Genomic DNA, 1,153,433 nt, shown 5'->3' with positions numbered 1-1,153,433 from the left:
GGGAGAGCCAGAGGGCAACAGGAAATAGTTCCCACCCTTTAAGAGACAGCATAACAAACAACTCCATTGAGATATAGCAAAGCAGCAGCCATTTTAAAAGTACCTGCATTATATGGGTAGGGGATTTATTTACTAATCTCAGAACTTTGCTGGAGAGGCAGGGATCTTTAAGAGACTTCTCTGGGAACAGAATAGCTGGTTAACATCATTTCTCTCCCCAACCGTCACCCTCCAGCCTAGATATTCAGACACCTTTGGGAACCAGTGTGAACCTATCTTGCTAATACCCTGTGCCCTGCTCCCACATTCTCCTGCCGATCAGCCCCATCTAGCCTGCTCCAATCAGCAGGAGTCCCTCCAAAGCATCTCATTCTGCAAGCAGACCTGCTAGTGACTAGCAGCACTCCAAACCGACTCTTCCCTTAGAGAGAGAAAGATAACTACACACACCAGTTTAAATGGATCCCCAGCAGTGGGCTGGATGCAAACATCTGATCTGACTGCTAGCCTGTCACCAACTAAAATCTCACAGGAGGCAGCACAAAGAGCCCTGTAGTTCAGGGTCACTGCAACCCCAACAGACAGACTGGAGCAGACATCTGGTGTCTCCACAGGCTTCACTCACCAATGAAAGCCTTTCTTGGCACAATGAAGGGAGACTGCCCTGAAGTGCCAGGTGACCACAGTTCCAAAAAATAGGCTGAGGGCAAGCATCTGGTCTGACCCAACTACAAGACCAAGACAGCCCCAGAATTTCCCTTTAACCACACACAGACCGAACCCTGCCCACAACAGGCAAAGAGGGCAATTGCAGCCAAGTTGACTGAAGGCAAATGCAGCTCAATCACAACAGCAGGGCACACACAAAACACGTAGGGGACACCCCTGAAGCGTCAGGTTCTGGTAAGAAGGGAACATCATGCAGGAAAGGACTACAGGACCTCTTCTTTATAAGGTCACTATTTTCAAGATGAGGAGACATAAGTGACCTTCCTAACACATGGAAACAGATGCAGAGAGTTAGACAAAATGAGGAGACAGAGGAATATGTCCCAAATAAAACAGGACAAAATAAGGCAAAACAACTAACTGAGATGGAGACAAGCAATATGCATGGTAGAGAATTCAGAGTAATGGTCATAAAGATACTGGAGAACTGGAAGAGTAATAGAAAGCAACCAAACTGAACAGCAAAAATAAAAAAAGAATAAAAACTTGAATATGTTAAGGGAACTCAGGATATCATCAGATGTAATAACACTGGTGTTATAGGAATCCCCAAAGGAAAAGAGAATAAGGGAGCAGAAAATTTATTTCAAGAAATAATTTATTTGAAGAAAACTTCCTGAATCTGGGGAATGAAACAGAAATCCAGATCCAGGAAGCACAGAGATCCCCCAAAGAGGTCCACAGCAAGATACACAATAAGTAAAATGACCAAAAGTAGGGGTGCCTGGCTGGCTCAGAGGAGCACGTGACTATTCATCTCAGGATTGTGAGTTTGAGCCTCACATTAGATGTAAAGATTACATAAATAAATAGACTAACTAAAAAAAAAAAAGACCAAAAATAGTGATAAAGAGAGAATTTTAAAAGCGGCAAGTGAAGAGAAGACAGTTACATAGAAGGCAAACCCCATAAGGCTATCAACTGAATTTTCAGCAGAAACTTTGCAGGCCAGAAGGGAGTGGCATGATATATTCACAGCACTTAAAGGGAAAAACTTGCAGTCAAGAATATTCTGTCAAGCCTATCATTCAGAATAGAAGGAGAGATAAACAATTTGCCAGGAAAACAAAAGTTGAAGGAATTCATTCACTAAACCAGTCTTTTTTTTTTTTTTTTAATTTTTTTTTTCAACGTTTATTTATTTTTGGGACAGAGAGAGACAGAGCATGAACGGGGGAGGGGCAGAGAGAGAGGGAGACACAGAATCCGAAACAGGCTCCAGGCTGTGAGCCATCAGCCCAGAGCCTGACGCGGGGCTCGAACTCACGTACCGCGAGATCGTGACCTGGCTGAAGTTGGACGCTTAACCGACTGCGCCACCCAGGCGCCCCTAAACCAGTCTTTTAAGAAACTTAAATAAAAGGTAATTCTTTGAGTGGAAAGAAAAGACCATAAACAGGAGTCAGAAAATTAGGAAAGGAAAAAATTTCAGAGGTACATATAAACATAACAAAAATAATAATCACTTATAAGCCAGTCCAGAAGTTATAGCACAAAAGCAATAAAATAACTCAAAAGATTTACAAAATAATAGGATGTAAATAAAGTGTGACATCATGTACATAAAACGTGGGAGAGGAGTGCAAATTTAGTGATTTAGAATGGGTTCAAATTTTAGCAACCATCATCTTAATATATATAGACTGCTTAATATAGACTGTACAGAATGTTATATATAAATGTAAAGGTAACCAGAAATCAATAACCTGTAGTAAACAAGCAGAAAATAAAGAGAAAGGAATCCAAGCATAACACTAAAGAAAGCCATTACACCACAAGGGAAGAGAACAACAAAGGAACAGATAGAAACTACGAAAACAACTATAAGACAAGTAACAACATGGTAATAAGTGCATACCTATCAATAATTGCTTTGAATGTAAATGGACTAAGTGCTCCAATAAAAATATAGGCACCAGGGAGATTATTATCATTACTAAAAGCAGGGTAATTCCCAATGTTTGGAGTGTACTTTGGAGCTATAGTCCCCAGACCCCCCCCCCAAAAAAAATCAAAATCAAATAAGTCAAAGAAAGACTCCATTGAAGGAGTCACCTTTTTAATTCAAGCAACTTATTCTGTGATCTTAGGTAAGTGACTTTCAACTTCCCCAGCAGAGTGAATCCAGACACAGCAGGTAGTGTTAGCCACACCACAGACACATCCTTGCTCAGCTAAAAGATAATCAAGAGTTGTTCTATTATTAATAACAACTTTGTCCAGAGAGTCTAGAGAATCTTTATTGGGAAGCTATTGTCCTAGCACGAGATGCTGCAGTATCTTCAACAATAAAGGAGAGGGTTTGTTTTGTTTTTAATGTTTATTTATGTTGAGAGAGAGTGAGTGCACAAGCAGGGCAGGGACGGGGCAGGGGGAATGAGAGAAAGAAAGAGAGAGAGAGAATATCCCAAGCAGGCTCCACGCTCAGTGCACAGCCCAACTTGAGGCTTGATCTCATGATTACAAGATCCTGACCTGAGCCAATATCAAGAGTTGCATGCTTAACCGACTGAGCCACCCAGGTACCCAAGGAGAGAGTTTTGATCATATTTTCATTTTCACTTATTCCTAACCAGGGAACACGGCCCTGTCAAAGGAAACAAATCCTTAATCATGAATGCCTCCTGGTAGTTCCTTTATAATTTGACAATGTAAATCCAGGAAAGTTGGTCATTGAGATGTCTACTTTCCTTGTGAAAAGTTTCTTTGTGAAAAGTTAGTTAGATAACCTAAGAAGCATTGCTCAGCTATGTTCCCACAACCTAGGCATTCATAGACCCAAGAATAATAACCACCATAGACATAGACAAACCCTGTCAGGGCACAAATCATTCCCATTAGGGTGGTAGGATTTCTGTGTTTATCTATTCAAGCAAGAGATCAGGTTTTCAGTGCATATGTGGAGAAAATCTAGCCTGAAAGAATGAGTCATTCTCAATACCTTGTAAAGATAGGTGGTGCTGGTGACAGCTCTTAGAGAGTTGTGGCAAATCTGATATAGATAATCCTGAGAAAATGGGGTGCAAGTGTACTAAGATTTATATAACGAGTTGTCTCTAATTGGGTGCATACAGTTATAACTGAAGAAAGGTAAAATAAAGCACAGGTTGTTCTGGCCATCAGATGTGAACTTGGTAAGAGACTACTAACGGGGTTCGACTATAGTTTATGGTGACATTAGGAAAAGAAATTCATCACAGGGTGGACCGGGGGGGGGTCTCTAGCATGATGGACAGACAAAAATTTTTGATGACAAATCCAATAGGCTGGAAGGTTACCCCCTTAGCAATGGTCTGGGAGACACAAATGAGCAAGTTCTCTTTCCAGGCCAATTACAGAGTAAAGGAAAGGAAGACAAGAAAAGATTCTGTTTAATTGAAGTATGAAATGTTGTTCTGGCATCTATGGCAGAAGCAGTCTACCTTGATGTCAGCTTCTCCTCTCCTTTGTCTATGTGATTTGGAGGTCTCCAGCATCTCTACACACTAGATGTCAGGTGGAGACTCCTCAGCTGTGAGATGATTATCGAAGGCTCAATGCTCCCACAGTCATAGGGCTCAATGCTCTAATGCATCAGTGTCAATGGTCAGGAGAATTTGGTAAGGTCATTTTCAGTGGGGCTCAAGAGCTGTTTTACTTCGATGATGTTCTCAAAATACCTAGTCTCTGGACAACCTGGGAGAAATGGACAAATTCCTAAACACCCACACACTTCCAAAACTCAAGCAGGAAGAAATAGAAAACTCGAATAGACCATAACCAGTGAAGAAATTGAATCAGTTATCAAAAATCTCCCAACAAATAAGAGTCCAGGACCAGATGGCTTCCCTGGGGAAGTTTACCAGACATTTTAAGCAGAGATAATACCTATCCTTCTCAAGCTGTTCCAAAAAATAGAAAGGGAAGGAAAACTTCCAGACTCATTCTATAAAGCCAGCATTACTTTGATTCCTAAACCAGACAGAGACCCATTAAAAAAAGAGAACTACAGGCCAATATCCCTGATGAATATGGGTGCAAAAATTCTCAACAAGTTACTAGCAAATCGAATTCAACAGCATATAAAAAGAATTATTCACCATGATCAAGTGGGATTCATTCCTGGGCTACAGGGCTGGTTCAACATTTGCAAATCAATCAATGTGATACATCACATTAATAAAAGAAAAAATAAGAACCATATGATCCTGTCAACTGATGCAGAAAAAGCATTTGACAAAATTCAGCATCCTTAATAAAAACCCTCAAGAAAGTCGGGACAGAAGGAACATACTTAAACATCATAAAAGCCATTTATGAAAAGCCCACAGCTAATATCATCCTCAGTGGGGAAAAACTGAGAGCTTTCCCCCTGAGATCAGGAACACGACAGGGATGTCCACTCTCACCGCTGTTGTTTAACATAGTGTTGGAAGTTCTAGCATCAGCAGTCAAACAAAAGGAAATCAAAGGCATCAAAATTGGTAAAGATGAAGTCAAGCTTTCACTTTTTCAGATGACATGATATTATACATGGAAAATCTGATAGACTCCACCAAAAGTCTGCTAGAACTGACACATGAATTCAGCAAAGTCGCAGGATACAAAATCAATGTACAGAAATCAGTTGCATTCCTATACACTAATAATGAAGCAACAGAAAGACAAATAAAGAAACTGATCCCAATCACAAGGGAACCAAGAAGCATAAAATACCTAGGAATAAACCTAACCAAAGATGTAAAAGATCTGTATGCTGAAAACTATAGAAAGCTGATGAAGGAAATTGAAGAAGATACAAAGAAATGGAACATTCCATGCTCATAGATTGGAAGAATAAATATTGTTAAAATGTCAATACTACCCAAAGCTATCTACACATTCAATGCAATCCCAATCAAAATTGCACCAGCATTCTTCTTGAAGCTAGAACAAGCAATCCTAAAATTTGTATGGAACCACAAAAGACCCTGGATAGCCAAAGTAATATTGAAGAAGAAGACCAAAGCGGGAGGCATCACAATCCCAGACTTCAGCCTCTACTACAAAGCTGTAACCATTAAGACAGCATGTATTGGCACAAAAACAGACACATAGACCAATGGAATTGAATAGAGACTCCAGAATTGGACCCACAAAAGTATGGCCAACTCATCTTTGACAAAGCAGGAAAGAATATCCAGTGGACAAAAGACATTTGTCTCTTTAACAAATGGTGCTGGGAGAACTGGACAGCAACATGCAGAAGGATGAAACTAGACCACTTTCTTACACCATTCACAAAAACTCAAAATGGATAAAGGACCTGAATGTGAGACAGGATACCATCAAAACCCTAGAGGAGAAAGCAGGAAAAAACCTCTCTGACTTCAGCCGCAGCAATTTCTTACTTGACACATCCCCAAAGGCAAGGGAATTAAAAGCAAAAATGAACTACTGGGACCTCACGAAGATAAAAAGCTTCTGCACTGCAAAGGAAACAACAAAACTAAAAGACAACCAACAGAATGGGAAAAGATATTTGCAAATGACATATCGGACAAAGGGCTAGTATCCAAAATCTATAAAGAGCTCACCAAATTCCACACCCGAAAAACAAATAATCCAGTGAAGAAATAGGCAAAAGACATGAATAGACACTTTTCTAAAGAAGACATCCAGATGGCTAACAGGCACATGAAAAGATGCTTAACGTCACTCCTCATCAGGGAAATACAAATCAAAACCACACTCAGATACCAGGTTCATGCCAGTCAGAGTGGCTAAAATGAACAAATCAGGAGACTATAGATGCTGGAGAGGATGTGGAGAAATAGGAACCCTCTTGCACTGTTGGTGGGAATGCAAACTGGTGCAGCCGCTCTGGGAAACAGTGTGGAGGTTCCTCAAAAAATTAAAAATAGACCTACCCTATGACCCAGGAATGGCACTGCTAGGAATTTACCCAAGGGATAAAGGAGTGCTGATGCCTAGGGGCACTTGTACCCCAATGTTTATAGCAGCACTTTCAACAATAGCCAAAATATGGAAAGAGCCTAAATGTCCACCAACTGATGAGTGGATAAAGAAATTGTGGTTTATATACACAATGGAATACTACTTGGCAATGAGAAAGAATGAACTATGGCCTTTTGTAGCAACGTGGATGGAACTGGAGAGTGTTATGCTAAGTGAAATAAGTCATACAGAGAAGGCCAGATACCATATGTTTTCACTCTTATGTGGATTCTGAGAAACTTAACAGAAGACCATGGGGGAGGTTAAGGGGGAAAAAAACTTACAGAGAGGGAAGGAGGCAAACCATTAGAGACTCTTAAAAACTGAGAATAAACTGAGGGTTGATGGGACATGGAAGGGAGGGGAAAATGGGTGATGGGCATTGAGGAGGGTTGGGATGAGCACTGGGTGTTGTATGGAAACCAATTTGCCAATAAATTTCATATTTAAAAAATAATAAAATGCAAACAAAAATAAAAAATAAAAATTTAAATATTCAAATAAGTAGCTAATTAGACAGTAATAATACCATCATAGAAATTAGGAAATATTTATCATAGAAATTAGGAATATAGTGGAATGAATATAACAAAAATATTATATATCAAAACTTGAGGATGCATCTAGATTATCATAAAAAGATTTATATTGTATGATTCCACTTATGTGAGGTATCTAGAATAGTGAGATTCATAAATACAGAAAGTTGAATGGTGGTTTCCAGGGGCCAGCAGGAGAGAGGAAAATGGGGAGTTCTTGTTCAATGGATGTAGTTTCAGTTTTATAAGATGTAAAATTCTGGAGATTGGTTGCACATCAGTGTGAACATAGGTAACTTTAATGAACTGCACACTTCAAAATGGTTAAGATGGTAAATTTTATATGTATTTTATCACAACTCTAATTTTTTTAATTAATAGAGGATTTTATGAACAACTGTATCTAATAATTTTAAAAAGTTAAATGAAATATCTTAGAAAAATATAAATTACCAAATCTGAAAACATGAGTAGACGTATAATTCTTAAAGATGTAATGCAAAAACTTACTTCTGCCAAAAAAAGATAGTAATCACAGTTACTTTGGTTCCTACATTCTGCCCCGATTGGCTTCTACCCGTCTCATCTTTCATCTCATCAGCCTAACGAAGAGTTGATAGGGCAGGTTGAATGCTGTTATCTCTTCATGTGGTCTCTAGGCACTTGGAGCTTTAAATCCCCTTGCTTCCCTACACCCACCCTCTGTTTCAGCCAGTCTGATCTCATCAGTTTTTCCTAGTAGTCTCTGCTTTGAAATTGTCTTCATACAGCTTCTACCTAGAAACCTATGTTTTCACTTATTTTTCCAGTTGTCTATTTTTAGGGTCCATTTAAAATCTAGGCTGCTCCCAAGCCTTGATAAGATTTAGAAAGCTGTCCCACTTCCTAGTTCATGCTCAAAAAATGTGGACTTGAAAGTTCACATGCTTACTTTGAAATTAGTCATTTTACTGTGTCTTGTATTGGACTTTCCTAATTGTCAGCTGTTCCATGTATTCTCCTTGGGGTCTTGAGTGGTACCTGGACAGTTAGGGCATGAATCCAGGGTTCTTGAGGTTGGAGTAGAAAGGGACTGTTACTTTATTAAGAATGTTCACCTCTTCAGCTGGCTGGAGAAGACCAGACTCCAGTGCAGGCTCTGTGTCTTCTTGTTGCTTCCCTAGGGTTCTGCTTACAACTTGAATGCCCAGTTACTGGTACTCTTCCCACAATGTATAGTCAGCTGCCTGACCTATTGAGACCCGTTGGTAGTATCCTGGCTTGCTTTCTTTTCTTTTCCTTTTCTTTTCTTTTTTCTTTTCTTTTTAGAGACGGTGAGAGCTCAGGGAGGGGGGCACGTAGAACGGGAGGAAGAGAATTCCAAGAAGGTTCCAGCAGAGCCTGACGCAGGTCCCGACCCCATGACCCTGAGATTCTAACCTGAGTCAAAATCAAGAGTTGAACGCTCAACCAACCGAGCCACCCAGACACCTCTCCTGGCTGTATTAACAATTATATATTTTTTCAAGTTTATTTATTTATTTTGAAAGAGAGAATGCTAATGGTTTGGGGGGCAGAGAGAGAGAGAGAGAGAGAGAGAGAGAGAGAGAGAGAGAGAGAATGAATCCCACGCAGGCTCCACACTGTCAATGCAGAGACCAATGCAGGGCTTAAACTCACAAACTGTGAGATAATGACCTGAGCCGAAGTCGGATGCTTAACTGACTGAGCCACCAAAGCATCCCATATTTCTAAGTATAGATGAAAAAACCATACATTCACATTACAAACAAAATGAGGACTATTCAGAAATATTTTAAATTAGAGATGCTTTTGGTAGAAGGTAATAACTTAACCAAAAAGATGTAATGTCACATGTAAAAAGAAATCCCAAGTTCAGGCAATTTTAGGGCTAGTTTATTGAGGCTCAACAATGTTATGAACTCAGGATGTTTTTCTTTTCTCTCAGCTTCCTTTAACATATCTGCTTCTCTTCAGATTAACTATCTTCAACCAAGATGTCTTTAATAGTTTTAGGTGTCATATTTAGACATAGCACAATATACAGTTAAAGAGTTATTGTTTACTTTTATTTATAACATTGAACAAACCTTTTCTGATGTCTCTCAGTAAGCATATGTCTTGACCTAAATTGCATTACTTGCCCATTATGAAACAAATGACTGGCCAGCGGAACAGCACCACTATGATTAGCTTAGAGCCTTGGACTGCTCAGTACATGATCAGTTGATGGCCCTAGAATTCCTTGAAGCAAATTGCTCTGTGGAAGAGGGTGGGTGCCTGAACTGAGTTATTTTTTTAGGAAGCTGGAAGGGGATTACAAGCATGACAGCAGAGTTGGCAACAACATGACAGTTGTAGGAATAAAGACAGTAGAAAGCATTCATAATCTACTCAATGGAGACAATCATGATGTCTTTGTACAGACTTTTTAAAAAAATTTTGTGTACAAAAATATCTACTTCTTTTAACCAAATTTAGTTAAATTAAGTTTTGACCAAAATTGGATTGTAATATTTTTTTTATAATATGACTTGGTAGCTGTTGCCTTTCTGTTAGTGAATATGGGTTTCATCATTATTTTAATGTTGCCATATTTTATTAAGTATGTATGTCATAATTTAATAAATTTTCTTTTCTTGAACATTTTAAATATTTAGAAAATGCTTCAGTGAACAATTTGTTAAAACATCTTTGCACACTTTATTTTTTCCTGGAGGGAAAGACATAGGAATAAAATTGCTAGAATCTGGACTTGTGGTGTTCTTTCAGAAAGATTATATGTAGCTGACAGTGTGTGGATGTACTTACCTTCTTTCCAACCTGATCAACTAGATATTAGTGATGAGTTTACTGATCTGTGAGGCAATTATAGCTTAGTCATTAAAAGCATTGGTTTTGGGGGTTTACCTACCTGGGATTATATCATAACTCTATTATTTACCAGTTGTATGACTTTGGGAAGTCATATAACTTAACTTCTCTGAGCTGGTTTTATCTGTAAAGTTGGAGGGGGGGAGGGTGTTCATACTTGATTAGTATTGATAGTTGGGAAGATTAATGGACATAATGTTTTTAATTCCTTATTCTAGGCCCTGGTACATAATAAAGTCAGAATATTTGAGATGTGCTTTTAAAATTTATTATAAAATAAAATATCTTAGTTTTGAATTAATTATTTTTACTTTCTCATTTTTTTCCCCCAACAAATCCCATAGCTGGGCTGAGAAAAGAGATGCATTGAAACTTGTAACATCTGAAGATAAGGAAGACTTGGGAAAGTTAGTGGATGTGTACTGAAGCATCTAAATAAATTTAGTGCTGAAGCATCTAAATAAAGATTGGTTATTACTGGAGAGCTTTGTCCTTCAGGACCCATCCATTGGTGAGCTGGGTTGTATGTGTCTGGGTGCATGTGCGCGTTTGCATTAGCACACTTGGGTGTATGTGTGTGCATGTGCACGCTTGGGTGTACACATGTTTATGTGAGCTTTCCCTCATATTTCTGAATCTTTTTCTGAGCTTGTGAAGGTATTTAAGAATGTTTTCCTTGAAACTTTATTATATCTCACAAATCAAACTATCAATACGTCGAGAATTTTTTAGAGACTGGTATTTGATGTATTTTTATTTCTTTAATGTTTATTGGTCTCTTTAAGCTTCCTATTTCTTCTTCTACCAGCTTTTCTAATTTTGTATTTTCTAGTGTCTAAAATTTATTAGCCTATATCTGTTCTTATATTTATTCCTTTATGATATTAAATATCCTTAGTATTATTGGTTATTTTCATTCTTAATTCATTGCTGATTTATCTTTTATTTTCTTGGCCATTTTGGCTATTTTAAAATATATTCTTAAAGAATCATCTCTTGGGGCGCCTGGGTGGCGCAGTCGGTTAAGCGTCCGACTTCAGCCAGGTCACGATCTCGCGGTCCGTGAGTTCGAGCCCCGCGTCAGGCTCTGGGCTGATGGCTCAGAGCCTGAAGCCTGTTTCCGATTCTGTGTCTCCCTCTCTCTCTGACCCTCCCCCGTTCATGCTCTGTCTCTCTCTGTCCCAAAAATAAATAAACGTTGAAAAAAAAATTAAAAAAAAAAAAAAAGAATCATCTCTTGCATATGCATAACATAAAATATATTTATGCATAATATATATGCATATATAATAAATATATTGCATAATAAATAATATGCATAGCATAATATTTATCTTTTTAACCATTTGTGTATATGTAACACAGTGGCATTAAATACACTCACAAGACAGTGGTATACCCATTACCACTGCCTATTCCAAAATTTTTAAGTATCATCTTTAGCATAAACTATGTAACAATTAAAAACAATAACTCTCCATTCTTCTACTAGCCCCTGGCAACTGCTATTCTGGTTTCTGTCTCTGAATTTGACTATTATATGTAACTTACTTAAGCGGAATCATGCAATATTTGACCTTTTATGTCTGGCTTATTTCAGTGAGTATGTTTTCAAGTGTCATCCATGTTGACAAAATTTCCTTATTTTGTATGAATTGAACAGCATTCTATTGTGTATATGCCACATTTTGTTTATACATTCATCTGCTAATAGACAGATGACTCTTTCTCCCTTTTGGCTACTGTGAATAATGCTGCTATGAACATTGGTCTTTCTCCCTTTTGGCTACTGTGAATAATGCTCCTATGAACATTGGTCTGCAGATACCTATTTGGATCTCTGCTTCCAGTTCCTTTGGACATGTACCTAGGAATTATAATTCCTGGGTCATATGGGTCAAATGGTAGTCTTACATTTAACTTCTTGAGAAACTGTTTTTCTAGCGGGGCTGCACCACTTTATTTTTCCACCTGCAGTGCAGGAGGGTTCCAATTCCTCTACATCCTTGCCAGCACTTTTTATCTTTCATTTTTTATTTTGGCCATCCTAGTAAGTGTGAAGTAGTATCTTGTTTTGGTTTTGATTTGCATTTCCCTAATGACTAATGATATTGGGTACCTTTTCATGTACTTGTTGGCCATTTGTATATCTTTAGAGAAATGTTTGTTCAAGTCTTTTGCCCATCTTTAATTATATTGTTTGCTTTGTTGTTGTTGAGTGTCAGGAATTTTTATATTTTCTGAATATTAATCCCTTACCAGATATATAGTGTTTAAATATTTTCTCTCAATCATTATTTTGTCTCCTCACCTTCTTGATAGTATCCTTTGATGCAAGAAAATCTTAATTTTAATGAAACTGGGTTTTTTGTTGTTGTTGTTGTCAGTCCTTTGGTTATATCCATGAAATTGTTGCTAAATCCAGTGTCATGAATATTTTCTCCAGTGTTTTTTACTGAGTTTTTATAGTTTTAGCTCTTAAATTTAGATCTTTGACTAAACTTAAGGGATTAAACTTATTGGATTTGGAGTTAATTTTTATATATGATGTAGGGTAAGCATCTAATTTCATTCTGTTGCGTGGGATATCCAGTTTTCCTAGCATTCATTTTTTAAAAATTATTTTAAAGAAATCTCTATACCCAGTGTGGGGCTCAAATTCACAACCCCAAGATCAACAGTCTTATGTTTTACCAACTGAGCTGGCCAGGTGTCCCAACAGCATTCATTCTTAAGACTATCCTTTCCTTGGGATGGTTGGGTGGCTCAGTCAGTTAAGCATCTGACTCTTGATCTCAGGATTGTGAGATCAAGCCCTGCATTGGGCTCTGTGTTGGGCTCTGTGCTGGACGTGGAGCCTACTTAGGAAAAAAAAAAGACTATTCTTGTTGAAAATCAGTTGACCATATATGTAAGGTTTTATTTCTGGGCTTTCTATACTATTCCATTGGTTTATATGTGTATCCTTACTCCAGTTACATGTGTTTTCTTAATTTTTAGTTGTGGTGAAATATATATAACATATATATATACGTAAAACAAAATTTGCCATCCTTACCATTTTTAATCATACAGTTCAGTAATATTAGTTAGGTCACATTTATGTAATCAGTCTCCAGAAAGCTTTTTATCTTGCATAAATGGAACACCATTTGATAGTACTGACATATGAAAAATGACTTAAGTCTTCGTTTCCATCAACATGGGATATCTGCTCCATTTATTTAGGTCTCTTTTATATTCTTTTAGTAATGCTTTCTAGTTTTTAGTATACAAGTCTTTCACCTCCTTGGTTAGATTAATTCCTAAATATTTAATTCTTTTAGATGCTGTTATAAAGGGAATTGCTTTCTTAATATAGTTTTAAGATAGCTCCTTGGTGGTATACAGAATCACAATAGCTTTTTGTGTATTTATCTTGTACCCAACAACTTTGCTGATAGTTTATTAGCGTGACTATTTTTCTTTGTGGATTTTTAAAGATTTTCTATATAGGGTCATGTCATCTGTGAATAAAGATTGTTTTACTTCTTCCTTTTTAATTTAGATGCATTTAATTTCTTTTAGTTGTTTAATGGCTGTAGCTAGAACTTCCAGTACAATATTGACTAGTAGTGGTGAAAGTGGGCACACTTCTCTTGTTTTGGATCTTTTTTTTTTTAATTTTTTTTTCAACGTTTTTATTTATTTTTGGGACAGAGAGAGACAGAGCATGAACGGGGGAGGGGCAGAGAGAGAGGGAGACACAGAATCGGAAACAGGCTCCAGGCTCCGAGCCATCAGCCCAGAGCCTGACGCGGGGCTCGAACTCAGGGACCGTGAGATCGTGACCTGGCTGAAGTCGGACGCTTAACTGACTGCGCCACCCAGGCGCCCCTCTTGTTTTGGATCGTAAGGGGAAAGCTTTCAGTCTTTCACCAATAAATATGATGTTAGCTGTGGGTTTTTCCTAAATATCTTTTATGGTGTTGAGGAATTTTTACTGTATTCCTAGTTTTATGAGAGGGGTTTTTTTTTTTTTAATAATAAAAGGGTGCTGGATTATGTTGAATGGTTTTTCTGCATCTTTTGAGGTGGTCATATGTTTTTTCCTCTTTGTTGTATTAGTGTGGTATATTGTAATGATTAGGTTTCTTGTTATAATCTACAATTGTGTTCATGGAATAAATGACACTTTAATGTGAATAATCTTTTTAACATGTTGTTGGATTTGATTTGCTAATATTTTGTTGAAGATTTTTACATCTATGTTCATTTTGTTTAAGTTTATTTGTTTATTTTGAGAGAGAGCCCAATGCAGGGCTTGTACTCACGAACTGTGAGATCGTGACCTGAGCTGAAGTCAAGAGTCAGATGCTTAACTGACTGAGCCACCCAGGTGCCACTTTGCATCTGTATTCATAAGAGATATTGGTCTTGAATATTCTTCTTGTAATGTCTTTATCTGGCTTTGGTATTAGGGTAATGCTGGCTTCATAGAATGAGTTAGGAAGTGTTCCCTTCCCTTCAGTTTTTTTGAACAGTTTAAGAAGGATTGGTATTTATTCTTCCTTAAATGTTTGGTAAAATTCACCAGTGAAGCTATTCTCTCTAGGACTTTTCTTCATTGAAAGGTTTTTGATTACTGCTTTAATTTTTATACCTGTTATAGGTCTGTTGAAATTTTCCATTTCTTTGTGTCAGTTTAGGTAATTTTTGTGTTTCGAGAAATTTGCTCCTTTCTTATAAGGTACCTAATTTGTTGGTATACCATTGTCACAGAATTCTCTTATGCTCCTTTTTGTCTCTGAAAGTTGGTAGTAATGTTGCCACATTCATTTCTGATTTTGGTTATTTGTATCCTGTCTCTTTTCCTTTGTCACTTTTGTTAATGCTTTCAAGGAACCAACTTTTGGTTTTATTGATTTTCTCCATTGTTTTTCTGTTCTCTATTTTGTTTGCTTATGATCTAACCTTTACTTCCTTCCTTCTGCTGTCATTTGGTTTAATTTGTTCTTCTTCTAGTTCCTTAAGTTGTAAATCAGGTTGTCAATTTGAGATCTTTCTTTTCTCATGTAAGCATTGATAGATGTAAAATTTTCTTTTACCACTGTTTTCATTGCATTTTACAAGTTTTGTTATATTGCATGTTCATTTCTCTCTATTTTCTACTTTCTCTTCTGATATCTTCTTTCACCAATTGATTGTTTAAAAGTGTGTTGTTAATTTCTCCATATTTGTGAATTATCCATTTTGCCTTCTATTACTGATTTCTAACTTTATCCTTTTCTAGTCAGAGGAGATTTTTTTTTTTTTATGATCTCTGTCCTTTAAAATCTAGTGTGATTTATTTTGTGGCCTAACATATGATCTTTGCTTGAGAAGAGTGTCCACTTAAGTATTCTATTGTTGGAAGGATTGTTCTGTACATGTCTCTTAGGTCTAGTTGGTTAATTTTGTTGTTCAAGTTCTCTATTTCCTTACTCATCTTCTTTGTTTGATCTATCCATTATTGAAAATGGGATATTGAAGTCTCCACTATTTTTTTTAGAACTGTCCATTTTGCCCTTCTGTTTTGTCAATTGTTGCTTCATATATTTTGAGGATCTCTTATGAGCTGTGTAAATGTTTATAACTGTTATATATTCTTGATGTATTAAACCTTTAATTGATGTATATTGTCTTTCTTAGTCTACTCTAACTTATTTGGATTTAAAGGTTAGTTTTTTCTGCTTGCTCAAATCCTTTAAACCTCTCTAGTATTTTTTTTTAATGTTTATTTACCTTTGAGAGATAGAGATAGAGATAGAGAGAGAGAGAGAGAGAGAGAGAGAGAGAGAGAGAGAGAGTGCTGGGGAGGGCAGACAGAGAGGGAAACAGAATCCAAAGCAGGCTCCAGGCTTTGAGCTGTCAGCACCGAGCCCGTCACAGAGCTCAAACTCATGGACCGCAAGATCATTACCTGAGCCAAAGTTGGACGTTCAACCGACTGGGCCACCCAGGGGCCCCAATCCCTCTCGTATTCAGTTATTGTACTTTCAACTCCATAATTTCTTTGGGGCTCATTTTTGTAACATCTTCCTATTTACTGCCATTTTCACTTTGTTCATACATCATTTCCGGTCTTTTTTCATGTCTTCATTTAGCCTTTTGAGCATCTTAAAGAGAATTTTAAGTCTTTTTCTTATCTGGATTTCTTTAGATACAGTATGTGTTGATTTATTTTGTTCTTTTGAATGGGATACACTTTAGTATTTCTTTGTATGCCTTTGTTTTCTTTGTTTAAAATGGATTTATGAATTTTATAATGTAATTCTGGAAACAAGATTCTCTCTTTACCCCAGGATTTGAATATTTTGTTGTTGTTATTGTAAGGTATCTCTGTTCTGGGGAGCAGCCTAAGATGAAAGCTTAAGTTCTTCTTATAGTCTTTTCTGAGTCTGTGTCTTTTTCTGGCATGCATAATGGCTTTCTAAATTCCATCAAATATATAGCTTTTTTTTTTTATTTCAAGTTTTTATTTAAATTCTACTTAGTAACCATATATGGTAAATTGGCTTCAATTGTAGAATTTAGTGATTCATCACTTACAAATAACATCTGGTGCTCGTCACACAAGTGCCCTCCTTAATACCCATCACCCATTTAGCCTATCTCCCATCCCCCTCCCTCCGTCAACCCTCGGTTTGTTCTATATCATTAAGAGTCTTTTATGGTTTGCTTCTCTCTCTCTCTTATTTTTCCCCCTTCCCCTATGTTCATCTGTTTTGTTTCTTAAATTCCACATATGAATGAAATCATACAGTATTTGTCTTTCTCTGAGTTTTTTTGCTTAGCATAATACACTCTTGTTCCATCCACGTTGTTGCATATGGCATGATTTCATTCTTTTGATGGCTGAGTAATATTCTATAATATAATTATAGATATACATATACATATATGTATATATACATATATATAGATAGATCTATCTATCTATCTATCTATCTATTTATCTTTATCCATTCCCTTTCATCAGTCAGTGGACGTTGGGCTCTTTCCATAGTTTGGCTATTGTTGATAATGCTGCTATAAACTTTGGGGTGTTTGTGCTCTATGAATCAGTTTTGTCTTTGGGTAAATACCTAGTGGTGCAATTGCTGGGCCATAGGGTAGTTGTATTTTAATTTTTTGAGGCCCTTCCCTACTGTTTTCCAGAGTGGCTGCACCATTTTGCATTTCTACCAAGAGCGTAAGAGTGTTCCCCTTTCTCTGCTTCCTCACCAACATCTGTTTCCTATGTTGTTAATTTTAGCCATTCTGACAGCTCTGAGGTGGTATCATAGTTTTGATTTGTATTTCCCTGGTGATGAGTGATGTTGAACATCTTTTCATGTGCCTGTTAGCCATCTGGACGTCTTTGGAAAAAATGTCTATTCGTGTCTTCTATTCCTTTCTTAATTGGATTATTTATTTTTTGGATGTTGAGTTTGATAACTTCTTTATAGATTTTGGATACTAACTCTTTATCATATATGTCATTTGCAGATATCTTCTCCCATTCCATAGGTTGTCTTTTAGTTCTGTGGATTGTTGTCTTCGCTGTGCAGAAGGTTTTTATCTTGATGAAGTCACAGTAGTTCATGTTTGCTTTTATTTCTCTTGAATCTGGCAATATGTCTAGTAAGAAGTTGCTCTGGCTGAGGTCAGAGAGGTTGTTGCCTGTGTTCTCCTCTAGGATTTTGATGGCTTCCTGTCTCACACAAAAGTCTTTCATCCATTTGGAATTTTTTTGTGTGTATGGTGTAAGAAAGTGGTCTAGTTTCATTCTTCTTCATGTTGCAATCCAGTTTTCCCAACACCATTTGCTGAAGAGACTGTCTTTTCTTCCATTGCATATTCTTGCCTCCTTTGTCAAATATTAGCTGGCCATACCTTTGTGGGTCCATTTCTGGGTTTTCTATTCTGTTCCATTGATCTATGACAGTCCCATACTGTCTTAATGATTACAGCTTTGTGATACATCTAGAAGTGTGGAATTTTGATGCCTCCAGCTTTGGTTTTCTTTTTTGGGAATTGCTTTGGCTATTTACTGTCTTTTATGGTTCCATACAAATTTTAGGATTGTGTGTTCTAGCTCTGTGAAATAATCTGGTGGTATTTTAATTGGGATTGCATTAAATGTTTAGATAGCTTTGGGTAGTATAGACATTTTAACAATATTTGTTCTTCTAATCCATGAGCATGGAATGTTTTTCCATTTCTTCATGTCCTCTTCAATTTCTTTCATAAGTGTTCTATATTTTTCAGAGTATAGATCTTTTACCTTTTTGGCTAGTTTTATTCCTAGTATCTCATCGTTTTTGGTGCAGTTGTAAATGGGATTGATTCCTCGATTTCTCTTTTTTTCCCCCGAAGTATTTATTTTTGAGAGAGAAAGAAGGAGAGAGATTGTGAGAAGGGGAGAGGCAGAAAGAGAGGGAGAGCACAGAGCCCGACCTGGGTTTGAATCCAAAAACAGTGAGATCATGACATGAGCTGAAATGAGGAGTCGGATGCTTAACTGACTGAGCCACCCAGGCACACCTTTGATTTCTCTTTCTGCTGCTTCATTATTGGTGTATAGAAATGCAACAGACTTCTGTGCATTGATTTTATATCCTGTGACTTTGCTGAATTCGTGTATCAATTCTAGTAGTTTTTTGGTAGAGTCTTTTGGGTTTTCTGTATAGAGTATCATGTCATCTGCAAATAGTGAAATTTTTGTTGCCAATCTGGATGCTTTTTATTTCTTTTTGCTTCATTGCTGAGGGTAGGACTTCCAGGACTATGTTAAATAACACTGATGAGAGTGGACATACATGTCTTGTTTCTGACCATAGAGGAAAACCCTCAGTTTTTCCCCTTTGAAGATTATATCAACTGTGGGTCTTTCATATATGGCCTTTATCATGTTGAGATATGTTCCCCCTGTCTCTACTTTGTTGCGGGTTGTTTTTTTTTTAAATCAAGAATGGATGCTGCATTTTGTCAAATGCTTTTTGTGTGTCTATTGACAGGGTCATATGGCTCTTGTCCTTTATTTTATTAGTGTGAGGTATCAAATTGATTGATTTATGAATTTTGAACCAGTCCTGCAAGCCCAGGAATAAATCCCACTTGATCATGTTGAATAATTCTTATAATACACTGTTGAATTCAACTTGCTAATATCTTGTTTAGAATTCTCTTTTTTAGTGGGGTCGTTGTCTGGTTTTGGAATCAAGGTAACACTGGCTTTGTAGAAGGAGTTTGGAAGTTTTCCTTCTATTTCTATTTTTTTGGAAAATTTTGAGAAGGATAGGTATTAACTCTTTAAATGTCTGGTAGAATTCTCTTGGGAAGTCATCTGGCCCTGGAGTTTTGTTTGTTGGGAAATATTTGATTACTGATTCAGTTTCTTTTCTGGTTATGGGTCTGTTCAAATTTTCTATTTCTTCCTGTTTCAGTTTTGGTAGTATGTGAATTTCTAGGAGTTTGTCCATTTCTTCCAGATTTCCCAGTTTGTTGACATATAATTTTTCATAGTATTCTCTTATAATTGTTTGTATTTCTGTGGTGTTGGTTGTGACCTCCCCTCTTTCATTCATGATTTTGTCTATTTGGGTCCTTTCTCTTTTCTTTTTGAGAAGTATGGCTAGGGGTTTATCAATTTTGTTTATTCCTTCAAAGAACCAACTTTTAGTTTCATTTTTGTTTGTTTGCTCTAATTTATTTATTATTTATTTATTTCTGCTCTAATCTTTATTATTTCCCTTCTTATTCTGGTTTTAGGCTTTGTTTGCTGTTCCTTTTCTAGCTCCTTTAGTTGTAAGGTTAGGTTTTGTATTTGAGACCTTTCTTACTTCTTGAGGTAGGCTTCACACCAGGCTATATACTTTCTTTTTATGACCACCTTTGCTGCATCTCGAAGGTTTTGGACTGTCGTGTTTTCATTTTCATTTGCTTCCATGTATTCTTTTTTATTCTTTAATTTCCTGGCTAACCCATTCATTCTTTGGTAGAATTTTCTTTAAGCCCCATATATCTGTGGTATTTCCAATTTTTTTCTTGTGCCTGACTTCAAGTTTCATAGAGTTGTGGTCTGAAAATATGCATGGTATGATCTCAGTCTTTTTTGAATTGTTCAGGTCTGATTTGTGATCCAGTATGTGATCTATTCTGGAGAATGTTCCAGAATGCATTTAAAAAGAATGTGTATTCTGCTGCTTTAAGAAGAAATGTTCTGAATATATCCATTAAGTCCATCTGGCCCAGTGTGTCATTCAAAGCCACTGTTTCCTTGTTGACTTTCTGCTTAGATGATCCTCAATTGTTGTAAGTGGGGTGTTAAAGTCCCCTACCATTATTATAGTATTATCAATGAGTTTCTTTATGTTTGTTGTTAATTGATTTATATATTTGGGTACCTTCAAGTTGGGGGCATAAGTATTTACAGTTATTAGATCTTGTTGGATAGTCCCCTTAATTATGAAATAATGCCCTTCATCATCTTTAGTTATAATCTTTGTTTTAAAATGTAATTTTGTCTGATATAAGTATGGCTACTCTAGCTCTATTTTGACAGCCATTAGCATGATAGATGGGTCTCCACTCCCTTTCAACCTGGAGATGTCTTTAGGTCTAAAATGAATCTCTTATAGGAAGTGTATAGATGAGTCCTTTTTTTAAAATCTGTTCTGACACCCTATGTCTTTTGATTGAAGTACTTAGTCCATTTACATTCAGACTAATTATAGCTAGATAAGCATTGAGTGGCATTATATTAATTGTAAAGTCACTCTTTCTGAAAGTTTTCTTTGTTCCTTTCTAGTCCTTTTTTTTTTTTTTTTTTTTTTTTTTTAATTTCCCACTGAACAGGTCCACTTTAACATTTCTTGCAGGGCTGGTTTAGTGGTCATGAACTCCTTTAGTTTTTGTTTGTCTGGGAAACTCTCTCTCCTTCTATTCTGAATGACAGTCTTGCTAGATAAAGTGTACTTAGCTGCACATTTTTTCCATTCAACATGTTGAATATATCATGTCACTCACGTCTGCCCTGCACAGATTCTGTTGATAGGTCTGCTGCTAACCTGATTTGTCTTCCCTTGTAAGATAGGGATTTCCTTTCCCTTGCTACTTTCAGTATTCTTTCCTTATCCCTGTATTTTTTGTATTTTACTTTGATATGTCTTGGTGTTGGCTGGCTTTTGTTGAATTTTATGGGAGTTGTCTGTGCTTCCTGGATTTGGATGACTGTTTCCTTTTCCAGATCAGGGAAGTTTTCAGCTATAATATGCTCAAATAAACATTCTGCTCTTTTATCCCTCTCTTCCTCTGAAACTCCTTTGATATGAATCTATCATATCAGATATAAGATATTCATATAAGATATGAATCTTATGCTTTATGGAGTTCCTGAGTTCCTTAAATCTACATTTGTGGTCTAATACTTTTCTCTCCTTCTTCTTTTCAGCTTCATTATTTTACATAATTTTATCTTCTATATCATTGATTCATTCCTCTTGTTCGTCCATCCTTGTTGTCATTGCATGTAGTTGGTTTTGTTTCTCGGTTATATATCATTTTTTTTATTTCAGCCTGACTAGTTTTGAGTTTCTTTAATCTCTGCAGTAAGAGATGCTCTATGTCTTCTATGCTTTTCTCAAACCCAGCTAGTATCCTTATGACTTTTGTTTTAAAATTCTGATTCAGGCATATTACTTCTCTCTGTTTTGATTAGATTCCTGGCTGTGACCTCTTCCTGTTCTTTTTTGGGGAGTGAATTCCTTTGTCTTGTCATTTTCTGTAGGTCACTTTTTTCGTTGTTGCTCTTAGGAAAGCCTGTTATATTTCCTGTTCCTGAAAGTAATGGCTATATTAAGAAGAAGTCCAATACTGTCCACAGTCTGGCGCTTCAGAAAGTATTTCACAATGTGCACTCTGTTCTGCTTTGCCTGCTCTTTCCCTCAGTTCAGTGCTCTGAAGTTTCTCCTTGCCTGCAATGCGGAGTGTTTGGACCTTGTCCACTGTGTGGCAAGTTCTAACTAGTTGTGTTTTGGTCTGCTGGTTAAAGAGGCTAGATCCTATTTCCTTTAGAGCTGAAGCTTTGCAGAACACTATGATCAGTAGACTTGGTGTATGCAAAGGATGTGTGCTAGTCTTCTGGGGGAGGGGACTGCTGTGCTGGGTCTCCAGCTGACTTGCCCTAGTAAAGATGCACCTGCAGGGCCCATGTGGACAGAGCTTGATGTAAGTGGCTTCTCCCCCTGACTAAGGGAGCTGTGTTGCTCAGAGAAGTCTGTCTATGCTGAATGATGGGGGGAAATGGCATCACCCTGGTCTCTCCTCCCCAGAGAGGGGAGTTTGTGCCTGTTGCTGTTCAGGAAGCCCTCACAGAAGCCCTCTTCCCTCACAGAAGAGCAAACAATCTTCCCTCTTGCTTTCCAGGCTTCCATCAGAACCCTGCCTTCATCCTGTCTGTGTCCCAGACATCTCTACCTGGCAGCACAGTGATCCTATGCTTTATTTCAGGCGCACAGTTGGGTTTCAAAATTCCAAATTTTAGGGACTCAGCATGGCATGGGCCCACACTGATCCTCTGTGGATCCTCTGTGGGAGGATCTTGCCATTTTGTGGCTGGTGCCAGTTTGCCCCAGAAAAGCAGTTGTACGACTATGTAGGGGTTTGGAGTTTGTGGTAAAGCACAGCCAAAAGCTGGCTTCAGGTTACATGCCTTCAGCAGGTGCCTCTACTGCTTTGCTAGTTATTGGGCTAGTAAATGGTGCCCACTGTCTCTTGTCCCCTGAGGGGCAATGCCAGCTTTTCTAAATGCACTCCAAGAAGGGAAACTGTCACCCTCAGTGTGATCCAGGGGATCTTTAAACCATGCTGCCTTCCCAGGCCTCAGCCCTCCTTCTCCACAGGAGCATTGCTAAGCCCACCTGGCCCAACCCCAGCAATGGTAGGAACTTTTAAAACTTTAGACGTTGAGCTCCACTGCTTTTAAAAATTTGTGATAATCAGCCCCTTTCTTTTTCCCAGTCATTGGTTTTGGGGAAGTATTTTTCTTGTGTCATACCCTGAACACTGTTTTCTCTTTCTCCTCTCTCTGTGCACAGGGCTCCCTCCATTCTACAGCACCTGCAGATCTTTTCTCCACCGAATCAACTCTTTGCACCTCCTACTTTCCATGATGTGGCTATTTTTCTCCTTCTTCATATACAGTTTGTTTTCTCAGTCCTCAGATAAATTTCTTGGGTGTTGAAAATGGTTTGGTATTTACCTAGCTGTGTTTGAGAGAGGAGCCAAGCATAGGGTTCCCCTACTCTTAATTCTGTGCAGTTTTTTAATGTTGTAAAAATAGATATGCTTCTTTAAATCTTCAGGACACTGCTATAGCTCATGTGGATTGGAACAATGCCAGCGAGCCTCTGGCAGCAATCAGAAATAGTAGTCTTCATTCAGAACTGAGAATCTTGATATTTGGAGGATAAAGTCTTTATTACCCACTCTGGCTTCAGCCATGCAGAAATATGGGTTGCCACAGGGATGGGTAGCTGAAACTCTACTGAGATCTGATATCAAATGATAATAACTGCAGTTTACCAAACAAGCATTCCCCAGGAAGCTGCACACTTTCAGCAGTCACTTCAGACAACTTCTGGCAGTGCAATTATTGTTTAGGTAGAGAGAGATTCCTGGCTTTTCTTACTTCAGTATCCTACTCCCTTTTACCTCAGACTCTCTTGTTTTTATTCATTGTTTTCCTCTCTCTTCTGTATACTGGGTAATCTTATTTGACCTGTCTTCAAGTTCAGTGATTTTTTAAAATTTATCTATTTATTCTTGAGAGAGAGAGACAACATTATCAGGGGGCAGAGAGAGAGAGGGAAAGAATCCCAAGCAGGCTGCACACTGTCAGTGCAGAGTGCAGTGCAGGGCTCAAACCCAGAAACTGAGAGATCATGACCTGAACTGAAATCAAGAGTTGGATGCTTAACTGACTGAGCCACCCAGGCGCCCCTTAGTGATTCTTTTTTATGCCAGTTCAAATCTGCTAGTGAATTTTATATTGCAGTTCTTTTATTTTTCAACTCCAGAGTTGCTATTGGTTCTTTTTTTATACTTTTACTCTTTTTATTGATATTCTTTCTTTGGTAAGGTATCATTGTGTGTGTGTGTGTGTGTGTGTGTGTGTGTTCCTTTTAGCATTTTAGACATGGTTGCCTGTAATTCTTTGAAAATATTTACTATAATAGCTGGCTTAAGGTCTTATTAATTGGGATACCTGGGTGGCTCAGTCGGTTGAGCATCCAACTTTGGCCCATGTCATGATCTTGTGGTTCGTGGATTTGAGCCCTGTGTTGGGCTCTGTGCTGAAAGCTAAGAGCCTGGAGTTGCTTTGGATTTGGTCCCTCTGTCTCTGCCACTCCCCCACTCATTCTCTCTCTCTGTCTCTCTCTCTTTCTCTGTGTGCCTCTCTGTCTCTGTCTCTCTTTCTCTCTCTCAAAAATAAATAAATATTTCTTAAAAATTCTTATTAACTAAGTCCAGTTATAGGCTTGCAGACTGCTTTTCTTCTGTGTAAGAACCATATGTTCATGTTTTCTTTGCATTTTTTGTATTTTTAGGGTGTGAAATTGGAAATTTAAAATCTTGTAGTATGGGAACTCTGGAAATTAGATTCCCCCTCATCCCATTCCCAGCGTTTGTTGTTGTTTGTGCTGTTTGTGTAGTGACTTTCACAGTGTCATTCTATATTGTATGTATTTATTTTCTTGTGTGGCCTCTTACATCTCTGCTTGGTTAGTTTGCAGGTCAGCTAATTGTTAGACCAGTATTTCCTTAGATATCTGGAACCAAAAGTCTCTTAGCCTTTTCTGAGGGACTTGTGTGGGTGTCAGGGCACACCTTCAATATTCTGGCAGGCAGTTTACAATTCTGCCTTAACTTTCACATCTGGCCTGTTTAGAGACTCAAGGACCATGGGACATGAGAAATTAGGGCCTACTTAGGTCTTTCTTAGTATTATACACAGTACTGTACATGTGTGTGGCATTCTAGAGTTCTGAGTCTATGTTTGGATCATTAATGCTGTCTGTGAACATCTTGAATTCCCCCGGTTTTCCTTTATGCTAAGGGTTTTGATGGAAAAAGTGGACAATATGCAAGAACAGATGGATAATATAAGCAGAGAGTTGGAACTTCTAAGAAAGTTTCAAACAGAAATGCTAGAACTAAAAGTATTGTAACAGAAATGAAAAAAGGTTTCAATGGGCTTATCAGCATATTGGAAGGGCTGAGCAAAGAAGCAATGAGATTTGAAGATGTGTTAACAGAAATTTTCCAAACTGAAGAGAAAATTTATGTAAAAAACATAATATGTAAGAATTGTGGGGAAATTACAAAAGGAGTAACATATGCACAGTGAGAACAGCAGAAAGATAAGAAAGAACAAAATGAGGAGAAAAAATATTTCAGGTAATAATGGCTTAGAATTTTCTGAAAGTAAGGTCAGATACCAAACCACAGATCCAATGATCTCAGGGAATTCCAAGCAGGAAAAATACCAAAAGTTCTACACTTAGGCATTTCACATTCACACTGCACAGAATAAAAGACAAAAAATCTTATGTGGTGCCATAGAGAAAAAAAACACCTTTACTATAGAGCTTTAAGGGTAAAAATTACATCAGATTTCTGTTCAGAATTATGTAAGCAAGAAGAGAAAGGAGTAAAATATTTAAAGTGTTGAAAGAAAAAAACAACCAAACTAGAATTCTGTATCCAGTGAAATTATCCTTAAATAGTAAGGTGAAATAAAGACTTTATCAGACAAAAATTGAGTGAGTTGTTTCTGGCAGACCTACCTTGCAAGATATGTTAAAAGAAGTTCTTTAGAAAGAAGGAAAATGATATAAGTTAGAAATTTGAGTCTATATAAAGAAAGGGTCTTTGAGAAATTAATGAAGGTGAAATAAAATCTTTTTCCCCCCAAAATAAAATCTTCTACTTGTCTATCTTAGACCTGGTCTAACAGATAAGTTTGTTCAAAGTAATAATAGCAGCAGTATATATTAGGTGATTATAGTTTATGCATAAGTGAAATGAATGACAGAAATGTTATAAGGGATGAAAGGGGAAAATTGGGAATACTCCATTATGAGGTATGTGCACCAACCATGAAGCAGTAGATCGTTACTTATAAGTGGACTTGAATTGGTTGCAAACTCTTAAGCAACCACTGAAAGTTCTTTTTAGAAGATGTGGCATGTTAACAGGAGATAAAAAATGGAATCATATAAAATGCTCAATTAAAACCAGAGAAGGCAGAAAAAGATTAGAAGACTAAGAAACGAAGAATAAGGGCAATGAATAGAATAACAAATATGGTATGTATTAATCCAACTATATTAAAAAACACTTTAAATAAGAATGATCAAAATTCACCAATTAAAAGACAGATACTATCAGAGTGGATTAAAAAAAAACAGACCCAACCACATATTGTCTGTAAGAAACCTGTTGTAAACACAGAGACACATATATAATAGAAGTAACATGTTGGAAAAAGATATACCAAGCTAACACTGATCAAAAAGAAGCTGAAGGGGATACCTGGCTAGCTCAGTCAGGAGAGCATGTGACTCTTGATGTTGATGTGGGTTCGAGCCCCACATGAGGTGTAGAGACTACTTAAATAAATAAAAAAAAACTTTTAAAAAAATAACAAAAGGAAGCTGAAGTCATTATATTGAATTCAGACAAAGCAGATTTCAGAGCAAAGATAATTCCAGTAATAAATAAGGGCATTATATAATAAGCTTATTCTTCAAGAAGACAGAACAAATCTGAATGTATGTGCTCCTGACAGTATAGTATCAAAACTCATGAAGCAAAAACTCATAGAACTTAAAGGAGAAATAGAAATATCTATTATTGTTAGACACTTCAATATGTTTCACTATCAGTAATTCACAGAGGGAGCCAGCAGAGAATCAGTAATGACATAGTTGAACTGAAAAGCACCATCAGTAAGTTGAATCTAATTGGTATTTATAGAATACTTCATCCAACAAAGCCTACGTATATATATTCTTCTCAAACTCACATGGAACATTCACCAAGATAGATCATATCTTCAGACTTAAAACACATCTTAACAAATTTAAAAGAATATAAGTCATACAAAGTATGTTCTCCGACCACAACAGAATTAAGCTAGAAATCAACAACAGAAAGAAACTGGAAAATTCCAAATTATTTGGAGATTAAGCAATGCACTTTTGAATAACATATGGGTCAAAGTAGAAGTCTTGAGAAAGTTAGAAATTTTAATCTAATGAAAACCCAATTTATCAGATTTGATGCAGCAAAAGCAGTGATTGGAGGGATGTTTATAGCACTGTGTATATATATATATATATATATATATATATATACACACACACACACACACACACATATATATGTATATTTATATTAGAAGAGAAGAAAAATCTAAAATCAAGAATCTCAGCTTCTATCCTAGGAAACTGGAAAGAAATAAGAGCAAATTAAGTCAGAAGTTAAGAAAAATAATAATAAAAATTAGAGCAGACATCAATGAAATTGAACAGGAAAACAATAGAGAAAATCAACAAAGCCACAAGCTGATTATTTGGAAAGACGAATAAAATTGATAAGCCTCTAGCCAGGCAATCAATAAAAAAGAAAATACAAATTACTAATATCAGAAATCAAAAAAGGGCCATCACTAGTGATCCTATGGGCATTAAAAGGGTAATGAAGGATAGGTTACGTTTCTATACACCAGTAATGAAGCAGCAGAAAGAGAAATCAAGGAATTGATCGCATTTACAATTGCACCAAAAATCTAAGATACCTAGAAATAAACCTAACGAAGAGATAAAAGAACTATACCCTGAAAACTATAGAAAGCTTATGAAAGAAATTGAAGAAGACACAAAAAATGGAAAAAGATTCCATGGTGATGGATTGGAAGAACAAATATTGTTAAAATGTCAATACTACTCAAAGCAATGTACATATTCAATGCAATTCCTATCAAAATGACACCAGCATTGTTCACAAAGCTAGAACAAATCATCCTAAAATGTGTATGTATGGGACCAGAAGAGACCCTGAATAGCCAAAGCAATCCTGAAAAAAAAAAAAAAACAAAAAAAACTAAACCTGGAGGCATCACAATTCCAGACTTCTAGCTGTATTACAAAGCTGTAATCATCCAGACAGTATGAGACTGGCATAAGAACAGACACATAGATCAACGGAACAGAATAGAAAACCCAGAAATTGACCCACAAAGTTATGGCCAACTAATCTTTGGCAAAGGAGGCAAGAATATGCAATGGAATAAAGACAGTCTCTTCAGCAAATGGTGTTGGGTAAAGTGGATTGCGACATGAAGAAGAATGAAACTGGACCACTTTCTTACACCATACACAAAACCAAATTCCAAATGGATGAAAGACTTAAATGTGAAACAGGAAGCCATCAAAATCCTAGAGGAGAATACAGGCAACAACCTCTTTGACCACAGCCGCAGCAAGCTTCTTACTTGACATGTCTCCAGAGGCAAGGGAAACAAAAGCAAACATAACTATTGGGACCTCATCAAGATAAAGACTTCTGCACATCAAAGGAAACAGTCAGCAAAACTAAAAGGCAATCTATGGAATGGGAGAAAATATTTGCAAATGATATATCAGATAAAGGGTTAGTACCCAAAATCTATAAAGAAGTTATCAAACTAGTACCCAAAAAACAATTCAGTGAAGAAATGGTCAAAAGACATGAATAGACACCTTTCTAAGGAAGACATCCTTGGGGCACTTGTGGCTCAGTTGGTTAAGCGTCTGACTTCAGCTCAGGTCATGAACTTGGGGTTCGTGAGTTCAAGCTCTGCATCAAGCTCTGTGCTGACAGCTCTGAGCCTGGAGCCTGTTCTGGATTCTGTGTCTCCCTCTCTCTCTGCCCTTCCTCCCCTCTCTATCTCTCTCTCAAAAATAAATAAACATTAAGAAAAAGAAGAAGAAGACATCTAGATGGCTAACAGACACATGAAAAGATGCTCAATGTCACTTATCATCAGGGAAATACAAATCAAAACCACAATAAGATGCCACTTCACACCTGTCAAAAAGGCTAAAATTAACAACTCAGGCAACAACAGATGTTGGGGAGGATGCAGGGAAAGGGGACCCTTTTGCACTGCTGGTGAGAATGCAAACTGGTACAGCCACTCTGGAAAACAGTATGGAGGTTCTTCAAAAAAGTAAAAATAGAACTCCCTATGACCCAGCATTTGCACTACCAGGTATTTTTCCAAAGGATACAGGAGTGCTGATTCAAAGGGGACATGCACTCAGATGTCGATAGCAGATGTCAACAATAGCCAAAGTATGGAAAGAGCCCAAAATGTCCATCAACTGATGAATTATCCATTCATCCATCAGATGTGGTGTGTGTATATGTATGTATACACACACAATGGAATATTACTCAGCAATCAAAAAGAATGAAATTTTGCTTTTTGCAACAACATGGATGGAACTAGAGTGTATTATGCTAAGCAGAGTAAGTCAGAGAAAGACAAATATGTGATTTCACTCATACGTGGAAATTAAGAAACAAAATAGATGAACATAGGAGAAGGGAAGGAAAAATAAGATAAACACAGAGAGGGAGACAGCCCATAAGAGACTCTTAAATACAGAGAAAAAACTGAGGGTTGCTGGAGGAGTGTTGGGTGGGGGGATGGGCTAAATGGGTGATGGGCATTAAGGAGGGCGCTTGCAGGGATGAGCACTGGGTGTTATATGTAAGTGATGAATCACTAAATTCTGTCCCTGAAACCAATACTACAGTATATGTTAACTAACTTGGATTTAAATTAAAAAAAAAGGTTTGGGAGGTCTTATTAATTACCATCATAAAAGGTACAGGACTAAAAATTTGAAACCTTGAATTATAGTCGCAGCTCTGCCACTTACTGGCTTTATAAACTTGGGCAGTTTACTTTCACATTATCATCTCAGTATTGTCATCAGATGAGAGGTTGGAAAGGACCCTGTGAATGCTGACATTGTAAGGATTCTAAAGATTCTCATATGGCATTTCTCAGCCAAAAATGACAGTTGTGGCGTTTGCAGAAGGAATGACCTCTGAACCCCCATGTCTCCCCTCATTTTCTACACCATCTGCTTCTTCTGACTCACATTGGTCCCCTTTTCTCTCTTTCTCAGGCCCTCCTCTTCTGCCCGATTTTCCCTGTTCAGTTATTTCTGACAGAAGACAAAGGGCCTGTAATTGTCCAAGTAAATAAAAGCAGTTAGCTGATCACTGGGTTGTTAGAAGAAACAGCAGAATTTCTCCAGGTATGACTTATCTGAGTCCATCTGAGTAGGTGATCTCTCTGCTAATCTCCTGTTCTTGCCATTTCCCATAAAATTTTTTATTTATTTATTTTGAGAGAGATGTGGGGAGGGGCAGAGATAAAGGGGAGAGAAAGAATCCCAAGAAGGTTTCATGTTCAGCACGTGGAGCCTGATGCTAGACTCAGTCTCACAACCATGAAATCATGAAGCCGAAATCAGGAGTCAGATACTCAACTGACTGAGCCACCCAGACATCCCACCATTTTCCATCTTGCATTTGATTCATGGTTACCTCTAGTCTGAAGCTTCCCATACTCAATTTTGGGGACACTGTCCTTGAAATGTCCTGAGCCCCACTTCTATGCGCCTTCCCACAGAAACCTACCCAGTCTGATTGTTGGTTGCCTCATCCTTTTTCCTCTGGGTCCACAAATGGCTGAAGGTTTAAGAGCATGAGCTAAGGAACTAGAAAGCCTGGGTGTGAATCACAGCTTTGCTACTTTCTAGCTTTCTGACCTTCAATAAGTTCCATATCCTCTTTGATCCTTAATTTCCTCACCTAGATGCAGGTGCCGGATAAACTGCTTATTGTATCTTCACTTAGGTGCAGGCTTGGGAATACAGAGTTCCTAGACTGCCTTGAGGGTTGTCCACCTAGTTAACCCTGTTTGTTTTTTTACTGCCAGGTTGGTGGCTATGGTATTGGAGGATTCTTTGAACCTCATTTGAATTATTTTTTGTTAAGGGCAAAATGTTACTCCTCTGAGCTGTGTTTAGAGTGGCAGGAGAAGGTCAGAGCTCATATGGAAGGTTTGTCTTCTTCTCATGGGGCCTCTAAATTATTAAAGATAAATCTTTAGGGACTGTTTTAAAATAACACCCCAGAAGAGAAAAAAAGCCTTTACCCCCTTCTCCTAACGTGATGATGTTTCCTTCAGCACCTGGAATTGAGGTGACTTCTTGGGATGGAAAGTGATAGAGAACTGCCTTTGGTTCCTGAGACAGGGGTTAGGGGTCACATGTCATCTGGGGCAGGTTCCCCTCAGTGCGCCCCCATGGAGGAGGCCAGGTGCGCATGGCTGCAGCCCTAGATGCTCTCACCTCCTCCTGTATGGCAAGGAAGGCACTGGCTGCAGGAGCTCAAGAGGGGGTGGCCTGTGCAGCCTGTGTGGGCATGTGAGTGGAGGTGATCAGGGCCAGATAGTGGAGGGGAAGCCACATGGCCAGCCTCCAACTGGGGCTCGAGCTACTCTGCCTGGGTTTAAAACTTTAAATGAGAGTGAAGAGTAATATTTATAAGAAAATGGGAGTGAATAGTCCTCTCTAAAACCTCTTTCAGCCTTTTTTCATAAGAGAGACCATATTAAACTTACATATTTGAAGACTGCATAATCCTGCCTCCAGCGCCAGTCATTTCTCTGTTTTGTGATCATTGTGACTCATAAGAACTTTTTCAGTAACGAATGAAGTGATCAAGGGGCATGGAAAATACAACTTTTACACTGTTCTGGGATTGGCTATGAGCTCCAGCATTTTCATTGGCAAGAGTTTCATTTTGAAAAAACAAACAAACAAAAAAAACCAACAACAACAAAAAAAACAAAGTCTTCTGCAAGTTGCCAGGAAAGGCTCCAAGAGAGCAGGTCAAGGTGGCCATGCATATCTTAAAGAATCATTGTGGTGGGCTGGATTGCTATCAATGGGAGCAGGTGAGGTGGCCAACTTTGCTGCATATGCCTTTGCACCAGCCACCCTTGTGACTTCGTTAGGAGCTCTCAGCATCCCAGTAAGTGCATCCTTTCTTCATACACCCACTCTAAATGAAAGACATAATTTTCATGGGAAAATTGGTTGTTTGCTAAGTATTCTAGAATCTATAGTTATGGTCATTCATGCTCTAGAGAAGAGGAGATCAAGACTTCAAACGAAATGTCTCATAAGCTGGGAGATCCAGGTTTTGTAGTCTTTGCAACCCTTGTGGTCATTGTGTCATTGATATTAATCTTTGAGGTGGGACCTTGCCATAGACAGAAAAACATTCTTGTGTACCTAGAAATCTGCTCTGTAATCAGAGTGTTTTTGTTGTCTTGTGTTAAGGGCCTGAGCCTTGATATCAAAAAGATGTTTGCTGGAAAGCCTGTGTTGTGACATCTGGCCAGGATTCTGCTGCTGAGCCTTATAGTCTATGAGAGCACACAGATTAATTACCTGGGCAGGGCCCTGGGTATATTCAATACTTTCATTCTCACTTCAGTATATTACGTATTTTTTACAACCTCAGTTTGAACTGGTTCAGCTATTCTTTTTTTTTTTTTTTTTGAGAGAGAAAGAGAGAGAGAGAGTGCACACACACGCTCATGAGTGGGGGAGGGGAAGAGATAGAGAGAAACACAGAACCTGAAGCAGGCTTCAGGCTCTGAGCTGTCAGCACAGAACCTGACATGGGGCTCAAACCTACAAACCACAAAATCATGACCTGAGCCAAAGTCAGACGTTTAACCAACTGAGCCACCCCGGTGCCCCATGTTTAGCTGGTCTTTTTAAGAAGTGGCAAGATATGCCTATTGATGATGTCGATGGTACTTTGATGGTACTTTTACAATCATTGTGGGAATATTCTTGTTGCATGCCTCTAAAGATATCAGCTTTATTCTAGGTAGTCTCCCTTTGTCTTTTTGAAAGACAAAAAAGCAGTGAATGGCAATCTCTCTAACATGTATGAAGTTCTTAATAATAATGAAGGAAGCTTAACCTGTGGAATTGAAGAACACAGTGATGAAAATATCTCCTGAAGAAATGGAAATCTCACAGCTTTTTAAAAATTAGTGCAATTAAAAGATGAATCTATAATTGGATTATAAAGTGAATTTGAGTATCAGAATGTGACTGAAAAAGCATTGTTCTCAACAAATGTTCTCTAGAGACAATCTTTTTTACAGTTTCACTGAAATTGACCAAGAAATTATTTTTCTTATATTTACATGTTGGTAGTTCACTAAAATGACCTCATTACATGGCCAATTTCTATTGGCCTTGTATTAATATAGAGGTGTTTTAAATTTTCCTTTTGCCAAATCTAAGTGCATTGACAGTTTTAAGTCCATAAAAATGTTTTATTTTTTCATTGGTGATGACAGTCTGAAATGTACATTTGTCATCCCCACTCCATCAATCCCTGACCATTTGGAGGGTTTTTGATTTAAAAAAGAAGAAAATTTTCCTAATCATTATACTGTGATTTACCTTACCTATACAAATGATTTTAATTTTGAAATGTTAGCTTAAGAGAATCCTGTTATTAAATGAAGAATAACTCATTTACAAAAGTAAAAATGGTGGAGAGTTGCCCAGTGGAAATCTTTCTCATGCTATGACTTACCACCACACATTTGATGTTTTCCTATTCCTTGATGGCACCTTGCTAAACCAGTGCATCCTGTGTCTCTCAGGCAGTAGCCTGACTGATTTCATTCTTCACTTACTCTAATTCCTTGATACCTGGAACCTTGATTACCATTTTACATCAGCTCTTATACTTTTCAGTATATTTTCATGAGTTACATTGTCACTTGTATATTCTGACAACTCTGGGAAATAAAGTCAAAAGATTAGTTCCTTAAATTTAGCTCATGTTATAATAAAAAGAAAAATTGAAACCATTAAAAAAAAAAGAAAGTAATAGAGAACCACACAGAATCCTTTGCTCCCACCTGTGGCCCCTCTTGTGCTAGGTTCCTCTGCCTCTCTGCAGGTGAGAGGCACTCACTTCTCTGTTGACATGAAGAGCACTGGAGTCTATTACTGTTAGCTCCAATACTTTAGCCCAGCGCAGTTCACTGGTGTGGCTGAGCCAAAAAGAAAGAAAAGATACACATTTTGTCCTTTGGGACAAAATTAGGAAACTAGACAACAAATGTTCTTTAGCAGATTTCATGTGCTGGTTATTGTCCTGGGAATTAGGGCTAGGAAAGCAGAGAAGACAGTACCAGTTCTCATAGAGAGACCATAGTGTTTTTTTTTTTTTTTTTTTTTTTTGAGAGACATGCATATGAACAGCTACTTTCTAAATAATTGGAAGAGCATTAAAGGACGTATGTGTGCAGTGGTCCTGAGTCCCAGTGAATAGGCATACAACCTGAACATTCAGAGAAGTCTTCCTGGAAGAGCTAGCTCTAAGCTAAGACTGTTTCTTTAAACCTGTACCTTCATGAGACGATGTCCCTGTAATACAGTCTGAGGGCAACTCTCTCTGTAGTCAGAATGGACCCACTGGTTACGGGAATACGGGAAACCATATCCTTGGTGCTGCCAGGAACAGCTTTCACAGAGGAAAACACATAGACGTTGAAAGCAAAAGCCAGCCTTGTCCTATGGATAAGCTCCCTTTGTGATTCTGATAGGGAATCTTAACATAATTATGTTGTAAGATGGCCGACAGGACTGAGAGGGTAATTCCAGTCCCCACCCCAAGACTCCCTTCAAGGTTCTTCTTCCTACCCCGCTTGCCACATGCACCAAATTACTACTAATGCGGAAGTAACTACTATAAATTGTCCCCCATGCTTGCGCTCAGAACTCAGACCTCTGGAGATCCATCTCCTCTGAGCCCACCAGGGTGAAATAAACCTCCTGTCTTCCAAGATATCCGAGTGCCTCTTGGTTCTTCCGCTGGGTGATCCAGACCAGGTTCCGTAACAATTCTAACTGAACTTTTCCTGACTTGACCAGCCCTAGGATAAAATGTCTTCTCAGGGTGGCATATACTCCTTTTTAGTCATCTTTTTTGATCCATTTCCTGCTTTGAGTTTTCTGTCTCCATCATGGACAAATGTATGAATTGGTGGTTTGTTCTGTGAATGTAACACTTAGTTCCTCTATTGGCCCTTCTTGCCTAGGTTCTCTTCTCAACTGCCTCTCTGATCATCTCCATCCTGAAGGGGTGAGGTGACCTCCATTTGGCTGTGATGAGCTTCTCTTTCTTACATCACATCCTTAACTATAATGGATGGGAAAGCAACTATTTTTTGTGCTTAACTAGTTAAGTCTAAGACCTGCATATTCACTTTGACATAAATTTCACAGGGATTTGACACCGAGCCTTTGGAGACTGATGAGACAGGGAATCAAGTGGCCACATTCATGAGTTATATAAGTATGATCAATACTGGATTGCCCTGTAGGCACACCAAGGAATTTATATTTTTAAAAACACACTAGAAGATTCTAATGATTAACCTGGTATTGTTATGCCCAGAATTCGTGATCCCCAAAGACCACCAGGGAGCCGAGTCCGATGCAAAAGCAAAGAGCCTTTATTCGAGCTAGCTTGAGCTCAATCCCCTATCTGCACCAACGCAGCGGTGAGATACCGGAGAGAGAGAGCGAGTTTCAAAAGCACAAAGGTTTTATAGGGGTCTAGGGGCAGTTGGTGAGGTAATGGCTGTGGCCTCAGCCGATTGGCTGGGGAAGGGTCATGGCCTCGGCTGATTGGCTGGGGAAGGGTCAGAGTCCCGTTACCCAGGTCGCTGGGTGTGTTTTTTTTAATTAAAAAAAAATTGTTTTAAACATTTATTTATTTTTGAGACAGAGAGAGACAGAGCATGAACGGGGGGAGGGGCAGAGAGAGAGGAAGACACAATCAGAAGCAGGCTCCAGGCTCTGAGCCATCAGCCCAGAGCCTGACGCGAGGCTCGAACTCACGACCATGAGATTGTGACCTAAGCTGAAGTCGGATGCTTAACCGACTGAGCCACCCAGGTGCCCCTCGCCAGGCGTGTTTTGATCAGGAAGTTTGAACGGGTGAGTGGGAGGTTACTCAAGGGGAGGAGGCGTGGTCTGAGGTTTCTGCGATTTTCCCGGAAAGGGGCCATGTCAGGGACATAGTCACTCAAGGTGGAGGACTCAGAACAAGATGGAGTTGGCTGGCGTAGGTCCGCTCTTTCAGTATAGGAGCTACTATCAATTATTAGAAGTAGAAGGAGAAAGAGGGAAAGGGAAGAGTCACAGAATTATTTGGGGGACTTTTCATATTACACAGCACTTCTTTATTATATTACTCCTTAGGTTGTCAGCCGCTTGAAGAGTAAAGATCTAGAACCATTTGTTTTGCCAATCAGGTGTGATTTTCTCTCTGGACTAAGACTAATTTTTTAATTCTTTTTTTTTTTAATATGAAATTTATTGTCAAACTGGTTTCCATATGACACCCAGTGCTCATCCCAACAGTGCCTTCCTCAATGCCCATCACCCATGCTCCGCTCCCTCCCACCCCCCATCAACCCTCAGTTCGCAGTTTTTAAGAGTCTCTTATGTTTTGGCTCCCTCCCTCTCTAACCCTTTTTCTTTTTCCTTCCCTGCCCCAATGGTCTTCTGTTAAGTTTCTCAGGATCCACATAAGAGTGAAAACATATGGTACCTGGCCTTCTCTGTATGACTTATTTCACTTAGCATCACACTCTCCAGTTCCATCCATGTTGTTACAAAAGGCCATAGTTCATTCTTTCTCATTGCCACGTAGTATTCCATTGTGTATATAAACCACAATTTCTTTATCCATTCATCAGTTGATGGACATTTAGGCTCTTTCCATAATTTGGCTATTGTTGAAAGTGCTGCTATAAACATTGGGGTACAAGTGCCCCTAGGCATCAGCACTCCCGTATCCCTTGGGTAAATTCCTAGCAGTGCCATTCCTGGGTCATAGGGTAGGTCTATTTTTAATTTTTTGAGGAACCTCCACACTGTTTTCCAGAGGGGCTCCACTGGTTTGCATTCCCACCAACAGTGCAAGAGGGTTCCCGTTTCTCCACATCCTCGCCAGCATCTCTAGTCTAGTCTCCTGATTTGTTCATTTTAGCCACTCTGACTGGCATGAATGTGTTATCTCAGTGTGGTTTTGATTTGTATTTCCCTGATGAGGAGTGACGTTAAGCATCTTTTCATGTGCCTGTTAGCCATTTGGATGTCTTCTTTAGAGAAGTGTCTATTCATGTTTTCTGCCCATTTCTTCGCTGGATTATTTGTTTTTCGGGTGTGGAGTTTGGTGAGCTCTTAATAGATTTTGGATAGTAGCCCTTTGTCCGATACATCATTTGCAAATATCTTTTCCCATTCTGTTGGTTGTCTTTTAGTTTTGTTGATTGTTTCCTTTGCAGTGCAGAAGCTTTTTATCTTCGTGAGGTCCCAGTAGTTCATTTTTGCTTTTAATTCCCTTGCCTTTGGGGATGTGTCAAGTAAGAAATTGCTGTAGCTGAGGTCAGAGAGGTTTTTTCCTGCTTTCTCCTCTAGGGTTTTGATGGTATCCTGTCTCACATTCAGGTCCTTTATCCATTTTGAGTTTTTGTGAGTGGTGTAAGAAAGTGGTCTAGTTTCATGCTTCTGCATGTTGCTGTCCAGTTCTCCCAGCACCATTTGTTAAAGACACTGTCTCTTGCCCATTGGATATTCTTTCCTGCTTTGTCAAAGATTAGTTGGCCATACTTTTGTAGGTCTAATTCTGGGGTTTCTATTCCATTCCACTGGTCTATGTGTCTGTTTTTGTGCCAATACATGCTGTCTTGATGATTACAGCTTTGTAGTAGAGGCTAAAGTCTGGGATTGTGATGCCTCCCACCTTCTTCAAAATTACTTTAGCTATTCAGGGTCTTTTGTGGTTCCATGCAAATTTTAGGATTGCTTGTTCTAGCTTCAAGAAGAATGCTGGTGCAATTTTGATTGGGATTGCATTGAATGTGTAGATAGCTTTGGGTAGTATTGACATTTTAACAATATTTATTCTTCCAATCCATGAGCATGGAATGTTCCATTTCTTTGTATCTTCTTCAATTTCCTTCATCAGCTTTCTATAGTTTGCAGCATACAGATCTTTTACATCTTTGGTTAGGTTTATTCCTAGGTATTTTATGCTTCTTGGTTCCCTTGTGATTGGGATCAGTTTCTTTATTTGTCTTTCTGTTGCTTCATTATTAGTGTATAAGAATGCAACTGATTTCTGTACATTGATTTTGTATCCTGCAACTTTGCTGAATTCATGTGTCAGTTCTAACAGACTTTTGGTGGAGTCTATCAGATTTTCCATGTATCTACAAAAAGTGATACATGTCATGTCATGTACATACATTTTCTTTTTTTTTTTTTTAATTTTTTTTTCAACGTTTTTTATTTATTTTTGGGACAGAGAGAGACAGAGCATGAACAGGGGAGGGGCAGAGAGAGAGGGAGACACAGAATCGGAAACAGGCTCCAGGCTCCGAGCCATCAGCCCAGAGCCCGACGCGGGGCTCGAACTCATGGACCGCGAGATCGTGACCTGGCTGAAGTCGGACGCTTAACCGACTGCGCCACCCAGGCGCCCCAGATACATTTTCATGTCATCTGCAAAAAGTGAAAGCTTGACTTCACCTTTACCAATTTTGATGCCTTTGATTTCCTTTTGTTTGACTGCTGATGCTAGAGCTTCCAACACTATGTTAAACAACAGCGGTGAGAGTGGACATCCCTGTCGTGTTCCTGATCTCAGGGGGAAAGCTCTCAGTTTTTCCCCATTGAGGATGATATTAGCTGTGGGCTTTTCATAAATGGCTTTTATGATGTTTAAGTATGTTCCTTCTGTCCCAACTTTCTCGAGGGTTTTTATTAAGAAATGGTGCTGAATTTTGTCAAATGCTTTTTCTGCATCAGTTGACAGGATCATATGGTTCTTATTTTTTCTTTTATTAATGTGATGTATCACATTGATTGATTTGCGAATGTTGAACCAGCCCTGTAGCCCAGGAATGAATCCCACTTGATCATGGTGAATAATTCTTTTTATATGCTGTTGAATTCGATTTGCTAGTATCTTGTTGAGAATTTTTGCATCCATATTCATCAGGGATATTGGCCTGTAGTTCTCTTTTTTTACTGGGTCTCTGTCTGGTTTAGGAATCAAAGTAATGCTGGCTTTATAGAATGAGTCTGGAAGTTTTCCTTCCCTTTCTATTTTTTGGAACAGCTTGAGAAGGATAGGTATTATCTCTGCTCTAAATGTCTGGTAGAATTCCCTAGGGAAGCCATCTGGTCCTGGACTCTTATTTGTTGGGAGATTTTTGATAACTGATTCAATTTCTTCACTGGTTATGGTCTGTTCAAGTTTTCTATTTCTTCCTGCTTGAGTTTTGGAAGTATGTGGGTTTGGAAGTGTTTAGGCATTTGTCCATTTCTTCCAGGTTGTCCAGTTTGTTGGAATATAAGTTTCCTAGTATCCCCTGATAATTGCTTGTATTTCTGAGGGATTGGTTGTAATAATTCCATTTTCATTCATGACTTTATCTATTTGGGTCCTCTCCCTTTTCTTTTTGAGAAGCCTGGCTAGAAGTTTATCATTTTTGTTTATTTTTTTGAAAAAACCAACTCTTGGTTTCATTGATCTGCTCTACAGTTTTTTTAGATTCTATATTGTTTATTTCTGCTCTGATCTTTATTATTTCTCTTCTTCTGCTAGGTTTGGGGTGTCTTTGCTGTTCTGCTTCTATTTCCTTTAGGTGTGCTGTTAGATTTTGTATTTGGGATCTTTCTTGTTTCTTGAGATAGGCCTGGATTGCAATGTATTTTCCTCTCAGGACTGCCTTCGCTGCATCCCAAAGTGTTTGGATTGTTGTATTTTCATTTTCATTTGTTTCCATATGTTTTTTAATTTCTTCTCTAATTGCCTGTTGACCCATTTATTCTTTAGTAGGGTGTTCTTTAACCTCCACGCTTTTGGAGGTTTTCCAGACTTTTTCCTGTGGTTGATTTCAAGCTTCATAGCATTGTGGTCTGAAAGCATGCACGGTATTATCTCAATTCTGGTTGAGGGCTATTTTGTGACCCAGTATGTGATCTATCTTGGAGAATGTTCCATGTGAACTCGAGAAGAAAGTATATTCTGTTGTTTTGGGATGCAGAGTTCTAAAAGTATCTGTCAAGTCCATCTGATCCAATGTATCATTCAGGGCCCTTGGTTCTTTATTGACCGTGTGTCTAGATGATCTATCCATTTCTGTAAGCGGGGTATTAAAGTCCCCTGCAATTACCACATTCTTATCAATAAGATTGCTTATGTTTGTGAGTAATTGTTTTATATATTTGGGGGCTCCCGTATTCGGTGCATAGACATTTATAATTGTTAGCTCTTCCTGATAGATAGACCCTGTGATTATTATATAATGCCCTTCTTCATCTCTTGTTACAGCCTTTAATTTAAAGTCTAGTTTGTCTGATATAAGTATGGCTACTCCAGCTTTCTTTTGACTTCCAGTAGCATGATAAATAGTTCTCCATCCCCTCACTTTCAATCTGAAGCTGTCCTCAGGTCTAAAATGAGTCTCTTGTAGACAGCAAATAGATGGGTCTTGTTTTTTTATCCATTCTGATACCCTGTGTCTTTTGGTTGGAGCATTTAGTCCTTTTACATTCAGTGTTATTATAGAAAGATACGGGTTTAGAGTCATCATGATGTCTGTAGGTTTCATGCTTGTAGTGATGTCTCTGGTACTTTATCTCACAGGATCCCCCTTAGGATCTCTTGTAGGGGTGGTTTAGTGGTGATGAATTCCTTCAGTTTTTGTTTGTTTGGGAAGACCTTTATCTCTCCTTCTATTCTAAGTGACAGACTTGCTGGATAAAGGAATGTTGGCTGCATATTTTTTCTGTTCATCACATTGAAGATTTCCTGACATTCCTTTCTGGCCTGCCAAGTTATAGTAGATAGATCTGTCACTAGTCTTATTGGTCTCCCTTTATATGTTAAAGTGTGTTTATCCCTAGCTGTTTTGAGAATTTTCTCTTTATCCTTGTATTTTGCCCGTGTCACTATGCTGTGTTGTGTAGAAGATCGATTCAAGTTAGGTCCGAAGGGAGTTCTCTGTGCCTCTTGGATTTCAATGCCTTTTTCTTTCCCCAGATCAGGGAAGTTCTCAGCTATGATTTCTTCAAGTACACATTCAGCCCCTTTCTCTCTCTCTCTTCCTCCTCTGGAATCCCTATTATACAGATATTATTGCATTTCATCACATCACTTAGTTCTCTAACTCTCCCCTCATACTCCTGGAGTTTTTTTATCTCTCTTTTTCTCAGCTTCCTCTTTTTCCATAATTTTATCTTCTAATTCACCTATTCTCTCCTCTGCCTCTTCAATCCAAGCTGTGGTCACCTCCATTTTATTTTGCACCTCATTTATAGCATTTTTTATTTTTTATTTATTTTTTATTTTTTTAATATATGAAATTTATTGTCAAATTGGTTTCCATACAACACCCAGTGATTTATAGCATTTTTTAGCTCCTCCTGACTGTTTCTTAGTCCCTTGATCTCTGTAGCAATAGATTCTCTGCTGTCCTTTATACTTTTTTCAAGCCCAGCGATTAATCTTATGACTATTATTTTAAATTCATGTTCTGTTATATTGCTTAAACCGTTTTTTGATTAATTCGTTAGGTGTCGCTACTTCCTGGAGTTTCTTTTGAGGAGAATTCTTCTGTTTCGTCATTTTGGATAGTCCCTGGAGTGGTGCGGAACTGCAGGGCTCTTCCCCTGTGCTGTCCCAAGTAACTTGCGTTGGTGGGTGGGGCCGCAGTCAGACCTGGTGTCTGCCCCAGCCCACCGCTGGGGCCACAGTCAGACTGGTGTGTACCTTATCTTCCCCTCTCCCAGGGCAGGACTCACTGTGGAGTAGTGTGGCCCCTGTCTGGGCTACTTGAACACTGCCAGGCTTATGGTGCTGCTTCTATGGGATTTGTTGTATTAGCCGGGGTGGATCCACAAGGTGCACAGGGGCGGAAGGGGCAGGCTCAGCTCTCTTTGCCTTCAGTGGTCCCCTGCAGGAGGGGCACTGCAGCACTGGGAGGGAGTCAGACCTGCTGCGGGAGAGATGGATCCGCAGAAGCACAGCGTTGGGTGTTTGCGCGGTGCAAGCAAGTTCCGTGTGGGGAACTGGTTCCCTTTGGGATTTTGGCTGGGGGATGGGCTAGGGAGATGGCACTGGTGAGCACCTTTGTTCTCCCCTGAGCTGAGCTCTGTTGTTCGGGGCTCAACAACTCTCCCTCCCAGTGTCCTCTAACCCTCCTGCTCTCAGAGCAGAGCTATTGACTTATAACATTCCAGATGTTAAGTCCCACTGGCTGTTAACTCACTCCGTCCAGCCCCTCCATTTCTGCAAGTCAGACTCGGGGGCTCTGCCTTGCCGGCCCCTCCACCACCCCAGCTCCCTCCCGCTGGTCCGTGTAGCACGCACTGCCTCTCTGCCCTTCCTACCCTTTTCTGTGGGCCTCTTGTCTATGCTTGGCTCTGGAGAGTCCATTCTGCTAGTCTTCTGGCAGTTTTCTGGGTTATTTAGGCAAATGTGGGTAGAATCTAAGTGATCAGCAGGATGCGGTGAGCCCAGCATCCTCCTACACCGCCATCTTCCTCCAGTCCTAATTTTTTAATTCTTAAAATAATTATTTTATTTTTGAGCTAATTTTTAAAATAAGCTATGAGGGAGGATAAAAACCTCAGGATTCATAGATACTTACGAATTTTTTCTATCGCCTTTTTTTCTCTACCCAAAATTGTACCCAATAATACTCAGATATTTTCACACTGCTCTTAAAATTTCTTAATTCCAAGGGTGCCTTGTGGCTCAGATTGAGTGTCTGACTTCAGCTCAGGTCATGATCTTGTGGTGTGTGGGTTTGAACCCCATGTTGGGCTCTCTGCTGTCAGCACAGAGCCTGCTTCAGATCCTCTTTCCCCCCCTCTCCTCCTCCCCTACTCATTCCCTCTCTCTCTCTCAAAAATAAATAACGTATTAAAAAAAGATTTCTTATTTCCAAAGTTATAGCATATTTATACCTCTACTTTTGTCAGGGACTTTTTCGGAGAATTTTGCTCATAATTGGTGACTGCTTCAAAGAGGAAAGATTTCTGACTCATTAACCTTACTCATTCCTTTTGAAAAGAAATGATGAGCAATATTGATATTCAGTCATACTCCTTTACTCAATTTGAAGTTGGTACCATATGAAGATCCTTCTCTTTTCCTTTAACAATAGCATCATTGATAAACAAAAACAAACAAAAACAAGACAAAACCGTGACTTGGACAAGGAGGTGTTTTTTTTGTTTTTTTAAGCATTTTATAATTTGACTTAAATAAAAAAACTACAGTGGCATTTCTTAATCAGTGTGAGGCCTCAGCTGATTTGGGCAGGAGTTTTCTTTCAGGAATATTTTGAACGTGACCATTTGTTCAGATTGTTGCAGTGCGTGCTAATAGTTTGGAAAACGGACATGGATAGTCTATTTTAGTACAATGGACAATAGTCACAATAATGAATTTCCTGTCATCTCCAAGATAAATTAGGGGAAAAAGTCATTAATTACAAAATGAGCATAGGGAATTTTATGCCTCTTTAAGTGTTCTGCTTCCAGAACACTTTTGTACTAGTGTCTTGGAGTTGTAAATTTATGGTTTTTCATGAAACTTTGGGAGTTTTTGGCTATTACTTCTTCACATGTTCTTTATGTCTCTTTCTCTTTCTTCTTTCCTTCTAAGACTCTGGATGGTTTCCCACAGGTCTCTGAAGCTCTTTTAATTTTTCTTCATTCTTTTTCTTTCTTTTCCTCAGACTGGATAATTGCAAGTGGTATTTCTTCATGTTTGCTGGTATTTCTTCTGTCAGGATATATATGCTGTTGAGAGGGGCGCCTGGGTGGCTCAGTCGTTGAGTGTCCGACTTCAGCTCAGGTCATGATCTCACAGCTCATGACTTCAAGCCCCACGTTGGGCTCTGTGCTGACAGCTCAGAGCCTGGAGCCTGCTTCGGATTCTGTGTCTCCCTCTCACTCTGTCCCTAACCCACTTGCATTCTGTCTCTGTCTCTCTCAAAAATAAATAAACATTATATATATGTATGTATGTGTATATATATATATATATATATACACACACATATATATATATATGTGTGTGTATATATATATATATATACATACATACATATACATATATATACACACACACACACACATACACACACACACATATGCTATTGAGACCTTCTAATTAATTTTTAAAATTTCAGTTGTTGAACTTAACTCCAAGATTTCAGTTTTTTTGAAGAGTTTTGTCTTTTTATTGATATTCTCTATTGGTGACACATCATTATCATACTTTCTTTTAGTTCTTTAGACATGGTTTCCTTTTGTTCTTTGAGCATGTTTAAGGTAGCTGATTTAAAGTCTTTTCCTAGTCTGGGTTGCCTGGGTGGTTCAGTCAGTGAAGCATCTAACTCTGGGTTTTGGCTCAGGTCATGAACTCACGGTTTGAGTTTGAGCCTCATGTGGGACTCTGTGTTGACAGTGCAGAGCCTGCTTGGGATTTTCATGCTCTTTCTCTCTCTCTCTCTCTCTCTCTGTCTCTCTCTCTCTCACTCTGTGTCTCTTTTCCCCACTCCCCTGCTTGTGTTCTCCCTACCGCCCTCCCAAATAAATTAAAAAAATAAACAAACATTAAAAAAAATTTTTAAGTATTTTCCTAGTCCTCAGAGATGGTTTCTATGGATTGTTTTCTTTCATGTGTATGGGCCATCTTCATGTTTCTTTGCATGTCTAGTAATTTTGTTGAAAATTGAGCAATGTGTTAGTATGCAAATCAGACTCTCCCAATCCCCCAGGTTTGTTTGTATTGTTACTTATTTTAAGTTTTCTTGTTCAGTGACTTTCCTGAGATAAATCTGTAGTCTTTATTCATTGTTCCCTCTGGAGACTCATTTCCTACTTTTTTGAAAATTGTGGTAAGATACATAGCATAACATAAAATTTACCATCTTAGCCATTTTAAAGTTTACAGTTCAGTAGTGTTAAATATACTTACATTGTTGTGCAATTGGTTTCTTACTTTTTGCAGTTTCTGGAGGCTTCCTGCATGACTTAGCTCATGACATTCTTCTCCACCTTTAAAGCCAGCAGTGTAATATTTTAAATTCTTCCTCTGACTCTGACTTTTTGCTTCCCTCTTCCACATTTTAAGAACTGCTGTGATTACATTGGGCCTATGTGGATAATCCGGGATAATCTTATCTTAAAGTCATCTTATTAGCAACATTTATTCCACCTGCAACTTTAACTCCCATTTGCCATGTAGTATGTCATACTCATTTCTAGGGACATATGTGGGGGGAACATTAATTTGTCTACCACACCCCTGTATCCCCCAATTACCTGGGATATTTCACTAGCCATTGCATTCCTTTCCACTCATATCCCATCCCAATTTACCATTATAAAAGTGTGAACAAATATAGCACTACATCATACCAGGAGATATCAATATTCCAGCTATCATTATTGATGGGGTCTTTATTGCTAGTCACCAGAAAGATGATCCAGTACCAAAACCCCATTTTAAAATCTGTCTAAGGACCACTTGGTACCAACTGATTTTAGGTCAATTTGCCTAGGTAAAGACTCTGAACTGGATATTTGCATTTTGGAGTAACACCTGTAAGGCACTGGGAGAAACAGGGCTGAATGGTAAGGTAAACTATGATGCAGTTGGAACTTAGACCTGCAGTCAATCCCATAAGGAGCACTTGAACTGGGAATGCCCTTTACAATTGCCCTAAATTGAGGCAAGGTGCCTAGGTCAAACATTGAATGCAGATCCTCCCAGGGCTGTTGGATAACTGTAGCTGAGACATTTCTCTTCAGATAAAGGCAATGTCCAGAAAGGAACATAGCTCTGGGCCCCAGCAACCCATACTCCCAGCAGCTTCAAGAATGACTAAATACCTCAATCCAGAAAGAAGCATCTGGATGGCTCATCACCCTGTCTACATCATAGGCTTCATTGTGTGAGCTCTGGGCTGATTGGCCAAAAGGAGGCAGAGAAAGGGAGAAGTATTAGATTTCAAGGGGCAGAAGAACATGAATTAATATATGTCCAAAATAATCTTTCTTTTCAAAGTAATCCTGGCAAGGAAGCATTGGATCAGCTTCTCCTGGGGCAGTTACAGACAAAACGTGGCCCAGTGATTCTCCTGGTGCTATTTCTTGCTGCCAAACCTCAGGGAAGGGTAAAGTGGGCCAAGTAGTGTCTCTAGAACCTTTCTCATGGATCCCAAGAAAGAGGCAGTTGGAAGAAAGCTAGGGGCCTTTGCTTGAGGCCTGCAGAGGTGAGCTGAAGGGCCAAGGTACCAATATAAGAAAGGGAAAGCAACAGAGTTTTACGAGCTAGGGACCAGATAGTACTGTAACCCATGGATATTATGTGAATCCTGATGTTTATGGGAATAGAATGATGGTCAGTCCAGATAAGTGTACCTTTAAAATAATGAATTAGCTGGCTGAGAAGTGTAAAATGAGCACTGGCTTAAGTATTGTCCACTTGGACTCTGGCAATGACTCCTTTAAAGTTAAGACTCCAGTAAAGATCACTGGCCTCAGTGTCTTCCTCTGGCAGTCTCAAGACCCCTTCCATGTATATGAATGCAGTGGTCAGTCCTTCTGACAGACGGAGTATGTTGGGTCAGAAGCGAAGTTGAAAACCATACTGCACACCTGAGAGCTCTCAACTATGAGGCAGGGAAGGCATGTGCCTCTTTTATTTGTCACTGTGTGCCAGGATTGGAGATTGTTTTACTGCATAGTAAGTGATAATGAATCCTTTTGGAGCAAAGGATGAGCACCCCTGCCAGGTTGAGAGCTTTAAGAGATAGGGGAGTTCTACCTGGGTGGCTCAGTCAGTTAAACATCTGACTTTGCCTGAATTCATGATCTCAATTTGTGAGTTCAAGCCCTGCGTCGGGCTCTGTGATGACAGCTCAGAGCCAGGAGCCTGCTTTGGATTCTGTGTCCCCCTCTCTCTCTCTGCCCCTCCCTGCTTATGCTCTCTCTCTGTCTCTTTCTCTCTTTCAAAAATAAATAAACTTAAAAAAAAAAAGAGGGGAATTAGGGCTGGGGGAAGGACCTACAGGGACAGTATTAACAGAAACCAAACTGTTCTAGGAAACACTTCTCCCTTCTTGGGAGAGAAAGGCCTCAGAGTCAATATTATCAGAAAGTACTTACCCAACTTGATCTTCGTTGAGGGCTGGCCATTTGTGGTGGTGAAAAAAATAGCATGGTGCACACCGCCTCCTGTGTGAATCAAGTGGCATATAAAGTCTGAGAGCCTCAGGTGAGAAGGGTCAACCATTGTGCTTTGTTTTCTCAGATGAGTGATGCAGAAGCTGGTGGTGCCACTGTCTTACCAGACATGGGTGGTATGATTTTGCCCAAGAAGGTAAGTTTTATTCTTTGTAGGTCACTGGTTGCTTTGGGGCTCTGCCCTTGTCCATTTCCCTGACCCATTCCTTGGCTTACTTGACTGTGACTGTGATGTCCTCAGGAATGTCCAGCCTAGACTCCAATCTTGTGGTCCCTACTTGGGGTGAATGAGCAGGAGCTCCTTCAAGGACAGGTTTGTTTCCAGATTATTCATCACAATAGTAAGGGTAGATGCTACTTGGGAAGTGTTCCTGAACTTGCAGAGCTCTGTCCCCTTGTACAGAAGCAAGTGAGAATGTTTTCTTTCAGGTTAGAGTTTCAGGAGCACTCCATGGTTAGGTCCCAGAGACTTTGTGGAGCTGAGATGGTGAGTATATGGAGCTAAAGACTTTCCCTGAATAAAAACAAATCCCATGCTCATCACACATGGCATCTTCTTTGGAATTCAGAAATTGTGTCTTTCAGGGACCCTCTGTGATTTGTTCCCTCAAGACCAGCTCTAGGATGTGTTTTAATAGGCCATTTCTTTCCAGGAGACAGCCTTGTTTGGATATAACCTTCTGAGGAGTGGGAAAGGTGACCACCTAATGAGATTCTGCCTGCCATGTGCTTTTGGGCTGTAAGTGGGGTGAGTAGTCTAAGATGTGAGGTTAGGCATGGTGGTCTCAGACTGGGTGGTTGGTCCTAGATTCTGAGCTGGGATTAAACTGTTGCCAAGTTCTGATAAAGCCAAGACAGTTTACTTGTGTAGAATTTTCTACACTAACCATTTTAGAAACCTCTTTCATCCATCAGCCCTTTACCCACTCAGTTGGTTGAGAGTACCAAGACAGCTGATTGAGTGCCACTTGAGTACTCTGAGAATACTGTGGGAGTCCGGTGAAGACATTTTAAATAGGACTGTCAAGAAGAGTGGATCCTTGCAGTCTGGCAAGGGGTAAGGGAGCAGTGGATGGGGGAGAACTAGAATCAGAGAGAAAGAGGTGTCCCGGGCAAGCTAGGCCTCCATGGAACAAGGACCACGCTAAAATTGGCATCATAGATGTGGGAACCAGCTGCTTTTATCACTGGATAAGGGAAGACACAGGGGCCAGAAGATGAGGCTTGAGTCTGAGACCAAACTGCAGAGGGTAAAGCTTGAACTTTGTTCTGGAAGCAGCTGTGGTGAGCCATGAAGAGGCTTGAACCAAGATGTGACAAGAAGTGATTGCAAAGAGACAAGTTGATACCCTCCTAGAGAGTTTTAGGGATAATAATGATAGGTTCACAGAAATTCAGCAAAAGGGAATTGCTGACTTCAGGGGGGGGAAAGTTATATAAGAAATGTCAGTATACTCTACTAGATGGCTCAGGTGTGAGCACATTTATGTGACATAATAATGTAAGCATTGAATATCATTTTAATTAAAACTTGTAATTTAACTATTGGGGAATGAGAAAGGGAAATATATTTTTGGCGTGGTGTTAAAAATTCCAAATCTCCATCTTCCATGGTAGACCATAAATATATTAGATCTAAAATTGAAAGTCAAGAAATAGCATTATTGGTACTGTGTTTAGAAAAATGAGGATAAATATCAAAAGAAGCAAGTTAAAAGGTTGAATGTGCTCTGTAGGTGGGATTGGTGGTGGAAGGGGAAGGTGAGATATTCCTTTGTACTACTGCTTGATTTTTTTCAACTAACTACAAGTATTAGGTAATTTTTTCATATATTTATTTTTGATGGGGGGAGGGGCAGAGAGAGAGAGGGAGAGAAAGAATCCTAAGCAGTCTCCGTGCTGTCAGCACAGAGCATGAGGTAGGGCTCGATTTCACGAACCGTGAGATCATGACTTGAGCTGAAATCAAGAGTCAACTGACTGAGCCATGTATTACTTTAAAAAATAAAATACTAAATTATAGTCTGAAAGTACTATGACTTCATTAGTGTAGTAAAATCAGTTTATTTTTCATTCATTATGAAAGAGTCTATGTTGAGGAGTGATATTGTAGTTTACATGCAACTGGAGCACAGCTCTAGGTGACAGGCAGTGCTAGCACCGGCCCTGTTACTCTGCTACCCACAGCACACAGATCAGAACTGCTGGCCCCCAGGTCCTGAGGTTGATGTCCAAGCCCCCATAGTCCGGCCTCCTGTCATAAGGATGACAGGCCTCCTCATCCTTATCTTCTATGTCTTGTTTCCCACTTGTCACATCCCACTAGTATCAAGATGCTTGGAGTCCTTGATACACACCAGGGTGGTTCGTTCCTTGATGTCTTTCTTATCCTGTTCCTACCTTCTGGAACCCCTTGATATAGGAACCATCTGATATATCCATCTTTTTTCCTCAAGAACTGCTGTTCAGCTTCATGTCCCAGCCCCGGGGTCTTCTTTTCTTCTCTTACCTGGTGAGATGCTCCTGACTCTGCTCCCATGGCAACCTCTACACACCTGTCTTGTGTCACTGGCAGAATTAGGTACAATTATGTTTTTATTCGTCTTCCTCACTGGCTCATGAGCAGCTTGGGATGTGAGACTTGACTTTCTCAAGTCTAATTCCAGGGCCCGGAACAGAACCTGGGTTGAAGGGATTATCAATTTTGGCTACTGAATGACAAGACTGTAATACACTTTCTCCCTGTTCACCATTTCTATCAAGTGGTTTCCATGAGCGAGGGCAAGAGTTCTTGAGGCCATGTGGATCAACAGAAATTGACTGACATCGTTTTTTGTCCTTTCCCTCTTGGCCCTAAGCCCATTATTTTTTTACCCTTCTGTGTTCCAGCCCCATTCAGGTGAGAATTTAAAAGAGTGTAGGTCTGGAGCAGAGGGAAGGCAGACTAGAGCAAGTCCCAGGTGAGCTGAATCCATACTTATCTGGCAATCTTTCTGGTTAGTCTATGATAACTCTGTACCCAGAGGACAGGGTCAGAGTGGCTGTAGAGTCAAGCTTTCTAGTGCCTTGTAGTGGTTTTGTAACATATTTTAGTAAATCCAACTTCCAATACTTCATTTACACATTTATTTATTTGGCATTTCCATTGTTTGAAGGTTTAACCAAAAAATAACATGTCCTTGCGAGAAGCCTGAAGAGCCTTATTTTGGGTGTGATTCTAAGAGTAAAGAAATTTTATCAAGTTCAACATCTTTTATTCTTTATGAAGGCCAAACTGAGGAGTTTGAGTAGTGAGTGTCTTAGTGGTTAAGAGCCCTGGCCTTGGGTTCTTGACCTAGGTCCAGTATTCTTTCTCTTTGTTTTCCAAGCTTGAGTATCCCTGCTGCAAAGTGAAAGAGATGTTTTCTCCTTGCCTCAGAGAGGATTATGAGAACTGCAATGTTTAACAGTTTACAAAGCTGCTTATTTTCAAATTGTGAAATGTATACATGGGGGCATGCATAAATCATAGAAACTTAAAGAATAGTAAGGTGTAACCACCACCCAAGTTAAGAAAGAGGGCAATAAAGTCAGTACCTTAAAAGCCCCTTCTGAGAGACTTCTTTGTCTGGAAAGGTGGAGCAGAAGTAGTTTTCCTTATTTCTCTCACTAAATATAGCTAAAAACCCTGGACATTATATTTAAAACAAACATAAGAACATTCTGAAAGGTAGAGAGAAGAAGGCAGACCAGCTAGGAACACAAGGAATGATATTGCAGTGAGTTCTCTGGGTTTTTTTTTTTGTTTTTTGTTTTTTGGTTTTTTTTGCTTCATACAGCTCAGACTTGGTACTGGAGAAGCCAGCAACCTGGGAAGGCCAACAGATACAAACAGAAAAAAAAAAAAACAAAGAAAACCCTGTGTCCTCTAGCCAGAGGACTGAAAAGAGGCAGCCTAGCAAAATAGAACACTTTTCAGCAGTCACCCACAAACTAATTAATACATTTACCTCTAGCTTTAGGCTGCATGGCTTTAGCTGAATCTTGCAAGTGTTAATATATTACATTGTTGTTATTACTCAGTCCAACATATTTTTTTCCTTTCTTTCTTTTTTAGAGAGAGAGAGAGAGAGAGGAGCAGGCAGTCAGGGTGAGGGTCCTAGAGAGGGAGAGAGAGAATCTCATGCAGGCCTCATGCTCAGTGTTGAGCCCGATGCAGGGCTTGATCCCATGACCATGACCATGACTGCCATGACCATGTTCATGATACTTGAGCTGAAATCAAGATTCAGATGCTCAACTGACTGAGCCACCCAGGTGCCCTATTTTTTATTTTCTATGTGTTCTGTTCTATAACCTATAGATTATTTAGAAGCTTATTTCTTAGTTTCCAGATTTTTGAGATTTTTAATCTTTTGTTAATTCCTAATTTAATTATATTTTGACCAGAAAATATAATGTCTGTTTTCAATCCTTTAAAATTTCTTAAAATTTGCTTAGTGATCCAGCAGTGGTTAAGTTTTAAAAATATTCAAAGTGAACTTAGGAAGAATGTATATGGTATAGATCTGGGAGTAATGTTCTATGGACATTAATTAGGTTATATTTATAAATCATAATGTTCAAATATTCTGTATCCTTACTGAATTTTTTACCTGCTTTCTCGGTAAGTTACTGAGAAAGATTTGTTAAGTTCCCAGTATGTTTGCAGCTTTCTCTAATTATCCTTATATTTTGGTTAATTTTTGCTTTGTATATATTTGAGGTTATGGTAGTAGGTACATACAAATTTAGAATTGTTAAATCTACCACATGAATTTAACTTTTATCATTATGACACACTTACCATTTTTATCTTTAGCAGTAATTTTTGCCTCCAAGTTTACCTTGTTGGATACTTGGATGGTTTCATCAGATTTCTTGGGCTAGTGTTTGCATAGTAGGTCATTTTACATTCTTTTTTTTGTAATTTTTTTAACGTTTATTCTTTTTTGAGAGACAAAGACAGAACGTGAGTGGGGGAGGGGCAGAGAGCGGGAGACGCAGAATCTGAAGCAGGCTCCAGGCTCTGAACTGACAGCATGGAGCCCGATGGGAAGCTTAAACTCCCAAACCATGAGATAATGACCTGAGCCCAAGTTGGACGCTTAACCGACTGAGCCACCCAGGTGCCCTGGTCATTTTACATTCTTTTACTTTAAACTCTCCTTACCTCTTCTGTATGTCTCTTATTTACATTATATAGTTGGATATTTCAATGAAGTCCGACATTGTTTAGCATTTAGTATACTTTCAATTAATTTAATTATTCACATATTTGGTTTTTAATCTACTATTTTCCTAAGTGGCTTTCATTTTTTTCCACTTGTTCATGTCTCTCTCTCTCTTTTTTTTAATCTTTGCTTTATTTTAACTTTCATTTTATTATTCCATTTTCTCATTCTGCTATCTTGGAGGTTACTAAACTCTTAGCTGGTCTTTAAGTAGCTACCCTAGAAAGTATGACGTACATTTTTTGTTTACCATTTTCTTTTATTATTTGGTAGTTTTACTTCTTCCTAGATTGTGCAAGGACCATAGAATACTTTCAGTTTATATATTTCTCTCTCAATGTATATGCCATTGTTATCTTATATTTTTTGCTTTTATCTTTAGGTAATTTTAGATTTATAGAAGGTTACAAAAATGGTACAAAGCATTTTCATGTATAGCTTCCTCTTATGTTAACATCTTACATGACTATTAGATGTTTATTAAAGCAAAGACATTGCCTTGGGTGCCATACTGTTGACCAAAGTAATGAATTTATTCAGATGTTTTTCACTATTGTCCTGTTTCTGTTCCAAGATCCAGTCTAGGGTACCACCACATTTCATTTTTTTGTTGTGTTCCTTTAGCTTCTTTCAGTCAGTGATAGTTCCTCAGTCATCCTTGTCTTTCATGACCGTAACGATTTTCCGTAATCCTGGTTACTTATTTTGTAAAGTGTCTTTTATTTTTCATTTTGCATTTGTTTGATGTTTTCTCATGATGAGATTGGGCTTATACATTATTGGGAACAGTGTCACAGAGGTGTTGTTCTCTTCTTGGTGTTACCTATCAAGGAGTACCTGACGTTGTACCTGACATCACTATGGGTAACTGGGGGCTTGCTTAAGATGGTGTTTGTTAGGATTCTCCACTGCAGAGTTACTATTTTTCTCCTTGTAATTACTAAATATTTGGTGGTGGGGGGGATACTTTCAGACTTTGCAAATACCCTGTTCTTGTTTAAACATTAACCTGCTAATTTAACCATCCATTGGTAGTTCTTCACTACAGGAATTATAACTGTAGTGTTCTGGTGGTGATTTTCTATTTCCCTCATTTCTCCTACATTTATTTTATTTTATTTCATTTCATTTCATTTCATTTCATTTCATTTCATTTCATTTCATTTCATTTCAGGAAAGAGAGAGAGAGTGGGGAAGGGGAAGAGAGAGAGGGAGAGAGAGAATCCCAAGCAGGCTCCATGCTATCAGTGCAGAGCCTGACACAGGTCTGGATCTCACAAACTGTGAGACCATGACCTGAGCCAAAATCAAGAGTCAGATGCCTAACTGACTAAGACACCCAGGCACCCCTATTCTTCTACCTATATTAATTGGAATTTTTCCATTAGGACCTTTTGTCACTTTTTTCCTCATTTCTTTGCTTATTTAATCATTTCTGTATATCACCATGCAGTCATAGTTATTTATTTTATTCTCTAAGCTATTCTCTAGTATTTTTGTTATATATTTTGTTGCCCAGGTTTTTCCAACTTTGTCCATTTTGAGCTTTTTTAGGTGGTCTCCTGTGTTCTTTCATTGTGCCTCCATTTTTTTTTTTAAAGCACTTTGTTACTTTCTCGGACCAAAAGATGCCTGAAGGCTCATCTTATGTTTCAGTTTATATATTTCTCTCTCAATGTATATTCCATTGTTATCTTACATTTTTTACTTTTATTTTTAGGTAATTTTAGGTTTATAGAAGAGTATTGTCATTTTACTTTTTATTTAAGTCATTATAGCTGTGTAGTGGTATCTTATCATCTCCATTTCCTTAATAATTAATGATAGTCATTATTTTTTCATGTGCTTATTTGCCTTCTATAGGTTTTCTTTGTTGAAATATCAATTTAGCTCTTCAGTCTATTTTTTTTTTTTCAACGTTTATTTATTTTTGGGACAGAGAGAGACAGAGCATGAACGGGGGAGGGGCAGAGAGAGAGGGAGACACAGAATCGGAAACAGGCTCCAGGCTCTGAGCCATCAGCCCAGAGCCCGACGCGGGGCTCGAACTCACGGACCGCGAGATCGTGACCTGGCTGAAGTCGGACGCTTAACCGACTGCGCCACCCAGGCGCCCCAGCTCTTCAGTCTATTTAACATATTAAGTTGTGTATTTTTTTAGTGAGTTTTTAGAATTCTTTAAATCTGCTGGGTACAGGATTTTTAAATCATATATATTTTACAAGTAACTTCTCCCAGTATTTACCTTGTTTAATTTATTATTTTTATGTATCATGATTTTTGTGTTATATCTTTGCCTAATTAAGAAATCTTTGCCAAATCAAAGGTCACAAAGATTTTCTCTTCTGTTTCCTTCCAGAAATTTTATGGTTTTAGATTTTACATTTATGTCTTTGATCTATTTTGAGTCAGTTTCATGTATCATGTGAGGTAAGGATTGAGGCTTATTTATTTATTTATTTATTTACTTTCTTGTGGATAACCAGTTGTTCCAGCACCATTTGTTGAAAACAGTTTTCTTTCTCTGTTAAATTCCCTTTGAAACATTGTTGAAATAAAGTGACCATAGATACATAGGTCTATTTCTGGTCTCTGTTCCTTTCTATTAATCTATGTGGTTATACTTTCACTAATACCACAATGTCATAATTACTGTAGCTTTACAGTAAGTCTTTGGAGTCCTATAATGCATTCAGTGACATTCAGTACATTCATAATGTTGTGCAGCCATCACCACTTTCCACTTTATCATCCACTTTATTTTCATCAACCCAAAAGGAAACCCTGTACTCATTAAACAGTCACTCCTCATTTCCCCTTCCTCTAGCTCCTGGAAGCCACTAATTTCCCTTCTGTCTCTGTGGATTTGCCTATTCTGGAAATTTCATATAATTGGCATCATACAGTGTGTAGTCTTTTGTGTCTGCCTTCTTCCACTTAGGAGAATGTTTCCAGATTATCCATATTGTAGGATATATCACTACTTCATTTCTTTTTATGGCTGAATAATAATTCATTGCATGATTAAATAGGTTGAACAGTATCCCCCAAAAGATACATCACATCTTAACCCCCAGAACTTGTGAGTGTGACGTTATTTGAAAAAAGAGTCATTACAGATATAATTAAGCTAAGGGTCTCAAGATGGCGCATCTTGTATTATCCACTGGGTGTTAAATCCAATGACAGGTGTCCTTATAAGAGACAGAAGAAGATAAGATAGAGAAAAGGAAAAGGCTCTGTAAAAACAGACACAGAAATGGGAACGATATTGCCCAGGAAGCCACAGCAGGCCTGGAGCCACCAGGCTGGAAGAGGCAAGGAAGGATTCTCCCATTGTGACTTTGGAGAGAGTGTAGCCTGCTGATGTCTTAATTTTAGACTTCTGGTTGCAGCATTGTGAGAGAATAAACTTCTTTTGTTTAAGCTAACCAGTTTGTGGTAATTTGTTATGGCAGCCCTAGGAAACAAATACGTATAGATATGCCAAATTTTTTTTTCCATTTATGAGTTGATGGACATCTGGATTTTTCATTTTTTTGGCTATTGTAAATAGGGCTGTTATGAACATTCGTGTACAAATTTTTGTTTAAACACTTGTTTTCAATTATTTGATTATATACCCAGGAGTGGGATTTGGTTTCCAAGTCATGTAGTAATTCTATGTTTGAGTTACTGAGGAACACCAAGTATTTTTCACAGTAGCTGCCCATTTTGCATTCTCATTCCTCCACTTTTTCACTGGCATTTGTTATTTTCTTTTTTCATCAAAATTATAGCCTTCCTAGTGACTGCGAAGAAGGGATATTTCATTGTGGTTTTGATTTGTGTTTCAATAATGAATAATGATGTTGAGCATCTTGTCATGTCCTTATTGGACATTTGTACATCTTCTTTAGAGAAATGTGTGTTCAGGTCCTTTGCCTAATTTTAAATTGGGTTGTTTATTTTTTGTTATTTTGGGTCTTTGTTTTTTGTTGTTATTGACTTATAAGAGTTCTAGACTCTATTTGCTTTGTTTTTTCACATTCTGTGGGTTTTCTTTCTTGATGGTGTCCTTTGAAGTACAAAAGTTTTTAAATTCAAATTTTAATTCATCTGCCTTTTTCTTTGGTTGTTAGTGCTTTAAGTATCATGTCTCAGGAGCCATTGCCAAATCCAAAGTCATGAAGATCTACACTAGTGTTTTCTTCTAAGAGTTTTATGCATATAGCTCTTATATTTAGGTCTTTGATCCATCTTGAATTAAGTTTGGTAAGTAAGGTAAAGGTTCATTTTTATTTGTTTGCATGTGAATATCTAGTCATCTCAGTACCATTTTGATGAGATTATCCTTTCTTCATTGAATAGTCTTGGCATTCTTGTAAGAAATCAATTGACCATAGATGTATAGATTCATTTCTGTGCTCTCAGTTCTATTTCATTGATGTATATATTTATTGCTATGCCAGTACTACACTGCTGTAATAACTGTAGCTTTAAATTAAGTTTTAAAATTGATTATCAATTTGGTTGAGATTGCATTCATTCTGTTGCTATCTTGGGGGAGTATGCCATCTGAACAGTATTGTCTTCTGGTCCATGAACATGAGATACCTTTCACCTTATTTAAGTCTCTAATTTATTTTTTTAAATTAATTTATTTTATTTTAGTAATCTCTGTACCCAACATGGGGCCTGAATTCATGACATCAAGATCAAGAATTGCATGCTCTTCTTACTGGACCAGCCAGGTACCTCAAGTCTTTAATTTCTTTTAGCAGTGTTTAGTAGCTTTTAGTGTACAAGTCTTGGAACTCATTGATTAAATTTATTTCTCAGTATTTTATTCTTTGATGCTACTTTAAGTGAAATTGTTTTCTTAATTTCCTTTTCAGATTTTCATTGCAAATGTGTAGAAATATAACTAATTTTTATATGTGCTTGGATTTTAATTTGGATTATATTGAATCTATAAATCAGTTGAGAGAGAATTAACATCTTAACCATCTTGAGCCTTAAAATCCATGAACACTGTCTCCATTATTTAAGTCTTATTTAATTTTTGTTATCAGATTTTTGTGTGTTGTTTTAGTTTTTAGCATACAGAAAGAACCTTCACATATTTTGTTACATTTATGCCTAAATACTTCATGTTTTTGTGCTGTTAATAAGTGGTACTTTTTTTTATTTTTTTAATTAAAAATTTGTATTTAACTTTAATTTTTTATTTTTTTAAAATTTACATCCAAATTAGTTAGCATATAGTGCAACAATGATTTCAGGAGTAGATTCCTTAGTGCCCCTTACCCATTTAGCCCATCCCCCCTCCCACAACCCCTCCACTAACCCTCAGTTTGTTCTCCATATTTATGAGTCTCTTCTGTTTTGTCCCCTTCTGTGTTTTTATATTATTTTTGTTTCCTTTCCCTTATGTTCATCTATTTTGTCTCTTAAAGTCCTCATATGAGTGAAGTCATATGATTTTTGTCTTTCTCTGACTGACTAATTTCACTTAGCATAATACCCTCTAGTTCCATCCATGTAGTTGCAAATGGCAAGATGTCATTCTTTTTGATTGTCGAGTAATACTCCATTGTATATTTATATACCACATCTTCTTTATCCATTCAGCCATCGATGGACATTTAGGCTCTGTCCATACTTTGGCTATTGTTGATAGTGCTGCTATAAACACGGGGGTGCATGTGTCCCTTCAAAACAGCACACCTGTATCCCTTGGATAGATACCTAGTAGTGCAATTGCTGGGTCGTAGGGTAGTTCTATTTTTAGTTTTTTTAAGAACCTCCATACTGTTTTCCAGAGTGGCTGCACCAGCTTTCATTGCCACCAACAATGCAAAAGAGATCCTCTTTCTCCGTATCCTCGCCAACATCTGTTGTTGCCTGAGTTGTTAATATTAGCCATTCTGACAGGTGTGAGGTGGTATCTCATTGTGGTTTTGATTTGTATTTCCCTGATGAGTGATGTTGAGCTTGTTTTCATGTGTCGGTTGGCCATCTGGACGTCTTCTTTGGAGAAGTATCTATTCATGTCTTTTGCCCATTTCTTCACTGGATTATTTATATTTTGGGTGTTGAGTTTGATAAGTTCTTTATAGATTTTGGATACTAACTCTTTATCTGATATGTCATTTGCAAATATCTTCTCCCATTCTGTTGGTTGCCTTTTAGTTTTGCTGATTGTTTCTTTTGCTGTGTGGAAGCTTTTTATTTTGATGAGGACCCAGTATTTCATTTTTGCTTTTGTTTCCCTTGCCTCTGGAGACGTGTTAAGAAGTTGCTGCAGCCAAGATCAAAGAGGTTTTTGCGTACTTTCTCCTCAGGGATTTTGATGGCTTCCTCTCTTACATTTAGGTCTTTCATCCGTTTTGAGTTCATTTTTGTGTGTGGTGTAAGAAAGTGGTCCAGGTTCCTTCTTCTGCATGCCGCTGTCCCGTTTTCCCAGCACCACTTGCTGAAGAGACTGTCTTTATTCCATCAGATATTCTTTCCTGCTTTGTCAAAGATTAGTTGGCCATACGTTTGTGGGTCCATTTCTGGGTTCTCTATTCTGTTCCATTGGTCTGAGTGTTTTTTCTTGTGCTAGTACCATACTACCTTGATGGTTACAGCTTTGTAGTATAGCTTGAAGTCTGGGATTGTGATGCCTCCTGCTTTGGTTTTCTTTTTCAAGATCGCTTTGGCTATTTGGGGTCTTTTCTGGTTCCATACAAATTTTAGGATTATTTGTTATAGCTCTGTGAAGAATGCTGGTGTTATTTTGATAGGGATTGCATTGAATATGTAGATTGCTTTGGGTAGTGTCAACATTTTAACCATATTTGTTCTTCCTATCCAGGAGCATGGAATCTTTTTCTGTTTTTTTGTGTCTTCTTCAATTTTTCATAAGCTTTCTATAGTTTTCAGCATATAGATTTTTCACCTCTTTGGTTATATTTATTCCTAGGTATTTTATGGTTTTTGGTGTAACTGTAAATGGGATTGATTCCTGGATTTCTCTTTCTGTTGCTTCATTGTTGGTGTATAGGAATGCAACCGATTTCTGTGCATCGATTTTATATCCTGCAACTTTGCTGATTTCATGAATCAATTCTAGCAGTTTTTTCGTGGAATCTTTTGGGTTTTGCATATAGAGTACCATGTCATCTGCGAAGAGTGAAAGTTTGACCTCCTCTTGGCTGATTTGGATGCCTTTTGTTTCTTTGTGTTGTCTGATTGAAGAGGCTACTAAGATTTCCAATACTGTGTTGAATAACAGTGGCAAAAATGGACATCCCTGTCTTGTTCTTGACCTTAGGGTGAAAGCTATCAGTTTTTCCCCATTGAGGATGATATTAGCGTTGGGTCATTCATATATGGCTTTTATGATCTCGAGGTATGCTCCTTCTATCCCTACTTTCTTGAGGGTTTTTATCAAGAAAGGATGCAGTATTTTGTCAAATACTTTCTCTGCATCTATTGAAAGGATCATATGGTTCTTGTCCTTTCTTTTATTGATGTGATGAATCATGTTAATTATTTTGCAGATATTGAACCAGCCCTGCATCCCAGGTATAAATCCCACTTGGTCGTGGTGAATAATTTTTTTAATGTATTGTTGGAGCCGTTTGGCTAATATCTTGTTGAGGATTTTTGCATCAATCTTCATGAGGGAAATTGGTCTATCGTTCTCCTTTTTAGTGGGGTCTCTGTCTGCTTTTGGAATCAAGGTAATGCTGGCTTCATAGAAAGGGTTTGGAAGTTTTCTTTCCATTTCTGTTTTTTGGAACAGCTTCAAGAGAATAGGTGTTAGCTCTTCCTTAAATGTTTGGTAGAATTCCCCTGGAAAGCCATCTGGCCCTGGACTCTTGTGTTGTGGCAGATTTTGATTACTAATTCTATTTCCTTACTGGTTATGGGTCTGTTCAAATTTTCTATTTCTTCCTGTTTCAGTTTTGGTAGTGTAGATGTTTCTAGGAATTTGTCCATTTCTTCCAGATTGCCCATTTTATTGGCATATAATTGCTCATAATATTCTCTTATTATTGTTTTTATTTCTGCTGTGTTGGTTGTGATCTCTCTTCTTTCATTCTTGATTTTATTTATTTGGGTCCTTTCCTTTTTCTTTTTAATCAAACTGGCTAGTGGTTTATCAATTTTGTTAATTCTTTCAAAGAACCAGCTTCTGGTTTCATTGATCTGTTCTACTGGTTTTTTTGTTTTTTGTTTTTTTTTCGGTTTCGATAGCATTAATTTCTGCTCTAATCTTTGTTATTTCCTGTCTTCTGCTGGTTTGGGGTTTTATTTGCTGTTCTTTTTCCAGCTCCTTAAGGTGTAAGGTTATAGGTTGTGTATCTGAGATCTTTCTTCCTTCCTTAGGAAGGCCTGGATTGCTATATACTTTCCTCTTCTGACCACCTTTGCTGTGTTCCAGAGGTTTTGGGTTGTGGTGTTATCATTTTCATTGACTTCCATATACTTTCATATACTTCCATATACTTCCATATAATTTCCTCTTTAATTGCTTGGTTACCCCATTCATTCTTTAGTAGGATGTTCTTCAGTCTCCAAGTATTTGTTACCCTTCCAATTTTTTTCCTGTGGTTGATTTCAAGTTTCATGGTGTTGTGGTCTACATATATGTGCGGTATGATCTTGATCTTTTTGTACTTACTTAGGGCTGATTTGTGTTCCAGTGTATGGTCTATTCTGGAGAATGTTCTATGTGCACTGGAGAGGAATGTATATTCTACTGCTTTAGGATGAAATGTTCTGAATATATCTGTTAAGTCCATCTGGTCCAGTGTGTCATTCAAAGCCATTGTTTCCTTGTTGATTTGTGTGAGTGGGGTTTTGAAGTCTCCTACTATTATGGTATTACTATCAGTGAGTTTCTTGATGTTTGTGATTAATTGATGTATATATTTGGGTGCTACCACATTTGGCGCATAAATGTTTACAATTGTTCTGTCTCCTTGGTGGATAGACCCCTTGATTATGATATAATGCCCTTCTGCATCTCTTGATACAGTCTTTATTTTAAAGTCTAGATTGTCTGGGGCGCCTGGGTGGCGCAGTCGGTTAAGTGTCCGACTTCAGCCAGGTCACGATCTCGCGGTCCGTGAGTTCGAGCCCCGCGTCAGGCTCTGGGCTGATGGCTCGGAGCCTGGAGCCTGTTTCCGATTCTGTGTCTCCCTCTCTCTCTGCCCCTCCCCCGTTCATGCTCTGTCTCTCTCTGTCCCAAAAATAAAATAAACGTTGAAAAAAAAAATTAAAAAAAAAAAATAAAGTCTAGATTGTCTGAAAAAAGTATGGCTACTCTGGCTTTCTTTTGTTGACCATTAGCATGATATATGGTTCTCTGTCCCCTTATTTTCAATCTGAAGGTGTCTTTAGGTCTAAAGTGGGTCTGTTGTAAACAGCATATAGATGGATCTTGTTTTCTTATCCATTCTGTTGCCCTATGTCTTTTGATTGGAGCATTGAGTCCATTGACACTTAGAGTGAGTACTGAAAGATATGAATTTATTGTTATTATGATGCTTGTAAAGTTGGAGTTTCTGGTGGTGTTTTCTGGTCCTTTCTAATCTTTGTTGCGTTTGAGATATATATATATATATTTTTTTTTTCATCTTTTCTCTCCTCAGAGAGTCCCCCTTAAAATTTCTTGCAGGGATGGTTTCATGGTCAAAAACTCCTTTAATTTTTGTTTGTCTGGGAAACTTTTTATCTCTCCTTGTATTTTGAATGACAGCCTTGCTGGATAAAAAACTCTTGACTGCATATTTTTCTGATTCAGCACACTGAATATATCCTGCCACTCCTTTCTGGCCCGCCAAGTTTCTGTGAATAGGTCTGCTTCAAACCTGATATGTCTTCCCTTGTAGGTTAGGGACTTTTTTTCCCTTGCTGCTTTCATGATTCTCTCCTTGCCTGAGTATTTTGTGAATTTGACTATGATATGCCTTGTTGATGGTCAGTTTTTGTTGAATCTAATGGGGGTCCTCTGTGCTTCCTGGATTTTGATGTCTATGTCTTTCCCCAGGTTAGGAAAGTTTTCTGCTATGATTTGCTCACATAACCCTTCTACCCCTATTTCTCTCTCTTCCCCTTCTGGGATCCCTATAATTCTGATGTATTCCTTTTTAATGAGTCACTGGTTTCTCTGATTCTTAAATCATGCTCTTTTGCCTTAATCTACCTCTTTTTTTTCTGCTTCATTATCCTCTATAAGTTCTCTGTATCGCTGATTCTCTGTTCTGCCTCATTCATCCTTGCCGCCCCTGCATCCATCCGTGATTGCAGCTCAGTTATAGCATTTTTAATTTCATTCTGGCTATTTTTTACTTCTTTTATCTCTGCAGAAAGGGATTCTAATCTATTTTCAATTCCAGCTAGTATTCTTGTTATCGTGATTCTAAATTCTGGTTCAGACATCTTGCTTGTCCCTGTGTTGATTAAATCCCTGGCTGTTGTGTCTTCGTGCTCTTTCTTTTGGGGTGAATTCCTGTTGAATTCTGTGGTTCAGGTTGTGCAGATTGTTGTCTTAATCCTCCAGTCAGTTTTCTAAGTGTGTAGGATGGTTTAGTGTTGGTCTGGCTGTATTTCATGGACGCGAAACACACAGGAAACTTCCATGCTATTCCACCATCTTGGCTCCTCCCTCAGTGGTACTTTTTTAAAATTTACAGTTCCACTTGTTCATTGGTAATACATAGAAATACAGTTGATTTTTTTTATTTTCATTTTTTGTGCTGTGACATAGCTTAACTATTAGTTCATTTTAGTAACTTTGTTATAAATTCTTCAGAATTTTTCATGTAGACAAGCACATGTGCAAATAAAGACAATTTTATTTTTTTGTTTCCAATCTATAGGTCTTTTGTTTAATTTTCTTACCCTGTTGCACAGGCTAAGACCTACAGTATGATGGTGAATGGAAATGTTGAAGGCAAGTCTCTGTCTCATTTTCAGTCTTAGGGAGAAACATTTAGCTTTTTACCATTAAATATGGTAGAAGTTAAAGGTTTTATGCAGATCACTTTTGTCAGATTATGAATATTCCTTTCTCTTCCTAGTTTGCTGTATTTATCTGAATGGAAGTTGAACTTTGTCAAATGCAGTTTCTTTAAGTTACTGATGTTATCAGTTGTGTGGGATTTTTCTTCTTTAGTCTGTTGATGTTATGAATTACATTAATTGTGTTTTAAATATTGAACTCACCTTGCATTCCTGGGATAAACTCCACTTAGTCATGATGTTATACCTTTGATATATTGATGGATTCGATTTGCTAATATTTTGTGATAGATTTTTGTATCCATGTTCATGGGGAATATTGATCCATAGTTTTTTGTTTGTTTGTTTGTTTGTTTGTTTTTTGCCTGTAATTTTTAAGTTTGATTTTGTTATCAGGATAATGCTGACCTCATAAAATTGGTTATAAAGTGTTTCCTTCTCTTCTGTTTTGCAGAAGAGTGTTTAGAATAGCTAGTATTTCTTCTTTAAATGTTTGGTACACTTCACAGTGAACCCATTTATGCCCAGAATTTTCTTTGTTGGAATACACTTTAATTAGTGTAGGATTATTTTGGTTAATTATTTCTTTTCCTCTCCCCCTACCTCTTTGGAACCTTAAGTTCATTGGATGTAAACAAGACATTGCTGTATTTAAGGGTGTTCTGTGTTTCTTCATAGAAGTTTTCATCAATCTTCATTAAGTTTTTTTTATTTTATTTTTTTAATTTATATCCAAATTAGTTAGCATATAGTGCAACAATCATCAAGTTTTTTAAGTAGTGAAGATTTTCTGATGTTGAAACTTTGGAGGAAAAGAAATTAAGGTAGCAAGGCCCTGACGCTGATAATGAAAATCAAAGAAGACCTAAATAATGGAGACAGTGTTCATGGATTTTAAGGCTCACTATGGTTAAGATGTTAATTCTCTCTCAGCTGATTTATAGATTCATTATAATCCAAATTAATTTCCAAGCACATGCAAAAATTAGTTGTATTTCTACACACCAGCAATGAAAATCTGAAAAGGAAATTAAGAAAACAATTTCATTTAAAGTAGTATCAAAAGAATAAAATACTGAGAAATAAATTTAATCAATGAGTTCCAAGACTTGTACGTTAAAAACTACTGAACACTGCTAAAAGAATTTAAAGACTTGAGGTACCTGGCTGGCTCAGTAAGAAGAGCATGGTTCTGTGGCTTTGGTGACAGAGAAGACTTAAACTTCTGTCATCTCTAATCCAATACTTAGCATGTGTCAGGGGTAAAAACGTCCTTGCCTTCGTGTTTCTTCTCTCTAGTATTAGCAGGTCCAACTCAGTCTACTATGATTTTAAACAGCATTGATATCACCTGTATAAAACCTTCTGTGACATACTTTTTGAGGAACAGTAACAGGGGGGAAATATTTGGGTGTAGGCTGAGGCACAGTGTTCCCCCTAAGTTAAGGACATTTTTTCATCCTAAAGCAGGTTTTAATTGCTTTTAAATAAAATTTTAAGTGATACTATATTATACAGAAACAGATGTTTAAAATCCTGTAATTTAGAACAATGAAAAGCGTCTTTATGAGAGAACTTATTTTTTACATTACCACAGGAAAAAATATTACCTTCCGTTTATAAATTTAGTCCTGTGCCCAGGCCATTTTTTAAGGGAAGAGAGTTTTTTTTTTTTTTTTAATGTTTTATTTATTAAGAGAGAGAGGGACAGAGTATGATCAGGGGAGGGTCAGAGAGAAAGGGAGACACAGAATCTGAGGCAGGCCCTGGGCTCTGAACTGTCAGCACAGAGTCTGACGTGGGACTCGAACCCACGAACTGTGAGATCATGACCTGAGCCAAAGTTGGACACTTAACCAGCTGAGCCACCCAGGTGCCCCTAAGGGAAGAGTTATTTAATACAATGCTCTTTTAGTCCCTCTTTTTAAAGTTGTGCTTAATGTCTAGGCCCCTTCCAAGAAAAGAGTGGTGAATTTTGTTTTGAGTGGTCTTCTATTTATTTCTTCTTAAAGGAGTTTTTGGTAGTTTGTGTCTTTCAAGGAATTTTTCCATTTCCTCCAAGTTGAATTAATTAATGTCATAGTGATCTGAGGTGAGAGCCCTCTTTCATCTTTAATATAGTAATTTGTGTCATCTTTTAAAACAACCATTATGACTAGAAATTTGTATTTTTTGATCTTTTCCAAGAATTAACTTTGGTTTCATTGGTTTTCTCTGTTGTTTCTGTTTCCAGTTTCGTTGATTTCTGCCCTTACCAACAATTTCCTTTCTTCTGCCTACTTTGCATTTAATTTTCTCTTCTTTTTGTATACTCTTAGGGTAGAAGGATAGGTTATTGACTGTAAATGTTTCTTCTATTCTAACATAAGCATTTAATAATAAATATTTCCATGTAATGTAAGCACTGTTTTGGCTGTATCATGCACAAATTTTAACAAAACTTTTTATATTGGGATAATTTTAGATTTATAAAGCAGTTGCAAAGGTGGGACAGAGAGTTCACATATATATTTCACCAGGATCCCATGATACTAACAACTTTACGCAACCATATTTTTCAAAACTAAGAAATTAATAGTGATATATTGCCATTACCTTAAGATTAAGACTTTATTAAGGTTTCACCAGCTTTTCCACTAATGTCTTTTTTTCTGTTTCAGGACCCAACCCAGGATACCACAGTACATTTAGTCATTAGGTCTCCTTCGTTTATTCCTTTCTTATTTTCAGTGCTACTAATTTTACAGAGTACTGGTCAGATATCTTATAGAAGGGCCATCAACTTAGATTTGTCTGATGTTTTCCTATGCTTAGACTAAAGGCATGGGTTTTGGAGAAGAATGTGCCCTTCTTGCGTCATTTTAGATGCACGTAATAACATGATTTATTACTGGTGACGGAAACCTTGTTCACTTGGTCAAGGTCATCACATACATTTGATATATACTTTCATTTAAATACAATTCAAAATATTTTCTAATTTCCTTTATGACTTCCACTCTGACTCATGAGTTATTTAGAACCATGTTGCTTAATTGCCACATGTTTGGGGATTTTCCAGATATCCTTCTGTTTTTTACTTCTAATTTTATTCTGTTGTCAAAGAACATACTTTACATGATTTTGGTTTTAAGCTTGTTGATGATTGTTTTATGATGAAGAATAGGGTATACCTGGTGAACGTTTCCTGTGCACTTGGAAAAAATGTGTATTTTGTTGTTGGGTTGAGCATACTGTAAATACCAAGTTGGTTGATAGTGTTTAAGTTTTCTATATCCTAACTTATTTTCTATTCTATCAATTGGTGAGGAGGGTTGAAGTCTAACTATAATTGTGGACCTATCTATTTCTATTCAGTTCTGTTAGTTTTTGCTTCATGTGTTTTGAAATTCTGTTAGATGTATACACAATTAAAGTTGTTAAGTTCTCTTGTTTAGTTTACCCCTTTATTACACATCTTTCTTATACCTGGTAGTATTTCTTATTCTGAAGTCTGTTTTGTCTGATATTAATATGGCTAGTCCAGGTTTCTTTTGATTTGTGTTTTAATTGTATATAATTTTCCATTATTTTACTTACTTTAAATTAATAGATGTAATTTTTTAGAGAAGTTTTAGATGAAAAAAAGTGAGTAGAAAGTACAGAGTTTTCCCATTTTCCTTTTTTCCTACCCCTACACAGTTTCTACTGCTATTAACATCTTGATTAATGTGATACATTCATTATATTTCATGAGAAAATATTGATTACATTATTATTAACTAATGTCCATAGTTTACAATAGAGTTTGCTCTTTGTCTTACACATTTCTGTGGATTTTGACAAATATATAATGACATGTATCCACCAGCACTGTATCATCCTGAATAGTTTCATAGCCTTAAAACTGCCTTGTATTTCACTTGTTAATTCCTCCTCTCTCCTTGAACTTCTGGCCGCTGAAGTGTCTGTCTCCATAGTGTTGACTTTTCTGGATCATCATGTAGTTGGAGTCATACATTATGTAGCAAATTCAGGTTGGCTTCTTTCCTGCTGCAACATACATTTAAGATTCTTCCATGTCTTTTCATAGCTTAATACATAATTTATTTATATTGATGAATAATATTATATGGAAGACCATAGTTTATACATTCCCCTACTAAAGAACATCTTGGTTCTTCTAGGTTTTGGCAATTATGAATAAAACTGCTATAAACATAAACAAAAAATTGCAGGTTTTTGTATGGACCTAAGTTTTCAGCTCATTTGGGTAAAAGCCAAGGAACACAATTCTGGATCATGGTAAAACTATATAAGAAGCTTTTTAAGGAAATACCAAATTATCTTATAGAGTGACTGTTCCACTTTTCACTCCCATCAGCAGTGAATGAGAATTCTTGTTGCTCTACATTCTCACTTAGAATTTAATGTTGTTGGTGTTTTGATTTCTTAGTATTCTAATAGGTGTGTAGGAGTATCTCATTGTTTTAATTTGCAATTCCTTAGTGGCATATGATGTTGAGCATCTTTTGATACAGTTACTTGCCTTCTATCTTCTTTGATGAAGTATTCAGATACTTTGCCCATTTTTTCATTGTGTTGTTTGTTTTCTTTTATAGAGTTTTATGAGTTCTTTGTATATTTTGGGTAACAGTCTTTTATCAGATATGTATTTAGTAAAGATTTTTTTTCAGTCTATGACTTGTCTTTAATTCTTTTGACATCATTTTACTTTTAATCTATCTTTACATTTAAAGTTGGGGGGTTTTTTTGGTGCACCTAGGTGACTCAGTTGAGTGTCTGATTTCAGCTCAGGTCATGATTTCACAGTTTGTGATTTCAAGCCCTGCATCAGGTTCTATGCTGACAGCTCAGAGCCTGGAGCCTGCTTCAGATTCTGTGTCTCCCTCTCTTCCTTCCCCTTCCTTGCTCATGCTCTCTCTCTCTCTTTCTCTCTCTCTCTCTCTCTCTGTCTCTCTCTCTTTCAAAAAATCAGTAAACATTTTAAAAAATTAAAAATAAAGTGCATTTTTTTGTTTTCACCCCATTTGACAATCTTTGTGTTTCAATTTGTATGTTTAGACCATTTATATTTAACATAATTATGATATAATTGGATTAAAGTCTATCATTTTTTCTAGTTGATTCCTATTTGTTCCATCTGTTCTTTGCTCCTTTTTCTCTCTTTTTCTGCCTGCTTTTGGATTGAATATTTTTTATGGTTCCATTTTATCTCCATTATTGGCATTATTTGTACCTCTTTCAAACAAATTTTCGTGATCTTCCTAGAGTTTATAATACAGTCTTTTATTAACCGCAGTCATCTTTCCAATAATATTGCACGACTTCATGTATAGGTTAAGTACCTTAAAATAATACCCCCAGTTTCTGCCTCCTAATTTTGTGCTACAGTTGTCATGAATTTTCTTTATCATATGCTATAATTTCATAACACTTTGCTACTAGTTTTGCTTTAGACAGTCAGTTATCTTTTAGGTGATTAACAATATGAAAACATGTCTTTTACATTTGTCTTCATTTATCCTTTCTTAGACACCTTTATTTCTTTGTATAGATCCAAGTTTTATTGGGCAGGTCTGTGGGAAGTGAATAATCAAGTTTTATTTACCTGAAAAGATATTTCAGACTTCTGGCTTCTAGTCCATCATGTAAGGAGCTTAGAAGTTGCTATTCCACCCTAATAACAAGTATTTAAAAAGCTGAACAAACTGAAAAATCATCCGCTCTTTTAGATTCACCTGAGAAGTGAGGTCACAGTACAAACCTCTGTCCCATAAATTGGAGACATATAAGTAGATAGAATCACAACTTATTTAAGAAGAAGCCCACCTCCATGGGAATGAGTACTGGGATAGAAAAGCCCTAAACTGTGATTAACAAATTGTTGGAGGTTCATTGTGGACAAACTTAAGAAATCAAAACTCCAGGGGATCCCAGTTATTGGAAGGCTCTTACGCTTTTATGAGTTTTATCCGAGAAACTTTACCAGGTTCTCACAGTGAAAATCACAGAAAAAGCCTCTCATGCTTCCAACAATGGTAGAGAAAAAGAAACCATTTTGAATTATGCTAGAGCATTCTGTTCTTTTTTTAATTAATTAGTTTATTTAAATTTTAGTTAATATACAGTGCAATATTGGTTTCAGGAGTAGAATTCAGTGATTCATCACTTAAATACAATGGGACACTTGTTGTGATGAGCATTCTGTTCTTAACAAGGCCTGCTCCCAGTAGAAATTATTTTATTACAGCATAATCTGCTGAGATTTTATCAGAGCCTAATCAACCTGGGGGAGGGGAATTACCCAACTCCAGTTCACGCTCTTCTTCCACGTGGGGAAGGGAAATAACCAACCCCAATCTCCTTTAGCTATCGTCTCCATCCTAACGGGGCGGGGGGGACTGAGAAGTATTGGTGAAGTTGACAGTCTAGGGGCACAGACTTATCCAAAGACTGAAACCTAATCATGGTACTATAAAGTGCTTCTACTCTCTCCACACCTTACCACTACTTATTAAGTCTTACTCACCACAGCTTCTTTTACCTAGTGCATCATATCTTCTTTTCAATAAGAAATTACAAGCCATACTAAAAGGAATAAACAAACAAACACACTTTAAAGAGAGAGAGCAAGTATCAGAGCTAGACTAGAGATGGCAGGGATATTGGGGTTATCAGACCATAAATTTTAAAACCACTATGAATAATATGCTAAAGACTAAATTCTTCTTTTTCTTCAACTCTGTTTCCTTCTTCTGGATCCTAATTACATATATGATATACCATTTAATATTGTCTCACAGCTCCTAGATACTCTGCCCTGGTTTTTGTTTGTTTGTTTGTTTTGGGTTTTTTAATGCACTTTTTTCTCTTTGTGTTTCAGTTTGAGTAATTTGTGTTGCCCTATCTTCAAGGTCCTTAATTTTTTCCTTGGCTGTGTTGAGTCTGCTTTGAGCCTTTCAAAAGCATTATTTAGCTCTCTTACTACATTTTTTAATTTTAGAATTTCCATTAAATTATTTTTTTATGATATCAGTATTTCTGCTGAAATTCCCTATGTGTTCATACTTGTCATTCTTTTTTTCACTTAAGACATTAACTTATTTATCACAGATATATTAAATTCCCTGTCATATCATTCCAGTATCTCAGTTTGCCCTGATTCTGTTTGAGATAATTGCCTTGTCTTTTAAAGCACTTTATTTTCTTGTTTTTTTTCTTTGTTGTAGTTTTTATTGCATACTTACCTTATATGTAATATTGTGTGTAAAATCGTGATGTAAACGTTATATTTTTTGAAAGTGTGCACAGTTCTTCTCCTAAGTTATTAATATGGAACATTGAGTGAATTTAGTTTAGTATAGGAACCTATGTTTGAGATCTTTTTTGTTCTTATGTTTGCTTTCATTGTGTCTTCGGCTTCAAAACATTTTTCTTAGGATAGGAGTTGAGTTTCCAGAGGGTTGGGGTGTGTGTGTGTGTGTGTGTGTGTGGGTGTGTGTGTCTATTTTATCAATCCTACTCCACCTGCAACTTTGAGGCTTCCCAGTACATTTGCACCTCAGAGCGATTTTCTCAGGGCACTGTTGCCCATCCTTGACCATAATCTTCTCTTGCTTGGTACTCATGCTTGCTAGCCTAGTGGTGGGGATCAGTGAGAATCCTATGTTGTCCTGGTCCATCCTCAGTCTTAGACAAGCTGCGAAGTCTGTTGCTTTTAAAGAAGGTCAGGAAATGATCTCGTTCCAGATCTTTAGAATTGTTATACCACTGTGGGAGGAATACAATACTGTCTCCTGACCAAGACCCACCAAAGATACAAGGAAGAGTTTGACTGTCTTGGAGAGGTAGGTCAGGATCTCTGAGAAAGCCCTAAGGCCACAGGGCCAGTCTTTCTTATGAGCATCCAGTGGAGGTCTGTTGAGAAGAACATGTGAGAGTTGTGAGTTTCCCTTGTGTCTGGGACTCCCAAGAGTGCCATGTTGTCACATCACCCATGCTTTGCCTTTAGTAGTTTTTTTTAATGTTTATTTTTTTTATTTGGAGAATGGGGGGAGGGGCAGAGAGAGAAGGAGAGAGAGAATCCCAAGAAAGCTTGATGCTGTTAGCAAAGAGTTTGACATGGTTCTCAGACCCACAAACTGTAAGATCATGACCTGAGCCAAAATCGAATTGGCCACTTAACTGACTAAGCCACTCAGGCTCCCCATTGCCTTTAATAATTTGTTTAAAATTTTTATATGAATTTTTATTAACCTACTACTATGATGTCCAGTGTTTCTTCCTTTTGTGCTCTGCCACAGGTGGACCTTTGCTCATGTTCCATCTCTCAGTGGTGGCACCTGTCTTTCCTTAGACTTCAGGCTTTTTGATTGTCCTATGACCTCATATCTCTGATGGGTTCAGGAAAAGTTATAGTTTTGTTATTTATCCAGCTATTGTTGTTGTCATTGTTGTTAGGGTATGAGCAATACTATTCCCAGATTTCTACATCCTGGACTTCTTTGTGTTTTAAGAATTTTTTTTCATAATCTATCCCATATGTATTTAATATGTAGCATAGTTGATATTTCCTTTTATTTATGTTTTTTTTTCCTTTTTGACTTATAGTTACTTAATGACTTTTTGAAAATTTTCAGGGTGGTTGAGATTTTTATTTAACCTTTTGATCTTTATTTCTATTGTTTTAACATTGTTGTTGAAGAATAGGGACAATTGGATATTCACTTTGAGAAATATATTGAAGTTGTTCTTTTGACTTTTTGACCAGAATATATATTTGAAATTTACGGGATAGCGCATTTAATATCTCTATTAAGCCAAGTTTACTAATTATTAATAGTGGGTTCTCTATAATACTTTTTGCCTACTTAATCTGTTAAGGATTAAAATAAGCATGTTAAAGGTAATGATTATGATAATGGTTTTACCATTTTTCTTGAATTGACTCTTCCTAGTTGTTTTAGTTATTTTGTAAGCTGGTTTTCAGCACAGAAGTGTTTATAAATGTCTTTATTTTGGAATATCATAACAAAATAATCCTTTGATTTCACTTAGTTCTTTTTTTTTTTTTTTCTATTGCCACTTCTGATTTTTTCTTGCTTTCTTGCATCTTTGCCCGTCTATTTTTAATCCATCTACTGTGTTCATTGCCTGGGTGGCTCAGTCAGTTGAGCGTCTGACTTCAGCTCAGCTCATGATCTCACATTTGTGGGTTTGAGCCCCGCATCGGACTCTGTGCTGACAGCTGAGAGCCTGGAGGCTGCTTCCAATTCCGTGTGTCTCTCTCTCTCTGCTCCTCCCCCACTCACCCTCTGTTTCTCTCTCTCTCTCTCTCTCTCTCTCTCTCTCTCTCTCTCTCTCTCAAAAGTAAATAAACATTAAAGAAAATTTAATCCATCTACTGTGTCCATATCCATTGCAAAAACTCGAATCCAAGTTTACTGTCATCTTTTTCCCTAGACTACTGAAATAGGAACCTAACTGGTCTCCTTGTTTTTGCTTTTTACCTTAGTGAAATCCATACCCGACTCTACAGGCAAAGTGATCATTTGCCAGCTGAAAACTCTCCCATGGCTTCTCTCATACTTCTTACCATGCCTTATATTATATAATCTACCCCCAGCCTACCTCTCCAAACTCCTCTCATACCACTCTCCCCTTTGCTTGCTCTGTTCTAGTTATACTGGTCTTGTTTCTTACCCTTAAACATGACATGCTTTTACACTAGCCAGTCTACCCAGAAGACTTCTTTTTGTGACTAATGCCTTCTTTTCATTTAGGACTAAGTGCATTTGTCAGAGAATTTTTTTCTGACTACCTAAAGTAGCCATTCTGTCACTCTGTTCTATCACTCATTCTGTCACTCTGAGTCACTCTATTGTGTTGTTTTATTTTTTTCTTTAAAGGATTTACTAGTATCTCAATTAGTCTTGATTTATTTGTATACTGTGTGAGAGTGGGTACCTTGTATGGGTTGTTTACTGTTGTCTCCCTGGCATCTATAACCCTACCCTGCACATCTCAGGGCAGTTTTCTTCAGCTATTTTTTTGGTCATTAGGTCTTAATTTAATCAATTTTCTCAGAAAACTTCTTTTATATTTACTTTACCTGTGTGGAGTTTTCTTGCGGATCTTCTTATCTTCTTATTTTTATGTTTTTCCTTCAGTATCTCAGAATTTCTTTCAAGTTTGTCACTAATTCTTTGGTTCTGTGTTCTGTACTGTATAATATTCTGTTCACTTCATTCACTGGGATTAATATGTATAGTTCTGCATTCACATTATTTTCTCTCCATACATTGTTGGGCTTTTTCTTCCTGATTATATTGTTCCTCTTCACACAAGGTCCTTGTGGATTATGTTGGAAAAATTATTCCTCAGGTTGGGGCACTTCTTTTGAACTACTAAATTTGTTTGTCTCACATTTTGATTTATTTTTTTGCTGATCATTACAGAGAGAGTCCAGAGTTTGCCTATTACCAGGAGTTGAGGTGAGTTGAGGTTTTGGTATAGATTATATTTAAACTCCTTGAATGATTTCAGGTTTCTGAGATATTCAAGATCAGTATGGGAAGTGAGATTGTGGTAAAAGGAAGAGTCAGGTCTGATATAGGGATGAGTCATTTTCATCAAGGGAAAACTCTGCAGCCTTGGAGAGTCAGTGGAATCAGGGACTCATCCAGCTATGTCTGAAGGTGGGATAAATGTACGAATAAGCTAGAGTCACCTGTTGGTTATTTGTATCAGTTCTGGCAGGAACACCTAGCATGGTTTCCAGCACAGAGTTAGTCCATAGGATATATTTGTGAAATGAACCAAAGTACACTGACTAATGAATTCCTAACTCTGTGCTGGGTGCTATGGGAAATACACAGATGATAAAATGGCATCCCGTTCCTGCAGTGAGCTCCATCTAATAGGGATATTAGCCATTTGAAGAGTTAAATAATAAAGGAAGAATTTTTTCAAGAAATTCAGATGTGCTAAAAGAAGGGACACTACCCTCTGAACTGGTTAATTGGGGAATTTTTCCAGAAGGGGACAATATTAGCTGGGTCTTAAAGAAGTGGTTGGAAAAAGGAAGGATGTGGTTAGGGTGGACTAGATGGTAGGAGTAGTTGATATAAAGATGATGTAGTGGCCCAAATGAGCACAATTTATGTGGGAGAAATGAAAGGTTCAGTTTGTCTAGGACGGACAAAGCATGCAGGGTATAGAGTATTACTGCATTTCACTAATACATCCCCTTTCCTTTGACTTCTCTGAAGACATCACTTATACAAGTTTTTTGTGCATGCAGCAGATGCTTGAGAAGATTTAAGGTGCCAGAGATGTTTTATGCTGTCATGGTGCTTGCCCTGGCCCAGTGGGCCTGGACCTTGATTGCTAAGCATAGGATTTTAGCCTTTACCTTATGTCTACAGGAAAGTATTGGAGACCTTTGAGCTGAGAAGAAAGAACTATCATTAGAACTGTTTCAGGAAGCTCCATTGGTATATTTCCATTGGTGAGAGATTGATAGAACACAAGATATCTCCTCTTGTGCTTTTCTTTCTTCTCCTCGTTTGTCTCTTCTCTATTTCTTCCTTTGCCCCAAACTTGATCAGTTTTCTGAGATATTCCCTTGAGTGGCTTCTGATTCCTACCATCCCCAAAGTAGTAACAAGGTCAACAGTACACATTTTACCTCCTAGTAGCTACTGCAATTTGGACCTTGGCTAGTATGCCAGATATAGCAGAGGTTTTAGAATTTCCCAAAAGGAGAGTTTTGCATCCTGAACTCTAACCTGGGGGCCTACAAGATAGATGTCATGTTCTTATTATATGGCTTATGAAAATTGGCCTTCAGAATAGACATAGCAAATTGCAGCAAGATTATGTTTTCACCCCATGCCTTGGGGATGGATGGAGAGGAGGGAGTGTTAGGCTCACTGATTGCCTAAGCTTCTAATATTTTTTGCATCATCTCAAGAACCACCTTGCCTAAAGAGCCTGAGAGAGCTTCATATAGACAAAAAGTTGAGACTTCCCTTGACTTATCACTCTGCCTCTGGAGTCACTGCCTCTGGAAGATAGGGAGGTCCAGTCCCACCACTGTCCAATCTGGTCCTTCCTTTGGCCACTCACCAAAGTGGGGCATCTCACTAATGGGAATGGAGATGAAAGTATCACCCAGATATCATCAGGATTACACTCTTCTGATGTTTTGAATTTTCTAAACTTGTTCCATATTACTCCATTTCACTAATATACACCCTTTCCTTTGACTTTTCTGAAAACATCACTTACACAGGTTTTTGTGCATGCAGCAGATGCTTGAGAAGATTTAAGGTATCAGCGATGTTTTATGCTGTCATGGTACTTGCTCTTGGCCTCATCTGTCATGTGTTTCTCATGTGCTTGATACTATTGTGTGCTGTCAACTTCCATTGTACATTGGCAAACTTTGCTCCAAACAAACAGGACAAACTTAGTCATACATGACTATTTAATTAAACAGGACTAATTATGAAAAGTCCTCAGTTCCCTTAACCATATTTCATGTGCTCAAAAACTACATGTGATTCGTGGCTCCTATACTGGACAGTGAAGGTTTTTAATACTCTCATCATCATAGAATGTTCTATTGGAACTGCTGGTCTAGAATAATACTGCCACATTCCATCAGGATGGTCCACGTGGATGTAGGTTCTCCAAGGTTGGTTCAAGTTCTTCACTGCCACTCTGTGAAGTAGATATCTCTTCATTATTGCAGTTGTCCACCTGGTAACTATTAGATTAGACAAACATACACATACACACAGTTACCCATTAATTCTTATAAAATGGATATTATAAACCAATAAGGAAGAGGGGAAGCATTTTCCAAATTTCTCTGTAATTACCCACAATAGAATTACTACCTCATGCTATTAAACAAAGAAGTCCCCTCCTTTCAAATTATGCCCCTTGAGCCTCAGAAATAGGAAAATAAACTCATTTCTGAACCTCTCTCCTTCAGTAGCAGGTCATTCAGTTCTAAAAGGATGCATAGAAGGTTTTTTTTTTTTTTTATCTATTCATTTTAAGCGCCCAGTGTAGTGCTCATCTTCTCCCCCATCTGTGCTGAGGCTCTGGAGGTAGAGGCAGAGATCTTCAGCAATGGGATGACCTTCTTAGATGGTATAGTCTTTGTCATTTCACACTTTAACCTCAAAGGAAGTCCTTCTTGTTCTTGGGATGGAGTACTTCAGTTCCCACAACTCTTCTCTGAAGTCACTGTAGAGTGGGTGGAGGGAGGTGAGGTGATGCTTTAGTCTGAACTTTTTGGGTAACCTTGGGAGTGGATCTATTAAAACCAGAGGGTATTTTTCTTTACCACACCACCCCCAGGATTCCATTTCCTGCAGATGTGTTATCAGCAACTCAAGCCGTCTTGGCCCAGACCTTTGGATCATGCCTTAAGAGGACTCCACCCTCTGACTTGGGCTCCATTTGTACCTCTTCAGTGGAAACAGTGACTTTCTTTGCCCTGGCCTCGTGGGCAGCCTCTTTCCTCTCTTTCATGATTAACTGAAGTGGGAATTAGGATTACTACCCCTGTGGGTAAAAGACATTTTGCTCCATGTTGGAGAAAGAGGTGGGTAATGGCTTCATTTGCCACTACTATCCATGGATATTAATAGAACCTTTGCCCTGATGCAAACTCCTGCTTCTGTCCCTGGCCCTTTCCAATCTCTTACTCTGTTTTGATTTCTAATCACCCCTTTTTCTGACCCTGATGGTATCCCAGACCGTTCTTTTCCTCACTCTGCCATTCTTGGAGCCACTGCCCTGGACTCAAGGTGAGCTTAGAGGGGCAGTCTCTCAAGGTCTAGGCAGAGCACCTCAAGGGTGGGGGCTGAACACATGGGGAGAGGTACACAGACTCTGAATGCTGGTACCTGCCTGCCAAGGCTGGACCTTCCATGGCCTTCCCTCCTTTCTGTCTCTGAACTTCTTTCAACAGAGGAGCCCTTATCATCTGGCCCCCAGGCTATCCGACACCTTGGGTCTGCCCTCTGTCCCCTATTTGTGGGCATTCAGCTATGCCGAGGGAGAGAGCTGGCCCATTCCCCCACATTTAAGGGTCAGGGAGATTCACAAGCATGGTAGTTGAGGCCTAGGCAGTGACATCTGGAATCAAGTCACCCTTGGGCCACAGGACCCCCAGCAGAGGGAGTAGGCTCCAAACTTTTGCCTTTCCTTAGCCAATCCCTAATGATTTTATAAAAAATCCACTTTGTTATTTAATTATCTAAATTATGCATGAATACATTGTCTTCTTGTAACATTTTATCTTCCTGTAAAAAAATGATTATACAATCATAAGGCTAATTAAACTGCCTCACCTGGGGCACCTGGGTAGCTCAGTCGGTTGAGCGGCCGACTTCAGCTCAGGTCACGATCTCGTGGTCCGTGAGTTCGAGCCCCGCGTCGGGCTCTGTGCTGACAGCTCGGAGCCTGGAGCCTGTTTCGGATTCTGTGTCTCCCTCTCTCTGACCCTCCCCCGTTCATGCTCTGTCTCTCCCTGTCTCAAAAATAAATAAGTGTTAAAAAATTTTTTTTAAATAAAAAAGTAAAAAAATAAACTGCCTCACCAGATCCCAATCCCCTTTCCCAGTTCCCACAAGTAACTATAATTCCCAGCAAGGCATTTATCTTTCCAGAGCTCTTTCTGTACATTTCCTTACTAACCCTATATCTATCTATAGAAAATGGCATTTTTCTGTGCTTTTCAGCCTCCCTCCCTCCTTCCCTTCCTTCCTTCTCATAAATGATGTACTGTACCTGTCACCCTACAGTTGTCAGTCAGTGACTTCTCATAGAGATCTCTCCATGTTCGTTCAAAGAGATCATGTGCATTTTGAATAGCTGTGCAATGTCCTCTAGCACGAACACACCTCAGTTTATCTATTCATCTCTGGTTGATGGACATTTTGTGTGTCTCCAAGATTTCACCACTACAAATAGGCTGCGATGAGTATTGTTGCATATGTTTCATTAAGCACATGAGCAAGCATCTTTCTTGGGTAGATACACCATAAGGAACCACAGGCTCATAGGGTATGTATATTTACATTTAGTAGAGTCTGTCAACTTGATCTCTAGAGAAAAGCTGTGCCCACCAACAGCCACAACATTACATATCTACTAACAGCCTGTTGAAACCATTGTCTTGATATTATCAAATGTTGCATACAGAATTTCTAACTTTTGCATTTCTCAACTTCCTTAGTGATGCTAAACATCTTTTTATATATTTATTGGCCATTTTTGTTTATTCTTATGCTAATTACCTGTTCATATCCTTTTTCTATTAAGTAGTTAATATATTATTTGTTAACTTTTTGATACTCCTTATATACTCTGGATATTAATTCTTTGTTATAAGTATTACAAATATTTTTTCCCACTGTCTCATTCATCCTTTATTTTATAATATCTTTTGATTATATCAAAGTGTTTCATTTTGTTGGAGAAAATCAGTTTTTCCAATTGATCAATTTTTATTTTTTTCAACGTTTTTTTTTTTTTTATTTATTTTTGGGACAGAGAGAGACAGAGCATGAACGGGGGAGGGGCAGAGAGAGAGGGAGACACAGAATCGGAAACAGGCTCCAGGCTCTGAGCCATCAGCCCAGAGCCTGATGCGGGGCTCGAACTCACGGACCGCGAGATCGTGACCTGGCTGAAGTCGGACGCTTAACCGACTGCGCCACCCAGGCGCCCCCAATTGATCAATTTTTAAAATGACTTGATTTTTTGTGTGTCTTAATTAAAAAGGTTTCTTCTTAGGGCACCTGTGTGGCTCATTCAGTTAAACGTCCCACTCTTGATTTCAGCTCAGGTCATGATCTCACACTTCTTCAGATCGAGCCGCGCACTGGGCTCTGTGCAGACAGCACAGAGGCTGCTTGGAATTCTCTCTCTCCCTACCGCTACTTTGCTCTCTCTCTCTCAAAATAAATACACTTTTTTTTTAAAGGCTTCTTCTCAGGATGCCTGGGTGGCTCAGTCATTTAAGTGTCTGACTTCAGCTAGGTCATGGTCTTGCAGTTTGTGGGTTCAAGGCCCTCGCCGGGCTCTGTGCTGACAGCTCAGAGCCGGGAGCCTGCTTCAGATTCTCTGTCTCCCTCTCTCTCTGCCCCTCCCCTGCTCATGCACCCCCCTCTCAAAAATAAACATTAAAAAAATTTTTTTAAAGGCTTCTTCTCCCCCAAGGTCATAAACATATTTTCCTATATTTTCTACTATGTTTATTCTTTATATTTAGGGCTTTAATATGACTGAATTTCTTCTTGTGAATGGTATGAAGTGGGATCTAGCTTTATTTTTCCTCTTAAGTGATAACTGTGTGGAAGCTTTGTTGTTGTCTGCTCAGTGCGTATTCTTCCCTCTTCCCTTGCTAACAGTATTCTGAATTTCCCAGCTGGGTGGTTTGTGTGGATTTGTTCTCACCCTCACCTCTTAAAGTGGAAGCTACTTGGCTTAAGCCAATCAGTGCATCCCATCTCCCTGGCTATAGGACACGAGTGGTTCAAATGGATAAAACACCCTTTGGGAGCTGGTGATACATGAAGTAATGTTTTCTGTGAACTTCTGAAAAAGATACTTTCTTTTTACTCTTGGCTTAGTTCCTCTGATAATCCTCTTACTTTCACGAGGGAAGCTATTCTTAGGATGAACCAGTGCAGTGGAAAGCAAGGATGAGAGAGCAAAAGAAGGTTCTTGCTGACATCATTGATCTACTGGATCTATCCTGTTCTGAAATCTAACCTACCTCTGGACATTTTTCATGAACCAGGACATTTTATTTATTGTTTGAGTTGAGTTTTCTTTTACTTAAAACTACTACTTAACATCTTTTACTTATAATTGGTTAGTATTCCTAACCAGCTTAATAACAACTGTCTCAATACTTTTCATTGAAAGATTCGTATGTTTCACACTGATATGAAATACCACTTGTGGTAGACTCAGGCCTGCTTACTGACTGAAAGACCCAGAGTAAACATGAACAAAAAACTTTAAGACTCTATAGCTACGTAAGGATAGATTGCCCAAAACACTGGCAACAAGAATTTTCAAGGCTTAGAATAAATATATTAGTCCTGTATGATGCTACTGAAGAGCAGAGTTAGTGCTTTATTTGTTAGTATAAGCTGTTTCTCGTGCTCATATAGGTGGGATTGAATAAGGCAATGAGTACTCTTCTGGGCTCTTCTCATCTGGTGGACATCTTATTCCGTGAGGGCTACCAAGACCTTTGAACTTGGGGGATGCCTTTATGAGAAAACAAGAAAGGCAGTGGAGAGCCACACCCCCCACATGCATTATCAACTCCTGAATATCCTTTGTGCTGCTAATTATTAACTACTTCAGCAGTAAACCAAAATAAAAGCAACCTTGAAGAGAGTCCAAGTTAGCATTATCACCCATTCCTGAATCTAAACTTTATCTTCCTTCATAAATCCCATGAATATGTGGATATATTTCTAGACTGTTTATTCTCTCTCCTTGACTTATTTATTTATGTATCAGTACCACACTGTTTTAATTTTTTAATGTTTATTTATTTATTTTGAGAGAGAGGAAGGGAGAGGGAGGGAGGGAGAGAGAGAACGCAAGTGGGGTAGGGGCAGACAGAGAGAGAGAAAGGGGATCCCAAGCAGGCTCCATGTTTTCATCTCACAGCCCATCGTGGGGCTCAATTTTATGAACTGTGAGATCATGACCTGAGCTGAAATCAAGAGTCAGACATTTAACTGACTGAGCCACCCGGGTGCCCCCTTCCACTGTTTTAATTCCTGTTGTTTTATTAATGCATTTTGATATTATAGAGGGCAAGTCTTCCACCACTGTTCTTCAAAATGATCTTGAATATTCTTCCATATGAATTTTAGAATCAGTCTTTTGTGGTATTTGGGAAAGCTGCTGATTTTTGTTTGTTGATCTTGTATCTGGTAATATCATTTCACTCCTGAGTTTTCTGTGTGGAATCTCACATTATTGAGAGGTAATATAGTATAGTGATTAAGAACACAGATTCTCAAGTTAGACTACCTGGGTTTCAATCTGGCTCTGCCATTTACTAGCCAAGTACCTCAAGATCACTATTATTTAGTTTCCTCATCTATAAAAATGGGTTTGATACTAATACCTACCTCATAAAATGGCTGTTAGGATTAAATAAGTTAAGATACACAAAGTATTTAATGTAAAACAAGCAGTAATAACAATCATCATTTATTTATTTAAAAATAATAAGTTTAGATTTTTTTCAATCCTCATACCTATATTTCTTAACTCCCCGGATAAGACTTCAATATGTCATTGAACAGTAACATGGATAACAGGTATTGTTGTCTTGTTCCTTCCTGCCTTTCATGGGATTTCTTTTAATGTATTTCTGTTAAAGTATAGTTGCTATAGATTTCTAGCATATTCCTTGATCTTATTAAGGATTCTTCCTGGTAGTGCTAGTATAAAGAGTTGGCTGAAGCAATGAGTGAAGGAGTAGGCTAATCTTGCACACAGCCCATTAGACGGAAAGTAGCCAGGGCCACTAGAGAAGTAGAGACAGGGCTGCAGGTGATCCAAGCAGGCCAGTTACCCACCCTCTTCTCTTGCTGTCTCAGGTTTGAAACGGTCATCATGGAGATATGCTTGAGATGAGCATGTAGTAGTCTCTTGGCAGCAATGGAGAAGGCTCAGGCCTGTGTGTATAAGTATGTATGCAGGGATATATCTGTGTGTGCATGAGTGAGCATGTGTGTTCACTCTGGTCCTGGTCCCTGCATCAGAAGGTTTATGGGGCCCTGCCTCACTGTCCTTTCTGCAGCAGGGCTAGAGGGGCTCCTGACTGCTGTGTCTTTTTGGATTGTCATATTTTTCTGTAGTAGCACCCCTAGGTCATTTGCCTCCACCCCCTAGAGGCAGGCAGGGTGATGACTGAAGCATCAGACCTGTGGTTTCCATAACAGGAAGTGATTTAGATGCTGAAAGCTAATTTTAGATGAGCTGATATGGGGTTTTCAAAGAATGTTTCAGGGGAGGTTTCAGGCTCAAGGTTCAGCCCCCCTGCTTCTCTCATCTACAAGGGACTGACGGTATTCCACAGTCATTGTCACCGTCTAGCTGGGTGAGCTCATGTCCAGCTGGGTAGTGCTCCCAGCTAAAACGCCAGGGCTGGTTTTCCCTGGATTCCAGGCTGCCTGAGTCATTGTTTCTGGTGTCAAGCTCCAAGCAGAATCTTGTGACTCAGCATAGTCTGGCTGTAGGCCAGGCTGACACAAGGCCTCTTACCCTGGCGACAGCTGCCTGGGAGGCTCCGAGGGTCCTGTCAGGACTGGGCCATCTACCCCCACTCAGGCTGAGGCCTGGGTCAGAGATTAGTTGAAGCTTCTGGCCCAAGAAAAGTGTCATCTTGATTAGCATGCACTTAATTAGGGCATCTTCTCCAGGCCATCGCTTCCTGAGCCTCTTAGAAGGGAGGATACTCAGACCCATTATGGCCACATTAGCGATTCCATCATTGCTTCAGTCCTGGAGGTTAGGATTCCTTCTGGTAGCAGCAGACACACACACACACACACACACACACACACACACACACACACAAACACACACACACACACAATAGAGGAATTAGCACAGAACTTTCAGAGAGTTCTGTCCTCCTGAAGCTGTGAGCACCCCACTGGTGAGCACCTTCAGAGCTAAATGGTTTCTGTTTGTTAAGGCCTGAACACAGAAAATGGAAGATGGGCTGTCTTTGCTCACCTCAGCTTACCTTTGATCGCCTCCCATTTCCACAGAAATCCCTGCAGCAGAGAATGCCACCCCCATTCTCAGAGAAGAAACCAGGTCTTACTATACTAAAGAAGATGGCCCAGAGTGATATTGTATAGGTGGCATTCAGAGCCAGGCAAGGTGCTAGCCACTGCACGATACTGCCAAGGGGATGTCTAACATTCAGAGAAGGAGCTCTGCCTGTCTGATCCAGGAAGCAGCCAACCGTTATCCCTTGTCACAAGCCTGGGGCCTCTGGAAAGCTAGGGAAAATACAATGGAAGTCTCTGCCAGTGCTCAGTCTACCCCTTGTCCTGGTTTGAGGTGAGATGTAGCCTCAGATCTGAGGCCAGGCCTTTAGGTCTTAGTTGGTATGTAAGAGGAGACTCTGCTGCCCAGAGAGGCTGTAGACAGATGTTTCCAGAGGCAAACAGGCAGCCTTCTCTTTGGCCTCCATAACCAATCAGTCCCCTGAAGAGAACCAAACAGGGAAGGACTCAAGACCAAAGCTAAGGCTGGGCTCAGATCCAGAGAGGAAGAGAGCATTCTCACAAGTCTCCAGCATTTATAGACTGATAACATAGAGTTAGATGGTATAAGCTAAGCCCTGCTTGAGAGTTCCATAGAAGGTATCTTTGACCTATTTTCAAGGCCTGTGGTGGCAGGAGGAATTTTTGGCCACATCATAAAGAGTTTTGCGGCCACCTCTGATAGACCCAGCTCAGGAAGTTGTAATTTTCCACTATTAGGTTGTTAGTCACCAAAGTGATCCCTGCCCCCAGCTCCTGGCTCCTGCACTGCAGCAGGCTGACACAGGTGGGCCTTCCAGTATGGAAGCCCTGCCTCCTTAGGTTAGGCCTCAGCAGCATGCCAGAAGTTTAGGAGGCCCTGAGCATTGAGGTTGGGCCTTCTGTGTGCCTGACTTATTTGTGGATCCTCACAGCTCCATTCCAAGATTTACATAACCATCTTGAGCACTTTGTCTTCCCTGGGAGATTTAGTTTGGGCAAGAAATTCCTTAAGATATCAATGAAGGGATGTGGGTAGAGAGTAGCTCCCAGAAAATCCACTCAATGGAAGACCCATGTACTCTGTGGTATCAATAACTGTGTGGGCCCAGTCTATGACCTTTTGGAGCATTTTCATTTTAATAAAAGAGAAAGTCTTATGCCAAAGAAATACATTAATAGAGATATTTCATAAAGCACTTTCAGGAAACCAGGTAGGGTCCAGAGCTCCTTGCCCATTAGAAAGATGGGGTAGTGTGGTGTTCACACCTGGATCCCCAGGCTTCACTCAGAGAGACAGAATTAGATGCAACTCACCCCTCTGTTGGAATTTTTTTCTAGTTAGCCCCCTTTCCCAAACTCCTGAGTTTGTCTCATCTCAGCTCCTGGGATCAACTGGGTGCCTCTGAGGAGCACTCCTGCTCCTGGAATTGGTGGAGCATTGCCAGGCTGAGGGCTGAGGAGGGCTGGCCCCTGGCTCCTGCCCCTAAAGTCACAGGGATAGTCACGCATCTCAGTTGCCAGCTGGTAGCATTTTCCTAAATGGAAAAGGCAGGAGTGAAGTCCTCTCTGGCCTTTAGGAGAACCTTCCTCCCTGAGTCTTCAGCTGTCTCTGGCTTGGCCTCTGTGATGGTCTCTCAATGAAGGCATGTATATGGTAGACAAGCACACAGAGAAGCAGTTTCTGCCTTGGTAGCAGGGAGAATGGGGTGGGAATGAAGGAACTAAGTTTTTTCTGGTCTTACTTCTACCAGAAACAGTCTTAATGTGACCACAGTACTTGGTTGGTTGGCTGGTTGGTTGGCTGGTTGGTTGGTTTGAAAGTAACCCTTTTTCTGAAGTCCTGCTGCCTTGATTCTGGAGGAGCTGAGGATTGGCCTAATGTCCCAGGTGTTTGGGAGCCTCCAAGGGCCCTTTTCATGCTTGTGAAGTGACACCCCTCACCTCTATCTCCAGCACCATAGCCAGGGCCTTGGTACTGATGTGGATCAGAGGAGGGAGCTGAGAAATAAATTTATCTTCAAGCTCTGGACTGTCTTCTCAGGGCAGGGAATTTAGGAAGAGGATAGCTTGCTTCCCATGGGAAGGTAGGAATAGCAAATAAGCCAGCACTGCATCCTGGGCAGGTATAGAGGGAGGCTTGTGGTTCATGTACAATACTACAATCAAGAAATTGAGACAACAGCTGGGTAGGAGTGAGGTGACCCCTCTGTCCTCAGAAAAACAGGAGTCTGAGCTCATAGGAAAGTGACTTTTAAATAACACAGGTGGGCAAGCCCCAAACATTACTGTAATCTCCTTTCACAGATACCCTTTCCGTAGTGTTTCTCACACGTCCCTACCTTAATCAACAGTGCTGACCACAACGAATGCCTTTCAGGATGACTCAAGACTGCTTCTTAGGCTGGCCATTGTGCCTTGAATCTAGGTAAGGATGCAGCTGGAAGTGGGACCAGCCCTGAATGGACAACAATCCCTAAACAGTCCTCAGGTTTTCACTTAGCCAAAAGTCTCACCAGTCAATTTGTTTCTAGGCAAAAGATAATACTGGCTTGAACCATTGTGGGTAGACTGGAGATGGTGAGAAATGTTGGATTCTGGATATACTTCAAAAGGGAGAGCCATCAGGATTTGCTGATGGATTAGATGTGGAATATGAAAGAGGAGCACATAGTCAATGATGATTCTAAGGGTTTGTTTCTGAGAAGCTAGAAAAAAGGTAGTGAAGTCACCTGAGATACGGAAGTACATGGATGGCTTGGGTTTGAAGGAGAAGATGAGGAGTTCCCTTTTGAACATGTAAAATGGATGATAATATCCACTTCCCAGGGCTGTAGTGAAGATTAAATAAGATAATATATGAAAGTGCCTAGTGCTATCACATAGCCAGCTTGCAGTAAATGTCACTTTCCCTTTTCCTGTCTCATGCAGGTGGCTAAAACATGGGCAACTGGGGGTCTTCTCTGCCACTTTGACCAATTGCCTTTTTGTAGAAATAATGAGCCAATCAGATGCCAAGTCATTCTCCTCTCAGGTGGTTTTCTCACCCTTCAGAAAACTTTCACTGTTGCTAACAGGGTCTTTCACTTTGTCAAAGTTTTCTCAGCAATGTTGACATACTGTTGGGATGATGAGTTTCTGCCTCCGTGGTACCTTAGTGCCCAGGCAGCCCCTATCTCTGTGCCCACCCTTTCCATGTCAGTTACTCTGCAGGTGGCAGATGAGCAGGAAGCAATACCTTCTTATAACACTGAATAGAGATTAAGGGAAGGATTTTCTTTAGAATCTATACTTCTTTTATTATCAAAATATAGCTGATATAATATTAGATTACAACTTTCTCTTAGCTCTTGGAATCAAAATAAACTTTTGACTGTGGGTAATATTGCTAGCATATGGCACATTACAATTGTTGAATGAACAAAAGAGGTTATAACATGTATAGTACGAAATTTTTTCACAAAGGGTATAAATGTATACCTAACTCTCTGGATGGGGAAAAAGAAATGCTTAAAGAATGCTAACCAGAGTACCATCCCTATAAAGGGGATGTCTTTTGGGGCGCCTGGGTGGCTCAGTCGGTTAAGCTGCCGACTTCAGCTCAGGTCATGATCACACAGCTCATGAGTTCGAGCCCCTTGTCGGGCTCTGTGCTGACAGCTCAGAGCCTGAAGCCTGTTTCAGATTCTGTGTCTCCCTCTCTCTGACCCTCCCCCGTTCATGCTCTGTCTCTCTCTGTCTCAAATATAAATAAACGTTAAAAAAAAAATAAAGGGGATGTCTTTTACTTTGCTTGTTTAGATTTTTAACAGTAAGCATATCATTCTTAAGACATTAATTTCTGGGGCGCCTGGGTGGCTCAGTCGGTTAAGCGTCCGACTTCGGCTTAGGTCATGATCTCAGGGTCCATGAGTTCGAGCCCCGCGTTGGGCTCTGTGCTGACAGCTCAGAGCCTGGAGCCTGCTTCAGATTCTGTGTCTCCCTCTCTCTCTGCCCCTCCCCCACTCATGCTCTGTCTCTGTCTCAGAAATAAATAGACATTAAAAAAATTATTTAAAAAAGACATTAATTTCTAAGAAGTCTCTGATATGTTCAACTAAGGTTTGTGTAGCACAGCTACGTGACGGACCGGCTTTCTCATGAGATGTGTTGGTGGTTACATTGCTTCATCTGAAGGATAGCCTGACCTTGCTGTAACCACAGGGGGACAGGCAAAGCAGGGGCATGTGAGATGGCAAGAGCTTAGGAAAACAGATAACCTTCCTCAGAAGTGCCCACACTTTCCTCTTCCTCTGAGTTTGGAGACTTCCCAGACCCAGAACCATGTTCACTCTCAGAGAGAGAACCTTTGCTCCAGGCAGAAGTATGAACTACTCTGGAATTTTATTTTGCATATGTATACTTGTTGCTGGTGTAAGGGCTCCAGGTAAACATGGGTCACCTTTGATAGCTCAAGGGTAACAAATCTATATCCAGCTCTACTTGAGGGCCGCTTATAGGACTGACATCTACAAAAACAATGATATCCTTCTTACTCTGTTTAAATTTTGGAGATTGGTCCATGGGCACCTGCCAATGTGGGCATTAGCAAGTGAATCCCAAATACATGTGCTTCACTGGCCTATAAAATCATTCAGGAGGCAAGCTAAGTTTCCACGGGGTCTCTCAAGAAAGCTATCAAATTGTGCAGAAGCAGAACATTTGAGTGCCTGCCCTAGTATTGTCCTGATCTGATGTTTATCTGGGCCCATTCTTAGAGTCCAGAACAGCCCAACTCTTGAAAAATAATACAATTCTCATACTCTTTGACCCTTGGGGTCCTACTGCAGTGTGCCAAACTATCTGGGGGAATATCACTGGATGGGTCACAGACCTCCTCCTTCTCCCCACAAGCCACTGAGGTGTGCTGATGGACGTGGCTTCAGTGCACTATTTGGCCCCAAAACTGAATGTCCCTGGAGAGCTTCTACCTCATTCCTGATATTGCCATTTGTGTTGCAACTGTCCTTGCCTTGTTTTCTACCCCTTTCATCTTGACATCCCAGCCCTCTTGCTTTGGTATCTTTGGGGATTGATGCTGAGTGGAGAGGAGAGGTCTCCTTCATGGTGAGCAATGGTATGAACATACGGTGAACAGTAAATCTCTGCTGACCACTGACTGTTCCTCTCCTTAAGGTTGTCTTCTTCCAGCCTGTATTGCTAATCTCTGTCTAACATTCCTCTTTGCTTGTCCATGGCCAGAAGCCCAGAAGATGTTTCAGACAGGGAGGATGTCCACTTGCACAACTGATTACCAACATGCTTCAGCTTCAGTGGGCATCACCTCTGGGCTTTATCCTGGATTGTGTCCAGGTGAAGGTGCTGAGTGGCAGTCAGTCTGATGGGCAGCAGATGTTCCTTCATCTGGAACCCTTCAAAGTTCCAGCAGTTTTAGGTACTGGAGCTTCAGGCAGAAGGATACTTGCTGTATCTTAAGTCCAATTCCTCATATGACCAGGATCACGATGTCCTGAGAGTGAGACACACCCTATCAGGTTCAGGTCCCAGGGCTCTCACCATCTGTCCCTGCTTCCTACTGGATACCTCTGGCTCTGTCCAAGGGCATTTGGAAGTGGCCTTCAAGAGCCCAGGCTAGCTCAGCAGCAGAAGGTGGGAGACTCAAGAAAATACTGGAAAATTCTTTTGTTTACTGCTTTACTATCTATGTCCCTCACTAGAATGTAAGTACCAGGATGACAGAGAATCTGTCATGTTTCTCCCTTGTCCCCAGTGCCCGAGACTGTGCCTGATACACAGTAATTATGTTCTCTCTCTATCTATATATACTCTCTCTCTCTCTCTCTCTCTCTATATATATATATAAATATATATACAGAAAATATATATATACAAAAATATATAAAAATATATATACAAAATATATATGTCATATATATATTTTTTTAATATATATATATATATATTTTTTTTTTTTAAATGAATCAGTCCAACCATCCATCTAACCTGCTTCAGAATAGCTCACATTCTAGTCATTGGGCTGTTTGGCAGTCCAGAGTGACCTAGGTGTTGAGTGGGAAGAAGAGCACCTCCACCTCAGAGGTGAGCAAGGCACAGGCCTACTGTGACCCCAGGAGATGCAGAAAGGTCCTCTTAGCAGAGTGGCAGCCAGGCATTAGGCCACATATCTCTTTAAAAGTAGCAGGAAGCCAGGCTCTGAGATAAGCGTGACTGCTAGTGTGATAAAGGTGGGGAGAGGGCCAGGAGGTGGAGAGGTGGGGCTGCTCTGTGGGGATGTCCAGGCCTCTGTGGCTGGCCAGACAGCACCGCATGCTTCCTGTGGGGAACAAGGAGAGGAGATTCCCTCCAAAGGCCCTGGATCTGGGGCTGCCCCAGCTGCCTCACCCTTGACCTCACTGAGGTGGCTAAAACACAGGGCTATTGTCCCTCACATCTGCCATTCTTGGACACTTGGGGTTCTGCTCTAGGGAAAGTGTTAGACCCATGTGTTCTCTGCCCTGGCTCCCTGTGCTTCTCTGTGTTTTAGTCTCTCTGTTGGTAAAATGTATCCTCCACACCAGTGGTTATGAAGAGTCAGGGATGTGTAGGAGGAGGGTCTCAGTGGGAACCAGAGGCTGAAGGCTCAAGAAGTGAGGCAGAGGAAGGCTGAGATGTAAGGTATGAGAGGCAGCCTGGGGGTGGTGGATGGGCCAGGTAAAGCTCAAGATGAGGGTCCTGAGGCAGGCACGGGAGATGCTTAGAGGCCCCCAGATGTAGCTGGGCATGCTGATGCTTCGTAACAAAGACCTGGCATCCCTGGCATCCCTCTCAGTATCTTATCTTGGCTGGTTCATGCTAAACAGCAAGGAGGGTAATATAAGAGGTAATATAAGACCTGAAAGGAAGTCTCAGAGGCTAGGGTTCAAGTCTTTGACCATGTGACTCTGGATAAGTTATTTCTCTGCTCAGAGCTTTGGTTACACCATCTGTAGAAGAGGGATTGTGGTGTCACATGATTGTGGTGAGCATTAAAGAAATGATGTAAGTCATCCCAGTGACACTATGGGCTTTAGCTCCTCAGTACTACCAGGGTCATCTTCTGGGGTGGGGATGGTAGGGGAACTGTGGACTGTACTAAGGAAGCCAGAAAACCGCTGTCCTGACTCAGTGGCTTGCTCCACCCTGGCCTCTGGCCCAGATTCTGGAGGCCTTAGTCAAGGGGTGGGTGTCAGAGATGGGGGTTTCCCTGTAGGTTCCATGGGACAGAAGCATTGTCTCTCTCTGGAAAGCCCTCAAAACAGCTGGAGGTACCCCTGTCTGAGAAGAGCTCAGAACTGCCAGAACAGATGGGTGGACCAGTTGGACCTGCCCCCTGGGGAAACCCAGGCATGAGCTGGCATCTGGACCTTAATACAGTTCCTGTCCATCCTGCTCCAACAAGGATCTGAGGAAAGCTTGAAGAGAGGCTGGGGTAATGCACAGGCCACGGGCTGCTCTCACCTGAATCTTGCTTGGCATCCAGCCTGTCCAGAAGTCTCCCAGTGCCTGCACTATCCAGGTCTCTTCTACCCACATCATCTCCTCATTCCCCATTACCCCCCTCACTCCACCTGTCCTGAAGACCTTGCAAGAGATGCCACTTCATGCTACACTGACTTGCTCCCTCCAAGATTAGGGATATTTTCTGACCTCTTGGTCTCCCCTTGCCTCCATGATGCCACTATTCCTGGCTCTCTCCTCTGGGACCAATTCTTACAGACTTCTACTGTAGCTCTCTCTTCCTTTGCCCATTTGCTAGGTTTGCAGGTAGGTACCTTGGTGCTTGGTTCTTTCTCTCCCTAGCTATACTAGATATCTCAAATTTGTGAGGTATCTATGGGCCAAATCAGGGCCTGCACCCTCCAAGAAGGGTCCCTGCTTTTTCTTCCAAAGGTGATGGCACAAATCAGTGCCACCATTAAAGACCTAAAGAGAGTCCACCAAATCTTCATTTAATTCACTCGTAAAACTCAGCACCTAGAAGATGGTAGTGGGCTATTACCAATTCAAGAAGTCGTAGCCACATTTACAGCCCCTGTGCCTGCCAGATGTGGTATCTTTGATTCAGCAGATTAACATGGCCTCAGGCACTGAATGAGTGGCCTCTGATCTGATTACTCCATTCTTTTTCCATCCTCATCAAATAGTTTGCATTCACTTGGAGAAAACAGTATAAATTTACAGAGCTAGGTTATCTCTCCTTCCCTCTACATAACATAGTCCCAAGAGATCTGGACCATTTGGATATCCCACAGAATATCACACTGGTCTACTCTACCAGTAATGTTATGCCAATCAGACAAGGTGATCAAGAAGTGGCTAACACTTTGGTGGCCATGAGAAGACACATGCACTCCAGAAGATAAGCCCTGTGAAGTTTCAGAGCCTGCCACATCAGCAAAATTTTGAGAGACCCATTGGTCTATGGCATGTCAGGAAATTTCCTTCTATGTATAAGAAAAATTGCTACATCTTGTTCCTTTCATTATGAAGAAGGAAGCATGTTTGGTAGGCCCCTTGGTGTTATGGATGCAACCTGTTGCACATTTGGGAATATTATTCTGACCCATATTCTTGGCAATAACACAAAAGCTTGCCATCTGTGAGTGGGCCCCCAAGCAGGAAAGGGCTCTGCAGTAGTTTCGGGCTGTAGTACAAGTAGCCCTGCCATTTGGGCCATATAAGTGATCAGAACCTATTGTTTTTAAAGGTATGAGTAGTGGGGAAGTATGTTGTTTCCCTGGGACTCTGGAGCAAAGCCATAGCATCTACATTGGGGAATTATATACATTTTGAAAACCAACTCCTGTTGTACTCCTGAGCCCTAGTGGAGCTGGGACAATTATGCAGCTGGAACTACCTGTGACAAGTTGGTTTCTTCCAGACTTACTAAGCCATAAGGTCAGGTTGGCCTAGCAACAACGCATTATAAAATGGAAGTCATACTTCTGGAATCAAATATGAATAGGATTGGAGGGCACAAATAAGCTACACAAACAGGTAACCCAGAACCCTGTGTCATCCACCTCTGTGGCACAAGAGCCTATCACACTTGTGGCTACATGAGTGATCCCCTAGGACCAGCTAATGGAGGATGTGAAAACCCAAGCCTGGTTCACAAATAGGTCAGATCAGTATATGGGTGAAGCCAAAAATGGTTAGTGACTATACTACAGCCCCACTCAAGGATGACCTTGAAAGGCAATAGTAAGGAAAAATCCAATGGGCTAGAGCTTCAGGTGGTATATCTGGCCACTGACTTTGTGTAGAGAGATAGTCTGAAATTAAAATATATATGTACTCATGGGCAGTGGCAAGTGGAAAGACCAGTTGGGGATAGTGGCAGTGACAGATTGACAGAGTCGCAGGCAGTGACAGACAAAGACACAGCTGTTGCAGTGGTGGTAGTTCTGTCCTGAGCTTGGCCCTGGAGGCTCTTGGAGTTTCCTTTTGTCACTGTGATCAAAAACTTCCAGAAATTCTTTCCAGGGCCATACTTCCCCCTACCCCCATGGACCCCAATAAGGGAGCAGGCTGTGACCCTTGCTGTCCCTGGATCTAGAGTCAAGAATCAATCCACTCTTTTGTCCCCACTTCCCCTTCCCAGCCTTGTAGGTCAAAGAAAGCCTCCCCCATATTCCTCCTAGGGCCATCTACTCATAGCATGGTGGACCTGCTTGTCCTGGAAAAGGTCTTCTTAGGAACTACTGTGAGTCCAGCCTCTGTGGGCACATTGGACAGTGTCAGGTAAAGGCTGCAGTCCCATTTATCAGAAAATGTTTAGCTCTAATTGGCCAGCTTCTGTTGTCATCCTTATGACCTCCAGGGCCCAGAGACCTAACAGCCTAAAAGGTTGTAGCTAAGAGGAGACATTCCAGGCCAGATGAGAATGAGGTGATTAACCCTTTCATAGATAGGGAGACTGAGGCTGACTTGGAACATATTCAGCTCTATAGAGTCCAAGAACCCCCTAGGAAGGGGCGAGATGTTTCTCCCTTGAAGGGATCTTTTTGCTGAAACCATGACCAGGCTCCTGCCTCAGGTTGGGCCCATGAGACAGAGACTCTGAGATAGAGATTAGCATGCAGGATTGCTCGTGGAAGGGAAGGGAAACAGGAATAAGCACAGGGAGAAGCTGGATTCAATGCAGTCATAACAAAAGTCTCAGCTAACCCAAAGGAGGGTTCTAGAGCTGGGATGGTCCTTCAAAGTTTTCCTAAGTTGGGGCGAGGAGGAAATCAAGATTTTATTCATTCATGCGCATCAGTAATTGGATATAGGTTGTTGGTTATTGACTTTAGGCATGGCAACTTTGTTCAGCAAAGGAAATCCCCAAAGAGACACACAGTATTCTATCTGAAGCTCAGGGCTGGTGTCTGCTGGTAGGCTAGACATAGGACAGTGGCAGTAACTAGATCACATGTGGTAAGAACTCCTGGTATTGGATTCATGCAGAGTCTGCCCCTATGGCTATTCCATTCATGTACCCATTGGGCCAGCACTAGGGCAGAATGACAGAAACTGGACGGTATCAACCGGATGAGTCAGTACGTCTACCAGATTACTGTACCTCTTTCACTGTGGTATGATTTCTGGTGACCATTACCATGCAATATGAAACTTCTCATACTTTGTACCACAAACATTTGTCCATCACATTCCTTTATCCTCAACTTCCTTGTCTCAGGTCTTCTGGTCTTCCTCCTTCCACGTCCCTGTCCAATCAGCAAAGCCAAAAGGAAACTCCAAAAGCCTCTAGGGCCAAGCTCAGGACAGAACTACCACCCCTGCAACAGCTGTGTCTTTGTCTGTCACTGCCTGCGACTCTGTCAATCTGTCACTGCCACTATCCCCAACTGGTCTTTCCGTCTTTCCCATCCAAGCTCTGGCTGAATCTGTCATTGCCAGGGACTCTCAGTATCTGTCTATCTGTTACTTTCAGGAGCCCTGAGCTATGTCTGTCATTTTTTTCTGTCACTGTTATGGACCTGTTCTGTCTTTATGTGACTCCTGGGCCATTGGATTGCCTGACTCTAAGGAAAGATGCTCCTTCTTACCATGGGGGCTTACAGTAATTAGGGGACATAGGCCTGCAGTCATACCTGGTGTTTTTATTTGGTCATAGAGCCCAAGTCTCCGTCTCTGTTCCTGAGTTTCATAGGCAGGGGAGTCTTTGGTATGACAATGGCCTGAGACATTGCCTGCAGCTCTTGCAGCTTTCCCTGATTTCTACCTGGGTTCCAACACTGGATGGTGTGCATTTCCAGGGGATTAACTGGTGAGAGATGGGGTATTAGGGTCTAACTGAGTCATAGTCCTTCTCTGAATCTGGGCTGGGTACAGCCTTGTTACCAGCCCTGGGGAGGGCTGGAGCTTCTGTTTCAGTTAAGGACCTGGGAGGGGCCCACAACAGCTGGCCCAGAGAGATCCCAGTGGGATAAGAGGCCTGAGGACTGTGGGGGTCAGTCAAGGAGAGCTTCCTGGGATATAGGAGGAGAGTGGAGACTATGAGTTACCATGTAGTTTCTGACTGGAAACTATGGCTCTAGCAGCAGCTGCTGATTCTTTGGTTTCCCCTCCCAGTACATGAAATGACCCCACCCTTATCCAGACCTGCTGGCAGAATAAGCCTGGGTAGGAGCCAGGGCTTCCACCAGGAAAGCTTGGGGCTGCCCCAGGCTCTGGGCAGGAGGAAATGTGACACAATGCCAGAGAGCTGGGCTTCCCTCCCTTCTATTTCCTTCAAGATAGTACCCAAATCCATTAAGTGGGAAAGGGAGCAGGCAGTTGTGCTGGTATTGGGTTCCCAGGTCCCCTGGCTCCTATCCTCTTGGCTCACCTCTCAGATGCTGTTGTTGATAAAGGTAATGATAACAGCATCCCTTGCTATACAAGAGTACCTTATAGCCTAGTGCTGATCTGCTCCCACAGAGCATTTCCTAAACTTTGAAAATTCATAATGCCTTTTCATCTTGATTTCCATAAAATCTATGTGCATTTCTTTTACTTGTAGGTGAGAAAAGACTCATTTTCATCAGACCCTGAAATGTAGCCACTGCTGGCACCCATATAGTGAAGGGTCCTCCTCAGACCTGAGGGATAGAGAAGTAGTTCAGAGAAGAGACCCCACATTCCCTGAGGAGCAGATGGTAGTGTCCCCTAAGACCCAGTAGGTGGGCAGGCAAGCCTCAGAGTGAGTATTGAGGAAGGGTATGCCCCAATAGAGGAAGTGTCCATTCCTACTGGACACTGGTTGAGTCTCCTGAGGGGATGGATGTCAGACACGTAACAGATGTCAAGCACTTGGCTGGGATACATTCCAGGCATAGAGGCGAGGGTATGGTAGGAGAACTGTGACTGGTTTCTGTTCCTGGGACCTAAGATTGCCATGAGGGGACAGGGCTATGAGCAGAAGCTGAAGGTATGTTTAAGGATCATGAGGGCCAGAGTGTCATGGCTGGGTCTTAGGTCAGATCATACAGCTTGATATTCACCCTGAGCCAACAGGCAGACCATATGGGACACAGCCAGACTAATTCCCTAAAATGTAAACATCTCAAGGGTTGGGTTCCCTGCAGAGCCTGGCACAATTCCTGATACTTCATAGGCACTCAATAAATATTTGTTGAATAGATTCATGAGTATATAAATCCATCTAGCTGCCATGGAGAGAGAAGCAGGAGAGGTCTGTGTAGAGACTAATGCCTCTGGGCCATCTGAGGTGGTAGTCTGTGTGGGACAGGTGGGCTAGGCTGGGGCAGGGCTACAGGCTGGTGAAGTAGGCAGATTTCTTTAAGGGACCAGGAAAGTGAAAGTACCAGGATATGATGGGGGGTTGACTAGGGGATGGTGACCCTGAGAGGAGCCCAGGACACTACCTGGGGCTAAGCCCCTCAGCCTTGTCTCTCCCCTAGGATGATAGCACCTCATAGTTTCCTTAGGGCCTCCTAGAACCTATGGGGCAAGAGACTTATGGACAAGGGCTGCACTGCAGAATGCACTGGCAAGACACCATCCACATGCATGTCAGACTGGGCCCTTTTTGAGCTAACTGCTCCCAAAATGAGATGCTAGAAGTTGACAGAGCCCCTACACAGCCGTAGTAGCATGGGGAAGTGGAAAGTGTAAACTTGCTAATTTCTGCTGTTATCAATGTGCCTACTTCCCTGCAGTCTACCCAAGCCAAGCTCCCCAAGGGCAGGTCCAACGGCCCTGTGAGCACCATCTGAGGCTTAATCAGATTTGGGTTTTGTTTCCCAACAATTGGCTTGTCAGAATGTTGACAACTGGGCAAGAATGAACAATGTGGAGAAGAATTTCCAGTAATGATGAGGACTTTGGGAAGCAGTTTCAGATTATGTGAAAGGAGAGGAAAGATCCAGAGTCTGATGGACACACAGTCTACCAGAGGTAGGAAAACCAATATTGCTTAAAAAAGACTTTTCCATGGAAAAATATTTGACAGTAACTACTAAAACTAAAATATGTATACCCGATGAGCCAGTAATTCCACACCATTCCCAGCATTTCCAGCAGAAATGCATATATAATACTCACCAAGAAAGGAATACAGGAATATTTGTAGCAACCTTATTAATGTTAGCCAAAAAACGGAAACAGCCAAAATATCCATCAGCAGTGAAATGGGGAAATACATGGTGGGACATGATGGACTACCACACAGAAACAAAATAGACTACAGCTCCATCAAAAAACAGAAAGGATTGCACAGATATAATATTGAACAAGAAATGTCAAACATAAAAGAGAGCACAGTCTATGATTCCATTTAAATGAAGTTTAAGAAGGGAAAGATGAATTTATGGTGATAGAGTCTGGACACTTAGGACAGCAGATAGTAACTAAGAGGGAGAAAGCAGAGGCAGCCTTTAGGAGTGCTAGAAATGCTCTGTATCTTAGAGCTCTCGGGTGCCGGTTGTATTGGTATAGACGTATGCAAAAAGTCACTGAAATGTACACTTAAGGATTCGTGTGCTTAATGTACAACTCAGTTAAAACTCAAAATAATTTTTTTTAAGAAGCTTTTATCTGCCTCCAGAAGAACTGCAGGATCTTGAAGAAATGCGGATCTTCCCCTTGGGTGAGGGCCAGGAAGTATGTTTGAGGGCAGAACCTGGGGAGTTTGTGCTGATCTTCCCTTGAAGTTGAGAAAAAGAAAAGGGAGAAAGGTTTTTAATTAATCATCTCTCAGGTTGAAAGAGCAGGTCTGGGCCAGAGATAACATCAGTGGCAGCAACATGAAACTGTTTCACTGCTGTTATCTCAAACCACAGTGAAAAATAACTTGTGAAGCTGCATCTTTCCTGGCAGCCATAGCTCAGGGTCTCCTCACAGGAGGGAAATTGGTCAGCCATTTCTGAGGGCAACAGCCCTTCTGAGGGTCCAGAAAAGGGGCTTCTGCGAACCGGGCCTGAGGATTCAGTTCAGCTTACCTCCTGTGTGGTCCTGAAGAAGTCCCAGGCCTGTCTGGGCCTTGGGGGCAGGGTGCTTCCAGCACTAACAGAAGGTGAGATGGCTCCTCCCCATCCCCAGCTCCTTTCTTGGAGCTGGCCCTGCTCTGACCTGCCCTATAGACCTGGATGCCATGAGCATTCTGGCCTCCCCTCTCCTCAGAGAAACTGGGCCAGCATCAGGGCACTCTCAGCAGAAACAGGTTTTCCTGGCCTTGCCCTAAGCATCAGGGCAGTAGGCCTTCCTATGTCATAGCAGGTTGGTCTGGGGCTGGTGCCTCTCTGTCCCTGCCACAACCCTACTTTACAGTTTTAAGGAGATTGAGGCCTAGGAGAGACGCAAATGCCAGATTTCTTTTTTGCGAAGCCCCTGTAATAGTGTGGGAGGGTCCATGACAGGAGCTGCTGGATTCAGCCATGTGCCTTCAACACAAATAGCAACTTACTCAGAAGGCCAGGTTGGCACAATATGTGCCTGGTGCATGTACCCCCTGCCCTCCACTCTCATTTATATAAACCCTGAATTCCTAAGCATGCCCATGTGCAGGCAACCAAGATACAAGAGGCATAAGGGCTCAGGTCCTAGTTTCCAGGGCCAGTTCTGCCTACTTGGGTCTGTGTGATGCAGGCCAGATGTGTAGCCCCCACCCTTCACTCCATGCATGGGATAGTTGTGAGGTTAATTGAGGATGCCTGAGTAGTACCTTTCAACCTCCAGGCCTGTAGTGAGAGCTATCCTGCCTGCCAAGGAAGAGTAGCCAGGCCTCTTTTGCTGTCCATGCTATCTCAGAAAGAGCAGACAGCCCTCTGGACTTTGAGGGGAGAAGACTCCCCTTTTTAAGCTAATCACCTGCGTCTTGGTTGAACCACCGACTTGGGGAATCATTTGATGCAAGCTGCCACCAAGAACTCCATTTACCTGGAGACACTGAAGGTGCAAATTTTCTGTAAATGAGGGAACCACATGATGCCCACTGATCTTGGCATTCAGTGTCTCTCCCCAGATCCAGCCACAGCCACGTTTACAGTCATCACAGGGTAGAAAACCAAGGAGAAAATATACCTGCCATCCCACCACCCAGGTCATCATCCCAATTCCTTTCTAGCCCTTGGCCTACTTGGCATTATCCCAGCATCGATGCCATTCTGGACCTTTCACAGGTGCCTTGTCATGTTGCCATGTTAACTTCATGTCCTTTACTTTATTTCATGGACTGAACAATTGGCTTTTTCTGTGGATAAAGCTTCCCTCCTTCTGTGTGCTCTCCCAAAATGTGAATGCTGAGTCAAAGAATGTAGCCACGCTGTGGCCTGTGATAGAGACCATCATGTGGCTGCCAACAGGGCTGTTCCAGTTCTTGAGGCCTCGCATGTATGAGAAGGCTGCACAGCCACTTTAGCGCATGTCTTAGATTCCTGGTTCTAATCTCAGTACTACTGACTTCTGAGGCAGAAGGGGGGCTCTAAGAGGCAGAGGGTGATAAAGAGTTGAGGTGGTCCCACGGAGGCCCCTGTGAAATGAAGGGAAAGGGACTGTTTAATTGTCCTGGTAAGCCTTGATGTTTGGATGAGCCTGTGTTCTCAGGCTACCCAACCCTGCCTTTCCTCCTGGTCTAGAGGTGGGCCTAACAAAGCCAAGAGTGTTTCTTCAGGGTCAGAATAGGCCTGACCCATATCTTCCCATGGTTATCTTCCTTGGAGGGATATAATATGAACCTTTTGCCTGGTATCCTAGGGAAAGAGAGTGCATAGGGCCATCCCAGCCATTTGGGGGTCAGGCCAAACCTCTTGTGCCCAGGTGTCCAGCCCAGAGCTCCGGCCTTCCAGTGTACCAGCTTCTCCATAGATTCTGAGGCAGTAGAGCCAGTAGGCTCCCAGAGAGCTGTGGGCTCAGGCCTGCCTGGGTCTCCAGAGCAGTACCCACATGGCCCTCCCACCTGGTTCCAACAGGAACCATTACCACTGTCTAGATATGAGCCTAACTGGAGGGGAAACTAGGGCACATAGAAAACCCAAGTGGCTCGGAGCACCTGGATGGCTCAGTCAGTTAAGCGTTCTACTTTGACTCAGGTCACGATCTCACAGTTCATGGGTTCAGGCCCTGCATCAGGCTCTGTGCTGACAGCTAGGAGCCCAGAACCTGGAGCCTGCTTCAGATTCAGTGTCTCCCTGTCTCTCTGCCCCTCCTCTCCTTGTACTCTGTCTCTCTCTCTCAAAAATAAATAAACATTAAAAAATAAAAAAAGGAAAAAAAAAAGAAAACCCAAGTGGCCCTCACTGCAGGATCTCTTCATGGATGGCGTTTGGTGACCAAGGTTTAAGGGTGGCAGGGGAATGGGGACAATTATTTCTTGTTGAATAGCTGCCCTCCTACCTGTGTCCTTACCAACTTTCCTGTTTCCCAGAGGAGGCACCAGAGCTTCTTGATCAACCTTAGTTTCCCTAGAGCTGAGCCACATGCTCTGAGGCCCCAAGCTTGACAAAGACCCTGAACTTTGGCTATGGTCTGGCCTTTGGGGCTAGAGCCCACCCTGCCTGTATGGACTGTGGCTGAGAAACTGAGGTGCATGTTCAACGTCACACAGTGAGTTAGTGACAGGCCAGGCCTGTGTACACCCTAATGTCCTGAACACAGCAAGGGGATGACGAAGGTATACACGCTAACCCCCAGACCTCCACTATTAGATGCCTTAGACTAAGAGGAGGCTGAAGCAGTGAAGTGGTAGGTCTTGTCATCAGTGTGTCTCCACAACCCCGTCCTGCCATGCATCCTGCAGGCTCTGGTGCTCATTACAGAGGAGTAACCTTAGGAACCCTGAGCACCCATGTAATGTGGCAGGCAAGGAGAGATGATGAATTAGATGTAGAGCTCACAGTCTGTGGGGAGTGCACCATGGGCTTCCTCTGGGCTTTATCTTAATTATCTTTGGCCCCTGGGCCTATCAGCCTTGATACCCAGAACTGAGTCACAGGGCTGTCCTCCATGTTCTGAGATAATTTGGCAACTTTGCTCAGTCACACTTGCTGATCTGGCCTGATGTGGCCTATCAAGGTGGAGATGAGCAGGGAGTGGTCTGTGAAGCCTGGAGCAAGGGATAGGGGTAGGCAGAGCTGTGGAAGGTCTGTGCTCTGGCTGCAGGCACAATCCAAAGCTTCACAGCTAGGCAAGCCCTATCAGAAGGTAGATGTTGCACACTCCCTAAAGGTCTGGCTTGGGCCACATTGTGGTTGCAGCTTGATACCTAATGGTATTCCAGAGCACTACATCTTTATCTTTCCTGGTTTGGTGAAGGAGCTCATGGTCTGGAAGGTTTGGATTGTAGGAGGCTGTCACCTCCAGTAAACTCTTCAAATCAGGGTTAGGGTTAGAATTGAAGATAAGGGGATCAGAGCTCAGTACCTCAGTCTGGCATCACTTCAGGACCAGAGTAACTTGTGAATTCACTACAGTCATGACCCCATATGCTGGGGATTGGGGGTAATAGCAGTTTGGGGAGTGGGCTGTTATACCAAGGGGACACTGAAGGGTGTTGTGAGGGACTTTACTTTGAAGTCAGATAGCTATTTGATGGTCTCAAAGAAGCTAGGGGTTGGAGATATCCCTACTCCCTGTGGACCACCCACCTGGTCCAGGTTCCCTACTGTGCCCAGTCCTCTGTGAGTAGGCTCAAAGCCCCATGCCCCTGAGCCATTTACCAGTTCTGACCCTTCTCTGGTTATACCAGTCCTCAGCAAGAAAGCAGGCAAGGGGAGATGATGAATTAGATTTAGACACCCCCCCCCGCCCCCGCCCAGGAGCAGTAGTAGACACCACAGAGGGAAAGGCCTTGAGCCTTGAGTCTTGGCCCTCAGATCCAGGAGTGCTTGGGTGCTGAGTGAGGCTGGGGATGGAGGGATCTTTGAAAGGACCTGATTCGAGTTCTGAAGAGCACAGGGAGAAGAGGGCTAGTAATAAGATGCACAGACATTGATGTGCATCATTGTGTCCTACTCTGTGTCCACTGGCACCAGAGGGATAGTAGAAGAGTAGATGAGATGGGGCTCCCACTCACCCTCCTGGGCCTCCCTCCTGAGAGACTCCTGACTGTCCAGGTCAGGAGTCCGGGCTATGGAACCATCAACCCCAGCCCTCTGCCCCTTCCAGTTTACCAAGGGCCCAGGGAGACTAAACTCTATCACAACTCTCACTCACCAGCATTTATATACCCCAACTTTATTGAAATAGCAGGTACTGTTGCATCATTTACAGAAATAATTTCCTCAGGCACACCCCCATCCTTATTACCCACCCACATTCTCATCAGCCAGCCCAGGGCCAGCAAACTCCCACCCCACCCTGGCTATAAATTGTTCCTGAGGCTCCTCCAGTTCCATTTCTTGCATCTCTAACCAGGCTTCACTGAAAAGATGGATTCTCATGGGCTGCTCTTGACCCTTTTACAGGATTTCCATCCTTCTATGGATATGACAACACTCTGTAAGGCTTCCTTGAACTGTGAGAAATTACTTTTCTCAGTAGTACAGTTCTTGGGTGATTCTGTTGGCTAAATAAGAAATACATATTTAAGTCATCTTTTTAGCAGAAAAAAATAAAAACAGACTCTGTTCTAGCCACAAGGGTCCTGTAAACCCTCCATCCCTGGGAGATACCTTGGGCAGGCCCTTAAAGGGGGCACTCAAGGCTATCTGGAGCACAGGGTCTGAGGACCATATAGCCTTGGGGAGAGAGCAGCAAAGTGTGGGGAGGTCCCATGGTTGCCCAGGACAAGTAGGGTCAGAGCACAAAGGGGATGTGTAAACAGGGGGCCGAACATAGAGGAATACCTTGGTCATTTCCCAAGAACATGCCCCCCCTAAACCACTGCCCATCCCCACATAGTAGGCTCCCAGTGGGACTCATCAGCCCTGAAGGAATCCCAGGAGCAGGGCAAACCAGAGCTCCCTGGGACTGGCCACCGAACCAAGGTTGGCTGAGCAGCCCTTCCTAACCAGCCCTGCCCTGACCTGTCTCAGACATGCTCCACACTGACCCCTGAGCATAGGGACTTGGCAGAGGGCATAACAGAAACTTCTGAAACAACCCCTAAATCCCCACTCTCCTAAGCCCTAGCCCCTGTCAGTGAGTGCACTTCCTTTGGATCAGAAAATTGTACCTGAGGCCTCACATGTGACAAGTGGGGGCCGTAAGAAGTCCTTTGTCCCATTGGGCCCCCTGACTGTGGTGGCATGAGGTTCCCCTGAGAGCAAATAGCAACTTACTTCCAGCTTTGGGCAGATTCTGGTGAGTTCTTTCATGTCCTTATAAACCTTTCTTATATGATGGTCACGCTCGTTGTATTTCGTAAGTTCCTTCAGGGTAGAGATGAAGACCTTTGTAAACTCCCCATAGCAGGGCTCCTGAAACAGGGTTGGGGGCACTGGGATGATGGTGGTGTACATCAGACCACAAGTTGACCACCATTCCCATCCATCCCTGGTCACCCTGGCTAGGAGCCCTGAACTCAGAATCAGGCCCTACCCTGATTGTCCCACAGGACACTGGTGGGTGCTGTAAGCTGTGCAGTGAGTGTCTGGTCTGTCCCCAGGCCCAGGACTGATCTAGGGTGGTGATCAGGGAGCCTGGAAAAGCCTAAAAACTGGCCACTCGCTCGTCTGTTGGCTGAGCTGTCAGCTCCAAACTCAAACTCCGCTTTCTTCCCAGATTTCTCACTCTGACATCTTTTGTTCTTATCTCTGCCCTGGGTGCTGACTGGGGTGATGATCCCTTTCAGATGGTCAGAAGGTCCATGGGGAGACTGCACCTTACCTCACTGGTGTTCTGGGGCCTTTTGAAGGAACCCTGGAAGCAGGAGAAGCTGGTCAGAAACACAAAGGGCCACTAAGAGCAAAGTAATGTTTGATGAAGACCCAGACTTACGTTGTAGACAATGTTGTCAGCCGAAAGTTCTTTCTCAATTTCAGCACAGACTGCGGTGTGATTGTCGTGAGCAGATGTGCTGGCTGTCTTCATCGAGGCAGAATGGTTTTCTGATCCCCAGAGTGCACAAGCCAGGAACACATACAGGTACATGGTATGACCTGATAATAGCTCCAAGCCAATCTGAGCCCTGGGCTTGGCTCCACATTTATGTGGAGAGGGGTACCTATATATGTGAGTCTAAGGAAATGCTAAATCTCTTATCAGTCATCACTGGCTTACGTGGAAGACAGAGAGTACCTTATCAGTGGGCAAGATATGCTTTTCATGCATTTTCTATGACCACAGCACACTTCATGGATTCTTGTTATTGCTGAGAATCAGGCTTGGTCTAAGAATTTTTATTTGTAATCACATCTAGAGTCATGACCCTTCTCTGCCTGCCTGTTGGGACAGGCCTTTGGCCAGGACTGGTGCTGTCTGCAGGTGCAGGCTAGAGCAGAGAGAGTTGGTGGGGTGGAGAGAGAGAGCCAGTCAGGGGGAACAGCTGCACCAAGCCAGCTTCCTCAGGCCCACCTGTCAAAGAGAAGGGTGGCCTTGCTGTTTACCTGACACTTGAGGACCCACCCACTTCCTCACTGTCCACAGGAGGGACACAAGGGAATGGGTTCAGGAACATGGCCTTCAACCGGGCTGGCAAAGGGAAGAGAAAAGCACTGCTCTTTCTTGGCCTGAAGGCCTTGGATTTTAGGGAAGGGCACCCGATTAGATGCAAAACTTCATGTAAAAACAAAAGGCAGCTCAGAAAAATGCCACACCAGAACCATGTACAAACAAATTCTGAATTTACATTCTGACTCTCAGAGATTAAGATCACCCATTTGGGGGAAAGTTTGGTAAATATGCTGAGCTCTGACCCCTGTGGTTATTTTTGTTTGTTTTTTGTCTTTTTTTTTTTTTTTTTTTTTTCCTTGAACAGCTAGTCGATCTCCTGGTTCAAATTAGGAGTGGTTGAAACCCTGAGTATGAGGATCAGGGTGTGGTCACAGGGTCCAGGCCTCTGAGGGGCATAGGTGTTTTGCCTCACTCAAGGGCAGGCCTGTTCAACCAGTGGCCAGCCAAGCCCCAGGAACCCTCAAGCCTTCTCAGGAAGTATAAGGCCCTTTTTCTGGAGCACAGTGCCCACTGACCAGGTTCCTTGGACTTCCAAGTGAACCTGAAAACCTCTCTTTGCAGTGGGACCCTTGAGCATCCAGGGAAGCACGTCTAGGTGTGCAGAATGTAGCACCCAGGCCAAGTCTCACCTCCCCTCTGCTCCGACAGTGCCGCCCCTCAGGCACTACCCCCAACCTTGCAGCTCCTCCCATCCTCACTGTCAGCATTCACTCAAGCTTGAAAATAAACTGGAAACGGCACAAATAAGAAGAGGCTTTTAATAATTTATTATTGTTGTAAAACATGTTGAATAAATATAGAGTATGATCTTAAATAAATAAATAAATAAATATCAAAATACATAAATATATAAATAAATATTACTGATCCCTGCCAATGTAAAACATTGCCCGCTCCCCATACCAAGCCCATATCAGGGGCAGCATGTTCCAGTGCAAGTCTGGCCCCGCCCGCCCCCCATGGCCAGGCCCCACACTATGGTCCCTCCAAAGTGAAGATCCTGAGTTTCAGCAATCCGTAGGTTCGAGGGCAGTGATTCTCGAGGTGCACTCTCAGGGCTGGCTCCTGGCTGGACTGGCCTGCCTCACTTCTAGACTGGCTTCCAGCAGTCAAAGGGGATGTTAAACAGAAAATCCTTCAGATTCTGTTTGAAATTTTTGAAGGTGATAGTCTGGGTTTCACAGGGCGTTTCCTTAAAAATAAGAAAAAGAAAAAGAAAACTTTGGGTCCAGGTATGAATGGGTAATGTGAGGGAAGCACCAGCGTGTTTCTGCACAGCCTGTTAGAACCCATTCTGGGCCCGCCTGCTGACCTGGATCAGGTGACAGGTTGCCACCATATGTCACTCAAAGGGTGCACAACTCCTCCAGTCGGAGCCCGGGATAGGCACCTGACAAATTGCCTCTTTCCTCAGAGGCCAGCTCCAGCGACCCAGAAGGAGCAGGAGTCAAGTCCACAGACCTCACTCCTCACAGGAAAGGACTGTTTGGGGCCTTTGTCCAATCTGGATATGACCCCCTCCTAACTCCCATGCAATTTAGGCACCTCACAAGGGGCCAGGGAAAAGTCCTGTTGGGAGGTAGCACTTGGGCCCAGGAATGTACCCTGGACCTTAGGCAGGCTCTGAGTTTCCTTGGGTTTGCCTCACCACTGAGCTCATTAATGATAATAAGAGCATAAGCCTACTCCCACTAGGGAGTATGTAGGCTCCCAGCTTCATGGCTTTAACTCCAAGAGATAAAAATAATCAGGGCTGCTGACCCTCTGAAGGGGCTAATCATTATAAATCTGTTGACACAAAAACCCTTTAGGGTCCTGAACAGCTACAGTGAAAGGCCTCTCCTTTTACCCAGTCCTCAACCCTCCTAGGCCAAGACGTTCCAGCTTGGGACCCTGACATGGGCACTCACCGGAGTAAGGGGGCAGTGCTGCTTGTAATGGTTGGCCATCATTCTCAGAGGCTCCTTGAGGCTGATGAGGCTGCCCCGTAGGCCCTGCTCGTACAGCTTTAGGTGAGTCTGCAGGCATTTCGGCTCCTGTGGGAAACGTCCATTCCTTGGTGAGAAGTGGCCAAGTGCCCTCTGGTGGGCGCATGACAACCTCCCTGTCACTCTTTCCTGTTCTCAGCCCTGTCCCCCAGGAGTAGGGTTTGGGAGGGGAACAGGGTGATGCCGGGTCTAGTCATCCGTACTGCTCTGTTCATGTAAACATAAATCTGCACCATTCAGCTCAGGCCACCCTCAGCTAGCACAGCCACATTCCCTGGCATCTCAAGAGGGTCCCAGTCCCCAGGGAAGGAGGTTGCTATCCCCCAACCATTCGGGCGGTAAGGAGCAGGATGGGACATCCCCCAGACCTGCTATGTGAACAAGGCTTGACCCTGAAATACCTCTGTGCCTCTCTGTAGTCAGCACTCTTGTCTCCACAAGGCTTGGTCTCAAAGTAACTCCTGCTTACTTACCCGTCCCCTGGTGACTCCCACCCCCTTGAATGCTAGGTCTGTCCATGGCTGCTCAGCTAACAAAAGAGTTTACATGTCTGCCACAGGGGCAAGGCCCGTGGCCACCTGAACACCCCTCCTTCTGGCAGCCAGGTGACTGGAGAGAAAGTGGACTTTGTGAGAGTCCATCTAAAATGGAGCCACCCCCCAAGGTAGAGGCCTCTGGGAAGGTGTGTCAGAGAGGAGTATCTTACCTCAGGGTCAAACATTTCAGAGACGACTTCTACTGCTTCATTCTGTAGAAAAGGAAAATACCGTGTTATCAAACTGACAGGGTCACTCCAGGCCAGTGAGATGGCTCAGGCACGGACTGCACTCCCTTCCTCACTCACCATCACAGCAGTTATTTCACTACTGTTGTTCAGAAGGCTCAGGGCCTCCTTGATGGCATCCACGTGTTGCCAGGGCCGAGTGACAGAGCTGGGTGAACTGGTGGGTGCAGAGATGCTGCAGACCACAGTGCCCAGGAAAAGCAGGTTCTGCAGCCACATCCTCCTGAGGACTTTAGCCTTTCTCTCTGAGCACTGGGCTCACTGGCAAAAGAGCTCTTATATACACAGTTAGAGGAAATGATTAATGGTGACCACAAAACGCCAGGGAGGCGGGGGAACTACCTGACCTGTGGAATCTCCTGGCCCTTATCACACATGGGAACGGTGAGCCTTTCCTCCAGGTGGTCAGGCTCAGGGGTTTTCGTTAATAAGTCCTTCCAAGAACTGGCAGCGCATCCGCCTGCCTCCTTGAGCACCCTCCAGCCTTCCCTGGCTAGTCTGCCCAATAAGGCTGCCCCCTTCCTCTGAGGAGCCTCTGGGCACAGTTTCGACTTCCTGGCCTGGAGTGGCCAGGGCGGGGCCTGGGCCCCGGACACTGGGTCCGGACACTGGATCGAGCTCCTACACCCAGGCTCCCCACCCTGCCTCTAATCCCAAGAAGGCTCTGGGCTGGCTGTGCCCACCCTGGGGCCCATTCCAACATCAGCCTTCCCTTCTCCTCCTAGATCCCTTTCCTCTGGCCACAGTGAAAGATCTGAGTGGGAGGAAGACCTTCACAGGCCTGCACCACAGTCCACCTAGGCACATTCCAGCCAAATGGCACAGTCCTGCGATCCAGAGCAGGATCCAAAACAGTCAACAAGGCCTGCCCAGCCAGGGACCTCTGCCTCATAGCCCCCTGTGAGCAGAGAGAATGACACATGTGTGCGCATCATGTCCAGCCAACAAGATTGCAGAGCATTCCTTCGTGGTAAGATCCCATCTGACAGCAACAGTTCTGGTTTTCAAAGCTGTGTTTAACCCCCAGGCTGCAGAGATCAGCTGGGGCGGGTGAGGGCCCTGAGTTCAAATTCTGACTCCAGTACCACCTTGCTGAGTGACTCTTCCCTCTGACCTATAGAGCCTCACCTCCTTCTGTGGACCAGACTACCCTTCTCAGATAGACATTGCCCTCCTTTGTAGAGCCCCTGGCAGGTGCCAGGAGCTTCAGGGAACAATGGCTTCTCAAACAAGATCTTCCAGGCATAATTTTTTACATGGCCCCTGCCCCAGCTCACCTCCAGCTCCAGAGGCCTCTCTGAGGAACAGGAACTGTTTCTGAAAAAGCCAGTCTCTTGAGGAGCTGACAAGTGTTTGCTTTTCACAATGGAGTTTGGAGAGGACAGCACGAGTTTGTGTTTGCTGCCCCATGCTGTGAGTTTCTTAGCCACAGGGTGTGGCTGCACACTGTGCATTTCTGAGTGTCTGTGTGCCAGTGTGATTGGATGTGTCTGTACTTCCAAGTGTGTTGGGCAGGGGACTTTTACATGAGATACATCCATGTGAGCCCCCATGCCTCTGCAGGTGCCCCTCTGATATGGGAAAAGCTCTCCACACTGACTGATGTTTTGGGGCCCCAGATTCAGTCTAGATTGATGCAGTCGGACACAGTAATGACATTCTGCTGGACTCAAGTAGACACCCCTCGAGAGCAGGTAGGACTTAGGGTCTAAGTACCATGCCCTGAGCCTGCAGCCCTGGCAGGTTTCACCGTAGGGCAGGAGCGTTGCTGCACTGGCACAGGAAAGACATACCTTAGTCCTCCAGACCTAGCTGCGTCCCCTCCCAGGGTCTGGGACCCAACATGAGGCCAGCCCTGCCCTTCTGAGCCTGGTGGAACATTCCTAGGTGGCCAGGCTAGAGTGAGGGTATAGAGTGTCCAGGCCCTGGTCCTTCCCCCTTTTCCATGAGGGCTCTGCTCAGCCCCTTCTAGGAAGTTCTTAGGAGGCACCAGAGTAGTTGAGGATACTAGATGCAGATGCTACACAGAGTGGAGATCTGTGTCAGATCGTGATCTGGAACCTGGGTGGTAGAGAGTGGGAACCACAGTGAGTGGCTAAGTGAGTAGTCAGGGAGGCATAGAGCTGGTGTGGTCCCTCTAAGATGGAAGGTCACTTTCCTTTTAGAAATGAGTCGTCACAGCTCAGACAGTTAGTCAACATATATTCCTAATCTGTACAGGCTCTGTGCTGGGGAGGAGGTGGATGGGACCCTCCCACTGGCCCTCACTTCTGGCCCTGGAGGCTCTCAGCCTGGTAGAGAGAGAGAGAGAGAGAGAGAGAGAGAGAGAGAGCGAGCAGTGGATCCTCCCACTGTGTAGATCCAGGCAGGGAAGAAGTTCAGAGCTGAGGGATCCCAAGAAAACACTTCTCACAACTTAGGGATCCATGGGGACCAAAGAGCCTCCCTAGGGGATGCTGCCTCCCTGTGCAGGCTGAAAGGGGAGGTAACGTCAGGTGGGCAAGTCACACTGTGGGAGGGAGGGAGAGGACAGGCTAGTGGAAGAATGTTTGGGGAATGGAGAGACAGCAAGTTTTAGGAATAGGTATGGAAAAGAGGAGGCAGTTTCCAGAGATATTTAGGAGGTAGAAATTTACAGGACTAGATGATATAATGGAGTAATTGAGTCATTCATTCATTTTTATTGAGTACCTACTAGGTTCCCAGGAGGGGAAGAGGATACAAGGATGATGGAAAACCTACAGGGCCCTGCCTTTATGGAATTTATAGCTCTACGAATGAAAGAGCAAGATTAATCTACTCAACACCCTCTCTTATGTGCTTTTTAATGTACAAAAGAAGAGTTAGAACCACTGTCAAGGTATCTAAGATGGGGACCCAGGGATGAAGAAGCAGGTTTGCAGTGTCTATGGACCTATAGGAAGTTTCAGCAGTTTGGAGGCTGCTTGTGCAGAAGACAGATCTGCCTGTGAGTGGTTCCTGTCCATGCAACCACTAAGGCCACAGAAAGTTAGTCAAAAGAAGGGCTGAGGGCCAGCACAGCAGTTTTTAAGGGCTAGGGGCATGCTAGAAACGTGAGACACTGGCCAGTGGCTAGGGTTCCAGTAGAGCGGGAAAGGAGGAAAAGCAAGAGTCATAGGAGAGGTCCATGCCAGCAGCTGGCCTATAGGTACCAAAGTCATCATGGGAAAGACAGAGTTCCTGGGTTTGGCCATGAGGTTCGTGGGCAGAAACACATCTTCTTCTCCTTTTTTTTTTTTTTTGGAGAGATGACATCAAGGCTGAGGCCGTGACACAGGCAGACATTCCTAGATTGCACCGCATGGAAAGTGGCAGCGATAACATCGAGCGGGTGTGCTGACTCAAGGGCCCCAGATAGAACAGTGGGAGGGTTGGGGCGGGGACTGTGATGAATAGTGTGACTCCTCTTTGGCCCCTTCCCACAGGGCCAGGAGAAAACCCTCTGGAAGGGGTTTCCTGTGAGCATCCTCCTATAGGCTCTGGAGGAAATGGGTATGTGGCTACCCCAGGCTCCATATCAGAGAGGAAGTTACCACAGCTTGAAGGAAACAGGCGTCCTAGTGCATCATGTCCCAGGGAACCCCTACACAGACATATCAGCTGATCACATACTCCCTAGGCCTGCCAACCCATGGTGTGGGAGTCTAGGCGACCAGAGGCCCGCCCACACAGTCTGTGATGGCAGAGACAGGAATTGAACCCATATCTGTTCCTGCTCCCCTGATGTTTCTGTTACTATCTCAGGGATCAGAATGCCAGGAAATGCTGGTTGCCTGGCTAGACAGATGAGGGATGTTCCCCATTAGGGCAGCTTAAAAGGAGACTCTTACAAGTGTTGGCAGGGAAGCCAGAGTGGCCTGTGAATGTCTCAGGGAAACCCTGAAGGCCAAGGGCAGAATTTCCCCAATAGAGCCTGTCACCCAGGCATCTCTGTGTTTCAGGTTTGGGCTCTCCACCACTGATCCCTGGGTAGCCCAAGGAAGTCCCTCTTCCCTGAGCCTTGGGTCCCTCATCTCTACAATGGGTTTAATTATTGCTGCCTCACAGAGGAAACTTTTGTCTATCCAGAAACTTTGTGGGAGAAACCTCCCAGGAAGGAGGTAGTGCTTCAACCTTTCTTCTCCTCTTCCCATCACTTTGGGAGGCTTCTGAAGCCCAAATTGGGCAGAAGACTCAGCCTTGCTGGAATTATCAGGGACACATGCCCCTTGCCCAGCCATAGCCCCTGACAGCATCTTTCTGGACAGATGCAATGAGGTAGAAAGCCCAACCTCCACCCAGATTCAGGGCTCACAGGGTCCTGGCACTGTACTCAAGAGACCCTGGTGCAGGGACAGCACCAGGAGTTGCTCATTTTTCCCTGAGAAAGGATCCCGGTCACTCCAGGCCACACCAGACACACAAAGCAACATCTTTGGCCTTTGTGGTCACAGCTCCAGGCAGATCACTCTGGCATCTCCTCTGTCTAGGTCCCCAGAGGTACACCTCAAAAAGACCCAGCCTGTCCAAGTCCTAATTCTGATCCTGTTTTTTGGGTGTCCCCAGTCCCTGGTACTGGTGAGTCCTGACTGGTCTGGGAGGATCTGAAGGTGATTAACCATTAACCATGTGTGGACTCTCTGCATTCAAGCCTATAGGAGGACCCACCACTTGTGGCTGTACTTGGAGCTCATGTTTGGTGGTCACATTACGTAGGGAGAGGGAGGGCAATGCCTAGACTCATGGACACCATGTTGAGGGCATCAACCAACCATGCACAGAGAATGAAGAGACAAGAGGGGGAATCAACAAATAAGAGTGAAACAAATTCAAAGAAGGCCTTGAGGGGACATGTTGCATGTGTGGGTTTGGGGCAAGAGGTGAATGAGGAGTCTGATACTCAGGGTTCTGGCTCAGGCAACTGTGTGGACAGTGAGGTTATTTGATGAAATGGGAGAGACCCAAGGTAGCAGAGAGGCTTGGGGAGTTGTTCTAGACTGGATTGGATGTGGCAAGTTTAAGAGGCCAGGGAACCTCCAGGAAGACTCCTTCAGTTGTGGCTACATGGGCCCAGAGGTCAGGGAGAGGTCAGGACCCAAGACACTTGGAAGTCATTGGTAAAGAGGAAGTTCTTCTCACCAGAGGGCTGCACAAAGTAAGCTGGGCCTTGGGTAGTGCCCAGGAGCACCAACTTGTAAGACTGGGCCAAGGATGATGAGACACCCTTTTTTGCTTCCTTTCTTGGTTCTTGGGACTTCCTTGCTGTTTCCTAACTGCACACTCAGGCTGGTAACATCCCACAGATGGGTTCATCAGGCATGCCCTCCATGATGCCCTCTCCACCACTTATGCCTCCTGCCCAGAGTACTTTCTCCAAGGCTGGAAATGCATCCTCTGCCTGTGAATCTCTGTCTCTTGGCCTCATCCCCAGGTAGGAATGTCATCAGGCATCCAGAAGGAGCCGCTTTCTTTATCTGTCTCCTTGGGAAAGAGCCATTGGATACTGCATTAAAAATGAAAAGGAAGAGAAATCTTTACCAGAAGCCTTTTCAACCTCCCAAGTCTTATGCCCCTCCCTGTCCTTGGTTTTTGAGGCTGAAATCCAGGCCAATGTGCTGGTTGAGTACCTGGGGATCTGTACCCAGCTCTCATACCTGCCTTCCTCTGGGACTGGTGGGCCAGAATCAAGGTTGCAGATGTGGGCTTTCAGTTCTGGTGGTTCTGGAATGAGCTCCTTCAGGACATTTCTGAAGTGCCAGGGCTCGCTTGGGCTTTCACTGAGGCACTGTTTAGGCAGGCACATCTCTTGCTTTTGGTTCTTCAGATCCCAGAGGGCCCTGGCCTTGAACCCCAAGGCCATACCCTCTACCCTCTATTATGTATCTCTGCCTCTGGGCAGAGCACCCAACTCATTCTGGCACCATACTCCCCTAGCCCCTCACAGAAGTGAACAGCCCCTGCTGTGAGGCAGAGGGCCCAAGAGGAGTGGTGATAAAAGTGATAATGAAGAGAGTTGGGGGGGTGGTGGTGGCCACAAAGTGTCTCTGGGATGGCTAAAGGTGGTCCTTGGAGATTTCTCCTCCCAGCCCTGGGGCAACAGATTCAAAACTCCCTCTCCCTGAACACACATTTATTTCTCACTCCCACAGGCCACCCCTAGTATGGGTTGTAGCCTAGTTCCCTATATAGCCTGCTGGGGTGCAACAACTCCCTCCACTATGAATGCAGAGTTGGAGGCTTGCCTCTAAACTTGGCCCTTCTTGCTGCATGACCTCAGGCTATGACTCCAACCTCTGAGCCCCAACTGGCTCATCTCCACAAGAGAATGGAGGCACACTATGCAGTTTTTGGAGAGTGCCGGGCTACATGGAGGGATGTTTTCTATTTTGACTGACTGGATGCCTTCCCTCCCTCCCCCACAACCCCGCCCCCCCCTCCCTGGCCTCCAGCATCTATCTTCCTGGCCTTGAGAGGAGAGTAATTACCGGGATGTGGACGGCCTCCAGAGACTTCTCCTGGCGTGGAGGTAGGCTTCCCTGAAGGGAGTTTCCCTATACAGACCCCTCCCCAGTGCCTCAATACCTCCCCACACCCAGCCCCAGGAGGAAAACCCTGCTGGGCAGCTGGGTATTTGAGGTCCACTGACTGGGAAATGGCACAGTCACAGGGAAAGAGCCAATTAAGAACATCAGGACAGGGGGCTGTCCTCCCTAGTCCTGTCCCCCACCTCGTTCTGGCAAGGAGGAGGTGGTCCCAGGCTGTCCTCAGGAGGAAAGGTCCCAGGGCCTTGCCTCATAGGAACAAGGAGTCATTGAGTCTGGCCATCAGCTGAGGAGAACAGTCATACCTATTGGGTACCCACTGATGCAGGTGGGCCGATCCCCAGTGTTTCATGCCTCTCAGGGTTCACAACCTCTCTGAGGGGGAGGAGTGGCTGTCTGTTGTTTTTATTACCATATTCAGGAGGGACCCTGCTCACATACAATAAGCACGACAGACACAATGGAGAAGAGAGAGCACTCCATCAACCCACTGCCCACTCCCATGCTCTTATAGCTCTGTGCTAGGACTATGTTCTCTCCACACCCAGTCACAGCTGGCCCATGTCCTTCCCCTCCCCTTCCAGAGGCCCATTCCTCCCTAACATGGTCACCTCAGAGGTGCATGTCTTCATCCACACAGCCTGCTGTCCCTGGCTGCACTTGGTTGGTTTCAAGCATAGCCCATGTGCCCTCTAGGGCAGGGCTCAGTCAGGACACTTGCAGGATACTTGCACAGTGCTGCTGAAGGAAGTCTCAGGGGCAGCTGGGGTTGGGAGTGCCGGTCTGTGGAAGCAGTAAGAAGGCTTCAGACTAGGACTTTGTGAGCGTAGGGAGCAGGGAGGGTTTGCGGAGGGAAGGGGGAGGGTATCAAAGAACGAGCCAAAACTGCAGTGAAAGCTGACTCTGGGGTCTTTGAGGAGCTGGGTGGGAGTAGGGAGGCCTTGACTGCTGGCCAAGGCAGGAGAGAGCTGTGAGCCGGTGGTTTCTCTCAGAAACTCCATGAGGCATGTGGGAATGGGGGACACATGGACAGGAGCAATGAGGGCCAAGCTCTGCATCTCAGCCCCAGTGTGTGTGTATGTGGGGGTCACGGGGTAGGAGGGGACAGTGGGCATGTAGAGGATTTGGGTGCTATGTGTGTGGTGGCTCGGTGGGGTGGAGCTGAGGCTCTGTGGCTGTGCTGCTCACCACTGGGGCTGGAACCACAAGGCCTCAGAGCTAGGAGGTCCCTCCGGAGGCCTGGATCCAGCCAGGAGACTACACTTGAAAGGCTCCTGTGCCTCAGTTAGCATTGGCCAAAGCACTGTGGATTAAGGATTCACAGTCTCTGGAGTCAGAGGCTCCCTTAATTTCTCTGTGCCTCAGTTTCTTTATTTGTAAACTGGGGTTAATCACAGATGGGGTCATTGAGGGGATTCCCTGAGCCCTCCATGGTCCGGGAGGACAGCAGCAACTTTGCCTGATCCATCTCTCACTCCCCCTCCAGAAGCCTGACCTGAGGTTTTCAAGGGAAAAATTGAGGCCCTGGCTCCCAGTGGGAATTCGCTCAACACTCTACTCTGGCCCAGACAGCCTCTGCCTCACCCTCCCTGCCACCATGGGCCAGGGGTCCTGTTCTGCTTGACCAGCTCTTCTTTCCTTCAGCACCTCTCTCCCTCTGTTCTGGATCTTTCTTGTGGATGTTAAACATGGTTTCTGTTGTGACCCCATCCTTTGTCTCTCCCTTCACACACCCATCACTTCTCAGGCCATGGTTGTTCAGTCTTGCTGTCTCCACAGTTAGGGTTAGCTGGCCTGGGATCAGAGAGGAATGAATGGGGGAGGGTACAAGGCTGAGACCCAGAGGTGCTGGGGGCCCTGGGTGATTGGGCTCTAGGGGCAAAGGCAGTGACTGGAGGGCCTGGTTCCACCGAGCCTCTTAGCACCCAACTCTGGCCCTATTAAGTGGCCTAGATGCTCCTGTGCTCCCAGCCTACCCTGTACTTTTAGATCTTCATTCTCTTTCTCCCCAGTGTCATCTGACAGACATCCTTTTCTGTATCTCTCTCTGCAAGATGAACCCCTAGTCCCTTCTCAAGCTCTCTTTGCATCACCCTCTGTGGCAAGCCCCTCTAACGAGACCCATACCTGTTCATCCATTGCTCTGTCTGAAATAACCCCCACCACACTGTGCTAGGCCAAATTGGGCATGGTCAAAAGGCCCCCAAGGGCCTGACTCAGTATCTCCCCAGTCCCCCACCCCAGCCTGGGTAAGCTATGGTGGGTCCTCAGGTTATTTACTGAACTGAGTCAAATGAAGTTTCCAGGACAGGGTGGGAGGAGCAGAGCCTGTCCTGAAGCAGGAGGATTCACACTATGGAGTGAGGTGAGTGATGCCTCTCTGAGGGGGCCTCTCCTTAAACACTGGCCTTCCTAGCAATTTCTCTCTGCTTTATTTTTCTGAATTTACAAATTTTTCAGTGAAGAGGATACATGCTATCTTATATTGCCCTTCCAATGAAAAACTATAATGTTTCTTAAATTAAAATTAAAAAAATAAAATAAAATTCCTGGCTGAAGTCATCTACTTTCCTGCTGAAAAGGCCCCTTGGATTTGGGAAGGTGGGAACTTTGACTTTCAAAAGGCCATCCTGGGACTTTTGATGGGGCTTTGCTGCCCACTAGTGGCAAATAGACTTACAGATCTGGCACTAAGGACACTCTGGGTAGCCTTTGGAGAGAAAGCATGAAACTGACAGACAAACGGGGGAGATGTGAGCACCCTGGGGCCTCCCATTGGGCCAGGGAGTCATAAGCCCTCTCCCTGCAGGCAGCTGAGCATGATATAACAGTGCCCCAACCTGACTTGTTTCTGGGCCCCAACCCAGGGCTGTGCTGGCCCCAGGCTTGTTCTTGGGTTTGGGATCAAGGGTGAGCCTCAGTTCATCTGTTCTGTAAAGGCAGTGGTGAGACCCCAGAATATTGGAAAAGGCTCACCTACTCTCAATCGTGTCACCTCCAATTGTCTATCCCCTGCTTTGTGGGGCTATCTTTGCTGACTTCCCTCCCTCACACCTTCAGATCTTCCTGGGCCAGGTCTGTGTCTGACCTGACCACCACCTCCTGCCTCCTGTAGTCCTCAGTCACTAACACAGGGCCTGGGCTGGGCCTGGGCCTGAGGAGAGAAAGAGAAACTGAAGAAGGGTTGTGGGCTCCCCACCAGATTCCACTTCTATCATAGGTCATCTCTGTTCTGTGAATGCTTTCAGCCCATTTCAGTCTCTGGATCTTTGCACTGTTCCCTCTGTCTAGAGCTCTTTCCTCCCTTATTGTCACACATCTGACACTTTCTTGTCATTCATGTTGAAACCTATGTGTCACTTGCTCAGAAAGCCTTCCCAGACCATTCAATGTAAAGCAACCTCCCCAGATCCCCTCCATCTGTCTGGTTCACTGCCATATCCCTGTGTCCAATATAAGCCCTGATACGTAGGTGCTCAGCCAGAGTTTGCTGAATGTCTGAAGTCCCAGGCACTGAAGGAATATAGTGCCATCCAGCCTGGAGTGAGAATAGTGTGGCTGCAGCACAAACAGAGCTTTGAGAAGGGGCTCTGAATGGGGACAGCCAGGTAAGAACAACATAGCAGACTGCCAGCTACCTCTCCACACCTCAAGTGAGGGGAGCTCCAGCAGCTGGTAAAAGTTAAACCACAGATTCCCAGGGGAAGGAGTCCACTTTGTAGCATTTGCCCATGTTCATAGCATAAATACTCACTGTGACCTGTCTCAAGGTATGGATGGTTTGATAACTGGCTGGCAACTTTTCAAGATTTAACAATTGGCTCTGTGAGACAGTATAAGCTGGTTCCATCCACCTTCGGCTCTGGCCCGCTGAGGACGAGGTGTGGGAGAAGCATGGCAGGACAGGTCACTGGGTCCCTCTCCTCTCCACCAGGGCAGAGGGTAGCAGGGCTAGCACAGGTGGAAGGCAGCTGACCCATTCTCCGGGGAGTGAAGAAGAGGTGGTGAGCAGGGACTCATCCTGGGAACAAGGGAGTGGGGCACAAATGCTTGCCTCAGCTGGGATGAAAACAGGAGCAGCCACCAGGTGTGGGTGGAGAGCAAACGGGCAGGGGAGTAGAAGTGGGAAAGCTATCCAAGAATCAGGAAGCTTGGGCCCATGCTCTCAGATCCTCCCCCAGGGTCCTGGAGCATCTCACCAGTGGCCTGCCTGCCCCTAGTGGCTCCACCAGAAACTGCAGCAGCTTCTCCAGCTCCTTCCAGGGCCAAGTCCAACACAGAATCTTCCCTGAGCACCCCCAGGGCTGTCGTGGGCCAGGCTGGAGAGAGGCGGAATGAGTGAGAGGAAAATTGTTTTCGTGGGAACACAAAATTGTATTAGGAAGAGGAATGTGGAGGGTATATTTCTGCGGTAGTAGATCACTCACGTTTTCTTGTCCCATTCAAGCAGCCAGGCTGTTCCTTACTCATGACCCAAGGGGAGGAGTGGACCAAGGTGGGAAACAGAAAAGAAGAGGACTGGGACCCTAGCATCTGATGTCAGCATCCTAAGCCTTTATGGTACTTGTCAGAGAGAATGGCATTGCTCCTTAGCATGGTGACAGAGGAGGGCTCACTCTCCCCTCTCTCCCCCACCAGGCCAGCCTGGAGAAAGTGCACCTAGGCAGCACGCAAGAGAGCCAGGGATGGAGGCACTCAGAGCTAGAGGGTCAGTGGGACCTCAGGGGTCAGGTGGCACATGGAAGCCACACTCAGTGATGTCCTAACCTCCACCATTCAGATCAGACTGTGCCACCCTGGGCTACAATGGCTGTCCTTCCAATGGGTCCCCATCTATCCACCTATTTCAGACAAGAACCCTGTCCTAGAATAGTGTGGACAACCCAGAGGTAGACAGCATTTGAGTTGGTCTCTGTAGCTGGAACTCACCATGCAGAGTCAGGATCAGGGCATTCGAGGTTGAGGTGTCAGTGTGGGTAAAGATTTAGAGGTATAAAAAAAGGTGTGTGGTTCATCCAAGAAGCCACACTGTATCTACTGGCTGGAGCATCAAGGAGGTTGGTAGTTGCAGACATAAGGAAATAGAAGCACCAGGTGGAGGCAGGCCTCTCTTGCTACCCTAAGGGTAAGGACAAGGTCCAGAAGCCCTCTGAGGACTGGAAAATAAAGTATCAGATCAACCTGGTCAGATTTGCATTTTCTAAAACTCCATCTGGCTTCCCAGTAGACCACAGATTGCCAGGGTGTGGGTTCCGGGGCCCATCTGGTGGCAGGGAGGCTTGCTGGGGGTGGGGGCTGGATGGCTGCTCAATCACCAGGCAAGAGAGTTACTAAGACTGAGTCAAATCGAGACACTGGCAACAGAGAAGTTGTTCAGAGAGTGTGGTTTATTTTCTCAGATGCATAGAAACCAGTTTAAAACCTGAGGTACAAATTAACAAGCCTCCAAGTCCCCCTCTTGAGTCTTGTTTAGAATGAGCAGGACGTAGACTCCTTTGCTAAAATAAATACATTTCACATTGCACAAGGTAATAAATAAAAATACATAAATAAATACATTCAATAGGATAAAAATGAGAGTATAATCACTAAAGGCCAAATGGGGGCAGCACATTTCAGAAATCAGATAATTAACAATTCATCTGACTCCACAGGAGAAAGTGAAATCCCTCCAGTTCTGGACTATGTGAGAGATATCCCAGAATCTTCAGCTGCTTTGCTGTGTTTGATGTCCAAGGCCCCATGGTGAGAAGGCCCAGAGAAGGAGGGGTATCAGATGGAGAATTCTAGGACTCAGTGTTTCTCCTTGAAATTCAGAAAGTTATCAAGGATTTCCAGATATTTAGTCAGTTTCCTTTGGAAATCAACCCAGTTATCCTCCTCGATATGGATTGGGTCTCCCTGTGAAAAAACCAGGAAAGTGGCATTAGGTTAGAAGGTAGGTGACGGGCTAGAGGTCAGGTCATGGCTAAGAGTACCACCTGCAGGGGCATCTCGAGGGGCAGCTTACCCTGGGTGTGGGAGTGGGCAGGAGTGGCAGGAATTCCTGTGGGAAGAGACCAAAGCGTACAGTCAGGGTCTCACCTGAAAAAGGAGCAGGTCCTGCTACCCCGCTTCCCAGAGGCTGGTCATCCCCAAAGCTCTCAACAGCTTCACTCACCTTAAGATTTTTCCAGATTAGCAGTCCATCTTCATGGAAATTTTCTGCAGCTTTTAAGAATGCATCCAGGTTTGGCCTCAGAAGGGTGTTTTCCTAAGGGGACCAAGAATACGTATGAGGGGAGAAGGTTGGGGTTCAGCCTTCCCATGGCTGAAGTCATCCCCAGTTTTCCAGGACTGCCTTCAGGGACATCCTTGGACAATCCCCTCCTAGTCCCGTTCTTGCCCAGTTGGGTTCCTGAGATAATCTTCAGGGCACAGGTCTACAGGTGAGTGCACACCCCAAAGAAAGCCAACTTTTCTCAGCCCTGACCTCCCCTGGTTCCAGGTAAGCTGCATACAGGGCCTGGGTGGATCTTTCTGCACCTGGTGGGGGAAGCATTGCTTAAAAGAAGATCTACAAAAGGTGAAGGACTGACCAAGGGGAATATTTGCAGCTAAGAGGCCAGATAATAGGATTAATGCCTTGACTGGATAAAGGTCTCCTAGAAATTAGGAGGAAAATTGCAGAGACCCCAGCAGGACATGGGTGCAGCCTGTTAACTGTGCATGCCTTAAAGAGGGGGATACAAATGGCCAATAAACTCAGGAGACATTCAGCCTCTTGTTGGACCCAAGGAGTGCCATGCAAACAAAGGTGAGATAACCATGGAAGCGAACTGGAAGTAGGAAAAGTAATTGTAAATGATAATGCCAAGGACCAATCAGCATGAAAAACGACTCAGTGTCTTAAGGAAAAGGAAGGAAGCAGGCATGTTCATGGGGGAAATTTTAGGCTGCCCCACTGAAAAATGATGAACTTAAGGCCTTTGGAATTGTTCACCTAGAGCTGCCTTTTCATTTGTATTTGTTTAAAAAAAGTCATTTTCATGTTATAGATATGGCTGAGGAAATGTATTCAACACTAGTTAGCACCAGACACTGGTCTGGTGACTCTATGCATTTGTCCCACTTAATTCTCACAATGATCCCACTGAGATAGATACTGTTAATCCTATTTACAGATGAAAAATGGAGGCTAGGCAAGATGGTGTGACATGCCTGAGGTCACCCTGGAGGAAGTAGATTGGGATCCAAGTGCACCCAAGTGTGGGCTGAGTGCTTACCCTCAGGATCTCTGTCTCATTTGGGTCCAAGGGGTCCTGTGGGGGCAGAGGAAGAGAGAGTCCATTAGTCCTATTGGCCTGAAGCACCTGCTAGCCCTCCCTACCCTATGCCAACTTTATCCCAGTTACTCACCTGTGAAGGCAAGGGTAACTTGTTTAAGATCTGCATAATTTCATCAATCTTTGCCAAGTATTGGTTCAGCTGGTATGTCGGAAAGGGCCGCCCCTGTGCCTGAGGGGCTTGGAATCCAAGAAGAAGCAGGAGAAGGTACATGATGGGAAGGTTGCTCATGTTCAAGCTGTCAGGGTCTTTTCTGTCTTGTCCTGGTCCTTCGTGGCGTTCTGAAGCATCCAACGGTCTCCCGTCTTTTATGCACTGAGGCAGTGTGCCTACACCCTGGTGGTGTAGGAAGGGGCGGACGTCGGAAGAATCTTTATCTGACATGGAACCCCCATAGCAAACCACAGACTTATTCATCACTTGCTAGTGCTGGAGATCACTGAAACTTGGAAAAAAATTACTCAGAGGGTATCTCCTCATTTTGCCTAGGAGAATAAGATGGGCTGGCCACTGGACAGAGTGGGAACAGGTGAAAGGACCCCTCTGACAGGTGAGGGGCTGCCTGACTCTGAGCTCACTCAAGCCTCCTGCGCAGTGGGACCTGGTCCTACCATCCCCTGGCCAGCTCTGACTGACCCTCTGTTGCCCTCTCTGCCTGGCTCCACCTGGTCCTGTGTGGGTGTCCAGGTGAAGGCCCACAGGAACAGACAAGGATTTGTCTGGAAGCCTGTCACACAGCTAAGTATTCACATGTGGGCTCATCCACTGAGAAGCACATCTCTTGACATCTCCCACCCCCATGCTGAGTTACTGGTATTAATGTCCCCAATGGTTTGGCTCATGGCCTTTAGGCTGCCTCTCCTCAACACTTTCTGGTCCTAGCAGGGGGCAGATGGAGCCCAGGCACTGGATGCCCATTCTTCTTTCATTGGTCTGACAGCCTGACTCTGTCCTGTGTTTTGAGATCTTAACCCCTAGCAGAGGCCTGGTGGCAAGCACTGGGCAGTCCCTTTGGTAGCACGGAGGAGCTGGGCCTGGGCCCCTGAGGATAGGGGTCTTTGAGAAAACTGTCACTGGGAAACAGGGGGAGGAGGCTGGCCTGGGAAGTTTTCGGAAGTAGAATCGGAAGCTCTGAGAGGCGAGGCAAGGGAGGAGGGGAGGGCAGCTTTTGGTGTCAGGCTGGGTCTCTAGTGATAGGGGCAGGTGAACAGTGGAGAGAGCTGTATTGCAGGGGTCCTGACCCCAGTCTGTGGGAGCTTGGATTTGGCAGGCACAGGCTGGGTAGGGAAGCTGTGCTCAGCAGAGAAGTGGGCCGGACAGACCATGGAGGAGTCCATAGAGAACCAGAGAGGCAGCAGCTAGAGAAGAAGCAGGAAAACCAGGAGGGTAGGGGGCTCAGAGGCAGCCCCTGAAGGGAGGGGGGGACCACTGCCCCATGAGGCGTGTCAGGCCCTAACACAGGCCCAGGACAGGGGGTTTTGGCAAAGGGGAAAAATGTGGCAGGGCACGGGGAAGAGTTCTTTGAGATAACGGGGCCCGGAGTGGCGGAACAGGAGAGGCGGGGTGAAAGAGCTAGGGGTCAGGTGGAGGTCTGATACAAACAGTGTGGGGAGATGAAGGATAGAAGGCTATGCTGAGGAACTTGGGTGTTTCACGACTCTGAGCAGGAGCAGATCTGGTAAAGACAAGGACCAGGATGTGGCTGAAGAGGAGGCAGGTGAAGAGGCTGTGACCCAAGACAGTGCTGAGAGAATAGTGCCCTTAGCCAGAATGCACGGCTCCCTGCTCAGCCACAGGCAAGGAAGGGCCCTGGGATCTGGGCTCAGAGCATCCTCAGAAAGCACGAAGAGTGGCTCCAAGGCACAGTGAAATGAGGCAACACAGGAAAGTTTACAGCGAGGTACTCACTAGGCATAATTTATTCAACAAACTATTAGTTGTGTGTAAGCACTGGAAATAGAACAGACTTGGTCCCTCCTCTTAAGAAACAATCTTGTAGGGAGAGACAGATCGCAAGCCTTGCTACTTCCATCTTGGACCCCAGAACTGCCGCTTCAGGTCACCTGGGAGCTTGTTAGAAGTGTAGATGCTCAGGCCTCACCCCAGACTTTCTGAATCAAAAATTACGTTTTGATAAGACTCTCAGGTGATTCATACGACATTGCAGAAGTACTGATTTAAAGTACTTGACTCTTGCGCTGCCTGGGTGGCTCAGTCAGTTAAGCGTCCAGCTCTTGATTTTGGCTCAGGTCATGATCCCAGGGTCACAGGATTGAGCCTGCTTAAGATTCTGTCTCTCTCACTCTGCTCCTCTCCCCCTCTTCCCCTCTCCCTCTACTATAAATAAATAAATAAATAAATAAATAAATAAATAAATAAATAAAATAAAAGTACTCAACTCATAATACAAGAGCTTAATAAATGTGAGCTGCTGTTATCATCTGCCCTCTCTCATGTAACGTTTGCTCTTTCTCTGGACTAGAAAGGACTGTTTGTTCTCATCTGCCCTATTAGACTTGGAGCTTAAAACTGAAAAAAAAAATAAATAAAGTACGCCACACAAGCAGGACTGGGGATCCTTGACCCAGAGACACAGGGCTTCTTGACTAATCAACCGTGGATTGGTGTTACCTTCTATATAAAAGTTTTGGGGACCTGTGTACAAAAATGTGTGATTTCTTACAGAGAGAAGCCTCTATTTTTTTTTTAATTCAAAGAGATTTTTTTGAGGAAATTTTAAAGCTCAGTGGGTTTTAAAGCTAGGGAGGCTGAACATTTCCTGCAAATCCTCCCTTAAAAGTCCTGACTTTGCATTCCATTATAGCAAAGAAAACCCCTGAGTAGTGCTACTGTAAGTCTCCACATTTATAGTATTTGTCTCCAGTTTTAAAAATAGTTACAAAATCTATCAAAGGAGAATGAGGTTTAGGCTTCATGCTAGAAGCATCGATAGAATTGTGGGGTGTTCAGGAGTATGGTCCTGGAAAGTTTGGGTTCTGGGAAGCCGAGGTTAGCTACTGTGGAGAGAATGGCTAGGAATAGTCAGGACACTGTGGTGGTCAGTGGGGGGGTGGGGAGTTCTCTGGACCACAGATGATGGGGAGGCAGAGACCTGCATGGAAGTAAAGACTCTAACAGCTAAATTCCCCTGAGTGACACTTAGTAAATGCTGGACACTAAGTAAGTCCTTTTCACTAGTTGACTCATTTAATCCTCGCAATGAGCTTATGGGGCAGGTACTATTATTATCACCATTTTACAGCTGAGGAAACTGAGGCTCAGAGAGGTTTGGTTCCCACAGCTAGGAAGTGATGTCACCACAACTGAATGCAAGCAGGTCTCTCTGACCCCAGAGGCTGAGCACCACAAAGTAATAGATTAGGGAGTAATGCAGGGTGGTGAGAGGGGGACCTTATGGTGAAGGTAAGATGTAGTCCCTGGGATTATTGACAGAGAGGACACTGGTGCCTCTGGGGGAGCAGTTTTAGTGTGCCCTGAGGGCAGATGCTGGTGGCAGTGGGCTGAGGAATGAGTGAAGGTGAGACAGGGTAGTAGATGCTGTGAAGTTTTATTCTGAAGGGAAGAAGAGAGATGGGACAGCTGGAGGAGTCAGTGAGTCAGAGAAGGATCTTTCCAGGCAGGGAAGCTTGAGGATCTCTGTGCTGGAGGTGAGCTGAGAATGGGCCTGATAGCTGGATGGTGGGCCGGTGCAGTGGGTGGCCGAGGGTGATACACACGGGGAGGGCTCCCAGCATCAGGCGTCACATGCTCACCTGAGCAGAAGCCTCAGGGAAAGTCCATTTGGGTGGGTCCAGTCCATCCAGCAGGGAAGGTGCCATGGATTGAGTCCACCAGTTTGGTGGCAGATGAGGACAACGGTTTCTGTGTCTCCTGTGAAATAGGAGGCAAAGTCAGCTCCTAAGGATTTAGGGAGGTGGAGTTAGAGGCTCTGAGCTGACTGCCTGGGTATAACCTTAAGGGGCTGGTAGTCTGGGTTAAAGGGAAAGGAGGTTGGGAGAATCCAAAGTCTTTCTAGTCCAGAGTATAGAATGGAAGGCCCCTGAGGCAGGGTGATGGGGCCAGGGGAAGAGGCTGAGATGGACAGAGAAAGGAGCAGGGATGGCCAGAACAAGGGAGGCAGGAGGTATTGGGCCCAGTCCCCCTGGAGAGGCCCTTTGAGTGCAGCCCAGCACTTAGTCCTGTGCAAGGAACAGAGTCACACTCCACAAAGCACATGCACATCAAAGGGGGCTGCTCAGCTGAGGAGGACAACCGAGTACCCTCCCCGTGCTTCCACAACATCTCAGGGCAACCAGGAGACAGGGGCCTCCTTTGGAAGTCTCCCTTGAGGTTTGCCTTGACTATAAAGGAACTGCTTCAGGTGAAATCACAGGAACCTCCTTGGTCTCCCGCAGGCCACAGACATGCCCAACCCCTGGGGAGAGGCCTGGCCCCCTGTAAAAAAAATGATTCCACCCCAGGCGTTTGCGTCAGCCCCAACCTAGGAAAAGCCTCCTCTGCAGACCGGGCTGATTGCAATCAGGAAGGGAAATGAGCTGAGGATGCCCAGCCATGGGTGGCACAAGGGAGGCCCTGCTAGGGCCGAGGTAGGAGAGCCAACCCAGGACTTCTGATTGCAGTCTGCAGAAAAAAGATCTTATGGCTTTCAGGGTGGGTCTCTGGGCCCCTTCCAATGGATCTCTGTAGGCCTGTGGTCTGGATTTATTCAGAATGGGGCACAGTGTTCAAGGTCGTGGCCTGTGGGGCCTATCTAACGTGGGCCCATCCACATCTCTTTCCCATCACTCACCCCCACAGACCTCATGGGATTTTCTGGGGTGCCCACCACCAGTAGGGACCCAGGCCTCAGTCATCATGACAAACTCCCCTGCCACCCTCTCTATGATATCCCGTGTCAGATTTAGTCTGCCCATGACCTCAGTCAAGCTTCCGCTGGTAGCAGAACCACACCATCTGGTTTTGTCAATACAGAAGGCAGCACAGGGCTCCTGGCTGGCCAAGCAGTGCTATCAGGTTTCATATGCTCACCTGAGGAGAGAGCTTCTGATAAAGGGAGGTGTGGCCTCCTTTTCACCCAGCTGTGTATCCCTTCCCCAGGGCCTGCATAGCCTCACACTGTATACCCTCAGCTTTCCATCCCATGCTGTGGATATGGCCTCCTTGGGGCCCATCTGTGTGCCAAGTGGACCTCCTCCCCAAATTCAGTCTAATGGAGGAGACAGATAGAAAATCACAGTTTAGAATAATAAGCCTGGAAAGGAGAAAGCCTAGAAATGGGTCATTCTCCCCTAGCCTGGACTATCGGGGAAGACTGAGGAAGGGAAAGCTAAGCTTTCTGAAGGATGGTCCAGACCAGATGTGTTACAGGGGAAGTGCTCCCAAGTACAGTTGGGTTTGGGATGTAGATGTTCTGTTTGTCAATTTCAAGTCTACTAACCTCAGCTCTAATATCAGGTAACTGGGATAGTCATGCCAGTCTTGTTATTTATTTATTTATTTATTTATTTATTTATTTATTTATTTATTTAATTTATTTATGAGAGAGACAAAGCGTGAGTGGGGGAAGAGCAGAGAGGACGGGGGGTGGGGAGAGAGAGAGAGAGAGAGAGAGAGAGAGAGAATCCCAAGCAGGCGCAGTGGTATCAGCACAGAGCCCAATAAGGGGCTCGATCTCACGAATCGTGAGATCATGACCTGAGCTGAAATCAAGAGTCAGATGTTTAACTGACTGAGCCACCCAGATGCCCCTAAAAATGTATGTGTATTCAGTGCCTGTCACTCTCTGGTTGCTCACCTGGAACACAAAGAATTGGGACAGATGGTCCTATTGTGTTGATAGTATTTATCTCAGGTAAAACCACAAGCCAAGGGAAGGGCAGACATACAGGACCTTCAGCCCCATACTCCTGATTCTCAAAGAAACTGTCCCAAAACTGTGAGGTGACAACGTTGGGACTTCATGCTAGTAACATAGTGTTCCAGGCTCCTAAGAACTGCTTTTCTAAGTGGTTGAGCCTTCATGCAGATGGTTAACCATAGAAATGATGTTGCCGGGCAAAATCTTGGCTGTCACTCAGAAGGGGAGGCCAGCAAAGGTGGGTGGCAGAGAATCAGAGCTGTCCAAGGGACAACAGGACCAGATCCTGGCTGGGGAGAGGCACAAACAGGCCCAGGTGAGCTCAGAGCCACGTTGCCCACTCTATCCGGTGAGCAATTGTTCTTATTTTCCTTGGTGAGGTGAGGTGAAACCCTTTGAGAATGTTTTTTTCAAGTTTTACTGATCGTGGGTTCCAGAGAATGATGAATACATTGATATGTTTGTCATGGAGGTTCCCTATCAGAAAAGGGTATCAGCCCATCTGGGGCTTCTCTGAACATCCCTCATCACCCTGTTTCCCGCCCTGCCCTACCCCCTCCATTGGGCCTATAAGAGAGCAAGCAGATCGGACCACTTCAGATTCCATAGGGCCAGGGAGGACCACGTTAGCTTACAGAAACTCAAAGATGTGGAGATCCTTCTGTCTTCAGCTTCTCCTCATCTTCCTTCCCTTCAGCCTCCCCAAGTCCCTGCATTCAGGGACCTCTGGTACCCCAGGTCAGGACTCCTGCAAGTACTGGGACATCATCTCTGAAATCTACTATAAGCTGAACACTACCTCTGTGAGTACTTGGGGACACACTGGACATGGGCAGGGATGGCCTGGCAGTCTCAGGCCAGAGGCACTCACGTTTCTCTCTCTTTGCCCCTGTAGACACCTGAAGAGTTTAATCTGCTGCTAGAGCTGAAGGTGAGAGCTCAGACCCAAGGGCCCCCTGTCTCCCTGGAAGTGACTGCCATCGTGTCACTGGTGACTTGGGTGCATTTGGGTCAGGCACCCCTGGATGGTCACATCTGAGCCTTAATCTTTTGTCTGGCATCTTCAGTGCAAATACTTCCATCAGCATATTCATTGCCTCATGGGGGGTTGTGTAGTAGATGTTTATTTCCAAGTATGGGAGTTATACAATTTTATGGTGGCAAAGCTGGCCTCCTTCCCCTTGAGCTCTTTTGTTAGCTGGTTCACGAAGTTCCCTATTCACCCAGCCTCCTTCCCCAGCCCATCTGAAGCCAGGAGGTAGGACATGCCATGCCTTGGCTAAGCTTTGCCACGATGTGCTGTGACCACCTCAGTTGTCTTGGGGCAGCTGGGTCCTTCCTGGTCTGGGGCAGGGCAGGGTGGTCACGTAGAGAGCTGGGGGAGGTGACAGAGGATGCTGGGAAAGGCATTCCGGAAAGGAGGCAGGAGGGATGACACACAAGACCGGGAGAAGGACAGCCCCTCCTTAGCCCTCCCTCATGCACTCTTTGTCCTACAGGACAAGACCCTTCTGAAGTCTAACCTGGCTGCCTTCCGGACCATCTCAGAGAAGTTCATCAATGTCTCTAATGTAGTGTCATCCATCAGTAAAAATCTGGACTACCTGGAGGTTTGTGAGGTTGGGGAGGGTCTCTCTGGCACTGGGTCTCCACGACCCCAAAGAACCCCATTCCAGGTCAGAATGCATGGCCTTGTCTTTCCCTTTTCCAAAATAGCAACAGCACTTTTCACCCCCACCCCCAAATTCCTACCCCCTCTCCTGCCACCAACCCCTCCATAGCTGGGGGCAGAGCTACCACCTAGTACTTTCTTATGTACAGTCACTGGCAGGGAGACACTGATACCTCCCAGCTACTAGTGAAGCTCCTGTTGTGTTCCTGGCTTTCCCCCAAAAGGCTGACTGGCCTCTCTTGTCTCTGGTCTACAGGAATTGCTGCAAACCTTGACCATGCCCACGCCCACATCCCAGGTAAGCTGTCCAGGCCGAGTGTGGCTGGGATGCCCACTGCCCAGGCTGAGTACGACACCTGTCACATTCCTTCTACCTCCTTCATACCTGACCGAAATTTCTGCTTTCTTCAAAGAGAGAAGTGCATATCGAAGCAGAAGATTTTAATGAGTTCTCAGAGAAGCTGCTTGTCTTCCTGGAAGCCCTGGATGATTTCCTGAAGCCATTACTGAAGTGCCCAGAAACTTTCAAAGTCTCACGTAGAAAACCTTAGTTGGGGTCTTTGCACTGTCAGGGTTCAGATTTGAGCTCAGGTCCTGGGTCCCCAGCTCTCCTCCTAGATATTCCATCTAATGCTCCACTCTGTCACAGATCTCACTGACAATCTTATTTATATAGCAATTTATTTATTGTCCATGCTATCGTGGAGTTATTTATTTTAATAATGGAGACCCTCTCAGAAGTCTCTGAACAGAGCCCAGAGGTAATGTGAAGCCATTTTCATTCGTATTTCAGATTTCAAAAGTGTTTCTTCTCTTCTGTGAAAAATAAACCTTTATAAAGAGCCACTTTGTGCCCAATGTTGCATTTCTTGAGGGTTTCTCTGTCTGACTTGGGTCTGGGTTGCAATTTCCTCACTCCACAGTTAATTTCTTTAATGCTGTGGTTTTGATTCCTCTCGGGATTCTGTCTTTGTTTCCCTGGTACTCCCTGTACCACACACTTCATGGGCCCATCCAGATCTTCTCCTCCCTAGCTCGGGCACCACCACACACACGCCCCATGATCTGCCCACATCTGCATCCCAGGACCTCTCTGCTCTGTCCATTTCCCATCGTTCCCATGCACACCCTGCATCCGGACCCAGGCCTGGTTGCCAGAATTCCTGCCAAAGCTCCCAGGCCAGGCATCTCCCACCCTATTTGCCACACCTGCCAGAGTGACTGGACACCTCTCTGCCCTCACCTCCTGTGAATGTCCCTTCGGTGACTTATGGTTTGCCCACGTGGCCCAGGCCCCATGACAAACACAGCCTGCTTTTCTTCCTAAGGAAATTCCCATTGGGGATCCATAGTGCTCCTTTTAGTACAGGGAACAAGTAGTCCTTGTTAGTTTTAGATCCTGGCCTCCCTAAGCCCCCCACCCCTATTTAAGCCTTTGGTCCTCTCTCAACTCCTCCTGTCCTCCCTCCTGGGAGCCACATCTAGATGAGGACAGGAGAGCCCACATGATATGAAATGTGCTCCCATTTTCTATTCTAAAACCCTCTTACCAAACTCAGTTAAAAACAACTTTAATGGCTGGACACTAAGCAAATGCAACATTGTCTTCTTCCTAGTTAGCTGTTAGCTAGAGGACATTTGCTTGTTTGAAAGCACACCCTCAAGACAAAAGGTCAGTTTAACAGGATGCTGAGTAGGATTTTACCTATTGTCCTAGAAAAGACAACCAGCATCCAGCCCTATGCCTCTCTGAGCCAAGAAGATAACCAGTGGGACAGAGTACCCTGGAGCCTTTTGGCCTCCCACAGTGTGGTGGAGAAAGGATATATGGTTTTCTGAGGCCTAAGTGAACACCCAGAAGTTAGAAAGGCTTATACCCCCAAGGAAGAAGGCTACCTGCCAAGCAGGGTAACCCAGGTGGAGATAGTAGGATGACCACAAGGACTGGAGCAGGGGCTCAGAAGGGATAGAATGAAGGGGTTTTCCTTTGATGGGAAACTATGAAGTCGGGAGGTTCCTGTCTGTTCCTTCACAGAACCCTGAAGGATACAGACACATACCCATGGGACCCTCCTGTCACAGAGAGCCTCATAGCCAGGCCAAGTGCAGTCTGAAAAGCAACAACAGGTAAGAGAATGACAACAGTGCCTGCCATGTACGAGATAGGGTCTCTTTCCATTCTCCCCACCCCCAATAGCCCAAGGCGGAAAGGGTCCTGAAGAGGGAGGGGAGAAGAGGAAGACAGGGGCCCTGCCTTCACCCCCGCCTCCCGCAACCCCAGCAGCTCTCTGTGACAGAACCAAGCAGCCAGGGGGAGGGGAACAAATGGCTGTCACATGGGCTTTAAGCTGCACCCGATTTTCTTTTACGATGCAGGTGACTCAGGAGTTGGGAATCTGCCCAAGAAGTTGACCAGCGTCAGGAACGAATGGTAGGAAGGGACACAGTTCAAGTCAGTGATTGAAAAAGGTAAAAGTGGCACTTTGTGTGTTCCAGACTCCACTGGAAGTTACAGAGCACCCTGAGCCCTGTGGCGCCCTGGGAAGCTCCCTCTGCACCCTTCATCCAGCCAGTTGCTCCCATGCATCTTCCTCCCAGTTCAAAAGCCCTGACTTGCTTCTTCTGTAGATCCCTAAGACCAGAGGACAACTTGCATCCATGTTCTTCTTCTCTGCCTCTCTCTGACTTATGCCTAATGTCCTCTGGACACTTATTTTGGGAGCTTAAGCTCCTTAGCTCTGGAAGTGTTATCCTCTCTGTGCTGTGCCCGAATGGCGGCTCCTGTAGCTCCTTCACTCTTCCTCCCTCCACACACAGGACCCTGTATTTGGCTTCTTATATATCTTATCTCTAATTTGCAGGGGTTTAGGTTGAAACATTTGCCTGACTGTTGCACACTAGCGTTTCCCAAACATCTTCTTGTGTATTGGGTCCCCTAGGTTTCCAAGAGACTCTTTCAACTATGAAGAACTTTTTCAGATTTAACTACTGAGTCGCAGTCTTATCATTCCACTGAACGTAGTACTCCATGAGGCTGGGGTGAGTTGAGGAGGCCCATGACGTGGAATGCCACACTGCATTTCTGCCCAGATGTCCATGCCAATAGTGCCACAAGGTCACAGACAGCATGTTAGAAGTGGAATTGGAGCCATGGGTCTCTCTGGTCTTAGTAGGTTAATCATACTGGCCTCTCTAATGATCATTTTCTTAACTGAAATTGCCTTAGTTTCTGACTTTGAGACATCTAGTCTGTATTTGTACACCAGTGTTCATATAGCTGTCTTTGTCCATACAGGCTGCTATAACAAAATGTCATGGGCTGGGTGGCTAATGAAGCACAGAAATTTATTTCTCACAGTTCCAGAGGCTGGGAAGTCCAAGATCAAGATGCTAACAGGTCAATGTCACAATAGAGGCTCTTTTCACTATAACCTCACTTGGAAGGAGAGGCAAGAGAGCTCTCTGGTGTCTCTTCTATAAGGGCACTAATTCCATTTGTGAGGTCTGCACCCTCATAACCATTTCTTCCCAACAGCCCTACCTTCAGATACCAACACACTGGGGGTCATATTTCAACATATAAATTTTGGAGAGACAAAAACATTCAGTCTATAGGAGCAGCATTATTTACAACAGCCAAAACAACCCGTGTCCAACAATAGCTGAATGGATAAAATATAGCCTATATATACAATGGAATGTTATTCAGCCTTAAAAAAGAAAGAAATTCAGGGGTGCCTGGGTGGCTCAGTCAGTTAAACTTCTGACTCTTGATTTCAGCTTGGGTCATGGTCTCACGGTTTGTGGGTTCAGGCCCCGTGTTGGGCTCTGCACTGACAGTGCAGAGCCTGCTTGGGATCCTCTCTCTTCCTCTCTCTCTGCCCCTCCCTTGCTCATGCTCTCTCTGTCTCCCTCTCTCAAGTAAACAAACAAACAAACAAACAAACTTTAAAAAAAGAAGGAAATTCTGATACATGTGCTGCCATATGGATGAAACTTGAAGACATTGTGCTAAGTGCAGAAAGCCAGAGACAAAAAATAAATAAATATTGCACTCCACTTATATGAGATACTTCTTCTAGTAATCAAGTTTATAGAGACAGGAAACATAAGGATAGTTGCCAGGAGCTGCAGGTAGGGGAGAAAGGGGAGTCATTGTTTAACGGGTATAGAGCTTTATTTTGGGAAGATGAGAAAGTTCTGGATACAGATGGTGGTGATGGTTGCACAATATGAATATACTGAATGTTACTGAAGTATACAATTAAAAATGGTTAAAATGATAAATTTTATATCATGTATATTTTACTACAATAAAAAAAATGTTTACTCAGGCGGCACCTGGGTAGCTCAGTTGGTTTAGCATCCCACTCTTGATTTTGGGTCAGGTCATGATCTCATGGTTTGTGACATCAAGCCCCACTTTTGGCTCTGTGCTGACAGCCCCAAGCCTACCTGGGATTCTCTTTCTCCCTCTCTCTCTGTCCCCCTTCCGTGCTCACACTCTCTCTCTCTCAAAATAAATAAATTAGTCAATTAAAAAAAAGTTTATAATTTTTTTTCAGCAGAGACTGAGAGTCTGCCTGAGTCTCCCATCACCCAGATGTGTCAGTGCAGTGAATGACAGGGTCCTCTGAGTGCCAATCCCAGGATTCTCTCCACCCTGATCCCTGGTCCTTCCTCAGCCTGGGTGTCCTTGGCCCCTTCCCAGCTTGGTGAATGCCTCTTCATTTTGAGACTCAGTTCCTGATCACTCCACTGTATAGCTCTCTGAGCCTCCTCACCTCCCCAAAGGACAGTTCTTGCCCTCCTGTATGGCCAGGCTACACCTACCTTCCTTTCTCTGTTTATGAGAACGTGTGGGCCAGGCCCAGAGGTTTCCATAGGGAGGCCATATCAGCTTCCTCCCTGTGCCCTGGGAGACCTGGGTGGGGAATAGGGGACTGGTCTGGGAGTCCTGGAGGAATAAACATTCTGGACTCAGACACCAGGCAATCAGGGTAGCAAGGAGGTAGAAGCACCACATGAAGATGGCTCTAGCGTCTGGCAACCCATTGCTCACAGCAGGATCTGGCCCAGCCCCAGGTTCCCTTTGCAAATTTGTACTCTTTATATTTGACATTTGGAATGTCAGCTAAGAAAATTTAGATCTCCCAGAGAGTACCCTCAGGGTGAGAGGAAGAGAGGCCGGCATAAAAGGCCATGGTTCTGCCATCTTGCCAAACCCTCTTCACTCTAAAAATTTTTCTAGCTCTTTTGGGTTTTCCCATATTCAAAGTGCAAGAAATTTCATTTTTTATTGTATTTTTTACATTTAAAAATGGAATATAGAGCACACATACAGAAAAGGGTATAAAACGTGCATGCGAAGTTTAACAAATAATTATGAAGCAATCACCCATATCACCAGTGCTCATCAAATGAAGGAACAATGCCCAAACTCCAGAATTCTCCCCACATTTGCCTTCTGATCATGGCCTCCTCCCCCTTGGGGATAACTGATTAGCCTGGCTTATGATGATCAATTTCTTGGTTTTCTTTAAGCTTTGTCACCTTCATATGTGTTCATAAACAATATCATTTAGCTTTGCCTGCTTTTAAACATTAAGTGAATGGAGCCTAGTTGTTTCCAGTTTTCATTGCAAAAAAATATGCTGTGAATATTAATTATCTTGGTGCACATGTTCATATATTTATTAGACAGAGTAGGTGAACCCCAATCACCCCCATGACCAAGATGTCCGTGTCTTAATATCTGGAACCTGTGAATTTGTTACCTTACTTTTGTTGAGATGATTAAACTATGGAATTTGAAATGGGAAGGTTATTCTGGATTAACCACGAGGGTTATAAGAGGGATTCAAGAGCGTCAGATCCTGAGAAGGAGATGGAACAAAGGAAGCAGAGGTCAGAGAAAGAGGGAGGGTTTTGAAAAGGAAGGCTACACTGACGGTCTGACGATGGAGAAAGAAGCCATGGGCAAGGAATTCAGGAGGCCTCTGGAAGCTGGAAAAGTCAAAGAAACAGATTCTTCCAGAAGGCATGCAGCCCTACCTTTTAAGACTTCTGACCTTTAGAACTGTCAAATAATAAATCTATGTAATTTTAAGCCGAAGTTTGTAGTTACATGTGTATATACTCAAACCTAGGAGTGTAATTTCTGGGTCTTGGAATATATTTAGCTTCACTAGATAATGATAAATAAATGATTTCACAATGCCAGACAATTTACATTCCCACCAACAGTATTTGAGAATTCCTGCTACTCCACATCCTTGCCAACATGTGATATTGTCTGAACTTGTCAGACTTTTTATTTTATTTTTTTATTTTGAGAAAGAGAGTGAGAAACAGCATGAGGTGGGAGGGGCAGAGAAATGGAGAGAGAATCCCAAGCAGGCTCTGTGGTGCCAGCGCAGAGCCCAATGTGGGGCTTCAACTCATCAACCATGAGATCATGATCTGAGCCAAAATCAAGAGTTGGATGCTTAACTGACTGAGCCACCAGGTGCTTCATGAAATTGTCAGACTTTTAAAATTTCTACAAATCTGATAGACATCTGATTTAAATTTTCTTTGTCCTGATTACTATGAGGGTGAGAAACTTTTCATATGTTTACTGACCTTTTGGATTCCTTATATTATGAAATGCCTATTCAACCTTTTGCCCATTTTTTTTCTGGGATTTACTGCAATTTTCTTATTTGCAGGATTTCTTTAAATTGTCTGGCTACTAATGCTCTGTGGATTATACATGTTGCAAATATCTTCTCTCATTCTGTTTCTTCTCTTGTCATTCCATGGTATCTTTTGAAGAAACAAAGTTCTTCATTTTAATGTACACATCTTCCTCAGCCTACAACAGAGTTATGTCCTGATAAATCCATAAGAAGTTGAAAATATCGTAAGTTGAAAATGCATTTCGTACACCCAATCCACTGAACTTCGTGGGGTAGCCGAACCTACCTTAAATGTGCTCCAATCACTTATAGTAGCCTACAGTTAGGCAAAATCATCTAACACAAAGCCTACTTTATAATAAAGTGTTGAATATCTCATGTAATTTATTGAATATTGTACTGAAAGCGGCAATATGTATATTGTTTACCCTTGTGATGGGGTAGCTGAATGGGAGCTGCCACTCCCCAGCATCGAGAGAGTATCCTACTGCACATAGCTATCCCAGGAAAAGATAAAAATTCAAAATTCGTAGTATGGCTTCTGCTGAATATGTATCACTTTCCCACCATTATAAGATGGAGAAATCCTGAGTCAAACTATTGTAAATTGGGACCATACACAGTTAAATCTTTTCTGTATAGGTAGTGCTTTTTGTATCTTCTTCAGGATTTCCTTCCTTCCCTACCTAATGGCTGTGAGATTTTCTTGTATACTATCTAAGAACTTTATAGTTTTGCTTTCCACATTGATGTCTTTAATTGACGTAGAATGCATGAGGTAGGCTCTGATTTAATTATTTACATATTAATATTCATTTGTCCCAGCACCATTTTTTGAGAAGACTGCTCTTTCCTGTTGATTTGCATCACTATCTCTATCATATTTCCAGGGTTCACATATATATATGGATGTGGGTCTCTTTCTGGGAAAGCTGTGCTATTCCATTGGTCTATTTGTCTCCCCTTGAACCAATATCACACTGTTGTAAATATGATAACTTTATAATACATCTTGGTATCTGGTAGAGCAAGTCCTCCCCCTTCTCCCTTCCTTAAGAGTATCTTGGCTATTCTTTATCCACATCAATTTTAAATTGGCTTGTCGACTTTTCCCCCATCCCCACCACACAACCAAAACTTCTGGGACTTTGGAATTACATTGATTCTATATATCAACTTAAGTAAAATGGCATCCTTAAAATATAGAGACTTACAATCCATGAATATAGTATATCTATTTTTTATTTCTTCAATGTCTCCCAATAAAGTTAAAAAAAATTCTCAGTAGAAAACTTACATATCTTTCGTTAAACTTAGTCCTAGGAATTTGGTATTTTGGTGTAATATTAAAAATAATTTTTTAGGGGCACCTGGGTGGCTCAGTCAATTGAGCAGCTGACTTTGTATCAGGTTATGATCTCATGGTTCATGAGTTCAAGCCCCACATCTGGCTGGCCACTGTCAATGCAGAGCCCACTTCAGATCCTCTATCCCCCCTCCTGCCCTTTCCCCACTTGTTCTCTCTCTCAAAAATAAATAAAAACATTTATAAAAATAAAAATAATATATTTTAAAAAATTTATATTAATAAATGTCTTTTTATTGTGTAGAGAAATATAATCTATTTTTATAGATTGATTTTGTACCTAGCAAATATGTAAACTCTCTTATCAATATTAAAACTTAATTTACAGATCTTTTTGGATTTTATATATAAAGTTTAACATGTGTGAATAGAGACATTTTGCTGCTACTTTTCTTATTTTTATATGTATTTTTTCTTCTTTACTATGTAGGTTAGGACATTCTGTACAATATTGAATAGAAGTAGTGATAGGCACCATTGTCTTGTTACAGATCTCAAAGGGAAAGATTACATCATTTTACCATTTGAGTGTGTTGTTTCCTCTAAGTATACAGCAGATATCTTTATCAAATTAAGGAAGTTCCCTTGTATTCCTGGGTTTGCTGAGAGCTTTTATCATGAATGGAAAAGGATTTTATCAAAATTTTTTCCACATATTTTGAGATGATCATATGTATTTTTTTTAGTGTTTATTTATTTTGAGAGAGAAAAAGAGAGAGGGAGAGAGAGAGATAAAATCCTTAGCAGTCTCTGTGCTGTCAACGATGAGCACCATGTGGGCCTTGAACTCATTAACCATGAGATCATAACCTGAACTGAAATTGAAAGTTGGACACTTAACTTACTGAGCCACCCAGGCATCCCTGTATTTTCTTTTTTAATCTGTTTCTGTGGTGAGTCACATTAATTTATTTTCTAATGTTACAATAAAATAATCCATATTCCAGATAAACCCAACATGGTCATCATATATTATTACCATTTTTATATATTGCTAGTTTGTGTATCCTAACTTTTTTTTTAGGATGTCGCATCATTGTTTAACAGTGAGATTTAAGAAAATACAAGTTCTGATTTGTCTGGGATAACTCCATTTTATACTTGTCTTCCTGGCATCATTATGAATAGCACTGCCTTTCGCTCTCAAAAGTGTTCTGTTTTGGATAATAAACGATAAGATCAGTCTAGTGAGAATGACTGTGGTGCCATCTTCTTATACTGTCTAGTTTGGTAACACAGCAGTATTTCCTTATTTTATATTTTCTGCAAGAGTTTGTGTAGGATTGGAACTATGTCTTTCTTGAATTGTAGAATTCACTGTTGAAGCCACTGGGGTCGGAGTTTTACTGAATCCATTACTTTGTGGGTTATAGGATTATTCTTGTTTTCTATTTCTCCTTGAATCAATTTTGAGGTCATATTTTATATTAATTTGTCAACTTTTTCTAAATTTTGTTAGCATATGGCTTTTCAAAATATGCTCTTATCTTTTTAATATTTGTGGCATCAGTAGTGATGGCCCTGGTATTGGTTGTTAATTTTTCTCTCTACTTTCTTTATTATTTCATTAAAAGTTTGTGAATTGTTTTAGTCTTTTCAAAACACCAACTTTAAGTTTTTTTAATCCTTTATATTGTATGCTTATTTTCTATTTCATTACTGTTTGCTTCCTATAATTTTTTTTCATGCATTTTATTTAGGTTTATCTTGCTGTTCTTTATCAAGCTTCTTAAGATGCATGCTTAATTTGTTACTTTTCACCCTTTAATCTTTTCCAGTATATGTAATGAAGGCTCTAAACCAAAACCTTTTTCTGTAAAAGACCAAATAGTAACTATAGTTGGCTTGGCAGGTTTCTCCCAGAACAACTTGATTCTGCCATCATAACACAAAAGCAATAACAGGCAAGAAACAAATGCAAATGGCTGTTCCAATAAAACTTTATTTATAAAATCAGTCTGTAGACTGGTTTTGGCTTGGGGGCTAGATTTTGCCAAATCCTGCTCTAAACTTTACTATATCTCACAAATTTTGATAAGCTGGTTTTTGTTACTCAGTTCTAATATTTTATTTCTATTTTGCATTCTTCTTTGACATGTGCGTATGGGGTGTTTTTGAAGTGTATTTCTTTTTTTTTAATGTTTTTATTTATTTTTGAGGCAGAGAGAGACAGAGCATGAGCAGGGTAAGGGCAGAGAGAGAGGGAGACACGAAATCTGAAGCAGGCTCCAGGCTCTGAGCTGTCAGCACAGAGCCTGATGCGAGGCTCAAACTCACAGACTGTGAGATCATGACCTGAGATGAAGTCGGATGCTTAACCGACTGAGCCACCCAGGCGCCCTGAAGTGTATTTCTTAATGTCCAAGGTTTTTGGTGATTTCTAGTTTTCTTTTATTTCTTATTTTCTTTTCTCTCTCTCTCTCTTTGTGTGTGTGTGTGTGTGTGTGTGTGTGTGTGTGTGTGTGTGTGTTACTGATTTCTTCTTAATTGTAGTCAGAGAATATGTTCTCTATCAGTCCTATTCATTAAAAATATAATGGAAGCCACAAATATAATTTAAATTTTTTTAGTAACCACATTTTAAAAACTGAAAAGAAGCAAATGGAAATTAATTTTAATAAAGTATTTTCTTTAACCTTATGCGTCCAAAATAGTATCATTTCAACATGTAATCAATATAAAAATTATTATGCCATATTTTAGATTTTTTGTAGTAAGTGTTCAAAATGCAGTGTATATTTTACATGAATAACACATTTTCATTAGGACTAGCCATACTTCAAGTGCTTAGCACATGCTTACCAGCTACCATATTAGGCAGTGTAGCTCTAGATCATGTCATCCTTCGAATATAGTATATGGTCCATTGTTATGAATGTTCTATGTATATGTGAAAATAATTTGAACTCTTTAGTTATTGAATGCAGCATTTTGTACAAAATACATTTATCAAAATGTCCACTTGGTCAGAACTCTCACTATATTGCTCAAATCTGTATTCTTATTGAATTTTTGGAATTCTTTTCTTTTTAACGTTTTATTCATTTTTGAGAGACAGACAGAGACAGAGCATGAGCAGGGGAGGGTCAGAGAGAGAGGGAGACACAGAATCCGAAGCAGCCTCCAGGCTCTGAGCTGTCAGCACAGAGCCCGATGTGGGGCTCCAACTCATGACCTGAACCGAAGTAGGAAGCTTAACCGACTGAGCCACCCAGGCACCCTGAAATTCTTCATATGTTATGTGGTGAGTCACAGAGTGGTATGTGAAAATCCTCCACCATCATTGTGAATTTGTCTAATTATCCCTACAGTTTTGCCAGTTTTTCTTTATGCACTTTGAGATAATGCATGTAATACTTAAATTGTATCTTCTTGAATTAAATAGTCCATTGCTGTCAAGGGGCAATGAATATTAAAAACTCTTTTGTTTCTGAAAAGATGTTTGCCTTGAGATCTATTTTGTCTTACTTCATTTTCTTTTGGTAATTGCTTGCATGTTGTATCTTTCTCCAGTATTTTACCTTCGACTTCTATCATATTTTAGGTGTGTCTCTCATTTTGTTTTTATAGTTTTTTAAATGTTTATTTATTCTTGAGACAGAGCGAGAGACAGAGTACGAGCAGGGGAAGGGCAGAGAGAGAGAGAGGGAGACACAGAGTCCCAAGCAGGCTCCAGGCTCTGAGCTTTCAGCACAGAGCCTGATACAGGGTTCCAACTCAAAAACCTCAAGATCATGACCTGAGGCGAAGTCCAATGCTTAACCGACTGAGCCACCCAGGTGCCCTTCATTTTGTTTTCAAATTCAGTGTGACAATCTTTATCTTTTGGCTGGAGTGTTGTATTTTAATTTGAATGTGATATTACTGTTATATTTTGGATAAACTTTTTATGTTATACAATGACTTCATTTTTCCTGACTATTCTATTTCTTTTCTTTCTTTGGTTATTTTGGGTTGGTTAATTTTTTAAAAATTTGTTTGTTTGTTTGTTTGTTTGTTTGTTTTAATGATTTTCTCCTCCTTTAGTGGTTTGAAAAACCTCTAGTTAAACCAGAAAATGAAGTACCCTTCTGTACTGAGATCCCTTAAATCCTTCTGACAAACCCAAAGAAGGGACAGGATTTTGGCTGCTATTTTCCTAGGGATCCTTGGCTGCCCCTTGCCTGCCCCTACCCCAAACACCCCATTCTACGTTGAGGAACGTTTATCAGGATGGATAAGAGGTCTGGCCCTAAGCCATTTTGCAGTCAATTCTTGTGTCCTGAATCCCTTAAGAGCCTAGGCTTTTGAAAGCTCCCCAAACAGCCTTTTCTCTGTTTCTGAGTTAACATCCCTCCCTGGAAGTCCTGTATGCCTCATATTCCAACCGCAGGAATCAGGGAAGCCTTATGAGGCAACAGAATTTGCCAGGAAAACAACTGGCTTAGTATTTCCCAACATTCTCCTTTTATGTCATTGTCATCCAATCTTCTATCCTTGGCTCCTTGGGATTTAAGGAAAATTGATAAGAAGAGCAAGGACCCAGCGACCACAAGTGACAAGGAGGGGGTTGAGGTCTGGGTGGCAGTTCTGTTCTCTCCCCACCCTAATCTCTCCTTTTTTCTTTGCTCTAGTGTGGACTTTGAGTCGCATACCCAAGGTACTGCCCTGAAGAGGGCACTGCATCTTGCTCTAGTTGAAGCACATGGGCATTCAGTTTTAGGGAGCACCTGCCCCAGTGATCTCACTGAATGTTTTCAGAATTCTTAGCCTGTCCCAGCACATTGCTGGTCATTAACCTCCTAGGGCCAGGCCTTCCTGGTTTTCCCCCAGACAACTTCTTCTGCCTTTATAACTATTCCTTTGCCTGCCCCCAAACAGCCTTCTTTGGGTTTAGTCTTGGAACTCTATTATATTACTCAGACCAGGATGGCCACCATCTACAAGCTCCTTCACCCCCTCTAGGCCGACCTCTCCCCTTAGATGCTCCACAAGGACCTGAAATTTATTTCACTATAAAATGGCTCTTCTTCCTCTAGCTGAGCCTTCTCTTCCCAGTGTTATCATGCCAGTGGCTGACTGGCACCTACATCCACCCAGACACCCAAGCCAGGTGGTCATCCTCACTTCTGCATGCCCCTCACCTCCACATCGCCCACTCACATCACTTCCATCTCCAAGCTCACCCTCGGTCCTATAGGGGAAACTCTTCTTGGCTTTGCCCCTTGCCCCCTCTCCTATGACCTCTCTCCTGATGTCTGCTACAGTCTCTTCCCTAGAGTCCTGTCTCCCAGTCATGCCCTGGCAATTACTCTGCCCAGAAACCTGATGGAATCTTTCCAAAATTTAAATCTCGCCATTTCACTCCCCTATTCCTCAACTTTTTCAGAGTTTCTCTGTGGACTGGTGTTCAAGGCACGGCTCCTCAAGGCCTGTCACTCCCCATGCCCCTGAATGTTGAGTGTAGAAAGATGATTTATTGGGGCACCTGGGTGGCTCAGTCAGTTAAGCATTCGACTTCGGTTCAGGTCATGATCTTGCCATTCACAAGTTCCAGCCCTGCGTGGGGCTCTGTGCTGACAGCTCAGAGCCTGGAGCCTGCTTCAGATTCTGTGTCTCCCTCTCTCTGTGCCCCTCCCCCACTTAGCCTCTCTCTCTCTCTCTCTCTCTCTCTCTCTCTCTCTCTTTCTCTTTCTCTCTCTCAAAACTAAATTTAAAAATTTTCAAAAAAAGAAAGAAAGGTGATTTATCTTCAGACCCTGCCCTCAAGAACTTTACCAAAAAGTAAACAGGTTACTATTGTTCATTCATTCATTCATTCATTCATTGAACTAATATTTATTGATCCCCCACTAATTTCCAGGCATTGTTCTAAGGGCTTAGAATACATTAGTGAAAAAATAGCCAATGATTCCTGCCCCTGTGAAACTCAGGAGGGAGAAAGAGAGACAATACAGAAATCAGTTGCTAATAAATAATTACATAGTATGTCAGAAGGTGATAAATGCTTTGGAAAAAGTCGAGCAGTTTAAGGGAACCAGGAATGTTGACAAGAGGAGGGAGGAATAGTGATTTTACACACCGTGGTCAGAGTGGCTCTCAGGGAACTCAGTGGCAGCCTCCTTGAGAACTACAGTTTGTTCAGGGGCTGTGGAAGCAGAGAGGGATGCTCTCCACCCTGCCAGGAGGAGTTTATGGAGAGCTTCCAGGAGGAGGGTCCCATGAATGACCCTTGAAGGATAAGATGAGAAGTTAGCTGAGAGAAGACAGCAGGGAAAGGTATTCTAGGCAGAGGAAGCAGCATGGTCAGCAGCCTGCAAAGAATGGAGAAAATGGCCCCCAGACAGGTGACTTTGTCAAGAGAGTATGAGGAAGAGGTATCCGTCCTGGAGCCAGTGAGAGCTTGGGTGAGAATCATAGCCTGGGAATGGTAGACCACAGGTGGCCCTGCAGTACTTCCATCTGTCCCTTTGCCCAGAATATTGGTGGGATTTTCCAGAATGTGAAGCTAGAGTGACAGGGTGCCCTGTCCTGCCTATGCTGAGTGCAGGTCTGCCCAGAGCTGTTTTGTCTATCTGGAGCCAGGTCTGCCCCTCCCCAGTACAGCAAGGTGGCTGCCAGGAAGCGTGCCCCTGGCTCACTGAACACCTGTCTTGGGAGAAACTGGGTGTAGGAACAGTGTGCCCAGCCCTGTGTCTCTGAAGTCAAGACTCTTCTGACAGGGAAGCCACTAAGACAGTGACTGTGGCTTCTGATCTCAGAAGGAGGCAGGAAGCTGTGGCCAAAGCCTCAGCAACAACGTTTGCTCCTCTAAAAGGAGAAAGGAAGCGTGTGCCAGGAAATGTGTACAGTACCCCTTCCCCAGCCTGGGCCTGAGTAACCTTAGTCCAGCAGAGTCCCGGATCTGACCCGACGCTCATGATGGCACAGTGCCCACTCCCTCCCAGATGGCATCTTCTGCCCGTGGAGCTTCCCTGGTCATTGCGTTTGCTGGCTCCAGGACCTCTGGGCCCTGGAAAATGTAGAATCTGTGACCACAGGCCTCAGGGTGACTTCAGACCTCCCCACACACCCTCACCCCATGACCTCTCTGACTTGGGGCTTCCCATGACTACAGCCACAGAGGTTTCTTGGGCTCTTTTTCTCTGACGCTTTTTCCATAGCACAGCTGGAAACTGATGTGAACTGCCATCTGAAGCCCCAGTTCCTAAAAGCTTCTCAGATTCTCCTCTGCACTCTCTTGTCTGTCTCCACATCCCTGCTCTGTCCAGAAGCCTGGCAGAGAACTCAGAGCTTCTACTGCAGTGGGGCAGAGCATCCCACATTAGTGAGGCTTGACCATCTTGTGCTTCTGTGATGGTCATGCACATCACTGGAATTCACACTGTTCAAACACAGTGAATGTTAGGTCTTAGGATACAGCAATGAACACGGAGTTCCAGGAGCTCCCAGGAGAGGGACAGAGACAGACAATAAAGAAGTGAACACATTCACAAACAAGATAGCTGCAGACACTGATAAGTGTTATTAGTAAAGTAAAACAAGGAACTATGACCAAGTTTGACTGGGTGGTCACCATGAGACTGGGTTTTTCAGACAAGGCTTCCTTGGGACGAGACATCTGAGTTCAGACATGAGCAACAAGAGACAGGCAAGCATAGCAAGAATGGGGATACAGAAGAACAGTGCCAGGGTCTTTCATGGGATCCAGGGAGTCTCTGAGGAAGAGCAGACCAGTGTAGATGGAGAGAGGGCAGTGGAAGGGGATGAGTCAGAAAGGTAGTCAGGCCTACATCACCTATAGCCTTAGGTCTGAATTCTATTGCAAGTTGAAGGATTTTAAGCCAAGCTGATGACCTGATCTTAAATTTTCAAAAGTGAGTCTGGCTGTTGTGACAGAGTGGACAGCAATGGGACAAGAGTAAGCATGGGTGGTTGGGCTGCATATAAATTCTGAAAGTAATGCTGAGAGAAGTTGATGACAGACAGGATATGGGGAGTGAGAGTATGAAAGGAGTCAGAGATGAGTTGAAGGATTTTGGCCAAGCCACTGAATGGAATGGCCTGCCATGAACTGAAATGGGGGAAGATCACAGAAAAGAAGGTTAATGGGATGGTGGCAATATGAGAGTTCTCTTTGCTCTTATATGGATCATGATGCTTCTATTACCAAGTAGCAGAAAATACAAGTAAAACTGGCCTAAACACCAAGGGGAATGTATTGACTCTGACAACTGAAAAGTCCCGATTTTGGACATGGTTTGATCAAAGCTTCTCCATGGGTCCTCAAATCTTGCTTTGTCCTCAGTCTGGCTTCCCACAGTGGGGCAAAATGGCGGCATTGGTTTTAGTCCTGACCCCTACTAGAAGAAGCTTCTACTGCCCAACTATTAAACAAAAGTCCTGAACTTTTGTTCAATTTTACTGGACCAGTTTAAATCACCAATCACTGTGGCCAATGGGAATGGTGTTATACTAATTTTCTTCACCAATTAGAGACCACCCATGCTGCTGTGGGTAGGAGGACCTGCTTACCAAAGCAGGAGGCATGGCATGGATGCTGGGAAAACAGCCCTAATGTCCACAGAGTGGTGGCTCATTGGAGATGGACTTAGGTGTCCAATGGGAGCTACCAAGGGGAAGGCTGGATCTAGGAGTGTGAAGCTCAGGAGGGAGACTGGACAGGGAAATCAACATTTAGTTGTCACTGGTATATAGTAGTAGGAGGGCACCAGCTAGTGAGTGTAGATGGTGACTTGAGGACTCATCCCTGGTGCACTGCAATATTTGGAGGTAGGAATGCTCCTGAAGAGAAGCACAGAAAGGAGAATACAAAAAAGCAGCCAGCTAGGTAAAGGGAAAGCCTAGGGAATGTATTGTCATGGATAAAAGAGAAAAATGTTTTCCCTGAACTAAGTTGAAAACTGGTAAGCAAAAAAGCAAGGGGAGAACAAGGATGTGGATCCTGGATTTGGCAACATGGTCACAATGTGATACTCACACCCACCTCTTCTCTGCGGCCCAGCTTGGCCCAGGGATGGAAATAGTATGGAGAGGACTGAGGCCCATTTATTGTGGCATCAGCACAGAGGGTAAGTCCTGTGCACTGAACATGACAAAGGTGACTGATGGGGAGTTGGGGAATGGGCAGCAGTGGGCTTGGGGCTGAACAGGAATGGAAATGAAGGATGAAGGACAGTGGAGTTCCAACAGCTGGCATGAGTGCTGGAAAGTCACGAGGCTGTGTTTGTGTGAGATGTGTGAGGGTAAGGGCGATGGAAGAGGAGTCACAGAAGTGAATGACTGGAAGGAGAGGGCTGGAACAGGGTCCTTACAGTCCAGGTCACCTTTGGAAGCTGCCCTAGGATGATGGTGGTACCTGGGCTGAGAGAAGCCCTACAATATGGGGCCAAGCCATCACACATGTCATGATAATGTTTTGAGGTGTTAACACCTCCTTCTTATCTGTCTTGTCTCTTAGCTCGTGTGACAAAGAGAAAACATGAACCCCCCAGCCCAGAGCTCCATCCACACCAGTGAAAGCAGCCATGTGAGGGATGGTCAGCATGCTCGGATCATCTCTGTATTTCCAGGGGGCAAGATCTCTCCATGGCTGACTCCAGGATCTCAGGTCTCTGTGGGAGAGAGAGACTTGGCTTGGCATTGGCTGGACTCATGGTTGGGGGTAGGGTGAGAGGGTCTCTAACAGCTCAGATATAGTAAAGGATCTCAGCCACCTGCTGCCTGGACACTGGAAGGGGCCCAAAGGGACAATATTTGATGAGTAAAAATGAACAACAAATGATCAAATAATTAGTGATCAATTCTGAAACCTAATTTCCAAAAAGGTAGCAGAGGTTAAAAAAAAAATTCTAGGTTAGGAAGGATTGAGTCAAGGCAGTGAGCAACCTGTCTTAGTGTCCTGGCTGCTCACGGGAGGCCTGGGCCTCAGCTATGCCTGGTGATGAGAGAGGACATTGACTCATGGGAAAGATGCTGTAATCAGGATCAATATGATTCTGTGGGGGAGGATATTAGAGAAAGACTTTTAATATGTTCCTCTGCCTGGACTTTTCCTTCCTCCCACTGCTCATCTTGTGTTATCTGGATTCTACATGCACATCTGCTGATGGGGCTCTTCCCCACTGCCCCTCATCCCCACCCTCACCCCAGCCTACGTCCTCTACAGCACCAGATGATGTGTGCTAAAATGAATCCCTGTTTCAAAAAGCCACCTACTCATGGGTCTCCACTTGCATTCTTTGAAAAAAAGATGACTCCTTTTTTTTTCTGGCCACAAATGTGATACACTTTCATTACAAAAAGTTTAGAAAACTCAGAGAAGTACCAAAAAAGAAAACAAAAACCAGCCTCAATCCCAAACTCAGAGACAATGCCTTACTTTTGACACATCAGTTTTGTGTCTTTCCTGACGTCCTTCCAACCACATCTTCTTTTTGTTAATTAGGACTATATAAGTTACGTTCCAGTTTATACATTTTGTCAGGGAATGAAAACTTCTGTGAGACAGTAGGAATTTTATCTGCTTTATTCACTGCTTTTACTACCACAAGTAGCCACTCAATAAATATTTGTTGTTAGAATGGATTTCATAACTTGTTTTCACTTAATGCAACATAAACATCTGCATCATTATGTATTCTCTTATGCCATTATATTTAATGACTACAAAATATTTTGTAGTATGTGTTTATGATAATTGATTTATCAAACTCACTATTGTTAGATATTGTTAGATTTTTAATAGTATAAAAATGACCTCACATTTTTTATACTATAGGTAACATCACGCTGAACATCTTTGAAAATTCATTTATAGCTATTTCTGCACATTATTTCCTGAAGTTAAGTTCCTAGAAGTGGAATTGCTGGATTGAATGTGCTTTACTTAAAATTTCTGTACATTTTGCCAAATTGCCCTCCCACCCAAAAAAAAAGGCTGATGCAAACACAGGTCCTAAACTCTTTCCAGAGAAATCTATGACCATGTTTTAAACTTTGATAATTGATAGAAAAGACATACCTTCTTTCCATTGAATTTTTCTTTGATTATTTGTGGGATTGACTTATTTTTTATATTTTTACTAGCTATTTGTATTTTCCTTTCTTTATTGCTTAGTCAGCTACTTGCTCCTGATTCTTTCCAGGTGTGTCTTGTCTTTTTTTTTTTTTTTTTTTTTTTTTTTTTTTTTTTTTTTTTTTTTTAGAGAGAGAGAGAGAGGCAAGGAGAGGGAGACAGAGATCAGAAGCAGGATCTGCACTGACAGCAGACAGCCTGATGCTGGGCTCTAACTCATGAACCGTGAGATCATGACCTCAGTCGAAGTCGGATGCTTAACGGACTGAGCCCCCAGGTGTGTTTTTTCTAACTAATTTATAAGAGCTCCTCATATAACCAATATTTGGGGGCTGAAAATTTTTGAAATTTCATGTAGTATTTGTATTTAGTATATGAGCTTTCTAGTCAGTTGGGTCTAATTTCTGTACTGATGAGTGGACTTAATATTTGTGTGATTCATCAAATTACCTATTAAGGCATTTTGGTTTTTAGATTATTCTCCTTTCAAAGAGGGCTTTTGGCCAGTATTGAACAGGTATGTCCTTTAAATTAAATTTAAATCCATTTTAGGGGCGCCTGGGTGGCTCAGTCAGTTAAGTGTCCGACCTGGGGCTCAGGTCATGATCTCACGGTTTGTGAGTTTGAGCCCCGCGTGGGGCTCTGTGCTGACAGCTCAGAGCCTGGAGCCTGATTCGGATTCTGTGTCTTCTTCTCTCTCTGCCCCTCCCCAATTCATGCTCTGTCTCTCTCAAAAAATAAATAAACAATACAAAAAATATTTTAAAAAATTTTTTTATTTAAATCCATTTTGTTAAGTTTAATTTTTTTTTAACATTTATTTTTGAGAGACAGAGAGAGACAGAGCACGAGCTGGGGAGGGACAGAGAGAGAAGTAAACACAGAATCTGAAGCAGGCTCCAGGCCCCAAGCTGTCAGCACAGAGTCCGACATGGGGCTCGAACTCATTAACTCTGAGATCATAACCTGAGCCTGAAGTTGGATGCTTAACCAACTGAGCCACCCAGGAGTCTCCATTTTGTTAAGTTTAAAACTGAGATTGCGTTAAGTATAAACCCAACTTTGGGGAGGACTGACATGTTTGTAATATTTAGTATTTTAATCCAGAAAATTAGTTTATCTCTTCATTCACTGAAGTCTTTTTTATGTCCTTCTATATAGCTTGAAAGCCTTCTTCAGCTTGGTTCTGCACACCTATTGTTTTTTCCCAGCTATTTTCTTGTTTTTTGGTTACTTTTGTGAATATTTTTTCTGTATGTTTTCTGTTATATTTATTTTCATATTTAACAAATATTCAGCCACCTTATAGAAACACTTCTATTTAGTATCACAGCTTTTAGTTGCTTCTCTTAGAGTTTCAACCATGCTTACTTTCTCTCCTCTTTCACTCTCCCATCCACGTATGGAGGCAGAACTAAATTCGAGTACCCCAGAGCAGGAGTACAGATCAGCGCGCACTCCTGTCCTCAGAGGGATATGAATGATCTTCCCCAGTGAGATCATTTGTGCCTGTCTTGGAAAGAAGAGTCTGCTTTGGATGCATAGATGTTCATGGTGACACAGGAGGCACACGCGCCCCCCCAACCACCACCACTTACACAGCTATGGAACCACGGAAACAAGTCTCCTAGGAGGAGCACAAACCTGATGGAGCAGAGAGCATGCAGATGGGGCTGGGGGTAATTTGGCAGAAGGTCCAGCAGAAGCAAGCCTTGGGGACTTGCAGCTGGCTAGAGGCCCCAAACTTCGTGCTCTTGCAGGAGGGCCCACCCCTGAGGAACATGGTGATGGGAATGGTAGGGCCCAAGAAGAAGGAGGAGGGGCTGAGTGTGTGTGTGTGTGTGTGTGTGTGTTGCGGAGCAGTGTCCGGGGCAGTGTGGCAGTGGGGAGGTGGGTTGAAGGGAGCAGAGGTACCTGGAAGGAGGACTCATCTGCCTAATTCTCTGTCTTCCTTCAACTACACCCTCACCATAAATCCTTCTTGACCCTTCCTAAAGCCAGAGTTTAGAAGTCCATCGTACCTGTTTCCAAAAGGTCCATGCTGACCCTGGCACAAACCCTGGGAGACATTCTTTCCAGTTCTCTACCAGAATGGATCCTACTGGTGTTTATATCTGCTTAATGATTTCTCTTTTTTTTTTAATTTTTTTAAATGTTTATTTTTGAGACAGAGGGACAGAGTGTGAGAGGGGAGGGGCAGAAAGAGGGAGACACAGAATTCCAACCAGGACGCAGGTTCTGAGCTGTCAGCACAGAGCCTGATGTGGGGCTCGAACTCACAGACTGTGAGATCATGATCTGAGCCAAAGTCAGATGCCCAACTGACTGAGCCACCCAGGTGCTCCTAATGATTTCTCTTTTATTCTAAAATTCTACAACACCACACTTTCACACTGAGTGTCTCCTGAATGCCAGATGGCTGAGCATGACAGCAGCATGTGGAATGGAAGGGATGATGGTATCAAGGGCTGTCCTGGATGGAGGGGGTGGCAGTGTGTGTTTCAGTCTGACTCTCCAAAGATGTGGGTGGCTGATTCCCACCCCAACTCCTTACCCTGAGGTCCGTGAGAATTCACCGTGTGAAACTCCTCTCTTCATCGCATGCTTGGCCCAGCAGCTCTATCCTGGGTGTCTCACATTCCATCATCTTTTCCTTGTTTGGGAACTTTCATTCTACAAAGTTAAAATAATGTCTGAAATTATTTTGAATTAATTTGAATTATTATTTGAATGGAGTTGTACAGCGCAGTATGCAGGATGCCCTGGTATTTTAGGTGAATTCCCTGCTGCTGTGTCATCACCAAGAGCTCATGGTTGGCCCTGATATTTCTACCATGCAGGGGATATTGTCTTTCCTTCCGCCTGGGGTTTGCCTACACACAAACCACATCACAGCTTTGGTGATAAGAGTGACACCTGTGATTCCTGAGGATACTGGGGTTACTCTTGCCATCTTTTCCCACTGGAAAACATAATTGGCTCCTGAATTCAGATTTCTTCTTCCCAAGAAATTAACTCGATCTTTTTCCTTCTTTTCCATATTCCTAATTTCAAGAGGTTTTATTGAGAAAGGATGTGCAATTGTTGTGGCTTCCTCTCGATGTGACTCTTGCCAATTTTCCTCTTAGTCGATATGATGGAAAGAACACAGGCATGGTGGGGGCACCTGGGTGGCTCAGTCAGTTAAGCATCTGACTCTTGACTTCACCTTACATCATGATCTCACAGTTTGTGAGTTTGAGCCTCACATTGGGCTCTGTGCTGACAGCATGAAGCCTACTTGGAATTCTTTCTCACTCTCTCTCTCCCTCTCTGCCCCTCCCCTGCTTTCTGTCTCTCTCTCTCTCTCTCTCTCTCTCTCTCAAAATAAATAAATAAAAATAAACTTAAAAAAAAAAAGAATACAGGCACGGGAGCTGGTTGGCTCTGGATTTAAATATCAGGCAGCCTTGGGATCTTAGGTGAATTATTTCAGCTCTCTAAGCTTCAGTATCCTCATCTGCAGAATTAGGTATTTAATGCAAGTGACTGCAAGGCTCACTGGGAAGTATCTCACACATTGCAAATGCAGGAACGTAACTGGGCTTGCAAGGGGTACTGAAATAAGGGTGCCGGGCACAGTCAGAATTGAAGGCCATTGAAGACAATTGTGTCATGGACATAGCTGGAAATCTTTACCTGGGATTTGTTTTGAGTTGCAACATAGTTGGACCTGATCGCCCTTCTAGTTGGCTGACTAGTATACTGACTCTCTCCACTCCCTCACTGGCCCTGTAGAGAACTCGACAGTGAATTCTTCTGTTTCTCATCTCTGCTGTTCTGGGAATATTTGTTTCATTTTTCATATTCTCTGCAGATGTGTATTCTTTGCGGATAAAGACTAAAATTCCAATTCCAAATTCCCAGGGGTGAACTACTATTGGACCAGTTACCAGTGACCAGGAGACAGAGTCACATTGTGTGAACATGACAGCCCTAGTTGTAAAGCTGTGGCTGGATCGAAGGGCATGGTGAGAACAACATTTTCTAAAGAAGGTGGTGCAGAGATAACCCTGACAACCTTCTGTCTCAGAGTTGGAGCGAACTGGAGTTCATCGCGCAATTTCACCTGGATGACACTCAACACAGCTGCAGGTATGGCCCCTGGCTGTTTGTTCCCCACCAGCCTGTCACCCTGCAGTATGGGTCGGATTTTATTCTAGTGAGAATTCAATTTACATAGTTAACCTGTCTGTTAAAATTTCACTTAGGGGGTGCCTGGGTGGCTCAGTCGGTTAAGCGTCCAACTTCAGCTCAGGTCGTTATCTCATGGTTCACAGGTTGGGGGCCATGCGTCAGGCTCTGTGCTGACAGCTGAGAGCCTGGAGCCTACGTTGTGGATTCTGTCTCCCTCCCTCTCTGCCCCTATCCTGCACGTACTCTGTCTCTCCCTCTCTCAAAAATAAATAAAACATTAAAAAAATTTTTCACTTAGGATTTTTGCGCCTATATTTATATCTGATGTTAGCCTATCTGTGTTTATTCAGTTGTTTAAAAATCGAGTCTTGGAATTTTGTCTATAGTTACCTCATAAATTGAATTGGATAGCAAATAATGTTTTTATATAGTTTCAAGTAATCTATATAATATAGAGATGACTTACGTTATCAAATTAAAAAAAAATTCTTGCTGGGGAGTAATGTATGGTACATTAGGTTGGGAGTTACAATGCCCAAGGTTTGGTTTGGTCTTCATCTTAATTTTCTGTATGAACATAAGCAAGCCCCTATGCCTCCCAGGCCTCTGTAGGATTAGGGAGGACAGGACAGCTGGCTCAGATGTCTTGTCCACCCCCCCCCCCCCCGCCCCAAACCCAGCTGGCCTTTCTGGGTAATCAGCCGCTGGTGCTCGGAGTTGTTTCTTTTGGCAGGCCCGTCGACTCCTTTCTGGAGCCCTGTAGCAGATTTCTAGCCAGGGGTGTTCCCCCATCTTTGAAGTGCTTTCTGTTGTGTTCCTGGTTGTCTCCTGGCCCTGAGAGTGCCCCCGCCCCCCAGCACTGTTTTTGTTTTCCTTGGGTCTGAGCTCACACGGTCAATGACTTAGGCATTGATTTTTTTTGGTTCCCTATAAGGAGCTCTGAGATGGGAAGCATCCTGCCTGCCTCCGGGGAAGGTATCATCCCCTTCTGGAAATTTGCTTCTCCTTGGATTTCCCTGGCACTTGGACCCTCCTCAAGAGTCCCCCCTTCCACTGCCTTTGTCCCCCTTCCCTCTCTCTATCACATCCTGCTAGGCTGACATGAGCCACTCTGAAGGTCTTCCAACCATGATCTCCCTCTCCAGCTCCAGCTCAACATGGACTTCTTTTTTTGTTTATTTTTGAGAGAGAAAGAGAGTAAAAGCAGGGGAGGAGCATACAGAGAGGGGGACAGAGGATCTGAAGTGGGTTCTGTACTGATGGCATAGAGCCTGAAGCAGGGCTTGAACTTGCAAACTACAAGATCATGACCTGAGCCAACATCAGACACTTAACCGACTGAGCCACCCGGGTGCCCCTCAGTGTGGACTTCCAATGGCTGCCAGAGCCAAGGAAGCCTGGGACAGATGCCAAGAGCCCCCAGGGTCAGGAGGTGAGGAGTCTGGTAACACTGATCTCTACTCATACCCACCTTGAAGTTCCTGATATTTGGGAAGGAACATCATTCTGATTTCTCTAATGATCTTCCCATGACCTGCTTTTCCCTCTCCAATACCCCAGCCCTTTCTGAACTGAGAGAGGGCTCTGGAAATGGCTTCTTCTTATATCAGATTTTTCCTTGTTACAAAACTGTCTATTCATTGTAGAAAATTTGGAAAAATACAGATGAATTCAAAGAAGAGAGAAAACCTTATAATCCCACCACTCAGTGACACCACCTACTAATCTTTCTTCCGTTTTTTCCATGAATATATAAATGCTTTTAAACATAATTGGGATTGTGCTGAATATACTGCTTGGTAAGCTGCAGGTTTTGATTGGCCACATGCCACAAGCATCTCCCCATGGCACCGTGCAGCGTTCTGCATCATCATTTTTATGGGCAGCAATGCATATACCATCTTATAGATGTGCAAAAATGAATTCAGCTTTGTGATTGAACATTTGGGTCGTTTCCAATTTGGCACTGCTGTAAATAATATTTCAGTGACAATCTTTGTGGACAAATAATTCCTGATTTTCCCCCTTTGTGTTAATTCCTAAGCAAACCCAAAGGTTAAGTAGAAAAAAAATTTTTGAGGTTTGTGACACATCCTTGCCAAACTGCATTTCAGAAGGGGTTTGCGGGATGTCAGAGCTTCAGATGCCCATACTTTCTCCTGATCCCTACTTTTCTTTTCTTACTGAGGTCAGCTGGCCTGGCCAGGAGGCTGAGCTGCCTAGATGGTCACCAGGAAGAAGGGTCTGAATTCCTGTTAGATGGGAGTAGTGAAGCGGGGGTGCTTCCAGATAAGTGAGGTGGAGTTTATGGAATGCTGGTCCTCTGAGCACCTCTGTGACATGGCTTGGAGTGGGGCCCCCACCTGTCTTTAGTGGAAGGAGACAGAAAAAGGGACAGTGACACTCAGGCAGTAGCCTCACAGCTCACTTACATGGACCGCTATGAAGAGAGGGCCAAGTATTTCTTCTTCCTTAAATTCCCTGTCCATGTCCTTTGCTCATTTGTCTTTTTCTTCTTGATTTGGGTAACATGTCAAAACATTTTCCTGCTGCCTATGGTATAAATAATTTTTGCAAGTTATCTATTTATCTGTTAAATCTTTTTAATTGTGGTTTTTAAGATGCAGACATTTAACATTTGCTTGTAGTCAGATCTTCAAATCTACCAGTGTTTTCCTTTTGTGGTTTCTACCTTCTTTGTTGTACTTAAAAAGATTTTTCCTAACCCCAGATGGCATAAACATTCACCTATATTTCTTCAAAATTTTTTGTTTGCTTCATTTTCAAAGTCTTAAAAATGTGATTTTTTCCCCATCAAATCCTGACCTTGTGTGAGTGGGAAGCACAGATGCTGGTGCTGGTGGCTTGATTAGCTCTAACTTCCAGGCTTGTGAGCTCAGGACAAATTCCAAGTCCTTCATGTTTGTTCTTCTATGACTCTGGGGAAATCGCAGGAGCCCTCTAGTTATTTAATTGGCCTTTTTAAAATTAAAGAATCTGGGGATGGGGCGCCTGGGTTGGTCACTCATTGAAGGATCTGATTTTTGGTTTTGGCTCAGGTCGTGATCTCACGGTTCCTAAGCACTAACAGCATGGAGCCTGCTTGGTATTCTCTCTCCGTCTCCCCCCACCTGCTCTCTCTGTCTCTTTCTCACTCTCTCAAAATAAATAAATAAACTTAAAAAAAAACAGTAAATAATGTGGTTGCTTATGTCTGTCCAGTTGGCTCATCAGAAAGCTTTCAATCAAAATAAACCTTCCCAAATAAGTAGATTAATGCATTTCTGACACCTAGGCAATGGCCTTTCCATAGAGCGGATGCACACCATGTAGGCAGGGACTTCTTGTTTGTTCACTGCTACATCTCCAGTACCTACATAATGCCTTGCACATAGTGGGGACTCAACATAGGCTTCTTAACTGAATTATGCATGAATGATTATCATGTACCCATTTTTTAAATTTAAAGAGGTGATAACATGGAGAAAATACTCATGTGGTCAGGTTTAAAAAAGTAACATAGGGTACTGAATAAACCGTATCCATCATTCATTCGTTTAACAAATAGTTATTGAACTCCACCATGCATGGGGAAAAGACAGGATGAATATAAGGATTAAATGACTTAACATATTGTATTAGTCTTCTGGAGATTCCATAACAAAATACCACAAACTGAGTGGCTTAAACAACAGACATTTATTTTCTCACAGCTCTGGAGGCCAGAAGTCCAAGATCATGATGTCAGCAGGGTTGGTATCTGGTGAGACCTCTCTACTTGGCTTGTGGATGGCTGTCTTCTTGCTGTGTCCTCACAGTCTTTTCTCTGTGTGTGTGCCCTCCTGGTGGCTTTCCCTTTTCTTATAAGGACACTAGGCCTATTGGATCCGGACTCCCTTATGGCCTCATGTAACCTTAATTATCTCCTTAAAGACCCTGTCTCCACATATAGTCACATTGGAGGCTGGGGATTCAACATATGAGTTGGGGGAGGGGAGGGGAGGATACAATTCTTTTTGTAACATATATGTAAAATACTTATAAATAATGCCTGGTTGGAGGCACCTGTCTGGCTCCTTTGGTAGTACATGAGACTCTTGATCTCGTTGTGAGTTGAGTGTAGAGATTACTTAAAAATAAAATCTTTTAAAAAGAAAAAAAAAAGAAAGAACATCTGGCACATACTAAGCACGATGTGAATGTTTGATATTATTATTGCTATTATTATTGTTAGAAAATATACAAAATCACATTGTTCATTATCCTTGGGGGAATGAGATTACAAATGACTTTAGCTTATACTTTCCTGTATTTTCTAACATTTCTACATTGAACAATTTTATTAATATGGAGGGGAGTGGGATTTCTACTGTTCAATAAAAGACATGGGTTGAATGTTGTTTGCAGCCCTCCAGCAATTTCATCATATATTCCAAGCTTCTTCTCTGGATAGGGTTTCAAGTTCTTGCCTCAGCTCTTTGGATTTGTGGTTGTCAGAATGCAGAGAAACAAAAATCAGGCTCAGCTCACGCAGGCCCACCACCTAGAGCTTCTATTTCCTCATGTATGCAGCGATGAGAGTGGGGGTGCATCATATAGTAAGGGCTGGAAAGACCTTTAGCAGTGGGTTGGTGAGTAAATCAGTTTGAGTTCTTGACTGCAAGCAACAAAATCCATACTGACTATTTTAAGCAGAAAAGGAACATTTTAAAGAATGTTAGGTGGCCCACAGAATTTGGGGGAAGGTTCAAGAAAAAGAGTCAGATCTCAGCTTCTAGGAACAACTCCTCAAACCATCCTCTATCCATTGCTTCTGCTACCAGCCTGTGCCAGTAAGATGGAGACCACACATAGGACTTTCTCTTGCTTACTGTTGGCTTTTGAATCAAAGGTTTACAAGGGTATATCTCATCGGCCTGGTGTAAGTCACTTATCCACCCCCTCCTGCAAAGGAGGCTGAAAAAGAGAGTTTTCTGGATTCTACCTTAAGAGGAAGGTTCTTACAATGTGAGAAACTATCAAAATAAAGGAGAGTGTTAAAAAAATGCTGGAGAGTCAAAAAAATCAGAAGGTCCACCACTGTCAGAGAAGCATGGCTCAGATGTCCTAACTTCAGGAAAACATGAGACCGGAGTGGCTGAGCTCATTGTTTGATAGCCATTATCAGGCTAGAGACAGAATGACACTGGACCTCACAGACCAGAGGGTGACTTTTTGTGATGATGAAGCGGCAGCAGAGGTGTGGCTAGTCAGTCAGTTAAGTCCTGATGCCAGAAACCTCTCGATTAGCCTCTCTTTGTACCAATGGACACAGAGAGGGACAAGAAGCTTGCCCAGGACTGCACAGCATGGCAGAACTACAGCAAGGACTGGAAGCGGTGTCTTTTGCTCCACTTTGATGCCTGGCAAGATTTAAGGCCCCTCTGGAATATTTCCTCCTTCAGGATATCTCCCCTGGGTTAGGCTAGGATTAAATGTGTGTCTTCACATTCACCACTTGGACTGCTCATCACCTGTGCTTCCTTTTTGACTTTTTTTTCCCTCCTTGGTTCCAAGCAGGGGGCCAAATATATACTAGTGAACATTAACTGAATGAATGAATGAATGAATGGGTGGATGAATGAGAGTCTGGAGGCCAGAATTGCTCTGTGACCTGAGGCAAATTTCTGCTCGCCGGACTTCAGTCTTCTGTTGAAGAATATACTGTTCTCTGTATTCTCTGGATCAGACCCTGTGCCAGGATTTGAAAACATGATCAGGATCCCACCTGCCTGCTCTGTCAGAGGTGCTGATCTGGGAGGAGATAGATGTGAACCGAGCTGACCACTACTGTGGCTGATCTTACTAACAGAGAAGTCCAAGGGTCCTCCAGGCTGGCCTTGGTATCTCTGGGCCCTGGGTCCCCTCCTGCTGAGTTCCATGGCTGCTACCCATGCAATCTGGATGCCTCAGTGTCACAACTGCTGAAGTTCACAGAAGGTCCATAGATATCCACCCACAGAGGGGGAAAGAGATCTCTGGAACCAAAGACAGAAAAGAACAAGTGTCTGTAGCCAGTGGCAGGAATAAGCCTAAAGAGGAAAGACACCTGGCCATGATCCCACAGCCAGGCCCATGATCTTCGAATCCCCACCCCTCAAGGAGTAGGTGGAGATAGGCCATGCTTGAAAAATACTCAGTTAAGCTGTAATCTGTCACAGCTCAAGCACATCTTTTTGAATTAAAATATTCACAAGTAGCAGAGACATCTGTAGAAGAGTAACTGGATGCGACATCCTGCAGGAGGCCAGACTAAATGTGTCCCATGACATCACTCTGGAGAAGAGGCTGCCAGGAGCCATGCAAGGGACTGGAGCACTTCTGCAGCTGAGTGTTGTAGAGGAAGGCTGGGCCTGGGGCTAGCGGCATGTCTTCTGGGCCTCCTGCTCTACAGAGAAGTTCTTTGTTGGCCCCCTGCCCTATGGAGAAATTGTCTGATGATCTCTCTAGACTAATCTGATCTGGAGAGATACTTTCTTGTTGCCCAGCCTTCTGGTTCCCCTTAGGTTTCCTTATGAGCACCAGCAGGGCTTCAGTTAGTCTGCTGCCAGTGTGATTTTGGAGGGGCGGGGGGTGCGGGATTCTGATAGCCATGTGACATCCTCTTGGAGGAGCCTTCCAAACCTGGAGCATGAGAGATTCCATCAAAGTCCCTGCCAGGTTGTGCCTGAGTTCCAGCAGGAGCATCTCTACCAGGAGTCCAGATCCTGCTATGGGGATGGTGGAAGATCCTACTGTAAATATGGGAATTGTCTCAGAGGCACACATATGTACACTTTCACCTACAGGTGTCTATGGACAGGCCTGGGCAGATGTATGCCATATACTGGTACTGCAGGTGCAGGCCCCTGTACAAATTCACACCCTAATGGCTAAGTTGTTGAGCACATGCGCACATAGGGCAGGTGGTCTCTGGTGGGTCTGAAGAGACCTCTGGCTCTTCCATTCTCTGCCACTTGATCTCTGTTCTCTGGTTTTCTACCCTTTTCTCCCTGGGTCAGCTAGTGCCTGGCCTGGGAGGGTTGCATATATTCTGGACTGGGCTGCTTGAGCGCTGTCCTCGGTGCTGGAGGCCTGGTGGGACATGCACATTTAAGAACAGCGAGAGTGTTGGGAGGAGGTGACCCTGAAATCCAGGTGTAGGTGTAGGACCCACCAGGATATCTAAATTTATTCTAGTTATTCTTTCAAAAGAAGGTACAACTGGGCTTCCTCTTTCCATCCCAGACACTGAAACAGAAGGTGTCCAACCCCTCAGCCAGTAAAGTGGCCATATGTGGCTGTGGGTGGCTGTGTAGCCATTCCCTGTAGCTATGGGGGGCTTCTTGAGACCTCATTTGCCATAAATAGGTATGTATGAAGACCATGACTGCCTGTGTATTCAAGAAACACCTGTGATTCCATGTGGTTTCCTGTGACCTCCTGTGACCCACGTGGCAGGTTGTGACTACATGGAGCCTCCTGTGACCTTGGGTGGCCTCAGATTCAACCTTCCCAGAAGGGAAGATCTGAAGTCTGGGGTTCCCAAGGAATTTGGGCCCTAATCAGGACTAGAAATTCGTTTGCCAGAGCCTACACGGACCACCTCTCTCTTCTCTGGCTTGCGAACTTGGCACCCATGGGCTCCTGGTGTCTGTAAACTTGGGTCCTGGGAGGCGTCCGCGTCAGCGGGAACCGGCCCACAGGCAGCGTGCCTCCTAGAACAGGTGACTGCAACCCCTCTGCCACCCAAGCCTGCTCAGCAATCAAAGGCAGGGGCACGCGGAGAAAGGGTCGCGCAGCGCTGGGGTGAGCGCGGTTCACGCTCCGCCGCTCGTCTCCCGTGCGCCCCTCTTCTGCCCGTTTCCCCAGAACGCCTAGTCCTGACGTTGGGGGCGGGGGCGCAGAGGGCTGGTCGGCGCTGCGGCCGGCCCCTCCCCCTCCCGGGCCTCGGCGGTTCCGAAGAGGCTCTGAGCGCTGGGGGCGCCAGGGACTCGGCAGGTTGCAAGGCGGCCTGGGGGGCTCCGGTGCCGAGCGCGCGCCGCGCCCTCCCCCTCCCGCCAAGACTCCGCAGCGGCGCGGAGAGGGGGGGCGCTGCGGAGCCGGGGGGCGGGGGCTAAAAATACCCGGCGGCGGCGGCGGCGGCGGCAGCGAGGCGACTGCTGGGGCTGCGGGGCTGCGGGGCTGCGGCCGAGGAGGCCGTGCAGGGCCAGGCCGGGCCCCGCTGATCGACATGCTGACCTTCTTCCTCGTCTCCGGGGGCTCCCTCTGGCTATTCGCGGGTAAGTCCCTATTCTGTCCTCGTCCCAGACCCCCATCCCCCGCGCGCTGTAGGGTCTTGGCTCCGGGTGGAGGTGAGCTCCCAGTCTCGGCCTCTGAGCAGTCCCTTCAAGTCTCTCTCGCCACCCTGGCCTCCCAGGTCGTCTCCCCACCCCCAAATTCTGGCGGGCTCTGGGTCGGGGTTTGGGAAGCAGCTGGATGTTCGGAAATGAGGGACCTGGCTCTCAGGACATCACAACAGCCTCCCTCGGGTTCTCGCACCCTCTCCCCTTAAGGGAGCACCACCGGTGATCAAGACTAGGCCGAGCCCACTCGTACCGCAAGGGACACGTAGGGCATCCTTGCCCATCCCTAGTGTCCAGAAACAGAGGTTGTTGGTGCCTGACGTTTTGCCGCAAGTCAGCGACATAACCAGCACTGTCCTGGGGCTTCTGATCGTGGTCAGGGGTCTCCTCAAGACCCCTCACTGCCCACCCTTGAGCCAGAAATCTTAACTAGATTTCTGTAACAGAGGTGTTTACCTGATTCCTCAGCTCTACCCACTGCTTGTGTCCCCACTGCTCCTGGGCCTTTCCCCTCCCCCTCACAGAAGTGAGCTCCTCGCCCCTACATTCTCTTAGGAAGCAGTAAGGACCCCCTGTGAATCCCTGCCCAGCACTCCCCTCACCCCCCTACACACACCTGGGGTCTCACCACAGGCCCGTTCATCCACCAGTTCTGCTGCCTGCACCAGCCAGTCCCCTCTGAGAGCGTTGGGTTCCTCCAGGGTATAATACCACTAAAGGGTCTCCACATCGGACTGCCCATGTGCAGATTTAAGCCTGATAAGGTATGTGAAGTGTTTGAAACTTAAACTGGCCTTAAAAGGGACCTAGTCTAAAGTGAATACTCTGTGAATGTTAATTCACATTCAAACTGCAGCTTCAGAGGTCATAAGATTCTTTTTGAGCCAAAGAAGGGGAATCCAACCGTTTTTGAAATCCTTACCTGAAACTTTACATGTACTATTTAATATTCACAGCAAATACAAGGAGTTTGGTGGCACTTTCCCTTTCTAACTGAGGCTCAGAGGTAATTGACTTTCCCAGTGTCACATGGATAATATCTGGCAGAGTGGGATTTGATGTGAGGCTTTAATTGATCAATCATTGCTAAGTGCATGGTGGTATAAGGCCTGAAACTTGGTTGGTGGGCCAGGTGATCACCGACCCCCCCCCCCCCATTGCCCTCAGTTGGGCCACGGGGACACTTCCCCTGAGCCGGGGAGTGAGTGAGGCCTCCCTAATCCCTTCAGCTCCCTAAGCTCCTTCTGTCTGTTGGTGTCTGAGGACATGCCATGCAGGGCCACTCTGGGCCTGATGTGCTCATCTAGCAGGCAAGGTCGGAGCCGGAGCTGGACTCACGGGTCAGGGGCAGGAGTTACCAAAATAATGATGAGGATGATGATGGTGATAGCGACAGCCACCATTTACTGAGTGATGGTCTCCAAGCCTTTCCCTAGTGCCAGGACCCTTTGCTTTACCCTTAGTAGGCCCTCACCAAGCCATGGAACCTCGGTCTCCTGCAGCTGCAAGAAGATATCTGGAGACTACAGGGCCACATGTGTTGGGAGTAATCAGCAGCCTTTGAGAAAAAGCCCCTTACAGTGTTGGGTCCTTGTCTGAAATTGGGGTTCAGCAGACATTGACTCAAACTGATCTTCTGTCCTGCATCATTGTGGAGTATTTCCCAAAGTGGTCACATGCCTCTCTGAATGACTGTACAGAGGCTCTGGAGTGGTCAGGGAAGGTGACTCTTGGTACAGGTGGCAGCTGCTTCCATAGAGGGCAAGCTCCTCAATGCAAAACAGGAAATTCCTCAAAGATGCCATATTTGGCACCAGAGTGAGTGACTAAGTAGTGATCACTGGATGGAGCATCCCACAATCATGTTAGGGTACTCCCAGATCATGTGTCCACCGTGCTTGGTACTTTGCCTAGTCCCCAGCTTTTCTGTGGGGAGAGAGGAAACTCCTAGGCTAAGACTGACAATACATTCGGCCTTGTGATCTCCAGGGTTCCTAGGAAGCTGTCAGATCCCTTTGGCTCAGCTAGAAAGAGGAGAGGACCCTCAAGCTGATGTCACTCTTTAGTAGAGGTATGTGCTTTTTGCCACCCATTCTGGCTCTAGGGAGACAAGGACTGCCTACAAGGGGCTGCAGGGAGGAGATAATGTGAAAAGGTAGGAGGAAGACACCTGGAGGAAGAACTTTCCATCTGGGGGAGGCAGCCTTGTGCTCTGAGCCCTAGGAGAGCAAGAGCTGAATCTTTCCTATTCCGCACTGGAGAGGCCAGTACTGAGTCCTGGGCCAGCCCAGGTCCCACCTGTGTGTTGAGTAGTAAACAAGGAAACAAATAAAATAGATCCAGCCTGAGTCAGATGCTGTGCCTGGCCTGGGAAAACCTCGTTGCTTTCAGTGTCATGAGTTCTCAGGACTGTGGGAGCAATGGATTGCCATTTCTGCCTGGCCATCCGGCACCACTGGGCAAAGCAGAAAGAGGTACCCCACTTAGTGGATGAATTTCTGAAAGGGTGTCCCTTCCTCTAGGTTGATGCAGCACCATGTCAGAATAGACAAGGTCTATTCTGCTCAACCATGTGCCTGACCATTGGTGACATCTTAATAGGCTTCTGTGGCATAGAGGGGTGTTTGTCAGAGGCAGGTAGAGAACATCAGGTCAGCAAAGATGTGCAAGAAGAATTATAGAGGAGTGGGTCTTCAGAGCCTTGTGCCTAGGGGGCCTAGATTGTGGGAGGAAGATGGAGTCTGGATAGCTGGAGATTCTGGAGGAAAGGAGGTTTCTTTAGCCTGTAGAGAAGCTCCCTGTTCAGGTGCACTGGCCAGGCTGTGCCAGCAGGGGGAGAATGGAGGCTGGTAGGGTGCAGAGAGGCTGTTGATGGTTTGGATGAGATTAGATGTGGCTCAGGTTGAGGCTGGGCTCCTGGAGGGGAAAGTAGGAAGCCTCAGCTGTGGCCGTGGGGAATGAGGGCTGGCTCTGGTGGCAGAGACTGGTGTGGCAGCCATCTGGCTGTAAGTGTCCAAGGAAGGTGCAGGCTTGCACAGCTTGGCTCAGTTCAACCCCATCAAATCTTCCCCCACTGATTCCAGGCTCCCAGTAGTATAGAGGACTGATAAGAGATCTGGGGCCATTATAGGGGGCCCAAGAAGGCACTTAGGACCTGTAAATATTGTGGGGCTCCAGGCAGAACAGCTGAGGGCATGCCTCACAAAAGAAAATTTGGATTTACACATGATGCACTGCTCTGTAGGAGAATTCTCACCTCAGCACCTTATCCTCCCCAGCCTGTGGTAGGATACAAGAGTCATACCAGTGACAGCACACCAACACCAGAGGGCGGCAGAACTGGGCCTTTCAGCTCTGGCTGGTTTCCTGTCCCATGTGATTACAAGGGCCCTTAGATTGACCTTCAGAAGGCTGACTTTGGCTCAGCCTCAGGCCCACATGGGAACCAGGACTATTCCATACATACATCAAGCAGAATAAGTGAGCGTGAGGCTCTGACTTGTTTGCAAAAAGAGGCAAAAGTTATAGGCATTTGAATAACACAAGCTGCACTTTGTAATTAGCCATGTGATTAGTGTGGCACATAGTAGGCACTCACATATTTATGGAATGTGGGAGTGGGTTGTTTTTATGGGGGGAAGTGTTGTTGCAAACGTGCTGATTTGACTGCTGTTTCCCTGAGCACCTACCATGTGTCAAGCCCTGTGTTCTACAATTCCCTAGCCTTTCCTTTAATCTTCCCCACAACACTGTGGTGCTGTTATCCCCGTTTAAAAAATGACGTAGTGAGACTCAGGGAGGTTCAGGGGTGAAGCAACTCCTACGAGCTATGAGCCAGACCATACCCTCAGACTTCCAGTCCAGGGAGGAACCATCAGACCTGAGCAGCCAGGGCATGAGCCCTCCAGCAGACTTGTCCGTGGGCACAAGTAAGGGAGTGGTCCTTGGGAGGGGGAGGGTTTGAAGAGAGGACAGACATAAAGTGCTGAGAGCAGGGGCTGGCACATAGGAAAGGGCCCTTTAAATGTTAATTCAAGCTAGGCCTTCCTTAAAGCAGGTGCAGGGTTCTGATGTGCAGAAAGGGAGTAGGGAAACAAGGCATTCCAGGCAGAAGGACTAGTCTGAGGAAAGACTGGTCATAGGAGTGACTGTGGCCAAACTCGGCTTGGCGAGTGAGGTCATCAGGGCTGGGTTCTGCAGGCCCTAGAATACCAAGCCAGGCATCCTGGGCTTTGTTCTGTACAGTGGCTGCTTCAAGGAAACATAGCCCAAACTGGACATGTGGGTGGCCAAGGTGACACTACCCCTGCACATCTACAAGCCATGGCTAGTGGCACCTCTCCCACTGAGCTGCAGTTTTGGGCCTCCTATAGTATGATCTCCTAGAAGGCAGGGCCAGAGTTTCTTCTCTCTGTGCCCAGTCTGGGGCCAGGCACAGTGTGAGCTGTTGTTTACTGCATAAATAAGTAATATGAAGAATTCCATGAGAATAATTTATTTTAATAATGATGTGTTTTATAAGCCATTCTCTTACCACAAATCAATTAGCAAATAATAGATCTTGTGTGTGTTTTTACTAGGTGCCAACTGGGGATGATGCCAGTGTGGTAGAAACAGTAGGGGAAAGCAGGCATGAACTCCTCGCAGGCAGGACAGGTCAGCCTTCACGGGGGAACCGTTAGTGCTAAGAACCCAGAACAGAAGGAGGTGCTCCAAAAGTTTTTGCTAAAGGAAGGAGGGAAGGACCAAACCCATACCTGCAGGTGATTGGTTTTCTGGAAGATATTCTTCTCTAAGGGTGAGGTATTTTGTTTCCTTAGAGCTCCAGTAGGGTGGGAGCTCTGACCAACTAGAGCAGACAGGAGGCCCTAATCAGGGTCCTCAGCTCACTTGATGGTCTGGTGTGATGGCCCCATTTCCTGCATTGGCATGGCCAGAATCATTACTAGCCACCCATTGGGCTTCAGGAATGCTACTTTGGGCCCTTGGAGTGTCCTTCAGAATGCCCAGGCTGGTCTCCCACCAAGGCTTGGATGCTCTGGGAGCTCATGGTGGGTGTAGTCATTCCCAGACCTTGTTCCTTTTTGTGGCTTTTCATTCATGTGAGGCTTGGGATCCGTGATAGGCAGAAATGGAAAGATGGTAAGTGGGTTGGGACAAATTCTGAACCAAACTGAGTTATCTGTTCTGAGACCTAACCTGTAATCTCAGAGCCTGAAGGATTTTTAGATCCCAAAAAGTCCCACCTGTACCTACCTACTTGCTCTTCCCAGGAACATCTTTCCTTTCCTGACAGCTAGTTCAGGTGTTTGGCTGGGGTTGTCTATGGAGAATAGTTGTGGGGGAGGGGGGTGCTGGCTTCTGATTTGCCATCTGCCCATTCAGGCCTGCATTCTGAGATAGGTGTCTTCTGGGGCTTTAGAGCAAGAAGCCAGGCCAGGATAGTACCAGTGAGGGAACAATCAGCATCTCTGTTTTCAGACCCTGGGACAAGCAAATCTGGAATGACACCTTTTGGGGCTAGGAACAGACCCAGTGATTGATGATTATTGGAGGAAAGAGAGAGGACAGGCAGGCCCAGGTCAAACGGGCAGCTCTGGGACCAAGCCCACTAACCAACACCAGGAATCCCACCCTACTCCCAGTGCACTACACCAGCCTGGCCCACCAGTACAGGAGGTGGATCCCAAGGGACCAACCAGGACTCAGCCCTGCTACAAGGCCCTTTGGTACCCTCCAGCATGTGGATTGCTGCTGGGGCTAACTATCTCCAGTCAGTGTCCTTCTGACCACTAACTACTGGCCCAGCCTTGGCTATAGACCATTCTGGGCAGTGACTGCAGATCCTGTCAAATAGGCATAAGAGCTACTGGGAGGGACAGTGAGGTCAGTCAGAGACTGGGCAGCAGGATAAAATATGGGCCTGCCAGTAAGGTTGGACAGGGAAGTTGGCCAGAGGCTGGATGGTGAGGCTCTAGAGGCCAATGAGATGAAGGCAGTTAAGAACACGGAGAAGGGGGACTCACCGGGACCCATCCAGACCTTCAGTGAATCCTTAACTTTGGAAAGGGCAGTGCTTCTGGCCCCTCTGCTATGGCCCCTAGAGCTGAGGTTGCATGAGGCCACCTAAACCCCAGGACCCTGCTTAGTGTCTGGCGAGCTTCAGTGTTAATGGTGATAGTGCCTTCTAGCAGATGGGTTGGACATGGTTCTCTTGGAGATGCCCTCAACTCACCCTTACTCAGCCCCCCGCCCTGCCTACAGTCTCTCCCCACAAGCCTAGCTCATCTTGGAGTGGTGGAGAGAAAGGGAGGGCAGGCCTTTTCCTGGCCAGTGGGCTGGTGAGAGGTGTGTGTACATATGTCCCTATCCCTTGCCACGGGTCAGACATCAGGGAAGGCTGAGACCCATGAAGCACCCTTTCCATCTGTACTGAAGTGTCCTTTCCCCTCCTGCTCCTCTCCTTCCTCTGACCTCCTGTTCCCCTCGGGGTAGCTCCCTGAACACTCACAGACATGCCTGGCCTCTTGGCTTCATGGGGGTACTGTTGGCCCCAACTTACAGACGAAAGACCTGAGGAGGGAACAGCAATGGAGGTTCATCAGAGATGGGCATTTTCTTTGGGCTGAGAAGCTGACCAGGCCTGTTTCCGTTGGCTTGCAGGGAATCAGCAGGGCAGCCACCAGCCCTCCTGTTGGTTCTGAATCAGTTCCTCAAGTGTTTTTGTCCTAGATTTCCTCTCAGGCTAAACCACCATGTGTGTGTTTGAGGTCTCCCTGTGTCACTGTCTCCTGTTAATGGGAGTCTGAGTAGCATTCATACTTCATAAGGTACTAGGTTTGTACTCTGGTTAATGGACAGCTCCTGGTGACCCCCAGGTGTCAGAAAAGCAGCTCTTCTGGCCTCTGGAAGTCTGAACAAAATTGATGTCTGATCTTGTCATGGGGCCTCTGTTGAGGATGGAGTCCAAGCCTTGGAGTGTCCCAGAAGCTTGTGATCTCGCACGCTGGGCTCTGGGTTACCGTAAACCCTACCCACAGTTTGAGGGCAGTGTGGCAGCAGTTCCTGGCGAGGTGGGCAGAGGATGCACGCGGCCTCCATTCTTAAAAGTCCTTTCTGGGCACTGCAAGTTCTTTCGTTTGCCATTACATTTTTCTTCCCTTTTCTTTCTCCATGTTTAATCATCAACACTATGAAAATTACCAAAGTTCCCTCATAAATAAAAGGCGGTGACCTTAGATCCAGCCATTTCTATTTTCGAAAGGGGGCAAAACGAACAGATCCTCAGAACGAGCCAATCCTACTTCTTGGTGCCACCCACTCTGACCCAACACAGTGCTTTCTTTCCCTGGGGCCACAGAGGCCTCTGGCTCCATCTGGAAAGGTGGCGGGTTCAGTGAGAATCCAAGTGATAGTTGCTCTCGGTGGGTCAGTGTGAACAACGTCCAACAGCCTTCCTGGACCAGCCAGGGCCTCGTTTTCGCTTGGTCTGAAAGAGATTTTTGTTTTCTGGTGAGAACAGCCCCAGTCTGGCGCCCGGAGCCAGCCGCAGGAATACACACCCTTTCATGTGACAGGCCCAGAGTGGAAAGATACAGCACCAGGCCCTCCCCTGCACTCCTCAGGAGGCGGGCATTTGCATATTCCCCATTCATCCTGGCCTTGAAAAGGAGGCCTGAGTTCTCAATGCTCCTGCCCAGCTGAGGGCTGGGCCACTTGAGCCCTGATATTAACCCTGTGGACACCAGTGGCTCTCAGTGGCCAACAACAGGACCTTGCGGCCCTAGGGCAGTGAGAGACGGCTGCTGTGTGACCCTGACCTCCAGAGGGATGAGTCAGGAAATGACAAGGTCCCACTGACAGGCATAGCCTTCCACTGAACTAAGTGAAACGTGGATTTGTTTCTTTTTGTGGCATTCCGAAGAGAAACTTTGTCAGAGTATGGGGGAGCCAGAAAATTAAGCTATTTATCAAATTTTCCAGAAAATTTACTTTTAACCAAAGGCAAAACTCTCTCTTCTCTGCTTATTGTCTGTTCTGTGAAAAAACAGTGACACTTAGAATGGTTGGAATGGAGTCTTGTTGGCTCCTGGCTACAGTAGCAGCCCCTTTAGCAGAGTTCTAGGGGTACAGCTTGGCTGGTGGGGGGCACTTATGCATCTTAAAACCCCAGGTTACTAGGAGCTGGTGGGTTCTCTTAGCTGATGGCTGTGACACTGAAGGCATGAGGCTTATATACAAGTACCAAGTCTTTTTTCTTCTGCAGCTAAATGCTATCCTCCCAGCCTCAGCTTCCTGCCCCTTTCCTCAATGCAACCAGACTCCTGCCACTTTCCTAGGAGCCTCAAAATCTTACAGGCTGTTTCTGCAACTTACCAACCCACTTTTATCAGTCTATCCCCTTCTCAGAACACTCCTTTCCATCTGCTCCCAATTCCCACCTTCCTCCCTATTCCTGACTAAGGATGTGCCTCAGGTCCTGTCTTTTGTGCATTCCTTCCTGAGCAGGGTCCCTGAGTGCTCCTGAGTGAACAAGCAGGTGAGCAAATCCCTCTCTTGTCCCCCCACCTCAGTTCCCACAACCCTATCTTAGCAGAACCCCCGTTGGAGGAGGTCACATCCTGGGCCGCAGCCATCTGCAGTGAGCCCTAAGACCCTGGCCCTGCCAGGAGTGGCCTCTGGTCCCTTTCTGAGCTTGAACCTATTCGGTTCACAGTATGTCCTCAGCGTGGGCCAGTGACGGAAATGGATCACTGCTCCTGAAGCCAGGACACTGGCAGTCCTAACACGGACTGTCTGGGAGGGGAAAGGATCATGTTGCAGCCACAGGATTTGGCTTCCTGCACGGTGGGGCCTGGCCAGGGGGTGTCCCTCTGCCTGTGCAGTGCTCATGATCCTCACCAGCATCCCTGAGTCCTGCCTGCTGTCCCAGGGCTTGGTGTGGAAGGAAGGGCAATGAGGCTGAGGCTCATCCACACCATCGGCCCTGGTTATCATACTCGGTAAATATTTCCATAGGGACTTCTGCCAGTTTTAGCCTCTGATGCCCCCTCTTTGCTCTGAAATTTTAGTTGTGCCCGATTCGTGGTAAGGACAACGTTTATCTCAGAGCTTGTGAAAGACACTGTGTTTCTGTTCGCTCCTCCGTCCTCAAGGTTATTTGTATTTTTAAGTTCCTGAAAGTGTTGTTTGAGCCTGGCTTCCTGGTGTTGTCGTCAGGAATGTGGGCCCATGTTCCCTGACCAGGGCTTAGGGTGAGTGGGATTCTTTAAAGGTGCCGGCATGGTGGGAGGAAGGTGGGGAGGTATCAGAGGGCAGTGAAGGCTGTTTCCCGCACTGAATGAATTGCTAAAGGGAGGCATGTTCACGGTGAGTCCGGGCTAGCAGGTACAGGTGGTGGCCCTGCTCAGCGGTCAGGCACAGCCAACTGTAGGTGGACTTTTCCACATTGAAAGGGCTTAAATTGAGCCTTCGGAGCTATAATCAGGCTCCCTGGGGAAGCTCGGCAGGTGAGTTGCTGTGTAACCCAGCAACCTGCATCCTAGCCTCTTGGGGGATGTGCAGTGTGTCTCCCCTGGCACTTCCCCGGTTGGGGAGGCCCTGGGCCCCATCTCTGCCCCAATCATCTGTGGTTCTGTGACTCTAATTAAAGCCCAAGAGGAAGATGGAGAGAAAGCCTCACATAGTAGAGATAGGCATGAATATCTGTGAGGACCGGGTAGATACGTGGGCCAAGGGTGGGCTGCTGTGTTTGCGTGTCTGCGTGTCAGGGCCGCACAGGTTATGGTAAGATCTGTGCTTTTCTTAACCTAGTGATGGGGCCACAAACTTCCTGGGATGGAACTGCTGCTGTGACTGTGTCCCCAGCACCCTGTGTGGCTTTCCATCAGCCAGGACCTTGGTCATGGCCGCTGAATTTCCTGCTCTGAAAGCTGCCCTGAAAGGCATTTAAATGAAGATTTTGTCTTGTTTTAAAACATCTCTGAAGATGACTAGAGAAACGTAGGGATCCTGCTAAGAAGGATGAGGTAGGAGCTTTGTGAACAGAACTTGGGTCCTCAGGCATTTGTGTATGTATTTTAAAGCTTCTTCCAGGTGGATTGGAGGAGGATGGGACCTGCGGGCTGAGATAGGCACCTGCCAGATTCTAGGTGGGGGCTACTGAGGCGGGAGGAACTTCCCCTCAGGGCCTGCCCCACGTGGTGGGGAGAGCAATAGAGGCTCCATCAGCCGCAGGCAAAGTGTTGCAAGGTCTGTGAACTCTAGACTCACCTGGCAAGTTGTGCACACAGCCCCTTAAAAGGGAGCTCAGAGCACTGGACTGTGGCATGGGACTGTCCTGCTGCTGAGGAGGTAGGTCGGATTTGGGTAGACACTGGGTCCATCTTGGCAGACTCGGAATCACCTGTTCTGGGTAGGGCCTGGAGGGCGGTGAGCTGGCCACTGTGGCCTGGACTTGTCTTTTACTTTTCAGCAGGGGCCACCATGTTGCTACTGTGTGCCCAGCCACATGCTGGTCACCAAAATAGGAGTGAAAAATGGCCATACCTAACCCCCTCCCCTCAACCCCACGGAGACAAACCTTGCAGGAGTGAGGTCCTGGGAGTCTGTGGGACCTCTGGTCCCAGTCTGTCTGCCAGAGGTGCTGAGAGATGTCAGAGATCAGCTTTGGTTCCAACAGGCCTGGGTGTGGATTCTGGCTCCCGGATGGCTAGTCCCTGGCAAACCAGGAAACAGTGTCTCTAAGGGCAGTCATTAAGGAGGGGCTGGTGTGCTGGACTAGGGTCTTTCAGAAGAGACCTGCTGACCCTGATCCTTGGTCCAGAGTGTCCAGAGCATCTCTGAGCAGGTGTTATATCTGGGACTGTGACCAGTTTCCTTCCTCTCCCCAAGTAGACAGGTTGTGACCTTGTGGGGTCAGGAAGTGGAGACAGTCCCTGGGAGGGGCTGGCGGTGGAGTCTCCTGGGCTTCTAGATGCCTCTCTCAGCCGGACATCTGGCATCCCCACCCCCACTCCCCACTACTTCCTACTACCTCTGCCAGTCACGTTGGCTGCAGGTCCCCAGCCCCTGGCTGAGGCTCTGGCCCCTAATCGGTGTCACGGATGGATGTGTAAAGAGGCTTTGTCCTTAAGCAACCCATTTGGCAAACTCCCGTCCAGGACTGAAGACAGAGTGGAGGTGGGGGAGAAGCAGTGAACGGAGCTCTGGAAACCTGGCAGAGTGGGGGTTAAGGCGGGTTGCTTGGCTCTAAGCTGATCTGAGCCAGTGCTGCCCAATGTGCAGATGAAGGGGAGGGGGGGGCAGCAGCTCCTCATAGAGCTGTTCTGTACCCAGGTCCTGCCAGACCTGCTCCCACGGCCGCCAGGGAGCCTCTGCCACCACTGCTAACGCCTCCACCACCACCCGGCTTCTCAGAGCAGGCGGCTGTTGCCATCCGCTGTCCCCAGGAGGGCACACTTGGGGCAGGGCCTTCGCCACTTTTGTGCCTTGCTCAAGATGTGGTAAGCTCTCTCCCTGAGCCCCACATACCCTTTATAAAGGGAGGCTGGTACTAGTGGGACCAGTTCAGCCGCCTCCCCAGTGCCAGGAGCCCTCTGGAAAGGTAGGGTATAAATGCATGTACTCTTGCAAGTTATCTTTGAGCCCTTCTGGCTGGCAAAGAGATGGAGTAACCGCGTTAGCTAACTACTGTCTACTGAGTGTTTTCATTTACTGTGTGATTGGCACCACACTCTCTGTCTATCCATTGGCTTGTTTGAGCAGAGGCCCAGAGGGATAAAGTGACTTGTCCAAGGTCATACAGCTATCAAGAGTCTGAGTCAAGGTTCAGACCAGGTCAGTGCAGCACCAGAACTTACCTTTGGGCCCTCTCCCTAGATTGTTTTCTGGGGACCCTGGGCCCTGGGAGAGGTTGTGATTTTCTTTTTGAAGCCTTTCTTTGAGAGTTAAGGATGTTCTTTAATGATCTGGTGGCTTGCCTTGTGCTTGCCCACCATCAGAGACCCAGAACCCCATTGCAAGAACTCCCACCCCACTCTGGGTGGATGCAGAGAGAACCTGAACGATTTAAAGGGGAGGAAAGAATCTGAGAGTCATGAAGTCCCTCAGTACTGGCGTGATGAGTTTGGACTTTTGTCCTAAGGTGGTAGGGAGCCAGAGAAGGTTTTTGAGTAGTAGCATGACATGGTCCTATCTGTGTACCAGGAAAATAACCTTGGTATCAGTGTAAGCACTGGTTAAGAGCAGGGATGCCTATGAGGAGACTGGTGTGGGAATCTGAACTGCACTTAGTGGTAGCTGGACCAGGCCATGAGCTGTGGGGGTGAAGAGGAGCAGTCAGCTCTGAGAGGTGTTTAGGAGGTGGCCCTGACAGAGCCATCTAGGTAGCTTGTGAAGGTCTAGAGTGCTGCAGTTAGGAGGCTGGGTCTGCCGAGGGTTCTTGGATCTGAGCCAAGGGCCTCAGGGCCATCTCCAACAGGGACTGTGCCTTGGGGCTCTACCCCTGCCACCCTGCCACCTTGGTGCCAATATGCTTCCCACCAGGGTTTCTTTCCTCCTATTCTTCCCCTTCCTGGGCTTTGACAGCTATGCCACTCACCACCCACCTTCCATGTGCCCCAAATCAGTGGAGAACATGGTACAAGGAGGGGAGGGATGGGGGGGGACTCTCAGTCCCCTAGCCTGTGCCACCACTTGGGGTCCTGAACTGTTCTGTGCCAGAGGACAAAGAGGTATAGGATATGTTGGGGGAGAGGAGACTAGTTTGTGCCGAGGGCGCGGTCCTCCTGCCAGCTGAATATTTACAAACACTCACTTGGCAACAGTGCACCACTGATTCCATTGGGTGCTGCCCAGCCCACCCCCATCCCACATCCTATGCTGCTGCCACCAGGAGAGCCTCCTGGGGTATGGGAAGAGGCAGCTCTTGTTGGGATCCCAGGCACCACCAAACCCCACCCTAGCTTAATGGAGAGAGAGTAAAGGTCAGAGGAGGCCAAGGCCCTTTGAAATAATGAAATGAGACCAGACCCCAGGCCTTGACTCTACCCTGCCCCCATGCGAAGGGTTTGGTGGCGTGGGTTGGCTCTCAGGCCCATGTCCTCAGAAGACCTGGATTTGCAGCTCTGCCCTGCAGTGGCTCCCAGGTCTGCAGGGAATCTAAGGGTATACGCGGGCAGCCCTGAATGTCTGAGAAGGTCAGCAAGCCTAGGAGCATGATATGTGCACCACTGATTCCCTTGGTTGCTACCCAGCAGGGAGGGGTGCAGGCCCAGCCTCAGGGCCAGAGTTGCTACATTCACTTCAGATGCTTCCTTAAGGGTGGGTACCTAAGTAGGAGCCTGAGGAGGAGTGGGTAGTCAAGCCCTTTCTCCACCACCCTCCATTGCCCCAGGCAAATGGGTTATCTAGAGAGAAGGTCCCCGCCAGGAGAAGACGGTCTGAGGGACCCACCCCTACTGTGTGCACAGTGAAGAAGAAGCGAAGGGGGCCTGACTGCCTGATGCCGCTTCATAGGCTCTGGTGGCCTTGTGCTGCCTCCTTCCCCTGCAGCCTGGGCCTGGGCCTTTCTGAGCAGGTCTGGAGGTAGTTACCTGTGGGTTCAACCCCACTGCAAATGAGGGCACAGGTGTGGATATGATGGTCCAATGTTGGCAGGGATGGGGTAGTGGTATGGGAGGCTGTGGTCTGGGCCCTGGATCCTGGCTTCCCTAGTTGCCCCCTCTGTATCTGTGGATGGCAAGTACCTTCTTCTGTGGAGTCTGTGTGTTTCCACCTTCGGCAAGGGCTTCCTGGACACCAGGAATTCAGCAAGTTTAGATAAGTTCTGTTCTTCCCTCTCCTGGGGCCTGTGATACTTTGGTGACTTCTGAGAACTTGCATATCTAGGAGGCCAGCCTCTCAGACTTGTGGCATTGACCTTTGTACAAGATTTCTTGGGCTCAGACCTTATTTGCTGAGTGGAATATTCAGTTGGCTAAATGCTCTCTGCTCTCTGTCAGCTCCAGCTTCTGTACATTTGCTTCCCTCTGTTCAGGACATCCTTTCCTCTTCATCTTTCCATCTCAACATCAGTATGACTCCCTGCCAGAAGCCTGTCCTGACTCCCCATGCCTGCGCCGAGCACCTTCTCTGGCTCCCCATGCCTAATCACAGCCCAGACCACACTACACAGCCCTGTCCGCTCCTTCATGAGCCGCCCAGGAGGAGGGCAGGCCCACATCTGGCTTGACCCAGGGTCCAGCACTGATCTAGATGAGAGCGGTGACCATGTGAGGGTCTGCTGAGTGAATGGGGGTTGGGTGGGTGGATGGATGGATGGCCATTCTGGGCTGTGCTCCGTGGATATCAGCGAATGCTGCAGATACCCACGTTCTGCTGTAGCTCAGGGCCCATGAGCAATGGCTGAGGACTAGGGACTGTAGGGTTCTCTCTAAAATTTTGGGGGACTGTACAGCTGAGCTCTTAAGGCTTGTCAGAGGCTTCTCAGCCCATTGAACCAGTTCAGCCCATTAGAGGAAATGTCAATGAGCTCTGAGCGCACCCCAAGAGCTGATGAACACATCCGGATTTTCCACTATGTGTACTGAGTTATTTCTCTGATAGGCAGGGCTGTCACTTGGTCTCTCCATCTGCAGCTTAGGGAAGTAAATGTCCCAAGGAAACTAGCTGGCTGCCTGCCCAGGGTCTTCCCCAGAGTGGTTTTCCTTGGTGAATTCACTGGGGTCCATAGCTGGGCCTCTTCTTTGCTGGTGCAGAACCATAATGTGATTGATATGCCAGGAGTGATTTGTTCCTGTGGGATGGCCTCAAAACTGATCTAGCTCAAGGAGGCTACCAGTAAAACTGGGTTTCCAGCTCAGGAACTCAGTGAGAATGATAAACTCAGTGAGGAATTTAGTGAGGGCTGGCTGGGGGCTCACTTTCTCTGCTCTCCAGGGGGCAGCTAGAACCTGGGCGTGGTTCATGAGTGTTCCCAGGATTCAGACACTCAGACAGCCTGTTGTGCCATCTATAGAGCATAAACTCTTGAGGGACCATATCCAGGGCCCAGCCACCTCTGCCCGGTGCTTGGGCCTGCCTCCTTGGTCTGACAACCATAACCCTTAACCATCTGTTTAGTCATGGCGTGCTTCTAACTATGCCAGGCACAGTATGAGTAAATGCCTCTGTGATACTGTCCCCATATTAAAGATGGGCAAGTGGAGGTCCAGAGAGGTGAGTTATATGCAACCTTGTGTCACTGATAAGTGGAGAAGAAGGGATTTGAATCAAGATTTACTTGCTTTCTCTGCAGTGACTTGCACATCACTGATCTCATCTCTGATGTGGTAATGTTACAATTTAGTACAAATATTATTTATTGGGATTTCAGCAGATTGCTCCTTTCTCCGGGGTCAAGCAATTGCTGTTTGGCTCATATCCTATGGCTGCAGAGTAGCTGCTGTTGGGTTTCTCACTGTTTTCCAAAAAGGAAAACCACAGTCTTGCTTCCAAAGGTCAAGGGCCAGTAAGGAGAGCGGCCATAAGTGGTGCATGGCAGCCTGGAGCTTACCCAGCCCTCATTAGGTTGGCAGACCTATAGGTATTATGTGGTGCTTGTAGCCTCAAATCCTACTGGGCAGTGACACTGAAGATGCCCTAGTGAAGATAAAAGCATCCAATGCCTGGTCCATCCTCACTGCCTCTCTCAGTCCTGGGTGAAGTGAAGACCCTTAGCCCAACTGGCCATATGTCTGCCCTGCCATCATTGCTTCATTTAGTGGCCATCAGGAGAACGTGGCAGCTCCTGAGACCTGCTCTCTTTGAACCAAACTTAGTTAATAGTATTTCTCACAGCAACACTTCCACTGTCCACCCCAGGGCGTCCTCTCTATGCCCTCATCAGCCCACTGTCGCCACTTGGACTGTGGTGGGCAAGTATGGAGTCCTGACCACTTTATGTGACATCACAAGGAGGGCTGGTTACCCCTAGAAGTGCACACAGCACTTTGCTGAGCCCTTTCTCTCTGAGCCTTGGTTCCTTTCCCTTCCCATCAGTTCCCCTATGCCACTTCTGTGTCCTCTGGACATGAGCTGATTGGGTCCCAGGGGGGACGGCCCAGGGCCCAGTTAATGGTGGGGCCAGCTGTGCCTCTTGGTGCTTGGTCAGTGGCCATGCAGAGTTGTAGTGAATAGTGGTCAGCACTCTGGGGCCAGGGAGCAGTACCTGCATCCCACCCTGGCTGCTCTTGGTAACTTTGCTGTTCCTCACAAAGTTGGCCCCAGCATCACCTCTGGCCCTGGCAAGACTGTGGCTCCATCTTTTCTTCAAGAAGAGCCTATGGTATGATGAGGATGTAGACCTGGGGAAGCCCTGCTGTGTCACTCACTGGACCCTTGCCAGAGAGATGATTGCCCTCATGTCATGAGGGCCAGAGGTACCTGTAAGAGTGGGTCCATGGGCTCTGCTCCCTTTCCTTTCTCTGTCTCCCTCAGGATCAGGGCCTGGTGCTGGGAACTTTGAGGTAGACTGGGAGGAACCTGTACCCCTTCACCGACTCATTCTGGTCACTGTGCTTTTCATACTCCAGGAGCAAAGAGAAGCACAATAATATGAACACAGAGGAGAGGCAGAGCACCCAAACCCTGGGGCTCAGGAGGCATTAATTCCAGAGCTTTCAGAGCATTCCCTGGCTCCTGGAAGATAGGGAAGCATCTGTCATCCATGGCCTAGGGCTTGAGCATATGGTTCTCAGGAAAACCGGGCCGGATGTCTGACTGTCAAGTGTGACCGCTAAGGGATCTGGCCTGTCACCTGGACAGGCCTGTCTAGGGATACACTGTGTTGCACAAGAAGACTGTACACCCCAACCAACCCAGGGCCTGCCCTACTGTATTTGGCCAGGGCCTGGCCAAGGTCATTTTGTCACTTGTGATCCAAGACAGATGGAAGGACAGAACCAGACTCCTCCCTAGCCTGCCATCAGCTCTCCTCTCTCACCTACCTCTTGTTTCCTACAGAGTTCATCCTCTCGCTTCTGGAGAAGATGCAGACACAAGAGATACTGAGGTTGCTGCGGCTGCCCGAGCTGGGCGACTTGGGCCAGTTTTTCCGCAGCCTCTCAGCTACCACCCTTGTGAGTATGGGTGCTCTGGCTGCCATCCTCGCCTACTGGTTCACTCACCGGCCAAAGGCCTTACAACCACCATGCAACCTCCTGATGCAGTCAGAGGAAGTGGAGGTGAGCAATGTGGAAGTGGCTGGGCTGTGGAAAGGAGTGGGCAGAGGACAGGTATCTTGAAGGTAGAAGCCAAACTTATAGCTGATTTTACCTAAAATGGTGCAGAGAATCTTGGTTTCCCCAAGCAGTGAACCACTAAGCCTCCCAGTAGCCTTGAGCAGTGTCTCCTGCTAGATGCCCCTCTGCCTCTCCCAGGAATTGAACCCTGGGCAGAGCCCAATCATGGCCTTGCACCAGGCCTCTAGTTTGCCTGTCTCTTGGGTGGGAAGACTTGGCTCACTGGTGCCTCAGTAGAAAACCTAAGGTTCTCAAGGAGCTGCCAGATAAATTCCCTCCCAGAGTCTCTCTGTGCCCAGCCATGGTCTGGAGCTGGGACTCTGAACTGAGCCCACCCGTGCTCCTGTCCTCCCAGAGCACGTGGACTCACAGAGAAGGTCACCAAGGGGAGGAAAGGTGGAGTGGCCCAGCCTGGACAAGGGTATTCCAGGCTAAATCTAGAAGGACTAGTGAGATTTGTTTCTTTCTTAAGCTTGTGACATTTATTTTGCCTTTTTTTTTTAAGTATATTCATTTATTTTGAAAGAGAGAGAGTGGGGAGGGGCAGAGAGAGGGAGAGAGAGAATCCAAGCAGGCTCTGCACTCTTAGCACAGAGCCCCATGCGGGGCTCGATCCTGTGAACTGGGAGTTCATGACGTGAGCCGAAATCACTAACCAGACACTTAACTGACTGAGGTACCCAGGGGCCCCTATTTTGCCTTTTTAAAAATTACCTTTTTCTTAAATTTTATTCATTTTGAATAGATAATATATTCACACTTCAAAAGGGAAAAAGGTCATAGACTGAAGAGCTTCCACCTTTTCTTCCCCAGGGAAACCTAGTAATGATCATCTGTGAGCGAATAGATATTTGCCCCTCTTTTTAAAATCTATCATGCTGCATATACAGTTCAACATCCTGCCTTTTTTGCTCTTGATCTTGGCAACCATGAGCATAGCAGAGTTTTGCCCACTAGGAGAGGGTGCAGGTCTAGATAGGATGGGGATGTTCAGGGCACTTTTCCAGCAGAAGGCATGATGTGTGCAAAGATGTGAGTATGTGATCTTGTACCTGGTGGCTTTGGGAAATGGAGATTCATATGGGGTGGCTGGACAGCGGAGAAGGGCTACCAACAGGCTAGCAGAGTAATTACCAGTATGGCGTTTGGTATACAGGAGCCCTGAAGGGCTGGCTATACCTCTTACTAGCTGTATGGTTGTTGGCAGTTTCTTAACTCTCTGAGCCTCAATGTCCTCAACTGTCAGGTGAGTAATAAAAGGAGTATCTGCTTCCTGAGTTGTGGTAAGGATTTGGTAAGGTGACACAGAGAAAGCACCAGACTATTTGGTAATTTTAATTATAACTTACTTTGAGAGGCCAGCAAGGACAAAGGTCCATGGGCCAGGATCCTGGAGGGAGCAGCATAGATTTATTTTTTGTTTTTAGTAGTAAGCAGACACAGGGTGAATTCGTGCCGTAGAAGGGTCATGTGGCATGGGCAGGAGTGTTCCTGGACAGGCACCTTTAGCCAGTATTCAAACTAATTCACGCTATTATGTGAATGATGGATGGCACCCAAATTTTTCTTAACCTAGGGGTACAGCAGCAACAGATGATGGGATGAAGGCCACCTTTCCAGGCTGATCCTGATGCCAGAGGGTAGCCTGACTCTAGCCAACACTCACCATTCCATTGTATGAATGAACCATAGGTATATTTGAACAGTCACTGAAATTATGGACATTTTGTGTGTGCTCACGCAGTGTTTAGGTGCTGTGTGCATGTATGGGAGACCAGTGTACTGGGCCTGTGTATGTGAGCCAACTGTGTTTGAGTGTAGCTGCATATAGGTCAAGCGTATACCAGCCATATGTGTGTGAGTGTGTGTAGAGGTTGTGTGTGTACCATCCAGGTGTGTGTAGGCCATGTGTGTGAGTGCACACAGAGCATGTCCCAGTCCCAACTGTGTGGCCCTGGTGTGCATCCACGCCGTGTACAGCCTGCTGCATACCGGTGCTCTCCCCTGATGCCTATGCCTGCCTCAGCCAGCTTCCCTGGCCTGTGCTTGGCTCGTAGGACAGTGGTGGGGCCCGGAGATCTGTGATTGGAGATGGCCCTCAGCTGCTCACCCACTATTATGATGATGCCAGGACCATGTACGAGGTGTTCCGCCGTGGGCTTAGCATCTCAGGTGAGAGGGGCTGTGAGGGTCTGGAGGAGCCCTGCCAAGGGTTGAGCAGGTGCAAATGTGTGAGCCGACAAGCAGGGAACCAGGAGCGTGGCAGGTGAGTGGTTGCCAGGTTCAGAGGAGAAAAGCAACTCCTGGCACTCCTCCCACTCAGGGAAGTAACTGCATTATGCGGCCGAAGGGCTGACCTCAGCTTTGTTCTAGCCCTTAGCACTGCCTGACCTTAAACCATCTCTTAGCTCATAGTTAAAAAAATTTTTTTTAATGTTTATTTATTTTTGAGAAAGTGAGAGAGAGAAAATGTGGGCCAGGGAGGGGCAAAGAGAGGGAGATACAGATTCTGAAGTAGGCTCCAGGCTCCAAGCTATCAGCACAGAGCCTGACGCAGGACTCAAACCCATGAACCCCAAGATCATGACCTGAGCTGAAGTCAGACGCTTAACCAACTGAGCCACCTAGGCACTCCTTAGCCCTTATTTTATATCTCCCATGGGCAGCCCCTGCTAAGCCTCAAACTGCCAGGCCTCTGGCTGGCATGGTTCAGAGCCTGAGCCTCTGGGATGTCTGGGTGACCCAGGGTATGGGTCAAAAGGAAGTGGTCACAGAGAGGCAACTCTCCATCTCTGCCTCATAGTCCCCACGTCTTTGTGTCCCCTTGAGGCTACATCACACAGGTCATGGTGGGAACTGGCACTGTGTTAGTCCTTATTCCAGGGCCTCCCTGATCCTTGAGGACATGTCATGCTTGTGTGCTTTAGGCCTCCTTCAGCTTCAGCAGGTTAGACAGGCAGCTGGGGGCAGTTCGCTTGACCCATGGACCACCCCACAGGATGGGATGTCCATTCACCTATCTGATGAGCAGATGCAGGTGACACCCACCCTACCATCCTCCCTGGCACAAGGCCTGCTTATCTCTCTGCAGGGAATGGACCCTGTCTTGGCTTCAGGAAGCCCAAGCAACCTTATCAGTGGCTGTCCTACCAGGAGGTGAGTGATAGAGGACAGGCCCCACCCTGTCGACCCATGTAGACCTGGCATTGTGGGGCTTGTGGGTACCCTGCAGGGTCTCAGAGGGTCATTGTTTCCTTGCATGGCCTGTTTGCCAGACTCCCAGCAGCAACTTCAGAGGACTTCCAGCCGACCTGGGTAGGGTCTTAGGGAGGTCTCAGACCTGTAGGAATCCTTACCTGGGAATCTCCCTCCCCTGCTAAAAGTCCTTGCTTTCCATCACTTCCCCATGTCCATGTGCAGGTGGCCGACAGGGCTGAATATCTAGGGTCCGGACTTCTGCAACACAATTGTAAAGCATGTACAGATCAGTTTGTTGGTGTTTTTGCACAAAATCGACCAGAGGTAAGCATCTGCCTTGAGTGGTTTTAGAGGTTTCAGTAGAGTAGGGGGTTGGGTACCATACAACAGCCCTGGTCAAACTGCGTGTAGGGCCTAGGACAAGAGAAAACATGGATGTACTTGTTCCATGCCACCACCGACTCCTTTGACTTTGCCCCTAATCAGGAGTGGACATCTCAGCCAAGCTCCATCTACACCCCACCCAGCCCCACAAACAGGTGTTTCCTGAGCCATGGGGGAAGAAAGACCCAGGGAAGAAGGCCACAAGGCCTAGAAATAGGCTTTGGGCTATTTGGAGGCCCCAAATTCCCTGGGGCATGCGTGCTCTAGAAAGCTGTGGGGAAGCAGGTGCAACCAGTTAACCTCATGGATTCCTTGCAATGTGGAGGGGGCCAGAACAGAACCTTCTCAGGAAGACCCAGAACAAGTACCCTGGTTGCCTGGGCATAAGAGCAGTACAGCCCTCCTATCTGCTCTGTGCTCCCCCAACCCCGCACCTGTGTGTCTCCACAGTGGATCATCGCAGAGCTTGCCTGCTACACGTATTCTATGGTGGTGATCCCACTATATGACACCCTGGGCCCTGGTGCTATCCGCTACATTATCAACACAGGTGAGTCACCGCTGCCTCCTCTTGCCACTGGCAGCCAGCCCCTGGACCCCAGCCTCTGAGCTTACGCTAATTGTCTGATACTAGTAAGCACTTTGCTTCCATTCTCAAAGAACATTTTCCAATCTGGCCGTTGAGTTGGCTTTCCCCAGTTGGACTTCACCTGAAGGCACCTTCCACAGGGCCTGGCTACCGTGAAGGAGCCTCTGCAGCAGCCTCCACACAGGCTTCCTACTCTCTGAGGCTTACTTTTCAGCTCAGGGCAGATGCGGGGGAAGCGGGGTGGTGGTGGCAAATAACCTCAAGCAGACCTGAGATTATGGATCCTGAGCCTGGAGCAAAGGAATGCTTGGAATCTGCTCCAGGACATTCCTTGGCCTCTTGCCCTTGTTTCTCCTAAGCTCCATGCACTTTCCTCTGTGTACAACACATAGCCTACATGGCCTGTCTTCTGCATTTATTTACACACAAGCTTTGGCACACAAAGCCCATGGCTCTGCTGCCTAGCACATGCTACCCACAGTCACAGCCTGTGCTCACACAGCCTGACTTTTCCTAATGGTCCCTTCAGCTGACATCAGCACCGTGGTCGTGGATAAACCTCAGAAGGCTGTGCTTCTGCTAGAACATGTGGAGAGGAAGGAGACTCCAGGGCTGAAGCTCATCATTGTCATGGAACCATTCGAGGAAGCTCTGAAAGACCGAGGGCAGGAGTGTGGGGTGGTCATTAAGTCCATGCAGGCCGTGGAGGTGAGTGTCTGCTTCTGGGCTGTTTACTGGGCCATAGCTGGTTGGCTGCTGAGCCAGGACTGCTGGTTATCTGCCCCTCTCATGCCCCGGGGTGGACGTCTTGGGCCATCAGGGTGTGTCAGGGCTGAGATAGGGCAGGCTTTTACAAGGGCTGGTGGCAGGTGGTGAGGTTGGTGCCTATAGGCATCCTCTAGGTGACAGACTCAGTTGGCTGGCACATTGAATAACACAGGCACCAATAGGTATATGGTAGTGCCAGCCTGCCCCAGAGTTACTTACATAGCCTCTGGAGCCTCCATGTTTTCAGCTAGCCATCAGCCTGTGTGAGCCTCAATACTACAGACATGAGGTCCAGGAGTCTTTGAGAGGTTCCTTCAGTGTGTCCCAAACTCCCAGCAGCCAGCAGAACCAGTTTTTCTGTGCATGACCTCCCCAGAGGCATCAGGCTGGTGGCAGCTTGTGGCCTGCTAGAGTGACACAGGACATCCTGGTCCCCAGGGCCTCACGCCCGCCTCAGTAGCAGCTCACCCCCACCATCCCTTTCTGGATGTAGACCCCTGAGCGATCCAGGTGTTCTCCTACCTGCCTGTCTGTCACCAACTATACTTGTAATACCTGAGCAGTTGTACCCGTCCATGGTTTGGGGGCCACATTTATGCTGACAACCCCCCATCTGCCCCTCTAGCCTTGACCATTTATCTGGAAGTGTAGGCCACCTAGCCATTCTGTCCTGAGCATGTGTCCCGATGGGCACCTCAAGCTGTCTCCCCCGTTGTACACATGCACAGTGTCTAACCTCTCCCTGGGCCTCAGGCCCCTGTCTGTAATGTGTGGGGTGGCCTAGGCCTGGACGTGCATATAAGAAGAGGCCACTCAGGTGGTTTCTCCACCATGCCAAGCTTATTTTGATTTTTTGTTTATTAACTTGTTTTGATCAATCAGAACTTTTGAGCATTTTAAAAATCATGGTTTTCTCTTCCAGGAGTGTGGCCAACGGAATCATCATGTCCCTGTGGTAAGCTCGTCTGCCAGCAGGTCTTTATTGATGGTGTGCGGGGCTTATCCTCACAGACCACGCTCACTATGCACGCGGCCTTGCTAGGGGGTCAGAGAAGCACCCCTGTGTTAATAAGCCATTGCTGTGAGCAGCTTTGGAAATACCCACTCAGGGAACCAGGACTTGTGTAGGTGAGGGTGTAGAGAGGGACCTGGAACAGGAGTCAGACGTTTAAGATGGAGAAAAAAGGGCAGCCATTCCTCACTACCCTTGGTTCTCCAGAGGCCTTTTCTTTGGGAAGGCTTATTTTTTCCCCTTGTAGGTAGTGAACTCTACAAGGATGGGGTGAACAGGAGAAGCAACAGAATTAGAAGTGAACCCCGGGGCCAAGTGCCCTTGTAACATCTGCTGTCCTTGTTCATCTTTGTGAATTTTTCTTTTAAAAATTTTTTTAACGTTGGGGCGCCTGGGTGGCGCAGTCGGTTAAGCGTCCGACTTCAGCCAGGTCACGATCTCGCGGTCCGTGAGTTCGAGCCCCGCGTCAGGCTCTGGGCTGATGGCTCGGAGCCTGGAGCCTGTTTCCGATTCTGTGTCTCCCTCTCTCTCTGCCCCTCCCCCGTTCATGCTCTGTCTCTCTCTGTCCCAAAAATAAATAAAAACGAAGAAAAAAAAATTTTAAAATTTTTTAACGTTTATTCATTTTTGAGAGACAGGGCACAAGCGGGACAGGGGCAGAGAGAGAGGGAGCCACAGAATCCAAAGCAGGCTCCAGGCTCTGAGCTGTCAGCACAGAGCCCAACACGGGGCTCAAACCCACGGACCATAAGATCATGATGTGAGCCGAAGTTGGACCTGACTGAGCCACCCAGGCGACCCGTGAACTTTTCTGTGTGTTACCCCCGAGTGATACTTCCTGGGGTCAAGTAACCAGTGACGGTCACTGTTCCTGGGAGAGCCATGTGGGAGTTTTAAGCTTGCTTACGAGGCCTCTTGCCTCCAGTCTTCCCTCCAGCTCAGCCTTTCCCACTCTTCTTACCTGCCCCTGAGCTTTCTCATATGCAGGTCAGCCCTTCATGGGCAGCCCTGGTGTATGCCCACCTCCCTCATACCATACTCCAGCCTCGGAGCACCATTCTCCAACCTCTTGGCACACCCTTGCCTCCATGCCTCCACCAGTAACCAGGCTAGTTCCTCTTCCAGAGCCCATCTTCCCTTTGTCTGGAGAGATCTTGCTTGTCCCTCAGTCCCAACTCATGTCATCTCTTCTGCATACAAGCGGATGTGATAGGCTCCTCCTGGTGACCACAGGACTCTGTGCCCTGGGCCAGGGCCAGGGTCTGATACAGAGCAGTCTTGGTGACACAGTGGGAATCTCAGTTCCTGGGCCACACATTCTGTTCCCAGGCCTAACCCCAAACATTTGGGAGAAAGTGGGAAGGCAGGATGGAAATTCTCCACTGAGAAGGTGAGGTCTTTGTTAGAGGCCTAGATGTGACCACTGTAGTCCAATCCCATCTCAGATTCAAGCTGGGGAGGCAGCAGGACCAGGTGAGAAATTAGTGTGACAGATGGATGTCCAAGCCCCCATCAAGTTTCCTCAGCCTCTTTCCTGAGGACCTGCCAGCCCACCTTTCTGACGGCTGCAGGCAGGGGCAGGCACACGACTCTATACCCACTCGTGGCGGGTGGGGGTGCACAGAGAGGCTGGCTGGTTGAGAATTCCAGGGGTCTCGGGCCCTGGCTGGCCACTCTGGGTCCTCTTAACATACACTTCTTCTCAACTCTGCAGCCCCCGAAGCCCAGTGACCTCTCCATTGTGTGTTTCACAAGCGGCACAACAGGTGAGCTGAGGCACCCAGATCACCAGCCGGGGCCACCTGCAACCTTCTCTGGCAGCCTTGGTGGTGTGACTGCAGGGGTCTCTGGTGCCCCCCTGACCTCTGAGGCATGGGCTGAGCCTTGTCCCATGCCTGATTCCAGTCCATGGGCTCCCAGTGCCCAGCAGGAGGCAGCATGGGTGGTGGGACATGGATAGTGTGGACTGCGAGGTCCAGGGTGGGGGCTGGCCATTTCCTGGAGCTGGGGCCAGAGGAGGGCTGGGTAGCTGAGTCACATCATCCCTTGCTGAGAAGCAGCTCTCACCACTCTCCTTCCTGCCCTGACTTGGCCTTTGTGTCAGGGACCACAGATAAAGTGTGGGGTTTGGTGTCTGAAAGTCTTGATTTGGGTTCCACTTCTACCACTTGCTGGTGGCTAGGAGCCAGTCACCTAGGCATGCTGCCACCTCCTCTCCAGCCTCTCCCTGTGATAGGGTGGTTGAAAGTGCCAGAGAGGGAATGGTGTGGAAAAAGGCAGTGCAGAAACTCTGAAGGATGGGGCTGGTATGCTGTGGGCGTGGATGTCGGATGAGGACAAGCAGAAATGATTCACCCCATGCCTGGTGCTGACAGAGGAGTGCATAGGGCAGCATCAGCAGGGATAGCCAAGGAAGGCTGCCTGGAGGAGGCAGGGTGCACAGGAGGGGTGTGGCCACAGGCACAGCACTTCACAGTCTGCAGTGCCTTTTCCCCCCAGTCACTGAGCTGCTGGGGCCTCAGCACGGCCTGTGAGGCAAGCAGGCATGGATGCTATATGAGTGGATGCCACCGGCAAGTGGAAGCAGGGGACTTGTGCCCTTTTTCCAGAACCCCCGGTCCAGTGCTCTTCCTCTGCTGCTACTCCATCTCATCTATTGACTTGGGAAGTCACTTGTCCTAGCCTTGAATGGGCAAGAAGTTTCCAGCCTTCTTCTTCTGGTTGGAGGGCTGGCCTGCCTTGATGATAACGCTTGATGGGGTGGGCAGTGAAAGTGGAACTTCGCACAGTCTCTGCAGATGCAGCCCCTAAGGCATTTGGCAGGTCCTCCCCAGCCCCATAAGCAGACCCGCCATGAGGATGGATCATGATAAACAAGGCTTTGTTAGATCTAGATGGATTTTTGCCATTAACTCAGTGGGTTTGAGGATTTCCACCCCACGGCTAATTTTTATCAGAAAAGAAATAGCATAGTCCTTGCTCTCCAGTAGCTGACATCTAGAGTCAACGCAGAATTCAAAAACACCCTTCAGGTTTACGTGGGTGTTTGTTTGTTTGTTTGTTTTTTGTTTTTTTTGTCATGAGTTTCATACGTAAAATTTTGGTGATATGTCTCTCCAGCCTGGGTTGGGAAACAGGTTACTATTGTGGCCTTTATGTATTTATTTTTTAAATTTATTTTGAGAGAGAGAGCAAGCAGGGTAGGGGCAGAGAGAGAGAGAGAGGGAGAGAGAGAATCCCAAGCAAGCTCCATACTGTCTCACAGAGCCCAACACAGGAGAAAGAACTCACAAACCATGAGATCATGACCTGAGCCAAAATCAAGAGTCAGACATTTAACCAACTGAGCTACACAGGCGCCCTACTACCGTGGCTTTTACCTTTAGACCCTTGATGTTCAAGAGTGCCCCTAGGCTTTTAATGAGTCACTTGGTCATATTGGCCTCCATATCTGGAGAAGAACTTCATGGAGCAGAAATGTGCTATCACCTAGGTGTAGAGGGCAGGCCTCATGTCCCATGCTTTTCCAAACCATGAAATCACAATTGGAAGCTAAACCATCCTGCCCAAGCTCTGTGTGGTGGAAGATGGTTATATGGAGCCAGGAAAACAGGTTGTGATTTAGTGCCCAAGCCTCCCTCGATAGAAGTGCTGCTGGTGCGAGGGCAGAGCTGGGGGATTGAGCAGACCTCATAAGAGGTGATAACACCCTGCCCGGCTGTACTTGGATTTCCTTGGCATTAGCATGAGCCTGTGCTGTGCCTCTGGTAGCCATCCTGTTTTCGAGCACATCAGCCCTGCCTGTCCTCAGCATCACAAACCCCGGATATAGCTTCTCTTCTGAACTGTGTTCCCAGCTTCATCCGGGGCCCACACTCTTCCTTCAGTGGGGAAAGATGGAACGTATGATCTAAACCTGACATTTGGTTCATGATTCTGGTAGAATCATTCTGGGAAGATTTTCTTCTTGCTATATGATGGAAACATCTGTGGAGATCCCCAGAATAAGCCAGTGCTATGGAACCCCTAGTCAGGCTGTGACAGTCCTGCAGGAGGTGAGAGGATGGGGTTTGTCTACACTCAGGGATGGCTACTGGGTGGGTATATAGTTCGTTGTTCATTTCAAAATGACTATTAGCTGGACTGGAATCTGATAGCCCCTACCCCCACAAAGAGAATTTGTGGGTATAATATAGCCTTGTTTGGGAAATTGGGTGCCATGAGTGATAGTTAGGACGTATACTATGAGTTCATGTACCCTCTCTTTCCAGAGAAGAAAATACAGAGATCTTTTTAAATATATCCTTCTCAAGCTCTATGCTTTTAGCATTCTTTTTCTAACTTATATCGATTCACTCATTCAGCTCATTTATGGAGCATCCAGTATGCATCAGACCTAGTGCTAGGGGCTGAGGTCACAGGGATGGATAAGACAGACCCCTGTCTTCATGAGCTCACAGCTTATGTTACCGGGCAGTTCAGTACAATGTGGTCACTGCCTCAAGAGTCCACATCCCAGAGTGCATGGAGCACTATGCCACCAAGAGGTCAGAAGAGCAGGACAGAAAGGATTCCCAGCGGAGTCCACTGGAGCAGAGTCCTGAAAGATTGGTAGCTGGAGGAGAATAGGAGGAAGGGCATTCTCAGCATGGGGAACAGCATGTGCAAAGGATTGGCTGCAAGAAAGAAAATATTGCTTCAAAGGAGAGTTGAGTGAGGAAATAGCTGTCTGGGAACATGGCCTGGGAGCACTGGCAGGAGAGGAATGATGAGGGCAAGAGTTTCAAGTGGAGGCTGAGCTAGAGGTGAATAGAATCTGTCAGTGTTGTCTGGTGGCTGAACTATACCCAGAGGATGCCACCACAGAAATGCCTGCTGGTGCTCTTGGCAAAGGCTAATCGTGGAGCGGAGGCTGGAAGCAGAAGCTGATTGCAGTGGAATGAGGAGTGAATGGGAGGTGAGGATGTCACATCAGCACATGTGGACAATTTCTTCAAGAAGCATGGCCATGTCACCAAAAGGCATGCTCCATAATGTTGATAAAAATCGCTGTTTGAATAGTCAAAATCTGGAAACAACTCCAGTGCCCATCAGCGATAGAATGGTATACCTCAATAGAATCCTCTCCCTTACTGTACATTGAGTGAAAGAAACCAGACACAAAAGATTGCATGATTTCTTTGGTATAAAATTACAAGAACAATAAACTAGTCTATGGTTTTATAAGCCAGGATAATGGTTGCCGTCCAGGATAACGCTGCCCTGGAATGCTGATGATGTTCTAGTTCTTTAAAAAAAGAAATTGTTTTTAATATTTATTTATTTTTGAGAGAGAGAGAGAGACAGATAGAGTGCAAGCAGGGGAGGGGCATAGAGAGGGGGAGACACAGAATCCAAAGCAGACTCCAGGCTCTGAGCTGTCAGCACAGAGCCCAACACAGGGCTTGAACCCACAGTTCGTGAGATCATGACTTGAGCGGAAGTTGGACGCTTAACCGACTGAGCCACCCAGATGCCCCGTGATGTTCTATTTCTTGATCTGGTGCTGGTTGCCCAGGTAAGTTCGCTTTGGGAACAAAAAAATCTATTGGATCTGTACACTTATTTGGGCAATTTACCACATATGTATGTTATGCTGTAAGGGAGAATCTATGTGAAAAATAGATTAGCTTTGAAGGAATGACAGACCAAGAGTGGAGCTGGCAGAGGCTATGGAGGGGGTGGGGCTCTTGTTATGGAAACACCTCAAAGTGTTTTTTGTCATCGAAAAAGAGCCACTAGAGACAGAGGAAAGGGAGGTGCTGCTCAGTGGAGCAGAGCCCTTAAAACTCTGGTGTGGATTGAGGGAGAGAGGAGGCTTCTGGATACAGCAGGAACGAGATGTACCCTGCCTGGAGAAGAAGGGAGGAAGAGTGGGTAGAGGCCCCTGGAATTGGAGCATCTCTTCTGTTCTAATTGAGGGCACCCAGGAAAGCTCAGTCATCTGCAGTCATTTAGCCGAGGATGTGATGCCCATCGGCCTTACCTCTGTGGCTGCTCAAAAGTGGGATCTTGGGAAAATACTCTCTTTGACCTATTTGTTTTGTGCCATTCAGTTCAAGACTTATGTGACCTTATGCATAAAACTACATCTGGGTATTCCTGCTGTGCAGCTTTAGGAGAATTTCTTAACCTCTCTTAAGCCTCAACTTGCTTGAATATTAAATGAAGCCATCTGATATCTGCAATATAGGCTGTTTTAAGAAATAACTGAGTTACCATGTATGTATGTATGAGATGCCTAGCACAGTGCCCAGAGTCATGGATTTCAGTACCTGGCTGCTATTATAGTTATTATTTGTGTTTCTACCAGCTCTCAAGTCTGATTGTTCCAAAAATTGGTGGATATGGGGTTGATGAAAGTAGGACTCAATCCTGAAGAAGAGTTGGGAGCCTCTAGCAGGGAGATGAACACTCTATCCGCATTATAAAACTTCCAGAGCATTTCTGTCACCGGTGTCTTTTGTAACCCACCTTTGTGTGAAAGTGGAAGCCAGCAGCCAGAGGAACCTCCAGCCAGAGGGCCCGTCACTGCTCCCAGCCCCACTCCCATCCCACCCCTGCAGGAGAGACCTCGAGCTCAGCTTCACCCCATAACTGCTCTCACTTGGAGCCAACATCCATCTGGGGCAGACCTTCAGCTAGTGAAATGCCTTTCTGCAGACCAGCCATGGATGGCCAGCCCAGGAATACTGGTTAAAGCCAAAGTGACATCCGCGGAATCTGAAACTAAGAGGTTTTTTTTCCTTCAGCAGCTGGAGAGAAAATAAATGAAGGGATGGCCAGCCTATGAGTAGAAGGTGGGGAATGGACAGTAGATCTCATGTTGGTAAGATGGTGCCATTGATGTTGCTCCAGATAATAAGAGAAACAGAGCAAACAGTGGTTCTGTCACTTTGCCATGGGTCTAGCTAGGAATGCTCACCAGTTCCTCCATGTGAGCAACTTGAAAAATTTTCCATATCACATTTTTAAAAACTGCTGTCAGATGCATGCACTTGTCCTGAATCAGAGAAGCAAACAGAGCTTTCCAAAGAGTGACCTCCCGCCTCCTAACTCTGACCTTGCATCTTCTCCCAGGATTTGCTGTCAACACGTACTTCTCCTTCGTCCCTTGGGACCACGTCAAGGGATGACTTGAAATCATTTGAACCTTTTCTGGGAATATTTAAAAATCCTTTAGCTCATTAGAAGTTTATGAAACTTCACTTATACCTACAAGAAATCGTTTGTTTCTAAAAGGTCTAAACCTCTCTCATCATGTTGGAGAGGAAAAAGATTTGCCTAAGCAGACTTGGGTAACTACTGCCCTTGTATGTGTTGTGGACTGAACTGAATGGAGGTTTCAGAAAATTTTCATTAATGAAGACAACTTTCTTTTGAAATTCTCGGTCACCCACCCTGAGGTTACATTAGGCATGAGCAAGGCAGCCACCCTCACGGATCTGAAGTTCTATAGTACTGGACCCTATTTTGTGGGAGTTCTGATTTCACATCTAGTATTTTGGTGTTATTCTTTAGAAACATGTAGAACTTGGGAATCCACAGGTGAAAATTCCCAGGTGATACTCTCAGAATTGTTTGTGGGCCCAGAGACTGTAGAATTTGTATGTAGGAGGCAATTCAGGGACATTTCTTTTTTTTTTTTTTTAATGTTTGTTTATTTGAAAGAGAGAGAGAGAGAGAGCGCACATGAGAAGGGGAGGGGCAGAGAGAGAGAGAGAGAGAGAGAGACCCAGAATCTGAAGCAGGCTCCAGGCTCTGAGCTGTCAGCACAGAGACCAATTTGGGGCTCAGACTCATGGACTGCGGGATCATGACCTGAGCCAAAGTCGAAGTTGGACGCTTAACCAATTGAACCAACCAGACGCCTCCAGGGACGCTTCTTAATATGGGGTTGGGTTTGAGAAAAGATGCTGGGTTAAGAGAAGGACCAGCAGAGGTGAAACAGATCCCATGCATCTTCTTCATTTAAAAAAAAAAAAAAAGATGTTTTAATAGTTACCTATTAAAACCCTGTAACCTTCTGTGTCCCCAGAATCATCTCTGTGATTTGTCAGTATGGGGGTGTGTCCCAGAGCATTTGACACAACCTCACCCATCACACATCTTGGTCAGACAGAGATGGAGCCATTACTGATGCTCCTGTTTCTGGCAGATGGAGCCCCAGTAAGTTGAGCAAACAGGCCTAATGGGAGATAATTATGTGAGCAACTTTACCTTTGTCTCCATCTGTTCCTTTAAAGTTGTTCAGTGGGGGTGAAAACATACGCACCTCATGCCTTTTATGGTCATTCTCAGGTCAGTTTCATGGGTGTGGTAAGTCACAGACAGTCTTAATTCACAACTACAAGTGTCGGTCCAAAGTGTGAATCGGTCCACTTTCCTGTGACTTCTTCCCTCCGCACCTTGGGCTGGCTGTGGGCTTGGTGGTCTGCTCTCCTCTCTTTCTCTGGTGTCTCTCCTCCTCCTCCCACTTGCTAATGAAGCTTTTAGCCCTCTCCCACCAGGTGGAAGTGGGAAGGGAGAATAAGGAAGTGGGAAAGGGAAGTTCTCTGATGGTTTGGGGCAACACTTAAAACCTGCTCTTTGTGTCACGGACACTTTCAGGAGTTCTCCTGTTTTGTTTTGTTTTGTTTTGTTTTGTTTTGTTTTGTTTTGTTTTGTTTTTGAGAGAGAGAGTGAGCGAGAGTGAGAGATAGAGTGTGAGTGCACATGCAGGCAGGGGAGGGGGCAGGGAGAGAGGGAATGAGAATCTCAGGTCAGCTCCCTGCTGGGTGTGAAGCTAGATCTCAAGACCGTGAGATCATGACCTGAGCTGAAATCAAGAGTTGGATGCTCAACTGACTGAGCCACTCAGGTGGTGCCACTTAGGAGTTCTCTTTGCACTCCCTCCTCTACATTTTGTGCCTGTGGACAAGATTCCTTTTTAACCCACAGTTCTTGCCATCACCCCCTCAGACTAATGTTCCTTCTGCCAACTCCATATGCAGTCCCTGGGATTTATTATTTTTTTGCAGCCACGGTCTTCTTCACATTTCTCACCAGGATCCCCAGCTGCAGGGAACATGATTGAGCTCTGAGTTAGCTGGGGTTTCAAGTTGGGAGAGAGGATGGGCTAAAAAACTCTGCGTAGCTCTCTCTGAAGAAATTCTTTTCACAAATCCATTCCTCTCCCTCTTCCCCTTCCTCCTCCTCCTCTTCCTCCTCTTCCTTCTTCTTTTCTCTTCCTCTCTGAGGTAAAATTCACATAGCTTAATTAAACATTATTAAATATTTTAAAGTGAACAATTTTATGGCATATACTACAATACTCTCTTAATCTCTAGTCACTTTGTCCTTTTATTACCTCTTTCTGGGTGACGGTTGCAAAGTTAAACATATTGGTTTATTTAATATTTCCTGGGTAAGTTTGCACATGGTCTGCCCTATCACTTTTGGAGTTTCACAGTGGTTGTATCTGCTGCCTTAGTGGAAACTTCTAATAACATCTTTTGCACATGGATTATATTCTTAGACCTTATGAAAGCCCTATGAGGTGGGCATTGTCCCTATTTTACATGTAAGCAAACAGAGAGGAGAAATGGCTTCCCCATGTTATGCTGGCAGTGACGGGAAAGGCCGGGAGTTGAGACCAGTCAGATGTGTCCTGACGCGGCCTGTGTTGTGTCCACCCTGATGTGAAATGGTGACCACTCTGGCCTCCTTCCCCAGCCTCCTGCGCCCTGGGTCCCTCACCTAGAGAATGACTCTTCTGAGTCATTCTAACAAACCTGGGCTTCACTACAAGGAGTAGTGAGAAGTCTTAGGAAGACAAAGCAAGAATATCCATGTCCCATCTTTGACAATGAGCAAGCAGGGGGTCTACCCCAGCGCTCTGCACCTCTAGCCTAGCCTTAACCCCGGGGCCTTTCCTGGTGCTGGATGCATTGAGGAAGTCCTCTGCTAGCACAGTTGGCTGTTGGATTCTGGAGATTAGACCTGCTTAGCCCAGAGATCAGCTCCACATACTGGGTGAAGAGGCAGGGAGCTGAGAACCTGTGCTCCCTTAGGGAGCACAGGCCACAAGTAACCAGCCTGTCAGGCTTTGAGTCACCCTGCCTGTGTGGCTGTGTCACCTGCCTTCTGGTTTAAGCTGCTGGGAGTCTCAAGGTGGGCTTTGAGTGTCTACAGGATGAAAGTCTCTGACATGGCATTCATCTGCCTAGGACTCTGAAGTGGCTGCCAACGAAGGCCAGAGGCTTGGGTCTGGGTCTGGGTCCGACAGTCTGGGGCTGTCAACTTGGGCACTGTTCTCAAGGAGTGGCCCTTGAGCTTCCAACTAATTTGTCTTTTGTGCTTTCTCTTTTCAGGGAACCCAAAAGGTGCGATGCTCACCCATGGGAACGTGGTGGCTGATTTCTCAGGCTTTCTGAAAGTGACAGAGGTGAATAAAGTAGACTCGCTAAAGCAGGTGTCTCTTGAGGACACCCTCAAGCCTCAGAGGTTTTTTTGTTTGCTTTCTTTTTTCTGCCCTGATGTAATCTGAGCTGCCTTTCACAGGCAGGTGTTTCTGTTGTCATTAGTACAATCTGACCTTTATAGATATTTTAACCTCAAACCCTGAAGTGATCCATACCTGAAAAATAGCCAATTTGATTTCTAAAAGTGCTAAGATCCCAGAAAGACCTGTAAAACTCTTTTTCATTTTTAACTGCAAAAAGTGAGATATCTGTGGTTTTTATGTGTACCTATATTTAGAAAGTAATCCTTAATTACTTGTTTTTCAAATAGGTCAGGGTTTAATTCAGTCATTTCGTGTTTAAGAACTACTAGAGTCTGGGAAACAATGGCGACTGCTAATGTGTAAGACTGTACTTAAAAAGGTAAATCTAAAATCAAAAAAAAAAAAAAAAAAAAGCTTGATATCTTGGCCTGACAAAAGCATGTTAGCATTTTATAACCGGCTAAGAAAGAAGGACATTTTTCCACAAGTGGTGAGTATCCATGTCTCCTGCAGCTTCCTTAAGGAGAAAGGAATGTTCCTTTTCACTTAAGTTAGGCTTTTTCTCCACAGTGGAGAAAAATCACTGTCTGCATTCCTGCCAGATAGCATTACGGAGCATATGCCCCAAACACTGATAGATTTTGGTAGAAGACTGTAAGAGACTGTTGGTGGCTGAACCCAAGACAGGAGCTGTTTGCCCAGTTCCCAGGGCTTGTCCAGACTCATTCAAAAGCCAGCCTTGGAAGAATAAAGGCCCCTGTGAAAGGGTGGGGGACAGGGAAGTCCAGCAAAGGAGAGCACCCGAGGGTATGTCCTGCTCCTGGGCACAGGCCTTGTGCAGGCACCCCTGGCTGGAGCAGCCCCTGTCCCTGAGATCAGTCCCATCTGTGAGATGTGGGCCAGGGAGGAGGGGTGCAGCAGGGCTCCCTCTTGGCCTCCCCTACAGGCCCTGTCCCCAGACCTTGGCTTGTGAGGCCTGGTTTAGCCATCTGTTTGTCCTGGGCTCATACCCCAGCCACAGCTGGTATAGACCCAGGGCTCCCTGGGTCCCTTTTCTGGAAGAAGGACTAGAAAGTACTGATAAGCCAAGCCCCTTGGACTCCTGGCTCAGGTGGCCCAGGGAGATGGCGAAGTGGGGTCTGGCCCCAGAGGAGACTTCCCTGCGGAGCTCAGCTCTGCTGGTTTATGTGTGCTTCACTGAGCTTTTTGCTTCTGCAGATAACCTAGACCCACTGGCTGCGCCCTAACACTCCGCCTCCTACGCTGCCCTGTCTCCCTCTCCCTCTCTTCTTCTGCGCCTTTCATCTTCCTCTTTCTCTCACACATTTTTTTCTCTCTCTCATCTTGCCTTTCTCTCTCTCTCTCTGTCTCCTCCCCACCCACCTCCCCATTTCCCTTCCCTTCTTCCTGTTTGCCCCTCCAGGACCATTTTTCTCTGTATTGTTTTATGACTCTCTTGTCGTCTTCCTGTCAGTGTTTTCTTTCCTTTCTGTCTCCCATGCCCGTCACCTGCAGAAAGTGATCTTTCCGAGACAGGACGATGTGCTCATCTCCTTCCTGCCTTTGGCTCACATGTTTGAGAGAGTAATCCAGGTAAGACGCCCACCTGACTGACCGGGCCTTGCCTGGGCTCCTTCTGTTTTCTTACAGAGTCAGTGGGCTCCCACATGTGCGGATGTGCACATTTCCTATTTGCCTTTAGCACACATGTTTGAGAGAATGGTTCAGGTAAGGCCCTGGCTCCAGGGAGGCACATTCTGTGCCCAGAACCCAGAACCCTACCAGAGTGCCACTTGTCACTGGTGCCATGAAATAGAACTAAACTGCCCTGTCCTCAGACAGGTACCACAGGGGTCCTGGGAGGACTCCAGGGAAGACCCCAGGTCTGCCTTGTCTTCCCTGTGGGTGTAACTCCTCTGAGAGAGGCCCCAGGTGATGGCCTGTGCTCAGAGAGAACTATAGCTTTGCAGAAGTATTTTTACCATTCACACTCTGTGCCATATGGCTCCACTTATGGCCAAGACATTTCCATACCATAACTTCCAAAACTCACCAACTCCTGGAAAAGAAAACAAGACAGTAAAGTTGGGGAATCAAACTGTCATGATCCCTCACTCTGGAGATGGGACTGGCATTATGATTGGCCCTGAGATAGGCTTTACAGGAGCGTAGAGGGAGTGGGGGGAGTCCCCATGAGGTAGTGGGAACAAATAATTTTCCACACATGGGTCACTCAGGGGGCCAGCTTATGAATGAGCTATGTCTTCTAGAGCCTCTCACATCTATCTTGGGGGAGGGCTGGTATATTAGGGCAATGCTTTCCAGCTTTTTAGACATAGATTAGAATGCCATAGTTCATTACTATGAACTAGTTTTGCGACTCTGGGCAAGTCCCTTTACCTCTCTGAGTTTTGCATTCCTCATCTGCAAAATGGAGATATAAATGCTGCCTCACTTATAGGGGTGCTGTGAACATTAAAGAAAGGCACATGCATTAGGCCCCTGGAATATTCCTAACCCCACCAAGAACCATCCAGGACACCCCCCCTTTTTGCCCCCCTCCACCAAACAATACCCAGAGCCAGCGTTAGCATTGTCCCACGGTACTCACAGGCACTGCACACCCTTCCAGAGTTGCTGAGGTGTCCCTGGGGCAGATCCACAGATCTGGATCAGATCTACTGATAGGATACAGTATAGCTCAGAGACCTGAGACCCCAGGGAGGTCCTTGCCCAGGGCTTGGGAGTTGAGCATGAGGGAGCAGGAACCAGTGAAGTTGGCTGCTCTGGCATCTCCCAAAGACCCAGGATTCCTCCCTGTCTCCTGCTGCTTCACCCCGTGCCTGAGTGGGACTTAGTGGGAAACGGGGGGCACCCCAGACAGCATTCTTAAGTGTCTCATGGCAGAAGCTGGTGCTGGGATAGGGGGTCACGGGCGCCCTCCATGTAGGGCAGAGCTTTGGACTGCAGCCAGGAGTGATCACCCTGAGGGACTCCTCCCTTCCTGTCCTCTCCCTCCAGTCTGTCGTCTACTGCCATGGAGGGCGCGTAGGCTTCTTCCAGGGAGATATCCGTCTCCTCTCAGATGACATGAAGGCTCTGTGCCCCACCATCTTCCCTGTGGTCCCTCGATTACTGAACCGGATGTATGACAAGGTAAGCCCCAGAGGGGGTCTCTAGCCAGGCTGATGTGCTGTGTGTCTGCTTGACTGTACAGGGTCTGAAGCCCCAGGCAGGCTTTCCATGCCTCCTCCCCCAGGTCCTGGAAGTTCACCTCCTCTCTTGTATTCCTTCACTGTCCCCTTCCTTATCCTGTTTTCTTCCCATTCTCCAAAACCCTGTTTGGACAGATTTTTCTTCAGGAATTTCCATCCCTACAATGTGGCCAGACATTGGTAATGTTCACTTTAGCTGGGTGTCACATCCACTGATGTCCTGCAGGGGCAAAATGGAGCTTCTCTTTTGGTTAGTCTGGGCCTTCTTTCTGGGGGGATCTGTCTAGAGGTAGTACACGGGGCCAACAGCTTCTTCCAACTTCTGTTCCTCAGATCTTTAGCCAAGCAGACACACCATTAAAGCGCTGGCTCCTGGAGTTTGCAGCAAAGCGTAAACAGGCTGAGGTCCGAAAGGGAATCATCAGGAATGATAGCATCTGGGATGAACTCTTCTTTAATAAGATTCAGGTAAGAAAACAAACAGTGTTATTATGGAGTGACACCAAAGTGGCCTTATAGAAAAATTGGAGAAACCCATTCCAGTGGGCTTATAAAATGATAATTCATTTGCTCATGCAGTCAAAGCTTAAACTACCATTGAAATATTAAAGGACTCATTTTTGTTATTTGGATGTGTGTGATATTTGCCAAAAGGCAACCAGCAATAAGGACTCCTGGAAAATAGATCTGTTGGTCTTCCCAGGCATTGGGGCAACTTTGCCCTTTTATGGTCAGGTCCATCAGGAGCTTCTGTGGCCTGAAGTTTCTCTTGCCTTTCCCAGTAGCCTTGGCCATGCTGGCTTCCCAGCAACACTAGGTTCTAGCAAGGTGACCAAGAATCTTCCTTTCCCTTCCTGTTAGCTACATCTTCAACCCCTACCAGTGCAGACTGATCATGAATTACTCACTTCTGTATCCTCATTTAAGTTGTCAAGCTCTGCATTACCCAAAGAATCTATAGCTAATTCATAGCATTACTCGTTTTTTCTTACTACCCTATTTTTAGCTCTAAGAAAATTAATATTTAAACTCTCTTGGCTCAACTTACAGAAACAATTCTTTGTCCTCTGCAGTGCATAGTCAATAGAGTAGAAAACAGTATTGATTTATAAATGAAAAAAGGCTATGCCATTAAGATGGAAGTGGGAAGAAATTGTTCTAAGTAATTGTTTTGGCTGCTGGCAGATGATGGGAGAATGAGAGGAAAGCTGTTCATTTCAAGGAAGGGAGAACCAAAATTACAGAACACTGCCCAGAAGAGTGGCACTTACCTCCAAAGGCGAAGAGAAGTTGGCCATTTTGTGGGTCGAGTTGCAAAGCTGATTGGGTTGATTAATTTGTAAGGAGAAGGGACTGAATCTTCAGCTCACATGTTATAAAGCCTCAGGCCTTCTCTTTTAAACCTGACCTAGGGTCAGGTCGGATCCAACTGTTGAATGGTGACCTTGAAAGAGGCCCAGATGGGTTAGATGCCACCTTCAGCAGCCCAGACTGGCAGGTTCTTTTCTCTTCCCACAGGCTAATCTTGGCGGGTGTGTGCGGATGATTGTTACTGGAGCAGCCCCGGCTTCACCAGCAGTCCTGGGATTCCTCCGGGCAGCTCTGGGATGCCAGGTATTGCCTTTATGTGACTTTCCCTAGGGGCAATGGGATGTGTGTTAAGGCAGAGCAGGGAGCCCACTATACCCTCTACTGTATAGAGGAAGATCCTGGGGGCAAAATTTTAGTGGGACAAAAGCTCCCTCCTCTGAGGATGAAAAAAGGCACAGTGAAAGCCAGGATGATCTTGTGATATCCTGCAAAGTCCAATTGTATCTACTCTAGGAAAAGGGGTCAGATAAACTACATGTGGATCATCATTGTGCTGGAGAACCCATACCACACCTGCAATAGCATCTCTGAGTTCTCCATCCTGCAAAATATCTCCCAACCCAGAAAAAGAGCACTAGAGAGGGGGATCAAAGTTCACTGATGTTTTTTTATTTGATTCAGTAGGTTTTGTCATCTCTAAAATATTCATTTTTTCATTTATCTGTTCAACTAATATTTTCTTAAAGTTTATTTATTTTGAGAGATTGAGAGAGCATGTGTGTGTGCGCATGCTCTGGAGGGGAATATCTAACAGAGTTCAAGTAAAACTTACAGTAGGTTTTAAAATATTTGTCTTTGGGGTGTGTAGGTGGCTCAGTCAGTTAAGTGTCCAGCTCTTGAGTTCAGCTCAGGTCATGATCTCTTACTGGTTGATGAGTTTGAGACCCACATCTGGCTCTGCACTGACAGTGTGGAGCCTGCTTGGGATTCTCTCTCCCCTCCTTGCTCTGCCCCTCCCCTCCTCACTTTGTATCTCTCTCTCTGTCTTCTTCCAGACATATGCTGACAACTGAATTATGTTACACATAAAATAGAAAATAATAAACCCACGGGCTCCTGGGTGGCTCAGTCGGTTAAGTGTCTGACTTCAGCTCAGGTCATGGTCTCATGGTTGTGGGTTCAAGCCCTGCATCAGGCTGTGCACTGACAGTGCAGAGCCTGCTTGGGATTCTCTCTCTCTTTTCCTCTCTCTGCCCCTCCCTTGCTGGTGCTCTCTGTCTCTCTCAAAATAACTAAATGAACTTAAAAAAAAATTTGCCTTTAATACATATCATCCAAATGAAAAATAGAGTCAGTAGTTGAAAATAGGTCAGAAATCTTTAACCCAAACCACATAACCTTATCTACTAAGTGTCTGTGGTACAAATCACCCTTCTTCCAAACCAAGTGGTCACACCTGTTGTTTGTGTTCCGTTTCACCTGGAGAAACCTACCTCCAAAGCACCTCCCTCCCTCTGTCACCAGCATGGAGCAGCTAGATGCTCAGTGGGAAGTTAGCTGGCTGAAAAGGGAAGGCCATCAGCTGTAGGAGCATGTATACTTACAGTGTGGTTTTGTTTTCCATTTGAAGGTTTATGAAGGCTATGGCCAAACTGAGTGCACGGCTGGATGTACCTTCACCACGCCTGGGGACTGGACCTCAGGTAGGATGGCCTGTAGGTATGGGAGGGACTCATGGGGCACTGCTGAGTTAAAAACAGCAGATCTCAAAAAGTGACAGAAAGAGAAGAAACAAACTGATGGTGATTATGTCTGGGTTGTGGCATTATGGATGTCGTTCTTTTTGTAACATGTTTTAGTATTCTCCAAGTATGTTTTGTATTTTCCTATTTCTTTTATAGAGAACTAGAAGTCATTTTAAAAAAGTAGTACATGACAGAATACGGTTCCAGGTAGAAAAATGCTTTCAATATCAGTCAGTATCAGTATATTGGATTTTGCAGGTTCTAAATACCACACAGCCTTGGTTGTGGTTGTTTTATAACAATTTTTTAATGTTTATTTATTATTTTTGAGAGCAAGAGAGACAGAGTGTGAGCAGGGGAGGGGCCGAGAGTGAGAGAGGGGGGGAGAGAGAGAGAGAGAGAGAGTGAGAGAGAGAGAGAATCTGAAACAGGCTCCAGGCTCTGAGCTGTCAGCACAGAGCCTGACATGGGGCTCATACTCACAGACTGCGAAATCATTACCTGAGCTAAAGTTGGATGCTTAACCAACTGAGCCACCCAGGCGCCCCTGGTTGTGGTTGTTTTAGAATGAAGTAAGTAGGCTATGAATTGGATATTATTTACGAAAGAAAGGCAAGTTCATAGTGAATAGAGCACTATTTCTTTTTTTTTTAATGCTTATTTTACTTTTGAGAGAGAGAGAGAAAGAGACAGAGACAGAGTGTGAGCGGGCAAGGGGCAGAGAGAGGGAGACACAGAATCTAAAGCAGGCTGCAGGCTCTGAGCTGTCAGCACAGAGCCAAATGAGAGGCTCAAACTCATGAACTGTGAGATCATGACCTGAGCTGAAGTTGAATGCTTTACCTACTGAGCCATCCAGGTGCCCCAAGAGCACTATTTCTTAAAGGGCCATTTCTGAGGCTCTTTGGGAACTGGGGTGTCCTATGATGTTAATGTCTGGAAGAAAACAGCAACTTCAGGAAGGAGCAGCCCCTTTCCACGCCCTCATTCTGAAGAGATTCACTTTTCAAGGCAAGGAGGAAGCAGTAGGTAGCCCATGTATTGCCCATCACCAAATTTAAACCAAACACTGGAAGAATCTGAGAAGCACGGAACAAAAGAATCCTTGAGGATACCAACTTTCTCTGGGAGCCTGGAGCCACTCTTCATCCTTAAGTTTGCCCAACTACAAACCAGAAAACTTAGGGTGATGCACATGGAAAAGAAATATGCACAGTAATGTAATGCTATTTTCAGAACACCTTGAGGCAGTCAGCAGAAACATGATAGGTGGATTCCAAATTGAAATCATATCTGGCCACATCACGGACAGAAGCATTTTTGTCCACGTTTTATCTCTTCACACTCTAGTTGAATAAAGCCTGTCTTATGTATAAATTCTTTGATCTCTCTATTGCTGGAAAATTTACTGTAAGTACTGTTTTCTGAGATCCTGGAACAGTAGCTCTTTTCTTATTGTTGCCATCGTATTTCCTGATCACTCACACATCCCCTTCTTTCTGAACACTCTCTTCCCTCTTAATGTCATCTTATACATTTTCCTATGTAAGATTTTTGAGGTTTTTACCTTTTTAAATCACATTTACTGCAAAAAGTTGCAAAGCTATTGAATATGAGAGGATAGATATCTTTGCACAGTATTGTAAAAGTTGGCAGCCTGTCATTTAAAAGAGAAACCAGAGTGTCAGCCTCATTTTTCATCTACGTGGCTCACTTTTCTTTCAGGACCTTGGCCAGCACCTGCTTAAAAATCCTCTACCTTGCCAGTGACTTGTGTTAACAACCACAGTTACTAGAAAATGACTTAGATGTAATTTTGTGGTTGGAGTATATATGACCAACAACATTTGAAGTCGTATCTTTCAGGGATGAGTTACCTCATCCTTGTCTCCCATTCCTTTGTTACTCAAAGTTTTATGTGTGGACCAGAAGGATCAGTATCGCCTTGGTGTCATAAGGGACATAGATACTTAGGCCTCATCACAGTCTGTATTTTAACAAGATTTCTAGATGATTACTATGCACATTAATCAATAGTCTGGTGACTGGAGGAAAAGTGTTGATGACTATATATTATCCGAAAACCAAGGGTCTCACAATGGGAAAAAATGTTGAATATGGGCACTATTGTAAAAGGTCCTGATAGTGTGGTTGGTGTGGATATGAACCCCCTACAGACCCTATTCAGGTTGGTGCTGGGCCAGGTGTGCCTGTCTAGCTTTTTAAGACTCAGATGTAAAACAGACCTAACAGAGATTGGCCTGTCCTTTCTCCAGACCTTTTTTTTTTTTTTTTTTTTTTTTTTTTTTATCATCAGTGCTTGCCTGTGACAAATGCTCATCTAAAGGTATATTGCTTTTCTGGATTGTGTGGGTGGCTCAGTCGGTTAAGCATCCAACTTCAGCTCAGGTCATGATCTCGCAGTTCACGAGTTGGAGCCCCACGTCAGGCTCTGTACTGATAGCTCAGAGCCTGGAGCCTGCTTTGGATTCTGTGTTTCCCTCTATCTCTCTGCCCCTCCCCCACTCGTAGTCTGTGTCCCCCTCTCTCTCTTAAAAATAAATAAAACATGTAAAATTAAATAAATAAAGATATATTGCTTTCTTTCCATAATTCCCCACTTTGACCACTGGAGGGGTTCTACATGGCATGGAGCATCTTCAGTGCTGAAATGGATCTGAACACTGACAAATGCCATATTGCTTTGGTGTTGTAGGGCATGTAGGGGCACCTCTGCCCTGCAATCATATCAAGCTCGTCGATGTCGAGGAACTGAACTATTGGACCTACAAAGGAGAGGGAGAGGTAAACTTAGGAATTTAGCTGTGCATGTCTGTGGATGCCACATAGAGTGAGTGAAAGGAATTATTTTTCTTTCACCTTACATGTAAAGTCACTTTAAATTACTGATTTATTTGACTCTGTTTAATTCAGCATTTCGTCTCCTATTTATGAAGCAACCAACCCCCAAGGTTGGGACTGGGCTGGTCTAACTCAAGACTTGAAATTCCCAAACTTTTTTTTTTTAATTCATTTTTTTTTTTTCCTAACTGACTTGGCCTGTTACTATGTTTCTGTCCCAGCAGAAACAGTACCACTTGCAGCTAGGCCAGAAGGGGTAGGTAGTGCTGGCCTGTCCTTGTTTACCGTATGGGAGTAGATGAGAAAGCTGACTGCCTAGTCATGAAGAAGAGGGCTCAAGCATGTCTGGGGAATTAGCCAGTCATCAATACCTGAGGAGACCCCATCCAGTGTCACAAAGCAGCATATGCTAAAGGGAGGGAGGGAAGGAGGCCTGGGATGGCCAGGACAGGGAGAAAAGATGGCAAGGACAGAAGATGGTGTTTAAGAGAAGCAGGAGACAGGTGACAATCTGCTGGTAGCTGCTCCTGTCCTCTCTCTCTGCCACTGCATTCTCCACAGTGCATTTCCTGAGGAATAGGATACCTTATTCTATGTGTGTCTCACACCAGCCTCCCTTCAGGACCCCTCATGCTGTGGGCTGACAGAAACCTGGTGTTTGTCCCCACAGATATGTGTGAGAGGACCAAATGTGTTCAAAGGTTACTTGAAAGATCCAGACAGGACAAAAGAGGCCCTGGACAGTGACGGCTGGCTTCATACTGGGGACATTGGGAAATGGCTGCCGGTGCGTATGTTTGCAACCATGCCTCCTCATACATGCTGGTGGTGCGAGGGTGTGTAATCTGGTTCACTTCAGAGGCAAAAGTCTTCTCCTTACCTGCCCTGACAATTAGCCATTCAGGAACTGAATTAGCCATTCGGGGATTGGGAGGTTCTTCCTTACCTTGCCCCCAAAAGCTTTCTTGTCCATCCTCCTGATAAAGGGGATAGAGATCTTTATGGGAGGGTAGAGCTGGAGTTTAAGATCCACTCCCTACCTTATCTCTTTCTCTGATACAGATCAGACAGTGCTGTGGAATCCAGTGGGTGGAGTGCAAGACACAGGGAGTTCATAGCCCTGGGAGGTCTGAGAAAGGCAGGGCCCAGGAGCCCACAGATGCTGGCCCCTAGCCAAGAGGTTGCACCGAGCAGTGAGAAAAGCTTGGAACTGGGTGGGAGGGTATCTGAGTTCCTTTGGCTCCATCAGCAGTTGCTCTGAGGCCTTTTCCCGAAGTCTCATCCCTCTCTGGGGCCACAGAATTTTTTGTGGAGTAAAAGAGTAAGGCTACATGACATTCTTTGGCTGTGATGCAGCCAGACCCAGTTGTTGGGCCTCATTCTGGCATTTGTAAAGTGGGGATAATGACACTGCTTACCTCTACGGTTGTTGTGAGGAACAAATGAGTTACACCTGCAGAGCAGTTAATACAATGCCTGGTGCACGGGACATATTTAGATAAAAACTCTGACCAGGAAAAGGCTCTGTCACTGGAACCAAGAGCCTCTCCCCTGGTGCAGCCCACCCCACAAATCTCCCCTGTGTCTTTGGGAAGTTGCTAAGGTTTAGGGTGGCCATTCAGAAACGAGTTTGTTGGGCACATGAATGATGCTGAGCCCTGCAGTGGTCCTCTGGGCTGGTGAGCCGATTTGCCCCTGCTTGAATTGAGAAACCCTCATTCCTGTAGCAGACATGGAAGTATACCGTATATGTACCCTTGGCCAGGGACTCTGCTCAGAGGAAAGATGCATCTTTAGACAGTTCACAGGCCAATATGATGGGCATAAGCTGAGGGCCATGCTCACCTGGGGAGAGGCAGAGGAGGACAAGCACCTGCTGGAGTCTTCGGATGTGAGTCATGTTCTGAGGAGAGAGGAGAGAGTGAGGGTGGTCAGAGCAGAAGTAAGAGCGCATGCTGAGTAGAGAGACACTGTAGGTGTGAGGTAGGTGATTCTAATTGAGGCCCCCCAGGTGTGGAGGAGGGGGCCCAGAGAGGCAGCAGGGTCCTGCAGGCCAGCTAAGGGGGGATTGTCCCATCAGCTCAGGAAGCTTGGGCTCAGGGCCCCTCACTTACAAAGGTAACTTCCAAGCCTCTGCCCTTCGTTTCATCTTATTTTTCTGAAAGAAGGAGGACCCTCAAGTATGGAAACTGCTTGAAGCTCTGCAGAACCTTGGATATGCTCCTGACTCCCTATAATTTGGATGCAACCACCCACCTTGCAGGGTGTTATAAGAAGCAAGTAAACTAATTCATGTGGAGACCTAGTGTTGTGATTCCACTAAGAGCCTAAGACAGCAGGCAGGCGGTCTGGAGGAGTCCATTTTTTAAAAATTATTATTGTTTTGAAATAGTATTAGATAGATTAAAGAAAAGAGATAAACTTCTGATGCAGAAAGACTTAATTCAAATCCTGGTTTCCCTACTTTCAAGCTGTGTGACTTTGGAGGAATTAACTAACCTCTCTCATCCTCACTTTCATCATCTGTAAAATGGAGGTGATGACAACCAGCTGAGGGGATGCCAGGAGGGCCAAAGAAACCAGTATAGGGAGAGTGCCTAAGGTCCAGCCTGGGTTTTGAACGACACAGAATCGGTTGGCTTTTTCTTTTCTGGAGAGATTGCTCTGCTTTGGCTAATCCAACAGATAGAGGGGAGGGACAGAGTGTATGCAGAAGCCCGGCCAGGAAGTGGTTTTGATGGGAGAAGGAGGGGGTGTGAGAGGGATTTATGATTGAGGACAATGAGCCTGACTGTTAGAAGTCCCAGGAGAGGCAAATAGCAAGGCCATCTCCCAAGTTTGGGGCATGGGGGCTGGGACAGGCATGAGGAAGACAGAGATGGGCTTCCTTAGTGGCCTGTTTGTAACGTGCAGGGCAAACGGTCTGGTTTCTGAAGCGTTCTGAGTGTTAGGTTCTGGGCCTGCAATTCAGTGAAGAAGTTTGGCTGGATGGTTAGGCAGAAGTGGGAATGGCCAATGAATGAAGAAATAAATGGGGGTTATTTCAAGTAACATTGTCAGTGGAGGTAAGGAGGGTTGAGCCAAGGAAAGAGACCCACCTCTTCACCTGAGAAACTCAAAGAGGTTGAATAGAGTCAGTGAGGTGGGGGGAAAAGGGGTTCTAGAAGCCAGGGCCACAAGCACTCACTGACCAAGGGGTGGCCTGCCTGCTGCAGAGGCCCTGGAATGGTGAGGACTCCTGATGCATCTTGTCTGTCAGGTAGGAGCCTCTACCAGGCTGTGCTGTATGCTGGGCAAGGGAGAGGCCACTCTTTGGGAGTAGAAGCAGTAACTGGGCAGAGAAGCCTAGGCTTTGTTTGAAGGAGTGAATTTGAAGATGGTGGTGAGAAAAGGGACAGTTGGAGCAAGGGCCTGGGTGAGAGGGGAGCCAGGATACAGGTAGATGGGCCTCCTGAGGACGGGGACACCTGTTGTTGGGCATGAGGGTGGCAGGCATGGGAACAGAGAGTTGGGGGAGGGAGGTAAGTGCTGAGGGTAGGCACTCAGGGTCCAGCAGATCTTGAAAAGCATCAACCTGTGGTGCAGGGTGGCCCTCTCCAGCCACACAGGGGACATGTAAGAGCAGAGACCTCAGATGAAGGAGCAGATCCAGGTGGGGTTTGCAGGGTGGGATGGGACAGGGGTGAGGGGCTATGGCACCATTGAGTCAGGGGTTTCGGCTCAAGAATGCTATCTTTTCACGAAGCTGTTTGTCCAACTCCACAGGCAGGAACTCTTAAAATTATTGATCGGAAAAAGCACATATTTAAACTTGCTCAGGGCGAATATATTGCACCCGAGAAGATTGAAAACATCTACATACGGAGTGAGCCTGTGGCACAAATCTTTGTTCACGGGAACAGCTTAAAGGTGAGTCTCCTGTGCTTCAGCCCTTCCGTGTGTACTGGGCCTGCTGAAAAATCTAGAGTTATTTGGGAATAATTTCATAAATCTTTGGTACTTGATTACAGTGGTAAACATTAATTTCCAGGCAGACACTGATATTCTCCTACGTATTAGATCATGAGAGAAAATTCTTTTTTTAAAAAAAATAAATGTTTATTCATTTTTGAGAGAGAGAGCATGAGCTGGAGAGAGGCAGAGAAATGTGAGATCATGACCTGAACTGAAGTCGTATGCTGAACTGACTGAGCCACACAGGTGCCCCATAATTGCTTTTTTAAGATGTTTATTTATTTATTTTGAGAGTGAGAGATCAGGGGAAGGGAAAAAGAGGGAAAGAGAAATCCAAGCAGGCTTTTCGCTGTCAGTGCAGAGCCCAACATGGGGCTCCATCCCATGAACCACAAGATCATGACCTGAGCTGAAATCAACAGTTGGTTGATTAACCAACTGAGACACCCAAGTGCCCTGAGAGAAAATTGCTTTTAAATGAGAAATCTTACTTGCTTATAGTTTGATAAATTGCAATTAGGTAAATAAGTTGCTTGAAATAGTAGTAATGAACATTCCCATTACTTTTAACTTAGGCTCCACCTACTTCCAAGAGGGATTTTGAGGTAAGATGCCAAAGCAGGATTCAGGGTTTCTGCTGTTTAGATTTTGAAATATGCAAATGAACTTTACAGACAAATGGGTACAGTATTGCAAATAATGGTAATGATGATAACATAGCTTAATATATTGGCTCAGTATATTAAACTATTATGTTAACATAGTTTGGGATTAAATTATTTGCAGAGGATTTATATTTATTCTCCTTTCAACATCATTTACACTTGAAGTCAGCAAGATCACTGTGAACATATTCTGTGCTATCATTGCATTTATATAAACAACTATTATTAAATTATTTTTTAAGACAATGCCCTTAAAAATTAAAATGGAATTCTTCATGACTGGGGACCATATCAATAAAACATTTTCAAACTGGTGAGAAACCCTGAGAAATACATGTGTTTTGGTTCATAGAATTTTTTGAATGGCATCCTAAAGGTGTTCTCATTTAAGATGAGCATGAAATGATCTCATGGTTCGTGAATTCAAGCTTTGCATTAGTCTCTGTGCTGACAGCATGGGGCCCCCTTGAGATTCTCTCTCTCCTCTCTCTCTGCCCCTCCACTGTTCTCTCTCTCTCTTTCTCTCTCCCTCTCAAAAAAAAGAAAAAAGATTGGCATGAGAATCAGATACATGTAGGTCTAACTTTACTGATTCTTAATCACATTAAGCTTATCCTTTATTAACTTTTTAAAAAAACTTAAGGGGGGCACCTGGGTGGCTCAGTCGGTTGGGCATCAGACTTCAATTCAGGTCATGAAGTCACAGTTAGTGAGTTCAAGACCCGCATCAGGCTCTCTGATGTCAGCTCACAGCCAGCTTTGACTCCTCTCTCTCCCCTGTCTCTCTCTGTCCCCCACCCTCCCGGTCCCCCCAGCTCGCTCTCTCTCTAAATAAACATTAAAAAGAAAAAAATTTTAAAAAGTTAAGGAAATATATCAGAAAATAGTCAAGATGTGTGTTGTTTTGATGGAAATGTATCATAACATAAGGATGTACTTATTTTTAGAAAAGGGTGTGGGGCGCCTGGGTGGCGCAGTCGGTTAAGCGTCCGACTTCAGCCAGGTCACGATCTCACGGTCCGTGAGTTCGAGCCCCGCGTCAGGCTCTGGGCTGATGGCTCGGAGCCTGGAGCCTGTTTCCGATTCTGTGTCTCCCTCTCTCTCTGCCCCTCCCCCGTTCATGCTCTGTCTCTCTCTGTCCCAAAAAAAAAATAAATAAAAAACGTTGAAAAAAAATTAAAAAAAAAAAAAGAAAAGGGTGGAATTTGAGAATACCAAGAGATTATTTTTAATGCTGGACCACAAATAACCACTTTGAAAGCATTTGTAATGACTGTGTTTTCCTTTGGTTGGGATTGCAGGCCTATTTGGTGGGCATTGTTGTGCCTGACCCTGAAGTCATGCCCTCTTGGGCTCAGAAGAGAGGAATTGAAGGGTCATATGCAGAGCTCTGTGCAAATAAGGTCTGTACCTTGGCTGCTGGACCTCTTATGTTACTGTATAACGGGAGGACAGAAACACAGGAAAGCAGTGGATTTTGGACATGTAGGGAAATTTCTGACTTGACTATATAAATGGTAGAAATCCTAAACTAGAGGTTCATCTTTTCATTATTGTTGTTGAAAAAATGCAGATTTCTTCTTAGAGAGTTGGATAAGCTGTTGAATTTTAGAGCTGGGAGACATCCCAGGAGGCTTGTCCCACCCTGCCATTTTGCAGCTTGCAGGAGAGTCCAGAGAGAGAGGGGGTTTACCAGAGGCCACACAGTTGATAGAGCTGCTTAGCAGCAGTATCCAGTGTGACTGTAGGCCTTCTAACTCATTGACCTTGCTCTCTCCAAATGTGAGGTGGCTTTTGTGTGCACTGAGCTTAGTCAGTCATGGAATTGAAAAAGTAACTCAGTTCTTCCTGCTTAGAGCTTTACCACTCACACCTTCCCGAAGCCTCTTGGGCACATGTAGGGTCCTAGAGAAGAGATCCCTGTGCTCTGAGATCTCTGTGCTCTGGCTCAGCATCATCTCCTCCAGGCTCATAGCCCATTTTTCAGCAGCATCCATTGATCCTAGTGCTCCCACTGGGTCCTGGGCTCTTCTGGCGGTGACAGGATCCCTGGGACTCAGTAGGCTGAACAAAGAGCCACCTTAAAAAATGGATGGTCCCCTAGTCTGTTCATGGCCACTCCTCTGGCTGTGCCTGGCACTTACTTGCCTGATGAGAGGTGGTGGCTGTGTGTGGCCTGGAGCATCAGCCCCAGTGAGGGGGGTGGGGATTGGGGTGGGTGTTGGCACAACCATCAGCTGCATTTTGCTCAAAACTCGTTGTTTCCTGTACCTCCATTTTGAAATGTGTTTTTGCCTTGTAATTTTTCCTATATGGTTCAATTCAGGAGCTGAAAAAAGCCATTTTGGAAGATATGGTGAGGTTAGGAAAAGAGAGTGGACTCCATTCGTTCGAACAGGTAACTATTACCTTCCCCATGCCTTGTTATAGCCCTTTGTGCAGTGACAAAGATTAAACCAGCCCATGGTGACCCTGACCTACATTCTCCACCCTCCATGCTGCAGCCCGTGGGCAGGCTATGTACCGACAGACCCCTGAAGGCCTGTTCCACGCCAACTCTGTGGCAGCCTCTATCCTGAGCTAAAATAGGTCATATGAGACTGCACTTGCTGTCCTCCTGATCACAGGCATTGGTAAAGCTGAAATATTACCCTCACTGTCACTAGCCGAGTATGTGCACACATGGTTGGCCTGTCTCCACACTGCCTGCAATACTTAAGACCCGAGTTCTTATTTTTATTTTTATGGAGACTGTCTTCTTGCCTGTGGCAGGCAAACTTAGTTGTTAGGACATTGGAAAGATCATGTTTCTTGGGCCCATGATCTATCAGCCCAGCGTGTCTACCACAAAGGGGAGGAAACATAGAATATGCTGGGAGATGAGACAACAAGCAATACTCTAAGACTCTGTCTTTGCAGGTTTGGGGTTCTTACTGTAACTGAGTTCCTAAACAATGCAAGCTTGGTCCTACTCACCTACACCATTTATACATCCTCTCTAGTAAAAAAATCTAAAGAGAAAAATTTATCAAGTAGAGAAATATTAATATTCTGAATTTTAAAAAAAATTTCCAGGATGTCTTTAACATAATCATTTTTAATAAAATTATATTTCTCCAATAGGGTTCCCAAATACAGTGTTAGGGATCTGGATGGGTTGTGAGAATTTGGAGTTTTGTATGTTCATTTTAATGAAAACCTGAAAACATTTTTAAGTCAGTTTCCAATATAAAACTCTAATGGCAAGTATTTGCAATCAAAAACCATTTCTGCAGAATCAGACTTTAGTTTCTTAAGTTTCAAACTGATGAAATCTAAGCATAGTTTCAGAATTGTTTTCTTTTGAAATGGATCTTTATATAAATCAAGTTTGAGAAACACTCCTTACCCTCATCTGTCAGTATCTAAGGCATAAAAGGTTTGTATGAATAAATCTTCATTAAAAAAAATTATAAAATTGGAGGCACTCAGGCAAGGTATTTCTGGCATAATTATTTCAATTTCTAAATTTGCTAGGATGGACCTCCGTGTCCTTCCATTAAGGGGAGCTGTGTGACTGGATCATATGATGATGTAGAGCAGGGGCCACATATGGGTGGTCCACAACCCATTTGTTCTGGGCCTACATGTTGGTCTGAATGGGGAGCTATAAGGGCCCTGGGGATGCACTGCCTAAGGGGATTAGTTCTGGCCACTACCTTTGTGATTTCCGAGGCCAGCACGCCCCCTGCTGGGCTTGGGATGCATGACCTGCCCCAGGACTTGAGAGTCTTAACAGTTAGATTCTTATTCATGGATTGTCAACTCTTAAGATTATGCTGAAAGGGGACCTTTGGTTAGGTTTCAGATGTTAACCACTGTCAAATTAGAGCTTTACTGAGAGGAGATGTGTTCTTGTCTTCCCTTATTCCTTAAGCAGTTTCTGCTCTAATAATCTGCCCTCACCATGGTAACTTCAAATACAGGGAAGTCATGTGGGTATCCCAAAGGCCTGAGTTTTATTGCCAACAGTGTCACCTCTTCATTTTCTCTGTCCTCCTTCTCCTCTTTGTCTGTGTGCATCTTCCCCTCCACAACCAGTGTGTAACCTCAGCTGACCACAGGAGAGCAAAAACCAGGCCTTCATGCCTGAGGAGGATGTGTGCTCCCAGTTGTGTTCCAAAGATCAGTATAAATTCTTTCAGTTAATCTACGATTCACTGTCAGCTTGTCCTTTTCCTTTTTCCTCAAAAATGAGTGATCAGTTAAGGCTTAACACTAATTTTTTTGAAAACCACGCAAATAGACAACCAAGCCTAAGGCTTAAATCATTCACCAAAAGCTTTAGGAGTTCAGGCTTACTGAGCAGGGTTGATCTGAATTAACATTTGAATTAGATTAAAAATTAATGTAATTTAATTTTCAAAAACAGTTCCTAGAATGAGACCAATTATTATTAATTTAAGGAGATCTTTGGAAGATATATTTTAATGAGTAGATAGGAAGCATTTAAAATAACTCTATCAGTAATTAAAAATGTAGGTGCCTGGGAAGTTTCTGAGCACATCTAACAATGATATAACCATTTTATTAACATTTATATGCCTTATGAGTTTGTATAGATGATGCAAAGTGAACTTTGACACTTGATAGATAGATTTTCCAAATTCTGGTGTTTTCACTGTCATTCAAAATATGTTATTGTATTTCCTGTCACTGAAATGAATACTTACCTAACCAATTTGACTTTAAATCAGGAAAAAAAATTGAATTGAGCATTTCCCTAATTAATTTTTTTTACTTTATCTCTTCTGTCCTAAATTATTCACTCTGTGTTTATTATCTCCAAGCAATATTATGTGTTTCATTCACTAATACCATTTAAAAGCTTAAATACCATGTTTCTTCAAAATTATGGGAAGTTTTGTGCTTTAATGAGTTGGCACAAATTGACACTTTTGAAGTATTTTATTCCAGTACAATATTTAAATGTTACAGTATTTCTAAATTTTAAAAAACCCTGTAGAATCACTTTTCAGTGACAAGAGTGTAGTTCCAGAAAGGAAGCTAACATTAAGCATCTCCTTCCTTCCTTAAGAAAAATTTTGCTTATTACAAATTGGAAAATGAGTTTCATGTTGTGTTAGGCATAAAGGGAGAGCAAATCCCTTTACAAATCAACAGTTTGGTTTTATTAGAAAATATGTAATTATTTATAGAAAATGAAAATTTGTTTTATCATTTATCATTAAAATTTTTTTTAATGTTTATTTACATTTGAGAGAGAGAGACAGAGCGACAGAGCCTGAGTGGGGAGGGGCAGAGAGAGAGGGAGACATAGAATCCGAAGCAGGCTTCAAGCCCCAAGCTGTCAGCACAGAGCCCGACGTGGGGCTCGAACCCATGAACCGTGAGATCATGACCTGAGCTGAAGTTGGATACTTAACCGACTGAGCCACCCAGGTGCCCCTTATCATTGGTTTGCTTCTAAAAAATACTATACATTTGGGACCCACAGTTAAGGTTAGTATTAGTTAAAAAACTGATTTGACCCATTTTTTCCCCACTTAACTGACTGGACTTTTAGTCACTCAGGCAGTCTGTGTCGTTATTTTCACGGAAGAATTAAAATAGACCCAGAGCTGCAGGTCAGACTGGAGCAGGAACTGGCAGCCTGGCAGCAAGCCCCTAATCTACTAACTAAGGGAGTTAAAGGTGAGCCAGGTGCCACATCCCTTGGCTTCCTGCAAGGCTGTATTTAGTGATACTCCCTGTCCTCAAACAGAGGGAGTATCACCAAATACTATTTTGTAGGGAGCCACACCGAACTGCAGATGCCCCCATCGGCCTCTAGGTTTGCTGGCAGATCTACCTGTTGATTCAGTCCTTCGTTCCTAAGATAATGTTTTCTTTTATAGTCTATATAGCATCTAAATAGCATTAGGTAGCCCTCCCTGTGTAATTCATCTGCCCTGTACTTTATTGTTTGTAGCTTCTGCTTGTCATTGCTAGATTTTCAAAGGTGCTCACCCCAAGTCCCTGCGCTGAACATGCACTCTTGTCCCAATTACACAGTGTTCTCCATGTTGGTTTTAGGAGCTAAGATGAGCTGAAACCCAGGCTCCAGGGACACGGCAGATATCATATCTTGGCATTTGCTTCTCCTTTTACCATTGTATTATTAATTTCATTTACAAAAGAAGGTGAATAGATCATTTGCACTTACCAAAAGTCTTTACATGATGTCATTTCTATCAGAAGAGAACTTCAAAAAAAAAAAAAAAAGGAAATTAGCATTGTCAGTTTTCAGCTTTTCATCTTATGACAGTGAACATGAGTTACGAAGTTAAATCACAGTATCTAAGATTAAAGTATGATTTAGATTGTGTTCCTATTTTCTTCAAGTTAATTACTTTTGTTGTCAAGTGGTGATTTCCAAACTTCTGTAAGTAGCAGAGCTTAGATGGCATCTTATCTGAAAATGAAGCTTGCACCAAACATAGATCAGTGGTAGCTCTGATGGGGTTGGGGCTTGAACGAGAGCCTTTCTCCTCCCTGCCCCCCAACCCAACCACTTCCCTTAATCCCACCTCCACCCCACCTCCACCCACCTCTGCCTCTCTCCAGCTACATCCCCCCCCACCCCGGCTGCACTTTACCTCCACCTCTGCACCACCCGAGCAGTGACCTCCACAGGAGCCCTACTTCTCAGTGTACTGTGTCTGAAAATGTCTCCTTTGGGACCTGTTTCCAGGGAATTTGGAGTCCTCTGGAATGGTTTCTGTTTAATAAAAACAAATTAGGGGGGGAAAGTATATCCAGAGGGTACAAAACATGGCAGACCTGTTTCTTCCCAAATCTTTGCTTCTTTGAATATCAGGAACACTGAGACAGTTTTCCAACAGACATTTTTTACAAGAGCCTTTACTAATCTTGAAGCATGTGAGAAGACCCCTTTTTAGCCAACAGCCTCAGATTTCCAGCTATTTATATTGGCTATGCAAGTAGAGATCCTTTCAGTATGTGAAGTGAAGTGGAGGCAGTTACCAAAAAAGCTCGCTCTAGTGTTGGCCTAACACCCCCTCCTCACCTTTCCCTACATACACAAATCCCTTCAAATGCTATTCTTTTCATAGCAAAAGTGAATCCTTCATTTGGACAAATGTCTAAAAACAAAGTGAATCTGACTTGTTAATGCTGTGCTCATTTGAAAACTTTCACATTTTTGAATTATAAGCCTGGGTTTAAAAATGCCAGAATTTGTTAGAATGTTTCTTTAAGGATTTTTCCAGACATTGGAAATATAGCCATTTTAGGATTCTTCTTTGTATATTGAGTTTTTGATCTGAATAACCAATGAACATAATGCAGAGATTTCTGAGCAAAGAATTCTTTGCCATCTCAACATGCCCACCTCCCAGGACACAAGACTGTTAACATCAGAAGTTTTGAAAACAGTCATTGACATATTGAACATCTTGCAACTGTTTGCATCCTCTGGTTTTTTTCAATTTTTTAAATTGTGGTAAAGCATGTATAACATAAAATTTACCATCCTAACCATTTTCAAGTGCACAGTCTAGTGGTATTAGATGTATTTGTAATGTACGATCATCACCACCATCCATCTCCATAACTCTTTTCATTTTATAAAACTGAAACTCTGTATCCATTAAACAGTAACTTTTAGTCCCCCCACCCCACTCCAGCCTCTGGCAACCACCATTTTACTTTCTGTCTCTATGACTTTGACTACTCTAAGTACTTCATGTAAATGGAATCATAATATATTTATCTTTTTGTGACTGGCTTCTTTCACTTAGCATAATGTCCTCAAGGTTCATCCATGTTGTAGCATGGGTCAGAATTACCTTCCCATTTAGAGAGAACAATATTCCATTGTATGCATATAATCACATTTCGCTTATCCATTGATCTGTCAGTGGACCTTTGGGTTGCTTCCATGTTTTAGCTACTGTGAACAATGCTGCTATGAACATGGATGTACAAATAATTCTTTCCAGATCTTGCTTTCAATTCTTTTGGGTATATACCCAGAAGAGGAATTGCTGGGTCATATGATAATTCTATTTTTAATTTTTTGAGGAACTGCCATATTGCTTTTCCACAGTGGCTGCACCATTTAATGTTCCCATCAACAGTGCACAAGGGTTTAGATTTCTTCACATCCTCGCCAACACTTGTGTCATTTTCTGTTTTTTGGATAATAGCTATTCTAATGGGTGGGAAGTGGTTCATAAATTGATTTTTGAAATAAGTCATTTCCTGATTGTGTCCACTGATCTTATTAGCAGATTTTTTTAATGTTTATTTTTTTATTTTTGAGAGGGAGAGAACAGGGGAAGGGCAGAGAGAGAAGGGGACAGAAGATCTGAAGTGGGCTCTGTGTTGACAGCAGAAAGTGCTATGGGGGGCTTGAACCCACGAACTGAGATCATGACTTCAGCCGAAGTTGGACACTTAACTGACTGAGCAACCCAGGCACCTTGATTCTATTAACACTTCTTATATGGACAGTAGCATCTGAAAGAGTGCCCTCTCGTTTTTGTTCTCCTGCCTTTTGTAACCTGCACTCCAGTATCCAAAAACCACGTGGTTTTCCCAGAAGCATTTCAGACTTGAACATGAACATTTGATCTTCCCTCCCCCAAAGCATGTTTCTGTTCCTCCAGTTTCTCTGCTCAAGCAAAAACCTAGAACCATTCTTACTTTTATTATCTCTCTTTCTTTACCACTTACCCACACAAATTCTAAGTCCTGTCCTTTCCAGCCCCCAAATTCATTTCCATCTCCACAGCCAACTGTTATAGCTCAAATCACCATCAGTCTTGCCTCTTGGCTGGTCTTCCAGCTTCCATTTTTACCTCAGTTCAATCTATTCTTAGCAGAGTACTCTTTCCAAAGAACCATTCTGTTTCTTGTTGCTTAAAAATTGTTTAAAGAATCATGTCCAAACTCCCTACTTTGGTCCTTTATAATTTGGCCCCAGTCTACCTCTCCAGCCCCATTGCTTGCTTCTTCTTCATCTATACCATATGCTTCAGCCTACACTTATAATGCCCTGAAGGTGCTTTGGCACATGTTGCTTCTACCTAGAGCACCGTCCTCTCCTCAGGTCATATAGCAACCACTCCTCCTTCTCCTTGCTGTCTTCATCAGCCTGAAGCTGACTTATCATACAGAGTTCAACTCAGGCATCTTTTTTCTTTTTTTCTTTTTTTTTAAGTTTATTTATTTATTTTGAGAGGGGACATGCGAGGGGTGGGGAGGAGAGGGGAGGGAGAGAGAGAGAATCCCAAGTAGGCTCCACACTTTCAGCATAGAGCCCAATGTGGGGTGTGAACCCACAAACTGTGAGATCATGACCTGAGCTGAATCCAAGAGTTGGATGCTTAACCGAGTGACTCACCCAGGTGCCCCAGGCATCTCTTTTCAATGAACCCTTCCCGAGCCTGGGTTAGGTGTTATATCAGAAATGAATTCAGCTCTAACAGAAACACATAGTGTCTTAAACACATAGAGTGTTGTTGTTTTTTTTTTTTTTTCTCACATAAGATGTCCGAAGGTAGACAGTCCAAAGAAGGTACAGGTCCTCAAAGACCTAGGCTCTACTATCTTTCCACTCTTCATTCTTAGTATGTTGGCTTATCACAAGGGCACTGTTATAGCTTTGGACATTGTCCATATTCAAGGAAGGAAAAAAGAACAATGGGTGGAGAAATCTATGTCTGAACCTTATATTAGGAAAGCAAAAACTTTCCTTTATCACTAGCCAAAAATGGATCTCATGGCTATCCCCTAGCTGCAAGGATAGCTGGGAAATCAGAGAACAAGATTGCCCTGGTAGACATAGACATAGTTTTGGTTTCATTAGCATGGAAGAAGTCAGGAGTGGGTATTGGCAAAGCAACTGATTCTGCCTGCAAAAGGTGACCCTCTCTGGGCTTGCCCCTGTGGTAGCAATGTCATACTGCAGCATCTGTCATTAGATTGTAAATCTATGAGGGCAGGGACTGTGTCTTGTTATTCTTTGTATCCCTGTTGCCTGACACATATCTGGCACATAGGAGTTGCTTGATAAATACCAAATACATAAAACAACAAATGAATGTGTATGTGTATTTAATACATAGGTTTTGAATTAATATTCTAAATGTCTATGACAGTTGACTATTGAACAACATGAGTTTCAACTGGAGGGGTCCACTTGGATGTGGTTCCATATATATATATATATATATATATATATATGTATGTATATATATAGTTCAGTAACTATAAATGTATTTTCTCTTCCTTATGATTTTCTTCATAACATTTTCTCTAGCTTACTTTATTGTAAAAACACAGTATATAATACGTACAGCATACAAAATATGTGTTAACCAACTGTTTACGTTATAGGTAAGTCTTCTAGTCAATAGTAGGTTATTAGTAGTTAAGTTCTGGGGAGTCAAAAGTTATATATGAAATTTCAGTTGTGCAGGCGGTCAGCTTCCCTAACCCTGTTTTGTTGTTCAAGGGTCAATTGTACATACCAATGGAGTAGTTAGGACTTGGTGCACTTCTTACTGGTGCTACCTGGGCTTCTCTGCCAGAGGATTCTGAGAAAATACTTATTTCAGCTTCAAAATTGTATTTTAGACTTTGAATAACATGCAGGACAAAATGGCATGAATGTTTAGCAAATGGTATCTGTAGTCATATTGTGTCTCTGTGCCTCAGGTTCATGACAGTTTTATTTTTTCAAAAATGTAATAAAAATTGTTATTAAGAAGTCTATTACAGCAATCCATAACCCTGTTTGCTATTTAATGATATGGGCCTATTATCTCAACAAAAATCATTTAATTTAGACAATTGTCAGTCCGGACACGATTTCCAGTATCACTCAAGGATTCAGCTCAAGCCCATATGATAAAATTCTCATGAAACTGTCAGAGACCCTTTCAGATAGAGCCCTACGTGGGAGGAGTCGGCCCAGGCCCTCCTACATTAGTTCATCTGTCTCTGGTCAATTCATCACTGCAAAGGGACTTTGCATGAGGGGGCCTAGGATCTGCCTCATAGAAATAGGAAGTGTGAATGCTAAACCTGACCCGTACATCCCTCCTTCCGGTAGATATAAAATTCCATGGTGATGGGGCGCCTGGGTGGCGCAGTCGGTTAAGCGTCCGACTTCAGCCAGGTCACGATCTCGCGGTCCGTGAGTTCGAGCCCCGCGTCAGGCTCTGGGCTGATGGCTCAGAGCCTGGAGCCTGTTTCCGATTCTGTGTCTCCCTCTCTCTCTGCCCCTCCCCCGTTCATGCTCTGTCTCTCTCTGTCCCAAAAATAAATAAACGTTGAAAAAAAAATTTAAAAAAAAAATTCCATGGTGAGACTTTTTTTTTTTAACAGACTCATCATGTACCCTCAAACTTTATATTCCTGCTCTGAATTGCAATACCATCCATGTACCCATTCAAATCAGAAACCCAGGGGTCATTGAGGCTGCCTCCCTCTTTACTACCTCTTGTCCATGGAATGGGTCTTAGAACTGCTTACTTGTCTCTGTCTCTGCCCTGAATCTAAGTGTAGGTGCTTATCTGGTCCCCTGTGGATTGGCCAGATCCCTCAGATTGGTTTCCCTGTTTCTAATCTTCATGTTCTCAAAGAACATTATCACATTTCTCTTGGCGAGATCTTTCTAAAATGTGTATTTAGCCATGCCACTGCCCTGTATGAAAACCTTAAGTGCCTTCTTACAGACTCCAGCCTAAAGTTTGAGCTCCTCTGTAAACTGTTGCATTAACCACTTCAGCTTCATCTCTTACCCCTTTACCTCCTACTTCATGTATCTACACCAAAAAACCACTTGGATTTCCATTCGCATGTTCTGTCTTTTCTCATTCCCACAGCTTTGTTCTTGGAGTTGTCTCTGCCTAGAATGCCCTCCATTACCCACCTCTCCTCCTTTGCTGGTTAACTCTTACTCATCTTTTAACACTCATCTAATTTGGGAAGGCTTCCCTGGCTGCTCCTCCTTTTCCCCTACCACCACTGCCTTAGGCGCCTGTCACTGTGCATACCACGCTGTCTGATAATTGCCCGGTGTGTCTGCTCTGCTGAATGCTAGTGTGCACCCGCTGAGGGCAGGGGCACTCATGATTCTTCTTTGTGTCCTCAGTGCCTGGGTGCACAGAATAAGCACCCAGCTCATTTCTGTTGACTGGCTAAATGAAGGAGTAGGAAGGGAGAAAAGGTGGCTTGCAGACATGTTAAATAGGCTGAAATGTTACTAACCTAACTTTGACTTTTAAAAAGAGCATAGTGTTTTAATATCAATATATCTATTCTTGTATGCCTGTTACTTTTATCATGTGTACTATAAATGCTATGTTATATTCCTGATAAAGACATATTCTGCATTTGGTTTTTAGGTTAAAGCCATTCACATCCACTCTGACATGTTCTCAGTTCAGAATGGCTTGCTGACACCAACATTAAAGGCTAAGAGACCTGAGCTGAGAGAGTACTTCAAAAAACAAATAGAAGAGCTTTACTCAATCTCCATGTGAAGTTCAAGGAAAGTTCTTCTCAGTATAATGGACTGTGTAGCAATATTATAGTTACTCTTGAAAGTAATGAATCAGAATGATGCAGCTGAAAATGAATAAGCACGTGATCTTATGACCATGCCTTTTCCTGTCCCAAGAGGTCTTTAACAATATTTTCTCTATCATCACTGAGTACACTTTATTTTTATTAAAATGATATTGTAACAAGCTGCTAAAAATATCACAAATGGCAATGTAAAAATCAAGACTTTTCTCAAGGACTGTGTACCACTAAAAGTAATATATTCTCAATGTTCACAGAACTCTTATTAAACATAAAGGAAAAACATAACTGATATACTGTACTTCATTATTTGTGGAATAGTAACCTGATATAGCAAATATCTCAGCAATGTGGACTACCTCATTAGTAACTGATTGTCAAAATCCCAGTTAAATCAGACTTAAAAAATTAAAATTAGGTGTACAGAATCATGCTAAAACAAGATATAATGCACATTCTACATAAATTCAGATTCTTTATACATGACAATTCTTATTGATGTGAACAAGTTTTCCCTGTCATTTTTACTTTTATGCATGAAAAATGCGATTTCAGATACTATTGAAACAAATGTTATATTTATATAACATTTTACAAAGATCTTTCAACATATTTTCTCATTTATTAAGCTCATTAAAATATTCAGGAACTACTTAGAGACAAATGTACGACTACTTCAAGGATAAAATGTGTATATCCATGGACTTCTTACCACATGAATTCTAAAAGATGTCTGTTGACTCTACAATGAATGGACCTTTGGGGAAGACTTGGGAAAAGAAACCCAGAATTATTTCTCAAGATAGACAGCAATTAATGTACCTATATTCCTTGCTGGGCTCTTCAGGCCTCCCATTCATAGTATGTCCAGGCCAGGCCTGGGAAACCAAATATGGCTGTAATCCTGAACAAGGGGAGGAAGGGATGTTATTTCCAAAGAAAACAGTTTTTCAACAACTTAATTTTGAAGTACCTCTTCAAAACACCGCTATGAAAGTTTTTAAATCCATCATAGATGAATATCTCATAGGGCATAATTCCATTCAAAAAATCTTTAAATGCTTTTAAGCTTAACCATGGAAACCTCCTTTTTTTGCATTATGTATTTAGACACTCCTTGCACCCGAGTACCAACAATTTCTTATAATTAAAACCCAGCATGGACAGCAGTTAGGTTCCAAGCTACAGACTGTGCTTCTGAAGAAGGAACCATCCCTAGGCAAGTGTTTTCTTCTATAGAGACAGGACTCTGAAAGCAGACATGGGGAAAGCATTCACAGTCCAGAAGTTCCTTTCCCCTGGAGCAAATCCAAGCTGTAAATAAATGCTATTGGTTAAAAAACTGCATCATCACATGGGCCTACTGGATGAATCTGTATCAGTGATTATATACACTTATATTTCAGTATTGGCAAAAGTGGATCACACCTTCATCTGATGCGTTTATCCAATTCTTTTTTTTTTTTTTAATTTTTTTTTTCAACGTTTATTTATTTTTGGGACAGAGAGAGAGACAGAGCATGAACGGGGGAGGGCCAGAGAGAGGGAGACACAGAATGGGAAACAGGCTCCAGGCTCTGAGCCATCAGCCCAGAGCCCGACGCGGGGCTCGAACTCACGGACCGCGAAATCGTGACCTGGCTGAAGTCGGACGCTTAACCAACTGCGCCACCCAGGCGCCCCGCGTTTATCCAATTCTTTACACATTCCTTTGGCATATTTCTGTCCGCAGATCCTCTACTTACACTTACAAATCTGACTTTTAGTATATGAGCTAGTTCCATGCATATTCCTTCTTAAAGGCATTTCTGAATAAATAAATTCTAAAAATTTCCAAGGCCATATCTACATAGTATTAATTTTTTATATTTAATGTTTGACTAAAAGAGAAAATCATTATCTGAATTAGATATTCATACTCTTTTAAAATAAGGCAAGTAGCTTCACATCTTGAAGAAAATGAAGCTGACTCCCATTGTCCTTCCACTCAAAAAAATTTCAGTTGTCTCTTATTTTCAAAAGGATTTTGGACAATATAACATAAGCAAATAATGTAACACTTATTTTGGTTGTATTTTTACCTCATAGTAGTTAGATATGATTGATTATGGACAGGTAAAGATCTCTTGTTTTTCTCACTTTAAAGATCTTGTGTTTCTTCTGGCCTTCCTGATCTGTGTGTAAAGCACCACACTTGGGCCAATAAATAGGTTACAGCAAATGTGCTGAGAAAAGTAAACGGTGGGCCCTAAATATACTGCAGGTACATTTATCTATTCCTCTGTTTAACTCCACTGAATTTTTGAATAAAGAAGAAATAAAACAAGATGTGTTAATGGAAAATCCCTCTTGCTTCAGATTCCCCAACTTTATTTTGGGGGGAAAATTTTTGTATTTCTCTTTAACCAATATAGGAAAAGGCTATGTACTTAAGATGTTCACATTTGTAGTGGACATCAGATCCGACAGAAGTCTAGAGACATAACAGATGAATTATTTTTTAAAAAATCATGTTCCTAAATGTTTGGCCTTTTATCTGTTTTTCATTCAAATGTACATTATTAATGTAATTAGGAATATAAATTAGTAATTTTCACATTTTAGAAGCCAATCCTGTGTATATTTTCAAATAGAATATACACCTTTTTTTTTCTTTTGCCATAAAAGACATCTTTATATTGTATTATGATTCCCCCCAGGTGAGAGAGGAAACTCTGACCAGGTGTGGCATGGAGGCCTAGTTCCACATTTATTAGGGACTCACAGACTCAGAAGTTCAAGGAATAAACATACTATGTCTCCCTCATATGAGCAAGTTAACCTTTCATTCTACATTTGAGTAAAACTGCAAGCATGAGGAAAATAGAACTTTCCACTGCAATTTTTATAGTCAGGTAATGTTTTAGCAACTCGAAGTTTGCACTTAATTAGGTTGTATTACCCATCTAAGAACTGATAATCTTTTATTTTTTCTGCAGTAAAGAAAATGGATTATTCTTCATTTTCCAAATGTGTAAAGCACAAAGTTGATATAGTTATTTAGGATACAAAATACTATGAGATGAATGTAAACAATGGAAAACTGTATTTTTTGCATGAAAACAGACTACTTACAAACTTGCTTAATATCTCAGGAGAAAAAAGAATGAATAATCATATATAAAATTGATAAATTATATGTTGAGCTAAGTTGCTATATTTTTTTGCCTGTTTTTTTTTATTTTAAGGAAGCATAAACATGAAAAGAAAATGATCCTGATAATTTGAATTGTCTCTCAAGTATGCTGCACAGTCCTTTCTGTGATTCTACAATTAACTGCAGTTAAGAATGGGATTAGCATTCAAGTGAGGACAAAGCCCTAAATGAGAAATTCTTGAGTTAGAACAATGAATGGTTATAACCCAGAGGCAGTAGATAAATACCTGGAATATAAGCAATTCTAAACCTTGTCCCAAACTGAAAAGGTTCTGATGAGGTGATGGTGGCTTTTAGACATTTCATTTGACTGATTAATTTTCCTTCTAAGTCATTGCAACAATTGCACGGGGTGGGGAAAAGGGGTATTTTTTGAAGAATTGCTTATTCTACATTAAATTTTTAAAACTTGAGGAAATTAAAATATTACCTTTTAAATATGCATACAAGTATCTTAACTGTAATTATCTTTTTAGTTGCTTTGTTATAATAGCATGCCTATCAAATATAAAATGCATTTATGAAAACTTTTGTAAAAAATAAAGATTTTTTCGTTTCTCAAAGTTGCTTATAATTACTATTTTATATATTTATATAGCACAGTCCCCTGATGTTAGTATATTAGTAATTATTGATCATAGAGCTTATGGTAAACATTATATCAAACTTTACCACTAGTCAGCATACTCTGCACTCTCCGTAAGTGTCCCCAAACTCCAAAGATTTACAGTCCTCCCCCACCCCTGAGGTGCTCCTTTTCTTTGTGCATTTTCTGTTACCAAGTGTGTCCTGGATTTAAATGTGTACTGAATTTAAATCATTTTTATACTTTTAAAAGAACAACTGTATTCAAATTTTCCATTGTGATGCCCCTGAAACAGTATTTCCATGTTTTTTACCCATATACAAGCTAATGGTTATACTTTCTTAAGATGGTACATTCTGCCATGCCTAAAGTTATGCAGATTCTGCCTTCTCTGTATATTTGCTATTATCTATTCCTCCATTCTAATGGCTATTAGTATAGTTCAGGCCATTCTCATCTCTTGTCTGGAATATTACTGTTCTTTCTTAATTAGTTTTCCTGTTTCTACCCCAGCTTCTTTAAATGTCACCATCCACATTTTAGTCAGTGTGATCTTTCTAAATTGAAAATCTGGTCATGCCACTCTCCTGCTTAATATTCCTTCCATGACTTCCCAGTTTCCAGGATAAAGTTCAGACTCCCTGGTTCAGCACACAAGGCGTAGCATCTCTACTCCTGCGCTTCCTCCATTGGAGCCTTGGTTCCAGTCATATCAACCACTTTATGTAGTGCCCTAAAAGCATCATGCTTTTCTGTGCCTCCATGTGGCACATATGGTCCCACTTTCATGGAATGCCATAGCCTTTAATAGCTCTGCTAACTGCCACCACGCAGCTCTTAGAACAGCTCAGTTATCCTTTTATCTGAGAAGATTCCCTCTGCCCCACTCCCACTCACGCTGTGAGTTGCTTGAGGTTATAGCCCCAGTGCAGAAGGACTAGCCCATACAGGATGCTCAAGAAATAGCCACTGAATGAAAAATCCCCTTGGCTGTTTTTCATGTGTTGCATAGCATTAAGATCACAACACCTGAAGATACATTTCCTCTGTCACTGTGGTTTTGTACAGTCTGGTCAAGTAAGCAGAAATAAACTGGTTTCCAGTTAGACCCTGAAAATTGTGGTTAGTAACACAAACAGAACTGCTCAGTGAGTCACTCCAAAAGAAAACAGAGAAGGATTGCATCTGGGCTCCAGGGAATGCTAAACCCACAAAAGAGCTACTTAAAACAAAACAAAACAAAACAACAAAAAAAAAACTTCTTCAGAAATCTCTTCAAAATTTGGAATTTGTTTTACCATGGAAGTTAGTTTCTCCATTACTGTTCCAAACCTAGTCAAACCCATCGTGTGACCCATCGTGTGAACTGAAACACTGCTAGCAGAATTCTGAGTCTAGATATGGGAGGAGTACAAAGGGAAACGGGAGAAGTTCAATTTAACTTGATGAATGCTTGCACTGGCATTTGTGTATCTGGGGATAGAATGAGGAGATACAGAGAGATAATTGAATTGAGACGTCTCTGCTCATCCTTTTGTATGGGACACAACTCCTTCCCTTTTATAGGCTGGCACTGGGTGAAGCTTTAAACAGACCAAGTGTGTAGGGCACCTAGGTGGCTCAGTCAGTTAAGGGTCTGACTTAGGCTCAGGTCATGATCTCACAGTTCGTGAGTTTGAGCCCCACGTCAGGCTCTGTGCTGACAGCTCAGAGCCTGGAACCTGCTTTGGATTCTGCGTCTCCCTCTCTCTCTGCCCCTCACCTGTTTGCTCACTTGCTCTTTCTCTCTCTCTCTCTCGCTCTCTCTCCAAAATAAACAAAACATTAAAAAAAATTTTTTTAAACAGACCAAGTGTGTCTATAGTATCTTTCATCCCCTTGCAACTGAGGGCTTCAAACTCCTTTCCTTGCTCCCCTGACCCCTTTCCCAGCCATGTGTTAGGAAACACAGGGCCATGACAAGCCCACTAGCCAAATGCCAGGAGACTCATGCCACCTATGCCAATCGTCTGTCATAACGAGCCTCCCTAACCTGTAGTTTCCTCAGCTGCAAAATGAGGGGTAAATTAGATCATCTTCAAGGACCCCTTTTGGCTCAAGAAATCATTCCAAAGTTTATTTCCAGTTTTGAAACCCTATGCATTAACTTCCATAAACCTTTACTTGATGGCATTTCAGTAAATGGAGATCAGTATAGCGAGACAATTAAGGAATAGGGACACCAAAGCACAGATCAGCTTTTGCTTTAAGCTCTTTTCCTTTTTCATTGTTTCTTCCCTTTCTAGGTGTAAAGCATGGAAGGACCCACATCTCCCACAAGTCATTTAAGAACTCTGAGTTTTTTTCACAACAGCCTCCAAAGAGAGAGAGGAGAGCCTGGAGACCTGACTTGTAAACTAGAGACTGCTTGTCAGCATGTTATGGATGTGACTAAAGAAAGGAGGTTGAAATATGATAATTGCTTTGTGTTGCAACAAGACTTTGAGATCCTAGACTGAAGGACCATTTCTAACACACTTCTGTATCCCCAGGACCTACCAGAATGCCTAACACAGACTAAGGTGCTAAGTAAGTATTGATTCAGTGACTCAAAGCACTATATCTAACTAGGTAGGAATTCCTACCTTCTGTTCTTTATAAAGCTAAGTTTTAATAATTAATTGTATATTAAATCGATTGTTGTGACTTTCTATGAGCAAATTTTCAATTTTAAAAAGTTCAGAGGAATTTAATTAGGAAAACATTGTGGCTATATGTGTGCTATAGTCACACATACAATATTGGAACATCACAAGTCTTTGAGTTTTTGTAATTTATATCTACAAATGCATTTTTTAATGTGAAATGTCATTTTAAAAATATGAAGATGGTTATTATATGCACAATATGCTTATCAAATGCAGCCAGGTGGTTCAACCAGGATGTATGGAGAGAGGGAAGTCATTCCTACGTTCCTGCAATGAGGCAGAGCAAACAAGCTGAGCCCCAGGACACTAGGAGGTAAGAAATTCTCTACCTTGACCATAAAGCTGCCCAGATGTCCAGGAGATAGCTCCTGGATGGGGCGAAGGGATTCTTCTTATCCTTAAGAAGAAATCTCCTGGAAGCAAGGTCTTTGAATGCTAACTCTCAAATGCCACGGCTCCCCAATAAACTGGTGGCCCCGGAACTGAGGTTGATTGCTCAGGAGGATATTCTCTTCTGGTAACGTGCTTTGGTTGCTGTCTGACTTTCCCTGCACTGAGTCAGGCTGACCACCGCACTCCGCCCCCCCCCCCAAGACTCCCTATGTTCGGAGACCTAAAACATTACTGAGGCATTAATGCAATGTTGATAATGAGATGGGCTAAGCCATCGGTAGCACGCACGTGATGAGCTCAACACATTAAGGGAAAAATAAAAAGCAAAGGTTGCAACCACCAGGAAGATTAAAAGGCTTTTTCCCATAAGTTTCTCTTCAAGCGTGAGATGAGACAGCCAGCGCCACTGGACCTGCAACCACGCGGGCCTACCGCCAAATACCCGGACGCCGCACCTCCAGGGGGGCGGGGCGGCCTTCACGTCACTCCGTTTCCCAGAAGCCAGCGCATGGTTTGGACGAGATAAAAAAAAAAAAAAAAAAAAAAAAAAAAAAGGCGGGAGCGAGGCGGGCTGCTCCAGTCAGTCCAGTGTAGCAGTTGGTTCCGTGGGCTGTTGGCTTTTCTCCGCCCAGCTCTTGTTATACTGCTCCGCAGGCAGCTTCTGTGCGTTGACGCTGAAGCACTCAGACCCTAGCTTTCTTCCTCCGGAAGGCGACGAGAGAGGCTGTGGAGGGCCAAGAGGCCCCTAACGCCTTGGGGGTAGGGTGGCAATGTGGTCGCTAAGGGTGTATACCCGCAAGAAGCGGGCTGGCCAGAGGCTCAACCTAACCCCGACGCCAGAGCTAGGCCCCACCGTGAAGGCGGAGGCCCCTCCAGGTCCAGACAGAAGGCACTCTGCGCACTGTAAGCCCGGGTGGGCAAGCCTGTGGAGCGGCACTCGGGGTCGGCAAACGCGAAGGGCGGGGGCGGCTAGGCCTCGGCCCAGGGAAACCCGAGGCCGGCAAACGGGCCTCAGGGCTTCTCCCTGAAATATGCCGCCCTCTTTTAGGCCTGAAAGGAGAAGCGCCCTGTTTGCCGAAGATCTCAGAGAAAGCCGAGTGGAGTGGGCGGGGAGTTAGCCGCTCTAGGCCGCCGAGGTGCGTAGCCACTAGTGCCAAGCCCATGCCTCTGGCCCCCCTCAAAATTTTCATCCTCATTTTCTGCCAATAGCCAACTTCTTCCGAGAGTCAACGAAGAAAATAGGTGGAATACTGTGATTTCGCTCCTCCCACAACATAGGCCCAGAAGTTTTTAAAGAGCAGTTTTGCCAAGTTACCTAAAAGCAAGTGAGCTCAAATCTTCAGAAAGCATTCGCACCATCAGTTGGGTATTGGTACAATTAACCCACTGGGGTCTTTTTCTTAATGGCGTCCCCACATGGCCTTTCAGATTCTGAACAGTATGAACAGAGACGTGGAAAGCCAAGTCCTGACCGTGCAAACTAATTGCGTTGTTTGTTTGTTAGCACTCAGTTAAGAGTTACAGGACAGAAAAGCCTGAGTGGAAATAGCACTAGTGAAGAGCCCTGGGATGAGAAGATTGCTCCATTGAGTGTATGTATATTTCTCTTACGGACCTTGGGTATACTTACAGCAGAGACCAGCGGTAACTGATGCGCCTGCAGATTAAAATGTAGTATAGTCTTTGTTTAATAGAGAATACATGGCTTCGTAGCATTTTTATAAACGTTGGTGTTTTCTCTTTAGACAGGGCCTTGAATTTCTGATTCTGGTGGATTCATAGCCACATTTTTTATTTTTAATTTCCCTTGACAAAAATTTGAGAAATGCCCATTACTGAGTATATGTAAGTTTTTCTTAGTAACTCCCTTATGTTGAGAAGCACTTAAAAGCATTTCAAAGTCATTTTCATGTTTTCTTTTTGACTTTCCATTAACAACTAGAAACAGTGTTCGTTACCATTAGTATATTATATAATTTCTTGACCTACTGTACTTAATATGGATTCTGTACAGTATTTTAAAGATACATAGCAGTAGTTTGGAGAAACTCAGATTTTAAAAATTGCTTGTGACTCATCTACCATTAGCATTAAATAGTCATGTTCCAGTGCTTTAGCTTACATATATCTCTAAAACATGTGTTTTGGGGGTGGGCAGTTTCAACAAAGGCATTTTTTTAAAGGATTTTACCCCAGATTTTAACACTGTTAAGTGTTCGTTGTAGATGATCCAGACTATGCCAAAAAAACAAGTGTTTAAAAAGTTTCTTCTACTTTTTATATATTTTTTCTACATTCCTTTTTTTCTGTGCCTTTTTTTAAATTTAAAAGTTGTTGTCTGATTGTATATTCCTCTAACATTAAGTGGTCTCTAAAAATATGATTTTTAGTGTCTGCATAGTGCTTTGTCTTATAGATATACTGTAATTTGTACGACTTTTTCCTGTGGTTGGAGGATTGAAATTGTTTCCAAGGTTTTGCCATTTTAGATATCAATGGGCATTCTACCACAGAAGTTTTTTGTGTACACTCAAATTGTCACTCTAAGATAAAAAATTTTGCAGTGGGTCAAGGGTTGAATCATTTTTAATTCATGTTGGGCAGTTGGCACCATTTTATCTGATAATTTGAAAACACATATATTTGATAGATGAAAAGTAACATGTTATCTGTTTTCCATTTCTCTGAATACTAGTAAAATTGATACTTTTTTTCTCATTTTATTGGCTATCTGTGTTTCTTTTTTGGTGAAATGTTTATTCGTTATATGTTGAAGGGAGTTACACTTTTATACACATATATAACAAATACTCTTATATTTGTTTGCCTTTAATTGTATTTCTCATATTTTATTTAGACTTATCAGTCTTTTGATTTATTTTGCCTTCCTATCTAGAGAAAGAAAAACTTTTCCTACCTAGGTGGTCAGAAGACTGTTCACCTTCTAGGTGCTGGTTTAACCTACAGTAGTTAGTTGACTAGTATATTGCTGACTCTGTAGATGTGCCCACATTATTATATTTCAGTATTTATTTTTAGATTTAATATTAAATATCAGATTACATCTGTGATCAGGAAACTGAAAGAATCTATTATACATATGAAGCTGATACACAAAGTTCAGTTTTTCGTTTCAAAGTAACCAAATCAATGTGATATAATAAAATATAAAAATATTCAGTGTCATAGTTTGTGCTATACCTTTAATTCTTATTTCACTTAGGAGTCAATGACTGATGACCTCCAGGTTGACAGTAGTTCATCGAGTAGTGAGCTAGTATCAGGTAAGACTGCCAGATATGAACTCTCTCAACTTTCTTTTTTCTGAACATAAGCATCCATTTGTATTTTTGCTTCATCTTCCCATCTTAGTGGAAGAGGTATCTTTCTCCTAGTCCAAGGTGAATCCATCTGCCTGTGCAATGGACCTCATCCTCATAGCTTTCAAGTACACACCAGGAAATTAAAATTGTTATAAATGCTACAAAAGAGATTGATTTGAATGTAACAAATTGAGTTTAGCTGGAGAGATTAGGGAAAGCTTCTATGAAGGAACAGCAATTGAATTGCGTTTGGAAGAAAAGGAGAAATTAGCTATGCAAAGAGGTGAGTTAAGAGCCACCCAGGCAGAGGGAATAGCAAAGACCGTAACTTGGGATTAAGCCTTACGTGTTCAATGAACTGAAAGAAGTCCAGTGTGGTTGTCGGTCAGAAAGGAGGGGTAAATGCAATATTAAGGCAAGGTTGAACACACACAGAGGCCTTGCCGAGCCTTGTAGGCCATGTCAAAGATATGGCTGTTTATATTTGGAGCAGCAGGAAGCCACTGGAGTCTTTTACTTAGGAAGATATATGATCACCTTGGCTACAGTATGGAAAGAAGCATGAATGGATGCAAATAGACCAGATAGGAGGTTATTACAGTATTTTAGGGGAGAAATGATGGCACTTTGTACTAAAGGATGACATTGAAAATGGAAAGAAGTGAGCCTAGCTCATGACCATTTTAGGAAGCGAAACTGACAGAATTTGGCAAATGAAGAATGAAGGAGATGGAAGTATCAAAGATGACACCTGTTTCTGGCTTGCATAACTGGATACAAGGTGGTGCCATTTACTGAAAAAAAAATCTCGTTTGAGGGAAAGGTCATAAATTATGTTTTTAATATATTAGGTTATGGGTGCTTTTAAGATGACTAAGTAGAATGCCAAATAGGCAAGTTGGATATGGATTATTGCTGATAGAAATTTATGAGCCATCTACATATTGGTGTAATTGAAGTTATTTTTGAATACAAGAAAGGATGCCATCAGCACACCAGAAATACTGAGGAATTCTTAAAAGCAGATGAGATCAGATTGCTGAATATTTGAGAATATTTGAAGAGCAGAGAAAAACCACTGCAGAGATAAGAGCTCTAGAGACATTCCAAATAGTTGGTGAATAAATGCAAAAAAACAAAACAAAACAAAACAAAAAAAAACCCCTATAATGAAAAGGACCCTGAAGGAATTGTCAAGGTGATAGATACATTAAGCACTGCATTTTGCCACTATGTGACCTGGTTCCTCTGCCTCATCCTTTGCTTATTTTGGAAACATTGGCAGCTGACAATGCATGCTGCCAGGATAAACCCTGAGAACTACTCCTAAGGAAAGTGAACTGAGGGTTTAGTTCTTAAGTATCAATGCTGGGACTGGGGTGAGAAGCAGAAGAGAGTCTGTAGTAAATCCAGATTACCACAAGGATAGCAGAGGGAGAGAAAGGTAAAAGAGATAGATTATGCTTGTTAACCCCAGGATAAAGATGTAGTATGGCTCTCTGAAGTGGAAATTCTGATAAAGGAGCCTTCTAGTGTGTACAGTAGCCAGACAATTAAAATAGTGCCCCATTTTACCTACAGTACCTGAAACTGCAGGAGGACATCACCATGTAGAACATGGGTTCTCAGCATGTCTCATTACACTTCTAAAAAATCTCCAGAGCTAGGCTGCTGTTTCAGAATTTATACACACTGCTGTAAAAATACATATTTTCAAGCAGAGATATGAACAGACAACTAGGAACACCCAAACCTTTGAATAAAACCAGTGACACAGAAGAGAGGCAATAAATCAAACAAACAGAGTAACGCTTGAAGAACTAGAGAAAAACTAAATACCTCTTTAAAGACAAGAGGCCCCTGGATCCATAATACAACAGTCCTATTTTAAAAAATTAATGGTCCTTGGAAACTAAAAATATCATCAAATTTAAAAACTCAGTAATTGGGGCGCCTGGGTGGCGCAGTCGGTTGAGCGTCCGACTTCAGCCAGGTCACGATCTCGCGGTCCGTGAGTTCGAGCCCCGCGTCAGGCTCTGGGCTGATGGCTCAGAGCCTGGAGCCTGTTTCCGATTCTGTGTCTCCCTCTCTCTCTGCCCCTCCCCCGTTCATGCTCTGTCTCTCTCTGTCCCAAAAATAAATAAACGTTGAAAAAAAAATTAAAAAAAATAAAAAATAAAAAATAAAAACTCAGTAATTGAGCCTAATATTGAAATGAATTCAGCTCAAAATCAAATTAGCTAGCTAGAAAATAGAATAGAGAAATATTTTCTAGAATATAGTGCAAAAGAGCAAGGGAGCTGCCCAACAAATGCTTTTCCTTACGTCTTTCTTCTTTGCCTGGTTAATATCTACTTATTCTTCAAGAAAAAAAAAAATTCCGGTGCTGTCTCTACTGGGAAGCCTCTCCTGACCCCTCTTCTTTGTATATGAGTTGTTTTTTCTTGGAAGTTCTGTGGCACTTTTTGTATACTTCTATCAGGACTTAAAACAGCAGTATAATTGCTTTTCTTACTCTTGGATCTAAAGCTGTTGAGAATAAGCACTACCTTTTATGTTCCTATCCCATATTTGGGACATCATATAATTTCAAATGCTTGTTGAATGAGTTTTATACTCTGTTTAGAGAAAATAAACTAACCATAATTATTATTTTGTAAAATTGTAGTTTAAATACACAATATATGTCCTTGGTTACTAGATTTATAAAGTTGATGTGTGAAAGATATAAGGAAATAGAAAATAGTCTCTAATTTACAACTGGTTGTATCCTTTTTTAAAATTTATTTATTTAAATTGAAGTTAGTTAACATACAGTGTAGTATCAGTTTCAGATGCAGAACCCAGTGATTGATCGCTTACATAGCACACCTGTTGCTTATCCCAACAAGTGCCCTCCTTAATTTCCATCACCCATTTAGCCCATTCACCCACCCTCCCCTCCAGCAACCCTCAGTTTGTTCTCTGTATTTAAGAGTGTCTTATGGTTTGCTTCCCTCTCTGTTTTTATCTTATTTTTCCTTCCCTTCCCATATGTGCATTTGTTGTGTTTCTTAAATTCTACATGGGTGAAATCATATGCTATTTGTCTTTCTCTGATTGACTTATTTTACTTAGCATAATACACTCTCGTTCCATCCATGTTATTGCAAATGGCAAGATTTCATTCTTTTTGATCACCATATATATATATATATATATATATATATATATATATAATGGAATATATATATGTGGTATATATATATATACCACATCTTTTTTATCCATTCATCATTCAATGGACATTTGGGCTCTTTCCACAAAATGGTTATTGTTGATAGCACTGCTATAAACACGGGGGTGCATGTGCCCCCTTGAATCAGCATTTTTGTATCCTTTGGATAACCTAGTAGTGCCATTGCTGGATTGTAGAGTAGTTGTATTTTTAATTTTTTGAGGAACATCCATACTGTTTTCCAGAGTGGCTGCACCAGTTTGCATTCCCACCAACAGTGCAAAAGAGTTCCCTTTTCTCTGCATTCTCACCAACGTCTGTTATTTCCTGAGTTGTCAATTTTAGCCCTTCAGATAGGAGTGAGATGGCATCTCGTTGTGATTTGTATTTCTCTGGTGATGTAGGCTCATTGATTTTTAAATGGAATAACTAGAATTACCCTTTATTCTCAGCTTGTTAGTTTTCAGTTAGTGAGTTACTTATATATAAAACTTGTGTTTTGGGGTAAAAAATCACAATTGAAGCTAAGGAGCATAAGGAATAAATTATAAAACTTGGGAAAGCAATGGAAAAGATTATAATGCATTTTTCTACATAAAAAACAAGTTATTTTCTAAGGTTTAAGTTAAAGTGGTGTACAATTGTATGCTTTTTCAGTCATTTATATAAGTAATTTTACATTCTCTGTATAAAACTGCATGTATATTTCTACATATTTGAATTCTTAGGATTTTGAGTGTGTTTACTGTTGAAACATTTTACCTTTTTTGTTTGTTTATTCTATAGGACAAAGTTTGCAGCATGATATTTCTAGTTCTCTTCTGAGCTATTCATTCACAGACTCTTACACAGAATGCAAGAGTTTTGAAGAGAGTTTAAGTAGTTTCCCATCACCTGAACTCTTCAGAGGATCAGATTATTTAGGTGAGAAAACAATTTCAACCTTAAGCTGACCCACTATAGAAATTGTTCCTTTGTCCACAAATCCTCCAATGAATAATGTTCCTTTTGAGAAGGTGTGCTTGTCTTCCTCATTAAAACCTCCTGCCCTCGCTCACTATCCACCGTATTTCAGGCTCAGTCACATAGGACTGTACATCAAAAGCCACCAGATAAGAAAAGGATGAAGACATTAGGGAATGACCCAGAAACAAGCCAATTTGCATTATAGTATCCCAGAGAAGCTCACAATTTGGATGCCCCAATACTTGTAAAAAGATATATCTGAAATGTAGAAGATGTGGTGACTACTTACTTAAATAGAGCATGGAGATTTATTCTTTTGGGTATTTTGAAACTGAGGAACTCTGGAATGGAGGATACTAGGCACTGTTAATAGCAAGGATCGTGGAATTTGAAATGCTGATCCCAATTACTCATTCCCCTGGAGTAGTATCATATGTTCACACCCTTGCCATATCCTTGTAGTGGTGGAATGAACTTTCTCCCTGTTTGGCTTTGGTACAGTAATGGAAATGTGACTTGCTTTGGGCAATAAGATATAAACAGATCTTTGAAATATGCTTAAATGGTTGGGCTTGTCCTCTTAAACTTTTAACATTGTGAGATAAATATATCCTAATTAGCTTCTGCCTCCCCTGTGGGGACCCCAGAATGAGAGGTATGGGACAGAATAGTCCCAGACAACCTGCAGACTGCAGGGAGCTGCCCCATCTGATCAGCGGGTCTGTAATCTGAAGCAGACCTGCCTGAGCCAACCAGTACACATGGGAATAAGAAGTAAATGCTTTCATTTCATGCCAATGAGATTTGGGGGTTATTATACATAAAAGGCAACTGTCTCAGATACTGTACTGAATGAAGAAGAGGGGAAATTAAATGAAAATGTACATCTGAATTGTGAGACCTTCTCGACTAATGCCTATTCCCATCCCAACCCAACATCCCATTTCTCTGCTCAGCTTCCAAAATACTAGCACCCAGACTTGAACTTTCTAGGCAGGAGAATGGAAGATTCTTTCCTAACAAATCTGAGCAACCATAAAGAAAGTACCTAAAGATACTGGCCTCAGTACCCCTTCAGTGAAACTGACAAGAACACTCTGCACTGAAACCAACTCTGTGACAAGCCCAAACAAGTCCAGAGATTCCACGTAGCCTTTTAGGCTCCCTCTTAAATAAGAGGAGAGCCAAGGATCATCAGTCTTCCTGAGGAAGTCTTCTAACAAAACACATAGTGATCAAAACAAAGGAAAATATAGAGAGAGTGACATCAGCAAGATGTTGGAATAAGAAGCCCTGATCCATTCTTCCCCCCATGGACACACCAATTGAACAGCAATACATGGACTTTTTCCTTTTGTGAGAAATCTGAAACTGGTTAAAGGGACTCCTGCACCTCAGGCATGTATGGGACCAGCCATATCAAAGCCAACAGGAATTGGCAGGAAACCCCTAAGTCCCATCTTCTCCCTGGTTAGGGAAGAAAAGAACTGAACCATGCATGAAGTGTTGTAAATTTTCTGGGACCTTCCCAAAGGATTGGCTAGTCTCTTGCCTGCCTCAGAGTGCTACCCAAGGGAATGACTTCTTTCTCAATTGTCTCAAAGTGCTGATGGGACCTGGTATATTCTAGATGCCTATTGGCCACTGACAACAAATAAGGTGTGTGAGGAAACCTTAAGAGACTCATAGAACACAATTAAACAGAGCAACTTTTAACTTTAAACTTTATAGGAGTCTCAGAGGGCGAAGAGATGAGGGAGGGAGAGTGGGAGAAAAAGAAAGAAGGGAGGGATAAGGGTAAAAGAAAGAAAACGAGAGAGGGAGGAATAGGGAGAAAGAGTAAGGGGCTGAAAGGAGGGTGAGGGAAAAAGAAAGAGAGCCTGCCAGAAAGTTTATTCACAGAAATAATAGCTGCAAACTTACCCAATTTGGGGAAGGAAATGCACGTGCAGACCTAGGAAGCCCAATGAATCTCAGATAAGGTAACCAAGTAAATCCACACAGGGACTCATAAATTATCAAAAGTCAAATTTTGACTTTTAATAATTTGACTGTTTAATAATTTTTACTTTTTTAATTTTGAAAGCAGTAGTAGAAAAGCAACTTGATATGTACACGGGAACCCCTATTAAACTATCATTGGGTTTCTCAGCAGAAACCTTGCAGGCCACAAAGGGTAGAATGATCTGTCAAAGTGGTGAAAGTAAAGAAACTGTCAACCAGCAAAACTATCAGTAGAAACAAACAACATCAATGGAATATTGTTCAGCCATAAAAAATGAAATTTTCCACTTGCAACAATATGGATAGAGCCAGAGGGTATAATGCTAAGCAAAATAAGTCAGAGAAAGTCAAATACCACGTGATTACACTCATAAGTGGAATTTAAGAAACAAATCAAATGAACAAGGCGGGGGGGGGGGGGAAGATAAGTCAAGAAACAGACTCTTAACTATAGAGAACAAACTGATAGTTACCAGAAGGCAGGTGGGTGAGGGATGGGTGAAATAGGTAATAGGGATTAAGGAGTATATTTGTCCTGATGAGCACCAGGTGGTTAAAATAAAAACTCAAAAAGAAATGAAGAGATAAGGAGTTTCTTTTTTTTTTTTAATTTTTTTTTTAACATTTATTTATTTTTGAGACAGAGAGAGATAGAGCATGAATGGGGAGGGGCAGAGAGAGAGGGAGACACAGAATCGGAAGCAGGCTCCAGGCTCTGAGCCATCCGCCCAGAGCCTGACGCGGGGCTCAAACTCACGGACCGCGAGATCGTGACCTGAGCTGAAGTCGGACACTCAACCGACTAAGCCACCCAGGCGCCCCAGAGATAAGGAGTTTCTTAAACGAAAGCTGAAGGAGTTAATCACCACTAGACTCACCTTACAAAAAAAAATGGTAAAAGGAGTTCTTTAAGTTGAAATAAAGGACTCTAAACAGCAACACAAAAGCATATGAAAATATAAAACTTGCCAATAAGTATATGGATAAATATAAAATAATACTGTAACAGTGGTATTTAAATCTCTTTTAATTCTAATATAAAAGACTAAAGTATTAAAAATAAAAATATGTTAATGGATACACAACATAAAAAAATGTAAACCATAACATCAGTAACACAAAATGTGTGTGAAGGGAGAAATAAAAGTATAGAGTTTTTGTATATAATGGAAGTTGCTATCTGATTAAAATAGATTGTTAAGACTATATTTTATATAAGCACCATGGTAACCACATTAGAAATGCCTATAGAAAATACACAAAAGAAAAATAGAAAGGAGTCAAAGCATATCAGTATAAAAATAATCAATGAAACACAAATGAAGATGGCAAGAGAGGAAAAGGGGTAAAAGAACTATAAGACAAAATAATTAACAAAATAGTAATATTCTTTCCCTATCAATAATTACTTCAAATGTAACTTGTTTAAATTCCCCAATCAAAAGACACAGAGTGGCTGGATGGATTTTGAAAAACAAGGTCTATATGCTATCTAAAAAAGACTCTACATTTCAGGACACACATAGGCTGAAAGTGGAGCAATAGGAAAAGATAATCCATATAAATGGTAACCAAAAGAAATCAGGAGTGGCTCTACTTATATCAGATAAAACATCCGTTAAGTCAAAAACTATCACAAGACACAAAGACATTATATAATGATGAAAGGGTCAATTAATCAGGAACATGTAACAAATATAAAGAAATATGCACTCAACATCAAAGCACCTAACAGATAAACACTGACAGACCTGAGGGCAAAAATAGACATCCATACAGTAATGAAGACTTCATTACTCCCATTTTCAATAAATAGAAAAACCATACAGAAAATTGACACTTTTTTGAATTCAAAATATATTGCAAAACTATAATATAATATATTATAACAGTATGGTACTGGCATAAAGATAGACATGTAGATGAATAGAATAGAGAGAAATGATTTTAAACAATGGTGGCAAGAATACACAGTGGGGAAAGAATCATCTCTTCAACAAACAATGTTGGGAAAACTGGACTTCCATCGCTTCTTGGCCTTTTGTCTAAGATCAAGTGTGGGAAAACTGGACTTCCACCTACAAAAGGATGAAATAAGACCAATACCTTACATCATACAAAAAACCCAACTCAAAATGGATTAAAGACTTAAACATAAGACCAGAAACCATAAAACACATGGAAGAAAACATAGGGGAAAACCCTCATGATACTTAATGATTTCTTGGATGTAACACCAAAAGCACAGGCAACAAAAGCTAAGTTAGACAAGTGAGATTACATAAAACTAAAAACCTGCACAGCAAAATAAACAACAGAGTGAAAGGGCAACATACAAAAAGGGAGAAAATATTTGCAAAACACTTATCTGATAAGAGATTAATGTTAAAAAATATATAAGAAACTCCTATAACTCAGGGGGAAAAAAATGAACAAATAACCCGGTTACAAAATGGCCAAAGGACTTGAATAGACATTTCCCCAAAGAAGATATACTGATGGCCAACAAGTATATGAAAAGATGCCAACATCACTAATTATCAGGGATATGCAAATCAAAACCACAATGAAATGTCAACTCACCTGTTAGGATGATTATTATTTTTAAAAAAAGTGGGGGGGATCCTGGGTGGCTCAGTCGGTTAAGGATCCACCTTCAGCTCAGGTCATGATCTCACGGCTCATGAGTTCAAACCCCACGTCAGGCTCAGAGCCTGGAGCCTGCTTCAGATTCTGTCTCTCTCTCTCTGTCCCTCCCCCACTCATGATCTGTCTCTCTCTCAAAAATAAGTGTTGACAATGATGTAGAGAAATTGGAACACTTGTACATTGTTGTTTGGACTGTAAAAGGTGCAACTGCTATGGGAAACAGTGTAGAGGTTCCTCAAAAAATTAAAAATAGAACTACAATGTGATTCACCAATACTACTTGTGGATATTTATCCAAAGTAATTGCAATCAGGATCTTAAAGAGATGTTTGCTCCCCATATCTATTTCAGCATTATTCACAATAGCTAAATGTGGAAACCATCTATGTTTTCATTGATTTATGAATGGATGAAAGAAATATGGTATATGCAGATGATGGAATATTATTCAGCCTTAAAGGGAGGTCCTGCCATATGCAACAACCTGGGTGAACCTTAAGAATACTATGATAAGTAAAATAAGCCAGTAACAGAAAGATAAATACTGTATCATTCCACTTGCATGAGATATCTAAAATAGTCAAATTCATAGAATTAGAGAGTAGAATGTTGGTTGCCCTGGCCTAGAATGAGATAGACATGGGAAGCTGCTATTCAACAGGTATTAAGTATCAGTTTTGTAAGATGAATAGGTTCCAGAGATCTGCTATACAACACTGTGATACACTATACTAAACAATATTGTACACTTACAAATTTGAGAGGGTAGATTGATGTTAAGTGTTCCTACCACAATAAAATTAAAAATTAAAAGTTAAGAAAAGGAACCAAGCAGAAATAGAAACACAAGGAGAAAAAAATATATTGAAAAAATAGTCTCACTGACATAAAATGTATATTGTGTTCATTAAATAAGAATAGGGTGCTATGAAAAAGGGAATATTCAGATCATGAATGCAATAGCAGAGAGAAATTTAGTAGAAGGATTAGAAATTAGGGTTGAGGAGGAAAAAAAAGGAAAATAAAGATGAAAGGTTGCTACTCAACAGAGATAAGTTAGTGGAGGAGTATATGATATCCAATATCAAATGAAAGCAGTTTCAGACAAAGATGGTGAAAGAAACAAGAGGAAAATTACCAATGCTATAATGCAAGAACAGTTTCCTAGCGTTAAAGAATATGATTTCTGTGTTAAAAGGGTCACACTGTGCCTACCACAATAGATGAAAAACACCAAGATGAAGCATTGTGAAACTTTAGAACACTAGAGAATGGAATGAAAAGGATGAATTTATAGAACTTGGTAAAGTTTGGGATTAAATAGATGTAAAATACAGAGAAACCTAAACTAACAAAAAAGACTGACTGACTCCAGGGGGTAGAAATGATTGTTATAGTGTACAAGAGTAAATAGCATTTTTATGGCAATTTATTATTATAATGTCTATACCGAATATTGATCTAACTAAATATTTAATATAATATCAGGATAATGGGAAGTGTGGAAAAGGTGGGGACAGGGATGTAAGAGAGAATAACCTCATTCTTGTGTAGTGGGAAGTTAATGGAAAGTTTAAAACTGACATCAAGTAATACTAGCATGTTATTTAATGGGACGTAGGTATAATTTATACATAAAATATTAAAAGGAACCTCGTAGGTATGCTGTCTGTCTCTTATGTCAATAATGTTTATGGGCCAAAAATCCATGAAAGAAAGTAGGTTACAGTACTGAAATAGGCCAAAGAATATTTACTATTCTGATGCCATCAAAACTTGTCTTTTTTCTCTGTCTTACCCAAATCTTTAATTGCCACAGCTTAGTATGGCTGGGACCTTTGGAGTTGGGGGAGGTAACCTACTACTTGTGTGCTGTTGTTCAAAGTTGTGTGCCATTTCTGCCTGCTGTTTTAGATTGGAAATGTCCCAGGTTGGAAGAACATATGCAATGCAAGAATTCAACTCTTCTGGATACCAGTAAAGCAATAGCAATAGAGAAGGTACCACAGTTTTCAGACCTCTCTGCAATTTTAGGTGAGTTTTCACATTCTTTTTTCTTATGTCACAGAGGAAAACCCTCATCTATATCAGAAAAACAAAGTAATTTTTTGAATGATTTATAGCTTAGTTTATCAATTAGCATTATCTTTGGCTACAAATAACATAGGGGTCTCCTGTTTTATAACTTTTATTTTGAAGTAATTTTAGACTTGCAAAAAAGTTGCAAAAATAGAGAATTCCCATATACATCTCACCCAGCTTTCCCTAATGCTGTCTTATATAACATTAGTACAATGATCAGAATCAGAAAATTAACACTGGCATAAAACTACTAATTAAACCTTATTTGCATTTCACCAGTTTTTCCACCAATCTCTTTTCTTGTGTTTCAGGATCAAACATTGCATCTGATTGTTACTTCTTCCTTAGTCTACTACAGTCTGTAACAGTTTCTCAGTCTTTGTTTGTTTTTCATAATCTTGGTACTTTTGAAGATTACTCATCAGTTATTTTATAGAACGTCCCTCACTTTTGAATTTGTCTAATGTTTTCTTATGATTAGAATGAGCTTATACAATGTTTTAAAGAACACTGCAGAAATGATGTTATGCCTTTTTCAGTACATTGTATTAAATTCTTGATGTCAGTATATCATATTACTGGTGATACTAAACTTCATCACTTGATTAAGGTGGTGTCTGTGGTTTTCTGAATAGTTAAGTTACTAGTTTGCCTTTGTGGTTAATAAATATCCAGAGAAGATAGTTTGAGACCCTATAAATCCTGTTTCTCCTCAAATTTTCATTCACCGATATTAGTATTCATCAGAAGAACTTGACTATAACAGTTATTATGCTGGTGTTTGTTTAATGGTGAGTTTCTATTTTTTGCTTCCCTGCTACATTCACTAATTGAAATTCTACTGTAAAAGAATTGTATCTTTTCTGCTGTTTATTTATTCAGTTGTTTATAGCAGTGTTAACTCATGAATATTTATTTTATGTGTTAAAATACAATATTTTATTTACTTATTTATATAATTCAAGCATACACAAAGTTATATAGGTTATATATATTTCAGTGCATTTTGTTAATCACTTGGAGTATAGTTAGACTGATTTGCTAGTGTCAGATTCAATTTTTGGTTTTCCATCCTGATTTGTTTCTTTATTTGGGGATAAGGGGCTATGTGAAGGTATGTGAAACATTGCTATGGTTCTAAGAGTCAAAGCTATAAAATATATATATGTTCTCAGGAAAGCATCACTTCTCCTTCCTGCTACCCTGATCCTATTCCCCTCTTCTTTCTACCCCTTTCCCACCCAACCCTTATGGTTTATCTTTCTTATATTTCTTTTGTATATATTTTCTTATATCCTCTTCTTTATTTCCTTTTTTTTTTTTGAATGTTTCATTTATTTTTGAGAGAAAGAGCACAAGCAGGGGAGGGGCAGAGAGAAGTGGGGGACAGAGGGTCCAGAGTGGGCTCTGCACTGACAACAGCTAGCCCAATGTAGGGCTTGAGCTCACAAAACGTGAGATCATGATCTGAGCCAAAATCTGATATTCACCAACTGAGCCACCCAGGTGCCCTATATCCTCTTCTTTCGTGCATGAAGGTCAGCATATTTATATATACTTTTTTATTTTGTTTTTTTTCCACATATTAGTATGTATTAGAAATCACTCCAGCTAGTTTTAAGGAGCTCTTCCTCATGTTTTTTCAATAGCTGCATGGTACTCCACTGTATGGATGTATTTTTGTTTATTTAAGTACTCTCCTATGAATTAGATATCTAGGGTTTCCCCCCAGTATTTTGCCACTACAAACAGTGTGTAAATGAACAAACTTATTCCATCAATAATATGAAAATATATCGTAAAGATAGATTTTCAGAAGTAGGATGCTGGGTCATAAGGTAAGTGGATATATAGTTCTGTTGCGTATTGCCAGATTTTCCTCTAGAAAGATTATACCAGTTTGCATTCCCATCAACATATTCTCATATCCTGTTTCCTCATACCCTCACCAACAAAATATATTGTCATATTTAAAAATTTTTGCTACTCTAATAGGTGAGAAATGGTATCTCAGTGTTATTTTAGTTTGCATTTCCCTAACTTTATGTGAGCTTAAATATTTTTCATATGTTTGAAGGCTATTTTTATTTTCTGTGTGTGCGTGTGTGTGCATGTATGTGTAAATTTTCTTTTCATGACTTTTCCCCATTTTTTCACCTGTTTTTTTATTCTTTACCCTCCATTTCTTTTTTTTTTTAATTTTTAAAATTTTTACTTAGTTTTGAGAGAGAGAGGGACAGAGTGGAAGCTGGGGAGGAACAGAGAGAGAGGGAGACACAAATCCGAAGCAGGCTCCAGGCTCCAAGCTGTCAGCACAGAGCCTGATGTGGGGCTTGAACTCACGAACCGCAAGTTCATGACCTGAGCCAAAGTCGGATGCTTAACCAACTGAGCCACCCAGGTACCCCTACCCTCCATTTCTAAGTACATTAGTTATTAAGAATTTTAGCCTTTTCCTAAATGCTCCAATAAAAAGATATAGGGTGGTAGAGTGGATTAAAAAACAAGACATATCTATATGCTGCCTACAAGAGACTCATCTCAGCCATAATGACACATACAGACTGAAATGAAGGGATGGAAAAACATTTACCATGCTTATGGAAATTAAAAAAAAAACTCCAGGGTAGCAACACTTATATCAGACAAAAAGACTTTTTAAAACAAAGACTGTAATAAGAGACAAAGAAAGGCATTGCTTATTATAAAGGGATCAACCCAATGAGACAATAACAGTTGTGTATATCTATGCACCCAATATTGGAGCACCTAAATACATAAAGCAAATATTAATGGACATAAAGAGAGAAACTGATGGTAATACAATAATAATAGGGAACTTTAACACCCCACTTAGATTAATGGACAGATCATCCAGGTAGCAAATCAATCAGGAAACAGTGTCAGAGTTCCTGGGTAGTTCAGTCGGTTAAGTGTCCGACTTTGGCTCGGGTCATGATCTCATGGTTTGTGTGTTGGAGCCTGGGATTAGGGTCTCTGCTGTCATCACAGAGCCGGCTTTGGATTCTTGGTCTCTCTGTCTCTCTGCCCCTCCCTGACCCTCACATGTTCTCTCTCTCTCTCCCTCTCTCCCTCTCCCTCTCTCTCTCTCTCAAAAATAAATAAACATTAAAAAATATATATAAGGAGGGATGCCTGGGTGGCTCATTCGGTTGAGTGTCCAACTTTGGCTGAGGTCATAATCTTGTAGTTCATGAGTTTGGAACCTGTCAGCTGTTCTGACAGCTCAGAACCTGGATTTTGTTTTGGATTCTGTGTCTCCCTCTCTGTCTGTGCCTTCCCCACTCATGCTCTATCTCAGAAATAAATTTGAAAAAAAATTGAAAAAGATATATATATAAGGAAACAGTGTCTTTGAATGACACATTACCCCAGATGGTATGACAGATATATACAAAACATTTCATCCAAACAACAGAATGTACATTCTTTTCAAGGGCATGTGGAAAATTCTTTAGAATAGATTAAATGTTAGGCCAGAAAGCAAGTCTGAATAAATTTAAGAAGATTGAATTTATACCATGCATCTTTTCTTCTCACAGCAGTATAAAACTGGAAGTGAATCATAAGAAAAAAAAACTGGAAAAAAGCACAAACATGTGGAGGCTAAACAACATAATACTAAACAACTAATGGGTCAACATATAAATCAAAGGGGAAATCAAAAATTACATGGAGACACAAGAAAATGAAAATGTAATGGTCCAAAACATTTAAGACACATAAAAAGCAATTCTAAGAGAGAAATATATAATGATACAGGCCTACCTGAAGAAACAAGAAGAAGCTCAAATAAATTATCTATCTATTTATAATTATATATCTGTTTATAAACCGGGGCACTTGGGTAGCTCGGTTGAGCATCCAACTCTTGATTTCAGCTCAGGTCACAATCTCCTGGTTCATGGGGTTGAGTCCTGCATGGGCCTCTGCACTGACAGCACAGAGGCTGCTTGGGATTCTCTCTATCATTCTCTTTCTACCCCTCCCCCACTTTTGTGTGCTTGCTCGATCTCTCTCTCTCTCTCTCTCTCTCTCTCTCTCTCTCTCTCTCAAAATAAATAAACATTAAAAAAAATTATCTAACCTTAAACCAAAAAGAAATAGAAAAAAGAACAAACAAAGCCCAATGTGAGTAGAAAGAAGGAAATAATAAAGTTTAGAGCAGAAATAAATGACGTAGAGACTAAAACAAAAACCAAAACCAATAGAACAGTTCAACAAAAGCAGGAGCTGGTTCTTTGAAAACAAATAAAATTGATAAGTCCTTAGGCAGACTCTTCAAGACAAAAAGAGAAATGACCCAAATAAGTAAAACCAGAAATGAAAGAGGACAAGTAACAACTGACACCACATAAATATAAGATTGTAAGAGTAGTTTGAAAAATTATATGCCAAAAAATTGGACATCCTAGAAGAAATGGATAAATTTCTAGAAACACACAATCTAACAGACTGAATCAGGAAGAAATAGAAAATCTTAAAGAAACCATTAGTAATAACAAAATTGAATTAGTACACAAAAGACTACCAAAAAATAAAAGTCTAGGACTAGATGGATTCACAGGTGAATTCTAAAAAACATTTAAAGAAGAGTTAATGCTTATTCTTCTCAAACAATTCCAAAAAAATAGGAGAGAGAGGAAGGAAAGCTTCCAAACTCATTCCATAAGGCCAGCATTACCATGATACCAAAGCCAGACAAATACACCAATAGAGAGAGACAGAGAGAGAGAGAGAGAGAGAGAGAAAAGAAAACTACAGTTCAAAATCCCTGATGAACATAGATTTAAAAATCCTCAATAAAATATTATCAAACCACATTCAACAATACATTAAAAGGATCATTCACCAGTACCAAGTGGGATTTATTCTGGGGACGCAAGGATGGTTCAATATCACAATCAACATGATACTCCACATCAACAAAATGAAGGATAAAAATCATGATTATCTCAGTAGATGCAGAAAAAGCATTTGACAAAATTTAACATCCATTCATGATTAAAAAAAAAAAAACTTTCCCTAATGTGACTTTAGAGAGAACATACCTCAACATAATAAAGGCCATCTATGAAAGAAAAAAAAAGCACAGTTAATATCATACTCTATGGTTAAAACCTGAGAGCTTTTCCTCTAAGATCAGGAACAAGATAAGGATGTCCTGTCTTACTACTTTTCTAACACTACAGCATAGTGCTAGACATTCTAGCCACAGCAGTCAGACAAGAAACAGAAATGAGACATCCATATTGATAAGGAAGAAATTAAGCTATCATTGTTTGCAGATGACATGATACTGTACACGGAAGACCCTAAAGACTTTACCAAAAAACTATTAGAAGTAATAAATAGGGGCGCCTGGGTGGCGCAGTCGGTTAAGCGTCCGACTTCAGCCAGGTCACGATCTCGCGGTCCGTGAGTTCGAGCCCCGCGTCAGGCTCTGGGCTGATGGCTCAGAGCCTGGAGCCTGTTTCAGATTCTGTGTCTCCCTCTCTCTCTGCCCCTCCCCCGTTCACGCTCTGTCTCTCTCTGTCCCAAAAATAAATAAACGTTGAAAAAAAAAAAAATAAAGCACTATCAAGTGTTTCTTTAAAAAAAAAAAAAAAAAAAAAAAACAGAAGTAATAAATAAACTCAGTAAAGTTTTAGGATACAAAATTAATATCCAGAAATTGATAGCATTTGTGTGCACTGATAACAAAGTAGCTTAAAGAGAAATTAAGAAAACAACTCCATGTGTAATTGCGCAAAAAATAATAAAATACCTAGGAATAAACTTAACCAGGGGGGTGAAAGACCTGTATTCTGAGGACTGTAAAACACTGATGAAAGAAATTGAAGAGAAATGAGAAGGTATTTAGTGCTCATGAATTGGAAGAATTAATATTGTTAAGATGTCCATACTACCCCAAACAATTTGAAGATTCAGTGCAATCCCTATCAAAATACCAATAGCATTTTTCACAGAATTAAAACAAATAAGTCTAAAATTTGTTTGAAACCACAGAAGAGCCCAAATATCCAAAGCAATATTGAGAAATAGTAAAGCTGGAGATGTCACACTTCCAGATGTCAAGATATATTACAAGCTGTAGTCAAAATAGCATGGTTCTGGCACAAAAATAAACACATAGATCAATGGAACAGAATAGAGAGCCTGGAAATAAACCCATGCTTATATGGTCAATTAATCTGTGACAAAGAATGCAAGAAGATACAATGGGGAAAAGACTGCCTCTTCAATAAATGGTACTGGGAAAATTGGATAGCTACATGCAAAAAAATGAAAGTGGACCACTTTCTTATACCATACACAAACTCAAAATGGATTAAAGGCCTAAATGTGAGGTCTGAAATCATAAAAATCCTATGAGAGAACATAGGCAGTACTTTTTCTTACATCAGCCATAATGACATTTTTTTCTAGATATGTCTCTTTGTATGGCTTCAGCTCAGGTCACGATCTCACGGCTTTGTGGGTTCGAGCCCTGCATCCGGCTCTGCACTGGTGGTGCAGAGCCTGCTTGGGATTCTCTGTCTCTCCTTCTCCCTCTGCCCCTCCCCTATTTGAACTGTCTCTCTCAAATAAATAAAAACTTAAAAAAAGAAACTTTAAAAAAATGGGCAGAGTACCTGAATAGACATGTTTCCAAACAAGACATGCAGATGGCCAACAGCCATGAAAAGATGCTTCCATCATTAATCACCAGGAAACTGCAAATCAAAACCACAATGAGATACCACCTCACACCTGTCAGAATGGCTAAAATAAAAAGACAAGAAAAAGGAAGTGTTGATAAGGATGTGGAGAAAAAGGAACCCTCATGCACTGTTGGTAGGAATGTGAATTGGCACAGCCACTGTGGAAAACAGTATGGATGTTCCTCAAAACATTAAAAGTCGAAATACTATATGATTCAGTAATCCCACTACTGGATATTTACCCAGAGAAAACAAAAACACTAATTTGAAAATTTATTGTAGTATTATTTGTAATAGCCAAGGTATGGAAGTGGTCTAAATGTACACTGATGAACAAATGGATGAGGAAGATATGGTACACACACACACACACACACACACACACACACACACACATGCACGCACACTATTACACAGCCACAAAAGGTTAAGATCTTGCCATTTGCAACTACATGAATGCACCTAGAGGGCATTATGGTAAGTGAAATAAGTGAGGATGAGAAAGACAAATACCATATGATTTCACATGTGTGGAATCTAAAAAACAAAACAAATTAAAAAACAAAAAACAGAATCAGACCTGTAAATACAGAGAACAAACTAATGGTTCCCACAGGGAAAGGGAATGGGAGTGTGGGCAAAATGGGTTAAGGGGAGAGGGGATGAGAGACTTGGAGTTTTGGAATGAATAAGTCACAGGAATAAAAGTCACAGCATAGGGAATGTAGTCTGTGGTATTATAATAGCATCATATGGTGACAAGTTAGCTACACTTGTGGTGAGTATAATATAATATTTAGAGAAGTTAATTCATTAGGTAGTACACATGAAACTAATACAATGTGTTTCATCTATACCTAAAAAAAATTTTGTAAAGAATATTAAGGGCTCCTGGGTAGCTCAGTTGGTTAAGCATCCAACTTCGGCTCAGGTCATGATCTCACGGTTCATGGGTTCACGCCCCACATCAGGCTTTGTGCTGACAGCTCAGAACCTGAAGCCTACTTCGGATTCTGTGTCTCCCTCTCTCTCTGCCCCTCCCCCCACTTATGCTCTGTCTCTCAAAAATAAATAAACATTGGGGAAAAAAAGAATATTAGTCTTTTGTCTGTGGCTTATATTGTGAATATTTCCCCAAGTTTGTCAGTTGTCTTTTTGTGTATGTTGTTTTTGTCGTGCAAAAAAGGCTTGTTTTTGTTAGATTTACTTCTCTTCCCAGGCCAGAGTTAGTGTAGCATCTCACTAATAGCATTAAGATCTTATACTCTTTCTGTCTTTCTACTACCAAGTGTGTTGGCTTGTTACCCCATAGTTGTAGGATGGTTGCTAAGCCTTTAGGCATCACAACAGTGTTCCAGGGAAAAAGAATTAGAAAAGGCAGTACTAGCCACATACATCTCTTTTTATCAGAAAAGCAAAAGCTTTCCAATTAATTCTCCGGCAGACTAGGTCTATTGGCCAGGACTGAGTCCTGTATCTCCTGACTACTTGGAAGTCTTCTTTGATAAAGTTTATAAAAACCCAAGTATTTTATTCTTCTAGTCTCTATAGTGGTAGAAAGGGGAAAATGTATAAGAATAGAGAGGGGGAATAGCAATGGATGTTGTCAGCTCATCTATCAGAGCCTCACAAAAAGGAGGGATAAATAATATCAAAGAATTAAGCATTGGTTATGGGGTCCCTTATGGGAGAGTTGGTATCTATCTGGATGGCAGTATTTCTGACAGTTTGAAAACCTTGTGTTATGTTTACTTTGGCAACTCCTTTGCTGATAATGAAGTGCCCAAAGAAGCAGCCTGTCTCTTTAACAAATGTTTCAGTTAACTTCTTTGTCCACTGTAAGTGATGACAAAAAAGAAAAAGAAAGAAGAAAAGAAAGAAAAAAATTTAAAAAAAATCAATCCTACCTCAAACTTTATTAGATTAAAAAATGAAATTATTACCACATATACCTGAAAAATCTAGCAGTATATCATATGCAATTACAACTTGATCCAGGCTTTCTTTTTTTAAAAAAAATTATTTTTAATGCTTTTATTTATTTTTGAGAGAGAGAGACAGAGTGCCAGCAGGGGAGGGGCAGAGAGAGAGGGAAACACAGAATCTGAAGCAGGCTCCAGGCCCTGAGTTGTCAGCACAGAGCCTGACGTGGGGCTCAAACCCACAAACTGTGGTTTGACCTGAGACAAAGTTGGATGATTAACCAACTGAACCACCCAGGAACCCTAATTCAGGCTTTCAAATGGTATCAGTAGGACCCAATTCCTTTCCATCTCTCAGCTCACGGCACTAATGTGCAAACTGAACTCTCAGCTAACCTCCCTTCATATAGTAGCTCTTGTTAGGTCCAGGCCTATATACTCACAGCCTCAAATCCAGTGAACAAAAGTGCTTCTCTTTCCCAGTGATTTGAACAAAAGTCCTGGTCTTATACCTTGGCTTAAATTATTTCATATGCTTATCCTTGAACAGTCACTTTGGGCAGAGAGATGCAGGGCTCCCATTGTACTGAGTCACAGGCCCTGTCTTGATTATCACAAGGAAAAGCAAGAGACTATCATCAGCAAAAGCAGAAAGTAGATGCTGTTCACTGTAGTCCTTTATATTTTGGGAACCTCCCTTTCAGAGAAATACTTCTAAATGATTAGTAGGCATCATTCACTTCACTTTTACTAAACTGTAAAATTCTAATTAAATGTAAGCAGAGTTCTGCAGCTTATTAGGGTCATATTCTTCAGAAGACTACTCCCACAGTTCTTTATATACCTAGTAATATAGAGTGCCTAGACAGCAAAACATTGACTGGTAGGCATTGTCTTGACTAATAAGTCTACTAATATGTGTATCTATATTTGTACTGGATTAAGAACCATGATATCTGAGTTTAAGTTCCAGGTAGGCAGCTGTTGGTTTTATCACTTGACCAGTTATTTTGTATATGTATTGTAGGAATAGTAAATTGTTATATTTACCTTGTGGGACTGTTGTAAGAATCAAGTAGATAAAAGATTGGAAAGGACTTCAAAAATTATAACTAACTATCCAAATACAGGCAGATGGATTCCTGCATCTCATAAAATTTCCTAACAGTTTTGTTTTATTTTGGTATTTTGAAAATACTTCTACATAATTTAAGTGGCAGATAAAAACAATACAAAACAATAAAATTATAAAAATAAACTGCACTCTCACCATATATTTTAGAGAAAATATTTACTTTTAGCTAGAGTAATTTTGGCCTCTGGTCTGTGCTTGAATTATATTTCTAATAGATTGGTGTTTTGTTTTGTTTTTTTCCTTTCCTAGGTCCCTCTTCAGAAGACTATCAGAAATGCCATAGAGAAATGTAAGAACTAATATTTTGTTTTAAAGTTGTCGAGCTTTTGAAAACCCTGTGTTATAATAGTTATATAGCTGGAATGATTGTTAGCCCACAAATTTAGGTATTCATTTTTTCAGTGTTTGTTGAGGAATCATTATGTGCCAGAAGTATTCTTACAGGTAGAGATACATTGTAATTAATGAAATAGATTAAAAACAAAATCTCTGCCCTCAAGTCCACATTCTACTTGGATGAGATAGACAATAAATGAATGAACAAATTCATTCTGTTCTATGTGGTAATGAATGCTATGGATAAAAAGCAAGATGGGGGCTAGAGAGTATTGGAAGGAAGGTTCACTATTTTAAGTAGTATGGTCAGAGAAGTCATAAATGAAATTTGAGCAGAGACATAAAGAAGGAAACAGAGAAAGACATGTAATTCACAGGAGAAAAGAGGATTCCAGGTGGAGGGAATAGCTGAAGCAAGGCTCTGAGCCAAGAAGGCCTGGGCTCCTGGGATGGAGTGTGGGAGAAGGAAAAAGAAGATGAAATGAGAGAAAAAGCCATATCATATAAGGCATGGTAGCTGAATGTAAGTGGATTGGAAAGCCTTTGAAAGGGTTAGAAGGCTAACATGATATAGCTTAGGTTTTAAAAGAATCACCCTGGCTACTGCGTTGTTAATAGATTATGAAGAGACAATTATACTTATAGTGAGATATAGTTAGGAGACTATTGTCCTAATCTAGGCAAGAGATATTGGACCAGAGTGGTAAGAGTATAGGTAAGAACTAGCTTTTGGAACCAAATCCAAAGGATTTTGGATATATTTTGAAAGCAGAACTAACAGGGTGGTCTGTTATTCATTGATGGAATGAATGGTGGAGTATGAAAGTAGTCAAGGCTGACTCCGCACTTTTGGCTTAAGCAACTAGAAGATGGGAGAGACTGAGGAGAAACATTCCTGAGCAAAGATCAAGAGCTTGGTTTGCGGCATGTAGACTGAGGGTAGGGTGTGTGTGAGAGCGACAGTATCTAAATTCAAGGAGGTGGTCACAGTCTGGGGCTGGTGTCATTTCTAAAATAGAAAAGGACATTAATTTTTAAGAAGTATTATCTTTCCTGTTACTTGAGATTCTTACCTCAAGAATCCTAGGAAACAAGATTGCCATTCTGTTTTGCATAAATGAGGGAACCAAGAATCAGGACAGGTTAAGTAACTTTTCCAAGGCCAGTAGCAAAACTGGCCTTTAAACTCAGGTCTTTCTGATTCTAAACATTCTACCTTGTCCTCCATATGTACTGTCTCACACTGAAAAGTATATAAATGTATTACCTTTTATTAAACTATTTGTTCATATAGATATGGTAACATTTTCTTAACCAATTGTGTTCTTTCTACAGATATTTAATAGTATATAAATGTTATTATTGTAGGGACACCTGGGTGGCTCAGTCATTTGAGCGTCCTGACTTCGGCTCAGGTCATGATCTCACAGCTTGTGAGTTCGAGCCCTGCATCAGGCTCTGTGCTGACAGCTCAGAGCCTAGAACCTGCTTCGGATTCTGTGTCTCCCTCTCTCTCTGCCCCTAACCCACACGCATTCTGTCTCTGTCTCTCTCAAAAATAAATAAACGTTAAAAAAATTTTTAATGTTATTATTGTAAAGATTATTTGAGGATTCTCTACAGTTACTGAAAAATTGAGACTAATCATTAATTTGTTCCTATTATAGAGTGATGACATTAACCGACCAAAATATTTCTCAGAAACCAAAGAGTACTTTGCATTCAGAATCAGGTAATAAACAGTGAAACTAATCATTTTCATAATTCTGTATTTCTTTATTTTTGTTATAATGCAGTATATTTTTAGAAAATTGGTAGCCCAGGAAACTGAGTGCTTTTTAGCTTGGTTATATTTTAAAAAATGAAGATATGTGAAGTTAGAAAGATATGTGTGTCTTTAACTATCACTAAAATACCCATTATTAATTCATTTCATAAGCATTTACTGAGTATATACTCTGTATTAGGTGTTGCTATATATACCAGTAAAGAGTAGTATTAAATCCTTGCCTCCTAAGTTTCAGTCATGGGAGAGGAAGATAATCAGTAAACATTTATATTGCAATTATGTGTGATGATTGAAAATAAAAGGATAAACACAGTGTCTTGCATTATAGGCACTCTATAATTTAGTCTATTATTGGAATAAACTTAGACATTTCCAACCTTATTAATTCATGCTGTATCTCAGATTTCCATTTTTATTTCCTGAATCAAGTTTTACAGCATTTATTTGTGGGTAAACAAAGAATTGCTGGTTTTATTCTTAATAGGCAAGTTTGTATGAACTAAAAGAAAAAAATAGTTTTTTGCATCATTTTCACTGTGAGAAATACTGCTACTGAGTATTTTCTAAATGTCAAGTATTATGTTAGGATTTCTGGGTATAAAAATGATGAAAATAGTTGCTCTTTTAAGGGAAATTAATCAAGTGATAAAAAATAAACTTGTAAAAGCACCCATCTTTCAAAGGAGTAGCATCTACTACGCTGGAGGGTGAGAATTAGAAGAGGAATTTTTGTATAAATCTAAGAGTAAGGGAGCTTGTGAACAAGAGAAGAGAGGCTATCAAAGTGAAAGTAGTAAGGGTTCCAAAAGCAATCATGATTTTACTTAGGTCTTGTCCAATAAAAAGTTTTCTTTGGCTGTGGAAAATACTATTTATAAAGGCTGATAGTGAGTCAGAACAGTGATTCTGGAATTATGTATGCTTTTGTATTCTTACTTCTATGTGGTTGATTAACTTGAAATTTAAAATTAAATGACTTCTTATTCAAGAATTACTTTTTACTTCCTTAGTTCAACAAATCCAACTGTGTTCCTATGTCACGTTCTTTACTAAGTGTTATAAACTTGTCTAGTCATAGAGACAAGCATAAACAGGTAACTACTTCCCAGGTAACTCCTGCACAGTCTCCTTTGCAGTCTAATCTGCCACTATTAGCCATTAAATGTGGAAGTTCTTCAAGGCCAGTTCCTAGATTTTAATCTTTTTAAAATTTACCCCTAATATGTACAGGTGTTCTATAAAAAGCAGGGTCTCCAAGTTTTCTCTCAATCTAGACTTTCTTCTGAGAATAAGACCCTTATATGTAGCTGCCTTCTGGACATTTCCCCTTGGATGTTTCAGAGATAACTTATCACACCATTCATTAATTCCATTCATTCAACAGATATTCTTTAATCACCTACATTGTGACACAAAGTTTCTTAGTTGCTGGGGAACATGACAGAGTCCTTGCCCTAACAGAGCTGCTATAGTGGAGGAAGAAAGATAATAAACAGATAAACAAATGAATATGCATCAATATTAGAATAAAAATAAAGCAGGGTAAAAACAGGGTATGAGTAGGGATGCTATTTTATGATTTTTTTTAAGTTTATTTATTTATTTTGAGAGAGAGTGTGTGAGCAGGGGAGAGGCAGAGAGAGAAGGAGAGAGAGAATCCCAAGCAGGCTCCATCCTATCCGTGCACATCCAGACATGGGGCTTGATCCCATGAACCACAAGATCATGACCTGAGCCAAGATCAAGAGTTGGACCCTCAACCACCTGAGCCACCCAGGCGCCCCAAGGGATACTATTTTATTGTATTTTTAAATTTTATTTAATTTTTTTATTTTTTTATATAATTTATTGTCAAGTTAGCTAACATACAGTGTATATGGTGTGCTCTTGGCTTTGGGAGTAGATTCCTGTGACTCATCACTTAACATAAAACACCTAGTGCTTACCCCATTAAGTGCCCTCCTCACTGCCCATCACTCATTTTCCCCGCCCGCACCCCCTTCCACCCTCAGTTTGTCTCTGTATTTAAAAGTCTCTAGGATAAGCATCTCTGAGGAGATGATATTTGTACAGAGCTTGAATGTGGGTCATGTGAAAATCTGTGATAGAGTATGCTGGCAAAGGGAACAACAAGAGAAAAGGTCCTAAGATGGGAATGAGTGCAGCACGTTTGAAGAAGAGAAAAGAGGTTTGTATGACTGGAGCAAAATGAGTTTAAAAAAAATGAATGACTGCAGTTGTGTTGAGGGCTAGTCAAGTAGTATGATGTAGAGTCTCCTATGCCATCGTAAGGAGTAAGAATTCTCTTCTAAATGTGCTGAGAAGTGGGATGATGTGATTGGATACATATTTTTTTATAATTTTTAAATGTTCTTATTTATTTTTGAGAGACAGAGAGAGACAGAGCATGAGTGGGGGAGGGACAGAGAAAGAGGGAGACACAGAATGTGAAGCAGGCTCCAGGTTCTGAGCTGTCAGCACAGAGCCCAACATAGGGCTTGAACTCAAGAACTGCGAGATCATGACCTGAGCTGAAGTCAGACACTTAACTGACTGAGCCACCCAGGCGCCCCTTGGATACATATTTTAGAATAATCACTCTGGCTGCTATGTGGAGATAGACTAAGAAGGCAAAGAGACCCTGTTAAACTATTGTAGTGGTCAGGTAATGGTATGAGACTAACGTGGTAGCAGTGGTCTGATTTGGAATATATATATATATATATATATATATATATATATATATATATACCTTTAGTGTTTTATTATTTTTGAGAGAGAGACACACACACATTATGAATAGGGAGGAGCAGAGAGACAGGTAGACACAAAATTCAATGCAGGCTCCAGGCTCTGAGCTGGTAGCACAGAGCGCAATGCAGGGCTTGAACTCATGGACTGTGAGATCATGACCTGACCGAAGTTGGATGCTTAACCAACTGAGCCACCCAGGTGCCCCCGGAATATATTTCAAAGCACTAGGATTTTCTGATTAATCTGTATGTTGGGTAAGAGAAAAATAAATGTCAAGGATGAGTCTAAAATTATTGGTTTAAGCAAGTGGATGAATGATGGTATCATTTCTTGAGAAAGCACTGGAGGACAGAGCAAGTTGGGAGGATGATTAAGAGAATTTGGTTTCCTTTTGGGATGAGCACTGGGTGTTGTATGGAAACCAATTTGACAATAAATTTCATATTAAAAAAAAAAGAGAGAATTTGGTTTCAACATTGAATTTTATCTCTCTACTCCTGTACCTAATGTTTCATGAAATGATGCAGACAAAAACATGTATGTGTTGTGTAATTCCATATATATGAAGTTCAAGAACAGGCAAGACTATTTTGGGTAGTAGAAGTAAGAATAGTGATAATCTTTGGAAAGGGGGTGCTGAATGGGAAGGAACATATAGGAAACTTTTGACGTGTTGGAATATTTTATATCTTGATTTGGGTGGTGATTATATGGGTGAATACATACATATTTAAGATTTGTGCCTACTATTGTGTACGTAGAGTTCTTCAATAAAATATTAAAACATTGAGAGACTTATTAGCCTTCAAGTAGAGATGTAATGAGAGCAGTTTATGATACAGGAGTCTGGAGTTTAGGGCAGAGACTGGAGCTATAAATAAATATCTGGAGTCAAGAATATAAATGTTTTAAAGTCATAGGATCAGATGAGATCACCTAGGAAGTGGCATAGAAAACAAACATGCAAAAAGAATGTAAATGAAACACTTCAGCATTTAGAAGTAGCTGTAACAAAAGTTACCGAGAGAATAAATAAAGCAGGAATTGAGGACTGAGAATCGTCACAACCAAGACCTAACCTGGTCTTCCACTAGTGTCTTCCATCTATCAAGTGTAGCTTAGCAGACTGGAAACATCGGGATCATTCTTGACACCTTCCTCTTTGTTACTTCTTAGACTTAATCTATTACCAAACCTTGGTACCAATTTTATCTCTTACAGAATTCTGAAACCTACTACTTCCCTCTACTTGAGGAGATGAAGATGAGTGAAGTGGTTAGTCTCAAGGGTTGCCAGATTTAGCAAGTAAAGATGCAGAATGGTCAGTTAATTTTGAATTCAGATAAATAATTTTTAATATAATTATGTCACAAATATTGTATATACTTGTACTATTACATGGCATATACTTATACTAAAAAATTATTTGCTTATCTGAAATTCAAATTTAAATGGGTATCCTATTTGTATCTAGAAACCTAATTAGCCTCTGCAACGAGGCTGGGAATGTATATGTATTATAGGCAGGCATCACAAAAATCAGGATTTTATATGCTAAGTTAAAAAGCTTGAGTTTTAACTGGAATGCAGTGGAAAGCCTTGGGAAAGTTTTAAGCAGATGATATTAGACTTGTATTTTAGGTATGTAACGGGGGTAGTGGAGTACAGAGCTAAATTGAAAAACTACTGAAATAATCCGAAGGGAAATCTCTTGTTGCCTTAAAGCAAGGTATTAGTGTTAAGAATAAAGAAAAGCCAAATTTGCATATTAAGTACATATTCTAGGTAACATTGGCAGAAAGCAGACAGTCAAAAGATTTTTGTTGCTTTTTGGATTGAGTCTGGAGAGTGAAAAAAAAAGAGAAGAGTCAGGACTGAGTAGGAGCCATGAAAGGGACCAGAGGGAAAATGTTCATGCTTGTTGTACTGATGTCCAATAAGGTAGGGCAGGAAAGGTTTCTGCTCATATTTGTGGGACCTGAAATTAGATTGCTGTGGGTTTGGGAGTAAACAGGAGGAGAGGAAGTTATGTTAGTATATGTGGACATGCCTGTGGATAAGAGGAGAGAGGGGATATAGCATGAAGGGGTATTGGGTACAGATAAAGTTTTTGGTAAGATCAAAGAGTCCTGACTATATTTTAAATGTTGATAGAAAAGTTGCAGTAGAGAAGTTTCAAGAGAGCCTGAAAATACAGGAATATGGAAATGAAAGGATGATTAATGAAGAATTTTAATCACACACACCTTTCTCTATTAATTGAAAAGTAAATATTTTACATAGAGCTTATTTACTCCTATGAAACCTGGGACTCTTATCTGTAGCAAGTCAGATTATTCAACATATATTAAGTTTTTCTTCTGAAACTATTACAGAGATGCAGTCATTGAAATCAGGGTTTTGTTTTTCAAATTTGAGTTCTATTTTCTATACTTATAGTTAAGGAGAGGTTAAATAATTAAAATATTGAAGTATCTTTTTCTTTACAGATAATGCAGCTTGTGAAGTTTTACTTGCTGAGAAAATTTACCCTTCAGCACCTGAAAAAACAAAGAAAAAAGCAAGTATTAAAGCAGAATAACTACATAAACCATAAATTTAATTAATATAGAGCATATTCTTAACTAACAGTTTTATAGGAATTATTTTTCAGTTATTTAAGTCAATAATTTCAAATATTTTTTGAATTTAGTAGTTAATATTATTGTTACTTGAATATATACTCTATATAGGTTTAGTGAAAGAGAATTGAAATTTACAGATTTTCCAGATTTCTTTTGGATAAGTGGATGTCTATTAAACATTCATTTAAGGTGAAAATAAGACATTTGCTGTATGTCCACAGCAGTGTTTTCTGCTGAGGAGTATTTGTGAATTAGTACTTTAGTCCTAGAGTCTAGAGGTCTTTGGGGAGGAAATTGAATTTTGTTTTGTATGTAATAGAGCTACTATTTGAGTGAGTATTCAATGCTAAGCATTATTCTAAGCACTTTTTTATAAATTGTATCTTTTCCTTATAGCATTCCTATCACCTCAGTTTTTGTTTTGTTTTATTTTGTTTCCACCCATTTTATAGCTGAGAAAAATGAGATCTAGATATTAATTAGTATGTTTGCAGAGTTTGTGGCAGGTCTTTCTGGATCTAATCCTGTATTCTTTACACTACACTTTACTGTCATTGTATACATTGGGGATAAAATTGGAAAAGGGCAAGACTGTCAGTAGGAAGACTCCGTAGCATGAAGTTGCAGATATTTTAGGTGCAAGATTGTGGTGGCTTTGGGGCGCGTAGGTGGCTCAGTCAGTTAAGCGTCCAATTTGGGCTCAGGTCATGATCTCGTGATTTGTGAATTCAAGCCCTACATCAGGCTGTCTGCTGTCAGTGCAGAGCCCACTTTGGATCCTCTGTCTCCCTCTCCCTCTGTCCCTCCCCTGCACGCAATCTCTCAAAAGTAAACATTAAAAAAAAAAAAAAAGATTGTGGTGCCTTTGACTAGGGTTTTTTGTAGGAGAGATGGAAAAATAAGCATGGATTCAAGATAATTATGCCTGTAGAGTTCAAGAATCGGATATAGAGGGTAAAGGAATGAGAGGTGTCAAAAAAGACATCTAGGTTTCTGTCTTAACCAGCTTTGGTGGATAAAGGTGCTATTTACTGTGATAGGAAAGGCAGGAAGTTTGAGGGCACCTGAAAATGAAAATGTTGGAAGGACCATTGGCTACAACTCTGCAGGTTAGGACAGAAAAGAACTGTACAGTGTTTTAAATTCATAGAAATAGATGAAAGCACGTTAGAAAGAATGAGTATCTATCAAGTGAGGAAGAGACAAGAGTCCAGGATCACTCCTTGGAAAGCTTTATGGTCAGGTACAAAAGTAAGAATGGACAGAGAAAAGGAGGGAAATAAACAGAATATGGTATCATAGAAGACAAGAGAGGAGAGCATTTACTCCTAAAAGAGGGAGTGGTTAACAATGCTGAATGTTGCTTGGAATCCCAGTGTTATAAAGAACTTTATAAAATTGGAGGGCTTCAAATTTCTGGTCTAGCATGTAAGGAACTTAGAAGTCATCTCTCTGTCCTAACAAGTAAAAAGCTGAACAAAGTGAAAAATCAACAACTCTTTTTAGGCATGTCAGAAAAATAAGGTCATAGGCTAAAGTGCTGCAGTAAAACTTGGAAAGACAGGTCAGTGGATATAGAGAATCATGACTTACTGGAACAGAAATGTGTGAACAGAAACCTCCCTGAGAACCAGTGCTGGAATGGGAACCAGTGCTAGTGTGATTGGTGAGTTGCTGGAGGCTCACTGAGGACAACACTGAGAGTTAAAAACTCAAGAGGAACACAGCCATCAGGGGGCCTCAATACTTTTATGAGTTTTACCTCTAGGAGGACCTCTACCAAGTCCTCACAGTAAATATCAAAGAAAAATCCCCTCATGCTTTTAGTGGTGAGAAGGGAAAAAGAACCATTTGGAAATACACTAGAATATTATGTTCTTTTTTAATGTTTTTTTAAAATTTTTATTTATTTTGAGAGAAAGAGACTGCAAGCAGGGGAGGGGGGGGAGAGAGAGAGAGAGAGAGAGAGAAAGAGAGAGAGAGAGAGAATGAATCTCAAGCAGGCTCCATGCTCAGCATGGAGCCCAACATGGAACCTGATCCCACAAACCTTGAGATCATGTCCTGAACCAAAATCAAGAGTTGTTTGCTTAACCAACTGAGCCACCCAGGTGCCCCTGGAGTATTTTGTTCTTAACAAAGCCTTCCATCAGAAGAAAATATTTTACCAGAGCCTAATTTGCTGGTATTTTAGCAGAGGCTATCCTACCTGGGGGAAGGGAAGTACCCAACTCCAGCCAGCTCTGCTTTTTCAAATGAGGAAAGAAAAATACTCCAATTCTAGCTTCCTCTAACTTCCACATGGGGGAATGGAAATACCCAACTACAGGGGAGCCTGGGTAGTTCATTTGGTTAAGGGTCCAACTTTTGATTTCAGCTGAGGTAATGAGCTCACAGTTTGTGAGTTCAAGCCCCGCATGGGACTCTGCACTGACAGTGTGGATCCTGCTTGGGATTCTCTCTCTCCCTCTCTCTCTGCCCCTCCCCAACACGTGTACACCCTTGCTCTGTCTCTCTCTCAAAATGAATAAATAAACTTAAAAAAAGAACAGGAAATACACAACTACACCTCTCTCTAGCTGTGCTGTCCCACCTAAGGAGGTGTGAGAACCAAGAAACACTGGTGAATTTTACCATCCAGAAGCACAGGCTAAACAATAAACAAAAAAGACGTCATCACAGCCCTATGACTGCTTCCCCTCCCCCCACATCTTACCACTACATTACTATAGGCCTATTTACCACAGTTCCTATTAACCAGTACGTCTTGTCTACCTTTTAGCAAAAAATTACAAGGCATATTAAAAGGCAAAAAAAAGTTTGAGAGACTGAATAAACATCAGAATCAGAGTCAGATGTGGCAGTAGTATTAGAATTATCAGACCAGAATTTTTAAATAACTATGATTAATATGCTAAGGACATTATAGTAAAAAGTAGACAACATGCAAGAACAGATGAATAATATAAACACAAAGATCGATGTTCTAAGAAAGATCAAAAAAGAAATGCTAGAGATTAAAAATACTATAGCAAGAATAAAGAATGACTTTGATGGACTCATTAGTAGACTGGACACAACTTAGGAAAGAATACCTAAGTTTGAGGATATGACCGAAGAAACTTCCAAAACTGAAAAGCAAAGAGAAAAAAGACAAAACAAAACAAAAACCAGACTATTCAAGAACTGTGAAACAACTACAAAAGGTGTGACATACACATAATTGGAATTCCAGAAAGAAAAGAAACAGAAAAAGGAACAAAAGCAACATTTGAAGCAATAATGAGTCAGAATTTCCCAAAATTATTGTCAGATACCAAATCATAGATTCAGGAAGTTCACAGAATACCACGCAGGATAAATGCTCCCAAAACTACATCTAGATTTATTATATTCAAACATCAGAAAATAAAAGAGAAAGAAAAAAATTTTTAAAGAAGCCAGAGGGAGAAAAACACCTTACTTATAGAAGAGCAAAGGTAAGCATTACAGACCTCTCCTTAGAAACTATTAAGAAATAAAAGACTGAAGTGAAATATTTAAAGTGCTGAGAGAAAAAAACCACCAAGCTAGAATTCTATACCTTGTGAAATTCTCCTTCAAAAATGAAGGACAATTAAAGATTTTCTCAGACAAACAAAAATTTATAATTTGTTGCCAGTAGGCCTTCCTTTTAAGAAATATTAAGGGAAGTTCTTCAAGGAGAAGGAAAATAATATGCCAGTATAAGTTTATCTGTCCTAATAAATGTAACACTGTGTTGCAGTACGTTAAATAAGGGAGATTGTGCATGGGTACGGTCAAGGGGTATATGGGAACTCTATGCATTTTGCTCAATTCTTCTGTGAACCTCAAACTTCTCTAAAAATTTTGTTAGTTTTTTAAAAGTCAGTTGCATTCACAATCAAGAAGGAAACCAATGACTCTAGCATGAATAATTTTAGTGGACTGGTGACAGGCAAGCCAGATTAGAATAGATTGAAGAGTTATAGAAAAGAAGGAAATATAACATATAAAAAGAAGTAAATTGGGACACCAAAAACATAAAACATATGTGGAGGTGGGGAGTAGAATATTTTTGTGCAGTTGAAGTTGATTTGTTATCATCTTAAAATAGACTATTACAAGTATTTTGAAAGCCCTATGGTAATCCCAAAGCCAAAATCTTTAAGAGACTCACAAATGATAAAGAGAAAAGAATCAAGGCATACCACTATAAAAATCATCCATTCATAAAGAGGGGCACCTGAGTGGCCCAGTCTGTTGAGCATCCGACTTCAGCTCAGGTCATGATCTCACAGTTCATGAGTTCGAAAACCGCATCAGGCTTTGTGCTGACAGCTCAGAGCCTGGAGCCTGCTTAAGAATCTGTGTCTCCCTCTCTCTGCCCCTCCCCTACCTGCAGTCTGTCTGTCTCTCAAAAATAAATAAAACATTTAAAAACATTTTAAAAAGATCATCCGTTCATAAAGAAAGACAGCAAGAGAGGAAGAAGGGAACAAAGGAACTATAGAACAATCAGAAAGTAATTAAAAAATGATAGTCCTTACTATCAGTAAGTTCTTACCTATCAAAAATTACTTTAGGGGCACCTGGGTGGCTCTGTCGGTTAAGCGTCCGACTTCAGCTCAGGTCACGATCTCACGGTCCGTGAGTTCGAGCCCCGCATCGGGCTCTGGGCTGATGGCTCAGAGCCTGGAGTCTGCTTCCGATTCTGTGTCTCCCTCTCTCTCTGCCCCTCCCCCGTTCATGCTCTGTCTCTCTCTGTCTCAAAAATAAATAAACGTTAAAAAAATTTTTTTTTTAAATTACTTTAAATGATTAAAATTCTTCATTTAAAAGACATAAAGTGGGGGAATAAAAAATAGCGCAACTATATGCTGCCTACAAGAGACTCACTTAAGCTTTAAAGACAATTAAGCTTAAAGTGAAAGAATGGAAAAAATTATTCCATGGCAATGGAAACTAGAAGAGAACAGGAGTATACTCCTGATGATAAAAGGTATACTTTTATCGGACTAAATAGATTTTAAGTTAAAAGCTGTAATAACAGACAATGTTATTACATAATGATAAAGGGGTCAATTCATCAAGAGGATATAACAAGTTAAATATATACAGACACAATACTGAAGCACCTAATTATATTAAATAATCATTAACAGGTCTCAAGGCAGAAATACACAACAATGCAATAATAGTAGAATACTTCGATACCCTATTATTCAACAATGAATAGATGATCCAGAGAGAAAATCATGGAGGAAATAATGGATTTGGACAACACTTTAGACCAAATGGACCTAACAGACATATACAACATTTCATTTAACAACAATAGAGTCCACATTCTTCTCAGTGTACATGGAACATGCTCTAGGATAGATTACATGTTGTGGCACAAAACAAGTCTTACCAAATTTAAAAAGATTGAAATTATATCAAATATCTTTTCTGAACACATTGGCATGACACTAATAATTTGTAACAGAAGGAAAGGGGGGAGGGTGTCTGGGTGGCTCTGTCAGTTAAGCTACTGACTCTTGGTTTTGACTCAGCTCATGATCTCATGGTTCATGGGTTTGAGCCCCATGTCTGAACTATCAGAGCCTGCTTGGGATTCTGTCTCTCTGCCCTTCCACCACTCATGCTCCTTCTCTCTTTCTCTCAAAATAAAGACACTTAAAAAAAGGGAAAGGGAGAACATTCACATATATGTGAAAATTAACACATTTGTGAGCAACTAATGAGTCAAAGAAGAAATCAAAAGAGATACCAAAAATATCTTGAGACAAATGAAAATGGAAACACAACATACCAAAACTTAAGGGGTGCTGCAAAAGTAACCCAAGAGAGAGCATTATAGTGATAAATACTGTCCTTAAGAAGAAATTAAGGTCTCAAATAAGCAACGTAACCTTATACTGCAAGGAACTAGAAAAAGAACAAAGTCCAAAGTTAGCAGAAGGAAGGAAATAAAAATGAAAGAAGAAATAAATGAAACAGAGATTAGAAAGACAGTAGGAATCATTAACAAAACTAAGAGTTAGTTTTATTAAAAGATAAACAATTGAAAAACTTTTGTCCAGTTTAAGAAAGAAAGAGGGGTGCCTGGGTGGCTCAGTCATTTAAGTGCCCAACTCTTGATTTTGACTCAGGTCCTAATCAGTTTGTGAGTTCAAGCCCCATGTGGGGCTCTGCACTGGCAGTGTGGAACTTGCTTGGGATTCTCTCTCTGATCTCTCTCTCTCTCTCTCTCTCTCTCTCTCTCTCTCTCAAAATAAATAAATAAACGTTAAAAAAGAAAGAAGGATTACTCCAATTAATAAAATTATAATGAAAGAGGAGACATTACAGTTCATACCACAGAAATACAAAGGAACATAACAGTACCATGAGTAATTATACATAAACAAATTAGATAACTTAAATATAAGGATAAATTCCTAGAAACAGATAGAAACTTACCTAGACTGAAAAATTAAGTAATAAAAAATGTGAACAGACAAAAAGCAAGGAGATTGAATCAGTAATAAAACATCTCTGGCAATTAAGAGACCAGATGACTTCACTGGTGAATTCTACCAAATGTATAATTTAAAAAAAAAAAATTATTTTAGAGAGACAGCATGAGCTGTGGAAGAGGGGCAGACAGAGAAAGAGAAAAAATCTTTTTTTTTTTTTACTATGAAATTTATTGTCAAATTAGTTTCCATACAACACCCAGCGCTCATCCCAACAGGTGCCCTCCTCAATGCCTATCACCCACTTTCCCCTCCCTCCCACCCTCCCATCAACCCTCAGTTTATTTTCAGTTTTTAAGGGTCTCTTATGGTTTGGCTCCCTCCCTCTCTAACTTTTTCTTCCCTTCCCCTCTCCCATGGTCTTCTGTTAAGTTTCTCAGGATCCACATAGGAGTGAAAACATATGGTATCTGTTTTTCTCTGTATGACTGATTTCATTTAGCATAACACTCTCCAGTTCCATCCATGTTGCTACAAAAGGCCATAGTTCATTCTATCTCATTGCCAAGTAGTATTCCATTGTGTTTATAAACCACAACTTCTTTATCCATTCATCAGTTGATGGACATTTAGGCTCTTTCCATAATTTAGCTATTGTTGAAAGTGCTGCTATAAACATTGGGGTACAAGTGCCCCTATGCATCAGTACTCCTGTATCCCTTGGGTAAATTCCTAGCAGTGCTATTGCTGGGTCATAGGGTAGGTCTATTTTTAATTTTTTGAGGAACCTCCACACTGTTTTCCAGAGTGGCTGCACCAATTTGCATTCCCACCAACAGTGCAAGAGGGTTCCGATTTCTCCACATCCTCTCCAGCATCTATAGTCTCCTGATTTGTTCATTTTAGCCACTCTGACCGGCATGATGTGGTATCTGGGCGTGGTTTTGATTTGTATTTCCCTGATGAGGAGTGACATTGAGCATCTTTTCATGTACCTCTTGGCCATCTGGATGTCTTCTTTACAGAATTGTCTGTTCATGTTTTCTGCCCATTTATTCACTGGATTATTTGTTTTCAAGTGTGGAGTTTGGTGAGTTCTTTATAGATTTTGGATACTAGCCCTTTGTCTGATATGTCATTTGCAAATATCTTCCCATTCTGTAGGTTGCATTTTAGTTTTGTTGATTGTTTCCGTTGCAGTGCAGAAGCTTTTTATCTTCATGAGGTCCTAATAGTTCATTTTTGCTTTTAATTCCCTTGCCTTTGGAGATGTGTCAAGTAAGAAATTGCTGCAGTTGAGGTCAGAGAGGTTTTTTCCTGCTTTCTCCTCTAGGGTTTTGATGGTATCCTGTCTTACATTCAGGTCCTTTATCCATTTTGAGTTTATTTTTGTGAGTGGTATAAGAAAGTGGTCTAGTTTCATTCTTCTCCATGTTGCTGTCCAGTTCTCCCAGCACCATTTGTTAAAGAGACTGTCTTTTTTCCATTGGATGTTCTTTCCTGCTTTGTCAAAGATGAGTTGGCCATACTTTTGTGGGTCCAATTCTGGAGTCTCTATTCGATTCCATTGATCTATGTGTCTGTTTTTGTGCCAATACCATGCTGTCTTGATGATTACAGCTTTGTAGTAGAGGCTAAAGTCTGGGATTGTGATGCCTCCCACTTTGGTCTTCTTCAATATTACTTTGGCTATTCGGGGTCTTTTGTGGTTCCCTACAAATTTTAGGATTGCTTGTTCTAGCTTCAAGAAGAATACTGGTGCAATTTTGATTGGGATTGCATTGAATGTGTAGATAGCTTTGGGAGTATTGACATTTTGACAATATTTATTCTTCCAATCCATGAGCACGGAATGTTTTTCCATTTCTTTATAATCTTCAATTTCCTTCATCAGCTTTCTATAGTTTTCAGCATACAAATCTTTTGCATCTTTGGTTAGGTTTATTTCTAGGTTATTTTATGATTCTTGGTGCCATTGTGAATGGGATCAGTTTCTTTATTTGTCTTTCTGTTGCTTCATTATTAGTATGTAAGAATGCACCTGATTTCCATACATTGATTTTGTATCCTGCAATTTCACTGAATTCATGTATCAGTTCTAGTAGACTTTTGGTGGAGTCTGTTGAGTTTTCCATGTATAATATCATGTCATCTGCAAAAAGTGAAAGCTTGACTTCATCTTTGCCAATTTTGATGCCTTTGATTTCCTTTTGTTGTCTGACTGCTGATGCTAGAACTTCCAACACACTATGTTAAAGAACAACGGTGAGAGTGGACATCCCTGTCGTGTTCCTGATCTCAGGGGGAAAGCTCTCAGTTTTTCCCCATTGAGGATGATATTATCTGTGGGCTTTTCATAAGTGGCTTTTATGATGTTTAGGTATGTTCCTTCTATCTTGACTTTCTCGAGATTTTATTAAGAAAGGGTGCTGAATTTTGTCAAATGCTTTTTCTGCATCGATTGACAGGATCATAAGGTTTTTATCTTTTCTTTTATTAATGCAATGTATCACATTGATTTGCGAATGTTGAACCAGCCCTGCACCCCAGGAATGAATCCCAATATATCATGGTGATTAATTCTTATATGCTTTTGAATTCGATTTTCTAGTATCTTGTTGAGAATTTTTGCATCCATATTCATTGGGGATATTGGCCTGTAGTTCTCTTTTTTTTGTGGGGTCTCTGTCTGGTTTGGGAATCAAAGTAATGCTGGCTTCATAGAATGAGTCTGGAAGTTTTCCTTCCCTTTCTATTTTTTGGAACAGCTTGAGAAGGATAGGTATTATCTCTGCTCTAAATGTCTGGTAGACTTCCCCAGGGAAGCCATCTGGTCCTGGACTCTTATTTGTTGGGAGATTTTTGATAACTGATTCAATTTATTTGCTGGTTATGGGTCTGCTCAAGTTTTCTATTTCTTCCTGTTTGAGTTTTGGAAGTGTGTGGGTGCTTAGGAATTTGTCCATTTCTTCCAGGTTGTCCAGTTTGTTGGCATATAATTTTTCCTAGTATTCCCTGATAATTGCTTGTATTTCTAAGGGATTGGTTGTAATAATTCCATTTTCATTCATGATTTTATCTATTTGGGTCCTCTCCCTTTTCTTTTTGAGAAGCCTGGCTAGATGTTTATCAATTTTGTTTATTTTTTCAAAAAACCTACTCTTGGTTTCATTGATCTGCTCTACAGTTTTTTTAGATTCTATATTGTTTATTTCTGCTCTGATCTGTATTATTTCTCTTCCTCTGCTGGGTTTGGGTTTTTGCTGTTCTGCTTCTATTTCCTTTAGGTGTGCTGTCAGATTTTGTATTTGGGATTTTTCTTGTTTCTTGAGATAGGCCTGGATTGCAATGTATTTTCCTCTCAGGACTGCCTTCGCTGCATCCCAAAGTGTTTGGATTATTGTATTTTCATTTTCATTTATTTCCATATATTTTTAAATTTCTTCTCTAAGTGCCTGGTTGACCCATTCATTCTTTAGTAGGGTGTTCTTTAACCTCCATGCTTTTGGAGGTTTTCCAGACTTTTTCCTTGGTTGATTTAAAGTTTCATAGCCTTGTGGTCTGAAAGAGTGCATGGTATGATCTCAATTCTTGTACACTTATGAAGGGCTGTTTTGTGACCCAGTATGTGATCTCTCTTAGAAAATCTTCCACGTGCACTCGAGAAGAAAGTATATTCTGTTGCTTTGGGATGCAGAGTTCTAAATGTATCTGTCAAGTCCATCTGATCCAATGTATCATTCAGGGCCCTTGTTTCTGTATTGATTCTGTGTCTAGATGATCTATCCATTGCTCTAAGTGGGGTATTAAAGTCCCCTGCAATTACCACATTCTTATCAATAAGGTTGCTTATGTTTGTGATTAATTGTTTTATATATTTGGGGGCTCCCAGTTTTGGTGCATAGACATTTATAATTGTTAGCTCTTCCTGATAGATACACCCTGTAATTATTATATAATGCCCTTCTTCATCTCTTGTTACAGCCTTTAATTTAAAGTCTAGTTTGTCTGATATAAGTATGGCTACTCCAGCTTTCTTTTGACTTCCAGTAGCATGATAGATAGTTCTCCATCCCCTCACTTTCAATCTGAAGCTGTCCTCAGGTCTAAAATGAGTCTCTTGTAGACAGCAAATAGATGGGTCTTGTTTTGTTATCCATTCTGATACCCTATGTCTTTTGGTTGGAGCATTTAGTCCATTTACATTCAGTGTTATTATGAAAGATAGGGGTTTAGAGTCATTGTGATGTCTGTAGGTTTCATGCTTGTACTGATGTCTCTGGCACTTTGTCTCACAGGATCCCCCTTAGGATCTCTTGTAGGGCTGGTTTAGTGGTGGTAAATTCCTTCAGTTTTTGTTTGTTTAGGAAGACCTTTATCTCTCCTTCCTTCTATTCTAAATGACAGACTTGCTGGATAAAGGAATGTTGGCTGCATATTTTTTCTGTTCATCACATTGAAGATTTCCTGCCATTCCTTTCTGGCAGCGTGTTTATTCCTAGCTGTTTTGAGAATTTTCTCTTCATCCTTGTATTTTGCCAGTTTCACTATGATATGTTGTGCAGAAGATCGATTCAAGTTACGTCTGAAGGGAGTTCTGTGTGCCTCTTGGATTTCAATGCCTTTTCCTTCCCCAGACCAGGGAAGTTCTCAGCTATGATTTGTTCAAGTACACCTTCAGCCCCTTTCTCTCTCTCCTTCTGGAATTCCTATGATATGGATATTGTTCCATTTGATTGTATCACTTAGTTATCTAATTCTCCCCTCATACTCCTGGATTTTTTTATCTCTCTTTTTCTCAGCTTCCTCTTTCTCCATAATTTTATCTTCTAATTCACCTATTCTCTCCTCTGCCTCTTCAATCTGTGCTATGGCTGCCTCCATTTTATTTTGCAGGTCATTTATAGCATTCTTTAGCTCCCCATGACTATTTCTTAGTCCCTTGATCTCTGTAGCAATAGATTAGATTCTCTGCTGTCCTCTATGCTGTTTTCAAGCCCAGCAATTAATTTTATGACTATTATTCTAAATTCTTGTTCTGTTATATTGCTTAAATCGTTTTTGATCAATTCATTAGCTGTCGCTACTTCCTGGAATTTCTTTTGAGGAGAATTATTCCATTTCATCATTTTGGGTAGTCCCTGTGGTAACTCCAAACTGCAGGGCACTTCCCCTGTGCTGTTAGGAGTAACTTGTGTCAGGGCCACAGTCAGACCTGATGTCTGCCCCCAGCCCACCACTGGGGCCATAGTCAGACTGGTGTGTACCTCATCTTCCCCTCTCCCAGGGGCAGGACTCACTGTGGAGTGGTGTGGCCCTGTCTGGGCTACTTGCACACTGCCAGGCTTGTGGTGCTGCTTAGATGGGATCTGGTCAAGGGCGTATTAGCCAGGTGGTTCTGCAAGGTGCACAGGGGCGGGAGGGGCAGGCTTAGCTAGCTTTGCCTTCGGTGGTCCCTTGTGGGAGGGGCCCCGCAGCACCGGGAGGGAGGCAGGCCTGTCGGAGGGATGGATCCACAGAAGCACAGCGGTGGGCGTTTGCACGGTGGCAAGCAAGTTCAGTGACGGGAATTGGCTCCCTTTGGATAGAGAGAGAGAGACAGAGAGAGAGAGAGAGAGAGAGAGAGAGAGAGAGAGAGTCTTAAGCAGGTTCCACATTCAGCACAGAGCCTGATGTGGGGTTCAGTCCCACATCCTTGGGATCATGACCTGAGCTGAAATCAAGAGTTGGATGCTCAACCAACTGAGACACTCAGGTGCCTCATCTAATGTTTAAATGTTTAAAGAAGAATTAATATCAGTCATTCTCAAACTTTTCTAAAAATTGAAGAGGAAGGAACACTTCCAAACTCATTTTACAAGGACAGCTTTACTGTGATACCAACTCCAGGAAGGAACACTAAAAGAAAAGAAAATTACGGGCCAATATTCCTGATGAACGTAGATAACAATCCTCAACAAAACACTAGCAAACCAAATTCAAGAGCGAATTGAAAACATCATATTTCACAATCAAATAGGATTTATCCCTGGTATGAAAGTATAGTTCAACATAAGAGAATCAGTTAACGTGATACACCACATTAACAGAATGAAGGATAGAAAGCATATCATTTCAATAGATGCAGAAAAGCGTTGGACAAAATTCAACATCCTTTCATAATAGAAACTTTCAACAAATTAGGTATAGAAGGAACATACCTCAACATAATAAAGGCTACATATGACAAGCCCATAGCTTATATCATACTCAGTGGTGAAAAGTTAAAAGCTTTTCCTCTAAGATCAGAAATAAGAAAAGATGTTCACTCTTGCCACTTATATTCAGTATAGTACTGCACATTTTAGCCAGAGCAAATTGATAAGAAAAAGAAGTAAAAATCATGCATATAGGAAAGGAAGAAGGGAAATTATCTCTTTGTGGATGGCATGATATTATATATTGAAAACCCTAAAGACTCTACCAAAAAGACTGTCAGAACTAATGGATAAATTCTGTAAAGTTGCAGAATACAAAATCAACATACAACAATTTGTTATGTTCCTATACACTAGCATTAAACTATTTGAAACAGAAATCAGAAAGCAATCCTGTGAGATAAGAGGAAATATATATTTTGGTCTCTGTCCCCATTTCCTGGCACACAGCTCCTAAGTGCTTGTAATTTCCTAAGTGTTAAGAACACCAGGAGCATCTCTTGTTTTAATATTTTTTTTGACCCCATCCCTGACACAAGGCTCCTAAAACCCTTGTAAATCCCTAAGTTATAAGAATACTAGAGGATCTTCTGTTCATGAGACAACTCTGGGTGGACTCCTTTGTGGCTCCTAGATGGACCTGGTCATCAGGAAGCCCACGCCATAATTAAAAGCTTGAAATTTTCAACCCAGTCACTCCCTTCTCCAAAGAGGGGAAAGGAGCTGGAATGAAGTTAGTAATTGATTATGCCTACATGAGGAACCCTCCATAAAAATTCTAATAGAAGGAGATTTGAAGAGCTTCTAGGTTGGTGAACACATCCACACCAGGAGGTGACAGATCACAACTCCACTGTGGTAGAAGTTCTTATGCTTGGGACCCTCCCAGACCTCACTCTATATTAGTATATATCCTTTAATAAATTAGTAAATGTAAGTGCTTCCCTGGGTTATGTGATTTGCCCTAGCAAATTAATTGAACCTGAGGATAGGGTGAAGGGGGCTTCCAATTTGTTGCCAAATTGTATAGAACTTGAGGATAACCTGGGGACCTACTACTTGTGATTGGCATCTGGATTTGTATGGGAGCAGTCTTGTGGGACTAAGCCTTTAACCTGTGGGATCTGATATTATCTGCAGGTAAACAGTGTTAGAATTGAGTTGAATTGTAGGACATCTAGCTGGTGTTGCAGAGAAATTTTGTTGTGGGAAAAACTCCCAATACATGTAGTGACCAGAAGTATCAGAAGTGTGAGTGTTTTGAATGAGTAGTAAAGGAGACTCGCAAGAGAAAGACTCAGTGGAGGAAAGAACTGTGTTTTTTCTTTAAAAATCCCATTTAGAATCTCATCAAAAACAATAAAATACTTAGAGATAAATTTAAACAAGGGGGTAAAAGACCTGTACACTATAAACTCTAAGGCACTGATGAAAGAAATCAAAGAGGACACAAAGAAATGGGAAGATATTGCATGTTTTTAGATTGGAAGAATTAATATTGTGAAAATGTCCATCTACCCAAAGCAATCTACACAGCCAATGCTGTCCTTTCAAAATTCCAATCACATTTTTTCTCAGAAATAGAAAAACTCTCCTCAAATTTGTGTGGAACCATATAAGACCCCCAAGTAGCCAAAGCAATCTTGAGAAAGAAGAACAAAACTGGAGATATCACATTTCTTGATTTCAGTATATATTATAAATCTGTAGAATGGAAATAGTACAGCACTGGCACATAGACCAGTGGAACAGAATAGAGAGCCCAGAAATAAACCCACATATATACAGCCAACTGATTTTTGACAAGGGTGCCAAGAACACAAACTGGGGAAAGGATAATCTCTTCAATAAATGGTAATGGGAAAATTGGATATCCACATGCAGAAGAATGAGACGGGACCCCTATCTTATACCACTCACAAAAATTAACTCAAAATGGGTTAAGGATGTAAATATAAAACATGAAAATATAAAACTCCTAGAAGAAACTTAGGGAAAAACGTCCTTGACATTGGTCTTGGCAATGATTTCTTTGATAAGACACGAAAGGAGCACACAAGAAAAACTAAAGTGAGACAACATCAAACTAAAGAGCTTCTATACAGCAAAGGAATTAATAAATTTATAATAAATAAACTTATTTTTTAATAAAACAATTAATTGGAAAAGCAACCCAAAGAATGAGAGAAAATATTTACAAATCATACATCTTATAAGGGGTTAATATTCAAAATAGTTAAAGATCCTATACAATTCAATAACAAAAAAGCAAATACATAATCCAATTTAAAAACGTGCAAAATACCAGAATAGATATTCTCCCAAAGAAGATGTAAAAGTTGTCAAAACATACATGAAAAAGTGCTCAATATCACTAATAATCTGAGAAATGGAAATGCAAACCACAATGAGATATCACCTCACATCTGGTAGGATGGCTATTAGCAGAAAGGTAAGAGCAAATTTTGGCAAAGATGTGCAAAAAAGGGAACGCTTAAATACTGTTAGTGGGACTGTAAACTGGTACAAGTATTGTGGAGAACCATATGGTGGTTCCTCATAAAATTAAAAATAGAACTACTGTTACTATTAAAAATAGAACTATATCCTATAGTGTTACTTCTGGGTATAGATCCAAAGGAAAAGGAAATGAAATCAGTATCTCAGGGAGATATCTGCACTCCCATGTTCCTGCAGTATTATTTTCAATAGCCAAGATATGGAAACAGCCTAAATGTCCTTCAATAGATGAATGGGTAAAGAAAGTGATATAGATATAGATATATAGATACAGATAATGGAATATTATTTGGTTATAAAAAAAGAAGAAAATCTTGCCATTTACAATCTTGCCATATATGAACCTGAAGGGCATTATGCTAAATGAAATAAACCAGAGGAAGACAAATACTGCATGGTATCACTTATATGTGGAATCCTAAAAAACAAGCAAAACCCAAAAATACCCAAAAAACAAAACAAAGAATAGAAACAAAGAACAGAAAATACAATGGTAGTTGCCAGAGGCTAGGAGTCTGGGGAAATGGGGAGATGTATGTCTAAAGGTACAAACTTTCGGGGCGCCTGGGTGGCGCAGTCAGTTAAGCGTCCGACTTCAGCCAGGTCACGATCTCGCGGTCCGTGAGTTCGAGCCCCGCGTCGGGCTCTGGGCTGATGGCTCAGAGCCTGGAGCCTGTTTCAGATTCTGTGTCTCCCTCTCTCTCTGCCCCTCCCCCGTTCATGCTCTGTCTCTCTCTGTCCCCCCCAAAAATAAATAAACGTTGAAAAAAAAATTTAAAGGTACAAACTTTCAGTCATAATGAGATAAAGTTCTGAAGATCTGATGTACAGCATAATGATGATCATAATACACCGTTACATACTTGTAAGTTACTGAGAGTAGATTGTAAACTTTCTCACACACACACACAAAATTAATATGTCAGATGGTGGATATATTAATTATCTTGATCTTGGTTATCATTCAACAGTGTATATGTATATACTGTTACTTGTCCACTTCACATATATACAATTATATTTGTCAATTTTTCCTCAATAAAGGTGGGAAAAAAGAAAAAAGAAGTGAGGAAGTAATGATTACATATAGAGCTTGACTCTGAAGGGAAATTAAGAAAAAGCACAGTAATTAGAAGGAGAGGCAGGGTCAGAGGAAACATGTTTTGTTTTGTTTTTACTCCATTAGCAGATGTATTGCTAATGAGAACAGAGTTTCTTTTAGGAGGGACAAAAATGTTCTAAAATTAGGCTATAGTGGTTGTACAACCCTGTGAACATACTAAAAAACATTGATTTTACTCTTAAAGTGAATGAGTTTTATGGTATGTGAATTATATCTCAATAAAGCTGTTTTTAAAAACCCCAACAAACTTCGTATACAATTAGGGGAAGAGGGAAGTCTTTGAAAAGATGAGGAAAGATGGGATCCAGAATACAAGTGGAGGAACTGGCCTTTAAAAGAGTAGAGAGGGGTGCCTGGGTGGCTTAGTTGGTTAAGTGTCTGACTTTGGCTCAGGTCATGACCTCACAGCTTATGGGTTCGAGCCCTGCGTCAGGCTCTGTGCTGACAGCTCAGAGCCTGGAGCTGCTTCAGATTCTGTATCTCCCTCTCTCTCTGCCCCTCCCCCGCTCACACTCTTTCTCTCTCTCTCTCAAAAATAAATAAATGTGAAAAAATTTTTAAAATAAGAGTAGAGATATTACCATTATGGTATATTTGTAAAAATAGTGGTAGCAGCATGGGCTTTGTGCTTAGAAGGATCCCACATTTCATTTAATGCTCTCTTGCCTTGACATGTTTAATAGTTTTTTAAACAAGGGACCCCACATTTTTAGTTTGCACCAGGCCCCCAAAATTGAATCCTTAATGGTCATGTCCGTTTGATTACCTCTGTTGTTGTGGGGAAGTGTGAGGTAAGGCTGTCAGCTGAGAATGGGAGAAGGAAGGAGACCAGAGGTTTCAGGAAAATGGGAAGAGAGTGACATAATCATGAGAAGCTAGAGAAATGCAGAAGTGTTGCCAGTCTGTGGCTACTCCTTTTGAGTTTGTGGTGACTTTGATATGCCAGATTGTATGGTTTTCCCAGCACTCAGCTGCAGTGGAGGTACAGAAGATATTGATATCAGGAGTCATCTAGGGCTGGGGGTTTGTCAGATATCTGTGATAGAAGAAGGGATCACAAGTAATTACAAGGATAGATGGTGGTAGATGAGGAAAGAATAAGACAGGAGAAGGGTAATGTATCAAGATAGAATGGTAGGATCAGTAAATTGGAAATTTCAGTGGAGGGGAGTTGATTTCATGAACATAATTGAACATAGGTTGGAAGGATTTAAGAAGCTATTCAAATTGGTGATTCTGTAATTTCTGTTGATGGTAAGAGCTATGTTTGATCACAGAATGATTAAAATACCATGAAGCGAAAAAGTTATTGAAAATGCAAAGGCTAACCACTGAAAATTGCAGGAGGGCTAGTTAGTTAGATGAGTTATCAACTTGCGTGATGAAATTGCTGAGAATGGTGACAGGAGTGAGAGAAAAAGTTGTTTGCTTCGTATACATGAGAGTAGCAAGTCAGTAGATGCCAGTAAATACCTTGCTGTTTGCTCCATACCATTGTTCTTTCCTTTGATTGAAATGAACTTTATAGCTCCTTCCTTCCTTCCCCTACCTCTCTCTACCATTGTGTTTATCCCCTCAGCCCCAACTCAAAACTACTGTCATTCTTCAGGACTCAACTCAAATTTCACCTCCTCAGTTATGTTGAATATATGTAAACTGGGAATACTGTATTGGACAAGTCACACAAGACAAGCAGTCACTGAGCAATCCACAATTTTCAATGGAGGGATTAATTGGTAAAGGAACATGCTTTCTTGTAGTTGCAGCTTCCTGATGTCTTAGAAAGTACTTTTGATTTCTTAAATGAAGATGACTGCATAATAAATACATTTATATAAATACATTTGATGTTTTCTCTAAAATTTAGTTTGAACTACCGACAGGTAGATAAATCTCATTATGATCTGTTTTCATGGAACACTGTTTAAGAGAGGTTACCTTAAATGTAGTAGGGAAATTTTTTCAATTGTGTGTATTTTTTTTTTTTTTTAATGCTTATTTATTTTTGAGAGAGAGAAAGAGTGTGAGCGAGGGAGGGGCAGAGAGAGAGGGAGACTAGAATCTGAAGCAGGCTCCAGCTGTCAGCATAGAGACCAATGTGGGGCTCAAATTCATGGATCTTGAGATCATGACCTGAGCCAAAGTTAGATGCTTAACTGAGCCATGCAGGCACCCCGAGTTGCGTGTATTTCAAACTGTTTTGTCTTTCAATAGATTTTATTTTTAAATATGTAGAAAACTTTACTTTTTTTTTTACAAAACCTTTATCTTTAAGTTGAAAACTCTTTTTCAAGTTGAGGAAATAAGAATAGAATTATATATATAATATTTATATGATTGATAAATGTACCCTATTTTAATTGTAATAATTATTACATTAATATTACAGTAAAATAAGACATCTGAGAAGTGCTGCAAATAATTTTAGTGTATTTCATGATTATGGAATGTATTTCATGATGGAGTATATTTCGTGATTATGAATTTATTTCAGCCTGAAAAAGATCCTGAACATACAGATAAAAATTTTCAAGCAAAGTTAAGTTCTCGTCATCTAAAAATCAAGGTTCCATCATCTCACCAGAGATCTGTTATTGAAACCAGTGCAGGTGGACCAGTTACCAACGTTCTTTTGCCTCAGTCCATGGAATCTGCATCGGTAAGCACTGGTCTTCTTTTAACTAATTCTTGAAAAGCCTGTATCCAGAAAATGTACTTATTGGTAAGATTTAGATATACATAGATTTGTTAACAAATCTAGGAAAAAATGCAGAGAGCTTTATATTTATAGCTGTATATAGGCAGGTCTTTTTTAGTGGATTGATAGTTAACAATTATGTCTCTTGGGACCATGGGGAAGTAGCTATTCAGACAGAATTAAGAGTTCATTCAAGTGGTATACTGGAGGGGATAACAGCTGAGAAAGGAATATAGGGAGAAAGCAGTATTGGGCAGGAATAGTCTCAGCCCTCATTGCAAGTGTGCCAGAAGCTTTCCCCATAAGGAGGTCTGGAGCAAAGGTTCTCTATTACAGGAGTCTTACATTGGGCTTCTATGCTCAAACGTTGGCTAGGGGTTGCCTGAGAAGATGATGGCCTCAACCTGAAAGCTGAAGCTTTCCAGAGATTCCAGAGAAGTTGGGAGGGTTGCGGGGGGGAGGACTGGCGCGCTGTCAGGTAACTGCACTCTTTGCACTGGAACAGCAGGTTCTCACTTCACGGAGGTCTGAATAGAACACCTCCGTGGCAGCCACAATAATAAATACTAGCTATCATTGAATATCTCCTACTCTGTAGGCACTGTAGGTTCTCTTTACATGTATTATTCGTAACCTTTGCACAGCAATCCCTAGGGGTAGAATAATCCCCATCATTCCCTTTCCCAGATGAAGAAAGATTAAATAGCTAATGAATTCAAGAGCTGACAGTGTACCAGCTAAATATACATAAAATTTTTGATAAAAATTTTCCTAATAAACAATCCCATCTTATGTCTTGAACAAACAGCTATTTTAAGAGATTTTAAGCTAGAAAGGAAAGGAAGAGTGAAAGAAAAAAAAAGAGAGAGAAAATAAAAAAAGAAACCTAACACAAATTTGCCTATGATGTTCAAGTTCCAACTCTGAGTTTGTGTTCCAGAGTTGGCTGCATATAATAAACACCTATTCAAAGAGATTTATCAGAGGCACTAGTTGTTTCATGGAATCCAGCAGTTGAAAAGACAGCTGATTGCTAGAAATAAAGTTTTCTGTCTTCTTTTTGAATATTTCTGTCACTCTCTTTCGCAGCTGCCTGTTTGTCTTTGCCTTCCCTGGTTTTTGTCTCTCAGTCTCAAGCTCTGTCTCTCTTCATCCTATCTCTGTCTTGATCTCTCTCCATCTGTTCTTCTCTGTCTCTAATTCTGTTTCTCTGTTAGTTTCTTTCTGTTCATAGTTTGTTGGTCTCTATCTTCTTCATCCTTCCTCTCTCTCCCTCTCTCTTCTCAATCTTTCTCTTTTTTTCCTTCATCTCTTTTGTCTCCTCATTCTTCCTCCCTTTCCTTCTCCCTTTCCTCCTTTTCCCATTTCCTCCCTCCCCCATCCCTACCTCTTTCTCTTAAACTTTTAGGTCTCTGATCCTGTCTTTCTCTTGCTCTCTCCTTCTTGATTTGTCTACCTGTCTCTCTGTGTGTCTGATTCTTTGCATCTTCAAAAAATAGGAATTGAGCCTTTATTATTTCTCTGACTTTGATACTGCATATATGGAAGTGTCTATATACATTTGTATGTATTATTTTAAACCAATTATCCTTATTACACATATTTTTACAGCTTCAGAAATAACTTAAAATCCCTTTCCATAAAAAGTAAAATAATATACTAGGAATTAAACAAATTCTAAAAGTAAAATACTTTTTTATTAGCAGTAAAAAAGATAATCATAGCACCATTTCCTAGTTGAAAACTTAAATTAGTGTTCCTTCTGAAATTAATAGTGATTTCACGCAAAGTATTCTTGCATAGTTCTTGTCCTACATAGAGTTCTCTTAGGAGTTTCTTGACCTAGCTCAAGCCAGAAGATTTTTTAGTTTCTTGTCTAGTGGTTTAAAATTTAATTAGCACATTAAAATTTTATTAGTCTGACACATTATGATCTAGTCTACTAATTTGATACTGTGTTTTTACTGTATTAAATTTTTTTCTTTCTTTCTGCTATTCAATCCCCTATTTCACAAAACATTTATAGAGTACAAATTCTAGTACTCCTGATAAGAAAAGCAGAGACCTCTTAACAAGTACTCCATCTTTGCAAACTGCTGGTTTAGTGGTAAGTATTAGCATTTGGCACTTGTATCTATTTTCTGGTTCCCCCTCCTCCCTATTTTTCTGTTTGTGCCACACCAGGAGAATTTTGTACATATGGAATGATGTCTGTGGTTTTCTGTTGTATAAACATGCTTTTGCTGGAAGTACTCTATATAGTGCTATATGTGGAAGAAAAACTAGAAAGATTCTTTTTCATTTTTTTGTTGTAGTAAAATATGGTAAGTAAACTTACCATTTTAACTCTTTTTAACTATACAGTTCAAGTACATTCATATTGTTGTAGAACCATCACTTTTTTTTTCACTCAGAACTTTTTTCTTCTTGCAAAACTGAAACTCCATACATTAAACAATAGCTCCCCATTTCTCCATCCTGTAGTTCCTATCAAACACTATTCTAACTTCTCTCTATGATTTTGACCATTCTAGATAGATACTTCATATAAATGGAATCATATAGAATTTGTCCTTTTGTGACAAATTTCATTTAGCATAATGTCCTCACCAATGTTGTAGCCTGTGTCAGAATTTTTTTCCTTTTTAAAGGATTAATATATTCCATTATATGTATATACCACATTTTGTTTATCCATTCAATTGTCTGTGGACATTTGGGTTGCTTCATCTTTTGGCCAGTGTGAATAATGCTGCTTTGAACATGGGTGTTCACATATCTCTTTGTATCTCTTCTTTCACTTCTTTTAGGTATATACTTCAAAGTGAAATTGCTGGATCATATGGTAATTCTCATTTTTAACTTTTTGAGGAGCTGCCATACTCTTTTCCATATCAGCTGTACTATTTTACATTCTCCGTAAAATGTACGAGCATTCCAACTTCTCTACATCCTTGCCAACACTTACTCTTTTCTGTGTGTTTTTCTGTTTTGTTTTGTTTTGTTTACAATTTTCATTTTATTTCTTACTATAAGGTGGGCATTCATGTTTAATCATATCCACAGACTACCTTGATGAACACAAATGTGTTATGTTATCTTTAAATGAATGTCAATACGTTCTAAGGAAAAAAGTTAGTTACATCATCCTGCCACAAAATTGACACAATGACAGATTAACTCTGCTCCAAGATTTTGAATATATTTTTTTTTCTTTAGAAACAGAAATACATCTATCTTCAATTATAAAATACATGTTCATTGAAAATATAAATTTCAAGAAAGGCAGAAAAGCATGAAGAATATACATAGTAGTTTTTTATTTTCCAAGACATTTTTTTTCTAGGATGTATTCAAACATAAGTGCAATTGTATTTTTATTTTATTTTTTAAATTAAATTCACATTAGTATACAGTGTAATCTTGGCTTCAGTGATTTATCTCTTACATATGACACCTAGTGCTTATCCCAAAAAGTGCCCTCTTTAATGCCCATCACCCTTTAACCCACCCAGCCACCTCCCCTCCAGCAATCCTCAGTTTGTTCTCCATATTTAAGAGTCTCTTATGGTTTGCCTGCCTCTCTGTTTGTATCCTATTTTTCTTGCCCTTCTCCTATGATTATCTGTTATGTTTCTCAGATTCCACATATGAGTGAAATCATGACATTTGTCTTTTTCTGACTGACTTATTTAGCTTAGCATAATACACTCTAGGTCCATCCATTGTGTTGCAAATGACAAGATTATTCTTTTTGATTGCTGAGTAGTATTCCATTGTTTATATGTACCACATCTTTATGTGTGTATATATATATATATATATATATATATATATATATATAGTTTATTGTCGAGTTGGTTTTCATACAACACCCAGTGCTCATCCCAACAGGTGCCCTCCTCAATGCCCATCACCCACTTTCCCTTCTCTCCCACCTCTCATCAACCCTTAGTTCTCAGTATTTGAGTCTCTTATGGTTTGCCTCCTTCCCTCTCTATAACTTTTTTTTTCCCCTTCCCTTCCCCCCTGGTCTTCTGTTAAGTTTCTCAGGATCCTTGTATGAGTGAAAACATATGGTATCTGTCTTTCTCTGCCTGACTTGTTTCACTTATCATAATAATCTCTAGTTCCATCCACATTGCTACAAATGGCCAGATTTCATTCTTTCTCATTGCCAAGTAGTATTCCATTGTATGTAGCACATCTTCTTTATCCATTCATCAATTGATGGGCATTTGGGCTCTTCCCATAATTTGGCTATCGTTGATAGCACTGCTATAGACATTAGGGTGCATGTGCCCCTTTGAATCAGCATTTTTTTATCCTTTGGATGAATACCTAGTAGTGCAATTGCTGGATTGTAAGGTAGTTGTATTTTTAATTTTTTGAGGAGCCTCCATACTGTTTTCCACAGTGGCTGAACCAGTTTACATTCCTACCAGCAGTGCAAAAGTGTTCCTCTTTCTCCACATCTCTGCATCGCCAACATCTTTTGTTGCCTGAGTTGTTAATTTTAGCCATTCTGACAGGTATGAAGTGGTATCTCATTGTGGTTTGATTTGTATTTCCCTGATGATGAGTAATGTTGAGCATCTTTTCATGTGTTTGTTAGCCATCTGGATGTCTTCTTTCAAATGTCATTTGCAAATATCTTTTCCCATTCCATTGGTTGCCTTTTAGTTTTGCTGTTTGTTTCCTTCACCATGCAGAAGGTTTTTATCTTGATGAGGTCCCAGTATTTCATTTTTGCTTTTGTTTCCTTTGCCTCCAGAAACATGTCAAGTAAGAAGTTGCCATGGCTGAGGTCAAAGAGGTTGTTGCATGTTTTCTCCTCTAGGATTTTGATGGCTTCCTGTCTTATGTTTAGGTCTTTCATCCATTTGAGTTTTTTTGTGTGTATGGTAGAAGAAGGTGGTCCAGGTTCATTCTTCTGCATGTTGCTGTCCAGTTCTCCTAACACCATTTGCTAGAGACTTTTTTTTCCACTGGATACTCTTTCCTGCTTTTTTCAAAGATTAGTTGGCCACATATTTATGGGTCCATTTTTGGGTTTTCTATTCCATTGATCCATGTGTCTGTTTTTGTGCCAATACCAAACTGTCTTGATGATTACAACTCTGTGTTTTTAAAAAAAATTTTTTTAATGTTTTTATTTGTTTTTGAGAGACAGAACATGAGCCGGGGAGGGGCAGAGAGAGAGGGAGACACAGAATCTGAAGCAGGCTCCAGGCTCTGAGCTGTCAGCACAGAGCCTGATGTGGGGCTCAAACTCGTGAAACACGAGAACCTGAGCCAAAGTTGGATACTTAACCAACTGAGCCACCCAGGTGCCCCAGCTGTGTTTTTTAACTAATGGCCATCCTCATGGGTGTAAGACAGTATCTCATTATGGTTTTGATTTCTATTTCCCTAATGGCTAGTGATATTGAGCATCTTTTTATGTGCTTATTTGCCACTTATGTATCTTCTTTTGAGACATGTCTACTCAAGTCAATTGCCTATTTTTTAATCAGCTTATTTATTTATTGTTGAGTTATAGGAGTTTTTTTAATTTTTTTTATTTGTTTTGAATATTTATTTATTTATTTTTCAAATATATGAAGTTTATTGTCAAACTGGTTTCCATACAACACCCAGTGCTCATCCCAAAAGGTGCCCTCCTCAATACCCATCACCCACCCTCCCCTCCCTCCCACCCCCCATCAACCCTCAGTTTGTTCTCAGTTTTTAAGAGTCTCTTGTGCTTTGGCTCTCTCTCCCACTCTAACCTCTTTTTTTTTTTTTCTCCTTCCCCTCCCCCATGGGTTTCTGTTAAGTTTCTCAGGATCCACATAAGAGTGAAACCATATGGTATCTGTCTTTCTCTGTATGGCTTATTTCACTTAGCATAACACTCTCCAGTTCCATCCATGTTGCTGCAAAGGGCCATATTTCATTCTTTCTCATTGCCACGTAGTACTCCATTGTGTATATAAACCACAATTTCTTTATCCATTCATCAGTTGATGGACATTTTGGCTCTTTCCATAATTTGGCTATTGTTGAGAGTGCTGCTATAAACATTGGGGTACAAGTGCCCCTATGCATCAGTATTCCTGTATCCCTTGGGTAAATTCCTAGCAGTGCTATTGCTGGGTCATAGGGTAGGTCTATTTTTAATTTTCTGAGGAACCTCCACACTGCTTTCCAGAGCGGCTGCACCAATTTGCATTCCCACCAACAGTGCAAGAGGGTTCCTGTTTTATAGGAGTTTTTTTAATATATTTGAGATTTTAACTTCTTATCAGATATATAGTTTGCAAATATTTTCTCCCATTCTGTGGGTTACCTTTTCATTCTGTTGACAGTATCCTTTGTTGTACAAAAGCATTCATTTTTTTTAAGTGTTTATTTTTGAGAGAGAGAGAGAGGGGGGGGAGGGCAGAGAGAGGGAGACAGAGAATCCAAAGCAGGCTCTCCGCTGACAACAGAGAGGCCCATGTGGGGCTCAAACTCATGAACCATGAGATCATGACCTGAGCTGAATTCGGACAACTAACCGACTGAGCCACACTAGACACCCCAAAAGCTTTAATTTATATGTAGTCAATTTATCTATTTTTTCTTTGCCTGTGCTTTCGGTGTCATAGCCAAGAGTGCATTGCACAATTCAATGTCATTAAATTTTCCCCCTCTGTTTTCTTATAAGAGTCTTAGAATTTGGCTCTTACCCAATTAGGGTTCTTCTCATATTCAAGTAAACAACAGGAATACAACTTGCAAGCAGGGCAGAAATGGTGTTCCTCTTTAGTGGGATCAGTTTTCACAGAAGTCCATGAAGCAGTTTATTTAGCAGTTTGGGGACAACTCAGATACAAGAAGATGAGATCTAGTATATTTTGTGATAGCACATAGACATAGCTTCCAGGGTCCCCACAAGAGACATGCCAGATTACAAGTCAGGGAAATTCATGGGCACCTGGGTGGTTCAGTCGGTTAAGTATCTGGCTCTGGCTTAGGTCATGATCTCGCAGTTCGTGAGTTCCAGCCCTGCTTCAGGCTCTTTGCTGACAGTTCAGAGCTTGGAGCCTGCTTCAAATTCTTGGAGCTTCTCTCTCTCCCCCTCCTCCCACTCTCACTCTGTCTCTCTTTGTCTCAAAAATAAATAAACATGAAGAGTCAGGGAAATTCAAAGTATGGTGCTTTTCATAGGAGCTATTTACATATAGTATATTTATCATTTATTCATAATTCATTTATAGCCTTTCCTAGTCTGGATACAACTTATCATCATTTTTACCACCAGCAATGTTGACATTGTTACCTTTAACACCCTCCTAGTAGAATAGAGTGTGAGAATTAACCATCGATCAGTTTTTCAAGCTGAGGAAAAGGGTTCTTTATAGGTTTACTTGTTCTGGCTATTTTATATAACTGGAATCATAGAATATGTGGCCTTTTGTAATTGCCTTCTTTCAGTTAACATAATATTTTCAAAATTCATCCATGTTATAACATGTACTTTCTTCCTTATTTCTGGCTGAATAATATCCCATGGCAAGGATATACCACATTTTGTTTACTAATTTGTCAGTTTGGTAGCATTATGAAAAATAATACTGTTATGAACACTCATGTGCAAGTTTTTGTGTGAATATATGTCTTCAACTGTATTGGGTATATACCTGTAAGAGGAAGTAGAATCGCTGAGTCACATAGTAATTGTATGTTTAACACTTTTTTTGTAGTGGGCTCTTTATTTTTTTTTTTTTACTTTTTATTTTTTTTAATTTAAATTTTAGTTGACATACAGTGCAATATTGGTTTCAAGAATAGAATTCAGTGATTGATCACTTACATATAACACCCAGTGCTTATCACAAGTGCCCTCCTTAGTAACCATCGTCTATCTAGCCCATCTCCTACCCACCTCCCTCCGTGAATCCATAGTTTGTTCTCTGTCATGAAAAGTCTCTTATGGTTTGTTTCCCTCTCTTCTCTCTCACCCCCCCTTCCTATATGTTCATCTGTTTTGTTTTTTAGATTCTACATAGGAGTGAAATCATATGGTATTTGTCTTTTTCTGATTGACTTATTTCTCTTAGCATAATACATTCTAGCTCCATCCACATCATTGCAAATGGCAAGATTTCATTCTTTTTGATGGTTGAGTAATATTCCACTGGGTACATATGCCAAATATTCTTTATATATATATATATATATATATATATATATATATATATATATGAAATTTATTGACAAATTGGTTTCCATACAACACCCAGTGCTCATCCCAAAAGGTGCCCTCCTCAATACCCATCACCCACTGTCCCCTCCCTCCCACCCCCCATCAACCCTCAGTTTGTTCTCAGTTTTTAACAGTCTCTTATGCTTTGGCTCTCTCCCACTCTAACCTCTTTTTTTTTTTTTTTTCCTTCCCCTCCCCCATGGGTTCCTGTTAAGTTTCTCAGGATCCACATAAGAGTGAAACCATATGGTATCTGTCTTTCTCTGTATGGCTTATTTCACTTAGCATAACACTCTCCAGTTCCATCCACGTTGCTACAAAAGGCCATATTTCATTTTTTCTCATTGCCACGTAGTATTCCATTGTGTATATATACCACAATTTCTTTATCCATTCATCAGTTGATGGACATTTAGGCTCTTTCCATCATTTGGCTATTGTTGAGAGTGCTGCTATGAACATTGGGGTACAAGTGCCCCTATGCATCAGTACTCCTGTATCCCTTGGATAAATTCCTAGCAGTGCTATTGCTGGGTCATAGGGTAGGTCTATTTTTAATTTTCTGAGGAACCTCCACACTGCTTTCCAGAGTGGCTGCACCAATTTGCATTCCCACCAACAGTGCAAGAGGGTTCCCGTTTCTCCACATCCTCTCCAGCATCTATAGTCTCCTGATTTGTTCATTTTGGCCACTCTGACTGGCGTGAGGTGATACCTGAGTGTGGTTTTGATTTGTATTTCCTTGATGAGGAGTGACGTTGAGCATCTTTTCATGTGCCTGTTGGCCATCTGGATGTCTTCTTTAGAGAAGTGTCTATTCATGTTTTCTGCCCATTTCTTCACTGGGTTATTTGTTTTTCGGGTGTGGAGTTTGGTGAGCTCTTTATAGATTTTAGATACTAGCCCTTTGTCCGATATGTCATTTGCAAATATCTTTTCCCATTCCGTTGGTTGCCTTTTAGTTTTGTTGGTTGTTTCCTTTGCTGTGCAGAAGCTTTTTATCTTCATAAGGTCCCAGTAATTCACTTTTGCTTTTAATTCCCTTGCCTTTGGGGATGTGTCGAGTAAGAGATTGCTACGGTAAGGTCAGAGAGGTCTTTTCCTGCTTTCTCCTCTAAGGTTTTGATGGTTTCCTGTCTCACATTTAGGTCCTTTATCCATTTTGAGTTTATTTTTGTAAATGGTGTGAGAAAGTGGTCTAGTTTCAACCTTCTGCATGTTGCTGTCCAGTTCTCCCGGCACCATTTGTTAAAGAGGCTGTCTTTTTTCCATTGAATGTTCTTTCCTGCTTTGTCAAAGATGAGTTGGCCATACGTTTGTGGGTCTAGTTCTGGGGTTTCTATTCTATTCCATTGGTCTGTGTGTCTGTTTTTGTGCCAATACCATGCTGTCTTGATGATGACAGCTTTGTAGTAGAGGCTAAAGTCTGGGATTGTGATGCCTCCTGCTTTGGTCTTCTTCTTCAAAATTCCTTTGGCTATTCGGGGCCTTTTGTGGTTCCATATGAATTTTAGGATTGCTTGTTCTAGTTTTGAGAAGAATGCTGGTGCAATTTTGATTGGGATTGCATTGAATGTGTAGATAGCTTTGGGTAGTATTGACATTTTGACAATATTTATTTTTCCAATCCATGAGCAGGGAATGTCTTTCCATTTCTTTAAATCTTCTTCAATTACCTTCATAAGCTTTCTATAGTTTTCAGCATACAGATCCTTTACATCTTTGGTTAGATTTATTCCTAGGTATTTTATGCTTCTTGGTGCAATTGTGAATGGGATCATTTTCTTTATTTGTCTTTCTGTTGCTTCATTGTTAGTGTATAAGAATGCAACTGATTTCTGTACATTGATTTTGTATCCTGCAACTTTGCTGAATTCATGTATCAGTTCTAGCAGACTTTTGGTGGAGTCTATCGGATTTTCCATGTATAATATCATGTCATCTGCAAAAAGCGAAAGCTTGACTTCATCTTTGCCAATTTTGATGCCTTTGATTTCCTTTTGTTGTCTGATTGCTGATGCTAGAACTTCCAGCACTATGTTAAACAACAGCGGTGAGAGTGGGCATCCCTGTCGTGTTCCTGATCTCAGGGAAAAAGCTCTCAGTTTTTCCCCGTTGAGGATGATGTGAGCTGTGGGCTTTTCATAAATGGCTTTTATGATCTTTAAGTATGTTCCTTCTATCCCGACTTTCTCAAGGGTTTTTATTAAGAAACGGTGCTGGATTTTGTCAAAGGCCTTTTCTGCATCGATTGACAGGATCATATGGTTCTTCTCTTTTTTTTTGTTAATGTGATGTATCACGTTGATTGATTTGCGAATGTTGAACCAGCCCTGCATCCCAGGAATGAATCCCACTTGATCATGGTGAATAATTCTTTTTATATGCTGTTGAATTCGATTTGCTAGTATCTTGTTGAGAATTTTTGCATCCATATTCATCAGGGATATTGGCCTGTAGTTCTCTTTTTTTACTGGGTCTCTGTCTGGTTTAGGAATCAAAGTAATACTGGCTTCATAGAATGAGTCTGGAAGTTTTCCTTCCCTTTCTATTTCTTGGAATAGCTTGAGAAGGATAGGTATTATCTCTGCTTTAAACGTCTGGTAGAACTCCCCTGGGAAGCCATCTGGTCCTGGACTCTTATTTGTTGGGAGATTTTTGATAACCGATTCAATTTCTTCGCTGGTTATGGGTCTGTTCAAGCTTTCTATTTCCTCCTGATTGAGTTTTGGAAGCGTGTGGGTGTTCAGGAATGTGTCCATTTCTTCCAGGTTGTCCAATTTGTTGGCATATAATTTTTCATAGTATTCCCTGATAATTGTTTGTATCTCTGAGGGATTGGTTGTAATAATTCCATTTTCATTCATGATTTTATCTATTTGGGTCATCTCCCTTTTCTTTTTGAGAAGCCTGGCTAGAGGTTTGTCAATTTTGTTTATTTTTTCAAAAAACCAACTCTTGGTTTCGTTGATCTGCTCTACAGTTTTTTTAGATTCTATATTGTTTATTTCTGCTCTGATCTTTATTATTTCTCTTCTTCTGCTGGGTTTAGGCTGCCTTTGCTGTTTTGCTTCTATTTCCTTTAGGTGTGCTGTTAGATTTTGTATTTGGGATTTTTCTTGTTTCTTGAGATAGGCCTGGATTGCAATGTATTTTCCTCTCAGGACTGCCTTCGCTGCGTCCCAAAGCGTTTGGATTGTTGTATTTTCATTTTCGTTTGTTTCCATATATTTTTTTATTTCTTCTCTAATTGCCTGGTTGACCCACTCATTCGTTAGTAGGGTGTTCTTTAACCTCCATGCTTTTGGAGGTTTTCCAGACTTTTTCCTGTGGTTGATTTCAAGCTTCATAGCATTGTGGTCTGAAAGTATGCATGGTATAATTTCAATTCTTGTAAACTTATGAAGGGCTGTTTTGTGACCCAGTATATGATCTATCTTGGAGAATGTTCCATGTGCACTCGAGAAGAAAGTATATTCTGTTGCTTTGGGATGCAGAGTTCTAAATATATCTGTCAAGTCCATCTGATCCAATGTCTCATTCAGGGCCCTTGTTTCTTTATTGACCGTGTGTCTAGATGATCTATCCATTTCTGTAAGTGGGGTGTTAAAGTCCCCAGCAATTACCACATTCTTATCAATAAGGTTGCTTCTGTTTATGAGTAATTGTTTTATATATTTGGGGGCTCCGGTATTCAGCGCATAGACATTTATAATTGTTAGCTCTTCCTGATGGATAGACCCTGTAACTATTATATAATGTCCTTCTTCATCTCTTGTTACAGCCTTTAATTTAAAGTCTAGTTTGTCTGATATAACTATGGCTACTCCAGCTTTCTTTTGGCTTCCAGTAGCATGATAAATAGTTCTCCATCCCCTCACTCTGAATCTAAAGGTGTCCTCAGGTCTAAAATGAGTCTCTTGTAGACAGCAAATAGATGGGTCTTGTTTTTTTATCCATTCTGATACCCTATGTCTTTTGGTTGGCGCATTTAATCCGTTTACATTCAGTGTTATTATAGAAAGATACGGGTTTAGAGTCATTGTGATGTCTGTATGTTTTATGCTTGTAGTGATGTCTCTGGTACTTTGTCTCACAGGGTCCCCCTTAGGATCTCTTGTAGGGCTGGTTTAGTGGTGACAAATTCCTTCAGTTTTTGTTTGTTTGGGAAGACCTTTATCTCTCCTTCTATTCTAAATGACAGACTTGCTGGATAAAGGATTCTCGGCTGCATATTTTTTCTGTCTAGCACACTGAAAATCTCGTGCCAATTCTTTCTGGCCTGCCAAGTTTCAAAAGAGAGATCAGTCACGAGTCTTATAGGTCTCCCTTTATATGTGAGGGCACGTTTACCCCTTGCTGCTTTCAGAATTTTCTCTTTATCTTTGTATTTTGCCAGTTTCACTATGATATGTCATGCAGAAGATCGATTCAAGTTACGTCTGAAGGGAGTCCTCTGTGCCTCTTGGATTTCAATGCCTTTTTCCTTCCCCAGTTCAGGGAAGTTCTCAGCTATTATTTCTTCAAGTACCCCTTCAGCACCTTTCCCTCTCTCTTCCTCCTCTGGGATACCAATTATGCGTATATTATTTCTTTTTAGTGTATCACTTAGTTCTCTAATTTTCCCCTCATACTCCTGGATTTTTTTATCTCTCTTTTTCTCAGCTTCCTCTTTTTCCATAACTTTATCTTCTAGTTCACCTATTCTCTCCTCTGCCTCTTCCATCTGAGCCGTGGTGGTTTCCATTTTGTTTTGCATTTCCTTAAAGCGTTTTTCAGCTCCTCGTGACTGTTCCTTAGTCCCTTGATCTCTGTAGCAAGAGATTCTCTGCTGTCCTGTATACTGTTTTCAAGCCCAGCAATTAATTTTATGACTATTATTCTAAATTCACTTTCTGTTATATTATTTAAATCCTTTTTGATCAGCTCATTAGCTGTTGTTATTTCCTGGAGATTCTTCTGAGGGGAATTCTTCCGCTTGGTCATTTTGGATAGTCCCTGGTGTGGTGAGGACCTGCAGGGCACTTCCCCTGTGCTGTGGTGTATAACTGGAGTTGGTGGGCGGGGCCGCAGTCAGTCCTGATGTCTGCCCCCAGCCCACCGCTGGGGCCACAGTCAGACTGGTGTGTGCCTTCTCTTCCCCTCTCCTAGGGGCGGGATTCACTGTGGGGTGGCATGGCCCGTCTGGGCTACTTGCACAATGCCAGGCTTGTGATGCTGGGGATCTGGCGTATTAGCTGGGGTGGGTAGGCAAGGTGCACGGCGGCAGGGGGGGCAGGCTTAGCTTGCTTCTCCTTAGGTGATCCACTTCAGGAGGGGCCCTGTGGCAGCCGGAGGGAGTCAGATCCGCTGCCAGAGGTTTGGCTCCGCAGAAGCACAGAGTTGGGTGTTTGCGCGGAGCGAGCAATTTCCCTGGCAGGAACCGGTTCCCTTTGGGATTTTGGCTGGGGGATGGGCGGGGGAGATGGCGCTGGCGAGCGCCTTTGTTCCCCACCAAACTGAGCTCTGTCGTCCGGGGGCTCCGCAGCTCTCCCTCCCTTTGTCCTCCAGCCTTCCCGCTTTCTGAGCAGAGCTGTTAACTTATGACCTCCCAGACGCTAAGTTGAGCTTGCTGTCGGAACACAGTCCGTCAGGCCCCTCCGCTTTTGCCAGCCAGACTCAGGGACTCTGCTTGGCAGGTGAGCCGCCCCTCCGCCCCGGCTCCCTCCCGCCAGTCCGTGGAGCACGCACCGCCTCGCCGCCCTTCCTACCCTCTTCCGTGGGCCTCTCGTCTGCGCTTGGGTCTGGCGACTCCGTTCTGCTAATCCTCTGGCGGTTTTCTGGGTTATTTAGGCAGGTGTAGGTGGAATCTAAGTGATCAGCAGGACGCGCGGTGAGCCCAGCGTCCTCCTACACCGCCATCTTCCCCTCGAGAGCCCCAAATATTCTTTATCCATTCATCAGTTGATGGACATTTGCACTCTCTGCATGGTTTCGTTATTGTTGATAATACTGATACAAACATCGGGGTGCATGTACCCCTTCAAATCTGTATATTTGTATCCTTTGGGCAAATACCTAATAGTACAATTGCTGGATTGTAGGGTAGTTCTATTTTTAATTTCTTGAGGAACCTCTGTACTGTTCTTTGGCTGCACCAATTTGCATTCCCACCAGTAGTGCAAAAGGGTTCCCCTTTCTTTTTTTTTTTTTTTAAGGGTTCTCCTTTCTTTGCTTCCTCACCAATACTTGTTGTTTCTGGTGGTGTTAAATTTAGCCATTCTGACAGGTGGAAGATGGTATCTCATTGTGGTTTTGATTTGTATTTCCATGATGATGAATGATGTTGACCATCTTTTCATGTGTCTGTTATCCATCTGGGTGTCTTCTTTGGAAAAATGTCTATTCATGTCTCCTGTCCATTTCTTAACTGAGCTGTTTGGTTTTTGGGTGTTGAGTTTGATAAGTTCTTTATAGGGATATTAACCCTTTCTCAACCATGTCATTTGCAAATATCTTCTCCCATTCTGTAGGCTGCCTTTTAGTTTTGTTGATTGTTTCCTAAACTGTGCAGAAGGTTTTTATCTTGATGAGGTCCCAATAGTTGATGTTTGCTTTTGTTTCCATTGCCTTCAGCAATGTGTCTAGTAAGAAGTTGCTGTGACTAAGGCCACAGAGATTGCTGTGTGTGTTTCTCCTCTAGGATTTTAATGATTTCCTTTCTCACATTTAGGTCTTTGATCCATTTTGAATTGATTTTTCTGTATGGTATAAGAAAGCGGTCCAGTTTCATTCTTCTGCATGCTGCCATCCAGTTTTCCCAACACCATTTGTTGAAAACACTGTCTTTTTTCCATCGGATATTCTTTCCTGCTTTGTTGAAGAAGAGTTGACCATATAGTTGTAGGTCCATTTCTAGGTTTTCTACTCTGTTCTACTGATCTATGTCTGTTTTTGTGCCAGTAACATACTGTCTTGATGACTACAGCTTTGTAATATAGCTTGAAATCTAGAATCGTGATGCCTCCAGTTTGGTTTTTCTTTTTCAGGATTGGAGTCTTTTGTGGTTCCATACAAATTTTAGGATTATTTGTTCTAGCTCTCTGAAAAATGCAGGTGGTAATTTGGTAGGGATTTCATTCAATGTGTAGATTGCTTTGGGTAGTATAGACATTTTAACAATGTTTGTCCTTCCAGTCCCTGAGCATGGGCTACTTTTCCATTTCCTTGTGTCCTCTTTAATTTCTTTCATAAGTGTTCTATAGTTTTCAGAATATAGATCTTTTACCTCTTTAGTTAGGTTTATTCCTAGGTATCTTATTGTTTTTGATGCAATTGGAAATGGGATTGATTCCTTGAATTCTTTTTCTTCTGCTTTGTTATTGGTGTATAGAAATGCACATTGATTTTATATCCTGTGACTTTGCTGAATTCATGTATTCTAGCAATTTTTTGGTGGAGTATTTAGGGTTTTCTACATAGAGTTGTTGTGGGCTTTTAAAAAACAGCTTTATTGAGATATAATTCACATTCCATACAGTTCACCTATTTAGAGTGTGAAATTCACTGCTTTTTAGTGTATTCACAGGTATGTTCAGTCATCACCACAGTCAATTTTAGAATCTTTTTATCACCTTAGAAAGAAACTCCATATTTTTTCACAAGAAAATGCTTCTAATGAGAGAATATTTCAACTTTAGGTATGTAAAAATAATTGCTTTTCCAGCACTTCACTTCTATAAGAGTAATACATTTTTTATAGATTGATTTGTCCTTAGTGCAGAGAGCATCTTTTGAAGAACTATTTCCAAATGTCAGCACTTATGTTAATTCAAATGAAATTTTTCCAGTGTCAAGTTTGCAAGAAAATTCTTCAAATGAGGTTAGTATTCTCAATTTTTCCTTCAATTACTAAAAGAAATTATTACTATCATATTAGGTACTTAGTATATGAGATGCTCTAAGAAATCTGTAGCTCATTTGTGGCTAACATCATCTACATGTGGAGGCAGCTATCAGTTACAATTCTAAATAAAAGATATTAGGCTGCCACAGCCAGAACACTTTGCATTGTCAAGACTTGGGGTTATTAAACAACTAGAGGAAACAGTATTAACCTACTTTGATCCAAAACACCTATTTCATCTATAACATAAAAACTGTGGTCACCAATTTCATTGTGTTAGGATGAATACACAGAAGTATTATGCTTTATTATAAAAGAAAACATAAAAGTCATCAAGCTAAGTGCCATGGGGGTGGGAGTAGAGATAGGGGATAAGCAGAACAAGAGCGAACAGAAAGTGGGGTATGGGGAGAGAAAGAGCCAGAGAGAAGAAGCATGGGAGCAGACAGAAGGACAGTGTAAGAGAAAGAGGCAGGGAGAAAGAAATAAAAAGGTAAAATTTTAGGGATATGTAGTGGTTTAGTGTAGCCAGATCTTTTCAGTGAGCCCCTGGGGTGAGGATGGGAATCCAGATGGTGGGGAGAAAGCTGGTGATGAGATTCTAAAGGTAAATAAGGGCCAAGATTTCAAAGGGTCTTTAATCCATATTAAACAATTTGGATCTTTTTCCTGAGAGGGGCCAATAATTGTGAACAAGGGATGATATCATATGTCCTTCTGGCTCCAGGGATGGAGAACAGATTATAAAAAGCTGAGACCAGAGGCAGTTAAAGAGATAGTTTCCTGAGAGAGAGAGAGAGAAAGAAAATGTAGTGTAAGAGGCTGAAGGGAAGTAAAAATAAATTGAAATAGGAACTTGGAATGGAAGAAGCAGGGAAACACAAGACTATAGCACATTATATCGAGAGGTCAGGTGAAACGGGAGACTTTTACCTTTTTAAAAAAACATCTTATGGGGCGCCTGGTGGTTCATTTGGTTAAGTGTCCGACTTTTGATTTCAGCTCAGATCATGATCCCAGTGATTGAGCCCTGTGTCAGGCTCCGCACTAAGTATAGAGTCTGCTTAAGATTCTCTCTTTCCATCTGCCCCTCTCCCCCACTTGCATGCTCTCTCTTTAAAATAAAAAAGGCGTGCCTGGGCTCGGTTAAGCATCTGACTTTGGCTCAGGTCATGATCTCATGGTTCATGGGTTCAAGCCCTGTGTTGGGTTCTGTGCTTACAGCTCAGAGTCTGAAGCCTGCTTTAGATTCTGTGTCTCCCTCTCTGTCTGCTCCTCCCCAACTCACGCTCTGTCTCTCTCTCTCTCAAAAATAAAATAAACATAAAATAAAGTAAAATAAAAATAAAATAAATTTTAAAGCATCTTTATTGAGGAATAATTGACATTCAATACACTGCACGTTATTAAAGTGTATAATTTGAAAGTTTTCACATATGTATGCAACTGTGAAACCACCACCACAATCAAGATAGTGAAAATATCTATCAACCCAAAAGTTTCCTCCTCCTGTTTACTAATCTTGTCCTTCCTGCCCCTACCCCCCAAGCAACTACTGATCTAGTTATGGTAATTATAGATTGGTTTACATTTTTCTGGAGTTTGGGGATTACTCATGTGAGAGATTGGAGAATTTTTGATCTGGCATCTTTTACTTAGCATAATTATTTTGAAATTCATTCATGTTGTTGAGTGCATTGATAGTTTGGCCCTTTTTAGTGATAAGTAGTATTCCATTGTGTGGTATACAGAGGTTTATCCATTCACCCACCACTTGGTATTCCATTGTGTGGTATATAGAGGTTTATCCATTCACTCACGCATTTGGATTGGTTCGCTGCTGGGAACATTCACATACAAGTATTTGTATTGACAAAGATTCTCTTCTTGATCACACTTTAGTTAGGCTTCTCTGAGCCCTCTTCTTAACTAGACCTTGACCTTGGGCTTTTTTGTCCATCCTGAATGTAGTTTTAGCAAGAATTTTCTCAGTTTACAGAGAATCTCCCACCCTTGATATCTGATCCCCCTGGCCTGCCTTTGGCACCCTAGCCTATTAGGTCTAATTAGGTTCCTGGACCCATTTTCAAAGTGTGTGTGTATAGTGGGGCTCCCCACACCTCCAACAAGCAATATTCCTCTCAGCAGCTGGGTGTCCTAGAATTCAACTCAGTTCTGACACTTCCCAAAGATATTGGATTCCACAGGTAAAAGGCTTAATTCCACAAGACCACCCTCCACTTCAGATCCCACTTGGAAGCCTAGATTGTTATCTCTGCTTCTCATCAACTGACTTTAAATCAGAGGTTCCCATGACCCCCTCCTTGGAGTCTATTAATTTACTGGAGTAGCTCACAGAACTTGGAGAAACATTTTACTTACTGGATTATTGGTTTATTTTGAAAGAGTATAATTCAGGAATAGCCACATGGAAGAAATGCATAGGGCATTATATGGGGAAAGGGCAAGGAGCTTCCATACTTTTTTCTAGGGCACCACTGTCCATGAATCTCCATATGTTCATGAACCCAGATACTCTCTGAACCCTGTCCTTTTGGGGTTTTATGGACGCTATGTAACTAAAGTAACATGAGTTTATTCCTTGGTAAGTCACATGTAGAAACTATACCAGGTAGAGTTGTCACACAAAGGAAACTTTATTTGCAGCAAATAAGGAGATCATGGGGAATAACTTCCAAAGCCATGACTCTCCAGAAATGGTGAATGGTTTCCTTTTATTTAGGGTTAGGATGAATATTTAGGTAAAGGAGTTTTGTCATCATATGTGGAGGCAGGCACAAGGTGGTGCATGCGACTTAAGGAAACAAGCTTGTACATATATCATATAATTATGTAAATTAGGCTTGTGCTCCTCCTTGGGCAGAGATTTTAGTGTTATAATGAGGTAAAGGTAACTGCCATTCACAGCTTGGGTCATTCCATAGTTCATCTGTACAAGCGTGAATCAGGGGCAGGGTGGTTATGCTCAAACTGATCTGGGTGGTCTGGCCCTAAAAGGTCTTCTTCCAGGCTATGCCCCTTGGTTCTTTGCCTCTGTTAAGAGATAAACGGGAAAGAAGAGCTTCAGGGAAAATGTGGGACAAAGGTTGGTGGGTACAAGCAGGTGAGCAGTAGAGGTCAGGTCTTGGAGTTTAGCTGGTAACAGCTTCATTCTGTAGGTATGGTTGACTAAATCATTGGCCGTTGACAACTGAGTAAACCTCTAGTCCCTCTCCCCTACCTAGGTTATGGGGTGGGCCTAGAAATTCCAACCCTCTAATCCAGGGTCGATTCCCCTGGCAAGCAGCCCCCATTCTTAAGTGCATTCTTAAAGTTTCATCGCATTAACAAAAACACTTTTATTGTTGTTATCACTTAGGGAAATACAAAGGTTTTAGGAGCTCTGTGTCAGCAATGGGGGGAAAAACCAAATCTATATTTCTTATTAAAAATCACAGTATCACAGAAAATCTTTACGAAAATCTCCTTACCCTTGATGTCTCTTCATAGTAATTTTCCAACTGCTGACTTCCCCCATTCGGCTTGTTAGCTGTAAATCCCTTGCTGTATTTGCTGTATTTGGATTTAAGTCCAGTCTCTCTCCCCTACTGCAATACCCTATTATAATAGTCTTTTTTTTTTTTTTTAAGTATGGTTGACATACAATGTTACATTAGTTTTAGTTGTGTAACATAGTGAGCCTCACATCTGGCTCCCAGCTCTCAGCAGGGAGCCAGCTTCAGATACTCTGTTCTATTGATCTTTTGTCTAGCTTTGTACAAGTACCACATAGTATTAAATAATGTGGCACTATAACAATTCTTGAAATTAGGTAGTATTAGCCCTCTAACTTTGTTCTTCTTTTTCAATTGTTTAGGCTATTCTAGGTCCTTTGCATTTCTATATGAATTTTAGAATCAGCTTGTTGTTTTCTACCAAAAGAAAAAAAATCCTGATGGAATTTTGATTTAGGATTGAATTAATCTACAGATTAATTTGGCCATAATTGACATCATGACGTTATTGAGTCTTCCAACCCAAGAAAAATGTAAAGCTATCCATTTTTTGAGTCTTTAATTTCTCTCTGAAACATTCTGTAGTTTTCACTCTTTGGGTCATTATTCCCACTTGATGTCATCATTTCCCACCTGACGACAGTATTTTATATTCTTGATACTATTATAAATGGTATTCTTAATTTCAATATCTGACTATTAATGCTAGCATATAAAAATACTTTTTTGTGTGTATATTGATCATCATATTAATCTGTTCGGGTTGCCATAATCAAATACTATAGACTGGGTGGCTTCCACAACAGAAATTTATTTTCTCACAGGGATGGAGCTTGGCAAGTCCAAGACCACGGTGTTGACCTATTCAGTTCCCCCAAGGGCTTTCTTCTGTCTTGTAAATGTGTACCTTCTTGCTGTGATTTCACTTGGCGTTTTCTCTCTTTGCACAAAGAAAAAAGAGCTCTGGTATTGCTTCCCCTTCTTAAAAGGGCACCAGCACTCTCAGATTAGGACCTCACCCTTATTAATTCAGTTAACCGTTATCACCCTCTCACAGAGCCTATCTCCAAATATAGTCTCATTGGGAGTTAGGGCTTCAACATATGAAATTTCTTTAATTATTTATTTATTTAATATTTTTTAATGTTTATTTATTTGTGTGGGGAGAGAGAGAGATTGCATGTGTATGAGTTGGGGAGGGCCAGGAAGGGAGAGAGAGACTCCCAAGCAGGTTCCATGCTCAGTGTGAAGCTCAATATGGAGCTTGATCTCATGGCTGTGAGGTCATGACCTGAGCTGAAGTCAAGAGTCAGGTGTTTAACCGACTGAGCCACCCAGGCGCCCCTCACCATATGAATTTTGTGGGAACAGAAACATTCTATTCATAAGTATATTGTAAACTTGCTAAACTTAATTATTAGTTCTAGTAGTCCTCCATACCCCCAAGATTCCATTGGGCCTTGGGCAGTTATATTGTCTGTGGAAAAAAAGGTTTACCTCTTCCTTTTTAATCCAGATGCCTTTTTTTTTTCTTGACTAATTTCACTAGCTAGATTTTCCTGTACAATGCTGGGAGAGCAGTGAGGAGAGCAGATATCCTTGCCTTGTTTCTGTACTTTGAGGGAAAATACTCAGTAGTTCACCATTAAATATGGTCTTAGCTATAAGTTTTTCCTATGTTGAGGAAGTTCCCACCTTTTCCTAATGTACTTAAGAGTTTTTGTCAGGAATGGATGCTGGATTTTTGCCAAATGTACTTTTTTTAGTTATTAAGATGATAATAGAATTTTTCTTTTTTAGTTTGTTAATATGATGAGTTGATGATTATGAATTGAGTATAATATATTGATTTTAGAGAGAGACAGAGCGCAAGCAGGGGAAGGGCAGAGAGAGAGGGAGACACAGAATGGAAGGAGGCTCCAGGCTCTGAGCTGTCAGCATAGAGCCTGATGTGGGGCTTGAACCCATGAACTGTGAGATCATGACCCAAGCCAAAGTTGGCTGCTCAACTGACTGAGCCACCCAGGTGCCCCTGGTATATGTTTATTTTTATATATTGATATATTTAATTTGTGAAAATGTTTTTAGAATTTTTCCATCAGTGTTGGTGAGGGTCTTTAGTTTCATTGATTGATTGATTGATTGATTGATTGATGTCTGTGTCTGAGTTTGGCATCATTGTAATGCTAACCTCATAGAACAAATTGGAAAGTACTCCTTCATCTTCAGTTTTCTGGAAAGGAACTAGTATTTCTGCCTTCAATGTTTAGTAGCGTTCACTAGTGAAGTCATCTAGACCTGGAGTTCTTTTTTTTTTTTAAATGAAATAAGCTACCGTTAAAAATCTCTTTAGGGCCTGGTGGCTCAGTTGGTTGAGCATCCGACTTTGGCTTGGGTCATGATCTCATGGTTCCTACATTCCAGCCCCACATCTGGATCTCAGCTCTCAGCCTGGAGCCAGCTTCAGATCCTCTGTCTCCCTCTCTCTTTGCCATGTATGTGCCCACACATGCGTACTCTCTCACTCTTTCTCTCTTTCAAAAATAAACATTAAAAAAAAATCTCTTTAGGGTTATTCAACTTACCTATTTCTTCTTGAGTGAACTTTGGTAGTTTGTGTATTTCAAGGAATTTGTCTATTTTTTAGAAGTTGTCAAATTTATTGTCAAGTGTTCTTTATAGTGTTCCCTTGTTATCCTTTTAATATGTTGGTATCTGTAGTGATATAGCCTTTTTCATTCCTGATATTGATAATTTGTGTCTTATTTTTTTTCTTTCCTCATTAATATGGCTAGAAGTTTGGTTTATTGATTTTTCTCTATTTTTCTATTTTCTATTTTATTGATTTCTCCTCTCATGTTATTTTCTTTTGTCTGCTTACTTTGGATTTGGTTTTCTTTTCTTACTTTTTTAAGGTAGAAGGTGAGGTCATTAATAGGAATCTTTCTTGTTTTCTTTTCTCTTTTTTAAAAATATTTATTTTTGAGAGGGAGAGAGAGAGAGAGCACATGAGCAGGGAAGGGACAGAGACAGAGGTAGACACAGAATCCAAAGCAGGCTCCAGGCTCTGAGCTGTCAGCACAGAGCTCAATGTGGGGTTTGAACTCCTGAACCTCAAGATCATGACCTGAGCCGAAGTCGGATACTCAACCGACTGAGCCACCCAGGTGTCCCGATATTGGCCATTCTAATAGGTGTGTAGTAGTATCTCGTTGTTTTAATTTGCACTCCTTGATGAGAAAATGTCATGTGGAACATCATTTAAAATGCTTACTTGCCATCTATATATCTTTTTTTTTTTAATTTTTTTTTTAACATTTATTTATTTTTGAGTTAGAGACAGAGCATGAACGGGGGAGGGTCAGAGAGAGGGAGACACAGAATCCGAAACAGGCTCCAGGCTCTGAGCTGTCAGCACAGAGCCTGATGCGGGGCTCAAACTCACAGACCGTGAGATTATGACCCAAGCCGAAGTCGGCCGCTTAACCGACTGAGCCACCCAGGCGCCCCGCCATCTATATATCTTTGGTGTACTGTCTAGAAAAGCCTTTGGCCTGTTTTTTAATTGTGTTGGGTTTTTTACTATTGAGATTTAAAGAGTCCTTTGTAAGAGTTATGACCCCTTTGAGTATCCATGCCAGATAGTTTATGCTAACAATGTGATTTATGGTAAATACCTGTTTTTGATACCTGAGGCTTTGGGCTACCTCTGTATCAATTTGACCTCTGGGAGACTGGGATCTGAGTCAAAGTTTACTGGGCTTCTGATGTTGGCAACACTTTGCACTTGGGAAAATTAAACACCATCCATGTGACTCAACTAGGAGAGACAAGTGGAAGCTTATCATCCTGTTGTGAGCTCTGTATACTTTTTCTCCTGGACTCCCCCTATATGCCTTTTCCTTCTGTGGATTTTAATTTGTATTCTATTGTATCATAAACCATAACTGTGAATATACCAGTTTTTCTGAATCTTGTGATTCCTTTTGGCAAATCATTAAGCCTGTGGTGGTCTTGGGGACTTTTTAAAGTTAAACTTTCCGGACTTTATAAAGTACTTCTTATTGTGGGTGTGCTATAATTTCACTGGGATGTATACTTAAAAAGATTAGTATTGTGTTTGCTTTTCTTTTTTTATTGTAATGTTGCTTAGAATTTTAGGCTTCCTGAATGTGTGTACTCATGTCTTTCATCAGTTTGGGAAATTTCTCAGCTATTATCTGTTTATTCTCTCTGGAATGGTAACTGGCATAAGTTAGGCATCTTTCTATCCTCCCTATCTTTAAAAGTCTATTTAATATTTCTCATTTATTTGTTGGGGTACCTATGTGGCCCAGTCAGTTAAGCATCCAACTCTTTTTTTTTTTTTTTTTTTTTTTTTTTTTTTTTTTTTATTTTTTTTTTTTTTTTTTTTTTTTTTTTTTTTTTTTTTTTATGAAGTTTATTGACAAATTGGTTTCCATACAACACCCAGTGCTCATCCCAAAAGGTGCCCTCCTCAATACCCATCACCCACCCGCCCCTCCCTCCCACCCCCCATCAACCCTCAGTTTGTTCTCAGTTTTTAACAGTCTCTTATGCTTTGGCTCTCTCCCACTCTAACGTCCTTTTTTTTTTTTTTTTTTTTTTTTTTTTTTTTTTTTTTTTTTTTTTTTTTCCTTCCCCTCCCCCATGGGTTCCTGTTAAGTTTCTCAGGATCCACATAAGAGTGAAACCATATGGTATCTGTCTTTCTCTGTATGGCTTATTTCACTTAGCATCACACTCTCCAGTTCCATCCACGTTGCTACAAAAGGCCATATTTCATTTTTTCTCATTGCCACGTAGTATTCCATTGTGTATATAAACCACAATTTCTTTATCCATTCATCAGTTGATGGACATTTAGGCTCTTTCCATAATTTGGCTATTGTTGAGAGTGCTGCTATGAACATTGGGGTACAAGTGCCCCTATGCATCAGTACTCCTGTATCCCTTGGGTAGATTCCTAGCAGTGCTATTGCTGGGTCATAGGGTAGGTCTATTTTTAATTTTCTGAGGAACCTCCACACTGCTTTCCAGAGCGGCTGCACCAATTTGCATTCCCACCAACAGTGCAAGAGGGTTCCCGTTTCTCCACATCCTCTCCAGCATCTATAGTCTCCTGATTTGTTCATTTTGGCCACTCTGACTGGCGTGAGGTGATACCTGAGTGTGGTTTTGATTTGTATTTCCCTGATAAGGAGCGACGCTGAACATCTTTTCATGTGCCTGTTGGCCATCTGGATGTCTTCTTTAGAGAAGTGTCTATTCATGTTTTCTGCCCATTTCTTCACTGGGTTATTTGTTTTTCGGGTGTGGAGTTTGGTGAGCTCTTTATAGATTTTAGATACTAGCCCTTTGTCCGATATGTCATTTGCAAATATCTTTTCCCATTCCGTTGGTTGCCTTTTAGTTTTGTTGGTTGTTTCCTTTGCTGTGCAGAAGCTTTTTATCTTCATAAGGTCCCAGTAATTCACTTTAAGCATCCAACTCTTGATTTTGGTTCAGGTCATGATCTCATGGTGCATGGATTCAAGCCCTGCGTTGGGCTCTGAAATGATAATGAAAGGCCTGCTTGGGATTCTCTCTCTCTCTCAAAAATAAATAAACATTAATTCTTCAGTTGTGTCTATTTTGCTCCTTAAGACCTCCATTGAATTTTGCATTTCAAAAATTTTATTTTTCATTTCAAGACATTCTAGTTGTTTATTTCTCAAATCTACTTTTCACTCCTGTAGTCTCTTGTTGCTTGCTCATCCATGAGATTTCTATTGTTAATTCTTTAATAATTTCATACATTGTTATTCTATTCTGATTTGGCAGTTCTGATATCTGATGTTCTATAGGTTTAACCCCATTGTTTGATACTGTACAGTCTTATATATGGTAGCTTGATTTGTCATGAGTTTGGTATTTCATTATTGCTATAATAAAATTAGAGGATAAGGTCAAATATATTTTGTCTCTTATTTCTGCTTGGAACTATTCTGAGCTGAATCTTGAAGAACAACTCTGATACTGACCCTCATCATTTATTTCCTTGCTCTTAGTTGATAAAAATCCTATCAATGGATCCCATCCATTATATATATATATATATATGTGTGTGTGTGTGTGTGTGTGTGTGTGTGTGTGTGTATGTATCCCTAAGAGGATTTATATCTGTTTCTACTACAACAGCTATAGCAAGGATTGAGTATCAATCTAGGACCACTTTAGTCCCCTCAAGGATTTTGGCTTAGTGCCAGAGTCTCAAGTTCAGCAATTCCTTCTTCCTGCTGGCCCATTTACAATGTTCTTGTCTCAGCCAGTCACTGTGCCCCCAGGGCATGACATATGTTGATCGGCTAGGTTGGGTCCTACAGCCATCTTGGTACCCAGAAGTACTATCAATTCCACCTGAGCAATAAGGAAAGGGTGGTCTGCAGCCTAAGAGAATGAGTAGATTCTTCCAAGAAAACTCTGGTACTGTTTAGAGTCCGAAAAATGGAAAAGATGCTAGGCAGGAAAATAGCAGATATCCACTACAGAGGATGATATGAATTTTACAGCAGAAGATGTTTCTGTATCAGCTTTACCTAAAATGTAAGGAGCCCTGATAAATACATATCTCTACTTCTGAGTTCTAAGAAGTAAGGTGTGTTACTTTAATCTAGAGCCTGTCTTGTCTGTTTGATGGGCAGCTGTCAAAATTCATTGAGTTGAGAAATCAAGGAAATCTAGTGTTTGGCTCAGAATTAAATTAAATTTGTGTTTTAATTCAGTAAATTATATAGACTTGCTCTCACACTTTGGAATGCTTGAATCTTAACTCTATCATTACTCTCTCTGTGTCCTTAAATAAGTTACCCAAATTCTTTTAACTGAAGTTTCTCATTTTCAAATAGTGTTAAATATAATCTGCCTTATCTGCTTCTGGTGATTATTAAATAAGGAAATGTTTTCAAACTGATTCATTAGTGTCTGGAGTGGAGTAAGCATTTCATAAATGCTTTCTATAGTTAATATGTATGAAATATGGATGTTGAGAATATTTGCCTTTGAAATAAAACAACATACGAATATAGTACCTGGAAGAATTATGCATTACCTGCTTTTTTCTTTTTCAGTTTCCTTCAAATAAATCAGAAATATGTTGTATTATTAGAGCAACACCAGGAAATAGACAAGTGAAAAGTAAAGGTGTTGTTGTAAAGAAGAAGAAATATTCTCCACCTAAAGATATTCCCCAAGGTACTATAGTGTGAATGCAGAGCCTACTTTTTGGGTGATATAAAACATTCTTTCATGGTAAATTCCTTATGCGCACAGGAAGTCTGCTTATAAATTGTATTCTTAGAGCTCTTGTACAAAGTGAAAATGATGAAATTATAAAAAGTTTGGTTCGGTGTCAGAACCTGACCAGAAAAAATTTTTAATGTCAAATACTTAATCTTTGGAAAAATTAGCTTATGCCACTGAGTTAAATATATTTATCTAGGATACTGTTTTCAACTATTTGAAATTTAGTGTTATTGGGTTTCACTTTTATTTATTTATTTATTTATTTATTCATTTTTAATTTAAATCCAAGTTAGTTAATATGTAGTGTAATAATGATTTCAGGAATAGAATTTACTGATTCATCACTTACATATAACACCCACTGCTTCTCCCAATAAGTTCCCTCCTTAATGTCCATCACCCACTTAGCCCATTCTCCACCAAACACTCTGCCAGTAACCTCAGTTTGTTCTCTTTACTTAAGAGTCTCTTATGGTTTGCCTCCCTCTCTGTCTTTATCTTATTTTTGCTTCTCTTCCCCTATATTCATCTGTTTTGTTTCCTAAATTCCATATATGAGTGAAATCATACAATATTTGTCTTTCTCTGACTGACTTATTTTTTTAGCATAATACACTCTGATTCCATCCACGTAATTGCAAGTGACAAGATTCCACTCTTTGTGATCGCCAAGTAGTATTCCATTGTATATGTATAATATATACCACATCTTTATGCATTCATCAGTTGATAGACGTTTGGGTTCTTTCTATACTTTGGCTATTGTTGATAGCGCTGCTATAAACATTGGGGTGCATGTGCGCCTTTGAATCAGCATTTTTGTATCCTTTGGATAAATACCTACTAGTGCAATTGCTGGATTTTTTGAGGAACCTCCATACTGTTTTTCACAGTGGCTGAACCAGTTTGCATTACCACCAGCAGTGCAAAAGCGTTCTTCTTTCTCCACATCTCTGCATTGCCAACATCTGTTGTTGCCTGAGTTGTTAATTTTAGCCATTCTGACAGGTGTGAAGTGGTATCTTGTTGTGGTTTTTATTTGTATTTCCCTGATGATGAGTGATGTTGAGCATCTTTTCATGTGTTTGTTAGCCATCTGGATGTCTTCTTTGGAAAAGTGTCTATTCATGTCTTCTGCCCATTTCTTCACTGGATTATTTGTTTTTGGGGTGTTCAGCTTGGTAAGTTCTTTATAGATTTTGGATACTAACCCTTTATGTGATATGTCATTTGCACATATCTTCTCCCATTCCATTGGTTGCCTTTTAGTTTTGCTGATTGTTTCCTTCACTGTGTAGAAGCTTCTTGATGAAGGCCCAGTAGTTCATGTTTGCTTTTATTTCCCTTGCCTTTAGCAACATATCTAGTATGAAGTTGCTTGGTGGAGGTCAGAGAGGTTGCTGCTTGTTTTCTCCCCTAGGATTTTGATGGTTTCATTTCTCACACTTAGGTCTTTCATCCACTTTGAATTTATTTTTGTGTATAGTGTAAGAAGGTGGTCCAGGTTTATTCTTATGCATGTTGCTGTCCAGTTTTCCCAGTACCATTTGTTGAAGAGACTGTCTTTTTTCCATTGGATATTCTTTCCTGCTTTGTTGAAGATTAGTTGGCTATATGTTTGTGGATCCATTTCTGGGTTCTCTATCCTGTTCACTTGATCTATGTGTTTGTTTTTGTGCCAGTACCATACTGTCTTGATGATTACAGCTTTGTAATATAGCTTGAAGTCCAGAATTGTGATGCCTCCAGCTTTGGATTTCTTTTTCAACATTGCTTTGGCTATTTGGGGTCTTTTCTGTTTCCATACAAATTTTAGAATTGTTTGTTCTAGCTCTGTGAAGAATGCTGGTGTAATTTTGATAGGGGTTGCATTGAATATGTAGATTGCTTTGGGTAGTACTGACATTTTGACAATATTTGTTCTTCCAATCCATGAGCATGTAATGTTTTTCCATTTTTTTGTGTGTCTTCTTCAATTTATTTTACAAGCTTTCTATAGTTTTCAGTGTATAGATTTTTAACCTCTTTGGTTAGGTTTACTCCTAGGGGTTTTATGGTTTTTAGTACAGTTGTAAATGGAATTGATGCCTTGATTTCTCTTTCTTTTGCTTCATTGTTGGTTTGTAGAAATGCAACCAAATTCTCTACATTGATTTTATATCCTGTGACTTTGCTGAATTCATGGATCATTTCTAGAAGTTTTTTGGTGGAGTCTTTGGGTTTTCCACGTAGAGTATCATGTCATCAGCGAAGAGTGAAAGTTTGACTTCCTCCTTGATGATTTGGATGCCTTTTATTTCTTTGTGTTGTCTGATTGCTGAGGCTACAACTTCCAACACTATGTTGAGTAACAGTGGTGAGAGTGGACATCCCTGTCATTTTCCTGACCTTAGGGGGAAGGCTCACAGTTTTTCCCTAGTGAGGATGATATTAGCTATGGGTCTTTCATATATGGCCTTTATGACCTTGAGGTATGTTCCTCCTATCCCTACTTACTTGAGGGTTTTTATTAAGAAAGGATGCTGTATTTTGTCAAATGCTTTTTCTGCATCTGTTGAGAGGATCATGTGGTTCTTATCCTTTCTTTTATTAATGTGATGTATCACATTGATTGATTTGTGGATATTGAACCAGCCCTACATCCCAGGAATAAATCCCACTTGATCATGGTGAATAATTCTTTTAATGTATTGTTGAATCTGGTTTGCTAGTAGGGTTTCACTTTTAGTAGCATTCTTTCTGAAAATATTTTTCATATATTTTTACATTCACTTACCATTGGTTGAGCACCTCCTCTGTGAAAGGATCTGAGCTAAGTTTGTATTATATCTCATTTATTTCTTACTATGGCTTTATAATAGACAGATGTTGATTATTATTCTCATTTTATATGTAAAGAATATGGAACTTAAAATAGTATGCATTTTGTCCAAGATTTTACTGCTATTGGGTGGTAGAGAAGAATTCAATCTCTCGAGGTTTTTTTTAACTCCAAATTTAGGTTTTTCTGTATTCTCCTGACTGTATATCAGACAGAATGTCTGATTAATCATTGGAGCCTGGGGACATTTTATGAGTAAGCAGGCAATGAAGCAATTGAAATTTAATAGGTTATGTAAAACCTCAATCCAACTAAACTGCTTGCTTTTTATCCTTGTCCCCATTTCTGCTACACAGTCTGCTCTGAGCACTCCCTAAATCCACAGAAGTCTTTTTCTGTTTTTTAATTCAGTGCTACTCATTTGACGCTTAGTAATATATTACTACCTCACATAATTCACAATGCTGACTTTTCATATTCTTCAGGTTATGAGGTTTTCAAAGACAGAGACCCCATAATAGGCTTTTTTCTATCTCTGTCTCTGATGACATTAGCATGGTGGTAGGGAATAGTAGATGACATATCAGTCAGGTTTTTCCCAAAGAAGCAGAACTAGTAGGTTATAAGTACACACGTAGACCTAGATGTATATATATATATATATATATATATATATATATATATATATATATGGAGAGGTATTTCAAAGAATTGACTTATGCAGTTGTAGGGTCTGGCTGAAAACTATAGGGCAGACTGGAAACTCTTGGGTGGGAACTGATGATGCAGTCCTTAGGAAGTATTTCTTCTTTCTCAGGGAAACCTCGGTTTTGCTCTTAAGGCCTTTCAACTGATCGGTGAGGCCCAATTATCAAGGATAATCTCTTATCAGATTAGTCTGTTATTATAGATATTAAACTTATCTACAAATTATCTTCACAGCAATACCAAGATTATTATTTAGTTTAATTGGGTAATATAGCCTAACCAAATTGACACATACAACAAACCATCACAGTCTACTTCATGTCAAGTATGTGTTCATACACATCTCCTTAAATCATATTTAATCTGTAAATAAAGACAGTAACAAAGTCATACTTCTGCCTAACATAATGTACCTGTCCTACATACAATCCAAAATGTGCTAATTCCTTTCCCAGAAGAGGATCCAAAATCCTTGGGGGGGGGGGTTGCTCTTCTTGATACCCTGTAACTCAAGTGCTATGATATAAAGTGAATTTATTATTAAGACATTTTATGTTAGATGATATGGGAATAAGAGGGGGAAGAAAACAAAGATGCTTGCTTAAACTAGTCATGTGGACATAACTGGTATATATAACTACCTTCCTCCACTACCCATTTCATATTTTTTTCTTCCTCAGCAAGCACCTCAGCTGGTTATAGTTCTTAAACTCGTAGGGTGATACATACCTCATTTAAGTAGGGTCTAGGCCATTAGTCCTGCTTGGATTGGGTTGTCGTAATTTTCCACTGACCTTAATCACAGGGCATGGTAATACTAAGAGATGCCTTAAGGAATCTCTTGTATTCTGGACATACTCTTCCTTGCCTCCATTGTGGAGGAAATTTCGCCTTCGTAGTCAGGATCAGTCACCCCACCAGCACAGTAATTCTCTTCTTTGTCTGTTGATTCAGAGGCCTGAGGAGCCCAAAGCAGCCAAGTGGCAGTCTTAACTTCCAGTTCAATAGAATCATTGTTGTGTCTGTTGGTGGACGCATCCCTTCCTTTGGAACTAAGACCTCTAGGACAGCTGAGCATAAAGTCATGGGAACAGGAAGCAAAAAATTTTTGCTAGTGGGTTACGAGTGGTTATATTGAGTGATCTCAGTTCCACCTCCATTTCTTGATTCCTGCGCCTATGAATCCTGGCTGTGGGAGAAATAGTACCATATATTTGATGCTAATTCAGAACGTATACAACATTCTGGAGAACCTTGTCCCAGCCCTGCAAGATATTGCTGCCTAATTGGTACTCTAACTAAGTCTTCAAAAGGCCATTCTACTATTCCGTCAAGTCAGCTGCTTCAAAATTGTGGGGAACATGGAAATATCAGTGAATTATATGAACTTGGGCCTTTTGCCACATTTCTTTTGCTGTGAAGTCAGTTCCTTGATGAGAAGCAATGTTCTTCAGGATACCATGAAGGTGGATAAAGCATTTTCTAAGTCCTTGGATGGTGGTTTTGGCAGAAGCATTGCATGCATGAAAGGCAAATCCATATCCAAAGTAAGTGTCTATTCCAGTAAGAGTAAAATGCTGTCACTTCCATGATGAAAGTGGTGCGAGGTAATCATCTTGCCACCTGGTAGCTGGCTGATCACTCCAGGGAATGGTTCCTTATTGGGAATTAGGTGTTGGTCTCTCCTACTAATAAATTGAATATTCATCAGTGATGGTAGCCAGGTTGGCTTCAGTGGACTGCTGAGCCCATGTATAACCACTGTCCCTGCCACCATGGCCCCTTTGTTCATTAGTTTATCAGTTGGTGATGGAGGCGGCTGGGGAAAGAGGCTAACTGGTATCTACAGAATGGGTCTTCTTATCTACTTGATTACTAAAGTCTTTGTCTGCTGAGATCATCCTTGGGTTAGTAGTCACAGGGTACACAGATATCTTCACATTTTTTGCCCATTCAGGTAAGTCTATCTATATGCTTCTTCTCTAAATTTTCTTGTTATTAATTTTCCAGTCATGTCCCTTCCAAGTCCCTAACTGTCCAGCCAAACTATAGGCCACAATCCATGAATCAGTATATAACCACATATCTGGCCATTTTTCCTTTTAACAAAGGGAACATTGAGATATATTTCTTGAAGTTCTTTCTGCCCACTGGGAGAATATACTTTCACCAATTTTCTTCAAGGATGCCACAGAAAGGAGATTTTAGGTTGTGTCTGCATATCTGTAAACCAAGTCTGAGGCGTTTTTTTTTCTTCAGTAAGCTGATTGTAGAGAGAATTCTTCATGATGCCAAAAGTACAGGCGGGGAGAGAGAAGATAGTATAGCAGTAGTGTGGACCATAGGCATTTGGGCCACTTCCTCATCTAACTTACTTGTGCCTTTCAGGCTCGAGCTCAGTTTCGTATATGCCATTTCTCTTTGATAGTGTAGTGATGCTCTGCACAGCTAACTTTATGGCTTGGTGCATCAGACTGTGCATAATTTGTGATGGGCAGCTTAGCTCTCTTTGTAACTTGGTGTTCCGTGGTTAAGTATTGAGTCACTACTAAGGCCCAGTAGCAGACCAAAAGCTGTTTGTCAAAAAAAAATAGTAGTTGTTCACAGGAGATGCCAGAGATGTGCTCCAAAATCCTAAGGACCTGTGTGCTGTGATTCACCTACAGGATCCAATAAAACATGTATATTTCTCACTGACATTTCATGCACCACTGGATCTGCTAGATCTTTTGGTACAAGTGTCAGAGCATCTTGCTCAGTAGCCTGGACCTGTTGTAGAACCTTCTCCTATTCTAAGGCTTCCTCAAAACCAGTAGCCTTTAGGTACTTGGTAAATGGGTTGAAGTAGTATACTCAAATGAGGTATGTGTTGACTCCAAAATCTGAAAAGACCCAGTAGGAGGGGCCAGATGCAACAACTTATCAGTTTTTGGTTGTAGGAGGAGCAATAACTTACAATTTATTTTAGGAGGTATAATTCTCATATCACTAGGCCCCTAGAAATTTCACTGAGATGAAAAGATACCCTGCAATTCCATTTCCCTGGACCATGGAGCCCCATCATTTCCACTTCCAAGAGTATATCCAACTATAATGTATATACATGTTCATCAACAGATGTATGCTAGAATGTTCATAGAAGCACTTGGATAATAGACCCAAACAGGAAATAATCCAAGTGCCCACCAGCAGTAGAATGGATCAATACTGTGTTACATTCATTTTCATTGGGAGTGCTGTGTAGCAGTGAGCATCAACAATGTGCAGTTGCATGCAACGATATTGATGACATAAGGAGCCAGACACAATAGAGTACATTTCACATTACTTATATTTAGTACCAAGCTAGGTAAAACTAAACTATGATGAAAATCACTATAGTGGATGTCTTCATTAGGGAGTGACTATTAACTAGAAAGCATTATGAGAGGAAATTCTAGGGTGCTAGTAGTGTTCTATTTCATTATCTGAATGCTGGTTACATAGATATGGTAAGTTTGTGAAAACCCATCAAGCTTTGTAGTACATATATGTACATTTTTTTGGGTGTAACAAAAAAAGTTAAAAAATAAAAACAGAGAGAAACACCTGGGTGGCTCAGTTGGTTAAGCATCCTACTCTTGATTTTGGCTCAGGTCATGATCTCATGGTTCATGAATTTGAGCCTCACATTGGGGCTGATAGTGTGGAGCCTGCTTAGGATTTGGGATTCTCTCTGTCTTTCAAAAATAAATAAACCTTAAAAAATTTTTTTAATAAAATAAAAATAGAGAAACTTCTTTTAATTTTATGGCTGTGCATATTAGTCTATGACATGAGATAATATCACAATTCTGGGCTTAAGTATGCAACAAATCAATACTAAAATGTGTCTGGGAAGTTCTTCCAAGTGTTTAGACTGAAATTTTAATGTGATTCAGAGAGACCCCTTGATGTATGCTGACCAATTATGCCACCTCCTGGCTTCTTTCTAGACTCTCACCTCATTTGGCAGCCTCTTCATTTAAGTAATTCCCTTTCAACTTCTGGCCATTTGTCTGTGCCTTTCCTTTAATAAAAATAGCAAAGCCCCAAGCTAACTAGTGATCGTGTTATTTTGAACATGTAACGGCCTATTTTTAGTCCTGGCATTTAACGTTTTAACTAGTTTGGCAGTTATCTAATCAGGACTGCAGTATGAAGCTTACTTTTGGTGGTCTAGGACCCCTGCTCATTATGATGTTTGATCATTAATGCTGATTAGAGGGGAAAAAAAGTGGTGAAAGTGAACCACAAGAGGAATCCAAAAGAGAAGTGATAGATGAGGTGGTATGGGTAAATAGAAGTTTGAGAATGGTACATCCATGTGAAAGAGGCCTTGGACATCCAGTCCAAGGTTTCTTGATGGGTGGCCCTCTGACCACCTACACCAGAATTACTTCAGACCTGGAAAATTGCATTCTCTAGAGATATGGCATAGGAATCCACAATTTGAAGAACTCTCAAAGTGATTCCAGTAAGCACTAAAATTTGATAGCCTTTTAATGATCTGGTCTATTTTGCTTATTTTACATGTAATAAAAATGACTTAGCCAGATGAATAAGTGACTTGTTCATATTCACACAGCTACTGGCAGAATCAGAATTAGAACTTAGCTTTCTTGGTTTTCATTAGTTTGGGTAGCTGTCAAATAAGGCATGTGGGGTAGAGTAGATAGGGCTCTGAGTTTTTCAGCTCATCTATACATAACAGTTTTACTTCTCTTTGTTTTATATATTGGGCTTCTGTATTATATTTAAACAGACACTTTTTTTCTTGTTGATTCGATGTCAAAAAAGATGAAGTTCTGCAGTTAATTGGTTCATTTATTCAGTAAGTTCATTGACTGGATGTCATATGTTAGATGAAGTTAGTGGTTGGTAATATTGAGATAAAGACATAGTTGTCTTTATGAAATTTGTAATCTCATAAAGGAAGTCACATAGGTAAAACAAGTCCAATAGGTACTTTCACATATGTAGGACTGTGTTGGGATACATAGGGAGATGCTTTGAAGGATGATCTGAAGCCCTCAGAGGCATTCTGAGTATAGGCTTTCTAGGCAGAGGCACCATGATAAATAGAAGCACAGGGGCTTAAAGTATCATCAGGTAGTTAAGGAACTGAAAGTAGTTACATTCGGCTGGAGTTGAGATTGGACTCTGAGAACTGATACTCCGAGTCTTTAGTAGGGATCAGAGGATAGATTATGAATCCCAAAATCCTGTATTAGGAAGAACCTGGGTTTAGCTACAGCATAGAGGAGTAGAACACAAAGGAAGGGTGGGTAGGGACATGTGAGGATCTTCTTGCTGGGTGGTTGCTGAGGAAGACAGGGATGAGGAGCACAGCTGGATTGACTCCTCCAGGTTATATGGCTGGAGTTAGAGGCCTTGTGTTGCTACTGTCAGCCATCTTTGCTGGACTTCCCAGTGGAATGTCATTGTCTGACTTCAGAGAGTAACCTCAGCATGTCCAGGAAGGAGTGTGCTAGCTATTCCTCTTTTTATTTTTATTTTTATTTTTTTTTTAATTTTTTTTTTCAACGTTTATTTATTTTTGGGACAGAGAGAGACAGAGCATGAACAGGGGAGGGGCAGAGAGAGAGGGAGACACAGAATCGGAAACAGGCTCCAGGCTCCGAGCCATCAGCCCAGAGCCTGACGCGGGGCTCGAACTCACGGACCGCGAGATCGTGACCTGGCTGAAGTCGGACGCTTAACCGACTGCGCCACCCAGGCGCCCCTTTTATTTTTATTTTTAAATGGCCTCTGGATTTGTTTAATAAGGGACAGAGTGAAACTATATTGGTTGGGTGTCAAGAGCTCATGCCCCCAGAGAGTGGTTATTAATAATTATTGGTCACCTTCTTGTGATATATATGGAATAATCTATTATTGTATTTTTCTCCAGATATTATAATAAAAACAAATGGCAGGATGTAGCAGCTGTGGCTGAATTTTCACCACTTTGAAGATATGCATGAATGTGAAGCCAAAGTCCATAAAGCAGAATATCTGCCTGAAATTATATGTAATTCAAAAATCAAAATTCTCTAATTATTTGTGATATATCCTGGTGTTTAAATTCTACCAAGATTCTTATAATTTAGTCTGTAAAGAGACATTCTTCTGTATCTTCTTAAATATGTTTATTTGTATTGTAAAATAAGAATAAATATCTTAAAAGACTGTACACTAACTAGATATTTTAGCTGTTTATAAAAAGCCAAGTACCAGAATACTGTGTAACTTCCTTTGTGTTTTTCCCAAAGTTTGTCCTCTGTATGAATTAAAAGTATTAAAGTTGTTGAAGCACTAAAAATGAAAATGCTTATATTACAAGCTATTTTTAACAGAACTTAATTGAAACCACATGAGTGAGAGACCTAATTCCAGGTCTGACTGAAAGAAACTCTATACTCAAGTTTGCTGAAGCAGGGAATGTATAATATGTACAATCAATCATACACTAAGTATTTGATATATTACCTCATTCTCAAACCTTTAGCTTATACTGTCTGTAGGATTTTTTGTGTTTGTGTATGTGTGATATTACTTGTTGTGGCGTCTTTACACCGCCCTTCCTAAAAAGCAGCAGCTCTGTTGTCAGAGAACATCAGTTGTATAACTGTTGGTGAAATTGTAATTCTTAATGGTTTATTAATGTTATTATACATAAAAGTAAATAAGTCAAATTTTCAAAGCTGCTTCAATATGAAAGAAAATTCTAAAATCAATGGATTAATTTGAGGTTATGTAACCAGTATAACATTCATTTTTAAAGATGAGTTCCATGAAGATATTTTTGTAAATTACTTGACAAGGTCTTAAGCGACTAACAAAACTATTTTTAATTTCTATTTCACGTTTCCATCTGGAGGTGAAATACGGGAAAGTTACTAGGAAATGTAGAAAAGATCATTGAAGATGGTGGCTAAAACCAAGTTTAGATCTGAATGTTTTTAAAATTTTTAATGTTTTTATTTATTATTGAGAGACAGAGAGAGAGACAGAGCATGAGCACGGGAGGGGCAGAGAGAGGGGGAGACACAGAATCTGAAGCAGTCTGCAGGCTCTGAGCAAGCTGGCAGCACAGAGCCTGACTTGGGGCTTGAATTCACAAATCGTGAGATCATGACCTGAGCCGAAGTCAGATGCTTCACCGACTGAGCCAGCCAGGTGCCCCTAGATTTGAATTCTAAATCAGTATTCAACTAACAGAACAACTTGGTTTTAAAAGCAGAAATGTGACAAGCAGTGAGGGGAAAAGAAACTCTCAAGTTTATAATCCAAGTGGGAAGGGAAAGGACAAATTATACTTGATAGTTTCTAATCAGGTGGTAGGTTCTTAGGAGAAAGAATGACACTTGATTCTTAGGCTGGGCCTAGTGGGGCTGGAGGAAATAAGTACTTACTTCGTATTGCTGATAAGGAAAATAGAGTTAGCTCAGAGAGAGGTTAATACTTAGACCAGGCTGATGTGAGTTAGAAAGTGACAGAGCCTGGATCTGAAGGCAGGACTATTTAAATCTACTTTGTTTTGGGGCGCCTGGGTGGCGCAGTCGGTTAAGCGTCCGACTTCAGCCAGGTCACGATCTCGCGGTCCGGGAGTTCGAGCCCCGCGTCGGGCTCTGGGCTGATGGCTCAGAGCCTGGAGCCTGTTTCCGATTCTGTGTCTCCCTTTCTCTCTGCCCCTCCCCCATTCATGCTCTGTCTCTCTCTGTCCCAAAAATAAATAAACGTTGAAAAAAAAAATTAAAAAAAAAATAAAATAAATCTACTTTGTTTTATCAGCTAGAGCATAGAGAAAAATGAGAGGGAAGGAGTTGCAATTGGCATTCAAGGCTTAGGGGTGGAGGTATGACTTAAAGTATTATTAAGAGAAAGGAAAGTTGAATAAGCTTTAGATTGCTGTCTAGAAGACATGAGAAGTCCAAAGCAGATTACTGTTGGCAAATCCTACAAGAAGGTTGTATTCTTCACTTTATATCTGTGGGTAGGTCTCGAGGTCCTTCAGTGAACCTCCCTAGAAGAGCATTATAAAAAGAGTTCTTTTCTGGAAAGAGGGTCTCCATAGTTTTCATCACATTTTCAATGTTGTCTGTGATCTAAAAACAGTTAACAATGGGACTGGACCCCTTACTTCAATGTATAACTAATATTAATTTCAAGCATTTAAATTTTTCTAATTATACCTCATGAAAAAGAAATCTCAGGTCGTAAGTCCCCAGGAAAATAGTTAAAAATGCATGAAAGGGCAGATGTTATGTCATTTTCATTTAGAAATTTTTAACTGGAGTGTTTTTTCACTTCTCCAAGGTGTAATTCATCATGCTTTGTTCACTTGTGAATGGCCTCTTTTCTCATATTGTATATATAGCATATGTGTTTCTATGAAGGATATAATGCCCAGACTTTCCAGATAAAAGTTAACTACAACATCTTCTACTCTAATGTTGCTTTCTAACCTACATTTTATTTTACTTTTTACTTTTTCAAATTATTTGTTTTTATTTTTTAATTTACATCCAAGTTAGTTAACATATAGTGCAATAATGCTTTCAGAGTAGATTCCAGTGATTCATCCCCTACATATAACACCCAGTGCTCATCCCAACAAATGTCTTCCTCAACGCCCCTTGCCCGTTTAGCAATCCCCCACCCACCCACAAACCCTCCAGCAACCCTTTGTTCTCTGTATTTAAGAGTCTCTTATGTCTTGTCCCTTCCTGTTTTTCTATTATTTTTGCTTTCCTTCCCCTATATCCATCTGTTTTGTATCTTAAATTCCACATGTGAGTGAAGTCATATATTTGTCTTTCTCTGACCAGTTTCACTTAGCATAATACCCTCTAGTTCCATCCATGTTGTTGCAGATTCTAACCTGCATTTTAAAATGTTGACCCATTTTACATTTTAAATCCTCCCTTGACTCCTTATGTTCTTCTACATACCCATTCTTCACCCTTTTACACCCAAATTTCCTAAAGAGTGCTACTTTCACACCTATCCCTCACTCCTCAGCACATCCTCCTCCTCCACCTGCCCCCAATACACACAGAGTCTGGCTTCAACTCTCATTCTCCACGGACATTGCTCCCCTCAAGGTTACCAGCAATCTTCTTGATGATAATCTAAGGGGTATTTTTCAGTGTTCATCATATCTAACCTCTCTTTCCCAGCTACTGATAATGCAGACTAGTGCTCTCTTCTTGAAAGCCTCCAGAAAGGAATGACCTCTCTGAAACATTACTCTCCAGACTTTTATCCAATCTCCAGCTCTTTCTCTTCTCTTTCTTCTGAAGGTTCATTTTCCTCTGTTCAGTCTTTAAATTTTGGTGCTTCCATGGGTTCTATTGTAGGGCTTCTTCTAATGTTACACAGTCTCCCTGGGTGATTTCATGTATCTCTGACTTCAGTCACTATCTTTTTGTAGTTGACCCTAAATCTTTGTCTGTAACTGCCATGGGTATTGGTAGTAGACATGTGTGGTGATTGTCTCTGCATCTGTCCCCCAAGAGGTTACTTGTCTTTCCTTATATACCCACAGCATCCTATACTTGCCCATTATCATAATGTTAATTGTAATAATTATAATAATACTTATAGTTAATTGTCAAATTCTGTTTTTTTCTTCCTAGACTATAAGGTCCTTGAGTGAAGGAATTACACTTGTTCATTATTATATTTTAATTCCCCTCTACCTCCATCCTAATTGGGTTTTGAATTTCCAAGCCATATGGTTTAGGTTGGATTGATCCCTTCTTAGTTCCAGGGGTGAGCCTTTAATGATTTAAGGAAATTAACATAGCCCACCCAACTCTGGCAGAATGATTGGTTTAGAAATGGGGCCATGGCCTAAAATGATTCTATTGGAATCAAGTTCAGAGGTTTTTTTCTGGAAATTCTGGGATATAGACTTTTTCCTTTTTCCTTTTGGATTTTTACCTGAAAGGATTTTACCTGAAAGGAACGCTGCTGGAGCCACCTGTGTCCACACATGGAGGCCTGGGAATGGAGGTCACATAAAGAGATTAGAGTTGTGATAGAGTGATTGGATTCTTGATATCATTGGGGCAGTCCCTGGATGCAGCTGTGCCTGAACTTTCCATCTACTTTAGGTCAAATTATGAGAGTTCATCATTTTTTTTTTCAATTAAGCTTGTTTAGTTTGGTTTTTCTATCATGTGTAATATAGAACATCTTCACTGCCTAGAGTTGTAGATCAGTGTAACCAAACGCTTACTTGTCATTACTGCATGGGTTCTCATGGTATCTGATATTCAACATACCCCAACCTGAACTTATTTTCCCCCTTGAAGCAGTTCTGTTTTCTGTTTCAGTGCTAGATATCTTCATCCACCCAAGTTATATGAGCCAGGAATTTGGCTATCATCCATAATCCCCCCCTTTCTCTTGTTTTCTCACAGGCAGTCATTCATGAAGTCCTGTTGGTCCTGAATCCTAAAGACTCCTTAGTATTTCCACTCCCCTCCATTCCTATGGCTATTCTCTGAATTCATGGCAGTATTTCATTGGCTGCTTTAGTGTAACAGCCTTACCACTAGATTCTCAGCCTTTATTCTTTTATCCTATAGTTAATTTTCCACAATGCATCAAGAAGGAGTTTTTTGAAATGCTCATCTGATCATGTTTTCTGCTGAAAATCCCCCAATAGCTTTTCAGTGTATTCCGAATAAAGTATGATCTTTTGAACTTATTTTACATAATATTCTTAATCTAGTTCAGTGTTACCAGTAGATTATATTATATGCCACTGAATTTTTATATTTTCTTTTGCCTGCAGGCCTGCCTGTGCTGCTCCATCTGCCTGAAGCACAACTCCCCCACCCACATCCTCTTCTTTAGCTTCTATTTTAATTTTTAATCCCTATTCATTCCTTCCTTCAGAAAACTCTCCTTAATTCCCCTGAAAGGCTGTCTTTGTATTCCCATAATATCCTGTACTTGTCCACATCATAGCATTTGTCACAGTGTACTGTAATTACCTGTCAAATTCTTTTTTTTTCCCCTAGACTGTAAGCTCTTCAAGTGTAAGAACCACATCTTGTTCATCAGTGCGTTTCCAGGTTCTAGCATAGCTGCCAGACACATTAAACATATTATTGTATTTGAAAAATATTTGTTTGGGAGCATGGGTGGCTCAGTCGGTTAAGCATCCGACTTCGGCTCAGGTCATGATCTCATGGTTCGTGGGTTTGAACCCCACGTGGAGCTCTGTGCTGACAGCTCAGAACCTGGAGCCTGCTTTGGATTCTGTGTGTCCCTTTCTCTCTGCCCCTCCCCCCAGTCACACTCTGTCTCTCTCCTCAAAAATAAATGAAACATTAAAGAATATATACTTGTTGAAAAAATGTTTGTCATAGAAGTGTGGCATTATATAAAGGGCCTTTTTTTTTTTAGTATTTCCTTTTTTAATTTATTTTTTTCAATATATGAAGTTTATTGTCAAATTGGTTTCCATACAACACCCAGTGCTCATCCCAAAAGGTGCCCTCCTCAATACGCATCACCCACCCTCCCCTCCCTCCCACCCCCCATCAACCCTCAGTTTGTTCTCAGTTTTTAACAGTCTCTTATGCTTTGGCTCTCTTCCACTCTAACGTCTTTTTTTTTTTTTTTTTTCCTTCCCCTCCCCCATGGGTTTCTGTTAAGTTTCTCAGGATCTACATAAGAGTGAAACTATATGGTATCTGTCTTTCTCTGTATGGCTTATTTCACTTAGCATAACACTCTCCACTTCCATCCATGTTGCTACAAAGGGCCATATTTCATTCTTTCTCATTGCTACGTAGTACTCCATTGTGTATATAAAACACAATTTCTTTATCCATTCATCAGTTGATGGACATTTTGGCTCTTTCCATCATTTGGCTATTGTTGAGAGTGCTGCTATAAACATTGGGGTACAAGTGCCCCTATGCATCAGTACTCCTGTATCCCTTGGGTAAATTCCTAGCAGTGCTATTGCTGGGTCATAGGGTAGGTCTATTTTTAATTTTTTGAGGAACCTCCACACTGTTTTCCAGAGTGGCTGCACCAATTTGCATTCCCACCAACGGTGCAAGAGGGTTCCCGTTTCTCCACATCCTCACCAGCATCTATAGTCTCCTGATTTGTTCATTTTAAAGGGCCTTCATTTTAATAGAGTAGAATAGAATTCTAATAGAATTCAAGGTCAGGATTTCAAACTGATTTATTTTATATTAAAGTAAAAGTTTGATTCCTTAAAAGCACTTATCACAGTATGTAATAACTTGTTTACTTGTTGGTTTCTTTTTTTTTTTTAATTTTTTTTAACATTTATTTATTTTTGAGACAGAGAGAGACAGAGCATGAACAGGGGAGGGGCAGAGAGAGAGGGAGACACAGAATCGGAAGGCTCCAGGCTTTGAGCCATCAGCCCAGAGCCTGATGCGGGGCTTGAACTCATGGACCGCGAGATCGTGACCTGAGCTGAAGTCGGATGCTCAACCGACTGAGCCACCCAGGCACCCCTACTTGTTGGTTTCTTAAGGGCAAAGGATATACTTGTCTTGTTTGTTATTGTACTCTTAGCACCAAGAACATAGTAGGTGCTTGATGCACCATCTCTTTTTGATTGTTTCCGTTAGCATAAAAAATTCTTTGTTATCTTCTGTCGTAAAAAAAGAAACCAGTTTTCCCTCTTCCCATCTCCTCTCACTCATTTTCTCTGCTCCCTATGTCAGCAAAACAGAGGAAGTATCTATACTTGCTTTAACACTTCCTTTCTACCCTTTATTTTTTTGAACTCACTCTTGCACACGATTCCACTGAAACTACTCTTACCAAGATGCCCATGTTGACGAATCTAATGGACACTTAAATTTTCAGCAACATTCAACACAGCTGATCCCTTCCTTCTTTTGGGAACTTTTTCTTCTCTCCTTATTCTTCTCTGCTAGATCCTTCTCTTCGAGGCCTCTAAGTGTTGTCTTTGTTGAATCTTAGTCCTGGACCCTCTTCCACACATACACATTCTCCCTAGGTAAACTCATCCATTACATTATTTTAAATGCCTTCCACATTTATCTTTCTAATCCTGTCTTCTCCCCATATATTTTACTTAGAATCTCTACATGGATGTCTAATAGACAAGTAAAACTCAACATATCCAAACTTAATACGCTTGATTTTCTTCTTCAAGTCTGTGCTTTTCCTGGTCTTTTTATTGGGAAATAACTTCCATTTAGATGCTTAAGGGAAAAACCTAGGGGTTAATCCTTGGTTTTTCTTTCCTTCACTTATATCAGAATTCCTATTAGCTGTATCTCCAAAATAACTCCAGTTAGCCATTATCTGCTTTCACTGAAAATACACAGTAGCCTCCTATACAGTTTTTCTGCTTTCATTTTTATTCTTCTATAATCCTTTCTTATCAGAATATCCAGAGTGATCTTCTAGAGCCATTTATTGTCCGTCTGTAGTTTTAAACTCCTGCAATAGCTCCCATCACATTTAATCTATCTTTGTAACCTCTCAAACATCTTCTTCTTCCCAGAGTGCACTCAGCTTCTCTGACCTCTTTTTTTCTTCTTCAAACAAGTCAAACCCATTTCTGCCTCAGAGGCTTTGTACTCTTTCTTCTCTCTGCTAGAATATTCTTTCCATGGCTCGTTCCTCTGCATTGTTTAGACTTCATTTTAAATCCCACATCTTTGGAGAGGACTTTCCTGACCATTCTATCTAAGTATGGCCTCCTCCAGATGCTTGCTACCAACTATATTGTTCATAGCTCCTAGCACAACTTGCAAACATCTTGTTTATTTTGCCCCTTCCCACTGAGAACTAAGTTCTCAAGAGTAGGTATTTTTGTTAGTACTGTGTCCTCAGTTCCTACAAGTCTGAGACCTTGGAGGTCCTCAAGAAGTATTTGTTGAATAAATGAATGTTTTTGTTTTCTGGACTCAAACTACTGCTATTCCCTTAAAAACGTTTTTTTTGGGACGCCTGGGTTGCTCAGTCGGTTAAGCATCCGACTTCGGCTCAGGTCATGATCTCGCAGTTCGTGAGTTCAAGCCCCACGTCGGGCTCTGTGCTGACAGCTCAGAACCTGGAGCCTGTTTCAGATTCTGTGTCTCCCTCTCTCTCTCTGACCCTCCCCCGTTCATGCTCTGTCTCTCTCTGTCTCAAAAATAAATAAACGTTAAAAAAAAATTAAAAAAAAAAGTTTTTTTGTTTTTCTTTTCTTTTCTTTTTTTTTTTTTTTGTTTTTAAATTAGGCTTCACATCTAGCACGGATCCCAGCACAGGCCTTGAACTCATGACCCTGAGATCAAGACCTGAGCTGAGCTGAGATCAAGAGTCAGACACTTTACCAACTAAGCCACCCAGGCACCCCTGCCTTTCCCTTATTATATAGCAGTTAATCATCAGTTGGTTTAAGAGTTTTTAAAACTGAGGTACCCTGAGTCCTTCTATGTATTACTCAGGCAGTTTTACTTGATCATCTTGATTCTGAATGTCTTGTTCTATGACATTATTGGTGAGAACTGAACTTGTTTCATGAGAATTTAGCATAATTGAGGCATGCTTATTAGTATTGTGATTAAAGGAGATACATTCCAGTTTTATTGCCACCTTTTCCTATATCTGTAACCAGAAGAGAGTGCCCCTGTCTTTTATGTTACTGGAAGCAGGTGGACACAGACCCATAGGCTATTGGGGTTTTGGGGTGGCTGAATCACCTATCCCTGAGTGAAAGTGTAGGCCTTAAATCTAACAGTTACACATTCATATAATATTAATGAATAGAAAACAATTACTTCATTTCTCACATTTCCTCCTTGCTGATTATCTAAAGTAAAAGAGCCTACTTTAAGACACCTCAGCCTCTTTGTGGGAAGAGGCAGTGTTAAGTGAAAGAGAAAAAAAAGATAATATACACTGTTACTGAATTTGAAGTTATTTTCAATTTAATCTGCATAATTAAGTATAGTTATGTGTCATAACAAACTTGTGTCATTTCATTGCTTTCTTATTATGTAATTTGAATATTACACTGCAACATAAAGGAAATGTGATGAATGATAGCAAGTTAATTTAGTTTTTTCTGTACCTTTTAAGCATAAATCTAAATGAGACTACAGAAATGAAGTTATTACATGATTAGAGAATACTAAAACAAAGTATCTCTTATGCAAGCAGTCATGTTCTTTCCCTTATTAATATCTATAGTTATCCATGAAGTAACTTTTTCCCAAGATGAAAGCACACAAGATTATTGTATTTAGAAACTTACTTCTGAGAGGACAAGGAAATACTCTTCTCTCTGCCAGTCATGGACCAGCCATGAGTCCTTTGTGTCATTGGTTCTATATACACAGGTTTGGGTCTGTTTCCACTCTAACTAATTTAGTGTAACTTACTAATATAAAAGCAAAATAATATACCCCCAAATGAATGATTAATTGACTTATAGGATGTGCATATTCTCACTTCTAAATATTGCATTGATTTCATTTTTTGTTTACAAAAATTGTATTCCATATTCACATTTCTTTTCTCTCTTTTTTTTTTGGAGAAAAATACAGTTAATTCTGAGCAACACAAGTGTGAATCTTATCTGTAGATTTTTACAGTTTAGTACTATAAATGTATTTCCCTTATGATTTTAATATTTTCTTTAACTTACTTTATCATAAGAATACAGTATATAATATATATAAAATACAAAAATATGTGTTAATCAACTGTTTATGTTATTGATAGGGCTTCTGGTCAACATTAGGCTCTTAGTTAAGTTTTTGGAGAGTCAAAAGTTATACTTGGATTTTTGAGGTTGTAGTGGTTGGGGCCCCATGCCCCCTGCTCACTTGTTCAAAGGTCAACTCTTTACATAGTTCATTTTGCCTTATTAGAAATCTTTCTGTTTTGGTGCCAGAATCTCAAGGATTATCTTTATACATGTACTGTCCTGCTGTTTTGAGCCTGTATTGCCCAGTAAACTATGGGGCTTGGTAAATGAATCTTAACCCCAGAGTGTTGTATGTCACCTTCTCAGAAAGACCTTCCCTACTTCCCTCGTTTCATTACTTAGTTCTCATTCAGAAGCTAGTCTAAAATTACCTTACTTATTGTCTCCTCATATAGAAAGTTAGATATGCCTTCTTTGTTTACTTTGGATCCCCAGTACCCAGACCAAGGACACTTAAGCATTTGTGGAATTAATAAATTAGTTTCTTAATCATCTATAAATAGTGCTTTAAAAAAAAATCTTGCAACAGTGAAACTCATGGTAACCGCTGAAATTGTCAGTCTGCCTATTTGTTTTCTTTTTTCTACAGAAGACCACTTATTTTAGAGTTTAAACTCTAGCTGTAAATTAGTGGGAGTTGGTAGCCACTCAAGGAAAAGACTGTTTTATTTTTCTGCCTAATTAAATGAAATTTTCAAAAGGGTTTTTAAAATCTAGCCTTCCAACCACATACTGGTCATTTACTGACATCCATATTTGTCAGAGAATTTCGTCCCACGCTACAAAAATTTCTATTATGGAGGGGGAGTGGGGGAATTAATGGGGGTACTGAAAATTTATTTAGACCAGTTTGATCGGAACCCTGATAAATTTTGGCATCGTGGGTTTAATAAGACTGTAAGGTCATTTTCAAGCCATGTGTTTTTCTTTGGAAAGTGGTTTTCCTCCCATCAAATCCATTTGTGTACAATTCCACTGTAGAATTCCTCTCTCCCTTACATAATAGACGTTAAGATAAAGCTTAAATCCTTAAATCCTGAGCTTCCCATCATTAGCTCTCACAAAAGGCTAATTCCCGGTGTCTGGGTTCGAGGGTTCAAGGATCCTGTGGTAAACCCTGAAGGTGGCTGCCCAGAGCCCCTGGCAGAGGCCTTCTCTGCTGGAGGTCATGGTTATGGAGGGTGTCTTGGGCAGGATTCTCCACCAGCCACGCGCTGTCAAGCTTTGAGCCCACACACCTCGCGGCCTGGCGCGGGCAGGCCCGTGGCTCCGCACTCAAAGTCTAACCTAGGTCGAACACCTTCCCTGCTGAGGGGGCGACCGAACCCGGACAGGCGCCGGATGGAGGTACAAAACCTTGGAGGCTGAAGAGGGAAGGGCAGGGAAGGGTCGATTGCCCGTGGAGCTCTAAGCATCCCGCTTTATCGTGGGTTCAGGGAGCCGAAGCCTTCTGCATCGCAAAGTCCCGGGCATCGTAGCCTCAGATAGCAGCAGCCAACGTCACGGAGAAGGACCGTGACCCGAGCGCGTTCCCCCTTCACTTCCCCAACCACCTCTATTCCCCGCCCCTCCCCTCCTTTCCGCGCACACCCCGCCCCGTGAGCTGCCACGTGAGGGAATCCACTCGTTAGCCTATGGGGGCCAGCTCCGCCCCACGCCCCCGCCTTGCCCCCTGCTCTGCGCGCCGCCACGTGATGCGGCTCACCGCCAGCCAATGGACGCCGGTCTTGCCTCGCGCCCCGCCCCGCGCGCCGTGGCCGTTTGAAGTGACTAATTTCTGTCATATGACTGGGGCGCTCATGGGGGTGGCGGGGCGGCTCTAGGAGCGGGGGCCTAGCAATCGCCCTAAGGAAAAACCCTGATCTGGCCGTGGTCAGCATGGCCCCTACGCTGTTCCAGAAGCTCTTCAGCAAGAGGAGCGGGCTGGGCGCGCCCGGTCGGGACGCTCGAGACCCAGATTGCGCGTTCAGGTAGGGCGCTGCGGGGCGGGGGGGCGCGGAGCCGATGGCCTTGTGGGCTTGGGGCTCCAGATGTGCAGGGGCCTTCGGTGTTCGTGTCCGCGCGGCATTGCTGAGCGGGTACTTGGACCTGGGCCTCAGTGAGGTGGGGCTGGGCAGCTGGGGACTTGTGCTAGAGGGCTAGAGCGAGGTCCTGCCTCCCCACCACCCCTATCCCTCCGCTGGCCCCTTCCCCCTCCTCCCGGTCTGTTTGTTTATGTCCTGCCCGACTTCCACGCGCGGCTGTGCCTTCCCCACCGACCACCGCGGCCTGAGCGTAGGGTCCACACTCCTTCCTGGAAGCGAGTAGTGTTGGGAGCGGGCTGGGTTGGATCTCAGCCTCCGTCCTCTGGGCTGAGAAGTTCTCCCCTCCTCCTAGCGACCAAGTCGCCCTCTGGGTGTTGCATTCCCCTTACTCGCTGTTGTGGAGAGGAGCTGCACGTTTTGGGCAACCTTCTGAGGGTAGAAGACTAGAGGAGCAAGTAGGCAAGGTGCCATTCTTTCAGGTTTCTTGGAAACGAATACTGGAGGTGTGCAGTTGCCGGAACGAGCGATCTTAGTGTTATCGAAGGAGAAAGATGAAACCTAAGAGGTTATGGTTACTACTGACTGGACTGATTCAGATGAAGCACGGTCTTAGAATTGACCATCGAATCATCCCGTTAGAATTTACCAAAAATAAGTCTAAAAATTGAAAACGATAGCAAAATCTTTTGTGGTATTACAGGCTTTGTTCATTTTTGGTTGCACTACCTGTTGCTGGCAGAAAAAACTTCGTAGAATTGTAAGATTTAATGTAATAGAAACGTGAATTCAAGGTAAAATTTAGTCTCCAAACCGCATTTGAAGAAGAGGTTATGTCTTTCACATAGCCTTCATGCTTGCTGCGGTGTGGAAACTTGTAAATATAACTGGGCTAAATGTCACGTATCACTCAAACCTGGTAGGACAGCAGAGAGCCCAGTGGTTCAGTAGTAGTAGGAAAAAATGAGAGTCTGTTAAATTTTGCAACAGGCAAAAGTTTAAAATGACTGTACCACACTGGTACAAGGTTTTGATATTCTTAAAATTATTCACTTTCTTTGTAATGCAGGTCACATTATTAAACATTGAGTAATACATGTGGAATTGTAGTATTAAATGGAAAGAAATTCACTGACTTTTAGAGGAAGAAAAATCTCAGTATGGACATTTTGGAAAGGTGTTTATTTAGTAAAAGATGTTTTTCTAGGTTTGGGTCTTTTGCACTTGGAAATAAATGCCTTGCCATGCTCATCTAATAACTTTTAAAAAACATTTCTTTCCTGATTTTCTTTTGAAAGATGAAAGTGTAGTCTAGTTAGTACTCCATTGAGACGTCCAGTAAATCAGGAGTCAGTAGAAAGCAGGTTGAGAATATTATAAAGGTGACACTTGATTAGGCTTTCCATTTCTGGGCAAAGATTGACTTTGGGATACTCAGGTTTCCAAGGGTCTCAAGTCACTCACTCGTGAAAAAAAATTTTCGTGTCTATTTTTAAAAAATGTAAAGCCTACTATATAGTTGTGTAATAGTAGTTTAGAGTTGCCAAAGCACTTTCTCATTAGTTATCTCATGTGATATTTCACAACAACCTTGTGAGATAGAACAAGTAGCAATATAGATAACTATGTGATCCTTTTTACAGTGGAAGTAAGAGTTATGTGTAAGCCCAATAAGTGCAGTACAATTTAGAAATGATTGCTTTTAAAAATAAAATGTGTACAAGTGTAAATGTGAGAAAATGAAAACTAGTTAACATTCACACAGCTAGTAACTTGTAGATCTAGTTAGCCCAGGTATTTTTTTTTAAACAACTTCACTGGGCTGTAATTTACATGCAATGAAATTGAGCCATTCTAAGAGCACAGTTCTGTGAATTTTGTTATATGTACACAGTTTTGTACTCACTACCCCAGTGAAGTTTTAGAATACTTCCATCCCCAGAAAGTTCCCTTAAGCCTCTTTGCAGTCCATTCTTAAACTATTGTCACTCAAGGCAGTCCCTTATCTGCTCTAATGACAAAAGGTTTGACTTTTCTAAAATTTCCTATAAATGTGATCATATTGTTTATATAGCCTTTTCTGTCTGGCTTGTTTTAAATCAGAGTGATGATTTTGAGATTCATCTAAGTTGCACTTATCAGTAGTTCTTTCTGTTTTGTTGCTGAGTAGTATTCCATTGTATGGATGTACCAAAATATGTTTATCCATTCACTACCAACTGGCAAACATTTGGGTTGTTTCCAGATTTGGGCTGTGATGAACACTGCTGCTATGAACATTTGTGTACAAATCTTTATGCAGACATATGTTTTCATATCTCTTGGATGGTTACCTAGGAGTGGGATTGCTGGGTCACATGCTAGGTATACGCTTAACTTTTTAAAAACTTGGGGTGCCTGGGTCGCTTGGTTAGTTGGTCGTCTAACTCTCGATCTTGGCTCAGGTCATGGTCTCAGGGTCATGAGATCCAGCCCTGCATCCATCTCTGTCCCAACAGCGTGGAGCCTGCTTGGGAGATTCTCTGTCCTTTCTCTCTCTGCCACTCCCCCACTCGTGCCTATGCACTCTCTCTCTCTCGAAATAAATAAGTGACCTTCAAAAAGGAAAGAAATTTTTTTTAAAAATTGCTAAACTTTTCTGAAGCAATTGTACCATTTTGTTTTCCCACTGGCAGTGTGTGAAGGTTACAGTTACTCTATCCTCTCCAAAGCTGATATTGCTGGTCTTTCAAAGTTGTTTGTTTTTTTTTTTTTTTTTTGTATTGTAAAAAACACCAACAATATTTACCGTGTTGACCATTTTTGAGTCTTTCTGATTATAGCCATTTTAGTGGATGTAGTGGAATCTTATTGTGGTTTTGATTTGCATTTCCCTAATAACAAATGATGTAACTCAGGTTTTAGAGTAGATTAAAATTTCATTCGAGTATATCATGCTTTCCTTTCTAGAATCCTTTTTTGGTTTTGTTTTGTTTTAGTCAGCGTAAGTTGTTAAATCTGACTTGGACACTGTTAGCCATTGGCAACTAACCATAGTTCAGCGTCTAAGAGTCAGTTTCTAGAGTTAACAATATACAAGGCACGGTGGTAATAAGTCACAGTAGGGCTCTAGGATAGGAGAAACTTGTGATATGAAGCTTTAGGAGCCTTAAAATATTGTGTGCTTATCTAAGCTTCTTGAGCTGGAGATGAGTGTGAAAAATATCACAGGGATATTATTTCAGTAATTTGTAGAATTAAAACAATAACTTGTTTCATAGTTTGGAGAATTTGGGGAAGAAGTTTCTTTTAGGAAAATGAATAGTTTTATGTTTTCTCCATCACACCACTTTGCAATGGAAGAATTAAGTGTAAGTCCAATAACTATAGTGCATATGAAATGATTGCTTTAATTTAAAAATTAAATTTCTGGGAAGAAGTCTAATTTGGAGAAGAAGTTTGTTTCAGAGCTAAATGTCTGTAGGACATAATTAATGTTTAGTTAAAAAATTCTGTATTTTTGTTTTATTCTTAATATGTGAACTTTTGCTCTTCCTGTCTGTATCAGAAATTCTTACCCTGTTGTAACAATCTCTTAATTGTTCTTTTTTCTGTTCCTCTTGCCTTTCTCCAGACTATTCTCAATGCTTCATCCTTTACAAATGCTAATTCTGATTATGATCAGCATGCAAAGTGTTATAGAATTTAGTATCTGCATTACAGAGTTATTTTAAGGATTCAAAGAGATAAGTCATGGTTAAGTACTTAATGCAGTGCTTATTAGCACATGACATTCAGAAACCAGAAGTTGTTGTGCTATGATGATTCCATGTTTATGTGTAAAACCATTCTGTTTGGGCCCAAACTCCTTAAAGTGGCCGTATATTGTGTGGCTTTTGTAAAGTTTCTAGCCTTGACCTTGTTTTTAAATTAACTTAAGGTCATTTTTAAAAACATAGCCATTATTCTATTATTGTAGATATTTCTTAATATTATCTATTCTTAGGCTATATTAATATTTTCTTAGTTGTTTCAGTATGTCTTTTTACAGTGGCTTTGTTTGGATTAGAATCTTAAAAGGGTCTGTATATTATATTTGCAGTTATGTTGCTTAAGTAATTTTGATTCTATAACATCCCTCTCACCCTTTTAAAATAGGATTTGTTGCTGAAACTGGGTTATTTTTCCTTTAAAATTTCCCACATTCTTTATGTTTGCTTTCTTATGGGTTTCTTTAATTCAGTGCTTCCCAGCAATGTGTGTTTTAACCAGTTCCTTCCAGGTTATTCTCATGCTCAAGATTGAGGACCACTGCTTTAGCTTATTATCTATTTCCTGAGAACTGGTAGTTAGATACTTTATTAGATTCAGGTCCAGTTTTTTTTTTTTTTTAATAAAAATATACCATAGATGTTTTTCGTATACTTCCTTTCCATTAGAATTACATAGTGTCAAGTTGTCCCCCTTTTAGTGATGCTTAGATTGATGAGTAATTTCACATTGTATCAGCCTTGTTTTTCTATTATAAGATTCTCCTTTCCTTAATGGTTTTAGCATCTTTTGTTGATTATTGTCTGAATCCACTATCTTGTTAGGAATTGTGAAATGGTAATATCCTGATTCTTTAATTCTTCCCACATTTATTTCCTGGAAGAGATTTCTCTTACCACCTATTTGGCTACTCTTTGCTATAGGAAAGGTAACATATATTTGATTGTTTGCCTTTATCATTTGTCAGAATAATTTATAATGAATTGTTCGGTGAAAGTTTTCACTTTAATTTTCATTTTTTGTCATCACAAGCTTCTGGATTTTGGTGTATTTTAATTCCTTATAGTCCAAATTGCCCCGTATTTGGCCCATAGAAGACTTTCCAGGTTGACTTCTGTGCCCTTGTGCCATGATCTTTTTAATCTTTGATAACTTCTGCTTTCCTTTGGCTTTTTTTTTTTTTTTAATTTTTTTTTTCAACGTTTTATTTATTTTTGGGACAGAGAGAGACAGAGCATGAACGGGGGAGGGGCAGAGAGAGAGGGAGACACAGAATCGGAAACAGGCTCCAGGCTCTGAGCCATCAGCCCAGAGCCCGACGCGGGGCTCGAACTCCCGGACCGCGAGATCGTGACCTGGCTGAAGTCGGACGCTTAACCGACTGCGCCACCCAGGCGCCCCTCCTTTGGCCTTTTCTTAATCCCCTCTCCCTCTTCTATGATTTTATCATCTTGGACATGTTTTAGATTCTCTGATGTGCTATGTTGTCCTATTCTCTGTTCTTGACATAGTCATGTATATCTTTTTTGATTGGCATTTTTTTAGTGATCATCTGGACTTATCCTAATTGTCCTTCCTCCGGGAAGCTTTTTCTGATTTCTCCCAGACTGAGTTGGGTTTCGCTGCAGTTTTCTCCCATAGCTTAATGCATTTCCTACTGTGATATCTGTTAAAATTGTCATTATGTGTCCATATCTCTCTTTTTTGCTTGCTTGTGTTCTCTTCAACTTCAAGGTGGATTTAGAGTTAGAACCCTGTAGAGCCGCCTGTTGGATTGTTTGTGGGAAACAGATACCTAGGTTTCTGCCTGGAGCCTTTAGATTGGTGCCATTTTTTGAGGGAGAAGATACAAGATTGTAGAGGCATGTTTTGACTAGTGTATCAGCAGCAGCTTTCCCCCCTTATTCTGTGTCATAAGGCATGATTTATATTCATCACAGCTCTTTTTACAACTTACCATCCATCTCCCCCAAGTTCACATTGTTGTGCCAATATACAGCACAGTGCCTGAACATATGCTTAGTAAATATTTGTAGAATGTATGTATGAAATAATTTCAAAGGCAGAGGGAGAGTCAAAAGTTCTATTTTGGACATTTAGTCTAGTTTTACTTGCCACTGAGATATCCACTTTGAGATGTCCAGTTGACAGTTCAATGAAGTAAATCGAGAATTCATGGCAGACGTTGATTCACAATAGAGTTGTGACTGGAGATAGGAATTTGGGTTTATGGTCAATATTAAACTAAGGGGAGGGATGAGATCATCTAGGAAAAGGTGTAGATTGGGTATTGGAAAGAACAGGGCTTTGCTTTGATGAAATTTTAAAAGTACAGATGTAGGATAAGAAAGTCTTTTCTACAGAAAGAAATGGCACGAGAAACCATGAGAAAGCCAGGGGTGTGTGGTGTTAGGAAAGCTCCAAGGGGGAAGTGTTTGAAAAAGGATGGTATGATGAACTCTTTTGTATGCTGGTTGCTGACAGGTCTTGTGAGATGACAAAGAGAAAAGTATCTATTGGATTTGTCATGTTGGAGATAATTAGTGACCTTAATTTTTTTTTTTTTTTGAGATGAGCATGTTTAGGGGAGAAAGATAGATGTGGAGTAAATGAGGTGAAAAATGGCTTCACTGCTAATGCTTTTTATTTTTGTAGGCGAAACCTTCTTTAATGCTTTGTTATTTTTTCACTTTCAGTATTCTGATTTTGTGTCACATTTTAAGCTTCTGAAGTTCTTAAGCTGGCTTTTTAATGTCAATGTTTGTAAGAATTGCATTTGAGAAATTTTGTTTTTTTTCACTGTGCTTTCTAAATATTTGCTGCATTTACAAGGGCTTTTGTTATTTAAAAAATACCACTTTTCCATAAATCGTACCTTTTAACTCTATATTAGAAATAGTAGAAAGTTTTAATATTCTTTACAGAGAATCCTGTGGGATCATACTTTTCTTATTAAAGCGAGAAGCTGAGAATTGTAATTACATGTTAATGCTCTTTGGCAGTAATATTTGGTCCTAAGAGTCTAACTTTGCAGAGAATTGCAAACATATTTTATTGTTAACTTGTTTTGCTTTTCTGTCTCTAAGTAGTAGTATTAGATTTATTTTTCAGAACCATGTTTACTGAAGGAAAATAGGTGATTGAAATACAGCTTCAGTATTCAGATTGTAAAACTTGGACCTCAAAGGGACATTTTAAGATAGAGGTGTAGGAAGATCCTGAACTCACCTTCTCTCACTGGACACAGCAAATCTATAGCTACATTTGAAATAACTTCCTCTGGAAAAGTTCTGAAAACCAGACAAACAGTTCTTCCACAGCAAAGAACAAAAGGGCCACATTGAGATGAGTAGGAGAGGCAGAGATAACACTCTTGCCAGAAATCCCGGCCCAGGTACACTGACCTGCAATCAGGAGGGATCTTAAAAATCTTTCCCCTGAGGAGCAAGTGTTTTGTGCTCCACATCGGGTACCCCAACCCTTGGATTCTGCACCATAGAAACAAGTCCCCAAAGTGTAAGACCAGTGGAGACTATGTCCAGGAGAACCATAGAACTGTAGGAAATGGAGAACCTCCTCTTAAAGGTCTTGCAGGCAGACTCACTCACCCTAGGAGCTAGCAAAAAATGAGCAGATTGAAAAGCACCTGGACCATATGTGAAGGTGAAAGTCGTAGTCTTTATTCTTAAAGGGACTGCCAGAAGGGCAGGAATCTGTTGGTACTCTCTCTGGCCACAGAATTGCTGGTGGGTGCTATTTTTGTCATCTCAGTCTCTCTTGTAAATGCCAGCATTTGTGAGCACCACTTTGGCAATGTCCTAACCTGTTAGTGCAGGTGGGTGTGCTCCACCCCCCATGTGCCATATCACAGTCAGCCTGCAAGCATCTCACACCCCCTGAGCTGCAGCTGCACTATAGCTGTCTGGGCAAGTACCCTGCCCCTCTGTGCCACAGCTGTCTGCGTAAGTACACCCCACTCCCCACATTGTAGCTGCAGCTTTGTCATATCCAGATGTTGTATTCAACCCACATGGGGGGTGCCCGTTAAGTGCCTAGCTCTGGTTGCTGGGTGGAAGGGGGATTGAGCTTCTGGGCCCCACATGTCATTGCTTACAAAAGGCCATTTCTTTAAGACTGTGAGAGGTAGCTATTTCACCTAATGTGAAGAATTAGAATTGGGTAAAATGAATAGACAGAAAAATATGTTCTAGACAAAAGAACAAGACAAAATCTCAGAAAAAGACTTTACTGAGGCGGAGGTAAGTAATCTACTTGATAAAGAGTTCAAAGTAATGGTTATAAATATGATCACTAAACTCAAAAGGGAAATGAATGAACACAGTGAAAACTTCAAAAAATATACAAAATATATTTTGTATAAAATATAAAATAAAATATACAAAATATACAAAAAATGTACAAAAAATATACAAAGAAAGGAGCAAAAAGAAGTCACAGAGTTGAAGAATACAGAAACTGAACTGGAAAATATATTAGAGGAGTTTATTATCAAACTGGATGAAGCAGAAGAATGGATCAGTGTGCTAGAAGACAAAGCAACGAAAAGTTACCTAGACAGCAGCAAAAAGAATTTTAAAAAGTGAAGATGCCTTAAGGGAACTTTGCAACAACATCAAGCAGAATAACATCCACGTTATAGGGATCCTAGAAGGAGAGAAAGGAACAGAACAATTGCTTGAAGAAATATTGGCTGAAAACTTCCTCATTCTGGGTTAGGAAACAGACACCCAGGCCCAGGAATCCCAGAGAATTCTAAATAAGATAAAGAGATCACACCGAAACACATTATAATTAAAATGTCAAAAGTTAAAGAGAGACTTAAAAGCAGCAAGAGAAAATCAACGCTTTCTATACGAGGGAAACCCCATAGTACTAGAGGCAGATTTTTCAGCAGAAACTTTCTAGGCTAGAAGAGCATGGTGTGACCTATTCAAAGTACTGAAAGGAGAAAACATGCAATTAAGAATTCACTACCTAGCAAGGTTATCTTAAAAAAAATTTTTTTTAAATGTTTATTTATTTTGAGGGAGAGAGAGAATGCGAGCAGGGGAGGAGCAGAGAGAGAGGGAGATACAGAATCTGAACAAGGCTCCAGGCTCTGAGCTGTCAGCACAGAGCCCGATGTGGGGCTTGAACTCACGAATCGCGAGATCATGACCTGAGTTGAAGTCGGATGCTTAACTGACTGAGTCACCCAGACGCCCCAAGGTTATATTTTAGAATAGGATTTTTTCCAATAAGCAAAAGCTGATAGAGTTCATTACCAGCAACCAGCTTTATAAGAAATGCTGAAGGGATTTCTTTAAGGGGAAAATAAATGGCTAATTAATTATGATAAAAATTAATGATAAACATAGTAAAGCTAAAATCTCATTGGAAAATATAAATATATAGTAAAGGTAGTGGCTTAATCACATAAAACTAGTATGAATATCAAGAGATGAAACTAAGACTACAATAACTTAGGGATACATAAAATAAAAATGTGTAAGCTGCAATATCAAAAACATAAAACATTGTGGAAGAATAAAAATGTACATTTTTGGAATATATTCAAATGTAAGTTACTATCAACTCAAAATAGACTGTTGTATAGAGGATGTTATATGAGAACTTCATGGTAACCACAAAGCAAAACCTTGTAGTAAACGTATAAAAGAAAATGAGAAAGGAATCTAAACATAACAATAAGAAATTATCAAGAAAGTTACCAAGAATGAAGAAAAAAAGAGAAGAACAGAGAGGAATTACAAAAACAGCCATAAAACAGTTAATAAAATGGCAATAAATACACACCTATCAATAATTACTTTAAGTGTAAATGGACTAATTTACCAACCCAAAGACATAGAGTGGCTCAGAGGATTTTAAAAAAGACTTATCTGTATGCTGCCTATAAGAGACTCACTCCAGAATAAGGACACACAGAGACTGAAAATAGAGCGATGGAAAAAGATATTCCATGCAAATGGAGATGAAAACAAAGCTGATGTAGTTGTCCTTCTATCAAAATGGACTTGAAAACAAAGAATGTAATAAAAGACAGGAGCAATGCATAATGATAAAGTGGTTAATTTAGCAAGAAGATACAGCATTTATAAACATATATGTGCTTGGCATAGAAGCACTAAAATATATAAAGCAAGTATTGAAAGACTTGATGAGAGAAATTGACCACAGAATAATAGTAGGCAACATTAATACCCCACTTATGTCAATGGATAGATAATCTAGACGATAGTGATAAGGAAACATTGGTTTTAAATGATATGTTAGACCAGATGGACTTAATAGATATATAGAGAGAACATACCATCCAAAAGTTGCAGAATACACATTCTTGTCAAGTCCACATGAAACATTTTCCAGGATAGATCACATTAGGTCCCAGAACAACTCCGAATAAGTTCAAGAAAATTGAAAGCATATAAGCATTTTTTCAACCACAGTAATATAAAACCAGAAATCAATTACAAGAAGAAAAATGGAAAAACCATAAAAATGTGATTGAGGAAATCAAAGGAGAAATAAAAGAATATCTAGAGACAAATGAAAACCGAAATATGATATACCAAAATCTTTGGGATGCAACAGAAGTGGTTATAGAAGGGAATTTCATAGCAATAAAGACCTGACTCAAGAAACATGAAAAATCTCAAACAATCTAACTTTACATGTAAAGGAAATAGAAAAAAAAGAACAAGTGATACCCAAGTAAGTAGAAGGAAGGAAATAATAAAGATCTGAGTGGGTATCAATGAGGTGGAGACAAAAAGACAATAGAAAAGATCAGTGATGCTAAGAACTGGTTCTTTGGAAAGATAAAAATGACAAACATTTAGCTAGACTTCCTAAGAGAAAAAGATGGCTCACATGAATGAAATCAGAAATGAGAGAGAAGTTACAACTGATATTACAGAATGCAAAAAAATCAGAAAAAAACTACTGTGAACAATTATACATCAATAAATTGAACAACCTAGAAGAGACGGATAAATCCCTAGAAGCTTACAATCTTCCACTTGGATCCTTGGGCTGTTTCCGTATCTTGGCTATTGCAAATAATGCTGCCATAAACAGGGGTGCACGTATCCCTTTGAATTAGTATTTTTGTATTCTTTGGGTAAATAACCAGTAGTGCAGTTGTTGGATCATAGGGTATTTCTATTTTTAACTTTTTGAGGAACCTCCACTGTTTTCCAGAGTGACTGAACCAGTTTGCATTCCCCAAAACAGTGCAGCAGAGTTCCCCTTTCTCAGCATCATGGCCAACACCTATAGTTTCTTTTTTTTTTTTTTAATTTTTTTTTTCAACGTTTTTTATTTATTTTTGGGACAGAGAGAGACAGAGCATGAACGGGGGAGGGGCAGAGAGAGAGGGAGACACAGAACTGGAAACAGGCTCCAGGCTCTGAGCCATCAACCCAGAGCCCGACGCGGGGCTCAAACCCACGGACCGCGAGATCGTGACCTGGCTGAAGTCGGATGCTTAACCGACTGCGCCACCCAGGCGCCCCACACCTATTGTTTCTTGTGTTGTTGATGTTAGTCATATGACAGGTATGAGGTGATATCTTACTGTTGTTTTGATGTGCATTTCCCTAATGATGAATGATGTTGAGCATCTTTTCATGTGTCTATTGGCCATCTGTATGTCTCCTTTGGAGAAATGTCTTTTCATGTCTTCTACCTATTTTAAGTTGGATTATTGGTTTTTTGGGTGTTAAGTTTTATAAGTTCTTTATATATTTTGGATGCTAACCCTTTATCAGATATGTCATTTGCAAATATCTTCTCGCATTCTGTCAGTTGCCTTTTAGGTTTTCTGATTGTTTCCTTAGCTGTTGATTGTTTTATTTTTTAAATTATTTTTAATGTTTATTTTTGAGAGAGAGGGAGAGAGTGCAAGCATGAGCAGGGGAGAGGCAGAGAGGGATAGAGGATCTGAAGTGGGCTCTGCACTGACAGCAGTGAGCCTGGTGTGGGACTTGAACTCACGAACTGCAAGATTCTAAACCTGAGCTCTAAACCCAGGTGAATAAAAGTGGTGAGTGGGCCTCCTTGTCTTCTTCCTGAACTTAGAGGAAAAGCTATTTTTCCCTTACTAAGGATGATGGTAACTCTGGGTTTTTTATAGATGGTCTTTATTATGTTGAGGTATGTTTCCTCTAAACCTGTTTTGTTGAGAGTTTTTTTTTTTTTTTTTTTTTTATCACGAATGGATGTACTTTGTCAACTGGTTTTTCTGCATCTATTGTAATGATCATGTGGCTTTTATCTTATCTCCTGTTGATGTGATGTATCACACTCATTGATTTGTGAATATTGAAACACACTTGCAACCCCTTGACTGTGGTGATTTTTAAAATGAATTGTTGAATTTGGTTTGCTGGTGTTTTACTGAGAATTTTTGCATCTATGTTCATTAGGGATATTGGCCTGTAGTTCTCCTTTTTAGTGGTATCTTTTATCTGGTTTTGGTATCAGGGTAATGTTGACCTCAGAATGAATTTGAAAGTTTTCCTTCCTCTTCTAATTTTTGGAAGAGTTTAAGAAGAATAGGTGTTAGCTCTTTTTTATAGCTGTCTAGTCCTGGACTTTTGTTTGTTGGGATTTTTTGTATTACTCAGTTTCTTTTCTGGTCATTGGTTGGTTCAATTTTCTGTTTCCTCCTGTTTAAGTTTTGATAGTTTGTATGTTTTTACCCTTTTCTTCTAGGTCATCCAATTTGTTGGCATATAGTTTTTCATAATATTCTCTGTTTGTTTTTCTACGGTGTTGGTTATTTCTTCTCTCTCATTTGTGATTTTATTTGAGCCTTTACTCTTTTTCTTGAAAAGTTTGGCTGGAGCTTTATTAATTTTATTGATTTTTTTTTTCCCCAAAGAACCAGCTCCTGGTTTCACTGATCTGTTGTATTGTTATTTTAGTTTCTGTGTGATTTATTTTTGCTCTCATCTTTATTATTTTCTTCATTCTGCTGGTTTTAGGTTCTTTTGTTGTTCTTTTTCTAGTTTGTTGAGGTATAAGGTTAAGCTGTGTGTTTGAAATTTTTCTTGCTTCTTAAGGTAGGCCTGTGTTGTGTAAACTTCCCTCTTAGAACCACTTTTGCTGCATCCTAGAGGTTTTGGACTGTTGTGTCTTCATTTTTATTTGTTTCCATATATTTTTTTATTTCTTCTTTGTTTCTTTGTTGACTCATTCATTGTTTAGTAGCATGTTATTTTTTTTTTTATATATATATATGAAATTTATTGACAAATTGGTTTCCATACAACACCCAGTGCTCATCCCAAAAGGTGCCCTCCTCAATACGCATCACCCACCCTCCCCTCCCTCCCACCCCCCATCAACCCTCAGTTTGTTCTCAGTTTTTAACAGTCTCTTATGCTTTGGCTCTCTCCCACTCTAACGTCTTTTTTTTTTTTTTCCTTCCCCTCCCCCATGGGTTCCTGTTGAGTTTCTCAGGATCCACATAAGAGTGAAACCATATGGTATCTGTCTTTCTCTGTATGGCTTATTTCACTTAGCATTACACTCTCCAGTTCCATCCACGTTGCTACAAAAGGCCATATTTCATTTTTTCTCATTGCTACGTAGTATTCCATTGTGTATATAAACCACAATTTCTTTATCCATTCATCAGTTGATGGACATTTAGGCTCTTTCCATCATTTGGCTATTGTTGAGAGTGCTGCTATGAACATTGGGGTACAAGTGCCCCTATGCATCAGTACTCCTGCATCCCTTGGGTAAATTCCTAGCAGTGCTATTGCTGGGTCATAGGGTAGGTCTATTTTTAATTTTCTGAGGAACCTCCACACTGCTTTCCAGAGTGGCTGCACCAATTTGCATTCCCACCAACAGTGCAAGAGGGTTCCCGTTTCTCCACATCCTCTCCAGCATCTATAGTCTCCTGATTTGTTCATTTTGGCCACTCTGACTGGCGTGAGGTGATACCTGAGTGTGGTTTTGATTTGTATTTCCCTGATAAGGAGCGACGCTGAACATCTTTTCATGTGCCTGTTGGCCATCTGGATGTCTTCTTTAGAGAAGTGTCTATTCATGTTTTCTGCCCATTTCTTCACTGGGTTATTTGTTCTTCGGGTGTGGAGTTTGGTGAGCTCTTTATAGATTTTAGATGCTAGCCCTTTGTCCGATATGTCATTTGCAAATATCTTTTCCCATTCCGTTGGTTGCCTTTTAGTTTTGTTGGTTGTTTCCTTTGCTGTGCAGAAGCTTTTTATTTTCATAAGGTCCCAGTAATTCACTTTTGCTTTTAATTCCCTTGCCTTTGGGGATGTGTCGAGTAAGAGATTGCTACGGTAAGGTCAGAGAGGTCTTTTCCTGCTTTCTCCTCTAAGGTTCTGATGGTTTCCTGTCTCCCATTCAGGTCCTTTATCCATTTTGAGTTTATTTTTGTAAATGGTGTGAGAAAGTGGTCTAGTTTCAACCTTCTGCATGTTGCTGTCCAGTTCTCCCAGCACCATTTGTTAAAGAGGCTGTCTTTTTTCCATTGGATGTTCTTTCCTGCTTTGTCAAAGATGAGTTGGCCATACGTTTGTGGGTCTAGTTCTGGGGTTTCTATTCTATTCCATTGGTCTGTGTGTCTGTTTTTGTGCCAATACCATGCTGTCTTGATGATTACAGCTTTGTAGTAGAGGCTAAAGTCTGGGATTGTGATGCCTCCTGCTTTGGTCTTCTTCTTCAAAATTCCTTTGGCTATTTGGGGCCTTTTGTGGTTCCATATGAATTTTAGGATTGCTTGTTCTAGTTTCGAGAAGAATGCTGGTGCAATTTTGATTGGGATTGCATTGAATGTGTAGATAGCTTTGGGTAGTATTGACATTTTGACAATATTTATTTTTCCAATCCATGAGCAGGGAATGTCTTTCCATTTCTTTAAATCTTCTTCAATTACCTTCATAAGCTTCCTATAGTTTTCAGCATACAGATAGATCCTTTACATCTTTGGTTAGATTTATTCCTAGGTATTTTATGCTTCTTGGTGCAATTGTGAATGGGATCAGTTTCTTTATTTGTCTTTCTGTTGCTTCATTGTTAGTGTATAAGAATGCAACTGATTTCTGTACATTGATTTTGTATCCTGCAACTTTGCTGAATTCATGTATCAGTTCTAGCAGACTTTTGGTGGAGTCTATCGGATTTTCCATGTATAATATCATGTCATCTGCAAAAAGCGAAAGCTTGACTTCATCTTTGCCAATTTTGATGCCTTTGATTTCCTTTTGTTGTCTGATTGCTGATGCTAGAACTTCCAGCACTATGTTAAACAACAGCGGTGAGAGTGGGCATCCCTGTCGTGTTCCTGATCTCAGGGAAAAAGCTCTCAGTTTTTCCCCGTTGAGGATGATGTTAGCTGTGGGCTTTTCATATAGTAGCATGTTATTTAACCTTCATGTGTTTGTGATCTTTCTAGATTTTTTTCTTGTGGTTGACTTCTAGTTTCATAGCATTATAGCCAGACAATATGCATGGTATGATTTCAGTCCTCTTTAATTTGTTGAGCTTTGTTTTGCGGGCTAATATGTGAGCTGTTCTGGAGAATGTTCTGTGTGTGTTTGAATAGAATGTGTATTATGCTGTTTTGCAATGGAATGTTCTGAATATATTTATTAAATTCATCTGTTCCAGTGTGTCATTCAGAGCCATTGTTTACTTGTTGATGTTCTGTTTAGATAATCTATTAATGTAAGCAGGGTGTTAAAGTCCCCTAGCATTATTGTATTATTATCAACTAGTTCCTTTATTTTATTTATTTTTTATTAGCTGTTTTATGTATTTAGGTGCTCCTCTGTTGGTTGAGTGCATTAATATTTACAGTTGTTAGATCCTCTTGTTGGATTATCTTCTTTATTATTATATAGTGTCCTTTTTTGTCTCTTGTTACTGTCTTTGTTTTGAAGTCTATTTTGTTTGATATAAGCCTTGTTACTCTGGTTTCCCTTTGATACATATTTCCATGGTAGATGTTTCTCCATACCCTCACTTTAAAATTTTTTTTTTTTTTCAACGTTTATTTATTTTTGGGACAGAGAGAGACAGAGCATGAACCGGGGAGGGGCAGAGAGAGAGGGAGACACAGAATCGGAAACAGGCTCCAGGCTCCGAGCCATCAGCCCAGAGCCTGACGCGGGGCTCGAACTCACGGACCGCGAGATTGTGACCTGGCTGAAGTCGGACGCTTAACCGACTGCGCCACCCAGGCGCCCCCATACCCTCACTTTAAATCTGCAGGTGTATATAGTCTAAAATGGGTCTCTTGTAGGCAGCATATAGATGGGTCTTGTTTTTTTTAATCCATTTTATCACCGTGTGTCTTTTGAGGGGAGCATTTAGTCCATTTACATTCAAAGTAATTATTGCTAGTTATGCATTTATTGCCATATTATTGCTTATTTTGTGGTTTCTGTAGATTTTTTTCATTTCTTGTCTTTATTTCATGGTTTTTTGATTTTTAAGTGATATATTTTGATTGTTTTCATTTTATTCTTTGCATATTTATTAGTGGTTTTTGACAAATGGTTACCGTTAGTTTTTTATATAACCTCTAATGCATATAGCAGTCTATATAATAAGTTGACAGTCATTTAAGTTTGAACCCATTCTTTCCTTTTCTCCCCATGTTTTAAGAGTATGTTATTGTATTTTTTTTAATGTTTATTTACTTTTGAGAGAGAGAGAGAGAGAGAGAGAGAGAGAGAGCGCACTAGCAGGGGAGGGGCAGAGAGAGAGGGAGACACAGAATCTGAAACAGGTTCCAGGCTCTGAGCTGTCAGCACAGAGCCTGATATGGCGCTTGAACTCAGGAATGGCAGGATCATGACCTGAGCCAAAGTTGGATGCTTAACCAATTGAGCCACTCAGGTGCTCTTGTTATTGTATTTAAAAAAATTTTTTTTTTTACATTTATTCATTTTTCTTGAGGGAGGGATGGAGGGAGGGATAGGGTGAGAGAGAGACAGAGAGAGAGAGAGAGAGAGAGAGAGAGAGGATGAGTGGGGTAGGGGCAGAGAGCAAGGGAGAGAGAATTCCAAGCAGGCTCCACGCTGTCAGTGAAGAGCCTGACACGGGGCTTGAACTTATGAAACATGAGATCATGACCTGAGCTGAGATCAAGAGTCAGATGCCCAACTGACTGAGCCACCCAGGTGCCCCATATTATATTTTATATCCTTTTTTTTAATGAGTTCCTTGACTGATATTTTTTTTTACAGAAAGAGTAATTCATTTTTACTACTTTTGTGTTTTCTACTTCTATATTGTCACTTTTGGTCTCTTTTCCATTGAAAGAGTCCCTTTTAATATTTCTTGCAGAGCTGGTTTGGTGGTCATGAACTCCTTTGGTTGTTGTTTGAGAAATCTCTCTCTTATTTTTTCTGAATGAAAGCCTTGCTGGCTAGAGTAGCTTTGGTTGCAGATTTTTCCCATTCAGCATATTGAATATATCATGCCACTCCCTTCTGGCTTGCTAAATTTCTGTTGAGAAATTTCCTCCTAGCCTCATGGGTTTTCCCTTGTAAGTTAAGGCCTCTTTTGTCTTGCTGATTTAAAATTTTTTTCTTTATCACTATATTTTGCAAATTTAATTATAACATGCCTTGGTATGGGTCTGTTTTTGTTGATCCTGTTGAGGGGTTCTCTGTGACGCCTTAATCTGTCTATGTTTCCTTCCCCAGATTATAGCTCTTCTTTAAATAAATTTTCTGCCACCTCCTTTCTCTTTTTCTGGAACTTCTCCTATAACATGAATGTTATTACATGTGGTGGTGTCAACTGAGTTCCCTAAGTCTGTTCTCATTTTGCACAGTTTTTTTCTGTCACTTTTGTTCACCTTGATTACTTTCCATTACCTTGTCTTCTAGGTCACTTATTTATTCTTCTGCTTCTTCCATCCTCCTCTTGATTTCATCAAGCGTGTTGCTCATTTCATTGATTGTGCCCTCTCTCCTGTGTTGTTTTTTTATATCTGAGTCTCACTCATTTCTTGAATTCTTTTCTGGAGTCCAGTCAGTATTCTTATGATCATTGTTTTCAATTCTTTATCAGGCATGTTACTTATATCTCTTACTCTTAGATCGCTCGCTGTGACCTTGTTCTCTTCTTTCATTTGGGATAAATTTCTCTGTCTCCTTATTTTGTCTGCATCTCTGTGTTAAAGAAAGTCAGCTGTGTCTTCTCCTCTTGAGAGTAGTGACTTTATGAAGAAAAGGTCCTGGAATGCCCAGCAGTGCAGTGTCTCTTCTTTATCAGAACCTGGCTTTCAGGAGAGTATCCTAAGTGTGTTGCTTATTCCCTGCTTTTGTGCCTGAGTCACATTTCCTTTCATTGCAGTCTCTGCGCTGACTCTGGCTGTTGTGGGCTGTACTTTTTCTCTGTGGTGTCATTGGGACTCAGGCAGGTCAGCTCTGGGGTGGCATGCATGTGAGGGAACTTGGGAGCAGGGTGGCAGTGTTAGCAAAATTTGCAGCAGGCTACTAGTCCTGTGCTGGACCCTCTGAAGTACTGAGGTGTCTGGGCCCTGTGTGCCAGGGTGGCCAGGGGAATGTGCCTGTGTGACACACAAGAAAGTGGCTGAGGGTGAACAGCTGGGTGCAGTGGGATGGATGCACACAGTGCACGGTGACAGCTGTGCACTAGGCCTGCTGGATGGGGTGCCCCTTCAACTTTAACAAAATTTGTCCTGAGCCCAGGGCTGAGGCCAGTAGGCTTGGAGTGGGCAAATTCTCCTTAGAACTTGTGAGCATGGTATGCTGCTAGCAGGTTAGGTAGCAAGTGTCTGTGCAGCCCTGCTTCTCGTGTATGTCTCTGTGCTTATACTGTGGGCTGGGAGAGGAAAATGGCACCTGCCACCTCTCTCATTTTCAGAGAAGTCCCCCAACACACTCAGAAGTAATTGTGAAGAGATCTGTGTCCTCTTTGCCCCAGTGTTGTGTAAATTGCCATTTCTTTGGTTGTTGTTGTTGCTGTTGCCTCTCTGTGTAGGCTGCTGTCTCTTTAAGGGTGATGATTGGGCTATCACTTGCCTTTTGGGCTCACTCAGTGCTGAGTCAGCTGACCTCCAAAGCTCCAGGTTCTTAGCCTCACTGGTTCTTACTAACTCACTGAGTTCAGCTCCTCTGACTTTTAAAGCCAGGCATTATGGGGATTAGTTTTTCCTGTGTGCGCTCCCTGGTGAGAGGGCCAGTTTCTCTGCCCTCTGTGCTCGTGCAGCTCCCTGCCTCCTGTGGGCAGCCTCCCTCCACCTTCCTGACCTTCTTAGCCTTTCAGATGCACTTGCTTCTCTATATTTAGTTGTGGAGTTTGTTCTGTCAGTCTTCAGGTGCTGTCTGGTTTATTGACTTGGATGTGGATAGTATCTAGTTGAAAATGTGGAAGGGGCTCAGCTCAGGGTCCTCTTACTCTACCATATTCCCATGCCCCCTTTCTATTTCATAAGGTTCTATTATGTTTTGAGAATAAAGATATTAACTAAAGTATGAAGTATGCATGGTAAAATTTCAAGGCTACACATCTAAATGAATAAAAGTAGAGTGTGTAATTTCCAAATTATTAGAGTGAAAATAGAATATAGAAAGAGAACTAAAAAGAATGTAAGAAGGGGTATGAAAAAGAACATAAGTTACAGAACAAGTACAAAGCAATAGAATCATGTAGTAGAAATAAATTCCAGCACATTATAAAAACCACATTAAGTGAAAGCAGACTAAATAATGCAGAGAAGACAAAAATTTGTTGGACTGGAAAAAATAATATCTATCTGTATCTGCTGCTTAAAGAGCATATATTCAAGATATACAAATATAGAAAGATTGAAAGCAAAAAAAAAAAAAAACAGAAAAAGATACTGAGACAAAAAGAAAGCTGATAACTGCAGTCACATCAGTTAAAATAGACATGAAAATTATTAATGATAAATGTAATGATAAAAGGTTAACTCACCAAGAAGAGTATTTTTGGAAATACATGAAGCAGAAATGTCCAGGAGAAATGGACACATCTACTATAGTAGGTGATTTTTTTTATTTTTATTTTTTTTGTGTGAGAGAGAGAGCGGGGGTGGGGAGAGAGAAAGCATGAGCAGGGGATGGGCAAAGAGAGGCACAAAATCAGTATAGAGCCTGATTAAGGGCTCGAACTCATGAACTGTGAGATCATGACCTGAGCTGAAGTCGGGTGCTTAACCGACTGAGCCACCCAGAAGCCCCATAGTAGGTGACTTTTAAACATATCTCTTCTAGTTATTGAAGGTCTAGCCACTCTAGACCTTCTTGGCCTCTCTAGAAGTAGCAAAAAAAAGGTTAAGAATAAAAAAGATTCTGGGGGCACCTGGCTGGCTCTGTGAGTGGAGCATGGACTCGTGATCTTGCGGTTGTGAGTTCAAGCCCACTTTGGGTGTAGAGATTACTTAAAAATAAAATCTTAAAAACAAAAAGATTTTGAAAACAAAATCAACATGAAACTAGCAATTAGAGGAAACACATTTTTTCCCCTGACATTCATAGAGCAGTTAGGGAAACAACTTATGAGTCAGGGAAAAGAAAACCTAAATGGAAATTTAAAGTAACTAGAATTGAATTATAATAAATACCATATTACAAAACTTGGATGTAGCTAAAGCTTCAGTGACAGTAATTTACAATGTTTACATAAGAGAAGAAGGAACGGTTCAAAATATGACTTGAGTGTTCTATTTAAGGAGTTAGAAAGGAGAAAACAATAAACTTGAAAAAGAAATAATACAGACAACAAAAGGAAATCAAAGGCATCAAAATTGGCAAAGATGAAGTCAAGCTTTCACTTTTTGCAAATGACATGGTATTATACATGGAAAACCCGATAGACTCCACCAAAAGTCTACTAGAACTGATACATGAATTCAGCGAAATCGCAGGATACAAAATCAGTGTACAGAAATCAGTTGCATTCTTATACACTAATAATGAAGCAACAGAAAGACAAATAAAGAAACTGATCCCATTCACAATGGCACCAAGAATCATAAAATAACCTAGGAATAAACCTAACCAAAGATGCAAAAGATCTGTATGCTGAAAACTATAGAAAGCTGATGAATGAAAGGAAGATATAAAGAAATGGAAAAAACATTCCATGCTCATGGATTGGAAGAATAAATATTGTTAAAATGTCAATACTCCCAAAGCTATCTACACATTCAATGCAATCCCAATCAAAATTGCACCAACATTCTTCTTGAAGCTAGAACAAGCAATCCTAAAATTTGTATGTAACCACAAAAGGCCCCGAATAGCCAAAGTAATATTGAAGAAGAAGACCAAAGCGGGAGACATCACAATCCCAGACTTTAGCCTCTACTACAAAGCTATAATCATCAAGACAGCATGGTATTGGCACAAAAACAGACGCATAGATCAATGGAATCGAATAGAGACTCCAGAATTGGACCCACAAAAGTATGGCCAACTCATTGACAAAGCAGGAAAGAATATCCAATGGAAAAAAGACAGTCTCTTTAACAAATGGTGCTGGGAGAACTGGACAGCAACATGCAGAAGAATGAAACTAGACCACTTTCTTATACCACTCACAAAAATAAACTCAAAATGGATAAAGGACCTGAATGTAAGACAGGAAACCATCAAAACCCTAGAGGAGAAAGCAGGAAAAGACCTCTCTGACCTCAGCCGCAGCAATTTCTTACTTGACACATCTCCAAAGGCAAGGGAATTAAAAGCAAAAATGAGCTATTGGGATCTCATGAAGATAAAAAGCTTCAGCACTGCAATGGAAACAATCAACAAAACTAAAAGGCAGCCGACAGCATGGAAAAAGATATTTGCAAATGACATATCGGACAAAGGACTAGTATCCAAAATCTATAAAGAACTCACCAAACTCCACACCTGAAAAACAAATAATCCACTGAAGAAATGGGCAGAAGACATGAATAGACACTTCTCTAAGGAAGACATCCAGATGTCCAACAGGCACATGAAAAGATGCTGAACGTCACTCCTCATCAGGGAGATACAAATCAAAACCACGCTCAGATACCACGTCATGCCGGTTAGAGTGGCTAAAATGAACAAATCAGGAGACTATAGATGCTGGCGAGGATGTGGAGAAATGGGAACCCTCTTGTATTGTTGGTGGGAATGCATACTGGTGCAGCCACTCTGGAAAACAGTTTGGAGGTTCCTCAAAAAATTAAAAATAGATCTACCCTATGACCCAGCAATATCACTGCTAGGAATTTACCCAAGGGATATAGAAGTGCTGATGCATAGGGGCACTTGTACCCCAATGTTTATAGCAGCACTTTCAACAATAGCCAAATTATGGAAAGAACCTAAATGTCCATCAACTGGTGAATGGATAACGAAATTGTGGTTAACGAAATTCACAATGGAATACTACGTGGCAATGAGAAAGAATGAAATATGGCCTTTTGTAGCAACGTGGATGGAACTGGAGAGTGTTATGCTAAGTGAAATCAGTCATACAGAGAAAGACAGATACCATATGTTTTCACTCCTATGTGGATCCTGAGAAACTTAACAGAAGAACATGGGGGAGGGGAAGGGAAAAAGAAGTTAGGGAGGGAGCCAAACCATAAGAGACTCGTAAAAACTGAGAACGAACTGAGGGTTGATGGGGGGGTGGAAGGGAGGGGAGGGTGGGTGATGGGTATTGAGGAGGGCACCTGTTGGGCTGAGCACTGGGTGTTGTATGGAAACCAATTTGACAATAAATTTCATATTAAAAAAATAATAAAAATTAAAAAAATTAAAAAATGTAAGAGCCCCCAAATTAATGAACTAGAAAATGAATGTGCAAGAGAAAATGAAACTTAGTTTTTTGAAATAGGCAAAACCTGCTAAAAATAATAAAAATAAACAAGCCATAGATAACTAATCTAAGAATAAGAAATGGAATCTATCTATAGATAGATTGAAGTTGAAAAGGTAAGAGAATGTTAGCAAAATATTTATGTAGTGCTTTATGATGTTTTAGGAATTGTTTTAAGGACTTCAGATATATTACTTCATTTAATTGTAAAAGCAGCTTTATGAGGTAGGTGACATTACCCTCCTTTTATAGATGAGAAAACTGAAACACCAAGGTATTAGATAACTTGCTCAAAACCTAATAGGTTTTGAGAGAGAATTAAGAACCCAGACCCTGAAACCTCATTGTTCTTTGTTGTTTGGTGGTAGTACCTGTGCCAAGTAATTAAATCTCGGTGTCTGCATTTCATTATCTGTTAAATGTAACTAATACTTCACTTGTTCATTGGAAAGATTGAATGAGTTAGGATATGTAAGGCAATTTCAACAGTGTCTGCTCATTGAATTATTTAAGTGTTATTTTAATTATTAAAGGAGGAAGACTACATAATTAGCAGATGCAGACTTATTTCATAAAATTCAACTTCCATTTATGATACACACTCTTAGCAAACTAAGAACAGAATTCACTAATCTGGGTAACTTTTGGTTGGTGAGGGTATCTGCTGATTCCACAGCCAGAATATTTGGGGCAAGAACAGTGTAAGCGGATTGGCTTTAGTTTGGCAATGGCCAAAAGTTGGATGGTGCCAAATATTAACAAAAATGTGGAGCAGTAAGAATCCCTGTATTGTATACATTGGTACAAAACAACTTTGGAAAAACAATCTGGCATTATTTAGTGAGGTAGAAAATACTCACTTTATGACCTAGCAATTCCATTCTGTGGCCTATTTGTTTACTCCTCACCAAATTTCATACACCGTTCCATATTTCACAGTTCTTGTAGGCATATAACGCCATGTGACTCTTGTGGCAAATTTGATGTAAATACTATTTACTTGTATTGTTTCTGTCCTGAAGGTTGAAGGATAGTGTGAGTTCTTCATGCTGTTATCTGCCATGGAAATAGCCCATATTCCTAACTCTACCTGTTGGAAGGAAGCTTCTTTAGAGAGCCAAGAGATGGATGTATACTGGAATGTTAATAGGAACTGGAATGGTAAAATTTCTGGGATGTAGTGTAGAAGCTATAGAGTAGGAGAGTTATTGTTTCTAGAGTCATAGACCCGTCAGGTGGCTGTAATAATGATTTTGCAGGTAAGCAATTTCTTCTTTTCAGATTAATTGGCTGGGAACCTATCATTAGAGCTTTGAATTTATATTTACTTTTCTGGTTTTGTAATTAAGATGTAGAAATTTAGTTTCTGTAAATTTTTTTTTAAAGTTCATTTATTTTGAGAGACAGAGAGCATGCGAGCAGGGGAGGAGCAAAGAGAGTGAGAGAGAGGATCCTAAGCAGGATCTGTGCTGTCAGCACAGAGCCTGATGTGGGGCTGGAAAACACCAACCATGAGATCACAACCAGAGCCAAAATGAAGAGCTGAATAGATGCTTAACTGACTTAGCCACTCAGGTGCTCCAGAAATTTAGTTTCTTTTTTTTTTAAAAATTTTTTTTTTTTTTCAACATTTATTTATTTTTGGGACAGAGAGAGAGAGACAGAGCATGAACGGGGGAGGGGCAGAGAGAGGGAGACACAGAATCGGAAACAGGCTCCAGGCTCCGAGCCATCAGCCCAGAGCCTGACGCGGGGCTCGAACTCACGGACTGCGAGATCGTGACCTGGCTGAAGTCGGACGCTTAACCGACTGCGCCACCCAGGCGCCCCCAGAAATTTAGTTTCTAACTTTTAATTTAGTTTTATAATTTTTTTCTAGTTTTTTCGTATTGTTTTGTTTTACTTTTATATTGGATTTTTGGGAGCCAGCATGGCTTACAAAAATGGAAAGTACCCAAAGCATGATAACACTGTATCAGTATAGTTTTCCACTATATTTATATTATAATGTGTTTTCTATACTTTGCCTTGATATGCTTGCATTAAAATATCTTATATTTAGATGATGTTCAAATTCAATCTTATGTATAGTAGGAAGTAGTTTTCAACTATAGCTATTCATTAAAACCATTAGGGAAGCTTTAAGAAAATTCTGATGAGGGGTGCCTGAGTGGTTCAGTTGGTTTAGCGTTCACCTCTTGATCTCAGCTCAGGCAGGTCATGATCTCAGTTTGTGAGATCAGGCCCCTTATTGGGCTCTGCACTGACAGTACAGAGCCTTCTTGGGATTCTCTCTCTCCCTCTCTCTCTGTCCCTCCCTCACTTGTGTGCACACAAGGTCTCTTTCTTTCAAAATAAATAAATAAACTTAAAAAAATAAATACATAAAAAATACATAAAAAGATTCTGATGTTAAGGCCTTCCTCCGTACCAGTTTTATGATTCTAATATGTAGCTCTGGGGTTGAGGATCATTGAACAAGAAAAAAAGATGAAGAAGAAAAGTGGATGTCATTGGCTGGATACTCCAGGGATATAGGGCCTAGTGATGATATACCATACACCTTAGAAAAACAACCAAAAAAAAAAAAAATTGATCACATCTCTATAAGTACATTAGACTTACTTAAAATTTTTTTAAGTTTATTTATTTTGAGAGAGAGAGAGAGAGAGAGAGAGAGTAAGTGGGGGAGGGGGTGAGAGAGAGGGAGGCAGAGAATCCCAAACTAACAGTGTGGAGCCCGATGCCAGGCTTGAACTCACGAAACTATGGGATCATGACCTGAGTTGAAACCAAGAATTGGACACTTAATCTATTGAGCCACCCAGGCACCCCACATTAGACTTCTATAATTGGTAAAATCCATATTGTAGAGTAATTCCACATTTAAGTAATGCTACCATTTTAGAAAATTAGGATTTTTTTTTCTTTTAAAACTGAGTAAATACTTTTTGGTGCTGGCAACCTTTTCAGTGAATTAGCCACTTTGATGTTTTATTTATTCTTAAAATTTTAATTTTTATATCAACTTTATTGAAATATGACACATTCAATTAAATGCATCCTTTTAACTATATATGTGTTAGTCATGCCTTTTTTTGGTCTGTATTTTCTAGTGTTTTGACATGTGGAGCCTTCTTGATCCTGAGACTGGAGAGACTGACCTTTCCAGGGTTACCTAATTCTTAGAGATAGCAAAGGATTCCCCTGTTAGCAGTGCATCTTTCATGTGTGAACCAACCAGTTCAGAGCCTGCTCCAACCACCTCCTTTACTGAGCTGTCATACTCTTGCTCTAATTACCCCAGGTCTAGGTACCAGCCAACTAGGGGGTTGTTCTTACACTGTGGAGACCCCTGTAATTATTGAGACTAGTCAGTCTTATGTTTAGCTTGCTTATCACATCTGGCCCATTTTTTTCTCTGGTGAAAACCACAGTAAAGATTTTTGCCACATTTTTCTCTTTCCCCTGCCTCCTGATTGCCCTGGTGCTTCCCATGTGGCCTGATGTGGTGTGGCATGCTTCCTGTTTCTAGGGAACTGTGGGTATAAACTTCTTCCTTCATGACAGTTTTTTCCATGTCTTTGTCTTGCAATACCTGATTAAAACAAATCCTGGGTTCATTTTAAGACAGTATGGTTCGTGGGGCGCCTGGGTGGCTCGTTCGGTTAAGTGTGTGACTCTTGACTTCTGCTCATGATCTCACTGTTCGTGACTTCAAGCTCCGTGTCGGGCTCCACACTGACAGCATGGAGCCTGGTTAGGATTCTTTCTCTCCCTTTCTTTCTGCCCCTCCCCTACACTCTTTCTCTCTAATAAACTTAAAAAAGTCATCTTTATAAAAAAAATAAAATGTTATGTTTCTGAGTTTTGACAAATATATACACCTTTGTAACAACTATTATAATCAAGATATAGAACTTTGTGGGGGTGCCTGGTTGGCCCAGTTGGTTAAGCATCCAACTTTGGCTCAGGTCATGATCTCTCAGTTTGTGGGTTTGAGCCCCATGTCGGGCTGTGTGCTGACAGCTCAGAGCCTGGAGCCTGCTTCGGGTTCTGTGTCTCCCTCTCTCCCTGCTCCTCCCCTGCTTGTGCTCTTTCTCTCTCTCTCTCAAAAATAAATAAACATTAAAAAAAATAGTGAACTTCGTGTCACTCCCAAAAGTTCTCTTATATCCCTTTATAGTCAGTAACCAACCCCCCCAACTCCCGTGACCCCCCTCCCCCCAATTTCTGATCTACTTTCTGTCACCATAGATTAATTTTCCCCATTCTAAAATTTCATGTTAATAAAATTCTACAATATGTGCTTTTTTTGTTTCTGGATTCTTTTATTCAGCAGAATGTTTCTTAGATTTATCCTGTGTTTCTGCTTACTTCAGTAGCTCATTGATTTTTATTGAAGATGAGTATTCCATTATACTGATATAAAATTTGTCCATATAGAAGTTGATGAATATTTGGATTATTTTCACTTTGAGGGAATATTATATATAAAGCTCCTGTGAACATTGATGTATGAATCTTTGTCTGAACGTGTTTTTATTTCTGTTGGGTAGATATCTAGAAGTAGAATTGCTGGGTTATAAGCAAGTATATGCTTAACTTTATAAGAAACTGCCAAACTGTGTTCCAAAATGGTTGCACCATTTTACTTGCTCACCACCAGTATATGATAATTCCAGTTATCACCAACACTTACTCCTTTTTCTGTTTTCAAATTTTTATTTAAATTCTGGTTAGTTAACATACAGTGCAGTATTGGTTTCAGGAGTAGAATTCACTGATTCATCACTTCCATACAACACCCAGTGCTCATCACAACAGGTGCCCTCCTTAGTACCCATTATCCCTCTAGCCCATCTCTCACTCACTTCCCTTTATAGTTTGTTCTCTATCATTAAGAGTCACTTGTGATTTGTTTCCCTCCCTTTCCTGCCCCCCGCCATCACCTTGCCATATGTTCATCTGTTTTGTTTCTTAAATTCCACATAGGAGTGAAATCCTGTGGTATTTGTCCTTCTCTGACTGACTTATTTCGCTTAGCATAATACATTCTAGCTCCATCGACATCACTGCAAATGTGGTATCAGTCTTATGATTTTAATAATTTTAGTAAGTGTGTAGTAACATCTCATTGTAGTTTATTTTGTCTTTCCTTCATTCCTAGTGATGTTGAGCAATCTTTTGAGCTCATTTGCTATATATGTATCTTTTTTTATAAAGTCCAAGTATTTTGCCATGTAAAAACTGGATAACTTCTTAGTATGAGTTACAAGACTTCTTTATATATTCTGGACAAAATTCTTGGTTAGATACACTCATTGCTGATTTTCTCCATGGTCCAGGTTGCTTCTGTGTTAGTGATGTCTTTCAAAGATGAGAATTCTGAAATTTGATGAAGTCTAGCTTATGATATTTTATCTATTTTTATTTTTTTTAATGTTTACTTATTTTGAGAGAGAGAGAGAGAGAGCGAGAGCAAGGAAGGAGCATAGAGAGAGGGAAAGAGAGAATCCCAAGCAGGTTTTGAGCTGTTAGTGCAGTGCCCCATGGGGGGCTTGATCTCACCAACTCTGAGGTCATGTTGTGAGCTGCAATCAAGAGTTGGAGGCTTAGTGCAGCTGGGTGGCTCGGTTGGTTAAGCCTCCAATTTTTTAGCTTGTGATCTCATGGTTCATGAGTTCAAGCCCCTCATGGGGCTCTCTGCTGTCAGCATGGAGCCCCTTCAGATCCTTTGTCTCCCTCTCTGTCAAAAATAAACATTAAAAAAAGAAAAAAAGATGGGGCACCTGGGTTGCTCAGTCGATTGAACATTTGACTTCAGTTCAGGTCATGATCTCATGGTTTGTGGGTTCAAGCCCCTCATCGGGCTCAGAGCCTGGAGTCTGTTTCGGATTCTGTGTATTCCTCTCTCTGTCCCTCTCCTGCTCATACTGCCTCTCTCTTTCCCCCTCTCTCTTTCTCAAAAATAAATAAATATTTAAAAAAATTGTAAAATAAAAGAGTTGGAGGCTTAACCAACAGAGCTACCCAGGCCACCCCTATGATATTTTTAAAAGTTTATGGTATTAATGCTGAGTGAAATAAGTCAGAGAAGGACGGATATCATATGTTTTCACTCATATGTGGATCTTGAGAGAAACGTAACAGAAGACCCTGGGGGAAGGAAAGGGGAAAAAATAGTTACAGAGAGGGAGAGAGGCAAACCATAAGAGACTCTTAAATACAGAGAACAAAATAAGGGCGCCTGGGTGGCTCAGTCGGTTAAGCATCCGACTTCAGCTCAGGTCACGATCTCGCGGGTCCGTGAGTTCGAGCCCCGCGTCGGGCTCTGGGCTGATGGCTCAGAGCCTGGAGCCTGCTTCCGATTCTGTGCCTCCCTCTCTCTCTCTGCCCCTCCCCCGTTCATGCTCTGTCTCTGTCTCAAAAATAAATAAAACCTTAAAAAAAAAATACAGAGAACAAACTGAGGGTGGATGGGGGGTGTGGGAGAGGGGAAAATGGGTGATGGGCATTGAGGATGACACTTGTTGGATGAGCTCTGGGTGTTGTATGTAAGTGATGAACCATGAAAATCTACCCCAAAAACCAAGAGCACTTTACACAGTGTATGTTAGCCAATTTGAGAGTATATTTAAAATATATATATAAAAGTTTATGGTTGGGTGTGTATGATGTAAGAAAATTTTGCCCTACTCCAAGGTCAAGAAAATATCCTGGCTTTTTTATTTTTTTGTAGAGATTTTATAGTTTTTGAGCTTTCATGTTTAAGTCTATGACTTATTTTGAGTTAATTTTTATCTGTAGAGTGGGATAGGTTTGAGGTTTTTTCTCTATGAATATCTGGTTTAGTGCTAATTGTTGAGATGTTATCTTTTGAAAAGCTTTGTCTAATTAGAATATGTTAACATGTGTCTCTCTTTTACAGATACATTCTAGTTCAGAGGGAATTTCTCACTGGGCAATAATAAATGCTATCCATCCTACACTTGAAGTACTTTTGTGAGGGCACCTGGGTGGCTCAGTCGGTTAAGCGTCTGACTCTTGATTTCTGTTGTGGTATGATTTCACAGTTGATGAGTTTGAGCCCCACTTTGGGCTCTGCGCTGATCTTGCAGAGCCTTCTTGGAATTCTCTGTCTCTCTCCTTCTCTCTCTGCTCCTCCCCTGCTTGTGTTCTCTCTCTCGCTCTCAAAATAAATAAACTTAAAAAATTGTATATAAAAAAAGAAGTACTATTGTATAAGATTAGGCATGTTTTTGGAATGTAGAAAGAGACACAATAAGATTTTATTTTAATAACCAGCCAAAGCACAATGCCTTGTACATAATATGCTTACTAAATAAGAATGTTTGCTTTGGGGGCGCCTGGGTGGCGCAGGCGGTTAAGCGTCCGACTTCAGCCAGGTCACGATCTCACGGTCTGTGAGTTCGAGCCCCGCATCAGGCTCTGGGCTGATGGCTCGGAGCCTGGAGCCTGTTTCCGATTCTGTGTCTCCCTCTCTCTTTGCCCCTCCCCCGTTCATGCTCTGTCTCTGTCTGTCCCAAAAATAAATAAAAACGTTGAAAAAAAATTAAAAAAAAAAAAAAAAGAATGTTTGCTTTGGAACTTAGCCTTAACTGCACAGAAAACTGAAAATATTTTTATTCAGGTAGTCTGAGCAGTCTGTGGGGTGAAAAGCAATAGAAGAGTGCTTTCAGTAGAGTCTCCAGTCCTTCAAAATTTAGAATCCAGGAGCAGAGATTCTGTATGCATCTAAAGAGAATATACATTTGCTAATATTCGAGAAAGAGAATGACCTTTTTTCTCTAATTTGCCAGTGGTTATCGGCCTGGAGTGTGCATCAGAATCACCTGTGGACCTCTTTAAAAATTCTTCAGATTGCCCTATGTGGAATTAATTCTCAATCTTCTAGAGTAGGTTTTTGGGCAGGTGATTATTTCAACTTGTTTTGAAGCTCTTCAACATGCTTTTTTTTTTTTAATGTTTTATTTATTTTTGAGACAGGGAGAGACAGAGCATAAACGGGGGAGGGTCAGAGAGAGAGGGAGACACAGAATCTGAAACAGGCTCCAGGCTCTGAGCTGTCAGCACAGAGCCCGACGTGGGGCTCGAACTCACGGACAGTGAGATCGTGACCTGAGCCGAAGTCGGACGCTTAACCGACTGAGCCACCCAGGCGCCCCAACATGCTTTTGATATATAGCCCTAGTTACCTGATACCTTAGTATAACCACTGATTTTACTCTGTCATTTTCTCATTTGACCTCTCAATCACCCAGTCAGACTGGCTCACTTTTGTACCTGTGGAAGATAAAAATGTGATTAAATGTTTTCCTTCACAAGTGATTTAAACAAAATTCACAGTAGACATTTTTTTTAAGGTCTATTTATTTTGAGAGAGGGAGAAGGGGAGAGGAGTGAAGGGCAAAGGGAGAGAGAGAGAGAGACAAGGCAGAGACAGAGAGACAGACAGAAGAGAGAGAGAGAGAGAGAGAGAGAGAGAGAGAGAGAGAGAGAGAGATCCCAAGCAGGCTCCACACTGTCAGCATAGAGCCTGATGTGGGACATGAACTCATGAACTGTGAGATCATGACCTGCGCTGAAACCAAAGTTGACGCTTAACCTACTGAATATTTGAATAACGTTTAACCTCAATAACTGAAAAATAGAAATAAAGATAATATCCTGTCTATAATTTACGAAGCTGTCAGTCTGATAATACTGGAAAGAATAATACCTTATTATGGCAAAAGAAAATAAAGCAAGCCCTATTTTATGTGACAGTATATATGGGTACAACTACTTTGTAGAGCAGCAGTTGTGCAAAGGTAATATATAAGCATATTCTGATGTTCCTTGAAGAATTATTTGAAGTTTCCAATTTAAGTTGTTACTGTGCCCATAATTAGGGTGATTAAATAAATTATAGTTTATACATTGGAACACTGTATAGCTATTAAATAAAATATGATAATTATGTATTGCCTCGTAGAGATTTCCACATACATTAAGTTAAAAAGTAAATTGTAGGGTAGTATGCAATATGATTTTACTTTTATAAATATGTTTGTTAATTCTGTTAATGTGTATTTGTACATTTATAAGAAAAGTCTAGAAGGGAGTACAAAAATGTTGAAAGTGGCTAGATCTGGGGAATAAGATTGGTGGGATAGTTTTATATTTGTTTGATTTTTGTATTCCCTTGGCAGTAAAGTAAGTTTGTTGCCTCTATACTTTTAAAAAGATATAAATATGAAAAATTTGACTTGCGCAAGATCAGTATAACTTGGTAAGGGTAGTACTAGAACTTGGAATTGTCAGACTTCATGGGAGAAATTTTTCAGAGAAATATTTACCAGTATACTAAGAATTTTAACTGATTCGCGGTAGGAAAACAAAGTTTTTATTTTTGTAATTTACATAGAGTAAAATTCTCCCATAGCACTTAGAGTCCTACGAGTTTTTTTAAATAAAATTTTTATTGAAGAATAGTATACTTAAGAGAACTGTACATATTTTAACTATTGAATTAAATGAATTTACACATAGTGCCAGATACCTACTACCAAGCTCAAGAAACAGCATTGCTTGTGCCCCTGGAGTATCCCTAGTGAGCTTTTCAACCTCCACTATCCTCACCTCTCATATCAGGGGTTAATTTTGCCTGAATTTGAGCTTCATGTAAATGGAATCATACATATGTATTCTTGTTTGGCTTCTTTATTGCTTAACATTATGTTTGAATTTATCCATATGGTTTGTGTTCATTCTCATAGGCTATAGGCTAGAATTTCTCAAATTCAGCTCTGTTGACAGTTTGGTTAGGATAATTCTCTCCTGTGCATTGAAGGATGTTTACAGCATCCTTGATCTCTAACCCACTAGATGCCAGTAGCACCCCTGAGTTGTGACAACCTAAAATGTCTCCAGACATTGCCAGATATCCTCTGGGGGGAGCGGGGGGTAGGGAGCAAAATCATCCCTGGTTGAGAACTACTGCAGTGTAATATTCTGTTGTGTGAAAATACCAGTTTATTACCCAGACTATTGCGTTGATGGATGTTTGGATCATTTCCTGGTTGATACTGTAATGAATAACATTGCTTTGAACATTTTATTAACAAGTTTGTTTGTTTATTTAGAGAGAACACATGCAGGGCAGGGGCAGAGAGAAAGGGAAAGAGAGAGAATCCCAAGTAGTCTGGAACTCACGAACTGTAAGATCAGGACCTGAGCTGAAATCAAGAGTCAGACACTTAACTGAGGCATCCAAATGCCCCTGCTTTGAACATTTTTATACTGGTTTTTTTGAGGGAGGTATGTACATATTTCTATTAAATATGTACCTTAGTTTGACTTTATAGGTCATCAGATACGTATATGTTCAGTTTTTTTTAGATATCGTCACACTGTTTTTCAAAGTGGTTGTACCACTTTTCACTCTCCCTCTTGTGTGAGACTTGCTCCACATTCTAGTGAGACTTGAATTGAACTATGCATTTTTGAAATTTAGAGTGTACCCACTGATTGTCACAGTAAATGGCACACAGAAGATACCATTTGCTGAGGGAATAAAGCCATGAATGTTGGCCTTCTGCTTTAATGTCCTCTGTCTTACTGCTCAGCTGTGGCAATTGGGAAACAGTTAGTTACCCATTCTGGGCTGCTCTTTCCTGTGTTGGTGACAAGATCTCCCTCCCTGCCAACAGCAGCTTATGGGCTCTGTAACTGGGACCATGTTTTCACTTTCTTGTTGAGTTTCATGTAGTGACAAAACTATCAAAGCCAAATGTCAGTAACTGTGATTTGAAAGGCTAACTGAAATTTTCTGGGGTTTTTAAAAAAGTTTCTTTCTTTATTTTGACTGAAAGAGAGAGAGAGATCGAGCATGAAGTGGGGGAGGGATAAAGAGAGAGATGGAGAGACAGAGAATCCCAAGCAGGCTCCACACTGCCAGCACAGAGCGCAATGTGGGGCTTGAACCCATGAACTGTGAAATCATGCCCTGAGCCAGAGTCAAAAGCCAGACACTTAACTGACTGAGCCATCCTGGTGCCCCTAACTGAAATTATTTTATTTTATTTTATTTTTTTAAAGGAAAGTATTGCTTTAAAAAAAATAATAACGTTTATTTTTGAGAGAGAGAAAGACACACAGCACAAGTGGGGGCTGGGCAGAGAGAGAGGGGGAGACACAGAATCCTAGGCAGACTACAGGCTCTGAACTGTTAGCACAGAGCCCAACGCGGGGCTTGAACCCATGAACCAAGAGATAATGACCAACCTGAGCCAAAGTCAGACACTCAACCTGCTCAGCCACCCAGGTGCCCCTGAAATTATTGTTAAGTTTTGTCATTTAAATAAGACTTGCTGGTCAGATGAGAATCTGTGTTTTCCTTTTATGCTGTGACTACATTTTTACAGAGGGATGGAACTTTTTTTTTAAACAGTGTGTTTAACTGTTCTAGGTGTTCTGCACACTCTGTAAATGTTGAGCATGTTGAAGGTAGACACTATGCCCTCCCTGGTTTTTTAAAGTGCATTTCATTACCACTGTAACATCATCATCGTCATCATCATTGTCATTGTCACCATCATTATCACCATTATGTTGCTTATGTATGAAGCTTCATATATATGTATTTATGTGTATACTTTGTTGAGGTGAAATTCATATAACATAAAATTAACTATTTTAAAGTGAACAATTCAGTGGCATTTAGTAGATTCATAGGGTTATGCAACCACCATCGTTATCTACTTATAGTTAGTTCTAAAACATTTCCATGACTCCAAAGTAAATGTTGTTCTGTAAGCAGTTTCTCCTTCCTTTCCCCCTCAATCCCTGGCACCCTCCAGTCTGCATTTGGTCTATATGGATTTATCTGTTTTGGATATTTCATATAAATAGAATCTTATATGACATTTAATGTCTGTCTTCTTTCACTTAGCATAATGTTTTCAAGGTTCATCCATGCTGTGGTATGTTTCTGTATTCCATCCCTTTTTATGACCAAATAATATTTTCTTGTATTTATGTACCTTGGTTTTGTTTCTCCATTCACTCATTGAGGGACATTTGGGCTGTTTCTACTTATTGACGACTGTAAATGTATTTTGCTGCTAAGAACATACATACACATGTACTTATTTTCAGTCTTAACACATGACTAGGTTATTACAACTGCCAGCACTGATAGTGAACAATTTCAATGCCTCTAGATTTCTCTCATGCTACCACCTCTGTAGTCAGATCCTTCCCTTCCCCTCTAACTGCTGGCAACCACTGATCTCTTCTTTGGCTTTATAGCAGTAAGACAGACACTTAAGTAGTACCCCAACATACACTGGCTTTCTTTAAGTATAGAATGGATTTTTCATGAGTTAAATTTTTAGAATTAGGGACAATGTTTTAGAAGGCAGGGACTAGCAATACTTTATATGTACGTCCTAAATTCAGTTTCTTCACCTTGCTAATTATGGTAAGAACTGAATTAAAATTACTAGTAAATAATTTTTTATTTACCTGCATGGCAGAGATAACTGTCAAAGATATTATCTTACAATATTTTATAAATTGAACGTGCAAGTATTAGGTTAGATAGATTTTTTTAATAATTTTTTTTACTTTTTTATTTGTGTACAAAAGATACTTTGCGAGTTTACACTTTCTTCCTGCCAAAGTCTTCAGTGAGATATGTACTGATATGTTTACATGTTAATTTTAAAAGCTTAAAGGAAAGATTATTCAGCTTTCTGAAACCATAGCATGCACAATAAAATAACTGTTTGCCAGGGGGGAAAAAAAGCCCTGTTGTCTTCTAGTACCAGTTGGTATTACGTAGGTTTGTTTCGTGTCTCATATCTTATTTATAGTAGTTTGGAAATAGAAACTAGATACTGAACAAACACTGATGTTCCATTGTAGCTTAACTATGCATTAGAGTCTTTTTATGATCATTTATATGCTTTTTTAAAATTGTGTGTATATTTCTCTGAAACGTGGAACTTCTGAGAAACTGGCAACCTTCTGGAGTCCAGTCCATTTCTATATACATACAAAAATAATAAGTCACACATCTAAATGCACTCATTTGTTTAGATGATATTTATAAAAAGTTTGTAACATTAATAAGTTATGAATTAATAGAAGGTATTTAATGATTATCCCTAGTTACTAAGAGAGAGCATGAAAAAACATTTATTAGTATTGTTTGTGGAGCTGTAGAAGCTTCCCAGACTCCTCTTCTCAAGAAAAGAGCTGTTTTGGGAAGAATTTCAAATCTGATGACTGTTCCTTAAAGTATTTCAGATATATACTAAATATTCTAGGGCACTGAGAAGTTGCAAATGTTTAAAATCATATTACTGGATAATTTTAATTGTCCATTTATCCTTTTCTTGGTATTTAGCTGTTGTCTAGCCTTGCTTGCCTCCAACATGCACACCTGTGCTTCAGAATGTGTTTGTTTTATACTGGGAGTGACCTTTATTAGTTGGCTTGATTACTCCTTCATAATAACAAAGAGCGTTTTTAAATTTCCCCAAATCTTAAAGAACATAATGGAAAAGTATGAAATGGAAAAAAAAAAAATAGGCATCAGTAGTGTGGCCTTCTGTCGGTGTTTTGGCTGTGACATCTGTCACTGCATTGATCACCAGATTTGATTTGGCTGATCTGGCTGGCTAGGCAGTGTCCCTGCCTCCCTCACTGCTCCATGTATGTCCCTCACAAAGCTGTATACTTGGTCAGAGAGGATCACCTTGGATAGAGGAGGAACATTCTTTGGTCAAGAGTATACGAGTAGCTGCTGTCCCCTGCTAGAACCTCCAAATAAGCTCTTAAAAGTTAATCTTAAAGTTAGAGCTCTTAAAAATCCATCACCCAAGACTAATACAATGTTACTTTTTAGAGGTAACTTAAGATGCTTTATCTGAGTTTTGCCCTTAGACTATTAAGAAAATAAAGACTCTGTGTTTTAAAAATGCAAAGGAGTTAAAAAATTGATTTCAAACATATTGGTTCATTCATTTAGTGAGCACATTTTGGATTTTTGTTGTTGTTTTTATGCCAGATACTGTGCTGGGCCTTTGGAGACAAGTCAAAAACCTGTGGGACAGCCTGAACCTTTTGCAGCCTGGTAAAGCTTAAGAGACCTCTTCTCAGAAAGATGTTTATAAATGCTTAAAATTCATAAGATTATAAAGGAAACTCAGTATCTTGAAATAGTTGTCGAGATGCTAAATTTATGATATAGTAGCATGTATACAAATTAACTCATTAAATATTAAGAGTTAGCAGTGGAGGCGCTTGGGTGGTTCATTTGGGCGTCCGGCTCTTGGTTTGGGCTAGGGTCATGGTTCCAGGTTGTGGGATTGAGCCCCACATCGGGCTCCACACTTCTTGGGATTCTCTTTGTCTCTCTGCCCTTCTAACCCTGCATGCGTGAACTCTCTCTTTCTCTCTAAAATAAAATGTAAAAAATTTTTATAAAAGAGGTAGCAGTAGATCTAATAAGTATTGTAATTTTGAAGTAATGATGAGCATAAACTTTTTTCTAGATTATCTGCATCAGCTCTCATGTGGTGAAACTGAATCCTGTTAGTGATCAAAGTTACAGGAACTGCTAATAGTGCTGAGATTTGTTGCCTATATTTTAATTGAAGGAAATACTAAATTGTCGTTAGAGGTTGGTGAAAGTGAATGTATCTTTTCCCCCTCTCTATCCAAGTTCATTTTCTACACTGAACTACATACCCCTTGTGTGTCCATAGACTTGACCTTAAGCTCTCTTTTAGGAGCTGTGAGACTGACACTTAAGTACTTAGTTATACCTGAAGTCTGAGCAGGGATTTTATCTCTTTCTTCTTTGTATTTTCATAATTCCAGAATGCCTGGTAAACATTAGGCAGATGACTGTAACATGCTCTAATACAGCTATATAAATAAGTCTGAGAGTGCCGAAAAGGAGATAACCTTTGCTTAGTGGTTTCTTCTGTTTCTGTTACAGAAAGTGGCTTTGAGCTGCATCTTGAATTTAGGATACATTGGAATTTTCAAGTTGAATAAAGTAAGGAAGAGGCATTGTTTATAGGCATAGCCTAAGAAAAGGATATGGCAAGTTTAATGATTATTGAGAGTTTCAGGATATGCATATAAGGGAATGGCAGGAAATGAGAAATTGGGATTATCGTGGATCTCAAATTATAATCACAATTTTGTATGTTCTAGGCAACTGGGAGCTAGAAGTGATGTGATATAGTCAGCTTTGTGTTTTAGGGTATTAGATGGCATTGTGACAAACACATGGGACAGAGTAGGAGAGAGAGTGGAAGCTGATACTAGTGAAGACATTGTTACATTTGTAACAGGCTTAGAGAAAGGAGGTCATGATAGTAGTAGGGTGAGAAAGGAAGAGCTTTATCTGTGAGAAAAGGATTCAGTCTTTGACTGAATATGGAAGAAGGAGTTGTGGCTGAATCTACTTGGATGAGAGACTTGGGGCATGGAAGATAGTAGTGCCATTAACCAAGGTGAGGAATAAAGGAGGGAAGAGTAGGCATGGTAAAGAAGATAAGGAAGTTTGTAGTTAGTAAGTGTGAGCTACCTTGGGATTCAGGTAGCAGTTTTTAGTAGACAGTTGAGACTAGAGATAGAGATTTTGAAATCTTTGTATCAGTGCACTGCTAGTCATCTGTAATCTTTTTTTTTTTTTTTTTTTTTTTTTTAGGTTAGTTTTACTGAGATGTAATTTTCATGCTTTAAAATTCACTCTTTTTTAGACTTGGAGTTTTTTTTTTTTTTTTTAATGTTTATTTATTTTTGAGACAGAGACAGAGCATGAATGGGGGAGGGTCAGAGAGAGAGGGAAACACAGAATCCGAAGCAGGCTCCAGGCTCTGAGCTGTCAGCCCAGAGCCCGACACGGGGCTCGAACTCACAAACCATGAGATCATGACCTGAGCTGAAGTCTGAGGCTCAACTGACTGAGCCACCCAGGCACCCCTAGACTTGGAGTTTTTGATGAGTTTTACAAATATGTAGTCATATAATCACCACCACAATTGAGAACAGAACATTTCCATCATCCCCGCAAATCCTCTTGTATTCCTTGTGTAGTGATTCTCCTCTCTCCCACGTCCGGTCCCTGACAACCACTGATAACATTTTTCTCTCTATAGTTTTTCCTGTTCCAGAATGTCATATAAGTGAAATTACATATTTTGTAGGCTTTTGTATCAGGTTCTTTCACTTAGTATAAATGCTTTTGAGATTCATGTATATTATTGCCTTTATCAGTAGTTTGTTTTTGTTGCGGTATAGTATTCCATTATATGTGTGAAGGTTTATAAAAACACGTGTATCTGGGCTCCAAACCCTAGTATCAGAATTCAGAAAGATAACCAAGAAATGTTAATGTGTTGCAAACAGGATGAGAGTCATTGAATAGAGTGCAAGGCTGTGGCAGTGCCAAATGTTGTGCAAAGTTGAATGGAGCATTAAGAAATTGTGTTAGGTAACTTTTCAAGTTTGATTTAGAAGGGGTAGAAATGGGTCAGTAGTATCCTGGAAATTTTTAGAGATAAATGGGTGGAAGAAGCAAATCAGAGTTAAAAGAAACAGGCAAGATTGAACCAGAAACCAGAAGGGATAGGATCAACTTCACAGATTTGGAAGATGGAGAGGAGCACCTTTCCCTTTAAGGTAGAATGGGAATGTGTGTGTGGCATGATTGGGCTCTCTTACAGGTGAATCTAAAGATGATGGAGGTTTGGTTATCTTAGAAAATTTGTAAGCATTCATGTGAAAGGAAATAAGGAGTCATAGATTGTTTTGTAGTAGTGGAATGACCTGATGAAGCATTATATTCCTATAAGACTGGAATGAGTTGGAACAGAGACCCTTAAGTTGAAAAGATGGCTGTATCTACTTAGGAAAATTTGAGGGCTTGAATTTTAGGATGGTCACGAGAAATGAAAGTGATAGATACTAGGGATATTTGTATGTTTTGTGGTTCAGCGGTTATTTTGAGAATTGTTAGCAATTTAAATTATGGGTTAAAAAATTATATTGAAAAGATTGAATAATCTAATGGAATTGGTGTTATTGAGATTCTGTTTAATTTTGCAAGTTTTTGCTTTTATTATATGTGCCTTAGGAATCACTACTGTAATTCTGAATTAACTTATTTCTAGTTCTTATTTGTGAAGTTTTCTCTGAACAGCCTATATAGCACATAGACTCCTAAAATCTACCTCTGTATTTTAGACAACATCCCAATTTTCAAGTATTAGGCTGATACTGAAAAATGACTCCTTATGATTTTCCTTTTTGGGAATTCAGAATACTTTATGTATGTAAGTTTGTGTATGTATCTATCAGTCAATCAATTACTTTTCAGCTTTTATTACAAAAAGAAGAGCATGATTCCTAGCCCCAGTTTTACAACAAAAGTTACTAACTCCAAGTCTGATTCGGTCAGGACTGGGAATTCAGAATACTTTAATATATGATAACTCAGTGATATTTGCTTTCTTTCAGATAACTTCTTGATTCTCATAATTCCAGAAGCATCTTGTGAGTTAAAAGATCTTTTTCAAAACAGTGATCTTCAGGTTGATTATTAAATATATAGAATACTATAGCCTGGTTGTAAAACTTTTTTCTTCTGTAACTTAGAAGTTAAACTTACTGGCAAGCCACTAGCTAAAAAGGGACATTTTTAGGCTATCTGCCTATTTTTTCAGTTTTTCATATCCTCAAGAATGCTGAGATTATTTTCCCTCTAAAAATAGGTTAATTTTTTTTAATGTGACGATCGTTTCAAAAGTGGAGACAAAGACAAAGAGAAAGGAAAAAAAATTTTACTCTAGAAGCTGTCAGTTGCCTGGTGCTGATTTTCAAAATTATATCTCTGGTCCTGACTTCACAGCAGACACACACACATTTTAGCTTCCTTTTGGGCATCTTCATTTTGACATCCCTCCACTCTAGGATAATTATAAAATCAAATTGTTTAGGCTTCTTATTTCTACTCTAGGTTATCTTAAAGAATAGTTTGCACACTATTTTTTATACCTGGGATTTTATACCTTGGTCTCTCTGCTTTTAAAATCATTTAACTACTGTGCTGAATTCCTTCCCATAAAGTGTGTTTATTTGAATTTATGTGTTTAAGATTTCTATTAAGCATCCTAAGACTATCTCATTTTTAATGCGGGGTTATGTATAATGAAGCTTGCTCTGTAAATTTTTGCTCCTGAAATGTAGCATAGTGATATATCTTATGCATTGCACTGTTATGTGCACTAGTATATTATATTTAATTATCCACTAAACCTTTTTCATTCTTGTTTTTGTTTTTTTTTTTGTTTTTGTTTTTTTTAGGTTTATTTATTTGTTTTCAGAGAGAGCACAAGTAGGGTAGGGGCGGAGAGAGAGAGAATCCCAAGCAGGCTCTGCACTGTCAGTGCAGAGCTGGATGCAGGGCTTGAAATTACAAACCATGAGATCATGATTTCAGCCAAAGTTGTAGGCTTAACCAACCGAGCCACCCAGGTGCCCTTCATTCTTGCTTTCTTAAATCCCTTTTTCACCATTGCCATTTCCACCATTCTAGGCCCAGTATTGGTAATTTCAGGTTGGTTCTCTCTGTTACATCTTTTTTTAAGTTTATTTATTTTGAGAGAGCAAGGGAGAGCATGTGCACGTGTGTGGGAGAGAGGCAGAGAGAGACAGGGAGAGAGAATCCTAAACAGGCTCTATGCTCACAGCGCAGAGCCTAGTGAGGGTTGGGGCTCATTCCCAGGAACCTTTGAAATCATGACCTGAACCGAAGAAATCCAGGGTGGGATGGTTAACCGACTCAGCTATTCAGGCACCCCCTCTCTGTTACATTTTATTTTTTTTTATTTTTTTATTTTTTATTTTTTTTATGAAATTTATTGACAAATTGGTTTCCATACAACACCCAGTGCTCATCCCAAAAGGTGCCCTCCTCAATACCCATCACCCACCCTCCGCTCCCTCCCACCCCCCATCAACCCTCAGTTTGTTCTCAGTTTTTAACAGTCTCTTATGCTTTGGCTCTCTGTTACATTTTTAACAGCACCTAAATTGTGTTACTCACTTGCTAAAGAATGTGTGATATTCCTGGGTTTTGTGTTTTTTGGTCATATCTGAAAGTTTTAGAATTCTTATATGTGAGATTTTTGGTGGGTGAATTTTACCTTTCTACCCTTATTTTCCAAATTATGCACAGTCCTTGGGTTTAGTAAGTCTTTGACCCTGCTGCTTATATTTTACTCTGATCTTGTAAGTTCTGGTCAGTGCTGTGTCTGTCTCTTGATATCACCCTGCCCCCTCAAGTGTATAAATTTCTAAAAACTGTAGAATGTATCTTATATTGTAAACTCCATTTTGTAAATGATTGATATTTTGGTATATACCCTGTCTTCTTAATTATATTATAGGCTCTTCCAGGGCTGAGATGGCTGTTTTTACCTCTACAGAAGCCTTTGTTTTCACTTTTACTTATAATAGTAATAAAAATAGATATTTTCAATGCTAATATTTCTGTAGCATAGAATAATTATGTATATTTTTATATCTTAAGCTTAGTGTTGTGCCTGGCGCAAAATACGTCTCCAGTGTAGGTGTGTTCAGTGAGTAAAGTGTAGTTTGTCAGTTAATAATAGCTATCTTTTATTGTATATTTATAGCATCCTAGGAATTGTGCCAAATGCTTTGTACTAAATTAAGCTCCTCTAAATCCTTACACAAGAATGAAATAAGTATTGTTATTTACACTGATAGTTGTAATATTTACCAATACAGCAATAAATGACAGAGCTGGGATTTTATACCTTGGTCTCTCTGCTTTTAAAATCATTTAACTACTGTGCTGAATTCCTTCCCATAAAGTGTGTTTATTTGAATTTATGTGTTTAAGATTTCTATTAAGCATCCTAAGACTATCTCATTTTTAATGCGGGGTTATGTATAATGAAGCTTGCTCTGTAAATTTTTGCTCCTGAAATGTAGCATAGTGATGTATCTTATGCATTGCACTGTTAATAAAAAGTCAGGTTTGACAGAAGTCAGAGCAATTTATACCAATAATAAATTCAGAGTTGAAGTTGGTCTTCTATGGATTTTGACCTCAGAAAGGGAAAACAATTTGCCTAAGAAGTGAGGCTCAAACCCAAAGTGGTATAGCTATGTATCAGGGTGTAAGCCAAGCTTGTAACAGAGTCTACAAGATACAGTAAAATAAGATAAAATTGTTTCTTTCTTACATTAAAAAAAAAAAACAAAACAAAACTGGATAGGTAATTCTTGGTAGGTTATCAGTGTAGTTGTGTGAAGTCAATTTGTGTTCCACACTGGTAGGTTAGCTAGGACAGCTCTGCCATCTTTAACATGTGACTTCCCTTCCTGAGTCCCAAGAGACTGTGCTAGTTATTGTTGTCTCCTAGCTATCAGGAAAGGGGTAAGGAGAGAAGGAAAAGCATTTGGTATTTCAGGAGATGACCTAGAAATTGCACACATCAATTCCTGTTGTATTCCATTAACTTGAATATAGTAGTATGACCACACTTAGATGCAAGGGAAACTGGGAAATCAGTGTCTAGATAGGTAGCTTCGTGCATCCGAAAACTCTGGTAGGTATGTTATTAAAAGGAAGGAAGGGAGAAAGGAAACTCCAGGGAACGGTTAACTACAGTCTTATTTTAGTTTTCAATTTGAATGGCTGTAGAGATTTTGGTATATAATGATGAACTTTTAATGGTGTCAGATAACAATTGTAGCACTAAACGTGGAATATTTACATAATGAGTAGGAGATAAGTTTGAGGTGTGCTATGCCACGGCAGTGGTTCATTAGATCACTGTACAGTTTCTGTTTTCCTGTAGCAAGTCTCTTCAGTTGAGAAAGCAAGTTTATGGTGGGGAATCTGGTGGTGGTAGGGATTCAGGATTAGAAAATAGCCAAGAGTAGAAAGTATGGAATCTGGGAAAATGTAGGTAGTGGTAAAGGGAACATTGAAGTGCCAGGCTGCAGAGATTCTAGCTCAATCAGAAGGCATGTGTACTAGAATTAGTAAAGTGGAGGGCTTGTGTAACTAGAGGGACAGGATAGGATGAAAACATTTATTGCATAACTGAGCAAAATTTTTTTTTTTGCTTTTGTTTTTAAATAATACTGGGTAAAGTAGCACTACTTTTGTTTTCATACTGCAAGCTTAATGCCCTTTACAGACATGCATACTACTTATTCCATGAGTACATTTTTTTATTGTGTTGTGGTACTACAAGACCACCCCCAGCCTTGGTGATTCACTGGAAGAACTCACAGAACTGGTTATATGGTCATACTAGAGCTCAAATTTGTTACAGCGAAAAGATACAAAGTTTGTACAAATCAGCAAAGGAAAAGGCCCATGGAACAAGGTCCAGAGGAAATCAGGTGTACTCTTTCAAGTGTTCTTTTCCAGTGGAGTCACACAAGATGCTTTTAAATCCTATAGCTGTTATGTATTATTACTGGGGACTGATCAGGTAGTGCCTAAGGTTTTTATTGGGGACTGGGCATATAGGTACCTCTGAGTAGCATGGATCAAAATCCAGATTCCCAGAAGAAAAGCAAGTTTTCAGCATAACCCACATTGTACAGGTTAGTCATAGTAAGCTACACTTACCAGTGAGGGAACGTTTCATGTCAGAGTAGGGAACTGTTTACCTGTCAAGTTCACAGATGCCAGCCAAAGGCTAATGTTGCAAACATGCCTTTCTAAGGATAGCAGTCTTAGGCCTGCCATATTAAATCTTTTCTACCCACTGTTCTCTGGCTTTATTCATGGTAGTTTTCTAGGTCTCTTATAGAATGAATGCCCTGTCCGCAAGTAGACAGAAATGGAAGTAATAGTTTGTAGATTGCTCTCACGCTTTTTATTTGATTCTCCCAACAACAAGTCTGTCTGTGATTGAGGTTGGTTGAGGAGCGGAATTTTATTAATCATTTTGTGGATGAGCAAATAGAGATTTAAGAAGCTTAAATGATGTTCAAACCTCATGAAGATTAGAGGCCAGGTTCTGTGAGTTATAAATATTTTAAATACTCTTTGTAAAAGATTTACACGTTAAAATTCGATCAGCACTGAGAAAGAAAATTAAGGGAAAGAAAGGGGATATACAGTTAAATGTTCTCATAGCTTCCCATAAAGTCTGCCTAATATTTGTGACCTGGACACCCTCTTTCCCAAACTGATCTTGGAGGAAAAGAGAAAAGAGGACTGTGTATATAACCAGTTTATATTGTACTTACAATGATTATTCTCTTTTTTGCGGATAAAGAATTGGGGGAAAGAGTGAATGCATTACCCCTTGAAATAACTATGTACCTCAGAGTAAGTATGAGCAAGTAGGTACTGAAAGGGATGTTTTTATTTCATTCTCATTAAAAAAAGCTACCAAGATCCTATGGTAGTGTTTTCTTAACATTAATCTCAAGATAAGAAATGTCATCAGAAAATAGTTTTGACTTATTGCCAAGCTACTATCATCCATAGTGCTAGACAGTGGAATATACTTGTGTGCAAGAGAGAAGTATGGTCCTGTCCTCGCAGGGCTTATGGTCTGATAAAAATGGAGACAATAAATAGGAAATTACGACAGTAGTCTGTTAAGTACCAAGATAGGGGATGTACAGTGGTACATCCACTGTATATCCACTACGTTGATAGCTTAGGGCTTTCTGTTGGGGGGAAGAAGACAATTATGCTATGGAGATTTTTCCCACTCTGGCTACACTGTGGAGAGTAAACTGGAGGGGGGCAGAAGTAGAGGTTGGGAGACTATTTTAAGTAGTTAGATGCGGTAGCTCACATAAGGATGGTGCCAGTGTGTTTGGGGTGGTGGTCTGACGTGAGACATTTTGGAGGTAGAATAAATAAGAGTTGGTAACTTCTGCATTTTTGGTTTGAGCCTCTAGGTAAAAATACTTTAGTAGGTTGACATTAGAGAAATAAGCTAATTCACCCACTGGCTTTCCTGTTTTGGAACACTTCCCTTTTCTTCCATTTTTTTTCTTTGTTTTGTGACACTATGCTGGTTTTTGAGCTAGTGGCTATCAAGCTTTCTCTGACGAGTTCTTCAGTGGAAAAACAGATCATGTCTTTCTGTAAGATTATGATGGTTATCAAGCTATTTGGTATTTCTTAGACAAGAAGGTGTCTTGGGGAGTCAAAGAAGTGCTTATTGAAATGAACGTAAAGTTTTGGTACCCGATTAGAGGTAAAGAACATAATTTGAAAATAAGTGTCTTCCTTCCTTTTTCCACTTTCTACTTTTATTTCCTGGGGGGATCACTTTTTTTTTTAACAGGTGCTTGTGTATCTTTGTATTGAGTTTCATATTTATCTTACTTGAAAATCTTACTTTATCTTATTTTGCTTTAATGTACCTACGAGAATATTATGTTTATGTTTATTTGCATTCACTATGATGGTATACATACTGTTTTGAACCTTGTTTGTCTTCATGTAGTAATTACCTTGGAGATCTTTGTATAGAGCTCTGTTTCATCCTTTTACATTCTTGTACAGTATTCTACCGAATGTATGTAGTGCAGTTTACTTATCAAGTCTCCTATTGACGGGCATAATAGTTGTTTCTATTTTTTTCCCCTTTAATACATTTAGTGGTGAAGTAAACATGCTTGTATTACATGTGATTATAATAAACCCAGATTTGCATTACAGGCCTGTTATGAATGACGTGTGAAACCTTAGATCTGTTAGACCTTGTGAATCATTCAATTTGCTTGTGTGTCTGTATGCAGGTTTCTAACTTGAACAAAGATGGATTTTTTATTTTTTATTAAAAAATTTTTTTTTTTCATTTGAGTGTAGTTGACACAATGCTGCATTAGTTTCAGGCATATAACACAGTGATTTAGCATCTCTATACATTATGCTGTGATTTAGGTTCCCAACAAAATTGAGCAGATGATATAGAAATTACTCATCTGTCCCATGCCCCCAAAGATGAAAGATGGACTTTAAGTTTCTGCCTAATGAATTGTGGAGAAATTGCTAGTACCACTGTGGCAGATATTTATATATCTCAACAAGTACCAGGATTGTTAGAATTAATTATAAAGTATTACAATTAAAATAAAGAAAAGTTAGAGTCTTTACAGTCGAGACAAAAGACAATGTACTTGGAAGAGACAGGTAGTTCTAGCAGCATGTTAGTAATTCAGCAAATGTTACTGAATTCTAGATATGTGTGGCACACTGTTTTAAGTGTTAAAGAGATAAAACACAATGCCTGTACTAATCATAGAGATAGTCCTGTCTTACAGATGGGCATTCTGAGGACCAGAGAAGTTAAGGCATTTTCTAAGATCACATTCAGCCCCTATGTGGCAGAGTTGAGATTTAAATCTAAGTTAGGCTGATTCAGAGCCCGTTCTTTTGTTTCTGCCATGTTAGATGTGGGGAATGATTCTTGGTCTTAGCATATTGCCCATTAGGTTGTGGATTAATAGCTTATTGTATTAAGGCATTTGTGTTACTGCAGTAGTCATATCAGCATAATACACGGATGGTCTCTTTGCTTTTTCTGAAAGAACATGCTTATATATGTTAAAATACAAACCCGGTGAAAGACTGTTTTTAAAGCAAACTGAAATATCTCTATTTCAAAACCAACCAAGTAATGTGACATGGTAGTTTTATTGAAGTATATAAAAAATATATTTTTATTTTTATATTTTAAATGAATAATCTTATAAATATAAACTTTATAAATTCAGAGGTCATATTTTGTGCTAGACTTGTCTGTCTGAATTCAACACGGCGTTCAGATTAATGAGCCAGTTTACATGTGACCGCTGCTGTGATCATCAGGGCTTGCTTTTCCAGTTGCTTGTCATCTGGGTAGAATACAAGCTTGGTGTGGCTTCCAAGAATGTGTGTATGTGCTTGTCTGAAATGGCAGAGTTGGGACACAGAGAAGTTAAAAAGGAGCTATTCTGTTTTCTTGTTTATTAGATTAGTCTAAGTTCCTTATAGATGGGGATTGTTGAATTGCTGGAAACTAGCCATGGTTGCCTCTGCGCAGACCAGCTATTGTTGAGTTAAAGCGCCCTTAAAAAAAAAATCAGCATTCCTAGGCTGCAGCAGCTGCCAGGGAAGCACTTAGTTGACACAATACTTAGGTTGATTTTCTTTAATTATGTATTTATAGAAGACATAAAGGAATTGAAATGTAGTCATAATATGCTTCTCTAAAAATCTCAGAGTCTTCAGTGCAACAAAAGAATAGGATCCTAGTTGTGAAATGGTAGGACTGAAAAGTTGAAGACTTATGCAAAAATAGACTTTTGTCATGGGCAATAGATTTCCCAAAGACTCTCGTTCGCGCATGGTTCTGTTGCTAGGATTAAGCCTTTTTCATTGCAGCATGGAGAAGCTTTTATTTGAGTTAAATTCAGACTTCTTGGTATGTCACCTGACAGTCTTGTGGTTTCAAATGAATATGGTTCATTGCTATTATTAACCTGAGTTGGCAGTTGTGCATAACTGGAGTTTTTAGGGATTTTGAAAAGTGGAACTGTGTAAGAGAAACATAAATGCCACTAATGTACAGTTTAACTTCACATGTTATTTTCAAATGTTGTACCTCAGAGTCATCCTAAATCTAGTTATAAATTTGGTGATAAGTTTGCTTCAAAATATCTGAAGCAAAAATTTAAATGCTGAGACTTTTAGATATACTTATTTTATGAAAAGTAGATTAAAATTGTGATGATAAATTTAATTAGAAGGACTTCTTGAGAATGTTTTAAGCAGATGGTTTTCATTATTTTAAATGTATAATTTATAAGTACTGTATATTGATCATTGGTGTATATGTGTCTTACTCGGTCATTCACTGCTCTTTTTTCTCATGTTTACATAGGAGCAATTATTACAGATATTTGAAAAGCAGTTTGCTATTGTGTTTGTATTTCATATACATATATAAGTAAAATTTAAATTAAAATTGATATTGTATTAATTTATTAATCATAATCTATTTTTTATAATCTTATTTTTATAGTTAATATTATTCTTTAATTTTAATGACATGGGGCTGAAGTTTTCTGGTAATGTTTTTTATGCTGTGAACATCTTACGTGTCCCAATTAGTCATTTATGACTGGAGTTAAATAATCTGAATTAGCAGTGAATTTAGACTAAGGTACATTGTTTTTATATTTTAAATGAATCCTACTATGAAGTTTTAAAGTATTTTTTCAATATGTGTAACTCAGTTAACAACTTGGATACTGGCCCTTTGAATTATTTAACTCATTTTAACATTCTTTTGGGGTTCCACTATGGGTTCTTAATTTCTCAGGTATACAGATTAATGTCAGAGAGTTAAAAACCACCTAAGTCAGGTATATTTCAATTAGGCGTATGTGATGCTGAAAAATGTTAAGGAACTCTTACAGTAGATGTGATATATGATATCCTCTTATAGAAATTTACTCTTGCTGAGTTCCATTTCAACAAGAATTTATATTGTAGATTATTAATTTGTTTACTTTGAAATACTTTTTGTAAAATTTTAACTTCATGCATGTGACTTTATACATGTTAGATTAGCGGGTAGGTATAAATGGATTTGGGGATCTTTAATGCTGGTAACCGGTTATATTTTTACTTTATGCGTAGTAATATTTATATTTTTACTTTATGTTACATATAAAATATTTATTTTACTTTATATATAGTATATATTTTTATATTATTTTTCACAAACTAGTAAATGCCTAGTTTGATAAAATAATAGTAACCGTACAGCCAATTAGCTGACTATACTTTTCATTAAAATGTAAATGACAACATTAGGATTTCATCAATATTCTAGGTATAATTGAATTCATTGTGACTTCAATGATAAGATAAACAGATTAAAGGTTATCTAGTGTTACTATAATTTTTAGTTTATTAAACGTAATTGGAGAGAAATACTTGGATATAAACAGCTTATATAAAAATTAAGATTTTTTTGGATAGGAAAAGGCCTAAACTGATAACTGATTTCTTTGAACTGAGATTAACATATAAATCATGGGATTATTTTTCTGTCAGGTTAGAGAATTTCAGTTTCTTAGAAAGAGAAATAATTAGAAACATACAATTTCCTGGGTGAAATAGGTGATGGGGATTAAGGAGTGCACTTGTAATGAGCACTGGGTGTTGTATGGAATTGTTGAATTGCTATATTGTACACCTGAAACTAATTAACACTCTGTGTTAACTATATTAGAATTAAAAAAAAAATTAGCTTCTTGAATTGAAATGGTACTTTCTGATACAGCCATTCATTCACTTGCTTGTTAAGGAAATTAATTGAAGGTACATTATATTCCTTATCTCTCTCATCATCTCATAGTACTTAGTAAGAAACTGAAACAAGAAAAACCAAAATAATATATAAACTAAAATTTGTGATTAGCAAGTTATCAATGTGGGAGGAATTTTCACTGTTTACAAAATGAGTTTAAATTGTACTGAAAAGTGGAGCGGCTGGGTGGCTCACTCGGTTAGTGTCAGACTTCAGCTTAGGTCTTGTTCTCATAGCTCATGAGTTCGAGGCCTGGGTCAGGCTCTGTGCTGACAGCTCAGAGCCTGGAGCCTGCTTCAGATTCTGTGTCTCCCCCCCACAACGCCTCTCTCTGCGCCTTCCCTGCTAGTGCTCTCTCTGTCTCTCTCTCTCTCTAAAATAAACAAACATTAAAAAAAAATTCTTTTTAATTCTCTTGAAAAGCAGAATTTGTATAATAATGATGCCTTATTACTGATAATCCTACTTTCTTAAGAAAATGTACTTTAAACAATTCTTTAATGTGTGACTCCTAGCAGAAATGCAGTGATACTCTGACGGTGATTTATATTTTATCTTTTTTCCATACTTTTAAAACTTTGTACAGTGTAATTTTCACATGTATTTTATGGTTCCTGTAATCCTGTATGTGATTTGTTTAATTTTGTATATATCCTGATATTAGGTGTTTCAACCCCTGAGTTGTAGTAGATTTATTGAATTAGGTCCTTGACTTTATAAACACATTTTATATAAACTATCTGTAAACTGAATAAATAACTGTTGAATATGTAGTTTCGTTTTTCACAAGTATATAGATGTTCTTTTGATTAATACTGTACTGAGTTCATAGTAGCCTTTATTCATATTTTCTCAGTTACTGGATACCAAATTTTTTAAAATATTAAAATTGTGTCCTTTTACTAGAAATTATTGGGAATTGCTCATACAGACCCATATGTTCACTATTGTTATTTTTTTTAATTCACAGTAAATATATATCGAAAGGAAAATTAGGTGCTCTGTTATCTGATATAGTTGGAACTTCCAGATTAAAAGAAAAAGTTAATTGGAGTGAGGAATTTAAAAAACTATACTTGTTGTGACATTTTATTTTTAGCTTGACCTAAATATGCATTCAGTTGCCAGTTCTTTGCTGGTCACTGTGTTTTAGAGGGAATGGTGAATGTTTATTTATTGATTTTAGAGGGAATGGTGAATGTTATTTTATTCTCCATGTACAGAATATCTTTCTCTAATTGAATATGGTGCTTTTTGGCTATTGTGCTTTGGGGTTCTGATGGTGACCACTTCTTGCCACGTTGTTATGTTGAGAAAGATTTTCGATTATCTTTTGTAGCCTAGTTTAGCATTCTTCTCTTTCTCCCTCCTTCCCTTCATCCATTCTTCACTTCTTTCTACAGCAATTCTTTTTTTTTTTTTTTTTTTTTAACCAAACTCAGAATGTTTGCTAGTATTGGGGGCAATTTCTCTAATTCCTCACGTATAGGTACTTGGCTCCCTTCTCTCTCTATGTCTTGTAAGAGCGTAAGATTTTAATTGTTGCTCAGTGTTAGTTTGCATCACCATCCATGTTTCCATTTCAGTGAGACAACATTGATGGATAAGGCCCAGGAAAGAACAACTAACAGTACCATTTCCATACTAGGCATTGCAAATGATTATTGAATAAATGAACTTATCATGTCTGATACGTATACTCTGTAGTAAGAGATTATTCCAGACACTTTGATTTTAAGAAAAAGTGAAAATATCTGGATGATCAAATGTAAGTAGGAGTAGAGGAAGAGAAGACTAGGTGGTGTTTATCTACAAGTGCATGAAATTTAATTGTTGAGGCAAAAGAGTTGGTCAAATTGGAAAGAAAAAGTAAAATATTTAGATGTTACATCTAAGTGTGACAATCATTAAATGTGTTGAGATACAAACTAACATTTAGCCTGATGTTTCTCAATCTTTTTTTTTTACCTTTATTGTTCCCCCCCTAAGGAGCCTTTAAGATTGTTTTGTCTCCTCTTGGGAAGCCATCTTGCTCCCATCGAGAAGCTATGCCTTGAGCCTAAGTATGAACTGACTCTACTCTCTTTTTGGGATGCTCCTATTCTGACCACAACTTCATGTCCTTTGATCTCTCATATAAATTTGCTCTCTAACTTCATTGAGACTACTGTTTTTTTGTTTTGTTTTGTTTTGTTTTCCTTCCATCACCTCCATCCTGACCATGTGTCCAGAATTTCTTTCTCAATATCACTCTTAACAGCCTTGCCCCTGGTTTTCCGTTGCAGCTACTCAGAAGATTTCCTGTTAAATCCATTGTCTACTTTTGCCCCTTCCGTACCTAGGTTAACTTGTGATAGTTGAAAAAATTAGTCCTATCGCAGATTTATAGTTTTTAGCTCAGCTGGCTTGATAGTGCTTTGGCTTATGCTTTTCTTAGGTTAGCACTACCCCACCCCACCCCACCCCACCCCCTGCTTTTTTTTCTTTCTTTTTTTTTTTTTTTGATGACTTTGTCAGACCTTTATCTCTCAAACCCTATACCCCAGTTCAGGCCACACATCTATCTCATATATATTTAGGTACGTGCTTGACTTCTACTTTTTAGAAAAAACAGAAGTGATCAGTACAAATGCTTAGTTTCTAGTCTCTTCAACCTGAAAACCTATCTGCAGTAATTTTCATTTGTAGATCCTTTTTTCTTGCCTCAGTAAGTGTACTTTGTAGTTCATTAGCCTTACCCAGGATACTGTGTCCTAATTTGTTTGGAATCTTAGTCCAACAGTTTTCTCTGGTTGCTTTTTAAACTGTTTCTCTGCTACCTTCTCATAAATTTGGAAATACATTTAGGTGTATACCCTTTTTAGATATAAAGATAGGTAGATAAAATAAAAGAATATATATATGCGTGTAAAAGATATATGAAGATCTGTCTACATTTTTTTCTTTAAAAAAAGCCTCTTGTAGCTTCACCTCTTTTACTTTTTTTTTTTAATTTTTTTTTTACATTTGTTTATTTTTGAGAAATAGAATGAGACAAAGCGTGAGCGGGGGAGGGGCATAGAGAGAAGGAGACACAGCATCCGAAGCAGGCTCCAGGCTTTGAGCAAGCGGTCAGCACAGAGCCTGATGCGGGGCTCGAACCCGCAAAATGTGAGATTATGACCTGAGCCGAAGTCAGACGCTCAACCGACTGAGCCACCCAGGTGCCCCTACTTCACCTACCTGTTTGGGGTGACTATAGACTTTGGTTGCCAAGATAATCTCAGTTTACTCCTGTGTGTTTAGGATCTTCCTTTACATTTAAAACTCTGCAGTGTATGTGGTGAATTATATGGGCACGTTATTCCTATCTCTTCCCTTTTCACAGGGAAACCTTTGCAAATAGCACACATACTTACTATCTTAATTGTCTCAGCTCTTTTCCCTTCATTCCATTGCCATTGCTGTGTGATTACCCCCACCCCAATCGCACTTTTCCACTGAAAGCGTTCTTGCAAGAGTACCAAAGACCCCCAAATTGACAAATCCCATGGGCGCTTTTAGCCTTTATAAATTTGGCTTTTGGTACTGTACAGTATTCCTTTATCTTAATATTCTTGACTTTTTTTTTTCTTTTTTTTTTTTTTAGATCTTCCTTGACTTTCGAAATAACCTCTTACCATGGGTTTTCTTTTTTCTCCCTAGTGGTCTGTCTTTACTGATCTTCCCTGGCTTCTCTGCTTTTTTTCTACCTGTCCTTTAATTATTGCCGTGTCCTAAAATTCTAGTTTATTGGTCCTTCACTTTGTTTTCTCTTTTCAACTAATATGTTCTTCCTGAATAATTTCAGTACCAACACGTGTCAGTAATTCCTTTGTCCAAAACTCTAGTCTCAGCTTTCTTCCTACGCTCCAGACCATTTTTTCATCAGTCTCTTGAACACTTTTCTGCAGCTGTGTTTCAGACTCTCCAAACTCAGTCTGTTTATGCCCTTATCCCAAACTTGCTTTCCCCCTGTATTCTCCACCTTGGTTAATGATACCTGTTTTCATCAAATTGGAAACCTGAGAGTCAGCCATTCTCTTTCCTCACTCTTCATATACAGTCTCTCAGGTCATGTCTGTCTCCTAAATAATAACTAACTCTGTCCCTTTCTTTCTGTCTTCAGTGCTGTTGTTTTGTTAAGTTTATCTTACCTCTAGACCTCCCATTCTAGTCACTTCTCAGTGTGATTTTCTGTCAATGTGATTTTCTGAAATGCACAAATGATCTTTTCACCTGTTTGACACCCTTGTTTATTCACTGCCTGAATGATCAGGTTCTTTTGTGTTTCTGTTTCTGTGAAGTGCTTCTGAGTGATCTGGCTCCAGCCTGCCTTTGTAGTTTGCTTGTTGCTTCACTGCATGCTCCTGAGCTACAGTCACTAAGAATTACAACACATGCTGTTTTCTTCTTTCAGTGAAGAGAATGGTTAGCTTTAAGTAGTACTTCCTGCTTAATCAATAGTACAGAATAATCGTTAAGATCCTGTACTCCACAGACATACTACTTGGAATCTAAACCCAGCATTGCTGTTTTTAGTAGGTAGCTATGTCATTTTGGGCAAGTTACTTAATCTCTCCCTGCCTTAGTTTTCTTACCTATAAAATAGGAATAGAGTTGTTACGAAGATCAAATGAATTAATGTGAAGATTAAATGAATCAACACATGTAATGCACTTAGAACAGTAGTTGGTATATAATAGATAATGTGTGTTAAATTTTATTATTTATTGTGTATCATTTACTATTAATTTTTAGTGAGTCCTTACTGACCTCCCTATGCAAATGTCTTGACTAGATTTTAAGTTTGCCTCAGTCATAGACTATATCAGATTGATAAATTGATTATTTTTCTATTAGACTATGAACCTTCTCATGGTATAGTTATCTTTTCCTTTCATGCTTAATGAATGCTTTTAAGTCAGTGAAAGAATACATAGATAAAGAATGTGACAACAGATATATTCCCAGCACCTGGCATTGTGCTTTTAGTGTGGTAAATGTTTAATATCTCTGTTTTAATGAGAAGTCTGTAATGTAAATACATAGTTTGGTTACATACAGTGTTGTTTTTTCTCCCTACAATCCTCTTTAATTTTCAAATTTATTTTTATTATTTTTTAATCCTCTTTTTAAAAATTTACATAAAATACACATAATTCTAAGTGTATAATGTGATTAATTTTGAAAAATGTATACATATACCTGTTTAACTAAAACCCCAATCAAGATCTAGAATATTTCAGTTACTCCGTAAAGTTCCTTCATGCACTTTTCTAGTCCATTCCCCCTTGCTCCCTCCACCTCTGACCAACCACTGTTTGGGTTTCTCTCAGCATGGATGAGTTTTATCTGTTCTAGGACTACATATACATGAAATTAACAATATGTATGTATGCTTCTGGAGCAGCTGGGTGGCTCAATTGGCTCAGGACATGATCTCTTGGCTTGTAAATTTGCGTCCCACATTGGACTCTATGCTGATTGCTCAGAGCCTGGGGCCTGCTTCAGATTTTGTCTCCTTCTCTCTCTGCCCCTCCCCTGCTCATGCTCTGTCTCTGCTTCTCAAAAATAAATAAATGTTAAAAAACAACAACAACAATACGTATGCTTCTGTGTCTGGATTTTTTCACTTAACAATGTTTTTAGGGTTCATCTATGTTACTGTGTTATCAGTGGCTCATTGCTCGTTATTTTGGAGTGGTATTTCATTGTAGAAATGTACATTCTAGGTTGTTTATTCATTCTCCCATTAATGATCATTTATGCTGTTCCCAGTTTTTTTGCTATGATGAATAAAACCGGAGGGGGCATTTTTGGGAACATAAATTTTTATTTTTCTTGTCAAGTACTATGAGAATAATTGCTGGGTCATAGCTGCCAAGTAATTTTACCAAATGGTTGTCTCCTTTTATGCTCTTACTAACAGTGTATGAGAATTCCAAGTGCTTCATATTCTTACCATCAACTGGTGTATTAGTCCTTTTAATATTAGCTATTTTAGTAGCTGTGGAGGGTTCTAAGTTGCATTTCTCTAATGATTGGTACTGATAGCATCTTTTCCATGTGCTTTTGATCATTCATTATTCACATACATACTTATGTAAAATGCTCCAGTCTTGTGATCCCATTTTAAAATTGGATTATTTTATTGCTTTGTAGGAGTTCTTTGTATACAAATCCTTTCCTCAGTTATATACATTTGAAATACTTTCTTCCAGTTTATGGCTGGCCTTTTTTTTTTTTTGCTCTCTTTCGATATGCACGTTTTAAATTTTGATCTTGTCCATTTTATCAATCTTTCTTTCTTTCTTTCTTTCTTTCTTTCTTTCTTTCTTTCTTTCTTTCTTTCTTTCTTTAAGTTTATTTATTTTGAGAGAGAGAGAGAGAGAGCCCAAGCAAGGGAGGGGCAGAGAAAAGGAGAAACAGAATCCCAAGCAGGCTCTGCGCCATCAGCACACATCCCATTGTAGGGCTCGAACTCAAGAACTGTGAGATCATGACCTGAGCTGAGCTGAGATCAAGAGCTGGATGCGTAACTGACCGGTTTCTTGAGATTATGTTGTTTTACTTATTTAATGTGCTTGGATCTAGGAATTCAAAGATGAGGGGTTCCTGGGTGGCTCAGTAGGTTGTGTCTGACTCTTGGTTTCAGCTCAGGTCATGATCTCATGGTTTTGTGAGTTTGAACCCCAAGTTGGGCTCTGTGCTGGCAACATGGAGCCTGTTTGGGATTCTTTCTCTCTCTCTGTCTCTGCCGCTCCCCCACTTGTGCTGTCCCTTTCTCTCTCAAAATAAATAAACTTAAAAAAAAAAACAAAACTAAACAAAGATAAGTAAGCTTTCCTTATGGAGATCTCTCTAGTGGAAGAAAATGTGAACAGATAAAAAGTACAGTGTGGAAAATATTACTAGATTTCTAATCTAAAGTCATTGTAATCTCAGAAGTCAACAGCTAACTCTGCTGGTGGAATTACTAAAGAGCTTCCACAGAGGTGACATTTAAGCTAGATCTTTAAGAATGAATGGGAGTTTTGCCAAGGTGGTTGAGGATATTTCAGGTGGAGGTAGTAACTCATACAAAGGTATGGAACTGTGAAATTGTGTGGTATGTCTTTGCACCTTTGAGATCATTGTGTTGATACTATGGGTAACGTGAAGGAAGTCTGGAAAGGTAGATCAGGACCGGATTTTGGTCATTTTTACATCTAAGCAAAGGAATTTAGATTTTATTCTTTGTGTTTCTTGAGATCACAGGGTGTTGGATGAATGAGATGGTGGCCACTGCTCATTCCAGCTCTGTTGGAATACTCTACATCTAGCAAAGCCTAAGTTTTCATTTTCTTCAGAACATTTCGTCCAGATATGCACTTAAAAAAAATGAATATACCTTACTGACTCACATAGCATTTCCTTACTACCACATTCTATCACAGTTTATTGATTCCTTGTTTTGATTTATTTCATCAGCTATTTATCTGAAGTTACCATGTCCATTTCTTTTTTACTTTGCTCTTGCTGTTTCTTGCTTCCACAGCAGGTTCTTACCTAACTTGCCCTAACCAGTGCTTGGCACTTGGTAGGCACATATTTGTATTGAATGAATGAATGAACTATTCATTCTAATAGTTAATATCTTAAACCTCTAGTGTCTTAAGTCTAGTATTCTACCCTATGATGATGGTTTTCTAGTCCTTGTCTTCCTGCCTCCCCCCCATAGCTCTTCATATTATTTCAGCACTTTGACCTCACTGCCTTCATTTTCTTCTAATCTGTTAGCTTCCCCCCTCCTCACTTTCTTACCTAACGAGCCTAGATTTCACTGTCCATCATTCCAGATATATTTTTGTCAGTCTTTTGTTCTATCTCCCAAGCTCCCCTTTGTTTTTGTCCTGTCTCCCTATCATAATCCTTGCCATGGCTCAATCTGATCCAAATTCAAGAATAGGAGTGTTTGTTAGAAAAAATGACTTAACTGTGTAGTTGGTGGCAAGTATATATTCATAGTCTTGAACATCATGTAGACTTCCTGAATTTCCCAGAAACCTTATGTTTCCTAGTCATCGTAGTTTTCATTCCCACATCACTGTTCTTCTCTATTTTACTCTCTACTTTTCCTGCATTTTACAACTTTTATTTCCCTTCATCTATTTTACAAAGAAATTAGAGCTGTTAGAATGAATTTTCTCAACATCTTACCTTTATATTTACAGTTCTTTCTATATGCATGTCCATCTTTGCCTCCTTTATTTCCATCCTAGTGCATGGATTATCCTTTCTCCTGTTTGATGTGAATCCTTTCACCTGTAGTCTATATCTATCCAACTCTACTTCTTTGGAGTCTTTGCTGTATCCGTCATCATCTCTCTTCCACTTTATATTCATCGTCATCAGTATGTAAATATGTTCACATGTGTCCTTTTTAAAAACAAAAAAGCTGTCCCTCCATGATTTCACGTCTTTCTTTATTTCCTTGACATTTGTCCTAAATTCGGTATTTTCTCTGTTCCTATTCATTCTTCAATCCTCTGCAATCTGTTGAACTTCCTTAGAAGTGTCTTTGCCATGGTCCCCACAGACTTCTTTGTTCTATAACTAGTGGGTGCTTTTTAGTGACTGCCCTGGTATTTCTTCTTCCTCTCGAAAATGTTCTTTCTAGTTTCCATAAGACCTCTTTCCTCTTACCTATATGTTGGTGTGTATTCTTTTATAGTTTCCTTTGCATAACAGCAAGCCACAGTTTGGTAAGTCAGTTTTTTTTTTTTTAATTTTTATTAAAAAAATTTTTTTTAATGTTTATTTATTTTTGAGACAATGCGAGAGACAGAGTGCAAGCAGCGGAGGGGCAGACAGAGGGAGACACAGAATCTGAAGCAGGCCCCAGGCTCTGCGCTGTTAGTCCAGAGCCCGATGCCGGGCTTGAACTCACGAACCGTGAGATCATGACCTGAGCCAAAGTCGGATGCTTAACCGACTGAACCACTCAGGCACCCCGGTAAATCAGTTCTTAATACAGATGTTTACTAAGGATTAGACAGGAGAAAATTAAAATTGTATTTACTGTCAAGAATTTGGAATGAAGATATTTTATGTTGCCAGTTATGGGTCATTTAAGATGCATTAAGTGTTATGATTCTCTTAAGGAGGTGAAGGAACCCAGTCACGAGTTGTAACTGATGGATTGTGAGGAATTGACCGTTCATCCTGACATTAAGTAACAACACACAGCCCCTGGAATAGCAGTTAGCAACTGTCCCATCAGGTGTATTGTATTCAGTTCACTGGACAGGTATCTGTACCATACAGTTCATTGTTTTCTCTTTTTCTCTCTTTTCCCTTATCTACTCATTTCTTTAATCTTTTTAAATTATGACAAAGAATGCATATGTAACATACATAAACCAAAGAAGTGGCTTTTTTTAATACTCTAGAGTGAATATTGATGTAAGCACTGTCCAGTCTAAAAATAGAACATAGTGCCCAGTCTACCTGGTGTGTACCTTTCTGGTTATACCACCACCACCTCCAGCCTTATCCCCAGAGGTAACCACTCTCAAACTTTTGAAGGTATCCCTTCATTTTCCTTATAGTTTTAAAAACTAAATATGCATCTGTATGTAAAACTTAACCTGATTTAAACTTTGTGTAAATGGAAAAATACAGTAACTGTGTGTGTTTTGTGTGAGCATACCATTGTCTAATTTCTTTTACTCAGGGTTGATCTATGTTTTTGTCTATAGTTGAAGTTCATTCATTGTATTTATTGTGTCTGAATATATACATATATTCATAGTCTGAGTATACGATAATATGTTTATCCATTCTACTCTTGATGAACATTTGCATTGTTTCCATAACAGTGCTGTTATGAAGATTATTGTGTAATGGCATGGCACGGAATTGCTAGTAAAACTAAAAATCAGTTTTACTAGATTTTGTCTATTTATTATATGTATTTTAAGGGGTGCCTGGGGGCTCGGTTGAGTGTCCAACTCTTGATTTCGACTCAGGTCATGATTTTCTGGTTCTGGGATTGAGCCTTGCATCAGGCTCAGCACTGAGTGTGAAGCCTGTTTGAGAGTTTCCCTCTTTCTCTGCCCCTCCACTGCTCACACTGTCTTTCTCTCAATATAAATAAATAAACTTTAAAAACATCAAAAAAGCTTGATTGGAAAGGCTCATCAGAGGAACATGGGAACTAAAGAGTTGGATATAGGAATTTAGAAAAAGTCTACTTGCCAGGGTGCCTGAGTGGCTTAGTTGGTTAAGTGTCTGACTTGATTTTGGCTTGTGTCATGATCTCACGATTGGTGAGTTTGAGCCCTGTCAATGTGGAGCCTGCTTGGTGTTCTCTTTCTCTCCTCTCTCTCTGCCCCTACCTCCACTTGCGCACATGCTCTCTGTCTCTCTCAAAATAAATAAACATAAAATAAAATAAAATAGTAAAATAAAGTAAAATAAAAAACTGTTCTCTAAGGAAATTGAGCCAGTTTTTATTCACACGAGCTTTATATGAGAATTTCAACTGCATTTGGTCATTCCTTATTTTTTTTTACTTGTTATTGTTTCTATAAGTAATTAGCTGCTGTTACTTAATCTGAAAACTGTTTCTGTTTTTACATTTATATATAAAGAATCAGAATAAAACTGTTTAAAAATGTGGGTTAGCATTAAGCCACCTGGGTCCATGCCATGAAACAATTTGTATTTTCATTACATTAAGTGTAGCCACATATTTTTATTAAGTTAACCATTTTTAGATTCATATGGGATGACTATATTTTATATACACTTCCTAGAACTTTTGTTTTTACTTTTTAATCTAAAGTGTCATTGCCGTATGAGTTTTTAGTCCTAAACTAACTGATGGTATTTAATAGAAAGAACTGTTATATATTCTTTAGCAATACCACAGCTTAGGGTTTTATTATATAGATTTTATTTCTAGGAATTTATGTGGAGTATTTATTAGAGTAACTAATGGATCTTTATTTTTCTTTGAAGTTGGCCTTTGCCAGAGTTTGATCCAAGCCAAATTCGACTGATTGTGTATCAAGACTGTGAAAGACGAGGGAGAAATGTCTTGTTTGACTCCAGTGTTAAGAGAAAAAATGAGGACATATCAGTATCGGTGAGCATCATTATTGATTTGGTTGAAATTTAATGTCACATATTATAATTCAAGAAAGGAGGAGTGAAATTTCAATTATGACACTTTTGTCATTACAAAACATCTTTATCATATTTTCAAAATTTAGAGCTGTGATTTTGAAAAATTTTAAAGGAAAAAACTTTATTATCATTCTATCACCAGAGAACATTTTAATTTGATTATTTATTTTCCTACATAATTGTATTGTGAGATATGACTAGAGCTTCAGAGATCCTTATAGAGGATCTGGTCCAAACTCCCATCTTACATTTGTGAGAAGTGTGACCTAGAGAGGTGAATTTATTTGTCTGAAGGAGCAAAGCACGTTACATCTAGCCCTTAGTGCATGATATTTCCCCCTGCTCTACCGTCGTAAAAAGAGCACCTATTTTGTTAACTTTCGATGTCATATTTTGAAATATATTATGACTAGTTTAAGAGTAGTACATGGACATTCATTTGGTTGTCCTAGAAAATGTTAACCTTAAAAATAGATATGCTAGTTATTTTACTAGCAAAAGGTGGGTTTATTTGGGAATAAAAAAAATTGTAATCCGGGACAAACAAGCTGAAGCAAAACCATAGGTAAGTCTAAGGAACAAAGGAGAGACATGCTTTTTTAAGGAGAAAAAGGGTAAGTTGGGAAGGTGGTTCAGAACAAAAAGTCCATTGGGGTAAACTGGGGAGTTTGAAGTGTCGTGGCTTCTCATTGGTGGAGCTACCCGTGGGTGGCAGTGGGGTGAGAAGAATGAGGAACGCGTCTATTCCTTGGGTGGAGTAGTGGAGTACCATCCTCATGCAGGGTCAAGTGCCTGTAAGGTCAAGTCTGTCTCTTCCTGTTGAGTCTGCAGTTAGGTATGAGTGCTAGGGCATGAGTGCTACTCCTGCTGAACCCTCTGACTCCATTTTAGTGAGGTTTCCCATCCATTACGAATTTTCACAAAAACCTAGGTGATTGCTATTATCTTTACTTCTTCTACTGCTAAAGACTCATTCTGTACATCTCTAATGTGGAAATCAAACCCTGGAACAGTGTTTTCTCCCTTCCTCTAAATTAATAATTTTCACTAACATTTTGCTAAATAACTGGAAACAAAATGCTTTGGGAAAGCTTTTCCTAGAATTGTCTTGTTAAAGCCAACAAATACTCATTTTTTGAGACTTAGGAGTTTATATTTGAGATTTTGTGTTATTAAAAATATTTGATATATTGGCCATAGTCTATTTTATTTACAACTGCATCCTCAGCATCCACTACAGTGGCATATAATAGAAACTTGACTAATTTTTGAGTTAATTTCATTGCCGTGTTTTACAATGTCCCTTCTAATTACTAACACATTTCTCAGTTTTCTGGAGATGGTGCTTTGTTTAGATTTCTTAGCCATTCTTTGGATACTTTTTTCAATCTGATTAGAAAAGAGCATTGCAGAATGTTCTTAAAATATTGCTTATTTGTGCAAATAACTAAAGATTTATAAGTACTAGGCACTTGGAGATTTAGCAGTCTTTGCTCCTTGGTACCTACAATAAGGTATCCTTTTAGGGGAAGTAGACACTGAACAAGTAAGTACACAAATAAATAATACCAAATTGTGATTAAGTGCTGTGAATGAAACACACAGAATGCTTATGAGATTCCCTAGGAAGGGAACCAGTTTTCCTCATTTTGGATGTAGGGGTATTAAGAGGTCTCATTGAGGAAGTGAAATTCCAGCTGACATCTGAAGAAACCCAAGGCATGGAATAGGGGATGAATATTCCTGGTAGAAGGACTAACAAATGCAGACTACAAAGTGACTTAGAAGCTTCATGAATTGAAGGAACTAAAAGAATGTCAGTCTGGATTGATAGCAAGTAGTATGTAAAGTAGCTAGAGATGAAATTGGAGAGAGAAAGACAGCAGGAGCCAGAGTATTTCGGGCTTTATCAGTCTCTGGGTTAGAAATTTAGATTAAGTTCTAAATGGAGAGGGAAGCCACTACCAGAATCTTTTTAACATTTCAAAAAATCATTTTGGTAGAGAGCCCAGATATAAACCCATGCATATATAATCAGTTACTCTATGACAAAGGAGCCAAGAATATACAAGGGAAAAGGACAGTCTCTTGAGTAAATGTTGGGAAAACTGCACAGTCACATACAAAAGAATGAAACTAGACCACTATCTAACACTGTACACAAAAATTGACTCCAGATGGATTAAAGACTTAAACATAAGACCTGGAAGCATAAAACTCCTAAAAGAAAACATGGGCAGTGACTACTGATGGGAGAAAATATTTACAAGTCTTATATCCAATAAGGGGTTAAAATCCAAAAAATATAAGGAACTCAATAGGAAAAAACAAAACAAAACAGAAAAAACAATAAACCAGTGCAATTAAGAAATGGACACAAGATCTGTATAGAATTTTTCCAAAGAAGACATACGAGTGGCCAGTAGTACAGGGAAAGGTGCTCAGCATCATTAATCATCAGGGAAATGCAAATCAAAACCACAATGAGATATTGTCTCACACTTGTCAGAATGGCTATTTTTAAAAAGACAAGAGGGGCGCCTGGTTGGTTCAGTTGGTTAAGTGTCCGACTTCAACTCTGGTCATGAACTTGCAGTTTGTGAGTTCGAGCCCCGTGTCAGGCTCGCTGCTGACCGCTCAGAGCCTGGAGCCTGCTTCCGATTCTGTGTCTCCTTCTCTGTCTGCCCCTCCCCTGCTCACGCTCTGTTTCTCTCTCTCTCCCTCTCAAAAATAAATAAAGATTAAAAAAATTTAAAAAATAACAAGTGTTGTTGAGGGTGTAGAGAAAACGGAACTCTTGTGAACTGTTTATGGGAATGTAAATTGGTGTAGCCAATATGGAAAACAGTAGGGGGATCCTTAAAAAATTACAAATAGAACTACCATGTTATCTAACAATTCTGCTATTGCATATTTACCCGGTGAAAACTCTTCAAAAAGATAAATGCACCCTATGTTTATTGTAGCATTATATACAATAGCCAAGACATGAAAGCAACCAAAGTTTACATCATTGGATGAATGAAAGAAAATGTGTTAACAGCCATAAAATAGAAGATACTTTTGCCATTTGTGACAGCATGGATAGATCTTGAGGGCATTATTCTAAGTAAAATAAGTCAGATAAAGATAAATACTTTATGATTTTGCTTATATGTAGAATCCCAAAAAAAAGATTAAAGTCCTAAATAGAGATAACAGGAAGTGGTTGCCAGAGGGAGAGGGTGGGAAGTGGGCAAAATGGGTGAAAGGGGTCAAAAGGTACAAACTCCCAGTTATAAAATAAGTCATGGGGATGTAATGTCCAGAATGGTGATTATCTTTAAAAATATTGTCTTGTGTATTTGAAAGTTGTTAAAAGAGTAAAAGTTATCATCACACGAAAAAAATTGGTGACTGTGTATATTGATGGATGTTAACTAGGTTTATTGTGGAGGTAATTTTGCAGTATCTAAAAAAATCATTATGTTGTACACCAGAAACTAATATAATGTTATATGTCAGTTATCTTTCAGTTTAAAAGATATAGTGAAAAGAATCAGTTGCTGCTGTTAGGGGAATGGCTGGATGTGGGGGATGAGGGAGAAGGAAGTGTTTGGTAAATCCAACAGTTTGGTTTGAATAGTTGAGTAATGAGATATAGCCTTATAGTGACAGAATTGTGGATGGTTAGACAGTTGAAATCTAAGGTTGCATATGTGATAAGCATGTCTTCTTTGTATTTAGACTGCTGATAGCTCAGCAGAACTAGCCTGAGGCTGACAGATTGATAATTGATTGATATATATTACTTTGATTTTTTAAGGAAGTATTTATTGAGAGTTTTCTTTGCTTGATAGTGTTCCACTGCATTGTAGCATAGGACCTCTCATTTATTATTTATCTTGATTAATGCTTATTCATTGTGTGTTTTTTCAGCATTATTACTTTTTTTCTTATGCAGCCTTGTGAGTCTTGACTCCTGCTGTTACTTGAACCCTCCCGCCCACTTTTTCTGGAATGATGCTTAATTGGTTCTTGTTAGTCTTCTCTCTTGCTGATGTCTTTCACGGTTAACTTTTTTCTTTGTCTGCAGACATTCACAAAGCCCCTTCATACAACACCAACAAAATGATTATCCTTTTACTTTCTCCTTCATGTCTGTGTCGTCTTTTTCTTTTTCTGACTCTTCATTCTTAGCATCTGTTGCTGTCTCAGTCTCTCTGCCTCACCGTCAGGCTGTCTGTCCTTTCTGTCCCCTGGTCTCCTTAATGTCTCTTCTTGGTTTGCTTCATGTCTCTTGGTCTTTTCTCTCTCTCTATGTCTCGGTATTATTAATCTGTCTGCTGGCTCTAATCTCATACCATCCACTCATTCCTCATTTTTCTGAAATTTTCCTGTAAGCCTACTACTTAAAAAACAAACAAACAAAAAACACAAAACTGTTCTTGGTGTGCCTGTGTGAATCAGTCATTTAAGCATTTGACTCTTCATTTAGCTTAGGTCATCATCTCACAGTTCATGAGACTGAGCCCCACCTTGGGCTCTGTGCTGACAGTGTGGAACCTGCTTGGGATTCTCTCTCTCCCTCTCTCTTTGTGCCTCCCCTGCTCATGTATGTACACACTTTCTCTCTCAAAATAAATAAACATTAAAAAAAAGTTAAAAAACCTGTTCTCTGGGTGCATGGGTGGCTCAGTCACTTAAGCATCCAACTGTTGAGCTCAGGTCATGATCTCACAGTCCTAAGACCGAACCCTGAGTTGGGCTCTGTACTGAGCATAGAGCCTTCTTAAGATTCTCTCCACACTCTTTCATGCACGCTTGCATTGCACTCTCTTTCTTTCTCTCTCTCAAAAAAACCCCAACAAAAACCCAAAAAAAACAATAAGCCCTGAAAAACTAAAACCCAAACTTCTCTAGACTCACTGGTGACTAGAAATCAAACAGCCTTGGGGCGCCTGGGTGGCGCAGTCGGTTAAGCGTCCGACTTCAGCCAGGTCACGATCTCGCGGTCCGTGAGTTCGAGCCCCGCGTCAGGCTCTGGGCTGATGGCTCAGAGCCTGGAGCCTGTTTCCGATTCTGTGTCTCCCTCTCTCTCTGCCCCTCCCCCGTTCATGCGCTGTCTCTCTCCCAAAAATAAATAAACGTTAAAAAAAAAAAAAAATTTTTAAAAAATAAAAAAAAAAAAGAAATCAAACAGCCTTGAATATCTCCAGTCTCTCTTGGCTTCATATGTCCTCATCCTACGTGCCATTTCCCTAGATGAAGATTTATCCACTTTCAGGGTTCATTTTATCAGAACTTTATGACTCCTTTCTGATTCTTCTAGGTATATTCCTTTTTTTTATCAAAATTCTCATAATCCTTTATTCATAGTTTGTTCATAGACTTCTATATTATAGCTATATTTTTATGCACATTCATTATTAGTTGGAAAAGAAAGACAAAGTAAAAAATTCATCTGTTATTTACCTTAGTTTCCTAAACTGCCCACTGCCTCACATGTGGTAAGAAGTACTCAGGATATGATTTGATCAATTTTAGTTATAGTTAGGAAGTTTATTATCAAAATCCTGTAAATACTTTCATGAAGATTTCATATGTTCCTTTTGAATACTGTGAATCACATCAAAATACTCATTGTTTCCTCCAAATTGCAAGCTGTTTGAATCTTTAAGTGATTTTTAAAAATCTACAATTACTGTACCTTTGAAACTTCAAATCATGTGGGCTCTACATAGGCAAAGAAGGACTGTGTGAGTAAATGATATATTTTTTTTTACTTCTTACAGAATATTTGAGTCTATACATAATGATGAGATAGTTTAGACATTAGCAGTTTGCTGAATAAAGGTAAATCATTCAACCTTGTCTTTGCAGAGCACATTCTATTTTCATATGATAAATACTGAAGTCACTTCTCATATCCTTCCTCTTTCTTAGTTTAAAACAGTCTACCAAAGATAAGGATTACAAATATTGATTTGGACATGTGTTTTTACCAGAAATTTTATTGAGAAAGTTCTCTCTTAAAATTGAGAAAATAATACTATAAATTATAAATGGAGAATTAAATTTTATAGTGTGAGTCATACGAAATTGCTTTACTCTGTTCCCTTTACCAAAAAGAAATTAACATTTTCCAATTTGGAAGCAGCTTTGGGAGACAGCATTTTCCAATTTGGTTTTGGGTTAGGTCATGACCTCACGGTTGTGAGATCAAGCCCTGCATTGGGTTTCACACTGGGAGTGGAGCCTGCTTGGGATTCGCTCTCTCGTTTTCCCTCTCACACTTGCATGCATGCCTAAATACACTCAATCTCTCAAAAAAAAAAAAAAATGAGCACTATAAAAATACTTAATGAGGTCCCTTTAAATAAAACACATGACAGATCGTTTTCTTTGTAAAGGTGATTCACTTTATTCACTTTATTGAGTATTTTTTATTTGGGATGGGAGGGGGAAAGGCAGGTAATATTTTCACAATGGCATACTGATTCATATCTGGATTTGGTTGAACCAAGGAATTCTCTATGAAGAGCATGGCAGCACCTTAGATGGATAAACAGATTTTTTCTATGTTTCCTTGCAAAGAAAATACTGTCTCTTTAGAATATATTTAATGGGTTTAATGGGAAAATGAGGGAACTGTGTATTTTATCTTTTTAATTTTGTGACTCATAAATTACATGAATGCTTTGATTTTGTGTTAGAAATTAAAGTACTTTGCATGCTAAAATGTCTTATAATGTTAAAATTATATTGATCAATGTATAGCTTTTCAGAACAGGTGTATTTCAGCTTTATTATATTTTATGAAAATGACTATTGAACTGTAAAGATTAAAATGAATACATTCAATGATTTTAATAAAGTAACTTACTTTGTAAAAGAATTATTTTTATTTTTTGTTTTTTACATTCAGTCCTCAGACCTTATTCATTTTATAGCTGAAATATAAAAATCACTGTGATGTCGTTTCTTTGAACACTGATGTAGCCAAATGTGTCCTGTGTGATTTCATCCTGTGATACTCTCCTTATCCTGGACATTGTTTTTGTTTTAATGATAATGTAGTGCTGTTTCTTGAGTTCTCAGTGAAATTATATGATCATTTACATGCTTTAGCTTTTTTTTTTTTTTTTTAATTTTTTTTTTCTCAACGTTTATTTATTTTTGGGACAGAGAGAGACAGAGCATGAACGGGGGAGGGGCAGAGAGAGAGGGAGACACAGAATCGGAAACAGGCTCCAGGCTCTGAGCCATCAGCCCAGAGCCCGACGCGGGGCTCGAACTCACGGACCGCGAGATCGTGACCTGGCTGAAGTCGGACGCTTAACCGACTGCGCCACCCAGGCGCCCCTACATGCTTTAGCTTTTAATCATTATATTCAAGTATAAAATTGTATAGCAAATGCACGTAAGTTTGGAAAGGTGAACACAAATTACAGTGTATGAGTTTTGTACACGTTGAAGCATTGTATAAGTACTAATAGTTGAGTCTTAATTATGAGACCAAATTTGGAACATTGGATTTTAGGTCGTTGGAGCTGTAAAAAAGGTAATATACAGGAATCAGTAAGCTCCATATATACTTATAGGTTTCAGTTAGATGATGTGAAGGTAGCTAAGACAGCATTTAAAATAGCAACTTTAAAAAGTGCCTTGCATAAATTAAAAAAAAAACAAACAAAAAACAATTATGCTTTCAGAATTTTAAAAGTCTCCAAAAGTATATAGAATCTTACTCGAGCAAAGGGAAAGGCAAAATATATTTTTGGGTAATACTCACTGTCCTAAAGTTGTCCATTCTCTCTAAGTTGCTTTGTAAAATAATGCAATCCCAATAAAAAAGACCATCATTTTTTTGTTTTTTGTTTTTGGTGGAGGGCATTGTGTGGAACTAGGCAGAGGAATCTGAAGTTCAAATGGAAAAAAAATAAGCAGTAACTGGTTGGAAAACTGAAAAAAGGACAGTAAGGATGAGCTAGCTGTACCAGATTTGCAAAAATACTTTGTTTCAGTAATTAAAACAGTGTGTAATTGGCACACTAATAGGCAAAGAGATTAACAGAGTAAGATAAAGAAACACAAATAGATCCACATACACACAGGTATTTAGTATATGATAAAGACATCATCTTAAATCAGTAAAGATCAGTAAATGGTATTGAGTCACATAACTAGAGTAAAGATAAATTTGGATTTGTACTTCAAGTATGTTAGACATAATAATGTAAAAAAAGTAAAACTACAATATTACACAAGAAAATGTGAGTTCCTATATTTCTGTGGAATGAAGAAGACTTTTCTAACTATGACTTAAAATACAGGGGCCATAAAGTAAAAGACTCTTAACTTTGACAACCACTACACATGTAATAGGATTTATATTTTCATTCCTAATAAAGGAAACAAAAATGAAAAGTATACTGTGATTTTAGTTCTTTCCTTTTAGATTGGCAAAAACTCAGATGTTTAATCATGATACTTTGCTGTAAAGTTAATCTTGCACTGTCTACTAATGTTATATCTATTTTTGCTTTTTTTGTTGTTTTATTTACATTTGATTTATTCCCTGCCACACACAAAGGATTTAAATTGCCTTCCAAAATGTATAAAATGTAAGAAGAGTGCATTTTATTTATTTATTTATTTATTTATTTATTTATTTAGTAAATTTTATTTATTGAGAAAGAGAGAGGGAGGGGCAGAAAGAAGGGACAGAGAGAATCCCAAACAAGCTCTGCATTGCTAGCACAGAACCTGATGCAGGGCTCAATCTCACTGACTGTGAGATTATGACCTGAGCTGAAATCAAGAGTGGGATGCTTAACCATCTGAGCCTCCTAGGCACCTGAAGAAGAGTACATTGTAAATAGGTAAGAAAAATAAGAAAAGGAGTAATTAAGGTGAAGCTTATTATTTTTATATTATCATCATGACATCAAGTAATTAATGGTTCAGAGTAGGAGAAACTCAGTGATCCAAAGAGGATGAAGAAACAGTTCCTAAAATAGTAATCTATTGTATGAAGATAAGGTACTGCACAAGAGTTTATCAGTTATAATAAGCTCTTTCATAATTTCTTACCATAGCACGATATTGTGGGGAAAAAACATTGACTTTGAAATCATAGTCCCAACTTCCACCCCCCCCCCCAGCTTTATTGAAATACAGTAGACATACAGCATTGTGTAAGTGTAAGGTATACAATGTAGTTATTTTATGTATGTGTATATGGAAAAGAGATTGTCACAGTAAAGTAAGTTATCACATCTATCATGTCACACAGAATTTTTATGTGTGTTTGTGATGAGAACTTTTCAAATTTACTCTCTTGGCAACTTTTGTACTGTTAACTATAGTCACCATGCTGTACATTACATCCTTAGAACTTAACTCACTCTTTATCTGGAAGTTTGTACAGAGTTCCAGCTTGGAATCTATGCATACTGTGGTGATGATAATACCTACCTCAAAGGATTATTGTACAGAAAAATTAGACAATGTATGTAAGGCCCCAAACATAGGCACCAGAAAAATTGTTCTTTTTTTTTTTTTTTTTTTTTTTTTTTTTTTTTAATTTTTTTTTTTTTCAACGTTTATTTATTTTTGGGACAGAGAGAGACAGAGCATGAACGGGGGAGGGGCAGAGAGAGAGGGAGACACAGAATCGGAAACAGGCTCCAGGCTCCGAGCCATCAGCCCAGAGCCTGACGCGGGGCTCGAACTCACGGACCGCGAGATCGTGACCTGGCTGAAGTCGGAAGCTTAACCGACTGCGCCACCCAGGCGCCCCAGTACCTTTCTTTTTTAAATTCAATTCTGTTCACAGAAAAATAGAGCTAACTAAAATTTAGGTCATGGGAATGAACAGATTTTTAGAGTAGGAAGAAATTCTATTGATGGTCCTATCCAGTGATTGTCTGTGCGTGACAGTGTCCTGGGGCACTTGTTAAAAATACAGATTCTGAGGCTGCATCCCCAGAGATTCCTTTTTTCTTTTTTTTAATTTTAATTCCAGTATAGTTAACATAGTGTTGTGTTAGTTTCAAGTGTATAAAACGGTTATTCAGTAGTTCTATACACTACTTAATGCCCATCATTATAAATGTACTTTTAATCCCCTTCATTTATTTCACTCATTCTTGACCTCATATCTGGTAACCATCAATTGTCTATAGTTTAGAATTTTTTTTGTCTTTTTTTTCTTTGTTCATTTGTTTCTTAAATTCCACGTTTGAGTGAAATCATATGGTATTTGTCTTTCTCTGACTTATTTCATTTAGCATTATACTCTCTAGAGTATAATAATCCCATTTAGTATGTTACTGCAAATGTTATTGCAAATGGCAAGATTTCATTCTTTTTTATGAGTGAATATTTCCTAATGTGTATATCTCCCTCACATCGTCTCTAGCCATTCATCTATTGATGGACACTTGAGCTGCTTCCATAATTTGGCTATTATAAATAATGGTGCAATAAACATAGGGGTGCATTTATTTTTCTGAATTCGTGTTTTTGTATTTTTTGGGTAAATACCCAGTAGTGGAGTTACTGGATCATATGGCATTTCTATTTTTAATTTTTTGAGGAACATCCATACTGGTTTTTCCACAGTGGTTTCACCAGTTGGCATTCCCACAAACAGTGCACAAGGGGTTCCATTCTCTGCATCTTTGTCAGCTTTTCTTGTTTTTTGTTTTTTTAATTTTAGCCATTCTTACAGGTGTAAGAGATATTTCATTATGCTTTTGATTTGCATTTCCCTGATGATTAGTGATGTGGAACACCTTTTCATGTGTCTTTTGGCTATCTGTATGTCTTCTTTGCAGAAATGTTTGTTCACGTCTCATGCTCATTTTTAATTGGATTGTGTGTTTTTTGATGTTGAGTTGTATAAGTTCTTTTTATATTTTGGATACTAACCCTTTATCGTAGAAGTCATTTGCAAATATCTTCTCCCATTCCATAGGCTTTTTAAAAATTTTGTTGTTTCCTTTGCTGTACAAAATATTTTTATTTTGATGTAGTCCCAATAATGTATTTTTGCTTTTCTTTCCCTTGAAATAGAAAAATGTTGCTATGGCTGATGTCAGAGAGATTACTGCCTGTGCACTCTTCTAGGATTTTTATGGTTTCTTGTGTCACGTTTAGGTCTTTAATCCATTTTGAGTTTATTTTTGTGTATTATGTAAGAAAGTAGTCCAGTTTCATTCTTTTGCTTGTAGCTGTCCATTTTTCCCAACACAGTTTGTTGGAGAGAGAGTCTTGTTCCCACTGCATATTCTTTCTCCTTTGTTGATGATGAAATTACTGTATCATTTTGGGGTTATTTCTGGGCTCTCTGTTCTGTTCCGTTCATCTTTGTGTCTATTTTTATGACAATACCGTACTGTTTTGATTACTACAGCTTTGTAATATATGTTAAAATCTAGGATTGTGACACCTCCAGTTTTATATTTCTTTTTCAAGACTGATTTGGATATTCAGGGTCTTCTGTGGTTCCATACAAATTGTAGGATTGTGTGTTGTAATTCTGTGAAAATGCTGTTGCTATTTTGGTAGAAAGTGCATTAAAACTGTAGATTGCTTTGGGTAGTGTGGCTGTTTTAACAGTATTTGTTCTTCCAATCCATGACCGTGGAATACCTTTCCATTTGTTTGTGTCGTCTTCAGTTTCTGTAATCATTGTGTTACAGTTTTCAGTGTTCATTTACTTTTGAGAAGGAGAGAGAGAGAGAGAGAGAGAGAGAGAGAGACACAGCATGAGCAGGATGAGCAGGGGAAGGAGCAGAGGAGGGGCAGAGAGAGAGGGAGACACAGAATCCAAAGCAGGCTCCAGGCTCTGAACCACCAGTACAGAGCCTGATGTGGGGCTTGAACTCATGAACGGTGAGATCATGACCTGAGCTGAAGTTGGACATTTAACCGACTGAGCCACCCAGGTGCCCCTTGTGTTACAGTTTTCAGAGAACAGGTCTTTCATCTCCTTGGTGAAATTTATTACTTGGTATTTTATTATTTTTGGTGCAGTTGTAAATGGGATTGTTTTTTTACTTTCCCTTTTGGCTGCTTCATTATTAGTGTATACAAATGCAATGGATTTCTTTGTATTGATTTTGTATCCTGCAACTTTACTGAATTCATTAATGAGTTCTGGTAGTCTTTTGGTGAAGTCTTCAGAGTTTTATATATATATATATATAGTATAATTAGTGAAAAGTTTTACCTGCAATTATTGAAAGTTTTACTTCTTTCTTACCAATTTGGATGCCTTTTTTGTTATTGTTGTTGTCTCATTGCTGTGAGTGGGACTTCCAATATTATGTTGAATAAAAGTGTTGAGAGGGGCGCCTGGGTGGCGCAGTCGGTTAAGCGTCTGACTTCAGCCAGGTCACGATCTCGCGGTCCGTGAGTTCGAGCCCCGCGTCGGGCTCTGGGCTGATGGCTCGGAGCCTGGAGCCTGTTTCCGATTCTGTGTCTCCCTCTCTCTCTCTGCCCCTCCCCCATTCATGCTCTGTCTCTCTCTGTCCCAAAAATAAATAAACGTTGAAAAAAAAAAAATTAAAAGTGTTGAGAGTAGACATCCTTGTCTTGTTCTTGATCTTAGGGAAAGGGCTCTCAGTTTTTCACGATTGAGTATGACATTAGTTGTGGATTTTTCATATATGGCTTTTACTGTGTTTCCTTTAAACGTCCTTAGTTGAGAGTTTTTATCATGAATGAATGGTGTGCTTTGTCACTTTTTTTTTTGTATCTATTGAAATGATCATATGGTTTTTATGCTTTCTTTTGCTAATGTGAAGTATCACATTGATTGATTTGTGAATATTGAACCACCTTTGCAACCCAGAAATAAATCCCCCTTGATTCTGGTGGATGATTTTTTTAATGTATTGTTGAATTTGGTTTACTGGTGTTTTGTTGAGAAATTTTGCATCTGTGTTCATTAGGGATATTGGCCTGTAGTTCTCTTTTTTAGTGGTGTCTTTATCTGGTTTGGGTATCAGGGTAATGCTGGCCTCATAGGATGAATTTGGAAACTTTTCTTCCTCTTCTATGTTTTGTAATAGTTTGAGAAGAATAGGTATTAACTCTTTTTTAAATGTTTAGTAAAATTCACCTGTGAAGTCATGTGGTCCTGAACTTTTGTTTGTGAGTAGTTTTCTGATTACCAATAAAACTTCATTGCTGGTATTGGTCTGTGCACATTTTCTATTTCTTCCTGATTCAGTTTTGGGATGTTATGTGTATCTAGGAATTTTCCATTTTTGATTAGTCTGGCCAGGCTTTGTCAATTTGTTGATCTTTTCAAAGAAGCAGCTCCTGGTTTCATTGATGTGTTCTATTTTTTTAGTTTCTATTTTGTTTATTTCTTCTCTAATATTATATTTTTTATTATATCCTATTATATTCTTTCTTCCTTTACTATATCCTTTCTTCTACTGGTTTTGGGCTTTATTTGTTCCTCTTTTTGTAGCTTCATTAAGTGTAAGGTTAGATTGTTTATTTTAGATTCTTCTTGCTTCTTGACGTAGGCCTGTATTGCTGAACCTCTTTTATTGTTTAGACCATTGTGCTTTCATTTTCATTTGTCTCCATGTATTTTTTACATTTTCACTGATTTTTTTTTTTTTTTTCCCAGAGAGAGTGAGAAGGCACACACATGAGAGGGAGGGGCAGAGCAAGAGAGAGAATCCTAAGCAGGCTCCACTCCCATCGTGGAGCCCAATGCAGAGTTTGATCTCATGACCATGAGATCATTACCTAAGCTGAAACCAAGAGTCAGATACTTAACTGACTAAGCCACCCCGGCGTCCTTTCATTTCCTTTTTGATTTCTCAGTTGACCCATGAATTGTTTAGTAGCATGTTATTTAACCTCCATGTATTGTGTTCTTTCCAGACTTTTTCTTGTGGTTGATTTTTTAGTTTCAGTGTTGTGGTCAGAAAAGATACATGGAATGACTTTGATCTTTTTGAATTTGTTGAGACTTTGTACCCTCACATACGATCTATTCTGGAGAATGTTCTGTGTGCACTTGAATGTGTATTGTGCTGCAGGGACCTTTGCCTGTGTTATCCTCTGAAGCTTTCATTGGTGGGTGGAGCCTGTAGTCAGACCAGGCCCACTGCTAGAGTCTAGTTTGAACTGGTGGGTGTGGTTGTCTTCCCCTCTCCTTGTGCAGGAGTCACTTTGACGTGGTCCTGGCCCCTTACCAAGCTGCTTGCATACTCTCAGGTTTGTGCACTGCCTTGGCTGGCTCTGTCCAAAGGTCTGTTGGAGGAGGCAAGTCTGCAGGAGAAAACAGGGGCAGGCTTCTTAGTATTAGCCAGGTCTGGACAGGTCTGCTGTGGGATAGGACCTGGAATGAGGCATAGTTGGAGGGGGCTTGTATGGAAGAGAACACAGGAGTGTGGTACTCTGTTAACAAGTTAGTTGGAGCTTGTTGGGGCTGAGGTTTCTCCCCCCAAGTGTCCATGTGTCTAGTCTGGGGGTGGGGGAGGTGGGGGAGGGAAATGGTGCCTTCCAACTCCTTTCTTCCTGGAAAAGTCTTCCAAGGATCCCTGTCCCTCCAACACACGCTCTGAGATTAGTAAACACCTCTCTCTCCCATATACTTGAGGCATTTTTCAGACTGCTGCTTCTATGCCGTATCTCCACAGGGCTGTTGTTGGTGCTCTTTATGCATGGGGACTCAGTTTCCTCTGCCCTCTCTGCTCTCCTAGAGCTGAGCCTGCTGATTTTAAAGCTCCAGGTGTTAAGCCCCACTGATGGTAAGAACTTGTGAGATTAAGCCCCACTGGTTTTCAAAAGCCAAATGTTATGGAGACTGGTCTTCCCTATATGGGATCCCTATGCTTAGGGTGCTTGGCCTGAAGGTCTGTTTCTTATCCCTCTCTGAGCCTGTGATGTTGGTGTCCTTCCCTTATGCAGACAGTCCCATGGTCCATTTAACTCCTGATCACTTTCCTTCCTTCCTTCCTTCCTTCCTTCCTTCCTTCCTTCCTTCCTTCCTTCCTTCCTTCCTTCCGTGTGACCTTATCTCTACATTTCGCTGTGGAGAGTCTGTTCTGCCAGTCTTGGGTCATTTTCTTGGTTATTTACACTGATATGGGTGTTACTTAGTTGTGTTCGTGGGATGACATGTGGTTAGGATCTTCCAACTCCACTATCTTCCCTGGAAGTCTTATTTATTCTTGTTTTAATCCAGCAGTTCCACCAGCAATATCCTTCCTTAACAGATGAATGGTTAAATAAGCTATAATATTTACACACTGGAATACTATTCAGCTGTATGAAAAAAAGAAGGAGGAGGATTTCTAATGATAAATGGAAAGATTCTCTAGGCTTTTAGAGGAAAATAAAGCAAGGACAGAACTGAATTACTTACCTTTTCTGTAATAGAGAAAGAAAAGTAATACTGTGTTTTTATTTGCAAAAAGAAATTTTAGAAGGATAATAATAAACCAGTTAAAGTGACTAATTGGGAATATGTGGAGTGGGAAATAGGGTACTACAAGAAGGGTTTCTAGATTTCCGTGTGTATACTTACTTATTTTGTTTTTGCTTTTGAGTCATATGAATGGATTACTTATGTACAACTTAAAATTATTAAAAGTTGACTGAACAGGAAAAAAATTGAAAATTTGTGTGAAAGACTTGTAAACTGAAAATACCATGTAAGTGTTGGTTACTTATTTGAATTTCAGTTGTGATATAGAATCTGGAACATAAAATATGGTTATGTGTCAAGGTTAAAATTTTTAATCCCCCATGTCTTTCTACCTTCCATCCATTTACCCTTTCTGAACAATTTAGTCCTAAAGCCATTAGGTAGGGCTGAACACTGATGTCAGTTGGTCGAGACATGGTGGTCCAAGGCAGAGTATTAGAACCCAAGTAAGTTAAGGAGGACATCTCCATAGCTGCTGCCTGATACAGAGTGTCAGTGCCCAAGTGGGATGTTGAGGGCATCCATCTTGGCTGGCTGAGCCTGAGGAAAAGAAAATGTCCATGCAGGTGAGGGAGTGAGAAATGAAAGACTGGTTTCATATAAGGGAGTTGATAAAATAAACACATTTGAAGGCTAATGAAAGGCATGTTGTTCTGATTGTTAGAAAAGGGAGTTATAAATGAGAAAACTAGAAGAACCTTGTAGTCTTGGAATGGAATTGGATTTATTGGTGCAAATTTATGTTTTAATATATATGTACACGCATGTATATACTCAAATGCAATAAATGTAAATGTAAACTTGTTTATGGATATGTTAGATACATATGTGTACTCCTCAGCCCTGTCAGAGCAGTGAGAGCAGAAGCACAATGAGACCCCAACATGTGGGCTCATATCTAGTATCTAGATCTTAATGTCTTAATTCCCTTCTCCATTAGAATGAACCAGGGCTCTTTAGGGAAATGACTGGTCCTTAGACTGGAGCAGGGAAAGAAAAAGAAAAGCCTGGAACTTGTGCCAAAAGCTTAAACAATGATGGGAACATGTCAAAGGGACATAGAAATCAGCATGAAGGGCCTGTCACTGGCTAAATAGGGAAAACTCTAGCATAAAAACAAATAATGATAGCAGCAGATTACAACCCATTGGATGAAATAGAAAACCATGAGTTTATACTGATATAAATAAGTTGAAAGTTTGATGAGAAACAGCATTTTTATGGCATAAAAATAAAATAGCATACGAATTTCATTCCCCCCCCACCCCTTATCAAAATATTATTAATTACAAAGGAGAAAAAAGTTTGTTTACAGTGAGGTTGCTTGGTAGGTGCCACCTTAATCAAGTGACCATCAGTATTAAGAATATTATCGTTAATGGGCATTGAAATCATATGCCACATGAAAAGTGTCTGTATTATGATTATGTAAGGGAATGTCCTTGTTTGTAGAAAATACACATTGAAGTATTGATGCTTTAGTTCATAGCATCTCAGGTAGTCAGCTTACTCCCATTTGGTTCAGGAAAAAATAATTCTTTGAACTAAGTTTGCAACTTGTTTGTGATTATGTGAAAATGTTAAAAAAAAGTTAATAAAAATTATAATCCATTTATAAGAAGCCAGGTTTTTTTTCAGTGGTGTTTATAACTTATTTTTTTATGCGTAAGTAGAGCATGATTTTTTGTGGGTTAAAAATAAAGTATGGCATCATTCTTTTTGGAATGAAAGTGAGATAAGAAAACTGAATCCTTTTGCTCTGTGGTTGTGCTCATAGAAGGCCTATGTCTGTCTACCTGAGGGTTGCAGACTGTGCCCTCTCCCCTCATTAGACCATCTTCCCGTGAAGTTGTTGCTATGTGGATTCAGAAAAGCCATGACTTCAGAATGGGAGGGAGAAAAGACTCTGGACAACTGAGGAGTTGGTAGGAGAGAGGGGTGTGTGTGTGCGTGTAGTAAGAAATTTTATGTATACTTTAATGCTTCAGTCCTGAAACTGATGGATGTTTGTCCCTTTCCTCCCTATAGCAGATTGCTTCATGATTCAGAGATTGGATATACCAAGGTCCCTCAGCCTGGAATATCGTTCTAGCCCTCCCAGTCTTCCTCTTTCACCTTAACTCCTGTGCTTTTTTGTAGTCCTGGGTTAAATGTCATTTTTTGGTTTCCCTAGACTAGGTTAAGTCCTCTCTTGGACAGTTCACTTAAGTATCATTGATCCTTAACCTCTATTTTAATGTGGGGATAATTATAATACTTCCTAGAGTTGTTGTGAGGAATAAAAGAATAACTGTATGTAAAATGGAATAGTGCCTAGGCACATAGTAAGTACAATGAGTTAGCTATTGCTAACATAAAAGAACATATTTGAAATATTATATTTCATTATACATAGTTGTCTAATTATTTGTTAAATGCCTCTTTCTCTCATTCGATTGTTAGTTCCATGAGGAAAAGGACTGTTTCATTCAACTGTTTCTTAGTTTTTGGTATACATTGTATTCAAATTGAGTTTTATTGACAAATAATTGACATATATCATTCCATAAGTTTAAGATATACAGCCTGATGGTTTGCTTTACATATACCATGAAATGGTTACCAGCATAGATTCAGCTAACATTTATCTTCTCATACAGACAGAATAAAAAGAAAAGAAAGAAAAAAAAGGAAGGAAAAATTCTATTTATGCTGAGAACTATTAGAATTTACTCTTTAAAAAATTGTTTTTAATATTTTTTTTTTGAGAGAGAGAGAGGGAGAGAGGAAAGAGAAGGAGAGGGAGAGGGAGAGAGAGAGAGAGAGAGAGCGCGAGCGCTAGTGGGGAAGGGGCAGACAGAGAGAGGGAGACACAGAATCTGAAGCAGGCTGCAGGCTTTGAGCTATCAGCACAGAGCCTGATGCGGGGCTCGAACTCACAACCAGTGAGATCATGACCTGAGTCGAAGTTGGATACTCAACCAACTGAGCCAACCAGGTGCCCCTAGAATTTACTCTGTTAACAACTTTCCTATAATATTACGAAGCAGTGTTATCTATTATTGTGTTGTGCATTATTACATCCCTAGTACTTATTATTACTGGAAATTGGTACCTTTTGACCACCTTCCTCTAAATCTGCCTCCCCATACCCTCCACTTCTGGTGACTACAAGTCTGAACAGTATTTGCTTTTCTTTGTCTGACATTTCACTTAGCCTAATGCTTTCAGGGTCCATCTATGTTGTCACCAATTGTAGGATTTCCTAATTTTTTGTGGCTGAATAATATAGTTTGTGTACATATAGTACACAATATAGTGTGTACATGTGTACATTACAAATGTACATTACACATGTACATTACATGTGTACAAAATAATATAGTTTGTGTACAACAAAGAAGTTGTGTTACAACTTCTTTATCCATTCATCTGTCAATAGAAACTTAGGTTCTTTCCATGTCTTAACTATTGTAAATAATGCTGCTATGAACATGGGTGCAGATACATTTTTGAGTTAGTTTTCATTTCATTTGGATATGTATTCCCAGAAGTGGAATTGTTGGATTGTAATATAGTTCTATTTTTAATATTTTGAGGATTCTCCATGCTGCTTTTCAAAGTGGCTGCACCAATTTGTAGTCTTAGCAAGAGTATACAAAGGTTCCCTTTTCTCCAGATCCATGCTAGTGTTTGTTATCTCTCGACTAATTGATGATGACCATTCTAATAGACATGAGGTGATACCTTATTGTGGTTTTAATTTATATTTCCCTAATCACTAGTAATATTGAGTATCTTTCATGTAAAACCACCTGGTTTTGCCTTTAAGCATATTATGTAGTTACTAGTTCTTATAACTTTGGTGAAGTTACTTAAACTCTCTGGGGTTCATGTTTCTTATGCATTAAACTGGGCTATAATGTCTACCACCCTGAGTATTAAAGAAAATAGTTTTAAAGACCTAGCATTTCGATGGTGATCATTAAATAGAAGGTTGTTAAGATGTGGCCAAGAATATCAGTACCAAAAATATCAATATTTTAATAAGTGTTTAAATGAAATAATATACATGGAAATATCTACTGAAGTTCCTGACTCCAAAGTAGGTATTCAGTTATTTTAGCTTCTTACTTTAACTTTTTTCTAATATCATTTATAGCTACAAACCAGTAAGCACATGCTAGTTCTAGATGCTGTATAGAGCACTTTATGTATTTTATATATAAGTACATATGGAGACACACACACACACACACACACACACACACACACACACCTTAAGTGTCACAAATACCCTACCCATTAGATAGGGTTTTTCTTTCCATTAAATAGATAAATTTAGCGAGGTCAGGTAACTCACTGAGCCAGGATTTAAATTCACATCTTTTTAGTTGTAAAGCCCTTATTCATTTTAGTTTATCATGCTGTCTCTCTACATTTTTGGTTAGAGGTGATTTTGGAATTACCAGGTGTTCTCTTTTACAATGCCCTTGGTGGTGATGACATCTATAAAACAGTTGATCTTCAAAAACTGTGATTTCAGTCAGATTACTTCCTCTGAAAACCTACGTGAGGTCTGTTACATGGAAGAGTGTACATACTGGTAACTGTGATAAAGCACCAAAATATTTTTAGGAGTATCAAAGTCCCTGGTAGATTGCATCTTTGGTAGTTGTGAGCAGTGAAAGCTCTAGAATCTGGGAGTGGGAGAAAAGCAAGAGAATGAAGAAAAAGGAATAGAAATACATTATACTTTCATACTATGCCACTGTACAACCTTCTTGTCCTAAACTTAGCTGTTATTAAAAGTTTGTTAAGAGAGGGAAGCAAACCAAGAGACTTAAATATAGAGAACAAACTGAGGGTTGCTGGAGGGGAGTTGGGTGGGGGGGCATTGGTTAAATGGGTGATGGGCATTAAGGAGGGGCCTTGTTGGGATGAGCACTGGGTGTTACATGTAGGTGATGAATTGCTAAATTCTATTCCTGAAATCATTATTACACTATGTGTAAACTATCATGGATTTAAATTTTTTAAAAGGCAAAAAACAAAACAAAACATTTAACTGTTCAACACATGAATACATTCTCATTTCAAAATAATAAACATGTATGTTTAATATATGTAAACACATACACATACATTTAGTAAAATATAAAAGCTTTGTATTTCTCGTCTTATCCCTACATATCTGCATAGAAATTTTCTTCCTTAAAAATATTTATGTTAACTTGTAATGGGTATATTATTATATTTAAGTGAATTAATATTTTAAAATTTCTCAGCTTTAATGTCTTATATGGGAAAATATTGATAGCTCTAACTCACAGAAACAAAAGGCCTAAATGGAGTTTGAGATCAAATACTTTGAAAACTGCTGCCATCTCTTAAGTCACTTGTAAAGAATATTGTTGTAGACCATAATAATATAGAAAAACTCCCTTGATTTAACAATGTTTATGAGAAAAGCACAACACAAACTCAACAAATATTATTACAATTATGAGACAAAGAATAGAGAACAGTACTGGAGAAAATGTAGTAAAATCAATATATTAAGGCTATATTTTGAATTATTTCATACTTGTTTTTTCTAAAGGCTTTTATACTGTAAATTAAACTTGTATATGGTGAAAAGTTTGTTAAAACATGAATGGGAATAATATCTCTATTTCAGAAACTCTGTAGTGATGCTCAAGTAAAAGTCTTTGGGAAATGCTGCCAGTTGAAACCTGGAGGAGACAGTTCTTCCTCACTGGATAGTTCTGTGACTTCATCTTCTGATGTAAAGGACCAATGTCCTAAGTACCAAGTAAGATCATTGATGTCATTTATTTATTCATTAACTTACAAATATTTTTGAGTGTCCGTGATGTGTTATGCACCATCCTAGGGATTGCCGTACAATAGGAACTAGTCCTTACCCTCCTGGAGCTTACATTTGTAGCTGTGGAGACAGATAATTAAAGAAGTATGTTTATGCATTTTGATAAATCTTAGGAAAAGTACAGAAAACTATGGTCATAGGTAGCCAGGAGTATTTTCTCCCTTTTATTTACCAGATTTTTTGGGTTATAAGAATAATTTATTTTAGATATCTTTAATTTATTGAAATAATGAAGGTTAATATAAAATAATACAATTTGGCTGTAGAATGAAATTAAGTATGATTGGAACTATACACATGCAGAAATGGACATTTTTGTTTTTCAAAAGTAATGTGATTCTTCTTTTAAAATACAAACTTAAACAAAATAGTATCTAATAGTAACTTCTCTTTAAATTTGTTATATTTCACATAAGTGTTTGGTTTCATACCAAGTAAATGTCATCTATGTGAATTTATTCATGTCATCCAAGCTTGCATGAATGCATCACAAGTATTTTATATTTAGCGGTACCAAAATGGAATCCTGGGCTTTTAAATTATTTGTAATTAGGTAGTCGTGTTTGGAAGGAAAGTGACCCTTATATGATGTCAATATGACAGTATCTATGAAAGAGCTCTGAAGTTATTAAAATCCAGATATTAAGAGGTAGTACATAATTTCCCCTGTCCACCTTTATTCCTCCAGCTTAAGCATGATACATTAATAAGTTCCTAATTGTGCTATATGCTATGTGACATCATCATACTTATACCAATTTGGATGTTTACTACTTTGATGAATTGTGTAAGCTTGCCTTTCTTCCTAAGATTATGGAGTTGAAAATGAGCACATGGATACAGATTATAGGAACCCTGAAGCATTGAGTGATTGGACTCTTATATTGCATCAATATCTCTAGAGATTTTCTTTAAAAAATTTTATTTTTAAAGTTTATTTATTTATTTTGAGAAGGACAGAGACAGTGTGAGTGGGGGAGGGGCAGAGAGAGGGAGAGAGAGAATCCTAAGCAGGCTCTGTGCTACTAGCACAGAGCCTGATGTGGGGCTTGAATTCACGAAACTGCAAGATCATGACCTGAGCCGAAACCAAGAGTTGGATGCTTAACTGACTGAGCCACCTAGGTGTCCCAAGATTTTCTTTTTTAAGGTACAGATTCCTAGGCTTTGTGCCCAGATATTCTGATAGTAGGCTGAGTATGGTCATGGAACTCTGTTTTTTTAGTAAGAGACATTGAATTATTGTAGCATATAGTTCACTACCCTTGATAAAATGTGATTTCAGGTAACTAGAACATTATCTTTGATTAACACAGATTATTACAGGTTAATAACTTCCAACGAGTATGTTCAAAAAATTGCCTTTTTAATAAGGGCATTATAAAAAAAAGTATTAAAGTAATAGCACTTTTAAAATTATAACCTTTATTATAGATTATGTCATATATAAATATGCCAGTGACATTTATGCTGAGTATTCGATATGTATTAGAGCAGGCAAAGAGAACCTTTACTAGCGAACTATATGGTCTGATAAAATTTAAACACCAATTTATTTTTACTGCGTTTTGGTTTCTGAGGTTTCTTTTCTAGTTTAGTATTAAAATCTATAACTGCTTTGATACTTAAATTCATAATAATTTTAGTCAAAATAAGAATGGAGTTAGCCACGTTATAGTGAAAATGAGCTTGTAAGAGAAGGCTCTCACTTCTGTCATTAACCAGAAGCAGTGTAGTTTGCCAAGTAGGGTTGGCATTAATTTTTTTTTTTTTTTGGATACGGGTGGAACAGTAGCTGGGGAGGGGAAGTAGGAGGGAGAGAGAGAATCTTAAGCAGCGTGGAGCCCAACGCGGGGCTCCATCTCACGACTGTGAGATTATGACCTGAGCAGAAATCAGGAGTCAGATGCTACGGACTGAGCTACGCAGGCACCCCTTGCATTGATCTTTTTTTTTAGGAGAGAAAAAAAGACCCTCCCATTTGATCATTAAAAAATTATTTGTCTCTGTTTCTTTTAGTACCCAAACCTTTGTGTTTTGAAATAAAAGTTTTTTCTTAACCAAATCCCTAGATGAGTTCTTTTATTAAATAGGTATATCAAAAGTGTTTTTTTCTTTAAACATTAGCTTTTTGTCTTTATTAAACAAAATTAAGGCTAACACCTAAGAGAGAAAAAATATGTAAGTGAATATATATTTAAAACTAATATGAAATAATTATGATGAAATGGATTGCTATTTGAAGATGTCTCTTTTAAGAAAGGTTGACAAATGTAAATACATAGATTTCTTTAATCCAAAATGGGCAGTAAATAAGCAAAAGAGTAGAAGAATCACATAAAAATAAAAATAGTGTACAGGTATATTTCCTATCCTCCACGTGTAAAATGAGGGTCCTTGTTACTTTATTGTTAATATCAGAAGAGTCTTTTAAGTATTTTCTTAAAACTCCTAATTCTTGATTTTTTATGATAGAATGATTTAATGAAATTTGTGAATAATTATTATCTTAGATAGTTACTCAGGTCCTCTTTCTTATCAGTTTTATTATATAACTACAAGTTAGGAATTACATTTTTCCTAGGGATTATTTTCTTCACTGGATGACAGGTCTGAAGGTAGGCCATCTAGGTATGATATTTAGGGTTCAAGATGGCTTTAGAGATCAAGGTATCCTTATCTTTCTACTTACCCAGAGTTAATGTATTAAATTGTTGCTCTGTGTTCCTAATATGGTATCTCCATCTCCAGTGACTTTCATTTATATCTCATGCATATAAATGTATAAATTGTGAAAGCTGCAACTCCAGCCATTAGTTTAACCCTCGAAATGTAGAAACCAACTCTAAATTTGTCTTTTTTTTAATTAAAAAAATCTTTTATTTATTTTTGAGAGAGAGAAAGAGAGAGAGAGTGTAAGTGGGGAAGGAACAGAGAGAGAGAGGGAGACAAAGAATATGAAACAGGCTCTAGATTCCAAGCTGTCAGCACAGAGCCTGACGTAGGGCTTGAACCCATGAACCGAGAGATCATAACCTGAGCTGAAGTTGGATGCCCAACTAACTGAGCCACCCAGGCGCCCCTAAATATGTCTTTAAGGGAGGATCTGAAATGCAGTTGTTTTTTCTTTTTTTTCAGTTGGGCACATTGCTGCCCTGAAACACATTAGACTTCAAAAAATAAGGAATAAGATATTTCAGGGGGTAATTAGTGATATTTACCACAGTATCTAATTAGTGATGAAATGGATGATAATTAAAGACAGAATGATGGAAAGGAATAACTTTTAATTGGAGTTCTTTGAGAATGAGATATTCTCATGTTTTAAATAAGTCCTTTTAAAAAAATACAAAGTAGAGGTAAATTACCGTGTTTGTGAATATCTCTTTTGTACACCAGGAGTGGTGAAAACTGTTCTGCATGTTCAGTGAATTCTGTTTCTTATTGTCTGTCCTGGAGAAACATTGCATATGCACAAGATGTGGTTAAGAATGTTCATTTAAGGGGCACCTGGGTGGCTCACTTGAGTTGGCTAAGTGTCTGACTCTTGATCTCAGCTCAGGTCACGATCTCATGGTTTGTGGGATCAAGCTCTATGTCAGTCTCTGTGCTGACCCTGTGGAGCCTGCTTGGGATTCTCTGTCTCTCCCTCTCTGCCCCTCCCCCTGCCTGCCTCCCTCCCTCTCTCTCTCTCTCTCTCTCTCTCTCTGTATCTTTCTCAAAAATAACTAAACTTAAAAAAAAAAAAGAATGTTCATTTAAGCAATATTGTAATAGCAAAAACCTGGAAGTAACCTAAAGAGCCCATCAGTAAGGGGAACTGTGGTATTTTCATACAGTAGAATACTATGCAGCTGTTCAAAAGGAATCTTTGTATAACCGTATAGTTAGATGTGTAAGACATTGTGAAATGGAGAAAATCAAGCTATAGAACAGTGTATACAGTGTAGTATCACTTAAAAAAATCATTATGTAGCAGCGCCTGGATGGCTCAGTTGGTTAAGCATCCGACTTCAGCTCAGGTCATGATCTCTGGGTTTGTGAGTTCGAGCACTGCATCGGGCTCTGTGCTGACAGCTCAGAGCCTGGAGCCTGCTTCGGATTCTGTGTCTCCCCATCTCTCGGCCCCTCCCATGCTCATGCTCTGCCTCGCTCTGCTTCTCAATAATAAATAAACGTTAAAAAAAAAAACCATTATGTAGAATAACTATAGCAAAGCAATTGTCAATAAAATTCAATATTGGAAATAGTCATAAGGTTTGACATTCTGCAATTTGATTAATGTTATCGTTATTTTTTTAGGGTTCCCGGTGCTCTTCTGATGCCAATATGCTTGGAGAGATGATGTTTGGCTCTGTAGCAATGAGCTACAAAGGATCTACATTAAAAATTCATCAGATCCGGTGAGGGCTTTTCTGATTTTTCATTATCCATGTTAGAATATGTAATTTTTAAACATGAGAGAATTTCATATAGTCTTCATGCAGATTGAGCATGTCAGATACTCAGTTTATGATATTTTGTGGGGTTCATGCTACTTCATGACTGTTGTAACTATACAGTGAAATGTCTGTCACTTACATATTTTGATTTATAATAAATTGAGAAGTTCCTTGTCTTAGTTTTGATCTCTTTCTTTCTTTCTTTTTCTTCATAGTTCCCCTCCACAGCTTATGCTTAGCAAAGTTTTTACTGCACGGACTGGCAGCAGTATCTGTGGAAGTCTCAATACGTAAGTGATTATGAATGCAGGGAGAATTAATTATTTAGGATGTGCAAAGTAGGGAAACGAACAGAGTATTCTCGGGGTTGCAGCTTAAATTGAGATTTTCTTCTACTCCTTAAGTTTGAAAGTTCACAGAAGCCAGCCTTTTTTCTTCCAGCTTTATTGAGATATAATTGACATGTAACACTATATAAATTTAATGTGTACAGCACATTGGTTTGATACTTTCATATATTGGAAAATGATTACCACCATAGCATTAGCTAACTAATACTTCCATGCTGTCACAATTACTATTTCTTTTTTGTGCTAAGAACAGCTATGATTTAACCTCTTAGCAATTTTCAAGTATAACAGATACAGTATTATTAGCTATAATCAGCATGCTGTCCATTAGATCCCAGAACTTACTGATCTTATAACTGAAGTTTGTAACTTTTGACTATTATCTCCTCATTTCCTCCACTCTCAGCCCCTGATAACCACCACTCTTCTTTGTTTTTCTGTGTCCAATTTTTTTATATTCCACATAGAAGTGATATCATATGGTGTTTGTCTTTCTCTGTCTGACTTATTTCACTTCTCATAATGCCCTTAAGATTCATTTATGGTGTTGCAAATGGCAGGATTTCCTTCTTTCTCGTGGCTGAATAATATTCCATTTTTTGTGTGAGTGCATGCATGCATGCGTGTGTGTTGTGTATGTGTATGACATCCATTCATCTGTTGTCTCCATTTATTGACTGTTGTCACTAATGCCACATTGAACACCTGAGTGCAGATATGTCTGTGAGATCTTCATTTCAGTTCCTTTGGATATATACCAAGGAAGTGGGATTGCTGGATCATACGGTAGTTCTATTTTTAATTTTTTGAAGAACCTTCATACTGTTTTCAAGTGGCTATATCAATTTATGTTCCCACCAAAAGTGCATAAGGGTTTCCTTTTCTCCATACCCTGGCCACCACTTGATTATCTCTTGTCTTTTTGATGTTAGCTATTGTAATATGTATGAGGTAATACCTTGTTGTGGTTTGATTTGCCTTTGCTTGATGATTAGTGATGTTGAGCACCTTTTCATATACCTCTTGGCTATTTGTCAGATGCCTTCTTTGGAAAACTGTCTAGTCAGTTCTTCTGAATATTCAGAGGAAGTTACTACTTTTTTAGTCAGGTTGTTTGTTTTTTGCTCTTGATTTGTATGAGCTCTTTATATATTTTGGATATTAACCCTTTAACAGATACATGATTTGCAAATATTTTTACCATTCCATAGATTGCCTTTTCATTTTGTCAATTGATTATTTGCTGTGCAGAAGCTTTTTAGTTTCATGTAGTCACATTTACTTATTGTTGCTTTTGTTGCTTGTGCTTTTCTTTTTATGCCATGTCCAGGAAATTGCTGCTACAATCAATGTCAAGGGAGCTTTTTCCCTATGATTTCTTTTAGGAGATTTGCAGTTTGGAAGTCTTATGTTTATGTCTTTAATCAATTTTGAGTTCATTTTTGTGAGTGGTGTAAGATAGTGTTCTAATTTCATTCATCTGCATGTAGTTACCCAGTTTCCCATAATCATTTACTGAAGGTACTCTCCTTCCTTTGATAAGTGTTCTTTATATGCGGGTTTTTTTTTCTGGGCTTTTGATTTTGTTCCATTGTTTTCTGTGTCTGTTTTTCTGCCAGTACTATACTGTTTTGATTACTTTAGCTTTGTAGTATAGTTTGAAATCAGGAAATATGATGCCTCTGGCTTTGTTCTTTTTCTCAGGATCTCTTTGGCTTTTCAGGGTCTTTTGTACATACAAATTTTAGGATTGTTTTCTTATTTCTATGAAAAATGCCATTGGAATTTTGATAAGACTTGCATTGAATCTATAGATGATTGTGGGTAATATGCACATTTTAATAATATTTGTTCTTCCAACCTACTTTTTTGACTTTTTTTCTTTTCGTGGAAAGATGTTGTGTTTTGTCAAATGCTTTTTCTGCATCTGTTGAGATGATCATACGATTTTTATGTTTCATTCTTTTAATGTGGTAATTCTCATTTATTGCCTGGCATTTATTGAAGCATCCTTGCATCCCAGGGATAAATCCCACTTGATCATATTGAATGATCCTTTTAATGTTCTGTTGAATTTGGTTTCCTAATATTTTGTTCAGAATTTTTGCATCTATAATCATCAGGAAAAGTGATCTGTAATTTTCTTATAATGTCCTGGCCTTGGTGTCAGGATCATGCTGTCCTTGTAAGATGAGCCAGGGAATACTCCTTCTTTGATTTCTGGAAGAGTTTGAAAAGAATTGACATCAATTCTTTAAGTGTTTGGTAGAATTTACCAAGGAAACCATCTGGTCCTTGGCATTTCTCTGTTAGGAGGTTTTTGATCAATGACTGATTCTACCTTCTTGTTACTGGTCTTTTGAGATTTTTTATTTCTTCATGATTTAGTCTTGGTAGGTTGTATATTCAGTCTTGGGATTTATCCATTTTTTATAGGTCACGCATTTTGTTAGCATGTAATTGTTGATAAGTAGTTTCATGATCCCTTTTTATTTGGTATCAGTGTAATGTCTCTTTCATATCTGGTTTCATTTATTTGAGTCCTCTCTCTCTCTCTCTTTTTTTTTTTTTTTTTTTTGAGTTAGTCTGGCTAAAGGTTTGTTGATTTTGTCTCTTTAGAAAACTAGCCCTTAGTTAAACTGATCTTTAAATTTTTTTTCTTTGTTCTCTTTCATATATTTCCCGTCTGATCTTTATTTCCTTCCTAACTTTGGGCTTTTTTTCTGGGTTTTTGAGGTGTAAATCAAGGTTATTTGAGATATTTCTAGCTTCTTACTGTAGGCATTTATCACTATAACTGCCCTCTTTTAAGTGCTTTTGCAGCACTTCTAACAAGTTTTGATATGCTGTGCTTCCATTTTTATTTGTTTCAGAGTATTTTTTTAATTTACTTTTTGATTTCTTCTTTGACCCATTAGTTGTTCAGGAGCATGTTTTTTAATCTCCCCATATTCTGAATTTTTCAGCTTTCCCTGTGGATAGACTGTTTTATCTGTATCCATATTTATATATCTGTTTGGTTCCATTTAGCCTAAGGTATGGTTCACGTCCAAAATTTCTTTGTTGATTTTCTGTCTGGATGAACTATTTGTTGTTGAAAGTAGTCCTTTACTAATTATTGCATCATTGTCTCTTCCGATCTGTTAGTATTTGGCAAATGAATCTGTTTAGGTTCTCTGGTGTTGAGTGCATGATTGTTATATGTTGTGTCTTCTTGATGAATTGCTCCTCTTATCATTATATGACCATTTTTGTCTCCTGGAACTCTTTTTAGCTTAAAGTCTTCTTTCTGATATAAGTATAGCTATTCCTGCTCTTTTCTGATTTCCATTTACCTGGAGTATCTTATTCTATCCCTTCATATTGAGCCTATATCATCCTTAAAACTGAAGTGAGACTCTGGCTTGTTTTTCATTCATTGAGCCACTCTGTATGGAGTCCAGATTACTTCTCATTTTACTTTAGTTGAAGAATAGGAAATGTACTTTCTCTTTTCTCTAATTTGCTTCTAGAAGCTATATCTGGAAGTAAAATGTTGACTGCATTTCCATGTTAGGATGAGATACTGATTTTCCGTTCTGTAGTGCCATGCTGAGTTAGCACCTGTATGTTGTGGTCTTTAGTTTTCAGGTCCCCTGTAGAATTAACTCTGCAATCAGGACTGGCCTAGGTAAGCCGTGGTGGAGTACAAGGATACAAGTTGTTAATGCCAGGATTAGGGTAGTGAACCTGATATGTCATATGCAAATACCTTCTCTCATTCTTTTGGTTGCCTTTTAGTTTTGCTGCTTGTTTCCGTCACTGTGCAGATGCTTTGTATCTCGATGAGGTCCCAGTAGTTCATTTTTGCTTTTATTCCCTTTGCTTCCGGAGACATGTCAAGGAAGAAGTTGCTGTAGCTGAAGTCAAAGAGGTTGCTGCCTTTTTTCTCCTCTAGGATTTTGATGGTTTCCTGTCTCACATTTAGGATTTTCATCTAATTTGAATTTATTTTTGTGTATAGTGTAAGAAAGTGGTCCAGTTTCATTCTTCTGTATGTCCCTGTCCAGTTTTACCAACACCATTTGCTGAAGAGACTTTCTTTTTTCCATTGGATACTCTTTCCTGCTTTGTGGAAGATTAGTTGGCCGTGTATTGTGGGTCTTTTTCTGGGTTCTCTATTCTGTTCCATTGATGTGAAAAGATGCTCAACATCACTCATCATTAGGGAAATACAAATCAAAACCATAATGAGATACCATCTCACACCTGTCAGAATGGCTAAAATTAATTCAGGAAACAACAGATGTTGTCAAGGATGCAGAGAAAGGGGAACCCTTTTGTACTGTTGGTAGGAATGCAAACTGGTGCAGCCACTGTGGAAAACAGTATGGAGGTTCCTCAAAAAATTAAAAATAGACCTACCCTACGACCCAGCAATTGTACTGCTAGCAATCTATGCAAAGGATACAAAAGTGCTGATTTGAAGGGACATAGGCACCCCGATGTTTATAGCAGCACTATCAACAGTAGCTAAATCACAGAAGAAGCCCAAATGTCCATCAACTGACAGATGGATAATGAAGATGTGGTGTGTGCGCGTGCGTGCGCACACTCACACACACACACACACACACACACACACAGGAATATTACTCAGCATTGAAAAAGAATGGAATCTTGCCATTTGCAACAATGTGGATGGAACTAGAGGGTATTATGCTAAGTGAAATAAGAGAAGGACAGATATTATGATTTCACTCATATGTGGAATTTGAGAAACATGACAGATGAACATAGGGGAAGGGAAGGAAAAATAAGATAAAAACAGAGAGAAGCAAGCCATAAGAGACTCTTAAATACAGAGAACAAACTTAGGGTTGCTGGAGGGGAGTTGGGTGAGTGGGGGCATGGGCTAAAAGGGTGATGGGCATTAAGGAGGGCACTTTTTGGGAAGAGCACTGGGTGTCATATGTAAGAGATGAATCACTAGGTTCTTTTACTCCTGAAGCCAAGACTACACTGTATGTTAACTAACTTGGATTAAAAAAAAATGGAATAGTAAAGCTGAAACAGAAGCACATATGATATCAGATTCTTGGACTACCTGCCAGACCTAGTAAATGAAGAACTGGGTCTAGGATGAGATGTTAGTGGACCACAGTGATGGATTCTGCAGGGACCATTTCAGAACTCTGGCTAGCAAGGGTCTGAGGGACACCCAAAGTCAGAAGCAACAGGAGGTAGTAAGGAGTTTACTCAAAACTAGAAAAATTCTCAAGAGATTCCATTAATTGTAAATGTTCCTAAAGACTTTTCAGGTGTTTTATTAGCTAAGGTTCTAATACCTGTAGCTCTTTATTAGCTTTTCTTTTAGGAAGGAAGGAAAAGGAAAGATGTATTTCACTGTATTTTGGATGCTTAAAAAATACTGATGATAAAAGTGCTAATTTTTAAGAATTAAACACTAAAGTAGAAATTAGAGATCCTGTATTGGAATCACTGATTTTAGCTGTAATCTTCTCACTTTCTTCATGTTTTCTAATTTTTTATTGATGGTTCTTAGGACAGATACTTTGTACTAAAAGCATAAAGTAATTTTATTGCTATTATTCTGAGTAATTTATGGACAGGAGTAATACAGTTCATTTATAATGTGTGAACTGAAGATATTTTTTGTATATTTGGTGGATTCTTTTTCCTTTTTTGTCTTTTTTTCCTGCCAGAAGTTTCAAAACTAATGTCAGGTCCAAGATATGAGGGGAAACTTTACAATTTAAATTTGGGTCAGTAATCTTTTTCTGTAAAGGCCTTAATAGTAAATAATTTTAGCTTTGTAGGCCAGACAGTATATCTGGTTCTTAGCTCTACCATTGTAACATTAAAACAGCCATACACAGTACATATATGAATGGGCATGGCTGTGTTCCAGTAAAACTTTATTTACAAAAACAGGCAGCAGGCTGGATTTAGCCCTCAACGTATAGTTTGCCAACCCCTGATCTAAATGATTAGGTACTTTATAGTCCTATTATGAATACTTAAAACTTAAAAAACTGTTAGACGCTTTAAATTTCATTGTATAAAATGAATTTGCAGTTTATTGTTTCTCTTCCCTTAGGCTGCAAGACAGTCTTGAATTCATCAATCAAGACAACAGTACATTGAAGGCTGATAGTAACACAGTTATTAATGGACTACTTGGAAATATAGGTAAATTATTCCTTTGGTGTTATAAGTTTTAAATAAGGTTAACACTATAACAGGGATTTGCACTTACTTCTTAATAATGTAGATCTTTTATAAGACCACAGAGTTTGACATACTAGAAGTGGAAAAGGCATTTAAATTGCAAATATGTATAACATTTGTATTATTTGAAAACATAATTTTTATATATTTAAATATTTATTTTGTATATGAAAAAAGAAAACTTAAAGATATATCTGATTATCTGATTTGTTTTTTGTTTTTAACTTTGATGCATCTTTGAAAGGCACTGTTACTGATATAAAAAGTCTTTACCAGCTTTTTGGAATATTTCAGCTGAGGAAGACTATTATTATACTTTGTCCCTTGTCTCTTCCCTAACCATAGAAGTAATTTTAAAATGGTGCTCATTTTGTGACCTGAATTCACATAAATGGGCAGATATTCAAATGTGATGTTCCTTAAGAGATTTATTAAAGTAACAGCTTATTTAATAATTCAGATAGTTATTGATTGTTATTGTTATTTAATTTCAACAGACTGTTCCTAAAATTTCTTGCCATTTGTTTTACCCTAGAAAGCTCATCTGAGTTGCTGCTGACCATATTTCTGGTGCATAAAATATTATAGTATCCCAGAATGTGGACAGCATTTAGAGTAGGAGAAATATTTCTCTTACTCTCTATTTAGTGAGAATTTTTATTTGGAATTAATTTTAATAAATATTAGTTATATATATAAGTAGAAAAGTTTTTCTTCCAACTTGAACCGTATTGTATTCTATTATTTTTCATAATTCCTGTTTATTCAAATGAGCAACCATTTATTTAGCACATAGTATGGGCTAGTTACAGTGAAAGGCATGTACTTTAGAAAGTTTGCATATTTTTTAGAAAGATAGAGTAGTTCTGCTTTTTCTTAACTCACTTGATTATTTTATTGGTTTTAAGAAAGTAAAAATGTGACAGGGAAATAAATGAATCTTTTTTCCTTATGATTTGACACTTTTCAAAGCTTAAGATGTTAATTAAAAGCTGTTTATTTTAATAATACAAATCTATTATCACTTATAAATGGTAAATTACCTTATGGATGCTAGATATACTCATCTTCTCTGTTTTAACGTAGGATAGGAAATTAATCCATTTAACAAAGTATAGACTTTAAATAATGAGTGACTTTAACTTGCACATTTATAATTGTGAATTAAGGATATTTGAGGACCATCTCTTATTTTCTTTACATTTTTAGTTAATCAACAAATACTTATCAAGCACCTATTACCTGCTAAGGACTCTGCTAGGCCCTAAGGATACAGTGGTAAACCAGACACAATTCCTGCCTCAATGTATTTGGTAATTATAGTTAGTGGGAATCACACAAATAATACAACAATTACAGTATACTACAGTTAGTTTTTGGACATGTTAAAGAGCACGTGTGGTAGAAATGAGGAGAAGTACCTAATTCAGTCCTAGAGAGTCCCAGAAGATTTCCTTGAAGAAGTGAGACTTAACCTTGAAGGATTAGCCTTATGTTTAGATAGAAATGTTCTAGGAAAAAGCATAATAGTATTTGCAAAGGCCTAGGAGCAAGAGATGATGGTATGAAGAAAGAATGTGTATAAATCAGTGTTGATGGAGCCAAGAATAGGAGTAAAGGAGGTTAAATCAAGAAGTAGGAGGTAGATCACAGAAGGCACTGTGGGACTTACTGAGCAATTTGGATATAGGTTGTAAGCAGTTGGGTAGCAGTGAGGGTATGTATGTTAGTTTGGGTGCTCCACCCGTTTTTTAACAGGTGCCAAGACATGATTAAATATGCAAGGATATTATTAGGGGAAATGACTATGTGAGAGAAAAAGAGGAAGGAACTGGGAAAGGTTGAGAAAGCCCTCAGATTGTGATACAAATGTTGACCCCAAATGAAAGAGAATAGAAGATTAAATGGAAGTGTCCTATCCTACCATGCAATCCAAGGAAGGTTTGGTAAGGCCATTGACAAGTCTTTGAGTCAAAGTTTGGTGTCAAAAGTGACCCACGTATTGCCAAAATGTGCCTGTCTTACTATTCCTCCTGTGTTCAGTTACTGACTAGGAGCAGCCTATGGGATATGTGGCCTTGCTCAAACATCACAATAGATTTCAGAATGCAGTAGCTTGAGGTACTTAGTCAATTATAGTCCTTATAGTTGGAGGTCTTTGCAATGTATTCTCAAGACCACCACAGAGGAGTTGTCAGGATATAGAAATATGATTGGATTAGATTTATATCTGTAAGAGTATTGATTGCAGTGGGAAAGGATTCAAGTGAACCAATGGGATTGAAGAAAAGATCTGTATAAGAAGGCTGCTTATGATAATCCAAGTGACAGAGAAGGAGGCCTAGAGTAAGATTGTGCCAGTGAGGTAGAGTGTTTTTGAGGGGTTCATTATGGGAAATAGAGTGGATAGGACTTGACTTGGTAATTAGATGGAGTGGGGGAGGAAAAAGGAGGAAGCAAGGGTGGCACTTTACTATCTGGTTGTATAAATGCTTGGGTATTAGTGCCATTTGTTGGGAGAATCAGAAGAAATTAAGAATTGGTGATTTTAGGTTTAGGTATATTGGAATGGAGGTATTGGTTGAGTGTTCAAGTAAAGATATCCATTATGGTTAGTTAGTTAGTAGATGTAGTGGTAGATGCTGTAACATAAAAATCCATGGGTGTATAATAACTTTAAAGCAATAGGGTTTTTTTTTCAGCCATGTGGAGTTCTAAAGGGTGTTCATCATTGATTAACAGTTTTTCTCCAAGCAATGTTTTAGAGTTCCTTCCTTCTTAGAATTCTACCTTCTTCATTGTGTGGTTTCCAAGGTTGTGCTCAGCTGCACTAAGCCAGTGGAAAGGAATTGAGAATGGAAAAGGCACTCGATTTCATAATTAACCTCAGCCTGAACATGACATACATCAGTTTTGTTGACATTCCATTAGTGGTAACTAATCACATGGCCTCACATACGTATAAGGAGATTTGAGAAATATGATCCCTAGCTGGGCAGCTGCTTCCCACAAACTACTTGATACAGTAGAAGGGAGAACACAGTTCTTTGTTAGACAGCTGTGTCTACCATGAATTATGAATCATTAGCATGTAAATGGTAAGTAAAAGCATGAGAATGAATGAGATCACCTAGGAACTGTTAAAGAATGAGAAGGCAAGATTGTTGAAGATGAAACCCTGGGAAATGCTGAGTTAAAGACAGAGTAGGTGAAGAGAAACACATAAAGAAGATTAAGAAAAAAACTTAGTATGTTATCATTGTAAACTGTGAGGGGAAAGTTCAAAGTGTAATTTAACATCACATATGCTATAAGGTAATATAAGATAGTATGGACTACATTAATCAATAAGAAGGCTTTTAGTGGCCTACTTGAGCAGTTTCAGTGGGGAGAATAGAAGCCAGAGTTGAGGAGAGACTCAGAGGTTAGACTTTTTTCCAAGATTTAATTAGTGACTCTTTTTGGTCTCAAGACCCCTTAACACACTTAGAAATTATTGAGGACCACAGAGAGTTTTTGTTTTTGTGGGTTACGTTTGTTGATATATACTGTATTAAAAATTGAAACGATTTTTAAACATTTATTAATTTATTAAAAAATACTAACATCCTTTTTCATGTTAATGTAAATATGTTGTGAAATGATTATTTTCCAAGTAAAATTAATGAAGAACAGTGGCATTGTTTTACATTTTTGCAAATCTCTTTAATTTCTGGCTTAATAGAATATTGCCTGTATTCTCCTATCTCTTCAACGTTCATTCTCTTGTAATATGTTGTTTTAGTTGAAGTGTATTAAGAAAATCTAGTTTTACACAGACTCCCTGAAAGGTTGCAGGGACCCAAGGAGTCCTTAGGCCACATTTTAAGAACTACTGAACTATTATATAGGATTAGATATATGGAGAGAATAATTTTGTCTGTGTTTAAATGTTGATGGAATAGATTATAAGGAGGGTAAGGTTAGAGATAGAAGTGGTACTTACTTGGTAAAGCAAGGTTTTTGAAGGTACTATCTGACATAGAAGAATTTGCTTTGGAAGGGAGGGAGGAGCTTCCCAGGATTTTTCACTGAATAAGTTCCTAGCACACAGTAAGATTTGAATAATGTTTCCTGTTGTTACTGCACTGGCATCAAGGAGGCAGGTGGGTCAGTGTTTGATTAAGTTTGGAGATAAGGGGGTAGGAAAGGAAGAGTTCCTGTCTGGTGAAATCTGTGTGTGTGCACACATACGCATCTGCATCTGCATACTTGTGAGAGACGAAGTCGCATATCCTGAGAGTAAGGAAGGAGGTGCTAGGTAGAGAAGGAGTTTAAAGACATTAGGTAAGTTTTGAAGTGACTAGAGAAGGATTGCCTTCACATGCACTATAATTTTAGAAATTTTTGTTATAGAAAAATATCTATTAGCAAATTTGAAAAATACATTTGTTTCTTTTTAGAACAGAAAGCCCCCTATTCTTTCCTAGGTAAACCTCCTAGGTGACTCTTTAGGCCATCTTGATTAATCATAACAGGTGACTCAGCTGCTTGCTTCCCGGCTATAATGTTGCCCCTTTGGGGTCTTTAGACACTGTTATCTTCATTTGGTCCAGTGTGTGGCGTCCATGCTTTGTGGACAGCTGGGAGTCTGGCCCTAATGGGTGCATTGGTGTTCCTCCTTCCATTGTGGCTGACCCTTGGGTTAGGAACTTTGGTTTCTTCCAAAGTTAGTTACTTTGTAGCTTTACTAGGTTAGGGAAAAACAAGTTCCATACCTGTTTTGCCAGTAAATTTCTTTTCTGCTTTGTTGTATGTTGTGTTCTCTTTCTTCAGCCAAGCACTTAGGTGGTTTTCTCCTTATGACAGTGGCAGGAGAATGCTGTAGTCTTAAAACTGACTTTTTAAAAGATAAATTTATTTGGCAAATATCACATTTTATAGATAACGTTACTGTGCTTTTTTGAATCTTTAAAAACATTGTTTTAGGTTAGAAAAGGTTGAACATTTAAAAAACTTTACCTTGTATAGTGGAAGGTTATTTTTATTATTATATATACAGATTTATTAGTAAACAGGCATGAAATTGTTACGTTTGACATCAGCTGTGACCAGAAGAAAACCATCCTGTTTCGAAGAAGGGAACCCTGTTTGAATTATTCTTACTTAGTTTAAAAGTTTCCATCCATATCTCTTGCTGTGCATTTGTGCTGCCTAAGCTCACCCTTTATTCCTGACGCTTTATGGCTTCTCTAACAAACTTCTTTCATATGTATTTTACGTTTTTGCCATGTAGGTCTTTCACAGTTCTGCAGCCCCAGGCGGGCATTCTCTGAACAGGGTCCGCTCCGCCTGATCAGGAGCGCCTCTTTCTTTGCAGGTTTGCGATGTGCTGTGTGGGTAGACTAGTTGGTGTGCCCCAGTGGCTAGAATCTGTAGTTTAGCTGTGGAAACAAGAGAGTAGATAAATGCATTTGGGGAGGGTGTAGTTAAGAAAACATTTTTTTTTTTTTCAACGTTTATTTATTTTTGGGACAGAGAGAAACAGAGCATGAACGGGGGAGGGGCAGAGAGAGAGGGAGACACAGAATCGGAAACAGGCTCCAGGCTCTGAGCCATCAGCCCAGAGCCTGACGCGGGGCTGGAACTCACGGACCGCGAGATCGTGACCTGGCTGAAGTCGGACGCTTAACCGACTGCGCCACCCAGGCGCCCCAAGAAAACATTTTTGAGCTGAGAACTTAATTCCTTTTCACTGAATATGTTCTTAAAAGTTTCCAGAAACTTTCAGCTATCAGTGGAATTGACATTTTCATGAAACTTTAGTTTGTTATTTCATATCTCATTATGTAATAAAGATTTGAACTTTAGAATCCTAAACCAAATTTTACTATGAACATTATTTCTTATAATAACAGCTAGAATTTCTAATTTGACACTCTCTTGTTTCCATGGTTGAGTAGCTTTTGTACTCATAGTTCACCAATTGCAGAAAATATCCTATCTTATTATTTTAAAATTTCTGATCTACATTATTTCATAAGAACGATTTTTCTTGGAGCTAAGATTTAGATGAACAAGCACCATTATATTGATCTGTAAAAGGTGTATGTGAGTGTATTTGTTTATATCATTACATTGATGATTATAGTGTATGTTCATGCCTCTGTATTCAGAGAGTTGTATCTGACTTCTTGTTTTAATTAATGTTTATATTCCTTATAAATATGAGGCAGGAACAGTACAAATTTATTACAGAAAATTTGTAAAATAGGCAAAAAAATATATATTAGCCATTGTGTCAGCTAGAATTAATCTTTACAAAAAACAAAATTGGGATCATACTATTCCAGTTGTTTTCTTAAAATTTTTATTATGAAGAAATTTTAAACATACGTTAATATAGGCAGAATAGTAAAGCAAACCATTGTATACCCATCACTTACTGCCAGGACCATCATTCTTATTGTTTAGTAGCATGCTTTTTGGTCATTTAATAGTATATTGTGAGTATCTTCCTTTTAGTCTTCCTTTGCTTTTTTAGATACTGTATCATTTTCATATTATATTTCAAATCTTCACATAGATCTCAAAGCTTGTTCAACTGAGTACTAGCTCTTGGTGTTGGGTTTGTGCCATGCTATTGAAAAATATAAAGGAATGCAATAAGATAAGCATGATTTCATTTGCTATATACAAGGAACGGCGTCACCCTGAATAGCAGTATGTGTTATAACTGACAGTTTTGTCTTAATTCACAGTTCACAGCAATCCAATGGACATGCCTGGAAGAGAGCTGAATGAAGACAGAGACAGTGGCATAGCACGCTCTGGTAATGCCATGTTTATGTATCAGTCTGGTTTTTTTTTGAGATCACTATTAGCATTGATTTTTATTTTTGCCTTTATCATCCAATTTAATGCACATAGTTTGTTAGTGTTGAGATTAACCTTATAAGAGAATTGTGGCAACAAAGAGAAATATTTTTATTTTGTTTTATTTTATTTTGTTTTGTTTTATTATTAATTTATTTATTTTTAGAGAGAAAGAGTGCGCGAGCTGGGGAGAGGGTCAGAGGGAGGGAGGGAGAATGCCAAGCAGGCTCCACACTCAGCATGGAGCCTGATGTGGGGCTCAGTCCCACAGCCCTGGGTTCATGACCTGAGCTGAAATCAAGAGTTGGGTGATCAACTAACTGAGCCACCCAGACACCCTGAGAAATACTTTAAATTTAGAATTTTCATGTTTACTGTGACATGTACCTGGTGGAGTACCACCTGAATGAATGCACATTGGTTTAGGCTTAGCCAGTACATGAAAAAAAATATTAATCAAGAGACTCCTTAAATAGCATAGTAGGAAAAATACATTTGCTCATATCTGCTTGCTGTTAACTAGAGTTTTAAGTTTCAGACTGTCTCTTGCCCAGAAAAGCTTAGGCATTTTGAACAATACTATACATACTGTTTTCAAATATGGACTGATAAACTTCGGTCTGACAAACTTTTATTGCAATATGTTAGAGATGAAAAAAAAAAGAAAGCTCACATGCTACCTTTGAGGATCACAGAATCTACTGAGAAAGGAGTCAGGAAAATTGTCCTACATTGTGTGATATGTTCTGTGATAGACCTGAGCAAAGAGGTTTGGAGAATGGGAACGTAACTTAGCCTGGGCCAGCAGCAGGGGGCCAGTAATGCTTTGCAGAGAGATAATACTTGAGTTGTATCTTGAGAAGTGGGAGTTACCCAGCCTAAGGCATGATATAAGTAAGGGCTTTCCAGGTAAAAGGAAAAGTGTTTGTCAGGGCCCAGAGTTAGAAAAAATGAAAGGAGTATCTTAGGCTTGCATTATTGTAAGGTATGAGAAACTTTATTCACTGTAGTCTGTCCCTATGAGCTGTCACATTATACGGTTTTGCTGTCTAAATTGTTTATAATTCAGTTTTGAGTATAGATGGGAAGTCCAAACTTACCAGTATTATAATACCTAGGTATGAATTAGAATAACATGGTTTCCAAAAAAAAAATAAAGTTCACACAACTGAACTCTACTCTGAGACTCTTATGAAGCCTAGAGAAAGGTTTATTTATGCAACTATATTTGAAAAACACAACAAAATGAAAAACTCAATACCTCTTCTGACAGACAGCTAGAGTTGAGGACCGCTTCTCTAATATGAAAAATCTTCATCTTTCAAATAATCTCACCTTTCCTTTCTCTTTCTTTCTTTCTTTCTTTCTTTCTGGACAGAAAGTAGGATTTCTTGGTGGGCATGAATAGGAAGAGGGCAATGCCCAGTTTTTCTTGAGTGCAGACCCTACCATTTGTCCAAGGGGCTATGATTAGGGATATATTTGATCCCATAGCCATCTGGGATGAGCTACTTTTCAGCCAGCTACCATGCCTTCAAATTCACCTGCATTAAACTTAGTAAAGTCCAACTTCTTGGAAATGCGGATCTTCTGGTGGCCAGACAACTTGAACTTGGCCCCTTGTAGGACCTCATTCACATGCTCCTTGTTCTGCAGCTTGGTACGATGGACATGATGGCTTGGCCAGTGTGGACCCTGTCCATTCTGCCCAGGGGCTTTCAAAAGGCACTCCATATACCTGTCTGGAGCTTAGATTGTAGCTAGCATGATCACCCTTCTTTTCTAATTGAGTTTTTTATTTTTGTTCGTGGGAACTAATCTAGAGTATATTTTCTTTTAATACTCATTGCTTCTGTGTAATCTAGAGATTTTAGTTTTCTCTACTGTGGCAGGAATTTGCTTCTTATTTTATCCAGGTTTCAGAGGTGATAAATTAATTTCTACACTTCATTTTCTTTAGTTTAAATTGAAGGACCAGGCTGGATTGATCTGTAAGACTTGTTCAAGCATTAAATTCACATACTCCTTTTAAATTAATTGTGTATTTTCTTCTTTTCCCAAAGTAGGGTTATTTTTAATACCAGCATTTATTAACACATAGCTCTTCCAAATTTAGGTTAGCATTTGATTTTTCATTGAAGCCATATCCAAGTTAGTTATACATACCCAATCTAGACTACAAAGTTTTAGAATACAATGATAAAAATGTGGTCTTTTGAAGAAAGTAGTTTAGAATTAATGCATTGATGGTTCAGATAGTTGTATGGCACATAAAGTTCTTGATCATTAAATTTGTTAGTGAGAATTGAAATGAACAGATCTTCATAATGACAGTCTTAGTTTTCACTCCCGATGTCCAAAATAGTATATCATCTGATGTGTACCTTTTTATAGATGATAATAATACTTGGCAGTTTTTGATTACCTTACAAATTTTTAGCATGTGGTTGTAATCATGAAGATAGGAATATAAAATCTTGCCAAACAAATGCAAGCTCTTAATGTCTTTTCCTCTCTGGAGCCAGTATAGAGAAGGGGAGGATTCATAGCCTAAGGAAAAATGAAGGGTTGTAGCTTTTGGCACTTTTTGGAAAGAGAGGTTTGGGAAGACAATAAACCTCACAATTAGGGGATTGCAGCAATTATAATCATAATGGGTTCTGTTAGAATGTGTCTGTCACCCCTTAGAATGCTCCAGAGAGCAGTCCATAGGATTACTCTTTGGAGCTTATTAGGTATAGTCCTGACTGTTATTAAAAGTGGCCAAACTGGGCATCTGGGTGGCTCAGTTCATTAAGCTTTTGATTCTTGATTTCAGCTCAGGTCATGGTATCATAGTTTTTGGGTTTGAGCCCAATGTCTGGTTCTGTGCTGATAGTGTGGAGCCTACTTGGGATTATTTCTCCCTCTCTCTCTGTCCCTCCCCCGCTGGTGTGTACTTGAGGGCTCTCTCTCTCTCTCTCTCTTTCTCTCTCTGGGACAAAAAAAAAAGTTGCCAAGCATTCAGAAGCTTGACTACCTGTACACAAGCAAATCATGAGTACTGTTGACCCTTCAATAACGCAAGGGTTAGGGGCACCAACCCTCTCCTCTAGCCCTGCACAGTAAGAAAAGTTTTGACTCCCTAAAAAAATAATAGCCTTACCAATAACATAAATAGTCAATTATCATATATTTTACATATTATATGTATTATATACTGTATTTTTATAATAAAAAAGCTAGAGGAAAGAACATTTTATTAAGAAAATTAAAAAGAGAAAATACATTTATAATACTATACTATATTTATTGAAAAGAAAATGTATAAGTGGACCTGCACATTTCAAACCCATGTTGTTCAAGGATCAGTAGTATTTTTATTTTATTTTTATTGAAGTATAGTTTTAAGTATAGTTGTAATACACAATGTTGCATCCATTGCATCCATTTCAGGTGTACAACATAGTGATTTGACAACTCTAGATGTTACACCATGCTTACCACAAGTGTAGCTACCATCTATCACCATTCAATACTGTTACAGTACCATTGACTTTATTCCCTATGCTGTCCGTTTTATCCTTGTGACTTACTCATTTCATAACTGGAAGCTTGTATCTCCCACTCCTCTTTACCCAACTTGCCCTTCCTATCCAACAGCCTCCCTCTGGCAACCATCACTTTGTTCTCTGTGTTAATGCGTCTCTTTCTGCCTTTTGTTTTTTTAGATTCCACATGTAAGTGAAGTCTTCTGGTATTTGTCTTTCTGTGCTTGACTTATTTCACTTAGCATAATACCATCTAGGTCCATCCACGTTGTCGCAGATGACAAGATCTTACTCTTTTGTATGGTTGAGCAATATTGTATGCATCTTACTTGTTCATTCATCTTTTGATGGACACTTGGGTTGCTTTTATATCTTGGCTATTGTAAATAGTGCTGCTCCTAAACTTAGGAGTGCCTATTTTTAAATTAGTGTTTTTGTTTTCTTTGAGTAAATACCCAGTGGTAGAATTAACTGGATCATATGGTATTTCTGTTTTTAGTTTTCTAAGGAGCCTCCATACTGTTTTCCATAGTGGCTGTACCAGTTTGCTTTCCCATTACATGACAGTTCTTTTCTCTCCATATCCTTGTCAACCCTTGTTATTTCTTATCTTTTTGTTTCTAGCCATTGTGACAGGTATAAGATGATGTGCTTTTAAAAGACATCATTAAATGACATTCAGGCACTTATTTTCAAATAAAACTTTTGTTCTTAAAATCTGTCTGCTGCATTAAAACTGAATCGTATCAAACCAGCAATTGCACTACTAGGTATTTACCCAAAGAATATAAAAATACTAATTCAAAGGGATACTTGCATGTTTATACAATTTACAATGCATGTTTATAGCAGCATTACCTACAATAGCCAAATTATGGAAACAGCCCAAGTATACATCAACTGATAAATGGATACAATATGTGGGGTGTGTGTGTGTGTGTGTGTGTGTGTGTGTGTGTATACACATACAATGGGATATTATTCAGCCATAAAAAAATGAAATCTTGTCATTTGCAAAGACATGGATGGAGCTAGAGAGTATGCTATGTGAAGTAAGTTAGAGAAAGATCAGTATCATTTGATTTCACTCATATGTGGAATTTAAGAAACAAAACAAGTGAACAAGAGGGGGAAAAAAAGGGAGAAAAGCAAACCAAGAAACACACTGTTAACTATAGAGAACAAATTGATGCTTAGTGGGGATGGGTTAAATAGATGATGGAGATTAAGGAATGCCCTTGTGATGAGCAAGAGGTGTTGTATAGGAGTATTCAATCTCTATATATGTGCACCTGAAACTAATATTACATTGCATGTTAACTAGCTAGAATTTAAATACAAACTTTAAGAAAAATGAAATTAAAAAATTTTTTGAAAAATGGAATCGTAGCATATTTCTTTTAATTTAGGGGCTATTTGGCTATGCTTTGGACACTTATGGCCAAAGAGATAATGCTTTGTTTTAAATGAGCCCTTTCTTCTAAAGTGGGTGGAGTGAGGGTAAGAATATAAAAAGGGGAATGTCTCAGAGTCTCTTGCCAACACACTATTGGTATATTTTTCTGCTCTTAGACTTTGCTCCAACAATGACATTATTTTTTTTAATGGAAATTTTTAAGAAGCTCATGAAACAAAATGGAAAATTTGAGTCACTACTGTTAAATTTGTTAAAAAGAAATTTATAGGGGTGCCTGGGTGGCGCAGTCGGTTAAGCGTCCGACTTCAGCCAGGTCACGATCTCGCGGTCCGTGAGTTCGAGCCCCGCGTCAGGCTCTGGGCTGATGGCTCAGAGCCTGGAGCCTGTTTCCGATTCTGTGTCTCCCTCTCTCTCTGCCCCTCCCCCGTTCATGCTCTGTCTCTCTCTGTCCCAAAAATAAATAAACGTTGAAAAAAAAAATTAAAAAAAAAAAGAAATTTATATTTTTGCTCAGTTTTTATTGACATATTTTTAAATGCTTATATTATACTTGTTTTTATTTTGACTGACAGCATCTCTCAGCAGCTTGCTTATTACCCCGTTTCCCTCTCCCAACTCCTCACTTACCCGAAGTTGTGCCAGCAGTTACCAGCGACGTTGGCGACGCAGCCAAACAACAAGTTTGGAGAATGGGGTATTTCCTAGATGGTAAGTTGGAATCTTCACTTTATAATAAAGTAATAAAATTGAATAGTTCCTTAAACACAGTTCTGAAGGCTTTTTTTGTTTTGTTTTTGTTTTTGTTTTTGAGCCTGGGCTTGTATTTTGTGTATTTTAAGCCTTGAAACTTTTAAAATATAATATATTTTAAATTCAAGTTTTAAGTTTTAACCAGTATTAGGCATACAGTTCAGTGTACCTTCACATTGTTTTGCAACCATTATCACTCTTCATGGTTGGAACTTTTTTATCCCCCCAAACTGTACCCATTAAACAGTTAACTCCCTGTTCCTCCTTCCCCTTAGCATCCTGTCATCCTCTGTCGATTTTTTTTTTTTTGTCTCTTTCAATTTGACTACTATAGATACCTCATATAAGTAGAATCATACAATATTTGTCTTTTTATGTGTTACTGATTTCATTCAGCATGTCTTTAAGGTTCATCTATGTTATAGAATGTATCAGGATTTTATTTCTTTTTATGGCTGAATGATATTCCATTGTATGTATATATCACATTTTGTTTATTCACTTATCTGTTGATGGACTTTTGGGTGGCTTCCACCTTTTGGTTTTTGCAAGTAATGCTGATATGAACATATGTGTATAAATACCTGTTTGAGTTCCTGCTTTCAATTTTGGGGGTGGGTATACCCAGAAGTGGAATTTTCGGGTGATATGGTAATTCTTTGAATACGCTTTTGAAGAAATGTCATACTGTTTTCTACAGTTGCCATTTTACATTTTTGCCAGTAAGTAGTTATTTTTCTGTTTTTTTGATAATAGCCATCCTAATGGATGTGAAGTGGTATCTTATTGTGGTTTCGATTTGCATTTCTCTAATGCAGTAATATTCCCTAATATTGCCTAATGGTTAGTGATATTGAGTATATTTTTATGTGCTTATTGGCCATGTGTCTGTCTTTTGGAGAAATATCTATACAAGTGGTTTGCCCATTTTTTAATTAGGTTGTTTTGTTGTTGTTGAGGTGTAGGAGTTCTTTATATATTCTAATATTATTCCCTTATGAGACATATGGTTGGCAGTAATTTCTCCCATTCCATGGGTGGCCTTTTCATTCTGATATACAGTAGTTTTTAATTTTATGTAGTCCAGTTTATCTTTTTTCTTTTGTTGTCTGTATTTTTGGTGTCATATCCAAGAAATAAATGCCAAATTCAGTGTCATAAATCTTTTACCCTATGTTTTTTCGTAAAAGTTTTATAATTGTAACTCTTCTGTTTAGGTGTTTGTTCAGTGTACTCCATGTTTTGATATTTCAGTTTTTCATGTTTCTAATTAGACAAGTTAATTCATTCTTGAAAGATTTTTTTAAGCCTATGTCAACTACAGCTTAGATTAAACGTAGTATAAAATTAATGTACGTAGTACAACGTAGATTAAATAAAGTTTCTTGTTTTCTGTTTTAGTTACTCCCTTTAGTCCTTGATTTTTTAAATTTTATTCTTGAAATCAGAAGGAGATACAAGTAGATCGTAGAACAGTGAATTATATAAATGACTCTGGTCATTTATAACCTTAAAATTAAGGCATTTTAGGTGGATTATGAATTGGGAATTAACTCCTTTTTTTTAGTGACTTCTAACTAAACAAAAATGTTCCCAATATGACTCTCTGTTAAAATTTTTTCTAAAAATGTGAGTATGAAGGAATAGCCAGTAGATTTTTCGCAGACAGTTGAGATACATTTTTAGATTTACTTGATAAAACAGCAGAAGACCTTTAGCTTGTATACATTAAATTAGCAAGGAGATGAAATTGTGAATTTAATTATTATTTTTTTTATATTAAAAAAAAACATTTATTTTTAAGGTCTATAGAAGAAAGCTTTAATCTGTCAGATGAAAGCTGTGGCCCTAATCCAGGAATTGTGAGGAAAAAGAAGATTGCAATTGGGGTAATCTTTTCATTATCCAAAGATGAAGATGAAAATAACAAATTTAATGAATTCTTTTTTTCACATTTTCCTCTCTTTGAAAGCCACATGAACAAACTAAAGAGTGCAATAGAACAGGTAAGCATAGTCATGTTGCTGGTTTGTTAATGTCCTTTATTTTCCTCTGAATCTTACTCTCCTGGTTTAGTATTATGTTTATTCATCTGGCAGAAAAACTAACAGCCATGGTGCAAGTACCCTACCAAGTGCTCTGGAGATGCAATATAGACTTCAACTGTTATTAAGGACCTTACTGCCTAATAAATGGTATAAAGTCATTCATTCATTCATTTAATAAATGTTTGAGGGCCCATAATGTGGCAAGCAGTAATCTAGTAACTGAAGATAATATGGGGAAAAAGCAGCACTCTTGATCTCATGAGATAGCAAATAAATTAATAGATAAGATTTTTGATGATAAATGCCATGGAGAAAAATAAAACAGATTTATAAGGAATGTTGGGTGGAGTTATTGCTCATTTTTTATTGGCTAGTCATGAAGGCTCCTGATAAAATGACATTTGATCCAGAGATATGGAAGAAGTGAGATAGAACTATCTGAGGGAAAAATTTCCCAGGCAGGGGCAAAGGCTTTGTGTCAAGAGTAATCTTGATGCTTGAGCAAAGTAAGGAGGCCAAAGTGGCTGGGTTAGAAGTAAGATCAGATTATGTAGGGATTTTTAGGATATCATTGTAAGAGCACTGACATTTACTCTTAAGAAAGATGGGAAACTATTGGACTTTCAAGCAGAGGAATGACATTATTTATGAGGATTACTCTTATTGCTGGTGGAGAATGGATTTCTGGGGTCAAACGTGGATGTTGCAGTTAGGAGTTTGTTGCAGTGATCCAGGTGAGAGATGGCAGGTACACCAAATTAGTGATGGAATTGGTGAGCAGTGGTTGGATTCTGGATATGTTTTGAAAATTGAGCTAATGAAATTAGCTGACTGACTGAATTAGCTGATGTATGAGAAAGAGAGCAGTTGGCTTGAGATTTTTCATTTAAGCAGTAAGAAGGATGGAGTTGCTAGTACTAAAATGGGAAAGATTAAGATTGAACAGTTTCGGTGGAGGAAAGTCAGCTGATTGTTTGAAATGCCTCCTGGACATTATATGAGTCTAGAGTTTAGGAGAAAGCTCCAGGCTAGACTGTCATCAGTGTATGGATGATCTTTAAAGCCGTGAAACTGAGGGATTAAAAAAAAGTAAAGGAGATCCTAGACTTGATTTGTGTAGCATTTCAACAGTTAAAATCTGAAGAGTTGAGAAAACCCACAGAAGAAACGGGATTGGCCATTCAAGTAATAAGAAGAAACAAGATAGAGTACTTTTTTAGGGGGAGCCAAGTGAAGGAAGTGTTTTAAGAAGGTAGGACTGATCATTTGTATCTCATGCTGCTGCTAGTGTGTATGATAAGTTTGTAAAGTAAGAAAATTGTGAATACAAGATAGAACATAAGAATAACTAAAAAAGAAAGACAAGCAAAGTTGTTAGGAGTCCATAGGAAAGAAAAATTACTTCCTGTTGAGAAGATGTTTCATTTGGACTACATCTTAAAGCATGTTTATGATTTTTAAACATAAAGTTTTGAAAATTGGATATCGTAGAATAGCAAGAAAAATAGATATACTTGCCACCCAAAAATAACTATGTAACCTTTTGCTCAAAGTCTTACCCAGGCTATTTCTATATATATTGTACTTTTACTTGATTGGTATTGTTATGTGTACATGTTCTTTTTGTTATGTACATATTTTAAAATACCTATCATTGTAGGGGTGCCTGGGTGGTTCAGTTGGTTGAATCTCTGACTCTTGATTTTGGCTCAGGTGATGATCTCATGGGTTCATGAGATCGAGCCCTGCATTGGGCTCTGTGCTGATAGTGAGGAGCCTCCTTGAGATTGTCTCTCTCCCTCTCTCCATGCCCCTCTCCTGCATGTGTGTGTGCATGCATGCTCACTCTCTCAAAATAAATAAACATTTAAAAAATTAAAAAAAAACCTCATCATTGTAACATACATATTTCTCATGTCATTATAAATCATTCTTAAATATATTTTAGTGGATTTCCTTAAGTAACAATATTTCTATTAGGTTATTTCTTCTTTTTCACAATATAACTACACTGTAGTTAACATCTTGGTGAATTTTTGGAAGACATTCCCAGGAAGTTAAACTAATATATCAGTGGATGTAATTAAATTATTAATCCCTTTGATGGTATGTGGAACTAACCACCACTACCATACCAACCAGCCATGGATGGTATGGCTGCAGAATTAATGGAAACCAGATCTCAAAGAATGCTTGCCATAAGTTTTGACTTTGTTGTTAAAGCTATCTCCAAATTGTGCTTTAGAATATTAATTTACCGGTATGTTTTTTAAAAGAGAGTGGAATAAGAGGCTGTAGAGGGGAAGACCAGTGAGAATGATCTAGAAGGCAGAGGATGCATTTCAGTAACTTATCAATGACTGAGGCTCATCTGCCTCTAGAGAGTACACTGATGTTTGTTATTCAAATGAAGTCTGTCAACTTACTTTTTCAGAAGTTAGACCTTGGTGGCATTTTCTTCAGTTGGCTGCTGTCCCTTTTTTAAAGTATGTTGTTGCTAGAATGTGTAGACATACATAATATTTAGTTGTGGCTGAACTGACATTTTGGGTTACAGGGAAAATTGTGAAGTTTTGTATAAAACTTGATATATTCAGTCAATATAGAACTCATTAAAGATTACTTTTTAAATGTTTTAATGTTTTGACCATTTTATAACCTAAAGGTGTACATTGCAGTACTTACAGTTGTTTGGATATTTGTTCAAGTTTAACATCTTATTTCTTATTATAGCTAAAAGGTAAAGCTTAATGAATGAATGCCTTTATGTAAGGTTTTGTCTCTGGGCACTTTGAGAATTATTTTGAAGCCTGTGCTACCTTTTGAGATCTGTAATGTAATCTTAATACTGTACTGCTGGTAAAATTAATAACAGTGTTCAATTCTAGCTAAAGAATATTCACTTTTTTATAAATTGGGAATCTGTCAACAGTTTGTGAAAACATAAGTAAGTTTTACTTAGTTTTTGGGTATACATGAACATGATTTCTGACCTTAAAGTAGTCTGATTTCTTAAAAAGATGTTTAAAGTTTCTTAAATTGATTTTTAATCATAAAAGTGATGCAGAAGTACATTCCCTTTGAAAAAGCCTAAAAAATTACATGGTTATTTTTGACATCTGTATCCTAATCCGGATCCCCTTTTTGTTCACCTAAAGCAAGGCCTCTCAACGTTGGCTAAATATGTTTTAAGAAAGCAAATATTACTAATAACTTGTGATATCTTTCAATAGAATCTTGATGTTCTAGGTTTTATAAAAGGTTTACTTAACAAGCCATTATCTGTGAAATATTTGAGGAAGCCATGAGCTGTTGTTACTGAGTTATCATTGTATCTTGTTCTGTTTGTTAAAAAAAAAGTAGTTTTATATAATACAGAAACTGTCAATATCATTTTCTCTTTGTATTGATATTCTTTCATTTGACAGAGTAAAAGATTTAACATTAGAAAATTTTGAATTTTGTTATAATTGTTAATGATCAAGGGTACATACAGTAAAGCCACTGTAAATATATGTGCCTTCTTTACATCTTTCTAGATAAGGTTGATGGAAAAGTGTTGTGGAAATAAGTGACTTTGTCTTTCACTTTTTTTTTCTTCAGTATTTTGCCTGTGATCAGTGTAAGAATTAACTATTTCATTACTTTCAAGGCTATGAAAATGAGCCGGAGATCTGCTGATGCCAGTCAGAGGAGTTTGGCATATAATCGAATAGTTGATGCCCTAAATGAATTCAGGTATATATTCTCCAGCTTTTCATAATTTAGAGTTGTCTAGCAGTGTACGCAAGATTTATTTGGTTTCTTTAGCTTATTCTAATAAAATTTAATTTTTTGAATTTCTTTGTCCCATGGCCAGATGAGGGTGTATAAATCACTAGGCCAATGAGGCTTTTATGTTATTAAATGTCAAATGGGCTAGGGATTCAGGCACATTTGGGATTCATCAGTGGGATCGTTTTTAGTACCGAACCATTACACACAGCAAGTATGAAGAGGAGATCCTCCTTCCAGCAGAAATGTGCTTTGTCTTCCCTGTTGGGCTCCTAGAGACTGGTCAAGTGTACCACCAGTAGTTATTATCACCAGTAGTTTATGTATCTGTTTTAGAAAAACTGGCTTCATATTTGTTCATTGATGACTGAATGGTCTATATTGGGGCAGGGATCTCCTAGATTGTTGTTTTAAAAGGACTATCACATTTAGAGGGGCGCCTGGGTGGCACAGTCAGTTAAGCGTCCGACTTCAGCCAGGTCATGATCTCGCGGTCCGTGAGTTCGAGCCCCGCGTCAGGCTCTGGGCTGATGGCTCAGAGCCTGGAGCCTGTTTCCGATTCTGTGTCTCCCTCTCTCTCTGCCCCTTCCCCGTTCATGCTCTGTCTCTCTCTGTCCCAAAAATAAATAAACGTTGAAAAAAAAATAAAAAATAAAAAAAAATAAAAGGACTATCATATTTTGAAGTGAGAACCTGTTTTAGCTTGTGCTATTTCAGGATTGCTATGGTAAACTATAGGCATGTCACACACATACACATATACCCACATACCTTTTGTTAATGGAGATTACTAAGGGGTGGTGTATTTAGTAAATTTCTTTGTTTTTTTAACCTCTCTCAAAATGAGAGACTTAATTGCCTGAACAATCTTTTGTATAATATTTGAAATTGAATTACAGATAACCATTAAATAGAAAATCATGGTAAAAATAACCTAACTAATATGGAATGTTTTATCATGTTTTGAATTTATTTAAATTGAGTATACTTTATAGCTGTTGTGTAGTAATCATCCACTGGTCTCAGCTACTGAGAAGGATAAAATTTTCTAGTCATTCATCTTTTATTTACCATAGTTTTTAGGATAAAAGGCATTAAAAGTGAGTTTAAATATCTTCCATTTTTGTTCATTAAATTCAGTGGTTAGGGAATGTGTAGAGAAAAATTAGAGAAATAAATTTCAACCTGTATTCTTTCTTTTTTTGTCTTAGAAGGAAATAACTTGCACAAGTGAAAATTATATTGGAGGTGATAGTTTTACTAATTTATATATATATGTATATACATATATATACATATATATACATACATATATATACATATACATATATACATACATATATATATATACATATATATATATAAATGGTAACATACTAACATCTGATAGGAACAAAATCTGTGTCTTAGATCTCAGTTTGATTCTGATGCTTTCTTTGTCTTTTCAGACTGTGTTTATTGTCTTTTAGCAATTTTTTGTTGATACAATATGGTGGCAAGGTGCTGGGAATGGAGGAGGAAGTATTCTATAATCTTGTGGTTTAATCTTAGTTCTTTTTGGTGAGCTTGTTTTTAAGTAATATTTTCATGTAAGAATACAATGAATTGAAATAAAAAATGATTGATTTTGTTAAAACTCAAATTGATTTTGTTTGGAACTTAAAGTATATTAAAAACTTCCAATTAAAAAGAAAAATGCAGTGCTCAGCTGATCACTAGGCAAATGTAACAAAATGTTTCCCAGACTTGTGGAGTTTGAATCAGGAGGTCTAGAGCCTCGCATTTTTATTTCACAATCTGTGTGGAAATTACTAGGTTAAACTGTTTTCAGGGAAAAAAAATTACCAAATCTGTACTACTACAATGTTAGGTATATTTGCAAGCCTTCATTGTACAACCATACAGCAACTGCAGCTGTACAGTTCTGAGAAAGGATGTCATACTCCACATTTGAGAATATTATTTTGAAATAATGACTTTCTGGCCTTGGAAATTCTTGAGAGAGATTATGTGTGCTATGGGAGAAGTTCTTTTGTTTTATTGAAACCAAGACATGTTGAACATTGTAACCTGAAATATTATCAGCTGAGTACCATGGTTATTTATACATTTCTCCTGGTTTATGACAGCTTAGCTCTTCACACATTCCCTTGTAGCTCTGGTCATCTCTGTTTACAGAGCTGAAGAATTTTACTCTAACTGCAAAGCTCAAAGAAATTCTAGAGTGATTTCTCTATGAGAAATCTGTAAAATATGCCTTTGTCATGAATATAAGTGGTTTTCAAGAAATATGAAAAGTTATAATCTTCTCAGTTTCTAAATTTAATCTGTAATTTGCTTGAAAGTTCACTCAAAGATTCTTAAGAGTTCTGCTTTTCCTGAAGTGGATACTATACCTTTAAAGTAAAAGAAAGGTGCTCTTAATGACTGGGTATTTTGTTAATAATTTTTAAAAATTTTTGTTTCAGTTGAGTTGTTCTGTTGACTTTAGACTGGAATTATTAAAAATATATGTTTGAACAGAACTTTTGCTTATTTGCCTAAACGAATCCTGTAATATTCTTTTTGAGTTTCACATTTTAACTATTACAAGGCAGTGTGAATCTTTGCCCTTGCACTAGAAACTGTTTCTTACATTATTGAATTGATAGTTTTTTCTCTGCAGTCACAAGCTTTGTGGAAAAAGGCCAAGAGTCCCTATTTTAGGTCTGAGGAAACTCTGCCATTATCCAGAGGTTACCAGAATAGTAATATTGTCATAAGATTCATTCCTAGTAGAATACTGATCTTGCTCTTTGGTTATAAAAATTTTTATTCAAAACAATTTTAAATACCTGTGAGTTAATTGCTATATTATTGGGTAGTATGAAAGGCCTAGTCTTAGAATTTTAATATTGCCTAGAATTTACAGTATGTATGACTTATATAACCATTGAAAATGTAGGTCGTGACTGTATACCTTTCCTTTTGTATTAGTTTGATTATTTTACTTCAGTCACTGTACAGATATGAAAGTCTCTGTAAGTCAGTTAAGCATTCTTACAGAATCTTAAAAATACTTTATAAACTGTTGTAATTTTTGTTAGGTCTATCATTAGTACTTTAATATATACATTTAATCCTTGTTACATACAGATTGTACATTTGTGAATTCACCTACTTGCTGAAATTTATTTATGACCTCAAAATATACTCAGTGTTTTAATGATCATTTGTAACATGTGCAGAACAGTGAAAAAAAATAGAGTAGTCTGATACATTCCTAGATGAGGTTGAACAAGGCATTACTCTGCCTTCTTGTTTCAGCTCTCATTCTATAAACAAGTATCCTTTTTGCATCTATTTAAAGGCACTTTTTTTTTTTTCATTTTGTGCTTCTTGTTAGTGATTTTGCTATTAAAAATCACCCTCGGGGTTCCTGGGTGGCTCGGTCGGTTAAGCTTCCAACTTTGGCTCAGGTCATGTTCTCACTGTTTGTGGGTTTGAGCCCCACGTCAGGCTCTGTGCTGACAGCTCAGAGCTTGGAGCCTGCTTTGGATTCTGTGTCTCCCTCTCTAACTGCCCCTCTCCTGCTCACATTCTATCTCTTGAAAATAAACGTAAAAAAAAAAAAAATCACCCTCGAGTGTACTGCTGAAATGCTGTCTAATGTTCCTAAGTGTAAGAAGGCAGTGATGTGCCTTACAGACAAAATACATGTAACCTTCCTGAATACCTGAGTTACAGTGCTGTTGGCTGTGAATTCAATGTAAATGAATCAATAGTATATTAAATAAGGTATCTGTAAACAGAAACCCACATAAAACAAGGTTATGTATTGAAGGGCTGACAAAAATGTGATGAGAGACTCACAGGAACCTAACTATGTATTTTCCCTAGGTAAAGTGATTCATTGTTCACTAATTCATTGTTTGCATCGGCTTTACAGAACATTGCTGCAAATAATGAGAATCTGTCTTAATTTTTAAATTAAATGATTATTAAAAATTAATAGGTAGTTTTTAAAGTATGTGATTATTTGAGACCAGATGATTAATGAATTTGGGGTAGTTGGGAAGAGGAAGGAAATGATTCACATGCATGCAGAAGCCATGATACCTAGACAGACAAGAAGCATGTTTAGTTAGCAGAGCGATTTGGCAAAGTTGAGGTTCTTGGACTCTCACTTAGACTTTGTGCATATCAAAGAAAACTAAATCAGGCCCACAGTTTACTTCCACCTAAGGTAGTCTTTCATTCTTTAGGGACAGTCAGGAAAAATAAGGGGTCAGGTAACTAAAAATTCTTACCTTTCTTACCACTGAAAATTAGGGCATAATCATTAGGGGAGAGGAGAAGAAAGTACTATTATTTCTAGATTGCTAATAACAACATAGAGTTGTGTATAATGAGAAGCTCCATTGCATAATTAATTTCTTTGCCTTGTTTGCATTTGATACACTCTGAGGTTGTAGTACCTAGTCTTAAGCATCAAAACATTAAAGCTAATGCCCTCAGTGGACCACTATACCAAGGTTAGTGATCTGGCTCTGCCCCATGACACATGGACTTGTAGTAGTCTCTAATATGGTTAAGAAACTCATGGAAAATGAATCGATCAGCTCATTCATTCATTTATACAGTATTTCTTTTCATCAGAAAGTACATTCACATGGTTAAAGACACAAAATATGCTGAGAAACCTAATAATGAAAAAGAAATGAACCATATCCTCTCTTTCCCATCCCCATTCTTACTTCTCAAGAACACTCTGACCTATTTCTTTTATTTACCTCCACATTACTAAACAGTATACTTACTGTAGATATTTCTTGATTTATCAATTTTGGAGCATTTCTAATTCCTGCCATGAGTTTATACCTGCCTGTTGGCCCTTCAGCTTCAGTATAGCTCTAGCACTAGCTTGAGTTCTGGTAAATTTTCTACTTTCTTTGATTATTTATTTTCCTCTGTCTTCTCTGTCTTGAATTCTTTTTGTTAGTAACTGGCATTCCTGAACTGACCTTTTATGTCTTTTTCATGTTTTCCTTTTTTTGAATGTATCATTTTCTATTTCCTCTGGGGTCATTTTGTGTGAGTGAGTGTGTGTTTCTGTTTTTCTGGTTGTGTCCCTCTCTCCTTGGAGGCTCTCCCTCTATATCAGGATTTGGGTCGCCCTTCCACAGCTGAGAGTGAAGCACTAAAATACAGGTTGGGAGTTCTGTACATAATTAGGCACAAACTGGAGAACTTTACTTTAAGGTGGTGGTTCTGAACCTGTTTTTATTATCACTTCCTGAAGGAGCATATATAAGACATTTTTTTCTCCTAATTGCTGTCCCTTCTTCCCATTAAATTTTAATATCACAAGATTCATTGTGTATCTATTTACATACTGTGAAATCTTTGAATATCGGTAAGGCTTTGAGCAACGTTATTTCTCTGGGCTAGTCAGTTGCTACATCTGTTCTTCTAGTCTCTAGTCATTCTGTGGAAAAATAGGGGGTGCAGAAAGGGGTCATCAGCCATTTATGGACCTTGAATTAGTCTCCCTGTTTACAGTCCTCTATAACTCCTGTCCTAACTTTACCAGGCATTTGTCAGTCTCGAGCCTCTTCTTGTTTCATTGGAGGAGATTAGCTATGTATGTGTCCCCTTCTGTGAGCACTGTAACCCATATCATCATCTACCTTAACACTTCACTTAACATTCCTTTCTGTGTTTTATGTTCTAGAATTTTATTACACGTATAATTTAAATTTTAAGTCCGATTATTCCCCATTTTTATTTGCTATAGTAATTTATCTGTTGGGGCACCTGGGTGGCTCAGTCAGTTAAGCTTCTGACTTCAGCTCAGGTCATGATCTTGCAGTCTGGGAGCTCAAGCCCTGTGTCAGGCTCTGTGCTGACAGCTCAGAGCCTGGAGCCTGCTTCAGATTCTGTGTTTCTGTCTTTCTCTGCCCCTCCCTTGCTTCATACTCTTGTCACTCTCTCAAAAATAAATAAACACTTAAAAAGATTTTTTTTAATCTGCCTTCGGATCCTTAACGGGTGTTCATTTGGGACCTCAGAACTGAACGGGATAAACATTGGTGCTCACTTTTCCATCTTACCTGGACATCCTTAATAGGCTTTAAAAATAAACATTTTCAGCTATTCCTAGTTTATATTTGAATCATATTTTTCTCTGTAAAATGCCTTTAATTCTTTTCCATTTGTTTATTTTCAAGTTCTCAGCCATGATATTATGCCCTACCAAGAACTCATTAATGTGACCTGTGTTTGTCACTTTTATCCATTGTAATATATTGTGTTCATGCTGGGTCAAGATTCAGTAAAATTTATACAGGCAAGATAATTCTTTTCCTTTTTTTGGGTTCTAGGTGTTAGAGAATTATGCTTGGGGTGCTTGGGTGGCTCAGTAGGTTTAGCGTCTGACTTCAGCTCAGGTCATGATCTCACCGTTTGTGAGTTCGAGACCTGCGTTGGGGCTCTGTGCTGACACTGTGGAGCCTGGAACCTGCTTTGAGTTCTATGTCTCCTTCTCTCTCTGCCCCTCCCCCACTCTCTTGTGTGCGCTCTCTCAAAAATAAACATTAAAAAAATGAAAAAAAAAAGAATTATGCTGAAGTAGGTATTAGACCTATGGAGATCTTAGATAACTTTCTAGAGTTGTACTTTCTAATATAGTAGCCATTAGCCACATGTGGATACTTGAATTGTTTTTTGGTACTTAATTTAAATAAAATTAAAGTTAAAATCAATTAGTCATACTGACCACGTTTTAAGTGTTAAGTAATCACATATGACTAGTGGGTGCCATCTTGGACAGCACAGATACAGAACATTCCCATCACTGTGGAAAAAAAGGTTCTATCACATAGCACTGTTCTAGAGAGTAGAAAGTAGGACACAGTTCTGTATCTTCCAAAAGATCAACTAGTTTCTTAAGCCTCAGCTTTGTAGCATTTGCTTAATCTGAGTGTATAGGACTTGGCTGAATAGATATTAATGTGGAAGTAAAATGATTAATATTTTAAAGGTGTCCTTGAAGCCTTAAGGAGAGAGTGTAATTCATGGGTCTAGCTGTTGTCTAAGTAAATGCAAGAGAGAGCCAGAAAAGCGTCATCATAATTGTGCAATAATGCTTTCTTCTGTTGATTCAAGGAAAAACATCAGAAGATTGAGAGTCATAAAATACAGAGTGCAGATATAGTGTCCTTAGAACTTTACTAAAGAGTCTCAGCATAGGCAACAAAATGATGCCAATAAACTATTGTTTTGAGTGGGTGTATGGATAAGCTATTATCCAATACAGAATATTTTTCTCCTCTAGGTTGTTGATTATTTGCATTATATTTAAGTATGGCATATACCTTACAAACAAAGAACTGGAAGGGCTTTAAAAATTATCTGGTTCTATACTTTCATTTTTATGGGTGGCAGAAACTGATGCCTAAAGTAGGGAAGTAATTTACCCAAGAGCACACAGTCATCAGGGGCAGAGACTGCATCAGAACCATCATATATTGAGTTCATGTGCAGAGCATTCCTGTGTTACTATGCTGGTGACAAAGAAGGAATGACTTGATTGATTTTGTCCTTTTGAAAGTTTTTATAATCTACCTGTGAGGCCCAACCTGACAATATAAACTTTAAGAGTATGTAGTTCTGGGAACTATGAATTTCATAATGTGTTTTCCTCTTTTTAGAACAACAATTTGTAATCTTTATACAATGCCACGAATTGGAGAGCCTGTCTGGCTTACAATGATGTCGGGGACTCCAGAAAAGAACCAGCTTTGCCATCGTTTCATGAAGGAGTTCACATTTCTAATGGAAAATGCTTCCAAAAATCAGTATGGCTTTCTCTTTTTCTTTTTGTATATCTATCTTAGTTATTATTTACTGTAACGTGATTATCTATATTTTGATCAAACTCAGTTACAAAAGTGAAATAATTAACTGTTATCCTTGGAATTATTTCATATTATTAATAACCAAAACTGAATTCCAAAAGATAGTTAAGAGATAGGATATGGAGTGCCCTGCATGGCTCAGTTGGTTAAGCGTCCGACTTTAGCTCAGGTCGTGATCTCATGGTTTGTGAGTTTGAGCCCCACATGGGGCTGCTGTCACCTTGGAGCCTGCTTCAGATCCTCTGTCTCCCCCTCTCGCTGCCCCTCCCCCGCTTGTGCTTTCTTTCTGAAAAATAAACATTTTTTAAATATTAAAAAAAGAGATAAGATATAGAAGTCCACAGAATATTATGAATGAAAAACTGTAAAAAGATCTTTAATTATGTGTTAACTTAAGGACTTAAAGTTCCTGACAATTTAACAATTCTCTGCGGCTTCCCATTTTTTGGTGAGTCATATCCACTTACAGTTTCATTCTATAGAAAATAAGTAAAACAAAGAAACAAACAAAAAAAACCCAAAACAAAACAAAAACAAACGCAGTGCCAGGATTCCAGTGATACATATTTAATGTGATCTTTTATCATACTTTTTTCTTGTAACCATTACATCAGATTTCCTAGAATCCAGATGAATAATTTAGATGTTTTATTCTTTTAGATGGTAGACAAAGTTTGCTTAAAATGTTCCTTCATTTTCCTATTCAGTAATATGGAAATATATAGACTTGTTGGTTGATTCATTAATTTTGCAGGAACTAGTTTTTCAAATAAAATGGTAGTTTTGTTTTGTAATTATGATCAGAAATAGCCCTGTGTGAATATTGCTTTTATTTCAAGGATTTTTTTTAACCCCTACCCAACCAAAAACCTTGTTAATATTTATTTTCATCCAGGTGATATATCTTTTCTTTTTCTTTTCTTCTTTCCTCTCCTTTTTTAATGCTGTTTGGCTACATGAGAATATACAGTCTCTTTACTTTATTCTCTTGCTGCATTTTACGTTAGGTCTAATGAAGGCAATTTGGAATATGATAGCTGTGTTTTTGTTTTCAGATTCTTGCCAGCACTCATTACTGCAGTTCTGACCAATCATCTTGCCTGGGTTCCAACAGTCATGCCAAATGGACAACCACCTATAAAAATATTTTTAGAAAAACATTCCTCTCAGAGTGTGGACATGTTGGCAAAGACTCATCCATATAACCCACTTTGGGCACAACTAGGTATGTTTGAAAACCCTTACATTATGCATAATACTTAGATTTTTGTGTAACTGTCTGGAGTTACTTTATAGCAAAAACAAAAATAAAGAAATAAGATGTTCTCTTTTACCTCCTCCATTCGAAAGCACTTCTTTACTTGTCCTTTCATGTCTTATCCCCATATTAAGTGGTATCTGTTCCTTAGAGATATAGAGATATAGATATAGAACTTAGGGAACAAGAGAAGAAGCAGGATGAAGACTGGTTTACTAGTAACTTCAGGGTCTTGAGGGTGTTTTACATTACATACTTTTCCTGGGAAGCATGGATCACAGTCACTTGTGATAGCTAGACTAAATCTGGTTAACTGAGAGGCAATCCTTGAGGTTCCTGTTTTCCACTTTTGTTTTTTTGTTGAGTAATTTTGGAAAATGTTTCCATTAGTGCAAGGCCCTGTTAAAAAAATGAATGAGGAGAGAGGGGATAGTTGATTAGTTGACGGTCACTACGCAGGCATTGTAGCATGATGCTTAAAAGTGCAGGCTGTGAGGGCAGGCTGAGGGTGGCTCAGTTGGTTAAGCATCTGACTTCAGCTCAGGTCATGATTTCGCGGTCCGGGAGTTTGAGCCCTGTGTCAGGCCCTGTGCTGACAGCTCAGAGCCTGGAGCCTGTTTTGGATTTTATGTCTTCCTCTCTTTCTTCCCCTCCCCTACTTATGCTCTGTCAGTCAAAAATGAATAAATGTTTAAAAAATTTTTTTAAAAAAGGACAGGCTGTGAGTTAGGCAGACCACATTTGGATTGTAGTCTCTTTGTTTACAAATTGGGGATAATAATAATAGATAGTACATACTTCATAAAGATGTGGAAATTAAATAAAATAATATGTGTAAAGTGCTTAGAACAGTGTGAGGTAAATGTGGCTGCTGTTACTCCTGCTCTTACTCTATTGCTGTTAGGGCATGGGGGAGGAGTCCAATGAGAACATTTTGATGACTTGGTAGAAACTTCCCTTAGGTTGTGTTGATGAGTGAGCTTGTCAGGCAGGTGGTCATGTAACTTATTCATGTAACTTCCCTTCTTTTCTCTTTCTTCCCTCTCTTCCTTCTTCCTTTACTTTCATCTAGTTAATCGTGGAATAATTGACATACAGCCAACACATGTATAAAACACACAATTTTGTAAGTTTTGATATATATGTCAAAATATGAATGCCTCTGAAACCATTACCAAAATGAGGATGATAAACATACCCATCACTTCCAAAAGTTTCCTCATGTAATCTCTCCCTCCTTTCCCTACCTACTCTCCCTACTCACCTTCCTTTCCATACCCAGGCAGCTGTTGATCTGCTTTCTGTCACCATAGATTACTTTGCAATTCTAGATATAAATGGAATCATACAGTACATGGTTTTTTTTCTGTCTGACTTTTTTCATTCAACATAATTACTTTGAGATTCACCTATGTTGTATATATTCATAGTCAATCCCTTTGTTATGCTAGGTAGTATTCCATTATATGGATATTAACTTTTTTCAAATCAAGTATTCAGTGGTATTTTTTTATTTGGACATATCAAATTTATTTTCAATTCTACAATCACTTATTGAGTGCATGATATATGTAAGGTCCTGTGCAAAGAATATTGGGGGGTATAAAAGGTGAAATGTAGTTCTTGGTATCAAGAAGTGGATAGTTTATTACTGAAGGTAATAAATAGAACAATAATAATAACAATGACAAATTACCGTCAACAAATACGGGGATAATTCAAAGAGGAACTGTAAGAGAAATGAAAAGTTGAGTGAGAGTTCAGTTATGGAAGTTTACTTTTGCCCAAGAGAGGATGCTTGGGTGGAAAGCTTTGGAGTGGCAGAGATAACAGGGGAAATGGTAAATACATAGCATGAGGAAAAGGGGTCTTCATGTTAAAAGTGCTGAGTAGAATGAGTGTTTCATTTTATGTAGTTTGCTTTAAGTGGGACTTTGTGTGAATAATGATGAAAAAGGGTAACTATAAGAAAATAAACCTAGAAAAGTAAAGTAGAACCAGTCATGAAAGTCTCATTTGCCATGCCAGAACAGTTCAGTTTATTTGGTAATTTGTGGGAACCTTAGGAGTAGTTTTGAATAGTGGCATGATGGCATTAGAGCCAGTGTATTAACCAGAGGGGAAGAATTGTCATTATATTGTTTATAGCATATATTTATTTGAGACCTGTTTATGTTTAAACAATGTAGAGGTTAAGTTTTAAAGTGTATATGCAAACAACATGCTAAAATTGAATTAAATTTAAATTAATGACTGTATTCTCCATTTTTAAGTGTACTTTGGCAACTGTGTCTTCTAATTTGAGCTATAGCATAAATACAGAAATTTATATTGATGACTCTTAGGTTCCCCTCCTCCCCTTTTTTATGTAATGGCTGTTTATGTTTCACATGGATGTAAAAGTGAAAATGAACTACATGGCTAAATGTGTTGCCCTTTCTTTTCCTCTTAGGTTAGTTAGGTCTCACTCTTCTGGTCCTTTCTGGCCTTTTCTGAGTACTCAACCCTTTAGGAAATGGAAGGGGAAATGGGCTTTTAAAAAGCTAGTTTTGGGTCCTCGGTAGGGCAATAAAAGTTACTGTTCACGGATGTGATTTAAATCAAGAAAGATCAGATATGTGATGTGACTACTCCAGTTCTGCTCCATTCTACCATTGCTTCCTTTTCTCCTTGCCCCCCAGTGGAGGTTTTGCTTTTTCTTCTCTGCTTTGAGTGCAGCTATAGAATCCTTTTGCACATAGTCCTTAGGTAGAGCTTCTCTATCCCACTGAAGTGCTCTGTGTGAGGACTGGCACCGAGAATATTCTTGATAAATGTGAGTGTCACAATGGACTCTTTGGTTGAAGTTTCAGAACCAGTAGCTGCCTAAGGAGGAATCTGGAAAACCTCTCTGTTCACCTTTCTCTTTGGCTAACAAAGAGATTCATTCATCTTATCATATCCTCCTGAATAGTCGCTCACGTATGAAAGAACTAAGAATAAAACCTGAGCTAGCCCTCATACAATAAGATTAGCTTTCTGATCATTGAAAATAGCCTGCTTAGTTAGCTACATGAATAGACGATGTGTCCATTAACTGTTTTTTCCATTTCAGGGGACTTGTATGGCGCTATTGGCTCTCCTGTACGGTTGGCAAGGACTGTAGTGGTTGGCAAACGACAAGACATGGTCCAGAGGCTGCTTTATTTTCTTACTTATTTTATAAGATGCTCTGAACTTCAAGAAACCCATCTTTTAGAAAATGGAGAAGATGAAGCCATCGTTATGCCAGGCACTGTAATTACTACCACTTTGGAGAAAGGTGAAATAGAAGAATCTGAGTATGTGCTTATCACAATGCACAGAAACAAAAGCAGTTTGCTCTTTAAAGACCCAGAAGAAACAAGGACTCCTAATTGTAACTGTAAATATTGCAGTCGTCCACTCCTGGGACAAAATATGGAGAATGTTTCACAACAAGAGACAGAAGAGATTCAAAACAGCTCTAAGGAGCTACTAGGAATTTCAGATGAGTGCCGTATGATTTCTCCCTCTGACTGCCAAGAAGAAAATGCTGTTGATGTTAAACAGTTCAGAGATAAATTAAGAACTTGCCTTGACACCAAGTTGGAGACCAGTGTTTGCACAGGATCTGCTCCAGTAGACAAATGTGCCTTGTCAAAATCAGGCTCAGAGCCAGCAGAGGAAACATGGCATAATGAGGAATTGCTGGGTTCAGGTAATCACACAGGCAAAGTGTTGAGATCCACGGGAATGGTTGTGGAAAAAAAACCTCCAGATAAGCTTGTGACTGCTGCATTTTCTTGTGAAGCATCCCAGACGAAGGTTACTTTCTTAATTGGAGATTCTATGTCACCTGACTCAGATACTGAACTCAGGAGTCAGGCAGTGGTGGATCAGATTACCAGGCACCACACCAAGCCACTGAAGGAAGAAGGAGAGGCTGTTGTTGATCAGCAGCATCAAGAAACTAAACAAACAACTAAGGACCAATCCGGAGAGTCTCCTATACCAAACGTAGTTTCTGGAGAGCCCTGTGAACTTCCCTGTTGGAATCATTCAGACCTAGAAAGCATGAGCTTATTTGATGAATATTTTAATGATGATTCAATTGAAACTAGGACTATTGATGATATTATTGCAGTTAAAACAAGTACAGACAGTAAAGAACACTGCTGTATGTTAGAATTTTCAAAAGGATTGTGTACTACAAATAGCAAACAGAACAGTGAATTTTGTAAATGTGTAGAAACAGTTCACCAAGATTCATGTAAAACCTGCTTTCCTCAGCAGGACCAAAGAGATAAACTCTCCATTCTTGTCCCCCATGGGGATAAAGAGACTTCAGAGAAAAAAATTGCTATAGGAACTGAATGGGACATTCCAAGGAATGAAAGTTCAGATAGTGCCCTTGGGGATAGTGAAAGTGAAGATGCAGGTCATGATATGACTAGACAAGTAAGCAGTTATTATGGAGGAGAGCAAGAAGATTGGGCAGAAGAAGATGAGATACCTTTTCCTGGGTGAGTAAGAAGTTTTAACCTATAATAGACTCCCTCTAAATATGTACCATTCTTTTGTTTAGTTGGTCTTTAATATAAAAGAAGAGATCATTGTCCTGGACAGATTTTCTTTTATTATCATGTGCTCTTACTCATAGGAAAGATTAAAGGCTAAGCCCTCCAGGCACCCCAGAAAGGCTCAATGAAGGCTTTAAAGACAAGTATATTTGTGTGTGGGAAATTCTTTACTGCTTAGGAGTTTTCAAGCCATTAAAGAATGAATTATGCCCCCAAATATATGCTGAGCCCAGCAACTAGAGAGAGGTAATCACGGAGAAGGTGGGAAATGGCTATTGGAAATAAATTTGGCCAAGACTAAAAGGAAAAACAGGGAATGATACTCTCAGTCAAATATACAAGGAGTAGATTTGTATTTGAGAAATGTTATATTCCAAGCTTTGGGTTTGTGATGTATTTAACTACTTTGTTTTGAATGATGGTTTTCATTTTCTGATTGTATTAAGAATGTATTACATACCAAAGGGACAGCATTCCTGATGACTGTTAAGAAAGTTTTATACTTACCTCCTTACATAGCTGTTCATCTACCCTCTTTTCTTGATAGGAAGGAGTACTTTGTGATCTGATAGATCACTTAGGCCAGTTTTTACTTAACGATGATTTTACTCTGTATTTTATAGAAAATGATGGTACTAGAAATATGGAGTAGTAGAGTCCAAGAAGTTTTTTATTGATACAATATGTTTGTTACTAATTAGATATGCCTTCTTTTGGGACTTTTCTTCCAGGTCAAAGTTAATTGAAGTGAGTGCTGTTCAGCCCAACATTGCCAACTTTGGGAGGTCCTTGTTGGGTGGCTACTGCTCATCTTATGTGCCTGACTTTGTTCTTCAAGGAATTGGTAGTGATGAGAGGCTCCGTCAGTGTCTGGTGTCAGATTTGTCTCATGCTGTGCAGGTGAGTTACCTTCCCTGCTCTTGAATGTATTTAGAATGAACTTTGTTTACTGACAGAACCCCAAATTATCTTATATTTTTGGTCATACTTTACTATGTACCAGTCACTGTACTCTGAATCTGTCACTTTTGCACCTGCATGTTTGTGCCTGTCACCCTGAAAGCAAGTAGAGAGTTTCAGGAATCTATGCAAACAGAAATGTGAAATACGGAGAGTATTATATATATTCATGGATGTTCATCATCAGATCATTTATGGTATCAAAAAAATTGTAAATGCTTAAATGTGAATGCAGTTATTTTCTTAATTTCATTTTCAGATTGTTCACTGCTTGTATATAGAAGTACATTTGATTTTTGTATATTGATCTTACATTCATCTGCCCTGCTGAACTCATTTATTAGTTACTAAAGTTTTGTGTCTGGATTCCTTAGGTTTTTCTACATATAGGTTCATGTCATCAATGAATAGACAGTTTTACATTTTCCTTTCCCGTGTGGATACACTGTCTTTCTTGCCTGATTTTACAGCCTAGAACCTTCACTAGAGTTGCAAAGAAGTGCTGATAGTGGACAGACTTGTCTTTTTCCTGATATTAGGGGAAAACATCAAGTCTTTCATTGTTTAGTATGATGTTAGCTGTAGGATTCTTATAGATGCCCTTTATCAGATGGAAAAAGTTTCCTCCTATTCCTAGTTTTTTCATCCCCCCCACCTTTAAATGATCATTTGGTTTTCTTCTTTAAACTGTTAATGTGATAGATTACATTGATTGATTTTTAGATGTTAACCAACTCTTGTATTCCTGGGAAAAAAATCCCATATAGTTCTTTTATATATTACTGGATATGATTTGCTAATATTTTGTTATGGATTTTGGAATCTGTATTCATGAGGGATATTAGTCTGTAGTTTTGTTGTGATATATTTGCGTAGCTTTAATATCAGAATAATACTTGCCTTATGGAATGAGGTGGGACATATTCCTTTCTCTGTTTCCTGGAAGAGTTTCTGGAGAATTGGTATTATTTTTTTCTCCAAATGTTTGATAGAATTCACCTGTGAAGTAATTTGGACCTGGACTTTGTAAAATAAGAATTTTTAAATTACTGATTCAACTTCTTGTTCCAGATCTATTCCAATTTTCTATTTCTTCCTGAGTCAATTTTGATAATTTTTGTCTTTCTAGGAATTATTTACATTTAAGTGATCTGATTTATTAGTTGGGATAAGATGGTTCATATCCCCCTTCTTTCATTCCTGATTCTTACAATCTGTGTTTTTCCTTTTTTCCCCCTCCTAAAAGTGGAATATTCCAAAGAAGAGTTCATTCATGGCTTGACTTCCTAATAGTTATTTTGGGCCCTTATGTATCAAAGATGAATAGGCTGTGGCCCATGGGACAATAGGCTTGTTACATTGGAACATGACCACACCCATTTATATATTCTGTGACTGTTTTCTTGCTTCACCAGCAGAGTTGAGTCATTGAAACAGAGAGCTTATAGTCCTTAAAGCCTAAAATATTTTGTCTTGTTCTTTATAGAAAAAGTTTGCTGATTCCTTATCCTTGTGTGTTAATTTTGTTCAACTTTTGTTTTCACTGAGTTTTCTCTCTTTTTCTGTCTTTTGTTTCATTGTTTCCTATCCTAATCTTTATTATTGCTTCCCTCTGCTTGCTGTGAATTTAGTTTGCTCTTTTTTGTTAAGGTGGAAGCTTAGGTTATTAATTTGAAGCATTCTTTCTTTTCAAATGTATGCATTTAGCTCTAAATTGTCCTCTGAACACTACTTTACCCAAAGTTCATAGATTTTGACATGTTGTTTTTGTTTTCATTCACTTCAAAATATTTTCAAATTTGTCTTCCCGTTTCTTTGACCCAGGGGTTATGTAGAAGTATGTTTTTAATCCCCATATATTTGTAGAATTCTTAAATTTCCTTTTCTTGATTCCTAAATTAGTTCCATTGTGGTCAGAGAACAAACGTTGTATGATTTTAGTCCTTTTAAATTTATTGAGTCTTGTTTTATGGCCCAGCATGTGGTGTATCCTGTTCCATGTGTAGTTGAAAAAAAACAGTCAGCTGTTGTTGGGCACAGTGTACTATAGATGTCCAGTCAAGTTGGTTGATGGCTTATTTAGGTTTCTACGTCCTTGTTGATTTTGTCTAGTTGTTCCATTGTTTAGTGAGCATGGAGTATTGAAGTCTCCACCTTTGTTGAATTTTCTGTTTCTTTCTTTAATCCCATGTATCACTCTAATAAATTTTTTTAACAAAACCTTCCCCCTTTCCCCTTTGAGAACAACAGCAACAAGGAATAGAGAAAGTCAACGGGGAAATCATGAGTGAGAAAATATGGCTCAGTGAGCAAGCAGTCCTTTAATTATTAGCCAGAAAGGTTTAAACCTGTTGTGTTGGTAGTAAATTATCTAAAGTTGTAAACTTTGGTGTTTTATTATATAGTAGGGAAATTATGAAAAATCTAGATAAAAACAAAGTTTGAAAGAAAACTTATCAAGACTTGTTTTTTTTAATTAATTTATTTATTTTGAGAGAGAGAGAGAGAGAGAGAGTGTGTGTGTGTGTGTGTAAGCGAGGGGGGGACAGAGGAGAGAGAGAATCCCAAGCAGGCTCTGCACTGTTAGCTCAGAGCCCAACATGGGGCTTGCTCCCACAAATTGTGAGATCATGACCTGAGCTGAAATCAAGAGTCAGACACCCAACGAACTGAGCCACCCAGGTACCCCAAAACTCATGTTCTTTATATTTAAAAGCCATCTTGCTCAAACCTTTAACACCAATCAGATAAATGTTTATTGACATACTATGTTCTGAACATGGTGCGAATAGTCCATGGGATATATAGATGAAAAAGAAATAGCTTCTGATCTCAAGTTATTTACTCACTCTCAAGTTAGGGAAGTATATGAATAAGTGTAGTATAATACATAAAAAAATACATGCCTGAGAAAGATAATAAAAAGTAATTTAATGCTTTACAGGAAACAATTTATATCAGTTAGTGGTGTTTGTCCTTCAGAGTACAGCCTCCATTTCTGGTTTTTGGGGTTTTTTGTTTCACTTCTGTCCTCCTGCTGCTGATGTAGTATGTAGTAAACATTTGTTGAAATACTTGGTTAGGAAATCCAATGTGGATCCTTCTAATGCACTGTGTCCTCTTGTCTTTATGTCTTATCTTAGTTATTCAGTCTCTTTTTTCCCTTCATCTGTACCCATTAACACACACTGTGTACTTTGATATTGTCTCTGGAAGCCTCGCTTTGGAAGGGGTGACTGTCTCCTATTGAAAACAAAACATTTCCGTTTTAAGGGTTTTACCTTAGGAAGAGAAGGAATATTAATAGTAATAAGCAGTTTTTATTGTAGCCTTAATATGTGCGAGGGACTTAAATGTAATACCTCACCTAATTTTATGGTAATAATTTTATGATACTTATTTTTATCATTCGTATATTTCAGACATAGCACAGAGAGTTACATTAGATAGGGAATGGCAGAGCTAGAAGTCAGTCCTGATCTGCCTTTAGTAATGCTTTTAAGCTTCTGTGCTTAATATATACAAAACACTGGGTCACCTGGGTGGCTCAGTTAGTTAAGCCTCCAACTCTTGATTTCTGTTCAGGTCATGGTCTCATGGTTTATGAGTTCAAGCCCTGTGTCAGGTTCTGTGCTGACAGTGCAGAGCCTGTTTAGGATTCTCTCTCTCCCTCTCTCTCTCTGTGCCCTTCACTCTGCACATGTGTGCTCTCTCTCTTTCTCAAAATGAATAAACTTTAAAAAAGAATACACACACACACACACACACACACACACACACAGACAAAACACCATCCCTGAAACATACCATCTCTAAAACAGATGTACGAAGTTAATGCAAATAAAACAGCAAATTGGCATTACAAAAACAAAGCTTGCAAGACTTTTATTATTAGCGGTCGTACTTCTGTTGCTCTTGGAGTCATTCCACTGTGGTGTAAAAAGTAAGCTTTCTGTCTTCTGCCCTCTCCTTATATTTTCATGTAGTTATAGTTTATAGTCTTTTCTTCTTATATTTTCATTTAGTTATAGAAGATATTTTATTATCAAAGCAGATTACAGTATAAGTTTTTTAAGTTTATTTATTTTGAGAGAGAGAGAGAGCATGTGCAAGAGGGGGAGGGGCAGAGAGAGAGAGAGTCCCTGAGCTGTCATTGCAGAGCCTGACATGGGGCTCAGTCCCACAAACCCAGAGACTATGACCTGAGAGCTGAAATCAAGAGTTGGATGCTTAACGAACTGAGCCATCCAGGTGCCCCAGATTACAGAAAATTTAATGAGGAAGTGAAAACTAAAATACTAAACTTAATCTCAGAATTAAGAGATTGAATCTTCTGTCATTCATTTTTCTGTATTCATGTTTAAGGTTTATATTTGATGGTTTTAATTACTGTGTGCTTATAATTTATCAACATTACGTTTAACATGAGAATGATTTCTCATGTACCTATATGGAAAACCATGTAGGAGTTTTTAATACATAAATCATGAGGATAGTACTTAAAAAACAATACAGTCTTATTCTTCTGAACTATATCATGGAGTGTCTTTTCTTTTTCTCCTCACTTTCTAAGAAAGAGGCATTTTTCTCATTACCAAATCAATGTATATTTACTATATATAAAATACTGAAATATGAGGGAAGCTGAAAACAAGTTTTCCCAGCTCTACCATGCAGTGGCAGACATTCTTAATATAAAAACCTCTTCCAGTCATTATGTAGTATGTGGCATCTGATAAAACCCAAACTTTGCCACTTCCTATCTGTGAATCCTAAGACAAGATATTTAATCTTATGGAACCTAGATTTCCTTGGCTATAATGAAAGCAATACTAATGTTTATATACCAGAGTTATACTGTGTGGTGTGTTGTATATATTAGGTTCTTTGTGTCTTACAGCTTCTTGTCATTGTTGTTATTCTATGTGTATATTGGTATGTGTGTGTGTATATATACATTTTATATATGTACCTAATTGGGGACTTTTATATATACATATACATATTTTTTCTATATAGTATATATATGTATATATGGTTTTGATTATTCCCCCCCACAAGCTTTATTTTTTATCTAGATTTGCCATAATTTTTCTGCAGTATAGTAAATCACTAAAATTTACATTTTTATGTATAAATACATATTTACATATATTATACATGTATATAAAATGCATATGTACCTTGTGTATGTATGTATATATATATATATATACAGTATGTATGTATATGGTATTATATTTAATTTCTTTTTAATGTTTGTTTATTTTTGAGAAAGATGTAGACAGAGTGCAAGTGGGGGAGGGGCAGAGAGAGAGGGAAATACAGAATCCAGAATCTGAATAGACTTCACACTCTGAGACTGTGAGCACAGATCCTGACGTGGGGCTAGAACTCACGAACTGTCAGATCATGACATGATCTGAAGTCGGACACTTAACTGACTGAGCCACCCAGGCGCCCCTGTATTTAATGTTTTGAATTCTGTTTTGTTAGTTAACAGTTGATATAAGAGAATTTCCCCGTATTATTAACATACTTTGTAAATACTGTTTTTAATGTTTGTTGGTTATTCCATTGTTTTGCTATATGGTTAGTTTTTCTAACCATTCTCCTATTGCTCAACTTTCTTTTTTCCACTTTTATTTCAAAATATGATTCACAACGTATTAGTTTAAGGGGTACAACATAATGATTGGATATATGTATATATTGCAAAATGACTACCGCAATAATATGTTTAGTTAACATCCAACTGACTTAGTTCACTTAGCATATAGCCCTCAAGGTCCATTCATATTGTTGCAAATGGCTGAATAGTATTCTGTGTGTGTGTGTGTGTGTGTGTGTGTGTGTGTGTGTGTGTGTGTATGTGTGTGTATCACATATTTAAAAAAATTTTTTTTTTAAGTTTATTTATTTTGAGAGAGAGCATGAGCAGAGGAGGGGCAGAGAGAAAAGGAGAATCCCAAGCAGGAGGGGCAGAGGGAGAGGGAGAGGGAGAATCCCAAGTAGGCTCTCTGCTGTCAACGTGGAGGCTAACATGGGGCTTGAATCCACAAAACTGTAAGCCAAAATCAAAAGATGTACGCTAAGCCCATTGAGCCACCCAGGTGCCCCCCACATCTTCTTTATCCATTCATCTGTTGATGGAAACTAGGTTGTTTCCCTGTCTTGGCTATTGTGAATAATGGTGCAGTGAACATGGGAGTGCAGATATTTCTTTGATAGCCTGCTTATGTCTTTTGAATATATGCATACCCAGAAGTGGTATTGCTGGATGATATGGTAGTCCTGTTTTTGACTTTTTGAGGAGCCTCCATGCTGTTTGCCATAGTGACTGTACCAATATACATTCCTGCCAACAATGCACAAGTGTTCTCTTTTCTTCACACCCTTGCCAACACTTGTTTGACAGGTTTGAGGTGATATCTCATTGTGGTTTAGATTTGTGTTTCCTTAACAATTAGAGATGTTGAGCACCTTCTTATGTATCTGTTGGTCATTTGTATGTCTTCTTTGGAAAAATGTCATTTCAGTTTCTCTGCCCATGTTTTAATGAGATTGTTAGGGATTTTTTTTCCTTTGCTATTGAGTTATATGATTCTTTATATATTTTAGATTTTAACTTCTTATCTGATAACATAGTTTGCAGATATTTTCTCCCATTCCATACATAGGCTGCTTTTTCATTTTGCTTCTGGTTTCATTTGCTGTGCAGCAACCTTTTAGTTTAGTTTGCTTTTATTGCCTTGGCTTTTTGGTGTCAAGTCCAAAAAATCATTGCCAAGACCAGTGTCAAAGAGCTTACTCCTCATGTTCTTCTAGGATTTTTATGCTTTTGGGTTCTTTGTTCAAGGCTATAATCTGGTTTGAATCTTGTGTATGGTGTATGATAGGGATCTGGTTTCATTCCTTTGCATGTGGCTGTCTAGTTTCCTCAGCACCATTTCTTGAAGAGTATCCTGTCTGTATTGTGTAGTCTTGTCTCCTTTATCATAAATTAATTGAACATTATGCATGAGTTTATTTCTGGGTTCTCTATTCTCTATTGCTCAACTTTTAAAAGGTTTTATTCCTTTTACTGTTATAAATAACATTAATACTGTCTCTGTGTTTTAAAAGACTTTAGGATTATTTCTTTTAGGCTAGATTCTCAGAAATAGGGTTATTGGCTAGCTTTTAAGATTAGGATTATTTTCGTGTTCTTGATGTATGTTGGTTAGTTTCTTCTCCAAAAGGCAATGCTAGTTTGTTTGTTTATTTTTTTAACATCTATTTATTATTTAGAGACAGAGAGAGACAGATCATGAGCATGGGAGGGGCAGAGAGAGAGGGAGACACAGAATCCGAAGCAAGCTCCAGGCTCTGAGCTGTCAGCACAGAGCCTGACACGGGGCTCTAACTCACGGACCGCGAGATCATGACCTGAGCCGAAGTCGATGGTTAACCGACTGAGCCACCCAGGCGCCCCAAAAGGCAATGCCAGTTTTAAGTAATTTTTTTTTTAAATTTTTTTCAACGTTTATTTTTTTTTGGGACAGAGAGCATGAATGGGGGAGGGGCAGAGAGAGAGGGAGACACAGAATTGGAAGCAGGCTCCAGGCTCTGAGCCATCAGCCCAGAGCCCGACTCGGGGCTCGAACTCACAGACCGCGAGATCGTGACCTGGCTGAAGTCGGACGCTTAACCGACTGCGCCACCCAGGCGCCCCGGCAATGCCAGTTTAAACAGCAATTTGCAGTGTCTCTAAGACCTGTTTGCTCCGCAGCATTGTGGGTCTCATTTTTATTTTGAAAAGTAATTGAAGAAACTGGCTAGTTTTGAGGACAGTACACTGAAGTTGAGTTGGTACATTTTTAGTTTAAAAGTGGAATTTACAAGGCCATGTTTGAATAGCTAGTAGGCGACTGAATAATGAGGTTTTGTAAAGGGGTGGAGATGTAGGAGTATCTGCTAGAGAAGAGATTTGGGGGTTTATGTATTGACATTCTGGAAATGGCTGGGAGAGAAAAAAAGGCTGGTAAGATTGAGGATGAATGTGTGCTGTAGAAGTCACGAAACTCGGAAAAGAAGGTTTAAGAAAAATAAGGCTTCATGGGGCGCCTGGGTGGCTCAGTTGGTTAAGCATCCAACTTTGACTCAGATCATGGTCTCATGGTTTGTGGGTTTAAGCCCCGTGTTGGATTCTGTGCTGACAGTGCGGAGCCTGCTTGGGATTCTCCCTTTCTCTCTGCCCCTCCTCCACTTATGCTTTCTCTTTCTCTCAAAAACAAATTAAAGAAAAAGAAGTCTTTATATTTACTGTTTCTCACATAAACTACTTTCCATTTTATGACTAGGAAGTATCTGAAACAGGATACAAGCTTAATTAAGGTTGTGGAAGAGGTCACTACAAGGTCTGCCCTGAGAATATTGTCCCATTTGCTATATAGTCTCTCTTTTCTAGAAGTTGATGATGAAGAGAAAGACTAGGATTGTTTAAATTGAAATTTTATCAGATTAGAACATTGCATATGACAGTGCATTAAATGAAAACAAGCAGTCAAAATGAATGACTGTCACTGCCTCCAACTTTGTGTTTTTTTTTTTTTTTTAAATTTTTTTTTTCAACGTTTATTTATTTTTGGGACAGAGAGAGACAGAGCATGAACGGGGGAGGGGCAGAGAGAGAGGGAGACACAGAATCGGAAACAGGCTCCAGGCTCTGAGCCATCAGCCCAGAGCCTGACGCGGGGCTCGAACTCCCGGACCGCGAGATCGTGACCTGGCTGAAGTCGGACGCTTAACCGACTGCGCCACCCAGGCGCCCCTTGTGTTTTTTTTTAACAACTTCTAAAGCAAGTTTGATTTGAATTATTTCTGATCATAAGCTTGGAATTTAGACCCTTCTCACTTGGGAGACTACCAACCTGGGACCATTTTCCTTTTCCTTACCAAAAAAATAGCTTTTATAGATTTGGGTTAGATACATTTAAAAACAACAAATATATGGAGAGGCAAACCAAGAAACAGACTCTTAACTATGGAGAGCAAACTAGAGTGGAGGTGGGAGGGGAGGATGGATGAAATAGGTGATGGGGATTAAGGAGGGCACTTGTTGCGATAAGCACTGAGTGTTGCATGGAAATGATGAGTCATTAAATTTTATACCTGAAAGTAATATTACACTGTATGTTAACTAACTGGAATTTGAATAAAAATTTGAGGGAAAAACAAACAAAAATGAAAAATCTTAGCCACATGCCTTTTGATTGAAGAGCGGTAAGGTTAATTTCTAAGGTTTATAACCTTTTAAACAAGGTATGTTTCATAGTAGTTTCCCCATTATCTGTTTAGGCATTTCCTTGTGACAATAATGGATGTATCCCCTTCATAATTTTAATCTCCTAAAGATGCCCACTGCTCTTGAAAGTAGTATCTGCCTTTAACAGTTTGTTATTTCAGTTGTTTTTTTTTTAATTTTTTTTTTAATGTTTATTTATTTTTGAGACAGAGACAGAGTGAGAGTGGGGGAGGGGCAGAGAGAGGGAGACAGAATCTGAAACAGGCTCCAGGCTCTGAGCTATCAGCACAGAGCCCGACGCAGGGCTCGAACTCACAGACCATGAGATCATGACCTGAGCCAAAGTCAGACGCTTAACTGACTGAGCCACCCAGGCGCCCCTCCACTTTGGTTTTTTGATCATACCTCCTGCCTTATTTTTCTTTTATAACCATAGAGATACTTACATTAAAATATATGTTTATATCTTTTTTTTTTAAGTTTATTTTGAGAGAGAGAGTGAGTGGGAGAGAGGCAGAAAGAGAAAGAGAGAATCCCAAGCAGGCTCCCTGTTGTCAGTGCAAAGCCCGATGCAGGGCTGGATCTCAGAAACCATGAGATCACAACCTGAGCCAAAATCAAGAGTTGGACACTTAACCAACTGAGCCACCCAGGCGCCTCTGTTATCTTGTTTCTTAAAAATGTATGGTATAGCTTACATCTTTAGATGTATGTGCCATTTCCAGAATTTTATTTCAGTAATTAAGTTGGTTAATTGAAAAATGTTATATTCTTGGTAAAAGTTGAATAAGAAATATTTGAGTATTATTTCATAAAAACAAATACAAACTTAAGAGCTTCATGGAAAGTTTGCACAGTGTAACTTTCCAGGCTTTTTCTTTGCTATTTTCTTCTTCCCCACTTCTCAGTATCATTTTTCACTAATTTAGTCACATGTATCTACTTCTTTCTTTTGAATCTTCTCATGATATTGTCTTTTACAGAATTATCCATATTCCCCTCTGATTGTTTACCAGCAGTCCAATCCATACTTAAACGTTACGTTCCTTCTATTGTAAAACTCCTAATCACACAGAACCCATTATTGCCCTCCTGCTACCCCCCACTTGATGCCTGTTTTGTCTGTTACACGTAGGTCTTTTTACAGCCAGTTGTATTTATTTTTATCTCTCACACAGGACTGTGAGCTCCATTGTCTTTTTTTACTTAGTGTCAAGCCAAAGGCTTTATTCAGAGTGGTTGTTCTTTAACAGAGGCAAAGGGATATCCTTTCCGTGTGCCAAACCTGGGTTTACTAAGGAGCAAACCTACATTCTTTGCTATAAAATGTGGTAAGAGTACAAGTTTGAAAGGAAAAAAGCCATTGGGTTAAAGTATTTCAAATGACAATTTTTTTTTTTAATTTTTTTTTTTTCAACGTTTATTTATTTTTGGGACAGAGAGAGACAGAGCATGAACGGGGGAGGAGCAGAGAGAGAGGGAGACACAGAATCGGAAACAGGCTCCAGGCTCTGAGCCATCAGCCCAGAGCCTGACGCGGGGCTCGAACTCCCGGACCGTGAGATCGTGACCTGGCTGAAGTCGGACGCTTAACCGACTGCGCCACCCAGACGCCCCTCAAATGACAATTTTTAATCTCAGTTTTATTCCTGCTATTCCATATGGCCAGCAGTAAATAAATCCTTAGCTTTTCAAATGTAGAAAGATGTTGAAATATTGAGCACTTGTAGGAGCATCATTTCTTTTTTCTTTCTGTTTTCCTTTAGGACCATTATTTCTTTTTTTTTTTTTTTTAATTTTTTTTTTTTCAACGTTTATTTATTTTTGGGACAGAGAGAGACAGAGCATGAACGGGGGAGGGGCAGAGAGAGAGGGAGACACAGAATCGGAAACAGGCTCCAGGCTCCGAGCCGTCAGCCCAGAGCCCGACGCGGGGCTCGAACTCACGGACCGCGAGATCGTGACCTGGCTGAAGTTGGACGCTTAACCGACTGCGCCACCCAGGCGCCCCCCATTATTTCTTTTTAATAGTGGTGCTATGTACTTGATTGTCATTTTTGGTCTTTGTGTATAAACCATAGAAGCCAAGGGCATAGCCATGTGCCTGTGGTCCTTTTAATAGTATATGTTAGTTAAAAATATTTTTCATTTTACCTTAAACTTTCTAATTATAAAAGTGTCACTTAGGTAAATGCTTCTGATAGAAATTCAAACAATATGACGATACACAAAATCAAAAAGAAATCCTTCTTTATACTCTTAATATTCCATCCACACTTCTTCACAAAGATCTTCATAATAGAGTTTGATTTGAGTATTTTCATTCTTTTCTTTACACATTTTAATTTAGATATAGATACGAATTTTTAAAAAACAACTGGGATATAATATGTATATGGGGTATATGTGCATGCATGTGTCGGGGCGTTTATTGACTTTTTTTTCCTACTTAACCATGTGTCTTGGAGAGCCATGTTAGTGCTTGGTGATTTGTTTCCTTTTTAATTTGCTATATTCATAATGTGGATGTATATTGTAATAAAATAGAAAAACCAGGGAACATAGGCAGCAAGGTATTTCATGTAATCAAGTGATAGCCCCTGAGGTGCTCAAGTAAATCAATGTCTGACAAGGTGGGATAGTTAGCACAGAACCTTACCATTAACTTGTTCATTAGAATTCCTTTTGGGCATACTTTGTAAATGTTTAGCTCTTTCAAGGTAAAAAATATTTTCTTTCAATTGCCTGACAGTAGTTAGCACTCAGTAAAATTATTGAATGATCAAAAGACTGGTGACAGTTAACTTCTGGATTAAAGAATACAAAGTTCAGGGGGCGACTGGGTGGCTTAGTGGTTGGCTCAGTGGTTAAGTGTCCAACTTCATCTCAGGTTATGATCTCGCTGTTTGTGAGTTCGAGCCCCGTGTTGGGCTCTGTCCTGACAGCGTGGAGCCTGGAGCCTGCTTCAAGTTCTGTGTTCCCCTCTCTTTCTGCCCCTTTCCCACTCATGTGCACATGCATTCTCTCTCTCTCTCTCTCTCTCTCTCTCTCTCTCAAAAATGAATAAATATTTTTTTAAAAATTTAAAGAATACAAAGTTCAACCAACTGATGCTTACCAGAATGGAGGTAGGTGGAGAGATGGATGAAACAGATGATGGGAATTAAGGAGGGCACTGGTGATGAGCACCAGGTGATGTTAATGAAGTGTTGAATCACTCACTGTATTTTACACCTGAAGCTAATATTATACTGTATATTAACTAGAATTCAAATGAAAATTAAAAAAAAAAAGAATAGATTTCTGATAATGAATTTCTACCAATGATGATTTGAAGAAAAAATTTTTTTTCCAATAATGATTTCTGTAAGATATCTCAGGGTATTTGTTACTGAGTTAATTAAATATTCCATTTACCATGGTCAAGGATTCTTTGGCAGTAGGTGTCAGAATTTAATATTCTTCTTTCTGTTTTTGTTTAGTATCTCTTCCTTGCCTTATTTTCATTAACATTTATTTGAAAACTTCATTTGCTTATCTTAAGATGAATTCTTCTTTTCAGCATCCAGTGTTGGATGAACCAATAGCAGAAGCTGTCTGTATTATAGCAGATATGGATAAATGGACTGTTCAAGTGGCCAGTAGCCAGAGACGAATGACAGATAATAAATTGGGAAAGGAAGTATTGGTTTCCAGTCTTGTTTCCAACCTGCTTCATTCCACTCTTCAGCTTTATAAGCATAACTTGTCTCCAAATTTTGTAAGTATGTAAGGCTTGAATTATTTAGCACTGTGATAGATGATTAAACTTTAGTATGTGCCTACATTGAATACTGTTGTTAGCTTCATCACTGTTGCCTGGAAGAAAGATGTTATGGTGTGAATGTTTGTATTTCCCTAAAATCCATGTGTTGAAGCCCAAACACCTGATAGGATTCTATTCGGAGATGGGCCTTTGGGAGGTAATTAGGGTTAGATTAGGTGATGAGGGTGGGGACCTCATGATGGCATTAGTGGCTTTCTAAGAAAAGCAAAAGAGATTGTGAGGATGCAGGTACAGGCAGTGCTCTGTCTGCCTGGAAGAGAGTTCTCATCAGAACTGGACCCTGCTGGCACCCTGATCTTTGGACTTCCAGCATCCAGAAATGTTGTTTAAATCATTGAATCTGTGCTATTTTGTAATGGCAGCCCAAACTCAGAAAGAGATGTGAACATTTCTGTATATTGTATGGTTGCAGCAGCCAGAATTTAGTGCCTGACTTGTGTCATGTAAGGTATGGATATGCAATGCCTGCGCCCCTGCCCCATCTTTGTGCAGAATGCCATTGCGTTCTAGAGCCTCATTGTTGTGTCAGGACTTTGAATGACCCCTCTTCTAATACTGAATAACCTCTTACTGAGGACACCATTTCCAATTTCCAAAGTTCTTTTTTTTTTCTTTTTAGGAGAAATCTAATACAGCTTAGTTAAAAACCTCTGTAGATCAACATTATAAAGGCCACATATAACAAATCTACAGCTAACATTATTCTCAGTGGTGAAAGACTGAAAGTTTTACCCCTTAGATCAAGGACAAGGCATGGATGCCCACTTTCACCACTTCTGTTGTACATAGTACTGGAAATTGCTAGGCAGAGCAGTTAAGCAAGAAGAAGAAACAAAAAGTATCCTAATTGGAAAGGAAAAGGTGAAATTATCTCTGCAGATGACATAATCTTAAATGTAGAAAACTTAAAGATTCCATAAAAGAACAGATAGAGCTAATAAATGAATTCAGCAAATCTGCAAGGTACAAAATCATCAAAGATAGTTGTACTTCCATATACTAGCAATGAACAATCTAAAATGGAAGTTAAGAAAGCACTTAAAATAGCATCAAAAGAATAAATTACTTAGTAATAAATTTGACCAGACCCAAATGGCTTGTATACTGAAAACTAGAAAACATTGCTGAAAGAAATAAAAGACATACATAAAGAAAAAGACATCTAGTGTTCATAAATTGGAAGACTTAGTATTATTAAGATGACTGTACTACCCAAAGTAATCTACTTACTCAGTACAATCCTTACAAAAAATCCCAATGACTTCCTTTTTTTTTTTTTTGAGGAAATAGATCAAGTATCCTAAAATTTGTATGGTCTCTCAAAGGACTTAAAGAGCCAAAATAATCCTAAAAAAAGAAAAAGATGGAGGACTCACACCTCCTGATTTCAAAACTTAGTACAAAGTGACAATCTTCAAAACAGTTTGATATGGCTTTGGGACAGATACATAAAGCAATAGAATATGATAGCCCCCAAATAAACCTTTACTTACATGGTCAGTTGGTTTTGGACAAAGGAGTCACGACCATTCAAAGAGGAAAGGAGCTTTTGCAATAAATCGTGTTGAGAAAACTGGATATCCACATGGCAAAAGCATGAAATTGAGCCCTTTATGCCATGTACAAAAATGAACTCAAACTTGAATGTGACTTAAACCTAAACTTAAACCTAAACTTAAGTGCTTAAACTGTGTATAAAACTGTTTGAAGAAAACCTTGGGGGATAATCTTTATGACATTTGATTTGGCACTGATTACTTGGATTTAAAACCAAAAGCACAGAGATGCCTGGGTGGCTCAGTTGGTTAAGTGTTCGACTTGGGGCAGGTCATGATTTCACAGCTTGTGAGTTTGAGCCCCATGTCCAGGCTCTGTGCTGACAACTCAGAGCCTGGAGTCTGCTTTGCATTCTGTGTCTCCCTCTCTCTCTGCCCTTCCCCTGCTTGCCTTTCTCTCTCTCTCTCTCTCTCTCTCTCTCTCTATCTCACTCTCAAAAATAAATGGACATTAAAAAAAATTTTAGAAGCACAGGCAAGAAAAGTAAAAAGTAGATACATGGGACTTCAGCAAATTCATATTTTTGTATATCAAAGGACATTATCAACAAGTGAAAAGACAATGTGCAGGGTAGGGGAAAATATTTGTAAATCATGTATCTTCCAAGAGATTGGTGTCCAGAATATATAGAGAACTCCCACAATTCAACAACAACAAAGAAAAACTCAATTTGAAAGTTGGCAAATAGACATTTCTCTAAAGATGTACAAACAGTCATTGAGCATATGAAAAGATCTTCAACATCATTAGTCATTAGGAAAATGTAAATCAAAACCACAGTGAGATACTCCTTCACACCCATAAGTATGGCTCCGATCAAAAACAAAAATAACAAGGATTAGCCAAAATGTGGAGAAATGGGAACCCTTGCGCAATGCTGGTGGGAGTGTAAAATGGTGCAGCTGCTGTGCAAAACACTTTGGCAGTTCCCTAAAGAGTTTAACGTTGTATTGTCCCATGATTCAGCAATTCTACTTCTGGGTTGATACTCAAAACATTTGAAAGCAGGGACTCAAATAATTGTACTGTCATGTTCATGGCAGCATTATTTCCAATGGCCAAAAGTTGGAAATAACTCATATCCATCAACAAATGAATGGATAAACAAAATGTGGTATAACACATAGAATGGGATATTTGAGTCATAAAAAGGAATGTAATTCTAATACCTTTTGATACAGCATGGATGAACCTTGCACACATTATGCTATGTAGAATTAGTGAAAAGGACAGATATTATATGATTCTAGCTAAGTGAGGTATCTAGAATAGGCAAATTCATAGAGATAGAAAGTAGATAGAGATTACCAAGGGCTTGGGGGAAGGAGGGAATGAGGAGTTATTATGTAATGGGTGCAGAGTTTCTGTTTGGGAAAATGAAAAAAAGTTCTTGAAATGGATTGTGATGATGGTTGCACAACTTTGTGACTGTACTTAATGCCACAGAATTGTATACTTAAAAATGGTTAATATAGTAAATTCCCAGATATATGTAAATTATATGTAAAGCTTATAGGTGTGTGTGTGTGTGTATGTATAATTTCTGTTTTGTTTTTCCAAGAAGAAAATGGATTGTTATTAGCAGTTTTGTTTTGTTTTTTTTGAGTAAGCTCCATGCCCAGTGTGAGACTCAAGCTCACAATCCTGAGATCAAGAGTCACATGGTCTACAGACTGAACCAGCCAGCCAGTCACACCTGTTAGCAGTTTTAATAGTTGATTTTCATTGGAAAGGAATGGTCTGCAAGAATTTAGTGGATTTTGTTTGTTTTTGTTTTAAATATTTATTTATTTTGAGACAGAGAGCGTGCACATGCCAGAGGGTGCACAGCAGGGGAGGGGCAGAGAGAGAGAGAGAGAGAGAGAGAGAGAGAGAGAGAGAATTCCATGCAGGCTCTGAGCTATCAGGGCAGAGCTGGACACAGGTCTTGATCTCACAAACCGAGATCGTGACCTGAGCTGAAATCGATAATCTGCTGCTGAACCTACTGAGCCACCCAGGCATCCTGAGAATTTAGTGTTTTAACACCTGAAACTCATGTTTTGTCCTCATACATGTATAGCATTAATTCACATGAAAAATCGCCTATTGTATTTAATTGAGCAAGTTAGTTGATAAATGGAGTGTATGTGTTTTAGTTTTTAATGTTCTAGCCTAGAAACCTCTCTTTTCTAGTAAGGACTATTGAGCATTCTCTGTGAGCTGTTGTAGACTTTTTTTCTTTAACTCCCCAGAGTAGAATGCACCCTGTTCTATGTAAATATATTTGAAATGTATCATGAGTATTATATTTATCAAATTTGGAATAAAAGTGTTTTTTAAAGCTATGGAAATGTGTAGTGATAGTTTCACATCTTTTTGAATGTAGTTTCACATCTTTTTGAATGTACTTAATGCTTCTCAGTTGTACACGTAAAAATGGTTAAAAAGGAAAATTTTATATTGTGCATAATTTACTGCATTAAAAAACAAAAACAACACAGGGTTCCTGGATGGCTCAGTCAGTTAAGCATTTGACTCTTGATTTTGGCTCAGGTCATGATCTCATGGATTCATGATATTGAGCCCCACATTGGGCTCTGCGCTGATAGTGCAGAGCTTGCTTGGGATTCTCTCTCCCTCCCTCTCTCCGAACCTCCCTTGCTCCCACTCTCTTTATCTCTCTCAAAATAAATAAATAAACATTTAAAAAATCTCTGTAGGATCTAAATGTTTGATATAAGCAAGAAAAAAATTTACACTCCTTTAGTTAAAATTATGTGCTTTAAAAATGTGCTCAAAATTTTAATTTATATACAAATAACTAAACAGAATTGTCACAAATGTGATGCTTTGGAATTTCTACCTTCACTGCAGTGTGTAATGCATCTCGAAGACCGATTACAGGAGTTATACTTCAAGAGCAAAATGCTGTCTGAATACCTGAGAGGACAGATGCGTGTCCATGTCAAGGAACTAGGAGTGGTTCTAGGGTATGTTTATGGTTTCTTTTCTGGCTTTGTTTTCTCGTTACACTTTCCTTTTTTTTTTTTTTTTTATGTTTATCCATTTTTGAAAGACAGAGACAGAGCACAAGTAGGGGTGGTTAAAGAGAGAGAGACACACAGAATCTGAAGCACGCTCCCGGCTCTGAGCTGTCAGCACATAGCCCGACGTGGGGCTCAAACTCAGGAACTGTGAGATCATGACCTGAGCTGAAGTCGGAGGCTCAACCGACTGAGCCACGCAGGCCCCCCCTCATTACACTTTCTTTAGAAAAGGAATGTTCGTTCCTCAGAATTGCCTTTTTTCATTTTAAGTTATTTTCCTGTTAGAAGCTGAACAGTTACCAGTTGGGTCGCTCTATACCATATAAAAGCACATCCCTGGCCTCCACTTGTACTATTACAGTAAGTTGAGAATATGGTCAGATAAAAATGAACTAAAATCTGAATTTTCATCTTAGTGAAAATAAGTAAGTATTCATTTTTATTCATTTATGTGTTAAAACTCATCATTCCCAGCATATGACCTGCCATCCACATGAGCTGATTGAAGTAACACCATTCTGTGGGTGGTAGAACATTATCTACATATTACTATTCATTCCCTATTATCTTTATATTATATCTGTTTACTTTGCAGTTACTCCTGGGGAAAAGACACTTTTCTAAAATGCCAACTGAAGGAGGAACAGGAAGTTGGTGGGAGGCATTGTATAGCCCTTTTCCTTATATTCTGTAGTCACTTTGCCTATGTTCTATGGCTACTTTTTGTGTGTGTATTTGTGTGTGTGTGTGTGTGAGAATGTCAATTTCTCGAAATCCTGTTGAATAAATTAAAACAAGGTAGAAATTTTTAAAATTAAGCTTTTTAGAAGGGAGGGAAAGTCAACATTAAGTAGCAACTGTGCATCAGAAACCAAATTAAATTCTTTGATCAGTGTTAATCCTCATCATCTAGACTGGACATAGATGATTCTGTGTGTGTCATGTCTTTTTTTTTTAATTTAAACTAGCTTTTAATTTATTATGCATATAACCAGATTTTACAGTGCATTTTGGCATAAAATTAAAATTAATTCATCAGTGTCTTTTCCTCAACTTCTAACCCTCACCCATATAGTTGATGGATTGTCTCTTCTTACAGAATTTTTAAATGTAGAGGATAAAAAATATAAATTAGTTTGTATTCTACATATCGTCCTGGAATTTGCCTTGGAATAGATGTTGAATGTTCATACAAGCACATACTAATTTATTTTTAATGGTTGTATAGCATTTCATTATTTGATAGAGTTTAAATTATTTTCAGGTTTTTTGCTGTTACAAATTAGTGCTGAAATGAATATACATCTTTGAAGTTTGTAGGATAAATTCTTAGAAGTAGAATTTTTGGTTAAAGGACATGTGTATTAAGTTTTTGATAGATATTGTTAGTTATTGTGATAGGTAGTACTAAAGGTTATCCAAAAAATATCAGAATAGATTCTCACAGACAGCAGGAAGCTACCTCTTCCTACTGCTGCCTATTAGCAAATTTTTTCATCTTTGTTAAGCTACTAGCTGAAAAAATGTAATAGGATTTTACTCAGATTTATTCTCTGTGAATGAATCTGCATAACTTTTTCTGTCTTTATTGGCCTTTTTTTCCCCTATAAATTATTTGTGGTAGGATGAATTTTTAAGAAGCATCCATTACTTCTTCCCAGTACTTCTTTTTATAAAAACATTTGTATCCAGGGGCGCCTGGGTGACTCGGTCGGTTAAGCATCTGACTTCGGCTCAGGTCATGATCTCATGGTTTGTGGGTTCGAGCCCCACATCGGGCCCTGTGCTGACAGCTCGGAGCCCAGAGCCTGCTTCTGATTCTGTGTCTCCCCCTCTTTCTACCCCTCCCATGCTCATGCTCTGTCTCTCTCTGTCTCTCAATAATAAATAAACATTTAAAAAAAAACCTTTTTTTTTAAAATAAGAAAACATTTGTATCCAAAACAGTATGGGTGCACACAATTTTTCTATTATTTATTGTATTTCTTACATACTGTCCCTTGCCCTGATACATGGTCCATTAGCAGGTCAGTGATATGCTTTCCTACATGCATGATCTTGTTGCTGTTGGGTTTCAGAGACTTTCTTTTTAAAAAAATCTTTGGCTCTGGTTTTTACTTACTGAAAAATTTCCAGCTTGTGTTATCTTCAACTCTCTTCTTATCCTTTTCCTTTTGGCCAGAGTGCCCTACGTTCTTGACATCTGAGATATAGTGTGACTTTACCCGTAGCACTTACTGCCTGTAGGACACATGTCCTGGGTACAGAATGCCTAACCTGAAATTTTTGTTTTCTTTATTTCAGGATTGAATCCAGTGATCTTCCTCTTCTGGCTGCTGTAGCAAGCACTCACTCTCCATATGTTGCTCAGATACTCCTTTAACACAAAGGTCATTAGAAATTAACTTTGGTAGAAAGTTAAATAGAAACTAAAGAAGCAGATGCAACATGCATTTATGGCTTTTTTTCTCCCTGTTAGACTTCCATCTGAATGAGTCAAATGCCTGGGTATCCTGCATTGCAGTACATATTGTGTGATCATTGGATTGCTTTTTCCTTTTGGCTGGACTTTTGGGTGGTGGTATATTTTTAACCAAGTGAGCCTAAAGCAGCATAAATAATATTTAGGGAAAGCATTTGAAAAAGCCAAAGTATAGAAATTTCTACAAAATGAATATCATCAAGGAATTTCATATGATCACTCCTGTGTTGCCACACCCATAAATAGCATTGGATATCTCACAATTAAATGACTCAGAAACAGTCATTTAATTAATTTGGATTCCTTATTTCTAAGGTATGGAGACCTATAAAAACTTGATTATTCTTTTGTTTTTCAATTCAAAATAGCTAATTTTAGAGTATTTCTCAAACTATTTTAAATAGCCTGTTAATTATAATAATCCAGAATAATGAGTGTAAATGTGTGTATGTTATCCATCCAAGTGTACATATGTATCTATTTTTTAAAGAAGCAGAGGTAGAAATACAAGATTGATTGGTAAACATGTCTTTTTAAAAAAAATATTTTCAACTAGTATCAGTTGTAAATAGTGTTGAAATGTTGCTTTCTGGTGAATTATCTGTTTCACACACCCTAAAACATAACTAGAGCCAATCTTTTTTTAAGGCTGAGTAATGTAGGTTCCCCAAATAAAAATACTACTTTATACCATTTGTTTTGTTTGTAAGAATAAGCTAATTCTTATAAATGTTAGTATTTACATTTTTGCATCTAATTTAATAAATAAAAATTAGGATTAAAAATTGCACCAAAGCATTGGGAAAAATAATACTGTTTTCTTTAAAAGTGCTCAGGTAGCCAAGGCCTTTGCTTTCAATATCAGCCCTTCTTGAACCCATAGGAACTGAATGTTTGTTTCACTGCTTCATAATAATCAGTTTACACTAATAGAGCTTATTAATTCTTAAAATTACTCTCTTTTCTCTAACAGCCCCTCCCTTCCAAAATCTAATTTGTTTTCAGAATTTTCACTTTTCAGTTGTTAATATTTTTTGTATATATTGTAGAGTGTTGCTTATAAGAAAGGCTAATATGGAACCAAACTCTTGTAAGTAATGTAAATATAAAGATGGGTAGATAAAGTTTTCATTATGCTCTACTACCTCAGTTTACTTGAATACTACATTATAGTTTATTCTTTACTTACCTGATTTAAGATACTTTTAATGCTGAAAGTGAAATTGGTTTCTGCTTTCATGGACTATTTTCATCATAATTAATTGATTAGCTTAAAAAAAACTACTTGCTATTCTCTTACTCAATATAATTACTGTATAATACATTCATTCTTGCTGTTTGAATTTTCAGTAAATAAGGATGATTTCTGTGGTTTGTTTAGTCTTTGGCCTTGAATTTATAGTGTTGGGTCACATTTTGCTTTGTTCTTTATGTATTCATGAACTCTCTAATAGAAAAGAAATGGTTATTTTAATGGAGTGTAAACCTGAAATTGTTGTGCCTGTAATCATTGTTGCCCCTGTGTCCTGTCACCTGGTCCCAGTTAATACCTGAGTCTCCCATGGATGACTTGCTGCCAAGGAGCATTTATAGATCTGTTTTCTTTGGCTTGAGTTTCTTATTCCATTAATTACTGAAATTCTTCCCTCTTTTATTGTTTGGGATTCTATAGTCAGTCTCTTTGGCAGAATTCAGAGTATAGACAGATTCATATGGGGGCCACTGTACATTATTTTTTTTTATTGTAGTTCAAATGATATGTATGTAGCAGGTAGATAATGTCTGATTTTGCTTGTTTTCTTTTTTTAATTAATCATCAAATGATTCACAGTCCTGTTTGAAATCTCTATCATTTAGGAAATCTAGTCTTCAGTAAATGGATGGCCCATGCTACTACCGTTCCTTTTAAAACTAAGCTTTGCTCAGAAGGAAGAACCTTAGTTTCTTAATAGAATCATTAATCCTTATAGGATTCCTGAGTTTTATAATTCCTAACCCTCTGTAATTTCTACTGCCTTCATCATAGTCATGTTTTTCCTTACACAAAGCCCAAGGAATGAGCTGCTACTTCTTTAAAGTGTGATCATTATGATGAATGTGAAAAGAGTTCTGGCCTGTTCAAAATAATTTTTTCAGCTTCTTATGGTACAAACAGTTATGTGTTACATATTTTAAAAACCTGTTTGATGCAACAGGGAATAAAAAAACCCTGTTAATGTTGCAACAGGAAATGAAAAAGGGATCTTTTACATTATAGATTTAAAACTAATTTTTCCTTGTATATAAACTAATTGGTTTGTTTTGAAATATTTTTAGCTTTTACTAATGTGTCTTAATTTTGAGTTTGAAAATGTTAAGTGCAATAAACATACTAGCACAGATTTCATTTTGTTGCAATTGGCATACACTGGGGATGATCACTTAAAAAAAAAGATTTTACACCATGCCTACTTCTGGTGGATGTCTTATGAGATTGTTCTGCTTTCTCTTAAGTTATTTAGATGGTGGGATATGTAAAATGTACATACTTGTTCCTTGTTCTGTATACATTTCTCAAATGTACACCTGTATTATAATAACCTCCCAGTTCTAGGGGAAATTTGTGCAATAAATACACGTCGATTTGATGGATGATGTTAGTCTCTTTCATGTGTTAATAAGGAGTATGTAACATCATAGACTCGGGTGTCACCTCACTTGGATTCTTTTCACAAGTGTGGCACTTCTACATATATGACCATGTTCATTATGTCCTCCTTTAATCCTAAATTTCTTTATTGGTATATAGTAGAATCTGCTTCCTAATATGGTTGTGTGGATCAAGTGAAATAGTGAACGTCAAAAATTTATCTCAGTGCATGGCACACCCCACATGGTCAATAATTCTTGGCTGCTGCTGTTACAAGGTATTCTGTCCAGTCTCCCCTGTATGGCACCCAGCTCTTGGGAGAATTTAACATATGTTCTTGTGAATAAAAACCTAGCCACAAAAAATATACTGGTATAATGTTACATTTGGCCTGTTCCTTATGAGGACAGATAGAAAATCTTCTTTTTGAAAACAAACTAAACATCATTTAAAACCTAGAAGAATCCATGTAAACCTGTTAAGAACATGTATTCAATACAAAGTACCATTGGGCTTATAATTAAACAAAAAATTCGCCAGTTGGTTTGGATTTTAATTCTGATTCGTTCACTGATTTTGCGTGTTGGCTCTGAGCAAGTCTATCCTCTTCATCTGCATTATATAAGTAATCTCTTCCATCAATCCAGAGTGCCTCCTTTGTGCTAGTGATTAAGCCCTGAGTAAGCTGTTGAGATGCTACCTTATCTTACTCAGGCTGGTCGATTTGGGCAGAGTTATGCCAGGAGATAGGATTAGATCTGTTTTCATATCATTTTATATATATGACTCTTAAATTTGACCAAGGAAAATAAGTGCACTATTTTAAAGCAGAGAGGAAGTATCAAGTATTTGGGTACCATCCGTCAGATATTTTAAAAGTTTATAATTGGTACCTGTGTCTATATGTGCTGTTCCTGTATATAAATGATATCTTGTAACATTTCTGACAAGTGTAGAGGAATGATTTTGGTAGTAAGAATCTGAAAATACAGAATTTCATCTGAGATCGTGTAGTCTTTGAGGGTTTGTTTTGTTTCTCAGACGAGAATGGTTTCCAACTACTATGTGGTGACAAATGTATTGTAAAAAATTATTTGGTATTTCTTTGTTTTTGCCAATGTAGAATGTAGGAGTTGGATGGCAAACAAGACCAAAGTGAGTTGAAGGTACAATGGGAGCTGGGGAATTGTAGTTCTGAGTAGGAAGGACTTAGATAGAAAGGCAGAGGTTGGAGAGTATAGAGCTGCTTATCCTTGCTTTGGAGTGCAGACCATGGACTTGGTCATGTTTGTTCTAGGTTTAACATTTGAGACTTCCCTTAAAAAACAAACAAACAAACAAAAAAAACTATAAGCAGCCCTAAAGATGTTTTTAAAGAATATGTGAAGTATTCATTCATTATTTGTCAGGAGAACTTTGGTGGTCTTAAAGCATATGCTACCTCCTGAGACTTGGTCCCTTCTAGTTCTTTTTAAAGGGACTCTCTTTCTGGTGAAAGTATGAGCCTAGTTTGATCCTTTCATCAGATTGCAGTCTCTGGGTTAACACTGATCAGACCTCCAGCAGATAAGATAAACCTGTATTTACTCTAAGGAGAGTATTAAGTTGAAGAGGCTCGAGCTTCCTTTTTTCCAAGTGACTGTTTTAACAAGGGCAGTCCAAAAATAGATGTATACACCTCAGTGCTCAAATTCAGATTCTTGGTAAAGGCAGTGTTACCTAAATAGTCTTCAGGGGAATAACACTGTTGAAATGTGTTAAGTATAAGGGTGATATTATTTTCTCAAGAAACTTGTGATGCCACTTTTGTGTTGCACATTTAGTCCAGCACTTACAAGTCAGTATCATTCACTGCATGAAAGGTCTGGAATTAGTTGGGTCAGACTAGTCCAGAACCTGAGTTAGTTTCAAGTAGTTTTCAAACCTGGCCACATATTAGAAATACCTATGTAGCTTTTGAGAAATATTAATTCCTAGACTTCACCCTCAGGTCCTGATTTAATAACCGTAATTGACCTTACTTAAAGATTTGGGCCAGAAAATGCTCTTCTTTTTCATAGTGACTCAGACTCCCAGCATATACCAAATCTCAATTCTTTACTTTATTCTAGGTGCTATTAAAAACAGGGCTCTTTGCTTGCATGTTTTTGTTGGTTTGCTATTATTTTGGAAAGACAGACATTATGAGTATGTCTGCCTAATTAGGATTTGGTTTTGCCTAAAGCATTTGCTTAGCCAGAACTTTCTTTGCCATTGGAGAGCAATCAAGTGCCTATCTTTTTTTTATAGCAAAATCCCCTCTTAATTACTTAGTCCTTAGGTAGTTTCATTTATTCATTCAACAAACACTGATTGAGCACTTATCATAGTGCTGGGCACAAGTCTGGATGCCAGTGATATGCCAATAAATAACACAAACCTTCTTCTGTGTTCTCATGGAGTTTACATATTTCCCACCAGTGGAAGAGATAGACAAAAATATGGTGTCAGGTTGTGGTAAGTACAATGGAGAAAAATAAGGTAGGGTAAGGAGTTAAGCCATTTTTTCTTTTTAAGATTTAACCATGTTTTGTTTTTCCTAGGAGTTAGTAAACCGTTTGTATTCAGAACCATTATGGTTCCTTTCCTACCTGGTATCTACCAGGTAGTACTGGTGAATCCCATCCCAAAGGTGGCCTTTTCTCTGAAAGTAGCTATTAGAGCTTTCAGTGTCAATTCACTTTTTTCAGCATACCAGAACATAAAAGATGGTAAGGACAAGATAGATTTTGAAAATGTGTGTGGGGTGCCTGGGTGGTTCAGTCCGTTATACATCTGACTCAGCTCAGGTCATGATCTTATGGTTTTTGGGCTCTGTGCTGACAGCAAGGAGCCTGCTTGGGATTCCCTCCCTGTCCATCTCTCTCTGCCCCCCACCCCCATTTGTGCACAGGCACACACACTCTGTCTCTCAAATAAACTTAAAAAAAATGTGCTTTAATTTCGATTTGTATAGCTACCATGAACATTAATGTATTGTTTACACTGTTGTTGTCTTATAGTAAAGCCTAAAAGTAAGTTATTTTTGTATATTCATTTTTTCATGAAATATACAGAAAAATGAATATACATTAATGTAACCATCACTTAGGTCAAGAAGGAAATCATTTTTAGTAACCTAGAAGCCCCTTCCTCCACGTGCCCTGTCCTGATATAATCCTCTTTCTTATTTTTCTAACTACCAACCTGACTTTTGTGAACATCATCTCCCTTTTTCTTTATAATTTTATCTGTCTTTGCATCCCTATGTGATATAATTTAATTTTGCTTGTGTTTGAACAAGCATATAATTATACTTGATATTTTGTGGTTTGCTGTTTTTCCTCTCAACACTCTGCTGGTGATTCATCCATGTATTATGCAGTCGATATGCTACTGAATGCATATACCATAAAAACCCATTCTCTTATTGATGGACGTGTTATTTTTTAGTTTTTGGCTAATATGAACAATGAACATTTTTGTTCATCTTTTCTGGTGTACATGGGTATTCTTCAGGACATACATCAAGGATTGTCAAAGGGTATGTTTCAGCTTTACTACATAATTTTTTTGCCAAAGCAGTTTTCCAGTTAACACTTAATCTGCAGTTTGTGAGAGTTCTTCTTGTTCCACATCTTCATGAATACCTCAGTGTTTCTGAAAGTTATTTTTTTTTTTTAATGTTTAATGTTTACTTTTAAGAGACGGATATAGAGTGCGAGTGGGGAAGGGGTAGAGAGAGAAGGGAGACAGAGAATCCACAGCAGGCTCCAGGCCCTGAGCTATCAGCATAGAGCCCCACATGGGGCTCTAACTCAAGAACTGCGAGACTATGACCTGAGCCGAAGTTGGACGCTTAACCAACTGAGCCACCCAGGTGCCCCTGTTTGAAAGTTATTAAAGAAAAAAAAATTAGGCATTAAAAAAAAACTTTCCAGTTCTTCAAACTCGAATTTCTGCTTTAGAGAAATCACTTTTCAGAGGTGAAGTAATAGGAATAACAAAGTGCTTGCAGTATGCAGGCAACATCCTAAGTACTTCACATGAATTATCTCATATAATCTTGAGAATCCCAAAGCAATGGGGTCCTTTACTATTCTCATTTTACAGATAAGGGAACTGAAGTTCAGAGATACTAAGTAACTTCACCAAGTGATTCAAATAGAAATGGCCTATTAAAGACACACATTCAGTGTTTGTCCCTAAAGTCCAAGCTCATGGTCATCATGCTTTAATTCCTCTACCTTCTTTCAAAATACTTAAGTGGCCGTAAAAACTGATCCTTGAAGAATGGAAGGGCTAAACCTTTATGATCCTAGGCAGACTTTCAGAGGTTGTTTATATGCACAAAAAATGTCGAAAAAGGGTCATTGCAATTCCTTGTGATCTCTCCACAATTTATCTCCAGAATGGCTGAGCCACAACTTCCCTGGTAAGGTTTTTGACCTATACCCAAAAAAGAAATGTGCTAATATTATGTTGTAAACTTCACGTTTGGGCAAGCCCAACGACCAACGGAAAACAAAACTATTATTAACAGCCATCATTACCAGGTCCCAGATAAGGTAAATGTTGCAGCCTGAATTCTTTACTTTCTGTTGTTCTAAAATATAATTTTAATTCTTACTACGTCATTAAAAGAGTGAATAACATAATCCTAAATCACTTCGAGTTACTTAGTGAACTGTGCTAATTGCTGTGAGAAATACGAAGATGTACGTAGATGTGGTATAGACCTCAAAAGGCTTCAAATTCAGTAAAAAGGATTATGCCTATGATGGCTACAAAGTGACGCATTTTGAGACCAGTGCGGCCATCTGTGCGCTAAAGACAGCCATGAAAAATACTGTCCTGGAACGATGGATTCTGGAATTTTATCAGTCGTCTCACAGTGAAAACATCACCTGCGGGTGCCTGGCTGTTATGAAGTTTGGTCTGTTTTTCTTACCAAGAGACCAGTAGTTTGTAAATGGAAATGTGTTGTATTCGCACTGTTGGGGAACAGGCTAGCATGTAAAATGTAGTGCGAAATTGGGGACTTCAAGTCCTGACGGCCCTAAACCCTACCCGCCTGAGGAAAAGGCTGAGTTGAGGGAGGGCTGCCCTGGGCACTCGTTATGTGAATACAGTACAGACTCGACTTCTCGAACCTACATTAACTTTGAGCGGGCCGCGCCATCAGCGCCTGCCAATCTCTGAGGCTCAAGGCCGCGAGGCTTTTGATTTCTCTGTCCCGATCTCAGTACGTCCGTAAAAGACAGGGCAAGCAAGTACTTCCTGGAGGGTTCCTTCCACAGGAGATTCGTTTTATTTCAACAAATGTAAAGAAGAGAGGGAATGAACTTCCTTGCTCGCTGAACGGTAGCACCGAAGTCTGCACTTTGTCCGAGGGAGGGGCGTCGGAGTTGTAGAACTGAAGTTTGGCCCGGGCCTGGCCACGCCCTGAGCTTCCGGATTTGGGCACAAACTGAACCCCCTACCTAGAACGCTTACCCCACCGTTCTGCCCCAACAGGAAACTTCTCTTTAGTCCGTCATAACGCATTTCCGGCCCCTGAGCCGGAAGTTGAAACGGCCGAAACCGCAAATCCGAGGCGGATCCTGTGGCCGGTTTAGGTGAGATCTCGCGACGCTTCTTCAAATCTCACGAAGAGCCGGAAGAATCCTAATGCACCACCCCAGTTTTTACGTCACCCCGGAGACCCGCCCTTGGGCGCCCGTTTGCGTGCTCGCCCGTCTTGCGCATGCGCGATATCCCCCCTTCCGCCCCCGTGTGGGCTTCCCTCTGGCCAGTCGCGCGTGGGCTGAGGCCCTGGGCGGGCGTTGCGAAGGCTTGTTTGCTTGAGCGCTGACCCCGGGGCCGTCCGGAGTTCTCTACCTCGGGGTTGGAAGGTGTAGCCCCCCTATCTAAGGTGAATGTGCTGTCTCGTGGGCTGCTAAGGCCAGGCGGGGAGCACGGGGGCCGGGGCAGCGGCCATGAACTCGCCCGTGGACCCCGGCGCTAGGCAGGCGCTGAAGAAGAAGCCTCCCGAGCGGACCCCCGAGGTAAGGTTGGCGGACTCTAGTTGTCCAATGGACAACATCCCCTTGTCGGTCCGAAACCTGCGGCGACTGTCCCCTTGCCAGATCCTCGCACCTGCTGCCAGTGTATCTGTTCTCTGCGTCCCCCCGCCCTCACCCAGGCCCTTCTCGCCGAGGTGATGACCGCCTTTCTTGCTCGCGATGCCGCCTTCCTCGTACACCCGTCTTTGCCGGTGACTTCCTGGTGTTTTCGATAAGAAGACACCATTACAAAGTTGTATTTTGTCAGGGCAAAATGTGCGTCTTGGAGGGAGAGTACCCTTAGGTAGATAGACTTTGAAAAACGAAGTAGACGTTATAAGTGAATAGTCATGTTGCTAAGAAGTAACTTATTGCCTAGAAAAGAAAGTTTTCAAAAGCACTTTAAAACTGCATCCAGTCAGATGATGAATTCTGGGAGTGGGTGATGCATATTTAAAGATCTCTTCTTGTGGTACTTTCTCAAACTGTCAGCGGGAAATTTTACAGTATTTTGTGCTTGGATCCAGAATTTGGTATATTGGGTTAGCATCAGTGGCATACGCTTAAATGATTTTCATCATCAGACCTGAAGGCTGATTTTCAGACTGGTATCTGAAACCTTTTAATTTTGCACAGCCTTATAGAGTGCTTAAATTGGGGGGGGGGGAGGTTTTCCTTGCTTTGGAGAAGTTTCTGTAATAAATGGTATGTTTCCTAAAGCGAAAAGCAAAAACTGGCAACAGCGTGACCAGATCGGTGGATTGTCTTGTATATAGTTGCAATAAATGAAATTAATTGCTTTGATTCTTACTAAGTCACTTTGTAGGTTTTATCAGATTTATAGGGCTTTGCATAGTGGGTTTCAGTAACTTTGGGCTGACCTTTTGGGACATGGCATTAGTCAAGCCGTAACTGTAGTTGTGGTAAGTCAAACTTTGTTTTGGGGGGGGGTCCTGATCTTTGAATGGAAACAAGGCATATTCTGCCACTTTCCAGAGTTCTCCTTTTGAGACCTACATTTGTAATCCCATGTGTTTTAGTTTCCCTGTGATGATTCTTGAAGTCGTTGTGAGCTAATTGAAACTGTTCACCTTCACAGGTGAATTTGCTATAGTTTTTATATAATTAGAAACTATTACATAAGGCTTCCAATGCATAATGTAGGTTTTACTTTTTTTTCTTTTAAAATTTTTTAAAAATTCTTTCTTCCTTTATTTTTGCTATTTGTATTTATTTATTTTTTAATTTAATTAATTTATTTTGAGAGCAGGAAAGCACAAGTGGGGAAGGGGCGGAGGGAAAGAGGGAGAGAGAGAATTCCAAGCAGTCTCTGTGCTGACAGCATGAGGCTCCAACTCACTACAAGATCATGACTTGAGCTGAAATCAGGAGTCTGACACTTAGCTGACTGAACCACCTAGGCACCCCTCTGCACCCCTCTGCTTTTTTTTTTTTTTTAATGTTTCACATTTATGTATTTTTGAGAGACGGAGACAGAGCGTGAGTGGGGGAGGGGCAGAGAGAGAGAGACACAGAATCCGAAGCAGGCTCCAGGCTCTGAGCTGTCAGCACAGAGCCCAATGCAGGGCTCAAACCCACCAACCGTGAGATCACGATCTGAGCCGAAGTCGGACACCCAACCTGCTGAGCCACCCAGGCCTCCCCACCCTCCCCTGCTCTGCTTCTAAATACAATTTATGATAAATTCACACTTACTGGGAATATCACACTTCCCTTTTTTTCTTAAGTTTTTATTTATTTTGAGAGGGAGAGAGAAAGTGGGGGAGGGGCGGGGGGAGGACAGAGGATCCTAAGCAGGCGATGTACTGACAGCAGAGAGCCCTATTCGAGGTTCGGACTCACGAACCATGAGATCATGACCTGAGCCGAAGTCAGACGCTGAACCAACTGAGCCACCCAGGTGTCTCTACTTCTCTTTAATAGCAGAATTTACTAGTTTGAAATGGCCCATTTTTGAGTCTTAGGAAATTTTCTGAACTATTCACAAAATTATGTTGAGCAATGTGTGCCCCATTAAGTACTTTATCTTGTTTTACTGGAACAGCAGCAGCATTGCTTTAAGGGAATGCTGACCAACTGCTGGCGATACAGTCTAGAGTCCAGATATCTAGCAGCAAAACTTGCTTGATTCATTGGCATTGCTTTTGAGTGAGTATAGAATTTGTTTGCAGTACAAAATTGAGTACAGAAGTGGTAAACCTGAATCCAAGTGATGATTTATTTGTGGTAACTTGAAATTCTCACAGATTCGTTTCTCTTCTCAGGAAATCTTTATTCTTTTAATGGATTCTTAGAATTTTATTCTGTGGTAATTGCTAATTTAAAAAAGATTGAAGGGGTTGGAAGCAAGGGGCAAGGGCTGAGTTGCAGTTTAAATGTCAGTGTTAAAATTTTTGAGAAGACGAATTTTCATTTAAGGCTTGATACATGTGACGGAATTAGCTCTGGAGATATATGAGGAAAGAGCTTTCTAAGTAGAAGGGATACTGATTGCGCTCCCAAGAGGAGAGTATGTCTGGTGCATTCAAGGAACAGCAAGGAGCTCTTAGTAACTGGAGGAGAGTTAACAAGGGTGAGAATTCTAAGAGATGAAGTCATGGAGGCAGTTGGTGTAGGGGCACCTGGGTGGCTCAGTCGGTTGGGCATCCAACTTTGGCTCACATCATGATTTCACACCTTGTGAGTTCAAGCCCTGTGTTGGGCTCTGTGCTGACAGCTCAGAGCCTGGAGCCTGCTTCAGATTCTGTGTCTTCCTCTCTATCTGTCCCTCCCCCACTCACGCTCTGTCTCTCAATAATAAATAAACATGAAAAAAAATTGTGGTGTAGGAGGGAGTATATCATTAAGGACTTTGTAAATCATTGGAAATATCTTAACTTCTATTTTGTGTGATAGAGGGGGCTTCTGGAGGATTCCAAAGCAGTGATATTATCCTACCTAATTTTTTAAAGAGCACCCGTCCGCGGGTTGCTTGCTGTGTTGAGAATAGACTATATGAGAGCAAGGGTACAAAGAAGCAGGCACATCAATGAGAAACTATCATGTTAAAGTCAGGAAGAGCTGATTGTAACTCAGACTAAGTGATAGTAATACAGGTGATAAGAAGTAATCAATTAAAGGGGCGCCTGGGTGGCGCAGTCGGTTAAGCGTCCGACTTCAGCCCGGGTCACGATCTCGCGGTCCGTGAGTTCGAGCCCCGCGTCAGGCTCTGGGCTGATGGCTCGGAGCCTGGAGCCTGTTTCCGATTCTGTGTCTCCCTCTCTCTCTGCCCCTCCCCCGTTCATGCTCTGTCTCTCTCTGTCCCAAAAATAAATAAACGTTGAAAAAAAAATTAAAAAAAAAAAAAAAAAAAAAAAGAAGTAATCAATTATGGAAATAACTCTGAAGGTTTAGCCGGTAGGATTTGCTAATGAATTAGCTTTGTGCTTTGAGGAAAAGTAGAATCGAACAAGATTTCAAGGTCTTCAGCCTGAAAAGTGGAGTGTTGGAGTTACCATCAAGGTGGGGTGGGGAGAAGCTGCAGGAGTAGGTTTAGGGAGGGAAGATCAGGAATTTAGTTTTGAACATTTCAAGTTTGAAATGTCTGTTAGAAGTGTTGAGTAAGGAGTTGCATATACAAATTTGTTTTTCTCTAGAGAGGGCTGGGCTGCAGATAGAAATTTTATAGTCATTAGCTTCAGATATTAATTAAAGTCATGAGACTAGATGAAATTACCAAGGCTGTGAGTGTACACAGAGAATAGAAGAGGACCGAAGACAGTCCCGTGGCACACTTGAGTACTACGAGATCAGGGGAGAAGAGCAGAAACCAGCAAAAGAGGATGAGTGGCAGCAAACAGTGCAGGAGAAGAAAAGCAAAACCAATGAAGTGTATAATAGAAGGGTATAAAATTCATACAGGTTATTTTTGTGAATCCCTAGTGGGTGCAAAGCGTTATGAAAAAATACACAAATAGGTAAGAATGACTGCCTTATAATCTTGTAGTCAGTTGTTTGCATTGTGTAGTTAATGAGTAAAGAAGTCTACTGTGTGTTTCTGGGACAGAACTAGTATTCCCTTTATTTTGAACCATCATCTGTTGTCCTTACATGAAACTATCATCTTAATCTTAGTGACCCAGACATTGAATGTGGAAATGTGTTTTATTTTTTTTTTTTTCATTTTTTTTTTTTTCAACGTTTATTTATTTTTGGGACAGAGGGAGACAGAGCATGAACGGGGGAGGGGCAGAGAGAGAGGGAGACACAGAATCGGAAACAGGCTCCAGGCTCTGAGCCATCAGCCCAGAGCCCGACGCGGGGCTCGAACTCCCGGACCGCGAGATCGTGACCTGGCTGAAGTCGGACGCTTAACCGACTGCGCCACCCAGGCGCCCCTGGAAATGTGTTTTAAAAGTATACCACTTAGAATGCGTTCTAACAGTTTTTACTTTTCTGGCTATTTCTCCTACTTTGTAGTTCCAGCTTCACAGCACATTGTCTTTCCTTAGCTAGTTCTCTGATTTCCACATCACAGAGATTTTTTTTTTTTTAATGGTAAATTTTAGACTTAAGTACTCTGCAAAGCTTAGTGCTCTAAATCAATGAAAGCTGTTAAGGTACTCATTTTGAGTCTTTACACCAAAGTTAAAGATACTACAGTCAAAATTAAAGCCTTGAATTCGGCTTTTCCTCAGCTCAGTCTGTATCCAGCATCATTCTTTGTCTGTAACCTTTCATTTTACCTCAGAGTTAGTTCCTTAACTCTCTTAGGGTTTCTTTTTGTTAGTGTTTAATATCATGCTTTGCATGTACTAAATAATGGATAAATGTGTTAAAACAAAATTTAGAATTTTGTGTGGTCTTCATGTTAAATAGATAATAGTTTCAATTAGAACTGCTGATTTTGTACCTCCTGGGAAGCCATTCAGCAGCTTGGCTTTAGTTAATATTTATGTGCTGATACCTGGTCCATCTTAACCACCTTTTATGTGCTTCGGATCCATATATCTAACTACTAAATTGTCCTCCAGGTTCTTCAGTCACTAGTCCTAAATTGAAAACTCGTCATTCCTTTTTAATATTCTGTTGGTGACTGCTCCATTTGCTCAGTCTAGAAATTCATATTTTCACTCTTGATTCCCCCTGCTAATCTTCTCTGTATCCAACTGGCCTTTAAACCTTGTTAATTTTATGTCCTGAATATCTACTTTCTTTTCCCCTGCTCTGTTACCCTAGTTCAGGCCCTCATTTAATTTTACCTCTGAGTATTTTGAGTCATTTTTTTATTATATCACTGCTATAGTGTTCTTTTTTTTTTTTTAAGTGTTTATTTTTAGAGAGAGAGCATATCCATGAGCAGGGGAGGGGCAGAGGGAGAGGGAAAGAGAATCCCAAGCAGGCTCTGTCTGCTCTGTCACCATTGAAGCTCCATCCCACGACCCACGAGACCATGACCTAGGTTGAAATCAATAGTAGGATGCTCAACTGATTGAGCCACCCAGGTGACTGTACAATATTCTTTTTAATACTTACATCTAATCATGTTTCAGTCTTGCTTAGAATTACCATGCTTAGGTAAATTAGCAATATAAGTTATCCACATTATTTTGAGGCATTATTAATGTTTATGTCAATAACAGGTTAAAGAGGGACTGTCTGAGATAAGCTGAGTTGTGTGGTTATATCAACTAGGTAATAACTAATTTATCCTTTTCTTTAATAAATATGTCAGACACAATACTAAAAGCCAAGGTTGTAGAAAGAAATTGGATATAGTCCCTGTTTTTCAATGACTTAAGAGACAGTCAGGAAAACATCAGTAAAATGTTAAGGTTATTAGTGACAAAGGTATGGATAGGATACTTTGGATTGCAAGTGGGAGAGGAAAAGCTTTGAGGAGCAGTTAATTGAATCTTAAACACTGTGAATAGCTGTCTGTATGATATCCAGAAGGGAGGTCTTTCCAGGCAGAGAGGAACAACAGCAAAGGCAAAGTATATGGGTAGAATAAGAACCCTCTCTGTTAGCATGCATTCCTCATTGGGGTGATATCATCCCCAAAGGGACAAAAATTATTTCTTAGGGGCATAGTGAAAAAAATCTTACTGTGGCTTGTAGCATTCTAAAACTAAGTTCTCCCTGACAGAATTTCATTCCTTAATATTTGATTTGGAGTGGGGGCAGCGTTTAGGAAAAATGCCTAAAAATGTGCTTTGGAAAGGATGTGATAATGAATAAAGGTTGCAAAACATCACATATTGGTTGTGGGGTGTGGTACATGGTGCTGGATGTTAAATGTTGAAGCTGGATATACTAGCTGGGTTGGATCATTTTAGGGATTTGAACTTGATTTTATGAATAAAGGAGAAACATTGGAGGGTTTAGAGCCTGAAGATAAGCTTTACAAAGATTACTCTGGGCATTGTAGAAGATGTATTGGGGAGGAAGTACGGTGCTATAACAAAGGCAGGAAGGCTTATAGGTAGGGTGAACATGCAACATTTTGTCCAAAACAGCCTACTTTTCTGAATGAAAGATAAGACCTTCAATGATTTTACCAGGATAACAGGGAAACCAGGAGCTCGGGTCCTGGTTATAGGAAACAAATGAAGTAGTTCAAGTGTGAGATAAGGTAGTAGCATATGGGATAATGAGATAGTGAGGAGGTAGAATTGGCCCAAAGTGTTAACTGGCTTTTTTTTTTTTTTTTCGAAGTTTGAAATTGACTATAATACACATACGGGAAAGTCCATATACTGTAAGTATATTGCCAGCTTAATTTTTACATATATATTTAGGTATCACTGAAATCAAAGTATAGAATATTACCACCACTTCAGAAACTGCCCCTTTGCCCCTTCCAATCAATGCCCTTTCCAAGAGGAAAGCACTGTTGTCACATCTTTTACCATAAATTTGTTCTGCCTGTTTTCCAGCAACCAAGAGGACTATGAAGCTACCTTGTATTTTTGTGTTTTATCTCTGGACTGAACTTTGTACCTCCTCTCTTGGTGATTTCTTTGATCTACACCTGTCTCTCCTTTGTATCTTAACTCATCTTTTGGCTACCCTTTTGAATTGTCTGCCTCACACTGTTCAGACCTACTTTTGAGACAGGTGTTTCTCAGCCCCAGAAGTTGCATTTGAAGGCCAAAATACACCCTGCCCTTAGGTTCCTCTCAAGCCTTTCTAATAGCACCAGGTTAAGTCTGGCAAAACCTTCCTGTCTTCTTGTTGGGAACAGGTTTTGGCTGGGTGCAAGAGCAAAGCAGAAGTTTAGATCATTTCTAGATTCTTGATTTGGGTAACTGCATGTTTAAGAGTGCATTATTGGGGCACTTGGGTGGCTCAGTCAGGTGTGTGTCCGACTTTGGCCCAGGTCATGATCTCACACTTGTGAATTCAAGTCCCACGTTGAGCTCTGTGGTCACAGCTCACAGCCTGGAGCCTGCTTCGGATTCTGTGTCTCCCTCTCTCTCTGCCCCTCCCCTGCTCACGCTCTTTCTGTCTCAAAAATAAGTAAACATTTTAAAAAAATTTTAAAAAAGAGTGCATCATTAAGGGGAAGAATTAGGGTAGGAGGAGATTCAATTTTGGAAGGGGTTTGAGACTCTGTGCAAGGGATGCAGAATAGGGATGCTCATTAAGAATTTTGAGCTTAAGATCAAACCAGGCTGTGGATCTGAGTTGATATGAGAGTCTACAGCATGTTGATTATAGGTGAAGTCATAAGATTGGTAGGAATGACCAGGATGAAAAGCAGAATGAGAGTAGGACAGCCCCTTTGGGTGCTCTCCTGTTAAAGGGATGGGACAAGGAAAAGAAAACTGCAAAAGAGGGAAAAGAAGTTGTTAAAGAGGTAGGAGGAGAACAGAAGAGTGCTGCTACAGGAGGGCGTTAAACAGACAGAAATCAAAGCCTTATCAGTAATTTCACATACTGTAGAGAGTTCAAGAAAAGTGAGGACTGATAAATTCTTTGGATTTTGTCTATCAGAATGGTTTCACTGGATTGATGAATAAGGATCCTGGAAATAAGTCCCAAGAAAGTGAAGGCAGCAAGTACCATTTGTGATATGTATAAACAGATAAAGTCCTCCATGATCTTTTACCTGGCACTCTAGCCTTATCATCCCCCACCCCAAACATAGGCCTTTTAACTACTTACAAATATCTTAACACTGTACTTCTCAACTTAGGCTATGTGTATTTCTCAATTTAGGTAATTTTTTTTGAATGTGTATGCCCACCCTTTTTTTCTTGAATTAGAACCTTGTGGAATGGAGTGTTAAGCATTAGTACTTACAGAGAGCTTCTTTTTTTTTTTTTTTTTTTAATTTTTTTTTTCAACGTTTATTTATTTTTGGGACAGAGAGAGACAGAGCATGAACGGGGGAGGGGCAGAGAGAGGGAGACACAGAATTGGAAACAGGCTCCAGGCTCTGAGCCATCAGCCCAGAGCCTGACGCGGGGCTCGAACTCACGGACTGCGAGATCGTGACCTGGCTGAAGTCGGACGCTTAACTGACTGTGCCACCCAGGCGCCCCACAGAGAGCTTCTTAAGTAGTTGTGATATATAGATAGCAGTGAGAAGCATTGTTCATTGTGTCACATTCTCCTGTCTCTTTGCTTTACACAAGAGGGGAAAGTATGGTGCAGTATTTATAGCCCTGGAATTTTGGATTTGGACAAGCCTTATGTCAAGTGTGGGTTCCAGCACTGAGACTTTGAGTGACCCTGGGCAAGTTACCTAACTTTTTTAAGACTGAATATCATTTTGGGGTTTTTGTGTGGACTAAATGAGATAATATATGTAAAGTATTTAGCAACGTGCCTGTGATCAACATTCAATAAATGGTAGCCATACGTACTAGCTTGCCATTTCCTTAGTGGAAAGCCATCCGATGGCTTGGCAAATTCAGTTTGCTCACTTTTCCACTCCTCAGTGTTCCCAGGATATTTGACGCCTTCCTCCACCACAGTAATTACTTTGTTATGATTACTTGCATGTTTGTCTCTCTGGCTGGTCTGTAAGCTCCTTGAAAATAAGATATCTTTATGTTCCAGTGCCTAGTATGCAATACTTGGTACATAGTAGGTTTCCAGATATTTTTTAAATGACTTTAAAAAGAAAAGCAATGTGAGGCACCTGGGTGGCTCAGTTGGTTAAGCATTTGACTCTTGCTTTCGGCCCAGGTCATGATCTCACAGTTTGTGAGATGGAGCTGGCATTGGGCTTTGTGCTAACAGCACAGAACCTGCTTGGGATTCTTTCTTCCTCTCTCTCTTCCCCTCCCCTGCTCCTGTGTGTGCTCTATCTCAAAGTAAATAAACTTACAAAAAAAGGAATGTGAAAAATACTTACTGTTCCCCTATTCTTCTAGTGGTGGTTTCTTTTGGTCTAATATTTGAAGTGCTGGGATTAAAAGACTGATGAAGTTTGGCCAAAATGGCAAACATTTGCTATTAATATCCTCTAATTAAAACATGAGTAAAGTACAGTTGCCATGAAGAGACTGTTTTACCTTGGAATTCATCATAAGTAGTACAGATAGAAACTCCTTTTTTGTTTAGTTTTAAAACACACACACACACACACACACACGAACAAAAAACACATGTGCAGGAAATTTCGGAGAAATACAGATAAATACCAGTTTTAATTTCTCATAGAGTTTCAACCAGATGACTTTAAAACTTTCCTGGGCAAAAATTTCATGCTTAGCTAGATGCTGATATAATTGCCTTTTTACAATCAAAAAAAGGCTTAAAAAAACAAACAAAACACAAATTTTTATTAGAAAAGCCAAAGAGGGAGCTAGGAATGTAAGAAGATAAAATTTAGTATTCTTGTAGTTATTTATCCATTTCAGAATTTAGAATAGTGGTCTTTAAATGTAGACTTGTAGAGGTTTTTCCTGAATTGGCAAAAGTGCGCCATTGTACTTGGAGTCATTTTTGAGTGAGTCACTGTGCACATCCCTGAGGGTGGCAGAACAAAGATTCTTTTGTGCTTTTCTACAGCAGATGCACATTCAGAGGGTTTTTTGGAAGTAAAAGAATTTATTTATGCTTGTGGGGTCCTTTGGCCTTCATTTGTAAATTCAACTGGATAGAAAAGGAATAGAGATCTGGATGGGGCCTTTATTAGACAACATCTCTTCTGGGCACCTCATTTTACATGTATTGGAGATTCCCACCTAGAGAAAAAACTGTAGCCAATGAGGAGTTGAGACACCCTAAGATTTTGTTTCGGAGAGACTGAGGAGCTTCCCCAAGAGAATTCTGCAGAAAGGAGGAGCATCCAGGCATGATGAGCTTGACTGTGTGACAAAGTCCTGTTCTTTGGAAGGGATGGAGTGACTGAGCTCTGTAACATTGTAGTCATTATTTGATTTAACCTTGGACCAGCCTATTTAAACTGAGATATTGCTGTAAATAAGAAGTGAACGAGCCACTTTATTAAGAACATGAGATTCTGGACGCCTGAGCAGCCCCTATTTGATGTTTTTCCACTCTCCACTACTTTGCCATAAACTAAAGCTTTGGCAGCTGGAGGGCTTTAGGCTTTGTTACGTGGCAGAGATAGTGGGGTTCACTGGACAGGACACTTAGTACAAAACTAAAGTAGTATCACTGCCAGCAAGTATTTGTGAATGTATATATAGCACTCTTAGAAATACTTTAGCCGGTGAGGTCAAGAGCTAGTGAAATGAGTTGCATACTGATCCAGGAACTAAGCTTCTGAGAGGTAAAATGTCTTGCTCAAGGTCACATGATTCATTGGTGACTTCCTCAGTTCAGTAGCACCCCACTTCTCAGAACAGTGAAGTTTAGGCCATATTTTAAGCTTTGAACTTTTGTTTATCATCTGCATAGATGTCTCATATTTTCCTGAATAAATTGTTACTGTTTTATCTTGCCTGTGATGTATGCAGTATTTTAAGGTGCTGTGTCAGTTCAGTGGAGGATATCAATGTAATGGAAGTTCAGAATTCTCAAGTTTTATGTAGAATGAAAACAGGTGTGTTTGATGTCTGTATTGGTGATTTTTTACACCATTCTGTTTGATAACTTATATTTTTGTTTTCAAAAGGTACTAGTGTATTCAGTTGTGGCTTTTTTTAAAAGTTTGTTTTTTTGAGAGAGAGAAAGAGAGACAAAAAGTGTGAGTGGGGGAGGGGCAGAGAGAGAGGGAGACACAGAATCCAACGTTTATTTATTTTTTGGGACAGAGAGAGACAGAGCATGAACGGGGGAGGGGCAGAGAGAGAGGGAGACACAGAATTGGAAACAGGCTCCAGGCTCTGAGCCATCAGCCCAGAGCCCGACGCGGGGTTCGAACTCACGGACCGCGAGATCGTGACCTGGCTGAAGTCGGACGCTGAGACACAGAATCCAAAGCAGGCTCCAGGCTCTGAGCTGTCAGCACAGAGCCCAATGCAGGGCTCGAACTCACAAACTATGAGATCATTGCCTGAGCTGAAGATGGATGGTTAACTGACTCAGCCACCCGGGTGCCCCCAATTTTGGCTTTTTAAGAGCATTCAACTAATAATAAAAGGCTTTATCACAGATTTTTTTTTTTTCTTTTACACAAAAGAGTTGTGTAACAGGTACCATCTGGAGTTTGGAGTATTTATGCCTTAATACCTGCCTTAAATGACTGAGGCAGAGTTGAATACATAATTTTTAAGGAGGAGTGCCTAGTGGATATTTGTGTGGTAAATATTTTTTAAGTACTATTTTTAAATGCCAGGGGTCAAAGATTAAAGTTCTTTCATTAGGGGAAGAGATAGGCAAATACACAGACAATTAAAATACCCTGTTAACTACTGTACAGCTGTAAAAGGAGGCACTCAGGAGTTTACAGGAGGACTCTGGGAGGGAGAAGTAAAGGGTTGGCAGGTGTCATTCTTGTTGTCTTAGAAAAGGGAATGCTGCCTTGAGCATAGATGAGAATATGTAAATGTTAGATGAAGAAGGGACAGTTTGTGTTTCCTGAACAGAGAACTGCATTTGTCAAGGCCACAAGATGATCTTAACACAAAGGTGCAAGTTGCCTGGGCACACAAGTAGTAACAGAGATGAGCCTGGAGGCATGGCCAGGGTCCAGATCTGGTGAAGAACTGCTTTCTCTTTGTTAAGGAGTTTCTGTATGCTTTTTAGAAAGTTAACTCTGGCAGGACCATGAAGAATGGATTACAGGCAGTCAGACTTAGATGCAAGAAGGCTGTTTTCTGTTACCCAGTGAGAAATAATAAATTTCAAAATTGCTCCAGGTGGGATCGTGAACAGAGATACTTATGAAATAGAATTGATAGATTTCTGGCCAGAGCGACTAAAGAAGAGAGCATCATGTAAATCAGGGAACCTAGGAAGAAGACCCAGCCAGGAATATAAACAGTGAGTTTAGCTTTGCATTTATTACACTTGAGATGCTGATGGATCTCCCAGGTGAAAGGGTTCATTATGTTCTAGAATGTGTAGTTTCTAAGTTTTACTAGAGAGCTCTGGGCTAGAAATACAAATATTGGCGTCATTGGTATATATATGGTAGTTACAACTATGGATGTGGAGGGTAGAGAGTCTCTAGTGAAGAAAGGGTGGTTGTCACAGTGATGGAAACATTTATAAACATTTAACGGAATAGGAAAAGAAGGCAAAGCCTGTGATGGAGACTCAGGAGCCTCTGGAGCAGAAAGGCAATAATAGCAATAAGAATGGCTAAGATTTATATGCTGGGGTACTTATTGGATGCCTGTTACTGTTAAAAAAAACAACACACACACACCTTTATACACCTTTAATCCTTCCAAAACCACTCTGAAACAACATGCTGTCCACATTTTACATATGGGAAGATGGAATCACAGAAAAATTTGTCTTAAGGCACACAGCTAGGAGACTACAGAGTCAGGATTCAAATCTGGGATTTCTAATTTCACATTCTGTGTTTGTAATTGTTACTAAATGTTTTCCATTAGGACAAGAACCCACAGAAGACCATATGATAGAAGGGATGGGAGGAAAAGAGTTTAGGAGGGAGGAGTGAATGAATGATGAATATGTCAGCAAATTCTGTAAAACAAATGTGTATAGAGATAAGGATTGAAAAGTGCATGTGAAACTTGGAATTAGCATATCTTGGATAATTGTGTAATATATAGTGGGATCAAAAAAGTGAACTTTAGCCTAAAGTTTGAATTTAGAAGTAATTAGATACTTGATCTTTTGATGCATTATCATTTCAGAGATTAATTATTGGAGTTCTAATGTTTAAGCATATCATTTGGGATTTTCAGGTCTAAAAATTAAAATTTCAGGCTATAATTTTTTAATGTTAAAGTTTTTATTAATAAAACTTAATGTTCAAGTAATTAGTTTATAATGTATTTTAATCTAAAAATAAAATTACCAGTCTGCTATAGCAAATGTATACCCAAATACATAGTAAGACTAAATTCTAATAAACTGGTGGAATGAGATAAGCTTTTCCAGAGAACATTCTTGGGAGCAGTGTGTCATGGACACTGGTCAAAATATGGTGATGATTGGGGATGCACAGGAAAAGATAATAAAAAAAAAAAAGAATGTAGATAATTAAATAAGACTTGACATTTAAGGAAAGCTAGAAATGTCTGTCACCCTGTGAATAAGCAGGACATAGTTGTATGTTGCCCACCCCCATCTTTGTTTTTTGAGAATTTCAAAACTATAGAAACATGGGAAGAGTAGTATCTTCCCTATTTTTAGTATCCTTTATTACATACTCTTCATTCAGAGTGATAATTTGCCATATTTATCTTCCCTCCATCTCTCTAGCATAAATTTTATTTTGCTAAGCCATTTGAAAGTAAATTGGGGCTTGAACTCACAACCCTGAGACTAAGTCATATGCTCTTCTGACTGAGCCAGCCAGGTGCCCCATGATGTTCTTCAAATATTGTCACATCAGAAGACAAATTATCAGTTCTTTCTATTATGGCAGATGCTAATTGGATTACCTGTATTTCTTTGTTGCAAAGGTACAGTGCTGCAAGTTACAAGTGATCTTTGAGGTGATATTTTGAGAATGTATGGATATATTGTTTTTTGCCAGTATTTGACAAATACTTTAGCATTCATTGATGATCTTTGCCTAAATAACTACTACTTTGCTGTTACAAAGTGATAATTTTCTAATTGTATATTTCTCCCACAGTTATTAGCTGGCATTCTGTGTAGAACTTTCCCCACCTTCCCCTGGCCTCCCCCTTTAAAAAACAATCACTCTGATTTCAGGGATTATTTTTGTGTTTTTAATATTGTCATTATTCCCTTTGATTATTAGATTACCCCACATTTAGCCAGTGGGAGCCCTTTCAAGGTCTGCTACTATGTCCTTTTGACGTGACCCCATTGGTCTGTAAGTAATTTCTTAACTCTCTGGCACAAAAAGATGTTCGAGGCTTGTACTTTCCTTGCTTCAGTACTGAAATCAGTCACTTACCCAAGAAACCCTGGTTCTTATGTTAGAAAATGGTGTTTAGATAGCAGGGACTGGGCTCAAGATGTGGTAAGTGTGTGTAGCTCTTTATTGCCGTTTTGTAGAATATATTTATACCTTTGTGGGTGAGAAAACCAGTGAGATAGAGTTCTATGTTTAATGCATGGTCTTGTTAACTTGACACTATTGTCAGAAACATTCAAAATAGCTTTAATAGTCTGCTGACTGTAATTTAGTGTTTGTTTTATAAATTTATGATCCAAACCTTTATATAAATGCATAGTACTAACATTTATTAACTGTTTACCATGTCATCATCTCTGTGCTACACATGTAACATTTTATATTCAGAGAGAGTTAATCATTCCTATTGTACAGATAATAAAGGTTATGTGATTACTGATAGAGGCGTAATTTGAATCCAAGGCTGTCTCCACGTTCCCAGGTTTTTAACCACACTGTCTTCAGCCTAACATTGATTTGTAGAGGATTCTTCACCATAAGTTTTTATTATATAGACCTGTAGCTGCAGAACATATGTATCTTGAAATTGAATCTGTACTGTCCTTAGGATCCACCCTGAGAGATTTTTCATTGTTAAAATTCCAGGGATGGACTTGCTTTCCAAGTAACAAAGATAATGAGTAAAATATCTTGGTTAGTGAGTGTTTTAGATAATTGATGTTGTATTGAAAGTAGTGTGTGACGAATTAAGCATATCATAGATAAGAAATTTGTTATTTGTAGAGTTGAAGAAACAAAAAGCCTTCCAGTTTGAGTTTTCTGAGTTTTGTTTGGGTTTCTAAGCATGTGTAGAATGGCCGTCAGCGGAATTGAAAGGTGGGATTATTCTAGGAGCAGCCCACTGGTTGGCACAAAATTGAGGAAGGCACGACCTCTTAATTTTAAGTGTATATATAAAAGGGTCATTAATTCCTCATACAGAGCTGCAAATAGGAATTAATATATTATTTAAAAATGATATTTAAAACCAGTAGAATGTACCTACAATGAATGCATTAGGTATGGATTGTTTGAAGAGTGTAAAAAGATTGCTGCCTTCTTGTATGATGGCAGTGTTACCACCCACCTCAGTTTGCTCATGTTCATTCACATAACTGGCTTGGAGAGTATGGTTGATCTGTTTTCCGAAATACTGAGTCATCACTACTGCCTCATCATTTTTTGCCCAAGTGGAACCCATTATTTTATTACCTAATCCAGAGCTGATATTTGTTCTTCTCATAGCCTTGGTTAATTTCTGCAGTATGTTATTTTAGTTACAGAACAGGTGGCACATTCTGGTGTTGCTGATCTGGAATGTCATGACTTCCCTCTTTCAGACTCAGTAGAGCAGCTTTCAAGTACTGTAGATTAATTCCTCCTTGAATCTAGCATTTAAATTTTTTACTACCAAGAAATATCTGTGAGACTTTTTAGCCCGTCTCTGTCAAGTTTGTTTGTTTCTACTTTCTCTGTCAGCTTTTATTGATCTTCAGCACACCACGCCTAGTAATAATACCTCAAGCCTGTCTCAGAGGTAATTGGTACCAAAACTATGCAAGAAACCAGAGCATGTGGCTGGTTCAGTCGTTAAGAGCATGACAGGATGATCAGTACTCAAGACGCAAAGGACACCTTCTATAGGTTTCCAGAACATAATTTATTTCTGTGTAACAGTCTTGTGTTCTGCAAACTCTAGCCACTTTGTTGTCCCTAGACTGCCAGCTCCTTCTCCACAACTAAAGATACCAGCAGACGGTAAGGTATCATCATTATATGAATCATTTCGTTTGTCCTCTGTCAGATGTTAAAGTCTTTTGTTTCCTGATGTCTTACCTCATGAAAAATGTATATCATATATTCATTTTGATCTTTAGTTCTTTACAATGGAAGATAAGTCCAATTCCCCCTTAGTCTATGTTGACCTAAAGTTGAAGTCCCAACAGTTGGTCAGTAGGAGATGTCCTGAAATGCCCCTGATCGCTGCACACCTAAAAGTGGTAGGCCTTTGCCTCCTCATAGAATTTATTGCCCACTTTCTGGAGTATTAACATGTTATAAGGACTCCAGGGTACCAGCCTCCTCATGGTTATTCTCTTGTTCATTCTGTCCATTCAGCAAGATCACATCTCTGTAATGGGTCAGAAGGTCTAGATGTTTTCAGACTGTATTATGGTAGAGAATTAGAGAGTTAAAATAGTCCTAAGGAAAAACCGTAAGTTAATGTTGTCCCACATGAATGCAAAGTGTTTCTGATGATTTTTTGTTATTTATTGATTGATTGATTGATTATTATTTTTTAATGTTTATTTATTTTTGGGAGAGAAAGAGAGTGTGAGCCGGGGAGGGGCAGAGAGAGAGGGAGACACAGAATCTGAAGCAGGCTCCAGGCTGTGAGCTGTCAGCACAGAGCCCGACACGGGGCTCAAACCCACGAACCATGAGATCATGACCTGAGCTGAAGTCAGACACTTAACCGACTGAACCACCCAGTTTTTGTAATTTAAATGGGCACCCCAAGTTTTTGTAATTTAAATGGAAAAGAATATAGTGACCAAATCAATACCCAAGGCTTAATAAGTTCTAACAACTATGTTATGTTGAGAATATTGGTTGGCATTTGGTTAAGTCTCTGGCAGTATCCAGTCATTTTTTAAATATACATCTTTTTTGTGAAGATGATAATATGAGATAGACCCCCACCCCAAATACTTTAAGTCTTTACTGATGGCACTAGTCTTTGCTGTCCTTTGCCTCTCTGGAAGCAATATTGTCATTTATTTACTATCTTGTTCTGGAGAATGGGCAATTTCAGAGGTTTCCTGTTGGCTTTTTGCACTGTGACTGCTTATACCACATAGGTCCTGGACCCATTGTGGGGATTATTCTAACTAACAAGTACATGCATTTTAATCATAAACACACATAGTGAAGAGAGACTATTAGATGGGTCTGTAGGCTCAGTGAGTTCACTATGGGCCAGACTTTTGCCGGAATGCTATTTATTACCTCAGTTCAGAACGTTCTGGCTGGGAGGTTGGTTCTTTTGCTTCACAGAACTGCCACCTGGGATCTTTCTCTTAGTTGCATTCATTTAGTAGCTACACTGTTTCAAGACCTTGCTTACATATCTGATGCCTTGGTGCTCTTCCATGTGGCCTTTGTTTATCCATGAGGTTAGTGGGCTTCCTCACAACACTGGTGGTCTTAGGACACTTGAATCTTAGAAGTTACACATCCTTACTTCTTTTGATGAGAACAAATCACAGGGCCAACCAGGTCCGCGGGGAAGGCATGTAAGATTACAATTTTTGATGGGGGGTGGGGGCAAGGAGTGATAAGGTCCTATTGCAAAACAGCCTATAGGATAAGAAATACCATTGTAGCCATCTTTGGAAATACAGTTTACCATATCACTACTCTGTCTGCTGTCTTCATGAATTTTATAGACCTTCCTCATCTGTTAGGGTTTTTCCTTTGAACTTATCCTTTATATATACATAAAAATCTAATTCACTCCCATTTTCTCAAGGATTTACAGACGTGTGGTCATTGACTCCATCATGGTTAATTGCTGCTTGTAATTTTTGGAATCAAAGATTATTGCTGTTTTACTTAGTGGCTCCATGTTTTCTTAGTAATCCATTAAAATAGAAGTTGTCTGAGGTCTGTGTTTGGGAGCAGTCTGTCCTGGTATAAAGTCATTGTTCTTAGGAGAAAATAAGGAGGTACGTTTTATATAAGAAAATTTAAGGTTGTTTATAATCACTGTGCACCAAAATTCTGCATAAGTGGTAAAGTACACCATTCTGTCAGGACTTTGGACTGCTCCCACATTCTCCCTTTAATCTGTCTCTCTTCTTAGCTGAGGTTATACTATATTATCCTCAGACTTTCAATAGCTAGTTATCTGAGGGCTAGAGAGAGGTGCCCTTCCTTGTTCACAGAGTGAGCAGTAGGGTTGTCCCACTGGACTATTTATTGTTTGTTTATTTGTTGATTAATAATCACTTTGAGCCTCTTTAGAAAGAGATTTTTTTAGAAAGTCATATTTAGTAAGAATGTTGACAAACTGGGTCATGTCTACAGGAGGTCAGCCAGGGTACTTTTAAAGATTTGGAATCTGCAGGGGCGCCTGGGTGGCTCAGTGAGTTGAGTGCTTGACTCTTGATTTTGACTCAGGTCTTGATCCCAGGGTGGTGGAATCGGGCCCTGTGTCGGACTCTGCATTGAGTATGGAGCCTGCTTGAGATTCTCTCTCTCTTTCCCTCTGTCCCTCTCCCCTGCTTGCTCTCTCTCTGCCTAAAATTAAAAAAAAAAAAAAAAAAAAAAAAATCTGGAATCTGCCAATACTGAAACTGCATTATCTGGAGAAAATAATAATTACAATACTTCAGATGATACAATAGTTCCTTTTGAATAGTTGGATGTCATTGAGCAAGAAGGGTTACATCTGTTTAGAAATGAAATAGACTTTCATATGAAATAATGAGTTTTTGATTTCTGGCATTGTGTGAGTACAGGCTGTCTGTCCTACTGAAGGGGGTGGGAGGTTCCTGTATGAGTAGAGGTAACTCTTCTCTTATCTTTTCAGATTTATTTTAATTCAGATTTTATTAGTCTTCCTATAGTTAACGGTTCTGTCATAAATGGTTGCTTAAAATCACAATTGTGGGGTGTTAAGATATCTTGAAAGATATATTTGAAAAATAATCTAATTTTTTTTTTTTTTTCTGTTCACCAGGATTTAAATACTATTTATTCTTATCTTCATGGAATGGAAATACTATCAAATCTCAGGGAACATCAGCTTAGGTAAGTGCGATGCTGTGTTTTAAAAGTTTGTGCTATGGAGTTATTCAGATGAGTTTGGATAGATCATTGTAGGGGCCACATGATTTGGGGGCTTTTTTAGGATAAGCATAGAAATTTCTGCTTTCTCATCACAGTTTTTCTTAACTATGGAACCTTGAGCAAATCTTAACATGTAAGCTATAGTTTTGTCTTCTGTAAAATAGGGACGATAAGATTATCTTTGTTACAGTGTTTTGAGGGTAACATGAGAATAACTACCTGAAGCAGAGCATAGTGTTGAGTATTTGCTAGCCAGTGAAAACAAAGCTGTTTACTTTCTGTAGTTCTTTTTGATATTTATTAGGTCATATGTTTAGGATAGGCAAAGTATGATGTAGTGTATGAAAGTGGACGGATCAGGACTCTCGACTTGGTATGAGCCCCTGTGAACAGGACCCATAAACTTTCTGAACCTTATTTTCCTACTCTGTAAAATAAATTTTCTGTCCTGCTACCTTATGTCATTGTCGTTATATTTATAAAAACACTTTTGAGTTTTGCAAAGCACTTAACTTCGCATATCAAAATTTGGAGTGTGTTTTCCTTCCATGACCAGCTTATCTGTTACTTTTTCTGATCATTCTTTAAGTTTCTGTTTAAGGGCCAGATTAGATTGCTAAAATATAATTGTTAGAGTTTATTTTCTTTCTTTTCCTTCCTCCCTCCCTCCCTCCCTTCCTTCCTTCCTTCCTTCCTTCCTTCCTTCCTTCCTTCCTTCCTTCCTTCCTTCCTTCCTTCCTACTGTTGAGATTGAGAGACCGAGTGTGAGAGGGGAAGGAGCAGAGAGAGAGAGAGAGAGAGAGAGAGAGAGAGAGAATCCCAAGGAGCCTCCACACTGTTAGTGCAGAGTCCGAGATCTAATCCCAAGGAGCCTCTACACTGTTAGTGCAGAGCCCGAGATGTCACAGACTGTGAGATCATGACCTGAGTGGAAGTCAACCAAGACCTGAGCTGATGCTTAACCAACTGAGCCACCCAGGTGCCCCTGGGTTTATTATTGTCTATTTTATGTATTATGTAATCAGATGTCAGCATATGTATGGAAGAAGCGTGCTGAAAACTAGAGCATTTAGTAACACTAAAAGCATTTTTAATGAATTTTTGTAATGTTTATGTATTCAACAGACTTTGTGTGTATGCTTCTGCCAGTAATTTCTTTTATTTTTATTTTTAAGATAGAGAAAGAGAGCATGAAGTGGTGAGAGGGCGGCAGATAGAAAGAGAGAATCTCAGGCTTAGAGCCCAGCCCAGTGCAGGGGGTTTGATCCCATGACCCTGACCTGAGCCAAAATTAAGAGTGAGACACTCAACCGACTGACCCACCCAGGCACCCCTCTACCAGTAATTTCTTTCTTTTTTTTTTTTTTTTTTAATTTTTTTTAATGTTTATTTATTTTTGAGAGAGAGAGGGAGAGGCAGAGTGTGAGCGTGGGAGGAACAGAGAGAGAGTGAGACACAGAATCTGAAGGTGGCTCCAGGCTCTGAACTGTCTGCACAGAGTCCAATGTGAGGCTCGAACTCACGAGCTCTGAGATCATGACCCGAGCTGTAGTTGGATGCTTAACTGACTGAGCCACCCAGGTGCCCCACTTCTACCAGTAATTTCTTAACATGATTCAGTAGTGAATCAGACAAATGTGTATTTTTCCATAATAGAAAAGGAAAATTATGCAGTGTGAATTGGCAGGTTATAGAATATACATAAGAGATTTTATTTGTTGCCACTTAATATTATCCAATGGATGTTTTCGAAAATACTGCATTTGATGTCCCTATTTCTAAATTCTTGTAGTTGAGTGAAGAAGTTAGTGGTAGGTACGATCATTATCTACTGAAGTATATAATTATAACACTATTTTTAAAACAAAATTGAAGATAAAATAATTTTAAATTTTTGACTTTTTTTTAAATATGTTAGATTAATGTCTGCAAGAGCACGCTATGAGAGATACAGTGGCAATCAAATTCTTTTTTGGTAAGTATTTTCTTAACTAACTTAAACTAATAGCTTTAATGTTTAAATTTTGACTTTTAGCATTGAAATTCATTTGATTTGGAAGGAATTTATTTATAGCAGATTGTAATATATTCATACACTGAAATAGAAGGTGCATGAAATATTTACAGTGCAGTGAAGTTTAATAAATACATATAATATTATGTATTAATAACTAATATGCAACTGAACATAGAGAACATATCTGCTCTCCCGAGGCTCTAGTCAGCTCTCTTAGAAAGGTAATCCATTTCTGACTTGTAGCACCATAAATTAGTTTTACCTCTTTTTGAAGTCCACTTAGATAAAAATATTTGGGTCAGGCTTTTTTTACTTGACACATGTCTAAGATTTTTCCATGTTTTTACTTTAGTCTTTTTGCACTGCTTTGCACCCTGTGTGAAAATAACACAATTCGTTTATCCTGTCCACTGTTGATAGATATTAGGGTTGTTTCCAGTTTTTTCCTTTTGTAGATAGTAAGGTTTGTATGAGCATTTTGTTCATGTCTTTTTGTGCTTTTATATACTCATTCCTGAACATTTGAGGGCATATTCTTAGGAATAGAATTATAGGAAATGTGTGATCAGATTTAGAATCTGACATTAGAATCTGACTCACATACTTCATTTTATTATCTCATTATGATTTTATTTTACATTTCCATGCTTATTAATAATGAATGATTTTCATGTTTTTGTAGGCTATTTTGATAGCCCTTTTATGAAACCTGATTTGAATTTTTAACCATTTTTTAATTGGGTTTTCTGTAGTTTTTCTGTCAATTAGTAGAAATTGTTTATAAATTCCATATCCTTGTCCCTTGTTGGGATACTTCTATTTCTTGGATTTTCTCCTACTCTGTGGCTTGCCTTTTCACTTTGCTAAAGGCATCTTTTGAAGAGTAGAAATTTCTGACTAATTTTTCTAATTCTGGCTAGTTTTTCTCTTGTGATTAATGCTTTTCATGTCCTATTTAAAAAAGTCTTTCCCATTCTCAAGATGATGAAACTATTTGTACCTGTTTTCCTTCTAAAAATTTTGGCAGTGGTGAGTTCTTTTATTATATAGATTCACCAGCTATTTTGAGATAGTATTGACTTTAATGTTTCATTACCAGCACATTACATTTACCATTTTTAAAGCATTAAACTGGATTCATAGGAATTTTAATAGCTATTTTCATCCATTTATTATTAAATGTTTTTCTGCTACGCTTTATGCTTACCTTGGTGTAGAATGGTGCGAAGACACAGTGTTTTTATTGAGCTTATTGTTTAGTCAAGTAGAGAAAATTAATTAAAAGTTACACATATTTAAGTGCTATCAAAAAAAGAAAAGTATAGATAAATAGATCAGTGGAAGAGAATTGAGAGGCCAGAAGTAAACCCTTGTAATTATGAACAGTTTGTTTTTAATGGCCTCCAGGTAAGATCTTTGCATATTGTGGCTATAATATGAGGATTAAAAAGGAACCAACCACCAATGTACAATTTATGATGAAGATGTTAAAGCATTTCAAGGAGGTCAGCATAGTTTTTTCAGGAAATAATGCTGTGTTGAGTATTTATTTGCAAAAAGTTAATTTAGACCCTTACCTTACACTATACAAAATTAACACAAAAAATTAATGAGATGTCACTCGTACAGAGCTATTTGAATAGCTACATTAAAAAACGTAGACAGTACCAAGTGTTGGCACTGATATAGTAACACCTGAAATCCTCATATGTTAGTGGTATGGATGTTAAATGGTATAGCCATTGCAGAAAATAGTTTGACAGTTTCCCAGAAAGTCATATAGTTTAACCACTTGTCCCAGTAATTCTACTTTTACTTATTTATGCTAGAGAAATAAAAACACGTGCATACAAAGACTGTACACAGATGTTCTTAGTAGTACTATTTGTATTTCCAGCTTAAAACTGGAAACAATCAAAATGTATCATGAATGGATAAATAAAATGTCATGTATCTGTATAATGGAATACTATTTGGCAGTAAAAAAGGAATAAAGGCAACATGGATTTATAATGAAGCATGGATAAACCTCAAAAACATGCTAAGTGGAAGAAGCAAGACAGAACCTCCACATATTATATGATTCCATTTATATGAACTGTCCAGGAAAGGCATATCTATGCAGAGAGCATACTATTGGTTAGGAAACAGAAGTGTTCTAAAACCGGATTGCGGTGATCTTTGCACATTTGTTTTAGTTTTCTTGCAAATTGAGTCATGCACTTCAAATGGGCGAATTTATGGTATTTAAATTTTGCCTTAGTAGAACTTTTATTTTTTAAGTTTATTTATTTTGAGAGAGAGAGAGACAGAGACTGAGTTGGGGAGGGGCAGAGAGAGGGGGAGGTAGAATCCAAAGCAGCCTCTGTGCTATCAGCCCAGAGGCCGACTCTGGGCCTGAGCTCACAAACCGTGAGGTCTTGACCTGAGGCCAAGATCAAAAGTCACATGCCACCCAGGCACCACAGCACTATTTAAAAAATATGAAGAGTTATACAACTCTGTATCTGGTTAATAATAAGATAACTTGCAAAGAATGTGGAAGTTAACTGAAGAATTTAAATTCAGAGGTTGGTAAAGGCAGAGAAAAGAGTGTGTAGTTGATCTTAAGCAACCTGGTAGAAAAAGTGAAAGTAAATCAGTGTGTGCAAGCACCTTGATGAAAGAAGAGGAAACAGTAAGAGAAGATTCTGGAGAATCAGGTGGAGGCCATCTGAAGCGTATTTTGGTCTTTATCTTAGGAGCATCTGAAGCCTTTGAAGATAGAAGATCTGACAACATTAAGTATGCCTTCCTTCCTTGGACTGGTTCATTCTTTGATTCCTTTGTTTGCCCAGAGGAAGGAGATAGAATGGCTGACACTAAAGTATTTTACTTTGCTTGGGTTTACTTGTCCAAATGCATTACCACACCATGCTCTGAGTGTGAAATTTTTTGTAAGGTCTAAACAGTTTCTTATTCATGGGTTGGCATGGTTCTCTTTGTGGTAGGAGTGAAATTCAGGATTTTCTGCATTTATAATAGAATTAATTGATAACTTTGTGACCATTTCCGCTAAGTGAGATAAAAATTGGAGGCTTGTGGTGGCATCCAGTTATAACTTAGTTCTGTCTTAATTTTGGGCAGATTGTTTTTTGATCTTATTCTTTCTTGACTTTGTAAGTCCTCTTTCACAAGAGTAAGGAAGTAGAATTTTAAGCAAGGAACCTTAACTAGGAAATTTGCAGCCATCTTCATTTTCCCTCAATGAAGATTTGAAGAAATTAAAAAGAATTTTGAAGTGTCTCCTGGAAAGTTGACAAGAATTTTCCCTTCTCATGGTGAGCATTAGGATTGACATAGAAAGCTTACCCTGAGTGCTGTGTGGAATGTTTTGGAAGCCTAGGTTTCTGGATGGAGAAGAGCAGTGTTCACTGAGGACAGAGAATACTACAAAAAATAGAAGCTTGAAGGAAATAATAGGTAGATTTTGTTGAGTTGGAGTTCTCTGTTAGACATTCAAGTTTACATGTCAAGTAGATAGCTAGATAAATAGTTCTCCATGTCAGAGGAATGATTTGTTTTACAGATACTAAAATTTCCTCCAGATTGGAATTAATTAAAACCTTAGGTATGGTAAATAAAGATATTTGAGAGGACAGAAAGATAAGTTTATACACTAAGATCTAACAAGATGCTGGGTTTCCATTAGAGATTTAACTAAAATGTTGAGAGACTTGAGTCATCTGGTATTCTTTTATCCCTGAAACACATATAAAAGGTATTTTGTTTGTGTATGTCAGAATAAAATTTAAAAGAAATAAATAGATTATGGTTCACTTTTTAGTTGAGTGAAGATACAATATTGATGAAGTGGTTAATTCCAAATATTGTCTTTAATATACATAAGTTATTAGTATAGGATTTTATGATATGCATGTGTAGTACAGAATTTTAAGTTTTCATATTCATCAAATGTTATCCACTGCACAAAATTGGAAAATGTGATGCTAATGATCAAATTAATAAGATTGAGCTAGTAAACATATTCTTCTGAAGTCTGTATCTTAAGATAGTGATTACACTTTTTCCCACGTGAACATAGTCTTATAAGTTGGTACATTTTTTAGCAACAGGCACTATGTCCCAAAATTCCATTAATTTTTAATGATTTGTGATATTAGAATATATTTCATGTTAGGTATTTTGTATTGAATCCATGTAACAGGTGAAATGTGTATGTTTACTTACTCATTAACTTACTTACTTGAACAGTTCAGAAACTGTTGCCCGATGTTGGTATATCCTGCTTTCTGGATCTGTGCTTATGAAAGACTCCATGGTCTTGCCTCCTTGCAGGTATGTTTACATTTGCTGCTTAGAATATATGGCAGGCAACGTTAACATTACAACTTTTTATCTCTCATGTTAAACTGTTTTATGTAGGATGTGTAATTTTTCTAAGTAGGTGATGTATCTTATAAATGTGTTTACTTGCTGGTTCTGTAGGAAATAGTAGCAAGCAACCTGTATTTCTTATTTCTGAGGGTGTACTCTTTATGTCTTGACATTGTATCTTCACTTTGATTTGATCTTTAGTTTTATATGGAATTTGTTTGATTTATCTGATGGGTTTGGATTTGTTGCTAATATTAATGGTTACAGGGAGGGTGATACATGTTTATAGCTAAGAAAATGGTTTTTAGAGTCAGGCAAACTAGGTTAGAGTCCTGATTTATCATTTACTATTTATATGATTTTGTACATATTTTAGTTTCCTTGTCTGTAAAGTGAGTATAATAATAGCACCTACTTTAAGTGTCTCTTTGAGGTTTTTAGCAAGCTCTGCTACTCAAAGTTCTGAACAGAAGTCTGTAAACATTGACCTCCAGAGCCAGACTGCTTGAGTTCATGTCTGTGTTCTACTATTTCTTGGGCAAATTATGTAATCACTCCCCATTTGTAAAATGGGGACAATACTAGAACCTATTTCGTAGGTTACTTTTGAGGAATAAATGACTTAATATATATAAAGCTCTTAGGCTAGTGCCTGGCTTTTATAAATCATTGTTAATTATCATCATCATAATAGGTAAAAGAAGAGAAAGGTGGTTGGAAAAATGGTCACATGGGGTGTTCTTCTAGAATTTGTTCTGTTCTTAAGATTTGGGGGCTTCATATTAAAATTTGGTGACATTAGGGCACCTGGGTGGCTCCTGTGTCGAGCACCAGGTCGGGCTCTGCTCTGAGTGTGGAGCCTGCTTGAGATTCTCTACCTCTCTCTCCTGCTCATGCGCTCTCTCTTAAAATAATTGGTGACATAAAAATGTAATTTTTTAGTGACTTTTTTCCAATAATGTTTAGAAGAGATTTTTAGACTTTTGAGGTAAGACTTTTAATTGTAGCTGTTAGTTACAAAACTGTTAAATTTAAATATCAAGGTATAGTCTATTTGATAGATGCTATGGATCATTTGATTTTTTTTTTTTTTAACATTTATTTATTTTTGAGACAGAGACAGAGCATGAGTGGGGGAGGGGCACAGAGATTGGGAGGGAGACACAGAATCTGAAACAGTCTCCAGGCTCTGAGTTGTCAGCACAAAGCCTGACGCGGGCTCAAACTCACAGAGTGCGAGATCATGACCTGAGCTGAAGTCGGATGCTTAACCAACTGAGCCACCTAGGCACCCCAGTGATTTTTGATGCCACTTTTAAATTCCTGTCTTGGAGTCCTGAAACTTTACATGGTTGCCTTTTGATTTAATGAAGTCTGTGCTTCTTGAACCAGTAGAACCAATAGAATAAAACAAAGCATCTGCTATTTTAACAAATAAAATGCAGAGTCGTTCTTGGTTATTTAAGCCTTTTGGCTATTGTTTCTTTTTCCCTGTGTTTCTGATGAGATTCACATTAATGAATTTGTAATGAAACAGGATAAGCTGGAATGATAGAGATTACAGTTAAGTTTTTGGAATATTAGTATTGTTCTTTTAAATATTTCCTCCCTTTTGTCTGCTGTGATGAATGGTCAAGAATTTGTTAAGACTTTCTGTAGCCATTAATCAGCCACAATAACTCACCGTTATTTATATCAAGACAAGGAAGTATGGGGTGCTTAGGTGGCTCTGTTGGTTAAGCAGTTAATCATTCAACTTTTGATATTGGCTCAGGTCATGATCTCGTTTTGTGAGATCAATCCCCACATCAGTATTCTTTCTCTACTTCTCTTTCTCTGCCTCTTCCCTGAGCAAACGTGTACTCTTTCCTTCTCAAAAAAAAAAAAATAAATAAACATTAAAAAAAGACAACAAAGCTTATTTTTTTAATAATAGAAATGGGGATGCCTGGGTGGCTCAGTCAGTTAAGTGTCCAACTCTTGGTTTAGGCTCAGGTCATGATCTCAAGTTTCATGAGTTTGAGTTCTGCACTGGCAGCATGGAGCCTGCTTGGGATTCTCTCTCTCTCCCTCTCTCTCTCTGCCCCTTCCCTGCTCTTGCGCTGTCTCTCTCTCTCTCAAAAATAAACACTAAAAAAAAAATAAGTGACACAAATGTGTGACATTTAAACAACAAACTCATGGTTCATTAATCTAACCATCATGAACTTCACAATAAACATTATAGAAGTTTCTTTAATCATTTAAAGGACAGTTCTGGGGACCCCTGGCTTGCTCATTTAATAGAGCATGCAGCTCTTGATCTCAGGGTCATGAGTTCGAGCCCCATATTAGGTGTAGAAATTACTTAGAAAAATAAAATTAAAAAAAATAAACATTTCTGGGTAGGGGATGCACATTTTTCATTTGACACATTTTTTTTTTTTTAGGTTTTTTTTTTTTTAAAGCTTTATTTATTTTGAGAGGTGGGGGAGGAGAGGGTCCCAAGCAGGCTCCACACTGTCAGTGCAGAGCCCATTGCAGGGTTTGAACCCATGAACTGTGAAATCATGACCTGAGCCTAAATGAAGAGTTGGATGCTTAACTTACTGAGCCACTCAGATGCCCCTGACACATATTTGTAATAGGTCATTGTAGGGTGGTTGTTAGACTTAATAATCAGTGCAGATAAATTTAGAACATGCTTAGCATATATGAAGTATTAAGTGATTTTTGGCTTCTCAATATTATTATAGCATAGTAACTTTGGGATATAGTTATTATGATACCAACAGAATATGAACACTGCTTAGTATACGAAGAATGGTAGTAGTATTTTAATTCATAAAAGTATAGCTTATTCTATTAAAAATATTTGATATTCCCTGCATTAGTCAGGAGACAGAAACCACACAGTAATTCGAACATGGACAGTTTAATTTAAGAGATTAGGCACTAAGAAGGGTAAAGGAGCTAAGGGAGAGTACCCAAGTAAAGAACAAATTTGGCAGGGGGGCCCTCTCCCCATGATTTCAGATTTTGTTGGAAGTATGTTGTAGCCCCAGTAGGTAATGGAGAACTTCACTGGGTTGCCTGTGCCAGACCTCGTCCTCACTCATAGGGTCAGGGCTGGCAGGAAGGGAACTGCTGACCAGGACTGACCAGAGAACTTCCCCTCCCCCTGCTAGGGTGTGGTTGGGCCCTGAGGCTGGGGACAGGACCTCCTTTGCCTTGACACACGCACACACTGGTGCACTTCTCCCTTCCCTTCCCCTTGAGAAAGACAGTTTTTCTGTTGCATTGTTCTTCTGCTAGCACCCTCTACTGACAAAGCTTTAGCATTTTCAGCTGGCAGAAGGATAGCATTAACTGAATCTAGATCCTTTATTGGAAAGTAGATTTGAAACAGCATGAATGTATTTCCAATTGAAAGGCAGTGGATAACTGGCACAGTCCACTCTGAGTTCCTTAGCTTCTACATGGGTGCTTCTAAACAAATTTGAACTCCCATCCAACAACAAAACAACTCTGTTGTCACCTTAAAAGATACAGCTGTCTTTTGTACCAGTGAAGAATTTCTTACCTTGTCCCTAAAATAAGGAATTGCACAGTCCTAACAATCATTACTGGTTATATTAATTATATAGTGCATCACAGTGCTTTTGAAAATTCTGTTAACCAAAGACTAAAGTTCGCTTCCACCAAACTATACTTAAAATAAATAAGGGAAACAGAGGGAAGAAGAAAATGGTTAACATTTACATAAATACAGACATAAATGCAATAAACAAAGGAAAAAAATACCCTATATTTCTTATTTCTGTGATTGGTCACATGGCTGTAATTGGTACCTCTGGCTTCCTTCTTTAGCTACCCATTCAGTACTTCTGCCCTAAGCCAGACGTTCATCCGTTCTGCATCCTTTACCTGATGATGTTAACAAAATCTTCATTTCTGACGGGTCCTTAAATGTCCTGCTCTGTTGTGTTGGTGGTGGTAGTTTTCCATAAACTTTGAATAGTGGACATGGCAGTACAAGGAGCCTAAGGGAATCCCCCCATTTTGTGCAGCAACTCAGTTTGTGCTTGTGATTGTGATCAATTACTCAGGCCTTTAGAGTAACCCCTTCCCCTGCCTGTTGGTTCATTGGCCAGATGAAAGTATCTAATTCAGTGGAACCATTGTGTTTCCTCATAGAAGCAATCTTCTTTTGGGCACTAGGACTCAAAACCAGAACAAAGTTTTTTGGATGGGCAGCAAAAATTCTGAATGAGTTACTAGGTATAGTAGTGAGAAGAGCCGCTCTTACTTCCATGCCTTGAATATCAGATCTGTGTATTCTGGTTATTGGGGGAGACAGAAACCCTTGCTGTACATAGGCTGTTGCAAAATGAGTGCCTTGATCAAAAATAGTGTTGTCTAGAGTGCCAGGATGGTAGAGCAGGCATTTTGTGAGCCCATGGATAGTGGTGCTGGCAGAAGCATTATGGATGTGGAAGGTAGATCATTTCCAGAATATGTGTTTATTCCAATGAGGACAAATACCTGCCTCTTCCATGACAGGAAAAGTTCACTGTAAATAATCTGGCCCTAGGTGGCTGGCTGGTCCCCATAAGGAGACTTTCTGTTAATCTCTCATGTTGGCAGATTAGGTTCCTAGCAGTAGCATTAGCAGTTAAGCCCTGCATATTCTCCATCTCTGCCACCATGGCCACTTTATTCATGGGCCCATTGAACAAGCACTGGTGTAGCTGAGGGAAGAGTTTGGTTGACTTCCACAGAGCGTGGCATTTTAGTCACCTCATTATTAAAGCCTCCTTCACGGTGGATGCCTTTCAGGCATTCATATGAGATACAGATATATTGAAAGTCTATGCCCATTCTGAAAGAAGTCCTTCTACATACCACTTCCCAGACTTTTTGTTAACAATCTTCCTTTCAATCCTGTTTGTTCCTGGTCCCTAACCTTTCAGCCCTACCATTAGTAACTTCCCTTGAATCTCTTTTGATCAATAAAATTCCGGCCATCTCTAAATCCAGAAAAAAGGACAACTAAATGTATTGCTTGTAATTCTATTCCCTGGGTCAATTTTCCTTTACCATCTTCCTTGGGGGTTATGTCTGAGTGACCTCTTGGCTGTCCACTTTTGGGTGCAGACCCATTGATAAAACAGGCTCACAGTTTTTCTTCTTCTGTCAGCTGGTCATAAGGAATTCCCTAGGTAGCCATAAGCATAGATTGAGGTAGAGGAGGCACTGCAACAGGAGTTGATGTTGGAGTCTGATCTACCTACCAGCTCTTGGGTAAATTCAGTTTCTTATTTTCCATAATAGATGGCTACTGCCCTGCCTGGCACTTGTGGCTAACTATGCAGTTCATTATAGGAAGTTCAGGCAGCATCGTCATCTGATGTCCCGTGGTTAGTCATTCAGCGTCTGCTAAGGCCCAGTAGCAAGCCAGAGCTTGTTTCTCAAAAGGATAATAGTTATTTGCAGAGGAGATCATAAGTGTTTCAGAAATTGTAGACATCTGCACTATCATTCTCATATTAGTGCTTGGGAGAGTTTCTGTAGAGCATCTGTGTTTGCCATGGACCCTATACGTACCATTAGATGTGCAGGTTCATAAGACTGCAATGGTTCAGTGGCTTATCCTCCATTTTGAATTTGCGTACAGCCTTGTGGGTGACGCTGAAAATGGGTCAAAGTAGCACACTCAGTATATGTTACCTCTAGAATCAAAAAACCAACCAAACATTGTGCCTTTTCTCTCTCTCTCTCTCTCTCTCTTTTTTTTTTTTTTTTGTTTGGTTGATGGCATGAGATACAGCAAGTTGTGTTTCACCTTGGAGGGGAAATTTTGTGTCCAAATTATGGAATTCTCGGAAACTTCACTGAGGGCAGGACATTCGAAATTTTATATGTATTTTAAATCAATATTTTTTTACAATTTACTATGAACTCAGTATATAAGTAAAAAATCAAGTCTGAAATGTAAATGTCTTCTGAAATGAATTTAGTCTCTTTCTGGAATTGAGTTCACTTTATAGTTGCTACAGTAAAATCTGTAAGCTCAAGAAAGCCAGGACTGGGGCAATTGAGTGGCTTAGTCGGTTGGGTGTCCCACTTCGGCTCAGGTCATGATCTCATGGTTCATAGGTTCAAGCCCCCCATCAGGCTCAGAGCCTGGAGCCTGCTTCAGCTTCTGTGTCTCCCTCTCTCTCTGCCCCTCCCCCACTCATGTGCATGCATGGGTGCACGCTGTCTCTCCCTCTCTCAAATATAAATAAACATTAAAAAATTTTTAAATAAAAAGCAAGGACTTTATTATGTGTGATTTTTAAATAAAATTTAATGCGTGTATTTATTCATTCAAACGTTAATTTATGGTGCAAATAAGTATTGTCATCTCTCTATAAGACTCTACCCTTAAGACAAAATACTGATTTACTTTGGTTTGGGATGACTCTTTTGTTTGAAAAGGGTCTGTTTGGCCTGTAAAGAAAACTTTCTTGGGGAAACAGTTGTGGCAATGGATTCTACAGATCAGCAGGATTAGTTAGGCTTAGAAGAAGGGAACCAACATTGAAGTCAGAGAATATCTCCAGTAGTAGGGCATTAATTCATATAGCAAACACTTAGTGCCTACATGTGTCAGGCACACTGCTAGTCTTGGGTTGGTAAAGTTATCACCTGTAAATAGCATTGTAAATAGTAGTGTTCTTTTTTTAAAGACACACTTTTAAGATAGTTTTTTGAAGTAAATTTGTACCATTCAAAAGTGAAAACAGTAGAACAAGAGGTATTTTAAATATTATTATTCCCACTTTTAGTGTCCTCCACACCATTTAACCCATTTACATAGGTAACTAACTACATTTATTAAAATCTTCGTGGGTTTTTTTTTTTTTTTAAATACATATGTAAGAAATTCTTTTTTTTTTTTTTTTTTTTTTTTTTTTTTACCTAATAGGAACCTAATGTGCATATCAGGGAGTTACTGTAATTTCTTGAACATTTGCCTATTTACTACCCAGAACAAGAATTTGAACATTGTCAGCACCCTAGAAGCAGCCTGCAGTCTTTCCTCAAATCAACTTTCCTACTCCCCCCACCACCCAAAGTTACTATTTTTTGAGGTTTTAATTAGTCTTAGGTATCTGTAGAGTTTTAGCCTGACGATACATATACCTAAACACCGTAGTTTGGTTTTTGTTTACTTTTGAACTTGGTGTTAATGTAATCATACAATATTTTTTTGTGTATGGCTTCTTTGAGCCAGTGTTGTTTATGAGATGCATCTATGTAGTTAGAGTTAATTCATTTTTCTTAATTAGCATTACATTTTATAGTTGAGCTGTTACTAGGAAAGCAGCTGTGAACATTCTTGTACATTAGATGCACATGGGCATGAATTTATGTAGGGTACACCTCACAGAGAATTGATGGCTCACAGGATGTGCCTATGTTCATATGAACAACATATACATACTGTTGATTACAAGTTATATTCCAAAGCGAATGTACTAATTTACACACTCTCACCAGCATTGTGTGAGAATTTCTGTTGTTCCACATCCTCACCAACATTTGGTATTGTCGAGCTTTTTATTTTTTATCCTGATACATTTCAGTTACTCTGTTGAATTTATATACTTCATTATAGTTTTGATTTGCATGTTACTGATTGCTAATGAGTACATTTTTATTTGAATAATCTTTTTGTTTTTCAAGCGCATCTTCAAATCCATTGCCCATTTTTGTAATGCATTGTCTTTTTGTTCCTGAGATGTAGAAGTTCTCTGTATACCCTGAATAAGCATCTTTGCTTGGTTATTTTTGTTGGAAAATATTTTCCTTGTGTCTTGTATTGTTCATTCTCTTAGCAGTGTCTTTGGATGAATGAAAGTTCTTAACTCTAATACAGAGCAGTTCAGTCTTTTTCTTTTTGTCTTCTTTGCTTAAGAAATATTTATGGTACCTGCAGTCATGAAGATAGTTTCCTTTATTATTTTCTAGCACTTTCTTGTTTTCCTTCTACATTTACGTCTATAATCTACTTAAAATGGATTTTTTTTAATGTTTATTTATTTATTTTGAGAGAGCATGGCCAGAGAAGGGGCAGAGAGAGGGGGAGAGAATCCCAAGCAGTCTCCACACTGTCAGTGCAGAGTCCGTTGCTGGCTTGATCCCAGGAACCGTGAGATCATAACCTGAAACAAAATCAAGAGTCGGGTGCTTAACTGACTAAGCCACCCAGGTCCCCTGCTTAGAGTGGATTTTTGAGTATGATAATGTTGCATGGTTTTCCATATGGATTCCTATGTATCCTTTTCCCATTCTTGTTGAATGCCACATTTTTTTTTTTTTTAAATAAACATATCCACAGAAGTGCCTGTTTCTGGGCTTCTAATCTCTTCCATTCGATTTTGTTCATACCTGCTTGAATACCACACTGTTGTAATTACTATAGCTTTATAATGTGTCTTGAAGTTTAATAGAGAAATTATTTATGAGAAACTGCTAAACTCCATTCCATAGCACTTGTACCATTTTAAAATCCCACTGGCAGTGTATAAGAGTTCTGTTTCTCTTTCTACATAGTCACAAACGTGATTGTCAGTCTTATAGTTTAGCTATTCTAGTCACTGTGAAGTGGTTTTAATTTTAATTTTCCGGCTTGGTGATACTGAGCACTTTTTCTTGTGCTTACTGGTTGTGGCTTCCTCTATATTCTTTTGTGAACTTCCTATTAAATTTTTTTTTTTCCCGTTTCAAAGCTGAGCTGTTTGTCTTTATTATTTTGTAGGAATCTTTAATACATTCATGCTGCAAGGTGACAGGTTTTGCACACATTTTATCTCATTTGGTCGCTTGCATTTTTATTTTCTTAATTTTTTAAACAACTTTATTAAGGTATAATTGTAGACTAAACTGTGCATGTTTAAAATAGTTTGATAAGTTTTGGTGTATGCATACACCTGTAAAACCAGTGCTGTAATAAAGCTAATAAACATATCCATCACTCCCCCCCTCCCCCCACCCCAGATTGCTCATGTTCCTTTGTAAACTTTTTCTTTCATCCGTCCTTGTTCCCTTGGTCCCCAGGGATTATTAATTACTATTATTTTTTTGGTCACTCTAGATTACATTTTCTACAATTTTATATGAAGTGAAACATAAAATATATACTCTTGTCTAGCTTTTCACACTAAAATTACTTTGAGATTTATCCATGTTGTGATATGTATCACTATTTCAATATTTCATTTCTTTTTTCTTTAAGTCACTATACTATACATTTGATCACTAGAAGTCATTCCTGTTGTATCTGCACATTTGTTCGCTTTGACCTTCATCACTGTAATTCCTTCTCCCCTGAGTACCTGGCAACCACCATTTTAGTCTTTATTTGAAATCAGGTTTTAAAAAAAAGTTTTGGAACTCTCCATGTGACCCCATATAGTATTTGTCTTTCTGTGTTCTGTATGGTTTATTTCATTCAGCATAGTGCCCTTAGTGTTCATCTGTATTCCTTTTTATTGCAGTATTCTCTTGTATGGACCACTCTTTGCAGTTCAGCTACTGGTAGACATTTGGGTGGTTTTCTCTTTTTGATTATTTTGACTTGTGGTGCTATCAACATTTGTGTACAAGTCTTTATGTGAACATACGATGTCTTATCTTTTGAGTAAATACATGGGAAGAGAATGGATTATAACCCGTCATGTGTACACATACTTTCATTTATTTTGGGCATATAAGTATATATTTTGGAACGGCTAGATTATGGGGTAGAGGGATACTTAACCTCTTAAAGTGCCATATTCTTCTAAAGTTGTGCCATTTTACATTCCCACCAGCAATATATGAGAATGCCTGTATCACCTCCTCACGAACACTTGTTAAGGTCAATCTTTTTAAGTTACATGTCTTCGTGGGTATGTGATAGTATCTGATGGTAGTTTAAATTTACATTTCCCTAAAGACTAATGATTGTGAGCATCTTTTCATGTACTTACTTGTCAGTTATATATCTTTTGTGAAGTGTCTTTTTGAATCGTTTGCCCATTTGGGAGGGGCAGGTAGAGTTGTACAATTTCTTATTTTTTATAGAAGTTCCTTACGCTTTTCACAAGTCCTTTAACAGATATGTGCCACACACATATTTTCTTCACTCTGTGGATTTCTTTTCAGAGGGCAGAAGAACTTAATTTTGATAAAACTCAATTTATCAGGTTTTTTTCTTTAATGGATTATAGTTATGTTGTAGGTAGAAAATCTTTGATTACACATAATTTTTAAATAATTTTTTCTGTAAGTTCTTTAGTTTCAGATTATGCTATGATAGATTTGTCTGTGATCTATTTGTGTCTAGTTTTTAATTTTTTTTTTTTCAACATTTATTTATTTTTTGGGACAGAGAGAGACAGAGCATGAACGGGGGAGGGGCAGAGAGAGAGGGAGACACAGAATCGGAAACAGGCTCCAGGCTCTGAGCCATCAGCCCAGAGCCCGACGCGGGGCTCGAACTCACGGAGCGCGAGATCGTGACCTGGCTGAAGTCGGACGCTCAACCGACTGCGCCACCCAGGCGCCCCGTGTCTAGTTTTTTACATAGTGTATGATATGTGGATCTCATTTTATACCTATACATAATTGCTCTAGCACCGTTTGTTGACAAAACTGTCCTTTCTCTGAATTACCTTTGCATCTTGGTTGAAATTTAATTGACCGTGTGGATCTGTTTCCCAGTTGTTTACTTTGTTTCATTGATTGATTGATTTTTTTTGGGTGTGTGTGGTACCACTGCTACATTTTCTTGCTGACTCTAGCTTTGAATCACAAAACGTATGGGTCCTCCCAACTCTGCCAAATTGTTTGGGTCATTATAGGTTCTTTGCAGTTGCACATGAATTTCAAAATAAGTTTATTAATTAAAAAAAAAGAAAAACCTGGGGCATTTACTTTCAAGTACGCCCTCTCTGTAAAGAGAACTTTCCTACTGTTTTTCCTTTCTAATCTTAGATTCTTTGCCTGCTGCTCAAAGCCTGGGAGTTTGATTGCACCTGCACTGAATCTGTTAGACCATTTGGGGTAGTATTGACATCTTTTTTTTTTTTTTTTAATTTTTTAATGTTTATTTATTTTTGAGAGAGAGAGAGGAGACAGAGCGCTAGCAGGGGAGGGGCAGGGAGAGAGGGAGACACAGAATCTGAACCAGGCTCCAGGCTCGGAGCTGTCAGCACAGAGCCTGACATGGGGCTCAAACCCACAAGCTGCAAAGTCATGACCCGAGCCGAAGCTGGATGCTCAACTGACTAAGCCATCCAGGCACCCAGGGTAGTATTGACATCTTAACAGTTTATCTTTTAAACCAGTAACAAGGTGCATCACTCTTTTTGTTTAGGTCTTTAATTTTTTTTCAACAGTGTTTTGTAGTTTTCTCTCAGCAGTGTTTTGTAATTTTCACTGTTGAGGTGTTGTATGTGTGATTTTATATCTTGTAGCCTTGCTAAATTTCACGTTATTCTAATAGCTGTCTTACAGATTCTTTAGGATTTTTCTGATCTCTTGTCTACTGATGTGTGAATTGACAGTTTCTTTTTTTTCCCCTAATTTAAATGTGCCTTCCCCCCATTTTCCTGTCATATTGCCCTGGGAAGAAATTACAGTACAGTGTTGAAGAGATGGGCTGAGAATAGGGGCGCCCGGGTGACTCAGTCGGTTAAGCATCCGACTTCAGCTCAGGTCATGATTTCGCAGTTCGTGAGTTCGAGCCCTGTATTGGGCTCTGTGCTGACAGCTCAGAGCCTGGAACCTGCTTCAAGTTGTTTCTCTCTTTCTCTGCTCCTCCGTTGCTCATGTTCTCTCTCTCTCAAAAACAAATAAACATTAAAAAATTAAATAGAAAATAGATGTGCTGAGAACAGACACTATTTACTTGTTCTGTATTGAAGGGGAATTAGGGGATGAGAAGGTAGAAGCATTCAATTTTTCACCAAGTGTATTCCTAGATACAAATTTTTTGTAGATGCCATTTGTCTGGTTGTCAGTTTATAATCTATACTATATTGTACCCTCATCATCAGGCAACCACTGTTCTGCTTTCTAGTAAATAGATTACATTTACCACTATTTTTTAAAATGTTTATTTATATTTTTGAGAGACAGAGAGTCTGTATGTCCACAAATGAGTAGGGCAGGGACAGAGAGGGGGACAGAGGATCTGAAGCAGGGTCCCTTCTGCCCAGTTCAGGACTCAGAGTCACAAACTGTGAGATAATGACCTGAGCTGAAGTCAGACCCTTAACCATCTGAGCCACCCAGACACCCCACATTTACCACTATTTTTTATAAATGGAACAATAAGTTGTCTAGCATTTTGTATTTAAAATATTTCACTTAGCATAATGTTTTGGAGATTCCTTCATGTTACTCTGTATATTGATAATTCATTTTATAAAATTGTTCATTAGTATCCCATTGTATGGATGTACCACTATGTGTTTATACATTCTACTGTTGAAAGACATTAAGGTTGTTTGCAGTTTTTTGCTATAATGAATAAAGCACCTATGAACATTTCTGAACAAGTCTTTTTATGAACATGTGTTTTTTTCTTGGAGTAAATACCTAGACTTCAGTGGCTAAGTTGTATGCTACGCATGTTTAACTTGTTAAAAGAACTGCCAAATGTTTTGTTGACTGTTGTACCATTTATATTGCCACCACCAGTTTGAGTTCCCATTACTTATCCTTTTCAGTGCTTGATATGGTTAGTCTTTAATTTTTGCTCTTGTGCTATGTATGTAATGGATTGTGTGGTATTAATATGCATTTCTGTGATAACTACTAGCATTTTTGCATGTAGTTATTAACCATTCACATACCTTCTTTTGTGAAAAGTTGGTTCAGTTCTTTAGAGGTTGTCTTTTTATTTTTGAGTTATATGAGTTACTTATCATGGATAAAAATTAACAGATATATCTGTTGAATATATTTTTCCTCGACTATTTCATGCCTTTGCAGTTTTCAGTGGCAACTTCTTTAATTGTTACAAAGCCTCAAGGATGATTTTTTTCCCCTTTTATTGTAATACTTATGTGTTCTAATTAATCTTGGCATACTCCAAATTTGTAAAAATTTATTTCTGTTTTTTAAGACCGTTTTCTTGAAATAGCTTTATTGGAGTATAATTTGCATACCATAAAATTCATCCATCTTAAGTTCACAGTTGAATAATTTATGGTAAATGTGTACATTGGTACATGACATTTACAGTTGACTTGCATTGCCTGAAAAAGTTCCCTCATGCTCTTTTGCGGTTAATCTGATCTCCTTTCTGTCATTAGATACTTTCTGTAGATATTTAGAAGTAGTCTTTTGTTTTTGGCTTCTGTCAGCATGTTTTTGAGATTCTCCCATATTGAGCACGTATCACTTGTAACACACGTATTTTTTTAAATTACTGAATTGTACTTCAATCTAGAAAGATACCCCATTTTGTCTAGCCATTTACCAGAAGATAGAAATTTTTGAAAATTAAAAATTTTTTATTGTTTAAGTTTTGGAGTTTTTACAAATAATGCTGTTACCAAGATTTGTTTACAAGTCTTTATATGGGCCATGTGTTTTCATTTATTGTGTAGATTGTTCTGTTGTATGACAAGCATATATTTAACTTTTGGAAAGCACCAAATTGTTTAAAAGATGACTGTACTGTTTCACATTCTGACCAGCAACATACAATAGATCTAGTTTATCCATATCCTCTCCATCACCTGGTATTGGCAGTCTTTGATTGTTACTGTTACAGTGTATACTTAATGACATCTCCATGTGATTTTAATTTGCATTTCAGTAGTGACCAGTGCTTTTGTGGATCTTTTCTTGTGCTTAGTAGGCATTTCTACTTTGTTGAAAATCGTTCACCCCTTTTCTCTATTTTCAGTTGTATTGTTTGTCTTAATATCAATTGTAAGAATTTAAAGTTGATTCTTGAACAGCTGATGTAAACATCCGTGTGCATCTTCTTGTGTGGACATGAGTTTTCAGCTCCTTTGGGTAAATTCCATAGAATGTGATTACTGGGTCATATGGTAAAAGTATTTTTAGTTCTCTTCTTGTTCACTTTAGAGTTCTTTGTGTCTTTGTATTTTGGATAACAAGCCTTACTCAGATGGAGATTTTGCAAATATTTTTCCCAATCTGGGGCTTGTTTTCTCATTCTCTTGACTTTGTCTTTTGTAGAGTAGGTTTTAATCTTAATGAAGTTGAGCGTATCATTTATTAGTTTCATGCATCATTCCTTTGATGTTGGTACTAAACGGTCACTGCCATACCTAGAATCATTTAGCTTTTTCCTATGTTTTATAGGAGTTTTATGTTTTACATCTAGATCTGTGATCCATTTTGACTTAATTTCAGTGTAGAGGGGGAGTAAGATGTGTGTCTAGATTCATTTTTTTGACGTGTTTTCAGCACAGTTTGTCGAAGAGACTGTCTTTGCTCCACTTGTATTGCTTTTGCTCTTTTGTCAAAATCAGTTGAGCATATTCATGGAAATCTAATTCTGGGCTCTCTGTTCTGTTTTGTTGATACCTTTATTTTTTAACCAGTACCACAGTGTCTTGTTTCCTGTACCTTTACGATACATTTTAAAGTCAGTTAGTGAGTTAGTGTCACTCTTCTGACTTAGTTCTTCTTCTTCAGTATTGCATTTGCTATTCTAGGTCTTTTGCCTGTCCATGTATTCTTTAGAATTGGTTTTTCAGTACAGTATTTGCAAATAACATGATGAGATTTTAATTGGAATTGTACTGAATATATAATTTAAGATGGTAAGTAATGACATGCTGACAATGAGTCTTCCTATCCACGAACATGGAATCACTCTTCATTTATTTAGTTATTTTTTATACTTTTTAAAATTAATGTTTATTTATTTATTTTGAGAGAGAGTACAAACGGGAGGGGCAGAGAGTGAGAGAGAGAAAGAATCCCAAGCAGGCTCCGTGCTTTCAGTGCAGAGCCCGATGTAGAGCTCGAACTCATGAATCATGAGATCATGATTTGAGCCGAAGTCAAGAGTCGAGCAGTAAACTGATGAGCCACCCAGGCGCCCTATTTAGTTCTTCAGTATCATTGATCAGAGTTTTGTAATTTTCATCATATAGGTCTCATACATTATTCTGGTAGATTTTTACCATAGAATTTCATTTTTTGGAGGGCAGCTAATGGAAATGGCATTGTATTTTTAATATCAAATTCCACTTCATTCAAAGTGTATAAGAAAGTAATTGGCTTTTGTATATTAAACTTGTACCCTGTGACCTTGTTGTAATTGCTTATTCCAGAAGTGTTTTTTTTTTTGTTTTTTTTTTTTTTCAACGTTTTATTTATTTTTGGGACAGAGAGAGACAGAGCATGAACGGGGGAGGGGCAGAGAGAGAGGGAGACACAGAATCGGAAACAGGCTCCAGGCTCTGAGCCATCAGCCCAGAGCCCGACGCGGGGCTCGAACTCACGGAGCGCGAGATCGTGACCTGGCTGAAGTCGGACGCTTAACCGACTGCGCCACCCAGGCGCCCCTCCAGAAGTGTTTTTGGTGTTTCCCCCTTTACTCCAGATTTTCTACATAGATAAACATGTTATCTGAACAGGATGGTTTTATCTTTTCCTTCTCAATCTTACACCTTCTGTTTCCTTTTCTTAGTGTGTTAGCTAGGTCTTCCACTATGAACTTGAAAAGCAGTGGTTGAGGGGGACATCCTTGCTTAGTTTCTGATCTTAGTGGTTATTAGCTATTAGTTTTTTTAAATAGTCTTTAACAAGTTGAGGGGGTTCCCGTGTACTTCTGGTTTACTGGGTTTTTATCTCGAATGGGTTTTGGATTTTGTCAAATTTTTTTCTGCATCTATTGATATAATTCTGTAGTTTTTCTTTAGCCTGTCGATGTGATGGATTACATTAATTGATTTTTGAATATTGAACTATCCTTGTATACTTCATTTTTTTTTTTAATTTTTTTTAACATTTTTATTTTTTGAGACAGGGAGAGACAGAGCATGAACGGGGGAGGGGCAGAGAGAGAGGGAGACACAGACTGAAACAGGCTCCAGTCTCTGAGCTGTCAGCACAGAGACCGACGCGGGGCTCGAACTCACGGACTGTGAGATCATGACCTCAGCCGAAGTCGGACGCTTAACCGACTGAGCCACCCAGGCGCCCCTGTCCTTGTATACTTTAGTTAAATCCTCCTTGGTTGTGGTGTATAATTTTTACTCTACATCCTAGCCATATCATAGTCTGGTTCTGATGCTTGATCTGTCTTTTTCGTCTGTGTCTTTTGTCTTCTAGTATTGCGTTCTCATGATGTAGATGTACTGGGTAAGCCAGACATGATGTACTGGGTAAAAGGAATCGCTATAAATAGGCCTTTAGTAATATACTGGTAAGGTGTGAGAGGAGGGGGCCTTTCGTAATATACAGGTAAGGTGTGAGAGGAGGGGAAGCATTTCATAGTCCTGTGATTAGATCTCAGTCTTTTGGTGAGCCATTACCTCTGTATTTTGAACTTGCCTTGTATTTCTCAGTTTCTACCCCCTGCCCACCATCCCCTTGAAGTGGGTCAAGATCGCTAGAGTGGGCTGGAATTGGGCATTCCCTTTCTCCTTATGGAAGGTTGAGTATTTTCCTTTCTAAAGGTCACTTAGGCTCTGATGGGCAGACCTTGAAAAGAAGTCAAGAATACTGTAGGATGTTTCAAAATGGTCCTCTGCCCCTGCCCCCGCCAGAAGTACAAGGGTCTCTCTTACATATTCTGAGATCCTGGTAGAGATCAGTGAGGTAAAACTCCAAAGTGTCGAGGCCCCTTCAGTTGACTGTGTCTCTGAAGTTTTTAACTCTCAAAGTTGTCCACACTGAGCTTCCAGCAGTTCATCAATTATAGTTTGGTTTTTCTTATCCTGGTGCTAGTGCCTGCAGAAATTGCTATTCTGGGTTGTAATTATCTATACTTGTCTGTTCCCTTCAATTTGGGGGCAACAGTTTGCTCAGTTATCTCAATTCTATTACAGAGGTAAGAAAAAGTGGGTGACTTACTAGTTCATTTTTTTACTTGTTATTAGGACAGATAGCAATTTCTAAGATTCTTATATGCCAGAACAGAAACTGGAAGTCTGGAAATATTTTGAATCTTTAGATTACTTGGGGGACATTTGTAATCTTAACAACATAGCACTATCCGATCCATGGACATGGATTGTTTCTACTTACATTTACATCTTTCATTTCTCTCACTTCTCTCACTTACATTTTACATTTTTCAGTGTGTAGGTCTTATGTTTTTGTTAAACTGTTTACAAGTATTTTTCTTTTTGATCCTATTCTGGATGGCATTGTTTGCTTCATTTCATGTTTATTTTATTCATTGCTAGTATATAAAAACATTGCTAATTCGTTTTTATATGTGGATGTTATATCCTGTGATCTTGATACACTCTAAGTTTTCTAAGAAAGTTTATAGGTCCTTAGAGTTTTGCTGCACTCAGAATGAGTTGTCTCTGGTAAAGACATTTATTTCTTTATACCCATTGTTTATGCCTTTAATGTTTTTCCTTGTGTTACTACCCTGGCTTTAATCTCCAGTACATTGTTGATTGGAAGTGGTGAGAATGGACAGCTTTGCCTTGTTGACGATGCGTAATGTAATCCCTAGATTAACTATTAAGAATTTAACAACAGCAGGGGCACCTGGGTTGGTTGAGTGGCCGACTTCATTTCAGGTCATGATCTCATGGTTCATGGGTTCGAACCCCACGTCGGGCTCTGTGCTGACACTTCAGAGCCTGGAGCCTGCTTCCAATTCTGTCTCCCTCTCTCTCTGCCCCTCCCCTGCTTGCGCTCTGTCTCTCTCTAAAATAAATAGACATTTGAAAAATTAAAAAAAAAATTTAACAACAAAAAAGCATTTAAAAATCATCACAGGAATTAAAATGGTACACTGAAAACACTTGTTTAATAGAAATGATGGCAATAATGTAGAAGCAGAGGCACAAAAAAGATGAGGCATTTACAAAATAAGTAGAAAAACCATGTCAGTAATTTCATACTTGTGGTCTAGGCACTCCACTTAAAGGACAGATTAACAGATTCTTTGGTAATCCAAGATACAGTTATATGCTTTAGGTTCAAAGCACAAATACATTTGTAGTAAAAGGATGGAAAAGAATATAGTAGGCAAATTATATTCATAAGAGAACTGGAGGGGTCATATCAATATCAATCAAAATCAATTATAAAATCCAAAATATTACTAGAGACTAACAGCAAATTTTCATAGTGCTAAAAGGATGAGTATATTAGGAACATAAAACGGTTTTTACCATCTATATATTTTCTGATGGGAGCCCTAAAATAAAAGAAGTAAAAACTGACAGAATTGAAAAGATCATTAGAAATTCAACTCTTACAGCTGGAGATTCAGAACTCTGTCTATAATCAGTAGAACCACTAGATTGAAAAATTAGAAAAGCTATTTAGCTTGAGAGGTACAATTACCACTTTGATACATTGGTTTGTTTTTTTTTTTTTTTCCAGACTTCTAGATCATTCTCCAGGATAGAGCATATTCTAGGCTATCAAACAAATCTCAGTAAGTTTTAAAAGGGTGAAATAATTCAGGGTTTGTTTTCTGAGTATGTTCGAATTAAAATTTTTTTTTTTTAATGTTTATTTATTTTGGGGACAGAGAGAGACAGAGCATGAATGGGGGAGGGGCAGAGAGAGAGGGAGACACAGAATCGGAAGCAGGCTCCAGGCTCTGAGCCATCAGCCCAGAGCCTGACGCGGGGCTCGAACTTACGGACCGCGAGATGGTGACCTGAGCTGAAGTCGAACACTTAACCGACTGAGCCACCCAGGTGCCCCTCGAATTAAATTATAAATCAATTCCAGAAAGAAATGTGGGAATTTAAACAACATATTTATAAATGACCCATAGGTCAAAGAATAGTTGACATTGGAAATTAGAAAATGTTTTGAAATGAATGAAAATGAACACATGTCAAATACTGAGTTTCACTTAAAGCCTCCTGGAGGGAAATTCACAGCACTCAATTTGGAGCACCTTCATGAGAAAAGAAAAATGGTCTCAATTCAGTCATGTTAAGTTTCCATCTTAAGAATAAGAATAGCAAAGTAAATTTGAAAAAGAGGTAAAGCTTGAGTAGCAATCACTGGAATAAAAACCATAAAAACAATAGAGAAAATCAATGAACTGAAAAGGTCAACAAAGTTGATAAACTTTGGGATAGACTGACCATTTTAAAAAGAAAACACAAATTACCAAAATGAGGCTTGAAAGAAGAGACATTATTGTCCTACAGAAATTAAAATATTAGAAAATTTTATGAGCCACTTTATAACAAATTGGGCAAATCTTACAAAGACATATATTGCCATAAATAGAGTGTAAGAGAAACTTTGATTATACTTATAAAAAGTAAAGAAATTGATCATTACACTTATGCCCACATAGAAAAGCCTAGGCCCAAAGAGCTTTAGTGCTAAATGTTTTCAGGTATTTAAGAAAGCACTGTTAATTATCCTATGCAAATTCTTTTGGAAAATAGGGGAAGAGGGAGCACTTACAACCTATTTTATGAGTCCAATATTATCCTGACACACCAGACAAAGACATCACAAGAAAACTATACATTGTTATCTCTCATGAACATACATGCAGAAATCATTAACAAGATAACAGCAAACCAAATCCAGGAATATATTAATAAAGGATTAAAAACTGAGTAAGTGGATTTATTTTGGGAATGCAAGAGGGTTTACTATCCATAAATCAATTAATACAATATACTGTTAGTAAAATAAAGGACAAAAGCCATATCCTTTTAGTAAACAAAAAAAATTTGAAAAAAAACCTGTTCATGATAATTTTTTTTAAGTTTATTTATTTATTTGGAGAGAGAAAGAGAGTACCAGCGGGTGAGGGGCATAGTGAGAGAGAGAGAATCCTAAGCAGGCTCTGCACTATCAGCTCAGAGTCCGATGCAGGGCTTGTGACCTGAGCCAAAAATCAAGAGTCGGACACTCAGCCGACTGAGCCACTCAGGCTCCCCCTCATGATAAAAATTTTGAGCATACTAGACATAGAGAAGGAAATTTCCTAATTCTGATCTAGTGCTCATACGTAAATGAAGTTTTTTTTATTTTCACTTCTAGGGATCACAGCCCTGTTCTTTCTGTTTTCCAGTGTCTTGAAACTGATGTTTTATATATTTTGTCTGATGTTTTAGTTTTTTTTTTTCAGGTGGGAGAATAAATCTAGTCCCTGTTTCTCTATCTTCAGTAAAAGCAAACTTTGACAAATTTACTTCTAATTATTTTATGCATAAGATGATTAGGTGATGTTTTGGGGAAAAAAACAAAAAATAGACTGTTCTGCTTAAGAAAAAGAAGTGAGTTTTATGTGTAGAAGTAATTAGATATTAAGATTTTGTTGCAAGATTGACGTGATGCCTACTGTGCACTAAGGAGGCACCTTAGGATTTTGTTATGAACCATTATTTGTATATAACTTTATGTGGAGAATTAAAAATTTTATAATACTGAATTTTTCATAAAAGTACATGATAGGTCACTTTCTTTATTCAATCTGTGTTTCCAGTCTGTAAAATTGCATAATGTTTTATAAAGGACTTCTGTATTTCTTTATTAAGTTTACTTTTTGATATTTTCTATTTTGCATGATTAGTGGAGTTACTTTTTAATTTGGTTACTTTGGAGCAATATTTTAGATATTTTATAATTGGCCATGGTACTTAATTTTCATTGATGTAATATTTTAGATTGCTTTTATAATTTTCTTTAAGTGTGGTTTGCATATTAGGTATGTTAATACTGTGTCTCTTACATAATTGACAAGTATTTTATTCTCTTCCCTCCTCCCCACTTCTTAAAATTATCAATTTCTCTTTTCAAACGGAAACATTGTTTTTCCTGTATGAGTGCTCGCTTTTTTGATTTGCTGAGAAATCTTTCTCCCAGGTAAAGAATGTAGAAATATATTTTCTTTGAAAACTAAATCAGTTTAGTTTTTATGAAAGAACTAGCCATGGACTCCCAACACTGTTTTTGAAAAATAAATCACCTCTTTATCTTACTACATTTATTTGTGTGTTTAAATGTGGCTATATTTTCTAAGTTCTTTGTATCTTTTGTTTATTACTGCTCCCAAAATATTATAATTTATTTTCATAAAAGTACTCTATAGTGGTGGCTTCATTTTTTATTAGGTGTTTTTACTTTAATTCAACATTATACCAAAATCAAAAGTTGAGATTAGGCAAGTATCTTTTATGATTAGCTTTAGAGACGAGTTGAAGGCAGATACTTTAAAAGAATTTTTACAGAGAATTTTGTTGAGATCACTTATATCTGTAAACAAGAAGAAAGGTGATTTTGTTTTTAAGAAAATCTTATTCACATATGTGATAGGGTTACAATTTCTTGGTTAACATCTAGGATTTTGGGGTTTTTTTTCCTATGTGATATATTTTATCTGTAATCTTTGCTAAAGAAATTGTTTTTTTTTTTTTTTTTATAGTTTTGGTAAGCAGTTTGGAGGAAAAAGAGGATGTGATTGTCTTGTATTAGAGCCTTCAGAAATGATTGTGGTAAGAACTCTAAAGAATGCTGAATTGTTTTTTTCTTTGTTTTTTGTTTTATATACTTGAGTTTCAACTTTAAATGTAAGCTTTTAAATAGTGAAGGAGGTTCCATTACTGGGACATTTAAAATATTAAGTAGCATCAGACCTATATACCAAATTTGATATGTTTTTATCTACTTTAAGTTTTTCCTGATCCTTGAGAAAATTTGGAAAATGATACAGTTACATACAACATTTACAAATTTGGTGATTTCTTCTACTAGTTTTACCAGAAATTTTAAATGAAGGCACCCTGATTTTTCGAGTGTTTTCTCTTTTCCTATTCAATTTAGTTAATAATCTTTTAACATCCATCACTCTGTGTGCTGGACTTGAGGGAAAGAGAGACAAAGAGACACAAAATTATAACCAAGTAAGTGGTTTAGATCTTAATATTTTTACTTAGAGTATATTTAAGGAATAATCCTTTTTCCTAAGAAATCTAGGTAGTTGATGTAAAGTTAGAAAATCTAACTTTATTTTGTTTTCTAAGCATTAAAAGAACCAAAAACACAGCTTTGTTTTAACCTGTTCTGAGATGACCTCGATCGACTCATTGTCCTCCTAGCATCTCATGTAGATGATCCTGTCATCTAATTTGATTTTAAACTATTGAGAAGTGAGATTGCATTCTTAATGAAGGATTTTATTGTCAGGCATCAAAACTAAACCATTTTACCATTTCATGGTGCTGTTGTCATGCACATCTTCAAATAGTTTCTGTTTTCTCTTCTACAAACTCGATCACCTACATTGTCATGCACTGACTGTCCTAAATTTCATATTTTAACTCCTAAAAGACAAAAATTAGGTCTTAATTAGTTTGTGTCTTTGTTAGGATTGCAGAGTGCTGCTTGCATAGTAAGTATTCAGTGAATGTTAAGTCCATTGAAGTTTGCTCAAGGCTTGGACTATGTATTATATTTAAGTGTTGGTATATATAGTGTATCTAGTAAGGCCTCAGAACTCTCCCTTTTAAATAAATGTATTGAGGGACATGGCAAGAAAACTAGCTCGAGAAGTACTGGTTTTCTCACTGATTTGTCATTTCATCTATTTTGTATTTCTTTTACTTTATCAGGAAAGAATTGTGCTTTTTACTGCAGTGTTCTCATGTGCATTTTTTTGTTGTTGTTGTTTGGTTCTATTGTGGTAAAATACTCAACATAAAATTTACTATCTTAACCATTTTTAAGTATTTAGTTCACTATGTTAAGCTAATAACGTAGAAATTAATCACTCATATATTATTAAATTAATTTTTCCCTTAAGTCAAAGGGAAAGCTTTTTTCTTCCCATATCTGAAGTTAGCCTTTTCTCTAAGGACACCTGCTTGCTTTTACTGGAGGACAGTATTTAAAGCCATGATGTGGCTGCCAGTTGTTTTCATTGCTCCAAGCACCTCTTTGCTTATAGAGCCTCTCAATAAACAGAGTTAGAAAATATATCTGTGAGTGTATGTATACCCACACACTTATGTGTACATATATCTTTCTTTCTATATGTGTTTGATACCTAGAGTTTATTCTGGCCTTTCCTCTTGGCTTTTTTGTACATCCTTTTTCTACCAGTGAGAAGCTTGATTTCTATTATCATTATATTTATTTACACAGAGTGGTTTAAGAATTGCTTGCTCATAACATTGGAGACAGTGCACAGTGCTGCTAGCTAGAGTGATGTGCACAAATACATCTATTTTAAGTGTACAAGTTGTTGAGATTTTACAAATGTATAATCCTTATAACTTACCTCTATATCAAAGTATAAAATATTTTAATCATCCATCCTAAAAGCAAGGAAATACTCAGAGAATTATAGGAACCTGGCAAAAGACAGAGGAACCAGATTAAAAGAACTCCTGTTTGCCAAATCTGGGACAATTTGAGAATCTACATAAAAATTCATATTAATTAATCATACCCCTGTATATAACATAAGAATTTATAAGTTCTCCAGATATGGATGAATGAATGAGGGAGATGTTCTTCCTGATAATGTAATGTGAACTAATAAATACAGAAAAAATGATTTTAGAAAATCACTAATGAATGCTAAGACTTGGGGGCTAATGTTTGAGAAACCAGAATACTTACATAATCTGAACATATCTCTCCACAAATCATTTATGAAGGGAAAAATTACCAAATCTCTAATGGGGTAACATGGAGGATACCCCTATAATGAATATCATTGCTACCACCATCAGTCTGGGCACAAGCTGATAACATACTAGTCCTGATATGATGAACTGAGAAGGACAAAATATCACATTTGTGAGCATTTCCTGCCAGAAATGCATGCCTGAATGTAGTCATTAGAAAATACCAGACAAAACAAATTGAAGACATTCTACCAATTGACTGGCCTATACTCTAAACATTCCAGTGTCAAAAAACACAGAGAAAGACTGAGGAATTATTCTAAAGACCAAAAAAAAGACACTAAACACAATGCTTGATCTTGTATTAAATCTTGGACACAGAGGGGCAATGTGGCTATAAATGCATTTGGCACAATTGATGAAAATTGAATATGGACTTGTGGATTAGATAATACTGAATTTGCTGATTTTGAGAAATATACTTGGGTTGTGTGATACAAAATCTTTGCTCTTAGGAAATATATATTGACATATTTTGGGGTCAATTTATTCTAAGATGTTTCAGAAAAAAAATTGTGTGTATATAATATCTTAAAAATTACCAAAAAATCACATCAAATATTTATTGATTGATTGTTGGTTGGTTGGTAATTTTTAAATTCCGAAACCTCATTTCATTGATGAGCAGCATTAAAAAAAAAAAAATGCTTTATAAGTTATAGGAAAAGATAATACAAAATAGTTTTAAGATTTTTATTTCTGATATTTCTGAAGGATTTTATCAAAATGTCCTATGAATCTTGATTTTTTTTTTTTTTTGGTTTATCACCATGACAACATCTTTTTTTAAAAGTATGCACCACGCCCAACATGGGGCTTGAACTCACGACCCCAAGATCAAGTTGCATGCTCTACTGACTGAGCCAGCCTGGTGCCCCAATATTATATCTTTTGATATATAAAAATGTATTAAATATTTTGTACCAGTATAAATCCTTGGTATTCTGTATTTTTTTAGATGAAATTATTTAGCATTCCTTAAAGGTAGAATTGCAAATATGATAGAAGTAAATGTTTCTTATTTTGATAAGTTCTTTCAAATGGTTTGACTGTATATTTGTACAAATTTGAGTAACTCCTCTAGTGATTGGGAATGCCTGGTAATGAACATCTTCCTGATCACCTGTTAAGTTAATCTTCTTAATCTGACATATTATAAGGAAATCTCCCTCTTGCAGCTTACTTGTGCGTACTTTCATATACCTATTTATGGGCATTTTTTTTTTTTCTTACTGTTATTCTGTCTTGCCCATTTTCCTACCTGGATTCTTCTTCTTTTTATTTAAAAAAATTTTTTTATTAAGAGCTTTTTATTAAGGAATGAGCCCTTTTGCTTATACAGTGTTGTAAATATATCATTTTCTCACTGAAGTTAAAATGAATTTTACATCAGGTTTTTTTTTTAATCTATAAAGGTATTTTCCTCCTAGAACTTTCTGGTTAGGGTCATGCTTACTATTAGAAAGACCTTCCCCATGACAACATTATTTAACTTTTAACCTGTATTGCTTTCTAGAATTTGTTAGTTGCTTTTTAAAAAGTTTTAGAACTCACTCCTCTGGGTAGCAGAAGACAATGATAACCAGTTAACAAAGTGTCTCCCAACATTTCCTCCAAATACAATGCAGAACTACAAGAAGAGTGAAAGAATTGTACACATATACCATGCTCATGGCATAACTTGGAAGCAGGGAATGACAAATTTTGAAAGTAATAGTAAGTAAAAGGAGAAAACCCACCAATTCTCAGCATGTTACCTCTCCCACTCTATGTCTTTTCCCAACCCTCAGCCATCCAAGGCTTTGTGGTGAGCAAAGGCCAACCAAGCAGATTTGCAGAAAACACACAAGATGGAAGCTAACAAAGGGACTAAGGTTAACCTGCACTGCCAGAAGGACTAACTCCACACAAAATGTAAAATTGTGTGTGTGTGTGTGTGTGTGTGTGTGTGTGTGTGTGTGTGATAGATCAGAACACAGATTACAGGGAAGTCATTTAAAATGAAATGATTTGCTAAAGTCGTCTTCTAAGTGTGTATCTTCGGGGTTAAGACAAAGGTATTTAAGTGCTAAAGAAGAAAGAAACACATTGGGAAATTTTAGGTTTCTGCAAGACAAAGTGAACACAAAATTACAGTCTTACGATGCCTTTCCCCACCTCCCACCCTGCAAAACAAAAGGAAAAAGTATCCTAAAATACCTGGACCTCAAAGTATTTGATAATTTCCTATTAAACTAGGAATCTTGTAAAACATTCCAGTATCACAAAAAGATAAAAAGGGAAGGTGAATAAATGCATATAGTTATTACAAAAAAAATGAGAAACAGATTCATTACATACCAATTATCCCCATTCTAGAAAAAAAAACATGCAGATGAAAATTGACCATACTTTAGAGATAAACATATTCAGTCAAGCATTCGAGGACACTTTTTAAAAACGTAAAATCAGGAATTCAAAAACCAAGAAAAGAAAATGAGAAGAAAAATAGAATCAAAGAGTATAAAATCAGTAAAGGAATTGAAGAGACAGGAAAAAATTATTTTAGAAACAAAGGACGCCTCAGGGAGAATACACTCAAATGAAAGTTTAATAAGGTACATTGAACATATCAAAATTACAGTGAGATATCATGTTATACCTATCAAAAAAGGCAAGAAATAAAGGTTAGTGAGGATGTAGAGAAAAGGAATCCTCACACACTGTTGGTCAGAATGTAAATTGTTATAGCCAGTGTGAAGAATAGCATGGAGGTTCCTCAGAAATTTTTAAAAAGTAGTACCATATGGTCCAGTAATTCCACTGGTCGGTATTTCCGCAAAGAAAACAAAAACATTAGTTTGAAAAGATACATTCACTCCTATGTTTATTGCATCACTATTTACAGTACCCAAGAATTGGAAGCAACCTAAGTGTCTATAGGCAAATAGATAAGGAAGATATAGTATATATGCAATGGAATATTACTCAGCCATAAAAAGAATGAGATGTTGACATTTGTGATAACATGGAAGGTCCTAGAGGATATTATGCTTAAGGAAATAAGTCAGACTGAAAAAGACAAATAACATATTTCACCCATGTGGAATGTTAAAAAACAAAAAAAAACCAAGAAAAAGCAGAATCAGACCTATTAATATGGAGAACAGACTGATGGTTGCCAGAGGGGAAGCCGGGTGGGAGGTGGATAAAATGGGTGAAGGAGGGGAGTGTGAGATGGAGGTTTCCAGTTATGAAATGAGTAAGTCATGGGAATGAAAGGAATGTAGTCAGGGATATTGTAATAATGTGTATGGTGACAGATGGTAGCTCTGAGCATAGCATAATGTATAAACTTGTCAAATGACTATGTTGTGCACCTGAAACTAACCTTGTGTGTCAACTATACTTAAAAAAAAAAAAGGAAAAAACTAAATGAAAATGACAAAAAGAATGAAGTACAAGTGTGAGAAGTATTAATGTACTTGAAAGCTGCTGAGAGAGCAGATCTTAAACTTTGTCACCCCAGAAACGAAATGGTAGTTATGTGATGGAGGTGTTAGCTAAGGCAATGATGATAAATCATTTCGCATATAAATGTGTTGAATCAGCACATTGTATACCTTAAATTTACACCATCTTAATTTTTTTATTAAGTTTATATATTTATTTTGAGAGAGAGCGAGCACAAGCAGGGGAGGGGCAGAGAGAAGAAGAGAGAGAATCCCAAGCAGGCTCCACACCATCAGCGAAGAGCCTGATGAGGGGCTTGAACCCACGGACTGTGGAATCATGATCTGAACCAAGATAAGAGTCGGTTGCTTAACCAGCTATGCCACCCAGGCACCCCTGAATTTAAACAATCTTACATGTGAATTGTATCTCAAAGCTGGAATAGAACAAGTGTCAGAGAAAATAGTGAAAATTAAAGTTAGGCAATGAAGGGATAATGTTCATAATTTTAACACTTCCAAGACAGAGAAATCCATGGAAAGCAACTATATTTAAAACAATACTTAATGAAAATTCTTTAGAAATTAAAAAAGATTCAGATCTATACATGTAAAGGGTCTTCTGGGAACTGGGGAAATGAGCCCATAACTACCATTTCCAGGACATTTCCTGATAAAATTATTTGATTTCAAAGAAAAAATCCTTGAAGCTTACAGTTAAAAACCTCACATAACTTTCAAAGGCAAACAAATTGAACTGATTCAAATATTTAAAATACCACTGGGACAATCAAAACAAGGGACAGTAGAGCAGCATTTAAAAAAAAGGAAGTATAGGGGCGCCTGGGTGGCTCAGGCAGTTAGCGTCCGACTCCAGCTCAGGTCATGATTTCATAGTTCGTGGGTTTGAGCCCTGCATTGGGCAGGGAGCCTGGAGCCTGCTTCGGATTCTGTCTCTCTTTCTTTCTCTCTCTGTCTCTCTTTCTCTCTCTCTCCCTCTCTCTCTCTCTCTGTCTCTCTCTCTCTGTCTCTCTCTCTCTCTTGGGCAGGGAGCCTGGAGCCTGCTTCAGATTCTGTCTGTCTGTCTGTCTCTCTCTCTGTCTCTCTCTCTCTCTCTCTCTCTCACACACACACACACACACACACACACACACAAAACTAAATAGAAGCATTCAAACATTAATAAGAAAAATAAATAAAATTAAAAAGAAAGTATGAACTAATGATTTTATATCAGCCACACTATCTTTATCAGGGTTAGGGGAAAACAGTTTTCAACATAGAAGAACTTAGGGAACACACCCATGAGCTGTTTTTAAGGAATCTGCTAGAGGATATTTAATCCACCTGAGAAATAACTGGGAAAACCTCAGTAAAAGAAACAAAGATGAATGTTTAAAATATATAAATGTACTGGTAAGACTAAAACACAGGTAGAGATGTGAGGGAAACACTACAGTTTTATATGTTGTGATAGAATAGAAATAATACAAATGAAGGAAAAGGGAGAGTGAAATAGGAAAAAGAATAAGCTTTATTGATGTTATTGATTGCATAAAAATGGGTGAGTGTTAAAATAGCAAAAATGCTAAACTAGATAATTATCACGTGTGGGATTTGATTACTATGTAATCTGGTAGTTTACTTATTTCATATATGTTGGCAGAAGACTTAAGACTTGTGGGTCAGAAACAGAGAACTTTTTTACTTGTAGTTTAGCAAGCAGCATATCATTAGCATATTTCTCTAGATTCCTCTTGCTTCCCAGGTCCCACAGAGGCAATGCTGAGTGGCCCATACTGATGCCACACACATAGTAGGTTTGCATCGCAACTGAGAATCACTGAGCTTGGGGAATGACTGGTTTTATAGTGAGCAGCCTGCTTTTTTTTTTTTTTTTCCCAGCAGGAAACATTATCTCATCCTTCAGGATTGCTAACTACAAGCACAGCTCTGAGAAATGGCCCAGTTAATGAGTGGTTAGGACTCTGCATTCTTGGCCAATGCAGCAAAATGTGTGGAAGCACAAGAGGCCCAGGGAAGACTTTGTTTCCCCAAAGATAGTAAAAGAACAGCAAGAGAACAGGTGGACCGTAATAAGTATTGGCAAGGGTGTAGAGAAATTCAAGCACTGATACATCGCTGGTAGAAATAGAAAGTGATGCACTGTCTTTGGAAAACAATTTAACAGTTGATGAAATAGGTAAAGTCTCCGTGGAGTACATCAAAAAGTATAGAGAAACCAGAGGGAAAATGGGCAGAAGGAATAAATTCATAGGAGATCCAAATATCAGAGGTAACATGCAGATTTTAAAACAGCTGATGGGTATTACAAGGATTTAGTGGAGAGTTTTAGAAGATTAGAAACTGTAAAATGAAAGAATGAATTCCAACTTCTACAACTAGAAACATCTATAAATGAAAATAACTCAGTAGGTGAGTTTTACAGAAGATAAAACTTGGCTGAATAGTGGGTTAGGGAACTGAATTATAAGCAGGAAGAAAATGAACAGATGAAGAAAAAACTTTAAAAATATATGATGGAGTGTAGGAGACAGATAATAGAAAAGGTCTTACATGAGTAATTGGATTCATAGAAGGAAAACATGACAGAAGTAATGGAAGAGAGAATGGCTGAGAATTTTCCAAAACTATCAAAAGAAATCAACTCACAGATTTTAGATTTTTTTTTTTCAACGTTTATTTATTTTTGGGACAGAGAGAGACAGAGCATGAACGGGGGGAGGCGCAGAGAGAGAGGGAGATACAGAATCGGAAGCAGGCTCCAGGCTCTGAGCCATCAGCCCAGAGCCCGACGCGGGGCTCGAACTCACGGACCGCGAGATCGTGACCTGGCTGAAGTCGGACGCTTAACCGACTGCGCCACCCAGGCGCCCCGCAACTCACAGATTTTAGAACTCTACAATCTCAAGGCAGGATAAATACAAAGAAACTTTGGCATAAGCACATTACAATAAAACCAGAAACCAAGAACAGAGTTATAAAAAGAAAATACATTACTTTTAAACCACCACAACTGGTAAAACACCTACTGACAGCAAAAATTTAAGGTACGTTTGTTAAGGATTGAACAATTTTCCAACAAAAGCTAAGAACATTTTCATCTGTAGACAGGCACTCAGTTTACTAACTGGGAGTTTTTCAGGCAAGAGGGAATCACAGATGGAAGCATAGATAGGTAGAAAGAAATAAGGGCAGTGTAAAGAATTTATATGTGTATTGACTACAGAAACCAGTTTTAAGTGTCTTTTCCACATTAAACACATGACATAAGAAAAGGAGGGATGGAGTGAAGACTACTTAGATGTTTGCATTTTCTAGAAAGTGGTAAATATACTAATAGTGGATTTTAATAAGTCAAGCATATATGTCATCTAAATATACAGCTTACAATTAATAGGAGGAGAATTGGAGGGCACCTGGGTGGCCACTTGCTTATGCATCCAGCTGTTGATCTCAGCTTGGGTCTTGATCTCAGGGTTGTGAGTTCAGGCCCCACATTGGGCTCTGTGTTAGGCATGAAACCTACTTAAAAAAAAAAAAAAAAAAGAAATGGAATAATAAATGAAAATAAAACACAGGAGAGAAGAAACAACATAATAGGATCAAAGAACATAAGATGTTAGATTTCCCTTCAAGTATATCAGAAATTACAGTAAATGTAAATGAAATAAATATTCCAGTAAAAAAGCAATTACCAGATTTTTTTAAGTTTATTTAGAGAGAGAGAGAGAGCATGCGTGCACGTGAGTGGGGGCAGGATGGAGAGTGGGAGATAGAGAATCCCAAGTAGGCTCCATGCTGTCATTGCAGAGCCCAAGGCAGGGCTCAAACTCAGGAACTGTGAGATCATGACCTGAGCCAGAATGAAGAGTTAGACCCTTAACTAACTAAGCCACCCAGGTGCCCCAGATTAAAAATTTTAAAACAGAATTATATGCCACTTCAAAAAAAATAGCAGTGTAAATATAAAGTTTGAGAAGAAACAGAACTTCTCAGTTTTCTGGCTGAGAATTAGTGGAGGAGGAAAAAAAAAGAGCAAGGGGAAAACAATTATATGGAAGAAGTTGTGTCTTAAAAGCATTAACCAAAAGAGCTGGTGTGTCCCCAATCCTCAAAGTGTACTTTAAGGCAAGAAGCATTATTTAATGCATAAACAGTATTTCCTAATGATAAACATGTATCAAGGTTAAACACTCCTAGATTTTTATATCCCTTATTTACACAGCTATAAGATATATAAAAAGTGGTCATCAGTAAAAAGAAAACTTTACAAATCCACAAGGACAGTGAGAGATTTAAACATCCCTCTAAAAGTGATGAAGCAAGCATGAGGAATCAGTAAGGATTTTGAGGATTTGAACCTCTGCCCAATAGTTCTATAAAGAACATTACACCCATTAATAACAGAATGCATTTACTTTTCAAGTGCACATGGATTATTTTTAAATGTGGCTATTCTCTGGAACATAAAATAAATCTCAGGAAAGAATTTAATTTTTAGTTTGTTTTTTGACCACCATGGAATTAATCTAAAAACCAATTACAAAAACAGCTAGAACAAAATGCAACTTGTGAAATTCAGGAGTATACTTTATTTTATTATTTTTTTAACGTTTATTTATTTTTAGAGACACACAGAGTGTGAGGAGGGGAGGCAGAGAGACAGACACAGAATCCAAAGCAGGCTCCAGGCTCTGAGCTGTCAGCCCAGAACCCAACTTGGGGCTCAAACCCATGGACCGCAAGATCATGACCTGAGCTGAAGTCTGATGCCTAACTGAGCTACCCAGGCACCCCCAGGAATATACTTTAAATCACTTGTCAGAGAGTCACTATGAAAATGAGAAAATATTTGGAGCTGAATGAAGATGATATATCAAAATGTATGAAATTCGTCTTGCATCTTAGCTGAGCAATTTAAGCCTTAATGCTGTAAGGAAGGGCTGAGACTCAATGAAGCATCCACATCAAGAAATTAGAGAGCAGCAAACTATACCTACAGAAATTAGAAGCCAAGAAACAAGATAAATTAAAAAATCAGTGACATGTAAATCAAACCTAAAGAGAATCAATACAAGTAAAAGTTGTTTCTCAGAACAGAGTAATAAATTTGATAAACCTTTGTCAAAAGTAGTCAAGAACAAAACATGTTGCATAGCTTAATATCAGGCACCTGGGTGGCTCAATTGGTTGAGCATTCAACTCTTTTTTTTTTTTTTTTTAACGTTTATTTATTTTTGAGACAGAGAGAGACAGAGCATGAACGGGGGAGGGCCAGAGAGAGGGAGACACAGAATCTGAAACAGGCTCCGGGCTCTGAGCTGTCAGCACAGAGCCCGACGCGGGGCTCGAACTCCCGGACCGTGAGATCATGACCTGAGCCGAAGTCGGCCGCTTAACCGACTGAGCCACCCAGGCGCCCCTGAGCATCCAACTCTTGATTTCATTTCAGGTCACATTTCCAGGGTCAAGGGATTCTCTTTGTCTCTCTCCCTCTCCCTCCCTCCTTCCCCCCTCCCTCCTTCTGCTCCTGTTTCCCGTGCTCATGCACTCACATTGTAAGATAGAAATAAAAAAAGTTATTTAAAACTTAAATTTTAAATTTTAGATCATCAAATTCCTTGAAAAATACAGCTTACCAAAACAAGCTCATGCATGCATACACACAGAAAAGCTTCATGATCCATTATAGGAAGAAAGTGAATCTGTAATTAACAGACCTTTTTCATTTGGAAATATCCACCCACCTTGTTTCACTGGTGAAGTTTTTCCAACATTGAAATAAGAAAGAATACAAAAAGTCTTGAAAGAGGCTAATTGCTTTTTTTTTTTAATGCATCCAGTTTAATTTTATTTTTATTGACATATAAGTAGTGTGTGAGAGCCCAGTTTGATTGTGACAGCAAAACCTGACAAGTACATCATATCACAGAAAGGCACTATCACAGGTTAGTGGGGTTTTTTTGTTTTGTTTTTTAATGTTTATTTTGAGAGAGAGCTAGTGAGCAAGCAAGCGAGCCTATGAGCGGGGGAGGGGGAGAGAGAATCCCAAGCAAGCTCTGTGCTATCAGCTCAGAGCTCAACACAGGACTTGGACTCACAAACCCTGAGATCATGACCTCAGCCAAAATCAAGAGTTGGACATTTAACCAACTGAGCCATCCAGGCACCTCAGCTTGTTTGTTTATTTTAATGAAAAATCTAAAAATTCTAAACTATTAGAGAATCAAATCCCAGTGATACATAGGATAAACTATCACGACTATGTTGAATTTATTTCCAGAGTTGCAAGCTTGATTGAATTAGCAGGTGGTAATTTGTTTTATTGCAGTTTGCTTTATTGTGCTTCTCAAATACAGTGTTTTTACAAATTAAAAGTTTGTGGAACCCTTGGTGAGCTATTCTTTTGATGCCGTTTTAAAACAGCATTTGCTCACCTCTGTGTCTTTTTATCCCTTCTTGGTAATTTTTTGCAGTATTTCAGACTTTTTCATTATTATATTTGTTACAGTGATCTATGATCAGTGGTTACAGCTCACTGAAAGCTTAGAGGATGGTTATCATTTTTTATCAAAGTATTTTTTAATTAAGGAATGTACTTTGTTTTTCAGACATAATGCTGTTGCACACTTACTAAACAACAGTGTTTTATAAACAGAAGTTATGCATTGGGAAGTGAAAATTTTTATTTGACTTACTTTATTGCAATATTTGCTTTATTAAAGTAGCCTGGTACCAAACCTGCACTATCTCTGAGGTATGTCTATATTTGAAAATTAGAGTAATGTAATTAAAGAGTCATATGATCATCTATATAGATACAGAATAAGCATTTGGTAGTACTCAAAACCCATTTATGATTTTTGAAACTTTTAGCAAATTAGGAAAAGAAGGAAACTTTCATAACCTTATTAAAGGTATCTGTGTTAATACAGTAAATATTGAAAATTTTATCCTGGAATTTGGGAATATATGGAAAGCTCAGCATTACTAAAATCCCTGGCTAAGAAGTGCTTAGGTGAATTTAGGGAAGGGAAGAAGGATAGATTGGGAAAGAAAATATAGAACTGTCCTTAACAGATGAAATGATTTGTATGTAGGAAATAAAAAAATATATACACATAAACTTTTAGAATTAATAAGTGATTTTAGCACGGTCACAGGATGCTTATTCATATACAGAAATCAACTGTATTTATATTTATGAGAAACAGGTATTTAGAAAAATGTAATTTAGTGAACATACCAGTTGTAAACATCAAGAAGTCCATACACATTAGAATAGATCTAAAAAAACTTGTAGGAAACATGTATATAAACTATAAATAATTTTGAAATCTTTAGATCTAAATCAAGAGAGTGAGGATTTTTGAGAAAGGAATATTGCCTAAATTCCTGTAAAATTGAGTTCAATCCCCATCAGAATCCCAGCAGATTTTTTTAGGGAGATGAAGCAATTGACCTGTTTTATACACACATACACATACATATCACATAAGAGAAGAATACATTGACATAAAAATACTTTGCTGTAGGGTCGCCTGGGTGGCTCAGTCAGTTAAGCATCTGACTTCAATCGGGGTCATGATCTCATGGTTCACTGGTTCGAGCCCCGTGTTGGGCTCTGTGCTGGCGGCTGGGAGCCTGTAGCCTGCTTCTGATTCTGTGTCTGCCTCTCACTCATTCCCTCCCCAGCTTGTGCTGCGCTCTCTCTCTCTCTCTCCCTCTCTCAAAAATAAAAACTTTAAAAAAATTTAAAAATACTTTGCTATAAATTTAAGAAATTTGAAAAAAATGAGATAACCATGTTCTTAAATAGTGAGTTCCTATCATAAAATTATTAATTTTCCTTTGGATACCTTGTAAATTTGATGAGATCCCACTGAAAAATACCATCAGGTATGGTGGTGATTTTGTCAAAAATACATGTGGAAGGATAAAAAAGAAGAGCTAGAAGAAACCTGAGAAGACTGACCTCATTAGTTCAGCCATACAAAGATTTTTATATACTTAAAATAATTCATAAAGGAGGGAAAAAATGTAATCTTTAATCAAAAACAAAAAAGGTGAATTTCATATATGTAAAATTGTTGGTATAATTCTACCAAGATTTATTGTTTCTAGTGACTTTAAAAGGCAGTATTTTGTCTGTGCATTTTTTTTTTTTTTTTTTTTTTTTTTTTGGAGAAAGCAGCACAGGAGTGCAAGCCGGGGAGAATCAGTGAAAGAGGGAGAGAGAGAATCTCAAGTAGGCTCCACACCCAGCACAGAATCCAACACAGAGCTCACTCTCGCCACTGCTGGATCATGACCTGAGCCAAAATCAGGAGTCATTGCTTAAATGACTGAGCCACCCAGGTGCCCCTTGTCTGTGCATTTCTAATGGGATAAGTCATAAGGACAGAAAGGGCCAGTAGTCTTATTTTTAGTAGTAATGGCAATGTTAAAAATGTTGTTAGTGTGTGTGTGTGTATAGATACATACATTATTAGACATACATAAACATGTATTACATTTATGACGTAGTATGTAATTACTATTATTACAGTGTATGCATAAATCATTAGGAAACAAGACTATGTAGTACCGGGATGTTGGTGGTAATATTGATATTGTTAAAGCTGTTATATATGGATAGGTAACATGTATATGTATATTATGAAAGGAAATTCTGCGCCTTAAGATACATTTATTTGGGGCGCCTGGGTGGCTCAGTCAGTTAAGTGTCCAACTTCAGCTCCCGTCATGATCTCGTGGTTTGTGAATTCAAGCTCTGCTTCCGGTTCTGCTGACAGCTCTCAAAAATAAATAAACATTAAAAAAATATTTTTTTTAAGATATATTTGGACATAATTGAAACTTGTAGCTTATTGTTAATATAGTGTAGGTACTAATATACGTATAAATAAACATCATTAGTAATCAGTTTTTTTCCAGTGTGAAAGAGTTGTACAAAATCATAGATACTAAGAAGAAGTCTAAAGTTTGACTACGAAGTGTCAGCATCAAAACTGTGTTTGCATTCTTGAGTATTGTTGTGCCATGAATGCAATTTGGTGAGGAGAATCCTTTTTTTTCTCAGTGGTCAATATAGTCCCATTCTGTCACTTTTTTTTTTTTTTTTTTTTTTTTTTTTTTTGAGTAGTCAGTTACTAATCTAGTTGACCTTCCTTTATAGAGGATCATCGTTTTCCTTCTGGCTGTGTTAAAAGTCGTTTTATCATTGCTGTATGAATTTGTATTTGTATTTTTCATTTATCCTGCTTGGGATTTGTTGGACCTCTTTGGGTTTTGTTTTTGTTTTAATCAAAGTTTCATTTTTTTTTTTGGACATGATCTTGTTCTTCTGTCATCTCCTTCTTGAACTTTAAGTAGAGGTTAAATTTTTTCAGCCTATCTGTATCTTCTGTGATTTCCATTTTTTTTTTTTTTAAATCTCATCCTGACTTTATACTGCATCCTGTATGATTTCTTTTGGCCTTATCTTCCCAGTTTCCTAATACTTTTTTTAGTTACATCTCAATACACTGTTTACTTTCCTCATCTTTCTTTTCTTGCTCTCTCTCTCTCTCTTTTTTTTTTTTTTTTCCTGTATTTCAGTTTGGGTAATTTTTTTTGTCTTTTAAGTTCACTACTTCTTAATTCAGTTGCATAACATCTTTTTCATCTTTAGTACCATGTTTTTTGTTTCTCGCATTGTAATTTTACTCTATTATTTTATTTCTGCTGAAATTTTTTATCTGTTCATATTGTCTACCTTTCTACCTTTATTATATCATTCATAGTTGCTTTAAATTCTCTGATAGTTTCCATATCTGGGTCATGTCTGATTTTCATGGATTGCTCTATTGTTTGCTTTGTCTTGTAGCAGTGTATTAGATTTTTGTTTGTTTTTGCTGTTTGTTTCTTTACCCTTTTTACTTTTATATGACTCATTGTTTTGGATTTAATGATACACATTGGTGTAAGGTAATAGAGACTTAGGATAGATAGTGTTTAAGCCTGCCACACCTCTTCTTCTGCTAGAGTTGAGCTAGGTTTGGATTTTTTTATTATTACAGTTACCTTTAGTTCACTAATGCTTTCAAATTCCTCTAGTTTCACTTTGTGGTTAGGATTGGGATTGGTTTCTTGGAAGATTTTTCTAAGTGTTCTTGTTCCACCCCCCAGTTTTAGGCCTTTCTTCTCCTCTTATGTTTCATACAGGCTCTCCATGTTGTGATCCTTTTCATAAATGAACACTGCTTTTGCTTAATCCTCATTGTTTGCTAGCCTGGCACTGGGGAGGAAGGGCACTTGAGAGAAATTTTTTTTTCTTTGTCCATGTCAAGCCTTATCTTCTTAGTTGTTATTTATAATCTCTGGCTCATTTCCAAATTTCTTTCTGTTTGAAGGTTTTTTTTTATTATAACTTTATATTTTCTGATACTTAAAATAAATGGGAGTGTTTGCAAGTATGAGTCTGTTGTCCTTTTTCTGGCCGTTATTGTTCATCATGTCTATTATTTGTTCTCGTGTTGGGGTTTTGTTGTAGTTGGGGTTTTTTTTCCCTTGTTTTTTGAGGGAGAAAGTATGTTTGTCCATGAGGTCATATGTCTTGAATTTTAGGTGTGCAAAGTTTTTGAGGTTTAGGTTAAAGTTGCATTCTTGCAAAGAGGTTTTAGATTTGTTTTTACCCATTGCATATGTACATTACCAGTCCTGAATGCCTTTAAATTTACTTACATGGTTAAGGTATTAACAGATTTAAAGTACAGACCTGCATGAGGGATGACTTACGTTTTAGATTCTTAGGGAAAATGTTTTTTGTTTGTTTGGTTGCTTTCCACCTGCCCCCTGCTCCCCCTTCTCTCAGTGCCAAGCAAGTTTTCTTACTGTCTTCCTCTGCAGAGTGGGCCCTTTGCTCCAGACCCCTAACAGTGAGGGTTCAAGTAAGTGGGTTGAGCTTCACGAGTAAGTCTCCTGTTGGGTTTCCCATTTTTGGTGGATTTTCTATTTCTTGACTTTCTCACTTCCTACAGCCATCAAAGTGGAGGGTCTAGTCTCTAGAGTTGAGAAATCTGGTAGCCTGTCTCCTGGTATTTGCTTTCACTTTGTTGTTGGCCTTTAGATTTCTTACCTTTGTGCCATGAGGTATGCATTTGCTTGCTGTTATTTTTTTATTTTTATTTTTTTTAAATCTCACACTTCAGTTGTATTTGGAGGGAGATTTGTTAAGGGTACTTAATCCTTCATATATTGTTTGGTTTTTCTTTTCATTTGGTACTTAAAATTTTGAGGCTTAGAAACTCCTTTCCTAGATTTAATTTACTATTTATATTTTGAAAGCCTTTATTGTGTATCTCTGCTATTGCTCAATAATTGGTAGATATTGGAAGATTTAAGGGTTATATGATATTGAAATTTCACCTAAAGTGGGTGATCTAATTCATCCCTTGAGATAAGGCAGTGTGAAGGAGATGAACTTTTTAGTAGTCACACGTGGGCTTTGAGTCCTTACCCACCTGTATGAATTACTTAAGTTTCATGAGACTCTGTACCATGTATCAAAACAGAAAGAGTAGCTGTGTAATAGGGACATGTGAACTTTAAATGATATAACTTAAAGTTTCTGGTACATAGTATTGTGTAGTGATTCTGTGGTAGTTCTCCATCATTTTTTAGAAGAGCAAATTGAATCTCAAGGAGGTAGCATATATTGCTACCTATTCAAAATTCTTCAGTTGTTGAGGTGGTTATTCTTCTTCTCTGTCTCTGGATTTTACTGTTCAGAATACTAACTTATTCTGCCTACCCTCATATTTCTTGAGTACGTATTTCCAAGGATCTAACATGTCTGATGAGAAAGAATCTAATGTATTGCCCAGTTTGGCAAACTTTTTGAATGCTAAGTAAACAAAGATAAATATATAATACATTTCCTGTCTTAGGAAACTTGTTAGTGAGATGAGCTTATCTAGTAATAATTATGGTTAATCTGCTTAGTGCTGTAGAAAGGGTAGCAGCTTTCTGGGGCAGAGGAAGGGTTGTTTAAACCGGGTCACGAAGTATGTGGAGGATGCCAAGATGTTAGCAAAGGAGTAATGGGCTTTGTGGCAGTAGGAACAGCAGCATATGCAAAGGCCTGAAGGCGCTGGAGAGCATGTCCTTTTTTTTTTTTATAAAAATAATTTGTTTTTAATGTTTGTTTATTTTTGAGAGAGACAAACAGAGTGCAAGTGGAGGAGGGGGAGAAGGAGGGGGGAGGCACAGAATCTGAAGCAGGCTCCAGGCTCTGAGCTGTCAGCACAGAGCCTGACGTGGGGCTCAAACTCACGAAAGGTGAGATCATGATCTGAGCTAAAGTCAGGTACTCAACCTACTGAGCCACCCAGGTGCCCCAAGAACATGCCCTTTTAATGAGAAATCTAGGTTGTGTACACAGAATAAACTAATTATGATCTGGAGGAGAGGAATGTTTTTTCTGGTTATGGAAGAGATGGTAATTGAAATGTGTCTTAAATGATTGGTAGTATTTCAGCAAGTGAAGATAGAATGAGTAGGGTAGCACAAATTAAGGAAGTTCAATATAAGTTACTAATAGGGACCAGTGAATAGTCACATTGACTTGGCCACTACTTTTGAACTCTCATACCTCTCATAACTGAAGCAGACAGACATCAACTCTTTCTGAGAAATCATCAGGAAATTTTGCATATCTCATTAGAGCTTTTATGTGAGAGGGATTTTTGTATGTGTGTGGGGAGAAGAATAAAGAAGCAGTTTTCCCAGGCCTACTTGTGTAAGATAAAGTAATAAAAACATTTTGGAGATGGAGTATATGTGGCTTTTGAATATCAGTTTTAATAGTTTAAAATTTATTTAGTAACTATTAGAGGTCCATTGAACAGGAGACATGATGATTTATCTGGGGGATTTATTGGACCATATAGGATGGAATTGGAGAGGAACAGGACTAAAGCATCAGGATCAACTGTTATATATTGTAGTTCAGGACTGAAGTAAGACTTGAAAAATGAATGGTGGTAATGGCAATGAAAGAAAGGGCAGTGTGAGAGGAAATTCTTAAAACAAAAATTGAGAAGTTCTGAGAAATGATTGAAGATAAGATTTGGAAGACAAGCAGGGAAATTAGGATTTTTCATGAAATTTTCACACTTGGGTGACTAGAAATTTTTGATAATAGCAAAGGATAGAACATTTGAAGGAAAACTTGTGGGGGAAACTGAAATTATTATGTATGTGATGTGAAGTTAATTACATGATTTACTTTAGAACATCATTATGCCTTTTTAAAAATAATTTCAAAAAGTATGGTTTAGTCTGACTGGACAGGCAATGTGGTCTTGTATCAGTACCATAAGTGTTGGAGACAGACCTATATTCCAACTCACCTTTAAATTTTTTTTTTATTTGTTTTTGAGAGAGAGCGAGCGTGAGTGGGGGAGGAGCAGAGAGAGAGAGGGAGACACAGAATCTGAAGCAGGCTGCAAGTTCTGAGCTGTCAGCACATAGCCCGATGCAGGGCTTGAACTCACGAACCACAAGATCATAACCTGAGCCAAAGTCAGACACTTAACTGACTTAGCCACCCAGGCACCCCACCAACTCACCTTTAATAATGAGTATTTCAGGGGCGCCTGGGTGGCGCAGTCGGTTAAGCGTCCGACTTCAGCCAGGTCACGATCTCGCGGTCCGTGAGTTCGAGCCCCGCGTCGGGCTCTGGGCTGATGGCTCAGAGCCTGGAGCCTGTTTCCGATTCTGTGTCTCCCTCTCTCTCTGCCCCTCCCCCGTTCATGCTCTGTCTCTCTCTGTCCCAAAAATAAATAAACGTTGAAAAAAAAAATTAAAAAAAAAAAATGAGTATTTCAATGTGAGAGTGGAAAGTTATCAGTCTCTTTGGATTTTACTTTGTTCATCTGTAAACTAGAGATAGTAATACTTGCTTACAGGACTGCTGTGTGAACTCAGTAGTATGTTTATGCATGCTGGCCCATTTTAAGGCCTCAGTAATTATTAGTTTTCACTTCTTTCTTAAAAGATGCCAGACTTGGGGTGCCTGGCTGGCTCAGACGGTGGAGTGTGCAGCTCTTTACCTTGAGGTTGTGAGTTTGAGCACCACATTGGAGGTAGAGATTACTTAAAAATAAAATCTTAAAAAAAGATGCCAGCCTTACTCTTGGCTGTTGTCATATATTAAGATGGACACCAAAGAAGAATTCATAACATTTTTGTTTTTCCGTTTAGCATTTCACTGAAATCATAACCATGATTGTTCCCCAAAATAAATGTATAATCAGGCAGCTTATAATTGGATTAACTCAGAGGTAGTAATTATTGAATGTGTAGGTGTAGTTAACAGCTGTCATTTCTGGTAAGTGACTTGACTTAGAGGTTATATGTTTATGTGAGTGAGACTATTTCCTGGAAGGAAACTGTGGTCTACAGATCTTTATTATAATGTCATCTTTAATCTTTAACTCATGAACATTGTCCTATACAAACTATTTTCTTGAGGCAGTTTCTTGCAAGAAGTAAATGAATCCTCCTTATGAGCCTGTTAAGACTCCATAGACTGTCAGTAATATGGAAAAATTGGATATTTAATCAGGAATGTGAACATGTGTTTCAGGTAGAAAATTCCAAAGATAATGAAGATAGTATTCTACAAAGAGAAATTCCTGCCAGACAGTCTCGACGAAGGTTTCGGAAAATTAATTATAAAGGAGAGCGCCAAACCATTACCGATGACGTGGACATTAACAGCTATCTTTCTGTGAGTATATGTAGGAATAGTTCATGGATTTTCCTTAATTTTTATATATAGTATCTTTAATTTACATATATTTTTGATAATAGCATCACTTTGGGCTTAATGGATAAAATTTTGAGACAAATAAATGTATTTCATTTGTTAAAATACTTCTCACTTGAGTTTGGTAGAAATGCTTGTATGTACCAGTGGAAGTTTTGTTTTACTTTTGGTTTTGTTTAAATAATGTAAAAAAAAAAAAAAAAAAAAAGTTCTTACCATATCTTTTTAGAACTTACTTGTGGGTTTTCTTGCCTTTTTATTGCCTGAATGGAATATAGATTAGAGTTCTAGCTGAGAACTCAGGTAATAGATTCGTTGGGAGCTTTTTTCCTGATAAGCTGTAAGACATGTAAAGAAAGAAAAATATGTCACTTTTTCCCTTGTGATATGAGAGAAATACAAATACTGTGTGTTAGTACAGAAACATGCGCAAATGTTAGCGATAGGTTTTCACATGCAAATATTGAAAAAAGAGAAGCAGATGAAATAATTAGCTTTTGTCACACCACAAGAAACATAAGCTGTTTCTCCAGAAGTCTTCAGTTTTGTAATTGTAGAGAACTTCATTTTAAACTAAAAAGTATTTGAATCAAGAAGTAAGAATAATCTAAGAAAGACTAAATCCAGGTGTATTTTATCAGTTTTCAAAGAAAACAGTCTAGAGATTGATTGCAAAATAAAAAATATAAATATAAAAACAGTCTAGAGATTGATTGCAACAAAATTCCCGAGAGTATGTTTAATTCATTTGGTTGTTAGCAACAGAAATGCTTCCTTCGATGTTAGGAGTAAGGAGGATTATTTAGGGAGTTTTGTATAGTGGAATAAGTGTTACATTTAAGACAGCTCAAAGGATTTAGCCATGTTTGCCTAACTTCATTGATTCCATACATTCTATTTCCAACAACAAAGAGTTACATGAAATGATCCCCTATTTTTTTTTACCACATCCAGAGGTACACAGTGTTCATTTCCTGTTCTTTTTATTTAATCATTTCTTTAAAAAAATAATTTCTTTTTATGTAATAAATTCCCCCATAAAGAATTAAGTTAAATGAACATGTTTTGCATTATTTTGCAAGTAGTACATGCCTGTTTTAGAAAAATTGAAAGGTGACTAGTCATTACCACCCAGTTATGTAACCGTTGACGATATTTTGTATATTCTTGGATAAAGGTTCTTTCTACCTAAAGATAAATATATAAGCTTTTTGGCCAACTTGTAAAACTTAAACATGTGTTCTGCTTTATAACTTTTTAAAACTTACATGTGTAATCTGAACATCTTTGAATGCTCTTAAAGAAGATTTTTTTACATTACCCTTAATAGTGTCTCTTTATAGTGTCCTAATACTCCATTATAATAATTGTCATAATTTATTTACTCCCCAATATTTGGTCATTCAGAATTTTTAGGTTTTTTTTTTAATGCTAATTATCTTTGTGGTTACATGTGTCCAGTTATTGGTTTCTTTAGAAAAATTCTAAGAAGTAGAATTTCTCAATTAAAGTACCTTTAATTGCATTATTTGGTTTTCCTTATATGAGCTAGAGTGCATAGTTTGTATGTGTGTTTGGATTACTTACTCCAGTCTCAGCTCTAGTGTGTTCTTAGATTATTTTAGTGTCATGTCATGAAGCCTAATAGATTCTATATTTCCTCTAGGTAGCTATAGCTTATGCTCATGTCATTTACTTGTAACTCTCACGTGTGCTGAAAGTTGTCGTCTTGGGGTTATGCTGGGTTCCTGAGTGGACCAGAAAGAGCAACAGGCACACTGCTTGGGATTCAGTCCATTTGATGAGTCTAAGTGAAGTGTGGCATTGTTGCATTTAAAGGCTTCTATTGCTAGTTTTAAGTACTCAGCCTACTAAGTACTGTCAGGGATTTGTCAGAGGGAAGAGCTAAGTTGATTCAGGGTAGTTAATAACTATGAGATTAGATTTTTGGTCATGATACTTGCATTTGCTGTTTCTTGAAATAATAGTGTGTGTTTGCTTTTGATTCTAAAAGGGATATATTTCAGGCAACTTGGAAAAGATTATAAGAGTTTTTCATTTACTTTTCATTAAAGTCACCAGTATGTAAAACCTATGTGTCTGTTCAAATACCTATATATTGATAGTTGGTCTAGATAAGGATGCTGCTGTGTAGCAAAAATGTTAATTAGTATTTGTGAAAACATCCAGTAGAAAATTGGTTTTATGGCTACTCTGGGGCCCTTTACTTCTTTTGTTCTTCTGTCAGCGATTCAGAGAGATCAAAAGGAAGCATTTTTTCTTTTAGACAGTAGCTGAGTTTATCTTTTCATTTGCAAACTATCATCAACCTTTTCTTGCTAAACTGCTGAAGGTCAAAAATTCTTAAAGATATACGGAATAATTTGTTACTATCCTTTGTCATAAGTATTATTAGTATATAACCTATACATGAAAGTTTTGTGGTACTAAAGACTTGGCATGTTTTATTCTGTAACTGAACGCTTAGAATGATTGAAAAGAATGGTTTATTTTTATGAATTATTTTCATATTTTTGTCATATATTGCTTTTTGTGAAGATGAGAACCATAATGGGAAAGGGAAAGGTTGTTTTTCTTAATGTTAAAAGAGCATTCCTGACAGTTATGTTTTTGAAACTTCTTTGGGTATTCCTCTCAGAGTTTTCAACAAATTTAAATGTTTTCAGATGCTCTCTGTGAGAATATTTTAAGGTTTGGATCTTTGAGTAAGGTGTGTTTCATATTTAGAAATAGCAAAAAGGTGATTGGGAGTAATCAGTGAATAAGATGGGTAATTATGCCAACTGGAAATAGTCAAGCAGTTACAGGAGATCTGTCTTGACTTCTTCCTTACTTTCCGTATGATTGGGGCATTTCATCTAAATCCTTCATGCTTTGGTTGCTTTCGCTCAGAAACTGAGGTTAATGTTTGTCTGCCTGTGTTACTGGGTGGTTGCTGAAGTACATGGGAACATGTTTGTACACTCATAGTCTAATCAGTCAGTAATATCTCTAGACACTTCCTTTCAAATGTTTCAAGATGTATACCCTCCTCACCTGTCAGTCTCTCCATGTGATTGCCTTAGTGTTCACTGCCATTCTTTCTAGAACTCTTGTAATAGCATCTCTCATACTACTCCAGCCCACTTACACTGTAAAAGGAATATTTTTTTTCATTTTAAGAGATATGGAAAATTTTTTCTAAATTGGAAAGTGTTTCATAATCTCTTCATTAAAAGATACCTAATTAATTACTGTGTCCATGAACCATGAGATCACAGCCTGACTTGAAATCAAGAGCCACACGTTGAACTGACTGAGCCACCCTGGTGCCCCTATTTTCAGCTTTACTGAGATATAATTCACATATAACAAACACTATGTAAGTTTAAAGTATACAGCATGATATTTGATATACATATTATATTGCAATATGATGACTGTATATGTGTGGATATGCATGTGTTGAAGGCTTAGAAACCTGTTGGTATAATCATCTTTTACATATACTGTTCCTTTTACTTAGAATGGTCTTTTATTTTTTGTCTTTTTGGCAAAAATCTTAATTGTCCTCAAGACTCAATTCCATATCATTTCATGGGAAGCCTCTGTGATTTTGGGGAAGAATTAGGTACACATCTCTGTATCCCATGTATATATTTGTGATCTTTCATGAGACTGTATTGTAATCATTTGTTCAGTTGTCCACCTCTCACATCAGATACTTGCCTTGAAAATGTGAACAGAACCATCATCATTGTGTCCTCTGAACTTACTATCTTTCAAAATGAGATTGCCTTTTTTTCCCCCATCAGCTTCTTTAGATTCCTGTGTAACTTTGGGCACATTTTGTAACTTTCCTGCATCTGTTTTCATAAATAATCTATAAATTTATGAAAGGATTAAATGAGAGAATTTATGTAAAAGTTTCTGCCTAGTGTTTGGTGCTCTGAAAAACTTTCATTATGTCAGCAACTTCTATTCCTCTTGTTATTGTAAATACTCAGTCTTTGTTTTTGTTGCTTACAAAATGATTTTCCTATTTATTCTGTAGCTGAGTATGAAATACATCCAAGATATTTAAGCATGTTGGGGAACCTGGGTGGCTCAGTCAGTTAAGCATTCGGCTCTCAGTTTCAGCTCAGGTCTCCATCTCACGATTCATGAGGTTGAGCCCTGCATCCAGCTCTGTGCTGACAGTGTGAAGCTTGCTTAGGATTCTCTCTCTCTCCCTATCTCTGTCTCTCACCTACTCGCTCACTCTCAAAATAAATAAATAAACTTAAAAAAAAAAAGTTATTGAAAAGATATTTAAATATGTTAATATAATCAAAAACAAGCTGAAGAATTAGAGCAAAGGGAAAGGAAAAAGAAAATCAAGCTGACTTGAGGTTAGGACAACCGGTAGTCAGCCAACTGCCGCTGTCCTCACCGCACCCAAATTATTTTTGTAGTGTGTATTCATAGTAGCTCACTTCAAACAAGGTAATTTCTTTGTCCAACCTTAAGAGGTAAAGTGGTTACTCAATGTATATGAAAGTCACTGAAAGTGTGCTTTTCTGTATACAGTAAGTAGCTCGAGTCCAATTAAATGACAACAGGAGATGTCTGCCAAAAACTGATCACTGGTTTTGGGATTACTGATTTGAAGGGCTTCTTTGTGATAGTAGTTAGCAAAGCCAGTAGTTTAGCTCAAGTGTCTTAAAATGTAAATTGCAAAACAGTCCTCGGACATGGGAAGAAAATAGTTTTTATTTATATGTAGTATTATCCTTTTAAATTTCTGGCAAGTTTTGTGTCTATTTCATAATGAACACAAAATATTTTCGAGGGGTGCCTGGGTGGCTCAGATGGTTTAGCATCTGACTCTTGGTTTTGATTGCATCATGATCTTGTGGTTTGTGGGATCATGCCCCTCGTGGGGCTCTGTGCTGACAGCGTGGAGTGTGCTTGGGATTCTCTCTCTCCCTGTCTCTGTATCTCTTCCCTGCTTGCATGTGCTGTTTCTCTCAAAATGAATAAACTTTAAAAAAAATAAAAAGTTTGAGATTAGTTGGTTTTTAAATGTCTTCCTCACTTGGCACTAGTTTATTTTTTTAGCTTTCTAGCATCATTATTTTGTTGGAGGTCCTTTCCTTTGGTCCTGATTTTCTCTCTCCCTGTTCTTAGAGCCTTCTTTACCTAAGGTAATTCTGTCCTTTGATGAAGCAGTTTGAATTTTAACATTTCCTCCTTTTGTCCAGAATGGTATCCTACTGTGCCTTCCAGAAAACAGAGTAAACAACTTATTTAAGAATTTCCTGCATGTCTGTATTTTTTTTTTAATGTAAAGTTGATTGCTGTGTTTTAATTGCCATCAGTGGTGAAAATTTTTCAAATGTAACGAGTTGAATTTTTAATACTGGTGTATATATGTGAAGTTAAATGGTAAAATTAAAGCAGGATCAGTAAGGGGGAAGTATCTTGGTTTCACCAAAGTCAAGCACCAAGTATGCCTTTAGTTAACTTGAAATGAATTTCCAGAATACCAGAGAACATTCATGCTCATTTTTGTGAAAACATCAATAACTGAAATGTAAATAGGGACATTCTTCAAACGTTTAAAAAAATCTTGTTGGTGTTCTGGTACTTCATTTATGAAATTAGAGCCCTTTTTATTGATTTCTCCTTGCTCCTGCTATATTTTTGAATAAGGAACAGTATGGTTGTTTGGTGTGCTTGTTATCTTCTCTTAACTAGGTCCCACGTTCCTCAGTAGACCACATTTTTTTCTTGTCCCCTATGTTGCTTTTTACATTCTCAGGCACAGGATAAGCCACTGGTCATGCTTTTCTCTTTCTCCATCATGGCACCTGCATTTAAGTGGAACCATTAAACTGTTTGCAAAAAGACACATGGAAAGAGGGATTTCCATGGAAGCATCATGGGTCATGGTTTTAAATTTAGAGGGCTTCCTTTTGGTCACCTTTATAGATTTTCTTTCTACAGTTCATTGTTCTGGGAACGTATGCAGGTGGTAGGTATGGTATGATACTCTAGAATCTGATTTTAGGTGCACAAATTATAATGAGGCATGCAGCTCTTCCTCTTCTGCACCCTCTTTGATTTCATCTTAAATTTCCTGCTCTCCTGCGGTGCAGGCTGTTGAGTTTGGATTCAGAGCATATTTAGCAAGATTAAGACATAATTGTCAGTACACCTGAATAGGAGGTGATTATTAGGATCAGATCATGTAACCACCTTTATGTTGGTATCCTGAATAATGGCTCTATTCTTGTACTGGTCCATGAATGTGACATCTTAAGTTTTTTAGCAAAATGTGTTCTGCTTTGGTAGAGACTGTGAGTGTTTTATTTATCAAGCCATTCCTGTGGTAAGAAATGAGATCCTGCCCCCTGAAAGCTCATCAGAAATTAGAGGACTTTGGTCCACACATATGATTCCTGAAATCTCCTTATGGAGGATGTCTTAGTCCATTCAGGCCACTGTAACAAAATGCCACAGACTGAGTGGTTTATAAATAACACAAATTTATTTTTCACAGGTCTAGAGGCTGAAATTTTAAGATGAGGGTGCAGGCATGTTTGGGTTCTGGTGAAAGCCTCTCAGCTTACAGACTCTGACCTCTCACTGTCTGCTCACATGATGGAAAGGGCTAGGTAGCTTTGTTAGGCCTCTTTTATAAAGGCTCCGGAGTGCTTTTATAGCGGTGGTGCTTTGCACCTTCATTACAGAAGAGGACTATCCTCTCAATTCATGAGTGTCTGACATCTCCAAGTAGGAAAATTCTCCCCATTTGCCTCCTGAGAAATAATGTGGAATTCTTGACAGGAAGTTCTTGTACCTAGTTAGAGGGTGATGAGTCCACCAATGGACAGAGAAAAAGCAAAGGGGTGATACTGTAATCGAACTAAGGACAGATGCCTGCCTGGAGCAGTTTAAAAAAGAATTCTGAAGAAAAAATGCTCATTGTAGAAATGTAAAAACATGCAAGAACATTAAGAGAGAAACTTGCTGTAATCCTCAAACCAGAGATAGCTAGTGTTGCTAACGATTTTTAAATATATCTTGATTAATTCAGATCTTCTAATTTAGACAGTGCTGAATTTTTATATCTCCTACCTTTCTACTACACATGCAATTTTTTCCCAAAACATATAATATTAATATTATATCATACGAGTGTAACATAGGATTCCCATGCAGCTTCTACTTTTTCTCCCTATTACAAACAACGTGTATGAGTTAACTGGACTTGGATTTTTTTTTTCTTAGGGTTGATTAGTAGAAGTTAAATTACTGGATTAAGGATATAAAAATTATTTTTAAGGCTCTACATAAGTATTGCTAACTTCTAAATGGTTGTTTTAAGAAATTGTCTTGATCAGTCACTTTTTTATGAACTTCAGGAATGTTGGGAGCTCAAGGAGTGCAGGGTGTGCTCTTTTGGTCTCCTTTGTCTTTTAAGGTGACACTCATTCATATGGATCTGCTCAGGGAACCAGAATTGGAAAATTGTTTTTAACTTACTTGAAACTTTATGCAGTAGCTGCTAATGAAACCTCTTCTGAAGATTGTTTGGAGCAACTCTGATACGGGGCGCCTGGGTGGCTCAGTGGGTTAAGTGTCCGACTTCAGCTCAAGTCACGATCTCGCGGTCCGTGAGTTCGAGCCCCGCGTCGTCGGGCTCTGGGCTGATGGCTCAGAGCCTCGAGCCTGCTTCCGATTCTGTGTCTCCCTCTCTCTCTGCCCCTCCCCAGTTCATGCTCTGTCTCTCTCTGTCTCAAAAATAAATAAAACGTTAAAAAAAAAAAATTGAAGCAACTCTGATATTAATATATACCAGTGGCCCAAGGTAACGATTTTCAAGAACATTTGGGTTGGAAGAATTATAACTACTGAGACATAGCAAACACATTAATGCTGATTTTTATTGCTTTTTAGTTTGATTTGTTATCTGTTCAGAAACTATGCTTTGTTCAGCATTTGGCTTTTATAGTACTAGAAAATGCATTATTTAAAATTAGAGAAGTGAGGGGTGCCTAGGTGCTCAGTCAGTTAAGTGACCCAACTCTTGATTTTGTCTCAGGTCATGATCTCATCGTTCAGGAATTGGATTCCCACATTGGGCTTTGCACTGACAGTGCGGAGCCTGCTTGGGATTCTGTCTCTCTGACCCTCTACCACTTGTTCTTTCACTCTCAAAAAAAAAAAAAAAAAAAAAATAGAGAAGTGATTTAAAGGTGGTCTCAAATATAATCCATGAATCTTCAGATGGAGAGAATATTCTCAATAGTTTAATCTTTTAAATGAGATTTATTTTTCCACTTATCTTTATATATAGCTCTATTTTAATTATGGGTAGACCTCATTTTTAAAGAAAATACAGTATTTTAAAACTTTACATTAGCTTTGCGTGTAGTGTATAGCACATTTGACTGTTTACTATACACATAGAATGTATTTGTTTGCATGTGTGTGTAGGTGATTGAATGAGTGAAAAATGCTTCATATAACTGCACAGTGTAGGGGAAAGTGGAAGCGTGGTGTGCCTTTTTATTGTTCCTTCAGTTTCACTGATTCTAATTATAGAAGCTTACATCACCTTAGTTGGTGATGAAGGCTTCCCTCTCCTTTGCTTTTTCTTCCTTGATCACTCCCTAAGGAAGGATCATATTTCATAGTGCTTATGTGTCCTGCTGGTAGCTTTAACAGAGTTTTCAACAGCATGGTGCTGACCATTTAGTGGACATAGATGATCGTGTGCTGAAGCACACTTTTCTTACAAAAGAATAGGAGGAGAGTGTTGATACTCTGGCTTCCCTATTTTCAGAAAGGCTGACGAATAGATAGAATGCAATTTGAAATCAGGAATTCCTGTGGGGCACCAGTAATCAGAGTTAACTATGTCTGGTAACTTAATGAAGATTCATTTCAAATGTTCAAGTTAAGCAAGGGATGAGGAAGAGGTGGGAAAGCTTGCTGTGATCTTTTAAAAGGGCTTGTATTGTTACCTCTGCCATTACGGTAAATGGTCATTCATCTTCCAAAAGGATTAAAGTGTTTTTACTATATAAATCCATACATTTAGCAATTTATATTTTGAAGACCAAATACATAAAACTGAAATACAGAAATGAGTAGCCTGTTTATTTTATTTTGTGAAACTCCATAATTTTTCTTTTGTTCACATGCTTTTGAGGTTGGTTTCTCTTAAGTTGTGATTGCAGTATTTCAATGTGCAGATGGGAAATAAACGGTATGACTTTGCCTGACATTACTATGACCTGGTTTTTCTTATTGTTGTTTTTTTGTTTTTATGTCTGGAATGTATATTCTCTGATACCTTACCTTTATCCCTAATGACCTTTTCTCTCCTCCTTTTCACTGTTGTTGCTTATCAAGTACAAAGTACACTTCTAGTTTAGCATCTATCAGAACTTCATTTTTGGCTTTCTATGCAATATGAGTTCAGATGTTTTGGTTTGTATTTTTGTTTAGATATAGTTTATACAGTTAACATACATTTTATATCTTAGCTATATAGCATCTAGATTTTTATAAAAATAACTTTGTAATGCTTTGAAGCTTTCAAAGCCAATATAGGTTGATTGCTTTATTTTATGGTGGTGCAGAGGATCCTCCTGAAGCTAAAGATTTCATCTTATGTGGCTTAGCATTATGGCGTTTGATGTACAGGGGAAATGTATTCTTAAATGGCTATCCTGTGGTGATGATTCCTAGATAATGTGTAGATCAGGGCATTCTCCTTGCTGCAATTACTTCATTTGAGTTGGTAAGATAATGGAATGAGATCACAATAAAATTCTAAAAATGATGGAAGTGAAAAAAATGTTCTTTCACCTGATCATATTTTTAGTGATTTGACAAATTACTGACTCTTCTCTTCAAAAGATGTTTATTTCTTCCTTCATTAATTAAGAGGTCATGGTGTTCTTTCTGAAGAAGTAATGTGGTCTGGTGTACCATCAGAGTGCTGGTGGATTCATAGCTGAATATAGGACTTGGCCTATTTGTTTCTTTCATGGTATTGTTGCACAGGGAGAGTCTGCATGCACGATTCGCCATAGGGTTCCCTAGAAGGGCACATAGTATGAGATGATGTGTAGAACAAGGAAAAGGGTGATGTCATCTTCACTTCCAGGCCACACTGAAGGAAAAGAGAATTGTTGCTTTATTGAATTGGTGTTTACAATAGTAGTTTCTAACATATGGCTTTTAGTGGATTGCATTTCACACACAGGGCAGCAGTTTCTTTAAGCAGCTAAGAGATAGCTCTCCCTTGCTCAGCTTGAGGTCCTTCTTTGTGTGCTATCAGCATGATTTATTATAAAAAGGGGGAAATGTGACCATTATGATTTTATTTTTGATTTGGTAATAATTTATCCTGTTGGTACTGTACATGAATGTAATTATTATCTCCCACTGAAACTGAAATACTCTTTTAAGTCATGTTACAGATGTTTATGTACAAAGGCTTGTCTTTTAGAAATTTATCTTTAGGAATTTTTGGGCTTCATTTACATACAGTGCCTGCTATCATTTTTCTGTTTTAAAAAATGAGTGATTAAAATTAGATTTTAGCTAATTTATTCTTGAATGCTTAACATTATGGTGAAACTCCCAACTCATTGTAGTTTATTTAAAATAATTGAAAAAAATACATTGGTGTTTGAAAAATCAGCCTCTATATATTTTCCATGTTTTATGTTTAGAAAGCTACTCATGCTCATTTGTACTTTTGAAATTTAATTTTACATTTAAACGCAAAATTTTTACATGTATTCCTTTGAAATTTTTGCAGAAAACATAATTCTTAAGTTTTATAGAAATCTTGATTCATAAGTGATCACATATTTTGAAAGCATGAGTTGTCTTTGTTCAGAATAATATTTAGCATTACTAAAGTTAATTGTAGTTTTGTAAGTAACAGCATTAATTCAGATTGGCAGCATAGTATTGTTGAGAAAGTGACTCATACTTTGCCCAGAGGTATTGAAGACCTCTTTTTTGGGGTATGGGGGGGGTGTGTGCTAATGACAAGATGTTTCTTTGACAGTGGAGTCCTTTGTAGTAACACCTATCTCTCAGGCTATAATTTCTTCTCTTACGTTGCATACCCCTTGTCTTCATAATAGTGTTAGGTTAATAAAGCAAAATAATTGTACTCCTCTGCTTTGTTCATCAGTTGTAAGTCTCAGAATTTTATTGTCTGAAGGTGTACCAAGCATTTACCGTTGGAAACTGTCTTTTTTTCGCCATTGGGAGGCAACATTACCACCTTAAGTGCAAGCTCCTCATAGGAGTATCTGCAGTAGATGCCTTGTGGCAGAACTGTGAAGAGTAAGGGTGGGTACTAGAGGAATTGTGTTTTTAGATTGGACAGGGTGTGGCAAAAATTTTTTTTCTGTAATTTTTATAGCAAAATGAGGTTAATTTTTCGTCCAAGCTCAATTTTTTAAGCAGTTATAATTTCATTCTTCTCTTATGCTTCTGAGTTTTACTGGCTTCCTGTGTCTTTCTAGGAATTGAGCATTGGGCTGCAGGAAAGTACCATATTGCATAGATTATTCTTCCTCAGAGGAGTTGGTACATGCTGCAAGTCGGCTGTTGTGCCTGTGATGTAAAAGCTTTCCTTTGCAAAATGCAATTCTATTGTTTCCACTTAAATGTACTAATTACAGAAAACCTTAGTGCTAGTTTTGATACTTGATGTTAATTTAGAGTATCTTGAAGGTTATACGTTTTAGAACAGTTAATTGATAAATGGGAAGTTTTGCAGGCAGAAATCCCTGAATGAGTAGTGTAACAAATACATGTGTGATATCTGAGAACTGAGCTGCCTTATGTATTTGTAACGCAAGTATCTTACCAGAGCTAATTATTTTCCCTTGGGAGGACAATCCTGTGCTAAATTTGAATAATAGTATTAGGAAATCTGCTTCCCAAATAAAGCTATGTATCAATGTACAGAATTAAAAATCAAGATGGGTTTTTTAAAACTGAAATAGAGAGGTGCTGCTTGCCAATTTTTTTTTTCTTATAGAATTTAGCTTGCTGACGTGTCTCATGGAAGGGTGTGTGTGTGTCTGTGTGTTCTCAGTAAATTGCTTTTTGGGCTACATCTGCAGATACAGTAGCCAATTGATCTAATGCAGTTTCTGAAGGCTTTCTATACAGGTGATGTCATCCTTTTAGCTCTATTCTCCTCCCACTCTCTTTCCTTCTTATTAGATATTTCATCTTACTGCAGAGCATGGAATCAATAGGAGCTTCTCCTTAGGGAGCTGCTGTGAAACAGGCAAGGACAGTAGGAATTAAAACACTAACATATAGTCTTGTTTTAGCAGAAGATGTAGGGTTTTTGTATCATATCCTATATAAATTTTCAACCAGAAAAGCCAGAGTTAGATCAACATTACTGTCTTACTGATGCATTAGAACAAGAAGCAATACTGCTGAGCTGTAAATAGTGCATGTGAAAAGAGAACATTTTAATTTTGGAGATTTTCAGGCATTCTCCAGGACAAACCTGTTAGAGCATATCTATCTTTTAAGCACCATTTGCTTGCTCAACGGTTTTTTCTTTTTTTAAACCTTTGGTGATTAAGAATATCAAGAAGAAACTTTCATTTTAAGGATACAGTGTTCTGGTTTGCTTCTGATGCAGAAGAAATACTGCAGTGCTTGCTCTACAGAATGAAATAAGTTGAAGAAGAGACAAAGCTGTGTTACAGAGAGGAAAGGTTTCTCAGGATCCAGGAACACAGATTTGGTGCATGTTGCCTTATTTGCGCTGATTGATACCGTATTAACTGTTGTGTTACCGCTGTGCATGTCTGTGCCAGGTGCCTGAGGAAGCATGTGTATGTCTGTATGTACTGAGCCAGAAATGTAAACATCTTAATTTGCTGTGATTTGCTTGTTAAAAGTGAACCTTGTGATGAAAACTGTTGCAGTTATTTAGAACAATACTCTGAGCTACTGAAAGCTCCTAATTTCAGTGTGAAAGGGATTTGGAGATCTGGGATCTGCCTTTATATAACACTGCAAATGGCGTATGATTTGTAAAAAGAAACTTAACAGAATTTTGTCATCATACTCATCCGTGTGGCTCTGGTTTGAAAAGGAAACTACCCTTTCCAGCCCAGGAAATGGCTTTTCTTGTTCGCTGTTATGCCAATTGTCTTCAGCCATGGGCCTCCAAAGTAAGTAATGTGTATTATTTTCTTAGAGATTGATATAATCTAGTTATTAAACTTAAATTCTATTTTGAATTGTAAATGAGCCTTATTGTGCTGTTACATTTTCTAAACTGTAAAAATAAGAATTACAAAGCAGTCTTAAAAGCTAAATCTCATGGCCATTTTGTTTTTCAATTTAAAGGAATCTCTAAAGTGTCCTAATGTACCTCTAAGAGGATATGAAAAAACCTTCTTAATAATCTGTAGACTTAAAATGTAATGCATTTGAGGTGTACTGTCTTCAGACTGAATCATTTGGTTATAGCTGTTTCTGTACTTTTCTGTGAGTGTACTCTTTAAGTTGATGGCATTGTATTGCCTCATTTTAAGTGGTTGATGTATATAGCTATGTTAGTCTAATCTCTAGCTTATGCTATACAAATTTTTATCACACAGAAATTTTAGGAAGACGGGCTAATTCTTAACCAGTGGAATATGAAGAAAATTATTATTAAAAGGAACTATATGAAAATTTTTTATAGTGTTCTTAAGCATTTTAAAAATAGTAGTAAGTGAACTATTAGTAGCTTGAGACATTAAGATAGCATCTGTTATATTTGTCATTTTTTTAAAAGCAAACATTAACTCACAGTAAAGCAGAATGCTACACAAAAGGACATGCTAGGTTTTAGGAAAATATACAATGTAATTTAATAAATTGTATTGTTTATATTGGCTGTTTATATAGATCTGGAATCTGATGCCACTCAAGTTCTCTTTCCTGTTATGTAAATTTCAAAACAAAAACAGAGTAGTATGAATTTTTAGTTTTGTCTTATAAAAACTAAATGTGTTAGTAACATTTTAATTGACTCTGTTAAGATTTCCTTATGGTTTTGTTGAATAGAGACAGGCACAATAGAGGCATTTCCTAGGATGAAATCATGTCTTTGTTTAAAGGTTGTCCTACTGATGGTGACTAAGGGAGAAATACTAGGATAGCATCGTCGTAGTATACAGTTTTATCTGAAAGATGGCTCACTGCCTATCTTTCTTAAATGCAGCTTCTGGAAAGACATTGACATTCATTATCAAACGACTGATTGAAATGTAAAGAGATGGAAAGAAACATAGGTATACACTTCATTTGTACTATCTGGTAAGACAAGGGTGGCCTCTGTAGTACAAATGCCACCTGTGGGGTCCATGCTTTGTGGATGCTTGATGGCGACACTACTGAGGTTTAAAACATACAGAAGGGAAATGGATGAGACCAAATGAATAAGCTTTAAAGAAAATCAAGAATGAGATATAGGGGTTGTTTTTTTTAGAATAACAACAAAAAATAGACCTTGGTGGTACTGGTAATCAACTTTTAAGATTTAACAAGTGTAGAAGAGCCAAAGGGGATTTAAAAAAAATCAGATTTTAAGGTTTGATTCGATGCCAGCAAATACCATCTGAGCAGAATTCTGTGATTAGTACTTGACTATGTAAATTAAGTATTTATAAAAGAGTACATGTCTCCTTTTCCCCTCCCCCATCTTTCATGTTATTCCTGATGGAATTTTAACTCTGGATTGTGATTAAACACATTAAACCTGTGATTAATTTTTCATACTTGGTACTTTTGATTTTCCAGTACATCCTACTGATTTTTATTTATTAATTCATGTATTTTGCCCACCCTACTACTTGGATTTCATTACTTCTGAATTCTTCTATGTTCTTAACAGAATAAGTGGTTCTAGCAGCAAGAGAAGGGGGAAAGGGGAGTAGATGAACTTAAATGTTCAAAATGCCTTACTTTATATTTATAAAATAATTGTTTATTATATAAAATAATAAATCTAAAGTCTTTTCTTTTTAGCACTTTGAAAAAAGTTAATGCCTTGTCTTCTGGCATCCAGTGTTAGTGATGAGAAGTCTGGACTCCTTTTAATTCTTATTCCTTTGTCAAGCAATCTGTTTTTCTTGTTGTTTGTGGTTAGTTGTGTTTTTCTTTGGATTTTATTTTTATCCTTTATGCTGTGAAGTTTTACCATGGATTGTTGTAATTTTTGTTTTGTTTTGTTTTCTTGGTACCTGGAAGTCTCTCTCAAGCTGAAGATTCCCCTGGGTATTCATTTATGGGAAATTTATTTTTTGAAAACTGCAGTTCTCGTCTTATTGCTCCAGATGTTAGAACTCTGGATCTGTCCAAAATATCTCTAAACATTTGTTTCATACTTTATTTTCATTCCATGCATTTTCAGTCTGATCTTCTAGCTCACTGATTCTCCACTTGTGACCAGTTGCTGTTCTGCTCTTCATCTTTTAAATTTCTAATTGTAGTAATCATTTATGAAATCTCCACTGATGATTTTTCACAACCACCCTTGTTTAATAACTTGTTTTCCTTTTATGGATACCATTCATTTACCTCATTGTTGTCTTAGCTTTTTCTTCACGTTTAGTTCTTCTCTTAGTTGAGTGTGTGTGGATTTTTTTCAGGAGGTTGATGTTCCTTGAGTGACTGAGAATTCACCTTCCTGGTGTGTGGAAATTGCTTGCCCAAAGGAACTGTTTACTGGATGGAAGAGGCATTACCTCTTTGGCTTCTATTTGCCTTCTCTTAGGTGCTCTTGGGTCACAGGTCAAGGAAGTGCTTCCATTTTCTTTCTTTTTTTCTTAAAAAATTTTTTTAATGTTTATTTTTGAGAGAGAGAGAGAAATAGCACAAGTTGGGGAGGAGCGGAGGGAGAGGGAGACACAGAATCTGAAGCAGGCTCCAGGCTCTGAGCTGTCAGCACAGAGCCTGATGCCGGGCTCAAACCCACAAACCACGAGATCATGACCTGAGCCAGAGTCCGTCACTTAAATGACTGAGCTACCCAGGCGACCCCAGTTTTCATTTTTACACACAACTAAATCTATAGGTTGTTTTTTTGTTTTGTTTTGTTTTGTTTTTGGCCTTTATCTTACTTATCCTGTCTGTAGCTTTTGACACAACTGATCACTCCCTTCTGAACAGACTTTGTTCAGACTATAAGCCAAAGTCTTCACCATGAGTCACTAGACAGTGTATGACTCTTCTCCCTTTATCTTCTGGTACATTCCTCCTCATTCACTGCATCTATTCTAGTTTTCTTGCTTGTCTCAAAGTTGCCCACTCTTTTTAACTTTTTTTTTTTTTTTTTAATTTGAGAGAGAGAGTGAGTGTGAATAGGGAAGAGTAGAAGGGGGAGGTGGAAAGAGAGACAGACTTAACCAGGTTCCATGCTCAGTACTGAGACCAACACGGGGCTTGATCCCACAACCCTGGTATCATGACTTGAGCCAAAATCAAGAGTCAGAAGCTCAACTGACTGGGCTACTCAGGCCCAAAGAGGAAACTGATTTCCTTTTTTCTCAACAAGTCTGTCAATACTTTAAATAAACTTACTGTTAAATGCAAATATTGAATGAAAGCTGCTCTTTGCTTTTAAAAATGTTAAAGTGGGGAGATACATGTGTCTTAGAATGGAAAAACTCTAATACTTACTGTTGTTTAACAGTATTCCTTCAAACTTCATCTTTTAGTAAAAATAATAAATTTGAATTAGGCACGCATGCTTCCGCTGTAGTTTGACTTGCCTCAGGCAGATTGCTGGTGTAACATACCCAAGGCTACTGTGATTAGATAAAGCTTTTTCCTTTAGGGCTTTTGAGAAATTTTAGACTGTCTCTCTAAAACAGGTTCCAAACTGTGCTTCTTGGGCCTTAGAATCTATTTTTAATTCTCTCTCATTGTCAGCAGATATTTCAAGGACATGTCACTCTCTCTAGTCCTGGAAGCTCCTTTATAAATCTGCTTTTAATTTCATAAGGCTTCTGTCTTCTTGTGCCTTGACTAATGTTTCATGTCTCCATACGTATGTCTTCCATTTCATCTTCTATGATGCTAGAGTAATCTTTTTAAAAAGCAGATCTCTTCTAGTCATTTTCTTGCTTAGAGTTCTTTAATAGCTTTTTTTCTAGTAGAGGAAATCTAAAAATACTACTTCTGGCTCTACGTATATCCCCACCTGAGCTACCCTGATTTCCTTACTGTTTTCTGATTGCATCATGCTCACCCAAGCTTATCTAGATGGGTAGATAGGTAGGTAGGTAGATATAGATACACATACACACACTTATACATAATAGGAATAGAGAGAGCATGAGTACCGCATTCAAAGGAGTAGGGTGAAAACATAGAAGTAAGTTCACTTTCCACTCATTTTCAGCTTCCCGTATAGGCTCTGATGTTGAGAGTTTTTGTTTTTACCTAATTTATGTCACTTTGTACTTGGTTTCTGATGGTTTTAAGTTACATGCTCATTCTTAGCTCTGCTTTGTATGTCAAGTATGTTAGCACTTACCATGTTCTCATAAGGGATTCTAGTAAAACTCATTTTTGACCCTTATTTAAGTTTTTCATCATAAAATGCCAGAATGTATACTACTATGTGTATAGCTACCCTTACACAGTAAGGGCTATAGAATTTTATCACATTCCAGTGTTTGTGGCCATTTTTTAAGTGGGAAGGTAAGAGAAAATTACCCTCACATACATGGATTTATATATATTTGTTTTCAGGTTTGAAAACATTTCAAATAATTTATTTATAGAAATAATAGAGGAATGTTTTCTTCATGCTGAAATTCCTTTTGGACTACCAGCCTTGATCTTTCTCTTTCACTAGAGAGTACTACTCTTGATTGTTTGGTATATATTTCTCCAGATCTTTTCTCCCACCCTTAGATAAGTTTGTACCCAGAAAATATGTAATGGTATTTTTAGGCTTTTAAAAAAATGAGTCTTACGTTTATAATGATAGTTACTTTTTTAATCAGTGTATCAAGGAGACCTATTCAACTTTGACTATACAGGTCTACCTCATACCTTGAACTGTTGCACAGTATTCCATAATAGGCTATAACAATTTAGCCATTCTTCTTGTGATGGTTGGTTTTCTTTAAACTGTTACAGTTTGTTCATAATGAATGTTCTTGTACATTCCTCCTTACACACCTGTATGCTTTTTTAGGATAGATACCGGAAGAGGACCTGTTGAGTCATAGGTGCATGTATTTTAAATGTAATACTTCTTAATGTTTATTTTCCAGAGTGGCTACTCTTCAAATCACTCTCCAGAGTGGCTGTCCCAATTCATAACTCCCATTAGTAATTTATGAGAATATTGTGTTCCTCCATAGTCTTGCCCATATTTTGTATTATCCAGCTTTCTTTTTGCCAATTGATGAAAAAAAGTTACTTGTTTAAATTTTTATTTCGCTGGTTGTTGCCAGGGTTCACCAGTCTCTTCCAGCAGCCTTCTTCTCCTGCTGCTGTGACTTAATTGGTCCTGTATTGATGTGGCAGAACCAAAAGCAAAGCGGTATTGGGGTCTGCATATAAAGCACTTGCCCCAGGGATGCCTGGGTGGCTCAGTCGATTAAGCATCAGACTTAAGATCAGTTCATGATCTCATGGTCCGGAAGTTTGAGCCCCACATTGGGCTCTATGCAGATAGCTCAGAGCCTGGAGCCTACTTAGGATTCTGTTTCTCTCTCTGTCTCTGCCCCTCCCTCCCCCCCCCAACTCCCCGTCTCTCTCTCTCAAAAGTAAACATTAAAAAAAATGAAATTTAAAGCACTTGCCCCAAATTGTTACCTGGACCTACAGAGAACTTTGAATCCATGAAATACACATTTTGGTACGTTAAGTCTATCTGAGACATAACAGCAGCTCTGTCTGTCACTGCCCTTCTCAGAAGCTCTCTGTTACCTATCGGAATCAAAGTTAAAATACATACCTTGTTCGACATTGAAGATTATGCTCTACGTCTAGCCTGTTTTAATGCATGCTTTCTCCTTTATATGTACACAGTCTTCAACAGACTATGTACTTTTTCATAATCTTTGTCTGTATTCAAGCTGAATAACCTTTCCAACCTCCAAATAAAACTTTGATACTGGTCCTCATGGACATTTGAGCTCCAGCAGAGCCCAGAAGTTCAGGTATAAAAAAATGGATAAAGGAACTGTGGAAATTAGGAGAGATTGAAAGACCTGGTAGGCTCCAAGGATCATGGTGAATTGAGATTGCTCATGAAAGGTCAGCTATTAAGTCCCTTCTGGGATCAGGAAGAAAAGAAAAGTCAGAGAAGGTTTAAGAAATTAAGAATTCCTGTGGGAGGAAACTTTTTCCCTTCTGCCTCTTTTGTTAGAAAGAAAATAGGAACTGTTAGGTGTTAAGAATTCACAACTTAGTATCAGGAAACAACTTAGTAGGAAAGAGCAACTGATATGTAGTTAGGCTGTCTGGATTTCAAATCCAGTTTCCCTTCTTCCTAGCTATGTGACTGTGGGCAACTTGTGTAACTTCTCTGGGCCTTGGTTTTCTAATCTTTGATGATTAAATTAGATGATCTATGTAAAAAGTATGTAGAAGGGAATGTTTGCTAGCTTACATATTTGGCACACGTAATGAGCAAACATTAGCTGCAGTGACCATCATTATTCTCATCAGATAAAAAAGTTGAAAGGATCCTATATGTAGATCTAAATTTTCTTCATGAGGTAGAAAGGAGATGCTGTGTACTTGTAAATCTGTGTGCACTCTTCACTCTTAAACTGTGGTCCTTGAAGGTGGTATCTATTTGCTTTCATCTTTATGTTACCAGCAGAGTTGCTGGTACAAAGTAGAATATAGCGGAGACTAATAGACTCAGATAGACCTGGGTTTGCATTCTAACTCCACTACTTACTTGAGTTAGAGATCGCCTCAGTTCCTCATTTGTAAAGCAGGGATGATAATAATGCCTGTTTTTAGGGTCTAGTGAGGATGAAAGATTGCTTAGTAGATTTTAAGTATTACTACTAACCCAGGACTTGCTCTTCTGGCTTTGGTTCATTGTGTTACTTTTATGGATGACCTCCTTCTCTTTGGTCTTAACCTCTGTAGGAATCTTGGAATATAGATTATCTCCCACTCCTGACACCTGAACCAATCATCTGACCTTTGAAAACTATTTTCATTCTTTGGCTTTTCATCTCCTTCATTCCTGTGCAAGAATTTTTTTCTGTCTCAACAGTAGAAACTAAGTAGGAGGAAGATCTTTGACCTGAGACATTCTCCTCTCACTATTTTTGTATTATTATAACCAGTTATAGTTAGCTCATTGATTTTCTGCTTTTTAAAATGCACATAGTAGAGCCACAGAATGGCCTCTGAGCATAGCTTTAGTTTATTCCACATTTTTTGATCATAGCATTTTAATTTGTTTTTGTTTTTTCTTTGTTTTTTGTTTGTTGTTTTTGAGAGGGAGGGAGGGAGGGAGGGAGGGAGAGAGAGAGAGAGAGAGAGAGAGAGAGAAAATCCCAAGCAGGCTGCACCCCTGGCTTTGAGCGTGATGCAGGGCTCCATCTCACGACTGTGACATCAAGACCTGAGCTAAAATCAAGAGTCAGATGCTTAATGGACTGAGCCACCCAGACACCCCCACTTTTTTACTAAATTTAAATCAGAGGTTACAACAATGCATCCTTCATCTATCAAGTCTGTTGCCACAGTTTCATGGACATTGCAGAGAACTTAAAGTACTTTTATAACTTTGTTTACTTTTTGCCATCTTACATTCTGTTGTTAAAACATATTTTAATTGTATGTATGTATTATAAACTTTATGGGAACTTAATGTTACTATTTATGTAGTCACTATTCATGTAGATTTACCCACACATTTCCTGGTTTTCATTGGTTTTCCTTCTTTCCTGCATCTAGAAATTTCCGTTTGGAATTGTTTTCTTTCTCCCAGTGGATTTTCTTCATTCTAGGTCTGTTGGAGAGTATTTCTTTTCATTTTTGCTTCTCTGAAAATGTCTTTACTTTTGCCTTTTCTTTGAGGACTGTTCTTGCTGGGTACAGAATTTTGGCTGTTGTAGATATTATTCCATTGTCTTCTGGCTTCCAGATTTCTGTTGAAAAGTCAACCATCAGTTTAATTTTGGTCTTGTCAAAGTAATCTTTTTTTCCTGACTGCTTTTAAGACTTTTCTCTCTTTTTTCCCCCCACAAGTTTTACCCTAGTATGCATACCTATGGTTTTATAATTATTTATCTTGTTGGTAATTTTTAAAGCTGTGTGATCTGTAACTGTATATTCTGTCATTTGGGAAAATGCTCAGCCATTATCTTCTATGCCTTGAATAGCTTTTTTTTCCCCCCCTCTTTGACTCTGGTTATTCAGATGTTAACTTCTCGCTGTATCTCCTGTGGTTTTTGCCCCTTCTCTCCCAACTTCATTCTTTTTTACCTTCATGCTTCATTGTGGATATTTTTTCAGGCCAGTCTTTACTTATTCTTTTTTTTAATCTTTGATTATTTTTGAGGGAGAGAATGCGCACACGTGCATGCACCCATGCAGGCGGAGGAGGGGCAGAGAGGGGGACAGAGGATCCAGAGTGGGCTCTGTGTCGACAACAGAGAGTGTGACGTGGGTCTTGAACTCACAAACCATGAGATGAAGCTGAATTCGGATGCTTAACTAACTGAGCCACCCAGGCGCACCTCCCCTTTACTTTTCTAATTCTTATCTTAGTTCTGTCAAATCTGTTGAGTCCATGTTTGACTTTTTTATTTCCATAACTTTAATTTTCAATTTTAGATTTTTGATTTTATTTTTGGTTAATACTTATTTGCTAAAGTTATTTTTTCTTAAGTCTTTATTCTCTATAGACTTGACCCTTGAACAGGGGTTCAAGCACCGCTGACCCCTGTGCAGTCGGAAATCCATGTATAACTTTTAAGTCCACAAAAACTTAAGTACTGACAGCCTACTGTTGAGTGGAAACCTTACCAATAACATAGTCAATTAAGACATATTTTGTGTGTTATATGTATTATTACAATAATGTAAGCTAGAAAAAAATGTTATGAAGAAGATCATAAGGAAAATACATTTGCAGTACTACAATGTATTGAAAAGATCCACATGTAAGTAGACCCATTCATAAGTGGAGCCATATAGTTCAAACCTGTGTTATTCAAAGTGCAGGTGTCTTTACCATGGATTGCTATACTAGAACATGTATGGCCAGTGAGCTGTATCCCCTGAGAGCTAAGAATGATTTTTACATTTTAAGGGGTTGTTTAAAAAAAAAAAAAAAGTCAAAGGAAAGTATGTATAGAGATTATATGTTGCCTACAAAAGTCTAAAATATATACTCCTTGGTCCTTTAAAGAAAATGTTTGCCAACCCCTGCTATATATATTAAATACAGTTATTTTAAAATCTGTTTACTGCATTATTTGTAAGTTCTTCATTGTTGTCTGAAGTTTATTCTGTTTTCATCAATGCTGTCTTGTAATGTGCTTAGATTTATTTGAGCAATGTATGTTGTATATGCAAAATTTTTATGGTAAAGATTCATTTGCTTCCAGTAGTTAACTAGAAGCACTAGTAACCCTGTATAACCTTAATACAACTTCAGGGATTGACATGGGTTCTAAAATGAGCATCAGTTTACTTTTGGATCACATTCATTACTTGAGTGTAATGTTTTTTCCAGGGTCCCCTTCCAGAGAACAGCCCTTACATGCTAGGCCTTGGAATATAACTTTTGTCTCTTTAACCAGTGACTCAGAAGTGCTTCTGAATCTCTTGATCTCATCTTTATGAATCAGCAAAACCTCAAAGGTCATATTGTGTGTGTTCCAGTTTTTCTGTTTACCTTAGTTAGAGAATTCATCTGAGTTAGTTACCTGCTATTATCAGCAGGGGCATATGTGATACCATTTCTGTGTGTAGTTTTGATAATTGCAGTGACTACTGTTAAGATAATAGAATTCAGACTTGGCCATTTTTCCTTTAGGGTTTATTTAGTTTTTAGTAAAACTAAATGCATGTTTCCTTAATGTTTTTTTGCACTAAAGCAATGAGAACCCCTGTTTTAAAAAGTAAGTAGAGGGGCGCCTGGGTGGCTCAGTTGGTTAAGCAGCCGACTTCGGCTCAGGTCATGATCCTGCAGTCCGTGAGTTCAAGCCCCGCGTCGGGCTCTGTGCTGACAGCTCAGAGCCTGGAGCCTGTTTTGGATTCTGTGTCTCCCTCTGTCTGACCCTCCCCCGTTCATACTCTGTCTCTCTCTGTCTCAAAAATAAATAAACGTTAAAAAAAAAAAATTTAAAAAGTAAGTAGATTTCTCTTAATGTTCCTGAATAGCAGTTGCAGAGGAATTATTTGGAAAATAGATCACCATGCCTCCTATCTAATACTTTCTTTCACTACTCTGCAGCATAGTGGTTTGTTGTTTATCTTAATTCCTATTGCACTTATTTTGTGAGGTTTGTGTTGTTGTGTGTTTTTTTTTTTTTTTTGGTATGAAAGGTATTGTACAAACTTGCATCCTTTATAAAAGCATAACCGCACTAAAGATAATGTAGAATAATTTCCTTCTTAAGTCTCTTGTATCCTTGCACCTAGCATAGACATTCATTAAATCATGATTACTAACAAACTTTTTAGGGACCAACTACAAATTGGTACAATATTATGTGAAAAGAGGGTATAAAATTTTTGAAATTTGGAATGCAGTCAACTATTAAGTCTTGCTGCCAGATGCTGTACTTTAACCCAAGATACTGCCTTTTTTTTTTTCATACTAATGACTATTTTGTGTTAGTGGGGTGTGTGTGTGTGTGTGTGTGTGTGTGTGTTCACATTGTTAACACTTTAGGGTGGCAGTAGCTGATAGTTTTATTTGAAACAAAAGAGGGGCAAAGGTTTTCCTCTGAAATACCATTACTAATGGTAATCTCTTCTGGAATCTACACAGTGAATTCCTGTCTAGGCTTGACTAACAGTGTCATAGTACTAATTTGTTTCTTATTATTTCCGAAGATTTTTCCTAAAAGTGGGGAATTTGGGTTAGAAATGGGGTTGCACAGTAATGTACATAAAACCAAACTTTGTTGCAGAAATTACAATATGTCAAAAACTCTTGACAAGTTTTTATTTAATTTTTTTATGGTTTCTTATTTTAATTCCAATATAGTTAACAGTGTTATATTAGTTTCAGATGTACAGTATAGTGATTGAACAATTCTATGGTTATATATGTTCAGAATATATTAAATTATTTTTCTTCTTCAGCTTCCAGCCGATCTTACCAAGATGCACATCACAGACAACCCTCATCCACAGGTGACTCACGTGTCTTCTAGTCAGTCTGGTTGTAGTATCGCCAGTGACTCTGGGAGCAGCAGTTTATCTGATATATACCAGGTAATATCTTAGGAGTTTGTGTGCTGTACATACGGCTTTTTTATTTTGCCAAATATCCCATGGTTGTGCTTTGGGTGATCACTTATCTTTTTTTTTTTTTTTTTTTTTTTTTAATTTTTTTTTTCAACATTTATTTATTTTTGGGACAGAGAGAGACAGAGCATGAACAGGGGAGGGGCAGAGAGAGAGGGAGACACAGAATCGGAAACAGGCTCCAGGCTCTGAGCCATCAGCCCAGAGCCTGACGCGGGGCTCGAACTCACGGACCGCGAGATCGTGACCTGGCTGAAGTCGGACGCTTAACCGACTGCGCCACCCAGGCGCCCCATCACTTATCTTTTAAGTAGGGTATGAAATTCAGGTAGAAGGTCTTTGGGAAAATCTGCTATATTGTTTCAAAATTGTAAGCCTAATTAAAGAAGTGATCTATCATTTGAGAGTGATTAAATACGGTTCAGCAGTGTATGGATATAATGGTTTTTTTTTTTAAGTTTTTATATATTTATTTTGAGAGAGAGGGAGAGCACAAGTGAGGGAGGGGCAGAGAGAAAGGGAGACCAAGAATCCCAAGCTGCCAAGCAGGCTCTTCACTGTCAGCACAAGGCCATGATGTGGGGCTCAGTCTCACAAACTGTAAGACCATGACCTGATCTGAAATCAAGAGTTTGATGCTTAACTCACCGAGCCACCCAGGTGCCCCAATGTAATGTTCTTTTTCATTACTTTTATCCAGGGGAATTCATAATAATATATAATCCTTGATTTGTTAAAAAATAGTTCTTGAAACAGCTGAACTTAAATTTACAAAAAGGCTGAATTTTACTGTAATTGACTAAGTTTTTTATAAGTAGTCTTGAAGATAATAAGAGCTGCTATTTTTTTTTTTTTAAGTTCTAGCTGTAGAGTTGCTTTTTATTGTAAAGGCTTTCTTAAATTTTTAGCAGCCCCATTAAAAATGTAAAAGGAAACAGGTAAAATTAATTTGAATAATATATTTCATTTAGCACAATATATCCAAGTATTATCATTTCACACATAATCAGTGTTTAAAAATTAGGGGTTACTTAATTTTTTATCCTGTCTTCAGTAGCCCGAATTATTAAATTTATTTTAATATAAATTTAAAGTAAACCTGTACATGTAAAAATTAATATGATAAAGTTAATTTACTAGGTGATTTTTATTAACAGTGATAGTATTTGATATACAACTTAGAGGTTGTTTAGTGTTGGATTTTAGAAAAGTAGTGGACTTTTCAAGATGACTTCACAAATGTGATTCTGGGTTATTTAGGATGCTTCTAGCACAAGTAATCGAAGAGGTAAACGCCACTTGTTTAAACAATAAGGATAGGATATCAGCAAAAATGGCAGAGTAGAGAACTGTAAATAATCTGTCCTTCCAAAAATAAATAAACTTTGGCTGACCATCAGGCTTTATTCAGTCAAGCAGGAAGTGAAGGCTAAGGTAGGGTTGTAAACTACCTCGCTGAATGTTAGAGGCTTGCTCCATCACACAGAAACTCACCTTTCTGGGCTGTCAGTTACTAGTGGAGTTCCAGGTGGAGTTTTGGGGGGGGGGGTTCTCCTAGGTTTGTTGTGGCTGGTGGTTCCATGGTAACCGGGCAGTGCCACAGAAGAGTTGTGATTTTCTGTGGAGCTTGGCTTTGAGCTGATTGTTGGGAAGCTGGTTGAAGTGGTGCATTTGCTGCCCAGTGACCTGAATCCACAACCAACTTTCTAGAGCCTCTTGGGCTGCAACATTCTTACTGCCTTCATTGCCAATCTTGCAACAGGCCAGGCAGGGCGCAAGATGGAGCAGCAAGGGTCTGCCAGCCCAGGCTCTGGTGCCGCTGGCTCCAAGGTACCACGCAGCAGAGCATAGGGTGCATGCGCAGCATGGGGATGTGACAGTCTTTCAAAGCCAGAATTTAATATAACCTTTAATATAACCTTACTGTGCATCTCAGTTCAGACTAGCCACTGTTCAAGTGACCAATTGTCACATATGGCAAGTGGCTACCATGTATTACTGGTCTTTTGAAATGAAATCATTGTTGTCTGAGGAAAACGTTATAGACATTATAGTTCTACTGAGTTACGCAGATGTAGTTATTTTAGGGAAATCAGCATTTCTCTCTCTTTTTTAAAAAAATTTTTTTACATGTTTGTTTATTTTTGAGCAAGAGAGAGAGGGAGACACAGAATATGAAGCAGGCTCCAGGCTCTGAACTGTCAGCACAGAGCCCGACGTAGGGCTAGAACTCACGGACCATGAGATCATGACCTGAGTCAAAGTCAGACACTTAACTGATTGAGCCATCCAGGTGCCCCAACATTTCTCTTTTATGGGAAGGTTATAGGCAGAGACAAAATGGAAAAGAAGCTCTATTTTTGGATTATGCATATCTTTTCTCCACAAAGGTCATTGCTTTAGCCATGTATATGTCCCTGTTTACAATTTTATAGTAGACAGAACAAGGAATTCTCTCTCATTACCATTGTGTAGTACACAGAACAAGGGATTTTTAAAAAGTCCAGTTAAAAAATGCAGTGGCTCTGGAGACACTCATAGTGTGCTCCATGGATTCTGGCTTTCCCCAAAGGAAGTATCATGTGAATGAAATAAGAGGTCTTGCACACCTAGGGGTGCCTGGGTGGCTCGGTCAGTTGAACATCCAAGACTCTAGATTTTGGCTAAGGTTATGATCCCATGATCATGGGTTCAAGCCCCACATTGAGCTCTGTGCTGAGCATGGAGCCTGGTTGAGATTTTCTCTCTCTCTCTGTCTCTCTCATGCACATGCTCTCTTTCTCTCCTTCCTCCCTCCCTCCTTCTTCCTTTTGCCTTTGCCTGCTCACTCTCTCTCAAAAAAAAAAAAAAAAAAAAAAGTTGTTGCACACCTAAAAGTCAAAGTAGAACTGTATAGCTTCTATGGCTTCTTTGTTTTTCCCAGAGAAGACTTACCATGGATTAATGAATTTCAGGGATGTGGCTATAGATTTTTTATAGGATAAGTGAGAATGTCTGGACCTTTCTAAGAGAAATCATATAGCAGACATGTGATGTTGTCAAACTATAGGTACCTGATCTCACTAATGTATCCGTTTTTTGTTTTTTTTTTTTAAGTTTATGCATTCATTTTGAGAGAAAGAGCATGTGCAGGAGGGGCTGACAGGGAGGGAGAGAGGGAGAATTCCAAGCAAGCCCTGCACTGTCAGTGTGAGGAGCCCGATGTGGGACTCGAACTGATCAACCTGTGAGATTATGACCTGAGCCCAAATCAAGAGTCGGATGCTGAACCAACTAGCCACCCAGGCAACCCAAGTATATCCATTTCTAGACCAGATGTTAACCCACTTTTTGGAGCAAGGAACAGAGCCCTAGATGGTTGTGAGAGAAAGGACAAAAGGATAGTGCCCAGATAGAGATCAGGGTCTTTTGGAGAGGCCCATGCTTTACTACACACTAGAGGATGAGCTATACACAGCAGAGTCCTATATCTTTGGTAGGATCCTGGAGGAGCTCCTGAAACATTGCACTTGTATCTACAGAATGTCTACCTACTGGTTTCCCTACCTGAGGCTGAGACTGGAGCACCCTACTTGTGTAGTTGGAGGTCTTCTGCTCTACTGTTAGGCCCTTGTATGTGGCTGCCCTGCTCCACCCTCCTGTATGTTTTCCTTGCTCAGTGGCACTCTATGCAGCTCATTCTACCTTTTATAAGATTAATTTTAATGTGGATAAACTGTGGGCAAGTATCCTTGCCAGCTGTCCTGCATGTGAAAGGACTCCCTCCATTACAAAGTGAGGAAGGCACCATCCCTGAAACCTGAAAGTTATCATTGGCTCTTGTCCCTTGATCATAACATTTAGGGGCACCTGGGTGGCTCAGTCAGTTAAGCATCTGACTGTTGGTCTCAGCTCAGGTCATGATCTCACAGTTTGTGAGTTCAAGCTCCACGTCGGGCTTCATGCTGAGGTTGTGGAGTCTACTTGGGCTTCTGTCTCCCTTTCCCTCTGCCCCTCCCCTGCTTGTTCTCTACCTCTCTATCAAGAATAAATAAATAGGCATTTAAAAAAAAAATCATAACTTTCAGCACCAAGTCATATTCATTCTGTTTCCTACATCGTTAATTGTGTTTGTATATGTTTGATGTTAACTGACATGTATGTTTGATGTTATATGTTTATATATAATAAAATTTAACCCCCATAGTAGAGCCTACGTGAAGACATAGAACGTTTCCATCACCTCAGACAGTAGTCTTTGCCCCTTTGTAGTCATTCCCTTCTGATCCCCAGCCACTGGCAACCACCAGTCTGTTTTCTGCCTATACACATCTTCTAGAAGGTCACATGAATGGAGTCATAGTTTATTTTTTTTCGGAGATGTACAGTTTAAAAGATGATGCAATTAAACATAGAAAGTAAACAGTAAGATAAAAGTAGGTTTTAATGAATTTAGGAAGAGTAAACAGACAAAAACAAAAAAACAATGAAATCTAGAACCAAAACGGGAATTCAGATATAGAAAGGAGAAAATTATAATACCAAAGTCAAATATGTAAAAAGTTAAGATAAAATCTTTTTAAGAGTGGCCAAAGAAGGTAAACATCCTCAAATTTGGACTTCCTTTAAGAGAATAGCCAGTGGATAGAAACAGTTTATGTTAAAAACAAAGATAAAAACAGAAGAAACCACTATGTTAAAATAAATATACTTAAATACATAATTACATATGTTGTATATATGTTATACATGCAATGTAAATCTGAATGAAAGAGGACCAAATGGTAATAATGTTTTCTATTAGTGGTAGGTTTGTGAGTAGTTTTTATTATGTTAGTTAGGCTTTTCTTACCTTTTTTCTCTGTGAACATTAGTATTTCTCTAACACACTTTATGAAGGATGTAAATAGAGTGTACAGTTTTTAAAAAGTTGAATAGAATTTTGAAAAAGATTAAAGTTAAATACTAGAGAATAAAAGGAATAAGTACAGAATAATAGATTGATAAAATGTTACCCCCAAATGCGGAATTTCTAGACCTACAGTTAAAACACAGATAAGGTAAATAACAACCAATTTGTGTGTGTGTATCCAATCAGATCCTCAGACTAAAACAAAGGGAAGAAGAGTGCTTAGAGTTAAATTCAGTAGTGAACCTTAGTCTTTTCTTGACCTCAGTCCTTGTTTGGAGTACCATTCAAGCTGTGAATACACCGTTAAGTTACAGGCTATGTTGTCTGTGTATGTATACATTGGCCAGCAATAATTGAGGTAGTCTGGTTATCCAAATTTTGGCACTTGAAAGATTTTAAAAGTGAACACTTAACCTACTCATGGCTTCTAACAGTATAAGCAAAGCGTTGTGACGTAATGCAAGTTGTTTTTTTTTAACGTTTATTTTTGAGAGTGAGAGAGAGACAGAGTGTGAGAGGCGGAGGGGTAGAGAGAGAGGGAGACCCAGAATCTGAAGCAGGCTCCAGGCTCTGAGCTGTCAGCACAGAGCCCGAAGTGGGGCTTGAACTCAGGGACCTTGAGATCATGACCTGAGCTTAAGACCGACGAACAAACTGACTGAGCCATCCAGGTGCCCCAGGTATTTTTTTTTTTTTTTTAATGCACGTATTTTTAATTTGGAGATTTGAGGAGAAGAGAGAAGAAAGACATTTGAACAGCACTTCTTAACAAGATCATTGTTAACACCATTTTATATGGCCACATATGTGGCTGTGCTCCTATGCATTTCCTTCTTGAGAGTTTTCATGTTTTCTGGTTTAAATATAACAGTCCTTGGCTCTCAAGGAAACTTTAAAATAAAGCATTTACCACAGTCTGGGGAAAATGCAAGTTACCATTTTGATATGAATATGTTTCTAATCAGATAAGCTTAAAATGTAGGTAAACTTATACATTAAGATGTTAAATTGTTCTTGGAATAAATATTTTATGTATCTTCATAGAATACTCAAATAAGGAATGCTTCTTTCTAGATTTCCTTTTTCTATTTATTTCAGTCTGTTTATACCAGCAAGAGCTGGAATATTGTGAAATAAAGCACTTGTCTTTTCGTTAACTTCTTTTTTAGAAACCTCAGGCACACATTCATCACCTATCTTTCTTAGTTTTTCTGCAGGAAGTCAACGTGGTCCTAAAAATCCCAGTGCTTCAATTACTCTCTCTATGGTAGCGTGAGTCCTTATTTCATAAGTCTACTGCCAGTCTCTCCAGAACTGGGGCACCCCATTGCCACTGGGATGGTCATTGGACATTGACCTAGCTTTGCCATACCACGTGCTTTCTTTTGCTTTAATATTCCCGTTAAAAATGTGTGTCCTGGGGCGCCTGGGTGGCTCAGTCGGTTGAGCGGCCGACCTCGGCTCAGGTCATGATCTCGCAGTCCGTGGGTTCGAGCCCCGTGTCGGGCTCTGTGCTGACAGCTCAGAGCCTGGAGCCTGTTTTGGATTCTGTGTCTCCCTCTCTCTGACCCTCCCCCGTTCATGCTCTGTCTCTCTCTGTCTCAAAAATAAATAAAGGTTAAAAAAAAATAATAATAAAGATGTGTGTCCTAGTCATCTCATTTATCTTTGACTAACATTTTATAAACTCCCACGTGAAATAAATTCTAAAAATAGTATGACTTTACTCCTCTATTTTATTTATTTAGTTTTTTTTAAGTTTATTTATTTTGAGAAAGAGAAAGCGAGAGTTAGGGAAGGGCAGAGAGAGAGAACCCCAGGAAGGCTGCACACTGTTATTGCAGAGCATGACACAAGGCTCAAACCCACGAACAATGAGATCATGTCCTGAGCCGAAGTTAGATGCTTCCCGACTGAGCCACCCAGGCGCCCCTACTTGTATATTTTAAAAGCTTCAGTGCTTCAGGGTGCCTGGGTGGCTCAGTCAGTTAAGTGTCCGACTTCAACTCAGGTCATGATCTTACGACTCAAAAGTTCAAGCCCTGCGTCAGGCTCTGTGTTGATAGCTCAGAACCTGAAACCTGGTTCCAATTCGTCTCTCCCTCTCTCTCTGCCCCTCTCCCACTCATGTTCTGTCTCTTTTGCTCAAAAATAAATAAACATTTAAAAAAATTTAAAAAACAATAAAAGCTTAAGTGTTTCACCATTATCTGATTTATACTCTTCATTTCATTTCAGATTTGTATTTACAGTCTTAGTCTTTGACTTCTAACCGCAGTCTGCAAGTCTGGCTTTATGTTCCACTATTCCCCACTTGAACATTCTAGATTATGGTTCACAACAAAATACATATGTTATTCCCTGAACATGTTTGTTTTTTCCTAGCCCTGTGTTTTGGTTATGCTCTTCTACCTGCCACTTCACCTAGATGACATTTTCACTTGGTCTCTCAGATCTTGGAACCCCACAGCAGTTTTTCTGTGGGTCATGAGTGGAAAATTTGTGGAGGCAGAGTTTATTTCGTGTGTATTCCCTGATGAATTAAGCACACTTTTGGCACTTAGGAAGTAATCTAGATTTTTTTTTTTTTTTAGTTGAATTACACTTGAAAGTAGAAACCAATATTCTTTCCAGGGAAAATGCAGAGGATCACTACTGACTAAAGCTTGATTATCTAGGGCAAAGGAGTCTTTCCTTGACCTGCCTGACCTATTGTAGAGATTATGGAATGGGCTCTTCCAGACAGCGTTACTGTGAAGGATCAATTTCACAGGCTTCTTCCGCTAACCAGAGAGACAGGAAACAAGGACTGAGTGGTCCATGAAAAAGATAGAATGGAGTACTCACAATGAGAATGCAGCAAAGAGAAGCGCTGAAAATTTAAGGTTCTGGCTTAATATTGGCTCTGAAATTGAAAACGCAGTTTTTGTTAAGTCTGTATAACTTTTCGTTCCAACCTATAGTTCCCCTCATTCTTTATCTAGATGCAAACAGGAAAAGGATATCCTCTGGTGGTTTATTTGGGGAAGGCAAAGTCATCAGAAAGTCTCCTCAGACTGTTAGCCTCACCAAATTCTATTTACACATATACACAGAGACACATTTACACTGCAGGAATGGAAAAACAGAAGTTTAATGAACTTTTTTTTTTTAAATGTTTATTTATTTTGAGAGAGAGTGCATACATGAGCAGGGGAGGGACAGAGAGAGTGCAAGGGAGTGAGAGATAATCTCAATCAGGCTCTACACTGTTAGTACAGAGCCTGCTGCAGGGCTCTAACTCAGGAACCTTGAGATCATGACCTCAGCTGAAATCAAAAGTCAGAGGCTTACCTAGCTAAGCCACCCAGGCGCCCCTAAACTTGTTCTCTTAGCTCTTTTACCAATATACTTTTTTCCCGCTACACATAACTTACTTGTCATTATCTTCTTGAGGTTCTGCTGTATTCCAGGTTCTAGGATAAAGTAGTTGAAAGGCCAGGGCTCTGATTTTCTGTGTACCCTGCCTTAACAAATTTGGCATATCTGTTGACCTACATTTTTTATAACAACTTTTGATAATGATTTTATTAGTCTCTTGGACTCTGGTAAATTTTCTTTATGGCTCTGTTCTTTGCTTCAGTTGGGGTAGTTTTTATTGCTCCCCCCCTTTTTTTAAAAAAATGTTTATTTTTGAGAGAGAAAGAGTGCAAACAGGGGAGGGACAAAGAGAGAGGGAGACGAAGGATCCCAAAGCAGGTTCTGCCCAGACAGCAGCAAGCCCAATGTAGGGCTTGAACTCGGGAACCGTGAGACCACAACCTGAGCTGCTCAACCAACTGAGCCAACCAGGTGCCCTTTTTTTTTTTTTTTTTTAATTTTTTTTTTTTTCAACGTTTATTTATTTTTGGGACAGAGAGAGACAGAGCATGAACAGGGGAGGGTCAGACAGAGGGAGACACAGAATCGGAAACAGGCTCCAGGCTCTGAGCCATCAGCCCAGAGCCCGACGCGGGGCTCGAACTCACGGACTGCGAGATCGTGACCTGGCTGAAGTCGGACGCTTAACCGACTGCGCCACCCAGGCGCCCCAACCAGGTGCCCTTTATTGCCTCTTTTCAAGTTTACTCTTTTTAGAATTTACATTTATTTAGATTTCCCATTTTCACCCTACTTATATTTGTATTTCCTTTTATATCTTAAAACTTACTTACAGTGTTGGAAGTTGATGTCTCCTAATTCCATCTCTCTCATTCCTGGGTCTCTTTATATTGATTGATTTTTCTCTTGGTTATGTATTACATTTCCCTCCTCCTCCTTCTCTCTTGTAAGTTTTTGTTATATGTTGGACATTTTGAGTAATACATATTTAAAATTCTCACCTAGTTATTAGAGAATTAAACTGTTTCCAAGGCCTGCATCCTCAGAAGTATCATGCAATGACTTCCACTCCTGATGGTCATTTTATCTAAAATGACCTAACTTAAAAAACCTAACTTCCCTTTGCTTAGTCAAAGAATTAGACCTTGGATTCTACATAGCTTGTTTTATGTACTTATTTTTAAATTACACGATTCTTGGGGCGCCTGGGTGGCTCAGTCGGTTAAGCGTCCAACTTCAGCTCAAGTCATGATCTCGCAGTCCGTGAGTTTGAGTCCTGCGTTGGGCTCTGGACTGATGGCTCAGAGCCTGGAACCTGCTTCCGATTCTGTGTTTCCCTCTCTGCCCCTCCCCCGTTCATGCTCTGTCTCTCTCTGTCTCAAAAATAAATACACGTTAAAAAAATAATTAAAAAAAAAATGAATTACAAGATTCTTTTGTAAGAAGAAGAAAATTCTTTTGTAAGATTCTAGCATGTTTTTGACTTCCTTCCTTTTTTATTTTTAATTCTTACTTTGCCTCATCCTTCTGGTATACTTGTAACATTTTATCAGTTTAATCTCTGTTAAATGATATTATTCATTCTTTTTCTTTTTATTCTACTGTGGAAAAAGTACAGTTAAGACAATTGTAAATATAGGTTATATTCTTTACTTTGCAGATATCCTTAAAAGCACCCTTCTCACAAACTGTACCCTTGATTTCCATTCTCCCTTAAGAATTTTCTTTTTAAGGGGCGCCTGGGTGGCTCAGTCATGTAAGCGTCTGTCTTTGGCTCAGGTCATGATCTCACAGTTTGTGAGTTTGAGCCATGCGTCAGGCTCTGTGCTGACAGCTCAGTGCCTGGAGCCTGCCTCAGATTCTGTGTGTCCCTCTCTCTCAACCCCTTCTGCACTTGTGCTCGCTGTCTCTCTTTCTCTCTTTCAAAAATGAACATTAAAAAAAATTTTTTTTAAGAATTTTCTTTTTAGGTATCTTCACTCTTTACACAGATGACAATAGACCTTGCCTCTTATCCACATACATGAATTGAATCTTGCTTATTTTTGCTATGAGCTATGTTTTTATCAGATATAATATAAAAGGTTAGGAGACTGTTGAAATAGTCCGGATCATAGGATGAAAACTTGAAATTACGATGAAGATAGTGGTTTAAGAACCCAAAGGTAGATTGTTCTTAAAATTTGATAAAATGGAAAAAGGCTATTCTGGGGGTGAGCTTCTATAGTCTGAAAAATTAAATAAACTTGTATGAAAAATACTGCTTTAGTATTTTTCATACTAGTTTCTTGGATTAAAATCATTACATGTAAATAAATTAGGTTTTTGAAAGTCATGTTAGCATGTACACATTTTAAGTCTTATTTTTTGAAATTAGAACTTGCTTGCAAGTTCTAATGGTTCCAAGGGTATTTTATTCAGAAATACCTCCCCTTAAACTCTAAAGTTCTGTAGCCAGAAAGCAGAGGCAGCTTTGGCCTCAGGGAACCTGGTTGCTTGCAGGTGTGTGCCCCTGCCTTGTCTATCTAGTTCTGTGGCTCCCTGCAGCTTGCTTGCCTTTGCTCCTCCTCCTCTGCCCCCAGCACTTTCAGTCACAGGTGCTCTTTGCTTCACTTGCTTTGCTCTTGCTATCTCTATCATGCATGTTCTATTTGTATTGGTTTTTTGCTCTGTATCTTTCCATGTCTGTCTCTTGTTCAGTGTCCTTCCTTCTCATTCCCTTGCCCCTTTCCGTGCCATTTGGTTCCATTCTCTCATCACAGAATGGCATTCCCATGTAGCTGTTACCACATTCTTCCCAAGCAGTAACCAGAGACAAAAGAATGCTCTGCCCTGTAGCTCCAGTTATAAAAATGAAGACAAGAGTTCTTTCTGCCTTAGCTTCCATAGTCAGGGGCAGAACAGTGTTCTTCACTGGAATCTCTTGGTTAAATTAGAGAGGAACAGTAAGTCCCTAACAGAAGAAAGGGGCTCTTCTGAGCAGTCAAAACAGTAAATGTTTAGTATAGGTGATGACACTTAAATATTTGAATGAAGATGCCATACTCTTCACTCACACCTGTTGTATGCTTATTATTATGAAATTCCTGTATGTTCAACCCATTGTTTCTGTAACTGCTTCAGTATTCATGCTTTTTCATTTTTAATATGAATCAAGTGAATATAATGTTTAGGAGTATTACATAATCATTTCAGGATAATTTTATTTTCTGTAAAACATTATCATTGTTTCCTCTGAATGACATTTAAATTTAGTTTTTTTAGAAATCTGCTAGTTACTTCACAGATATCTGAGACATTATATTTACAAATATATTTCCAAAGTTGAGGTTGTAAATATAAGTTTACTTCAAACATTGGTTGGGATAATCTCAACTCATCTTTGCATACTGTTAGGTTCACCAAAAGGGTATTGGGACATTGTAAGTATGTGTTCAGTACTTCACAGTTGGTCTATCTTAGCACTTTTAAGTTTTACACTTCTGTTCTTAATTTACATAGTTGCCTATTTACTGTACTCTGAATCTTTGTGGTAAAAGAATATCTTATTTACAACGCCCAGCATAGACGAATAGATACTCATGAAATGATTGTTAGTAAACTCCTTCCTGCACTTCCTGGTTTAGGAAATGTTTTACTTTTAAGAAATAAAGGTGTTGAGGGGCGCCTGGGTGGCTAGGTCGGTTGGGCGGCCGACTTCGGCTCAGGTCATGATCTCGCGGTCCGTGAGTTCGAGCCCCGCGTCGGGCTCTGTGCTGACAGTTCAGAGCCTGGAGCCTGTTTCAGATTCTGTGTCTCCCTCTCTCTGACCCTCCCCCGTTCATGCTCTGTCTCCCTCTGTCTCAAAAATAAATAAACGTTAAAAAAAAAAAATTAAAAAAGAAATACATGTGTTGGTTAGAAAATAGTGATGAATGCATTTAGTGGTGTTTACATCTCCTGACCATTTTATACTTGCTGGCTCAGATTTGAGCCCTGGATGTTATACTATGTAACATTCAGCCCATATTTTTGAAGAGTGAAACCTTTTACAAATAAGTATCATTTTGTTTTTGATAGAACACAGTATTGCCTGGTTGTTTATATTGTTAGGAGGGGTAGTTGTGATTAATTCAGGCTGTGACAAAATTTTTACAACATGAATAAGTGATCAAGATTTCTTTCTTTAGGCTACAGAAAGTGAGGTAGGAGATGTAGATTTAACACGTCTTCCAGAAGGACCTGTTGATTCTGAAGATGAGGAAGAGGAAGATGAAGAGATTGATCGAACAGATCCACTACAGGGGCGAGATCTTGTTCGAGAATGTCTTGAGAAAGAACCTGCAGACAAAACTGATGATGACATTGGTAAGAAATATATCTATTCACAATAAGAATTTTATATTTTAATTCATATGTAGTTAACCTCTTGTGGCGTAACAAATTACCTGGAGCTTAGTGGTTTAAAAGAACACACATTTATTTTCTCATAATTTTTGTGGGTCAGGAATTCAGGAGCAGCCTAGCTGAGTGGTTCTGGCTCAGTGTCTCATCAAGTTATAGTCAGAATATCAGCAGGGTTGCAGTTCTCTGAGGCTTCACTGGGCTGAGCTAGAGGATATACTTCCAAGGTGGCTACTCGCATGGCTTTTAGTACAAGACCTCAGTTCCCTGTCAGGTGGGCCTCTCCATAGAGAGGTCCACAAAATGGCATATGGCTCCCCCAAAGCAGGTAATCAAGGGGAAGAGTAAGGCAGATGCCACATTGTGATTTGGCCTCAGGAGTGTCACAGAAAGCAATCCTAATACAATATGGGAGGGGACTGCACAAGATTGTGAATAACAAGAGGTTTAGAGCTGTCTTTGAGTCTAGCTGCCCCAACTGGAGAGTTTGTTTGGAGTTTCCAGCAGGAGAGTACAGCTTTTGGTATACCCTTGACTAAAGAACAGTCAGTTATCCCCTATCTGGGAAGTTGATCCTTCCACTGAGCACACTGCTTGCAGAGGGATGCCCATGGAGCAGTCAGGGAGGAAGGGGACACCTGCCTAGCCAGCCAGATCATCTGAATCAACTCTGGTGAGTATTGGGGTGATAGATTTCACAGCCATGTAGCCCTCACCTTGTGGCTGCTCCAGTTGATAAAAGCTTGACTGCATTAAAGTAATTTCCTCCTTCATGTCCATGAGATATTTCAAATACAGTACATCAGTGATGTCTAGCTTTTTTTAAATTTCAAATGTTAGCAAAAGTCATGTTTTTACTTCTAGCTTGAAAAAAATGTTTATATGTTATTTGTAGATAAAAGTTTATGAATTTTCCCTTTTGTAATTTCTTACAGAACTAATTACTTTGGGAGATTAAATAATACTAAAGATGCTAATGTTACCTTTAAGAGCAAAGATTACTTAGTGTCATTATAGTGCAAACAGAGTGGTGCGGTGGATGGAAGCATGCTGGGCCCATCATCCAGAGGTCGATGGATCGAAACCCTCCTCTCCTAGACTCACTTAGTGTCATTATATATTGTTGGAAGTATGCTGGGCCCATCATCCAGAGGTCGATGGATTGAAACCATCCTCTCCTAGACTCACTTAGTGTGTCATTATATATTGTTATGATTCAACTAAGATTTTATCCTAGATTTCCCTTCTATAACAGTCGTATTACTGATTCAAATCAGAAGATGCTACTAAATAATCATAATCTTTGTGAGTAAAGATCACTACATTTGAATATTCCTTGCCATTCTAATGACATAATATAGTTAGTTAACTTGCAGTTTAGACTCATGTTATGAACATTGCCTGGGCAGAAACTGAAAATGCATTTTTAATGATAAAGAATTGTATACTGTGCTATTTGCAAAGTTTTTTTAAAAATTGAAATATAATCAACTCCTAATTATCTGGGCAGATACCACTTTATAGTTATTTCTGTTTCATCACTTAGCTGACTGTATGTTTGTTTCTCCCTTATATTTATGTTTATTACTCTCATATCTGTGCCAGAGAATGTTGGCTCATTAGCATTTGTTGGTTATAAAGAGAGTTATCTTGAAGTTGGTTTGACAGTTTGGAACTAGAATTCACATTTGTTATCCTTAATTACTTAATTGTTGACATTTATTAATAACATTTCTCTAATTCTGGCCTGATAAGAACTAGATCAAAGACTTTTTCACTGATGAGTTAGATTGAAGGACATCACCAACTTAACTACCATGGAGTGACATCTCAGGCTAGGAAAATTACTGCATTTGAATCTGTGGTTTTCTGTGAGGTTGTGAATCCTGGTTATCTTCCAATTTGCCTATATTTTTGTGTGAGTTTGAATCTATCTATTAAACAAATCATTGATTTTTTTTTTTTTTAGCCAGCATTCATCTGTACCTTGGTTCCTGTACATTGGCAGCATAAATTCTTAAGTTGATTAGAAAATTGAGTATTCAATTCTAAATTTTACTGAATTTGTAAAGTTTAGTCTTTGATGGTCTCTATACCAAAATTTCTGTTGTTTTTTTTTTTAATAGAACAGTTACTGGAGTTTATGCACCAGCTCCCTGCTTTTGCAAACATGACCATGTCTGTAAGGAGAGAACTCTGCTCAGTAATGATTTTTGAAGTGGTAGAGCAGGCCGGAGCTGTTATTCTGGAAGATGGGCAAGAGGTAGGCTAGCAAATGTTACCTATTTTTTAGTGTGGGAGGTAATTTTTAGAATGATTTAATTTCCTTAGTCTTTTGTAAATCCTGAGTTTTGAAATGTGTACAATTTTTACATGAATATTGAGTTTGGCTTAGTTACGATTTGTGAAGATACAAGTTTTTACTTTTGATTTTGCTTTACTTTGTTTTAATTTTTACTTCCCAGCCATAGACTTACCTAGCATAGAATAGATGTTCAATAAAGAACATTTATTGAACCATATTTGCTCTTCTCAAATTAAGTTGTAAGACATTAAGAAAAATTTTTAATCATTCTATTTGTATATCATTATTTAAAATATTTATTGAGTATTACTCTCCGTATCCATTTTCTGTGTTATACTTCAAAAAAAAGGTGAGGAAAATGTATTGATACTTATGGCTCCTGGTGGGCTGCTATCAGGTGAGGCATTTATGTGGTAGCAGGTTGTTGTTAAGAAATGCTTGGCTGGTAACTTTGGGTGGGTGGAGGAAGGATGCAGAGCACTTGAAAGGTATTACTGCTGCTAGGAATCACTTCACTGTTTTTCTTATCAAACTGATAAAAATTAATGCTGACATGTCAACTGATGAAAATTGTCATATCCTGCTAATAGGAATATAAACAATATTTCTGGAAAATCGTTTAGAAATTTTTAACACGGGCCTTGAAGAATTAACAGGTTCTATCCTATTTCACTCATTATGAGTGTCTTTGCTCAGTACATAAGGTAAAACTCAGAGTTAGGCCAAAAGATGTTCATTGCAGCATATTTCTAATAGTAAAAATTAGAAATTACTAAACTATAATTCGATAATAAGCAATGCTTAAATAATTGTTATACTCACACAGGGTCTAATATTATGTAGGTGGTATTCAGGTTATTGTAAAATTTGATAGAAGCTCTTTGAAGGCAGAGGCTATGTCTCTAGCTTCATTTACGTGCTTTCTCCCCATATTCTAAACATCTGGCTCATAGGATATGCTCAAGAAAAAAACTTTCATGAATATACTATTAAATTTTCCTAAAAAACAAGACAAGTATTTCAACAGTATAAAGTAATATAAACATAGAGAAACTAAACTGTTAGCAGCAACTTTGTAAACAGTGGAGTTTTGAAGAACTCTTCTTTTCCACAAATTTTTGTATTCTCTTAATTTTTCACAGTTTGTCAGCAAAACTTTGGTGTATGCCTAGTTTGTGTTGGGTACTGTTCTAGATACAGGAAGTGTTGTGGTGGAAAAATCTGACACAGTCCCTGTCCTCAAGTAATTTATGTTATCCATAAATTCCATAGTGAGTGAATTTTATATTTGAAATAACCGAAACACACTTAAAAAAATATTTATTATTGCTACTGATTCTCCTTTAGAACTAATAATCCAGATTTCCCATAAATCACACTTAAAAGTTTAGGCTGGTAAGAGCCATACTGAAGGAGAAAAGTGTTCTTTGATGACTACATATTGAGTTGTCTTCTAGGAGCATTATATGTTGCTGTATAAATGAAGGCAGTATTTTCTTAACATTAGGAGAAATTTTGAATGTTTTGTCATCTCTGCCTTGAAAATCAGAATTTCTGAATTAGTTACCAGCTACTTTTTTTTTTCTGAGTGCTTGCTATGTGCCAGGCACTGTACTAAGCACTTGGTATGCATAAATTCATTTAATTAACAGAAAGGCCCTAATAGGTCTGTTGTTAAGCCCATTTTAGAAGTAGAGAAACTGGAATTCTGAGAGGTTAAATAACTTGCCCATAGTCACTCACCCAGTTAGTGGCATGGTCTGGATTTAGATTTCAAGGTTTGTGGTTTTAACCATTACATAATTTTTCTCTGAGTGTTTAGTCAATTATGAAAGTCCCCTGATGTCGTTTGGTGACTAAAAGAAGGAAGACTAAAATGAGCTTTTATTAGTTTGTGTAGATGGGCATAGACTGTTTTCTGACAGAGTATAAAGTAATATGTAATCAGATCTCTATTTTTCTTTTTTAAATTATATAAATTCAATATGTTGATTATTTTTCAAAGTTAACTGTAACTATATTTTTAAAAAGATTCTTAAAACCTGTCTTTTTCTTTGTAGCTTGACTCATGGTATGTTATTTTAAATGGCACTGTAGAAATCACTCATCCAGATGGAAAAGTTGAAAATCTCTTTATGGGAAATAGTTTTGGAATTACTCCCACTCTGGATAAGCAGTATATGCATGGAGTTGTTAGGACTAAAGTAGATGATTGTCAGGTAAGGTTATCTGTTGAGTCTTGTAACTCTTGTTTGTTGATTTAAAGTGGCTGAGCCTGTTTTTTCTTCCTCAAAATAAAATAGGTTGACTTGAGAATTGAGAGTTGTCAAAAGCTCACAGTTAATAAAGGAAACTAGATTTTGTGTGTGACTCAAATATTTGTGGATTTGAACAAAGCATAAATTTTTAGAAGAGAAAATTCGAAATTTTGGTTTGTTAAATTTATATCTGGCATTAGCCAGCTTATTCCTTTTTCTGTTCTTCTCTTTTTTTTTTTTTTTTTTAAATAAAGGAAAGAAATAGGAACTTCTGAGTTGTTTGTTTCTAACTTACTACTGCTTCATGTTTTCTTTGCCTAGTGTCAGTTTTGAGAGTAGATGTTCACTTCTTCTTTGAGAGCACAATTCAGATGGATTTGACTTCTTTGGTCTCGTTGTATATGAATTATTTCACCTTGATTTTTATTAAGAGTTAAAGGGACTGAATAAAAAAGAACTGATGCCACTCGATTTCTTACCTTTGTGCTCTACCTTGGTGCATAGTGATATATTTATGTACTACAGTTTCATTAACTGTCCCCATGTTATTCTCGGACAGTTTGTCTGCATAGCCCAGCAGGATTATTGGAGAATTTTAAATCATGTGGAGAAAAACACCCATAAAGTTGAGGAAGAGGGAGAAATTGTTATGGTGCATGAACACCGTGAACTAGATCGGAGCGGAACCAGGAAAGGACACATTGTAATCAAGGTGGGTGTTTTTATTTATTATATTAGTCGCTGACAGAAGCTTTCATTTTGCTTAAAAGGCTTTGAACCACTTTTTCAGTAGTGCAAGATAATTAACATTAGAATCTAATTTAAGCAAATGTGTTGGTTCTTTTGCTTCTCCATTGGTTTTTACACATGTTAGTAATGAAGAATGGCATTGCCATTTAATATCAGTATGGATAGGATGTTATTTTAGAATATACCAGTCACAGTTTTTCAAATTTATTTTATGATCAATTGATAAGGGGAGTTAATTTCACCAAAGACAGCAATAATTAGAAACAAAACAGAAAATTAAAGTAGTAGATGAAAATGCAGAGTGCTTACTGGTTATTTATGGCTTTAAAGTAGACATTATCTTCTCTGACATTCATTTTTCTTACCTGAAAACAGGAATGTTATGGCAGGGTTTTATTGGGGCTAAATGAGGTAAATCAAAAGCCTTAGTACATTGTAGAGTCTGAATGTTGATCCCCATATTGTTTTCTCTAGTTCCCTTTCTCCCCTACCCTTTGCCCATTTGCCCCTTGCCTCCCTTCCTCCCCATCCTCTTCACTACCCTGTCTCTTTTAAGACCTCCACATGTAAAATAGAGAAATTGTAATTGAAAGAGGAAATAAAAACGTATAACCATTTCTCTTTCCAAGCTAGTCCTGGTTGCAAAATTAGTAAATGTGTTATTATTCATTACAAATGCTTGAGCTTATTATTTAATATTATGAAGGACTGATGTCAGGTACATTTTTCCCCAGGAGTCAGGCTATTCTAGAACGCGTTTTCATTTTCTAAACTGATAAATCTAAGCTTTCTATTGTAGAAAAGATGAACATATGGGTGGATTGCCATAGGCTATCTTTTTATGGGGGCTCATGTTTTTTAATTCTTTATTTTTAAATAATTACAAACTTAGAGAACAGTTGCAAAGACAGTATAGAGAACTCCTTCCCTCAGATTCCCCACCTATTAGCATTTATTTCACTGCATTTTCTCCATTTTCACCAGTCTTTCTCTGAACCATTTGAGAGCAGTCTGCATATGTGATGCCTCGTCCCTCTGAATATTCTCTTGTATATTTCCTAAAAGCAAGAATACTCTCCTACATAAACACCATAGAACCTTCAAGTTGAGAAATGAAAATTGATAAAGTACAACCATTTAGCCTACAGACCCTTTTTAGATTTTCACCAACTATCCCAACAGTGGCTCTCTTTCCTTCCTCATCCAGGATCTTATCCCGGAACACAGTTGCATTTAGTTGTCATGTCACTTCTTTCCACCCCAGGAACAGTCTTTCTCTGTTCATATTCTCAGCAGTTTTAAAGAATACAGATCTTTTATTCCTTAGGGTCACCCTCAGTGTGGATCTTTCCAGTGTTTCCTCATGCCCAGACTCAAGTCGTAATTTTCTGGCAGGAATCCCACAGAAATGATGTATTCTTCTCTGTGCACCATGTCAGGGAGCATGTAATGTCAACCTGTCCCACCATTGGTGAAGTTTACATTAATCACCTGGTCATATTGATGTCTGTCTGCGAAGTTTCCTAACTATAAAGTCACCACTGTGTTCTTTGTAATTGATAAGTGTTTAGATGGGAGATGTTCTGGAATAGTGTCAGTATGTCCTGCAAACCTCTGTTTACCGGTCTTGCATTGACTCATGCCTAAAGTGGTGTTCTTTCGGGGCTCTGGGTGGTTCAGTCTGTTAAGAGTCCAACTTTGGCTCAGGTCATGATCTCACAGCTTATGAGTTTGAGCCCAGCGTTGGGCTCTGTGCTCACAGCTCAGAGCCTGGAGCCTGCTTTGGATTCTGTGTCTTCCTCTGTCTCTCTCCCCCTTCCCAGCTCTTGCTCTGACTGTCTCAAAAATAAATAAATATTAAGCACATAAATAAACATGTTATAAAATTTTTTTTAATAAAATGGTGATCTTCTATTTCCTTTTTTTCCTACATTTATTGTCATTTTTTCTGTAAGGATGAACCTTCTCCTCTTCCCCATTAATTAATTCATTTCTACTGCCATGGATTTGTGTTTTGTACTGTTACCATCATTGTTGACCCATTGGTCAGGTTGTCCCAGATTTGGTGGGAACTTCATAAGGCTGACTCTGTATTTATTCTTTTGATATGTCCCCATTGGTTTTTAACAGCTTTTTTATTCTCTGCAAAACAAGGTGCTCCAGTGTCATATTGTGCTTTTCCTTTTCCAGCTTTGGAATCAGCCATTTCTCTGGAGAGCTCTAGATCCTACTAGTCGAGAATAGCATTTTTTAAAAGTTTATTTATTTTGAGAGAGGGAGTGCAAGCAGGGGAGCAGCAGAGGGAGAGAGAGAATCCCAAGCAGCAAGTTTCATGCTGTCACTGTAGAGCTCGGCACAGGGCTCGATCCCACGAACTGCGAGATCATGACATGAGCTGAGATCAAGAGTCAGATACTTAACTGATTGAGCCACCCAGGTGCCCTGAGATTAGCTTTTAAAAGCCACCGTGTCTCGGGTGCCTGTCTGGCTCAGTCAGTTGAAGCATGTGGCTCTGGGTTGTGAGTTCGAGCCTGCATTGGATGTAGAGATTACTTAAAAAATCTTTTTTTTTTTTTTTTTTTTAAATCCAAGATACGGGCGCCTACTCTGTTCATTGCTACTTAGGTGTCATTGCTTCTAGAGCCTCTGATCAGACAGAGCTAGGAAATATATGTATGTATTTACTATATTGCATTCACATCTGTAACATTGTATGTGTCTCTATCTATTTGTAACAATCATAAGTTCATAACAGTACTCCCAGTTTTGATACCACAGTTTTGCTTATCCTTTCCCTTCTTATGTTTGTAAATACCTTCTCTGGTCAGTGGCTCTTGTACGTTTTTTGTATTTACTTATTTATCATAACCAGCCTCTGTCCTGCCGGTGTAACCATGGCAGTCATTTCCTTGGTCTGCCAACTCTGCTCACCATGTCTCCCAGAATCCCACCTTGTTGAATACTAGTGAGCACTTCGGTGATGTGACTCTGCATGCCTATGGGGGCTCACCTTTAAAAAACAGTTCTTGATATACATCTTAGTCTCTGCAGGCATCCTGCCCCAGTGTTTAGCCAGTCAGAATAATGGCCTTTCTTTAACATGTTCATCAGTTCCTCCAGATTTAAAGGCTTCAAATCGAGGGGTGCCTGGGTGGCTCAGTAGGTTAAGTGTCTGATTCTTGATTTTGGCTCAGGTCATGATCTCATGCTTCATGAGATCCAGCCCTGTGGCAGACTCTGCACTGACAGCATGGATCCAGCTTGGGATTCTCTCTCTGCCTCTCTCTTTCTCTGCCCCTCCCCCTCTTGAGTGCACGCGTATGCGCTGTCTTTCAAAATAAAGAAATAAACTTTAAGAAAAAATAAAGACTTCAAGAGTGGCCTGCGAATGATAAACCCAACTTGGTACTCTTTGACTTAGAGTGTTGTGAAGGGTAGAAGAATAGGAATGACCTGTGGTTGCCTTGTCCCTTAAATAGGTTATATGAAGATGCTTAGTTTGACTTTGTTCTAGAGAAGTGATTTGCATACTTTTTTTTTCAATAAATTCTTAGATAACATCGTTAGTATGAATGTATGTTTACCATACAGTTATTCTGACCGATGACATTGTTTGGATGAATGCAACAAATTGAAATTGGGGATTATGGACAATATTTTCTATATTTGGTTTAACATCTGATTTATTTTTATATTTGTTCTCTGTATACAGTTAGGAAAAGGCTGCAAAGGTAATAAATTTTAACATTGATTCAGAAGCTCAAAGCAGAGCAGCAGATAAATGTTTACATTCCTTTTTATAAACTTGGAGACAGGCAAGTGGTTAAAACTCTGAATTAATGTAAAAACTATATATAGAACTTGTGTTTCCTCTCAAGATGGTGAACTAGCATGGAGAAACCATTGAAGAAGAAACTTCTTTTCTAGGAAGTTAAAACAGTGAAACACACGGTCTTGAATTAGTGTATTGTTTCTCTATCCTGGGCAGAAGAGATTTAAGGATAATTAAATTTGGAGGAAAGCTTTTTTTTTCTTTTTTTTCTTACTTAATTCAAGTTTAACTTGTACTACTTCTCTCTGGTGCCTTAAGACAGTCATCTTCCCATTTCTACCAGTTGTAGAAAAATGACATTATTGTCATTTTTTTACCCCAGGCCACATCAGGGGTAAATCACTGAAATTCAAAAGCCCTCCTATGGTAAAATGCCAGGAAAAACAGCTATAACTGAGTAAATGCTTTTGGATATTTTCATTCCTCTGCCTTTTCTGTCTTCCAGCCTCTGGGTGCTGGTGGATTACAAGCTATAAAGACTACCGTCTCCCAGTATTAAGTGTTTTAAGGGTAAAACTCTACTTTGAGAACTTGTGTAATAGAGTGACTACAAAGGGAAGTCACTCTACAAAGGGCACTCAGTAGAGTTCTTTGTTTCCTGAGCTATTGATTTATTTAATAATCTTTTGTATCCTTGGATTTTTAGGCAACACCTGAACGTCTCATCATGCATTTAATAGAAGAGCATTCCATCGTGGACCCAACTTATATAGAAGATTTCCTACTAACTTACAGAACATTTCTTCAGAGTCCTTTGGATGTTGGGATCAAACTGTTGGAATGGTTTAAAATTGACAGCTTAAGGGATAAGGTTGGTTTTATAAATATGAAAAAGTGATTTTAACCTTTAAATTCTATTTATAAAATCTTTTGCAATTGATAAATATTTATTTTGATAACAGGATTTACTTAACCTAAACAACATTTCTCTACTTAGTTTTGTGACAAAACAGCATGTTAAAAGTGGAAATGAGCCTTAAAAGTTAAAAATTGAAATAGGCTGTGATAAAGCTGTAAACTCAAAAAACATGATAGCTGCTTGAGAGTGTTTTGAACTCTATCAAAATGTTTGTTCATGAAGATCAATAAAACACTTAAAAGGTGATTAATAGTTAGAAAGACTATTCACCAAGTAAATTATTTTCAAGTGACCTTAGATTGATTGTAAGCCCCAAATAGCAATATGTTGATTTGGGGGGTTTACACTTTTATCATTTTAAAATAATCTTTTTGTCCTTAATATATCCCTGCAGTGACTTATTTTAAATCTACCTTTGAGTATTTTTTTCTTGTCATTAAACATTGTTTGCTGTTGTAGATAATCTTAGCTTATTTCATGGAGTGTTTGTACATTTAATGGGAAGACTTGCAATACCTCAGCAAATTGGTAGGAAGTTAGTTATTTTAAGAAAAATAAAAGAAGGGCCATAATTGCTTGGTGTATCTTTCTGAGTTATATTTTAAATGAAACAATTAGATGTGACTAGACTGTAGAATTCTCTTGTTTAGGAAACTAAGGTGTTCAGAACTACAGGCTTGCCCCCCCATCCCCACCCCCCCAATGCCCTTTAGAGTTATGTGTAGGTACTTCAGTTGCTGAAGAAATAAAGGCATGCTAAATAAAGAATGAGCAAAAATATAAGTGAGGGACAACTAGATATTTACATGCAAAAGAATGAAATTGGACCTTTACCCTACATTATATACAGAATTAACTCAAAGTAGATTAGTGACCTAAATATGAGAGCTAACACTATAAAACTCTTAAGAGATTTAAAATCATTGACTGTATTAAACTTTTTTGTATCCTTATGTATTGTTTAAATCTTTTGCAGTGATCACGTGCTATTTTTACAAAAATAAAACTTTTTTTCATTTAAAACTTAAAAGAAAAATCATGACCTTGGATTTGGCAGTCGTTTCTTAGATATGATATTCAGAGCATAAGCAATGAAGGAAAAAAAAATAGATTGAACTTCATCAAAATTAAAACAGTAAATTAAAAGGAAACACATGAAATGGGAGAATATATTTGCAAATCTTCTATCTGATAAGGGTCTAGTATCCAGAATGTGTAAAGTACCCTTATAGTCCAACAACAAAGATACAACACAACTTAGAAACAGACAAAGGGCTTTGGGGAGCCTGGGTGACTCAGTCGGTTAAGTGTCCGAGTTCCACTCAGGTCATGATCTCACGGTGCATAAGTTCGAGTCCCGCATCAGGCTCTGTGCTGACATCTCAGATCCTGAAACCTGCTTCAGATTCTGTGTCTCATTCTCTCTCTGCTCCTCCCCCTGCTTGTGCTGTGTCTCTCAAAAACAAATAAATGTAAAAAAAAAAAAAAAATCTTTTAAAAGAAAAAAGAAATAAAGGGCTTGAATAGAGATTTTTCCAAAGCAGATACTTAAGTAGCTAGCAAACACATGAAAAGATGTTTAAGGAGCACCTAGTTGGCTCAGATGGTGGAGCATGCAACTCTTGATCTCGGTTCAGGAGTTCCATCCCCACGTTAGGGGTAGAGATTAAATAAAAAACTAGAATCTTAAAAAAACGTTTAACATCATTCGTTATAAGGAAATGCAAATTAAAACCACAGACAGAGGGGCACCTGGGTGGCTCATTCTGTTAGGTGTCCGACTCACTTTCGGCTCAGGCCATGATCTCTCATTTCATGAGTTTGAGCCCTGTGTGTTGGGATCTGCGCTGACATTGCGGAGCCTTCTGGGGATTCTGTGTTTCCTCTCTCTGCCCTCCTCCATGTGCGTGCGTGCTCTCTCTCTCTCTCTCTCTCAAAAATAAACGTTAAAAAAAAAAAAAAAAAGCTTTAAAAAACCACAGTGAGATCCTGCTTCACACCCCCTAGGATGGCTTTTCAAAAAGGAAAGGAAATAACAAGCACTGCCAAGGATGTGACTGGAGAAAATGAAATTCTCAGACATTGTTGATAGTAATGTAAAATGTTATAGCTACTCTGGAAAACAGTTTGGCATTTCTTCAAAGAGTAAAACAGAATTAGCATATAACCTGGCATTTACTCTTAGTATTTTTTCAGAAGAACTGAAAGTAGGTATGCAAACAAAAATTTATATACCAAGGTTCATAGCACTACTGACTATAGCCAAAAGGGGGAAACAACCCGAATGTCTATTAACTGATGGATGGATAAACAAAATGTGGTATAGCCATAATGAAGTATTAATTCAGCCATAAAAAGGAATGTAGTACATGCCACAACATGGATCAATCTTGAAAACGTAATGCTAAGTGAAAGAAGCCAGACACAAAAGGTCACAGTTTGTATGAAATATTCCACATAGAAGAGAGGGCAGAATGTGAGGTGACTGACTCCTTAATGGGTGATAAAAATGTTCTGGAACTAGGTAATGGTGATAGTTGCACACCTATAACTACAAAATGCCACTGAATTGTATACCTTACAGTGGTTTAAATGGTGGCTTTTGTGTGTATCCTACCAGAGTTTAAAAAAAAAATGACTTAAATTATTTCCATTGTTAGGTACATTATTCGGTTCAACTTCATTAATTTTTCTGTTAATCTGTGGTACAAAGTAATCAAACCACTTTACAATTTTGAAGACTCACAGTATTTCTAACAAAGTAGGTTTCAGATGTGGTTTGTTAATAATTTTGATTAAACATGTTCTTGACTATGTAAAGGCTCTTGATATGATTGCCTGCCCTTTAGAAGCTTGTATTTTAGGATACTGTCTGAGGTATACATCCTGTGTACTTCTTATAGCTTAGTAAACAGGCTTGTGTTTTCTCACTGTGGGTCCAGTCTTGGCTCTCTGTGTTGCTTGTGCACCCAAGGAGGCAAAAACTCAGACCAAACCATGCCTGCATATTAGAATGAACCCTTTGTGTGCAGGATAGAGGGCGAAGGGGTTAGCCATATAGCTCAGTTCCCCCTCAGTTTTGGACATGCTTTTGTAATATACTTCTACAGAAAGAATGCCTCTCATAACTATACTGTCTCCTTCATGTTTCTACAGGTAACACGGATTGTGTTATTATGGGTAAACAATCACTTTAATGATTTTGAAGGTGATCCTGCTATGACTCGATTTCTGGAGGAATTTGAAAAAAATCTGGAAGATACAGTAAGACTCCAAAGAATTTATTTTCTTCAGGATTTAGGGATTTCCCTGATCCTCAAATAACAGCACCTCAGAACACTTCCATTCTCTCTTGTGTCTTGAATGTCTGCTCTAAGAACTTTGAAATTTATATTTTAGATTCTGCTCATTCTCTGCCATTAACCCAAACAGAAATCAGGCTTCTTCCTGACTCTTCTGTGTTCGTTTTAAGGCTGATGATGTTGCTGTCTCCAGCCAGTCAGCCAGTCTTATGATCTCTAGTGTATATGTGGGCTACTTCTTTCTCTGCCTTGAATTCCCTGGCCAAGATGTCCATTCATTTGCTATAGTCACCTGCGTCACTAATTTTAGCGTACACCTATTTCCTATAGCTCCTCTCAGCCATTTCTTTTTCACTCCGCATTGAGGGGCTCATTTGATGATGCCTAATCTTTTATAATGGCTAATTTTAGTTCTAGTATTTCTTTGTTCTAGCGATTTTGTATGGCCAGAGATTGTTTTTAGGCCACAAATAAGATGAATATTTCTTTCTTTGTAAATAAGCTAAGGTACTTCCTACCAAAGTAATTCCTTGTCTATATATTCAGGTACCTCACCTACATCTTCAGTATTTTTTCTGGGTACCCTTGATTTTAGCCAACAGGATTATTTTATATTCTTCACTAATTCTCTCAAACTTAAAGTCTTTGCTTCTCCTCTTGCTATTTGAACTCTGTGCAACCTTTAAGGCCTGCTTTATGTATCAGATCTACATTAGACTTTATGAGTTTCCCTTCTGCATGTGATTTCACTTGTTCTAAATATATAACACCTAAGATAATCCCCTCAAGGTCCTGTTAACTTTGACAGTGGCTATTTATAATTAATTTACTCTGTGTCAAATATAAAACTATGAACTGGAACTGAATTGTCTGCTCCAGGCACCTTGAGATTTTAGGAAGTAAATTAATAATGTGGCTCAGGAGTTAGATTGCCTGAAATAGCATTCAAACTATACCACATGTTAGATATGTGAACTTGGACAAGTTGCTTAACCTTTTTATGCCTCAGTTGTTTTATGTATAGTAGTCCATAGTTTCTGTTATGAGGATTATAATGAGCTATAATGAAAGTAACCATCTGAAAGGAAAACCTGTCACATAGCAAATGCCCAAGAACCATTGATTTTACTCAAGAGTATAAGTGGATGGAGTTGAACAAAGGGACAGAGCAGCAGATTTTCATCTGTTCCCATATCTTTTAGTTCTGTAGCTTTCCCAACAGCACTCCAGCTCTGTGAAGAATGGGAAGAATGAACAGAGGCTGGGGAACTTAAGAGGCCATAGGAGCTCAACACCATCATATGGGTTTTCCAGTGCTCACTGTGTAGATATTCGTGGGCTGATGGAAAACAGAAATTGCCTTACAGTTGTGGGATTTCTTTTTTGGTAATCATTCAGTCATCAGATATTTATTAAATTCTACATTGTACTCCAAAGTGTTGCATAGGATAAGAACAGGTGTAAGGTTAGGTCCCTGCCTTGAAAAAACTTTAGCTGCTTTTTATGGACATGAGATATACACATACTATGCTATTGGAGAATAGTTGAATATTAAATTGGTGTTAAAACCTGAAAGTTAGAATGTTATCAGGCATAAAAAAGACCTAAAATAATACAGGACTAATGTACCTCGAAGAGGCAGAGACTTGAATGTGTCTTTGACTGTTAGACATTATTCAGAAGGATGATTCAGGTCCTGCAAGATTCTGGATTGATATAACAGCCAGGAGATAAGCAAGATAGCACTAGAATATGTATTAGGAAAGTTCATGCCATGAGAAGTAATTTTTTTGTCTTCCCTTTCTAAGCGGGACATCATTTTGAAATCTCTTCTGACCTGTGACTATCTAGACGTTTTAAAAAATAACTATTGATGGGGCGCCTGGGTGGCGCAGTCGGTTAAGCGTCCGACTTCAGCCAGGTCACGATCTCGCGGTCCGTGAGTTTGAGCCCCGCGTCGGGCTCTGGGCTGACGGCTCAGAGCCTGGAGCCTGCTTCCGATTCTGTGTCTCCCTCTCTCTCTGCCCCTCCCCCATTCATGCTCTGTGTCTCTCTGTCCCAAAAATAAATAAACGTTGAAAAAAACAAAAATTTAAAAAAAAATAAAAAAAATAACTATTGAGAAATCTTGAGAGTGCTCTCCGGTGGAAGCTTTCCCTCCTTCAGTTTTATTTACCCTGACTCGTATGTGTTTTACTCTGTATTTAAATGTAACTCTAACTCTGATGATTTTAGGTGATTTTTAAAAGCCTATAGGAATAAATCCATACATTTATATACATTCTACCCTTTTTTGCTTTTTAGAAAATGAATGGTCATCTCCGGTTATTGAATATTGCCTGTGCTGCAAAGGCCAAGTGGAGGCAGGTTGTGCTGCAAAAGGCTTCCCGGGAGTCCCCTTTGCATTTCAGCCTTAATGGAGGAAGTGAGAAGGGATTTGGTATTTTTGTTGAAGGAGTAGAACCCAGTAGCAAAGCTGCTGATGCGGGACTGAAACGTGGTGATCAGGTAAATAAATACACAACCACTTGAATTAAAAGCCTTCTTATAACTAAAATGTCTGCTACTTTTTTTCTCATGTGATATTTCTTCAAGTAAGCATGACCAATGTAAGGAAATTTAATTAACATTAAAAGGTAAGTGGCCAAAGATTGCCATAAATAATGGTTTAGCTTAAGTAGTGGTCCTATGGTAACAGAACTACATCCATAAGTAGAGGAAGCCAGGCAAGGGACTACGAAAATGAAGGAGACCCCGGGAGGAAGTTGGAGGGGATTTATTATCTCTGTATACGCATTTGATAACTGTAGAGCAGTGTATTCCAAAATGGGATTCCTGAGAACCTTGTTACTAAAAAATGAAATTCCTAAGCCTACCTCAGTTCTACTAATTGTACTAGTGACATTCTGCCATGATGAGGTCCAGGAATCTGTATTTTTAACAGAGTGCTCTCTCTAGGTGATTCGCATGCACACCAAAGAGTCATTTTTCAAATTTAGCTAAATCACTTGGGAAGGTTATGTTTCCCCATTTTAAAGTTTTGTTTGTTCATTTTTTCATTTAGAGTGTGGCTTTATTTGACTTTTAACTAAACTATACTAGCGCTTTTCTTTTTAAATTATGAATGCATTCACATTGTAAAAACTTCCACACTGCAGAGCAGTGCTTCTCAACTGGGAGTGATTTTCTCCCCCCAGGAGACATTTGGCGTGTCTAGAGATAATTTTGATTCTCATGATCCAGAAGTTACTCTTAGCATGAAGTGGTTAGAGGCCAGGGATGCTGCCAAGCAGCCTCCAGCACCCCACAGCAGGATACCCGCACAACAGAGACTTACCCGGCCCAAATACCAAGAGTGCAAGGGTTAAGAAGCTGGTTTAAAATTTTAATGATCCCCTTCTTCCACTAAGGGAACTTTTTAAAAACAGATTTCTGGGCCTAACCGCACACCATTCATTAACAATTTCTAGTAGCTAGAATTCCAGAATCAGTGTATTTAATGTTCTAGTATTTTATTTTAAACTCATTTGAGCATCTCATTCTTCACAGGGAAGGAAAAAAACAATGAAATCAGATTATTTCATTTTTGAGAGAAAATTTATCTGCTTTTTACCTCTTCCTTCAAGTCTTCTCAGTTATTGTTAAAATTATCTGAAATGTTAGATCTAGATTATTAAGTCATTTTTAACATTATTTATCTCTTGAGAATACTTTTGACATTGGAGTTAAGTTTCGGAGGTTTATCACTAATAACCATGTACACATTTACACCTTCCTTACTGATGTCATTGATCACCTCCATTTCATCTGTGCCACATGCCCCCATGATTAAGATTCATTTCACCAGTGTCTTCTAGTACTTTTCGAATCTCTTCTAGTTCTTGTCTTATATAGGGCCTATAAATACTATAGTTTTTTGTGTCCCTGCATGTTTGATAATGCTTTTGTTCAGTGGGGTATAAAATTCTTTGTTCACAGTTATTTATCCCTCAGAGCATTGATGTTATAGAAAAGTATCACATCATTTTAGTATGGCCCAAGAGAAGTCCAAACCAACCTTTATTTTTTCTTTTCTAGCTTCCTTTGTTTGTCCTCCTACCCATCCCCAACCCCCCCAACTCCACAGTGGTGCTTAAAGATTTTTTGTTCAGTGTCCGTGGAATTCAAATTTTTCTTTGGGATATGTTAAAAAATAGATCTCTTTATTATCTTTGCACGATACTCGAGCCATTTCAATGTGTAGACTCAAGACTTCTTTCAACTCTGCATTTTACTTCTGTGGTTTCTCTTTCTTTTCATATTTTGTTTCTCAGTCTTTTTTTACCATGTTGGAATCATTGTGTGAGTCCTGACATCTGTCCTCTGTGCTGATTATCTGTTTTTTGTGGCTTTTTTCCTCATTATGTTTATCTCTTTATCCTTTTTTGTTAGATTTAGTATTTTTTAAATAAGCTTTCTGTACGATTTGGAGGTACAGCCAAGTTTGGGAAGCCTTCTGTGAAGGGTCAGCACATCACATGCAAGAATCCATCGCAGTTGTACTTGCTGCTTTTCGACTTCCTGATTCAGCATCAGCAAATGATAGTAGATATATTTAAAGTATCACTTTTGAATGAATTCTGTCTTTTAAAAGCAATAAATTTGCATTTAGAATATTTCAGTAAAATTTACACATACATACACAAGCACTAATTTTTATGAGCTGATGTGTCTTGATTTAAAATTCTCCTTCATATATAGGAGCATCTGGGTGGCTCAGTTGGTTAAGTGTACGACTTCAGCTCAGGTCATGATCTTTTGCTTCGTGAGTTGGAGCTCTGCATCGGGCTTTGTGCTGAGCTGGAGCCTGCTTCAGACTCTGTGTCTCCCTCTCCCTCTGTCCCTCCCTTACTCGTGCTCTGTCTCTCTCAAAAATAAATAGACATTAAAAATTTTTTTTATTTTTGTTTCATATATAAACCATCCTGTTTTTTAAAAATTTTTTCTTTGATCTCAGAGGGAATGAACTTTCAAAAAATGTTTTTAGTAGTGATTTGGGGAAATAGAATATAGAGAAAAAAATTAAGTGGTAATTCCACTTCTCGTAGAGATGAACATTGTTCACATATGGGTGCATTTTGTTCAAGTGTCATTTTTTTCACCATTACACCTAAGGTTGCAGAAGTAGCTAATATTGTTTCTGTCATAATTTGTATTTTTCTTCAAGATAATGGAAGTAAATGGACAAAACTTTGAGAACATTACATTTGCGAAGGCCGTTGAAATTTTAAGGAATAATACTCACCTTGCACTTACTGTGAAGACCAACATTTTTGGTGAGTTTTGTTGTAAAAACTGAAAGGTTTTTTCTTCTGCTTTTTGTTTATTGTTTTTGTTTGTTTTGTTATTTAAAAGCAAAAGTCATCAATGAAAAGGAAAATAATAAAATACAAAGCATGTTTCTTTTTGAGCTCCTTGATCATTTTTAGGAACTTCAGTGTTGAGGTATAGTAAGTACTGTGTAGTCTAGAATTTTCATTTTTCATCGTTTGCATTATTTTGGTATCTTACAAAAATAAATTTTAAAAGAGGTGTGCACGTACATTTGGTTAGACGTGTGAAATGTCTACTGAAGAGGTATTATGTACTGTACTTTGCTGGGAGATACTGAGTGAAACTTAGAATGACCTGTATGAAGCATAAAAATCATAATCAGGCTTTTATTCCCCCTGCTAATGGGCAACTCAGACTATTGCTAATGTTTTAGCTAGCTTTCTGAAATAATAATACGAATGCTAGATTGGCTGTTTCATGAAACTAAATTGAGTAAAAGAATTAATCACTGAATTCCAGATTTTTAATAACAGTGTACTCTGCCTTTCTCTCTAAAAATGTTGATTACTGTGTCTGCAGAGTGTTTTGATCATGTTTCTATTTGAAGCAGACTAAAGCTTGCGCTTGCATTTTTTTTTTTCTTTGTTGGTTCCCCCTCCCCGCCCCCCTGCTTTTTAGGGAAGACTTATTGTAACTGGGTTTCCTTAGATACCATAGGGTATTCAATGAAATTCTGAGAAGGGCGATAATAAAAACAGCATAATAGTTTGAAAATTATCAAAGAAAATTTAAGAGTCTAAATGAAGTTGGGGAAAATTTCTTCAGGTCATCTGGGTTGCATTTTGAAAGCTAGGAGTTGAATTTAAAAACTGTGCCTATGGAAAAGGAAGTATGTTTTATTTTTTCACTTTCACTGCTCCTCATACTGCACTTAGTCATAATGAAAAATGAAACATTTGGTATTTTTCCTCTTTTCAGTGGAGTCCTTTTTACTGAATTATGTCCTATTAAGTCTGATATATAACTCCTTTGGCAACTTCCCAATATTATATTAGTTTAGCGTCAAATAAGTGAGCCTTCACAGTTCCTGGGTTTCCTGGAGTTTGGACTAGTATCTAGAAACATCAACTTTTGGGTTAAATAAAAAAGATTCTGATTTTGAAAAGTAAGAAAGCAGAGCTTGCTCTGTGTCTTAGAGCATCTGATTTAGTGTCTCCAAGCTTGACTTTGTTTAGATGTATTTCATAGGGGTCTTACAAGGATCAAAGACCTTGAACTTTTTGTGCCCGAACGTAATAATTATTACCTGGTATCACATACTATTATGTATAAAAATATAAAGATAGTACTATTTGGTGATTAATAACATGGCCCATGGGAAATAGAAAAAATAGATCTGAAAGGTACAAAAGGCAGGGAAGCCACCACTTCAGGACTCTCCTTGAGTGGTGAGAGACATTTGCCTAATAGAACTCTAGATGGGATGTGGTAGAGGGTAGGTTGTGGTACTGCAAAAGAGGGCCCATGTCCTCAATACCTCCTTCCTTACCCTTGGCAGAGAATGGTCAGCCAACTTTACCCCAAGCAAAACACCAAAGAGTATCTCAAAGTAATAGTAATAAAGCATTTTTAAAAATGGAGCATTTTAGTATGGATGTGGTACCTGGAATGAAGCCCTGGTAATTCTGACATTACAGTGAAGCAGAGATTGAGCACTTAGGTTGTCCTGTATGGAGCTCGCAGTCAGAACACCTACAGACAGGAAAACTGTGACCAGAACACAGATTTTTTTTTTTTTTTATGTTTGTTTATTTCTGAGAGAGAGAGACACAAAGAGTGTGAGTGGAGGAGAGGCAGAGAGAGAGGGAGACACAGAATCTGAAATAGGCTTCATGCTCTGAGCTGTCAGCACAGAGCCCAACGCGGGGCTCAAACGCACAAACTCTGAGATCATGACCTGAGCCGAAGTCAGATGCTCAACTGACTGAGCCACCTAGGCGCCCCTAAAACTGACAGCTAGGTGTAGGAGAACAAGGATCATTGAGGCATGGTGGGAAACATAATAACTGAGCTTACGGAATCTGAGGAAAGTAGTTAAAGAAGAGAAGAAAAACATTTCTAGAACCGTGCTCAGATTTAAAGAGTTATCCCTTAAAATAAGAACAGGATATTAGGAAAAAAGAAACAGTCATTGAAAAAGAAGTAACTCAGAGTGACTTACAGTATGATAGCAATGACAAAAACAAAATGTAAAGTAATGTCGATGCAACAATAGCCGAGACTTTCCCAGAGTGAAAGAAGGATGTGAATCTTCTAATTCAAAGGGCACCTGAAATCTGAGCAAAATGAATTAAACTTGTTTTAACTTTCTGTTTCCAGTATTGGAGAATAACCAGAAAAGGTAGACTAAAATATAAAAAGTAGTTACAAACAAGTGCAACAATCCAAAAAGAGAGCTAACAACTACCTGACACAGAACAGAGAGAGAATCGGACTGGAAAGATGTGAACTGGAGCCATATCTGCTCTGAGACATTCACCAGTACAGGAAAGCTCTTGAAAGACAGCCTCTTTGGGCAGTAGACTCCTAGCAAAAGTCTAAAGCTTTGGAATCCTGCACTTGCTAGGAACACAAAACTGGATGTGTTACATCCCTTCCCACCTCCTGAAACCATACCCCAAAAGGATGTCTTTTTTTTTCCATGGACATTATCAATCCATAGAATGTAGCTGAGAGGAAGAACTGCAGGATAAAATCACAGGTTTCTAGTGTTAGAACCCACCAAGGCCAGAACGCTCAAGCATAATAACCTTTGTTGAAGATTGGGACCTTGAATGGCTTACTCTAAAGTGGATGTGGGTTGTACTCTAAGCAACTCGGAAATACCTCAAATTTTGGCCCTGGCTCTAGCCCTGGGACCTCAGGTGCCTGGCAAAAGAACATAAAAATCTTTTGAGGATTCCAGCAGTAACCTATTATTTGTGTCTTTTTTAATAAGTTTTTTTTTTTTTTTAGTTTATTTATTTATTTTGAGAGAGAGAGAGAAAGAGAAAGAAAATGCGTAGCAGGCTCTGCACTCACTCTGGAGCCCGATGTGGGGCTCAAACCCACAAACCGCGATATCATGACCTCAGCTGAAATGAAGAGTAGGACGCTTAACCAAGTGAGCTACCCAGGCGCCCAATAACCTATTATTTGTAAAAATAATTTTTCAAATACAGAGTTAAGCAAACAATCAAAGATTGTGAGGCTCTCTTAAAAGTCAGTGTAATCCCCGGGCACCTAGGTGGCTCAGTCAGTTAAGTGTCTGACTTCAGCTTAGGTCATGATCTCACAGTCTGTGAGTTCGAGCCCCACATTGGGCGCTATGCTGACAGCTCAGAGCCTGGAGCCTGCTTCGGATTCCGTATCTCCCTCGCTCTCTGCCCCTTCCCCTCTCACACTCTGAGTTTCTCCTTTGCTCAGAAATAAACATTTAAAAAAAAATCTTTTTTCAAGTCAGTGTAATCCAGAACCAACAGAAACAGAACCAGAGGAGTTCCAGAGTATCATACACAGTCTGTTAGGTAACTGTCTTGTATCTGTGAAGTTAAAAAATCAAATTGAGGGTTCCATTTCTAGGTAAGATGGAGTAAACACATGCCACCCTTTGTTTCCCAATCAGCTCAACAGTAAAACGTGGGTAGAATCATTTAAGAACTTAGAAAATTTAAAGTCCCACTACCAGGAGTAAATTAATTAATTAATTTTTTTTTTTTTTACTCCAATAACACTGGACTGGAGTCAAGGCAAGCTGAAACCTGGTTGAGTACATACTGGTAAAGGTTCAAATGGAGAAGCCTGGCTTGAGGAGTGGGAAAAGGAATCCCCACAGTTTTTCCCCCCTCTTTTTTTTTCCCATTCTGTCAGGTCTCAGCCTCCAAGCAGCAATGCAGCTGCACAAGCCAGACTTCTGAGGGAGGGGAACGTTCTTCACCGTTCACTGGAGCTGTGGCTCCTTCATTGTTTCCCCCCTGCCCCCCACACACTCTTTCTCTCTTCCTCCTCATTGGCCCCTACAGAGCCAGAGTCAGCAATTTCTTTCTAAAGGACTGAAAAGGGTAGCCTAAGGAACTGTGGAAGTCTGTAGGTTGATAACTGAGGTAGAGAAGACGACTCCATAAAGTTGTTTATGAGATCCCGAGCTCACCTCCATCCTGTGTGTGCACGGATGTGATCCTATTCAGCACACCAGAGACTTGGAGAACTGGCATGCCAGTGGACCTGTGCTCGGGTCCCACGCAGACTGAGTGGTGGCACAGAGCAAACAGGTGGAGATAACACTGCAAAGCTTTGGAAACTGTACCAAGAAGCCCACAGAAGGCTAAACAAAGATAGCAAAACTTTGTCGCAGTCATCAACTGAGGCATTGCCTTTGCCATTCTGCCTCCTTTTTGTGTGAGAGTTCACTTACTTACATATTAAAAGATTGAGTTCCATGCATCTTTTACAGACTGTTGTGTTCTTGACCTTTTTCCCTCTCTTTGTGCTTCACTTTGGATATTTTCTAATGACCTGGGTTTAAGCAAAGTTTTGCTCTTTTCTTCTGTATCCGTCCTGCCCTTGAACACAGCCAGAGAATTTCATTTTAGATAATTTTTAGTTCTAGAATATCTGTTTGAATCTCTCTTATAAACTCAATTCTCTTATACTCAATTCTCAAAACCATATTTTCATCCATTTTATCTCTATTTTATTTAATATATTTATAACGGTTATTACAAAAATCTTGTGTGTTAATTCCAAAATGGGTGTTATCTTTTATTCTCTGATCCCCCCTATTATCAAAGTGTCTTATTTTGTGTGTCTTACAATTTTTTATTGTATGCTGTACTTTGTATACTAAGGAACCTTAGCAAATAGGCAGATTAGTATTTTCTCATAGAAAGGATTTGCCATTTCCTTTGTTTAAGCATATAAGGTAAGGGGAATTGAGCTGGGTCAGACTAGGTTACAAAATTACTTAGACTATACCCAAGTTTCAAACTGAGAGTGAGATTTGTCATGTGTTTGATGCAGGCCCCTTCTCTAATGGAACTTTGTCTCTGAGCACAGAGAGATTGTGGGAAATTATACTTTGTTTTGTCAGCCTTGTCCTCCTACCCTCACTCCCAGTTTTTCCCTAAGGCGTGGCTTTTGATTCAGAGTCTGGTAGCTTTTTGTCTTATTTTTTGTAGAAATTTGGCCCTTGAGAGATTTTTTAACTTAGCTCTTGAGCCACTCACCCCAAGCAGAGAAATATGTCATGTATTGGTTGCACACCCTTCCTTGTTGTGTGACTTTGTCTCCTAAGTACCATGAGACTAAGAAATTTCTAACCTGCCCCCAGCTCTTCTACCTTGTCTTAGGAGTAGATATGTCCCATGGAGGAAGGCATCACTGCTTTGGGCCTTGTGTGTATTCCAGTTTTTATGCCAGTACTTGAAGCCATCAAAAATCCTTTTTCCTCTAGCAGAGTCTCTCTACCTGATGCCCGTTTCATGTTTAGACTTCATGTTGAGAGAAGAAAACATCAGGCAATCTCCATTTACCATCTTTTTGCCATGGTATTTTAGCTCATCTATTCCTCCTGGCTTTCATAACTTTCTAACATTTGAAAATCTCACCACTCAGATAATTTATTATTAGCATTTTAATGTTTTCATAAAAGTATTATATGTGTATGTTTTGAAAATGAAAACATTTAAAAAAGGTATGCAGTAGAGCCATACTGTGTATAGCATTCTGGATCTTTGCTTAGGAGTTGATACAGATTTAATTCTTGTATAATTGTTATTGCAGAGAAATCCACTGCAATATTATTATAATCTGTTGAGCTAATGTATTGATGGGTGTTTTTGGTTGTTTTCAGTTTTTGCTATTTACAGTGTTGAAATAAAAATCCTGTATACTTTTATGCTTATGTAGATAGACCTAGAAGGTAAATTTCTCATAGTGGAATTAATTTTTAACAGTGCTGCAGTTTCACTTTCCAAAAGTTTACCCCAGTCTACATACACTTTCTTTATCAGTATATAAGAATGCCTCTGCAACAGGTATAATCAACTTTATTTTTATTGATACATATTATTTAATAATGAGGGAGGTTGAGCACCTTTTTTTTTCAAAGGTTAACGTTTATTTTTTACAAAGTCATTTGTCCATTTTTATTTTGAGGTACTCATGTTTTATTGATGTATTTGAATGTGTTATAAGAAAGGACAATATCTTGTAGTCTTTTTTTTTTGTTTTTTAATATTTATTTATTTTGGGAGAGAGTGTGAGCAGAAAAGGGGCAGGAGAGAATCCCAAGCAGGCTCTGCACTGTCAGCACAGCCCGATGTGGCGCTTGATCTCATGAACCATGAGATCATGACCTGAGCCAAAATCAAGAGTCAGACACTTACCCTACTGGGCCACCCAGGCACCCCTAGTATCTTTTAGTCGAAGGGTTGCAAATATTTTCCCAAGTTGTCTTTTGACTTTGCTTGTTGTGTGTGTGTATACGTATGTATGTAATTGTAGAGACTGAGAAATTTTTAATCTTCATGTAGTCCAATTTATTACTTTTCTTGATTCTTGGGCACCTTCATTTCTGATTCATATATTTAGTATTGCTTTTTAATAGCATTGTAATTACACTTGCTCACCTATTAATTTTTGTCTTGAACCTTGACTGATTTTTTAAAATTTATTATTTTCTCTTCATCTATAAATCAAAATTTCTACAGTTTTATTTATAACTATATACACAAGTCCAGTGAAGATGTAAGCTACTGTGTACACCCTTGAGTTGTCTTATGTACATACCACAGGCAGGGATATCTGCTGCCCATTTAAAGATTTCCTATTGCTCTTCACTGTAGCATTTTTAGGCCCTTTCTTTGCCTTGTTCTCCAGTCATCTTAATTTTCTTTGTTTCTTTTTACCACAGGGACTTGGAACTTGAGATTTCTTCTACCTAGAGTCATTCCTCCTTCCCCTCACTTTGCCTAGTTAAAATCTACTCACCTTACAGCAACTTAATTAGGGAAGATTTTTCCTTTCCTGCTTTCTTAGTTCCTCTGGTTATGATCTTTCTGTACCATATTTTGTATACTTACTCTTCTGCAATAGGGGTTATCTACAAGCGCATAGTGTAGTGCCTTCGTGTTTGTAGGTCAATAAGTGTTTTTTTGCATGGATGTGTATCAGTTTTACCTCAAAAAGGCATTTTAACCTTTACCACATGGCTTAAAATAAAACAAAATTTTCTAAACAAACTCAAAGGAATTTGTTGCATTTTAATCAAGCAAATTATCTTTAAAAGGTGACTCCAAAGATGTTTATTATTTTGAAGGCAGAAAATGTGCTTTTCATAAACTTTCAGTATGCTTTGGTAATGTGATAACATCCTGGTTGAAACTTTCAAGATGATCTACTTTTACAACTGAATACCAAGCCATTTTGTGTTGTCATGCATCAGCTTTTAAGTCTTTGTCTATTGGATCTTACTTGTAACTCGTTTGATATTGAAGGAAATGATTGATTTGTCCCCAAAACAAAAAAGATCACAATTCTCTGTTTTTCAGTGGGCACATTTATAAAATTTATTTTTCTTTTATGAAGGTTCCAAGTAACACTACAGAAACCTGCACCTTCTGAAGACCTTCATATTCAAGAATATGTAGCTTCATTTTTCTTTTATTCATACCCTCCCAGACACCATGAATTCTTAGGAAATTACCTTCTGCCTTAGCATTTATCTTTTTAGTGGGTTTTTTTTCCCCCTCTAGTAGTTGATAGGTCTTATTTAAGAACACATATTTAAAACAACTGAAAAATATTTTCATGACATTAATGAAACCTAAGTAATATAGGTTATCCTAATTGGAAAAGATGACACTAATAGTTACTAGATACATAGTCTTCTATGGATTTTTCTTTTTTTCACTTGATCCCAAGGAGGTATAGCCCCTCTCACAAGGTAAAAAAATCTGATCTAGGCAAAGAGATCGCTAGATAGGCAAATCTTCGAGTGCACTTGTACTGTTCTTAAGGATGAAATAACTCCTTAGACTTACGGTCGACCTGAAGTTACCTAAGAATGATTGGTTGTTACTTCAGACCACTGTAGTGAAAGTTTATTAGCTGCTTTACTCAGTGACAGGAGTCTCATAAATGTGACCTTGAGGAAATGGTGATTTATTATTAAATTTAGTACTGTTTATTTCTGGCAAAAATAGGTCCATCAAAACTCTTTTTTTTTTCTTTTTTTAATGGCTAAATTTTACAAAACAACATGACTACAGTACTTCTATCTCATATCAAGTGATATATATTATGATATGAAATAACATAAATAATAGAATCTAAATATCTGGTTTTATAAAATCTGAGAGGATTAGCAGTTAATATTGCTTATTATTATTACATAGCAAATATTGCTAAATAGGAAGCCTTGAACTTTTCAAACATGCTGCCTGCCTACTTCCTTTTCATTTCTGCCAATGACTTTGTTTTTTCCCTTTTGGCCTATATCAGAAGTATAGGTATTTATAAAAACTGAAGACAGGGGCACCTGGCTGGCTCAGTTGGTAGAGCATGTGACTATTGATTCCAGGGTCCTGGGTTCAAACCCCATGTTGGGTGTAGAAATTGCCTTAAAAATTTTTTTAAAGGACATCTCGTTGGCTCAGTCAGTAGCACATGTGACTCTTGATCTCAGGGTTGTAAGTTTGAGCCCCTACATTGGGTGTAGAGATTACTTAAAATCTTAGGGGCGCCTGGGTGGCTCAGTCAGTTAAGCGGCCGACTTCGGCTCAGGTCATGATCTCGCGGTCCGGGAGTTCAAGCCCCTTGTCAGGCTCTGTGCTGACAGCTCAGAGCCTGAAGCCTGTTTCATATTCTGTGTCTCCCTCTCTCTGACCCTCCCCTGTTCATGCTCTGTCTCTCCCTGTCTCAAAAGTAAATAAAAATGTTAAAAAAAAATTAAAAATAAAATCGTAAAAAAAACGAAGAGATAAGTTGGTATAGCTGATGAAGCATGGTGTAGATTTCATAATGTTTAGTGGATGAGACTGTGAAAGGCCAAATAATAGAAAGTGACTGTATTGATGTTTAAAATTTGTTGTTTTTTGTAAAAACTTGCTAATGAGAATAAAACAAATGACAACTTTATTTATTTACACAGTGTTTAAAGAGTTACTTAGTAGGACTGAACAAGAAAAATATGGAGTTCCTCATATTCCTAAAATTGCTGAAAAAAAAAGTAATCGCCATTCAATCCAGGATGTACCAGGAGATATCGAACAGACATCACAGGAGAAAGGAAATAAGAAAATAAAAGCAAATACTGTTTCAGGTGGAAGAAACAAAATCAGGAAAATTTTGGATAAAACACGGTTTAGTATCCTGCCTCCAAAACTGTTCAGGTAGGTGCAATCATCTCAGTAATGTAAACATTTTCCTGTTGACTCTAAAGTTTTTATTTGGTGGAAGGGAATTTGGGGTCAATTTGTTTTTTATACAACTAACGCATTATAGAATCTTCAAGTAAACCATAAATAAGAAAATCTTAGTATCTTTCCATCATTTCCATGAAATTACCACTACTAGAGTATATATTCTTCTAGTAGCTTTGTTTTGAATTTTAGGAAAGACTGACCATTTTATTTTACAAAATCTTTTCTTGTGTACTTTTTATCTAATTTAAGTCCTTTGGACATCTTTTTTCTTTTTTTTTTTTTTTTCAGTTTATTTATTTTGAGAGAGACAGCGACAGTGTGAGTGGGGGAGGGCAGAGAGAGAGGGAGGGAGAGAGCCCTAAGCAGGCTCTGCCTTGGCAGTGGGGCTCGAACTCACTGAACTGTGAGATCATGATCAGAGCCAAAACCAAGAGTCAGATGCTTAACCAACTGAGCCACCTAAGTGCTCCCAAATTTGAACATCTTAAAACTTGAGGATAAATTTGCGGATGCTAGTTTTTTTGTCTTCTAAATCATCTTTCTCTTATTGCACTATTTATTCCTTCCTGAATTCTAAAGCTGACCTTTTTAGTCAAATCTACTTGTTTCTAAAATGAGATGTCACCAAAACTGAAGGGAACTTTGTGATTTGAAATGTAATTTGAGGTCTGTAAAGTACTTAAGAAAATCATTTCACTGAAGTGGATGGGAATGGGTGTAGTATATATTATATCTGTATATTTTACATTATCTACTTCATAAAGCAATCACAGAAGTGTTAATCCAGCTCATTACCTAGCACATCAGTAGGCACTCAGTATTTGTTGAATAAATTAACACAGTGAATTAAGTAAAAGAAAGAGAAGAGAAGAAAAAAAATAAAAGGAAGAAAACATTTAAGCAAAACATAATCAAATATTTGTTTAGTTCCTTATAGTTCCCAGCACTATGCTCTGTGGTTTTGAGAGCTGAAAAGAGGTAGTTACTACTTTTAAGGAATTGGTATCAGGAACCCTTTATTCTCCACATGCTTATACACAAGGCACAGACAGTGTTCAAATATAGAAATGTAGGAAGATTAATAGAGCAAGTTTCTTGTCCTCTAAGAGTTGGTAATCTAAAAAGAGAAAGCAGACAAATGGTGCATTACAGGGTGATAAATGTTTTGATGTGCACAAAGACAGGAACAAGTTTGGTAGGTTATATAGACTCTGGGTGTACATGTAGAGATGAAGCAGGAGAGATAGGGAAGAGCTGAGTTATGAAAGACTTTGAATATTATACTAAAGTGATGGACTTCATCGTGTCATAGTAGGAAGTGATAGAAGCTCTGTTAGTTGTATTTGGTGTATTGGGGTTGACAGTATAGCACATTGTCATTGTAATAATGACACTAATTAGGGGACAACTTGGAAGTAGGTAAATGTCAACTCTCAGCTTTTATAGTGTTCAAGATCTCAGAGATTGCCTGATCTCAACATGCTTTTCTTCTTGAGTTCTTACTTCCAATCAGGTAACACATTTGTTCTTCATTTAATTTGGGGCTCACAGAGAATTAAAGCATCTTGAGCTCTGTGTTTATTGTCACTCATTTCTTTCTTAATGACTGCTCTCCTAGAGGCAAGCAGATTGTAAAAATCCTAACTTTAAAGTAGCAAAATTCTTTTAATATTGAGCATACTGTCATATGACAGCAGGGCAGCAAACACTGTAAGAGAAGTCTTATTCTCATAAATGGGAGGTAAGGAGAATATGAGAGGGACTAGCCTACATTGTAAAGATGGGAGACAGTTTTGGATGATCGGAATTGTGCATGACAGCACTGGGGAGAAGGGAAATGAATGGAGGACCAAAAAGAAAAGAGTTTGTAAAGGGAATTCTTAGGAGGTATTACCCCGAGTTCCATTTCTAGAAACCCTGGTGGATTTGATCTAGAATAAATGTATCCTTTAACTGTTTTTCATTTTGAACAGAGGCATAATTGTGACATGTGTCGTCTAGAACCATAGGACAGTGATTGTATTGGACTTTAGCTTGTTAGTGTCAGATTCCAAGTAGCTATGTTCAAGTTTCAGGCAGCTAAATCAGTCTGTCATCTCCATAGTATCTCCTTCAGGGAGTGGGAATTGGTTTCACCTCTTGGATTCTATCTTTGCTTATAGTAGGCATGGAAAGGAAGGTGGCCAGGAACAATCGTTTGAGTGTTTTCAAGCCTTATTTCTTTGTATTGGTACGTCTCAAAATGAAATATCTTGTAGAAGTAGTTAACTCAGAAGGGAATTGTTTTTTCTTTTAGTAGTTAGCAAGTATTTATTGAGTCTGTTTTGCCAGTCGGAGGCTGTTTGCTGTGAATGCTAACATTAGTAAAATATTGTACATCAGGTGTTAATATTAAACTGGCTCTCTCTTCTAAACACGTTTCAGTGAAGTAAAATGCCAATAATTTCAGCCATATAAATACCAGAAAAAATGTTATTTTAGTACAAATCATTAAGGTTTTCATTGGACCCTTTTTTTTTTTTTTGCAGAGAACTGATTTGTCATACTGGTCACTTTGCAGTTTTGAGAATGAATGTGTGTCCTGTTTCTTGGCACTTAATCATTACAAATGAATTCAGGTGATTTTTAATAGGTACACAATAAAATCACTGAAACTTCAATAGAAAAATAGGCAAAGAACGTTGAGTCACATACTCTACATCCATAATAATCAAGGACACACAATTTATTTTAAAAACAGTGTATCATTTGTTTTATCACAGATTGACAGGAGAATAATCAGGGCCTGAATTGATAACATAAGACAAATAATAAGCTCAACTGCTGTAGAAATATGAAATTATGGGGTACGTGAGTGGCTCAGTCAGTTGAGCGTCTGACTCTTGATTTCAGCTCAGGTCACTACCTCATGGTTCTTGAGTTCGAGCCCCATTTTGGGCACTGTGCTGACAGTGTGGAGCCTGCTTGAGATCCTCTCTCTCCTCTCTCTCTCTCTCTCTCTGCCCCTCCCCTGCTCCCTCTCTCTCTCAAAAATAACCATTAAAAAAAAAATAGGAAATGACAACCTTTCTATCAAGTATTTGGGCATTTTTTAAAAATGTTTTATTTATTTATTTTGAGTGAGAAAGAGTGTGTGCAAGCTGGGGAAGGGGCCGAGAGAGAATCCCAAACTGGCTCCTGGCTGTCAGCTTGGAGCTGGATCTGGGGCTTATTCCACGAACTGACAATCATGACCTGAACCAAAAGCAAGAGTTGGAGGCTTAACCAGCTGAGCCACCCAGGTTTCCCTGGGCATTTTTTGATTAAGAGTTTTAAAAATGTTTATACCTTTGATTCAACAATTCCATTTCTAGTAATAAATTGATGAAGATTTATATACAGATATTCTTAGTAGTATTACCTATAATGAAACAAAATTGGAAATACCCTAGAAGTCCAGCTACAGGGGATTGGTTAATTAGATTGTAATGTATACTGTAAAAATAACTAAAAAGGAAAACTGTTGGTTGTGGTTTTGTGTAGGGTGTGGTTTTATAGGTAATTGTTTTCTTCCTTGTTTGTTCACTATATTTTTTTTAATTTTCTACTTTGAATATTTAAGTGAGAAAAAATTTTAATGAGTCTAATTCCATAATTCTGAACATATGTGTGTCAAGGCTCTTTGAAAAAGGCTCTTGGTCTCTGCCTTTGTAGCACTCACTTTTCTAAGAATTGTCCTCGAAATACTACAAGAAAGAGTATGTGTATCTGTGAGACAAAGAATATTAAAATAAGGAAGGAACAAATAGTTGAGATTAAGAATAGATAATTCCCCAAATCCCTAACCATGACATAATTTTAAAATGAAAGAATTTTTGAACATTAGAAGTAGAAAAATAGTTACTAATTTCCAATAACATCAGTGGAAAAACAAATCTGATGTCCTATTTTTTTAAATCATTCAGCTTTTAATTTGTTTTTTAATCACAAATTGCTTATATAACAGCTTAATATTATTCTTTGTAACACAGTCCCAGAAGTAGACTGTCTTGTTTGCTTATCAGAAATTATTTTTTCTCACCTTCTTTTTTTTTTTTTTTTTTTTTGTCAGCATACTTTGTTTGCTTTTAACATTGGGATTATTTTTTATTAGCATACAGGTGTTTATGTAGCCTTCTTAGTTTCATAATGTGAAACTAAAATATACTTTTATTCTAAGTAAAGTTAGTGTTGGGGAGTTACTGAGGAATTTTTTAAAAGTATGTTGTTTCTGTTACTGCATCATCTTCTCAGGAGACTGTTTTGGTAAGAAATGATGTAATTACTATATTTGCAAACGGGCTTTATCAATTCAGCTTCCAAACAAGCATGGATATTTTGCCAATTAGATACTGTTTCATTCGTGTCATAGCATGGGTTGTACATAATAACATTAGTATAGTTTTCATTTATACATGCTCACACCTTAATTACCATGAATTTGTAACCAGCTTTACATTAATATATCTCTACAGTGTCCTGTCTTTGATTATTAAAAAGCAGAGGTAATGTTAAATAACATCAATAAAAGAGATAAGGACTTTTAGTGTTTCATACACTTTCCTTAGTCTTATAGTGAATTCCATCTTACTGTAACTTAAGGCAGCCAATTCCCTTTAGTAGAATATTATAACTTTTTAACACAATTACATTTGATTCTACTGTGATTATTAATGGGACCAGCTAACTTCTTTTAACAGTTTGTTTCTTTGGATTTAATTACTTGACCGTCTGTGTCCAAAAATTGGCAGATATGTTTTCAAAAGTCAATTAAATTAGAAAGCCTGTTAAAATTTTAAAATGTACTTTCTAGTTTTGTACTGTTCTGTTTTAATTTCAGTAAAAGTAATTCACTGTCTTCTTAAAAATTGGAATTGTTTTTTCCTCTGAGCCAAAATGTTCATCCACATTACCTCATTTAATCTTTACAGTAGTCCTGGGGGAGAGAGAGTTATATTTTTAGATGGGGAAACCAAGGTCCAGAAACAAATTTCCCTGAGGCCATGTAGCTAATTATCCAGGTTATGCATAGCTGGCTCTTGAAACACTTTTGCTCTCTTCCGTGTCTTCATGCTTTTCCCTAACTCCTCCGCAGTCTTGCTTGTCCTAGCTCTGTCTTCCTTGTCTGGCTACTAGCAGCAGCTCTTTAGCTGTTTATTTAACCATCCTCCACACTTCATCTTGCATAGTTGCCTTATCTGCCTAAGTCCTGTGTTTGACTCCTCTAACATTCTGGATGTATCCCATACCATTCATTTAATGCATTCCATGATAATAGGTAAGTATTCTGTGATACCTCTATATGTGTAACAAGTATTGGGTAGAATTCTACATTGAGTAAAACATAGATAAGAATTAATGTTAACCTAAGAATTGGTTTAACTCTTAGAAACAAGTGGTGTTTTGATCATTGATGCTAATGGAAATCTTTTTCATTGCTGTCCTTTATATAGGACTGTTTCATTTATCCTTTGTTTTTTTTTATTTTTTATTTTATTTTATTTTTTAAAAATTTTTTTTTTTTCAACGTTTATTTATTTTTGGGACAGAGAGAGACAGAGCATGAACGGGGGAGGGGCAGAGAGAGAGGGAGACACAGAATCGGAAACAGGCTCCAGGCTCTGAGCCATCAGCCCAGAGCCCGACGCGGGGCTCGAACTCACGGACCGCGAGATCGTGACCTGGCTGAAGTCGGACGCTTAACCGACTGCGCCACCCAGGCGCCCCCATTTATCCTTTGTTTTATAGAACTTTTGGGGGTATCTAAAACTTAAGTAACAGAGTTATATTTCTTTTGATTTTTCTCTCTTCACTGGATTTAGAGTTGCCTCTGTAACACCTTTAAAGTATTTTAAGAGTGCTTTATTTGCTTACATATGGCCATTTGATTGATATTTTTTAAAACTTTAAAGGGAATTAACTGTAGATGGTTCGCTTTCTTTTGTAGTTTTGATGTTCTCATCTAGGGAGTAGCCAAGTAATTAGACTTGAGACATCACACAAGAAATAATGTGTCCTCGAATAAACTTCAGAGACTATAAAATTCTTTTTCCTTTATATTGATTTCTGGCCCTCTTCTTTCTTCTTTGTACTTGTCACATATACCCATTGTTTTCTGTTTGCCATCTTCCTCTTATCTTTTCCCAGTTATCACTGGTTTGGGCAGTTCTCCGGTTGTTCATATGTTTAAAGACCTCTCTTTGTCACTCGGATATGGTCCCTTTGTTTTCTGCAGCCTGCCATTTTTTGGTTTGGGTTTAGACCCAGCTGCATCCTTTGCCTAAAAGGTCACCATCCACTATGTTGTGAGTGTGAACCTTGTTGGGGTGTGGTTGTGCCTTGTTGGATACATATATTAGTGTCTGCTGAAACTGGCCAATCTTAAAGGCTCCCAACACACCCAGATTTAATTTCTTTACCAAACCAACAGAAACTCAATGTGACTATTTCTTTATGATGCATTATGAAGTACACCTTTATGATATAGTAAAATTTCTTAGGTTTAACTTGCTTAAAATTTATTTATCCTAAAAATTTAACTTATAAGTGTATTCATTATTATAGTTGTCCTATTTTTAAATTGCTGTAATATATAATTTTTTAAATCACCACTCTGAATTGGTTCCATTATGCCTTAGTGTACAGACAGCAGAAACGTTTACCATTAAGAATTCTCAATTACTTTAAAGTGATGTATGACATTTTTTTCAAGTGATGGAGGCCTGAGCCAGTCGCAAGATGACAGCATTGTGGGAACAAGACACTGCAGGCACAGTCTGGCTATAATGCCTATTCCTGGAACACTCTCTTCCAGCAGCCCTGATCTCCTGCAGCCTACCACCAGCATGTTGGATTTTTCTAATCCTTCAGGTAATTTTTGTTTGTGATTTTATATAGCCATATTGATTCCAAAGTGACAAATTAGATGGTTGAGACTTGTGTATCAAATAGATTTGTTTGCTTCCCTCTTCTCTTATCTCAAGGTTATGACTCACTGCAGAACTCCAAACACAGCATTCATTTTGTCTTTTTGCGTAAGCTTGAGCAGTACTTGCTCCAATATAAAATAGTACATAGGAAAGAGATTACATTTAGGTATCTTTTGGTAACCCTTATCACAACAGTGGAAAGAAAGCAAGGATGCTGCTTCTCAGCCAAGAAATAAGTTATCCATGGTGTGGAAAAGGATAAGGGAGATTTTTTCAGTCTTGGTGGCCTCACTTCTCTTCCTTTGTGAGGTACTGAAATGTGTTAGTAATTTTCTAGAAACTTTTTTCCCCAGCACCTGAAGCTAAAATTGTTTTATTGTCATGTATTGTTAATTAGATATACTATAGCATCTTTTCATTAGTGCTTAAATTTTGGTTTTGGGTTTAAACATCATGTGGGACATCAAGTTTATTTTTATGCATCAGTTCGTGCCCAAAGACAAAAATTGTTATTTAACTGTATAATGTAAAATTTCATTACAGGGAAGAAAAACTTGAAAAATTACTTATGTATCCATCACTTGAAAGGATTTGGGACGGCTTTCAATAAAAGACACATACAGTTAAAACCAAGATGTATAATTAGGTCCAAGGAGAAGAAAGAAAAAAAATAAATAGATCTACAAAGATTGGTGTAGTTGTGATTCAACTTCAGTTTTAATGCTGAAGGCCCTAACAGCTAGTATAAGAAAGGAAGGAAGCTTGATTACATGAATCTCATTATTAGAAAGGAGGGAATGTATAGTAAGTGTAGTAGTAAAGTTTCTGTTTTATTATAGCAACTTGAATAAAAACTCAACGTACCACAGTTTAGTGACATTCATTCTGTACATTGTTATTTGGGTCTTTAAAAATTTCATTTGCCTCTTAACTGTTGGAGGGTACAAAACTCACTAATCTGTCTTCAACACATCCTCCTCTCTACCTGTCTACCAGTGTTCTTTCTGGATCACAAATTTTAATGAGTTGTTACTCTGCTTAGGAATTCTTAATGATTTCTGAATTAGTGAAGGTTCAGTCATGAGATAGAAACCACTCCAGATATTTAATCAGAATTTAATATAAGAAATTGTTGCCAATTAACTGTTTACCTAAAATGGTAAAGAAGTAAGCACTAAGGTATCACAGAGGCAGGAAAACTGCAAAGTGGATTCATCTTCTGGTACATGAAAGAAATGCCACCACAGGGTGAAGACGTGTTGCTGGGGTAGTACAGGAAGAAAAATCCCACAAGAAAAAACATAAAGCAGGAAGTGTTTTCTTCCTCTAACCTTACAGTTGCTTTTGGTGCCCTTTTTGGCATAACCTAAGAAGGGACCAGTTGGCAAGAATGTGGTTCGCAGAATCTCAGCCCCATCGTGACAAGGCAGACTGAATCTGTAACCTTGCAACAATAACATAGTAACTGTCAGTGTTCACTTTACACAGCATGATTGTAAACCCCCTTTTTAGCCTTCTGTCCTGCCAGTCTCCCTACTCTGACATTCTCTCTCTTTGCCACATATCTTCACAAGTGTGATTTCTTTGCCCGTTCTGTTTTGCCACCTGTCAAGTTCTCTCCCTGCATATCCGGTGAACTTTCTCTTATTCCATGATGCTGAGCTCAAATGTTACATTCTCTGGGAAGGCCATCCCTCCTTTCTGAGAAATCTTTAACGCATTTTCATTGTCTATTCTTACATTGCTTTCAAGTAGGAGCATGGGAATTTATTTTCATGTCTCTATGTGTGTCCCACAGCAATGCCTCTTACTTATACTACATTCACAAATAAAATATTTTTAAACTACCAAAACACAAACTAAGTATGCATACTTTCATAAGCTGCGTTTTTAAGGACAGATGATTTCTAAATTAAGTGATTTTTATGGCTGTGTTTTTTGTCATTGGCCTATCTAGAGGTGGGGGTGAGGAACATAAGGGATGGTTGTAGGGAGAGGACTAAGAGAGCAGTCAGCTGGGGAGTTAGCTGGGGGAACCAAAAGAAGAGGTTGAAATTACTAAAATTTAGAAACTGTAAGCCCCTCATTGCACTGAAATTTGAAGAGAAGGTGCTACTTGGTTTGATTGCATAGTTCACTCATTGAAAACATGTTGAAAGAGCCAAAGATGCTTTGATAAAATCTATATTGAGAGGTCAGTCTGCAAAGCTCAGTCTGCAGTCTGTGTCCATACCAGCAATATAAATGAACACATATGGGGCACCTTGGTGGCTCACTCAGTTAAGCATCTGCTTCATGATTTTAGCTCAGGTCATGATCTCACTGTCATGAGATCCAGCCCCACGTAGGGCTCCTCGCTGACCTCGCAGAGCCTACTTAGGATTCTCTCTCTCTCTCTCTCTCTCTCTCTCTCTCTCTCTGTCTCTGCCCCTCCGCCACTCTCTCTCAAAAAAATTTTTTTAATTACAAAAAAAAAGAATACATACAGGTATTTAACTTATAAGTTGTATTTTTTAAACCCCAAAATGTATAACTTTATGAAAACGCTTTTATGGTGCTGTTTATATTTGTTGAATAAAATACTCCTTAGCAATTAATTTTCAAATTCAGTTCCTTAAGTTCTGCATGACAGCACTGAATTTTAGGTTAGCTGTGTACATCACATGTGTGTATTGTAGTACATGTGTGACATTGGCCAAGTCTGATTAACTTACTGTTGATTTCAGTGTGTTTATGCTGCTTGTTTAATTGTTTTTAGCAAGTTGGGTGAAAGCTACAGAACTGTTAATAGTTTGCTTTTGATTGCTGACTGTTCTGTGATTTTGCTTTGTTTTTGCTGCCTACAGCTGTTGGTTTTTACTGTAAGTATCTTGAAAACTGTGGTATTCCATTACTTAATGTTTCTGTGTAGTGTTTTATTATTTTTAAAAAGTCCCATGATACAGAATTGAATGAAGTAGGAACCAGAACTTTTCTACCCACTGATAAGCTTGCCAGTGTAGACTGGTGTGTATTCTTTTCATCATTTTCTTTGAATACATACATTTTTGGTTATAGAATCAGTATACATACTGCTCTATAACTTGGAAACTTGTAGGGGGAATTTTTGACCTAATGTTCGATGAGACCTAAAACAACTCAAGAGTGTGGCCAAGGATTGTAAAACTGGAATTTTTCTTTTTTTCTCAAGCGTGCATATGGAACTTTTTGCTTACCTCTTTTTCATTTAATAGCACAAACCTTTTATTTGATTCTTTAATACTTAGTAAACTTTCAGATTCAGCATTACACGTCTGAGTTATTTTAACTAATTTTTTATTTTAAAGGAACATAAAGTTTTTGAAAAATCAAATTGCAGAGAAAGGTTAGAATATAAGTCTCCACTCCCCAGAATTAACAATTGTTCATTGATTCATATATCCTTCCAGAAATTTGAGTGCACATAAAATGTGTTCACATTCTCTGCACCCCAAATGATACACTGTACTTTTCTTCTACTTACCCATCTCACCTGGCAATATACCTTGAATACTTTCCTGTTTCAGAATGTGTTGTTCTACCACAGTTTTTTTAACAGCTGTTGGCATTTCATTTAACCAGTCCCCTTTTGGTGGGGACTAAGTTGTTGACTAACAACACTTTGGTGTTGACTAAGTTGTTAGTCTTAGACTAACAGTGTTGACTAAGTCTCTGTGTTTATGTATCTTTACATTTTATGTTTGCATTATTATTATAGTTCAAATTTTTGTCATGTTTTGTGGAGATTTGTTTTCTCTGTTATGTATATATTCTGTGTGTGTGTGTGTGTGTACAAAATATCATCTATTTTGCCTCCTGTCCAGCAAAACTTAAAATGTTTACTGCCTTGCCCTTCATAGAACAAAAGTGCCAATTCTTGATCTATACCATTATACAACTATCTTGTGTTTTCGTAGTGAAACTCTTCACTATATAGATTTTCTTTCCTTGAACCACCACTTATTCTCTCAAGTATGAGCAGAGGCTTTGTCCCATCTTATTTATTATTGTATCTTCATCATATGGAACACGGTTGACACATAACAGGCACTCCCTAAATATTTATTCACCATTTAGCAACTTAAAGTAAAATCAAAATGGGACACCTGGGTGGCTCAGTCGGTTAAGGTTCCAGCTGCAGCTCAGGTCATGATCTTGCATTTGGTGAGTTCAAGCCCCTTGTCACGTTCTCTGCACGTAGCTCAGAGTCTGGAGCCTGCTTCAGATTCTTGGTCTCCCTTTCTGCTCTGCATGCACATTCTCTCTCTCTCTCTCTCTCTCTCTCTCTCTCTCTCTCTCTTTCTCTCTTTCCCACTCACTCTAAGTCAAAAATAAATAAATAAACATTAAAAACATAAGATAGAATCAAGAGGCAGCCTTTTGGTTTTATTTTATCATCATCTTACCTAAAAAGGTCTCCCATTTTTACTGTAACATCAGGGTCAGTACATGCTTCCCTCAAGTATCTTATTTTTTTATTTTATTCAGCAAGATTATAGTTAGCATTCTAGAAATTTTGCCTTTGGGTTGAAAGGCCAGATATTGGAGATTGCTTTTCTTAAATTTATTTACCTATTATGTAAGATTTTTTTTTTTAAATGAACTATGAATCCTAAGACTAATAAATGCTGTCATCCACCAAGAGTCTTTTTAAATGTGTTTTCTCCTTACGGGGTTATATTTTTATATGCATTCTAATTTCATGCCTAAAATTTGAAATAATTAGATCATTTTTCTTGATTGAAATTTATTCTGACCTCATGTCTGCCATTCATCTGATCATTAACATTGGAATATCTGCCATGTTTAAGTATTAGGTTTGACATCTATGATGTCCCGCTGACAGCAAACTTGTTGATGAAGAATATGGATATTTTATATCTGTAACAACTCTAAAAGAGAAAAATAGGTTTACTCTGACAATGATAGCAATGCAAAGAAATGTCTTCCTCTAATCCTTTTCCAGGTAACTTTCTAGGTTGGCATTTACTACCTTGGCAAATTTATCAGGGTTTGGGTAATGGGCTGCCCTCTGGATAATCCCTTTTATGGTTCTATTCTAGAGGTACCCATTCATAATGCCAGATCCATTTTATGTGATTATGTCACAGTTTGGCCTTCACATGGGAAACAAATCACTTTTAAGAGAGTATGACTTTTTTTTTTTTTTTAACTGTTTAGCAAGATACACAACTCTCAGTTCCTTCCCAGAAGATGTTAATAGTATGTTGGAAACAAAAGAAGAGAAAATGAAATGTGTGCAAATTCCCACCCTCTCTTTGTGAATAAATTTCCCTAGAGAAATTAAAGTGATCAGAGCATCTCCCCCTTACCTCAGGGTTAGCCAGTCCTGCGGGCTGAAAGCTCAGTCTCCAGAGACCTAGTAAGCTGATCCAATTCTAGAGCCCTAGACAACTGAGGCCTACTTTTGTGAAGAGGATAGGAATGGGGATAATGAAACCCTTTTGTTCACTGTCTTTCTCTTAGCAAACTGCAGTTTCCATCTACTTGAAAATATTTTCTAGCCACGGGTAGAGAAGCATCTCAATTTGGGTGGATCATAAAACACTCTAACCTTAAGCCTTGTAGGTTTACAAACCCGATGTCAGCAACACCTGAAGGATTGTCTTATTGCAAAGAAATAATGAACAAGAGGCTTTTGGTGACTCATATATTTGCATACATCAAGAAAGGCAGTTTGTTGCATCTATCTTATAAAAGAGACTTGACTGAATATATGAAGCTTTCTGCTTCCAACTTGGCAGTAGACCCAGAACATTTAGGACTCCTTTTTCCTGGAATTGTATTCATATATGTTCAGTTGAATCTTCCAGTCGGTCATGGAAATCTGTCTCTTTTTGTGCCATTAGCCTCAGAATGTTACCTTATTCTGTGAAATTGTTTTCTGCCGCATCTATTTCATTACTCTTTTCTTGCCTTTAAACAGAATTATACTTCAGATGGCCTTAAGACAAATTTGTTTTCTTCATCTCTTAGAGTTAATAATGCAATAAGATAGTGCTAGAGAAACCATATCTACTTGAGCCACCAAACTCGCTCAACCCAATTACAGTCGTTAGCAAAAAAACCCCCACAAATAATATATTTTTCTTAAGAAAAAAAAAGACAATTTTGGGGTACCTGGTTTGCTCAGTTGGTTAAGCGCCGACTTCAGCTCAGGTCATGATTTCACAGTTTGTGAGTTTGAGCCCCACATCGGGCTCTCTGCTCACAGCTCAGAACCTGGAGCCTGCTTCAGATTCTGTGTCTCCCTCTGTGTCTGCCCCTCCCCCACTCACACTCTGTCTCTCTCTCTCTCTCTCTCTCTCTCTCTCTCTCTTAAAAATGAATATTAGGAAGAAAATTTTTAAACAATTTTGTAACAATAATTTTAGGAAATTGGGAAATATTAATGATTAATTTTCAGATTATTTATGTTTATAATCAATATTTGGTAATATTAGGGGAAAATACACCATGTGTTCATGCTGTCAAATCACTTTTTACTTACACTGAATTATATTAAAAAGTAGCCCGGGGTCATCATATTGAACATGGTCCTGGAAGTTTTTGGCCAGTGCTGTGTAACCAGAAAAAATTTTTTAAAATAAGGTAGAATGGGGAGGATAATATCATTACTTATTTGTGCATATCATATGAACATTTATCTTGAGGTAAGATTTATCTGCTGATAGCAGAAATCACAAAGGTAAAGGGGTGCCTTTGTGGCTCAGTCGGTTGAGTGTCTGTTGATTTCAGTTCAGGTCATGATCCCAGAGTCATGGGAGTGAGTCCTTTGTTGGGCTCTGCGCTGAGCATGGCTCCTGCTTGAGATTCTCTTTCTCCTCCTACCCGTTTCACCCACTTGTGCTCTCTTTCTTCTTGTCTCAAACATCAAAAAATTAAAAAGAAATGACAAAGTTTGAGATTTAACCGCATGAATATTTTAAATTTCCTGTTAAATATGAAAATAGGAAAACATGTCCACTTTATAGTAGACTGAGCGTTGTTATCTAGTATTGGCATAAATTCAGTAAGAAAGAGCATAAAGAATACCAAAAAGTATTTTTAAAAAGAAGGAATACTAAGAATGTAACTAAAATTGTTCTCTTTATATTCCAGGATGATAAAATATTATAGCCTTTTTGGAGAACACTTTGGCACTATATTTCAAAAACCTTAAAAATAAGCATGTCCTTCCTTGAATTCAGCAATTCTCTCTCTCTCTTCTTCGTCTCCTCCCCCATCCCCCACCCTTTTTGGATTTTCTTTGAGGAAATAATCAGATTGCCTGCAAAGGTTTATCTACTAGGGAAGGGGCAGGGGGTATTATTCATCATAATGTCATTATAAAAGATATGCAACCTAATGTTTGTCATTAAAGGTTTGTATGATGTAAAAATATAAAATACATATTATGGGGTTGCCTGGGTGGCTCAGTGGGTTAAAGCATCTGACTCTTGATCTCACGGTTCATGAGTTCACATTCTGTATCAAGCTTTGCACTGATAGCACAGAGCCTGCCTGGAATTCACTCTCTCTACCCACCTCTCTGCCCTTCTCCTGCTCACGCAAATGCACACGATCACTCTCTCTCTCTCTCAAAAATAAGTAAACATTTTTTAGAAGAGAATTTTTTTTTTTAATTTTTTTTAACGTTTATTTATTTTTGAGACAGAGAGAGAGCATGAACGGGGGAGGGGCAGAGAGAGAGGGAGACACAGAATCGGAAGCAGGCTCCAGGCTCTGAGCCATCAGCCCAGAGCCCGACTCGGGCTCGAACTCACGGACCGCGAGATCGTGACCTGAGCTGAAGTCAGCCGCTTAACCGACTGAGCCACCCAGGCGCCCAGTAAACATTTTTAAAAAAATAAATATATCTTAAGGAGTCCTATGCCTCCATTAAAAACAGCTTATTTTTTTTGTATGTGTTTTTCTGTGAACATATATTAGTATTTCATCACCTGAGAAGGCTGATACATTCATTTATCAATAAATGCAACAGTGATTTCTGTTAACCTCCTAGAATAGAAATGTATGTATCACTGTTCAGAGGGAGCTTTTTGTTCTGAATTGCTTTTTGAAGAGTTTAATTGTCTTGAAAATAACAAGGCACACTTTTGTATTCATGTAGATATTCCTGATCAAGTTATAAGAGTTTTCAAAGCAGATCAACAAAGTTGCTACATTATCATCAGTAAAGACACTACAGCTAAAGAAGTTGTTTGTCATGCTGTTCATGAATTTGGTTTGACTGGTGCGTCTGACACATATTCTCTCTGTGAAGTTTCTGTTACTCCTGAGGGTGTCATAAAACAGAGAAGACTTCCGGACCAGTTCTCCAAATTAGCTGATAGAATTCAGCTCAATGGAAGGTGAATGTGCTTATTAGTGAATGTATTTTGTTTCTAGATGTGTTTCTTTTTTTTTAATGAACTCTAATTAGCCTACAGTGTTCTCTTAGTTTAAGGTGTACAGCATGTTTGACAGTTGTGTACAGTGTTCAGTGTTCTCCACGATGAGTGTAGTCACCGGACAATGTTGTCAGCCTGTTATTGGCTATATTTCCTCTGCTGTGTGTTTATCTCCATGAGCTATTTATTACATAACTGGAAGTTTTTAAATCTCTTAATCCCCCTTTATCTAGATGTGTTTTTGAAGATCATGTGTAAAAACAGACATTTTAAGTAGAAACATCATGTCTTAAGGCCACTGAATTCACTCTAAAATTAAAGTAGGATTTCTCTTTTTCAGCTTCCTTGTCTCCATAATTACGTAAATGGAATCTCAGAGTGTTAGCTCTCATAAAGACTACCTGAAAATGAGAGGAGAGAGAGGACAATTTGCTAAGCTATTTTAGCCCTCCTGCTGAAATAGTCTTAGAACCACTGATGTAGTCCAGTCCATTTTTTACAGAGGAAACCAAGTGATACATATCTTTATATGTATTTGACAATATATGTGTTAAATTATAAATTTGTTTTTAATGTGACTAAAATTTACGTGGGACAAAAGAAGGCATAATTTTTAAATGAGCTCCGAAAATTATTTGATCAACCAGAAGATTGTTTCTATAGTACATTTGTTCTTTATGCTGGTGGTTTTCTCTGAGAATAATATATTCTTTTTAGTGACCTTAGATTTACATGTAGAGTAAAATCGTTAGAAACCTTACAGAGATTGCCTGCCATGGATGCTGTTAAAAGAGTGGGTTAACTCTGCTTTGCTAGCTACACATAGTGCTTAAAGAGCACAGACCCTGGAGCCTGGGTGCTCAGCAGTCTGGGTAAATTCTAGTTCTGGCTGTGTGACCAGGGTGTTATTTAGTTTCTCTCTGCCTGAATTTTCTCATCAAAAATATGGGGATGATAATAAATAGAAACTACCTCATAAGAATGTTAAGAGAATTAATGAGTTAACCTACCCTATAAATGTTAGATATAATTAACTAGTGTAATGGGTCTCAACACATTTGTAGTATTCTTTTAGGCATGTGAACAGTATAAAAGAAGAAAAAGAGGTATAGTTGCTTGACTGTAAAAGTAGATGAGATACAAACTTAGGCTTGGATCGAGTTGTATACCAGAAAAGAATAAAGTAAAAGTGACGTGTGACACAGCATGTTACCTCTTTGTCCCCAGCAACAGCCTTGTGCAAGATATTTCCCAACTGTGAAGCTTGTCTCTTAACTTTTAAGTGCTATAGAATTGTTGATGTAAAAAGAAGAAAATGAAGGTCTTTTTTATGGTTGCTGATCAGTACCATTTGCTGGAGTGAGGTTTTGTATTTAACAAGGGAGAAATTGTTAGTGCAAGGGTTTCTCTCCTTTACAGGTCTTACTCTTCTTTGCTCCTCTTGGGAATTCAGAAATGAAGAAGAAAATAAGCGTAGGAACAACTTCTGAATAGATTCAGGTGTTTATTCATGCTGTCCATGAACAAATACTTAACATAGTACCTGCTATGCATCAGATACCTTCATATAGGCCTTAGAGAGCTTTCATCCTCAAGAATATATACACAATTATTGACACATTTTGTGAGTAGTTGTGTAAAATGATAAGGTTCACGGCACTATCAACATTATTTTTACTCTTTAAATTTTTCTCACTTAAAATGTTAATTTTCTGGGGCACCTGAGTAGCTCAGTAGGTTAAGTATCTGACTCTTCATTTCTGCTCAGGTCATGATCTCATGGTTCATGTGTTTGAGCCCTGCCTCGGGCCTTGTGCTCACAGCGCATAGCCTGTTTGGGATTCTCTGTGTCCCTCTATCTTTCTCTCAAAAATAAATGAACACTTAAAATGTTAATTTTCCATTTCATCTACAAATGAATAGTCTGCTAATATTTTTGACAAAATGTTATTAACCGTATAATGACATTTTGACAAGTTAGATACGGAAGATGCTCTTATAATTGTGAAATCACTTATAAAAACAATTTTTTTTTTAGGTATTATTTAAAAAATAACATGGAAACAGAAACTTTATGTTCAGATGAAGATGCCCAAGAACTAGTTAAGGAAAGCCAACTGTCCATGCTGCAGCTCAGTACCATTGAGGTGGCCACTCAGCTATCAATGAGGGACTTTGATTTGTTTCGTAATATTGAGCCTACTGAATACATCGATGACCTTTTTAAGTTAGATTCCAAAACAGGAAATACTCACTTGAAAGAGTTTGAGGACATTGTTAACCAGGAGACATTCTGGGTTGCTTCAGAGATTTTAACTGAACCAAATCAGCTCAAACGAATGAAGATTATTAAGCATTTTATTAAAATTGCACTTCATTGTAGAGAATGTAAGAACTTCAATTCCATGTTTGCAATAATAAGGTAAGTTTGTACAAATAGTTGTGTATAGTTTTGTTGTATTAGATATGAAGCTAATTTCTTGTGTGTTAAGTGACTAGGAGAAGAAAAGTCCGATTAACAGGTTTTTAAAGTATTGTTAGAGTTAATATGTTTTCCCTTCTGGTGATAGTGGTTTTTTGCTTTTTGTTTCTTCCATCATTCATTTAAACTTTTTTTTTTTTTTTTTTTTGGCTGAGTAGGGTTGATTGCCTTGCCATTTTTTTTCCTTTCTCTCCCTTTGGCATACTCTCTTTGGATATATGCCCAACAGTTGGTCTTTATCATCAGACTCCAGTACTGTGCATCTTTCATTATCTACCTCACTGTGATTTGGCACTGAAAAATCATAGTGTGGTATCAGTACTCTAATCTAAAATTGCTATTTTGAAACAACAACAACAACAGTAATAATGCAACTATTTGGTAAGCTCATTCATCAGGTACTGCCTCACATATCACTGGATGTGTTGTTGTCCAAACAAGGTAGGTATTAGAATTAGAATTACAAAAATTTGGTTTATAAAAGCCCAGAAAGTGTGGATGGTTATATGAGCTGGGAATCTTCTTCCCCTGACTCACTAGGTTTGGCTGAGATTGATAATTTATCTTCTGACCCTCCCCTATAGTATAGTGCTGATCCTTAGAGGGATTCCTCTCAAAGGAAGTGTAATTTTAAATAGGGTAGTTGCAGTTTTGTGCATTTATAAGGCCACGTGCTTACATATAGCAGCATAATTACATCTTAATCCCAACTATGTATGCCACGCCGCAACCCCCCCGCCCCGCCCAGAATTTAATTATGGCTTGTTCCTACCCTCACATGAGATAGAATCAGAATCTTTATAATCATAAATCTGTCATGGTAATAAAAAAGTCCTTTATGAAGTTAACCACTGGATACACTTTAATTAGATGCTTTAGGAGGAGTTTTGGGTTGGGGCGGGGGTGTTTTTTGTTTGTTTCTTTTTTTTAGGAGGAGTATGGAACAGAGTTTAGCAGTGACCTTTAGAATCAGCTGCACTTGTGTCAGAGTCCTGCCTCTGTGGTGTAGTAGCAATGTGTCAGTAGAAAATTGAAGACCATTTTTTGTTTTGTTTTGTTTTTTGTTTTTCATCTGTAAAATGCAGGAATCACACTTCATACTGACAGTTTTTAACAGCTGAGTCTAAAGGGAACAAAAATGCCATTGATAAGTACTTCGAAGGTTAGAAATTGAAACTGTGTAGGGACAGGCTTAGTTTTGGAATAGTGTGAATAAAACTGACACCAAGAGGATTTTTGTGTAACAAGAGAGCATAAAAGGTAAATGGCTTAAGAGTCATAACTAGTGACCATCCTGAATGTTGGGGTGAAGAAGAGAGTCCAACCAAGAGATAGAGGATGAATAAAAGAAATAATACACCAGCACAGTGATGAGCGTGTCACTAAAGCCAAGGAAAGAATGATTCAAGAGAAGGTGGTGGACAGTAGCCCCAAAATGGGTATTTGGTTAAGAGGTTTGTTTTGTTTTAAAGAGCGTTTTATTATACACATTACACATTTTCAGTAGTTCCTGAAAAATTAATTGCTTTGTTCCTCCTATTTTATGTTTAAGTGTATCAGACAAGATAAAGCACATACCAACTTTTCCAGCAGAGGTGACACAGGTGAACCAACCAGTTCTTCCTGCTATTAGATACTATATTTTATTTATTTGAGTTCTTTTTCTTAGTTTTGCTAAGAGTTTGTCAATTTTGTTTATCGTTTCATTGCTTTTTTATTTTTATTTTTTGGCCTCTATTTCTGCTGTGATATTTGTTATTCCCTTCCTTTTCCTAACTTTGGGCTAAGTTTCTTTTTCTAGCTCTTTGATGTGAAAAGTTAGATAATTTATTGGAGATCTTACTTACTATAGAAAGTTATCACTAAACTTCTGTCTTGGAAATCGTTTTTGCAGCATCCCACTGGTTTTGGTATGTTGTGTCTCCATTTTCCTTTTTGAGAGATACTTATTTCCCTTTTGGTTTTTTTGACCCATTCACGGTTATGTTGTTTAATTTCTACCCATTGGTAGATTTTCACATTTTCCTCTTCTTAATTCCTAGTTTTAGACCATTATGGGCAGAAAAAAATACTTAGCATGATTTCAGTCTTCTTAAATTTGCTAAGACTTTTGAGGTTTAGTTTCTAATCTCTCCTGGAGAATGTTCCGTTCATGCTTGAGAAGAGTGAATATTCTGCTAATGGTGAAAGACCTGTCCAGTGTGTATTTGTTAGGTCCATTCAGCCTAAGGTGTGGTTCAAGTCCCATTTCTTTATTGATTTTCTGTCTAGGTAATTCATCCATTCCTGCAAGTGGGGTATTGAATTCCCATACTAGTATATTGCCGCTTGTTGCTACTTCAGGTCTGTTACTGTTTGCTTAATATAGTTAGGTGCTGAAATGTTGGGTGCATGTATATTAATGACTTCGATGTTTTCTTGATGAGTTGACCCTTTATCATTATGTAATGACCCTGTCTCTTGTTACCATTTTTGATTTAAAGTCCTTTTTATCTGATACAAATATAGCTACCCTGCTCTCTCTTGGTTTCCACTTGCATGGACTGTCTTTTCCATACTTTGATTTCCAGCTTATGTGTGTCCTTTAAGCTAAAGTGAGTCTTTTGTAGGCAGCATATAGTTGGGTCTTGCTTTTTTATTCTTCCACCCATTTGGTGGGAAGATTTCAATCCATTTACATTTATTTTTTTTTTTAGATGAAGTCATAGTGTCTTTTATTTTTTTTAATTTTTTAATGTTTATTTATTTTTAATATGAAATTTATTGCCGAATTGGTTTCCATACAACACCCAATGCTCATCCCAGCAGGTGCCCTCCTCAGTGCCCATCACCCACTTTCCCCTCCCACCCCTCATCAACCCTCAAGTTTATTCTGTTTTTAAGAGTCTCTTATGGTTTGCCTCCCTCCCTCAACTTTTTTTATCCCCTCCCCCTCCCCCATGGTCTTCTGTTAAGTTTCTCAGGATCCACATAAGAGAGAAAACATATGGTATCTGTCTTTCTCTGTATAACTTTTTTCACTTAGCATAACACTCTCCAGTTCCATGCACGTTGCTACAAAAGGCCATATTTCATTCTTTCTCATTGCCAAGTAGTATTCCATTGTATATATAAACCACAACTTCTTTATCCATTCATCAGTTGATGGACATTTAGGCTCTTTCCATGATTTGGCTATTGTTGAAAGTGCTGCCATAAACATTGGGGTACAAGTGCCCCTAGGCATCAGCACTCCCGTATCCCTTGGGTAAATTCCTAGCAGTGCTATTGCTGGGTCACAGAGTAGATCTATTTTTAATTTTTTGAGGGACCTCCACACTGTTTTCCAGAGCGGCTACACCAGTTTGTATTCCCACCAACAATGCAAGAGGGTTCCCATTTCTCCACATCCTCTCCATCATCTATAGTCGCCCGATTTGTTCGTTTTAGCCACTCTGACTGGCGTGAGATGATAGTGTGATTTTGATGATTTGTATTTCCCTGATGAGGAGTGACGTTGAGCATCTTTTCATGTGCCTGTTGGCCATCTGGATGTCTTCCTTAGAGAATTGTCTGTTCATGTTTCTGCCCATTTCTTCACTGGGTTGTTTTTCGGGTGTGGAGTTTGGTGAGTTCTTTATAGATTTTGGAAACTAGCCCTTTGTCCGATATGTCATTTGCAAATATCTTTTCCCATTCCGTTGGTTGCCTTTTAGGTTTGTTGATTGTTTCCTTTGCAGTGCAGAAGCTTTTTATCTTCATGAGGTCCTAATAGTTCATTTTTGCTTTTAATTTCCTTGCCTTTGGTGATGTGTCAAGTAAGAAATTGATGCAGCTCAGGTCAGAGAGGTTTTTTTTCCTGCTTTCTCCTCTAGGGTTTTGATGGTTTCCTGTCGCCCATTCATCCTTCATCCATTTTGAGTTTATTTTTGTGATGGTGTAAGAAAGTGGTCTGGTTTCATTTTTCTGCATGTTGCTGTCCAGTTCTCCCAGCACCATTTGTTAAAGACACTGTCTTTTTTTTCCATTGGGTACTTTTCCTGCTTTGTCAAAGATTAGTTGGCCATACTTCTGTGGGTCCAGTTTTGGAGTCTCTGTCCTATTCCATTGGTCTATGTGTCTGTTTTTGTGCCAATACCATGCTGTCTTGATGATTACAGCTTTGTAGTAGAGGCTAAAATCTGGAATTGTGATACCTCCCACTTTGGTCGTCGTCTTCAATATTACTTTGACTATTCGGGGTCTTTTGTGGTTCCATACAAATTTTAGGATTGCTTGTTCTAGCTTCGAGAAGAATGCTGGTGCAATTTGATGGGGATTGTATTGAATGTGTCGATTGCTTTGGATAGTATTGACATTTTAAACAATGTTATTTTTCCAATCCATGAGCATGGAATGATGGAGAACTATCTATCATGCTACTGGAAGTCAAAATAAAGCTGGAGTAGCCATACTTATATCAGACAAACTAGACTTTAAAGGCTGTAACAAGAGATGAAGAAGGGCATTATATAATAATTACAGGGTCTATCCATCATGAAGAGGTAACAATTATAAATGTCTATGTGCTGAATACAGGAGCTGCCAAATATATAAAACAATCACAAACATAAGCGACCTTATTGATAAGAATGTGGTAATTGCAGGGGACTTTAATACCCCACTTAGAGCAATAGATAGATAATCTAGACACAGAATCAATAAAGAAACAAGGGCCCTGAATGATACATTGGATCAGATGGACTTGACAGATATATTTAGAACTCTGCATCCCAAAGCAACAGAATATACTTTCTTCTCGAGTGCACATGGAACATTCTCCAAGATAGATCACATACTGGGTCCCAAAACAGCCCTTCATAAGTATAAAAGAATTGAGATCATACCATGCACACTTTCAGACTACAATGCTGTGAAACTTGAAATCAACCACAGGAAACAGTCTGGAATACCTCCAAAAGCATGGGAGTTAAAGAACACCCTACTAAAGAATGAATGGGTCAACCAGGCACTTAGAGAAGAAATTAAAAAATATATGGAAACAAATGAAAATGAAAATACAACAATCCAAACGGTTTGGGATGCAGTGAAGGCAGTCCTGAGAGGAAAATACATTGCAATCCACGCCTATCTCAAGAAACACGAAAAATCCCAAATACAAAATCTAACAGCACACCTAAAGGAAATAGAAGCAGAACAGCAAAGACATCCCAAACCCAGCAGAAGAAGAGAAATAATAAAGATCAGCGCAGAAATAAACAATATAGAATCTAAAAAAAACTGTAGAGCAGTTCAATGAAACCAAGAGTAGGTTTTGAAAAAATAAACAAAATTGATAAACTTCTAGCCAGGCTTCTCAAAAAGAAAAGGGAGAGGACCCAAATAGATAAAATCATGAATGAAAATGGAATTATTACAACCAATCCCTCAGAAATACAAGCAATTATCAGGGAATACCATGAAAAATTATATGCCAACAAACTGGACAACCTGGAAGAAATGGACAAATTCCACACACTTCCAAAACTCAAACAGGAAGAAATAGAAAATTTGAACAGACCCATAACCAGTGAAGAAATTGAATCGGTTATCAAAAATCTCCCAACAGATAAGAGTCTAGGACCAGATGGCTTCCCAGGGGAATTCTACCAGACATTTAGAGCAGAGATAATACCTATCCTTCCCAAGCTGTTCCAAAAAATAGAAAGGGAAGGCAAACTTCCAGACTCAATCTATGAAGCCAGCAATACTTTGGTTCCCAAACCAGACAGAGATCCAACAAAAAAAGAGAACTACAGGCCAATATCCCCGATGAATATGGATGCACAAATTCTCAATAAGATACTAGCAAATCGAATTCAACAGCATATAAAAAGAATTATTCACCATGATCCAGTGGGATCCATTCCTGGGATGCAGGGCTGGTTCAACATTCACAAACCAATCAGTGTCATACATCACTTTAATAAAAAAAAAAGAACCATAGGATCCTGTCAACCAATACAGAAAAAGCATTTGGCAATATTCAGCACCCTTTCTTAATAAAAACCCTCGAGAAAGTTGGAACAGAAGGAACATACTTAAGCATCATAAAAGCCATTTATGAAAAGCCCACAGATAATATCATCCTCAATGGGGAAAAACCGAGAGCTTTCCCCCTGAGATCAGGAACATGACAGGGATGTGTACTCTCACCGCTGTTGTTTAACATAGTGTTGGAAGTTCTCGCATCAGCAATCAGACAACAAAAGGAAATCAAAGGCATCAAAATTGGCAAAGATGAAGTCAACCTTTCACTTTTTGCATATGACATGATACTATACATGGAAAACCCAATAGATTCCACCAAAAGTCTGCTACAACTGATAATGAATTCAGCAAAGTCGCAGGGTACAAAATTAATGTACAGAAATCAGGTGCATTCTTATACACTAATAATGAAGCAACAGAAAGACAAATAAACTGGTCCCATTCACAGTTGCGCCAAGAATCATAAAACACCTAGTAATAAACCTAACCAAAGATGTGAAAGATCTGTATGCTGAAAACTGTAGAAAGCTTATGAAGGAAATTGAAAAAGATACAAAGTCCATTTACACTTAGAATGATTACTGATACATGTGGGCTTTTACTACTGCCATTTTATTATTTTCTCGCTGTTTTGTCTTTCTTTTTTACTCCCTTGCTGTGTTCTTTTGTGAATTGATGATCTTCTGTGCTGATATGCTCTAATATCCGTTTCTTTGTCTTTCCATGAGTCTATATTATAGGTGTTTGCTTTTTGGTTACCATGAGATCTACATGAAACATAACAATTTATTTCATGCTGATACTAACTTCAATCATATGCAAAACCCTTTTACTCCCCACCTTTTATGTTTTTAATGTCAACAGTTTGCCTTCTTAGATCCTGTGTTCATTTACAAATTATCCAGGAATCTTAAATGCTGCTCTCCAGATCTGCTCCCTCCCCCTAGTCATGGAGCTCCCACTTTAATGGATGTTCTGGGTCTGGATCTTCCAAGAATAAAATGAGTGTCTTTGACAGCATCCTACACAATTAGGGAAACCAGGCATGTACTCACCAGCTCTCCCTCTCTCCTCTGGGAAAAATCACCAGCTATCTAGTTACCTTTCAAGTGTGCTGCTTTGGAGAAGAGATGATGCCAGCAAAATCAAGCTCTTCTCTTTACCTACTTGAATGCATCCAAACCTTTTTTTTTTTTTTTTATTTTGTTTTACTCCAGCTGAGTACTGGAACTTCTCTTCTGGAAACCTGGACTTCCACAAAGTCTCTCTCTCTTCTTTAGGTGACTGAGTTCTTGTTCTGCAGGCACTCCCAGACTACAGGCAAGGGGGGCACAAACCACTTCGTAACCTCCTATAGGTTCTACAAACAGTACTAAAGACGGTCTCTTACCAATACACTTGTAAACAAGGCTTTCCCGAGCCCCCTTGGCGAATGATGCTGGGTTCCACACACGCAGTGTTATTCATGAGTAGATGCTAGACTTTTGTTGTTTGGTTGGAGGGATAAAACAAGGGATAGCTTATGCTGTCATGATGCAGACATCACTCTCTGTAATCAAATCTTGGTTGAAGTTTGCTTTCTAGTCATTTTATAAAGGTCTTGTAGAAATTCTATTTGCTGAATATATTCGAAGTGTCTTCCTGTTGTCTTTGAACGTCCATCACATTGTGGCTTTAAAATTCTTGTCTCACGTGTTATTTCCTGGTAATGTCATAGACAGTAGCTTCATAACTAGCATTTTATGTAGCTGTTCAAATCTCTGAGATTTCTCCCCATGTTCTGTCCTTGTCTCTGATGTCCTTTACTTTTACATCTGTGTTTCTACCTCTCTTTTAGTTCTGTATCTGGTTCTCTGGGACTGTGGTGCCTGTTCAGTCTATAGTGCCGGATTTGTTTCTGTAGTTTTCTCAGGTTATACCTTTGAATATTTTTTCAGTTCCATTATTTTTGTTTCCTTCTTCCAAAGATAGCAGTTATTACACATTTTAGATCTCCATTCTCTTACATATCCATTATTTTCTCTCTAGAGAAATAGAATTTCCATTGATTGCTGATTGCTTCCACTGATTGCTTTTGTTGATCCTTAACACAACTTGTGCAGGGTCTTTTTTTTTTTTCTTTAGTACGTTCCAATATGGCCTTCATTTCTGTGTTGGTTTTTATATTTCTTTCATTTCTTTTCTGAACTCGACTAGTTTTTTGTTTTGTTTTTTTTTTTTATCAACTTCTCTTACCATATTTTCTCTAAGCTCTTTATATCACTCCATTAAGCTGTTTACTTTATTCATTTGAAATCATGGCTAGGTCATTGATTTTTATTTGATTGGTGGCAACATTTTTCTTACTTGTGTTCTTTGTTAGTTTTCCTGTACCAACTATTTGCAGGAGGTTCATGTGGGAGAGGATACAGGGCATTATTTCAGGCTAGCAGGAATTGAGCTTGAATGTGAATTGTTCCCTCCCTCCCTCCCTCCCTTCCTTCCTTCCTTCCTTCCTTCCTTCCTTCCTTCCTTCCTTCCTTCCTTCCTTCCACTACGTGGAGATGGGCAGCTTTGGGGCTGCTTACCACTCAGAATTTCTACCTTCTGTCCTGTCTCACTGTTAAAGGTATTAAGGTATTGTCTCATGAAGATATTATCTCACTCTGTGTACTTAACCTGGCATTCCCTGGTAAAGATCACAGTCAAGCCCCCACCTAATTCTGTCATCCTATGGATTCTGTTGTGTTGTCTCCAATAGGATATTTGCTGTTCTTGCCTTTAGGGTGAGGTAGCCACTTCGGAGAACTTCACCAGCTTGCATTGAGATCTTTAACCATGCCCATTCTTTTTCAGCATTTGGCATTCTCCTGTTTAATCTTAACTGTTTATTGGCAACCTTTTAATGTGTTTAGATGTTACAGATATCTTAGTCTCTGTGAAGATGAAATTTGCATTTCTGTTATTGATCCATAGAGTTTCTTGGGATGATTTCTGAGAGGCAAAGGGAACAAAGATATCTTAACTCCGAACCTTAAAATCAGAAGTCAAGAAAACATTTTTTTTTTTTCATTTTTTTTTCAACGTTTATTTATTTTTGGGACAGAGAGAGACAGAGCATGAACGGGGGAGGGGCAGAGAGAGAGAGGGAGACACAGCATCGGAAACAGGCTCCAGGCTCTGAGCCATCAGCCCAGAGCCCGACGCGGGGCTCGAACTCACAGACCGCGAGATCGTGACCTGGCTGAAGTCGGACGCTTAACCGACTGCGCCACCCAGGCGCCCCAAGAAAACATTTTAAGTACAGTGGTGTGCGTAAAAGTCAGGTGCCTGGGAATAAAAGAGGGGTTAACTGGTTAGAAAATTGAAGCATTATATATGCAGGATTCATGTGGCAGCCTACCTGCCTGATGGTAGTATAGACATAAAGGGATAGAGAGGAGCGAATGGGCATGTTTTTCAAAGGAGGGCTTTCTGAGCTTAAAATCCTGTCAGAAGAAGACATTGAATATGTGGACGCCTTGGGGGACAGGATTAGAACCTAGAGATAGGGAAGTATTTAAATCAGGGACATGAGAGAACAAAACCTTGGAAAGAAGGCTGCCTCAGCTCTAGAACTTGCCTCAGTTATTATAGCAATTGTGTCCAGCATTACTTAAACCACTTTCACAATAGACAGTGTCTTCATAAAGTTATTTTCTAAATAAAGCAAAGAAAACTTTGTGATATTTGAAGGGTTTTTTTTTTTTTATATTTAAGTGTCTATTTTATGGAAATACTATGTTTGTCTCAATACATGCAAGCTGTAAAATAAAGGCTACAGTCTACAACTATATGCAAGTAATGTAGTTCTTCTGGTATAAATTTTCCTGATTGTAACATCAGAGAGCCCTTTTATTATTTTTTTTCCCATGGTTTTGGTCTCTTCATTTCAACACATTAGAAATATGTCCCTATTTATTTTATCTTTATTAGAGAAATTTGTTGTATATGCTTTACTGCCCTGAGTCTTCTCCCTTATCCAAGTCCCTTATTAATGTTTTTATTCTCATCTTTGGCAGTGGCTTGAACCTGGCATCTGTAGCACGACTCAGAGGTACTTGGGAAAAATTACCAAGCAAGTATGAGAAACACCTCCAGGATCTACAAGACCTTTTTGATCCATCTAGAAACATGGCAAAATATAGAAATATTCTTAGTAGTCAAAGCATGCAGCCTCCAATTATTCCACTCTTCCCTGTTGTCAAGAAAGATATGACATTTCTACATGAAGGTATTTAAAAGTTACTTGAAAATTAGTGTGTTTAGCTTCAGCAAATTCCACAGAATTGTGATGTATTATATTTTTCAGCCTTTTATATCACAAAAGCTTTACCTAATTAAATGTAGCAAATTTTAGAAATCAAAACCCACATTATTGACAAAAACAAATTTAAGTGTTTTCCCTCTGCATTCAAACTTAAATTTGACTTACACCCACATCAGATTGTTTGTTCATATTTTTTATTTTGTTCACTAATAATTTTCCTTCCAAACTTTTTTTAATTGAATTATTCAACACATTCAATACAGTAAAGTGACCATAACAAGAGAATAACTAAATGAATTACAACAGAGCAAACTCCCATGTAATCAACTCACAGGTCAAAAATAAAATGTTGCTAGCCTTGCAGGAGCCCTATTGATGCCCCTCTCTAATAACCGTCCTCATTCTCTTCCTCAAAAGCAATGACTGTCCTGACTTCTAATACTGTGGTTTAGTTTTATCTGTTGCTGAACTTTATATAAATGGAATCACATAGTATATTTGTTTTCTTGCATTTTGGTTTGGTTTGGTTTCTGGCTTATTTTAGTCAATATTAGATTTATGAGATTTTCCCATGTTTTTTGAGTGTAGCTGTATTTCATTTTCAAAACTAGTATTCCATTACCTGAATGCAATACAGTGGATTTATCCATTCTCCTGATGAGCATTTCATAGTTTTCCACTGTTCACCTATTACAGATAATGCTGCTTTGAATATTAATATTGTTCATAGTGGATTTTATTATGGATGTGATATTCATATAATCAACTTTAGAAAACAGTTTGGCTTTGTCTAGCAAAAGTGCAACACTGGCAGTGGTGCTAGAGTTAGTGTTCCTCACCAACACCTGGTAAATTCATTCGTTTATTAGGTTGTTGCTTATTTAATGCATTTTTAAGAATTTCTTATAAATCCTGGGTGTAATACGATTTGCCTTTTGAATCTCTTAAGGTTATCTTTTAATACACAGCACGTTCTTAGTTTTAAAAGACTAGCATATGGATCTTTTAGCATGTTTCACTTCCAGTCTCCCTGAATTCATTTTTGTATATGGTATTTATTCTAGTCTGGTAACTGGCTAACTATACACTGTTTTACTATTTTTCTAGTGTTACCCTAGGCATTATATTTATACTTAATTAGTTGATATTAATTAGGTTAATATTCATTAGTATTTTTCTTTGTATTGGGCAGTGCAAGGAATTTAGAGTACTTGAATTCCATTTACTCACCTACCAGTTTATATGCGCTTGTCATGCCTTTAACTTCTATGTGATCTTATCATTTAGAGAAGTCAGTATTTATCTTTTTCTAGATGATGTTACTGTTTTTATTCCTCTGTTTTCAAAGCTTCCATGTGGTTGGGTTTTTTTTTTCTTCCTATAGAATACTATTTATTGTTTATTTAAGTACAAGTCTGCTGGTGATAAAATATCCTAATTTCATTTATCTAAAAATATCTATACTTCATATTCATTTTTAAGGCATAATTTTGGTTCGCAGTGGTCTAAACATTTTAAAAGACCATTTCATTGTGTCCTGGCTTTTATTGTTGATACTGAGAAGTCATTTGTCAGTCTTATTTGCTGTTCCTGTGATTATATTCCGCCCTTCTTCCAATAGCTGCTTTGTAATTGTCTCTTCTCTTGGTCTCTTTTTTTTTTTTTTTCCCCCTGTAGTTTTGCTATGATGTAGCTAGGTGTGGCATTTGCTTGTTTTAGTTCTGATTTGTTTATAAGATACCTTGAAACCTATGTTTTGGTATTTTTCATCAGTTTTGGAAAAATTCTCATTCATTTTGTCTTCAGATTTCTTACCTACCCTCTTCTGACCTCTATTTTAGGGATTTTGATTTCGCCTGTCTTAGACATGATGACTGCCTCTCTTGTCTCATACCCTCTTTTCTCCATTTCTCATCTTTTTGTCTAACCATGCTTCATTCTGGATATTTTCTCCCAACTTACTGTCCAGTTTATCAGTTCTTGAACTATGTGTAATTTACTCTTAAATATATCAGTGAGTTCCTAGCCAGTTATTGTGTTTTGTCAGGTTTACAACTTAAATTTTTTTTATCTCTGTGTTCTCTGCTAAAGTTCTTAGTGTTGTTTTCTACATCTTTGCACATATCCAGCTTAGTTAAAGTCTTTGTCTAATAACTCCATCCTTTGTGGGTCCTTTTCTGTTGTCTTTGTCTCCTGTTTTCATTTGTCATCTCTTCTCCTGACGTCTCTAGTTACTTCTGATCAAATGGATGTTGTGTATAAAAGATTACAGAAATAATTTGAGGTTTCAGATGATGTTCCATTCCTCCAGAAAGAAATAAAACTTGCTTTTGCCAGGCAGCTACGTAAGCTAGCAGTCCAAGATCACCTTAATCCATTTTTACATTTTTAAGATATTTTAACACTAAACTTTTATTATCTTGGTCACAACTAGTTCATGGTAGTCCCACATAGCCCTTCAGGATCCCAACCCAAAGCACTGGAGGTTTACCAGGACCTAAGGTGTTTTCCTCTAACCTAAGAAGTCAGGGTGTCACTACTTAGTTTTTTAAGCTCATCATCCCCTTTTCTGAATCAGTAGATGCCTCTAGGGTCAGGCACTGGGAAATGGTAAACCTTTCCCAGATCTTTCATTCTTCTTCCAAATCTTCACTTCCTTGATAGCTTTTTATTGCCTTAAAATACTTGTTTTTTCTATTTTTGCTCAAATTTTCTAATTATTCTCAGCAGGAGGGTTGTTCTAATTAGTCTTAATGCTTCCTCTCTATCACTCCTTTTTCATAAGGAAATACTCTGATAGGCTTCAAATATATTTTTCTGACTTGTTCCCTCAAGACATGTTTATGTGACTTGGAAGTTTTTGTTTTTGTTTTTGTTTTTTTTTAATGTTTATTTATTTTTGAGACAGCATGAGTGAGGGAGGGGCAGAGAGAGAGGGAGACACAGAATCCGAAACAGGCTCTAGGCTCTGAGCTTTTCAGTGCAGAGCCCCATGCGGGGCTCGAACCCACGAACAGTGAGATCATGACTTCAGCCGAAGTCAGACGCTCCACCAGCTGAGCCACCCAGGCGCCCCTAGTGACTTGGAAGTATTTTTGGTGATTATTTTGTTAGTAGCTCACATGTCGAGACCCTGAACAACTCATATGTTCATTGTATAATGCTCTTTACCATGAGAAAGCAGACCCCACTGTATGTTTCAGACGCATTAGGTTCTCAGACTTGCCATTAGGAACTTAGAGTTCCACAGAGGCATCTCACAGGCTACCAGAGTAGATAAATGGGGTCACAGAAACTATAAAAGACAGGTGTGAAAAAGAAACACTACTATAGACCATCACATTGCCTTTTAAACATACAGTTTTTACCTTGTAGTCTGAACTTGGTAAGCCATCAAATGGGCTAAGTCTGATGATCAAATGGGCTAAGCTATCCTCTTCAAAGAAAAGTAGATCATTTTGAAAGTTGTGTGAATTTTTCCTCAGAGCCCTACTGATTAGAACAAATAAAAGTTATGGAACTTAAGAGCTAGCACAAATGTAAATGCAGATTTCGGAAAGAAAAGATGAATGGCAGACCAGAAAGTGTTTACTCTATGAGCCAGTCACCTTAATTTAACTAATAATTGCCATTTGGGAAAACAGATCTACTCTTACTTAATCCCCCACTAGAACCCTCCCTTTTTAAAAGCAGTCAGAGGTTTTCATGGGATATATTCCATTTGTTAAATGTTGACAATTCATTTAACACTTTTTTTAAGTATTTTATTTTTATTTTTTTTCTTGATTTTGTCTGACCTATGCATTATTTCAAAAGGTATTGTTCAGTTTTCAAACTTTGGGAGATTTTATAATGTTTCTGAGTTTATTCATTTATTTTGAGAGGGACAGAGAGAAAGCACAAGCAGGGGAGGGGCAGAGAGAGACAGGGAGAGAGCTGACTCTGTACTGAGAACAGAGAGCCTGATGAGGGGCTCAAACTCAAAAACTGTGAGATCATGACCTGACTGAGCCAAAGTGAGACACATAACTGACTGAGCCAGTTAGGCACCCCTTAAAAGATTTTAAACCAAAGAAAACTTACTGGGTTAATTAAGCCCATAGGTCACTCTTTGTGACCTCTGGCTAAAGCCTAAGTTTTCAAGTGCTATACCCTGCTGTCCAAAAGAGCAGATACAGGTACCTGATAGAGTGGGCTGAGCATCTAGACAGTAAGATTTCAGGAGCCACACATTTTATAGATGTGCCTTTAACATCGTGAAATTGGTTTAGAAGCTATGTAGCTTATCAACTTCCAGTACTTGTAATCACTCCCATAGGAATAGAATTCCTCCTAGTTAGCTCATTCCCTGGGAGCATAGTTGAACCATATATGCTTTTATCGGTTCAAAACAGAAGTGGCAGTTTCATAAAGACGGTTCTGATTTGTGCCCCCAGAATAACTTGACTTTTCCTACCTTCATATGGGCATTTTAATTTTGAAAATGAAAAAGTTGGTTTTATTCCGTAGGGAATGACTCCAAAGTAGATGGTTTAGTGAATTTTGAGAAGCTAAGAATGATTGCCAAGGAAATCCGTCAAGTTGTTCGAATGACGTCTGCTAACATGGACCCAGCTATGATGTTTCGACAGAGGTATGGCATTGAAGTCTGTAGAAGTGTTACAGTGGCATCAAGTGATACAGTAATAATATTTATCATTTATTAGCCATCTCCCATTTGCTGTGCACTGTATGTCAGTCTCCAGTAATCATTTACCACAGCAACCCTTTAAAGGTAGGTGGTATGGGTTTCTTTGTACCTGTGAAAAAGGGACGCTCAGAGCATTTAGGTAATATGCCCAGAATTATGTAACTTGCTGAGATTTGAGCCCTGGTTCTGTATTACTTTTTGGAGTACGTGGATAATTCTGTCTTGTTATGTTAAATAACTGACTTAAATATTAGTCTGCACATGCCTTTTATTTTTACTAAATGTTTTTAAAGTTCTATTTCTATTAAAATCATACTTTATTTTTTTAAAATATATTAGTTTCCTCAAGCCATAGTACTACTGTTTATTTGTATGCAAGTTCTTTAGCAGAATTTGGAAAGTGCAAATGTAAGCATGTTCTATCATTAATAAAAATGGAAAATGTTATTTGTATTCCATATTAACCTGATCTTCTAAGAATGAATGCTTTTTAAAATTCAGTTTTAATGTAATAACAGAGACTTTCTCAAACTCAGTAAAACTTAGAGAAAGTGTGTTGTCAAACCCTTCTCAGTAATTTCTAAAATTTTCAGGGTAAATAGATATTAGGGTTCTAATTTAGGGGACTTACTTTCTTCCAGGCCTATGTGTATAACTTCAGTGTATAAGGCTTTTAAAAATGAAATAGGCAAAAAGATAGGCACGGTTCCTCTGGCTAAAAAAAAAATACAGTCCAGTAAGGAAACAAAAACACTTGTTTCTTTAAAAATCAAAGGTGGGATTTTTGTAATCAAACAGTATCAGTATGTGTCAGTATAGGTGTTTTCTTCTGTTTTACTTAGATTACTGTTCAGGAGTCTTTGTTTTTGTAAGTAGTTGATTTGATAGTTGGCTCTAGTGTAGAGATCCTCAGAGAACAGACGAAGGGGGCGGTCACTCTTCGCTACCCATCCCGCTCCGCCCTTAGGAATCCAACATGTAAGGAGACATGTTGTTGCTCAGTAGTATGGAAGCAGAAAACAGTAAGAACCAGGGACCAAAGCAAACCTGGAGGAAGGTTTGTTGTTTGTTTGTTTGTTTTTTAAGTTTTTGCCTTTGTTGCTTGTTTCTGTACAGTGGCCCCACTACTGCCTGTTGTCTTACGTGGACCTCCATTTTCTCATATATGTTAGCACTCCTTCCCAAAAACAATGGATTTGTGCCCCTACAGACCAGTAAATAACATACTAAGTACCAGCTATGCTTCAAAAGTGAACAAAGGAGGAAAAACCTAAGGAGGAATTTAATAAACTTGGCCATTTTCTGGGGCATGACCTGGGCTAAGTAGACTACAAGATAGGGGAAAATAAAACATTCATAATTAGATTGGACAAATTGAATTGGACTGAACTTTTCCTGAATCAGTTTTCTTTTTTAACCAGTACTTAAATGCACTTTTTCTTTAAGCAAGTAGTTATCCATTTTTGTGGTGTATATTATATAGTGTGGAAAAAGTAACCTCTTTCATTCTAACAGTAATCTGACAGAAAACAGTTTGCTGATAGAAAAGCAGAGTCTTGGGCCACCTGCAGCACATGGACTCTGGGGAGGGGCAAAAAATAAAATAAAAAGCAATCTTTATTCAGTCCATTTGTAGTATAAGGATATGCAGTATCCTATTCTGATGTTACACTTAAATTTTAAGTTGACTTCTTGGTCAAAATTTCTTTTAAAGTACATTGTTGGAGAAATTTCTGCCCTGAGAAATGACATTATAAATCTTTATGTTCCTTGTAACTTCATCTTGTCACTGAAAGGAGTGCTCAAAAATCCTTTCAAAAAAAAATGTTCAAAAATTCTCTTCCTTAATTTAAGGTTTACGTCCCTTAAAAACTCTAAATTCAAAATTTATAATAAGTATTTTTTTCTTAAGTTGCTTATTAACATAAGCCTATGGTGTGAATTAGATATTAGAAATATAATTAGCCTTACAGCATATTTTAAAGAATATTGTGGGTTTGTTGGCTTCCGGTACACATCCTAATTCATTTTACCCCCTCTGCATTCCATTAAAGTCATTTTACTGTTAAGCTGCCATTTTTTCTTAGTAAAATTTTTCTGTTCTATTCTGTCTCCATAGTTTCTCTGACTCTCAACTGTTGTCTTTTTTCTGTGCTTTCCTATTCAAACCCATGCGTCAATGTTTGTGGCTCTTGCTTACAGGAAGAAGAGGTGGCGGAGTCTGGGGTAAGTGTAGAGATGAATGCACCTGAACCAGAGGTTGTGCAACTCTTAACACGTACTGCATCCTTTTCGTTAATGCACGCGGATGAACTAGCATGCGTCCTGTTAACCCTGTCAACCTACGCTCCTCACAAATGCCTTTTGCTAACAAGGTGAAAATAGTGATAGAAGTAGCTTTTTTTTCCCATGGACTTTTCCATTGTTGGTGTCCCGTAAGTCCCTTGTAGATTTTAATTTAGTAGGGTCAGTTAAAAGAGGATGATAGTAAATATTTGTTGTGTGCTTGTTATGTGCCATATATTGTTCTAAGCACTTTATAAGAATTATTTAATTCTCCATGCACCCTGTGAGATAAATACCGGTATTCTTAAGGTGCACGTGGGGAAGATACACTTGTCTCAATTAAAGCTCACTAATGCTAGTTCATACTTAGGTAGTATCACTCCAGAGTCCATGCCATTTTCTTTTTCTCAAATCCCTTATTGTGGGGCAGCCTGCTTGGCTCAGTCATTAGAGCATGCAACTCTTGATCTCTCAGTCATGATTTCAAGCCTTGGGCATGAAGCCTCCTTTAAAAAGTTTGTTCACGTGTCTTATATGTAATTATCTAAATATGTAATTACATAAAAATGAACGAAGTTTGTTTATAAAGCTTATATTTCCATCAGTTTTACAAAAAGAGGCAGCCCTTATCCAAACTATACTATAAAGTCAGTAAATGATTGAAATGGAAGATGATTTTAATTCTTCAGATCTACTAATACCATGTGACATAAACAATATTCATTGAATTTTATTTTAAATTTGTACCATTTTAAATAAGAGACTCCTTTCTCTCTGTTTAAACTGTGATATAGTCAGTCAAGTGTGCCTGGACAGCTCAGTGTGTGGAGCATTGGTCTTGGGGTCATAAGTTGAAGCCACACATTGGGGGCAGAATTTACTTGAAAAAAAAAACTGTAATATAATCTGAAACTGCCACCTTTTGCTGTTCAGGTATGTTTGGATCTCTCCTTATACATAGATATCTCTTATTTAGAACCCTAGAATGTTTAGGACCTTATAAATCACCTATGTATCCTTTCATTTTTAGATGAAGAAAGACAGTTTTTGTGAATGAAGGGATTGCATATGAAGGATTTTTGTTATTTTAAGACTAGAGTGAATCATGAAGTCAGATGCTTTAATTACACACAAAAAGGATTTTTTTTTTTTTTTTTTTTGTGAGCCACTTACTTGAACTTGAGTCTTGTCTTATTTGTGATCCTGTTTTCTGTTGAATTTTGGTGAACTTGAATTTCCTTCTACATTCTTCCTTCCTTGTGTTTTTCTCATGTGTTTCCTTCCGTATTATACATCTATGTCTTGTTCTTTTCTGGTTCTTTTCACTGAAAATAGAAATTGATTCCTGGCATTACTGTTATGAAGAAAAATACTTGATCAGCACATTCTAGTAGGAATTTGGGCTGTTGAATGACTTAGGTTAACACATTCATTGTTTGTTCAGTTTTAGGGTTGCATTGTATGATACTTGCAGACAGTAGGCATTTTTGTTATTTCATAGCGTTCTTCTGTTTTGGAACTAGTTTAGAAGGCATTTTATTGTCATTTATTACAATGTTCCTAGAATTTTGTATCCTAGATTTGTGGACTTTTTTTTTTTTTTTTTTTTTTTTTTGTATCAGTAAAGGTAAAATTACTAAAACATTTGTATTAAAATTTGTTCCTAAATGTTGGCACTTGATTTTAATGCATATATTTGAATCTAAGACATCATCGATTGTTGGACACACCATTATTTTATGTACCACTGAGAAAAAATCACTTAAGTGCCTTCTTACCACTGAAAATGTTTTACTTTATGCTTATTTAAAAGAGCTCTTATGTAAACTTAGATAGGTATTTTTATCACATAACACCCTTTTACATTCATTAAAAGAAAAATGTGAGCACATTAAGTTGGTTTATTTAGATCTCTGTCAAACTCACTCATATTTAGAATATGAATCTTTTGAGTTACTAGTTTCTGGGTGTTTTTCTCTGCACGGTATTTTCTTTTGTGCCATCAACTGTATTGGTAATGAAGTATTTCTTAAAACAAGCCATTAAAGAAGTAAAAGCTGCTGGTGCTGGGCTCTTAGCTTGGCTTTGCATATATTTAGAGCTGTCCTCTTTTTGACAGCTGCTCTGAGAATGTTGTTGAACATGTCACATCCACTACCTTCTTAAAATCATTTGGTTACTGGAGATTAAAAGTAATTCACTAATGTTGTTGGATTTTCTTCCCAACCATTCTTCAAGTTTTGAAGTTTCTGTGTGTACAAGTAGTGACAACCATGTCACAGATTCTGCCTGACCAGCAGCAATCAAAAGTTGCTTTCAAATGTAAGACACATCTTAATTCAAAGATATTAAAATTGTGAAAGAAAAAAATACTGTGACACTTTTACAACTTTTGTTTTGCTTAATTTACAATGAACACATTAGGGTTTTATTGTCAGTTTTAAATAGTATGTGAGCACTGCAGAACAAATTGTTCTTTGTGATCTGTGTATTTAGAATATTTTAGGGTAAATATGAGGCTCATTTAGATAACCCATAGATAACTTTATTATTTTGGAGTGAGAACTTCATTTAGAATAAAAATCATTTAAGAACTTCGTGTTTCTAGCCTCATTAGAAAGGACAAATAGCATTGCTTTTCCTGTTTTCCATTGGTTCCAGATGTGGCCATTATAGAATGAGGTTTGCCACAAAGAGGTTGGGTGAAGCTATAGTTTGTTTGAACTGTGGTTATTTCTACCCAGCTTGCAATTCATCGCAGAGGCATTGCAAAGAAAGTTCCCAAGTCCCAGATCCTCAGTCCAGAACCACATATTGCCTAACCATTCCAAGTGTGAGTGGGAGATTGAGCTTTCTCTTGTACTTCTGGTCTCTGACTATACGGGATTGAGTATAAATGCCTATTTTTCTTTTCGGTTGTTCTCTTTGACTTTGGCCAAAACACTTAGTGGTAAAATTGGTTAGCTTTCTAAGAGTGGCCTGCTGTAGATAGGAATGGTGATGGCTATGGCATGTCCAAAGAAGCAGCACAGATAAGCAAAGCTCCTGTAGAAACTCCCTTGCTCAAGAATCCTGGTATAGAGATCTGGCTAAGGATGGACTTGTTCTGACTCAGACTCTTGCCATATTTTCAGAGTTTGGATGGCCTCCTGGGGCTGCTGTTTACTTGTCCCAGCTGTGCCATGGATTGCATAGGCACAAACACAGATTTCATGGAATTTGTTGCTGGGGCACGGGGTTGGAGGGAGGAGGAAAAATTATTATCTTACTCTTTTGAATTCTGCACTTTGCCGAATCTTAAAACTTAGAACATAGCCATGTGTGCCATATTACTTTGCATTAATGCTCTTCATCTTTTAACTCATTTGCATCAGCATGCAGTAGCATTAACAGAACAAAATTCTTTTAATCTTCAATCTGCCATGTGTAGTTCTCATCTTTACTGTCCCTCATTGTGATATCCATCATCCTACAGGTCATTGAGTCAAGGCAGCACAAACTCTAACATGCTAGATGTTCAAGGAGGTGCTCACAAGAAAAGGGCACGCCGCAGCTCTCTGCTCAACGCCAAGAAGCTATACGAGGATGCCCAAATGGCAAGAAAAGTGAAGCAGTATCTTTCCAGTCTGGATGTAGACACAGATGAGGAAAAGTTTCAGATGATGTCATTGCAGTGGGAGCCTGCCTATGGTACCTGTAAGTACAAGTTTTCACTTAATGTGATGTTAAATAGTACAACAAAATAGACATTATATCTTTACAGTTAAGCTTAAGTCCAGTGAAAATTAACTTTCTCTCAAAAAGGTTTCTGACATCTCAAGCGTCAAATGATCTCTTATCTGGATACTGAATTCCATCCGTTCCTAATTGCCATGTGTAGGAAACTGAGGGTTGAAGAATTCTTTAAAAAGCATTAGAGGGGAGGCTGGGTGGCTCAGTCAGTTAAGCATCTGACTTCAGCTGAGGTCATGATCTCATCATAGTTTGTGAGTTCAAGCCCTGCGTCGGGCTCTGCCCTAACAGCTTGGAGCCTGGAGCCTGCTTCAGATTCTGTCTCCCTTTCTCTCTGCCCCTTCCCTACTTGTGTTCTCTCTTTCTCTCTCAAAAATAAATAAATAAACATTTTAAAAAAATTATTAGAAAGTTGGGGCCCCTAGGTAGCTTGTTTGGTTGAATGTCCAACTTTGGATCCTCTGTCTCCTCTCTGCCCGTCCCCTTCTTACTCACGCATGCGCGCGCGCGCGCACACACACACACACACTCTCTGCCTCTCACAGAAATAAATAAACGTTTAAAAAAATCATTAGAAAGTCTTCTTATAAAAACTGGAACATTATAGGGGAGCCCTTCAGTTTGAGGACATTTTTATCTTCATCCCTAAATACAGAGTAAAACTAAGTGAACTTTTATCTTCGTTAAATTTCATAGATATTTGCCAACTAGGAAATGGAAGAAATTTAATTGAAAGCCTTATAAACAATAGGTGTTAGTAAGGTGAACTAAGAAAAGTGAGTCACATTCTCATATTGTTAAAATACTGGAATTATGTGGGGGAAAAAGGAGAGCCTATTCTCAAAATTTTTAATTACACATAGGCTTCCCCCACCATTTGTAAGTAGAACATTCCTATGAAACATTTTGTAGGCCAAAATGACATAAAGGGAAGAAGCAGTTACCATTAATTTCTGTGGAAAAAAATTTGAGTGTTCCCAGATCCAAAAAAATAACCTCTGTTAGGCTTTTCTGATACTTTAGGACACGACTTACTAACAGATGCACAGAATAAATCTAGATAGAGCACACAGGCTCACAGACACAATTTAAAGTTATGGCAGTTTAGGGGCGCCTGGGTGGCTCAGTTGGTTAGGCGTCCGACTTCAGCTTAGGTCATGATCTCACAGTTGGTAAGTTCAAGCCCTGCATCACGCTCTGTGCTGACAGCTCAGAGCCTGGAGCCTGCTTCAGATTCTGTGTCTCCCTCTCTCTCTGACTCTCCCCCACTCAAACTGTCTCTGTCTGTCTCTCTCTCTCAAGAATAAATAAACATTAAAAAAAAATTTTTTTTTTAAAGTAGCAGTTTGATACTGAGGTGCTGAGTGTAGTTTCTGGGAAAGTAGCTTGTTGGTTCTCTTCTCACTGCTTCTTACATTGCCTCTGTAAGCAAGAATCCTCTTTGAATTTATTTGGGCTATTTGGGCTAATTTCTAATGTAGGTATTTCGTAAAAGCAAAATGGAGTAATACAACTTGTGAAAGCTGAGAATACCCATATGAACAACATAGGGTATATGTGTCTGGGTCAAGGAAATCATGAGTTGTAAAAGCAGAAATCAAAAATGGTAAATTACACTATATTGTAACAATCAAAAAAGATTAAGTTGTAAGTGGCTGTTATTTTACACAGTGGATGTTATTTTACACATATATATGATTAAATGTTATGCCAATAAAAATTCCAATAGGATACTTAGAACTTGATAAACTGCTGATAGAATAAAATTGGAGAAGGAAACTGGTATGATCCGATTTTCATGTTGGAAGAGGCACTCTGCTGTTCTGTTGAGAGTGGCTTGAAGTCATAGACTAGAATTGATCCAATGAGGGAAGTATTTCAGTAGTGTAGATGAGAGGATGTAAACTTGGCTGTCACTGTTATGGTGGAAAGGGGACCATTTAAGTTAATGGGTTCAGAATGTATGGAGGAAGCAACTTAATTCTACAGACATTTTAGAAGTCATGTTTTATAATACATGAAATTATTTTTAGGAAGATTAATCTGTTGTATTTTTTCTGTTAAAAATAGAAGGTTTCAATGCAGTCATTATTGTCACTAGTGATAACCTTGCCTAAAAAAGTACACAGTTACATAATTCTTACTCTGTTCTATTAGTGACTAAGAATTTCAATGAGAAAAGATCGGCCAAGTCATCAGAAATGTCTCCAGTGCCTATGAGATCAGCAGGCCAAACAGCTAAAGCACATTTGCATCAGCCTCACAGAGTGAGCCAGGCACTCCAAGTGCCAGCTGTTAATTTGCACCCCATCAGGAAGAAGGGACAAGCAAAAGACCCCGCCACATTATGTGAGTATTCACAATTATTGCATTGATTTAATTAAAATTTCCAGGGGAGTTAGAATGAAAAATAATTACAAATATAAATGCTCAGAAGATCAGCTAGTATAGTTCATATAATTGTCATTCATGAATTGAAAGATGTTTGTTTGCCTCTAGGTATTTGATAACAGCATAAATATCTTAAATGCTGATAATTGGAATTCCTGTAGTCCTAGCAACAGAAAACTTAGAGCAATATGCCTAGGTACCAAGCGTTTGCTGCTTTCAGAGGTGCATTTGAACACTTACCTAACGCACCTGCAACCTATGAGAATGAGGTTGCTTATTCTAAAAATGTATATTGTTTTTACATTCACGATCACTTCTCAAAAACCTAGTGAGGAGACAAGAAAAGATTGTAAGGTTTATAAAGTATAGACCATGCTTTATCCCTCCTCTGCTAGGCCATGTACAAAAGAAGCTACATTTAGTTTGGTTCCTAACATTAGCGCTTAACCCATGCATTATACATTTAGGACATATTTAGTAGAACTTTGTGAATTTTATTTGATTTTGTTTTGAGATCCAAAGTTGAATAAGAAGTGCCCCCCACTCCTTGCCTTTGCCAGGTTTCCATTTTGGTACTATAGACCCACAAACCGGTAACAAATATAATATGTTTGCTATTATGCCTAGAGTATGTTCAGAGCTTATAAAAAAACAAAAAATGGGAAGTTTCTGGAGCACACAGAGCTAAGTATAAAGTGGAACTTCAGAGCAGGCTTTGTGGAGATAACACCTAAGCAGAGTTTTAAGGCTTGATCAAGAAGGAGGTAATGAGGCAAAGACTGCAGAGAAATTGCTTCAAGCAAAGGAAAAGCATGGTATCTGCAAGGAGCTACTGGCAGTTTGCTGCCTCTGAGTGTAGAGCTGCAGAAAGAGTGCTGAGAGACAATAATAATTAAAGCTACCACCTACAGAGTACCGCCTGAGTGCCAGACACAGTTCTGAGTGCTTTATGCTTTACTAAGTTCATTACGTTCATTTAATCTTCATAATAACCCTATAAGATAGGCAATACTCTTGTTTTAGAGAGTAAACAAAGAAGGTCTCAGTAACTTACACACTGCCAGTGTGTGATGGAGGTGGGAGTTGATCGCAGGCTAACTGGCTTTAAAGTCCTTTTTTTCAACCATCATATTAAACAGCCTCCCAGTATGACAAGAAGTGAAGTCCTAGGCATGCTGAAATTTTAATATGGCATGCCAAAGGACAGTTGTCCTTGGGTAGCTGTTGCAGACATTTGAGCAGGGGAAGGTTATGGTCCACTTTATATTTGGAGAAGAACTAGAGTAGGGAGGGCAGTGAGACTGCAGATAGACAGTCCAAAAGGAGGGCTGATAGAACAATTCACTGGACGTTGCTCAGAGCCCGAGCTAGTTTGATGGTTGGGGAGATGAGGAAATAATTGGGTTCAAAATTGATGAAATCAGTCAATATGCTGGTCAAGTGAGAAATAGGAGAGGTGTAGGTCTGGCTTCTTACTCGGATGTCATCACCCAAGAGGCAGTATTAACTCTAAGTAGCCCTCTTTTTGCTTGTTGTAATATGGCTGTTATTTATGTGATAAATGTATTCATATTAAAAAAGCACTTAATTAAGAGTAGTGTGAGTATACTGTGATTTAAATTTTAAATTTCTGCATTGTTAAAAAGGGCCGCTTGTTACTATGACAAATGCCCATCAAAGTTGGGCTTACTTTACGATTATAATAGTGTCGATAGCTCTTTGACTTTTCTTAGAGAAGATCTATAATATAAAAATGTCAGTATCGTGAAACCATTGCTAAGTTTGACCTATGCTAAACAGGAACGTCTATTCAACAAGAGTAAAGATAGAACGTTGCAGCATGTTTCCAGTGGGCTCCATACTATTTTTCTATAAATTCATGATTCTTTCTGTTGTCTACTTTTCTCCTATAGTGTGAATTTAGTCCTATTGAAAAGGGCTGGACTGGCAGCCCGGCAGCCTCTTCAATATGCCCACAGGTAGTGACAGTGCCAGCATCCCTACACTGCCCTGGCCACGTGCCTCACCCTGACTTGGAGAGGCCACCTCTAGAGGGGAGAGAAGAGTTGGAATCCATACCTTCCCTATTAAGACTTCCGACAAATGTGTTAATTGTGGGGGCTGGGACACTATACTCAAACCATTAAATCGGTTTCCCTTACGCCACAAAACAGACAACAAAGAACTGTTATAATGTGGTTTGTGCTGACTAGCTGAATTGGAACCAGTAACTTAGAGGTGAGAATCTCTGTATGCTATTACCCAGTCATTTAGTCCCTGTTTGTCATTTATACATTTCAGTTGACTACACTAGCCATTGTGCATCATGGCTTTAGTTATGTAGCATATTAGGCACCTTACAGATATTTTCATTGTGAAGTGATGCTTACTTGCTTCTTGGGTTTTATTTTCAGGTACAAATTTACCTCAGAAAGTTTTAGGGACAACTGAAGAAATAATTGGTAAGAAACATCCAGAAGATACGATCTCTGTGGCATCATCCTTACATTCTAGTCCTCCTGCATCTCCTCAAGGCTCTCCTCGCAAAGGTAAGACGTAACAGTTTAAGCTAGTTGTTCTTACACCAAGCAACGCTTTGTGACACATAATTTGCTTTTTCCCTCTCTAGTGATAATAGAAAGTGAAGAAACATGTACCTCCTGATACTTTTTGAACTTTCATGTTTTAGTTTGAATTATTCAGATGCTCTCCAGGTGTTGTGCCTTATATAAGCTAGGACTTCTGTATTCAGAGTGGACATGCATAGATAAGAATGAAGGCAGAAATCACAGTCACTTCATTCTTTGCAGATTCTTGGTGGTGTTATTCAAATTTCCAATTTTTTAAACATTTCTGTGGAGTATTTTAAAATACGAATTTCTACAATAAATTGGTTTTAACCAGCTACAAAATTCGGGGGAAAAAAGCATATTTAGGTTGATATGTTCCCTTTTTTAGTAATGGAATATTATTACCTTTTTAGTAATCAGGATTTAAAATAACTTATAGCCCTGTGGATTTTACATCACACTTAAAGAGAACCTCTTGATGTAAAATGCCTGAAATCGGTCTTGTTCATTGACCTACATTTTCATAATTCACAGTGAAGCTTTTTTTGTCTTGAGTAGACTGGGTAGTGTGTATGCAAATGCAATTTCACGTTAGCTGCACGTGTAGTATTTTAAATGGTGTGTGTATTTCTTACACTGGATGCTCCACACTCTTTTTGTATTTTGGTAAAAAAGTCTCCTGAGTTCTGGCATCATCTTCCTGGATGTAAAAGAATCACATGTTTAAATAATCACAGTACAAGAGGGCACATGGGGTTGGGGAAGAAAACCTTATGAATTCTAGCAGGAATGAAAAGCTTCTAGAGCTTTCCCCCGCTCCCATGTTCTAAGTTTGATCCCACTTTTGCGAGCTCTTTTTTTATTATTTGCCATATTTGTGGCAGCGATATGGTAAGTGATGTCAGACCAGAGCTTGAATTCTAACTCTGTTCCCCACTATAGCTGCATTACTAAGCCCAGGTAATTTATAAGCTGAACAAAGACCAGCTATTTTAGGGACCTTATACAAGGGTTAAACGAAATAGTATTTATAAAGCCTGATAGACGATAAGTGTTTAGTAAATTGAAGTGTGTCCTCTTTGTCCCTTCTGCCATCCCAGGGTAACTTAGCTTCATTCTAACGTTTCCTGTTCTCCTTCACATAGCTGAGAGAAGCTGGAATTTTCATTCAGATTTTACTCAGAAAAGATTAGTAAAAATTAAACAGGATGTATAAACAATATATATTAACAGGTATGTTTTTAAAACACAGGTCTCTGATCTTGTGGTATGTAGCTCACATGTGATTTTGTGAAGTACAGTCTGTTTCATCCTCTTACTGTGTGCCTGGTGCCCTCCGAGGTGCTTCTTACCACATCCATTCACACAGATGGTTCTAATGAACAGTGGCTGTGTGTTCTTAATCCTCTTTCAGGCACATCTTTACACCCTCCACCCCTTGGGGAGACTAATCGGAAGTCCCATCATAGACAGTTCTCTAACTAGGAAACTAGTTGATTGGATTTGGTGTTCTTGCCTGAACGTTACTTGTAAGAACAAGAATTTCCCCATTGCTCTCATTCTCGACAGAAAATCTGCTCTCACCACTAGAATAGAGAGTTTTTGCCACAGTGTCTTTCAGTATGTGGCCAGCAATTGACCTTGACATTCATAGCTTTGGGAGCCTATCATAGGCATGTTGAGAATCTTTGGAAACCTGAGGAGTTTATTATCTTTAAAACTGTTACTAATTGTTTGTACAGTATGTTTTACCAAAACCCCAACCAGTTATTGGATTTCTTTTTGTTTCCATAGACATGGTCTTGCCAGTAGTCTGTAACTGAACAAAAATGTTACTAAACTAAGAGTACAATAGTAGGATCTGTTTCTGGTTCTTGCTAAACTTTGGAATTAGTGTTCTGTTTTTTAACATTCAAGGAAATAAGCCTAGATTCCTATTTTTTATAAGGGGAATTTATATAAGTAAGAACTTTTAAAAAATGACATCAGGCAGCCTTAACCTCCATCTTCCTCAGTACATAAGGAGGGCAACCTTTCCACCTTGGAGATGAAACAGGATCGGAAATGGTGCTTTATAAATACTTATATTGTACTTAGTATTTATATGTCCTGTCTGGCTTTTTACCAAGCTTTTTCTTAGTAGAATCTGCCTGAAAATTATAGACATAGTTACTTTTGAGAAATAATTCTGGTTACCTGATACTCTTGTCATATTTTTCCTTATGATTTTACCACCCTGGCTTACTTTCAACAATATTTTATTACCAGCTTGTTCTGATTAAGGTAATTTTTCTCCCATGTTCTGTTTTGCAATGACTGAGGTATTTGTGGTATATTGTAGACTTCTGTCCTTTAAGAAATACATTACTAGATTTCAGTTTTTCCAGTATTGTTAAAATGTTTGAATTTTTTTAATAACGAAATACTCTGTAATAGAAACCAAGCTAATTGTGATTAATTGGAAAGAATTAATTGACCGTGACAGGGTTTTTGCATCTCTCCCTCCAGTTGGCAGTATCCTATCTGATCTCAGCATCCTGCTGCGCCTCTCAGGGTCTTCCTCATCCCCTCCCCGTGAGTCCAGCACCAAGATCAGTGGCCAGAGCTGCCCCGGCATAGGCGGGGTTTACTTGCAAAAGAAAATCCTTCAGATTACCAGGAGCACAGCCAAAAGGACAGACAGGACGGAGAAGGCCACTGAGGAGGATAGAGACAGGACAAGTTGTGAGAACACAGCCAGAAAAAGAGTGACGTCCCCGTTTAGAAGATTTAGGGAAAGAACTCTTTCAAGGGAGAGACTAGCCAACAGCAAAAAAGAGGACGCAGATCACAATCAAGCTACAGAAAGCTGTGAGAAAGTGAAGGATGTTGGAAGCAACATCAAAGATGAGAAAGGGAAAGACATCTTCAGTTCAAATAGCCGAGGCAACAGTAACACTTTAAACTGCTTCTATACGCGATTCAAGTCTAAAAGGAGAAAGACAATCTGATGGAGTTCCTTACTTAATTTTAGTGTGGAATTTGTTTTCATTTATTAATGTAAATGTAGCTTAAGTTATTTATCGAACAAATTTTAGTCAGAAAACTTAGTGTATAATATGATTGATATAGGCATTTTATGATTAGTGTTAAAGGTACTCTAGCAACAAAGTCATATTTATATAAAGTGCCTTATTTGTACATGTTATTTTCCTAATGTTAGTAAAATTTATACTCTTGTTTTCTGTAGTTGGCTTTATTTCCTACTGTGAATGAAATAAGTAGAGGTACTTTTTAAAAATCAGTATTTACTTTCTCATGAGAACACCCAGGAATGATCTTATCACCACCTTTACCTCAGAATTCTATTGTTCTTATTACTGCAACTACTTTACCTGCTAAGGGAAAAAGAAGGCAAGAAGCTGCATCTTGTCCACACTTTTAATTTTATCCGTTTTTCATATAAATCTCCGGCCCAGAGGAGAAAGAGGAGATAGTCTAAAATAGCAAGTAAAAATCATGTGGAAATTTGTTAAAAATGTAGTTACTGTGTCTACCACAAACCTCATAAATACTGAATTGCCAGAAATAAGCCCGAGAATATATATATTAATAACCCTTCAGGTGATTCTTAGAGCTGATTATGTTTGAGAAATACTGATCTAACAGATACAGGGATGTAATTACTCTTAAAACAGTAAAGCAGGTCTATCCCCTAGGATAAAAGAGCAATGATTTTTTCTTTTGAGGAAGAATTTATATATGTTTATATTTATATATTTTTAAATTTACTACATCCGTTTTCATGGTATGCTTGAAAATTACCAGTCAATTCATAAAGGGCACTGAGAAAGTAGCGGTGAGTGGTCACAGGTCAAAAGACTGACTTATCTCAACTTGTCCTGTGCCTGGTCCCATAAGGCAAATATAAATCAGCCATATTCTTGGTCTTAATTTTTCTTTTTGAAATAATTAGTGGAACTACTCATTACGGTTATTGTTCAACAGATTTTTTCTTTAGTGACTTGAGTTATATGTGAATATAAAACCTGTAGTTTTTCTTAATGAGATTTCTAGGGATTGTCCTGAAAGTCATGTATCTCTTGAACCTCATTTGTCCAGTGAACAGGAAAATAATTGTTTGCTTCGTTGAGACCTACTGGCATTTTCTTTTCTTTCTAAATAAAAGAGGTTTTGTTTACTTTTCTAACAGTTATCAAAACAGACATAATGTACATTTAACTATCATGCTGCAGATTTATTTTTGGATGCTCCCATCTCATTCCATCTCTACCCCTTTATTCCAGAAAATGCAAAAGAAAATGTCTCTTGCTATATCTGCTGTGCAGTAAGTCAGAGAACAATTTAAAACAGGCAGATGCTGTTTTTTTCAGAACACATTTTTATAAATTTGTCAGTTTTGCTGTTTAATGCAATATTCTTCAAAGTTGGTGAAGAAAAAGGAAACCAGGTATAAGATTAAATCCGTATTTATTAAAAAATATGAAAATATGAAAATAATTGCTTTCAACTTGGGGCAAGACTCCTTAGGTATTATTCAGTATATCTAGGGTAAGTATGTGTGGTTGGAGAAAGCAGAAAAGAATTCTTTCTCTTGAGTCTTGATTCCCCTCCCCCACTCCTACCTCAAGGTGATATTCTAGACATTCAGATCAGGCCATGAAATATTTATGTTCATTAAAAAAGGAGACGCAGGATTAAAAAGAAGTTGAGAAATTCAAGATGTCTGCTTTTTACTATTTTGAAATACATGTAATTTCTCCTTGTTTTATTAAATGCTTACAACTATGTGAGAACGTGGGGCAGGTACATATTTGGACTAGTTTCCTCAGTAGTCCTGATTTTGACTTCCAATTTCTTGAGTTTGGAGGTGGGTTGGTACAGTATAGATAGGTAGGTGAGTGAATATGGAGGGAAGGTGTGTAGGAGATTGGCATCATTACAGCCACATAGATGGAAACTGAGATTGCTACTCACTGTCTTTTGCTGTTTTTATGCTTTTCTTTGTCTTCTCCCTGACCACATACCCCTACCTATTTCCTTGTTTTGTAGTTTGATCACTTGTTTTTTCTCATTTAGGTTGTACACTTATGACATCAACTAAATCTGACAACTTGTCTGACTCCAGCCATAGCGAAATTTCTTCACGATCCAGCATCGTGAGCAATTGTTCTGTTGACTCCATGTCTACAGCTCTACAGGATGAACGGTGTTCTTCACATGCTATGGCGGTCCCTGAATCCACTGGACCATTGGAAAAAACAGAACACTCCTCAGGGATAGGAGACCATAGTCAGCTGGGCCCTGGGTAAAACATACTTGCCTGTGTTCATATCACAAAACCCAAGCTGAGTGGCCACTGCAAGCAGTGCTCCCCAACTTGGCCTTAAATACCCCCTATCCCCTGGGGTGGTTGCAGGGGGATCCCTAAAATAATATGAGGGCCAAGCATGGATTGTCTGTATTTCATTTGCAAATGAGTACTATTTTATGTATGGGTGCTCATTTTTGAAGTGTTAGTGAATTCAAGTAACTGTCAAGTATATTTTTATTTAATAAGAACTCACAGAAGCTGCTGTTGACAACAGGGGAGGTGGTTGTTGCACTGTGGCTGTTAAGTTAGAGAATGCTCAAAAAGATTGTATAATGGGAAGTATACCCAGTACTTTACACAGTGTAGACATGTTGAGGGAGTAGGGCCAGTCCTTGATCTGAAAGTATGATTTGGAGAGTAAGAATTACTTGTGGAACTCCAAAGCTTTTTTTTTTTTTTTAAGTTAACTGTAAATTTAAATTTACAATCACATAAAATGGAAATCTTTGAGAAAACATTGAGAAAGTTGATTCTAAGCCGATAATGTTAAATTTGGTATTCCTTAATATGAAAAACTGAAGATATAGTAAAGTATTAGCATATTTATAAAAGTTTTTAAAGTATGATTCTCTAGACCAGGGTTCAGCAGACCTTTCTATAAAAGTCAAAATAGTAAATAATGTCAGCAGGCTATCAGTTTGCTCCAGACCATACAGAAACATCTGTTGGCCAGATTTGACCCTGGAGCCTTTATTTGGGCCACCCCTGCTATAAATACTAGAATTCATTTAATAGTTGTTAGTTAGTCGGGGCAGTTACTCTTTACTTGGCATTGTAGTAGGCTGATCTCAGAATTAAATTGGAAAACCAAACATGGTTCCTGTAGTTGAGAATTCTTTATTCTGTATCCATGTAGAGAATGTAGCATTATATTGACCAAGAATGAAAATGTATACTTAATTGTATTCGTTTCAAACCTCATTTTTCATTTTCACTTAAAATCAATTCAAGAAAAATTCTTAGGTAACCTTGCTAAGTATTTGAGTTTCTTCCATGTATGTTTCTAGCTAAATACTAACATTAATGGGAATAGAGATTAAGTGATGATTAATTACAGTGTCTTTTTTTCTTTCAAAAGATTATTTTGGTATTGAACATTGATGATCCATGTTCTGTAGTCTCTTGTAGGCAGTAGTACTTGGATTGGACAGGAGGTTTTTTCAGGAAGCCAGTAAATCACTTTTAATTGTGTATCCTTAACTTTTTTTTTTTTTAAAAAGGTGGACACTGTCAAAGCCATCTCTAGTCAAGAGTTTAGCTGTGTCATCTTCTATGAGTAATGAAGAGATTTCTCATGAACATATCATTTTAGAAGCAGCCGATAGTGGTCGTGGAAGCTGGACTTCCTGTTCAAGCAGCTCCCATGACAACTTCCAAAGCCTTCCAAACCCAAAAGGCTGGGATTTTTTGAACTCTTACCGACAGACCCATTTGGATGGCCCCATTGTTGAAGTTGAACCCCCTGACTGTGAGCCCTATTCCTGTCCTAAAGGCTGCTCCCGAACTTGTGGTCAGTGTAAAGGAAGCCTAGAGACTAATCAGATGAGACAGAGTTGGGCCTCCTCCAGTTCTCTGTCTGACACATATGAACCAAACTATGGGACAGTTAAAAGGAGAGTGTTGGAGAGCACCCCACTTGAGTCCTCTGAAGGCTTGGACCCCAAGGATGGCACTGACCCAGTTTATAAAACTGTTACTTCAAGTACAGAAAAGGGCTTGATTGGTAAGTTGTGTGTCCTTTGTCATATCTGTGGCATTGAGAGATTAAGTGGCAAAAAATCGCATTGGGATATGTTGGCCCAGAATTTTACGCTTGGCAAATATTCCATCTCTCTCTCCGACCTCTCTTCCTGCCCTCTACAAACAAGTTATTTTCAGAAAGTTCATGCTTTCTTAAGGGTTTGGGGGCATGTGCTCAAGCCTATTAAAATGAAAAGAGTGTTATGAAGGTGCTTAATTAAGGCGACAGTTTTGTTTTGTTTTTCAGGTCTCTTTGGTTTCATTAAGGAAAGATTTTATTGTTATGCAGTAGTAATGAAGGGATTGTTCTCTCTCCACCTCATAGTTTGGGCCACAAATGTTTTCTACAAATGGTAGAAACTTTGGTACTATTTTTAGATAGCACAAGTGAGGGTAATTGTGTTTAGAAAGTCCAAATTTTCACCATACCCTTCTAGCACACAGCGTGGGTGCCCCAACTCCTGTTGTGGGCTCCATTCTGAGCACACGCAGCTCTCTTGGTGTATGTATCCTTTTAGTATTTTGCCCTCAAATATATTTTTTTCATTTATTCCTTGAATTATGTAAATATTAGGATATAGTAGCCCCTGCTTTTCTATTTATATGGAATGACTATATTATGAATCAACTCTGTAACATATTCCTGAAGTCAATTTAAATTTCTAAGAATGTGAAAGATGTGCTGATTTTTATAGCACATTTGTAGTACATTTTTTTTACTTGTCAAATTGCATTATGGATTGGGATTTTTAGCTCATTCATTTTTTTCCAAGGATTTTTTGTTAAATCTTTCTAGGTAACCACTATATGGATATATAAGCATGTGTTTGCAAGGATATACAATTAATCTCTTGTCCTTTTAGGCAACTAGATTTTTAAGAATCTTTTATTTCATTTCCAGATGACTCTGGGCAAATTCCTTAAATTCTTCATTCTTGTCTTACTGGTCTTGACAACTTGTGCTCTGCCCTGTCCCTGCCACATCCTCTCAGCTAGGAATGGAAATCCTTTAGGACCTTGATACTATATGCAGATTTTGCTGGTACATTGGTAGAAATTTCAGTATGGGAGAACTTGATCCTCTAAAAGGAGACTTAATATTAGAATTATTAATGGTCCTTTTTAATTTATTCTGCTTATATGTAGGTAATGCTTGTGTTTAAAAGTTACTTACGTCATCAGGATATTCAGATCCACCTGTCCCTTAGATCCTACGAATTGCTCTTAATTTCATGGAACTTCCTTTTTTCTTTAACCCATTTCTGATGCTTTTTGAAACTTTGCCTTACTCCCGCAAACTTAGGGAAAAGGATTTTAGGTCACAATTTTTCTAAAGTCACAGTTATTTTTTCAAAAATGTTTTAACAATTATTCATTTTTGAGAGATGGAGAGAGGCAGAGCATGACTGGGGGAGGGGCGGAGAGAGAGAGAGACACAGAGGGAGACACAGAATCTCAAGCAGGTTCCAGGCTCTGAACTGTCAGCACAGAGCCCCATGCAGGGGCTTGTGAACTCATCAACCATGAGATCATGACCTGAGCTGAAGTTGGACACTTAACTGACTGAGCCACCCAGGCACCCCAATCACAGTTATTTTTAATGTCCACTAAAAACCACGGAAACTTAGGATGAATTGCCTAAAATGATAGCTGTTTTTTTCTTTTTCACTTAGTCACAGATCAGAAGTTGGAAGGAAGGTTCTTGAAGGAATTAGGACCTCTATTTCCCAGAACATTAATGTTGTTCATATGCCAGGACTGATAGTCCACCTGGGAGGCCATGAAACAGTGGTTTGTGTCTCAGAGACAGGGTATAAGAGACCTGAAATAGAGGGCCCAGACGTCCTTCCTGTGAAAATCCTCTCAGTCAGCAGAGCATAGATGTTCAGGGTAAACTGTTCAATGTTTCTGACTCCATCGTCCTCAGACCTGGAGTCGTCGAGGAGCCAGGCAGACATCTCTGTGGTGCAAGGGCCCCCCTGCAGAGGGGGGCCCGTCATGGCATCATTGTTTTCAGTTCTCTGTCACTCTGTTTATTTATGTTTATAAGACCTCATGTGATTTATGTGTTTGAAAAAACAGGTTTAATACTAAGGTTTAAAATAGTATGTTTTTATAATCTGTTATTGTATTCAAATATATTTATTTAGTTTGGTTTTGGTTTCTGTTTTGTCAGTGTAATAAGTTTCAGTATGGTTTTTTTCATTTCTTACATTTTTCATTAACATTTCCATTGCTTATTTTTCATGCCAGTGTACTGTGTCACCTCACCCAAGAAGGAGGATAGGTATAGGGAGCCACCTCCCACTCCTCCAGGATACATGGGCATTTCTTTAGCGGACCTAAAGGAAGGACCCCACCTACACCTAAGACCTCCAGATTATAGTGTGGCAGTGCAGAGGTCAAAGATGATGCATAACAGCCTCTCTAGACTTCCACCAGCTTCTCTCGGTAGCAGCCCCGTGGCCTGTGTTCCATCGAAGATTGTAACTCAGCCTCAGAGGCATATTTTGCAACCATCCCATCCTAAACTAGCAGATGTGACTGACGCAGATAGCGAAACAGATGGTATGTTGACAAACTACCTTAATGGGTCTTAAATGAATTGCTGAATACATTAATTGGTCTTTACTATGTTATTTTACATAATCATTAAGGTTACATGTAAAATGCCTTACAAATCTCTGGTAAAAAAAGAAATTCCTAAATACAGGGGTGTATTTTTTTTTTAATGGAGAGATCAAGCTGCTTGTTTCTTTGCGCCCTGTACCTTTCTTCTGGCTCAAATAGGGTATTCTCATATTTGACAAATAGCAGCTCAATCTCAGAGGATAATTTCAAGAGGAGGCACTTGACATTAGTGGAGTTGTGTCTCCCATAAAAGCATGAAAACTTCAAAGTGCAAATATCAAAGTGCTGAGTTGCCTGAATTCATGCCGTTGATGTCGTTTCTCTTATGAGCAAAACTCTTGACTGACTGCAGCTGGGGCGATATTTCAAAAATGGTTCGCTTTATTAAAAATAAGTAAAATTGTATCCTTTTAAACAGTAGAGTAATGAAGTGATGAAAAAGCAGTTAGGAAATTGTAGTTTTTCAGCCTTCAAGTGTGATCAACACTCATAAATGTCATTATAATAAAATCAGGGCCCTGATGGGATATTTGAGAGGATTTCTCGTTGAAATTGACTAATTGTCTAAACAGGTAACTACATTGTAAGTTGATTTTCATTAATATGCCTCATCTACCACTTTCCTCTGTTTTTACTGTTGGCAGAAAATGAACAGGTCTCAGCAGTCTAGACTTTGGAGCACCCGTTTGAAGTTTACTGAAAATCGTCGGGGAAGGAGTGGGTAGAACCACGTCATGATTCTGCAGGCCATTGCCAACAAAAAGCTTGCTGCTGCTGCTAATCCAGAGGTTTCATTCCCCGTACCCTGAGCAATGAAATAGCCCTGAGTTATGCTTCCTTTTATTTAATCCTTGTAGATGCATAGTTTCTTCAGCTATGGATATTGTGCCTGGAAACCAGTCTTCACTTCACACACCAGACCTGCCTTGGGACCACAGTTACTAGAACAGATTCAAACTCAGAGTCCTCCCTGTGTATATCAGATTTTTCTTGAAGAAGTTATTTTTAAGAGAGTAGTGGTAGTATTTCCAAGCCATAGCTTGGGTTAATGGACAAATTGAAAATGTCTGCCAATACCAAGGATACTCTTGTGTATTTGAAAAGTAACTTATTATTTCAAGTTTTGTGGTTTTCTTTGTATTGGGGAGCTACCATTAGTGGATGTTTATGTTTTAGGCCATAAAACTGTCTCTGGTCTGAACAAACTGAAGTCATCTTTACAGGATGATATGCTTAATGTATACAGAGATGAACTTGATCTGTTGCACCAGTGCAAGGTAGGGTCTCCGTTTGAGTGGGGAAGGAAGCCGTATTTGGTTGAGGTGTTAGGAGGGAAGATACTGCCATCTGCTGATTTGGAAGGCCAAATGAAGCTGCCACAGGGTTTCTTATTAGTCCTTTGGGAAAGGGAGGCTATAATTAGGTCGGTAGCCACCCTCATCTCTAAAGAATGAAGTTTTCCTTAAACATGTATACCAACCCTTTTTGAAGTGAATGTCGTGCTGCATCTACCTAAAAGTATAAATCCAGTAAGTAGGAATGGGTTCTAGAGAGTTCTGCAGAAACCCAAAACAAAAATTTTTAAATGCTCAAATAATGGAGTTCTTTTTTTAAGAAGGAAGTGCAATCATTGGTGTGTAATCATGGAGATGAATTAAGCTTTATGTAATGTTCTGCAACATCCCCTCCACTCAATCTCACAGCATGAGGCTGTGTTCATAAACCTTGCGGCCCCCAGCTGCCTGCAACACAGCTCATTAGTGTACCAAGGTATTAATTGGTTGAAAATTTTAGGGGGGACAGAGGAGCTAGAATTATGGGAATGATTCTCTCTTGGCTCTCAGTTTAAGCCCTTGAGAGGAAAGAGATCTATGTTTTAACAGTCTGTTGGGCATGGCGCTCCTTAACTGTTTAGTTAAAATTTCTGTGACTGTTTACTGGGCGACCTAGACCTTACACATTTTTACAAATTAAATACGGTGTTTTCTATATCTTAAGTTTAAATTTAATCATGTTTTAAAAATGTAAATGCAGGTGAGAGCTTAATTAACTTCTATGACTACCAAAAAAAGAAAAAAAAAAAAAAAAGCCAAAGCCATTCATGTGCACTACCCAGATCAACTTGGAGCCAAAATGGGTTTACTTCTGAGTACTAATTGTCTATATGTGAATTTACAGGATTTAGCTGGTTTGTGATTTCCTTTTCAAGACTGTTTCCTCTTTTTTTCCTAGCTGTCTCTTCTCTCTCTCCTTCCCTGCACCCCCCCCACCCCAACCCTTGGTTTTTGTTGTTGTTGTTGTTAAGTAGGCTTCATGCCGTATGTGGAATTTGAACTGTTGACCCTGAGGTTAAGAGTCACATGCTCTACTGACTGAGCCAGTTGGGCACCTCTCCCACCCCAGTCCCCTTCGTTTTAAAATCATGAATCATTTCCAAGTGGTAAGTGGCAGTGGTCTATCTTTTCTGCCAAAATGATTGTCTCTTCATTTTAGGAAAAATAGCCTATCTGAAAACTTCCTTTGGGCCAAAAACAAAAAAACAAAACAAAAAAATGTCAATCTGAAACTTAAAGCCTTAAAAACCTGCCCACCACCCCACCCCACCAGGTATGTCAGAATGAGGCTAATTGGCTCTCTAGCTTTCTTGGTCTGTTGAAATGGAAAATGGCCTGGATCAAAAATCCTGGTTTAAAAGTCACACTGTAGTGATTTAACCTATAAATACTGGTCCTTTGATTACAAAAAATGTTCCTTCACTGATTTACGCAGTATTGTTTTCATGTCCAGAGCCAAACAAAGAAAATGAAAGATACTTTTGTTAGTCATTTTTTTTGTCAAGTTTGAGTATTTATTCTATTTTATATCCATTTCCCCAGAAAAAAAAATGTGCTGTTTGTAAAATATCTGTTCATTTGCAGGTGTTTGAAATCATATGGGAGCCTTACCTGTCTTTGTCCTTAATGGTGTCAATAATATCTTGCACAGAGAGTCAGAGGCTGTGCTTTGGGACTGCACCTTGTAGCTGACTTTGTCTGTCTGGCTCCAGCTGTGAGTGTTTGAGTCAGCCAATCACAGTGATCAGGAAGTAAAGCCAAATGCTTTGTATGTGGTATGTGTGTATCTCCTAAGAACTCATGGAGTTTGGATTTTTACATTTTAATTTTAATTTAGGGAACACTTCTGCCTTCTCTTAGTTTGTTACATGACTAGAACAAGAGAAGCCTTAACCTGTATTTCCTCCAGTTCTCAATCCCCATTTGTTTTTGTTTTTATTTTAAAATTTTAATGAGACTAGTGCCCTCATCCCACCTCAACTCTAAATCTGTCGGGACTTAATGAAGTAGTAAATCCTCAGTGCAAAGTTTCTACCAAATAAGTTTCAACAAAACAGTTTCTTCATAATGAAAGATTTGGACAATGAATAAATCCAGTATATACTTCCATAAAAGTTTATCTTAAGTTGTAGATTCTTATTTCCTCCAAATGATTACTATGAATCTGATCTTTGGGGAGAAAAAGACTTAACTGTTTTTTCATGAGGGTGATAAGTCACACTGTCGTCATCTGTATAACCTCCTTGAGAATCTCCCAGGCCGGGAAATGAGGCAGTAATCATGAGGATTCCCAAGAACAAACCTAATTTTTATAAAGTGTTTTCTTCTCTATAAGAAGAAGGAGAGAAAGAGTTTCTTTGTATATTTAAAACAATTACTGTTATTCTGATACATTTTAAGTTTCTAAAAAATGTGATATTAAAGTAGATGTATCCCGTTAGCAGTACCTTAAAGGCCAGAAAAAAGGGATAAATCTTCAAAAAAGTGTCACAGTACATTTTCAAATTTAAACTTGAACTCCAGTTCATCTTCAGCTTTTGTTGTGCTTTTTTAAGGCTTCTTTATTTTTGATACACAGAATGCAGTTGTACTTGACCTTTTGAAATAGAAACATGTGAGCTTATCAGAAAAAGACAAAACAAAACTGCACAGTTGTAATCGAATGCAATTATACTGCACAATTCAGTGATTGTAAAGTATCCTGTAATGAGCAATGTTTGTCTCCTATTTTTTGATACCTCTTAAACTTATGTCTTTTAGAAAGACAGTGCCTCTGTATGCTTTTTGTATTTTTACTGAGTGTAAATATTTGTTATATTTTTGGTTAAGAGAATGTAAAAGTACTGTTTATTATTATCATATCTACTAATACATTGGTGGAATCAATAAAGAATCTACATTAACCTTCTCTGCACGTTATTACAAATGAATGGACACAGATAACTCAAGAGGGCCAGTCTGGGACCGGCATTGGTGTCACATCTCCAGATACTGGAATGATCCAATTACTGTTGACTTTGTAGTGTCTTATAAAATGCCCACCTGTTGTTTGGTTCTTACAAAGTGTGTTTGATTACATATCAAGCAATAATGGTTACTCCCATTAGGGCTTGTTTTTCTCTTATGACAGGAAAGTCTGTGGGCAGACTGTCCAGGGCTAATCAAGTGACTGCACACTGCTGTCAAGGACTCGCGGCTTTTGTCAGGACATTGATACCTCTTGACATCACCTCTGTTTTGTAGGAAGGGCTTAAGGGAAAAGGTGCAAATTTTATTAGCAAAATAGCAGCTTTTCCAGAAGCTCCACTAGGTATTTCTGCTTTTATCTCACTAGGCAGAAATGTGTCACATTATCGGTGGCTGCAAGGAAACTTGAGAAGTGAACTTTTTTTTTAAAGTATATTTATTTTTGAGAGAGAGGTGGTGGGGCTGGGGGGTGGAGATGGGGGGGAGAGAGAGAGAATACCAAGCAGGCCCTGTGCTGTCAGCTTGGAGCCCGACACAGGATTCGATCCCACCAGCCACTGTGAGAGCATGACCTGAGTCGAGATCAAGAGTTGGACACTCAACTGACTGAGCCAGCCAGGCACCCTGGGACGTGAACTTTTTAGTTGAGCAATCCATGGTTCCAAATACAAGTGGGATTCCTTTCAATGAAGGAGGAAAGAATGCATGTTGAGTTGGCAGCTGGCTTGGCCCAGCACAGCATGCCTATTGCCCACTCCTCTATTGGCAATAAATGCAGCAGCTTCTTTTACGGGATCAGATCCTAGGACCTTGGCAGAGAAGGAGGAAATTATGTTTTAGCATTCCTTTCTAAAATTTTCCCAATCTTTAGTCTGTACCCAAAGAATACTGTTTCTGTGAAAGGTAGGGCTTCTTCGTCCTCCCAGCACACACACCAGGTTTTCCCAGGCTGATCCTTCCCCTAACCATTTGTGCAGTATCACTAGTTCATTCCTGTACTTAGAAAATACTAAACATGGGTGTAATAGGTTGAGTAATGGTTACCCAAAAATATCAAGCCCTAATTTCTAGAACTTGTAGATGTTACTGCATTTAAGAACAGGCTCTTTGTAGATATAATTAAGCATTCTGAGATGAGATTACTTTGGATTATCTGGATGAGTCCTATAGGCCAACACAAGTGTCTTTGTAAGAGAGAGACAAACTAAGAAGATAAAAATAGACCTAGTGGAGAAGGCAGTGTGAAGACAGCAGATGTGGCCAGGAGTGGAAGGATGCCAACAGCTTCCAGGAACTAGAAGAGAGGAGATTGTTCCTTAACGCCTCTGGAGGACACCTTGCTTTGGACTTCTGGCCTTGTTTTAAGACACCCAATTTTTGGTCCTTTGTCACTGTAACCCGAGGAAACAAATACACACTACGTTATTTGATATTGGGGACCCAGAATCTACAACCTCTCTGCCATCCTCCAGAAGCACCTGATGAACAAAGACCAGGGGTACTGGCCACCCCAGAAGCACTGTCTATAGCCACCTGATCAGTCTGTTGTTTTTGCAACTGTTTACACAAGGGACATTCCTATCATCCTTGCCAAACTTAATATTTCTCATTTTTCTCATTTCAGACATTGTGATAGTGTGTACTGGTATCTTACTGTGGTTTTAATTTTCACAATGACTAACAATGCTAAGCATCTTTTCAAATATTTATCGGCCTTTTGGATATTCTCTTTTGTTAAATGTTTTTTTAAGATCTTTTTTTAAATTTTTTTGCTAGAATATTGAACTACAGTAGTTTTATAATGACCTGTATCTAGCAATCTTAATTCATTTATTCTAGGTTTGTGTTTCTTTTGGATTTTTCTAGATACTCCCTATCATGTGCTCATAATGACTTTTATTTATTTCCAGTCATTTTGCCTTTCATTTCTCACCTGATTGCACTGGTCACGGTGCTGGTACAGTGTTGAAGTGGTCAGGGTGAAATTCCTTTCTTTGCTCCTGATCTCAAGGGTAAATTTTGTGATTCGCTATTGATCGGAATGACTGCTCTGGGGTTTTAATAAGTATTCTTTAGGGTGAATTTAGGGTGTTTCCTTTTATTTATAACTTGGTAAGTGGGTTTGTGGTGTACTGAATTTTGGCACATGACTTTTCTTGAATCTCTTGAGATGATCGAATTATTTTTCTTGTATCTCTTAGTGTGGTTGGTTAGTTCATAGATTTCCTAGTGTAACCCCTCCCTCTTCCACACCTGCTCCCCCACTCCACCATCGGCTTTGCTAGAACAAACCCCATTTGGTTATGATATCTTCTTTTTATAGATATATAAACAAGATATATAGATATATCTTGTATTTCTTGATTGATTTTGCAGTATTTTACTTAGAATATTACATCTATGTTCAAGAGAGAGATGGTCTCTAACATCCCTGTCTTATAATACCCTTGTTAGGTTTTGGTATTAAGGTTAAACTGGACTCGTGGAAAGAGCTGGAAGTTACTCTTTGTCTGTTTTTGAAGCTTATGGAAGATTGAACTCTAGCTACTTGCATCTTCCCGGACTCTCACCTGTCTCGTCAGCTCTGGAACACTGATGAGCTCCGCCTCAGTTTCTCCTCCCTTACATTACAGCCTGGAAGTTTTCTTCAGGTAGTAAACTGGGGCAGAGGTAAGGCTCAGCTCTTGTTTTTGTGCTCTCGAGGATTACTGTTCTTCACTGCCCGATGTCCAGTGTCTTGAGTGGCATTGTTTTACATGTTTTCTCTAGTGTGTTAGTTACTTGAGTCATGAGGGTAAAGTGGTACTTACTCCATCTTGACTGGAAGTGGAAGTCCATATAGAAAAATTGAATATAACTGTCAGTAAATAACAGTAACAAGCAAGCACACACACCCTATCCCCCCCCCCCCCAAAAAAAAGCATTTAGGATACAGAGGGCAGGAACAACACAATTAACAAACTTAATCTAATGGACTATATAGAACACTTAATCAGCAACAGCAAAGCCTATGTTCTTTCCAGGTGAACACAGAGTACTGATCAAAGTTGGCTCTCTGGTAAGCCATAAAGTAAGTAAAAAATTGCGAAAAGTTGGACTCCTGTAGAAAAGGCTCTCTGTACAAAATTAAACTAGTAACACAAACTAAAAATTAGAAGTTAAGAAATGTTTCCCCCAATAACCTGGTGGAAAGTAGAAAAAAAATTTTAATTAAAATGGAAATATGAATATCAAACCTTTTGGTTGAGGTTAAAGCCATACTTAAAGGGGAAGTTTGTAGCCTTAAAATGTATATGTAAGAAAGGCTAAAAATGAATTAAACATCCTTCTCAAGAAACCAGAATAATAACAGCAAATTAAATTCTAATAAATTCAAGAAAATAATAACAGAAATTAATGAAATATATAACATGACCAACAGAAGATTAACAAAGCACTAAATTCTTTAAAAATTTTAGACTAATAAAATTGCTAATCTCTTAGGGGGAATGACCAAGAAAAGAGAAAAATGGCAAAACTGTTATTAGGAATGAAAAGGAATCATTATGATTAACGTCATTAAAGACGAGACGTTTAAAGTAACCAAAATATAGATGAGATAAATTCACAGAAAAAACCAAATCTGTAACAAGGAAAATTTAGTAATCCTGTGGCTGTTAAAGGCGTTGAATCTGTCATTTTAAAAGCCTTTCCACAAAGAAAACTCAAGACCTGGATGACTTTATCAAAAAATTGCACCAATGCTTACAGAAGAAACAATGCTTGTCTTAACAAAATGTCAGCAATAGGAAGGATTTCTTAAATAAGGTCCTCCTAAGACAACTCTAAAGGAAATGATTGATGTATTTGACTGTCTTAAAGACAGGTTTATCTTAAGATACCATTTAAAACCACAAAAGGGGGGCGCCTGGGTGGCTCAGTCAGTTGAGCGTCTGACTTCAGCTCAGGTCATGATCTCACGGTCTGTGAGTTCAAGCCCCACGTTGGGCTCTGTGCTGACAGCTCAGAGCCTGGAGCCTGTCTCAGATTCTGTGTCTCCCTCTCTCTGCCCTTCCCCGCTCATGCGCTCTCTCTGCCTCTCAAAAATGAATAAACGTTAAAAAATTATTTTAAAAAAAGATAAAAACACAAAAGGCCATAATAGAGTTGGACAATGTACTTTCATTCATATACCCCTTCAAGGGACGGGTATCCAGAATATATGAAGTACATCTGTATATCAAAAGAAAAACCCTCAATAGAAAACAGGGCAAGACTCTACTACAAAGCTGTCATCATCAAGACAGCATGGTATTGGCACAAAAACAGACACACAGACCAATGGAATAGAATAGAAACCCCAGAACTAGACCCACAAACGTATGGCCAACTCATCTTTGACAAAGCAGGAAAGAACATCCAATGGAAAAAAGACAGCCTCTTTAACAAATGGTGCTGGGAGAACTGGACAGCAACATGCAGAAGGTTGAAACTAGACCACTTTCTCACACCATTTACAAAAATAAACTCAAAATGGATAAAGGACCTAAATGTGAGACAGGAAACCATCAGAACCTTAGAGGAGAAAGCAGGAAAAGACCTCTCTGACCTCAGCCGTAGCAATCTCTTACTCGACACATCCCCAAAGGCAAGGGAATTAAAAGCAAAAGTGAATTACTGGGACCTTATGAAGATAAAAAGCTTCTGCACAGCAAAGGAAACAACCAACAAAACTAAAAGGCAACCAACGGAATGGGAAAAGATATTTGCAAATGACATATCGGACAAAGGGCTAGTATCTAAAATCTATAAAGAGCTCACCAAACTCCACACACGAAAAACAAATAACCCAGTGAAGAAATGGGCAGAAAACATGAATAGACACTTCTCTAAAGAAGACATCCAGATGGCCAACAGGCACATGAAAAGATGTTCAGCGTCGCTCCTTATCAGGGAAATACAAATCAAAACCACACTCAGGTATCACCTCACGCCAGTCAGAGTGGCCAAAATGAACAAATCAGGAGACTATAGATGCTGGAGAGGATGTGGAGAAACGGGAACCCTCTTGCACTGTTGGTGGGAATGCAAATTGGTGCAGCCGCTCTGGAAAGCAGTGTGGAGGTTCCTCAGAAAATTAAAAATAGACCTACCCTATGACCCAGCAATAGCACTGCTAGGAATCTACCCAAGGGATACAGGAGTACTGATGCATAGGGGCACTTGTACCCCAATGTTCATAGCAGCACTCTCAACAATAGCCAAATTATGGAAAGAGCCTAAATGTCCATCAACTGATGAATGGATAAAGAAATTGTGGTTTATATACACAATGGAATACTACGTGGCAATGAGAAAAAATGAAATATGGCCTTTTGTAGCAACGTGGATGGAACTGGAGAGTGTGATGCTAAGTGAAATAAGCCATACAGAGAAAGACAGATACCATATGGTTTCACTCTTATGTGGATCCTGAGAAACTTAACAGGAACCCATGGGGGAGGGGAAGGGAAAAAAAAAAAAAAAAAAAAAAAGGACGTTAGAGTGGGAGAGAGCCAAAGCATAAGAGACTGTTAAAAACTGAGAACAAACTGAGGGTTGATGGGGGGTGGGAGGGAGGGGCGGGTGGGTGATGGGTATTGAGGAGGGCACCTTTTGGGATGAGCACTGGGTGTTGTATGGAAACCAATTTGTCAATAAACTTCATATAAAAAAAAAAAAAAAAAAAAAAAAAAAAAAAAAAAAAAAAAAAAAAAAAAAAAGAAAACAGGGCAAGACTTAAACTAAATTAGAGGGGAAAATTTCCATTAAACATGGAAAGTTGCTTAATCCCGTTTTGAAAAACTACATCGGTTTGGAGTTCGTGTGGAACTTTAGCTCTGCTCTGCTCTATTTTGACTGTAGCAGCAGCTAATCAGGGGCCAGAACCTTTTATACTTTGTAAAAATGTGGCCTGAAAGGGGAAGTTGTGGTAAAATACATTGGAGCCACCAGATGGCGCCACACTAAAGCGTGTTTCTCGCAGTCTTTGTCTTCAGAAACGTAAGAGCGAGGTAATTTCTTAGCCGTCTTTCCCGGTATGCCTGCAGTCCACAGTGAAATATTTTGAGCTCTCCTTCACAGGAGTGATGAAACTGAAACATTTCCAACTAGAAAAGAGAATTTTAGACATTCTCTTTGGATAAACTCTGGACAGTGTGGATGCAGTGATTTCCTAACATATCATTTGTACATTTGTACATAGGATTTGGTGTTTTCCAGGGCACCTAAGGGAAATCTTCCAGATTTCCACATATGACCCAACTCTGATGACCCAATTCTGAGCAGGAAGGAAAATCAGGTAACACATAAGAACAAGTCAGATTGCTAGCAGTCTACACTGAACCACTGCCTATTCCATAGACTCCTGGCAGCTGTCTGTTCAGACCATTTGGTATTTTTCGCATTTTTAATGTTGGCCATTTTGGTAGATATGTAACGGTATTTTATTATGGTTTTAGTTTTTGTTTCCCTGGTTATAGGGAATTGAGCTCCTTTTCATAATTTGTAGGCCATTTGATTTTCACTTTTATGAAGTACATTTTTTAGTCTATTTCATTTTTATCTACCTGTAGATGTTTTTTATGTATTTTGGATATGACTCCTTTATCAGTTACATCCATGACTAATAACTTTTCCCACTCTATGGCATGCTCTGTCATAATGAAAAAGAAAAGTTCTTAATTTTAAACTGGAGAAACTGCATTACTCTTTTCCTTTATGGTTAATGCTTTTTCTGGTGTGATCTAAGAAGTCTTTCTCTGCTCCAAATTCATTAACATATTTGTGCCAATATTTTTCAAATACTTCAGTGTCTTACCTTTTAAATTTGGATCTACAGTTTATCTGGAATAGAATTTGTGCCCAATGTAAGGTAGAGGTCAGGTTCCATTCTCTCCCCTATGGATTGTTCCTATACTGTTTGTTGAAAAGATAAATCCTTTGTTACATTGATTACAGTGCTATGAGCCAGCTGTCTGTATATGTTTGAGTTATTCAGGGGTCTGTATTCTGTTTTATCAGCGTATTCTTCCCTAATACCACATTGTCTTCATTGCTCTAGCAGTAAACTATATACTGATACCTGGTAGTGAAAGTTTGCTGACCCTGGTGTTTTCCCAGAATATTAGCTGTTCTTTATCATTTGCATTTCCAAATAAATCTAATGGCCAGCTTATCAACTTACACACACACACACAATTGCAATTTTGAGGAGGGTTTTTTTTTGAAATAATATAACAATTTGAAGGAAATTAACATATTCATAAAATTTAGTCTTCTGATCTGTGAAGCCAGTATATTTCTGCATTTATTTAGATTTTCTCTTGACTCTCACTGTTTTATTGTTTTGGTTTAAGGTCTTTAATATTTTTCATATAAGATGTATTTTTTTTTTAATTTTTTTTTTTCAACGTTTATTTATTTTTGGGACAGAGAGAGACAGAGCATGAACGGGGGAGGGGCAGAGAGAGAGGGAGACACAGAATTGGAAACAGGCTCCAGGCTCTGAGCCATCAGCCCAGAGCCTGACGCGGGGCTCGAACTCCCGGACCGCGAGATCGTGACCTGGCTGAAGTCGGACACTCAACCGACTGCGCCACCCAGGCGCCCCTAAGATGTATTTTTTAAGTGATGTGATTTAGGGCTCCCCACCCCCCCTGCTTTACTGAGGTATGCTTGACAGATAAAAATTGTATATATTTGAGGTATATGTCTTAGTTAGTTTGGGCTAATGTAACAAAACAGTTCTGAAAGCTGGGAAGTCCAAGATCAAGGTGCCAGCAGGCTCACTCTTCTTTGAGGGTCGCTCTCCTGGTTCATGGATGGTGCCTTCTTGCTTTGTCTTCACAGAGAAGGGGCTTCTATTATAAGGGTACTAATCCCAATCATGAGGGTTTCACCCACTTGACCTAATCACCTGCTACAGGCCTCACTTCCTAATACCCTCACCTTTAGCGATTAGGATTTCAGCATGTGAATGGGGGTGGGGGCATAAGCATTCACTGGATGGCAGCATACAACTGTACAACATGATGGTCTAATGTATGTGTATGTTGTGAAATGGTTACCACAGTTAAGCTAATTACCGTATTCACTACTTCACATACTCATAATCTGTGTGTGTTGAGAACACTTAAAATCACCTCCCATAGCAAATTTCATCTATGCAGTACAGTATTGACTCTAGTCCCTATGCCATATAGTAGCACTCCAGAACTTACTCATCCTGCATAAATGAATCTTCGTACCTTTTGACCAACATCTTCCCGTTCCCACACCCCTCAACTCCTGGCACCCCCCATATTCCACACGTAAGTGAGATCGTGCATTCTTTGTTTTTCTGTGCCTGGCTTATTTCACTTAGCATAATGTCCTCCAGGTTCATCCATGTTTCCCACAAAAGGCTAGATGTTTTTTTTTTCTTTTTAAAGGCTGAATAATATTCCTTTGCACATACCACATTTTGCTTCCCCATTCATCAACAGATTGTTTCCAAATCTTGGCAGTTGTGAATAACACTGCAGGGAACATGGAGTTCCTGCTATGTATTCAGCCATCAGTCAGGAAGAAGGTGGAACCCTCAGTTCTCCAGGGAATGAATTCTCCCAAAATCTGGACCAGCTAGGAAGTGGCTTTTTTACTAGGTCAGCCTCCAGATTTGAGCACAGCACAGCTAGCAGCTTGATTACAGCCGTGGGAGACCCTGAGCAGATGACCCAGCCAACCTCGGCCCAAACTCCTGACCCACTGAAATTGTGCTATTTTGAGCTGCTGAGTTCGTGATAATTTACAGCAACAGATAACTAATATTATTACTTATTCGCTGTATATTCTCTCTGCCTTAGTTAGTTCTCTTATCCACAAACAGGTTACCAGCAATAACCTGTCTCGTATTTATTGTTGCTCTGCAGATGAAATGAGTTCACACATGTGTAATCCTTTGTCAGTGCCTGGCCACCTCGCACGTGCCTGTGCTGCCTCTCTGTCTGCCTGCCTGCCTCTTAACCCTCATCACACTTGGGTAGTTTTCTACCTTAATTCTTCCATTTCATCTCCTTTTCTAGAATTTCATTTCTTGACCCAACTTGGCTGGCCAACACTCCTTTATGTAGTGGTCACTTATCTGACAAAAGCACCTTTTGGAAATATAATCAAGATGCTCCCCAAACTAAAATTGGTTCCAAGTAGAAAATGCACTAAGACTATACTCTTAACATGTTGATGAGACTCAGCACTTCACTGTTTCTAAGTTAAAACACACTGGGAGTCAGAAATTTAATAAGTGAGTGGAGAACTAGAAAGAACCATACTCCTAGCACTAAGAATGTGATGAAGGCACCCTGAGATGGAAGGAGCCTAAAAACTCGGACAAGGCACAGAGGAGCTCTAAGGTAGAGGCAGGCTGTACCCTGGGGTTCTCTGAAGGTATCACTGAACAAATATAACGTCATGTAGGGTAAGACACTCCTCTTAATACTTTCACACTTTTAAAGACATATATTAGAAATATCTAATAGTTTAAAAGATTTTTAAAAATTTATTAAATATTCCTTGTTCAACAATAAAAATAATTTTAAAATGTGTAAAGGACCTAAAGAAACTTCTCTAAAAAAGATACACAAATGGTCAATAAGCACATGAAAAGATGCTCAACATCACTTAATTATGAGGGAAATGGAAATCATAATCACATTAAGATGGGTACTATAAAAAATAAAATCCCAAGTGTTGGTGGAGAGGTGGAAAAATTAGAACCCTATGCCCTGGAGGTTCCTCCAAAAAATTAATAGTACCATATGATCCAGCAATCCTATTTCTGGGTATATATCCCAAGGAATTGAGAACAGTCTCAGAGAGGTACTTGCACACCCATGCATGATTCACTATAGCCAAAAGGTGGAAGAAACACAAGTGTTCATCGATGGATGCATCAAAAAATAAATTGTGGTATGAACATAAAATGGAATACTGTTCAGCTTTTAAAAGGAAGGAAATTCAGACAGCTGCTATAGCATGAATGAACTTTAAGAAAAGACATTACGCTAAGGGAATTAAGCCAGCAAACAAAAAGATAAACAGTGAATGATTTTGATTGTGTGGGGTACCTAATAGAGTCAAATTCACAGGCACAGAAAGTAGAATAGCAATTGCCAGGGGCTAGGCAGGAGGGAAAAATTGAGTTATGGTTCAATGGGTATAGAATTCCCATTTGGCAAGATGAAAAATTTCTGGAGATGGATTGTATGACGTTGCAAATGTATATAACATTCCTGAAATGTACAGTTCAAAATGGTTAGGTTTGTGTATTTTACCACAATTTTTTTTAATTGCCAAAAAAAAAATCCAACCCAAGAAAAATGAACAAATGAAGTATTTGTGGTAGGCTGAGGGAATCGGTAGGCAGTGATGAGTTTCAAGTCCTTTGAGACCAGAAGCATGTTTAGGGCAACTGCACACACCTAAAAAACCCAAACTCCAAATGATCACTCCCCTGCATCTCATCCATAAAATCCCCTAGGACACCAAATATCAAGTAGCTAGTCAGCACTGATATTGCACCTAGGGCAAAAATTCACAGGGAAACTTGAACTTGGGTTTTAAGTCAAGCACTTCATTTCGCTAAAACCCTCTAGGGCTTTGTCATACTAAGGAGCAAAGAAAGAAGCTTTAAAAGTAGCAATTTTTTTGTCATTGCCAAGGTCGGACTTTAAATCTTAATTGAACTCGTGACTTCCTTTGAGAGGCACAATAATAGACGAGATAGCCAAAGAGCTCTTTCTGTTCCAGGAGGCACGTGGAAGGGACAGGTATTGGGTTGTGGTCTAGAGATTTGCCAGCGACCAAGATGCTCAGGATGGCGAGAGTTCCGGAATCCTTTGTGGCCTGCTTAGAGCAGCACATCAGGCCTCCGTTCTGGCTTCTGATGGCCCCAAAGCCAGCAAATCCACTGCAGCCTGGATCTTGGGGTGGGTTCTACCGCTAAGTCATTGGCATTCTTGGTTTCTTTTCACTATTTTTTATCTTCCAATTAAAAAAATGTTTTGCACTAGTTACTCCTGAGCCTTGTCCTGTCTCCACCTTCTGGTTTAAAGACTACTGGGGCCTGGAATGTTACTGCATCGGGGCTCCTGATGAGCATGGGTTTGAGGCTTCAGAGTCAGGTGCCCCCCCACCTCCACTCAGGTGACAGGGAAGGAGAGTTAGAAGTGTAGCAGAGGGGCTACTGTCTTTGCTGTGAAAGCCTGTTCTCTTAGAGATCATGACTGGCAGGCAGCCGACCTATGTGGACTTAACCCCAGTTCTGCCTTCTCCTTCCTTGCTTCCCTGCCTTCCCTCGTTTTAGAACATGTCCCCAAATCCCTTTTTTAAGGCAACCATTCCGTCTCCAAGGCATGGTGTTCTGGTGGGATTTCAAGTGACAGTAACCTCCCCCCCACCTCCCGCCCCGTGTGCACACACACACACGTATTGTGTGCATGACTGCAGGTGGGCCTGTGTGAGGCCTTCCTACATTCCTTAGCATATAGGTGGAGGTCAATTCCTGTGAGCTCCCATGACACTCTTTCTCAACTACAAGACTACTACACTCAATAATTAGCTGTTTGACCTTGAGCAAGTTATGTACCCTCTCCAACCATTGGTTCCATCATCGGTGCAATGGGGGGTAAAAGTTCCCTAATAGGATGGTTGTGAGAATGAGCACAGCCCACGCATGCCTAGCGCAAGGCTGGCCTTTACTAAGCACGTCTTCATCCCCTCCATGCAGTGGCCCAACCCTCAAATAGCCCCACAGCCTAGCACATCCACTTAGCTTTGCTTTCCCTCCCCTGTTAGGCCAGGTCTGTAAAGCGCATTTGGCAATCTGGAACTAATAAAAGTCTAATGAATAAACCAATCATTGAACCTGTACTGGAAATTTATCTTCTGCATTTATTTCTTAAGGTTGGAAAGAAAGCAGCACTCTTAATTAATTTTGTACTATCTCTTTCAATAGGAGCGTATGCTGGTGATTTTATCAGTCCCGAAATCCTTGTTTTTAGGAAATAGAGGGTCTGAGGAACTTGCTCATGAACAGCCTTGAACTAGATTGAAACACCTGCTGATTCTCTGGTTTTCTGTTCAGATTTGAGAGCTGCAAGTGGCTGGCGACAAAGGAGAGAGAAACCTCCAGTGACTTCACAAGCTACTGGGCAGAGAAAGGAGGGTGCCAATGTCATGGAAGGCAAAGAACAGCCTGTTTTCTGAAATCCAGGTCAAGAAGATCATTGAGAGGTTTGTTTAATTCAAGGGAGCACGTTGTGCTCGCCACTCACTGATTTCCTGGAATAACTGGCTGGGCTGCACTGGGTTTCCCCTTACTCTCTGCCCATCACGCCAGGAAAGCCCCTCGGCCACCTCACGGTTTGGCATGTGGTGTTCTTCACGTGGGATGCTCTCATGAGATTGTCTGACCCTGTGCGTGATGTCTGAGGCTTCATTTGAAAGCATCAAGTGGTTTTTCATAGCCTTCCATGATTTGTTTCCCCCAAGGCCCCTGCTCCACACTGGCCCAGTGAGGACGCTCTGTGGGAGCACTATATACTATCTGTCCAGTGAGTCGAGTGGAGACCTTGTAATGGTTTGACAGTCTGTACAGAACTCGTGCTACCTGAGGAAAGAACACAGCTTAGTCCTGAGGTATCGGGCAGTTGCTCAACAGCCTGAGCTTCTGACATGGCCTCTTTCGGGGTCTCTGGTGCTGGCAAAAGGCACGTGCCCATGTGCCTTTTAATGAGATCTCAGTCCTGAAGGCATTTCTCCTGGCGTGCAGGGGTAGGCGGAGGTTGACTCTATTCAAGTTCATCCCCAGGATGCATTCAGCAGGAATAGAGAGGAGGGTGTCCAGTGATGAAGTCGCTCATCGGCATTTCTCAGCTGGAGGTCCACATCTGCTCTGAGGCGTTTCTCCCTATGCACTTGATCATGCTCTGAATAGCCCACGTTGTTTCCCGTCTCTTCATTTGTTCACTCTGCGGTTGTCTGTGAGTCAGTTCACCTGACCTGTTCTTTGGCTTTTTGTTTATTTGAATCTGACTACCGTAGATAACTTATATTTTATAAACTTCTATTAACTTATATAAAAACACAATGTTTGTCTTTTTGTGCTTGCTGTGTGTCACCTAGTGCGGTGTCTGTCTTCAAGGTTCATTCATCCATGTTGTATGGTGGCAGAATTTCCTTTCTCGTCAAGGCTGAAGAGTATTCCTCTGTGTGTGTGCATTATTTTTCCATTCAGCGCTTGCTGGTCACTTGGGTTGCTTCTAACCCTTGGCTATTGTGGATAATGCTGCTGTGAGCATAGGTGTGCAGGTACCTCTGGGACTGTGCTTTCACTTCTTTGGCATATACCCCCAGGAAAGGGATTGCTGGATCATATGGTAGCAGCATTTTTCATTTTTGAGAAAACTCTGTACTGTTCTCCCATGGCAACTGCACTGTTTTACATTCCCACCAGCAATGGTACACGGTCCCAATTCCTACACATCTTTACTGACACTTGTTATTTTCTGGGTTTGTTAGTTTTTTATTTTTTTAATTGTAGCTATCCTAATGGGTGTGAGGTGGTATCTCACTGTGGTTTTGATTTGCATTTCCTTCACAGTTAGTGATGTTCAGCATCTTTTTTGTGTTTATTAGCCATTTGTACATTTTCTTTGGAGAAATGTCTATTCAAGTCCTGTGCCCATTTTTTAACGGTGGTGGTCATTGTTGTTGAGTTGGAGGAGTTCTCTTTTGTTTTTAATGTTTATTTATTTTGAGAGAGAAAATGTGCAAGCATGAGTGGGTGAAGGGTAGAGAGAGGAAGAGAGAGACTCCCAAGCAGGCTCAGTGTTGTCAGCACACAGCTGGACACAAGGCACAATTCCATGAACCGTGAGATTGTGACCTGAGCCGTAATCAAGAGTCGGACGCTCAACTGACTGAAACACCCCAGGCACCCTTGGAGGAATTCTTTATATATTCTGGATATATGATTGCAAATATATATCCTCCCATTCCACAGGTTATGTTTTCATTCTGTTGTGGTTTTTTGATGCAGTTGTTAATTTTGATACAGTCCAGTTCACTTTTTTTTTTTTTTTTTTTACTTTTGTTGCCTTTGCTTTTAGTGTCATATCCAAGAAATTATTGCTAAATCCTCTTGTGAAGCTTCCCCTCAAAGCCTTTTCAAAAGTTTTGTGATATTAGGTCTTAACATTGGCATCTTCAATCCATTTTAATTTTGATATTTTGTGTAAGGTGAAGATCTACTATGGTCTCAATGTTTGTGCCTCCTTCCAACTGATATGTTGAAATGCTCTTTATGATGGTATTAGTAGGTGGATCCTTTGGGAAGGGTCTGCCCTCACGAATACAACTGGTGCTCTTGGAACAGAGAGATCCCTTGTGCCCTTCTACCACGTGAGGACACAGCAACACAGGCACTGGCTGTGAAGTGAGAAGAGGGCTGTCATCAGAAAGCAACCATGCTGGCACTTTAACCTTGGGTTTCTCAGCCTCCAGAATGTGAGAAACAAATTTCTCTTGTTTATAAGCCACTCGGTCTGTGGCATTTTGTTATAGTAGCCCAAGCACACTATGACAAAGTTTAACTTTATTCTTTTGCATGTTTATATCCCATTTCCCAGCAGCATTTGTTGAAAAGACTGGCCTTAACCTTTGAGTGGTCTTGGCATCGTTGTTGAAAATCCCTTGTAGAGTAGGTGGAACATACACAGGAGAAATTATTTCTGGGCTCTATGGATATCCAATGTTCCACTGGATTCTATGGCTGTATGTGCTAATCCCACATGGGATTTAATTACTGTAATATGTTTTGAAATGAGACCTCCAGTTTGTTGTTTTCCAAGATTGTTTGGTTCTTCAGAGTCCGTTGAAATTCTATATCCATGTTAGGATGGGTATTTTTGCTTATGCAAAAAATGTCATTGGGATTTTGATAGTGCATTAAATCTGTAGATTCCCTTATAGAGTATTGACATCTTAACAGTATTAAGTCTTACTATCCACGAAAACAGGATAACTTTCCCTCTTTGTGTCTTTAATTTCTTTTACTAATGTTTTGTAGTTTTCAGTGCACAGTCTTTTACTGCCTTGGTTAAATTTATTCCTAAGTATTGTAATTTTTTTTTTTTTGAGGCCAGTATAAATGGAATTGTTTTCTTTCTTTTTTTTTCTTTTTATTTTTTTTTAACATTTTACTTATTTTTGAGAGACAGAGACAGAGTGTAAGCAGGGAAGGGGCAGAGTGAGACAGACAGAATCTCAAACAGGCTCCAGGCTCTGAGGTGTCAGCACAGAGCCCAACGTGGGGCTTGAACCCACAAACCGTGAGATCATGAGCTGAGCCAAACTTGGATGCTTAACTGAGCCACCCAGGTGCCTCTAGAATTGTTTTCTTAATTTCCTTTTTGGACTGTTAGTATATAGAAACATAACCGATTTTTGTGTGTTGATTTAGAATGTGCAGTTTTATGGAGTTTACTGTTGTAACTGTCCTTTGAGAGATCTTTAGACTTTCTATATACAGATCATGCTGTCTTTGAAGAGCAGTAATTTTACTTCTTCCTTTTTAGTATGGATGCCTTCATTTCCTTTTCTTGCCCAACTGCTGTGGCTAGACTTCTGGTAATTTGTCCAGTAGAAGGGTGAAAGCAGGCAACTAAGTCTTGTTCTTGATCTTAAACGAAAAGCTTTCAGTCTTTTGACCATTGAGTATGATGTTAGCTGTGGGCTTTCCATATACAGCCTTCATTTTGTTCAAATATTTTCTTTCTATTACTAGAGTCTGTTGAGTGTTTTTTCTGAGATTGTATTGAATTTTTTCAGATGATTTTTTTCTCTATCAATTGTGATGATCATACCAGTTTTCTGCTCATGTGGTGTCTTACATTGACTGATTTTCTTATGTTGAACCATTCTTGCATTCTTTTTATTATTATTATTATTTTTTTAAATGTTTTTTTTTTTTTATTTAGTTTTGAGACAGAGACAGAGCATGAGCAGGGGAGGGGCAGAGAGAGAGGGAGACACAGAATCCAAAGCAGGGTCCAGGCTCTGAGGTGTCAGCACAGAGCCTGATGCGGGGCTCGAACTCATGGACTATGAGATCATGACTTGAGCTGAAGTTGGACGCTTAACCGGCTGAGCCACCCCGGTGCCCCATCTTGCATTCTAGGAATAAATCCCACGTGGTCATCTGCATAATCCTTTAAGGTGCTAATGAATTCTAGCTAGCATTTTGTTGAGAATTTTTGCATCGCTTTCCTCTTGCTGCCTTTAAGATTGTCTTTCTTTGACTCTTGATAGTTTGATTATACAGTTTACCCTTGAGCAACCTGGGGGCTAAGGGTGCTAACCACCACCCTCCTGTCATGTACTCAAAAATCCAGTTAAAATTTTTGACTCCCCAAAACTACTAAGAAAATAAATTTTGATTGGCTTCTGTTGACCAGAAGTCTTACCAACAACATAGTTAATACATATTTTGTATGTTACATATATTCTATACTGTATTCAAAATGTGAAACTAGAAAAAAGAAAATGCTATTAAAATAATCAGGAAGAGAAAATATATTTGTCCGTGTTCACTTAGCTCACTGAGCATATGTAAGACCCCTGTTTTAAAATCTGTGCCAAGTCAGAGAGCTGCATTTTTTTAAAGACTGGTTTCTAGAGATGTATTTTGTTCCTTTGAATGAGCCGTGTTTTGTTATTTCTTTCTACGTCTTATGATCTTTTGTTGAGATCGGGGCATTTGAAAAAGGAGCCCCCTCTTCCACTCTCCACACACCGGGTTCATGCAGGGGAAGACCTTCGCTCATCAGCCCAACTGAAGGCCTGATGGTCTTCTCCTCTTTCCTGGGAATGTATCTTCCCTGGGACGGCGTGTGTGCTTTTGTCCTAGTTCTCCACATAGCAACTGCTCTGACATGTTTCGCTTCCGTAAGAATCTCATTCGTGCTCCTTCTCAGGAGACTTGAGTTTGTGTTCCCCTGCCTGTTATCTCTAGTCCCCAGCCATCCACAGGTCTTGAGTCCACATGCACCCATGTCTGTTGTCAGCATCCTCCAATCTACCTTCCACATTATGCCACCATTTCCATCAATGTTGAGTCCGGCAAGACAAACCAGTCCCTCACGTAGCCCCCAGACAAGCCGGAAAGTTAGAAGCAAGTTTCATTCTTTTCCTGGAGTCCTGAGGGAGAAATCCAGAATTAAGTGGTTTTCTCACAATTGAGGCATACTGCACAAGAGCAAGGGTGTGGCACAGGCCAACAAAAGGCCTCAAAATTTCTGACCATTCTGAGCATAGCCTTTTTTTTTTTTTTTTAATATTTACTTTTGAAAGAGAGAGAGCGAGCGAGCGAGAGCATGAACAGGGGAGGGGCTGAGAGAGAGGGAGACAGAATCTGAAGCAGGCTCCAGGCTCTGAGCTGTCAGCACAGAGCCCGATGCGGGGCTTGAACTCACGAACTGTGAGATCATGACCTGAGCCAAAGTTGGACGCTTAACCGACTGAGCCACCCAGGTGCCCCGAGCATGGCCTTTTCTGTTAGGCATTCACTTAGTTGATGCAGGTGAACTGGTTTCTAGCATTTTCACAAAACTATTTTGATTCATATATTGTGTATTTGATGTTTCTGTGCGGGAAACAAGAGCCTAGAGCATCCTAGCCTGCCATCTTGCTGAAAACACCTCCCTGATAATTATTTAAAAGGTATTGTTACTTTGTTTTATGTTACTGTTATGAAATTAACAGTATAAAGAAAATGAAATCCAAACAGGAAAACCGGAACTACATGAAAAATAAAAGTCTCCATGCCTGCTTCTAACTCCATTCCTACTTACACACATTGCATTTTGCATTATTCTGAAGGTTACCTCTTTAATAAGAAATTTCATTTCTTGACTCAACTTTCAATCCTGTAAAGGAGGAGGCTTGCAAGACTTCCTCCCTCATTCCATTTATGGTTTTAGTTTACATTTAAGTTTCTCAGTTGTTAGGTTTTTGTTAAGTAAGCTCTGCACCCAACATGGGGCTCAAACTCATGACCCCAAGATCAAGAATCGCATGCTCTACTGACAGAGCCAACTAGACACCCCTAATTTGTTAGTATTATAATTTTTTTCAAGCTCTACTGAGATATAGTTGACATGTAACGTTGTTTATAACTGTAAAAGATAAACAGACCTAGAGGTAGTACTTCTCCCAGGATTTGCATAAAGAGATTAGCACTTACACTCTCCTCCACGACTTTCCCTTGCATTGAATTTTGCCATTTTCTAAAATGTATGGGGCGTTCTGTGAGAATAATTCTTTTATGCTATGCTTTTAAAAGATGATTATCTATGGACTCTTAAAGAGAGGCAATTAGTTGTCATATAACTCTTATTTGCAGGGCTGACCCTGTCCTAGGTTCTTAAATTACGTACATTGTTCCCTCAAAATCATGTCCTAGCTTTGGACAAGTGTGTGGTTTATACCAGCATATCAAGAACTGTCCTTTCTGCTCACTGACAGTAGAACATGTTATGTCACCCTGTTACTACAGTCCTCTCCACTTCTTATCACAGTCTCAGCCTGGTGGCATTTCCAACTGTAGGTCTTCTTCCAAATCCTCAGCTGTCCAGGCCACTGGTCATTTTGTGATCTCTCGCATGATTTACTTATTTGGCTTTTAAAGTCCATCTGTCTGCATCCCCAACACTAGAATGAGAGCTCCCGGAGGGTAAAGGAATTTGTTTTGTTCACTGCTGTATCTGCAGTGTGTAAACAGTGCCTTGGGCACAAAGTGCTCAATAAAAAATGTTTGAATGCGTGAAGCTTGCAGCTAATGATGCTTCTCATAGCCAGCTTTCCTAAAATCTTCCCCTTGTTTCTTCTCATTAGGATAGACTGCTACATCAGCTTCAGACCTAGAAGTCCTGGCATTTCTTTGAATTATCCTCTTAAATTTGTTCTACTAGTTCTTGCAGAGCATATTCTTTGGTACGTGTTTTCAGAAAGGGTGTGTGGAGAACTTTCTGACCACTCATCTTTATTTTGCCATCTCATTTCACAGAGAGTCTGGCTGTAGATAGAATGTACAAGTTCAAAATAATTTTCTCTCACAAGTCTGAGAAAGGGCTCCATTATAGGGCTGCTACTGAAAAATCTCCTAATCCTCAGAAGAAGAAATAATCTCCCAGAGCAGGGTACAAGTGTTCAGAACAAAAGGTTTATTGAGGCTATGAAGTGGGAAAGTATAAATGCAGAAAGGTTTTTGAAATTTCAAGACACAAAGAATGAAGAGAGCATTTCTTTTTGATATTTTTTTTCCTTCCCCGTGAGAGCATTTTCTGGGCTTAGCACACCAGGGATCACTTGAAAACGTTTCCCTTAACTTTTCACACCTCCTATGACCTAACAGGCTGGGTTTTTTTCTAAAATGTCTACCTGTCATGTTAGTCTCCTTCAGGAATATCAGATTGGTAAAAGGGAGGCAGGGAGGGAGGGTGGCTGGTTTTGGCTTCTCGGTTTCAGTAGTGCCTGATCCTGATAGGCTACTGGCCTGTAGCCTTTGCTCCATTGTGCACAGGTTGGATGTGGCTGCCTCTAAAGAGGGACGATTCCACTCACTTCCTGTAGCTGAGTGCTTTGGTCTTTATGTGTGTATCCCCAACAATTCATGTTGAAATCCTAACTCCCAAAGATGATACTATCAGGAGGCGAGGCAACCGGGAAGTGCTGGTCATGAAAGTGTCACTTGTGAAGAGATGTTTTATAAAGAGATTCCTATTCACCCTATGCAGATCTGAAGCCCAAACAGGCTAAGACACTATCCAAGCAGTGAAAATTAGAGGTAAGCAAAATCTACAGAGATTTGTGAAAAATCAAACTCAAATCTCATAGCATTTGGAATTTAGAATCTGAGTGACTACCAAAAGCAGCAACAAGGATATTTACCTCTTCGCTGCACTATTTCTGAACATCGAAACGATGATGTTGAAAGACACCCAGAAACAGACACCGCCTGAGCATGCTGTGGCAAAGAATCGGGGTCTAACGTAAATAGTCGGCTGAAACATTTGAAAGGCACAGATGTATAACGAATGAGTTTGTTCAGGTAACTAGGTGAAACTCTGGGGATTTTTAAGTTTTTTTAATGTTTATTCATCTTTGAGAGCGAGTGAGAGCAGGGGAGGGACTGAGAGAGAGGGAGATACAGAATCTGAAACAGGTTCCACGCTCCGAGGTGTTAGCAGAGAGCCCTATGCGGGGCTTGAACCCACCAACTGTGAGATAATGACCTGAGGCGAAGTTGGACTGAGCCACCCAGGCACCCCTGGGGATTTTTAAGTAAGTGTCTTGTTGGTTGTTCCTTTCGAGGGGCAAAACCAAAAATAAAAATCCTTGCTTAGGTATCCTTTCTGAGCTCCTAAAGCAGGCTGTCCTCATATTTATCCATAGAAAGCTACTGCCCGTGGGAGTTTGAGCCAGTTGTAAAACCTCCAGTGAACTGTGTTTACAGGGGAGAAAATTTGGGGTAAGAGGTGGATAATGTCTTCTCTCCCCAGCTGTCACCTTCCAATCAGACTACAGTCCCCCTGACTGAATACCAGCATCACCAGTCCTTCCCCCTCAAATCAAACATTTCCATCTCCTTATTCAGGTGGTAATTGAAGGCAGGCCAGACAGAAACCGTTAAGATCAGTAGACTGGAGAATGAGGGGAGGGGTCAAAAGTAGCTAACTGGTAGGAAGCACTGAAAACATAGTAAGAGTGAAAAGTTAATGTGCTTAAAGTCAGATTAACATGAGTTGTTGAGTGGTAAAGTTTTCTTACTGGACCCTTCAGGGTGGAGACAGTAAATTGAAGGTAACATTTCAGTTGCTTTCTTTGCCATGTGCTCAAAGCATACTTTAAGCAGAAGGTAAATGATTTCCTTACCTATGCGAGTTGCAAGTTTTAGCAAATTCCAGATCATTTTTATAGATTTGTCCTTTATGTGCTTATCTTATGAGTCCTTGCACATTTTATTCATGTGTTTTGAAAACGTGCTCAAAGTAGAAATCTTGATAAACCAACATCAGTTTCTTCAGATACTTTTATTCTTAATCATGATGTCTTAATTGTTACTATTTTATCATCCTAACCCAATTTCCTTTGAGTCTTGGGCCATGAAATGAGGACAACAGGCATCAAAACTTTTTGCAATATATATATATATATATATATATATATATATATATATATATACACACACATACATACACACACACACACACACACCTATTTTAAAAGTTTGTTTTCAAGAGAGAGAGAGAGGGAGACAGAATCCCAAGCAGGCTCCAACCTGTCAGCACAGATCCCGATGTGGGGCTCTAACCCACAAACCGTGAGATCATGATCTGAGCCGAAGTTGGGACACTTAACCGGCTCAGCCACCCAGGTGCCCCTGAAATCTTCTTCCTATTCTTCTCATTGATTTTTCTATTTTAGGACCAACATTACTTGGCAAGATGCACCCAAACCTACCTGACCTATGCACAAGTGCAGTGGAGAGTTTCTAACTGGATGTACTGGTCAGTGTATACACATTCTTTGTCCTCAGTCAGGGTTTCTCAATGATGGCACTCTGACATCTGGGGGCTGGATAGATGTTCGGTAGCACCCCTCCCTGAAGATGTGACAATGTCTCCAGACACTGCCAAGTTTTTCCTGGGGAGCAAACTTGCTGTCATGTTGGAAATATTCCAGAACTGCTTAATGTGGTAGCTCACCGCTTCCTTACTGTGTGGCTACAAATTTAAATTCTCTTTTAAAAAGCGATGGGTTGTATTTTCAGTTGTGATTACTGTCATGCAAAAACAAGAATGCTAAAAAGGGGCTCTAAGAGAAATGAAAAAACCAAACCAGGATGGAAAGAAAACATTTATTGAATCAAAATCAATACTTTCTTTTTAATATCTACAAGCCAACACTGAATGAACACAATGTACAAAAAAAGTATGCTTATATTATAAAAATATGTCAATTTTATCTTCTGGGAGCTGAGCAGAAGTCATTTTAAACAAAATCAAGGCAAACTTGCTCTCTATAATGAAACTGCTATAATTTAATAACAAAAGTAAAAGCTAATATATAAAGTATCTCCAAAGGCCCACTTGAAAGGCGATAATGCTGCACTGGAAATGCCAAACCCCATCACCACAGTTAACGTTCCCGGTCTGTGCTTACTGGCACCACTTCATGCCTCCACCAGGGGAAAGCAGCTCTTGTATGGAACGCAGATCACTCTTAGAATCCATGGCATCAGTTAACCCTTGTTTCAGCAAACCACTAACAGTCAATCCTGTTTATTTAGACTCAATTTTAAAATGAGACATGTTGCCCAAAATTTACAATTCCACTTAGGATGTGGGGAAGCTGCACCTTTCACACTCTTATCTTTAACCCTCCCTAGAAAATCTGTGTCCAAGGTTAGTATGTTAAAACTGTACTTGTCTCCTTGAATTTATTGGCACCTTCCTTGGCATATGTTCTTGCACACAGTGTGGCTACTGCAGGTCAGTTACACGCCGAGGAGCATAGTAATGCTCCTGGAGTATTTGGTCCACACAGAAGACGTTAATTAGAAAAAGAGGAACATCAAATCATGAATTCAGCAAAAAGGAGCATGGCTCCCTGTACTGTGATTCCAGGAGTTATAAGACAAGTATAAAAGTTATACGAATTTTAAAAGTCAAAATAGACTAAAGAGCATCAGTACAGACAAGGCCAAGGTCAGCAAATTCCAGAATGCAGTATCCACAGAGTAAATTAAACTAACTGCCTATTTTTACTACTAAGCATAGATGTTTTTCTTCACAGATTCTCTCTCCGTGTGGGGTTGACACCTAAGAAGACTCAAAAGTGCAGAAACACAAGCACCGAGTTACCTAGCACCCCCACTGCACTGGGTAACTTAAATTCAAAAGCACTGGTGGAGAAATGCTTGCCTGTTTTGCCTATATAAACCCATTATTTATCCAGTTACCTAATTTCTTGGCTCTCTACATTTTCAATTAAGCCCCACCTGCTGCATAAAATGCTAACCCTACAAAGTGTAGTCAGAACTGAATTAGACATTGGATTTAAACATTTTAATAAGACTACAAAACCACTAACTGTCTTAACACTACACCCTCATAGGGTAGGAAAAGTACTTACAGAATTATCTGAAATATACATAATTTGTGAAGAACAAACATTTTGGAGCCTGAGCAAAGGTTTCTCACCAATGTCCTAAAGAATCACCAGCCAGACTGTTTGCACGAGCAACGATTCAGTCAAGTCACTAAATTGCTCTTGGTAACTTCCACTACCCTGAAAGAAGTCTGAATATGGAAAGGCCAAGGACTCTAGAGTGTGAAGTTAGGAGTACCGGCCAGGACTTGAACAAACTGTTAGTGGAAACAACTGGATCCCATAAAACTAAAATAAAAACAAGTAAAAACAGAATGAGTACACAATGAGACTGGATGAGGGCATCACCCCAACACGCTGATACACAACCATACCTGTTTACAATCCCAGGTCCTTGCTCTCAAAATAAATATATTGAACATTTACAACCAAATGAATGCCTTATGAATGCCAGATTTTAACTTTAAAAGAAGCTACAGTTAGGCCTCTTTGTGTGAAACTGACGAGACTTGGTGCCACAGCTAACCTTTCTCTAATAGCAGCAGTTACCCTCAGCCCACAGCAGCAAAGAAATACTCCTTTCTGGCATCCCATGGGCTCCCATATGAAGCAACTTCATAAAGCATGCAGATATCTATTCTGCTCAAGTTTCAAATGAATAAAAATGATCATTGTGCTTGTGGATGTCATACCTTCCAAAATATACATAAATGGTGGCAAATTAACAAATAATAGCAGGTCCTACCTTACCAACAAACTCATAAGGCAGAGGGTTGGAGATGGAAGAGAAATGTTTCAAATGGCAAAAAAAAAAAAAAAAAAAAAAAAAGCAAAACAGTGCTAGCATTCACAAAAAAGATCATGCTAAGATCAGATCCATATTGGTAAAAATTAAGCCACAATCCAAAGTCTGTGAGTCCAAAGGCATGCATGCCAGCTGAAGGAAATGCAGGGTTCATCTGACAACAGCTTCTTCAGAGCAGAACAAGAACATCTCACTGGAGAAATCACAACAGGGTGAACAAGATGCCATCACACTTCTTTTTGTATTTGAAAAGGAATCACAACAACAACAAAATTAAAGAAGAGTGAAAAGAGAAAACACAGAAATTCACAATGACCTATAAAACCAAAAGAAAAATCCAAATTATTTTTACACTTTAAGGATTCATCCTTTACAAATTAAACTAGACAACTCTTTCAAAGTTTATCAATAACGCTGTGTAAAATATAAAGGTACTTCATGATATACAGCATTCCCCACAGTATCAATACTCAAATCAGTAATTTCACTTTTGTTTAAGGGACACACTCTGTCAAAGCCTCCTTCCCAACTGGATGTCTTAAAGCATTTGAGAAGAGCAACCTAAAACTAATACTCAAAGTAAAGTGCCTACAACGATCACTAGAAACACTCAACGGAGTAATAGATGTTTGCCCTTTTTCAGTAATTCACAATTTCTAAAGAGAACGAAGTATGTATCTTTTAACTCGAAGCCCTCACAAGCTATGCTGTTGGCGTGTGGGAGCTGGGTACTCACTGGAGAAGGGACGCGGGGCTATCCAGCCTTCGTGTCCACAAGCTGCATCTGTGCACTGGCGGCCATGCCACCCCCATAGCCCCCCTTGGACTGCATCTGGTTCTGGATGGAGCTAACCTAGAACAAGACAGAAACAGAACCAAGTCAGCAACTAGGGACAATGCAGCAGATGCTGGTCTCAACATTCCAGGTGAGCAGTTGTGGAAAGCATACTTTTTATAGAAAAAAATTCCATTTTTATAGACTTGAATTTTTATTTTAATATTTTGTTTATTTTTGAGAGAGATCGCGAGCAGGGGAGGGACAGAGAGAGAGGAAGACACAGAGTCTGAAGCAGGCTCCATGCTCTGAGCTGTCAGCACAGAGCCCAATGCTAGGCTTGAACTCAAAACCAGTGAGATCATGACCTGAGTCAAAGATGGACGCTCAACCAACTGAGCCACCCAGGCGCCCCTAGACTTAAATTTGTCTGATTGCCCTGAGGCAAGTGGAGGAGGCTAGAAAACCACTTGCTGGGCCGCCTCTTTCTCTCCTCATTTACCAGTGACAAAATCCCTGTTCTGTAATTCACAATGTACTTGGTAACACTTCAAAAACAGTCTAAAGTATACAGATCAACTCAAGTTAAAGTATGCAGACACCTCACGTATGGAACCACGTCCATTAGAGACAAAAATAATTATGAATGAAATTGGACCAAAGATCAATTTTTAAAGTTCCATTTGATAAAATTTACATACTTGATAGTGTTAAAGTTAGGCATCCAAAGACTTGGATGGTAGTCCAAATGTATTCATTAATATGGTTAACTCTGGGTGAAGTATTTATTCTCTCTAAAGGTAAGTCTTCCTATCTGTAAAAGAGTCAGCATGATAATCTGTCCTAACCACCCAAAAGGGCTATTTTCTGATGTATGAGATACATAAATGGTGCAGTATTTTCTCTCTTACTGGGCTAAAACAAAGGTGCATAAACTTACTGGCAAGTTGTGAAGTACCCTAAGTGTATCATCCATTATTCCAATCTTACTTCATACCCCACTGGAAGCAGTGAATGAGAGAATCAGGCTAGAATGCTAGAAAAAGGAGAGGTAAGAAAGTTTCAGAGGTGTTGACCTAACTGTGAAGAGTCACAGAGCCCTGGCAATCAGTTCAGCCAGCCAGTTGACACTTCCATGGTTCCCCAGGGAGGGGACACGACAGACAACATCCATTATTAATCTACTTATCAAATACTTAGTAAGCACTTAATAGAAAACATGACTTGTGTGGTGTTTTCACTGGTGATGCTGAGTCAGTAGGTTTAAAGAAAATAGTAAAGACTTGCCTATTTTCTGAGCAAGGCAGTTTTAAATATATTCTAACAGAAAAGCAAAATATAAAACGCATAGCTTATTTAGAATCCAAAAGGGTTTAAGTAAAAAAATGTAACTGGCTCTCAAATGGGTAATTTTTACCCATCTACTGAAAATTTTACTCACGTTGAACATCTTATTCTAGTGGTATCACATGTTTTATCTGTTTTCACATTATTTAAAATGACTACTTTATTAAAAAAAAAAAACCTGAAATCTATAGGCCAATTTATTTTCAATAAACATCCCCGTCTGAGAAGGCCACAGTACAGTCCATATGCTACAGTTAAAATTCATTTTCTGCTCCTTTTTTGTGGTACAAAGTTGATTTTACGTACCAAATAACTTCCCACCTAACATGTTACTTTTTCTAGATATTTTAGGGCCTATTTATAAAAAAAAAAAAAAAAATACAATCTTTGTATTTTTACATAGTGGATTCATAATGTCATGCTAATTCTAACCAAGAAAAGAAACTGGTTTTCCTCCAAAACTCAATTGTTCAATTTCAAACCCCAGGATTTAGGTTTTCTAATGTATTATTTTGACTGTGTCTGTATTTTAACACAGTAAGTCTACATTATTAAAACAGTCATGGACTCCTTTTCTAGCAAAAATTTAGTATAAAAGGTTATCTTGGGAAGAACAGTTTATTTAGGAGAAAATAAATTCCAAGTCATCTGACCATTCAATAATCCCGTATTGCACAGCTGTTTCATGTGCATCAAGCCATGTACCTAACACATGCTGCTCAGTCTAGGACAAACTAACAAGGCAAACTATTTCTTTGGATAAACAACATTTATGCTTTTGTCTCACTTATACTATTACTGCGCGTAAGAGCAAAATTCTCTCACCATATCAGGCTCAGACAAGTTTTATCTATCAATGAGACTTTCAGGAAACTCAGCAGTGGCATGATATTCAACCTGACAGAACTGACTAAAAAACCAAGCCCATGCCCAATAGGAGTCAGAAGCTGTTTGTCACTGTACAAACAAAAAACTAATGTCGGCAGTAAGTACAAAAAGCCTTTGGGAGACATATTTGGTTCTAATGAGCTATGACACTTTTTAAAAAATCCCATCCCTTAGCAGAGAAAGCTGCCTGGAGACAGCCAAGGGCCTGTCTTGACCCAGCTCCTTCAGATGAAGCAGACGCCCCTTCAAGAGTCCTTCCTGAAGTTCTACCTAAATCAATGGCAACAATAGTCACCAACATCAATGACAGGCTCCTTGTAGAGACCAAATGATGAATAGGAATCTTAAAGGAAATTGTGAAATGTACATAAACAAGATTTAAAAAGTTAAATACCATGAACTAAAAATTTAATTCATTTTAAATTAAAATGAATTTTAAAAACCTGAACTGGGGAAGACATTTATTAAGAAATTAAAATTTGGGGCGCCTGGGTGGCTCAGTCAGTTACGCATCTGACTTCAGCGAGTCTGAGCCCGGCCATCAGGCTCTGTGCTGACCGTGCGGAGCCTGCATTGGATCCTCTGTTGCCCTCTCTCTCTGACTCTCCCCTGCTTGCATTGTGTCTCTAAAAACTAATAAACATTAAAAAAAAAAATTCATCAAAATTTGAAGCCATTCAATCTATTTATATGTATTAAAATAACCCTCTAAAGAAAAATCCTAGGTTCCCATTTGGTTATTTCATGCTGATCCAGGAAACAAAGCTACTGAATTTGTATTTTGATAGCAACCTGACACCTCTTACAACTCCACAAGAGCAGTTGAGCAAAACAAAGCACTTTTCCTACAGATTTAAAACAAACAAGCTGTTTCCTTTCCAGGAAGCTACAAATGTTATTCCTTTGCTTACCTAGTAACTGATGTGACAAACTTGTTTGCTGTATCCAGGATAACCATCTACCTATTTTAAAAGTCTCTGCTCTCTTGTAAAGTCTTTTGTTAATTCTGCCAAGTAAGCAGACAATGGGCAATTCTCTCTCTATAAAAGTCTTACTAATTTTCTGGTTCTAAACACTTCAGAGACCATTTAGGTATATTAGTTTACTTTAGATTTTGGGCAAAGAGGCTCCTGATACTTAGTGGCTTATTACTTCAGGGCAATAATGAGCCAGAGCCCTGACAAACCCTCATTTGGTGCTGCTTCTATTCTAGTGCACTGTTTTCCTCTTGGATGAAAATTAAGGAATATACAAGTTCAAGTGAATAAATCTAAAGTCTATTCTGAAATACACTGAAATCTCTATAAATAAGAGCAAATATGCACAAATTTTAATCCTCTGCTTAGTATCCAAGTTATTTACATTTCAGTGATGAATAAATCACATTCTAGTATCAAGTAAAGGCTAATATTTTATAAGGTAAAAGTGATAAACAGGTCTGCAAAAGGCAACTAAGTAAATTTAAGAGAACAGAAAGATTAATGTTACCAAAAGGCTGGTGTTCAAGTCCTTTAAAGTATTTTTTTCAGGAGAAAGGCAGAAACAAATGCATAGTTTGGCAAGTTAGGGAAGAGATTAAATTTTCACTGCTTATTTTCTTCTCTATATACTCAGGTTATGTATTTATATTCAGTGCCTACACATTCAATGAGCATTGTATCACCATTAAGAATGTGTGTACCTGTCATACAGATGACACAGGTCTATGCCCCAAGACCCCATCTGTATCTTCCATCAAAACACTTACGGAATTCATTCCACTGAACAGGTCTCCTGATCCTACATGAGCTGTGTGCACAAAATTTGTTGGCTCTCCAATCATACTTCGGTCAATCCGCCGGCGCCTTTTCTACAATATAGGGAATAATGTATTGAGAGATGATTTTATTAGCAACAAACTTACTCTGATCGATTTATATACTACAGATGAATGATTTTAATAACATAATAAAATTTGCCCAAGACAGCAGGATCCCGAAATCTTGGACTACCACAATTATCTCATATGATGAAATCCCAAGAGAGATACATGCGCACGTGTGCACACACACACACACGACCCGTAAAGCAAAACAACATATTATTCAGAATTTAAAATAGATTTTTTGGCATCGCTTTAGCCACTGGCTTGTTTGCATAATAACCATTTAGGTTTCATTGTTTAAAAAAAAATAAATGTAAAATTATCATCAGTAGCCACTATTGTTAGCAAAGAATACAGTGTGATTTGACTACAACACTCTGATTTTTAACATCACTTTCTAGCTTTCATGGTTAACTGACATTATTTTGATGGTTATTATTACTTAGATTACACCCAAAAACTCTTCCACACTGAAATAAATCAGCTGCTCCGTCTGGAGGAGATCTGGTCCTAGCCTGTTCACTCTTTTCGGGTCTGCATTGACTGGGAATGAAAGCCTATCCAAACTCATACTAGGCTGGGCCTTAATAAGTCCTAATTTCTGACAACCACCTCTGACAGGGTACAGAATCCTATTTCCCAGTAACTTGTGCTACCAGCTACAATCCTTCCCTCACCAATATGCCCATTCATCCACTGAGAGGTATTTCCAGGGTAACTGTTTTACTGATCGTGAGATCATGAGAATCAGATTGTTCCAGAGACCAAGGTTATCTTAAACCAGTCCCAAGTTTTCCATGAACCCCTTATATAACTGGGATCTAATATATTCTAGAAATTGGAGTGTATCTACATCTACTGAAAGGTTGCTAGAATCCTGATAAATCCTAAAAACAAGACAGACTCAAGCAGCAGCCCCTCATGATTAAAAATTTATTTTCTACAAAGCCACACAAATGGAGGGTTCATGCATTAATTTTAGGAGCCACCAAAGATTGTTTTTACTGTCCTCTAGTTTTTACTGCTACTGTTTAGAATCCCAAAAGCAGCTTGAGCTTTTCCCTGGAAATACTTATGTTCATCCTCACAGTTCAACAGTGACACTGGACTACCTCCAAGTTCATTGGTTTTTTCCATCCAGGGTTCTATATGGCAGGTGGTGGTCCTTGTCTATCTGAACATAAGTTTTACTGTCTCTTGGGAAAGTTTTCTTCTATTATGTTTTTTAATAATGCACCTTGTGTTCCTTTTTGTAATTTCTGTAGTTCCTGTTATGTGCACAGTGGATTGTGTGTATTTTCATCCATTATTTTTATTTCTCTTTATAGTTTTACGGTACTGGAAAGTAACTTTACTCGATTCTCTTTGGGAATCCACTAATTTTTTCCTATAGGCCAAGACAGTAAGTAAGCCACTCAGTCTGTCATAGCTTCAATTCCACTCTGGTCCTTTTGGCACAAAAGCAGGTACAGACAATGCATAAACATATTAAGTGGAGCTGTGTTCCAGTGAGCATTTAAACAAACAAGTACCAGGCCCAATTTGGACCATAAGCAGTAGTTGGATGATCCCAGTTCTAGACCATTTTTTTAGTAGATATTATTTCTCATTTATGGTTATCTTTTCAGAAGCTTTGTTATGAGAGGACATCACTGCAATATTTTCTAATCTGAGAATTTGTATTATAGGTTTTCATTTTTCCCTCTCAAAATGCTTGACTGCATGGATTATAGTCTGTAAAACTCAGAGCAAAACATTCTCATTCGTGTACTTAAAGCCCCATTTAGTTACTTCAAGTCCTTTTTTGAAGGGTTGATAAATTCAATCATTCTTTTGGGGCCCTGCTTCCTAGGATTACAGAAAATTTTCATGTTATCAGAAAACCAAGGGAAGGTATCACATTCTTCAATTTTCTGTCAGCACAAAGGCAGAGATTTCCTGCTTTTTATTCTATGTTCCTACTTCAGGTGTTCTAAAGGAGCCTCAGACTGCCGACCCCTCCATCAGACTTGACACCCACAGCATCTTTTCATCAGGGAGCCGTGTATCAGCAATGCACCATCCTTCCCACTCTGTTTTCCATCTTTTCCCCAGACTCCTAGTTTATCTATTTCTATCATCCCATTTAACGTACTTCCCTTCACACTATTCTCATCTGGGATAACATAGCATAAATGAGCCTTAGGAAGTGATGCTATCTTCTCTTTTCTAGGATTCATGTAGGGAAAGAAGAAGCTAATGATAGTCTTGCAGCTTTTTTCATCTTGGCTACCCTGTTACATTCCAGTGAATTTGTGTGAGAAAGTTGTTTGTCCAGGCACAACCAAATAATTTATGTTTGCCAGCAGAAGACAAGAATTTTCTCAGTACCCAGGCAAGACAAATTGTTGGGGCTTCTTCCCCAGTAAACCCCTTGACTGATAGAAAAGACTTCTAGCTTCCTGGCACCCTCCACAAAGCAGGAAAGGGTGGATGGCTCCAGGTGAAGAAAAAGAATAGCAGTTAAGTTCCATGGGATAATGGCATTTGCAGACCTGCAGACTTTTCCTCCTAAGGGCTTGTGCAACCAGCTTGCAGGTGCAACAGCTCATGACAGCTGAGGGTGCCACTCAGCTCAGCCAGAGGGCCCTCTTAGGCAGACAAGTGACAGGCATATTTCAGAAAGAAAGATCTACTTCAGGCCACTGGCAGTCTTGACCACCCTTGCCCTGTGAACACACAGGAGCAACTTCTCAAGCTCGATCTTCATCATTGCCCCTGGAAGGTATGTTTGTCTTAGCACAAGGCTACACTTGGCCCATACCTTCACATGAAGTGATTCATTCTAACAAATGGATTACTGCAGGAAGATGTTGGGAGAAGAGTCAGCACTCAGGCCATCACCCAACCCTTTCCAGAAAGGTCTCCTGAAAGGAATTAACAAATGGATCAGCTTGTGAATCAAATTCTAAGACTAAAATATTCTGAATTTTGAGGGAGGATGTTCAACAGAGACTATTCTCTTAATGAAAAGCAAAGAACAAATAACTAATTTGTAAATCTGAGAACAGTGAGTACTGAGTTCAGAGTCTGGCTTTCCCTTACATACTGGAATGTTTCTTCATGCCATGTAATCTGATACTGATTTAAGGTACAGACGTTGAAGCTTTCAGTCCTTCCTGCCCTGATGACATGACAAGTTGGTTTTAAAAGCCACTCTGTGATATCTGCAGCTGGCAGGGAGGCTGGAGGTGCCAAAGGAGAAGTTATTGCAGTAATGTTGGTGGAAAGAGAAGACTTGGATTTAGCTGACAGCAGGTGAAAGGGAAAGAATTGGCTGGATTTAAAAGGTATTTAGGGGGCAAGATCAACAGCATTTGGTTGCTAACTGGATTTGAGAAGGGAGAGCCAGAAGTTAAGAATATCTGAGAACAATGTGCACAATTCACAGGGTCAGAGAATACTGGAAGAGGGCCAGACTTTAGGAAGAACATGAAAGAGTTTAACACACACTGAATTTGAGTTATCTGTGAGACATGCAAGTGAAGTTACCAAGAGGGCAAGTTGGATACACGGATATAGGATTCTGAAAGAGGCTAAACTAGAGATAAGAAATTAAGTCTCACCACTCAGCACAATAAATTTTTTTTTAATTTACTTTTGAGACAGAGAGCCATCAGGGAAGGAGCAGAGAGGAAGACACAGAATCCGAAGGAGGCTCCAGGCTCTGAGCTGTCAGCACAGAGCCCGACATGGGGCTCAAACCCACAAACCATGAGATCATGACCTGAGCCAAAGTTGGACGCTTACCTGACTGAGCCACCAAGGCACCCCTCACCAGCAGAATAAAGGTGTACAAGTTAAGGGGACTTCTGAGGAAGACAAGTGCACAGAGGAATCCTAAAGTTGGGCAGAGAAAAAAAATCCCTCAAAGGACACTACAAAGAAAATGCCTGAAAAGGAGGAGGAAAATCAGGTGCATCCTCTTCTAGGTGTCATGGAGTGATGAGGCAAACAGTGGAAAGCTGGGGAGAGGTCAGGTCAAGGTTGGAATATGTCTGCATATTCAGATTCAGCAACATGCAGTGAGCACCTTCATGAGGGCTAAGAATGGAAGACCACTGAGGGGGCAGAAAAGTGTGTAGGAGTCAGGAAACAGAGCGGTCAGACACAAACAACTGGACAAGCCTAGGACAGGGACAAGAGGGCAGGCTGCAGCCGAAGGAAAAAAGCCGTTTTTCCGTTTAAGATGAGAGAGACTGGATTTATGCTTAATTTCTGATAAGATGCAGTAAAAGAGACTGAAGTAGAGAAAAATAATAACCAAGGTGGTAGGTTCCAGAGAAGGAAGGAGGAAGGACAGATGCACACACAGACTGCAATGTTCTTTGGATCTGTGTTCTAACATTATCAATAAATCGAAAACCTAGATTCCAAATATAATTTATTATTTCAAAATACAAAAATGTATTACTTTTTAGTCACTGTGGACATTTAAGGAGTAGGACACCTCTGTGGTAAGACAGAGACAAGATTTAACTCATGGGTAAACAAGGGGAACTCCACAGTTGGGCCTCTGCAAAGAAAAACAGGAAATGGTGCACTCACTCTTATACGTATTAACTGCTGTCAGTAGCAGAGTCATCGTTTTTCCTGGAAACGTACTCTATTCTTTATAGGGAACTCTATTAAGAGTGTCAACCTTTTGAATAATTGTTGCTATCCTTGAAATACTGTTATTCTGCATAAGGTCAAGGAAGGAGACAAGGAAAAATGTCTCTTCACATTTACTGAATGTTACTGATGCCTCCTTAAAGCAGTTTAATCTTAGACACACATATTGAAATTTTTTTTGAAGATTTTTAACCTCTACACCCAATGTGGGGCTCGATCTCAATGACCTGGGAATCAAGAGTCACGTGCTCTACTGACAGAAACAGCCAGGTGCCACATACTGAAATAGTGTGGGATGAACTTGCTTTAAGTTTTCCAGCTGAGGCGAGGGGGTCACAGGTGACACAGGATGGGGCCCCCATCCACAGCTAGTGAAGCTGGGTGCTACATACCTGGGTGAGGCGGTTCTCTTCCCTGTTTCTGTGTACATGTGGTAATTTTCCTCATCAGTTTTTTTAAAGTAAGTTTTTAAAGATTTGTTATTTTAGTGAATTTTCTCCTACCTTTACAACTTAACACAAAAACCTAAGTCTTGTTTACTAGTAAAAACTATGTGACACGAGAATGAATAATAAACAATTCCTTTTCTGATTTCCACCAGAACTTTTGTCCTCCTCTTTTCTGATACTTTACTTTTTTTTTTTTAAAGTTTATTATTTTTGACAGAGAAGGAGCGCGCGCACGTGCCCGCGCGCGCACATGAGTGGGGGAGGGGCAGAGAGAGGGAGACACAGAATCTGAAGCAGGCTCCAGGCTCGGAGCTGTCAGCCCAGAACCTGACTCAGAACTTGAACCCACGAACCGCGAGATCATGACTTGAGCCGAGGTTGGACGCTCAACGGACTGAGCCACCCAGGCGCCCCATGATACTTTACAATTCTAAAATCATACCCTACCTACTTCCTGTCTTCCTCCCCAAAACTACCGGCAGAGATTTTAGGTCCTTGAAAACTACACTGCAGAGCTCCCATGTGACATTGGAGCTGGCTACATTGTCACCTTAGGGTGTGTGTGCTATTCGCATCCATCATTCATACACTCCGATCACATGTTCCTTCTCTGAAAATAAAATTATAGCTGAAAACCAAAAATGGCTTACACAGTAAGGCCCAGGGGCAAGGTGTTCAGTGTACTCAGGGCTTCCACAAAATTTCTCTACACTTTTCTCAGCTGTGCCCTCCTGTCAGCTTCATTGTCAGGCTGGTAGCCAACAGAGCTGCAGCAAGTCTAAAGCCTTCTGTCCGTGTTTACTGACATACAGAAGAATAGCGCTTTATTAAAAACAAGACAAATTCCCCCCTGAGGTTTCCACAAAACTTCCTCTGGCATCTGAATTCTCTGCCCTGTCCTGAACCAACCCCTCTCATCCACAGAATGCCTTCCTTGAGCCAAACTCAAACCCAATCGCTGCAGAGGGACAGCAGTTCCCTATGAGCAGCACAGACCTAATCAGGAATCACCAGGAGCAGGGGGGGGGTCTGCCACTCAAACGATGGCTCCTATACGACAGACGAGGGGGAGAATGGATGCTGTGGTTGTAACGATAATATCCCGTTAGGAAACTGTTAGTGAAATTACTAGTCAGATATTTCAAAAACCTAGAACGTACAAGGTAGAGAAAGGATTACTCTGAGATTCTTCTTCCAACAGATCCCTCTTCTCTGGTTCCTCACTCATCCACTACCTTACATCTCTGTGTGTTTTTTTGATCTTGCGTAAGCTGGCACCCTTGGTGTCTTTTCTTCCCTCTCGCACATCTTTACCTTATCAAGTCTATGCCGATAACTAGTGAGTCTATTTTCTACTTTCTGGGCTTGAGACTATACATTCAACTGCTTACTGATGAGGCCAGAGGACACTCAAGCTTCTGCACTTAACGCACAACTTTCTTTGCATAGCCCATTCCTCCTCTTCAGTCCATGTTTGGTCAACAACATTTCTGCCAGTATTTCCAGCCAGGTTTGAGGGCTGTCCCTCACCACTCCTTCTCCCTCATATGATCACATCCAATTAGCAAACTATCCTGGGGAGTCTGCCGCTTTCCTCCCTCCATCCCCACATTACTGCCACGACCTTATTTCGGGCCCTTGAGCCTCTCACCTACGTCAATGCAGGAGTCAGGAGTCCCTCACTTATCTGGTTCCAGTTTTACAGTGTTCTTTCCCCTTCCAATACACCTCACCCTGAATCTAGGTGTACCTTTCCAAAGTACAAAACTGATCGTGTTACTCATTTCAAATCCCTCAAAGGCTTCCCAAATTTTCAGGATAAATAAAAAACTCCACAGGCTATGGAAATCCTATTTCTCTCTCTATCCTCATCTTCAACTACATTCTTCCATGCATTCTAAGCTTTCATCTGCTATTTCAAGTTCCCTAAGTATACTATGCTCTTCCACAACTCTGCATGGAAGAATCTTTCCTCCTGTTCCTTCAGTTCACTAACTCAGGCCTGACTCCTTTACTCCCTGGAGTTACTCCCACTCAGGACTCCCTGACTGCCTTGTATTCACCTACTAAAGCAAAATTTACATCTCGCACCAAATTTAAACTGTCCCCTGGATAGAAGATGTGCTCCTATATAGGCAGGCATATAAAATGTGAATCCACAAGGGCCAGGGCTATATATAACACACAGCAATTTATCAACAAACTTTTTATGAATAAATTTATGAATAGTAGGACATTCATGTTTTCAACACACCTTTTTTAAACACATTTCTACAGCAATATAAATACTCCCCCCCATAAATATTGCACTCTCATATTTCTTGAATATTAACCAAGTATAGCTTCTAGAGAAATAGTGATCACTTAATCACTTAAATAGAACTTCCTTCAGGACTACCATCTGGGCAGTTTAGTGTGCAAACACATACCACTGAGGAACAATTTGTGGCCAAGCCCCACAGGGCAACAGGAGGCATAAGCTAAGAGCACAGGTAGGTACTTCTAGAAATGGGCACACAGTGAATAGAAAATGAAGGTGCCGGGGCACCTGACTGGCTGTCGGAAGAGCATGAGACTTGATGTCGGGGTCCTGAGTTCAAGCCCCATGTTCAATGTAGAGATCACAAAAAAAATAAATAGAACTTAAAAAAATGAAAGTGCCACCTGAGGCAGTGAAAAAAGCTGGTGCCTTCAGGCTATTAGGTAGCAATCACTCACACCAGTGCAGCCTAAGTGAATGAAGAACAGAAAAAGAAAGATATGCTACTGACAGCTTGGTGACCCAGACAAAATAAGAAGTGAACCCCACCTGTGTATTTAATCAAATAAACCTATGATTCCCAGGAAATATCCTGGGGCCCCACACAATATTTTCAATTTGAGGGAAACCCAATGATATTCAACTTAGTAAATAAAGGTAATTCAAAATTGCAACATTATGAAAGAGAATGTCAACTACCTCCATTTTGACTTTAGGCTGTACTTTCCAACTGATTAAGTTCTCCTTTCCAGCTTATCTCTTAAGTCAGGCAAAAGACCCTGTGGGCAAAGTATCCCCTGAAGGGAACAGAAACTACTCCCTTAAGCAATGAGCACTGTCCTGAGCCACAAGACCCCATGTGACTGACTCCAAGACAATGATCAACTTGACCTTCAGTGCCCGCCTGTTTGCATTCAACCATGTTTATCCCACATTATCCTTATATAAACCTGGTATTTTCGGCACTCTGGACAGGCTTTGAGACTTCAGTCTACTCTCACCCTAGTGTCGGACTCACTGAAATAAATTGTCTTGTTTCTCCCTGCCTTTGGATTTGATTTGTGGCAAGTGGCCAAACCTGGTCTGCTCGGGACCCCTGGAACCAGGTGCTCTTGCAGCCCCCTCCACTCCGGGCTACAATTAGACCATATGCTCTTTCTAATGGCACATCTCTGCAAAGCAGTGCTTTCTGTGGTTGCTGTGAAAAAACCCCAAGCATTGTACGAGAGACAATATGGAACTAGAAAAGAGAGTTGGTGGCATTCATTCTGATTCCATGGCTTGACAAGGAAAGGCATTGATATCCCGTCAGTAATCATGATTATATTCAAAGGAAATAAAAATTTTTTTCTTTCAATTTGTTATTTTTTCAAAGCAACCAAGATGTTAGGACATACATGTTTACTAAGTTGTCTGCACAAAACCAGTTAATACATCTGTAAAGAATTTCTCTTGGCTTAGAGGTGCCATGAAAAAAGTTACTCAAAGTATTAAGGGGACCAAAAAACAAACTCTGGGAACCTCTGAAATAAGTTTATATTTTGAAATATTGACAGTATAACTAGGCAACAGGCATTTGTAAAACAGTAATTTTTTTCTATGATACTGATTCCCTGGGGGCATGAGCTGCTTTTGAGAGGCCTATTAACCAACCAATCCATGTAACAGAAAAAACAGAGTAATAAAAGCTATAATATAAAGATGGATTTGAGATTTTTTTTTTGGAGCAAAAGAAAAGTGTGTCTTCACTTAGGCAAAAAATGAAAACAGTAGCTTTTATAGCACTAATATCAACAAATACATGGAACACCCTCACCCCAAACCTATCCTCACTTGGCAACTGCCCATTATTCCTTAAGACCCAGATGGAACTCAACCTTGTGAGCATGGAGAGAAAAAAGCTATTTCAACCTTGTGAGCTCCTTGATCTGAGCATGGAGTGAAAAAGGCTATTTCTATTCTAGCACCTAAAACACCGTATCATAATCGATATACTCAGAGTTTGATTTCCCTAACATACTAAGAGTTACCCTATGACCAGAGCTGTGCCTGACAATAACTAGACAAGAAATAACTGCTAAATGAGAAGAAGGCTTTTGAAATAGTGTCAGCTCATTTCTCTAAAACCTGTCTTATTCAGTATTATGACCAACTATTTCTCAAAGAACTATTTTATGTGAAAGACATTTTTAAAAAGAGGGAAGGAACGCAAATTCTGGTGTTCCTATTTGTGCGCAAGTCACTTATCTGATAGCTTTTTTTTTTTTTTTTTTATCTCTGCTTCACAGTAATGCTGTGTCCTAAAGACCTCAACTGCCATCACTATTTTGGTTTTATACTGGGTAGAACCTCAAAAGTGGTGGTTCTCAAACTTCTCTGTACATCAGAATTCCTGGAGAGTTTGTTAAAACACAGGCTGCATAGCTATACCTGACGGATTTCAGATACAGCAGTTTTGGGGAGGGACCAAAAATCTGCACGTCTAGCTGCAGGCCCCAGCTACTCTGATGGCTCAATGGTTTAGAAATACTGGTTCTAAAAACTTACAGGTGAATAGCTTAAAATAAATAATAGGTAATACTTAAGAGTCTTACTACATGCCAGGCACATTTCTAAGCACTTTAAACACAGGCACTCAATTGCTAATACCTTGAATATGTGATGCTTTAATATTGCCTTCAAATCTCAGCATCTCTGGCAATTCTTAGTATCCTGACCTTTCCTCAAGTCCATGCATTATACTCCCATTTGTTCACCTGTTACACTCCCTGAATAAAATTTTAAACTTTATGTGGGTTTCTTTTTCCCCTTTATTTATTTAGAGAGAGACAGAAAGCACAGGAGTGGCAGACAGGGAGGGAAGAAAGGAAGGGAAGGAGGAGGGAGGGGAGGAGGGAGGGAAGGAGGGAGGGAGAGAGAGAGAATGAGAATTAAAGCTGACTCCACGCTGTCAGTGCAGAGCCTGACAAAGGGCTAAACTCACAAACCATGTTATCTTGACCTGAACTGAAATTAAGAGTCAGACCAGTAACTGACTGATCCATTCAGGCGCCCCCAATTTGTGTTTTTAAGTTACTTGGCAAGCCATTAGGTTGAATGGAGTTTTTTTTTTCCATTCACAATAACTCTACAACAACCAAGCCACCAATGGTGGTGTTTTGTTTTGTTTTTTTTAATTTTATTTTTTTAGTTAGACTTCACATCCAGCACTGAGCCCAATGCAGGCTTGAACTCACAACCCTGAGGTCAAGAACTGAGCGGAGATCCAGTCGGAGGCTTAAAGTACTGAGCCCCCCAGGCATCCCCATACAATGTTTTTTAAATCACTTTTTATCAGAAGACCCTAGGGGTGTCTGGCTGATTCAATCAATAGAGCATGCGACTCTTAGTCTCAAGGTCATGAGGCTAAGCCCCACTTTAGGTTTAGAGATTACTAAAACAATAAGTAAATAAATAAAAGAAGAGCCTAATCAATGAAGCAATAATGAAACACTTCTTAACCAGCTATACCCTAGGGGCCACCAAAGAGGAGGCAGATACAAACTCCCATCTCCCAGTCTCTCCCTGGAAGCAGCCTATGTGCATACTTTAAGAGCTACTGTCTGAGTATCTGATTTTTAACAAGGCTCCATATCTAGGTGATCCTCCCCTTTAGGACACTGACAGGTCATGGCATATGGTCAAGGATTAGGAACCACTAACAAAATCTCACAAGGTTTTAGAGAGAACCAAAAACTTCCACCAGGCTGGAATGATACACTTCAACTCCTACACAAGCCCAGTCCATCATGACTGGAAGAGGTGGTTCTTTGATATAATGGAAAGAAACCAACACCCAGTCAAGGAAAATGAGAAAAGAGAAGAAAATTCTCCAAACTAAAGAACATGATAAAACTCCAGAAACACATCTTAATGAAATGGAGTTGATTTCCCTGAAACCACTAAAGATCTCAAAATAATGGTCGTAAAGATGCTCACTAAGGTGAGGAGGACAACATATAAAAGAGAAACAATTTCCACAAAGAGAAAATAAAAGAGTGTACCAATGAGAAATCACGAAACTAAAAAATAAAATAACTGAAAAAAAATTAAACATTTTAACAAAAAAACTAGCTCAAGTGGAAGAGACAATCAACAAACTCATAAGACACTGCATGTTCACGAATCAAAAGGATTAGTATTGTTCACAAGTCCCTATTACCCAAAGCAATCTACAGATTCAATGCAATCCACATCAAAATTCCAATAACATTTTTCTCATAAATAGAACAAACCATTTAACGTTTGTGTGGACCCCCCCCCCCCAAAAAACACCTGAGCAGCCAGAGCAATCATGATAAAAAAAGAACAATGTTGAAGGCATCACACTTTCTGATTTTGCACTCTATCACACAACTACAGTAATCAAATCAGCATGGAATTGGCATAAAAACAGATACAGAGACCAATGGAACAGAGAGACCCCAAATAATCCCAATCTCATATATGGTCCATTCACTTACAGCAAAAGAGCCAAGAATATAGAACACAGAAAACTGGACAGCTACATGCAAAAGACTGCTATTTTATACCCAAAATTCAACTCAAAATGAACTGAAGACATGAACATAAAACCTGAAACCATAAAACTCCTAGAGGAAAACATAGGGGATAAGCTCTTGGCAGGGATTTTTTGCATTTGACACCAAAAGCAAAACAACAAAACCAAAGTAAGTGTGATTACATGAAACCGAAAAACTCTGGCACCACAAAGGACAATATGAACAAGATAAAATGGCAACCTACAGAATAGGACAAATTATTTGCACATCACTTATATGATAAGGGGCTAATATCCAAATACATAAAAAACTCACACAACCAATGTATTTTCTCTTTCTAAAGATCTTTTTTTTTTTTAATTTTTTTTTTCAAAGTTTATTTATTTTTAGGACAGAGAGAGACAGAGCATGAACGGGGGAGGGGCAGAGAGAGAGGGAGACACAGAATCGGAAACAGGCTCCAGGCTCTGAGCCATCAGCCCAGAGCCTGACGCGGGGCTCGAACTCCCGGACCGCGAGATCGTGACCTGGTTGAAGTCGGACGCTTAACCGACTGCACCACCCAGGCGCCCCTCTTTCTAAGATCTTAATAACATTTTCTACAAAGGGCACGCGGGTAGCTCAGGTGGTTGAGCCTCTGACTTTGGCTCAGGTCATGATACCACATGAGCCATGATCTCGTGGTTCATGAATTCGAGCCCTACATCAGCCTCTGTGCTGAACGCTCAGAGCCTAGAGCCTGCTTCAGATTCTGTGTCTCTCCACCCCACAAACTCCCCTGCTCACGCACTTGGGGGCATGCGCTCTCTCTCAAAATAAATGAACATTTAAAAAATTTTTTAAAATCTGCTTTAAAAAATATTTTCTTTTCAGGGCACCTGGGTGGCTCAGTCAGTGGTGGTGCAGAGCCTGCCTGGGATTCTCTTTCTCTCTCTCTGCCCCTCCCCTGCTTGTGTGCGCTCTCTGTCTCTCTCAAAATGAAATAAAACTTTGGGGCGCCTGGGTGGCGCAGTCGGTTAAGCGTCCGACTTCAGCCAGGTCACCATCTCGCGGTCCGTGAGTTCGAGCCCCGCGTCAGGCTCTGGGCTGATGGCTCAGAGCCTGGAGCCCGTTTCCGATTCTGTGTCTCCCTCTCTCTCTGCCCCTCCCCCGTTCATGCTCTGTCTCTCTCTGTCCCAAAAATAAATAAACGTTGAAAAAAAAAAATTTTTAAAAATGAAATAAAACTTTAAAATAATAATATTTTATTTTCTCTGACTTTATTGTAAAGATACAGCATATAACACATATAGCAGCAGTTTTTAGGGAGTTTCGATTGTGCAGGGGATCGGCCCCTACCTCTGCACTGTTCAAGGATCAAATGTATATACATACATCAAATCCATTACATTGCATACCTTAAATGAATATAATGTTATATGTCAATAAAATTGTGGGGGAAGAAGAGAAGAGCCTATTTCTACCTCACAGACTAGAAATAGTTAGGTCCATAGTTCTGTCAAATGATCTACCTGTACACATTTTCATTGCTTACCTCTAGGCACTAACCAAGTTTTCTACAACATACTTCAAATGTGAGTCATGGTTTTATTTAAATAATGATTGATAAATCACAAGCTTACCAGGATGATTATTCAGAGGTCATCTATAACCTATGTACAGATATCACTAATGACCTGACCTACCCAATCCACTATTTCCCATCTGTGTCCATAAGCCCCTTTAATGCTGAGTCAAACCACCTTTGAAGGTAGTCTGTAGTCCTTACTATTTAATACATTAAAACTGAAAGAAAATTTCTGCAAAAATCAATAGACATAAAAAAGCGGCTACCCTGGAAAAAGGCATTGTCATTACTGACTTTAAAATATACAAAAATAAATGATTTATCAGAAGAGTTTATTACCTATTAACCAACATGTACCTAATAAGTGTCAATACATTGTTCAAAATGACACAACACTTATCATTTTAAAGGGAGGAAAGTGAAAACCATATGAATAAACTGTGATAGATAATACAAGTAGCTTCTACCTTTTACATTATCTTTCATAACAAATTTATTTAATATGGCATAAAAGTCAAAAGGGCTTACATAGCTCAGCTTTGCTAAAACCCTGCTGAAAGTATGTAATTAGCATCAGAACTTGAGCCTTCTTTTACTTTTTCACTTTGGTTATTCTATCAAGGGGTTGTAAAATAGCCTCAAAGTTTATTTTAGAATTTGGTAAAGAAATACAAGTTTCTGACAGTATAAACTATCATTTACCAAAAGATAAAGAGTTGTTTTTACAATTCACGTATCCTTAGCTCCTATTTCACTGATTCAGGTTTAACTTCTTTTTTTTTAATACAGTAAGCTTAGGGCATTCCAGACCTAAAATAAATTTTCTATTGTTCTTAAAGGATTTCATGCAGCTTTTTAACATGCTTATCAGAATGATTAACAGATATCTAAACTGACAAAGTGAGATTTATCCTTTTGCAAAAATAGACATAAATCTTATAATGGACACATGCCATTTTTCCTGCATATTTTTTGTTCTGGAAACACCAGTCTCCTTCCTTTCCTTTCAGGAAATCACCTCTTCCCAAACCCAACCTTATGATTTTGAGAGGCTGCCAACCACAACAGTCCACAACCCTGATTATAAGTGTGTGCATACGACACAGATTGCTCCAGAATCCTTCACTGGAAAGAACTAAACCAGGGAGAAACCCTTTCTTCCTCATGGTTGTGAAACTGACATGACGGACCTGGAGCTGAGGGTCACCATGTTTCCTATGAAGGAAAACCAACCACCTCTCGTCACAAAGCAGCCTAAGTGCCAAGAATCAAGAAAGACAGAGAGGAGTCTTCACTGTGCCCCAGGCCCTGGATACAGATGTTTAAGAAGTCACATCCAGCTTTCCCAGGACTAGTAATAATATGAGCTAATAAAACCACCTGTGGAAGTCTGATTTCTAAGATCATAACCAAAAACCCCCAATTAATAGGTTAAGGGACAAACTGAAGAGAACCCAGGGGTGAGATACTACAGAGACTGGAAAAAAAAAATCTATTCTTCAATAACTTAGCCTACTTTACATTTCATATTCCCCCATGAGGGTGAAACTTTTAAAAACAGTAAGGCTTTTCAGTATATGTATCAACTTATACTATATCTTCCACTCTGGGGATGATAAACAATAATCTGCTGGCTTCTAGATCTTGGTGCACAATCACCGGCATGCCAGCAGTGGCCCTGAGGTCAAAGGGCTTCTCTAAGCCCTTTCGATAAAAAGAGGAGAGCTACACCACATATCACCACAGAGAAATCAGAACACCCAACTAGAGTTACAAGCAAGGAATTACCTCAAAGTACAATAGGCAGGATATTTTGTGCTGGAAATGCACTGAAAATCCAATCCTGAGTACAGTCTTCTTTATTTTGCCTTTTAGAGGTTAGTAGACACTAACCTTTTCCCACTCAATATAAATTTCACAGTTGGTAACAGATAAGAAGTTTGCAGGAGGCCTCAAAATTTGCTTTTAAAAAGAATCTCTAAGCAAATTTATAATGACCTTTCAAGGGCAAAATTGCTAAAAGCAAAACTGAAAGAACTAGCTGTTCTCGCTCAGAGGGAAACCTGAAGTGAACATGAGTTCTTTTGTCCCTTCTATTTAAAGTTAGTATCTGGATTAAACCACATGTTGCAAGCACCAAATAGGTTTAAAAAATAATCTGAAACTGGTTTTCTAGCTACTAATGACAGTTATTTCAATGATCTTGAGTATAAAAGCCTTTCCAACACTAGAGATTTCTGCCACCACGAGTCGTTGTGAGATTGTTTCTGTCCATTCAATATGCAAGCACGTGTGTATACATGCATAACATAGCTACCTTTAGACTTGCAAAATACCTTCTATACTGCGCAAAGAAAATGTGATGTGGGTGACTCAGCTGAACATCCCTCTCTTCATTTAGGCTCAGATCATGATCCCAGGGTCATGGGATCACGGACTGAGCCCCACGTTGGGCTCTGCACTGAGCATGGAGCCTGCTTGAGATATTCTGTCTCTCTTTCCCTGTGCCCCTCTGCCCACTCGCACACATTCTTTCTCTAAAAAAAAAAAAAAAAATTTAAAAGAAAATGTAATATGATGACCTACATTGATTTTAGTACAGTGAGACCTGTATTGGACTTGTGGCCTCAAGAAGTGTACATAATAAATTTGTGCTTTCATCTACTAACCTTGTGACAATCTGTTACTGCAGCAACAGGAAACTAATGCACCCAGAGAGATCGTTACTGCTACCCAAGGAGCCACAGCTGCTACTAATGCACATCTGGGAATCTTCTTGTCCACTATTCTTTCCATCTCTACTGTACTGACAGTTGCTCTAAAATAAACCATTTTCTTAGAACTGAATTATTTTATTTCTTTTCTTTCTTTTTTTATTGTCAAGTTACCTAACATACAATGCAGTCTTGGCTTCAGGAGATTCCCATGATTCATCACTTACATACAACACCCAGTGCTCATCCCAGCAAGTGTCCTCCTCAATGCCCATCACCCATAAAATAAACATCTTTGTTTCAAAGAAAGTCATGTAACTCCCCAAAAATGCTATGTAAAATAGAGAAAGAAAAATCCAGTGTTTATATTAACTTTTTGTAAATACTGTTCACAAGTGAGTCAAGCAGTGTTCCATCATTTTCTTTTCATGTACTATGTTGAATTGCTTCTTTTTCTTTGCTTCATGTTCTATGAAACCATCATTAATTACTCCAACACCATCCATAAATAACTGCTGGTTAAATAGCTAAATGGCTAGTCCATATAGTCTGAAATTTCATTCAATAGGCCTTCAACCAAGAAATCTGTTGTTGGGGCCCTGGGTGGCTCAGTCAGTTAAGCACCCAATTTCGGCTCAGGTCATGATCTCACAGTCTGTGGGTTCAAGCCCCATGTAGGGCTCTGTGCTAACAGGTCAGAGCCTGGACCCTGCTTCAGATTCTGTCTCCCTCTCTCTCTGCCCCTCCCCTGCTCGTGCTCTCTCTCTCAAGAATAAACATTTCCAAAAAAAAAATTTTAATAAAAAAATTGTTTTTACAGTTCAGTAAAATATTCCTGTAATGTTACTTTGGTAACTTATTCTTGAAGGAATTCTGAAGAGCAAGGCAGTTAAAGAATGTTACATTACTTCTGGTCAGTATGTCCCTTTTTAGGCAATTAGGCTGTGGCAGTGTTCAGCAAATTCCTATTCTATCATGCATTTTTTATTATCTCTCATCCATGCTTCTCTCTTTATTCTCTTTTTCTTTGTGAGTTGTATCATTTCATACCTTTTGTTTTTAAACTCCTTTAATGTCATGTAAAGTGGGTTTCAAGAGAGCGGTGATGGGGAAAGAGAGAGAGAGAGAGAGAGTGTGTGTGTGTGTGTGTGTGTGTGTGTGTGTGTGTACACTTGGAAGATCCTGTTCATTTCAAATACAATGTACTTAGGGGCGCCTGGGTGGCTCAGTTGGTTAAGCATCCGACTTCCACCCAGGTCATGACTCCATGCTTCGTGGGTATGAGCCCCACATCAGACTCTGTGCTGACAGCTCAGAGCCTGGAGCCTGCTTCATATTACGTGTCTCCCTCTCTCTCTGCCCCTCCCCAGCTTGCATTCTGTTTCCCAAAAATAAATATTACAATTTTTTTTAAAAATACAATGTACTTAAAAATAATCAGTGGAGATAAAAACAAGAAAAAGCAGGAAAAAATGTTTTTAAATGAAAGGAAATTTCAATTTATCAACTCAATATCCATATTAAGAGCAACCCTGTAAACCATGCACTATTCTAAGCACTTTACATGAATTACCTTACTTCACATACTTAATCTATTATATACTTTAATATATTCAATCCTAGAAGATAGGATTATTATTCCTAATTTTCCTATCATTATTCCTACTTGCAAAGGTTTAATTAATCTGCTCAAGGTCAAACAGTAAATGAGTTTTGGCAATGGAATTCAAACCCTTATCTCAACAACTCTTAAACCCCACAGAAAACCACATCTCATATGACGAAGGTGGAGAAAAGGAAAAAAAATTTTTTTTTAACTACCCTTAACTTTGGGGTTCCTAAAAATGAGATCAATTTCCCATAGCTCAACACTACTAAAAGTAGATTTGTCTTATGTTTCTTATTAATTTTATCTGTTCCAAAAGTAGGCAAGAAAATGGTATCTAGTAACAGCTTTTCTGTGTTTAACGTAGAGAAGGTTCTGTTTACTTAATGTATATACAGAATTCACTCAGCTAGTATTTTTTCCAGTATCTTAATCCCTTTTAGATACATGCATATAAGTGTATACACAGAAGCATTTGTGTATCTTAAGATCCCAGTGAGAAAATCACCCAACTACTACCCAAGCAGACACTGTAAGGACAAATAAAGCCAAAATCAAAACCACACAAAGAATGGCAGAAAGAAAAACGCAAAGATGGAATGAAAATGACAGGAATGTATACTATTAAGTTAATATACATGAAAATATTTGAACTAAGAAGGTCTATAAAAATGGCAGATAATAATTAACATTTGGTAGCAAGGAGAGCCTTTTAAAATGTTGTAACTGCTCTGCTGGTTTCACCTTAACTTATTAAAAGTGATGTTTATTTGCAGAGTTTCATAATTCAATTTCTTATCCAATATACATATTCACTTCCATTTGGGTAAAAGTTACCGAAACACACACAGAAAGAAAACCAATCTTCAAGCACAAAGACTCTGCCATTTACTCATTAGTCTCAACTTTACTGGTTAACTTCAAGTTTCCAAGTCTGCACGTGTGCACACACAAGCATTTGACTAGATGTCAGTGCAAAAATTGTTTTTAATTCACAAATGAAAACAGAAAACAAATCACAAGTAAAAGAAATAATGTCTCACCTTCTAAAAGAGAAGAATTTAAGCATAGGTATTAGCTTTTCAAATAACTAAAAGAAAATTCAATGTACAAAAGCAAATGGAACATAAACATGGGAAATGTCTTATATAAAAAATCAAAATTTTTACTATGTACAAAGGTGGTAAGAGACCAGACCAACCTTTAGAGTACTCAGTACTTAAAGCAGATACAGCTGAGATCTTAGAATCTGTCCTGCATATAAGAGCTGCTAATAAAACTGATCTCTAATATTTTCTACCCATTATAAACAAGTTTAAAGTAGAGAAGGATAAAAAACAGAATTTTTTTCCATGTATTTATATCACTGATGAACATATTCTTAAGAAGTGTTTCTCAAATTTTCAGTATACTATAAACACCATAAATATCTATCCCAGATAATTACCACTATCGCATTAGGTTCCAGAAATTATTTAAATTCTAATTTCTCCTTAGCAATAGATCACATAAAATTTGCATGAAAACTTCCTTTTTCTACAAAAATGAATAGTTTGTTACCTGGCCTGGTATACTCATTTTTTTTCCCCTGATTTTTATAAGAGTAAAATTTGTGTTCCTTAACAGTATTACTCTTCTTTCCTTGTTTGTATATAATACCAAGGCAATGGGAGGATAAGGACCCAATCCACAGTAACTCTAGATATAGGCTTAAACTACTTCAATCTTGCAGTTTCTAAGTTTATAAAATCCAAAAGTCAGTAAAACAAAACTTAATGCTATTGATGTTTTAGAAGGGCCTTTATTTTAGCATTTTGAGAATTCGCCACCTTATGAAACGATGCAGATCTTCACACTATTTACACAAATGACGCAACTTAGAATTGAAGACTGTTTTCTAAATAAACCTAACAATATCCCAGGTGTGGTCAGAGGACTTGCGAACAACTGATCTTTTAAGAAATGCTTCAGTATTCATATAAGCAGCCAATTAATGCAAGCTCACACTACTTAACATTACAGATGAGGAAGATTTTCTTTATGAACATGAGGATATGTACTTTGTAACAAGCAAAGAGAAAAGTATTAAGTTAGGGCTTTGTCATATACATACATACTTTTCAATTATTTGATCACAATGGGTTTTTTCCCCTCCCGGTTCATAAAAAAAAAAAAAAAAAACTCTTTCCAAGTTTTTCCTTTTCATTTTAGCAATATTTTTAATCACAAAGAACATAATACAATCCTGCTTTTGAGCTCCAAAGCTCCATGCTCTGACTTGTTCTGTATTCAATGGTCTATACCATGGGATACGCTTACTGAGGAATGCTCAAATGATCTGATGGGATGTCAGAGGAAAATAAAAGAACTCTGGTTTTTTTCATTTGCCCTTTATGAAAATTGAGCTCTAGTAATATCTGGTATATATAGACTGACATGGATGATGCTTGGTGGCTACTGACGGCATGTATTTCTACAACACTAAAAGACTAAATAGAAAGCACTGAATTAATGCTTAACCATACTTTAAATACAAAAATGAAACGTTACAGAATCATGTCTTAACTTAATGTGCTTCAATTTATCTAAAATGTCTTTTCTGTACTCTTCAGTAAGTGATTGTATGCTAGAATATAAATAGAGTATGCTGATGAACAAACTGTGGAAGAGCTGATTTGGGGAACTGTACTTGAAGAAATTTCTGGCTTGTGTATAATCCTGAATAGTCAAAAAAAAGTCAGGTTACTTTTCACTCCACTATATTTAATATGCAAGATAACACAAGTTCAAACTTCAAAGAGATGTCATTACTTCCCTCCCAGAGTGATAAAAATGTAAAAGTTTGCTAATACGTGTTCATGAGGATATGGAACGGTACACTCAAACTACTGGTGGGAATGTAAACTGGTAACACCAAATTTAAAACAATTTGGTATTGCATGGTAAAAATGACTGCCTTTAGACTTCAAAGCCACTGATTCCACTCCCAGGTATATACCCTAGAGAAACTCAAGCATGTGTTCACTAGACAACATACTCACAGGAAGGCACAAAAGAGCATTATTCACCACAGTCCCATATTGCTAACAACTCAAATTTTCAAAAGGACTATAGTGGATAAACATATTATGGGGTAGTCACACAACAAACTGTGAAAGAAAAAAGAAGTTTAGCTACCTGGATCCATATGGTCCAATCTTATAAAGTTAATATTTAATTAAAGAAAACACAAAAGAGTACAGCTAGGAGAACTCCATTCATTTAAAGTTACAACAGGTAAACTAAATAATACTGTTTGGGGATACATATATAGATGGCAAAACAATAACACAAAGCAAGGAAGTGATTTGAACCAAGGTCCTCCCAGTGATGGACCAGGGGTGTGTCTGGAAAGTACACTAAGAGACTGCTGGGGGGTTGGCAATGCTCCTTTTCTTAATTTAGGTAGTGTGTGCTGCCTAACATATATGCTTCATAATTATTTACAATACTGGATGCTTAGATGTAAAACAAACTTTTAAATTATTAATATTTTGGTATAAGAAAAGTGTCATGGTTATGTTAAATAATAGTCATTTATAGGAATAAACAGTGACATATGTATGGATAAAATTATATAAGGCTTGGGAGTGGTCTTCAAAGTAACAAAGGAAAGGCAAAAATGGATGGAATGAGATGAACAAGGTCATATAAGAATTGAAACTGTTGAAGCTGAGAGATGGGTGTATCACATGGCTTGCTAAGAAATAGCTGGTTGACGTTGAGGAAGAGAGTAAAAAACCACAATCTAAACTGAACAAAGATCAATTTAAGAAAAGCATTAAAGAAACCATTTTTAACATTTACAAACTTATAAAAGCACTGTAATTTCTGAAAATAAATGGCTTTCTACTACTTCTGCTCATCCCCAACTTGACCTCACGTGAAACGCAAGGGACACTAACTTACAGGGCTTGCTGACTGGTCAAGGGCAAAAACCTTCCACTGCACTCTGGTGCCAAGAGCCTCTCTAATTTGTCTTTAAGCGTGTACACACAAATTCAACCTTCTCCTTGGGATCTGAAGTGCACAGGGCACACAAACCCCCACACTCCAAAGTAGGTGACTATGAGGAAATATGGCAGCTACTCCTGAGGCAGGTCTGGAAGTTGTGGGGCATAAAACAGTCTTAGGAATTTCTAGGTTTAGTATACACCTGAAACATTTCAATCAGTCTTGTGCACTACCTTTCTAAAAACTAATGACATTTTTCATTTCTCAACTGATAAGGGTAATTTTTTATTTTTATTAAGCAAATTCATCTATTAAATGCTTTGAGATGCTTGTGGTTACATGATAGGATTTTTTTGTGAAATTAAGCAAATCAAGAGCATGTACTTTTTTGTTTTCAGAAGGAATAAAGATATTTTTACCATATTCACATTTCACATATGGTATATGGAATATTATTCTTGAAAATGGAAGTTCTAAATGAACCTGCCATCTGGAGTCATTATAATATAGTACCTACAGGGATGCAGTGCACTTGAGTAAGTACTCTTCTAACTATACAAATCCCCCGAAATCACAGAATGCCCTCAGCTGGAGTTTCCTCTACTGGCTTTTCACAGAATTGTTAGTTCATTTTAGGAGGCTGCAGTAATGGCTTTGATGCTTGTGAGGATATCTATGGTCTTCTTAATAATTCCGAACTGTCTAGTGACCCAAGCCACCCCTTCCAATACCTCCACTATTTCCTTTGAAGAAACTTGAAACCCTTGAAAACATGGAGCACAATAATCTTTGTTTTGTTGTGGTCAGTCCAGCAACACCTCCACCACCACCATCACCACCACCACACACAGACACACACACACACACACTCAACTATACATTAAAACTACATGAGAACAACAACAAAAATGACAGGAAGAAGAGCCACTGAGGGCTTTCCTAACAGCCTCATTGTTCGACACACTACAGGCTGATGAGGAACCTCTGGGTGAGTGTGCACAGAGAAGGCAACTACTCACCAGTCCAGAGCTTAACAGTATGGTCAGTCACGGCTAACTCTGAGTCTGGGCTTACAGAAAGTAACATTCAAAACATTACAAAAAGACCATGTTCTTTTCCACTTGTTTTGTTCAAAACCATTCAATGATTTCCCATTTCATAAAGAACAGAAACCATGAAGTCTTTTCATGGCCTGAAAGGCCATATAGGAGCAGGCCCTCAGCAACCTCCCCGACCTCATCTCCCAGCACTGTTCCCTGGGCTCACAGCCACTCTGCCTTCTCTGATGTTCCTGTCACACACACAAACTCTGCACTTGCAGAGCCATGCACTCTCAGTCCCTCTGACTGCATGCTCCAACCTAAGGATCATGTGTTTTATTCCCCTCCATCTTTGCTTAAATATCACTTCACCAGACGGGCCTTTCCTGTATACTCTTAACACCCCTATTTCTCCTCTATCTCTGCTCCCTGATTTCCTTTTCCACACAGCAGTTCTCCTCAGCTGACATCACAAACACTTATTTATTCACTAGGTTTCTCCTTTACTAGAGTGAAAGCTAAGACAGCAGAAACAATGCCTGCCATCACTACCTAGTTTACTGCAGAAATAACTGGTGTGATAGTATATGCAGTAGCATACATTAACTGTGTGTATAGGCCTAATTAAAGTAACACATTTCAGTGACAAATAGCATTAACAAAATATGTGATGAAATATTATAAGTGGAAGGCATGTAATATAAATGGAAAAGTGGGGGAGGGTTGTAATTAATATTCACTATTTTGAGGATACCTTAGAAGTTTATTACCTTGATTGTGGTGATGGTAACACAAGTGTATGCATATGTCCAAATTCACCAGACTGTATACATTATTATGTGCAGTTTTTTGTATACCAATTATACTTAAATAAAGCTGGAGGAAAAAAGAAGCCCTCCAGTACTCTAATGCACAATACTAAGTAAAGAATCACTAGAGCCCTAAAAAGATCTGACAGATCTTTTCATTTTTTTTTAAAGAAAATTAAGTTACAAAGCAGCAACCATCCAAGTTTATTACTGTAGCTATATCTAATAATAGTAACTACAACATTAATAAATATAGTCAACTTGAAAAGTTAGGATTGCCATGGCTCAAAAAATTTGAGACTCCTTTATTCTCTGTACTGCACTGTGAAGTGAATGAGTGGGAAGAAAAAGTATGATCTTGTGCCACTACACAGAAAAATGCATCTGTTTTCTTCCCATATTGGGTTGTTTCTTTTTCATACGTGGAATGTGCAAGAGCAGGCGGTGGCAAAGAACGAGTGGGAGAGTTGGCATGCAGCACTTAATTTCAGTAAATACTTTAGAAAACTTCAGAGATGACCAAGCAGCTTTCAAACAAGGCACTCTTGATACGTCTCATAGAACTTCAAGGATATGTTTTTGAAGACTGTAAATACATAAAACTATTAGTGCATCCTTTAAATGTTTTTCTGAGGCCAATAAGCAAGGTATTCTTGCACTGTAACAGCCACATGGCCTTGTTAAGTTTTGTGTTCTTTTTCTTGGCAAGCCAAAAATAAGAACTCAAATGCCCATGGAATTCTTATGATGGAATATCTCATGCAAATATATATTATTAAACAATAACAGAATACTGACGTGTTGTATGTGTGCAAAAAACTCAAGGTGTATGTAAATCCTCTGTGTAACAGAAAATGTATTTCTAGAGTTTCATACTTTCAATTCCAAGGCTTTATGCTCCTGTGGTCTACTCTCCTAACCTATATTTTTCTATTTTAGCTATTAGTGCTTATACCCACATCACATACTGGAACAGGACTCACTTTACTATTTACATTATGAATAATGACAATGAAAAAGTCAATGTTAAAAATTATAGCAATACTGACTTCTGGTTTCCAGGCTGGCATGTAAAGAGCGTGGCAAGATTCACTCCCTTCCACACTCAAGGAAAGAGTTGAACAAACTGAAAACAAATAACTCTTCTTACTGAGATCATCATCAAACTGAGATCACAGAACTGCTGCCCCCAAAACCAGATAGACAAACACAGAAAGTCACAACTTACTGGAGCAGAAACCCATGATGAGGAACTTCTGGGTACCCAGGACCAGTGTAGGAAGGCCTAAACTCTAAGTGATGAATTACTGGAAGAGGAATGTACACGAGTCTGAGAGTTAAGTACTTCAGGGGGCCCAGTCTTAGTTTCACCTCCAGGAACTCTACTATATACTTAATTGAAGATCAAAGAAACATCTCCTTGTGCTTCAACAAAGAGAGAGAAAAGTAGGTATTTTTAAGTCAGACACGGCGTTTTGTTCTTTTTTTTTTTTATTTTTTTTATTTTTTTTTTTTTTAAATTTTTTTTTTTTTCAACGTTTATTTATTTTTGGGACAGAGAGAGACAGAGCATGAACGGGGGAGGGGCAGAGAGAGAGGGAGACACAGAATCGGAAACAGGCTCCAGGCTCTGAGCCATCAGCCCAGAGCCTGACGCGGGGCTCGAACTCCCGGACCGCGAGACCATGACCTGGCTGAAGTCGGACGCTTAACCGACTGCGCCACCCAGGCGCCCCACGGCGTTTTGTTCTTAACAAAGGCTACAATCATGACAAACTATTGTACCCCACACCTTACCAACACATCAATAAGGCTTCTACATAACAGGAGAATACAACTGAAAGAAGTAGACATCTCAGATCTTATTTAAGAAGTCTCCAAGCAAATGCAAAGAAAATATGGCACAAAAACCAATATACCAGAGGAAATTTTATCTTCTGACACCAACAACTACAGTAAACATGGCCTAACACCGAGACAGATAAACATAAGTTGGCCTGTTCACTTCAGTTCCTTTATTCGCTACTATATCTGACTCTCAACAAAATATTACAAGGCATAAAACAATATACCCACAATTCAAAAATTCCATAATTTTTAAAACTGGTGAAAATGTAATCCTTGATAGTATCATTTATAACAAGTTACACACAATAACTTAAATGTACAGGTAAACACACATTCACTAAAATATATATTCATATTATGTTTAAATTAGAACCTTTCCCATTAAAGTCAGGAAAAGCAATGATGTTCACACATCGCTGGCACTATTCAACGTTATACTGGAGGTCTTAGTTAATGCAGTAAGACAGCAACAGGACAAAAGATTTACTTACTAGAAAAAGATTAAAAAAAAAACATTGTTACCATAAAAGATATTTTGAAAATATAAAGTGTTCAATAAGTTGTCTGGTTAAAAGATAAGTGGATAAAAATTTTTATTTCCTATATACTAGTAAAATTCTATTAGAAAATGTAATAGAAAAACAGTTCGATTCACAACAGTATTAAAAGACCCTAAAATATTTAGAACAAATCTAACAAGAATCGTGCAAAATGATGAACTAATGATGAATGATGAAGTTTTAAAGCTTTTCTAAAAGAATATTAAAAGGTTTATGTAAATGAAAACATATGGTATGTTTCTCAAAGGGATTGTCCAGAATTTTGAAGACATCAATTCTCACCCAATTACACTCTATATATAATGCAATCCTAAACACCTGTTGGATTAGAAATATGCATTATAGGGGAGTGTGGGTGGTTCAGGGAGTTGAACGTATGACTTCGGCTCAGGTCATGATCTCACAATCTGTGAGTTCAAGCCCCACTTTAGGCTACGCGCTGACAGCTCAGAGCCTGGAGCCTGCTTCGGATTCTGTGTGTGTGTGTGTGTGTGTGTGTGTGTGTATGTGTGTGTGTCTGCTCCTCCCCCACCCACGCTCTGTCTCCCACTGTTTCTCAAAAATAAATAAACATTAAAAAAAAATTTTAAAAGGGGTGCCTGGGTGGCTCAGTCAGTTAAGCTTCTAACTTCAACTCAGTTCATGATCTCAAAGTTAGTGAGTTCGAGGCCCACATCAGGCTCTGTGCTGACAGCTCAGAGCCTGGAGCCTGTTTCAGATTCTGTGTCTGCCTCGCATTCTCTGCCACCCACACACACACACACACTCTCTCTCAAAAATAATAAACATTTGAAAAAAAATTTTAATTAAAAAATGTGTTATGAAATATTTTATATAAAGAAAAACCTAATAAGGAACCATATAAAAACCAGCTACCTAACAAAATATTACCAACATAGTTGAAAAACAGTATCTATGGAATAGATATCCTCTATGATACAGCAAAAATTTACTTAGTAACTACAGCAATTAAAGCAGTATGGGAGTGACACAGATGTAACCATTATGAATAAAACCAAAAGAAAAAAGAGACTTCAGCAATGGACCTTGAAATATATGAAAAAACATAGTATATAGTAAAAGTGACATTCCAAATCACTAATACAAAGATTATTTAATATACTGTCTGTAGAGGCTACTGGGTGTCTCAGTCGGTTAAGCATCCGACTTCAGGTCATGATCTCGCGGTTTGTGAATTCGAGCCCCACATCCGACTCTGTGCTGACAGCTCAGAGCCTAGAGCCTGCTTCAGATTCTGTGTCTCCCTCTCTCTCTGCCCCTCCCCTGCTTGCACTCTGGTCTCTATCTCAAAAATAAATATACATTAGAAAAATTTTAAAAATAAACCAACTGTCGGGGCGCCTGGGTGGCGCAGTCGGTTAAGCGTCCGACTTCAGCCAGGTCACGATCTCGCGGTCCCGGAGTTCGAGCCCCGCGTCAGGCTCTGGGCTGATGGGCTCAGAGCCTGGAGCCTGTTTCCGATTCTGTGTCTCCCTCTCTCTCTGCCCCTCCCCCGTTCGTGCTCTGTCTCTCTCTGTCCCAAAAATAAATAAACGTTGAAAAAAAAAAAATTAAAAATAAATAAATAAATAAATAAATAAATAAATAAACCAACTGTCTTTAGATAGCTGATTAGCATGAAAGAACAGACCCCTACCTCACACCACACAAAAGAATCTTCCATACTTCATGGATCAAAGAGTCAAATGTAAAAAACAAAATTATAAAAGTTGTAAAAGGGGAAATGGCAGAGTAAATGGCACAAGGAATCTGCATCCAAACACAACAAATGCATTGGCAAAATCTGTCTTGACAGAACTATTTTAGAACTCTGGAGTCTGTTCAAGGCTTGCAACCTCCAGGGAAGACTTGGAAGATAAACTACAGTTAATTTCCCCTCAATCTCAGTTCTTACTAGAGTAGCAGCTACCCATCCCCCCACTCCTAGCTGTGCAGAGCAGCTTACCACATCTTGCAGAGCCAGGGTGGGCAAAAATCAATCTGTCCTCTAATTACCTGTGCTTCTCATCACAAAAGAGCAAAGAGGTGGGCAGCCCTTGTACCTCTCCTTCTGGTTCAGCCACTTGTAGGGGATTTAAAAGCTGGCATCCTTTCTCCTCTCCCCCCAAATCCCTTCATTTTTTCATTTTTTCCCCCTTGTGGAACCAGACATAAAAGACTAAGACATTCAAAAATCACTGCATGTATACCCAAGAAAAAATTTAAAAGTGACTGCACATGCCCTGGAAAAGGCTCAGAAAATATCTGAGAAGACTTTAAGATTACACCTCATTCTTCCTTTTATGGTCTTATAAGTGTAAACCAAACAATACAAACTCACTTATTCAGCCAGCCAGCCACTCCACCCGGCTAACCAGCTGGCATCTATAGCTACATTCTCCAAGGTAATAGATCTGATCCTGAAAATACAAAGTAAATATAGTCAGGGTCCCTAAAGAATTAAAAGTGTGGTAGCGAGACTGTACAAGGGTTATTTACCATGCAGAAGCTCCATGTCATAACAGAAAAATGAACTAAGGAGCTAGTAGGAATAAAGATGAGGTAATGGCTAAGTCAGGAAAAAGCTGGTGGAGATTTTATAGAGGTTATTTGATGTACACATCTTAAAAGATGAAAAGAAAATGAGACTTTGGAGGGCAAGATTTAGGAAGGGTTAACAATATGAGTGTACAGGTTAGAAGGCACAAAAGTGGGGCATGTACCAAAAAAAGTCAGCTAAGACCACTTACTATCTATAGGACTTTGAGCGAAAAACTGAATCTATTTCAACTGAACAATAAGGATAATGGTATCTTCCTCAGAGGTACTGTGAGGAAAAAGAGGTAGTAGGTCAAGAAGGATGTAAACGCAATCTGGCTGCCACACCCTCCACCTGCTAACTTCCAAGGCCAACTCTACTGTTTTACCTCAAATTGGAGTCTCCACCTCTCACTGTTCCTCTAGAAGCCATGTACTCGGTAGAGGAGGACAACATCCTCACTCATGTACAATGATCTAGCACAGTTCTTGACACATAGTATTTACCCAAAAAACAGGTGTTTTTTTTTTCTTTTTTTCCTAACCAGATGTTCAGAGTTCCCCTAAACTACTTTCTGACACTCCTGAGATCTGCCCTCCAATTACTGCTACAGTCCTGATTCTCAGCTTAAGAACCAGTGGTATGTTTAATAAGCACCCCACCCAATCTGTACACATATTACATCATACTTACAGGCTGAGGCTGTTCTGCAATACAGCAGTTGAAACATAACCAGAATTCACTCATGCTTATAGTCCACAGTATAAATGAGCACCAATGAAGTTCTTGAATCTTAGCTCAGGAAGCTTCACAAAGCACGCTCCTTGAGATGCTGAATGTCCAAAGATGCCAAAAAAATAATTTTATTACTTCTCTGTGTTTTTGCTCCTGGAAGTCAAGTATCTTATACAGATAATTCAATGAAGAAAGTCAAACTGTCTTTCTTTTTTGCTTCTGGCTCTACAGAAACTTGTTTCTGAACCACCAGGAAGGTACAAAAGTTCTTGTCTTGACTCAAGGCCTCCAACAGGTAATCTAAAAAAAAAAAAAAAAAAAAGAAAACAAGTTATTTTACTGATCGTTAGATGCTTTTATTTTCTCAATCTGTGATAAAAATATTTCCCTACAACATAAGCATTGAAAAAAAATCAAGATTTTAATAATCTGATATTTGACAAAAAATTTTTAATGTTTATTTTTTTACTTTGAGCACGTGAGCAGGGTAGGGGCAAAGAGAGGAAGGGAGAGAATCCCAAGCAGCCCCCACGCTATCAGTGCAGAGTCCCAGTGGGGTTGGATCTCACAAACTGCAAGATCATGACCTAAGCTGAAATCAAAAGTAGGACGCTTAACCAAGTGGGGCACCCAGGCACACCACAAAAATTTTTGAACACTTTTTTTGAGTGTTAGGTATTAAGAATATAGCAGTGAAATAAAACAGAAACCCTTGCTTTCATTAGGCACCCTATTTTATAACTATAAAAGTATTAATTATTCTAATAAATTTATCTAATCACTAACTACAACACTATGACTGCCATATAAAAGTCTCAAATTCCAGGCAGAAATACTGATCATTTTCATGTTTCTTCACTTGAACACTGATTTCAAAAACAACCCAGAAATAACTGGTACAGCAATCAATTCTTCTTACTCATTTTGTGAATTAAGACATTAGATCCCTGCCACCACCATCACCACAATCAGTGTCAGTAAAAACAGTTTATATCCCACTGGTAGTCAACCAAGCTGAGTCGATCAGAATACATGTCTGCCAATATTCTTTGTGGACTTGGGTTAAGAGTGAACCTATCTTTTCTTCTTGACTGCCAAGATGTTGATTTTAAGGCTTTAGCCAACTAAATTCCAAACTTCATGTAGATGACCATTCTGAGATAATAATGCTGACAAGCAGACAAGAGAGAGGAGAAAATTTAGATGACATGAATCTCTGCTTCCTGTCATCCCTAAGACTAGTGTGACCTATGGGCCTGAGCTCTGTTTTTGTGAGGCAGTGTTTCTCTCTCTGCAGCCTGAAGCTACACTGAAGTGGATTTATATCACCTGCAGTCTAGTACAATTATCATGTGAAGATGTCCAGTAGACCACTGGATATACAGCTTTGAAACCAAAGAAAATTCCTTGAATTATCAAGAGATGATAAACGAAGCAATGAATCTGAAATTTTAAAGTAGCATATAATAATAAAGAAAGCAGTATCATGAAAAGCAAAGAGAATCTAATAGAGAACTCTAAGTAAGTAAGCATTATTAAGTTAGTTAGGTAAGTGAGTTACTAAGTAAGCAAGTCAGGAGCATTTAACTGATGGGTAGAGAAAGAAAAGTCTACCAAGAATATCTGAGTGCTATCAGAGAGAGAGAGAGAGAGAGAGGAAGAAAACCAGCTACTTTGGTGATCCTGCTTCAAAGAGGAAGGAGATAACGTAACTAACTGACATGGAGAGAGCAAAGAGAGAAAAGAGTCCATCAGAATATGGGCAGCGAGGAATCTGCTTGGGATTCTCTCTTCCTCTCTCTTGAGTGTACATATGCACGCATGCTCTCTCTCTCTCTCAAATAAATAAACATTTTTAAAAAAGAAGACAACGATGAAGAAGAAGAAAGGGCAGCAGTTACATGGCCCTGGTTACATCTGTTTCAGTAAAGTAGTATGGGCAGAAATCAGATTAGAGTGGGTTAAGAAGTGAGTGAAAGGTGAGAAGCAAAGGCAACAAATGTTAGGAAAAATTTCCAGAAAGACGGGATACGAAGTTTTAGGGGTGCCTGGGTGGCTCAGCTTGATTAAAGCATCTGACTTTGGCTCAGATACAATGAAGAAAAAAGCCATCCTGGAAATGAAAAGATCAAAGACCAAAGATGCATTAACAATATTCCTCAAAGATCTGTTAACATCTTTGTCCCAAGCAGTCAAACAGGTATCGTATGTTTATAAATTTTTGAAAAAGTTATCATAAATTTATAAGCTATGCAAACTATAAATCATAAACCATCACAGGCCCTGAATATTAAGTGAAATAACATTCCTCCTTTTCACTGTCTCCAAAACCAGGACTCGTATAACAGGAATGATAGTAATTTTTATATTCGTACACATGAAGATCTTCAGTAAAGATAAATGCATCTTATGTTTATGTCACAAATGTGGTACTCTGCTTCTACAAAGTCCAGAAAACAAGTCTCCTAACATACCACAGAAAAATGACATGTTAAGATTTAAGCCTACATTTAAAGAGAAAGATGAGAAGGAAGAAAATTTACATTCTTGCCATAGTTAACAATTCAGAACAGGGAAGATTTATTTTCAAGCAAGGATGAACATTCCTCATCTCACTCAAACTTCCAAAACAAAGAAGTGGCAGTGTTACAATTGATTCTGTCCGCTGAAGTAGGTAAATAATATGAAGGTTTAAAGGCTCAGAAGAACAGTATGTTTCACTTACTTCCTTCTTAGGAAGAATATAACAGGAAACAGTTAAATTCACAATAACATGAACATTATTTCAGTGTTGCATTTAAGAAGTTTAATTCCACCCTGAATCAAAGACAAGAAGTCACTGTAAATAAGTCATTGAGATGAAACAAGCATGGCAGAGGGAATACAGTCAATAATAAAGTAGTAACTTTGTGTGATAATACATGGAAACCATACTTGTGACAAGAATTTCATTATGTATGTAACTGTCCAATCTCTATGCTGTAAGCCAGAAACTATGTCAACTATACTTCAATTAGAAATTTAAAAAAATTTTAAAGATAAAAAAGTCTTTGTGAAATGAAGTATCTTTTAACCAGTTCCATACATCTCTGTTTAAAACTGAAAATTCTTTATGCTCATCATTGCTGCAACACAAACAGACATGGTAAAACTCCAAATCTATTGAAATATGAGGTTAATTTTTTTTTGTTCCAAGTTTTTATTTAAATTCAAATTAGTTGACATATAATATTGGTTTCAGAAGGAGAACTTAGTGGTTCATCACTTACATACAACACCCAGTGTTCATCCCAACAGGCACCATCCTTAATGCCCATCATCCATTTAGGCCATTCCCCCACCCACCCACCCCCTGCCACCTCCCCTCCAGGAACCCTCACTCTGTTCTTTATAGTAAAGTCTCTTACAGTTTTCCGCCCTCTCTCTTTTTACCTTCTTTTATTTTTTCTTCCCTTCCCCAAGTTCATCTGTTTGGTTTCTTAAATTCCACATATAAGTGAAATCATATGGCATTTGTCTTTATCTGACTTATTTCACTTAGCATTATACACTCTAGCTCCATCCTGAAATCTGATGTTTAAAACTACTGTTTAATTTAATTTTCTTATCTACATATAAAGTCAGGTAAGTTTCCTTATCTGGAAATTATGTTTTTCAGAAACCACCTTTAAATATTAATTTTGGATTGGGAGGTGTTGTGGTTTTTTCTCCTTTTAACCAAGTGTGCTTTCTGTTTAATACTTCAAAATAATAAACGGCTTCCTAATTTACAATCCATAATATTTCATTATGCCACATTTTACCAAATTCAAAATTCCTTCCCATTTAAAGCACAGCTATTCATTAATTTGTGAATTTTAAAATATACAATTTCCCACTTTCAGGTAGTACTTTGAAAATGACATTCACAAGACTTCCTTCATGTTTAGTTGAAGAATTATTTTTTTTGAAGTACACTAATCTGTGCTTTGTTTTTGAAAAGCATAAACAGCTGAAGTTATTTCCACCTAGATAATACATCTGGAGAAACATACTTTCAGACCAAAAGGTTATTTGCAACTCCACAGATGTGTATTTGTTAAGTAAATACATAACTCTAAAAATGGTTCAAACATGCCTTGGAATGTCATGCCAATACATTTTCCATCTTCTTCCTTTTCTTAAACTTCCTCTTTAGAATTATTTTTCGGAAGTGTATAGACTTAAAATATTTATACATACCCATCTTGAGAGAAGTACTAAATTTATCACAAAAAATGTCACTAATAATATATATATATAATAGTTACTTTCATTTCTTGAATTGCCAGTTGCTTAAAACATGCAACATGATGTTGCAACAACATCAAAATCTACACTTGGCTTGAAACACAGCTCAGCATATGCTGGACATGTAAGGGGTCAGACTGGTCTACAGACCAGAGACTATTTCACAAACACAGAGATTCGCAAGATACAAAATTTTAGTAAAGCTTGCAGTGAATTATCTGGCAATTTATCAACTGAGCAGAGCTTCCTTGAATTAAAAGCTGGTCTCTTGATTTTTAAAGAGATTGGCATGAATAAAAAACTGTGGAAGTATTCTCCACCATCAGCTTCCTCTCCTCCTCACTTTCTGCACTTAAATGCTACAGACATTTGCTTTATACTTGTATGAAAACGATTGCTATAACAATGTAAAGAACATCCTACCCACAGTAAAACTGTTTCTTAGATAAACTTCTAAAGAAACAAAAATAAAGCCTTGATGTAAGACACAAGAGGCGCACCTAGCTGGCTCAGTCACTTGAGTGTCCAACTTCAGCTCAGGTCATGATCTTGCACTTTATGAGTTTGAGCCCTGCATTGGGCTCTCTGCTGTCCGTGTAGAGCTTCCTTCGGATTCTCTATCCCCCGTCTCTGCACCTCCCCTGCTCGTGTGCCCCCCCCTTAAAAACAAACATTCTAAAAAAACAGGAAAATGAGAAACATATTTAGCTAAACAATTTCTTTTTTGTAGATTTTAATTTTTATTTTTTTCCAATATATGAAATTTATTGTCAAATTGGTTTCCATAGAACACCCAGTGCTCATCCCAAAAGGTGCCCTCCTTAATACCCATCACCCACCTTCTCCTCCCTCCCACCCCCATCAACCTTCAGTTTGTTCCCAGTTGTTTGGTTTTTTTTTAATTTTTTTTAAATGTTTATTTATTTTTGAGACAGAGAGAGAAAGAGCATGAATGGGGGAGGGGCAGAGAGAGAGAGGGAGACACAGAATCGGAAGCAGGCTCCAGGCTCCGAGCCATCAGCCCAGAGCCCAACGCGGGGCTCGAACTCACGGACCACGAGATCGTGACCTGAGTTGAAGTCAGACGCTTCACCGACTGAGGCACCCAGGCACCCCTGTTCTCAGTTTTTAAGAGTCTCTTATGCTTTGGCTCCCTACCACTCTAACTTTTTTTTTTCCTTCCCCTCCCCAATGGGTTTCTGTTAAGTTTCTCAGGATCCACCTAAGAGTGAAAACATATGGTATCTGTCTTTCTCTGTATGGCTTATTTCACTTAGCACCACACTCTCCAATTCCATCCACGTGGCTACAAAGGGCCATATTTCGTTCTTTCTCATTGCCACGTAGTACTCCATTGTGTATATAAACCACAATTTCTTTATCCATTCATCAGTTGATGGACATTTAGGCTCTTTCCATAATTTGGCTATTGTTGAGAGTGCTGCTATAAACATTGGGGTACAAGTGCCCCTAGGCATCAGTACTCCTGTATCCTTTGGGTAAATTCCTAGCAGTGCTATTGCTGGGTCATAGGGTAGGTCTATTTTTAATTTTTTGAGGAGCCTCCACACTGTTTTCCAGAGCGGCTGCACCAGTTTGCATTCCCACCAACAGTGCAACAGGGTTCCCGTTTCTCCACATCCTCTCCAGCATCTATAGTCTCCTGATTTGTTCATTTTGGTCACTCTGACTGGCGTGAGATGATATCTGAATGTGGTTTTGATTTGTATTTCCCTGATGAGGAGCGACGTTGAGCATCTTTTCATGTGCCTGTTGGCCATCCGGATGTCTTCTTTAGAGAAGTGTCTATTCATGTTTTCTGCCCATTTCTTCACTGGGTTATTTGTTTTTTGGGTGTGGAGTTTGGTGAGCTCTTTATAGATTTTGGATACTAGCCCTTTGTCCGATATGTCATTTGCAAATATCTTTTCCCATTCCATTGGTTGCCTTTTAGTTTTGTTGGTTGTTTCCTTTACTGTGCAGAAGCTTTTTATCTTCATAAGGTCCCAGTAGTTCATTTTTTTCTTTTAATTCCCTCGCCTTTGGGGATGTGTCGAGTAAGAGATTGCTACGGCTGAGGTCAGAGAGGTCTTTTCCTGCTTTCTCCTCTGGGGTTTTGATGGTTTCCTGTTCTCACATTCAGGTCCTTTATCCATTTTGAGTTTATTTTTGTGAATGGTGTGAGAAAGTGTTCTAGTTTCAGTCTTCTGCATGTTGCTGTCCAGTTCTCCCAGCACCATTTGTTAAACAGACTGTCTTTCTTCCATTGGATGTTCTTTCCTGCTTTGTCAAAGATGAGTTGGCCATATGTTTGTGGGTCTAGTTCTGGGGTTTCTATTCTACTCCATTGGTCTATGTGTCTGTTTTTGTGCCAATACCATGCTGTCTTGATGATTACAGTTTGTAGTAGAGGCTAAAGTCTGGGATTGTGATGCCTCCTGCTTTGGTCTTCTTCTTCAAAATTACTTTGGCTATTCGGGGCCTTTTGTGGTTCCATATGAATTTTAGGATTGCTTGTTCTAGTTTTGAGAAGAATGCTGGTGCAATTTTGATTGGGATTGCATTGAATGTGTAGATAGCTTTGGGTAGTATTGACATTTTGACAACATTTATTCTTCCAATCCATGAGCACAGAATGTTTTTCCATTTCTTTATACCTTCTTCAATTTCCTTCATAAGCTTTCTATAGTTTTCAGCATACAGATATTTTACATCTTTGGTTAGATTTATCCCTAGGTATTTTATGCTTCTTGGTGCAATTGTGAATGGGATCAGTTTCTGTCTTTCTGTTGCTTCATTATTAGTGTATAAGAATGCAACTGATTTCTGTACATTGATTTTGTATCCTGTAACTTTGCTGAATTCATGTATCAGTTCTAGCAAACTTTTGGTGGAGTCTATCGGATTTTCCACGTATAATATCATGTCATCTGCAAAAAGTGAAAGCTTAACTTCATATTTGCCAATTTTGATGCTTGATTTCCTTTTGTTGTCTGACTGCTGATGCTAGAACTTCCAGTACTATGTTAAACAACAGCGGTGAGAGTGGACATCCCTGTGGTGTTCCTGATCTCAGGGAAAAAGCTCTCAGTTTTTCCCCATTGAGGATGCTGTTAGCTGTGGGCTTTTCATAAATGGCTTTTATGATCTTTAAGTATGTTCCTTCTATCCCGACTTTCTCGAGGGTTTTTATTAAGGTTGCTGAATTTTGTCAAATGCCTTTTCTGCATCGATTGACAGGATCATATGGTTCTTATCTTTTCTTATATTAATGTGATGTATCACGTTGATTGATTTGCGAAAGTTGAACCAGCCCTGCATCCCAGGAATGAATTCCACTTGATCATGGTGAATAATTCTTTGTATATGCCGTTGAATTCGATTTGCTAGTATCTTATTGAGAATTTTTGCATCCATATTCATCAGGGAGATTGGCCTGTAGTTCTCTTTTTTTACTGGGTCTCTGTCTGGTTTAGGGATCAAAGTAATACTGGCTTCATAGAATGACTCTGGAGGTTTTCCTTCCCTTTCTATTTTTTGGAATAGCTTGATAAGGATAGGTATTATTTCTGCTTTAAATGTCTGGTAGAACTCCCCTGGGAAGCCATCTGGTCCTGGACTCTTATTTGTTGGGAGATTTTTGATAACCGATTCAATTTCTTTGCTGGTTATGGATCTGTTCAAGCTTTCTACTTCCTCCTGATTGAGTTTTAGAAGCGTGTGGGTGTTTAGGAATTTGTCCATTTCTTCCAGGTTGTCCAGTTTGTTGGCATATAATTTTTCATAGTATTCCCTGATAATTGCTTGTATCTCTGAGGGATTGGTTGTAATAATTCCATTTTCATTCATGATTTTATCTATTTGGGTCGTCTCCCTTTTCTTTTTGAGAAGCCTGGCTAGAGGTTTATCAATTTTGTTTATTTTTTCAAAAAACCAGCTCTTGGTTTCATTGATCTGCTCTACAGTTTTTTTAGATTCTATATTATTTCTGCTCTGATCTTTATTATTTCTTTTCTTCTGCTGGGTTTAGGCTGTCTTTGCTGTTCTGCTTCTATTTCCTTTCGGTGTACTGTTAGATTTTGTATTGGGGATTTTTCTTGTTTCTTGCGATAGGCCTGGATTGCAATGTATTTTCCTCTCAGGACTGCCTTCGCTGCATCCCAAACCGTTTGGATTGTTGTATTTTCATTTTCAATTGTTTCCATATATTTTTTAATTTCTTCTCTAATTGCCTGGTTGACCCACTCATTCTTTAGTAGGGTGTTCTTTAACCTCCATGCTTTTGCAGGTTTTCCAGACTTTTTCCTATGGTTGGTTTCAAGCTTCATAGCATTGTGGTCTGAAAGTATGCATGGTATGATTTCAATTCTTGTATACTTATGAAGGGCTGTTTTGTGAACCAGTATGTAATCAATCTTGGAGAATGTTCCATGTGCACTCGAGAAGAAAGTATATTCTGTTGCTTTGGGATGCAGAGTTCTCAATATATCTGTCAAGTCTATCTGATCCAATATATCCTTCAGGGCCCTTGTTTCTTTATTGACCGTGTGTCTAGATGATCTATCCATTTCTGTAAGTGGAGTGTTAAAGTCCCCTGCAATTACCACATTCTTATCAATAAGGTTGCTTATGTTTGTGAGTAATTGTTTTATATATTTGGGGGTTCCTGTACTCGGCGCATAGACATTTATAATTGTTAGTTCTTCCTGATGGATAGACCCTGTAATTATTATATAATGTCCTTCTTCATCTCGTTACAGCCTTCCAGTAGCATGATAAATAGTTCTCCATCCCCTCACTCTCAATCTGAAGGTGTCCTCAGGTCTAAAATGAGTCTCTTGTAGACAGCAAATAGATGGGTCTTGGTTTTTTTATCCATTCTGATACCCTATGTCTTTTGGTTGACGCATTTAGTCCATTTACATTCAGTGTTATTATAGAAAGATATGGGTTTAGAGTCATTGTGATGTCTGTAGGTTTTATGCTTGTAGTGATGTCTCTGGTACTTTGTCTCACAGGGTCCCCCTTAGGATCTCTTGTAGGGCTGGTTTAGTGGTGACAAATTCCTTCAGTTTTTGTTTGTTTGGGAAGACCTTTATCTCTCCTTCTATTCTGAATGACAGACTTGCTGAATAAAGGATTCTTGGCTGCATATTTTTTCTGTTCATCACATTGAAGATCTCCTGCCATTCCTTTCTGGCCTGCCAAGTTTCAGTAGAGAGATCGGTCACGAGTCTTATAGGTCTCCCTTTATATGTTAGGGCACGTTTATCCCTCGCTGCTCTCAGAATTTTCTCTTTATCCTTGTACTTTGCCAGTTTCACTATGATATATCATGCAGAAGATTGATTCAAGTTACGTCTGAAGGGAGTTCTCTGTGCCTCTTGGATTTCAATGCCTTTTTCATTCCCCAGATCAGGGAAGTTCTCAGCTATGATTTCTTCAAGTACACCTTTGGCACCTTTCCCTCTCTCTTCCTCCTCTGGAATACCAATCATGCATAGATTATTTCTCTTTAGTGCATCACTTAGTTCTCTAATTTTCCCCTCATACTCCTGGATTATTTTACGTCTCTTTTTCTCAGCTTCCTCTTTTTCCATAATTTTACCTTCTAGTTCACCTATTCTCTACTCTGCCTCTTCAATCCGAGCCATGGTAGTTTCCATTTTACTTTGCAGCTCATTTATAGCATTTTTTAGCTCCTCCTGTCTATTCCTTAGTCCCTTGATCTCTGTAGCAATAGATTCTCTGCTGTCCTCTATACTGTTTTCAAGCCCAGCGATTAATTTTATGACTATTATTCTAAATTCACTTTGTTATATCGTTTAAATCCTTTTTGATCAGTTCGTTAGCTGTTGTTATTTCCTGGAGATTCTTTTGAGGGGAATACTCCTGTTTGGTCATTTTGGATAGTCCCTGGAGTGGTGCGGAACTGCGGGGCACTTCCCCTGTGCTGTCTTGAATAACTTGCGTTGGTGGGCGGGGCCACAGTCAGACTGGTGTGTACCTTCTCTTCCCCTCTCCTAGAGGCGGGATTCACTGTGGGGTGGCGTGGCCCATCTGGGCTACTTGCATACTGCCAGGCTTGTGGTGCTGGGGATCTGGCGTATTAGCTGGGGTGGATAGGCAAGGTGCACGGGGGCGGGAGGGGCAGGCTCAGGTAGCTACTCCTTCGGTAATCCGCTTCGGGAGGGGCCCTGCGGCACCAGGAAGGAGTCAGACCTGCTGGAGGGATCATCTGCAGAAGCACAGCGTTGGGTGTATGTGTGGTGCAAGCAAGTTCCCTGGCTGGAACTGGTTCCCTTTGTGATTTTGGCTGGGGGATGGGCGAGGGAGATGGCGCTGGCGAGCGCCTCTCTTCCCCGCCAAATTGAGCTCCGTCGTCCCGGGGCTCAACAACTCTCCCTCCCGTTGTCCTACAGCCTTTCTGCTCTCCGAGCAGAGCTGTTAACTTATAACCTTCCAGATGTTAAGTCCCGCTTGCTATCCAAACACACTCCATCTGGCCCCTCCCAGTTTGGCCAGCCAGACTTGGGGGCTCTGCTTGGCGGGTGGGCTGCCCCTCTGCCCCGGCTCCCTTACGCCAGTCCGTGTAGCGCGCACCGCCTCTCCGCCCTTCCTACCCTCTTCCGTGGGCCTCTCGTCTGCACTTGGCTCCGGAGAATCCGTTCTGCTAGTCTTCTGGTGGTTTTCTGGGTTATTTAGGCAGGTGTAGGTGGGATCTAAGTGATCAGCAGGACGCGGTGAGCCCAGCGTCCTCCTACACCGCCATCTTCTCCCAATTATATGTCTGTAGATTATTTTAAAAAATTTTTTAATGTTCATTTATTTTTGAGAGACAGAGTATGAGTGGGGGAGGGGCAGAAAGAGAGAGGAAGACACAGAATCTAAAGCAGGCTCCAGGCTCCGAGCTGTCAGCACAGAGCCCAACATGAGGCTCAAACTCACAGACCATGAGATCATGACCTGAACCGAAGTTGGATGCCCAACAGACTGAGCCACCACGGCACCCCTGGATAATTTTCACTGACATGTTTTTGAGGGAAAGCAGCAAGGTACAAAATAATATACATGGAATGGTTTCATTTACATGAATTTCAAACAACAAGTTAAACTAAACTATTTTGTTTAGTGATACACACATTGGTAAAAGGAAAGCAAGGAAATTACTGTAATAAATGTCAGGAGAGTAGTTACCTCTAAAGTTGAGGGCAGGGATTGAGAATAAGCCCATGCATAAAAGGCTCCTGGCATGCTGGCAATATTCTACCTCTTGATCTGGCTGATATACTTGGTTTATAATTATTCATTAAAGAATACATGTAAGTTCTATGCAATTCTCTATATATTTTTAAGTAACAATTTAAATGAAATGTAACTAAAAGAAGCAAATCCTAACAATGTCCACTTGATCATAGTAGAATGATAAAGATCAGGAATGGAAATACAAAACATAGAATCAAGCAAAAAAGAACATCCTTGCTGCAGACTTTGAAGGACATGGTGAACATACTGGGGTTGGGGCAGGGGATGAAGTCTCTGGTTCTATCAAATGCCAAAGAAGTTTTTGCCAAAAATGCAAACATTATTAATCAACAACCAACCAAAAGCACAAATTATCAATAAAGCTTATTCACAGCTACACCAGCACTAAATCTGTCCCAATCTGAGTAAAATGGTTCTTTAATACTGACCTGTGGTACAAAATCTTTTTGAAAAACTACCTACTTATCACAGATCTACTTTTCTGTGGCTAATCAGGTTTCTGTAACTACTAAAATAAATGGGGTGATTTTTTCGTACCTTTGAAATGACTAATTCTATGTTAGTCTTCCTGCAGCTTCATATAAATGTAATCACACAGTATGTGCTCTTTACAAAAAAATACCTGACTTCTTTCATTTAGCATTTTTTTGAGATTTACTTATGTTGCTTCTACTTTTTTTATTTTAATTTTTATATTTACTTTAATGTTTGTTTATTCTTTAATGATTTTTACATTTTTATTAATTTTTTTATTTTTAAAATTTTATTATTATTTTTTAAATTCACATCCAAATTAGCACATAGTGCAACAATGATTTCAGGAGTAGATTCCTTAGTGCCCCTTACCCACTTAGCCCATCCCCCCTCCCACACTCCCTCCAGCAACACTTTGTTTGTTCTCCATATTTATCAGTCTCTTCCGTTTTGTTCCCCTCTGCGTTTTTATATTATTTTTGTTTCCCTTCCCTTATGTTCATCTATTTTGTCTCTTAAAGTCCTCACATAAGTGAAGTCATATGATATTTGTCTTTCTCTGACTGAATAATTTCACGTAGCATAATACCCTCCAGTTCCATCCACATAGTTGCAAATGCCAAGATTTCATTCTTTTTGATTGCTGAGTAATATTCTATTGTATATATACACCACATCTTTATCCATTCATCCATCGATGGACATTTGGACTCTTTCCATACTTTGGCTATTGTTGGTAGTGCTGCTATAAACTTTGGGGTACATGTGTCGCTTCAAAACAGCATACCTGTATCCCTTGGATAAATACCTAGTAGTGCAACTGCTGGGTCGTAGGGTAGTTATATTTTTAGTTTTGAGGAAACTTCATACTGTTTTCCAGAGTGACCGCACCAGCTTGCATCCCAACCTCTACTTTTTTCTAAATAGATTTAACTGTACAGATACAGTACAATTTGTTTATTCATCCGTTGATGGTTACTACTGCTTTTCCAGCTTTTTGGTTATTAAACATAAGGCTATTACAAACTTGTGTGTACAAGTGTTTGTATAGACAGACGTTTTTATCCCTCCAGAGTCAACAGTTAGGAATGGAATTGCTGGATCTTACTCGAAGTTTAATTTTAACTTGGTAAGAAACTACTGACCAATTTTCCAAATCCATTATACCATCTGCACCTGTGCCAGCAAGAATGAGAGGCCCTGCTGTTCCACAATCTTGCAACTGTTTGTACTGACAGTCTTCAGTGTTGGTCATTCTAGTGGGTATGAAGTAGTATCTTACTGTGGTTTTATTTTGCACTTTCCTGATAACTAATGGTAGTCTTTTCATAAGCTTGTTGGCCATTCATATGTCTTCTTTGGCCATATTTGTTCAGATCTTTTGCTCATTTTTAAATTTAGTTGTCTTATTCTGTTGTGTTCTTTATATATTCTAGATCAACTCGACTGTCCAAAATATATACTGTGAATATTTCTTCCTGGACTTTTTTTTTTTTAGTGACATCTTTTAAGTATGTTTTTTAATTTCATGAAGTCTGACTTAACAATTTTATAACTTATGTTTTTGGACTAAGTTCTTTGCATTTCCATACACATTTAGAATCAGTTTGTCAATTTTTACAAAAAGTGTCCTATATTCTGAGATTAAATTTTTCTAACAATTACAAAACAGAAAATCACATCTTAATAATATTGTGTGTTCTGATCCATTAACATGGCATATCCAATTGAATTAACTGACTTTGTAGTTTTGAATGTAGAGGCTTTACATGTTTGTTTTTTGTTTTTGTTTTTTTTGCATCAGTTTGCTCCTCAACATTGTTTATACTTTTCATATGAAAGCTTTAAAATCTAATGTAGTCAAATGTCAATTTTCATCCTGGATTAGGGGGTTTATTTTACTTGAAAAGTCATTCCCTATCCCATTATAAACCATTATTCTATTACAAACCTATCATCCCATATAGCACTGGTTAGGTTTACTTTTATAAACTGACTTGGACATTAATCATTGACATTTTATAAGTTTCGTAAGGTAACATTTTCATAATATACTCAGGCTTTATTCCCCTCACATCTTCCTTTTTCTCTCTGAATTAAAACCAAGTATTTGACACCAAACATAAACATATCATTATGTTTAGGGATATAGTAGAGATTTTTCTGGCTCAAGTGTGCAAGGGTTTACAATACAAACACAGAAGAAAGTAATATTCATGGACACCACTCTCTCATGTTCTACTCCCCACACTTCTCCCCCTTGTATGAGAATGACTGCTATGTTTACCTTTTCCTCCCTTTAATAATTTTCCTCCTTTTCTTTTCTTGCTACTTTTCTTCTTTCCATTTTTTGGTTTCTCTCCCTCCCTTTTTCTTTCTCCCATTTCCATTTTATTATTCCCTCCCCTTAAACATTTCTTTAGCTGCCTCGATTAGAAGTAAAAATTATGTGACATATAGCCTCTCAATGTATTAGTTGATGGATTGAAACTCTCTTATCACTCTGAACTTTTCATCTAAGTCCAGGCAGACATTTATATACACCTGCAAATGAACATCTCATTTAGTCTCCTACTTACCTGAAACACAGTATGAAAAACTGAATTCATTGCCCTTTCCCTCATACTTGTTTTTATGTTACCTTTCTTGGTGGGTGGTACCATCACCTACTGTTTACCAGGACACACACTGGAGTTCTATCCTACTACCAGAAGTTCTTGGAATAAATCCACACTTGTACAATGCTTTCTTACATTTTAACAAATCTCTGTCACTCAAATAATACAAGCACACAGATTTTTAAAAGTCAAGCAGGGGCGCCTGGGTGGCGCAGTCGGTTAAGCGTCCAATTTCAGCCAGGTCACGATCTCGCGGTCCATGAGTTCGAGCCCCGCGTCAGGATCTGGGCTGATGGCTCAGAGCCTGGAGCCTGTTTCTGATTCTGTGTCTCCCTCTCTCTCTGCCCCTCCCCCGTTCAGGCTCTGTCTCTCTCTGTCCCAAAAATTAATAAAAAAAAAGTTGAAGAAAAAAAAAAAAGTCAAGTAATGGGGCACCTGGGTGGCTCTGTCGGTTAAGCATCTGAATCTTGATTGCAGCTGAGGTCATAATCTTATGGTTTGTGAGTCTGAGCCCTGCATCAGGCTCTGCGCTGATGGTACAGACAGATACTGCTTGGTATTCTCTCTCGCACATACACACACGCAGATACTATTCCGACCTCTATTGTTGCTGATGAGAAGTTCATGGTTAATCTCACTTTTGGTCCTTTGAATGTAAATGTGTTTTTTCCCTATGGATGCTTTAAAGATTGTCTTTCCATTTGGCTCCCACATGTGCTCTCTCTATCAAAATAATTAAACTTAAAAAATAAAATAAAAAAAATAAAAATAAAGTAATAAAAAGCTATTAAAAATCAGAAATCTCTAAAAAATAAAAACACACACACAAAAAAGAAAAAATCTCTTCATCTCCTGGTGGTAGTAATTTTTAATTTACCAACATGTTTCGTCTAGTATTTTTAATTATGAATATGTTTATTGCTACCTGTTGAGTTGCTGATTTTTTGATAAACTGACTTTCTCTTAAAACAGATTAGAATAGGTCTTTTCTTACCAAATTATCTCCCATCTTCAAACTCCATATCACTGTCATCATCACCACTAGATAATCACAATTTTTGGTTGAATCAATATTCAATGTTTCTGTTATTGTAAGTGCTACTGCAAAAACAAGTAACATTAAAATCAGCTATCCCTTCTTCAATCATCTTTTGTTTTCCCTGAGGTTAATAAGTGCTCATCTTTTTTATTTGCTTAGTTTTTCCATGCACATGTATCAGAACTGTAAAATATTTTAATTAGAGCTGTAATTTCCAAAAATGTAACTAGATGCACAGATGTACAAATTCAAATTTTTTTGGTTTCTTCACAAAACCTAGCTTCTTGCTTCATTTCTGACTAGCTGCTCTCTAGGCACGTTCCCTCAGTTCCTTTCCTGTTTCTAGTAATTATGTATTACTTTTTCTTCATTTTCCTCAGCTTATTTATAAAATCACATACTCCATCACCTTTTTGTATGTGAAAATAGTTGATTTACTCACACCTTCCACAGTCCAGTAGCTTCTGAAGAAAGGGTATATAGGAAGGAAAATGTTTTAAATCCTTGCATTTAACATTTGACTGAGCATTTGGTTGAGTACAGGATTTTAGAGGCACTGTTTCACTCTCTTCTGTTTCCAGAGTTGCTAAGAGGTCTGGTGATATTCTAATTTTCTTTACTTTCTAGGTGAAAAGTTTTCAGTTTTCTCAAAGGTTTAAAGATTTTCTCTTTACTCAGAATTCTCAAATTTCAAACACATAACTTGGTTTTGTCCTTTTTCACCCAATGTGCCGAGGACTGAATGAGCTCTTTCAAAAACAATGGTATCCTTCAGTTCAGAAAATGTTAAGTATTCACACCATCGGGCTGTTGTGTGAAGTAAACAAAATACTTATACTTGGCACATGTAAGTACAGAATGATGATGATGATCAATAGTTATCAACATTTATCCATTTCTTTGATAGCCACTCTATCTTGCTTCTCAATCCTTCCTTTAAAGTTGAATTTCGATCTTCATAAAGTATAGACTTAAGAGGTTTTTTTAATAATACATGCTTTTAATGATTATCTGCAAGTGGTAAGCTTCCAGTTGTTTCTCTAAAATTGTGGGAGAGGTGGCATTTAAAATTTTTAACTTTAAAACAATTTACTTATAGAAGAGTTATCAAAACAGAAATCTCCCATCTATCCTTCATTCAGATACATTGATAACACAGTTTCTATATTATGCCCTTATTCTTGCATGACAGTTTACCAGCTAAGTATAAAATTCTTGGTTGACAGTGCTGTTCACAGTTAATCTTTTGGTCCTTTGAATGTAAATGTGTTTTTTCCCTATGGATGCTTTGAAGATTGCCTTTCTATTTGGCTCCAGTTTCATAGAATCTCTAGTTTCAGGTTCATTTCTAATTATTTAAGATTCTTCCACCTGTTTCTCAACTGCTATTTAATTTTCACTATTAATATTTTCCCCCAACTTTGACTTTTAATTCAATCATCAAAATTTTTATTTCAACAAATCCTACGTGGTTGTTTTGCAAATTCACTTATTTCAGTGTCTTAGTTGTTTATTTAGACACTTTAGACTGGATTTCTATTGTTTTTCTGATCTGCTAAATCAGTTCCTAGTCTTCTAATTAGCCTTCTTATGTTGTCTGCTAACTCTCCCTCATGTTGGACTACTTCCTTGTAATTATATTATGAGTTTATCATCACTGGGAGGTTGTTTTTCTGGTCAAAGTCCCATGCTCCTTGGCTGAGGAAGAATCCCTACACAGCAGCTGCATTTGCTAACGCTTAGATACCCAAAAGGCCAAGTTCACAAAATCAAGTATAAACTTTAGATCCTTCACTTGGAATTCTCATACCACATGGCTACTATGCATTCATATGGAAGTATAAGCTTGGAAAGACAGTACAACTTACAGCCTTACAACTTAAGGCTCTGAAACTAGACAGCCTAAGTTCCAATCCTGAATTCCTCTACCTACTAGCCGTAAGATCTTGGACTTGTGTGTGTGTCTCAGTTTCCTGTTCTGTAAAATGGAGTTTATAATTTTATCTACCTCAAAGGTTTATGTGAGGGTTAGATGAGTAAAGTTGCTAAGTACAGAGGGGTGGCAAACAAGTTTAAATAAATAAATAACCAACCAACCAACCAAACGGTACTGTTTTTACTGTTACCATTATCGTCATCATTATTACATCATTTTTTTTCTCTTCACCCAGAGAACTGAGCAGAGATAAGCTTCCCTGATGCTTACCTAGGCAGGTGGAAAAACTTTTCTAGTCAGTCTCCCTTCTTAGATGGGAGTAGCACACATAAAAAAACACATGGGTCAAAAATAAAAACAAAAACAATGAGTCTATTTATTATCATTTATATTTAACAGGGAGAATAAAGTAGGAGCAGTAAAGAAAAACAAAACTTACTTACGTCAATTAAATTAATCCCTTTGACAGTAATGACATATTTTCCACAAAAGCAAATATAAATGTATATATAATTTGTATGTCTATGGCATACAGTAAGATTAACAATATCAAGAATACTCAGCATATACTTTAAGTAATTCTAACTTAATTCATCAGTTACTAATTATTTAAAGATACATTCATATATAAATTGTATTTAGTCAGGTTTGCTCTTCTTGGTATAGAAAACCCTCTGGTATCAGAGATTTAAACTTTCAGAAGGGAATACTCATTCAGTACCTAGTTACTGCCTGAACTGTGTGCCAAGTCTGTTTTGCAAAAGAAAGGCTGAGGGGAGGTAATTAAAAGGCCTGAAAAATGAGAAGTATGTGTAATTCATGCTTCTTAGTCAGGCATGGAATCTCCTATCAATCCCCTGAGGATGTGAAAGTCAACTGAACACAAACTGTGGTCATTTATCTGGATGTAGAACTAGGTAAGGCAGAGACCAGTCTTTGATTTTGTGTTCCAGATTCATCCCAGAGAGAAAAGATCACTGTGGTTTTACATTTGATTCCTACTTGCTTTGTGGTAATTGCCTGAGAACTTTTTGTTAACTTGATACTTTCCCTAAATAAATGAGGTATTCTCGTCTATCAATGATTCTTTCGCTGGGAGAAACTTTTACAAGATTAATTTGTTTGGATAAGAGAACTCTGTCACACTCCTTAAAGAGTTCTCTTAGCTGTTGTAAATTTCTCCACCCCAACACTACCATAAAAATTTACATCAGATTGTATTAACAAAGTGCCTAATATCTGATCTGGCACAAAGTAAGAGCTGACTTATGTTATCAGGTTATCAAGTTTCTTCTCAAGTCAAACATCAGGCAGTATCAACAGAAGGTCTAGCACCAGATACAGTTTGTTCTGTAGCTTAAAATGATTCACAGATTTTCTTCTTAGAGACTAATAATACCTACAGAAAAAAATTTTCTAAGAATTACATATGTACATAATATCTTTTAAGTTCCAGATGGAGCTGATGAACACAAACAAAAAAGCTATATACATCACATTTCACTTATGTATTTCTCATCATTAGTAAGTTAAAAACGAATGACAACACATGTGACACAAGTATGCCCACTGCTAAAGACTAACCAGACTACAGGAATTTATTTACAGCTCTCAAACTTATCATAATTTATTCTTTCAACAGTTGCTTAGGTCTCCAAAAAGATGTTGCTAAGGCTAATGAGGTAAGGTAAACAAAGAGAAGAAAAGGAAACAAGTGTAGAAAAATACGGCCTATATAAATGGTGTATCAAAAAATATACCATTAGCTTTATTACAAATGAACAACAATCAAGATAAATCATATTTATTACAAGTAAAAATCACTGGAATCCTTATATTGTGTAAGTGAACTATTGCTTCTGGTATTAAGATAAAACTTACACAAAAAACTGTTCTCACACCTACCGAACAGATTTTTTATCTACAAATGCACAGAACTATTTCCATAGGTTTTTTAAAAAAATTCTAGAAAATACCATCCTGAAATTCTGTTCTAATTTTACAGAGGAAATAAAAAGAAAAAATTAAGTCAATGCCACCAACTGGAAATCAAAACATGGTATCTTGTGTTCTTAAGAATACAAAAAAGCAGGGCGCCTGGAAGACTCATTGGTTAAGCTCAGGTTTAGGCTCAGGTCATGATCTTAGGGCTTCTTTGTGGAACAGAGCCCCACACTGGGCTCTGCACTGGCAGCATGGAGCCTGCTTAAGATATTCTCTCTCTCTCTCTCTCTCTCTCTCTCTCTCTGCCCCTCCCCCACTTGTGCTGTCTCTGTCTCTGTGGCTGTCAAAATAAATAAACAAACTTAAAAAAAAAAAAAAAAAGAGGACAAAGAAGCAATATGCTGCCTGGAGTCAGAATGGGTTTCTATTTTTCCAAAAGAAAAATTACTAAACTCTTTAGTAAAACCTCTTACAGGCAGATTAAGTTCATTAAAACTTAATGTTCTGCCCTGATAAAATAATACAAAAATTCAAGCTGTCAAAGGGCAAAACTTGCTGTTATCTTTATCTTTTAAAAAGTTTTCTTACAAGGGGCTCTTGGGTGGCTCAGTCAGTTAAGCGTCTGGCTCCTGATTTCGGCTCAGGTCATGATCCCAAGGTTTGTGAGATCCAGCCCATGTCGGGCTCTGTCTGACAGGGCAGAGTCTTCTGAGGAGTTTCTTCTTCTGTCTCTGCCCCTCCCTTGCTCATGCTCTTTCTCCCTCTCTCTCAAAATCAATAAAAACGAAAAAATAATTTTTTTAAGCTTTCTTATTATAAACACCCTAAGTGCATTTATACAATTATTTTTTAAAACACAGTGAAATTACATTCCCAAAAGTTAAAGCATTTTTTGTATTTTAAATGATCCTCAAAATATCTTAAAAAAAAATTACTCAAATCTGCTATTCTCCTTCCTTACACATGAACTTTACAAGAATAAGGTATATGTATTTAGTGTATTACTAAAATAGAGAAAAATTAAGTTGGAATTTGTATGAAAGGTTAAAGATATATCTATGTGGGATCCTAGTCAGTGGTTAAAATCTATTGCCCTTTTTGGTTGCCTAGAGAAAATAATATAAGGAAAAAATACTTCTCTATCACCTCTTATCCTCTAGCCCTTAAAATGAAATTTAATATATTTCTATGAACAGTGTTGAGACTTTATATGTAGACAAAAACCTAAGAAATATTTTAGAACAGACCATCTTACAGTATGATAATCTCAAAGATCACAGTCAAAAAATTCAATTTGGGGACAACACAAAGAATACTGAAACAGAAAGTATAAAATACCTGTTGTAACTTATCAGTGAAGTCTTCCATTGCTTCATTCAACTTTAAGTGCACTCTATCAGTGAGGAAATTAAAAAGTACACTCACATTTGGCATCTTTTAAAAATATTTCTTTACACAAATCATGTAATCAGTAACCCTCTGATAACTCAGAAACCAACTTCAGAAAATGGGATCAAGAGAATGGAGTAGGAAGATCCTGACCTCACATTCATTCAAGGAAACACCAAAATCTACAAATATATACAGAACTATCTTCGACAATAAACTCAAGACTAACAGAATGGATCATACACACTGGGATATTTAAAAAAAAAAAAAAAGCCACAATGATAGAATAGGAGGAGCAGAGAGGCAGTTTAGTCAAGACCCACACCCCAGTGTTAATGACCCACAAAAAAGGATGAATATCACAAATATAAAAGCCATCTCTGAAGAACGAAGGTCTGAGCCCCACATGGTTCTCTACATCCCAGGGTGCCTACGCTGGAAAGAGACACCTAAGGTGTCTGGCTTTGAAAACCAATGGGATTTACATCCAAAAGAGCCAGAGGGGAGTAGGAAACCAAGAAGACTCTGCTCTTAAAAGGCACACTGAACCTCAGTGGCTCAGAGTCCCAACACAGAAACTACACTCTGAAAAGTGCCTGGGTTACATGTGAAGGAAATCCACTGACTAATTCTAGGGCATGTAAAAGATGGGTAGCAATCTGTTGGTATGTTCTCTGGGGAAGTGCTTATGGGTGCCCGTTTTCTTACCCTCATCTACTTAGCAGGCCTGTAAGCACCATTTCTGACATTCTCCATATACTATGCTAGCACCACTCACCCTGCTCCAGCATTATCCTGTGTACTTGCCTCACCCAACCCACTCATGTAACTTGGAATCCCTCCCAAGCAGCACCCCATTCACTCCCACCATAACTGCCAAGTAGCCTTGGCTGGCCCTGAGACCCTCCTAAACATTCTGCCCTGGGGGAGCAGTCCCATACACTAAAACTCCCAAAACAAACACAACCTTACCTCATAGCAAGCTGCCCAAAAGACATGCCTCGCCATCAGCAAACCCCAGCTGTCACAGCACAGCCTGATATCTAGCCACACTGTGGGCCGACCCTTTACCAGTGCACCTACAACAGTCCTGATTGGGCTCCTCAGCCACACAAACGGCACACCAGCCTTATTCACCATCATGCATGCAGCAGTTGATGGCGAGACCTCAAGAGACAGCCAGACGAGGGGAAAGTCCCATAGACCAACAAGTCCACATCATTGCAATCAATCCATCCACAACAGGAGAGTAAATGCACACCACACAGGGAACATTCCTGGAGCACATGCCTCAGGTGACCAGCGGAATTTGTGCTACAGGGCCCAACAGGCCAGCTTCTGCATAAAGACACTACTTAATGACCAGGAGCTGTAACAGATCTACCTAACTAATAGAAACAAGCAGAGACTAAGGCAAATGAAGAGACAGGGGGAATAGATTTCAAATGAAACACGACAAAACTTCAGAAAATGAACTAAATGAAACAGAGATAAGCAATCTACCAGATAAAGAGTTCAAAGTAACTACCTAAAAATGCTAATCAAGCTCAGGAAAAGAATGGACAAACACAGTAAGAACTTAAAAGCAAGGAAAATACTTGAAAAAAAAGTAAGCTGAAGAATACAACCACTAAAATTTAAAATACACTAGAGGGAATCAGCAAATTATTCAGAAAAACAGATCAGCAATTTGGAAGACAGTATAGTGGTAACACCAAATCCAAACAGCAAAAAGAGGGGAAAAAAGTGATCTGAAAAACGAAGATACTTTAAGAGACCATTAAGAAAACATCAAACATACTAATATTTGCATTATAAGGGTCCAAAAAGGAGAAATCAAGGAGAAAGGGATAGAAAATTTATAAACTTATTTGCAGAAAATAGCTGAAAACATCCCTAACCTGACAAAGGAAACTGACATCCAAATCCAGGAAGCAGAAAGAATCCCAAAGTCACCCACACTACAATCAAAGTCCAAGCAGTTAAAGAATGTTAAAAGCAGCAAGATAAAAACAAACAAAAAAACTAAATACTACAAGGGAACACTCATAAGGCTATAAACTGATTTTTCAGCAGAAACTTTATGAGCCAGAAGGGAGAGACACAATATTTTCAAAGTGTTGAAGGGAAACAACTTAAAATCAAGAATATACTACACAGCAAGAATATACTACACAGTTCTATATCACTCAGAACTAAAGGAGAGATAAGCAGTTTCCAAGACAAGCAAAAGCTAAAGAAGTTCACTGCTACCAAACTGGCCTTACAAAAAAATCTTAGAGGGACTTCTTTAAGAAAGAAAAGGCCATAACGTCGAGTGAGAAAATTATGAAAGAAGAAAATCTCACTGATAATAGTAAACATATACAAGCATACCCCAAAAATATTTTGAGTTCAGCTTCTGACTACCACTATAAAGCAAAGAAAAAACATGTGAAGGCTATACAACATGCTACTAAACAACCAATTTCAACAAAGAAATCAAAGAAGAAATCAAAGACCACATGGAGACAAGTGAAAATGAACACAATGATCCATAATCTTTGGGGCACAATGAAAACAGCTCTAACAGGGAAATTTATACCAAAACAGGCCCACCCTAAGAAATAGGAAAAATCTCAAACACTCTAACCTTACCCCTAAAGCAACTACAAAAAGAACAAAATTTAAGGTTAGCAGAAGGAAATAATAAAGATTAGAGCAGAAATAAATGAAACTGATATTAAAAAGAATACACAAGATCCATTATACTGAAAGCTGGTTCTCTGAAAAGACAAAACTAGTAAACCTGTAGCAAGGCTCATCAAGAAAAACAGAAAGAGCTCAAATAAATAAAATCAGAAAAAGGAGGGATGCCTGGGTGGCTCAGTCAGTTAAGTGTCTTTTTGTTGTTGTTGTTTTTTGTTTTTTTAGTGTTTATTTTTGAGGGAGAGTCAGAGCACAAGCAACAGAGGGGCAGAGAGAGAAGAAGACATAGAATCTAAAGCAGGGTCCAGGCTCCGACCTGTCAGCATAGACCCTGACGTGAGGCTCAAACTCACAAGCCCTGAGATCATGACCTGAGCCAAAGTTGAATGCTTAACTGAGACATCCAGGCACCCCATGCTCTGACTCTTGATTTCAGCTCAGGTTGTGAACTCAAAATAAGTTAAGTAAAATAAACAAACAAACTTTAAAAAAATAAATAAATAACCCTTAAAAAAAAAAAAAAAGGAAATCAACCCCATTTATAATCACATCAAAAAGAACACCTAGGAATAAATTTAAACAAGGAAGTAAAAAAGACCTGTACTCTGAAAACTGTAAGACAATGACAAAAGAAACTGAAGACATAAATAAATCGAAAGATATCCTGTGCTCATGGATAGCATATATTAATATTAAAAGGTCTATAATACCCAAAGAAACATATACATTAAATGCAATTCATATCAAAACACCAATGGCATTTTTCATTTAACTAGAATGAAGAATCCTAAATTTTATGTGAAACTACAAAAGACCCCAAATAGCCAAAGTGATCTGGACAAAGAAGAACAAAGCTGGATGTATCATGATCCCTGGTTTCAAATTACACTACAAAGCTACAGTAATCAAAACTGTATGGTGCTAACACAAAAAGACACAGAGATGGATCCATACCAATACAGTCAATCTTCAACAAGGGAGGCAAGAATATACAATGGGAAAAACAAGTCTCCTGAATAAATGGTGTTGAGGAAATGGAAAATTACAAAGAAAAAAAAAAAAAGAATGAAAGGGGACCAGTTCTTTTTTTAAACATTTTTAATGTTTATTTTTGAGAGTGGAGGGGAGGGAGAGGGAGAAGAAGGGAGAGGAAGAAAGACAGGGAGAGGGGCAGAGAGAAACGCAGACAGAATCTGAAGCAGGCTCTAGGCTCTGAGAAGTCAGCACAAAGCCCTATGTGGGGCTTGAACCCATAAACCATGAGATCATGACATGAGCCAAAGTCGGACACTTAACTGAGCCACCCAGATGCCCCTTAAATATTTTTAAATGTTTTTATTAAGTAATCTCCACGCCAAATTCAGGGCTCAAACTCACAACCCTGAGATTGAGAGCCACATGCTCCGACTGAGCCAGCCAGGCACCCCAAAACTCGTTTTTCTTTGTTCCTCTTTTTTTTTTTTTTTAAGTTAGCTATAAGCTCAGCGTAGGGCCTGAACTCACAACCCTGGTAACAGAGTCACATGCTCTACCAAATAAACCACCCTGAAAGTGGACCACTTTCCTTTGCCATATACAAAAACAATCTCAAAATGGATTAAAGACTTAAAAAGTAAGACTGGAAACCACAAAACTCCTTAGAAGAAAACACTGGGAGTAAACTTTTGGATATCAGTTTGAACATTTTTCTGGATGTGTCTCACCAAGCAAGGGTAGCTAAAGCAAAAATAAACAGGACTACCTCAAACTTTAAACTTCAAACTAGAGGATCTGAATAGATAGTTCTCTGAAGAAAACACATGGCCAACAGACATATGTATCACTAACCATCAGGGAAATGCAAATCAGAATCACAATGAGATCTCACCTCACACCTGTCAGAATGGCTAGTATCAAAAAGACAAGAAATAACAAGTGTTAGCCAAGATGTAGAAAAAAAGGAACCCTCATGTGCTACTGGTGGGAATACAAAATGGTGCAGCCACTATGAAAAACAGATTGGTGATTCCTCAAAAAATTGGCAATAGGACTATGACACAATTCAGCAATTCTACTTCAGAGTAGTTATAACAAGGAAAGGAAAATACTAATTTGGAGCAATATACAAACCCCTGCAGCATTATTACAATATCCAAGATACGGAAACAATCTAAATGTCCATCAAAATATGAATGGATAAAGACAATGTAGTGTACACACACACACTAGAATAAACCATAAAAAAGCATGACATCTTTCCTGTGCTACAAGAATGGACATAGAGAGAATTATGTTTAATAAAAAGTCAGACTGAAAAAGACCATACCACATGACTTCATTTTATGAAGGAATAAGGGAATAGGTAAAATAAGGGAAGGGGATTAAAAGGTACAAATTATACCATGTACAGCATAGGGAATATAGTTACTAATATGTAGCAATTTTGTATCATGGTAAATGGTAGCTAAATTTATAGCTGTGATCACTCCCTAATGTATATAAAATGGTTGAGTCACTATGTTGTACATAAGAAACTAATAATATGGTATGTCACTACAGTTAAAAGAAAAAAAAGCATGCATTTTTGAATGATTTCACCATACATACATGTATGTATGTATGACATTGTATGATATGTATGTTATGACAGATTTGTTGGGCAATAACCAAGTAATAAGCTCCAGGAATATAGCAATTAACAACAGAATAATTTGAATACTTTAAAAAATTTATTACTCACTAACAAGGTTAAATACAAATATGTAGCACGCATGAAACTATATGCCCATCTTCTATTTCATTTGTCTCCTGAAGATGTAATTCACTTTGGGGTTCCATTCAGTCAGGTACCCCCACCACCCTGCCAAAACCCTACAGATTTGGTGATGAATTACAATCTTATGGACATTACCTCCTAGAGTAAGTGTTATTTCTTATTTCTAATAAGCAATACATATTTCTTATCTCCAGTACGTATTACTACTCATTTCTAAGAGTTTAAAAAATAAACCCTGATGGGGCACCTGGGTGGCTGAGTGGGTCAAGTATCCCACTTCAGCTCAGATCATGATCTTGTGGTGAGTTTGAGCCTGAGCCTGGAGCCTGCTTCAGATTCTGTGTCTCCCTCCCTGCCACTACCCTACTTGCATTCGCGCTCTCTCTTGCTCTCGCGCTCTCTCTCTCTCAAAAACAAATAAGCTTTAAAAACATTATAAAAAAAATAAAATAAACCCTGCACATAAAATGATGCAGTAGCAGCCAACAGGAGAGCAATTTGGTGGTGCAAGATGGCTATTTCAGCAGAGACCCAAGCCCCTCCACTCCTTAAACTCACCCGGACTCACACAAACCAAGGTCTGGATGATGGCCATTTCCACCACAAATATTAGATTAAGCAGATCTTCCCCCTGCCCCAACCAAGGGATCATTACCTTACCAATCAAAATAAACAGACATCTGGAGCAGGAAAAAAAGGTAAAATAAAGACAAACACTGAACAATTTACACCATCTGGAGCACAATGCCTCAACTGTGCAATACAGAAACGCACACCAAGGGACTATCATTAAAAATGGAGTCCAGATACCAGAAGGGGGAGCTCTCCTGCCCTACTACTCCTAGTTAATTGCAATGCCACCAGAGAAGGAGGAAGGAATAATTTCTCCTTGCCCAGCAACAAGCTCAGCCAATAAGAAAATATATACCTCAACCAATGAGAAGCCATCATCATGCTCAACTCAAGCTTTACTCCAAAGGACTTTCCTTCAAAGCAGCTCCCTCCCATCTTTCTCCTTTTCTCAATAAAGTAATGCTCCTCTCCTCTCCTCTTATCTCATCTCCGGACTTGCATATGGTTTTACATACTTGCATTTTGAGATATATTCCAAAATGCAGTACCTTCACTGATGCTGAATAAACTCATTTTGCTAGTAAAATAACTGGCTGTTTTACTTTTAGAGTTGACAGGAAATAACTGTACTAGACGGATATTATTACCACATGAGAGAAGTTCCAGAAAGAGGGAAAAAATAAAACATTTCAAGAGAAAAATAAACATGTTAAAAAATGATGAGAGTAAGTTTTCCCAGAATTAAAGATAAAAGAAGTCACGACTGAAAAGCCCAAAGAGAGGCAGCTGGGTATCTCAATCAGTTAAGTGACAAACTTTGGCTCAGGTCATGATCTTACAGTTCGTGGACTGGAACCCTGACACGGGCTGTGTGCTAACTGCTCAGAGCCTGAAGCATGCTTTAGATTCTGTATTTCCCTCTTTATTTGCCCCTCCCCCACTTGCACTCATGCTCTCTCTTTCTCAAAAATAAACATTACAAAAAAAATTTTTTAAGAAAATTAAAAAATAAGAAAAGCCCAAAGAGCCAGATAAGGTACAAGGGAAAAAAAACTCACTGCTGAAAAAAATTAAGGTTATGTAAATTGGTAGTACTTTTAGAAACTGTCAAAAATGTGTACATTTAATGTGTATGACTTCTGAAAATCCAGCAATAATTGAGGATAAGGCAGAAAATGCAAAATATTTATATGCACAAAAAATGTTTTATTGCAATACTTCTTTATTTTTATTTTTTTTTAATGTTTATTTTTTGAGAGAGACAGAGTGTGAGTGGGGGAGGGGTAGAAAAATAGAGGGAAAAACAGAATCCGAAGCAGGCTCCAGGCTCTGAGCTGTCAGCACAGAGTCCCACGTGGGGCTTGAACCCTTAAGCTTTGAGATCATGACCTGAGCCAAAGTCAGACGCTTGAGGCGTCCCAGCAATACTACTTATGATAGGAGGGAAAAACCCAGACACAACCTAAATGTTGGTAATAATTAAATTATGGCTTAATGATAGATTCTACAGCAGCCACTCTCATAGTGTTGAGAGAAGAGAGTATGTTTAACAAATTTTATTTGAGGACATCTAAAGAGTCCAATAACCGTGAGAAATGTACATTAAAACTACAATGAGCATGTATTTCTTAAATTACTAAAATTTAAAAACCTGTTTTTAAAAATCTGACAAACTTGGTAGCTTGTGCTTCAAATATTTTACCAAGAATAGGCCAGCAACAATTACTTTTTAGATATAATTCACAGGAGTATTAGCTTCCCAGACTTTACAGGGCATTTCTATACTAAAGGAGAATATAACGCAGCTACTCTTATTGAGTAAGCACCTTATGACAGTTTTTTCATTTTGTAAATATTAAAATATAGTTCAGAAAATTTCAACATCCACTAGGCCAAAGAAAGGTCTTATTTCTGGTCGTATTTCTACTAAGTGGTTTATATTTTTATCAGTTTCATTAGCTCAGCTCCACATGAGACCAGTGCCTGCCTTGATTTCTGGAATTCTGCCCCAATTCTTTTCTCCTAGTCCATGTTGCCAGGGTTGCAGCTGCACAACCAATTCTTATTAAAATGTAAGTCTTTGAAATGCATGTCTATGGAAAAGAATATAAAGGATTTCATTATCTTTTCTCAAAACTGACAGGATTAAACCCCCACCCTTCCCAAGCCTTACTACCACTCAGCACCCTTCTTTACCAACTCACACACCAAGTACAGTAAATGCAACTGCTCAGTCTTAAATATTCAAATGAAAAGTCATAAAGAAGTTAATTACACAGTGGTGAAACTTGAAGTCTAGCAAAAATTATTTTTAAATGACTTCTAATACTTACGATTTAATTGTAGGCTACAGCTACAGCTGTATATATCTACAGCTAGATATTCACATAATGATGTAATACTTTTAAATACTACTACTAACTACTTCCAAAGAATAACTACTTCTAAGACAGAAGCAGCAATTCTATGATGATAATGCCAGAATAATGATTTCAGGCACTTCAAGTCAAGAAAACAAAACTGCAATTAATTTACTTAAAATGGAAAATGTTTTACCAGGTATTTTGTAGTAGGACACTGATGACCCTAAAATTTTTTTGGAGGAGGAAAAAAAAACCTGAAAAGCAATTTATACCCTTTTTCCATTTTTCACTAGGATCTCATGTACTTTTTTTGTCTGGATAAAATCCTTCAACACTGCTTGACCTTGCTCTTAAAAAAAAATTTATGACTGAATTCATCTTGTGAGAAAAGTTAACACCAAACTGTCAAGACCATGAAGGTAAAACTTTTCAATTAGAAGTAAACAGAGGCGGGGGTGCCCAGGTGGCTCAGTTGGTTAAGCGGCCAACTTAGGTTAACATTATGACCTCTTGGGTGGGTGAGTTCAAGCCCTACGTCGGGCTCTCTCCTGTCAGTGCAGGAGCCTGCACTCAGACCCTCTGTCCTGGTCTCTCTCTCTGCCTCTCCCTGGCTCAGATGAGCTCTCTTCCTCTCTCAAAAATGAACATTAAAAATAAATAAATAAACATGTTTTTAAAAAGTAAACAGAGGTCTAATTCTACCTTGCAGAGGAAAAATGACATACAGTTTTTTATTAAAACATCGTACTTTTAATGCTGGTACACAGTTGAAATTCTTATAACATGCAGAACCTGAGAATTTAAACTATGTATGAGAAGGGGCACCTGGGTGGCTCAGTCAGTTGGGCGTCCGACTTTGGCTCAGGTCATGATCTCGCTGTCTGTGAGTTCGAGCCCCACGTCGGGCTCTGTGCTGACAGCTCGGAGCCTGGGGTCTGTTTCGGATTCTGTGTCTCCCTCTCTCTCTCTGACCCTCCCCTGTTCATGCTCTCTCTGTGTCTCAAAAATAAATAAACATTAAAAAAAATTTTTTTTAACTATGTACGAGAAAAGTTAGCATAATTCATTTGGGTTAAGTATAGCCTAGTTTGTTCCTGGATCATTCAATCATGGTTAAATAGAAGAAAAAAAGAGGAGAGGCACAGTAAAGGGTACTATCCCTTTAAGATCTGATTATAGAACATATACCTAACAACAAAGCATACTGAGCAACGGTTGTAAAAATTGACTACTTGTTTCATTCTAGGTGATCAAAATGAAATCAGATTAAATATACTTGATAAACTTTTTTAAATATGCAAGGAATTTATGACTATAATGCTTGTTAAAAATGTATATTGGGATCACCTCATATCCATTACAATGGGTAGTATAAAAAAAAACAGTTAAATATAGGTGAGACTGTGAATAAATTGGGAAGTCTTGCACACTGTTGGTAAAATTGTAAAATGGTGCAACTCCTGTAATGAACAATATGAAGATTCCTCAAAAATTGAAAAATAATACCACTAGGTGATCCAGCAATCCCACTTTCAAGTACATCACGTGTGTGTATGTATGTGTATGTATTTTTTTTAAGTTTTTTTTTTTTACGTTCATTTATTTTTGAGACACACAGAATGAGAGGGAAAGGCAGAGAGAGAGGGGGACAGAGGATGTGACAATGTGGGGGGCTTGAACTCACAAACTATGAGATCACGACCTGAGCTAAAGTCAGATGCTTAACCGACTGAGCCACCCAGGCACCCCTATTTGTTTATTTTAATGTTTATTCATTTTTGAGAGAAAGAAAGATATGGAGTGTAAGCAGGGTAGGAGCAGAGAGGGAGACACAGAATTCAAACAGGCTCCAGGTTCTGAGCTGTCAGCACAGAGCCTGACGCGGGGCTTGAACCCACAAACCACGAGATCATGTCCTGAGCCAAAGTCAGACGACTAACCGACTGAGCCACCCAGGCGCCCCTAGGTATATCAGGTATATATTTAAAAGAACTGAAGGCAGAATCTCAAAGAATATGTACACTCTCATGTTCATAGCAGCACTATTTACAAGAGCCAAAAGGGGCAAGGAAGACAAACATCCAACAGCCAATGAATTCACCAACAAAATGTGATCTATACATATAACGGAATACCATTCAATAGTCTTAAAAATCCTGTCACATGCTGCATGGATGAACTTTGAAAACATTATGCTAAGTGAAATAAGCCAGTCACATTATGATTCCACTTATATGAGCAATTCTACTTACATCTAAAGTACTCAAATTCAGAGAAACTTCTAACGTGCTAGCAATAGAAAGTAAAAGGAAGTGGCTGAATGAGTATTTGAGTTTCATTTTTGCAAGAGGAGAGTTAAGAAGATCTGTTCACAACAATGTGAATATATTACTAAACTATACACTTAAAAATGGTTAAGATGCTGGGGCACCTGGGTGGCTCTGTCAGTTAAGCATCTGACTCTTGATTTCAGCTAAGGTCGTGATCTCATGGTTCGTGAGATCAAACCCCCTATCAGGATCTATGCTGATGGCATGGAGGCTGCTTAGGATATTCTCTCTCTCCGCTCTCTCTGCTTCTTCCCTCCACTCATACTCTCTGTCTCAAAATAAATAGACTTTTTTTTAATGGTTAAGATGGTAATTTTTTTTAAATATTTTTTTCAACTTTTATTTTAGGAGAGAGAGACTGTGCGAGCAGGGGAAAGGGACAAAGGGAGAGAGAGAGAGACAATCCCAAGAAAGCTCAATGCTCAGAACAGAGCCTGATACCAAATTCAATCTCACAATCCTGGGATCATGACCTGAGCAAAAATCAAGAGCTGGATGTTCAAGAGACTGAGCCACCCAGGCACCCCAAGATGGTAATTTTTGTTGTATGTTTTATATCACAATAATAAAAAAAAAAACTTTTTAATGTAATTTAATGTAATGTAAGGTTTCACCCTTAAGAAACTCTGATGAGTTGATAAAGATGAAAATTAGGATAAAGAGGTTTTATTACTCAGTATTACATATTAATTTGTGTGTGTGTGTTATATGTTTCTTTTTGGTCACATGAGTAATATACCAATATGTTACCATAGTGTAAAACTCTAAAGATGCAAGAGTAGATTATGACAAAATAAATCTCACCATTATCTAGCCACCCAGTTATCCTCCACAGACACAGCCACTAGTATCAACTTCTAGTGTAGCCTTTTACAAGTATTCTATACATACAAAAGAATGTAAATATGTATCATTTTCTTTTTAAAATATTTTCATGTGACTGCATATATCATTTGGCACCTTGCTATTTTCACTTAATACTTCCCTTGGAAAACAGGCAATATCAAGAACTTTTTTAAAACTGCCTACCTCAATTTTGAAGGCTATATTTTATCACATGGGTATAAACAATCTCCAATAGGTGTAAAGCTGAGTTGTTTCTCACCTTTTACTTCCACATACATAATGCATGGAATAATCTTGTACTTTCACACATGTGGAATATGACAGAGTGAACCCAAAACCTAGAGCATTTATCTGTGGTGGTGGATCAAAGAATTTGTAGATTTAAATTTCAGTAGGTATTTTAGATTTTCACAGATATTTTTCAAATCTAACAGAATATACCAAGCTACACACCCACTAACAATCCACTAGAGTATCTGCATTTCCAATCTTTGAAAAATGCCTCCTCAACTCCAATAACATAAAGGGGGGTAAAAATCTGCTTTCCTCCTCTGAAGAGAAGGATCTATTTTGTTTGTTTGTTGTGGACCATTACCCTGCTATAATATACTGCAATTAAAAAAACCAAAAAATGCTTTTCTCTGATCTGAAATGCATTTTTATCATATTCTAAATTTCTATTTCCATTCAGAGTGATTATTAATAGATATGAATTTAACTCATTGTATTACCTATAAAGTTGTTGTTTGGGGATTTTTTTTTTTTTTTTTTTTTTTTTTTTTTTTTTTTTAAGAAAAAGAGGGAAGGAGACCACGAGTAGGGGGTAGGGGGAAGAAAGAGTGAGAGAGAGGGAGTGAGAGAGAGGGAGTGAGAGAGAGGGAGTGAGAGAGAGACAGAGACAGACAGAATATGAATCTTAAGCAGGCACCACACTCAGTGAAGAGCCCAACACAGGGCTTGATCCTACAACCCTGACATTGTGACCCTAGCTGAAATCAAGAGTCAAACGCTCAAATGACTGAACCACCCAGGCACCCCTTCTTTGTTCCTTTCTAGTCTTGGTTGCTTTTGGTCTTTCTTTCCCAAAGATTCCCCTTTAATATTTCTTGCAGGGTGGGTTTAGTGGTCACAAAGTCCTTTAGTTTTTGTCCCGGAAACTCTTTATCTCCCTCTAATTCTGAATGAAGCCTACTGGATAAAGTATTCTTGTATGCCTATTTTCCCATTCAGCACACTGAATATATCATGGTTAGTGAGACCAACAGAAGTTCTTCCCAGAGGCAGAAACTGTTCTCCACATTACTTTCTATGGTGTAGAGAACAACTACAGCTGAAATAAGATTATTCCATAAATAAAGGGAAATAAGGGGTTCAGAATTCCATCCCAAATAAAGAACTTAAAATGAGTGCTTTACTACAGGCTTAGAGCACCAGGATGAAGTGGGACCCAGAATTTGAGAAATTAAATAAATAAATAACACTGGGGCTTGGAAAGATCTTCCTCCCACCCCTACTTTCAACTCATTTAAAAGACCAGCATTTCAGGTAAGTACAAAGATGCATAAAATACAAAACCCATGTGTCTGAGTAAATAGTTAAAAGAAGAGGACTCAAAAGGTCCCATTAAGTGAACCCATTCAACCAAAGAAAAGCACGCATGCTAATCAAGGCCAGCTCAGGCTTGGCAGGTGTATCTAGGTCCTAGATGCTATCAATATCAAGTTTCTTTCCCCAGAAATCCATTCAAATTCTATAGTTTTTGACCTTAAGAGCTTTACTCATAACAGCATCCCAATCCTGATTTTTAACCAAATTACCTCAGCTAGGCTTGACAGTAACTGTCTCCTTTTCAGTGGATAACTCTGTAACTCCAGGAAAATACAGAAATCAATACAGAAATGATGAGGTCAACCAAAAGCTACAGCATTAATATTTTATTGCCATTAAATATATTTTAACAACTTACTATTAGGGTATTTTATGTTCTATTTATAAAGGTATTTAACAGATAAGAAAATGTGATAAGCTAAATTTGCAAGTATAATTTATTGGACATTTAAGGATTATTTATGTTTTAAGAAAATTTGTTTACTGGTAAATCTGCCTTGTTAAATGCCTGAAATATATGAAGGAATCAGAAAAATGTAGCTATAGCTTATAATATTTAGGAATGTAAGTAATCAGGCATGAAAGTGTTAGTCAATTTGTAAAGAGTAAAATTTACTCTTCCCCATCTACCATTAAAACCCAAAGACAATACCACAGCAAGCAGACAACAAAAAGTAATGAAAACTATCCAAATTGGTAAAGAAGTAAAACTGTCACTATTTGCAGATGACATGATAATCCTGAAACTCCTGAAACTCCACCAAAAAACAACTAGAACTGATAATTGAATTCAGTAAAGTCATAGGATATAAAATCAGTGTATAGAAATTCACAACATTTCTATACACTAGTAACAAAGCAGCAGAAAGAGAAATTAAGAAAACAATCCCATTTACAACTACGGCAAAAATAGTAAGATACCTCGGAATAAATTTAACCAAATAGGTGAAAGATCTGTTCTCTGAAAACTATAAAAGACTGATGAAAGAAACTGAAGACAACCCAACCAAATGAAAAGAGATTCCATGCTCATATGTTAGAAGGACAAACCAGGTAAAATGTCTACACTACCCAAAGCAATCTATACACTTAATGCAATCCCTATGAAAATACCAATGGCATTTTTCACAGAACTGGAACAAAAAAATCCTAAAATTTTTATGGAACCAAAGACCCTAAATAGCCAAAGAAATCTTGAAAAAGGAAAAACTGGAAGTATCACAATTCCAGACCTCAAGTGACACTACAAAACCATAGTGATTAAAACAGTATGGTACTGGGATAAAAACAGACACACAGATCAATGGAAAAGAGTAGGAAGTCCAGAAAGAAACCCACTAATCATATGGTCAATTAATCTGCAATAAAGGAGGCAAGAACATGCACTGGAAAAAGTCTCTTCAACAAATAGTGCTGGGAAAACTGGACAGCTACAGCAAAAGCATGATACCAGACCACTTTCATACAGCCTATATACAAATAAACTCAAAATGGACTAAGACCCTAAATGTGAGACCTAAAACCATAAAAATCCTAGAAGAGAGCACAGGTGGTACTTTCTCTGACACTGATTATAGCAACATTTTTCTAGATATGTCACCTGAGGCAAGGGAAACAAAAGCAAAAACGAACTACTGGAACTACTTCAAACTAAAAAGCTTCTGCACAGCAAAAGAAACAACCAACAAAACTAAAACACAACTTACTGAATGGAGAAGATACCTGCAAATGACACACTCAATAAACAGTATCCAAAATATATAAAGAACTTATATAACTCAACACCAAATGAACCAAATAATCCAATTGAAAAATGGGTAAGGGTACCTGGGTGGCTCAGTCTGTTAAGCATCTGACTCTTGATTTTGGCTCAGGTCATGATCTCATGATTTTTGAGATCAAGCCCCACATTAAGCTCTGAGCTAACTCTGCTGGGCTCTGTGTGGGGCCTGCATGAGAGTCTCTCTCTCCCTCTCTCTCTCCACCCCTCCCTTCCTTTTGCTCTCTCTCAATATAAATAAACTTTAAAAAAAATTTTTTTTTCAATACAAATGGGAAGAATAGGGGGTGCCTGGGTGGCTCAGTTGGTTAAGCATCCGACTCTTGATTTTGGCTAGGGTCATGATCCCAGGGTCACAGGATCAAGTCCTGTGTCAGGCTCTGTGCTAAGTGTGGAGCATGCTTGAGATTCTCTCTCTCTCTCTCTCTCTCTCTCTCTCTCTCTCTCTCTGTCTCTGTCTCTCTCTCTCTGCCTCTCTCCCCTATATTCACGCTCTCTCTTAAAAAACAAAAACAAAAAAAGGGCAGAAGAAGACATGAATAGACACTTCTCCAAAGACATACAGATGGCTAACAGACACATGAAAAGATACTCAACATCATCCATCATCAGGGAAACTGCAAATTAAAACCACAATGAGATCTTACTTCATACCTGTCAAAAATAAAAAAGACAACAAGTGTAGACAAGTATGTGAAGAAAAAGAAACCTTCGTGCACTATTAGTGAGACTGCAAATTGGTACAGCTATTGTGGAATACAGCATGGAGGTTCCTCAGAAAATTAAAAATAGGACTACCCCATGATCCAGTAACCACATTTCTGGTTACTTACTCAAAGAATATAACACCACTAATTCGAAGGGATAAATGCACCCTTATGTTTACTGCAGCATTATTTACAACAGCAAAACTATCGAAGGAGCCCAAGTGTCCACCAACAGATGAATGGATAAAAGATGTGGCACACACACACATACACAGGAATGTTAGCCATAAGAAAAGAATAAAATATAGCTATTTGTATCAACATGGAGTGAGAAAGCATAATGCTAAGTCAAATAAGCCAGAGAAAAACAAATCTTGGATGATCTCGCATATATGTGGAATCCAGTAAACAAATCAGCAAGGCAAAAAAAAAGAGGGAGACAAACCAGAAAACAGACTCTTAATTATAGAGAAAAACTGATGGTTACAAAAGGGGAGATGGGTCAAGGGATGGGAGAAATAGGTGAAGAGGATTAAGAGTACAGTTATCTTGATGAATGCTGAGTAATACAAAGAATTTTTAAATCACTATACTGTATACCTAAAAGTAAAATAACACTGTATGTTAACAACACTATAATTAAAATAAAATACCCAAAGACAGTATACACAGTACTCAACTTGTTCTGAGTTCTATGGGTCAACCATTTTTAAAGAAAACCATAGAAAGATAACCATAGGAATGTGGCCTTGAGTGGAAAATTTCTATACCCACCCTAATATCAATACATTTCCTTTAATTAGTATCATTCCCTATAAGCATTTCTTCAGTGAACATGTGCATTAAAACCATTCACAATTATTAGATGGTTAATAATAAAATTAAAATAGGTATCTTGCATAGGACTACTTTTTAAAGAAATGGCTCCTTTTGTAAAAGCACATCTTATATCTACAGAGCACAAAACAAGCAGAGCATTTTCTCATGCTGCCAGGAAAACACTCTTTAATCAAAACCACAAAAGGGCTGCTTTTCTGATTTCCTCACAGAAATCACAGCCTTTACAGTGAGAACATACAGCAATAGCTACAATAAATTCCAGCTGCTGTGGTAAGGATTATTATATTATGGTTAGCTGCTGAGTGGGCCCAACACGGACCCACCAATTCTATTTACTTAAGCAAAGCATAGCTCCTCAAATGGCAATTATGTCCAGATAATTATACCCTAGACCATTAACCAAAATAACTAGAAATTTAATATCAGTTTCCATTCCCTTAAACTATAACACTATTATAAGACTTTCAAAAATATTTTCTAGCTATAGATAGAGACAGATATTTTGGATCATACTGACAAAATTGAAGAGTAATTCCAATTATTCCATTCCTTAGATATCTCCCAAACTCCTCCTTTATAGCTATTTGCAAGTTTAACAGGAGAAACTCTGAACCATTCAGGGGCAATATTTGAATGGGACAATCACATTCTACCTCTGTATTTTAATAATTTTCTATAATATGCATATTTCCTCATTCTCTCACATTTGGTAAATGAATTAGTCCTCGTGTGTGTGTGTGTGTGTGTGTGTGTGTGAAAGAGAAAGAGAGAGACAGAGAGAGAGAGACGGAGGGAGGGTTGGATGGAAGGAGGGAGAAAGAATGAGAGAGAGAGAGATAGCGCTCGTGCGAGAGAACTAAGAGAAATACCTAAACCCACCAGCGAACTACTGAAAGAGTGGTACCTACAGCAAAATGCTATCAAGTCAGAATGGGAAAATGGTAGGATCAGAAATCAGCTAAAAGACCATGAAACCAGGAAACTACAACAATACTACATATCTATTTTCTGGGTTTTTTCCACTTCTAAAATTGATACAACATTTTCCTATCATTAGTCATAATACAGGCTTATTATCAATATGCCTCACTAATCAGATAATTATAAAAATTAACATATTGAACATATATTCACTGAACTCCTACTACATGCTAGCCCCACATAAAAATTTTTAAATATATATTTAAAATAAATACAACTTAGCAAGTTACAAATTATAATAAACTTATTTTTTAAATGTACAAAAATGAATACTGCCAGAGGTAAGACGTGCATACATTATCAGAGATTAAAAATGAGTGCGGTATAAGTAGGTAGAAATAACAGTAATTTTTAGTTTCAGCCATTATGACACAGCAACAATTAAGACTTTAAAATCTGGCCTACATAGACATCCAAATAGAATTTTAAAAAAACTCTTAATAAAACAGAAGTACTTTGCTCTCTTTCCTATTTTATTTATGAAGAATACTAGTAAGGGCTGGCATCATGCTCAGTGGTGAAAAACTATATTCAATTAATGTAAGCATTTAGTGAAACATCAGATGTTTTAAATTAATTAACAAGATGCTCACTGTTATCACAATGTTCTAGAAGTTCTAGATAATGCAACTAGTAAGTGAACCAATATGATATAAAGTCTGAAAAGGATAAGCAAAATTCAATATTATGTATGTTTATAAATAAGGACTTTATTCCCAGAAAAGCTAAGTCAATCAGCAAGACTATTAGAAATATTAAGTGGGGGCGCCTGGATGGCTCAGTCGGTTAAGCATCTGACTTTGACTCAGGTCACGATCTCACAGCTCATGGGTTCCAGCCCCACGTTGGGCTCTGTGCTCACAGCTTTATATTCTGTGTCTCCCTCTCTCTCTGTTCCTCCCCACTCATGCTCTCTGTCTCTCAAAAATAAATATATGTTAAAAAATTTTTTAAAGAAAGAAATATTAAGTTAATTTAGTTAGGTTAGCTGATTAAACTTCCCAATAATAATAATCTTACTAATGTTAATAAATAGGTGAGTTTAAGGAATACAACACAATGAAGAGGCAGTGCAACAGAGGTTAATACACACATGGATCTCAGAGCCAAACAGATATGGATTATAATCTCAATTCTACCACTTCCTAGCTGCATAAACTGCTATAAAGTCACCTAATGTCTCTAAATTTTTTCAAGTATAAAAATGAAGAGGGGCCTCTAGGACTGAGTCCTTATCAATGCTGGCTGCAAAGCTAACTCCACAGGCACGGGGCAGAGGGGCAAGGTAGCTACCACCCCTGTGGCTGGTGGGAGAGCTGTTCCAGGGAAGGGGGTGTGTAGGGAAAGGAGGGTTGGGGAGCCGTTGCTCGCTTTTCAAATTTTGGAGGGTAGCACAGCAGCTACCCCTCAGGCGGATGTACCTGGTTCCTGGAGTGACAAAAAACCCTGTTTAATCTAGAAAAAGAAATAAATGCCCAATACTGAGCAGGCCTCACTGGAGGAGGAGGAGCAACCACACAAAGAAAACTGCCTACACTGGCCTAGACCTGAAACCCATTATCACAGCCACCACTGTTCTAGCTTCCCTGAAGGAGCAGCTCACCTAAGGAGTCATCTCCTTGGAGATTAAGAGATGTGCAAATACTGATATGAACAAACCTAGAGTTTTTGATGCCATCCATCCCAACAACAACCTCATCAGGACAGAGTCAGCACAAGGGACCCTCTATTCACCATGAAAGATCATTGGGTAACTCAAGAAGTTCAACACAAATGAATTCTTATTCTGACAGTGAAAACCAGGAAGCAAGGAGTTTCCAAGACAGCCAGAATCTGGGTAAGACACACAAGAGACCACAGCATTCGCTCACAGTTCAACCAGTAACCATTTAGTGAGTAATTCAAGAGCTGAAGGGCAAACACTAGTTCAACCATGAGTAGCCAATCAGGCCATGAGAAGAGTTAGTTCAGCTCCATCTAGAGCACAGTCGTTCTTATGTTACCAGGACAGGTATGTCTTCCTCAAAGGGGTCAGTGAGAACTTCTCTGGATAGTAGATTTGGCTCTCCGTCACTGAGACTCCCGACCACCGAACCCCAGGGCATCTTCCTCCACCCCATTACCTGCTCAGTGGGAAGCGTCTCCATACTCTAAACAGAGAGTCAGCTCCCCAACAGTTGTACATCACACTGTATTAGTCACCACCCTACACTCCTCCAATCCCGAAAGACCAATCCCTCAGTACCAAACTGCCACCAGAGCAGGGTCCCCACTGACCCTGATGGTCAAGCTCAAGCAGCTTCCCCATCCAAAGGCCAAGTGGGGTCATTGCCCTGCAGTGATGACCACTATACCACACATCTGGGACCTTCACTGAAAAGGACTGTTCATGACACAGAATAATGTGGACAGCAGCATCATGCCATTACAAGTATGGTTCCTCATCAGCCAGACAGCCTGACAGGCTTACTGTTCCTAGGCTAGTCAGCCCAACCAACTTGGGCAAGACATTCATTCTGCTGTGTCTCCCAAACTGCTCATCACTACTATATATGGAGGGAAGACCCAGTACAGCCCAAGGTTATCGCAAACCAAACCACGAAACCATGGAGCTCTAAGGATTACAGGCAGCACTGTATTGCACAGGTACAGTAAGTATTGAAAATGTGCAAACGATATCCAGACAACAAAGCACCCTTACATACCAAAAAAATAATGATGCTCTGAACACAACAGCCACACAGAGCCCTACAGTCCAATCCAACACTGAGTGCAGGAGTGCAGATGTAACAGGCTTCACCATGCAGCACCACCTGATGATGGCACCACAAGATCCACAGCAATAGACCGTATTCAGACAGACCCCAGGGAGTGCCTGGCGTGTTCAGAAGTTGGGTCAAGTCGCTCACATGTTGCAACACCCTTCCCATCAGTTCAGGCAGATGCAGTGGCCTACCTGCATCACCTGTGCTCTGGCAACAATAAAGTGCAGAAGGTGGTGTATAGGTTAGGAAGAATCAAGCATTTGGTCCACCTTCTTGATGACAAGAGTTTTGGAACTTTGGCGGAATGCTGTGGTGCTCTCTGAAACCTCCTTTTTGCCAGTCTTACAGATGAAAAATAAAATACCAATCAAGAATGTTGGTGAGATATCTGCCTCGTTCCAACTGGTAAGAAAATCTACTGATAAAGTAAGGAAATTTGTATAGGAGTTCTTTGGAATTTATCTCCATAGGATACTGTAAAGGTGACAATCGACTGAGATACTCTCTCAATCTTAACAAAAAGTGTGAATATTCCAGTTCTTCTGAATGCAGTAATTCTTCTTTTGATGCTGATCATAATCAGACTTCACTTGTTCTGCCTAATTCTATAGGGGTGGAAGGGAGGGAAGAAGCAAATGCAAAATCCTATGAGAGGCTGGCAGACTCACATCAGCATGTGATTCGCACATGTATGAACACATCTAATTACAACAGCAACACTGTGGTGAACTGTGTTTGCACCCCCAAGAAACCTATCCTATCAGCCTGGCTGCTGGGATGACTTAACTAGGAAAAGAGTCTCCCAGCAAGGACATAGACCCAGGCTGACAGGGGGAGAAGAAAAAGAGAAGGACATAAAGAGATCAATGAGATGAAGTTGGTCATATCCCCAAGTTGTCAAAGTTCTCCAAGGGGACGAGATGCTGTGGCATCCAACAATGGTAAAACGGTATCTGATTCTTCCACCAGAAAGTTCCAACCCAGCCAACTTGAAAAGCTCTGCTAGATCTCTCCAGAAGCAGTCTTCTGGAAACTAGATGTTTACAGCATACATCCTGGTGGCCATCCACAAAGAAAAAGGGCTGCCCATCCTTATAGAACTTCTAAGGGCAGATAATGATAGAGCTACTCCATGTGAAGCAATTGCTTTCAGGAATATGGTGCAAGATGTTCAGAACAAGAAGCTCACAGGTAAATATACCATGAGACCTAACCAACTGGCTTCCCAGTAGCCCTGGTCCTCACGTGCTGTCTGACGAGATCACGGAAGCCATCTGCTATACCAGGTCCCTCCAGCCTGTATCCAGCTCACTCAGTAGTAACCCGCAGATGCAGGGTCGGATGCAGGCACCCACAGGACTCTACAGACTGAGGCTGGGCTGGTTCTGTCTGCATTCCAGGCCCTTCCTCTCTTCATGATGCAGTTCTGTGTATGGAGCACTTCATACAGCTGCAGGCATCAATTACTACTACCCCAATAAACAGGAAGGAAGGAAGGAAGGAAGGAAGGAAGGAAGGAAGGAAGGAAGGAAGGAAGGAAGGAGGGAGGGAGGGAGGGAGGGAGGGAGGGAGGGAGGGAGGGAAGGAAGGAAGGAAGGAAGGAAGGAAGGAAGGAAGGAAACAATAAACCTGCACGAGGTCACTAGGAAAATCATGGAGAACAACAAAGTCCTTGTTGACTCAAGGGAGAAAGAAAAGCTAGTGAACACAACCAAAGGCAGAGGAGACAGATCATCTCTCAAAGTGGTAAAGGCAGCAGCCCAGCTCTTGAATACATTATAGCAATATTAGGACCTCCAAAGCATTCATGAAAAAGATGGATGCAATCAAAACCATTTTTTTACACCTTCATTGTACATTGCAGACCAATTCAATTCACATCCTTCCTTGTCTACCACTAACCAACAGATGTCACCCATCAGTCCGTCAGCAGCACTTCCTCCTCACGAATACTGTTAAGAATCAGAGACCCTCACTCTGAATACAACAGGATCCAGCCACCTATGCAGTATTTTAAGAGCCAAAAGGAAACCACATATAAAGGCTTACACTCAGGCTCCAGCAAATCTTCACCAATTTACATCAGTTCCTATTACTCACTAGCAAGAAAACAAAACAGATGGCTACAGGATACTAGCTGTATTGTAGTCAAGATGATTTCAAAAGAGGGGTGCCTGGCTGACTCAGTTTTAAGAGTGACTCTTGATCTTAGAGTTATGGGTTCAAGCCCAACATGGAATGCAGAGATTACGTAAATAAATTTTTTAAAAAAAGAAAAAGATGATTTCAACAGAATTGTATTTGTAGAACTGTATTTGCAGTCTCCTCATAGCTATGAAGATCCTTATTTTGATGATGACTAAGTTCACTTTCCAGCTATTTACTGATTATCCAACACAGTATGGACTGAAATCAACCACAAATTATATAGACTTTTATTCCATTAAAGGACCTTCTTAAGAGCAGAACAGTACCCAGAGTCTCCAGACTTGTGGGTGTAGCATCAAGATGCTCAGTAGAAATCTTTCTAATCTTGTTTAGAATGAGAAGAAAAATACACTTGCTGATCTGCTGATGAAATGTGAAAGTGAAATATAAAGAATGAGTGAAGAGCGTTTCTTTTTTGAAGACTTATCAGTGAAGTGAGGAAACCTTTGGGAGAGAGCACTTTGACTTTCTAAGCTCTATTTAGGTGTCAGAACTAATTACTTATAGACTCTTTAGTCTGGTAAAGGTGTGGGCAATGCAAGGAGAGGTTTGAGAAATGAGTGAAAAGAGATGGGGGACGTGTAGGTAAAATGAAATTAAAGGGGATTTTTAAAATGTGCATAAAGTTATGTTCTGATAGTATGAATAGACAGTCAGTAGAGCATGTGACTCTTGATCTATAGGGGTTGTGAGTTCAAATCCCACAATGGGTGTAGAGCCTACAAAAGAAAAGAAAGAAAGAAGAAAAAAAGTAAAGAAAGAAAATGGATGGTCTTCATGTTTTATTGCTATTAGAAAAAAAAATTTGTTCAAGAATTAAGATAATGTTGAAAAGTGTACAGAACTTGGCATTTACTCATGTAAAGTATTATTTACATTTTTCCTTTAAAATTTTTTAATGCTTATTTATTTTTGAGACATGGAGAGAGACAGAGAGAGAGAGTGCGCGCAAGTCGGGGTGGGGGAGTTAGACAGAGAGGGAGTCACAGAAATGGAAGCAGACTCCAGGCTCCACACTGTCAGCACAGAGCCCAACACGGGGCTTGAACTCATGGACTGAGAGATCATGACCTGAGCCAAAGTTAGACACTTAACAGAATGAGCCACTCAGGCGCCCCTATTATTTGTATTTTTAATAACAGAAACCAACTTGTCCCTTAAGTTAAAAGATACAAATACACAGTGTATGCACTATATTAACCTTTCTAAAATCTGAAGAATTGTGAAACCCCCACAAATATATCTGGCCCCAAGATTCTGAATAAGGAAAACAAAAAGATTTTAAATAAAGGCATAAGGTGTGTATATTTCCTAATGCTTTATTAGGAAAAACTGATTAGTGAGAATTTATATATATATATTTTTAAGGACTGCCAGACTCCAGGTTCCCCACAATTGTTTGTTTTACCAGCTTCAGAAGTACCAAGGGCTCAGTAGGAGTCTCCATCAAACAGCTAATTACAAGAGATGATGGATACTCCTTTTCTTCCACAACCCTAGCCTCAGTTAATAACAGATCATTAGGAGCGCGAGTGGCTCAGTCGGTTAAGCATCTGACTTCAGCTCAGGTCATGATCTCTCAGTCCATGAGTTCAAGCCCCACATTGGGCTCTGTACTGACAGCTCAAAGCCCGGAGCATGCTTCAGATTCTGTGCCTCCCTTTCTCTTTGCCCCTCCCCCCCACACACTCCTTCACTCAAAAATGAATAAATGTTAAAAAAAAAAAAAAATTTTTTTTAAAGAGATCATCAATCCTCAGTTAATAATCCTACTCTACACTAGTAGGATCATTCAGGTAATGATAGCCTATTCTAGTTAACAGTAAGCTCCTTAGCAATGGCATGGACAATGTATTTATTTACCACCTTCTACTTAATCGTTGAATCCTTGGAATCAAACAATGAATGGCCTGCTTTATCTGCCCCCTTACACAACTGATAATGGATTGCATTATCAGAGACTTACTTACCTAATTCACAAAGTCCCTTGAGTTATCATTATACAGTTTAAAATGGGTGATGATAAAGGATGTATCAGTCAAGATGTTTTCATACACAGGGGCGCCTGAGTGGCTCAGTCAGTTAAGCGTCCAACTATTGGTTTGGGTTCAGGTCATGATCTCACAGTTTGTGGGACTGGGTTCCAAGTCAGGCTCCTCGTTGACAGCACAGAGCCTGCTTAGGATTCTCTTCCCTCCCTCTCTCTCTGCCCCTCTTCCCCTAACTTGTGTTCTGTCTCTCTCTCTCAAAATAAACAAACTCTCTTTTGAGAGAGACAGAGAGAGAGAGAGAGAGAGAGAGAGAGAGCGAGCATGCGAACAAGCAAGGGAGGAACAGACAGAGAAGGAGACAGAGGATCCAAAGCTCACAGCATAGAGCCTGATGTGGAGCCTGAACTCACAAACTGCAAGATCATGACCTGAGCTGAAGTCAGACGCTTAACTGACTGAGCCACCCAGGCACCCCTTTGTTTCTTCCTATCTTTGGCCCTTATTTCTATTATTAGTATCAAAAACAGAACATAAACTATTCTGTGTTTATAACACAGAAGACAGTGAAATTTATTAGACTGAAAACCAAAAATCAAATACATAGGAAAAGATCTGATTTTGACAGTCAAGTTGAAGAAAAACAAAACATTTTTTTAGAATAGAACTGATTACTTGAAAATGTATTACACACCAATCATCTTAGAAGCCAAACTTCATTTATAATCCTCCAGGGAAGTAGTGTGGTTAAAGAAAAGAATTTGAATTAAAAGACAATCTCCATAATTATTCAATTCTGTAGATTGGTTTTTCAAATACTAAACTGTTCAAACAATTCAATTCAGTAAATATGCACTGATGGCTTAAGAAGATAATACTAATGTAAGACACAGCAGGAATATAAGAACAGCCCTTGACTTCACAAAATTTATAATGTGCTAGAAAAGCGACATACATAAACAAGTATTACTGGACAGGACAGGACCTAATCAAGCATAAATAAATGCATGACACACTAAAGACAGCGGATAATCAGTGGAGAAATCAAATGAGAGGATTTCTGCAGCAAGTTAACAGTAAGGAAATTGATTATTTCACATCACAAGTTAGGGTAATTCTAGGTATATTACATGGAGCTCCCAGTTCTACTTCTCTGCACTCTTCTTGCCTCTGCCCTCCTTTCCATAAGGGCATCACTTTCAGTCTAGCAACAAAATGGCTACAGCAGTTCCAGAGGTCAATCCAGATAAAACCATCTTTACGGAGAAGAGGGATCATCTCTTTTCTTCTTTCTCAAAACCAAGAAAACCTCTCCCAGCATCTTCTTAAGACTTCTTTCTATGACCAACTGGCCAAAACTAGATCGATTCCTAAAACAACCACTTCCAACAGCAATGACATCTACCATTAACCAAGATTAGAGTGGATGCTGTTAAGTATCATGACCATCATTTTAACGTGAGCTGAACATTTCAAGGACAGGCCTTGGAGAAAGGTATAATTTGACAGAGAAATAAAGAAGAAAAATACAATGCCAAAGGAATAGATGTGCCTAACTTAAGAAAAAAGTCTGACTGCAAACATACGTTAAATACAGTTAGGGATAAAGTGTCTTCCTAAACTGCACTGTTGTCATTCTCTGTGATACAAAAATTAACTTACTATTCAACAGTGAGTAAATGGTAAGAACAAAAGAGGAGGAGTGCTCTTTTTATGGAAAGGATATAGTTAATTATCAGTGGGGATAGTCAAACTTACCACTCCTTGTCAATGGAGTCACCCATTCAGCTATCTCTAGGTTGAGAACATTCCATATTACACATACAGATGACTGCAGATTCTATGAATAGCAGTTGGTTCTTGAAGGTTTCTTCTCATTTGGGTTCAGTCAAATGGGTTTCAGTTAAATGTCCACAAACTCACAGTTGGCCCGATCTACAAATGAAAGCATGCAATTAGGAGGCAAAAAGCTATAGGGAGCAATTCCCTCTTCCACCATCTATAAGTAACTGACCTATAAGAAAACTGAATTTAAATACCAGATTCATTAAATGCCATGTTCAAATTAAGCAACTTGCATTTCAAAGGTTGTAATGTGCTTATTACAGTTACCACCCTCTTCACATCATATAAATTTACTGTTGTGTTCATAGTATACCAGGTCCAAGGCTTACCATAGATTGCTCACGGGGTAGAATCTAACACGTATGTATGGTGGACCAAATAAGGATGACCTACATAGCATGTAGGATATATACATATATAGGATAGCTACCTATAAATCAGAAGACTCGACATGAAAACCAGTATTTCTGACCTCTCTTGGAGGGAAAAAAAAAAAAAAAAAAAAAAAAAAGGTCAGAAGATCCAGCAATGCCGGGCCCACATTCCCACATGGTAACAATCTGTTGGAGCTGATTAGCAGCTAATCCTTCAGATGGGACATAGGCTTTGCAGTTGCCTGCAGATGTCATCACTCTCTTATAACACAACTCAATTATCTGTATGGATCCTGCTGGCCTGGGATGTTGCAAACTCTGCTATAAAATCATAAAAGCTCAGAGGGAACATTTATTACTGTCAAAGTGAAGCATGTTTTTCTGCCTTGACAATACAACAGGGACAGCTATATTGGCTTTGGAGTCAGAGGGCCCTAGGTTTGAGTTCTAATTTTGCATACAACTAGTTTGGGACTTCAGGCATATTTTTAACCTAAGATATATGTTATACATATTTATAAAACTCCAAATAAACATATAAGCACTTAACAGTCAACAAAAGGCCTAAAATCTACCATGTCCAAATTGAAATGAAAATCCCAAATTCACGGCTTCCTCAGTCTTCTGCATCTCAGTAAGCTGCAATGTGATTCATGTGCATAAGCCTCAAACCTCAAAATCCTTATACGCTTTCCTTCATTCTCACAAAACCAGTACCAAGGCACTGGGTTCTCTAAAATATATAATTTGAGTGGACTCTTGGAATCCCCTAAAAACAAATAATTCCTCCTTCAGAATCAAATACTTTCCTGAAATTGCCTACAAATTCAACTATTTAAATAATGGTACTTTGAAGTTTCAAGGTTCCATATTATGAGGAATATTAGTATTTCATTTTAAAAAAATGATGGAGGTACCTGGCTGGCTCAGTCAATAGAACATGCAACTCTTGATCTCAGGGTTGTAAGTTAGAGCCCCACAATGGCTGTGAAGATAGCTTATAAATAAAATCTTTGGGGTGCCTGGGTGGCTCAGCTGGTTGAGTGTCTGACTTCAGCTCAGGTCATGATCTCATGGTTTGTGGGTTTGAGCCCTACATCGGGTTCCACACTGACAGTGCAGAGCCTGCTTGGGATTCTCTCTCTCCTTCTCTCTCTGCCCCTCCCCCACTCATGCTTTCTCTTTCTCAAAATAAAAAACTTGAAAACTTTTTATTTATTTATTTATTTTTTTTCAACGTTTATTTATTTTTGGGACAGAGAGAGACAGAGCATGAACGGGGGAGGGGCAGAGAGAGAGGGAGACACAGAATCGGAAACGGGCTCCAGGCTCTGAGCCATCAGCCCAGAGCCTGACGCGGGGCTCGAACTCACGGACCGCGAGATCGTGATCTGGCTGAAGTCGGACGCTTAACCGACTGCGCCACCCAGGCGCCCCTGAAAACTTTTTAAATAAAATAAAATCTTAAAAAAAATGAAGACAAAATACTGGGGATAATATGTACCACTCCTTGCAAGATACTGACCCATTACATTTTGTAAGCTTATACATTTCTTCCAATCTAAAATGACAATGAACTAGGACACTATACTTCATCTGAAGATGAAACTAAGCAACAGATGGTTAGAATTAAAAAATCAACTGTTTCTATAGAACAGCTGTTCAAAGAAATCAGAAAATTAATTTTTGAAAATAATTCTATTTAGTATCACTGGAAAATAGGAAATAATTAGAATTATCAAATGATGTACAAAGAGGACAAATAGATACAGTACTGTATTCATGAATTCAATGACCTTTACATGTCAATTCTAATCTGAGCAAGATTCCATGCACTTCTAATCAAAATCCAAGCAGTGTTAACAGAAATTGACAAGGTGAATCAAAAATTCATATGGAAATGCATATGAACTAGAATGGCCAAAACAACCTCAAAGATCAATTATATTCGAAGATTCGTTATAAAACTGCAAATATCAAGACAGTGTAGTACTGAAGAGAAACAAAGAGATCAATGAAACAAAACTGACAGTCCAGAAATAAAGCTACATATATATGGTCAACTGATTTTCTGCAGAGGCAGGCCTTTTCAACAGCCTTTTCAACAAATGGAGCCAGAATGACAGGATATCTACACACTGTACCATATATAAAAATCAACTCAAAATCCATCACAGCTCTAAAGGGAAAATCTAAAACTGTAAACTCCATGAAGAAAACACAGTGGAAATTTTTGTAGTCTTAGGCAGAGATTTCTTAGATAAAACACAAAAGCATGACACATAAAAGACAAAAGTGATAAACAGGACTTCAAAATTACTAATTTCTGCTCTCCGTAAGATGCTGTTAACAAAATGAAGACAAGCCACACAGTGAAAAAATATATATATGTAAATCATGTCATCTGAAAATGGACTTGAATCCAGAAAGAATACAGGAATGCTCAAAACTCATTAAGAAAACCCAATTTTAAGAAGGGACAAATGATCTTGACATACTCCTGATCAAGGATAGATACTAGCAAGTAAGTACATGATAATATGCCCTAACATCATTGTTCATTAGGAAAATACAAATGTTGGCAATGATATGGAGCAAATTCAACTCTCATATGCTGTTGATGAGAATGTGAAATGGTAAAACCACTTTAGAATGCAGTTTGGCAGTTTCTTAAAAAATTAAACACACACTTACCATACAACGCAGCAATTCCATTCCTAGTTATTTACCTAACAGAAATCAAAGTCTAGAAGTGCCTGGGCGGCCCAATCAGTTAAGTGTCCGACTCTTGATTTCTGCTCAGGTCATGATTCCACTGTTTACTGAGTTTGAGCCCCACATGGACTCTGCGCTGACAGTGCAGAGCCTGCTAGAGATTCTTCCTCTTTCTCTGCCCCACCCCCACTCACACTCACTCTCAAGATAAACGAACTTTAAAAAAATAAACAAAAAAAACCCAAAAAAGATATGGAAGTCTACGTCCACAAAAGACTATTAACAGCACCTTTATTTTTAATACCTGGAAGTGGAAACAACCCAACTATCCTTCAAGAGGTGAATGGAATACACTAAGTAAGCTATAGCCAATCAATGTATTACTATTTGTAACAAAAAGTTAATGAACTATTATGCACTAGTCAACATGGATGAATCTCAAAATAATTATGCTAAGAAGCCACACCGGATTGTAGAATTCACACATATATAATTCTAGAATCTCTAGTGATAGGAAAGAGGTTCAGTTGATTGCCTGAGAATAGATAAAGAAGGTTGAAAGAAAGAATTTTGGAGGGGACAGGTATTTTCATTATCCTGAGTGTAGTGATAATTTCACAGGTATAAATAGTTCTCAATTTATAAAAACTAAAATATGTGCAGTTAATATTAAATTTAAAACAAATTCACTGCATATTAATAACTGGTAGCAAGACTGATTCATATGAAAGGCAAGACCCTTTCAAGCCATTAACTTTAAAAATTATGGCCACCATCTTTCTTTGGAAAATAACTCCATTGAAAAGTACAGTATGTCAATGCTAAAGATCAAAACCATAATTACTAATCAGAAAGAAAGCATATGCCAAAAATAGTTCTCTAGAAAACCCCATATAATTTAGCAGGAGCAAGAAAATTTAGTGGATTTCAAAATTACTCATTCAAATGCAGTCCATAAAGTCCCAGTCTTTCATTACATTTTGTAGGAATTACATGAAAAATAATTTTTTTCACTGCCAACCAAAAATATTTTAAAGCAGTCATTTTATTAGCATTCATCTCATATCACTATTACAATGTAATTCACATGCTGCTTAGAATTAATGAAGAAATAATGAAATCAGATCCATTTTAATTAACTGCTGGCATCACTTGCTGCTTTTGTACCTCATTAAATGGCACCTCCATCCCCATTTGCCTGTTATTTATACTGAAGACAAAGCAAATTACATTATTTCCTTAGGTGAATTTAGCCATTGAAAAAATTTTTTAAGTTTATTTATTTGGGGGGGGGGGGATGTGAGCAGTGGAAGGGCAGAGACAGAGGGGGAACAGAGAGAATCCCAAGCTGGTTCTGCCCCGCCAGTGCAGGGCCTGATGTGGGGCTTGAACTCACGAACTCTGAGATCATGACCTGAGCCCAAATCAAAAGTGAGACACTTAAATCAACTGAGCCACCCAGGCACCCCAACCATTTTAGACAATATCAAAAGTGTGTAAGCTCATCTCTTATCCAAAGACACCTCTTCTCCAAATTAACAAGGCTCAGTTCCATCACAATGCTATAAAAAAAAAAAAAAAAAAAAGCCTTCATCTTTAGAGAAATGAGTTAATAGTGCTACTTAGAATACTTTTAGGGAAGTCAGAGAGAAAAAGTATACTAGTTCTGAATCAAAACAAATGGCACAACTAGAGTGAATGTTCCGCATATGAGAACATCTTTCCAAGTCACTGCTGCCTCAAGGGGAATGTCCTGTCTTGGGACACTTATCATAAGCAGTAAGTATATTAGGATAGTGATGTGAAAGTACCAGATCTAGACCAACTTTATGATACCTGGCAACCCTCGGATCCTAAGAATTTAAAAATAAAATCTATTTTTAAGTGCCCAAATCCAATGCAAAAGTCTCAGGTTTAGGAGCACCTGGGTGGCTCAGCTGGTTAAGTGTCCAACTTCAGCTCAGGTCATGATCTTGCAGTTGCTGAGTTGGAGCCCCACTTCAGGCTCTGTGTCTCCCTCTCTCTCTCTGCCCCTCCCTGGCTTGTGCTCACTCACTCTCTCAAAAATAAATAAATGGTTTAGGAAAAAAAAAAAAAAAAAAAAAAGCAAGAAGCTAAAGCTCTAAGTCTTACAGTAACATTGTTGCTTAGTTTCCATTTTCCCCCAATGAATAATGGCTTAAATCATCAGGCCTTTACCCTATTAAGTTACTCTGATACTGAAAGAAAAATATGTACTAAGTATATGCCCCATCTCCTTGCTCATTGTATTGTCAAATGCTAATTCCTTTTTTCTTCCCAAAGAAATACAGATCTGGCAAGAACAGTAAAGACCTGTAAGAAATCTAGTCAAATTTCCTCATCTTACACATTCAGAAAGGTAAAGAAATTTGCTCTGAATCTCTTAACTAATCAGTATACTGTAATACCTATTAGCACTGCAATAAGTCACTGCCATTTATTTCCTTCCTAAGTACACTGTAAAGAAAGGCATATTACCATTCACTTATACAGTTTAAGTGAAAAGTTATCTGGGCAATAGTATCATAGCCAGAGGTGATACTGTTGAAGACTCAAAACATTCTGCCTCTTGCTATTTGCTGGTGCTAATAACACTGCACATAGTAGGGTTACAGAAATGGATAGAAGTGAGGTTGTATTTGAGAGTACCTATGAATGAGGCAAAATGTTTAAAGAGGGAGAAAGAATGTATTTCTAACTACCAGAGTTTCAGGACTTCTGGAAAAGGCTGCATATGCCTTAATAAAAAACAGAAAAAGAGGGAGGAGGTAATCAGATGGACTACCAGCGTGAATGCAAAATTGTACAACTTCAGAAACACTAAGGAAACCTACCTATATAGGTATACATACACTTACCAGGCACCAAAACAATTCCACTCCCAAGAGAAATGAAAACAGGTCCAAAGAATATGGGCTAGAGGAAGCTGTACAGGATAGCAGTTTAAGAAAACAGGCTCTGGAGTAGAACTGCCAGAATATGAATTCTGGCTCTGGCACTTACTAAATATGTTGAGTTTAGGCAGTTACTCACCATGCCTCACTCTCCTAACTATAAAATGGAAATAATTCATAATGCTATTGTCAGGTTTAAATTAGGTTAATACATGTAAAATGCCTAGAATGTAGTCTTAGCACAAAGCCTTCAGAGTTATGGCTATCAGAAGGGGAATGGGATTTGATATATGATGTAAGATTACAAGAGTAACTTTCTGAGTAAGTCAGAGGACATTTTAAAATACATATACACACCCACAGCCTCTGCAGTACAGTTTAGTCAAGAGTTTACATGGATTTTGATTATGGGCAATATTAAGTCATTTCATTGTTTCCAAGTCTAACTGCCATGGAGAAATGCAGGCCAAGTTTTCTGCACTTTGGTTTCATCAACTATAAATAAAAACAATGCCACTTACCTCAGAGAATTATTTTAAGAATGTAGGAAGATGTTCAAAGTGCTTACTCAGTACAATGCTTGGCACATGGTAGCTTAAAGTTGACACTATTTTATTAAAGTATTATTTAAATAAGCACATTTTAACTACAATGACCATTTGTCCTTATTTGCTTATGACAGCACCAGTTTATGCAAGTTTTCACAATGTAATTACAGCCATTCCTCTATCTAGGTATGTCCCAGTTTAAATGAAAAATTTTCTCATTATGTCCTAGTTTAGATGATAAATCATATGGTTGCCCTCATTTATAAATGAAGTACTTTCAAGATTCTCCATCTACTTAGTTCTTTATCTTCTCAAATGTTCTCTTACCTCCTTTTAATGGAATCACCTCTTTGTTCTCCAACTCAACATCTCCATTTTACACACACACACACACACACACACACACACACACACACACACACACAGTCTCTGGCTCTCACTCTCCTACTAATCTCTTTATCCAGGTGGTTGGTAACCTCAATGCCCAAGTCCAGGTTTCTCTGTCACCCCATACTCCTCAGCGATGTCATGTTTCCCAAATCTAATCCTTCTCAAATTCTTACCTGTCCCTTCAGTCTTAATTCCAAGAAGAAAAACCTACTGACCCAAAATACCACCACCACCACCACCACCACCAATTAACATTTTAGGTCTCTTTAGGGATATCGACATTTCAACAGCTAACTCCTAGAGAGACAATGCCTTAACCCAGAGTAGAGAATCTACTAACATGAATTTTAGACACTGTGAAAGTTGACTAGAGGAGACAATTTTGAGAAATATTTTCTCAAATCAAAACTCCCCAAATCAAAAATTTTGGTGGGTTTCTATTAAATAAATACATCAGAGCGGTCCTGTTTTTTTTTTTTTTTTTTTTTTTTTTTGCTGGTTCCCAAATAATCCCGACAGAAACACCACAGGCTTTTAGCTCAAATATAAGGAACAGTTCTTTAAGGGTTTTGGCCTGTGCCTTCTTTTCACTCTACAAATGCTCCTCTGAATTATGTTGGATCACTGCCCTGAGGTCAGTTATTATATGCATATTGATGACAGCCAAATCCACTTTCCCAGCAGAGCTCTATCTAAAGCACAAAGTTCTCAAGCAGAGATGCCTTTCAGCTCAACCTCATATAACCAAATGCATACAGTATACCTCCACCTGGATGTGCTACCTGTCTCAAGATTAACTGAACTCCAATTCTTCCACGGCACTCCTCTACTCCAATCCCACTCAAATAACTTTCATTAAATTCTCTCATCCACCCAGTTCCCCAAACCAAATCCTTGACTCCTACCTTTCCATCTCTTCCCCCGACAGTCAAACAACAATGGAATTCTCTAAACTATTTTTCCAATCTGTTTCTTCTTACTCCAAGAGTCACTAGTGAAGGTCTGAGGACCACCATCATATCTAAAAAATACTATTATATCTGCTTACTGATCTCTTGGCACATCTCAGCCCTCTAATTCACTGCCATTTGGGGTAGAATGATCCTTCTAAAATGAATGGCTGGTGGCATTTATTACTTTTTTAATTAAACTCTGTTAATGACTAATATCCTCAGGAACATCTCCATTAATAAAATTTCTAAGGGCCTTTTTGATGTGGTCCCACTTTTCCCTTCAACATCATTTACTACCTTTTCCACTCAATGCCCTATAATTGTGCCATCCAACCATTCTCAACTTCATTCTGTTCCACAAGATACCAGGTTCTACCTGTCATGGCTATAGGGCATCACACCTGGTGTTCAACTTAGCCTGGCATACTCTTCAGAACTTTATATGGCCATCATTTCCTTCAGGAAACTTTTTCCAACGCTCTCATCTATTTTAGGTGCTCTTCAAAAGTATCAGGCACCTTCCACTTAAGGCACTTATATTAAAGAGGTTATCAATCCTGCTTGTACCTCCAAACCATGAAAGGAACTTAGGGCTAGAATTTCATATTCAAAAGTTCAGGAATATGGCCTCTTATTTTAGATACCATATCTTAAGAGACATTAATAGGCCAGAAATATCCAGAAAAAGAAAAAACAAAGCCAGAGGTATCAGAATCCCAGATTTTAAGATACACCACAACACTATAGTAATCAAAATAGTATGGTATTAACATGAACACTGACACATAGATGAGTGGACCAGAATAGAGAGCCCAGAAATAACCCTACCTTATATGCTCAATTAATCTATGACAGAGGCACCTGGCTGGCTCAGTTGTTTAAGGGTCTAACTCTTGGTTTTGGCTCAAGTCATTATCTCACAGTTCATAAGATAGAGCCCCATTATCTCACAGTTCATAAGATAGAGCTCCCCACTGTTAGTGCAGAGACTGCTTGGGATTCTCTCTCCCTCTCTCTCTGCCCCTCCCATACTTGCACTCTCCCTGTCTCTCTCAAAATAAATAAACTTAAAAAAAAATCTGTGACAAAGGAAGCAAGAGTATACAATGGGGAAAAGATGGCCTCTTTAATAAATGGGGCTGGGAAAACCTGACAGCTACATGTCAGAAAATGGAACTAGACCACTTTCTCACACCATACACAAAAATAAACTCAAAATGCATTGAAGACCTAAATGTGAGACCTGAATCCATAAAAATTCTAAAAGAGAACAGAAGCAGTAATCTCTCTAACATCAGCCACATTTTTCTAGATAGGTCTCCTCAGGCAATGGAAACAAAAGCAAAAATAAACTACTGGGACTACATCAAAATACAAAGGTTTTGCACAGTGAAGGAAATCATCAACAAAACAAAAAGACAACCTACTGAATGTGAGAAAATATTTGCAAATGATATATTCAATGAAGGGTTAATACCCAAAAGACATGAACAATTTCTACAACTCAACATGGAAAAAGCAAACAATCTAATTTAAAAAAATGACAAGGAGGGGCACCTGGGTGGCTCAGTCGGGTAAGCTTCTGACTTCGGCTCAGGTAATGATCTCACAGTTCTTGGGTTCAAGCCCCATGTCAGGCTCTGTGCTGAAAGCTCAGAGCCTGGAGCCTGCTTCAGATTCTGCATCTCCCTCTTTCTCTCTGCCCCTCTCCCACTAACGCTCTATCTCTGAAAAATAAACGTAAAAATTTTTTTTCTTAAATGGACAGAGGACCTGAAAACAAATTTTTCCAAAAAAAGACATACAAATGGCCCACAGACACATGAAAGGATGCTCAAAATCACTCATCATCAGGGAAATGCAAATCAAAACCACTATGAGATATCATCTTACACCTGCAAGAATGCCTACTTGAAAAACATAAGAAGTGTTTGGCAAGGATGTGGAGAAAAAGGAACCCTTAGGGGCACCTGGGTGGCTCAGCAGGTTGAGCATCTGAGTCTTGGTTTCAACTCATGTCTCATGGTTTCATGTATTCAAGCCCCACATCGGGCTCTGTGCTGGCAGCATGCAGCCTGCTTGGGACTCTCTCTCTGCCCCTTCCCCACTCACATTGTCTCGGTCTCTCTCAAAAATAAATAAATTAATTTAAAAACAAAAAAAGGAACCCTCATGCACTGTAGGTGGGAATGTAAACTGGTATGACCACTGTGGAAAACAATATGAATGTTCCTCAGAAAATTAAAAGAAGAAATACCATACGATCCAGTAATTCCACTACTGGGTATTTGCTGGAAGAAAATAGAAACACAAATTCATAAAAGTTTTATGGACCCCCACAGTTACTGCAACATTACTTACAAAGGCCAACATATGGAAGCAACCTCAGTGTCTATCAACAGACACATGGATAAGGAAGATGTGGTACACACGCACTGGACTATGATTAAACTCCCTTACAAAAGGATGAGACTGTACCATCTGTAACAACACGGATGGACCCAGAGGATATTATGCTAAGTGAAACAAGTCAAAATGAGAACGACAAATACCTATGATACCTATGATTTCACTCATGTGGAATCTAAAAAAACAAACAAACAAAAAACAGATTTAGACCGATAGAGAAAAAAACTGATGGTTGACAGATGGGAAAGCAGGTAATGGGGAGGACAGGCAAAGTGGGAGAAGGCAAGTGGGAGATATAGGATTCCAGTCACAGAATGAGTAAGTCAAAGAAATAAAAGGCATAGCATAAAGAATAGAGCCAACAATATTGTAGAAGCATCATACGGTGACAGATGGTGGCTACACCTGCGGTGAGTACACCATAACATACAGAAACGGTGAATCACTTTCTGTATATGCAAAACTAGTATAAATGTTGTGTGTCGACTATACTCAAATTTTTTAAAAAACTTAGAAAAAGAATATATCCAGAGAAGAGAAAGCTGAATGGTGAGGAATCTGAAAAATATGTCATGTAAGAGTTAAGGGAACTAGAGATTTATCACAGCTTTCAAATACATGTAGGCCAGAGCATACATCATGTGAAAGAGGAAGCATTACTGTGGGTTATCAAAAGAGGATGGAACCAAAGCCACTATGCAGAAGTTTCAAAAAGGCAATTTTTGGTTTAAAAAGAAGAACCATACAGGGGCGCCTGAGTGCCTCAGTCAGTTAAGCATCCGACTTTGGCTCAGCTCAGGTCATGATCTTGCGGTTTGTGAGTTCAAGCCCCATGTCAGGCTCTGTGCTGACAGCTCAGAGCCTGCAGCCTGCTTTGGATTCTGTGTCTCCCCCTCTCTCTGCCCCTACCCTGCTCATGCTCTGTCTCTCAATAATAAACATTTTTTTAAAATTAAATTAAAATAAAAATAAAAAAAGAAGAACCATATAAAGTATAACTGTCCTTCTAAAGACAATGGGTTGGCTAGAAAAATGGTGAATTCATACTCTTCCAAGTTTAAAAAAAAAAAAAAAAAAGAACACTAAAAATAGTTCTACACTTGAGAGAATGTCAGATTAAATAATATTGACAGACCAAATCAATTATAACATTCTAGGACGCCTGAACTTCTAAAATATTTTAAATAGGACCAGGTGGCAGCTGAATTAAAGCAAATTACCCTAGCCTACACTGTTAAGAAACAATGCCCTAAGACCTAAGATTTAACTGCCTGTTTCACAAAGAAATCAGAGGAATCACTCATTGTTAAAAAAAAAAAAAAAAAAAAAAAAAAAAAAAGCTGAAGACTTTTCTTATATTAATGAAGGTTTCAGAGAAAAAAAAAATAAAGCACTTTCAGTAAGACTACATGAAGGGAGAGTTTCCTATTTTTTTATTTGACCCGATTTGGGGGGAAAAAAAATCTAGATAACAATTGGTCAGTTTATTCCCACAGAATGCTTATTTCTCCAAGAATAAAAAGATACAGGGGTATAGCTCAAGGGCAGAACATCTGATTGCAAAGGATAAAAAATAACAAGAAGGCTTATTTAGGATGTAATCACTTTTAAAAAGATTTTGTAGACTAACAAATATTTGGCTTCTGATTTATACCTGACGAACAGAGAAAGGCAAAAAAAAACTTTTAAAGTTTTCCTAATGTTTTTGTAGAATTATGATGGCCAAGGTACAAAAGAAAAATTGAGAAGAACGGAGCTAACTAAAGGCTATGTGCTCTCTGCTGCCATATTTGATTTTATCTTTAGATGAAACTGATCTGGAAACAGGCCATTTTTGCATGGGTGAGAACAAAAGTGAAAAAAAGCATGTATTTATCTTCATGGTAAGACTTTATTAAAAAGCAAAAAAAATGTCCAAATTAGGAACGCATTGTCAGCTCTCACTATTTACAACCTCCACTTTTATTTTACAACACTGAGGAAAAAAATACTCTATTTTCATTAAAACATTACTTTTAATAAACAGGCTGCATTCTTAAGTTTGATTTTATTCAGAGATGGAATCTTTTCTCCTTATAGGAAACACTTTCCTATTAAAATATTACAAATATTACGAGTCTTTAAAAATAAACTAAATTTGTAAAACATTATTTATCTTTCCATACAACTTTCCAAAACACTTTTGTATATATGAAAGGCTATACCAGGAAAGCAACAAGCCTCCATTTTGGGTTGACTTGTGTCCATTTTCCCCTATTATACCCCACAAAATACATACTGAAGTCCTAACCCCAATAACTCTGAATATGGCCTTATTTAGAAACAGGACTATTGCAGATGGAATTAGTTAAAATGAAGTCATACTGTAGTAGGGTGGGTCCCGAAACCACTATGATCAGTGTCCTTAAAAGATGCCAGCCAGGTGAAGACACAAACAGGGAGAATGCCATACAATAAGGAAGGCAGAGACTGGAGTCACACAGCTGCAAGCCTAAGAATGCCAAAGAGTGCTGATAAACCACCAGAAGCTAGGAAGAGACAAGGAAGGATTCCCCTACAGGTTTCAGGGAGTGTAGTCCTGATGACACCTTAATTTTAGATTTCTAGCTTCCAGAACCATGAGACAGAAATTTCAGTTGATGGTATCTTACTGTGGCAGCCGTAGGAAACAGATACAGCTTTCACTTATTTGATTAGAAAAGTGAAAAATCATCACATCATGTGAATCTAAATGTTACCATCATGACCACTGCAATCCATTACCCAATGAAAACAGAACATTGGCCTTGCTTTGGAACTGTGACTGTCAACAACAAGGTCTCCAGCTAAAAGAACTGAGTCCATGTTTCTATTAACTGTAGATTTTTTATTCACTATCTAGGCTAGACTCATACAAAGGCCATTAGGTGTTATAAATATGTGTTTTCCATCACTCTCTAACTGGGCAGTCTTTACGTTCATACTTTACATCTTATTTATTTACTCATTTTGACTAAGTAGTATATATACAAAGTAAATGGGAAGTGAACTTTTTTTAATGAACTCGACGTTTTTCATTTTTTTAACATTTTTTAATTTTAAATCCAGTAAAGTTAACATACAGTGTTACATTAGTTTCATGTGTACAATACAGTGATTTCACAATTCCCTACACTGTTCAGTGCTCAGCACGAAAACTGTCCTCTTATTTTCCATCACTGATTTCATACATCCCCCTCCACCAAGTTTCCTCTGATAACCATCAGTTTGGTCTCTGTAGTCAAGGGTCTTTTTGTTTTTGTTTTTTGGTTTGCCTCATTTGTTTTTCTTAAATTCTACATGAGTGAAATCATATGGTATTTGTCTTTGACTGACTTGTTCCACTTAGCACTATACTCTCTAGATCTACCCATGTCAATGCAAATGACAAGATTTCATTCTTTTTTGTGGCTGAATAATATTCCATTGTGTCTATATACCACATCTCCTTTATCCATTCATCTGTTGATGGACACTCAGGTGGGATTTGAACTATTTCACCCACTCCTATCTATCAATCACCCTGTTCTCCACTCCCAAGACAAGCACTATTAACATTTTCTTATGTATCTTTCCAATGATATTTTATGCATTTATAAAATTATATGTGTGTATATATAATTTTTGTGGTAGACATAATGGTAACATATTCCATTTACCATTTCATATCTAATTTTTATTCTTGTACCTTAGGAGAGGATTCTGTATAGGCAGGACTTCTATTTTTATTTGCTGTACAGCATTCCACTATATAAATGTATCATAATATACCTGACCAATCCTCTGTAGATGAATATTTCGAGTGCTGCCAATGTTTACCTTTATCATAAACGATACTGTAACAGCTGTCCTTTTATTGTCTTTCTGTTGAGCCCTTTCTTTGCCATCCTGTTTATGACTGCAATCTCCTCTTCCTTACCTTGACAGTCCCCACCTTGCTCCAATGCTTTATTTCTCCCCAGAGCACTTGAAGTTACCTGGCATTCTATGTATTTTACTCATTCATTGCCTGTCTTCACCAACTAGAAAGGAGGCTCTAAGAAGACACAGATTTTTTTCTTTAGTTTGCAACTGAACTCCTGCTACCTGAGTCCCTACAACACAGCTAGTGCTCAGTAAGTATTTATTGAATAACTCAATTTTTTACTTACTCCCACAAAAGAAAAACCTACATAACTAAAAGGTACAACATATATTCCCTTCACAAAAAAAAAGTTTGAGGGTGTGTGTGTGCGCGCGCAAGAGCAGGGGGAAGGGCAGAAAGAGAAGGGGAGACAGAATCCCAAGCAACCTCTGCACTGCCCCACTGCCCCCAATGCGGGGCTCAATCTTACGAACTGTGAGATTCTAACCTGAGCCAAAATCAAGAGTCAGATGCCTGACTTAGCCACTCAGGCACCCCAACATATCTTACATTTAAGGCAAAATAAAGCTAGTTTTCAAACTGATCAATAATTGCCCTTTAATAATTGCCCTGTATTAATGTGCTATATTATGGCAAACAAGATTATGACATTTTAATTTGATCCAGATTTGATACACTCTGTGAACCCAGGAACGTCTCCATTTATTTCAGCTTATTTGCCCAAGGATAATGCTTCCTGATTTTACTGAATATTACTCAATTAAAGGATGAGTCTCTGCATCTTAGTATGCAGCGGCCCTCCTGCACTGACACTGTCATTAACATGCAATTTCTTCTACCAGCTGTGCATTTTCAATCCCAAGGGTGACTCAGTGTGGTATTATTTCTGGTAAATGCAGAGGGTGCTGAAATCACAACTTATTTTCAGAAAATCAATACATTTTTAATTTATACCAACTGCCTTCCTAAGGTCTTCAGATGTGGTAAACTGCATCATTCTCTTGCAGAGCACTCAGTATGCATTTCAGTCAGGCCCTGGCACACTCTGGCCTAAAAGTGGTCACTGACAAATTACTCACTGGGAGAGAAGGGAGGATATACTTTATAAGAAAATAAAGAAATGTAAGTTCTCACTCATTTTATATTAAAACTTAACAAATCTATATAATAAACTGTAAAAAGAATTCTATGTTCAACAATTCAATACTCAAAATTAACAAGTATATATACTATTATTCAGTATGAAGATCTCCATCATAAACCAGATTAGTAATCAATACAGACTTTCTGAGCTAAAATTTTTTTTTTACTTTACCATGGGGAGAAAGTTATATACATTCAGGAGAAACCGTACTTGGACTAGTAATAATGGGGTATAATACTTTCTTGTGATTTTCACAGCAGCAGTGGGCCACAGGTCCCATCAGCCATGCTATCTTGGGGGTAAATGACAGATATACTTACAACCATTCTGTTTTTCACTTACAGCATTCAATATATTACATGACACATTCCATAGTTTATTATAAAACGGGTTTGTGTTAGAGCTTTTTGCCCAACTGTAGGCTAATGCAAGCATTCTGATCACATTTAAGGTAAGGCAGGCTAAGTGATAATGTTTTTGGTATGTTAGGTGTATTAAATGCCTTTTAGACTCTGGATACTTTAAACTTCCGATATAACCCCATCCAAAGGAAGTCAAGGAAGATCTGTACTTTATTCCCAAAGAACACAACAGACTGGTTCCCTAACAACTTCAATTCCAACCACTCCTGTGTATGTACAACCCTGTCTGTTACCAAGAGGCAAATAACCCCCAAACTTAGCAAAGGAATCATTAGGAAGGTTCATGGGTACTGGGTCATGTTTGTTACAACAGCATTTTGAAGGGTTTCTCTAAGCTTAAAATTTTTTTTTTAATGTTTTTTATTTATTTTTGAGACAAAGAGAGACAGAGCATGAACGGGGGAGGGGCAGAGAGAGAGGGAGACACAGAATCGGAAGCAAGCTCCAGGCTCTGAGCCATCAGCCCAGAGCCCGACGCGGGGCTCGAACTCACGGACCGTGAGATCGTGACCTGAGCCGAAGTCGGACGCTTAACCAACTGAGCCACCCAGGCACCCCAGGTTTCTCTAAGCTTAAAAGGGAAAATATATTAAATCTGCAAGAAAACTTAGATGTAAACAAGAATCTTGACCTTTTACATTTATTTTTAAAACTTTATTTCTGAAACAGATAAGAATCTGTATTTTTAAAAAAGTTATGGCCATAAAACAGTAATTTTAAAATTTACTTTTTTAATAAGTATAGTAGTCTTCCCCCTTATTCCTGATTTGTTACCCACCAGCAACCTCATGATCCTCCTCATGAAGCATGTTAAGGTCAAGAGTAACCTAATGTTACATCACAAGACCCGTATCAGTCACCTCAGTTCATCTCACCATGGAGGTATTTTTTCATCTCACAACATCACAAGAAGAAGGATGAGTGCAGTACAGTAAGACATATTAAGAGGGGAGCCTAACCAGCTCAGTCAGAAGAGCCTGTGACTCTTGATCTTGAGCCCCATGTTGGGTATATGGATTACTTAAATAAACAAGAGAGAGAGAGTGAGCAGGGGAGGGGCAGAGAGAGGAGGACAGAGGATCTGAAGTGGGCCCCACACTGAGAGCAGTGAGCCTGATGTGGCGCTCGAACCCACCAACTGAGAGATCGTGACCCAAGCCGAAGACAGACTCTCAATCAAATGAGTCACCGAGCGTCAGAAGATGGTACTGATTTTCAAGTCTCCAGGGCACCAAAGGCATAACTGGGAAAGTCTCAGGTCAGCAAAGCAAGAAATACTGAAAGAAACTCATGGTCAAGATTCCTTGCCTAATCAGTCAGTCTGTGTTAGTATTACAATTTGCAAGTGAAAGTAGTCATGCAGTGGTTGTTCAGTGCAGGTGTTACCATTTCTATTAGCATTGAAAAAGTCAGGCCACTTTGACTAGAAAACAAACACAGCCTGGCTGGTTTGACAGTGAGAACTAGTAAGTTATATAGCAATATTTTCCATTAAAGTAAGTAAGAAGAACCCACAGGGTCAAGATGTTTGGCAGCATATTCTTTAAAAACATAGGCAACATACAATACTCCAGAAATTACATCTTTGACAATTTGGTAAACTTAAGTTTTTGATGTCAGTTCTAAAATATATGAGGAAGTACAAAAGCTTTCAAAAAACTTTTAGAGTCAACATATACAAAAAAGTTTAAAGGTAACAACTTGCAGAGAATAACAGTACTGTAGAACTAACTAGAATAGCAACAGAACACTATCAGCTCTTTAAAAATAAACTTGGAAAGTAACTGGAAGGAAAAAATGCTTATACCAAAACCTAATCTCATGCTCCTTGCAAGCAGTCAACAGGGATTCCTAAAGCAGAATTAGGTTTCCAGGTCAACTTAATACTTTCTCTTGCAAAGAATAGATGCCATGCTCTCAAATACTTAATAGTGAAGAACCTAAGTCATAGCATTTGACAGGTATTTAGCAAAAGGCTATTTAATGACATGTTCACCATACCGAAACTACTCAACAGTTTGGTATCTCACAAAATATGGTAGGTATAAATACTTTCTGATAGAAAAGCATACTAACTTGTAATACTCTCAAAATTTTATGAGCAAATAAAAATTTCTTTAAAAAACTCAGTATCAAAAAAGTTTACATGTTTTCATTCTAAATTATAAGAAGAAAAGCTATTTTTACTATCTGACACATTCTTTTTACAGATTACCACACCTTCTCCTTGTTAACAAACAACTGAGGTAGCATAAATGATTTTTAAAAAGATGTTTAGGGGTGCCTGGGCAGCTTAGTCGGCTGAGCATCCGACCTCGGCTCAGGTCACAATCTCATGGCCTGCAAGTTCAAGCAGCCCTGTGTTGGGCTCTGTGCTGACAGCTTGGAGCCTGGAGCCTCCTTCGGGTTCTGTGTCTCCCTCTCTCTCTGCCATTCCCCTGCTAGCTCTCTCTCAAAAATAAATTAACATTAAAAAAAGAAAAAAACTTAAAAAGATGTTTAAATTACACGTTAACTCAATCCTATGAAAAACCAGCAGTGAGGAGTAAACATGAGATTTTACAATTATATTTTTTTTAACGTTTATTTATTTTTGAGACAGAGAGAGACACAGCATGAACGGGGGAGGGGCAGAGAGAGAGGGAGACACAGAATTGGAAGCAGGCTCCAGGCTCTGAGCCATCGGCCCACAGCCCGACGCGGGGCTCAAACCTGCGGACCGCGAGATTGCGACCTGAGTCGAAGTTGGACACTTAACCGACTGAGCCACCCAGGCGCCCCTACAATTATATTCTTTGAAAATATTTCACCTACTCAACCCAGAGGTAAACACTACAAAAGTTTTTACAAACACTAGTTTATTTCCAATTGCAAATATTAGAATTGACATGCTGTTTTATGAAATTAACAGAAAAGCAATGGCTCACATTACAGGAAAAGAAAATTTTCTGAATAAATCAAGTCTAAGTTGTATTTTTTCATCCCACCACCTTCAAAATACACTACACATAAAGCCTTGTCACCTAACAAATATGAAAGCTTGTGCTGAATGTTAGATAGGTTAGGTTATTCAAGTAGTGCTTGGCATTCATTCTTTCCTACCACTCCTTCTATATGCCTTACTGAACCTCAGGCACAGGAAAGCTAAAAGAAAATAAAACCAGAAAACTAAATTTCCCAGATTTCACCTAACAGTTAGCATTCGGAATCAGGTTCTACCAGTAAAGCCTCATTGTGAGACCTGGAAAGCAAAAGTGAAGTAAAGAAAATTTGGAAGCTATCCTTCTAATGTTAATTTAAGTGGTAAACAATGACACAACAGAATCAATGATGAGAAACAGTTACAGTAACTTTACTCACCAGATGCAAGGATATCAAGAAGCAGTCACATCACAGATTCAGCATTCCTATGACGGGTCCCTGGTTTTATCTTCCTGACCTTTCAGCTATGGCTTTATGTTCTTAAAAATATAATCCAGTGATGGTCCTCTGACTCCGACTCTTCGAAACCAACCAATGATTTTTTTTTTAAGTATCAAATTCTCTGTATAAAATAACTTTCCACCTGAGAATCCTAAAATACTGTTTGTATCTTGCAAAGAATGCTCACAGATATAAGTTTAAACTGTGCATTGGCTGTATTTATTCTCCCTCTCCCCAACGTAGAAGTCAAATACACAAGAATTAGTGTTATTCTGTACTACAATTATGAAGTGAAAATTTGAGGTGAAAATGAAGAATTAAAAGTTCTCTTAGCAGTAGTATGAAACGACTATGACAATTAGAGCAACATAAGAGCAACATTTAATGAAACCAATATTGCACTGTTAACTAAAATTTAAATTAAAAAAAGAAAAAAAATAATAACACTGAATTATCTTTTCTTGGCTAAATAAATTTATCAGTAATATACAAAGCTATAGCTATGGTCATTTTTTTTAATTTCTTTTTTTAACATTTATTCATTTTTGAAAGGCAGAGAGAGACAAAGCGCCAATGGTTGAGGGGCAGAGAGAGAGGGAGACACAGAAACAGAAGCAGGCTCCAGGCTCTGAGCTGTCAGCACAGAGGCCCACGTGGGGCTCAAACCCTCAGACAGCGAGATCATGACCTGAGCCGAAGTCGGCCACTTAACCGACTGAGCCACCCAGGCGCCCAGCTATGTTCATTTTTTTAAAACGTTCTTGGGGCGCCTGGGTGGCTCAGTCAGCTGAGCGTCTGACTTCAGCTCAGGTCATGATCTCACATTCTCCGAGTTCGAGCCCCGCGTCAGGCTCTGTGCTGACAGCTCAGAGTCTGGAGCCTGCTTCGGATTCTGTGTCTCCCTCTCTCTCTGCACCCCCCCCCACATTCTCTCTCTCTCAAAAATAAATAAATATTAAAAAATTTTATATTAAAAACATTTCTTTCACTCTGATTATCAAAGAAATATATGCTGGGGTGCCTGGGTGGCTCAGTCAGTTAAGCACCCAATTCCTGGTTTCAGCTCAGGTCATGATCTCAAGGTTGGTGGGATCGAGCTCCACGTTGACTGATCTCTGCAATGACAGCACAGTGTGCTGGGGATTCTCTCTCTCCTCTCTCTGGCCCCCTCTGCCTTGCTGTCTCTCAAAAGAAATAAACATTAAGTTTTTTGTTTTTGTTTTTTTTTTTTTTTTTTTTAAATTTTTTTTTTTTTAACGTTTATTTATTTTTGGGACAGAGAGAGACAGAGCATGAACGGGGGAGGGCCAGAGAGAGAGGGAGACACAGAATCGGAAACAGGCTCCAGGCCCTGAGCGGTCAGCCCAGAGCCCGACGCGGGGCTCGAACTCACGGACCGCGAGATCGTGACCTGGCTGAAGTCGGACGCTCAACCGACTGCGCCACCCAGGCGCCCCGACATTAAGTTTTTTTTTTAAGAAGTATGTGCTTATTGCGAATTGTATGGAAAATACAGAAATGTTTAAAAATTTTGATAATCCCCATCCCCCACTACTACGTGCACTGATTAACAAGTATACATGTACAACTTAATATCTTAGTTTAGCACATGGGCAATCATTTTCCCTTGAAACACTCCATAGTTGTTAATGTATGGTACAGGCAGATGTGCCTAATGTAACCATTCCCCTTCATTGAAAATATAATTTTCAATTGTTCTTTCATATAAATAATGCTTCGCTGAATATTTCCGGATAGAAAGCTTTTTTTTTTTTCTTTCAGAGTTTATTTTTAAGTAACCTCTACACCCAACATGGGGCCCAAACTTATGACCCTGAGATCAGGAGTTGTAGGCTCCAGTGACTGAACCAGCCAGGTGCCACAGAAAGCTTATTTTAAGGATAAACAAAAAATGTTATATATCCATAAAATATTATTCAGCTATAAAAAGAAATGGTGCAGTCTAGTAATTCCTCAAAATGTTAAACATAAAGTTACCCTATGACCCAGTAATTCTGCTCCATACCTATGATAAATTAAAACATACATCTACATAAAGTTGCATATGAATATTCAAAGCAGTATTAATAATAGCCAAAATGTGGGAACAACTCAAATATCTATTAACTGATGAATAAATAATATGTGGTATATCCATACAACTTATATTCACCCATAACAAAGAATCAAGTGCTGATACATGCTACAACACTGAAGAACCTTGAAACATCTGCTAAGTGGAAAAGCCACTCACAAAAACACACAATACTGTATGGTCCTATTTATATAAAATGTCCAAAGGAGGCAAAACCAGAGAGACAAAGAACAGATTACTAGTTGCCAAGAGCTGTGAGAAATGGAGGAATGGGGAATGACTACTAATTCTTTTTGGAGATGATGAAAATATTCTAAAATTAGATAGTGCTGATGGTTGTGCAACACTGACTTATACATACTTTAAAAGGTGAATCATGATATTTGAATTACAATCCTGACACCAATTCCGAGGTACAAAACACACCAACACCAAGCTATTCTCCAACACCAACTGGGTGTCCTATAACTCAACTCAATTCTAACACTATACCTAGAGACAGCATTAGATCCCATAGGCTAAGGGGCTCATTCCTACAAGACTGCCCCGCCCTTCAGAAACCAATCATTAGTCCAGACTGTCATCTGTGCTTCTGAAGGTCCCAGGATACCCTCCTCAGGTGTAATTAATATGCTACAACAGCTCACACAAGTCTAAAAACCATTTTAGTTAGGAGATTACCAGTTTATTATGAAAGGATATATATAATTCTGGAACAGTCAAATGGAAGAGATGAACACGGATAGGAAAAGGGCACATAGCTTCCATAATCTGAGTATGTCACTCCTCCCAGCACCTTGACGTGTTCACAAACCAAGAAGTTATCTTAACTTCATCCTTCGTGGTTTTATGAAGAGGCTTTATTACACAGTCATGACTGATTAAATCACTGGCCATTGGTGACTAAGCCTGCAGCTCCTGGCCCTCTCTAGGTCAGAGGGGTGGGTTCTCCTGGCAATCAGCTGCCATCCTTTAGTGCTTCCAAAAAGTTACCTCATTAATGTTACAAAAGACACCTTTAAGGCTCTCTTCACTTAATAAATCCCAAGGGGGTGGGAGGGAGGGGAGGGTGGGTGCTGGGTATTGAGGAGGGCACCTTTTGGGATGAGCACTGGGTGTTGTATGGAAACCAATTTGACAATAAATTCCAAATATTGAAAAATAAATAAATAAATAAATCCCAAGGGTTTTAGGAGTTCTGCACCAAAAACAGGGAAGACCCAAAAGATTATTTATTGTAAATAACATCACATAAATTACCTCAAGAAAGGTGCCATTAAAAAAAAAGAAAACAACCTCCTCCCTCAAGAAAGGATGAGGATTATTTCCTTAGGATATAGTCTCAGAGACAAAAATACTACTCTTTTATATATTCCAAACTGCTTATGAAACAAACAAACAACGTTCTACACTCCCTCCAGCAATGTATTTGGTACCTGTTTCACTGTATTCAGGTCAACTGGAACCATTTCTTAAATCTTAAATCTGGTAAGAGAAACTTATAAAACACATTTTCCCATATTTTAGTCATTTTTTTCCTTTGCAAAGGGTCAGTTCTCAGCCTTTAAAATAGACATCTTTATGCACACAATTATTACACTATACACAAATGCTTCAATTTCTCAAGAAACGAAGAAATTAGTTATTAACCATTTTGGTCAGCAATAATGAACTTGTCCTAACTCTGTTCTACTTTGGCTTTAACTTTAAAACTTTCCTTGAAGTCAAAATACTTTTTAAAAACAGTCACAGGAAGCACTCTCCTCCTTAAATAAGCAGATTATAAGGACACTACACTGAATCCACCTGGGTTACACAAATTTCCAGTTTCCTGACTGCAATTCACTTTTAAGTGAAATGTCCAACTGACTCCAGAGATGTTTTAAAATAGGGGTGCCTGGGTAGCTCAGTTGGTTGAGCATCCAACTCTTATTTCAGCTCTAGTCATGTTCTCACAATTGATGGGTTGAGTCCCACATTGGGTTATGCACTAATAGCATGGAGCCTGCTTGGGACTCTTTCTCCCACTCTCTATGCCCCTCCCCAACTTGTGTGTGTGTGCTCTCTCTCAAAAATTAAAATAAAAATACACCTAAAAAAAAAAATAATATAAAGTAGCAGAAATGAAATATTTATTAACTTTCTATAAGCCAAGTACTTAATATGTACCTCATTTAATTCTACCGAACCTATTACCCTCACTTAATAAAATAAGAAAATTAAAGTCACCAAGACTGAGGGCTGACCATGCAGCAAATATGTGGCAAAGTTATGGATCAAACTAAGATGTGCTTGGGGCACCTGGGTGGCTTAGTCGGGTTAAGTGTCTGCCTCTATTATGGCTCAGGTCATGATCTCAAAGTTCATGGGTTAAAGCCCCGCATCAGGCTTCATGCTGACAGTGTGAGGCCCGCTTGGGATTCTTTCTCTCCCTCTTGCTCTGCCCATCCCTGGCTCATGCTCACTCTCTCTCTCTCTCTCTCTTTAAAAAAAAATAAAACCAACAAAAAGAACCCTAAGATGTGCCTAATTCCAAAGTCCATATTCTTTCTGCCACTTTACAATGCTTCCCAAGTCACTGACTCTGGAAATGAGACAAGATTTTCAACACCAGTACTGCCATTTAATATGTGACTAATTTGAGCTTTAGTGTGTATCATTTTTAGAAAAACAAGGTATTTATTCACAAATACAAAAATGGGAGACTACAAATTCACTGTGAGATGGAAATCTAAAACAATACCTATTTCTTAAACAGTAAAATGTACAGAATTCTATATATTCTTCAATTTGTATCAAGATTCACTGAACCTTCCAGCATTTACAAACTTGTGATCACTGACTGAAAAACATTTTTTGAGGAACTGACTGCCAGTCTCCACTTCAGACAACAAACACATCATTTCTCAGTAGAAAAGGCCACATCAAGCACAATGCCTTTTATTCTTCTTTACCACATGAGAAATGTCTTCAGGATTATATGCACCAACCAGGAAGTAGCACTACAAGTTAAGAGAAATGGCTACTTAGCTTACTTAAGAAGAAAGAGTACAGGAGCTTGTGAGCAAGCACTAATACAACAAAGAAAAAGACAAAATCAAAAACAATAAAAATAAGGTAAGAAACCAGCTTTCTACTCTACCAAAGGTAATGAATACAGCTGTGATAAAGAAAAAGTCATTTAAACCATACAACTCTTAAAGGACTCTTTATGAGCTTTAAAAACTACTTTTAGTCCAGAGCAACTACTTGGTAAGATTAGGACTGATTTCCAAAGCATGAAATATGCCAATACATATTACAAGGATGTGCACATTCATGAAACAAAAATCAACACGAACGTTAATACAAGAATTCTTACACTTAAAACCTTTTTCCAAGCACTCCTTCACTCCTCATTCCAACATATGAAAAAGGGTAGCGACAGGCACCTGGCTAGCTCAGTGGGAAGAGCATGCAGACTCTGGATCTTGGGGTTGTGGGTTCTAGCCCCCTGTTGGGTATAGAGATTACTAAAAATAAATGAATTTTAAAAAATAAAATAAAAGAGGTCGAAGTATCTAGTGAAATAGTCTTGGATAGATGAAAGCCTTTAATAAAACATATTTTTCTTCTAAAATTATTTTAATATTAAGACATTGGGAGGACTTGGGACAGACCAAAAAACAATCTTTATATACAGCCCCGAATTTTTTACCCTAGGGCTATTATTAAAATAAGTCCACTGTACACAGAATCATGTACTGTTTTCCTTAGCTGGTACAACACAATCAAGCTATTGTGCAATGGTAAAAGAGCTCTTAAGAAAAAATTACTGCTGAAGTAATTTTTGAGTCGAGGTGACTTACCACATTTTACTCTCCATAAACACCATTGTTTTTAATCACAACTTTACTTACAGCTTTACCCACTGTCAAACAAAATTTTCACTTTTCAATGAGATCCTTTCAAACTAAAGTAATAAAAGTAATGCCTTTATGATCACAGTATTTGCTAAATTGTTTACTAAGTGAAAAAACATTTGCTAATCAATTTGCCTAAAAGGACATTCAACAAAACATTACCAGTGGTGATTACTGTGACAGAATTATGGACGTGTGGGTTTTTTAACATATATGTATACTCTGATTCTCTGCATCAAATATAAGTTATTTTTTTAGTGCTTGTGCATAAGAGACAGATCCTGAGTTAAATGATAAGAAATATAGGTGCCATATTTTAATTCATTATCACCAATGAAAATCCACTTATTAACGTAAAGACAAATGTCGCTCAAAAACCGTCAGTAGGTTGACAAAGTTCAATTTTTAAATGAAGCTCGTCAGGAAAATTTTAAATAAATTTCCTAAGATAGGTGCCTATAAGAAAGTAACCTTATGGTGTGGGGGGGGGAAAACGGTGAGATGAGGGAGGAAAACAGTTTGGAACATCCAGGTGATCAGAGGAAAAGACAAAAGACAAAAACTACTAAAACCTGAGAAACAGGACAACATCAATTTGTTGATTTAAAGATTCACAGAATAAATCAGAGTAGCAAGAAGTAAATTATCAGAGACAGCAGGTAAGCACTTAGAGGATAATGGGCAAAAGGTGAAAACAAAAAGGCGGGGGGGGGGGGGGGGGGGGGGGAGGGGTGGTAACAAACAAAACACAAAACACTGAACTCCGATGTATTTATGTCAATCTTTCTGAAAAGCAAATTTTAAAATAAAAGTTACCTACTAATTTATGACTCAAATTGAATCGGCTCTCAGTTCTTCACCAGAAAAAGAACACCTTACAATGAACATAGCAACTCAGTAGCAAAAACAAAAACACCTTCAGAGGCATCTCAAGGTCTTATGTGCCTGGAACTAGATAAAATTAAGTATGCAGTTAAACAACTGATAAACAAACATACAAATAGTTTTTACACATTAAAAGAATCTACAAATCATCGTCAGATGTTAAGGGAATGTAATTTTGAAGAACAAAAAACTTACAGCTCTGAGGTAAACCCATGGCTGAACTGACTTCCTGACTACAATGAAGAAATTATCTTTAAGCCGAAATAAGTAACTCAACTAGTTTAAACCACAAAACATTGTCAATATTCAAGCATTTTTATCCATAAAAACAATTTCATATAGTTCTACCCAGTGGTCTGCTGATAAATATTTAACAACCACTTCTCTGGAAAAAAGGTCCTGATTTGTACCTTTTGCAGACTACCATGTTGTAGAGTCCACAGCCAGTTTCGAGCTGCCACCATGTCATCACTGAACACAGAGCTGGAGAGATGCACAAGATCAGCTCACCAGCTCCAACACACCATTAGTTTTTCCCAATACTCTCATCTAAGCATCATCAGCACAGTTCGTAAATTTTCTCATCCTTTCCTTACATCAGGCTTTTACCTGAATAATTCTGTTCCCTACTTCCCTACATTAGAAGGAATACATTTTTGACACTTTAAGATACCAGTGCACTGAAATCCATTCACAATAAAGAATAGATGAGGCTGGTACCTCATTTTATTCATTCAATACTTTTTTACTAAACACTTATCTAGTGCCTGAGCACTGTGACAGCAAGGAACAAAAAAAGGAGCTCCTTGCTCCCATAAAGTTATAACTGATTTTAGGACACAATAAAAAAATTAAAAATATATTATCTTAAGGTCTGAAGAATGCGGTAGTGTAGAACAGTGATGGGAGGGTGCTATTTTAAACTGAGTGGTGAGGAAATGAGGTGATATTTAAGCTGAGATCTTAAAGATAAGAGGCCAGCCTTACAAAGATCTGGGAACCATCATTTCAAAAGAGCACAGGAAACAACTAGTATAAAGAAATCACTGGGGTGCCTGGATGGCTCAGTAGGTTAAGTTTTGGCTCAGGGCATGATCTCAAGGTTTGTTGAGTTCAAGCCCCAGGTCAGGCTCTGTGCTAATAGCTCAGAGCCTGGAGCCTGCTTCAGATTCTGTGTCTTCCTCGCCCTCCGCCCTTCCCCCACTCACACTGTCTCTTTCTGTCTCTGTCTCAAAAATAAACATTTTTAAACGTTTTTTTAAAGCCCTACGCAAGAACAAGCAAGGCATGTTTGAGGAATTAATTTGTGGCTAAAGGCTTATGATAAGGAAAGGTGAGCTACTCTGAGAGGTTGTCAAATCTGTATTATATAAACAGAATGTGAGTGAGCTTGTATTTCCTGAGTGAGTAAAGTTTGTATTTTATTCTGAACAGATGGGGAAGAGTACTTTGAAAAAGCTGTTCTATGAATGAATGAATGCATACTTTAACAACCCTTTATGAGACTCGGTTCACAGCGTATTATTTATATTCACTTTTCTCAATATTATCATTTTGGTTACTTCACAATCCACCTAGAACAATATCAAGTTAAAGCAGGCTATAGTAGGCCTCCAACTATGAATACACCTAAAAATAAACTTAGAGATTTGACTACATATCACTTCAGAAATAATGATCTTATTAATCCAAGATGGGTATTTCATATACGAAATGCTAACATATGAATTCAGGTAGGCCAATGTCAAATTCTAATGAAGACTATGTAATTAGTCTACAAAATAGAACAATTAATTCAAAACTGTAGGCAAACACTTGTTAGTATGTCATCCAGAATCAACTTTACAATAAACTTTTAAAAAACTGTGTCATGTTTCATTTACTTTTTATAATGTCACAGGTTTAGTATGAAAATTTTTATATTTTAATTTCCTATTTAATATGAAAGAAAATATATCAAATCTGATTTATAGATATAATTGCACAGAAGTTAAAATATCCAGCATATACACATTTATATTACATCTGTGTATTACAACAACTACAGATACATACCAACACATACATACCCATACCTCTACGGCCATGAAAATTAAGTTCACATTATGGCAACATGAAAGTCCATCAGACAAGTCAATCGAGTCAAATTACTGCATATTACATAAAAATAGAGAAATGTTTAGACTGGTTTATGGAGAATAATGTATGCCTAATGCATAAAAAGTTATTCATTTAGAAACTTCTAAGTCACCTATTTTAACAATTTCTTTAAAGGATTTTTTTTTAATCAACAGGAAATGAGACTTATAACTCAGAAAAAAAAAGGGTTTAAAAATAAATTTTAGGGGCACCTGGCTGGCTTAGTCAGTGGAGCGTGTGACTCTCGGTCTCAGGGTTGTGGATTCGAGCCACACATTGGGTGTAGAGATTATTTTAAAAGATAATCTTCAAAATTAACTAATTAACTGACTTTAAAAAGATTTTTTAAAAATCTTGTCCCAGCATAATGAAATACTTAAAGTTTACATTATCGTTAACTTCCCTCACACTCCCATTTCCTACTTATATATTAAATTGCAGCTTTAAAAATTCATTTAAATACATTCAAGTATTTTTCACTAAAGAGCACAAATATGTTTATAGATATTATTCAGTAAAATTGTGCACACTAATATAGCTAACTGCTAGCTTACCAAAGAACTACAATAAGGCTACTTACAGTTCTCCCCCCTTTTTCGAGGGGGTGGTAAATAGTCAGTGCAATACCAAGAGGACAAGGCATACTCATAAATTTTTGTACAGTGAAAAGCTCTAAAACTATGAGACCTCTTTTTGACCTCTCTACAAAAAAAATTAAGAAATGCTAAGTAAATGTCAGGTAAGCCACATTCTTGATCATAGTTTTCTTTAACAAAAGCAGTTTGGTAATAGACAAGCAACTACATTTTGGCTCCCAATCTCACTTGAACCAATGTCACTGATAAAAGAAAGGCAAAATATAGCCCAACTTGAAGAACCTAGTAAGTCCATGTAAATCACCAACATTCAGAATTCAAGAAACAGCCCAAAAGAAGTATTCGGCAAGCCAAAAGTAGTTTGTCACCCTACTTCCAAATCAGGCTTTCCTTCTCTTTATTCCATTTACCTTACCCTCTCTGTTCCTTTCCTACCTCCTCTGTCCCTTACCATTTTCCTGTGTATTTTCACTTTCCATACACAAAAAGTGATTTAAACAGTTTTTCCTCTTGTATCTAAATGTCTGTATGTAATTTTTACAGGACTTTATAGTTTTAGGTGAAAAATTTTTAGTCAAAATAGTTTTAGTTATAGAAACATACATAAAAGTTGTTATCAAAGACCTGAATAACAAGTTAAGCGGCCGCTCATTTAGCAAATGTGAATGCTCATCCAGTGCGAGTCATTATACTGAGGATCCTTTAATGAAAAGAAAGCTCTTTCCCCAAGGAAAGAGCAAAACTCTAAAGCAAAACTGTGTTTGGCAGGTTTAACAAAGTTCCAAGGAGGCCTGCGTACCTGGTGTGGAGTAAACCAAGGAGAAACTAGTAGGACATGTCATCAGAGAGGCTGGAGGCACAGATTATGGAGGGCCCTGTAAGCCCTGTTGTATTCTGGCTTTTACTCTGATTAAGGAAAGCCACTGAAGGGTTAAAGATATAAGTAAAATAACCAAACTTTCATTTCAAAAGGATCACTCTGGCTACTGTGTTCAGAAAAGCAGAGAAGCAGCAAAAAGACCAGGAAGGAGACAACTAAAATAAGACAGGCAAGAGATAATGGTGGCTTAGAGAGAGAAGCAGTAGGTGAAGATACCAAGTTATGGTTGTATTCAGACTTACAGTAGATTTTAAGATAAATACAGGACATACTTTCGTTATACATTATTTTGAATCAGAAATGGGAGTATGAGAAAGAGGAGTCAAAAATTTCTATAAGGTTTCAGCCAGAAAAACTGAAAGAAGGAAGGAGTTATCACCTAATAAGACAAGGGAGACTGGAATAGGAATAATCATTGGGGTGGGAGAGCAAGAAGGATGAGGGGTTCAGTTTTGACTTATTAAATGTGGGATATTTACTTGGGAATGTTGACTTGGCAGTTGGGTACACAAGTCTGGAGATTAGGAAAGAGAAGCTGAAGGTAACATTTTTAGTTTGAAATATATGATAATTCTAGCTAGAGGATAGGATGAGATTACAAACACTACATATAAATATAGAAGAGGTTTAAACATAGAGCTCTGGGATACTGCCTTATTTTTTAGAAGTTGGGGCAACAAAACAGAACAAGCAAAAGAAACTGAATATAAGGAGCAGTGTCCCAGAAGCAAAAGGAAAAAAGGTTTCAAAGATAAGAAAATTATCAACCATGTCAAATGCTGCTGCTACTACAACCAAAAGGATTAAGACTGAGAAGTGACTAGGGAATGTATCAGCAAGGAGGTCATTAGGAATCTCAACAAGAGTGAGTAAAAAAGAAAAAAACCCGAAGGTAATGGATCCAAAAGAGATTGCACTGATGACCACAAAAAACTCATACAGAAAACAACCTGAAGAAAAGTGTGGTGTTGAGGGAGGTTTGTTTGTTTTTTTTAAAGATGGGATATATTTCAGCATATCTCTACACCAACAGGAATGATCCTGTAAAAATGGGAAGCAGTGATGACGCAACTCATTGGCAGGCAGGAGACGGTATGAATACGGAGGCAATGCAATGTCCTTGACAGCAGGGGATAGAACCAAGGGCAGAAGAATAGAGGCCATGGTCACAGCATAATACAAAATCCAGACAGTGTAGGTAGAGAGGCAAAACTTTTCTTCTGATTGCTTTCATTTTTAATATACAAGAAGTAATGTCATTAGCTGAAAATGAAAAGAAGTGCTGAAGTTTTCAGGAAAGATGTAAAATGGTCATTGAGGGGAAGTGGGAGAGTGATTCAACCGGGGAAATGTGCTACAATTACAGAACTGTGGGCAGCATGAAGGGCCCTCCTTAGGTCTGGTCACTGGTCATGAATTTACCAGGAGACCAGGTCAGCAGTGTTGTTTTCCTCAAGCTACACTCAAGGTGACATACAGGATGGAATAGATGCAGCACTGAATTGGGGGAAGAGAGGCAAACTGTGAGAGGAGTACAGTGAAGAAGTGCTATAGAGAAATGAGGGTGTACAAAAGGTAGAAACTGTAACACGGACCATGGATTCAAAGCATGGACATGGCAGAAGGGGTACTTGTGACAGTAAAAAAAGGTGGTGGCAGCAATGGGCTATAGGTCCCAGACACAGAAGTACTGTTTAAGTGGGGATAATTTACAGAAGAAGCTGGAAAGGTACAATGTTGGGGTCCTGGTGGAACGCCTGAAACTGAGTCGTATGAAATAACCTTAATAAACTAAGGGCGGGTCTAGTTAAAAAGTTCTAGAATTACTTTAATACTAAACCAAAACCTCTCCTCGGACATAGTGAGCCTGCAGATGAGGCCAACTGGAAGGTGAAGAGAATGTAAAAGAAAAATTGTATCACAAAAATTGTAGGTAGAAGATTCCCAGACATGGAATCCCCAAAAAACCCATTTCCAGCACTTCTGAAGAAAGGGTCCACTTTGAACAACTGCCCAATTCAGAAGGCACCAAAGTCAGATCATAACGGGATGAGCCATGTTAAAATCATACCTTTCCCCCCAATCCCCTTTCCTCAATGAGCTGGACCCTGGACAGGTGAATTGGACAGCATTTTAAAAAGGTAATGGTAAAATAAGAGACACCTACCAGGACTCCTGCTCCAAAGCAGGCTTCTAGATCTCAAGAAGTTCTGAGCTAGAAAAGCTCTAAATTAAGAGTTTTAACAATGAATATTATACTGAACTGTGCCTTCTAACAACAAAATAAGACTATTACTGACAAAGGAGCACAAGAATTTTTATTATCTAAAAGTGACTAGAAAAGCTATCTGATCTTCCTAAAAGCTCATCCACAGGCAGGGAAATCCTTAATCTACAGGGACAGTTTAAAGGTATAGGGTGAGAGAGTTGTTTTCTGCATAAACTTTATCAAATCCCATCCACTACACATAACAATTCCACAAATATCCATGGGTTCCCGCTATATGTAAGTGCAAAATATACTCAATTGCTCAATATACATAATATACTCAATGCTCAATTGCTTTATTAAGCAAAAAGTGGGAGAATATTAAGCTAAATGAAACAAAATTATTTTACTAAGTTGTTTTACTGAAAGATGCCTATAATAATTCAATCATAAAGATTCAACTGGAAATCTTAGCATGAATTTGTAACTGGGAAAGAGAGAAAATGAAAATATCAGCACTCATGGGTTGGTCATTTTCAAAGACACGTAAATTTAGTATGAAATTATCTAAGGCTTTCTAAGAAAAAGGGAGGTTTGTTTTACTACAATCCATTGTGACTAAAATGCATTTGCAGGTATCTTATGGTGTCTTGATAAAGACAGCTTATTACCAAGTCTTTTGGCTTGCAGTTCAGAACTCCCTTTGGATGGGAGCCTACAACTCTTTCAGCTAAATCCTGCTCTGTTCATTATTTGTTAGTATTATAGAAATGTTCAAGTATTCTTAAGCTTTGAAGTGAGGTACCAGGACACATAAAGTTAATTATTAATATGCTAAATTCCAAGTTTCTCCACATGGTATGCAAAAAACCCAGAATAAATCCCCTCACCTAACTAGGAACTAAGCAAGAAGGATAAGCACACATTTCACATCTTTCTTCTCCAGAATGCACCTAAAACATCACAATCATTTAATATTCAATAAAATGTTAAAATATTTCATGGGAATGGAGATTAAGAACATTGTAACAGATGAATACCAATATGCATTTCCAATTGTGAGAAAAAACTTGATACTTTCTTAATCTATACAAATTCGAGAACAGGTATAATATGCTTTTTATCAGCATCATTTAAAAAAAATTTTTTTTTAGTATTTACTTTTGAAGGAGAGAGACAAGAGTGTGAGTGGGGGAGGGGCAGAGAGACAGAGGGAGAGAGAGACAGAGACACAGAATCTGAAGCAGGCTCTTCAGTGCTGACAGCTCAGAGCCCAACGGGGGGCTGGAACTCACAAACCATGAGATCATGACCTGAGGTGAAGTCAGACGCTCAACCGACTGAGCCACCCCGGCACCCCTATCAGCATCATTCTTAATCACTATTAATTATATCTGACAAAGGAAACACTTTGTATAGCACTCTCAAGGGTCCCAAAAAAACTTTACAAATCAACAAACTTCCTACTCCCATCCTGAAATAATACACATACCCTGAGAAAGAAAGCATCAACATTTCAAATACTCCAACAATTATAAAATGGTAAGGTTCTGGAATTTATTTAGACTCAAAACACTATAAAATCCTCCCAAGTAGTAATAATACTTTGAAAACACATTATTTTTTTTAAGATATAAAAACCTAGTCATTATGGGTTATTTCTTAAAAAAAAAAAAAATTAAAATGTCTCAATACTCTTCACTTGATCTTAGCCAAAAGGCCAAGAAGCGATAAAATGTCTCAATACTCTTAACTATCAGGAACTCTGATGAGGAAGTTCGTTTCCAAACAAAATACACCAAGCATTTTTTATTCAACATATCACAGCTTGCATACACTTTCAAAATATTTTTTTCCTTATTAGAGAGGGGGACAAGGGAGGGCGGGGTGGGGAGGGTGTGTGTGGGGAGAAGGGGGGGGGATCTCAAGCAGGCTCCACACCCAGTGCAAAGCCCTATTGGAAGCTCAATCCCATGACTCTGGGATCCTGACCTAAGCCCAAATCAAGAGACACTCACCTGGCTGGGCCACCCAGGCACCCCTTGTTTACACTTTTTTTAAACATCACTATTAGCATCCACTGTTAGGTTTCTTATCAGCACCAGACTATCAGCAGTATATTGTCAAAGTAACTCTTCCTACTAGAAACATACATTTAAAGAAAAACTATCATAACCCTCTACAACTAAAAATTAAGGAATTACTTTCCATATTACTCCCAAGCACAGCGACAAAAAGTAGCCAATAAATCTAAAAATCTGGAAGTTCTATATGAAGGTACGTATTTTTTCCAACAATGTGTAATATAAGGTGTTAACAAGTCAAAAGGGTCCACCTAAAATGAAATGTTGTCTATAAAAAAATTATTATCCTACATTATTTTGTAATAATCTAAACTGACTTTGGAACACATCGATTTGGCCTTCTGATGAGGCCAAATAAAATAAGCACTGTTTTGGAGCACCTGAGTGGCTCAGTCAGTTAGGCACCCGACTTTGGCTCAGGTCATGATCTCACAGCTCATGGGTTAGAGCCCCCCACCCCCCGCCCCCCGCCCCCAAGTCCAGCTCTGTGCTGACAGCTCAGAGCCAGGAGCCTGCTTCGGATTCTGTGTCCCCATCTCTCTCTGCCCCTCCCCTGCTCACACTCTGTCTCTGTCTCTCAAAAATAAACATTAACAACATTTTTTTACATAAGCACTGGTTTTTTTAATCCTATGTATAAGACAAAAAGAGGCAATGCAACCTTACATTCAGAATAAATTCAATACTACAAATAGCATTCTCTTTTTTAGTAATCAGTTTCATCACGGTCGCAATACTAGATAGAAAAGCCTAACATGGAACCATGAATTATTACTAATAGTCCTTCCCTTTTCAGCATGATCAAGTCAATATTGCATTTATTTGCAAATGGTGGCTACAAGGTCAAATCAAACTTCTGAATAGGTGCTTTACTGAAAACATTTCTTGTAGAAAAGGAATCCACTGTTTTTCCTTGGAGATTTTTAAAAATAGAAAATGCTGTATAGCAAAGATTACTTACAGAAAACAACCACAAGTACATTACTCTTCAATAAATACACTGTACCAAATTTATCCAGTGGGGAAGAAGGAGAAAATAAAAATACTAGGGTGTTAAATGTCTTCCTCCCTTCATTTTAAAATGTAGATTGCTTTTATTAAACAGACAATATGGAAAATCATTGTCTCAGCTCCATGAAGTTACTTATTAACCATTAAACAGACTGTTAGGGATCTACACTTCCTGCACTCCACCTGCCATCTTTCCCAACTTTAAGTAGGCAGCAGGGGTACAAGACAGTCCCAACTTGCAACATCGATCATGAGGAAAGAACTTCACGCTCAGGTTAAAGCCATAATTGTGGGTTTCGTTTGCTTCTAGAAACTCAGCAACCAACTCAGGTGCTAGTACATAATGGGTGCTTAATGAATACCGGTTGAATAGGGTTTGATTGGTGCAACATTAGTGTTCCTTTCCCCCTAACTTTAGAGTTCCCTCTAGATCAAAAAGCAACTTAAGACCAGGCCACCACGGTCCCCCACAAAGCCCATAAACTTCATTTATTCATAAGGAAAGAGAATGTGGGGGGGGGGTCTCAAAAAAACAAAATACAATCCACTTCTTTAATTTCTTCGCTCTTTCAGAAGAAAATCTTGTTTAAAAACAAGAAATAGCACTTGTTTTTAAATAACAGAAAATGTCTACCAACTTCCCTCAAAATGAAAACTTCCACATTTCAACCATATTTTCTACACTTGCAACATGGAAAACTGATTATCAACACTATATATACGTTGGGTAAAAGCAAGAAACACGAATATAAAGAAAAACTACATGTTGTCTGCCAACGGTTTTTCCTCGAGTCAAGAGGGTTGTATACCTAAATTTTACTAGCTCTGAAATCAGTTTCGAGGTTTCAAGATTCGCTCATTCATTCAAATACTTTACTGAGCACCTACTATAAGCCAGGCACCTTAACAAAATGTGTCAATTCTGTGAACTGAACCTCAGCACCAAATTCCCGTACAGAAGCTTATCATCTACAGTTACAGCAGCTAAAGAGAAATCCCAATGTTGTTTCAAGTACACATGAAGTCAGGCCATCGGGGCTCCTTTTCAGCTATGAATGCGGCATCAGCGAGCCGCTACCTAGCACACCCGTTACCAAAAATCACAACTAAAGCAGCAAGCGCTCGGTAAGACAACCTGTAAGAGTAACACGAGCTTCTCCGAGGAGGTGGTCAGTGAGGGCTTTCTCTCCGGGGCCCAAAGAGAACCGCGGCGAGACACGCGGGCTGAACGCGCCGCACGCCTCAGGCGAGAGTCGGGGCTCCGGAGGCTGGGGGGGCTCCCCGCCCCCCCCAACTCTCACCTGGAAGACCCCGACCTTCTCCGCCCACCCCCTCGCGCCTTCCTCCTGACTCCCAGACCTGCAAAGTTGGGGGGGAGGGGGGGGGTCTTTTCATTTTCATTTTACATCAGGCGGGCGGTTGACTCCCTCAGCCGCCCGCCTGTCGTGAATTTTGAACTGAGCATGTAACCATTTCTCAGAAGGAAAGGGAAGAAAAACCAAAGGCAGGGTCCGCAGGAAGACCTCGCCCAGACCTGAAAATGGAGCCGCAGGCTCAGCCCACAGCCCGCAGCGCGCGGGGGGTAGGGCCGGGCCGCGCTCGCCACCGAGCCCGTGGCGACGGGGGTTCGAGGCTGCGGGCCCCCGCCCAGGAGGCCGCGAGGGCGAGGGGTGGGGGCCGGCGCTCGCCCCGGACCGGCGCTGCACTCACCGTCGCCTTTGTCTCTGCCGCCCGCTCCGGCCGCAGCCGCTCTCGGTGCCGGCTCCGCGGCTCCTGCCACCCCCACGCCCGCAGCTGCGCTCCCCGGCGCGCTCGCCGCTTCCTGGCCCCTCCCTCCCCGCCCAGGCTCGCGAGCGGGCGGAGCGAGAGGCGGCGCGCGCTCCGAGGAGCGAAGGAAGACTGCGCCGCCGCGCAGCTGCCGCCGCGCCGGCCCCACCCCTTGCCCCGCCTGGGCGTTGGACTCAGCCCGCGACCCCCACGACGCGCAGCGCCAGCAGCTGCGCGCGTTGGGAAGCCCCTTCCAAAGAGAGACAAGGGCCGAGAGCGGGGGCTGGAGCCCGCGCGGGAAAGGACGTGCCGGAAGATGGCGACCAGGTCTGGGTGGGAGCGGACGACAGCCCCTCCTCGCCCTGCGCCGGGGGACTGGCAACGGTGGCTCGCGCCCCCTCCCTGGACCGCGCGGAGGGGAGGTGCCTGCACTCGAAGTGCGACCGCGAGCGCTGCCAGGCTGGCCGGGGTCGGCGCTGAGCCTTGGCACCGCTTGTCGGTTGGAAGTGTTCGAGAGACAGATACCCCGAAATCAAATCCCTGGACCACAGCTTTTTCTTAACGTCGGAATCGTTGAATCTGTCATCAACTAACTGGCTTTTACGGCCTAGAACTTCCACCTGACATTTGAAAAGTGTGAACGTACTCGTGTCCTGGATCTCTGAGTCTTATTTAGCTGTACATTTTATATACCCCAGAAATCAGACACACCTAAGAGTGCCCATCTAGCAGCCAACATTCCACCAAAATGACTACAATAACTTTTCAGGCCTACCGCACTTGGAATATCCTATAATACACACGTCTTCTCCACCTAGATGGATTATATTCGTGCAATATTAGTGGGTTTTTTTCTAAATGTATAATTCTCCCTTGCTCAAAAAGCAGTTCAAGACCTAGCCACGGTCCTTCTAGCTAGTTGCTCCGAACAAATACTTTGTGGAGTCCTTGGCTCCTTTCCTTCTCTCTTCACCTCCAAGCCTTCGAGCAGCCTGCTAGTTGTACCCTCAAAATGAATCAGAATTAGACTGCTCATCACCTGCATTATTTCCATTTTCTCTTGTCTGGATCATACTTCAGTGGCCTGCTAAATGGTCTCCCTGCCCACCATTCACTCAGTCAGAACAACAACCAGAATAAAGAATACTCTCTTGGGATGCCCGTGTGGCTCAGTGGGTTAAGCATACCACTTTGGCTCAGGTCCTGATCTTGGAATTTGTGACTTCCAGCCCCGCACTAGGCTCTCTGCTGTCCACGTGGAGCCTGCTTTGGATCTTCTGTCACCCCCCCCCGCCCCGCCCACTCCCTGCCCCTCCCATGTTTGTTCTCTCTCTCTCTCTCTCTCTCTCTCTCTCTCTCTCTCTCTCTCTCAAAAATAAATAAACACTTCAAAAAAGAATACTCTCTTAAAAGTCAGCTCCTGGCTTATCTGGTCAAAATCTTCCAGTAGCTCTCTTTCACTGTCCGTAAAAGCTAAGGTCTTTATGGCGACCTACAAAGCCCTTGGTTTGCCTTTGCCCCTCACCTCTCCCACTCCAGCTCCAACCATCCTCCATCCTTTGTTGCTTAAATGTTCCTGACAGACTACTACTTAGGGCCTTTGCGAGAGTCATTCCTTCTGCTGGGAACATTTTTCCTGTGTCTACTTTCCCTCTTTTATCTCCTTGCTCAAATCTCACCCTAACTGCGATGCTTAGCCTGACCATGCTATTTAAAATTGCAACCACCCCAGGGTGCCTGTGTGGCACCCTGTGTGGCAACCACTCAGGCCATGACCATGGGTTTTGTGAGTTTGAGCCCTGCATGGGGCCATGTGCTGAGAGCTCAGAGCCTAGAGCCTGCTTCACATTCTGTGTCTCCCTCTCTCTCTCTGCCCCTCCCCTGCTAGCACTCTCTCTCTCTCTAAAATAAATAAATGTTAAAAAATAAAATATATTGCAACTTCCCCAACCCCAACTCTCATTCTTTCCTAACTTGCTCTTTTTCTTTTCTTTCCATGACAGTTTATTTTTTATTTTTAATATATTTTTAAGTGTATTTATTTATTTTGAGAGAGAGAGAGTGAGCAGGGAAGGGGCAGAGAGAGAGGGAGAGAGAGAATCCCAAACAGGTTCTTGCTGTCAGCACAGAGCCCAATGCCAGGCTCAACTCACAAAGGATGAGATCATGACCTGAGCCGAACCCAAGAGTGCAATGTTCAACCGAATGAGCCACACAGGTGCGCTGTATGATTATCTTTTAAAGTCCATCTTCTCCAATACAAGATGAAATTTTGTTTTGTTCAGCTGATGTATTCCACTGCCTAAAGTAAGTGAAAAAAAAGATTTTTAAATCCCGAAATGATAAAAAGCTCAAAGAAAAAAAAATAACCCAGTTTTTTTTAAACTTGCTCTTGTCCCAATTTCTCAGTTAACCATAGATCCTTATCTACATTATAATTTAAGCATTTTTTTTTGTAGTTACCTGAGTGCAGTGAAAACTTGCCATTTAATGCAGTTTTTCTACCCACTGATATACTGGTATCCTATTTCACTAAGTAGGAATAACTTGTTACGCTACAGAAAGCTTTCTGGCCTGAAATTCAAAGGCATATTAATTCTAAAAATTTCCCAGGACAAAAAACCCAGGAAATTCCTCTAACTGCATGTGAATCTATAATTATCTCAAAAATTTTTTAAAATGTGGGATGCTAGGGGCGCCTGGGTGGCTCAGTCAGTTAAGCGTCTGCCTTCGGCGCAGGTCGTGATCTCACGGTTCGTGAATTTGAGGCCCCACATCGGGCTCTGCGCTGACAGCTCAGAGCCTGGAGCCTGCTTTGGATTCTGTCTCCCTCTCTCTCTGCCCCTCTCCTGCTCACACTCTGTCTCTCTCTGTCTCAAAAATAAACATTAAAAAAAATTTCTTTTAATGTGGGATGCTAAAAAAACACAAAAAACAGAAAATTCCTGAATTATAGCAAATGTAGGTGTTTTTTTTTTTGAACTTTGTTTATTTAAGTAATCTCTATACCCCATGTGGGGCTCAAACTCATAACCCTAAGATCAAAAGTCCCATGCTCTTCCAACTGGGTCAGCCAGGTACCCCACAAATGTAATCATTTTGTGTGAATGTCTTAAATAGTAACATTTCCTATCATTTATTCATAAAGGTTAATATTCATTATGTAAACATTCATTTTCAAGTTTCCCATATTATGTTTATAACACATCACATGCAATTGATTACCCTGATAATATCCAATTTCAGTTGCTACAGCTATTCATACACCCCTCTTGTCAATAGAAAAAGAAAATCAATTAAGAATACAATTCTTAAAAGATACCTTCTGTATGAAAGTCTGTGTGTGTAGTTATCTGGTATTATATTTATAGCATATTCTCTGTATGTATTTATCTCTTATGATTTAAAACAATTTAAAGCTACAATTATCCTTATAGTTTAGCTTTTTTTTATAGAATTAAATGGACTCCTTTTGTTTAAAAACCACTGATAATGTGTTTCATCAATGTCAAAACATGGCTTGTAATTACAATAATACTAAATAATTTTATTAGAGTTAATATTATGATGCATCTCTACTGTCCTTAAAATTGTTACCAAGTAAAATCTTACTCCAAAGAACAGGTAGAAAATAGACACTGTTCATGCTTTATCTATATAACATACACTGAAAACTCTGCTAAAATAAACCCAACCATTGTACTACAACAGTTTTGTTGTAGTACGAACTATTTTGCACACTTAATAGTTCATAGAAAAGAAAATGACCTCAACAAAACTAACAGTATATTTGTGCCATAACAAATGGAAACGTTAACACAAAGAACAGCAAGAATGTGTTTGTCTATCACTACTCATGACCTCACAGCTGCCACATTGACTTGTTTCTGCAGTCTGTAATTAGTTAAATACCTTTAAACATGTAAACACATGAAGTTTTTCTAAAAGTATGGTATTAATATTTTTAAATTACTTTCCAAAATTTGATACCAGCTATTTCTCACATATAGGAGACTACAGTCTACACTGCACTATATTACTACTACACTATCGTCTACACTCTAGTCTGTGGTTCAACCTCTACTACAAAATAAGCTGGATGACCCTGAGCAAGGTTCTTAATCTTTCTAAACTCATCCTTTCTTCTAATTTAATGGGACCATAGTAGTACTTACCTCCAAGAATCGCTGTGAGAAATCCATGAGAGAACTCAACCAAAGTTCTTAGCCTTGGGCCTTACACATGCCAAGTGCTGGTAAATGCTAGCTATTATCATTACACAAGCATATAATTAAGCTCATTGCCCTATATTTTTATACTGAGAAAATGGCTCATAATTGGCACCAAATGGGATGGTTTGAGTTCTACATCAAGATAGTATAATATGCAATTAAATGAAAATTATTAAAGAGGCACTCACATTTCTTCTACCACCACTATGTGCCAGGTACAGTGCTTGATAACAAAGGAAGCTAAGAGAAATAAGGCTCAGACTTAGAACAGTTTTACGGTTCAATGACATACAGTAAGCAAATAACTACTTTCAAAGTAGTATAACCATACTTCCTGGTTTGTCAGGAACACCTTTTATCCTGGCTTACTAGTTATTTGTGCCTCCTTTCATTCTCAATGTGTCCAAGTTTGGACAATAAATTATGTGGTCACCTCTAACTAGAAGTATGTGTGATGACACGCTCAGAATACAGGAAAGGAACCATCGGTTGTGTGTAAAGCTCTAAAGACTTACATTGCTCCTTGAAAGAAACATTTGAATTGGCCAAGTGGACCAAATGAAGGGGGAGAGATAGAAGGAAGATCTCATTTTTATTACTCCAAGTCAAAACCACAGAGCGTTTGCATACTTGTTAATAAACTTAGTAAATTCCCTTGACCAGTGTTAACATCGATTAGTTTGGTGATTTCATATTTTTTTCCTAAAGACATAACAGAACTACTCCAAGACACAAACAATATATAACACATATTCATTTCTTGATACAATAAATAGCTATTATGTACCCATGGTCTGTCTTTGATGTGATAGAAGATACAAAAAAATTGTATAAGACACAGCTAAGCTGCATAAGATCTAGTAGCAAACACCAAATATCTTAGTTAATAGTCAACAAGATAATGAGACACAGAGCACATGAAGTGGGACTTGGGGAGACTGAGAAAAATTGGGAACCACCTGGAACTTACTGAGAAAAGGGAACCTTACCAATTAAGAGAAGGATCATAATCCATGGCTCTTTCTGTGACTGAAGGAGCCAAAGGTAGAAGAACCTGAGACAAACTTGGCTTCACACTTTTACCCAGAGCTGCTCCTTGCTGATCATCAAACCACAAATATTCATTGAATGCCTGCTGTTTGCCAGGTAGCATACCAAGTGCTGTGGGAAAACTTAGTCTAAAGCATGGTCTTTGTCCTTAATGAAATGTCACACAGCAACATTTGAATAATTAGACACAGTACCCTTATGAATGTAGTTGAGGAGATCACTGAGGTCTGTATTGTCAGAAAAGGTTTCTTAGAGGGAAGGAATTCAAGGTGGGTCTCTGGGAAAGAGGGAGTCATATCAGTGTTTTCTAAACTGTGGATCGCATACCTCTGGTGGTATGAGGTATGATTTTAGGTGATATGCTTAACAGCAGCAGGGATGGAGGGGGTGAGAATGGGGAGAGGTAGTTTGGGGCACATGCATCTTCAACACAGCCTGAGATGTACAGTTGACCCTTGAACAACGTGGGGGTTAGAGGCATACTTGAAAATCCACATTTAACTTTTGATTCTCCCCAAAATGAACTAATAGCCTACTGTTGACAAGAAGTCTTGATGTGGAGAACAAACACAAAAGAAAAAAAATTTAACTTCCTTACATCTTACAGCCCAGTGACAAGGACTTGAGATAGACAGAGTGACCTTCCTCAAGAAGATTAGCTGCCTCGTTGTTAATACTTTGCTAAAGGCAAAAGGCAACTTCAGCTTGACATTATCCCAGCCTCCAGGATCCTGTATATCTCCTTTAACATATAAAAATCCCTTTGGAAACTCCCTTTATCTCTACCCCCACCCCCAGATATAGATAGATAGATAGATAGATAGATAGATAGATATTAACATATATATATGTGTTGATGTTTGTTTATTTTTGAGAGAGAGAGCATAAGTGGGGAAGGGGCAGAAAGAAAGGGAGACAGAATCTGAGGCAGACTCCAGGCTCTGAGCCATCAGCCCAGAGCCTGTCGCGAGGCTCAAACCCACAAACTGCAAGATCATGAACTGAGCCAAAGTCAGACGTTTATCCAACTGAGCCACCCAGGCATCCCTCAAGATATATATGTTGGCAATCATCCTTCAAACATATGGCCCAATGATGTACATGTGAAGGGTCTCACGACTAAGGTTTTACTAGACAGTAATAAATGACCTTCTAACAACAGCTAGCCCCTCAAGGTCCTGGAAACCTTGCTTCCAAATTCCTTAGGGACTTACACTATCCCTAACACCATTCCAACTTGAAAATATATAATCAGCCACTTCTCACAACCCCAGTGCAGCTCTTTCTGCCCGTGGGTCCTGTCCCCATGTTTTAATAGAACCACCTTTTTTGCACCAAAGATGTCTCAAGAATTCTTTCTTGACCATTCGTTCCCAAACGCAACATTTCACATCATTACCTATAACATAAACAGTTGATTAACACATATTTTGTATGTGATATGTATTTATATATGTATTTACATTGTATTCTTACAATAAAGTAAGCTGGAGAAAAGAAAATGTTATTAAGAAAAGATGAAGGAAGGGGAAATACATTATGGTACTGTACTGCATTTAATGAAAACAATCCGTGCATAAGTGGACCCACACAGTTCAAACTCGTGTTGTTCAAGAGTCAACTGTAATTGCATTACGGCCCCTCAGTTCAAAACAAAAACCCTATATGAAACAAAACAAAAATAAAACAAAAAAAGCGTTAGGAATTATAGTAAAAATGCCCCTGGGGACAACCAGAGAAGAAGAAAGGAGACTTTTGAGAATAATTCTGCTACATCAGGTTAGAGACTACCAGTAACTAAGAATTACCTTTTCTTTTTTCTTACAGTGAACACTTATATATGGCAGGTAATTCAGATCTTGCCCATATAATAGTGAGAAAAGTTTCCTCTATACATTTGTTAATGTTAAAAATATGAGTCAGCTAAAAGGAACCTCTCAAGTAAACAACAGTAGCGATAAAGAGAAAGGGGATGTGTCACTTAGGAGAGCACAAAGTTGGGCAAGCAAAACCTCAGTAATTGGCATTTCGTTAAAGGGGAGTTCCCAAGAAGAGCAAGAGCCACAGTGGATTTTGAGCTGAGTACTGGCAGGTTGGCATATGAGAGTGGGGAAAGAAAGAGTCCAAAAGGCAGGTTTCCAAGAGAGACTGAGGTCTGCACTGTGCTGGGGGGAGGGGACTACTCCCTACACCTTGAGGAGGCTCTTAGGCTCAGAGGAACCAGCAGAATTGGCCCCAGTGACCTGTTAGGAAGACATTCAGAAGGCACCAGTGGGACTCCCACCTCCATGGTTTCCTAGGGCTTCAGCAAGAGGGGACATGGAAGCTCCAACATACCTTAAAATGTCTGGACACCACTGCCCTTAAAACTGATGGGTCAGAAATGTTGTAATTCCACCTAACACAGAGATCTACTTGTTGCTTTCACAAAGAAAGGGTTTTATATATATAATTTTCTTAATGTTTATTTATTTTGAGAGAGAGAGAGAGAGAGAGAGAGAGAGAGAGAGAGAGAGAATGGGGGAGGGGCAGAGAAAGAGAGAATCCAAGGAGGCTCTGATGATGTCATCGCAGAGCCCAACATGGTGCTCAATCTCATGAACTGTGAGGTCACGACCTTAGCTGAAACCAAGAGTCAGACACTTAACCCACTGAGCCACCCAGGCAGCCCTCACAAAGAAAGTTCATGATGAGTAAGATTTGAGGGTAAAATTGGAAGAAAGGGAAGGTAATACACCAGGATTTTTCACATCCAATTCTCATTCCTTCCCCGGCAAATGTTACTACCTGAAAGAAATTAAGCTCTTGCTTTTGTCCCTGTGACTGGCTAAGCTAAGTAGCTGGCAGAATTCTGATACTTTGCTCTGTGCCACTGGCACTGTGGTAGCATACATGCCTTATATAATCCCTAGGACTATAGTGGGCAGACTGATGAAAATAGATCACCCACTCCCCCCAATATTCTGTGCCCTCATTCCTGGACCTGTGGCTAGGATGAGATAGTCCCAAGATTATGTTGTGTTATATGTCATAGTTGACCTGAACAGAAGATAATCTGGGTGAGTCTCATCTCACTACAAGAACCCTTAAAGCAGAGAGTTTTCTACCATTAGCGGCAGAAGGAGAAGTCAAAGAAATTGAACTCATGAAAGAGACTTGATGAACCATTACTGGCTTGAAGATAGGGTAAGGGGTGGGCACATGACAAGGAATACAATCAGTCTCTAGAAGCAGGGAATGGCCCTTGGCTGACAGCCAGCAAGGAAACAGGGATCTAAGTCTTATATCGACAAGGAGCATGAACACTGCCAACAACAATAATGTGCTTGGAAGCAGATTTTTCTCCCAGAGTCTCCAGATGAGAGCTCAGACTTGCAGGCACCTTGATTTCAGCCATGTGATACTGTGAGCAGAGAATTCAGCAATGACATGCTGGACTTCTGACCTACAGATAATATGAGCTAATAAATGGGTGTTGTCTTAAGCCACTAATGGTAATTTGTTACACAGCAATAGAAAACAAAACCACTGTTCACTGAATTAACTCTTCTCTAGACAGGATGTGAGGTGGTCCTCCAGCCTTGAGTGTATCTGAGTTTCCACTCTATGGTCAATTCACAAGACAAATAGATCAATACTCAGGCATTAGTAAACAACTCTGGGTTATTTACGATTATATAGGGAGGGGAACCATGGGAAAAGACTGGAATCTCTGATAATTTGGCATATGAGGGACTTAAGTTTTATTTTCATTTGGGTAAAAAAGAAAATCAGATCTTATTTTGAAGTAATCAGCTGGTAAGACCTCATAACAGTGGGTGGTATTAGAATTTCTGGTAGCATATGGTGCCAGTCTCTGAAAAGAAAAGGCATTTTAGAGAGTTCTCTAGTAAAAAGAGAATGATGTCTGAAGTCAGGCAAATATGATTAAGTTTTATTGACAGACAGCTGAGTGTCTGATCATGGGCTTGTAGGAAATTTTTTAAACTCTTTGAGCCCCAGTCTACCTATTTTAAAAGAGGAACAATACTTATCTCATAAGATTTGGGGAGAATTAAATGAAATTTAGTTCATGTAAAATCTCAGTGCCTGCAGCACAGCAGACTATCAACTAATTTGTCCCCTCTATTGGAGTGGAAATTTTTTCACAACTTCCTTGTAATGTTTTTAAAGTAAAAGTAACTAAATTATAGCATATACTAGAGTAATGCTATCTTACAGAAATATAATGCATGCTACACATGTAATTTCAAACTTTCCAGTAGCCACATAAAAATAGTAAAAATAAGCATATAAAATTAATTTTAATAATATGCTGTTTAACCCAATATGTAAAAATACTGTCATTTCAACATGCAACCAATATAAAACTGTATTAATGATAAATTTTACTTTTAACTAATAAGCTAAGCCTTCAAAGTTGTTTATATATTTGATACAGCACATCTGAATTGAATATAGTCATGTTTCAAATGTTCAATTTTGGCACGTAGGTAGTGACTATGGTACTAGACAGCTCAAATATTTCAAAAAATTCTCCTTTATTCTTTCTTAATTCTAAAATAAACATGAATAGGTGATAAATAGATAATTATAGATGTATGAGAACACACATGCATATACGTTACACTCTGGCATAAACTAAACAGGTGTTTTTTTGTGTGTTTTTTTTAAACCATCGGTTCTTAGTTACAATAGTTGCACTGCGATAAGAGAATTAAGGTATAAGTGGCTTTCTAATTTCAGATTCCAAAAATACTACAAATCAGAGCTATATAGCCAAAGTAAAGTAAGTACAGGCAACCATGATAGCCAGGTGAAAACAAAATCCTGTCTTGCACAAAAGAATACAGGTTGGCTTTTAAAGTAACTTTGAGGGTTATATATTCATTTTCTTTGCTTTTTCTTTCAAGACACTGGACTAGACTTTTGGATTCTACAAAGCTTGTTTCTTCTTTCTAAGTCAGTATCTCCATTATTGAGAATGAGAACTAAAGCATTTTGGAAATGGTGGGAAATAGGAGTAATACACAGTAGCCACCTAAAGACTCAAAGAAAATCTGTAACACTTCTACTAGGATCTTCAAAAATGATTCAGACAGTAATCTTGCCCCTAGGGTGGATACCGTCAGGCAGGAAAAGAAGAAAAAACCCCCAAAAAACAAAAACCAACAGAACAAATTCAAACATGGGTAATACAAGGTACAACACTGAAAGCGACTGAGAGATACCAAAAAACATACCAGGAGTATATATAAGAACAAAATCCTATTCAGTGGCAGTGAGGGAAGGTTTCCTAGATAGGTATCCTACACGAGAGATTTTTTTTAAATCTTTTTATTTTTAAAGATTTTATTTTTAAAGATTTTAAAAATCTTTTTATTTTTGAGAGAGAGAGAGAGAGAAAGGGAGAGCGGGGGAGGGGCAGAGAGAGAGAGAGAGAGAGAGAGAGAGAGAGACAGAATTCAAAGCAGGCTCCAGGCTCTGAGCTGTCAGCACAGAGCCTGACACGGGGCTGCAAATCATGACCTGCAAATCATGACCTGAAACAAAGTCAGCTGCTTAACCAACTGAGCTACCCAAGGGCCCCCAAAATGGTTCTTAAGGAATAGTTAATAGGGCTCCATGCAATTCAACAGATATATGCTGCCTACGTACTGTGCAGCAGGTCCCATAGAAAGCAATAGAGCTACAGTGATGGAGGTCTACGCTTAAGCTGTTGGGCTGGGGATGGAGAATAGTGGAAGAAAAGCAAACACCAGAAAAATGTCACAGCTGTGGATCCTAACAGCTCTTGGCTCTTCATACCACCTCTGACAGCCCCTTGTCTCTGAACTCTTCCCAAGTTCTGCCTCTTGTACCCACAAACAATTTCTGGCTTCTTTTCTGTTTCTGACCCTCCACGTACAATCAGACTCTTGGTCTTACCTTGTCCGCAGGCCAGCCTGGCTGTGGGGTGAGTGTTTCATCTCTGACCCCTGCCCTGCAGCCACATGCAGACTCTGCCCACCCTTGCTCTGGCTCTAGCTGTAGTCAGGAAGCTGCTGAATCAAGAAGCTGCCACCACAACTTCCGGCTCCAGCTTTACTCTAGCGTGAAGAGGAAGTTGGGCAGAGTTAGGTAAGTATTATCACAGAGATAATTTGGGTAGAAGACGTTTGACTCAGTCTGTAGGAATCCTATTCTTAAAAGATCAGATGCTTGAGAGGAATTATCCAAAAAAGAACGGAAGGATCCGATTTTTTGGCATGGAAGAACCAAACGAATGAAATCAGGGAGAGGTGAGAATGTGGTGCCTTTAGGTAACTAGGGAATGAGTGCAGGGTCAGAGAAAGGAGCCTCTTAGGCACAGAGACAAAAAGATGTTGCACCTGCACAATGACATTACACTGTACTGAGTCTGGCTTTAGAATATGGAACAGAATATGATAGTAAAAAGTAGGGCAGAAAGACAAAATGCATGAATGATATTGCTTTAAGAATAAAGTGTGTATATATGGCCATGTCGTTAAAGTATCACATATAACCTTTGAACTTCAAAATATTCCTGCTTCAATTACTTCCTTGATAAGCTCCATATAGCATTCGTCCGTAAAGGATAGTATGCGAAGAGTTGAAATGGAATTTTTTCAAGTTTATTTATTTATTTTTAGCGAGAGGGAGAGAGAATCCCAAGCAGACTCTGTGCTGTCAGCACGGAGCCCAACACGGGGCTGGATCCCACCAACTGTGAGATCATGACCTGAGCTGGAATCGGAGTTGGGCACCTAACCTACAGCACCACCCAGGTGCCCCGAAATGGAATTTATAGTACCTGCATGATTGTTTTATATGCATCTGTGTGTTTTTAATAAATCATCAGTATTGCAGGGATTGACTTCTTCCTGGTTTATTTTCCATTACTATGAACAGTTTTGTATTTACAGTATCTCCTTATGAACAGAAATTGCACACACGTGAGATTCAACGGGCACTGTCAATTCAGTGAGTTATTCTGCTATTCATATATTGTCTCCAAGACCATTTCCCCCCATTTTTCTCTTCTCTCATAATAAAGAATTGCATATTCTACTTCATTAAAAAGTAGATTAAATGGGGGCGCCTGGGTGGCTCAGTCGGCTAAGCGTGACTCTTGATTTCGGTTCAGGTCGTGATCTCACAGATCGTGGGTTTGAGCCCGGGGTCAGGCTTGTGGCTATCAGCCTGTCAGCACGGAGCCCACTTTAGATCCTCTGTCTTCCTCTCTCTCTTCCCCTCCCCCGCTCACTCTCTCTCTCTATCGAAAGATAAATAAAACACTAAAAAAATTAGGAAAAAGGAGGTGGATACCTTAAAAGAGAAAGGAAATTAACTTTTTTGAGAGGGGAATGTTAACATTTTGATTATTTGACAACTTCATGGGAATTTCTTAAGTGGAAAAAACATAAAAGATTTTTTAAAAAGAATTTCCTTAGGTAAAAAGAATGATCTCCACAGTGATTTCTTGGTTTAGAAAAGTGAAAAGAACTAAAGGAGCTTTTTACAGCTTTTTGCTCCAAGTAAGACCTGCCCAACATATTCTTTTGCTCACCAAGCGATAATTTCAGTCCTATTTCCATATCCCATGAACTAATAAATTATAAATCAGTAAGACAAATATATAAAATATTAAAATAAGTCATCTCTTTGTTAAGAATTCTGACAAACAACTATAGCACTATTCATTATTTCTTCATTTGTTTTTATATAGTTTTCCTGCCTCTGTATATATTCTTTAAAGGGGATTTTTTAAATTAATGGACTTCTTTTTAGTAGTTTTAACTTTACAGAAAAAACTGAATGGAAAGTACAAAGACTTCCCATATAGCTCTCATCCCCATAACCCTATTATTAACATCTTGCATTAATATGGTATATTTGTGTTATGGTAGGTATTTTTTATTTACTCATTAAAAAAAATTTTTTTTACATGTATTTATTTTTGAGAGACAGAGAGAGACAAAGCACCAGTAGGAGAGAGAAGGAGACACAGAATCCAAAGCAGGCTCCAGGCTCTGAGCTGTCAGCACAGAGCCCGACATAGGGCTCAAACTCACAAACCGTGAGATCATGACCTGAGCCAAAGTCAGATGCTTAACTGACTGACGCACCCAGATGCCCCTTTGATAGGTATTTTTTCAAAAATTTTTTAAACTTTTCTCTACAGAGGTGTTGGATATTTTCCATTAGATTTATTCCTACAGACTTGATATTCTCCAATATTACCACAAATAGTTTCTTCTCTTTTATTACTCTTTCTAGGTATTTGGTGCTAGTATATAGAAATAAAACTAACTTTTGTCTACACCTGACATCTTATCAATTTGTGGATTATTTTGGGTTTCTCATATAAACAGAATCAATTGCAAATACTGACCATCTTATTTCCTTCTTGCCAAAGCATATGCCTCTAAACTGATTAGAACCTCCAATGCAAGACTTAACAGAAAAGATGATCTTTCTCTAATTTCTGTTTTTTTTTTAATTTTTTAAATGTTTATTTATTTTTGAGACAGAGAGACAGAGAGAAAGGGTGAGACAGAATCTGAAGCAGGCTCCAGGCTCTGACCTGTCAGCACAGAGCCCGATGTGGGGCTCCAATTCACAAACCGTGAGATCATGACCTGAGCCAAGGTTGGACGCTTAACCGGCTGAGCCACCCAGGTGCCCCTCTCATTCTTGTTTTTAAAAGGAATGCTTCTAATATTTGCTCACTTAGAACGATGATTGCTTTGGGTTACCTATAGATAACGTTAATCGCATAAAGGAAGAGAAGGAAGTAGATACAACACACATGTAATTGGTATATAATTGGTATCCTCAAAGATATGAACCCCCTCCCAAAAAAGGACCATCTTAAGTAAAGACATAAATCAAGAAAACTTTTTGTCTAGATAAAAGGCCACTTATCTTTTACTCTACTATGAACCAACTAACACGAGACATATCCTAGCAAAAATGTTACTGAGCATCAACGGTAAAGAAAGAAAATTTTGGTTTGCCAGGTAACAGTGTAAGTCACAATGACTGTGTTTCTGATTTCTTCATAGCCTTGTTTTGAAGTCAGTAAAATGATGTCCTCAAAGAACTCAACATCCTCAAGGGAAGAAAGTGTGACTCAAGAAATTTTATGCCTGGTAAATTACTCCTAGGTATAAAAGCAATAGAAGCACAATTCTGAATACAGAAAAATTCAGGGAGTTCTTCTTCAACAAACTACTTCAGAATTTAATTTCAGCCAACTGAGAGATAAATGGAGAAACTGGCAAAAGGACAAAGTATGCAATAGTGAATTCATTTAACTGTGAAAACAGAATAAAATAAAAGTTTGTGGTTAAAAAAAATATATATAAATGTCATAAACTCTAATGTTAAAATAATGTTACCTTTAACAAAAGTTGGTACAGGAAGAAAAAAACCGTAGGCTCAAATTATATGTATAAGAAAATTCATTTGGCATTGGGTTTTTTTTTTAATGTTTATTTATTTTTGAGAGAGTCAGCATGAGTGGGGGAGGGGCGGAGAAAGAGGGAGACAGAGAATCCCAAGCAGGCTCTGAGCTGTCAGCACAGAGCCGGACGTGGGCCTCAACATTCACAAACTGGGAGATCATGACCTGAGCCAAAATCAAGAATCAGATGCTTAACCATCTGAGCCCACCCTTGGGCCCTGGCACCAGGATTTTTAAAAATCCTTCCAGGAGATTCTACTATGCACCAAAATTTAGGAACAACTGCACAATGGGAATAATGACAGTCACTTTCCTGTTTAAGCCTCAGTTGTCCACGGGAAGTGCAGCAAACGATGTTGACTTCCACCTGTCCCAGGACTGTTGAACAGGGAGATAGCAGTGGTTACAATCCATACAGTTAAATCAGGAATGAGATAACTAAGTTTTTTTTCTTCTTCTTGGTATGACACATTGTTTTATAATAACAGTCTCAGCAAGAACAGGCTCTTATTGACTATGAATCTTGCCCATTGTTATAGAAGTCATTAACAAAGTTTACCCTGAATAAATCCACCCAGGATACCCTGTACCCAGAACATCCATATCACTCAGGAAGACAGACAAAAGAACAGTAAGCACAGTACAGACCTAAAATAAATACATAAGAAAACAAACAAACACCAGAAATAATCACCTGTAAGCTCTGGTATCCAGCAAATTCAAGAATATTTGGGGTCTCTTCTTTGGGATGAGAGTAGTGGGGAACTAACAGAACCTTGTTCTTTCTTTCCTGTACCCATAATTTTCTTATTCCATGCTGGGTTTGCTCATCAGCCTATTTGCTTGTCTGGGCTTTTGGTCCATAGAGGCAGCAAAATCAATTCCAGATATTTCTCTCAGCCCACCAGAATGGCTGCAATTCTGAGCCACTGGCAGCCAGTATCTTTGCTTTTCTTGTACATTTTCTCTGTAAACTATAGGAACAACTCCTGCCATCCCATATTATCATTTCCCCTGTAATTCTGAACCACCAGCTTTAGCCATAAAGAATACACACACTCACGTGTATGTTAGCTCTTTTGGTAGAAAAATTACCCAGAGTTTCCTTTCTGGAGTGAATTTACCTCTTTTAAGGGTGTCTTGCACACTTTCACATTTTGAAGACCGTAGATCTTGCTGCTGTTATGTAACCCCTCAGGACTTAGAGCAGATTCCTCAGCAGGCCCTCTTGCTCCTGGGATCATGGAAATCTGTAGCCACTTCATTCACCCCTAGGTTAGCAGACACCTTGGCCTTCTGACCCCGTGGGACTTAAGACACCTGGGCCAGCCTAATTTCCATTTTTGAAAATGTTCTTTTGTGTGCTCGAAATGTATGTTTTCTGCAGTTGTGAGTATAGTGTTTTCTACATTGCATTAAGTCAAGCTTGCAAGTTATATTGTTTAAATCTTCCTTACTTTTTCTGTTTTTAAAAAATATTTATTTATTTTATCCCTATCAAAAGAGGTGGATTATATCACCAACTATGATTTTGATTTTGTCTAAGGTCTATTTTTGCCTCTTAAATGTGGGCCATGTTAAGTCTATAAAAATTTGGAACTTTATATCTTCCTGGAGATCTGGACCTGGACCTTTTTTTACGTTATTCTTTTTTATTTTAAGATTTTATCTTTAAACAATCTCCACACCCAATATGGAACTCGAACTCACAACCCTGAAGTCAAGAGTCACGTGCCCTACTGACTGAGCCAGTCAGGTGTCCCTGGACCTTTTATTATTATTAAGTGTTTCTCTATCTCTAGTAGTAACTTTTCATTTTAAATCCTGGTATTATTAAAGCTACATCAGCTTTCTTTTAGTCAGTACTTGCACGGTTTAATTTTTGGAATTCTTTTGCTTTCAGCTTCAAGATCTCTATTCAAAACAATGAGAGTTTAATGAAATTTAATTTGACAGCCATTTTACCACATTGAAACTCTCTGTCCACTGTTTTCTGGCTTCCATTGTTGTTGGGATCTAACTGTGGCTTCCTTAAACATATGCACTGCAGATATGTGGCTGGACAGCAGGAACTCCAGTCCAGAGCAACTGTTCCTAGATCAAAGTCCTCTTTCTCGTGGACTCAGATTATAAGCCTCCTGGGCTAACCCAGAAACACAAACTTGAGTTATCAGGAACTTTAATGTTGTTTTGACATTGGAACCTCTTCACTTTCACCAAGAATTTTTGCTTCAGAGATGAACAAGTACTGAGATCAAGATTGGCTACATAATTTATGTGTCTTGTACAAAATGAAAATGCAAGGCTCCTTTTTAAAAAATAGTAGGAATAAAATAAATCCACGATTATATGATCAATTGATCTTTGACAAAGGAGGCAAGAATATGCAGTGGGAAAAAGTCTCTTTGGCAAATGGTGCTGAGAAAGCCATTAGAGCTACATGTAAGAGAATGAAACTGGACCACTTTCTTACACTATAAACAAAAATAAACTCAAAATGGATTAAGGACCTAAAGGTGAGACCTTAAACCATAAAAATCCTAGATGACAGCACAGGCAGTAACTTCTCTGACATGAATCATAGCAACTTCTTTCTAGAGATGTCTCCCAACACAAGGGAAACAAAAGCAAAAATAAACTATTGGGACTACATCAAAATAAAAAGCTTCTGCACAGCATAGGAAACAATCAACAAAACTAAAAGACAACCTACTGAATGGGAGAAGATATTGGCAAATAATAGGTCTAATAAACAGTATCCAAAACATATAAAGAACTTATAAAACTCAACACCAAAAAACCCAAATAATCCAATTAAAAATGGGCAGAAGACATGAACAGACATTTCTCCAAAGAATGCATACAAATAGCCAACAGACACATGAAAATATGTGCAACATCACTTATTGGGGAAATGTAAATCAAAACCACAATGAGATTTCACCTCACATCTGTCAGAATGGCTAAAATCAAAAGACAAAATGGGGCGCTTGGCTGGCTCAATTGGTGTAACATGTGACTCTTGGTCTCGGAGTTGTGAGTTCAAGCCCCATGTTGGGCTTGGAGCCTACTTAAAAAAAGTAAAAATAGGGGCGCCTGGTTGGCTTGGTCGGTTGAGCGTCCGACTTCGGCTCAGGTCATGATCTCACGGTCCGTGAGTTCGAGCCCCGTGTCGGGCTCTGTGCTGACAGCTCAGAGCCTGCAGCCTGTTTCAGATTCTGTGTCTCCCTCTCTCTCTGACCCTCCCCTGTTCATGCTCTGTCTCTCTCTGTCTCAAAAATGAATAAACGTTAAAAAACATTTTTTTTTAAAAAGTAAAAATAAAAATGAATAACTAAAAAAAATACAAGAAACAACAAATGTAGGCAAGGATGTGGAGAAAAAAGAACACTTGTGTACTGTTGAAGGGTATGCACACTGGTGAAGATACTACGGAAAACAGTATAGAATCTCCTCAAAAACTAAAAAGAGAACTACTCTATGAGCCATTAATTGCACTACTGGATATTTACCCAAAGAATATGGAGACACTAATTTAAAAAGATACATGCACCCCTATGTTTAGTGCAGCAGCATTATTTACAATAGCCCAGTTATGGAAACAGCCCAAGTGTCCATTGACTAATGAATGGATAAAGAATATGTGACAACATTACTCAGCCATAAAAAAGAATAAAATCTTGCCATTTGCAAACACATGGATGGAACTAGAGAGTTTAATACTAAGCAAAGTAAGTCAGTCAGACAAAATAAATACCATATGATCACACTCATATGTGGAATTTAAGTAACAAAACAAAAAAGCAAAGGAAAAAAAGAGAAACCAAAAAAACAGACTCTTAACAATAGGGAACAAACGATGACAGAGGGGAGGTTGGTGGGGAGGATGGGTGAAATAGGTGATGGGGATTAAGAGTATGCTTATCATGATGAACACTGAGTAATGTATAGAAGTGTTGAATCATTATATTGTATACCTGAAACTAATATAACAACTGTATGTTAAGTACACTGGTATTAAATTTTTTTAATAAAATAAAATAATAAAATAATAAATAAATACATACATACATACATAAATACATAAATAAATAAAGGGGTTCTTGGGTGGCTCAGCTGGTTAAGTGTCTGACTCTTGATTTCAGTTCAGGTCAGGATCCCATGGTTCCTGGGATTGAGCCCCTCATTGGGTTCTAGGCTGACAGTGTGGAGCCTGCTTGTGATTCTCTCTCTGCTCTCTTTCTCCCCCTCCCCTTCTCTCTCTCAGAATAAATAAATAAATTTAGAAAGAAGGAAAAGAAAAGAAAGAAAGAAAGAAAGAAAGAAAGAAAGAAAGAAAGAAAGAAAGAAAAAATACTAAGACAGCAATAGCAGAACATTAAACCAAGTTCAGGATCCTTCTGAACAGGGGAACCTGTGTTACTGCACAGGCTGCACACTGAAGACACTGGCCTGTATAAGCCAGACCCTGCTTGCTGGTCCGATCGATTACTCTTCCGCACCAACACAGCCATTTGTTCCACTAGGACTTCAGTGAAATTCAAAGGAAAAGAAAGCTGATCACAAGACATGAGTTGTAAAACTTTAGAAATTGATAACCTTCTTGCAAACATATATACTCTTTTTCTAGAAATAATATATAAATGAATGAATTCTTATAACTCTCAGTTATTGACTTCAGAAGACAACTTAACCCTAATTATAATAAGCAAGCAGAAGTGTAAGAGAGTAAAGAGACTCATATGAATGAGATCTGCGAAGAGTTCCTAGCAGAGGGCTTAGAGTTATGCTTCGTTGCACTTTACTGATACTTCTTACAAAGTCCTAAAATAAATGGTTAATAGAAATCCAATATATAGTTTGAGAGATAACCAGGCAAAAATAAATATACAAAGGTTAGGAGTAGAAAGACTCAATACTGCTATGTCTACGAAAGAACAAAATGGAAAAGTAGTTTATATTCTAAGCTAAGCAGAACATAATAAAAATCCATAAGATGAATTTTGAAATTCATAAAAATGTTGCATAAAACATAAAGAAATGTTTAAAATCTGTAACTGAGTCTATAAGAAAGAAAAATTCATAGGTGCCAGAAATGAAAAAGGACTCATTTCTGCTTTGGGAAGTGTGTTAACTGATACTAAGGCAGAATACTGGATCTAAATATTGACCCTATTAGCTAGAGACTGGAGTTTAATCATCATAGGAGAACATAACATAACAGTTTTGGCCATTTCAAAGCGGGGATATAGAACCGATACTTCCTATAAAAAGAAATGACGTGTGGAAGGGTTTCCCCTTTGGGTAGACAAACTCTATTAAATCAGAGAAACATCAAGGAAGTAAGCTCTGAGCAGGACTCTGGGATAGCGATCCCCACTCCCCCACCGAGAAACAAAATGTAAGTTAAGCCTCTCTCAGATGTGGAATCTGAATTTATTCTACCCCTATGGTGAGGGAACTCCTGGCCAAGACATTAATATTAAAGCTGGTGCTGGATCCCAGTGAAAAACACCCAGGGTGCCAGGCAGTAGCAAACTCCAAAGTGCTCTACAGGGATGCTTCTTCAGCAGTGGTCACATGAATTTTGTACTCAAGATACACGGTAAAAAAAAAAAAAAAAAAAAGACAAAACATATGACATTATGTCCACAGAAAAACAATAAACAGGAGTACAAGCAACCTGGAGAACTTACAGAAAAATATTTCTGCAAAATAATTCTTTCAAATGATTAAAAAAATGGAAGAAGATAAAAAAGTTTTAAATTACTGTTATTAATAATAGTAACAATAATGGATTTTTGAAGTTTACTTATTTATTTTTGAGGGAGAAAGATAGGGAGAGCATGTGATCAGAGGAGGGGCAGAGAGAGAGAGAGAGAGAGGGAGAGAAAATCTTCACTGTCAGCATAAAACCCCCTACGTGGGACTTGATCCCATGACCTGAGCCCAAATCAAGAGTCAAATGCTTAACTGACTGAGCCACCCAGGCACCCCTCAATAATGAATTTTTAAGAGAAAAAATATTAAAGAAAAACAGTAAATAAAACTACAGTATAATATATATGAAAGACAATATGCAATTTTGATTTTAAAAATACATAATTTTGGGCGCCCGAGTGGCTCAGTTGGTTAAGTGTCTGGGACCTCAGCTCAGGTCATGATCTTGTGGTTCATGAGTTCAAGTCCTGAGGTTCATGAGTTTGAGCCCGACTCATGCTCTATCTCTCTCTTTCAAAAATAAATAAAAAACATTAAAAAATGTTTTTAATATACAATTTCCAGAAATGAAAACTAATGCTTTGAATTGAAAAATTCAATTAAAGTACAGATTATACATAGCTGAAGAAAAAAACAGTAAAGTGGATAATGGAGCAAAGCAAATTACTCAGGATATCATCAAATGATAAGATGGAAAATAAGAACGAGTGGTTAGGAGACCAGAAGGCTAGGGGCACCTGGCTGGCTCAGTCGGTAGAGTGTGTGACTCTTGATCTTAGGGCTGTGAGTTTGAGCCCTACGTTGGGTGTAAAGATTAAGGAGAAAAAAAGACGCATGAAGGATAGACTGAAAGGCCTAATATAGACTGAAAGGATTTTTAGAGTGAATAGGGATAATATAAGAGAGAATGTATATCAAAATACAATGGCTGACAATTTTCCAGAAATGATGAATATAATAAATTCTGAAATCAGAAGAGAGTGGAGACTGGAGAAGAATAAATAAAAACAAATCCACATCTGCACTGTAGGTGATACTGCAGTGATACCTACCACTTCAGTGATACCACAAAATGCATAGTTTAAAAGGAAACTCCTACGGCAACCTTGAGAAAAGATGGAGACTACAAAATACATTTTTTTAAAAGTTTATTTATTTATTTTTGAGAAAGAAAATACAAGTGGGAGAGGGCAGAGAAACAGAGAGACACAGACACAGAATTGAAAGCAGGTTCCAGGTTTTGAGCTGCCAGCACAGAGCCCAACACAGGGCTCCCACTCACAAACCATGAGTCATAACCAGAGCCGAAGTTGTACGCTTAACCGACTGAGCCACCTAGGCTGCCCTACAAAATACTTTAGAAAGAAAGAAAAATCTGAAAGACAGACTGGAAAAATGATTTCATTGATAACAGATATATCAGCAGCAACTATAGAAACTGGAAAACAATAAATAATACTTTCAAAGTGCTGAATGGAAAGAACTGTCAGAACAGTTCTGTCGAGTGAAACTATCATTCACAAATGAAGGAGAAATAGACATTTCAGACAAACCGATTAACACAGGCTGCCTCTTACAGACTCTCAGGAAAAGAACTGTCTTAATAAAAAGAAACTTGAACTAAGGCAGAGTGAGAGGCAAGAAACAATAGTGATCACATGACTAAAAATGTTGACCTAACAAAACAGCAGCAAAAATGACCAATTTGATGTTTAAAATAGGTGATGTCCCCCTCCCTCCTCCAAAATTAGGTTACGTATTTTTGAGAGCCAGATGGGCTTAATGTAAAGTTTACATGGACAAATAAACCAGAATAGTTGGGAAAATTATGATATAGGAGAGTAACGAATGGGAGCTCTCTCTACAAGACAGCCAAACACTTTTATGAAGATTACATGAGAATAATGTGGTCTGGCATCTGAATACACAGATACATCAGTAGAACAAGATAGAAAACATGAAAACTGCTGTTGTGACGTGTGTTGGAATTCAGCATAGGTGGTCCCCAATTTACAATGGTTCAATTTAAAATTTTTTGACTTTATGATGGACTTTATGAAAAATCTCCTGAGTTTCCAGGAGGAATCATACTTCAGATTTTCAATCTTGGTCTTTTCCTGGGAGAGCGATATGTAGTAGGGTAATGTGTTGTGATGCTGGGCAGGGACAGTGAGCCACAGCTTCCAGTCAACCACGTGATGATCATGAGAGTAAGCAAACGATATACCTATAAGCATTGTTTTTCACTTCATTACAGTATTCAATAAATTATGACATATTCAGCACTATATTATAAAATTGGCTTCATGCTAGATGATTTTGCCCCACTGTAGGCTAATGTAAGTGTTCTGAGCACAGTTAAGATAGGCTAGGCTAAGGTATGATGCCCAGTAGTTTAGGCAGAGTACATTCATTTTCATTTTCTGGTAGTTTCAACTCACAATGAGTTTATTGGGACATAACCCCATCATAAGTTAAGGAAGCTCTGTATATGACAAAGGTAGAACTTCAAGTCTTGTGGAAAAGATAGATTAGGCAAAAATCTGTTAGAGTAACTGGTAGATGTGAGGGAAAAAATAAATTTAATCTCTACCTACCTAAAACCAAAATAAAATCTAAGTGGATCAAAACCTTAAATGTAAAAAATTAAAACTATAAAATTACTATAAGGAAATATAAAAGAATATTTATTAAAAATCTTGAAGTGGGGGCGCCTGGGTGGCTCAGTTGGTTAAGCGTCTGTCTTCGGCTCAGGTCATGATCTTGCGGTTTGTGAGTTCAAGCCCTGCGTTGGGCTCTGTGCTGACAGCTCAGAGCCTGGAGCCTGCTTTGGATTCTGTGTCTCCCTCTCTCTCTGCTCCTCCTCCACTCACGCTCTGTCTCTCTCTGTCTCAAAAATAAATAAAACATTAAAAATTTTTTTTTAAATCTTGAAGTGGTTAAGACTTTTCTAAGAGTGATTAAAAAGAAAACCCAGAAACTGTAAAATAGAATATTGATAAACTTATTACATATAAAACCAAAAATTCCTGCACAGCAAAATAGAAACAAAAACAAAAGAAAACAAAAAACCTCCCCCCAAATCCCATAAAAACATTAAAAGAGAAATGACAGTCTGGGAAAAAAATCTTACAATTCGTATCACAAACAAAAGAAAAAAGCCAACAATTGTATAGAGAAATGGGCATACGATGTGAAATGACAGTTCACAGAGAAGGAACTATCAATGATTCTTAATATATGAAAACATACAAAAAGACTTTTGACTTGAGTCACAGTAAAAGAAATGCAACTTAAGACTCCAGTAAGATGGATTCTCTACCTATCTGATTTGTAAACAACACAAGAGTTTCTAACACACTGTTAACAAGGGTATGGAGAAATCTTCTTTCAAAATATATATTACTGGTAAAACCATAGTTGATGAAGCTGAAGGTAATCAGATATAGGTAAATTCTAGTTGCTGCTTCAAATAAACCCCACAATTTTATTTACTTAACAGAAGTGTATTTCTTGTACATGAAACAGTCCACTGGGATTTCCTAGTAGTGGGAGCAGGTGATGGGGGAAGGGATGTGTAGGGAAAGAGGTTTGATTCATGAATTCACTCAGGGATCTAGGTTGATGGTAGTTCTGTCCTCTCCAACAGATAGCTTTAAAGTTGCCCTGATATCAATATCTAGTCAACAAAAGCAGAAAGAATTTAGAGAACTGTACGTGGTAAATATCTTAGCTTGGGCTGCTTTAACAAAATACTATAGACTAGGTGACTTAAACAAAATAATTTTTGGGGCGCCTGGGTGGCGCGGTCGGTTAAGCGTCCGACTTCAGCCAGGTCACGATCTCGCGGTCCGTGAGTTCGAGCCCCGCGTCAGGCTCTGGGCTGATGGCTCGGAGCCTGGAGCCTGTTTCCGATTCTGTGTCTCCCTCTCTCTCTGCCCCTCCCCCGTTCATGCTCTGTCTCTCTCTGTCCCAAAAATAAATTAAAAAAAACGTTGAAAAAAAAAATTAAAAAAAAAAACAAAAAAAAAAACCAAAATAATTTTTTCCCTCATAGTTCTAGAAGCTGGAAGCCTGAGATCAGGGTGCCAGCATGGTGAAAGCCCTTGTCCGGGTTGCAGAAAGCTAATTTCTTGTATGCCTGAAAGAGAGCAGGCTAGGTCCTCTGTCTCTTCTTACATGGGCATGAATCCTGTTCATGAGGGTTCCACCTTCATGACCTAATTACCCCCAAAGGCTCCACCTCCAAATACTATTACACTGAGATTAAGGTTTAAATTTAATATATTTTTTTGAAAAATTTTAAATGTTTATTTATTTTTGAGAGAGAGACAGAGCGTGAGTGGGGGAGGGGCAGAGAGAGATGGAGACAAAGAATTTGAAGCAGGCTCCAGGCTCCTAGTTGTCAGCACAGAGCAGGATGAGGGGCGTGAACTCACAAGCCGTGAGATCATGACCTAAGCCAGTCAGACACTTAACTGACTGAGCCACCCGGGCACCCCTGAGATTAGGGTTTAATTTTGGGTATTTACATTCAGTCCATAACAGTAAGCTTTTTTTTTTTTTTTAATTTTCACTCGCTTAATTGAAATGTACCAAATGTCCTTCCAAACTGCAACTTAAATGGTATACATGGGTGTTATAAACTCTTTGAATAAACTTTAAAAACTGAGGTTATAGTTGCTATATAACATTACATCAGTTTCAGGTACATGATATAATGATTCAATATTTGTATATACTGTGAAATAATAACCATTTTAAGTCTAGCTACCTTCCTCATCACACAAAATTACAGATTTTCTTTCCTAGTGATGAGAACTTCTAAGACTTAATCTCTGAGCAACTTTCAAATATGCCATGCAATATTATTATTACAGTCACCATGCTGTACATTATATCCCCATGTCTTACTTATTGTATAACTGGAAATTTGTACCTCTTGACCCCTCTCACCCCCCTTTTTGCCCACCCCCCAACTGCCTCCCCTCTGGCAACCACCAATCTATTCTCTGTATCTATGAGTTCTATTTTGTTTGGTTTGTTCATTTTTTTTTTCAAGATTCTACATACAAGTGAAATCATACAGTATTTGTGGTTCTCTTTATAACTTATTTCACTTAACCTAATACCCTCAAAGTATATCCGTGCTGTCACAAATGGCAGGCTTTCATTCTTTTTATGGCTGAGAAGTGTGTGTGTGTGTGTGTGTGTGTGTGTGTGTGTGTGTGTGTATGTGATATATATATATATATATATATATATATATATATATATATATATCACATCTTCTTTATCCATTTGTCCATCAATAAGCACTTAGGTTATTTCCATATCTTTGTAAATAATGCTGCTATAAACATAGAGGTGCACTATCTTTTTCAAATTAGTGTTTTCATTTTCTTCAGACAAATACCCAGAAGTGGAATTGCTGGATCATATGGGAGTTCTATTTTTAATTTTTTGGAGGAACTTCCATACCGTTTTCCATAGCAGCTGCACCGATTTGCATTCCTACCAACAGTTCATGAGGGTTCCCTTTTCTCCACATCCTTTTCCACACAGGGTCACCAACACTTTCGGAACAGGAAATTTTAAGGGGGCAGCCATAGGAAAGCATTGAAATGCATTTGTAGAATAATTTGCTGAAATTAAGACATACATGCCCTGTGATACATGCCCTTTGAGGAATTTATCCTACAGATATATACACATATATGCAAAATGATGTTTATGCAAATATGCTCATTTTAATATTGTTTTTAGTAGCAAAACATTAAGCAACCTGTAGGTGTTTGTGAAATACATTATGATACAGGCATGTAATGGATATTATAATAAGAATTATAAAGCCATTATATTATAACTTATTTATATGTGTAATATAAAATATATTTATAATATATTATAAATAATTATATAAATTATTATAGGAATGAGAAAGTTGTATATTTACTGATATGAAATAATCTGAAAGAAGTATTTTTGGATGAAAAAACATGTAGAACAGTATGGGTTCTATACCACCATTTACATGAGAAAAGAAAATACTACGTACACACCTTATATGCTTGTCTACGAGTATTCTGCCTCCAGATGGATATACAAGAAACTGGTACGAATGGTTGCCTGCACAGAGGTGGGGGCCTTGAAGGCAAAAGACAGAGATGGGAAAAAATCTTTCACTGCATAGCTTTTTGTAGCTTCGAAAAAAATTGTTTTTACTATGTACAGCCTAGTCAAAACACAAGATATTTAGGGGTGCCTGGGTGGCTCAGTTAAGTGTCTGACTTTGGCTCGGATCATGATCTCACGGTTTGTGAGTTTGAGCCCCACATAGGGCTCTCTGCTGTCTGCGCAGAACCCACTTCGGATCCTGTCTCCCTCTTTCTGGCCCTCCCTTACTGGCATGTGTATTCTCTCTCTCTCTCTCTCTCTCTCTCTCTCTCTCTCTCAAATAAACATTAAAAAAAAACCCAAGTTATTTAAAGATAAACCAAAATATAAGAGAACAATAATATGGAAGATGCTGGAAGTTAGGCAGAAACACAGTGATGAGGATTAGTTAGAAGGCAGGTAGACACAGTTTTAAAGCAGATTTTTTAAAGACATCTATGCAGGATACAAGTCCAAGTAACCACTAACAAAACAGACATAAAATGTATAATTCTGAAATAGCGTTGGGGTAAAGAAAAGTTGCGGTAAAAAAGAAAACTTCAGCAGAAGACGAAAAGGAAGAAACAAATGAAAAGCACAAAATGGGACAGGTAGTAATAATTCAAATATGTCAGAAATTGCAATGAATGTGAACTGATTAAGTCATAAGTAAAAAAAAAAAAAAAGAAGCAGCGTCTGGGTGGCCCAGTCGGTTAAGTGTCAGACTCTTGGTTTTGGCTCAGGTCATGACCTCAGGGTTTCGTGAGTTCAAGCCTGATATCTGGCTCTGAGCCGGCAGCCCGGAGCCAATGCCCGGAGCCTGCTTGGAACTCTCTCTCTCCCTCTCTTTCCCTGTCCCTCCCCCACTTGCACTGTCTCTGACTCTCTCAAAATAAATAAATAAACTTTAAAAAGTTTTTTTAAAAAAGTAAAAGGAAACTTCAGATAGGCCCTTCCAGATTGTCCAGCCTGCCAACCAGCAGAGATGTGAGAAAAGCCATCTTAGACCATTGACTCCCCAAGCTGGCCCAGACCAGAAGAGACCATCCAGTCAATTCACAGAATCATAATAATAATAAATGTTAAGCCACCATGTTTTGCAGCAAAAGTTAATTGACAGAGTTGGGATTTTAAAAATCATAATAAAATATATCAACAATTTTATGCTATTAAATTGAAAAACCTTAAGAAAAGATGATTTTCTAGAAAAATATTCCAGAAACAGATTCAAAAAGAAAGAAAAATATGAATGAACATAAACCATTAATTGAAACCATTACTCTCATTTAAAGCACTAGGTTTAGAGTTTATATGAGATTAAAAAAAAGAACAAACTTCAAATAACAGTTAATTTATGATAGAATACAAAAGTAGGAAAAAGAAACAACTAATGTAACCTTAATACAGAGTTACACAAGAACAGAATGGAGAAATGAAAATGAAAGGCCAATCTTGCGGATAAACATACATGAAAAGCCCCAAACAAAAATGTTAGCAAATGAAATCATGCATATACATTCATACACAGAAAACGCACATATTTTTATATGTTTACAAATGCATCATGATCAGGGCACCTGGTGACTCAGTTGAGTGTCTGACTTTGGCTCAGGTCATGATCTCACAGTTCATGAGTTGAAGCCCCACGTCGGGCTCTCTGCTGTCAGCACAGAGCCGGCTTCTGATCCTCTGTCTCCCATTCTCTCTGCCCCTCCCCTGCTTGCACTCTCTCAAAAATAAATAAAAACATTAAAAAAAAAAGAAGCAGGGGCGCCTGGGTGGCGCAGTCGGTTAAGCGTCCGACTTCAGCCAGGTCACGATCTCGCGGTCCGTGAGTTCGAGCCCCGCGTCGGGCTCTGGGCTGATGGCTCAGAGCCTGGAGCCTGTTTCCGATTCTGTGTCTCCCTCTCTCTCTGCCCCTCCCCCGTTCATGCTCTGTCTCTCTCTGCACCAAAAAAAAATAAAAAACGTTGAAAAAAAAAACTAAAAAAAAAAAAAAAAAAAAAAAAAAAGAAGCAAATACATCATGATCAAAAAGGTTTTACAGCAGAAATGCAAAGCACATTCAACAATAAGATATTTAACATAATTTTCTTGTTGTACTCGTTAAAAGATTTAAAAAGAAAAAGCCATTTGGGGCACCTGGGTGGCTCAGTCGGTTAAGCATCCGACTTCAGCTCAGGTCATGATCTCACAGCCTGTGGGTTTGAGTCCTGTGTCAGGCTGTGTGCTGACAGCTCAGAGCCTGGAGCCTGCTTCAGATTCTGTGTCTCCCTCTCTCTCTGCCCCTCCCCTATTCATGCTCTGTCTCTCAATAATAAATAAATGTTAAATAAATAAATAAATAAAAAGAAAAAGCCATTTAATCATCTCATTTGGTACAACAAACATGAAAAAACTCTTACATGACTATGAGTGGACAAAAACTTTCCTAATCTGAAGGGTACTGTGCAGGCTTTTTTGACTTTCAGCTGTCAGCTTTATTCCTGCACTTGCTTTTTCTCTTCTGTCACAGGAGGCTGGAAGGCTGACAATTCTATTTCCCTTGTTCCCTTGCTGTTGTTTGGTTAGGTTCTGCCAATGGGAGACAATGGTGAGGATTTAAAAGGTGGCAGAGGGAAAGAAGCCATTGGTTGCCTTCTGCTCCCGGCCCTAGCAGCTGCACCAGCTGGGCCCCAGCTGCCCAGCAGTACAGCATTCCTGGGCTCTGAGAAGCACTTTCACCTTTTTGCTCCTCTGTCATTTCAACTATTTTGTAATTAGTTCTCTGTGTTAACTACCCTCTGTTTGACATTCCTAAAATGGTTTCTATTTTTCAAACTGGTTAATAAGTGATGTAAGTATCCATCAGCCTGCAACAAACATCATTAATAGTGGTGAAACTTTAAGAGATTTTCCTGTGAAGACAAGAATAAGACAAAGATGCCTGCCCTTACCGCTTTCCAAGGAATATTGCACTGGAAGCCTTAGTCCAAGCAACAGGATAATTAAAAGGAAATGAATTATAAGGAGTTAAAAGAAGGTAAGAGAATTGTCAATAAAAAAAAAAAAAAAAAAAAAGGATGCTTGGCAACACTTCTTGGTGCTATATTACACTAAAATCAATTGCATGCTTATAAATGCTATCTGAAGGATTTTTCAGAGAGGGCTCTCTGGTGTCTTTGTATAAGGGAAACTGATCTTAAAGGATCAGGGCCCTGCCCTTATGACCTCATTCAACTTCAATTACTTCCTTTGAGTGCCCTCTCTAAATACAGCTTCACAAGGCTTAGGGCCTCAGTATGAATTTGTGGGGGTGGGGGGAGGGCGGGGCAGGGACACAGTCTCTAACAAGAACGTACACCCTGAAAGAAGGTGAGAAGCTAGGCTGCCTGTGTTTGCACTCAGAAAAATTGAGGTATCCTTAATTACTTTTAGGTCAAATGTCTTTTATTAAAGAGAATAGAGCCTTTGAATAACTCGGATGAAGGGCGTAAGTCACACGGAAAACAGAGACTGAAGCCAAAATTCCAATGGATTTCATGGGAACTAGAAAGCCACCAGGGACCAAGGCTGCTCTATGTTTATAGTCTGTGGGGCTGATTCTTTATATGGTGCTGCAGGTTGGGCAGACAATGAAAGATAGGTCTCATACAGTTACTAAGCATGAAGTTAAGTTGTGCACCTCTAACAAAATATTCCGTTCCTTCATGCGTTTACTATGCATATCCATACCTTTACTTAAACTTAGAAAGAAAACTTAATGTAGATTGAAACATAAAAGTCCAAAATAAAATTAAATTCCATAAATTAATGTTTAATCTAGGTTTATAAAACAAATGTACCCAACCTGACATTGAGTCATGAGCTACCAAATATGGAAGTTACATTTTATAACTATAAAGCCCTACTTCTTTGTAAGACCACATCTGGTAAAGGGAGTATTATTATCACTATTTTTTAAAAATTTTAATTCCAGTGTAGTTAACATGCAGTGTTGTATTCACTTCAGGTGTACAATACAGTGTTTCAACACTTCTGTATGTTACTCAGCGTTAATCCTCTTCACCTATTTCTCCCATCTTCCCACCCCACCTCCCCTCTGGTAACCATTTGTTTGTTCTCTATAGTTAAGAGTCTGTTTTCTGATTTCTCTCTCTTTTTTTTCCCCTTTGTTCATTTATTCTGTTTCTCAAATTCCCCATATAAGTGAAATCATATGTTATTTGTCTTTCTCTGACTGACTTATTTCACTTAGCTGAGGGGACACCATGGCTCTACTCTGAACTGTCACCCTGGGCTCCACCTAAGTCACCGTTCAAACAGCAGCCACTGCTTTACATTGCATGCCTGTTGCGCCTGTCACGCTGCTTCACCTGGGCCCCTACTCCTTTCCCCTCAGGCTGATGCTCATACTGGTGCTGCTGCCCTAGGTGCCCCTCTTGGTCCCTCCATGTGGGCTGGGGCTGCCCCAGATGCTGTCACTCTCCCTGGATGCTCCTTCTCCGTGCTATGCCGCTCTGACCTACCCCATTGTTGCACCTTCTGCTTCAGCTCCTGCTTCTACCATGGTTGTCCTCTCTGGCTGGTCAGCATGCATCACCATCACCCCCACTCTGCCCCAGGCTGCTAGTGCTCACCTTTCATTTCTAAAATAGGTAGGGAAACAGTTTCCCCTTCTGTTTTCTTCCTCCTGTAGAATCCCACATCAGGACTTCTTGGGGCCTGAGGTGTTACATAGTTTAAGGACTCTTTACCATTATTCACACGCTTCTCTGTCCTTGTACATCCTCCACACTGGTGACTGGGATGGCAATAGAGCGTATATAAGTGGAAGTTGTGTCCTACGCATTGCACTGCACCCAGAAATCCTCTTGAAATGGCAGCCCTTATTACTTAGTTTAGTTTATCACGCTAGGCTTCCTTCCTTGATATTGTGCCATACTTCTTCCAGGAGTTGCATAATCCACTTTTCTTTTATCCAGTTTTCCACTCAGTTTGAACTCCATTCATGAACACAGTTCAAATACATGTCCTCGAAGATGCATTAGCTTGTGGCTCCACCAGTGAATGCAAAGAGATCCAGTGGTAGCTGTGGGCTGCATCCCACACTAAAATATGAAGGATGGCTATGCCACTACAGCATTTAAAAAATTCTCCTTTGGCTTTATCATAGAGAAACAAGTCTTCTATAATATCAACTATTCATCAAATACATATATTATACAGATGCTTCCAGTCTGGAATAAAACAAGGATCTTTACCCTCAAGCAGCTTACATTTTAGTGAGAATACAGACAATAAATAACAAATATTTATAATAAGTATATCCCATATTAGCAGAGGACGACTGCAGAAAAAAAAGAGAACGGTTATAATAGCATTAGGATAGTCAGAAGTGCCAGTGGTATATGTATATGTGTTGAACCAGTGTGTGTGCATCCATGCGAGGACACAGCTGTAGTAGTAAACCAGGCGGTTAGGGCGAGTCTCGTCGAGAATGGTGTGTCACTCAGGGAAGACGGGGAGAAACAGAGGAAGTTAGCTAAGGGAAAGAACATTTCAGTCAGATGGCATAGCCAGAGCAAGAGCGTGTTTGGAGTGATGAAGTAATAGCAAGGAGGCCAGTGGGTGAAAAGGAGAGTAGAAAGAGATAGAGTCAGAGAGATAATGGGATACCAGATTAAGTAGGACCTTGTAGTAAGACTTTTGCTCTTACTTTTGTTGTTATAAGAGTTGCTCTTACTCTACTTGTTGTAAGAGTTTTGCTTCTTTGCTGAGTAAAATGGAAAATTATTTGAGGATTTTGAAGAAACGACATGGTCTGTCCTACATTTTTAAAGCTCATTCTGGCTACTAACATGGGGTTTAGGTTATAGGAAGAGACACAGTGAGGAGGTTACAGGGTTAGTCCAGGTGAGAAAGGACAGTGGCTTAAATCAGGGCAGTCACCAAGGAGGTAGTGAGTAGTTTGATTCTGCAAATATTAGAAGGGAGAGCCAACTAGGAATTCTTGACAAATTGGATGGGAGAGATACACAACAGTCAAAGCTAACTCTAAGATTTTTTTTTTAAAGCTGTTCTTTTTTTAAGTTTGTTTGTTTGTTTATCTTAAGGATAAATAAAAAAAATGAATAAAGATTTAGAATCCTAAGCAGACTCCACACTGTCAGTGCCCAGCCTGACCCGGGGCTCAAACTCAGAAACCATGAGATCATGGCCTGAGCTGAAATCAAGAGTTGGATGCTTAACCAACTGAGCCACCCAGGCGCCCCTAACTCTAAGATTTTTGACCTGAGCGGATGGAAGGACAGAGTTGTCCAGGATGTCAAGATGCCAGGATGGAGAAGGCTCCAGATGGGCCAGGTTTGAATAGTGTGATCTGGAGCTCCATCTGAGACCTGTAAAGTTTGAGATTCCTATTAGATATTCAAATGGAGATACTGAATAGGCAGTTAGATATGTAAGTCAGGAATTTAAGAGAAAGATCGAAGCTAGAGAGATACATTTGGGAGTTGTCAGATTAGAAGAGACATTTTTAGCCCAGAGAACAGATGAGATCATCAGCGGAGTGAATGTGGACAGAAAAGAAGAAAGGACCCATGATTGATCCTGAGGCATACTCTAACACTAAGGGGTTAGAGAGGGAAGAGGCTAGGTTAGCCAGAGGCTGAGAAGAAACAGCCATGGAGGGAGGAGGAAAACCAAGAGTGTGGGGTCCTGGAAGAAAAGTGAAGAAAGTACATCAAAGAGGAAGGAATGATCAGTGTCATAAATGCTGCTAGTCAGGTAAGACGAGGACTGAGAATTGATGATTGGAATGATCAAATGAGGTCATTTGATGGCCTTAACACAAAGAAATGTGGTGCATCAGTGTGGGTAAAAGCCTATTGGAGTAGATTCAAGGAAGTGGGAAGGAAAAAAACTGGAGAAAGAATTTAGAGATAGCCATTAAGAAATTTAACAGTAAAGAAAATGGGCAGTAGATGGAGGGAAAGTAAGTCAGAAGAAGGCTTTTGTTCATTCTACTGGAGATGATAGAAATAATAGCATGCTTGTAGGCTGATGGAAAGGATTTAGTGGAGCGGGAAGAAACGATAACATGAGCCACGGAGCAGGAATGACTGGAGAGATGTCTGTTACTGGGAGAGAGGGGATAAGATCTAGATAAGATCAGAAAAGATCTGACTGCCTTTAAACAGAACAAGAAGAGTTCATCTACTGCAACAAGCCGTTTCGGGGGAGTTTTTGTTTTATGTAGAAAATTGAATTTTTTAATCTGACTTATAATATTGATCACAAGAAAGCAAAATGTTAGATCAATGGAAAGTTACCTGTCCAAGTTGGCAGTTGTGCCCCCAGACATCCTCCTGCCAGTACTCATCCTGCAGACACATGTCTAGTCCCAACAGTGCAGTCCATGCCCCAGACATATTTTGGGAAGGCCAAAGAAGGCCAAAGACCATTTTTCTTTCTTTTTATTTAAAAAATATTTTTTTAATGTTTTTATTTATTTTTGAGACAGAGAGAGACAGAGAATGAGCAGGGGAGGGGCAGACAGAGAGGGAGCCACAGAATCCGAAGCAGGCTCCAGGCTCTGAGCTGTCAGCACAGAGACCGATGTGGGGCTCGAACTCATGGACTGTGAGATCATGACCGAACTGAAGTTGGACGCTTAACCGACTGAGCCACCCAGCCGCTCCCACCAAAGAACATTTTTCTAATGGTCATTGACATTCAGTTCTGGGGTGAAGATGCTCCAGGTTAGATTAAAACATCAGGATGAAAGAAAGAATTGCATTTTACAATCAATTGCGTTCCATTTAGGACTACAAAGGAAAAAGAAACAATTTTCTATTTTAAGGAAGTGGATAGGGTGATGATGAGTCGAGTAAATTAGCTAAGAAACAGTGTTAGGAAGAAGGAGAGAAGATAATATGCTATTTTTAAAAAAAATGGATGGGGTGACGATGATTTAATTACGTTAGCACTAGCTAAGAAATGAGTTAGCGCTATTGTACCTTTAAGGGGGGCTGGTCTGGAGACTTGAATATGGGACAGATCTGGAAGCTTGGCAGCAAGCAGAGTAAGAAGCAAAGACTTCTTTGGTAGAAAATGATATTGTCATTTGTATCTGTCTTTCTGAGGGAATCACTGGGCATGGTATTGAGAAATTAAAGGTGCCACGTCCCACATTCAGGTCCTCCTCCTGTGTCCATGCCAGCCCACATGTCACTCTGTTAAAGAAGACTGCTGATAATAAAGCAGATGGACAAGAAGCAGATAGTGTGTCATCTCAGGCCAAAATGGGACTGGAGTGTACTCATCTGCAACAGACACACAGTAGAAATGCAAAGGCAAATTCAGTAATGTGTGGGTCTTCATCTCCATTCATTTTGTTTCTTTTATGTGTCATTTAGAAATAGCTCTGGTTTCTTTTGATTCAGTGTCATTATCAGATAATGCAAATAATAGATGGCATATCAAGAATTTCCAATGTGCCGGGCACTGTTCTAAGTAGTTACAATGGTTTTTTTAAAAATATTTTATTTATTTTTTTAAAGTAGAGTCCACACCCAACATGGGGCTAGAACTCATGACCCCCCCCCCCCAAAAAAAACAGTTACATGCTCCACCGACTGAGCCAGCCAGGCATGCCCTCAGTAGTTAAAATGTATTAATTAATCTGAAGTAGGGACTATTATTTTCCCTTTACAGATGAGGAAGCTGAGACACAGAGAGGTTAGACAACCTGAACCTCCACACAAAATTAGTGGCAAAGCTGTGTTCTTGCCTCATCTGGAATCTCAGGACTTAGGGACTTTTGGATTGCTAAGCACTTCTTATTCTATTTGTGAAAAATCTGTTTCGTCTTTGTGTTATGAGATTCTATCCCAATGATGAAAATTGAGCAGAAATTTCTCATCTTCATAGACATATTAAGGTAGAAAAACTCAGTTACTCTTTCCCGGAGCATTCATCCACATGAGCATTATGCAATGATGAATCAACTGTTTGAAAGGTTTGGGGAGTGATATATTATTCATATTACTAACTGCCTTATCACACTAAAATGGTAACTTACACAATGTTTATTTTGAATATTCTTCAGGTAGAATTTAGTTATTTAAATGATTTCTGACTTCATGTATATATATGAATCAATGATAACTTGCAATGTTCTTTTCAATAACAATTTTTAACAACTAATAAAATATTAAATTTACACAATTCACTTATGGAAAAGAGCTGATGGGTAGTGTGAAAAAAGAGGGCTGCAAATAGAGGAAAAAAAGGTGTGAAAGAAAAATTTATTTGTATAAGTTAACAGAATCATTTTCCTCTTTCCTTTAGAAATTGTTTGTAGAGGAGGATAAATGAAACAAAGAAGTCAGAAGATATTCTGTTAGGCATGAAGCTTCTCCATCCTGTAATAGAAGTAGTCCCTGAGACCTCCATTCCATCCTCTGGAAAAACACAATGAGTATTCTGGGGTTGCTTGTTTTTTGTTTGTTTTGGTTTTCTTCTTATTTTTCCTCAATCATAGTGTTCTCACACAAGAGAATCCCATTACATTTTAAACTCTGAGGGTGAGGTCACATTTCTTGCTCCTTCTGTATTTTGCCTAGTATCTAGTGCTATGCTTTGCTTAGTGAAGGTTGTTAATCAATATTGATTTAGCTGGGTGTGATGGTTAATTTTATGTGTCAACTTCACTGGGCTAAAGGATGTTGGTAAAACATTATTTCTGGAGAACTAGGAAATCTCAGCTGGTAAAACATTATTTCTGGATGTATCTGTAAGGGTGTCTCTGGAAGAGATTAGGATTTGAACAGTAGACTGAATAAAGATCTCCTTTAGCAATGTGGGTGGGCATCATCCAATGCATTGAGGGCATGAATAGAACAAAAGGTAGAGGAAGGATGAATTCACTCTTTGTTTGAGCTGAGACATCCACCTTTATTGGTTGTCAGATATTGGCACTCCGACTCCTTAGGCTTTTAGACTTAGATCAGGACGGACACCGTTGGGATCCCCAAATGCCATCCTATTCCCAAGTCTTTGGATTGGACTGAAGGACACCACTGGCCTTCCTGATCCTCCAGTTTGGAGACGGTAGCTGGTGATTAGCCTCCATAACAGATACTGCTTCTGTTTCTCTGGAGAACCCTAATACATGGGGAGATAGGATGCATGACCAGATATTTAGCCTCAGATGAGGTACTCTTGGAAACATTTTGGCCTTGGAGACACACGAACAAGTCTGTATAACTTGGGAGATTAGAGCTGAATATACACACACACACCCATAATGTAGAACTGTGCCCTAGTAATTAGGCCATAGCATGTGTTTCACAAAAATATCACTTGATGAATGGCTCATCCTGAGCAAAATTCCAGTAATAGTTCTGCCCTGATTTGCTTTGTGATCTTAAATAATTTATTACCTTCTGTCATTCTACCTCATTTTCTACATCTATAATAGGATATTCTATCAAGGTGCCACAGAATCACATTAGCTAAAATGTGCTGTTGCAGATGGAAATAGGTGTTATGTGCTGCCTGCTTGGAAATCTTTTCTGAGAAAAAAAGTAAAAGTATTTTTAAAATAGGGCTATTCCTAAAACAAATGACATAATTAAATGCAAGTGTATGAGCAGAAAGAACATTATGTACTGACAGCTTACACTTACAGAAATTGAATACTTCTAAGTAATTCCTATATCAACTATTACTCAGGCATATTGATATAAAATATAGAGGAATTAGAGTGGTCACAAGCAGAAATAATCAAAACCTTATTCCAATAGATAACTACATTACAGTTACTGTGGCAACCCACAACTTTTCCTGCATTGTGTGTGTATCAGAGCCACATGATGTTTTGGCGAATGCCATTTTAACAGCCCAGGTTCCAAGTACAAAAGTTAATGACCCATCTCAGTTCAGTCTTACTTGTTCATTATTGTGGAAGGAAGTAATAAAGTGCTATAGTTCCTGGAAAAAATGGCCAGACTTTATTTTTAGTGCAAACAGAATTTTATTCTTCTGAAAAGGATACTGAGGTATATTCACAATAAGCAACAAATGTGGGCTTATATAAGAAGCTACTGGGAGCTTCCCAGAATTAAATGGTAATTAATTATTTTTTAAAAGATTTTATTTTTAAGTAATCTTTACCCCAATGTGGGGCTCAAACTCACAACCTTAAGATCAAGAGTCGCATGCTCTACTGACTGAGCCAACCAGGTGCCCCGGTAGTTGATAGTTTTTAAATCTTGAAATATAACAGAATTGTGGGCTTTACTTACTTGTTTAATTTATACCATTACCAGGAACAAAATTTTTTTGTGTGTTTCATATAAGTGTTGTGTTCAAGTAACTATGCCAAGATCACAGGGAGGGGGTAATGATTTAATGTAAACTGCATGGTTTGTTTGTTTTTTTCACTTTCTTTTTAAGTGAAAACCTTTATTGTTAGCATAATATACACGTATACAAAAAAAGCACACAAATTCCAAGTGCGTAAGCTCACTGAATTTTCACAAAGTAAACACTGTGCAATCCCCCACTTTAATCAAAATACCGAGCATTAGCAATACTTTAATAGCTTGTTTCCAGTTTGGGCTAAAATATTAGTAACCATATTTGTATGTCTTTGGTAAACATAGTTCCATAACTCAGAGTACAAACGTTGGGTCATAGGATATGCATATGTCCAGCTTTAGTAAACACTGACAAACAGGATTCCAAAGTTGGTCCAATTTGCACTGTGGTCAGCAACATATGAAAGTTCCATATGATGCTCCACATCCTTGTCAACTCTTGTTATTATCTGTTATTTACATTTTAGTCATTCTGGTGGGCATGTAGTGATATTGCCTTCCCCTTGTATTTTCCATTTCCATGATGAGTAATATAGTTGAATACCTTTTTTTCAGGTTAATTGACTAATTAGAATCCCCTTTTGGAGATGTGGAGATCTATTCAAGTCTTATGCCCATTTTTCTAATGTTATATCTTTTGTATACTGATTTGGAGGAATTCTTTACATATTCTGGATGTGAATCAGATATATGTACTGCAAATATCTTCTTTCACTCTGTAATCTGCCTATTCGTTTTCTTAATGTGTCTTTGGCAAAGAGGTTCTTAAGTTTAACATAGCCCAAATGATCATTTTTCCCCTTATTTTTTTTTTATATATATGAAATTTATTGACAAATTGGTTTCCATACAACACCCAGTGCTCATCCCAAAAGGTGCCCTCCTCAATACCCATCACCCACCCTCCCCTCCCTCCCACCCCCCATCAACCCTCAGTTTGTTCTCAGTTTTTAACAGTCTCTTATGCTTTGGCTCTCTCCCACTCTAACCTCTTTTTTTTTTTTCCCCTTCCCCTCCCCCATGGGTTCCTGTTAAGTTTCTCAGGATCCACATAAGAGTGAAACCATATGGTATCTGTCTTTCTCTGTATGGCTTATTTCACTTAGCATCACACTCTCCAGTTCCATCCACGTTGCTACAAAAGGCCATATTTCATTTTTTCTCATTGCCACATAGTATTCCATTGTGTATATATACCACAATTTCTTTATCCATTCATCAGTTGATGGACATTTAGGCTCTTTCCATAATTTGGCTATTGTTGAGAGTGCTGCTATGAACATTGGGGTACAAGTGCCCCTAGGCATCAGTACTCCTGTATCCCTTGGATAAATTCCTAGCAGTGCTATTGCTGGGTCATAGGGTAGGTCTATTTTTAATTTTCTGAGGAACCTCCACACTGCTTTCCAGAGCGGCTGCACCAATTTGCATTCCCACCAACAGTGCAAGAGGGTTCCCGTTTCTCCACATCCTCTCCAGCATCTATAGTCTCCTGATTTGTTCATTTTGGCCACTCTGACTGGCGTGAGGTGATACCTGAGTGTGGTTTTGATTTGTATTTCCCTGATAAGGAGCGACGCTGAACATCTTTTCATGTGCCTGTTGGCCATCCGGATGTCTTCTTTAGAGAAGTGTCTATTCATGTTTTCTGCCCATTTCTTCACTGGGTTATTTGTTTTTCGGGTGTGGAGTTTGGTGAGCTCTTTATAGATTTTAGATACTAGCCCTTTGTCCGATATGTCATTTGCAAATATCTTTTCCCATTCCGTTGGTTGCCTTTTAGTTTTGTTGGTTGTTTCCTTTGCTGTGCAGAAGCTTTTTATCTTCATAAGGTCCCAGTAATTCACTTTTGCTTTTAATTCCCTTGCCTTTGGGGATGTGTCGAGTAAGAGATTGCTACGGCTGAGGTCAGAGAGGTCTTTTCCTGCTTTCTCCTCTAAGGTTCTGATGGTTTCCTGTCTCACATTTAGGTCCTTTATCCATTTTGAGTTTATTTTTGTAAATGGTGTGAGAAAGTGGTCTAGTTTCAACCTTCTGCATGTTGCTGTCCAGTTCTCCCAGCACCATTTGTTAAAGAGGCTGTCTTTTTTCCATTGGATGTTCTTTCCTGCTTTGTCAAAGATGAGTTGGCCATACGTTTGTGGGTCTAGTTCTGGGGTTTCTATTCTATTCCATTGGTCTGTGTGTCTGTTTTTGTGCCATCATTTTTCCCCTTATGATTGATATTTGTGTCCAAGAAATTCTTGTGTACCCCAAAGTCATAAAGATAGTCTATTTTTCCTTTAAAATTTTTGTTTTCTCTTTTATGTTTATATCTACACAACATTTCGAGTGGAATTTTTGGTATGGTGTGAGATATGGTCCAATAGTTTTTTTTCTATTAATATCCTATTCACCCACTACCATTTATTGAGAAGAACATATTTTCTCAATCATACTTTTGACACAGGCCTATATGAGAAGGCACATTCAGAAAACATAAGTCTTTAAAACAACTGTATATAATCGTGTGAATAATTTGGAATGCTCTGGATTGCCAATACAGATAATATAAGAAAATTAATTTATCTTTAGACTTGGGTTGGCAAATTGTTTATGTAAAGAACAAGATAGTAGGGGCACTTGGCTGACTCAGTCAGTAGAACAAGCAATTCTTGATCTTCAGGTCATCAGGTCAAGCCCCATGTTAGGTGTAGAAATTACATGAAAAACAAAATAAGCTTGTAAATATTATTTTAGACTTTCTGGGTCATATAATTTCTGTCCCAACTACTCACTGTTCCTACAGTGTGCTGCTATAGCAAAAAACAAAACAAACAAAAAAAAAAAAATATAGCTACAAACGACATGTAAATGAATGGGCCTGGTAGTATTCCAGTCAAACTTTATTTACAAAACTAGGTGGAGGGCTAGATTTGGCCTGATGGCCATAGTTTGCCAACTCATACTCTAGACGGTGACCAAATTACCAAATAATTATGTAATTTTTCTATTTCCTTGTATCAGTGAAAACCTGATATAGGAATAGACCTTTGGCAGACAGATGCCCTGATCCTGCTTCGGGGTTGTTCACAGGAGTTGATATTGATTCACCCAGTCTGAGCTACCCCTTAGGTGTTTCATGAGTATTTAAGATAAGACTGAGTGAATCAATATCAACTTCTCCAGTGAATCTTCCCTATGCAGTCATTTAGTGAGTGTTTTCAGAATGGTTTGGAAGGATTAATGTGGTATAAAGTTCCCTAATATGAGAGGGAATGGAATTATTGAGGACCTAATTGAATCATGCCCCAAGTCAGGTCATTTCACTGGCAGTTTTGGGGACCCGAAGATCAGGGAAGTTTGCACAAAGTACTATTTTAGTGCAAATGAATTGTGTCCTCTACCTAAAGACTGTATCCTCACCCCACGTCTATAGCCCCTTTCTGTCAATCACTTCACAAACTCTTAATGACAGCTACACTTCTGGTTATAGAATATAACCTTCATTGTAAATAAATATCAGAAATTGGTTTAAGCCACACACCAATCATGAATCAAGAAAAAACATCTTAGGGGCACCTGGGTGGCTCAGTTGGTTAAGTGCTGACAGCTCAGAGCCTGGAGCCTGCTTCAGATTCTGTGTCTCCCTCTCTCTTTCTCTGCCTCTCCCCAGCTCACATTCTGTCTCTCTTTCCTTCAAAAATATATAAACATTTTTAAAAATTAAAAAAGAAAAAACATCTTTAGTCCAGGTGTTTTAAACATTCACATTCCTCTTCTGAAAACTTTATTTTTGCATTTCTTGATATTTTATTACCAGGTAAACACTGTCAGTTTTGTATGGGTCTAAATAGAACAGTGAAGTTGTCAATGCATTTTGCTCAGAGAATTAGGTTTCAACCTCCCTCATTGAATTGTCAAATTCCCATTCACAATTTGTGTATTTTAATTAACTGCCATACTTTTTTTAAGTTTACTTATTTATTTTGAGAGAGAGAACATAAGTGGGGGGAAAGGGAGAGAGAGAGTCCTAAGCCCTGATGCAGGTCTTGAACTTATAAACCATGAGATCATGACGTGAACCGAAGTTGGACGCTTAACCAGCTGAGCCACCCAGACTCCCCAACCACCATAATTGTTAAATGAAAGTTTAAAGCATCATTTAAGAATCAGTGGAAAGTGAATCAAATTTCACTTAGGTAATTGCTTAATCAAATCATAGGATTTTAGTGTCAACAGCAGTGTACAAGTTGGCTGTCATGGAACACTGTCCTAAATATTTTCTGGAAACTTCTCTCTCCACCAGGTTCCTCACTTAGCCACAGTTATTTGAATCAGAGGTTGTTTCCTTCATACAAATAAGGCCAACAAGCACTGTTCTCAGACAATCTGGAACTCAGACCAAGGGATTTTAGCCTGGGTGTGGCTACTCTCTTGAATACAGGAAATGAAAACAGAAGAGCTGCTATTTTATTATCTCCCTCGTGTGAACTGAAAAACAGTGACTGCAGCAGTAGGAAAGAATGAAGTAGGTGCAGAGGCTGGGGTGGAGGGCATCCCTGGATCGCCTAAAGCACTCCAGTCTGCTCCTATAGCTCAGCTTCAATCCAGCTTCTATGAGAGGCAGATTTATTCTTTAAACCTATTGCCTCCTCTCTTTCTCTCTTTTCTCTCAAGCTAGGTAAAGGGAGTTTCTGTTAATCACAACTAAAATATTTCTTTATTTTTATTTTTGAGACTGTGAGAGAGAGAGAACAAGCTAGCGAGTACAGGGGAGAGTGGGAGAGAGGAAGAGTGACAGAATCCCAAGCAGGCTCCACACTCAGCACTGAGCCAATGCAGGGCTTGATCCCACGACTACCAGATCATGACTCGAGCCATAAATCAAGAGTCAATATGCGGGGCTCGAACTCATGGACCACGAGATCATGACCTGAGTCAAAGTCGGATGCTTAACTGACTGAGCCATCCAGGTGTCCCCACAACTAAAATATTTCTAATAATCTAGTCCACACATCTCATTGTATAGTAAAAGAAACACAAGTCCAGGGATGATTAATGATTTGCTCAAAGATCCCATTTTCAGTGACAGGGCTGTGACTAGAACCCAGTCTCCTCCCATTTTGGTAGGTTTTTCTTCAGGTGATCCTAGATAGACATTTATTGAATGAATGAATAAATGACTCCATGAATGAATTCACCTTGAATCTCAGCATGTGATTAGCTCTTTTCTAGTGGGTTTGCTCTCTTCTTTTGGTCTGAATAAGTAACAAACGGTCTCTGGGATACTTACTTCCCAGAAGGGAAAACGCTCAGCTTTAGAGTTGTGCTTTTCCTGCTCAAGAAGTACGAGCTAATTATGGAAAGGCCTTATTTGGTATAGCAGATTCTGTGCACTGACCAGATGTCTCCTTCAGAAGGAGTCATTCATTTCCCTAGCTCCTGGGAGTGCTGACTGCTGAGGGTTCACAACTATTGCTCTTGCTAGTTGTTCGATTGAAGGGAATTGCCTCAGTCAGGTTATGCCTCTTCACCGGGATCTGCCTGTCCTCAATGGCTGCTGATGCCAGGAAAGGCAAGTCTGGTCCCCTTGCCTCAGCTCAGCACAATTCTGAAGGCCAGTTCATCTCCTGGCCTCCTTTGCAGCTGTGTGCTAATTCCACAGCTCTCTCCGTCAAATCTCCCATACTCCCTCAAAGGGGTTATTCCTGAGAACACTCCTTAACTTAAATCTCCTACATGCACAGTCTGTTTCTCTGGGAATCTTATCTATGACAGTAGTACCTTCACTGTTACCAGAGCAAAATATAAGAGGATGAAAAATGCTACATAAAGCGATTTGTGGCAGAAAGCTTAAGATCTCGCAAAGTTGTCCTCTCTTGGAAACAAAATCCTGGGGTGCCTGGGTGGCTCATTCGGTTGAGCATCTGACTTCAGCTCGGGTCATGATCTCACAGCTCGTGAGTTTGAGTCCCACATCAGGCTCTGTGCTGACAGCTCAGAGCCTAGAGCCTGATCCGGATTCTGTGCCTCCTTCTCTCTCTGCCCCAACCCACTCGCATTCTGTCTCTGTCTCTCTCAAAAATAAATAAACATTTAAAAAAAAAAATTAAAAATAAATAAATAAATAAAAATAAACGTTAAATTTTTTTAAAAAGTCCTACTTTTTTCATTCTAATTGATATTTTAAAAATAGTGTTAGCTGTGAGTTATTTTATAACTGTTTACTTCTTTAAGATATTAAAAGCACGTCATCTTATGTTTTTATTGTATTTTACCAACCACTTTCTAATAAATTACTTTTTATATACTTAAAACTTTTTAATCCCTATATAGCAGTAATTACGCTCCAACTGCCTCCTTCCTTGCTGGTCTTCCCTGATAGATTGTCTTGTCTTTGAATCTCTAGCACCTATCTTTCAGATTGACCCTGAGCAATTCAGTTATTGTTGGTTGAAAAAATAAAAAAGATCGCATTCAGTTGAAATTAGGAAAAGGATTATAGCAGGAAAAAGATTCATAAACTGAAGGCCTGAATCACATTTCGTTGAATAAGATTCCTTATACTCAGAAGCCTTGATATATTAACATTGGATTGTCAGACAATTGGATTAACATTTTAGGAAGTTGTTTGTTTCTGGGGCACCTGGCTGACTCAGTCAATGGAGCACGCAACCCTTGGTATCAGGGCTGTGGGTTCAAGCTTCACTTTAGCTGTAGAGATTGCTTAAAAACAAAATCTTAAAAAAAAAAAAAAAAAAAGAAACCTGTTTGTTCCTAGAAAAAGTATCTGGAATTCTCAGGCAACATGTGAACTAAAGCTAATACAGAATTTAACCATTCCACCAACAAAATGCTGAATGAGATTCAATTTCAATTAACTTCAACTTTTAATTTTGAAAAATTTCAAAGCTAAAGAAAAGTTCAGTCTGCTTAAAAAAACAAAAAAGCCCTCCAAACCTCACCTTTTTTCTTTCTTCCCCTCTTTGACTGTCTTAATGAACTCATGGGTTATTTCATTTTAAAATTTTTATTTAGGGGCGCCTAGGTGGTTCAGTTGGTAAGCGTCCGACTTCGGCTCAGGTCAGGATCTCACAGTTTGTGAGTTCGAGCCCCACATCGGGCTCTGTGCTGACAGCTCAGAGCCTGGAGCCTACTTCGGATTCTGTGTCTCCCTCTCTCTGCCCCTTCCCCACTCATGCTCTGTCTCTCTCTGTCTCTCAAAAATAAACGTTAAAAAAAATTTTAATAAAAAAAATAATAAAATTTTTATTTATTTTTATTTTATTTTTTAAAGTAGTTTCCATACCCAACATAGGACTCAAACTCAGAACCCTGAGATCAAGAGTCAGATAATCAACCTACTTGAGCCACCCAGGTGCCCCAGAATATTTTATTTTTAATTTATGTATAAGTCCATTATAGTATAATTGTTATTTTTGACCCATAAATTGTCCCAAACTTGGAGCTCCTGGGTAGCTCAGTTAGTTAAGTATCCAACTTCAGCCCAGGTCATGATCTTGGGGTTTGTGGGTTTAAGCCCCGCGTCAGGCTCTGTGCTGACAGCTCAGAGCCTGGAGCCTGCTTCGGATTCTGTGTCTCCCTCTCTCTCTCTGCCCTTTCCCCGCCCACACTATGTCTTTCTCTGTCTCTCAAAAATAAATAAACGTTAAAAAAAAAAAAAAAAACTGTCCCAAATTTGACTGAAGAGTTCCTTCACTCTGGCTTGTGGGTCCTTCTAACATTACATCATTACTCTTTTAGCATTTCTTTGCATTCTGGCTTATATTACATGCCTGAGCTCATAGGAAATGAAAAGAAATTCCCATTTGCTAGAAAGAAAAGAGAACTGAAAGTCAAAGCAGATTGTAATCGTAAGGTGACACTGAGGTAGCCTAAAAGGCTGTGAGGTGACCTGGAAATAGACCTTACTTAATAGCTAGAGGCTTAGATTTTATTTCCAGCATATCACAGGTGATGAGTCCCTGGACTTGGGTGTAACAAGGAGTAGAACTGAGATCTCTGTATAAAGCAAGTCCCCTTCAAAGTACCATGAAAAAGGACTGAAAAACTATTCATAAGGCCAGAGAGAGAGAGCAAAGATCCAGGGACTCTGGGTGGGGGAAAAACATCACTGGTGAGAGAAGAAAATCACCATGCCATTCACTGATTCAGGATCAATTCTAAATGACCTGAGTGGAATGGAAATCTCCAAGTTACTCTTGGGGTACCTGGCAAAGTCACGCATAAAATCTCTTTGGAGGTACACTCCCATAATTTACAACTCCACATTTGATCATAAGAGAAATAACAATTGCCATTCAAGATATACACATTATCAAAAAACTATAAGACACATGAGGAAAGACTGTCAAAAACAAAAAGGAGTATTTACAATCTAGACAGATGATAGAATATTCTGAGAGAGACTATAAAATTAGTATTTTTAAATGATGAAAGATATAAAGAACTAGGATTACAGAACAAATCACTGTGCAAAAGGAATAGTGTATTTAATATAAAAACCAAACATTATGACTAGAAATGAAAAATAGTCACTGAAATTACAAGAGAGATGCGTGGGTGTTAATAAACAACAGACCAGATACTGATGAAGAAAGTGATAGGGAACTAGAGCAGATACTAAACCAGTAAAACTGAGCAAAGGACCAGAATGAAGCACAATGAGAGACGCCTAATAGGAGCCCCCACTAAGCAAAAAACTGTAGAGAATGTTTGTGAGTTAATGAAAATATAGGGGATGAAAAATTTCCAAAATTGAAGCATGACATGAATCTTCAAAAAGATGAAGTACACCAAAGTTGAGTAGAATAAACAAAAATAAAATCTCTACCTAGAATACCAAAGAAAACACAGAAGTCTTAAAATCAATCATAAAGAAAGGACAGATTAGCCAAAAGGGACTGCAATTAGATTGCTAATAAATGTCTCAGCAGTAAAATGAGGTTAAAAGACAACACCATCTGTGAAGTGCTAAGGAAAAAGGTGCCAACATAAAATTCTTAAAAAAAAAATTTTTTTTTTAATGTTTATTTGTTTTTGATAGAGACAGAGACAGAGCATGAATGGGGGAGGGGCAGAAAGAGAGGGAGGCACAGAATCCCAAGCAAGCTAAAGGCTCTGAGCTGTCAGCACAGAGCCTGTCGCAGGGCTCAAGCTCATGAACCTCGAGATCATCACCTGAGCTGAAGTGGGACGCTTAACCGACTGAGCCACCGAGGTGCCCCTCAGCATAAAATTCTGTACCTAACTAAACTTATTCAAGGAAAAGGCTGAAAATAAATACTTTCAGACACAGATATTCATTGAAAAAACTATTAAGAACGTATAGAATAAAGAAAGTATACACATTCAGAGGGTTATTTGGGTCTATCTCTGTGTTCTATCTTCTGGTCAACTGCTACCATTTTTCAGTTTTTTCACCAACACTACACTTAGAATCACTATGACTTTATAGTATTTTTTAACAGCTTTATTTTATTATAACTGACATATATGGTAACTACACATATTTAAAATGTACACATGAAATTTGTACATACATGTGCATGCATCCATCAAATCATCACTACAATCAAGAAAATGAACATATACATCACCCTCCAAAGTCTCCTCATACACGGTTTGAATTCCTCCCACCATCCCTCTCCATGCCCTCATCCTCTGGCAACCAATGATCTGCTTTCTACCACTATGGATTAGTTTGCAGTTTCTAGAATTTTATATAAACAGTATCATAAAATATGTACTTGTTTTTGTCTGGTTTCTTTCACTTACAATAAAGTATTTTGAGATTCATCTATTCGTTGCATGTAGCAATAGTTCCTTTCTTTTTATTCTAGAGAAGTATTCCTTTGTACCAAAGGAATATACCAAAATTTATTCATTCATCTGCTTCATGGACATTTGGGTTGTTTCTAGTTTGGGGCCATTACAAATAAAGTTGCTATAAATAAGGTTTTATTTTATTGAGATATAATTGACATATTAGTTTCAGGTGTACAATGTAATGATTCAGTATTTGTATGTATTGTGAAATAATCACAATAACAATAAGTAGAATAACAGTAAGTCTAGTTAACAGTCACCACCAAACATAGTTGCACTATCTTTTCTTGTGATGAGAACTTTTATTGTCTTAATTAACTTTATTAAAAAAATTTTCGAGGGGCGCCTGGGTGGCGCAGTCGGTTAAGCGTCCGACTTCAGCCAGGTCACGATCTCGCGGTCCGTGAGTTTGAGCCCCGCGTCAGGCTCTGGGCTAATGGCTCAGAGCCTGGAGCCTGTTTCCAATTCTGTGTCTCCCTCTCTCTCTGCCCCTCCCCCGTTCATGCTCTGTCTCTCTCTGTCCCAAAAATAAATAAAACGTTGAAAAAAAAAAAATTTTCGAGACAGAGAGCCCACAAGTCAGGGAGAGGGGCAGAGGGAGAGAGAGAGAGAGAGAGAGAGGGAGAGAGAGAGAGAGAGAGAGAGAGAGAATCTCAAGCAGTCTCCATGCTCAGCGTGGAGACTGATTTCATGATGGTGAGATCATGACTTGAGCTGGAATCCAAAGTGGGATGCTTCACTGACTGAGCCACCCTGGTGCCCCGTGATGAGAATTTTAAAAATTTACTTCCTTCGGATATTTGAAATATACAATATTATTAACTATAGTTAATGTATAACTATATAATATATATATCTATAATTTATATCTATAATTTTTATATATTATATATAAATTATATAGATAATTAATGTAATGTTGTACATTACATCCCTGTGATTAATTTTTTTACAACTATAAGTTGTACCTTTTGACTACCTTTGATTACACATTTTGTCCACCCCTACTCTTTTCCTCTGGCAACTACCAATCTGTTCTCTGTATCTATAAGTTCAGTCTTTTTGTTTTCAGAGTACACATATAAGTGAGATCACACATTATTTGTCTTTCTCAGACTTATTTCACTTAGCATAATGTCCTCAGGGCCCATCCATGTTGTGGCAAATGGCAAGATTTTATTCTTTTTAATGGCTGAATAATTTCTCTCTATATAATATAAATACCTGCACCACATTTTCTTTATCCATTCATGCACTGACAGACACTTAGGTTACTGGAAATACACTGCAATGAACATGGGGCGCACAAATATCTTTTCGAGCTAGTGTTTTCCTTTTCTTTGGATAAATACCCAGAAATAGAATTGCTGGATTGTATGGTAGTTTTATTTTTAATTTATTGCGAAACTTCCATACTGTTTTTACAGAGTGGCTCCACCCATTTACATTCTACCAACAGTGTACAAGGATTTCCTTTTGTCCACATTCCCACCAAAACTTACTCTTGTCTTTTTGATAATATCCATTCTAAGAGATATGAAGTGGTATCTCATTGTGGCTTTGATTTGCATTTGACTGAACACCTTTTTGTGAGCACCTTTTTGACTGAACACCTTTTTGTTGAGCACCTTTTTGTGTACCTGTTGTCCATTTGTATGTCTTCTTTGGAAAAACATTCAGATCCTCTGCCTGTTTTTTAAATTGGGTTGTTTTTTTCTTGCTCTTGAGTTAAGTTCTTTATATATTTTTGGATATTAGCTCCTTATGAGATATGCTTTATAAATATTTTCTCCAATTCTATAGGTTATCTTTTCATCTTGTTGATGGTTTCCTTTCTTGTGCAATATAATATAAATAAGTCTCCACGTGGATAAATGCTTTCATTTTTCTTATGTAAATACCTGGATTATACTGGGAGTATATGTTTAATTTCTTAGTAGTTTTTCAAAGTTGTTCAGCCATTTTGCATTCCCACCAGCAATGTATGGGGATTTCAGTTCCTCTAGATCCTTGTCAGTCTGTGGTATGGTCACTCATTCTAATTTTAGCTACCAGAAAAGGTGTATAGCAGTATCTAATTGTGATTTTAATTTCTAGTGACTAACGTTGAGCATCTTTTCATGTGCGTATAACTTAATTTTTTTGATAACTTGATAATTTTTTCAAATATTTATCTGTTTCAAAAATTAGCTTGTTCCCTGATTTTGAGTTCTTTATATATTTGGGATACAGATTCTTTATCAGTTTATGATGTGTGAATATTTTTTCCCAGTCTGTGGGTTATCTTTTCATTCTCGTACAGTTACCTGTCACAGAGCAAAGTTTTTTAATTTTGATAAAGTCCAGCTTATTTTTTCTTTATGTATGGTGCATTTTGTGTTATATCTAAGAAATCTGTGTCCAATCCAAAGCCAAAAAGATTTTCTCTTGTTATTTTATGAAGTTTTACAGTTTGGGTTTTATATTTAAGTCTATGACAAATTTTGAATTAATTTTTATATATAGTGTGAGGTATGGATCAAAATTCCATTTTTTGCATATGGATATCTAATTTTACTCTTCTGTTATAGCTGATTTAGCTATTTATGGACCTTTATTATTCCTCATAAATTTCTGAGTAAATTTTATTAGTTCGTCAAAAAATCCTATAGCAATTTCAACTGTGATCACAATGAATTTAAAGATCAATTTGGGTAGAATCAACATGAGCATAACTTTCTCCAATTATTTCATTGAAATTCTCTTGCCTAAGGGATCAAAACCACCTTCATGCTTCTAAATCCTACTGGAATTTTTAAATTGCAATTACACTGCAATCACTCCCTCTACAATGAAACATTTTTTTCACTTGGCTTCCAGGACTGTACACCCAGGGTCAAAAACTTGTTCTGTATGGGAACAGATAGCAATTTTAGGTTTTATGGATGAAATTACTCAATGATGGCATTATAGTATGGAAGCAGCCATAGAAAACATGTAAATAGACAAGTGTGGTAGTATTCCAATAAAATGTTACTTACAAAAAAAGGCAGTGGGTCAAATTTACTCTCTGTGAGCCACAGTCTGCCAACCTCTATTCTACCTTCTTTTTGTTTTCCTCCTACCTTACTGGAAATTTTTCTGTCTCTGGTGCTTGTTGTTATCTCCTTAATCTCAACGCTGGAGTATCCCAGGACTCAACTTTCCTTTTCTATCTAACTTCAATTTCTTGGTGATTTCATCCAGTATTATGGTTTTAAGTACTTTATCTATATTAATGGTTCCCAAATATGTTATTTCCAGCCCAGACAATTTCTTGAAATACAGAGGTTACATTTAATGTCTTATTAGTATCTCCATTTGGATATCTAATAGGCATTTCAATCAATACATGTCTAAAACTAATTTCCTGATTTTTCACAAACCTAGTCTGTTTTTAACCATAGTAATTGATGGCAACAATGTATTTCTAGTTGCTCAGGCCAAAACTCTTGGAAATTATCTGACTCCTTGTTGTCTCACTTCACATAAGAACACCATGAGCTCTATGAAAATATACCCAGAATTGTGCCCCTTCTCACCACTATCATTGCTGCCACTGTGGTCTAAGCCATTATCACCTCTTATCTAGATTTATTCAACAGACTTCTAATTCATATCCCTGCAATCAACCCTGCCCCATAGTCTATTCTCAGCACAAAAGCCAAAGTGAGCTCTTTAAAACTTAAAATCAGATATCACTTCTCTTCTCAAAATCATCTAATGGCTCTCATTTGATAAGAGTGAAAACCATAGTCTTTGTAATAGCCCAAATAACCTGGCATCTACTCCCCAGCTCTTTCTATCATATCATTTCTATGACTGCATCTACTACTACTCTTTCCGTAAGTCACTTTCCTCCTGTCACTGGGCTTTCTTCCATGACAATAAGCATGAGCCAGTGTTAGGAACCTTGCACTAGCAGTTTGCTGTAAGGGAAAACTCTCCCCTTACATATATGTATGTCTAGATCCCTCATACCCTTGTCTTTGCTCAACTATCACTTTCTTGGTGAGACCTTCCCTGATCACATTTAAAATTGCAACACCTTATTGTTCCCAGCTTCCCTATCTCCCTTTCCTGCCTTATCTTTCTCCACATTACTTATCACCTTCTAATTTACTTGTTAATTTTGCCTATCATCTGTCTCTCACCTCCATAAGTAAGTTTCCTCAGGGCAGTGAATTAGTGAATTAAAATATGGCAGTCTGAAAAAAAAAAAATATGGCAGTTTGAGAAAGATTTACATGTAAAGTCACTATTTATAAAACTATGAGTGTAGGGGAACCCATGTGGATAGTAACAGATAAGCTGTTGCAACCCCAGGCCTGAAAAGGAAACGGAAGCTCTTATGCAAACTGGAAGGCAAGAACTGTACAGAACCCACCTTGAGAGAAGCTTTGAGGATAGTACAGCCTGAGGCAACTTCTCAGGGATACAGTCAGAAAGATAAATAACTGCCCTCGTTTTCCTCCCTCCTAATATCCTGCCAGCATCCCCCATTAGCCGAACCAACCAAAAGTCAGAAAGTACAGAAGCCACTTGGAGCTGGTTTACACAGTCAGTCCTCACAGAGGAGGCTGAGACCAGGGTCAAGAAAGGCTGAGAGTGGATCTAAAATAACAAATAGAAGACAAGGCAGGCATTTTTGTTACTTGGGTCCATGTTTGTATCATACAATAGGTTTATAGTAAATGAGTGTCTAGGTCTCTGTTCAAAAAAGAGGGAATGATTGATTATGCCAACTGCTACTGAGAGGATGAATAAAATAAGAACTAAAAACTGACCTTTGGATTTCTAAGTGGAGGTCACCAGTAACTGGGACAAGAAGGGTTTGATTGCAGTGGTAGGGATTAAGCCTTGAGTGGGGTCTGTATAAGATAGAATGGGGAGAGAAGTGCTGATAAGGACAGTGTTTTCTTAGCAAAAACTGCAGAAAAATGTGGTGTTGAAGCTCAAGGGCAGAGGTGGGTTCAATAAAGTTTTTTTTTTTTAACAAAGGAAATATTCCGGAATGTTGAATGCCATTGAGAACAATCCAGTAGAGAGAGAGGGGGGGAAAAAAAAGATTTGGGGGAGAAGAGGGATAATTGTAGAAACCAAGTCCGTAAATAGCTATGTCCTTAAATGATTCTAATATATTGTAACTTGAGATATGATCAAAGTTCTTTTACACGTAATCAGAAAAAGGATGGGCTATCCAATAAATGATCCTGAGGCAAAATTTTCCCATAAAAAAGGCAAAACTAAATCCCTCTCTCATATATAAAAAAAATAAATTCTAGATGGCATTAAGTCCCAAATATAGAAAGCAAAACCTTAATGTTCAGAGGAAAATGTTTTAGAACATCTTTATGCCTATGGAGTATAAAATATTACTTAAAAAGGTACAAAAGCAAAATTAATAAAAAATCTTTTAAAATGGATACACTAAAATAAACTCCCATAATACAGGTTGATGATAAACAGTGTTAAAATACAAGTCACGTTATGGAAGAAAGCATTTGCAGATAACAAACACAAGATTAGTACCCAGAACATATAAAAAGGATTAGTGAGAAATAGCCAGACAATCCAAAAGAAAAAGGAGGACACAGGATATGAACACACATTCATAAAGGAAAACTGTAACCACCAGTAAGTACAAGATGATCTCACCAGTAATACAGAAATCCAAATTAAAACATGATACCATTTCATGGGGCACCTGAGTGGCTCAGTCGGTTGAGCGTCTGTCTCTTGGTTTTGGCTCAGGTCATGATCTCAGGGTTTTGTGGGTTCGAGCTCTTCACCAGGCTCTGTGAGGCAGCATGGAGCCTGCTTTGGATTCTCCCTCCCTCACTGCCCTCCCCCACTCGTACTCTGTCTCTCTGAAAATAAATAAACTTAAAAAAAAAATGATACCATTTCATATCCAAATATTTGACAAAAATGTAAAAAGTCCTATATAACACTAACAGTGAAGATATGGAAAAATGGGGCTTCTCATACAGTGTTGACTGGAATATAAAGTGGTACAACTACTTTAAAGAACAATTTAAGAGTTACTTGGGTGGCTCAGTCAGGTGAGCAACCAACTCTTTATTTTGGCTCAGGTCATGATCCCAGGGATGTGGGATCGAGCCCTGCCACTGGGATCCATGCTAAGTGTGGAGCCTGCTTAAAATTCTCTCTCTCTTCCCCTGCCCCTCTCCCCTGCTTGTGTTCTCTAACATTAAAAAAAAAAAAGAACAATTTAAAAATTCTAGCAAGAATTGAATATGTACATACCCTATGACTCAAAGGTTCTGTTTCCTTGTGTATATTCAGGTAAACTTTGGGTGCAAAATCCACATGCTGGAATCTTTGGTAAATTTGTTTGCAATATCAAAAAACAAAACAATACTACTGTTCATCAAGAGACATGGATAAACTAGTTTATTCTTACAATGGAATAAGACATAAAAGTAAAAGACCTAGCTATTTATGCAACAAAATAGATCTCATGTAAAAATTTTTTTAAAATAATCTCTAAAACCTCATGTATGATGAAAATAAGCTCGAGAACACATAAAGTATAACACCATTTATTTTCATTTTAAAACCACAAAACAACACTATATATTGTTTTGAACACATGCACATTTGGTAAAAGTATAAAAACAAGTATGGGAATGATATCCATGAACTGTAAAACAGTAATTATACCTGAAAAGAGACAGGCGAAAGAAAAGAGAGGTGGGACTTTAACTTTTTAAGATTTTGTGACTCACAAGGAAGGAGCTCTTTAAACAAATATGGCAAAATGTTAACATCTGTCAAATGTGGGAATTAGGCTCATGAGTGTCTCATACACTAGATGCTGATAGCTGAACTATTTCATAATTAAGTTTTAAATAAGTCACTAGCAGCTTAAGTACTGTCCTTTAAAAATTATACATTGATACACTCACTGTAAAAAATATTTAAACATGCAAGTTATCCTAATAAAAATCCTCAATTTATCAGTCCTTTCATCAAATCTCATTTTCTTACCTACCTACACTTGGCCCTTGAACAACATGGGGGTTAGGGGAGCTGAACTTTGTGCAGTCAAAAATCCACATATACTTTTGATATGCCTCAAAGCATAACTAATAGCCTACTTGTTGGCCTTAACAGTAACAGTTGATTAACACATATTTTATACAGGCATTATATACTGTATCCTTTAAAAAAAAAAAGCTAGAGAAAATATTAAGAAAATCATAAAGACAAGAAAATACATTTATAGTATTGTACTCTATAAAAAAAAGTCTATGTATAAGTGGATCTGTGCAGTTCAAGCCTTTGTTGTTCAAAGGTCAACTGTAGTAACAATTAAACATGTATATTTCTATTCATTTGTATATACAGTAAAACCTTGGTTTACAAGTATAATTCGTTCCAGAAACATGCTTATAATCCAAAACACTTGTATATGTAAGTGAATTTCAAGAACCATCGGCTCAGTTGTGATCATGTGACATTCGGCATCATGTACTACACATACTGCAGGACATTGCTCGTTTATCAAGTTAGTATTTATTAGAAATGTTTGCTCGTCTTGTGGAACACTCACAGAACAAGTTACTCGCAACCCAAGATTTTATTGTATATGCACAAACCTGTGCAAAGTAGTTCTTTTGTATGTAAATGGATTCATAGAGAACATATATTGTGACTTGCTTCTTTCAGTTGACAATATATATATTTTGCATCAATTTTTGAACTGCTGTGTAGTATCCCAGAACTCTATTTCCTTTAATTCCCTGCCCCAAGTTTGGAAATTTAGGCTATTATCAATTTTTTTTAATTATAAATAATGTTACAGAAATTTCTGTAAATATATCTGAGTATTCATTTATTAGCACTCTTGTGTGCTATTGACATAAAGACTGAGCAATATATTTATTTTAAATTTTGATGTCAATTTTCCTTTCAAAAAAGCCCTATCACTTACATCCTTTCCAGAAATATGAGATTGCCCATTTCCTCACACCCTATGACCTTTAAAAATATTGGGTATCTTGAGCTTCTTTAGCTTTTGCAAATTTGATGAACAAAATTGTTTCGTTTTGTTTTAATTTACATTTCTCTGATCACTAGTGAGGCTTAATATTTCTTCTTCTGTGAACTTTTAATTTACATCATTTGATCATTTTCCACTGAGTTATCTTTTACTGAGTCATAGGAACATTTACATCTTACCTATCTTTTTAATGTTTACTTTTGAGAGAGAGAGAGACAGACAGACAGACAGATCTGAAGCACACTCCAGGCTCTGAGCTGTCAGCACAGAGCCTGACATGGTATCTGAACTCACAAACTGCCACATCATGACCTGAGCTGAAGTCTGAAGCTTAACTGACTGACCACCAAGGCGCCCCACATCTTAACTATTTTAACCATTATGTTGGTAGCAAGTATCTTCTGTAAACTTTATTTATAGTAGCTTTCACAGAGTGTACAAGTTATATATTTTTATTTAGACAGACTTCCAATCTTTGGGGATTTTGATAGGTAACATTTAAAGAACTGTTCACTTCCATAATTTTCAATTGTCCCATCTAGGAACATAGTATATCTTTCATTTTTTAAGTTACAGCTTTTTTAAAAAAAAGTCTATTTCCTTTTTTTTTTTATTTATTTTTGAGAGAGTGTGTATCTATCTGCTCAAGGAGGACAGACAGAGACGGGATAGAGAATCCCTAACAGGTTCTGCACTGCAGTGCGGAGCCCAGTGCAAAGCTCAATCTCACAAACCATGAGATCATGACTCAAGCCAAAATGAAGAGTCAGCAGCTTAACCGACTGAGCCATCCAGGAACCTCTAAAAAGTCTATTTCTATTTTATAGTTTTGTTTGCTAATATAAACAGGATCTTTTCTCTTATATATCTAAAACATGTATCTTGGAGAAAATCTCAAAGCCACTATTTTAATAAAATAAACCTATGAATTATTAACCTCTATTGCTCTTAATGGTAACTATTAAAAAAAACCCTGTTGAGATATTTAAATTAATGTGAGTGAAGAATTGAACAAGGGAATTAAGATTAAAGAGAGAAAGCTAAGAACTGCTAAAACTGTTCAATAATACGGAAATAATTAAAATATGTTAAATTAACCTAGGTCAGGCAACTTTCCTTAAAATATATAATATACTTAATGAAACAGTAGTAAGTCAGGCAAATTACCAGTGATGGTATTATGACAATTTTCAGCACACTTTTATAAAGGCAAATTTCAAATAGCAAACAACTTTTATTTTTATGTAGGTATAATTTCCACATAAGTAACAAATATACATGGGAGATGAAAAACTAACATAGCAAATCTTTTGACGTGTATAAACCATTTCACAGAGTACTAACTACTCTCCTCAAAAGTATTAGAAGGCATTAAGGATAGTCGATGGCTTAATGTTAAGTATAATATGTCTTAAGGAATTTAGACAAATCTTTGATTTTCTAAAATTAAATTATTTTATTATGTTTTAAAATTAAATTACGTTAAAACCTAACATTTCATATCCAGAATGGATATATCCATGTTTTGCCAAAAAACAAAGCTTGCATCAAGAATCTTGCAAAAATTTTACGGGTGCTTGGGTAGCTCAGTTGATTAAGCATCTGCCTCTTGGTTTCAGCTCTGCTCATGATCTTACAGTTCATGGATTCGAGCCCTGTTGTCAGAGCAAAATCAATTTTGGATTCTCACTCGCCCTCTCTCTCTCTCTCTCTCTCTGCCCCTCCCCTGTTTGTGCTCTCTCTCAAAAATAAATATTAAAGAAAAAAAAGAATCTTGCAAAAATTTAAAACTCTGTATTGTTATTGGGAAAACTTATCAGGGAATTAGGAAAGAACACACTGTTCACTAAGAACACAGAATGGTAAAGACACACAGATAAAAGAAAAACAAGAAGATTATTAAATACAATTTTATAATTCCTACCATTAGAGGGTACAATGACAAACTGTTCTGTGGTATTCCCAATCTTGTCAGGGAGGGATGGAACATGTGGGGAAAAAAAAGCCATTTAAGTTTATTGATTAAAATGGAAAGAATGGAGCCATGTATTACATTTTCATTATAAAGTCTAGCTATGTCTAAGTACAGCTATTTCTACTAAGGCTATATTATATAGTTTGATCAAGGGTCACTCCTTCCTAAAAAAATTCGGATTTATTCCACAGTGATCCTAGGTGATTTTGATATTTTATTCATCTATCTTCAGAAGACTTATGAAAAAAAATGTCTTTACAGGAACAGAGAGATACTCTGTCTCTGAAATGAAAGTGTATAATTATTTGTTAGAATAATTACAGAAATAATGTCAATGCTTTACAGGAAACAAAGGCCACTTTCTATAGAGAGTTGGTATATGCTATGATTTTTTACTAATTTAAGGTTTGTGGGACTAATCATAAATTTAATCCAATAATTTTAATCTAACAGTTTCATTTCACATGGGAGGAAAACCCACCAACTTGTCAAAACACTGCACTCTTAGTTATGGTGAGACTAAAATACTCATCAAGGTCAAAGAGAAATGAGTATGACATGCCTCCCTAAGCGTTCATTTTACTTTATAAACTTTGATTTTATATGCAAATTACAGGTCTTCTTATCTAATGCTGTCTAGAAATATTTAACTATGTTCTGCAGTTTTCAGCAATGTTCATTTAATGTGAAATTTAATTATGATGCAATACTTCATTCATTTTCAACAGGCCAGTTCTAAGAGGAATATTTCCATTTCCAAAACTTTTGCCAGAGTTATATATTTAAGATTAAAAACTACAAAGCTTGAGTTTATCCTAGAAAACTCATTTTTTCTGAGTTGGTGCATCACAGTATGGCACATTTTCTATAAGGAGTTCTTTCCTAGGGACCAATTCTGAAAGAAAAACAAAAAGAGTAATTGACGTCATGAAAATGAACATACATTCATTTCCCCCTAAACTTTTTAACAGTAAAATATTGAATTTTAAGGTAGATCTTCCATAAATATTTGAGTTAATTTCTAGGGTGAAGTCCTTGATTTTAAATGGAAACTGTTAACAGAATTCTCATTTCAGATTATCTTAAAACATATATTATCAACTGAACCTTTTATCATTTATTAAATATAACTAATTACGTGAACAGAATTAGGCTAAAGCAGATTATCACCTATCTGATGACAGATTACTGATAATTAAAATAATCAACAGGAAATTTGTTTAAATGCCTATTATATAAAAAGCAAGACTGTTTCTCTAATTTAAAGATCCTAAATTTTACAGAATAGTAGTTCTCACATGGGGGTGTTTTGGGTGGTCACACCAACTGAAGAACGCTGCCTGCATTTAGTGGGTAGGAGCCAGGGATGTATGGGACAATTTGGTGCAGTGAAGAACTATCCTGTTGAAAATGTCAACAGTTCCCCACTGAGAAACACAGTTAAACAACAACAACAAAAAATATGAGTCTTCAGTAACATATCTTGCTGAAGGTCAACTGAGATCCATAATTTTGAGATCATTGATTTTCCCTTTTTTTCCCTGAGGAGGTTAATTCAGGTATCATGATAAAAAAAATGCTCACATCACTTTCTATGAAATAACTTGGGTATACTCTGTAAGGGGCCTACTCTGTCAGGGGCCCCTGGGTGGCTCAGTACGTTGAGTGTCCAACCCTTGATTTCAGCTCAGGTCATGATCCCAGGGTCATGGAATGGAGCCCTGCATCAGACTCCAAGCTGAGTGTGGAGGCTGCTTAAAACTTGTCTCTCTCTCTCTCTCTCTCTCTCTTCTCTCTTCTCTCTCTCTCTCTCTCTCTCTCTCTCCCCCTCTCTCTCCTCTCTCTCCTCTCTCTCCCCTCTCTCCCTCTCTCTCTCTCTCTCGGGGCACCTGGGTAGCTCAGCTGGTTAAGCGTCTGACTTCAGCTCAGGTTATGATCTCGCAGTTTGTGAGTTCAAGCCTCGTGTTTGGCTCTGTGGTGTCAGCATGGAGCCTGGAGCCTGCTTCAGATTGTGTCTCCCTCTGTATCCGCCTCTCCCCTGCTCATGCTCTCTTTCTCTCTCTCTCTCAAAAATAAACAAATGTTAAAAAAATTTTTGAAAGAATTCTCTCTCCCCCTCTGCCCCTCTCCCCCACTCGTGCTCTCTGTCTTTGTCTCTCTCTCAAAAAAAAATCATGGTCATGAAAGAAAGAAAGATTGAGGAATTGCTTCAGATTAAGAAAGACTAAAAAACATGGTGACTAAATGCTATTTGTGTGATCCTCAATGGATCCTAGACCAGAAGGAAAATTTTTTTCTTCTGCTATGGAAGACAAGTTAGGACAATGAAAACATGCAAATGATACAGTTGTATCAATGTTAATATTGTGGTTTTGATAATTATACTGTGGTTTTATAAAAGAATCTCCTTGCAAGTTTAGCAAATATATATGAAAGTATTTTTAAGAAATACACTTTTTCTCGAAATATAATCTTAGAGGGCTATCATGATTTTAAAAATGATCATTTGGGGGTAAAGAGGCATTATGTCTGCAATGTACTGTCAGAACATCCAGGAAAAAAAATGAGGGAGGAATAATAAAGCAAATGTGGTAAATGTTAGCATTTGTGAAATTTCAGTAAAGGAAGTATCCATACCCTTCAACTTCTCTTGCATCTTTTCTGTAAATTTGAATTACTAAAAAAAAAAAATTTCTAAAAGGTGTCACTAAAATAAATTTAATTCGAAAGGAAAATATAACTGATCTAACTAAAAATAATGTTCTTATGAGCCAGGTCTTAAATGTGGCTTACTGAAATGAAAACCAGTTAAATAAATATTTTATATCTCATCTGCTTTTACCAAATCTTGGGAGATATCACCAGAGAGCAAATTATAGATTAGGTTTTAACTTAGTAACAATGGCAATAAATTGTTTCACTTATCAAACATATATGTGCCTATTTTATGCTGAACATTACATCATGAAATGAAGATGCAGAGATGAATATATAATAGTCTTTTCAGGACAGCATGGTAACAATAGTTAATAATACTGTATTTGAAAGCTACTAAGAGTACATCTTAAAAGTCCTTATCTCAAGAAAAACAATTTGTAACTATGTAGAGGACAGACATTAATTAGACTTATTGTGGTGGTCATTTTGCCATATGTACAAATATGGAATCATGTTGTAGAAATGAAACTAATAATGTTATATGTCAATTATATTTCAATTTAAAAAAAAAGCCTATTCGGCTTCAAAGAGTCTACAGTCTGGTGGAAAAGACATTAACCAAAAGTACAACAAACAGTAGTTTAAAAAAGTAAGAGATTTAATTTTCTCACATATCAAGAAATATGAATTAAGGCAGTCCTAGGCTACTACGGGTCTTTACTACCACTAAGAAGCCAGGCTCTTTTTACATTCCTGTTGTGCTATCCTTCATGCGTGGTTTTTGTCTTTACTGCTGCTGTGACATCACATCTGCTCTCCAGGCAAGGAGAAGGGAAAAGGGCAAAAGGTGAGTGCTAGGTTGGTTTATGACTTTTTAACAGGAAAACAATAGCTTTCTTGCAAGCAACATCCAGTACACAACTGCTTATGTTGGCCAGAAAGGTGTCCTGTCGCCTGAGAAATAACCTTTTTTTTTTTTTGGCTTGGCACACTGCACCCTGAACAAAAGTTTTCAGCCAGTAAGAAGGAATGGATAGTGAATACAAGTGGTCCACCCTCCTGTCTACACAACATGAATATATACCCTTTGGTGCATACACAGAATATATCAATTTACAACCCCCAAAGTCTTATCCACCAGGTTTAAATCAAGTATTTCTGGCTGATGTGCTAGTCTTTCCCTTAGGTCTACCCAGGGCTCACATGGTAGTATAGACACAGCAATGAAAAACTGGAATAGGAAACACAGCAGTCACTGTACCACAGCAAATCCTAAATCCTGCTGGACAGGAAGAGCAAGGACTTCTTGCTTTTGCCAAGCGATATATTCCCTAGTTAGCCAATCTGGCAGCACCTATCCTGTTTTGTGGGAGACTAAAAGACCTTCTCCTGTCCTCTCTTCTTCAAGGCTCCTGGTTCTGTATGCTAGGGGCATCCTTGTCCAGAGGTGGGATACTGGGGAAGATCCTCTTCGTTGAGACTGTGAAGCTTTCACAGTCCACTTGCTATTGATATGTGTTCAAGGGTCCAGGGATGGCCTTAAGAGTTGAAGTGAGCTAGCCAGACTTGGGGTTTCTTGGCAATATAATTCATTTAAAAACTTTATAAGCTCCAAATTTATTTTTTTTTTCTAGTCATTTCCATGTATAGGTAGTCATAGGTTTTTAAGCATGAAGATTTTCATTCTTTGGTAATGGCCTCTACGTTCTGCCCATTCCCCAATCCTTAGATTAATGCATATTTCTTAAAGTAATGAAAAACTATAGGCTCCAGTGAGTAAATGCACTGTATATCTGATCTTTGCCTGACAAATGAGAATGGCTTGAGGCAAGGATCTTATTTCATGTCAGAACTCAAAAGCCCCGGCTTGTATTGGCTATAGTGTTAGTAGGTAAGAGCAATTCTCATCTTCAACACTGCAAGACTCTAAATCTAAAGTATAGGATTCTCCATCAGGACACAGACAGAAAAGTGCCCTTAGCAAAACAGTACTTCCTTCCATCTTTGCTTGGTAGCAACTAGCTTAATCTGCATTCATTCTCTTTTTCAATATTCTGCTGAAAGCAGGAAGATATAACCAGAACACCATGACATTCTGGTTATTTCTCTTATTCCTATAGCTTCAGCTGGTACTTGGTGTGTTTCAAGAAACACTACGAGGCACTTACCTCATGTTTCATCACTACACAACAAGGGCCACCAGCCTTGAAGACTGTAAAGGTGAGATCCATAACAGTCATATCCACCTGTGTCTTTGCCTTCCATTCAACTAATCGCACAGCACCTCACTTTTGGTAACAACTTCTGTTGTTCTTAGTCAAAAGTAACAGAAGCTGACTCTGGCTGATTAAGCAGAAAAGGCATTTAATAAAAAGGTTTTTGGTCTAACTCATGCATTATTGTAAGGGCTTAAGAATCAGGCATGCTTAAGGCTAAGCTTCCAGGAACAATGTACAAATCCATACCACAAAACTGGCTTGATGATGAAAACTGCTGCTGCCTGTTGGCCCCTACAAGAAACTGCCATCACTTCTATCACCATGGAACAAAAGATGCTACATTTCAGATGCTACTGGAAACTAAATTTTACTACATTTGCTTCTGCCACCACACCAGTGCCACTTGTGAATCAGTAAATTGACTCTGACATTACTGCCAGCAAAACAGATTGTATGCCAACCATCTTTTCTCAAGTTCATTTCTGGGTATGAGTGAATGTACTGCACCTATGTCAAAATCCATGCCTGAAGTTTATTTTTTTTTAACATCTATTTATTTACTTATTTATTTTTATTTTTTTTTTCAACGTTTATTTATTTTTGGGACAGAGAGAGACAGAGCATGAACGGGGGAGGGGCAGAGAGAGAGGGAGACACAGAATCGGAAACAGGCTCCAGGCTCTGAGCCATCAGCCCAGAGCCTGACGCGGGGCTCGAACTCACGGACCGCGAGATCGTGACCTGGCTGAAGTCGGATGCTTAACCGACTGCGCCACCCAGGCGCCCAACATCTATTTATTTTTAAGAGAGACAGAGCACGAGTGGGGAAGGGCAGAGAGAGAGGGAGACACAGAATCCGAAGCAGCTCTAAGCTGTCAGCATACAACCTGAGGCTCAAACCCACAAGCTATGAGATCATGACCTGAGCTAAAGTCAGATGCTTAACCGACTGAGCCACCCAGGTGCCCTTCCATGCCTGAACTTTAAAGAAAACCAAGGAACTGAATTTTCCAGATTCTTATAAAAAATTTTTTTTAATGTTTATTTATTTTTCAGAGACAGAGAGAGAGAATATGAGTAAGAGAGGAGCAGAGAGAGAGGGAGATACAGAATTTGAAGCAGGCTCCAGCCTCCAAGCTGTTAGCATAAAGCCCAACATAGGGCCCAAATCCACGAACCATGAAATCATGACCTGAGCCAAAGTCGGCCACTTAAATGACTGAGCCATCCAGGAGCCCCTGAATTTTCTAGATTCTATAATGGAAATTTAGAACTCACTGAGATGGAAATTTCTGAAACAAAATGAGCAATTCAGAAAGTGGTAAATAACCAGAAAACCTGTCAAATATTCATTACTCAATCCCTTAACCCAATTCACCTTATTAGGTAATCTTTGGAATCAAAAGGTGCCCTACAATAGAATTTTTCTAAAGTAACTGCTAGCACTTTCATTAGGACAAACATATAAGAGGCAGATTTACATGCTGTATACTATTTTTCACTGTAATGTTTCTTTACTGATTATAAAATCCTTGACTTTGTTCTCTATGTTAGATATCAATGTGCCATAACAACATTAAGTTTATTGAAGTTGTCAGATCTTGAAAAAGAACTACATCGAGATCATGATTTATTTCCTGTACTTTAGAGGTCCCTAAAAACCTTATTATGGTCATATGAAATTTATCAGTTAAAGAGTAATTTCTTTTTTTTAATGTTTTATTTATTGAGAGGGAGAGAGCACAAGTGGGGAAGGGCAGAAAGAGAGAGGGACAGAGGATCCAAAGTGGGCTATGCACTGAAAGCAGCAAGCCTAATGTGGGGCTTGAACTCATTAACCATGAGATCATGACCTGAGCCAAAGTGAGACACTGACTGAGTCACACAGGTGCCCCCAAAAAAGTAATTTCTTTTTTTTTTAATCACTTTATTTTATTTTTTTTTTGAGAGAGAGAGGGTGCAAGTGAGGGAGGGGCAGAGAGAGAGAGAGAGACAATCCCACAATGGGCAGAGAGAGAGAAAGGGAGAGAGAGAGAGAGAGAGAGAGAGAGAGAGAGAGAGAGAAGTGGAGCTCACCCAAAGTAGGGCAGAACCTCACTTTAAGAGGAGCTCAAGCTCACTTGTTGCAGGACTTGAACTCATGAACTGTGTCAGATGCTTAACTGACTGAGCCTCCCAGATATCCCCAAAACAATAATTTCTTAAAATAAAATCCTTTAACTTATTTATGGCCCAAATAAAAATTTAGGTCAAGATTAAAAATAAATAAATAAGTAAATGAAACAAAAGAGGAAGGAATACTTTCAAACTCATTTTATGAAGCCAGCATTACTCTGATACCAAAACTAGACAAGGACACTACAAGAAAAGAAAATCAGAGGTCAATATCCTTGAGGAAAACAGATGCAAAATCCTCAACGAAATATTAGCAAATCAAATTCAACAACACATGAAAAGAATCATGTATCAAGTGGATCAAGCAGAATTTGACAATCAAGTGGAATTTATACCAGGGATGCAAAGATAGTTCAACATCTGCAAAATACTGTGATACACCACATTAACAAAATGAGGGATAAAAAAGAATCATAGAATCAATGCAAAAGATGCAGAAAAAGGATTCAACAAAATTCAACATGCAGTCATGATTAAAAACTCTCAGCAAAACTGCTGTAGTGGAAACACACCCCAACATAATAAAAGTCACATAGGACAAGCCCATAACATCATAGTCAATGGCAAAAAACAGAAAGCTCTTCCTCTAAGATCATGAACAAGACAAAGTTGCCTATTCCCACTGCGTCTGTTCAACACAGTACTTTTTAGCCAAGTAGCAGAATTTTAATTCATTTCTATATACCAGTACAAACACTGCTAAAATTTGTGAAGATATTTGCTTAAAATAACTTTAAAGTAGATTAAATAATCCAATTTGTTATATCTTGGACACAGGCACAAAGTAGGAAAAAGAGACCCATATATCTAATAGAAAGAATGATGAGGCCATTCTTAAGGTAATATAGCACTATATACTAATTACCATGAAAGGCTCAAAAATTTCAATCTTGTGGGAAAATTAAATTATAAAGAAAACCAAAAGATCAAAAGAAATTTAAACCAGTATTATCACATCTAAAACCAGGCATGTGAAATATATCCAATTTAAATGTTTGAAATAACTTAATTTTTATTCATATAAATAAATATTATTTTATTCAAATAACAACATTTAGAAGGGACTACCTGTATAAAATGTTGCCTATACTACACAAAAGCTCTAAAGATCATTATTAAGATTAAAGGTAATGATTAAAATTTGCAATTTAGAGTAATGCAAATTTTATGTTTTGCATTTTTTTTTTACTATGTTTACTGCCCTTATGAATACAACTCAGATCTAATAATTTCTGATAAATCCTCATGAACTTAAAAATAACTTTAAAGCTTTATAGGGCTTAAATTACTAAATACCAAGACTTACTATGAGACTGTAATAATCAAGACATTAAAGCATATGATGGATCGATACAAAAACTAATTGCAGAGATTATGAAGTTCAGAAACAATTGAAAGCATATATAGTCATTTTATTTTATAACAAAAGTAACCCTGCAGTACAGTGGGAAAAAGTGGTCTTCTCTATAAATGCTCGATCAATTGGACATTCACATGTAAAAACATTGTGACAAACACCAAATGATTTCACTTCTATGTAAACCAAACCAAACCAAACCAAACCAAACCAAACCAAACCAAACCAAACCAAACCAAAAACACACAGCAATGAACAAAAAAAGCATAAAGAGACCTATAAATACAGAGAACAAACCGGTGGTTGCCAGAAAGGAGAGTGGTGGGGAAATGGGCAACAAGGGGTGAAAGGGAATGGGAGGTACAGGCTTCTAGATATGGAGTAAGTCACAAGGATAAAAGGTAAATAATAGGGAATATAGTCAATGGTAGTGTAATAGTGTGTTGTGATGAATGGTTGCTACATTGGGGTTAGCATAGCATGGACAGTTATCAAATCACTATGTTGTAAACCGGAAACTAACATTGTGTCAACTATACTTCAACTAAAAAAAAATCTTGACCCCCTAGCTCATACCATATACAAAACCCAACTCCAGGTGATATAAACAACCAAATGGAAAAGATCAAACATTAAAGCTTTTGGAAGAAAGCATAGGAATATCTCTTCATGACCTTGCTTGAGACACACAAAGTTTTTTTTAAACAGGACAGAAAAGTATCAACCATAAATGAAAAAATAGACAAACTGGATTATATTAAAATTACGAACTTCTCATCAAAAGGCAACATTACCAAAACCAAAGGCAAGCCATTAAGTAAAAGATTCTTGTAATACATAGATCTAAAAATGTATATTCAGAATATACAAAGAATTCCTTCAAATCAGTAATAAAAAAGCAGCTAACCCCTTGGAAAAAGGGGGAAAAGACTTGACCAGTCACTTCATAAAAGAATATCCAACTGGCCACTTAACAACTGAAAGGGTGCTAGTACTTTATTAGTCACCAAAGAAACGCAAATTAAAATCACAATGCAAATACCATAACACAATCACCAGAAAGGGTGCTTAAAGAGGTGCAGATTACCAAATGTTGGTGAGGATATGAAGCACCCTGAGGTCCCAGACACTGCTGCTGGAAGTATAAATTAGCCTAACTAATTTGGAAAACTGGTTAGGAGTATCATACATTCATATTTTCCTTAAAATATAACGTTTTCTTTTCTCAAGCTTACTTTATTGTAAGACCATAGTATATGATACTATAACATATGTGTTTATGTTATCGGTAAGGCTTCTTATTAACAGCATGCTATTAGTAGTTAAGGTTTTGGGTAGTCAAAAGTTACACATGAATTTTCTAATGTAGTCAGCACCCCTACCCCTGCACTGCTCAAGGGTCAACTATGTATATGTGTGTGTGTGAGTGTGGTGTTGGTGTGTGTGTGTGTGTGCGTGTGTATACCCACACACACATAAATTTTTCATATATTTATAAATTTTGAACTAAAAGGCACATCCAATTATGTTCAAGGAATCAATAGTCATTACACATTAAGAATTAGAAACAACACAAATGAACAACAGCATGGATAAACTGTGATATGTTCCAACAGTATTCATAGAAATGTTATACACAACAAAATAGATTAATCTCACAAATGCAATGTTGAAAAAAGCCAGACAAAATAGCAATCCTTTATGATTCCATTTATATAAAGTTCAAACATTTTATTTTACTAAATTAAAAATCTATAGTATTAATAGTAAGGATAGTGGTTAGCTTATTAGAAGCGGGTATCTGGAAGGGACATGAGGAGTTAGGGGACTACGGTAATATTATGAAATAGCTTACTTTGTATGGTGATTACATGGTTATTTTACTCTGTGAAAATTCCCTGGCTGTATATTTATAATTGAGCACTTTTCTGATTGTATGTTATACTTTGAGATTACTTAAGAAAAAAGAAAGAAAGAAAGAAAAAGAAACCTTGGGACACCTGGGTGGCTCAGTCAATTTAGGATCTGACTCTTGATTTTGGCTCAGGTCATGATCCCAAGGCCAAGGGAGCAAGACCTGTGTTTGGCTCCACACTGAGTGTGGAGCTTGCTTAAGATACTCTCTCTCTTCCCTGCTCTGCCCCTCTCCCTTTTTTTTTTTCAATTAAAGAAAAAGAAAACATTTTCAAAAATTTGAATGTCATCTTTTGTTGTTGTTGTTGTTGTTGTTGTCGTCGTCCTCAAAGATATTTTAGGGAATGAGAACAAAATATAATGTGAAATGAAAATTCTGCTGAAGCCCTATGAGGTATCTGGAAGTATAATGGAGGATCCTCAACTGTATTTCCATTTTCTATAATACCAACTCTTCTAAATTAAAATAACTCTAACCAAAGAATAAAAGATAAACAGTCTAAGTAGGTTTTAACTGATAATACAATTGTTAAGAACATCAAATAAATATGATGAAAAAATAGTCATACTGTTTTTGTAACTATAGTTCTATAATATAACCAGTAGTTAAGATTAAACAGAAAAAATAAATTTAAAAAAGAAAAAGAAAAAAAAATCTGGTAAAATAAAGTTTCATAATCTGGCATTTTAAATGGTAGCCTTACAAATATATACAGGATAGGAGCACCTGGGTGGCTCAGTTCGTAAGCTTCCGACTTCGGCTCAGGTCATGATCTCGTGGTTTGTGAATTCGAGCCCCATGTCAGGCTCTGACATGGGCTGACAGCTTGGAACCTGGAGCCTGCTTTGGATTCTGTCTCTCCCTCTCTTTCTGCCCCTACCTCACTCACACTCTGTCTCTCTTTCTCTCTCTCAAAATAATAATAATAATAATAATAAACATGAAAAAAAAATTTAAAAAAATTAAAAAGAAAACAAAATTTATAAAAAACAAATGTATACAGGATATACCACATTGTCTGGCAAAATCAAGTTGCTTTATTATTAAGCATTAAAAGCACTGCAACTGCTCAATAGTTTAAAACACATAGAAGTCAGAAAATATTTTTAATTTTACTTACTCAATGTATTGTGGTCTGTATGAATACCTTGTACAACAGATGTTCTGAGTAACAATTCAACGTCGGAACCTATTTTTATTAGCTGTTAAGAAAACCAAACATAATAAATTCTCTGGGTGTTTTTTTTTTCCAATGGTCCATATAGAATGCAATGATTTTGAAAACTGTAGGTATACTGTTTAGTTGTTTTTAGGTAATACTGCCTTTAACTTTTTAAAACTATTCCAAGCGTAGAGAATATAGACATGTGTGTACTTTGAACTTTTATCCATCCATTCCAAATTTTGTTCCAAAATAGATTATTTTTTCTTGAATGTGTATTTTATATGTTAAAAATGCTGTTTTGGGGGGCACCTCGGTGGCTCAGTTGGTTGAGCCCTTGGCTCTTCATTTCGGCTTACGTCATGATCACATGGTCATGAGACTGAGCCACATCAGGCTCCACTAACAGTGTGGAGCCTGCTTAATTTTCTCTATTCCCCTCTGCCCCTCTCCCCTGCTTTCTCTCTAAAATAAAATTAAAATAAATTTTTTTTAAAAAAGCTGTTTTGGGGCGCCTGGGTGGCTCAGTCGGTTGAGCGTCCGACTTCAGCTCAGGTCACGATCACGCAGTCCATGAGTTCGAGCCCTGCGTCAGGCTCTGGGCTGATGGCTCAGAGCCTGGAGCCTGCTTCCGATTCTGTGTCTCCCTCTCTCTCTGCCCCTCCCCCATTCATGCTCTATCTCTCTCTGTCTCAAAAATAAATAAATGTTAAAAAAAAATTTTTTTTAAATAAAAAAGCTGTTTTTGGGGTGCCTGGGCGGCTTAGTCTGTTAAGCATCCAACTTTTGATTTCAGCTCAGGTCATGATCTTACAGTTCATGGGATTGAGCCTGGCATCAGGCTCTGCTCTGCAGAGCCTGTGTGGGATTCTCTCTCACCCTCTCTTGCTCTCAAAATAAATAAACTTAAATAAAAGAGTAAATGCTGTGTTCTTCAGGAGACGGCTGAGTCTTTCTTTTATAGAGTTGGATGTACTATAAAACTAGAAATGATACTGAATTAGAAGTCAGAATACTTGGATTCCAAATCTGGCTCTATCATTAAGTATTAGGCCTTGAGTTAATAACCTACTCTGAGTTTCAGAATTTATCATAAGCAAAATGAAGAAATGGACTAGAACAATGATTTGTAAAGTCGTGGACCCTTAAGGTACCTTGAAAGTCTTTCAGATACCATGAAGTCAAAATGATTTTCATGACACTAGAGCTTTCTGCATTGTTTGAGTTATAGCAAAAGTAGAGTTTTCTCCATGGACTACCATTTTGACCTGAATGAACCACAGACAGACAAACTATGATTATTCAGACTTGGGTATTTGGAAAACATTTTCTTGAAAATGAGTAAGTGGACTCTATTTTATTTGCTGACAATGACAAAATTCAAATTTTCAAGAACAAATTAGAATTCTAGGGAAATTGTATCTGCCACCATGAGCTTGATAGTTTCCCAATACTTAGAAATTTTACTTATGAGATGGATATTAACATTAATAAATATAATTTTAAAACATTACATACTGAACTATGTCAACATTTGGAAGGTATGCATTACTTAGTGAACCTGTATTTTCCAAGTCAATGGTGCATGATGTTACAAAATCATGCATGGGTAAAAGATCCATTCCAAGAGAAAGACATATTAAATATAGTGGTCTACTAAATCAAGACTTGAGGCCACGCTGGAGAAGAATATCCTAGGAAGAAGCAAAAGCATAAATGCCTTAAGACAGGAAAGTTCTTGGTGAATTCCAGTGCTCTCAAAGAACACACTGAGACTGGAAGAGTAGGAGAGAGAGGGTGAGCTGAAGTGGGGAGTTAACAGGAGTCAGATGATACAGTCTTACAGGCCATGGTAAGGACTTTAGTTTTTACTTTGGGATGAGAAGCTATGAGGGTTTTTGAGTACAAGAGTGATGAGATACACCTTTATATATTTTAAAAGGCTCAATCTGGGGCACCTGAGTAGTTCAGTTAGTTAAGTATCCGACTCTGATCTCAGCTCAGGTCTTGATCTCAGGGTCATGAATTCCAGCCCCATGTTGGGCTCTACACTGGGTGTGAAGTCTACTTAATAAAAAAAATAAAATAAAATAAAAATAAATAAAAATAAAACAATCTTCTTTTAAAAGTGTTGAGGAATAGGCTCTAGGGAGTTAGGGTGAAAGCAGGGATACCTACTAGGAGGCTTTTGTAATAATCCAGTGAGAGATGATGGTGGCTTGAACTAGGAGGTAATGATGGGGAGAACGAGAAGTGGTAAAATTCTGGATGTATTTTGAAGGTTAAGCCAACAAAAGTGGCTGACAGGTTGGATATAAGCGTGAAAGAAAGCAATCAAGAAAGAGGTTGACCAAGGTTTTTGGTCTGAGCATTAAAAGGAGGGAGCTGCCATTAACGGATACGGAGAAGGATGTGTTAGAGCAAACACTCACCTCTCAAAAACCTGAGAAGGGACCTGGCAAGAGAAAGGAAAAATATGGGTGTTCTCATCTACTGGAGGTGCATAAACTGAGTTGAATCATAGGTCTAATGCTGGAAACAAAGTTAGATGAGGAACAGGGATATGGGGATATCAGAGAGGATGAGCAAGAGGTGGTCCGTACAAATCCAGGAGCCAAAAAAAAAAAAAAAAAAAGCATCTACTTATCTACCTACTTCTCTCCACCCATTGGTCTAACAGGTAACAGAGTTCCACAGTGCAACTAACCTTTAAAGAAATTTACAAACTGTTGAGGTGTAGTATCAAAGAATATTCAATTTATTTGAAAACGTTACTCTGTACTCTGACACCTTTCCAACTACACATCTGTGTAAGGCTGAATTTTCTTCATATATTTCTTTTTATGTTTATTCATTTTTGAGAGAGAGAGAGCATGAGCACAGGGGAGGGGCAGAGAGAGAGGGAGACAGAAGATCTGAAGCAGGCTCTGTGCTGACAGCAAAGAGTCCGATGTGAGGCTTAAACTCACAAACTGTGAGATCATGAGGTGAGCTGAAGTCCGATGCTTAACTGACTGAGCCACCCAGGTGCCCCTTCATATATTTCAACCTAAAAAACACTGCACCGGACTGAATGAGGAAGCAGATATGAGAATTTAGCTGACTGCTATTAAGCCAGACTTTAAAGAGATTTGCAAAATATAAAACAATATTCTCACTAAATTTTTTGAAAATATGGTTATTTTCCATAAACAGTATATCTGTTAATGTGTAATGAGCTTATTTTTAGACAATAAATATATATTTCAAAAATTTCTCAGTTTTAATTTCTATTATGGTAAATAGTGAAAGAGACACCACATGAACAGCACTTTGGGGTCCTCAACTTTTAAGAAAGTAAAAGGGTCTTGAGATCAAAGAGTTGAGAACTGCTGGTGTAAAGGATGCATAAAATTCCTTTTGGCATCAAGATTTCATTAATGCTCTAATACACAACAATGTGATAATCTAAGAACAACTAAATATTTAACAGATGCAGAATTACAAAACATACAAAATATATATTTGTATATAACAAATATCTAATTTCTATACTGCTTAATGCTAAATTGGTGCTTCACAAGTAAAATAAATTTAGAAGACTGTAGTTCATCTCCCAGTTGACATAAACAAACTTCAATTTAAAATTTTTTTACCATGATTTCAAAATTAAAAAACAATTATCACATTCTTAGTAATCAGTCTACTGAATAGCAAATGGTACAAACTTTTGTATACATCCATTACCCTCTCTTCAAGTCATCACTTATGATGTCATCTTAACTTCTGCCATGAAAAAAATTACAAAGTCCCTGTTTGCCCTATCAAATGGCTAAGTGAAATATTTCCCTTTATATTACAGGGATAGAAATACTCAAGCTACCTAATTTTGTCTCATTAATTTGATCATTATAGATATTTACTATTCTAAAAATAGTATTTTTCTCTACTGAAAATAAATGCATTTTAAGTAAAAAAAAAAAAAAAAAAGTTAACAGGTAGATTTTATTAAACCAAACCAATTCTTGGAATTATAACTGCCCTGCAAATAATTTTCCATTTTTTTGTTTTCTTCCTAAGGGTTCTTTCCCTACATTTATACAAAATGAGATAAAGAAATACTTGGGAAGTTAAAAACAGAGACAATATGTATGTATATGCAATATGAGTTTAAACAATAAACAAATCATTGTGCATTTTTTAAAATGAATATGTACTGGGAGTATTAGGAAGTCCATAGATTAGTGTCAGTAGACGGACTGTCTTCAACTAGAACAAGTGACTAAAAGGCAAAACAAGAAGAGTTCACAAACTGGCTGATTAACTTTCACTGCCAAGACAGGAATTAAAAAAAAAAAAAGCCTCTAGTTGAGCTAAATGAATAGAGAAGTTCTATCTGCAGTTTTAATATTTATTCTCCTTAGTTTCAGTCACTCGCCTTAGGTGAAGATAGAATTTCTGTGGGTTTCTGGATTGGTTCAGCTGCTCTTGCTCTGACCATAGCTACATCCATGTTCTTTTCAGCCAGAAACTTGCTGTCTTAGGGGTGTAGGCAGATGAGCGTGAAGAGGTGAGCCATACCAAACAAGTAAACTATAGACATAGTTGTGATGCCTTTAACTATCAAGTAATAATTTTTATTTCATATAACCCCTCTATTTTCATCATTTTCTCTAGTGGCTAAGAAAATGTATAAAGGCTTTGTCATAAATGAAAGACGCAATTACTGTACCTCTTCTATTTTCTTGGGAGAAGTTTCACTTTTATTACTTTTGAATTCTTCATTTATCTTTATTCTGGCTGCTAGAGAAAGAAAAATATATATACAATTATTTCTTTTCTAATTTATAATTCCTGCCCCAAGAATTTATAGGTTATTCATTATGAATGACTACTTCTCTAGTAGTCGAGATAGTTTTGCCTCATGTAAAACAAATGATAAAAAAACCAAGATATTTATTAAACAAGTGTCTTGGAGAGCTTTTGACAGGCTGGCAAATTTCTAATTAAACTGAATACATTCTTAAGGCTCTAATGTTTTTGTTTTCTGCTTTTTACTTCCAGTTTCACTTGTGTACCTCCAGCTACTAGATTCTAATAAATCCCATTTAATGCTTTTTTTCATAAATCTAAAAATTACAATTAAAATGCTTTAAAATGGCAAAACCCAATATATACAAGCATGTTAAACCACACACACACACACAGACAAAGACATAGGAACAAAATATATATATAAGTGTCTTGGCTAACATGTAAAGTGAGTGATAAACCTTTTGTTCATGTACACCACTGACACTTGGCATTATTATAGCACAATTTAGTCTAATCTAACAACTGCCTTATTGATGCTGTGAACATTGAATAGAGCAACCCATGTAAAGTGCTTAGTAATTATGTAAGGCTAACTGTTCTTATGTCACTTGAAAACACTTAAAGTAACAAAAATATGCTGCTGATGGAGAATAGCCAGAAAAGCTGCTTGATATATTTCGATATGTAAGACGGTGAAGATTTGGGCTTTGCACCCAAACTGCTTAGGCTAAATTCTAATTGTACCTCTCACTAAATACGATGTGGGAGAAATTCTTTCACATTTTGTCAATTTTGTCATCTGAAGAAAACAGAAATTATAATAGTAACTCACAGGGATGTAGGATTAAATGAATTTGGTAAAGTATATACAAAATGAAGTATACACTTTAATATTCAAGAAATTATTTTTGGTGAATTACAAAAACTTGAATTCCTGGGGAAAAGTGAGGACACTATCTAAGTGCCCTCTCAAAGAGTTTTAGAAATATATTAAGATAGATACTGAACATGACCAACATAGAAACTAAGCTTTAGAGCTCTGATTTCCAGATAAGAAGCCACTTAAAACAGTGAAATACTAAATTATAATAGTTTGGGATAGGTTCTCTTTCAGCACTACTATCACTTTGAGCATGAAACAAGGCATTAACTATATGGTAGTATCTGGTCCAAGAGTGTGAAAATGGGATTATATAATAGAGGAGTAAGTTTAATGGCTCGAACATAAAGCAAACAAAGGATCACATTGAAATTCTGATTTTTTGTAAGAACTTGATCTTTAAAAATTTTTTAAGAAGATACGCCTCAAAGAAGTGTAATGTAAACTAATCTTTACAAAACATAACAACATTAGGGGAGAGATAGTGAAGATCACTCTCTAAGACGGGTCTTGACCATACAAGTTTTCTTGGATATATTAGTAGCCATGTGAAGAATGCACTTACTCCAAAGGAGCAAAAAGTAAACCTACCTTCTAACGCTCTGGTATCATTTTTAAAAACCTGTTGTCTGGTCCTATGTAATGTTTTAAAGAGCTGTAAAACCTGTAAAAGAAAAAAAAATTAGAATTCAGATCTCAAAAGAAAAAAAATTCACATTTTATATAATTACAAGGATTCAACAGCATTTCTTTCCTGTTTGTTACTTAGACTATTTTTCTTTAATTTTTTAAAAATGTTTTTATTTATTTTTGAGACAGAGGGAGACAGAGCAGGAGCAGGGGAAGGGCAGAGAGAGAGGGAGACAGACTTTGAAGCAGGCTCCAGGCTCTGAGCTGTCAGCACAGAGCCCAACGTGGGGCTCGAACTCAAAGACTACGAGATCATGACCTGAGCTGAAGTCAGACGCTTAACTGACTGAGCCACCCAGGCGCCCCTATATTTCAAAGTAGCTGGTGAAAATGAGGGTTTGCCAAAATAACTTTCCCTTCATTATTTATCTTTAAATAAAAAAAAAATAGCTTTATTTAAAAAATAATACCAAGTTCTTGGAAAAAACAAGGGATGGTCAAAAAGTTAATAATCCCCCTGTCAAAACCAGTATACTATCAACTACTAACAAACTTTGTCAGTCTGGTTTGTACTCTCACTTTTCTTAACATATTGAGGACTTCATCTGTTCTTAAAGTTTTACACACACATACACAAACTCATGAACCTGGTATATATCTTAAGAGACCAAGAAGCAAGATGTTACAGATAATTTAACAAAGTGTGATTGTGATTTCCCAAAAGAGAAGCAGAATACTGAGACTAATGAATATTCTAAGGCTATGTTAAAGAAATAGAGAACAAAGCCTGACATTTGGGTAGAAGACAGACTATGTAGAGTCTTTAGTGTTAAACTAAGTCTACTTTGCACTTCTCAAATCCAAAAACATACTCAATCCTGTTGCCCCAATATTGCTTTTTCTCCTGTCTTCTTAATTTCAGAGAATAGGAGACACTGAATTTCTCAAGCTTGAAATCTTTAGGTGATTCTTTAAGTCTACATTACTTTTCATGTGGAAACCTTAGGAATGTCTCTCTAATGTTTTCGATATTCTCCATCCCTGAACATTATTCAAGTTCATCCTCTTGTGGTAGAGCATTTGCATTTTTGAAAATGTCTACCTGCCTCTGTAGTTGGGTGATCATTTAGCTTAGACTACTTAACACAGATTTGTCACTCTGCCCCCATTCCCTCCTTTCCTCTAGTTTATTCACTAGACAAAATACCTAATATTTATTTACTGAGTATATCCTGTGTGCTAGGAATGGTTTTAAATATTTACATATATTTACCAAACATCAAAGACAGACACCAAAACAGAAACAAGAAACATGTAGCAAAAAATAAATAAATAAAATAAATAAATAAATAATAAACAAATAATAAATAAATAAATAAAACAAAACAAAAACCAAACCAGCACAATGAACTTACTCAGAAACAAAGTGACTGCAAAGACGTTGTAACAATAAAAAGAAATTATAGTAAATTAACAAAGAAACATTCAGAAAATTCCCAAAAGCTCTCAGATAGCAAATGAGTGATAGCAAATATTAAGTTGAGAAAAACAGTTGAGAAGTAGAATAAAAATTCAGAGGTAGAAACTAAGGGGAGAAAAGAAAGAAAATTAAGAGCATAATCTAGATGAACCAACAATTACATTAATAGGATTTCCAACAAGAAGGAAGAGAGAAAACAGACAAAGGAAACTAAAAGGGGGAGAAAATTAAGAAAATATCACCAACTAAGTCACTTGAGATACTAGATTGATAAAGTTTCACCAAGTACCCAACACAAAACCCATACGATAGGACATCATGATATAAGTTCAGCACAATGCTAAAAAAAAAAAAAAAAGGAAAATCTCAAAGATAAAAAACAACTCACATACAAAAAACAGAAAATCAGACTGGCACTTGACTTCTAAATAACATCATTATGAGAAGACAATGGTTTAAGATTTTCAAGCTTTGAAAAAAAAAAAAAATGTCCAGCTCAAAATACCATACATAGCTAAACTATCACCTAACTACAAAGGCAAACAGACATTTTCAAAAATGCAAATGCTTCACAAGGCGATGAACTACAAAAGAAAAAACATGGGAACCAGTGAGACAGGTGATCCAACACAGAGATGATGGTGGAGGACAAATACATGTCAGCATTTGTGTGCCCACCCTGGAAAAGAGTCTAGACTACAGCCAAGGTTGAACTGCTCTACAAAAGATGTTCCTAGGAAAAAAAATCAAACTGAATTTTGGAAAGATAAGTAGGAAACTAACCAATGATAATAAAAACAAAATTATTAATTTCAAGAAAAACAAAGAATTAGAAAAGAAAGGCAATGTAATCATATATTAGAGGACTCAACTGTGGACAATTTTATACACTCATAGTAATATCAGAAATGAAAACTGATACACCAAAATTTATATAACAAGAAGACTAAGGTATAAGGAGGGAGCTTAGCTTGGTCCTTAACTTCCATTGTTAAAAGTCAGTAAATAATTATCCTCAAAGAGAAAAAAACCCAATGAATAGCAGTTTAAACATGTTATTTAGAAACAAGGAGGTAAATATGAAAATAGCTAAAATGACTAAAAGCACTTATCTCTGGGGAGCAGGAATTGGGAGTATGTAGAAGGAAGGAGACATCTATTAGTTTCTGTGTAACACTATTTGACTTCTTAAACTTTTCACATTGATCACCTTTATAAAAACTAAAAAAAAAAAATTTTTTTAAAAGAGAAAGTGAAAGGACTTTATCAAAAAAGAGTTAAAGACAAGCACACATTGGAGGAAAATATTTACCAACCATATATCTGGTAAGGGGACAGTATCTAGAACATAAAAAGAACTTTCACAACTCAACAATAAAAACACAGACAAAGGATATGAACAGACATTTCTCTAAAGATAGACAAATGGTCATTAAGACCATGAAAAGATGCTTAACATAATCTGGCATCTGGGAAATATAAATGTAAATCTCAGTGAAATACACTTAACCCCAGCAGAATGGCTATTAACGAAAAAGAAAATCAGTAACAAGCATTGCAAGAATGTGCAAAAATTAGAACTCATACATTGTTGGTACGAATGTAAAATGGTGCAGCTGTCTGGAAAATAGTTGGGCAGCTGCTCAAAAAGTTGAACATAAAGTTACCACATTTTCCAGCAATTCCATGCTTAGGTATATATCCAAGAGAAATGAAAACATACCCTTACATAAAAACTTATACATGAACGATTACAGTACCATTATTCACAATAGTCAAAAAAGTAGAAACAACCCAATTTTCTATCAATTCATGAATAGGTAAATAAAATGTGATATACCCATACTGTTATAGCACGAATTGTGCTTCCCCCAAAGGACATGTTGAAGTCCTAGTCCCTAGTACTTGTAAATGTGACTTTATTTGGAAATAGGGTCATTAAAGATATAATTAAGATGAGGTCATTAAAGTGGACTCCACTTTAATGGATACAATATAACTGGTATCCTTAAGAGGAAAATGCCATGTGAACACAGAGACACACACAGACTGCCATATGAAGATGGAGACAAACATTAGAGTGAGGTAAGAGCAAGCCAACAAGCCAACGAACATCAAAGATTGACAGCCACCATCAGAAGCTGGGGAGACTCTACCCAGTTTCAGAGGGAGTATGGCTCTCCTGGCACTTTCATTTCTTTACATTCTCATTTTCATTTCATTTCATTTCTAGCCTCCAGAACTATGAGACAATACACTTCTGTTGCCTTAAGCCACCTAGCCATAGGAAACTAAAACAGATTTTAATACTGGGAAATCGGGTACCACTATAACAAGTACCTAAAAATATGGAAGTGGCTTTGAAATCGAGATGTGTAGAGTCTGAAAGAATTTTGAAGTTGTGACAGTAAAAGCTGAGACTGCCTTGAAAAGATTGTTTGTAGAAATATGGACTTTAAAGGTAATCGAGTATCATAGAAACCTAGGCAGTTTAATATTACAAGAATGGTGGAAGACAAGTTGCATGGGATTGAAGGAAATGTAAAGTTAAGTAAATTTTACATGCTATTTAGGGAAAAAAGAAAGTAATGTCATTAATACAAAAGCCAGTGTCCCTAATTTAAGAACTAGTATACACAAAAATAAATTCAAAATAGATTAAAGACTTAAATGTTAGATATGAAACCATAAAAATCCTATTTGACATTGTCCATTGCAACTTCAAACTAGGTATGTCTATTAGGCAAGGGAAACAAAAGCAAAAATAAACTATTGGGACTACATCAAAATAAAAGGCTTCTGCACAGCAAAGGAAGTCATCCACAAAACTAAAAGGCAACCTCCAGGATGGGAGAAGATATTTGCAAATGACATATCTGATAAAGGGTTAATATCTAAAACATACAAAGAACTTATAAAACTCAATACTCAAAAGATGAATAATCCAATTAAAAAGGGGCAGAAGACATAAATAGACATTTCCAAAAGGCATACAGATCACTAACAGACAAATGAAGGCACTTAACGTCACTCATCATCAGGGAAATACAAATCAAAACCACAACGAGATATGCCCTCACATCTGTCAGAATGGCTCAACTCAAAAACACAAGAAATAACAGGTATTGGCGAGGATGTGGTGAAAGGGGAACCCTCTTGCAGTGTTGTGGGAATGCAAACCGGTGCAACTACTCTTGAGAACTTTATGGAGGTTTCTCAGAAAGTTAAAAATAGAACTGCCCCATGACCCAGCAATTGCACTACTAGGTATTTACTCAGAGAATATGAAAATACTAATTTAAAGGGTTATATGCATCCTGATGTTTATAGTAGCATTATTTACAACAGCAAAATTATGGAAACAGTTCAAGTGTCCATCAAGTGATGAATGGATAAAGAAGATGTGGTAAATATATATACAAAATGGAATACTACTCAGCCATCAAAAAGAATGAAATCTTACCATTTGCAATGACATGGATGGAACTTGAGAGTATTATGCTAAGTGAAATAAGTCAGTCAGAGAAAGACAAATACCATATGATTTCACCCATGGGTGGAATTTAAGAAACAAAATAAATGAGCAAAGGGAAAAAAGAAACGGAGAGAAGCAAACCAAGAAACAGACCCTAAACTATACAGGACAAACTGATGGTTACCAGTGGGGAGGTGGTGGTGCAGGGGGATGGACTATGTAGGTGAGGGGGATTCAGGAGGGCACTGATGATGAGCACCAGGTGTTGTAATACCTGTATTACAGGTATTACCTGTATAACTATACCTAATATTATATTGTATGTTAACTGGACTTTAAATGAAAACTTAAAGGAACTAGTGTAAGGAAAAGAAAATGTCATCAATACTCCCATACCCCAGCTGATATTCCAAAGGGAACCAGTTCCTGTCACCACACTTGCTTGCACCCTGCAAATGCCCAATGTTGTGCTTCTGTGGATCCATCACTCCGGTGCTGCAGGGCCCCTCCCACAGGAGACCACCAAAGGCAAAGCTAGCTAAGCCTACCCCTCCCACCCCTGTGCACGTTGCGGATCCACCCCGGCTAAAACTCCCTTGGCCAGATACCATCGAAGCAGCACCACAAGCCTGGCAGTGCGCAAGAAGCCCAGACAGGGGCCACACCACTCCACAGTGAGTCCTGCCTCTGGGAGAGGAGAAGATAAGGTACACACAAGTCTGACTGTGGCCCCAGCGGTGGGCTGGGGGCAGACATCGGGTCTGACTGCAGCCCTGCCCACCAACACAAGTTACTCCGGAGAGCACAGAAGTGCCCTGCAGTTTGGAGCTACGACAGGGACTACCCAAAATGATGAAATGGAAGAATTCTCCTCAAAAGAAACTCCAGGAAGCAGCGACAACTAACGAATTGATCAAAAAAGATTTAAGCAATATAACGGAACAAGAATTTAGAATAACAGTAATAAAATTAATCGCTGGGCTTGAAAAAGACATAGAGGACAGCAGAGAATCTATTGCTACAGAGATCAAGGGACTAACAAATAGTCATGAGGAGGTAAAAAATGCTATAAATGAGGTGCAAAATAAAATGGAGGCAGCCATAGCACGGATTGAAGAGGCAGAGGAGGGAATAGGTGAATTAGAAGATAAAATTATAGAAAAAGAGGAGGCTGAGAAAAAGAGAGACAAAAAAATCCAGGAGGATGAGGGGAGAATTAGAGAACTAAGTGATGCAATCAAATGGAACAATATCCATATCATAGTAATTCCAGAAGAAGAAGAAGAGAGAGAGAAAGGGGCTGAAAGTGTACTTGAACAAATACACCATACATATGCCATAGCTGAGAACTTCCTTGACCTGGGGAAGGAAAAAGGCATTGAAATCCAAGAGGCACAGAGAACTCCCTCCAGATGTAATTTGAAACGATATTCCGCACAACCCATCAGAGTGAAACTGACAAAATACAAGGATAAACAGAAAATTCTGAAAGCAGCTAGGGTTGAACATGCTCTAACTTACACAGATAGACACATAAGAATAGTAGCAGACCTATGTAGTGAAACTTGGCAGGTCAGAAAGGAATGGCAGGAAATCTTCAATGTGATGAACAGAAAAAATATGCAGTCAACATTCCTTTATCCAGCAAGTCTGTCATTCAGAATAGAAGGAGAGATAAAGGTTTTCCCAAACAACAATAACTGAAGGAATTCATCATCACTAAACCAGCCCTACAAGAGATCCTAAGGGGGATTCTGCGAGTGAAATGTTGCAAGGACCACAAAGTACCAGAGACATCACTACAAGCATGAAACCTACAGACATCACAATGATTCTAAACCCCGTACCTTTCAATAATAACACTGAATGTAAATGGACTAAATGCTCCAACCAAAAGACATAGGGTATCAGAATGGGTAAAAAACAACAACAACAACAAAAAAAACAAAACAAAAAACAAAAAACCAAGACCCATCTATTTGCTATCTACAAGAGACTCATTTTAGACCTGAGGACACCTTTAGATTGAGAGTGAGGGGATGGAGAACTATTTATCATGCCACTGGAAGTCAAAAGAAAGCTGGAGTAGCCATACTTATATCAGACAAACTCGACTTTAAGTTAAAGGCTGAAACAAGAGATGAAGAAGGGCATTATATAACAATCACAGGGTCTATCCATCAGGAAGAGCTAACAATTATAAATGTCTATGTGCTGAATACGGGAGCCCCCAAATATATAAAACGATTAATCACAAACATAAGCAACCTTATTGATAAGAATGTGGTCACTGCAGCGGACTTTAATACCCCACTTACAACAATGGATACAACATCTAGACACAAGATCAATAAAGAAACAAGGGCCCTGAATGATACATTGGATCAGATGGACTTGACAGATACATTTAGAACTCTGCATCCAAAAGCAACAGAATATACTTTCTTCTCGAGTGCACATGGAACATTCTCCAAGATAGATCACATACTGGGTCACAAAACAGCCCTTCATAAGTATAAAAGAATTGAGATCATACCATGCACGCTTTCAGAACACAGTGCCATGAAGCTTGAAATCAACCACAGGAAAAAAACTGGAAAACCTCCAAAAGCATGGAGGTTAAAGAACACCCTACTAAAGAATGAGTGGGTCAACCAGGCAATTAGAGAAGATCAAAAATATATGGAAACAAACGAAAATGAAAATACAACAATCCAAACGCTTTGGGATGCAGCTAAGGCAATCCTGAGAGGAAAATACATTGCAATTCAGGCCTATCTCAAGAAACAAGAAAAATACCAAATGCAAAATCTAACAGCGCACCTAAAGGAAATAGAAGCAGAACAGCAAAGACACCCCAAACCCAGAAGAAGAGAAATAATAAAGATCAGAGCAGAAATAAACGATATGGAATCTAAAAAAACTGTAGAGCAGATCAATGAAACCAAGAGTTGGTTTTTTGAAAAAATAAACAAAATTGATAAACCTCTAGCCAGGCTTCTCAAAAAGAAAAAAGGAGATGACCCAAATAGATAAAATCATGAATGAAAATGGAATTATTACAACCAGTCCCTCAGAAATACAAGCAATTATCAAGGAATACTATGAAAAATTATATGCCAACAAACTGGACAACCTGGAAGAAATGGGAAAAATTCCTAAGCACCCACCCACTTCCAAAACTCAAACAGGAAGAAATAGAAAACTTGAACAGACCCATAACCAGTGAAGAAATTGAACCACTTATCAAAAATCTCCCAACAAATAGTCCAGGACCAGATGGCTTCCCTGGGGAATTCTACCAGACATTTAGAGCAGAAATAATACCTATCCTTCCCAAGCTGTTCCAAAAAATAGAAAGGGAAGGAAAACTTCCAGACTCATTCTATGAAGCCACCATTACTTTGATTCCAAACCAGACAGAGACCCAGCAAAAAAAGAAAGCTACAGGCCAATATCCCTGACGAATGTGGATGCAAAAATTCTCAGTAAGATACTAGCAAATAGAATTCAACAGCATAAAAAAAGAATTATTCACCATGATCCAGTGGGATTCATTCCTGGGCTGCAGGGCTGGTTCAATATTTGCAAATCACTCAATGTGATACACCACATTAATAAAAGAAAAGAACCATATGATCCTGTCAATTGATGGAGAAAAAGCATTTGACAAAATTCAGCATCCTTTCTTAATAAAAACGCTCGAGAAAGTCAGAATATAAGGAACATATTTAAACATCATAAAAGCCATTTATGAAAAGCCTACAGCTAATATCCTCCTCAGTGGGGAAAAACTGAGAGCTTTCCCCCTGAGATCAGGAAGAGGACAGGGATGTCCACTCTCACCGCTGTTGTTTAACATAGTGTTGAAGTGCTAGCATCAGCAATCAGACAACAAAAGGAAATCAAAGGCATCAAAATTGGCAAAGATGAAGTCAAGCTTTCACTTTTTGCAGATGACATGATAATATACATAGAAAACCCAAAAGAATCCACCAAAAGTCTGCTAGAACTGATAATGAATTCAGCAACATTACAGGATACAAAATTAATGTACAGAAATCAGTTGCATTTTTATACACTAATAATGAAGCAACAGAAAGACAAATAAACTGATTCCATTCACAATTGCACCAAGAAGCATGAAATATATAGGGATAAATCTAACCAAAGATGTAAAAGACCTGTATGCTGAAAACTATAGAAAGCTGATGAAGGAAATTGAAGAAGATATAAAGAAATGGAAAAACACCGTGTTCATGGATTGGAAGAATAAATATTGTTAAAATGTCAATACCACCCAAAGCAATCTACACATTCAATGCAATCCCAATCAAAGTTGCACCAGCATTCTTCTCGAAGCTAGAACAAGCAATCCTAAAATTTGTATGGAACCACAAAAGGCCCTGAATAGCCAAAGTAAATATTGAAGAAGAAGACCAAAGAGGGAGGCATCACAATCCCACACTTTAGCCTCTACTACAAAGCTGTAATCATCAAGACAGCATGGTACTGGCACAAAAACAGACATACAGACCAATGGAATAAATAGAGACTACAGAATTGGACCCACAAACGTATGGCCAACTAATCTTTGACAAAGCAGGAAAGAATACCCAATGGAAAAAAGACAGTCTCTTTAACAAATGGTGCTGGGAGAACTGGACAGCAACATGCAGAAGAATGAAACTAGACCACTTTCTTACACCATTCACAAAAATAAACTCAAAATGGATGAAGGACCTGAATGTGAGACAGGAAACCATCAAAACTCTAGAGGAGAAAGCAGGAGAAAACCTCTCTGACCTCAGCCACAGCAATTTCTTACTCGACACATCTCCAAAGGCAAGGGAATTAAAAGCAAAAATGAACTATTGGGATCTCATGAAGATAAAAAGCTTCTGCACTGCAGAGGAAACCATCAACAAAACTAAAAGGCAAACGACAGAATGGGAAAAGATACTTGCAAATGACATATCGGACAAAGGGCTAGTTTCCAAAATCTATTAAGAACTCACCAAACTCCACACCTGAAAAACAAATAATCCAGTCAAGAAATGGGTAGAAGACATGAATATACACTTCTCTAAGGAAGACATCCAGATGGCCAACAGGCACATGAAAAGATGCTCAACGTCACTCATCAAGGAAATACAAATCAAAACCACACTGAGATATTACCTCATGCCAGTCAGAGTGGCTAAAATGAACAAATCAGGAGACTATAGATGCTGGGGAGGATGTGGAGAAATGGGAACCCTCTTGCACTGTTGGTGGGAATGCAAACTGGTGCAGCCACTCTGGAAAACAGTGTGGAGGCTCCTCAAAAAATTAAAAATAGACCTACCCTATGACCCAGCAGTAGCACTGCTAGGAATTAACCCAAGGGATACAGGAGTACTGATGCATAGGGGCACTTGTACCCCAATGTTTATAGCAGCACTCTCAACAATAGCCAAATTGTGGAAAAAGCCTAAATGTCCATCAACTGATGAATGGATAAAGAAATTGTGGTTTATAAACACAATGGAATACTACCTGGCAATAACAAAGAATGAAATATGGCCCTTTGTAGCAACATGGATGGAACTGGAGAGTGTTATGCTAAGTGAAATCAGTCATACAGAGAAAGACAGATACCATATATTTTCACTCTTATGTGAATCCTAAAAACTGAGAATAAACAGAGGGTTGATGGGGGGTGGGAGGGAAGGAAAAGTGGGTGATAGGCATTGAGGAGGGCACCCGTTGGGATGAACACTGGGTGTTGTATGGAATCCAATTTGACAATAAATTTCATATTAAAATTTTTTTTATTAAAAGGAAGAAAACTAAGTTACACATTATGTTCTCTTCCTCATTTGCTTATATTAGATAATTTAGGTAGCATATGTGGAAAGTGGATTTTTTTTACAGGCAGATCAGTTGGAATAGGACACTGACATTTATTTTAAGCTTGGACAAGTTAGTCAGCCTTTGTCTCAATTTTCTTATAATGGATTAATATTAAGAGTATATGGGAAATTTTCAGAACTAGGTTCCCTTAAAATTTTTTTAATGTTTGTTTTTGAGAGACAGAGAGAGAGGATCCAGAGTGGGCTCGGTGCTGACAGCAGAGAGCCCCATGCAGGGCTTGAACTCCCCAACGAAGAAATAATGACCTGAGCCAAAGTCAAATGCCTAACCAAATGAGCCGCCCAGGCACCCCTGGGTTGCTCTTTAGATAGTCATTACTTACCTGTCCTTTATACGTCTGGGTTATATGTTCCTGAGGGACAACCACAGCACTGGGTACCTCCGACACTGTATGTTAATCAAATGCTTACTTGCTGTGGTCCCATACTTCCTCAAAGACTTCTTGGTCACTTTTGTATTCTTCACACTTACCATAAGTACCTTCTATACATGGTAGATCTTCCCAAAAGTGTTTTTGGAATGAATCCTATTTAATTTATTTTGTATTAAAGTTTTTCAAGCAACTTCCCACTTCAATAACTTTCCATATAGTACTTCCTCTTTCTGGAATATTCTTTTCTCTCTTCACCTATCAATTTTTTTTTCCCTCCTAGCAAATTTCTAATCAAACTTCAGGACTCAACTTATACTTCTATGAGATGTATTTTTTTGCGTCCCTCTAGAGGTTAAATGCCAGTAATCTCACAAAATACACTGTATTTTCCATTCGAAATCTTCCTATCTGCTAGATTTCTTTACGAAGCAAAGATAGTCTGTTTATCTTACATCCACTATGCCTAGACACTGTACAGGGCTAAATGCTGGCTTGAAGGCATTACTGATAGCTATAATGGATATGCAATAAATCATTTGAATAATTCTTTAAAATTGTTTCTATTGGTGCTGTGACATATACTAAAATGTAGTAGGAACACTAAATTCACTAAAACACGAAGCACCGCTTGTTTGTTCCTTATTGTTGACCAACCATAAGTAGTGCTTTTCCTCACTACACCTTTCCAGGCTTATACTGCAGCAACAGTGACAGGCCCCAACAGGTCACGCTCTTATTTAAGGTTAGGAATGGCTAGTCTTGAGAAGTGTGCCCCAGCCAGGAACCTTTATCATTTTAATGAGAAATGAATCTGAGACCAGGTCTTCAGCGAAGTGCCTGGTGGGCCCATCACTTCCCAAGCTCATTCCGAGCACTCAGGTCTCACAGGACTCTGCTGTCTCCTCAGGTGTTAATTTTTGACAAGTGATTCTGAGGGTCCTCGGCTTCCTTGGTTCCCAGACTTCAGTGTACTTTCCGGTTATCTGACTGAACTTTTCATCTCATCTCATCGGATGGTTGTGGCGCAGGAGTGCATTTGGCGTTTCGTCCACCTTTCAAGGATGTAAAAGTGGTCCCTCAGACAAACGTTCAGTGTGGGGATGAAACAGGGGCAGAACTCAAAGCGCAGCCTTGCATGGCTTGGAAACACATACTTTGGCACCCCAGAAAAAGAGGGAGAAGCACTGGTGTTGCCCTCCCTCCGCACCAGCACAAAACCTCGACGGCCCTTCGGAGTTGGTCACCGGGCTCCACAGCGGCAACGTTCACATCCTCCGTGAAGGATCCTAAACCCGTATCTACTGAAGTTACAGACAAGCTTCGCAAGGCCACCGCTTTCCCTCCCCGTCGCTATCGTACCCATGCCCTCCCCGGACCCTGTCACCTTGGCCGCCTGACCCATGGCTCTCCGCACCGCGGCGGCTACTTCTTCCGTGGTCGAGTCGCCCCGCCTCTCGACAACCAATCACTGCCCGGCGTGGACTATCCAACTACCTGAAGTCACGTTCCTATCGTGCCGCAACCAATCACTGCGCAGAATCCCCTTCGTAACCCGCCCCCACAGAGGACCCTGGAAGACAGTTTGCTAAACTCCCGCAGTCTGGTAAAACCGCGAGAAAGTGCCGAGCTCAATTACTGGAGAGAGGAGAACGGAAATTACCTGGACGCCATGTTAGTCAGGGGCAGAGTCACTTCCGGTCTCGCAGAGAGTCCGTTACGTTTAGTGGATGGTTTCTAGACCGATACGTTATACCTGTTGTTTGGGGGTTGGAGTTATTTATTAAAGAACACTTATGTTAACGTTTCCTAGTTGCGAAAGTGTGCGTAAATAAGGGCCAAACCCTAACTACTACAGCGGCTGTTGATTGGAATGCTGATGCCCCAAAGCGCTTGTCTAAATCCCCCGAAAAGGTGAGATAGAGTTACTTAATCAATACCACACGGCTAGTAAATAGAGGTCTGGGATACCAAACCCTATGTTGCACCTGAAAATCCAGTCTTACCCTCGACACATTCTGCTTGGCTTACTCTACTCCTTGGTTTTGCTGGTCAAGAGGTCGGAAATGTTATTTAACTACATTTTAACTTAGGACCTTGCAAGCTTCAAGAAAAATCTAAACCTTTCCCCCATTGCATAATCGCTGTTTGCCTTCCCTACCTCACAGCCTTTCAGGTTAACGTTTAGTTAAAACCGACTTTTTATTAGGAATGAAAGATTTGAAGCAGTGGATCTTAAAGACCTTTTTCCTTCTCTGATTTACGTCATTTTAAAGAATGTTGCAAGTCATCATGAGACTAGCAAGATAATAGTTGATTTTTTTAAATTATAATTCCTTAGATCTGCAGATGAGTGTTTAACATAACCAAGCAATTAAACCAAATATACTGGAAACAGGAAAAATATCCAGGAAACAATAGATGATCTAGTGACACTACATGATTCTGCCTTCTGATTTGTAAAGAATGATTGAAACATGCTTTTCTTTATTTCCAGTTTAGAATCATAGCAGTTTCCTGAAAATTCATAATTTATTGTTATAATTTCTGGCTAACTAGGGTCCTGTAGTCAGTTAAGCAAACCCCCTCACCTGCCAATACTTGAAAATACAGTTCCCATAGTGCCCTAATCGGTTCAGTACTAAAGCTTCTCTTAGATAAATCTGTATGGTTTGTTCAGCTGTTCCATAAATGAGGTGACTATATTGGTTATTCTAGGAGTATGAGTTTGGTAACATCTCAAAGTATGGGACCCAGAACTGAACAAGAAATTCAAACTTGTTCCTCACATAAGTTCATGCAGTTATACAGTAGGCAGAATGAAGGACTCCAAAAGGTGTACTGTTTAAATCCTAGGAACTTATGAAGATGTTACCTTATATGACAAAAGGTACTTTACAGATGTGATTAAATTAAGGCTTTTGAAATGGGAAAATTATCCTGGATTGTCTGGTGGGCCCAATGTAATCACAAAGATCCTTAGAAGTGAAAAAAGGAAGGAGAGACAGGGAGAGGTTTGAAGATACTCTGCTGTTGGCTCTGAAGATAGAGGAAAAGGCCTCAAGCCAAGAAATGCTGGTACCCTCTAGAAGGTAAGGAAGGGGAACTGTTCTTCTCTAGAGACTCTAGAAGGAATGCAGCCCTGATAACACCATGATTTTAGCCCAGTGAAACTCAGATTTGTGACTTCTGGAATGCTACCTGTTTGTGGTCCCTTCCATCTTCAAAGCCAACAGGAGAGCATCTTCAATCTTTGACTGTCACCTCTATTTCCATCATCATATCTCCTCTCTTTCCTGTGTCTCTTTTTCACTTATAAAGGTCCCTGTGATTATATTGGGCCCACCTGGACAATCCAGGCAATCTCTTCCACTGCAAGATCCTTAATTTAATGACATTTGGAAATCCCTTTTACCACGTAAAGTAACATATTCATAGGCTCCAGAGATTAGGGCAAGGACATCTTCTGCCTAACACACCCAGTTGGGGTAAAGCTAGTTAATAAGGTTGAAATGGAAGGAAATGAAGAAGTAGCCATGGGCCTGATTGCATAAGAACCTAATGTGTCAAGGCCAATATTTCAGATTTAATTCTGTGATGAAATGCCTCGCCAGCAGGAGAATGACATCATGATTGGTATTTTATAAAAATTTCTTTGTGTGCTGAATGGCAAACTGACTACAGAGGAAGCAGAGAGGCTAGCTAGGAGGCTCTCAATGTACTCCAAGCAAGATATGATAATAGCTTGGATTAGGGTGATGTAGTAGAAGAGGTGAGGAGTGATTAGATGTATGATATATACTGCAAATATGAGAAAGAACAGTTAAGGATGATTTCAAGGCTTTTGACTTGAGCAGTTTGATGAATGGTATTATAGTAGATGTAGAATGCTGCCAAGAGGAGTTTTGTGTGTTTGTTTACTGTGCAAAGAGTAAAAATATAAATTTGAAGTGCCTGACAGACATCCATATTAAGATAGTGAGTAGGCAGTAATATATACTATAGACCAATCTGGAATTAAGAGGTAAGGTAGGTCAGGAGATACATACTGGAGAATCATTATTCTGTATATGGTAAAATCTGAGTGAAAGATGACCATATTTATTATCCAAACCAGTATATATCTCTTTTTAACTTTCTACTTTGACAATTTCAGTCTTACAAGAAAGTTTCAAGAATAACAGGATTTGCATGTCTCACTTGGATTCCCCAAATGTTCACATTTTACTACAAATGGTGTTATCCTTTTCTAGGTCTCTATATATGAACATTTTTCTTCATTTCTTTACTGTTTGAAACCAAGCTGCGGACATGATAGCCCTATACGCCTAAATACTTCAGTGTTTTTTTATTTCTACAAAAAGGTCAGTCTCTTACATCAGTGGGTCTCAAAGTATGATTCCAGGGCCAGCAGCAAATACATCACTTAGAAACCTGAATTATAAGACCCCATCCCATATCAACTAATTTTGATAATTTTGCTGTGGTTATGTGAGGAAATTAACATAACTTTCAAAATTACTATCCAATTTATAGGCATTACTTAGATTTTGCCAATTGCCCCAATAATGTTGTTGATAGCAAAAGTAGCAAATGGGACACTTGAGATTCGAAGGATCTACTATCAGTAATTTTTATTGGTAGTGGACAAAGCAATACAAACTGGTAAAGTATAATCACATAAGTAGTCCTGGAGCTATAGTTAATTTTTCTTAATAACGATATGTAGAAATTAAATATTAGCTAGAGAAGAAGGCTAAGAACGGAACCCATTGAGAAGTCTGGAACTGGAGGCTTACTGTGAAGGAGAAATAGCATCCAGAGAGGTAAGAGAAAACTAGGAGAGTGAAATCTATACCTGAAAAGAGGAAATGGTCAACAGTAGCAAATGATACCAAGAGGTCTAGTATGATGAGAATTGTAAATGCCAACAGAATTTTATAAGTGGGACTTCCTTAGTGACATTGCAAGAGGGAAATGGGTTAAAAAAAAATATGAGAGGGTGGACACAGAGTAAATAAAACTTTTAAAAGGCAACAAAGATTTGAAGGGGTATGTCAAATTAAGAAAGGTATTGTTCCTTTAAGGTGGGGCATCTTACATTATGTTGATTACTTCTGGGAAAAAGTCTTTGTAGAAGAGTCCTGGGAGGATTACAAACTACTGATGCCTGGGTCCCAACCTGGGAGTCTGATTTAATTGATCTGGTGTGAGGCCAGATTCAAGAGGATTTTTCAAAAGTTCCTCAAGTGATTTTTAACATGTTGTGCGAACCACTGCTAGAGGGAGAAAAAAACTGACGCAAGGAGGGCTTACTTACTGGAGCCAAGACTTTCTGTGGCTGAGAAATTACGTGGTACAGTGTCTCATACAGCAAACATGCTTGGATTATCAAATCTTTTCAGTTACAGTACCTAATTTTTCCTACAAGTGCCCATAAAGCAAGGGAAGAAGGGCGTATACAGTAACTCCACTCCCCAAGACACACTAAAGGAAGAAAGAAAAATGACCTTGATGTGGCTCCCTAGAGTCTCCGAACAGGAACCTCCCTTCCGCCGGGTCTAGTCGGGCGGTTCTTGCAGGCTCCCGCGCGCTCGCTGCACCCCACAGCTCAGGTCGCCAGTGCGCACGCGCCGGACCTGCTCGGGAGCCCGAGCAGCGGTCCCCGCGCAGGCTTGGCCGCGCACCCCCGCCCTCTGCCCGCTGCCCCGGCTCCTCCCTCCTCCGGAGCTTCTCCTTGGGGCGGCCGCGCGGGAGGAGGCCGAGATGGCTGATGAGATCGCCAAGGCTCAGGCCGCCCGGCCTGGTGGCGACACGATCTTCGGAAAGATCATTCGCAAGGAAATCCCAGCCAAAATCATTTTTGAGGATGACCAGGTAGAGACCGGGCGTCACCTCGCTGGCGGGCAGAGGCAGGCCAGTCGCCCGTGGACACGCGGGTTTCCTGTCGAGGGAAGGGTCTGGCGGCGCCGCGAAGGGAAGGGACCCGGTCGCCCCGCGCGGCCTCTGCCGCGGGCCCCCAGCCAGCGGGCAGGGCCGCGGCCACTCCGAGGCGGCCTGCCGGCGCGTGCCGGCGCTCCGGTTACGCGTTATCAGCCCGGGGCGCGGGTCAGGCTTCCCGGCGCCCGCGGGGCCCGCACCGTGAGGTCTGGGCGCGTGTTGGGGACGCGCTGGCTCCTCGGCGTGGGCTCCCGCCGGCTCCGCGGCTGCCTCGGACCTCGCCGGTGTCAGGAATCTTACAATCTCGCCAGCGCTCTGCCTGACAGGGAGAAATCCGATCGCGCCCTGACTCGGGCCCAATCTCCGCGATCTCCCGCGCACAGCGGGTCCGCCTGGGCTTTCCCGGCTGCCTCTCAGCGCCGCGTTGCTCAGACAGCCTGGGGCCGGGTGCACCGGGGTGGCGGGGGGCGTGCGGGGGTCGAAGGTCAGCTTCCGCGAGGGCCAGCCAGTCAACCCCACCCCCACCCCTGAGATGAGTGGGTTCTGGGATTTGCTTTCCTTTGACCCCGCGCGGTAGCAATGGTTCCTTTCTTGTTTGACAGGAAGCAGTTTTTCTGCCAAGGGACTGAGCATGTAGTTTTTGTTGATTTCACCGTAGGTGAAATTCTGTTTGAGAAAGTCCGAGTTGATGTGACATCTTGTATAAAATATTTAGTAAGCAGTTGTATTTATGAGTTTGGATCTGAGACAAAGCTGGGCAGGAGGTTGGATGATTTAGACAAATACTTTTGTAACTTTCTGTTGAATTAACTTTAAGAAATATAGAATATAAGGGAAACATTTTTCTGATGCTCCTATGGCATTCTTAGATTCAAAATGTTATCCAAGATTTAATTAGATTCCTTTAGGTGATTTTATTTGGATACCTTTATTTGTCACTAGGAAGAAAGTTATTTTGTTCTAAAAAGTGCGTCTTTTTAAATGTTTTCACTTGCTTTTTATAAATTATTGAAATATTGACTTTTGAACCACCTACGCCCCAAGAAGTATAACTGCATGAAGCAGTCTAAATGATACAGCATTTTGTGTGGAGTACTAAATAGAAATACTCCTGAGACACTTGAGTAGGGTTAGGTTCTATTAAGTAGCTTCCGCCTTCATTAGAGAACAAGAGATACAAAAATATTCATGTGGTATGTAATTTGTCTAAATGCTAACTATTCTCCTTGTGTCAATGAAAGAATAGAATATTACTTAAATAGTTGAGTAAGGGGGGAAGAAATAGGTCTTAGTCAAATATCAGACAAATACATGATTACAAAGCTGATCACTGCAGTAAAGGAAAAAAAAACAAGAAATTGCACAATCAGGGCTTCTAACCTAGGGACGTTGGGGAGGGGAATCAGATTTCTTTCAGAAATTTTATATATGCTGGGAGCTGAGAAATGAATAGCAGATTAAGTTAGAAGTTGGGGTTGGAGAGGGGAGAGAGGACCATTGCAGTAGGGAATGGTCTTTGAAAAAGCCTGGGAGGGTAGAGAGAGATGGAAGACAATATGATTTCAGCAGGAAGAGTTTGCAGTTTCTACTGGAAAGGTAGACAAGGATTAGCATGCCTAATTTCTACTTAACTTTTGGAATTTCCCTAACTCATAGAGCCTGGGGTAGCTCAGTTGGTTGAGTGACTTCAGCTCAGGTCATGATCTCACGGCTCCTGGGTTCCAGTCCTGCTGAGCTGTCAGCACAGAGCCTCCAGCCTCCTTGGGATTCTGTGTCTTCCTCTGTCTTTTCCCCACTCAGGCTCTGTCGGTCTGTCTGTCTCTCTCTTGCTCTCAAAAATAAATACACATACGTACATACATACATAAATTTCCCCACCTCAGCATGGTTGTCTGTAATCACCCAGTCAAAATCAGGTTCTTCTATGTTAATCATGTATTTCACCCTTTTCCTTTGTAACAAATAGGTAGATTTCTAACTTAATTAATTATACCCTTTTTTAAGGCCAGCCTTCCCATTAGGCTGTAAGTTCCATGAAAAGGGACCATGGGATCACATGTATTTTGTACACTTCTGATTTCTGAGCATCTAATACGGTGCCTCCCATGGGATTAGTGTGAAAGAATAAATGTAGCCTATAAGATGATATACTAAAACTGATTTTTCCCCCCTTATCTCTAGTGTCTTGCTTTCCATGACATTTCTCCTCAAGCACCAACACATTTTCTGGTGATACCCAAGAAACATATATCCCAGATTTCTGTAGCAGAAGATGATGATGAAAGTGTAAGTAAATTTACAAACACAGTTTATTTTCTTGCCTTTTTTTTTATATTTGGGAGACTAAATTTTGACCTGAAAGTGATGTCACATTTTCGTTTTCCTAAGGACAGTACTGAGGGAACAAACCAGATAATCACTAGGGAAGTGCAATGTATAAATAATTTGAGGGTTTTTTTTTTTTTAAATAGAGATATAGTTGACACATAATGTTTTGTTAGTTTTAGGTGTACAACATAATGTTTATATATATGTATATTATGAAATGACCACAGGAATTCAAGTTAATATCTATCACCACAATATTCTTAAACAAAATGGTTCCTAACGAGGAATAGTTAGTGAGACTTATTTTTCCTTAATAAAGAAACAGTACGTCATATAGGGGAAATTCAGTGAGTCTTCTTCTATTAATGCTATTAAAGGAAAGAAAAATCATTATTTCATTTTGCCAGACATACAGGCCTCAGTTAAATATTCTCCTAATGCTCCTTGTGATTGATTGTATAATTGTTTGTAAGTACTGGCTGTTCTCCTTCACGGGTGCTTTAAAACTTCCTGCCTCATTGATATGAGGCCTGGTCATATGACTTGATTTGGCCAGCAAATGCAAGCAGAAGTGGTATGTCTTGCATAGAAACTGTAAGAGCTAGTACCTGGTTTGTCATGTTCTCTCTTCCCTTTCCCCCTATGATCACACAGAAACTACTCCTTCAGCCTGGGTTTCAACGTGAAAAAAGATGTATTATTTAGAGCCTAGTCTACTTGTGATGAACATGTAGTGAGCACAGGAAATGTATCTTTGTTATAAACCAGTATTTGGGGTGGTTGTTACCATAGCTTAACCATACTTATCCCGATTGATATACTCTCCTATTACAAGAAAGCAGGATATATCTTGCTTTATTAAGAACATTTAAATACCTCTTGGAATATGATTTTACCATTGTTTTAATTGAGATTTACCTCTGATTTGTTTATTGGAATTAGTAATGCATAAATACCTAATCTTAATGGGTTTTTAATTGTAAATTAGGTTGTATTAGTACTAAGAGTTACCAAATAATTTGTCCAGACAGGTATGTTTCAACTTGGTGGTCTTTTAATATTTCAACTTGGTAGTATGTTATTTAGTGGCAAAAACTTGTAAATTGCCTATACTTAAGAAACTTTTTTTTTCTTTTCCAGCTTCTTGGACATTTAATGATTGTTGGCAAGAAATGTGCTGCTGATCTGGGCCTGAAGAAGGGTTATCGAATGGTGGTGAACGAAGGTTCAGATGGGGGACAGTCTGTCTATCACGTTCATCTCCATGTTCTTGGAGGTCGGCAGATGAATTGGCCTCCTGGTTAAACATGTTTTAGGGATAATTTTCCCTTCTCTAGGCAATGATCAATATTTGCAAGTTCCAATATGTTAAATAGTATACATATTTTTGCCTGTGTATGGAGAGATTGAGGGAATAATTTTAAAAGCCCATAAATAATAAAAGATAATGTTGCATGGTTTACAATCTCTCTGAAACCTGTGTTTGCTTTATTAAAAAAAAAATGTTGGAATGTATGAAGGTAGAATTCATAATTTGGGTATTCTTTTTTCTCCCTAATGTATACTAAACATATGTACATTGTTAAAATGGTATGATTGGTTTCTGAAGACAAATACAAGATTTCACAAATTGAGTTTTAGCTTTGCAATACCCTTTTAGGGTAAAATATTAGTCCAGGTGGAGATTTTCTAATCTAATTCTCTCAATACTTAAGAACAAAAGAGTATCTGATGTGATTGATCCAGAAAGTGAATGTTTTGGGTCTAAGAGCAATGGTTTTTGTCAAGCCCATGTTCCCCCTGGACTGTTGGGGTAATTTGGAAGGAATAAAAGTAGATTTGTCACAGAATCTTTGATGACCATATGAAGCCATACGTTGTTATTTCTTTCATTATCTAAACTCTCTGAATATTTACTATAATTATATTACTTAGAATTAACTTTCCACATTGAAAACTTATAAAAATATTTTAAGTTGTGCAAGAATCTGGCTGTGTGGAATTAAGGAAGGAATCTCAAGGTCTGAGTTCTTATCAGAACATACTTTTTTAGTCTTGCCTTTCTGCCTTCCACAGACTAGTAGTTGTCTAGCAACCAATTTCTGTAAATAATAGTGGGTGTAACTTTTTTTCCAAGTTAAATCTCCTTTCTTGCTTCATTCATATATGGTACTTTATTGTATTGATTATAATTTTTTTCTGTTCACATTTTGACTTACAAAATAAGAAGTAATTAAATTTTAAAAAGCCCTTTTCTTATGGCATGGGTTTTAATTAAAAAGAAAAGAAAGTAGTTAAGTCTTTTTCAAACATGTACTACAAGTGTGCCAAGAGTTGATTTAAACTCTGCATATCAGTCCTTTCATAAGTCTGGAAAGCAAACTGTTTGAGAGCACCAGCTGATGATAGTAATTGCTTCTTGAAATGCTTTGTGTGATATACAGGATCATTTAATAAAGAGATTTTTGCCTCTACTGTCATAACTTGGAGATATTGCAGGTTCTGTTCCAGACCACTGCAATAAAGCAAATATCACAAAAGTTACTAAAATTCAATGAATTTTTTGGTTTCCCAGTGCACATAAAAATTACATTTATACTATACTGTAGTCCAAATATGTGATAGCATCATGTAAAAAAAAAAAAAAAAAACAGTGTATAAGTGTATATACTTTAAAAAATACTTAATTCCTATAAAATGCTTACCATCATCTGAGTTTCCAGTGAGACAATCTTTATTGATAGAGGGTCTTGCCTTGATGTTGATGGTTGCTGACTAGTAAGGTTCGGGTTGCTGTGGCAATTTCTTTAAAAAGGCAGTGAAATTTGATGCACTGATGGACTCTTCCTTTCATGAATGATTTCTCTGTAGCATACAATACTGTTTGATAGCACTTGACCCACAGTCGAACATCTTTCAAAATTGGATTTTTCTCAAACCCTGCCACTGTTTGATCAACTAAGTAAGATTCTAAATCCTTTGTTGTCACTTCAACAATCTTCACAGCATCTTCATTAGGCACAGATTCTATTCACAAGAAAGCACATTGCTCACCCTTAAGAAGCAACTCCTTATAGCAATTTAGTCACATCTCAGGCTCCACTTCTAATTCTAGCTGTCTTGTTCTTTCCATAACATCTGCAGTTACTTATTCCACTAAAGTCTTGAACCTCTCATAGTCATCAATGAGGGCTAGAATCAACTTCCAAACTTATGTTCATATTGATATTTTGACCTCTTCCATGAATAGCAAAGGTTCTTAATGGTATCTGGAATGATTAATCCTTTTTAGGAGGTTTCCAGTTTACTTTGCCGAGATCCATCAGAGGAATCTATTCTATGGCAGCTACAGCCTTAGGAAATGTAGTTTTTAAAGGGTAAGTCTTGAAAGTCAAAATTACTCCTTAATCCATGGACTGCAGAATGGATGTTGTCTTAGGCATGAAAACAACATTAATCTCATTCTACCTCTCCATCAGGGCTGATGACCAGGGTGACCAGCTACACTGTCAACGAGCAGTAATATTTTTAAAGGCCTTTTGTTGTTTTTTTCCTTAGCACTAGGTCTCAATGGAGGGCTTAAAATATTCAGTAAATACTGCAAACATGTTGTAAACAGATGTGCTGTCATCCAGACTTTGTCCAATTTATAAAGCAAAGGCAGAGTAGATTTAGGATAATTTTTAAGGGGCCTAGCAGTTTCAAAATGGTTAATGAGCAATGACTTCAAATTCATGTTTCCAGCTGCATGAGCCCCTAACAAGAGAGTCAGCCTGTCTTTTGAGGCTTTGAAGGTAGGCACTGACCTCTCTAGCTATGAAAGTATTAGCATCTTTTTCCAAGAGAAGGCTTTTTGGTCTACATTGAAAATCTGTTGTTTGGTATGGTCACCTTAATTCTCTTCACTAGACCTGAAAAATTTGTTCAGCACTTGCTGCTTCCTCTTGCAATTTTATGTTATGGAGATGGCTTCTTTCTGTAATTCTCATGAACAAACCTTTGCTAGCTTTAAATTTCTGGATCCTTCTTTCCTCTCTCAGCCTTTGAAGAACTGAAGAGAATTAGGGCTTTTCTCTGGATTAGGCTTTGGTTTAAGGCAATGTTGTGGCTGGTTTGATCTGTCCAGACTATTAAAACTTTTCTCCATATCAGTGATAAAGCTATTTGCTTTCTTATTCATGTAGTCACTAGAGTAGCACTTTTAATTTCCTTCAAGAACTTTTCCTTTGCATTTGCAACTTGGCTAACTGGTACAAGAGGCCTACCTGCCAACTTGTTCTGTCTTTTGACATGCCTTCCTCGCTAAGCTTAATCATTTCTGTCTTCTAATTTAAAGCCAGAGACATGTAACTCTTTAAAATTGAACACTTGGAGGCCACTGTAGGGTTATTAAGTGGCATAATTTCAGCATTGTGTCTTAGGGAACAGGGAGGCCCAAAGACAGGGAGAGATGGGGAAGGGCTAGTTGATGGAGCAGTGAGAACACACAACATTTATCGATTAACTTTGCTGTCCTACATGGCTGTGGTTTGTAGCACATCAAAATAATTACGATCACAGATCACCATAACAAATAAAATTGTAATGAAAAAGTTTAAAATATTCCAAGAATTACCAAAATGTGCCAAAGATATGAAGTGAGAAAATGCAATTGGAAAAATGGCACTAATAGACTTGCTTAACATAGGATTGTCACAAAGCTTCAATTTGTAAAAAATGCAGTATCTGCATAACGCAGTATCTGTGAAGTGTAATAAAATAAGGTATGCCCCTAATAGCTCATTAAGTTTCCTTCCTAAGTATATTTATTACCATTCTATCCAGTTCCATAAACTTCTCAGGAATAGTTACATGCATTTGTTTATTTAGAGTAACTTTTTTTTTTTTTAGATTTTTAAAAATGTTTATTTTTGAGAGAGAGAAAGCACAAGCTAGAGAGGGTCAGAGAGAGAGAGGGAGACACAGAATCCGAAGCAGGCCCCAGGCGCCAAGCTGTCAGCACAGAGCCCAATGTGGGGCTTAAACTCCCAAACCATGAGATCATGACCTGAGTCAAAGTTGGATGCTCAACTGACTGAGCCACCCAGGTGACCCTAGAGTAACTTCTGATGTTTCTATAGTTGGTTTCTTTGTTTCATACTGAAGATTAGGCACTTTTTCTTAGAAATGCCCTTGGTTTAGGGGTGCTTGGGTGGCTCAGTCGGTTAAGCATCTGACTTCGGCTCAGGTCATGATCTCGAGGTTCGTGAGATCAAGCCCCGCATCGGGCTCTGTGCTGACAGCTCAGAGCCTGGAGCCTGCTTCAGATTCTGTGTCTCCCTCGCTCTCTGCCCCTCCCCTGCTCATGCTCTGTCTCTCTCTCTCTCTCTCTCTCTCTCTCTGTCAAAAATAAACGTTAAAATTTTTTTTTTAATAAAAAAAAGAAATGCCATTGGTTTAACATGGATTCATTGTACTTTGTTTGAAAATGACCTGATAGTGATGGAACTGACAAGGAGTGATCAGATTTCAGCATGTTTTTGAAGTTAAATCTGGAAGGATTTGCTAATGGGTAAATATGGAGGTAAGAGAAAGGATGAAGGATTTATTATTTCTCAAGAGTCTGTGGACTGACTGGGTGGTTTTTCTGCTGCTTTGGACAGAGTTAGTTGTGTCGCTGTGTTCTCTTGAAGGTTGGAAGGTCCAAGATGACCCCACTCAGATGTCTCATGTTGGTAATGGAAACTAACTGTGGTCCTTTGATTCTCCTTTGTATGGCCCCTTATTCTCTTGTAGCTTAGACTAGCTTACATGATGGTCACATGGTGATAAACACCCCAAACCCAGTGTAAAATAATTATTATTTCTCATCGTTTTGTGTGTTGGTTGGGTGGTTCTGCTTATCTCACCTGGGCTCACTCATGTAGGTTGGATAGAATGGATTCTGAGAATTGGGATGGCTTGGCCTCTTTCCATGTCTTTCACCCACAATATTCTACACAGCTTAATGTTCTCAGGGCAGCATTCAAGAGGGCAAAACCAATGCTGCAAGACACCTGAGGCATAGGCTTCAGAACTCAAGTAACACCACTTGTACCACACCTTATTGGTCACAGCAAGTTAGAAGGCCAGCCTAGATTCAAGGGTTTGAAGACAGAATGAAGTACGCAAGAAGTAGATCTCTTTTTTGTTTTCTATAACAACTTTTCTGTTTTGATTCTCTGATCCAGCATGGTAGGAAATTCTTCATTTTAGTCAGTTTAGAGTTTCCCCCGCCCATCCCCAGGTGTGTACCTAATTTATGGAGGGTCTTGTATAATGTCATGGTATCAGGTGCCATCTAGGCCTAGGTGTCATGGGTCTCTATAGTCTGCTGGAGACTTTCATTATGTCACTGAATCCTTATTTACCGATCCCTGTAGGTTGACACTTTGTAATAATGATGACCAAGATTATGATAGTAATTATGACAGTTTTATGATAGTATTAATAGCCATTGCTATTTATTCAGTGCCTGCTATTGGATAGGTGCTGTGCTCTATTAAATACAGTATTGCTAAAAAATAAATAAGTAACTCTGTATATGTCTATTATATCCTGCGGCATTTGCTCAGAGTATTATATGTGTAATGGACGCTTGTAATTATTGGTGCCCAGCATTTGAACCCTGTTCGCATCTGAGGGATTCCTTGCCTCCCAAAAGAGAAGCTGAAATGAACAGATATCTAGTATTCTAGCTCCTCTGCCAGCTGGGATTGGGGCCCTTGACTTAGGCTCTGCCAATCAGATACACTCATCTGGGATTTTGAATTTGAAACTAATGACACAAAGAAACAAGGACAGTGGAGACTTCTTTCTGGTGTCAGTGGCAACAGCACCCAGTTGGCAGGCACAGCAGTGTCTGTGTTGCCAATCGCTGGATCCAGTATTGAATACCAGGGATGATAACAGTGCTAGCTGTGGTTCCTGGGTTCAGTGACAGTGGGAGCAGAGCCCCACCAGACTAGCGCTCTGGTTCTGTTTTCGGGTGTGGTATTACTTGTATAGCTTCTCTTTCTTTTTGCCTGTTTTCCCAGTTAATCTGTGACTAGCCATTAAATATGGTTTCAAGAAATTAATGTTTGGAGAAATTTTAGTCGGAATGATTTAGACAATAGATTCTCAGGGAAAGGTGAGGTTAGGGGGTGGAGAGCCACGATTAGTTATTTGGCCTGGTTTGGGATAAAGACAAGGAGAATCCAGCTAACATTAAGGAACTGTATTTTTATAGCCCATGGTAAATAGTAGTAAGTAGCTAATCAAGTCATTCTGTGGATCACTTGTACCAGTACTGCCAACTGAAGGCAAGGCTTTGGGTCTGCCAAGTGCTACGGCCATAGTACCGTATGAAGGGCAACCAGAATTCAAGGATGGTGGAGGTATTGTGATTGCTTCTGATTGCTTGCTGAACAGCTTTAAAAAACGAATTACAAGATTTCTTTACTTTTTCTTCCCTTCCTTCCTTCCTTCCTTCCTTCCTTCCTTCCTTCCTTTGACAAACTAAGATTTCTACGTTAGTAGTTCAAGTTAGCAGTTGAAACCCAAGGGCTTTCTATGATAATGCTATAAAAATCTGAGAGATTGTTGCAGGAAATAAGCTCTTGTAGCTAGAGAACTGAAACAGTTGTAAGCCAAACAACATTTTGATCCTCAAGGTTGCCATGTTTCAATTCATAGCTTTGTCTAGACTCTTATGAGGAAGTTAGAGTATCGATAAGCAAAGAATGGTATCTGAATACTTGGAATGAGCTATACTGGACAATTTTGCTGACTCAGAGCATCCCACATTCCTAACCTCCTGAGCCTTTCTTGTCAGCTGAAGCAGCCTCTTCTCTTGTGTAAAAGGTATTGGTTGCTTAAAGAACCTTCCCAATTATTTCTCTTATATACTGCAGCTATTCCTGTTCCTCATTCTTGAAAAAGAAAAGTAAACTCCTCAGGGCTAATCTTCCATGCATCTCTTACATTTCTTTCTCTGCAGTTTTATCAGAAGATCCCAAGAGACCCTAAATGGTACATCTGGGACCATTCTCAGAACTGCAGAAAGAGAAGTCGCTAGGTGAAAAGAACACTTTCTACTACTGACAGGAATGGAGAAAGGCTGAAAACACCCAAGAGTTAATAAGCTAAAAGTAAATTAAAAAGATAAAAAGTAGAGGGGTGCCTGGTGGCTCAGTCAGTTGAGCATCTGGCTTTTGATTTCGGCTCAGATCATGATCTCACAGTTCATGGGATTGGGATTCTCTTTCCCACTCCCTCTGCTCCTCCCCCCCCCCAAATAAACAAATAAAAACATTAAAAAACAAAAGATAAAGAGCCTAAAATCAAATACAAAGAGAACCAAATTAAATCAACTATATATAAATCTTAAAAACAAACACACACAAAATATAACTCAAGTTACTTTTTGTAAAGTTTATTTTACTTATTTTGAGAGAGAACAAGAGAGAAAGAGCACGGGAGGGGCAAAGAGAGAGGGAGAGAGAGAATCCCAAGCAGGCTCCACACTGTCAGCCCAGAGCCCAATGTAGCGCTCAAATTCATGAACCTTGGCATCATGATCTGAGCTGAAATCAAGTCTGCTTAACTAAATGATCCACCCAGGCACCCCTCAAGTTACTTTTGAACACAACACATGGACTCTAGATCCTAAACCAGATAAATTTTGAGGACAAGGACAAATGCAAAAAAATCTTGAATATTATCTCATGGGCTTGCTGTTTGCAGTATTGTTTGTAACTCTTTCTGTGTGTATCATAGGATAGAACAAAGTTAATGGTGTGAATGAGAGTTTTCATTGTGCCAGAAGGGAGATAAAGATATGGAACAGGAAAAGGCGAGAAAGAAGCTCATGAAGTTGAGAAGTACGAGTATACATTGATGGTTTAAAAAAAAGGCATAGTCCTATCCACTAGGCTTAGTGACAGTAACATTACATAAACACCTAGCTTTTGGTCTTTAACTACTGTTCCTGATTAAAAGGTTCCTTGAAGAAATGGCTGATTCCAGGTGTGGGGAAGGGAAAGTACAAGGTGAGCATTGGATATCTTGTTTGGGTATGCTGGGCAGAGGGAATGCTCAAAGACTGAGGAGGTCATGTCAAAAGGACACAGGAATTTGACTGAATGAGCTCCAGGTGGCCAAATATGGGATAGAGCATAAGAATGATTAATAATGGGCACGATACATGGAGAAATAAATATGTAAATCTATATTGAGAGGTACCTGGGTGGCTCAGTTGGTCTAACTCTTGATTTCAGCTCAAATCATGATATTACGGTTTGTGGGATCAAGCCCTGTGTGGGGCTCTGTGCTGACAGTGCAGAGCCTGCTTGGGATTCTGTCTCTCCCTCTCTCTGCCCCTCCCCACTCGCACGCACTCTCTCAAAATAAATAAACATTTTTTTAAAAAATCTGTGACTTTATATTGAGATGACAGATAGTGTGTGCTTTTTTTTTTTTTAGCATAAGCACCAACTAGTAATTGTAGAAGAAATGATCAAATGGAAGAAAAAATCACAATTTTTCCACCCACTACATAACATATATATAACAATATAACACAATGTAACAACTGAATCAGTCAAGGATCATCAATGAATGCTAACACCAGAGGGGGATATGGTCTCAAAGCATCACTTATTTACTCGTTTGCAATCTCAGAGTTTCTTAAGTGAAATTCAAAACCGGGCCCCAAATGTGCAGTGCAAGGAAAAACTGAAGAAATAAGCAGATCCCTCCAGACTGGTGGGTAGCAGTTTTGGTTTTTTTTTTGAAAAAAATTTTTTTAGATTTATTTTTTTTTGATAGAGACAGAGCACAAGTGGGGGAGGGTCAGAGAGAAGGAGACACAGAATCTGAAGTAGGCTCCAGGCTTCAGGCACCGAGCTGTCAGCACAGAGCCCAATGCGGGGCTCAAACTCACAAACCATGAGATCATGACCTAAGCTGAAGTTGACACTTAACAGACTGAGACACCCAGGCGCCCCTGGTGGGTAGAAGTTTTAATAAGCAGGGGAACTTACATATGAGGCTTGTCTTGGGCAGCCTTGAGATGAGTAGATCTCTGGATCTGCCCACAAGAATCTTCAATATTTATTTAGAGGTCTTAACAGAGCTCAGGCACATATGCCATCCGGATAGTCTCAACAACATATTACTCTCTCTAGGCTGCATCCTTGAAGTAGCTGCTAGTATAGCAATAATAGGTGGAATGTAGATTCCTAGGATAGGGGAGAGAGTAAGGAGGCTCCAATAGCCTGGGTCTAGCTCACAAGTCAACCACACTGGTCACATCCTCTCAGTGACCTCCTCCAGTATACTTCCAAATCACTTATTAGTTACAAAAGGAGAAAGTATGTATTCCAGTGAAAAGGTCTGCTGGTTATTAGCACATTAAATATGTACACCAAAAAAAGCATCACCAATAATGGTGCAATAAGGAATACATGACACTATCATAGGGTATTATCTTGCTAGATGTGTTTAATGTGAATCTAATGATGAAGAAACAATCTAATAAATGTTTAAATTCAGAATATGGGACATTTATAAGATAATTGGGTTAAACTTTTTAAAAAGTCATTGTCATGAAAAACATCAATACTGCAACTATCAATATTGTAAACAATAACCACCACCACCAAAAGGTAATTATATTCTTATATTAAAAGAGGCTACAGAGACGTAACATAAGACAATGTATTTATAAAGATTGGATCTTGGATTAAAAAACAGCTGTAGGGGTGCCTGGGTGGCTAGTCAGTTAGGCATCCAACTTTTGATTTGGGCTCAAGTCATGATCTCATGGCTCATGAGATCATGCCCCACCTCAGGCTCTGTGCTGGGTATGAAGCCTGCTTGAGATTCTCTCTCTCTCTCTCTCTCTCTCTCCCCCTCCCTCCCTCCCTCCCTCTGCCCCTCCCCTGCTCATGCTTTCTCACTTTCAAAAATAAATAAAGAAAAAATAAAATATTAAAAAAAAATCCCAAAACAGCTATGAAAACTTTCCTGTAACAACTGGGAAATTTGAATATAAACTGTATATTAAATGACACTATTGAATGGTTAACTTCCCTAGGTGGGTTACTCTGTTGTAGTTTTACAGGAGAATATCTTTGTTCTTAGCTGATGAATGCTGAAGTATTAAGGGATAAAGGGAAGTGTAATGATCATTGCAACTTATTCATTAACAGTCATTCTCTATTTCCTTCTAAACCTACTGACTCCATCCCTGAACAACCACTATTTTCTGTCTTTATGGAGTTGCTTATTCTGGACATTTCAGAATCATACAATATGTGGTCTTTTGTGACTGAATTTTTTAATTTAGTACCCATTTTGTAGCATGTATCAATACTTAAGTCCTTCTTATATGACACCTTTTGGTTTTCCATTCATTGGCTGATGGACATTTGGATAGTTTCCACATTTGGCTCTTATGAATAATGTTGCTATAAACATCTGTGGGCAGGTTTTTGTGCGGATATAGGTTTTATTTCTCTTAGGAATCTACCAATTTAATTGGAATAGGAATTGCTTATATGGTTACTCATTTGGTCATATGGTTAGTCTGTGTCTATAGTCTTTTATGACATATATAACATAGAGACATATATGTCTACATTCTTTTTGAAAATTTGCCAAAATGGGGGCTAACCCATTTTCCTAGTCCACCAGCCATGTATGACAGCTCCAATTTCTCTACATCTTGGCCAACACTGCCGTTTTTATTATAGTCATCCTAGTGGGTGTGAAGTGGTATCTTGTGGTTTTGATTTGTATCTCCCTAATGGCAGATGATTATCTTATCTATTGGTTATCTTTTCATGTGCTTATTGCCCATTTATCTATCTTTGAAGAAATGTCTATTCAGATCATTTGCCTATTTTATTTTTATATCTTATTTTTAAAAAATATATTTCAATGTTTATTTATTTTTGAGGGATAGGCAGAATATGAGCGGGGGATGGGCAGAGAGAGGGAGACATAGAAACTGAAGTAGGCTTCAGGCTCCGAGCTGTCATCACAGAGCCTGATGTGGGGCTCGAACTCACAGGATGTGAGATCATGACCTAAGCCAAAGTCGGACATTTAACCAACTGAGCCACCCAGGTGCCCTTCATTTGCCTATTTTAAAAATTGTCTTGTCTTTTTTATTAGACCCTTATTAGATATAGGAATTGTGAAAATTTTCTCATTCTTTGCATCACCTTTCCTCTTTCTTCATGGTGTCCTTTGAAATACACAATTATTTTTATTCTGAAAAAAATTTTTTTCTCGTAAACTTTAAGCCCATTGTGGGATTGAACTCATGACCTTGAGATTAAGAGTCACATGCTCTATCAACTGATCCAGCCAGCCCCTAATTTTTTTTTTTAATTTGAGTATAGTTGACACACACTGTTACATTAGTTTCAGGTGTACAACTTGGTGATTTGACAAGTTTATACATTATGCTGTGTTCACCACAAGTATAGCTACCATCTGTCCCATTACATTGTTATTACAATATCACTGACTGTAGTCCTTATGCTGTCTTTTTTATTCTCGTGACTTACTCTTCCATAACTAGAAACCTTGTATCTCCCTCTCTTCTTTGTCCATTTTGCCCAACCCCTTACTCTCATCCCCTCTGGCAACCATCAGTTTGTTCTCTGTATTTATAGATCTGATTCTATTTTTTCTTTATTCATTCACTTTTTTAGATTCCATTTATGAGTGGAATCACAGGGTATTTGACATTTTTCAGTTTTATTTCACTTGGCATAATACCCTCTAGGTCCATCTATGTTGTTTCAAATGGGACAACTTCATCTTATTTATGGGTATATAATACTCCAGTGTGTGTGTGTGTGTGTGTGTGTGTGCGCGCATATATGGTTTCCTTATTCCTTCATCTATTGATGAACACTTAAGATGCTTCCATGTCTTGGCTATTGTAAATAATGCTACAATAAACATAGGGGTGCATTTTTTGTTAGCATTTTTGTTTTCTCTGGGTAAATACCGAATAGTAGAATTATTGGATCATATGTTATTTCTTTTTTTTTTTTTCTTTTAGAGAGTGCTAGAGAGAGAGAGAGCACATGTGAGCAGGCGAGGAGCCAGAAGGAGAGAGAGAGATAATCTCAAGCAGGCTTCACATTCAGTGGGGAGCCTGATGTGGGGCTGGATCCCACTACCCTGGTATCATGACCTGAGCTGAAATCAAGAGTCAGACACTCAGTTGACTAAGCCACTCAGGAGTCCTAGATCATGTTATTTCTATTTTTAATTTTTTGAGGAACTGTTTTCCACAGTGGCTGTACCAGTTTATGTCCCCAAATACACAATCATTCCATTTTCTCCACATCCTTGTCAGCACTTGTTGTTTCTTGTCTTTTTGATTTTAGCCATTCTGGTAGTTGTGAGGTGATAACGCATTGTGGTTTTAATTTGCATTTTGCTGATGATCAGTGTTGTCGAGCATCTATTGGCCATTTGTATGTTGTCTTCATGAAAATGTCTATTCATGTCCTCTTCCCACTTTTAAATTAGATTGTTTTGTGGTATTTAGTTGTATAAGTTCTCTAAATATTTTGGATACAAACTGTTTATTGGATATGTCATTTGCAAATATCTTCTCCCAGCCAGTAGGTTGTGTTTTACTTTTGTTGGTTGTTTCTTTTGCTGCAGAAGTTTTTTATTTTGGTATAGTCCCAATAGTTTATTTTACTTTTATTTCCCTTTCCTTAGGAGATACACCTAAAAAAAATTGTTGCTATGGCTGATGTAAGAGTAATTACTGCTTGTGTACTCTTCTAGGAGTTTTATGGTTTCAAGTCTCATGTTCAAGTCTTTAATCCATTTTGAGTTTATTTTTGTGTATGGTGTTAGAAAGCAGTCCAATTTCATTCTTTTACATGTAGCTGTCCAGTTTTCCCAGCACCATTTATTAAAAAGATTGTCTTTTCCCCATTGTATATTCTTGCTTCCTTTGTCATAGATTAATTGACCTATAATTGTGGAGTTATTTCCAGGCTCTCTATTCTGTTCTACTGATCTATGTGTCTGTTTTTGTGCCAGTACCATACTGTTTTGATTGCTGCAGCTTCTGAAAAATTCTGAAGTCTGGTATTGTGATTTTTCTTTCTCAGGATTGTTTTGGCTATTTGGGTTTTGTTTGGCTATTTCTGTTTTGGCTTTTGTAGTTCCATACAAGCTTCAGGATTAATTATTCTAGTTTCATGAAAACTGCTATTCTTAATATGATAGGGATTGTGCTGGATCTGTAGGTAATATGGACATTTTAATAATATTAATTCTTTCAATCTGTGAGCATGAAATATCTTTCCATTTGTGCTGTTTTCAATTTCATCAGTGTTTTACAGCTTTTGGAGTACAGGTCTTTCAACTCTTTGGTTATGTTTATTCTTAGGTATTTCTTTTTGGTGCAATTGGAAATGGTGTTACTTTTTTAAATTTCTTTCTGTGACTTTTTGTTAATATACAGAAATGGTACTGATTTCTGGGTATTAATTTGGTATCCTGCCAGTTTACTGAATTCAATTTCCTGACGGAGTTTTTAGGATTTTCTATGTATATATTATACTGTCTGGAAACAGTAACAGTTTAACTTCTTCTTTACCAATATGGATGCCTCTTATTTCTTTTTCTGGCTTGGTTGCTGTGGCTAGGACTTCCAATACTATGTTGAATAAAAGTGGTGAGAGTGGATATCCTTGCCTTGTTCCTGACCTTAGGGGGAAATCTCTCAGTTTTTCACCATTTAGTATGAGGTTAGCTATGGGTTTTTCATATATGACCTTTATTATCTTGAGGTATGTTTCTTCTAACCCCATTTGTTGAGAATTTTCATCATAAATCTAAGTTGAATCTTGTCAAATGCTTTGAGATGATAATATGATTTTTATCCTTCATTTTGTTGATGTGGTGTATGACGTTGATTCAAACATTGAACCATCCTTATACTTGGGGAACAAATCCCACGTGATCGTGGTGAATTATCTTTTTAATGTATTGTAGTGGTTTGCTAAAATTTTGTCAAGATTTTTGCATCTATGATCATCAGAGATACTGGCCTATTGTTTTCCTCCCTCCCTCCCTCCTTCTTCCTCTTTCTTTCTTTCTCATTCTTTTTCTTTGTTTTCTTTCTTTATTCTTTCTTTTCTTTTCTTTCTTTCTTTCTTTCTTTCTTTCTTTCTTTCTTTCTTTCTTTCTTTCTTTCTCTTTCATAGTGTCATTGCCTAGTTTTGGCTTTGTGGAAACTTTTTGGAAGTTTTTGGAAACTTTCTTTCCTCTTCTATTTTTTGGGATAGTTTGAGAATAGATAGTAATTCTTCTTTAAATGCCTAGTAGAGGGGCACCTGGGTGGCTCAGTGGCTTAATCATCTAACTCTTGATCTCAGCTTAGGTCTTGATCTCAGGGTTGTGAGTTCAAGCCCTGCATTGAGCTCTGCACTGGGCCTGAAGCCTACTTAAATAAACAAACAAACAACAACAACAATAAAAAATGCCTGGTAGAATTAATTTGTGAATCGATCTAGTCCTTGATTTATTTTTTGGTGGCTTTTTGATTACTGATTCATTTTCATTATTTGTGATTGGTCTGCTTAGATTTTCTATTTCTTCCTGGTTCAGTTTAGGAAGATTATGTCTCTAGGAATTTATCCATTTCTTCCAGGTTGTCCAGTTTGTTGCATATAATTTTTCATAATATTCTCTTATAATCCTTTGTATTTCTCTGGTGTCAGCTGTTACTTCTCTCTCGTTTCTGATTTATTTGGGTCCTTTCTCTCTCTCTCTCTCTCTCTCTCTCTCTTTTTTTCTTTATGAGTGTGGCTAAGGGTTTGTCAATTTTGTTTATCTTATCAAAGAACCAGCTCTTGGTTTCATCTATTTATTTCTTTTTCTTAGTCTCTTATGTCATTTATTTCTGCTCTGAACTTTATCACTTCTTTCTCCGACTTACCATGGGCTTTGTTTGTTCTTTTTCTAGTTCCTTTAGGTTTAAGGTTAGATTATTTATTTGGTCTTTTTCTTATTTCTTGAGGTAGGCCTGTATTGTTATATACTGCTCTCTTAGAACTACTTTTGCTGTGTCCCAAAGATTTTAGACCACTATGTTTTTATTTTCATTTGTCTCCATGTATGTTTTAATTTCTTCTTTGATTGCTTTGATGAGTCATTGGTTGTTTAGTATCATGCTGTTTAGTCTCCATGTGTTTATTTTTCTTCCAGTTTTTTCTTTTATTTCTACTTTCATACCTTTGTGACTGGAAAAGATGCATAGTATGACTTCAATCTTCTTAAATTTATTAATGCTTGTTTTATGGCCTAATATATGATCTATTTTGGAGAATGTTCCATGTGCACTTGAAAAGAATGTGTATTCTGTTATTTTTCAATAGAATGTTCTGTATATGACTGCTATGTTCTGTATATGACTGCTATGTCCATTCAAAGACATTGTTTCCTTATTGATTTCTTATCTAGATGATCTGTCCATTGATGTAAGTGGAGTGTTAAAGTCCCCTATGTTATTGTATTACCATCAATTTCTCTCTTTATGCCCATTAATATTTGCCTTATGTATTTAGGTGTTCCAATGTATTTATAAGTGATAAACTTTTATTGCATCGATCTCTTTATGATTTTGTAATGCCCTCTCTGTCTGTTGGTATGGTCTTTGTTTTATTTTATTTTTGTTTATTTATTTTTTTTACTCTTTATTTATTAATTTACATCCAAGTTAGTTAGCATATGGTACAAGAATGATTTCAGGAGTAGATTCCTTAATGCCCCTTACCCATTTAGCCCATCCCCCCTCCCACAGCCCCTCCAGCAACACTCTGTTTGTTCTTTATATTTAAGAGTCTTTTATGTTTTGTCCTCCTCCCTGTTTTTATATTACTTTTGCTTCCTTTCCCTTATGTTCATCTGTTTTGTATCGTAAATTCCTCATAGGAGTGAAGTCATATGATATTTGTCTTTCTCTAATTTTCCTTAGCATAATATCCTCCAGTTCCATCCACGTAGTTGTAAATGGGGTATGGTCTTTGTTTTAAAGTTTGTTTTGTATGGCATGTTTTTTTTTTTTGAAACACATAAATTTTTAATTTTGATAATGTCCTATTTACTTCTCCTGTGTTACTTGTATTTTTTGTGTCTTATCTATGAAATCATTGCTTTATCAAGGTCAACATTTTACACCTATTTTTTGTTCTTTTAGATTTAGTTCTTACATTCGGGTCTTTAATCCATTATAAGTTTCTGTATATCATGTTAAGTCTAACTTCATTGTTTTGCATATGGCTATCTAGTCCCACTACCATTTGGTGAAAAGATTGTTTCCCCATTTAATTGTCTTGGCATCCTCATTAAAAAATCAACTAACTATAAATGTGAGGATTTGTTGCTGGGCTCTCTATTCCATTCCACTGATTTATTTATTCTTATGCCAGTATCAGACTATCTTGATTTCTGTAGCTTTGTAGTAATATTTGAAATTGGTGTGATTCCTCCAGTGTTTTTTTTTTTTTTTTGTTATGTTTTGTTTTGTTTTTTGGCTTTTTGGTTTGTTTGTTTTTGTTTTTGTATTTTAGATTGAAGTGTAGTTCACACTTGAGTGTTCTTTTTCTATTTTGTTTTGGCCATTCTGGGCCCCTTGATTTTTAAAAGTAGACTTTATGTTTTAGAACAATTTTAGTTTCACAGCAAAACTGAACAAAAAAAGAGTTTCTATATATCTCTGCTCCTACTATCAATATCCTGAACCAGAATGGTACATATGTTACAATCAGTGAACCTACATTAATACATCATAATCTTAAAAAGTCCACTGTTTACTTTAGGGTACATTGTTGGTGTTGTACATTCTATCAGTCTGAACAAATGTAAAATGACATCTATCATTATAGTATCATTCAGAATATTTTCACTGTCCTAAAAATTCTCTGTGCTCTGACTTTTCATCCATCCTTCCCCACTAACCACTGTCCTTTTTATTGTCTCCATAGTTTTGCCTTGTCCAGAATGTCAATCTGTTTACAGATTGACTTATTTTCTCTTAGTAATATGTGTTGTAGGGTTTCTCCATGTCTTTTGATGACTTGATAGTTCGTTTCTTTTTAGTGCTGAATAATATTCCATTGTCTAGATGAAACACCTTATTTATTTATTTACCTACAGAAAAATATCTTGGTTGCTTCCAACTTTTGGCAATTATGAATAAAGGTGCTATAAATACCTCTGCACAGGTGGTTTGTGTGTTTGTCTGTGTGTGTGTGTGTGTGTGTGTGTACACAAATTTTCACCTAGTGTGGATAAATACCAAGAAGCACAATTGCTGGATCTTATAGTGAAAATATATTCAGTTGTTAATAAACTGCCAAACTGTTTTCCAAAGTGGCTATATCACTTTGCGTGCCCATCAACAATGACTGAGAGTTCCTGTTGCTCTACATTTTTACCAGCATTTGGTGTTGCCAGGGTTTTGGATTTTGGATATTTTAAAGGGTGTATAGGTATATCTTATTTTTGTTTTAATTTGCAAGTCCCTAATGAGATAGGACATTGAACATCTTTTTATATGCTTATTTGCCATATATATATCTTCTTTTCAGGTCTCTTGTCAATTTTTAAATCCATTATATATTTTCTTATTTCTGAGTTTTAGAAGTTATTTTTATATTTTGGATTACGGTCCTTTATCAGATACATCTTTACCAATACTTTTTGTAAAAACGTTATGCATGTTGGGATTTTGACTGGGATTGCAATGAGCATTTAGATCAAATTGGAAAGAACTCACATCTTGATGATACTGAGTTTTTCTGTTAATGAATATGGACTGTCTCTCCATTTCTTTAGTTGATTCCTTCATCAGAATTTTATACTCTTCCTCATTTAGATATTATACATACATATATATACACATATTAGATTTATACCTAAGTATTTCATATTTTTGGGTGCTAATATATAAATGGTATTTAAAAAAATTTTTGAATTCTACTTGTTCATTGAAGGTTTATGGGAAAGTGGCTGGCTTTCGTATATTAACCTTGTATCCTGCAAACTTGCTTTAAAAGCTTATTAGTTCTGGTAGTGTTTCTTGTTGTTGTTTATTCCTTCTGTATTTCTACAAAGAAAATGATGTCATCTATGAACAAAGATAGTTTTATTTCTTCCTTCTCAATATGCATACCTATTATTTCTTTTCCTTGTCTTACTGCATTAGACATGGCTTCCAGTATGTGATAGGAGTGGTGAGAGGACATTCTTATCTTGTTCTTGATATTAGCAGGAAAACTGTTTAGTTTCTCACATTTAAATAGGTGTAGGTTTTTGCAGATGTTCTTTATCAAGTTGAGGAAGTCCCCCTCTATTCCTAGCTTGAGAACTTTTATCATAAACCAATGCTAGATTTTGTCAAATACTTTTTTCTGCATCTACTAATATTATGTGTTTTTTTTTTCTTTTTTAGTCTGTTTCTGTGATGAATTACATTAATTTATTTTCAAATGTTGAACCAGTTTTGCATATCTGGGATAAATCCCACTTAGTCATGATAGATAATCCTTTTTATACAATGGTGGATTCAATTTACTAATATTTTGCTGGGGATTTCTGCATCTGTATTCACAAGGGATACTGATCTGTAAATTTATTTATTTATTTATTTATTTATTTATTTATTTATGCACACTCTGGTGTTTGTATTAGGGTGATGCTGGCCTCACAGAATGAGTTAGGAAGCATCCCCTCTGCTTCTGTCTTCTGAAGGAGATTGTAGAGTATGGTAAAATTTTTTCCTTAAATGTTTAGAATTTACCAGCAAATCCACCTGGGCCTGTTATATTTTGTTTTGGAAGGTTATTAACTACTGATTAAATTACTTTGATGTATGTAGACCTATTCCAATTGCCTATTTCTTCTAGTGTGAATTGTGGCTGATCGTGTCTTTGAAGGAATTGGTCCATTCCATCTAGGTTACCAAATTCGTGGGCAGAGAGGTGTTCACAGATAGTATCCCTTATAATCCTCTTGATATTCCTGGGGTCTGCAGCGATGTATGCTCTTTCATTGTGACTAATGGCAACTTGTGTCTTCTCTTTTTCTTGGTTAGCTTGGCTAGAAGCTTTTTTGGTTTTAGTGATCCTTTTTAAAGAATCAGCTTTTCATTTCAATGATTTGATTGCTTTTCAGGTTTCAAGAGAGAATTTTACAATTTTATTAAATTATTCTTTAACTTTGATTATTTCTTCTGGTTCCTTTGAATTTAATTTGCTCTCCTTTTTCCAGTTTTAGGTGGAAGCTTAAATTAATAATTTTAGGGGCACCTGGGTGGCTCAGTGGATAAAGCCTCCAGCTCTTGGTTTGGGCTCAGGCCATGATCTCACAGTTGGTGGGAATGAGCCCTGTGTAGGGCTGAGCTGACAGCACAGAGACTGCTTGGGATTCTCTCTCTCTCAAAATAAATAAACATTTAAACAAACAAAAAACGTTAATGATTTTACATCTTCTTCTTTCAAAAAAATTTTTTTAAATGTTTATTCAATTTTTGAGAGAGACAGAAACAGAAGGCAAGTGGGGGTGGGGCAGAGAGACAGGGAGACACAGAATCCAAAGTAGGCTCCAGGCTGTGAGCTGTCAGTGCAGAGCCTGACATGGGGCTTGAACCCATGAACCACAAGATCATGACCTAAGCCAAAGTCAGATGCTTAACCGACTGAGCGACCAAGGTACCCCTAGATCTTCTTCTAATACATGCATTCAATGCTATAAATTTTCCTCTAAGCATTGTTTTTGCTGTATCGTAAACTTGTTTTGTTATATTTTCACTTAGTTCAAAACATTTTAAAATTTTTCTTGAGATTTCTTCTTTGATCTCTAAGTCCACATGAATTTTTGAACTAGCTTTTCTTTTTCTGCAAAGAAGACAGTTAGAATTCTTATTCTTCAATAAGAATAAATGATTTCCAATGACTAAAAGTACTTTGGAACCAATGTAATGCCAACTGAGGTCTACAATACTTTTCTCCTTTAGCTTCATTCTTTCTCCAAATGTGTCACTTCAAAACAGAAATAAGATTTATTTTTTGAACGTACAAACTTGATATCGAGTCACAGCCTCCACCAACTGAACCATCCAGGTGCCCTCCTCCCGGTATCTTTGATGGAATATTACAAAATACATTTTGTCACTCTTCTTTCTCTTCTTTCCTCTTTTTTGATGTATTTATCCTTCTGTGAATAGCATCAACAATTCCTGAAAATGAAAGAGCTCTAAGGCTCATTAGCTATAAGAATGGTAAGAATCTTACTCTTGAGACCAAGTGTTTACCCTTTTTAAATTTTATTTTTTGTCCTATCACATTAGACACTTATATTTGGCCACATAGTACAGGACAGGGTCAGGAGAGCATTAAGCTTTGCTAGACTGCATTTAAAAAAAGTTTCCTGGAGCACATTTTTGTTATTAAAGAAAATAAATTAGGTTCTAATTCAAGAGGTGTTTCTCTGGATTTTTGTTAATGCTGTAAAAAAATTGTTTTTTTTACATCTGCCATCATAAAACCAGTGCATTGATTTTCCTTTCTGAGTTCAGGAAATGCCTCATTTAATTATTTGTTTGCTAGTAACTACTCTTAGGTAAAAAGCAAAGGAATGAATTCTCTTTATGATGGAAATAAATGGTAAATACGGCATATAGCATGTATTTTGCAGTTTATACTACTCACATTCCATTGAACATGGCTATGAATGAGTCAGGGAAAGACAGATATCAGAGAATTCTCGTGTTTGCTAAAGGGAGGATTTAATTCTTGGTATTGAGATATTCTATGTCTTTAAGATTCAGCTATTTGGTGTGTTTAGGAATCTGTAAAAGGTTTTGTTTAAGAGTATAATTATCATGATGAGCATGTATAGAAATGCTGAATTACTATATTGTACACCTGCAACTAATATAACACTGTATTTTAACTATAATGGAATTTAAAAAAAAAGGTTTTGTTATTACTCTTGTGAAATCGTAATGACTAGCATTTCTCTTTGGAAAACATAAATTACCCTGTGTTGGAGTTTCCAAGAGGACTCCCAATAAATACCACCTCTCTTCCTTGTTTGAGTTTTGGACAAACTGAGAAAATAAAACCAAGAGTAAAGATAGAAGCCAACATTTTGATTACATCTTACTATTGGTAGAGATGTGGCTGGAGGATATGACCCTAGGTCTGTAGCCATGTGTTCTTCCTAATTCTCAGCCCATAATTAGATTTAATCCAGGAGGGGTGAAAGAACTGGGGGAATAGGAGGGGATATGAGTTTCTTGCTTGCAAGAGGAAGAATGGCAGAGGTAAGAATTTCCATTAGGGGTTATTCTTCACAGATTTACCCAACAGATAAATCACTCCACTCTCTTGGGATGGAATGGAAAAAATGGAAGAATGTGCTTAGGAAGAAGCCCTCCCCAAGGAAGCCAGGAGAAGAAGAAAGGAATTCCATTCCTACATTCCCCAGTTCTTTGTTCTTTTAACCCATTTATTTAGTTACTAAGCCTGTGGTTGACCACTGTTTAGTGCCCCTTCATAAAACTGCTCCTCCTAAATCATTCACTTCTCTCTGGGCATCATTCTGCAACTGTTAGTGGGAATTTAGATTTTGACCCAAGAAGGCCAGGAAATGAGTGAGAAAATACATTTATTAGTCAATACTAAAGATACTCTATTTCAAAGGCTGGAAATTAATTCCCCACTTTGCATTCTCAACTATGTACAGTTACACTGTCCAACAGAGTGTATCAGAGGTCCTGCATGAGAATGGATTAACATATTAATATATAGTAATTAAATAATAACACAAACTCTGAAAATATGGAACTTCATGTGTGAATGTGAATGTAAATCTTTTCTCATTATCAAATTCCCAGAAATTAGTCTAAACATAAAATCTTTTTGTAAATTTTATACAAAGGAATTAAAATCCAAAATCAACATTTTTGTTCTATTGAGCTGCAAGTCTGAAGTTAAAAATTTTTCAGACCCCAAACTCATCCTCTCAAATTTCTTTTATTTGGTTTTAGCCAGGGACTAGGTGCTTAGCCATGGACCATGATGTTAAGGTTTCAGCTGGCTCTCATGTAAGGAGTATGTTTTCTTTACAATTTCAGAAATAATACCTGTTCAGAGTCAGGTTTTTCCTGGCTCTCCCATTTTAGAAAGTTCAGAGTGTTCACAGACCTTATCATAGCCACAGATTTAGGAAAGGAGATGTCTCTATTCCAGGAGCAGGAGATGGGGGAAACCCAGACCCCACTCTGCTTCAGCTTCAATGAACCTGGGAGATGGGGAGTACAAGAATACTTGGGCAGAGAGCTCCAAGCTGGAGAAAACCAACCCACTGTCAAGAAAACCCACACTCACAGCTACATGCAAAAAAATGCACAAAATGTAACCATGTACAAAAATAAACTCAAAACAGTTTCAAACCTAATTAAGACCTGAAACCATAAAAACTCCTAGAAGAAAACATAGGCAGTAAACCCATGGATGTTGATCTTAGCAGTATTTTTCTGGATCTGTCTCCTGAGGCAAGGGAAATGAAAGCAAAAATAAACTACTGGGACTACACCAAACTAAAAAGCCTTTGCCAAGTGAAGGAAACCATCAACAAAATCAAAGGGAAATCTAATGCATGGGAGATGTGTGCAAATGATATATTCAATAAGGGGTTAACATCCAAAATACATAAAGAACTCCTAAAACTCAACACCAAAAAAAAGCAAACAATTTCATTAAAAAATGGCAGAGGACCCAAACAGACACTTTTCTAAAGAGGACATACAGATGGCTAACAGACACATGAAAAGATGCTCAAAATCCCTAACCATGAGGGGAATATAAATCAAAACCACAGTGAGATATCACCTCACACCAGTCAGAAGGGCTAGTATCAAAAAGACAAGAAAAAAACAAGTGTTGATGAGGATGTGGAAAAAAGGGGACCCTTGTGTACCATTGGCAGAAATGTAAACTGGTACTGCTACTATGAAAGAACAGTATGGAGATTCCTCAAAAAATTAAAAATAGAACTACCAAACTATCCAGTAATTCTACTTCTGTATATTTACCCCAAGAAAATGAAAACACTAATTCAAAAAGACATATGCACCCCTGTGTTCACTCCAACATTAAATATAACAGCCAAAATATGGAATCAAACTAAGTAGTCCATCAATAGATGAATAGATAAAGCAGCTGTGGTATATCTATAAAGGGGAGTATTACTTAGGTATAAAAAAGAAAAATCTTGCCATTTGCAGCAGCATGGATGGACCTAAATAAGTCAGAGAAAGATACCATGATTTCATTTATGTGTGGAATCTAAAAACAAATGAATAAACAGCAAAAAAAGAGAAACAGACTGATAAACACTAAGAATAAACTGGTAGCTGCTAGAGAGGTGGGGTGGGGAGGTGAAGGGGATTAAGCAGTGCAAATTTCCAGTTATAAGGTAAAGTCATGGGAATGAAAAGTACACATAGGAAACACACTCAATAATAATGTAGTAACTTTGTAAGGTGACCATAGTAACAATAGTTATTGTGGTGAACATTTCCTAATGTATACAATTGTCAGATCACTATGTTTTTGTTTTTTTTTCAGTAGGATCCATGCCCAACATGGGGCTCGAACTCACTAACCTCAGATCCAGAGATCAAAGGTTAAATCCTCCACTGACCCAGCCAATGCACCCCACTGTGTTGTACTCTTGAAACTAATATTTATTGAAATTATATTTAAATTAAAAAAAAAACCCAAACTGGGGCGCCTCGGTGGCTCAGTAGATTAAGCATCGGACTTCACAGCTTGTGAGTTCAAGCCCCACATTGGGCTCTGTGCTGACAGCTCAGAGCCTGGAGCCTGCTTCAGATTCTGTGTCTCCCTCTCTCTCTGCCCCTCCCCCGCTCATACTCTCTTTCTTAAAAATAAACAAACATTAAAAAAATTAAAAAAAAAAAAAGTTAATCACCACACACTTCTCAAACAACCTTGTAGATAAGGTGTTCCTTCTTTGCCCCTGTATTTGTAGGAATTTTCCAGGGAAATAGAGCCAACACAATACAGATAGATATAAATAGATATACAGATTTAGATACAGATGAGGAGATTTATTATAGGAATTGGCTCACTGCGGTTATGGAGGCTGAGAAGTCCCATGATCTGTATTCTGCAAGCTGGAAACCAGGAAAGCTGTTTATTTACTTCAGTTCAAGGCCTGGTAACCAAGGGCCTCTGGTGTAAGTCTGAAGGCTCCAGAGTCCAAAGGCAGGAGAAGATGGACGTCCTAGCCCCAGATGAGAGAGAAAGTCTGAAAGAGAAGACAGGAAATTCTCAAAAAGGACTGAATGATACCCGCCCATATTTGTCAGGGTGGATCTTCTTTACTCAGTCTACTGATTTAAATGCTAATTTCTTCCTGAAACAGCCTCACAGATGCACCCAGCAATAATGTGTGATCAGCTCTCTGGGTGTCCTTTAGCTCAGTCAGGTTGACAAATAAAAATCACCGTCTTAGCCTCCTAGGGAGAAACAGCAAAGGAGGACACTCCTTGGCTGAACTTACCCAAGTCAGAGGTTTCTAAGCAACTGCTGAAGGTCAGTGAGCCCCCTTATTGGTCTCCTCCCCTCCCACGCACAGGACTTCAGGTTAAAATTTATCTAATTTTAAACCTGAGGACACTTGGACCCCAGGCTGCTGGTAGAGGCTTAACATTAACAACTGACTGGAGCTTGTTAGGGGCAGAGCCTTGATTCGTAGTGTTGGCTGATCTGCATGGCATAAATACTCCCACCCGGGCCAATTTCAAGCTGCCAAGTGAAAATTGAGTTGAGAGGAGATGTGCAGAAGCACAATGTTATATGATATTTCCACCGTACAATATACATAAATATTATCAGGAATACAGATAATTGCAAATTGTAGTAAAATAATTAGGAAGTGATAACTTTTGAGTATTGTAAAAAAAATCCTTATAAAAATTTTTAATTTTAATTTAATTTCTTTTTCAAAGTTTTATTTATTTGCTTTGAGAGAGAGAGAGAGACAGAGAGAGACAGAGACAATCAGAGGGAGAGAGAGAATCCCAAGCAGGCTCCAAGCTGTTAGCAGAGAGCCTGACTCCCGGCTCCATCCCACAACCCTGGAATCACGATGCCAGAGGAAATCAAGAGTCAGACGCTTAACAGACTGAGCCACCCAGGCGCCCAAACACCTTTTTATTTTTAAATAATTATAGACTCACAAGAAGTTGCAAAATAGAACCAGGAGGTTCTGTGTACCCATCACCCAGTTTCCACCAATGGTAATACCTTATATAATGATTCTATATTATGAAACCCAGGCAATTGAGATTTCATGGCCTTTGATTTTTTAAATTCTACTTTTAATTGTGGTAAAATACAAATAACGTAAAATTTACTATCTTAACTATTCTTTTTTTTTTTTTGAAGTTTTTCTCTGCTCACTCTAGGTACAATTCCTAGCAGCTAACATTTATTGAGGAAAACTATGCCTAGCATGTGCTTTCCGTGTAAATTTGGTCCTCACAGATATTGAAAATAGATGCCAGTTTTCTTTTAAGTGTTTATTTATTTGTTTTGAGAGAGAGAGAGCACACATGTGAGAGAGTGAGGGGAGGGGGAGAGGGAGAGAGAGTCCCAAGCAAGCTCCATACCCTTAGTGCGGAACCCACTAACTGTGATCATGACCTGAGCCTAAACTGAGTGACTGAGCCACCCAGGTGCCCCCTATCTTAACTATTCTTAACTAAGTGTACAGCTCAGTACTATTTTTTATTCACAATATTGTGAAACCACCTCCAGAATTTTTACCTTGCAAAACTGGAACTCTATGTCCATTACATAACTCCCCACTCTTCCTACCCTCAACCCCTGGCAACTACCATTCTACTCCCAGGGTCTATGAATTTGATTACTCCTGGTATCTCATATAAATGGAATCATACAGTATTTTTTGTCTCTGGTTACTTTCACTGAGGATAATGTCCTTAAGATTCACTCATGTTGTGGCATGTGTTAAAATTTATTTCTTTTTTTTTTTAAATTTTTTTTTAATGTTTATTTATTTTTGAGACAGAGAGAGACAGAGCATGAACGAGGGAGGGTCAGAGAGAGAGAGGGAGACACAGAATCTGAAACAGGCTCCAGGTTCTGAGCAGTCAGCACAGAGCCCGACACGGGGCTCGAACTCACAGACCGCGAGATCGTGACCTGAGCCGAAGTCGGACGCTTAACCGACTGAGCCACCCAGGCGCCTCAAAATTTATTTCCTTTTTAAGGCTGCATTGAAGTATTGCATTGTGGGTATATACCACATTTTCTTTATCCATGATCTGCTGATGGACACTTGGGTTGTGCTACCCTTTGGCTATTAAGAATAATGCGACTGTGACATTATTAAGAATAATGTGACATGAGGGTTGCCTGTGTTTTTAACATAACTTATGTGTTAGTTTGTATAATTTAATTTTTAATAATGGCTGTATTTAAAACTGCCTTGAAAAATTCCTGAAAATTTAACAATTGGTTTTGAGCCACTTTACCAACTAACACATCAGTGGATCATAGTCACTTGAGCGTGGGAATGAGCACAATGTGTTCTGAGACAGTGGCAGAGGAGAAAAAAACAAAACAATATTTTCTCCCATTTTGTTTTATTCTCTCCTGCTGGGCTGCCTCCCGTTCTAGGCCAAAGCCACCATACCTCACACATACCAGTTCAAAGTACTTCCCCCATTAAGAATTTCTCACAGTTTTCCTTCTTTACATACTTGAGGTCAATCTTGGGAGAAGAAGCCAGTATTTCTGGCAGCTCAGCATCCTATCCTATGTTATCTCTACCATTTGCAATGATATTTTCTTTTTTTAAATGAATGTTTATTTTTTAGGGAGACAGAGGGACAGAGAATGGGGGGAGGAGGAGAGAGGGAGGGAGACACAGAATCTGAAGCAGGCTCCAGGCTCTGAGCTGTCAGCACAGAGCCTGTTGTGGGGCTCCAACTCATGAACAATGAGGTCATGACCTGAGCCAAAGTTGGATGCTCACCTGACTGAGCCACCCAGGCGCCCCTGCAATGATATTTTCACCGGGGAAGTATGACAACAGAATGCCTGTCTCCTTTCATAGGACTATGCCTTATTAATCCTGGACTTCATGCTTACTGGAGCCCTTATCTGGAGGAGAGGGTATGACTGTGCCTTAAAAACACACGTTGCATCCCCTGACATTTCCAGGGGGATAGAAGTCTTTTAACTTGTCAACAGTGATTTCTTCCCCTTCTAGACAATTGCCAATCTCTGGATGGAGGGGATGATCCCCTGAGGCTTTGTGGACTGCTTTGGTTTTCATGAATGCCTAATGGGATTAGGAGAATTTCTGCTTTGATTGCAAATTGGGAGAATGGGCTTTAGGAAGTAATGAAGATACAACTAAAGTCGAGCAAAGAAGGCCTTATTGCATTATGGTTTGTAGAACACTGTTAATTTTCCAGAAAAGTATATATATATATATATATTTTTATGTGTAGCATATAATGAGAAGTTGTAGTGGGCCATTTGCATGGTACAATTATACTTTTGATGAGTGCTATTCATAAAAGTTAGCCATGTACTTTGGGGACTCATTAAATTTCATTTAGGTGACACATTTGAAAATTCATAGATCTGATAGGAAATTGTAATTAATCTCTGTTTCTCTTCAGGGAAGAAGCTGAGAAATGTAGCTGCATCTGATGAGGTAGAACTGAGAGACTAAGTAGGAGGGGTAAGCCTGAGGGAGGCAGGCATACAGGCCTACGTGGCCAGCCTACGTGACCCAGGACACTGGGGAGATAAACCGCACAGAACAACTTGTAGAGGCTCAGAGGAGGGTGTCCACACAGCCAGCTGGACATGTTCACTTTCTTCCATCTCTTCTCCAGGGGCTACGTGCCAGTTTTGGCACTAGGGAACTTCTTTCTCCCTTTAGGTATTGGTTATGACATGGCATTTCTGTCAGTTATTTAGTAAGAATTACAAGATTTGTGTTCCTGTGCTATTATTTTTGCTGATTACACAGCATGTACTACCCCATGGAATCTGACCATTTATTTATGTCATAAATTTATCTCAAGATTCCTACCACTTAGTCGGCCACATGTTATTTCTCTTTAGGGAATGGACATAGTTTCCTGTTCAATAAGCATCGATTAGGTCTTGGGCAGGAAGTCTTACATGCAAGAATATCATCTACGTACATTAGATAAAAACCTTGGAGACATATTTCGGCAATAAGTAAAGGGTTGTTTTTATTTATTTATTTTTTGTTTTTTCCTTGCACTGTTTGCAAGTGAGTCCAGTTTTCAGAAGCAATGGCTCACTAAATTAAGAGAACTATGGTTATAACTCAGTGTATATGACAGTCAACAACTCTAATTAGATAGCATTTAGCTCAGGTTTGATTAAAAAAAGATGTGTCTGTGTTTTGGTAAAGGAAACCAAGGTGTGCCTATTATTCTTGGTTTATCATGAAATGCAAGGATTTTAGGAATCTTACTGTCTCTTCAGATTATATGTGACAAAGAGTCTCCCCTTGACCACACTTTAGTCAGGCTCATTGGAACTTTTTTTCTCAACTGGTCTTGACTTTTGGACTTCTGTGTCTTTCTCTGCTTTGCCACATTTTAACAAGAATCCTGTCAAGTTGGTTTAACCAGAATCTCCCACCTTCCATATCTGATCACCTTCAATATCTGAGTGGGTTCCTCATTCCCCATGATTCTCCAGTGTCTGATCACTCTGGTCTGCTTTCAGCAAGAATCCTGTTGGATGGGCTTAGCCAGAATCTTCTCTTACCCTTGATGTTTCCTCTTAATGACACTCCATTCACCAACCCCACTTTCTCCCACTCCAACCTGGTTTATTGGCAATAAATTTCCACTTTTCCTTGCCATATTTGGAGTTGAGCCTGATTTCTCTCCCCACCTACAAAACTTCATTGTAGCGGCTCCCTTTGAATAAGTTCCCTTACCATCTTGAAAAGGTGACTGCATATTTGCTTTTCCTTTAACATATGAAAACTTGCTTAGCTGAATGGTGAATAGAGTTGGGTTAAGGATAGGATGTGTTTTTCCTTTTCAGGTGGCTCTAAAATTTATTACCTTAACTTTTGGAGGAAAGTATTGATTCTAATTATTTTATAAATGTTTTATGAAGATGTGTGTGCACAAGCACACATCCTCTACTTTGGTTCTTAGAACGTTATCACCTCTGATAGAATTGGAATCTATGGGCTCTTAAGTGAAGAGTAGCAGCTGGGTAAAGCAGAAAAAAGATTGAGGGAGGTAATTCTTGAGAGATGCTCCTGGCCTTATCCGTACCTCTACATACTCTTACACTGCACCCCCTCAAATGCCCCATTTTCCTCCATGTTTTATTTCATTTTTTTTAACTGCATGAAATTCCACAAAATGAAAATTAACTTGAGTTAATCAATATCATTAAAAACATGAAAAATCTAGAGGGTTGAATAAACTACTCATTTATAGTTAGGGTGAGTCCTTTTGTGTATTCTTCTTGAGGTGCATGGGACTCTGCTCCTGGGATAATGTATTTGGCCACATCAGAGATTATATAAGAAATGCATGAGTTAATGCACATTATAAAAATGTCAAACAATTTGGGTATATACAGAAAAAACACAATCCACTTTTTTATCTCAATTCCTTCTTGCCTCCTAGTTATAAGCATATATATACATAGATACAAATATGTTTTTCACTGAACACTATGTCTTAAAGATCTTTCCATATCAGAGTACCATGACTAGTTAAAATTTAGAGGCCCCTGGGTGGCTCAGTTGGTTAAGCACCAGACTTTGGCTCAGATCATGATTGCAGGGTGTGTGGGTTTGAGCCCCATGTCGGGCTCTGTGCTGACAGCTCAGAGTCTGGAGCCTGTTTCAGATTCTGTGTCTCCCTCTCTCTGCCTTTCCCCAGCTCATGCTCTGTCTCTCTCTGTCTCTTAGAAGTAAATAAATGTTAAAAAAATTTTTTAAAGGGGCTTCTAGGTGGCTGAGTCAGTTAAGCGTCCAACTCTTGGTTGCAGCTCAGGTCATGATCTTGCAGTTTGTGGGTTCGAGCCCCACATCAGGCTCTGCGCTGACAGTGTAGAGACTGTCTGGGATTCTGTCTCCCTCTCCCTGCCCCTCCCCTACTTGCTCTTTCTCTCTCAAAATAAATAAATAAACATTAAAAAAACCCAGATTGTTGCATGGTATCACATTAGGCAGACATAAAATAAATTATACACTAAAAGTTCAGCATTGGTTAAAATGAGAAAAAAAGAGAGAGAAGGAGACAGAGAATCCTAAGCAGGCTCTGCATGCTCAGCAGAGCCCAATGTGGACTTAAACTCACAAACTGTGAGATCATAACCTGATTTCTATATTTAACTATTATAACATTCGTGGCAAACATCTTTGTATAAGCTTTCGTAAATGTGTACAAATATGTGCAAATAGGAGAAATGTCTAGAATCGGAATTTCTAGGTCAAAACATCTGCACATTATGTTTTGAAAGAAATTATCTGATTTAAAGGCAATATATTTTGGGTCAAGTTGGTGGTTCAGTCAGTTGAGCATCTGACTTCGGCTCAGGTCATAATCTCACGGTTCGTGGGTTCAAGCCCTGTGTTGGGTTCTGTGCTGACAGCTTAGAGCCTGGAGCCTGCTTCAGATTCTGTGTCACAGTCCCTCCCTCTCTGACCCTTCCCTCCTTGTGCTCTGTCTCTCTCTCTTTCTCTCAAAACAAATAAACATTAAGAAGAAATAAACCGTGACTTTAAAAAATAGAAAAAGGTTGTATGTTTGTAGCAGTATATAAGAATATCATTTATGCAGGCACCTAGAAGGTTTAGTCAGTTATGTGTCCAACTTCAGCTCAGGTCATGATCTCATGGCTGGTAAGTTTGAACACCGCATTGGGCTCTCTGCTTACAGTGTAGAGCCCACTTTGGATCCCCTGTCTCCCTCTCTCTCTGCCCCTCCCGTGCTCATTCTCTCTCTCTCTGTCTCTCAAAAATAAATATTTACAAAAATTAAAAAAAGAGTATCTTTTATGCAGTATAATTACCAGCACTGTATTTTAAAAGGTAGCTTTATTGAAATATAAATCATACACTGAAAAATGCACCAATTTAAAATGTATAATTCAATGGTTTTTCATGTATTCACAGAGTTGTATAACCATCGTCACAATATAATTTGAGAGCACTGTCTTCACTACCAAAAGAAACTCCCCATTCAGAGCCACTCCCTAATTACCCCTTTCTCCTGATCTTTCAGCCCTAGACAGCCACTGATCCTCTGTCTCTATAGATTTGCTAGTCTGCACATTTCACATAAATGGAATCATAAAATATATGATCTTTTGTGTCTGGCTGTTTTAACTGAGCCTAATGTTTTCAAAGTTCATCCATGTTGTAGTGTGTATCAGTGCTTCATTTCTCTTTATGTTTGAATAATACTCCATTAAATGGATATAACCCATTTAGTTTATCTATGTATCAGTTGGTAGACATTTGGGTTGCTTCCACTTTTTGGTTATTATGCATATAATGCTGCTGTCAACATTTGGGTGCAAGTTTTTCTGAGGAGACATGTTTTTGTTTCTCTTGGGGGTATCCCTAGGAGCAGAATTGCTGGGGCATATGGTAACTTTATGTTTAACTTGCTAATGAAACTGCAGAACTGCTGTCAAATGTGCCTGTACCATTTTACATTCCCATCAGTGATAAATGAGGGTTCTGAGTTTTCCACATCCTCACCAGTGATTGTCTGTCTTTGAGTCTAGCTATCACAGTGGGTAAAAGTGGTATTTCCTTGTGATTTTGATTTGCACTTCCCTAATGAATAATGAAGTTAAGCAACTTTTCACTATGTGCATTGAGGCCATTTACATACCTTCTTTGGAGAAATGTCTATTTAGATCTTTTACTCATCTTAACTGGGTAATCTTTTTACTGTTGAGTCATAGGAGTTCTTTATATATTTTGCATATATAAGTCCCTTATCAGATGTATAGTTTGCAAATAACTTTTCCTATTCTGTGTGTGGTATTTTCACTCTAACATTGCATTAAAAAAATGTTTGTTTATTTTGAGAGAGACAGAGAGAGAACAAGTGGAGGAGGGACAGAGGGAGAGAGAGAAAGAGAGAAAGAGAGAGAGAGAGAGAGAGAGAGAGAGAGAGAATTCCAAGCAGGCTCTGTGCTGCCAGGACAGAGCCCAACACAGGGCTTGATCCCACAAACAATGAGATCATGACCTGAGCCAAAATCAAGAGTTGGATGCTTAACTGACTGAGCCACCCAGGTGCCCCTCCAACTTTGCATTTTATCAATCTTTTAATTACTGGCAATCTTATAGGCAGAAAAGGTGACTCACTGACCAATTTGTATCATTTTCTCCAGGTTGAACTCATTTTTTAAAAAAAGATTCTTTATTTTTAAGTACTCTCTACACCCAATGTGGGGCTCGAACTCACAACCCCAAGATCAAGAGTTGCACGCACCACTGATGGAGCCAGCCAGGTGCCCCAACTCATTTTTATATACTTACTAGTTTTTATTAGTGCTTCTTATATAGGTTGCCTGGTTCTGTAATTTGCCAAGTTTTGTTTGCTCCTTTTGTTTAAAAAAATCTAGCTCACAAAAATTTGAATAAAATATTCTGTTCTAGCCTCCTTCTTTGCAGATACACCTTTGTAAGGAAGACTAGATTTGAATTTTTCAGACTCTCAGCAGGTTTCCCTAAAATGTGGGACTGCAGGGAGGGCTGGTCCTCAACCCAGCTCTAGGGCCACCCCGTTTTTTCCTGCTTTTCCCCTGAGGCAATACACAGGGTGTTTATACCCTGGCTCTCACAAGCACTCTCCTCTTCTATCTCCCTGTAAAGGACTCGCGACCCCCACCCCTGCTGAACCAGGGAGCCCAGGTGCCAGTGGAAGGGGGCAGACTCTGGGTGGGCACATCCTCATTGCTCTGCAGACTCCTGGCTCCATGCCCCAGGCAGAGAGAGGGGTGAGCCCAGTGAAGGTTCATAGCCGGCATAGGGACCCTTCTTGCAGGAGCTGAATGATACAAAATTAAAAAAAAAAAAATACTTTTTTTTAATGTTCATTTGTTTTTGAGAGACAGAGTGTGAGTGGGGGGAGGGGCAGAGAGAGAGAGAGAGAGACAGAGAGACAGAGAGCACAGAATCCAAAGCAGGCTCCAGGCTCTGAGCTGTCAGCACAAAGTCCCATATGGGGCCTGAACTCACAAACCGTGAGATCATGACCTGAGCTGAAGTCGGACACTTAACCGACTGAGCCACCCGTGCGCCCCTACACAATTTTTTTTTTAAATAAATAAGCTCTACTAAAAATAAATACTATTAGTACCAACTTTAATTTGGGAAAACCCGGGGCGCCTGGGTGGCTCAGTCGGTTAAGCGTCCGACTTCAGCTCAGGTCATGATCTCTCGGTCTGTGAGTTCGGGCTCTGTGCTGACAGCTCAGAACGTGGAGCCTGTTTCAGATTCTGTGTCTCCCTCTCTCTGACCCTCCCCTGTTCATGCTCTGTCTCTCCCTGTCTCAAAAATAAATAAAACGTTAAAAAAAAATTTGGGAAAACCCGTCACAATTTCCATACAACTCACTTGGAAATCAACTTTTGTAACCCACCTATTAGTTTGGAAGAGTGTTCTGCCAAGTCCATGTTAATTTTATCCTAGACCTTGCCATTTGTTAATTTATGTTTGTAGTTGCAAACTCACATGAGAATGGTCAGCCTGAAGCTGGGAATGAAAAAAAAAATTTTTTTTAATGTTTATTTATTTTTGAGAGAGAGAGAGAGTGCGAGTGGGAGATGGGCAGAGAGGGAGGGAGACACATAATCGAAGCAGGCTCCGGGCTCTGAGCTGTCAGCACAGAGGCCCACGCGGCGCTCTGACTCACCAAATGTGAGATCATGACCAGAGCCGAGGTCGGAAGATTAACCGACTGAGCCACCAGGCGCCCTGAAGCTGCGAATTTTATTTTTGAAAATATAAAATATATAAAATGTCTTGATCTGGAGGAGCTTGTTGGGGAAATCCAGCTAAATATAGAATGCAGTTTTCAAGTACAATTCACCACAAGATTAAAAGTTAAAGATCTAAATGATGGTCGTTGTTTGCTCCAAACAGACAGAAAGGAAACCAAACCCGAACAACAAAATGTAAACATAAACAAAAACAAAAACAAAGGCAAACAAAAACCAGACTGAAAGCGGACAGCTTGTCAAGACCAAGTCATATCAGCTCCTTGGGAAGTCTCATATGAATGTCTAGATGTTAGGAACTGGACATAATTAAGTAGATCATATCAATGCGGAGAAAAAATGGAAAAGTTCAGCTGAATTTTGGGTCTTCAGATGGGGCTTAATGCTAATTATCTTACCTTAAACTGAGTCTGCTTAGTGTATAACAGAATAAACCATTATGCCTAATTAGTCAGCATTCTTTTCTTCCAATGTTAAAAACAGTAAAGAGAAAACCTGTCATTGTAAGATGCAGTCATAATGCTTTCTGCTTATTCAGTTTTGATAGGCATTTCTGAGCCAAGATGAGTTGGGTTGATAGCTTTTCTTTAGGCTGTAAACCCAACATCTTTGTGCAAGTAAAATGAATACTGCCCTGGGAGTTAGGATACCTGGACTCTGGTGCTGAGTGTCACCTGAGGTCTATCTGTTCAGCTCAAGGTCTTTAGGTGTCTTGCATACCATGAGGTTTCCTGTCTCCCTCACAGCACTGTGTAGGGAGCAACAGAAAACATTTATGGAAAAGCACTTTGAAAAGTATCAAGAGCTGGTGCTCCGTATCATGAGTTGGTTGTGAAGATCAAATAAATATTTGTCTGGTATCTGATAGATAGTAATGGCTCAACTAATGTTAATTATTATTGTTATCCCTGCCTCTCACATTTAAACCATATTATGTTTTACACAGCTTCAAAGATCTTACCTTGGAACATTAAATTCCACCTTATAAGTGAATGAATTAAAAACAATTTGATATTTGCCACTTTCCCTCTAAGTCATTTACATATTATCCTTTTATGTCCAGTAATACTATGCTCAGAAATATGAATATTTAGTGCGGATTTCTTCTTAAAAGAGAAGCCTCTGGGGACACCTGGGTGGTTCAGTCGATTGAGCGTTCGAATCTTGATCTGGGCTCAGGTCGTGATCTCACAGTTTCCTGAGTTTGAGCCCCACGGCAGACTCCCCACTGACAGCATGGAGCCTGTTTGAGATTCTCTCTCTCTCTCTCTCTCTCTCTCTCTCTCTCTGCACTCCTGGCACTCACACGCTGTCTCTCTCAAAATAAATAAGTAAATAAACTTAAAAAGAAAAAGAGAACCCTCTTTTTTATTTGTGCTTTGCCTGTTTATCTGACTTAAGGCATTTCTATTAGTTTATTCTGAGTCTTTTCATGCACTTCTCAGTGTTCCCACAGCAGGGCAGAGCAGCACTGTGAAATGAACACTAGTCAAGCTGAGCTATTAGAATGCTAGGTCTGCTGGCCTTCACCTTGCTGGAATCTGCAACCTAATAATGAACCCTGTGAACTCTTTGTTTGCAGTCGTGCTTATTAAATTTAACGGCTCCTTCCTGAAGCACTTTCATGCCCTCTGAGCATTTTGTGTGTGTATATGTTTAGTATAATCAGAAGGGCAACAATTTAATGTTTACTCTGTATAACTGCCCTTCATTTAGTTTGATGCTTTCCTCTGTGGAAGGGAAGAGAAACCTAGTCTTGCGGTTGAGACAACCACTGATGTTGCTTTCGTGACTGAGAGCAATCCTTTGAGAAACCATCAGGTTGATGCTGCTGTTGTTTTTTTTTTTTCACTCCTTACAGGTAGAAGAGAAATTATAAAAGGCCGCATCTGAGGCTTACATGTTGTTTCCACAGCCATTGTTTAACACTTACCCGGGGATCCAGACATTTTGTTGAGGCTCTCCCTACAGCTTGAATTCTAGAGTAATCTGTAGATAGGTCTCTGAGGTGGACACTGATAAATTAAAAAAATTAAAAAATATAGCAAATGACCATATATGGGTGCAATATTACAATGGCTATTTGAATGTAAACCTAATCACTCACTATTAACTCTTCTTTTCCATCTTGGCAATCTTTCAGAAAAGCACCGATAAAAGAAAACATTTACTTAGCTATCTTGTTCTTCATAAAGCCGAGGACCTTCCTGATACCACCAGTATTTTTCTATGATTTAATTAATGCCCCCCTCCTCCCGCCTCCCCCGCCCCCCGCCTCGACTTTCTAATCCCTGTTTTTTTTTTATTATATGAAATTTATTGTCAAATTAGTTTCCATACAACACCCAGTGCTCATCCCAAAAGATGCCCTCTTCAAAGCCCATCACCTACCCTCCTCTCCCTCCCACCCCCCATCAACCCTCAGTTTGTTCTTAGTTTTTAAGAGTCTCTTATGCTTTGGCTCTCTCCCACTCTAACCTCTTTTTTTTTTCTTCCCCTCCCCCATGGGTTTCCGTTAAGTTTCTCAGGATCCACATAAGAGTGAAAACATATGGTATCTGTCTTTCTCTGTATGGCTTATTTCACTTAGCATCACACTCTCCAGTTCCATCCACGTTGCTACAAAGGGCCATATTTCATTCTTTCTCATTGCCATGTAGTACTTCATCATGTATATAAACCACAATTTCTTTATCCATTCATCAGTTGATGGACATTTAGGCTTTTTCCACAATTTGGCTATTGTTGAGAGTGCTGCTATAAACATTGGGGTACAAGTGCCCCTATGCATCAGTACTCCTGTATCCCTTGGGTTAATTCCTAGCAGTGCTACTGGTGGGTCATAGGGTAGGTCTATTTTTAATTTTTTGAGGAGCCTCCACACTGTTTTCCAGAGCGGCTGCACCAGTTTGCATTCCCACCAACAGTGCAAGAGGGTTCCCGTTTCTCCACATCCTCTCTAGCATCTATAGTCTCCTGATTTGTTCACTTTGGCCACTCTGACTGGCGTGAGGGGATATCTGAGTGTGGTTTTGTCTAATCCCTGTTTTGAGCAAGTTACAGTGGCATGTGTGTGTGTGTGTGTGTGTGTGTGTGTGTGTGTGTGTGTGTGTTTAGGGCTTATTTGATAGACTCACATACAAATCAACAAGTATTTGTTAAATACCATGTATAGAACACTGCTAAAATGGGGGATTTCAATCAAGTAAAGAATGTAGACTTTACAAAAGTACAGTTTGAGGCTGATTGATAAGACCTTCGATATTAATAACAATTAACATTTTAAATTTGTGCCATTGAAAATGGATAAGCACTAAGGTTTTCCCAGTTGTAAAATTTTGATTCTATGATTTAGAGAAAAAAGGAAAGGAATATATATAAGGAGATACTAAATTTTATGGCATAGCTGTAAGCACTGCCTCAGAAGATTAATGATGATGATAATGATTTAGGGTTGATTTTTTTTGACCCCCAAACTGTTACTAATGATTAAGGTACCAAAGGAAGAATTCATATTTTTTCATTCCTTTTGGAAAAAGACACGACCAGAGTTTTTCCACTTGCTGTGGGCTGTTTCTATCTGCTCAACAACAGGTACCTATGATAAAAATTGTACAGTGTAATGGTGCCTGGGTGGCTTAGTCATTTAAGCATCTGGCTCTTGATTCTGGCTCAGGTCATGATCTCATGGTTCATGAGTTTTAGTCCCACGTTGGGCTCTGTGCTGACAGCTCGGAGCCTGCTTAGGATTCTTTCTCTCTCCCTCTCTGCCCATTCCCTGCTCTTGTGCATGCATACGTGCTCTCTTTCTCTCTCAAAATAAACATAAACTGAACACTGTACATCCTACTCAATGCCTTTTTAAGGTATGTTAATCATCTCAAATTGTATCTGTCATTTTAATTTAATCCACAGGTATTTCAGGGCCACCTACTGTGTGCAAGACACAGGAAATACAAATAAGAATAGGCTTTATTGTTCTGCATTACATATACTGACTTTATTATATTTATTGTGATTTCTTAAAAAAAGGTAGTAATTATAGAATATAGTCTGCCTGCTCTTCTCTCTCTTGGGATAATAAAAAACATAGGGAATGATTTTGTGTGTCCACAGAAAAGAGCCACAATATCTGTGGCTTTTCAGAAGTCAGTGGCTATTCTCAGACTATAATTTCAATATTGGCAGAACCCTTGACACAGATGACTTCCAAATCCACATCCCTAACTTTGAACACTTCTGAATTTCAGTCATAAAACTCCAACCACTTAGTGGAAATACATTTGGATATCCTGCTCACCTCAGTTGAACTTAATCGTAAGAGTCATCATTGACTGGCCCCCATCCTTTTTCGACTTCTTTTTATGGTGAGTTTACCTAGTGTTGAAACTTTGGAGTCATCTTAGATTCCTTCTTCCTTCTATGTCATAATCAGTCACTAAAGCCTGTCTTCCTCCATAGCTTCTTTCATATTAGACTCCTTAATTTGACTTCTGCAGTCATCACTATAGTATATGTCTTTATCTTCTATCTCTTATCTTTTCACCTCCAGGCTCTCTGTCCTCTAATCTAACCAGTCACCATTTTCATAATAAACTTCTGAGAGTACTGCTTAGATCTCTTAACGGCATTTCCAGTTCAAAGATATTCTAATTCCATTACTCAAGAACATTTAGGATGTTCCTGTTATTTAGAAGATGAAGCCCAAGTTGGAGTTCAAGGAATTCAGTCTCATTGCAACACATTTCCAATGATGTCCTCTATTACACTAATATCACGATCCTCTGCAGCAGGTTTGGCAATACATTCATGCCTTGGTACTTTTTCACACCTTCTTTATCTGCTGTTTTTTCTCTATATTCCCATGTTAATCAACTGTCCAAATTGAGCCCTGGTATCATTTTTAAAAATTGAATCTTCCCTGACTGCTCTATTTGAAGTGATTTCTCCATGGCTGAATCAAAAGCAATGTCTATGCTCATATATGGTGCAGTTGTCTGTGTCTGATGTTTATAATTCTCCCTTTGAAATAGAGGCTATCCATTATTCTCTATATCCCCAATGCAGATAAAGCAGCTCTCAAACTTATTTGTCAGTCAGCCAACTGAATGAATGATTCAGTAAATACAGAATGAATGAAAAGTTAGGCCCAGCTGACTTGACCTAAAAGCCTTACATATGATTTTGACCACTGAACACTTTAAGACTGGCATTATGTTCTTCCCCAATGCCTTGAATGGACCATAATAGTCAGGAAGAAAATATCATCTGTCCTTCTGGAGAAGATTATAGGCTTGGGTAGTCAGTCAGAAGTTTCTGCTGGAGTGCCCAAAGGGCTCTTGTAGTCCTACATCCTTTTGAGCCTCAAGTCTTCGAATATTCTGTGAGGAGTGTAGGGCATTTGCAGAGAAATGAGTTTAAGATTTGCTTTTATTCTGTCCAGAATGGATTGAAACCACAAATTCATATCCCTGATCTTCTTCCCAGACTTCTGGAAAATGCTTCTGCCAAGAAGGCACCAAGCATCCCTCTGCATTAGGTCGAGAGGTTTTGACAAATATCTACTGATCTCTGTTGGATACTCACCATAAGAGCTGTCAACTTTTATCCCAAGAGATAGATGTCCAAGGGTCTGGCCTGATTAGAATTACCTTAAGATTTAAGGCTAAAGATTTAAGAGTTTATCTGCCCAGATTATCACATATACAAGTCCACATAACAGTTAAAGGGCTACTGAATAACTTCCTATGGGTAATGGGACTAAGAGGGAAAATGATTAATCCACTCTGTGTCTTCTTTACTGACAACATTATGTACCATTTAGGCTTGTGAATTTGTATGGAGTAAGTATGATGAAATATTAAGAAGTTTTATTTTATTATTTTATTTTATTGAGATTGTTTTATTTTGAGATTGTTTTATTGTGTTGTGGTTCAAAAGTGAAAAGAAGAATTTGACTTAACATTTTCATTATATCACCAATCAATCATCTGAGTACATGATTCAGATATATCCCCTTGGCCCAATTTCCATGACATCACTGCTTTGGATCTATGATGTTGTTGACCAAAGAAGTTGACTTGTAGAAGTTCTAATTATGCCACTTTTCTATTGGTTTCCTTGCTCTCCTCTTTCACATACTTGTTTGGGAAGGAAAGGAGTCCTTTACTGACGCTGTGATAATGATTTACTGTGAAACCGAGCTTTCATGATAATCAAAGAATACATATACAATTTCCATGTTCTCAACAGCAGGTATTCTGAGTCTGCAAATATTCCTCTATTTTCCTTTTCCTAGGAAGTTCACTGGAGACCACCGTATGTGAGCCTCTGTTTCTTCTTTAAAGCCCAAACAAAAGTATTGTGTTTGCTCAGATAGTTGCCCCCCCTCCAAATTATTCCCTTAAGAACTAGTGTACATTTCCTAGTCTTTAAGGATCTCTAGGGTATAGTGATTTTGAGTGACTTTTCATCAGTTTTAAATGAATATTTACTTAATATCAGCACCACCATGGTGACAGAGCACATCACTGAGCACATCACCAAAAAATGATTGACACACAGTATGAGATACTGAAGATGACTCTTTTGACCAAGAACCATTCATTCATTCATTCAAAAAATAATTCCTGAGCACCTACTTCATGCTAAGCACCATGGTATTAACTGGGAATAAAATAGTAAACAAGGTAAGAACATTCCTTATCTTCAATGATCTTATGTTCTAGCAGGTAAGACAGATTATAGGCAAGTAGACAAGTGGATAAATAAAATAACTGCACACTCTTTTATGTGTTATTTAAGGAAATAACCAAGCATTGCAGTTGGGTGGTCATGGAAGACTTCCCTGAGGAGGTGACATTTGGGCTGAGACTTGAGGGCTGTAAAGAAGCCAGACATATGAAGAATCAAAGAAGAGATTCTCCAAAAGATCAAACAGTTAGGGCAAAGATCTTAAGGGAAAAAGTGAAACTAGCCAGGTTGGAGAGAAAGGTGGGATCCAAATTTTGTTGAGAGAACCCTGAAGGAGAAGGTAGAAAAGAATGGGAAGACCTAGAGAGTTTTAATCTGGGTTATGGTAGGAAGTGGATTTTACTTTGAAAGATCATTCTGGCTACTGTGAAGAGGTGGGAATGGGGGAAAGGTTAGAAGTTCACTGAGAATGTACATGTGCCGATGTCTTCTGTTTGCTCCTACATATTCACCTTATACTCTATCCTAGATGGCTAATCTGAATGGATTACTTCAACAGGGTTCCCATGCCCTGTGTCTTCAACAGGGTTTGACCAACACTCAGCTGAACACCAGAGAAAGAGAGTGAGGTTAGGCTAATTATTCACTTGGATTCTTTCCTGTAAGACCTATGTTCCTCAATGAAGACCCTTGCTTCTCTTGATGTGGCCTACTCTTTTATGACTGTTTCTTCTCTGGGGTTCTTTCCCTCCCCTCACCCTTGTGAGGTTTGATAACAGCTCTGATGCTGCTAGCCTAGATTGCTTCAATCTTCTGTTTCCTTCACTTTGTATGCTTGTTTGAAGATACACCTTGAAGTTCTAGTTCTGTCCAGGGTTGGACAGAGTCTTTCAGGGTTAATCACCTCCAGGATTCTATCTTTCTTTTTGGCTTCTACAGATTCCTTACTTTCTTGCAGTCTCAGCAACTCATTCAATATGGTGACTGTTAGTATTATTTAGCTTTTTTAGTAAATTCATTGGGAGAGTCTTAGAATATCTAACCAACATGGTTACTCTCCATTTATCCTTGTGATAGACACAGAATCTCCTGATCATGGGATGGACACATGACACAGGCTGAGGCAATCTTAGTTTCCAATTTCTCTGGGTCAGTGATTGGTTCAGGCGGAGCATGTGCCCCAAGTGGAGACAATCAGAGACATTCCCCGGGATTTTTCTAACCAAAGCCAATATGGGAGAGAGATTTCTTCTTATCCTTGGTTTTGAGCAGCGAGGATGTAGGAAACCAGAATTTCCAGCACTCATTTTTACCCCTGCCATGGGGCAAAGGCCTGTCTGCTATAGGAGAGGTTGAAGGCAAGCAGAGATCAGCAAGCATTAGAGATGGGTTGAAAAAGAGTGACAGGGGGTGGGGGTGGGGGTGGGAGGTGCGGGGTGGAAGACTACTTTGGAAGTATCAGGTTTCCAGTTCCCATTGCTGAGATCCTTGGAGCTGTATGAATCCCCATAACCCTCCCTTTGATTCTGTGACAAATTTCAATACCCTTCCTACAAATTCCTTAATTCAGTTGGGTGGATATCCTATGGGATTCAGGGCCTAGGCACCGTGGGATACTCAGGAGACAGCTTTATAGCCACACTTTTATCAGTGTGACCTTGTTGGAGACTGGCAGTTTTTGAAAACAATCATGTGTTACCTCTTTTAATATCAAAGCAAAACTACTCAGCAGCATAGCTCTCGGGCTAGAGATTCAGGATCAGAGTATCTAGTTATGAACTCTGCACAGCGCACCTGATTCAGAAGCTAAATCAAAGGTAGCTGAGATGAGGCTATCTTTCCCATGACATCAAAGACAAAATTAAACCTGCAGCCCCTAACCTGTCGATCCAGAGCCTTCACCACCTTCAAATTCAAATTAACATTTAGGAAGAATTTGCTTTCTTACATTTTCTGTTGCATTTCCAGTCATTGGCAAAATTCTGGCAGACTTGATATCTTGAAGCATGATTGAATATTTAACATATTTTAGAAAGTGAATGTGAAAAATTAATTTCAAGAATAATTTAATTTTTTCTTTTAGAAAAAAAACTAACACCAGATTTTATAAAACCTTTTAACATTGTCTCGAAAAAACGAGAGAGAGAAAGAGAGAGAGAGAGAGAGAGAGAGAGAGAGAGAGAGAGGCACATTACATACATTAGTACACGTGTTCCACTTTTAAAGTCTGTCAGATTTGAAGTTTTAAACAGCTGATAGGCAAAACAGAGTCAGCACTATAATCAAGTTACTTCCCACTTGATGTCAAGGGGTTTCTCTTGCGAAATTAGCTTTACCTGAACTGAAGTTGACAGGTGGGGGGTGGAGATGTGCGGCTCTTTGTTCTTCATCATGAACAAGCTCAACTTCCCAACAGCTCCGTGAAAGACTCAGTAAACTCTCAAGACCAGTCAAGATTCAAGTCCATTTACATCACCATTAACGGAGCTCCCGAACTCTAACCAAGCAAAACACATCAAAGGATCTATGAGCATATGAGGAAAGTGCCTCTACTCTCAGTCATTCTTTCAAGAACCAACAGGATCAAGTGAGATGACACTTGATCAGCCTGGGGCATTATCAAAAGGATCAGACATGGAAACAGTACCTAATGGTGCCTCTCTGTCTTTTTCTCTTCCTCCTTCCTTCACTCTCCAAGCTACTGTCCTTCCCCATTTGTATTAGTTTCCTATTGCTGATGTAAGAAATTAGCACATACATAGTGTCTTAAAACAACACAAAAGCTTTATCTTACAGGTCAGAAGTTGGAAATGGGTTTCCCTGGACTAACTAAAATCAACATGTTAACAAGGCTGCATTCCTTCTAGAGGCTCTAAGGGAGACTGCCTTTTCCACCTTCTACAGGTCACCTGCATTCCTTGGCTCCTGACGTCTCTAGTCACCTGCATATCAGCAACTGCAATATTTTGACCTCTGCTTCCCTCATCAAATCTCCTCCTCTGACTTTGACAAAGACTCTTCTGATTCCTTGTTTCACTTTTAAGGACACTTGTGATTTACAATGGGCCCACATAGATAATCTGGAATAATCTCCCCATTTCAAGGTCAGCTGATTATCAACCTCAATTTCATTTGCAATCATAATCTTCCTTTTCCACGCAACCTAACATATTCACAGGCTCTGGGGATTAGGATGTAGACTTTGGGGGTGTGTATGTGTGTATTATTTTGTCTACCACACTATGTCCCTCTTAAGCCGTTACAAATCAAAAGTAGTTTTTAAGGTCAAAAATAGATCTAAGATGGTGAAATGTTTCAGAATTAAATAGTTGTGATGGTGCACATCCCTGCAAATATGCTAGAAAACTACTGAATGGTATACTTTATTTAAAAAAATTTTTTAATGTTTATTTATTTTTGAGAGAGACAGAGTGTGAGCAGGTGAGGGGAAGAGAGAGGGAGACACAGAATCCGAAGCAGCTCTGAGCTGTCAGCACAGAGCCCGACACAGGCCTTGAACTCATGAACTGTGAGATCATGACCTGAGCTGAAGTCAGAAGTTTAACCTACCGAGCCATTCAGGTGCCCCTGAACAGTATACTTTAAAAAGGTGGATTTTATGGCATATGGATTATATTGAAAGAAAAAATATGTCTACATACCCCGTGGACTCACTATATGCTTGTCAAGTGCTTGCTCATTAAAAATAATCTCAGTGGAAAGAAAAAATATATATGTATACAAAAAAGTCTCAGTTGTCTATATAGGTTCTATTCACCTTGCTTATATCACTCAGTCACTCCTTCTCCAACTTTATCTAATTCATTTTTCTCCTGAGTGGGAAAACGTTAATGAATCCAGATATATCAATTTCAAGAAAGATTAAAGAAGAGACAGATATACAATAAAACAGTATATTGGAGCTTCAAAGATGTTTTAGATAATTGAGGCTTTCAGATCTAAGACCAACCTAAGTCATACACTAGCAGATCATACTGGGTTCTATAGAATTTGGAATAATTCCCAAGTAAATGAGGTATGTGCTTAAAAATATCCTGGGAAGGTTTATATAGAAGTTTAAATGGTACATGTTAGTAAATATTCTGAAGGAGAAAATATAGACAATTAGAGATCAGCTGCAGCTGCATCCCAAGATAAGTAAGTACAAGTTCCCTGAGGCCAAAGAGAGTTTTAGGTAGGTTTTAATGACAAAAAATGATAAAGAAAATAAAAGAAGAAAACAGCTCCAGGGGTCCTTCATTTAAGACTACAGGCTTAAATCACACAGTATCAACTAGTAAGCCTTATTCTATCTGACACAGAGGCTCAGTAGAGATGGTAATGTTCACAAGGATCCCAGGACACAGAGCACAGGGCACAACCATCATGTGGACCAGTGGTTCTGAAACCTTCTCTGTGCTGTACACTGTGGGGAATAAGCTTAGGAATTCCCTGAGCTTGCACAGATGGGTTAACAAGGCATAAAGAATTAGAAAACCATAGGATGTACACACCCAAGTTTTGGTAAACAAGAGTAGGTAAATAAGATTAGGTAAATGGGTCAAAGTCCCCCAGTTATAGGCGAAGTGGGGCAAGGTCCCTGTATAGGACAAAGGTATAGGAATAGGGAATCTCAGGATGAAAACATCCAAGATGAGGTAAATAGGATTAGGTATTCAGGGAGGAAACAGCCCCCAAGTTAGTACAACAGCAGAAAGCTGCTTTCACAGCAAGGAAGGACCAAATTAGGTAAACAGGTAAATAGGGCTATAGACCGATGTGGGGTGAAGCTGCCCAGAGTGGAGCTAATTAGCAAAAGAAAGGTGCCTTGTTGAACCTGAGGTAGCATGCTCTGTCTTTGTTCCCTAGACCAGTTTAGGTAAATAGAGGTTGTGCCTCCATCTGCTGTAAACAACCTTCTGCCTGGTGCCAGGATTTTGTTTTGTATTAACCCAAACCCCTAATACTGCATATCTTCAAAACCCCCTTTTCCTCACGCCCATGAGTTAATGTTCATGATTTCAGTGTCTCTTTGTGTATGTCCATCACCACATTTTTAAGCCTTCTGATCCTAACGAAAACAGAGCAAGGACCTTTACTCGGGGCTCTTGTCTCCCCCCGGACATTAGCCTCCCTCACATTTTTAATCCTGCATCCCGCTCTCTTACTGGACAAGAGAGAACTCCAGACACAGAGTCTACGACAGTACACCTCAAAAATCTAGGTGCAGAATATATGTGAATAGCTGTGGCAAGCTTTCCCAGGTTTACTTCTCAAGCATCAAGTTCATTAGAGGGGAGAAGATATTAGAAATGGGGAGGGTGAAGATTGAGAAGTATAGTGTCAGTTAATTCTGAAAACTGATCCCTTGAACTGCCATTCATGTTTGGGGAATAATACAATTAAACAACTAACTAGTCACCCTAGCTGTCTCCTTTATCTCTCTACTCACCTTAGGGGAAATTCAAAACTTATGTTGACGAAATGGTATTTGTATCTTTTAAACTATTTTTATTCACTGTGTAAAGTGCCTTTATTCTTCAGGAAAAATCTCACAACATTTATTAATCCTCCCACAGTGCTGTCATAAAAGACAAACCTGAGATGAACTTTTTTCTTTTTTTTTTTTTTTTGCTTTGAGTTTGCATTTAAAAGAATATGATGCTGCAAGAGAGGTTTCAAGAATTTACAATGAACTCACTGAGTTATTTATTGCTGAACTTTTCCTTCACTCTCACCAAGGGAACACATTTATTATATTTTCTTCCTCTGTGCATTTACATTTCTGAGAAGTCTCCAGAAATTGAAGGAAGTGGGGAATCAGTATACTTACTCTGCAGCCAGGGAGACTCTTCATTTTTTAATGGCTCATGATACCAATGGGATGGTTGAATCAAATAAATTTCTTGGCCAGAGATTGTGTTGGTCTAGCTTGATTTTTCAAACTGTAATCAACCCATTTCTATGCTGCTCTTACAGCTGGATGTAGTTTATATTTCAAAGTCTCTGAAAACATAGGTTACAAATTTTCTGGTTGTAGACGGGGTGGGAAAACCTTTTGATGTTTTTGAGGTGAAAATTACCCATCAAAGAAGGAGACTTGAGCATGTGCACTGGGAAAAAAAAATATCCTAGTTCCATACTTGAAAAGAAGAAGGAAAACAAAAACCAAAGACCTTGTAATTCAAGGAATAAATTTTATTAATTTTAGGCTTCCTTGGAAATATTATCCTGACCTGTCATGGGCTCTAAGAAATGTTAAGACAATCAAACCAAAATTATCAGTAGATTTATCAACCAAGCCATAACTTACCCACAACAAATTTTGAAACCTCAAATTGTTTTTTCATGCAATATTTTTGTACTATTAACCTCAAATCTTTCTCTCTCTCTCTCTCTCTCTCTCTCTCTCTCACACACACACACACACACACACACACAGGACCAGTTGGTTAGCCTTTATGGACTGCAACAAAGCTTAATGTAGTAAAATTCTATTACAGGACAATTTGCTCTCCCACAGATTTGAAGGATGGCATAAAATATATTTTTCATTTCTTTCCCAAGCTTAAGCAGTTGGGTTCCAATGCAATTAGCTTAAGCTATATAAACTATCAGGAAAAGTAAATAAATAATCACTTCCTCAAATAGGTTATTTGAAGTGGGGTTTCTCAAGCTTGGCATTATTGACATCTGGGTCCAGATAATGCTATGTTGTTGCAGGTGTCCTATGAATTATAGGATATTTAGCAGCATCTCTGGCCTCTTCCCACTAGATGCCAGTATCACTCCTCCTCCATTTGTGGTAACCAAAAATACCTCCAGACATTTCCATTAATTTCACAGGAATAAAATCATCCCTGGCTGAGAACCACTGATTGAGAGTGATGGAAATTTGGGGTTCTTGTTTAGGATCATCAGCTCTACGGTTCCTCTTTCTTTCTCTACAAGGATCAGAAGTGCATTCTCTTGTAAAGGAGTTTATGTAAAATACAGACATTTATGCAAAATGTGTTGCTAGACTTATGCAAAACCCCATTCCTCACCCGACTAGCAATTTCACAGAGCCAACACCTTCCAGACTGATGGTCAGACTGTTTCACTCACAAATTGTTCAGTGGTTCTTTTCTTTTTTCATTTCAACCCCTTTCCATCATGATGATCAAGCCAGCCTTTCTCCCTGTGGTGCCCACTGAGAACCTTGCGTAACCCCCTGCAAATCAAGCCTTGTGTTATTTCTTGGGTCAATACTGCCTTGCTTGCCTTATCCTGTGGGCCTTCCAGTTCCTCTCCATTCAATAATATTCACATGTTCTTGGAGACACTTTCTCAGTAAAAGGCATCTTAGACATATACTGTGTTACAGTTTAGAGTTTTATTTTGGTTGGCTGGGCCTTTAAAAAAAATCTGTGTCTTTTATTCCTGACATATATGTATATATCCCGAAATTGCAAACAGAAGTTTCTAAGTAGCCTCAAGTCCCCCTGAGTCTTAGAAAAAATCATTTTAACTACTCTTTTTTTTCCCAGTTTTATTGAGATGTAATTGACATATAACATTGTAATAATTTAAGGCATACAGTATAGGACTATATTGTAAAATGATTATCATAATAAATTTAGTTAACATCCATTATCTCATAGAGATACAAAAAAAGGGAAAAAGAAAGAACATGTTTTTTTCCCATGTGATGAGAACTCCTAGGATTTACTCTCCTCATATTGTACATTATATTCTTCCTACTTGCAACTAGAAGTTTGTAGCTTTTGACATTCTTGATCCAATTCTTCCTCCCATTCCCTCTATCTCTTGTAACTGCAAATCTAATTGCTTTTTCTTTTCCTTCCTCTTGTTTTTATTTTTTTTTCAAAAAAAATTTTTTAACGTTTATTTATTTTTGAGACAGAGAGAGACAGAGCATGAACGGGGCAGGGTCAGAGAGAGGGAGTCACACAATCCGAAACAGGCTCCAAGCTCTGAGCTGTCAGCACAGAGCCCGACGCAGGGCTCGAACCCATGGACCATGAGATCATGACCTGAGCTGAAGTCGGCCGCCCAACCGACTGAGCCACCCAGGCGCCCCACTTCTTCTTGTTTTTAAATAAATTAAATGTTTATTTATAAGTGAGAGAGTGAGCGAGAGTGCAGGGGAGGAGCAGAGAGAGAGGGAGAGAGAGAATCTCAAGCAGGCTTTGTGCTGTCAGCACAGAGCCCCACTTGGGGCTCGATCTCATAAACCGTGAGATCAGATGCTTAACTGAGCCTCCCAGTCTTTCCTCCTCCTCCTCCTCCTCCTCCTCCTCCTCCTCCTCCTTCTTTCTTCTTCTTCTTTCTTCTCCTTTTCCTTCTCCTTCTCTTCCTCCTCCTCCTCCTCCTTCTTCTTCTTCTTTCTTCTTCTTCTTTCTTCTCCTTCTCCTTCCCTTTCTTCTTCTTCTTCTTCTTCTTCTTTAGATTACACATATGAGTGAGATCATACAGTACTTGTCTGTCTGTCTCAATCTGACTTGTTTCACTTAGCATAATGCCCTCAAGGTCCAACCTGTAATTGCAAATGACAGGATTCCCCCCCCCCCCACACACACACCCTTTTTTTTTGGCTGAATAATATTTCACTGTGTATATATATGCCACATTTTCTATCCATCCATTCATCTGTCAAGGGACACTAAGGCTGTTTCCATGTGTTGGCTATTGTAAATAATGCTGCAATGAGCAAGGAGGTGCATATATCTCTTTGAGACTATTTATTTTGTTAATTGTTTTGTTTTTTTTTTTTTTTTTTTTTGCTGTGCAGAAACTTTTAAATTTGATGTAGTCTTACTTATTTTTGTTTTTGTTGCTTTTGCCTATGGGGTCAAACCCAAAACATCAATGCAAGTGCAATGTCAAGGAGCTTATCCTCTATGTTTTCTTCTTGGAGTTTTATGGTTTCAGGTCTTACATTCAAGTCTTGAATCCTTTTTTTTTCTTTTTAAGTTTATTTATTTAGTTTGAGAGAGACAGAGACATTGTGAGTGGGGGAGGGGCAGAGAGAGGGAGAGAGAGAATCCCAAGTAGGCTCCACACTACTAGTACAAGCCTGATGTGGGGCTTGAACTCATGAAATCGCAAGATCATGACCTAAGCCGAAACCAAGAGTCAGATCTTAACCGACTGAGACACCCAGGCGCTCCACAAGTCTTGAATCCTTATATCTGCTACTGCTGTATTTTTAAAGTTCTCTCCCTTAGTAGGCAATTCCCTGTTACTATAATCTCCTGTTAAAAGTTAATAATTGTATTAAAAATTTCCTATTTAATTACTCTGTGGTCTCTGTCTACTGATTGGACGCTGACTGATACAAACTCTACCACCATTGATTTTGTAAGAACTTTGCCATCCCATTATTTTCGTTTTAAAAAAATAGAGTGCTGGTGCACCTGGTTGGCTCAGTTGTCAGAGCATGTGACTCTTGATCTCAGGGTTGTAAGTTTGAGCCCCAAGTTGGGTATAGAAATTACTTAAAGATAAAATCTTTAGGGGCACCTGAGTGGCTCAGTCGGTTGAGTGGCTCAGGTCAGGATCTCATGGTTTGTGAGTTTGAGCTTCACATTAGGCTCGCTGCTGTAAGCCTGTCAGCACAGAGCCTGCTTCAGATCCTCTGTTTCTCTCTCTACACCCCTCTGCCACTTGCACTTTACCAAAAATAAATAAATATTTTAAAAATCTTTAAGAAAAACAAAAGCCAGGTGCTGGTTTAGGCCAGGGTGAATAAATAACTCCCATATCATCTTCAGCTACCTCAAAGGTGTGACCATATTCCATGCTGTAATGCTATAGCAGTGTGGCCAGTCAGTACTCCTTTTGAAAGAGACAGTGGTCTTCAGATAACAAAAGAACAAAAAACATTCTGTGAGTATCAGTAAAAATACTGAGTGTTTACAGTATTACATATATTCAGAGCAAAAAAAAAAATGATACTTTATTAGAAGGAGTTGGCTAAAGGCACTAGAAATCCAACTTAAACTAAATTAAGCATACCAAGGAATTTATTAGAAGGACATTTAGATTTGTCACAGAATCAAAGGAAGGAATCCAGGAACTCATGAAGCTCCAAAGATCTTAGCAATTAGAACTGGAAGCCTGACACTTCCAAAGTGTTCTCTTTTCTATCACTCTTTTTCAACCCATTTCAAATTTTTGCTGATCTCTGCTTGCCTTCAATCTCTCCTACAGCAAACAGGCTTTTGTCCCATGTCAGTGGAAAAAACCAGTGCTGGAAATTCTGATTTCCTACATCCTCGCTGCTCAAAACCAAGGAAAGGAAGAAATCTCTCTCCCCTATTGGCCCTGGTTAGAAAAATCCCAGGGAAAGTCTCTGTCTCCACTTGGGGCACATGCTCCTTCTGGACCAATCACTGGCCCAGAGAAACTGGAGACTAAGATTGCCTCAGCCTGTGTCATGTGTGTGTCCTACAATCAGGAAATCCTGGGTCTGGTTTAGGGATAAATGGAAGGCAAGCTTGTCACTTAGATATTCGAAGGATTCAGCTAATGAAAAGACTACAAAAGCTAAATAATAAGCTCTTAATAATACATAACAACCATCATATTAACTAGGTGCCGAGATGGCAAGAAGGTAAAGAATCTACAGAAGCCAAAAACAAATTGAAAGGAGATCCTGGGAATTGTTTAGCCTGAAAAACTGCCCAATCCTGGTGACCGAGAGCATCTATCTTTATTGCTACAGCAGGTACAAGAGACAAGATATATTTTTATTAGAAGCTTTTTAAATCACGGCTGCCTTATTATTGATGTTTCATTAAAGACTAAAAGTAATCTTATCTTAACAATAGCTAGCCCTCCAAAGGCTTGGAGACCTTGCTTTTAACATGCACACATTCCTTAGAGACTGAAGTTATCCCTAACTGCCGCTAACTAAAAATTATATAATCAGTTACTCCTCAAAAGCCCAGTGCAGCTATTTCTGCCCACGGGTGCTCTCCCTATAATAAAAGCACCTTTGTGCACCCCCTAAAAAAGTTTTCAAAAAAATGGGACTTGAAAATATGAGCAAGGAACAAGAGTGTGTGAAAATGATATAGTAGACTTGAAAAAGAGCCAAATCGAACTTCGTGTCAAAGACTATCCGCCTAGATTTTGTTCCTGAAAGACAAAGGACAACTTTAAGCCATCACTCTGACGAGCTACTGATCATCTCTGGGGACTGTGAACTGCGGCTTTGAGCCTGTGATAAAACTGCCTTTCTGTGTTCCAAGTGATCCCTTTTCAGCTTCGTTTATTTACTCATTCTACACATATGTCACCATCAGGCTGTTTGTGCCACAAAGGAGGTCACAGTGTAATAAGAACTCGGGTTCACAATCGGATCATGACAATGCAGGGTGACAAGTGCTATAACAGAAGAGTGGACGAGAGGTGAGAGGAGTTCAAGAGGAAACTCCTATATCTACCTGGGTAATGAGGAGCCGTTTCAAACTGCGATCTGAGGCAGACAATTGAGGTCGGGCACCTTGGGAATTGGGAAGAACACGTACAATAGCACGGCCCCTAGGAAGGCATGTGGTGCGTGTGGCAAGTTTCCAGAGCTTCCGTATTATTGACTCACAGTGGCGAGTGTGTGTAGAAGAGGGAGAAGATGCAGGAATGGTCAACTGGGACCAGGCCGAAAAGACCTTGTCCGCCTTGTCTCAGAGCTGAGATTTTATCCTGTAGGGTAGGGGAGGGGCGTTACAGAATTTTAATCTGGGCAGTGACATGACAGAGGCTGCAGGAATGAGCACTCCCTCATGTGTAGCAGCAATTCATAACAGAAGTGGTGAAGGCCTAACCCAAGGCTGTGGTGGCAGGGGGATGAATCTGAGATATTTAGCTGGTTAAATCACCATCCTTACTGAAAAGGTGCGATAAAAGAGAGAGACAAGGTTTTTGGCTTGTGTAAATGGGTGTGGAGTAAAGTGCGAGTAAATGTTGTCTCATGAAAATGAAAGATAAATGTGAGTTAGAAGGATATAATATAATTCCCACCCCACCCCCCCGCAACCCAGAAGAATGTAATTTTAAAATTATAAGGAACCTGCAGCAAAAAAATCCCAAGGAGGGAAAAAAAATGGCCTTAATTTGTCAGCTGAGCATAAAGCAGTATTATTGGACAAAAGTAGAAAGGGCTGGCTTTCAGAAAGGCTCAGCGCTGGTGAAATGAGCCAAAGAGAGGAGCAAGAAGATTTTCTTAGTCTCCTAGTGCCATAAAATGAAGCTGGGACAGACGCCCGGGATCCTATTTTCGCAGTTTTAGAACTCCTCTAGAGACAGAATTCTTGCTTCTTCTTACTTCATCAATGAGACCAAGAAAAGTTTTTGGTATTTTACGGAGAGTGGTTATTTCTCCAAAAGAAAAATAAAATCTTACATTATCCTGTCAGGCTTACAAATGTTTTAGTTAAAACATTAGGGCCATCAAATCTGCATAGGTTAGTCTCGCCTATTTTATTTATTTATTTATTTATTTATTTATTTATTTATTTATTTTTTTTTTTTCAACGTTTATTTATTTTTGGGACAGAGAGAGACAGAGCATGAACGGGCGAGGGGCAGAGAGAGAGGGAGACACAGAATCGGAAACAGGCTCCAGGCTCTGAGCCATCAGCCCAGAGCCCGACGCGGGGCTCGAACTCCCGGACCGCGAGATCGTGACCTGACTGAAGTCGGACGCTTAACCGACTGCACCACCCAGGCGCCCCAGTCTCGCCTATATTTAACAGTGCCACTGTCCCATTTTCTAGGTGGCTTTGCTTCTTGCTAAGGCTGGACTGTCCTCAGAACACGTACACTCACATATGTATTTTCTAAAGAGAAGGTGGGGAAAAGAATAGTGCCTGATCGTGCTGGGCTTGAAACTCATTATTCTGCCGTCTCTTTCTCTGTGTCTGGCCTGAGCCATGAACCATGAAGCTGGGTCCTATCTTCACGTTCTTTGCTTCTGCTACTGGTCATGCCTGCAAACCTGACTTACCTCTGGACTTTTCCTCTCAACCAATTCTCCTCATCATGTCCTATACCTTCCATATGGAGTACTCTTATAATCTGAGTGAATCCAAATGCTCCATGTTGACCAATCTCAGCATGCTGCCACATTCAAAGAAGTGATGAATCAGACAGAAGTAATTAAAATTAATTTGAACCTTTGCCTATGCCTCTCAAAGAACATGAAGGGAGATCCAATTCAAAACTCACAGGACCACTGTTTAAACTAGCCATGTTCTCATTCTCTTCCTTCTCTATCACTCTGACAGCCCCACAGATGCTTCCATGCATTAGTTCTCTATCAGATGCCTTACTTCCTCACCCTCATTTATTATGTGTTTCTGCATAATAGGACTGGGATGACAGGGAGAGGAGGGACATGCCAGATACTCCTTAGTAGGCTGGAGTGGGAGACACTATTGGTTTTGGTTACAATGTCCTTGAACTTTTAACACTTTAAGATAATTATTTATATGTTTATCTCTATCACCTAGATCAGCAGCCCTCCAGAGAAGTATCCTAGCCCTCTAATGTGTTGGAATCAGGCTGGAGGAAGGGCTTGGGTTATAGCTATGGCTCGGGGACTGTGCTTAGCTCTTAGTGTATGCCAAAGCCTGGTGTGAGTGACCACAAAAATCTGGATGTATAAAGACAGTAAAATCCTAGACAGTAAAAGGGTAGGGAAAGCCACTATACTCATTTCTGTTCTTTATCTATAGGAGGAATGAGTAAGTGCACTTTCACAATGTAGACTGGGATTTATTTAAAAGGTCCAGTGGTTATAAGGTTAAGTCTTAGTCATAAGTTAGTTGCTTTCAACTTGAAGTTACTAACACAAATTTCATGATTTACATATTCCTAAAAGAAATAAATGTGGTAGGAAGAAAGAAGGCAAAGACCAATTCTAAACTTATCTGATGGATATAGATTTTGGGGACTTTTCTTTTTTTTTATTTCCTCCAGGACAAAACATAATGACTCTCACTTAAAAAGTCCAGATCTCATGACAGTGGATTTGCCTGAAACTCAGTATGATATTTGCTGCTAGAGTTTTCATATAACTCTATATTGATTCTGTACTAAAGGATATAGAAAACTGGTTTTAGGCAAATAGTAAGTGTGTGATGGGCTTCTTTTCTTTTTTTAACTTTGCCTTGTCATACATTATTGCCAAACTCCTTGTGCTTATGTGCTCATATGATTTTGCATTTCTGGGTAGCATTCCATCTGATTTATCAAAACTGTGAAGCTGTTTCTTTGGTTTGGGGAAAAACAGGAGATACAGTTTGGGTGCCAGAATATGAAAAATCTGTTCTCTTTCTGTTAATACTTATCAAGTCAGCAAATCATAAATCACCAGTAAATCATATATAAGAAAGAAATCGACAGAAAGTCCAGCCCCTTTCTCTGAAGATCTGTATTCATACATGCAAGTGTCTAAAATCACCTCAAATATAACATGTCTACAAAAGATTCTTAATTTATTTCCTTTCCAGTTTACACTTTTCTACTGTGCTCCATCATTATAATAAATGGTAGCACCATCCACCCAGTTGCAAGGACTAAAAGCTAGTAGTCATCCTTTTATTTTCTTCATTTATCACCCTCCACATTTAGTACAGTAGCACATTCTATGGAATCTACTCCCAAGATGCCTCTTGAATTTGTCCATTTTCCTCTTTGTCCCAAACTACCATCATAATCCAACTTATATCATCTTTTTTTTTTTTCTAGATGTCTATAATAGCTGCCTAACTGGTCTCCCTGATTTTAAGGCCACCCTTCACCTCACCCTTGATATAATCCATTCTCCACATAGAAAAGTGATCTTTTATCTTTTGATCATTATACTTTTTTTTCTTAAAACTATCTAATTTCCTATTTTATTTAAGATAAATTCCAGACTCTGTACCTTGGCCTGAATGGCCCTGTGTTCTGGGTCCTGCCAGAACCCTCACCATCATGCTCTAGCCATGACAAGTTTATTTCCACCTCAGCGCCTTTATATCGACTGTGTTGCTAAAGGTGCTTTTCTTTCTTACTGATGGGACAATGGTTCACTGTCAGAGATCAGGTTTCCTGGGATATTGATTCTGAGATGGAGATTTATATGCACAAAGTATACTGGGAACACTTGGGATCCATACCTGTGGGAGGAGTAAAACAAGCAGGCTTAAGCAGAGGGAGAAGTTGAACGGTAATATAGTTGCAATGCAGGCCTCAGCCAATTCTAAAAAATTGGCCAAATTGTAAAAAAAAAAAAAAAAGAGCCCTAGGAACACTCAGTCAGTTAAGCATCAGACTCTTGATTTTGGCTTAGGTCATGATCTCTTGCTTCATAAGATTGAATCTCGTGTAAGGCTCCCCAGTAACAGTACAGAGCCTGCTTGGGATTCCCTCTCCCTCTCTCTCCTGCCTCTCCCCCACTTGAGTGCTTGCGTGTGCGTGTGCACTCTCTCTCTCAAATAAATAAATAAACTTAAAAAACATTGTAATATAAGAGCTCTGGAATTGGGCCCTGAATTGGGCCAAGGTGGCTGAATTTCTATAGTTTCATATCAACCAGTCATTGGGTAAGAACTGTCCTGGGAAAAGGGTATAATCTTAGGGAAACAGTCTTTTTCAGCTGTGAATATTCGCTAGAGAGGGACTCAGGTGAGGGCTGTTATCAGGTAAAACTTTCAGGAGCTGAGAGATTGATTCATTCCTGATAGAAGGGGGTATCTAGGTGGTACTCCATCACAACAACTACAGTTTCAAGACTTTCTTCAGCTCCTGAAAAAGGATGTCCATGACCATCCTAAAATTGACAATACCCACCTCTTACCTCCATCTAAAACTATCTTGCCGATTTGTTACTTCTATGCTTTCTACACTATACTATACATACAGGTATCCACATGAGAAAAACAGGGACCTTGGTTATCTTAAAAATTTTTTTTACATTTATTTATTTTTGATAGAGACAGAGCACAAGTGGGGGAGGGGCAGAGACAGAAGGAGACACAGAATCTGAAGCAGGTTCCAGGCTCTGAGCTGTCAGCGCAGAGCCCGATGTGAGGCTCAAAGCCACAAACTATGAGATCATGACCTGAGCAGAAGTCAGAGGCTTAACTGACTGAGCCACCCAGGCGCCCCGACCTTGGTTATCTTATTTAATACTAATGCCACAGTACCCAGAAACGTATCAGTTGGGCAAATAATTGATGTGAAAGAAAAATTTCTTGAAAAGTTCAGTCTCAGACTGGCAAACCTTTTTTCTTTCTTTCTTTATTCCTTCTTTTTTTTTTTTTGAGAATGAGAGAGAGAGCGAGGAAGAGCATGTGAGTGAGGGAGGGGCAGAGGAGGAGAGAGAGATGAGAGAGAATCTTAAGCAGGTTCTACACCCAGAGTGGAGCCTGACAAGGGGCTCAATCTCATGATCATGATATCATGACCTGAGCCAAAATCAAGAGTCAGACACTTAACTGACTGAACCACCCAAGTGGCTCCAAAAGCTTTATATATACTATACATATCTTTCCCCATAAAAATGTGAATCTGAAAACTCTCACAAAACTAATTTAGAGGAAGTGGATTTGTGCAGTGAAAAGAAGTCCTGAATGGTAAGACAGAAAAGTCACGGCTTCCTGCTACTTAGCAAATGAACATCAACAGCACCTGTTGGGACCTCTATATCATCATTTGTTAAAGAAACTTTTATAACGCTGATATGGATGACTGTAAGCTGAGGGTGTGGAGAATACAGATAGAGAATTACTGATTAAAAGGCGAAAGGATTCCACTTATGTAAATATAACATCAATTTACAACAAAAATAAAATTGCCTTATTAAATAAGACAATATTAGTATTGGATAACTAGAGCTCGATGTGATAAATACACTCTTGTTAGGTATATATAATATAAATAACCAGAGCTTGATCAATTGCTTGTTTACTTCAAAAATAATATCTGTTTTTCAAGTAATTTAATTAAAAAATGGCAGAGGACCTAAATAGACATTTTTCCAAAGAAGACATCTAGATGGCCAACAGACACACGAAATCTCTCACTCAATATCACTCATCATCAGGGAAATACAAATCAAAACCACAAAGAGATATCATCTTACATCTGTCAGAATGGCTAAAATAAAAATGACAAGAAATAGTAAATGTGGGTGAGGATGTGGAGAAAAAGGAACCCTTGTACACTATTGGTGGGAATGTAAATTGGTGCAACCACTATGAAAAACAGTGTAGAGTTTTCTCAAAAAAATTAAAAATAGAAGTACCATATGATCTACTAATTCTATTACTGGGTATTTACCCAAAGAAAATAAAAACATGAATTCAAAAAGATATATGCACCCCCATGTACAATGCAGCATTATTTACAATAGCCAAGAAACGGAAGCAACTTAAGTGTTCATCAATAGATGAATATATATATATCCTTATGATAAGGATATCATAATATACATATATACATTACAAAGCCATAGCAAGGACATTATACAGCCATAGCAAGTACATGAACTTGGCATTTGTGACATGAATGGACTTACAGGGTATTATACTAAGTGAAATGGGTCAGACAGAGAAAGACAAAAACCATATGATTTCACTCATATGTGGAATCCGAAAAACAAAACAAATGAATAAACATACAAACAAAATCAGAATCACACCTATAAATATAGAGAAAAAATTGATGGTTGCTGGAGGTAAAATGGGTGAAAGACATTGGGAGATACAGGCTTCCAGTTATAAAATGAGTAAGTCACGGGGATGAAAAGTACAGCACAGGGAATGTAGTCAATGGTGTTGTAATGGTGGTGTATGGTAGCTACACTTTGTGGTAAACATCCAAATAATGGTAATAATACAAATAAAAATTAAGAAGTAAATGCTAGCCCAAAATGACAATATCTGAAATTTAGAAAAAGGTCAGAAATTGTCCCCTTAAAATAGTATAAGGATCAGGGCTCCTGGGTGGCTCAGTTAGTTAAGCGTCTGACTCTTGGTTTTAGCTCAGGTCATGATCTCATGGTTCGTGAGTTTGAGCCCCACTTCGGGCTCCATAGTGACAGTGGGGAGCCTGCTTGAGATCCTCCCTCTCCCTCGCTCTCTGCCCCTCCCCCACTCACTCTCTCTGTCTCCCTCTCAAAAATAAATAAACTTTAAAAATCTAAAAAATAAAATAGCATAAGGATCATTAAAATACAGATGATGTGGGGCGCCTGAGTGGCTCAGTCGGTTAGGCGTCCGACTTCAGCCCAGGTCACGATCTCGCGGTCCGTGAGTTCGAGCCCCGCGTCAGGCTCTGGGCTGATGGCTCAGAGCCTGGAGCCTGCTTCCGATTCTGTGTCTCCCTCTCTCTCTGCCCCTCCCCCATTCACGGTCTGTCTCTCTCTGTCTCAAAAATAAATAAAAAACGTTAAAAAAATGTTAAAAAAAATACAGATGATGTGTAACACACAGTATTAGAATACAGCTAATTTAAATGTCTATTTGTAAACATGATGTTGGTATAAATGGGATGTTAAATACATCTCAGTAAGAATTAGGAACATCCCTGAAAACAGAGATATCAAATTCCAAAGTAAGATGGCTAATTGAACAAAGGTATCAAATTCCATTCCTTCTACATGTAACTAAATCTAGAGTAAGGGATTTTAAAACATTAAGCCACAAGAGCAGTGAGAACAGAAAAAAAGGAAAACATGTGAAATTTTAGAAGCTAGAAAAGAGATGAATACATGGTAAGCAACTTAGCAGAATAAAGAACTGAATACTAAGTCAATAATTGGCAAAAACTGAGGCATGATCTGATTTTCACTGCAGAATATTTAAAGACTTAGGAACTGGCAGTACTAAGTACCTCTGAAATGGATGCCAAAGAGAATATGAAATAATACTGATTTGATGAAAACTATATAAAAATGGTATTTCTAAACCCACTCACCATTATATGTTTCTGGGCAACAGATTCTACCCTACCCATGATAATTCAGGAGTGGAGAAAATAAAACCCAGGGCATTTACCCTGGAGAACATAGGCAAAGTTAAAGGCACGGGTGCAGAAACAAAAGTAGATAGGTTAAGTGGTCTTGTGCAGACTGTATATTGAGATCCCCAACTTCCTTCATTCACTCTGCAGCCCTCTGGTGGACAAAACTTTACCCTCCAAAGAGAAAATAAAAGCCTTCTATTTAGAAAACTGATGAGCTAAAGAAAATATCTAAAAATACCATATATCAGAGTTTCTTAGAAAATAACCTACCTGATCACTCTACCAGAAAACTTAACCTCAATGAGTCAACCCACTTGTTCAGAACTTCTAATTAGTTTTTTTAAAAGCTTATTGAAAGACATAAAAATAATTAAACAAAAAGGAAAATAAAGGCAACCTGTTGCAGACAGAAGTTATGTAGTAAGGGGCACCTGGGTGGCTCAGTCAGTTAAGCATCTGACTTCAGCTCAGGTCATGATCTCGTGGTTTGCGAGTTCAAGCCCCATATCTGGCTCTGTGCTGACAGCTGGAGCTCGGAGCCTGCTTCAGATTCTGTGTCTTCCTCTCTCTCTGCCCCTCCCCTGCTCTCTCTCTTTCAAAAATAAATAAACATTAAACATTTTTAAAAAATGAAATTATGTAGTAAAACAAAACAAAAAAAGACATGACTTAGATGAATAAACCAGGTGTATCAATTGAGAGATTTAAATCTCCCAATAACCCTCATCTAGATCTATAGATTAAAGTGTAGTCCTAATAAAAATCAGGGTAAGATTTTTAAAAATAGAAATTAAAAAGCTCATTCCAAAATGTACATGGAAATGCAAAGGGCCAAATATAAGATAATTCTGAAGGAGGATGAAACTTGAGATATTTTGCTTTCAGATATAAGACTTGTTGCAAGGATGCAGAAAATGCGACAGTGTGATGTTAAACAAGGATTGATGAATTGATCAATGGAACAGAGTAAGAAGCCAAATAAAAAACTGACATATAGACAAACACATAAACAGTTTTTATTCTACATGTAGAGTCATTCCTATGCAGTGTGGAAAGAATTTCAGGTATATAAAGGACAACGATACAGAAAAATAATCTATCTAGACTTCTCCAATCCATATCCTATCTATTCCAGGAGTGTCCTTTGGTATGGCAGAGTAAGCTTCTAACCTACCAACCCTCAGAGAAATATTAGCGATGGCAAAGATGCCACCATGACTAGCCAACAAGAAACTTAAAGCCACTCATACCAGTAAGTTGAGAATGACCATCTACAAAAGAGGTGGTATCATTAATAACTTGTGCCAGAGCTGGTGATAAGATTCTTTCGTCTTTTATTTGTAAGATTCTCACCATTGGGAACACCGCTTTGATTGTATAAACACTGAGTTGGTAATTCTTCCAGGTAGAGTGCCTGAACAGTCAAAAGTAGCCACATTTGGGAGGTCATGTGTAAGTTCGAACTTCCAGATTTAATGATTTACAAAATTATATTTCAGAATACTGTTCCTAAAACACATGACATATTAGAGGCAAAAATGACCACAAGCCCTAGATGTAAAAGCAGTAAGTGGCTCGTAAGGGCATGGGAAAAAAAAGGTATTTCAAAATGAGACCAGAACCAAGGCCTTACATTAGCTTGGTTACATATTTGGATCTCTATTAGTGTCTTCTAATTGGCAAGTTTTTGGCTCATCATCCAATGAATGCTGTTGAATTCAGATTTAAAATCACCTCTAATTGATCAGTTGTAATAATTAGTGTTTTGGGGGGAGGAGAGAGCCATCAAAGTCACAGGTTGATTTTTAAGGTCATTTGTCCACTGAAATGAATTTGTCCATTGAAATGCCATTGGCTATAATTCCCTGTGGTCTTATTTGACGAGATGTGAATTTCCCAGAGGTTTTAAAATATACATATATTTCTTTTGTTTTATTTATTTATTTTTGAGAGAGAGAGAGAGAGAGAGGGCGAGAGGCAGACAGAGAGAGGGACAGAGGATCTGAAGGATCTCTCCGTTACCAGCGCAGAACTGACATGGGGCTCCAACTCACAAACTGTTGACATCATAACCTGAGCCAAAGTCGGATGCTCAACCGACTGAGCCACCCAGGTGCCCCCCACCCAGAGGTTTTTATCATGGAGATCTGGGCATAGATGGCATTTTCAGCAGTAGGTAAGATTAAGAGTAGTGCCTACTGTTTAAGACAATCTAAAAATGGCATTAAAATAAGTTTCTTCTAACCTAACAATGACCACACAGAGGAAAAGAGAAATAGGGTCATTATGGATGGACAACAAGAGTGATTAAATATAATCGAGAAGATAAAGGTATATGCAGAGCACTTACACTTGATTATGAATACAAGAGTCCTTAGAAACCTCTAGAAATAGTCCGTTTGGTGAACACTGAATGTTACAATTCCTTTTTTGGCAAAGCAAGTCTGTCCCTATTAACGGAGCAGTATCACAGAGCAGGAAGAAATATTTTTCAGTCAAGGGCCCAAGAATTATAATGAGGGACTAGGAAAAAGGGAGTCTGTGGATTATTTAAAATACCTACCACCTGTGTGGTATGTTTACTCCAAGGAAGAGATTGAACAAAGATGTCAGGCTTTAAGGTAGAAAGAAGAGTGGTAGTATCTACCATAAACTGATGAAGATTACCATCTATATTTATAGTTAATTCGTTTGAGTGTTTAAGGTGAAGGCAGTATACTGGGTGCTTTAGCCATTCTTGGAGTATTCTCGTTGATATGAAGTGAGGGATTTTTCTTTGCCTCAGTTTTCTTTTGTAAGATGCATTAATATTTTTTAAGAGTACTTTTTATTGATAACATTTACAAGTGTTCTTGTTAATAGGTGATCTGTTAGGAAGTGGGCTATGCACGTTTTGTATCTGTAAGTCTATGTAAGTTTATTTGTTAAGGCCCTGTCTTGTTCTGGAACCTTTCAGAATGTCTCACCAGGTGTTGCAGGACCAATTCCCATTCTGTTTTCTGCTTTCTGATTAGGTCTCTGATTTCAGGTTCAATTCCACTGTTAAAGGTCAGAAGAAAGGTCTGCATCGGTGCCTTCTCTAACTCCCAAATGTTGTCAGAAGACATTTTCTAGTCTATCCCATAAAACTCCTGTCTTTAAATATTTGAACTTTCTCCTGGAAAATCACAGTACAATAAATGAAATCAAAATCTCTGACAGATCCTTCAATAAAGAAATTCTTTTGTCAAAGATAGAAGAAAGATTATGGGAAATGTTGTGTTATATAAAACACTTCTGTGAACTAGAAAGATATATCATTGGTTAAGATGAATAAATCACCTTATAAATCGATATCACATTAGTTTGGTTATATGACTCATTTTCACAGAGCAGGACTACAATTGATAAAATTAAACAACTGAACATACAAAGCTGAGGATCTAATTCTGAACTTCCACTTACCCGGTAAAGTGCAGATGCCCTGAGGATTCAGAACAAATGCAGTGTGTGCTTGTGTCTCTTTACCACCTCGGCTGTAATGCTGTCCTGTAGTACAGAATTTTAAACTTAAATTATATACTTTTAACATATTTCTAAAGGCCATTCCATTTTTTCACTGAGTCTATCTCATTCACTGCTTCTAGAAATGTGGGGTTTTTTTGGGTCTATTTGGTAGTTTTAATTCCAGGGTCATTAACATACAATGTTGTATTAGTTTCAGGTGTACAATATAGTGATCCAACAGTTCCATACATTACTCAGTGTTCATCAAGACAATTGCACTCCTAATATCCTGGGATCACCTATTTCATCCATCTGCCCACCCACCACCCCTCTGGTAACCATCAGTTTGTTTTCTGGTTAAGAGTCTGTTTTTTGGTTTCTCTCTCTTTTTCCCTTTGCTTTTTAAACGTTTTATTTATTCTTGAGAGAGAAAGAGACAGAACATGAGCGAGGGAGGGGTAGAGCGAGAGAGGGACACAGAATCCAAAGCAGGCTCCAGGCTCTGAACTGTCAGCACAGAGCCCGACACGGGGCTTGAACTCACAAGCCATGAGATCATGACCTGAGCCGCAGTCAGATGCTCAACTGACTGAGCTACCCAGGCACCCCTCCCTTTGTTTGTTTTGTTTCTTAAATTCCACATATGAATGAAATCATATGGTATTTATTTTTCTCTGATTAGCTTATTTCACTTCTATTATACTTTCCAGACCCGTCCATGTTGTGGCATATGGCAAGATTTCCTTCTTTTTTTACGGCTGAGTAATATTCCATTGTATATATATATACCACATCTCCTTTATTCATTTATTGATGAACACTTGGGCTGCTTCCATAGTTCGGCTATTGTAAATAATGCTGCAACAAACATAGGTCTATATACATATATCTCTTCAAGTTAGTGTTTTTGTATTGTTTGGCAAATACCCTACTCCCTACTATCTTGTACAGTGATTGCACCAGTTTGCATTCCTACTAAAAGAGCATGAGGGTTTCTTTTCTTTCACATCCTTGCCAACACTCGTTTCTTACGTTTCTGATTTTAGCCATTCCAGAAGTGTGTTCTTTAGAATACTATCACAGCAGAGTATAAATAGGTATTATAAGAAAATAGGAGAGGAGGTAGGGAGAGACTGAGATCAAACATGTTTAGGAAAAAGCAATGTGCTAACCAATGAAAAATCATTTGTTTTTGCTTTTTCCTTTTAATATTTCTGAAAGCATGTCCTTTATTTCAAAATGGAAACATGTAGTTTTACTCTTTAGCGCGTAGGTCATGAAAAGCCATTAAAATGCATTGAGTCATGAAATTATGAGACAAGTCAATTGCGAAGATGAAAATGGCTGCAAAGAAATAATGAATAATTGCTTAAATAGTTTGTGTAATTTAAGAAATAATGCCACAAGGGAAACAAAATAGACCTTTAAGGATTTCTCTCTATACCTGTTGAATTATGGGAAGACTTTCAGCTTCAGAGGAATAAATCACTGCAGCTGCCTTTCTGCCTTATTTGAATGGCATTTATGGTCTGATTATGCTGAAATTCTTTCATAGCTTTGATCATGTGGGCTTTCCTTTGAAACTATGTGGAAATACTAAATTGACATTTATACTAGATATTTATGAAAAATGCACTTCAAATTTTAGGATTCAATTAATATAAGTAAGAAAAGTAAAATAGCTTGCATTCAGAAGATGGACTAGAGAAAGTAAAAAATTTAAAATATGGTATGAGGGTAGAAAAATTAAGCATTACAAAAGACAATAAAACACTAAAAACAGGCAACAAATATGTTATCATGGAAGTTTTAGAAATAGTTTCTTATGGAATATTGTTCAAATACTGTTCATGACACATTTTACACAATCAGTTCACCCCTAAGGAAAAGAAATTATGCCCAGGTGTTAAGGGAAGGGGGCATAAAACTTTTACCGGGGAGTGGAAAAAATTGTAAAGTGAACTGATTTGAAGTAAATATATTCCTTTGTAGGATATATGTTCCCCTGCTGCTCTCTCTTGCATCATTCCACTTGCCCTCTCCTCATCTTTTATATTTTGCTGGCGTAAACCATGAAACTGATTTCATGAATCTTCCTCAGGTTAAGCTTTAAAAGAAAGAGTAAAAGGAACGCTCAGAGCTTATATATATGCCTTTGTAACTAGCTAAGATAGGAGTCCAGGTAGGTGATCAAAGCTATAGCGTCAATAAGACTTTCAGGAACCCAGGTGGGTGCTGCTGCTTATGAGAGAGCAGCATTCTGGGTTTCAGAAATCCTAAGGTCATTACCTCAGGGAATAGGGTAATACAAATATTTTTGGTGAAATTTCAAAGAATTCTGCTTGGATTGCAAAACAACAATCTATCCGGTAACATGGGAGCATAGGTAAGTGAAAAAATATTTACCTGCATCATGAGCCATATGAATTAAGCGTTTTTTAAAAGTGTTTTTATTTATTTTTGAGAGAGAGAGAGGAGACAGAGAATGAGTGGGAGAGGGGCAGAGAGAGAGAGGGAGACAGAAAATCCAAAGCAGGCTCCAGGCTCTGAGCTGTCAGCACAGAGCCCAATGGGGGGCTCAAACCTGCAAACTGTGAGATCATGACCTGAGCCAACGATGGACGCTCAATCAACTGAGCCACCCAGGTGCCCTGGATTAAACATGTTTATTGCCTTTAGTTTGTATAATTTTAAACTTTAGATGTGTAGGTCCAAAATAATTTATATATTTGATATAGCATCCAAGGTCATCTGAGGACCACTGAAAGGTCTTGCGAGTTTCATTTTGTCAAAGCAAAAACTGACAAAGTTAAATAGGCAAGGAAAACTTCATTCAAGGTTATTACCAACACAGAAAAAACCCAAAACTGGTCTGAACTCTACTGAAGCAAAGGTCAGAAGAGTTTTTCAAAGCTGGGGTGAGCAGGAGAACATATGTTCCCTGTGTTTGCCAATGGAAGTTACTCAAAGGAAGGATAAACTTTCTCCTATCTTTGTGACAGGAGGTAGTTTTACAACTTGGATCAAGGCACCCATTGAAGTTAGGCCTCTATTCTCCCAGAGAAACTGAATGATAGGGGCACTATTATCACTGATGATTTGATGACTTTTCAAAAGGGATGGCTCCCAGGTCCTTAAGAAAGTCCTATACTGCAAGATTGACAAGAGGCTTAAAAAAAATTTACATCTTAAAAGGATAGAGAATAATTTAAGTGAAGTAAACACTCGAAGGAAAGACAGGTCAGAGACCTAGAGACAGAAAGGAACCTGCCTAACATTTGGCCAAGCTGAGGAGAACGCTAAGATCATCTTGGTCACTCCCCTCTTTCATTCAAGGGTAACCAGTTTAAGAACAATTCTGTTCTTGGGTGCCTGGGTGGCTCAGTCAGTTATGCATCTGATGTCGAACTCAGGTCATGATCTCATGGTTTGTGAGTTTAAGCCCCAAGTTGGGCTCTGTGAGCCTGGACCCTGCTTTGGATTCTGTGTCTCCCTCTCTCTCTGCCCCTACCCGGCTCATGCTCTGTCTCTCTGTCTCTGTCTCTGTCTCTCTCAAAGATGAATAAACATTAAAAAAAATTTTTTTAAAGAACATTTCTGTTGTTGAAGGACTAATTGAACTATCTGCTGAGTCTTGGCAACAGAAAGTTTTGCTGGATGGCACAAGCAATTGGGCATTTAATGAGGGGGATTCCTATAGAAATAAAAAGAAAAACAAAGATTAGAGGTTGGGACAGACTTTAAACTCAGTTTCTAAGACCAGAGCTCAGCAAGTTGAGAAGATCTTTAGACAATGGGCTTGAAATGTGTTTAGACAGTGGAGTAAGGATGGCAGTGGTAATCCGATGGATTCTTCATTTGCAGTCTCAATGTTTTTGGTGTGACATAAGAAAGACTTTGGTAAGATTGTCCATAGTCATGGCTATTTCCTGCAGCAGAGAATGGAGGTTGCAGTGAATGTTCTGAGTGGCCCACCCAGCAGCAGGTCTAGGTACAAAGTGTGCCCACACATGATCAGCTCTGGCATAAGCTTCAAGCAATCCAGCTTCAGCTTGCAAGGCTTCTTCAGATCCTGGGGGAAAAGGCCAGCTATGAAATGATATGGATTCCCAAAAGGATCTGGGCAGTCAGACTTTATAGTTTTCAGTAATGCCAAAGTCAGGAGGGCCAGAAAAAGTTGGAAGCATAAGTTAGTAGAGTTGTACTCAGATATTGAAGGAAACTGCAAACATTTAAAATTTGGTAAGGATTACCAATTTGTGAAAGATGACAGGATTGAATGTCATGTATAGGTACGTAACAAAATCATGCGATTTATATAGAGGTGCATAATCACTCAAAGACAATGAACAGGACTCAAATCTGATAACCCACAAGGGCGAGCTATAGTTTTCTACTGAAACATTAAATTCCTCTCTACAGTTTATACCCTTTCAATAGAAGATAATAAAAGTAAGATTATGTTCAATCATAAAATAAGTCCAGTCTCATTAGATCTGGTTTGATTATTTATGTTCATACAGCATGAAGAGTAATAGATTACGTAGATCTTTTAAAATTTACTTTACAGGAAGTTTTCATAAGAAATCCAAGCCAAAAAAAAAAAAATCCAAGCCAAGAATTTGCTATCAGATTTCACCTGCAGTATTTATGGACTTAGGTGAATTCCTCTCTTCCTGAGGTCTCCACAAGACCCTAAAACTCCTTTGTCTTCCAGGAAGTGATCTTCCTTACTCACCTATAAAGCTGGGAATGAGATAAGCCAGATGCCAGGCCACTTTTCCCAAGAGAGCTTTATAAGTATTGATGCCATAAAGTCAGCCTTAGTTCCTTAAAACTCTCTGATCATATCTGATTCTAGGCACATCATTGTCAAATATGACATTCCAGTTAAAGCCAATGTTTCCAGTTATGTCCTGTTATGAGGAGGACAGATTCTTATTGAACCTACAAGAATTATATTGCAATAAAATAGATATATACAGTGAAACTTTGGTTGGCGAGCATAATTTGTTTCAGAAACATGCTTGTAATCCAAAACACTTGTATATCAAAGCGAATTTCCCCATAAGAAATCATGGAAGCTCAGATAATTCATTCCACAGCCCAAAAATGTTCCTATAAAAATGATTACAGTACTGTCATATAATATAAAATAATAAGGAAAATGCAAAATACAAAGAAAAATAAGCAAATTATCCTGCACTTCTCTTTGAAAACCTTTGTGGCTGGTATGAGGGAGACAAGAGAGAAGAGGGTTATTGTGTAGGACGACTTTCACTATAACCAATGGAATCAGTGGTATCTATGGCTCAATGGAATCTTTTTCTTTTATTGCAGCTTTAACAAGGAACCTATCCAATGGCAATTGCTCTTGCCTCCTTTTGAGGATTTCATGGAAATGTGACATTGCATTGTCGCAAAACAGATTTATCACCCACACTGCTATAGTCTTAGTTGAGTGGTGCTTTTCTACAAAATTTTGCACTGTTTCCCACATTTTACACATCTCCCTAGTCTCATTTGAAGTGAGGGATTCCTCTGCCTTTTTCTCCTCCTCCTCTGCAGATAAGATGCAAATATAGATTTCTTATAAAATCTTGCAATTTTGGCCACTTGCATACCTCATTTATAGTTCTCCATGATTTCTTTCTTAACTTCCACTGTAATCATCTCCTTCTTACTGCCTTTCTTTTCAACCTTTTTCTGCATGGGGGCCATTGTATATGCTTGTATGGATGTTGACTATAGCACAGTATTAATAAACTCTTGTTATATACTGTATTTCATATAACTGGCAATAAGGCAGCAGATGAAAGGGTCTATATCTGCAGGCAGCCTGACCTAGAATGAAGCAAAGCATTCCTAAGCTTACTCTTGTATGGAAAAGCAAAGGACTGTCCATAGGTCTTTGAAGTGACAAAAAATACACTAGTGCCAGTTATGGGCACCTTCCAACATTCTGAAAAATCACTGATTTCTGCCAAACACCGCGGCCTGAGACCGAGCATCTGGGCATCGGAAACGATCACCCAAAATTCCAGAGCAAGAGAGAGAGAGAAGAGCCACTGGCTCAGTTGTGATCATGTGATCACGTAATAGTCACATTGCAAGACAATGCTCGTTTATCCAGTTAAAATTTATTAGAAATGTTTGCATGTCTTGAGGAACACTTGCAGACCAAGTTACTCACAATCCAAGGTTTTGCTGTAAGACCCAGTAAGAGTTTCTGAATTCTGGAGGAATCAGGCAGGGAAAAAAAGACAAATATTTTATTTCTGTTTTCAAAAGCATACTGTACTAAGTTGTTATGAGTTATAGAAACCTTAAGAGAAAAAGAAAGGAGTTCCTTACATCCAGAAAACAGAACATTAAAACATCAGCAATATTCCAAACAAAACCTATAATCATCCTTCATCAGTTCCTTCACTACTATATAATTAATTCTTGTCCTGCTTGATCATGGGTTAGCAGTCTCATGAACCCATCAGTATCTCCACCAGAGTTACAGACATTCTGACTCAGTCCAGTGGAATGATCTTAAAGTTATTAAGCAACGTCCTCAGGAGTTTGTGCCTCAGAGTACCTGGCATAGCCCTTTCCATGGGTCTCAGAAATAGTCTCTGTATGTTGAAGACAAAGAATTCTGATCTATAGCTAAGTGCAAGTGCTTTCAGAGAAGGATTAGAGTAAAACAAACAAACAAATCTGTGTATAACAAAAGACCTCAAATGGCTGTGGTTAAAGATCTGATGTGACTTCATTACAAAAATAATGCAACTGAGCAAGGTAGTTTGGTTGGTGGGAATGTAAACTGGTGCAGCCTCTAAGGAAAACAATATGGAGGCTCCTGAAAAAAGACTAAAAATAGAACTACCGTATGATCCAGAATTCTTACTTCTAGGTATATGTTCAAAATAACTGAATCAGGATTTCAAAGAGATATCTGTACTCTCATGTTCACTGCAGCATTATTCACAATAGCCAAGACATGGAAGCAACCTAAGTGTTCATTAACGGATGAATGGATAAAGAAAACGTACATACATAGAATAGAACAAGATTCATCCACTAAAAAAGGAAATCCTGCCATTTGCAACAATGTGGATGAACTGGAGGACATTATGCTAAGTGAAATAAGCCAGATAGAGAAGGATAAATACTACATGATACCACTTACATGAAGAATCTAAAATAGTCACTCATAGAAGAATAGTGCAGAGAGTAGAATAGTGTTTGGCAGGGCAGGGGCAGGGGAAAGGGGAGAGAGGAAATGGGAGGTATTACTCAAAGGGTACAAGGTTACAGTTATGCAAAATGAATAAATCCTAGAGATCTACTATATAGCATAATGTCTTTGGTTAACAATACTTTATTGTACACTTAAAAATTTTTTAAGAGAACAGATCTTATGTTAAGTGTTTTTATCACAAAAAATAAAATAATAACAAATAAAGAGAGCCAGAGGAAACTTTTAGGGATAATGTATATGTTTATGGTATTGATTATGGTGCTGGTTTCATAGATGGGTACTGATCTCCAAATTCATCAAGTTGTATACATTAAATATACAGCTTTTTGTATGCCAATCATACTTCAATAAAGCATGTTTAAAAAGAAAGAAGATTTCCTTTAGGATTTTACTTCATGAAGAAAAATATACCAAAGTTGTCAAGTTTGAACACTTGGTAAATAAAGTCATGAGTCACGGAGAAGCAATATTTAGTTACTTAGTAGTCGAAGTGAAAATAAAAGATTTAAAAAGTAAATATAAGATATAACATGATGGTAAAAAAACACTTTAAGTCATTAAAAAATAAGATTTGTTTCTTTTAAATAATCGAGGATATGATAACATCAACACAAAGAACAAGAAATAATTCTAAGATACAGATTGTGTTGTGTCTTGTGAGTTTTTTTTTTAAGTTAATTTATTTTGAGAGAGAGAGAGTGTGAACTGGGGAGGGGCAGAGAGAGAGAAAGAGAGAAGAAAGAGAGAATCCCAAGCAGGCTTTGCACTGGCAGCGCAGAGCCTGACAAAGGGCTCAAACCCATGAGCCGTGAGGTCATGACCCAAGTCAAAATCAAGAGTCGGATACTTAACCGATTGAGCTACCCCGATGCCCCTGTGTTATGTCTTGAAAGTCAATTATTCAAAAGGTAAAGAAAAAGCTTTTACAACTTCTTATTAGGAGTAGACCAATAATCCAAGAAAATTTTTCTCATTTTATGAGAGAAACTCAAACTCTAGTTTTACATCCTTATGCTACTGATACCAAAGTTTATTTTTAAAAACCTTATAAGTAAATCCATCAACTCTTTGTTGGCCTGTGTTTTTCTCAGTTCCACGTATTTGCCTGGGCAGATCCCAAGGATACTAAAATGCTGGTGTTTATATAAAAAAATAAGAATCACAAAATTGGAATTCACAGGGTTGAAGATAGATATTTCTCTCTAAAAGCAAAGAGGATAGCTGTTAATGATCTCTCCCAATTATCATTGGGATCACATTCCATTCTGTTTTCTAGGTAAAAATTCCCTTCTTCCCTGACTAAAGCAATGCCCTGCCAAGAAGTTAGATGAATATGATTCTTTGATCAAGGATACCTACTTCTCTCCCCATCTATCCCTTTTGGAAATCCAATCACTTGTTAGCACTAATTGAGCTTGCCATATGGCACTGCATATGACATTGTTAATCAATCCCTTCTTCAAGGAAGTTTTTCTTACCGTGGTTTTTTTTATTTTCTCTTCTCTCCTGGAAAGCTACCCAAACAAGAAACCTCGGGTCATTCTTATCTTTTATATTTTTTTTGTTGGCTCTCACTCTGATATGCCCTTCTGTCTAGCAGAGTATTTTAACAGTGGGACTTGAACCAAAATGTAAACAGCAGTTCCACTGTTTATAAGCTATATGATCTTGGGAAATAATGATACTAATAAAAATAAGAATAGAAATAAGAATAAGACTATGTATCAGGCACTATTCTGAAACACATATATCATCTCAATTACCACAACAACTTAATGAGATAGGTCCTATTATTCCTCTCATTTGATAGATAAGGAAACTGAAAAAACAGAGGTTAAACAGCTCTTTGAAGGTCACATACACAGTAAGTGTTCAACCAGGATTCAAACCCAGTCTGACTGAAAGTTCATGCTTTTAACCTCTTAGGTTTTTTGGGGTTTTTTTGGCCCCTAGGTTTCAGTTTGGTACCTACCAGGTAGTAAATAATAAATATCCTAGCATTCTTATTAATCCAAGTGCATGAATGTTACCAAGATTTCATTATTTCTTCCTTGTACTATTCTATCAGTCTAACTGCATGTCCCTAGGTTATTTGATCTCACATTGCTGCCAAGGACATCTTTCAAAAAACAGAACTAACCATGTTACTTATTTGTATTAAAAACTTTTAATGATTTCTATTAAATCTACCAAATACCAAATACAGCATAGTGTTCAAAGGTCTGAATGGTTTTGCCCCAAACTAATTTTCTCACTTCATGTTTTATCATTCTTCTTTACTCACTCATTCCACACCTGCCCAATCCCCAGCCACATCAACAGTTTGTTGGTCCACATGGCTCTACACATTGTTAGATCTTGGTATAAACTTAGTGACGTCACTTCACTATATTGGACTGACAGCTGGGTATCACACCTAGGTCCAAATGTGTTCTAGTTGGTAAGCATGGGGTAAGAGGGCCTCTGGGTAGAATCTGTTAGTGTGTGGATGCTATGTATGAGATGGGGAAACCAGGCCCATGGAGAGAACCAGCAGGGTGTCCTGGTCATGAGCACCAGGTCTGATTCCTACGGAGAAGGCAGCAAGCAGAAGCTGAAGGGGGTTTTCCATAAAAGTCTTAGGGCCCAAGACCTGCTGCTCTGAAACTCTGAGACCAAGCTTAACATTATCTTGGGAGTAGCTCTTCCCCCATTTCTGAAACAAAAGCAAGACAGCTCCAGGTACAGAGGAAAGGCAATAAAGTAGCACATTACTGGGCACCTGGGGAATGGGAGAACTGAGAAAAATTTCCTTAGGTGGTAGAGGGGTGGCCATGGAGAGGAACGTACAGATCTGCTGGTTTTGAGTATATGGAAAGTACTCTAGAGACCCCAGGAAGAACAAGGATAATAACAGACCACTTCATCCATAAGTGCAATTACTAAGATGCTTAAGTGTATGAGTCACCATTTAGATTTTGTGATACACTCTACAACTGGATTCAGCTAGACCAGTATTCTAGCATTCTAACACTATGTTTAAGAATCATTATTCTTCCAAATTTGCTGCTATTTTCCTGGCAGTAGGCCAACATTTCTCAGGTTTTCCTCTGCACTTTCCATAAGTGGAAAAAAGAAGGGACCCAGGACGCAATGGAAGACTGGGTTTAGAGCTTGTGTGCATGAGTGTGAGCCGCAGGTTAGAACACTGATGACTACAATCATCTCGATTTATGATAGACCGCAGGGGTGCACTGTGGAGGCTAAAAGATAACAACACCTGCAGCAGTCAAATTCCAGGTGTCAAAATTAGAATCTCATACAGTAAGCTGTGCCTTTTCCAAGACACTCATAAATGATTCACACTCTTACTCCTTCCCTCAAATGGCCCCCTCAGTCACTCATCCTCCAGGGGTGCTTCACTCTGTTCCTGTTTATGCTTGAGCACAGGACACTATCTTCATATATGTCACACATGTCATGATTTACTTGAGTAAAAGGTTTCTACAATGAGTCTGGGACACGCACCCCTGCAGGGTTTCTCAGATGTTTCACGTTACTTAGGGCACTAGTCAGGGGCCTGGCATTTGAACTTAGAGTCATCTCTAGGCATCAAAGACTCCTTAATAGGGAGTGTAAACAACCTCCTATTTCCTTTATGGTTTTGTTTAGTAGCAAAAAAACATTAACATTTAGCGGTTGCAAGTTGTTAGAGTGCAGTGTAGGAGAAGGACCAGTAAGCCTGTTCCTTTAACCTTGTCCTAAGGGTCTCTGGCCTAGAATTCACTGCCCGAAACCTCACTGAATTTGATTTTCTCTAATTACCAATGAAAATATAGGAAATAAACACTTTATTCTTTGCTGTCTCTCTGCTGTCTTACTTATGACATTCAATCTGGTATCACATAATCCTGAAAGTATCATCAGTAGAGTATTCACTATTATTATAACACCCTATATGATAATATTCTACTTATTCTGTTTCTCTAAACTGTTGCCAAAGAAGTCCATTAATACTAATTTTGCCACACTGTTTGATGCATCCCACAGACCCTTAAGCATCTTCTTTGATGAGACTCTAACCTTGCATTTATGACACATGTTCCAATAACAATAGAAAAGGAAACTAGCAAAGTGGACATCTAAGTCAAAATACTTTAGTTAATAAGTAAAAACATTGGAAATCATTCCACCAGTTGATTTAAATGTTTTTAAAAAGTGTATTTATAAATATTAAAAACCAATAGAAACCACATAGGCAAATTCAAATACTCTCACATCCTAGAATCTGATACATGGTTGACTTTGTAAACTTTTCAATATTTTCAGACAATGATGTAATATGCATAGAGGGAGAAATTCTGTATGTATATGTATGTGTACCATATTGCCAAAATTTTAAAATGGAGATAAAAATATATATTCTCAGATATTATTTCCTAGGGATTTCATGTGAATAGATTTAAAAATCTAAGAGATTCCATTGGCTTAAAAATAAATCCTGTGTTTAGTAAAGAAAGCAGTCTTTCTTTTTACATAATAACTAGTCTAATCTCACTGATGGACTGAACGTACCATAAGGTTAGTCTCTGTGTGGCCAAGCAGAATCCTTATAATGTTCAGGAGTTTCTGCACAAAATCATAATCATAAATAGCTAATTAACACTTCATGAAATCAAATGGTACCTAATGCATCTAAGTTATATCCTTAAGTATGATGTATATATCTAAGAGGGACAATATGGTCTAGAAATTGCCAAAGGAAATATTAAAAAAAAGCTAAACTTCATTAGAAAAAAGTTTTTTGACTTGGGGGTGAGGAACCATTTTGGGTTGAGCTGAGTGGCTGAGCCAGGGAAGGCATGGATGTAAGTCCATGTGGGAGCCTGAAACCTTGCACCCCACCTTCACCCGAGCAATAACTGTTGATGCTCTCCAGCCAAGGAGAAGGACCCTTAATCCAAGCCTAGTATCAAATCAGGCGGAAATCCAAAGGCATGGCCAAACCTCAACTAACCCAAACTAAACCTTTTGGGCACCAATGAGTCCAAGCACAGGGTTGTTGTGGTGACAGTAAACCACCGCAGATATAAACACAACAAGAATATGGCTCCTTGAGTGCAGGGATTGAACACTCTTTCATTAACTGCTTAATTTCCAGGTCCTAGAATAGTGCCTGGTATAGAACAGGTATTCAGTAACTATTTGATGAATGAATCTCTACTTCCTACATAATAACCAGTCTGGCCACACTTGGTCTATACATACGAAATATCTGAGACATGATGATCACCCAGCAATCTCATACACATAGACCTATCAGGCATATGTTTCTTTAATTAATTGTTTTACGAAATTAATCTTAATCAAATGGGAAAAGGACAATCTCTTCAATTAATGGTGTGGGAAAAAGTGGACAGTCACATGGGAAAGAATGAAACTAGACCATTCTATCTTACACCATAAACAACAATCAACCCCAAATAGATTAAAGAGTAGAATGTAAGCCCTGAAACCATAAAACTCCTAGAAGAAAACATAGGCAGTCAGCTCCTTGACAGAGGTCTTGGCAGTGACTTTTTGGATTTTACACCCCAACTAAAGAGAACAAAACAAAAAATAAACAAGTGGGACTACATCAAACTAAAAAGCTCTTGCACAGCAAAGAAAACCATCAACAAAATGAGAAGGTAACATACAGAATGGAAGAAGATAGTTGAAATCATATATCTGACAAGGAGTTAACATCCATAATATATAAAGAACTCATATAGCTTAATAGTGAAAATATGAATAATTTGCTTAAAAAATGGGCAGAGGATCTGAATAGACATTTTTGCAAAGAAGATATACAGATGGCCAGCACCCATGAAAAGATGCTCAACATGACTAATTGCCATGGAAATGCAAATTGAAACCATAATGAGATACTACCTCGAGTCTGGTCGAATGGCTAGTATCAAAAAGACAAGAAATAAGTGTTGACCAGGATGTAGAGGAAAGGGAATTCTCGTGTACTCTTGGCATGAATGTAAATTGGTATAGCCACTATGGAAAACTGTATGGAGGTTCCCCCAAATTAAAAATAGAACTACCATATGATCCAGCAATCCCACCTCTGGGTATCTATCTAAAGAAAATGGAAACACTAAATGAAAAAGATATATGTTTTCCCCCTCTTGTTCATTGCAGCATTATTTACAATAGACAAAATATGCAACAAACTAAGTGTCCACTGATGAATGAATGGATAAGGAAAATGTGATACACACACACACACACACACACACACACACACACACACACACAATGGAATATGGACCTTGAGGGAATTTTGCTAACTGAACTCAAACAGAGAAAGACAAATATTGCAAATCTCAGTTGTATGTGGAATCTTTTAAATTTTTTTTAATGTTTATTTATTTCTGAGACAGAGAGAGACAGAGCATGAGTGGGGGAGGGGCAGAGAGAGAAAGAATACACAGAATCAGAAGCAGGCTCCAGGCTCTGAGCTATCAGCTCAGAGACCGACCTGGGGCTTGAACTCACAAACTGTGAGATGATGACCTGAGCTGAAGTCGGTTGCTCAACGGACTGAGCCACCCAGGCACCCCTCAATTGTATGTGGAATCTTAAATAAATAAATACCCCACACCCCCACCAAAACCAAACACGCTCACAGATACAAGGAACAGATTGTCGGTTGCCAGAAATGGGAGTGATAGTGGGGCAAATGGGTGAAAGGAGTCAAAAGGTAAAAATATCTAGTTATAAAATTAAGCTAGGAGGATGTAATGTGCAGCATGGTGACTATAGTTAATAATATTGTATTGCATATTTGAAAGTTGCTAAGAGAATAGATTTTAAGAGTTCTCATTCTAAGAAAAAAATTTTTAAGTATGTATGGTGATGGATGTTAACCAGACTTATTATGCTGATCATATTGCAAATATCAAATAATGTACACTTGAAACTAATGTAATGTATGTTAATTGTACCTCAATAAAAATTAAATTAAATTAAAAAGAGAAATTAATCTTAGAACTCCTACAATGAATAATATACTTTCACCTATTTTGAACCTCAGGTACTACATAAACGTGCCTATAAAGGTGTGTATACCATTTTAAAAAGTTGTGGTAAGAACACTTAACATGAAATTCTCCCTCTAAACAAAATTTTAAGTGTACCACACACTGTTTTCAACCATGTTGTAAAGTAGATCTCTAGACCTTAATCATCTTGCATAAATGAAACTTTACGCTCTTTGAATACCAACTCCCCATTTCCATCTTCCCTCAGTCCTTGGCAACCACCATACTACTCTCTGCTTCCAGGAATGTGGCTTCTTTAGACACTTCCTAGAAGTGGACTCATTCAGTATTTGTCCTGTGACTGGCTTATTTCACTCAGTGGATTGTACTCAAGCTTCATCCATGTTGTTGCAGTGGCAGGATTTCCTTCTTTCTTATGGCACCTTTCAGGCTTGATAGAACCTGCTTAAGTTTTCTGAAGCCTGTATCTTGCTATGAGAAACTGTTGATTGATTTCTTTAAAAAAATTGTTTTTAATGGCTTTGTTTTTGAGAGAGAGAGAGAGAGAGAGAGAGAGAGAGAGAAAGGGAACGCGAGCACAAGAAGGGGAGGGGTAGAGAGAGAGGGAGACAAAGAACCTGAAGCAGGTTCCAGGCCCTGAGCTGTCAGCACAGAGCTCTAGGTTGGGGCACAAATTCACAAACTGCAAGATCATGACCTGAGCTGAAGTTGGATGCTTAACTGACTGAGCCACCCAGGCACCCTGGTTGATTGATTTCTTAAAGGTTTATTCAGTGGACTTAAATGTTTTCTTTTAATTATATTTATAATTAAATGTAATAAATAAATGTGTTAAAATTTTATAATTAACTATCCATTCTGCTATGATGGCAAGTGGTACATAGGGTACAACTTAAATAATAATCACCATTTACTTGAAGCTAATATGTACCAGGTCTTGGGCAAATAGCTTTTCATGCATTTCAAAATTTTAATCCTTATGAAACTTCAGTGCAGAATATATGATTATCCTCATTTTATAGATGAAGAAACCAGGGCTTAAGGAAATTATACTTTCAAGAATGTAAAGTTTATACAGAGCAATGCACAAAATACGTGTGATGTGACCAGTGCTGCTCAAATAGCACATCTGAACCATTCGTTATCGGTTCAACATGAGATAAGAAGCTTGTGCTGGGAAGTAAATCGAATGAATCACAATTCATTTTCCCATGAACACAACAGAATTGTCAATTAGAAGGAATCTGTTATCCTCATATATACACAGAATCCCTATCCCAGTATTTGTTAGTGTGTTGATCCTTTCTTCATTGAGAAATTCTTGCTTAAAAAAAAAAAAGTCAGCTGAACTCTAGAGCAGTATGACAACAGAAGGCGGGGAATCCAAAAAATCAGGGTCATTGTCTGCTTCATAAAGTTTGCCATCTGAATGGAGAGAAAAACGAATGCAAAACAAAAAAACCAAACCAAAACAAAAACTCATGATACGTAGGCATTAATGGTAAAGGTCTAGAAAGTGATGGAGACCACAAGAGCCAACACAGGCAGCTGAGGGAGGGTGCTCTGTGATGATGTGCCAAAACTTTGTGGTAGAGGGAGAATATACTCAGGTCCTTTCATGACGAAACGCTCCATCTGGTCTGAGAAAAACGGAGAGGCAGAAGAGACTGTGACATTCCAAGGAAAAGAAGGGAAAGTAATCAAGTGGAGTGAAGACTTTGAAGGGAAGAGGGAGAGGTCGACCAGGAAAGTAAACTTTCTTTCAGGGACAGGAGGTGCAGATGCTTAATAAGCATGCTGAGTTTCTTGAAGGAAAGCTTTTTATTGCTGAAGGCTGACTGTCTTAACAAGTGAGCAGGGACTTAGGTAAGGACAGTGTTTTCCATTTTTAGTATGCAAGGGTGCACTTTTCTGCATAATTCTCACTTTGCATGAATTGTCATGAATACCCTGCAGGTTTAGTTTTAGTCCAGGTTTATGTATTAAGGATGGGACATTTTATATATGAAAAACTTCTAAAAAGCCCTACCCTGGTAAATAATGCATATATTCATAGCCTTTGAAAGTATCTGATCCAGGGTTTAGGCCTAAATCAAAATGAATTTTCCTAGGAAGCTGTTAGTAAGTAATATCCTGGGATATGTTCCAGGAATAATCAGTTTCTCTGATATTTTCCAAGTTTATGTGGTGAGTTTAAATTGGGAAATCTCCTTAAACTATATACATTTGTTACAGAGTAAAAAACAGCCAACTTACTAGGGGCAAATACTTCTTTAAAATTGAATATACATTTTCCTCTCTATTAAGACTTTTTTCCCTTACTTTGGTTTTATATTTACAAAATGCTAAACATACGAATCCCCAAATTTGAACCAGTGAAAGATGATGGTTGAATGTGATATGTGTTCTTTTCTATTTCAAAGTTCAAATGCCCATCTCTGTCCTGATTCATAAGGGAACCGTTTGGGAACATCTACACCACCAATCATGTCTGTATCTGCATGCAGTTTGTGTAGTATAAGAAAAGCCTATAACTCTCCTTATTTAACCTGTGTAAGTGACCCACAAACATTTATTGAAAGATTTAATGACCTAGATTATTTCATGGAAGCAGGGAAATACCTGACAAAAAATCCATTCACGTGCCAATAATTTCACCTGGTTTTAGTAACTGGTAAGGTAAAACCAAGATGGGCTATATTTGCATTTTAGCTTGGAATAATACGCTGACATTTGCCTAACATTTCCAAGTGAATTTGCACATCTTTCCCCACAAGCATTCATTGTCACATTAGTTGCTTCTCCTTCCCAGATATACTCTTGGGTAATTAGGGTTAACTTCAAACTAAGCCTGAAAAATTTGTTCAAGGGAGCAAGAGACTCCAGAGGACAGGAAGCCCTCCGCATCAGATATAAACACACAGAGCGGAGTACAGACACCTGGCCAGAGGCACAGGTTCTATGATAATGAGGAATCAAGAGGGGATGAGCCTATGTCAGGTCAGGGGCAAGGAAGTTTTTCAGAGAAAATACAAAGAGAGTGGAGAAATGAGAAGAGGATGACAAATTACAATCCAGAAATCTGAGCACAGATAGAAGAGATGCCTTGCCAGTTTACCAAGCTTTAATTGCTGATGGGACCATGAGCGCTGGGGGGCTCAGTGGATTGAGCGTCTGATCTCATGGTTTGTAAGTTCAAGCCCCACATCAGGCTGGCAGGTGTCAGCATAGAGCCTGCTTGGGATCCTCTGTCCCTCTCTCTCTCTGCCCATCCACTGCTCGTGTGTGAGTTCTCTCTCAAAAATAATAAACATAAAAAAAAAGAGGGCACCAGGGTGGCACAGTCGATTAAGCGTCTGACTTAGGCTCGGGTCATGATCTCATGGTTTGGGGGTTCAGCCCCACGTGGGGTTCTGTGCTGAAGCTGGGAGCCTAGAGCCTGCTTCAGATAATGTGTCTCCTTTTCTCTCTCTGCCCCTCCCCCACTCATGCTCTGTCTCTCTCTGTCTCTCAAAAATAAACAAAAATGTTAAAAAAAAGAAAAGAGTTGAGGGGACCCTATACAAGAAGTCAGGACATCTGATATCAGTGAGTTTGTTTTGTGGAAAGGGCCTGACCTTAGAGTGGTCCTAAAAGTCAGAATTTCTCACAATGGCACTGAAAGAAAGCTGTCAAAGGTATACCTCCGTGAGGGTTTCTGTTTGCCTGTGCATGCACATGTGTATTCTCCACTAAAGAAATGACTTACTGTCTAAAGTTCCATCTTTTTTTTTCAGCACTCTTCTATTAGTGAACTTCAGACACAAAAATCAGGGTTCAATAGGCTTCCTTGGGGTGGAAGTGTGGAAGGAAAGATTTTTCTAATTTAGAGTTCTGGAATGCTTCCATAAAGCTTATGACACTGTCTTCGTTTCTACCTTTTGCTGTCAATTATGAGTTCCACTTGGCCTGCAGAGAAATCTTTTCATAAGCAGCTGCTTTCCTATAAGATAGAATAACACAGTTGACAGCGTTCTCTGCTCTATCATTAATTTATGTTATTCCTTGTGGGTGCAAAGATTAAAACTCAGTCCCTGATGCATTTATAACTCATAGAATTCAATCTGAATTCCGCATTAATTAATGTGCCATTAAGCATGCTCTCTTTTTTCTTGACACTGCATAATATTAAGTCCTTTTAAACTTTTAGTTGTTCTTAGTCATTTACACTATTTGAAAATAATATGTTGTGGCAGAGCAAGCAGAAGTCAAATTTATAGCTGATTTAAGTCAATGTATTCCAAATCACAATTCATTTACCTATTAATATATCAGAGTCGTCAACTAGAAAGCATCTGTTATCCTTATTATAGTAACCGAATTTCTATTACAGTGTTTGTCACCAAAACTTCAAAGAAAATACTTTTGACATGCTTAAGTCTCATTCCCTGTGAGAGACAGTCTTGCTATGTGTGGAAATAAAAGTAGATGCCCTACAAATCCTATCATAGAGAAGCCAGAATAAGAATATGACACTAAGTTATTTGTTCTAAGGATGGGAAAGAAAAATAAGTATAATAGAATTGATAAACGACTTTCTAATGTTTAAACAGAGTCTAGTATTTTTGTGTTACCATAAATCACCGGATCTTTAAATTCAGAGCATCTATATGAGGCATTAATTCATAGAGGTTTTTCGTGAAGGTCAATACTGAATATTTATTGCATGTGTTTATGCTTTTGTCTAGGAAAGCAGTAACGGAGACAAGTCATTTTATCTCTGCATTTTGTGAAAAGTAGTACTCAACTAGGTGATATTGGTTCTTATACTCAAACAATATATGCATGCCCACACCTCAGTTTGAGAGCAAGCAGATTAATGGTGGCAGGCATAATATGAACGGTACCTGTTCAGGTGGCTTCTTTTTCATTCCCACTCAGAAAAAGAAAAAGGAAAAGAGAATCTTTACAAAAAATGTTTGCCTGTTCTTTGTCAGAGAGGGCAGGTTATCTTTCCTTTTAAAATGACCTTGCATTTTATAGAATCATAAAGCCACAACTGTCACAGCTAAAATTTGTCAAACTTGTTAAACGTAACATCAAACATGTTACATGAAAAGCAGTCACTGTTCCACAGGTGAGGCTGACAATGGTGTACTGGGTATCCTATAATTCCTTCTATAACAAAGAAATGAAGAGATGATGCAGGAAACAAGAAGGAAATGTTACTCATGTTGGTTTCCCTGAGCCACCCATACTAACTAGAAATTATACCATACTAGTGATCAATACAGTTATTAGTCAAACAAGTACATTAATATATTTCATTATCGACACAGCTCGCAACAAAATTCCTTTAAGACATCACACTTCACCCAATCATTAAAATTTTGACATGGTTTCACATACTTTTCTATTATTAACACCAAATTATAGAAGGGGATTCTATTAAAACGTACAGTTTGCATACTTGAGGCACTGTTCAGCTTAAAACAGGAGACATCTTTGTGATGCTTTACTTTGCATAATTTCCCAGATTGACTTCTAAAAGATCAAATACATAAATACCCTGAATTATATTCACATCTCAAGCCAGTCACTACTGGCCAGAGTCGCGTAAGCAGTAGCCTTTATTTAAAAAACAAAATAAAATAAAGACAAAAGAAAAAAGAAAGAAAATTGGGCATTGTTTTTAATGTGGTTCCTGAATGGTTTTGTGTTCAGAGCCTAGAATAATTAAGCGAGAAGCATACTTTCTTATCACTACAAGAAGAGAGAAAATGGAAATTGTGACCAACCTCAGCCTCAACTTTTTCCCAGTATCAGTGTGGTCAGATGGAGCTGAGTTGGTCAGGGGGATGAAGGAGATACTAAGGCTGGATGCTTAGTAGGAACCAGCAGGTCAGGCCTATGTGGGTATCAAAAGTAGTCACTGTGGATGAGGTAGAAATCTTTGAGGCAGTCAGTGTGTCTGTATTGACGATGTGTCCAGACCATCAGTTTGAATAGACCCTGCGGTGAGGTTTTCATATAATTTTTGGATGCTGGGTAACCATTAGCTGAAGTTTTACCTGTGAATCACGGTCACCAAAACCGTGGGGGGAAAATCTCTAAGTTTGGAATGTATACCAATCATTTTAAAGGTATAACTATAGGGTGCCTGAATGGCTCAGTTATTAGGTATCTGACTTGGACTCAGGTCATGATCTTATGGTTTGTGAGTTCAAATCCCACAATGGGTGAGCACAAGCCCCACTTTGGGTGAGCCCTACTTCTCTCTCTACACCCCTCAGTCTGCCCCTCATGGGAGTCTCTCTCTCTCCCTCTGCCCTTCCTGGGATTCTCACTCTCTGTCTGCCCCTTGCTCACTTGCGCCCCCACTCTAAAAAAAATAAAATAAAGATATGTGTGTTGTGTGTGTGTGCGTGTGTATGTGTGTTTATCTGACTCTGCAGACAAGAAAATTCTAAGTTCATCATATCATAGATCTGACCTAAAAGCAGAATTATCTTGAATGTAAATGAAGTGTGGGAAAAGGAGCAGGAAGAGTTTAATCTCTCACTTTGTCACTGAAGGAAAGACCCTGCATTTTGTTTTATTTTTTATTTACTTAAAAATTTTAATGTTTATTTTTGACAGAGACAGACAGAGACAGAGTGTCAGTGGGGGAGGGCCAGAGAGAGAGACACAGAATATGAAGCAGGCTCCAGGCTCTGAGTTGTCAGCACAGAGCCGGGAGGCAGGGCTAAACCACAAGATCATGACGTCAGCCAAAGTCGGCCGCCCAACCCACTGAGCCACCCAGGTCCCCCAGCAAGTTGTTTTTAGAGTTTCAAAACACAGATGCTGATTCTCATCAGAGGTTTTTCACTTGGCCCCCTCTCTCCTGTTCCAATGTAAGTCCTTCAATTGCTGTGTGAAAGACCACATTGCCACAAACTTGCCAGGTCCCTGTCCTTAAGAAAGACACCTTTCTTGAAACAATGCAGTGGAACCAATATCTTTAGCCAAGTGTCTCTACTGAACGCCAAAGGTTTTGGGGTTGAAAAGTGTTTCCATCTCTTCTGCGTTTTGGATGATTAGCTCCATGGATAGTGCTGGCACTGGTTAGGGAAATATTCATCTGGGGGCAGAATTCGGGGTTCCAAGCAGCATGGCATTATCCTTTGTGGGCCAGACAATACCACAGTTGGTAGGGGAATAATCACATACATTGCCTCACTTTAAATTTGTCCAGGCATTCGGCTACACAAACTATTCCTCTTCACTTGGTCCTAATTGACAAATTGACTGGGGAAAATACAAGGGAGCACTAAAGAGATTTATCTCAAATTACTGCAGGGAATTGAATTTGTGGCTCAACTGAAATAGGGAACCACTTCTGTTTAACAGGCTATAAAGAGATATCAGATGGCGTCATGATGTATGTTCCTTAGGATAACCTTTGGCATGTTACGGTGGGTCCTGAGGCACTTCACGCCACACCTGATGGTAGTACTTTCTTGTGACTTTTTCTGTTAACATTCTCTGTGAATCAGAGAAGCCAAGAGGTTGGTTTCTTATCTAAGAGATTTTTTGTGTGCACTTATACCACCTATTGCTGTAGGACCATCAAATGAACAACGGTTTTGGTGGGAAGAAAGGGGAGATACTTGAATGGCAAAATTTAGTAGTAATAATCAACATAAGATGTGGACTGCATTTAGTCTTCAGCTAGGCCTGGTACACTACCTGTCATTTTGTATTTTACATACATTAGGTATATAATTTGCACTTAAAGCAATTTCAACTAACATATATTAGAAAAGATTATTATTTTCCCCAAGTAATTCTCTGACCTTACTTTATTGCAAGATAGTGATGCTGATTAATGTAAAGAGAACTGGAAAAAAAAAAGATTAGGTAAAGATAACTACTCTTAATTGAGAAAATTTTAACGAATAATTATAACTTTTCCAGAATAATAAAAAATTTATGTGTAGAATTATTAAAAACAATTTAGTAAAGATGCTTCTACATTTTCCTTTAGATTTTCAGAGCTATCATGTTAGAGTTAAAAATATCTCAAACTTCTGAAATTAAATGTTATTTCTTTTTTCTTAAGTTTATTTATTTATTTTGAGAGAGAAAACATGAGCAGGGGAGGGGCAGAGAGAGAATCCCAAATAGGCTCCAGGCTGTCAGCGCAGAGCCTGATGTGGGGGTTGAACCCATGAACCATGAGATCATAACCTTAGCCGAGATCAAGAGTCTGATGCTCAACCAACTGAGCCAGGTAGGCACCCCAAGAAATGAAATGTTATTTCTATAGAAAATGCCCCTCTTGACCCACAATTAATTTAAAACCAGCAATATTCATTTTTTAATGCTTCCAGGTTTCCACGGGGTTACCTGAATTATGTACATTATAAATGCAGTCATCCTTATGTTAGTCATCTTTCACAAAAATTATGCTAAGTTTTGGTTTTGCAAAACAACACTGAGACACTGGAAGCCTAACATTCCACACAAAGATTCATTCGCACTTGAAATGAAAGGAGGCAGAGGGAAAGGAAGAGGTTATTAAGTTATTATCAAGTTAGCGTAGAAAATAAAAAGCAAAATGTAAGATCATTTTACGACAGCCACTATTCCAGATTTCATATGACTCCTCCAAGTGGAAACGTGAAAGAAAACAAAAATGGGTAAGAAAATCCTATAGAGAATGGAAAAGAAACTAAAGCTCTTAGATGAGGAATAAGTGAAAACTAAAAAGGAATAGCAAGGTAAATGAAGGAGCTAAATGAAAAGCACACAATTTGCATAAGAAAAACACTTGTGAAACATTCTTACCAGGATGTAAGTAGGATTGCTGCCTAGTTTCAAACTCAGGTACCATGTAAGTATGCCAAGGAAAGGGAACAATGAGAAAATAAACAATTCTTATCAATTGGAAGTAATGATTTCAAAAATGGAAAATTCAATAGAAAATAAAGATGATTACATGGAAGATATTCCTCAGCATGTGAATGAAAAAAACTGTAAAAAAGCAAAAATTTTAGGAAATATAGCATCATGAAAAACACAGCATCACTTCATCATTCAGCTGTTAGGAATTCTAAAAGAAAGAAGTGAGAAAATATTGGGAAGAAAATTAGCAAACAACTAACATAAGTATCTATCTGAGAGTAAAAATATTTGCATTAAGCGCCCACTGAGCAATGTCATCAACAAATCAATCAGTATCAGATTAGCAATAGCGCCTAAAATATAGCAGGTATATAAGCCATATCTGTTAATACTGGCAACAATGGATGCTAAAAAATGAAGTGATACCTTGAGAGTATGAGAAAAGAAGATATTTGATCTATGATTCTATGCCAGTCCAATTATCAACTAACTTTGAGTGTTCAAAAAATTTTCAGAAATGCAAGGACTCAAATTTTACCATCTGTACTTTTTTTTTTAAATGAAGAAAAGGCTTGAAGTTTACTCTATAAAAAGAAGAGGAAAATGAGACAGTGAAATGAAATGCTGATACTAACCCAGGAAGCAAAAAAATTAATCTTTTTTATTCATCAATATTTTATTAATTCTTGATTTTACAAATATCAAAACAATTCACTAACAAGTTTGTGTAAGAATTATGATATTAACACACGAAGCATGAATTATTTAGAGTATAAAAAAGAACTGATTAACCTAAATCACAGAGTGCACTATGAAGAATGCTATATTGCCTCACTGGCCTAACTGGCAGGTAGCTTCTCTGATGTTATGACAGAAGGAAGGTCCTTTATCAGCGGTCACCACAGCATCCTATGACACCACTTGAAATACTGCATTTTTATGCAAAGTTACGTTATAATTGATTTTATCACTTATTACTGATATTATTTAAAGTGCTTTCCTTCTGATACACAAATATTTCATTGCTTTAAAAATGGAAACAGGTGTACTGGTATGTACTAGTTACATGTCAACCTTGAATGGGGCCAAGTTAGAAGAGAAAGTAAAGCTCCTAAAACAATATCTCCAAAAGTGGCGCCTGGGTGGCTCAGTCAGTTAAGCATCCAACTCCTGATTTTGGCTCAGGTCATGATCTCACAGTTTGTGAGTTGGAGCCCCATGTCTGTCTCTGTGCTGACAGCGTGGAGCCTGCTTGGCATCCTCTCTCTCCCTCTCTCTCTGTCCCTCCCTTGCTTGTGCTCTCTCAAAATAAATAAACTTAAAAAAAGCAATATCTCCAAGAAAGAATACAATTGAGTCAAACAGTTAATAACTCAGAAAAGAAGCTGGAAGATTACTTATCTCAACAGGAAAACAGAAATGCAAGAAACTCATGGTTCAAAAGGGAAACAAGCCAAAAAGATGAATTTTAAGTGAAAATAGCCTATTTAATTTTGATGCTACGTATACGCTCCTTTGAGAAGCACAAGGATGATGATATCAGAACCCAGAACAGGGAATGTAAGTGGATCATGATACCGATGTAAAAATGAGACAATAATATGAATACTTTCATTTGAGCTCATCTTTTAAAATTATTCTTTTTCTATGACTTTTCTATAAACAGGTAATTATGGAAACAGAGGAGAGTGTGAATTGTATCAACTGTGACCAAAGACATGAGGTGGAGCTGACAGAAGTTGAGGATGCAGTTAGGAAGGACTGGTGAGAGGGACTAACAGGGAGCAAGGAATGTCTGGCTGTGCCTAGAACTGATGAAACAGTAAGGTAAGTTATACACACATTATTTAAAGTTACAAGTAGGAAAAAGAAAAAATAATATCTCCATCAAATATGGGGAAGGGGAGGAAAGACGATATTCAACTGGAATGAATCCTCATTTTTTATAGTGGAGAAGCAATAGGTACCATCTCAAATTGCCAAAGCAACAAATAGTAATGTGTTTATATTGCTTAGAGGAATGAAGTGAATATTCAGGCCCCGAAATTAAAAACAACAACATTTGATGGGCCCCTGGGTGGCTCAGTCAGTTAAGTGTCTGACTTTGGCACAGGTCATGATCTCACAGTTCATGAGTTCGAGCTCTGTGTTGGGCTCTTGCTGACAGCTCAGAGCCTGGAGCCTGCTTCAGATTCTGTATCTCCCTCTCTCTCCGCTCCTCCCCTGCTCACGCTCTGTCTCCCTCTCCTTCAAAAGTAAAGAAACATTAAAAAAGTTTTTAATAAAAACAACAAAATTTGAGTAGTTACGGACAGAGGATTGGAGCTTGTATGAGGTGCAGAGCAGAATAATGCAAGCATAAAGTAGGTGTATTTATTAATATATAAAAAGTATTTTAATTATTTAAAGGCTAAAGATAAAGGAGAGCCATCACAGGAGATTTATAAGATAAGCAGCATGACCCACGCAGCTGGAGAACGCCACCTTATAAAGGATGAATTATGGAGCTGGGTGTTTGGATGGGTACAAGAATTTTGAAAGAATGATGGCAGGGCTAATTTTATCTCCAGTTTCTCGACAAAGGGAGTTGAGGGTTAGACTGTGAAAATCAGTGCTCAGATATTTGCTGATAGTAAATACGGAACATGGAAGGAGAGCCTCATCTCCTGCATTTTATGCACTTTATATCCTTTGAGACCCACCCTTATCCTAAGGTCTTTGTACATTCTTATAAAAGTTAGAGAAACATGTTCCAAAGCCTTTTTTTACACTGGTTTCAGTGCTGATTTTCCTGCAAAATACAGACTTAAAATTTGCCCTGCCCTTAAAATGATTCAATTAAAACCAACTACAGAACGTCTGTCTAGGGATAGAAACTGTGCAATGTGGTAAAACACAGTGTTCTTCCTACTGCATATAATGGATAATCCTTTGCCTCCTGTAAATTCTTACATTGCCTTAAGACAAAATAACAATAGCTTAGATATCTATTTAATAAAATGTGGATTTTTTTGCAGAGCAAAATCCAGTGTTGTACGTAGGAGATATAAAGTAATTCAGAAAGACTAAATGTAAAGGGATGAGCAAAGGCATAACAGACAAATGAAGACAATAAGAAAACAAGGACTTGTTTCCTGATATTCAGCAGACTACAATTCATATAAAAAGGCACTGAATGTAAAAACAAATACAGCTTATAGTACTTGCTAAAATAAAATGGAAACCAGGCTTGACGATCCTGCAAACAAAGAAGACTAGTTTAGCCACATATGCAAAACTTAATCTAGCTTATTTCATGAACGTGAACAAAATTTAACTCAGGTTATTTCTTGTAAATACCTCGATAATCACGAATGAAACTTAAGTCATCTTCCTAAAATGATACAAGAAAATCACTTTTAACCAATGCCCCACTATCTGGAAATACCCATTGTAAGAACCAATCACTGTAAAAACAACTCACCCTTGCTCACTTTGGAAGCTCTCCTGCAAGGACATGCCCTTTGAGCTTCACACCTCTTTCGAGTTTCAAGTCTCCCAATTCTTCAACAGTTTATTCCTTACTCAATGAAATATTCACATCAAGTAGAGCTCTGAGTTTTCTTTTGACATGTTAAAAGCCACAATTCACAGAGAAGATACAGTACTAATGAAAATCTATGCACCAGAAACAGCAATCACTTTCACAAAACAAAAATCATAAGGAAGGAAAGGGGAAAAGAGAGAAACCCATTAATAACGGGAAACACCGTCATAACAATCTTAATCCAAAAGAGATCAAGCGGACAAAAAACAAATAGGAATATAGAAAACCTATACAACAGGACCAATAAGGTAAATATTAAAATATGTATTGTACTCTATCACTCCCAAATAGAGAATATTCCTTCTCCAACACAAATACAACTTGCACAACTACTGATCAAATACCAAGCTGTAAAGACAGCCTAGGCAAGTTCCATAAAATAGAAATAATAGAAAAAATTCTTTGAGGACAATACAATAGAACCAAATATTAATAACAAAATCAGAAGGATCCTGAATATTTATAAAAAGAAACTGTGTGTGAAATAATTCTTGAGTGAAAGAGGAAAATGAACTCTTAAGTCCTGTGTTTCTTAAGGAGTAATGAAAATGTAAATATAGTACCAGAATACATGGAATGAACTGAAAGCCACAAATTCATAAACTTACTTTTAAATAATAAGGAAGAACTGACCAGCGAAACGGAAGAAATTACAATAAAGAGACTATATGATTAATGTAAAAATGTCAGTATCTATATAAAATCATTGATAATTATTTAGGAAAACACAATTAACCAAAATTGATTCCAGTCAAGACAGAAAGTTTGAGTAAATCAGTTTCCACAGAATAAATAAAGGTATCAGACTTCTACTCAACAAAAAAAGGCCAAGGCCCAAAAGATTTTGTAGGGAAATGCCACCAAGTTTCTAAAAAACAGATATATTAAATGTTGTTCCAGAGGATAGAAAGTGAAGGAAAATTCCCAAACTTCTTTTATGGAACAAGTATAACATTAATACCTAAACTTAGGATCCTAAACTCAGGATCTCTCTCTTTCACACACATGTATACATACATACTGAGCTCAATTTTACCTATGAATATCAAAGCAAAAATGCTAAAGTAGAGTAACAGCAAACATAATAGTACATTTAGATAAATAATAATGCATAATAAATAGATAGGATTTATTTCAAGAATGCAAAGATGGTTTAATAATAGGAATCCATTAGTATACTAAATTATATTAAGAGATCTAAGGAGAAAAATCAGATAACTAGCTCAGTAGATGCTTATAGGCCTTCAAAAAAATTCAACATTTATTCCTTATAGAAACATTCAATGACAGGGAACTGATATTTCTTTGTTCTGCTTTAAAAAATACATATATATATGTATATATATACACACACATACATACATATACACATATATACAACATATATATACATATATATGTATATATATACACACACATACATACATATACATATATATGCATATATACACATATATATGTATTGTGTGTATATATATACATTCATACATATGTAGTGTGTGTGTGTGTATGCATGTGGAGAGAGGAAGAGAGAATATACACACAGACACACACAAAACAGCCCTGTACTGTATTCTTCTTTTACTGGAGACCTCTGAGGAAGAAAATAAAATGACCCAGTCAAATGCCTTTGCAAACAAGATAATGTCCTAAAAACATATTAGTGGTACTTACTAGCAAGAAGATTAAAAGGAATCTTTATAAATACTTTTAGTAGGATAGACATTTTAAAATAAAATAGTTGCTCATTTTAACTCAGAAAAATATTGTAAACAACCTAAAAACCCAAACATAGGAGAAACATTATGGTTCGAGGAATATTATTCAGCTGTATAAAAGAAGAAGAAATACCTGTAAGAACAGATATGAAGTAATTGCTAGGATACATTTTTTTTTTTGAGTTTATTTTTGTGAGAGAGAGACAGAGTGTGAACACAGCAGGGGCAGAGAGCAAGGAAGACAGAATCTGAAGCAGGCTCCAGGCTCTGAGCGATCAGAATAGATCCCGATGCGGGGCTTGAACTCGCAAACAGTGAAATCATGACCTGAGCCAAGGTCGGATACCTAACTGACTAAGCCACCCAGGTGCCCCCGCTAGGATACATTTTTAAGCAAAATATGTAAGAAAAAAAATCAGATTTTTTTCCTACCTCTTGTATAAGAAAGATGTGCAAATTTATGTATATATGGGTTTCTAACTAAAATCCCTCACCAGAAGGAATCAGGACTCCTTAGAGGTAATACCAGATATGAAATAGGAAATGTTCAAAGCAAGTCTAGAATAATGTTTTGTGCCAGAAACTAAGGAAGTGCCAAAAAATGATGTATAAGTGCCAAAGGTCACAGTAACTCTCTTGTAGGAGCTCCCACTTAACAATAATATATATATATATAATGATAATAGGTTTATGACACGTTGAATAAAAAGAACCTATGAGGCCTTAGAAAGAAGGGACAACTCTTCTTGACAGAAGAAAATAAGCTAAGAAATGTGTAAGAAATGATAAATGATAAAATCACAGTTTTACAACTACTTGCAGGATAACTGATTCAGGAAAACATCATTAATAAATGCTCAAACCGTTGAATGGAAATTTGTTGAAGAACAGGTATTCATACAACCTGTACAGATTATTTATAAATTAGAGTAGTGACCTTTAAAAAGCAGATGCAGAGTAAGTGACATAACATTCTCTGTTTGGTGGTGGTGGTGTCAAATTATGAGAGAATGTTAATAATCAGCAAATCTGAATGAATGGTATGTAGGGTTTTTTTTTTAATGTTTATTTATTTTTGAGAAAGAGAGACAGAGTGTAAGCAGGGAGGGGCAGAGAGAGAGGGAGACACAGAATCTGAAGCAGGCTCCAGGCTCTGAGCTGTCAGCACGGAGCCCAACGCGGGGCTTAAACTCACGAACCTGTGAGATCATGACCCGAGCTGAAGTTGGATGCTTAACCGATTGAGCCACCCAGGTGCCCCTATATAGGTGGTTTTTGTAATATTCCTTCAACCTTTCTACAGGTTTGAAATGATTCAAGATAAAATATTGGGGAACGTAGAATTTTCCAATGCTTTAATATTTTGAATCTTTATGACCTACTTAATTAATAATTCTAAGATTCCTTGTCTTTTCCAAGTCCGTGTAAATTTACTACCTAATTCACATTGAACTAAACTGCAATGTACATACGACTTTGCTGCTAAATGGCAGTGGTAGCACAGTACAGTGGAAAGAACAATGCCTGGGAAAGAGAATCTAATCCAAGTTCTGTTGCTAACATATTTTATGAGTTCAGACAAATTTCTTTCCATCACTGAGACTCTATGACCTTATCTGTACAATGGAGAGTTTTCAAGTTGTGTTCTTAAGCATTTTTCAAACCAAGGCTTACTGTACTAGACCATCTTCAAGTTCTGATAACACTCATGCTTTTTAGGAAATTAGTTCACATGGATTATATCTCTGTAAATGAGTGGTTAATTAGCAGTATTTTGTCCATAGAATTCTGGCTTCTCAGAATTGCTGTGTGATTAATCTAAAGGGATAGGAGTTCTGAGTGTCAGAGTGAAAACAATATATTGGCTTGTGATTTTCATTTAATTTGAAGTGCAGCTGCCTGACTCACATATTCTACTATCAATTAATTTAGTCTGTAAAATCTAGCGTTGTTCTTTAAGGCAGAAAATGCTGGAGGGTGGAGGGAGTTCATATTGAGGCACTTTAAAAAAATGTTTATTTATTTTTGAGAGAGTATAAATGGGGGAGGGGCAGAGAGAGGGAGGCAGGATCTGAAGCAGGCTCCATGCTGACAGGCTGACAGCAGGGAGCCTAGCAAGAGATCATGACCTGAGCAAAAGTTGGATGCTCACCAGACTGAGCCACCCAGGTGCCCCTTTAGGCACTTTTATGGAGTCACTAACTCTCTCACCATGTTCATTTAGGTAACCCAACTGATACATAAGTATGTTGCTAAGGAAGAATAGTGTAGAAACTTCCAGAAAACTGCAAGCCATATAACCTCAGATTACTCCTCCAACTTTTCATGGACATCTGAAATCCCACAAGTGTTCCTTCACTCTTTGTTAGAATGTTGATACTAAGAAGAAATACAAGATGGCTTGTGTCATTTTAATCATGAATAACATTAATTTAACAGGTCATTTCTTTGGAAACTCAGGGATGAAGAGATGAAAGTCAGAGGACATATGGGAATGTTGGGATAATGAGAGAAGGGAGAAAAAGCCCAGACAAAAGATGATGGGAGGCAGTGTAGACAAGCCAGTCAGACAGAGCTCTGCTGTCTCAAGGCCTTCCTGGGTGCATAAAAACCTTAAAAGATGCCTGAGGGCAAAGTCAATCTGAGCAAGAGACAAAGTGAGGTTCTTTAACTAACTCTGGACAACTGGGGCACCTGGGTGGCTCAGTTGCATCTGATTTTGGCTCAGTCATGATTTCACAATTCGTGGTTTCCAGCCCCGCGTTGGGCTCTGTGCTGACAGCTCAGAGCCTGGAGCCTGCTTCAGATTCTGTGTCCCCTCTCTTTCTGTCCCTCCTCTGCATGTGTTCTGTCTCTCTCTGTCTCTCAAAAATAAATAAATGTTAAAAACAAAAAATAACCCTGGACAATCAAGAGCAGGTTACTATGATGAAAGGTATAGGTTGCTTTTATTTTTCATTCCAAATGTCATCAGCCTAGGATTAGTCAAAATTGTTCATAGACGATTAGAAATAAACTCCACTTGTCACAAATAACCTTGACACACTTTAAAGCACAAAGTACTATGGTAGATATGGGTTAAAAAAGTCTCCAAATGGCATAATCAATCTCTCTGTGCTCTATATATTCTAAATCCTCCATCAAAATGTATTTGGCTCCGGAGGCCAAACAGTCCTTTTGAACTGCCCTTTATCTCCCATCAGTGGCCAAGTGGCCATATCTTCAGGAAAAACATTCACAGAAAAGGAGAACGGACAGGACACAGTATATATTCTGGTGGCTCCTCCTGAACGACCACATGAATCCCTTTTATAGCTTTAAAAAGAGTTTCATCCTGATTAACCATGCTTTGCTGATACATCACAAGCCTGGAATGAGCCTATAAGTGGATCCCCATGTTAGGTTTCTCTGTGCACAGATATGCCCCCAGAGCCTACTTCAAATATGCCAACAGCTAACACCCTGCAAGTGCAGATGCCCTACCAGCTCATCCGTTAGAAATGATCTTGTTCTATCTGGGATAGTTGGCTTGCAAACTAGAATCTAGTTCAGTCACTCTCCCTCTCTGTCCTGGCAGATGTGACGGATCCTCAGAAAGCTATCTCAAAAGCAAGAAGCGTTGGGATAGGGCTGCTGTTGGAGCTGATGCGTAGCTGGACAACTGATTATACTGGACCTGAGTGGTAACAATACAGCTTCTCTACCTCTCAGGATTTTAATGGGTTTCAGAAAGTCAGATAACTCTGAATGTCATGGAAACCTCTCATCTGAAAGCTACAAGGGGATATGGAAAGTTTATTTCCTTCAGTTAGTGATTCAGTGAACTCAACATAGCATCAAAAAAAAGAAGCACTTTGGGGTCAATGCTAACGTAGACACAATTTAGACAAAAGCAGTAGAAATAGATCAGGTCCTCTTTCACTGGGATACCCATTGGCATACCTGCCCATTAGCAATGAACAGAGAAAGAATTTTCAATATCTTTAGAGCTTATAACCATGTTGTCATCTGTAGAAGAACTACTGCCTGCAAACAAACCCATTTCCTGAATTTTGATTCTTTTGATTAACTTAAAAGAAGTTAAAGATGTAAAAGACATCATTTTTTTTTTTGTAAATGAGTTTCTGTACTTGGCCAGATTACTGTCAGGCTTATAGTTTTATTTATCTTCTTATCCCAAGAACATGTTTGGCACAAGTTATGTCCTTTTAAATAAATGGAACATTAAACAATAGATTCTGAGACTTATTGGAGATTCGTTAAGATTTTTTTCATCCCTGTTCATAGCATTCTTCTCAGTCTAAATTAATTCCTTGGAAGAATATAAGTAGTTCTTAATACTCTCCATCAGCTTTCATAATACAATTGCATTTTCCTCTTTACAGAGGAATGTATGCAAGGGAATGTAAGTCATTTTAAAACTTCTCTGCTATTCTAAGAGAAAGGTAAATGACTAATAAAAGCAATAATCAGAGATCCAGGTTAAAATAGAAGACTGAAAACACACATCCAAAAATTTATTCTTTTCTGAAGTAGAAACAAATGGGATCTTTAAAAATAAAACACCAAAAATAACAACAACAAAAATATACTCTCTCAAACATGGGAAGAAAGTAGCTACTAATTTATTAAATTAAAAACCAGATAAATGTATGACCACTGATTAAGTAGATCTAATACAACCAAACTCCTAAGCCTGTAGAGGAGAATAGCTGGAAACAGCCTGACTTACAATGAAGAATCCTCAAAAAGCTCAGAAGCTGGCAACACCAGGGACTTCTGGTATTTCTGGAAATGAGAGTGAAGGGTGAGCGAAAGGATAAAATATAGAGAACATGGTAAAAGTTGATTAGAATCTTTTAAAACCTTAGATGCCCTCCCAGATTGCACAACATTGAGTCTCGCTCACTTTCCACCCCAATAGAAATATGAAAGATTATTCTTCACAGTAGTTTTAAATGGAGGATCTCTCTGCTGGTCATATTAAGCAAAGTTGTGAGCCAGGGCTACTCATGTGGAATATAAATGGTGAGTGCTGAAGGCTGGAACCCTTGGGTCCATCAATCCTGTCATCCGCCCCCCAGCTCCCCCCTCCCGCCATCCCAGCCCTCCCTCCTGTTCCCTACTTCCTCCATACCCTGATCTCTGGCAGCAAAAATCTCCACCCTCTAGGCTGGGGACTGGGAGACTTTACTTTGGGACACCTGATTAGCCCAGAAAGAAATATATAAAGATACTGACATATGGAGCTTCGCAGCTAATGGTCTGCCAAGACCAACCTACTGTGAAATCTGCAAGCCTCATTCCCATACTCAGAGCATCCCATCAGTTTTTAAACCTATCCTAGAAGCAGACAAGAAAGAATCCATAAACATCTAAGGAAAGTCTGTAACAGGAAGACAGCAATTAAAACAAATAATCACAATGAACAAAGCAAAAAAAAAAAAAAAAAAAGACTTGGAAGACAATGTCTGAATGCAAGAAGAAAATAAAAGGAAAACAACTATTACTGATATCTTCCCAAATATGAAAGAAGGCATGACATCCCTGATCAGGTCAGGAAATAATAAGAAAGAAATAGTTAAAGAACAGAAAAGTAGTTCTTAGCAATAAAAAAATGATGGCAGAAATGAAAAATATCAACATACAGGTTAGAAGATTAATTTCTCATAGAAAATAGAGCAAAAAGACAAAGAGAGAAAAAGGAGGATGGAAAGTTAAGAAAAAAAGGAGCAATGTAGGAGGTTCAATATCCAAAAAATAGCAGCTCATTAGGAAAGTACTGAGAAAACAGAAGAAAATAATCCATGAAATAATTCAAGGAAATATCCCAAGATTAAAGGGGAGATTGAAAGGTCCCACTGTGAGCCAAACACAGTAGATGAAAATAGATTCACATTAAAATACAACCTTTAGAACTTTACTGGGAAAAAAAGAAGATCCTAAAACTCTTCATAGAGAGAGAAAAAAATCATAAATCAAAATGAATTATCTGTGGAATAACAAAGAAAATAGAACAATTAACTTCAAAACTCTGAAGGGAAATTATTTCCCAACTAGATTACCATGTCTAATCAAACTCACCATCAATAAAGATATTTTGAAACAAGCACCAACAAAAGCAATGAAACAATCTCCTAAACAATCTTTAGTGCACAACCAAAATGGGGAAGCAGATTAAGAAAGCAGTTTACAAGGCACAGAAGACAGAGGAATTGCAAGTGGTCCTCTGAGAACCAGGTATGGAGCTGTATCAGTTAATGTACACGATAAACACTATAATAAACTGGTCTACCAAATACAGTGGCTTAAGGAAGGCAGAAATCTCTTTTTCTTTCATGTAACACCCCCGAGTCGAGCAAGGATGTTGGTGGGACATCTGTGCTTCACACAATCATTCAGGGACCTGCACTCCCTTTGTCTTCTTGCCCATCCAGATTGTCGGACAATCCTGCATATTCAAAACTTGAGAACATATCTATGTACCCACTTGTTGGAGAAGGGATGTACCTAAATCCAGAGTAAAAATTACAGTACTTTATACACCCTACTTACACTCTGATACAGTCAGTGATAACTTCGTCACATGATCACACCTACCAGAAGAGAACTTATGTGATATAGTTCCTATCTATACAATCATGTGTCCAGCTTAACTTCTCTTATTACAGAAGACAGAAACAGACTTGTGAAATAGTAGTCTCTACCATAAAGACCAATCAGTTCAGGTTGCATCATGTTGTAAAAACTTGTGGATCAGAACACTGTAGGTTCCCTATATCCATGGCCATCCCTCCCTACAGAGTGAATGGAGACATAAAATGGAAAATTAGTAGGATCACAAGTTTTAAACACAGGATCTTCAGTAATTCTGATATATGATAGACAGGAACAGTGAACAATATAGAACTGTGTTCCTAACATGAATAGTGACATAATAGCTAGAACCTTTGGGCCCTCTTCAGTGCAGCATAGAAGAAACCATAAATATTCCAGTGAAGAGAAACTTCCTAATTCCTAATATATGCATACGTTTGTATTTGCATAGAATATCTCTGTTAAGGATATATAAGAAGCCCCTAACAGTGGGTGCTTATCAAAAGGAGATCTGGTAATATTTTCACTGGTTTCTTTGTTTTTGTTTTCCTTTTAATTATATATCATACATTTTATCTCATACAAGAATGAAAGAAGAATTTTTATCCCATTTAAGAATAAAATAAAATCAATTCCCTAAAAAAAGAATACAGTGCTTATACCCTCTGGCCAGCTAATTCTAGTTCTAGAATTTACCCTATAGATATACCAGTACAGAATTTTTTATAGTTAAAAAAGAAAAGAAACCTAAATATTCAACAGTAGGACATGTGTGGAATTAATTATGCATATCTATACAATGGAATACAACACAGCCTCAAAAAGGCATACATTGTGGAAATTATCTAAAACCAAAATATAAATTGTGATCAGTAACTACATGAATGATTAAATGAATGTTGTCTTTGGCTCTGATCACAGCTTGATTTCACACACATTTAAAATATAGTTTGAATAAAAAGACAGCCTAAGAGTGAAAATGTAATGGCATAAAGTGAAATTTAAAACATGTAGGAAAGCACAGTTGTTCACCTTTCTCTGTGAATCAAAGTCTGCTCAAATCACACTTGTGTGTAAAAAAGCAATGGCAATCATACCGGCTGACTCATAAAAGTATTATAGGAAGTCAGCAAAAACACTGGATTGGTGTTTTTGACTTGGGTCAGGCTCAGCTCTTTCATGGACTGTCTTGGCAGCCAATGCTGTAACAGACACAAAAGGTCAAAACCTAGAGCTCAGTGAGGTTGGACTGGTAGGAAGGAGGAGAGAAGATATAACACTACAGTCCATGTGGATAATGGACTTAGTTACCCTGGAAGTTCAATATGGGAACTAGAAATAACAGAGATAAAATTGGTGTCCAGGGTTAGAAAAGATACAGGATAGAGGTGCCTGATTGGCTCAGTAGGTTAAGTGACAGGACTTCAGCTCAGGTCATGATCTTGCAGTTTGTGAGTTCGAGACCTGCATCAGGCTCTGCGATGACAGCTCAGAGCCTGGAGCCCATTTGGGGATTCTGTGCCTCCTTCTCTTTCTGCCCCTCCCCCACTCACACTCTTTCTCTCTCCAAAAATAACATTAAAAAAAATAAAATAATAAAAAAGAAAAGATACAGGATGATAAAACTAAGTCCTGCAAGAGACTGATCCTCTGGTACCTGGTGTTTTCAATAAGCTCTCTGGGCACAGGCATGCTGGTATTTTGTGTAAGATGTCTCCAGGTGCTGATTGGTGTTTCTGTAATCCTGGCAAAGGAATCTCACCCCTAGGAGCCCTCGATTTCCTCATCCGTGATGTGTAAATAACAATACATATTCTGAAACGAGGAAGGAAAAGGACTCTTACAAATGTAAAATAGTATTAATTTATTTACTACCAGCTGTTTAGGGCTACTACATTGAGCTACAATAAGAATTAACTTTTCTGTTAGCAGGCTCATTCCATCTATATGTGCAGAGCAACTGTGAAATCCAGTCTACTGCTGATTTTCAGCATTTTACTGTGGCTTCTTCTTTCTGGAGGCTGTGCTTCATGGTGTCCTGATAACTTCCTAACTCAGACCCATGTTGAGAGTTCCCTCAAGCTTATTCCTGCAATAACTTTGTGTCTTATTGTCTGATATTTATGCCCCAAGCAATTAACTTCGTAAGACTAACACAAAGAATGTGAGATAGCTGTAACATCTTAGGATTTTCTTGCAGAAGTTCCTGTGCAATTAGGGACAAGAATGTTCTTCAAAATTGTCTGTGGTAGCTCCAACTGTAAAATCATTCCACAATTTAGTTAGAAAATCAACAGTTCAGGGGCACCTGGGTAGCTCAGTCGGTTGAGTGTCCGACTTCGGCTTAGGTCACGATTTCGTGGTTCGTGAGTGGAGCCCTGTGTTGGGCTCTGTGCTGACAGCTCAGAGCCTGGAGCCTGCTTCGGATTCTGTGTCTCCCTCTCTCTGCCCCTTCCCCGCCTACACTCTGTCTTTCTCTCAAAAATAAATAAACCTATGAAAAAAATTAAAAAAAAAGATCAACAGTTCACTGGTTCATGTTCTGCCTGCATTCCACCAATGTGCATGGTAGCTGTTAGCATCATAATGCCTATTTATTAAATTGACCATAGGTCACCTCCTTTTGTTCCTTCTAATATGTAGATGATTTTAAATAAAAACACATAGCGAAATGTCTGTGATGTTCTACAAATAGGGTTTAAATATCCTGAATAGAAATCACTGTATTTTCCCAACATCATTTGTTGAAGAGACTATCTTTTTTCCCATTGGATAGTTACTCCTACTTTGTCAAAGATTAATTGACCATATAGTTTGGGTTCATTTCTGGGCTTTCTAGTCTGTCCCATTGGTCTATGTATCTGTTTTTGTACCAGTACCATACTGTCTTGATCTCTATAGCTTTGTAATATAACTTGAAGTCTGAATTATGATGTCTCCAGCTTTGTTTTTATTTTTCAAGGCTGCTTTGGCTATTTGCAGTCTTTGTGGTTCCACCCAAAGTTTATGATTGTTTGTTCTAGCTCTGTGAAAAATGCTGCTGGTATTTTGAGGGATTACATAAAATGTGTAGATTGCTTTGTGTAGTGTAGACATTTAACAATCTTTATTCTTCTGATCCATGAACATGGAATGTCTTTACATTTCCTTGTGTTCTCTTCAATTTCTTTCATTAGGTTCTACAGTTTTCAGAGTACAGTTCTTTTACCTCTTTGGTTAGGTTTATTCCTAGGTATCTTAGTGTTTTTGGTGCAATGGGATAGATTGGTGTAAATGGGATTGATTGACAGTGTAAATGGGATTGATTCCTTAATTTCTCTTCTGCTGTTCATTATTGGGTGTACAGAAGTGCAACAGATTTCTGTATGTTGATTTATATCCTGTGACTTTAAATTTGGGTATCAGTTCTAGCAATTTTTGGGTGGAGTCTTTTGGGTATTCTCTACAGAGTTTCATGTCATCTGCAAATAGTGAAAGTTTTACTTCTCCCTTGCTGATTTGGATGTCTTTTATTTCTTTTCGTTGTTTGCTATGGCTAGGAATTCCAGTACTGTATTAAATCACAGTGGCAAGAATGGACTGACCATAGAGGAAAAGGTCTGTTTTCCCTCACTGAGGATGATACTAGCTGTGGGTTTGGGGAAAACTGGACAGCAACATGCAAAAGAATGAAACTGGACCAATTTCTTTTTTTTTTTTTTTAATGTTTATTTTGAGGAGAGGAGAAAAAGACAGAGCACGAGCAGGGGAGGGGCAAAGAGACAGAGAGAGAGAGACACAGAATCCAAAGTAGGCTCCAGGTTCCAACCTGTCAGCACAGAGCCTGATGCAGGGCTTGAACCCATAAACCATTAAATCAACCACCTGAGCTGAAGTTGGATGCCCAACCAACTGAGCCACCTGGTAACCCTGGAACACTGTCTTACACCCAACACAAAAATAAATTCAAAATGGATTAAAGATCTAAATGTGAGACCTGAAACCATAAAAATCCTAGGGCAGAACATAGGCTGTAACCTCTTTGATCAGCTATAGCAACTTCTTTATAGATATCTCTCCTGAGATAAGAGGGGGAAAAAAGCAAAAATAAATTACTGGGATTTCATCAAAATAAAAAGCTTCTGCACAGCGAGGGAAGCAATCAGTGAAACTAAAAGTCTACCTACAGAATGGGAGGGATATGTTTGCAAATGACATATCCCATAAAGGGTTAGTATCCAAAATATATAAACATATAAAATATACAACTCAACAACAAAAAACCAATCCAGTTAAAAAATGGGAAGAAGACATGAATAGATATTTTTCCAAAGAAAACATACAGATGGCCATAGGACTCATGAAAAAGATGATTAACATCAGTCATCATCAGGGAAATAAAAATCAAAACTACAATAAGATATCACCTCACATCTGTCAGAACAGCTAAAATGAACAACACAACAACAGATGTTGGTGAGGATGTGGAGAAAGGAGAAGTCTCTTGCACTTTTGTTGGGAATGCAAACTGATGCAGTCACTCTGGAAAACACTATGGAGATTCTTCAAAAAATTAAAAATAGAACTACCCTATGATCCCAGCAATTGCACTACTAGGTATTTACCCAAAGAATACAGAAATGCTAGTTTAAAGGGATACATTGCACCCAGGGTTTATAGCAGCCTGATCTACAATAGCCAAACTATGGAAGAGCCCAGTATCCATCAATGATGAATGGATAAGAAGGTGGGTGAGATGTATATATATATATAACACACACACACACACAATACACACACACGTATCTACATGTGTGTGTATGTATATATATATATATATATACACATGTGTATGTAGATATATATATATATATATATCATGAATATTACTTTAGCACAGAAAATAATGAATTCTTTAAACATTTTTTTTAATGTTTATTTATTTTTGAGAGAGAGAGAGACCGACAGAGCACGAGCAGGGGAGGGGCAGAGAGAGAGGTAGACACAGAATCTGAAGCAGCTTCAGACTCTGAGCTATCAGCACAGAGCCCAAATGGGGGGCTTGAACTCACAAACTGTGAGATCATGACCTGAGCCGAAGTCGGAATGCTTAAATGACTGAGCCACCCAGGCACCCTGAAAAAAAAATGAATTCTTGCCAATTTGTAATGACATGAATTGATCTGGAGAGTATTATGCTAAGCAAAATAAGTCAGTCAGAGAAAGATAAATACCATATGATTTCATTCATATGTGGAATTAAGAACAAATATATGAGCAAAGAAAAAATAAAGAGGAGAAAGAGTTAAACCAAGAAACATACTCTTAACTATAGAGAATAAGCTAATGGTTACCAGAGGAGGATGGGAGAGGAGATGGATGAAATAGGTGATGGGGATTAAAGGAGGGCACTTACTGTGTGAGCACCAGGTTGTATGGAAACACTGACTCACTGTATTATACACCTGAACTAATATTACACTGTATGTTAATTAACCTGGATTTACATAAAAACTTAAAAAAAATTGGGGCACGAGCGTGGATCAATCAGTTGGCATCCGACTTCAGCTCAGGTCATGATCTCGTGTCTGTGAGTTTGAGCCCCACGTCGGGCTCTGGGTTGACAGCTCTGAGCCTGGAGCCTGCTTCAGATTCTAGGTCTTCCTCTCTCTCTGCCCTTCCCCCACTCATGTTCTGTCCTCTTTCTCTCTCTCTCAAAAATCAATAAACACGAAAAAAATTAAAAAAGAAAAAAACAAACAAAAAACATAAAAAAAGAGAGAAAGCTGGAAGAAATCACTGTATTTGATCAGGTATGTCTTAGAAATGACCATCTTGGTAAGAAGTAGCTATGCTGGACAGACATATCGCACCTTAGGGTGTGCGCCCATAGTAATTGCTACAATCCGAAAAAACGAACATGTTGAATTAACAGAAATTTAGGTCAGGAAAAAGTAGCATTTATAGTGCCATAATTCAGAAGCAAAACACAGAGATTATCACTGTGGCAGAAATGGTTAATTGCTTCACAATCCCATTTTCCCCTCTCTGCTCATTTCTATCTGGGCAGTTTGCCACCCAGGCGAAAAGCATGTATTCCCCAGTCTCCCTGACTGTGTGGCAATTCCTTGCCTCAAATCCTCTATAAAACTTAATGGAGGATGAATAAATACATACAAAAAAAATTGTAAACTTACTTATTTGTTTCAACAGCCTGGGAAGATGGTAAATCTTGTCGTTCAGCTAAGAGCCTCTCTAACCTGAGCAATGGAGCAAGGTGATAGAAGCTGGCAAAGTAATTAAGTTGTTTGACCTGAACATAGTGCACTTGCCCATTTCTTATCATAAACCACAGCCAGACGATGAAAGGAGCAAACAAATCCGGAGCCAGGTATGTAACTCCAATGATGGTCTTCTGCTACTATAACGTATTTGACAAAGACACCCTTGTTCTTCTGAGACCAGAGAGAAAAGGTAAGAAAGCAGGGAGATTTAGAAAAGGTCAGACAAAATGTTCAGAAAATGTATCTCCTCCTGCCAATTCTGATCTCAGATCTTACTGCAGACACCAAAATGCGTTTGTTCACCTTGAGTTCCCCAAATCTGTGTTCAATGTCTGCTCTTGGCCCTATCCTTGGGGAAGTTTATCCCCAGGTCTCCCAATTCCTCGCTTCAGAACTCCTGTAGTTACAAAAAGATACTAATTTGCTATGCAACTACACCAAATAATGAAGTTGGAGATGGAGTGTCCTGAAATAATAATATGGCTTCGTTTTCTAAAACTGTGTGTTGTAATAAAAAAAATCTGGACATAGATATCAGTATATCTTAAGGACTCAATCTTGTGGCATCAAAAGTATTAACATTGTTCAATTTTATAAAATGAAGCATAGAAAGAGTAAGAGACTTGTCAAAGACCACTTTACTTGTTTGCTAAGAAAAGACAAGGGGGAAAAAAAGGAACAGAAAAGAACAAATATTTTTCCAGGTATTTCTTGTCTCCTAAAAAGTGCTCTTTCTATATTTCACGGAAGATGGTCACTTAGGCTCCTACCAAAGAAAGAAATACATTGCAGGAATTCTTCATTGTTACTTATCACCAAGGGTAGTCATGGTATACTAGTGAAATACTGGCAAAACACTGTTGTGTAAATACTACCCAAAATTCAGAGGCTTAAAAAACAGTCATTTATTCTCGTAGATCTGCAGATTCAATTAGGACGGCTCTGCATGAGACTCTGGTCACTAGGATAGACTAGGCAGCTCTCCTTCACCTCCCTCTCACCCTTTTCCCAGGATCAGTAAGCTAACTAAAGAACTACATGAAGTCTGTCTCATGGTAATGACTGAGGCACAAGAAGGCAGGTCGAAACACACGATGCCTTTTTTGATGCTTCCAGTGGCCAAAACAAGTTACATGGTCAATCCCAACATCACGAAGATAGGAAAATACACATCACCCACGGTGGGAGGGGGCACTGTAAAGAAGGTGGCAAAACAGGTGGAGGTACAAGCCTGTCAGGAAGTGGTGGCAGCCAGGGCCAGGAGTTGGGAGAATGTCAGGGGAAGAGTTGGAATGATAATCCAGGCTACCATAATGTATGGAAGAAATGCGAGATTTTATAAAGGTATATTATTTGCAATCAATGCCTATCACAGATGAAGTTCACAACATATTGTTGGACACTTTTAAAATTCCTTTAAGGGATTACATTTTCTAAAGGAGCCAAGTGTAGACCAAACACAAATGTTTTTAGGAAAATTGGTAAAGAAGACAAAGAACTTGATTGATTGGTAAAAATTGATGGCCAGCAGTGTTTTTAAAAGTAGAATCATTTCAGTAGCAGATAAATACTAATTACATAAACAAACAAACAAAAAGGATGAGTAGGTTGAAGTTGGATGAATACCTGAAGAGTTTTAAAATGTCGGTTCAGTTAATAAAATGTGTTCATCACCAAGGGTGTGTGTGGGGGGGGTGGGTGTGTACGTAACAAATATTTTTTTTTCATGCTTGTGTTATCTAATTGTTAATAAAGTAGTATGACCTCTTGGGGTGCTTTTCTGCTCTGTCGGTGTGGCGTGTAACTCTTGATCTTGGAGTCGTGGGTTTGAGCCCCACAATGAGCACAGCAATCACTTAAACAAATACAATCTTAAAAAAAAAGTATTATGGGGGCGCCTGGGTGGCGCAGTCGGTTAAGCGTTTCGACTTCAGCCAGGTCACGATCTCGCGGTCCGGGAGTTCGAGCCCCGCGTCAGGCTCTGGGCTGATGGCTCAGAGCCTGGAGCCTGTTTCTGATTCTGTGTCTCCCTCTCTCTCTGCCCCTCCCCGTTCATGCTCTGTCTCTCTCTGTCCCAAAAATAAAATAAACGTTGAAAAAAAAAATTAAAAAAAAAAAAAAAGTATTATGGCTCTTTACCAGTAATTGTTGTAAGATACCAGGCACAAAGATTATTCCTCCAGTATTCCTTAAGAAGTCAGCAAGGAAAAAGCAGGGAGATTTTTCTTAACTGTTGTTTTGTATTTGTTTTTTGTCGATATTGTTGGTAAGCTCAAAGAGGCAATGATAATGAGGCTTTTTATTTCAAAATGAACTGTCATATCTTGTGATACTTCTTAAATATGATAATGTAGAGATTCTTTTCTAAATAATATGATTTAATTGATAAGGAGCATACCTGCTTCTACAATCACAGCTGTGTGGTGCAGTACTGCTGAGTATTTACCATAAAACTGTCAAGAATCTGAATTTAATTTATTGTCCAACCTTGCTGGGAAAAAACTCTACGGGGCTCCTCTGGAATCAACTAGTACTTCATTTACAACTACTTGTTCAGAACATATTAACACCAGAAAAAAAATTACTTAAGTTTTTATCATTTGGTCAAGGAATTTTTTTTCAAAGAATTAAAGAAATAAAAGTGAGCCTGCTCTCTTCTTCACTATTCAGTGAAGTAACACATATTAAAGAAATGAGTGTTATTTATTTTTTGATACTTCAATTGTATCAAATTAGCACTTCTGATCATAGTGGAGAATACATTTGCAGTCATTCAGACTCTCCCTGTAGAGATTACACTGAATTTTAGGAATTGACTCACTGAGAGAAAAAAAAAAAAAACACTGTTTCAGATTTGATTTATGGAGGTGCTCAAACAGGCTAAAGAAGATCACAGTGAAGGTCACTTATAAGCTCTGCCATGAATCAAAGTTTTCTGTCTTTTTTTTTTGCAGCCAGTTCATTGCTATTACAAGCAGTCTCTCTGAAGCCCAATTCATGGACATTTCAACCACTGCCTGAGTATAAGGCAACCAAAACAATGTCTCTGGCCTCATGGTGCCTTGGTGGTTTTCATTTGATTATTCTTTGTTCTCAAAAATAGGACACTCTTAAGCGTTTTTTGAGGAACAACTAAATATGAATGTAGAGCATATTAGGAATGTTTACATCTGGTACATCAATTCTAAAGAATTTCAAACAGGTAGACTGTTTGTATCCTCTTTTTATTACAGGTACTTAACACAATCCTGGAATATTATGTGTGCTCTATTAACATTTGTTAAATAAAATAATGAAACAGTACTAAAGCCAACAGCTTGTTTCAAATTAAAAGAAATATTTTGGCAAACAAAGGACATGGATTTTCACAAATGGTCTTAATGTTGGCATTATACAAATAAAAATAAATGTAGTCTATTATCTGTAATATCATAAGGAAACTCTTTTTATTGTTGTAGTCAAAATAGGCAAGAACAATGATCAATCCCCATTAATTTCTCTTAAAAAAACATCATGCTATGCAGTCAATGGAATACTATCCTTACTGATATAGTGGCTTGAATGTTGCAACAATACACCGTTTTTTTTCGTAGTTGTTCACAAAAATCACAATCTCACATGTTCTTTATTTCATGGAGACCTAACAGTGGATATCTCACTTAAAGACCCCCAGCTACCTCAGTGATTACCAAGTATAGGATTCATTTAGCCATTACATCGTTTATTTATGATTTTAGTTTAATTGCTTCTAGGCTTTTATTTATACATATCTTTACAGAATGAATATAATACTCTGTACACAAAAGAGCTATCATTGCTTTTGAAATTTAAACTTAGAATGCAAGTATTTCCCAGTGCTATCAAAACTTAGTAAGTCATATTCTAATAGTACATAATAGTCAATTAGATATATTTACCAAATCCTGTATCTCTACTCCTTAATTGTAAACTTACTATACTACTTTTCATTTTAAATCATTATATACAGTACTGTCATGTACATAGGTACAGATATTATGGTTTTAGGCATTGTAGATTATTTTTTTAGGCTAGATTCCATACGTGAAATTATTGGGCCAAATATAGGTTTTGAAACATTTTGTTCAAATTTCCAAATCACTTTCCGAAAAAGTTAAGGACAAATAATTCCTTATCTGAGTGGTAGCCTCATTTCCATCTCACCAGCATTTAGCTTGGTCTTATTTTAAAGGGATTTGCTAATGTGAAAGATGAAACATTATTATTGCTTTATATCTACAATTCTCTCATTACTAATAAGGTTAATTTCACTTGTCCGAATGATTATTTGTATATGGACAATGTCCAATCTATGACTGACTAATATCCAAATAAGATTCCTTGCAGGTTCCATTGGGTTGCCTTTTCATTTGATATAAGAAATCCCCTTTCCTCTCACTGGGTGAAAATTTGGTAGTTAAATACTTACCATGTACTACTATTACCCTGGCAACTGGAGCCAGGCATGACTCTGGCCCTTTTCTGGCTGCACCTTTCTCTAGAAGGCAAGAAGTCCAAGGGGACAAGGGGACATGCTACCTGAAGCCTCTGCCCCTCGCTACCACAATCTAGGTTCCCCACACCTGGCATTCCTGTATGAATGACTCCAAGTCTATTTCAGAGGTTGCTTGGGCCCCTTCCATGACTCTATCCTCCTGAGGGCTTCCATCTGTAGGCTTGCCCTGGAACTGCCAATGTTAACAACAAGCCCAACATGGACTCTTCCATATCTTACCTATTGAGTAGATTGTTTTTGACCTTAGTCACAAAATTAATCTGTGGAACTTTTATATTTATGCTCAGCAAGTTGCAGGGCCAAGTTATTAAATGCATGGGATTTGGGAGAAGTATGGATTTGAATCCTAGCTCTGCCGCTCCTAGTTCTGAGACTTTAAGTAAGCAACTTAATGAATCTAACCTCATGGAGCCTCAAATCTAGAATGTAGATACTTCTAATATTAGAATTATGGAATTATTTAGTGGTTATGGTGTTTAGTGTATAATAATCACTTGATAAGTTATAGCTTTCATTGAGAAGAAATAATCAAGTATTAGGAAAATATGCACTTTCTTCATCTTCTGAGTAGTCAGGCAGAAGATGTGCTGTGAAATTCTGTGTATATATGTATGTGTTCACAAATATGACCATAGAGAAATAGGTTTAAACTAAAAATTGAATGTTGAAGATTGACTGAGTTTGGCTTGAAAGGTATAGAAGTAGCAAAGACAAATTCAACCTACTTTGTATGAAATAATAAGATGATCTATTATAGGAGAATCAAACTGAAAATAAGCAAGTGTTACATTCACATTGTATTCTTATGAGAGTAATCACTTTGGACTACTATTTCCCTATCTATAAAATGGCAATAATGATATTTCTCTGCCCACATGATAGTACAATGATATATTTATGTTTATATGAATATATAAATTATAAAATGCTATTCACCTTTAATAGTATTAGTAAGAGTAGTATCTAAGGTAATTGTATGTGGTCCTGTGATGGGTTTATATTCACTACTTTAGTTAAGAATATTTTCACCCAAAAGGTACACATATTCATTTGGCTTTCAGGATGTCTTGTTGCATTGGCATTAAAATTAAATGGAGGGGCAACCTGGGTGGCTTAGTATGGTTATCATCTGACTCGTGATTTCGGCTCAAGTCATGATCCCGGGTTGTGGGATCAAGTCCTGCTTTGGGCTCTGTGCTGAGTGTGGAGACTGCTTAGGATTCTCTCTCCCCCCTGTGCCACTCTCCACAGCTCATACACTCTCTCTCAGTCTCTCTAAATAACAAAAAAAAAAAAAAAAAAAGAAAAGAAAAGAAAAAAGAAAAGAAAATAATATATTCAGTGAGACTAGAAGAGATGAAGTGAGTCTGAAACTTTTAACTTTGGGGACATGGGATTGAATTCAGCCCATCCAATTGTGGTTAAAAACCTCCAGATAGAGAATGAGAGTAATATGCCTCATTATGTGAGTGTGTGTGTGTGTGGTGTGTGTGTGTGTGTGTGTGAGAGAGAGAGAGAGGAGAGAGAGAAGGAGGCTATGCTATGCCTTGCAGAAACGGTAGTCAGAAACTAGTTATCATTATGATTCATTCTGTTTAAAAAAAATTTAAAAAAACCTCTAAACCTAAAAAACTAAATAGAGCATAGGTTAAAAACAATTGTAGAGGGGCGCCTGGGTGGCTCAGTCAGGTGACCATCTGACTTCGGCTCAGGTCATGATCTCACAGCTCGTGGGTTCCAGCCCTGTATCAGGCTCTATGCGGACAGCTCAGAGCCTAGAGCCTGCTTAGGATTCGTGTCTCTGTCTCTCTCTCTGACCCTCCCCTGCTTGTGTTTCTCTCTGTCTCTCAAAAATAATAAACATTGGGCGCCTGGGTGGCGCAGTCGGTTAAGCGTCTGACTTCAGCCAGGTCACGATCTCGCGGTCCGTGAGTTCGAGCCCCGCGTCGGGCTCTGGGCTGATGGCTCAGAGCCTGGAGCACACTTCCGATTCTGTGTCTCCCTCTCTCTCTGCCCCTCCCCCGTTCATGCTCTGTCTCTCTCTGTCCCAAAAATAAATAAACGGTGAAAAAAAAATTTTTAAAAATAAATAAATAATAAATAAATAAATAAATAAATAAACATTAAAAACAAATTGTAGAGGGAGAGGAAAAACTGTCATAATCCTAACTTAACATTAACATTCTTGGTTTCTTCAAGTATGGATACTGATAACTTACCTTTCACAAGTAAAGTACACTGGCACTATTGGGTCCATTTGGCCTTCTCCTTCCCCTCATCCTATTAATGAGGGCTAGAATTTAAAGTTTGAATCAAGGTTGGATGCATGTTTTTATTTGTTTTCATTAATCCCAGCTCCTTTCTTCTTTCTTTTTTCTTTCTTTCTTTCTTTCTTTCTTTCTTTCTTTTTCTTTCTTTCTCTTTCTTTCTTTCTTTCTTTTTCTTTCTTTCTTTCCTCCTTTCTAACAAAATATTTGATTTTGATTTTGATCACCTTTACTTCACATGTATCTGCATCATCTTATAAAATTGTTTCTTGTTTCTCAAAAGTGCTCTTAATATCCATCTTTGTGTGACAGTCCTTCTGAGGTGTTTATTTTTAAATGCCTGAGAGTATTTCATTATATATCCCTATCTGAATGGTAATGTGGCTAGACATAAAATTGTAGATCGAAGTACCCCTCTTTTTATACTTAAAAAATATTACCCCATTATCTTCTTTCTTTTAGTATTACTGGTGAAAAGTTTAAAGTTACTATTTTTTTTCCTTTGTAGGTAATCCTCTAAAGTTATATAGTATTCTTTGTTTCTGATATTCCTACATTTCTCTACAATGTTTGTATGTGTGGATTTTTTTCTTTTTCTTTTTTCTTGATGTTCTATGTGTGGATTTTTTTCTTTTTCTTTTTTCTTGATGTTCTATGAAACCCTTATAACTGAAGCTTACTTTTTTAATAGTGGGAAAGGTATTTCCATTATTTCTTTAAATATTTTCTTCTCTTCATTTTTAATTTTTTTCTTTCTGAAACTTCCATTATGTCTTCTATTTCTATCCTTCAAATCTCTTTAGCCTTTCTTTTATTATTTAAGCTCTTATTATTTCCTGAGGACTCTGGAGGATTTCTGACAATGTGACTTCACAATTTAACTAAACTGGTCTTAGGTGTATCCTTCATATTATTATCTTATATATTAGTTTTCACATTTCAAATAATTTTTCATGCCTAATATTTCCACTTGGTTATTCTTAATGATTCTAGTTGTATTTCATATTGCTAATATCATTCCTTATCTCTTTAAATTTAGCATGTTTATTTTTTTAATGTTTATTTTTGAGAGAGAGAGACAAAGACAGAATGAGCGGGGGAGGGGCAGAGGGAGAAGGGGACAGAGGATCTGACAGCAGAGATCCAGATGTGGGGCCTGAACTAACTGTGAGATCATGAACTGAGCCAAAGTTGGACACTTGACTGACTGAGCCCCCAGGTGCCCCCAGCATGTTTATTTTAATTCATTGATTCAAGCACTAGTTGGAATAGATTATGATGCAGCATGAAAAAATCTCCTAAACTCAGTGGTTTAGCTCATAGAAAGTCTACTATATATCCAGGCAATGCCTCAGGGCAACACATGTGGTATCACAGGAATCTAGATGGTTGCAGGTTCCACCACAATGTTGTCAAAGCATCTGGAACATGCAACCTACAGGGCAAACACAGCAGGGAAAAAAGCACTCTGGAGAATCTTGTACTGGCAATGAAAAACTTCACCCAGAAATCATACATCATAACTCCTAACTTTGATTCATAAAAAAAAAGGGACCCAGTACTAATCACATGGTCCTGCTTAACTACGAAGGTGGAAAAGTGTAATGCTCTTATTCCCCTGGAAAGAGAAGAATCTCATGCAGATGAACATTACAAATTGCTACAGTCCCTCTGTTCTGGTACCTCTGTTCAGGTTACATACTCTGTTTCTGTTTATTTATTTCCTTTTGAGGTTGTTTAACTCAGGTGTAAAGGAAGAGTCACCATGGTAATGGTTAACTTGATGTGTCAGCTTGGTAGGCCATGGTAACCCAGATAATTGGTCAAACATTATTTCTAGATGTTTCTGTGAAGGTACTTTTTTAGATGAATGAACATTTAAATTAATAGACTGAATAAAATAGACTACAATGTGTGTGGACCTCATCCAATCAGGTGAAGGTCTTGTTAGAAAAAAACTAACCGCTCTGGGGCGCCTGGGTGGTGCAGTCGGTTAAGCGTCCGACTTCAGCCAGGTCACGATCTCGCGCTCCGCGAGTTCGAGCCCCGCGTCAGGCTCTGGGCTGATGGCTCAGAGCCTGGAGCCTGTTTCCCGATCTGTGTCTCCCTCTCTCTCTGCCCCTCCCCCGTTCATGCTCTGTCTCTCTCTGTCCCAAAAATAAATAAACCTTGAAAAAAAAAATTTAAAAAAAAAAAGAAAAAAACTAACCGCTCTGTAGAAAGAATTCTGCCAGCAGACTCTCTTTGTACTGGAACTACAACACTGACTCTTCTCTGGGTCTTCAGGCTACTCTGCAGGTTATGGACTTGCTAACCTCCACTATCAAGTGAGACAATTCCTTAGAACAAACATCTCTCTCTCTCTCTCTCTCTCTCTCCATATGTATTTCCTATTGGTTTTATTTCTCTGAAGAACCCTATTACATGATAAAGCCTGAGAGTCATGGACTCTCACTAGCAAGTGGTTGCATATTTTTGTACATATGCAAAAGTAAGATACTTAACATGCAATGAGTCAAGACTGCTGTATCTTCCACTTCCATTTCCATTCCAATATATATGATTTGTGGTAACTTTTGAGTATGGTTATTACTAGCTGTACCTGTGTAAAAATAGCTTCCAGAAATAGTACACTGTGCCAATTCATCCTGCATCATGACATTGAACAGGTCATATTGTATTATGAAAATGTTCTATTGTGTCCAGCATTGAGAATATGAAGGAAGTGGTGTGGAAAGCACAAGGCAGAAAATGATACATAAAAAATTATTCTAATCATCAGATATAGAAGATTCTAAGAGGAGAAGTTGTTTTTCATTGACCCCTACTCAAAATGCAAGTTCTCTGTTTTTAGGAATATAACCAAAAATTGAAAATACACAAAATTTCAAATGTAACATATAAGTTCTCTTTTTTGATACAACTCATGCAAAGCAGGATTAATCAGATGTCCTTCAATCTGCTCAAAGCAGAAAACCATAGCAGGATTAAGGTACTTAAGTGGTGCGCCTGGTGGTTCAGTCACTTGAGCATCTGACTCTTGATTTTTGATCAGCCCATGATCTCATGGTTCTTGATATCAAGCCCCACATTAGGCTCTGTGCTGACAGTGCAGAGCCTGCTTGGAATTCTCTCTCTTCCTCTCTCTCTGCCCCTTCCTTGATCATGCTCTTTCCTCTCTCAAAATAAATAATAAACTTAAAAAAAAAAAAGACAAGTCAGTGTGTGAAGCTGTATGTTTTATGCATTTAGATATCAATAATAAAAACAAAATTTGACCAATCATATTATAGAAAAAACTAAAATACCTTTCCTTTTTAAAACTGTAATTAGGGGTGCCTGGGTGGCGCAGTCGGTTAAGCGTCCGACTTCAGCCAGGTCATGATCTCGCGCTCCGTGAGTTCGAGCCCCGCGTCGGGCTCTGGGCTGATGGCTCAGAGCCTGGAGCCTGTTTCCGATTCTGTGTCTCCCTCTCTCTCTGCCCCTCCCCCGTTCATGCTCTGTCTCTCTCTGTCCCAAAAATAAATAAACGTTGAAAAAAAAAAAAAAATTTTAAAACTGTAATTATCTTTGATAATACAATTGTTGAAAGATAAAGAGGTGACCAGAAAGAATAAAGACCAAAAAAAAAAGAGAGAAAATAGTTTTCCTTTTTTTCTTTAAGTTTATTTATGTATTTTGAGAGAGAGTGTGAGCAGGGGAGGGGCAGAGAGACAGGGAGAGAGAGAGAGAATCTCAAGCAGGTTCCGCACTGTCAGCACAGAGCCTGACGTGGGGCTCAAACTCACAGACCATGAGATCATGACCTGAGGCAAAATCAAGATTTCGACACTTCACTGACCAAGCCACCCAGGCGCCCCAACAAAATAGTTTTCTAAGGATATATCAGCTGGTTAATTAATAAACATACCTTTTGTAGATTTAGTGATGCTTGTGATATGTCAGGTTTTTTAAAAATGTGTATTGGTTGTGATTTCTTTTGTCATCCTAAACATTCATTTTCTTTTTATTTAAAAAAATTTTTTTTAACATTTCTTTATTTTTGACAGAGAGACAGAGCATGGGGGGGGATAGGGAGAGAGAGAGAGAGGGAGACACAGAATCTGAAGCAGGCTCCAGGTTCTGAGCTGTCAGCACAGAGCCTGATGTGGGCTCATGGACCGAACTGAGTGAGATCATGACCTGAGCTGAAGTTTGATGCTTAACCGACTGAGCCAGCCAGGCTCCCCCTAAACATTCACTTTCATTTCTGATTTTGTATTTGTAATTTGTTTTTATTTTTTGTAAGGTAAAAATAATTACATAATTTTCAGGCCTCAGAATCCTAGATTCACCCTTCTCAGAGCTCTGTTCTCTGTCAGTTAGATTCCCAGTAGTTGACTCTGTGGAGCCCCCTGCAATCCCCCTGCGGTGAGATCAGAGTAGGGGATCTCACAAAGTGACCCACAGTGCTGGGAGTGCTTGGGGGTGCTGGTTGTCCCCACAGGGCTCTCTTTTCCCAATGAAGGAACCAGAGGCTCAGGAGCGACCTCTCCATGTGGTGCTGTGCTGGCTTGGGGGAGGGGCGATGTGGTCACTTGTGTAGTGGCTCCTCTTTCCCTTCTAATGCAGTTTGCTTTGGTCTCTGTGGTGCAAGTTGTCCTTCAGCCCAAACTCCAGTGTTCTAGGAGTCCCTCAGTGGGGTTCTTGTCCATGAATAGTTGTTGGTTATTCTTCTTGCGAGGGGGACCAAGTCAGCAACAACCTATGTCACTGTCTTGATAATGTCACTCTCCAGAGGTCTCATTGTTGTGTCAGATAAAACCATGTCCTCTTGGGGATAACAGCTATTCTGTCTGGTCAATGTTTAACTGCCCAAGATTAAATGTTGATTTGGATCAGTCCAGGTTCAGTTGGGGAGGCAGAGATAAGCCCGCAGGGTAGAGTATCTCAAACTCCACAGAATCCTTGGTGACTTTTTGGCTGACCCTCCAGCAGGCAGCTACCTGAATCAGGGTTTCTTTAAAGCCTGAGGTGAATCAGCAAAGGCAGGTACACTCTATTCCTGAGGCTATAACCTGAGGGCTTCAGTGGAGAAATAAATGCTGGAGAACAGCTGGTTACACCTATGTTCCTAACTTTTTGTCCAAGCACGATTTTTTGCACCTGCTGTAATACTCCCCTCACAAGTAATGACACTGATCCTCTAAGTTTTGCTGAGCTGCTGGGGGAGAGGCAGATATCTGTAGAAATGCTTGCAGGCCATGACTGTTCTAAGGCAAAGCAAGAAAAAGGCAAGTGAGGCTTAAAAACCCCGTTCTCTCCTTAAACTTTAGCATATATCAGAATTACCAGAAAAGGTTATTGAACATAGACAGCTGGCTCCTGCTTTAAGTTCCTGATTCAGCAGGTCTGGGACTAGCCTGTAATTTGTATTTCTAATAAGTTCTTTTTTAAAAGAAAATTTATTTACTATTTGAGAGAGATAGTGCAAGTAGGGGAGGGGCATAAAGAGAGGGATAGAGAGAATCCCAGGCAGGCTTGTGCCACCAGTGCAGAGCCTGACCTAGGTCTTGAACTCATGAAACCAGGAAATCATGACCTGAGCTGAAACCAAGAGTTGGATGCCCAACCCACTGAGCCACACAGGTGTCCCTGTATTTCTAATGAGTTCTGATGCAATACCAATGCTACTGGTCTGAGCACTTTACTTGAGAACCACTCTTCCAACCCACTCTCCCATTTGTTGTGTCTGGCTTTTCTCTGCCCCAGGCTACCACTACCCATCTTTTCCTGTGCAAATCAGTTCTCAGATAGCCTTCTTCCTGGGAGGAAGAAGACAGTTTGATAGTTCCTTAAAACCTTACTTCAAACCAAATGAAACCTTCCTTAAAACCATACTTTCCTCTTGCTTCTATATTTTCCCCAGGGTTTGTTTTGAAGGATAGAGACTGAAACTGGTATTATTTCACCATCTTGGCAAAACCAGAACCCACACCTCCTTTAACCCACACCTCCTGTCTCCTTAAGTTTAATATTTACCTAAAACCCTGGTGATGAATCACCCTGGTTTTCCCAGATTAAAATGCAGTAATAGAGAAAGTACCACATTAAACTGACAATTCTTAATCAATTAAGTAGCAACATAAAGTACACCAATACTGTGGAGTCGTCACCTGAAATCATGTCCAACAGATTGCCTCTATTATAGCAAGTTCCCTCTGGAAAACACATTAAAATAAAAGCTCAGCTTGATGAAGAAGGGAGTGGCAAAAGATCATGCAGAGAAAGCAGAGCAGAGCAAAAAAAGTTTCCAAAACCAGGGATTGTGAGCCCAAAGCTTATAGTTATATGAATTTTAGACCAAGAGTTTTCAAACTATTCAATGTTTCCCTTATGATTGGAAATAAAAGTCTTTAGAATCTTGACGATGCAGCAGTATTTTAATTATATATGTAGATGTTTTAAAAAATCTATTTCCTTTTAAATAATATGTATAATAACTTGCAATAAAATAGTTTATAGTCAATGACTCACTGTAAAAGAGGAAATAGAATATTTATTTATTTTTTTAACGTTTATTTTTTTATTTTTGAGACAGAGAGAGACACAGCATGAACGGGGGGAGGGTCAGAGAGAGAGGGAGACACAGAATCTGAAACAGTCTCCAGGCTCTGAGCTGTCAGCACAGAGCCCGACGGAGCTCGAACTCACGGACTGCGAGATCATGACCTGAGCCTAAGTCGGACGCCCAACGACTGAGCCACCCAGGCACCCTAGGAAATAGAATATTTTTTTAAATGAAGGAAAACAAAGAGGAATAATAGAAGAAAAGAAAATTATATATTAAGTAAACTCTACAGTGAGATTGGGATCTTATCAAAGGCAAACTGTTGATCTTTCCTTGAATATCACACACACATACAGAAGTAATACGTTTCTTATCCCTAAGTGTCTCATCTGTATTTTGCTTTCCAGTGGAGTCCGCTGATTGCCCTAAGCACGCCACCTACAGGATGAGGACTAAACTGCAGATTTGTACCTAAATAAAACTAAAGTAGGAAGTGATTTTATTTTTTTATTTTTATTTTTTTAGAAGTGATTTTAAACTAATAGATTTTAAACTACGTACATTTATAGAGTATACGAGCAATGTTGTGGAATTATTCTCCTGCGACCTTCTGTCCTTTTACCTCACTGTTTCAACATATAGAGGAATAGAGAACGCTGCCCTAGCTGAACAAAAAAATCTGAAATCAACAACAGGGCAGATTTAAAGGAGGCTTTTTTTTTCTCTTTAAATTGGTAAGAGCTGAGGATAATTTCACAGCTCCTCAGAGGCAGCTGTTGAGAGTCACAAACACAGAGCTCAGCGCTTAAGCCTGGCTGTCGTACCCCTGCTACTCTCCAAAGGAAGCCTCCTTGCCTGTGGCCCTGTTCTCCCTGAAGAATGACTTTGAAAGATGAGTGCCAAATTACAGTAATTTAAGACTTTTTAACGATTTTCTAGTAGCAGAAAATAATCCACAATTCATCTGTAGAGCAGAGTGAGGTTAACAATTCAACCACATTTGAATCTTGAAGGAATCTTACTCTCCTGAAATTTGCAAAAAAAAGTCAACATGTGCTGTTTTTGCAGTATTGTTAGCGCCTGAAGTTCCTAAGGAGAGCATTGTTTAAGCTAGTTCTTTGTTCACCATGTAAATTATTCCAATTCAGTGGTTCAAGAAAAATGAGCACGGTACATGCTAAACTGCAAATTCCTTAATGCAGATTTAGTAACGTAGAATCTCCCCACTGTGGTCTTGACTGTGATTTAAGTTTCCTTTGTACATGTCAGAAATGTGTGTCAAGGTATTTCATTTATCAGGAAATGCCTTTATTTTTTAATCCGAAAAGCCAAAGAAAGAGCCTCAAATCCACAGTGAGCAGCTCTCTTTTTGAGAGTATGTTTTTATTAGGCATATGGTGACAATCCTCAGCCACGACAGAGAAAAAGACAGCTTTTGGAGGTGCAGCAAGGTTTGGGAAGTATGAAGGTGCCAGAGAAAATCACTGGAATATGTCACTTGTTTTGCAACTTTCTGTGCCCACCTTTAATTTGCAGGACTCTGTGTCCTTGGAGGGAATTATTCTTTGTGGACTCATTTCAAAAGTTTCTCTGTACACGAATGCTTCAGCTCCCCATGGTGTCATGAAAAGAGACTGAATAGGCTGTACTTTCACCTGAATAGGTGCCGAAAACAACAACAAAAACCTCTGTGATGAAAACAACAAATTGCGCAGTGCCTGCTGCATTTAAGATGCCACCATTCTCTGAAGGAAGATGTTCTGAATGCTCAAGAACAATTTTGCAACATAAATAACTTGTTCACTGAGATAGCAACTATGCATATATTTTTCAGCCAGGCAGGGAATGTGTGAGTGAGAGGGATAGAGTGTACTCCTCTGCTTCTTCCTTCTTGGGAAACAGACAAGAAGCCCTCTGATGAAACTGCAAATTCAAAGAAAAACAGTAACTGTTGTTCCATTCCCTCAGGGCAACATATCCATGTGTTAGTTAAGGATTTCTGAATCCACAGTACCTTTATTCAAAGAATGCTCAGTGTCTTAACTGACTTTCTAGTGTTGTGCATAATCAGTTGGGAAGATAATCAGTTGAGAATACAATTTAAGAGTAAAGGCTCCCATCAGAGTGATCTGGGGGTAAAATCCCACAAAGACAAATGACATTCTTGAGCTAATTCTTTCTCTTCTCTGAGAATTATGTTCCTTGTCTATGAAATGAGGCTTGACAAAGTTTTCTCTAAGATCCATTTTAGTTTGAATATGGCATCTAAGAAATCACCCCTTAAAAAGGCACAAAAAGATCACTGTAATTGCACATGATGCCATTTTCTTTTCTACCTCTGGTTTCAGGTTGAGGCAGCATTTTGGTGAGGAGAGCTGAGCCGAGTTGCGCGTGCCTGTGCCTGACTATTGGTACCTCCCCCTGCCAGCTGCATAATCCTGGGAAGGTTGTCTAACAGGTCTAAGTCTCAGTTTTCCCACCTGGAAAATGGGAGAGGAAAACACCTTCTCTTATAAGGGTAGTTGTGAGGATTAAATATGTTAATCCCAGTGATGGCTTGCAAAAGAACCATGAACATGTAAATATTCATATATAACACTCCAAAAAAAAATTTTTTTAATAACATTTTACTCTTAGAAATGCATTTATTCTTAAGGAGATCAAAGACATAGGCCCAGCCATTTTCACATTTGGCTCTCAGCATTGATCCACATGCTTTTAGATCCTTTCAGAAGCCTGTAACCATTTCAGTTTACACAATTGTTAGCAATAAAAATCGATTCTGTTCCCTGAACTTTTCTCTCAGTACTATTGCTTTAGATCTTTGTTTCTCTCATCTTCACAGTGAAACAGCATGGAGAATACTATTGATTTCACCCATTATGGTAATACCAGAGAGATCTTTGATTTCATCAGGCATCCTTTGTTTTATTTTTATTTTATTATTTTTTTTTTCGAGATTTTATTTTTAAGTAATCTCTATACCCAAACTGTGGCTTGAACTCACAACCCTGAGATCGAGAGTCACATGCTCCACTGACTGAGTCAGCCAGGCATCTCACATCCTCCATTTTGAAAACAAATAGTATTCAGCAAGATTTTAATCATTCTTTTTTTTCCCCCCAGGTTTCCAAGATTCTTCATATGCTGCCTGTTTTTTTTTTTTAAAGTGTTTATTTATTTATTTGGGGTGGGGGAGGAATGAGCAGGGGAGAGGCGGAGAGAGAATCCCAAGCAGGCTCAGCACTTTCAGCACAGAACTCGATCTCACCAACAGTGAGATGATGGCCTGAGCCCAAAATCAAAAGCCGGACACTTAACTAAGCCAACCGGGCGCCACTGCCAATTTTTTTTTAACTGAGAAGAGAAGAAACATTCCTATAAAAATTATTTTTTCATCAAGAAAAGGAGTAGGACAAAAATGTTGGAGGTCAGGTGAGGGAAAGAATAAGTCTGTGAGCAAGAAGTCTGTCTAGTGTGTCTGAGAGTGAGAAGGAGAAATTGGAAGGAGAACTATAGGCACAGAGAAGGGAACAGATTGAGAAACTAATTTTAAGCAGAATCAACTAAAGGGAAATAGAAGATTTGAAAAAAAAAAAAAAATAAGAGAGTGGGCACCAAAAAGAGAAAGTCTGATAAAGAGTAAAGAGAGATAAGAAAAAATTCATAGCATTTCATGTATATGACAAATTCAAACACTTGTGAATAGAAATGCCAAGAGAAGCACCAAAGAAGGACCTTAATGAAAGATTCTCATCACCCACATGAAATGGAGATTCTTTTCCCTAAAACTTATTACCCTCTTGTACTGCTTTCTCATTCCTTTTATAATTATTAAGGCTAAATAATTCATCACAATATAAATATGTGTACTGTTCTTAAGTATTTTCCCCTCTTCCACACCAAAGAGGTAAACCACCATTCAAATGATCTGTGCGAATTACCTAACGTGGTGTACCAAGAAAATGTGCTTAGATTTCTGTGTCTATCAGTATGACACTGTAGATACCTCAAATATCATATTCCCTGAACACAAATAAAAATTATGGAAAATAAATATTAATGCATGTAAACTGTCCCCAGAGCTGGCAAGAAACTAAGAAATAAGCATTTTTGGTGACTGTGGGATTTCACCTGCTTCACGGAGGACATTGGCTCTCATTGTCTCCCAATCCTGATGACCCTTCCCCCAAAGCCCCTCAGTGAGATGGTTTGATTCCACCACCCCTCCACTGCAAAAGAAGAAATAGGGGTGAAAAGTGAAGTGAAAGAGGGAATTTATAGAGGTAAGTAAGTGTTCACCAACTGGCTTTCACCTGGAGGCGACTGCTCACCCCTGGTGACACTGAGTTTCTGTTTTGCTGCCATCGCGGGGATAGTGGACCAAAGACGAACCCTGTTTCCTACAAGATAGGAAATGAAGAGGATCGTCTATGTGAAGCTGGGACTTTAAAGGGCTATAACCTCAGTGCAAAGGTGAATCGCACACACAAGCACATTGCAGATGAAATCTGCCTGTTTTTGTGGACACAGGAACAAAAAGAAATCCCCCTTAATAACATGAACCAAAAAAACTGACCAAAATGATTTATAATCCAAGTGCCAAAGGGGAGATCGATCAGTAATGAACTGTTATTAGCTGTTACTTAAAAAAAAAAATCCATCATCTTGCCAAAATAAAGGGAGCAGTGTCAAGATTGTAGAGGAGGCAGGAATATTGAAAGAAAATGTTCCTTTTATTGAAATTTGGAGACACTAAGTCCCGCAGCAGGGTATTGGCTCTTTGTATTAGTGTGTGGATAAAACACAAGGACACAGGCAGGAAATACACATTTTTGGAGGGACCAAAACTAGTTTAATTAATGCCTTGCAATGACAGAGATTTCAGGTTCTTACTTGGGCGTCCATCTCACTGAAGGGCCTGCCCATTCATTTCTGAGAGGAAAAAAAAAAATCATCCTTTCCTGACTTCTCCATGGGAGGCATGGAATTTGAATGCCAGAGAGTCTTTATTCTCTCTTACTCTAACTTCCCTAAATCTGATCCTCCATAGAAAAAAAATGGCCATAGCAATTCCTACATTTATAGAGCATCTCTGGAGTATTGGCTCTGAAGCTGGCATTCAAATAAGGCAACAGAGAAAAGAATGAGATATGCTCTGAGCCCAGGAGGAGCTCAGTATGGGAGCAACAAGAATGTAGACTGAAGATTTAATGCATAATAGGGAAACTTGAGATGCAACAGAGGTTTGGAATGGCAAGTGTGGTAGGAAAACAGGGGGCAGAGCAATTAGTTTTGATGAAGAGTGGTTGTTTCTCAGCTGATCAGAGGAAGGTGGCCTTAAGAATAGGAGTAGAAGAATTTTGTTCAGTGAGTTAAGAAGAACAGAATGGTATTCCAGCATGAGACATAGCATGGGAAAAGGCACATAGACATTAAAAGGACTTCATGTGTTTATGTTAAGATAAAATGTGTTACCGAGTAAATGACCCGCCGAGTTACAGAAAGAAGAGCCACCTTCTCAACCAATAAACAGCTGTGCCTTGGGCTGTGGATTCTGGTTTTGTGTGGTGTGGTCAAGTTTTCCTCTATAGTGAGGGGTGGGACTGACCAAACTGATTCAGGGATACCTGTAAATGCCTGGGGATGCCTGGATGTACCTGTCTGCAAAAATTGTATTATCTATTAATTTGGGAAGATCAGGAGTGGTTCTTGGGGTTGCAATGTAGGCATGTTGACAAATTAATCTGCTCTTATTACGGGAAGGTACTTATTCACAAATGTATTTAAAATGAGTTTTTTTCTATATAAAGAAATCTGTCAAAGGCCACAAAACCCTTGTTTTAAATTTTCTTACAATCTAGTTGAGGAACTAATGTATGCATTTATTTATTGATTCTTTCAACCAGTATTTTTGATCACTTACTGTGTATCAACTATCAGTCTGGGCGCTGAAGACATGGCAATGAAGAAGGTAGGGGATCCTGTGCACACAACACTTATTTTCTCTTGGAATCACCAAGAACTTACAAGTCTTGATATAATTAGCTGCAGCAGTTCAACAGATATGTATAAAAGACGTTCTAAACTCGATATGCACCAAGGTAATCTGGAGATTTTTTTAATATAAGACCCCAGGCCCTGATCGCCAAACATCCTATGCTTTTTAAGAAGTTCCCTGGAGAACCCTTGATAGCCATCAGGCTTAAGTAACAGTAACGTAGACCAGTGGTTCTTAAACCATCTATGGTGAAGGTCTAACTTTTTGGTCACAAAAAAATAATTCTATAAAATAATTGTATTTTATAAATATAATAAGAGATAAATTACCAGAAAAGTAAAATGCTGCTTGGACAGCTTAGCAATATCAAATTGCTACAAAAATTTGTCATTGTTGGGGTGCCCGGGTGGCTCAGTCAGTTGTGTGTCCAGTTCTTGACTTTGGCTCAAGTCATGCTCTCACAGTTCATGAGTTCTAGCCCTGCATGGGGCTCTGCACAGACAGTCTGGGGCCTGCCTGGGATTCTCTCTCGCTCCCTCTCTCTCTTCGCCTCCACCTCTCATGCTCTTTCTCTCTCAAAATAAATAAATAAACTTAAAAAAAGTTGTAATTGTTTGTCCCAAATTCCTGTCTTGTTCTCATTGTGGTGGACAGGTGACAGCTTGTATATCAGCCCCAGAATATTTTGAGTAGCACTGGTTTAAATTTTAAGTGTTTTTGTAGTTCATAAAGTGACTCCAATGTTATGTGACCCAGGAAGAGAGTATGGAGAGAGAGAATAATTGTCTTCAAATATGCATTACATGCCTGAGGAAGGTATTATCTTAGGAACTGTAGAAATTAACCAAGTAAACACTCACTTTTGTGAGACTGGCTTCTAAATCAACCAAGTAACTGTTGAACAGAGCTCATGTCGGTACAGAGTAATTTAGATGTATGTACAAAATAAGACAGATAAGTATTTTATGTGTATTTATATAGAGTACATATTTTACACATGCCTGTGTATGTGTACGTGTGTTCTTACGCACCTGTATATCTTTTTCAGTGTATTGTGTCTGGAACTAACTATTATTGCTTCTACACAACCATACCAATATTTTACCCTCTTCTACATATACTCTTTGTAGACAGTGAAGGATGGGATACTGGAAAGGTAATTTAAAGTTGATCCATACTAAACCTTATATATATATTTATTTATTTATTTATTTGTTTGTTTGTTTGTTTATGTATCTATCTATTTATCTATTTTTCTATTTATTTAAGCCTAGTGCTATGTCTTGCTTAACAGAGTTGACTGCCTCAAAAATCCCTTGGTAAGTCACTGGAGTTGAGTAAACAACTCATTGCCTTATGTAATGAAACAACATATCAACAATGCATTTCATTACTTTATGAAACATTTTGAATATTCATGCTATTTGCAATAAGAACTTAAAAAGCAATTCAATTGCAGGAGAAGGTCATGATAAGAATGAGAGGTGGGGTGAGGTGAGGGTTGACCTCTTTCTTTGCTTTATTTCCTTCCCAAACTCTCATTGTCCTAAAAGATGAGTAAGCCAATGTGTAAAAGCACCATAGAGAATACTCCAAATGGAGACATTTAGATAAGAAAGATAAGCTTAACTCCTTTAGAAAATAAAATGCCTTCTGCAAAATTTTTCATTTACTTTTATAGATTTACATTTACTCTATTCAGAGACTGAAAGGCAGAATTTCTTGCATTTCAATAGAAAAAGGATTTGTATCTGAATTGTATGATACTGGAATACAGACTATCGATTAAATATTTTCTTCTTGGTTTCAGGAAGATGTTCGTTCCAGAACCTTTAATGGCTTACTTTAATGTGCACACATAATAGTATTCACATAGGGTTTAATATTCTTAGAATAACATAATAGAAAACATGGATAACCTGCCTCAGTGATAATGGTTTAGAAGCCATTATGGGATATTTATGACTGATAGTCCAGAAGTTGGAAGTATAGTAAAACCACAGTTTGTGAGCATAATTCGTTCCAGAAACATGCTTGTAATCCAAAGCACTTGTATATCAAAGCAAATTTCAAGAACTACTGGCTCAGGTGTGATCATGTGATGTTTGTCATTATGTACAACTCGTATTTCGAGACATCGCTTGTTATCAAGTTAAGATTTATTAGAAACTTTTGCTCATCTTTCAAAACACTCACAAAACAAGTTACTTGCAATTCAAGGTTTTACAGTATTTTTCATAGAAGTGCTGGCAGTTTGGGGAAATAAAGAATGTGTTAACACACTGGGGAAGACATAGGTTAGCAATAATATAAGCATTGCCTATGGGCTAAGTCAGAATTTGGAGAAAAGTATAACAGAGAGATTCAAGTGATATGCAAAATCAAGGAAAATCCATCTGGAAAAACACTTTTTATCTTTAAGATTAAAAATAAGGTGGGGTGCCTGGGTGGCTCAGTCAGTTAAGCATCTGACTTCAGCTCAGGTCATGATCTTGCGGTTCGTGAGATCAAGCCCTGTGTCAGGCTCTGTGCTGAAAGCTCAGATCCTGGAGCCTGCTTCTGATTCTCTGTCTCTCTCTCTCTGCACCTCACCCACTCACATCCTGTCTCTCTCTCTCGTAAAACTAAATAAACATTAAAATAAAATAAAAAAAATAATCTGAAGTGTCACTTATATCAGGTTTCCAGTTGAGGAAGAGAGCCCTTTAAGCTTTACAAATCAGTGATTTTCTTTTTCATAAGCATTTTCTTATATCTAACAGTTAAAGAACAGTTAAAGAACTTAAACATTTGTATGTTAGAAGTTAAGGAACACTCTTGCCTTCATTGCTATATTATTTTGTTCTACTCCTGCATTCCTTCATTACTTTAAAAATACTGAATTTTCCTTGATTTTCTTACTATTATAAGTGTCTCATGGGTGGGGATTCATTTCTGAAAGCAATAAAAGTTTCATTCGGTTCATAATAGAAGAACTGGTTGTGAATTACATTACCACAGCTGTTCTTGAGATGCCTGTCCATTAAAATAACACAGAATTGCCAAGAAACTCCCATTAAATCATAAAAAGAATTTTTTTAAAGTTACCATTTTGAAGGACTGACTTTGTTACTGTGTAATTCAATATGTCCAAGCATAGGTCCATTCTTCTAAATCCTGAATACATAACCCATTAAAAAATCATGACAAAGTGGCCTTGAACTAGAGACAGTAGTCCCTAAGTAATAGAAAAACCAACTGAATGCATGAGTGGTTTAAATTCAAAAATTTAAAAACAGTGAACAAAATATCTTATGCTTTCTTCTATAAAAATCTTCTCTAATGTCATATCATTTCCAAAATATAAGTACTATTACTACAAATAAAAAGTGTCAACAAAAGGATTATTCAAATGTATAACAAATTCAGACTTAGAAATTGCATCACGAATTATAAATTATTTTGGTTCTAAATGGAATCTTTGATATGGAACTTTATTTAGTGAAGCAGCCAGATGAATTGACAGTACAAACTCCAAATTTCTACCTATGAAGGGGGTTAATAATATGCTTGGAATGGGTCCTTGAAGCTGAGCTTGCAAAACACTCTGTGATCCATCAACAATTCATGACTTGTCCACATCAAAGAAGAAGAAACAGATGATGGAAAGTTGAGGTGGGGGTGCGGGAGGTGTTAAAGACATAGGTTCCCCTGGTACATGGGGTCAGGAGAATGGAAGTGATATGGAAGGAAACTGAAAACAAAAAAGGAAAATGAAGCAATCATGGTGTCCATATACTTCAGTTTTAGTTCTATACAAACTAGGTGGAGATAACCTTTTCAGCTTTAATCATTTAGGAGAAATTGGTCCAGGTAATATGGGTCTTTATAGAAATTAAATTCCTTATTAAATTTCTTAATCTTGAGGGATCATTTGAAAGACTAGTCCTGGATTTGAATTTTATTTCTCCACTTTTCAGTTATGCAACTTTGAGCAAGTTACTTAACCTCTCTTGGATTCTCTGTCCACGTCTTTAAGTTAGAAATATTAATAATCAGCCCCTAGAATGGTACCTGGTACACAAGAGGTACTCAATTCATGTGGATGAATGGATGATTGAGTTGCTTACCTCGCACGAGTATTAAAGACCTAAATAAGAGCATGCAAAATGCCTGACAACTAGTAGGGACACCACATGGATTGATTTTCTTCCCATTTTACACCTCCCACTAGTTACCGCTGCAACCTCCCTCCTGTTTTCTAATGGATCAAAGTAAAAGAAGTCAATTGTTTAAGGGAAATCTCTTCTCATTTCGGTCCCCAGAGAACATGCAACTAGGCAAAGTGGGAGAAGAGAAAGTGATAGGAAATTCCTTCCCTTTCCTCCCTATCTCCCCGCATGGAAGTAGCAAGCACAGCAGGGGGCAGAGCTATTGTCAGAAGCTTCCGTGGAACCCAGCCTATCCCAATCTCTAGAGATCTCTCATGGCCAATGCTGACCAGAGATTTGTATCCAGGCTCCAGTGGCACCAAGGCACACTCAGAATGTGTAGTGACCAGTGATGATGACAAAACTTTGCTGGTAGGGCCTAGAAATAAGTTAGCAGAGGTCAACACCTAGCTATAGACTTCCCTTTTCCAACCATTGTCAAGGGTGACACCTCACAGGATCTTCAAGCCCTAAAACTCACATTCAGAGATAACTCATGCTTCCCAATAACACTTAAAATCACAATAATATTCCTGGCCCCATGTGACCATTAGAGGCAGAGAGTCTGCTGGGAATGAACCCTGAAACATGATTCTGTAGGCTCCTGATATATACTGGTCTTGCTTAAAGTTCTGAGAAAACCTAGTTTTAACACATAATGATGTACTAAAATATCTTGATATTGCTACCAACTTTGTCTTTTTTACTGCAATAAAACTGTGTAAACGAGGAATAAAAAATATTTAACATTTTGGTAACACATATTCACCTTGACAACAGAAGGGATTAAACTCAAGTAACTGAAACCATAATGCCTTTCTCAAGGATACTGTCATCTAAAGATGATACAGAGCAAAAATTAACAAGAGGCATGCTTTCTTTCTTTCATGGAAACTGATTAAAAAAACGCAGTCTAAGTCTTGCCTCCATCTGCACTGAATTTATCTTCTATGAAAGTTAGAGGTTTCTCTTCTTTTAAAGTTTATTTATTTATTTTGAGAAAGACAGAGAGAGAGAGAGAGGGAGAGAGAGAAAGAGAGAGAGAAGAAGCAGGGGAAGAGCAGAGAGAGAGAGGGAGAGAGAGAATCCCAAGCAGGCTTTGCACTGTCATTGGGGAACTGGAACGTGGGCCCTAACTCACGAACCCAGGAGATCATGACCTAAGCCGAAATCAAGAGTCAGTTGTTTAACCGACTAAGCCACCCAGGTACCCCGAAAGTTAGGTTTTAATGCTAGTTCCTCACTTTGGGTCAGAACTCAAAAAGAAGCTCAGCCCTGGATTCTTCGGATCTTTGTAACCGTGAGCAGTAAATGATATGATATTGGCTGCAAGCATATTCTAAGCACATATCAAAATAATACAAATAGAAAAAACGCTTATTCACTTGAATGGGGTGATGGTAAAGTCTGTATGGAGAAAACTAACTCTTCTGATATCAGAACAAACTTGTTAGCAACAAAATTATGGAATGAGATGGTACCTAATGAAAAAAGCCAAAAAACATGTTTCTTCTTAAATTCCAATCTCCCTTTCCTAACTCTTCTTGTCTCACTGTTTTCTTCTTCCTCTTCCATTATGTAAGTGTTTAACTGTGTCTCATCTCAGAAAAACCTTAGAATAGGAGGTAAGATGGTAATATCCTCAAGGTCACTTAGGTGTAAGTTTGCTGAAAAATAAAGTGTAAAATATGTACTCCTGAAGTTTGTCTTTCAGACCAGCAGTTTAGCCACCAAAAAGCTTTCATATCAGACAAACTTCAGTTTTAATCATAAATCTTCTCCTGACTAGTTCTGTGGGCTTACCATTTTTACTTAAACTTTCTGACCCTCAATTCCCCTTTTGGAAAAGATATATGGGGAAAAACCAGTGTTGTGTGAGTTTAAATCTAAGAATACATATCTGGAGCAGTGGAGAAAATATTTTTATGTTTCAGCACAGATAGGGCTCTTTTTTGAGCAAATTTTACTGAAATTTGGCCTTGGCTAAAAGCAACCCATGGAGGTTAACTCACGACTGATTTACACAGTGAGAGAACTCAAGAGTGGGAGACTGGAGCCATCCCCCTGGATTGTGATGCTGGAAACCTTAGTCTTATCTTAACCCTGGGGAGATTTATTTATATTCCAACAGGTTAGAGAAAGAACTCAGGATCCTTTCCACTGCGCTTTTAGGGAGACTCTATCGGGAGGGAGGGAAATAGCATATATGAGAACCCACATTCATAGTTTCAGGGTTCCTCATCTAAAATACAGACTCCTTATGTATAAAGTTTTAATCTTTATTAGATAGTGCTCTCATCATATCACCCCATTTATAAGAACTGGACATAAGGGAACCATGTGGTTATTATTATAAATAATAACAGGCTCTGCTCCAGAAACTTCATGTATGCATTCAGGATAATATTTTTAAATATCAATATTTTTAATTTTTCACAAAATATAAATTATCCAAAAGAGTACTTGATGTGGGGCACCTGAGTGGCTCAGTAGGTTATGTGTATGAGTCTTGATTTTGGCTCAGGTCATGATCTCGCGTTTCGTGAGTTCAAACCTGGTATCAGGCTCTGCATTGACAGTGTGGAGCCTGCTTATTAGGATTCTCTCTCTCCCTCTCTCTCACTGTCCCTCTCCTGATTGTGCTCTCTCTCAAAACAAATAAATAAACATTAAAAAAAAGTGATTTTTTTAAAAAAAGAGTACTTGACATATAGTTAATACTTAATAAATTACACTTTTAAAAGACTTTAACATTTTTTTCAACCACAGAAACTTCATCTGAGATATGTAGTTTTTTTTTTCCCCCTCAGCCAGGATTTCAATATAAGATTTATAGGTGAGTTTCGTATTAATAAAATCTGACAGTCATATAGCCAGATAAATTAGGATCACTTGTTCATATTATAAATAGAGTTTTCACTTTGTGTAAACCTTTATTTCTCAAACTTACCCAGGCATAAAATTCTTAGTTTCGATGGCAAAGGCATCCTTTTTCATTTTATATACCGATACAAGCATATACTTATCAACCAACCACATTTTAAATTTGCACTAAGTAACAAGTATTATACTAAGTACTTTAAAGACATTATCTTATTTTATACTTACAATCACCCAATGAGGTATTATAAGCTCCATTTGATAAGATGGAATTAAGCAGAGGCTTAGTAATTTATAAAAAATATTTAGCTAATAGGTAGGACAGAGGTCTAATTTAATTTAGGTTGCCTGGCTTGAAAGTAGGTTATGTATCTTTTGAGGATGCCTTACTGCTTTTGGCATGTGTGGAGGTCATATTTAGAAGTTCATAAAATATCAGCTTTTATTTAAAATGTCCAACATGAACATATTCCCTTTTTGACATCTGGCTTTGTAACATATTTGGAGATGGTAAGCCACGGAAGCTCCAAGGAACAACAGAAACTATGTGGATTCCGTGTGCTGAATGTTGTACTCGTAGTGATGGTAGTAGTAATAATCAAGTACTAATAATGCTAATGCTTATAGTAAAAGCAGCAATAATATTTATTAGACACCTAATATATGCCAGGCCCTGTGCTAGTTTTAAGTGTTTTCTTTTAGACAGTAGTCACTATATGCTTCTCAGTTACATTTTCTCTGTTTTGCAAATGAGGAAAATGAATTTTCATGAGGCTAAGTAATCCGTCTAAGATTATATAGTCATTAAGTAGCAGAGGATGCTAGATAGAGCTATAGTAGCCAAAGGACTCTGGCTTTCTGATTCCATCTTTATTTTTTTTTTTATTTTATATATGAAATTTATTGTCAAATTGGTTTCCATACAACACCCAGTGCTCATCCCAAAAGGTGCCCTCTTCAATACCCATCACCCACCCTCCCCTCCCTCCCACCCCCCATCAACCCTCAGTTTGTTCTCAGTTTTTAACAGTCTCTTATGCTTTGGCTCTCTCCCACTCTAACCTCTTTTTTTTTTTGTTCCTTCCCCTCCCCCATGGGTTCCTGTTAAGTTTCTCAGGATCCACATAAGAGTGAAACCATATGGTATCTGTCTTTCTCTGTATGGCTTATTTCACTTAGCATCACACTCTCCAGTTCCATCCACGTTGCTACAAAAGGCCATATTTCATTTTTTCTCATTGCCACGTAGTATTCCATTGTGTATATAAACCACAATTTCTTTATCCATTCATCAGTTGATGGACATTTAGGCTCTTTCCATAATTTGGCTATTGTTGAGAGTGCTGCTATGAACATTGGGGTACAAGTGCCCCTATGCATCAGTACTCCTGTATCCCTTGGATAAATTCCTAGCAGTGCTATTGCTGGGTCATAGGGTAGGTCTATTTTTAATTTTCTGAGGAACCTCCACACTGCTTTCCAGAGCGGCTGCACCAATTTGCATTCCCACCAACAGTGCAAGAGGGTTCCCGTTTCTCCACATCCTCTCCAGCATCTATAGTCTCCTGATTTGTTCATTTTGGCCACTCTGACTGGCGTGAGGTGATACCTGAGTGTGGTTTTGATTTGTATTTCCCTGATAAGGAGCGACGCTGAACATCTTTTCATGTGCCTGTTGGCCATCCGGATGTCTTCTTTAGAGAAGTGTCTATTCATGTCTTCTGCCCATTTCTTCACTGGGTTATTTGTTTTTTGGGTGTGGAGTTTGGTGAGCTCTTTATTCTGATTCCAGTCATGTGAGTATGTGCATAAGCTAAATCTACACACACACACACATGAACAGACACATACCTTCATATGGTTTTATACACCAATACACAGATGTACACATTTACATACGGGGTACACATAAGGACACATAACACACTCAAGTACTTAAACATCTGGAGTTTCGAGGGAAAAAAAAAACTTTAATGCCGATAAATAAAAGCAGAATCTTATTTATGATTTCCTCAGGATCTTTAGTTTTATTTCCCTTTATAATTCTAAGTGTCTTCCCTAGGAACACCTGCATCCAGCTCTGATATTTGTGATCTATTAGCTACTAAGTGGAAACTTATTTTTTTGGTTAGTTTTTTTATTTTTGAGAGAGAGAGAGAGAGCGGAAAAGAGAGAGAATGCACGCATAAGTGAGAGGGGGCAGAGAGAGAGGGAGAAAGAGATTGACATGGGACTTGATTTCACAAACCATGAGATCATGAGCTGAGCCAAAATCAAGAGTCCGAAGCTTAAGTGACTGAGCCACCCAGGGGCCCCCATTATGTGGAAACTTCTGGTTTCAAGTGATAATCCAGCTCCTCTGGCACTTTCATATGATGAAGACTGTGAGCTCTTCTGCCATGGTTGGCTAGGTGTGGAGTCTGCCTGAAGCAGGAGATGGGGGTCTGACAGAAATGAAGTCCTTTCTAGAATCACTCTAAGCCAAGATGACTTTATCAGTTTTCCAAGTGACAGATAAATGAAAATAAATCATTTAAAGAATCACATTCCAAGAAAGGAGCTGAGTAAAGGTCAGAAGATAGAAGAATAGAAAGGCAAAATGTTGAAAGAAGTTAGGGGATGAATTAGCCTACCTATCTTAGAATCATCCTTTTCAAATACCACCTTGTTAATTACAGTGTAGTCAATCAGAGATAACAGAAAAACAGAGAGGAGCTGAAGACCATTTTATTAGAGTTGCATCTAAACTGGTGTTTTGATAGGCATGACTTCAAAGGTAGTGAGTTATCATGAAAAAACTCTGTTTTTGTACTAATTTGTTAGTACATGAGTCATAAAGGCTTCTAATCCAACATATGATATGAAAAGCACTCTGAACATCTGCCTTATGTAGTGGCCAAGGGCAGGCTGCCCCCAAATGGGCCACTGTGGCATAATGATTATTTAAAATAAGAGTCACTTAATGTACAGCCTGTGCATGAACGACACCCATGACCTCCTTTGTCCTCCTAAAACCAGGAAATAAATCTCCCATGTGAAAGGTACCCTTCGTGTACCCGGAGGTAAAGGGGCATCCTTATCACCTGGGAGAGGAAATTTAGAGTCAAGAAAGCTGGGTATAAATAACACTTGTAACTTTTTATTGCTTTACTACCTATACCCCAAAATCTTTTTAAAACTGCTTACTAACTGAAGCTCCCCAAGTTAAGTTTTCTTTCTTGGGTCAACTCCTAACAGAATTATTGCTTCTTTGCCTAAAAAGTATAAAAACTGCCTGCCTTGGTCATTTCTTTAGGTCTCAATTTCATGATTGGGCCTCCATGTGCTGGCAATAAAACTTCCTTTTTTTCTTCTCTTAATCTGTCTCATGTAAATTTAATTCTTAGTCCAGCTGGAAGACCTTGAGGGTAGAGAAAAATCTTTCCTCCCTCTCACCTATGAAGGTATTTGTGAAGATAATTTTACCAAAAATGGAGGAAAGTGTGAGCTCAAGAACTGTTCTCCAATTCCAGCTCGACCAGAAAAATCCACATCTCCAGCCATTTTTGATAATTGCTTATTTGTCTTGCATTCAACTTTTCCCCAGAATTGGCTCATATAAATATCTCTGACTTAAAAAACATAAAAGCTAACTGGAAAGAACCATTCAAGTTATCTCCAATGCACCACTAATATCTGAACTATTAACTTGGTCCAGGAGAGCAAACCATGTTCTTCCCCTGAGCAAATCTTCATGAGACTTGTCATAAGAGGTTAACCCCTGGGAACCTGGGTGGCTGAGTAGGTTACACGTAGAACTTTGGCTCAGGTCATGAGCTCAGAGTTGGTGGGTTCAAACCCCATGTAGGGTTTGGTGCTGGGAGCTCAGAGCCTGGAGCCTGCTTTGGATTCTGTGTCTCCGTCTCTCTCTGCCCTTTACTCACTCGCACGCTGTGTCTCTCATAAACAAACATTAAAAAAAAAAAAAAGAGGCTAGCGCCTAATCACAAAATATCTAATGTGGTTGGAGACTTTATATATATATAATTATCATGTATTTATATTAATATAGTATTACATTATAAAAGATTTAATACAAGATTTAATATAATTATATATAATTTGTACTAATTATGTTATATATAATATACATATTATATACATAATATATATAATTAGTATAATTATTATATATTATAATTATATATAATTAGTATGAATTACATATAATAAATACTAATTATATAAAATTATATATTTATTTATATTTAATTATATAATAAATAACCATAGAAGTATAATTATATATTAATTATATTAATAGTAATATCATGTAATTTTATTATATATTATAGTATGATGTTATGTAATTCAATGATATGATATTAGTTATATTAACATTAATTAAAATCATATAATTTTATTATGCATTATAGTATGATATATTATGTAGTTCAATTATATATTGATTATGTTAATATTAATTAGTATTATATAAGTATATTTATTTATAGTAAGTTCTATATCATAATGTAGAATTGTATACGTTATGTTAATATAATATACAATTCCTTGAAATTCTTGCCATGGTCTGATGAGTTAGGTACTGTGATCCATCATCACGGGGAGGAAACTTAGACCAAGTTAATTGTCCAACATCATTCAATGAAGGGGGAGAACTGGTATTTAAAGCTAACGCTTCTCACTCCATTCAAGCCGCTTGGAATCTTGTAATTTTAAATATGACAAAAATGTTCATTTAAATAATAAACAGCCCCTAGAGCACCCCAGTCACACACCCTGTGAGTCTCTTTTCATAACAGAAAACCCCAGGCACCTGGGAAAGGAAAACATTCCAAAATAACCTCAAGGGCTTGATGCTTATTTAAATACCAAGATGTTTCAGGAAAAGAAGCTAATGCTGCCAAGAAGAGTCAAGATTTTCTCCAAAGCTTCAAGGTGAAGATAAATAAAGCTCTCAGCAGCATTACAGATAATGAAAATCATCAACAATTTCCTACCTCTACTGTTTCTTGTTAATACTTTTGTTATGCAGATTGTCCTAATTGGATTGCAGGAATTTTTTTTTCCTGCCGTTGCCAAGAACTATAAACACAATGGGATGTAATAAAGTGGTGTTCTAGGTCTTTTATTAGCATTAGTACTCTCATTTGGTTTTGGAAATTAGATTTGACTACTGGCTAAGAGTAGAGCTCTTCACCTTTTCACATAAGGTATGCCAGTCAGAAATCTCCTACCATGTCACCTCCCATTCATCACCTTTGCAAAACTGCCCTGGAGGAAGAACCTTGCAAAGCAGACAGACACCTGTAAAATACACTAAAATCTCTTCTGAGAATGATGTTTCTCTGGGACTGAGCCACATTTATTAGGTGACAAACACACCCTTCTGGCCATCCTTTACTGATAAAGTATGCTTAACAGTCTCCCACAACTCTCAATAACTGCCACCCACCTTTTTATTCTATTTTTTAAATCTTTTTATTTTAAACAATATCAGAATTAGCTGAGTGGTCCCTGTGCTAGGGAAAGGGCCAGTATTGGGTACCTGAAAAGCAGTAAAGCATCCTAAAAAGATACATAACCTACTTTCAAGCCAGGCAACCTAAATTAAATTAGACCTCTGTCCTACCTATTAGCTAAATATTTTTTATAAATTACTAAGCCTCTGCTAAATTCCCTCTTATCAAATGGAGCTTATAATACCTCATTAGGTGATTGTAAGTATAAAATGAAATAATGTCTTTAAAGTACTTAGTATAATACTTGTTACTTAGTGCAATTTTAAAATGTGGTTGGTTGATAAGTATATGCTTGTATTGGTATATAAAATTCAGCATCATTGGCAAAATGAAAAAGGATGCCTTTGCCATCGAAACTAAGAATTTTTATGCCTGGGTAAGTTTGAGAAATAAAGGTTTACACAAGTGAAACAGATTTTTTACTGAAGATTTCACAAAATTTGTATTATGCTAATATGCATTAGGAACCTACTAGAGAAAGCTATAATAAAAGTAATAATTAAAAAACATGGAGCTTCACAAATGCCAACCAGTCAGCTGAAAAGAGACACCGAAATGTTAAATCAACACTCAGAAAAACTGTCACACAGAGGGTTTCAAGAGAGGCCAGGCCAATTCTCATCTTCACCTGAAAGAAAAAGACCAAAAAGTCAGCAGAAAAAGCCCATGAGAAAGAAGACACAACAGATTCAGAGAAAAAGTATTCTAGGGCTGATTATCTAAACTGAAGTTGATGCCTAGCCCTGCACACTCAGTCCTTTCGGAAAACATCGGGTACACACATATGAGACAGGAAAATTAAGACTGAGAATTGTCTGGGGTATGCTACTGGGTACTGGAGCTCACTTTTCTCAGCGTAGAAACCAACTATTCAAATTCACTGGTGTGACACAGTGATGATTAAATAAGATACGGTCTTTCTTTAAACACCAAACTATTAGACATTTTTATATTGAACAAAAGCTGTGACCGCTTAGCAAGAAACTGGTGAAGATAAGGCCAAGAATCACTCCCCAAACTACTGAAATAATAGAATGGGACCTTCTAGGGTCTCCTGGGTGGCTCAGTCAGTTAAGCATCCAATTTCAGCTCAGGTCATGATCTCATGACTTGTGGGTTTGAGCCCCGCATTGGGCTCTGTGCTGAGCCTAAAGCCTGCTTCGGATTGTGTGTCTCCCTTTCTCACTGCTCCCTACTCACACTCTGTCTCTCTCTCTCAAAAATAAATAAACATTAAAAAACAAATTTTACAGTCAGAGCGGCCAAAATGAACAAATCAGGAGACTATAGATGCTGGAGAGGATGTGGAGAAACGGGAACCCTCTTGCACTGTTGGTGGGAATGCAAATTGGTGCAGCCGCTCTGGAAAGCAGTGTGGAGGTTCCTCAGAAAATTAAAAATAGACCTACCCTATGACCCAGCAATAGCACTGCTAGGAATTTACCCAAGGGATACAGGAGTACTGATGCATAGGGGCACTTGTACCCCAATGTTCATAGCAGCACTCTCAACAATAGCCAAATTATGGAAAGAGCCTAAATGTCCATCAACTGATGAATGGATAAAGAAATTGTGGTTTATATACACAATGGAGAACTACGTGGCAATGAGAAAGAATGAAATATGGCCCTTTGTAGCAACGTGGATGGAAGTGGAGAGTGTGATGCTAAGTGAAATAAGCCATACAGAGAAAGACAGATACCATATGGTTTCACTCTTAGGTGGATCCTGAGAAACTTAACAGAAACCCATGGGGGAGGGGAAGGAAAAAAAAAAAAAAAGAGGTTAGAGTGGGAGAGAGCCAAAGCATAAGAGACTGTTAAAAACTGAGAACAAACTGAGGGTTGATGGGGGGTGGGAGGGAGGGGAGGGTGGGTGATGGGTATTGAGGAGGGCACCTTTTGGGATGAGCACTGGGTGTTGTATGGAAACCAATTTGTCAATAAATTTCATATATACAAAAAAAAAAAAAACAAATTTTAGAATGAGACCTATTCAAAGTGTTGTCTATGGATCAGAAGTCTCAGCATAACAGCATTATCTGAGAAACTGCTAGAAAGTTATCTAAACCTATTGAAAAATGATCTGCATTTTTAACAAGACATCTAGGTGATTTGGATACACGTTAAACTTTGGGGAGTACTGGCAGAGTAAGTTGATAGAAGTTAGCACTGAAAACCTGGTAGAACCTGAGCATAAGGAAATAAAGCTAAAAGTAAAAGAAAACATGGAAACTCAAAAAAAATCTACGACAGAATTTTAAAAACTATCTCTTAAATTCCTCTCTTATCAAAGAGGAAATACAAATATACATTGCAGAGTATTTAGAAAATGATTAAGCATCATGTAGGCAGACCCTCTGAAATACAGGTGAAGTGATAAAAAAAAAAACCAACATGCTTAAAACTGATAAATATGAATCTTAACTCGGTTAAAAAAATTCTAGGACTTCAGCTTCTGCTTGGTTAAAAAACTATAACCTTAGGGATAGAAGATAACTCCAAAGATCTTTTCAAGTTGAGATTAAGTGTGTGTCCCCTAGATGACTCAGGGACACCAAGGAGGTATATCCCTTGTAAAAGGTTGAATGAAAAATAAATTCTAGCTCAGAAAAGAACAAGGAAAATTTCCTCCATCAGTCTCAACATAGGATGAAAGAACAACAAAATAAACAGAAATGAGAAATATAAAGTAGAAAGAGCTAAAAACCTGTCAGTAATCATTTTGAATATAAATCGACCTTCTGCTTATCTAAAATGCAAAGAATACTGGATTGGATATTTTATAAAATATCAAAATATATGCATGTGATGTTAAAATTACATGACTAAAACATTAAGACCACAAAGGATAAAAAATAAATATCTTAGAGGCAGGTATTCTTTCACAGAGACTAAGTGATAGGGGTGCTATCTTTCTTGATGATTATGTTTTAAAGGGATGGCTCCCAGGTCCTTGAGAAAGGCATTCTTTGGTTGTAAAACTGGCAAGAAGCTTAAAAACTTTTACATCTGAAAGGGGCAGAGAAAGAAATTACAATGACAAGATTTCTAAAGTAAATGCTCTAGGCAAAAGGATGTTAGGGTCCCAGAGTTAGGAAGAATTCTATCTAGAGGTCAGCTATGCTGAGGGGAACATTAAAGCCTTCTCAGTCAATGGTAAGAGAGTGACAGCTAGAGTAATCAAAAACAGTCATTAAAGACATAGAATACTTAAACGATAGGATTAACAAGTTTAATTTAATGATTATATATAAAAAATTGCATGGGCCAATTAGAGAATAAATCTTTCCAAGCACTCTCAACACAGTAATATAATTATATATTTTTTTCTAAGGCCATAATGCAAATCTCAAAACATATCAAAGGAATGGTAAAACATATGGTAAATGGTAAACTGTAAATTACAACAACAGATTCTCTGACCATACATAACACAGATATCAATAACCCAATGACAACTAGAAGAACCCAAATATCAAAAATTTTTAAATACATTTCTAAATAACTCATGAATTAAAATGAAGTCATAATAGGAAGTAAAAAGTGTTTAGAAAGGGATTAAAATGATTTTAAATTGTGGGAAAGAGCTAAATATTTAGGGGAAACGTAGCTTGAAAGCTTACATGATTAAAGAATAAAGGCTTAACGTTAATGAAAGCATTATATAACTTAAGAAATTAGAAATAAATAAAAAGTAAAACAAATAAAGAAGAAGAAAAAAGGTAATAGAGTAAAATATAGACTTAATAAAATAGAAAACCAACAAAACACAGAAATTAAACAAAGAATGAAGGCTGCTTTTTTTGAAAAGGCAATTAAAATGTTTAAAAAATCTAGCCAGATTAATAAAAAGAGAGAGAAATTACAAAGAAGCAATGAAAAAGGGATGTGACCACAGATGCAATAGAGGTCAGACAGATGCAAAGATATATTAGGACCAAATTTGTTCCATTTCAGACTCACCAAATTGTCAAAAATTAAAATTTTATACCATAGTGTGTTCAAATATATGAAGCAATGGAAACTCTTAATACTTGTGTAAATGTAAACTTATTCAGCCATATTGCCAAATAGTTTTAGTATTAAGCATGTAAATGGTATGTGGTATACCCTTAGTGGTTTAAAATAAAAATAAAAAATGAAAACATTTGGAGCGCCTGGTGGCTCAGTTGGTTAAGTGTTTGACTTCGGTCAGGTCATGATCTCACAGTTTGTGAGTTCGAGCCCTGCGTCGGGCTCTGTGCTGACAGCTTGGAGCCTGGAGCCTGCTTCGGATTCTGTGTCTCCCTCTCTCTGCCCCTCACCCGTTCACACTCCATCTCTCTCTCTTTCTCTCAAAAATAAATAAACATTAAAATTTTTTTTAAAAAAATGAAAATATTTGAACTTATATAATGAGACATGTACAAGAATGCTCATAGGAAGACTGTCCCAAATAGCAAAAAATAGGGATTTAATCCAAATGCTCATTCAGGGTAGAATGGCCACATTTTGGTATATTTCTCAAAAAAAATTTCTTTTTGAGAACTCAGAAATGGACCCACAAATGTATAGCCAACTCATCTTTGACAAAGCAGGAAAGAATATCCAATGGAAAAAAGGCAGTCTCTTCAGCAAATGGTGTCAGGAAAACTGGACAGCAATAGGCAGAAGAATAAACCTGGACCATTTCCTTATACCATACACAAAAATAAAATGGATGAAAGACCTAAATGTAAGACAGAAGCCAACAAAATCCTAGAGAAGAAAACAGGCAACAACCTCTTTGACCTTGGCCACAGCAACTTCTTACTAGACATGTCTGTGGAGGCAAAGGAAATAAAAGCAAAAATGAACTACTGGGCCCTCATAAAGATAAAAAGCTTCTGTACAGCAAGCAATCAACAAAACTAAAAGGCAACAGATGGAACAGGAGATATTTGCAAATGACATTTCAGAAAAAGGGTTAGTATTCGGAATCTATAAAGAACTTATCAAACTCAACCCGCAAAACAAACAAACAAACAAACAAATCCAGTAAAGAAATGGGCAAAAGACATGAACAGACACTTTTCCAAAGAAGACACCCAGATGGCTAATAGACATATGAAAAGATGCTCAACATTGCTCATCATCAGGGAAGTACCAATCAAAACCACAATGAAATACAACCTCACAACTGTCAGAATGGCTAAAATCAACAACACAAAAAACAACAGATGTTGATGAGGATGCGGAGAAAGGGAACACTTTTGGGGCACCAGAGTGGCTCAGTTGGTTGGGTGATAGACTCTTGATTTTGGCTCAGGTCATGGTCTCGCAGTTCATAGCATTGAGCCCCAAACTGGACTCTGCACTGACAGCACGGAGCCTGCCTCGGGATTCTCTCTCTCCCTCTCTCTCTCTGCCCCTCCCCAACTCTTATGCACGTTCTCTCTTTCTGTCAAAATAAATAAGTGTAAAAAGATTTTTAAAAAGGGAACACTTTCACACAGTGAGTGGGAATGCAAACAGTCACTCTACAACACAGTATGGAGATTCCTTAAAAAATTAAAAATAGAGCTACTCTATGACCCAGTAATTGTACCTCTAGGCATTTATCCAAAGGATACAAAAATGCTGGTCCAAAGGGGAACATGCATCCCGATGTTTACAGCAGTGCTGTCAACAATAGCTAAATTACGGAAAGAGCCCAAATATCCATCGATGGATGAATGGATAAGGAAAATGTGGTTTATATATTCAGTGGAATATTACTTGGCAATTAAAAGGAACGAAATCTTGCAATTTGCAACAACGTGGATGGAACTAGAATGTATTATGCTAAGCAAAATAAATTATTCAGAGAAAGATAAATATCATATGATTTCACTCGTGGAATTTAAGAAACAAAACAAATGAACATAGGGGAAGGGAAGGAAAAATAAGATAAAAACAGAGAGAAGCAAACCATAAGAGACTCCTAAGTATAGAGAACAAACAGGGTTGCTGTGGGGGGGAATGGGCTAAATGGGTGATAGGCATTAAGGAGGGCACTTTTGGGATGCTAACACTGGGTGTTATATGTAAGTGATGAATCACTAAATTCTACTCCTGAAATCATTCTTAAACTCTAAGTTAACTAACTTGGATTTAAGTAAAATAAAAATAAATAAATTAAAGATCAAAAATATTTTTTTGCCCATTAGGAATGGTGTTCCTAATAGTTAAAATAGGAAAGAATGTGACTTCATTCACAGTTAAATGTGTCAAGGTGGACAAATTTTCTTATACCCTCCTAGGTTCTTTGGCATACTAATTAAATTGATTTACAACAGATTAATATGAGAAAAACAAATTTAATTTCATAGGCATGGAAGCCCCATAAAAATATGAGACCCAAAGACAATCAGGCAACTGAGGCTTGTAAGCCATCCTGAGCTAAGAAATGACACAGGGCTCCAGGGCTAGAAGGCAAACAGAACAATCCATAGGGAGATAAATAGAACAGACATTTGGTAATGAGATGTTTGCCCTGCCATGCAGGTATGTCTTTCAGATAAAAAATTCTCTGGTAAAACTTCTCTTTCTGTGCTAGGCCCCCTATCTAAATTCTTTCAGGCAGTTAAGAGAGAGGTAAAAGTTTTTGAGTCTGCTGGGTCTTGATTGCTTCCAGCTCAAAATAATCCACTTATAAAAGTGGCACATTTTGGGGTCGCTTATTCTGCTCCTATTCAAATGAATACATTCTGGTATACTCATTCTTTGGAAAATATATAGCTGTGAAAACAAGTGAACTCAAAAATATAATACTAAACAAAAGAAGCTAGTCTTAGAAAAATACAACATAATTTCATTCCTATTATGTATAAATGGTGGCAAAATTTACCAGTATATTGCTTAAGGATAAATATACAGGTAGTAAAACTATCAAGCAAAGCTAAGTAATGAGTACCATAAACTTCAGGACTGTGGATTTTGTTAGGGGAAAAGAAGGAGAAAAGCACCAGAGAGGTTTATTCAGTGCCTTTCCAAGATAGTAATAAAATTAGGGGCGCCTGAGTGGCTCAGTCAGTTGGGCTTCTGACTTCAGCTCAGGTCATGATCTCCCAGCTTGTGAGCTTGAGCCCTGCACTGGGCTTTGTGCTGACAGCTCAGAGCCTGGCACCTGCTTCGGATTCTGTGTCTTCCTCTCTCTCTGCCCCTTCCCTGCTCACACTCTGTCTCTCTCTGTCTCTCAACAATAAATAAGCCATAATAAAAAAAAGAAGATATTAGTAAAATTCTATTTCTTATCCTGTGCAATAAATACATGTGTGTTTATTATTACTACTTAAATTTTTCATGTACATTTATATTATTTATGCATATATGTTTAGCATGGAAAAGTAAAACATAGTTTTACATACAAAGAGGAAAATAAAGATGTGTGAATCCTTTTTCCAGAAAAAAATTATGAATCTAATAACACTGAAAAGAATAAAGATAAAAGTTGAGAATATTTATGAAGAATAAAACAATACAACCTTATATTTTGTAAATCAATAAAACAAGTTACAACCTAATCCCAATGAAAAAAAGGGAAAGATCAAGTACAAAAATTTTTAAATAAAAAGAGAGCGGGAAAATTGCTAATGAGAAAGTTTAGTTAAGGGTTTTCCTAGATGTCACCAAAACTCTACCATGGCCAAAATCCCCACCATCATCTTTCTTATATGTGAGATTCAAGTATACATGTATTGGAAGGTAATGGAGATAGTCACAAAGTAGGATGGGTAGAAGACTTCATCTGGATGTTCCTCTTAGTTCTCATTTGGATCTACTCACTTAACATACACAAGGCAGCTTTCATCTTCACCACAGAAAAAGAAGAAAAGCATTCTTGCACATCAGCGATCACTCACATTGACAGAAACAACATATAGTGGTGGGTACGCTGGAGGTACCTTAACGGTCGATTGGCAATTCTGGAGCTCAACAAGGACAGTATTATTTTCTTGTTTAGTTTTACAGTATCTGCAAAACCAGAAAACTAACACTCAAAGTGGTACCTGGATTCTTTTTAAAATAACGGTGGAAACATCTCATTGTATATTTGTCAAGAAACATATACAACACAACAAACACAACACAAAAGTGAACACTGATGTAAACGATAGACTTTAGTTAATGATGATGTCTCAGCATTGTCTCATCAACTGTAACAAATGTATTGCACTAAAAATGGGTAACAAAAGGGGACACTGAGGAAAGTGGTGAGGCAGTATATGGGAACTCACTCTTCTTTTGTTCATTTTTTTGTAAATCTCAAACTGCTCCAACAAAGTCCATTTATTATTTTTTAAATTGTATTGAATAAATTAACCAGAGTTGGAGATGGGGAGAAAAATGCAAAAGGATGCTCAGAAAAAGATGCTATATATCATAATGACAGATATGGAGGCTTAAACACAAGGCTGATTTAGGAGGTCATCATTGGTCTTGTTCCCTTTAATATTTATGAAGAAATAAGTATTTCATAAATATTTTTATTTTTTAAAAAGTGTATTTATTTTGAGAGAGAGAGACAGAGAGAGTGTGTGTGTGCATGGCAGAGGCGCAGGGAGAGAGTGAGAGTGAATCCCAAGCAGGCTCCACGCTGCCAGCACAGAGCCTAATGGGAGCTCAAACTCATGAACTGTGAGATCATAAACTGAGCTGAAACCAAGAGTCGGACACTTAACTGACTGAGCTACCCAGGTGCCCCTCATTAATATTATTAAGGGAAGACAATTATTTGCATCCAATGTAAACATGCATACTTTGTAGTTACAGTCCAAGAGTACAGACTAAAATTTATTTCATAATTTGTTCTGATTCAAGCAGTTGCAGCAGCGATAGAAAATAAATAAACGAAGTCATTTCCAACACTGTTAGCTCATGGAACTAGCCAAGGATGGCAAGCAACAGAAGAAAAGGCTAGTTAAAATTATACATTAAAAACCCAGTCAGTGCTGGTTTCATGTGCTATGTGCTAGAGCACTAATTCCTCCTGGCTGAAGGAGTACAGGGACATCACAGGCATGGGTTGGCAAAGAACTTTACCTGCTGCAAACTGCAGTGAATTCAGTCCAGATTAGCTGACCTATTTACTTCATAGGTTACTAGAGAGGCTCAGGTCTTTGTCTCTGCTAATGTACCACACACTGCAAGGAAACAGAGTGACTTGTGAAAAGCTCTCCAATAACAAAAGGGGACTTGTTTCTAAAGATTTTGTTCCGCTCCATTAGCTCTCTTTGGTGTAGGGTAATTTCTGATTACGGTATAATGTGTTATCAGATGCCAGGCTTTGGGAAGTGCTGTATCTTTTTCCTATGGCAGAGAAAGGCAGTGTCACAGGATCACTTGGGTTGCTATTTTTCTAATGAGAGAGTAATAAGGTACTCAGGCCAGCAACTTTTTTCAAGATCCTAACAGTGAATGAATGTGAAACATGGCTCCTAATGTGTTCTCGCATGTTTTAACCCAGGTGACTACAGACTGAAAATACCTTGCAGTACTAGAAACAAGTGACCTACTGCTTTGCCTTTAAGCGACTCCCTCAAATTCTTGGGCTGATGATCTGCCATCATTCCTAAGCACTTTTTCCCCTCCCTCTCAAAAGATTTTTTGAGCAGTTGCTGTCATACTGCGCTGCCCTTTGGGGCATTAGATTTTGGAAGATTTTTGCCACTTCTTGGCAAGAAATGGAACTGAAAAGAAAGAAGAGCAGACATCCACCTATAAACTTTGCCTGGCCACTCCACTGGCTAGCTTTTCTCATGAGCAACCTCACGACACATGGAGAAGATTCTTCTCAACTCCATGCCATTATTATACGTTTCTAAAACGAAGCATAATATTTATCCTGACTAATCTAAACCAATTAATTACAGAGATTTGTTTAATCTTGTATCTTCAGAAATTCGCTGGCCCTTAAAATGATATAAAGGTCAGAGCAAATTCAATTTCTTTGAATCCTTTATTCCTTTATGGAAAAAAAAATTTTTTTAACACACAAAATGAAATAAAAATCAAAATAAGCAAATATTCATTTTTATTAAATAAATAATGTTACAGAGGGATTGCTAATCTTCCAATGGATTTTGAGTAGAAGAGCACAGATTAAATGTAAAAACGAAAGGGTGGGGTACCAAATGTTTTGAACGGTTCTTTCCGAAGCACAGATGTCTTCTTTCTTGTTTATGATTGCTAAGACATTGTGTACATATCAACCATTCCAACATCTATCTTAGATTTGCCTGAAGTGCTAATTAGAAAATTATTAAGACATTTATTTTTGTTTCCTTCAATAACAGCGAGTTACTTTGAGTGGAAAAAGCCAGGTGAGACCATTGGAAATATAATTATAGAAATGAGGATGTCAGTCTTTCATAGAAGAACAACCAGTTTGTCATAGTTACCAGCTTCAAATGCCATCATTTAATAAATAGAAAATATTGCTATAATATTTGAAAAACTAGTCAATAGCCATAGGCAAAATGTTCTAAAACTAAGCAATGAGGAAACAGTCTTAAAAAACTAACTAGCTCAAGAATGGCTCTTCTCAGGTCTTTAAAATAATGGACTAGACATAGGCAAATGGGATAGTCACAATGATCAAATATTTTCCAAAATGATCTAAGTTATTGTGACATTTTTCTTTAGAAGCCTGGCTAGATATTTTCCTGCCCTAACCAAACATCTGAAAGAGGTCTTGATTAGTTTTTGATTGCTGTGGAACAAATTACCACAAAGATAGTGGTTTAAAAACAATACAAATTTACTGCCTCACTTTCCTTGGGTCACGAGTCTGGGCATGGCTTAATTGTGTCTCCTGCTCTGGATGTCACAAGCCTCCAATCAAGGTATTGGCTAGCATGCATTCTCATCTGGAGCTCAGAGCCCTCTTCCAAGTTTATCTAGACAGTTGGTAGAATTCAGTTCCGTGTGCCTATAGGACTGAGGCCCTCTGCTCCCAGAACCTGCCCATTTCCCTAGGTAGTTCATGACATGGCTGCTTACTTCTTCAAGGGTAGCAGGAGAGCTTTTGCTTTCAAAGGGATCAACTGATAAAGTCAGCCTCATTAAAATCCCTCCACCTTTTCCATATACTTTTCCTTTTCCATTTACTACAACATAACTACTGGAGTGATAACCCATCATATACATAGGTTCCATGCACATTCGAAGAGAGGGGATCTCCACTTAGAGGACATGGTCATTTGGGGTTATCTTAGGTCTATGTCAGGCCCCTGCTAATGAACTTAGTACTGATTTCTATCCCCTTCCTCGAACATAAGACTTCAACATACTATAGACCTCCTTTCTTCTGAGCCACACATCTTTTTAGCCAGGTGAATCTGTCACAGAGAGACTACAAATCCTTCTCCCACCCTCCTACTTTCTCTGGTTCCCAACTCAAGTCCTTCAAAATTTACTGACTCTGGACTTTCATACACTTCTCTGTTGTTCTATTCACCTCCTGAAATAACAATCCACCTCTCTTAAATTGCTATCCATTCTGTTCCCACCAGTTTCCCACATGAGTATTGCTATGGCCAGGCCACATGAGTTCATGCCGAGCAGAATTTGCTACGTTGGGAATAAGAGACATGCACATTAATACTCCATAGTGTTTTATCAGGGCACTGTAACACTAGGAAACCAGAATCAACATTCCCTGAAACACTTGACAATGTAGATGTGATTACCAATTAATGACGGTAGGATTTAATGTCACTTCAGATATTTTTATATAACAATGAAGTAATTACTTCTAAGTTACAAATGATAAACTTTAAGGCTACTTTCTGACAATATTCTTGCCTTTATTGGTGTTCTTTCAAACAAGAGCTAAATTTATTTATGAAATATGCTGTCTTTTAAAAAATTTTTTTTAAATGTTTATTTATTTTTGAGACAGCACAAGCAGGAGAAAGGCAGAGAGAGAGGGAGACACAGAATCAAAAGCAGGCTTCAGGCTCTGAGCTGTCAGCACAGAGCCTCACATGGGGCTCGAACTCACAAACCGCAAGATCATGACCTTAGCCAAAGTCAGACGCTTAATCAACTGAGCCACCCAGGCACTCTGCTCATTGTCTTAATATTTATCTTATTGTATACTTGAGTGAATCATGTTTTCTGTTTCAGAATATACATATGAAATAAATTATAAAAATATGATAGAAACGTGGAACAGTAAATTCAAGATAATGGTTATTTATGGAGAAAGAGATGGAAATGGGTTAGAAGAATATAGGAAGTAGAATACAGAGGGCTATGATTGCTTCTATGATATTTTATTTCTTAGGCTTCTTAGGGAATATATAGTATTCAATAAATTATTGAAGTCATTTTTTAAAACCATTTGAAGTCTCTGGAAATAATTCTTTTTTTTTTTTTTTAATTTTTTTTTTCAACGTTTATTTATTTTGGGACAGAGAGAGACAGAGCATGAACGGGGGAGGGGCAGAGAGAGAGGGAGACACAGAATCGGAAACAGGCTCCAGGCTCTGAGCCATCAGCCCAGAGCCTGACGCGGGGCTCGAACTCACGGACCGGGAGATCGTGACCTGGCTGAAGTCGGACACTTAACCAACTGCGCCACCCAGGCGCCCCTCTGGAAATAATTCTAAAGATATACAGCAAGGGAAAAAACACTTCTTTAAGAAAATCTACTAAAAGTAAGAACAGCAGTAATTTGTGCCTTTGATCCACAACCCATTCCCTTCTCCCTGCTTCCTTGGCCAATGTGACAGAAATTGCAATCAGAAGAACACAGGGCTCCCTTTTGGTCAAGCACGCCATCAAAAGCTACACTGTCTTCTCAAGAGGGGCAGAACATCCACATTTCTCATTGTACCCCACAGCTACTACTTGCATAACTAAGTTCCTATTAAGTGCTGCCAAGAGTTTGTGGCCTCCCTTTTTCTGCCCAGCCCCCATGTGTGGAAAGAAATGTTACATTTATGTGTGTATGACTCTAAGAATACTGGGGCCCCAGCCCCAGCTCATTCATAGGTCTGAGGTTGCAGGCCAGGAGAGGCAAGCAAAGAAGACCAGAGTCAACCACTCCCATCCAGTGCACAGTAACAAAAGCAGGAATCACTCAGACAAAAGCATACCACTATTCCCAGCCCCAGCTCTAGCCCCTTGGCTTAGAGATTGTGCCCAGAGGAAGAGGCAGCCATAAATTAGGGAGCTCTGAAGTCCTATCCAAGAGAACTGACTATTTGAAACAAAATGTAAGCATGTTCAGGCCTGAGGGCACTCAAAAACAATGGAGGTTCTGGTGCAAGGTAATTAAGAGCAGGACAGTAGCTTCATTACAGATAGAAACTAATCCAGACACCAGCTAGTTTACCAGGGGGAACCAGGGAAAAGAAAAGCTAAGAAGAGCCATTCTAGAGTCTGAACAAATCTCAAACACTGGCCTCAAATACTATCTCTGCAAGGGATCCTGATTAAGTAGATCAGTATAGGGCACAATTTATACCACAGAGCCTCATTGAAAACAATGGAGCAATCACCCAGCAATTATTGGAGCTTAACAGATGGATGCAGTCAGGGAAAGAAAGAGTCAAAAAGAACCTTGTCCAAACTACTTACTGTAAGCATGCCCAAGGCTATATACTCTGAAGAGGAATGCCTGAGACCTTAAAGGGGTGGGGGAGGGGAAATAGAAAAAAATAATCCAACCAGTCACTAAACAAATAAACAATAACAGTCTCCAGAGGAGAGGGACCAGTACCCAGAGTTGCTAAAATGTCCTAGTTTTAACCAAAATTATGAGACCTGCAAAGAAACAGAAAAATGTAACTGGTATATAGGGGGTGAAAAGGAAGCAAAGCAAACTGCCTGGAAGAGCAATCCAATGTCAGATTTAACTGACAAGCATTTCAAATTAGTGGTCGTAAATACATTTAGAGAACGAAAGGAAACCATGATTAAAGAAGAGTATGAAGACAATGTCTCATCAAATAGAGAATATCAATATAGAGTTAGAGATTATAAGAAAGAATCAAATGGAGATTGTGGAGTTGAAACGGACAATAACTGAAATGAAAAATTCACTAGAGGTGCTCAACAGTAGATGTGAACCGGCAGAAGAATGAATTAGCAAATATGAGTTGACAGAGATTATGTAATCCAAAGAATATAGAGAAAAGAGAATGAAGAAAAACAGAGTCTCCAATGTGGGACCCAAGGAATTTAACAAGAATCCCCTACCCCTGGACAAGCAGAGCAAGACTAACTCCATTTTGTGCTACACCCACCATCTCATGTATAACCCCCACATGACCTACTTATTGCTTAAGACACTCCCCCACCCTAGTCAAGCCGCTGAGCACACCCTTACTGGAAACCGGCTCATACAGGAATACGGAACCCCTAACCACCAAAGAATGTAAACCCCGCCTTTTGCCCGCCAAACTTGTGCGTCAATTCTGACCAGAGTGATAGGCTAGTTCAAACAGTTACTATAGGGTAAATTGTAATTTAATTGGCCACCTGCGTGTGAACTGACATGACTATGCAACTTTCTGTGTGTGTTACAATCTCATTGGCCACTGGCCCCTATAAAACTGCTACGTCTCTTAACCTAGGGGTCCAAGTCCCTGCTCTGCTGTGTCGGGTATACTTGGGCCCAAGCTGGAGCTTGCAAATAAACGCTCGTGCGTTTGCATCAGTATCGGCTCCTTGGTGGTCTCTCGGATTCGACATCGGGGGCATTACATCCGAGAAATGTGGGACACCATTAAAATCAACAACATACACAAAATCAAGTATTTAGAAAGAGAGAAAAAAGAGGACAAAATATTTGAAGAAATAATGGCTGTACATGTCCTAAATTGAATGAAAACCTATGTATCTGAGAAGCTTATTGGAATCCAAGTAGAATGAACAGAAAGAGATCAACAGAGACAATTCCTAATAAAAATGCAGAAAGTCAAAGATAAGAAGAAAATCTTAAAAGTTGTAAGAGAAAAATGTCTTGTCACTTACAAAGGAACTTCAATGAAATTAATCATTGATTTCTCATCAGAAACAATGGAGGTAAGAAGTGCTTAAAAGTGCTCAAAAAAACCCCCCAAAAAACCCTGTCAAACAGGAATCATAAATCCAGAAAAATCTTATTTCAAAGGTAAGAGAAAATAAAAACATTTCAGATCACTAAAAACTGAAAGAATGTGTGTTGTTAGCAGACGTGTGTTATGAGAAATACTAAAGGAAGTTTTTCAGACTGAAAGCAAGTAACCCTAGAGAGTCATTCAAACACCTAAGAAAAAACCAAAAGCACTGGTAAAGGGAGTTACATAATTATAAATTATAATGTATAAATTATACATTATAAATGTATAAATGCACATTTCTTTTCCTTTCTTCTCATAATTGACTTAAAAAGTAATTGACTAAAACAATATGTATAATAAACATTAAAAAAAAACTTCTTGTTTTTAAATGTTTATTTTTGAGAGACAGAGACAGAGTGTGAGCAGGTGAGGAGCAGAGAGGGAGGGAGACACAGAATCTGAAGCAGGCTCCAGGCTCTGTGCTATCAGCACAGATCCCCATGCAGGGCTATCACCCACGAACCTATAGATCATGACCTGAGCCAAAGTTGAATACTTACCCAACTGAGCCACCCAAGTGCCCCTATTTATACAATAAACATTTTTTGAATAAATCAGATGAAAAGTAGAGTACAGGGAATACAGTCGATTATATTGTAATGATGTTGTATGGTGATGACTGGTGATTACACTTACACTGACCATCGAGTAATGTATACAATTGTTCATTCACTATGTCGTTCACCTGAAACTAATTAATATATCATTGCATATTAATTGTACTTCAATAAAAAAATAAAGGGTCACAAAAGTGAAAAAAAATATAGGTACTCAAAGGTAAATGTTCTTTTAGTGAAAGGAAATTTTAAATGTAAATAAACATCACTTAATTTACATGATTTTAACTGATAAATCAAATCATAAAATTATATGATTAAAAAAATTAGAGAATTAAAAGAACTGAAAATCCCCAATATGTATATAATCATATTGTTGGACTTATAATATATAGAAATATAGCAAAAAGGAGAAGATGAAAACAAAACTGTATTGAACTAAAGAAATGACACTACATGTTAACTCGAATCCACAGGAGCAAGTAAAAAGAACCAGAAATGGTAAATAAGATATTTATTGCTAAATAAGATATAATAAATGCTATATATATAATAAGTGTGTATATATACACTATACACACACACACACACACACACACACACACACACACTTGCTTTCCTTGCTCTCTTAGCTTCCTGAAAAGATCCAAAATTATATAAAATAATAATTATAACAATGCATTGTTGATTTTGTGATACATAGAGATATAATATGTAAAACCACAATAAGACAAAACAGAAGAAAATGGAGTAGAGCTACACAAACTGAGCATTTCTATCTCTCTTACTGGAATTAAGTTAATATAAATCTGATGAAGATTCTGGTAAGTTAAGAAGTAGCCCTACAGCAAAAAATAAGAAAACAACTCAACAAAAAATTATGAAAAATCATTAAAGGAATGAAAATGTTACATTAGAAAATGATTAAGCAAAAGAAAGCAGTGAAGGAAGAATAGAGAAACGAAAAATACATGAGACGTATAGAAAACAAAAGGTAACATTGCAAATGCAAATCCAACTATATCAATAATAAAACTAAATATGCATAAATTAAACAAACCAAGCAAAAAAGAAGATCGTCCACTGGATTAAAAAAAAAAAACAATTGGGGCGCCTGGGTGGCTCAGTCGGTTGAGCGTCCGACTTCAGCTCAGGTCACGATCTCACAGTCCGTGGGTTCGAGCCCCGCATCGGGCTCTGGGCTGATGGCTCAGAGCCTGGAGCACACTTCCGATTCTGTGTCTCCCTCTCTCTCTGCCCCTCCCCCGTTCATGGTCTGTCTCTCTCTGTCTCAAAAATAAATAAACGTTAAAAAAAATTAAAAAAAAATAAACAAGCTCTAATATATGCTGTGTCTAAGAGATGTCTGTTAGATTCAAAGTATAAATAGATTAAAAGTAAAAGAATAGAAAAAGATACATCATGCAAACAGCAACCATAATACAGCCAGAGTGGCTACACTACCATCAGAGAAAATAGACATTAAAACAAAAAATATTACTAGAGATAAAGACAATTGATAAAGGGTAAATTTTTTTTTTAAATTTTTTAAATGTTTATTTATTTTTGAGACAGAGAGAGACAGAGCACGAATGGGGGAGGGTCAGAAAGAGAGGGAGACACAGAATCCGAAACAGGCTCCAGGCTCTGAGCTGTCAGCACAGAGCCTGACGCAGGGCTCGAACCCACAAACCGTGAGATCATGACCTGAGCTGAAGTCGGACGCTTAACCGACTGAGCCACCCAGGCGCCCCTAAAGAGTAAATTTTTATAAAATGGTAAATCTATTAGGAATACATAGTGAGTTATAAACCTAATCACTGAGACATGTACCTAATAACCAAAGTCATGAAGCGAACACTTGCAGAAAGGAAGGGAGAAATAAACAATTCAACAACACTAGTTGGAAACCTTACTACTTCACTTTAAATAATGGATAGAACAACTGTCAGAGGAACAAGGAAACGAAGACTCCTACAACACTATAAACCACCCAGACTTAATGGATATCTATAGAACCCTTCACCCAGCAACAGCAGAGTATACATGCTTTTCCAGTATGTACGGCACATTTTCTGGGATAGACCACATGCTAAGCCATAAAACAAACTGGATAATATTCTCCAAAAATAATGAAAATTAGAAATCCATCAGAGAGAAATTTGGGGAACTCATAAATATATGGAAATGAAATAAAACACTTCTAAATAATCAGTGGGTCAAAGAAGAAATTAGAAGTGAGTTAGAAAACACTTTGAGATGAATAAAAATGAAGACATAGAATACCAAAACTTATGAAATGCAGCTATAAAAGCAGGGTTCATGGGGAAATTTATAGCTATAAATGCCTATAATAAAAAATAAGAAAAAATCCCAAATCAATAGAATAATAACCTTCCACCTTAACACACGGAAGGGAAAAGGCAAACTAAACCCCCAGCAAACAGAAAGAAGGGAATAATAAAGATTAGACTAGAGATAAAAGCAAATAGAGAAGATTAATGAAACCAAAAATTGGTTTTTTGAAAAGATCATCAAAATTGAGAAACCTTTCAAAGAGTATAAACTTCCAGCTCTAAGATAAGTATGTTCTGGAAATCTAATGTATAGCATAGTAATTATACTTAATGATACTGTATTCGATACTTGAAAGTTGCTAAGAGTAGATCTTAAATGTTCTTACCACAAAAAAGAAAATGATAATCATGTGATGGAAGTATAGCTAATACTATATTGGTGATCATTTTGCAATATATAAGTGCATCGGATCAACACGTTGTATACCCTAAATTTACACAATGCTATAAGTCAGTTATATCTCAATAAAGTTGGGAAAAAATGAACAAACTTTTAGTTACACTTACCAATAAGAGAAGAGAGAAACCTCAAATTATTAAAATTAGGAATGAAAGAGAAGAACATTATTACCAACCGTATAGAAATAAAAATGATTATTAAAGAATACCATGAACAATGAATGCCAATAAATTAGATAATATATTGAAATGGACAAAATTATTCAAAAGACAAAAACTACCCAAACTGATTTAAGAAGAAATAGACAAAATGAAAAGATATTTAAGAAGTAAAAAGACTAAATTAGTAATTGAAAACTATCCATAAAGGAAAGCGCAAGCCCAGATGGCCTTACTGTTGAATTCTGCCTAATATTTAAACGAATACTTAATGCATTCTATGAGGCTCTAACAACCCAGACCTGACAAAGATATCATAAGAAACTACAAACCAACATCTCTTAAGAATGTAGGTGTAAAACTCCTCAACAAAAAACTAGCAAACCAAATCTAGCAATCTATAAAAAGGATTATATACCATGACCAAAGTGGGATTTATCCTAGTCATACACTTAATGGTGAAGAATGAATTCCTTCTCCCTAGTATCAGGAACAAGACAAGTATGTCCACTTTTACCACTTCTATTTAACATTGTACCAAAGGTTCTAGTAAGATCAATTAGGCAATAAAATTAAATCAGTGACAACCAGATTGGAAAAGAAGAAATAAAATGACGTCATGACAGGATTGTGTGTACAAAAAATCCTAGGGAAACTTCTAAGGATTATTGCAACTAATAAATTCAACAAGATTGCAGAACAGAATCCCAATATACAAAAATTTATTATATAAATCTATACACTTACAATTTACAATACAAAGAGAAAATTAAGAAAACAATTCCAATTCTATAGTATCACAGAATAAAATATGCAGGAATAAATTTAACAAAAGAAGTGCAAAACGTATACTCTGACAACTTCAAACCACTGTTGAAAGACATTAAAGATCTAAAGAAACAGAAAGGCATCCTACATTCAGGGATCAGAAGACAGTATTGATAAGATGGCTATGATCCCAGTTTGATTTACAGATTCAGTGCAATCCTGATGAGAATGTCCTAAAGTTATCTATGGTAAACAAGTGTATCACAAGATATTGTTAAGTATTCAGTGGAGACAAACTAAAAAACTTTCTCTGGTCAAGGATATCTTGAAAAATAAGTTAACCAAAATTAAACAATGTTGTTTAAGCCAGAACTTTTTAGTAACTTTATATACTTATAAGTACTTTGACTTGGCATTTTCTTAACTTATTTAACTACAGTCACTTTTTTGGGGTGCATGTATTAACATATCAAGAGCAATTAATGTTCTCCAACACACATTTTGGGAAATGGTATCCTAAGGGATATTAATTCACTATGTTTGTCTAACTCCTCTTGTCTCCCTAGCTAACACAGTGAAGTAATCAGAAAGGAGATTCAGAAACTCAAGGCCATGCACGTAAGTACACATATCTTAGACTTTCACTGAATCAAAAACTTGAGTGTATTCATTTACTATGATCTCAACAGGATTACAGAAAAACTTCATACAAACTGCCTATCTGAAATAAACATACACATTCCTTTTCAGTGATGGTGCATTAAAATGCCTTTCATCATCTTAGAAATGACATGTACAGATATTTTTGAATGATGTTAGCTCAAGGTTCACAAGGCTTCCAAACTGCCAAACTGCACCCAAGGAAGTAATTAATACAGCAAAATTCAGAGGGTTGGATTTCTACAGATCAAACAACATGGGTTATTCAATGAATGAAGAGCAAGGACATAAAAAGAAGTGTGAGGGAGCATTTAGGCTAAAACAGACTTTAAAAATACCTTTTAAAATGGGGGAAATTAATTAAAATGTTTAGAAATACACTAGTGATACACCCTTGGGTAATCATGTTTAAAGAAATGCAAAGAAATAATTACTACGAAAATCAGAAGTGTGGTTACCTTTACAAAGGAAAGGAGGTCATGTGATTGGGATAGGGAATGTGGAAGAGCTTCTGGAGTGGCTGGTTAAACTCAATTTCCTGAACTTTGTGATGATTCACCTGTTAATAATTCATTATGGTATAATAATTCTTTAAGCTGCATATAATAATCTTTGTGTTATATTCATTATGCTACAAGTAGTTTTCTTCATCTGTGTTTTGTTTTATAAAGAAGAATGTTTTTATTAAAAAGTATGCACCAAGGAGTATACATATCCCTATTACATTCTTGCAGAAAATTGTGGGAAAAGCAATAGATCTTAGCATGCTTTCTCCTGATATTCAATACCTTCCCATGTTACCACATTAAGGCACATAACATTTCCACATTCACCAAAAGACATGTGCGTATACCCCTCTAAGGACACTGCTTTCTTGCTTTTGTTCTTCACACATAGAACTAAAGTATTCCTATATTGTGAAACTTAAAAAAAAAAAACTGTTCTAAACAGTTCTTTATGGAAGTCATCAAAATTTATTACAAGGCTACACATTTCTTCAGTACAAGACATTCATAATACGCTCCTCATGAGGTATGCAATTCAATTTTACCTTGTAAAATAATTAAATTGAATTTCTGACACTGTGAATAATTAAGTACTATGAGATGAAAGGACAAATGATTCAACAGTTGACTGGGATGATTTAAAATATCACCAATGTTGAAAAATGTGTTGCAAAATATTAAAAAACAAACACATTGTTATGATACTCATTATAATAAAATGTGACTTGATCTAAATACTATCATACATACTCAAAAATTGTTAACATTAAGTTCTGTTAAGTCCAATGAACACAGGGCTTAAACCACAGGAACTGAAGAGAAATAAATAAAATATGCTAAACTATGAAACACATAATTACCAAACTTCTTGCTAGTTCTTAGATATATATGATGTGACCAGTTGACAATATGATTAAATATTCACCATCTAAATTCAACCTCAAGTCTCTATTATCCCCACTAGAATGCAGGCTGAAATGAGATAATGTGAAAGTCATTCCCTTCTACTAGAAAATTTTCAATAACCAGCAGAACTCTTTAGTAATGAAACCTAGGGGTACCTGGGTGGCTCAGTCAGTTAAGCCATGGACTCCTGCTCAGGTCATGATCTCGTATTCTGGAGTTTCAGCCCCACGTGGGGCTCTCTGCTGTCATCATGCAGAGCCTGGTTCAGATCCTGTCTCCCTCTCGCTGCCTTCCCCCTGCTCATGCTCTTTCTCTCTCTCTCTCTCTCAAAAATAAACATTAAAAAATATAAAATGAAAACTACATCGAGAAGAGTAACACACTAGCCTATTAAGATTATATTATATATTAGCTATAGAATTTAACCTTCTAGTCATTAACAAGAGGCAGAGGACAGAAAGGAAATGGGGGAGGGGAGAGGAAGAGGTGATATTAAGCAACATAGCCTGGAGCAGGAAACACTGTGTTAGGATGACCTAAGCAAGGTACATTGAAGAAAGCTCTGGAATAGGACCACATTGTATGACTGCAAGAGTTCTCACTCATATTGTAATCTATGTAACTGGTATTTATTGGAAAAATTCTATTGAGATTTGAGACAGAACACTGGGGTCATGCCCTGGAAGGCAAATTTGGAAAGGATGGCATTGTGCTAGTTTGGTAAAGGGAAGAAGAGAAGGTAGATAGGAGGTTACAAAGACAAACTTCCTCTCTTTGCCTATGTCACAAGGCAGCAGTGGACCTCCTTCCATCCTTTGCCATTTCCGTAAGCGCACTCTCTTAGTAGTATCTGCAATAAAGGGCTTAGTTTCATAAAAAATTATTGTCTCTTACTCCTGGAAAAGCATTTAGGAATCCTGAGATCTGGAACATTTAATCAACAAGAAACTCTTCAGAACTCAACGGTTAACTGAAGCATGCCTATAAAAGAAAAGGTAACCACAAAGACATCTGCTTTTGGCTTGGAGATGTGGCTTGCAGAAGGCCAATGCTCCTATTGAGAATAATTAGAAAAACTGGACAAAAGACAGAAATGAACTATTTGAAGGAATCACACTGATAATGAATCAGCCAGGACATGAAGGTCTACACTGCAGAAAGATGAGAAGCAAGTTGATAGAAGAACAATTTCCTTCATGCCACTTTTCCTCTTGGGGGATGTGGCAGTACTCAGAAACATGTATCAGGCTTATGAAACAAAGGTGAAAGAGAAGTCATTAGAATTTTTAAACAAACTCAGGAACAGAGAGGGAGAATTTGAGGCTTGAGGCTACTAAAGGAGGCAAGATGCGGGGCCAGCATGTAAGGCAGACAATATTCCTGGGACATAAGGACACAGAAGAGTGTAACCAATATGGAACACTAGTCATCATACAGGCTTGTACTGATGTGGGGCAAAAGGCTAACAGGCAGAGTTAAAAGTAGTTAAGAAAGCACAGTGAAACTTTTTATAAGCTCAAGTATTGGAGATATGAATATTAGAGTTCATGGCTTATAGAAAAAAAGGTCCTTAGGAAGCACCCTAGGCACTTAGTTGGAGCCTTGGAGGGCTTCACCCTGGGGGTCAGGGAAGAAACTCGAAGACCCATACGAAGACTGCAAAACACCTTCAAGTTGGCTTGGGTTCTCAATGAGTTGAGATAACATGCCCCTCTGCCACTAGCAAGAGGATAAAATAAATTTCCCAGGAGGAAGAAACATCATCCAGAGCCTCAAAATGTGTATATGCAATGCCCAATTTTATTCAAACATACCCCATTCAGTAAGAAGCAGGACCAAGAAACAAAAGAGATAAATAGAAAAAGATACACGGTTGACCCAAATATTGGGAGTTATGAGTCACTGACTTTAAGAACATTGTGATTATTGGGGCGCCTGGGTGGCGCAGTCGGTTAAGCGTCCGACTTCAGCCAGGTCACGATCTCGCGGTCTGTGAGTTCGAGCCCCGCGTCAGGCTCTGGGCTGATGGCTCAGAGCCTGGAGCCTGTTTCCGATTCTGTGTCTCCTTCTCTCTCTGCCCCTCCCCCGTTCATGCTCTGTCTCTCTCTGTCCCAAAAATGAATAAACGTTGAAAAAAAAAAATTTAAGAACATTGTGATTATTAATGTATTCAAGAAAATAAATTACAAGATTTCAAATGGAAACTGCAGAACAGAAAAACACAATGACTAAAATTTAAAACTCAGTTTAGTGGGTTTAGGCATATGGAACTCAACTCGAGACAAAAATTGTGTGATCTGGGAAAAAGGTCAGTAGAAAATATCAAAATTTGTGAACTGGATAAAAGAAAATAAAAACAGAGCATTGAAGACATATAGAGTATGATACATGGGGTGCCTGAGTGGATCAGTGGGTAAAGCAGCTGACTCTTGATTTCAGCTCAGGTCATGATCTCACTGTTCATGAGTTTGAGCCCACATTGGGCTCTGTGCTGACAGCATGGTGCCTGCTTGGGATTTTCTCTCTCTCCCTCTGTCTCTGCCCCTCCCCCTTTCCATTCACGTTCCCTTTCTCTCTCAAAATAAATAAACACTTGAAAAAATACAGAATATGATACAAACTTTTAATAAGATGTAATTGTAGTCCACATGGGAGGAGTGAGAGAATGGAGAAAGAGCAGTAAGTGAAGAGACTTTGGCTGAGATTTTTCCAAAGCTGTAAAAAGACATTAAGTGAGATATTTAAGAAGCAGTATGGCCTCATGCAGTAGCTTATATAACAACAAAGAAAACCCACTTAGGTACCTCATAATAAAACTGCTGAACATTAAAAATTAAGTCAGTGTTGGGGCGCCTGGGTGGCTCAGTCGGTTAAGTGTCCGACTTCGGCTCAGGTCATGATCTCACGGTCTGTGAGTTCAAGCCCCGCGTCGGGCTCTGTGCTGACCACTCAGAGCCTGGAGCCTGTTTCAGATTCTGTGTCTCCCTCTCTCTCTGCTCCTTCCCTGTTCATGCTCTGTCTCTCTCTGTCTCAAAAATAAATAAACGTTAAAAAAAATTTAAAAAAATAAAATTAAGTCAGTGTTAAAACCAGCCACGGAATAAAAGACACATTTCCTTCAACAGAAATGATGGAAGCCACAGGATATGGTGGGATTTCTCTAAAGTCCAGAAGGGGAATAAAAAACAAAAATGTCTTTTAAAAGTGAAGGAGGAATGAAGACATTTCCAGAAAGAAAAAAAAAATAGAGAGCTTGTCAAGAGCAGAAATGTACTAAAAGAAATACTAAAGGGAGTTCTTCAGGGAGAAGAGAACTGGTTCTGATCCAAGATGGAAATATAAAATTGTAGGAAGAGATGAAGACCAAAAGAATGGGCACTGATATGCATAAATCTAAAGGAATATTGATCACATAAAACAAGAGTAATATTTGGTAGGATTTAAGAAATATATATAGAGGGGCACCTGGGTGGCTCAGTCGGTTAAGTGTCTGACTTCAGCTCAGGTCATGATCTCACGGTTTGTGAGTTTGAGCCCCATGTTGGGCTCTGTGCTAACAGTTCAGAGCCTGGAGCTGCTTCAGATTCTGTGTCTCCCTCTCTCTCCGCCCCTCCCCTGCTCATGCTCTATCTCTCAAAAATAAACAAACATTAAAATTTTTTTTTAAAAAGTTTAAAAAATATATGTAGAATTAAAATTACATACAATAAAAAATTTTAAAGTCATAGTAGTAAATGGTGATAGAAGGATCTGAAGCTCTAGTATTTTCTAGGATGTGGTAAAAGTATTAATTTCTATTAGGTTCTAAGTTAAGAATGAATTATCTATATTCGATTCTAAAGTTAAGGATTCATGGTATAACCTCTAGTGTAAAAAAAAAAAAGAAAAAAGAATAAATGTAAAGCCAATGAATAGTAAAAGAATGGATAACAAGAGAGGGAAATTAACAAAAATGTAATAAAAGCAAAGTCAAAAAGGAATCATAAAAGGAACTTGCAGGGGTGCCTGAGTGGCTCAGTCGGCTAAGTGTCCGACTTTAGCTCAGGTCATGATCTCACGGTTCATGAGTTCGAGCCCCGCGTCAGGCTCTGTGCTGACAGCTTGGAGCCTGGAGCCCACTTCAGATTCTGTCTCCCTCTGTCTGCCCCTCCACTGCTTGCACTCTGTCTCTCACATTGTCTCAAAAATAAATAAACATTTAAAAAAATTTTTAAAAAAAGGAACATGTGAAGGTAGAACAGAAATCAAATTATTAGACAACAGACATATAGCAAAAATATACCAGGAAGTACATCAATTCTAAATGATCTGAAAGCTTTGATTAAAAGACTTTTCAGACAAGCAAAATATGCACATCACAAACATTAACTTAAGAAGCCAAAAGGAAGCTGTTGTAGCATTTGTAAAAATAAAGAAACAACAGGCATTTCTTGAAATAAATAAATAAAAGAATCCTTTCATAATGATAACAGGGCCAAACCACCAGGAAGATGTAATAATTCTAAATTTCAAAACACAAAAGGTAAATTGTACCATAATAAAACCTGATAGAACTAAAATCAGAAATAGACAAATACACATATAAAAGGAATTTTAGCACATCTATCTCAGAAAGTAATAGAACAAGACAAACACTGCTAAAGATAAAATAAGTTTGAATAAGATTAACAAATGTGACCTTTACAACTGACATATATGAAACATTATGCTTGATAATAAAGGAATAGACATGATTTCCAAGTATGTTTGGAAAGCTTGCCAATACCGATAATATCCTGGGCCATAGGAAAAACTGTCACAGTTTTAAATAATTGAAGTAATTCAGAGTGTTCTGACCATTGTGGAATGAAGCTAAAATTAATACCAAAAAAAAATCTAAAAATCTTCTAAATACTTCTACATTATTCAAAATAATTCTAAATCACACTTTAGGATTATTAGGTCAAAGAGGAAATTGTAATAAAAATTAGAAAATATTTTAAACTGAACAATGATGAGAATATTTCATATTAGTTTTTGTGGGGTAGAGCTAATACTATGCTTAGAAAAAAATTTATGTCACCAAGTGTATAGAGGAGAAAAAGCCTAAAAATCAATTATTTAAGTATCTGATATGAAGACGTTTGAAAGGAAACAAATTTGATTCAAAGAAATTGAAAGGAAGGCGATAATGCGAAGAGCAGAAATGAATAAAATAGAAAAAAATGCACAAATGAAAAATTCAACAAAAACACAAGGTTTTTTTTATTTTGTTTTTTTTTTTTGCAAAAGACTAATGAAATTGATATTACTAGTAACACCTCAAAAGAGAACAAAAGAACACACATATTACCAAAATCAGGATTGAAAAAGAGGGCATCATTACAGATCCTGTAAACATTAAAAGGATCACAAGAAGATTTTTTCTTTAACTTTATCCACAAAATTTAAAAATTCACATGAAAAGGACAAATTGCTTAAAAAGGTCCACTTATCAAACCCTACACAAGAAGATACAGAAAATCTAAATTGTCCTATATTTGCTTTAAAAGTTGAATCTGTAATAAAAAAATGAAACCTCTACTAATGGAGTTTAATGATTTCACTGGTAAAATTTTCCATGTAAAAATAATAGTGTTTTTCAGGGAATAGAAAAGAAACAAATACTTCCTAACTTGTTACATGAAGTGAAGATAATCTTGTTACAAAAACCTGTCCAAAAAGAAAAGAATACTAAAGGTCATTCATTTTAAGAGCATAAATACAAACATTATGAAAAAAATAAGGTATCAGGGGCGCCTGGGTGGCTTGGTCGGTTAAGCGTCCGACTTCGGCTCAGGACATGATCTCACGGTTTATGAGTTCGAGCCCTGCGTGGGGCTCTGTGCTGACAGCTCAGAGCCTGGAGCCTGTTTCAGATTCTGTGTCTCCCTCTCTCTCTGCTCCTCCCCTGTTCATGCTCTGTCTCTCTCTGTCTCAAAAATAAATAAACGTTAAAAAAAAAATTAAAAAAAAAAAAGAAGGTACCAACCCCAATAACAAATTATTTTAAAAAGTATATCACGGGTCACCTGGGTGGCTCAGTCAGTTATGCATCCAACTCTTGGTTTTGGCTCAGGTCTTAATCCCAAACTGACAGTGCTGAGCCTGCTTGGGATTCTCTCTCTGTCTCTCTGTCTCTCTCTCTCAAATAATAAATAAATAAACTTAAAAAGAAAGCATATCATAACCAAGCAGGATTCACTCCAGCAATGCAAAGTTGGTTTAACACTTAAAAAGAAGGGGCACCTGCGTGGCTCGGTCAGTTAAGTGGGTGACTCTTGATATCGGCTCTGGTCATGAGCTGATCGTTTGTGGGATCAAGTCACGCATTGGGCTGTGCACTGACAGTACAGAGCCTGCTTGGGATTCTCTCTCCCTCTCTCTCTGCTCCTCTCCCACTCACACACACATACACACTCTCTCTCAAAATAAGTAAATAAACTTAAAAAAAAAAGCAAATGCAATTTATCACCTTAACAGGATAGAGACTAATCATGTTAATTCAATAGATATGGAAAAAAGCACTTATAAAACTGAACACATATACATGACTAAACAAATTTAAAAAACCTCTTACAAACTAAGAGTAAAAGGATAATTTTCTTTTTTTTAATTTTTTATTTTTTTTAATTTAATTTAATTTTTTTTAAGGATAATCTTCTTAAACTAGTAAGTAGTACTAACTAGTCCTAGTAAGTAGTACTAAGTAGTAAGTTAACTAGTTAGTAAACTAGTTAGTAGAACTAGTAAGTAGTACTAACTACTAAGTAGTACTAACTACTAAGTAAGTAGTAAGTAGTACTAACATAAAAACTACAGAGAACAACAATGGTGAAATAATAAAAGCTTTCTCTGTGAAACTGGAAATGAGATCATGATGCTTGATATCACTACCTCCATTAAAAATTGTGCTGGAGTTTCTAAGAAATGATATGAGCTAGAAAAAGTAAAAATTATAAGGGTTTGAAAAGAAGGAATAGTCATAATTCATAAATTACATATTTTCTATGTGGGAAATCCAAAAGATTTACAATCAGGAATTAAAGGTGATCTCAGGAAGTACATTGGATGTAAGGCTAATATAAAATACTGATTTTTTTAAACAATTAGAAAATAAAACTTTAAAAGATATACTATTTATAACAACATTAAAAGTCTTGAATATTAAGGAATAAACTTAACGAAAGAATTATAAAACCCCTACTGAGAGAATTCAATGAAGACCTAAATAAATAGAAGATTATGTATTCTGTGTACATATGGCCATGTATTAGAGATCTTAATACTGTAAATATATCATTTCTCCATAAACTGATCTATAGATTCAATGCAATTTCAGTCAAAATCCCAGGAGGTAATTTTATATACAATGATAAGATAATTCTAAGATTTAGATAGAAATGCATAAAACAAAAATAGCCAACATTTATTTATAAATTATAAATCTGAGTATAGTTGATACACAATGTGACATTAATTTCAAGTATACAACATAAGTGATTCATCTTCTCTAAACTTCATGTTATGTTCACTACCAGCTTGTCTACCCTCTGTCACCATACAATGCCATCACAATGGCAGTGACTGTATTCCCTATGCTGTGCCTTTTATTCTTGTGACTTATTCATTTCATAACTGGAAGCCTGTATCGCCCACTTCCCTTCACCCATTTTGTCCATCTCCTCACTGCTCTCCCGTCTGGCAACCACCAGTTTGTTCTCTATTTTTATACTTCTGATTCTTCTTTTGTTTCCTCATTTATTAATTCATTTTGTTTTTTAGATTCCACTCATATGGCAATTTGTCTTTCTCAGTCTGACTTATGTCACTTAATATAATACCCTCCTGGTCCATCCATCTTGAACCAAATGGCAAGATCTTATTCTTTCTTTTTTTTTTTTATGGTTGTCTAAGATTCAGAATAGCCAATATTTAAAGAAAATATGTTGAGCATTATTTTTATTTTACATGGCATTATGTTGATATAGTATTATTACTTTTTTTACCATAATGGCAGGTTTAATTCCTTTCTTCTGAGTCTAATGCAGGAACATAGGCATAACTTAAATCTTAAGGAGATGGTTGGAAGAATCCAGAAGTCCTAATCTATGGGTTGACTTATTCAGAATCTGTTAATTCAGTTTGGAATCTTACAGAGTATAAGCAAAGGAACAAATAAAATCTTTAAGTTTTCATAAAACAACCAAGGTTCTTGTAGACGGTTGTAAATTTGGATTTGAGCTTTGCCACTTAAAGGTGTATGACTTGAGCAAGTAATTCAATCTCACAGGGTCTCATTTCCTCCACAGTAAACATGAGATTTATTATTCCTCCCGAGAAGGACTGTTATGAGGTAAAAACATAAGATTTTTAAAAATACAGAAGATATTCATGTTGACAAACAAGATATTTAATGTTACTTACATTTCTTTCCCCTTCAGATCAACATACTGACCTTGCTGTAGTTGCTGAAAATGATCAAGTAAATAGCAATGCATTATCCAGGTTGAGTGGCAATTAAATCCAGCTTCAAGTTTGGGTGTGAAAAGGGAAAATATGCCCCAATTTTTGTTTCCTCTTATTGCAAATTCTGCTAAGTAGTTTTTGCATTTTTAGGGAAAGGGAAATCTGTGTGCTTTAAAATTTTATCAGTTTTGCTTGGGGGTCCAGGTTTGTAGGTATATCTTTGGATCTCAGATACTGAGTTTCATTCTTGAGAGATAATGAAACCTTGAACCAAAGAGCAAAAGGCTTTTAAAAAATTTTTTTAAACATTTCTTTTAATTTATTTTTGAGAGAGAGAGAGAGAGCACAAGCAGGGGAGGGGCAGAGAAGAGGAAGACACAGAATCCGAAGCAGGCTCTAGGCTCTGAGCTGTCCATACAGAGTCTGACACAAGACTCGAATTCAGGAACTGCAAGATCATGACCAGAGCCGAAGTCTGAGGCTTAGCCACGTAGTCATGCAGGTGACCCAAAAAGGCTTTTATTTTAGTGCCACCACTCATCAGTTGATGGTGGCTACCTAGAGCATGTATGGAGAAGCGTTCTTAGACTGAATCTGAACTGACCAAAAAAAGAAGCTACATCTGCTATGAGCTGTGGGAGGTAGGAATAGCAGTATAGGCCATTTTGCTGAGAATTTACCCTACCCTCCACAGTATACATCATTTCAGAGTAGGAGAAATCCTCTCAATGTAAAAAAATGTTTTCAAGCTTCCCCATGATAGAAAAGTAGGGCTTTGCAATTTCTCTTAAACACTAAAACAAATTATGACCAGAAATCTGGGTTTCTATAACCTATATGCTATAAAATGTCCTCTATGCAGTATTTTTCAAAACTAAGAAAATGTGTGGATGTTTAATGGATCAAAAATAAAGTGAGATTTTTAAAAAGTCCTAGCACCCTTATGTACAATGGTTGTTTATATAGGATGTTTGCATGCAGACTTATTCGCCTAGCAATATTATGATTTAGGTTTATTTCACAATGAAAGAGGTGGTCTCGTGTGATAGAAAATGGACAGAAGGTATATCATTAGGGGTGTATATGTGATTGCAGAATATAAGTATTTAAAATTCCTACTTTCCTTCTTTTCATCAAACACGCACATGGCTCTTTCCCATTAGTCCAAGGCATTCTCACCCAGAAAGCACAGGTACAGCAATACCATTCAGGAAGTGGATGGGGCACATTGTGTAAAATCACACAAAATCAGAGGCACAGATCAAAAGATGTCCTAAATGCCAACCTATACAATCATACTGTGTTACCAAGTTCATCTGCATCTCTACTAACAAGTTCCAGAAAATAAAGCAAATCAAGTCAATATGGATAGTTGGTCTTTCTTTCAGTGCTATGATTTATAAATATCAAAATTTATGTAATCTTGGCTCCATGGTAAGATGACGAATATAACACATTTCTTCATACACTGTAGGAGTTTTTGTGTTAACACGTCAGCACATTTTTAGTTACTTAGATGTAGCCATGAAATATCTTTTTTCCGTTAGTTGGCAATGTGAGGTAGAATTTTTTTTTAAACATTCCTCAATATCGTCACTTCTTGCACACCAGCCTAATCTGAACTTAAACAAAAAGCAACATTGCCAAAGCTAATAAACCATGACTCTGGAGACATTAGCCAATGAACAGTTCAGTATCACACAAATCCTCTGGTTTTGGGGGGTGGGTAGAAAGAAGTTCATGTCTTCACTCTTATTTGTTTTAGTTATTCTACTCTTTGCCTGTGTAACGAGGCCCAGGAAAAGACCTGATAAAATTCTTGGTTCCCTTATCCACCTATAACATCCTATTTTAGTATCGGTGGAGACTGTTAACTTCCCTATTTGATTTTCTTATTGCTGTTTTAAATACAGCACCGTGCCATTTTCAGACCTCAGTGCAAGGCTTCTGATTTTAAGATTACTAGCCAGGAGTTTCTCTCTTTTAGACTCATTAATCATTGATAGAGCTACAACACTTTGGAGCTGAAAAAGTTAAGGTGCCTGAGAACTTACAGGTATTAGAACTTCTTAACTATACGTAAGGCGCTGTGCAAGATGCCAAAGATGTACGTAGATAGAATATGGTTCCTGCCCTCGGAAGCCTTCCATATGCCTGTCATATTATATCATTAAATTCAACAACGACTCATTGAGCATTTACTATGATAGGACATTTTACAAGACTGCATGAGATACTCTGTCCTTGCTGTCAAGTTGATTAGGATCTTTTCTGTTCAAATAGTTTTAAGATGTCTAGTGAAGTAAAAATATACATAGAATATTACAAGTGTTCGTGATTCTAAATAAGTATGTAATGTACATTCTTATCTCATCTTCTCAAATGGAAAGTTTTTTAAGGCAATGACTCTGTGATGCTTGTTTTTAATATTTCCAATACCAAGCCTAACCCACAGGGATATACTTAAAGAGACTACATGACTACTGTGGAAAATATACATGAAAAAATTTTTTTTGAATAAAGTGTGGTAAATGCCATAACAGAGGTATTATCAGGAACCAAAGAAGGATAAAGGAGGAATAACTTATTTGAAAGAGTAATAAATGCCAGTTGCATAAATGAATAAAAATATTAAAGTGAAATTGCTTGCAATATAGGAGGTTAAATTATTACTTTTCATTATACCTTATAAAATAGCCTGGGTATGATAGTGCTTTTTGGAGCTAAGATTATTATTTTTATGTACACTCACACTGTATCTTATTGTTGTATTTCATTTTTCTTCAACTGCAACAATGATTATTTGTCTTCAAATCAATGAAAGCATAAAGTGATCCATGGAACCAAAGACATGATCTCTTTGAGATATTCTTCTGAATTGAAACTTTAAGAATTTTGTGTTAGTGGAATTGCTTTAGATAGAAATGTTTTGAGAATTTGAATCAGGCATCAGTGGAGCCATCAGAGGGTGCCAATGGAGGGTGGGTTATCCCATAAATATGCACTGTCTATTATGTGCTAGGCACCCCAGTAGACACTGGTGAAGAACACAGACTAATACATTGGTTTTGGCCTCAAGAAGCTCACAACCAATAGACATATGAATGAGCAGGGAAAGAACAAACTTAAAATCTGGGCTACATTTTGCTTTGTTGTCATGCAATCAGGCAGTATTTACTGTAAGCTAGTGGTTCCCAAACTATGGAACCTAGACCCGAAGCATCAAGTATCCTCAGCAAACTTGCCAAAATGTAAATTTTCTGGTCCAGGTCACATTTAGTGGTCATAAATCTGGGGGTGGGGCCCAGCAATCTGTGTTTTAATAAGTCTTCTAAATGAGACTAATAATGCACACTACAGTTTGAGAACCCCTCACATAGCCTGGCTCTTTCACTTCAGACATCAGTACTGCAACTACAACTAAAATACTATCTTCCCAGTCATTATGTAAGTGAAGAAAGTGTGACATGCTTATGTATATTGAACATGAGCCCCCAAATTTAACATTTATTAATCATTTAAACAATAATATTTCTCCCCATCTATTTATGGTCTTGGCACAGTTTATGTGGTGGCCTTTGTTTTTTCCTCACCTTCTGTGATACCAGTCAGAGTGCTTGATACTGGATAAAAATATAAAAGAAAGTGGTTTTAAAAACCTCAGAGATCTCTTGTATGTTCTTTGCTTATAAACTTAACTTCAGCCCAAAGGAATTATGACCATAGTACAAAACTCTGGCTTCCTATAGACTGGTAAATGTACATATGGAAAGGAGGCAGACATAAAGAGTACATAGTCAGCTAAATCTAAGATTATTTTCTCCTCCAAAGTAAGGAATATTTAGTGATGCCATTCTATTCCCTCATCAGTAGTGGCAGCAGCACCTCTGATTATTCTTCAGACCACTTTAAAGAAGAAAAGTGGCACTCTATTACAGCTGATCAGACATCAGTTTATTTTTTGAAGTCTTTTGGGTGTTTTATGAAATGGGTGTGCCTGTTGTCATTAGATCCACCCCATGTGACTGTCTAGCATAAAATACCTGTCTTACAGGAGAGAAGTAAGAAGCATGATGGGAACTTCTGTGCATCTGCTGATTTCTCAGTCACAATCTTGTTGGTGAAACTAACAAGGTAACCTCACTGATTTCCTCTGAGGAAGAATTGAAAAAAATTGCTAGAGATACATTACACAGTAGCTGTCCCCATGGAACCTCATCAATTCCTCCCAGGAGTTCAGAGGTGAGTAGAAAAGTAAAGAACTTGGGATCTGAGACAATGCGCTTTCTTTCTAGTCTCCTTCCATGGCATTAATTCATCAGCCATATGGAACTCTCAGCCAGAAAGGAATGAACACAATAAACTGGCCTAAATAGGATTTCCCTTAACAAATACATTTAAGTAAGCAAAATTTAAACACACAGTTTATTCCAATATCTTCTACTTAGGAATTCTTTCTGTTTTGGGTCATTTTGTTATCTTTCCTGGCTTCCTATTTTGTGTGGTTCAACTTTTTTTTTACTTAACTTTTTTATTATCCCTCCATATCCAGTCCGAGAATTAAACATTTTGTAGGATACACCTGTGGCAGTGCCAGTGTGTTGGCTACTCTATGGTCACCCTTCTTCGCTATAAACAGACCTTTAACAAGTAGTCTCAGGAGAAGGAGTCCCCACCCACAGTTCAGGAGGATGAATCATAATTGGTCTAGTTAGTCATGGGAATTTCATTTAATTTGCCAGTAACTGGTCTGGAGTCAGCCCATTTCTGACTAAGGAGATACAATAGACAGTTTGAGGAAGAGTTTCCTTTCCGAGAAGACAAAGAGCTGTCTTCTTTGTTAGAATATTTGTGTGAGGATATCTCCAAGAGATGACAAGGGCAAGAATTAAAGGCAACAGGTAAGGATAGAAGAAGGGAAGGACAATAAGAGCATGGGGGTCTTGGTAGTATCTTTAAGCAGTTGAACCAATACCTACAACCACCCACATCTGACTTCTTGCTTGGGGAACAAAACAAATTGCTGTTTGTTGAAGACATCATTGATTAGGTTTCCAGTTATATACAGCTTAACATTTCTGGCATTATGAAGTATATATTTCAAAAATATTTCAAAGCTGACTTTATTCGAAGTCCAAAAGCAACATCCACATTTCCAGGGTATACACCCTATGGAACTGGGCAACATCTTTCCACTAACCAGAGAAAGGGCAGTTGAGAGCCTTCTGGAATCCAAAAATGGGGTTCTAGGAAGTTGTGCCATAAATGTCTTTGCCACAAACATTTTTGCCACATACATTTTCACTGTGTAACTAAAATTATGAGGGCTACTATTTACATAATATAAAAATGGGAGTACCACATCAATGTAAAACTGAAACTGACTGTCAAATGGTTATTTTGGAAGACGGAATTGCCTTATGGCCAATTAGTCATGTAGTGAAACTGCTTGCGGCAAAGGTACCTGAAGTGAAAACTATGGACATGCAAAAATGGTTCCATTTTATTTATTTATTTATTTATTTATTTATTTATTTATTTATTTGGATGAAAAAAATGTTCATTTATTTTTGAGACAGAAACAGAGAGAGAGAGAGACAGACAGAGGATCTGAAGCAAGTTCTGTGCTCACAGCGCAGAGCCTGACATGGAGCTCGAATCCACAAACCATGAGATCATGACCTGAGCTGAAGTCGGACAACAAACTGACTGAGCCATCCAGGAGTCCCAAAATAGTTCCATTTTAAAATAATGTGGATATTTATTAATTGTGAGGTAATAGCGAATTTCCATTTTATCAAGTCCCATTGAGGATTTTCAAACTTTTCAACTTGGTAAACTTACACATCACTCTATAGGTTTGTATTCATTTCATTTTACAATCTTAGAAATTGTCTTAACTTTGTCTCCCAGATCTTTTTATGTTTTATTTCAGTAATTTTATTCTAATTTATAAGATCTTCTTTCTCTTTGTTTTTATCTCTTCTTTTCCCTGCCCCGCCCACCCCCCCTTGGCTCTTCCCAGATCCCTTTTAGAGAGGTTTGCTTTTTTTTCTTTTACTTTTTATTTTTGTATTTATTTTTTAAATTTACATCCAAGTTAGTTAGCATATAGTGCAACAATGATTTCAGGAGTAGATTCCTTGGTGCCCCTTACCCATTTAGCCCATCCCCCCCCCCACAACCCCTCCAGTAACCCTCTGTTTGTTCTCCATACTTAAGAGTCTCTTATGTTTTTGTCCCCCTCCCTGTTTTTATATTATTTTTGCTTCCCTTCCCTTATGTTCATCTGTTTTGTATCTTAAAGTCCTCACATGAGTGAAGTCATCTGATATTTGTCTTTCTCTGACTAATTTCGCTTAGCATAATACTCTCTAGTTCCATCTTCATATTTGCAAATGGCAAGATGTCATTATTTCTGATTGCCCAGTAATACTCCATTGTATAGATATACCACATCTTCTTTATCCATTCATCCATTGATGGACATGTGGGCTCTTTCCATACTTTGGCTATTGTTGATAGTGTTGCTAGAAACATTGGGATGCATGTGCCCCTCTGAAACAGCATACTTGTATCCCTTGGATAAATACCTAGCAGTGCAATTGCTGGGTCATAGGGAGTTCTATTTTTTATTTTTTGATGAACCTCGATATTGTTTTCCAGAGTGGCTGCACCGGTTTGCATTCCCACCAGCAGTGCAAGAGGAGGTTCCCCTTTCTCCATATCCTCAACATTTGTTTTTTCCTGAGTTGTTAATTTTAGCCATTCTGACAGGTGTGAGGTGGTATCTCATTGTGGTTTTGATTCGTATTTCTCTGATGATGAGTGATGTGGAGCATTTTTTCAAGTGTTGGTTGGCCATTTGGATGTCTTCTTTTGGAGAAGTGTCTATTCATCTCTTTTGCCCATTTCTTCACTGGATTATTTGTTTTTTGGTGTTGAGTTTGATAAATTCTTTATAGATTTTGGATACTAACCCTTTGTCTGATATGTCGTTTGCAAATATCTTCTCCCATTCTGTCGGTTGCCTTTTAGCTTTGCTGATCATTTCCAATGCTGTGCGGAAGCTTTTTATTTTGATGAGGTTCCAATAGTTAATTTTTGCTTTTATTTCCCTTGCCTCTAGAAATGTGTTGAGTAAGAAGTTGCTGCATCTGAGGTCAAAGAGGTTTTTGCCTGCTTTCTCCTTGAGGATTTTGATGGCTTCCTGTCTTACATTGAGGTCTTTCATCCATTTTGAGTTTATTTTTGTGTATGGTGTAAGAAAGTGGTCCAGGTTCATTTTTCTGCTTGCCACTGTCCAGTTTTCCCAGCACCACATGCTGAAGAGACTGTCTTTATTCCATTGGATATTCTTTCCTGTTTTGTCAAAGATTAGTTGACCATATGTTTGTGGGTCCATTTCTGGGTTCTCTATGCCAGTACCATGCTGTCTTGAGGATTACAGCTTTGTAGTATAGCTTGAAGTCTAGGATTGTGATGCCTCCTGCTTTGGTTTTCTTTTTCAAGATTGCTTTGGCTATTAGGAGTCTTTTTAAAAAAATTTTTTTAATGTTTGTTTTTGAGACACAGAGAGACAGAATGTGAACATGGGAGGGGCAAAGAGAGGTGGAGACACAGAAAATGAAGCAGGCTTCAGGCTGTGAGCTGTTAGCACAGAGTCTGATGTGGGCTGAGATCATGACCTGAACTAAAGTCAGAAGCTTAACCAACCGAGCCACCCAGGCACCCCCCTTTTTTTTCGGGGTCTTTTCTGGTTCCATACAAATTTAGGAATGTTTGTTCTAGCTCTGTGAAGAATGCTGGTATTATTTTGATAGGGATTGCATTGACTATGTAGATTGCTTTGGGTAGTATTCACATTTTAACAATATTTGTTCTTCCTATCCAGGAGCATGGACTATTTTTCCATTTTTTTTGTGTCTTCTTCAATTTCTTTCATAAGCTTTCTATAGTTTTTAGTGCATAGATTTTTCACCTCTTTGGTTAGATTTATTCCTAGGTATTTTATGGTTTTTGCTGCAATTGTAAATGGGATCGATTCCTTGATTTCTCTCTCTGTTGCTTCATTGTTGGTGTATAGGAATGCAACCGATTTCTGTGCACTGATTTTATATCCTGCAACTTTTGCTGAATTCATGAATCAGTCCTAGCATTTTTTTGGTGGGAAATCGAATTAGTAGTCAAAAATCTCCCAAAAAACAAGAGTCCAGGGCCAGATGGCTTTTCAGGGGAATTCTACCAAACATTTAAAGAAGAGCTAATACCTATTCTGTTGAAGCTGTTCCAAAAAATAGAAATGGAAGGAAAACTTCCAAACTCTATCTATGAAGCCAGCATTACCTTGATTCCAAAACCAGACACAGACCCCACTAAAAAGGAGAACTACAGACCAATTTCCCTGATGAACATGGATGCAAAAAATCATCAAGATATTAGCCAACCAGATCCAACAATACATTAAAAAAATTATTCACCACGACCAAGTGGGATTTATACCTGGGATGCAGGGATGTTTGAATATCCACAAAACAATCAGTGTGATTCATCACATTAATAAAAGCAAGGACAAGAACCATAGGATCTTCTCTAGATGCCGAGAAAGCATCTGACAAAATATAACATCCTTTCTTGATAAAAACCCCCAAGAAAGGGATAGAAGGATCATACCTCGAAATCATAAAAGCCATATACGAAAGACCCACCGCTAATATCATTCTCAATGGGGAAAAACTGAAGCTTTTCCCCTAAGGTCAGGAACAAGACAGGGATGTCCACTCAGCACTGTTATTCAACATAGTATTGGAAGTCTTAGCCCCAGCAATCAGACAACACAAAGAAATAAAAGGCATCCAAATTGGCTAGGAGGAGGTCAAACTTTCACTCTTTCTCCACTTCTTTAGAATGTACTCTAGGTTGTGATTCCTCCACTACTTTTTTATCACTCCATAGCAACCTCTCAGTCACTTTCTATTTCCCAGAACTTTATTTCTTTCCTTTACTATCCTATTCCTTTACTTTCTTACTGGCAGTTCCCTCTGGATGCTCTGCTCCAATCCTGATCTATGGGATTCCTATCTCCCCTTCCTTCTGCTCTGTTCTCCTGATTTTTTTTTATTACAGATGCTCAACATAATCACTTTTGCAGTATTAAAACTGTCTTCTGAGGATAGGTGGAAATACTCAGGGGAAGAAACTAACCTGATACAATTATAAAATTACAAGTGAAGGGTAAAGCGATTGGCATGAGGGAACATATATTTCACACAGCAGTGATTAGCTGAGAGGGATACAGAAGACTCTCAAGACACATAGGGTTTTTGTTTTAGCTTTTAGTACATAGATCGGACTGCCACTGGCTTCAAGTTGTGAAGTAGTTTGAAGATTTCAAAATACAAAGCAATCTACTATGACTCCTATAGTGTTAAGCTTTTCAACAAAGAATAAAAAGACCAGACATACCATGCATAGGACTCATGCATAGGCAGAGTGTTCCAGTGACTGAAAAGACATTTAGGCTTTATTCAGAAGGCCTAAAACAATACCCAGGAAACTGACAGTAGTACTCCCAGCCAGCCTGAGGCCAAAGAGTAAGCATGGAAGAACTCTGGAACCTTCAGCCTATAGTTGAACAGGAGCAATCATTTTCCTCCTATGTGTTGGACACTACCTTGTTTCCACCTACCCTGAACGCTTACAAAGTTGCACAATGGAAGTGAACGAGCGAGACCTTCTGGAGCAAACCTCCCTGTTTAGAATCCCAGAGGCAATCACCACTGTGCCGTGCTATCTTGTGTGCAAAGTGAAGGGGTAGGATGTGAAATCCTTATCGTAAGGCTCATAGTAGCAGGCATTTCATCAGAATTTGCAGTCACCCCCCTGCTTAAATTACATGAGCAATACATACTCTCAAACACTGACAAAAAAGGATGTCCTTGTTTTGCAGAGAATTTACAGCTATGTCTAGCAAATTTAACAAAGATCAGATAAAGTCACTGATTTACAAATAGCAATATAGATAGGTAATGCCTATTGGATGTATCTACTTTAAAAAACTTTGGCCTTTCCTTTTAGAAATAGTTTTTAAAAAATAAGTTAATTTTTCTTTCAAAATGATCACTAGCTCATCAAATTTAATTTTTGTTTTGGTTTTGATATATAACTACAACATAATGTAAAACACTTATTCCCATAATATTTACTGAAGATCTAATTTGTACCACTGATGGTAGATATAAACATAAACACAGGGACTCTCTTATTGAGAGGTACTGAGCTTGTTTTCTGTAGCCAAAAGGATTACTACAGGTCCTTCAGGTTAAACTATCTGGAGATTTGGGTTTAAGAATGCCTAAAATCCGGGGGCGCCTGGGTGGCGCAGTCGGTTAAGCGTCCGACTTCAGCCAGGTCACGATCTCGCGGTCCGGGAGTTCGAGCCCCGCGTCAGGCTCTGGGCGGATGGCTCGGAGCCTGGAGCCTGTTTCTGATTCTGTGTCTCCCTCTCTCTCTGCCCCTCCCCCATTCATGCTCTGTCTCTCTCTGTCCCAAAAATAAATAAAAACGTTGAAAAAAAAATTAAAAAAAAAAAAAAAAAAAGAATGCCTAAAATCTGTCTCTAAACAGAATTCTACATGTAGTCACATCACCTTATGTGTTACCAATTTTCTTTTCTTTTTTTAAAAGTTTATTTATTTATTTTGAGAAAGAGAGAGAGAGATGCAGAAAGAGAGGGAGAGAATCCCAAGTAGGCTCTGTGCTGTCAGTGCAGAGCCCAACGTGGGGCTCTATCCCATGAAGCATGAGATCATGACCTGAGCGGAAGTCGAGTCGGAAGCTTAACTGACTGAGCCAGTCAGTTTTACAAAATTTTCTTTTCACCTTTTACCAATTTGCCAAAGTCTTTTAATTCCTATTAGGGAGAAAAATCTAGAGATTTATTCCTAATCCATTGTTTTGCTAAATTATTTCCAACAATGCCACATAGCGAGAATTACACTGAGAGAGCTGACAATTAATGTACATGTTCAAAAACTATCTGTCTAAAGTATACAAAGAAATCTTAAAACTAAACAATAAGAAAACAAACAACCTAATTTAAAAATAGGCCAAAGACCTTAGTAGAAATCTCATCAAAGAAGACATACAGGTAGGAAGTAAGCATATGAAAGATGTTCAGCCTCATATGTCACCAGGGAAATGCAAATTTAAACAACAGTGAGATGCCACTACACCCCTATTATAATGACTGGAGTCTAGAACACTGAAACACCATATTCAGGAACTCTCATTCATTGCTGGTGAGAACACAAAATCATACGGTCATTTTGGAAGACAGTTGGGTGGTTTCTTGCAAAACTAAACACTCTTTCCATAGGATCCAATAACTGCTCCTTGGTATTTACCTGAAGGAGCTTAAGCCTCATGTGCACCCCAAAACCTGCACATGGATGTTTATACCAGCTTTATTAATAACTGACAAAACTTGGAAGGCAATCAAGACGTCTTGACTGAATGGGTAAAACACAACTGTAGTACATCCAGACAGTGGAATATTAGCACCAAAATGAAATGAGCTATCAAGCCATAAAAAGACATGGTGGAACCTTCAATGAATATTACAAAGTGAAAAAAGCCAATGTGAAAAGGCTACATCCTGTATGATTCCAACGATATGACATTCTGGAAAAGATAAAACTATGGAAATGGTAAAAAGAATAGTGATTGCCAGGGGTTGGTGGAATAGGAAGAATGAATAGGTGGAGCCAAAGGGTTTTAAGGCAGTGAACATGCTTTTTATGATACCATTATGGTGGATATATTGAGGCTCTAGAAAATAAAATCTCCTAAAAAACTCAAATAACTCATTCACCATGACAAATGAGTAGCTTCCAAGTGTGAAAAATGAAGTCCCTCCTGAAATTAGGACAGAATGATCCCAACTCTCTCCTATAAATACATCATTTGTAATATTCTGAAGACAAGTGAATCCCATCAAGCCTCTGGAAACAGAAAACTGCTAATGGCCAAGAAGCAGATGCCTTGTTCTATTCCCATTCTGGGCAGTACTAGTCCTCCAGGGTGGTAAGGAATGGACAGGAAACTAAACAGCAAATAAGAGTTGTTCCAGTTCTGGGCAAACCTACCTGGGGCCCCAGAATGGTGAGCTTCAACTGTTCTCCAGTATAAAGTTCTTCCAGGAAGATGCCACTGAAAAGAAAAAAAATGATATAGAAAGGCAATTACATGATAAATTACTTACACAGACTTTGAAACAAAGCTAGGACCCATAAAACTTTCTCTTGATTGACTTTTGGGTAATAACATTCTTTTTCATGAGATTCAAATTCTTTCCCTTTGTGGGCTCACCACTTTTTTATATAAATGTCTCTCAAACTCTTCCCCACATACTTAAAAATTTGTAAAGAAGGTATATCTTATGTTAAGTATTTTATCATAATAAAATACATAAATAGGGTGGATGGAAACTTTTGGAGGTAATGGATATGTTTATGGAATTGATAATTTCATGATGTACACTTATGTCTAAACTCTTTAAGTTGTATCTATAACTTAAGTATATACAGCCTTTTGTATGTCAATCATAAATTTTTTTAATATCTCAAAACAAAACAAAACTTCTCCCCAAATCTTTTCAAAACAAACAGATGGAACCATATTTAATTCTGAGTCTCATTATCATATATATTGTTTCCAAATAGTTTCTCATTTTTATCTCATTATTATGAAATATATCCCATCAGGAGTGGTACATTCTAAATTTTAGGCTTTATTGAGAGGCCTGAATACTATGTGACAAAACTACTGTGTTCTTAAATGGCCTCAGTTTTGTGACTGCAATAAAGCAAAGCATTCTACTGTCCTGACTATATTCTTTCATATCTTATTTCTCACTCTCCCTCTCTCCCTGGCCCTAATACTGTTCCTTCTTTCTTCATAATATATATAATATATTCTCCTTTTTTAAAATAAATATATTCTCATTTTGATCAGTACAATCTAACTCAACTATTTTTTGTCAGCTTTATAGAGGTGTAATTTACATGCAAAATTCAACAATATTAAGCATATACTGAAATAAGTTTTGACAAGTATATACAATGGTAAGTGCCATTACAGTCATGATATGGAATATTTCCATCACTCTGAAAAGTTCCTTTGTTCCCCTTTGTGGTCAGTCCACTCCTATCACCCAAACCAGTAACAGGTACTAATTGTTCTTTCACTATAGTCTTTTCTAAAAGCTTATACAATGGAATCATACCATGTGTAGTCTTTACAGTTTCTTTCACTTAGCATGATACTTCCAACATTCATCCATGTTGCTACATGTATCCGTTGTTGGTTCCTTTACATTGCTGAGTAGTATTATAATGTATGACTATGTCAAAGTATGTTTATCCATTCACCATCTGACGGCATTTGGATTATCTCAAGTTTGGGATAAAGTTTATTAATAAAGCTGCTAAAACATTTGAGTACAAGTCTGTCAAAATGTTTTGATTTTTCATAGGTAAACAATAAGGGATAGAATTGGTGAGTCATATGGTAAGTATATGTTCAACATTTGAATAAACTGTCAAGCTTCTCTAAGTGGCTCCAATGATCCTTCTTGAAGTATCATTGTGCACTATGACGAGCAATAAATGGGAGTTTCAGTCGTCCCATATCTTTGCCAACACTTTGTATTGTCCGTCCTTTTAATGTTAACCATTCAAGTGGGTATGCAGGGGCAACTCAAAGTGGGTTTAAATATACTATCTTGCTATTTGCTTTTTATCTGTCCTACTTTTAATTTGTTCCCTTTCCCTTATGTTTGTTTCTGCCTTGTTTGGATTTACTGATTTATTATTTTATGATATACCTGAACATATCTCAAATGAATTCTGATTAAGGTCAATGGCTTATGACTCTACAGACTTTATTCACTCAGTGGAAACTCAGTTTATTTCATGACCCACTATCCTAAAATGGATCTGTGGACTTGATCAAACATGGTGAACTTAAAGAAGAAATGGCTGGAGTTTGTATTCAGGGAAGAGTTAGAATCAGTATAGTGGTGATGAGGGAAGCACAGATGTGAAAACCAAACTTTTGCAAATTCAGCTGTTTGTTTTTAAAGCTATTACATAGTCTTGAAGCTGTTTCCCTTTAAGAAAACTATGCAGGCAGGAAAAGAAAAAAAATTACTATTATTATCAACTGTATTCTCTACTGATGTGATGAATTTTATTAAAGGTAGGTGAAAAAGAAATAATCTTTAAATACAATAAAATACCTAAATACAAAGAATGGTGTCCTGATTCTTGGTAAAATATAGTGTAAATCCAGAGATTAAATTTATAGGATAACTGAATATGAAGAACTATTCCCTATGAGTGTACCTGGAGGCATAACAGCAGAAACCCACAGAAATTCAATATGAAAATGAGAGTGGTGGATGGACACATGCTCCTCCTCCTGCTGAGAAGGATGATTTTATGGTTGGGGAAACATCACTTAAGGGTTTGGGAGTGAAGCTGATAAAGCACAGGAAATGAAGAGAGAAAGAAAGGAAACAATGACTCTGCTGAAGGAGGATGAGGATCTATACTTTCCGCAAAGCAGGAGATAGTTTTCCAACACTGATCATAACACATCTGTAACTACCTTTCTAAATAGCTCAGTTGTAGGCATGTTTATGAATAAAATCTATTATTTAGAGAACAACATGGAGAAGTTAAATGGCCATATTTATATACTTATGGGGGCGACGGGGGAACCTGTGTTATTTTATCTGGGTGTTTATAGCAAATAGATCAAAGAAATTAAGTCACAGGGATTGGAAAATTTCCTGGCAAGGAAAGGACTCAGCTTGAGTAAATTCTTTTTACTCTATTAAGTTTTTCTTTTTGATTTTTCTTTCTTTCTTTTTTTTTAAAGTTTACTTATTCATTTTGAGAGAGACATAGAAGGAGCCGGCATGCATATGTGGGGGAGGGGCAGAGAGAAAGGGAGAGAATCCCAAGCAGACTCTTCCATCAACACAAAGCCCGATGTGGGGCTACATCCCATGGAACCAAACCATGAGATCATCACCTGAGCTGAAATCAAGAGTGAGCTGCTTAACCAACTGAACCACCCAGGTGCCCCTCTTTTTCTTTTTTTAAGCAATCCCTACACCCAGTGTGGGGCTCAAATTCATGACCCTGAGAATTAAGAGTTGCATGCTCCACTCACTTGAGCCAGCCAGGTCCACCCCCCTTTTTTTCTTTTTGTTCCTTTCCCACCCACACTGCCTCATTTCTCTTTCTTTTTTCAAGAAACAATGCTGTGCTGGTTCTCAGTAGTATTAATTGAAGGCAAATATAGAATCAGTTAAATTCAATCAAAGAATGGATGTCTCAACTCTGTTAAAATAAAGTAATTTCTGTAAAATAGTCAATCATTTCTTTTGCTTTTGATTCTTGACAGACTCCTCTGGAGATATGTAAATTATTGATTCCATCTGGTTTATTGCCATCAGGGCTGCTTGAGTGTTTATTTTTTGAAGGCAGGTGTAAATAAAGCTAAGTTAATTTCCAGAAAAGCTGCAAAGAAGGTTATAAACCTGAAGTGTAATTCTCCTCTTCCAGATGCCACCCCAGACCTAGATATGTACACAGAGAAACATACTATCTTTTGGGGGCTGCTAAAGTGAGGAACTCAGGGGAAAATCACCAATGTACAGCTGAATGGCACTCTGAAACACTTTCTGAATGGCAAAGAAAAGTTGAGGGCATTATAATGTTTTTTTTTTCTTTTGGATTTTTCTCTCCTCTTTTTGTTTTTCTTGGGTCAGGGTAGGTGGAGGGATGTCTGATGTAGCTGCCATATAAAGTGTTTTTCCTTAGTCTGAGGTAGGATTGATTGTCAGGGTATATTTCTTCTCCCACTACTCTCCTCATTTTCTTTCTCTACTTACTTTCTGCTCCCATCATCTTCTGACATGAAGCTTATCTGCCTCAATACATCATTTCCAATCTAAATGGAAAACATTGAAGAGGAAAAATCTTCCCTTAAGCCTCCTTAAATTTCCAAATTAGCCCTAAATAAACTTTATTTATTTATTTTTTTAAATGTTTATTCACTTTTGAGAGAGAGAGACAAAGCACCAGCAGGCAAGGGGCAGAGAGAAAGGGAGACACAGAATCTGAAGCAGACTCCAGGCTCTGAGTTGTCACCACAGAGCCCGCGCAGGGTTTGGACCCACGAATTCCAAAATCATGACCTGAGCTGAAGTCAGATGCCCAACCAATTGAGCGACCCAGGCGCCTCAGCCCTAAATAACCTTTAAATCAGTTCTAAATAAAAGAGTTATGGACGAGACTCAAATCCTACTCACTTCCCCAGGCCTGTGGCATCTCTCTGCTCTAATCAGAAAATGTATCGTTTATGAATTAATGGTTTATTCATTGAATTAGCAGATTATAAATCATATTTAGATACTCAAACTGAAAATAGTAGTCAGATGTGGAAATACTCATCTCTGTTAGTACTTTTAAGGCATATCTATAGTTTCTGCATTGCCAATGCATACAAAAAAACGAGTTTGTGCTGGGCAATGGTCCAGGCATAATAAGCTCTGAGTGTTGCAAATTAGCGAGCACAAAATAGATAATGTACTATGTAAAATATCAAAGAATGTCAGATGTGCCATAATAATCTAGAGAAAAAAAAAGTAAATTCTTACACTTATGTTAAGCTTCTAAGATTTCTCAGTTAGTTATTAGTTGCAATTTGCCAGGACTTTATTCTGGGACATTAAGTTCCTATTTTCAGGTAGTCTCTTCATGTTCTAACTGTCAACAAACATCTTGGTGCCTCCTTGAACTACGGAATCATCTTGATGAACTGACCTGTTAGAAAAAAATCCCTACATAGCCAAAATGAGAAAATGCAAATGCATGTTTATATTCATTTTGGTGTAGTATAAAAGGTCAGAGATTTAGAACCAAACGGATATGGGTTCTAGCCCCAGTCTATGCCAGTTACCACTTATGGGGTCCTGAGAAGTCTATTAATTCCTGTGGGTCTCAGATGGCTCATCTGAAAATGAGATTGTTGTGGGATTGCTCTGGGGATTAAATAACATGAGGTATGCATAGCACCTGTGTAATAGATGGTCAAATAATGAATGATAGCTCTCTGCTTCCACTCCATTTATATTTTCAGCCTCCTCAGTAAAAAAGGATAGTTGGTCTTTAAGGATATAAGAGGGGTGCCTGGGTGGCTCAGTCGGTTGAGCGTCTGACTTCAGCTCAGGTCATGACCTCACAGTTCATGAGTTCAAGCTTCGCGTGGGGCTCTGTGCTGACAGCTCAGAGCCTGGAGCCTGTTTCAGATTCTCTGTCTCCCTCTCTCTGCCCCTTCCCTGCTCATGCTCTGTCTCTCTCTGTCTCTCAAAAATGAATAAAAGTTTAAAAAATTTTTTTTAAAAAGGATATACGAAATCTTTCTCTCTCTTCTCTGAAAGCATTCAGCAGATCAGAGGTGCTCAAAAATATGTGAGCTCCTTGTCAAATGTTTGTCTCATCAGACTGCAGGCATCCACTGGGGTATAACCCTTCACAAAAATTACCTTACTCCATCCACACAGCAATTGTGAGGCAGACCAATTCTGACTTCCTCATTTCTCATTCCAGAAGCAGTGAGTCAGGCTGAAAGAAATAGTGGAGTGCGTAAGTATTTGCAGATCTAAGATAAACAACACCCATTTCTGGGGGAGATTAACATGAAAGTACTGGTGTAGATACATGTATTAACAGAGGATGACATTTCAGGATTTGTGCCCTCTTGTGTTTTGGTTACACATCTTGTTTTGACCTCGACTAGAGAGTTACCACTGTAATTGTGGGTGAAGGTAGTGCTCATAAAAAATGATGTTCTTTTAATTTTTCAAGGTCAAACTTCAATGAATTTGTGTACTATACTCACAAGTAATAAAAATCAGACAAGCAGAAAGGAATATAATTTGGCATTTCTTATTCAGAAAATTTATACAATGTATAACCCTATAAAGTGAAGGATCTTTAGCCTCACATACTCTGCTTTATTTGGGTTATTCATCAATGGATATGTGAATAAAAGTCTATTTTAAGACACACTGTTCAAAGTAACATTTTAAAAGGGATAATGCTTTTGAAAATATTAAACCAATGTATTTTTTTATTTACCATAAATCCACTTCTCTATGACTCCCCACCCATTAGATGAGTAATACTCATTACTTCAGATATTTCCTAGAACAAGTAAGCCATTATTCAATTCTGAGCTTCAGACTAAATTATTCCTGAGTTTATAGCTAGATGATAGTCTTGTGAACCAAGCTTTTCGGGGAGTAATATGTTTTCTAAATTTCAAAATATTCTTTTTACACTGAAAAAGCTAAACAAGAGAGTCAGAGCCTGGATTTTTACTGTCAGCCTCAGGACACAGAGGAGGAAGGCTGCCAGGGAAGGCTCTGACACACAGCAAGAAGAAGCCATCCTACTGCAGACAGGACGCTGAGAGCTCTGGAGGAGATAAAATTAGGGTAACTCTGCCTAGATCCCTGAGGTGACGTCAGATACCCATACTACCCCAGACCAAAGATAGGAGACAGAATGAGATAGCAGGAAGTGAAAAGCAGTGGGAACAAATCCTTCTTTCCCATTTCGGCTATAGCCAGAGAATGCCCCAGAGGTATCTTGTAGCCATTGGCATGGCCACAGAAGAGCAGACACAGTTTAGGACAGGCTCTGTCAGTGCAGAGCCTGATGTGGGGCTTGACCTCACAAACCATGAGATCATGACCTGAGACGAAAACAAGGGTCGGATACTTAAATGACTGAGCCACCCAGGTGCCCCAGTGTACGACATGTTTACACACAGGTGGCTCCCACACCCTTGCCACCATGTGGCATGTTAAGAGCCTAAAAGGCTCTCTGGGTGAACTGGGGCTGGGAGTGGGGGCAAGATGGGAGAGTTGGCAGGTAGCTAAGAATTAAGGAGCAACTTGCCATCCAGGGGCACTAGGGTGGCTTACTTGGTTAAGCATCTGACTCTTGGATTTGGCTCAAATCACCATCTCACATTTTGTGAGTTCAAGCCTGGTGTCAGGCTTTGTGCTGACAGCGCAGAGCCTGCTTGGGATTCTCTCTCTCCCACTCTCTCTCTGCCTCTCCCCTGCTCATGCCCTGTCTCAAAATAAATAAATAAACATTAAAAAAAGGGAAGCAACTTGCCTTCCAGTGGTTTGAGGGGAGAGGAAATGGAAAGAGCTGGAGGGCAAATGGAAAATGCACTGAGTCTCAGAGGTGCAGCCATTCAAACAAATACTAAACTGCTACACCCCAAACTGAAGTTGGTGAGAGCTATCAAGAGGTCTAGACACTTCCTTGCCTACCATCACAAAGTGATGTGAACTCTCCCTTGTGCCAAGAAGCCTCTGAGGGAGAAGGGGCAGATGATGGGAAAGATGCCTTGAAATACCAAGTACCCTCTTCCCAAAGAAAAGTCTTTCACATTAAAAAAAACAAAACCAAACACACACACACACACACACACACACACACACACACACACACAACCCCCTGAATAATCTTGAATGGGCTATTTTGTTTTGGCGATTGTTAAGTGTTTGCTACTGAATGGAAAAGGGGGCTGTTAAGCAACATGATGTAAGTGATAGAAATTAATTTCCTACATATCTGAATTGTGCCCTTTGCTACTTTTTGGAGGACCAGGTAAGAAATTTGGTTTGTCCACAGCTCAGGGCTTGCACTGTATGAATTAGGAATTAGAAACACCATTTGCTTACTCACATTACAAGATTATAGAGAGTGTCAGAGTTTTCAGAAGTAGAAAATAGTCTTCAATGGTCTTCAACCATAAATGCTATTAAGTATTGTACTATGCATTCATTTTAAATTGTCTATGTGTGTGTTGTGACTCTTGTGTTTTGGGGCTTCAATTCGCAGAGAGGTCAAATCAAATGCACCATTTTTTTTTTGTCCACAAGAACCCAGAGGCATGAATATGCAAGGATCCCAAATATAACCATTTTAACACCTACAGCCCCAAAGTAGCAGGCTACGCTAGGGTTAATTTACATTCCACAGCAGCAGCATGAGAACTCCAGCAAGACAGTACTTAAAAGAAATCAATCCGGCAAAAGCAAAACACATATCTGTTTCAAATCCAACACTATCATTCTAAAATGAGCATTTGTTTTTAATTCTGTAGATCCTGACTGAAATGTACTGAGCATTCTCAAAAGCAACTCATTAACTACAACGTACAACATGATGACTATAGCTGACATTGCTGTATGATATACAGGAGCTGTTAAGAGAATAAATCATAAGAGTTCTCATCACAAGAAACAATTTTTTTCCTTTTCTTTCTTTTCTTTTTATTGTATCTATATGAGAAGATGGATGTTAGCTGAACCTACTGTGATAACCATTTCACAATATTTGTAAATCAAGCCATCATGCTGCATGATTTATTTATTTATTTATTTTTGTTGTTGTTGTATTGCTCTTTTTTTTTTTTTTGAGCTCATTCTTTACTCCTCTTTATTCTGTTTTCTACGTCTTTTTTTTTATATGAAATTTATTGACAAATTGGTTTCCATACAACACCCAGTGCTCATCCCAAAAGGTGCCCTCCTCAATACCCATCACCCACCCTCCCCTCCCTCCCACCCCCCATCAACCCTCAGTTTGTTCTCAGTTTTTAACAGTCTCTTATGCTTTGGCTCTCTCCCACTCTAACCTCTTTTTTTTTTTTTTTCTTCCCCTCCCCCATGGGTTCCTGTTAAGTTTCTCAGGATCCACATAAGAGTGAAACCATATGGTATCTGTCTTTCTCTGTATGGCTTATTTCACTTAGCATTACACTCTCCAGTTCCATCCACGTTGCTACAAAAGGCCATATTTCATTTTTTCTCATTGCCACGTAGTATTCCATTGTGTATATATACCACAATTTCTTTATCCATTCATCAGTTGATGGACATTTAGGCTCTTTCCATAATTTGGCTATTGTTGAGAGCATGCTGCATGATTTAAACTTATACAGTGATGTATGTCCACTATTTCTCAACAAAACTAGAAAAAAGTAACCTACAGAAACTGGTGACTTAAAATGAGTTTCCCCCAAAACAGACCCCGAGATTTGAGTGCAAGTGGTTTCTTAGGGAGCTGATCTTAGCAGGACTGCAGGGGAGTGGTAAAAGGAGACAGGGAATGGAAGGGAAGCAACATGGAGTAAGATGATGTGCAGGTGACCACTGTGGGAAACTGAGGACCACCTACTGGAAACCTTGGAGTGAAGAGATAATTCCACAAAGTTATAACATATGAAGGATGAGGTAGCCACCATTTATTATCCAACTCCCTCTCTCATTAGCTGAGAGCTGCTCTTGGAGCATCAACTTCCAGCACTCTGACCTGCTCCAGGCAAGAGCCAAACACATCAAGGAAAGCCCTCTAAAGGAAAGTAAAAACCACATGCAGTAGGAAGCTATCAGTGTGTGCATAGAAAAAGGAAAGCTAACGGCAATCTGGGTGGCTCAGTTGGGTGAGCATCCAACTTCAGCTCAGGTCATGATTTTACAGTTTGTGAGTTTGAGCCCTGCGTCAGGCTCTGTGCTCAGAGCCTGGAGCCTGCTTCAGATTCTGTCTCCTTCTTTGTGCCCCTCCCCCACTCACGCTCTGTCTCTTGCTCTCTCAAAAATAAATAAACATTAAAAAAAATTTAAAAAAAAGAAAAGGGAGAGCTAACAATGTTAATTAGGCATCTGGGCAACTTAAAAGAAGAAAAGACTGAATCAGGGATTGTTGGAAGCAGCAAAAACTATCCATGTTATTACATGAAGGTGAACACTATAAGGCACTAGGGTTCTGCTAATGTCCACGCAAAACGTAACCTTGTAACATGTAGTCTTATCAGAATACATGTGCTTAGCTTGTAGATTTAAGCTACCATTTTGTCTAATTATTCTTTGACATTTCATTCAACTGGGTAGATCCACGAGAAGTTTGCAAAAGACAAAAAAAGATTTTTTTTAAACAAATTCACTAGTGGAATCCAAAGCAAACCGTGAAAGCTAAAATCCTCTGTGCATCCCTACTAACATGAGGGGAGGGGTAGACCAGTTATACTTAAGAAATGAGAAGAAAACAACTCTTAAAAACCTTTGGTTTCTTAGGTGCTTAAAATGATAACACTGGGGAAATACGAGTTCTGTAGCTTTAGAATTAAAACTCAAGTTGTGGTTATTAATGGTTTAAGAAACATAGCTCTCCTCTCAAGTAATTTAAATTTAATATACAACTATGGTTGAACATCAGTTAAAGAAGACTGCTTAATTAATCTCCACAGAAGGGCAATCAGTTTGGAACAAGTTCCTAAGAATGTCTCAAGGGGAAAAGGGTGTGTGTATGTGATTCCTTTTCTTCTTCTTTTTTTAGCTAAAAAAAAAATTACTTTCAGCATTGACCTCTGGTCACAACATTATCTTTGAGGTCAGTACAGATGTGCTTAATTTATTTCAAGGCTTTATTTCAATTATTTCAAAGAGAAGAAGTGAGGCCTGGAATGTATAAAATGTAATATTTTAGATGGTGCCCATGGAAAGAAGGAAGAGAGACAAAATCTAAAGAGATATTCAAGAAATATGCTCCTTGTCCTTCCCAGTAGACTGACCCAGACATTTAGGAGACAATGACAACCCAAAGAGAGACTGAGCATGAGTAAGCCCTTAGGAACCAGACAAGTTCTAGCCACTTTGCTAAAAAAAATATGTACAGTTCCTTATATGGAAAAGTAGCAGCTAGTTACTAGAAGGGGACAAATACAGACAAGTCTGAGTCAAGCAAGTGCCTTAATGACATCTGCTAATACTAATATTCACTTATAATAATCATTTTTAAAACTCTGGCTAGTATACATATACAAACATTAAATGCTTCTTTTAATGCAGATACTTTAAAAATGAGTATGTTTAATATTTTTAATGTTTATTTATTTGTTTTTAAATTTTTAATGTTTTTATTCATTTTAGAGAGACAGAACACTAGTGGGGGAAGGGGAGAGAGACAGGGAGACAGATCTTCCAGGTTCTGAGCTGTCAAAATAGAGCCTGACCTGGGGCTTTAATTCGCCAACAGTGAGATCATGACCTGAGCTGAAGTCGGATGCCTAACCGACTGAGCCACCCAGATGCCCCTAAAAGTGAATATTTTTTACAAACTTACATTATATAGAAAAATAACGTCATAAAATAAAATAGTAATTCATCTTTAAAACTGCCTTGACTATTGTTATGTCTTTTCAATGCAGGTATTTAGCATATACTAAGCAGTGAATAAACAATTAATAGGGATGAAGGAGGAGTGCCTGGGTGGCTCAGTCGGTTGAGAGTCTGACTTTGGCTCAGGTCATGATCTCACTGTCTGTGAGTTCAAGCCCCGTGGCAGGCTCTGTGCTGACAGCTCGGATCCTGGAGCCTGTTTCAGGCTCTCCCTCTCTTTCTGTCCCTCCCCCACTCATGCTCTGTCTGTCTCTCTGTCAAAAATAAATAAACATTAAAAAAACAGGGATGAAGGGAATTAGTAAGCAGGCCAGTGGAATGAGGGAAGAAAAAGGACTGAGGGCCAAAAATATTTTCTCATTGAAAGAAGTATATAGAGGGAGGGAAGATGGCGGCGTAGGAGGACGCTGGGCTCACCGCGCGTCCTGCTGATCACTTAGATTCCACCTACACCTGCCTAAATAACCCAGAAAACCGCCAGAGGATTAGCAGAACGGAGTCGCCAGACCCAAGTGCAGACGAGAGGCCCACGGAAGAGGGTAGGAAGGGCGGAGAGGCGGTGTGCATTCCACGGACTGGCGGGAGGGAGCCAGGGCGGAGGGGCGGCCCACCGGCCAAGCAGAGCCCCGAGTCTGGCTTGCAAAAGCGGAGGGGCCTGACGGACTGTGTTCCGACAGCAAGCGCGACTTAGCATCTGGGAGGTCATAAGTTAACAGCTCTGCTCAGAAAGCGGGAAGGCTGGAGGACAAAGGGAGGGTGAGCTGCTGAGCCCCCGGAAGACAGAGCTCAGTTTGGTGGGGAACAAAGGCGCTCGCCAGCGCCATCTCCCCTGCCCATCCCCCAGCCAAAATCCCAAAGAGAACCAGTTCCTGCCAGGGAACTTGCTCGCTCCTCGCAAATACCCAACTCTGCGCTTCTGCGGAGCCAAACCTCCAGCAGCGGATCTGACTCCCTCCCGCTGCCACAGGGCCCCTCCTGAAGTGGATCACCTAAGGAGAATCGAGCTAAGCCTGCCCCTCCTGCCCCTGTGCACCTTGCCTACCCACCCCAGCTAATACGCCAGATCCCCAGCATCACAAGCCTGGCAGTGTGCAAGTAGCCCAGATGGGCCACGCCACCCCACAGTGAATCCCGCCCCTAGGAGAGGGGACTAGAAGGCACACACCAGTCTGACTGTGGCCCCAGCGGTGGGCTGGGGGCAGACATCAGGTCTGACTGCGGCTCCGCCCACCAACTCCAGTTATACACCACAGCACAGGGGAAGTGCCCTGCAGGTCCTCACCACACCAGGGACTATCCAAAATGACAAAGCGGAAGAATTCCCCTCAGAAGAATCTCCAGGAAATAACAACAGCTAATGAGCTGATCAAAAAGGATTTAAATAACATAACAGAAAGTGAATTTAGAATAATAGTCATAAAATTAATCGCTGGGCTTGAAAACAGTATAGAGGACAGCAGGGAATCTCTTGCTACAGAGATCAAGGGACTAAGGAACAGTCACGAGGAGCTGAAAAACGCTTTAAACGAAATGCATAACAAAATGGAAACCACCACGGCTCGGATGGAAGAGGCAGAGGAGAGAATAGGTGAACTAGAAGATAAAGTTATGGAAAAAGAGGAAGCTGAGAGAGAGAGATAAAAAAATCCAGGAGTATGAGGGGAAAATTAGAGAACTAAGTGATACACTAAAAAGAAATAATATACGCATAATTGGTATCCCAGAGGAGGAAGAGAGAGGGAAAGGTGCTGAAGGGGTACTTGAAGAAATAATAGCTGAGAACTTCCCTGAACTGGGGAAGGAAAAAGGCATTGAAATCCAAGAGGCACAGAGAACTCCCTTCAGACGTAACTTGAATCGATCTTCTGCACGACATATCATAGTGAAACTGGCAAAATACAAGGATAAAGAGAAAATTCTGAAAGCAGCAAGGGGTAAACGTGCCCTCACATATAAAGGGAGACCTATAAGACTCGTGACGGATCTCTCTTTTGAAACTTGGCAGGCCAGAAAGAATTGGCACGAGATTTTCAGGGTGCTAGACAGCAAAAATATGCAGCCGAGAATCCTTTATCCAGCAAGTCTGTCATTTAGAATAGAAGGAAGGAGAGATAAAGGTCTTCCCAAACAAACAAAAACTGAAGGAATTTGTCACCACTAAACCAGCCCTACAAGAGATCCTAAGGGGGACCCTGTGAGACAAAGTACCAGAGACATCACTACAAGCATAAAACATACAGACATCACAATGACTCTAAACCCGTATCTTTCTATAATAACACTGAATGTAAATGGATTAAATGCGCCAACCAAAAGACATAGGGTATCAGAATGGCTAAAAAACCAAGACCCATCTATTTGCTGTCTACAAGAGACTCATTTTAGACCTGAGGACACCTTCAGATTGAGAGTGAGGGGATGGAGAACTATTTATCATGCTACTGGAAGCCAAAAGAAAGCTGGAGTAGCCATACTTATATCAGACAAACTAGACTTTAAATTAAAGGCTGTAACAAGAGATGAAGAAGGACATTATATAATAGTTACAGGGTCTATCCATCAGGAAGAGCTAACAATTGTAAATGTCTATGTGCTGAATACCGGAGCCCCCAAATATATAAAACAATTACTCATAAACATAAGCAACCTTACTGATAAGAATGTGGTAATTGCAGGGGACTTTAACACCCCACTTACAGAAATGGATAGATCATCTAGACACACGGTCAATAAAGAAACAAGGGCCCTGAATGAGACATTGGATCAGATGGACTTGACAGATATATTTAGAACTCTGCATCCCAAAGCAACAGAATACACTTTCTTCTCAAGTGCACATGGGTCATTCTCCAAGATAGATCATATACTGGGTCACAAAACAGCCCTTCATAAGTTTACAAGAATTGAAATTATGCCATGCATACTTTCAGACCACAATGCTATGAAGCTTGAAATCAACCACAGAAAAAAGTCTGGAAAACCTCCAAAAGCATGGAGGTTAAAGAACACCCTACTAACGAATGAGTGGGTCAACCAGGCAATTAGAGAAGAAATTAAAAAATATATGGAAACAAAAGAAAATGAAAATACAACAATCCAAACGCTTTGGGACGCAGCAAAGGCAGTCCTGAGAGGAAAATACATTGCAATCCAGGCCTATCTCAAGAAACAAGAAAAATCGCAAATACAAAATCTAACAGCACACCTAAAGGAAATAGAAGCAGAACAGCAAAGGCAGCCTAAACCCAGCAGAAGAAGAGAAATAATAAAGATCAGAGCAGAAATAAACAATATAGAATCTAAAAAAATTGTAGAGCAGATCAACGAAACCAAGAGTTGGTTTTTTGAAAAAATAAACAAAATTGACAAACCTCTAGCCAGGCTTCTCAAAAAGAAAAGGAAGAGGACCCAAATAGATAAAATCATGATGAAAATGGAATTATTACAACCAATCCCTCAGAGATACAAACAATTATCAGGGAATACTATGAAAAATTATATGCCAACAAATTGGACAACCTGGAAGAAATGGACAAATTCCTGAACACCCACACTCTTCCAAAACTCAATCAGGAGGAAATAGAAAGCTTGAACAGACCCATAAGCAGCGAAGAAATTGAATCGGTTATCAAAAATCTCCCAACAAAGAAGAGTCCAGGACCAGATGGCTTCCCAGGGGAGTTCTACCAGACGTTTAAAGCAGAGATAATACCTATCCTTCTCAAGCTATTCCAAGAAATAGAAAGGGAAGGAAAACTTCCAGACTCATTCTATGAAGCCAGTATTACTTTGATTCCTAAACCAGACAGAGACCCAGTAAAAAAAGAGAACTACAGGCCAATATCCCTGATGAATATGGATGCAAAAATTCTCAATAAGATACTAGCAAATCGAATTCAACGGCATATAAAAAGAACTATTCACCATGATCAAGTGGGATTCATTCCTGGGATGCAGGGCTGGTTCAACATTCGCAAATCAATCAACGTGATACATCACATTAACAAAAAAAAAGAGAAGAACCATATGATCCTGTCAATCGATGCAGAAAAGGCCTTTGACAAAATCCAGCACCCTTTCTTAATAAAACCCTTGAGAAAGTCGGGATAGAAGGAACATACTTAAAGATCATCAAAGCCATTTATGAAAAGCCCACAGCTAACATCATCCTCAACGGGGAAAAACTGAGAGCTTTTTCCCTGAGATCAGGAACACGACAGGGATGCCCACTCTCACCGCTGTTGTTTAACATAGTACTGGAAGTTCTAGCATCAGCAATCAGACAACAAAAGGAAATCAAAGGCATCAAAATTGGCAAAGATGAAGTCAAGCTTTCGCTTTTTGCAGAAGACATGATATTATACATGGAAAATCCGATAGACTCCACCAAAAGTCTGCTAGAACTGATACATGAATTCAGCAAAGTTGCAGGATACAAAATCAATGTACAGAAATCAGTTGCATTCTTATACACTAACAATGAAGCAACAGAAAGACAAATAAAGAAACTGATCCCATTCACAATTGCACCAAGAAGCATAAAATACCTAGGAATAAATCTAACCAAAGATGTAAAGGAGCTGTATGCTGAAAACTATAGAAAGCTTATGAAGGTAATTGAAGAAGATTTAAAGAAATGGAAAGACATTCCCTGCTCATGGATTGGAAGAATAAATATTGTCAAAATGTCAATACTACCCAAAGCTATCTACACATTCAATGCAATCCCAATAAAAATTGCACCAGCAGGGGCGCCTGGGTGGCGCAGTCGGTTGGGCGTCCGACTTCAGCCAGGTCACGATCTCGCGGTCCGTGAGTTCGAGCCCCGCGTCGGGCTCTGGGCTGATGGCTCAGAGCCTGGAGCCTGTTTCCGATTCTGTGTCTCCCTCTCTCTCTGCCCCTCCCCCGTTCATGCTCTGTCTCTCTCTGTCCCAAAAATAAACAAACGCTGAAAAAAGAAAATTAAAAAAAAAAAAAAATTGCACCAGCATTCTTCTCGAAACTAGAACAAGCAATGCTAAAATTCATATGGAACCACAAAAGGCCCGGAATAGCCAAAGCAATTTTGAAGAAGACCAAAGCAGGGGGCATCACAATCCCATACTTTAGCCTCTACTACAAAGCTGTCATCATCAAGACAGCATGGTATTGGCACAAAAACAGACACATAGACCAATGGAATAGACTAGAAACCCCAGAACTAGACCCACAAACGCATGGCCAACTCATTTTTGACAAAGCAGGAAAGAACATCCAATGGAAAAAAGACAGCCTCTTTAACAAATGGTGCTGGGAGAACTGGACAGCAACATGCAGAAGGTTGAAACTAGACCACTTTCTCACACCATTCACAAAAATAAACTCAAAATGGATAAAGGACCTGAATGTGAGACAGGAAACCATCAAAACCTTAGAGAAGAAAGCAGGAAAAGACCTCCCTGACCTCAGCCGTAGCAATCTCTTACTCGACACATCCCCAAAGGCAAGGGAATTAAAAGCAAAAGTGAATTACTAGGACCTTATGAAGATAAAAAGCTTCTGCACAGCAAAGGAAACAACCGACAAAACTAAAAGGCAACCAACGGAATGGGAAAAGATATTTGCAAATGACATATCGGACAAAGGGCTAGTATCCAAAATCTATAAAGAGCTCACCAAACTCCACACCTGAAAAACAAATAACCCAGTGAAGAAATGGGCAGAAAACATGAATAGACACTTCTCTAAAGAAGACATCCGGATGGCCAACAGGCACATGAAAAGATGCTCAGCGTCGCTCCTTATCAGGGAAATACAAATCAAAACCACACTCAGGTATCACCTCACACCAGTCAGAGTGGCCAAAATGAACAAATCAGGAGACTATAGATGCTGGAGAGGATGTGGAGAAACGGGAACCCTCTTGCACTGTTGGTGGGAATGCAAATTGGTGCAGCCGCTCTGGAAAGCAGTGTGGATGTTCCTCAGAAAATTAAAAATAGACCTTCCCTATGACCCACCAATAGCACTGCTAGGAATTTATCCAAGAGATACAGGAGTACTGATGCATAGGGGCACTTGTACCCCAATGTTCATAGCAGCACTCTCAACAATAGCCAAATTATGGAAAGAGCCTAAATGTCCATCAACTGATGAATGGATAAAGAAATTGTGGTTTATATACACAATGGAATACTACGTGGCAATGAGAAAAAATGAAATATGGCCTTTTGTAGCAACGTGGATGGAACTGGAGAGTGTGATGCTAAGTGAAATAAGCCATACAGAGAAAGACAGATACCATATGGTTTCACTCTTATGTGGATCCTGAGAAACTTAACAGGAACCCATGGGGGAGGGGAAGGAAAAAAAAATAGAGGTTAGAGTGGGAGAGAGCCAAAGCTTAAGAGACTCTTAAAAACTGAGAGCTGAGGGTTGATGGGGGGTGGGAGGGAGGAGAGGGTGGGTGATGGGTATTGAGGAGGGCACCTTTTGGGATGAGCACTGGGTGTTGTATGGAAACCAATTTGACAATAATTTCATATATTAAAAAAAAAAAAGAAGTATATAGATAAACCTTATGGTATAGAGAGCATGACTGTGACTCCTGCTACTGTCCTCAAGTTATAGCAACAAGCAGATCCAAATGTTGTTCTATACTTAAAATAAAATAAAAACACTTAAAATTAATAGGCATTACAAATTTTTATAAAAAAGTTTTCAAACAACAATTGTTTATTTTTCTTTAAATTCCGGTATAATTAACATACAGAGTTATATTAGTTTCAGTTACTGATCACATGGTATTTCCATTCTTAATTTTTTGAGGAAGTTCCATATTATTTTCCACAGTGGCCGCACCAGTTTGCATTTCCACCAACACTGTATGAGGGTTTCTTTTTCTCTACAACCTTGCCAACACTTGTTTCTTGCAGTTTTTTTTAAACCTTTTTTTTTTTAATTTAAATTTTAGTTAGTTAACATTTCAGTGCAATATTGGTTTCAGGAATAGAATTCAATGATTCATCACTTAAATAAAATACCCAGTGGTCATTACAAGTGACACCCTTAGTAACTATCACCTATCTAGCCCATTCCTTGCCCATCTCCCTCCATCAACCCTCAGTTTGTTCTCTATCATTAAGAATCTCTTGTGGTTTGTTTCGCTCCCTTCTCTTCTTTCCTTCTTCTTCCTATATGTTTATCTAGTTTGTTTCTTATATTCCACATATAAGGGAAGCCATATGGTATTTATCTCTCTCTGATTGACTTATTTTGCTTAGTATAATGCATTCTAGTTCCATCCATGTCATTGCAAATGGCCAGATTTCATTCTTTTTGATCGCTAAGTAATAATACACACCATATGTAAGTGTATATATATGTATGTATATCACATCTTTATCCATTCATCAGTCAATGGACATATGGGCTATCTCCACACTTTTGACTATTGTTGATAATGCTGCTATAAACATTGTGGTGCATGTACCACATCGAATCTGTATTTTTGTATTCTTTGGATAAATAATAGTGCAAGTGATGGATCATAGGGAAGTTCTATTTTTACTTTCTTACTGTTCTCCATACTGTTTTCCAGAGTAGCTGCACCAGTTTGCATTCCCACCAACAGTGTCTGCACCCTTGTCAACACCTGTTTTTTGTTATTGTTAATTTTAGCCATTCTGACAGATGTGAGGTGGTATCTATCAGGATTTTGATTTGTATTTCCCTGATGATGAGTGATGCTGAGCATCTTTTCATGTTTCTGTTAGCCACCTGGATGTCTTCTTTGGAAAAGTGTTTATTCATGTCTTATGTCCATTTATTCACTGGATTATTTTTTGTTTGTTTTTGTTGAGTTTGATAACTTCTTTACAGATTTTGGATACTAACCCGTTATTAGATATGTTGTTTATAAATATCTTCTCCCATGCTGTAGGCTGCCTTTCAGTTTTGTTGATTGTTTCCTTCACTGTGCAGAAGGTTTTGATCTTGATGAGGTCCCAGTAGTTCATGTTTGCTTTCATTTCCCTTGCCTCCAGTGATATGTCTAGTAAGAAGTTGCTCTGGCTGAGATCAAAGAGGTTGCTGTTTGTGTTTTCCTCTAGGATTTTGATGGTTTCCTATCTCACATTTAGGTCTTTAATCCATTCTGAATTTATTTTTGTATATGGTGTAAGAAAGTGGTCCAGTTTCTTCTGCATGTAACTGTCCAGTTTTCTGAACACCATTTCTTAAAGAGACTGTCTTTTTTCCATTGGATATTCTTTCCTGCTTTGTTGAAGATGAGTTGACCATATAGTTGTGGGTCCAATTCTGGGTTTTCTATTCTGTTTCATTTACCTATGTGTCTGTTTTTGTGCCGGTACCCTACTGGCTTGATGACTGCAGCTTTGTAATATAACTTGAAGTCTGGAATCATGATGCCTCCAGTTTTGTTTTTCTTTTTCAGGATTGCTTTGGCTATTTCGGGTCTTTTGTGGTTCTGTGCAAATCTTAGGATTGTTCTAGCTCTGTGAAAAATGCTGGTGGTATTTTGATAGGGATTGCATTAAATGTGTAGATTGCTTTGGGTAGTTTAGACCTTGTGTTTTTTACTTTAGCTATTCTGACAAGTGTGAGGTAGTATCTTATTGTGGTTTTGCTTTGCATTTCCCTGACAATTAGTGATATTGAGCATCTTTTCATGTTCCTGTTGATCATCTCTATGTCTTCTTTGGAGAAATGTCTGTTTAGGTCTCCTGCACATTTTAAAAATTGGATTATTTGTGTTTTTTTGGTGTTGAGTTATATATGTTTTTAAAAATGTATTTTGGATATTAACCCCTTTTGGATATATCATTTGCAAATATCTTAATAGGAGTTATTTTTAAAGTAACTGATTTCTTTTTTAAATTATTTTTTTGTTTTTATTTTATGTTTGAGACACAGGGTGTGAGCAGGGGAGGGATAGAGAGAGACACACACACAAAATCTGAAGCAGCCTCCAGACTGAGCGTCAGCACAGAGCCTGATGCGGGGCTTGAACTCATCGACTGTGAGATTATGATCTGAGCTGAAATCGGATGCTTAACTGACTGAGCCACCCAGGTGCCCCTAAAGTAACTGATTTCATGCTGGAATTAGTAAGTTTTTACTCAGACAAAAAGAAACGTGTTTACTAATCATTAAAAATCATTAAAGTTAAAATATGGCAATAATATATATAAAATCAATATTCATCTGCACGAAATTTGAGGAAAATTTCTAGCAACTTCTAAAATAGTAAAAAGGCCATTTACAAGTTTTAATTCATTAGTATGTCTAAATCTCATGCTACTACTTACTAATTAACTGTCTGCCCACAGCAAACAGCCTAAGTATTCTAATTTGGGTTACCAGTAAATGATTCCTATTCTATTAGACAAACCCATTCTTTTTTTTTAATATAAAAGCATTTATCACAGTATCTGGTAGGCAGTAGATATCCAAAAATGTTACTTATACTTAAGCAAATATGTTCACATTTCTATGATAAGAAAGAGTGAAGTATAGAAAGATAGAAATATGTGTTACTGGATTCCACTTTTCATGAAATGAAGAGAGTTGCTGTTAGGTTTTGTCAGGTTTGGGTAGGTAAGGGAAGTCCACCAGGCTTTAACATTTTGACTTGTGGGAGCTTGTGAGGAAAACTGTTGTATCTAGAACTGCCTTATCAAACTTTACCTTAGCTAGGGTTACACAAAAATGTTATTATTTGTTCCTGATACAATGCTTTGACCACAAGTGTAAGTTTTATATTGTGTGCAATACAAGATTTAAAAACACACAACTAACAGTCTCAAGTTTTGTGGATTATTTGATATCCCCTCAAATCTATAACACTAGTTTGAGAGGTATTATGACTCTTATCCATCAAAATGAGCCTCAATATAAAGAAATTCACTAAGAAGTTACCCCTTCATTCATTGCCTAGTATGTATTAACCTAAATTAAGCTTCTAGGATAAAGGACTAAATGTGAAAGACAGGAGAAGTTTCAGTCTGCAATTATCTTTAATTATACTGGGAAGATATGTAATGAACAGATAAAACAAGAACACAAAGAAATTTGAGCTAGCAGTGAATATTATGAAGGATGATGTGATAGATACCACTGGAGACTAGAGTTGGGGATATAACTGAAGAATTTTATCAGATTAAAATTATAACCAATGGCATCATTATAAACTTAAATAACTTGATGAAATAATCAGGACTTCTGAGAAATTACTGAAAAAGAAGAGATAAAACAAGAGCTGGCAGAAGTGAAGAAAGTAACACATAGTAACATAAATTGTAGACCTCACTGGAATAACTAACTCATTCTGAAACTAATAATAACTAATGATGATAATACAATGAGATTCATAATAGAATGAGAAATGTGAACAAAAAATTCAAATTATGAGTTCAAAATTATTAGATAAGTGATGAATGTGGATGATCCAATACATATGTAACTGGAGACTCCTAAAAGTTTCCATAAATAAAAGACTAGTTGAATTTATGGATTAGAAGGACTTATTATGCCATAGGAATATCATCATAGAACCATCAACACTGAAACACTAGCCTTCAAAAGCAAAGAAAGAATTTCGTGGATGTTTAAGAAACACAATTAGGTTATTTGTCAGGGCAGAAAAAAATCAACTTGGAGTTTGATCAACAGACTGATTCAAAGACAGATGACTTGGAGAAGCATCTAAAAGTCTTTGGAGAACAAGCAGGGAAGGGATAACCCAATAGTTTCATATTATGGCCAAACTGTCTTTTATGTGTAAGTTCCACATTCAAAAAATCAAGAAATCAACTTCTATGAGGCTTTCTTGAAAATATTATTAGGGTATTGTCTCCCATGAAGATCACTAGGTAAATACTGCCACATTTTGTATCTATGGCTTCCCAATTTTTAACGTTTTATTCTTACCACTTTCTATTATTGTACCACCACTAAGTAAGTAAGAATGAAGTCATTCTTACTGCTTTCTGAGACTCATTCCATGTCTCTGTTAACTAAAAGATAAATGTAAAAACTGAAGCAAAATGAAGTAATTTAATTGAAAGACTAAGAATAAAACAGTTTTGGAGATTATAGTTCAGAAGAGAACACACTTTTTAAAAATATTATTGTTACTTGTAAACAATATAGCTAACAACCATATGGAAAAAGAAGTAAAAGTTGACAGGCTTGCAAACGGGTTGATTTCTTTTAAAGATATGTCAACAGATTTTATGCTGACAAAGAAAGTAACGGAGTGTATCAATCAAGGCAGACTAGACTGGGTTGAAACAGTTCCCAAATCCCAATCGTTTAACGTGATAAAGTTTTATTTCACACTCATGTGAAATGCCCATCATGGGTACACTGTGATTCTATTCTACATCATCTTTACTCCTACACAAACTGACAGAAAACCACATTCGGTAACATTACCAGACTTATGACAGAAGAAAAAGTCTCACATCAGTAATGTCATTTCTGCTCACAGCTCATTGGCTAGAATTCATCACTGGAACTCTCCTAAACACAAGATTATCTGGAAAAACAATCCTCCCACACGCTCAAAATGAGAGAAGTGTATTATATGGCAAAGAACACTAACCGCAACCAGGAGGAGAGAGGGAAAAAATAATGAAGATAGGAAGAATGGAAGTGTACTCATAGATGGGAGTTAGTGAATACTGTTTAATGAAATAAAGAACTGAATATACCACAGATCTCTATTGTCCAGTAAGGTAGCCACTAGTCACTTGTGAATATTTGAATTTAATTAAAATGAATATTAAAAAATTCAGTTTCTCTAGCCATAGTTCAAGTTAAACTAGCCATAGTTCAAGTGCTTGATATCCAACATGTGGATAGTAGCTCCTGCACTAAAAAGCACAGACATATGACAGTTTGACAGTCTTAGAAATTTAAATTTCAATTCATAATGTTGCCATTGATATTTGTTGTTATAAATTTTTAAAAATAAAGGCCTTGTAAATTATGAGAACGGAAATACACATACAGAAAGTAGTCAAAGTGCAGCCAGATAGTAAAAGATAAAACGATAATTTGAGAAACAGAAATGACAATGTTATATGATGACAAAGCTAAGAACAAAGATAAATGTCACACCAATAAACGTGACTACAATAATAAAAAATTCCAATATGATCATGTGTATAAACTCAAATATATGTAAACATAAATAAAAATTGTTTATATTTTTTTAATGCTTATTATGAGCCAGGCAACTAACATAACTGTGTGGTACATATTATTTCAAGTAATTATCCTAATTAGTTATGGGCCAAATTCTTAGGCTTAAGTCTCAACTCCTAAAACCTCAGAATATGATTGATTTGCACTAAATGGGTCTTTAAAGAGGTAATTAAGTTACAATGAAGGCATTATGGTGAGGGCTCAAACCAGAATGACTAGTGTCCTTGTAAGAAGATGAAGAGGCACCATAGGCACATGTGCACAGAGACGACTATGTGAAGAGGCAGCAAGAGGGCAGCCATCTACAAAGCCAAGGTGAGAATCCTCAGAGAAATCCAACTTTGCTGCCATCTTGATCTTGGACTTCCAGCCTTCAGAACCATGAGAAATTAAATTTCTGTTGTTTAATCCACCTAGTAAGTTATTTTCTTATGGTAGCCCTAGCAAACTAATACAGTAATATTAATATATTTGTTTTATTGTGATAAAACCAAAACACTGAAATGTTACATAATTTAACAAAGATTACAAAGCTTGAAAAACAGCAGAGGCTAACTGTGAAGCCAGTCAGTCTGATTTCAGACCTTGTCCTCTTAACCCATTTGCCAAAATTGGTCATGTATGGAACATAAAGCAAGCCTTAACAAATTTCATGATTAAAACAATTCAGAATATGTTCTCTGACTCTGGTGGAATTAAGCAAGAAATCAAAAAAAGATGTCTAGAAAATCCCCAACCGTCTGGAAACTTAAAAATGCACTCTAAATAATTCATTGGTAAGAGAAGGATTTAAAATAAAAAATTCACAGTACTTTTAATGAATCATTAAGAAGACACTACAAATAAAAACTTGTGGGATACAACTAAAGCAGCATACATAGGGGAATGGGAATCCTTAGACACATGTATTCAGAAACAAGAGAGGCTTTGGGGTGCCTGGATGGCTCAGTTGGTTAAGCCTCAGACTCTTGGTTTGGGCTCAAGACATGATCTCACAATTCATGAGATCAAGACTTGCACTGGGGGCTCCCAAGCAGGCTCCATGCTTTCAGTGCAGAGCCTGACACAGGGCTCGAACCCATGAAACATGAGATCATGACCTGGGCTGAAATCAAGAGTCAGAAGCTCAACTGACTGAGCCACCCATGTGCCCATGAATCCATTAGTGAAAACCTTCCCCAAAGAAAACTTAAGACCTAGGTGTCTTCACTGATGAAGTCTTCCAAACTTTTAAGGAAGAAATAACACCAACCACGCATAAATTCTTCCAGAGAATAGAAAAAGAGAAAACTTCTTTGCAATAATTTTTATGAGGCCAACTTAACTTTGATTTAAAAACATGAGGGGTGCCTCATATTCTCTCCCTTTCTCTTTCTACCCTCCCCCTACTCACATTCTCTCTCTCTCTCTCTCTCTGAAAAAAATAAATAAACTTAAAAACAAAAACAAAAACATTTGATAAGCCCATTACCAGCAAGGAAAAGTGAAGACCAGTTTCTCTCATAAACATTGTTGTAAAAATCTTGAACAACAGATTAGCAAAACAAAAACAGAGATATAGTAAAAAGATAACACATCTTGAACAACAGACTTTTATTCCAGTAACGCAAGGGTGGGTTGACATCTCAAATTCATACTAAGTAACTTACTACACTAACACAAGGAAGGAGGAAAAAGATAGAATCATCCCAATAGAGACAGAAAAAGCATCTGAGAAAATTCAACATCCGTTTCATGATAGAAATTCCTTTGGAAACTAAAAATAGAAGGGAACATCCTTAACCTAATGAATACTAGCTGTACAAAAAAATCTACAATGAACATAACACCATCAAGATGTTGAAATCATGAAAGCTTTCTTTCTGAGATCAGATACAGAACGATGATACCTGCTATCACCAGTCAGGTTGTACTGGATGTCCCAGCCAATATAGGAAAAGATGAAAGGAAGAGAATAGCATAAACATAAATATAATGGCATAAAACTGCCATTTTTGCAGATGATGTGATTAGAAATATAAAAAATCCACAACAATCTACAGACAGAATATTAGAACTGGTAAATGAATATAATGAGGTTACGGCACACAAATATATAAAAATCAGTTCTATTTGGGTTTACTTGCAATAAACAAACAGAAAAATTAAATTTGAAAATTTACATATGCTTTTTACAATATATTTTTAAAAAGTCAACTACCAAGGAATAAATCTAGTGAAAATAAGATGTGCTGTATTCATTGACAGAGTCATTATTGTAAAGGTATCAATTCTTCCAAACTAATCTATAACTTAACACAATCCCAAACAAAATTCCAGCAGATTTTCTAAAGAAACTGAAGAATTCTAGAAGAAACAAATAGAAGAAACAAAATAAATGAGCAAAGGGAAAGAGAGAAGTACATTTTTGATGAATACTAGGTGATGTACACAACTGTTAAATTACTATATTGTACACCTGAAACTAATAAAACACTGTATACTAAAAAAAAGAAGTTACACGGAAATATACTAATCAAGGATTAGCCAAGGTAGTCTTAATAAGGAACAAAACTAAAGAAATTATCCAACCAAGATTACTGTATTATATTGTGCAGCTATAATAATTAGTACTCTGCTGCTAATACAGGACCAAATAGAACAAAGAGACACAATACAGAGTCCAGACAGAGATCCATACAGACATGATCACTACATTTATGACACTGCAGAGCACAGACTAAGAGATGGTCTTCTCAATAAATGGTACTGGGTCAGCTGGATGATTATACAGGAAAAAAAATAAAATTGTGACCTTTAATAAATAGCATACTTAATCATTAATTCCCCATGAATGGTATATCTAAAAGTGAAAGGAAAAATAATAAAGGTTCTAAGAGAAAATATGGTTGGACCTAGTCATGACTTCAGAATAAGAAAAGATTTTAAAAATAGAATATAAAAACTGCTAATCATAAAGAAAAAATTGATAAGTTGGATTATATTAATATTAAAAAATTCTGTTCATTAAAAGATACTATTAAGAGAAGAAGAAGGAAAGTCACATGCTGGGGAGAAGATATTTGCAACAGATATATTTGACAAAACACTTCTATCCAATATATAAAAACAAATTACATATATCAATAAGAAAACAAAGCCTAAAGTAAAAAGGTGTTTGTTTTCTCTAGCTATCAAGAAAAGACAAATTAAAACCACAAGGATAATATGATTACATGCCCATCACCAAAATGACTAAAATGAAGAATAAATAAATAAAACAGATAATACCAAGGGTTTGTGATTATTAGGAGCTTCCGGAAATCTTCACTAGTGACACAAGTAAAATTGAAAGCACTTTGGAAAACTAATTTGTAACATCTATTGAATGTATGTCTAACTTATAATTAAACAACTCTACTCCTAGGTATCTAATGGATATGTAAAGGTATATGAACCAAAATAATATACAAAAATGTTCATAACACTATTCAAAACAGTTGTCAATTACCCAAATGCTGATTAACCAGTGAATGACTCCACTGGCACAGCCACACAGTGCAATAGTGAAACAATGAGTCTGAATGACCTACAATCCTATCTGCAAAGTATGGATGTATTTCATCATCACATAAGGATCAAAACTAAGCCAGACACAAATAAAAAATATACTGTACAATTCCAAAATATAAAGAATACCTTTAAATAAATATGAAAAAAGGCAGACAACCCAATATAAAAAACGAATAAAATACTTGCACAGGTAATTCACAAAAGAGAATATCCAAATGGTCATCAGGGAAATGCAAATTAAACGACCAGAATGGTAAAGATGAAAATGACAAAAAATACCAAAAGTTGGCAAACTGTGAAGAGGAACTAGAATTCTCATACATAGGCTGCTAGGAGTGTAAATTGGTACAACTATTGTCAGATTGTATCTACTCAAGTTAACCTAGGTATATATATATCCTGTGATCGAGCAACTTCATCCCTTGGTATATAACCTCCAGAAATACAGAAGTCCAACAAAAGGTATGTACCAGAATGTTCATAATAGCACTATTTGTAACACCCCTTACCTGGAAATGTTCATAGTACCAAAATATCCATCAATAAGGGAACAGATATCTTAATTACAGTATTGCATATAATGGCATACTGTACAACAAGAATGAATGAATTACATTTACACACTATATAGATGAATCTCACAAACATAATGTGGATAAAAGGAGTGAGGCAGAAAAGAGTACATAATGTATAAATCCATTTGTAAAAAGTTAAAGAGATGAAACTACTCTATGTCATTAGAATTCAGAATGGTGATTACCCTTAATAGGAGGAAGAGAAGATAGGGTAGTGATTCAAAGGGGCATAAGGATTTCAGGCAATGTTTTGATGTTAATCTGGTTGCTACTTACATGGATATATTCCCTTTGTGAAAATTCATGAAGCTGTACATTTATGATTTTTATACATTTTTATTATTATTATGCATTTCAATAAACGGTTAGTATAAAAATACACAGGGAGAATTAAACAACTATGGTATTGGGAAAGGAAAAAGTGGACTCGGAAGGATTTGGGGTCCTGTGATTTTAAATTACTAACAAATATTATACTAAGTCAAGATTGTACATTATATTCTCCAAACCAAAACATCAATTGCTAAACAAACCTAAATGCTCACACCTATACTTAGAGAATGAGATTTGTCCACAAGGAGGAGCTTTCAAAGAAACTGACGAATGGTCCTGCCACCATTACAATGGTCACAAACACTTCCAGTCACAAGACTGGGGTCCTCTGTTGAATGCTAGTACTCCAAATCAATGTAACTTGGAGCATTTCCTTCATGTTATTTTCCCTCTAACAAAAACCTCTACTCCAACTTTGTCAATGCTGACTATCTGAAGATATGTCATGACCCATGGAAAGAAGATAACCATCTAAAATAAATGGTTTTTTCACCATGAACAGAACTTTGTGGACTTTATCATTAAATACCAGTTGTATGTTTTTGTTTGGTGATTCCATCCTCCTAAAGCCTCGGAGCTCCTGCCTTCCATGCAGCTAAGCTTTCCCCCTCCATGCTCCCTCGCCCCAAATGATGTCTTCTCTGAACCTTTCTTTGACAACACAAAACCCAAAGCTATGAGATTAAAGATCAATAAGTTTGACTATTTTGAGTTTCAATATATTACCAAAAATCTCTCTGTCCACCTATCTATTTACATACTCTCTACCTCATGTGAAATAACGCGAGCACCAATTTTATAAATAAGGATTCGTTAAGTAAATATTTGATTTAGGAATCTGGAGAAATAAAGATGTAGAAGAAAACATAACACCTGTCTTCAAAGAGTTAACAAAAGATGGTGAGATAAACAGATAAATTATGAACCAAATTATTAATGTGATGAGTGCTATGATATAGATGTACAGATGATGAATTCCCTTGTCCATGAGGAAAGGAAAAGCAAAGCAATGAAATCTCTTCGGGAAGAATTTCAGTTAAAACAAAAGAATTACTAAATTAACATAGGACACAGAATAGAGGAATATTTAGCATTCTAATGGCAAGTAAAATATCAGGGGAACAATGTTACGAAGAATGGGCCACTTCTACTACTAAATTCATCACTATTAAAAATTTGTTACAATTGTAAATGGGATTGAGTCCTTGATTTCTCTTTCTGCCGCTTAATTTCTGTATGTTGATTTTGTATTCTGCAGCTTTACTGAATTTGGGTATCAGCCGTAGCAATTTTTTAGTGGAGTCTTTTGGGTTTTCTACACAGAATATCATGCCGTCTGCAAATAGTTGGGACTTCTTCCTTGCCAATCTGGATAGCTTTTATTTCTTTTTGTTGTCTGAGCGCTTAGGGGAGGACTCCCAGTACTGTGTTAAATAACAGTGGTAAGAGTGGACATCCCTGTCTTGTTCCTGACCATAGAAAAAAATATCTCATTTGTTCCACATTGAGGATGATGTTAGCTGTGGGTCTTCTGTATATAGCCTTTAAGATGTTGATGTAAGTTCCCTCTATCCCTACATTGTTGAGGGTTTTTACCAAGAATGGATGCTATACTTTGTCAAATGCTTTTTCTGTATCTGCTGAGAAGATCTTATGGTTCTTATCTTTTCTTTTATTAATGTGGTCTATCACGTTGATTGGTTTGTGAATATTAAACCACTCTTGTGGTCCAGGAGGAAATGCCACTTGATTGTGGTGAATGATTCTTTTCATGTACTGTTGCACCAAAAACCAGAAGATAGAAATAAACCTAACTTAAGAAGTAAAAGACCTGTACTCTGAAAACCATAGAATACTTACGAAAGAAATTGAAGATGACAAAAAGAAATAGAGAAACATTCCATGCTCATGGATTGGAGGAACAAATATTGTTAAAATGTCTGTACTACCCAAAGCAATCTACACATTTAATGCAATTCCTATCAAAATACCACCAGCATTTTTCAGAGAGCTAGAACAAACAATCCTAAAATTTGTATGGAGCCACAAAGACCTTGAATAGCCAAAGCAATCTTGTAAAAGTAAAGCAGGGTCACCTGGGTGGCTCAGACAGTTGAGCTCCAATGTTGGCTCACGTCATGATCTCACGGTTTGTAAGTTCAGGCCCCATGTCGGCTCTGTGCTGACAGCTTGGAGCCTGGAGCCTGCTTTGGATTCTGTGTCTCCCTCTCTCACTGCCCCTCCCCGACTTGTGCTCTCTCTCTCTCTCTCTCTCTCTCTCAAAAATAAATAAGCATTTAAAAAAATTAAAAAAGAAAGAAAGAAAAAAATGAAGCAAAGCTAGAGGCATCACAATTCCATACTTTAAGCTATATTACAAAGCTGTAGTCATGAAGATGGTATGGTACTGGCACAAAAACAGGTACACAGATCAATGGAACAGAATAGAAAACCCAGAAATGGACCCGCAACTATATGGTCAACTAATCTTCGACAAAGTAGTCAAGAATATCCAATGGAAAAAAGACAATCTCTTTAGCAAGTGGTGTTGAGAAAACTGGACAGTGACATGCAGAAGAATGAAACTGGACCATTTTCTTATACCGTACACAAAAATAAATTCAAAATGGAGGAAAGACCAGGACACCTGAATGGCTCAGACAGTTGAGCATGTGTCTGACTCTTGGTTTTGGCTCAGGTCATGATCTCACAGTTTGTAAGATTGAGCCCTGTGTTGTGTTCTGTGCTGGCAGCGTGGAGCCTGCTTGGGATTCTCTCTCTCCCTTTCTCTGCCCCTTCTTCACTGATTCATTTGTGTGCTCTCTCTTTCTCTCAAAATAAGTAAACATTAAAAAAATGAATGAAAGACCTACATGTCAGACAGGAAACCTTCAAAATCCTAGAGGAGAACATAGGCAGCAACCTCTTTGACCTCAGCCATAGCAATTCCTTACTAGACATGTGTCCCGAAGCAAGGGAAACAAAAGCAAAAATGAACTATTAGGATTTCATCAAGATTAAAAGCTTCTTCACAGTGAAGGAAACAATCAACAAAACTAAAAGGCACCATCAGAATGGCAATGGATATTTATAAATGACACATCTGATAAAGGGTTAATATCCAAAATCTACAAAGAAGTTATCAAACTCAACACCCCCCAAAAAACAAATAATCCGGTTAAGAAATGGGCAAAAGACATAAACGGACATTTTTCCAAAGAAGACATCCAGATGGCCAACAGACATGTGAAAAGATGCTTAACTCATTCATCATCAGGGAAACACAAATGAAAACTACAATGAGATATTACCTCATGCCTGTCAGAATGGCTAAAACTAACAACACAGGAAACAAAAGATGTTGGTGAGGACACAGAGTAAGCAGAACCCTCTTACACTGTCGGTGGGAATGCAAACTGGTGCAGTCGCTCTGGAAAACAGTATGGAGGTTACTCAAAAAGTTAAAAATACAACTATCCTATGAACCAGCAATTGAACTACTAGCTTTTTATCCAAAGGATACAAGAATACTGATTCGAATGGACATATAGATCCCAATGTTTATAGCAGAATTATCAAAAGAAGCCAAATTACGGAAAGAGCCCAAATGTTAATTGACTGATGAATGGATAAAAAAGATGTGGTGTATACACACAGTGGAATACGAGCCATCCAAAAGAATGAAGTCTTGCCACTTGCAATGATGTGGATGGAACTAGAGTGTATAATGCTAAGTGAAATAACTCACTCAGAAAAAGATAAATACCACATGGTTTAACTCATATGTGTAATTTAAGAAACAAAACAGATGAGCATAGGAAAAAAAAAAGAGAGAGAGACACAAACCATAAACAGGCTCTTAAATATAGAAACAAACTGATAGCTGCTGAAGGGGAGGAGGGCAGGGGTATGTGGAAAATGGGTAATGGGTATTAAAGGGGTGGTGGGGGGGAATGGGAAACCGGGTGATGGGCACAGAGGAGGGCACCTGTTGGGATGAGCACTGGGTACTGTTTGGAAACCACTTTGACAATAAATTATATTTAATTAAAAAAAATAAACAGAATTCTAGAATGTAAAAAAAAAGAAGAAAAAAAAGGGGGGAGCATTTGTTTTCATGAGTGCTAGGTGTTATACGTAAGTGATGAATCACAAAATTCTACTCCTGAAACAATATTACATCATATGGTAATTGGAATTTAAATAAAAACTTGAAAGAAAGTAAAAAAAGGTTGTTATAAGATGCTTTTATAATTTTCAGATTTACAAAAAAGAGGTAGTTTCTACATATTTAATTATATAAATGCTCGTACCAGAGTGTCAGATACTGAGCTAGATATTTAATGTAATTCTCATATACAAGCTGATTTTCACAAGGATTCTGAAAATTAGGAATCATTGTCATAGTCTTAAAGACAAGTAAATTGAGGTTCAGTGAATTTAAATCTGTGGCTCAAGGTGAAAGAGCTGGCAGTTGACAGAGTGAGGACTCAGACCCAGGCTTGTTTGTATCCAATACGTTCACCTTTTTATGCTACATCATGTAGCTGTCATGGTTCCTCACAGACATTTACATCATTCACGATAGAAATTAATACATCAGTGACATACTAGTGAAAGAAATTTGAAAGATGGAGTAGGGGGTGGTGGTCAAAGAAATAATTCTGTGCCCTTCAAATAGCTGCCTTGGCATGCAGAAAGCTGGTCCCATTACATTAAGGAGTTAAAATATATAGCCTGGGTACACTAAATTAAAAGGGGGTGTATGAATCAAGTGCAGATGGATTTGGAGGAAGGTGCATTTATTATTCTGTATACCTTGGCATGTGTGATTGATGTCAATTTGGGAAGTAAAAAGTGCTGACAAACAAGTGAGTCACTTTATTAATGTGCTATAAAAGGATAAATGAGGCTTGAGAAACTTTCTTTGCCCTAGACTCAGCACATTGGGAAGGCTGGCAAAGGTAAACGCCTCCTTGGGATGATCCATTGCTCCCCCTGCTCAGTTTTTCATATGCAATGTTCCTTTAAGTTTCTTAGAGGTATTAATTCTCTGTGTTCACAATTTCAAAATACTTGGTCTCACTTTGACACGTCTCAAAATACTTGGCTAAGTTATTATACTCATTTCCTACCCCTCAAGCATTTGACTCATCTCTTATCCAAAGTGAGCTCTCCCGAAAGGAAGACTAATTAAATATCTTCCTCAGGACTTCTAGAGAAAATGCATGAGAAATTTGTATACCTTGGGAGGAACAAATCAATGTTGTCACAATGGGAATCATGAGCCCTAGGAAAATCAATGAGCTTTTCTCACCTCTATCACCGTCATGTGCCTGAAAAGCTTCTTTGTAACATTAGAAATTCATTTCTATGTTTTAGAATTTTTTATTTTTCAAGAGATCTTTCTCAGAATGCAAATATCCCCAATCATTATTAAATGTATCTTGGAAAAGCCAAGAAAAAAAAGCGCAAAGAAGTGATAGGATCTCTAGAGGGAATTCAAAGGCAATCCACGTATTTTCCTGGACCAAGGACGAATGTCTTCTTAGGCTTCTGAAATCACCGTCAGTATACTTTTCCAACTTTCTTGGATCCCTTGTCACCCTTTCCTTTTCTTAAGAATAAATTTGTTTCTCCAGGCCATGAGAAATGGTACCCATTGACAGGAACTGTTCCAGAGAGAAGCAGGTATGCATTTAAGTCACACTTGGGAAAATAAACTGTGAAAAATCTCAGCTTGCTGTGCTATTTAGGACCTCAGGGCATCTTTGTGCAAATTAGAAAAAGCTGTCCTTTCTGGGTGGATGGAACATGGTTTAGTACATAGAGAAAGAGTTGGATTTCAGCCCCTACTCCTATTCTTGCCAGGAACAATTGTGCAGTACACACAGAAACTGCACAACCATCCACGAGGCTCTCTAGGAGTACTGTCTTGGTTTACTAAAGTACTGTTCATAGGTTCTGAGACTAGGCTTTATGCAGATGTATTAATTAACTAAAATTAATTAACATTTTAATCTTATAGGTTAAATTCTAAGTGCAAATTTCTGAAAAGTTAATACTTGTTTGATATTTCCCTACAAGGTATCTTGAAATTCACTGAGGAAATGGACTTTTTTTTGTTACTCTTTAAGCATTTTTGGTTTCATCTGCCTCTGCTGAACCTTTTACATGAATATACACACATATAAACTAGACACACCCACAAACACTCAGCCACACTCATACCACATGCATAGCCACATATTCATATGTATGTATGCATACATGCATGCACTCAGACACACGTTCACCCTGCCACATACTAGCACACACATACACATAATTGCATGCACGCAGAAATACAGCACATACTCATATCAACACATGTTCACCCACACTTCTAGCCACACTTCTAGCCCACCCACATGCCCATAAAAATATTCACATACACTTACCCATAACCATATACAAATTCTTCCTCCAATCACTGATACCTTCTTCTACTCACAGACACTCTGCTATACTATAAATTGTTTTGCTATTCCAAATAATTTTGCTGAGGTATGAAGGAGGCTAATAAGTGATATTCCTTTTCCTGGGCAGATCAAAGCCTATTGAGAGCCAAAGTGTTAGGCAGAATTTACTGTAGATGAAACTGGATTGGAGGAAATGGTCTTGGAGAACAAAAAGGTTCCTAAAACATCCCTGTCCAGAATTAGACACCCACTATTCACAGGCAGCACAGAACAATGACAATCTTTCCTCCACATAAACAACAGTACACCAGACATTGCTATAGAGAGACAACTCTCAAGAAGGAAAGAAGTAGGCTAAGCATGTCTTGTTTCTTGTCCCAAAATCACCGATGAGGATAGAGTCCATTCTCCTCTCATTACGAGATGTAAGGGGCATAGAGGGGAAGAATGTCCCTCTATGTAGAGATATCAGGAGTAGGGAATAAAGATTTCCTTAGAACACTCCTTAGCTTCTCATCCATCTTTACTGCTTATGCTAACCCAGTGAACTTATGCATAACCAGGGGTGGGAACATCTCCCTTAGGGGAGGAGACCTACAGTCTGTTACAGTGTCTACTCTCACTTCTGTAAGAGCATTGGTTCATCCTCTTTGAACCACCTTGGTCCCAAAAGACACTGTATGTGCTAGAACTACAAATTAACTAAGTGAACCCCAAGGCTATTTAGGAATTAAGCCTGAAAATTTACTCTCTATTCTACCTCTTGTCCCAGATTATTTCCAGTCTTGTTGTCTAACATAGCTTATCAGCTGTTTGGCAATAAGATCAAAAGCCATCATAAAGATATTCTGGCAATAATATAATGAATTGAGATGCCCCAAATTTAAACATAATCCCTTTCCTGGAAGCAATTAGAATTCAATTATTAAAGTCTCAAGTAAATTGAAGCCCTAAATTCTTATGTTAGTGTCCAAGAGGTCATTATCGATTAACTCCCCCAAACCCCCAAAATACTAAAGCCCTACTCCAATTCTTATACTACTCAACTTCTGCCAGAAGAATTATTGGATAGAATCAGAAATTCCTCTAACAGCTAACAGCTGGTATCATCCTCTAATGGGAGCTATTGTTCTTTCAGTACCCTAGGTCTTGAGTCCGGTTACAAGAATATTCTAATGTGTCTGGCTTTTTGCAGAGTACAATGAGTTACTAAAACCCAAATGATGCCCAGCAATGACAAGCTACTAGCTTTAATAAAAAGCCATTCCCCAGTGATTAATAAATCATCTAATGCATCATTATGTTCTCAGTATCTAGTTATTCATTTTAGCCAAAGACTGTGGCAGAAACTCTATGGCTCTATGAAAAGGAAGGTAGATGGAGATCTTAGTTTCAAGTTCATTAGGGCACAGGTAGGTATGGCAATGGCCTAGAGTTTATAATCTCTTATAACTTTAAGGTCACACTTAAATTCAAGTGATAAAAATGTTCCATTAAAAGAATTACATATGGCAATATTTAGCTACCTAATCTGGAAAGAAATTTCACTTATGCATACTATCTCCTTACAGCAATAGGCATTTGCTACACTTTACCTTCTTGGAAGCTTTAGACAACCGCAGTCACGGCTGCCCAAATCATCAGATCTTATTTATGCTGCCATTTTATGTAACAGATTTATAAAATTAGCACCTCTCAATGTCCCAATATTGGCATAAATTTGTTCAGTGGGGTTAGTTCTTACCCTGTCCTTAAATAAAAGCACAGACAGATTCCATGGCTTTTAAGGTCATCTTTAAGTCCTAGAAAGTCTTGGAGTTATTTTAAATAAGATTTTAATTTGGAATTTGAAATGTCCAATCCAATGTAATAAGGCTTCTAGCTGCATTTATGGTTAAACCTCCACTCCTCTAATTAGAGCCTTTGGCAGACAGGAAGCAAGAGAAGGAAGTGCTATGCCTCTTTTCCCTACTCCACCTTACAGTTTGCAGCCTTTCTCCCTCAACCTAGTAATTATAGTTTCTTATCCACCATGTTCAAAACGAGAGGAAGATGTAATGGGCAGGGAATATCCCTCTTGACTGATATTATGAGAAGACAGTTTTACATGATAGGAGTTAGAGTTGCTTTTTTTCTTTCTGGGGACTTTGCTTTGGGTACTTGGAGAGGCTCTCCATTGCTGATAGTCTCGTTTATAGTCCCCTCGACTTGAGTGAATGCATACTTTTCTGGTGGCTTCTCACTCCCCTCTTGGCTCCTAAAAATCTGGAAGTTCGATTTCAGCTTCTTTGTTTACACTTGTTTACCCCTGTCTAAGCAGGCATGTGACAAGCTATCTAGGATGTCCCCCCATACTGCAGGCACATGATCAACACCTTATGCAAGGGAACACTACTGCATTAAGGCTCATTTATATTCAGGGATTTATGGAATTTATTTTGGCTGTTGTGAATTCATTTCTCATCAATTCAACTGCTATTTCTATTCTTATGGGTCTCAAATTAGTACCCCAGAGCTTCAGTCTAAGCTGCAAATGCCACTGACCGTTTTTCTGTGAGGCATCATCACAATAAAGCTGCTGTCTTTTACTGCTCTTATCTAAATTCCCTGCTTCATAATCTCAAATCGAATATGCATAAAACAAACTCTGTCACCTCCTCCAAAAATAGACATCAGAGCTATTTTGACTACCATGAGAATATGTCATCTGCAGACCTCCAAGTAGCCAAGGGTTTGAACTACTGTCCTTTGAATTCCATGGCTGCATTTATACTGAGACAGCACTTGCCGTGGGCTGCTCCCAACCAATGACTGAGCATGACAAGGACACTAGAACAGGTTTATTCCTCAGAAACACAGGATTCCTAGGACAACTGACTACCTCTAGAACTTCCTAACAGTCTTGGGAGCTGTTCCTGGACCGCTCTTTCTTTCTCTCCTTCATTCGGGGAAGGATGTGCATTATAGTCTGAAGGCTGTCTCTCAAACTCCCTTCCTGTTTTCTCTCATGGCTCTTTGCCCAAACAAAATCCTTTATTGTTGAATAGCACCCAGGGTTTGCCTTTCAGAAGGCCTAATGAGTTTCTCACTGACAACCTTCTCCCATCTTCCTTTCCTTCTGACCACCTGTAAGACTCAACTTAGAGCCAGACCCCTAGTGATTGTAGCTCATCTGGTCAATGAGTTGTGAGTGGAAGTGACATGTGTCACCTCCAGGCTAGAATGTTTACTTGCTGGTTTAAGACCCACCTATGCTTTCTTTCTCTGTGCTACAGCACCTACTTACTTTCCAGACAGTGACTGATCTGTCAGTGTGAGTCTCCAAAATGAGGAGGATGTGGGGAAGAAATCCCAGCTACACCAAAATGGGCATGTAGCAATAGAAAAAAATAAGCTTTTGCTATTTTAATCCCTGATATCTGAAGGTTAACATTAACACAGTATAACCCAGGTCATCTGGACTGATAAACTCCTATTCTCTAGCTATCTTTCTCCTCCTGTGTTCCCTCTCTTGATTAAAGTCATTCTCAGGCACTCAGGCCTATCATTTTTATTACATTCCTCTCCCCATGTTTCATCAATCACTAGACTCTATTGATTAATTCTCCCAAATGGTTCCAACATCTGTGTACTCTACTTTTTATTTCCAAAAGAGCTCTTGCTATAGTTCTCATCCACTGGCAAGTATGGAATTACATTCATATCTGGTATCTGATCTTCCATTCACTTATTTATGCAGCTAATCTTTCTTTGGCATGTTAACTGGCCTTGCATGTAATGGACACAAAGTAATCAACTCCTTAAAACTTTCAGTGTTCGCTTACCGCTGATTAAAAATCTAAATTCCTTAGTAAACTTTTTAATACTATATTCTCAAACTAACTTCTTAATCATATTTAGCACTCAAATTTACAATCTCATATATTTCAGGCAGCTTCCTCAATGGAGGATTCAGCTTTCAGGATAATATGAATAGTGATCATAATCTCAGTTTTAAAAAAAATTCTACAAATGCTAAGATCTATAAATCCTCCTACTATGTATAGGACTGATGAATCCAGCTATCCATGGAGATAAGCCTTCAAGATTCTGTTCTTTAACACTCAGGCCAAGTAAGAAGTTTATTTCACTTGTTAAAGTATGTTAAAGCAGCAATGGGGAACTTCTAAATTAGTGATCTAAGGTTCTTCTATCTTGAAGTGTCCTTACTGCACTTATTTACTTCATAAGAACTTCCAAATGGGGTATTTAAAAAAGTATCCCCCTTCATTCTGTTTATCAGATTTTCTACAGCCATGCACTGTTTAAGATGATGACTACTCACTGTTGGCAACAGACAACTAAGATTACTCCCATGTAATTCAGTCACTCAACATATATTGAATCAGCACCTAACACAGGCAAGGGACACCTACCACAGGCATGGGCTATGTGTCCATGTTTGTATCTCAAGCAAATAGAGCATCCTATAAGCTCATTAGCAGAATGGCCAAATGCTAGTTATTGCTAAGCTTTGGGAACATAAGATCAATTACTCATGGGCCCTGCCCACAGTGACCTTCAAATCTTTGGGTGAGACAGTGAAATGAGCATACAATGGAAATACAAATACTGTACTGGGAGAGCCTGGGGCAAGAAAAAATGCATTCTGAGAATCCAGTAAGGTTTAAAAGAGAAGGTTTCATCTGAGTGAATGCCATAATTTTTCACTGCAAGGGAACAGGAAGAAAGCATTGCAGAGTGAAAAAGCAGTACAGTCAGTCTAAAGAGATACAGAATTACCTGACATGATTGGGAAACAGAAAATACAATGGAATGCTAGATCAGAATACAGAGTGGATTTATGGAAAATTTGGCTGGAGAGGTAACTTGTGGTCATATCATAAAAGAAACTTAAATACCAAATTAAAAGCTTTTGAAATTATGTCTTAGGGGTAACTGCATTAGGAAGATAATTGTTTGGCGACATCAAGGATAAATAATTTTAAAACAATTTATTTCATAGGAGTCTGTATTTCCCTAATGATATTATGTTCACAATTTATTCTCTTAAGGATACCTGAATATTACACTGTACTCTCCTACAGAGTCTCTGAATGGTTTTGTGGGAATGAAGAGAAAGTGCATTTTTATCATGTGGTCCTGTTTGGCATTTAATCTGGTTGCCTTTGAGTAAAATATTTTTATATAAGTTTATGATAGCCAGATGCCCTTACTTCCATTCAACAGGTTTATGAATCATTTAAAAGGATGAAGGACTAAGAAACCATAAGTTGTTGTAGTGGATTAAAGAGTTCAAGGATGATGGTTACTGCTTTATCAACAGTTTTCCCATTGATGTGTCATTTATACATTAAGCAACGTTCTCTCATGGCTAAAATCATCTCTTTTGACATCCTTGACAGTCCTGGTCTCTTGCTTCATTGCGATGAGGCCTGGTGTTCATAAGGCTATATTCATGCTTTTCAGCTTAATATTCTGTGTCACTGCCATGAAGAAGGTCCCTTTCTGATTATAGTTATGCAACAAGAGTTAATTGTTAGTACTGCTGTCTGCTCCAAAGGTCAAAGCTGGAATTGTTTCACTTTGATGCCCTCCAGACACACAATGAGACAGCAGGTATTCAAATTTGGCTTTAGGGTCAAGTTGGTATGGTTTGATGAGTATAGCATATGTTTTATTAAGCAGTAACTAAAATGCTACAAACAAATCTCACAAGGTGGAATTTATAAACAAAAGCTATATTTCTCGTTCAACATATCTACAGAGATAGAAAAGGGAGTGCTAGCAGATAAGAGCAATTTCGTGTAGTTTCCTAGCAGTGGAAATCATAAATCAAAGCAAGCATTAATTATGCTCCATCTTCATGAAAGTACAGGTCAAAACTCCACAAAGATGCAGTAAACCCAAAGCCTCAAACTCCATTAATCTTTTCCACTTTTATGACCTTTCTAACAGATAAGTATAACACCAAAAAGAACATAGTACTGTGTAAGAACCACATATGATGTGACTGAGACAGTAGCATAAACCAATGCAAAGCCTCTCAATCAATGTGGCGTTTACCTCAGCAGACAGGTTAAGGGAGAGTAATTAATTTCTTAGTCATTTGCAAAAGGACATGCACTAAGATGGAAGAAATTTTGGCAACATTTCAGTAAAGGACACATTAATAATGGCTATTTCAAGGCCTCTTCCTTTAAAGGAAAAAGACTTCCATTTTAATAACATATATGTTTATCACAATCACATGCAACTTTTTTTTGCAGTTTTATTCCTGTGTATTTAAGTGAAAGTATTCCCTAGCCTTTCCATTATAGAATAATATGTACAATTTTACACCAATAAGTTAGGAAAAATTAAAGAAAACCATACATTTTATTAACTAAATTGTAAAGAGAAATAAATTCAGTCACAAGGAGACATTTCTCATTCCCGACAGTGAAGCACACTTCTTTCAGTAACTGACAGATCAAGGAAAAATGTAAGAATATAACGAATTGAATAGAAAAAATGGAATTGAATGGACATATAAAGAATCTTGTAAACAGAAAGTGGAATAAACATTTTTTTCCCCAAGTACACATAGAACATTTGGAAAAAATACCACATGCTGGGTCAGAAGGCATATCTCAACAATTTCAAAGGACTGAAATGATGCATGTTTCACACATATGCTCTCTGGCCAAAGTACAATTAAGCTAGGAATCAAAAAACAAACAAAAAAAGGTATTTTAAAAGAAAGAAAAGTCCATATGGTTAGCATTTCAGAAGAAAAAGACTTAGAAATAACCTATGAGTCAAAGAATGAAAATGAAAAAAATATTTTGACTCAAATGATATATAGGGAATAAAAAGAATCTCATATATAAAAACTTATGTGGAAGGGCGCCTGGGTGGCTCAACTGGTTAAGCGTCTGACTTCAGCTCACCTCATGATTTCCTGGTTGGTGAGTGGGAGCCCTGCATCTGGCTCTGTGCTGACGGCTCAGAGCCTGGAGCCTGCTTCAGAGTCTGTGTCTCTCTGTCTCTCTCTGCCCCCTTCCCACTCATACTCTGTCTCTCAAAAATGAATGAATGTTAAAAAAAATTTAAAAAAAAACTTAGGTGGATAAAGCAGCACATTTACATACTGAACTGCATATCAGAAAAGAAATAAAACTCAAACTCAGTGAGCTAAGCATCTATTTTAATGTAAAGGAAATAGAAGATTAAATCTTGATCAAGTACAAAGAAGAAAATAATGAATAGAGATTAATGAAATAAAAAAAAAAATAAACAAAAAACAGAGTTAGCTAAGGCCAAAGTTGGTTCTTTGATAGGACTGGTTAAATGATAGATTCTTGCTCAGACCAATCAGAAAAAAAAGGCAAGACATAACTGATACAAGATGTCTCTACCAATGAATTCTAACAAATTTTTAAGGTTGAAATAACATGACTTTTAACAACATCTTTTGAGAGAAGAGAAAAATCCCAACCTATTTGATAAGGACAGAATATCATATCAAAAAGACAGGAAATAGACAAGTGGTGGTGAGGATGTGCAAAAAAAGGAACTCTTGTGCATTGCTGGTGGGAATGTAAATTGGTACAGCCACTGTGTAACAGCATGGAGATTTCTTAAAAAATTAAAAATAAAAATACCATATGATCCAGCAATTCCATTATTGGGTATTTACCCAAAGAAAATGAAAACACTAATTTGAAAAAATATATGCATCCCTATGTTTACTGTAGCATTATTTACATTAGCCAAGATATGGATGTCCACTCATACATAAATGGATAAAAAAGATGTGGCCTCTTTCAAATACGTATACAAATAATTCTTAATATATATAATTTATTTTTATATAAATATATACATTTATATATGTAATTGCTTATTGACTTGCAAAATTATATACTCACTAAAATGAATATAATTATGTTGCAAAATAAAAATTACATATAAACATGTATATAATGGAATATTACTCATCCATAAAAAAGAATGATAGCTTGTCATTTGAGATATTTTGGAGGGACCTAGATGGACTTAGTATAATACTAAGTGAAATAAGTCAGACAGAGAAAGACAAATAACATATGATTTTACTTATATGTGGAATTTAAAAAACAAACAAATGAACACACAAACAAAATCCAGACTCTTAAATACAGAGAACAAACTGGTGGTTGCCAGAGGGTGAGGGTGTGGGGAGATGGGAGAAATAAATAAAGGAAATTAAAAGGTAATGACTTCCAGTTATAAAATAAATTAGTCGCAGAGATGAAAAGTACAGCATAGGGAATATAGTCAATAATACCGCAATAATGTTGCATGGTGACAGATGGTGATAATATTTATTGTGATGAGCTTGGAGTAAGGTATAGGATTGGCAAATCAATATGTTGCACACCTAAAACAAAACATGGTATGTTAATTTAACTTCAGTAAAAAATATATATACCACACACATAAAAATAAGGCCAGCATACAGGAAATCCCAAGGCCAATTTCATTTCTGAATGTAAATGTAAAAAGTGAATACAGAAGTCAATGAAAAGATCAATGCATGTTTGTACTTGCCATATTTTGTTGTTCTTTCAGATCCACCCCACTTGGTAAAACAGGAGAACACTCTACAAGGACTGCGTCAGTGAACTTCCCTTTCCTTAAGTTTTCATCCAGATTTGGCCACTAACTGAGCACTAGTTACAGGTTAGAAGAAAGGAGACTAAGGCTGGTTTATTAATCCCTCCAGCTGCTGTCCAGGCATCCCTCTCCACGCAGCTCTCTTTCTTCTTGTTCTGTAACTATTCTAAACCCTTATGCCTGCGGGCTTAGTGACAGTAATACGGCTCCACTGTTATACTTCTGGTGGGTTTTTTGTTTTGTTTTGTTTTTTTCATTTTCTGGCCCTTATCTTTTTAAAGCACCCTTTTGCTTAGCTGTCTTCAAAATACCCATTTTCACTGGGTCATTGTTTTCCTGCCAGGACCCATGACAAAGTAGGGTTTATTCAAAGAATGCAAAGCTGACTTACCCCAGGTCAACCAACGAGTTCATACACATGACCAGAATCAAGGAAAAAAACCATCATAATGTCATCTCAGTAGATGCAGAAAAAACATTTTCTCAACATCCATTCTAATATATTATATATTCTAATTTGTATATTCAGCAAACTAAAAAATAAAGGAATCTTAAAAAAATTTCTTTTAATGTTTATTTATTTTTGAGAGAGAGAGAGAGCACAAGCAGGGAAGGGGCAGAGAGAGAGGGAGACACAGAATCTGAAGCAGGTTACCATTCAGAAAAAAAAAATGTTTAACATGTTCCCTCTGTTACTTCATTTACCAAATTAAATTTCAAGAAAATTAAAGACCTAAATTTTCATTTATTTATTCATTTTATTGAGGGATAATTGACATTATATTATATAATTGACATTATATAATTGACATTATATTAGCTTCAAGGTATACCACAAAATGATTTCATATTTGTATATATTGCAAAATAATCACCACCTTAAGTCTAGTTAAGATCTGTCATCATACATAGTTAGAAAATCTTTTTTCTTGTTATGAGAAAGTTAAAGATCTACTCTCCTTGTAACTTTCATATGTGCAATATAGTATTATTAACTATAATTACCATGCTGTACATTACATCTCCAGGACTTAGTAAGACCTACATTTTATTTTTTAATGCTTTTTTATTTATTTTGAGGGAGACAGACAAAGGCTACAAGGAGGGGAGGTGCAGAGAGGGAGAGAAGAGAATCCCAAGCAAGTCTCCACATTGTCAGCACAAAGCCTGATGCAAGGCTCCATTCCACTAACTGTGAGAACATGACCTGAGACGACATCAAGAATTGGATGCTCAACTGATTGAACCACCCAGGTGCCCCAAGATTGTTATATTTTAAAATAAAAATTATTGGGTATAAAGATATCCAACTGCATGTATAACCTTGGGTGAAAGAAAGAAAGCCTTCTTACACATCTTCAAAAAGCAAAAGCTAGAAAAAAAGCCAGAAATGAAACAACACAAATAAAATAAAATACAAAAATTCTGAATAGAATAAAGCAAATGATCTATGAAATGCGAATGACACAAGGAGAAAATATTTTTAATATATAAAGTAGGCAAAATTCCCTTAAATCATTTAAAAAACAACACACACACGATGGGATATGAGTAAAGAGTAGAAATATATAATTCATAAAAATGTAGATACTATTGATTTATTAAATGTATGGGAAGATATTTGACCTCAGTGGTAATGAGAGAAATGCACATTTTGGCTGAACTAATTTCTCTACTGTCCGAAAAACCGACTCCGAGAGTCCCCCACTGTACCCCCCCCCCACTCGCCAATAAACCAAAGAACACAAATTTGTGAAGGGGATATTTTCACAGTAGGCACATCGAGTTTGGGCCAATGAATATGATAACTGTGCCAGGCACCTTACAACCACAGATAAGTTTCACGAAGCCAGTATCCTGAAGATCAGTGCCTCATAAGCTATGTTTGCCCCCAGGTACCATCACTATCTACCTGCAGCAAAGGTTAAGGGTATAGTAGTGAAAATCTACATTAACTCCAGTCTTCAGAGACCTTCATGTAAGCCAAAGAAATGTTTCTTGCTTTTTAAACTGCAATCTAGAATTTCCTAAAAATTTTCAGGTATTCAGAAGCAAACATAAAAGCCTGGTGGGAGCCGAGGGGGTTGGAACCACCAAAACTAAATTATAAGAAAATTAACATTATAATAACACAGGCATAGTAAACACAATAAAACTTTAAATAAATAAAATTAATACCCTTAGAAAGTCCTTCTTACCCATAATAAAAGAAACATGTCTCTTTAATATAAACTATTTTGGAGCTTAGATATTAAGCATACATATATAAAATCCTTAATAATATATATTTCATATATTGTCAATTTCATATAGTTTAAATATTTTTATAATATGTATAAAATATTATGTAAAAATGTTTTACATATTTTTATGTGTATGTAAAATACTTAATGTATGAAGATACACACAGATATAGGTTCATAAATAAATGCTGAAATTTAAAAACACACATAATAATAAAAAGAAACCTAGATAAAATATGAATTAGTGAGACTGCAGATTGAATGAAAGGATTATCAAAAAATCCTCAAAGAATGCAAAATGGTAAAAAATGGTGAACAGGTAGAAAAGAAGACTGGCATAGATGTGTACAAATATGTCCATCACATCACTCTTGCAACATTTAAAATGTCTTTTACGTGTTCAATTGTTAAATAATCTATGACACATCCCAATTTTTTAAATAGTGCATCCTAATTTTATTAAATATGATGTATTTAGCATATATTCTATTAAAATATGGTGCTTCCATTTTGATTATTACATATATCACAAGAGTTGCACTCAGTTGTAACAAATGTTAAGTAAGCAGTGGCTTAAGAAAATTAGGGTTTTTGTTGTTCCAACTTTATCTGAGGTGTGACTAACAAATAAAAATTATATATATGTAAGATGTATACCATGATGTTTTGACATACATATACATTATGAAATAATTACCATAATCAAACTAATAAATATAACCATCACCTCACATAGTTACCTTGTGTGTGTGTGTGTGTGTGTGTGTGTGTGTGTGTGTGTATGTGTGTGTGTGTGTAATAGTAGAGATCTATTCTCAGTAAATTTCAAGTATACATCAACTATAGTCACCATGCTGTGTACTATATAGGTCTCTGGAACTTAGGCACCTTAAAATGGAAGGTTTATACCCTTTGACCAACATCTCCTCTTCCCCTCCCACTCCTGCGCCCCCCTTACCTCCCCCAACCCTTACTTAATCTCTGGTAACCCCATTCTACATTCCATTATAAGGAGTTCACATGTGAGATCATGGAGTATTTGTCTTTCAGTATCTGGCTTATTTGACTTACTGTAACATTATATCCTCATGACTTACTCCTTTTTAGAATTGAAATTTGTATCTATTGACTCCCTTCACTCACCTGGCCACCTCTCTGGCTCAGAAAACCACCAATCTGTTCTTTATATCATGAGTTCATTTTTCATTTTTTATTCATTTTTTTTAGATTCTACATATATATGGGACATCAAACAGTATTTGTCTTTTTCAGACTCATTTTACTTAGCATAATGCCTTCAAATTCTACCCATGTTGTCACACATGACAAGATTTTCTTCTTTTTTTTAATGTTTATTTTTTTATTTTTGAGAGAGAGGGAGTGTGAGCAGGGCAGGTACAGAGAGATGGGGGACAGAGGATCTGAAGCAAGCTCTGTGCTGACAGCAGACAGCTCAATATGGGGCTCAAACTGACAAACCGTGAGATCATGACCTGAGGCAAAGTTAGATGCTCAATTGACTTAGCCATCCAGATGCCCCAAGATTTTCTTTTTTTTTTTTTTTATGGCTGAATGATATTCCATTCATGTCTGTGTCACATTTTCTTATCCATTCATACATCAGTGAACATTTAGGTTGTTCCCATATATTGGCTATTATAAAATAATGTTGCAATGAATAGAAGAGTGCATGTAACTTTTTGAATTAATGTTTTTTCTTTGGATAAATACCCAGAAGTACAATTACTGAATCATATGGTAGTTCTATTTTTAATTTTTTGAGAGAATTCAGTACTGTTTTCCCGAGTGGCTGCACGAATTTACATTTCCACCAATAGTGCACAAGGATTTCGTTTACTCCATATCTTTGTCAACACTTACTATTTTGTGTTTTTGTTTTTGTTTTTGATAATAGCCATTCTAACAGGTGCGAGGTGATATGTCGTTGGGGTTTTGACTTGCATTTCCCTAATGATTAGTGATGTTGAGCATCTTTCCATGTACTTGTTGGCCATTTGTATTTTTTCTTTCAAAGGATGTCTATTCAGATCCTCTGCCCACTTTTTACTTGATGATGATGATGATAATGATGATGATTTGCTACTGAGTTATGTGGATTCCGTATATATTCTGGATATTAACATTTATCAGATACGTGAGTTGCAAATATTTTCTCCTATTCAGTAAGTTGCCTTTTCATTTTGCTGATGGCTTCCTTTGCCTTGCAGAAGCTTTGTAGTTTGATGAAGTCCCACTTATTTATTTTTGCTTTTGTTGCCTGTGCCTCTGGTGCCAAATCCAAAAAACTATTGCCAAGACCAATGTCAAGAAGCTTTCCCCCCATGTTTATTTCTAGTCATTTTACAGTTTCAGGTCTGATGTTTAAGCAATTAATCTATTTTGAGTTGGCTTCTGTGTATGGTGTAAGATAAGGGTTAAATTTCATTCTTTGCAAATGCGTAGAAGTCTGCAAGCGTGGAATGTTAGGGGCACAAAGTTGGCCATTCACTTAACCTTTCTCTCATAGTGGAATCATAGCCATTCCAGCCATTATACCCATGTTTTAAGGCAGCAAGAAGGATGAAAAGGATAAAGAAGTAGAGGCAGTACCTGTACTGAGGAAACAAAACTTTGAAATCCCTAGCATATATCTGCCTATACCTCATAGGCAAGGACTTTGCCAATGGCCATGTGAACTGCAAAGGATACTGGCAAATTTGATTGATTTTGGTGTTGTAGCTGGGTGTACTGCTGCTCTCAGTAAAACTAGGATTCTATTATAAAGAAAAGGAATTGGATAGTAAGTAGGCTTCTATCAGTTACTACAAACTATAAAAAAAGAATGATAATGATCTATATAAATTAATACAATATACTGTGATCACAGAAAACATATGTATAGTATCATTGTATGTAAAATGAAAAAAACCCTCAAAGTATATTTTTGTTTGTATGTGACTTTCTGTGTGTATACGTATGAAAGTGAATACACTAAGGCATTGCATTTCATTGCAACTTGGGGAAAAAAACAGGGAAAAAACAAAATAATATCCTATGAAACGTCAAAGTTGGTATATATGAGTGAGGATAGTTTTTAAATATTAGTGCCTTTTTTCCCATTTTTTTCTACACTCAGAATGTTTATTTTTATAATCAAGAAAAAAACCCAGCAAGTAGATATGTGTAAAGGCTGGCATTAGCTAAGAGAAGTTTTATATAGCTTAGAGAGGTGGGCAGCCAGAACAATTTCAGAGGACAAAATATTCTCTGGTGGAAAATCTATTTCCCTTGGGATTTTTCCATTGTTTTCTTACCCTGTTTCATTTATTTGCTTGTTTTATCAATTCTGAACATCAAAACTCTTTCATATTGAAAGTATTTATAAATAGAGATAGAATTTTAAAAACACCTATTTACTTCCTGTTTAATGAATTCACACTGATTGCCACTGTGCCAGTTTGATTATCATCTCCTCAGGCACAGGAAGTCAGCATTCTTTTCTGGAGAAAGCCAATATGTTATCTAAAGCTAATACTTTTTGGGGCGCCTGGGTGGCGCAGTCGGTTGAGCGTCCGACTTCAGCCAGGTCACGATCTCGCGGTCCGTGAGTTCGAGCCCCGCGTCAGGCTCTGGGCTGATGGCTCGGAGCCTGGAGCCTGTTTCCGATTCTGTGTCTCCCTTTCTCTCTGCCCCTCCCCCGTTCATGCTCTGTCTCTCTCTGTCCCACAAATAAATAAACGTTGAAAAAAAAAATTTTTTTAAAAATTAAAAAAAAAATAAAGCTAATACTTTTTACAAATATTCTAAATTAATATTTTAATTAATTTTTAATAATTCATCACAGATGCTAGTCTGAACTTTTATAATGTGAGTGTTATTTCTCTCTCTCCTTTTGTATTTTTAGCCTACAGTTTAATTACCAAAGAAGCCGAGGCATGATCCTGGGATAGGAGATGAAATCTAATCAATCCATTTCCTCCCAAGGCTCTTCTCCTAGGACGTATTATTTTCTTCCGGCCTCTTCATTTTCAGTTCTGCTTGTTTGATCTTTAGGCTCCTTATATCTTATTCTTCAATAAGTCAGAGACAAGAAAGTATATGAACTGAGGCCAAGGGGAGTATATCAAACATTTGGTGCTCTGGAGCTGCCATCTAATTCTTACCAACTCCTTGAGGTATTTACCTCAGAGCAGTAAACTGTGGGGAAAACCATTTCTTTATCTGTAATAATGCCAGGTCATATTTATTTCACTGCATTGCTATAAAAAATAAGTGAAAGAGTTTAAATTAAAAGAATTTTAGAATATTAAAGAACATGAGCCTTCATCCCCCAAATCTCTTCTTTCCTGATAGTATTTGCCTATAAGATATAAGAGCCACTCCTGCTTCTAGAATATGCAAGAATTCTAGAAAATATTTTTAATTTCTTTAGGCTATGTAACACTTTAAAGCATTACCTATCATCTGGGTCACCAGCTTTCATTAATCTAAAGGATCATCAGTTAGAAATACACATTATTGATTCAGGAAAATCATTTTCATTCCCAGCAAGAGGGAGGCTCTTTCTCTCTCCTGGTTAGGAACTTGCTAAAATTCTGACTCTTAAAAGACGCATTCAACTTTAAGCAGCACATCTCAAGATCAAGAATATTGGTAAAGGGTAAAAGTGGGAAAACTAAATATTTAGTTTCCTGATTTTTCTAATTTCATTCCTTAAAGAGGACATATGCAGTGTTTTTTTCAGCATTTCTCTGGATAAGGGGCTCCATGACCTTAAGCTTGAGGCAAACACACACATCTGCCTTATTTGGTATTTCAGTGATGCCAAAGACAATGGAATACAGATTTGTATATAGTTCAGGTATGTTATTAGAATCTCTCTCTCTCGCTCTCTCTCACTCTCTCTCTTTTTAATTGTGATTAGAAAGCAAATTCAAGTCTTATTTTACCAAATCACAAGAATGAATTAACTGACTTTGAAACACAGCAATGCTGCACGAGGGCTTTTTGAAAATATAAATGATATAAGCTTTAGTTTGTCTTTATTCTCAAAGTGAAATTATGTGATCATGATGCAGTTACCTCCACTGAAAGAAGACATTCCTTATCAAAGAATCAGGGAGTTCTACCTTCAGACACGGCACACCTCTGCTTATGACTTCCTCCTTATCTTCAGAAAATGCAAACTGTATGATACTCTTCAGCATTGTCTAAGGCTCTTCATCCTCTTTTTTAAATTTTAATTCCAGTGTAGTTAACATACAGTGTTATATACATTTCAGGTGTACAATGCCATGATTCAAAAATTCCATATATTATTCAGTGCTCATCAAGATAAGTGCACTCTTAATTCTCTTCCCCTATTTCACCCATCCTCCCACCCACCTTCTCTCTGGTAACCATCTGTTTGTTTTCTACAATTAAGAGTCTGTTATTTTGGTTTATCACTTTTTTCCCTTTGTTCATTTGTTTTGTTCCTTAAATTCCACATATGAGGCGAATCATATGGTATCTGTCTTTTTCTGAATGGCTTATTTCACTTAGCATTCTATTCTCTAGATTGATCCATGTTGCTGCAAGTGGCAAGATGATGATGATAGTTATCATCATCATTTTTTTATGGCTGAGTAATATTCTGTTGTATATATTATACCACATCTTCTTTATCCATTCATCTATTGATGGACACTTAGGTTGCTTCCAAAGTTTGGCTAGATAATGCTGCTAAAAACAGACGGGCACATGTATCCCTTTGAATTAGTGGTTTTGTATTCTTTAGTAAAATACCCAGTAGTGCCATTACTAGATTTTTAACTTTTTGAGAAACCTCCATACTGTCTTCCAGAGTGGCTACACTAGTTTTCATGCACACCAGCAGTCCGTGAGGATTTCTTTCTCTCCACATCCTCACCAACATTTGTTTCTTGTCTTTATGATTTTACCCATTCTGACAGGTATGAGGTGACATTTCATTGCAGTTTTTAAAAAAAAATTTTTTTTTTAATGTTTATTTATTTTTTTTTTTGAGAGAGAGTGAGAGAGAGAGGGAGTGAGCACATGTGCGTGCACACATGCTGGGGAGGGGCAGAGAGAGACAGGGAGACACAGAATCTAAAGCAGGCTCCAGGCTCTGAGCTGTCAGCACAGAGCCCAACGTGGGGCTTGAACCACAGACTGTGAGATCATGACCTGAGCTGAAGTTGGACGCTTAACCCACTGAGCCACCCAGGTGCCCCTCACTGTAGTTTTGATGTGCATTTCCCTGATAATGAGTGATGTTGAGCATCTTTTCCGGTATCTATTAGCGATTTGTAGATCTTCTTCGGAGAAATGTCTGTTCGTGTTTTCTGTTCACCTTTTATTTGGATTATTGGTGGTTTTTTTGGTGCTGAGTTTTATTATTTCTTTATACACTTTGGGTACTAACCCTTTATCAGGTATGTCATTTATTCTTCTTCTATTCCATAGGTTGTCTTTTAGTTTAGTTGGTTGTTTCCATAGGTAGAAGCTTCCTATTTGGATATACTCCCAAAAGTTTATTTTTGCTTTTGTTTCCATTGCCTCATCTAGAAAGATGTTATGCCAATGTCAGAGAAATTGCTGCCTGTGCTCTCTTCTAGGATTTTAATTGTTTCAGGTCTAACATCTAGGTTCCTAATCTATTTTGAGTTTGTTTTTTGTGTATGGTATAAGAAAGTGGTCCCGTTCCATTTTTTTGCATGTAGCTGTCCAGTTTTCCCAACACCATTTGTGGAAGAGACTGTCTTTTTCCCAATGGATATTCTTTCCTGCTTTGTTGAAGATTAATTGACTGTATAATTGTGGGTTCATTTCTGGCTATTCTATTTTGTTCCATTGATTTATATGTCCATTTATGTCGGTACCATGCTGTTTTGATTACCGCAGCTTTGTAATATAACTTGAAGTGTGGAATTGTGATGTCTCCAGTTTTGTTTTTCCTTTTCAAGACTACTTTTGCTATTCAGGATCTTTTATGATTTCATACAAATTTTAGGATTGTTTGTTCTGGTTCTGTGAAAAATGCTATTGGTGTTTTGACATGGATTGCATTATATATCCTGTGATTTTATATCCTGGATTGATTTTATATCCTGTGACCTTACTGAATTCATTTATCATTTCTAGTAGTTTTTTGGTGGAGTCTTTAGGGTTTTCTATATATAGTATCATATAATCAAATATGAAAGTTTTATTTCTTCCTCATTAATGTGGATGTAAGGCTCTTTATTCTTAAGCCATATATATGTTGGCTCTTGTGGTCTGGATAACATAGCTCTCAGGCAGAGCCACTCAACCAAGAAGAAAAATAAAATTAACACATTTGGAAATTTAGCCTTTAGTCAAGCATTCCATCTTGTTTGCTTTTCTTCAATTGTGTGGTCAATATTTACATTCTCCTCTCCCCAATAAAAGAAGATCTTAAAAATTGGGTAATACATTAAGATACTGAAATCTCAGGTTGAATTTAATTTCATGGTTAGCCTTTTCCAGTTGAATTTTAATTATAATCCTTCCACTTTTTCCCAATATAGGTCAGCAGTAACACCTCCACAACCAACATTTCTTGAATCAAGGTGAGCAAGAAGAAACTTAGAAGAAAGGGAGAGACATCAATTTTATGCAGTATACATAATTAATATACCATATGCCCCAAACCGAATTATACATTTTTATGATGTTTCACTTTCTTCTTCCACAAAATAGAATAATAATTCAAGCCTCTTTCATAAACTTTGATAATAAATGACCAATATGTTAGAAACTAGGAATCATAGAACTTTTTTCAGTTTCCTTTTCTTACCCCTCCCCTGGTAATGGTTTCTTTCTTTTTATTGCATTGCCTCTCTCTAGCTAAAGATCTGCTATCCACTATTAAATTATCTTTCATAATTGAAATGTCAAATGAAACTTTTGCATCTAAATTGCAGATGGCACTTCTAAGCAAAGAAAAACAGGAGAGAGAAACAGGATTCATGAATAACACACCCACGTTATTCCAACATCTTTCAGGGTTATTTTAAATATAATTCATTAACTCAATGCCAAGACAGTACCTTTTTGTTCTTCTCTGCTTTATATAGATACTCTGTCAAATATCAGCGTTCTTGTTTTTGACTTATTAAAAAACAAAAGTGAAAGGAAACCAGGGTGTAGAAAAATTAACTTGTTTATAAAAGGAAATCTTAACATCAGATTGAGAGGAGAGATGATTCATGAAGACATACATTCACAAGGTACATTATAGCGTTCTGCCAAATTTCTAGCTATTTCATCACTGCTTGTTCATTAAAGGTTAAAAATAAAAACTCTTGATATGTATGGAAAATGCAAAGGTGAGAATGTATAGTTCTATTTCTGACTCTTTGATTTTAGTAATGTAGAAATAAGGTGTTCATTTTAGCTAGAAGTGAAAACATTGTTGGGTGGGTTAGGAGAAGATCTGAAACAGAGATAAGGATAGTAATGAATAAAAATCTTTTCATTGTGTGTGCATGTGGTCTAAATGTTATGAGAGGTACAGGTAATCTATTGAAGTGATTAACAGCCCAAGCTCTGAGATCAGACAGTTGGACTGAATTCCAGTTCCCTCATGTCCCAGCTGTATCACATTGAGCACATTATTTAATATCTGTACGGCTCGTGTTTTTTAATCTATAAAATGGATACACTAATAAGGCCTAGTTAATACAGTATTATATCAGTATTATATCTGCCTTGGTTTAATAGTTTCATTAACTATTTTCTGGAAAAAGAATCCCTGACTATAAAACAAATATTTAAATATATCAAGTATAAGAGGGCAGATGTTTTGAGTTCTTAACAACACTGAAAATACTTCTAATACCTTCATTATCTCAAGCCTCACAAAATGGTTCCCCCTTAGCAATTTGGTGACTTCCCCTCAAGTTTTACAGAGAAAACAGAAGCCATCAGAAAGAAATTTCATCATCTTCCCACCACTAAATTAAAAAAACCTTCCTGTATTAACCCCCATTCCTCATCTTCCATCTTGTCTCAACAAAAGATATGACCATGCCTCTCTCCACAGAGAGACTTCGCTTTAGCTCTAGATCAAATTCTCTCTCACGTTTTTAAAAGGTCTATACAATGTCAATCATCTGATTCTCTCCTGTGTAATTAATCTCTTTCCCTCTACGTATCACTTCTAGTGGAATACAAACATGCTCTAGTATCTTTCATGTTAAGATTAAACAAACACGCTAGATGTTACATCTCACTACCTGTTTATATGAGTCAACTATTCACAGTCAAACCTCTTAAAAATGTCAACTTTTCCTCCATTTCCTCACTGTCATCTAACTCGTTAAAATGAGCCACCACTACATTGCTCCTTACCCAACAATGTACCGAAGCTGCTTTTGCCAGGACCACTAGTGACTTTCACGTTGCCAAATCCAATGGGAACTCTATTTATTCTACTCTGACATTCACACTCATTTAATACCATTGACTCTTTCTTCTTAAAACTGTATCACCTCTTGCCTTCAGAGACACTGTGTTTTCCTCCTACCTCAGCCTCCTTTGGGTCTTGCTCTAATACCTGACCTTTCAACATCAGAAATGTCTCAGAGTTTGCCTTCTACTCTATCTATACAACCTCCAAGAGCAACCCATCCTCAAGGCTCTAATTACCATATTTAGGCTAACCCATCCCAAATTCATATTAAACCCAAATCTCTTCCCTGAGATCCAGACTCATATCCAAGAGTAGATGTGAAATCCTCACAGGATATCTCGGAGATTTCTCCGTACTGATGTTAATTTTAATGTCATGTTAATGTTAATTTTTCAATGTTAATATGTTTAAGATGGAATCTTCCGTACACTTTCCCATAGTAGTCTGGCCTTCCAGACTTCATCAAACGAGTGGCACCACTGTCTTCCTAGTACCTCAGACCAAGATGTAATGACTGCCCTTAATAACTCTCTTTTCCCTGGCTTCTATATTCTATGTGTCAGTAAGCTCTGTTTATTCTATATCTTAAGCATTTCTGTAATTCATATCAACAAAAATTATTAGGAGATAGCTTTCACCATGTCATTTCAATATTTTCAAAGGTTTTTGGTTTTTCATTTGAAGATAATGGAGAAAAGTTTCTTTTTACTGTACTCTCAACCCCATGAAACCAACTAAAAACATCTGAAAGAAGGCAAAAAGAGAAATCTTCATATGCAGTTAAATTATAAAATGTGAGGTATTTTTTCCACTGTGGGATATCTAGACCAAACAAGGAGGACATTAGGAACAGGTAGGTACAGGCTTAAGTTGTGAATAAGAAACACTTTTCTAAAAACTAATGATTCTGTCCCAAGTGAGCAACAAGATTTGGAAGGACGAGAGGATTAACAAAGGTAATAGGGACGGTAAACTTAACAGGGACAGAGGGAAAGTGGAATGGAATGGATTATCATGCTGGTATGTTATTTTTCTGGTCTATGACCTGGACTGTTCACGGATGGATAAAATGGGGTCAAGGCAAGAGCAGACCCAGTTACTGCACACTACTTGATCTCAGCAACAGAGCTGGGACATAAAAGATTTGAGACATATAAAAACTGCCAGGACACTGAAAGCTGAGATCAGAGGTGTCCCCAAACAGAGGAAATCAGAGGTTTTCTAAGAGGGTTTTTAAGATGAGAAACCTACACCTAATAGTGTTCCAGCTCACATGACCTCCACCTCTGCTCAGTTTTTCCAACTATGTTTTTTCAAATAGCTTCATCCATTAAAAGCGAAAGAATAAAAAAAATTTTAAATATGTATATATGCTCCAAAAAAAGTAGAGAGGGAAAATAAAAAGCAGAAAGATGAAGAACATATATTGCAAAAGCAAATGTCGAACAGATTAGGAGCTCTGGAAGTAAGTCTCTATGGCCTCAAATAAATTTAGGTGACACTACCTCCCCATAAAAGAAAAGCTCACAAGAAAGACAGATAAGGTAGTTGCTAAGACCACAGAAGTTAATAGGAGCTAACTGGGTGCTGGAATAACACGAAAAGAGAGTGAAGAAAGTCTATATTAAAACAACTAAAAATAGGCTCAAGATGACTTAACATATTCAGGTACATGCTGAAAGGACAGATGAAATTACAAATAAAGAATAATGGAAAATAAAAAATTTATAGAACTAATTATGAAGAAAATGGTAGACTGAAGGCTGAAGATCTACACATACATACTTAGCGCTCATGAAGCAGAATTTATGATTAATGGAACTGAAAACCATGCAAATACCAAAAAAAGTTTTTAAATTTCAAATTATAGAAAAGTTTTAATCTGCATAACGAAAGAACACTCTACTTCCCAGATGTCTCATGAAAGTTTGTTTAAAGAATGATCAACACTAAGATATAACATGTTGTAGAACTTAGCTAAGCAAAGAATTTACCTGAAGAAAGAGGTGTTTGCTCATCCAATTAGAAAAGGAAGCGATGTATACAGGGAAAAGTCAGGTGGCTTTAGTCTTCTCTGTAGCTACTCTTCATGCCAGGAGTCATGGAAGTCATAGCTACAAGGTTATAAGAAAGTAAAGTGTCATCCAATCATTTAAAACAGCTGAGTTAGGGACCACTGCGGGGTTCAGTCAGTTAAGCATCCAACTCTTGGTTTCAGCTCAGGTCATGGTCTCAGTTTGTGGGTTCAAGCCCCATGTCGGGCTCTGTGCTGGCAGCATGGAGCCTGCTTGGGATTCTCTCTCTCTCTCTGTCTCTCTCTCTCTCTGCCCCACTCTTCCTCACACTCTTGTTGTCTCCAAATAAATAAATGAACATTAAAAAATTAAAAGTAAGCAAGTATGTAAGTAAGTAAGTAAATAAATAAATAAAACAGCCAAGTTATCCTTCAAGTACAGCAGCAACTGACACAATATCTTAGAACCTAGACACCTCTGCACAAATAAACTACCATGTTTGTGAAGGAAAAATCACAATATTTTAAGACAAGGAAAGAATTCAGTTTACTACCCATAGACTTCCTCTGAAAGAGTTACCTTACAATATATTCCAGCAAAAAGAAAAGAGAATTCATAAGGAAGAAGTGGGATGTATGAACCAATATTGAACAAATAAAGCAGAAAAACATATTAATTCTCTTACTTGTTTTAAGGGCAAGATAACTGATAGTGATTCATTCTAGATAGTGTTAGTAAAACAAGTAGAAATATGTGTCGCACTCAGCTTTTACTAGGTAGTATTGTGTTGTAAACAGCCTCAAACATCTCAGTACTTCACAAAAACTAGGGTTTTTTTCCCTACTCAGTTTCACGTGTCCACAGATTGCTCTAAATTTGGATTTCCATTGAAAGAGCTCCAAGATATAATGTTAAATGGCCAAAAAGAAAAATACAGAAAAATATGTATATTATGATGAAGAAGTATGTATAACAGTGCTGTACTGAAGATACAGTCTGTTGACTAGCCTTACTGGTCCACGATGAGGTAAGTACAGAGAAAGAACTGGGAGATGGGAAGGGGCAGATGACTAACAATCTATCAGGGCTTCAAAACTGAAATGGAAAATCCATTCTCAGCAACCCTGCAGAGTCCCTTTTACCAAGTCTGGGCAATTAAAAGGAGCTGGTTCTGTTTGAGAGGGGATGGTACAGAAGCTATGTATTATCCCCAACTGAGGAGGAACAAGGCTTCGGCCCAGAGTGTGGAACCCTCTTTTTGTGTTTTTTTTTTTTTTTTTAAGTTTATCTATTTATTTTGACAGAGAGTGAGAGCAAGACAGAAAGAGAGGAAGAGAGAGAGGGCACAGAGAGATTCCCAAGCAGCCCTCACACTGTCAGCTCGGAGTCCAACACAGGCCTAGATCCCACGAACCAATGAGATCATGACCTGAGCCGAAATCCAGAGTGGAGCATTTAACCAAGTAAGCCCCCCAGGAGCCCACCCAGAGTGTGGCAATCCTCTTAAGTGGAGGTAGAAAGGTGAAGGCTGCAACTTGGTGTTGGTTCAAGGCTTGACTTTCCTGAGTGAAATGTGAAACTGGCTACTGTATAGAGAGGGCAAGGAGACAGTGAAGAAAGAGTGAGACCACTACAGCTTGTAGGTGGCAGTTTTAACAAGCAAGGGAACTTACATACAAGGCTTGTCTTGGGTGGCCACAAGGGGAGTAGCTCTCCATACCCACCTGGCAGAATTTTAAAAGTTTACATGGAGGCCTGCACTGGGTTCTGTCACGTATTACCCTCCAGATGGTCTCAATAACGCATTTCTCTCTCTCAAGGCTACATACTTCAAACAGGTCCTGTTGTGCATACGGTGGGCAGAATGCGCCTTTCAAGGATGAGGGATGGGGGAAAGAGTCTCTGATTGCCTGGATCTAGGTTGTGGGTCAATGAGCAGTCATGTACTTTTGATGACCTCCAATGCTTGGGTCCCTCCAGCTCACAGGAGCCCTGAGCTGGCAGGAACTCTGAAGGGGACAGCTACGGGAATGACTGTGTAGGATGCAAAGTAGGAACCTTGGTCTTGGGTACTCCAGTGATATTCCCATGGCTGAGACTGAGAACATGTCCTGTCTGCAGCTTCAGCTGTGCCAGGGCCCTGCATACCACAAGGAGGCACAACATCATGGCCAAGACAAGCAAAAGACCATGCCCCTTAGCCTTTTTCTTAAATTAACTGAATAAACTTTGGAATTTATTTCCATATAATGGAGGAGTGATGCTGGAGATAGAGCCAACGTTGGCACATGGATGTTAAATCAAGATTTAACTCCATTTAGACAAATATAAAATGTGACCTATCTTACACTACCAGTATCATGGAAACATTGGCTGATTTTCTTTTTTTCAGGTGTGATACTTGGCAAATTAAATTACTATATACTCAAACCTTATGAGATAACCATTATCATGAACCCCATTTTATAGATGAGCAAACTGATACTTAGATTTGTCCAAAAATTTGCAACTGGATTTTGGCTGAGGCAGAGAGGAAAAATCAGTTTCAGATTGCTCATTTAGGAAAATCAAAGTTTACCTACCTTTTATCAGTGAGAAATTCCCAGTAAGTCTTGAATGCATTAACCTTCAAATACGAGCACTTGTCAAAGTTTCTGGCATAATGGAAGCATGTATTTAGTGGCTGCCGGTAATCTCATGCTTCAGAACTGTGAAAATCAACGGAAGAAACATGGGCTCTGAAATTAAAGAAAAAAGAACTGCAATCCTAGTTTTTCCCCTTATTAAGTACATAACTGTGTAAAAATTATTCACCACCAGGGGCTTTATTTGCTTCTTTGTATCTTCCCAGAATGATTTGAGAATAAAGTCAGATAAAACATGTAAAGCACCCCGTAGAATACTCAATACTATATAAAAACTCAGTAGCTCAATACGTGGTTATTATTTTTATTTTAGTTTGCTTTTCTCATCTGTTAAATCTAGATGGGGCTTCCGTTAACTCAAAGGGAGAGCTGAGATATACTTTTAAAGGTTTATTGGTGCTGTAGAGAAAGATTTCTTGATTAATTAATATGGCAGTTTTCTTACCAATGTATTGGGTAATTCACATTTTTATTCCTGTAAGGGTATTTTGCGTGTTTTAGTTCAATAACTATTTCCTGGGCATTGACTGGTCCTGTGCTAAGTTGCAGGAATTTAAAATGGCTAGAAGTCAGAGAGCCTGACTCTTGATTTCAGCTCAGGTCATGACCTTGCAGTCTGTGTTGACAGAGCAAGCCTGCTTGGGATTCTCTTTCTCCTTTCTCTGCCTCTTCCCTTTTCTTTCTCAAAATAAATTTAAAAATTTTAAAAAAGGGGTGCCTGGGTGGCTCAGTCGGTCACGCCCAGGTCATGATCTCACAGTTCATGTGTTCGAGCCCCACATCGGGCTCTGTGTTGACAGCTCAGAGCCTGAAGCCTGCTTCGGATTCTGTGCCTCGCTCTCCCTACCTCTCCCCTGCTCTCTCTCTCTCTCTCTCTCTCTCAAAAATAAATAAACATTAAAAAAAATTAAAAAAAATAAAATGGCTAGAAGTTAACCTTACTTTCAAAGAGAGGACTCCTGAGTAGTAAGGAACTCGGTCCAATCATAAATTCCACAAATACACACAGGGTCTTCTTCACCTGTGTAACTCCTATGGCGTCTAAGCACATTGCATGCACTAAGCTTAGGAATGCTGCTGAATTTAATTGACTTTCTGCCAGAGTCCCATTTCCCCACATCTTAAGTCCAAATTTCTGCTACAATATCTCATAGTCCTTTATCTGTGACATGCAAAGCTGTCTGGAATAGTTCCAGGGATGTTTTTATTATTTTTCTTATTTAAGCTAATGTCACTTCTCTAGATTTAATTGTGCCATCCATGTCTCTACAAAACCCATTATCTATTAACTCTTTTCATATTCCAAAGAATTCATCTCTATATAGACCAAATAATAAAAATCAAAAGGGAAAGGTTAAAAACAGGAGAAGGTGAAGGGAGAAGAGAATTACAATAATGAGATACAGAAAACAAGTTCTTGGAAGAATTATCAGTGAAGACATAATTATTATGCGTTAACAGCCGATAGCTAGCATTAGTGCAAGGAAGCTGTCTGTATTCTCTAAGTACTTCAGACAATGTGGTATTCATTTATAAATTCTTGACAGCTCTTTAGATAAAGTGTGTATAATAATTTTGCAGCAATCCATTATCTGCCGGAATGTGCTTTAATTTTAGAGTTAGAATATATTTGAAATAATTTCTCCAAGTCCTAAACATACTTCCTTTCAAATACATGACCTACATGTAAAAGATCATTAAAAGAATTAAAATGAGTCAAAAAGTTCCCCTTTTCCTTCTTTGGTTCTTCTCTGTTCTATCTATAGGTCTGTGAACAGCGTTTCTGGCTTGATCATTGAATCTATGTAATTGTTTTGAAAAACACATTCAGCCCTCAGGAAGGAACATCTACCATCATCCTGCCCAAGCTGAGGCTGCATGAATGTGCTGAGAAATTCTGATGAGGAAATGGTGCAGCCCTGGACTAATAATTAATTGAAAGTTACCAAATAAAAGCACCCCAGTAGACAATACAAAGAGACAGCTTATCGTATATACTCAAAGTTGAACACTCAAGGTTTTTCAAAGAATCTAGAAATACCTGAAATTGGTTTTCTGCTTTTTTATGAGATGACCCCAGGCAGCCTGTGCAAGAGCAGCTTCTTCATTAGCTGCCAGGCAATCAGTTTTCCTCACATCCTTACCCTCCAAAATGCAAAAACAAACTTCACTGGTCCCAGAATGCCTGTAGGGTTGTTTTTTTTCTTTCTGCTAATTTTCTTAGAAATCTTGCTTTTTGAAGATTATATAGTGGTTATCTCCTTTGCACATGAATAAGCTGCTATTCTGTTTGCAGCTAACTAAAATACCTGAATTGTTCTTCAAAATTCCCAACACAGTAAAGCAGCTCCATTATAAGGGCAAGTCCAGGAGGATTTTCTCAAAAGCCATAAAATAGTAATTAAGTATCACGTAATGACAAAAAAGATCAGGCTGCTGAAAACTATGAAGCAAGTTAACTGGGACTCATCATTTCACTTTCTGTTTTTACTTGCCTTTTTGGTTGAAAGTAAACTCCACTAAAACAAAACAAAACAAAACAAAACAAAACAAAACAAAACAAAACAAAATGAGGGTACCTGCATGGCTTAGAGGGTTAAATGTCAAACTCTTGATTTTGGCTCAGGTCATGATCTCATGGTTTGTGAGATTGAGCCTCGCTGCTGGCTCTGCAATGACAGCGTGTAGCATGCTTGGGATTCTGTCTTTCCCTCTCTCTCTCTGCCCTTCCCTTGCTCATGCTATCTCTTTCTCAAAATAAATAAATAAACAACAACAAAAAATAAGACTTAAAAAACAAAATGAAAAGTAGTAGTGAGATAGTAGGATAGGGTAATCATAAGTGCAACATGCATGAGGCATCTTCTTATGTTCAACTAAACATTCAGACTCACAGGACAATCACAGGCCCCATTAGCTTTAGTCAGCTCTGGAAGGTAGAGGATGGAACCACAGCTTGCTAGCAGGGAAGAGTGGCAATAGGCTGATTCTTTGGGAGGAGTCCTTATAGTGTCCACTCAACCATCCAGCAGGGGTCCTCTTTTCTCCCTCACCTCATCCCTGTAAAAGAAAAATTGCACTGGTCACTTGTTGAAAATAGCATGGAAGACTTTATTCAAGACTATTGCAACAGAGGAGATAGAATGAACTCAACTCCCCTGAAATAAAAAAAAATGAGAGGATTAGAAAAACTTTTATTTGAGTGTAGTTGACACACAAGGTTACATGAGTTTCAGGTATACAACAAAGTGATTCAACAAGTTTATACATCATGCTATGATACAACTGTACCTACCTCCTATTACCACACAGTGCTATTACAATATCACTGACTATATTCCTTATGCTTTGCCTTTTACTCCTGTGATTTACTCATTCCATACCTGGAAATCTGTATCTCTCACCTCCCTTTACATTTTGTCTGCCCCAATCCCTCTCCCCTCTGGCAGTCATCATGTATTTATAGGTCTGATTCTGCTTTTTGTTTGTTTATTCATCTGTTTTGTTTTTTTTTTTTTTAAGATTCCACATATCAGTGAAATAATATGGAATTTGTCTTTCTCAGTCTGACTTATTTCACTTATCATAATACCTTCTAGGTCCATCCATGTGGTTGCAAATGGCATGACCTCATCCTTTTTTATGGCTGTCTAGTATTTCATTGTACATATATATCACATCTTTATCCAATAGACACTTAGGTTACTTCCACATTTTGGCTACTGTAAAAAATGCTGCAATAAACACAGGGTTTGCATATACCTTTTTGAATTAGTGTTTTCATTTTCTTTGGGTAAGTACCCAGTAGTGAAATTATTGGATCATTTGGTATTTCTATTTTTAATTTTTTAAGGAACCTCCATGCTTTTTTCCATAGTGGCTGTACCAATTTACATTCCCAGCAACAGTGTACAAGGGTTTCTTTTTCAAAGGTGTGAACATTAAAAAAAAATTTTTTTAACATTTATTGATTTTTGACAGAGAAAGAAAGACAGAGCATGAGTGGAGGAGGGGCAGACAGAGAGGGAGACACAGAATCTGAAACAGGCTCCAGGCTCCCAGTACAGAGCCTGAGGTGGGGCTTGAACTCACGGACAGTGAGATCATGACCTGAGCTGAAGTCAGATGCTCAACCAACTGAGCCACCCAGGCACCCCCTCAAAGGTGTGAACATTTTTAAACACTG

The 1,153,433-nt window shown here is 38.7% G+C and overlaps 9 protein-coding genes, 3 long non-coding RNA genes, 1 other non-coding gene and 3 pseudogenes across 26 annotated transcripts; 10 read left to right on the top strand and 6 right to left on the bottom strand.

Annotated features, from left to right (window-relative positions):
• Positions 1-31,574: 31,574 nt before the first annotated feature.
• Positions 31,575-33,318, top strand: LOC115516031 (annotated as a pseudogene).
• A 72,388-nt stretch (positions 33,319-105,706) lies between these two features.
• CSF2 (colony stimulating factor 2) lies at positions 105,707-107,813 on the bottom strand. The gene is made up of 4 exons (XM_030298878.1): positions 107,655-107,813; positions 107,517-107,558; positions 106,733-106,858; positions 105,707-106,014 (listed from the first exon to the last, which is right to left on the bottom strand). Exons 1-4 carry the CDS (start codon positions 107,811-107,813, stop codon positions 105,913-105,915), a joined length of 429 nt encoding a protein of 142 aa, XP_030154738.1. The 3' UTR covers positions 105,707-105,912.
• A 12,116-nt stretch (positions 107,814-119,929) lies between these two features.
• On the bottom strand, positions 119,930-121,693 carry IL3 (interleukin 3). Its single transcript, XM_030318300.1, has 5 exons — positions 121,535-121,693; positions 121,402-121,437; positions 120,297-120,389; positions 120,147-120,182; positions 119,930-120,037 (listed from the first exon to the last, which is right to left on the bottom strand). Exons 1-5 carry the CDS (start codon positions 121,691-121,693, stop codon positions 119,930-119,932), a joined length of 432 nt encoding a protein of 143 aa, XP_030174160.1.
• A 38,818-nt stretch (positions 121,694-160,511) lies between these two features.
• Positions 160,512-221,379, top strand: ACSL6 (acyl-CoA synthetase long chain family member 6). 3 transcript variants are annotated; one of them, XM_030317654.1, is made up of 21 exons: positions 160,512-160,611; positions 177,679-177,899; positions 180,014-180,128; positions 181,048-181,112; positions 181,377-181,478; positions 181,989-182,088; positions 182,657-182,835; positions 183,818-183,850; positions 185,622-185,673; positions 194,299-194,372; positions 196,083-196,160; positions 197,454-197,588; positions 197,981-198,115; positions 199,166-199,261; positions 200,589-200,661; positions 203,420-203,508; positions 204,236-204,352; positions 207,331-207,474; positions 209,486-209,587; positions 210,511-210,582; positions 220,604-221,379. In XM_030317654.1, exons 1-21 carry the CDS (start codon positions 160,563-160,565, stop codon positions 220,739-220,741), a joined length of 2,169 nt encoding a protein of 722 aa, XP_030173514.1. In that variant the 5' UTR covers positions 160,512-160,562; the 3' UTR covers positions 220,742-221,379. The 3 variants fall into 3 exon arrangements, with proteins under 3 accessions (XP_030173514.1, XP_030173505.1, XP_030173539.1); XM_030317645.1 differs by lacking the exon at positions 196,083-196,160 and adding an exon at positions 195,948-196,025 and having other exon boundaries at positions 220,604-221,378; XM_030317679.1 differs by lacking the exons at positions 160,512-160,611; positions 196,083-196,160 and adding exons at positions 172,048-172,178; positions 195,948-196,025 and having other exon boundaries at positions 220,604-221,378.
• A 7,022-nt stretch (positions 221,380-228,401) lies between these two features.
• MEIKIN (meiotic kinetochore factor) lies at positions 228,402-305,075 on the top strand. The gene is made up of 13 exons (XM_030318065.1): positions 228,402-228,549; positions 228,695-228,782; positions 229,151-229,238; positions 230,870-230,930; positions 234,973-235,110; positions 241,720-241,839; positions 251,919-251,958; positions 253,673-253,737; positions 259,038-259,108; positions 277,971-278,135; positions 280,201-280,281; positions 294,149-294,268; positions 304,938-305,075. Exons 1-13 carry the CDS (start codon positions 228,417-228,419, stop codon positions 305,073-305,075), a joined length of 1,308 nt encoding a protein of 435 aa, XP_030173925.1. The 5' UTR covers positions 228,402-228,416.
• A 21,098-nt stretch (positions 305,076-326,173) lies between these two features.
• On the top strand, positions 326,174-475,870 carry FNIP1 (folliculin interacting protein 1). 2 transcript variants are annotated; one of them, XM_030317550.2, is made up of 18 exons: positions 326,190-326,371; positions 387,481-387,607; positions 408,756-408,890; positions 413,268-413,368; positions 413,623-413,697; positions 419,858-419,949; positions 425,264-425,347; positions 426,729-426,800; positions 432,363-432,498; positions 434,345-434,546; positions 438,241-438,326; positions 446,054-446,200; positions 447,316-447,485; positions 450,613-452,041; positions 452,830-452,998; positions 465,907-466,104; positions 470,584-470,699; positions 473,061-475,870. In XM_030317550.2, the coding sequence occupies exons 1-18, from the start codon at positions 326,280-326,282 to the stop codon at positions 473,137-473,139; spliced, it is 3,510 nt and encodes a 1,169-aa protein (XP_030173410.1). In that variant the 5' UTR covers positions 326,190-326,279; the 3' UTR covers positions 473,140-475,870. The 2 variants fall into 2 exon arrangements, with proteins under 2 accessions (XP_030173419.1, XP_030173410.1); XM_030317559.2 differs by lacking the exon at positions 425,264-425,347 and having other exon boundaries at positions 326,174-326,371.
• A 5,793-nt stretch (positions 475,871-481,663) lies between these two features.
• RAPGEF6 (Rap guanine nucleotide exchange factor 6) lies at positions 481,664-672,870 on the top strand. Of its 5 annotated transcripts, XM_030317504.2 has the most exons (29): positions 481,664-481,932; positions 501,168-501,238; positions 503,196-503,252; positions 507,549-507,632; positions 529,279-529,348; positions 549,632-549,775; positions 574,175-574,306; positions 586,760-586,937; positions 589,100-589,236; positions 591,339-591,497; positions 592,096-592,248; positions 596,765-596,929; positions 600,134-600,241; positions 602,584-602,787; positions 605,486-605,594; positions 614,783-615,023; positions 621,787-621,944; positions 630,156-630,396; positions 632,474-632,857; positions 642,967-643,178; positions 647,724-647,847; positions 650,107-650,130; positions 653,666-653,886; positions 656,080-656,271; positions 658,728-658,862; positions 663,963-664,191; positions 665,478-665,980; positions 668,251-668,565; positions 669,273-672,870. In XM_030317504.2, the coding sequence occupies exons 1-29, from the start codon at positions 481,864-481,866 to the stop codon at positions 669,296-669,298; spliced, it is 4,845 nt and encodes a 1,614-aa protein (XP_030173364.1). In that variant the 5' UTR covers positions 481,664-481,863; the 3' UTR covers positions 669,299-672,870. The 5 variants fall into 5 exon arrangements, with proteins under 5 accessions (XP_030173364.1, XP_030173370.1, XP_030173388.1 ...); XM_030317510.2 differs by lacking the exon at positions 650,107-650,130; XM_030317528.2 differs by lacking the exon at positions 668,251-668,565.
• Positions 583,024-583,700, top strand: LOC115515643. Its single transcript, XR_003969357.1, has 2 exons — positions 583,024-583,061; positions 583,308-583,700. It is a non-coding gene; the product is annotated as an uncharacterized LOC115515643 (long non-coding RNA).
• On the top strand, positions 614,169-614,241 carry TRNAN-AUU. The gene has a single exon. It is a non-coding gene; the product is annotated as a tRNA-Asn (tRNA).
• On the bottom strand, positions 639,716-656,675 carry LOC115515636. 2 transcript variants are annotated; one of them, XR_004343491.1, is made up of 3 exons: positions 656,554-656,675; positions 651,364-651,515; positions 639,716-641,899 (listed from the first exon to the last, which is right to left on the bottom strand). It is a non-coding gene; the product is annotated as an uncharacterized LOC115515636 (long non-coding RNA). The 2 variants fall into 2 exon arrangements; XR_003969353.1 differs by lacking the exon at positions 656,554-656,675 and having other exon boundaries at positions 651,364-651,948.
• A 22,021-nt stretch (positions 672,871-694,891) lies between the features above and the next one.
• On the bottom strand, positions 694,892-826,419 carry CDC42SE2 (CDC42 small effector 2). 4 transcript variants are annotated; one of them, XM_030317568.1, is made up of 6 exons: positions 826,318-826,419; positions 778,277-778,453; positions 731,110-731,451; positions 701,721-701,822; positions 697,700-697,816; positions 694,892-697,279 (listed from the first exon to the last, which is right to left on the bottom strand). In XM_030317568.1, exons 3-5 carry the CDS (start codon positions 731,161-731,163, stop codon positions 697,718-697,720), a joined length of 255 nt encoding a protein of 84 aa, XP_030173428.1. In that variant the 5' UTR covers positions 731,164-731,451; positions 778,277-778,453; positions 826,318-826,419; the 3' UTR covers positions 694,892-697,279; positions 697,700-697,717. The 4 variants fall into 4 exon arrangements, with proteins under 4 accessions (XP_030173428.1, XP_030173452.1, XP_030173437.1 ...); XM_030317592.1 differs by having other exon boundaries at positions 694,892-697,198; XM_030317577.1 differs by lacking the exon at positions 826,318-826,419 and adding an exon at positions 815,051-815,146.
• LOC115515630 lies at positions 697,810-705,269 on the top strand. Its single transcript, XR_003969352.1, has 2 exons — positions 697,810-697,889; positions 703,805-705,269. It is a non-coding gene; the product is annotated as an uncharacterized LOC115515630 (long non-coding RNA).
• Positions 771,029-774,823, top strand: LOC115515628 (annotated as a pseudogene).
• On the bottom strand, positions 811,896-811,977 carry LOC115527071 (annotated as a pseudogene).
• A 46,088-nt stretch (positions 826,420-872,507) lies between the features above and the next one.
• LYRM7 (LYR motif containing 7) lies at positions 872,508-1,095,496 on the bottom strand. 3 transcript variants are annotated; one of them, XM_032592779.1, is made up of 6 exons: positions 1,095,414-1,095,496; positions 1,089,940-1,090,003; positions 890,706-890,778; positions 889,152-889,222; positions 884,399-884,480; positions 872,508-873,849 (listed from the first exon to the last, which is right to left on the bottom strand). In XM_032592779.1, exons 1-6 carry the CDS (start codon positions 1,095,470-1,095,472, stop codon positions 873,779-873,781), a joined length of 420 nt encoding a protein of 139 aa, XP_032448670.1. In that variant the 5' UTR covers positions 1,095,473-1,095,496; the 3' UTR covers positions 872,508-873,778. The 3 variants fall into 3 exon arrangements, with proteins under 3 accessions (XP_032448670.1, XP_032448674.1, XP_030173339.1); XM_032592783.1 differs by having other exon boundaries at positions 1,095,419-1,095,493; XM_030317479.1 differs by lacking the exons at positions 1,089,940-1,090,003; positions 1,095,414-1,095,496 and adding an exon at positions 903,373-903,576.
• Positions 907,702-912,643, top strand: HINT1 (histidine triad nucleotide binding protein 1). The gene is made up of 3 exons (XM_030317491.1): positions 907,702-907,862; positions 910,107-910,211; positions 911,394-912,643. The coding sequence occupies exons 1-3, from the start codon at positions 907,752-907,754 to the stop codon at positions 911,556-911,558; spliced, it is 381 nt and encodes a 126-aa protein (XP_030173351.1). The 5' UTR covers positions 907,702-907,751; the 3' UTR covers positions 911,559-912,643.
• Positions 1,095,497-1,153,433: the final 57,937 nt, after the last annotated feature.

The sequence above is a fragment of the Lynx canadensis genome, chromosome A1 (genome assembly GCF_007474595.2).
Source record: "Lynx canadensis isolate LIC74 chromosome A1, mLynCan4.pri.v2, whole genome shotgun sequence".
NCBI classification, from domain to species: Eukaryota; Metazoa; Chordata; class Mammalia; order Carnivora; family Felidae; genus Lynx; species Lynx canadensis.
This window is presented reverse-complemented; position numbering and strand designations above follow the sequence as displayed.

Bases quoted from the DNA above. Each gene is read 5' to 3' on its own strand.
- ACSL6 (XM_030317654.1), top strand. From the start codon at position 160,563: ATGCTGACCTTCTTCCTCGTCTCCGGGGGCTCCCTCTGGCTATTCGCG. The intron at 182,089-182,656 runs GTGAGTCACCGC...TGGTCCCTTCAG, and splicing joins CCGCTACATTATCAACACAG to CTGACATCAGCACCGTGGTC. The intron at 198,116-199,165 runs GTAAGAAAACAA...CTCTTCCCACAG, and splicing joins TCTTCTTTAATAAGATTCAG to GCTAATCTTGGCGGGTGTGT.
- FNIP1 (XM_030317550.2), top strand. From the start codon at position 326,280: ATGGCCCCTACGCTGTTCCAGAAGCTCTTCAGCAAGAGGAGCGGGCTG. The intron at 387,608-408,755 runs GTGAGCATCATT...TCTCTATTTCAG, and splicing joins ATGAGGACATATCAGTATCG to AAACTCTGTAGTGATGCTCA. The intron at 426,801-432,362 runs GTAATGCCATGT...TTTGACTGACAG, and splicing joins CAGTGGCATAGCACGCTCTG to CATCTCTCAGCAGCTTGCTT.
- IL3 (XM_030318300.1), bottom strand. From the start codon at position 121,693: ATGAGCAACCTTCCCATCATGTACCTTCTCCTGCTTCTTCTTGGATTC. The intron at 120,390-121,401 runs GTAAGCACTCAG...TGGTCCCCTTAG, and splicing joins ATGAGACAGAGATCCTGAGG to GAAAACACCCTTCTGAGGCC. The intron at 120,183-120,296 runs GTGAGTGAAGCT...CTCTTCCCACAG, and splicing joins TAATCTGGAAAAATCTTAAG to GAATTCCTGCCACTCCTGCC.
- MEIKIN (XM_030318065.1), top strand. From the start codon at position 228,417: ATGTGGTCGCTAAGGGTGTATACCCGCAAGAAGCGGGCTGGCCAGAGG. The intron at 228,783-229,150 runs GTGCGTAGCCAC...TTTGTTTGTTAG, and splicing joins AGCCGCTCTAGGCCGCCGAG to CACTCAGTTAAGAGTTACAG. The intron at 259,109-277,970 runs GCAAGTATTAAA...AATTTATTTCAG, and splicing joins CTGAAAAAACAAAGAAAAAA to CCTGAAAAAGATCCTGAACA.
- CSF2 (XM_030298878.1), bottom strand. From the start codon at position 107,813: ATGTGGCTGCAGAACCTGCTTTTCCTGGGCACTGTGGTCTGCAGCATC. The intron at 107,559-107,654 runs GTGAGTGAGGAA...CCTTTTCTACAG, and splicing joins GTGAAATAACTGCTGTGATG to AATGAAGCAGTAGAAGTCGT. The intron at 106,859-107,516 runs GTAAGATACTCC...CGTTTCCCACAG, and splicing joins CTGAAATGTTTGACCCTGAG to GAGCCGAAATGCCTGCAGAC.
- HINT1 (XM_030317491.1), top strand. From the start codon at position 907,752: ATGGCTGATGAGATCGCCAAGGCTCAGGCCGCCCGGCCTGGTGGCGAC. The intron at 907,863-910,106 runs GTAGAGACCGGG...CCTTATCTCTAG, and splicing joins TCATTTTTGAGGATGACCAG to TGTCTTGCTTTCCATGACAT. The intron at 910,212-911,393 runs GTAAGTAAATTT...TTTCTTTTCCAG, and splicing joins CAGAAGATGATGATGAAAGT to CTTCTTGGACATTTAATGAT.
- CDC42SE2 (XM_030317568.1), bottom strand. From the start codon at position 731,163: ATGAGTGAATTCTGGTTATGTTTCAACTGCTGTATTGCAGAACAGCCT. The intron at 701,823-731,109 runs GTAAGTATGATG...CCTATATTGTAG, and splicing joins TTGCAGAACAGCCTCAGCCT to AAAAGGCGCCGGCGGATTGA. The intron at 697,817-701,720 runs GTAAGTGTTTTG...GTCTTGTTCTAG, and splicing joins TGTTCAGTGGAATGAATTCC to GTTAGCTCCATCCAGAACCA.
- RAPGEF6 (XM_030317504.2), top strand. From the start codon at position 481,864: ATGAACTCGCCCGTGGACCCCGGCGCTAGGCAGGCGCTGAAGAAGAAG. The intron at 549,776-574,174 runs GTGAGTATATGT...TTTCTTCTTCAG, and splicing joins ACATTAACAGCTATCTTTCT to CTTCCAGCCGATCTTACCAA. The intron at 596,930-600,133 runs GTTGGTTTTATA...ATGTTTCTACAG, and splicing joins TTGACAGCTTAAGGGATAAG to GTAACACGGATTGTGTTATT.
- LYRM7 (XM_032592779.1), bottom strand. From the start codon at position 1,095,472: ATGAGAAATGAGGAAGTCAGAATTGGTCTGCCTCACAATTGCTGTGTG. The intron at 884,481-889,151 runs GTACAGTAATTG...TTTTCTTAACAG, and splicing joins CTCCCAAGAAAATAGAAGAG to CTAATAAAAATAGGTTCCGA. The intron at 873,850-884,398 runs GTAAGTAAAATT...TTTTTCTTTCAG, and splicing joins TACAGACCACAATACATTGA to AATTGGTCCCTAGGAAAGAA.